At 39.0% G+C, this 1,101,364-nt stretch overlaps 6 protein-coding genes, 2 long non-coding RNA genes, 1 other non-coding gene and 3 pseudogenes across 59 annotated transcripts; 5 read left to right on the forward strand and 7 right to left on the reverse strand.

The window, feature by feature from the left end:
* Nucleotides 1-51,599: 51,599 nt before the first annotated feature.
* LOC137226615 (CD302 antigen) lies at nucleotides 51,600-183,100 on the forward strand. 5 transcript variants are annotated; one of them, XM_067741810.1, is made up of 39 exons: nucleotides 51,617-51,778; nucleotides 57,335-57,706; nucleotides 63,545-63,715; nucleotides 66,384-66,548; nucleotides 72,925-73,035; nucleotides 74,155-74,295; nucleotides 76,758-76,952; nucleotides 77,893-78,050; nucleotides 80,140-80,250; nucleotides 80,804-80,892; nucleotides 81,017-81,186; nucleotides 83,540-83,739; nucleotides 84,308-84,450; nucleotides 95,521-95,602; nucleotides 96,532-96,600; nucleotides 99,028-99,142; nucleotides 102,695-102,730; nucleotides 103,122-103,297; nucleotides 103,968-104,035; nucleotides 104,317-104,396; nucleotides 104,985-105,124; nucleotides 107,172-107,277; nucleotides 107,508-107,668; nucleotides 113,129-113,258; nucleotides 116,429-116,655; nucleotides 120,815-120,980; nucleotides 122,446-122,613; nucleotides 124,037-124,153; nucleotides 127,568-127,762; nucleotides 130,416-130,642; nucleotides 132,196-132,364; nucleotides 136,005-136,154; nucleotides 142,500-142,622; nucleotides 144,126-144,293; nucleotides 168,093-168,203; nucleotides 174,551-174,667; nucleotides 175,475-175,648; nucleotides 176,921-176,947; nucleotides 180,317-183,100. In XM_067741810.1, the coding sequence occupies exons 1-39, from the start codon at nucleotides 51,685-51,687 to the stop codon at nucleotides 180,517-180,519; spliced, it is 5,625 nt and encodes a 1,874-aa protein (XP_067597911.1). In that variant the 5' UTR covers nucleotides 51,617-51,684; the 3' UTR covers nucleotides 180,520-183,100. The 5 variants fall into 5 exon arrangements, with proteins under 5 accessions (XP_067597907.1, XP_067597908.1, XP_067597911.1 ...); XM_067741806.1 differs by lacking the exons at nucleotides 168,093-168,203; nucleotides 174,551-174,667; nucleotides 175,475-175,648; nucleotides 176,921-176,947; nucleotides 180,317-183,100 and adding an exon at nucleotides 146,045-147,702 and having other exon boundaries at nucleotides 51,600-51,778; XM_067741807.1 differs by lacking the exons at nucleotides 127,568-127,762; nucleotides 168,093-168,203; nucleotides 174,551-174,667; ... (1 more) ...; nucleotides 176,921-176,947; nucleotides 180,317-183,100 and adding an exon at nucleotides 146,045-147,702 and having other exon boundaries at nucleotides 51,600-51,778.
* On the reverse strand, nucleotides 99,443-108,987 carry LOC137226618 (uncharacterized). The gene is made up of 3 exons (XR_010944432.1): nucleotides 107,718-108,987; nucleotides 107,204-107,340; nucleotides 99,443-99,627 (listed from the first exon to the last, which is right to left on the reverse strand). It is a non-coding gene; the product is annotated as an uncharacterized lncRNA (long non-coding RNA).
* On the forward strand, nucleotides 133,712-135,589 carry LOC137225955 (centrosomal protein of 57 kDa-like; annotated as a pseudogene).
* Nucleotides 183,101-183,383: 283 nt separating the features above from the next.
* Nucleotides 183,384-231,987, reverse strand: MARCHF7 (membrane associated ring-CH-type finger 7). Of its 4 annotated transcripts, XR_010944429.1 has the most exons (11): nucleotides 231,778-231,982; nucleotides 217,625-217,789; nucleotides 205,762-205,957; nucleotides 203,966-204,118; nucleotides 201,245-202,349; nucleotides 197,678-197,847; nucleotides 191,699-191,808; nucleotides 188,716-188,829; nucleotides 187,190-187,238; nucleotides 186,484-186,669; nucleotides 183,384-184,692 (listed from the first exon to the last, which is right to left on the reverse strand). XR_010944429.1 is itself a non-coding variant. In XM_067741811.1 (10 exons), the coding sequence occupies exons 2-10, from the start codon at nucleotides 217,775-217,777 to the stop codon at nucleotides 184,634-184,636; spliced, it is 2,109 nt and encodes a 702-aa protein (XP_067597912.1). In that variant the 5' UTR covers nucleotides 217,778-217,789; nucleotides 231,778-231,981; the 3' UTR covers nucleotides 183,384-184,633. The 4 variants fall into 4 exon arrangements, 2 of the variants coding, with proteins under 2 accessions (XP_067597912.1, XP_067597913.1); XR_010944430.1 differs by lacking the exon at nucleotides 217,625-217,789 and having other exon boundaries at nucleotides 231,778-231,987; XM_067741811.1 differs by lacking the exon at nucleotides 186,484-186,669 and having other exon boundaries at nucleotides 231,778-231,981.
* Nucleotides 231,975-617,197, forward strand: BAZ2B (bromodomain adjacent to zinc finger domain 2B). Of its 28 annotated transcripts, none has more exons than XM_067741777.1 (41): nucleotides 231,976-232,123; nucleotides 233,544-233,731; nucleotides 290,776-290,878; nucleotides 318,729-319,092; nucleotides 412,971-413,013; nucleotides 482,942-483,088; nucleotides 501,515-501,703; nucleotides 506,079-506,246; nucleotides 507,189-507,382; nucleotides 513,492-513,695; nucleotides 514,013-514,408; nucleotides 518,759-519,365; nucleotides 521,021-521,314; nucleotides 522,501-522,561; nucleotides 523,348-523,456; nucleotides 523,726-523,827; nucleotides 533,732-533,942; nucleotides 539,790-539,882; nucleotides 539,998-540,059; nucleotides 544,787-544,852; nucleotides 546,538-546,603; nucleotides 548,006-548,050; nucleotides 548,270-548,302; nucleotides 549,532-549,597; nucleotides 559,641-559,781; nucleotides 562,172-562,426; nucleotides 563,391-563,605; nucleotides 564,470-564,544; nucleotides 565,373-565,616; nucleotides 572,764-572,826; nucleotides 573,843-573,987; nucleotides 588,040-588,695; nucleotides 589,084-589,357; nucleotides 589,534-589,689; nucleotides 590,070-590,230; nucleotides 594,723-595,033; nucleotides 595,422-595,557; nucleotides 600,309-600,455; nucleotides 607,606-607,868; nucleotides 608,129-608,272; nucleotides 612,690-617,197. In XM_067741777.1, exons 6-41 carry the CDS (start codon nucleotides 482,944-482,946, stop codon nucleotides 612,841-612,843), a joined length of 6,651 nt encoding a protein of 2,216 aa, XP_067597878.1. In that variant the 5' UTR covers nucleotides 231,976-232,123; nucleotides 233,544-233,731; nucleotides 290,776-290,878; nucleotides 318,729-319,092; nucleotides 412,971-413,013; nucleotides 482,942-482,943; the 3' UTR covers nucleotides 612,844-617,197. The 28 variants fall into 28 exon arrangements, with proteins under 28 accessions (XP_067597905.1, XP_067597906.1, XP_067597878.1 ...); XM_067741775.1 differs by having other exon boundaries at nucleotides 290,779-290,878; XM_067741791.1 differs by having other exon boundaries at nucleotides 290,779-290,878; nucleotides 594,723-594,928.
* Nucleotides 305,892-306,849, reverse strand: LOC137225864 (small ribosomal subunit protein eS6-like; annotated as a pseudogene).
* LOC137226617 (uncharacterized) lies at nucleotides 317,271-320,176 on the reverse strand. The gene is made up of 2 exons (XR_010944431.1): nucleotides 319,914-320,176; nucleotides 317,271-319,608 (listed from the first exon to the last, which is right to left on the reverse strand). It is a non-coding gene; the product is annotated as an uncharacterized lncRNA (long non-coding RNA).
* LOC137226817 (Golgi-associated RAB2 interactor protein 4-like) lies at nucleotides 348,584-350,360 on the reverse strand (annotated as a pseudogene).
* An 11,651-nt stretch (nucleotides 617,198-628,848) lies between the features above and the next one.
* Nucleotides 628,849-705,130, forward strand: WDSUB1 (WD repeat, sterile alpha motif and U-box domain containing 1). Of its 10 annotated transcripts, none has more exons than XR_010944433.1 (12): nucleotides 628,860-629,015; nucleotides 631,221-631,676; nucleotides 633,512-633,696; nucleotides 637,663-637,755; nucleotides 642,516-642,609; nucleotides 656,957-656,990; nucleotides 658,246-658,286; nucleotides 658,367-658,473; nucleotides 659,208-659,387; nucleotides 667,863-668,003; nucleotides 699,335-699,426; nucleotides 704,952-705,130. XR_010944433.1 is itself a non-coding variant. In XM_067741829.1 (12 exons), the coding sequence occupies exons 2-11, from the start codon at nucleotides 631,279-631,281 to the stop codon at nucleotides 668,160-668,162; spliced, it is 1,284 nt and encodes a 427-aa protein (XP_067597930.1). In that variant the 5' UTR covers nucleotides 628,860-629,015; nucleotides 631,221-631,278; the 3' UTR covers nucleotides 668,163-668,210; nucleotides 704,952-705,130. The 10 variants fall into 10 exon arrangements, 9 of the variants coding, with proteins under 9 accessions (XP_067597925.1, XP_067597931.1, XP_067597930.1 ...); XM_067741829.1 differs by lacking the exon at nucleotides 699,335-699,426 and adding an exon at nucleotides 668,152-668,210; XM_067741828.1 differs by lacking the exon at nucleotides 699,335-699,426 and adding an exon at nucleotides 689,724-689,821.
* Nucleotides 705,131-707,655: 2,525 nt separating this feature from the next.
* Nucleotides 707,656-940,890, reverse strand: TANC1 (tetratricopeptide repeat, ankyrin repeat and coiled-coil containing 1). 8 transcript variants are annotated; one of them, XM_067741817.1, is made up of 27 exons: nucleotides 940,702-940,724; nucleotides 886,739-886,841; nucleotides 865,227-865,306; nucleotides 835,385-835,585; nucleotides 796,555-796,659; nucleotides 785,364-785,491; nucleotides 784,138-784,324; nucleotides 770,768-771,031; nucleotides 764,248-764,370; nucleotides 763,134-763,415; nucleotides 762,208-762,365; nucleotides 759,635-759,866; nucleotides 758,318-758,484; nucleotides 755,907-756,514; nucleotides 751,337-751,445; nucleotides 749,947-750,069; nucleotides 741,439-741,675; nucleotides 739,432-739,617; nucleotides 736,940-737,018; nucleotides 721,595-721,728; nucleotides 719,881-720,004; nucleotides 719,350-719,525; nucleotides 715,928-716,060; nucleotides 714,468-714,559; nucleotides 712,657-712,803; nucleotides 711,645-711,745; nucleotides 707,656-710,975 (listed from the first exon to the last, which is right to left on the reverse strand). In XM_067741817.1, exons 3-27 carry the CDS (start codon nucleotides 865,285-865,287, stop codon nucleotides 709,538-709,540), a joined length of 5,595 nt encoding a protein of 1,864 aa, XP_067597918.1. In that variant the 5' UTR covers nucleotides 865,288-865,306; nucleotides 886,739-886,841; nucleotides 940,702-940,724; the 3' UTR covers nucleotides 707,656-709,537. The 8 variants fall into 8 exon arrangements, with proteins under 8 accessions (XP_067597918.1, XP_067597919.1, XP_067597915.1 ...); XM_067741818.1 differs by having other exon boundaries at nucleotides 762,208-762,359; nucleotides 785,364-785,494; XM_067741814.1 differs by having other exon boundaries at nucleotides 785,364-785,494.
* A 27,029-nt stretch (nucleotides 940,891-967,919) lies between these two features.
* On the forward strand, nucleotides 967,920-968,105 carry LOC137226865 (U2 spliceosomal RNA). Its single transcript, XR_010944562.1, has one exon. It is a non-coding gene; the product is annotated as a U2 spliceosomal RNA (small nuclear RNA).
* A 65,136-nt stretch (nucleotides 968,106-1,033,241) lies between these two features.
* On the reverse strand, nucleotides 1,033,242-1,053,738 carry DAPL1 (death associated protein like 1). The gene is made up of 4 exons (XM_067739891.1): nucleotides 1,053,681-1,053,738; nucleotides 1,045,505-1,045,592; nucleotides 1,041,437-1,041,497; nucleotides 1,033,242-1,033,462 (listed from the first exon to the last, which is right to left on the reverse strand). The coding sequence occupies exons 1-4, from the start codon at nucleotides 1,053,736-1,053,738 to the stop codon at nucleotides 1,033,346-1,033,348; spliced, it is 324 nt and encodes a 107-aa protein (XP_067595992.1). The 3' UTR covers nucleotides 1,033,242-1,033,345.
* Nucleotides 1,053,739-1,101,364: the final 47,626 nt, after the last annotated feature.

A 1,101,364-nucleotide genomic window follows, 5' to 3' on the forward strand; every position in this document is an offset into this window, starting at 1 on the left:
CATCCTAGCAATTTTTAATTAATATTAATTACTTTCTTCTATGATACATCCATTTCATTAAGAGATGCATTACCTATAACATTTTAGTTTTATATATACTGATTATTTATTAAGCATTGTAATATATTCATGTTGGTCTGATCAACTGTGTGCTGATAGTAATTGAAATGGCAACTCAATACAGAAGAAAATGTATAACACTGCCTATGTTCACAGGGAAATTTTTAAAAATAATTTTAACTTATATACATATTTTACTACAGGCAAATATGGCAAGGAAATGAATAAAATAGTTTCAAGAATAAAAATATTAGGATAAAATTCTGTGTGGAGATTAGAATGGAAATACAAGACTAAACAGAAAAAGAAACAAGAATCTCTGACTGCTAAGAGCTTGTTTCTGTGTGTTTCTATCTTTAAATAGACTATGATAGAATTCAAATTATCATGGTATCACCAATCAAAAGAAAGAGAGCTCCTCGGTGAAGTGGTTGATTCCAGATCTGGGGCAGGAAAAATACAAGATGAAACTGAAATATCTTGTGATGCTAGAAAGTAAGGAAATGCTTACAAAAAGATGGGGTCATGTCCAAAGGACATAGGACTAACCTGAAGGAGTCCCCAATGGCCAAAACTGGAACGCTTTGAGAAACAAAATAAAAATAGTACTGGATTTTAAGCATAGAATAAATATCTATGAATCCATATTAATGTAAATAAATAAATGAATGAATAAATAAGTAAATCGGGGAGGAGCAACAGTTCTTTTCTACAGAAGAATCCCAATTAAAAATGTAGAAGGAATGAGAGAAAAATCACCATTAGGAAAACACAACAGTAATCATTGTTACAGGCAAGATCCACCAGTGGGTGCTAAAATTCGTGGATGAACGTTGAAGGAGAAACGGGAAATGTTCATAGCTTTAAAATAGTGCCTCCCAAATAGTCATTAATTACAACTGGAAAGTACTAACTTTACAATGGAGAAAACTCTTTAATCGTGTAATCAAGGTTAACTTAAGCAGTAATAAGCCACATCAGTATCATGTATCCTCTAGAATGATGCCCTGAGAAGGGCACACGACTTTTTTGGTATCCACCACAAAATAATGTATAATCCCAATTTAACAATAAAAAAACCAGACAAATCCGAATCGATGAACATTACACAAAATAATTGATGACTTCATAAGTGTCCAGGTCATGAAAGATAAGGAAAGATTGAGGAAATGTCACAGATTGGAGGAGAATAAGGAGCCATGACAACTAAATGCAAGGTAGAATCCTGGATTGGATCCTGGAATGGAAAATGCACATAATGGAAAAATGTGAAATTAAAATCTATAGTTAGTGGTACTGTATCAGTATTAATTTCTTAGTTTTAATGATTGTACTACGTTTATATATGTACCATTAGAGGAAGTTGGGTGAATGGTGTATAGGAATTCTCTGTACCGTGTTGGCAAATTTTCTGTAAATCTAAAATTATTTCAAAATAAAAAGTTAAAAATCTGCTATGATATTAGATTCCACTGGATATATTGAAAGGGTGACATGACGTGTTTACTTTTAAATGTTATTATAATTTGATGAAAATTGCATCCTAATTATAAAAAATTTTAGATGTCAAATTAGAAAGGCAGGAAGCGATATACATTTTTTTTCAAAATTCTTTTAGGAAGTATGCAAGCAAAAATGTTTGAGGACTACTGCTGTATGACATTCTTTTCTCCTGCCCCAAATGAGAAGGAAGAAAAACCCAACTTTTCTTCAATCCGTCTATAACAGCTCACCCGGTGGAGGATTTGGACAAACATAGGTCTTGTCAGCCACGGTTACTTCTATTTGCTTTCTGGCCTCTACGTTCTTCTTTTATTTCACCTCCATAGTGTCTTATCAGCACTTCTAATTCTCTCACTTGTGCTTATCCACTACAACCTAATGGCTTAGTCTTCATGGTAGACAAAGTACAGAAGGGGAAAAAAACAAAACTTGCTTAGTTTTCTCTTTGTTCTTCGGGAACGAGCATTGGGAGGTATTTCAAAATGTTACATCCAACAAAATTCTTATTGCCAACATTTATAAGAAACTTTGTGGTGATTATTACTATACATGGTTGGAATCTTTATTCCCTCTTCCTCCACCCCTCAAAACAACGATAAAGAGCAGCAATTGGCAGGGCCAAGTCCAGCCTGCTGCTTGTCTTTGTAAATAAAGTTATTGGAACACAGCCATCCTCATTCATTCACTTATTGTGTATGATCACTTCTAGGCTACAACAGCAGAGTTGAGTGGTTACAACATTGATAAGCAATTCTGATCAGTAAACATTTATTGAGAGCCTACAGTGGCCCAGAGAGGGCCCTAGGTTCTGGAGGTGGCAGTATGAACAAAACCCCATCTCTGTGCTCATGAGGTCTCAGAGGAAGAGCAATATGTAAATAATAAGTGTAATATAATGCAATACAAATATAAACAAGATGAAAAGAATCAGAAAAAAAGGGTACTGATTAATTCTGTCAGGTAGAGAAAGAAGCTTGACAGAGAGAGTAGTGCCTATTAAATAGTAGAAAATTTTAGATAAAACAGATTTCTTTGATATCTTTTTGAGTTAGAAAGAAAGTTTTTAGTTTTGGGCCAATAATGAAGAAAAGATGTACCGAATTTGCATACACTTAACTTTTGAATCCTCAGAAAAAAGACAATCACAAGAATGGCAAACATTATTACCTTTGAACTAGGGCTAAATCTATTTAAAGCCAACTTGTTTATAGTTCTTCCTAGTTATTACTGGAGTGGAATGGAAAGGGTGAGTAAATCTGCATTGCTGATCATACCATGGCATTATTATTTACTTCCATAAACAATTTCAGTTTAAAAGTCTATATTATATCACGTGTTATATGAGCAACATAACTAACACACATTACGGCTCTCTTAATTCTTAGGCATAAAAATATTGGCTTATATTGAAAAAAACTAAAGGTTTTATAATTGAACATTAGAAATAAACACTTAAAAGTTATATCTATTTTAGAAACATTGACTTAGCTGTTCATGGTTCTCTAAAGATGAAACTTTTGGTACCTTGGATTACTTACAAGAATTTACAGCGTTCAGAATCTTATCTCTGATGTTTACAACTCAGTATAAAATGACCGAAAACTCGGATTTGTTCACTTTTATGTTGTAAAATTTGAAGTACAATAGTGTATGCACTTTTTAAAATTCAGTTATAATATTCAGGCTTATATAAAAGGTTAATATTTTAGGTGTACTTATAAATATGTTGAACCATGTTTTATTTCTTAAGTCAATTCCATTAGTACTGTTGCAATTTTAAAGTTTTTTAGAGAAAAATAACAGTGTGCCTAAATCTAAAATGCTAGATAAAAAAAGTGAAAATCTGCATGTGTTTATAAAGCCTAATGAAGAATTCTAATTGCAAAAGAAAATCTGTAACCAAAGCCACAAAATGAGTACTATGTATACCAGTGACCTTCTTTACTCAGAGTTAATTAACACAAGCACTTGCTTCTTGCAGAGCACTTTGCTGTAATTTAGGACAAATTAAGGGAAAAAATCATTCAAGTGCTGTTTTCTTCACACCATGAAGTGAGCACGATGGGCCAAAGTTTACTCATTTAAAATATTGTCATCCTTTTCTTGTAATTATGAGTAGCAATACCTTTTTTTTTTTGAAAAAACAAAAAACAGACATCCTGATCTGTGCCATTTTCAATTTTTTCCCAGGCTTCTATTTAATAATGGAAATTGATTTTTAAAACTAATATAAAATGCCGTTTTCCGTTTCTCATTTCTCCTAAGTCTCTCATTTACATTAAATTCAAGCATTATATATTATCCTGGGTATTTTCCAAATATTCTGAATTTAATATGGCAAATTATTAAAGGAACTTTTCCATATTTTTCTGCCCCTCCTCCAACCCTGAAATTGCGACTTTATTACTGTTTCTGTCCGGTAGTTTATTAATTAACCTGAGCTCCTTCAGTCCCAACTTATGAGGTCATGTCCCCAGGAGGTTGTTTAAACTTTACTCTTCACCTTCTCTGATAGTGGAGCTTTGCAGGAGCTGGAAACCCAACTCAAAAGATGTAGGAATCAGCAGGAGTCTTACCTCTATAGAGTTTGGTTAGAGGGGAAGACCCAGAACAGAAGGCAGAATCAGGAAAAACTCACTGGAAGGATTAGGGAGGAATGGGAACTTAACAGGGGTGTTACCTCATGTGTCACCAAAAGCTTTGGCATTCCTGATTAAAAATTTGATTCTGTGGAGACTGAGAAATTTGTTCAAGATTGAGCATCCCTGAACAGATGCAGTGTTTACCCAAGCCATCAGTACTTGCAGTCTTCAAGCAAGGGCTCCTCTGGTTGGACCCAAAATTGTTTTATTCCCATTTCACTCCCTGTGACACCTAAAGGTGCAAAGGAAAAGCAGTCTCTCTGCTCACTGCCCAACAAGCGGTGCATCTGAGTGAAGCAGCGCCTCCTGGCAACAGGGAAGGATCAGAGAGCCTGGTGACTCTGGCACTCAGTAGAAACTCCCTGGAGTTGCTACCTCAATTTATACTCCCCAAGGGAAGTTTAGAGAGATATTGAGCAAGAAGACCAATTTGTTTATCTTCTGCTTTAGAAGATAATCTGTAATCGCATATTAGTAAGTAAATTTCCTGTTCCATTTTAATAATAAACTGAATTTGTTTAAAAATGTAGTTCCATGGGTGGTAGCCCCTATAATTATCCTGTAGTTATTATCATACTGCATTTGAAGCACTCTCATTTGACTCAGTTGGGATCTCCAGTTAGGGAATCAAAAATATCAGTTACAGCAAGGAATCATAAAAAGTGATAGATGCATAGGTAGCATAGACATTTTATTTTTCATTAGAACACATAAATATACATTTATCCACAAATGTCTTGGTATAGGGACAGTATCATTCATTTCAGTATGGCTTCCTGTTGGTCTTGTGCATAAAGCATATCCGTAAGGTCTCCTTCAAAATCACTGGTTTCATGGTCTTTAGTGGAGTGAAAATTTAAAGATATCTGTAAGCCAATCTGAGTGCAAAGCCCTAATTTTTTATAATTTTCCCCAATATTTATAATTGTCTTGCTCAACAACAGAATTTTTAGCTATTTGCCTTTATTGAGTCTTTGCAAAGCTTTTAGTTTTCATAAAAGAATTCTCTTTTCATACTCATATTTTGCTTCAAAATTTAATTAAACTATAAAACTACAATACCTAGTACAACTGGCATAAATGGATTTGGGAACAGACACAGCCCATCACATTACCCATGTATATGAGAGAATTGGTGGGAACGCAGCCTTGCCTTCATTTTTTTTTTTTTACTCTTTGGAGTGTCACATTTATTAAACCAGTGCTCTCTGAGAACACCTTACAATGTAGTGCCTGTTTTATTTTTCATTTTTTGAATTTTATTTTATTTATTTTTTATACAGCAGGTTCTTCTTAGTTATCCATTTTATACATATTAGTGTATACATGTCAATCTCAATCTCTCAATTCATCCCACCACTACCACCACCACCCTCGCCATTTCCCCCCCTTGGTGTCCATACGTTTGTTCTCTACATCTGTGTCTTTATTTCTGCCCTGCAAACCGGTTCACCTGTACCATTTTTCTAAGTTCCATACATATACGTTAATATATGATATTTGTTTTTCTCTTTCTGACTTACTTCACTCTCACTCTCTAGATCCAACCACGTCTCTACAAATGACCCAATTTCATTCCTTTTTATGGCTGAGTAATATTCCATTGTATATATGTAACACATCTTCTTTAGCCATTCGTCTGTTGATGGGCATTTAGGTTGCTGCCATGACCTGGCTATTGTAAATAGTGCTGCAATGAACATTGGGGTGCATGTGTCTTTTTGAATTATGGTTTTCCCTGGGGATATGCCCAGTAGTGGGATTGTTGGGTCATATGGTAGTTCTATTTGTAGTTTTTTAAGGAACCTCCATACTGTTCTCCATAGTGGCTGTATCAATTTACATTCCCACCAACAGTGCAAGAGGGTTTCCTTTTCTCCACACCCTCTCCAGCAATTTTTGTTTGTAGATTTTCTGATGATGCCCAACCTAACTGGTGTGAGGTGATACCTCTTTGTAGTTTTGCCTTGCATTTCTCTAATAATTAGTGATGTTGAACAGCATTTCATGTGCTTCTTGGACATCTGTATATCTTCTTTGGAGAAATGTCTATATAGGTCTTTTGCCCATTTTTGGATTGGGCTGCTTGTTTTTTTTAATATTGAGCTGCATGAGCTGTTTATATATTTCGGAGATTAATCCTTTCTCTGTTGATTCATTTGCCAACATTTTCTCCCATTCTGAGGGTTTTCTTTGCATCTTGTTTGTAGTTTCCTTTGCTTTGCAAAAGATTTTAAGTTTCATTAGGTCCCATTTGTTTTTTGTTTTCATTTCCATTACTCTAGGAGGTGGGTCAAAAAAGATCTTGCTGTGATTTATGTCAAAGAGTGTTCTTCCTATGTTTTCCTCTAAGAGTTTTATAGTGTCCAGTCGTACATTTAGGTCTCTAATCCATTTTGAGTTTATTTTTGTGTATGGTGTTAAGGAGTGTTCTAATTTCATTCTTTTACATGTAGCTGTCCAGTTTTCCCAGCACCACTTATTGAAGAGACTGTCTTTTCTCCACTGTATAGCCTTGCCTCCTTTGTCATAGATTAGTTGACCATAGGTGGTTGGGTTTATCTCTGGGCTTTCTATCCTGTTCCATTGATCTATATTTCTGTTTTTGTGCCAGCACCATATTGTCTTGATTACTGTAGCTTTGTAGTATAGTCTGAAGTCAGGGAGTCTGATTCCTCCAACTCCATTTTTTTCTCTCAGGACTGCTTTGGCTATTCGGGATCTTATGTGTCTCCATACAAATTTTAAGATTTTATGTTCTAGTTCTGTAAAAAATGCCATAGGTAATTTGATAGGGATTGCATTGAATCTGTAGATTGCTTTGGGTAGTAGAGTCATTTTCACAATATTGATTCTACTAATCCAAGAACATGGTATATCTCTCCATCTGTTTGTCTCACCTTTGATTTCTTTCATCAGTGTCTTACAGTTTTCTGCATACAGGTCTTTTGTCTCCCTATGTAGGTTTATTCCTAGGTATTTTATTCTTTCTGTTGCAGTGGTATATGGGAGTGTTTCCTTAATTTCTCTTTCAGATTTTCTGTCATTAGTGTAGAGGAACGCAAGAGATTTCTGTGCATTAATTTTGTATCCTGCTACTTTACCAAATTCATTGATTAGCTCTAGTAGTTTTCTGGTGGCATCTTTAGGATTCTCTATGTATAGCATCATGTCATCTGCAAACAGTGACAGTTTTACTGCTTCTTTTCCAATTTGTATTCCTTTTATTTATTTTTCTTCTCTGATTGCCATGGCTAGGACTTCCAAAACTATGTTGAGTAATAGTGGTGAGAGTGGACATCCTTGTCTTTTCCTGATCTTAGAGGAAATGCTTTCAGTTTTCACCACTGAGAATGATGTTTGCTGTGGGTTTTTCACATACGGCCTTTATTATGTTGAGGTAGTTTCCCTCTATGCCCACGTTCTGGAGAGTTTTTATCATAAATGGGTGTTGAATTTTGTCAAAAGCTTTTTCTGCATCTATTGAGATGATCATATGGGTTTTATTCTTCTATTTGTTAATATGGTGTATCACAGTGATTGATTTGCCTATATTGAAGAATCCTTGCATCCCTGGGATAAATCCCACCTGATCATGGTGTATCATCCTTTTAATGTGTTGTTGGATTCTGTTTGGTAGTATTTTGTTGAGGATTTTTGCATCTATATTCATCAGTGATATTGGTCTGTAATTTTCTTTTTTTGTAGTATCTTTGTCTGGTTTTGTTATCAGGGTGATGGTGGCCTCATAGAATGAGTTTGGGAGTTTTCCTTCCTCTGCAATTTTCTGGAAGAGTTTGAAAAGGATGGGTGTTAGCTCTTCTCTAAATGTTTGATAGAATTCACCTGTGAAGCCATCTGGTGCTGGACTTTTGTTTGCTGGAAGATTTTTAATCACAGTTTCAATTTCAGTGCTTGTGATTGGTCTGTTCATATTTTCTATTTCTTCCTGGTTCAGTCTTAGAAGGTTATACCTTTCTAAGAATTTGTCCATTTCTTCCAGGTTGTCCATTTTATTGGTATAGAGTTGCTTGTAGTAGGCTCTTAGGATGCTTTGTATTTCTGTGCTGTCTGTTCTAGCTTCTCCTTTTTCATTTCTAATTTTGATTTGAGTCCTCTCTCTCTTTTTCTTGATGAGTCTGGCTAATGGTTAATCAATTTTGCTTATCTTCTCAAAGAACCAGCTTTTAGTTTTATTGATCTTTGCTATTTTTTTCTTTATTTCTATTTCATTTATTTCCTCTCTGATCTTAACGATTTTTTCCTTCTACTAACTTTGGGTTTTGTTTGTTCTTTCTCTAGTTCCTTTAGGTGTAAGGTTAGATTATTTATTTGAGATTTTTCTTGTTTCTTGAGGTAGGCTTAATTGTTATAAACTTCCTTCTTCAAACTGCTTTTCCTGCATCTCATAGGTTTTGGATTGTCGTGTTTTCATAGTAATTTGTTGCTAGGTGTTTTTTGATTTCTTCAGTGATCTCTTGGTTATTTAGTAACATATTGTTTAGCTGCCATGTGTTTGTGTTTTTTACGTCTTTTCCCTGTAACTGATTTCTAATCTCATAGCATTGTGGTCAGAAAAGATGCTTGATATGATTTCAATTTTCTTAAATTTATTGAGCCTTGATTTGTGACCCAAAATGTGATCTATCCTGGAGGATGTTCTGTGTGCACTTGAGAAGAAAGTGTAATCTGCTGGTTTTGGGTGGAATGTGCTATAAATATCAATTAAATCTATCTGGTCTATTGGGCCATTTAAAGCTTGTGTTTCCTTATTAATTTTCTGTTTGGATGATCTGTCCATTGGTGTAAATGAGGTGTTAAAGTCCCCCACTATTACTGTGTTACTGTCGATTTCCCCTTTTATGGCTGTTAGCATTTGCCTTATATATTGAGGTGTTCCTATGTTGGGTGCATATATATTTATAATTGTTATATCTTCTTCCTGGATTGATCCCTTGATCATTATGTAGTGTCCTTCCTTGTCTCTTGTAACATTCTGTATTTTAAAGTCTATTTTATCTGATATGAGTATTGCTACTCCAGCTTTCTTTTGATTTCCATTTGCATGGAGTATCTTTTTCCATCCCCTCACTTTCAGTCTGCATGTGTCCCTAGGTCTAAAGTGGGTCTCTTGTAGACAGCATATATATGGGTCTTGTGTTTGTATCCACTCAGCGAGCCTGTGTCTTTTGGTTGGAGCATTGAATCCATTTTTGTTTAAGGTAATTACTGATATGTATGTTCCTATTACCATTTTCTTAATTGTTATGGGTTTGTTTTTGTAGGTCTTTTTCTTCTCTTGTGTTTCCCACCTAAAGAAGTTCCTTTAGCATTTGTTGTAGAGCTGGTTTGGTGGTGCTGAATTCTCTTAGCTTTTGCTTGTCTGTAAAGCTTTTGATTTCTCCATCGAATCTGAATGAGATCCTTGCCGGGTAGAGTAATCTTGGTTGTAGGTTCTTCCTTTTCATCACTTTAAATATATCATGCCATTCCCTTCTGGCTGCCGAGAAATCAACTGTTAATCTTATGGGAGTTCCCTTGTATATTATTTGTCGTTTTTCCCTTGTTGTTTTCAATAATTTTCTTTGTCTTTAATTTTTGTCAATTTGATTATTATGTGTCTTCACGTGTTTATCCTTGGGTTTATCCTGTATGGGACTCTCTGTGCTTCCTGGACTTGGGTGGCTATTTCCTTTCCCATGTTAGGGAAGTTTTCGACTATAATCTCTTCAAATATTTTCTCAGGTCCTTTCTCTCTCTCTTCTCCTCTGGGACCCCTATAATGCAAATGTTGTTGCGTTTAATGTTGTCTCAGAGGTCTCTTAGGCTGTCTTCATTTCTGTTCATTCTTTTTTCTTTATTCTCTTCCATGGCAGTGAATTCCATCATTCTGTCTTCCAGGTCACTTATCCATTCTTCTGCCTCAGTTATTCTGCTATTGATTCCTTCTAGTGTAGTTTTCATTTCAGGCATTGTATTGTTCATCTCTGTTTGTTTTTTAGTTCTTCTAGGTGTTTGTTCTTTAGTTCTTCTAGGTCTTTGTTAAACATTTCTTGCATGTTCTCGATCTTTGCCTCCATTCTTTTTCCGAGGTCCTGGATCATCTTCACTATTATTATTCTGAATTCTTTTTCTGGAAGGTTGCCTATCTCCACTTTATTTAGTTGTTTTTCTGGGGTTTTATCCTGTTCCTTCATCTGGTACATAGCCCTCTGCCTTTTCATCTTGTGTATCTTTCTGTGAATGTGGTTTTTGTTCCACAGGCTGCAGGACTGTAGTCCTTCTTGCTTCTGCTGTCTGCCCTCTGTGGATGAGGCTATCTAAGAGGCTTGTGCAAGTTTCCTGATGGGAGGGACTGGTGGTGGGTAGAGCTGGGTGTTACTCTGGTGGGCAGAGCTCAGTAAAATTTTAATCCGCTTTGTCTGCTGATGGGTGGGTCTGGGTTCCCTCCCTGTTGGTTGTTTGGCCTGAGGCAACCCAACACTGGAGCCTACGTGGCTCTTTGGTGGGGCTAATGGTGGACTCTGGGAGGGCTCACACCAAGGAGTACTTCCCAGAACTTCTGCTGCCAGTGTCCTTATCTCCGCGGTGAGACACAGCCACCCCCGCCTCTGCAGGAGACCCTACAACACTAGCAGGTAGGTCTGGTTCAGTCTCCTTTGGGGTCACTTCTGCTTCCCCTGAGTCCCGATGCACACACTACTTTGTGTTTGCCCTCCAAAAGTGGAGTCTCTGTTTCCCCCAGTCCTGTCGAAGTCCTGCAATCATATCCCACTAGCCTTTAAAGTCTGATTCTCTAGGAATTCCTCCTCCCATTGCTGGACCCCCAGGTTGGGAAGCCTGACGTGAGGCTCAGAGCCTTCATTGCAGTGGGTGGACTTCTGTGTTATAAGTGTTCTCCAGTTTGTGAGTCACCACCCAGCAGTTATGGGATTTGATTTTATTATGATTGTGGCTCTCCTAGCATCTCACTGTGGCTTCTCCTTTGTCTTTGGATGTGGGGTATCTTTTTTGGTGAGTTCCAGTGTCTTCCTGTCAATGATTGTTCAGCAGTTAGTTGTGATTTTGGTGCCCTCACAAGAGGGAGTGAAGGCATGTCCTTCTACTCTGCCATCTTGAACCAATCTCCAGCCTTGCCTTCATTTTAACAGCATATTTCACAGAGGGCTTGGCTGGCCCACCAAGGCAGTGAAGTTTTCAGCTTCTTCTTCAGCTGTTAGAGTTTGAGATTTACTCCAAACACAGGACGTGAGAATTTCCCTCAGAACTTAACTCTGAAATCCACACAGAATGGATCTGAACATAAATAAGCAAGTCATCTAAAAGACAGAAAATAGCTCCCCAGGCCACCTGTCTACCATCTAGATTTCAACCTGATTAAACATGTCTGAGGAAAGAAAGCAAGTAGGTGCTGAGGAAGGGAGTGGGGAGGGGAATCACTGCCCCATGGAAGTAGGCTCAGAGACAGACATCCTCGACAGTGTTGGGGGCAAGGGGAATTGGATATTGGGCAGAGTATATTTTAGCGTTCCAAAGACATCCCTGGGTGAGATGGATGTATTGTTAAACCATTTTACCTTGTGGTGTAAGCATAACTATCTTGGTTCTATTTCCATGCCCAACAAAAACCTCCTTAGTGTAGATCTGCCTAGTGTTGTGAGAATGTCTGACTTCCCAGACTTTGAGTATATTAGGCTCTTAGGAGAGCGGTTGCCTATGGTAAAGGAAATAGCTTGAGACTGTGATTAAATTGCCCATGCAGCTTGAAAAACGGTGCTGATTGTATAAGTACTAATCTTAAATTTCTCATTGTTAATTAATACAATGGCATTTTGATAGCGACTTCAGTATCCTGTGTGGTTTTGTTGGGGCAGTAATGGGTCCAGAATGTTGCAGTAGGAGGTGCCCAAGGGTGGGTAATCTCATTGGAAAGGGGATCTAGATGCACGGAACTTATGCTGGTACAGTGACTGAAGAACAGGTCATGGTGCTTACTTGGATGGCAGAACAATCATAAATTGGCATAAAAATCTCTACCCCAGATTTTGTGGGTGTTTAGTTAGGGTGAGTCAAGGCATGACATCCCGTAGTCCCAGAGTGACTAGGGTGAATTTCTGTGGCTTAAAACCGAAAACCAGATCCTGGGACACAGTTGTGATCTTCAAGGTCCATTCCATCTCCACTTAGCCTCCATTTCCTGTGAAGACAACTAGGTTTCTTCCACCAACTCTCATTCTATTGATTTCACGGTAGTATTTAAGGGATCACAGATGTTTCATGCACCCTGTTTTCCAGATAACAAAAACAAGGCTTCGAAATATTCTTTGATTTAACCAATGAAGGATACATGGCTAATTTGTGGCAAGGTTGGAATTAGAATCTGTCTCATGATTCCCAGTTCCAAGCTTTCATCAGTAGTCTGTGTTGCCTGCAGTTCGGCTGACCCCAGAGCACTGTAAGAAAAGTGGAGGTTCAGAGGAGTGGGGGGGATGGTAGACCAAGGACAATGAAAGAGGCTGGGCTATAAAGTCAGAGAAGGGCATATAGGCTTCTCAGCTAACTCAGATACCTGGGAAGTTGAGACATAGTTGCAGTTCTGCTTTGGAATCCAAACAGGTCTGTGGAGCAGGGAAGAAGCCCCAGGTAGAGCTCTGAAAGTGGAGAGTTGAAGGAAGAAGATACAGGAGGGGGATTCAGGAAGCCCAGAGGAGATCTACAGAATACCTGACGAACAACTAAAAGCAAAGTTACCCATCTACCTTTTTTGATGGGTCTTATGAATAGCAAGATTTCCTCCTGCAGTCCTGGATAGTAGCAGGAATTAGGTTGGTTTCTGTTTTGTTCTGTGCTCCTAGAGACCAACATATTCTTGCTAAAAGCTAGTGCATTGCATTCCAACTTGATTAAAGATACAAAACAGCTCTGAAAGTCACATAACCTGAGGAACAAGAGAACTTTGAAAGAGTCCTTTTTATGTGTAATGGCTAGAAAGCAGAAAAAACGGGAACTAGTAGATCATTGAGTTTAGGTTCTAATCGGTCACATACGTATCAGATAAAAATGCAAAGTCTCTTAGCATCAGTTTTGTTCATGCTTCCTCACTTGCAGCCTGGTATGTATGCTGGATAGTCCTCCAAATCCACGCCCCACCTGTCTTCACCTTGCTCTGTAACTCAGACTATATCACTTGGACTTCCTTGCCTTCCAGCTTTCGTTGGGTCCACCCAATGGGAGACTCTGCAAAGAGATTTCAAATCTCCCTGACTCCCTCCTTGCCTAAATGCAACCGAACAGTGACCACATTCTTCTACTGAGGCCACAGCACCCATACCCTGCCCCAGGCCCACAGCCTTTTCCAGATCCAGGAACAGCAAAACCACTTATCTCTTCAGGGCTGGGGTGGTAAAGTCTCCTAGTGCAGGAATTCCTGGGTGCTTCACTGTCCTTTGTTGCTCCCTGGCACCTTCCCACACCTTTATAAATAGTTCCTTCATTAAACTCTCTTCAGTTCCACTTCTCATGAGCTCCCCATTTCCTGGAGGGCCCCTATAGGTACAGCAAGCTTGGGTCATGCTTTTGATATTGGAACAGCTCACACTTTGACAGTCTTTATCCTCCAGCTTTCAATTTCATTTTTGTGTGAAGCTTTTTCAAGACAACAACATAAAACTCCAATTAAACACATGTTCAGCCCTACTAGACTCTAACAGCAAGCACAGTAAATCATTCCCAAGTAAGCCATGCTTGGGCTAAAATTAGAGTGGACACTGTCAAGGGAAAAAAGGTTATTATAAGCCCAAACTGTTAAATTATACTTTCATGACTGAACACAACTGTAATCCATATTATTATTTTAAATTACACTATAAAAAGCAGTCATTTATCGCCTTTCCAAAACATAGTGATAATATATTACCAAATTACCAAGGGTCCTTTATTAAAGCTCTTGAATTTGATTTATAATGCATGATGTAGCTTACCCTTGAGAAAAATCTACTAAAAGGTATGCTTAGTCTTGAAGTCAGTGAAATAAAATCTCCCTCTAATCAGCCGCCAGAAAGCTTCCACGTCAATGCTTTGTTGATACTGGTGTCAGCAGGACATTAAAAGCTCGAAGCTTTTTATGTTTGATCAAATACCAGAATTATGCTGAAGCAGAAGTATTAATTCATGGAGTGAAGCTTCCAAAACTTCTCCAGTTCTCCTTCATCCTTCGTCCCCCTACCACAAAGGTCACATCGAACGAGTGGGTTGGCGTTAAAACAGAGATGGACATTTGGTGAATGTTCGATATACACAAAACCACTCTAGAACCCAAGGGAGAGACAAGGACTAAAATATACTTTTCTAAAAATGCCAGTCATATCTAATAAAGGAAGAAGTGACTGGTGCTGGAAAGTAAGAAAGTGACATGGTTATGATTCTCATCTTATAATGAGAAGCGGAGTGCCAGAAAGTGTTAGGTATCTGCCCCAAACTTTTCAGTCAGTGTCTGGAGGAGCCAAGATCATTGTCAATCAGGTCATAACAGTCCCTTCCCGAATAATATCTCTCATCAAAGAAATAGGAAGCCTCTAAGGTTAAAGAAAAAATAAATTTTTCACAACTCTTTTTTCATCACTTTGATTCTGGGTCTCCAAAAGAAAGTTTTTGTTATGCTGCCAGATTCACAAAAAAGTGCTCGAGGGAACAAATTGGATTTTAAGTGTGTCTTAGAAACCTACAGCTAAGTGTCAACAATAAAAACAATGTTCTCAGATTATTTATACAGAAGAGCCCAAAATGTATTTACATTGACATCTATGCAGTTGCTATAAATGCTAATCTCAGTAACTTTTACATGGTTCCCTCCCTGTCTTATATACACATGCACCTCAAAATGTAGAATTATTGCTCTGCCACAGTTATTTGGACAACCTGTAAGATACCTACCACCACTGTAATACTATTAAGCCATGGCATTTCTTACCAGACTATTTGATTTTTTTTTTTTGACAGACTGATTAGGCAAATAAAAGTTGGCACCATTATTTCTAGCAGACATACAGGTGAGAGGAGCTGGGAAAATTAATTGCTGACATGGAGGCTCACATGTGCATTGGAAAAAAGGGGGGAGGTACAAGGAGGACCTTTTGGTTTGTTTGAAAATCATATCAGGGAGTTGAAAAATCAGAAGTTGTCCATCTCCTATTGTCCAAGTCCTTGTTGCCATAAATGTATTGGACGATGCTGGGCACCACAGGTGTGATATACATCAGACCAGATAAGAAATGGAATTTACCATGACATTATAACCAAATGTTATTCTTAACAAAATATAGGATCTAACTGAATTGTCCACTCTAGGGTCCTAGGGAAGATTTTTCCTGTGATCAAAGGAGGAACACAGCCCAAAGCTGTCCCTGAAGTTTTTGTTTTGTTTTTGTCACACACCCCCTCCCCAAGTCAAAGAAAGTGATTTTGCAGGTTGATAATTTTCCTTGTCCGTAGTTGCATGGCTTGAAATTTGGTGCCCAAGACAGTCAGCCATAAGTAGCTTCTCTCAGTTTAAAGATTTTCGCACCAAGTTCATTTTTATGATGCTTTGGTGACTATTTTAGTTGATATTTGACATATATTTTGTCCATTTATCATCTTTGAACACCTTCCCTGATAAGCTTACTTCCCAGCCTCCCTTGCAGCTCAGCAGCAGGCATGTGACCTGGAGTCCACCAGGGAGGTGTACACAAGTGAGACTTCAGGGCAGACGAAAACACTATGGTAGGCAGGCTGAGTGATGGCCCCCGAAGAGATCAGGTCCTAATACCTGGAACCTGTGAATGTTAACTTATAAGGTAAAGACTTTGCAGATGTGGTTAAATTAAAGGTATTGAGACAGGGAGAGTAACCCACATTATACACACATATACACATACACGGCATTGCATGTCTCCTTAAAAAAGGAGGGCAGAGGGAGATTTGACACATACAAGGAGGAGACGACAATGTGATGACAGACCAGACAGGGATTTGAAGATCCTGGCCTTAAGGACTGGAGTTATGCAGCTAAGCCAAGTAATGCCAGAAGCCAGAAGCTAGAAGAGACAAGGAATGGATTCTCCCCTAGAGCCACCAGCGGGAGCACAGCCCTGCCTGCAGCTTCCTTGATTTCTGCTCAGTGATACTGATTTCTGACTTCTGACCTCCAGAATTGTGAGCAAATAAATTTTAGTTTTAAGCTACTCAGTTTCTGGTAATTTGTTACACACTGGAAATGAACACAAAGTCGAAGAAAGAGGCTCTGCACAGAGCCCACTGTGGTGAGAGTGGTGGCAGATGCACACAGCTGAAGAGGCCGAAATTCCAGAACTACTGCCAAATATGCTATGAGCTGCGGATTCTATGTCCAAAGGGTGTGGCTGTGGAGTCCTCTGGTATAATTTATGCACTTCTTTTACTGTGTAGTCTCAGACCCTCTCAACGATTCTGTGAGCTGCCTAATATACTTTCATAAGTTACTTTTCTGCTTAAGCTAGAGTGGGTTCACTTTTTTGCATTTAAGTATCCTAGCTATAACAATAATTAAATTATCATTATCTTAAAAACGTTGGGTCATCCTCACCTACACCAGATCACATATGGAGCATCCCCTTCTTCCCACACATTTATCCACTTGAAATTCAATTAAACTAAGAAGTGAGGGTAAGCATGGAGTGGAAAAGAAAAGAAGTTGCTATCAGAAGCATATTCAATTCAATTAAAATAAATTGATGGAGTTACTGTGTTCAACCAAAATAACAATTTGCCAAGCCCAATCCCTGTCTTTGAGGAGGCAAAATAGGCACTTTAAAAATTGTAGAATAGTACAAATAAATAATATACAGAAGGAGGACTTCATGGAGGAGATGGCATTTTGCTTGGCACTTAAGTTGACTCTTGGGTTGAGTACAGAGAAAGAGACTCCATGTAAAGAAAACACCCTAAGCAAAGGCCTGAGAGTGGGAGAGTATGGAACATGATTATGGGTCATAAAGTGTTTTTTAAAATCCTACCTATAGGATAAGGAAGGTTGAAGTAGGTTAGGATCTGACTCTGGATGGCTTGAGAGTCAGGTTTTAGAGTTTTCACTTTAGACTGCAGCACAGAAGGTGCGCGAAAGGTTAGGAGAGATGGTGCTGGGCCCAGAACCGTGTTTTAGGAAATTTAATCTGACCACATGTGTCAGATTGATTCGGAGGGACAGCTAGAGGTAGGAGCTCAGTGGGGAGCATGTGACAATTGTTCAGGCAACAACAAGGTAATGACAGTATGAGGGAAAGAAAGGATTTTTTTTTTTTTTAAGTTTTTGGCCACACCCCACAGCATGTGGGATCTTAGTTCCCCAACCAAGGATCAAACCCGTGCCTCCTGCGTTGGAAGGCACAGTCTTTTAACCACTGGACTGCTGGGGAAGTCCTGGAAAGAAAGGATTTGAGAAGTATTGGTCCAGAAAAAAATAAAAAGGACTTGGTACCATTGGGGGATGTGAGGGACACCATAGAAAGAAAAATCCAAAGTCTGGGTGTTCAGCAAGAAAAATAAATTTGGAGAAATTGGTTTATTAGCGAGATGGAAATTGGTGAGTCTGAATTTTAGTCTTACTGGTTTGGGTGCATCAGGACAGGCAGTGGGTGTGCATATGGAAACATGAGATTAGATTAGAGCTCAGGAGAGAGGTGGAACCTGGAAAAAGTTTTGGGAAAAATCAACATAAAGGTGGTAACCGATATCTGGGAAATAGGTGAGCTTGCCAGTGCTAAAAAAAAAAAAGTGTGGATGGTAAAAAAAAAAAAATAAAAAATAGGCAAGCAAAGAGCTGGGAGGAATACCTTCACTTAAGGGTCAGAAAGAGGAAGAAAAGAAAATGTACTAGCCAGGGGTCTTGGGGGCAAAGCAAAGAACCCAACTCTGGCTCACCTAAGCAGAAGAGGAGGGTATCGACAGGACATGGGCTTAGAGAGTGGGAAGGGGAAAACCGGGCCCAGAAAACAATGACCAAATGAGGCCAGCAGCTGTGAGGAGGAACAAGCTCACACAGGCCAAGGAAACGGTTTGGTGACAAAGGGACCGCAGTGCTGTCTGCAGGGCACGCCCCGCAGAGACTTTAGTGCTATCTCCACCTGCAGAAGACATTCTGACTGTCTTGGGCAGAAGCCTCTGACTGGGAAGGTGCAGTCAACCCGGCTAGCCCCCGGGGTGGGGGAGGGGGGGAAGAGGGCAGCGAAGGGGCAGGAAAGGCAGCCGAGGGATCAGGTGTGCAAGTCTCTCTGGAGAGAAGAGCAGTGGTCACGTGATCACCAGAGGCAAACAACCAGGAAGCCAAAGAGGACGCGGGCAAATGATTCCTGGATCAGCCCGTTGCGGTCGCTGGCACCTTCAAGAGGAAACAAGCCAGGCTTGAATAAGAAACGAGCCGCTGAGAGGAGCGACAACATGGAGGCTGTATATAAACTTTTTTTCTAAGTGTGGGAGTAGAAAGAAAGATAGCCAAGAATGGTTATTTTAGAATGAGGGACATTGAGCATATTTCAGGCCACTGGGCAGGAATCTGTAGAAGGTGATGAAAATTCCAGAAGAAGAAAAGGAGGGAAATAAGATCCTAGAGGATGTGGGAAGGGTTGAGATAAATACCAGCAAGTGGTGGTGGAAGGTGGTGGCTGGAAGAGAGAATGGAAATGGGGACAAGCAAATCTTGGTATGGCTCCTTTAATTCAATGTAACTAATATTTACGATGTGTCTACTCTAAGCAAGTACTCTGCTCGGAACTGGGGGTTTACAAATTTGGGTAAGGCAAGCCGTGACCTCAATGAGCTGAGGAGCAAGCCACATTAGACAACCTGTAATGTTCATTCAACCTTAAATGTGCTATAACTTTGACATTTTTAACTGAAGATATCAATAAAAACAAATTAGAATTTAATAAGGTCAAACAAGATACAAATTGCTGTAGGAGTTCAGGGCAGGAAGCAGGCACCTGCAGCTGGAAAGGTTTCCAGGAGGAAGCTGGCTAAAGGATAAATACACACAGTGGGGATGATGAGCATTTGGAGGGTTTGCCAGAGAAAACAAAAGGTATAAACAAGAGCACACACACAAAAATTGGATGTTAGAGAAGATATGCATTAATTATGAGGCTTCCCAGCATTTGAATCTCTTGTCGGAGGTTCCTCTGAATTATGAGGCAGAGAGCTATCACTCTAAAAGCTGAAAGGTCAGATCCTCAATTGCCCTGTCACCTCTAAGTCCAGGACAGAGGCGCATGGGTTAGATTCATCAATTAGGCACACCCACCACTGACTGTAACAGTGGATGTCACTGCAGTGGCTCTGTGACATGATTTTATCCATGGTTTCCCATCTACTGCCTAGATTCATTTTCAGAGCCGGTTTTCCAGCCCTCCCAGCAATTCCACACACTCTCTGAATCCATTCAATAAATTTCTTTTCTTTTTAAATCAGCTATATTTTCTTTATCTTGCTTGCAACTAAGAATCCTGACAGATAATGATAATGGTAATGGTCATTAATGATGATAATCCTGACCAATCCTGACCAATACTGATGTGGAAAAGCTCATAATCCAGCTTAAATGAAGAACTGGGGGGATCCATTAGCCAAGGCTTGTCAGGAAAACAAAAAGCTCTCTAAACACATCAAGTTAAAGGGGATTTAACACAGAAAATTAGAGGATTACTCGGTCTCTAGAAGGTCCAGGGAAAAGGTCAGAGCAAAGGTCAGAGAAGCCACTGCTGGAATTCAAGGAATTTAGAAATGCATACATTGTAGAAACCACTATTGAGGATCTCAGCCCTCTGCAGCAGCAAAGTAGGTGATTCTCAGGAGGAAGCCTGGAAATCTTGGCATGTCTGCCCAGATGTCTGCCATCCACAGATGCTCATGCACTTGCGCATACCTGCAGCTGGAAAACAATGGTTCTCCTCTTCCACCTCGCAGATCTCATGGGTTCAAATGTTGCTAGGACCAATTACTTAGCTGTATGACCTAGGGCAAGTCACTTAAACTCTGAAAGTCTCTGATTATTACCTTAAATCAGGGGTAATCACAACTTCTCAGAGTTGTATGAAAAGTGCTCAGTTAGCACAGTTTGGCATGCAGTGAGTGTGTATTAAATGTAACCTGTTACTGCTTAGGCCTTGAACCTCCATGATCTGGCTGCCACCTCTTCTAGTATTGACACTGACCCCATCAAGGCCCCCAGTGACCGAGTTGTTAAAGGTGATAAACATTTTTCCATTTATTAGAAGACAGCATTTTATTTAATTTCTTCAAGGTATTCCACACTGTGGACCTCTCTCTCTTAATTAAAACCCAATCTCCAAAGTGGGGCATACAAGATGATTCACTTGGGTGGGAAAAGAAAATCTTGCAACTTCCATTGATTGTAACAGGCACCATTATTTTATGTATCAGTAAGAAGGAAAAATCATGCCAATTAAATGCGATACAGCTTTCTTGTCATTTACACATTTAGTTAATACTTTTTACAAGAACTCTTTTAGCTTTATGTAAACTTATATATTTATTTAAACTTACAAATATTGGTGGTATGATTCGTTGTGACTAAATTCATATATGTGTGGACACTGATGCCGTTTCAGCTCCCTGATAGACAGACATAAAATGGGAAAAATAAACATCTTTTACTAAATAAAATATATTTAGTTTATACCTAAAACTTAGAGAAATTAAGTTTTACTAATAGTTACTTATGGATTGATAATGTTATATGTATATAATTCATAAGTAAATATATATATATGGGTATTGTTCAAAAAAGCTATCGATTGGATACACAATTTTTAAAGTTTGCAGACCACTGATTTAAGCCATCTCCAGTAAGTAATAGTTTCACGGTTTTCTTCCTCCACCTTTTCTTTCTGACTGTCTTCATGCCTCCTCTCTCCCCTTCCTCCCTCTTTTCCCCTCCATATTAGTATTCCCTAGAATTCTTTCATTGTTTAGACAGTCCTATAACTTCATCTGATGACTCTCAAATCTCTGTCTCCAACACAGATCCCTCCTGAATTCCAGACTCAGTGAATTTCTCCACATCCAGACCATTAATACCTCAAGTTCACCAAATCTAAAACAGAATTTGTCTTCCGCTTAAAACCTCCCCCTCCTCCAGTCTCCCTTATCACAGTAAATGGTACCATCATTTGAGTTGCCCACTTTAGAAGCTTGGAATTTATTCTTTCAATTCCCACTTTCCACTTTCAGATACCAAACCTTCCAAATAGCTCTGGAATATGTCACCTGCTCTCCTTCTCCACTGTTACTGTTCTAATTTAGGCCCTGGCTGCAATAGAAACTAGGTTATGTTAAAGGCCAATAGGTCCATCCACAATGTAAAATTAAAATGAAAAAATAATTTCCATCATTAGTTTATCATGCTAGAGTTACCGAGATCATCAAAATGATCCAAAACCAAGACATCTGCTGCTAAAGGGTGTGTGCCAGGACTCAACACAATATTGTTTTAAGCCAATAATTAACTGGGATGTTGAATTGATTTTTTATCCCATAATTTGGTGTCTAGTGACTTAAGTATCTGGCTGCTAGAGAAAATCCTATTTTTATTTGGCAAACGATTTTAGACTGGATTGATTAGCCATGAAATGAATGCAAGTGATTTGCACAGCTTAAATATGCACCTAATAGTTTAAATATGAGATGATCTTGACAGCTTTCCAAATAGTGCTGATATTCTAACAGAGCTATTCACTAACATATACCAATATACTCCTTACATAATACCATTACCATCCCATGTTTTCTTTATATCTCCAGAATTTCCCAATTTCATCTTGACTAAACTCCTAAATTCTTCATTCTAACACCTTTCAGCGATGATGGACTGTGGCAAATACAAGACAAGCTACACAGACGATTGCAGCTTTATGGCTGACTTCATTCTCCTCTTCCAATATTTACAAGTTAAATGCAGACAAGTTTGGTTGCAAAGTACAAAACCCACGACCACAGTATACAGTCTGAAGAGAAATGCAAAGAATCTCAACTGTACTTGGATTGAGAGTCATCAAAGTAAGTTTCGTCAAAATAATTGGGAAACCTAATTGTATAATACTATAAATAACAATTATATCTCTCACCCTTTCAATAACAGCTTATAATATTCAATGTCCCTGAGGAGACCTTGAAGATGGCAGAGGAGTAAGACGTGGAGATCACCTTCCTCCCCACAATTATATCAAAAAAACATCTACATGTGGAACAATTCCTACAGAACATCTACTAAATGCTGGCAGAAAACCTCAGACTTCCCAAAAGGCAAGAAACTCCCCACGTACCTGGCCATGTGGCTGACAGGGTCTTGGTGCTCCGGCCACGTGTCAGGCCTAAGCCTCTGACGTGGGAGAGCCAGGTTCAGGACATTGGACCACCAGAGACCTCCCGGCCCCACATAATATCAATCGGTGAGAGCTCTCCCAGAGATCTCCATCTCAACGCAAAGACCCAGGTCGACTCAACGACCAGTAAGCTCCAGTGCTCAACACCCCATGCCAAAAACTATCAATTGGATACACAATTTTTAAAGTTTGGAGACCACTGAGTTAAACCATCTCCAATAAGTAATAGTTTATTACAATAAGTAACTAGCAAGACAGAAACACAACCCCACCTATTAGCAGAGAGGCTGCCTAAAATCATAGTAAGTTTACAGACGCCCCAAAACACACCAATGGACACAGTCCTGCCCATCAGAAAGACAAGTTCCAAACTCATCCACCAGAAAACAGGCACCAGTCCCCTCCATGAGGAAGCCTACACAACCCACTGAACCAGCCTTACCCTCTGGGGCCAGGCACCAAAAACAATGGGAACTACGAACCTACAGCCAGAGAAAAGGAGATCCCAAACACAGTAAGTTATACAACATGAGAAGACAGAGAAATACGCAGCAGATGAAAGAGCAAGGTAAAAACCCACCAGACCAAACAAATGAAGAGGGAATAAGCAGTCTACTTGAAAAAGAATTCAGAGTAATGATAGTAAAGATGATCCAAAATCTTGGAAACAAAATGGAGAAAATACAAGAAATGTTTAACAAGGACCTAGAAAAACTAAAGAGCAAACAAACAATGATGAACAGCACAATAAATGAAATTAAAAATTCTCTAGAAGGAATCAATAGCATAATAACTGAGGCAGAAGAACAGATAAGTGACCTGGAAGATAAAATAGTGGAAATAACGACCACAGAGCAGAATAGAGAAAAAAGAATGAAAAGAATTGAAGACAGTCTCAGAGACCTCTGGGACATTAAACGCACCAACATTCGAACTATAGGGGTCCCAGAAGAGGAGGAGAAAAAGAAAAGGTCTGAGAAAATATTTGAAGAGATTATAGTTGAAAACTTCCTTAATATGGAAAGGAAATAGTCAATCAAGTCCAGGAAGTACACAGAGTCCCATACAGGATAAATCCAAGGAGAAACACCCCAAGACACAAATTAATCAAACTATCAAAAATTAAATACAAAGGAAAAAATATTAAAATCAGCAAGGGAAAAACAACAAATAACATACAAGGGAATCCCCATAAGGTTAACAGCTGATCTTTTAGCAGAAACTCCACAAGCCAGAAAGGAGTGGCAGGACATATTTAAACTGATGAAAGGGAAAAACCTACAACCAAGATTACTCTACCCAGCAAGGATCTCATTCAGATTCCACAGAGAAATTATAACCTTTACACACAAGCAAAAGCTAAGAGAATTCAGTACCACCAAACCAGCTTTACAACAAATGCTAAAGGAACTTCTCTAGGCAGGAAACACAAGAGAAGCAAAAGATCTACAATAACAAACCCAAAACAATTAAGGAAATGGTAATAGGAACATACATATTGATAATTACCTTAAATGTAAATGGATTAAATGCTCCAACCAAAAGACATAGACTGGCTGAAGGGGTACAAAAACAAGACCCATATATATGCTGTCTACAAGAGACCCACTTCAGACCTAGGGACACATACAGACTGAAAGTGAGGGGATGGAAAAAGATATTCCATGCAAATGGAAATCAAAAGAAAGCTGGAGTAGCAATTCTCATATCAGACAAAATAGACTTTAAAATAAAGACTATTGCAAGAGACAAAGAAGGACACTACATGATGATCAAGAGATCACTGCAAGAAGACGATACAATAATTGTAAATATTTATGCACCCAACATAGGAGCACCTCAATACATAAGGTAAATGCTAAGAGCCATAAAAGGGGAAATCGACAGTAACACAATAAGAGTAGGGGACTTTAACACCACACTTTCACCAATGGACACATCAACCAAAATGAAAATAAATAAGGAAACACAAGCTTTAAATGACACATTAAACAAGATAGACTTAGGACATTCCATCCAAAAACTACAGAATACACTTTCTTCTCAAGTGCTCATGGAACATTCTCCAGGATAGATCATATCACGGGTCACAAATCAAGCCTTGGTAAACTTAAGAAAATTAAAATAGTATCAAGTATCTTTTCTGACCACAACGCTATAAGACTAGATATCAATTACAGGAAAAAGACTGTAAAAAATACAAACACATGGAAGCTAAACAATACACTACTAAATCAAGATATCACTGTAGAAATCAAATAAGAAATAAAAAAATACCTAGAAGCAAATGATAATAAAAACATGACGACCCAAAACCTATGGGATGCAGCAAAAGCAGTTCTAAGAGGGAAGTTTATAGCAATACAATATCCTACCTCTAGGAACAAGAAAAATCTCAAATAAACTACCTAAACTTTCACCTAAAGCAATTAGAGAAAGAAGGACAAAAAAAAACCCCAGAGTTAGGAGAAGGAAAGAAATCATAAAAATCAGATCAGAAATAAATGAAAAAGAAATGAAGTAAATGTAGGCAAAGATCAATAAAACTAAACACTGGTTCTTTGAGAAGGTAACCAAGATTGATAAACTATTAGCCAGACTCATCAAAAAAAAAGGGAAAAGACTCAAATCAATACAATTAGAAATGAAAAAGGAGAAGTAACAAGTGACACTGCAGAAATACAAAGGATCATGAGAGATGACTACAAGCAACTATATGCCAATTAAAGGGACAACCTTGAAGAAATGGACAAATTCTTAGAAAAGCACAACCTTCAGAGACTGAACCAGGAAAAAATAGAAAATATGAACAGACCAATCACAAGCACTGAAATTGAAACTGTGATTAAAATCTTCCAACAAACAAAAGCCCAGGACCAGATGGATGCACAGGCGAATTCTATCAAACATTTAGAGAAGAGCTAACACCTATCCTTCCCAAACCCTTCCAAAATATAGCAGAGGGAGGAACACTCCCAAACTCATTCTACAAGGCCACCATCACCCTGATACCAAAACCAGACAAAGATGTTACAAAAAAAAGAAAACTATCACTGATGAACATAGATGCAAAAATCCTCAACAAAACACTAGCAAACAGAATCCAACAGCACATTAAAAGGATCATACACCATGATCAAGTGGGGTTTATCCCAGGAATGCAAGGAATCTTCAATATATGCAAATCAATCAATGTGATACACCATATTAACAAACTGAAGGATTAAAAACCATATGATAATCTCAATAGATGCAGAAAAATCTTTCGACAGAATTCAACACCCATTTATGACAAAAACTCTCCAGGAAGTAGGCATAGAGGGAACTTACCTCAACATAATAAAGGCCATATACGACAAACTCACAGCCAACATGGTTCTCAATGGTGAAAAACTGGAACCATTTCCACTAAGATCAGGAAAAAGAAAAGGTTGCCCAGTCTCACCACTATTATTCAACATAGTTTTGGAAGTTTTAGCCACAGCAATCAGAAAAAAAGAAAAAAATAATAAAAGGAAAAAGAAATAAAAGGAATCCAAATCGGCAAAGAAGTAAAACTGTCACTGTTTGCAGATGACATGATACTATACATAGAGAATCCTAAAGGTGCCACCAGAAAACTACTAGACCTAATCAATGAACTTGGTAAAGTAGCAGGATACAAAATTAATGCACAGAAATCTCTTGCATTCCTATACACTAATGATGGAAAAGTCTGAAAGAGAAGTTAAGGAAACACTCCCATTTACCTTTGCAACAAAAAGAATAAAATACCTAGGAATAAACCTACCTAAGGAGACAAAAGACCTGTACACAGAAAACTGTAAGACACTGATGAAAGAAAGATGATACAAATAGATGGAGAGATATACCATGTTCTTGGATTGGCAGAATCAACATTGTGAAAATGACTCTACTACCCAAAGCAATCTACAGATTCAGTGCAATCCCTATCAAACTACCACTGGCATTTTTCACAGGAGTAGAACAAAGAATTTCATAATTTGTATGGAAACACAAAAGAACCCGAATAGCAAAAACAATCTTGAGAAAGAAAAATGGAGCTGGAGGAATCAGGCTTCCTGACTTCATACTTTACTACAAAGCTACAGTAATCAAGATAGTATGGTACTGGCACAGAAACAGAAATATAGATCAATGGAACAGGATAGAAAGCCCAGAGATATACCCATGCACGTATGGTCACCTTATCTTTGATAAAGGAGGCAAGAATATACAATGGAGAAAAGACAGCCTCTTCAATAAGTGGTGCTGGGAAAACTGGACAGCTACATGTAAAAAAATGAAATTAGATCACTCCATAACACCATACACAGAAATAAACTCAAGATGGATTAAAGACCTAAGTGTAAGACCAGACACTATAAAACTCTTAGAGGAAAACATAAGCAGAACACTCTATGATATACATCACAGCAAGATCCTTTTTGACCCACCTCCTAGAGAAAGGGAAATAAAAACAAAAATAAACAAATGGGACCTAATGAAACAGAGGCTTTGCACAGCAAAGGAAACCATAAACAAGACGAAAAAACAACTCTCAGAATGGGAGAAAATATTTGCAAACGAAGCAACTGACAAAGGATTAATCTCAAAAATATACAAGCAGCTCATGCAGCTCAATATCAAAAAAACAGACAATCCAATCAAAAAATGGGCAGAAGACCTAAATAGACATTTCTCCAAAGAAGATATACAGATTGCCAACAAACACATGAAAGGATGCTCCACATCACTAATCATTAGAGAAACGCAAGTCAAAACTACAATGAGGTATCACCTCACACCAGTCAGAATCGCCATCATCAGAAAATCTACAAACAATAAATGCTGGAGAGGGTATGGAGAAAAGGGAACCCTCTTGCACGTTGGTTGGAATGTAAATTGATACAGCCACTATGGAGAACAGTATGGAGGTTCCTTAAAAAACTAAAAATAGAACTACCATATGACCCAGCAATCCCACTACTGGGCATATACCCTGAGAAAACCATAATTCAAAAAGAGTCATGTACCAAAATGTTCATCGCAGCACTATTTACAATAGCTCGGACATGGAAGCAACCTAAGTCTCCATCGACAGATGAATGGATAAAGAAGATGTGATACATATCTACAATGTAATATTACTCAGCATATTAAAAAGAAATGAAATTGAGTTATTTGTAGTGAGGTGGATGGACCTAGAGTCTGTGAAACAGAGTGAAGTAAGTCAGAGAAAAACAAATACCGTATGTTAACACATATATATGAAATCTAAAAAAAAAAAAAAGGTTCTGAAGAACCTAGAGGCAGGAAAGGAATAAAGACACAGATGTAGAGAATGGACTTGAGGACACGGGGAGGGGGAAGGGTAAGCTGAGATGAAGTGAGAGAGTGGCATTGACATATATACACCAAATGTAAAACAGATAGCTAGTGGGAAGCAGCCACATAGCACAGGGAGATTAGCTCGGTGGTTTGTGACCACCTAGAGGGGTGGGATGGGGGCGTGGGAGGGAGAAGCAAGAGGGAGGGGTATGGGGATATATGTGTATGAATAGCTGATTGACTTTGTTATACAGCAGCAACTAACACAACAATGTAAAGTAATTATACTCCAATAAAGAGGTTAAAAAAATATTCTATACCCCTGCATGATCTCCCTTATCACTCATCTCCTCTCATTGTAACTGTCCTAGTTAACACTCTCCTTTCTCTTGCTGGACTTTCCTAACAGCTCTCCCAGTCTTACCAACTTTAAATGTATCCACAGCTGGCAGAGCCATCTTGTCACCTTTTTAAAATGTAAATCTGGTTATATGTTTTGTTCTTGTTGTTTTGGTCAAACCCTTTCAATGGTGTGCAGTACGCAGGATAAAGTCCAAGCTCCTAAATGTTGCACATAGAACCTTTTCTTGACATGGCTCCACCTTACCATCCAGCATCACCTGTGGCCACTTCTGCACCGACAGACCTTGCTCCGCTTCTAGGTATCCACTCAAGCTCCCAAATGCTCTTCACTGTGTCATGTCTTTATGACACTGCATATACAAGTCTCAGTACCAGTAAGTCCTTCACCCCTCTCCCATATAACAACCTCTTTCAGCTCCCAGAACCTCCTACTCTGGAAAATCTTTCGCTACTTATCTAAGCAAAATTAACTGGTCCCTCTTTTAAGCCAGGACCCTGGTGTTAATGTGTCTCTACTGTTGCACTGAATCCTCCTAAATCATAAATGCTTCTTCACATGTCTCATTTTCCATTAGGCTCAGAGCTACTTGAAGAGAAGGACTGTATCTTGTCTATTTTTATATCTCCAACACTGACTTGAGTAGCTAACAGTAATAATAAATATTAGTGATTACACACTAGAACTGTCTCAGGTGCTAATCTAACTGCTTCCCTCATGTAATTCTTACAATACCTTTATGAGTTAGGTAATATTATTAGCCCCATTTTATAGATAAGAAAAGTAAAGCACAAAGTAGGTGCTTAATAATGTTAATGAATATTGTTGCTTTTTAAAAAATTTAATGTATTCATATCATCATTACTCCTGAGAGCTCCCAGATACTATTACAACATGAAGTGGGTACCTTGGCACAGCAGGGTAGATGCAGTGGCATGAGGATAGCTATTTGATTTGGGAAGACCTAGATTATCTGCCATTCTGAATTCAACTCCACATGTAATGGGCTTCAAGATTAACTGCTTTGTTTCTGTTTTTGTTTTTGTTTTCACATGCTATACTGGCTTTGTAAATCATTTTCCCCTTCCCTAATCTTGTCTGTACCTAAACAACATGAATCATTGGCATTGGTATTTCCTGTCTATTCCCTTAAAATGTCCAATACAGAGATAAGGTTGCCAGGCCTGGGAAGAAAAAAATGCCCACCTCAATACCACTGACTGAGCAGTTCTTGTGCTAATTTAATATTTATCTGGTTTGAGTCCTTCTCTCCAGCAAGTCTCACTATTAAGATGGATTTGAGAGTTATCCTAGATTGCAAGAAACAGTTGTTCTGTGAAACTACAGTTTTGCAATTCTTCAGCTACATCACTGCACATGAGCACATGAACTTAGATTGTTAACCAATACTGGTTATTTCCAGAAAACATTTTCATTTTAACAACTCCAATATGCTGAACTCAAATGCATAATAAATGGGGGGGGATGGTGGCTGGGTGGAAGATGAGAGGCTGAGGTATTGGTCCAAGGATTGGTGCCAAATCACACAGTTTGTAGCAACTACCTACTGCCCACCATGAAGCTGGCTCTGCCAGTGAGGTAGAGAAGTGTTACAAAAACACCTTCAGATTCTAGACTAATTCATCAGAGATGCCCACCACCCATACTGAAAATCACAGAAGGATAAGTTCAGTAACAATCTAGTTAGTCCCTCCAGGTAGAATCCACACCTCACCTGACATAGGTGAGGAAAAGGGAAAACAGAAGCAGAATAATAAAGTAGTTGAACCCAAGGATTTGACTATCTTGTTCTTCTGTTGTGGGAGTCACGCCTGTTGTCTTTACTTTACACTTAAGGTATTCTGTCATTACAAAAAGCAGTGATGGGGGAGTTCCCTGGTGGTCCAGTGGTTAGGATTTGGTGCTCTCACTGCAGAGGCCTGGGTTCAATCCCTGGTTGCGGAACTGAGATCCCGCAAACTGAGCAACATGGCCAAAAATTTTTTAATTCCTTAAGTTTTAAAAAAAGCAGTGATCGAATAATAAAAGACTACTTCCCCAGGAGAATGAGAGAGTTCAGCTGAGTGAAACCATGGCACATGCCCACAAACAAAGAATTCTGTACACTTTTACTTCTACTCTTTTCAACTCTTTCTACTGCTTCTTGCTCCTGGATCCTGCTGCCTCATGAATTCTTGCTAACTCTTTGTATTTGTCATCCCGAGATCCATAAGAGAGAGGATGTGATTAGTTCCATGAATCACAATAGTCCCTGCTGAGCAACCTCTAATGCCAGGCCTGTAGAACACAACTAACGGTGCTCTGTGCAGATCCCCTCTGGTGGTTGTGCTATGTCAATGCACTTCAGTCTTGCAGTGCTTTCACTCCCAGCAGCCAGCACCTGCATCTCTTTGTCAGGGGGCTGCCCTCAGGTTGCATAAGGCCCAGCTTTTTCTGCATGCACAGAGAGCAGACAGTGCCTGGGAATTGATATCCCCACTCCAACCTCAGCTTTTGGCCAAAGACTGATGAGTATGGGAGTATAAATGCCCCAGCTCCCTCACCCCTGATGGGATTGTCTGTGATGAGACCCACATGTCTCCAAACCTCTCTACAGAACAGTTACAAAGTTACTTTCTGTGGGGCTTGGCTTGACATCCCACCCTTGTTTGTCTTACTTTTATCCTTGTCCCAGGTCCACAATGCTCTAGATTTTTCTGGGAATACTTCCTATCTCAAGAGTCCTGTGACAGTGAGACAAACTCTACATTCTATTTGAAGATTCTTTTCAGGAGGGCACTTTCACACAATTATCCCAGGGTCTGCTTTTGAGGAACCCATCTCAGAAAAGGCCATTTCATTTTTTTTCTTGAGAGTTTTCAATCTGCCCTTCTTAACAGCCTACCTTATGGATTTTGGTTTATGTTCATAGAAAAGAATATTTCATACTCTGTTAAGCCATGTAGAAACTGGCTCTCTTTGAGGCAGAAGCCCATCTTTGATCTAATCAGCTGTGATTGGAGCTGCAGGGTCATGTGGAACAGAGAGCACCGTAATCTGTGCATACCCTTTATCAAAGGCTTTGGCCATAGGCCTTGGCAGCCTCTCTGAGTAAGAGAAACAGAATCTCAGAGCCAGAGAGCTTCCCTGAGAACATATTCATATTTATTTGGATAATGCCTGCTGGGCATAAATATGGCAAGGGGATAACAAGTAAAGGCAATAATTGCGAACTGTGTATGTCAAATTGAAGAAACCAAAATGCTCTCTGTAGTGGAAATGATGAAAAAGTGTGGAAATGATAATGTGTCATTTGTAATCATAAAGCAGTACCTTAAAATATGAAAGACAAAGATGTAATAAACAAACTTGGGAGTATAGTATCAAGAGGGAAAGCACACCTACAGGTATGCACGTGCACATGCACATGCACGTGCACACACACACATCAACTCTTTTCACTAAGAGCAATGTGAGGTTGAACCATGTTTAAGAACCTTAACAGTATCTCCTTAATTTTCCATTAATTCACTCATAGGGGAAGTCTGACCACCCATGGGGCAGAAACTGTTTACAGCTATTTACAAGATAGCAAGGGTATACATTTATTTATGGTTGTATTCTGCTTTTAATTTTTGAATTGTTAGGTATCTATCTTTCATTCTGTAAATTGCATACAGAAACATGGTAGGTGATTTACAGATTAAATCATTTAACTGTAAGAATAATAAAACACTAAAAAAATCCTTTAGACTTGATAACTACTTACCTTAACTCACACACAGACATCACAATACAGCAGTAACACTATAAAACAGCCATGAAATGAAAGAAATCACAAACACACAAGGTACTTTTGAAGGAAATGAGAAGAGAAAGGTCCACAAATATTCCACCCCCCCAAAAAAAAATTCTACCCAAATTTGTTTGTGATGACCTCATACAGCACAATCGTCCAAACTCTACCCACAAAAGGGAGGAAAAAAACCCCAGTGTCCTTTATGGAACAAGCAAAGGTTTTAATTTTTATTCTTGAATTATCATCCATTGTTGTTGCCTGACAGGATTTTTTTCTTTGCATTAAAAGGAAAAGATTTACATATTTGACTAAGTTAAAGTTTAAAACGTCTGGAAGATAAAGGAAAAAGATATACATCAAATTTGTAAAAGATATATGTAATACATATAACTGAAAAAGGTTTGGTATCCAGAATATATAAAGAACTTCTAAAAACCAATAAGAAAAATACAAACAAATCAGTAGAAAGACAGCAAAACAATGACTATCAACACACAAAGGAAGAAGATCAAAAGGCAATAAACACAGAATGCTCAATCGCTGACGACAATATAAAGCAGTGGAAACTGAGAGTTCACATTGGTGAACTGAGAGTTCAATTGCTCACCATTTTGGTGAACAGTTGGCGACATTAAAACAAGTTGAATACACATACCTTAATTTCTAGCAATTTCCCTCCTAGCTGTATATTTTAGAAAAAGTTTCATTCATGTACCGAAGGAGTCACACGGCCACCAGTTTCTTCATCATGTGTTCACCAAATATTAATTTATCTCCACTGTTTTCTTTGGTGTGGAGCTTCTCTAGTCCTCATCCATCTTTTGATATGAAGGCAATGCAGTGCAGAAGGTGTGAGAGGAAAGAGTCTGAACCCTCCAGGTTGCTCTGCACATAAGTATTACAGTTAAGAAAGATGCTTTGTTTCTCACACCATATACAAAAAATAAGCTCAAAGTGGCTTAAAGATCTAAATGTAAGACCTGAAACCAAAAACTCCTAGAAGAGAACATAGGCAGGACACTGTTTGACATAAATCATAGCAATATTTTTTTGGATCTGCCTCCTAAGGTAAAAGAAACAAAAGCAAAAATAAACAAATGGGGGCTTCCCTGGTGGCGCAGTGGTTGAGAGTCCACCTGCTGATGCAGGGGATGCGGGTTCGTGCCCCGGTCCGGGAAGATCCCACATGCCGTGGAGCGGCTGGGCCCGTGAGCCATGGCCATTGAGCCTGCGCGTCCGGAGCCTGTGCTCCGCAACGGGATAGGCCACAACAGTGAGAGGCCCACGTACCGCAAAAATAAAGAAATAAATAAACAAATGGGACTTAACTGAACTCAAAAGCTTTTGCACAGCCCAGGAAACCATCAACAAAACAACCTACTGAATGCGAGAAATATTTGAAAATGATATGACCAATAAGGGGTTAATATCCAAAATATATAAACGGCTCATACAACTCAATATAAAAAAAAACAGCCTGATTAAAAAGATGGGCCAAAGACCTAAATAGATATTTTTCCAAAGAAGACATACAGATGGTTAATAGGCACATGAAAAGCGCTCAGCATCGCCAACTATTAGAGGAATGCAAATCAAAACCACAATGAGATATCACCTCACACCTGTCAAAATGGCTATCATCAAAAGATCTACAAATATATTACAAATATTGTCAAGGAGGTGGAGAAAAGGGAACACCTGTACACTCTTGGTGGGAATGTAAACTGGTGCAGCCACTATGGAAAACCTCCACTACGGATGTTCTTCCAAAGACTAAAAACAGAACTACCATATCATCCAGCAATTCTGCTCTTGGGTATATAGCTCAAAAATTCCAAAAACAAAAACAGTAACTTGAAAAGACACATGCACCCCAACATTCATAGCAGCTTTGTTTACAACAGCCAAGACATGGAAGTAACCCAAGTGTCCATCAACAGATGAATGGATAAAGATGTATATATATACAATGGAATAGTACTCAGCCATAAAAAAAGAATGAAATTCTGCTATTTGCAATAATGTGGTTGGACCTAGAGAGTATTATGCTTTGTGAAATAAGTCAGACAGAGAAAGACTAATACTGTATATTATCACCTATATGTGGAATCTAAAAATAAGACAAACAAATGTACATAACGAAACAGAAAAAACAATAATAAAAAGCTTTGCAGTGGCTCTTACCCGACTTTGAGTCATAGCTCTGCCATTTGCTAACCATCTAGCTTTTGGCAAATTTTCAAGCTAAGTCTCAATTTCCTCATCTGTTAAGAAGGGCTAATAAAATCCACCTCAAAACTAAGAAACTAACATTGGTGCAATACGGATAACTAAACTACAGACTTTATTTAGATCTCCCCAGTTTCTTCACTAATATCCTTTTCCCAAAATCCAATCCAGGACATCACATTATATTTAGTTGTCCTATCTCCTTAGTCTACTCCTCTCTGAGAAAATTCCTCAATCATTCTCTATCTTTCATGACCTAGGCACTTTTGAAGACTAATGGTCAAGTATTTTGCAGAATATCCCTCAACATGGGTTTTCCTGATGTCTTCACATGATTAGACTAAAGTTATGGATTTTGAGAAAAAAATACCACGAAACTGATGAGTCATTCATTACATCATACAGAAGGTACATGATATCAACATGCCTTATTTCTGGTGATATTTGTTTACCTAGGTTTTTTATTTTGGGTAATTCATTAAGTTGTATACTAAGTCATTGCATTTAATATATATATATGTGTGTTTGAATATATATTCTTAAGTTGAAGTATAACTCTATATGTGTTATATATCACACATATATGTTATATAACAAAACACATATAAACAATTTAAATGTTTTTAAAGCTTAAAAAATATAAACCAAAGAATAGGAAAAGATATTTGTAATATTTATAATTGAGAAAGGACTGATTTCTAAAATATGCAAAGAGTTTCTACAAACCAATAATAAAAAGATAGACAACTAATTTTTTTCAATGAGCAAAACACTTGAACACATATTTCACAAAAGTGAATATCCAATCAGCCAATTAACACATGGAAGGGTGCACAATCTCATTAGTCATCACAGAAAAGCAAATTAAAATCACAATAAGATACTACCACACATATACCAAACTGGCAAAACTTAAAAGTCAGAAAATCTGTTGGTTTGATTGCAGAGCTACTAAACTCTTCTACACTGCTGGTGAGAGAGTAAACTGGCAAAAGAACTTTGGAAAATAGTGTGACATTATCTGTTAAAATTTGATATATTCAAACCCTATGACCAAGCAATTCCACTTGTGCAATATTCTCAAAACAAACACATGCACTTGTACATCAGAATATTTGTACAACAATGCTCAAAGTGCCTTATTTCTATTTGCCAGAAACTGGAAACATCATCAAATGGATAAACAAACTGTGGTATATTCATCCAATGGGATATACACAACAATGAAAATTTTTAAAAAGCACAGCTACACACAACAATGTGAATAAATTTTACAAATATAGTATTGAGCGAAAGAAATCAGATATAAAAGAATACATAGATCATGAACCCATCCATATGTAGTTCAAAAACAGGCAACACCTAAGGGGTCTATTTGTAAGAGTTCCAACTATAAAGTAAATCAAGGACATTATTACCGTGAAAATGCAAATAGTGGCTACCTCTAGAGAGGAGGGAAGGGTGTGTGATAGAAAAAAAAAAAGGACACAGAGAGGGCTTCTGGAGTACTGGAAATATTATATACTTTTTGCCTAAGTGGTGGTTACATGGATATTCACTTTGTAATTGATTATACTGTACATTGATGCTCTACATACTGTTTCATATATGTTATGTTTCAAAATAAAATATAACAAGACAACTGTGCCATCAGTGATGTGACAGTATTACTGGGGAAAAGACATACATATATGGAAAAATTATTGAAACAATATAAAACATATGATCAAATGCCAAAGATAAGAGGTATTGCTATAAGAGGTCAAAGAGAATAGGCTTTGAAGGATCAAAATTTGCACAAAAGAGAAAGGACATTCCAGATTGGTGGAACGTGAACAAAAGTTGCATATTCAAATTTCCAGTGGTTAGTATGGAAAAGTAATGAATGATAAAGTTGAATAGGTAGCATTGGATCAGTTTAGTAAGCCCCCTCTATTTGATAACATGTATATCTGTGTTAATGAAGACATGAAATATTAATAGCTACTATTTATTGGTTGCTTATTTTGTGCTAGGCAACTTAAGGCTTGCAATAATCTTATGACTATCATTATCTATTCTTTTTTCAAATGAGGAAACTGAGGCTCAAGTTAAGAACAGTGGGCCCTCCACACCCACGGGTCCTGCATCCAAGGATTCAACCAACCACGAATCGAAAATATTCGGAAAAAATTCCATAAATTTCCAAAAAGCAAAACTTGAATTTGTCACATACTCCAGCAACTATTTACATAGCATTTACATTGTATTAGGTATTATAAGTAATCTAGAGATTATTTAAAGTATACAGGAGGATATGCATAGGTTATATGCAAATATTACACCATTTTATATTAGGAATTTGAGCATCCATGGATTTGGGTATTCAAGGGGGGTTCTGGACCCAATCCCCTGCAGATACCAAGGGAAGACTGTATCTTGCCTAAGGACACAGCTACGAGTAGTGGGGTGAGGACTCATGTCCACATGTTTTGAGTTTAAAGCCCATGATGGAAATAAGGACCAACCTATCAGGAATGAATACTCCTAGTAAGTAGTTGTCTCTAAATACCATTTCCTACTTAAGGAAGCAAAGATCTTTAGAGAAGTGGATGATTCCAGCTCTGAAACCGGACATGTACAGGTTAAAGCTGAAACATCTTGTCATTCCAGATCACAAGGAAACTATGAAACTCCTACAGCCATGACTCTGCTGGCCAAAGTGGAATGTCAATAAATATGATAACTACAAGGGATTAAAACACATAAAATATGACTAAATGATTTTTAAAAAACTAAAAGCTCATTGGTCCCCTTTGGAGGATGCTAGGGAACCACCTCCTTATTTTTAAAACTGATAAATAAAGGGAAAGAATCAAGCATTTTCCTGCCTTTCCTATATGATTTGTAGCTCTGGGTAACCAAATAGTTGATAAGGGAAAGCTTCTCTTTAAAGAAGCATCCAGCTAATAAGTGAAGGAAAAATGGTAGAATTAGAACATCTCCCTTTTCTAATTCTTAATAAACTAAAGGTTCCAGGTAATGATCATCAGTGGCTGATAACATCACCAAACAACAAGAAAAAATATGACATTTTGTGCTCCCTGACGGAAAAGTACCACACATAGGAAATAGTACTGTCAAGAATAAGTTGAATCTGAATCTTATAAATCCTACTACTAATTTATAGGAAATATGAGGGATAATGGAACATGTTAAACAACACAACACTGATGCAATAATAAAAGTTCAGACTGTGAGAAATTCTACAAATGAGCTGGCTCTTCCTCACACAAGTACAAGGGGAAAAGAATGGAAAGACAGGGTGCCCAGAGATTAAGAGATAATTTAAGAGCTATATCAACTGGTGTCAATGTAAAAGCAAAAAACATTTATAAGCTAACTGGGGAAATGTGAACACCAGTTGGATATTTAACAGTATTAAGGAATTGTTGTCAATATTTTTATGGGAGATAATACGGTTGCATATTTTACGTGATCTTATCTTTTAGAGATGTATGCTGACATATTTACAGATGAAATATTTGATGTCTGAGATTTGATTCAAAATAATCTGTGAAGAGTGGAGAGTGGGTCAGAGTACAGATGAAACAAGACTGGCCACATATTGATAACTGTTGAAGGAGGGAAATGGGAACAGCAATTATCTCTACTTTGGGTGTCGCTTTTACATTCTACAGTAAGAAGTTTTTTTAAAAAATTTAAACATGCTCAGAGTCTCTCTTCCTCTGATTCATGGAGAAGGAGAGACAAAAAATATTGAAGAGGGGAGAAGTGTGATTGGGAGCACAGTTAAAAAAAGGGGGGGCTGGCTTTTCCTCCAAGGCTGAGAAAAAGATAAGTTTACAGAGAGGAAAAATAGAGACCTAGTGAACTCACATCAAGTGGCCTCTAGCCTATCAGCAAAGTGAGAGGAATGTTCCTCTCCATGGAGGAAGCCCATGGGGAGATGGAACTGGGTCCTGAAGAGGAAATGGTTTGGACCATCTGCTTTATGGAGATATTAGTGAGTTGACAAAAGGCGAGCAAATGGTAAAATTGGTAAATACGGTAATGTCATAGGTTCATGCCCCTAGGTAATAGAATTTCTTAGTAGGATTCTCACCATTACACTTCACATATATTTCTAAAAGTTAGCAATCCAGCATTCTTAACTTCACCCTTAACTAGCAGGTTAGGTGGTCCTGAACTTTGTCCCTGGGTTATGAGTCAGCTTTGGTATATGGTCATAACACCTCTGATTTCTAAAGCTGGAAAACCTGACCTTCTTTATCTTCTGCTAAAGTTGGAAAAATAACTGTTCTAAAGTGTAAAGCTGATCAGTTTCCCCGAGAAGCAAGGACTCCTAGGCTTTGGTTATTTATCATTTGAACTGTTGTTTTCTTGGAACAGATTTGGGCAATGGATTTAGTTAATCTGAGAAAAGAGCCTCCAATTACATAAGGAAAAAGCAAACACATCACCTCAGTTCTTGCCTCTTTGACAAAACATAGTGAATGCATGTCTCTGGCAAAGTCAAAACTTACCCCTTCATCGCATTTCCCACATCCAGAAAATCATCTGTACCACAATTATTTCCTTATTCTTCAAAGCATGCTCCTTTGATGAAAATGTTTCCTAGAGAATTCCCACCATGCTTGAGATATTGCACTCCTATCTGAAACACATCACTGATCTTTACAACACACTCCTACCAGCTACACAACTCCTACAAGCATCAGCATCCTCTTGATCTGTGACCCACCCTTGCACCATCACCTCACACCCAAATTCCACCTCTGCCCCCAATCAGAAGTAGCTTGCTAGCCCTAAGTTGCTCTTGTTGGTGTTTTGGACTCTTCCTATGAATCTCAGGGGTCTACAACTAACCCCTTTAGTGTTCCTCATATCCACAATGGTCACTGAATCCTCTGAGCCTCAGTTTCCTTGTCTATCAAGTGAGAGGGCTGATAATGAACTCCAAGATCTCTATGAGCTCTGTAATTCCACAGTTCCTTGGTGTCTGTGCATGAGGTTAAGTCAAGCAAGTGAAAACGTCTACCACATCGACTCCTTGTCTAGTCTCTTGCGTCAATGTTCTGTAGACATCCTAACAGAGTATTTCCTCATCTGAGAATTCTACAGTTGAAAGTCTGTGAAGGAAGTTCAGTTTACTTTAACAGGAAGAGTTGTTTAAATTTTTTTCTTTGTTTTTTAAGTGGATGAATTACAATCTCGTCTTTGACCTTTGGGGTCTATGTCTATGACTATAGTTCTCATGAGTTTAGTTATGACCAGGAATAAGCACAGATCTTTATTATCATAGTGTAGTGGGAATTGTTTAAAATTTATTCTTAGACCAAGCCCTTGCCTGGGTCTCCTGGATCTTCCTTACTACACCTGAGACCATCTGTGGGCAGCCTCAGTTTAAATGCATCCCACGCCGGCTCTCCTTACGCCACAGCTCCTTGTGCAGTGCACACACTCCACTTGCAGTTTTTCTTGTTTACATACTAACTCAATTTTGGATGCTGTCTCAGGTATAATTTTTTTGTAAGTTGAATCAGTATCACCAAGGTCCAATAAGGAGAACAAAACAAGTTCAACAGAAGAACTTTACTATCGAGAAAGAACTAGTTACAGAGGTGTTGGAGGGGCTAAAAACAAGTGTTAATGAGGCTATGTAGAAGGTAACAACTACAAGAAGCTACTACTACCCATGGGGCCTGAGGGACAGAAAAGGGCTGGTGCTATCAGCACAAGAGCCAGGGCTACCCTGTGGGAGCTAGAACCTTGGAGAAGGAACCATTCAAAAGGAGCTAGAAACAAAACAGGGGTTGCCTGGTGGGTGAGGCTTCCAGGCAGAAGCTGGAACCACAGAAGAGACACAGCACTGCTAGACAAACTTGCAAAGCAGAGAGGAGAGAAACACCTCAGGGCCTCCCCTTCCCAAACTTCCATCTCCTGTCAGGAACTCCCACTAGCTGAACCTAATCAGAAGGCAGTGGGTGAGGGAGCCTGAAAAATGCAGAGCAGCCCCTTGGGAGTCAAGGGAGGGAAGGTCATGGAATGGATCCAAGAGAAAACAGACAAATAACCTGTACAAGAACTGGAAAAGGAAATACAAATAACCAATAATCATAGGAAAACATGTTCAACCTCATTAGTAATCAGGGAAATGCAACTTTAAACCACAATCAGATACCATTTTGCCTCCCACCAAAAATGTTAAAATGCCAAGTGCTGATGGAGGTGTTCAGCAGTGGAAACACATGTGCACATCACTGGGAGAGCAGAATGGAAAGCGCATTGACATCGTCTAATAATGTGATGCTGAACATACACTATGCTCCAGGAATTCCACTTCTAAGAACACACCCTCAGGAAAATCCAGCAATGTGCACAGGAGATGTGTACAAAAATGTTCACAGAAGCATTGTTAAGGACAGCAAACCACCCAGCTGGAACCTACCCAAATGTCCACCAATAAGAGAATGGATAAAGTGTGCTTTATTCTTATAATTGAATACCACGTAAAAATGAATGAATTATACCTACAAATGCCAACACGGATGAATGTCACAGGTGTAATTTTGAGCAAAAAGGAGAAGTAGGAAAAAAACTTGAAATGATTCTATTTGCATAAAATTCAAAAACAAGCCAAGTTACATACACTGTTTAAGAAATGAATCATAGATGGGAAACTGTAAACAATGAATGATAATTCAGAGGAGTGTTACTTCTGTGTGGTAGTGAGGTGGGTATAATCAGGAGGAGGCCCCCAAGCATAGCCACTCTTTTTTAGGTATGATATACTTTACAATTAAAAACATGACTTCAGGGGGGACCTTCAAGATGGCAGAGGAGTAAGACGTGGAGATCACCTTCCTCCCCACAAATACATCAAAAATACATCTACATGTGGAACAACTCCTACAGAACACCTACTGAACGCTGGCAGAAGACCTCAGACCTCCCAAAAGGCAAGAAACTCCCCACGTACCTGGGTAGGGCAAAAGAAAAAAGAATAAACAGAGACAAAAAGATAGGGACGGGTCCTGCACCAGTGGGAGGGAGCCATGAAGGAGGAAAGGTTTCCACACACTAGGAAGCCCCTTCACTGGTGGAGATGGGGTTGGGCAGGGGGGAAGCTTCGGAGCCACGGAGGAGAGCGCAGCAACAGGGGTGCAGAGGGCAAAGCGGAGAGATTCCCACACAGAGGATCAGTGCCCACCAGCACTCACCAGCCTGAGAGGCTTGTCTGCTCACCCGCCGGGACCGGTGGGGGCTGGGAGCTGAGGCTCAGGCTTCAGAGGTCGGATCCCAGGGAGAGGACTGGGGTTGGCCACGTGAACACAGCCTGAAGGGGGCTAGTGCACCACAGCTAGCTGGGAGGGAGTCCGGGAAAAAGTCTGGAACTGCCTAAGAGGCAAGAGACCATTGTTTCAGGGTGCGCGAGGAGAGGGGATTCAGAGCACCGCCTAAACAAGCTCCAGGGATGGGCGTGAGCCGGGGCTATCACGTGGACACCAGCGACAGGAATGAAACGCTAAAGCTGCTGCTGCAGCCACCAAGAAGCCTGTGTGCGAGCCCAGGTCACTTACACCTCCCCTCCCAGGAGCCTGTGCAGCCCGCCACTGCCAGGGTCCCGGGATCCAGGGACAACTTCCTGGGAGAGCACACGGCATGTCTCAGGCTGTTGCAACGTCACACCAGCCTCTGCCCCCACAGGCTCACCCTGCATTCTGTACCCCTCCCTCCCCCCTGGCCTGAGTGAGCCACAGCCCCCTAATCAGCTGCTACTTTAACCCCCTCCAGTCTGGTGAAGAACAGACGCCAGAGGGCAATCTACATGCAGAGGCGGGGCCAAATCCAAAAATGAACCCCAAGAGCTGTGCGAACAAAGAAGAGAAAAGGAAATCTCTCCCAGCAGCCCCAGGAGCAGCGGATTAAACCTCCACAATCAACCTGATGTACCCACCAACTGTGGAATACCCAAATAGACAATGAATCATCCCCAAATTGAGGCAGTACACTTTGGGAGCAACTGTAGACTTGGGGTTTCCTTTCTGCATCTACTTTGTTTCTGGTTTTATGTTTATCTTAGTTTAGTATTTAGAGCTTATTATCATTTATAGATTTGTTTATTGATTTGGTTACTCTCTTCCTTTCATATTTTTTTTTTTCCTTTTTCTCTTTTTGTGAGTGTGTATGCTTCTTTGTGTGATCTTGTCTGTATAGGATTGCTTTTACCATTTGTCCTAGGGTTCTGTCTGTCTGGTTTTTTGTTTGTTTGTTTGTTTTTTAGTATAGTTTTTATCACTTGTTATCATTGGTGGATTTGTTTATCGGTTTGGTTGCTCTCTTCTTTCTCTTTCTTTTTTTACTAGTTTTTATTTTTTATTTTAATAATTTTTTCAATTTTTTATTTTAATAACTTAATCTTATTTTATTTTTTCTTGCTTGCTTGCTTTTTTTTTCTCCCTTTTCTTCTGAGCCGTGTGGCTGACAGGGTCTTGGTGCTCTGGCCGGGTGTCAGGCCTGAGCCTCTGAGGTGGGAGAGCCGAGTTCAGGACATTTGTCCACCAGAGACCTCCTGGGCCCAAGTAATATCAATCAGTGAGAGCTCTCCCAGAGATCTCCATCTCAACACTAAAACCCAGCTCCACTCAATGACCAGCAAGCTACAATGATGGATAGCCCATGCCAAACAACTAGCAAGACAGGAACACAACCCCACCCATTAGCAGAGAGGCTACCTAAAATCATACTAAGTTCACAGACACCCCAAAATAAACCACCAGACACGTTCCTGCCCACCAGAAAACAAGATCCAGCCTCATCCACCAGAACGGAGGCACCAGTCCCCTACATCAGGAAGCCTATACAACCCACTGAACCAGCCTTACCCATAGGGGGCAGACACCAAAAACAACTGGAACTACAAACACGCAGCTGTGAAAAGGAGACCCCAAACACAGTAAGTTAAACAAAATAAGAAGACAGAGAAATATGCAGCAGATGAAGGAACAAGGTAAAAACCCACCAGACCAAACAAATGAGGAGAAAATAGGCAGTCTACCTGAAAAAAGATTCAGAATAATGATAGTAAAGATGATCCAAAATCTTGGAAATAGAATGGAGAAAATACAAGAAACGTTTAACAAGGACCTAGAAGAACTAAAGAGCAAACAAACGATGATGAACAACACAATAAATGAAATTTAAAATTCCCTAGAAGGAATCAATAGCAGAATAACTGAGGCAGAAAAATGAATAAGTGACCTGGAAGATAAAATAGTGGAAACAACTAACGCAGAGCAGAATAAAGAAAAAAGAACGAAAAGAATTGAAGACAGTCTCAGAGACCTCTGGGACAACATTAAATGCACCAACATTCAAATTATAGGGGTCCCAGAAGAAGAAGAGGAAAAAAAAGGGACTGAGAAAATATTTGAAGAGATTATAGTTGAAAACTTCCCTAATATGGGAAAGGAAATAGTCAATCAAGTACAGGAAGGGGAGAGAGTCCTATACAGGATAAATGCAAGGAGAAACACACCAAGACACAAATTAATCAAACTATCTAAAATTAAATACAAAGAAAAAGTATTAAAAGTAGCAAGGGAAAAGCAACAAATAACATACAAGGGAATCCCTAGGTTAACATCTGATCTTTCAGCAGAAACTCTGCAAGCCAGAAGGGTGTGGCAGGACATATTTAAGGTGATAAAAGGGAAAAACGGACAACCAAGATTACTCTACCCAGCAAAGATATCATTCAGATTCGACGGAGAAAATAAAACCTTTACAGACAAGCAAAAGCTAAGAGAATTCAGCACCAAAAAACCAGCTTTACAACAACTGCTAAAGGAATTTCTCTAGGCAGGAAACACAAGAGGAGGAAAAGATCTACAATAACAAACCCAAAACAATTAAGAAGATGGTTATAAGAACATACATATCGATAATTACCTTAAGTGTAAATGTATTAAATGCTCCAACCCAGTCATAGACTGGCTGAACAGATACAAAAACAAGACCCACATATATGCTGTCTACAAGAGACCCACTTCAGACCTAAGGACACACACAGACTGAAAGTGAGGGGATGGAAAAAGATACTCCATGCAAATGCAAATCAAAAGAAAGCTGGAGAAGCAATTCTCATATCAGACAAAATAGACTTTAAAATAAAGACTATTGCAAGAGACAAAGAAGGACACTATATAATGATCAAGGGATCAATCCAAGAAGAAGATATAACAATTGAAAATATTTATGCACCAAATATAGGAGCACCTCAATACATAAGGTAAATGCTAAGAGCCATAAAAGGGGAAATCGACAGTAACACAATAAGAGTAGGGCACATTAACACCCCACTTTCACCAATGGACAGATCATCCAAAATGAAAATAAATAAGGAAACACAAACTTTAAATGATACATTAAACAAGATGGACTTAATTTGTATTTATAGGACATTCCATCCAAAAACAACAGAATACACTTTCTTCTCAAGTGCTCATGGAACTTTCTCCAGGATAGATCATATCTTGGGTCACAAATCAAGCCTTGGTAGATTTAAGAAATTTGAAATCATATCAAGTATCTTTTCCGACCACAACGCTATGAGACTAGATATCAATTACAGGAAAAAAACTGTAAAAAATACAAACACATGGAGGCTAAACCATATGCTACTAAATAACCAAGATATCACTGAAGAAATCAAAGAGGAGATCAAAAACCACCTAGAAACAAATGACAATGAAACACGACAGCCCAAAACCCATGGGATGCAGCAAAAGCAGTTCTAAGAGGGAAGTTTATAGCAATACAATCCTACCTCAAGAAACAAAAAAATCTCAAATAAACAACCTAACCTTACACTTAAAGCAACTAGAGAAAGAAGAACAAAAAAACCCAAAGTTAGGAGAAGGAAAGAAATCAAAAAATCAGATCAGAAATAAATGAAAAAGAAGGACACAATAGCAAAGATCAATAAAACTAAAAGCTGGTTCTTTGAGAAGATAAACAAAATTGATAAACCATAAGCCAGACTCATAAAGAAAAAAAGGGAGAAGACTCAAATCAAGAGAATTAGAAATGAAAAAGGAGAAATAACAACTGACATGGCAGAAATACAAAGGATCATGAGAGATTACTACAAGCATTATATGCTAATAAAATGGGCAACCTGGAAGAAATAGACAAATTCTTAGAAAAGCACAACCTTCCAAGTCTGAACCAGGAAGAAATAGAAAATATAAACAGACCAATCACAAGCACTGAAATTGAAACTGATTAAAAAATCTTCCTACAAACAAAAGCCCAGGACCAGATGGATTCACAGGCAAATTCTATCAAACATTTAGAGAAGAGCTAACACTTATCCTTCTCAAACTCTTCCAAAATATAGCAGAGGGAGGAACACTCCCAAACTCATTCTACAAGGCCACCATCACCCTGATACCAAAACCTGACAAAGATGTCACAAAAAAAGAAAACTACAGGCCAATATCACTAATGAATATAGATGCAAAAATCCTCAACTATATACTAGCAAACAGAATCCAACAGCACATTAAAAGGATCATACACCATGATCAAGTGGGGTTTCTCCCAAGGATTCTTCAATATATGCAAATCAATCAATGTAATAAACCATATTAACAAATTGAAGGATAAAAACCATATGATCATCTCAATAGATGCAGAAAAATCTTTCAACAGAAATCAACACCCATTTATGATAAAAACCCTCCAGAAAGTAGGCATAGGGGGAACTTACCTCAACATAATAAAGGCCATATATGACAAACCCACAGCCAACATCGTTCTCAATGGTGAAAAACTGAAAGCATTTCCACTAAGATCAGGAACAAGACAAGGTGGCCCACTCTCACCATTATTATTCAACATAGTTTTGGAAGTTTTAGCCACAACAATAAGAGAAGAAAAAGAAATAAAAGGAATCCAAATTGGAAAAGAAGTAAAACTGTCACTGATTGCAGATGACATGATACTATACATAGAGAATCCTAAAGGTGCCACCAGAAAACTACTAGGACTAATTAATGAATTTGGTAAAGTAGCAGGATACAAAATTAATGCACAGAAATCTCTTGCATTCCTATACACTAATGATGTAAATTCTGAAAGAGAAATTAAGGAAACACTCCCATTTACCATTGCAACAAAGAATAAAATACCTAGGAATAAACCTACCTAAGGAGACAAAAGACCTGTATGCAAAAGTTATAAGACACTGATGAAAGAAATTAAAGATGATACAAATAGATGGAGAGATATACCACGTTCTTGGATTGGAAGAACCAACATTGTGAAAATGACTATACTACCCAAAGCAATCTACAGATTCAGTGCAATCCCTACAAACTACCACTGGCATTTTTCACAGGAGTAGAACAAAAATTTTCACACTTTGTATGGAAATACAAGAGACCCCAAAGAGCCAAAGCAATCCTGAGAAAGAAAAACGGAGCAGGAGGAATCAGGCTCCCTGACTTCAGACTATAATACAAAGCTACAGTGATCGTGCCGGTATGGTACTGGCACAAAAACAAAAATATAAAATAAATGGAATAGGATAGAAAGCCAAGAGATAAGCCCACGCACATATGGTCACCTTACCTTTGATAAAGGAGGCAAGAATATACAATGGAGAAAAGACAGCCTCTTCAATAAGTGGTGCTGGGAAAACTGGACAGCTACATGTAAAAGAATGATATTAGAACACTCCCTAACACTATACACAGAAATAAAGTCAAAATGGATTAAAGACCTAAATGTAAGGCCAGACACTATAAAAACTCTTAGAGGAAAACAGGCAGAACACTCTATGACATAAATCACAGCAAGATCCTTTTTGACCCACCTCCTAGAGAAATGGAAATAAAAACAAAAGTAAACAAATGGGACCTACTGAGACTTAAAAGCTTTTGCACAGCCAAGGAAAGCATAAACAAGACGAAAAGACAACCCTCAGAATGGGAGAAAATATTTGCAAACGAAGCAACTGACAAAGGATTAATCTCCAAAATATACATGCAGCTCAATATCAAAAAAACAAACAACCCAATCCAAAAATGGGCAGAAGACCTAAATAGACACTTCTCCAAAGAAGATATACAGATTGCCAACAAACACATGAAAGGATGCTCAACATTCCTAATCCTTAGAGAAATGCAAGTCAAAACTTCAATGAGGTATCACTTCACACGGGTCAGAATGTCAATCATGTAAAAATCTACAAAGAATAAATGCTGGAGAGGGTGTGGAGAAAAGGGAACCCTCTTGTATTGTTGGTGGGAATGTAAATTGATGCAGCCACTATGAGAACAGTATGGAGGTTCCTTAAAAAACTAAAAACAGAACTACCATATGACCCAGCAATCCCACTACTGGGCTATACCCTGAGAAAACCATAATTCAAAAATAGTCATGTACCACAATGTTCATTGCAGCACTATTTATAATAGCCAGGACATGGAAGCAACCTAAGTGTCCATTGACAGATGAAGTGGATAAAGAAGATGTGGGACATATATACAATGGAATATTACTCAGCCATAAAAAGAAATGAAATTGAGTTATTTGTAGTGAGGTGGATGGACCTAGAGTCTGTGAAACACAGTGAAGTCAGAAAGAGAAAAACAAATACCCTATGCTAACACATATATATGGGATCTAAAAAAAGAAAAGGTTCTGAAGAACCTAGGGGCAGGACAGCAATAAAGACTCAGATGTAGAGAATGGACTTGAGGACACAGGGAGAAGGAGGGGTAAGCTGGGACAAAGTGAGAGAGTGGCATGGAGATATATACACTACCAAATGTGAAATAGATAGCTAGTGGGAAGCAACTGCATAGCACAGGGAGATTAGTTCCATGCTTTGTGACCACCTAGAGAGGTGGGATAGGGAGGGTGGGAGGGAGACTCAAGAGGGAGGATATTTGGGGATATATGTATATGTATAGCTGATTCACTTTGTTATAAAGGAGAAACTAACACACCATTGTAAAGCAATTATACTCCAATAAAGATGTTAAAGAAGAAAAAAAAAACATGACTTCAGGGGTCCTAAAAGTTCATACTCCCTCTCCTTAATTGTAACTGGCAATAAAATAATAGTAACAACCACACACACTCATGCAAATTCTTGGTATCTTCACTTATGGCTACTGACCATGGTCAACTTGTTGATACTGTCTGTGTTGTTTCAGTTTCCACAATGAGTATAATAGTAATAAACAGTAGTGAAATGGGACTTCCCTGGTGGCGCAGTGGTTAAGAATCCACCTGCCAATGCAGGGCACATGGGTTCACGCCCTGGTCTGGGAAGATCAAGGCCTGCAGACCCTCACTTTCACCCTGATTTCTCCCTCTTTTAAATACCTAGACCTCCTGTTACCTGCACCATTTATGAGGCATTTACCACGTATTTATTCTTTTATTCATCCAGCAACTCATGGGCTAGGTACTGCGAACATAGAAGTGACTAAAATAGATACAGTCACCACATTCATGGGTCCTATGGCCTGGGGAGGGAGACAGACATTCAACAAACGTGCAAGCACGTAATTATTTAATCCAGCTGTGCTAAGTGCTATCAAGACAAAGTGTGGCATGCACTGAGAACCTGTCACAGAGGAAGCTCACCTAGCCTGCAGAGTCAAGAAAGGTTTCTTTGAGGAAGTGACATTCAAGTTGAGGCTTAAAGGATACACTGCTTTCTACTGTCACCATAGACAATAAATGTTTATTTAGGATCTATAACCTAGGTGGAATGTCAAGGCACATGTACTTACAGAAAAAATAGCCACAGGAGGTAGCACTACCAAGGGAACAGAATGTACCTTCTCCCGATGATTGGAATCCCGGAAGGTTAGAGACCGTCTTAGAAACATTTTATATAAAGTATGAGATTTGAGCAGGGCCTTAACTGGAAAGGTGGAACTAAGACAAGGATGGGGGAAAAGAGGAATTCTTGATAGGGGAAAATATAAACATATGGGCAGAGATAGGAAAAGGCAAGACATTTAGACAGGTTGCTTGAATCAAGGAGTGACATAGGAAAGTAATTAAAGACAAAGAGTGGGGTCATAGAGGGGCTTGCTTTATCTTACATGGAATTTTCTTCCTTCTTTGAAGGAATGGCCTTCTTTGAGACTCTCATGAAAGCCTTGGACCCCTCCTCATAAGAAAGAAAGAAAAGAAAAGAAAGAAAAGAAAAGAAAAGAAAAGAAAGAAAGAAAGAAAGAAAGAAAGAAAGAAAGAAAGAAAGAAAGAAAGGAAGGAAGGAAGAAAGGAAGAAGGGAGGGAGGGAGGGAAGGAAGGAAGGAAGGAAGGAAGAAAGAAAGAAAGGAAAGAGCATTCATAAAGCTGCATACAATTTCAGGGGTTCACAATCCCCCTGAACTCCCATTTAGGAACCCCTGCTATAAGCAAGTAGCACTGAAAGGGTGTGAGTGAAGGAAAGGCAGCACGTTTCAGACCATGTTTAGAAGCCTTCACTTTCCTGAGAGGCTAACAGCTGTTGGCAGTGAGGTTAATTGAGAAACTATTGCAATATAATGCAAGCCAGAGCTCATACCGCCCTAGGCTAAGGTAGCAGCTTTAGGCACTCATTAATTAAGTAAACTAATATTTATCGAGAGCTCACTCTGAGACAGGCCTGGTTCTATTAATGAAGAAAAAAAGATCACTGCTGTCAAGGAGCTCCAAGCTGGACAGGATCAGAAAGGTAAGCAGCCACAGACGTCGAGGGAATCAGAGCAGTAGCAGATTGTCTTAACCAGAACTTGCCACTGCCCATTCCCTACAGAATTAAGTCAAAGTCTTTAATATCTTGTTCAAGGCATTTCACAAAATAGCCACATCTCACTTTTCTGCTGTCATTTCCACTTAGGCCTGCATGACAGCTTCTTTCAACACGCACCTGCACCCTGCAGGGTGGCCACACGGGACTCTTGACTATCTTCTGACACTGCTTTGCCTTTTCCTGCCTCTGTTCTGTCAGTATTTTCCTCCCACCAGCTGTGCCTGGTCAAATGCCTACCCATTACCCATGCTTCAAGGCCCATTTGAGGTGTTGCCTTCCTTGAAGCTTTGTGGAGTCTCCCCATTCATTCTGCCCTGATTTACTGTGTGTGCCTCACTCTCCCCCAGTACTCAGTAAGCTGGAGAGGGCAGGGTGTCATCCTTTGATCTCATCCTGGGAAGTGCCCAGTTCCTGTGCTGACAGGTGCTCAATATATACACTGAACCGAAAGGCAGGGGCTTGGTGAGAGAACAGGGCCAAGGGAGCTTTGGAAGCCATCATCCAAGCCTTGGTGGTTGGCATCAGAAAAGGTAAACTTCCTATTCACCTCTTCCTGGAAGAATTCACCCTGTAGGGAGGGAGGGAGGCCATCCCCGGCACACACCATGCGCTCCGTAAATACGGGTTTAAAAATATAGGACATTCAGATCCAGGTAACTTAGATCACCCTGTTTATAATGATGGCGGTTCCCACAGGCTGAGGATAAATTCTACTCTCACAATTACCAGTTTTGGATGCAGACTTCCACATTTCTATTGGATTATTATTGTTGCTGTTTAATTATTAAGAAAAGAGCTTACTTGCAAAAGCCAAATGGTTATAAAGCCTAATCATCCTTGGAAGTATTATAGGGTCACTCGAATAGCTCTTGCTTTTAATTCTTTAACAACTGTGGGTCGAACCTCATTGTGCCATTACCTCACCTTTGTTTGCACTATCAAAATACGCAAGACGTTGCCAAGGACGACTGAATTCTTTGGCTCGACCGCAGCTGTAACAGGATGGGTGCACATTTCCCTCTTTGGGGTACGAGGGGATGTGGGTGCCTTCCCAGGCCAACCGTGCAAAAGGAAGAAGTCTTGCCTGACTGAGGGGGGCTAGGCAGAAATCAAGGTCCTAAAATGAACACTCACCAGGGCAGTGCCAAGTCCCAGCAAGGGCCGCGTCTCCTCAACTTTACTGAAGAAGCGGCGGGCCGCAGGCCTCCCTCATCCGTTAGTCTGGGTGACGCTCTGCCCTCTGGCCTGACGCTCACCACCCGCCTCCTCGCGGGGCCGCCCTTCGCAGGTGCGCAGAGCTCCTTACGCATCGTCTTCCCGCCTTGTATCCGCACCGCCCCCCCCCCACGCCCTGGGACCGAGGACGTGCTGATCCGATTGGCCGAGGGCGGCGGGGGCGGGTCCGGACCACCGGGGGAAGCCAGGGGCCAAAGGCGCTGGCGGGGCTGACTGCGCGCAGCGGGAGTGCTGGGTGCTGAGTGCCCCCGAGGACTCGACTGACCCGCCCGAGCCGGCTCAGGATGAGGACGCGCTGGGCCACCCCTCTCCGTGCGGCGGAGCTGCTCGTGCTGCTCCTCCCGTGCTTCGGTCTGGTGGAGCCCTCTGACCGCTCAGGTAACCGCGGGCGCGTCCGCTCGCCGGCCGGCTAGGGACCTCGACGTTGCCAGGCCGGCTGACTTTCCTCAGTTCGGGTTAGGGCTGCGCTCCGGGGTCACGTCACCTCTGCTTTGCTAGGGGCTGGAGCCGGACAAGTGAGCCGAAGGGAGGTCCAGGGAGAAGCAGCTCCATTACCCCCCGGGGTCCCGGAGGAGGGCTGGGTGGGGCGTGGGAGCGCCGGGCTTTTCTCGCGCTGAGGGCGAGGAGTCCACCGTAGCGGAGGCACCCAGAGTCTTTTCAGAACGAGGCTCCCGCTCCTTCCTCGTCCTCTCTCCTCTAAAATCTTGCTTCCCTAGAGTATAGGGCTCCTTAACACCCCCCCCCCAAGCCCCATCCCGCCCATCTCGCCCCTCCTTCGTCCCTTGGTCACCTTGGCCACTCAATGTCAAGAGGAGCTTTCCACCCACAGCGCCAGAATGAGTAACGATGCCCTGACTTCACTGCGCTCATGGTGCACATCAAAAAGCCATGTCTCCTCCGGTGACCATGGCCGTGACTCTGTTATGATGCCCTCCCCCAGTGCCTCGAGCAGCGAGCGTTTCTTCTACTTGGCTTATCAGCTCCAGACGACCGCCCCATGCCCTACCCCAGAGGCCGGTGGTCCCGCGGTGGAGCTCAGGTTGCTTGCCCGGAGACCTCCTGCCTGTCGCTTCAGAAGCAGGACCAGGATCGCTGATGCTCTGGGCAGTGCTTGCCGCACCAACCCCTTCGCAGCACCTGGAGTATGCTTTTACTTTCTCTTTTTGCCTTGGCCAAAGGTGCGCTGAGGATTTTGTTTCTTAGTCTGGCCGCTTAATAGGCAATCCATGAGCCGTCTCTACCTATCACTTCCGTCATCTTGTCTAGATGAGGAAGTAAAAGATGGTCGAGGGAGTTTTTGAAAAGCTTCAGTTTGCTTGTGGCATTTACTTTCTTTGCAGCTAAACTAAGTTACTATCTGAGTTATAGTTTGTTCAGCGTATGAGTGGCATCGTCTTATCTACATCCAGAACTTTTTAGTTGACCCTGTGCTGATTCACATTTCTGTGTTCTTTGATCCTCCATGTTGGAAACTACCTAAAGGCCTTTACTGCTGTGAGAAATTTTGTTCTGCCTGCCCCCTAATCCAGAGAGAAAATTTTCACCACAGCGACTAACTATAGTCAAAACACTCTAGCCTTTCAATCACTATACTCTTGGTTTCCATCTACCTTTGCTTTAGTCTTATCTGTTTTGTCTCCCCCGTAGAACTCAAGACTTCCTTAATTTTTGCAGTCTCTGCAATCCCTGGCCTTTCTCATTAACCCAAAGCAAAGAGCACCAGCTTAACGCCATTCTTCCTGCACTAGGTCCTCGCAGGTATTTGTTTTCCTGCATCCTTCCCCACCTTGAGCAGCTGCTCTGATCAGCTTACACGCACCATCAGACCAGACTTGTGGCCCTATTAAGGGAAGCGCTGGAATTTTGAAACCCTAGCCACTTGGGTAGCTTGTTGGCAGTATGCCGGCTTCATGATGCTGGTGATGGCGTGCACTCCATCCCATGTACGCAGCTAGGTTTGCGCAGGTGGTCTCCATTGCTCAGACGCTGGAGGAGTACCTCTGTGTCCTTGGGGAAATGCCAATTGCTTAGTTAACTTTTTTTGCCTCCTTGGAGAGCCAGCAGCTTGAAGTAAACTCATTCTTCAGGGACTTCTGAGGTTCTCACCAGCCCACACCACCCAGTCTGAACCCCATGACTTTCTGACTGCTAGTACACTGATGTGGACCCAGGTGTCACTTCAGGACCTGTGTTTTGTTTGTTTGTTTTGGCTTTATTTATTTATTTTTGGCTGAGTTGGGTCTCCCCGCTGCTGCACGCAGGAGGACCTGTTTTTGAACTGGCAAATCCAGACTTCTGAGTCTCTCCTAGTGTACACTCTGTGCACACATGGTAGCAGCTCCACAAAATGCTTAGCAGTGTGGGCTGTGGAAGTTCCCCTGAAACTAAAAAAGCTGCAGTCTTCATCCGTCTTGCCTTCCCAAGCCATCTCTTCTCCATTTGTCTGTGGTTACAAAAAGTTGAGGTCCAACTTCTCTTTGGAATGTGCAGAACTCTTTGGTTTAGGGCTTGTAACAAAGGAGTTACTTCACAATCAGACAATAAGAAATAGTTTTCCTGTGATGGTCTAAAAATTCATTTTCAATTATGATAATGCTATGTAGCCATTTCCTCTCAAACACCAGTAAAATGTTTATATAAAACGAAACATTAAAAAGTGCTGCTAGAGGTGTTGAGGCTTCTTTTCATCAACCTCTGTCTTTTAGACTTGTCCCAATATTGTATTTGTAGGTAAATATTAAAATTCCATTTAGGGCCAGTATAAAGTGAACAAGATGCAATATAGGGCTATCAATAAAGAATCTGTTTTATAAATTGCTCTGCAATCACCTTTTCAAAGTGTAATACATTTCTGATATATGTCATAGACCCTTATTAAACAAATTTTCTAAATAAATTATTTTCACACCTTCTTAGTTCTTCTTCCCACCCTTCAACCTACCCTCCCAATAGGGTCACAAGACTGGGGCAGACTGAACGCTTCTTCTTAAGGGTAAAGAAAGATAGGGGAAAACATCATGAGTACAAGACTCTCCCTACGTTATGTATTATGTACGAATGCTTACACATACATCATGTATGAAGGCTAATAACAAGTTTCCTTAAATCATATCAATAATTAATGTATTTGCTAAGTGATCACTATAGGTGTCAAGCATTGATATTACATACTTGGTTAAAAGACAGATTTAGAATGAGGCAAGTATCTATAATCACAGATGTTTGCGATTAGGTAAGAAGCTTGGCAATTCCTATTCAATGTAGCTACTCCACACCTCTCCTGTAGTCTTTCAGAGGTCCTACAAGCTTGTTAAGTCCATGGGTGTCCTAAAAGTTGAACATACAGTAAATGGGAAAGGTTAAATTTTTTTTCTCTTCTAAAGAGTACTTATAAAGCAGCACTGTCACTTAAGTGCACGTGCCCAATACAGATGGAATTCAAATGACCTAAAATTCTACTAGCATGACATAATAAAGTTGTGGACATCTGTTTAAGAACAATATGCAATGAACTTAGCACAGGCCTGTAAAGCCTACAAGGCTAGAAAAACTCAGTTAGTAGAAGCATAGGATGTTAGTACTGGAAGTGACTTAGATTTCTTATATCCACTGCTTTCATCTTACATTTGGAGATTAGAAGACCCTGAGGAGATTAATTGACTTCCCCAAGGTCTCCCAGCTAACCAATAGCAGAGGTAAGTCTTCAGTCTAGGACCCTAACTCCTTATTCCACTGCTCTTTCCACTATTCTAAGAGCTGTAGCTAATCCATTGCATTCTGCAAAGGCAACTTAGAAAATCTAGAAATCCAGATTGCAAAGGTAGGCAAAGCTGGGGTCAAAGGGCACAGAGCAAAGTGCCCAGGAAAGATTATAATGTGCAGAGAGATTATAGGGCAAGAGAGGGGACGGTTCCAGCAGGGGTGGCCACCGCCCACTCTCCTGCAGAAGCAGACTTCTTTTTTTCTGCGGTAATTCCTGATACTTTGGAACACAGGAGAGGTGAGAGGGAATAGGTTGGGAAAGAGGTACATCACAGTCTGATAATCTTCTAAAATAGTACATTTTCCTTTTTTTTGTTAACTATCCTTCCAAGCTGTGCCCATAAAATAGAGAATGGCAGAGTGATGTCAAAGAAGAGTGAGGGATGGAAGCTGCTATCCAAACAGATCTAGCTGCAACCCTAGGCAGTATTTTAAAATACCAATTTGAAAGCAGAAATAAAGTTTTAAAGGATTTTGTTCTTGTTCCTGTTGTTTCTCTTGGTGCTGCTACTGCTTTTTTTTTTTTCTTTTGCGGTACGCGGGCCTCTCACGGTTGTGGCCTCTCCCGTTGTGGAGCACAGGCTCCGGACGCGCAGGCTCAGCCGCCATGGCTCACAGGCCCAGCTGCTCCGCGGCATGTGGGATCTTCCTGGACCGGGGCACGAAGCCGTGTCCCCTGCATCGGCAGGCGGACTCTCAACCACTGCGCCACCAGGGAAGCCCCTGCTACTGCTATTTAAAACAAACAAAACTTCCGTCCAAAGTTCAAACTGGAATTGGACTTAATTTTATAGTTGTTATTTGCATGGTGAAATTTCCCCTCAAGGCCTTACTTAGTGTGAGAATTTTTAACTCTGCAAGCCTGTGAATTATTACTAGAAAAGGTGTTTAGTGTTAGTAAAACCACTGAATGTGAGGCTGGTATCAAAATCAGAGTGCCTTTTGAGAACTAAAATCTTACAGCTCCTTCTGCTGAACCCTTTGGTTCATTGACAAAGATTCCTTACGTTTGTCTAAACTATTTCAGCTCACCAACGTGAGGTTCTGTGCTATACCTTCAAAAAGTGTTTCTTTGTCGGAAAATGTTTCTTTGTAAAAGCACTGACCAAGTTGTTCAATTGTGGTTTTCTGTAACAGATGTGACTCTTGCTCCACAAACTCAGGCGTGCAAGAAGCAGTGTACTACTTTCTTTTCATAAAATCAAATTAAGTTTTGTTCTGAGGTCCCATTCTACCAGATTAACAGAAATTCAGTTTCTGTCACTACTGAGGTCTTCCCCAGCTCATGCAAAACTGCCAGGGAAGCATTCAGGGAGATCCCTCCCTTTGCCCTCAGCTCACACTGATTACTTCTGAGTTTCCCGTTGTCCAAACCTACTGGGTCTTGAATCCTGTGGCTCAGGTGATTTCTGGAGCTCAGGTTTGACCTTCCCGGGCGATCCAGGTGGTCAGTCCCCACATCCCCTCCCCAGGGGCATCCTGTCACCTTCCTGGAGGTTCAAGAGTGGAGCTTGTCATAGGTGCCCCTACCGTCAGAACCCAGGCCACCATTTCCTCTCATCCTTTTATCTCACTATTCTGCTTCTACCCTATTTCCTCTCAGACACATTAATGTTATATAACAATTTACCCTGCTGTAGTAGCCAAAGTGTAAGCAAGACAGAATTGCAGTCCTGAATAAGCTCAGGATATCTTTCATTGACTACAGGTCACTTATCTAAAGAAGATGAAAACTAAGGAGTTTCTTCATCTTATTAAATAAGGGGGAGAAATAGTTGAGTGAATGGCAATAACAAATATGCATACTATTCTAAGTGCTTTACATGTATGAGCTCATTGTATCCTCACATCTACCCTATGAAGTACTGTTTTACAAAGGAGGAAGCTGAGGCATAGCAGGTAAATAACATCCTGATCACATGGCCGGTAAGTAGCAGAGGCAAGCTAGAAACCCAGGCAGACTGGCTCCAGAGCTCATGCTCTTACACAACACTGAACTGCCTCTCTGGCTCTCACTGTCCTCCGACCTTGTGTAGAACATTACAGTTTATACAGCTTGGAGGGTCTTAACAGTCCAGGGGTGCTCAGACTCTCCTTAGCAAACAGGGGCCAGGGCATATCAACCACATAATTCAGAATCCTGAAATGTCTTTTCTGCCTGTCTTGTCTCAGGTAATGATTCATTCACCATCGTTAATGAAAACACAGGCAAGTGCATCACGCCACTGAATGACTGGATAGTAGCAAAGGACTGTGATGAAACCAAGGACATGTTGTGGAAGTGGGTGTCCCAGCATCGACTCTTTCATTTGCAATCCCAGAAGTGCCTTGGCCTAGACATTACCAAACCCGTGGATACCTTGAGAATGTTCAGCTGTGACTCCAATGCCATGCTGTGGTGGAAATGTGAGCACCACTCTCTGTACGGAGCTGCCCAGTACAGGTTGACTCTGAAGGGTGGACATGCCATAGCAAGTACCAATTCATCTGACGTCTGGAAAAAAGGAGGCTCAGAGGAAAACCTCTGTGCCCAGCCTTACCATGGTGAGTACTGGAAAAGCACTTTGACTCACTTGCTGCTGTATTTGGTGAAAGTGGCCTTGAACATGTACCACTGACCACAAGGAGAGTCATACACTTGTGAGGGGAGTGAGCTGGTGTTTAGTTCCAGACACCGATGTCAGTGCCATTTGCTTCCTTTAACAGGCAAGGCTAGGAGAGGTTAGGTGCCTTGTCAGAGGTCTTGCAGCCATTCTGTGGCACCCTGGGATTCGAAATCTCTCCGATGCCTGAGCATATGTACTTCCTATGATTACATCCTGAACTCCAGAGAAAAGGAAATGTTAGAGGAACAGGAAGTCCTCTACACAGGATAAAAGTCAAATGATCTAGTAAAGTTGAACGTATTCTAAGTTAAAAAAGAAGAAAGAGAAAGGAAAAAAAAAGGAAATGAATTTTTTCTTGTCTGCAGATTTGGATGTAATGGAAAAACTTTAAGAGTCTTGCGGGCTTTACTTTTATTTTTGGCATGGCTATCACACTTTGATGTTTGAATTTATGATTCAACATTTTAACAGTGGACTTTTTCCTCACTTCCTTACAAAAATAAGTATATGAATACAGATCTTCCTCCACTAACAATGGGGTTATGTCCCTATAAACCCATCATAAGTTGAAAATATCATAAGTCAAAATTGCATTTAATACACTTCTAATGAACATCATAGCCTGGCCTACCTTAAATGTGCTCAGAACACTTACATTAGCCTACAGTTGGGAAAAATCATCTACCACAAAGCTTAGTTTAAAATAAAGGGTTGACTATCTCATGTAGTTTATTGAATACTGTACTGAAAGTGAAAAACAGAATGGTGTGTGTCAGTTGTTTACCTTCATGAGCGTGTGGCTGACTGGGAGCTGTGGCTGCTGCTGCCCAGCATCATGGGAGAGGATTGTACCATGTACTGAGAGCCCAGGGAAAGACCAAATTCAAAGTACGGTTTCCATGGAATGAGTCCCGCTTTCACACCATCACAAAGTCGAAAAATCATAAATCAAACCATCGTAAGTCTGAAACTGTCTCTGTTGCCTTTGGGGGAGCTGATCATGAACTTTGTTTTGAGTCTAGAGACTCAGTGATAACAAATTTCTGAGTTTAGAAAGAAAGAGTAGATTCATTTTTTAAACCTCTAAATGTAAATTACCCAAGCAAATCTTTTTTTCATTATGTTGCTCTAACTTACATCAAATGTTGGTGCATATATATATATATATATATATATATATTTAATTATCTAAGTCTTAACTATTGTCTGTGCTCTTCTTTGTACATTTACATAGCTTTACAGAGATTTTCCTCTTCTCTTAAGCTAAATTTGGCCTCCCATTCTTCTTGTTGTCTGCATAATTTTTTCTCCTAGGGGAACCTCTTTCTGTTTCCTAGTGAAGATGCAGCAGCTTCTGAGATGTCAGGTTCTGCTGTTACGGGAAATATTAGAGAATCAGAGATGGCATTTTCCTTTTCTTTAGTCCTCATCCCTTAAGTAGTTGAAAAGTCTGCTTCTGCTAGCCACCTTCCTCCTAACCTTAAAGAGCAACTGGGCTTCCCTGGTGGCGCAGTGGTTGAGAGTCCGCCTGCCGATGCAGGGGACACGGATTCGTGCCCCGGTCTGGGAAGATCCCACGTGCCGCGGAGCGGCTGGGCCCGTGAGCCATGGCCGCTGAGCCTGCGCGTCCGGAGCCTGTGCTCTGCAACGGGAGAGGCCACAACAGTGAGAGGCCCGCGTACCGCAAAAAAAAAAAAAAAAAAAAAGAGCAACTGCTTTCTGGATACCACTTAATGGCAAGCTTAAATTTTGTGCTATAAAAGCCTTTCTGTAACTTGGCAGCTAAGAGAAAACATGGAACCAAACAAATTGCCTTTTGAACTGGATTTGACTTGTTTCCTTGTATTTGTTCAAGGATTAGAAAAGATAATTTTCTTGGCAGGGCTCTTTCTGTCCCCTGCTCCTAATTCTTTTGAGGGACATAGTTGTAATTATAAATTCCTCAGTCCCCAAAATGACTTTATTTCAACGTAACTGGTTTTCTTTGTAATCCTATGTGTTTTATATTATGCATTTATAATATTCTGCTGAGAAGGGGGCTCGTGTGCTTCACATGGCTGCCAAAGTGATCAGTAGCACAGAAAAGATTAAGAACTCACCTAGGGGACTTCCATGGTGGCACAGTGGTCAAGAATTCGCCTGCCAATGCAGGGGACACGGGTTCGAGCCCTGGTCCAGGAAGATCCCACATGCCGTGGAGCAGCTAAGCCTGTGCGCCACAACTACTGAGCCTGTGCTCTAGAGCCCGCAAACCACAACTACTGAGCCCACACACCTAGAGCCAATGAGAACAACAAGAGAAGCCACTGCAATAAGAACCCGTGCACCGCAATGAAGAGTAGCCCCTGCTCGCCACAACTAGAGGAAGCCCATGCATAGCAACGATGACCCAACACAGACAAAAATAAAATTAATTAATTAAAAAACAAACAAAAGGAACCCACCTAGGATGTTACCCCAGAGAAAGCTAAACAGTGCTCACCAGCAACAGCCCATAGGCATAGAGTGTTTCTTGACCTTAGCAAATACAGTGTTTGGAACACTAAATTTCCAGATAAGAAACTTAAAAATTTCTAAGAAAAGATGCATGTAGTCCTGACTTATCAACACATACCTCGAGTTTTAACATGCACAGAGGCCAGGGCCAAACGTGCCTCTTCTTCATTCCTCTCCAGGTGACTTGTACCATCGAAGTTGCATATGTCAGAAATCTACAAGTCACTCTAGAGTTGCCTTGCTTTCTTCTCCCACCATTCAAATTCAATCAAATATTAAGTCCTGGCAATTCTACTCTTTTAAATTTATGCAGTCCCTTCCTGTTCTTGGGTTGTAGACTGCTGTCTTAAGTTAGGGACTTCCCCTAGGGCTGCTCTCTCAGACTCCTCATGTTGGTCCCTGCCCCCTCCTTCCTGTCTAATTGTACAGAATAAGAAAGATAAGATACCTGAGTTCAACAAAATGAAGTTCAAGGTAACCCAGCTTGTTACAGCAAAGCTAAGGCTCAAAACCAGCATTGTGTTCCCCAAATTTAGCTTCTTTTTTTTGGGCCTCTCACTGTTGTGGCCTCTCCCATTGCGGAGCACAGGCTCCGGACGCGCAGGCTCAGCGGCCATGGCTCATGGGCCCAGCCGCTCCGTGGCACGTGGGATCTTCCCGGACTGGGGCATGAAGCCGTGTCCCCTGCATCAGCAGGCGGACTCTCAACCACTGCGCCACCAGGGAAGGCCAAATTTAGCTTCTTTATTTCTCCCTTGGCTTTTGCTGTATAATTTCTTTTTTTATTACCTCTGATATAAGAACATTTATCTGTCGTTGTGTCCTGGGTTACCTCCCTCCCCAACCCCCATCCTGTGTGAGCCATGTTTCTCTCAGAGAAAAATTTTAGCTGTATAAATTTTATGAATAAATTGCTCTTGACTAGCATCCAGGTATGCATTTATATCATTAAGATATCTTGACCTCACTAGCAGTCTTCAAGTTTTGAATGTTTGGTGAATCATGCAGAGGAAGTAGACAGTGGAGGGGTGGCTGTAGAAGTGTCTAAATTCTGAGCAACTCAGAAGGCTGCCGAGCTCTCTAAACATTGAAACTGTTTTGTCTTGTGTTACCAAAGAGATTAATGTTAGTTTTCAGGACTTCCCTGGCAGTCCAGTGGTTAAGACTCTGTGCTCCCAATGCAGGGGGCACGGGTTCGATCCCTGGTTGGGGAACTAGATCCCGCATGCAGTGCCATGCGGCCAGAAAAAAAATGTTTTCCGTGTAAGCATCTCATCTCACAAATTTGTGCCTATCGTAGAATAAGCTGCTGTCTTAAGGCTGCCATCACCATAAATTCATACATTCAGAGAACGTTCTTCTCAAGAAAGCCTGTGTCTCTGGGGAGACGCTTGGGACTTAAGAGGTCCAGTAGCATCGAACAATGTGCAAGAATAAAACTAACACAGTATTGTGAAGCAGTTATACCCCAATAAAGATCTATTTAAAAAAAGAACCCTTAGTGAGCAGTTAGCATAATTTAGCTGCTGCTCTTGTGGTGGTTGTTCCATGTTATCATTCTTTAAAGCATATTGTGAACAGGAGAGCGTTTTAATTGAAGCCCAGCTTTGAGCTATGACACTACCTTGGAACCTGAGAAAGCAGCCATTGGTGTCACAAGTTGTCCTTATATGTCAAGGACTCTAATCAGAGAGGCAGTTCTCATCCCTGGCACAGCTGAATGACTGAATGTTTCACTTAACTTTGCAAAAATGGGGATTTCACAAACAAGTGTAATATTGCCCTACTGATCTTGTGGGCTTATGGGAAAGAACAAGTGAAAGTACTTTGTATTACAGAAACACAAGGTTTTACAAAAAAACCCCGATGGTTCTACAAATGATAGTCATTGTGCTCAGGGACTCTCCTTTTAAGTGCTGTAATTTGGGAAGAGAAATTGGTCATGAGCTATTGGGAGTTTTGGTATGGTTAAAAATAAAACATGCTAATAAGCAGAATCCTTATAAAATATAAGGTCAAATTACTCTTTAACAGAAGTACACTGTTCAAAACCATTTATATGTCAGAGGAAAACCCAATGTTCCTTAAAAGATTGTTTGCAAGTAAAAGCATCTAGATTACTCTTCCTTTTGCTGTACTGCTCCTTAATACATTCTAAACTGTCTAATTAAGTCTCACACTTAAGTTAAATGAACATTTGAGAATAATAAAGGATATGGAATCAAATTCTACCTTAAGCACACTTTCAAGCAAATCTATGAGACATTTTGAGGGACCCTAATAGCCTGGTAAATGATGCTAAGATCTGATTACTATGCTTTACCTAATAGTCATTATTTGATCTGGTAACAACCACGGTTTTAAACAAATTAAGGCTATGGAAAAAAGTGAGCGAGATAGTCACAGGGTTAGCTGTTCTATAAGACACCTCTCCAAAAGAACTGTTATCAACATAAGTATTGAGCACTTCCTCCAGCATTTCCAGACATATTTGAGGTTAGAATAATTTTTCAGTTCCTCTCTGTGTACCAGAGGAAATTGTTAAAAGGAAAAGCTAGTTCTGCTACCTTGCTGGTCACCAGCTGGTTCCATGACTGCCTAGCTGAAGCTGGTTCTTCTTTCAGAATCTGAATTACCATGTCCTGCCCTCTCCAAGAGACTGCTGAGAGACTCAGCAGCCCTTCGTCCTCCTTCCTCAAAACGCACAGCCTCAGTTCTACCACCAGACTGTAAACAACAGGGCTATTTGTGCATCTCTCTAACTGCACAGTTAGTTTCAAAGTCCACAACCAGCCTCAGTGATTCCAAGGTATTTTTCTAGCCTCACTCTTACTAAAGAAAATAGAGTGTAAGTTTAATCTCAAGCGGGGCACCCCTTCTGGTGAAGTACTCTGCTACCCACAGTAGTCCGTTGATCCTTACTGGGTAAAGCTGGAATCTTTTAGTTCTTCATCGCATCACAATTAATGAAGCTTTACATGGATCATCTCATAGAATCTCATGAATAACCCTATGAGCCCCATATCATTATTCCTAATTTGCAAATGCAGAAACTGAGACTGATAGAGTTTGGAAAGCTTGCCCACAGACGCACAGATGATCAGTGGGGGAGCCGGCATCCATGCTCTGAATCTCCACACTGTGCAGCCCACCCAGATACTATATTCTCATACATGTGAAAACATAATCTTTGTTTCACGACAGTTTTAGAAATTAGTTAACTAAAGCTGATTATCCAGTTTTTAACTCTTCTTTCCTCTACTTTCTCCCCAACCCACAGAGATCTATACTAGAGATGGGAACTCCTATGGGAGACCTTGTGAATTTCCATTCTTAGTTAATGGGACCTGGCACCATGAGTGCATTCATGATGGAGATCGCAGTGGGCCATGGTGTGCAACCACCTTAAATTATGAATATGATCAAAAGTGGGGCATCTGCTTACAACCAGGTATGTATGGGCTGGTAAACTTCATATGTGGAAGGGAAAGGATACCATTCCTATGAGGCAAAAGGGAGAAGGAAGGGTCCATCGTGACTCAAAAATGACGAAAACAAATATCCTAGAGAAGGGGTATATATTTGAGGAAAGAGAGAGAAGTCGTGTGTAGCTAAGAACTTACTTTCAGAAGTAGGCCAGGAAGAAAATCAAGACAGAATGTTGTGATGGAAGACAAAGGATGAAGAAGTGTTCTATACCCCCAGATACCTTAGGAAGGGGAAATGGACCAGGCAGGAGCAGTCAGGAAATTGCTGTTGGCCTTTAATAGAGCAGTTTCCAAAAAACTAGTGTTCAAAGAAGATGGGTGATAGTGGACTGAGGAAGCTTCTTTTCAGATGATGGAGACCTAAGTATGTTTATGGCCTGAGTAAAGAGCAGCGAACAAGAGACAGATATCCCTATCCCTCTCAAAATTGGTGACGTTGTTCCTTCTGCTGTACCTGTACGTTGGTCAAAGCATTTTTTCTAGTTGCTTCTTACTTGAAGCAAACTCTTCAGGGTGTGCTAAAATATTCATTGTTCTTTAGAAAGAGAGACCAAAGCAGCAGCTGCGTCACTATCTGGTATATAACCGAGACATATTTTCTCGATAATCTGGTGAGAATTACAGGGGATCATGGTACCTGACATGTGATGGGTGCCTAAGAAATATTTTTTAATGGGCAATAAGTTAAAAGAATCTACAGTAAATAGAAAGGAAAAAGCTCCAGGCCTAAGTAGTAATAGTTATTACTTAAAGTAGTAATAGTTATTACCTGGCACTGCCGAGTGTCAGGTACTATTCTAAGCATTCAGCCTTTCTTAACTCATTTAATCCTCACACAGTTCTACAAAGTAGGTACCATTATTTAGCACCATTTTACAGATGAGCAACGTGAGGCACGGGGGAGTTAATTCATTTGCCTAAGGTCACATAGCTAATAAATTTCAGAGCTAGGATTCAAACCCAGGATATCTGGCTCTGAAGTCCTTGCCTCAAATAATTGTACTATCATGTCTTATTCAGTAGTCAGTCTGGTGGTATTAGTAATACCACCACCAGAGCTCAGTTCTCCTTAAGGGAAGCTGAGCTTCAAAATGCAGAGTCCTAAGCAACTTGAAGAAATTATATTGAGCCAATGGTTCTCAAACTTCAGGTTGCAACAGAATCACTTGGAGAGTTTGTTAAAATACAGATTTCTGGGGCCTTGGTTGATGAAATAGCCTGTCTGGGTCAGACCATATTTGTGTGGAGCCGGGTGGAGATCCCAGGATTCCTGACCCTTATTCCCCTGTGTATTTATCCCATTCTACCTTGCTGCCTTGACTGACATGTGTCTTGGTGCCTTTAGCCTACTTTGGATGGAAGGGGGGATTGTCAGTGCATTCATGTGACTCCCTTTCTACAGAAGCAGCAAGATTGTGAGTTTCTCAAACCTGAGAACTGCCAAACCACGGAGACTGTATTTTATAGCAAACACACTGCCCTCCTGCTGAAAGTTTCCAGATTTACAAGTGTTGGCCTTAGTGGTAACAAAGAACCTTTAGGCAATGCACTTGCAAATCCACCTATTTTGTTTTTACCAAATATCAGAACAACGTCTGTTGTTATTTAGGACATTCAGAAGTGGCTGAAGAAGCAGTGTATGCCATTCAGAAGATCAACACCACCAGACTTAGACAACAGTACTCTGGTTATAGCTTTGCCACAAACACCCCTATATCTTTGTTCCTATCTGTGAAATGAAGACATGACACAAAATGATCTCTAAGGGGCCTTCCAGCTTGAGAGTCCATAAGTTTGACTGGTTATGGGAGACCCTTTGGAAAAACCCCAAGTGAAACCTGGGATACGCTTGACATAAGTTATGTTGGTTTTTTCTTCTTGTTGGGAGCACATAGGAGGCTGTGAGTATATTTTTGAACTAGTTGTATCAAGACCTACAAATCTTGTCCCAGAAAGAGCTTGAAGGTTCTTCATCTGAAATTATACATGCTTTTTAGATATTTGTGAAAGAAAATGATGTTCACATGCGTATCTGTATGTTTATAAACACATATATGCACATATATATGTACATATAGATATACAATGCATGTATAATGTTAGTTATATAATATTTGTCATATATTAAATCATCTATTAAAATATTAAGGAGAAAATGGACTGAGTTTCTCAAATAAGCTATCACTAGGCTTTAAATCTTGGGTACTTAAGCAGCATGTCTAAACACACACACATGCATATCCAGTGGTTTCACTGCAGGCCATGAGCAAACCCCTCTGCAGTCTGCCACCATCTTTAAGTGAGCTCAGGGGTTGAGCACAGTTGAAGACTCCTACTTTGAGGCAGAGGGTAGGCATGGGCTAAAACATGGCATTGTAATTGATGGGGGTAAAGGGAGGGTAGAAGATAGGAGAGTGGAAGCTTTAGCCAGCCTAAGTCATTTCCTGTCCTATGACTTCAGTTTTTTTGTGTAACCAAAGAATCAAAACGTTGTCCAGTAGAACAATAACAGCCTCCATTTTAGCATATCCTAAGAGTATGCAAATTGAATGGCAGTATTTGTAAGCATTCTAAGTAATAGACAACATTGTGCCCTTACTTTATGATCACTAACGTATCTTTTTATCAAAGAAAATGGCTGTGAAGATAATTGGGAAAAGAAAGAGGAGATGGGAAGTTGCTACCAGTTTAACACTCAGGCAACTCTTTCTTGGAAAGAAGCTTATGTTTCATGTCAGAGTCAAGGAGCTGACTTACTGAGCATCAACAGTGCTGCTGAGTTAACTTATCTTACAGGTAGGTTTAAGTTGTGTGTGGTAGAGCAAATTGCTGCGATTGTAAAGGTGCTGTCTGCCTTCTGTTTTCGTATCTAGGTATGTTGTTTTCTGCATATATTTATCTTTTCTTGGGATTTAAACTTCAACACCAAAGCCCACAAGTAAAAAATACTGAATGTAATCCTATTCTGTCTATTGAAAATGCATCTCATGATAGAGACCAAGAGAGGTTAATATTCAGAAAACGAGGTGAGGTAGCAAGATTAAACTGCTACCTGAAGCCTAGGTGAAAGGATTTGAAGAAAGGTAAGCATTAAACTCTTTGAACATTGAACGGTAGAGAACTTGAGGAAGGTGGAGAAGGTGGCTGAGTCAGAGTAGATCACCTCAGTAAAAAATCTTCACACTTGAATAAATGAGTTCAGTTCCACATCTGTAGATTCAACCAATCATAGATTGTATAGTTCTGTAGTATGTATTTAGTGAAAAAATCTGCATATAAGTGGACCTGCATAGTTCAAACCCATATTGTTCAGGGGTCAACTATAATTTAATCATCATTACAACACCGTAAGACAAGTATTTTTATCCCCACTTACAGATTGGGAATTGATGTTTAGAAATAATATACCCAACATCTCAGAGCTATGAAGTACCAGAATTGGGATTTGAATATCAACGTGTATAACTCCAGAGCCCTTGCTTTTTTACTATAGTACTTACTCCTCTTACATATCTTTTTTTTCTTTGTTTTCATCATTAAAAGTCTACTGGACTTTCACATTCCCACCAACAGTGTAAGAGGGTTCCCATTTCTCCACATCCTCTCCAGCATTTTTTATTTCTTGCCCTTTTGACAACAGCCATTCGAACAGGCATGAGGTGATGTCTCATTGTGGTTTTGATTTGAGTTTCCCTAATAACTAGCCATGTCGAACATCTTTTCATACGTATGTTGGCCATCTGTATGTCGTCTTTGGAAAAATGTCAATTCAGATCGTCTGCCCATTTTTCAATTGGGTTGTTTGTTTTTTGCTGTTGAAATGTATGAGTTCTTTGTATATTTTTAATATTAACCGTTATAGGATAAATGACATGCAAATATTTTCTCCCATTTGGTAGATTGTCTTTTTGTTTTGTTGATAGTTTCCTTTGCTGTGCAGAAGCTTTCAGTTTTATATAGGCCAGTTTATTTACTTTTGCTTTTGTTTCTCTTGCCTAAGGAAACATATCCAGAAACATTGCTAACACTGGTGTCAGAGAACACACTGCCTATGTTTTCTTTTAGGAATTTTATGGTTTTAGGTCTTACATTCAAGTCTTCAATCCATTTTGAGTTGATTTTTTTGTGTGGTACAAGATGGTGGTCTAGTTTCTTTCTTTTGTACATGGCTGTCCAGTTTTCCCAATACCATTTATTGAAGAGACTATCCTTCCTCCGTTGTATGTTCTTTGCCCCTTTGTTATAAATCAGTTGTCCATATATTCATGGCTTTATTTCTGGGCTTTCAATTCTGTTCTTTTGATCTATATGTCTGTTTTTCCTGCCAATACTCTACTGTTTTAATTACTATGGCTTTGTGGTAAAATTTGAAATCAGAGAGTGGCTACCTCCAGCTTTGTTCTTCTTTCTCAGGATTGCTTTGGTTATTTGGGGGTCTTTTGTGCCTCCAGGTAAATCTTGTTTATATAAAATTTTGTTCTATTCCTGTGAAAAACGTCATGGGGAGAACTTGAGAGTATTGTGTTAAGTGAAATTAGTCAGACGGATAAAGACAAATACTGTACGGTTCCACTCATGTGAAATATTTAAATAAATAAACGAACAACCCAAACCAAAAAAAAACAAACACATAGATACTGAGAACAGAGCAATGGTTATCAGAGGGGAAGCAGGGAGAGAAGTGGGTGAAATGGGTAAAAGGGGTCAACTGTGTAGTGATGGATGGAAACTAAAATTTGGTGGTGAGCACGCTGTAGTGTGTACACAAGTTGAAATATAATGTTGCGCACATGAAACTTCTGTAATGTTATAAACCTGTGTAACCTCAGAAAAAAGTCTGCTGGTCTTTTGTCATGCTTTTTGGCTTAAGCTTTATTCAGACCTCTTTCTTATAGTTTTAACCTTTTCCTGTGTTGTTCGGGACTTAAATAATCAGACGTCTTGAATAGAAATCTGTCAGAGAAGCATAATGGGCTAGTGTTTGGCAATGGAATTCTATTCCAGACCCCGCTGAAACCTTCCAAAAAATTTTTGAGAGTAGACAGGACCAATACATTTAAGTCTCCCAAAATACTGACATTTGGAAACTGATAGCTTCAATGAAGGAAAAAGGTGTCAAAGTGTGACTATCAACACCATACCAAACAATCTAATGATGCATTTGGAGGAATAAATGTTGCAGGCTTCCTTTATGCATCAGTTTTCTTTAATAACACATAAAAGTGAGATAATGTGTTGAAGGACCCAGTTTTCCCCTATCCCTGGCCAGACACTCCCCACATTTTTTGCATATCACTAATTTTAGAGGTACAGCCCTTTCTAGTGATCCAAGCTTCTCTTTCACTGTGAGTGTTCTTTAGGGATATCAGTATGCCTAATTATGACTGCCGGTTTCCTAAGACCTAAGAAAGCTGTACTTTAACATCTGGAACATTTCTTGAAGTCCCTATTAATATTGTGTCCCTTCCCTGAAAACTACCATGTTAAACAGTGGACTAGGAACAGTGGGGCCCACAAAAGTGAATCAGAGATTTTGTGATCAAAGTGCTTGATCTACTCAGGGAAATAAGAGTTATACATACACAGAAGATAGTGGAGAATGTTATTCCCAAAGGACCTCAGGGTTTCGCAGCTAGTAGTTAGGTGGGACTAGGGAATTTGCTGACAGAAATAAAGCAGAATCAGCTCTCTTGAAGATAAATCCCATGCAGTCTAAAAGAACTTTCTTTCTCTTTTGTGCCTGCCCTGCACCTAATTAGCTTGTTTTGATTTTGTTTTACTAATACAGGGACCTACGGTGGGGGATTTGGTTTCCTCAGCCTCGCTGGATTCTGTTTGAGAGTCTAATTTCCTATGGCTCTGGCCTTCCCGGGGACTTGTAACCACAGATTCAACCCCAGAGCTCAAAGGAGGACTGAGAGTCCCCAGAGCAGGAACAACACATTTCAATTCTTTCTAATTTATCTCTGGCCTCAGGGGCTGCTCACTTTGAACTACCTTGATAGTGACCCAAGGCTAGAACACTCCTAGGTCAGGGCCTCTGCTTGCTGTGGCCTTTCTGATGTTCATCCCAGATGCATGACCATTATCAGGCCCTGCAGTTTCTCATTGTGGGAAGAGGAATAGAAATAGAGGGTCATGTCGGAATAGGGGTGTTGGGAACAGTCAAGAATATCTAGCTTATTGGACTCGCCCATTTGATTAGATATAGGAACTTACGCTAGCAATCATCTGATTCTTGATGGCAAAGATGGGCATTGATAGAGTCTCAAATTGGTCAACGCCCTTCCAAACAATCTAATGATGCATTTGGAGGAAATGCATCATAGCTTTCCTTGCCTGGACTCTAGGAAGGGAAAAATCAAGCTCCAAATTGTCCAGGCCATATAAGAAATCCCTGCCCTTTGCATCTGCCCAACCAGGGCCCTTAAAATTTATCACACCCACCTGGCACGAGACACATAAAGAGCATTTGAATTTACCAACACAGTCACAATTTTAAAATCTTATGATTCTAGTGAAGAATAAGTCATCATCAATACAGATCACAAATAGAACATTGTGATGAAGTAAACAAGAGCCTGACACCCTCCAAACATCATTTCATTCCACTGTAAATGTGTACTTGTCATGTGCAGATGAACAATAGGATTATTCATAGGAAGCAGTAGGATTATTCAGACTTCCTGCTGGGGGATATCTGGAAAGTCTTCATGGAAAAGAGGACATTGAACTTGGGATAGATGGGAAGGATTGGTCCTCTATAGTATCCCTGGTTAGAGATGAATGAAAGGAATTCTGAATGTCAAGGTATGGTTGAGTCTGGAGTACCATCAATATGTCATAGTTCCCAGGACTTCTTTAGGAATGCTGGAAAATCAATCACATTTACTAATGAAGAAAGATTTAGATTAGAGTAATTCCTCAAGGTCTTGCTATGCCAGTGCTGGCAGCCTTTGCTTATGCTAACAAGGTGAAAGAAAAGGATAAATCCAGAGTTCCCTTCAACATTCTCCTCAAGCCATCTACCCAAACATCCACCTTCTCCTTCCTTAGTAGAGAGAGTATCCTTATCATCTATCTCCTTGAGAAAAGTGAGGTGAACCCTTAGTTTGTCACCCTCACACTTACAAATTTATCTATACTGTTATTTCTCCAGCTCGTTCAAGGTTAACTACTTCCTCCAAGCTCATTGTATCCACATCAACTGTTTCTTCTATCTCTTATACTTTTATCGACACTCACTCTATTAACTCTTCCCCAGTAGGCTATAAACTTGTTTAAACTTCTACCATTAAAAATTTTTTCCCTAGACCCTGAGGCCCTGCCTCTATCTTTCACAGTGAAGCTCCTGGAAAGCACAGTGTATCCTTAAAATTCACTTTTTTTTTTTTTTGCAGTACACGGGCCTCTCACTGTTGTGGCCTCTCCCGCTGCGGAGCACAGGCTCCGGACGCACAGGCTCAGCAGCCATGGCTCACGGGCCTAGCCGCTCTGCGGCATGTGGGATCCTCCGGACCGGGGCACAAACCCGTGTCCCCTGCATCGGCAGGCGGACTCTCAACAACTGCGCCACCAGGGAAGCCCCTACAGTTCACTTTTAACCTCACATTTATTCCTCACTGGAGTGATAATTGGGCCTCTGTCCTACCACCCTCTTCCCAGACTCCTGCCCATCCCTTGGATGTTGGTGTCCAGGTTACTGCTCTTGGCCGCTTTTGTCTTTGCTGGTGCTATTTCTGCTTTACCCAGGGATTCTCCTCCACTCCCAGGTGTCAGTTCTGGTGAAGTTACTTGTTTTAGGCATTTGGGTTCTAAAGTGTGAAAGTAAGGCAAAAATTACATATAGTCAAAATTACCCTCAAAGAGCCCTTAAGGTATGGATATGGTTCTCTGCATGCAAATCACACAGATATATCTGAAATGTATGATGGAACAAAATCCATACTTTAAGAATTATTTATATTTATATAATATATATATTGTGTAATATAGAATTGTATTTTATATTTATATATAAAGATACATGAATTATATATATAATACTATAATATATCATACAGAATTCTCTGGGAGGAATTGAGAAACTGTTATCATGTGTTTTATTGCTGGGAATATTTCAACAAATTTATAGAGATTCCAACCTGTTAGCTCTTCCTGTTTGTCAACATCATCCTTGTCTTCTGTAGACCATTTCATTAGTTGCTTTATCTCTTCTACTTGGCCTTTAATATCTTCAAATTCTTTGTGATGTCGATAAAGTCTTACCAGGTTCTTGAATGATGGTGTTGACTTCCTTGACAGTGGTGTGAAAATCCTTACAATTGTTCGCACATTCTCTTTTAATACACATGGCCCCATACAACAAGCATGATTGCATCCATTGCTTGTGAGCATGTGCACATTGAGTGGCATATCAGCACTTAGCTTCTCTATTTAAAGTATTTCTGCTTCTCTTTTTCTTTTATGCTAATGTCATCTAGTTGTCAAATAATAACTTTGAATGATGCATCTCAACTGTAACACGAGTGTTTGCGTGTGTGTGTGTGTGTGTGTGTGTGTGTGTGTGTCCCATTCTGTATCTCCAGCCTTAATGTCTCCTCTGGACTCTAGAGTTGTATATCCCTTGCCTAGCTCAGTACATATTTCTGAAACAGTACTGGTTACACTTCACCATTTGGGGATCCATATCTGTGTCCTACTAGATTGAACTCGTCATGAGGGCAGGACTTTATCGTTTTGGTTTTTATGTCCTTAGTACCTGGCAAATGATATGTGCTTAACGAATTTAAACTGTCAGTATGGAATATAATCAGACCTTCAAAACTTAGATATGTAATGGAAACTACTTTTTCTATATCAGTACAAGAGGATTAAAAGTAGATAGTGAAACATCTACTCTGAGAATATTCTGTTCTTACTAGAAGAAAGGGAATTGGACAAGCTAATGGGAAAGCAGCAGCGAATTAACTTAGCAGCCTTTGGGTTTCTCAATAGACTGCAGTTTTGTTGCCTCTCACATCATCTGCCTTTGTTGGATAGACAGCCTCCTACAGGGTTCCTGCCTCATAATCAAGGCCTTCAGATATTTTTGCTATTAGTATAAACTTAAGTCTGACTTAGATAATAACAGGTAATTTTGTCACTTTTTAAAAATGTGTAATTCTTACAGAAAAAGAAGGCATTCCAAGAATTTTCTGGATTGGTTTAAATCAGCTGTACTCTGCTAGAGGCTGGGAATGGTCAGACCACAAGCCATTAAACTTTCTCAACTGGGACCCAGGTAATTGCTCCCTCTTCCGCTTACTATGCACAGAGCACAGGCTTCAAAAAAAATAAGAGTTTCCCATCCCCTGAGAGCTTGTACAAATTTCAAACCTTGACAACTCTTATTATGGTTACCTCTCAGAAGAATATTTTTTCCTACACGCTTGTGATACCATTATAGGCAAGTTGACCCCCAGCATGGGCAACTGAGCATTTGTCCCTAATCTTTAGAGTGACCCTGCATTTTTAGATAGGAGCAGAATGAGCCCCGCTACGTGGCCCAGGAACCATTCTGTGTCCCTGAGAGGACTTGATGTGTCCATGACTGACCCATGTTGTGTTTCATCTGCAGCTTAACTCTGATATGGAAATGTTCCTCAAACTCTTGGTGTCTTCCACTGCAGCACCCAAGTACTGACAACATAATGGTTATATTTTAATACACAAAAAAAGACCTTAAAGAAAATTTTATACTAAATAAACAAACCCTAACTCACTAACTAGCCAAAATGCCTTTTTTCCCCCTGGAAAGAAGGTTTAGATACCTTTTTAAAAAATAAAACCATAGGCTTCTGACAAATGTAGAATGTAAAAGTTAACACTAACTTCAGTACCAAAATATTCTGCATACATATAAGAAAAACAAGTTAAGCACAATAAGATACCAGTACATGGGGCATTTTAGTTAATGGAATTTTATAAGTAGTAAATAAATTTTCTATTATCTCAGTAAATAAAATCTTTAAAGAGAATTTAATCTTAAAGCCTTAAAGGCATGGCAGAATCATAAATCGGTATTTTTATTGTGTAGGGTAGCAAATTAAGAGCTACTGACCACAAGATATGACATGCAAGTTGGTTTGGGGCAGAGGTTTGGTTTTTGGTTTTGGTTTTTAAATTAACTACAACAGATCAGAGTATTCCTGCCCCCCCCACCATATCCTGTATTTAAGAAGACATAGGTAAGCACATGATTGTCCATTGCAGCTTAAACATTTCAATTTAGTTGAAAGTTTTAACTATTTTATGAGTCCCCCTAAAAGCAGAAAATTAGGAATACAAGTTATTTTTTTCTAACCACCACCCTTGCCCCCAACCTTCTTCTTTTAACTCTTTGAAAATCCTGCTGTTCAAGATGTGCCGAGTGCACCTATAATTGACAGATCAAGCTGTGCGAGAATGGATGCCGACTCGGGTCTGTGGCAGAGTTTTTCCTGTGAGGCTCAACTGCCCTACATCTGCAAGAAACTGTTAAATAACACAGTGGAGTTGACAGGTACCTTTCTCACTTCCTCCAACAAAGAGATGCCACAATTACAGTTTTGTGAAGTCAAGTGAATCCATTTCAGATACCTGTTTTCCCCTTTCCTTCACCTGATACTGCCAGTGCAGGGGAGTATTTGGTTTTGAACCTGTGGTTAGATATTATCAACTCCACATGAGTAAAGCTTTGGTTTGGTATATGCCCATGAGAAGGCAGAGATATTCTAGATAGGAAATATATTTCTGTTCACAGGTGGCTCTTCTTTCTCTAGAGCAGAGTGGTTTCCCCAGACCAAGAGCATCAGCTTCACCTGTACCTGTAAGAAATGCAAATTTTCAGGACCTACCCCAGATTTACTGAATCAGGAACTCTGAGGGTGGGAACCAGCAATCTGGGTTTTAAAAAGCCTTCCAGGTGATTCTGATACACACTCAAGTTTGAGGGCCACTGCTTTAAGGCCAGGTCTTACATATTACCTACCTCCGTGGGAAGTAAAAAATGATATGGACACGGGAATGTTCCCACCCCCTTCCCCACAATGCCCACCCCTTCTTTGCCCACCTCTCTCTCCTTTTTTGCCAGACTAGTTCTTTGTGTTGCTAAGTCAGGTAGAAAGGAGGGGTGCAGATGGACAAAATATGTACACGGGGGGGGGGTTTCCAGGGAGTTCGGGGATAAGAGAGACACAGGACAGCTGCAACTTCTGAGCTGCAGAAAAGTTTAAAAGTTTGAAAGAAAAGTCTTTGAAAGAATGGAGAAGAGAAATACCCTACTGTCTTTCACAGCGCCCACCGTATACCTGGTATTTGATTAAATCCTCACTGAATAAGAAAAACTAATACTTAAAACTGGGAGGAGAAGAGGAGGTTTTAAAATGTCTTGCTTTAAGGAATGTTGGGGGAAGAGAATAAAGCATAAAATTTCTTATCATCCAAATAGGAGCATAAAGCTATATTTTAAGTTTAAAAAATAATAGGGGAAAATGAACATTTATCTTCCAAGTTGATTCAAACCAAATTTAGTCCATACGATAAAAGGCATAGCAGAAAAAACAGCACAAATGAAAATAAACCAGGATGACTAATGATAGATCAAATAAATATCCTGTAGTATCAATTGTTAAGTAAATCAAGATGCTTCCACATGATTGAACAGTATGCATTTATTAAAATAACTGTGCCAGCAGGAAAATACAAAAAGCGGAACAAGGGGCTTCCCTGGTGGCACAGTGGTTGAGAGTCCGCCTGCCGATGCAGGGGACACGGGTTCGTGCCCGGTCCGGGAAGATCCCACATGCCGCGGAGCGGCTGGGCCCGTGAGCCATGGCCGCTGAGCCTGCGCGCCTGGAGCCTGTGCTCCACAACAGCAGAGGCCACAACAGTGAGAGGCCCGCGTACCGCAAAAAAAAAAAAAAAAAAAAGCAGAACAAAATCATATGCCTACCTATCATTTTAATCTTGTAAAAATATGTATTCATAGAGACAAAGACTAGAATATGAAAATAATTATTTCAAGTTCAATTATGGGTGTTTTTCCCTCTGTTCTTTTATTATAATTGTAAAATATCATAATAATAAGTGCTATTTCAGGACCTTAAAGCTAATTGAGTTATTTTACAAGTGTGAGAAGCTGAACCTGAATTTTATCGTTTAGTAAAACTCAAACTGTCCACATTTTTAAGATGCTATGTTTTCTTATAACAAACATTCCGAGTGGTCCAAATCCATGAAGCCTGAAAAGCCAAACTGTTTTCTAGTTCTTTTAAGAGGGGTAGGTAGAAGTATTTTGTATGGTTTATACCTTGCTCTTTTTCTCTAAGCTTTCTTGACCATCACTTGAGTGAGTTTTATTATAGTCAAAACAAAGAGTCCCTCATTCCATGGACTGTAAGACTAGCAGAGGGGAGGAAAGAAGAGGTCCAGAGATGCCCTTTTCCTCCAGTGATGCCATTTCTTGGGTGTGAAGTGAATAAATGTTTTATTATGTTCCTTAAATCTCTGCCTGTTCTCTGTTCAACAGTGAGCATTAATGCACATTCCTTTGCTAAGCTGACCATACATGAAAAGGAGGCTCAACTTCATAATCTCTCAAAGTCAGAGACTGGAGGGGAACCTCACAAATCCCATACCCAGGAAGAGATTTGTCAACAACTGGCTTACCCCACACTTTTCTTCTGTCTACTAGGACTAAGGGCAATCCCTCTTTAAATAGTCTGTGGCCAGCCATGTAGCACATTTGTATCCCTTTAAAGTCACGTTATTATCTGAATCCCTGCAGTCACTCTTATGATGTTATGTATACATTAGGCACCACAAAAATGCATGTCGCTGTACCATCTGACATCGCATTCTCCAGTTTTCCAGAAGTCTTATGATTCAAGAAAGAAGAATTTGCAATTCAATATTCAGGAATTTAAATATTGATTCAAAATAGATGTGTCTTTACTGGAATATAAATAGCTTCTTTTCCTCCAGATGTTTGGACATACTCAGATACCCGCTGTGATGCAGCAGACTGGCTGCCAAATAATGGATTCTGCTATCTGCTGGTAAATGAAAGTGATTCCTGGGATAAGGCACATATGAAATGCAAAACCTTCAGCAGTGACCTCATCAGCATTCATTCTTTAGCAGATGTGGAGCTGATTGTCACAAAACTCCATAATGGGGGTAAGTTTTTAAGATATCCTCTTTGAGAGGTTTAAAACATTTTAAAGTATCCCTGTTTTCAGATTCTTAGCAAGAAAGAAAAGCTTACAGTTTGATCCTGTACATCAGCATGGTCTAATAGAATTTTCTGCAGTGATGGAACCATTCTGTAATCTGTGCTGTCCAATTCAGTAGCCACCAGCCACTTGTGGCTTTTGAGCCCTTGAAATGTAGCTAGGGCGACTGGAGGACTGAATTTTTACTTTCATTTCATTTTAATTGATTTACAGTTTTGAATAGCCGCATGTAGCTAGCAGCTACCAACCTGACAGTACAACCATCGATTGAATCATTTCCCTCTTCTCATAAGCTAAATGCTGTTTAAATTACTCCCAACACTTAAGTGATGATTGTTTCACTTTTATAATTATTTGAAAGCTGAAAAATGAAGAACGAAACACTAGAGAGCCAGTATTAAGACCTCCTCCTAGGATTCACCCATAGTAATAGTAAGTACTAGATACCTATTCTGTGCCAGCATGGTGCCAGTTGTTTTACCTGGGAAGGCAGTATAGTCATTCCATGGCCGTGATGGACAATATCCTTATTCTAATTGGAATATCTATGACTGTATTTGTAGGGTTTCATTATTTCTCATAAAGCAAGGTTTATCTAAACCAGGTATCAGGAACATCCAGCCTACAGGTCATAGTACAGCTGTTCCACCTGTGTGCCCTACCTGTATAAGTGACCTGAAAAGCCCTCATCATCGGGCCTGCCTAACTTATCAATACTTTTACAGGTTAATTAAGAGTACCATTTACTGAATTAAAATTTTAAAAGAAAAAAAATACCGTCAAGGCTCCTAACACCCCATATCAGAATGTAAAACTCAGTAGCATATTGTATATATTGAAGAATGTAATTGAGTAACCAAACAAATAAAACATTTTTCTTTTAGATGCCAAAGAAGAAGTATGGACAGGCCTTAGGAACATAAATACACCAACTCTATTTCAGTGGTCAGATGGTACTGAAGTTACTCTGACTTATTGGGATGAGAATGAGCCACATGTTCCCTACAATAAGACTCCCAACTGTGTTTCCTATTTAGGAAAGGTAGGAAACCTCCTCAAGTTTATTTATATCCTTATTGTTATACCTGAAAATCTAATAATAATAATAAGATGACTTTGGTTGGGATATTTGTGTTTAAGCTGGGAAAGAAAATAAAAGGTAAAAACACTGTAGACTGTCTTTCCAGTAGCTGCTGAGAAAAGGTAAATAAAGCAATTACTAAAGAAGCAATCCAATTCCTGTCTGAGAGTATCTTCTCTGGTGTGAAACAGATCAAGAGAATCCCTTTAGAGCTCAGATCCTTGTGCCAGATTGCTTCTGAGAAGCTGCTTTCTCTCAGTACCACCAGTGTGATATTTAGCAGGTAGCCACAATTTGACCTGGAAAACCCCATCTTCTCATGTTCAGATCAAAGTAAGCCAACTTTGAGAACTGAAAAACTAGTGTTGTTAAAAAATTAGGTCTGACTTGGTTCAGAGACTGTCTTACTCCTATAGAATGCATAAATGTTTACTGAGCATGCTTTGGACTTTCAGAAGAGTCCAAAATAAACTATTGAGCCGAAAGGACATACGTATCTCTATATTTTTGTTTGTAGCACTTTCCTGTGGACTCCTAATTGTTTGGGAGGCCAGTCGTGTCACTCCGACTTCTAGAGAGACTTAAGTGGAAGCCATAAATGGCAGGGCTATTTAGAAGTGTTTCAATAGTAAAGATGTTTTTAGAAAGGTGTAAAGCTGAATTTAGAAGGGTGTCCCATTTAATGCTCTATTTAAAAGGGTACACAGGATATCTTTAAAAGAGTATCAAAGATAGAAATGAGGTCCCATAGGCCAGAGTGAACTGCTGGCTTATCTAGACAGCTTCCAACGTTCAAAACTGACCCGCATCACAATTGACTTACTAAAATTTAATTCAAAGAAAGCAGAGTGACTTAAGCAAAATCAATGTTAAGGAGCATATTTGAAAGATAGAACTTTGACGTCTAGACTGAAGTAGAGTTGGCAGAAACTTTTGATTCTAAAATTCTTAGGGAGTAGCTATTCTAATCATCATCATCTTCTTACATATGAGGAAACTCAGACGGGGAGATTAGGTGACCTGCCCCAAAGTTTTTGTTTGTTTGTTTGTTCTTTTAACATCTTTATTGGAGTATAATTGCTTTACAATGGTGTGTTAGTTTCTGCTTTATAACAAAGTGAATCAGCTATACATATACGTATATCCCCATATCTCCTCCCTCTTGCGTCTCCCTCCCTCCCACCCTCCCTCTCTCACCCCTTAGGTGGTCACAAAGCACCAAGCTGATCTCCCTGTGCTATGCGGCTGCTTCCCACTAGCTATCTATTTCACATTTGGTAGTGTGTATATGTCCATGCCACTCTCTCACTTCATCCCAGCTTACCCCTCCCTCTCCCTGTGTCCTCAAGTCCATTCTCTACATCTGCATCTTTATTCCTGTCCTGCCCCTAGGTTCTTCAGAAACATTTTTTTTAGATTCCATATATATGTGTTAGCATACGGTATTTGTTTTTCTCCTTCTGACTTACTTCACTCTGTATGACAGTCTCTAGGTCCATCCACCTCACTACAAATAACTCAGTTTCGTTTCTTTTTATGGCTGAGTAATATTCCATTGTATATATATGCCACATCTTCTTTATCCATTCATCTGTCGATGGACACTTAGGTTGCTTCCATGTCCTGGCTAATCGTCGCTCCAAAGTTTTTTAACCTGTGGACAAACTGGCTGTGTCATATGGAAGAAGACTAGAACTCTGGCAACTCTGTGGGCTGGGTTCTTCTCTCTTCAACTTCTGTATAGTGTCCTTTGGTGGTTTTATTGTCACACTTATAAGAAAATGAAATTCATCCCCACTGTGACCTTGAGGTGATGCTGAAGTAACAGGCTTCCAGGTTTGTTGGGTAGCATTTTCTAGGAGTATGTTCTCAGATTTAATCATTCATTTATATTCATTTTCTCCCCCTCCCTTTCCTCCTTCCCCTCCTCCCCCTCTCCCTCCCTGATAGTTGTGGGAAGAAACTATCTTGATTTAAGATAAGAGTTCAATTCTAAATATGTGGCAAATAATTTCTCTTGTGGGAAAAATTATTTTCTGTTTTTTAAAAGCTAGGTCAGTGGAAGGTCCAATCATGTGAAGAGAAACTTAAATATGTATGTAAGAAAAAGGGAGAAAAATTGAATGATACAAGATCTGATAAAATGTGTCCTCCAGATGAGGTATGTAAAACCCCTGTGGAAGTTTTTCTAAGCAATATTATACCTTCTTGGTTAGATATGGTAGTTGAGACTTAAATACTTTAGACTTGGAAAATAGAAGAAATTACTAGGTTCTGTTCATTTATACGTTAGAGCAAGCCAGAAGGTGGTGAATCATAGATATCGGCACTCTTACAGAAGAAGAAAGAGTTATAGGAAAACTAATTATCTATTCATGAATTTCTATAAAAATGTATATGATTATATCCTCAACGCTAATTTTTTACTTCTCTTACTCGTATTATTCTTATTCAAAAATAATTGAACTAACAACTGTTATACTCTTATGATGAGCTAGGCATTAGGGGTAAAGAAAGTTAAGACATTCCTTCTGTCTGACACAGGCTCACAGGCTTATGGAGGTTTTCTATGAAATTGTATCCCACTCTCATCATGTGTTTAAATTCCCTATCCATGTCCTTAATTTCCCTTAGTTGTAAGATGTTACTTATGTAACAGAAACTGGCTTGTTATCAAGTGCAGAAGACAGTGTGATATTTTTCCTCTGATTTAGGGCTGGAAGAGACATGGAGAAGCCTGTTACAAGATTTACAAGGATGAGGTCCCCTTTGGAACCAACTGCAATCTGACTGTAACTAGCAGGTGTGAACTTTTAACTCTGGGTTCCTTTGCTAAATAATCTTCCTTAAAAAAAGTGCGTCTTCAATTTATATAGTATTTCAGTCACTGTAAAAAAACACCTACTAATTTGACTCTCATTTTGTAGATTTGAGCAAGAATACCTGAATGATATGATTAAAAAGTATACTAAGTCTCCAGAAAAATACTTCTGGACTGGCCTGAGAGATACAGATGCAAGTGGAGAGTATAGTTGGGGAAGTGCTGGTGGAATAAAGCGGGCTGTAACCTTTTCCAACTGGAATTTTCTTGAGCCAGGTGAGTGCCTTAGCCTTGAAAGCAGTAGAATACAGTGACTTGTGAAAGGCAGCATTCCTCCCAAATCTGTTCTTCACATACCTTTGAAATACGAAGGAGATGATGATTTTCAGGACTAGAGTCTGTCTACGGAACCATAAATAGAAGCAGCGACTATGTCTTCCCTATGAAATTCTCGGCAATTACCCAATAAAAGCTAGAAAACTCAGTTCTCAGAAACCACCATCTAATGGCACAGAGCTAGAAGCATCAGTGTGAGTTTGTTATCTTTTCCACATAGTCTCAAACAGAACCTAGAAGCTTCATTGTGGAGCACTTTACATTTTCACCTCTCTGCTTCTTAACTTCTTTCTCCAAAATTGAATGTGTTTATTTCTATTATTCTCAATGGGTGAGAATTAAGGAGGCAATGTATTATAGGTATTATTTATTCTGAAAGGTAGTTTATCCTTCTTTAGCCTAAAGCGTTGACCATAATTAGTCATAGAATCAGAACATTTGAGCCAGAAAAGGCCTCAGAAGGCCCTTCTGATTTTAGAGTTGAGAAAACAGAGGCTTAGAAAGGTGACTTACTTGACGAAGTTTACCTGGTTATTGAATTGCTAAAATCCAGATCTGATTTCTAATTCAATGCTTTTTAGAGGACTTTCGCTTTTTATGAGACAGCATTCGACTTTTCTTCCTTTGAATTATTTATATTTTCTTATGTTTGTATAATGGAATCATGAAGACCATTTTTATAACGTAGAAATTGGAACATGTGAATGTGTAGTTAAAAACACTGTTTGAAATAGAGAATGCCCACAAAATTTGTAATACATGATCATCAGTATAAATATGAGTGGTATTGATAATAACAAGGTCATCTTTTTACTTGTAGAAGATGGAGGATGCAGATGCTAATCCTGGTTAAATTTCATCTTAAATTAGAATGTTCTAAAATACAAAATACATGATTTCTTTTATAGACACTCAGACATTTTAGAGTCAGCGTCACATTCTTCATGGATAAACCTCAGTGGTCGGGGGCAGGGGTGCTTAGGAAGTAGCTGTAATAGCTATTCTCTCAGTCTGTAGCCAGAAAGACTGCCTGTAAGTCCTCTTTACCATTATTACTCCCAGATTCAGCCAGTTTGGTTTGCATTGGGCAAGCCGTGGATAGGGGGTAGAATAAGAGAAAATAGCGCACCCATCCAGGGTAACACAGCATTATTTTTCCCAGTTCCTTGTTCCTCTTGCTGTCCTTGTATAATGAGACATGAGACCATATGGCTTCTCTGTGTGATGGAATGGAAGTTGTCCTTATTACTTTGCAGTGTATGTTCTTCTTGTCCTCTGTGCATTTCCAGCAGTGTGATGTAATGGGAAAGGGAGCATGGCATTTTGCCAGACAAATCTGGGTTCAAGTTCTGAATCCTCCACTCACTAACTATGATTGTGGGCAAGTCACTAATTCTTCATCTGGAAATGGATCTGACAATACAAACTATCTTTTAATGTTGTAGTGAGTAAATAAAATTCTGGCTGCCATAAAATTAATAGTAAACAAATGTATATTACCACACACCTCCATCTACCTCTATGGTACCAGCTCTTCCTTTGGATCTGAATCTGAGAGTCTTGTTTTGAGGTTTACTAAGTTGCTTAAAAACTGTTGAAAGCTGTTAGGTGAATATGAACGATTTAGACTGTTCTGAGCATCATAGTGGTTTAGGGTACAGCTCTACACACACACCACCTAGATTCCAATTCTGGATCAGCAACTTTCTCACATGTGACCTTGGACAAATCACTAATCCTCACTGTACCTCAGTGTGACAATAGAATCCACTCTATGTGAGGATCAATTCACTTAATCCTCTTAGAATAGTACGTGGCAAGTAGTAAACACTTCTCTGTATTACTGTCATCATTATTATTGTGAACAACACATTTATTTCCTCCATTTTCTTTCCTATTCTCTCTCCCCACTTTGAATCAAATAAAGTGTGTAGGCACTAGAAAATGTTTGGGCTTTAATTTTTTAATGTTTTTTAAAAATATTTATTTTATTTTTTGACTGCGTCGGGTCTTAGTTGCAGTACCTGGGACCTTCATTGAGGCATGCGGGATCATTGTTGTGGTGCACTGGGTTCTCTCTAGTTGTGGCATGCAGGCTTCTCCCTAGTTGTGGCTCACGTGCTCAGTAGTTGCGGTGCACGGTCTTAGTTGCCCCGCAGCATGTGGGATCTTAGTTCCCTGACCAGGGATCGAACCCGCGTCCCCTGCATTGGAAGGTGGATTCTTAACCACTGGACCACCAGGGAAGTCCCTTTAATGTTATTTTTAATTAAACTTTTCTGTTCAACCCCAGCTTCTCCAGGAGGGTGTGTGGCTATGGCTACGGGGAAGTCTCTTGGAAAGTGGGAGGTAAAAGACTGCAGAAGCTTCAGAGCACTTTCAATTTGCAAGAAAATAAGTGAGCACCCTGAGCCTGAAAAAGCAGCCCCCAAGCCTGAAGACCCCTGTCCTGAAGGCTGGCATAGTTTCCCCTCAGGTCTTTCTTGTTATAAGGTAAAGTAATATTCTCATTCAATCCCTCAATGAAGCTATCTGTCTACTCTCCTAGTCCATGTTTTTGTCCAAACTGTGCTCCTTCCCAGACATATACATCACCTACTGAAGTGTTTGGGAGCACAGAGTCCTTGTCAGGGTATCATTGAACCTCTGGTGTCAGATGACTCATTCCCATATAAACGCATGTGCTACCCAAAAGAGCAGGGCCAGAGCCAGAACTGGCTCTTTCCTAGGGTTCTTTTGTTTTGGGAAATTGGGTGAGCTGTATGCCATGCTAATACTTTGCTTACGATTCTCATATCCCTTTAATTATTGTTGTCAAATGAAGAGTTCTGTCACTTCTTACAAGTCAAAAATTTTACTTTAGGGTCCGTGTCAGTCTGGCCTCTAGTTGACACTTTCAGCAGGACCTGTTTGTGTCACAGTATATGGGCCTTTACCTATGACTTTATTACACTTCTAAGAGTCCATTTCAGGGGCCCACACATTTGACTGTAATTGACTTTGAACTTATGAATACTTTATGATTATACCAGGAAACAAATTAACATTATATTTTGTTAAGCTATTTCATATAGAAAGAATTGTAAGAAAGAGGAACTGGGAAGAAGCTGAGAGATTCTGCCAAGCACTTGGAGGGCACCTTCCTAGCTTCAGTCATATGGATGAAATAAAGAAATTTCTTCACTTTCTAACAGACCAGTTCAGGTAATACTTTTAGAATGAGATCTTCTCTGTTAAATTTGATGTCCTCTAGGTATTCAGAATTGACATGTTTTATTATCTAAAAGGGTTTTTCAGTACTTTAACAGTCATTCAACATCAAACATTTTTATGTGCAAGACGCTATGAGGGATTCAGAGATGAAGGAGACAGAGTCCCCACCCTTTGTGTAGTGTAATAGTGTGCAGCAGTGGGGATAAGAAAAGTATGGTGGAAAAATCTAGAACACGAGTAGGGAGAGGCCATGGGAATTTAGAGGAGGGAGGAAGTGTTTCTGGGAGGTATAATTGGGGAAAATGTTATGAAGAAGGATGGTTCTTAGGAAGTAAGGTAATATTTGAAAGTTAAGATGGGAGAAAAAGCCAGGGAAAGCAGAACATAAGCAAAGGAACTGGGACTAGAATATACAGATATGGTGAAAGAGAAATGAGCCAAAGAACTTAGCTAGAAAATGGAATTTGGGTATAAAATTGAAACACCCTTTCTTGCCAGGGAAGGAGTTTAGTAAGTCAATAGGCAAAAAACAAACAAACAAAAACAAAGTGTGTGTGTGTGTGTGTGTGTGTGTGTGTGTGTGTGTGTGGAGAGAGAGAGAGAGAGAGAAACAGACAGACAGACAGACAGACATGGTAGGTAGATGCAGAACAATTAATTATAAGGCTATTACAGCCCAGCTGGTAGAAAACTACATTGAAGAAGGGCAGTAAGATGGGACAGTAAGGAAGTGATCAGAGATGTAACAAAGATGGAGTCAATAAGCCACTGTGATTTTGATGTTATGTAGAAGGAGGATTCCTGAACAGTTTTCTTGGTGTCCTTAAAGATAATGTGGAGAAATATGGGCAAGGTGTTGCTGCCATAGAGGGAATTTTTTCTGAAGCTTTGGGGACAATCATAGGTATGAGGGGCTTCTACTTCACAATTTATTTTTCCCCTCACTTTTTTTTTTCTTTTTTAAGAGAATGAACTTTTAAATTTATTTATTTATTTATTTTTGGCTGTGTGGGGTCTTAGTTGCAGCATGCGGGATCTTTCATTGCAGCACATGGGCTCTTCGTTGCAGTGCACAGGCTTCTCTCTAGTTGTGGTGCGCGGGCTCCAGAGATCGTGGGTCAGTAGTTGCGGCGCACAGCCTCTGTAGTTGTGGTGCGCGGGCTCCAGACATTGTGGGCTCAGTAGTTGTGGCACACAGCCTCTGTAGTTGTGGTGTGCGGGCTTCAGAGATCGTGGGCTCAGTAGTTGCGGCGCACAGGCTCTGTAGTTGTGGCGTGCAGGCTCCAGAATGTGGGGGCTCAGTAGTTGCGGCGCAATGGCATAGTTGCCCCGTGGCATGTGGGATCTTATTTCCCGGACCAGGGATCAAACCTGCATCCCCTGCATTGGAAGGCAGATTCTTAGCCGCTGGACCACGAGGGAAGTCCCTCCCGTCACTTTTTGAATCGAAAAGAAGACCAGAACTTGGGGTTTCCCTGGTGGCGCAGTGGTTGAGAGTCCATCTGCCGATGCAGGGGACACGGGTTCGTGCCCCGGTCCGGGAAGATCCCACATGCCACGGAGTGGCTGGGCCCGTGAGCCGTGGCCGCTGAGCTTGCGCATCCGGAGCCTGTGCTCCGCAACGGGAGAGGCCACAACAGTGAGAGGCCCGCGTACCGAAAAGAAAAAAAAAGAAGACCAGAACTTGTAAATCAAGGATTCAGGGTATACCAGGCAAAATTATGGAAAAGAAATCACCACCTGGACATACCCTAGTGAATACTTTCCTGATCGTTTTGGCTCAAAAAAACAAAGACTTCAAAGAAAAATAGCAAAAATAAAACAGGTACCAAAACACAAAATCCAGCTAGCCTTCTTCTCTAGGACATTAAATATAAGAAGGCATTTTAAAAATTGACATCTAAAGAGTTTTGAACTGGAAAATGTGGGCAATGTGTTGATCTTAGTTCCCAGTTGTGTGGTTTTTCATTTGTGAAGATAGTAATTGATAATGCTCCCTACTTGAAAAAAATTTCAGACATATTCCAGTTGAGAGATGAATAAAAATCAAAACACATGAACAGGTATTTTGTTGTTAAAGAATTAGAAGGAAGAATACATAACATAAAAACATAGTCCCAGTCTAAATAATGCAATATATGTAATTATAAAATTACCCTAAATTATCCTAAAGTTAGAATGTAATTATCCTAAATTCTGAAAGAGAAACAAGAATATTTTAATAAAACCAGGTGTTAACTCTGGTTAATACCAGAGTTTATAACTCTGTTTGTAAATAAAAACTGAGATGTAAAGAGATAAAATGATTGTGAAAACTGAAAGTATAATAAATTCTTCATTTTACCTGGAAATCATATTTAGAAACACAGAGTTTGTATTTTTTTAAAACTGTAAAGAGTATGTTCATCTACTGAATATGTAATGAGTAGGGAAAAAAAGGCCCTTACAGCAAATTATAAAGGAATAAAATAACAAAGCATAAAGTCCGGCATAAAGAAGATGGCAGAAGACCAAATGTATCCATTATCAGTTATGTTTAAGTCCAAGTTTGCAAATGTGTTCAGTAATGAAACCCAACTCTATGCTGTTGAAAGATACCTAAAACAAATCTTGCCAATTAGTACCTTTCCAGCCCAAGGAGTATTATGTTCTTTTCCTGGAAGGAAGGGACCACAAAGTGTTTCAGAATCAAAACATTTTGATAAAATCCATATTTTCTGACACTCTTTTTAAAATTAAAACTACTGGCAACATTTTCATATTGCAGCAATAATTAGTGCTGATTAGCCAATGGCCCACCAAAATGTGGCATCACTCTCCAATTTGTTATGGTCTCCAATTTATTACTCCTTGGCCACTTCACTTATGTTATTTTATTTCTTTATAATTTGCTGTATGGGCCTTATTCACCCAAGTAGCATTGAGTTAATAATCACAAACTTAATGTAAAACTTAGAATGGGAAAATTAAAATAATGGGCAAAATTATATTGTGTAAATGTGAATGAAAAAGCTAGAGTTGTAGTATTAATATTAGATAAAATACAGTTGAAGTAAAAAGACATTAAATGGGAAAATGAGATCTTATTATTGATTAAAGGTACAATCTACACTGAAGTTATAATAGTCAAGAACCCTTACACACTTAAGATATCAAAATGTATAAAGCAAAAATATTAATTATATTGCTAAAATTTTTCAATAAAAAATAGTAATGAGAGACTCTAACGCTCATCTCATTTATCAACGAACGAGACAGGCAAAATAGAAATAACATAGAACATATGAATAGTATAATTAAGATTGATTTAATAATATCCTCTTTATTTATAGATTAAAAAGTCTGTATATACTTCCTCTTCAAGCTCTTTGCCTGGATCACTTAAAATAATGGATCTATTAGGCTAAAAAAAAAAAAACCCTAACATTTCAAAGTGGTAGAATTATACAAGTTACATTAGAAGTGAAATCAAATCCCCTTCACCTAAAAATTCAGTGTTTTTTAAAAAAAATTTATTGGAGTATAGTTGATTTACAATGTTGTGTTAGTTTCAGGTGTACAACAAAGTGAATCAGTTATACATATACATATATCCACTCTTTTTTAGATTCTTTTCCCAAATAGGTCATTACAGAGTATTGAGTAGAGTTCCCTGTGTTATACAGTACATCCTTATTAGTTATCCATTTTATATATAGTAGTGTGTATGTATCAATCCCAGTTCCAAATTTATTCCTTCCCCCACCCTTTCCCCCCCATATCCATGTTTATTTTCTACATCTGTGACTCTTATTTACAAAATAAACATTCAGTGTTTTTAAGAACACTTTTGGCAAGTAAATCAAAACTGTATAGATGATAATAAAAACACTCATTCTGAAATTCATGAGATATAACCAAAGCTATAGCTGGAGGTACATTAATAGCTTTAAGGGCTTTAATTATTAAACAAAAATAATGAAAATAAGCATTCACCTAAAAGTTAAAATATTTATCAACATAAATAAAAGGAAACCATAAGAAAGAACCTAATAAAGATAAAAGTGAAATGAATTAATTAGAAACTGGAAAAGCAGTAGAACTGACAAATCCTAGAGTTTTATCTCTAGAAATAAAACTACAAAACAGAGGAAAAAAATCTACTGATGACTAAATCATGAAAACAAAAAAGAAAACAGATACTTAAAATGAAACCTAAGTAACAGATTATAAAATCCTTTCAATGGAGAATTTTTTAATTGGTAAGAATCCTATGCATAATTCTACGTTATTATAATGAAATTATTAAAGTGAACAATATCTAGGGAAATATAAATTAGTATATAATTGATTTAATAAGTGGAAACCCAGTATTCCAATAGCCATGGAAAAAATGGAAAAAGTTAACAAAGAATTTCTTCCAAGAAAAAGATAGTAACTACATATATGGTTCTATATGTGATCTCCTTCATATCTTAAAAAAGAGATCATTACCACGTATTTCAGTAGTATAACCAAGAGATTGTATTCCATTACATAGAAACTGGTGCAAGCATTCAGTTTATTTCACAAATAGTCTAATTCTGATATCACAACCTGTCAAAGATAGCACAAAGAATTATAGACCAACCTCATATCTAGACTTGAAAAAGTAAATACTAACGAGGGATACAATAACAAACGCAGATACACTGCTTATTGCATGCCAGATAATGTCCTAAGTATTTTCTACTAACTAATCCTTACAACGGCCTATGAGGTAGGTTACTATGCCCATTTTATCTAAATGGGGAGATGGAGACACAGAGAAGTAAAACAACTTGCCCAAGGTTATATAGTTAGTAAATAAAGGATCCAATATATGAACCCATTAGAGCCCACTTTCTTAACCGACTGTGTTATAGTACCTCAAAATAACATGCCTTGATCATGTAGGATTTCTTCCAAGAGTACAAGGTTGGGCCAGTATTAGGAACTCTATATATCTAGTCAAATACGTGATCAGCTTAATAGGTGCTGAGAATGCATCTGGTAAAATTCACTATTCATTCCTCGTTTTATATATAAATATATACTTAACATAATTAACACATAATTTCTTATTAAATTAAAAATAGAAGTGTAGTTCAACCAATAGCCATATGACACTTAATGATTAAACATTAAATGCATTTCCATGAAAGTCAGAAAAAAGGTAAAGATGCCTAGTATCATCACTTTTGTTGATCTTTGTTTGGAATTTATCCCCTGTTCATTAAGATTTAAAAAAAGAACATTACAACATGCAAGTATTTATAATGTATTAAGTGGGAAGAAAGGCAAATTATGAAAGAGTAGAAAATATACTATTTACATCAAAAATTAGACTGCAAAACTACGTCAGAAAAGATCATCGTTGTTACCTCTGGAAGATAAGATTTTGAATGCGTGTTTAAATGTTTGAACATTTTTCCACATTTTCCAGATTTGCATTAATATGCTAACGATTGTATTTTCTTCATTAAAGCAAGTAAAGTCTCACTACAGTGTGCTTGGAATCTGATGAAAAATACAATACATGCGTTCCATAAATAATCATTTATTAAGCATCTGTTGTATAATTTCTAGTATTTTAGACTTCATTTTCTAGCATTAGAAATTAATATTCAAAATTTCATTGCACACTAAGCTAATTTGAATATACAAACTCTTAAGTTTCTTTCAAGGTGAGTGTTTCTTAGCTACTGCCCACAACCTTGAGAGTAGAGTATAATGAATGCAATATTCAGACCGAATCTTTCCGGACATACATTTATTAAACAGTCATTGAAGCAGGCAAAAAACATGTTATATAACCTGTCTTGTAAGCTTACAACATCCCGGTAGTCTGTCCTTTTAGGTTCCAGTGACCATCTTGGCATGGAACGCTCATTTGAGGTAAATGTGACAATGTTCCAAAAGCAGGATTCTTCTGTTCCCACTATAGCTGGCATCAGGCAGTCCCAGTCACCTGACCCAATGACTGGACATGGGACCATTAAAAGATCAGGCCCCAGGGCTTCCCTGGTTGCGCAGCGGTTAAGAATCCGCCTGCCAATGCATGGGACATGGGCTTGAGCCCTGGTGCAGGAAGATCCCACATGCCGTGGAGCAACTAAGCCCGTGCGCTATAACTACTGAGCCTGCGCTCTAGAGCCCGCAAGCCACAACTACTGAGCCTGCGCTCTAGAGCCCGTGCTCCACAACAAGAGAAGCCACCGCAGTGAGAAGCTTGTGTACTGCCATGAAGAGTAACCCCCGCTCGCCGCAACTAGAGAAAGCCCGCACACAGCAACAAAGACCCAACGCAGCCAAAAATAAATTAATAAAAATAAATAAACTTTTTTAAAAAAGAGGGATCAGGACGTAGATCCATTTCCAGTGGTACAAGATACCAGCCTCACGAGATTCTCATACACTTTCATGAAGAGTGAGAGTGTCCCTAAGTATTTTTAGCTATTCCTCATATCTTCAATTTTACCAATGAGTGCCCATTTCTAAGATCATGCTGATTAACAAGCTTCTAAGTTTGCTGATATTAACCTATTTCTGACATTTACTCTGCTAACAACCAAAGTCTCAGGTACGGCTTTTGGACTGCAGTCTCCCTTGTGGTGGCTGCCTCTGGAACATAACCTTTGTAATGCCCTGCTGACCCTCCCCGAAGAGAGAATTTCAGCTGGGCAGCTTGCTAGCCCCTAGATCTCAAGCTTGACACACACAGTATCATACTGTCTAAGCTAAAGTATCTTTAAGGAGAATACTGACATAAACAAACTGGGTTTTGAATCAAGTTCCTAACCCAGCAAGAGATTAGGAACCTTTAAGTGGTTCAGGGAGCCATGGATAAGTACTAAGCAATGAGGTTGTGGATACAGTCAGCCCTCCATATCCACACGTTTCACATCCGCAGATTCAATCAACTTCAGATCGAAAATATTTGAAAAAAATTCTGGAAAGTTCCAAAAAGCAAAACTTGAATTTGCCTCATGTTGGCAACTATTTACATAGTATTTACACTGTTTTAGGTATAATAAGTAATCTAAAAATAACGTATATAGGAGGACATGTTTAGGTTACATGCAAATACTACATCATTTTATATAAGGGACTTCAGCATCTTTGGATTTTGGTATGAGGGAGGTCCTGGAACCAATCCCCTGTGGATACCAAGGGGCAACTGTATTTGTGGGAATCAGTTGATGAAAAATGGAATATCATATATGATATAAATGATCATTAAGAGCTTCTATATACAGAACAAATTACACTAGAAAACAAAAGTCTGAGAGGTAATTAAGGACTCTTTCTTGATTTTTTAATTTCTAATCACACTTGATGAGTTCTCCCCCTCAATTAAAAATTTAAAAATACAGGTTCATTATGTAAAATTGGGGAATGTAAAAAGTGATAATGAAGAAAATTAAAATCACCTCAAATCCTAGCTCCTAGTTATAAACTTAGTTAACATTTTGTGTAAATCTTTTCCATTTTCTTCTATTCCTATCATATACTTTATTTTCTACAGAATATACAATGATTAGGTTTTTTTCTGATCACAGAGGAAATGTATATTGAATTTAGAAAACAGAAGAGCACAAAGGAAAAACACATCACCTAATCCTTTCACTCATAGGGACTATATTTTATTTGTACTCATCCTAGCAGCTAATATAGTACCATGTATTAAGCAGACTGTAACGTCTGCTTAATACGTGCTCCATTAATAGAGAGATCATTTGCCCATGCTATATTTAGACAACGTATTCTAAAACTTATTCAATATTATAACCATGGCTTGAAGGGAAGAAAGGAAGCCAGCCCATTTATATCAGAAAATGATTCTAAAGCTTATTCCTTGAACACCTTAGCTTTTTATTGCAAGGATTGACCTTGCTCAGCAAGACATCCATTGCCCAAATTGTGTTTTGCCTGCCAAGGAATAAGGTCAGATTACTGCTCTACTTCTCACAATCTAAGTTCCATGTCTCTGTATTTCAATGAAAAGGGTTCATGGTGCACCAGATCACTAAGGCTCTAAAATCTTTGCAACTCTTAACAGCAGCCCACCAGGGAAAGCCATTGTAGAACGAAAGTAGTTTTAGGATTAGGGAAGAAAGCCTTGTTTGCAGTGCGATTGCTGCTGTATGCACTACCTCCAGTGATGTGGCATGAGTGGATTTGGATATAAATCTAAGGCTTTGCGGACTAAGCGCCCTCATCAAATAGTGTTTACTGGGGGTTATGGTTGAGGTGCTGTTTTCCTTAGGAACCAGATGCAGCAGGAAATTTGATTGAGAGTAGAAATTTTAACGCAAATACACAAAGTAACCTTTCGTGCAATGTCTTCTTAACCTCATAGCCTTAAAACCATATACTTAGTGTTTGGAGCAGAAGAAATTTATATACAGAGAGAAATTTTCAGTTTGATTTAATTCCTCAGTTATGATCCATTTCTAACCACAAATTTTTTTTCTTCCCTCGAATTTTTGAAAATCCACATTAGAGGTGTGCAACAATTAATGTGATTTCGAATTTCTTCTTCTCTTTATCTACCTACAGACAAATCAGGCCAAACCAGGAAGAAGTTACAAATGAGGAAATATTTTCCACCTCTTACCACACACACAAAAAAACCCCACAAGTAGCTACTATTTACTATATTTATAACCGAATAATAAATCTCTTGAAATGGAAGCTAAAAACTATAAAGGTCTGGGTTGCAATGAAGTTCAGTCTCAGAAAGTAGTGAAGATGAGAAGCTTCGGACAACGGGATAAACTTCTCTCTAGGAAACTGTTCTCTGAGATGCAGCAGAGGAGGCAGAAATGGGCTTGAAAGCAGAGGTTTCTAAGGGAAGATGGGGAGCTAAGAGCAGACTGAGTGGAAATGGTGGGGACAGACCCCTAAAGAAGCTTTCTGTGGGAGCTGCCTATAGAATAAATGCAGATGGCAAATGATCTTTGATCATCTTCCAGTCGTACTGTTGATTGTGCAAAGAAGATAAAATATCTAATGCTTACTTTAGGGAAACACAAAATTCCGCACAAATTCTCCAGGCCCAAATACATAATCTACAAAAATTAGAAAGAAGTGAAGTTTGAGGAAGCAAACTTGACCTCCTCTTTATTTTAGCTGTCTGACTTTAATTATAATGTATATGGCAATTATCTAGACCTGGTGGTTTAGAAATCCAGCAATCAGAAAGTATGATACATTTGGAAGTCCGTAGGAAAGCTCTGATTAGTTGAAGACACAAACTGCAAAATCCTTTTTTAGCTGCTAAATTCAAACTAGACTTAATTGTCTCCACTGGAGTTATCTTAACTCTGCAAATTGGTAATCTTTCTTTCTGAAAGAAAACAGTAAAACAATAAAAACTGAAAGGGGACCGCCCTCATATTCCATTGCAGTAAGTTGAAAAGCTTGAGGTTGGTAAGGTGAAAAACATGCTTATTGATGTTAAAATATGAGGGAATGTTGAACAGAGGAAAGAGACAAAGAAAAGCAGTTATTTCATTAAAAAGTGAGAAATTAATTTAAAATTAAGTTTGTTCCTGCCTTGGATTCACTGGCAAATATTTTTAAATGCAGACTTACTGTGTTTCCCAGCAGTCTTGTAACTGTACGTTCCATATGTTCCATATATTCTACTGAACTTGAGAGTAGGGATTAACTTTAGATTTGGGTCCTACCCCTTTTCTAATATGTGTTCTATTTATACTTAGCATTTATGTATGCATTGTTTTGCATATATAACATTCACTCTTGTACTGGTGGTACATGACATATACAATCAGAAGGTTAAATTATATGGAAATAACCAGCATCACCAACCCACCACCCCCACCAAAAAAAAAATTGCATGGTAAATGGTCTACTTTTTAAGGCCTAAGAAGTATACTGTATTTTAGAGAGTATTTTCAAATGAAGTTAGAGGTGGAGAAATTTCTTATGGTTATATCGCTTCAATTTATTGAAAATATCTCCCTGGTTTGAGTATAAGTTTAATTGAGGGGAAGGGATCACTTACAATGTATGTCCCTGCCTCTATATGTTGTTGTATGTATTCTTCCTTGGAATGCCTATCCTTTCTCTGCTCAGCCAACCTGAATACTGGCACGTGGTAAACACTTAGATTATGGCTCGAAAGAAATGTTGGCAATTCTTCAAAGACTGTCTTTTGTCCTATTAACTCTACAGAATGTTTCCTGACTTCCTACAGTCCACAGTGACCTCTCCTTTTTCCGAAATTTTTGTAGTGCTTAAAATGTATGCCAATTTTTATCATTTGATGTTTTTCAAAAATGGCCTCATATTTTCTTTGTTCATATATATCTTGTCTCCCTGACTAGTTTATATGCCACTTGAGGGTAGATATTATGTCTTGTACTTCTCTGTATCATCATTGCACATAGCTCAATGCCTTGTACATAAAAGCATCATAGTTATGACAGTTAAATATATTCACTTAAGTGATTGCTTAATTATATTGCTCTGGTATAACCCATGGAGTTTGGTATTTAGAAAATACTGATACTTGAATGCTTGTTTTACTTTAAACTTAGTGGGCAGAGGGAATTAAATTTTTTTTTAAATCTCATTTAATAAAAGGTTAGCCAAGCCAAAGGTTAGCCAGGTTCTTCATTTTAAAGAAAAGATACTTGATAGTTATAGACAAATGCTTTAAGGAAATGCTATGGTTGTTTTTGTATCTGAAAACATTATCTAAAATTGAAGCGCTTCAGTAAAAGTTTTGAATTAATCATATACTTTTTTCCCCCTCCTAAGTTTTTCAAAGCAGAATAGTTTTTGCCTTTCATATGAAGAAAATAACATAAAATTTAGTTTAAAAAAGTCTGGTACTTTTTTGACAGCTACCCTGTAAATAGGGTTCAGTTTCATTTCAGGAGACTTGTTTATATAGCTTGAAACTATGTTTCTCAGTTAGTGAGAAGGTCTTCTGAATAAGCTTACATGTCTTAAGCATTTTAGACATGTGGATACTAAATGTTTTTGCCAAATGCTGTGCTCAAATTTTCTTAACACTTCCTTTTCACATAGTGACCAGCGTTGGCTTTGGATAGGTTTGAATAAAAGGAGCCCTGACTTACAAGGATCCTGGCAATGGAGTGATCATACACCAGTAAGTTTAATCTTTCTCGTTTAGGATAATATGGAAAGAGTATTTATTTCAATAACAAGAAAGTTGATTGTTAATTAATATAGCCATACAACCATTAAGTTATGTAGATGTATCTTTATTGAAATGGAAATAGATTCACATATATGAAGTGGGGAAAAATAAGTTACTAATCTCACTTTTATTAAAAAAATAACCATACACATAGTCTCTCTACATATAATCCAAAATACATAAAAATATAGATATATAAATATAGCGGTAATTTTGGGGTAGTAAAAGTGATTTTTTTTCTTTTTCTTTGTTTTTTTTTCCATTTTTTCATAATGAGCAACGTTTATTTTTATTATTTAAAAATATGAGTTATATAAAAAAGAAAGAATTTTAATTGGAGGAAACAATTCAGGAGAACCTTAAAAAGTCCTTAAATATTATTTCAAATGTTTACATTATCCTAAGGAGAGGTTTTAGGTAACACATAGAGGAGCAAATTATTCTCAGGTATTAAATATTTGCTCCACATTACCGTTGTGTCAAGTCATTGTGTGTTCTTTCGAAATGTAAAATTCCTCGACTTCATTTTCAAATTGTAGCATATCCAAGAATAGTCAATCGAATAACTAACATTTCAACACATGCATTTAAAAAAAGTATTTTGCAAGCTCCTGATTCTTTATGACTCCAACTGTGAACTTAATACATGATTAACCTCCACTTCTGAAACTGTAGCCTCCTTTGTTTGGAATCTGAAGACCTCATGGCATTTTATAAGTCCTCACGTGATTTAGCATCCTGACATAAAAAAGAGATGAAAAAGTTTTCCTCTCTTGGCTTTTGAACACACTTGAGTTATTAAAGCTGCCTAAATTACATCTAAATTGCAGATATTTATACATCAGTCTTAAGTTATCAAGCCTCTCTTGTCTTTTAAGGTGTCTACTATTATCACGGCAAATGAGTTTCAGCAGGATTATGATATCAGAGACTGTGCTGCTGTCAAGGTCAGTACAATGCTGGAAAATCTGCATATTTAAAAAATAAATCTGGCAGTATGTGCAGTCAGGCAACAGACCCATGAAGTGCCTTTTGCGTGTGGAGCATGATATTGGGTGCAGTGGGAGGTTAGAAGTACACCCATGGCCCAGCCCTCAAGCAACCTAACTGACACTTAATTTGAGAAGATAAAATTCATATTCAAGAAAGACGACTCTTGTTACTATGCAGTAATAAGCTCCAAATGAGTGGGCTGAGGAGGGTTAGTGAAACTCAGAAGAGGAAGTGATTTCTATTGCCTATTTCCAGAAAGAGGTGGGACCTCAACTGGACCTTTAAGGATGGATAGAGTTTGTACAGGTAGGATAGGGTAAGGCATAAAAGAAAGTGGGAGTGGAAGGGAGAGGCTAGGGCAGTGAGGGGAACAATGCAGATCAAGAAGTTTTAGTTGGTGCTGTGGTTGAAAACAAAGGTGGGAAGTTAGACTGATGCCAGGTTAAGGAGTTTGTGCATTTTTTTGGTAGGCAACAGAGCATGATTAACGGTTTTTGTCAAGAACTACGGAGGGTGTGAGAAGATTCATCTTGAGGCAGATTTCAAGATGCAAAAGATAGGACCAGAAGACATGGAAGACCAGTTAGGCCTCTTCCTTTGCAGACTTCATTTGTTTATTCGTTCCATAAGTAGTATGTCCAAGCAGTCTGTGATGCTCTGGGGGGTCAACAATAACAAGATATAAAACAGTCATTGTCTTCACAGAACTTACAGTCTCGTAGGAGGTAAAGACAAGTAAAAGGGCAATTACAAGGGCTATGACAGACAAAGTGTATGTTTTATGCAAGAACAAGAGTGTTCCAGGAGAGTAACAATGACGGTGATGATGGTTATGATACAGCAGCTAACACTTGTTGACTCATGAGCCAGGCACAGTCATGTCACATATATTATCTCACTTAATACTTAAGCAACCTTGTCAGGTAGGTACTGTTACTGTATCCATCTTACGGGGAAGAAATGTGAGCTCTGAGTAACTTACATGATCACAGAACTGAAATTTAAACCCAGGTGTATGGGTCTACTATGCTATGTATGGCATTTACAGAAACAGTCAGAAGGGGTATTTGTTTATGGAGAAAATAGTAGTACATTTTAGTTTTAACTGATGTCTTGAATCCAGGCTTGCAGTAAGAAATATGCTGTAGTAAGTTAGAATAAAGAAACTGGAGTTGAAGGAAAATGTTCATTAAAAAAAGAGTTCTCTAATGGCCTAGTGGTTAGGATTCTGGGCTTTTACTGCCAGGGCCCAGGTTCAGTCCCTGGTCAGGGAACTGAGATCGCACAAGCCACGCAGCGCGGCCAAAAAAAGAAAAAAAAAAAAAATCGCAAAGGGCCAAGAAGTGGATTTGAGGCGATTACCAACATTTTATAAAATGTAAGAGGATGAGGAGGGAGGAGACATCTAGAAAATATCTTTGCTATGTAAGCCCAAGAAAGAGATTCAGGAAGATGATTGACCAGAAATGTTGCACGAAGGTTGAGACCAAGTACTGAGAAGGCCATTGGAAAGCATTATTTCAAAGTAACTGTTTTAGTAAAACACTCTGTAGTATCATGCTGTTTTTATAGAATTCCCAGTTTAACACATGAAAGAATGAAAACTTAATAGAAGTTTGTGAAGTTTCCAGAACACTGATGCAATAAACTACATTCTATGTAAGTTGTGTCCCTATGTGTGAAAAGATTGGAAGAACCTACCAAAAAAACTAAATAGAAGAGACATTGATCAGTAACAAGGCCAGCTAGGGCAGTGTCTGGAAGGAGAATCTTACCTCACCTGCCACGTTCTAACCCTCCAGAATGTTGCCCTTAAGAGATAGCAGTCCAAAAACTGATGGATGCTCCTACCACGTCCTGTCCTCCCCTTTCCTTTCCCTGTTGCTTGCTGCCTGGAATTTGTAGAGAGCCATCTTAGACCACACAGAGGAGGGCAATATCCCAGAAACACAAAGCAACGTCAAAGGTGGAACTTGGGCCCCTGATGCCAGAGTTTTATGTCACTTTTCACAGATCTGCTATGATCACAGGCTGGTGTTTGGAAACCACTGAACCAAATATTCTTTTCTAGCTTGATCTTCCCAAAATTTAAAGTTGCAAGATTCTACAATTTCATATCAACAAAAAACAGAAAAAAAAAACCCCAGTAATTTGCATTTTGGACATAAACATGACCCTATGCTATATTTTATCAGTCCCTTTGAAGGCTCTTGCTTAGACTGTTACTGCTTAAACACTGCATTCTTTCATGTGTTCATTCATAAACATATATCCTAGGTGCTAGAGCTAAAGCAGAGTTAAAGACCATAGGGCTTACAGATTAGTGTTGTATAAGGGCTGCATCAACTTGAAAATATTCTACAATCCTCTTCCTCCTTTAGGTCATTAATAGGCCATGGCGAAGAAGGTGGTATTTCTATGATGACAGAGAATTTATTTATTTAAGGCCTTTTGCTTGTGATACAAAACTTGAATGGATGTGCCAGATTCCAAAAGGTAAATGTAGTTATTCCTTTTCACAGTCTTCTCGTGTGAACTTGTGAATGCTGAGCCAGAGTACCTAGGAGGGCATTTTAGTCTATAATTATAATTTTAAAAGCCTTTGACACTACAGTTAATATATCAAGCTCCATCCTGCCTGACTCCTACCCCTAGTAAAATGCTGCCTTATTGAAATTAGAGACTACCTTCCTCTTCTGTCATGAAAGAGATTGTATAGGAGATAAAATTTAAGGCTAATTTAGGGAGATTAGGTCTTGGAATGAAGGATTATTTCAAGTGAAAGGAGAGACGAAGTAGAGGGAATCATTTTAATTTTTATTGTGTTGCAAAATGAAGGACGAAATGAAGACAGGCTTGGGAAGAATGAAGCAGGTCCCCAATCTAAACTTTACAATTTAGAAACAGTTTTCAGTGAGCTCAAAATTACTAGTAGCTTATCTCATTCAAATTCAGGAAACCAGTTAGCTTGATAGTAGAGCCTTTGGTGACAAAACAGAGAGAAAGGGTAATAAATAGATATCCTTTTACTTCACTTTTTAGTAGGAAAATGTCAAGGATGTATGACAGAAAATGTTAAGATTTTAACTTCCAAATTATTTTTAAGCAGATATTAGATACGTTAAATGAATTAATATAATGGTAAATGCACAGGAAGTTCCAGAATGAATTTCTGAACTGAATGTAAACAGATCATTGAAACTAAAGGGAATTCCTCATGTAAGTTCTCAGAAACCCAAAGATTATCTCATGGAACTGCCCATTAGGAGATTGTTCTTCTTTCCTAAACAAAGCTACCATCTTGCCTTTAAAAGAGCTTCAGATGCAACATGCAGTGCAGTAACTGGAAAGTCTCTTTCACAGGGCAAACTGGGGGGTCATTAATAAAAGGGGAATTGTGTGTGTGTGTGTGTTGATGGGGTTTTTCTTTTTTGTGTGTGTGGAATTTATTTTTATTTATTTATTTAAATTTGTTTATTTATTTATTTTTGGCTGCGTTGGGTCTTCGGTGCTGCATGCGGGCTTTCTCTAGTTGCAGCGAGCAGGGGCTGTTCTTCACTGCAATGTGTGGGCTTCTCATTGCGGTGGCTTCTCTTGTTGTGGAGCATGGGCTCTAGGTGCACAGGCTTCAGTAGTTGTCACGGGCTCAGTAGTTGTGGTTCATGGACTCTAGGGCACAGGCTCAGTAGTTGTGGCGCATGGGCTTAGTTGCTCCGCAGCATGTGGGATCTTCCCAGACCAGGGCTTGAACCCGTGTCCCCTGCGTTGGCAGGCGGATTGTGAACCACTGCGCCACCAGGGAAGTCCCTGATGGGGGTTTTCTAAAGGAGAAATTATACCTGAGTTAGTTAGTCCTGATTATTGATTAAACCTGAAAGAAGAAAAAAGGAAAACCAGCTTGGATACCTTTCAAACAAGTGGCAAAGTAACTAATATATAATTAACTTGGACAATATCTCTGGCTTGAAGCATTAGTTGTGACACTCCTATTATTCTTTGGTATTTGGCATGCCACAGAGAGTGTCACTGCTCCCTCCAAAGTATGCTTTCACTGGTAGCTGTTCCCCTGCCTCATGTTTGAGTACTGAGGCAAACCCTAGAGTATACACCAGGAAAACCTTAGAAATGACAAACCAGTAACCACAGGAAATATTATGAAGAACATATAGTTTTCTTTTTTCTTTTTAATGTATTTGTTATTTTAAACAAAAGAGAAGGGAATTAACTAGCTTAGCAAACATAAATCAGGTAACCAAATAAATAAATCTTTTAAATAATTGCACCCCTGCTCTCTCCAATACAGAAACAAAATTAAAAACTAAAGAACTTCCTGCCTCAGCCTATTTGCAGTCATTTGAAGCAATCAGTGATGGTTTGATCCAGGGTTTAAATGTTATATTAACTCCCCTTTGACAGTCCCTAAATTTCTGAGTTACAATGTGTCACATTCACTGGTTGGATATTTTCTTGGCTATTAGAACAGCCAAAGCCTGCTCAACTGGACACTTCTGTATTAATCTGTGTTTTCTGGTTTTCTTAAAGCAGTTTACCTCTTCAATAGCCCAGATCACCAAGCCTTTTCTCTAGCTCTTGCCTTTTTTATTACCGCATACAGCTGGTTCTAATTAGTCCCCTCCTCTCTAAAAGGGATATTTTGACAACCTACTTTTTTTTTAATTATCGTAATCACTATGGATATATATACTTTTTAAACATTCCTTTTTAGTTGCAAAAACAGTAGCAAAAATAAGGTTCATAAAAGTGTTTTTAGGAAAATGACCTATAAACACAACTTTTTTATATTGTGTTTCTTGATACCTTGTACACACATGCATGTTTGCAATCCTGTGTAAAAAGGCACCTTTTATTTTGCTTTTCTCACTAATTTAAAGAAATTTAAAGGTTAGCCATAGCTTTCCCCCAACATACAAATGAACAGAATTCTTTGACAAGATTACAAACAAGAAACTATGTCTATTTTTTTTAACTGATTTGCAGCATTGTTAATGGAAATTATCCAACATACAGAGGACTGAGTTAGAGAGAAAAACCACAGATGCTGGATATATAGGCAGTCCTCGAAGTAGGGTCCTCTCGTGCATTGGCCCTGATACAATAGCAAAATTAAGAACAGCTATTTTACCCTGTAATTTCTAAAATTCCTCAGATTATGTCTTTGGCTTGAAACCACGTGACCTATGACCAGCATAAAAAGGGAGAGGAAAGCAGCTAGCATCCTGAGAGGAACTGTTCTGTGCCTGGCCCTGTGCGGGGTGCTTGCATAGGGGTGATCTTATATGATCTTTACATTGTCTTTGTGAGTTAGGTAGGAGAATTTCATTTTTATAGACTAGAAAGTTGGGGCTCAGGGAGTTAAACAACGGATCCCAAGTAGCACAGCAGCAGAGTCTGAGGGCGTTTAGACACTGACTCACCCAACTTCAAAGACCATAATTCTTTGTACGGTACCATATTTCCTGCTGGGTGAATTTTATTATTTTCTTCCCAGTTTTGTCTCTCATTTTCTCAAAAGTTTCAGTACTGGATCACAGAACATTTTTTTCCAAGGATATCTTGGGAGGCAATAAACTCTACCAACCTAGGTGTATTCAAATTGCATTAGATGGAGACATGGTTCCTGAATAACCTCATCCTACAGTGATGATTATTTTGGTGCATGTTCCTTAGTGCTTCTATGTAATGTATACAATGTGTTCATTTACTTATTTGTACTTTCTAATTATTATCTATACTTTATCCATCTAGTCTTCCTTTGTGACTTCTGTGATGTAAGGTAGAGAACTGCTAGTAATGCTCTATTAATATTTAACAAATCTGCCTTTTTGGTTGCCACAAAAACAACTTTAGTGTGGGCCCCACAAAATTCAGTGTTATGAAGTGATCCTAACATGAAAGGAGATGGTTTGGCCAGAAATGGACAAATCTCAGCCGTACTGCAAGTCCTCTTGAGTTAGACTAAAGGCACTTATTAGTACGCCATGGTCTGTAATTGGATACTAAACTTAAGCCATTTGCTTTCTTCTACAGGTCGTACTCCAAAAATGCCAGACTGGTACAATCCAGGTGAGTTAAGAAAACTAAAATGTATCCAAAGCTGCTTTTACCTTTTCAGTGACGTATTTAGTTAATTATTTAAGCCCAGGCCTAAGTGCCGGCTTCTTCTCTGTCGTGTCTTCAAATGAGATGAAGTATCTCCGTGCAGGGAAGGTGATTAGCTGGTGTGGGGTGAGACTCTGAGGCTGGATTTGTCCTTCTCTGTGAGTACAGGAGGGTAACAGAGTCACTCACTGGCTCAGGAATCCTTGGTTGGATCCTTCCAGGCAGCACTGCCCTGGCCAAAGAGAGCCAGTAATCTAAATGGATTATTATTTATAAATAGTTTTGAAAAATAATCCATGCTGAGAGGGTACAGTTTGGTTTATGCAGTCATAATTGTGCTATTTTTCTTCTTTAGAGCGTGCTGGAATTCATGGACCTCCAGTTGTAATAGAAGGGAGTGAATATTGGTTTGTTGCTGATCCCCGTTTAAACTATGAAGAAGCCGTCCTGTATTGTGCTAGCAATCACAGCTCTCTGGCTAGTGTAACATCTTTTGCAGGACTAAGAGCCATCAAAAACAAAATAGCAAATGTAATTTAAAAGAACGTATTTTTTTAATATTTTCTTATTTTTACATTTATTCTGTTAAAAAAATTTCAAAAATCTACAAAAGTTAAATGTTCCTCTCAAGTAAAATTTGCCTAACAACATATAAGTTCATCACTTCGGGTTAGAAAAGTTAAAAAGAATTGCTTAATGTTTTAAAACATTCAAGATTAATTATTAATGTCAGTTGGTAAGATGAGCTTCAACAGATAATATAAATTAGTCTAATTCCTTGTCACGTTTTTTACTAAAAGTTAACTTGGTAGTTAACTTGAGATTCTGTTTCTAATAATAACTAATTTTGCAAAATAGTTTTTTGGAGGAAAAATAATTTGTATATTTTAAAATTTATAACTAGTAGCAATAGGATACTATATGTCCAATTTATATATGCCCATAATTACGGTGACCATATTTTTTGTATGCAAACTAGGGCCTGTGAATATAAAAAGAGTTTCTAAACTACTTTCTTCTGTGAAAGGACCTGGTTTATGTAATTTAGAGACCAAAGTAATGATATCTGGAAATTATAGTGGTTTGTGGTTATGATGGGCCAGGGTATTAAATCAAAACTCTTCTAGAAAAGTCAGCATATATAAGGATGGGTGTTTAGTTGTTTTTTGTTTTGTTTTGTTTTTGTGGGGTTTTTTTTCAGATATCTGGCGATGAGGAGAAGTGGTGGGTGAGAACTACTGACCAGCTAATAGAACGTCGTTTTTTGAGGTATGTGACATCCTGGATGGTGCCTTTGTAAAGTTATCGTTTAAAAGAAGCAGTCCCAAATCCCTTTTTACTAAATGGAGTACTGTTTGTAATTAGTTTTGAACATTAATCCATAAACTACCTAGACTAGAGAAACCAAATCCTTTAGCAAATGAGCATCAAAAAAAAGTAGTATAAAATAATGGCCTAACCTTAAATTTAGAATTAAAATTACTTCAGGAAAAAACAGAAGGGAACATGTAACTACGTTATGAGCTGACACATCTCTTATTTTCTTTCAGCTCACGACATCCGTTTCATCACTTTCCTATAACATTTGGAGAGGAATGCTTTTACCTCTCTGCCAAGACTTGGTTTAGCGGTAAGGTTAATTCCCAATCCTTTAACGTTAATTATGTAATATGTGAACTTCAGTTTCAATTACTAGCTTGATCTCGCTTTCCTTTTGATTATATGTTTGGCAGCTTCGTCATATTCTGATTTATTGCTGATGACAGTAGATCAAGTTCCAAATGCAAATAAAGGTGCTTTTCACTGTGAATATTTCGACTTCCTTTATCCTAAAGCAGTTACTTAGAAATAAACTGACCACTTTCATAACCAATAAGGATATAGACAAATTCACAAAGATGAACAGGCAGCAATTCTAAAGTATAGTTTAGGTCCCTTTCCCCCTCATTAGCCTTCTTCAACTCTATTTCCTGCCATCAGGAACCATAGTAACTGTGTGTGTACCAAGTATGTTCATTTTTATAGGCAATATTTGTATGCTGCAACTTACTAATATGAATGATAATAATAGAAGACAAAAATAACTAGGGAAGAAAAGGAATATATTTTAACCATTTGGGGAAGATTGATTTAAAGAGACTTTCTTCACTACTGGATGGTTTTAAAATGTGCTGAATGGAAAATTCTCACCACAGTAATCCTGCTTTTCATTTCTCAGACATACATAAACCAGCAGACTGTAGTACGAAGTTGCCCTTCGTCTGTGAAAAATACAATGTATCTTCATTAGAGAAATATAGTCCAGATCCTGCCGCTAAAATACAGTGCTCTGGGGATTGGATTACTTTTCAGAATAAGGTAAAAAGAGAATTGCTACGTTGTGCAAATGATGATTGCTTTCATGATGGTCATATGGCCTGTGGCAGAATGGCATCCCACCAAGTAACTTCACTAAGATAGACTCTGCATATTTCAGTATCTCACCTGATTCTCTACATTTTCAGAAACGAAGTTAACTCTCAAGTTAATCACGCGTACAGGTCTTTCAGAGTACCGTGTTCCTGTTCTGTTGCTACTGACACTTAAACTGCCAAAGCTGATCTTTCAGTGAATAGTAATATATTGACTAGTCAGGACTATCTCTTTGGCATGTAGGAAACTGGCTTAATTTCTGGCTGATAAATTTTCCCCCTTAAGGAAAACATCCAAGCAGCATTTACCAATCAAATTAGACCAGCATTTCCCAAACTACTTTTTGGGAATATACACATATGCTAACAAAATGTTAATCATTGATGTTGCTTCCAGAGCAGGGTTTATGATTAAGTAGCTTTGGGAAATGCCACATTCTATATTTGCTTCCTTGAGATGCACAATTCATATTGGTGTATGTATCTCTTAGGAAATGCATTTGGCTGCTAAAAAGATTACTATAGTATGCTAAAACATTTATTCTCTCAGATAAAAGAAGTTTGAAGATAAGCAGGCTGGGGTTGGTATGAAAGCTCTGTGGTCTTCAAAACCAGGCTTCCTTTGTCTTTCTGCTCTGCCATCCTCAACTTATGGCTTCCAAGCTCAAGTTCAGGGTGTTCTCTCTAGAGTCTTTTCTAGAAGCCACCCAATGACTTTATATTTCTCTGGCCATTCCAGTCTGTAAGGAGGCTGAAAAAAAAAAACCCATTTTATAGCATGTTTCAAGGAACACAATTTGGGACATGCTACTCCACACTAACGTGATCATAATATCAAGAAGAAAAAGGAAGAGGTGTGTCTGACAGCTGAAAGCATCTGTAGTAAAGTTAAAATATTAGGGGTATATTTTGACTTTTTAAAATTTGGACAATCTTTCCCCCCCCCCCAGAGTACTAGATTAATTTACATAGTTGATGTAAATTTATGGTTTTTTTGTTTGTTTTTATTGAAGTATAGTTGAATGAAAATATATTAGTTTCAGGTGTACAACATAGTGATCTGATATTTCTATAGATTACACACCGTACAAAGTTATTATAAAATTACTGACTATATTCCCTTTGCTATGCATTACATCCCTGTGACTTATTTATTTTATAACTATTAGTTTGTATCTCTTAATCCCCTTCACCCCATTAAAATATCCTGTCAAGAGACAGGGGCATGATTTCTTTAAAAATGTGGTTTTTTTAATATAAGGTAATGATGAAGAATACATATTTGAAACCAAATGGAGCAGAGTCTAAATGCTGACCATACCATGCTATGGCTATTTCACTTATGGGTAAAGTTACTTAATGTCCTTGTGCCTCAGTTTTCCCATTTGTTGTGAGAATTAAATGAGATAATACTGTGCAAAGTGTTTTAGGAAGGAAGCACTCAATAAAAGGGAGATTTTTTTTTAAAGTAGCTCAAGGACTACTCTTCAGTTGCTTAAATTAAGTGTAGCGTTGCATTCTTGGGACTTCCCTGGTGGTCCAGTGGTAAAGAAGCCACCTTATGATGCCCGTGACATGGTTTCACTCCCTTGTCAGGGACCTAAGATCCCACATGCCATGGGGGCAACTGAGCCTGCACGCCACAACTACTGAGCTCTTGTGCCTCAACTAGAGCCCACGTGCCACAAACTACAGAGCCCACGCGCCCTGGAGCCCACGTGCCACAACTGGAGAGAAGCCTGAGTGCCACAACGAAGAGCCCGCGTGCCGCAACTAAGACCTGACGCAGCCAAAAATAAGAAATAAAATAAATAATAAATAAATCTTTCAAAAAAAAAAAGAGTGTAGATCTGCATTCTTTTGGTACTACTTTGTGAGTGTCTATATCTCACAAACAGAAAATTAGCAGCCTTCTAAAAGATGAGGCATTTTCTTCCTATGTGAGCTTTCCCATGTGTGGAATCTTATACTTCATATGTGTTCTTTGTTTGCAGTGCTTTTTAAGGATCAAACCTAAGTCTCTTACATTTTCTGAAGCCAGCGATACTTGTCACACCTATGGTGGAACCCTTCCTTCAGTGCTGAGCCAGAGAGAACAAGGTAGCAGAATTTTTTCGTAAACATGTTTTATTCTGATCTGGAGGCCATGTTTGTGTTGGGAGGCTGTGGGGAATTAACACATACAAAGAATCTTATTAAATTACTTTTTACAGAGTAGGTGAAAGATTATCCTGGTAGTTAGATAAGCAAGAGGTATTCACTGACATTTTTAGTATATCTTTAATTTGAATAAGTCAAATTTTTTTTAAAAAAAAAAATCTTTCTGACAGATTTTATTACATCCTTGCTTCCGGATATGGAAGCTACTTTATGGATTGGTTTGCGCTGGACTGCCTATGAGAAGATAAACAAATGGATGGATAACAGAGAGCTGACATACAGTAACTTTCACCCATTATTGGTTGGTCGGAGGCTGAGAATACCAACAAATGTAAGGTTTTTTTTTTTTAATCAGTAAACTATGTAGCTCTATGAAATACCTGAGTCTTCCACAAATTATTGGATTAAGAACAAGGGCCTATTTCATGAGTCGACTTATATGAAACGTCCAAATAGGCAAATCTATAAAGATAGAAAGTAGATTACTGGTTGCCAGAGGCTAAGAGGCTAAAAGGATTGGTGGTGATGGCCTAAAGCATATGGGATTTCTTTCTGGGGTGGTGAAAATGTTCTAAAATTGATTAGGGGTGATGGTTGCACAACTCTGTGAATATACTAAAAACTATAGAATATATGCTTTAAATCAATGAATTAAACCATCTATGAATTATATCAATAATGCTGTCACAAGAAGAATAACAACAGAGCTTCCACAGCCTTCACGTAGATGCCCTAGTTTTTCATAGTAGTATCAGATTCCATAGCACTTATTTCATAACCATGTAAAACCATCAATAGTGAGTTACAAATAGAAGCTAATATAAATGCTTTACTTATCATCTTGGAATTTGGAGCTGTCAGCCTCAGTCTCCTGAGGTTAAAACGTACAAAGTCTGTGGTTAGTGATCATTTTTCCCTAAGATCTAAATGTAAAGAAGCTATAGAATGGAAGAAGGCATTATATCAACAGTAGTTACCCTGTACCATGATATTGCTGCCCACTACTTCTGTCTTCCTTATTTACTGGATACAAACCACCTTTTGCACAAAAGGCAAAGATAAAGAGATTAACTTTAAAGTTGAATTCCAAAAGTACATCCTAGACAATATCAACTGATATTCCTGATGCAATGGCACTTTGCTCAACGTTGATGTTGGTGGTAAAGGGAACTCTGCAACATGTGTAATTATGTACAAAGTAAATATCAAAATAATGCTTGGTTATTGTAGAACATTTGGAAGTTATAGAAGAGTAAACAAAATAAAGAAAAATATCAACCCTTATCCTGCTTATACTTAGGCTGGTAGCTTTTAAACTTTTAACTCATGACCCATAGTAAGAAATAAATTTAAATTACCATTCAGCACATAGATATAAATATAATATTGAATTGAAACAAAAGTTTCAGGAAATAATACTTACCCTTAGAGCTTATATTTCTTTCTTTTCTATTCTACTCTAGTCTGATCTAGTCTAGTCAACCTATTTTCTGTGTTCTATCCTATTCTATTTCATTGTCACAAATAAGAATCAAGATCCACTGAACTGGTTTCATGAGCTACTAAATAAGTCTCAAACCATATTTGAATCCTGATCTAGGAAATCACAATGAATATTTCAGCATTTTTCTTCTAGGGCTTTTCTATACATTGTCTTCTTGACATAGATAAGATCATAGTATATATACTGTTGTATCTACTTTTCTCACTTAGTATTATATCATAAGTAGTTTCTTATGCCATTAAAAGATGTGCTTGATAAGCATTTTGATGGCTGCACAATATTTCTTGATAGATATACCATCATTTACCTAAACAATGCTGGGTATTTTGGCTGTTTCCAGTTTTGCATAATTCTTAATAGTGCTGCAATTAACATCTTCATGCATAATCTTTGCCGTATATTTCAGGTTACCTCCCTAAGATAGATTTAGGAAGTGATATAGCCAGATCAAAAAATATAAGTAGTTGTAAAACTCTGGTTACCAAATTGGTTTCCAGAACGGTTTATGAGTTTATATTTTTGTCAGCAATATATTGTGATTACTTTTCTATTCATACCAGTGTGTTAATAATTTCCAACATTTATTGAGCAGCTAATATGTGTCAGACACTCTGCTAATGCATCACATGCATTATTTCATTTAATCTGCACAATAGATGTGAAACAGTCTGTACTCCTCTCCTATCTTAGAAATGTGGAGACAAACAGAGAGAGTCATGTAACTTCCCAGAAATCATGCAGGGTATGCGTGCAGGGTCGGCATTTAAATCCAAGTCTGCAGAGTCAGCATTCTTAGCTTCTCTACTGCATTGCTTCTACTACAATGCTCTAAGGAGAATTGTCTTTTTAAAATTCTTGCTAATTTGATAGTTTAAATGATATCATATTTTCATTTGTATTGCTCTGATTTCTAATGAAAACATATAAATTCAGTAATAATTTGAATTTCATCCAATGTGAATTTCTTATTCTTTGACAATTTATCAAAGCCTTCATGTATTTCTTATTGATTTTATGACTGTGTAAATACTAAGTGTGCTAACCCTGTGTTTCTTGCATTTATTGCAGATATTTTCACAGGTTTTTTTTTTCTTTAGGTCTAATACCAAAAATATTACAGAAATAAGTCTTGATTTTTTTGGTATGTGTTCAACTCTATTTCTTTTTTTCCCCTCCATTGCTTTTAGGTTAGAAAGTCCCTCATGTAAATGTTAGTTAAATGAATGCCTTTATTTTCTTCATTTTGTTTTATAGCTTGCTTTTTTGTTCTGACAATATGATACATCCATGGTATATGGCATATGTTGTCAATGGTTACTTAATCCTTTTCCCTAATCCTGGCCAATTGTCTAGCATCATTTGTTGTATATACTTCCATCTGTTAAAATCAATATAGAATGCCTTTTTTATCATATGTGAAGTGTGCATGTGTATGTATCTGTGTGTGTATGAGACATATTCTTGTATAGCTCCCACACTGATCTAAATACTATAATGTTGCCATATTTCAAAAAATATAATAGGATTAGTTATCCTTTGTTGTATGTCTTTTAAAAATATTTTTAGCTGTTTTTGTCTATTCTTCAAGACAAACTAGAATTATTTAGTTAATTTCCAATCTAAACAATTCAATAGAAAACTTCTGATAAGAATTTGACAACATTTTAGGAAGAATTGACATCTTTGTATTAATTTTCCCTCAAGAATATGGTGTAACATATCTCTCCATTGATTCAAGTCTTCCTTTTAAATTCCTCAGTGAAGTTTTTAGAGAAGTTCTCTTTCTTTTTGCCATTGAGAATGGCAGCTTTTTAAAACTGTCTTACTGATATGTAGGAAATCTATTATTTGGGTATTTTTGTATATTTATTTCATAGGCATCCATCTACTAAAAGCTCTTATTACTTCTCAGAGTTTTTCAGTAGATTTTCTTGGGTTTTCTAATTAGATAATCATAATTGGCAAATAACCATTCATGCTTCACTACATGTGGTAGGACTTCCAGAACCATGGTAAATACCAGGAGTAATAAATAACATCCTAGACTTGATCTAGACTTTAATGGGAATATCTGCAGTCTTTCATTATTATATTTGATGTGGACTTTTTGTTTACGATATATCATTTATTTAGAATTTTTATTCAGGAATAAGTAGTGGATTTTCTAAAACTTGTTTTCACCATCTATTGAAATTGTCATACAGTTTTTCCCATTAGGCCTATGGATATGTAGTATAATACATTAATAGATGTTATATTAAACCATTTTTATCTCCTTATCATAAAATCTAGTTGCTGAGAGTGGGTTATTATTTTACTACTGAATTAGATTTGTTAGAATTTTATTTGGGAATGTTTTCATCTCTGTTCATAGAGTTAATTTTTTTAAGCTTTTTTTTTTTCTGATCATGTCAGCTTCATAAGATGAACTGGGTAGTTTTCTGCCTTTGTGTTTTGAAATTATGACTCAGTCTGGGGAATTATCTTTCCCTGAAAGTTTGAAGGAACTGTATACAAAACCATGTGATATTAGAACCCTGTTCAGAGATCATTGTTTAATACTGAAGGGATTTGGTGTAGTAGGTGAGGGCTAAACTCTAGAGTCAGGTTGAGTTTGAATTCCATTCAGCCATTTCGTATGCCTTAGGAAATTCACTTAACTTTGCTTAAGTCTCATTTTTTCATCTGTAAGTTCTGATACTGTTGTTCCTACAGCACAATGTGAGGATTGCATAAAATATTTCATTTAAAGCTTTTAAGCACAGTACCTGACATATAGTTTTAAAAATGAGCATTATTATTAATTTTCAATTTCCTCTAAAGTTACTGGTACATTTTAGTGTTTCTACTTTTCCTTGTAACAGTTATGCTAATTTGTATATTTCAAGGAAGTTGTCTATTTCATGTAGATATTCAAATGTATTAGAATAAAGTCGTGTCTGCTATTATCTTTTAAAATCTCCATGTCTTATTTTAATCGTTTTTACTTTTTCTTATTTAGATTTTTACAAAAACTAGTGTATGTTACTGGTTTTTTCCTCCCCTTTCTCCACCGCCTACTCCTATTGCTTGAGATATACAAATACTACTACATTTTTCTATCCTTTTTGTCTTGGAGTTATATTTTTGCTGATTTTCTAATCTCATATTGAATTCTTAGTTCATCTTTCCTTTAAAAATCAGAATGCATTTAATAATACATGTTTGCCTTCACATAAAGTTTTACTCATATCTCTTGTAATATTTCTCATATTAGTCTTTCCTATAATTTTTTCATTTTTGTTTTAATGTTTATTGAATAGCATGGGAGTATGCAGTTTTTTTTAAACTTTTTTAGCTCCTGGGATTAGCTTACTTTTCTTATTTTTCTGAGTGTGATATGTTTCAACCATACAGAAAAGTATAGGGACAATATACTTTGAATAAATTTCCATGTCTAATGTTATTGATTTGTGGTCAGAGAATGAAATCTAGATAGATACTTTTATTTATGGATGTTTTATAGTGACACGTATAGGATCAAAGCTTTAAGGTGAGTTCTCTATTGTGTGGTACACCATTTGTCATTATAAAAAGTTTATAAACATCTAATGAGTTGAATTAACAGTCATTACTTTTTTGCTTACTTGCAACGTCAAGAAGGAGAGCAGAGTGTTAAATATTATTATAATTGTGTATTTGTCTTCTAACAGTTTTTCTTTATCTGTTTTGAAGATGTATTCATCAATATCGCCACTATTTTGTTCTATAATTTCTAAAGTTAATTGCCCTTTCCCATGTTTTGAAAGTTTATCAGAAGACACAGACCTACTAGAGAATGGACTTGAGGATATGGGGAGGGGGAAGGGTAAGCTGTGACAAAGTAAGAGAGTGGCGTGGACATATATACACTACCAAATGTAAAATAGATAGCTACTGGGAAGCAGCCGCATAGCACAGGGAGATCAGCTCGGTGGTTTGTGACCACCTAGAGGGGTGGGATAGGGAGGGTGGGAGGGAGGGAGACACAAGAGGGAAGAGATATGGAAACATATGTATATGTATAACTGATTCACTTTGTTATAAAGCAGAAACTAACACACCATTGTAAAGCAATTATGCTCCAATAAAGATGTTAAAAAAAAAAAAAAGTTAGTTTATCAGGATTTTCTTAGTGATTTCATGGTCAGCTCCTTAATGGAGTTTTTTACAGGAAGAAAAATCCAATTTGGAATATAAAGTTCCCTTGCTGGGATCTTCAGACTGTTAGTTTCATAATTGCTTGTACATATTTGCCTTTTTGTTTAGATTTTTGATGAAGAGGGGTCCTACCACTGTGCTCTAATGCTCAACCTCCAAAAGTCACCTTTTACTGGGACGTGGAATTTTACTTCCTGCAGTGAACACCATACTCTGTCTCTCTGTCAGAAATATTCAGGTATAGATTATTATTTAGATAACTATGGTACTTTATGCTGTTAGATATGTACAGTACTTTTTCACAAAAAAACTTATAAATTAATATTAATTTGTAATCATACAGCTTCCTTAAAATTTTAGCATGACTAAATCCATACTGGCTCAGTGAGTCAAATTAGCTCAAATAGAATGTGATTTTTTGTCAAGATCATTGCCATAATTAAATATCAAAATTAAGTATCCAATGGAGTTTGTTAATCGGTGTTATCTAATGACAGTAAATTATGGTTGCATTTTGTTCTCCTTTCTACTCTGGAATTTTTCAGATTTTACTGTCATGAGGAAAGGAGGAGAAAAAAAATGTTTTTAACTGAGTTCGGTATAAACAATCACGGTTAAATCTAGGACTCAAAAAAAAAAAAAGGATGTGAAGCATTATAAATGGATCACTGTCTATGCCCTCCTATAATCCAAATAAAAGTAAAATGTTTACTTAAAAGTAGGGATCATCTATATATTCAAAAAGATATTTTTTTAAAGGTATTAAATCGTTTTCATTGGTCACAGTAAGTTTTTAAACAAACAATTAAAAAAAAAAACCTTTGCCATGTAATGAGAACTTCAAGTAGCTAATCCATGTGCTTCTGGGTTTTTATTTTATTTTATTTTATTTTTATACAGCACGTTCTTATTATCTATTTTATACATATTAGTGTGTATATGTCAATCCCAATCTCCCAATTCATACGTTTGTTCTCTACATCTGTGTCTCTGTTTCTGCCTTGCAAACCAGTTCATCTGTACCATTTTTCTAGATTCCACATGTTTGCATTAATATACGATATTTGTTTTTCTTTTTCTGACTTACATCACTCTGTATAACAGTCTCTAGGTCCATCCATGTCTCTACAAATGACCCAGTTTCATTCCTTTTTATGGCTGAGTAATATTCCATTGTATATATGTACCACATCTTCTTTATCCATTTGTCTGTCGATGGGCATTTAGGTTGCTTCCATGGCCTGGCTCTTGTAAGTAGTGCTGCAGTGAACGTTGTGGTACATGCCTCTTTTTGAATTACGGTTTTCTCAGAGTATATGCCCAGTAGTGGGATTGCTGGGTCATATGGTAATTCTATTTTTAGTTTTTTAGGGCACTTCCATACTGTTCTCCACAGTGGCTGTATCAATTTACATTCCCACCAACAGTGCAAGAGGGTTCCCTTTTCTCCACAGCGTTTGTTGTTTGTAGATTTTCTGATGATGACCATTCTTACCGGTGTGAGGTGATACCTCATTGTAGTTTTGATTTGCATTTCTCTAATAATTAGTGATGTTGAGCAGCTTTTCATGTGCTTCTTGGCCATCTGTATGTCTTCTTTGGAGAAATGTCTATTTAGGTCTTCCGCCCATTTTTTGATTGGGTTGTTTATTTTTTCAATATTGAGCTGCATGAGCTGTTTATATATTTTGGAGATTAATCCTTTGTCCATTGATTCATTTGCAAATATTTTCTCCCATTCCGAGGGTTGTCTTTTCATTTTGTTTATAGTTTCCTTTGCTGTGCAAAAGCTTTTAAGTTTCTTTAGGTCCCATTTGTTTATTTTCGGTTTTATTTCCATTGCTCTAAGAGGTGGGTCAAAAAAGATGTTGCTGTGATTTATGTCATAGAGTGTTCTACCTATGTTTTCCTCTAAGAGTTTTATAGTGTCAGGTCTTACATTTAGGTCTCTAATCCATTTTGAGTTTATTTTTGTGGATGGTGTTAGGGAGTGTTCTAATTTCATTCATTTACATGTAGCTGTCCAGTTTTCCCAGCACCATTTATTGAAGAGACTATCTTTTCTCCATTGTGTATCCTTGCCTCCTTTGTCATAGATCAGTTGACCATGGGTGCATGGGTTTATCTCTGGGCTTTCTATCCTGTTCCATTGATCTATATATATATATATTTTTTTATCCCTTTTCTTTTCTTTTTTTATATTTAAATGTATTTACTTATTTATTTATGGCTGTGTTGGGTCTTCGTTTCTGTGCGAGGGCTTTCTCTAGTTGCGGCAAGCGGGGGTCACTCTTCACTGCGGTGCACAGGCCTCTCACCATCGCGGCCTCTGTTGTTGCGGAGCACAGGCTCCAGACGCGCAGGCTCAGTAATTGTGGCTCACGGGCCCAGCCGCTCCGCGGCATGTGGGATCCTCCCAGACCAGGGCTCGAACCCATGTCTCCTGCGTTGGCAGGCAGACTCTCAACCACTGCACCACCAGGAAAGCCCTGATCTATATTTTTGTTTTTGTGCCAGTACCATATTGTCTTGATGACTGTAGCTTTGTAGTATAGTGTGAAGTCAGGGAGTCTGATTCCTTCTGCTTAGTTTTATTCCCTCAAGACTGCTTTGGCTATTCGGGGTCTTTTGTGTCTCCATACAAATTTTAAGATATTTTGTTCTAGTTCTGTAAAAAATGCCATTGGTAATTTGATAGTTAGTGATTGCATTGAATCTGTAGATTGCTTTGGGTAGTGTGATCATTTTCACAATATTGATTCTACTAATCCAAGAACATGGTATATCTCTCCATCTGTTTGTCTCATCTTTGATTTCTTTCATCAGTGTCTTACAGTTTTCTGAGTACTCCATGCGCTTCTGAAGAACTTTTTGCTAAATTAATCTTTGCTCATTTGTCTCATACTTTTTAGTAACTGCCTTTTTCAGAGAGGTACTGTAAATCAATAATTCAAATATATACTCTTAGGGGTGGTTGTATACATTTTTTCGTGGGTTCTCCCAGATGAAAACTTGTAAGGGGACACCCAACACCTCCTGTTGAAGCAGTTCAAACAAAGGAAGAATTCGACACCCATCTGAAATGGTAATCTTATTGCCATTAGAAGTCGTCTACTTTTATTTATAGCTTTTCTTCTATTGCAGTTTACTTTTATTTATAGCTTTTCTCCTTCCTAAATCAGATCAACTAAATCAGAATTTTGTTCTAATTGTAAAAAACAAATTTGTGGTTCACAAATTTACCTAAGGTGTACAGCAAAACATACCTAGTTCTCCCACCCAAAGTCTAAAATAAATGAATAGATAAGTAATACCTAAAGTACATTATTACAGGGAGAAATTTGAAAGAATGTCCCATGACTTGCCAAGTAGGTGGTTTTTGTGGCTTTATTTTTCTTTTACACACAGAAATTGAAAGCAGACAGACCTTGCAGAATACTTCAGAAACTGTGAAGTATCAAAATAATCTGTACAAAATAGTGCTGAAGACTCTGACTTGGACTGATGCTCTCAAGGAGTGCCAGAAAGAAAACATGCAGCTGGTGAGCATCACAGACCCTTACCAGCAGGCCTTCCTGACTGTGCAGGCGGTCCTTCATAACACTTCTTTATGGATTGGACTCTCCAGTCATGACGTAAGTTTTCAGTCCCACTGCCAGAATTGGGTGACGGAATGTGACATTTTTTATTGCACACAGCATCTCTCATATCAGACTAAAAGAAACCAGAGATCATAAAATCTTACTCCAGTGAATGAATTTCATGAGGTATGTCATTTTTAGCAGCAGTCCTCTTTCCACTGTTGAAAGATCAGGTGCTTTATCGTTTAGCTTAAGAAAAATGTCTAATGGACATATGTAGCTGAGCACTTCTTTTTATTTATTCCAATCGAAGATGGAGCTGGAATCAGGAGCTGCCATGTCTCCTCAGCCAATGAAAAGAAGAGAGGGAGGGAAGAATTAAAAATTCAGATGGGGTTGGGTGAGCAGAAGCCCGTGAACGTTATTAAAGGGCTTTTTATCCCTTTCCGAATCAGCAGAGTGAAATTAAGCCACTCTGCAAAGGGATTAGAATAGCATTTTGCCACATCTCAAGCCCTGATCTTGGGTACTTCTCATTCATTTCATAGCCCAGCAAAGAATGCTAGTCTCCTATTAATTCCCAGCACTAAACTACATACATGTAGCACAAACAGGAATGTTTATGCTACTAAAGCTTTTGGCTATAATTAATAGGGAATCTTTTTTTTTTAAATAAAGCTGTAGCATTCCTCTTAGCATTGTAGGCCATTTTTGCCTCTTTTCTGAGCCTTGTATGTAATAAGCTGGTGCTCTGCCCACGGAGATGTATTGAAAAGTAAGATATAGGGCTGGTCTAAAAGGCTGCGTACGTTGTGCACTGATGGGGGTGCCACTTATTTATAAAGATTGTGATGTGAATTTTGCTTCCTGCGTCTGTGCAGTGTGTGACCCGTAAAGCCCTAGTTAGATAAGTGTCACCTGAACCAGTATTCCTAATCCACTCTCGGAGGGAAGGTAATTGGGAGAGTAGGAAAGAAGTGTCCATTGCATTATGAAGCAAACCTGAGTTACGTAGATGGTAGGCTTACCCTCAGTATACCAAGATGGTTTTAGGGCTGCATGGAGAAAATGTGATTGAAGACAAGTTAAGTCCTTGCGCAAACCCCAAGTTGAACTGGAGAATGGATGAAAAACTTAAAACTTAAGACTCAGAAGTAAACATTATCTTTGACAAACTCTGGACTTACTACCACCAGCATTTGTCAGAAGCTCAATTAAAGAAGCAGTATTTAGAAATTGCTTGAAGACTAGCTTCTCCAAAATTCTGGATTTTAAAATGTACCCTCAGGTCCAGCCAGGTTATCAGCTTGAACTGCTTCCCTAGACCTCACAGTATCAATTCCTTCATAACATTGCTTTACTTCCTTTCTCTTGTGTGTTTGGCATTATGTGAAACCCATCACTGTGTCTCTTGTGCGGGTGGTAATTAAGTTATCACATTTCCTAGTTTTAACCACCTTAAACCTTTTTAAACAAAAGCAGTATTGTCGCTGGAGAAAAATCATGAAGTTAGAATAAATTAAAAGAATAAAATTGGAATCACCTATAATTCCAGTATCTAGTGATAAATGTGGTTTAAATATTTGGTATATATCCTTCAAGTTATTTTTCTATGTACACGAATTTATTTTTAAGGCACTTCGGATCATACAGTTTTGTAACTTTATTTCCCCACTTGATGATTTCGGTCTTCTTTCTTATCCTATTTTCAGTCATCACCTGTGTTTTTCTTTTCCCTTTTGCTCTTTAACATATTAAATTTTACATAGCTCGCTCTTTTGTATCTTCATGAGCTGCCTGAAATCTTTGGAACATGGCAGAGTGTAAGTAAATACAACTTTACATTGAAAGCAATGGGAAGGTTTTGAAAGATTTTAAACATGGTAGTAACAATATCAGATTTTGACTTGAGAAAAACTATGCTGGGCAGAAGCTGGGGAAGGAAGTGAGCAGTCCAGAGATAGAAGACCAGTTAGAGTTTCTTGTAGACATTCATGCAGGAAATGATGTTGGTCTGGACCGAGGCATGTTTACAGTGTCTGCAGTGCAGCAGTTCTGGGTTATAGAAGGTCTGGAGTGTGGCTGTGAGAGCAGGTCACTCGAGTACATAGAAGTGAAAGTCCATAGAAGAAGAGGAAGTCAAGAAGGCTTGGGAACGGGGTGAGTCATCCACATGAACATAGACGTCCCTAAGTCAGTGGTAGGACCAGGAGGACAGAGCAGGGCATGGGACACCTCCTTAGTAAATATCAGGAAGGAGCAAGGGGGCCAAGACCAAAGTGAATGTCAGAGAGACGGAAGGACTCTGGGAGTTTGCCAAGACCTCAGTGAATGTCAGACAAGAAGGGCATAAACCTCAAAGGAAATGACTGAAGGAAATAAAAATACCCACTACCTCATTCTCATGGCTCTGTGATATCTGAGACTAAAAAAAACAAGCAGCCTTCCCTTGGGGATGCTGAAAGGAACTTATTCTATTAGAAAAGACAGGTTTTAATCAAGATCAATCAAGGTCTAGAATTTAGTGAAGAGATACTTACAGTCTTAATAAAGAGATTTAGTGTTCAGTAAAGAGATGGTGGGAGTGGGATGACTTATCCACAAGCAACAGAAGTTCCAAAGGCCCAGGGACCTGGGTTAGTTGGGAGTGCAACAAGAGGGAAGGAATCCAGGGTAATACTCAGTACAGGCAACATCACAGGGGCAAAGGGCCACATTTGAGGCCACTTGGTTTAGAGATTAACTGGCCATAAGTTTACAACTGGAACACTGGTAGAGAACACTTCTGAATGAAACAGTTGGTGGTGTTGAGGTTTGGCCACATTTGCTAGTTTTGGTTCACTAAGGAGACTGTGAGACTGTGTGTGGCCTTTGGCCCAATATTCCAAATAAACCAGTGATGCAAAATTGCCCCAGGCCTCAGGAAAGCATAGCTCAGTGGGTCAGTGTGGAAGGGCTGGTGCTCTGGCAGCACCACAGGAAAACTCAGGCAGGCCTGTACTTCACAATCCATCTCCTGCACATCTGTACCTACCTTGTAAAGCCTCTCTCAAGACAGGTGGGTGGTCAGGCCCTTGTCAGGATGTAAAGATAGATGTTCACAGACTTCTAGCGCACAATAGAATGTAGTGAATAAGGACGTTTCTCTTCAAAGACAAATGTGAAAAGGGTGGCGTGAGATCCACAGGGCCTGAAGGTTTAAGAGGAAGGGAGCTGACGTCTCTGTAGCTCTTCTTGTGTACCAGATAGCCACTGACTTATGTGTCTTACACGTTACCCCATTAATTCCAACCCCATGAGATTAAGTGTCACATCCATTTAATAGATGAAGGGATGGAAAAGTGGCAAGGTAATGCCACAATCAAAAGCTAACAAGTGACCGAACCGGAATTCAAAACTAGGTATGCTTAGCTCTAAAGCCTGTGTTCTTTCCACTACTACATATTATCTCTAAGTTAATCAGAGCTTACAGTGGTCCTCACTCCATTTTAGCTTTCTGATTTCCAACAACCAATGGTTCCAATTATGTGTGAGGCAGCAAAGCATAATGGTTCAGACCATGGACGCCAGGGCCTAACGGCCTGGATTTGTATCCCAACATTGTGGTTTACATTCTGTGTGACTGTGCACATTACATGACTTCAGTTTTCTCATCTGTAAAATGGATATAATAATAATACCTATCTCGTATGGTTGTTATGAAGATTATATAATATTTGCAGAGTACCTAAAACAATGCCTGGTATGTAGTAAGTACTGTGTAAATATGTGCTAAACATAAGATAAAATTAAAAATTATTAGATTGGGGACTTCCCTGGTGGAGCAGTGGTTAAGAATCCACCTGCCAGTGCAGGGGACACGGGTTCAAGCCCTGGTCTGGGAAGATCCCACATGCCACGGAGCAGCTAAGCCCATGCACCACAACTACTGAGCTCACACACCACAACTACTGAAGCCTGCATGCCTAGAGCCCATGCTCTGCAACAAGAGAAGCCACCACAATGAGAAGCCCACGCACTGCAATGAAGAGTAGCCCCAGCTCGCCAGAACTAGAGAAAGCCCGTGTGCAGCAACGAAGACCCAACACAGCCAAAAATAAATAAATAAAATTAAACAAATTTAAAAATTATTAGATCGACCACAAGGGTCAAAATCATACAATAGGGATAACACGAAGTGTAACCACTTAAGATATATTTCTGCTCCATACAGGATGAACTCAACTTTGGTTGGTCAGATGGGAAACATCTTCAATTTAGTCGCTGGGCAGAAAATAATGAACAACTTGAAGACTGTGTAGTATTAGACACTGATGGATTCTGGAAAACATCTGACTGTGATAATAATCAACCAGGCGCTATTTGCTATTATTCAGGAAGTATGCTAATTTCAAATATTTTAATTCTTAAATTGTTATCAGTCTCATGAGTAGTGGAATTTTGAGGAAATGGTTTTGTAAAATCTGGTTTTAAAATTATAAAGTAATTATAATCATGTCCTTTTTACAACAAAATCTGTTGTGAAAATTTGTATTTGAGGAGAATTATTATATGTTAAATATTTTGTCATTAATTTGTTATTTTAGATGTTTTATTTTTGTCACCTGACGATAGTAATTGACCTTTGAGTTTTAAGTCCTTGTTAGCCTCATTTTGCATACATTTTGTGTTTATATTCTTATGGAAAACTTACACTTGTGGGAATTCTTATCATCAATGCTTAACATTTCTTTTATGAGTCACTGTTAAGATTCATTTGGTTGCTAACAGTAATTAGCTCACGCTAGCTTAAGCCCAAAGGAAAATTTAGATCCTCAGAAATGGGGATAGAGCTGAGCCTCCCGAGGAGAGGGGATCTCAAAGCCAGAGATGCTGTCTTGCACCTCTCCTTTCTGTTTCTCTCAGTGGATCTGCACTCTTCTCTTTATGTACTTCCTGCTTCTCTCTGCACTTCCTGCTTCTCTCTGCACATGGTGAAACATGGCAGCTCTGCAGCTTTCAATTTTAGCCGTAACTGGAGATGAATTGACTATCTCTGAATTCCACTTTTCAAATCTGAAAAGAATTGAAAGAGAGAATCTGATAGACTCAACTTAAGTCAGATATGCCGTCTCTAGCCCAGTCGGAGGAAAGTGGTTTTACAGCTTCCAGGGGCCCACATTTGTGGGTTTGTGGTTAGAAAAAACACTGCTTCACAAAGGGAGTTGCTGTGAGCTGGGAGAAATATTGCATAGTCTCTACCATGTGTTGAATCAGTGTGATTGGCTTTGAATAGAGCATATCTCTATTTGCATCTTTTTGAATCTGTGGCCTTTTCATAAAATGAAAAAGAAATGCTGAATTCAGATTTTTCTAGATGTCAGATTTTAAATTATTTCTGTTTGCTTTGGTTAAAGCAATAACTTATTTAGAACATCAAGTATTTCATAAAATATTCTTTTAAAGTTAGAGAAGGTATCAGTAACCAGAAAATTGAAGATGAATTCTCAAAGTCATATTTAGGTGCCTCTTACTATGTTTGTATAGTTTCTCTGAAGTGGCCCCTTGTATTAGAAGTTTGGTGATGCAGGAAGACAGAAACTGCATTTAACCTAATAACACCTCATTTTCCACATTCTTCTACTCATTCCACATCAGGGAAAAGAAAATTGTATTAAGTAATTTCCTTCCTACAGAAAGCCGGTTAAGAGGTCACATTTTATTTGAGCATAAACAGAACAAGCATCACCAGGCTATTATTTCTTGGCTTCCTGAATATTTCCTACAAATCAAGTCTAAATATGATGAACAGGATTTAACATTTATATCTGAAGTTAGAATTCTTACCATTAATTCTTTTTCTAGATGAGACTGAAAAAGAGGTCAAACCAGTTAACAGTGTTCGATGTCCGTCTCCTGTTCTAAATACTCCATGGATACCATTTGAGAACTCTTGCTACAATTTCATGATAACAAAGAATAGATATATAGTGACAACACGAGATGAAGGTCATTCTCAATGCCAGACACTGAGTGAGTATGTTGTATGGCCGTTATATGTTGCATTGTGCTCGTTAGTAAACAAATCTCATCTGAGTGTATTATATTCAATAAATATCTCTAATTAGCGCTAGTAACTAGAACTCAAAAATATTCCTCTCCTAATTTCTACATTATCAATGACAAAGTATTAAAATTTGTGTTTAGTTAAAATGGAAAGTATAGGAGTTATCTCCTTTCTTACCCATCCATTAGGGAACTAGTCTCTCTTTAGATGTATAAATGGGTTCTACTTAAAAAGAGAAAGAAATGACACTAGAGAGCAGAGAGCTGGATATTAAATCAAGTTAGGCTGTGGGCAGAGAGAAAATAGGCCAGTTTGAGTAGTTGAAAACTTAGATAAGCCAGAAAGAAGCAGCTCTGCTTAAAAGAAATACACATTTCATACTTTCAGCTCTCAGGACTCTCCAGATATTTCCTATGAGATCCACTGAGGATTTGTGACTTTTGAACAATGGACCCATCAACTTTATAGGAAGTTCCTATGGAAAATGTCAAACCGTTATTCCCCAAAGTGTGTTCTGTGGAACACTACTCTTGAGATGTTCTGTAAAGAAAAAGATCCTTAGTTAAAGAACAAGGGTGAGAAATACCACACATCTTCACTTCCTTTTAAACATTATCAAATGTGCATTAGCATATACTTTAAGAAATACTGACATGAATGAACTAGTTTACTTTTGGTTAACCAAAATTTGTAAAGTTTTTTTCAATGTAGCTCTTTTCCGAGGAACACACTTTGGGAAATATTAAACTTTTAAAATCCTGTTATAACAGTCATCGCTAAGGAAAAGGAAGGTCTGTCTTTTAGCCCATCTAAGAGGTTTTTATTTATTATAGTCTTTGACAGTGTGTCATTAATATAGGTGGATTTGTACCAACTCAAAATAAGCCTTAAATGGGGAAAAGGAAAGTGAATCAATGTTTCAAATTCTCCTCTCAGCTACTAGTTTTCCACTATTCTGTGAGACCAAATTGAAGATCAAAACGTTTGAAAGGGCTTCCCTGGTGGCGCAGTGGTTGGGAGTCCGCCTGCCGATGCAGGGGACACGGGTTCGTGTCCCAGTCCGGGAGGATCCCACATGCCGCGGAGCGGGTGGGCCCGTAAGCCATGGCCGCTGAGCCTGCGCATCCGGAGCCTGTGCTCCGCAACGGGAGAGGCCACAGCAGTGAGAGGCCCACGTACCGCAAGAAAAAAAAAAAAAAAAGTTTGAAAATGTTTTAACCTATTCATTTAGTACAACAAGATAGTTTTAATTTATATGTCTTTCTTATTTTCTACTATTGTTTAAGTTTTGGAGTGTGTTAAACTGGGAAATAAAAATGACTAAATCTATCAAACAAAGTGTTCTAAATAATTAATTATTTAAATTATTGACTCTTTTTTATTTAACAGATCCAAAATCACATATTCTGAGTATTCGAGATGAAAAAGAGAATAACTTTGTTCTTGAGCAGCTTCTACGCTACCATTACATGGCTTCATGGGTCATGTTAGGTATAACTTATGAAAGTAAGTTGTAAATCTACTGTTTTTCACTATTTATATTCATAGTTCATTATAAACTACTTGTTTATCAAGCTGTGAAAGTATATTCTTCAGAGTATATGTTAATCAGTATACAAAATTATAATTATGCACTTAGCATAACTTAATACAAATACCAAGACAGTTTTTGTGTCTCTGCTCTGCCACTAAAATGCCTTTACCACCAAGCTTAGAGTTAAATGGTGGAAAATAATTTCCTTTCTTCACCCTCCCTCCTAGCAGTACAAGACTAACTAAAATGACTGCACTCCTGCATAAATCTCCAATACTTACTTTATATCTCTATGTATGTGGGATGAGTGAGAAGAGAAATACACTTCTACTAATGTTGCATCTTTGGTTTTATATCATTGGCTTGGGGTATACATTACAAAAATGAGACACATAGTCTGCCAATGGGATAGAATATTTGAGATTGCAAATGCCACAAATTCAAGATATAATTGCTATGAAATTTTTTTTAAAGCACAGACTCTAATAATAGGGGAAATAAGACCAATTTAGAAAGATACTCAATTAGAGGTATCCTGAAAATCATAAAGTTTTGGAATTAGAAAAAAATCACTGTGTGGGCATAAAGCATTAAAATCATACATTCACCCCAAAAAAGGGGCTTAATAAGGGGCACAGGACAATGATAGCTAGAGGTAGGGTAGGCAAAGAAACTTAATTACTCAAATCTGACCATTTTAAAAATAGTCTTCTCTTTGCTATCTAACCTGTCTCTTTCTTAGAATTACTCAGGTTTTTCTTAAATGTTTATGGCTTGCAGATGAGTTAACAAAAATTAAGCTATCGAGTAATGGGTAAGACTTGGGTTGCCGGCTGAAGATTAGTTCATCATGGTAGGACTTAGTTGCCCAATTCTTTTCTCTGATGATGCTTGAACACTCTTAAATTTAAGAATGGAAGAAAATGGAGAGGAACTAGGTAGAAAGTTCCCAGGCTTTACCTGAAAGTGACTGAGGAAACAGTGATCCCATGTGGAGCAACAGAAACTATACCCAGGATATAGTTAGAGATTTCAATTGTACCCTTTGCTGTACTTTGTTAGTTATATTATCAGAAACAACTGAAAATGTATTCTGTATTCTGCAAAGCATTTTCAGATCTGTAGGCTTTCTTTTAATCATCTTAACTTCTTTTATAAGATGTAGTTGTAACAAAACTTCTATTAAAATATACAGACATATAAGAGACATATAGAAAGATATTTCCAGCAAACAGTAAATTTGGCTTAAAACTAATTCTTACTGGCTTAATTTATATCCATAGTGGTTTTTTATCACTTAAATATGCTTAAATATTATTTAATTGTATATACCACCTATACAAAGGATTCTGTTTTTTTTTAAAGTTCTGACTCTTCAAAAGTAGGGCCGCGAATAGAAATTACTAAGAGAAGCCATGTGTCAACTGAGAGATATTTCAAGCCAAGTGAAAAAGTGACTCTTTTGTTATAACAGCTTTAGAAATATACCATTGCCCATCGCATGGGCCAGAAAATTGTAACTTTATTAACACTGGGGGAGAGGGAGAGAGGGACTCAAAGACATGAGGTGAGATAAAGCAGCAAGCAAGAACCAAATCACATGTACCAGATTCCTTGTGTATCATGGCTGCAGGCAGATGTGTAGGTAGAATGCCTTGGGAGACGGTAATCAGTGAAAGGAAGAAATAACCAGGACAACAAGGAGTATGTGTAGGTAATAATGACATCACTCTTCATACCAATTCATAATTTTAATAGGCCTAGCAACTTGTTTTACCAAAAACTTTAGTAAGGTATATTCACGTAGCATACAATTCAGCCATTTAAGGTGTACAATTTAGTGGCTTTTGGTATAGTCACAGGGTTGTGCAACTATCGCTGTCCCCCAAAGAAACATCATACCCATTTAGCAGTCCCTCCTCATTCCCCATCCCCTCTCCCAACCCTCAGCAACCACTGATCTATTTTCTGTCTCTACAGATTGCCTACTCTAGGTATTTCATGTACGTGAGATCATATAATATGTGACTATTTTGTGAACGGCTTATTCCACTTAGCATAATGGTTTCAAGGTTTATGCATGTGGCACTGTAGCAAGTATCATTCCTTTTTTGGCTGAATAATATCCCATTGTATGGATATACCTCATTTTATTTATCCATTCATTAGTTGATGGGTATTTAGGTTTTCACTTTTTTGGTTATTATGAATAACATTCATGTACAAGTTTTTATGTGGATATATGTTTTTGTTTCTCTTGGGTATATACCTAGGAGTGGAATTGCTGGGTCTTTGTGTAACTCTTTGAAGAACTAACAGATGGTTTTCCAAAGCTGCTGTACCATTGTCCATTAGGGGTTCCAATTTCTCCATATCATGCCAACAGTTGCTTTTATCTGTTATGTTGATTATAGCCATTCCAGTGGGTACGAAGTGGTATCTCATTGAGGTTTTTATTTCATATCCCTATTGATTAATGATATTAAACATCGTTTCGTGTGCTTATTGACTATTTGTATGTTATCTTTGGAGAAATCTATATTCTGATCCTTTTCCCATTTTTTAAATTATTTGTCTTTTTTATTACTGAGTTTTAAGCACTTTTTAATGTATTCTGGATATAAGTCCCTTGTCAAAGAAATGATCTGTAAATATTTTCTCTCATCACTTTCTTGGTAGTATAATTTGTAGCACAAAAACTTTAAAAATTTGAATGAAGCCCAGTTTGTCTAGTTTTTATTTTATCACTTGTGTCTATTGACTTTGCCTATCCTAGGCTCGTGAAGACATACTCCTGTGTTTTCTTCTAAGAGTTTTATAGTTTTAGCTCTTACATATAGGTCTGTGATCAATTTTGAGTTTTTTGTATGGTGAAAGGAGAAGGTCCAACTTCACTTTTTTTGCATGTAGATATCCTGTTGTCCCAGGAACTATTCTTTCCCCATTGAATTGTCTTGGCGCCCTTGTCAAAAATCAATTGACATAAATTGTGCACAGTTTAGGTCCAGAGAAGAGGTTTCTATCACTAGTTTTATATATGTTAATTTTTTAAATAAAATAATTGTGTTAATTTCCATTACAATTAAACATATATGTAGGAAAAAATGAATATTGGATGAAAAAAATAACAAAATGTAAAGTTACTTCAGGATGGTAGAATGATAAATAAATATTAATTTTCATGTTTATAATGTGTACTTTCTATATTAAAAATAAGCATGGTTTACTGTTAGAAAATATTTTAGAGGGATACACATAATTATACAACCTTTTAGAAGGTGGTGAAAGAAGAAAGAAAATTAGTTGAGTTTGAAATATTAACCTCATAAGTGTAACTCAAGTCTTGATTTAATCTCTAAGCATAGAAAAAAGTGTTTCTTTTCTAGATAATTCTCTCATGTGGTCTGATAAGACCACGCTGTCATATACACACTGGAGATCAGGAAGACCAGCTGTAAAAAATGACAAGTTTTTTGCTGGCTTGAATACTGATGGTTTCTGGGATATTCAAACCTTCAATGTTGTTGAAGACATACTTTACTTTCACCAGCACAGCATTCTGGCTTGCAAAATTGAAATGGGTAAGTATGCTAATGTAGGGTTTCTACTCCAGGGAAAGAGAATGTAAAGTCATTAGCTTCACTAGCGGGAATCATGCAGTTGTACTTTTTGAGTGGCTCCCTTGTATTCAGTCCTATGAGAGGCGCTGTAGACGTCACAGAGGAAGGAAAAGACACACTCCCTGGTGTCGTGGTCTTGATCTCAAGGAATAAAATGTAGTTGGGGAGACAGCATTAAATGTTTATCACTGTTTTATGCAGGTTAGTCTTAGGTTATTTGGTACAGGCTTACATTTGTTGGGAAGTCAAAAGAGACCAATGAAAACAGGAATAATGAAAACAAAGAATGTACTGAGGAGGAGGAAAAACTTGGTTGGGCCTTGAAGGCTGGATAAGATTTCTATAAATAAGGAAGTGTGTTTGGGTAGAGTTTTGACATTACAGGCCGAAAGTGAATGTCTCTCAACCTTGCCTAATTCCTTAAATACGTGTATTTTTAAATGCATGTCAGTTTTTAAATTTTCACAGCTTAAAAACTGTTCCTATGGCCATTCTGCTCTAAGTCCTCTGCTAACATGGAGCCCATCACAGTTGCATCCAGGCCCATTTTCTCCCTTCACAGTCCTGCAGAATAACTTTCTGATGCACCATTTCCATCAACAATCTCCAGGGATTCCCTATTATTAATTGTTTTGAGTTCATGTAAGCTTTTGAGACTTTTTAGAAACCAGAGTCTCTTCTAAAATTCTAGGCTTTCTCTCAGTCTCCATTTTTTTCCCCATTTTTGGTTTAGTAAGTATCTTTTCCTGTCACGCTGATCTCATCACTGTCCCATGTACAGTGTATACCCATTCTCATTTGCACCTTTATTTATGGTTTTTTTTCCTGTCATGATGTCTTCTACCTTCTTTTTTCTTTCCTTTTTAAATAAAATTTTCATTTTAGAATAGTTTTATATTTACAGAAAAGTCACAGAGATACTACAGAGAATTCCCATATATACCATAACCAGTTTCCCCTGTTGTTGACATCTAACATTAGTATGGTACACTTGTCACAACAAATAAACCAATGTTGGTAAATTATTATTACCTAAAGTCCATACCTTTTTCAGATTTTCTTAGTTTTTACTTTATGTTGGTTTTCTGTTCAGGAATTCATCCAGGATACTGCGTTACACTTGGTCTTCATGTCTTCCTAGGTTCTTCTCAGCTGTGATAGTTTCTCAGATTTTCTTGCTTTTTTGGACAATTTCAAGGAGCACTGGTCATGTGTTTTGTAGAATGTCCCTCAGTTTGGGTTGGCTGATGTTTTTCTCATGATTAAACTGGGGTTATGGGTTTGGGGTTTAGGGAAAAAAACACAGAGGTAAAATGTCATTCTCATCACATCCTGTGAAGGGTATATTCTGTCAGCATGACTTACTTACCACTGTTCATTTTAACCTTGATCACCTGGGTCTAGGTAACGTTCATTAGCTTTCTCCACTGCAGAGTTACTCTTCTTCCCCCTTTCCATGTCATACTCTTTGTAAGGAAGTTACCATACTCAGTCCTTACTTGTGGAATGGAGAGTTATTCTCTATCTTCCTGAGGTGGGAAGTATCTATATAAGTTACTTGGAATTCTACACAGGAGATTTGTCTATTCTCTCCCGTTAAAAAAAATTTATTTTGTCATTTATTTATATCAGCACAGGCTCATGGTTATTTATTTTATACTTTGGGTTATAATCTAATAGACTATATTATTTAATATTTTGCTCAAATTGTTTCAGATTTGGCCATTGGGAGCTCTTTTACTTGGCTTCTGTGTCCTTTTGAAATACCATCATTGTGGTTTTGTTATTACTGTTGTTTGTTTTTAGCTGACTTTCTGGTTACCTTATTTCTTTTTGGTCCTAATTTCATCTAATCTAAAGTCTGGAGATCTAATTTATCAAGCAGGTTTTCTGACTCCCTTAATTCAGATGACTCTTTCTTTCTCTAGTCAGTCACACATATTTTAGTGGTTAATTGTTTTGCCCTCATTTCAGGTGGTGTTGTTTTCTGTGCCCAACTAATATGTGAGCTCCTTAAATAAAAGACAATGTTTATCCCTTTTTTTAATCACTCAGACAATTGTAATAGTTAAGAGCCTATTATATATGCTGTGGCTATAAGAGAAAGTATGCATTTGACCTCCCTTATTAATAAGAGGCCCAGTTTTATTTATTTTTTATTTATTTTTTAAGGTATCTGATCAAGGCTATCCAAGGGTTCAGGGGAGGAAGTTTTTTTTTTAAATATTGATTTATTGATTTATTTTGGCTGTGTTGGGTCTTCGTTTCCGTGCCTGGGCTTTCTCTGGTTGTGGCAAGCGGGGGCCACTCTTCATCGCGGTGCGCGGGCCTCTCACTGTCGCGGCCTCTGTTGTTGTGGAGCACAGGCTCCAGATGCGCAGGCTCAGTAATTGTGGCTCACAGGCCCAGTTGCTCCGTGGCATGTGGGATCTTCCCAGACCAGGGCTCGAACCCGTGTCCCCTGCATTGGCAGGCAGATTCTCAACCACTGTGCCACCAGGGATGCCCCAGTTTTATTTAACTTTTGAAATGATTGCATGTCCAACCTTACCCAAAATATGTATTTTGAATAATTTAAATTTAATCACTAACACTTTTAATTTAAATATTACAGTTGACTACAAGGAAGACTATAATACTACTCTGCCACGGTTTATTCCACATGAAGGTGGTATTTATAATGTTATTCAAAAAAGGGTAACATGGTATGAAGCATTAAATACATGTTCTCAAAGTGGAGGTCATTTGGCAAGTGTTCATGACCAAAATGGCCAGCTTTTTCTGGAAGATATCGTAAAGCGCGATGGATTTCCACTATGGGTTGGGCTCTCAAGTCACGATGTAAGTCTTGTTTTGTTTTCCAGAAATTTTCCAAATATGTTAGAGGGCTGGAAATCTGAGTATAAGATATTAATTCAAAGTATAACATCAGATTAAGTCCTCGGATTACATTTGCATCCCATAGTGCTTTCTATCTTTTCACAACATAGAGCAAATTGAAAATTATATTTATAGAGTGATCTAGGCAAATGGCCAGGACTGCAGCTGCCCTGGGCACTGCCAAGCCATCCCAAGGGCTTAGTAGATTAATGTCTCAACGACACCCCTGTAACATATTTGGGATAGACCAGTTGGAGAGCTGGTGAAAAGGGAATAGCACAGGATCAGAAAAACCTGAGTTCCAATACGAGTGGCAGGTCTTCTGTTTACATGTTGGGTGATCACAAGCAAGTTATTAAACCTTTGCAAGCTTATTTCCTCATCTGTAAAATTGGGGTGATAATGTTTTCCTTAATAGAGGATTATTAGCACAAAATTTATACTGTATAAGGTGCCAAGTAAAACTCTTAACATTAGGACTAATAGATGTATATTTTCTCCCCACTTTCCCCCTAGAAATTAACACTAATTTGAAAATAATTTTCTGCAGGTAAACACATCTTTTGTACCACTATTCGAACCCTATTAATTAGTATATTCATGTACTGATAATGATGTCTAGTATACAAAAAATAGACATCTATTGAGATTAGAATTGAAGGCTTAATTTAAATAATCTTTAGAACAAAGTGGGGAAAATAAAAGGATGGCAAATTAGGATTATAGAATCGAGGACAAGTCAAAACTAATCTTCCCGTATGAGTTTCTTGGGAAGTATTTTTCTCTTCCAGACCCCTGCTGGTTGATGACTTCTGTAATATGAAAAAATCTAGCCAGAGACACAAACCACAAAACTATAAAACATAAAAGACAATATTTAGAATAATGTGAAGGTTGAGACTGTAAATCTGTAATTGTGACAAATGGAAGACATTTGCATGTCATCTAATTTCAAGTGTTATATAAACTCATCCTTTAAACAAAAAAAACAAATCTAGAGATATAGTAACCCTGTCTTTAACTTTAAAGTCCTATTTAAATTATGCCAGAGCAAATGTCTCAGATCAATGCATCAAAAATAAATCCCTGATTTTACAAGTAGGTCCAGATCTACAATACTTGTAAGCAAATAATTAACACTCCATCCCTGTATTTTTTATAGCATGCATGTTCTTCTTTTTTTTTTTAACATCTTTATTGGGGTATAATTGCTTTACAATGGTGTGTTAGTTTCTGCTTTATAACAAAGTGAATCAGTTATACATATACATATGTTCCCATATCTCTTCCCTCTTGCATCTCCCTCCCTCCCACCCTCCCTATCCCACCCCTCCAGGCGGTCACAAAGCACCGAGCTGATATCACTGTGCTATGCGGCTGCTTCCCACTAGCTATCTACCTTACGTTTGTTAGTGTATATATGTCCATGCCTCTCTCTCCATGCATGTTCTTCTTAATGTTCTTTTTGAAGTCATACATCTGAATTCAAGTTATCTCTATTATTCTTAACACAGGGAAGTGAATCAAGTTTTGAATGGTCTGATGGCAGTGCCTTTGACTACATCCCATGGAAAGATAAAAAATCTGCTGGAAATTGTGTTGTCTTGGATCCAAAAGGAATTTGGAAACATGAAAAATGCAACTCTGTTAAGGATGGTGCTATTTGTTATAAACCTACAAAATGTAAGACTTGATTTCAAATAACTGTATATTTACTGAAACGTGACATTTATTTTATGCACATGATTAAATACTCAAAGGAACTTTTTGTATATTTTAAATAAGGTTTATTCACAAGTCCTATCAAAATACTTTTGATACTTTGTGAAGAGAAACAAATATGATATGCCCATTCAGGGAATTTGTTCTCAAAGACTTTCAATTGTTCTGTCACTAGATGAGTTTTACTCTAGAATTTGTGAATTTTAATTTCACTTAGCAATGTTTTTCAAAGGCTGAGATGCTTCTTTTAAAAAAGCGTTCTACAGCATAGAAATTTGGGAAATACCTTTATGATTTACCATATTGATGGCTCTGAAAGTTTCTATAGTAAAGAGTTTCTATAGTAAAGAAATGTTTTGTGTAACTAAATGTTTTCCAAACATATAGGATCGTTAAAATCTAAGGAAAGAGCCCCTTCCATCAGGGACTGGACCTGGGGTCGTCCCTGGTGGGTGGAGTATGAATCATGATGAAGAGCACAAGAACCTACAACACAAGCTGCAGAGGCGCTCTGGGCAGGCCACGAGATGGTGGCCATGTGGTTATCTGAAGCTTCTGGTTCTCTCAGTGCTTACCATATTTTCTGTTCTGAAGAATCCTCAAGAGAAGATTTAACATTTGGAATTTCAATGGATTTAAGCAGAAGAAAATGTGAACACCTTATCTAGATATACGAGTGAATACAAGAAAAGGAGAATGATATAGAGAATGAGGAATAAAGACACAATCAAGAACTGACATCTTAGTTGTTAGGTATAGAAAATAAATTTAATCTTTTAGAAAAACAATTGAAATACATGAGAAATATGATAAAGTATGTAGAAATGGAGAGGACATCTGTGTTAGAGAAACAGACTTTATAGGATAAAGGAGAATGAAAACAGCTCAAACACAAATTCAGTGATGTACTGGGTTGAATGGTGTTCCCCAAAATGCATGTCCACCCAGAACCTCAGAATGTGACCTTATTTAGAAATAGTCTTTACAGAGGTCGTTAGTTACGATGAGGTCATACTGGATTAGGATGGCCCCTAAATCCAGTGACTGGTGTTCTTATAAGAGGAGAGACTCAGACACACAGGAAGAAGGCCATTTGATAACAGAGGCAGAGATGGCAGTGATGCAGCTACAAGCCAAGGATTGCCAGCAACCACGAGAAGCTAGGAGAGAGGCATGAAACAGATCCTTCCTCAGAGCCTCTAGAAAGAACCAACCCTGCTAACACCTTATTTTCAGACTTGTAGTCTCCAGAACTATGAGAGAATAAATTTCTGTCGTTTTAAGTCAACAAGTTTGTGCTAATTGATTATGGCAGCCCTGGGAAACGAATACAAGTGCAAACTTATACTGGATCTTAAAAAGAAAATAACAAGTACTGGTGAGGATGTGGAGAAATTGGAACCCTTGTGCATTGCTGGTGGGAATGTGAAATGGTATGTAGCCACTGTAGAAAATGGTATGATGACTCCTCAAAAAATTTAACATAGAATTACTGTATGATCCAGCAATCCCACATCTGGGTATGTACCCAAAACAAGTGAAAACAGGGACTCGAACAGATATTTGTAAAACCATGTTCACAGCAGCACTATTCACAATAGCCAAAAGGTAGAAGCAACTCAAGTGTCCATTGATAGATGAATGGATAAGCAAAATGTGCTGTGTACATCCTGTGGAATATTGTTCAGCCTTAAAAAGAAAGGAAATTATGACACATAATGCAACATGGATGAACCTTGAAGACATTAACATTATGCTTAGTGAAATAAGCCAGTCACAAAAGGACAAATACTGTATGATTCCACTTATATGAGGTACATAGAGTTGCCAAATTCACAGGGACGTAAAGTAGAATGGTGGTTGCGGGGAGGAGGGAGGAATGAGGAGTTATTATTTAATGGGAACAAAGTTTCAATTTTGCAAGATGAAAAAATTTTGGAGGTGGATGGTGGTGATGTTTGCACAATAATGTGAATGTACTTAATGCCACTGAACGGTACAGTTAAAAATAGTTATAGTGGTAAATTTTATGTTGCGTGTATTTTACCCCTTTCAAAAAAGTTGAATCTTCTTGAGAGGAATATAACAAACTTACCACAGTGCAAGAGTTGGAAGCAAAACTTCATGAAGAACAGTAAGGAAAGAAAATGTATGCAGTCTAAAACAGCCCAGTTGCAGCCTGGACTAGAAACAAACAGACTTTGAAGATAAGGCATTTCCATATGTTCCCAGTGTAAGAAGAATTTTTTTTAAGCCAGCCCATTCATAAAAGTCCACTTGTCCTAGCCATGCATTGGTAGCCAATGTTCAACATGTTTTGCATCTAATGAAGCAACACACATTACTGCCTGTGCAATGAAGGAGTAGTCAGCTGTATATTTTTGGCAAAGAAACTATATTCACAATGTGGTAGAATCAAGAGCTTGCTAATACCGTCTTCCTCCTCCAGCAGCATTAATGAAGAATTGTCACAAGTCTTACACACTTTGCAGATGAATTTGCAGATGACCAAACGTCATCTGCAACTAGGAAACTTACCCAGGAGTAATCAATTGTCAAACTGAAGGAAGACTTAGAACTCAAACTAGTGGCATTAGTGGGAAGTATGGAGGCAGAAGCCAATCAAATAACTAGATTTCAAAAAAGAACAAGCCCAGGTGGAGAAACAGGGGATAGAGAAGCAGAAGGAGGAATGGAGAGCCATCCTGAAGTCTCTTGATGAAGAAGGAAAGGACAGCAGCCATTCTTCTGGAATCATAGGGATCATAAATAAAAAGAATTCTACCAAACTGTGACAAGGATAAAAAAGCAGAAGAGGCCTTCAGTGACTGAAGGATATGCAGACCATACATAATGCATACAGAAAAATGGTTTGGGTTGAGATTACTGGCCATACGAGGTCAGATATTTGATTCAGATAATCTGTACCCCACCAACAGGATGCCAGCAATTTACTTTCCAGTTCTCATACTCTCTTCTGTTGGAATTAACAATGGTCTTAAGGGGCACAGGCTTCATTACACAGGCTTCTTGTGTTACACAGCACAATTAAAAATTAAAGAGTTTAAATGGAAACAAGGGGAATTGTTAAGAGCTGCGAAGCTACACTTCTTTACAAAATCTGTTTGAGACAGATTTTGCTGTGCTGATCTGTTGTGCTTTGTAAACAAATTACCAAATTTTCACTTGTGGGTGTGATTTTTTTTTTTGTGGCAAGGTACAACTACGTTTTTATTATTACTATAAAAAGGAATCCAAAGAAATAAAGAATTTTAATTATTATTTCAAAGTAGTTACAGGTCTACCCAGGCTGTCTTTTCTTCTTCTCCTAGTCTGTCTTTCCAACTGTTTTTACTTTAGTCTAAATTCATCTTAGAGGGCTAAGTACTTTCCTTTGTATTCTCAGTTTTAAAAATGGTATCCCAAAAACTAACAAGAATGCAAGTGTGGGCTGTAGCTCTCTCCGATGTGTATTGAGTTGAATGCTTCTTACCCACAGGAACCACAGTGTCAACCACAGTGTCAGTGACATTTAATGAGATTTTAAAAGTCAGTCATTTTTTTCTGTGCATTTTCACAGTTATGTCTAACATTTTTACAGCTAAAGAGGTGTCCTCTCATACATACTCATCAAGATGTCCAGCAGTAAAAGGGAATAAGTCACAGTGGATTCAGTACAGGGACCACTGTTACACATCTGATCAGGCATTGCACAGTTTCTCAGAAGCCAGACGGTTTTGTTCAGAACTTGGTAAGTTAAAATGTGTTGACTTTCTTTGACTCAGTAATTTAATCATTGGAATTTTTCTTAACGAAACCCTTTAAAACAAAGATTATGTTTTTGAAAATATTTCTAAAGCACTCACTAATTATAATAGCATTATTACCCAATTGCCAAGTGGTGGGGAAATGGGTAAGTATTTTATGATATATGAGCTCAATGTAATATTGAAATAGCCATTAAAAATGATCAGTGTCAAAAAAAAAAAGATCACTGTCAGACCTAGGGACACATACAGACTGAAAGTGAGGGGATGGAAAAAGATATTCCATGCAAATGGAAATCAAAAGAAAGCTGAAGTAGCAATTCTCATATCAGACAAAATAGACTTTAAAATAAAGACTATTGCAAGAGACAAAGAAGGACACTACATAAGGATCAAGGGATTAATCCAAGAAGATATAACAATTATAAATATTTATGCACCCAACATAGGAGCACATCAATATATAAGGCAAATGCTAACAGCCATAAAAGGGGAAATCGACAGTAACACAATAATAGTAGGGGACATTAACACCCCACTTTCACCAATGGACAGATCATCCAAAATGAAAATAAATAAGGAAACACACACCTTAAATGATACATTAAACAAGATGGACTTAATTGATATTTGTAGGCCATTCCATCCAAAAACAACAGAATACACTTTCTTCTCAAGTGCTCATGGAACATTCTCCAGGTTAGAGCATACCTTGGGTCACAAATCAAGCCTTGGTAAATTTAAGAAAATTGCAATCATATCAAGTATCTTTTCTGACCACAACGCTATGAGGCTAGATATCAATTACAGGAAGAAAGCTGTAAAAAATACAAACACATGGAGGCTAAACAATATGCTACTAAATAAAGAAGAGATCACTGAAGAAATCAAAGAGGAAATCAAAAAATACCTAGAAATACATGACAATGAAAATATGACAGCCCAAAACCTACAGGATGAAGCAAAAGCATTTCTAAGAGGGAAGTTTATAGCAATACAGTCTTACCTCAAGAAGCAAAAAAAATCTCAAATGAACAACCTAACCTTACACCTAAAGCAATTAGAGAAAGAAGAACAAAAAAACCCCAAAGTTAGCAGAAGGAAAGAAATCACAAAGATCAGATCAAAAATAAAAAGAAATGAAGGAAACAATAGCAAAGATTAATAAAACTAAAAGCTAGTTCTTTGAGAAGATAAACAAAATTGATAAAGCATTAGCCAGACTCATCAAGAAAAAAAGGGAGAAGACTCAAGTCAACAGGATTAGAACTGAAAAAGGAGAAGTAACAACTCACACTGCAGAAATACGAAGGATCATGAGAGATTACTACAAGCAACTACATGCCAATAAAATGTACAACCTGGAAGAAATGGACAAATTCCTGGAAAAGCACAAGCTTCCAAGACTGAACCAGGAAGAAATAGAAAATATAAACATACCAATCACAAGCAATGAAATTGAGACTGTGATTAAAAATCTTCCAACAAACAAAAGCCCAGGACCAGATGGCTTTACAGGCGAATTCTATCAAACATTTAGAAAAGAGCTAAGACCTATCCTTCTCAAACTCTTCCAAAATATAGCAGAGGGAAGAACATTCCCAAACTCATTCTACGAGGCCACCATCACCCTGATACCAAAACCAGACAAAGATGACACAAAAAAAGAAAACTACAGGCCAATATCACTGATGAACATTGATGCAAAAATCCTCAACAAAATACTAGCAAACAGAATCCAACAGCACATTAAAAGGATCATACACCATGATCAAGTGGGGTTTATCCCAGGAATGCAAAGATTCTTCAGTATATGCAAATCAATCAATGTGATACATCATATTAACAAATTGAAGGAGAAAAACCACATGATCATCTCAATCGATGCAGAAAAAGCTTTTGACAAAATTCACCCATTTATGATAAAGGCTCTCCAGAAAGTAGGCATAGAGGGAAGCTACCTTAACATATATGACATAAAGGCCATATATGACAAACCCACAGCCAACATCATTTTCAGTGGTGAAAAACTGAAAACACTTCCTCTAAGATCAGGAACAAGACAAGGCTGCCCACTCTCACCACTGTTATTCAACATAGTTTTGGAAGTTTTAGCCATGGCCATCAGGAAGAAAAAGAAATAAAAGGAATCCAAATCAGAAAAGAAGAAGGAAAGCTGTCACTGTTTGCATATGACATGATACTATACATAGAGAATCCTAAAGATGCTACCAGAAAACTACTAGAGCTAATCAATGAATTTGGTAAAGTAGCAGGATACAAAATTAATGCACAGAAATCTCTTGCATTCCTATACACTAATGATGAAAATTCTGAAAGTGAAATTAAATTAATTTACCATTGCAACAAAAAGAATAAAATACCTAGGAATAAACCTACCTAAGGAGACAAAAGACCTGTATGCAGAAAATTATAAGACACTGATGAAAGAAATTAAAGATGATACAAATAGATGGAGAGATATACCATGTTCTTGGATTGGAAGAGTCAACATTGTGAAAATGACTATACTACCCAAAGCAATCTACAGATTCAGTGCAATCCCTATCAAACTACCAATGGCATTTTTCACAGAAGTAGAACAAAAAATTCACAATTTGTATGGAAACACAAAAGACCCCAAATAGCCAAAGGAATCCTGAAAAAGAAAAATGGAGCTGGAGGAATCAGGCTCCCAGACTTCAGACTATACTACAAAGCTACAATAATCAAGACAGTATGGTACTGGCACAAAAACAGAAATATAGATCAATGCAATAGGATAGAAAGCCCAGAGATAAACCCACGCACATATGGTCACCTTATTTTTTTATAAAGGAGGCAAGAATATACAATGGAGAAAAGACAGCCTGTTCAACAAGTGGTGCTGGGAAAACTGGACAGCTACATGTCAAAGAATGAAATTAGAACACTCCCTAACACCATACACAAAAATAAACTCAAGATGGATTAAAAACCTAAATGTAAGACCTGACACTATAAAACTCTTAGAGGAAAACATAGGCAGAACACTCTATGACATAAATCACAGCAAGATCCTTTTTGACCCACCTCTGAGAGAAATGGAAATTAAAACAAAAATAAACAAATGGAACCTAATGAAACTTAAAAGCTTTTGCACAGCAAAGGAAACCATAAACGAGACGAAAAGACAACCCTTAAAATGGGAGAAAATATTTGCAAACGAAGCAACTGACAAAGGATTAATCTCCAAAATATACAAGCAGCTCATGCAGCTCAATATCAAAAAAGCGAACAACCCAATCCAAAAATGGGCAGAAGACCTAAATAGACATTTCCCCAAAGAAGATAATCAGATTGCCAACAAACACATGAAAGGATGCTCAATATCACTAATCATTAGAGAAATGCAAATGAAAACTACAATGAGGTATCACCTCACACTGGTCAAAAAGTCTACAAACAATGCTGGAGAGGGTGTGGAGTAAAGGGAACCCTGTTGCACTGTTGGTGGGAATGTATATTGATACAGCCACTATGGAGAACAATATGGAGGTTCCTTAAAAAACTAAAAATATTACTACCATATGACCCAGCAAGCCCACTACTGGGCATATACACTGAGAAAACCATAATTCAAAAAGACTCATGTACCGCAGTGTTCACTGCAGCTCTATTTGCAATAGCCAGGACATGGAAGCAACCTAAGTCTCCACTGACAGATGAATGTATAAAGAAGATGTGGCATATATATACAATGGAATATTACTCAGCCATAAAAAGAAACAAAATTGAGTTATTTGTAGTGAGGTGGATGGACCTAGAGTCTGTGAAACAGAGTGAAGTAAGTCAGAGAAAAGCAAATACCGTATGCTAACACACATGTATGGAATCTAAAAAAAAAATGGTCTGACGAACCTAGGGTCAGGACAGGAATAAAGACGCAGACGTAGAGAATGGACTTGAGGACCCTGGGAAGGGGGAAGGGTAAGCTGAGATGAGGTGAGAGAGTAATATTGACATAAATACACTACCAAATGTAAAATAGGTAGCTAGCGGGAAGCAGCTGCATAGCACAGGGAGATCAGCTCGGTGCTTTGTGACCTCCTAGAGGGGTCGGATAGGGAGGGTGGGAGGGAGACGCAAGAGGGAGGGTATATACGTATGCATATAGCTGATTCACTTTGTTATACAGCAGAAACTAACACAACATTGTAAAGCAATTATGCTCCAATAAAGATGTTAAAAAAAAAAATGATCGGGCTTCCCTGGTGGCGCAGTGGTTGAGAGTCCGCCTGCCAATGCAGGGGACACAGGTTCGTGCCCTGGTCTGGGAAGATCCCACATGCTGTGGAGCGGCTGGGCCCGTGAGCCATGGCCGCTGAGCCTGCGCGTCCGGAGCCTGTGCTCCTCAACAGGAGAGGCCACAACAGTGAGAGACCCGTGTACTGCAAAAACAAACAAACATACGAACAAAACAAAACCAAAAAAATTGCTAAGTAAACTAATATGTGAAAATACTGACAAATGAAACTGTTTTAAATATAGCTAGATATGCTTAAATGAAAGGATTAAGAAGCTGATTTTTTGTAAAGTTGGTTAAGTAGTAAATGCAAAATTGTAGATTTTTCATTACCTAGTCATTAATAAGTAAGCTTAGCCTGACCAGGGTAACAAAGTCTAAGAAGTATGGGTTGTTCATCCATTCTGCAAAAGGGATGGCCCACACCTCTGAACACTATAAGGGACAGGACTTTTTGTTTTCAGATTTAACTAAAATGAAAGAGCAGCAATGATTGGCTCCCTCCCATGAGAAACTTGGCGGGTAGTCAAACTGTGAAATGACTTCTAGGGAGACCACCTAGAGTATTTCAAGTACCTGCATCCTTGGGTCTCAGTTTAAGCAGGCAGATGACATTTATCTTATTTATTTTACTAACTTGTGGAGACACTTTACTGATTTAAAAATCTCCTTGTTACTGCTTAACTACATGATGGAAACTTTTGTGTGGGAACTGTTGTGTGTTATACATGTTACACGTGATAGGAACTATTTTGAGCTCTATATACATGTTCTGAAAGTCAGAAGCCTTTTGCTCCTAAAGGAGAAAAAAAGGTTTACTGTCATTGTAGTGTAGGGTTTAAGCACTTAAGTCTTGGAGACAGGTCTGGGTTCAAATCCCAGCTTCCATACTAACTAAGCTGAATGATATTGTGGAAGCTACGTAATTGTTTCTCTTTCTCCTCTGAACAATGAGAATGAAAATAGTACTCACTTCAAAGTTTGGGTAAAGGTTGGGTTGTTATAGGAATGAATGAAATGGGATAATGTGTGCTAATTTATCACAGAGCTCTGCAAATGGAGAGCATTCGTAACTACTCTTATCATTAGAAAGATTGAGATTGACTTTCTATTTCTAAAGCTGTCTAGCTATGAAAGTCTGACAAACTTCCTTAATCTTCTTGCCCCTCCATTTCTACATCTGTAAAATAGTGATAATACCTTTTCTACAGGATTACGTAGTATTAAACAAGGTAAAGTACCTGCACACTGTGGTGATCTGTAGAGGAGAAAAGCCTTTCCTTTGCCCTTCTTTAAATACTTCACACCACAAAAGAAATGCTTTAGTTCAAGTATGGGTAAGCTTGTTTGGGTTGAAGACTATTTGATTCCATTTAGGATGGATTTCCAAGTCTAGTTATTATTTTGTTTCTATCCGTTGCCTGATGCTGGTGATAGCACTGTTATCTCTGTGGGTTTAGGGCAACCTCTCAAACTTCAAGAATACTCACTCATTCAGTGCCATACTATATTTAGGAACTTACAATGGATGACCAAGTACTCTTATGTATAAAATCATATTAAAAGGAAGGCCAATGCTCTCTGACATCCCAAACCTATTTGCTTTCATTTTAACAGAAGCAAAGTCAAAGCTGAGTTATTATACAGAACTGGTTGTTGAGGAGAGAGTGTTGAAAGTCTATAGGGGAGCACAGACTTCTACCATTACATACCCCATTCTTATGACTTGCTGTTTATACAGAAAGGTCTCACTGGTTACGTAGTTCCAAGATCCAAAAATATTACCAGGTAAACATTTTGAGGAAATGTAAAATTTCTATATGCAAAGTTTCAATCTAGAACATTACTAACTTTTTTAGAAGCTATTAATGTTATATTTTTAAAAATCTGAAATAAATATCAGATTTTAAGAACATTCCATGTCAAGTTTGAATATCTTCGTGATCTTGATCATGATAGTTTTTTTCAAATGGCTGGTTGAGAATAAACCGCTTCCCTAGTTTGCATAAAGCTAATTGGTTTGGGGTTTGTTTTCCTTCAACAGATCATTCTGCAACTATCGTTACCATAAAGGATGAAGATGAGAATAAATTTGTGAGCAGACTGATGAGGGAAAATAATAACATCACCATGAGAGTTTGGCTTGGATTATCTCAACTTTCTGCCGGTAAATGACATATCTGTATGTACAGTGTGCAAAGAGAGTTCTAACTTGTCCTAAATACCAAGTCAGCCTCACTAAAGAATGTCAAGTGGTGGCTAATTCGAATGCTTCTTGGTGATGAATAAACTAGATCTGCTGTTTTAGAGGCTCATAAACTCCTAATGAATAAACAGGTGACATTAGTAATGATGGAAACACTAATGAAATAGAAAATCAGGTTAACTCAACTGGAATTGTTTTAGAGGCTTAAGATACTTGGGTCAACAGAATTTGTTTTTCTCCTGTGGCAATATCTGTGTCCCTCGTGTCCCCCACCAGGAACCCTTAGATTTCTAGTGTCTATCACACAGTGTTTTTGTAGCTTTTAACTGTTATTCAGAAGTTCTCTTCCTGTTGTTCCCTTCCCCCTTGGAACGTTTTTTACCATAGAGCTAAATTAAGTATTTTGTTTGTTTGTTTTTGTTTGTTTGTTTGGTTTTTTTTTTTTTTTTCTGTACGCAGGCCTCTCACTGTTGTGGCCTCTCCCGTTGCGGAGCACAGGCTCCGGACGTGCAGGCTCAGGGGCCATGGCTCAGGGGCCATGGCTCACGGGCCTAGCCGCTCCACGGCATGTGGGATCTTCCCGGACCGGGGCACGAACCCGTGTCCCCTGCATTGACAGGTGGACTCTCAACCACTGCACCACCAGGGAAGCCCTAAATTAAGTCTTAATGGTGATTTTTTTTTCATACTAGCTTAGTAAAATGGCAGAAATTTGGTTCAAAAAGGTTTGTGGAAGAGTTTTTCAATAAGGCATAATAGATAGAGGGTTTCAATGCACTTGGAATTGATAAAGAATGAAGAGTACAAATTTGATAGAAGAATAGGAAGTCTGCTTCACATTTTATGCAAATTTGAATTCTAAATAATTAAAATGTGAATTCCAAAATATTAAGTATGTGTCAAAAAGTCAGTGAATTCAAAGTTGGCCATCTAAATGAATTATAAATTGTGTTTATACTATCACCACAAGGTGGTACAACCTCAGCTGGAAAGCAAAAATGGAGTCATGGTGAGGAGGCCTTCTTGGACCCCGCTGTACCTTTCCTCGCCCACCAGCACACTGGGAATGATTTTTGATGGGGGAGGGGGGCGGAGAGCAAGAGAAAAGGGATACAGGTCTTTAGAAGTCTATCCGTCACACAGTAAATGTACAGGCATTCTGCACTTTAATCAAAGCACCATATTCTACATCAGTGCTGTCTAACAGAACTTTCTGCAAAGATGAAATTGTTCTATATCTTCTCTGTCCAACGTAGTAATCACTAGCCATATATGGCTATTGAACACTTGAAATGTGGCAAGTGCAGGTGATGGACTGATTTTAATATTTTCACTTTCAATAAATTTCATTTTAAAATAGTGGCACAGCACAGTTCTAAGGAAATAAATTATATGAGCCATGCACCTTTTAACCTTAGTAATTTAGTTGCAATAAACATAGTTATACTTAATTTCTTTCTTTAGATCAGTCCTGGAATTGGTTAGATGGATCAAAAGTGACATTTGTCAAATGGGCAAATAAATTTAAGAGTGGCAGTGGACAATGTAGCATTTTGTTAGCTTCAAATGAAACTTGGATAAAAGTTGAATGTTCACGTGGCTATGGAAGAGTTGTCTGCAGAGCTCCCTTGGGTAAGTATGTAACCTGTCCTTAAGGAACACTTTGCAAAATAGGTCAGGAAATAATTGTACAATTCAGTTATGTGCAAAGTTTTGTACTTTGTCCTAAAGTACTTAGTCCTTAGAGTATATCCAAACAATCTTAACTCATAGATTCTTTTCCTCAGAAAAATAGATAGATTACAAATGACAGTAAATGCAAAAGATGTCTAGGACTCCCAGAGGAAAGTGCCAAACTGTCCAAACTTTGTATATTCTTTCCTAAGAAAAATGGAAGCTGCCAGAGTATTAGGGAGGTTGTTTCTATGAAAATGTTAAGATGTATTTTATTCCATAGTTCAAACATGTAAAAACTCAAAGGTCTAATTCTGCAGTGTGTTTCCTTTCTCCTCATTCCCATACAACTCATAATTAAGAACAATGCAAAACTATTTAATTACTTAAAATGTCCTGAGTATCTATAGGAAATCATAACTTGAACTTCCATTTCATCATAACTGATACATAAAATAACCACAAAAATCTTAATAAGCTCTAAAATTTTCACATCAACATTTTTAAAGATTAGCATAAAATGTTCAGTTTGGTGTACAAATATTAAAAATAAAACCCTAATTCTAGGTGACCAGTATCTATATATTTATGCATTGATTCAGCAAATATTTAGATTATCTGTTTTATGTGTGGAGCTGTTACCCATGTACAAGACAGATAAGATTCCTTTTCTCACAGAGCTTACAGTCTAATAGGGGAAGACATAATAAGTAACCAAGCAGGTCTATTTTTAAAAGAGAGGAAAATATCAAATAGTTATAAACTCTGTATAGTGGAGACTAGGAGGTTGACTACTCTAGATCAGGTTATCAGAGAAGACATTTTAGAGCAGGAGATATTGAAGCTGAGATCGGAAAGGCCTTGGGAACCAGGGTAGGAGTCATAGCAGGCAGAGGTGCCAGCTGGAGCAGAGAGCCTGAGACAGAACAACCTGCTGTGGCCTCAGGGAAGAGCTGCCAAGTAGACAGGTGCCAGACACTTAGGGCTTTAGAATCCCGAGTCAAGAGTTCAGGTTCCATTCTGAGTGGAATGGAGAGTGACTAAAAGATTTGGGGGGGAGCAGGGTTAGAGTGGTATAAACCAAGAGTTCTGTTTTGGCATTTTGAACTATCCATGTGGAGATGAACTATCCACATGGCATGTGCGGTGTGTGCCTTTGGACGTAGGAGAGAGAAGGGAGGTCAGCATAGAGACGGTATTAAAGCCATGGGAAAAAATGAGTCCATCTCGACAGCATGTAGACAGGGGCCTGGGACAGTGTTTGAAATTGAATAGCAAGGAGCTAAATGAGGTCATCCTAAAGGCTTAAATTCCTTTAAAGCAAATAATACTTTATTTGGCACTAGGTAAGTCAAACACAAACATTTACAACTTTTAGCAATTTGCTATCAAAGTAAGGTAATATACTGGGAATGATGGTCTCAGAGATGATGGGAAGGGAAGTGAGAATAATGATAGCACTTTAATTTCTTTGGAAGAAAATTGCTATAGCAATGAAGAGGATTTGAATGAAAAGAGTTAAATTGGAAAAGAAAGCTCTTAAGTATCTGATGATGAATTTGAATTGTGTTCACACTATGAAACAATCAGGTACTTATTGTATCTAATTTGTACAGTGTTTACATATGTGACATAGAGCCTAATGTATAAAATCAATAATAATCACGTTTATATTCTCTCCTCCACTGTCAAACCTTTCCCTGTTCTAGGCCCTGATTACAGAGGAATGGGTATCACATTTGCTGTGCTAAGTTTCTTAGCTCTCATCAGCGGATTGATCTGGTTCCTTTTCCAAAGGAACCGTTTGCACTGGGTGGGCTTCTCTTCAGTTCGGTATCAACAAGGAGTCAATGAAGATGAAATTATGCTTCCTTCTTTCCATGACTAAACTCTTCTAAAGGTTTGCTAATTTGCACTGATGGTTTAGGAAAAATGGGCCATTTAAAATTTTCCCAGTGTCAGTATTTACTCTGTTTCAACGTAGAAGTCTTAAGTACTTTTTCTTTTTTTGTTTAATTGCTATCCTGGTATCTACAATTACACAATTACCCACAAATGCCATGTTTATAACTACTTAATAGAATGAAAAGGAACCAAAGCTGGAACTAAAGTCCAAATTGTTCATAAGGTAATGTTTAATGTGCATTTTTCTCTGTAAGAATGTGGTTGGTAATAAGGATATGTATATTTTAATGGTATTTTAACACAACGTCTTAGGAAATCAAAACTGGCATATTACTAGGTCACAGATCTACCTTTTAAGAACATCCGAGCCAAATGCAAAATTAGTACCTCAAGGTAAAAACACAACTGTAAATAATGTCAACATTGTTTTAAAATAGTCATTTGTAGCATTTGGGGGAAATTATTGAGCAATGAAACATGTAAACAGCAAAATGGTGCCTCTTGGCAAGAGTTTCTTATACTATTCCAAAGATATTTCACACCAAAATTATTTAAATGCAAATGTTTTGTTCTGGTCATAGTTTTCTTTAAAAAAAAGACTTTAAAAAAAGATTTAGTACTTAACGTTTTTCTGAAATGTGTTTTTTTGTTTTAGGTACAACATATAACTGTTTTCTTTTTAAAGGGAATCAGCTAAGGATAAGATTTTTTGAAAATTTCACAATTAATATACTTATATAGTATGGCAACTTCTGACTAAGAAATTTTTATTACTTTGTTGCCTTTTTACATAAGCTAAAGAGAAAAGAGGCCTGTGAAGGTAACTGTGTATCTCACATTTGTAAAAATGAAAATTTTACCATGAAACTCTAAACCCTGTGATTACTACTAAAATATTTAAAATTAGGAATGGTTTAGGAAACAGTTTTGTGGTTATCGTTTAGAATTTTACCACCTAGAATATTTTCTTAATAATAGCTTCTACTGCATATGATGAATGTTCTATTCAGTGTTTAACTTGTACTTTAGAATATTTTTGTATAAAATCCACAGATTTATTTTAAAATTTAGAGTGTTTATACTGTGATAACATTGTAAATAAATTTCTAAGACAACGTTAGTATAGTCTAAAACTCTATAGTACAGTTGTCCTGAACTATTTTTTACTGAATTTGTTAAAGTAATTCTCTTGCTCTATGATCTGTACAATTTTAGTTGTTAAGACTTTCTTCAAAGAACTAAACAAACTGGATGCAAAAAGTACAGGTAAATGTAGTAGTGATGCCATAATAAAGTCATTTTATTTTTTAAGTAAAAGTGTTGTTGATCCTTGTTGGGGAAAAAATATCTCTAGATTGGGCTTTATTATGTTAGGCACATAGCATGACAAGAAATAAAGTGTCCAGCTATTGTAAAGCAAGGCATCCTTAAGATTTTGTGTGCATTTTTAAAAGAATAAACGTAATCATCCCGACATCTCTGAATGTTTGATTTTAGGCTCTTTTTTCGATTCCTCTGACTCAGCGTTTCTTTAAACTACTGGATCAGCAGGGATTCCACCTATGATCCACTTGCTTCTCATTCTGTGTGCTCCCTTCAGGAGATCCAGTACAACACCTCCCGCCCCACGACATTCATCAACCACTTCTAAGTCAGTAGTTCAAATATCTAGTTTATGTTTCTAACTCCCACTGAACAATCTCCATGAAAGTCCTTCTCAACACGATCAGAACTGCCTGTATTGTGTTCCCTTCCTCATTTCCCCTGTTCCAAATGTCTCAGAGGAACTGAAGACAACTTTTTCCGATCTTCCTAACTAATCCAACACCCACATGTGGTCTGACAAAATTGATATTTCAAAACCAGGCACCTAAAAAAGCAGGCAAATACACCCAATGATCAGGTATAGGGGACAAATTTAGAAGTGCTACCAATGACTATCCTCTCACAGCATGTTCCCTTCCCTGATCCCAGGCCAAGATGTTTCGTTATCTGGGAGATCTCCTCTGCAAATAGTGTTGGCAACCCCCAGTCCTGACCCCTCTGCTGAGTTGAATCTAGGGAAAGCCAGAGATTCAGGTTCCTTTCTCTTAGGTTCATTTAATCCTAAAGCCCTCTTGGAGAAACAAAGACCTAATTGTTAGGTCTTTGCTCAACAACTTTTTACCTAAAAAGACAAATTTTAACTATATATATCAAAGACTTTTTTTTTAATTAGACCTCATGATCTGTACAAAGTTAACTCTGATTTCCTGTATAATCTAAATTCAGACATTTTCACAATATTACATCTCAACAACTTTAGTATACACCTATTTCTCTTTTTTCCCAAGCTAACTTAATCACAAGCAGAATTTGAGACTTTTTTCTATTCTTCCAAACAGTTCTTCTTATATTCTCCTTGAATTAATATGAAGACAATATACCCCTTGTTTCCCAAGCTAGAAACTCAGAAATCATCCTTAAATTCTCTCTTTCTCATCTCTCTAATCCAACAATTCTGTCAGTTTTTTCCCACACTTCTCATGAACTGGTTATCTCCATTGCCAGCTGTCTTAATTCAGACCTCTATCCTTTTTTGCTTCCTGGATTATCTGCACGAGGCTTTTCACTGGTCTTCCTCATCAGCCTTTCCTCTTCATCCCATTTTTCCTGTTCCTGGGCCTAGGGGACCTGAAGTTCACAGAGGAGGACTCCTCCTCTGTTTTGGTCTAAAGTTATCTAGGCCTAACTTATCTCACAACAAGGGAGCTCAGCAGTGCCCAGCCCAGGACCCTCCCCAGGGACCTTATGTGGGTTGATGTCAGTCCTGAGAAGTCCTAAGAGGGTATCTGGTTCCCTGGCCAAATACCCTCTTAATACAATGTAGGGTCAAGTCAATATTGCTCCAATTGCTAAACAACAAAGAGCCAAAGTCAGATAAAACTGGAATCCAGGAATCAGGAAAACATTGGTGATTTTAACCAATGGAAATGCAGGAGATCACCAGAATCCAGATGGGAGTGAGCTGAAAAATGAAAGGGAAATTAGGAAATAGAGAACATGAAATCTTGAGAAGTATCTAGAGATGGGCCATAGCTAGAGAGAGGAGGAGGGTTGAAGAAGATTTTTTCCCAAAAGAGAACAGAAAGAGATTCACACGTTGAGAAGCTTAGAGGAAAGAAAACAAAACACATCAAAAACTAAAAACGATGGACAGTAGTTGATGATGCCGGGGAGAGATGGGGCATCATTAATGGAAGAAAATCTTGGAGCAGATGGGATGAGAGGCGCAGTTCTAAATCCACATAAAGAGGAACTAGGTTTGGATGGGATGGGAGGAAGCATGCATTCCTCTCTGAGGACAAAAGAGAAAGACCTGTGTGAAAGGGAAGGGGAGAGCAGATAAGTCTTTGAAGATGTTTGTCTACACCTGATGGCCCCTATTTTCCTACTGAGTAGAAGGTGAGGTTTTCTGCCGAGAAAGACAAGTATCAAATGGGGTTTCAGCTTGAAGAGCATAATAAAAAAATTGAAATATTCTGTGTGGGGAATGAGAGAGGATAATGACCAAGACAAAATAAAAAGACTGCAGAAGAGGCTTACTGGGCCCAGATGAAATTAAAAGCCATATATTAGTAGAGGCAAGCATCAAGAGGATTAATAGATTTCCTCTACCTGCCCTCAGCTACTTCACTAGAATTGAGGGAAAGGAGACTATGAAGAAGAAAGAAGAGACCCCATCCTCAAAAAATTAAAAACAGAACTACCATGTGATCCAGTAATCCCACTTCTGGGTGTATATCCAAAGGAAATGGAAATAGGATCTTGAAGAGATAACTGCACTCCCACGTTCATTGCAGCATTATTCACAATAGCCAAGGTATGGAAACAACCTAAGTATCCATCAATGGATGAATAGATAAAGAAGATGTGATACACACACACGACTATTATTTAGCCATGAGAAAGAAAGAAATTCTGCCATTTTCAACAATATTGGTGAATCTGGAGGGCATTATACTAAGTGAAGTAAGTCAGACAAAGAAAGATAAATATGTATGATATCACTCACATGTGGAATCTAAAAGAGCCAAACTCATAGAAACAGAGAGCAGAATGGTGGTTACCAGAGGTGGGAATAGGGGAAAAGGGGGGATGTGGTTTAAGGGTACAAACTTCCACTTATAAGATGAATAAGTTCTGAGGAATATACAGCATGGTGATTATAGTTAACAATACTGTGTAATATAGTTAAAAGTTGCTAAGAGAGTAGATATTAAATGTTCTCATCACAAGAAAGAAATGGTAATTATGTGACAAGATGGAACGCTATGGTGGTAATCCTTTTGCAATATACATCAAATCAACACACTGTGCACCTTAAATTTACAAAATGTTATATGTCAATTATATTTCAATACAGCTGGAAGTTAAAAAAATTTTTTTTAATTTGGAAAAAGAGGGAAAAAAGGAAGAGACCCCAGGAGTCAGAGTTGGCCAGGTGGATGCAACAGAGAAAAAAGGGAGGGTATGGTATCCAGGCTGGATGAAGAAGGGAGAAATAAAAGGCCAGGAAAAATGAAGTCAAGGGATTGGAGTCTGGAATGAGGTCAAAGAGAAGTGAAAGAGAAGGAAAAATAAAAGGTATGAGGTGTGACTGGAAAGTAGAACATCATAGTGAGAGATTTTGATGAAATAGTGTATTATTCCATGCAGACGTGGTTAAGTAGTCTGTTTTGTCATATTAGCATAAAAAATGAGGAAGTATGCATCAGAGTTAACAGTGGGGAAAATATGCCTTCCCTTAGTTCAAATGACTTAAAAATAAAAGACTGCTGAAAAGGGTTATTTGCCTAAATGGTGTTGATTCATTAAGGTTCTACTTCTATTGTAAATCTAACCATTATTTGACAATTAGTTTTCATGCAAAGTAATCCAGATTGATACAATATGCTTTGGTGCCCGAGGTGGGGGGTGGAGATGACTTTTCCAAATACATGACTGCATAGAGCTGTTCATTTTACTTGTGTAGTTAGCAGGACAGAAGTGTCCAGAATCAGGATGTTTTCGTATTTAATAAACATTGTGTACATTTGGAAGGATTTGCTTTGGATTTGGGTTTAGTATATAAACCCGTTATTGACAGTCTGAGAGGAATGATGGAAATAAATAAGTTGAGCAAGACATTGATACTTTGGCAAGAGAGACTGAACCTGGAGAGGGTGGGAGAGTCCAGCAGAAGACCTGGGCTCTGGTTCATTTTTTGGCATTCACTGTGTGCCTGTGGCTAAGTGATATCCCTTCTTTGGACCTCAGTTTCCTTATCAGTAAATGAAGATGGCCCCTACCACCTCTAACATTCTGTGACTCTCCTTATAGACCCCTTTGGTCAGATAGATTTCCTTGGTGCAATCACTCCATTTCTGACTGGACTATTAGAGAAATGGAAAGGGTTAGAAAGGATTGGAAAAGGTTAGACTTGGTCTTTTAGAATAGACTTTAATTTTTGAGCAGTCTTAGGTTAAAAAACGAGCAGAAAGTACAGAGAGTTCCCATATACCTCCTTATCCCTCGCCATGTTTCCCTATTATTAGCATCTTGCATTAGTGTGGGACATTTGGTAAAACTGATGATCCAGTATGGATACATTATTATTAACTAAAGTCCGTAGTTTACATTAGGATTCATCTTTATGTTGTATATTCTATGGGTTTTGACAAATGTATAATGATATGTGTCTACCATTATAGTATCTTACAGAACAGTTTCACTGCCCTGATAGTTCTCTGTGCTCCACCTATTCATGGCTCCCTTCCCACCTCCCCCAACCCTTGGCAACCACTGATCTTTTACTGATACCACAGTTTTGCCTTTTCCAAAATATAAAGTTAAAATTACAGGGTATGTGGACTTTTCAGATTGTCTTCTTTCACTTAGCAATATGCATTTAAGCTTCTTCCATGTCTTTTCATGGCCTGATAGTGCATTTCTTTTTAGTGCTGAACAATATTTCATTGTCTGGATGTACCACAGTTTATTTATCCATTCACCTATTGAAGGATATCTGGGTTGCTTCCAGATTTTGGCAATTATGAATAAAGCCACTGTAAATATCTACATATAAATTTTTGTGATAGGGACTTCCCTGGTGGTCCAGTGGGTAACCCAATACAGGGGGCCTGGGTTCAATCCCTGATCAGGGAACTAGGTCCCACGTGCAGGTTGAAACTAAGAGCCCTCATGCCGCAGCTAAGAAGTCTGCATGCTGCAACTAAAGATCCTGCATGCTGCAACTAAGATCCACATGCCACAACTAAGACCTGGCACAGCCATAAATTAATTAATTATTTTTTTAAATTTTAAATAAAATTTAAAAATAAATAAATAAAATATTTTTTAAAATTTTGTGAATATGTAAGGTTTCAGCTTGTTTGGATAAATACCAAGGAGCATGATCACTGAATCACATGGTAAGAGTATATTTAGTTTTGCAAGAAGCTGCAAAGTGTCTTCCAAAGTGGCTGTACCATTTTGCATTCTCACCAGCAATGAATGAGAGTTCCTTTTGCTCTCCATCTTCATCAGCATTTGGTGTTGTTGATTTTAAAAGCCATTCTAATAGGTGTGTAGTGGTATCTTGTTTTAATTTGCAATTCCCTAGTGACATGTGACGTTGTATGTTTTCATATGCTTTTTGCCATCTGTGTATCTTCTCTGTTAAAGTGTCTGTTCAGCTCATTTGTACATTTTAAAATTGAGTTGTTTGTGTTTGTAGAGTTTAGACTTGATTTTAAAGCACTCTTTTGGTAATGACATGAGACAATGTCAGGGTTTAAACAAGCAGCCTTCCTGGCCTTGACTGTCTGGTTCCAGAGACACTCACTAGTGGAGTTACAGTTGCATAGTTTATACATATAATAAGTATGGGTGGTTTCCCTTTTTTTTTTTTCTTAAACGACAGAAATTTATTGTGCCACAGTTCTGGAGGCCAGAAGTTCAACATCAAGGTATCCATCAGAGTTGGTTCCTTCCACGGGCCGTATAAGCGTAGTTTAAAGACCCTTAATCCAGGAGCTGCTGACAGAGAAGAGTTGTCTGAGGGCCACAGTCCACTGAGAGAAGAGCCTTTGAAAAGGTTTCTGACCATTAGGTCCAAAGGACAAACACCACTTTAACCAAGGGATCAAAGTTGGCATCACCAGTGATGAGACAGAATGACATGGTCCTCCTGGGCTGGGCATATGCCTTCTGTGGTACTCTTGCCAGAAAACAAACAACAACAAAACAAAAACATAACCTGAATCCTGTTCTTCTAATCTCCCTCAGGAGGAGACATCAGACAAACTGAAACTAAAGGACATTCTACATAGCGACTGGCCAGTACTCTTCAAACTTGTATCCAGATCGATGGTGAAAGATAAGCAATGACACAGGAACTGTCCCACATTAAAGAGACTGAGGAGACGTCATATCTCAATAGTGTATGACCCTGGATTGGATTTTAGAACAGAAAAAGAACATCAGAGGGACAATCGGTGAAATGTGATAACGGCTGTAGATTAGTCCACAGTATTACACCCGTGTTAATATGCTGGCTTTGACTCATTGTACTGGAGTTACATACGACGTTAATATTTAGAAAAGCTGGCTGAAGGGTTATAGAAATTCCTTGTACTACTTTGGCAACATTTTTGAGAGGCTGAATTTATTTCGGTTCAGATGAAAAGTTTTAAAAATCACGGAGAGCCGGAGCGCCGGCCGGAAAGCAGCGCGGGCGGGCACTCGGGCGGGTTAGGGGCCGCGGGTGGGAGGGGTCGGGCGGCGGCTCCGCACTTCCGAGCAGCGTGCGCGCCGTGTCCGCAGCGCAGTCATGCCCCGCGCCGCGCCCCCCGCTCTCCTGCTGCCGCTGCTGGGCCTCACAGTCGCCGCCGCCGCTGCGGGTAAGCTGGCCCCTTGCCGCGCCCCCTCCTCGGCCTGGGAGCCCGGGCCCGGAGCGACCGCCTTCCCGCCGCCCGGCGGAGACTCTCCACCCCCTCCGCGGCCGAGGGCTTCAACTCCACGGGCATGTCGCGCTCCCCTGCACGCCCACCCCGCGCGCACCCGTGCGCCCTGGCGTCTGGTCATCCCCCCCCAGCACCTCCGCGTTCGGTGGGTTCCGAGAGAGCGCCCCCGGGGAGGGGGTAGCCGGGGACCCGAGAGCGCCCTTCGTCTCCCGCCGCGTCCACATCCTCGGCGCAGACCCCACTCGCGGGCAGGGGTCCCAAACGGCGCTAATTGACAGGAGAGCGGAGGGACTTCGAGCCCCAGGACGAACATAGTTTCAGGGCCATTTGGGGCTGAAAGGAGAAGTGGGGAAGTTGGCTGCGGAGATGTCCTCAGCTCGTGAGCGGCGGCGGCGGGGGGTGGGAGGAAGCTGGCCCTCTTTTGCTCTCGGCGTTGTTTGACCAATTGGTTGGTGTTCAAGTTGTCGAAACAGGAAAACAGTTCAGCCAAATAACCCTGAATGGAAGTGGGACGAGAACAGGCGAGGCCTGGATTCCACTTAAGTCGTGTGATTTAAAAATCTTTAAGTCCAGTCTGCTGTTGTGCAAGTGACATCTGAAAAATTACTCTTGATTAGTCAGTCATTTCCAAAATGAATCGTGAGGAAAATGGACAATTCTCTTGAATGTTTTGTGTTTTTTTAAACAAGTTTCTCTTGCAAACATGTCAAAAATGTTGATGGGGGAAACTCTGGGGAAAGACTTCCATCCAAAATCACTGATTGAACAATTCCAGGAATTAAGGAGCAAAATAAACAAGAACTAAGTGAGTACTTGCGTGGGTTTGAATAAAATGATTATGCAAGAGTTTGGCTCCCCCCCCCCCCCCGTGAATTTCACTGCCATTTTATAAATTCCTGCTGGAAGCCCGCTGACAGGCAGGAATATATTAAAGGATCTCAGTATTGGAGGCAGCAGTAGAGTAAGAGCTCAGAAGTTGCCTTTTTTTTACAGACTCAAAGCTCCTATCCTGACACCTTTTGTCGACCAGCATTTATGACCAGTTATGGCATCTGCTGCCTATGGAGGAGCAGAAACGAGAGTTTCACACTGTTGAGACTGAGCACATTCGTTTTGTCCAAAACAAGGCTGGACCAGAGATTCTGTGAATCCCTCCTTATGCACGCCCTCCTTATGTTTGCCAGTAACATCTAAACGCCCATTTAAGCCACCCTCTGGGTTGCCGCGCCTTCATATGTCAGGCTCAGTAAAACAAATACTTTTCTTGTCAGATTTTTTAAAAAGTCCGTTTCTAGATTGTGTGGTATTTCTCTTCTTAAGAGAAGCTGTTTTGATCAGCAGTGGAAGACAGGCTGTTACCCACCTGGGCTCTTGGGCTCCTTAATAGAAATTGACGAGGCCAGATGAGGAATTCAGGCGAGGCTTTATTAGGGATGCTGCAGCGTGAGGGAGTGAGAACAAATAACAAGTGCCCTTGCTTGCTCCCTAAGCGGGGAGCGAGCTGATCCCCTAAGTGGGGTTGAGGGTAGGAGCAGACATGGGTGGCTGGAGAGGTTGCTTAGGTGGGCTGCCCACCCCCTTGGTGGTGCTGTGTGCAGGGATCATGCGCAGTACCCTGCCTTTGCTCCTGGCAGCTCAGAAGCAGCAGTTGGGTTTTGATCTTTTTGTATCTTGTTGCTCATAATTTGCCCCAACTGTGCATGCGTGCAGTTATTTTTAGTCTCTTATAGTTTCTTTGCATTCTGTTGCTGGAGGAGACGTTTGTCCAGGTGCAAGCATTGCAGCAAAGGGTCCCAGGTCCCAGCCTGTCTCAAAACTATCTTTGGAAAGTTTTGTTCTTTTTCCTTTTATAAGTCAAGTATGGTTAAATAGACTTTTCAAGAGCTGAAGAAGTACCTGTCGAATAAATGATTGCTATTAATGAATCAGCTTCTCTCAGGAGGTTTGAAGGATTAATTTAGAAGGAGTATGAGCTTTGGAGTTAGGTACAGAGTCTGTGGCCTTGATCGAATTGTGCAACTCATTGCACTTCAGTAAAATGGAGATAATACCCATGGGGCTGTAGTGAGCATTCAGTGAGAACTCCATGTCTAGCACCTATTCCAGACATGGTGAATCTTGGTTTTCCTTTGTTCTCTTCATACGAAGTGTAATTATTGCAACTAGAAAATTATGTCACAAGTGCCGCTTTATGTCTGTTGATGTGTATGGTTACCGAGCACATTCCCATACATGTTGATAACACAGGGCTGAAAAACTATGTGTTTTATCATCATACTTCACAAATCTATCTAGACAAGATCAGGAATCACATTTGGCTTAGAACTAAGTAAAGAAAGAGCTTTTCAAGGTTCTCATGGAATTTGCTGAATGGCAAGGTCTTAACAGAAAAGCTCCTAGGGTGTTGCATAAAGCATAAATGTAATATTGAAATGGAAATTATTGTTCTCTGTTATTTTGGAGTTTATTAGTGTAAATGATCTTGTGTTGTTCTTAGATATTATCTTGAAAAATCACAATGAACAAAAAATACCTGAGTAAGGTTCCATGCCATCCCTTTTAAAAAGTTCTTCTGTAACGGCACTTGTTGTACATAGTACATGATTGGTGTCTGTTTCTTGGGTCAGTGGTTTCCTGTGAGCAGCGTGAATATAAGTGAACACAAGCATGTTAGAGGAAACCCCATTCTGTGGTCACTGAATCGTTTCTCACTTTGAGTTGCCGTAGCCTACAATACTCTGCCTCCTTCCCTGACGCCACCTCTTACCGCCCTTCCTGCTATCCACTCTGTTTATCCACGATGACCTCTGGGCACTCAGCCACCTCCTGGCTCTTCTGCCCAGACCCCCCTCCCCTTCCCCAGTCCTTGGCATGGCTGCCCACTCCCATATCATTCAGAGCTCTGTTCATATGCCACCTTCTCTATCACATCCCCGTGTTTTCTCTTCTTCAGAGCACTGAATTCTCTCAGAATGAATCTCGTTTCTTCACTCTCTTCTTGCTTTTCGCTCCCCTTACCAAGGGAGCTCCATAACAGCAGAAACTTTACTATCTTGTGGATTTTTTGTTTTGTTTTGTTTTGAAAAGTGTCTCTGTACTTTATTCTAATTTATAATGAAAGGATAAAAAATTTAGATGAATGATTTAAGAAGTAGGGGGCGATAATGGGATTGCAGTTTCCTTCAAGTTATTTTTACTTCCGCCCATGAACTCATCTCATAATTGAATTCAAAGCATTAAGTCACCTTAATCTATTGATGTGACTTTTTCTGGCCCTTTGTGAATGGAGCAGTGATGTTTCAGGGGAAATTATTTCAGATTGTAAATTTTGAAATGTTAGTAAGTGTTCATTTGCCTTCCAATGGAAAAGTGAAATAGTAATTAGGTATTATTTCAGGACTTCTTTCATTGTTGAGAAGCTTTTAGAAATGTGCTTCCGTGTTGAAAATTAGTTTTGCAACAGGGTTGCTGTCCACAATTTTTTATTATACATATCAAGTATTTAAGATTATTTTAGATTTTGAGGACAAATCTTGAGATTGCATCTATAAGAGAATAGACCAGCGTTGCCCAGTAAGAAAGGTGCAGAGAAGCACTGGCACCCTCATTCTATGAATAAAAGTCATGACAGCTTTTCTGAGAAGGGACGTGAAGGGAGAAGATGGGGGTGGACATCTTGGAAGCTAGGTTGGGTAGCGTGGGGAGGGGACTGAGTGTCAGAGTGGCTGAATTTCCTTACAATTCAGGGATATCTTTGCAGCCCAGGCCCTCCGGATTATCAGGGGCCTGGTACACCATGTCCTCCTCCATACTTAATAAAGGTAATAACCAGCGCCTCTTTCTTCCTCCTCCTCTGCCCTTGTGGAAGGTAAGTGACTGACTCATGTCTAATAGGAGAGGGGCGAAGGTCTTATTATTGGCAAGGAAAAAAAAGTACAATCTTGCCTCCTTTGTTAACATTCAGAACAAGTCTGTCCCAAGGATCACTTCCTCTTATGCTGTGCCTGGTTCTTTAAAAAAATTAATTACAAGGGAACAGAGAGTTCCATTAGAGCTGACTGGTAATGCAAAACATTCTTGTGGCTCTGCCATTTTAGTCTTTTAGCACATGATAATTTTTTTTGTTTTTTGGTTTTTGGCGGTACGCGGGCCTCTCACTGTTGTGGCCTCTCCCGCTGCGGAGCACAGGCTCCGGACGCGCAGGCTCAGCGGCCATGGCTCACGGGCCCAAGCCGCTCCGCGGCATGTGGTATCTTCCCGGACCGGGGCACGGACCCGTGTCCCCCGCATCGGTAGGCGGACTCTCAACCACTGCGCCACCAGAGAAGCCCAGCACATGATAATTTTAAGCGGAGGATCTATTTGGAAACTTTTGGAGTTAAGTACAAGCTTTCAAAATTTTCATCAGGCTCCTAAATTTCTGTACATATTAAATCAATAGAATTATAAAATTATACAATCCATGAAGAGTCATTTAGGTGCGTTATTAATAACAACCTATCTTTCAGCAGCTGTGAAGAAGCAAGAGTAACAGAAAAGCACTTTGGAGAGAGCATTGTGGGCAGGATTTTTTTTTTTTTTTTGACCCAAGGATGTTTCTTGAAATATACTTTCTAGAAAACATTACAGAACCCGTAATTGAAAACTTGTGGCAGTATTTTGGGGAGACAGGTTTTTCATTATAGCAAAGATACTTGGCATTGAAAAAGACTTAGTTTAGCCTTTCTGCTTATGAAGTGCGTGAACCTCCGTAGTTCCCTCACAAGAGGTATCAGCCTCTGTTGGAACACTCTTCTCCCAAAGTAAATATATATCTCTTGAGTAGTGCTTAAAGCTTGTTTCTGGGGCACTCACTCTGACTGGTAGCATGAGAAGAAGGGTTCAGTGCTACATTAACTGGAGTTAATTGCTAATGCTGAAATGAGCCTAAGGAAGAAACAGTTGAAAGTTGTAAGGATCTGAAGTTAGCAGTTTGTTTTCTGCTTTTCTGCCTATAGCTTTTTGTTTTTATTTTTGGGTTTTGGGGCTTTTTCTTGTCTTATCACATACTGCTTATTGAATTATCCAGCAAGGGGCTTTATCAGTTATCATTATCATCACACTCATTCCCATCCCAGAGGCCTGTGTGACCTAGATAAGTACTTGGCTCTTTTCCTTCAGCTCCTTCAGATCTCTTTTTGTATAGGTCACCTTTACAGTGACGTCTTCCTTGGACACCTTTCTACAACTTCAACCCCAGCCCCCACCCTACAGTCAGGACCTGGCATCTCTTATCTGTGGTTGCTAGCCTCCAAGGTGGCCCCAAAGATTCTTGCTTCCTGGTGTTCATACTCTTCACTGAATAGGGCTGACCTGTATCCTGTATAACCAACAGGACACTGTGGAAATAATGGAGAGTGGCTCCCAAGGCTGGATTGTAAAAGACATTGCACTTCTACCTTGTTCTCATTTGAATCACTTGCTCTTAGGGAAGCCACCTGCCATGTCATAAGGACCCTTGAGCAGCCCTGTGGAGAAGTCCAGATGGTGAGGAACTGAGGCCTTCTACCCACAGCCAGCTCCTACTCACTTGGTGGCCGATCCTCCAGCCCCAGTTCACTTTTCAGATAGATGCAGCCTTGACTGAAACTTTATGAGAGGTGCCAAGCCAAAATCACCCAGCTAAGCAGCTGCTTCTGAATTCCTGATGCAGAGAAATTGTGTGAGATAATAAAGGTTTTTATTGTTTTAAGTTGCTAATTTGTTACATAGCAATAGATTGCTAATGTACTATCTAAATAAAATACCAGGGCTTCCCTGGTGGCGCAGTGGTTGAGAGTCCGCCTGCCGATGCAGGGGACACGGGTTCGTGGCCCGGTCCGGGAAGATCCCACATGCCGCGGAGCGGCTGGGCCCGTGAGCCATGGCTGCTGGGCCTGCATGTCCGGAGCCTGTGCTCCGCAACGGGAGAGGCCACAACAGTGAGAGGTCCGCGTACTGCAAATAATAATAATAATAATACCATCTAACATATTATTTTACCTATTTATCTTGCCTTCATGTATCTGCCTCAACTAGAATATAAGCTCCAGGATGGCAGGATTTTTGTTCCTTTTTATTCACTGTGGAATCCCTAGCACCTAAAACAATTTTCTCACAACAACTCCCTGAGATAGGTACTGTTATCATCCCCATTTTACAAATAGGGAAATTGGAGCACAGTTAAGTAACATACCCGAGGTCATGTAGTCAGAGCCAGACTTTTCTCCATAGCTTAATGTGCTTAATCAGAACCCTGCACTGTCCCATTTCTCTGCAGGCTATCTGTGTTATGTACAAAACTCTATCATAGTTATTATTGGGGGTACAAGTTAGGTTTAAGTTATGATCTCTGTTGTCATGCAGTTAACAGTCCAATTGGGAAAACAGGATAGGTATCAGATAACTACCATACAGAAAAGCAGGATTTGTCTGTGCACGTGAATGTGTGTTGGTCATCAAAGGATAACACAGCCCCTTTTCCAAGAATGGCTTCCTACAGTTCTTATGCATAGGGCCATGGTTTGTTCCGTATTATGCTCACCATCCAAGCCATAAGTAATCAAAATAAGGATAATTTCCTATATCAAAGGCTGACTACCCTAAGCTAGGTAGGGGTACCTAAGGGGTACCTTGTATGTAAGAGCCCTAGGAGGCCTGTTTGCTGGGATAATATCCTCAGATTTCTTATTACCCCATGTATCCTTGCAAAACATCTCTATTATTTGGGGTAACCTGAACAAGTCTTTAGTCTTTATAACCAGAAAAGGCCTCTTACATGTTGTGTAGTGCAAAGTCCTGTAGAAGTTCAGAGGAATCAGAGGTTATGGGAAGGTGAGGGTTGGACATTTCATGGAGAACTGACACATGAGTTGCTACTGATAAAAAGAATATACTTTATAGATGGTTTGGAGATCAGAGTTCATTGTAATTGTAAAGCCTAAGAGCTACAAGTATACAAAGAAATAATATAAATTTCACTTCACTTGGTGTTGATTATATTTTTGTATACTTAATAGACATGCTTTATTCCATTTAAACAGTATTTCAAAAATTATTTTTTTATATTCTTGAGTTATTTATTGTCAGTACAAAATCCTATGTGTAGTTTTGACTAGAAATGATACAAGAGGGCATTTCTTAACCCGTGGTTCAAGACTTCCAGTGTTTCACTTTATTAAGGTGTTTCAGGTGTCCTTACATGTGGTAATGGAGTCTGTTTCCATTTCCATTTGTTTTCAATTCCATAAGGCTAAAGAAAAAGCAACAAAGGGAACCAGAAGAAAATAGAAGAAAAAAGAGTCAAAGTTTGCAATTCAGAGTATGTGCCCTTGTGACTTTCAATTTGAGTTTCATTCTGGAAATGATTGCTTTTCTTTTCTCTCTTACGTCTTAATACATAAAACATCTGGTGGGAGGAGTGTAGGGAGGGAGAGACCTGCTTAGTTCACCCATTCAACAAATATTTGACTCCTTACTAGGTGCCTGTCACTGTGCTTTTTATGGTGTTCCATTCTGCCTGGGATTTCTTTTTCCTTTTCCACATGGTAAACTCATTTGTCCTGCGAATTGCAGCTCAAATATTGTCTCCTTTTTGAAATGGTTCCTTACTCTACAAGTTATTACTTTTTCATCTATAGTCTTACAGCATTTAACCTCTCACACCTTTGTTATTTATATGTGTCTGACTCTCCTATCAGACTGAGCACTTCAAGTGTAGGAACAATTCCCCTTAAATCCTTTTATCCTTACCCCTTAGCACTGACCGTTGTATCTGACACGTGGGAGTTGCTCAGCAAATGATTGTTGGATGGATGATGGTAGCACTTATCGATAACTTGCTTAAAAGTGTGAAAGAGGGAATTCTGCTTCTGGCTATAGTGGAGTGGGATACTAACGCTCCCACTAAGAACAACTGGAAAATCTAAATAAAATTCCATAATAATGGTTTTTGCAGGCATCAGAGAGCTGCTAAGGCAACTCGTTGATGCGAGCCCAATATTCTGTGCACTACTTTTCCCTTTAGGAGAGTTGCCCAAATTTTAAGCAGCTAAAAGCAGAGCAGAGTTTTTGGCATTCTCATGGTGTTAAGGAGACAAAAATTTGAGTTTTTACTTGCCAAAGAGGAGGGACTTTAGCTAATATCCAGGCTTTCAGTTGGAATCCATGGATACTGGGCCTCACAAAGGCTGTAACATCCCCCTCAGGTGGACTCCACCCTTGATTGTATTAAGATAATCTTCAATACTCCAGATGCCTACCAGAATCCTTTCTAGGGGAGAATGACATCCTCTAGAGCCTCTGCAATGTTTTTAACTTTAAATATTAGATACCAGATACTGTGCAATTTTTCCTGCACAGTATCTGGTATTTGATAAAAAAAAAAAACAAAAAAAAACTACCAGGCATAATAAGAAACAGGCCAAAGCGGGGAAAATAAAAACAGACCAACAGGTGCCCCAGAAATTAGAGTTTTCAAAAATGAACTTTAAAATAATCGTAATAGGGACTGCCTTGGTGGCACAGTGGTTAAGACTACACACGCTCCCAATGCAGGCGGCCCGGGTTCGATCCCTGGTCAGGGAACTAGATCCCACATGCATTCTGCAACTAAGGAGCCAGCAAGCTGCAACTAAGGAGCCCATGAGCCACAACTAAGGAGCCCATGTGCCACAACTAAGGAGCCCGCCTGTGCAATCAAATAAATAATAAAATAAAAATTAAAGAAATAAAAAAAAAATCGTAATAAGTTCGAGAATGTTTATAAGATTGAGAATTTCACCAGAGACTCAGAATCTATAAAAATACAAACAAGCTGAAATTCTGTAACTGAAAAATAGCTGACATTATGAACTCAGTAGATGGGTTTAATAGCAGATTTGTTAAAACTGAAGAGTAGATTAGTAAACCAGAAAGAACAAGATTATGATATGGAGAGCCAAAAGTATTAAAAATAGAAAAGAGCAAAGTGAACATATTGGACATGGTAAGAAATCTAACATATATGTATTTTGAGTCCCAGAAAGGGAGGAGAAAGAAAATGGAGGAGAAGCATTATTTGAAGTGATGATGGCCAAGAACTTTCCAAAAGTGAACAGTGAAAATAAACCCACAGATTCAATAACTGCATTACATTATTACCAGGATTAAAAAAAAAAATACTAGGCATACCACTGTCAAACTACTAAAAACCGAAGACGACAAAGAAAATCTTGAAAGCAGCCATCAAAGAGTAACAATCAGACTAATACCTGATTTCTCAATAGGAATGATGGAAGCCAAAACAATAAAATTATATACATCTTCAATGAAAGATAAGCTGCCATTCTAGAATTTTGTACTTGCAAAAATAGCCTTCAAACAGGAAGGCAGTATAAAGACATTTACAGAAAATCAAGAGTTGAGGGAATTTGTAATAGACCTACCATTAAAGGGGTTTATTCAGGCAAACAGAAAATTATTACAATTAGTAATACAGAAATGTAAGAAGGAATGAAAAGCAACAGAGAAGGTAAATATGTGTTTAAAACTAAATGAACATTGACCGTGCAAAATAGTAATAACAATAACACAAAGGAAGAGAAGTTAAATTACTGTAAGATCCTAGTGCTGTCTAGGAAATGGTAAAAGTACTCATTTATTTTAGGTACTAATAAATCAAGGTTGCATGCTGTAATTTTCAGGGTACCCACTATAGAAATAAAATTAAAGAATGTGTAATTAATAAGCTAAAAGAAAAATGGAATATAACATTGTTTAATAATCCAAAAAGAAGACAACAAAGGGGGAAAAAAGAACATAAAACAGGTAGGACAAATAGAAAATGAATAGTAAGATGGTAGATATACACTCAAATACATCAATAACTATGTTAAATATTAATGGAAATACTCAAAAGACAAAGATTATCAAACTGGGTTTTTTGTTTTTTTTTAAACCTACTTGTTTAAAAGGATTATAACCACCTTGGAAAAGTGTTTGGCAGTATCTGTCAGAGCTGGACACATGTACACTCTATGGCCCAGCAATCTACTTCTAGAAATATACCCACAAGAAAGCATGCATATGTGCACCAAAACATGTGCAGAGGATGTTTATAGCATCATATATTGTCATGGCCACGAACTAGAAACTACCCAAACATTCATCAACAGAATGAATAAAGTCATACAATACTATATAGCAATGAGAAAGAACCTACAGCTACATGCTACAACATAAATAAATCTCATAAAAGTAATGTTTATCAAAAGAAACCAGACACTAAAGAGTACATACTGTATGTGTTCATTACTATAGAGTTCAAAAACTGACAGAACTAATCTGTGGTGTTAGAAGTTAGGTGTGATTACCTTTGGAAGTGAGTGGACCAAACGGGTTTGGTTAATGGTCTGTTTCTTCATCTCACCGATGATTACATGGGTATGTTCGTTCTATGCAGATTCACCAAGATAGGTATGTATGATTTGCACATTGTATATTGTATTTCAGTAAAAAGTTTAATTTTTAAAAAGTATAGTCTCTCGGTATCTTCAGGGGACTGGTACCAGGACCCTCTGTGGATATCAAAATCCGAGGATGCTCAAGTACTTTATATAAAGTGGCGTAGTACAGTCGGTGCTCTGTATCCGAGGGTTCCACATCCACAGATACCGAGGGCCAAGTGTACCAGTAACGGTGTTAGAACTGGCAGCAAGGTCAATCCAGTTCTATTCCAGGGTATAAGAAAACAGCATGCTTCTAGAAGGAAAAGATGAATACACTGCAAAGGGAGTGTTTGAGGATGCTGAAGGGATGATAAATTAAGCCATTTAAGGATGTAGAGATAGGATTCATTCATTCATTTAGCAAAATATTTTGGTCCCTATTATAGTCCAAGGAGCTATCTGAGGTGTTGGGGATTCAAAAATAAGGCTCGGCCCCTATTTTCAGAGAGGTCACTGTCTCTAGAGAAGGGTGCCGAGGATGGTAGAGTTAATAAAAGCTACAATATATTGAGCACCTTCCTTGTACTAGGCGCTGTGCTGTGCAGTTTTGTTGCTTCTTAATGTTCACAACAACAGTCCAATGAGGTCGTTATCCCTTTTTGCCTGAGGAAATACAGGAAATAAGTTGTCCAAGGTCTCACCACCAAGATAAAAATACAGGTCTGTCTGACTTCAAAGTTGTGTTCCTTCTGCTACTTTCCGTGGCCATTGTATGGTGAGTTCGAAGAGAAAGAACTATGTGATGAAATTACAAGCAGAAGTTAAAATACATTACAGTGGTGGTGTCTTAGAGAAAGTGGTGTAGATAGATGGCCTGAATCTCAAAGGATGAGCAGTGGGTAATGTTGATGGTCTGGAAGTGGAAACGGAGGAATAAAAGTCTTTTCTTCTGAAAAGAAGGCAGCAGAGGTGTATGGAGAAACTGAGATGGCTGAGTACTCTTTCTCAGGAAGAGGATCTAAGGGTTTGCTCCACATACAGACTTTCAACCAAGCACCTTGTTTTCAGGCCCTTCCTGAGCCTTCTTCCTACAAAACGCCTTTCCAATTCCTGAACTTTTCTAGACTTCCTTGCTATTTTAAAATTTAATTTAATTTTACTTTATTTATTTTAATTTTTATTGGAGTATAGTTGATTTACAATGTTGTTAGTTTGTTAGTTATGTTAGTTTCAGGTGTACAGCAAAGAGAATCAGTTATACATATACATATATCCACTCCTTTTTTGATTCTTTTCCCATATAGGCCATTACAGAGTATTGAGTAGAGTTCTGTGTTATACAGTAGGTCCTTATTAGTTATCTGTTTTATATATAGTAGTGTATATATATGTCAATCCCAATCTTCCAATTTACCCCTCCCCGCCATTACCCCCTGGTAACAGTAAGTTTATTTTCTATATCTGTAACTCTATTTGTTGTGTAGATAAGTTCATTTGTACCCTTTTTTTAGATTCCACATATAAGTGATACATGATATTTTAGACTTCCTTGCTTTTTAAACATTGGAATCATACTGCAGATATATTTTTATAGTGAGATTTTTAAAAATTAATGGTTTACTGTGAGCATTTTCCCAAAGCAAAGTGCTTGTTGTTGAAACATCCCTCTCCAACTTTAAGCCACCATAATGGGAAAGTTCTAGATTCCTACCCGAGTTCAAACCAAGGTAGTCACACGTGTAAGACAAGAATTTATAAACAGCAGGAAGGAAAAAAAAAAAAAAAGAACCTATATACAAAATAAATTGTATCTTGGGATGCCTACCCTCAGGCTAGTACATCTTGGATGGTTTAAATGTAGCAGTATGAGGCCAGAGAAAAACTCATGACTCACAAATTGAGATAATTTTAAGTAGCCCATTGTATTAATTAGGTTATTGATTCAGCTGCTATAACAATGACCTGAATTATCAATGGCTTAACAGGAGCGAAGTTTATTTTCTCTCTCTTTACAACCTGAGTGTGATATGTTGGCTTCACTTAGGATCCTTTTATCTTGTTGCTGTTATTCCTAGGCTGTTTCCATTGTTTACACAATTGATTGAAGATACCTCGCTACATTTTAGCCAGAGGGAAAGAGGAAATGTGGTCCAGGGAGCACACTCTTTCCTTTTAAAGGCATATTTTTGCACATTTCACTTCTGCTCACACTTCATTATCCAGAAGCCACCAGAAAACTGGGAGATAGTGTAGCTTGGTGGCCTGTAGTCTGTGCTGTATACGAAGCTGAGGACAAGTACTGGAGACAACGAATGGGCTCGGCCATATTCTGAGCTTAGTGAGATGGAGGTTGTTGAATTTAGACTAACATAGCTGATGGTTCAATTCTGATCTTTGTGGTAAGCCATTCTTCTGCTTGTTTATATTAAAATTGTAATTCAGGGAGTTCCCTGGCGCTAGGTCTAGTGGTTAGGATTTGGTGATTTCATTGCTGTGGTCTGGGTTCAATCCCTGGTCGAGGAACTGAGATCCCGCAAAAATAAAACCAGGTAAAAAGTGATTTTCCCTGTACAGACCTAAGAGAATATGGAAGGTTAATGCCTTAATGTTCCTTTATTCACTGGAATTCAATAACATCTTCACATCCTTTCTCCATTCTGGCCAGTGAAATCAAGGTCTTAACAGGCCTACTTTTGCTTCTAATGCTAACTAGTGAAATTCCAGAGGCAAGGCTGAAAAATACACATCTTTATAATGAATAACACCAAAAGATAGAGATGAAGGAGATGACCCTCTACAGCAAGAGAGGAAGAAGTATGGTTCTGTTTCATAAAACTAGTTCAAAGAATCTGCTTTGATGAAGTGTTAAATTAAAACGTTCATAAAAATATCAATCTTGTTTTCTTGTGCAATAGGAAAACTTATCTGAATATTCATAATCTAGCAACTTCTTTTCTTCTCTGTTCTTGAAAGTATATTTTGAACAAAAAGATCTTGTAAGACTCTTACGACTTTTGAAATTGAATTGTTACTATATACTGCAAAGATAACCTTGAAAGAGAACTTGTAATTCTGATTGGTTTTCTTCCTTGATAGTTTATTGCCTTGGTTATTAGCATATGTAATATGCTATAATTTACATGTCTGAACTACTAAACACCTAAAGACTTGTAACTTTGCTCTGTCAAATCAGAAGGGAATCAGTGGCGCATTTTCCTTTTCCCACATGTACAATGGTGAAAAAGAAATTCCTATCACGCTAGTCAATTTCTTATTTTAACAAAGACCAAGAGCCTTATGGCTAAATTAACAAGGGAAATTGCCATTCTTTTTCTTTTGTGAAAATTTAATATCTAATATCTTTATCTTTAGGAATTCATGAAATTAAAGTTATTTAATAGCGTATCTCTTTTTCTACATAGACTGCCCTTCATCCACCTGGGTTCAGTTCCAAGACAGTTGTTACATTTTTCTTCAAGAAGCCATCAAAGTAGAAAGCATAGAGGATGTCAGAAATCAGTGTACTGACCATGGTAAGGAGCTTTTTCTGTTTTGCTTTTTCACAGATCAGTAAAGAGTGTTCACTAATTTCTTTAAAAAATAGTTTTGTCGTATCTCACTTTTACCTTGGTCCTTGTAATAAATGGACAGCTTTTATTCTATAATACACAAGACACAAACAGTGGAATTGGGGTATACCCTTGAGCTGGAAGACAGTTGTTGGACCACACTGCCCAAAGCAGAGTGACAGAACCTTAGCAAGAGCAGGGTGTATTTAATGTAAGTACTCTGTGTCAGGCACTGTTCTTAAGCACATAATATACTTTAACTGGCTTTAATTATTACAGCAAACCTATCAGGTAGTAAATTATTAGCCTCCTTTTATCAAGAGAATAAAACTAGTTATTTGTTAGAGGTCACACAGGAAATCATTGGCACAGCCAGGATTCAAACCAGGGACTGTCTGATTTTAGGACCTGCATTCTTAATCACTCTTATTCTGCCCTGAAAGTACTGTTTCAGGCATGCAGTGGGGGCAGAAGTTAGTTTACATGGGACTGTGACGTGAGACGGTGGTAAAGAAGCATACCATTAAATAAAAATTAAAAAAAGGCTATGTATTTGCTACATGATATGCTCAGTATTCTCTGGGAAATATAACTTCACATTTTGAAATCTTTTAAATAAAAATGTCATTTTAAAAAAGGTGTGCTTGGGTGCTCGTTATATATTTGGCTGTTTGGCCCAAAGTGCATCCTTGTTGTTAAGCCTCTTATTGTGATACTTGTCAGCTCAAACGAAAACGATGGTGTGAGTTACCATGTTTTTCCACTGAGATATCTATGATGATGAGATGAGAGTCCTTGATTATTTAAAGGTACTTTTTATCACTGTTTGAGATCTAAAAATCTCTTATTTCATTAAATTTTGTCTTAAGCATATTCATAACACCAGCATTTAAAAATGTGCTTTACTGGGACTTCCCTGGATGTCCAGTGGTTAAGACTCTGCGCTCCCAATGCCGGGGGCATGGGTTCCATCCCTGATTGGGGAACTAAGATCCCGCATGCCACAGGGCATGGCCAAAAAATACATAAATAAAAAATAAAAATAAAAATGCCATTTATCTATTTTCTGACAACCCACCAATTAACATTTTGGAAGAATATCAAATTGCTTTAATTAAAATCATATTCACTTATTATAGAAGGAATAAATGTAAGCAAAGGAGTTTTAAATCCTACGAAGTGCCACGTACTACTCAGTACGTATTTTCCTTACTTGCTAAATGGTGTTGAACATTGGCTCTTTGAAAACAAGACATTTCCGACATGCTAATATGGTTTCACTCCAAGGAAATGGAGTAATAGGAATTTTGCTGGTCTTCCAAGATTTTTATTTATATATATATGTATGTATGTATGGCTGTGTTGGGTCTCTGTTGCTGCGCGCGGGCTCTCTCTAGTTGCAGCAAGCAGGAGCCACTCTTCATTGCGGTGGCTTCTCTTGTTGTGGAGCACAGGCTCCAGGCGCGTGGGCTTCAGTAGTCGTGGCACATGGGCTCAGTAGTTGCGGCTCGCGGGCTCTAGAGCACAGGCTCAGTAGTTGTGGCGCACGGGCTTAGTTGCTCCGCGGCATGTGGAATCTTCCCAGGCCAGGGCTTGAAACCGTGTCCCCTGCATTGGCAGGTGGATTCTTAACCACTGCGCCACCAGGGAAGTCCACAAGATTTTTTTAAAGGGTGTTTCCCCAACAACTATTTTCTATCTCTTTTTTAAAAACCATTTATGTCAGGTATACTTGGACATAAACACAGATTTCAATAAACAAATTACATTGGAGGCTCAGAGCCAAGAAAAGACATGTTCCTGTACTCCTATTAGTTTGTATGAACCACAAGGTCAGATTTCGTCGTCCAGCTTTAATACTTAATTTCAGCAGTTAAGCAACTGCATACTCTACAGAGGCATAGTTAATATTTGTTGACTGACTTCCTCTACAACTAAACTGTAGTTAATTGTATTTGCTAATTTTTTTTTTAGAAAAAAGCAAAATGAAATTGAAAACACCCAGCAACTTTGAGGCCTAATTTTTGATTATTTGAAGTCCATTAACTCTACTTGTTCAAGTAGAGTAGCCACTTAGGAATTTTAAATCGTTGTATATAAATTTGCTTATAAAGTTTATCTTGTGTCTAAAGAAAAATGTCTTTTTTCCCAGTTAAATATTTATAAATTCAGTTTGTCTTACTGATTTGATTTTTTTAAATTTCTCATACATTTCTGATAATCTCATCATTTATTTGATCATCCTCTACATTTGCTTCCACTCTGGAAATATCCATTTCATTGATGAATCAGAAAATTAGCTAAAATTGGTTAATATTACCATTACTTTTTTTGGCTAGGGTGGTGCTTTGGTTTAGAACAGTAGGTGGACATGAATTCAGTGTTTGCTATATATGAAGAAGGAAAAGCATAAGGAATACTAGGACATTTACATTTGGATTTATAAAATCTTCACAGGTATACAAAATCCTATCTTAAACCTATAATTAGGGGTATAGAAAATAGGTGACTTGTTACCTTTTGGACTGCTGAGAGCTATATTTAGAAATATTCCCAGTGCTTTGTGGTAATTTACTTGATGTTACTTGTACTTATTTTGGGTACTGTTACTGTTCATCTAGGAAAATAATTGTGAGAGGCTAAAATTTTTCTTATTTTGCAACATTTACCTTTGATTTAGATATTTTCATTATAATAGAACAAATAAATATTTCCAGTCTTTCCTTTTTGTGATCTGTGTATGAGCTATGTCACTAACCATAAAAAGAATTAAAGACCCAAATTACATCTCAGCAGGTAGCATCACTGGTAATGCATTGTAAAAAAAAAAATTCGCTTGAGCACATGTGTTCTTCAGGGATTTATGCTATCATTTGTTAAAGAAAATTAAAGTGTGTCTTTTTTCCTGACATATTAATTTAAGTTTATACAGTATTTACTTAAATTGCAATGTTAAAAATCATTCAAGTTCCATTGGCTGACACAAGGTCAGAGAAAGGAATGAAAATCTCATCTCTGAACACCTAAGCCTAAACTCTAACCTAGTTAAATATTTCCCTTGAGGATTTTTCTAAAATGGCATTTTGGTTACATTTCACAGCTAAGTACAAGTAAGTATGAGGGTAAAACAGACTAAAAGTCTGTATGACATTTAACAGGAGGTGATAGCAGCTAGAACTGATAAGAAAACCATAATAGAATTTTTGAAAATGGAGCTATGACTGAGAGAGAGAACCTTGCTGAATTCTAACTTTGGATTAAAGTATTAAGTATTTTAGAGGCTTCCCTGGTGGCGCAGTGGTTGAGAGTCCACCTGCTGGTGCAGGGGACACGGGTTCGTGCCCCGGTCCGGGAGAATCCCACATGCCGCGGAGCATCTGGGCCCGTGAGCCATGACTGCTGGGCCTGCACGTCTGGAGCCTGTGCTCCACAACGGGAGGGGCCGTGGCAGTGCGAGGCCCGCGTACCACACACACACAAAAAAAAAGTATTAAGTATTTTAAAGGTCAGTCTTATTTTTTCTTTTCTTTTAAAAGTTCTTAATTACACGATTAGTTCACAGTCGCTATATAGAAAAGCACATATGCAAATATTTTAAAAATAAAATTACCCTAAATTGTACCATCCTAAGGAAATGTAATGACTATTAACATTTTGGTGAGTATCCTTCTAGACTTCCAACCCCTCAGGCAGATATATTTTAATAAATATTTGATATATATGTATATATACATGTATATATGTATACATGTATATACTATATGTACATATATATTTCCATAATCTACATTTTCCCTTAAACATATTTTTCCATGGCAGTAAATATAGAATGCATATTTCCTAATAACTGTACACTATTCCTCTATATAGATATGCCGTAATTGATTTAATCCTCTAATATTGGTTATTAAATTATTTCCAGTCTTCCAGTGTTGTAAATGTGATGATCATCAATGATTGTGCCTATCTGAGCAGAGCCAATGATTGCCTTGCATACATCTTGCCAAATTGTCTCCAAAAAGGTTTTACTAATTTTTACTCCAACTAACCACTTATGAGTTCCTATTTTTCTACACCCTAAGCCGGCACAGTTTAATTGGCACGTCTGAAACTCTTATTTTCATTCTTTTACCAGTGAAACTGCATTTTTCACACACTTGTGTTACATTTCCTTTCGTGAGGGTGAATTGTCTTTTTTTTTTAATTGAAGTATAGTCGATGTACAATACTAAGTAAGTTACAAGTTGAACAATATAGTGATTCACAATTTTTAAAGGTTTTACTCCATCTTTGGTTACTATAAAATATTGGCTATATTCCAGTGTTGTACAATATATCCTTGTAGCTTATTTTATGCATAATAGTACTTCTTAATCCCCACCCCTATGTTGCCCCCTTCCCCCATCCCTCTCCCCACTGGTAAGCACTAGTTTGTTTTCTATACGTGTCTACTGCCTTTTTAACAGTCTGAGACCAATTTTTTTTTTCTTCTGTTAAGGTGTTTGCCTGTTATTTTTTATTCATAACAGAGCTTTAGTCTGCCCAGTTTTTCTTCTTTAACAGTATGGTTTGTTTGGGGGAGATTTTAGGTCCTGTAGTTTTCTTTTCCCCTGTAGTTAAATTTATTTTTTAAGCCTCTTTTAAAAGATGTGAAAGTAATTGCCTAATACAAATTTTTCTTACCACGTCATGACCTAATGGTTCTTTCTCGTCTCCATATATCTGTTAATTACCAAAAAGTTACTGATTTTAGAGTGGTGTCATAAATACAATGGCCTATTATTTAAGTTTCCTATAATTTCTCAGTGTGTTCCCTGGATCGGCAGCATCAGTGTCACCTGGGAACCGGTTAGGAATGTAAATTCTCAGGCCCCATGTTACTCCAGCTAAATCAGAAGCTCTGGGTGTAGGAGCCAACATTGTTTTAACAAGCCCTCCATGTGATTCTGGTGCACACTAAAGTTGGAGAGCCACTGATCCAAGGCAGTATTCTCAAGTTTTCGGAAGTTTTTGTTAAGTCAGGATGATTTTGGAAGAATGTAATTTAATAACAGGAAAGACTTCCTCATCTCTCCATGTAGTACCTGGATTAGTCGTAGTACCCAAAGCTTCCAAGATAACTTTAAAAATGTTTAGGATCAAACTAACACACCATTGTAAAGCAATTATACCCCAATAAAGATGTTAAAAAAAAAATGTTTAGGATCAATGACTTCTCCTTGGAAAATTATGAAAATTTTAACTTCTAAAATTACTGAGACTGGAAAGTCATGTTTCTTAGAAACATTTTGATGTTTATTCCTCACTTAGCTGAGTACAGCTGAAAGGATGTATTTTTCCCAGGGGTTAGATGTACCTTCCCCACCAGATTTCTGGTTGCTTTTAGGCTCTGATGTCATCATTCATTCTTCACTTGCAAAAACATGCAATATCATGAGAGAAACGAACTCCATTAGCGTTTTCTCCTAAGTGTTATCCAGTTAAGACAGTGGAATGATTTTTTTTAATTTGCAAGAGAATCTTTGTTGGGTAAAGAAACAAGATTAAATATATCTGGGAAAAGTGAAGTTATTGCTAATATTTTATAGGCTGCTATGTAGCTTTTAGATTGAAAGGCTAGAAAATGTGAGACATAAAATGTATGTGGCTGCTGCTCCTTACTCAAACCAGGTGAGACAGTACTAGGAAATATCAGCTATCCAATGAGAACAAGGACCAAGGACCTCCTTTATCACTTTCCCTAACCAGGACTTCCCTAAGGGCGACCACAGAGGAAAATATGGGAAGGCATAGGCTTCAGGCAGCAGGCACATGGCCAGTTAAGTGAGGCCGGTCAGAGACCGCTTGTTACTTGAACTTCACTAGGTCTTGGGACTGTTCTGGCAAGTTGCCCTGGTAGTTTTCAGCTCTCCTGAGTGTGGTCAGAGCTACTCCTCCCTATAATTGTGAACTGAGGGCAGGAGGGGCCATGATTGCTAGAGGAAGGGGCAGTGAAAAGTTGAGATGCAGGAAGTGTGTTCTACTGCTCCAGCCTTCCCATGATGTTTTCTTTCCGTGTTGTTTACGAGATTAGTTACTAACCCTAAGTGAATGAAATAAAAAGTATGATTCTGTTCAGTTTATCACATTATCATTTTACTTTTCTCATGAGTATATCGTCTCTTCAGAAATGTGCATGTCTTTTTCAAGCTTAATTTTTTAAAAGGATGTAAAATATAATGTATTATAATAATGTATAATTTGTATATACTTCATGTGATTTTCATTGATTTGGGGAACATGCTGATTTCTTCTCCCTAAAATAATTTCAGGAGCAGACATGATAAGCATACATAATGAAGAAGAAAACGCTTTTATACTGGATACTTTGCAAAAGCAATGGAAAGGCCCAGATGATATCCTATTAGGCATGTTTTTTGACACAGATGGTAAGTGATATTTATACTTAAATTGTTTCTTACATTTTTTTCTTAATGTTAGTAAAACTGATAACTTTCTTTTAGATTCTTCAATTCTGTAGTTCGCTATTTCCTGTGGTTTCCAGGGACTGTATTTTCAGTATGCACCCATGTACCACAGCTTTGCCCTGAGCAGCTCAATGTGTGTCACATATGAAAGTTAAAGTTGATTCTTTCATCTGGATTAAAATATGGTTCTAGACTCAGTATTTCTGTAATATGGTAGGGTAATAAAAATTGGTACTAGTGTCAACAATAGGATAAAGATAGACAACTGTCAGGGTAATACTATGTAAATGTATTTACTGTCACTGTTGAAAATAGAAAGTACATAATTTTCAAAATGAAATGAAATTACTAAGGTTACCATTAACATTTTAACTATTTTCTTGACTATTTCTTCATGAAAATTATATATATATTTTAATCACAAATGGGATCTTCTTCAGAACCTTTTTGAACCAGTATCTTTTGCCTGTGTACAGGATATATTCCTCCTTCTAATTTAAATCCTACAATCAGAAGTTTAGACCAGACATATCTTAGTAACTTCCTACCTTTAAAACTAGACCCAGGAAATCCCTGGTGTCCAGTGGTTAGGACTCCATGCTTTCACTGCTGAGGGCCCGGGTTCGATCCCTGGTTAGGGAACTAAGATCCCACAAGCCATGAGGCGTGGTCAAAGAGTTAAAAAAAAATAAAGCTAGACCCTTTCTTTGACTTTCTTTTAACACATTTTATACTGTCATAACGTTAAAAATTTTCCTTAACTGACAGATGACAGCTTCAAGTGGTTTGACAAGTCAAATATGACATTTGTTAAGTGGTCAGACCAAGAAGATGGCAAGGATCTAGTTGACACCTGTGCCTTTTTGCACACCAAGACAGGTGATTGGAAAAAAGGAAATTGTGAAGTTTCTTCTGTGGAAGGAACCCTTTGTAAAGCAGCTAGTAAGTATAATTGAAGGCTTTTTTCCATTCTAAGAGAGGTGGGGAAAATAGGACTGGTTTTAAAATAATTTTCTTTGTGATGTGTGCCTCAATATAAAGAGGAAGTAAGACTTCAGAAGATACTGGGTTGGTGTGCTCCCAAGACTCTTGGAAGTCAAATATGTAATCCTATTACATTTCAGAGGTAGGGCCAGATCATGTGAACCAGGCATACTTTTATTCTATCTGCTTATTCTTAGAGCTTCTAAGAAGTCAAAAATTTCTTATGTTGTTCAAAGGAATTATAATAGCCTCTTTGTGATTTGGTTAAACAGTGGAAGTGGTGAAAAATAATCATGGCTGATTCCAGAATTCTAATGTTAGTGTAAAAAGAATTTGATTCAAGGACATCTTTGATTAGGCCAAGAAAAATTGCATCATAGTTTATAATTTACTCTGGATTAAAGTATAAGTTTTCTTCTCTCACATCACAGTGCTTTCTAATGAACAAAATTATCCTGTCCCAAAATATTTTCATATTATTGTTAAACATTAGTTCTTTTATGTTGTAGAAAGAATTGTTTTCTCACTAAAGACATTTAAATTTCAAAATACAATTTTGGGTTGCTTGAAACAAGACAGAAACAGACATTTCCCGCATTGCATCCTTAATATTCCCCCCTTCTACTCCAACTGCAAACCAAAACTGTACATCTGCCTCCGATTATTTCCTTTCTTTACATCTGGAACTACATACAATTTTTTTTTTTTTAAACTTGCCTCAGCAGGGTTTTTGACTAATCAGTCACACTTTTATAGTAGTAGCATTTGACTTCCAATATTTGTTGGATTTTTAGAAAGTTGGTTCTTTTCATATACTATGCCTCAGGGCACCATTATATAAGCCAAATTTTTAATTAAACTATAACTTCAATACATCAGAAATAGTGAGCAAGTCTGTACTACCAAGGTAAGGTCACAATTGTATACTTTTACTGTTTCTACAGACTTTCCAACCCAAATCCTCTTATTTCCCTCACTTCATCACACTGTCTTTTTCTTGAGTTCCCTTATTCTTTTTCCACCAACTGAGCTAATGAGTTTTTACCTCTCTACATCCTTTTTTAAAAAAACTGAGTTCAAAACAGATAATACAGACACATGACCAAGCAACAGAAATATGGGTAATACTAAGCTATTAAAGGGTTCGTTTTAAACTACTTTGAAAGTGTTTAGAAGCATTCTTAGAATAAGGCATACTTAAATTAATTATGATTTTCTTTTGTATTCTAGTCCCATATGAAAAGAAATATTTATCAGGTAAGTATGGTCTTTTGTTAAATTTTTCCCACAAGAAAGAATATATTAAGATTCTAGCATATTAAAGTAGTACTGAAGACCTCTTTAATTATATGACAGTGTAAAGCAGAACAACTTTTATAAGAATACAGAAAGACTTGACACTTTAAATATATCTGCAAGTTACGTATGAAATGAACATTTTTTTAAAACCAAATTCTATCTCCTCATTGCTCCATTATCTGTTTTTGTGGAAAATGACTGCATCTTTTGTTAAAAAAAATTTTTCTTATAGTTGTAATTACAGTTCATGAAGAATCTGTCTTAGGGCTTACTAAATGTATTTTTTGGGAAAGGAACAGGTAATATATTTACATGGTTCCAAAAGCAAAACTATATAAGGCAAACACTGAAAACTCTGTCTCCTTCCATCCTATTCTACCTGAACCCTTATTGGGCACTAATTCAGTTTCTTCTTTAAATGTCTAGTGTTTCTTTTGCCAACATAAACAAATTAAGAGATATGACTTACTTTTTTATTCACTAAATATCTCTCCATATCATTACCTATAGATAAATCTTCATTCTTTTTTACAACTGTATACTCTTCCATTGTATAGATACATTCAATTATTTACCAACTCCAGACCCCTATTGGGTTGTTTCCAAACATTTGCTATTATTACAGTGCTGCAAGGAATGAATCACCTTGCACAAAAACATGTTTATCTTAGATTCCCTGAAATATAACTGCCGTATTGAACATGAATATATAACTTTGATCAATACTGATAGTTTCAGAGAAATTGTACCATTTTGCATCCCCAAAAATAATGTGTGAATGCCAGTTATGAAATTTTTGCAAATTGTGTAGCAGTTTTTAACCTCCATATTTTTGATGTGTAATTAACTGAGGATAAAATGCACAATCTTAAATGTACACCTTGGTGGTTGCTTATGTATAAACCTGTATAACCACCACTCAAATCGAGATAGAACATTTCCATCACACCACAAAATTCCCGCATGCCCCTCCCAATAAATGCCCACCCTACCAGCATCCACCCCACAGGCAACCACTTTTGCTTTCTATCATCTTAGGTTAGAGTTGTTTGCTCTTGAACTTCACATAAATGTAACTTTTTCAGTCAGAATATTTTGATTCATCAGTGCTGCACATATATATTGTACTTTTTCTATTGCTGCATACTACTTTATAAACACACCATAATTTGTCCATTCTCCTGTTTATGGATACTTGATCATTATTAGTCTGGCATGAATGTGATCGTACTATGAACATTCTCATACTCTTTTTTTTGGACCTTTGTTCTCATTTTCCTTGAAACAGCCATAGGGTAGCTAATAATGTTTAGCATTATTAGAAATAATTTTTCAAAGTGGTTGAACCATGTTAACATTCCTGCTGACAAGTTCCATTTGCTCTACGTCCATCCGATGATGGTCTTGTCAAATTTTAGCCATTCAGATGGGTATGTAGGGTGATCTTATTTTTATTTTTTTGCGGTACGCGGGCCTCTCCCGTTGCGGAGCGCAGGCTCAGCGGCCATGGCTCACGGGCCCAGCTGCTCCGCAGCATGTGCGATCTTCCCGGACCGGGGCACGAACCCGTGTCCCCTGCATCGGCAGGCGGACTCTCAACCACTGCACCGCCAGGGAAGTCCGAGTGATCTTATTTTAATTTCCCTGATGAAAAATGAAGTTGAGCACCTTCACACATTTATTAGCCATTTGGATATCTTCTTTTATAAAATGCCTATTCTTTTGCCCTTATTTTTTCCTTAATATCATGATTACTCAGTTTGGAGCTTGCTATGACAGAAGAGGAGGAAAGGAGTGTTTATGGGTTCACTGGGTTCATGTGTATATAGGAGAGTTAAATCCTCACTCTTCTATAAGATGAATATAACATCTAAAAAAAAATCAAGCAAAGCACCACCTCACACTCATTAAGTTGGCTATCAAAAAGAAAAAAGAAAGGGAAGAAAGGGAGAAAGAAAGGGAGAGAGAGAAAGAGAAAAAAGAGAGAAAGGGAGGGAGGGAGGAAGGAAAGAAAAGAAAGAAAACAGAGGGACTTCCTGGTGGTCCAGTGGTTAAAACTCTGTGCTTCCACTGCAGGGGGCATGGGTTTAATCCCTGGTTGGGGAACTAAGATCTCACATGCTGCACGGTGCAGCCAAAACCAAACCAAACCAAGCCAAAAAAAAAAAAAGAAAACAAAATAACGAGTGTTGACAAGAATGTGGAGACCGTGGAACCTCTGTGCACTACTGATGGGAATGTAAAATGGTGCATCCGCCGTGGAAACAGTACAGGAGCTTCCCCCCAAAATTTGGCATAGAATTACCATATGATCCAGTATATACCCAAAAGATGTGAAAACAGGGACTTGAACAGAATTTAAACAACCACGTTTATAGCAGTATTATTCTCAGTAGCCAGAAAGGTGGAACCAAATCAAGTGTCCATCTACAGATGAATGGGTAAGTAAAACATGGTATATACATAGTATGAATATTATTCAGCCTTAAAAAGGCAATTCTGACACATGCTACAACATGCATGAACCTGGAGGACACTAGGCTAAGTGAAATAAGCCAGTCACAAAAGGACAAATACTGTATGGCTCTAATTATTTGAGGTACCTGGAGTAGTCAGCCTCAGAGACAGAAGGTAGAATGGTGGTTGCCGGGGAGAGGGGGGAATGGGGACTTAATATTTAATAACAGTTTTCAGGTTTGCAAGATGAAAGTTCTATAGTTGAATGGTTGTGACACAGCACAACAATGTAAATGTACTTAATGCTACTGAACTGCACACTTTAAAATGGTTAAGATGGTAAATTTTGTTATGCATATTTTACAATTAAAAAAAATTTTTTAAATCAGAGAGCAGTATAAGCATGCATGGAGGCAAATAACAGAAGTAACAAGAGTGGCTGCTTTGAAGAATGGTAATTAAGGGTGAGTAGTAGTAGGGCAGGAAGAACACAGTATTATCATTACATACCCTGTAGAACTATGAATTTTAAGCTATGCACATGTATACTCTGGATAACATAAAATGATATATGCAAACAGAAATATATGGTGAAACCTTCAGTGTGGATAATTTCCATTTTAGGATCTTAAAGTAGACTGGAGACCTGCAAAGTTTATTTCAAATTTTGAAGTATGGCAATTATTCAAGCTAAGAAATATAAATCTTGATAGGAATAAATGTGTGTAACTGTTTTTCTAACCAATGTGAGAAATTCTCAAAATAGTGAAATATTTATGTGATGAAACTATATTTGTGCTCCCCAAAAAGCAATGCTATCAACTTGTATATTCTGATTTCCCATATTTTCTTTTGTCTTTTCCTTTTCAGATAACCACATTCTAATATCAGCTTTGGTGATTGCTAGCACAGTAATTTTGACAGTTTTGGGAGCAGTTGTTTGGTTCCTGTACAAAAGAAGTTTGGATTCTGGTTTCACCACAGTTTTTTCAGCTGCACCCCAATCACCTTATAATGATGACTGTGTTTTAGTAGTTGCAGAGGAAAACGAATATGATGTTCAATTCGACTAAGGTTCTGGAAATCTCAGATTAAGACATCAAATACCTTGACAGTGATTCCTATGCAAGATTTTAATATAAAACCTAACAATGAAAATCATGGTTTTTATGATTACCTAATTCCAGTAACGTTCACTATTCTCATGTTATCACTGACTGTGACAAAAATTAATCTTTAGGATTATAAGAACAAAGTTTTTTAAAAAGGAACAATCTTAGATATAATTTAATGGTTTTAACCACCTCCCCAAATGCACCGTTCACTTGAATGAAGGAAAGCTTAAAGCCTGATTTACTATTTATTAATAGTAAATCAGGTAAAAAAAAAAAAAAAAAAAACCCAGTCTACTTGTTTTACCTCCTCCATCTTCCCTCCCAGAGTGAGTTGAACCACCTTGGTTTATAGTTGAATTAAAAAAAAAAAGAAAACTTCTACTTATCATCACTATAATTTTAGCAATCACTAGGCCTTTAGTAATTTCTATGGTCTTGCTCCTTCATCAGTAAGATATGGAGAATAAACCTGACCTTAAGATAGATTCTCTATATTTAGATATCACTTATGCTGGTTACTCTGATAATTCGTCTAATATTTCCATCTTCATGATTTAGTAATGCAGAAAATTTTACAGATTTTTAACACCCCATATGCCATGTAATTATACAGTTTCAGTACTCTTAGAACACTGTTTTGGACCACAAACAAACAGTATTTAGCACTGATAATAAATGGTCAGAATTTCAGTAAGATTTAATAAATTTTGTGAAACAAAAAAAAATTACAGCCATACCAGGAAGGTGTAGAGGAGGCTGGCATTGCGGGTAACTCTTGGGTCATAGTGTCCTTCAAGGATTTTTCTCCTACTGCCATATCTGTTCCTATATATATCTCACGCTCCCCAAGCCTTGATGAAGTTTATCGTTCAATGACATGAAACCTGTGTAAGCAATAACTGCAGAGAAAAACTAAATACTACTGTAGTGATCATGTTCAAAGTTTTCAGTATGTGTATTGTACATTTTAAGACAATGGTGAAATAATCATTTGGGGGGTAAAAAATGAAAATGGAAGAAAGCTGAAACTATGATTTCTTTAGCAACTTAAAAACACAGAATTAGAAAAGATAATGTATGTACTTCACATAAAATTGTATTTACTTTACGTAGAAACTTGGAAGTGCGAGGAAAGTAATCTCTCTCCCTAATGCATATCCCATCATCTATCATCTTATGGGAATACTTTTCATATGGATAGAGACACTATCTCTCAAGGTTGACCAGTGGCAACGAAGTCCTAGCTTGCGCCATCTGTTTCCACTGGCCACCATGAATCAGAAACATCCCTCGTCACAATTAATGGCAGTTTTCTTAATGAGACATGAATAACTGCAAAGTGAATAATGTGACTATGTGGTACTAAAAAACAAACTTTATACTAGGTGTTATTACAAAACAATTATGCTCTGTAAAAGCTTTGAGATTTTGTGTATTGATTGAGATGTCTATTTTATTACTGATAGAGTATTAATAGTGCTGCTAATCGTGAACATTAGACTGGAATTCCTTACTGCTTTTGCTACTCAAATTCTACCACTCCTTTAAGAACTGAGGCCAGCCATCTGTTCCTTAAAGCTTTGTAAGTATCAATCACAGATCTTTACAGTATCTAATACAGTAGCCACTAGCCACATGTGGCTATTTAAATAAAGTTCATTTCCTCAATTGCACTAGCCATATTTCAAATGCTCAGATCACATGCAGTTAGGAGCTACCACGATGGGCAATGCAAATTGTAGAACATTTCCATTATCATAGAAAGTTTCAGTGGACAATGCTGCTCTAGAGTCTCCCCTTCCACTTCTACATAACTAATTTTCTTCAGTTCATTTCAATAACTTCTACCTAATAATGACAGCTCTACCAAAATGGCTGTTTTAACTGATTTAATTTTCCATGTTTGATTTTATTTTCAAACAAGTCCTTAAAGACCCCGGTAATGCAGTGCTAAATCTTAATTCTCTTTATATATCTGAACATCTGTAGTAGGCCCTTGTATCTATTTGGTGGTCAACAGATAACTGAATCATTCAAGTCTGTGTTTATTTTTAATATTAACAGTAACATTAGCATGCCTGTTTATATTCAGAATGTATAAACTGCTTTCTTCAAACATCTTGGTTCTACCCAATAATGACAATGTAATTCTTATGTTTGGCAACTATTACTACTATCATTACTTTTAGCTGCCATTTACTTTAACTACATTTTCTTAGGAATTTGCAATCTTAAATTCTTAGGAACTTGAGTAGTATATGGTCTCTATTTTGTTCAGAATTTAAAAGTGATACCAATGAAAGATTTTTCTTATTCCCTCTAATTCACATTTACAGGACATATGAAGCTAATACAACATTGAAATACTAAGTGGTACAAAGGAACTACAAGAATACTATAAAGCCCAAGCCACTGTCTGTATCTGTCATTTAGCAGTTAATATAGCAAAACCATAAATAAATTGTATGCACACCAATGGAATGTTTTCTACCATTTACTTAAAATTTTTAAATAAAAAATTCTGTGGGTTAAGACACTACATTTTCATGCTGAGTTCTATTAAAAGCATAAATGTTTCAAATTCAAAGCATCCCTAAAGACCTGTAGAATAGATATTACTGACATCCTTAAATTTTGCATATCTGCTTTAAGGAAGGCAACGCAAAGATAACAGGCAGAAGTTGACAGGCAGAAGCTGAACAAATATTTTAGAAACAAACAATTATATTTCATATAAAACGGGATTTAAAATAAGATTCTTGGCTATAAGGTTTGAAGGCTTCTTTGAGCACCAGTTTAAAAGGAAGCATTTCAAACTATAGTAAATCAATCAGTATGCACTTTATTTCAAGCCGAAGTTTTACATTAAGACCAACAATCTGACTGAATGTGGGCAAACTGTTGATTCACATGTGAGAAATTACATGGTTTCTATTTGGGTTCTGAAAAAGTAGCTGGACAAAAGACTTTATTTAACCTGAAACCCACCTGCAGGCGTTTTTAAGTGTATCCTAAGGGTGTTGACAGAGAAAATATACAGTGTTATGGACATATACACAACTCAGGACCACAGTATGGTGAACAGTTAATGTTCATCTCTTCTCTAAAGGTAGTGAAAAATATTAAGTCATCAAATAAATGCTTAGAATTACCAAGGAACAGTTAAAAACGACCAGGATCCAAACAGGTTATTTATATCATATTTATCTATAAAGAAGTGACAACACTAAAAAACACATTGAAAACCAGTGTTTTAAATTCTGAATGTGGGATTTAAAAATATTTAACTTGAGACTGCAATAATATTTTTAACCAAATAGCATCTGACTGGCAATTCTGATATAATTTACAGCTGTAATATTCCTAAAAGGAATATCTACATACTATGGCCTATCAAATATAATCTGCATTTTGCACATCAATACAAAAAGTTATCCATTTGTACACTTTATATATTTTAAAAATTAGACCATTGCTAAGTGAATTTAGAATTCAAATTAAATTTGGAAACCTAATATAATGAATGCTCTTCTTAACTTTCTCCCCATTCTTTTTTTTTTTTAAACACTGGAAGCAAGTGATTATGAAAATGAGACCGCAACTTAAGGCATTTTAAAAAGAAAAATAATTAGGTGCCATTTGGCAATTTATTCTAAAAGCATACTTTGTCCCACTTTTTTCACTAACGAGACTAAAACACCAACCTTTTTTCATAAATATAACTACAGTAATCACAACACAAAAAAGGGCTGTCAGCATTGCTTAGATATTTAAAACAAGGGTAACACTTTCCCCACTCATCTAAAAGAAAAATACTTTTAATTACCAGTTTATAAACATCAGATTCACTGGCCATGTTAAAAGGCCCAGCAGAATTTTAATTCAGCAACACTTGAGAATGAACATATATATACATGCATAATATGTGTGTGTATATATATATATTTTTTCATTCTATATATATATAGACAGTAAATGTATTCAATAGGTATTTCCCCAGAAAATTAATTCATACTTAATTGCCAGTTTTAATAAACACTGTTCACAGATCATCCATTTGTCTCATGTGAAGTTAGGCAATATCAAATGTTCTGTTATGGTCTCCATCTTCTTCAGAATCATCCTCTGAAGCTGCTGAAAGAAAACAGGATGATCAAGAATGATTTTAAGGGGGATGAGAATGGAAGTGTAAGTATGAAGCCAGAACAGCAATGACTTGTACGATAAAAACCCCAATGTAGTATATGCCAGGGTTAGGGCGGTCTGACTGTGGGCGAGGCCCGTCTACAACGCTCGCACCCCCACACTTTTTTCTTGTGTTAGTTTTTATTAAAATGAAAATGTTTAAAAATGTGATCCAAGAACATCTAAAAAGTTTCTGAGATCAATTTGTGTTCATAGTAGCTAATGAGAAATACACTAGAGAAAGAAAGAGTAAACTTAAGGCAAGTGCTCTCACACACCTGAGTAGAATCTGGCTTATTACCGCTGCATGTTTGATGTATCCGATGAGAATGAAAAAAATGTACATAGAATAACAGGTTATGGGTGTTCTTGAAATTTACATCAGAGCTATGTCTATACAATGCCAAGAAAAAGCTCTAGTTAGTCAAAAAAGCTTTATATAGACACAGCCTAAGTTGATATAATTGGATTTAGTAAAAACCTTTTGTTGAGATTATTCCTATGCCTCCACATTGTCAGAAATTTATCACTCTCGCAACATGTCCGACCTCAATTTATTTTAAAGTCATTAGTGGCTCAAGAGTTTAATATAAAACTTCCACGAACGTCTTTAAGAAGGACACAGTAAGTACAAGACTATGTAACTGTCTGCATGTGAAGGAAAACGGAAGTTCACTAAACATCCTACCGGCATTTCCCCTATTATCAAGGGCAGAAAGGTTAAATATACACTCTTCTTGTATTTAATACTGGACAATTTAAGGGCAACCAGCAAATGGAATCAACAAGAAAAAATTATGCAACACGTATAGATGAAACTTCAATCTCCATATATTTACCTTGCAGAAATTTAAAATCCACTTTAAATAAATATCAAGCATATACTTAGCTCATGAAGAGTAAATCCTATGCTTAACTTTTATGCAATATCATGGAGAAATGTTAAACTAAAAAATAAAATAGCTTTTCAGAGAATTTCTCATGTTTTCTATTGGATTAACTCTACAGAACAAAATTCAGTCAGAACCAATTTTCAGAATGTATTAATACTCTAGTACTTAGAAGTTAACTTGTAGCACCCACATCTTTCACTCTCAGTTGAGTCTGGGTATATATTTCAACTTCACCTTTTTCCTCTCATTCACAGGTTGGGAGTAGACCCTCCTATATGTTTAGAAAACTAAATTCTAAATGAGAATGTTAGTTGAAAAAAAACAAGCAATCTGGGGAAAATGTACACTGCAACAAATTACTCTCATCACATTTGACAAAGTATCAATTATAATTTACAAAAGACAGAACTAATCTTTGTACTAGCTAACATGATGGATCTGAACTAAGAAGGAATGAAGGAAAAAAAGATTTACACTAATGAAGTCCCACTTTATTATACCATTTGATTCCTTTATATACCATTTCCACACATACTAACTAAAATTGTGAAAATGCATTACCTAGTTGTACCTCTAATCCTTTTAAAACTTAAAAAAAACCTTACTTCAAAGGATGCTAAGCTTTCTCTAGAGGTAAAAATATTATGCACACTACAGGTTAACAGTCCAAGTATTTTGAAGATGAGTATAGAAGATAATCAATTGGAGAATACATATATAAAAACACTTCAAAGAGTGTACTGGAATCTGATCATGGGATGCCAGTTGCTTTGGGTGAAAAAGCACAATAGGGTAATCTTGGATTCCCAGGAACTGTTCCAGAGCCACCAATATCTGTGCCCACCTGGTATGAAGCACCCTGGAGGTTGTAGGACTTTGAGAAGAGGGTAAGCTGTGCAGATGCCTGTAAAGATTTGGGCATTAAGTGCCTTCACATAGGAGCCCAGGCAGAAGTCCTAAAGCTGGAACGTGATCTTAAGAGATTGGAGCTGCTGGCGGAGCTGGCTGCCTATTAAAGGTCCATGAGGACCTGAACAAGGAGCAAAAAAAAAAAACAAAAAACTATGGCTTCTGTTAGGGACTCAGAATTAGGACTCTTTCACCATTATATTCCTAGAACTGTATATAAACCCAGGGAACACCTTTTATGATCTAACAAAGCTAAAGAACAAGTAAAATTTCACACACAAAAAATCTAAAGAAGTGTGTTTTGATTAGTAGTTAAACGTCTTCTTTTAAAAAAGTGTTAACATTAAAAGCGTTAAAATTAAGGTGATTAAATATATTTTTTTATTTTAAATAAAATACCGATGGTTATAATAACACCCTTCCATACATTAAAATTAATTTAATTTTTAAAAAACAGGCTCTTAAAAAACTAGTGTCAGTTGCCCAACCCATCTTTCCCAAATCAATTATTCTGGTATTATTAAGCCTATAAATGAAGCTCTAATTTGGTAGAAAGAGTATATATATACTTAGGTTTTGCTCTGTGGGTTTAATTTGCAAAAGTAAATTCAACAAGTCTGGGGAGGGGAAATTCCACCTACTTTCGAGATCTTCCATATGTGCCTGAAGAGTTCTTGCAAGGTTAATAAACTAGAAACAATGCAGAAAGAAATACAGTAGTTTAAATGTAGCAAATGGATCTAAAGAGAGAATCAGTATAAGAGATTCATTTCTACTTAAAAGTCAAACATAATTTTAAGCCTTTAAATAGGGGGTCTTTCTCCCCCCACATCAAAACTTACAAGCTTAAGGATATGATTTTTTTTAATGTCTTATATAATCATTATTACCTATGTAAAAATCATATATTAATCATGTAGAAACTGGGAGCAGATATAATATTCTATGAATACCGCTGTCTTCTTGCATTGATATAATACTTCCAAAAACTATGGAGAAAAAAATTAAACCTCTGCATTTTGGACCCAAGTGAACTTTAGTGGTCAATTAAAATAATAAATCAGTATTTTCCTGCCTAGAAGTATTACATTTGACTCCGTACTTTTAAAAAAATCATAAAAGTGACTTCCACTTTAATATTAACTTGTGTATACCTTTTACAAAGGCATGAATTCAACACATATTATTATATACTTTATATGGTTCGTTCACTCTGAAGAGGTAAGTTGCCTGTTTAGAAATCAAGAGCTCTTTGCTCAAATTCTGAAAGCTCTTGATAGTTCGTTCTCTTTTCTCTGAATGATAATAAATCTGTCAACTGGCTCACAGGAATAGTGTTTACATGATTACAGAAAAATGTTCTACCCATATACACTGAATTGGCTATTTGATAATTTTCAAAATATAATGGAAACATTATACCTCACCATAAACTCTACTAAATTTTCATCACCAAGAGAATATCTATATAAAAAATAGTTTGAAGGATATGTTTACGAATACATTTCAAGATAGTAGGTGTTCAGAATGCTACTGTAATGAGATATAGACTCTAGTCCCCACTACATAAAATGGGCAAGGCAGTATAAATTTCCATAACAGTACCATTTAATTAAAAATACCTAACAAACAGCTAGCTTAAGTGTTAAATTAAGGCAATAGGGTATAGACTAAATACCAAATAGTCCAGATCTTAAGTAGTTTGAAATATGGAGGCTTAAAAACTACTACACTGGTAATCTTTTACAAGATAGTAACAAATAAATTGAAGTTAATTTCCCATACTCTTTCAGTTTTTGGAGTTCAATTTCAGGTTTCTAAGTTAAAATACTGAGTCTTGTTTTTGTTTTTTAATTAAAAAGAGCACTTTCCTTAGTACTTCCAATTCTGTCCCCATTTTTCACTGAAATATATTCCAATCACCTTCAAGAGCTAGAAAATTACTTCTTTTTCTAAAACAGCTTTATGAGAAAATAAGGCTGCTTGATAAAGAGGTAAGGCAGACAGCAATTTCTATTAAATCTACAGTACCTTTAATTTTAAGAAAGATTTTAATGTAAGAACTCCCCAAAGGAAATAGACTGTGAACATATAAAACAATCTGCTTTCCAAAGCAAACACTTGTTGCATCACATCCTCCCTTTTCCCCTGCTCCAAGGTTACTTACTCGGACACGTGTGCTTGGTTCATTCGTATTTCCCATCATATCAGAAAAGCTTTGTTCGCACAAGTGCAGTAACACAACTAGGTAGAGACCAGAGCTGATAAACTCATACTCAGCCTTCAAAAGGGAAGCAAACGAGAAAAAGAATATGGAGAATGAAAAATTAATAGACAAAGAGATTGACATCCAAAGTATACTGAGAAACTAGAGAAAATGTATTCATATCCAGTCTTAGTAAGAGATACAGCATCATCCATTAAACCAAGAAATAAAAAGTCACGCTCCATAATTTCATAATTTTACTAATGCTGTAAGGTGTACAAATAGGTGTGTGAATATCCTCTTTATTTTCATACAGTCTTCTTTTATGTAATTTATATAAAAGTGGGACTTTTAACTCATTTGATGGTAGAATGAATGCTCTGGTTCTATCAAGTTATAATGAGCCTAACAGATTTTATTAATACAAATGGCTACAAATGTTTACTTAAAATTATCATTTCATCTATAGCTAAATCAATAAATTATACAATTAAAACCTAGTCAAATGGGTCAAGTGTCTATTACATAATATAATTAACTTTAAGGCAACAGCAGATATAAAAATGAACTAATAAAGGTAATAGAGTAACTGTTCTTCGTATCATTCACATAGAAATTTATAGTGGGTAAAAACTGTCCTTTGGTTCAAAATTGTTGTTCTGAAGCTAAGAATACAAGTCATGAATATAGTGTTATTAAAAACCTAATCTGTCCTGTAATTTTTATACAGTGAACTACCTGTAAGTTGTACCATTTTTGGCAATTAACTCATCTGAAGTTAAGAACTATATGTTCTTAGTAACAACTTCAGCAAGTAACGGGTTATCAGATTCCACAGAGCATTCAAGAAATCTGAAATTGACTTATTAAAACTTTCTTTAAATCTTCACTTACTTTTCTTATTTTTAACTTAAAAGGAAATAAATTTATGTCCTCAAAATTTTAAAAAAAATTTTAATGCTTATCACCTTGAAAAAATTGAAGCTACTGGACAATGAGGAAATAAACTGCATTAAACTAATCATTTCAAATGAGAGTAGTTCTTGGGCCCCCAGAATCCAAGATTCACACAGAACAAAGAAGTTAAAGCCAGGAAGCTAAATCAAGACTGTCATTGCTTTTTCAATGACTCCACCTAATATTTCCTCACACTTAAATTATTTAAGATTGTGGGTCATTAAATCCTTGGAGAACCATGAAAACATTCCTGGTTGAATTGAAATGCCAAAGAACCACCTTTAAGAGACATGATGGAGCACCTAGAGAAGGAAGAATGGCAGACGAAAACCATCCTTTGAAATCTACTCTCATTTTGAAAAGATGAAAAAAAAATTTTTTTCTTTCCATCATTCTATTTTTACATACTCTTTCCCCCGTTCTTTAAAATACCAATGCTCAGCTATCTAGAAAGACTCCTTAGGGATTGAAGACAACTCCTTGCTGAAAACACTATTCTCTTTGGACAAGTGGCTCATTAAAGAATAAAGTAATAATTAGTATGAATAGCATCTATGCTACATCAATTGCCTTAATGGTTCATTAATTAAATCAGTGATTCTTAACCTGGATCTAAGTAATCAGCTTCAAAGGATCTGGGAATCCCTTAAATCATCTACAAATATTGTGTCTTTGTATATTTTGTTAGGAGTGTGATTTTAATCAGATTTTCAAAGGGTATTCATTATTCCCACATTTTAAAAGTAAAGGGTATCCATAAAAGATCATGTTGCTTGATTCCATTTATATGAAATATCCATAATGGATAAATCCAGAGAGACAGAAGGCAGTTGGAGGTTGCCGAAGGAAGCAGGGGACAGGGAGCAACTGGCTAACGGGTACAGGATTTTCTTTAGGAGAGATGAAAGTGTCTTGGAAGTAGATGGCGGTGGTGGTTGCACAACATCGCAAATATACCAAATTGTTCACTTTAAAATGATTTTTATGTTTATGTGAACTTTACCTCTATCAAAAAAAGGGGGGTGTCCACTACTCCTTTAAGTGTTTTTCAAGCATTCATGCATTCTCCCACCATCATATCTCTTTTTATAACAATTATGCTAAGCACACTTGGAGAGTACGGTTCTTGAGTCATCCTTGTAATCTCCTTTAACATCTTTTTTCCCCAGAATTTTCCTTTAGGAGGAAGAAAAGGGGGATAATATTGAACTCTTCATTCTACCTATCTAAGCATCTCAAAAATTTTTTTTAATTTAAAGCTTCAAGAAACAAAAATTAGTGACCAAATCATTATTAGGAGGAAAACATTTATCAATAATACCCCAAAATCTGAGAAATGAGAATATTTGAAAAAAAATTTAATAAGATCAGATTATTCATTATATGAATAGACTATAATGACACAAATACTAAAAGAAAGAGGTTTATAAACAATGTGAACTTGGAATAAAAGATTTCATAAGTTGTTCAACATAAAGTTGGAGGTAGGAATGAGGAGAGTGGAGGGAACCAGGATAGTAGAAGAACACGGGGGCAGATAGGCACATAAAAAGCTATTCCTAACATTAAAAAAAATGAAGGGAGGAAGGGAGGGACGGAGGGAGGAAGGAAGGAAGAAAGAGGATGAAGATACAGGGCTTGGTGTTTCAAAAATGTTCTAGGACTAAGAGGTATTCACAACTAAGACAGCTCTTAGCATGCCTATTTGGGGACCCCTTAGTAAGCCTTTATTTTCACTTTTATTTAGCAACCATATAATAAATTTTACCTTAATTTTAAAACTGTGACTTGCTTTTTTGCCTTTCACTTTCAAAAAGTTATAGGAAAGTAAAGAAAAATGATAAAATCATACCTAATGCAGTAAAAGAAAATTGTTGTTATTATTTTAATGCAGGTTTTCTGACCATGATTTAATCTTTTCTTCAAGAGTTGTCCTTTAAGCACAGAATAGACACTTACCAAAGTAAATTAGGCAAAATATACTAACTTGTTCATTTGCATGAGCTCTATGTAGTTCATGAATATCAAAATCCTCCAGGTTAAGCTGCAACTTCTCTTTACAGAGTTCACAGGTGGTTACAGCCTCTAGCGAAGAACCTAGTAAAAAATTACAAGTAAAGCTTAATTTTGCAGGGTCACCACAAAACATTTTTCCTTGTAGGTTTAAGCTTGGAATACAGAAAACTGAAAGGAAGGCAGGGAGGAAGAGATAGCAGGGAGACTGTGCTACGACCATAAACCAGTAATGTCTCCTAAAATATCAATCAGTAACACCTGATGTGCATGTCAAGTCCTACTCTGTGGTACCTAAGCCTCCACCCATTATTTGTGGTTCAGCCCACCAGATGCTCATACATTTTGATATGGGAAGCTGACAATGGAATGTTATCTGTACTTCCTACTTCCTCAAGTACTCTGGCAAGATGCCAAGAAAACATGGTATCTAAAACAACTAGTTACATATACTCAGGCTAGCATCTTTAATGTGACAACATATACTAAGACCTTCTGTGGTCTAAGAAATGTGTCTTCCCTGCAGGATAGAAGGCAAAAAAAGGGATCCACCTTTGTTCAGATAAAAACAGCCCCCCTCCGCCATGAAAAGAATGAAGTCCTTATACATGCTACAACTAAGTAAAACAAGGCACAAATAAGATACAAAAAGGACAAATGTTGTATGATTCCACTTGTAAGAAATATGTAGAATAAACAAATTCACAGAGAAAGTAGATCAGAAGTTAGCAGGGGCTGGGGAGGAGGGGGAGAAGGGTGTTAGTGCTTAATGGGTATAACATTTCTGATTAGGATGACTTAAAAGTTTTGTAAATAAATAGTGGTGATGATCACAAAACATTTGGAATATACTTAATGTCACTGAATTATATACTTAGGATTGGTTAAAAGGGCAAATTTCATGCTATATCAATTTATATTTTACCACAATTAAATAAAATTCCGTCTGTCCTATAGGCACTCAACATTTGGTTACTCCTAAGCTTCTGGCTCCAATTAAGTAAGTCTTGTCTAATTAAATAAATAGACATTTTCCCCCTTGTGTTTATTTTTAGACAGGGTTTTAAAATGAAAAAATGTACTAAAAATTAGAGCAAGTCATGTGCATAAACAAGATAAAGATTTAGATTCAATTTAACTAACATTTACTGAGTGTTTGTTATGTGCCAAAATAGATTAGAAGTTCTGGAGATTCAGGATAAGTCCATAGTATTATGACCTGATGGAGAATATAAATAATGTGAAACTTCAGAAGGCTTTCTCTTATCAGACATTTATTCTCTGATTCAGAAGCAGGAAAAAATGTGATGGTCATAAAATATGGACACTGGATATCATTAAAACAAAGTCTTTCACATCTTAGGGTTTCATTTTTCTCTTCCACGGAACAAGTGACCTACAGAAGTTGTTCAAAAAGGCCATACGCAGATGGGAGGAACCCATTTATCCCTACAATCTTTAATCCAGGACTCTGTCCTTTACACCCCACCTCATTCAGTAGGCCCTGACTGCATTTGCCTAAACTTGTACTAGACGTATTCTATTCATCTTTGAACATCGTGTAGAGTTTTAACAGTCCATATATAGTAGCTGCCTAATAAATGTTGAAATGAATCTCTACCAGAGAATCACCTACCAGATGGGGGGTCTTTATGTAAATACGAGAAAGCCTTGTGGAAACTTAAAAGGAAGGTTCAGTTCTTGAGATCTTAACATTCATTTGACCATGAATACTTATTATTACCTTTAAAACCTGTTTAATTGAGTACTTACTATGAGTCCAATACTGTGAGAAACTATTCATAAACATCATCTCATTTGACCATAACAACAAGCTATTACTCAATTTTATTCATGATGAAACTGAGGCTCAATCCCAGACCTACTTAAAAATGTTTAGGAATGGATGTGAGGCATCTATATTTTTAAAAACTCCAATGGTTAATATTTTGATCAGCAACCAGGGTTCAGAACCAATGTTAAAAGAGACTTACTCAAAAACCTATAGTTAAGTGTTGGAGTCAATATTCCAACCTAAGCATGTCTAACTCCAAAAATCCAATGTTCTTAGACAATATATTGTGTTATCTGTTTTCCTGCCTACATAATACTAACAATCCAATTGCAAATATAACAGAAGGTGAGTCAAGTTGTTTTTCATTTTGGTAATACCTAACATCTCTGGACCCTTGCTAAGTGTCAAGAACCATGCTGAGCACTCATTTTATCTTAATAACACCCCAGGGTGGTGACTAATAAAGCCTATGAGGCTGTCATAACACTATACAGCCAAGAAGAGGCTGCTACAGGTAAGACAGCCCTATCCCACAGGTTCGGGAGCAGGTTAGGTTACAAGAAAAGATAACCCCCTACCCCAAGGAGGCCTTTGCTAACCTTGCTGCAGGAAAAAAGTTTCCCACTAGCCTCGTAATCTCCAGTTTGAATAGGTTACTCAAACTCCTCCAACAGATTATTAAAATTAATACCATCATACCTCACAACCTGTTTGCCTATGCTACCCAGCTATCATCATCAGACTGTCCTTTTCACACAATTATGTACATTTATTACTCTGGTCTAATTTCCCACCCTACTAGTCACATTCTTACCCTACGAGTAACATTTCACTAGGTCCTCTGGTACTTATAGTCTAACATTAAATTCCTCTTAACCAATCTCCTTTACGAATTATCTCTTCAACTGCAAGCCTGAACCACAGTGCCTCACAAACTGATACATACTCTTCTGCAGCCATTTTTTCCCCCACAATGCTTTGTACCTCAGGACCAAGAAATAGGGATAGATGCCCCCTCCCCACACCTATTGCTGTTTTGAAACTCTAAGTCCCTCCTCATTCATTAATGACTTTAGCACGTCTCTTCTTTACCCAGCTTATTTCTTGGCTATTTCAACATGCACATAAGACCACATTTGATTCTGACTTCCTCAACATCCCTGCTTCCAATATTACCCTTCCCCACCTAAGCCACCTACTTTATGGTCATACCCTTGACCCTGTCATTGCAGTGTACTACTGCACTACTCCTAAAATCCGTATTTTAAGCATCGTCTCCTGTGCACCTACAACTTTTCATCATTTTAGCTCACCTACTCTGGCAATTCTCTTCAATGTCACTGAGATTCAGAGACACTGACCCTACCACTTCTCGCTATCCACTTCCTAATGTCCTTACTCCCTTCCTTATTTTGTCTAATTTCTAGGCTTACCACAACTACAGCCTTATAACACCCTTAACTCCCTTCATCATACTTGCCTGGCAAAGGTCCCAAACCCATCAAACTCAAATCCTCATCTGTATCCAAGTACCTGAAAACTGCTTCTTAAAAAAATGTACATGTATCCCAATCCCACTTTTAAATCATATTCATGGCCACAGATTTTTATGGACATTAGTACTACCTGAAAACCCTGAAAGCATTTTAGAATGTTATTTTCCCCACACATGAAAATCTCTTAACCCATCCCCTCATCAGCTAAAGACCTTACTAAGAAAACAAGCAATTATATAGGAATTCAAGCACCTTCTCACCAAAGCAACAATCTGATCAATAATCCATATCTACACTAGCTTTCTAGCGATGAAGTACCCTTTTTCCTATTAAAGGCTAACTACTCAACTTGTGCTCTGGATCCCATCTTTCCCTTCCCTTTTTTTTTTGCGGTACGCGGGCCTCTCACCGCGGGTACGCAGGCCTCTCCCGTTGTGGAGCACAGGCTCCGGACGCGCAGGCTCAGCGGCCATGGCTCACGGGCCCAGCCGCTTTGCGGCATGTGGAATCTTCCCGGACCAGGGCACGAACCCGTGTCCCCTGCATCGGCAGGCAGACTCTCAACCACTGCGCCACCAGGGAAGCCCTCCCTTCCCTTTTCATAATTTTTTTTCTCTCCATTGTATCTCTTGTTAAAATAAAAAATGCCCTCAAATTTCTACCTCGAAACAAAAACAAAACAAAAACATGTACCATGACCCCATATAACTCTCCAATTCCTACTGTGTCTCCAATCTCCTTGACAGTAAAGCTTATTGTAAGAGGGCGTCTATGCTGCTGCTTCCCCAGTCTTACTCAGCTCAATTTAATCATAAAGACACCTCCCCACCACCTCCCCAGCACTGAAGTCACCAAGGTCATCCATGCTACCAAATCCAGCTGTCATTTCTTTGTTCCTTTTTTTTTTTTTTTTTTTTAAGATGTACCTGGGCCTCTCACTGTTGTGGCCTCTCCCATTGCGGAGCACAGGCTCCGGACGCGCAGGCTCAGCGGCCATGGCTCATGGGCCCAGCCGCTCCGCAGCATGTGGGATCTTCGTGGACCGGGGCAGGAACCCGCGTCCCCTGCATCGGCAGGCGGACTCTCAACCACTGCGCCACCAGGGAAGCCCCATTTCTTTGTTCTTATCTCTTTGTTCTGATTTCTTTGCAGTACCTGACAGGGTTGGTTACACCCTCTTAAAACATTTTCTTCTTCTGGCTTGCACAACACTACATTTTCTCAGTTTTCTTCATACCAGACTGAGGCTGCTCCTCAAATCTCCTTCTCTGTTCCCACTAAGCGTTTGGGTGCCTCAGGGTTCTGCCCTTGGGCTCATTTTTTTAATATCTGCTCTTGCTCAAGTGACCTTACTTAATCTCAAATCTTAAAATATTACGTGATCATGATTCCTAAAACTGTTATTTTCTGCGCTAAAACCCCTGAAACATCACGCCTGTCTTGCTAACTGCCCATAACCATTTCCATATGGTTATTTAATAAACAGTTCAAATACAATATTTCTAAAACAGAACTACGTTTCCTCTCCCAAATTTATTCTATTCTGTCTTCTTTATTTGCAGTAAATGGCCCCACCATTTATTTAGTTGCTCAAGGCAAAAATATGAGCTTCGCTAAGTGTTCTTTCTCCTTCACTCCACCACATCCAATCCACTGGCGAGTCTTATAGAATCTACCTCCAAAACATACCAGAATCCCTCATCCATTTCTACCACCACCATCACTACCTCTTGTAAAGACAGACTCCTGGTTGGTCAACACAATAGATTCCCGGTTGACCTCCCTGCTTCTACTCTTGTCCCACTGAACTCCACTCTTCACAGAGCAGCCAAAACATAAATAAGATCATTTCACTCCCCTGACCTTCAGTGGCTTCCCACGACACTTACCTAAAAATCTAAGCTTCTGACATTAACTCTCAAAGTCCTAAATGAGCTAGCCTCTGCTAATCTCTCTTACCTCAACTTATCACCCCTCTCCTTTCCCACTAATTATATTCCAGCCATGCTGGGCCTTCATTCAATTCCTCAAACACACCTAAGTCATTCCCGCCTTAAAGTCTCTGTACTAGTTGTTCTGTGTGCTGGAATGCTTTTCCTTTCATTCTAGAATAGCTAGCTCCTCTTCGTTCAAGTATAAATGTCCTCACCTCAACAAGGCATTCCTTTAACACGTAATCCCACCAGGAGAGCAAGTGCCTTGTCTGTCTTGTTCTCTGTATCCCACATCTAGAACAATGCCTGGCTCCATAACAGGCACCTAATAAACGACTCCCTACAGTAATCTTATTGCTGCATAGCAACATTACAGACAATAAAACTTTCTCAAGGACACATAGTTGGTAAACAGTAAGAATATTTCTTTGATTCAAAAAGATATTGCATGATGTAAGGGTTACCAACAATAACAAATTACAGTTGCATTATACATGTATGACAGTAGATTGTTCAGTAAATGAAATATAAGAAACACTATTATACGTTAAATTTATGAAGACTAATGCTCTTCAATGCTTTTGCTTCAAAAAATGATTGATGCTTTTGATAAGAGTATAAATTTGACAATCAATAAATTATAACCATATTTGTTAATTAAAATGCATACATACGTGCATCTCTTGAAAAAACTGTGAAAACAAAATACACAAAAGGGTAAATCTTACCAGAGTTAATTTTGGCCTGTAACCATTTTTTCATACACTCTTGGTGGACATATTGCAAACTTCCTGTGCACTTGCATGGCTCTATCAGCAAGTTAGAGGATGATGCAGCTGCCATCTGACAAATTCTACATAAATCACCTTCTTCTTCTTCAGAGTCCTCTAAAAGGAGGCTGGAAAAGAAGGTACATTTCCTAAACAGAGCTATCAAAACCATCCTGGTTGGTCATTTCCAATCATACATAATCCCAAACAATATCATGGTCTCTCTAGGTAGAAAAAAGGCAAACAACAATAATAGTAAACAGGAACTTCTAAGAAAAACTGTATCAGTAAGAATAAAAATTATAATAAATATTTTAAAGGTAAATGAGGTAGGCTATCCTATTACTTATCTTCAAATGGTTTAAGTAATTATCTTTGGTACCACAGTTTATTTTTTTAAATTTTATTTATTTTTTATACATCAGGTTCTTACTAATCTATTTTATAAATATTAGTATATATATGTCAATCCCAGTTTCCCAATTCATCCCACCACCACCACACCCCACCCCTGCTACCAGAGTTTAAATTCCATATTTTTCACAATCAATTTGTAAGTTTCACTAAGATTTTAATTTCTGCAGTACCACAGACTACTTCAATTCCAGCAGTATAAAGATAATGTACTTATATACCCATCACTTTTGTCCCTACAAAACTTTTTTTTTTTAAATGTTTATTTGGCTGCACCAGGTCTTAGTTGTGGCACGAGGGATCTTCGTTGCAGCTTGCGGGATCTTTTAGTTGTGACATGTGGGCTCTTAGTCGCAGCATGCGGGATCTTTTAGTTGTGCCATGTGCGATCTAGTTCCCCAATGGGATTGAACCTGGGCCCCCTGCATAGGGAGCACAGTCTTAACTACTGGACCACCAGGGAAGTCCCTGTTCCCCCAAAACTTTTAAGACAAGTTTGATGAATTAAACAAATATTGACTTGTGATTTTTCAATTTACATGTTAGCAGAGCCACATATGTTTAAACTGATAAGCTTTTTGTATTAAATCATAATAAAAAAAACCAAAAGAAGAGATTTAAAAATTTTTCATTTTCCCCACCCCAGCGATGTTATTAAATCATCCTTATTTCTACAAGGGTAGGCTTTTAAAGTGTGGAGCAGTTTCCATTAACCTATGTCCTCTATTTCACAGGCCAACATGTACTGCTTAATTTAAATGCAGAATGATCACTGTAAGACAAGTAGTTTTTTAAATTAAAATCCCTATTGCCTTAGTCTACTGCTGACATGAAAAAGGTACTCAGTAAATTGATGATACAGAATGCTAAACTGTTACTGAAATATAACCTGGATTATATGGGTTCCAAATGAGTTTAGCAAAAGATGTGTGGAAAGAGGAACAGGTGTACTTTTAGGTGACTTTCATGCCTAGGATTAACCAGAGATACAACCTCAAGCATTAACATTTATGTTTTACCTTTAGATATAACTTTCTTTGGTTGGTAAGTTTTTACTTTGGGAGACTCAATTTTTTTATACTTTTATTCATTTAATTGTAAAGTATCTTATAATCCTCATTTTTAAGCAAAATATGTAATAAAGGAACACACACATATAAACTCTGTCAAAATAAGCAACAAATGCTGCTTTTTAAACTATCTTACCAGACAGGGTGGTGATGGCTTACTTAGTTTCTCTTTGGAAATCACTAAATTAATTTTTTGCCCTACTTACACTACTGCACTCAAATTAATCTAACTTTGAGCACAAGAAATATAATAGTTACTACATTACTCAGTAGACAGCTTGCAATTAGAGGGAGCCCCTGTAATAACATTAAAGCTAACACTACCAGGGCAGAGTAAATCTTTCTACAAGGAAGGAAAAAGCGCAAATTTTAAAAGAAGAGAACAGTCGCATGGTAACAATTTGTCCTATATAAGGGAAAGTGGGAAGATATTAGTCAATGTTCAGTATCTCAGAAAGCATGCGAAGCTCCCTTTATTCCCCAGAGCAAGATTTGAATGTATTTCCTGTTAAACACCATAAGACCCTAAAATGATATAACAACTATGCTCCCCCAAAATTCCATCACATGGGGCCTTTATGAACAAGAAAAAACAAAAACACCCAACGACCTTAGCTTTACGTAAGTCTTTTCTTCTTACAAGTATATTTTACATCTACTATCCTATCCCATTTTATCATAAAACTAATTTTAATAGGTGGAAAAAGTAAGTAACTACACTTACATGACAAAATAATTAAGTTGGAGTGAAAAATCTCAGATCTTTAATCTTTTTTTTTTTTTTTTTTTCGGTACACGGGCTTCTCACTGTTGTGGTCTCTCCCGTTGCGGAGCACAGGCTCCGGACGCGAAGGCTCAGCGGCCATGGCTCACGGGCCCAGCCGCTCCGCGGCATGTGGGATCTTCCCAGACCAGGGCACGAACCCATGTCCCCTGCATCGGCAGGCGGACCCTCAACCACTGCGCCACCAGGGAAGCCCTTTCCCAAAGATTTTTAAGCAACTAAACTCTACAAAAGATTTCACATGAATAAAAAGATTCTAAGTCCTGAATTTAAACTGCTATCTCTGTCAAATAGTCACAATATATAAAGAATATTCAGTATACATTTGGACTTAAAAACAAAATTTTAAAATTTGTGGAAACGATTTTAACTTATTCCAAAAAAGATCTGAAGTGAGAAATACAAATAAATGGTAAATAAATGATCTTTTTTTTTTGTTATTTATTTATTTTGCTGCACTGGGTCTTAGTTGTGGCACGTGGGATCTTTAGTTGTGGCATGCAAACTCTTAGCTGTGGCATGTGGGATCTAGTTCCCTGACCAGGGATCAAACCCAGGCCCCCTGCATTGGGAGCGCAGAGTCTCGGCCACTGGACCAACAGGCAAGTCCCAATAAATGATATTATAAAGGCTGAAACATTGTCTTGATAATCCACAACGACTTGGGCTGCTTTACCAATCCCATTTAGCACTAGTCTACCTAGAAACAGGGTAAGAGATTAAGATTTTGTATATGTAAGATTTGTATATTTGTATATTAAGATTTTGTATATTTTATATATACATATATCTATATGTATCTGTAGCCAAAGCTGGTTAAAAATAACCTTTAGATTATTTCCCAATGCAATCTACACCCCCAGTGCCCACCACCAGTATTAATTCTTATCCATTTTACCTCTGAGCAAGACGCTAACATCTTACTGGATGTAAATTTTAAGGCAAGAAATTTCAGACATCACTCTTTTTTGGCGGGGGGTTCGCAGGCCTCACTGCCGTGGCCTCTCCCGTTGCGGAGCACAGGCTCCAGACGCACAGGCTCAGTGGCCATGGCTCACGGGCCCAGCCGCTCTGCGGCATGTGGAATCTTCCCGGACCGGGGCACGAACCCGTGTCCCCTGCATCAGCAGGCGGACTCTCAACCACTGCGCCACCAGGGAAGCCCCAGACATCACTCTTATGAGAAACCATTTTAGAAACAAACAGTTCTTTCTCTCATCTGTTCTTCACAGGCTTAAGATAGGTATTCAAACTTACCTCTCTTTTATTTTTTGCAGTCTTTCTGGGTCTCTTGAGGGTACACTTTTAGTTTTATCATTTTTTCCATCAGATGAACTCCAACCTGAAGGAATAATATCTACAGTGATCATGACATTGTCGGTCAAATTACTTCCAAGTGCCGGGGGCACTGCAAATCGGAATAAGGAACCAGGAAGGATCCCTGTTATTCCTGTACTTCGTCCACTGTGAGCCGAATCCGATATGGAGCCACCCGTAGCAGCACTGCTTGGTGCTGCAGATGCTTGTGGTCTGCTGGCAGTAGCCCCAAGGGGATCACTCTGTGCTTCAAGGTGAACCACTTCATTTGATTCTCTTCTAAAAATATGATGAGATCTAGATGGTATATCAGAGGTAGATATCCTTGAAGATTCATCTCGTCCCTCTCGCCTCCTTCTAGAGAACAAAGGTGTGCATCTATTTCTAAGTGAGGAAGATAACCATGGTCCTGTATTTCTACCTTCAGATTCTTGGTTAAAATTTTGGGAATCTGGCTCAGAGCTATGATTTTGGCTAAGAGATGACAAACCCCATCTTCGCCGAAGAAATCGAAATCCCTGAGAAGCTTCGGATGCCCTGTTATCAGGACCATCAGAAGCTGATGCTGCATTACGAGACTGTGAAGCTGTCAAGATTCTTGGAGAAATGTAAGAATTCTCAGAACTCAATGATCTTGTATTCAAGGAATCCTGACTAGACCTTCGTGAAAAAAAAGTAGATGACATACTAGAAGCTATACGTGACAGCAATCTCCTTGTTGTACGCCTACCTTCATTGTCAGAAGATTCTTGAAATGATCTTGGAGATGAGCCAACCCTATTTGAACTGCCTATAGTTGAGGTTTCACCTCTATTTGAAATATAAGAAAATCCAGGCTGTATACTGCTTTGGGGAGATTCTAATTCTCTTGGAGAAAAATTTGATCTTAAAGAATTTCTACCAGAGTCCCTAGAACATGGTATGGTCTGATGTTCAGAAGGCATTTGGTGATTTGTAGATGATGTATTCAATTGTAAAGTGCTCAAAGAGTTCTCTTTTGGTCTTGCTCCTTGTGAATATGAAGAAGGAACTCTGTCTTGAACATCTATTTTTGAAAGAAAGGAAAGATAGTCAATTACATGAAAAATTTGTGCATTATTAAGGTTGTGTCTATTAACAACTAATCACTGCCAAAATTAAACACTGGATTCAAACTGAATACTGGCATATTATAACTACACAGCTTAACTATTATTACAGAAAAAATAAACATATTTATCTATCTTTCTATACCTTTGGTAAAATCCAATACTGCTGTATAAAGTCAGCATTACAAATTTTTTAAAAAAGAAATGTATTATAGCTTATGAGAGGCAAACATCAATCTACCAACTTGATGAAGTTAAAACAGTTGAATTTATTAATCAGAAATTGATATGGTAGAAGAATATCTAACATCTAAATGGATAAGGGATTTTAAATGGGCAAACAAATTCAAGGTAAATGACTCATAACAAGTAAAAGCAAAATAATAATAGAGTGTTTTGGAGATTTTTCTTACTCTGGAACAAGAACAAAAGTTATTTCACATAAATACTATCACCCTTATAATTTTACAGCAAACCATGCTAACAGTTCAAAATTTCTCCAATGTTTTATCTTTTCTTTCAAGTTAACAGCAGTGACTCTTACACCCGGTTACTCATCAGACATAACTATGCTTTTTTTTTTTTTTTTTTCCAATACTGAGTCAGAAGAGAGCCCTGGCATCTGCGATTTTAATAGTACACTACTGATGGTTCTAATCATCAAATGGAAAGAGAAATACCAAAGCATTCCTTCATAAAGAATATTCATCCATACATCTAGTTTAACAGCTAGATTGCTACTGTGCTAATACATGGTGCCTCATGGAAGGATTAACTGTTAGGGACCAAATCAATTCTATTCTGTACATTTTTACGCCCCAAACCGAGAAGCTACCGACACCGTCTACTAAAGCTCCTCCACCCAAAGCCAAGCAAATGAAAAGATGCTTTCATTTGTCTTAAATAAAGCAACGGCCTGCCCCAACAGATTATTTAAAATAATCTAGTTAAATCTTTAAATAGAAATGTATTTTCTTCTCTGTAAATCAAATTCCACTTCTGTCTGCTATATTTCTCAACTTCAATTAGCACCTTTTATCTTCAGTTATTTAGTATTATTGTTTTATGGCATTTATTTTTTTTAAGGTGGCTCTGTCGCACAATGGACAGTGCATTGGACTTCTATTTTTTTTAAAGTTTTGGCTTATGTACACTGACAGAAACAGTGTGGGTCTTTATTCCAACTAAATGAAAATAAAGACAAATTCATGTTAAACTAAAGGAATTCTAAATTATGTCTTAAAATGATGATTTCAAGTTTTAGTTAATTCACAAGGCAAATTATATTGTAGTATACAAGAATTATCAAGTATATGTAAAACATACATTCTTAAGAGTGAAAAAATTATAGGCAGACAGAATCTGGATACTCATGTATATCTAAATATTTTATATTTACATTTTTAAAAGTAAAATGACAAATAAGGTTGAAAACATATCAAGCTATCCTGTATTCTAAATCTTTATAATATTCACTTCATTTATTCCTTTGTACTGTGATTTTAACGACATACAAAGACAAAAATGTAACATTATTAGATAAATTATGCATAACAATATAGTTTATACATACATGATGAAGTTGTGAAATCACCACTTCGGTGACTATAATCCATAAGATTACTAATGGAGGAATCTGCTCTCCTCTCTCTCATTAAGTCAGTTCCAAATGATCCAAGTACCACTGATGACGATCTGGGAACTTGACTATGCCTCCAAGAAGAATCTTAAAATAATTGAAGAAGTCTTAATTCAGAGAAAGCTTTCAAGGTTTCTGATGACAACAGATCTTCAGTATTACACAGAGAGGTAATTATGGTTTATTACAGGAATCCCCAGTTACACAGTTGCAATCAAAAGCAAAACTGAGCAAAACATAAATTATTCACTAGTGAAATAATCACTTATAAAATTATCTCCTACTCAAACACATCCTTCTCTAATACTATAATCTACCCCCATCTAGGATGTCAATGTCTCACTCTCTAGAACATCTGACCGTACGATATATAAACATGACGTAAAATGATTACAGAACAAAAATATAAAGCTTGCCAAAGATGCAGAATTTCATGAAAAGTTGATCAAAGTGATGTCGGAGAACAGCCAAAATCAAAATCAAAGCCATCTTGAAATGAAAGAGGTTTATACGGTAGGTTATAATACTATTTTGTCAGAACTATTATTGCCACCATATTTGGTTCATTCTTATGCTAAGAAGTAATGTATCGTTGCAATTATAATCTAAACTTTGTTAGATATGATTTCATTTAAAAAGAAATTAAAAACTAAGTCTCAAAACTTTCCCCCCTCACCATTTACCTTGAAATTCTGGGTCTTCCTCTTCTAGTCCTAACAGCCTTAATAATTTCCCTTCGTTAAGGGAAACAGCCCAGGGTTAATGCTATGCCTTCACAGACCAGAGGAGAACAAAAGTATCTCTACACAATGGTATTTGTCTACAAAGTTAAGGTCAGTCTGCTCTTACCCATCACACTACTCTTAAAATTCTTCAGATGGGCAGTGCCTTTCCCATGGCGGTCCTGCCTATCGAAATAGAAAGGAATCGCTTACACTAATTCAATTAGTAGTACATATGCATTTCAAGAATATTATTCTCCAACTGTGTCATCACAAGTTTTATCTTACCTTAAAACTATTTCAGGCATTGGCTAGTGTTTCATTTGAAGAGAAGTATAAGTGAGGAAGTACCTCTCAACAAAAGATCTTTCCAATTTGTGCAACAAATGTGTGCCTGTATCTTAGTATCTGTGAGTACAAGATACTAAGCATGGAACTTTAAGCATAAGTCTTTCATACCAGAGTGGTAAAGTGACTTGTCCAATGTCACATAGTTAGAGGACTAGAACCATAGCTTTCTAATTCCTTGTATAGAACTCCCACTAGAATATCGCCAACTATTTTCTGTTTAACTAAAGAATTTCTACATTTTCTGAAAATATGTGTTATATAGCACAATGTTCATTATTTACAAAAAATATGCTAAGGAAACATGTATCAGTAAATCTGGCTTTCTTATTCACAATTTAAAAATTTACCTCCTATAGTAACCAGCAAAATACATGTCACTTTTACTAATTTTATTACCATATGTATCAGCTATTCAAATTAATTAAAATCTGCTAATATCCTGTTTGTGTAAGATATCTGTACCAAATTTAGAACAAAAATCCAAGATGAAGAGTTAATTTCAGTTGTAACTTAGTTAAGATTTTGGAACCTCTGCTCTATTTCTGACCCAGTCTTATGTGCAATCTACTTGCTTATTAGTACACTACATCTTGGGAAAAGGGCTTTTGTCCAAAATACATACACAGTGATTTATATTTATACAAATTTAATTATTACCTGATGCTGCATTTAAACCATGTCCAACACTTCTCCCAGCTGAGGTAGATGTACAGTTTGTATAGGAAAGTTTAGGTCTTTTTGAATCATGATCCCGTTGCTGGTTTTGCGATCTTGAACGTGCTCCCTGAGTTATCTCAGACTCACTATACCATGTAGACTGAAATGGTAATGCAGATGCTGATGCTGATGTAGACTGTAAGTTAAAAAAAAGTTTTTTAAAGGAACAATAAAACACTTGCAATTTTTAAATATTAAATTTAAATATTACATTTAATCTACAGTGCTCTAATAAATTCCCAAGGACCATTCATTCCTCACAGACACAAATTTTTCTACCATGTAGGTTTTTCATAGTCTTTGTTCCCTTCTACCACTTGTCCCTTTACTTTATACTTTAATTGTACTTTGCTAGGTAACCAATCTGATTTAGATTATGTCTTCTATGTAACTGAATATAAACACTAGTCTAGGAAACACTGAAGAGTAAAAACTTTATATGTAATCATTTTGTTCTCCTGGTTTAATATTAACCTTTTGAGGAACCTTGTTTCCTCTTCTTAGATAAACAGAACACTAAGAAAGGCACCAATACAGAAAGTGACTGTGAATACTCCACTATAAAAATAAGATTTTCAACTAATATAAAATGTATCTGGATCTTATGTCCATCTCAGGAATACAGTAAAACACTATAAATGGTACTAAAAAAAAATCCTAATATACGGAATTTCTTCATCAGTGAAGGAAGAAACAGCTAAAACTACATACTGTAAAACTCTAAGCTCAAGGTTTTTTCTTTAAACATATAATTATATGTACAACATGAAATAACACAGAAGTTACAATGTACACACACACACACACACACACACACACACACACACGCAAACACAGAAAGAGACCAAGAAGGACGAATTTGACGCATAATCTCTGAATTGCTTGAAGACACTTACCACTAACGTAAAAGTTATTTCTAGGAAATAACTTATTCTAGGAAATAAAGGAAAAAAGACATTTATAAACCATTTTAACATGTAAGTAGATGGTAAGTAGTTCATTTTATTGAAGAATATTAAAATGAAACAACATTCTTTAAAGTGTTATATTTCTTGACAAAAGAAAAGTTAAAAATGGAATGTTATCATGGGCCATAAATTCAGTCTATATTAACCTAGTATTATAAACATAAGAGCCCAAATAATGTGCTCCATCAAAGAGTTTTAGAGTACAGATAAATAAATAGGTATAATGTAAGTAAGTACTGTAATAGGAGATATGTTGAAAGTTTTACAGAAAAAAAAAAAAACTATGTCTGAGGAAAGCAGGGGAGAATTCATAGATGATTAACTATGAACTCCATAGGTGGAGTTCACTGAGTAGGCAAATGAGGAAGGAGATTATAGACAGACAACACAAAAAGATAAAAAGATGTCTCAACTATTCTGCCATGGGAATTCTTCTAAGGCATCACTACTTACTTGATCTCCGATTATCTTTTAATTATGAGAAGCATACTGCATGCATTCAGGGAACTGTATTAGTCCATGGTAACTCTACAGAATAAACTGTGCACATACATGGAAAAGCAGAAGATGCAAAGCTGAAAAAGTAGGAATGGGCATATCAGGATTTCATCCATCCCTTGCCCATTCAATATTTTGCTAATTAAACGTAGAACTCCTCAGCTTAGCACAAACTTGGTCTCACAAGCCTTTCACACCAAGCTGTCCACAGAGCCCCCAATCAATGAACTGGAATAGCACATGAGACGAAATTCATGAGATATTTCAAAATGAAATCATTTTATGTGCCATTGTCAAGGTATCAGGGACTTAATCCTGCAGGCCAGTGGTTCTAAGACCTTTGAATATCAAAGACCAAAAATTAAAAAAACTGGTTTGATTTAAAATTTAGGAAGAACTGTCACTTTTGACAGGTAAGGAAAACGAAAATAGCGAATACCACCTAACCCCATTCCCCAATCTTTTAAAAAGGGCATTTTATATGCTCCTAAAACAAGAACATAACAGAATAAAACAGACTTGTAAGGTGAATAAATTTTACTTGTACAAAATTCCTAACTTGTCCTTATTTTTCTCATTTTGCATGGACTGGACAAATTGTTATTGAATAGCACCTCCACAAATAAGACTTTAGGAGCTACTGAAGGAGGTAATACCATCAGATCAACTACTTACAAAGATCTTTAGAGCATTGTGGAAGGTTAAAAGAGTGGTATGGACAAAAAGTGGGCAAATCAGGAAGTCACTGGACTAGCAAGAAATGCTAGTAATTCCCATTACTTTCATTCGTTGGGACGAAAGTAATGGGAATAGAGAGCCATTATAAAAGATAAAAATTCATCAAATTTAGAGACAACGTGAGAAATGAACAAAAAGTCTATAAAGTCACTCCACAGTTTTCTGGCACTGGCCACTGGTGAGATAAAGACACATTCACTGTTCGGCAATTTTCATGACTCACAACTCTAAAAGGTAGCCTATATGTCATCCCAGAGACAAAAATACTCAGTATAGGAGAGGAGAAATAAAGTCTGACCAATTTTTCTGCTGGCTTAAACTCAAAGTCAAACTTTTCCCTGGTTCCTACCAATTCAATTTTGTCCACTGTTCAAATATTCTCAGTCTGAAGCAATTAGCTTTTTTCCCCCTCTGAATTCTTTTAACAATTAAATAAAGGATGGGGTTCATTTATACACTATCTTATCTCTTTTGCTATCTAAAACTACTGGTGGCCAAACGAAATCAGGAAGAGTCTGTCTCCAAAGTATACTTAAGTATACTGCCTTGCAGACACCAGATGCTTAAAAAAGTACTTTTGGGGTTGTTTGCACTTCTTAGCTGTTATGAATAATGCTACTATGAACGTCTGTGTTCAAGTTCTGCGTAGACATGTTTCTAATTTTCTTGGGTGTAACTAATGGGTCATATAATACCTCGAAGTTTGACTTTTAGAATAATTAATAAACTGCTTTCCAAAGTGGCTGTACCAGTTTAAAACCCCACAAGCAATTTATGAGGGTCCAAATTTCTCCACAACCTTGTCAACTCTTGTTATTGTCTCACTTTTTAATTTTATTTTAGCCATTCTAGTGGGTATGAAGTGGTGTCTCATTATAGTGTACATTTGCATTTCCTAATGGCTGATGTTGAGCATCTATTTATGCGTTCATTTGCCATTTGTACATCTTTGGACACATGTCTATTCAGGTCCTTCGCCCATTTTAAGCTGGGTTTTTTTTTATTGTTAAGATGTAAGAGTTCCTTACATAGTCTGGTTACAAGTTCCTTGTCAGACAGCATATCATTTACAAATATTTTCTCCCATTCTGTAAGTTGTCTTTTCACTCTCTTCATGGTATTACTTGACTCACTAGTTTTTTAATTAGTTAAGTCCAATTAATCTTTTTGCATTCATTACCTCCAGACTAAGAACATTCATATGAAAATAAGAAGTGGATAGAATTATTAAATATCCATTCAAGTTCCATGGAGTTCTCTCTCATTTTCACTAAATTTCCAGTCTCTACCCCAAATAAGTAACAGATTTGGCTCCTGTAATAAACAATTTTTATGGGTTACTCTCAAAAGGCTATCTGTGATTAGAAAGGAAAATTGTGTGGTATGTGCAGGGGGCTGTCTAGCCCAACCAAAGTAGCTGAATACTACTTTGTGTATCTGAGAAATCATATTAAACAGTTTGAAAACTTGATGGAAGGGAAGTTTACAAACATTCTGTAACTACTAGCAGGCATCCAATTTTCTTTTTATTTATTTACTTATTTTTACCTTCATGATACTTATTTAGGTTGCCCTTCCAACAAGAGGTTTTCGGGAAGGACAGTCAATGAAATCATTATTTATTTACCATTAGTATTGTATAAGTCAGTATTTGCATTCAGAAAATAATTACTTCTAAAAAAGGCTAAAAAATATTCCCAATGCAAATGCCCTTAAAACAGTACAGCAAAAAAGAACCTTAATGAGAAAATATTTGTAAATCATATACCTAATTAGGAACTTGTAACTAGAATATATAAAAGAGTTAAGAATCAAGAGTAAGCTTTCAAAACAGAAAACACCAAGCCCACATGGGTTCACTGGAGAATTCAATCAAACATTTAAGGAAGAAGTTATACTAATTCTCTACAATCTCTTTCAGAGGAAAGCAGCAGAGAAAATACTTCCTAACTCATTCTATGATATGATGAGGCCAGCACTACCTTAATTCCAAAACCAGACAAAGACATAAGGAAAGAAATCTATAGAGCATTCTCTCTCATGAACACAGCTGCAAAAATCCTGAACAAAATATGAGCAAATCGGGAAGTCCCTGACAGTATAGTGGTTAGGACCTGGTGCTTTCACTGCTGTGGCCTGGGTTTAATCCCTGGTCAGGGTACTAAGATCCTGCAAGCCGTGTGATGCAGCAAGAAAAAAAAAATTAGCAAACTGAATCCAAAAAAGTACAAAATCCAATACCCCTTTATGATTAAAAACTCTCAGCAAACTAGAAATAGAGGGTAGCTTCCTCAACCTGATAAAGAATGCAAAGAATGCACAGTTAACATTATATTTAATGGAGAGAAACTCAAAAGCCTTCACACCAAGATCAGGTACAAGGCAAGGATGTCCTTTCTCATTTTTTTAAAAAACTGACATATATTGATAGATAACATTATATCAGTTTCTAGTGCACAAGGTAATTATATAGGCACACATATATAATGACCACCACAATAATTCTACTTAACATTCCCCACTACATAGTATAATTTTTTCCTTGTGATGAGAACTTTTAATATCTACTCTCTTAGCAACTTTCAAATACACAATACAGTATTATTAATTACAGTCACCATTCTGTACACTACATCCCCATGATTTATTTTATAACTGGAAGTTTGTACCTTTTGACCACCTTCACCCATTCTATACTCTGCTTTGGGTAGTACAGATATTTTAAGAATATTAATTCTTCCAATCCATGAGCATGGAATATCTTTCCACTTATTTGTGTCTTCTTCGATTTCTTTCATCAATGTCTTATAGCTTTCAGTGTAGAGGTCTTTTACTTCCTTGGCTAAATTTATTCCTAGGTATTTTATTCTTTTTGATGCAACTGTAAATTGGATTGTTTTCTTAATTTCTCTGACACAATAGATTTTTGTGTATTGATTTTATATCTTGCAGCTTCACCAAATTCATTTATTAGTTGTTTTTTGATGGGACCTTTAGATTTTTCTATATATAGTATCATATCATCTGCAAATACTGATAGTTTTACTTCCTCCTTTCCAATTTGGATTCCTTTTATTCCTTTTCCTTATCTGATTGCCCTGGCTAGGACTTCCAATACTATACTGAATAAAAGTGGCAAGAGTGGGCATCCTTATCTCATCTTGCTCCTGATCTCAGAGGAAAAGTTTTCCACATTTCTCCAGTTAGTATGATGTTAGCTCTGGGCTTGTCATATATGGCCTTTATTACAATGAGGTACGTTCCCTTGACACCCATTTTGTTGAGTTTTTATCATAAATGAATGCTGAATTTTGTTCAATGCTTTTTCTGCATCTATTTGAGATGATATGATTTTTAGCCTTCATTTAGTTAATGTAGTGTACCATGTTAATTAATACGCAGATGTTGAACCATCATTCTTGCAAGCCAGGGATAAAATCTCCCTTGACCATGGTATACGATCCTTTTAAATTATTGCTGAATTCAGTTTGCTAATATTCTGTAGAGGAGTTTTGCATTTATGTTCATCATGGATACTAGCCTTTAATTTTCTTCTCTTGTAGTGTCCTTGGCTAGTGTTGATATCAGGGTAATGCTGGCCTCATAAAATGAGTTAAGGAGTGTTACCCCTCTTCTATTTTTTGGAAGAGTTTGAGAAAGATTGGTATTAATTCTTCTTTAAATGTTTGGTAGAATTAATAAGTGTTCTGATCCCAGACTTTTTTTGTTGGGAGGCTTTTGATTACTAATTAAATCTCCTTACTCATTACTGGTCTGCTCAGATTTCCTAATTCTTCATGATTCAATCTTCATAGGTTTTGTGTTTCTGGGAATTTATCCATTTCTTAAAGGTTGTCCAATCTTTTGGTGTATAACTGTTCATAGTAGTCCCTTATGCTACTTTTTATTTTTGTGGTATCATTTGTAACATCTCCTCTTTCATTTTTGGTTTTATTTATTTGAGTCTTTTTTTTTCTTGGTGAGTCTAGCTAAAGATATGTCTATTTTGTTTATCTTTTCAAAAAGCCATCTCTTATTACACTTATCCTTTTGTCTTTTTAGTCTCTATTTCATTTATTTATGTTCTGATCTTTGTTATTTTCACTTCACCACTCTTTTTTTCAACACTGTACTGGAAGTTCTAGCTAATGCAATAAGGCAAGAAAATAAAGTAAAAGGTATACAGATTGGGAAGAAAGACCTTACTTGCAGATGACATGATTATACAGAAAATCTGAAAGAAAAACTCCTGGAACTAACTAATAATTATAGAAAGGTTTCAGGATACAAGGTTAATATACAAAAGTCAATTGTTTTACTATATATCAGCAATGAAAAAGTAGAATTTGAATTTGAAACTAAAAACTCTTACAATTCAATAATAAAATGACAAATAAACTGATTTAAAAATGAGCAAAAGATCTGAATAGACATTTCTCCAAAAATATAAAAATAGCTAATCAGCACATGAAAAAATGCTCAACATCCTGAGTCACCAAGGAAATCCAAATCAAAACTACAAGACACTACACTTCACACCCACGACAGGATGGCCAGAATCAAAATGTAAGATAAGTACAGGAAAGGATGAAGAGATCAGAACTTTCATGTATAACTTCTGTGGGAATATAAAATGGCCCAACGGGTTTGGAAAACAGTGTAGCAGTTCCTCAAAAAACTGAACACAGAGTTATTGTATGTATGATTCAGCAAATCTACTCTTAGGTATATACCCAAGATAACTGAAAACATTAGTCCACAGAGAGACTTGCACATGAATGCTTACAGCAGCATTATTCATAATAGCCAAAAGGTGAAAACATCCCAAATGTCCATCAGTGGTTGAATGAATTAACAAAATGTAGTACATCCATACAATAGAATATTATTCATCCATAAAAAGAAATGAAATACGGATACTGCTATCATCATGTAGATGAACTTTAAACAAACATGCTATGTAAGACAAGCTAGTAATAAAAGACCATACAGAATGTTTCTACTCATGTATATGAAAGTTCCAAATAAGGAAATCTACAGAGACAGAAAGTAGATTAATGGCTGCTTATTGCTCAGGGGGAGAGGAGGGAGACAGTTTAGTGACAGCTAAAAGATCTGGGATATTCTCTTGAGGTAATGAAAGATTCTGAAGTTGACTATGGCAATGGTTTGCACAATTCTGTGAATATACTAAAAATCACTGAATTGTACACTTTAAATGGGCAAGTCATATGTTATATGATTTATATCTTGATAAAGCTATTATTAAAAAAAATAATCTTAACAATTGCTGCAAATGCAACCAATGTTATCCACTGGACAACGCTTAATCAAGAGAAATCATATAACACACAGTAATGGAAGCAAGTCCAGAATAAAATGCTCTTCCTTGTCTCCTCATTTCCATGAATCAATGCCTTGACTGTGATGACTGACAATTCCTGCTTAAAAATTTTCCAGACCATAAGCAACAACTTAAAACTTTGACCTCTTCTTTATTTTAAATATTCACATGCTGGAGAATATCCATATCCAGGCTAATGCAGAAGTCTTACATTCTAGTTTCTATTCAGAATGAGCAGTCTTCTCAATTATCACAAAAAAGACAGCTGATCTTAAGAATGTATGGATTCATGATGCCCAACTTTATGAGAAATCTAGGTAAGAAACCTTATGTTTACACAAAATGGAATGACTAGGAGTTCATTTATCCCTCAAAATATCCTAGTATTAATATCTGGATCAAGACAGACTACAAGAATGTTAATATTTAGATCACTCTGTTGTCCCTTTACAGAACTGTTTTCACTGACCTGTAGTTTGACATCATGTCCTTTGCATATACTGTTTACCAAGAAATAGTTTCACTAAACTAGGTATATACTTATAGTATGAATACTGCCCTGAAGACACTGTCTTCTATATCATTCACTGTCCCCGCTTTCAGACTAAACTGCCAAGCACTGCTTCCATTTCCTTATGAACAAAACACCTTATAGACCTGGTTGTGTTTCCCTGTGATCTCCTGCCACCCACACAAGGGCCGAAGTTTAACTTTAGAATACTGCCAAGGGCTTACAAATGCATACCAATGTTATAACCAACCTTAACTCACTCTCAATATTTTATTTGTATTTTCCTGATTGCAATTAAAACTATTTTCATTTTCTTGTCCAATTGTGTGTGTGTGTGTGTGTGTGTGTGTGTGTGTGTATGTATATATGTATGTATTTCCCTGGAAACTACCTTTGTAGCAGATAAACAAACCAAAATGAGCAGAAAAAAGGTTAATGACCATTGGTTATTTTAATTCTTGAAAATATATACTTTGCAAAATACGCAATAGTACTGAGTTCTGTAACTTAATATACAAACTAGAAAAAGATGTAAAAAACTGTAAAAAACACCTAGAGGGCTTCCCTGGTGGTGCAGTAGTGGGAGTCCACCTGCTGATGCAGGGGACACGGGTTCGTGCCCCAGTCTGGGAGAATCCTGCGTGCCGTGGAGTGGCTGGGCCCATGAGCCATGGCCGCTGGGCCTGCGCATCCGGAGCCTGTGCTCCGCACCGGGAGGGGCCACAACAGTGAGAGGTCCGCGTACCGCAAAAAAATAAATAAATAAATAAAATAAAATAAAACAACACCTAGAACCTCCATAAAAAGCCTATTTTATTATTTCATATTAAAAGTAATCAATCTCTCCACAAAGCAAGAAGTGGGATTAGGGGTTGCTTAAATTAAGTTACAGAAAAATATATAAAAGTAACAAAAATAATTACATATTCACAGAATACTCCCAAATTTTCACTTTTAACAATATGAATTACATAAATTTTCTTTCCAAAAATATCTAAAATTCTATTTACTGTTACCAAAGAGATTAAGATGATCACAGTTTTCTACCATTCAAATTATAACAAAAATTTAAAGCTAGAGTAACAGAAATATCAGCAAGATTAACAGCAGAGGCAGCCCAGCTTACAAATGGCCAAGAACCAAAAGACATTTAGAAAATCAATTGTTTGGAACTTAGAACCTACATTTGCCAAAGACACAATGCTATCCAGAAGTCTTAGATTCTTCAGCTCAGGCACACTGTATACTAATCCTGGAACTGGGAGAAACCACTTATCTTTCCAGATTTCAGATCTTTATTTATGAAATGACACAAGCATCTGTCCTATTTAACTAAGATTAAAAATTAAAAATTTGCTGCAAAATGTCAAGCACTGTATAAATAAGGTGTTTTCTTATCATCTGATCCATAATGTAAATGAGATTGAACTACTATGCCCTGTTCTGACCCTCCTTTCTCAAGGTTCACTAAGTATAATAAAGAAGGGGAGGGACTTCCCTGGTGGCACAGTAGTTACGAATCCACCTGCCAATGCAGGAGACAAGGGTTCAATCCCTGGTCCGGGAAGATCCCATATGCCACAGAGCAACTAAGCCTGTGTGCCACAACTACTGAGGCTGCGCTCTAGAGCCTGCAAGCCACAACTACTGAGCCCACGTGCCACAACTACTGCAGCCCGCGTACCTACAGCCTGTGCTCCACAACAAAGAGAAGCCACCACAATGAGAAGCCCGCACACCGCAACAAAGAGTAGCCCCCACTGGCCGCAATTAGAGAAAGCCCGCGCACAGCAACGAAGACCCAACGCAGCCAATAAATAAATAAATAATTTTTAAAAAAAGGGGGGAGGAAGAGTGTTGTGTCCCAGATGGTTTTGAGTCAGAAAATATCAGCAATTAACCAAAAAAGTTCCCTTTGATATTCAAAGGTCTCTTTCATTCATTAAGTACACATCTTGCTGAATAATCTTAAGAATATTAAATAAAACTAAATGTGTGATATATAATTTAAATATTCTGATAACATATTATACTATCCCCTAAGGATATTAATTATCTCTTTAAACCAATGCAAAGCCAGGAAATGATAACAACAGCAGTCACAATGATAATTATAACCTGTAACATCTGAACTCTTACTAGGGTCCAGGCACTGCTGTTCTAAGTGCTTTACATGTATTATTTCTTCCAATTAATTTTAACAGTAACTATGTGAGAAAATTACCATTATCACCATTTCACAGAAGAGGAAACAGAAAAGTACTTTCCTCAAGAACACAGGAATTTCAGTTCCTAAATCAAAACTAAAAGAGCAAAGCAGCCTACAAATAGTTGACAAGATTGGAAATATTCCTATAACCCATTAAAGAAAGAAAGAAAAAGATCGGAAGCTACTTAAAATAACTGAAAAACATTAAGGAAAACACCAAAATTTATAAAACTGATTAATCTTATTAAGAACCAATAAAACATTTAAAAATTTTTTTCATGTTTGCATTTGTTTAACTTCCACAATGAAAAATTAGACTTTCAGAATAATCTATGACATTAAGAACAAACTGGAAGAAAAAGTCTGAAAATATTACTTTAAAGTGAATGTCAATAAGTTTTCTAAATATATTCAAGACTTTTAGTCTGGTTTCAGAGTCTGTGTTCCTCACTAATTAGCTCTACGAAAAATTAGACAAAGATCAGTAGACAAAATTTTATTAATATAGGAAAAAACCCCAATTGTGTGCTCTTAACAAGTCACAATCATTTAACCTACAACATTTCTGTAGAATGGAAAATATGTGATTCTGCACCTCTGGCAAGCATACTCTTGCCTAGCAACAGAGTAAAAAAAATACATTATCAAACAACATTTAAAATAAGTCCAAGTAAACAGTACACATAACGTCAGCAGGCTGGCAGTAGATATGGGCATTTTAGAGAAATTATTTTATTTCATTTGTGCTTCTCTGAGTATTTTATAAAATGCTTATTACTACGCAGAAGAACTTTCAAATGACTATCATATAGTACATTGCATGATATATAAATATATAAACATTACTTAAGACTTAAACAGACATTTTCACTAAAGGATTCTCTTAGAGTCAGTTACCGAAACATCAGACTTTTGGCAAATGTCGTGCGATTTAATGAGGTGTTCAGCCAATAATGCGATAAACTTAACATTTGAAAGATGAGCAAGATAAACTGTGTTAAAGCTACAAACCATGCTTCTGAGATTTACAGTTTTATACTACAACCATTGTTATAACAATAATAAGCTATTTCAAAAACCAAAGTGTTATTGGTCCTAAGGAAAATTAGCTACATAAAAGGAACTTAGATTGCTTTATGTAGATTATGAATCAATGCAAACTCATTACTAACTGTAAAAATAAAACCCCATAATTCATGTAAAAGACAACCTGTTAATTCAACTGATACTTCAATGCTTTTAGGTTAGAAGGTTTCCAAGTCTTTGGAAACTATGAACATTTTACTTATGACCACAATCCCTTATTCAAAATTCTTAAGTTCAAAACTTTGAAAAACATTAAGTTTTTGCTAGTGTGGAACATTAAATCAGTCCGCTGCAGATATATTAATCTTTTGATTACAGGATGCCTCAGATCCAGCTGAGGGTGTTATAAACACACTCTACTACTTTTCTAAAATCCAGAAAATCACATGGCCCCAAGGATTTTGAAAATGAGACTGTGTATATACACACATTCCAAATTAAGATGTTACCTGATATTCAGAATCCAGTCTAAACGAAGAGTCCCTTGAGTGACAGGTATCATTTAAACTACTTCCTCTGCTTCCAGACATCATCCTAGCACTTAAAGAGCTAGAGGGTTGAACAGAAATTCTTCTTGGAATCCTTGAAGGTTTAGACTCCATTCTTAATGTTTCCTGTGAAATGCAAATTTTGATTAATTGCCTTTTGGAAAACATGCAAACCTTTGATTCTTAATCCTCTCCTTAATGATCAGCTCAAATCAAGAATTAACCATGCAAATTAACCGAACGGTAAACTGTGAGATTATCATCACTCTCCTTCTACAGGCAGAGGTCTGAAGACCATCAAAGGTTCCCTATTGCCCATAAAATGAAGCAAACATGATAAAAGTGGTGATGAGAAACTGAGGTTTGTTGTTTCTAAAGCCTGAGCTCTTTTCCTTATTCAATTTCCTCTATATAAAATCCTAGGGACTTCCCTAGTGGTCCAATTGGTAAGACTCCACGCTCCCAATGCAGGGGGCCCGCGTCTGATCCCTGCTCGGGGAAGTAGATCCCGCATGCATGCTGCAACTAAGACTCTGCATGCGGCAACTATGAAGTCCGAGTGTCACAACTAAGACCCGGCACAGCCTAAATAAGTAAATAAATAAAGTAAATAAGTAAATAAAATCCTACACGAATCAGCCCTTGACTCTTGTTATACCTATTATGAATGTTCGATACTCATAGCATTAGCTATACTGTAGTATCTGTACATTCCCTAACACAATATGCTCTCCCAGGACTTTGTATGTGCCTGCAAAGTCTATACATTCCCCATTCAATTCCTGGGCATAGTCTTAAAACAAGATCAAGTGTTACTTCCACTTTTTACATACTTTTTTAAAGACATCATATTACACACTGTAATTTGTTTTCCTGTCTCCCCTTCTCAAAAGTGAGAATAATTTCTAAGTTTTCTTCACTAAACATTCCTCAACACATGCCAAGAGTCACCATTAGCTGTGCCTTATTTTTTAACTCTCTCTATAAGTGGATTCATACAACATGTACTCCTTTATGTCTGGCTTCATTTGCTCAACATTATATTTGTGAGACTAATTCTGCTGTTGCATGCAGTTGTAGTAAGTTCACTCTGATTAGTTTATGTAATATTCCACTGTATCAATACACACAATTTATTTGTCTATTCTACTGCAGATGGACACTGGACTGTTTCCAGTTTTAGGCTATTACAAGTAAGGCTGCTATAAAAACATTAATTTTATAAATTAAAGAAAAACTTTTAAAGTTTTCTGGGGAAAGGATTTACAATGAGGCCTCTGAACAACTGAGATACCACCAGTCTTGAGAGTAAAAAGAGAAGGGCAAAAGAAAGTAACAGTAAAAAGAAATCACAATAATCTCTTCAACTTCTCCCAGTTACCCACTTTCAAGGTCAAAAATTATTCCCTTATTTTTCTGGTAGTGGATTGAAATTAAGGCAAGAAAAATGTACTTCACTTGCCTAGATAGGTATATTTGCTGTATTAAAACCTTCAAATCTAAACATTTAAGTTAAAAATATCTAATTCACTTTCAACTCATTAACTTATCAACTAAGTGTTAGCATCATTCTACCTTAAAAGTTACTACAAAAGAATTTCCTTTTTCAATATCTGCCTCAAAAACAGGGTGTCAAGCAATGACAGAAAAGAGGATGAAGACGCAAAAACATCAACAAAACATATGGCCAATACTGCAGTAGGACACACAACAAACATGAAAAAGATATAACACAAGCCTAATATCAATTAAAATTATTCGACTAAGAGTATCTAGCTAATGAGAAACCAGAGTAAAAGCTACACTCTGGGACATGATTAAATCAAAGATAGCTTATCAGAAAAGGTCTGTTTGAAGTCCCAGTTAAACATGACAAGGTTATCCTTATGCATCTGTTTTGGTCCCTCTTTCCAAAACCCCTATAAAATGACAGTCGATGAATCCAAAAGCTTTAACTATGAAAAGAATAGGAAAAGGGACCATAATAGGCAAGAGATTTCAATGTTATATTTGGAAAATCCAAAAAAGTCCGAGGAGAGGTAGAGTAATTCAGCAGAAAGGATAAAAAATACACCCTAGGTACTTTCTAGAAAGAGGTAGGAACTGGAAGCAAAGCAGTTGACCTTAGCATCCTAGAAAGAATCAAGACCTGGAGATACAAGGTATCATAAAAAAGGGATGATGCATGGAGTTGCTGAATTAAAATCTGTACTTGGAGCAGTAAAACCCTCAATTCTCCCCCTAGTACCATTCTTCCGAAAACAGGATATTTATTCTCTGGAGAATAAGGATCTCCCATGTAACCCTCCCCACCCCCACCCAGGAAATATACAACCATCTCTGCAAAGGTTAAGTATAAGGAATCAAAGAAAATCTATATATTCAATGTTGAGACCCAAAAACTCTTTCCTGGTGCTGTTTTTACAATGCTGTCAGAAAACCAAACAAAATACCTGAGATAAAATTTCTGGATACTGACATTTGGAATGCTTCCAATTATACAGCTAGCCTGCCATTTGACCATCCTACCCAAAGCAAAGTCCACTAGTCACTAAGAGTTTCTAATCAGCTTTTTTTAGTATTTCCCTCTAATAGACAAACATCAAGGATCACTAGGTATCCAAGGAAAACCTCCCATAAGACTAAAGTAAATAACAAAAAAAGGAACTTAAGAGAAAATCTGGGGAAAGGAGCTAATTAACTACTATCCTCAAAGGGAGCAAAAGACATTCATTCATAAAATAAAAACAGGATGCTTGAGAAAGCAATCAGTATAATGAACAGCTTGTGGAAATTCAAAATGTTACACACTTAAAAAAGAAATGTGATACACTAAAATAAACCAACAGAAAGATTGGGACACCTCCCAGAAGTAGAAAATGTAACTCAAAAAACAGGAGAATTGTCCCGGGGAGTTATCGATCATTTGACGGTAAGTATGGTTACAGAAAGAGAGAAAAAAGAAAATAAGGTAGAGAAAATTACCAAAAAAAAGAAAGAACTTTTCTAGAATTGAAGGACACAAATCTCCACATTGAAAGGGGTCAAGAGTACTGGGCAGGATCAAAGAAAAAAGACCAACACTAAGTACCATTTATCATCTTGAAATTTCAGAACATCAGAAAGAAAGAGAAGATTCTATAATTTACAAGAATGGAAAAATGGGTCATATACAAAAGAAAAGTAATCAGAATGGCTTCTTAATTACAACTTTAAAAACTCTCAAGACAATAAAGCAATGCCTATAGTACTGAGAAAAAAATTTAGCATTGAACTCCTATCTAGCAACTAAATGTGAGGTGGAGAAAAGAGTATTCAGACATGAAAGATTTAAAAAAACTATTAAAAAACAAAACCATAAGAAGTTAGTTAAATGAAGAGCAGGTCCTAGGAAAACAGGAGTGTAAAGAATTAAAGAACCAGACACAGAACCCAGGAAACAGTTACAAAATTATGTGGAAAGCATAGGGAGCAACTGATCAAGACTGGAACAGGATCACAGAAAATGGAAGCAAATTCTCAGGAAAAAATAGCATCATACGGAAACTATTTTGGTTCCTGGCAGAGATGATAATACAATTGGGAAAAAAATGCTGAGTACTTAGAACAAAAGGCAAATTTAATACATTAATTTTGTAACTTGGGAAAACAGAGCTATTGTTCAAGAAAGGAGATGCTGCAGTGTTTGGGTGAACTCTTTAATATTTATATAGTTAAGATAGTGTAAACATAAGATTACTGTATCAATTTTGCTACAAACATGCTGTGTGATTGAGCCACCACAATGGTGAATAAAAAAGCACATATATAATACTAAAAAATCATGAACACATCATTTAGAAATATGAAGGTAAATCCTAAAACAGCTAAAAGGTGAGGATTGCTGCCTATGGAAAGTGGGACTGGGAATGAGGTAAAGGGTGAGGCAAAGGACTGCTGTTTTCCTTTTAAGCAGAGATGACCATATTTCCTGGTTTGCCTAGACCAGTCCCAGTTTATGGCAAGAAAAGTCCTAATTTGTGCTCATTATCCTGGGACAATTATTAATAGTACTTGCGCTGTCTCTTAAAAGTGGCCTGGTTTGAATGACAAAGCATACAGTCACCTAACATAAATCTTTACTTCCTTCAGCTTTTTATAAATTCTATATATACATCCATATAAAAATTTTTATTAAAAAGGTGAATTATGAATTGGACATTTAAAGAAGGCATACGTTAGTAGAAAGAATACTAATGGTTAAATACTGACATGCAACAGCCCATAAAAGATTTAACAAGTAGCAAATTTGTTATTTTATCAAGAAGGCTCTACAAACACTAAACAAGGGACTGTATTTGTTGAGGATTTTAAAAGGGAAGATAAAATGTCTTTAAAAAGATGCAGGTCTATAGATGGTTCTTTAATAACAGTGCTTCTTAATCATACCTCGCGTATTTTACTTTGATTATATTTATACCCAATTCTTACTGCAGAATAAAACTAACCTAGTAGGAAATCTCTCAAAACAAAGCTCTTGGGAGAAAGCAAAGAGGCAGGGTCCTCCGAGAGCTATAATTCATACTGCATGAAACTATTTTTGGCAACTCCTCTACATAAATTGATTGAATTTTGACAATGTAGGTGTTACCAGAAAACTTATGTAATCTGGTTGTATAAGCTGTAGGTCAAAAGCGCAAAAAATAGAATAAAATAAATAAAGTTAATTAAAATAAGCAGTCCTTGAAAAACTTCTACCAGACCACTTACAAGGTACTACAAGGCATCTTTTCAAGTTCATTCATTCAAGAAATAGTTTTTTACATGCTTAGTATGTGCTAGGCACATTAATTAATACCAAACAAAGGGGACAGGGAAAGGGGACAACACTGAACCTACTAAGATAATGACTATGAAGAAGCTGTAGTCTAGTAGAGAACAAACACAAATACCATACAACTTAAACAGTTATAAGTGCTCTAAAGGAAAAGGTATAAGCCAGAAAAAAAGACTAGCAGGAAAAAAGTATCTGAAGCTCAATGCTTTTAACCAAGACTTAAAGAGTAAAGCACAAAAAGTTCATATGTACAATCTTTCCTCAGTGGTCAATATAATAGCCTCCTTCTTTCCTTTTGCCTCTATGTAGTTTCTTTAAATTTGATTCTAGAGTTGGATAGTTGAACTGTCTTTCTAGTGATAAGATAAAAACTTAACACCAGGGCTTGGTTTATAGATGTGTGTCCACCTATGCTGACACATGGGATCCTGTGCTTGATTAAAAGCTCTACTGCTGACATCTTGAAATTATTAGTACTTTAACCTCTGAACTTGTATTTTGTAAGTGAAGTCAGATAGGATAGTGAAGCATGAGCTTGAGAAGAAGAGATATGTACCTGTCTGCTATGCCTTGCCACTCAATTTGCATACAGCCCTCATTGCTATGAAGCTTCCATTATTAACATGCTTAATTTTTACTCTCTTTGAGCCTCACTCAAGTCCTAGGCATGATGGATCCACTGGACTTGTCTGCTCATGTTCCTTATCAACACATCTATGTCTGAGTAAGCTGAGGCACTGACAGCTCCAAGAGGTCATTCCATTTCCATTCTTCAGAACTTGCTTCAACTTCAAATGCAGAAGGAAGGTAATGAACCACAAAGCCACAAAAATCTTATGATCAATATTTGAGATTTTTACTATATTGAACTTTTCAACTTGTGAAGATTCTCTGAAGCTGATATTTAACTGCTAGTTTACCCAACTAGTCTTAATATCACTGTTAAGTGTTCCCTTACCTTCAGGCATTTTAATAGTAATTGGCATGAGCAACAAGAGTGGAAAACAGATATTCATACCAACTCCAAAATTTATGTAGTCTTTCGTCTCATAAACCTGTGGCTTGTTACCTAGTAAAAAATTACTACATTTTTAATAGGTAATTTCATTCAGCTGGGCTTCCTAGGAAACCTCTGAAGAGTTCTTTAAAGCAAGTTCATGTTTTTGGTGGCCCATTAAACACTATAAATCTTAACTTAAACTTTCTTAGTCTAGGTAAAAAGCCTCAAAGAATTCTCTCATTACCTGACATGCAAAGTTCTGTGCCCAATGCTATCTGCAAGTTAACAAGATCTCATAGTCTCATGTCAAATGCAACTGAAAACATCTATCACACAACTTATACTAAAACAGACAAATTTAAATTGAATTTTACAATGTTTTTCAGCAAGACTTTACTTGAATATGAGGCCTACTCTAAGTAAACCAACGAAGTTTGTCTCTAATAATACCACACTAGGCCTTGTCTAAAGAGAACTCATCATTAATCCACACATTTTCTTCGTTTCTATTTCACCCTACTAGTAACAGCACCACTCCCCAATCATACTTTCAACTGTTTTTCTACTACCTTAAAAGCAAAGTCTAAATTCTTTGCCCCAGTATCCAGAACTCTAACCTACCTTTTCCAGTTAACTTCCAACTACCACCTTAAAAAAAAATCCTAGTTCCAGTTCACCCTGGTGGGGAGAATGTGGCAGGAGTCTGCCTGCACGCTATACCCAGGAGACAGGGAGAAGGGCATAAATCTTGGGACAGCCCCACCTCTGAGGATCAGGCACACAGAGCCCACCTAAGACTGGAGATGGATGCATAAAACATAGAACACCTCCTTTCACCATGAACTTTGCTCCAATAGGAAGGTGCAGCAGTTTACTGCTGAGGGAGTTACGACAGCTTTAGAGCCTTAGTGGTGCAGATGTGCAGGGCCTGCAGGAAGTTGAGGCTAGTGAAAGAATACTCAAAGAAATCCTCCAGCACTCCAGCCTCACACTAAGCACCATGCAGCAGCAATCCACTACTGCAATACTTTGAAAATATATAAAGCAATAATAAAGTTCAAACCCAGCTTAACTACAGACTAAACCAACTCAACCCACCACACTAACAGTGACAGAAGAGTATGTCCACATCCAGGCATCAAAATTATTGATCTCAGTCTCTACTATTCTTTTATTTCCACTGTTTCCCATTCAATCAAAAATTAAGACACAAAAATACAAGGAAAAAAAAAACAGTCCATCATCAAGAGATAAAAATCAACAGAACCAGATGAAGAGATGGCCCTAATGTTAGCAAACTGGGAAATGGATGCATTTACCAGTAGCCTAGGCAAACCTGAAAAACTAGGGAACTGGGAAATAGGCTAGAGGAAAACTATCCAGAATGAAGTTTGGAAAAACAGATAATGGTAAATACAAGAGAGGATTTAAGAGACACTGAGGAAAGAGTAAAAAAACTACTGTACATTTAAGTAAAGTTACAGAAGGAAAGAACTAGAGCACAGAAAAAATTTGAAGAGAAATTGGCTGAAGTGATTTGATCACAGTCAAGAAGCCCCAAAAAACCCAACTAAAATAATTAGCAATTACACTAATTGCTAGATTACACATTCATACCAGACTGCTAAAAATCATTACACTTAAGAAAACTCTGAAAATGCTATGGGAGCATTGAACGGGGATCCAAAAGTTCCAACAAGATGAGAAAGATTTCAGATGAGGTGTCATCTGAGTTGACCTTTGAAGATTGAATACAAAAAAAGAGGAGGAAACATAAAGATGCTAAAGCATGTTGAAGAACTGGAAAATAGAAAATAATGTGTTAGGGATGAAAGCAAAGGCGTGGAAAAGGAGAACACGAAGGACTCTCAAGGAAATAAATACATAAGGTAGATTATATCCGGATTGTAAAGGCAATCTTGTGTCCTTTGCTCGGAAGTTTGTACTTTAATAAGGCAACAATTCTGAAGCTTTTTACAAGCAGGTTGTGTATTACTTTTCTCCCTAAGGATCCCAGAAATTAAGTTCCTGACAGGCAATTAGAGCTTTCAAAGATGAAACAATCAGTGGTCCAACAAAACTTCAGTTTTGCCTAGCCTTAATAATAGATTTATATAGTTCCCTGAATTTCTTACAATTCTGAAAGTCAATAATCTTATTACCTTTGTGGAACCATGGGAAAGAAACCACTGCTCTAGGCTTTAGTAGGCTCAGTATCTACTAAAAATTTTGAGGCAGCTAAAAACAAACCACCCACCCACGCCCCAAACTAAGGACAAGTTATTAGGAAGAGACACAGTGGCTCCAAACAAATTAGTGAGAGCCAAAATATGGATAGAAGGTAGATTCAGAACATCCCAAGTAGAAAGGAATGTAATGGGGGTGGGGTGGGGGATTGGATTATTCAGCATACTGATGAAAAACATTTTTCTCTTTATTTATTTGCAGGGAGTTGGGAGTGGAGGACAAAGAAGCACACCAAGATGAGTTGGTTATAAAAAACAGGTAGCCTGAAGTACCCAAAAGAGGTCTAGAAGCATGCTAGAAATAGTTCTGAAAACCCAGGAGCGCAATCTGGGCTAACTGATTTTCAATCACTTACACTGATTTTACTTTTTCCCATACACATATGCTACCTCCTTGCCTTCTGCTTGAACTGTAACTTCTATCTCATCACTCTTGGTAGCCCCGCCCCCCCCACTGAATGTCTAATTAGTAGAATTTAGGGCACTATGAAAAAGTAAACTGAAAAACTTCAGGCAGTATAGGAAAACACTTGGAACAAAGGAGTTCTACACGTTACTTAAGAGTAAAGTTTTTTCTGAGCACCGCCACAAGTTGTCTACCAAATAGGACTTGAATTTTTGTTTTCTACCAAATTTGGAAAGCTGTTAATTCCTAAGAGAAATAGCAGAGCAATGCTCAAAGGTTTTTCGATGATTCTGCTTATAAAGGGATCTCTCAAATAACATGTATCCTCTCAGATCCTCTCATGTGATCCTCTACAAATCACTGTGTCCCCTTCCTACAATAACAGTCTTGTTCAGGATCTGTCAACAGTCATATAGTAGTCATAAACCAAATGACCAGACAAACAAAAAGGCTCCAGCCCCATTCATACTAACAAACAGTACAACCTACACCTAAGACTTTCCCTTTATTTTAAAACTATTCATTAACAAAGGTTCTTTTTCCAAAACAGGAAACAGGATAGGCAAGATAAATTAAGCACTGCCCAATTTTTAGCATATGAGCCAACTTCTAACTTTTGTAAAAACATAATATTTGAGAATGCTAGCTTTTAAGTCTGTCCCTTACTTGGTGTGACTCTAGCCTTAATCTAATGCTTAATTTCTTCACCTACAAAATGGGAATAATAATAGTACCAACTTTACAGGTATATCATGAGCTTTGCTGGCACACAGTATATAATCCTCAAATACCAGCTATTATTAAGCAATACCATCAGATGTTAAAAGATTTTCATACAAACAGCTTAGTAGGCATTATTTTGGCTTTTTCATTATTTGAAATTTGTCTTTAATACATAGTGAAGACTTTTTAAAGTCATTCAGATTTATGTACAGGAGAATACTTGCTGCTGAGTAAAGAAAACGTACATACCTTACATAAGTATATGCATACGAAATTGGGGAAAAAATAGCCATTATTCACATTTTACTGTACATCTGGGTGGGTTTTGTTTTCTTAACTTAGTTTTCCAAAACTTCTTTAATGTATTTGACCTAACTTTGATAATTAAGGGAAAGTTACTGGCAGAAGAAAAGTTTTTTTTTATCTTACATTACAATAAAATCTATAAAGAACTCCTAAAAACAATTCCCTTTATAAATTGTAGTACTGCTAGTTTATAACCCTTAGTATCTGTATACCACAAAGGAAGTAGTAAATACTAAGCAACAGAGTACTATTCTATTCTGGTAATAATAAATGGAAAATAAGGTCAAAATCACTTTGCAAAATGGAGTTTAGATTACCTGAGTACACTTAAAAAAATTTTTTTTTTACTATGAAAAAATTTCAAACTTACACAAAAGTGGAGACAATAATAAGCCTCCAGAAGCCAAACAACATTCTTCAACAATTATCAACATTTGACTACTTCACCCTCCTCTATTTTCAAGCAAATCCCAGTGATGACATCCTTAAGAATGTCTGTTCTTAAAATATTCTAAGCAATCTGTGGTAATTACAAAGTATGGCTACAAATCCCTCCCAGCTGAATACCCAGACCCTTTTGCATTGTCCTCTAGCTGGTCTGCCTGAGAGGAGGTGGAATCTATTTCCCCACCCCCTGAGTGTGGGCCACCTTGTGAGACTTACTTTGACTAAGAATACACTATGACATATGATTTCCAAGGCTGTAAGAAGTCTTATAGCTTCCACTTTCACTCTCCTGGAATGCTGTCTTGGGACCCCCATGTCATAAAAGACCACACTAAGCAAAGCCTCCATGTTTAACCAACACCAAGTGCCAGAAATGTGAGTGATGCCATCTTGGACGTGCCAGCCTGAGAAATCCTTCAGCTGAATAACTGATACATGAGTGAACCCAGGGGAAACCAGAACTACCCAACAGGCACAGAGAACTGTAAAAACACTGTAAACAGTAGTTTTAATCCACACGGTTTTGAGGTGCTGCGTTACGTAGCAATAAAGTAAAGCTTTGTAACTTATTCCTTTTACTTTCCTACAATTATCATTATGCATCCGGTCTTATGAAAAATCTGATTCGATTTCAGGGTCTAACTTAGACTTCGTCTTTAATATCCAGGGGAGTTACAGTTACTGAATTACCAAAAGCACAACATTACTATACAATAAATTCATGGCATTAAGACCACAGTTATCATAGAAAATACCAATGTATTTCAATAGCCAATAATCTTCCAGAAATATAAACACAGTTACAATTCCTTTATCTACCTCTATTTGGTATATCCTTTTGTTTAAAAAATCTTCTGGGGAAAAAATTTTTTTTTCTTAATGGGAAATCCTAGTGTTTTATTGATCCTAGTGAACATGGAGACATGAAAACTAAAGGTAGTCACATAAGGAAAGCACTTCTAAAGCACAGAACTTGTGGGGTCTTTAAAAAAATGCCTTGATTTTTAGCTGACAAATATTTAACACGTAAAGATACAGCCAGCCAGGTCTTAAAAAATACTATCAATAACTAGAAAAAAGTTCAACATCTCCATGAAAAACAGGACTATGATGTTAAGTCTACGTTAGAATACTTTGAAGTAATCTGTCCTCCTTTGAAGTGTATTTAATCTGTGTCAAGTTTCAATCTTCATTCCATAACTGGAAACCATTTTAGAGTTATTCTGAAAGTGGGAAACACGTTACACTGAAGTGCAATGATCATAATGAAGAGATGAAAACTAACTTTTAAGGTTCAAAATATGCCTTCTTAAAGTTATTGACAAAAGTGGGTATATGACAGTAGGTAATTTTAAAACCAGGTGTTCAACTTATCTAGTCTAACCAGTAGAGCCAGAGAAATACATTTGAGAACAAGAAAAACCAGTTTTCACCACATGAGTTTGGAGCAGAGAAGAAAAGTTAAAAATTAAGATCATGAAAAGTAAAACGCAGCCAACTCTCAAATTATAATTTTATCCTGCTCTCCATTTCTGTGTTCACCTTATGATTAGCAAGTGTATTAAAAATCGAATTTCTGCAAAATAATAATTGTGAGAAGATAAATTATTTCACTATAATTCTGCTTTAGTGAATTCAAGTAGATCTTAGTAAGAACTCAAAATCTTTACTCAGTTTTAAACTGTAATTACACTAATGTGATCAGTTGTTGATTAAGTTATTTAACAGTTAAAACGTTCATTAGTTAAGTTTAATTTGTTGGTTAAAAATGAGGTTTGATACAACCTTGTGCATTTCACTTATGCATTCCCCACTGTTCTTTATTACTAGCACTTAATTATCTGTAGTAACAGAAGGATGTATCAGCATAGATAATTTAAAATCATTTTTTATTTGGCTGGGGACACAACAGCTCTTTATTCCCAACAGCATAGAGCACTAACTTTCAAAAACAGTACTGAAGGTCTTTCATGTCATGCTCTAACCCTCCATTCAATTGTTTCAGCTATGAGGAACAAACTGTATATTCCTAAAACAAACCATGATACCATGACTTTCAGTTTCCTTATCAAACTCCTAATCATCCTTCACATCTCAGCTCAAGTAATACTTCCTGTAAAAATTTCCCCCAAGATCAAACACCTCTTCTCTGTGCTCTCACAATACTACCATATATCAATACTTACACTAAGATAATAGCAGTTGTTGTTTATACATTAGTCTGATGATTAAATTGTGAGTTGTGGAAGGTGGAAGCTGTGTCAACCTCCTTCTTGTAATGTGAAGCCCTAATCTAGTAGCTAAAATACAACAAATAACGAACTTTCAAAAATTTTTACATTATTTGATAGTTTTACACCATTACAATTATTTTCCTAAAATTAAGCGGGCAACTCTTGAACATATACCAGATGAACAGCTGTGTGAAATGGATATGTAGCTGGTTAAAAACTGGGGCCATGGATGTCTTTTTATGTTCAACCTGATTATCTGACACCTTCACATAGAACATATGTGCATGTCTATATAGGGGCATCTTTGTGCTTTACCTGGGAAATTAAGCTCTTACCAATGTGACAGAAACAGAAATTGCCTGTACTTAAATAAGCAGGAATTTTTAACCATTCTTATTCATGACATTTGACCCAGCACGTAACTTCAGAAAAAAACTCAGGACTATGCTTACCGACCATGCTGATATCTGTGGTATAATTTAGGGCAAAAGAAGAGCTGTAAAATGTTCTTATCTAAAAACATTTGTAGTATAGAACTTATATAAGTGTATATTATTGTGTGTGTTGAGAAGCAATCAGTACTCTGTGAGGGACATATTACAGGGAGAGTAAAATTTGAAGAATGCATGAATATAAACAACTGGACTTAGTATCATTTCCAACTGCTTACATTCATCCAAAGTTCATTCTGCAAGTATTATGTCCCCCAGCGTGCTGACTGCTACACACTACTTCATCTAATTTAATCCTCATTTCAACTCTAGGAAGAGGTTAAATAATTATGGCGAAATCAAGACTCAAACCCAGAGCGGCCTCTAATGCCTCCTACGCCACTGCTGTTTCACAAAATGCTGTAGAGCTGTAAATCAAATACTGACCCCATTTCTGAAACACAATTTTATCTCACGGAAAAGAAAAAATCTAGTTACAGTGTGTGTCTGCCTTTTTAACAACAGTATACCGTTTGATTTTAAATCAAAAATTCATCTTTAACCTTATCTCTTAGTCCTAGACAGAAACGAACAGATGAGAGAAAGAAAAGGGGAAATTTTAAAATTATTTTATTAAAGAAAAAACAAAACCTAAAACATCCTACAAAACCGAAAAAAAATTACTCAATTTCACTTGGCACCTTTGCTCTTAATAGCGCCAAACGACAACGGTCGTGATCAATGTACTACCAAGACAGAGATGTTCCCCATATATTTACATCTGTTCGTAGGAAAAAAGAATTGTAGTATTTTTGCTGTGTGTACACATTCATCTTCTCTACGCAGTTTCAACAAAATGAGGGAGTACTGTATTCAACTACTAGTGCCTTCCATATTTCACTTCTTACGCCAACAGGTCCGTTTTTATACATACCACCACCTAGTTCAATTTGAATAACATATAACTTACCACAATACAAAAGGAATCCCAAAGTATCACGATACTCAAGATCTGGGACGATCAATGAGCAAACCTTTATCCCATCTAAGGGGCTGGCAAAGTCCCTTCAATTCGAACCTGGGTTGGCAGAGCCCTAAGCCTCCCTGTCTTCAACACCTCGCTCATTAAATACCTCACTCGTGACACTCCCGGCCCGCCCCGGAGGACCGTCCTCACCCCCGTCGAGGAGGAGGTAGCCAAAGGCCAAAACAGGGCTCAAGCCCCTTGCCCTCGCCCGCCGCACGTCCACAACGAAGACGCACAGCCTGCCCCCTCCAACCGTCACAAACTCCAACACGGGACGAAAGGCCGCCGGCAGAGGAGGCCTGTGCCCGGTTCCCCTTAGTACCCGCGGTCCCGGATCAAGCTCCTCCGCCCCGATTCTGAGAGGAAGGAGGCGGCCTCGGCGTCCCCAGGCTAGCACTTCGTTTCCTCCCCTCCCCCACCCGCGGCCTTTACAACCCCCTCCCCGAGAGGGAGAAGCCCGAACTCCGCAGCTTATTACCCCTGCTCCAGAGCTGGCACTGAACAGGGCCCGTCCCGCTTCCAGCGATCACACCGCCGCCTTCCTCCTCGGAGTTCGAGGCCTCTAACAGAGGCAGAAGAGTCGGCCCCGAATCACAATGGCGTCCGCCCGACTCCCGGATCCGGCGCAGAACCAGCCACCACCGTTAAATGCCCCTCCCTTCTCCTTCCTCCACTTCGCGGCCTCCCCCGACCTCTCGCGAGAGTGGTGGAGCTGAGCGGATCCGAGAGCTGCGGGCGGGCTCGACGTACCCCACCGCGGGGTGGTGCTCTGACTGCGACAACCGTTGAAGGGCTGCCTCCGGGGAGGCAGCGAGGCGCCACCGGTAAGCGGCTGCGGCTGGTCGGCCATCGGGCTGGTGGCTGGGCCGGCGAGTGTGCGGGCCGCGGGAGCGGGGCGCTGGAGGCCCGGCCCTGGTTGGCCGCCGTCGCCTGCCTGGTGAAGGGCTCAGATCCAGCCCTGCCGCTCCCCAGCGTCCGAGTCCGCGCCACAGTCTCTTGCCCTCTCCGGCAAACCTGCAAGGCCCACTGCTCGAAATACCGCCCATCTTTTTTTTTTTTTTTTGGCGCTTGGTGAGTGGCGCAGTGAACGTTTATTGACTTGAATCAAACACTGCCTTTCCGACCTCCCCTCCTCCTATTCCCTGCCCGCCCTAGGTGGTGGCAGCGAGCTGTCCTCTTTAAAGGCTGGAGCTCATTTGTCTGGGACCTTTCGTTCCTTGCGGTAATTCGGTGTTGGTGGTGGTGTACTTTTGCAGTCATGTCTTTTAAATCGTGATACTGATCTTTGGTAGTGTAGCTACAGATTTTCCAGTAAAAATGCATCCATTTAGAAACAGGGAGGAAAATTGTGAGGTAAATGGTCTGATGAGAATGAAACGAAACCTTCAAAGAGCTATAAATGTGGTGAACGAAGATGTAAGTGAATACTAATGAATAAAAGGGAGTAGGTTAGAGGAAAAAGCCACAGTTTCTGTGGATTTAGGTGATATGTGGGTTTTGAATAATGTATCAAACATATAAGTTCTTCACCGGTGAAGATAAGTTATTGAAACTTGGAGGCATACTGATGACACTTGATTTGTAAACTGACCTGTTTTATTGGGTTGTTTAAGCAATTCATTGGATCCAAATAATTTCAATAAATGAAGTATGAAGTTTATGTGTATTTCTTTGTCATTTCACTTGGAGAGTGTGCATTATCAGTATCATCTCTATTTCTCTCTGTCTTGGGGACTAACAGACTGTCCATGCTTCACTATTGTAAATTGTAAAATACTAAAGATCGTTATTATTTAAAGTTGGCACATAAATGCCAGTATAACTTTTAAAAATGTGAGTTGAAGATTAACCATCTGGTGTGGGATAAAGTGAACAGAGATTAAGTTTGAGAAAATTAATTTACCATGTATAGAAAACTGTTATTTTCCCCCCAGCCTGTTTGAGTGTACCTGTAGCATTGTGGTTATGGGTATACACACCCTGAAGCATCAGACTGCATGGGTTCAAATCCTAGCCCAGCCTCTTACTACCTTTGTTGTCTTGAGCAATTCTTTAACCTTGCCAAGCCCAGGTTTTCTGTAAAATGGAGTTAATAAGAATACCCATAACCCACAAGGTTGTTGAAAGGATTAAATGAGATAATGCATCAGTTCCTGGAACATAATAAGCATTCCATAATTGTTAGCTATTACATTCCTTGTCTAAACCACTACTAATATTATCTTCCTGGGGCTTATTACACAGGTCCCTTAAACATCTTCTTCTGAAGTACATTGTACGCTAGGAGGAATGACTGCACTATTTTCCTGAGCTATGGCAGTCAGACTTGATAGAGGTGACTTCTCTACAGAAACCCCAAACCTGGTAAGGATGGTTCAGATTTTGGCAGATTGTCGCTTCATCCCCACCCAACGCTGATAATATCAGCAGAGGTGAGTGTGGCACCAATTTCCTATGCTAAACAGAACTTCCAAATCAGTTTCTTGTTGATGCTAGTAAATAAAGACCACTAATAAGTATTTTTTTTAAGAATTATTAGTTGATATTGTTTTTAAATGTCCTTTCTCTGATTTGAGTTTCCAGATAATTATCATTATCAGCAAATAATTATTAAGATTTTCTACGTTAAAGACAGTTTGATAACAGATTGTAGATACAAATAGGTATGATAGTGACTATATTTTCTGAACTTAAAATCAGGACCAATGATTTGATGGCAACTTATTTGAAATTAGAACTGTTCTGACCAATTTAGACCCCGCAGTTGCCTTTTTTTGCACAGAGTTCCCCCACTTGACCTTCCTTTGCTGAACTTTTTATGCTTATGACCAACTCTGACATACTTTTTTGTATCTAAATATCTTTGTTCACCACTTGCCACACCAACCCTTTAGTTTCCATTTCCGAACTTGACTTCTCTAAATTAAGGTCTTCTTTACTATTATTAATTTATCCCCTTTTACTTTATAAATTTGTCTGTCATTTGGCCATGATCATAACAACCCTTTACTCTTATGCTTAAGTATTTCTTCAGCTACTTGATAGGTTAGAATTCTCTTTCAGATATTGAATTTCAAAGTTCCTGTTTTCCCCACATTTTAACATTTACAACCTTATCTTCCAAGAAGCTTCTCTATGGTAAGGGTAATTTTATAGATATTCTCCACTTTGCATAAATGATGTGATCGTGAAAAGATGTGATTATATTTGCTTTTTGTAAATCAAATTAATTTAAATGTAGGTTATTTCTTAAACTTTTGAGGAACAGAAGGTAATACCTGGGATGAAATAAGAGTGCTTATTGGGGGGCCCCTAAGTTGAAAACAAAGGATGCCAATTCTTCTTAAATGGGAGTTTTATTAATCTCTGGAGAAGGGAACCTTGTGGCATAAACCAAACTGAGGCTCTACTATTTAAAGTTATAGATAACTTTAAGTGTATGGTACTTATTGAAAAATAGCTATAGATTGAAGACTCTGTCTTCAAAGGAATATGTTACTTAAAAGGTCCTTTCCTTTAAATCTTTGATGTAAAAAATTCTTTTTACCAAAAATAATAAACCCCTGATTTAGTGAATTTTAATTTTCCCCTTATCAAGTTCAATTGAAAGGTACCCCATTTAATAAGTGAGCATCCAAGACATGCTGTTGGTTCACTTCTGTTGGATTAGAAGCAATAACTTTCAACCCCTAAAGCCAATAGGTAAAACAATATAAAAACAAATAAAAAGAATACCATCTTGAAGCCTTCTCTGAGAAACTCTTTCTTACGCTTAAGCTATGGTCTAGATCTCACTGGTTCTAGAAAAATCATTCCAGATCACATTGCTGCTCCAGAACATCTGGCCTGGTCAGGAACAATTCTCAGCTTATGGAGCACTTGGAATCCATGTGTGAAACGCCTTTCACACTGCCTGAAACATGGAGTTTTTAATAAAAGCAACTATCTTTTATTATCGATACTACTAAAGGTTGGAAAACTATGGTACAAGGCCAAATGTGATCCACTACCTGTTACTGTAAATAGTTTTATTGGAACACAGCCAGGTCCATTAATTTATGTAGTCTTTTTTTTTTTTAATTTATGTAGTCTTATCTGTGTATGTCAGGGTTCTCCACAGAAACAGAACCAATAGTATGTGATACCTAACTATCTATCTACCTGTCTACCTATCTATCTATCTATCTACAATTACTATACAAAATATCTTCACTACAATGCCTAAATTAGCATATGATTAATTAACTCGATACTCTGGCCTCCCCAATTTAACCACAAAATTAACCATCGAAGTCTATGACTGCTTTTGCCTACAGCGGCAGAGATGAGTAGCTGTGATAGAGATGATATGGCCCAGAAAGCCTAAAATATATTTACTATTTGGTTTTTTCATAGAAAGTTTGTTGACCTCTGGAATAAACCATAAAACCAGATTGAAGTGACCCCTGTTCCTTTAATGCTGTCAAGCCAAACACATACATAACAACTTCAGATTGATAATAATCAAGAACTATGCTCGGCCTCCATGGCCACTTTGGACTATATTTTGTGAGAATGCAAGCAGAAGAGCATCTAAATACTGATATGAATTCCTTGGATATGCCCTCTGGCAAGTTTGGTTGCAACGTCCTTTTTAATCTTAATTTTTTTTTCATGTCTACATTTGTGTACAATTTTATAACAATGTAGGTATGTGATTACATCGTACATACTAGCTATTTTAGTACAGGATGGTTCTTTTGCTTTTTTTCCCCCTTTTTCTTTTCTTTTTTTTCTCTTTTCTTCCCTTATAATTTCCTTTTTAATTTGGCTCTCTTACCCATATTTACTACTCCATAAACATTCTTGAAAAATTAGTGAGTATCCTTCTGCATTTTTTTCTGCAGTTATACAATGTTGAAGGAATAGTTATTTAACACACACACACACACACAGAGAAATACTCATATAGAAATTTTTTTACCATTTATTTTATAAAACAGCATCAAATTTCAATGTGCATATTCATCTTAATTTTTCAATCAAAAGTACCTTTTTCTCTAAATCCCTATTTATATTGATTGTTTATCCTTTTGTTTCTTTTTTTAAAATAAATTTCTTTCTTTATTTATTTTTGGCTGTGTTGGGTCTTCGTTGCTGTGCCCGGGCTTTCTCTAGTTGCAATGAGTGGGGGCTACTCTTCATTGCGGTGCACAGGCTTCTCACTGTTGTGGCTTCTCTTGTTGTGGAGCACAGGCTCTAGGCCTGAGGGCTTCAGTAGTTGTGGCACATGGGCTCAGTAGTTATGGCTCACAGGCTCTAGAGCACAGGCTCAGTAGTTGTGGCACATGGGCTTAGTTGCTCTGTAGCATGTGGGATCTTCCCAGACCAGGGCTCGAACCTGTTTCCCCTGCATTGGCAGGCAGATTCTTAACCACTGTGCCACCAGGGAAGTCCTATCCTTTCTTTTTGATGTCATAGATATTACTACTCTGTCCTTCCTTCACAGTGTTTTTTTCAACTCTATCATGTGTCTGTTGACTTGCCATTTATTATCTTTTGCTATAGATATGTTCATATGGTAAAATGTGTCTGTGATTTCTTTTATAATTTTGGGGTTTGTATCTTAGCTTAAAAAGTATTACCGGGCTTCCCTGGTGGCGCAGTGGTTGAGAGTCCGCCTGCCGATGCAGGGGACACGGGTTTGTGCCCCGGTCCTGGAGGATCCCACGTGCCGCAGAGCGGCTGGGCCCGTGAGCCATGGCTGCTGAGCCTGCGCGTCCGGAGCCTGTGCTCCACAATGGGAGAGGCCACAACAGTGAGAGGCCCGTGTACCGCAAAAAAAAAAAAAAAAAAAAAAAAAAGTATTACCTATCCCTATATTGTATCATGTAATATCCTGGATTTTTCTAGACTATGTTTAATTAAACTCAAATCAATGTTTGTATATGGAATAAGATAATAGGATCTAATTTTATTTTCTTCTCAATGGATAGCCAGTTTTGCCAGTAGCATTCCTTAAATAATCTATTCTTTGTGATTAGAAAGACTACTTTTGTTATACATTGACTTTTCAGATTTCTACTGGATTTATTTCTGGATTTTCTATTTTGAAAACAACTATTCAGAACTATAAACTATAAACTAAACAGAACTATTTAGAACTATAGTTTATAGTTCTAAATATTGTTTTGCTCCCTTTTGAATCTTTTTCATATATCAATACTGTTCTGCATTTCTGTCACCTACCTATTCAATTATAAGGAATGGTAACTATTTCCTTCAGACTCACCCAATATACTTAACCAGCTTTGCATTATACAGTGCATGTTATACTACCAAACTGCCTAAGAATTATCTTAATTTCTTTTCCCACTATTCTTGTTTCCTTTTCTCAGCAGTTTGCTAAAGCCATTGAATATACTTCAGTTATCTAAAAACATCTCATCAATACTTTTGTATATCATAATAATTTTAAAAAAACGATATACCTACGCACATACATACTATTCAGTTTCTTAAATCACCCTGTTCTCTATCCCAGAGTCCAACCTAAGTTTTCTACCATGGAGCCTTAGTTACTCTTGATAAGTTGGCTATTTGTACCATGGACAATATAGAAGAAATCCTACATTTTCTCTATTATGTCATCATAAAAGGTATGAAAATGGTGATGTGCTTTAAATCTTTCATGTAGGTTTAATGTTTGTAATTCTTAGCTTTAGCACATCACACAAACATAGTGGTGTTTGTTGATTTTTGTTGTGGTTTGAATATTCTCTTCAAAGCTAAGAACTCTGTACTTTAATTAATTATATTTTAATTCAGTTTTTAGAAGATATTAATTCAGTACTTTTTTTGTTTTGTTTGCATACTGTTAATTTTGCCTAAATTTGTGGGAAGGCTTTTCTCAGGAAAGTGATTGTTTCATTGTTTTCAAGTCCATTTAGTAAGATATTTTTAAATCTTATGAACTTTATCTCAAATAGTTACTTGAATTGAAAGTTTTGGGCATGTGTTTGCATATTAGTGTCATGGGATTTGAATGAAAATATAAATTTAATGAATATTTGGTTTCCTTTATGTCTTTTAACAGTCTTATAAATAAATTGATATTACCATTTTGTTAGACTTTACTTCCTTAGGTTGTTTGATAATCAAATGCTTTTCTGATACCTTAATTTTATTACTAGTCATAGTAATACAGATTGCTAGAATACTTCTAAAATACAATTATTTTTGTGAAGTTGTATATCAAGATTTTAATAGGCCTTATTAATAACTTTTTATCTGAAGAAATAAGATATTAATCAAAGTACAGCATTAAAAATTAATTGAGTAGATGAAAATATGTATCTAAAAAGTTTGGGAAAAGAATTTAATGTTAAATTTAAATAATTCTTATTGATAATGTCCAGAAAGGAAAATGTTAGTATTTAGTCTTACCTGTGCTTGGAAGAAAGCCACATAGAAACTATTACCATTTCTTCTCTTTGTTGAAAGAAAAATGTATACAAAGAAGTAAATATTACTACAAAACTTCTAAATGAACCAAAGTAGGAGAAAAGCAACTCTTAGACATTGATAGAAGTATTGCCCTATTTAGATTTTTCTTGCTATCAGAACCACATTTGGAATTTAAGCTTTGTTCACAGCAAAATTGGCACAGACTATCTTTGCAATACTCCTAACTTACTATTACTTTTTTTTAATTTGGCTGTGTCAGGTCTTAGTTGTGGCACGCAGGATCTTCGTTGCAGCACGCAGGATCTCTTGTTGCAGTGTGCAGGCTTCTCTATAGTTGTGGCACGCAGGCTCTAGAGCGCATGGGCTCAGTAGTCACAGCGCATGAGCTCTCTAGATGTGGCAGGTGGGCTCCAGAGCACATGGGCTCAGTAGTTGCCACACGTGGGCTCTCTAGTTGTGGTGCGTGGGCGCTAGAGTGTGTGGGCTCAATATTTGCAGCGCGCAGGCTTAGTTACCCCTCAGCATGTGGGATCTTAGTTCCTCAACGAGGGATTGAACCTGCATCCACTGCACTGGAACGCAGATTCTTAACCACTGGACCACCAGGGAAGTCCCATTCCTAACTTATTTTATGCAAGAAAAGAATGTGTCATGGAAAAGAAATGAACAAAAATTATTAATATAAGGTAGATAAAAAAATTCCTTTTAAGACAAATAGAATGTGAAGTTGATTTTTAGAATACAGATAGAATTATTAAAAAATTTTTAAGTAGTAGTAAGAAAACATTTCCCCTTTTTTCTGAATTAAAAAAAAAAATTAGAACTTAGCATTCCATCACCTCCTGCAGATGAATGAGTTAATTACCTTTATTTATAAAAAAACAAATGACTCAGGTCTCCAGTCCTTAAGAATGGGACCATGTATTTCTGTTAAAAATCAAGGAATAGTTGTTCCAGTTTCCACTTTCACATAAGGAGCCTGGAAGTCCTCCGTCTACCTTAACAACAAGTAAAAAGCTGAACAGACTGAAAAATCAATAACTCTTTATGGATCCATAAGAGAGGGAAGAACAGAGGCAAACCTCTACCCCCAAGACTGGAGAAACAGACAGGCATTTGAATACAGGGAGTTGTGGTTTATGGGAGGAGAGACTCAAGAACTCAAATCACCACAGGAAACAGGGCCAGGTAGGAAAACCGGAACTGTAATTGATGAATTGCTGGAGGCTCAGTGTGGACAACTCTAAGAGTTTAAACTCCAGGGAGACCCAGTCACAGGGGGCGCCCCACAGTATTGTGAGGTTTACCTCCAGGAGCTTAACCAGATTTCCACAATAAATATCAAAGAAAAGTTCCATCAAGCTTCTGGCAGGGAGAGAGGAAAAGGAACCATTTTGAAATACACCACAGCATTCTACTCTTTTTTTTTTTCTTACAAGTATCCATTCTTTATTTTTTTTTTTAACATCTTTATTGGAGTATAATTGCTTTACAATGTTGTATTAGTTTCTGCTGTATAACAAAGTGAACCAGCCATATGCATACATATATCCCCATGTCCCCTCCCTCTTGCTTTCTCTTCTTAACAAACCCTGCCCTCAGGGGAAACTAGTTAATTACAGCCTAACCTGCTGAGGTATTATCAGAGCCTAAGTAACCTTGGGAAGAGAAATAACCAACTCTAGCCATTTTGTCCCACCTAAGGGGATAGAAAAAAACTAAGAAACTCTTGTGAAGTTCATGGTCCAGAGGCATAAGCTCACTAAAAGACTGAGACCTAACCATAGGACTGTAGAATGCTTCCCATCCCCCCATGCCTTACCACTACATTAATAAAGGCCTATTTATGGCAGTTCCTTTTACTCAGTATATTGTGTCTGGCTATCAAGAAAAAATTACAAGGCATACCAAAAGGTGAAAAACATAATTTGAAGAGACAGAGCAAGCATCAGAACCAGACATAGCAGAGATGCTGGAATTATCAGTACAGGAATTTAAAACAACTATGATTAATATGCTAAAGACTCTAATGGATAAAGTAGACAGCATGCAAAAACAGCTGGGCAGCGTAAGAAGAGACATGGAAATCCTAAGAAAGAAGCAAAAAGAAGTGCTAGAAATAGAAAACACTGTAAGAGAGATTAAGAATGTCTTTCATGAATTTATTAATAGTCTGGATATATGGCTGAGGAGAGAATATCTGAGCTAGAGGATATATCAGTAGAACCCTTGAGAACTAAAAATCAAAGAGAACAAAGACTTAAAAAGAAAAAAAAGAACAGAATATCCAAGTGTTACCTGAAAATGGGTTCACCTCTTGGTGGGTGTCAAGCCAAAAGAAACAAGCAAGGCAAAAATCGGGAGAGTGAAGATTTATTACTTGCAGCAAGTAAGGAGAACACCGGAGATCTTTCCCAAAGTAGTATCTCCCCAACAGCAAAATTGGGGAATTTTTAAGCTGAGGGTACATGCATATTCATGAAGAGACTTGAGCAGGAGAATTCAGCATAGATTTGAGGCAAAGGTTGACAGAGTCTAAGCTTTAGTTGATTGAAGTCACAAGGGTCAGAAAGAATCTGAAAAAGAATAGATATATTGTACATGTATAACTAAATTACTTTGCTGTACACTTGAAACTAACACACTGTAAATCAACTATACTCCAATATAATATAAAAATTTAAAAAAAAGAGAGAGAATGTAGAGTCGCCCAGATGTGAAAGATTTTTGAACATGTTATTTAACTCTATCTAGAAAAGATGAAAGCATCACTTTTATATAAATTTCATAGGAAGAAACAAAAAATCAGCAGTAAATGAAGACTTTTTGAGGCAATATTTTTCTAGTAGAACATTGTCATATTATCTCAATATTTCTAAAATATTTTAATAAAATAAAAGTTTATTAATAAAAATAGTAAATTCTAATGGGTAAGATATACATTATATTATTAAAAGAAAAGGTCAGCATCATCATCCCTTAGGTTCCAATTGATCTAGTGGTTGAGCACTTTAGGCTAATCTTTACCATTGAAACATAATTGGGAATCTTTACAGCAGTTATATATTCTTTTGTTACTATTTTGTTACTATTGTTACTTCTCTTGCCTGATAACAGTTGTTTGTTCCTGGGTTCTTTTGTTCCCTTAAGATCATTAATTACTGAGACCTGTTCAAGTTCAAGCACTGTGGCCAGGATTAGATCACAAAATGGCCTAGGCCAAAAATGTCTTCCCTTATGTCAAGAAAGCCATGCCTGGTTCTCTTTTTCCGGGGACCCTCCACCCTATCTGCTTACACAAAGACTGAGGGACAACTAGAAAACGTTTAACATAAGTGTAATGTTACTATCAGAAGAAAGAAAGGAACAGAACTATTTGAAACAAAAATGACTGAGAATTTCCCCCAAATTAATGTTAGACACCTAACCACAGATCCAGGGAGCTCAGAGAACATCAAGCAGGGTAAATGTCCCCAAAAACTATACCTTAGCATATCACTTTCAAATAAAAAAAAAATCAAAGATAAAGAAAAACATCCTGAAAGGAGACAGAGTTAAAAAAACACCTTACCTATAATGGAACAAAATAAGAATTACATCCAACACCTCCTCAGAAACCATGCAAACAAGAAGAGCGTGGACTGAAATATTTAAACTGTTGGGAGAAAAAAACCCTCCAACCTAGAATTCTATATCATGTGAAATTACCTTCATAACTGAAGGGAAAATTGACAAACAAAAATTGAGAGAATTTGTTGCCAGTAGACCTACCTTGCCAAAAAAAAAAAACAAACACTAAGTTCTTTACAGAGAAGGAAATTAACGTAGTTCAGAAACTCAGACCTACATAAAGAAAGGAAGAACAGGCTTCCCTGGTGGTGCAGTGGTTGAGAGTCCGCCTGCCCATGCAGGGGACACGGGTTCGTGCCTGGTCCGGGAAGATCCCACATGCCGCGGAGCGGCTGGGCCGGTGAGCCATGGCCACTGAGCCTGCGCGTCTGGAGCCTGTGCTCCACGACGGGGGAGGCCACAACAGTGAGAGGCCCGTGTACCGCAAAAAAAAAAAAAAAAAGAACATCAAAAGAAGGAAAAAGTGAAGATAAAATAAGAACTTTTATCTTCCTTATTCTTAATTGAACTAACAGTAGTTTATTCAAAATAATAATACCAAAACTATATGCAACTATGTATATATATATATACTTAAGTATTCTCATATATAAGTGAAATGAATAACAGCAATAATATAAGGAATAGGAGGAAGAAATTAGAATTATTTTGTTATTATGAGGTATACTACATGTGAAGTGGTGTAGTGTTATTTGAAAGTGGATTTGGACTATTGTAAATGTATACTGAAAACTCTAGGACAACCAATAAAAAAGCAAAAAATGGGGCATCCCTGGTGGCGCAGTGGTTGAGAATCTGCCTGCCAATGCAGGGTACATGGGTTCGAGCCCTGGTCTGGGAAGATCCCACATGCCGCGGAGCAGCTGGGCCCGTGAGCCACAATTACTGAGCCTGCACGTCTGGAGCCTGTGCTCTGCAACAAGAGAGGCCACGATAGTGAGAGGCCCGCGCACCACAATGAAGAGTGGCCCCCGCTTGCCACAACTGGAGAAAGCCCTCACACAGAAACGAAGACCCAACACAGCCCTAAAATAAAAAAATAAATAAAGCAAACTGTCAACAAGTAAAAATAAATAAACACTATTATATTTTTTTTAAAAAGCAAAAAATGAGGTATAACTGATATACTAAGAAAGGAGAGAAAGTGGAATCATATAAATGCTCATTTAAAACCATAAGAGGAAAAAAAAGGAAGAAAAACCCATAAAGCTAAGTTCTGTAGGTATTTATAACAAAAAGAAAATAAAACCACAAGAGGCAGGTAAGAGAATACTGTGAACAGTTATATGCCAACAAATTGGATCACCTAGAAGAAATGGACAAGTTTCTAGAAACATACAGCCTATCAAAACTGAATCAAGAAGAAATAGATAATTTGAACTGACCATACTAGAAGTAAAATGGAATCTGCAATTTAAAAACTTCTTCAAATGACAGTCCAGGACTGCATGGCTTCACTGGGGAATTCCACTAAATAAACAAAGAACTTGTACCTATTCCTCTCAAACTCTTCCAAAAGATTGAAGAGGAGGGAACACTCCCAAAGTCATTCTATGAAGCCACCGTCACCCTGATACCAAAACCAGGCAAAGACACTACCCAAAAAGAAAATTACAAGCCAGTATCTTTGGTGAATGTAGATGCAAAAATCCTCAACATAATTTTAGCAAACTGAATCCAACAACAAATAAAAAGGATCATACACCATGATCAAGCTGGTTTCATTCCAGGGTCACAAAGATGGTTTAGCATATGCAAATCAATCAATTTGATATACCACATTAACAAAAGAAAAGGCAAACACCACATGATCTTCTCAATAGATGCAGAAAATCATTTAATAAAATTCAACAGTAACATCAACAAAAATCAACATTTATTCATGATAAAAACTCTTGCCAAATTGGGTATAGAGGGAACATATCTCAACATAATAAAAGCCACTTATGACAAACCCACAGCCAACATAGTACTAAACAAAAAGCTGAAAGTCTTCCCATGAAATTCTGGAACAAGACAAGAATGCCCATTCTCACCACATCTATTCATCATAGTATTGGAAGTCCTAGCCACAGCAATAAGAAAGAAAAAGGAATAAAAAGCATCCAAATCAGAAGGGAAGAGTAAAATTGTCACTATGTGCAGATGACATGCTGTATAGAAAACCCTGAAGACTCCACACGAAAACTATTAGAACTGATAAATGAATTAAGCAAGGTAGCAGGATACAAGATTAATATACAGAAATCTGTTGCATTTGTTTACACTAACAATGTAATATCAGAAAGGGAAAGTTAAATAAAATTGTTTTAAATTGCATTAAAAAATTCCTAGGAGGGCTTCCCTGGTGGCGCAGTGGTTGAGAGTCCGCCTGCTGATGCAGGGGACACAGGTTTGTGTCCCTATCCGGGAGGATCCCACATGCCGCGGGGCGGCTGGGCCCATGAGCCATGGTCACTGGGCCTGTGCGTCCGGAGCCTGTGCTCTGCAGCGGGAGAGGCCACGGCAGTGAGAGGCCCACGTACCGAAAAAAAAAAAAAAAACTAGGAATAAACCTAACCAAGGAGGTGAAAGACTTATATGCTTAGAGCTATAAAACATAGGTAAAGGAGATTGAAGAGGGTTCAAGGAAATGGAAAGATAGCCCATGCTCTTGGATTGGAAGAATTAATAGAATTAAAATGGCTATACTACCCAAAGCTATCTACAGGTTTAATGTGATCCCTATCAAATTACCCATAACGTTTTTCACAGAACTAGAACAAATAGTCCTAAAATTTATATGGAACCACAAAAGACAGAATTGCCAAAGCAATCCTGAGGAAAAAGAACAAAGTTGGAGGCATAACCCTTCCAGACTTTAGACAATACTACAAAGCTACAGTAATCAAAACAGTGTGGTGTTGGGACAAAAACAGGCATATAGATCAATGGAACAGAAAAGAGAGCCCAGAAATAAACCCACACATTTACAGTCAATTACTCTTGAACAAAGGAGGCAAGAATATACAGTGGAGAAAAGACAGTCTCTTCAGCAAGTAGTGTTGGGAAAGCAGGACAGCTGCATGTAAATCAGTGAAGTTAGAACACTCCCTCATAACATACACAAAAATAAACTCAAAAGGCTTAAAGACTTAAATATAAGACATGTCACCATAAAACTCCTAGAAGAGAACATAGGCAAAACAGTCTCTGACATAAATCGTAGCAATGTTTTCTTAGGTCAGTCTCCCAAAGCAATAGAAATAAGAACAAAAATAGACGAAGAGGACCTAATCAAACTTAGAAGCTTTTGCACAGCAAAGGAAACCATCAACAAAACAAAAAGACAGCCAGTAGACTGGGAGAAAATGTTTGTAAACAACGCGACCAACAAGGGCTTAATTTCCAAAATATACAAACAGCTCATACAACTCATTGACAAAGAAAAAACACAATAAAAATATGGGCAGAAGACCTAAATAGACATTTCTCCAAAGAAGACATACAGGTGGCCAAGAAGAACATGAAAAGCTGCTCAACATCACAAATTATTAGAGAAATGCAAATCAAAACTACAATGAGGTATCACCTCACACCAGTTAGAATGGGCATCATCAGAAAATCTACAAACACCAAATGCTGGAGAGGGTGTGGAGAAAAGGGAACCCTCTTGCACTGTTGGTGGGAATGTAAATTGATACAGCCACTATGGAGAACAGTCTGGAGGCTCCTTATAAAACTAAAAATAGAGTTGCCATATGATCCAGCAGTCCCATTCCTGGGCATATATTCAGAAAGGGTGAAAACTCGAATTGGAAAAGATTCATACATCCCAATGTTCATAGCAGCACTATTTACAATAGCCAAGACATGGAAGCAACCCAAGTGTCCATCAACAGATGAATGGATAAAGAAGATGAGATTATGTGTGTGTGTGTGTGTGTGTGTGTATGTGTGTGTATATATATATATATATATATATATATATATGGGGTGGGGAGAGAGTGAAATATTACTCAGCCATAAAAAAGAGTGAAATAATGCCATTGCAACTACATGGATGGACACAGAGATTGTGAAACTAAATGAAGTAAGTCAGACAGAGAAAGACAAATATTATATGCTATCACTTACATGTGGAATCTAAAAAGTAGTACAGATTAATTTATTTACAAAACAGAAACAGACTCACAGGCATAGAAAACATATTTATGGTTACCAAAGGGGAAGGCGGGGAGGAATAAATTGGGAGTATGGAATTAACAGATGCACACTACCATATATAAAATAGATAAACAACAAGATTTTACTGTATAGCACAGGGAACTATATTCAATATCTTGTAATAAATTATAATGAAAAAGAATTTTTAGAAAAGAGTGTATGTGTGTGTGTGCATGTGTATCTCTGAATCATCACTTTGCTGTACATCTGAAACTAACACAATATTGTAAATCAACTATACTTCAATTAAAAAAAAACACAAGAGGCAGAAAAAGTGGAAGACAAAAATGGGAACAAAGAACAAGGGCAAAAAATATAAAACAGTAACAAATATAGTAGATATAAATCCAAATATATCAGTAACTATGTTTAATGTCAATGGTCTAAATGCATCAATTAAAAGACAGATCATCACAGTGGATCAAAAAACAAGACCCAAGTATAAGTTGTCTACAAGAAACCACTTTAAAGATAATGAAACATATAGATTAAAAGTAAATGGATACACCTATCAGGGAGGACAGAGAAGGCTGGGCTGCTCCTCCCCAAGGTATTGTGACCCTGTGCCTGTAGCCCGAAAGGGACACACAGCCCTGTGATGGCCTGTGGCCACAGGGGCCCTACTCTGCCCCCACTTTGTCCATGGTGACATGACTGTGCCTTCTTTGTGTGCTAACTTATCCCATTACTACCTCGATATTCCCACTGATTCCCTTTCCTGTCAATTTCTTCAACTTTAAAATACTGTATTGAGAGCAGTTTCCTAAGTTACCCCAAATCCTGTTCAGAACAGGGATGCTTCCTGAAGTCAGGATGGAGGGGAAACAGGCGCAGTTGGGGAAGGCTTCTGCTCCAGAAGTGAGTGGATGTGAAACAGCCCTGCTCCACAGTGACTGGTTTTGTCCTGCTACAGTTTAAAATTGAGGCGTACTTGACATAACAAATGCACAGACTTTAAGTGTGTGGTTTGAGGGGTCATGACCAATGTCCACACACGTGTAACCATCCCAACCAAGGCAGAGGTTGAAGATAACAGATTTCTATCTTCAGTGATTTTTTTTTTTATTGGCCGCACTGTGCGGCTTGCAGGATCTTAGTTCCCTGACCAGGGATTGAACCCAGGCCCCGGGCAGTGAAAGCGAGGAGTCCTAACCTCTGGACCGCCAGGGAATTCCCATATCTTCAGTGATTTTTAAAAAGAATTTCTGCTGATAAAATGCATGCTCATGGTAGAACACTCGGATTGTGCAGAGAAATCCAGGGCAGGATGTGGCAGGGCCCCCACCATGCAGCTCCCAGATAAAGAGGCTGTCCTCCTGCCTGGTGGCATCACACCACCCAGACAACCACTGCTAGCATTTCGGTGTATTTTCTTCTGTTTTTTTCTATGCACATATATACATATGTTAAAAATTTTTTCTGTGCATACTTTTTTACATATGACATCAGATCAAATTTAGTATTTAAAAACTTACTGTAGAATAAGCATTTCCATATATTGTAAAACATTGTGTAAATATGATTTTTGAGAAGGCTTTGGTGTTTACTTTGTGATGTTTGATTCAGCTAGTGTTGATACAATAAAGAGTTGATGTTAGGAAAAAAAAGTAAATGGTTAGAGAAAAATAGTGTTACCATGCTAACACTAATCAAAAGAAAGAAAGCAGCAGTTAGCTATTTTAATTTCAGACAAACTAGATTTCAAAGTAAGGAAAGTTATCAGTGATAAAGAAGAGGTTTACGTAAGTGATAAAGGGTTCAATTCTCCAAGAAGATATAACAATTTTTAATGTGTATACATCTACTAACACAACATCAAACATGAGACAAATGCTGATAGAACTGCAGGGAAGAGTAGATGAATTCACTATTATAGTTGGAGACTTCCACATCCTTCTCTCAGAAATGAACAATCCAGCTGGCTGAAAATCAGTAAGGACTATTTGAACTCAACAACACCTTCAGTCGACTGGATATAATTGATATCGATAGACTGCTTCATCCAAAACAGCAGAACTCACATTTATCTCAAGCTTAAATGGAACATTTACCAAGATAAACCACTTTCTGGGATATAAAACACACCTTAACAGATTTAAAAGACTAGAAATCATACAGTGCTGTGGTCTCAGACCATAATGGAATAAACTAGGAATCAATCACAGAAAGACAGCTAAAAAAGATCCCAAAATATATGGAGATTAAACAACACACTTCTAAATAATATATGGATCAAAGAAGAAATCTCAAAAGAAATTTAGAAATATTTTAAACTTAATGAAAACAACTTATTAAAATTTGTGGGATGCAGTGAAAACAGTGCTTAGAGGGAAGTTTATCACATTGAAAGCAAGTATTAGAAAAGAAGAAAAATCTAAAATGAATATTTCCACCTTAGGAAACTAGAAAAAGAACAAACTAAATTCAAAGTAAGCAGAAGAAAAGAAATAATAAGAACTAGGACAGAAATCAATGAAATTGATGTCTCTAGCTAGGCCAATTAGGAAAAAAGAGAGGACCCAATTTACTAATATCACATGTGAAAGAGAGGACATCACTACAGATTCCATGGGAATTGAAAGGATAGTAAAGGAATACTATAAACAACTCTGTGCCCACAAATTGGATGACCTAGATGGAATGAACCAATTCCTTTAAAGACACAATCTGTCAAAACTCACACACAAAGAAATAGATAACTGAATAGGCCTATATCTATTAAAGAAATTGAGTCAATAATCCATAACAATTCCAAAACAGAAAGCATCAGGCCCACATGGGTTCACTGGTTAATTCTACCAAACATTTAAGAAGAAATTAAACCAATTATCTACAGTCTCTTTCAGAGAATAGAAACAGAAGGAATACTTCTTTTTTTTTTTACTTTATTCTAATTTGAGTCAGCTTACACTTACACATATAATCAAATATTAAATTAACTTAATTATCAAAAAAAGATAATTAGAAGAAACTTAAGAGACCACAGAGAAACAGGCACTCTCATATTGCAGATGGGCGTATGAAGTGTTACAATCTCTACAAAGGGGAATTTGGAATTCTAGATGAATTTACCACTTAGACCTCAAAAAATCCACTTCTAGGAATATATCTTGAAAATACACCTGCATCCATGAGAAATAGCATATGCATAAGTGTATTAATTATCTATTGCTACATCACAAATATACTTACCAATCGTCTCAGTTTGTCAAGGACTGTGGATTTTACTGAAACTCATAACTTTCAGTGCTCAAACTAGAACAGTCCCAGGCAAACACAGACTGTTGGTCATCCTAAAAACAAATTGTCCTAAAATTTATATTTTTTCTTTTTTTTAATTTATTTTTTTATACAGCAGGTTCTTACAGGTTACAGGTTCTTATTAGTCATCAATTTTATACACATCAGTGTATACATGTCAATCCCAATCGCCCAATTCATCACACCACCACCACCACCCCCCTGCCGCTTTCCGCCCTTGGTATCCATAAGTTTGTTCTCTACATCTGTCTCAATTTCTGTCCTGCAAACCTGTTCATCTGTACCATTTATCTAGGTTCCACATATATGCGTTAATATACGATATTTGTTTTTCTCTTTCTGACTTCACTGTGTATGACAGTCTCTATATCCATCCACGTCTCAACAAATGACCCAATTTCGTTCCTTTTTATGGCTGAGTAATATTCCATTGTATATATATACCACATCTTTATCCATTCGTCTGTTGATGGGCATTTAGTTTGCTTCCATGACCTGGCTATTGTAAATAGTGCTGCAATGAACATTGGGGTGCATGTGTCTTTTTGAATTATGGTTTTCTCTGTGTATATGCCCAGTAGTGGGATTCCTGGGTGCCCAGGAATAGGGTTCCTTTTTAAAGAACCTCGATACTCTTCTCCATACTGGCTGTATCAATTTACATTCCCACCAACAGTGCAAGAGGGTTCCCTTTTCTCCACACCCTCTCCAGCATTTGTTGTTTGTAGATTTTCTGATGATGCCCATTCTAACTGGTGTGAGGTGATACCTCATTGTAGTTTTGATTTGCGTTTCTCTAATAATTAGTGATGTTGAGCAGCTTTTCATGTGCTTCTTGGCTACCTGTATGTCTTCTTTGGAGAAATGTCTACTTAGGTCTTCTGCCCATTTTTGGATTGTGTTGTTTGTTTTTCTAATATTTAGTTGCATGAGCTGTTTATATATTTTGGAGGTTAATTCTTTGTCTGTTGATTCATTTGCAAATATTTTCTCCCATTCTGAGGGTTGTCTTTTTCTCTTGTTTATGGTTTCCTTTGCTGTGCAAAAGCTTTGAAGTTTCATTAGGTCCCATTTGTTTATTTTTGTTTTCATTTCCATTACTCTAGGAGGTGGATCAAAAAGATCTTGCTGTGATTTATGTCAAAGAGTGTTCTTCCTATGTTTTCCTCTAAGAGTTTTATAGTGTCCGTTCTTACATTTAGGTCTCAAATCCATTTTGAGTTTATTTTTGTGTATGGTGTTAGGGAGTGTTCTAATTTCATTCTTTTACATGTAGCTGTCCAGTTTTACCAGCACCACTTATTGAAGAGACTGTCTTTTCTCCATTGTATATCCTTGCCTCCTTTGTCATAGATTAGTTGACCATAGGTGCGTGGGTTTATCTCTGGGCTTTCTATCTTCTTCCATTGATCTATGTTTCTGTTTTTGTGCCAGTACCATATTTTCTTGATTACTGTAGCTTTGTAGTATAGTCTGAAGTCAGGAAGTCTGATTCCCCCAGCTCCATTTTTTTCCCTCAAGACTGCTTTGGCTATTCGGGGTCGTTTGTGTCTCCATACAGACAGATTTTTTGTTCTAGTTCTGTAAAAAATGCCATTGTCATTTGATAGGGATTGCATTGAATCTGTAGATTGCTTTGGGTAGTATAGTCATTTTCACAATGTTGATTCTTCCAATACAAGAACATGGTATATCTCTCCACCTGTTGGTATCATCTTTAATTTCTTTCATCAGTCTCTTATAGTTTTCTGCAAACAGGTCATTTGTCTTCCTAGGTATTTTATTCTTTTTGTTGCAATGGTAAATGGGAGTGCTGCCTTAATTTCTCTTTCAGATATTTCATCATTAGTGTATAGGAATGCAAGAGATTTCTGTGCATTAATTTTGTATCCTGCTACTTTACCAAATTCATTGATTAGCTCTAGTAGTTTTCTGGTGGCATCTTTAGGATTCTCTATGTATAGTATCATGTCATCTGCAAACAGTGACACCTTTACTTCTTCTTTTCCAATTTATATTCCTTTTATTTCTTTTTCTTCTCTGATTGCTGTGGCTAGGACTTCCAAAACTGTGTTGAATAATAGTGGTGAGAGTGGACATCCTTTTCTTCTTCCTGATCTTAGAGGAAATGCTTTCAGTTTTTCACCATTGAGAATGATGTTTGCTGTGTGTTTGTCATATATGGCCTTTATTATGTTGAGGTAGGTTCCCTCTACGCCCACTTTCTGGAGAGTTTTTATCATAAATGGGTGTTGAATGTTGTCAAAAGCTTTTTCTGCATCTACTGAGATGATCATATGGTTTTTATTCTTCAATTTGTTAATACAGTGTATCACAATGATTGATTTGCATATATTGAAGAATCCTTGCATCCCTGGGATAAATCCCACCTGATCATGGTGTATGATCCTTTTAATGTGTTGCTGGATTCTGTTTGCTAGTATTTTGTTGAGGATTTTTGCATCTATATCCATCAGTGATATTGGTCTGTAATTTTCTTTTTTTGTAGTGTCTTTCTCTGGTTTTGGTATGAGGGTGATGGTGGCCTCCTAGAATGAGTTTGGGAGTGTTCCTTCCTCTGCAATTTTTTGGAAGAGTTTGAGAAGGATGGGTGTTAGCTCTTCTCTAAATGTTTGATAGAATTCACCTGTGAAGCCATCTGGTCCTGGACTTTTGTTTGTTGGAAGATTTTTAGTCACAGTTTCAATTTCATTACTTGTGATTGGTCTGTTCATATTTTCTATTTCTTCCTGGTTCAGTCTTGGAAGGTTATACCTTTCTAAGAATTTGTCCATTTCTTCCAGGTTGTCCATTTTATTGGCATAGAGTTGCTTGTAATAGTCTCTTAGGATGCTTTGTATTTCTGCAGTGTCTGTTGTAACTTCTCCTTTTTCATTCCTAATTTTATTGATTTGAGTCCTCTCCCTCTTTTTCTTGATGAGTCTGGCTAATGATTTATCAATTTTGTTTATCTTCTCAAAGAACCAGCTTTTAGTTTTATTGATCTTTGCTATTGTTTTCTTTGTTTCTATTTCATTTATTTCTGCTCTGATCTTTATGATTTCTTTCCTTCTACTAACTTTGGGTTTTGTTTGTTCTTCTTTCTCTAGTTCCTTTAGGTGTAAGGTTAGATTGTTTATTTGAGATTTTTCTTGTTTCTTGAGGTAGGCTTGTATAGCTATAAACTTCCCTCTTAGAACTGCTTTTACTGCATCCCATAGGTTTCGGATTGTCGTGTTTTTATTGTCATTCGTCTCTAGGTATTTTTTGATTTCCTCTTTGATTTCTTCAGTGATCTCTTGGTTATTTAGTAACGTATTGTTTAGCCTCCATGTGTTTGTGTTTTTTACGTTTTTTTCCCTGTAGTTGATTTCTAATCTCATAGCATTGTGGTCAGAAAAGATGCTTGATATGATTTCAGTTTTCTTAAATTTACTGAGGCTTGATTTGTGACCCAAGATGTGATCTGTCCTGGAGAATGTTCCGTGTGCAGTTGAGAAGAAAGTGTAATCTGCTGGTTTTGGATGGAATGTCCTATAAATATCACATAAATCTCTCTGGTCTATTGTGTCATTTAAAGCTTCTGTTTCCTTATTTATTTTCTGTTTGGATGATCTTAACTTACTCTGTGTGGCCAGCATTAGCCAGGTTACAAAAGCAGACAAAGACATTACAAGAAAATGAAACCAGAGACCAATATCACTTAAGAACATATGTGCAACAATTCTCAACAAAATATTAACAAACCAAATTTGCTAAAGTATAAAAAGAATTATATATCATACCCAGTGGGATTTATCTCAGGTATGTACAGCTGTTTCAACGTTTAAAAATTAATTAATGCAATACATCACATCAACAGACTGATAAAGAAAAAACACATGATCAAGTCAATAGATGTCGAAAAAACATTTGACAAAATCCAATACCCATTTGTGATAAAAACTCTCAGCAAACTAGGAATAGAGGGGGACGTTCTCAGCTTGATAAAGACTATCTACAAAAACCCTACAACTAACGTCATACTTAATGGTGAAAAACTTGAAGCTTTCCCACTAAAATCAGGTAGGAGGCAAGGATGTCTCCCTCGCACCACTCCTTTTCAACATTGTACTGGAACTCCTTGCTAATGCAATAAGGCAATAAAACTTATACAGATTGGTTCACAATATATACGTATATCAAATCACTATGATGTAAACTTTAAATATCTTACAATTTTATTTCAGTCATATCTAAATAAAGCTGAAATTCGAGGGGGAAAGGTATATAGTTTGGCAAGGAAGACATAAAACTGCCTTTATTTGAAGATGACATGATTGTTTATGTAGAAAATCTGAAAGAATCAACAAAAACTGGAACAAATAAGCAATTATAATAAGGATGCAGGATACAAGGTTAATATACAAAAGTCAATTGGCTTCCTATATACTGATAATGAACAAGTGGAATCTGAAAGTAAAACTCAATACTATTTACATTAGCAACCCCCAACATTAAATACTTGGGTATAACTATAACAAAATATGTATAATATCTATAATGAGGAAAACTACAAAACTCTGATAAATGAATCAAAGAACTAAATAAATGGAGAGAGATTCCATGTTCATGGTTAGAATTAGTCAATATTGTCAAAATGTCAGTTCTTTCCAACTTGATCTGTGGATACAATATTATTCCAGTTAAAATCCCAGCAAGTTATTTCATAGATGTAGACAAACTGATTCTAAAGTTTATACAGAGATGAAAAAAACTCAATAGCCAACACAATACTGAAGAAGAATGAAGTTGGAGGACTGATGCTACTCAACTTCAAGACTTATTCTAAAGCTGCAGTAATCAGGAGAGTGTTGTATTGGTGAAAGAATAGACAAAATAGATCAATGGAACAGAGTGGACAGCCCAGAAATAGATTTTCATAAATATAGTCAACTGATCTTTGACAAAGGAATAAAGGCAATACAATGGAGCAAAGATAGTCCCTTCAACAAATGGTTATCCACATGCAAAAAAATAAATCTAGACACAGACCTTACACCGTTCATCAAAATTAACTCAAAATGGATCATAGACCTAAATGTAAAATGCAAGAGTGTAAAACTATAGAAATAACATAGGAGAAAACTTAGATGATCTTCAGCATGGTAATGCCTTATTAGATGTAACACCAAAGACATGATTCAGGAAAGAAATAATTAATAATTGGGACTTCATTAACATTTAAAACTTCTGTTCTATGAAAGACAATCACAAGAGAATGAGAAGTCAAGCCACAGACCGGGAGAAAATATTTGCCAAAGAAATGTTTGTTGAAGGACTGTTACCCAAAGTATACAAAGAGGGACTTCCCAGGTAGTTCAGTGGGTAAGACTCCACGCTCCCAATGCAGTTAGCCCAGGTTCGATCCCAGGTCAGGGAACTAGGTCCCGCATGCATGCCGCAACTAAGATCCTGCATGCATGCTTCAACTAAGAGTCCGCATGCCGCCACTAAGAAGCCCACATGCCGCACACTGCAACTAAGACCTGGTGTGACCAAAATAAATAAATAAATAAATATATTTTAAAAAGTATACAGAAAACACTTAATCCTCAACAGTAAGAAAATAAACAACCTGATATTAAAATGAGCCAAAGACCTTAACAGACACTTCACTAAAGAAGATATACAGATAGCAAGTAAGCATATGAAAAGATGTTCCACATCATATAGAAAAAAAGTTTGCATGTCATCAGGGAAATACAAATTAAAACAACCGGGAGATACCACTATATACCTATTACAATGGCCAAAATCTAGAACACTGACAACACCAAATGCTGGCAAGGATGTGGAGCCACAGCAACTCTCATACAGTGCTTGTGGGAATAAATGTTACAGCCACATTGGAAGATAGTTTCTTACAAGATGAAAATGATTTCTTACAAAATACAATTACTCTTAACCATATGATCCAGCAATCACACTACTTTGTATTTACCCAAAGGAATTGAAAACTTATGTCCACAGAAAAACTGCACGTGAAAGTTTATAGCAGTTTTATCTATAATTGCCAAATCTTGGAAGCAACCAAGATGTCCTTTAATAGCTAAATGGAGAAATAAACTGGCACAACTAGGCAATAGAATATTATTCAGAGCTAAAAAGAAATGAGCTATCAAGCCATGAAAAGACATGAAGGAAGCTGTAATGCATATTGCTGAGTGAAAGAAGCCAATCTGAAGATATGAATCCAAGTATTTCACGTTTTGGAAAAGGCAAAACTATGGAGACAATAAAAGATTAGTGGTTGCCAGCGGTAGGGGTGGGGACAGATGAATAAGCATACCACAGAGAATTTCTAGGGCAGTGGAAATATCTGTATATTATTATGATGAATATATGTCATTATACATTTGTACAAACCCATAGAATGTACAACACCAAGAGTGTAAACAGTGGACTTTGAGTGATAATGATGTAGGTTCATCATTAGTTAAAAAAAAAAAGTGCCATCTGGTGAGTGAGGTCGATAATGGGGGAAGCTCTGCATGGGTGAATGGTGGGTGGTATATGGCAAATGTTTATTCTTTCCTCTCAATTTCAATCCTAAAATTGCTCTTAAAATATAAAGTCTTTTTTGAAAATCAAGGAGTATATTAGAATAACCTTCATTATTATAGAAAAAATTATTACTTAGAGAATAAATATATAAAAAATAAAAATTAGCAGCTTCTGTGTATCTATAACTGAATGCTGCCTTAATATTTGCACTGTAAAACATACATATAAATTTTATTTTAGAATAGATGTGTCTTTTTCTTGGTGGCTGATGACTCAGGCTAATCACATTTAGATTTAATTTATAGAATACTTTATAATTTTTTTTTAATCTTCTGGCCACCCTGCACGTCATGAGGGATCTTAGTTCCCAACCAGTGACTGAACCTGCGCCCCCTGCAGTGGAAGTGCAGAGTCGTAACCACTGGACCGGCAGTGAAGTCCCTATAATATTCTTTTTGATTGCATGATTAGAAAATTTTTCTGTAGTTTTTATTAAAAGCTAAGCATTGCTCTATTTAGCACATCAAAATGAAGTTTGTAGTATTTTTCTTTAATCAAAATTTGTTTGCCAGTTAAATTTGCTCTAAAGTTATTTATGATTAGTAAATCACCTGTTTAATTTAACCATGAAATCTATTCACTTAGAGTATATATAGGTAATATAAATTGTGCTTGAACGTCTTTTTTCTAAGAAAAAGTAGACTACACCACTTTTTGAGATTAAGAACTTTTTCATCCTGTCCACTAGTGTCATGGACTGAATGTTTGTATCCGCCCCCCATATTCAAATTCATATGTTGAATCCCTAACCCCCTAACATGATGATATTAGGAGGTGGTACCTTTGGGAGATAATAGGTTTAGATTATGTCATGGTAGTGGGACCCTCATAATGGAATTAGTGCCCCTATAAGAAGAGGAAGAGAGAGTCATGTGAGTATACAGTGAGAAAGTAACTGTCTGCAAACCAGGAAGTGGAGCCTCACCAGACACCAAATCTGCAGGCATCTTGATCTTGGAGTTCCTAGCCTCCAGAGTTGTGAGAGATAACTGTTGTTTAAGCCATCCAGTCTATTTGTCCTAGAAGTCCAAGCTAACTAAATAAAATAATATAGAATAAACAGTAATAGCAAATAAATAGTATAAAAAGATTCTGTTAAATGGAACTTCCAATTAGTAGCATTTACTCTTTTATAATTATTTTGTAAATTGCAAGTCTGATATTAGGGAAAAAAGTAGTATCTTTGAATTGCCAGACTTTATTATTTAAATAATTAGTGTTTGGGGGTAGAAATCGCCATCTACAAATAAAATGTCAATAGCAAGTAAAATAAAACAAAACCGATTCAATTATTTATTTTATATTCTAAATGCTTGAATAGCAGTTCACTGAATTATGGTATCTTCCTATAATTTGAAAAGAGGAAAATGACATTTAAAAGCTTTATGGATATCTGTTGTGAAAAAGATTTTTAAGTGGTTAAGTTGAAGATATAATTCATTCTCTAAATTTCTTTCAGATAGCCATTATTGGGAATTCCCTAGTGGTCCAGTGGTTAGGACTTGGCGTTTTTACTGCCGGGGCCTGGGTTTGATCCATGGTTGGGGAACTAAGATCCCACAAGCTGCAAGGAGCAGCCAACAAAAAAAACATAGCTATTATTATAGGTTAATTTTTTTCATATGCACTGTTTTTCCTTTTTCTGTCTTCTTGGGAGAGCTGTAAGTATCTTACATTTAAATACGAAACGCAGACTCTTCAGAATATATGCATAAGGCTTTCTATGTCATTCCAAATTATCATAGATGTTAAAGATATGATATAGAAATATAGTATTAATGCCAAATTCTCAAAGCTTTTTAAACAAAAACATTTATCTGGGGCTTCCCTGGTGGTGCAGTGGTTGAGAATCTGCCTGCTAATGCAGGGGAGCAGGGGACACAGGTTCGAGCCCTGGTCTGGGAGGATCCCACATGCCACGGAGCAACTAGGCCCGTGAGCCACAACTACTGAGCCTGCGTGTCTGGAGCATGTGCTCCGCAACAAGAGAGGCTGCGATAGTGAGAGGCCTGCGCACCGCGATGAAGAGTGGCCCCGGCTTGCCACAACTAGAGAAAGCCCTCGCACAGAAACGAAGACCCAACACGGCAAAAATAAATAAATAAATTAAAAAAAAAAAAAAAACATTTATCTGAAAGGTGAATAGCTGGCTGTCTAGGGTTATTTACGTTTGTGATTTATTTAAAATAATTTTACAGATAAAAAAATTTAAAATAAATTCGTTAGTTTAAGGCAGTTGGTAAGATACAAAATTTGAAAACTTTATGTCCATATCCTTTGCTGTGTTATAATCTAACATATATTTAGTATGATTTAGTATGATGTTTTAAAAGTATGGTAAAATAGTTTTCTATTTTAAATACTTAGAAAGTTTTATTAGGATAACTTGATTAAGTGATTTATACTAGTAATGAGAGATAGTATTGACAGCTCGTGTATTTCAGACTCAAGAGACCATTTTAAGGTGGGCACTTTTTCATTACTTCACATCTTTAATTTTTGAACAATTTCTAAAGATTCTTACTTGTTTGACCTTTTTCTGCCAGTAATGAGTTTGCATTGTAATGCCATATGAGTAAAAGTCCCTGGACTGTTGACTCCTACGGCTGAGATGAGCAGCTAAGATTAATACATAAGGTTCTAGGAATTATGAGTTGATAGAATGTGTTGTAATATAAGATGAATAAAATCCATTGTAGGCTTTGTGGGTGTGGCATTGCAACTGGACCTAGTAGGGGTGAGATTCAAATAAAAAGAAGTGAGAAGTAGCATTTGGGGTGATTGATTAATCAAAATGTGGAGGCAAAATACTAAAGGACATGTATCCACTGAAATTTATTATAAGCTCCATGAAGAATAGAATTTGAAAATTCAGGGTTTCTTCCTAACCATGGCTTTTAAATAATAATATTGATGTGCTTGGACCTACTTAAATATTGATTTAATCTACTCAATACAAAAACCTCTAATGAAGGGGCACACTCAGTTTTTCAAGGGTTACTTGAGACTGTTCCTCAGTTGTATGTCATCACAACCCTCTGAGGATAATGAGTATGTCTAACTCCATCTTACATTCTTTGCTCTGTTGCCACATACTGTTTCTAATATTTGGGATAACCAGAAAACAGTCCTGGCAAGATGTAGGCACTCAGTAAATGTTAAGCAAATGAGCGAACAAGGAGAACAAGGAGATATTGGGGTTTTGTTTTTTGTAAGGTACTTAAAGTTAGTTAAGCGGTAATTATCTGGTAGTAGTACATATGCCCTAAATACATTTTAGGCAGAGTAAATACTGTTGCTGAGAAATCTTTAGTTCAAGATACTATTTAATTATGTAAGAAATGTTTATAGCCATTAGAAATTTTAAAATTATCGGGACTTCCCTGGTGGTCCAGTGGTTAAGAATCCGCCTTCCAATGCAGGGGACGTGGGTTCGATCCACGGTCGGGGAACTAAGATCCCATTTGCCGCAGGGCAACTAAACCCACACCCGGCAACTAAGCCCGCGCACCGCAACTACTGAACTGAACACACAAGCCACAACTATAGAGCCCACGTGCTCTGGAGCCCGCATGCCACAACTAGAAAGAAGCCTGCGCACCACAACTAGAGAGAAGCACGCGTGCCACAATGAAGAGCCTGAGTGCTACAATGAAGAGCCTGAGTGCCACAATGAAAGATCCCGTATGCTACAACGAAGATCCTGCATGCATGCTGCAACTAAGACCCAACACAGCCAAAAAAAGAAAAAAAAAATTTTTTTAATTATCATTAGTGCTTTTGGATACAGCTGTAAAGTGAACAGACAGATCTTAACTCCCAAGAACATTAAAAAAGAAAGCACTGATTCAAGGTAGTATTAAAACTCACCATTATATAGAAATATGATAGGAAGGACTAAACATTTTTATTACGTGACATAGTAGCTCATATTAAAATCTTTTTATATTAAGAAGAAAAAGACTTTGTAATACTATATAATATATAGTATTTGATAGAAAGGGATAAAATTTTTTTATATATGATAAAAGAGTACCTTTTAGTGAAATATTTTTATATTGAAGAGAATAGTAGATTGTTGGAGATACTTTTAGCTTCATAAGATACCACAACAAGTGCTCTTGCAGTGTTTTTTAGCATAGTAACATATACTAGGCAAAATTATAATTATTGGTAATTTGCTTTGAGTCTTTTCATTCTAATATTTCAAAGTATATTAAACCTTTCAAAACATCTCATAATAGGTATTATCAAATTAATTACATATCTCATATGCAAAAACAAAAGCTGAGAGTGGCAAAAGTATTTACTTATGATCACATACCATTTAACTAATGGAAAATGAGTAGTCCCAAATTCCCAGTAATCATTTCTAACTCCTATATAAAATAAAATCAGTACAGTAATACCTAAGGAATGCTATTGTAGCTGCAAAAATAAAAATACTACGTCATAGCAATTTAAAGAAATATCAATAGCTTTACAAATAACAATTTTGGAGAGGATGTGGAGAAAAGGGAACCCTCCTACACTGTTGGTGGGAATGTACATTGGTACGGCCACTATGGAAAACAGTATGGAGGTTCCTCAAAAAACTAAACTAGAACTACCAGATGATCCAGCAATTCCACTCCTGGGTATATATCTGGAAAAAACAAGAATACTAATTTGAAAAGATACGTGCACCCCAGTGTTTGTAGTAGCACTATTTACAATAGTCAAGATATAGAAGCACTCCAAATGCCCATCAACAGACGAATGGATAAAGAAGATGTGGTATGGGTATACAATGGACACTTAGTCATAAAAAAGAATGAAATTCTGCCATTTGTAGCAACATGGATGGACCTAGAGAATATTATGCTTAGTGAAATAAATCAGACAGAGAAAAACAAATACTATATGATATTACTTATATGTGGAATGTAAAAGAATAATACAAATGAATGTATATGCAAAACAGAAACAGATTTACTGATAATGAAAATAAACTGGTTTTAATAAGGGAGTGAGAAGGGGGAGGAGCAATGGGATTAAGAGTACAAACTACAGAGTATAAAATAGATAAGCAACAAGGATATATTGTATAGCACACGGAATTATAGCCATTATCTTGTAATAACTTTTAATGGAGTATAATCTGTAAAAATACTGAATCACTATGCTATACACCTGAAACTAATATAATATTGTAATTCAACTGCACTTCAATTAAAAGTAATAAAATAAAGAATAAATATCTTCACTAAAACAAGTATTCCAACTTAATTTCTGTTAAATGCAGATAAATGTATTTTTGTTAGATATTTGTATTTAAGGAGATAGTAATTTCATTTGATATTTTATTTTTAATGTCATGGTCATTAAGGTTTTGACATGGGCTCTGTTCTGGTAAGCAAAGCTCAAGAAAAGCCAAAAGTAGCATAGGCTGTGAATCAAATAGTGTCTCATATAGACTATTTATATGAGAGTACGATAAACTACTAATTTATTAAACTTGACTATTAAAAGAAAAAGAATTTTCCTAGTGGAGAGAGAAATGTAAACAAAAGAAAGTAGCTCGTTTTGCATATAGGACTTTTGCATTATTTTGTATTTTAGTTAATAGTTTTTTTCTTCCACTGTTGTCATCACTGATTAGATAGCACATGATATATTAATTATTTGAATATCATGGTAGAAGTACAGTGTCTTTAATAAGAGTTCACCTTATAGTGTATTGACCATTGAGTCAATGAAGATTAGCCAGTTGCAATATCATCCTCAAGTAATATTACCATTGCAATACTAGAGTAGACGTAACCTAGACTATTAAGAACCCAAAAGTCCTTCATCCAGGAAAAACAAACAAACAAAATGCTTATAAAAATATTAAAAGATTGACTGGGTAACTGAAATAATGGCAAATACATGAATCTGAATTTGCCCACACATCCTTCAAAAAAACAATAAAGAAGAACATAAAACTACACATAACCCATGTCTCAACATAACTAGAACATAGAGAACATTCAAACTTCAAATTATCTGTAAGTAGAAAAATTAATACCAAATCATTCACACTCTTGTGCAAGCCTTGGTGGAGAGCATGGGTAGTCTGCGAAAAACTGCACAGGATAAGAGGGGAACTAGTTACAGGCTTAAGACTGATCTAAAATCACTTCCGGGAAAATAAATTTCTCCCACATTACTGAAAAACATCCTGATAGGCAAGAATAGACCGCAGAAAAGGGACATAGAAGTTTGCATAGGACTCAAAGAGGCAGTTTTGGAAAGGCAACTCTTTTGGGGAGAAGAGGGTTAAAAAGGAAGAAATAAATGCCTTTTAGAAGCTAAACAGTTAAATAGAGAAGGGAGAGAAGAAAATTTAGGAACCTGCAAGGCAGAAGAATATTTTTTAAAATAGGAGGGCAAATTGTTCACACCGCCCAGCCCCCAAGTCTAATCAATGAAGAAACCGTACTTTACCTAAAGCAGAGGACACTTTTGAAACTAGGAATCTTATAAACTCCCCCAAATTGCCAGTTCTATTCACAGACGTGCAGAAGCGACAGCAACTTGAACTATATAAAACTCATTTAAAAAGAAAACAGAGGGCTGGGCTTCCCTGGTGGCGCAGTGGTTGAGAGTCCGCCTGCCAATGCAGGGGACACGGGTTCGTGCCCTGGTCTGGGAAGATCCTACATGCCGTGGAGTGTATGGGCCCGTGAGCCATGGCCGCTGAGCCTGCGCGTCTGGAGCCTGTGCTCTGCAATGGGAGAGGCCACAACAGTGAGAGGCCCGTGTACTGCAAAAAAAAAAAAAAAAGAAAAAAAACAGAAGGTGAGGATAAAAAGAGTTCAGTTGATGAAAATATCTATTACCTACCTCTCCCCCCGCAAAAAGGCATAAAAATAGACACATAGATCCATGGAATAGAATTGAAAGTCCAGTAATAAACACTTACCTCAGGACTTCCCTGATGGTGCAGTGGATAAGACTCTGTGCTCCCAATGCAGGGGCCTGGGTTTGATCCCTGGTCAGGGAACTAGTCCCACATGCATGCCCCAACTAAAAGTTTGCATGCCACAACTAAGGAGCCTGCCTGCTGCAACTAAGACCCAGTGCAACCAAATAAATAAATTTTTAAAAAATTACCTTTATGGTCAATTTATCTTCACTAAGAATGCCAAGACAATTCAATGGGGAAAAAATAGTATTTTCAACAAATGCTGCTGACAAATGGATGTCAACATGCAAAGAATGAAGCTGGACCCATATCTCACTCACATCATGCACAAAAATTAACTGAAAATGGATTGAAGATCTAAATGTAAGAACTAAATATAAAATTCTCAGAAGGAAGCGTACGTATAAATCATCCTGACCTTAGATTCAGCAGTGGCTTTTTAGACATGACACCTTCAATCAACCAAAGAAAGAATAAATAAATTGGATGTCATCAAAATTTTAAATGTGTGTGCTTCAGAAGACACTGTCAAGAAAGTGGAAAGACAGCAACATACAGGAGAAAAAATTTGTCAGTCATATATCTGACAAGGGACTTGTATCCCGAGTACATAAAGAACCTCTTACAACTCAATGATAAAAAGACAACCTAATTTTATTTTATTTTTCTTTCCCATTATGGTTTATTACAGGATTTCAAACATAACTCCCTGTGCTGTACAATAGGACCTATAGTTTATCCATTCTATATATAATAGTTTGCATCTGGTAGTCCCAAACTCCCAATCCTACCCTCCCCCACCACCCCTCCCCCTTGGCAACCGCAAGTCTGTTCTCTTTGTGAATCTGATTCTGTTTCATATATAAGTTCTTTTGTGTTGTATCTTAGTTTCCCCATATAAGTGATATCACATGGTATTTGTTTTTCTCTTTCTAATTTACTTCACTTAGTATGATAATTTCTAGGTCCATCCATGTTGCTGCAAATGGCATTATTTCATTCCTTTTTACAGCTGAGTAATATTCCGTTGTGTATACTTACCACATCTTCTTTATCCATTCATCTGTTGATGGACATTTAGGTTGAGGAAATCACTTTTCAAAGTCCTCTGCATCTGTCCTCCTACTGTAGCAAGTTTGCATTCACATCAGACCCATGTATCACACCTTACTCTGTGATATATGCTTTCATATGTGTGGTTTTTTACTACTGCCGTCAAGAACAAGGCAAGGATATCTAGTAACTCCACTACAGTCCAACATTTTACTGGAGATATTAGGCAATGCAATTAGATAAGAGCAATCAGAAGAGGTATAACAATTGGAAATTAAGAAATAAAACTAACTCTATTTGACTATGATAGGAAAGTATACGTGGAAACCCTAGAGCAAAGATCAGCAAAGTAGCCTGAGAGCCACATCTGATCACATCATTTTGTTTGTGTATTGCCTGTAGCTACTTTTGCCCTACACTGGCAGAGTTGGATAGTTGTGATAGAAAGGGTTTGGCCCATAAAGTTGAAAATACTTTATCTGACATTGTACAGAAAAAGTTTGTGGACTCCTGCCCTAGAGAATCAAATAATAAAACTATCTTAAACAATAAAATAATTCAGTAACTAGAAGGTATATTAGCATTCAGAACTCAACATTCTTTACATATACAAAAACTTACCAGTTAGAGGATATAGTGGTTGGGAAAACCCCAGTTAAATAACAACAAAAAAGATAAAATATTTGGGAATAAATGTAACACATGTACAAAAGCTATTTTAGAAAAACTTTAAAACACTTCTGAAAGACACAAAAATTGAACTGAACCAATGAAAAGACAATTATCCCTACTTTATAATTTTAACATAATTTCAATAAAAATACCTACTCCTTTTTTAAAAGAGAGCTAGACAAGTTGATATAGAATTCATACGGAAATACAAATACATCAAAATAGCCAGGAATTGTTTCAGGCAAGAATCATCAATGGATCGTACAACTAATTCATGAAGAGGTGATGACAAGGAGGATATTTTTGCAGCGTCAAAATAACCTCACCACAACGTACTAACTAATCATTAATGGAAGAAAAACAGCAACTTTACAGTGGAGGCATCACCTTTACCGTTCTCAAAATTAATGTTATTAGTAATGGGACAAATAGACATCATGCGTCCTGATAGGATGCACTGAAAAGAGCATAACATCACTTCTGTGGCATTCCTGCAAAAATGTATAACCTGAATTTAAACAAGAAACATTAGTCAAACCCAAATTGAGGGGCATTTTGCAAAATAAATGGCTTATATTCTTCAAAAATGTCAAGGTCAAGAAAGATGAAGAGGGCTTCCCTGGTGGCGCGGTGGTTGAGAGTCCGCCTGCCGATGCAGGGAACACGGGTTCGTGCCCCGGTCCGGGAAGATCCCACATGCCGCGGAGCAGCTAAGCCCGTGAGCCATGGCCGCTGAGCCTGTGCGTCCGGAGCCTGTGCTCCGCAACGGGAGGGGCCCCAGCAGTGAGAGGCCCGCGTATCGAAAAAAAAAAAGAAAAGAAAAAGAAAGACAAAGAATGAGGAACTTGTTCCAGATCAAAAAATACTAAAGAGATATGACAATTAACTACAATTCTTACCCTGGAATAGACCATGGGCCAAGACAGAAAAAATAATTTATTTTACTCTGTTTTTGTTATAAAGTACATTAGTGGAACAATTGGTGAAATGTGAAGGTCTGTGGATTGGATAGTACTGTATTAATGGTAATTACCTTATTTCGATAAATGTACTTTTTAAGGAAATACATTGAAATATTTAGGAGTAAAGGGGAATGATGTCTGCAGCTTGTTATCAAATTCAGAAGAAAATCGGTAGAGGGAGGAGAAAGAGAGTGATAAGGCAAACGTGGTAAAATGTTAATGAGTTTGGAGAATCTGAAGTGTATATGGCAGTTATTTGTACTTTTTAAAAAAATAAACTATTTTATTTTAGAATAATTTAACGTTTACAGAAAAGTTGAAAAGATAGTACACCCCTCACCCAATTTGTTTCCTCTGATGTCATTTTTTTTTTTTTTTTTTTGGGTACGCGGGCCTCTCTGTTGTGGCCTCTCCCGTTGTGGAGCACAGACTCCGGACGCGCAGGCTCAGCAGCCATGGCTCACCGACCCAGCCGCTCCGCGGCACGTGGGATCTTCCCGGACCGGGGCACGAACCCGTGTCCTCTGTCCTCTGATGTCATTTAAAATTACCGTGGTACATTTTTCAAAACTAAGAAACAAACATTGGTACATTACTATTAATTAAACCACAGGCTTTATTCAGATTTCACCCATTTTCCATTGAATGTTCCTCTAAACTCCAGACTTTAATCACGTTTCACTAATGTTTCCTTTAATATCCTTTTTCTGCTCCAAGATCCAATCCAGGGTACCACATTTCATTTATTCATCATCTCTCCAATCTCCTCTGGTCTGTGACAGTCTCATTCTTTCCTTATTTTTCATGACTTTCATAGTTTTGAGGAGTCTTGGTGAAATATTTATAGGTTGTCTCTCAATTTTGGTTTGTCATATGTATTTCTCATAATTAGACTGGTGTTATGGGTTTTTTAGAAAAAGTACTACAGAGGTGAAGTACCATTCTCATCTCACATTATGTCAGGGAGTGGATGCTTTCAACAGGGTAATTCTAGTGATGTAAACCTGGTTATCTTGGTTAAGGAAGTATCTTCTAGGTTTCCCCTCTGTAAAGTTCCAGGTTTTCCCCCATCCTATTTGGAAGGGAGTCACTAACTCAAGCCCACTCTCAAAGGCAGGGGCAGGGGGCAGGTTTAAACTTCACCTTCTGGACAGGATTGTTTCTACATATATTATTTGGATTCCTCTGTAGGGAAGATTTGACTCTTCTCCCCTACTTATTTATGTATCATTTATTTATATTTGTATGGGTTTGTATATTTTTATTTGGGAGGTTATAATCTAATACCCTCTTTGTTTGGTCGCTCTAATAGCTCCGGCTTTGACCATCTGGAGTCCTGATAGACTTCTATGGCCTTTTGTCATGTCCCCACCCTTTTGGTTTGTGAGCATTCCCTTGCTTTCTGGTAGTACAAAATGCTTCTGCCTTGTCTTGTATTGATATTTTCCCTGTTCCAGCTCTACAGTCTGCTGTTTCTTCACAGTCCCTGGCTTTTTTTTTTAATCAGAGGATGATATTTAAAAACCGCATTCTTGGCACTGAGTGGTTTGTGTTTTGTAGCTTATAAGTCTGAAATCACTTCAAAATAAAAAATAAAAATAAAAAAATTGAGTTAAAAGTTGTAAAATGCACATCCTATTTATTATTTTTAACTGTTCTACCTTAGTTAAGTTATTATGTAAGTTATCAAATGTTACATTTTAAAATTCATAGATGTGCATTCTTTCTAAATAAATTATACTTATATTTTACTTGGTATCTGTAAATTATTAATAAAATTTCTACAGCCTCAGTAGAACATTTTTGTATGTTTTAGTTGCACCTTTTAAATAGAGTGGGGTGGGAGGGAGATGCAAGAGGGAGGAGATATGGGGATATATGTATATGTATAGCTAATTCACTCTGTTAAAAAGCAGAAATTAACACACCATTGTAAAGCAATTATACTTCAATAAAGATGTAAAAAACAAACAAACAAATAAATAAATAAATAGAGTGGAAACACTCCTATCTCCCTCTTATGAAAATCATAGAGTTCTATGATTAAATTCATAAAACTTTATATTACAAAATTAATGAGCAGTATAGTTCAACATGCATACATGAAAGGGCATAAAAAAAGATTTCGACATTACTCTTAATTTTTTCAAGCAATGATACCTCCACCCTCAAATTCCATTTTAGTAAATAAGCATGATGTGGACAGCTTGGCCTGTTTTTGTTTGTTGGTTTATTTGTTTGCTTTTGCGGTACACAGGCCTCTCACTGTTGAGGCCTCTCCCATTACGGAGCACAGGCTCCGGACGCGCAGGCCCAGCGGCCATGGCTCATGGGCCCAGCCGCTCCACGGCATGTGGGATCTTCCCGGACCAGGGCATGAACCCGTGTCCCCTGCATCGGCAGGCGGACTCTCAACCACTGCGCCACCAGGGAAGCCCAGCTTGGCCTGTTTGACAGGAAATTCTGTATATGAAAATGTAGGGACTTCCCTGGTGGCGCAGTGGTTAGGAATCCTCCTGCCAATGCAGGGGACAGGGTTCGAGCCCTGGTCCAGGAAGGTCCCACATGCTGCAGAGCAACTAAGCCTGTGCGCCACAACTACTGAGCCTGCACTCCAGAGCCCGTGAGCCACAACTACTGAGCCCATGTGCCACAACTACTGAAGCCCGTCTGCCACAACTACTGAAGTCTGTGAGCCTAGAGCCCGTGCTCCACAGTAGGAGAAGCTACTGCAGTGAAAAGCCCAAGCACCACAGTGAAGAGTAGCCCCCCATCGCCACAACTAGAGAAAGCCTGCAGGCAGCAATGAAGACCCAACACAGCCAAAAATAAATAAGTAAACAAACAAATAAATATTTTTAAAATGTAGCATTTCTTGGGACTTCCCTGGTGGTCCAGTGGTTAAGACTCCACGCTCCCAATGCAGGGGGCCTGGGTTCAATCCCTGGTTGCGGAATTAGATCCCTCATGCTGTGACTAAAGATCCCACATGCGGCAACTAAAGATCCTGCATGCCACAACGAAGATCCTGTACGCGGCAACAAAGATCCCGTGTGCCACAGCTAAGGCCTGGCGTGGCCAAATAAATAAATGAATATTTTTAAAAAAGAAAGAAAATGTAGCATTTCTTAGAGAAGGTTTTTAAAATACCTCTTTGTTCTGTGACGTATAAGAAGGTTACTACTATACCAGATGCTTCTATTTTGTGTCTTAGAAAGTCATTGTAGGAAATAATTTCTTCCAGACTATAAGAATGAATAAGAAAAGTGTGCAAATGAGGATATAGTTATGCTTTAACTCTTAGTGACACTAAGAGTATATTAATAAATAATGTAAAAAGGAATATGAATAAGGATAGTTACAATGTAACAAAGGTACAATTTGTATAATCTCATTTTTATATAAAAGAATGTATACAGTTGTTCCTTGGCATCCGCAGGGGATTGGTTCCGAGACCTTCTGAGAATACCAAAATCTGCCATTGCTCAAGTTCCTTATATAAAGTTTGCATATAACATATGCATGCACATCCTCCTCTATACTTTAAATCATCTCTACTCTACTTATAATACCTAATGCAATGTAAATGGTATGTAAATAGTTTCTGGTACACGGCAAATTCAAGCTTTGCTTTTTGGATCTTTCTGGAATTTTTTTTTTCAAATATTTCTGACCCATAGTTGGTTGAGTCCATGGATGTGGAACCCTCAGATATGGAGGACTGACTGTATATATGTGCATAGAAGATTTCTCAATCCTTGTCAATCTGCAGGTTGCTACTATTGGTGTGTCATGAAATCAATTTAGTAAGTCCACAGCGAGCATTTTTTCAAGTTAAATAGAGTTGAAAATGTCAGTGTTTAGCACATAGTGTAATTACTATTACTGCAACATTTATTTCAAGTGTATATGTGTGTACGACTGATTTCTGGGTTGTGATGTAAAATGCATTTCTTATTTTGAGTCTGAATTTTAAAAAGTATTTGAAAAATATGTTTCTAGAACTGTAGACCAAAAACATTTAAGAGTGGACCTCTGAGGACTTCCCTGGTGACGCAGTGGTTAGGAATCCGCCTGCCAATGCAGGGGACACGGGTTTGAGCCCTGGTCCGGGAAGATCCCAAATATCACGGAGCAACTAAGCCCGTTTGCCACAACTACTGAGCCTGCGCACTAGAGCCTGTGCACCACAACAAGAGAAGCCACCGCAATGAGAAGCCCGTGTGCCGTAACTAGAGAAAACCCACATGCAGCAACAAAGATCCAATGCAGCCATAAATTAATCAATCAATTAATTAATTAATTAAAAGAAAAAAGAGTGGACCTCTGGTTACCAGAAGAAAGATTTTTGCAGTTAGATGTTTTGGGAGAAAAGGTCTGGAAGCTTTAACTTCTAACATGGATTTTTATTCAAGGCATGCGGGCTTCAGTAGTTGTGGCTCACAGACTCTAGAGCGCAGACTCAGTAGTTGTGGCGCACGGATTTAGTTGCTCCACGGCATGTGGGATCTTCCTGGACCAGGGCTCAAATCCATGTCCCCTGCATTGGCAGGCAGATTCTTAACCACTACGCCACCAGGGAAGTCCTGGAAGCTTTAACTTCTTTATACTCTTTTTGCATAAACAGTACAGAGAAACAAGGTAACAAAATCATGCAAATTGGTGATTAATTTGCAGCTTCCAAACAAAGTTAATACAGTTTGTCATATCTTCCCTACCATGATCTCTTCATAGCTCTGTAGAAGCTTCTGAAGCCTGTTGTCAACTCTCTTCCTCTCACCTTGCTACTTAAGCCATGTTCCTCAGAGCTGGCTAAATGTGCTATGTAATATACAGTATATGGACCACATTAATTTTCTAACATCCTTCATCCTCCCATAAAATCTGAATTCTGAAGTATTTCTGGTCCTAATATTTCACATAAAAAGTTGTTGATTTATTTCTTTGTTATTTCATCAACAGTTGATGAAATGCCTGCTGTCAGTCTTAATTTTCATACTTTTAGGAAATCTGTTTATACTTTCTGGTAGATTTAAGATTTTCTCTTTATCTTTAATATCCCACATTTTCATCATAATGTATCTGGTTGTGACTCTTTATTCTGCTTGTGCATTATCAATCCGTCGATTTAAATATCTCCTCAGTTCTGGAAAATTTTCAGCTATTATCTATTCAGTATTGCTCCTCTATTATTCTCTAAGTAATTTCTAATATTATTATTACCTATATGTTGGAGCCTTTAGTACTATCTGTCCTGTCTCTTAAATGTACTTTTCTATTTTTATTTCTATATCTTTCTGTATTGAGAATTCATCCTATTTCCTTGGCAAACAGTGTTGTATAACCAAAATCTATTTCCTCCACTTTTTCTTTATGAACACTTTTTCATTGTTTACTCAGTGGGTGACTGTGTGCTTTAGAAGAGACATAAGGAGTACAGACACATTGGAACACTGTTTGGCAGTTTCTTAGAAAGTTAAACATGCACTTACCATGCAACCTAGCAGTCCTATTCCTAGGTATTTACCCAAGAGAAATGAAAACTATGTTCACACGAAAAAACTACACATGAGTGTTTGTCAAAACCTGGAAACAACACAAATGGCCCTCAACTTGTTAATGGATAAACATAGTATGGTACATCTATGCAGTGGAGTACTTCTTAGCAATACCAAGGAATGAACTACTTATAAGTGCAGTATAATATGGATGAATCTCATGTGCATCTTGCTAAGAAACCAGACTCCAAAGGCAACATACTGTAATCATTGTGTTTATATGACATTCTGGAAAAGGCAAAGCTATAGGGACAGAACTAAGAGGACAGTGGTTGCTGGCAGCTGGGTGAGAGAGGAGTTGACTACTCTGGTAGACTGAATAGTGGCCCCCCCAGGAATGTCCACACCTTAATTTCTAGAACCTAAAAATGTTGCTTTGTATGGCAAAAGGGACTTGCAGATATGATTAAGTGAAAGAACTTGAGATGGGACATTTATCCTGGGTGAATCCTAGATATAATCACAAGATATTTTATAAGAGGTTAATAGAGAAGGTGGCAATAGGACAACAAAGCAGAGATTGGAGTAATGTAGCCAGGAACCAATGGATGCTGGCAGCCTCTAGAAGCTGAAAGAAGGAAGAAACAGATTCTTCGAAGTCCCCAGAGGGTAGCACCCTGTCAGCACCTTGATTTTAACCCTAAACAACTCATTTCAAGCTTCTGACTTGCAGAATTGTAAATTTGTGTTTTTAAGGCACCAAGTTGACACATCTTGGCTATTGTGAATATTGCTGCAATGAACATAGGGGTGCAGACATCTCTTTGAGATCCTGTTTTCATTTCTTTGGATGTATACCCAGAAGTAGGATTGCTGGATCATATGGTAGTTCTATTTTTAATTTTTTGAGGAGCCTCCATACTGATTTCCATAGTAGCTGTACTAATTTATATTCCCACCAACAGTGTACAAAGTTTCCTTTTCTCCACACACTGTGTTAGTTTAACTAAAGGTTTGTCACTTTTATTTATCTTTTTCAAAAACCAACTCTTAATTTTATTGATCTTTTTAATTGTTTTTCTGCTTTCTATTTCATTTATTTCTGCTCTGATCTTTATTTCCATCCTTCTACTTAGTTTGTTCTTCCTTTTCTAGTTGTTTGAGGTATAAAGTGAGGGTTTTTTTTGAGCTTTTTCTTTGTTTTTAATATTGGCCTTTACCCTTTTAAACTTTCTCTCTTAGAACTGCTTTTGCAGCATCCCACAGGTTTTGATATGTTGTCATTCCATTTTCTTTTTTTTCAAGATGCAGGCATACCTTGTTTTACTGTACTTCACCTTGGTGCTTTCCAGATACTGTGTTTTTTACAGATTGAAGGTTTGTGGCAACCCTGGGTCAAACAAGTATATTGGGACCATTTTTTCAAAGGCATTATTTTAAAATTAAGGTATATACATTGTGCTTTTAGACATAATGCTGTTGCACACATAGTAGACTGAAGTATAATGTAAACATAACTTTTATACGTACAGGGAAACCAAAAAATTCATGTGACTCACTTTATTGTGATATATGCTTTATTATGGTGGTCTGGAACCCATGATATCTCTGAGGTATGTCTGTATTTCTTGATTTCCCTTTTGATTTATTCTTTGACTCATTGGTTATTTAGGAACATATTGTTTAATATCTGCAATTTGTGAATTTTACAGGTTTCCTCACGTTATTGATTTCTCGTTTCATACCACTGTGGTCAGAAAAGAAACTTGGTATGGGTTCTAGGTACTTTCACCATAAGCATCTTTGCCACAGACATCTTTGCCACAAGCATTTCTGCAACATAACTAATTGACCTTAAGTCAATTTTTCCATGAAAGTTAAAATAACTGATTGACGGTTTGGGGGTTGACAGTTTGGTTTCAACTCGTTGAAATGCTTTGGCATTTCTTCTGGTCAGCAACATTATTGATGGCTTTATCGAGATAATAATGATTTGCCACAAGTGTTGGTTTCTTATTTTGAACACATCCTATTGCAGGAGAATAAGGGCAAGAGCCTTGAAGGCACATAGTGGAACCCACATTTCGTGTAGAACTTCGAAATGTCTATCAAGGGACATATGACAATATACCAAGAACAGCTAACAGCGTAGAAGGCTTTCACAATGCAATGCAAATCTCTTTTACAAATATGCGTCCTAGTATTTGGAAAGTGATACCACCTCAATGAAGGAAGAAATTTTGGCAATAAAGAAAAAAATGCAATGCCAAAGGAGGAGATGAATCAACAAGCAAAAAAAAAGTATAAAATACTATGAACAAAAGACTTGGAAAACAAATGCTTAGGTGCAACACACAAAATAAAATCAGTTATTTGCACAGCATTGCCATGAATCTACACACATTTTAAACACATTCAAATACTTTGTATTTCACAGGAAAGTCTTCTTAATTTTGTTGTTAATTTATCATGTTTCTTTATGTCCTTTTTAATGCCCCTCTTTTATTTTTCATTTCATTTTTTATGGCAAAATTGCCTTATGGCCAGTTAGTTATATGGCAGAAATGTTCTTGGCATCTACAGCAAAGATGCTTGTAACTGAAAGTACCAGACGTGCTAGGTATGATTTCAAACTTTTAAAATTAGCTAAGACTTGTTTTTTGACCTATCTTGTGATATATGCTGGGAAATGTTCCTTGTGCACTTGAAAAGAATGTGTATTCTGCTGCTATTTGATGGAATTTTCTGTATATGTCTGTTAGCTCCATTTGGTCTAAAATACGGTTCAAGTTCAATATTTCCTTGTTGATTTTCTGTCTGGATGATTTATCTATTGTTGAAAATGGGGTATTGAAGTTCCATGCTATTCTTGAATTGTCTATTTATCTCTTCAGATCTGTTAGTATTTGCTTGATATATTTAGGTGTTCTGATGTTAAATGCATATATATTTATGATTGTTAAATTGTCTTGTTGAATTAACCCCCTCATCATTATATAATGACCATCTTTGTCTCTTGTTACCATTTTTGACTTAAAGTCTATTTTGTCTGAAATAAGTATGGCTACCTCTCCTCTCTTTTGGTTTCTACTTGCATGGAATATCTTTTGCCATTCCCTTGCTTTGGGCCTATGTGTGTCTTTAAAGCTGAAGTGAGTCTCTTATGGGCCGCATACAGTTGGGTCTTTTTTTTTAATCCATCCAGCCACTCAATGCCTTTTGATTGGAGAATTCAATCTATTTACTTTTAGAGTAATTCTTGATAGGTGAGGACTTACTAATGCTATCTTATTGTTTTCTGGCTGTTTTATAGTGCCATTATTACTTTTTTCTTTTTTGCTGCCTACCTTTGTGGATTAATGACTTCCTGTAGTGGTATGCTTTAATTCACTTCTCTTTATCTTTTTCTGTATTAACTGTAGGTTTTTGTTTCGTGTTTACCATGAGGCTTACATAAAGTATCTTATATATATACAACAGTCTGTTTTATAATGGTAACAATTGAACACATAAAAAAACTCTGTCCTTTTACTCCCTTCCTTTTATGTTTTTGATGTCACCATTTACATCTTTTTATATTGTATATCCCTTAACAAATTGTTGAAGCTATAGTTGTTTTTAATACTTTTGTCCTTTAACCTTTATCTAGAGTTAAGTAGTTAACGCATCACTGTAATACATTATTATTAGGGTATTCTGAATCTAGCTATATGCTTACCTTTATCAGTGTGTTATATATGTTCCTATGTTTTCATATTACTAATTTGCATCCTTCTTTTCAGGTCAAAGAGCTCCTTTCAGTATTTCTTTTAAGGCAGGTTACTGGTGATAAATTCCTTCAGCTTTTGTTTACTAGGGAAAGTTTTTATTTCTACCTTCAATTCTAAAGGAAGGGTTTACTGGGTAAAGTTTCTTGGTTGTCAGTTTCTTTCTTTTAGCACTTCGAAGAATATATTATCCCATCCTCTTCTGGCCTGCAAGGTCTCTGCTGAGAAATCCATTGATAGCTTTATGGGGGTTCCCTTGTATGAGAACATTTTTTTTCTCTTACTTGTTTTAGAATTCTTTTTTTGTCTTTGGTTTTAAACAGTTTTATTATGATGTCTTGGAGAAGGTTGTTTTGTATTGAAATTTTGAGGTGACCTATGAACTTGGATGTCCAAATATTTCCCCAGATTTAGGACATTTTCATCCACTATTTTTTAAAATAAGCTTTCTACCCCTTTCTCTCTCTCTTCCCCTTCTAGGACTCCAGTGATACATGTATCATTTCACTTGATGGTGTCCCATAAATACCATAGGATTTTTTCTTCATTCCTTTTCATTTGTTTTTCTTTTTGCCCCTATGATTGGATAATTTCAGTTGCTCTGTCTTCTAGATCTCTCTTCTGCTTGTTCAAGTCTACTATTGAAGCTCTCTACTAAAGTCTTCAGTTCAGTCACTGTATTCCTCAGCTCCAAATTTTTGCTGCTTCTTTTTACGTTTTCTATCTCCTTGTTTAAGATCTGTTTTATTCTTCTGTTGTCTTCCTGATGTCATGAAATTGTTTTCCTGTGTTCTCTTGTAGCTCTCTAAGCAATCTGTAGAAAAATTATTTTGAATTATTTGTTGGGCAATTCCTGGGTCTCCATTTCTTTGGGGCCACTTACTAAGATTTACTGTATTCCTTTGGCAGAGACATATTTCCCTGATTCTTCATGATCACTGTAGCCTTGCATAGGTATCTGAGTGTTTGAAGAAGGAGTCACCTCTTTCAGACTTTAGGGACTAACTTCAGTAAGGTAACTGTTTCACCTGGTGGGAGCACACTAGATGAAGTTGTGACCTTGGTTCTAATGGTGTGGTGTGTCAAGTGCAGGGGCATGTGGCCGTACCAGGTACAAAGGGCATGATATCTTTTTGACTCAGGCTGCTGGAATTCATAGCATCGATAACTCTGTGGGCATTGGAGAGCACTGCAGGTGATTTACAGTGGCATCAAGGGCTGTTGGTGTCCTCAGCAACTCTTCCAGGTCCAGCAACTAGGGACAAGGGCAAGCAGTGGTGGGAGCTGGAGTCAGTGGTGTGCTTATACTTGGCTGTGGGGGTCAGCTGCTAGTGCCTATGTCGTGGCAGGGGCCAGTTGCAGACATACATGTAATGGTAGGGGCCAGGGCTGATTATGGGCTTACGGAAACTGTGGAGGCCCTGACTGTTGGCATGCTCTCCTGTGGCTGCCCATGCTTACACCAGGTGTGCACACTGCAGTGGAGGCCAGTGATAGGAGTCAGACTGGGGGCATGCAGGTGCACAGCTGGAAATGCTGGCTACAGGTGAGTACTGTGGTGCCAGCTAGAGACAGGAGGCAGGGCCTGATCTGGTCCCACAGCAGCTGCGGGGCCTTGGCTTTCTGCATGCTCGCCTGTGGGTGTACCCGCTCACCCTGGGCATGTGCACTGTAGTGGGGGCTGATAATGGGTGTCAAGCCAGTGGTGTGCAAGTGCACAGGTGGAGGGTCTAGCCCTGAGCACAGCAGTGGAGGTTTAGGCTGATGTCTTGCACTTATGTAGCTGTAGAAGCCCCAGCTGGCTGCTAGTGTGACTACCAGACTCTGGCAGGGACAGGGAAGGACTCAGGTGGCTAGTGACTTAACATTTGTGCAGCTGCAGTGAGCTGTTTTTAACAAAATTCTATTTCCTGTGAGGCGAAATCTGCCGGTGGTCTTCAGAGGCTATGCTGGCTATTGGCTTTATCAGTAGTGAAATCTGCTTAACTCTGTGAATCTAGATCACTCCTGCTGCATGTCTGTTAGTAATAGCCTCTGCTTTTCTTCCTTGTACCCAGCTGTCTCTATATGTCTCAGCTTAGCTGGTCTGGGCCAGGTGAAACCAAAGCAGTACCTTCATGGAGTGCCCCAAGAGGCTGGAGAAGCTGTTCACCCTGCTCTTCCTTTCCTGGCAAGAAGGACTCTTTCTAACTGGAAAGTTCCTTCTTGGTGCTGAACAATACTAGCTTGGGGGATGGGATGATGCAGCCAAAATGAAGGTGTCTCCCTTCTCTTCTTGTGTGATTATTTTCAGTTTGTTATGTTGCATTGTGTTTCTAAAACTTCCTAAGTGACTTTAGAGGTCTCCCACAGCTAATTCTGCACATTGATAGCTGTTCAATCCTTGATCTTTCTGGGGGGGATGGGGAAGCTGGGTTCTCCTATGTTACTATTTTTACCTACAACCTCTCCTTAAAATTTTATCTTCCATTTTTATGTTTGAAATATAAGGAGGGAGTCCACTATTATAATCTAACACTGATGTTTACCAAATAGGTAGTATGAAGGCATAAAAACAGACTTATTATCAAATAAGTGCCACACACAGAACTGGAAGAGTTAGCTTAATACAATGGGTGACAAATAAGATTTTAACAATTTCCCAACGAACTATAACCTTCTCCTCCTCTTTTTCTTCCTTATCCTCCTCCTCCTTCTTTTTATCTTCCCATCCTCCCTTCTTCTTCCTCTTATTCCTTTTCTTCTTCCTTCTCCTCTTCTTTTTTCTTTTTACAAGATTAGGCTCCTTTCCCTTGTATACTTTGGATTTTGTTCTGGTACTAATGGCTGTCCGGAACTACCCTGTCAGTGTTTCTCTTGCTCTGTCTTATGAAAAACTACACATTTGGAAGGTAAGAGACCTAGGATTAAGGGTACTACAGAGCATTATTTTTTTTCCTAAAATATTGTATACAGACTGCGCTTTGTTGAGAATAATTTCCCCTAAAACCAGAAATGGAAAATTTGTTGCAACTGGAGTCCCAACTCTGATTATGCAGTAGTAGCAAACCTAGAGCTGTGTATTGAGCATTCTGAGGCTACATCAAGGCTCTACAGCAAAGTGTGCCTTGATTGACTATTGACATACGCCATGAGCAGAGGAAGAGGAAATAGTGGACCCATTATTTGCCATTCCCTTCCTGTGTGTTTAAGTAAACTATGATGTATGCCTGGAAGTTTGATTATTCAATGTTTCTATTTCATGTTTCCCATGTATAAGTAGAAATAATTGTCCTCTTAATGCCAATTCCTGAATAGTGGTGAAGTAATTTAGACATTGAAAGTATTTATTTAAATTCTTACCCTTATGAAAGTTATATTTTGTGTCACATTTTCTGTATACATATGACTTATGAAATGCTTCTAATAGTAAATCCCCTACATTTAAGAATTACAAAAGAGCCTAGACACAAATGTTTATAGACTCTTTATTCATAATCACCCCAAACCAGAAACAACCCAGAAGTTCTTCAATGGCTGAATATGTAAACAAACTATGGTATTTCTCTTTACGCTGTACTATGCTATATACCATCCCATATATTATATAGTATACCATAGAATACTATTCAACAATAAAAAGGAATGTACTGTAGATACATGAAACAACTTGAATGAATCCCAGAGGCAACATTGCTGAAATGACGAAGCCATTCTTGAGAGTTAACATTCTGTATGATTCCCTTTATAAACTACCCTTGAAAAGACAAACCTATATTGATAGAAAAACAGATCAGTGGTTGCCAGGAGCTAGGGATTGTGGGAATGTGTGACTTCAAATGTATAGTACAAGAGATTTGGGGGGGTGGGGGGTGATAGAAGTGCTCTGTATCCTGATTGTGGTGGTAGTGACATGAATCTGTACATGTGTTAAAATTCATAGAACTATCTACTCCCAAGGAAAATCAATTTAATATAATTTTAGCCAAATTTTAGAAAAGAATGTAGAATAGTAGTTTGAGTTACCTTCAGGTTGTAAGTGTGCTATGGTATGAAGTGAATGGAAAATTCTGAGGATAAAAAGATCTAAGAAATTCTATATACAAAAAAACCCCAAAGAACCCACCAGTGTATACCTAGTTGGCACTTGGGGTTATTATTTAGTGTCTTACGAACTTGATTTGTATCTTGTATGTACTTGTATTTTGTAATGGAAAGGGTATAAAACATCTATATTATTGATATCACTCTATCACTGTCTGGTTGAATAAACTTGAGCAAGTCATTTAATTGCTCAGGTCATCAGATTCTTTTTCTATAGAATAAGAAGTTTGGATCCTGTGCTTTTTAAACTGAAATACTCCTAATAAGCATTTTACTCCAGAATATGTGTTTGCCTTAATATATAGCATTAAGTAAAATAGAGGCTCTAGGACATGCTTCATTGTTTTTTTTTTTTTTTCTGTTGGCTTCATATAGTTCCTGACATCCCATTACATCCTCTAGTTGAAATAGCGTGAGACTATATAATCTAATAATCTCTCTCCTAGCTGTAAATTTTTGTTTTGTTTTAATTTTTTCCAGATAACTCTTTTGAGTTTTCAGTTTTTAAGTATTCAATTTTTAAATACTAGGCAGAATAGAAAGTTAAGACCACTAGATGGGGATGTAAACAATACAGTGTTTGTTGTTTGTCTTGTGCTCAGAAGTAACTCCACACAGTCTTAAGCTTAAGTCCCTGAAGAGTGCAGAAAACAAAGAACAAATCCACACAAGTACTTGTTTTTATCTTTCTAAATGTCGGTGATATGGATTTGGGAGAAATTAACCTTCTGAATTAAGAGTGAAGTCTTTGGTCAAGTAGCATATTGTAAAACCATAATTTCTTTGAATGACTCACCATGGTCACAATATGTGATATTCATGGTTTTATGACTTTATTTTGTCCTGCTACATATTTAATGATAGGTACAAAATCAGAAATAAAATGTAACAATTAAGATACATTGTAATTTCTTCTTCTGGGTTTTTCCATCCTCTTTTCAATACTTTAAAAAAGAGTGATCATTTGTCTCTTTAAAGGTACATCTAAAATTATGTTAGTTTCATGACTTAGTAATTTTTAGCTTTCTATATATAATTAGCAAAAACATAGCTACACAAAACATTATCTTTAAAGAATTGCTTTTAAACAAAATACCATTGTGTTATATTAAAAGACTGTGCAAATAGTCTTTTAAAGAGTACTTAGGAAAAAATTAGGGAAAGGGAACTTTCTTTTTTCCTTTCTTATCTCTCAAATGAGGGGAGTTGAAATTGCCTTATTTCTTGAGAATTTTCTTAGCTCATACTATATATTTTTTTACTTTTCAAACAAATGCACATGGTTATTGATAATTATATGAGCTTTGGTATCTATACATCATATCACTGTTGAAGATTACCCTTCAACACAGTATAGGACTTCTATCCAATAAGGACTGACACTTGTTTTCTTTTAGGAGACTGTCTTAGGTTTTTAGTTGTTCAGTATTTCATCCTCAATATTTGGGCTCAGCTAAAATACAGAGGATTTTAGCACATTTATTATAATTTAAATGATTTATCCAACAGGGAAAACTATGCCAACTTATGGCATAATTGGGATGAATTATAGATTATTACATATCTGAAATTCTCAGGTAAAATCTAGCCCCAAAATGGAGGTCTAAGACTATGATATATATATTTATTTATTTATTAAAGCCTGGTGGGATTTTTTTTTCTTCTTCTTTATTTTTGGCTGCGTTGGGTCTTCATTGCTGCATGGGCTTTCTCTAGTTGCGGCCAGCAGGGGCTGCTCTTCGTTGCGGCGCACTGGCTTCTCATTGCGGTGGCTTCTCTTGTTGCAGAGCACAGGCTCTAGGTACGTGGGCTTCAGTAGTTGTGGCACACAGGCTCAGTAGTTGTGGCTTGCGGGCTCTAGAGCGCAGGTTCAGTAGTTGTGGCACACGGGCTTAGTTGCTCAGCGGCATGCGGGATCTTCCCGGATCAGGGATCGAATCCAAGTCCCTGCATTGGCAGACGGATTCTTAACCACTGCGCCACCAGGGAAGTCCCTATGATATATTTAATATTTACATCTTAGATGAATAAATGTAACAATTTTTAAGGGAGTAACCCTTCTTGTAAGTGACTGTCTACTTTTTTAAGACTGTGATTAAAATACATATAACGTAAAATTTACCATGTTAACCATTTAAAAAAATTGTGGTAACAAAGACATAGCATAAATTTTACCATTTTCACCATCTTTAAGTGTAAAATTCAGTGGTAGTAATGACATTCACACTGTTGTGCAACCATCTGCTGTTTCCAAAGCTCTTTCATCACCACAAACAGAAACTCTGTAACTATTAAGCAATAACTCCCCACTCTTACTCAGCTACTGGTAACCTCTAATCTAATTTCCATCTCTGAATTTGTCTTGAATGACTCAATTTTAATATGATTGCATATTTTTAATTTTTCTACTTGGATGAAAAACATCTAATGTGGTAAAGCCTACTGTTTTCGTTTAGAGAAATTAAAACACTGAGCAGTACTGTGTACCTACATAAAAACACACAAATAGCTATGAAGCATCACAAAGAAACAAGCCCCTGGTATCTGTAAGTTTACTAAACATCTTCTTCATTCTTAGGGTTTCCTAAATTCAGGATGAAGAGAGCTTACATTTCTTTTGTACTATCATGTACTTTATCTTAAAACAAAAATCAGTTAACCTATATACATACATACATAATTAAGGTCCCTATTTTATTCATTTAAAGGTGACAAATATAATAAAATAGTATAACATAGGAAATAAATAGAGGAATACAAATGAGAGGGAAAAAGGATTTTTAAAAAATCTTTCATTTTAAAGGTGTTTCCATTTGTTTAACTGTTTTAGGTTGTACTCAGGACACATTAGTTTAAAACTACTAATGGAAGCAGCAAATAAATGGTATAAAAATATTTTTACTGATTTTAAGAAACTGCCTGTCAGATGAAACTATTTTAAAGATAGGACTTGCACTGTAAGTCAAACATAGCCACTGGAGTTTTTCTGAACAAGAGTCAATAGAGACTTATAAAGATTGGTGTCAACAACTAACTATTCATACCTAGAATTTTCTGAAGAGGAAATTTAGACATGATTCATAATTTAATTAAAGGCTCAGATTTTGGTGTTGCTAAATGGGAAGATACACAGTAAGTAGATCAACAAGTGAACAGAATCCTTGTAGAACTTTCTGTGCTAAAATTAATATTTGATTCGTATCATAACTAGATATATTGAACAACACTGGTAGGCAAGAGATAATTGAAGTCTTTCACTTAGACAAGCTAATATTTTGTTATATTCTCTAATAAGTTGATATGCTGGGAAATATAAAAATAGATGGATAATAAATCAGTTGGGGAAATATGGAGAATTATTTTTCTGTACATTATTTTAGATAAAAGTGTACCTGAATTGTCCCAGAAAAATAGTTACTTGATCTGTTTTTTAGTATCTCTTTGATGGGCTTTCTTAAGTTTCATAATTCTATAACTGGAAAGGTTTTTTCTTTGTAATGTTTCACTTATGTTGCTATCACATTCTTTACCCTGAACTTATCCTTCATATCCTCACTTGAGTAGAAATGGAGAATAGTTCACTAATGCATACAATTTTTTCTATCTCTGATTGAGGAAACAGAGATTTTAGAGTTGTTTGGCTTGTTCAACATCCATTAAATTACATTCTGTTGGTGCCTTGTTGTACTGAAGAGACTGGGAAGCTGAATATTGCATTTCCTGAATCCCTTGCTGCTAGCATTCTGAATACACATTAGATCCCTCTAATAAAATGCATTCCTGAAAATGTAGAAGGAAGAAGTGAAGTAAAGGCTTCTGCTCCTTTTGGCTGTTGCTGCTAGCCAGCAGGTTCAAGGAGATGTTCAGAGGGGTTGTTCTGGGAGTCATTTTTAAAGGCTTTTTAGAACCTCTTCCTCTAGCCCTTCTTGCAATTTTGTATTCATCTCATTCCCTGTGTCAAATACCTTTGTTATTTGGGAAACAATAGAAGCATTGCCACCAACTCAGGAAAAGATAAGGATGCCTAATATTGCCTTGGAAGTTTTAGAAAGACAAAGAATTTACAGGCATAAAAAATTGGAAAGGAAGAGAAACTGTTTCTGTTTGCAGAGGGAATAATTCTATATCCAAAAAACCCCAAAAGAATTAGTGGAAAACCTAGTGAAAGAATGAGAGAATATAAATATCAGGTTATAAAATCAACATTAAAAAATGAACACTTTTGGGACTTCCCTGGTGGTGCAGTGGTTAAGAATCCGCCTGCCAATGCAGGGGACACGGGTTCGAGCCCTGGTCAAGGAAGATCCCACATGCTGCAGAGCAACTAAGCCCGTGTGCCACAACTACTGAGCCTGTGCTCTAGAGCCCGCAAGCCACAGCTACTGCGCCCATGTGCCAGAACTACTGAAGCCTGCGTGCCTAGAGCCCGTGCTCTACCGCCAGAGAAGCCACCACAATGAGAAGCCCACACACCGCAATGAAGAGTAGTCCCTGCTCGCCACAACTAGAGAAAGCCCATGAGCAGCAAATGAAGACCCAACACAGCCAAAAATAAATAAATTTTAAAAAAAATTAACACCTTCATAGACTCAAAAATAAGCAGTTAGAAGATGTAATGGAAGAGGAGACTAAATTTTTAGTAGCAAGACAAAAATAATGCAAGAAAAAAAATCTAGATATAAACTCAATACAAAATGCCTAAAACCATAAAAAAAAAAAAACAAAAACCACACAGAAGGAGCCCAAAGGAGCCATGAACCAATAGAAAGGCATATTATGTTTTTGGATATAAATTTATTAACATCATTAGAAGGTCAGTTTTTCTTAATTTATAAATTGAAATGTAAACCTCAGTACAAATATCCTCCTTTTTGTTTCTTTAGTTCATAAAGTTTATTAAGAAAAACAAAAAAAGCAAGAATAACCATGAAAATATTATAAAAATGATATTTTAAAAAAATGATACAAATGAACTTATTTGCAAAACAGAAATGACTCAGAGACATACAAAACAAACTTATGGTTACCAAAGGGGAAGGGGAGGAGGGATAAATTAGGAGATTGGGATTAAAATATACACACTACTATATGTAAAATAGATAACCAACAAGGACCTACTGTATAGCACAGGGAACTAAGTGTCTTGTAATAACCTAGAGTGGAAAAGAATCTAAAAAACAAATATATATATATATATGTATAACTGAATAACTTCGCTGTAACCTGAAACTAATACAACATTGTAAATCAACTATATTTCAACCAAAAAAATTTTTTTAAGACAATAGAACATACAGTACAGCTACTATAATTTAAACAATGGTTTCAGCTCGCTAATGCAATAGAAAATCTATAACTAGACCCAATTTGTTAAAATAGCATTTAAAATCAGTGGGGAAAAGAAGGACTTTTAAACAAATATTGTTGGGATAAACTAGATATACACATAAAGGAACAGCTGTAAGTGAAATGTTTCTCAACCATACACCAGAATAAATTCCAAATTGAACTGTGAAAAATGGAAATGTACAAAGTGAAACCATATAGTTACTAGAAGAAAACATGGATTAATTTCTTTATTACCTAGGAGTGGATAAATCTTTTCTAACCATGATAATAAACTATTGATAAAACTGACTATTAAAATGTTTTAAATCAATAATTCATGATAATAAAATAAACTATTGATAAAATTGATTATAGAAAAACAAATTTATTTTTCAAAAATAAGTTTTTTGAAAAATAAAAAGCCCAACTTTCAAACTTATAGAAGAATTTTCTTTTATACTTTTCACCTCAATTCATAACTATTAACATTTTCCACATTTGCTTTCTCTCTCTTTCTATAACAGATACATTATTACTATTATTATTATCATCTGTTTAATAATAGTTGCAGGCATCATGACCCCATACCTTTACTTTAACATGTATCTGATAAAAACAAGGATATTCTGTTACATTACTATAGTATAATTATAAAAATCAGGAAATTCACAATTGATAGACTACTAGTATCTAATAATATGCAGTCCTCTTTCAGAATTTGTCACTTTTATCTCAGCTGTTCCTTATAACAATTATTTTTCTCATGTATTGTCATTAATTGTCATGTCTTGTTAGTCTAATCTGGAATACTTCCTTAGCTTTTGTCTTTTATGAAAGTGACATTTTTGAAGTGTAGTCCAATAGTCTATAGAATTTCTTTAAAATTGGGTTTGCCTTATTGTTTTCTCATTAAATTCAGATTATGCATTTTTTCATAGCTTTATTGAAATACATTTCACATACCATAAAATCGACCCACTTAAGTTGTACAGCTTAGTGGTTTTTGATATATTCACAGAGTTGCACAACCATCACTACTGTCTAATTTTAGAATATTTTCAAACTCCAAAATGACATTAGCAGTCATTCTCAATTCCTGCTCTTCTCCCCACCCCTACCATCCCAGTCCTAGGCAACCACTAATTTAGTCTCTATGAATTTGCCTGTTCTAGACACTGCATATAAAAGTAATCACAAAAATGTGGATTTTTTTTTTTTTTTTTTTTTTTACTGGTTTCTCTCACTCAACATAATGATTTCAAGGTTTATCCTTGTTGAAGCATGTACTGGTATGCCAGCCATTCTTTTTTATTACCAATTAATATCCCAGTGTACAGGTATACCCCATTTTGTTAATCAGTTCATCAGTTGATGGACATAGGTTGTTTTCACTTCTTGCCCGTTACGAATAGTTTTTTTTTTTTTTAAAGAACATTTATTTATTTATTTGTTTGTTTATTGGCTGTGTTGGGTCTTCGTTGCTGCGCGTGGGCTTTCTCTAGTTGTGGCAAGCCGGGGCTACTCTTCGTTGCGATGCGCGGGCTTCTCATTGCGGTGGCTTCTCATTGCAGAGCACGGGCTGTAGGCACGTGGGCTTCAGTAGTTGTGGCTCGCAGGCTGTAGAGCGCAGTCTCAGTAGTTGTGGCACACAGGCTTAGTTACTCCAGGGCATGTGGGATCTTCCCGGACCAGGGATCGAACCCATGTCCACTACGTTGGCAGGCGGATTCTTAACCGCTGTGCCACCAGGGAAGTCCCTGAGTATGTGTTTTTAATTCTCTTGAGTATGGAGAGTGGAATTTCTGGATCACGTGGTAGTTCTATGTTTAGCATTTTGATGAACTGCCAAACTGTTTTGAAAGCAGCTACACCATTTTACCTTCCCACCGGCAACGTGTTGATATCAGGGTTCCAATTTCTCTGCATCTTCACTGATACTTGTTATTGTCTATCATTTTCATTTGCTATCCTAGTGAGTGTGACGTGGTATCTTATTGGTTTTTATTTGCATTTCCCTAATAACTTATGATATTGAGCATCTTTTCATGTGTTTATTGGCCATTTGCATTTCTTATTTGGAGAAATGTCTATTTAGATTCTTTGCCCATTTTTTATTTTTATTTTTTGGAATGGTAAGTTTTTTATATATTCTGGATAAAAGTCCCTTGTTAGATATATAATTTGCAATTGTTTTATCCCATTTTGTGAGTTGTCTTTTCACTTTCTTACTTGTGTTCTTTGAAGCACAAAAGATTTTTATTTTAATAAGGTCCAATTAATCCATTTTTTTAGTTGCTTTTGCCTTTTTGGTGTTGTATCTAAGAAATTGTTGCCTAACCCAATATAATGAAGATATACTCCTATGTTTTCTTCTAGGAGTTTTATAGTTTTAACTATTATATTTAGGTCTGTGATCCAGTTTGAGTTTGATCCATTTTGAGACCATGTTTAATTTTTGTTTATAGTGTGAGGTAGAGGTCCAACTAAGTCTTTTGCATGTGGGTATCCAGTTTCCTTAACACCATTTGTTAAAAATGTTCTTCTTTCCCCATTTAATTCTCTTGGTACTCTTGTAAAAAATCAATTTACCGTAGATATAAGCGTTTAATTTTGGACTCTCAATTCCTTTTCATTGATGTATAAGTCTGTCCTTAGGCCAATACCACACTTTCTTGATTACTCTTGCTTTGTAGTAAGTTTCAAAATTGAGAAGTGTGAGTCTTTCAACCTTGTTCTTTCTTTACAAGATTGTTTTGGTTTTCCTGGGTCCCATATGAATATTAGGATCAGCTTGTTGATTTCTGGGAGGAAAAAAAAAGCAGCTAGGATTTGGATGGCGATTGTGCTGAATCACTTCATCACTTTGGGGAATATTGCCATTTTAATAATGGTAAGCATTTCAGTTTGTGAACATAGGCTATCTTTCCATTTGTTTAGATCTTAATTTCTTTCAGCAATGTTTTATAGTTTCAAGTGTACAAGTCTTGCAGTTCTGTTGTTAAATTTTTTTCTAGGTAGCTCATTTTTTAAAAAAATTTATTTATTTATTTTTGGCTGTGTTGGGTCTTCGTTTCTGTGCGTGGGCTTTCTCTAGTTGCAGTGCATGGGGACTACTTTTCATCGCGGTGTGCGGGCCTCTCACTGTCGAGTCCTCTCTTGTCGTGGAGCACAGGCTCCAGACGCGCAGGCTCAGTAGTTGTGGCTCACGGGCCCAGTTGCTCCGCGGCATGTGGGATTTTCCCAGACCAGGGCTTGAACCCGTGTCCCCTGCATTGGCAGGCAGATTCTCAACCACTGCGCCACCAGGGAAGCCCAAGGTAGCTCATTTTTTTAAGTACTTATTTTCTTTCTGTTACAAGATACTCTATGCCTGTCTTGTTCATTTCTTTACCCAGACTTAAAATGAGCCATTTCTCCAAGGAGCCCTTTTTCTGTATAATGGGTAATGGTATTTAGAAAACATTATCAGAATGCTCAGTGTGTTCTAAAATACTCATTGTAGAGAGGAAACTAAGGCTCTCTGAGCTTAAATATCTTGTTTGTTGGCCTTCTGCAGATACTATTGTCAAGTAAAATGAGCCAGAATTGTTTGGAGAACACTGCATTCATGTTTGCAGCCAGAATAAATAAGACTGGTCTGGAATATATTATTGTTGTGAGATAGCAAGAATACTTTCCAAGATGTTTAGAAGTACTGACAAAGATGCCAGTTTCAAAGACCTTTTATTGGCTGAATTTTGATAATTTAAATTTGAAAAAGAAGACCATGATTATAATAACTAGAACTAGTTGAATCTGTAAAAAGCCGTAAGTCCATGATAATGCTCAAAAAGAACAGATTGTGTTCCGTAAAATCATACCTATATATGTCTGGGGATCTATGGTCCTCAGTTACAAAATACACAAAAATATATGCCTCATGGCTACTGGCTAAATAACTCATCAAGGATCAAGGAGTAGACTGTGGAGAAATGGATCTGTAACTGTGGTCCTTAGACCATGTTCAGTATAAGAACCTTCCCAATACAAGTGTGGTTGTACATATGTTGAAGGAGCCTTCAAGGAAGTCTGCGGCTTAGTTCTGGACAAATGCTCAGGGAAGCTTGGGATTTGACCTATACTCACCTACCTCTCAGTAAATTCCCCCATGCTAGGTGTACATTGTATACATATATCAGGTTAGCTGGCAAACACTTTCTAGAATCTCAAGCAGTGGGAGAAGTCAGGAAGCTATAACACTCCCCTCCTATCAGGAGTATAAAGTAGGTGCTGCATATCCCTGCAAAAAACCTTCATTCTGTTTGGTTAGTATCACTGGCAACTGTGTATTTCCACGAGGATTCTAGGGACCCAGGATGCTGTACAGGAGGAAGTGTTGTCTAATTTCTATTTTTCCTATTTTAATGAAAGTCATATAGTTCTTTTTGTGTTTATCCTTCCCAATTGACACATTTATAGGAAAGAAAAAGTAGACAATTTTGACAGCTGTTGAAGATTCTTTATGTACAATGTGAGTCTTTGGAACTAGCAATTAGAAGGTTACAATTTGTGTATTAAACTGGTAGAATAATATAAATTAACTAAATGATAATCCTTAAGTGTATCCACAGTTGTTATACCCTTTGATCTTCAGCATTTTTGAAGTGTGTACCATAAATCCCATTGTTTGACTACGAGCGCTCATATTTTTGAGCAAAATTACTATTACTATTTTCCTGTCAACCGGAAAACTATTCTTATATCATATACAAAAGTTTAGAATGTTTATTTATGGAAAATTAAATAGTAATTTCACTATAACATGATAATGATATATTTTTTAAAAAAGGCAAAAGACAAAGGGTTTGTGGGATGAGTGTGATGTGAAGAATTTTCAGGTCACTCTGAGGTCTGACAGAATGATTATATAATTGTATATTTCCCAAGTGAACCATTCTAAGAGGAGTTGAACAATATTGCATGCAATTGGGATTTGTTGTTTTATAAAAGAATTTATTGATATAATTACAAACTATATCCATGAGAAGTGGCTGTTAGTGAAGAAAATACATGGTGAAAGGCAATTAGCATAAGCATATCCAGTCTTTGATCTTAGTGATATAAATATATTCTTTACTAAGAATATGTGAATCCTTTGTTTCTATTAGTTTGACCAATATCCTGAGTATCTCTGAGCAGAAAACATTCATGTTCACCTGTTGAGCAGGCCTCTGATGACTTCAGGAAGACTAGACAATTTTTTCTTTTGTCATATTGGTGAAATCACCCCATAAGTTCTAACTATCCTATCTGATTTGTTCTCTTCTTTTTAAAATTGGAACTTTTACCTCTGAACTTATTTAAAAGATATTATACTACTCATTTTAAAAAGGATTTAATGTAGCATCTTCTAGAAGGGGTTAGTTTTTGATGTCTTATGTAGCTACTAAGTATTTTCTATCTTAGTGCATATCTCTCCTTCATGTATTTTTTTTAATTTGGAATGGTCCTTTGGGAGAATTAAAGTATTTTCCAGGAACTCTGATGACTCAGTTGAATTATAAAACATCAACTTGTAAGTGAGCAGCTCTGGTCATTCCAACATGGACAGGTTATGAGTAAAGATAATAGGAAGGACTAGGCTTAGAGGACTGATATATTGGATATAACAGGAAATCAAGGGATGAGGTGTGTTGCAGTGCAGTTTAAATCCATGAGGGCTATTCTAAGAAAACTATGCCTAGACACATTACAAAATGAAACCCTAAGATAAAGAGAAAATCTTGAAAGCAGACAGAGGAAAGTGATGCTTTACATACAAAAGAACAGTGATTCAAATGCCAACAGATTTTTCATCAGAAATCAGTGGCCATAAACGAAAACAAAAACAACGGAAGAAATCATAGTGGCCAGGAGACTTTAAAACTGAAACTTCAGTCAACCCAAAATTCTGTGTCCAGTGAAAATATCCTTCAGAAATGATGGCAAATTTAACACAATTTTATAAATGGAAAACTAAGAGAAATTTGTCTCCAGCAGACCTGTACTACAAGAAATGGTAGTGGAAGTTCTTCAAAGGAAAAAAGAATATTAACAGAAAAGTTGGATCTTCAGGAGCAAATGAAGAGCATCAGAAATGGTAAATATCTGGATAAAAATAGAAGACTATTTTTATCCTCTTAAGTTCTTTAAAAAAGACCTGTGGATGTTTAAAAGAAAATTATAACATTGTTCTTTGGGGTTTTCAATGTATGCAGATGTAATCCATAAGTGTATAATAAAACAAATCAATAAGCTGCTAGGAAATATATAAAACTATTTCAGAGTGTGGTTGGGGGGAGGTGGTTAAAGGGACTGTATGCTTGTGAGGTGTCTATATTTTGCATGAAAATGTACAGTATTCTGGTTGAATTCTGATATATTTTCTTAAATAAAATACTAAAAAAATACAGAGGGGGCTTCCCTGGTGGCGCAGTGGTTGAGAGTCTGCCTGCCGATGCAGGGGACGCGGGTTCATGCCCCGGTCCGGGAAGATCCCACATGCCGCGGAGCGGCTGGGCCTGTGAGCCATGGCTGCTGAGCCTGTGCGTCCGGAGCCTGTGCTCCGCAACGGGAGAGGCCAAAACAGTGAGAGGCCCGCGTACCGAAAAAAAAAAAAAAAAAAAAATACAGAGATATGTCTTAAAAGTTGATAGAAATATTAAAAGGTAAGATTAAAAATTATTTGTTATATTTTTAAAAGATAAGAAAGAAGAAATAGCAGCAATAACAGCAGAGAGATAGAAAGAATAATAAAATATTGAATGAGATCTGATGATAACAGTAATTATATTAAATATTAAAGGTCTAAACACTGCAATTAAAAAGCAGATGTTGTCAGAGTGGATAAAAAAGGAAGACCAAACTATATACAGCGTACAGGAATTATCTTTTAGGTATAAAAACACACAGGTATGATGAAAGTAAATGAATGGACAAAACTATACCAGGCAAACAATAAGCATTAAAAGCAAGGAATAACTATATTAATATCAGATAAAATAGCTTTCAAGATAGAGGGTATTATCAGAGATAAAGAGGGATATTTCATAATGTTAAAAGGACATTTCAGGGGAAATGGATCAAGATAGCAGAGGAGTAGGATGTGGGGCTCACCTTTTTCCCACAAGATACATCAAAAATACATCTACATGTGGAATGACTCTCACAGCACAGCTACTGAATGCTGGCAGAAGACCTCAGACCTCCAAAAGGGCAAGAAAATCTCCATGTAACCAGGTAGGACAAAAGAAAAAAGAAAGAAAAGAGCAAAAAAGGAATTGGGATGGAATCTGTTCCCCTGGAAGGGAGCTGTGAAAGAGGAAAAGTTTCCACACACGGGGAAGTCTCCTCACTGGCCGGGAGATCAGCCAGGACAGAGGGGGAGATTTGGAGCCTTGGAGGAGAGCACAGCAACAGGTTTGTGGAGGGCAAAGCTGAGAGAGACCTGCACAGATTAGCGGTGCCAACTGGCATTTCCCAGGCTGAGATGCTTGTCCTTTGGGGCTGGTGGAGGCTGGGTATTGAGGTTCGGGCTTCGGAGGTCAGACACTGGGAAGAGGACTGGGATTGGCTGTGTGAAGACAGCCTGAGGGGGCTAGGGTGTGGTGCACCACATCTGAGGGAATCTGGGAAGAAGATCTCCTTCCCAGAAGGAGAAGGGTGTGCTTGCCATAAGAGTTTCTTTCTCCTTGTGCTCTCAAGTGGCAGGGCACCGTCTACATGAGTGGGGGCAGGCGTGAGCCGTCGCTGCCATCTCAGACTCCAGAGGCAGTGCGGACTGCAGCCTCTGTGGAGGTTCCTGTGAACAGGTGCAGGTCACCGCCTCCACCTTCCCAGAAGCTTGTGCAGCCCACCAACACCAAGTGTCCCGCAACCCTGCACCAACCACTGCCCCTGCCTCCCCTGGGGTGCATGTGATCCATGCCGCTTCTAAGGGTGCTCTGACCTGGCACCAACCACTGCCCCCACCTTCCTGGGAGTATGTGCAGCCAGCTGCCTTCGCCAAGGGACCCACGACCAGGAGCCACCCGCTGCCCCCGCCTTCCTGGGAACGTGTGTGTGGGCCGTGCATCCGCACACCCCTTATCAAGGGGATAATGGCCAGCACAGGCTGAGGAAAGAGATGGCAAGCATCCAAACCAAAAACAGCACTCACACCAAAAAAATATTAAACCCACATAAGCTATGCAGACATGCTCCCGCATGTAAATAGCCCTCCAACACTACAGTAGATAATTTGTTTGTCCTAAACTCACAGAGTAAGAGAAATATAAGCAAAATGAAGAAGCAGAGGAACCACTCTCAGTTAAAAGACCAAGAAAATTCCCCTGAAGGAATAAACAATGAAACAGACCTCTTCAGTCTAACAGACACTGAGTTCAAAAAGGAGGTAATGAAAATACTGAAGGAATTAAGAAAGGCTATCAACAGAAATGCAGTTTACTGTAAAAAGGGACTAGAAACTATAAGGAGGAGCCAAGAACAATTAGAAAATTCATTTGCCAAGACGAAAGCTGAGCTCAAGGCAATGAATAGCAGAACGAATAATGCAGAAGAAAGAATACGTGACATGGAAGATAGAATAATGGAAATTACCCAATTTCCAGACAGAAAATTTCCATTTGACGGAAAGCCAAATTAAAAAAAAAAATGAAAGCAATATAAGAGACATATGGAATAATATAAAGCAGGCCAATCTATGCATAACAGGGATTTCAGAAAGAGAAAAGGGGATTGAAAATGTATATGAAGAAATTATGGCTGAAAACTTCCTACACCTAAAGAAGGAAACAAATATCCAGATACAGGAAGCACAGAGAGTCCCAAACAAGATGAACCCTAACAGACCTACACCAAGACATAGTATAATAAAAATGGCAAAGTTAAAGATAAAGAGAGAATTCTAAAGGCAGCAAGAAAAAAAGAGTTAATTACAAGAGAACCCCCATAAGGCTATCAGCTGTTTTCTCTACAGAAACACTACAGGCCAGAAGGGAGGGGCAAAATATATTCAAAGTCTTGAAAGAGAAAAATCTGCAACCTAGAATACTCTACCCAGCAAGATTATCATTTGGAATACGAAGAGAAATAAAGAATTTCTCAGACAAGCCAAAACTAAAAGAATACAGCAATACTAAACCTATCCTAAAAGTAATATTGAAAGGTCATCTCTAAATAGAAAAGAAGCAAAAAGATATAGGAAGGAGGAAATCACAATTGGAAAGTAAATCACTTAAATTAACCAGGCTACAGATCAAAAAGAAAAAAACTGTGAAAGCAATGATAAATAAAAGGAACAGCAAAAGGATAAACATGAAGATGTAAACAGGGACATCAAACTCATAAAATGTGGGGAAGGAGAGTAAGATAATGCATATTCTTTTTTCTTTTTTAGAATGTGTCTAAACATACATGACTATCAGTCTAAAGCAAGCAGATATAGGGAGGGGTTAACATACTTGAAAAACAGGGCAATCACAAATCAAAAATATGCAGTAAATTCACACAAACCAAAAAGAAGAGAACACAAGCATAAAATAAAAGGAAATCATCAAACCATAAAAAGAAAAACAACAAGAAAAAGAAGAGAACAAAGACTACACTTGATCTTAGCCAAAAGGCCGAGAAGCAATTGAGAACAAAGACTAAACAAAGAATCAACTGGAAAACAAGATCTGAAATGGCAGTAAATACATATGTATCAATAATTACCTTAAATATCAATGGACTGAATGCTCCAATCAGAAGACATAGAGTGGCAGACTGGATAAAAAAACAAAAGCCTACAATATGCTGCCTACAAGAGACCCACCTTAGAGCAAAGGACACACATAGTTTGAAACTAAAGGTATGGAAAAAGATATTTCAGGCAAACAGAAATGACAAGAAAGCAGGAGTTGCAATACTCATATAAGACAAAATAGACTTTAAAGTAAAGACTATAAAGAAAGACACTATATAATGATAAAAGGATTAATACAAGAAGAGGATATAACACTTATCAACTTATATGCTACATATAAGCATTTAGAATGCTACACCGAAAAAAACTGCTGAACACATATTCTTTTCATGTGCACGTGGTACATTCCCACATATAGATCATATGATTAAAAAAAAACAGATCAACAAATTTGAAAGGAATGAAATTATATAGAATATATTCTCTTAACCCAACACAATTAAAATAGAAGTCAATAACAATAAGATAGGAAAATACAAAGTATTTTGAAATTTAACAACGTACTTTGAAATTTAACAACATACTTTTTTCCTTTTCTTTTGGCAGCGCAGCTATGTGGGATATAAAGTTCCCTGACCAGAGATTGAACCTGTGCCCCCTGCAGTGGAAGTGCAGAGTCCTAACCACTGGACTACCAGGGAATGCCCAACAACGTACTTCTAAATAAATTATAGAGCAAAAAAGAAATTAGAAGGGAAATTAGAAAATATTTTGAAGTGAAAGACAGTGAAAACACAACATATAAGAATTTGGGGGAGGGGCTTCCCTGGTGGCACAGTGGTTGAGAGTCCGCCTGCTGATGCAGAGGACACGGGTTCATGCCCCAGTCCGGGAAGATCCCACATGCCGCGGAGCAGCTGGGCACATGAGCCATGGCTGCTGAGCCTGTGCGTCCGGAGCCTGTGCTCCGCAGTGGGAGAGGCCACAACAGTGAGAGGCCCGCGTAGTGCAAAAAAAAAACGAAACTGCTCCCAAAAAAGTACATTAATTTTTTAAAAATTTAAGCAGAGTCATCAGTGATACACACTGTAACATAGACAGATTCTGCAACTTAAGTTCAGGCAAGTTACTGAGACAAAAACTTTCTGGAAAATAAAGCAGAATCCAGAGTTGCTATATGCTCTCTAAAATGTAGTTTCCAAAAATACTAGACATGCAAAAAAAAAAAAAAAAGAAACAGTGACACATACCAGAAAATAAGATAGTCAGTAGTAACTAACTCTGGGTCCAAATGTTAGACTTAGCAGACAAAGATCTCAAAGCAACTATTAAAAATATGTTTTTAATATTTAAAAAACTTAAGTTTAAAGAACTAATGGAAAACATAGTAGTAACAACTCAACAAAAAAGGAATCTAAATAGAGAAATACAATCTATAGAAAAAGAACCAAATAGAAATTCTAGAGCTTAAAAATACTGGAAAGTACTGGAATGAAAAATTCACTAGATGGGCTCAGTAGTGAAAAGAAAGACTCCATGAACTTGAAAATTATTAGAAATACCCCAATGCAAGGAATAGGGAGACAAATTGAAGAAAAGTGATAAAAAAGAATCTCAGAGAACTTTAGGATAGTATGAAGTATCCCAACATACATTTAATGGACATGCTAAAATGAGAGGAAGTGTTGGGAGTGGCAGAAAAAATAATTAATGAAAACCCCCCAATTTTGATAAGAACATTAAACTAGAGATTGAAGAAGCTCAACAAACTCCAAATATGAAAAAGACAAGGGATACACCTGGATACTTTACAGTGAAACTGTTGAAAGGCAAAGACAAATAGAAACTCTTGAAAGAAGCAATAGGAAAAAAACTCATCATGAATAAGGGAGCAACAATGTGATTAATAGCTAAGTTCTCTAATCAGAAACAAGAAGAGCATCAAGAAGACAATGTAATGACATATTCAGGCTCCTGGAGTTGAGTCTGGTAGGGGAACTGACAACTAAGAATTCTATATGCAGTAAAATTATCCTTCAGTAATGAAAGTGAAAAACATTCCTTCTAAGAAAACAAAAACTAAGATTTTATTGCTTAGCAGATCTGTACTACAAGCATTACTTAATGAAATTCTTCATCATTACTTAATGATACTTAGCAATAACTCATAGCCACATGAAGGAATGAAGAGCACTAGCAATGGTACATGTGTGGGTAAATACAAAAGACCATATAATGTTTTTCCTTGTCTTCTTATTTCTTCAAAAACCAAAAGTATTTAAAGCAATGATTATAGTACTTTATTGTTGGACATGTATATGAAAGTAATATAATTAATATTAAGATTACTAACGAGGGTGGTTGATATGGACCATATAGGAGCACATTTGTTATAATAGAATTAAGTCAATTATTTATCTGAAATAGATTGTCATAAGTTAAAGATTCATTTTTTAACCCCTAAAACAATGACTAAAAGGAAACTTTACAAAATCAAATAATTTAATCGAAAGAGGAATTACAATGTTACATTGAAAACATACTTATTTTATGTAAAAGACCCTAAAGGAGTAACAGAGGACCAAAAAAGACATTTAGAAAGCAAATATCAAAATGGAAAATAAAATCCAACCATATCAGTAATTACAATACTTGTGAATGGACTTCGATTGAAAGACAAAAATTTACATTTCTTTTCTTTATTCCTGTAAACAGTATTATGACTGTCTTCCATTTGCCTTTCCAGATCCACTCTTCTCCTTAGTATACTTTGCTTTTTACCATAGGAAGCTTATTTGTTTGGATCATATGGGTGTACCCTCTGGCACCTGGTCAGTTTTTACCAATGAGGAGACCCTCAGGAATACTGCAGGGAAGAGTATGTAACAAGCATTTATTTTCCCTGGCTCCCTGTGGGGGCACAGCAGGCTATCTAGGTCTGTACACTGAAAGTGGCCTTTTCTACACTACTCCCTCCTTCTGATTACAGTCACTAACCCCTCTACTTAAACCTACAGGTATAAGGAAAGGGAAAGTTCTTCTGCTGTTAGCCTTGGGTTATGGCACTGTCCCCTGTGGTTCCTCTTCACTCTTACTTTTATAAATAGTACCTTTGTACCTTAACCTCCCTTGGATTGTCCCAAGTTGAATATGCCATCTGTGTCCCAAATGAACCCTGGCTGATATATCTATGAATTTTTAGGTAGGATATTTTTTTTTACTCCATATCAGCCATCTTTTTTTAAATCTTTTTCAATGTTATATATATTTTTCTTCATTCTGAAAAATCTTCAAAACTCTCACATCTTTATTCTGTTTTAGTGTGCCTATAATGCATATATTAATTATTTTATTTGTTATTTTGCATTATGTAATTCCTTCTATTGATGAATTGTTTTTCAGTCCATCTTGTCTTTTTAATTTCTATCTTTGCCTCTCCTGTTGCATATTCTTTGAAGTAACCAAGCAGATGAAAACTGTATGCTTACATTCTGTTCAGAGGAAACCATTTATAGAATGTATGCTATTTTACATTTGCCACAGTGTCTTTTCAAAGCAGTCTCCTCTTTCTCCCTCCCTCCCTCCCCCCCGCCCCCCGCCCCCCGCTTTCTTCTCATGTAACCCCATCTGACATTTTTTTAATACACAGCATTGAAGAGGCACCCCTGTATGTGTAAATATATATATATATTTATTTATTTATTTTTTGCGGTACGCGGGCCTCTCACTGTTGTGGCCTCTCCTGTTGCGGAGCACAGGCTCCGGAGGCGCAGGCTCAGCAGCCATGGCTCACGGGCCCAGCCGCTCCGCAGCATGTGTGATCTTCCCGGACCGGGGCACGAACCCGTGTCCCCTGCATCGGCAGGCGGCCTCTCAACCACTGCGCCACCAGGGAAGCCCACCCCTGTATATTTTTACTTTAAAACAACTGCTGGGAAATAGCCCTCTAAGCATTAACTTTGAAGGCAAATTTCTACCTCATTTTGAAATACCCATTGACATTTGTCTTGTATGGATTAGTTGACCTGTCATGTGTTTTTTGTCTTGGGTTTTCTGTCTAAGTTAGTGTGAGATCTCAGTTTACAATGCTTAGAATGTATGTGCTATATTCAAGTCTATCTTTCCATCCTTTTCCACTCCAAGTATGCAAAATTTTGTAGGTTTCCACCATGTGCCGCTGCTTCTTTATATTTCATGCTGGCAGTTTTAGTCTCTGAAGATATTACAGACAAAAGAAGCTAAGGTGGAACCTTTGGAATCAAGCTTCTGATTCTGGCTGCCTCAGTATATCATTCTGTATAATTGGGAAATGCCTATCTTTTTACTCATCAGTACATTGCAACATGTAGTGGTAGTTGAGTTCTTTTTCTGTCTGTGTTAGTCTGTGCTATTCTTATTCATGGAATGTACTACTGATTCCATTCCCATTTTGTAACAGTGAAAATTCCACTAAAGTTTTATTGTTTAAAGTTTCTGTACTCTTTTAAGTCAACTCCCGTGTCCAGTTACTCTTGCTATTTTGTACTCCATTAACTCCCAAAGAATTCTAGATGAGGAAGAATTCATTAGAGATTATCTAGTAGAATTTTCTATTTGTTGAAGATATAGTAAAGAGGTTAAATTAGGATTCTAGGAACAACCAAATGTAATAAAATACAGGCAGGTCTTCTGTTTGCCAGTCCACTGCCCTTTGCATTATTTCATGTTACATCTTTTATTATTTGAGCTTATTTGTAGTGAATTCCATTAGAAAGAACCCTACTATAGTGATCAACATATCTAGCTTTTAGTTATAGATATGTCATTAATTAGCTGAAAGATTTTGGAAGTCACTGAACTTTATTTGTAATTACAAAATAGATCATATAAGCCAGCTGATCCAGGTTTCCTTTAAGATCTATTTCAGTTTTAAATTCAATTCTAAATGGTTTTCATTTATAAGATGCCAAGCAAAGACTACCTTAAGTTTTGGTGAGAGGGACCAGGTGACACAAAACTTGTAAGCTACGATTCTTTCCAACTCTTTTATATATTTTTTTAAAGTAAGTATACAATATCTATCTCAACTGTGCACAGTTGAGATTATGTACACATTTGAACAAATTCAAAAATAGTCTAATAGGAGAAATCTTACAGAAATGACATTTTTGAAAAACCACTAATGTCAAATGCTTATCAGGTATTTGTTAGTTAAAATTTTTAAACAGTTTTTTATAAAGAGGTAGTGTAGGAGGTTAGTTGAAAATGCCATCTTGAATACTCAACATCATTAATTATGGTGAAATGTAAACAGAAAGCACTTTACACTCTTTACACCCATTAAGGATGGTTACAATATCAAAGACAGAGAGCAGCAAATGATGGTGAGGATGTGGAGAAATTGTAACCCTCATATGTTGCTGGTGGGAATACACACGTTACAGCTACTCTGGACAATAGTTTGGCAGTTCCTCAAAAAGTTAAAAGTATATGACTTAGCAATTTCACTCCAGGTGTATACCCAAGGGAACTGAAAACATAGGTTCACCAAAACCTGTATATGAATGTTTATAGCAGTATTATTCATAATAGCCAAAAGGTAGAAACAATCCAAATGTGCATTAGTGGACAAATGGAAAAAGAAAATGTGGTATATCCGTACAGTGAAATATTATTCAACAATAAAATGGAATGAAGTACTGATACATGCTACAATATAGGTGAACCTTAAAAACATTATGCTATGTGAAAGAAGCCAATCACAAAAGACCACATGTTGTATGTTTCCATACATATGTAATGTCCAGAATAAGCAAATCCATAGAGAGAGCAAGTCGATTGGTGGTTGCTAGGAACTGGGTGAAGAGGAGAATTGGTAGTGGCTGCTAATGGGTATAGGATGTCTTTTTAGGGTGATGAAAATCTGGAATTAGACAGTAGTGATGATTGCACAAACTTGTGAATATACTAAAAAACATGGATTTGCATACTTTAAAAGGGTGAAATTTATATTAAGTGATTTATATTTCAATAATAAACATCTAGGAACTTCCCTGGCGGTCCAGTGGTTAAGACTCTGAGCTTCCAATGCAGGGGGCATGGGTTCAATCCCTGGTTGGGGAACTAAGATCCCACATGCTGCGCAGAGTGGCCAAGTAATAATAATAATAACAATAATAATAATAATAAACATCTAAAACATGATAAGGTAGGTCATCACGAAATTGTTCAAAACCAGTGATAAAGAGAAAATCTCGAGAGCAGTTTGAAGAAAAGAGACACATGACTACAGAGCAACAAATATCAGAATTTAAGCAGATACAGCATCAGAAACAATGTAAAGAGGAAGACCATAGACCAGCATCTTTAAAATAAAGAAAATACTTTTAACCGAGAATCCTATACCCAGCAAAAATCTTTGAAACATGAAAGTGAAGTCTTTTATAGATATACAAAAGCTGAAAGACAAGTGATTTTTGATAAAGGTACAGAATCAACTTAATGGAAAAAGGATAGTCTTTTCAGTAGATAGAGCTGGCAAAATTGGATATCCATATGGCAGAAATGGATTTTCATCCATACTTTGCATGATATGTACAAAGTAACTCAAAATGGATCACAGGCCTAAATGTAAATAAGACCTCAACTATAAAGCTTCTAGAACAAAACATAAGGAAAGGAGAAAATCTTCATGATTTTCTACTAAGATTTCCAAAAGCTGGATCAATAAAAGTAAAAACTGATAAATCAGTTTTTATCAAGATAAAAATAAACTCTGCTCTTAAAAATATACCCTTAGGGCTTCCTTGGTGGCGCAGTGGTTGAGAGTCCGCCTGCCGATGCAGGGGACGCGGGCTCGTACCCCGGTCCGGGAAGATCCCACATGCTGCGGAGCGGTTGGGCCCGTGAGCCATGGCCGCTGGGCCTGCGCGTCCGGAGCCTGTGCTCCGCAATGGGAGAGGCCACAACAGTGAAAGGCCCGCGTACCACAAAAAAAAAAATAAATAAATAAAAATACCCTTAAGGGAATGAAAAGATGTACTCATTTCACTAGCCACTCCTTCTTAATTTCTTTTCCTGGTTTTTCCTCATATCTCCAGCTTCTAAGTATTGCAGTATCACAGAACTTAGTCTGTGTGAAGTCACTCTTTGATCTCACCATTTCATATTTTAAATACTATAAGCAAGTAACTCCCAGATTTGTATTTCCAGCCAGGACCTTACCCCAGACTCCAAACTTATATAGCCTTCTTTGTGCTTAACATCTCCACCTGGATATTTAATTAGTGTCTTCAACGTAACAAGTAACAAACAAACCTACTGATTTTTTAAAAAATGTATTTATCTTATTTATTATTTATTTTTGGCTGTGTCAGATCTTAGTTGCGGTGTGCTGGATCTTTGTTGAGGCATGCAAGATATCTTCGTTGCAGCGCTCAGGTTTCTCTCTAGTTGCAGCGTTCGGACTCCTCTCTAGTTGTGGTGTGCGGGTTTTCTCTCTCTAGTTGTGGCGTGTGGGCTCCAGGGTGCATGGGCTCTTTAATTGTGGCGTGGGGGCTCCAGAGTGCGTGGGCCTTGTAGTTTGGGGCATGCAGGCTCTCTCGTTGAGGCTTACGAGCTCAGTAGTTGTGGCATGTGGGCTTAGTTGCCCCACAGCATGTGGGATCTTAGTTCCCTGACCAGGGATCAAACTTGCGTCCCCTGCATTGGAAGGTGGATTCTTTACCACTGGACCACCAGGGAAGTCCCAAACCAACTGATTTACACCAAACCACAACACCCTCACCCAAAGCAGCTCTTTTGCAGTCTCCCTATGTACATAAACACTAACTTTTGCCTTCTAGTTCCTGAGGACAAAAACCGTGGAGTCATCATTCACTAGAACTCTTTCTCTTATAGCACATATCAAATCCATCAGCAGATCCTTTACCTCTACCTTCAACATATATAAAGAATCTGACCACTTTCTACTACTTCAATCACTACCATCAGTTCTAACCTTAGTATGATCATCCTTTGCTTAGAATTTGCAGCGATCTCCTACATGGTCTAACTTCCATTCTTTTTTCACTACAGTCTGTTCTAATACTAAAGCCAGAGAGAACTTTTTCAAAGGTAAGTCACGCCATGTCCTTTCATTGCTCAAAGCCACACAGTGGTTTCCTCCTCAGGATAAAAATTCAACATCTTTGTATAATGGCTTCAAAAACCCTGCAGAATATGGCGCCATCTATGGCACTCTCTTGACCTTATCTCTTGGTGCTCTTCTTGACCACATCAGACTATTTACTGTTTGTTGAACAAACTAAGCATGCTCCTGTCACAGGACATTTGTAAATCTTGTTCCCTCTGCTTGGGAAGCTCTTCCCCCATAAGACTACATGCCTTATTCCCTCACTTTTAAAAAGTCTGTGCTCAGATGTCTTATCAGGAGGCCCTTTCTCACCTTTCCTAGAACTTCTTGTACATCTTGCTTTCCCTACTTTTTTCTGTAAGACATGTCAAAATTATATATAGCAGGCGTGTGCAAACTATGGCCATTGGATAAATCTTAGCTACCACCTGTTTTTGCATATAAAGTTTTCTTGGAACACAACTATGCTCACTTTTTTATCTGTTGCCTATGGCTGGTTTTTCACTACAATGACAAAGTTGAGTAATCGCAATAGAGACATGAGACCTCTAAAGCCTAAAACATTTACTGTTTGGCCATTTACAGAAGAAGGTTGCGGACCCTGATATGCACTATGTGTCTGCTTGTGTTTATTGCCTGTCTCTCCCCACGAGAAAGTAAGTCCTATGAAGGCAGTTACTTTTTTCACTGCTGCATCCTTAGCACCTAGAATAGTATCTGGCACGTAATAGGTATTCAATAAGTATTTCAGGAACAATTAAATGACAATTAAAGAGAATACATGATATGGTCTAGTAATTAAAGGATATATTAAAGGATTTTAGGCTTTAAAGACAAAAATTCTTCTAGATTATAAGCTTTGTTATTATGTATCATTATCATCTAAAAATAAATACACTGTTTTTTTCAATTAAGCATGTTTGCAATTAAGAAAAGAGACTCCTGTGTAGGGGGAATTCGCTGGTGGCCTAGTGATTAGGATTCCGGGCTTTCACTGCAGTGGCCTGGGTTCAGTCCCTGGTCGGGGAACTGAGATCCCGCAAGCCACGCATGTGGCCAAAAAAAAAGACTCCTGTGTAAAGATGGTAGAAAGAAGCTACAGAATTTCCCTCCTCTGATACCTAATGATATGATCTTCAACAATTAAAAAAAAAAAAGATAAGAACAGCAGAACCAGAAGAAAAAAAGAAAACAAAACATTTGTCAGCAGTAACCAGAAATAAGAAACAGGATAGAATCTCAACGTCATATATTTCAAAAGATGATAGCTGAGGAAAGAAAAAGATTTGCCAAAGCATGGAATGGCACCCAGCCCCATTCTCCCCCAAATCTTATCTTAATGTCAAGATTAATGATGATCTTGAGATTCATCATTGATACAACTGAAATAGTAGGGGGAGTAACTGTGTAGAGTCTCCTTACATTTTTCTTTTTCTTACTATGTGAAAGTAGAAAAAGCTGCTGGGAAGAGATGTCTGAAAGGTGAAAAGTGAGGATTAGGGTTGATTTCCTGGCAGAAGCAGAGGCTTCAGGACTCCTGAATTGAGGGAATGGTCTATATCCCAATGGCTATCTCCCTATAGGAATAAGTTTGTTCCTCCCCACGTAGTTAGGGTGAAACGCCAGGAAAATCTCAAAGAACTGATCCCAATTCCTCCAACAAAAGCCACACATAAAAGCTGCCGCACACAAAAACAGAAATATGGATCAACGGAACAGGATAGAAAGCCCGGGGATAAACCCACGCACATATGGTCACCTCATTTTTGATAAAGGAGGCAAGAATATACAATGGAGAAAAGACAGCCTGTTCAATAAGTGGTGCTGGGAAAACTGGACAGCTACATGTACAAGAATGAAATTAGAACACTCTCTAACATCATACACAAAAATAAAGTCAAAATGGATTAGAGACCTAAATGTAAGGCCAGACACTATAAAACTCTTAGAGGAAAACATAGGCAGAACACTCTATGACATAAATCACAGCAAGATCCTTTTTGATCCACCTCCTAGAGAAATGGAAATTAAAACAAAAATAAACAAATGGGACCTAATGAAACAGAGGCTTTTGCACAGCAAAGCAAACCATAAACAAGATGAAAAGACAGCCCTCAGAATGGAAGAAAATATTTTCAAATGAAGCAACTGACAAAGTATTAACCTCCAAAATTTACAAGCAGCTCATGCAGCTCAATATCAAAAAATCAAACAACCCAGTCCAAAAATGGGCAGAAGACCTAAATAGACATTTCTCCAAAGAAGATATACAGATTGCCAACAAACACATGAAAGGATGCTCAACATCACTAATCACTGGAGAAATGCAAATCAAAACTACAATGAGGTATCACCTTACACCAGTCAGAATGGTCATCATCAAAAAATCTACAAACAACAAATGCTGGAGAGGGTGTGGAGAAGAGGGAACCTTCTTGCACTGTTGTTGAGAATGTAAATTGATACAGCCACTATGGAGAACAATATGGAGGTTCCTTAAAAAACTAAAAATAGAACTACCATATGACCCAGCAATCCCACTACTGGGCATATACCCTGAGAAAACCGTAATTCAAAAAGAGTCATGTACCACAATGTTCATTGCAGCTCTATTTACAATAGCCAGGACATGGAAGCAACCTAAGTGTCCATCGACAGATGAATGGATAAAGAAGATGTGGCACATATATACAGTGCAATATTACTCAGCCATAAAAAGTAACGAAATTGAGCTATTTGTGGTGAGGTGGATGGACCTAGAGTCTGCCATACAGAGTGAAGTAAGTCAGAAAGAATAAAACAAATACTGTATGTTAACACATATATATGGAATCTAAAAAAAAAAAAAAGGTTCTGAAGAACCTAGGGGCAGGACAGGAATAAAGACACAGACATAGAGGATTGACTTGAGGATACGGGGAGGGAGAAGGGTAAGCTGGGATGAAGTGAGAGAGTGGCATGGACATATATACACTACCAAATGTAAAATAGATAGCTAGTGGGAAGCGACCACATAGCAGGGAGATCAGCTGGTGCTTTGTGACCACCTAGAGGGCTGGGATAGGGAGGGTGGGAGGGAGACGCAAGAGGGAGGAGATATGGGGATATATGTGTATGTATAGCTGATTCACTTTGTTATAAAGCAGAAACTAACACACCATTGTAAAGCAATTATACTCCAATAAAGATGTTAAAAAAAAAAGCTGCCACAAAAGCTCCTCTCTTCTTATTCTTTGGCCATACAAAAAAATTCACAGTACATAAGTTTCTTTTTTGACATTTTTAAAGATTCAACTTATATTATCTTTTTTTCTTTTTTTTGATGTCTGATCTTATTTATTTGTTACTCTTAGAACATCTCACTTTTGACTGGACTCAGAAGTAGACGCTCTCAGAGAGGACAGCCTCCGTTTCTTCGCAGTCTCTTCCTGGTGTTTTTCTTTGGCCTCCTTCATTCTCTTGGCCAAAAGTTTAGCATATTCTGCAGCCTCTTATTTTTCTTAGTTCGCTGTTTCTTCAGAGCAATACACCGACGTTTGTGTTGCAGAACACGTGGAGTAACAAGACGCTGCACCTTGGGTGTTTTGGTCCTAGGTTTCTTACCTTCTTTGTTTAGGGGCTTTTTCACAACATACCGGCGGACATCATCTTCTTTAGGGAGTCTGAAAAGTTTGCGGATTCTGCTAGCTCTTTTGGGCCCCAGGCGATGAGGCACAGTAGTATCAGCGAGTCCAGGAATATCCTTCTCCCCTTTTTTTACGATGACCAAATTGAGAACGCTCAATTTGGCATCCACAATGCAACCCCGCACAGATCTGTGCTTTCTTTCTCCAGTCCTCCTTGGTCTGTAACAGGAATGCCCCTTACTCAGTAGTAGGCAGACTTGGCCATGTCCAGAAATGGGCAGAAGACCTAAATAGACATTTCTCCAAAGAAGATATACAGATTGCCAGCAAACACATGAAAGGATGCTCAACATCACTAATCACTGGAGAAATGCAAATCAAAACTACATGGGTCAAGACACCCTGCTTCATGGGGAAACCCTGTTTGTCGTTCACACCACTGATTCGGACCACATAACCCTTCCATTCTTCACCCAGAGCGTCAGCAGCAACTTCTGTAGCCATACGCTTCTCATAAAAGCTACGAAGTTTTCATTTATCTTCCACTTCAATGAGTTTCTGGCAGCCAGTGGCTGGAAAAGAGATGTTCAGCCTCATTCTGAAGCAGCCGACCACCTCCGAGGCGCCAAGAAAAAGAGCTCAACTTACATTATTTCCAGGTGATTTCTATCATTTGATTTGCCTCTCAGAGGATAATTTTTTTCTCTCTCTCTCCAATTGCCTCTCTTCAGTCAAGAGTGGGAAAGAGAGAGAAAGGTTATAGATATATGGGGGAGAGAGAGAAGTAATAAAAAGTAATTTTAATGCACTTGGGCTAGGATCTGTGTAGCAAGCGGGATCTTATTTCCCCAACCAGGGATGAACCCATGCCCCCTGCAGTGGAAGCATGGATCCTAACCCCTGGACCACCAGGGAATTCCCTGGGCTGGGGTATTTTAAAGCCATTGACTCTGTTTTAAACAAAATATGATGACTTTTTTTGGGTAAACTATTCTGGTAAAACAGTAAAAGCTTCCCAGAATAAGCACAAAATAACACTTTCCAGTATTTTTGTCTCTAAAGGTGGAAAAGACACTAAAGCTAAGGAAGTATTAATTCAGTGTTGCACTTCTCAGAGCAAAAGTAGATATAAAACCATACAGTTGCCAAGTTTATTAAACCTGCAGCAAAATAATAAATATTATGTCTGGCAAGAACTCAGGATCAAGTATTGGCAGAATTCCTTTAATGTGATAGTTTTGGACATTATAATATCAATGATGTAATAAGAAAGCATAGTTACTCTACCTACTCTTTTCTTAATATAAATTTATTTATTTATTTTTGGCTGTGTTGGGTCTTTGTTTCTGTGCGTGGGCTTTCTCTAGTTGCGACGAGCGGGGGCCACTCTTCATGGTGGTGTGCGGGCCTCTCACTGTCGCGGCCTTCTCTTGTTGCGGAGCACAGGCTCCAGATGCGCAGGCTCAGTAATTGTGGCTCACGGGCCCAGTTGCTCCGCGGCATGTGGGATCTTCCCAGACCAGGGCTCGAACCCGTGTCCCCTGCATTGGCAGGCAGATTCTCAACAACTGCACCACCAGGGAAGCCCTCTACCTACTCTTAACATGTGCATGCTAACAGATACTTTACAGTTGGGTGAAACCTTCTATGTAAAGAGCATACATGGATGTTTTACTGTTTATGAGGGAAAAGTGCTTGACAGCTTCTTGTTTGTTTTTCTTTTTAATCACTGAAAATCCATGCTTAAAGGGGAAGAAATTTTTAAATTTTGGCTTGTGGTTATTTTCTGAGCCAAAAAATTTTCTGGAAAAGGTTTGTTGGATTCAGTATTGACAGAGTACAAGCAGAGAACAGGAACAACATCTCTACACTAGTTAAAGAGTTGACACGTGAATATTATTTCTCATAGTGCATTATTGCCAGAACACAATTGTCTGTAAACAATATGGACTTTGATCTTGATTCAGTTTTTAAAGGAAATCATGAGAATTGTGCCTATGATTGAATTTTGGTCCTTGAGTATATATTCTTCAAAATGCTGTGAAAAAAAATGAGCAGTGAATAGAAAACTCTTGTTTTCCACCTTGAAACAGGTTGGCTGTCAAGAGGGAAGTTAGTCATATGAATTTTTGAAATCAGATATGATATAAAAATATTTTTTCATGGGAATTCTCTGGCAGTCCAGTGGTTAGGACTCAGCACTTTCACTGCTGGGGTCTGGGTTCAATCCCCGGTCAGGGAACTAAGATCCTGCAAGCTACTCGGCAAAAAAAAAAAAAAAAAAAAAAAAAAATTTCTTCATGACCCTAAAAAAGACCATTTCTGTGATTTCAGGTGGCTTGCCCCAATGGCAGCATGTATCAGAAGCTTGAAAAGCCTAAAATTGTCTTTCAGGGCTAAATTATTACATTAGGGCTAAATTATTACATTAGTGCTGAAAATAATATATTAGGACAAACTATAATGCAAAGAAGGCTTTATTACTATGAGATGGACTGTTTCACAAATTAGGATATGCATTCTTCTTCCACCATCTCCACCCAGAAAAAATAACCACTTCTAATGTGTACTCATTTCACTTTGAATACCTCTATTAGAGTATTTAACACATTGTATCAGATACTTTGGAGTATTTACATTTCTCAGTTGGACTGTGCACTCCTCAAGGGCTAGTGATCGTGGTCCTCCCCAAAAGAGGTGTGCTAGTAAATCTTTCTGGGAATAAAAATAATTACAATTTACAAATAATAACATATACAATACTGTATTGTAAAATCCATATAGGCGATTGATTCTTACAGAATGCTTTGGTTGATTTTTACCAAACTCTTGTTTCTATAGCCCTGTCTGTAGCCAACCTATAGGTGTGCAATTGTTGAAGAATGTAGTGTTAACATAAATGGTCATTGATATTTTTGTCTAAGTAAAAGAGTAAGATGAAAATTAAACTTTACTTTTTCATCAATGATGTGACTTCTCACTAACTCATTAATAGTTTTAAAATAGTATTAGAAGATTATTTATTTCAGCGTAACACTTTAAATTTAATTTGATTAATACTTTTTTCTATTACTTGAGTCTAGACCAGTGGTTCCCCAACCTTTTTGGCACCAGGGACCAGTTTCATGGAAGACAATTTTTCCATAGACTGGGGGCAGGAAGGGATGGTTTCAGGATGATTCAAGCACATTACATTTATTGTGCAGTTTATTTCTATTATTATTACATTGTAATATATAATGAAATAATTATATAACTCACCATAATGCAGAATCAGTGGGAGCCCTGAACTTGTTTTCACTTGCCACTCACTGATAGGGTTTTGATATGAGTCTGCAAGCAACTGATTTATTATGGTCTCTGTGCAGTCAAACCTCTCTGCTAATGATGATCTGTATTTGCAGCCGCTCCCCACTGCTAGCATCATCACCTCAGCTCCACCTCAGATCATCAGGCATTAGATTCTCATAAGGAGCGCGCAGCCTAGATGCCTCACATGCACAGTTCACAGTAGGGTTCGCACTCCTATGAGAATCTAATGCCACCACTGATCTGACAGGGGGTGTAGCTCAGGCGGTAATGCAAGAGATGGGGAGCGGCTATAAATACAGAGGAAGATTTGCTCGCTTGCCCACTGCTCACCTCCTGCTGTGCGGCCCAGTTCCCAATGGGCCATGGACTGATACCAGTTCGTGGCCCAGGGCTTGGGGACCCCTGGTCTAGGCTATCAACAAAACATTAAGCTCATGCCCTGATTTGTAGCATTTGCCGATTTCTAGGTTGTAAACATTCCCACTGTGGTCTGTTTCAAGCTACCAATGTGATATCACTGGTAATAGAGTTGGGAAGAGATGGGCAGTAGCACACCACTGTATAGCTTTTTCTGCATGCTACAATGGACATAAATAACCTCAAGGGCATCGATAATAGTAAAGCATAATAAAATAAGAAGTGATGAGTTGTATTTATTTGTTTTTAATATAAGTTTGAAAATATTTATTTTTGGTAATGGCTGTGTTTAACTAGTAGCTTGAAGAATCCCTAAAGATTTAATTTTTGACAGCATGTGCTTGTATGAGTTGGATTCATCACACTGCTGCCCCTGGAGTGGTCCCATGCATAATCTACACAGCCTTATGTGACTGATTTGTTAATTGATTTAATGCAATCAACTTAACATGTTCATCATATGCCCTTGGCTTTTATGGAGGATTGCTATAAGAAAGACCATACAAATGATGTCTATGCATTGGCTATAAGATTACATCAAAACTTTGACATTTTACTCCAATGTTTTAAGTTTGTCTTATTGAATTGGTTACTTTCTTATTTATCAGACAAGAATAGTATCCTGTTCCCTCTTTGTTTTATCTGCCTTGAAACTCACAGGTAAATTGTACACTTGATCATAATAACTGTTAGTGCAGACCAATAACATTTCATTTAAAAAAAATCTTATGTTCAAATTTTAAGAGATATATGTATATATACGTATGTACATATACATACATATATACATATAATACATATACAGACCTTCTTTCATACATATATATGTATACATACAAACACAATTTCAAATTAGGTTTCCTAAGGTACATTTGATATGAAATGTTGAATAAAGTCTTAATTTGTTTCCTTTATTTACCAGTTTTCAAAGTAATGAGTTGGTTCCCTAGCATTCTTCAAAGGTGAACAATGTGTTTTTTAAGTATCATTATGAACTCATGTCTTAAGATATATTTGTTATGTTTCAATCCATTGTAGTTATTCTTAACAAGTTCAGATTGTCTCATCTTTGGCCAGTGGGAGCCAATTCAAGTTGGGTTCTTCAAATTTACTCTCAAGTCCTTTTTATATGACCCCAATAATCTTTGATAGTTTTCATGCTTAAAGGTATGATAGGGTATTTTAGGCTTATCTTGGCCATTACCTATCCCAAACCTAGAATCAACCTTTGCTTCAAGGAATTTGTTTCAGGGGCAAATGATGTTTAGTGTCCATAATTGGAAACATAAGTATGTGCTTGTTGCTACTGAAGTAGTCCCTGGTTTTAGGCATTTACAGTGGGTAGAACTAAGAAATATATATTTTTAAATATAAAATATGTGATGAGTTCATTCTAATACATCCAGTTCAAATTCATGATCACAGAATTTTTATGTAACTCATTGATTTTACATCTGTTTCTTTTTTGTCCCACATCAAAAACACCAACTTAATTATCCATTTGCTTTTTCTCAGACTATGCATACAATAATATTACAATAACACTGCCAATTAATACCACAAAACTATGGCTAATGATAACAAATTAAGTTCCTATTTTGTTGCTTCTTTAAAGTTCATTTTCTTAGTTTAAATCCTATGCGGAAAGTACTGTTAAATTATTGTGTTTGTATGTGATTTTTAAAAATTACTGTATTTCAAGTCACTTAGAATATTCTTCTCTGTATGGTTATGCCACCAACTCCATATACAATTAAGTTCATTTATTTCATTTAGAAGGGATTGCTTTTAAAATTTAATGTATTTTTGTTTTATAATTATGTAAATTATTTTATGTTTCCAAAATCACATTTTTATGAGAAACCTTCCTACTATTCTATCTTTACTACCCTGCTCTTTTCCTTTTTACAGGTAACCACGTGTTTTAAGGTTTTGACTTTTCATTTCATTTAAAAAGTGAAATACATATATAGATGAATGGTAGCATGCCATAGATGCTTTTCTCTACTTTGATTTTTTTTACTTAACAAAATACTGGAGCTGACAGTGAAATACTTTATATTCCATATATTCTTTATTCCTTTTAAAAAATTGCATAGTACTTCACTGTATGTGTGTACCATAATTAATTCAGCCATTTCCCTATGATGGAGATTTGTGTTATTTCCAGATGTTAATCTAAAACAATAAACGGTCAGATATTTTACCAGCAAAATGGGTTTATTTGGGGGCAGCAAAGAATTGCAATTCGTGACATGCGACTCTGTGAATCACATGCAAGTCCAATAAAGAAAAGGAAAGAAAATTTTTTTATAGAGGAGAAGGGGAAGTTGGGAGAGATGTTGATAAACAAAAAGTCCATTGGAGGAAACTGGGAATTCAAAGTATAATGGCTCTTAATTGGATGAGTTGTGACAGTTTCATTGGCTGAGCTGTTGCCAGGCAAGGAAGAGATCTTTCTTCCTTCTGCTGGCATTTGTAGTAAGTAAAACAGTGTCACTTCCAGCTGGAGATGCATGGTATGTCTTTTCCTATTGGGATCATTGTATGGACCTTGACTGGTACATGGGCTCCCTCTTTTGGCCTTCAGACTCCATTTTAGTGAGGTTTCTCTATTAATTTTCATGCAGACTTTTGCTATAAGAAACAGTGCTTCAATGTATATTTTCTTATATACTTATTTTATATTTTTTCAGTTTTGGTCAGATTCTTGGAAGTGGGATTTGCTAGACACAAAATAAATGCATATGTAACTTTGCTAGATACCGTAAAATTCTCTCTCGTTGGAGTTTTTCTATTTTTCACTCTAACAAAGAATATTTGAGAGTGTTCCTTTTCCCCACAACTGCCTCACTAACAGGCTGTGTTGTGAAACTTTTGGATTTTTGCCAATTTGTTGGGCGAGACATAGTATCTCAGTGATTCTTAATTTGCATTTCTCTTATGAACAAGGTTGAGAATGTTTCTATTTAAGGGGCATTTGCATTTCTTTTCCTGTGAAATGTCTGTTCATATCTCTTGCCATTTTTCTCTCAGGGTGTTGGTGTTTTATTCATTTTTAGATACTCTTTATATGTAGGGTTATTAAATTATCTCTGATATGTTACAGATTTTTTTCACAGTTTCTCATTTGTCTTTATACTTCACTTGCAGTATTTTTTTCTTTTTCTCAATACAAAAGCTTTTTATTTTTACATATTGAGATTTACCAATATTTCACTTTACTGCATCTAGTTTTGACCATTGTTAGGAACGTTTTCCCTACTCTCCAACTATAGAGGAATTGACCCATAATTTCTCCTAGTACTTGTGTGGTTCAAATTTTTATATTTAAATATCTGATCTTTTTGAAATTTATTCTTGGAACAGATCCAAATTCGTCTTTTTCCTTATGACTACCCAGTTATCCCAACATCACTTATGAAAACGTCCATCTCTTCCTTACTGCTTTGAGATACAGCCTTTGTCTAAGTTAAATTTCCATATGCACTTGGGTAATTTCTCAACTTTCTATTGTGTTTATTGGTCTTTTTATTTCATGTGCCAATGCCACTGTTAAATTATTAAGCCTTTATAGCATATTTTAATATCTGATATTACACCCTCCCCCTACTCCCAATGCTCTTTTTCAGAGTTTTCTGGGCTTTTCTTGTTTTTTTTTATTCCAAATGAATTTTATAACCAACTTGTGCTTATAACAGCATTCTTTTTTTGGGGGTGGTGGTGGTGGTGCTGTGTGCCTTGTGGCACGGCATGCAGGATCTTAGTTCCCCGACCAGGGATCAAACACATGCCCCCTGTAGTGGAAGGGTGGAGTCTTAACCACTGAACCACCAGGGAGGTCACACAACAGCATTCTTAATCAGCAGTGTTTATTTGAAGCACCATCAGAATTTTTTTAAAAAAGGAAATAAATACTAGACCCCCACCCAGACCTAGTGAATCTCTAGATATTGGGCCTGGGTATGTATATTTTGAAAAAGCTCTCCAGTTGATTTTAATAATCCCATTTAAAAATGACCTAAGGGGACTTCCCTGGCGATCCAATGGTTAAGACTCTGCGCTTCCACTGCAGGGGGTGCGGATTCGATCCCTGGTCAGGGAACTAAGATCCCATATGCTGCGCAGCGTGGCAAAAAAAAACCCAAAAAACTTACAAAGCATAAATTCAAGGTCTAATTCCAGACTACCTTATGATTTGTTTTACCTTACGTATTCTGGACCTTACTAAGTGACTGCAGTATTTACCCAGTTCCCTAAGCCAGAAGCCTCTCTAGTTTTCCTTTAGTTCTTCCTTTCCTTTAACTCTCTCTGTTTTCAGTTGGTCACAAAATCCACATTTTACCTCAAAAACGTCTGGCTTTAAACCTCCAATACCACTGTCTCTTACCCCTTTTCTCATGGACTGTTAAGCAGTCTCTTCATACTACAGTCTATTATCTGCACTGCCTACACAGTTTATTTTCCCTAAAAATAAGGTCGATCATGTCACTTCTTTGCTGACCTTTGTTGGCTCTCAGGATAAATTCAACCATGGTACTTAAGGCCTTTCACTCTCAGGTCCAAGCCTCCTTTTCCTCCTTAGTTCCTGTTATTCCACACCTCACACTGAATATTCCTGTTACAATGAATTTCTCACTAGTGGATGGACATCACACCTAGTAGCTCTTTGCATTTAAATTTATGGTTTCTTTCACTTAGAAGCTGCTCCTGCCTTCCTTGCCTGGTAAGCTCTCAGTATTTGAGATGCAGTTCAAATGGCATTTCTTTGATAAAGCTTTTTATAGACTCTCAGTCAGAATTAGTTGCCCCATTCTCTTTATTCTCACAAAACTTTATTATTTGTATCTTTATAATGTGATTTTTGTGAGTCTGTAATCTCCCAGGAATTTCACACTTTCAACATCAACCAGAATGTGAGCTTTTCATGTTTTTCCAGCCTCTAGCAGAGTGCACAGCATACAGCAAGCACTCAAATGTTTGTTCAGTGAATGAAAACAAATAAAGCTTCATTAGTCTGTACTGATTGAAACAGAAACAAGACATGACAGTGGCCAACTTGTTCTACTATTAAGATCTCTCCTTCGTTTGGCTTTTTGTAGTTTATAGTCAGCCTAGACTTTGTTCTCTGTCCATGGCAATTCCTTACTCTTTGAAGGTCCATGTACAATACCTACAGTAGTAAATACCTGTCCATCTTTATATCTGCCTGTTTAAGAAGTTCTGTCTTGGTCCTAAAAATAGATGATGCTTTATAGAAGAAAGTGCAACAATTTAGTCTATAGTGGTGGAATAATTAGTTTATGGCATTATAATTTAGTTAAATTATTGGTATTAGTAATTAGTTTAGGTATGTATCATATAGAATTTCAGAAATAATTATCAGTTATATTGGAAAAGATCTATTTGATCATTAAATTCTTTTACATCAGGTATTGATTTAGATGATGATCTTAAGTAGAAGACTAAGTGCTACGGGAGACAAATTATTTTAAAACTTGTGATTATTTTCTCTTTTTTTACCCCCTCAGCTCTATGATTATGTTGTCATCTCTGAAATGATCAAATGTGATAACATGAAAAAGGGAAGGAATCATATTAAAAAATAATTTAGGCACAACTTCTTAGTAAATGGGTATCAAATACTGGAGTAATCCAGTTTCAGATTTTTAGTGTATCATTATTTTTAAAAATCAGTTTTAAAGGTAGATTAAATTGGATAATTAATATATTTGAATTACCAAATAACAACAAATTATTTTAAAGATATATTTTAATATAAAAATTGAAGCTTTTGTTTTTTATTGAAATATAGAAAATTCATTTTATGAATTTTAGATATCAATCTGTGTGAGTTTTTCATTTGTCAACTATTTTGTTATTGATTTTCATTTAACTGTATTTCACCTTTAAGAATGTTGCAAAAATATTTTTCAAACTATGTAAAGAGCCCTGATGATAATAAAAATATAGTTTTAATATATTTTAAAGACACCAAGATCAAGTTCTTCATTATCACCAGTTTTATCCCTTATTCTAACCTTTGATGACACTAAGTCTTATTTTAAGTTACTTCATCATTCAACCAAGGAAAAGACAACTTTGTGTTATATGTGGCTTCAATTTTAAATTATATATATATACATCCACACACTCTCTTTAAAAATTTTTTTGAACTGTGGTTCTAAAGTCTCCCAGGAGAATGATAGGAATTTTTAATGTGAATTTTTCTATAAGTTAATCACTTTCATTATCTGTGAACCATTTTTTCTATTGATTAGGCATATATCCAAACTTTAAATTACTAAATGAGTTTTCTTATGTTAAATAGTTTCCCCCACAGGTTTTTTCCTCTAAAAACTAGGCAATGTAAATTACATATTCTTATGAAACTTATTGTTTGGAAAACCAATGTGCCATCTTCAAACCCAGTATTATTTCAAAATGTTATTGGAACCAAAAATTGAACTATGCTTTGCAGTATACTGTTTAAAGTATTTAAGTAAAAGATACATCCTAGTTATCTAAGTTATTCAAGTGTGCCACAACTTTATTTCAAGAGAAATGTTTTAAGAGAATTCTTTATGAAAATTGAGACAATTTGAATCTAGCTATTTCTTTTTATCCTTTCAAAATTGAATATTTTCAACAGTAATGCTAGTGATTAGGCAAAATATCAGAAATGGATTGTTGAAATATTAATATTAAAATACTTTATTTACATATAGAAATATCAGTGAATTGTCTTGTTTACTTCCAAATATTTTAAAATACTGTTTTGAGTAATGACCACTATTCTATAAAATGCATGAACTTTTTTATATGTTACTTTGCTAAAGTAATATGTAAATGATGGCTTTCCACACTTGTTGTAGTCTGTATTTTTCTTCTGTAACATTATTAGTAAATTTTGATATTGTGGAACTGTTGACCAGTCATACATGTACAGAGCTTGGCCTCTGAGTTAATTAAATATGAGTTAATAATATATTATAAGGAAATTATTATCCTTATTACAGTTATTAGGTAGTTACTCAAATTATAGCTTCAAAAGGAATGCAGAGCATGGAAAACTCAGGATTAAATTATGCATTTGAACCTTAGGCCAGCTTTTACTGTAGAGACAGTTTTCTGCTAAGACTGAAATTGTATGTCATTGAAATTAAATGCTTTTCTGGGGATGGAAGGTTCCAGTTTTTAATGAAATTACTGAGTGTGGTGTAGTGAAATGATTAAAATCTGTATTCCGGGAATGTGGCAGGGAAAAAAAATCAATAAATGCTAGCACAGCTTTGCTGCTCAATGTGAATCCTGAGAATGAAATAAACTACTACAAAAATAATAATTAAAAACATATCAGCACATTAATTTATTTAGCATCAGTCTCCTGAGACATCATCTTCACTAATTTTTAGCATACATTTTACTATATAATGAGCAGCCTTCTTTTCAGATATCCCTATTAGACAGGCAGTATTTCTGCCCTTCCCCCCAGCGCTCCTGCATTGCAATCATTGTACTTGCACTTATTATGTTACAAATGACCGAGGTAAGGCTGACATTCTCAGTGCATGCAAAAAGACCTAGTCTGCCAAGCTTTTTTTTTTTGTCTTAATGAAGCAGCTTTGTGAAATCTCCCCATGTGTTAATACTAATGAAGATCCTCCAGCACAATTAAAATCACAGCCAGTGGCTGAAGAGGAAACATAAAACAATAGCATCTTTTAAGATACATTTATCCACATATGCATGTACAAAATATACATATATGGTCAAATTAATTTTCTATAGCTTGCCTTTCACTTGCTCTTTATCCTGAAAATTAAATTATGCAAGTTTTAATTATATGAACTTTTGAGACTTTAATGTGTTCCAGGGGAAAAACACTACCTCAATGAAAAAATTTTTAAATTATTTATCTTCTTGGGTAATAAAGCGTTACCACGGTTAAGACCTTTTTAAAAGAATCATTTTTAGGAAGCTACAGGGTGGTGTGCCGTAGGAGGGAATTGGGTGGACTTCACCTTTAACTTTTTTGGTTTTAGGATGCTGAAATTGGTGGGAGAAAATGGAAGGGTAAAAAATAGGAAGTTGGAAGAAATTCTGGGGATAGACAAATAGCATACCTTGTGTGTAATTTAAAGATGGAGCAATGGGCTACCCAGTTTTCACTTGATTTTTTAAGTGTTCTAATTCGTACAATTAGCTATCCTCCCCCCTTTTTCTTTTGCCCTCTCAGAAGCTGGGGGGAAAAACTACTGAGGTTACCTTTTACAGTTCTAACGTATAACTTTAAAATGATTTACTATTTTAACGTTTTATATAAATTTTAACTCAATCCATAAACATTACAGCAGCTTAACTTGCCGGTGTCAGGGCAGTAACGTTTTACCCCGGGACCATTTTGCGTCCTGCTTTTTTATTTTGAGTTCCAAACATCCACGAATTTTTGGCATATTACATTAGTTGGCTTTTAGAGTTTAACCAAATTCTGAGTTTACAGACAAAAAAGTTTAGGTAGAAATGGTTAATATATGCTCCCTATTCGCCAGTGTACTTTTTTTTAAAATTACGTGTTCAATCCTATTTTCTGTCTTCTCTACTTTTAACGGCAAAACAAAACATTTGAGTTTCTTAACTTTTTCCTGGGACAAGGATCGGTGCAAACTCAAAGCTACAGGATTCTTGGGAGGAAGAAGCAACCCCCTCCCTCCCTTGGCTACTTTAGGAGCTGATAGGTCATTTATTATTGGAACTGAAATGGTATAAACAATTCTCTTTTTTCCCTTGTTAACAGCAACTTTCATTGTTAGAGAGAGGAGAGAGAGAGAAGCCTCGTTGGTTGACGTCACTTGGTTCATGAAGCCTTCGCCTAGAAGTGAAGCTGCTGAACAAACCTTGAGAAGAATCATCTCCTGCTTCAATCTGCTGCTGGATAGGAACTAATCAGAGAGAGAGAGGCGGAAGACGGAGAAGGAGGGCGTCCAGGGCTTTCCCGATCACAAATTTCACCTCCACTCCAACTCTCTTTATACTTTTCTTGCAAAAATAATAATAGAAATAAGGAGGTGGTGGGGTTTCCAAAAACAAAAATCGTAACCTTCAACCATCTGGGGAAGGCAAAAATCCCATCAACCGCAACTCTCAGTTCGAAAGTAAAGGTGAGTTTAAAATCCTCGGGTGTGAGGGGTGCGGGTGACGATGAAAATTCCAAATATCGTAAAGCCGGTTGAAACCGAAAAGGAGAAACTACGCTCCAGAGAGCGGGTGACTCCAGAGTTGCTTATCTCGAGGCGCTCGCCCTGCCCGCCCTGCTCGCCCTGCTCGCCCTGCCGCGGCTGTTTACCCTCGCCGGTCGGTCTGTCTCTTTGTTGTGCTGGCTGGAAGGCTGGGGTGGTGCTCGGGGTCCCGAGTGCAGTTTGGGGGAGGAGGACGCGGAGATGCGCGGTTCTGGGTGGGAGGGGGGGTGCGGTCTCAGGAGAATGTAAACTTTATTCCTAGCTGCCGGTGCGGGACTTCGGTCTAGCAGGGCCGCGGGCCGTGCCTTCGCCGGCGCGGGCATACGCTGCCGTGGCGAGTCTGCTTCCTTTGTGCCGGCCGCCCTGCTCGGCCGCCCGGGCTTCGCGTGTCCTTCCTCCCTTCGGCTTCCAGCGCTCAGGTCGCCGACAACAGTTTGGCTTCTCAAAAAAAAACAACCTCTGGCACTGTTGCGATCGCCGTTCCTACCCGGGAATAGCCGCTGCTCCCCCCATCCCCGCCGGGGTAGTTTCAAGATACCCCCCCCCCGTCCGCCTACTGCTGCCCTTTTTTGCCTCCGCCCCCTCTTCCCTGTAGGACTGCTTAGCTGCGCCTGCTACACCCCCCCCCCCCCCGATTCGGGCCTCTTTTGCTCTCTCTCCTGTAGTAGCTTGGAGCTCAGGAGTTTACGGAAAGTGAGCTGGGGGGGGGGGGTGCAGGTGGGACTGGGAAAAGATCTGGATACCTGTGAAGGTCTGTTTCAGTACGCAGAGGATTAGAGGAGCATAGCTTTTCCGACAGTAATGTCTGTCTCCCAGCAGTTCTTCCCCGGGAGCTGCCCCCTGCTCTCAACTCTTCTTCGGTCTTCTAGTGTTCTTGTTGCTCCCCCTCCCCCCTTCCCTTTCGCGGCTCCTCTCCTCTTAAAGTAGTTCCACGAACCCTAGAATTGGGACTTGGGAAAGGAAGGAAGTGTTCGGAGAGTCAGAGCTGGCCCTGCTGTTTGGGAGATTTTCTCTTCTTTTCTCTCCCTCTGTATTTATCTTTTGTGTGTTGCTTCCTTATAAAGAGAGAAGCAGCTGCAGTCCTTGGCCGAGTTGTTGAAATTTATCCCTTTGTGTATATTACAATATCCTCCATTTTTTCCCTCTGCCCTCTAAACAACAAGCGTTTCGCCATCTTGGGCAATTTTTATTCCCAAGTCCCTCTTTTTTTTTTTTTCTTATTTTTTAAGGAATGGAAAGAAGCCTTAGAAAGTCGAAAAGTGTGTCTGGGTAAGACAAAGTTTAGGGAATGTTCAGGGGGTCCAGTGACGTCATGTAAACTTTATGGAGAAATTTTCCCAGGAGTAAATTTTTCGCTTAATTTTTTTCCTGTTTTAAGCGACCATGTAAAGGACCATGTAACTTAACAGGCTGACGATAAGCTGTGCTGCTTATTTTTGTGTTCTCTCAAAGTGAGCCCTCAGTTTCTGCACATTTTATGTTTTGGTAACAGGTGGAAAATTATGTGCAAAAAAATGGTGGTAACTTTTATAGTGTCCTTTGGTATTCACTTAGCTTTTGTCTGCATGTTTCTTTAAAGGATTTGAATGTTATTTTTAATTAACATGTTTCCTTTCTTATTTACTCCACTCTCTTCTGTGGATTTGTCTTTAATCAGCTTGGTTAATATTTACGTATACTTATTTTAGATGACTTAGATCTTCTTTTGTAATTAACTTATATATTTTACATATGCCTTTACATTTGAAAAGGTACAACTATTGAAAATACCTGGAGATACTGGAAACTTTAAAAATTTAGTAGCAGTATTAAGTAAAACTATTGGTGAAAATGTAGTTAGTATTTAAAAGGCAGAATAGATTTTAAAATATATTCTATAATCTCAAGTTATATGCCCTTTGTCAACCATTATGAAAAGATAAACAGTAAAACTGGCGTTTTAATTTGCTTGTCTAAAGTAGTTTTTCACCTCACTAAAGTTCGGTTGGTCACATGATCAAACTTAATGATACACTGACTGGTATATAAATAAGAGGCACTGTAAATTGAATGGGAAAGTGGAATTCTGTCTGCTGTAGTCATTTTCAGTCAGCATATTTACTTCTCTTCTAACAAGGACATGAAACTGTCTATTTAATTTGCATTCTCTTTGTCTTCTGGGTTGGGGAAAAACATTGACTACAGTTAACTCAAAAAAAGCTAATAGAAACATTGCTGAGTACATTGAAAAGGTTTGTCTAACACATAAAAACTTATGTTGTATGTGGTATGCTTTTATCTCTGTAGCAGTCATATTTGGTGTTTTCTGCTATGTTATTTATTTAGGGATTTGCTTTATGTAAAACGCTATATAGAAAGCTTGACTGAATTGAGCCTGCCATTTATGTGAATTGTAGGTAGGTGAAAAATGTTTAAATAGTTAAAAGCACATAGAACAGATGGTTCTAAATTATACATGCAACAAAGGACTAGAAGATTTGGCAGATTATAAATGGCAAGCAACAGAGGATAAGCAGTTTAAGAAAATGTTAGTTAAGTACATTTGATGTCTCACACCTATTGTAAACACTGTACATATTGTCACTGTGCTGCATAATCAATAACTTAGACACATTGAGGTGCTTGTAAGTTTCAGATAGAAAAAAGTAAGATTTTACAAATGTTTGAAACGAATTGTTGAATATAAAATTATTTTAAGCCTGTGATGACAAGAGTTTTTTTTTTAGAAAATCCAATTGTATGCTTTAAAACAGGAAGTTATTTATAAGAACTTAATATTGTTGTACTCATATAATGGTTTGGAGAGAAGTAGGAGTAGATATATATTTTGAAATACAGAGAATAGTATATTTACTGTTATTATATGTTAAACTAGGGCTGAACTGTGTAGCAGCATTTACTCTTTCAAACACTACTGAAAAATATTTTTAGACTCTGCAGTCTTGGAAATGCATTTAATAGAGTACTGTTGGCATAAGTTACTAAATACATATTAAATGAAAGAAGGGTATATTTTAGTATTAATTTTTGGGTTTGTGCATAACAATAATAAGGTTTTACTTGGTAACTATAGTTTACTCTCAGTTTTAAAAATGGAAAGATTTGTGTGTAGGTTTTGCCTTTCTAGAAGAATCTGAGTAATTATATTTTGCATTTTCAAAAGATTTAAAATAAAAGTATTCAATTTGGCAGAAATTTGTTTTTATTTTTATAAGCCATTTATTTAAAATGCATATGAGACTGTAATGGAAACCTTGGAATTTTAATTCTGTTGCCCTTTCTCCCATTTCTTTGTTTGCATGTTTATTATAGAACTGCAGTGTAAAGGAGCAGATGTTTTGCCAAACATCCTGATGTGTTGCTTTTTCTTATGGGAGTGCATAACTGTTCCTTCTGATGCATCAACTTGACAGCTGGTTGATTTCATGGAGCTGCTAAGAAGCCATTAGTGGTGTCATTGAATTGAAACAGAACAGTCACTCCCAGCTCGAACTGCAATTGTTAATGTCTTTGTTGCTACTTTTGTGTTACTGTACAAGATGTAGGATATCACAGTTGCATGAAAGTTCAGTTTTTTGTCTTATCTCCTTGAATTAGTGAAAGTATGCATTAGAACTTGATTAGTTTTAGGTTTAAAGGTTTCTCAAAGAAAGCTTTTAAGTTGTAGTTTTTGGGTTTTTGACCTAGTCCTAGCTAGAACCACCAAAAGAAGGTATGATTTAGCACAAAGTAATGTGGGGATTTTGACCCCTAGATGAAATTACATCATCAAGGTTTAATGATTTTTAATAAACTTGATATTCTGAGGGATTAATTCAGTTACCTAGCGAGGTATTTTAAGAAGTTTTTGCTTGTATTTAATTAAATATTTTATATCATAAGGTTTTAAAAATACTGTGCTTTATTTAATAAATGTTGACTTGTTTGAATAAACATTTCTTTAAACTTTTGTTGCAGAAGATAATCAGAGGAGAAAAGAATTATTGAGGAAAAGGGCAATTTGGGGTTTACTTTTCTTTATAAGGAGGTAAAATATCACTAAATAATTGACTATTAGTCATTAAATGATTTTAAAATTTGAAATTATATTTTTATTGTACTAGTAACTTTTATTGGTAGTTTCAACTATCATACTGTGGTACTAAAATGATGTCAGATCACCATTGATGCCAAAGTGTTTTCTACTTTTTCTAATTACTTGCTTTTTTTTTTGGTGGGTGAGGAGATCGGAAGAGAGAATTAAGAGTGATAATCTCAACAGAAAAAAACACATTTAAAAAAATTTGTGTAAAAAAAACGTAAGGGTGATAAGTTTAAGGATAAAACGTAGCTTATCACTGTTAAGAGATATTTTCTAGTTGTAATATTTATTGATTTTTAATTTTAAAATCTTTAAGTACACTAACAGTTTTTCAAAGAGCTTGACGTTTATAACATACTTAAAAGTTTGCTTTTAAAAAATTCTTAAAATGAAATTGATAATTAGAATAGATAATTTGCTGAGGTAAATCCCATTAAAAGGACTTCTTATACAATATAAACAAATTTAAACACTTATAATACACTGCTGAGTGATTTCAGAATTATGATTTCCTGAAATAATAAGTTTTCTGAACATGCTTTTCTTTTAAATAGATCATACATTACTGAGACTAAAGGTAAAATTTATATTTGGATAATAATGCTTTTATATAACCTTTTAGTATAATCACCATGCAGTTTCTTGAAATTATTCTGTTACCTTAGCCTATGATTCAATTTTTGAGAAATATATTTACTCATAAAATATTTGTGTCATGTCAGATATTCATATAAACTAAATGGTAAATTGAGTTGTATATTAAATGTAAGCTTTTTTTAAAGGAAGCTCAATGCTTAGCTCAGTTTTAGAGATGACGTAATTTTAATTGTAGTGCAAATAAGCATCCCGTAATTTAAGTAGGAGTTTTTCCACATTGGGTTTCTTAAAGGAAAGCAGTTCTAAACAGAAGAGTCATAAAAAGTTTAAACTTTCATTCATAAGTTTTTCTGTTGACTCTATTAACTTTGGAATTATGAACAATAAATATATTTGATTGATTTACAATTACATATGGAGCTTAAACTAAAACGAATTTACATGACTTTCAAATGTGTTTTGAATGCTTTGTGATTTGTGGCAAGTCATAACATAGTTTGAGATGTAAAATATCTAAGAGAACTGATATTTTAAGTTAAACATTGAGCTTTTTAAATGAATAGCTCTTATAAGAATATGAGGTGAAAGTAAGTACAGTTTTTATCCCACATATTTAGAATTTACTATGTAAGATAAGGTGTTTTTAGAAATAAATTAATGCTTTGAAAAGTTGTTTTTATAATTTATGACATTTGGCTTGTACTTTGGTTTTTTTAATGCCTTTCAAATAAAAATTAAATGTTAGTGATAACAGTAATAATGAAGGTAATACATAGATCAGAACCTTTACTAACTTTATGTATGCACATGTATGCATGTGTATGTAAGGAAAAAGGAGCATTTTGTTTGAAGATAATTATTGTACTTCAGCTATGTGTAGACATAATTGTGTGTTTTTCCTCTGTTTTCTCCTCTTAACACTTTTCCACAAGCATGCACTCATTAATCAAAGACGGTGCACTCCTGCTGAGGGCAGAGAGGTTCATCAAATTGGCAGTCAGTTTGGTGTAAAGAACGGTGTCCTGAAGCTCTTAACTCGCTGGGACATAAATAAATCTAAGGTCTTTGTATGCAAACCCTGGAGGTTAATACTGTATAATTCAGTGTCCTGTCTTTGTTTTTATGATTGATGTTTTTAAATGTTTCAAGCTTGATGCAAGTCTTCTAGTAGGTCAGGTCTGACAATCTGATTGGCCGAAGTAAGAAAGCATTAGGTTGTCAGAAGGACTTTGAGTTTGCTGCAGAGATTTTGATTTTTTTTCATACGAGATCATTGTTATATTGCCTGAGCTGTTATAGGAATGTACCAATGATTGACATCCCCTGCTGTGATAATGGACCCAGTGCATGAAATGCCAATAGTTTGGTCCTATTTGTTCAGAAGCTTACTGCTATTTGTATCCTTAACAGAGCTAACATGTAGAACAAGCAAAACTACTGGGATTTCTCTGTAGAAATAGTGCTGGGATTTGGCTTTAACATGAATTGGTTGCATATTCATAATTTAAGAACAGCTGGTTACAGCAAGCACATAGTCATTTGCAAGCTATTATAAACCATTCCACTCACACATGGAGCCTGTGCTTGGTGGATTTTTTTTTTTTTTTTTTTATTGATCTACCTGCATTTAAAATCTGGTCACTGCTGCTACAGAAGCTCTTCATTTTAGCTGTGTTTGCAACATAGAACAGCTTCAATTTTAAATATTTAAACTAAATGCTGAATAAAATGAAGAAGCTTTGAAGGAACCAAATGTAAAAGGTCAATAATGTATTACTCATTATATGTCTCATCTTGGCCCAAAACCAACCTAGATGGTACAACCATTGTAATTTTTGGAAAATATGTTTTATGATTTTGTCCATAGATGAATAATCAAATTATCTTTGATATGAAAATATTGTTAATTATATTTTACTAGTTATGTATAGTTTTAAGAAACAACACAAACAATAAATTGTGATTAATTAGCGTGTAAAACAGTTTCATCTAATATATAGTAAAATGACAGTACTTTTAATTTTGAGTGGTATAAGGCAAGATAGAAAGGAAAATCAACAAGACATTACAATTGGATTAGAATAATGCTAATCCTAAAACTATAAAGCTATTCAGAATTTTTAGAAGGAATCTAATGAGGAGTCTCTTCTGCTTTTTGGGTCACTTCTGGAATATTAAGCACAGCTATACAGTTACAGTATTGAAATGACATGTGTAAGCTAGTCCAGCTATAATAGTGTCCTGCATGTTGTGCTGCCTAGTAGTGACTGAAAAGAGGAGAAAACCACTACATCCCAAGTTTTCACACTGAAAAGAAAATCACTTATCCCAAGTGAGAAGAGTAGGAGGAGAAAATGTTAAATGTGATTTCAGATATTCTGGTAGGAATCACAGGGAGCTCTGCCTTGATTTGTGTATGTTAAAGTAAGTGGATGCCTGAGTGATTTACAGTGGTGTGGTGATTATATCAAGCTTTCCACACAGCATAGTGTTAGGTTCACATGTGCATGCATGTGTTTGTCCCTACACTAGATGATGAAGTAGCTTTCAGCACTTCAAGGTTGAGTACCAGTCCTAAGAGTGCATTTTACTGTTTCTTGGCTTCACAAATGGCTGGATATGTTGGTAATATCACAGAATATATGGCCAAATTTAATCCAGCTGACAGTAGGCTGTACTTTTTTTAAATAATAAATTCAAAGGTTATTAAAGGACAATGTTTTAGTTTTGCAATAACTTATATATATATATATAGTTAATTTGCCATTATTGGAGGTTGCATTAGTCATTTTGTGAATTATTCTATGCCCTTTTTTTCTCTCCCTTTTGACGATTGGCCTTTCAGTTATTTCCCTGCTCTTTAGCATCTTAACACAGAATAAGCTGAGGAAATAAAAGGAAGTAAATTTCAAATGAGTCTAGTTTTGCTTCCTCCCCCAGTTCTTGGTAGATCAGATGGAGAGAAGTCCTTAGATTTTCACCAAAATGAAGGTTTAGGATTTTATTTGCCTACCTTTTCTGGTTCTCATTATAACAGATAATTATATTTAGATAAAAAGAAAAGTGAGTTAATGGATTCAATTTTTAAAATATTAGTAACCCAACAAAACAGTAGAAAATTTAGCCAGTACTTGAAAACTGAATTGACTCAATAACCACAACTACAGGAGAACCACAGGTATTTGATACACTTTTATTGTTCTAGCACTAATAATAGGGGAAAAGGAGGGCAGCTACCTGCATTCATCAAGTTTGTACTGAATGCTGTCTTCAGGCATACTCGTGGAAAAAAGTTTGTGAAAGCTCAGAGTAGGCGAGAGATGACTTTTGTTCGGAATCATTAGAAAAGGCTCTTTGGTTTAGGCAGCTTTGAATTAGACCAAGAAGAATGAATAAACTGAATATTCAGAGATCTGGAAGAAAGAATGCAACTAAAATAGGACAGCCTGAGCCCCCTCTAGAACAAATTAATTCAGGCTAGATCTACTGAGCATCTGGAGTGGTTATGCAGCCTTTTTGAGGTCACCCCAGAAGGAAGAGAAAATGTTATGGGGTCCTACTTTTCCTCCATTGCTTTAAAAGTCTGCTGCTTGGCTTTCTCTGGAGAAGGTGGGTTGATCAGTTTCAAATCATCCATTTCAATGATAGGATTGTTGTTTGTGGAAGCCAGGTTATAACTGACAAAACTGCCCTTTCTGGTCAGAGTTATTCAAATATTGTGCTTAACGTAAGATTAACCAGAACCACTTTCTTCTCCCTCATTATATTCCTATGCTTCTATAAATGTTTTTTCTTGAAACCTAATGCACGGTCATACCTACTAAGAACATTGAGCAAAGAGGACATCACCTCTGTTTCCCTTTTTTTAGATTTGATGATGACGAACTAGCTTTCCAAGGGGGTTTGATGTCTTCTGACTCAAACACTTTTACTTCTTTTAGTTCCTTTGGATGAATGAAGACAGACAGACATACTGGCTGCACTGTCAATAATGGGAATATCCATAAGGACAAAAAGCAACCGAATGTATAAGCCCTTACTTTAAATTACATCAGTACTGAATTTCACTTATAATAGAAATTCCACGAAGAATAGAAAATATGAAAAGGAAAGATTTAAAAAAATTCAAAGACAAATGTACAAGAAAGTGTCATAATTTTCATTGATTAGACTTTTCCATACTTCATTGTTGCTGTACTAAGATAATGAAGCTTATTCATTTTCCTTATTTGCAATATTGTGATGAACATTTACCTGAAGGGATGTGTTAGAAGAAAACCTTAAAACTTTTATGTAATCATTTCTTAATCTTGATGATGATGAGTTTTGAGTAAATGAAATGTGAAAATGAGTGGAAATAGAAGGCTATCTAGTATCTGAGTTTAGAGAGAAGCCATACTTATTATCTTTTCTGGTTTCCATGATGACATGGTTGTTGAAACGTAACTTCTGGACTTCCTTGGGAAAAGGGTCATTGTTAACAAAAAAAACATTACGGTGATGTAAGAAGGAGCAAAGCCTATCTTGTGCATCTGAAAAAATTAGGGAGCAGCCTGTAAGTCACAGGATAATGTATTTCTCCTTTTATGGGTTATTAGTGTAGCATAATGAAAGAAATAGGGTCTGCAAGGCAACAGTAACAGAGATTGTGGGTCAAATCTATTTTAAAAGAAGGGTACTGCAGAGCTAAAGGAAATGTTGAGGGTAGGCAGTAACAACAACAAAAAGAGGAGACAGTTTTAAAGAAGGCTTTTAAATGGAGTCAAGAGGAGTGTAGCACTATTACGTAATTTAATCCGCTTGGAAAGTATCAAGATTTTCTTCATTCTGGTCTAAGTACCTTAGCATTAAAATTCCTGTGCGTTCTTATTAATATTTTTAGCAGTTGTTGAGAAAATAACTCTTATCTATAATCATACCTTGGGATTTTGAAGTAGGAAGTTGACGGGTTAGGGAAGGGCTGTGTAAACAGTGAGATAGTTTGTCCAGGAAGAGAACATGTAATAACTTTGGCCAGTTAGGTAAAAGCTCCTTCCCCTTCCCTCTCCAGAAGGAGATGTACTTGCCAAAACTCATAAAAGAGAAGAATTGGTTTAAAGAATATGTAAATGCTTTTGTACTAAGTGTGAAATGGGAGGGGAGGAGCAAGGCATGCTGGGGGGAGGAGGGGAAGAGCTAAAGAGAATGTGACCCGAATTTCCCTGTTTTTGTTTTAAATGAAGTGTTTTTCTATGACATAGTACCTTGAATTTGACCTTTTTCATTTTAATGTGAAACACCGTTTGTGAAATAGGTCATTTTTGGCAATTTATTGCAAATATTTTATTCTTAGGAGGGAGCATCTGATATGTTGCAGCTGAAGTCCAGAGATACAACTAAATTAAGTATATGGGCCTGGGTAAAAATGAATGTTTTTTTCTGTATTTGTAATCCTAGCGCTTCACAAGTGAGCAAAAAATAATCCTGTAGCCACCCATGGAAACAATCACTTAACTAGTTCCTCATGTTTAGTACTGTTGTGATATGTTAATAGTTCTGTATTAGGCAGCAGTGATTAGTTAAATAAATTGTTAGTTAAATTGCGAACGAGAAACAGGTCAGCATCTATTTTTTAATAACTAGAAACAATTCAAGGTGCCCAGAAATAAAATGCATCGTCTATAATATGCTCAAGGAGTTAATAATTTACATAGAAAGGATGTACAGAAAGTCTCATCTTTTGTGATTTTTGTATTAGATATTCAGTTATTTATGTCAGGAAAAAAGTTTGGGGTAGGAAAGGAAAAACAATTTCTTTTTAAAATTAATTAATTAATTTTTGGCTGCATTGGGTCTTCATTGCTGTGCGCAGGTTTTCTCTAGTTGTGGTGAGCAGGGGCTACTCTTCAGTTGCGGTATGCAGGCTTTTCATTGCAGTGGCTTCTCTTGTGGAGCACCGGCTCTAGGCGTGCGGGCTTCAGTAGTTGTGGTGCTGGGGCTTAGTTGCTCTGTGGCGTGTGGGCTCTTCCTGGACCAGGGATTGAACCCGTGTTCCCTGCATTGGCAGGCGGATTCTTAACCACTGCGCCACCAGGGAAGTCCCGAAAAACAATTTCAATAGCCATCATTGACTTAGTGAACTTATGCTCCAAGTGGGATACGTGTCCGGTGCTCTCTGTTCCTGAGTAAATCTCACAGTGGGGCATCTTGCAGTAAATGTGGCTCTTATGTCTTAATATAAATGTTTTTTGTATATCATCATAGCTTCTAAATGCAGGCTAGCTATGGGTATCCTGAGCTCAGTTACATAAATTGCATCTGCTTTATTAGTGGTGGTAAAACTGGCTGTGTTGGACTTATGAGGAACAGTATAATCTGTCTTCAGTGTGGTCCATGTCAATGATATATATTTAAAATTGTAATAATATTGGAGTATGGTTGATTTAAGGTGATATTTTTTATTATATTTTAATACAACCTACTGAATAGAACCTACCACACTCCCCAATCCACCAGTAAGATGAGTTTCTACTGTATATGAAGGTTGCATGGTTTGAGATAGTTTATATGCTTAAGTATTCCTGTCCCCAAAATGTTAAAAAAAAATTGCTTTGGATTTAAAAGGGTTCAGGGAGATGGTGAAACTTCAGTTGGGCTTTTTTTTTTTTTCAGTTGGGCTTTGAAGGAAGTAGTAGATATTTTAGCTTAGAACAGCAACCTGAACAAAGGAGAGGATGGAGGGGAAACCTACCTAGCTAAAATTTGTTTGAAAATCATGGGAGATAAAGTTAGAAAGCGGGTTGGGTTAGCTAATAGATTTTCAAGCAGAGGTGTGACATGATTAAAACATTGTTTTAGAAAGATAGATTTGGAAGAAATCTGTTAACTGTATTGGAAGAAATCTGTTAACTCTGTAGAAAGAAGAGGCTATTAAAAGAAAGATCAGTAATTTATTACAGAAATTCCAATGTTAGGTGATAATGACTAGACTAATAGCAATGTGAATGGGCAGAAGGATTGATATGAGGTACATAATTTAAAGGAATGGGGTTGGGCTAGTTGGGGGAGGTAGGAGATTGTATTACCTTACATTTAAATTAATTTCATATGACCATAACAATAATTTGATGTAGTTGAACGCTTATTTCCTCCTTTTCAGACGATGAAAGTGAAAACTAGAGAGATTGACTGTGGCTTACCGCTCACCAGTGGTTAGATATTTTTTCTAATACATCATACAATCTCATGATGAGTTTAGCTTAAGACAAACTCTCATCTGCTTTTTAAAACCCCTCTACTTCCCTCCTGGTATATCACATTATGTATAGATGAATAATCACATCCAGTTAGCCTAATATTTTTCATTTGCATTTATGTTTATAGCTCTGTATGTATTTATACCACTGCCAGACATCACTTTCTGAAAGCCACTGGGAGATAGGAGGCAACATACCGTATGTTATGGATCCCTGAGCGTAGACTTTCATGACTCCATGATTTTGCATATGATCTTCCCTATATGCAATGATTATTTTCTTTCTTCTTGCTTGATAGAATCTGCTTATTTTCTAATATCCTTCTGAAGAGTTACTTTTGTGAAATCTTCCCAACTGTCTACCTCCCCACAAGATTATCAGATTCTTCCCTTTGTGCCCCAGTTGAGTGCTAATGGTGGAATACATTGTTGTGCAAATAGATTCTTTCCTTCCTACCTTTATAAATAATGCTTCAATGAACATTTTTTATTCATAATGCTTTTATTTGTTGTTGTTTGACGTTATTTCATAACATGAATTCCCAGAAATGCAATTGCTGGGTCAAGTGCTAGGAATATTTTAAAACTCTTAATCTATGTATTGTGAATTTGGCTTTTGCAAGGATTGTATGATTTTATATCTCAGTAGCAATACATAACTTTACCTATTTACCCCACTTTCATTGGATTGGGTATATTCATTATTTTTAGCCCTTGCCAATTGCATTGCAAAAAACTGTACCTTATTTTTTATTTTATTTCTTTGACCATGCCACACGGCTTGCAGGATCTTAGTTCCCTGACCAGGGATTGAACCCAGACCCTCGGCAGTGAAAGCGCGGAGTCATAACCACTGGACCACCAGGGAACTCCCAAAAATGTATCTTATTTAATCTGCATTTCTGTGAATAATTAGAGTGACCATTTTTCAGTGTCTTAACCTGTTGTATTTCTCTTCTGTAGTTAGTCTTTGACATTTACCTGTTATTGCACTGAGATCTTAGTATGTTTATGATAAACTATAAATTCTTCTAAATATTAATGGTATGTTTTAATTATATTTACTATAATTATTTGGCTTTATAATAATGTTTTAATTTACAGAAATGTGAAATATTAAATTGTCAGTTCTTTAGATTTTAAAAAACATTTTATTTCCTTTTTTTTTTTTTTTTTTTTTTTTTCCGGTACACGGACCTCTCTCTGTTGTGGCCTCTCCCGTTGCAGAGCACAGGCTCCGGACGTGCAGGCTCAGCCGCCATGGCTCACGGGCCCAGCCGCTCTGCGGCATGTGGGATCTTCCTGGACCGGGGCACGAACCCGTGTCCCCTGCATCGGCAGGCGACTCTCAACCACTGTGCCACCAGGGAAGCCCCCTTGGCAGAATGTTTATAGTCACTTCTCATATTTTTATCTTATTTATTTATTTAAAAAAATAAATTTTGGAGGACTAATTTTTCTCAATGAAGGTATAAATCTTTAGATTGAAGAGAAGCAGAGTTTTCTTTTTAAATTGAAGTATAGTTGATGTATAGCATTTTGTTAGTTTCAGGTGTACAGCACAGTGATTCAGTTATATATATATATATATATATATATATATATATATTCAGATTATTTTCCATTATAGGTTATTAGAAGATATTGAATATAGTTCCCTGGGCCATACAGTAAATCTTTGTTGCTTATCTATTTTATATATAGTAGTTTGTATCTGTTATTCCCATACTTCTAATTTATCCCTCCCCCGACTCCCTTTCCTCTTCGGTAACCATAGTTTGTTTTCTATGTCTGTGAACCTATTTCTGTTTTACATATAGATTCATTTGTATTATTTTTAAGATTCCACATGTAAGTGGTTTCATATCATATTTGTCTTTCTCTGTCTGACTTACTTCACTTAATATGATATTCTGTAGGTCCATCCATGTTGCTGCAAATGGCAATATTTTCTTCTTTTTTATGGCTGAGTAATATTCCATTCTATATACAAACTACATCTTCTTAAACCAATAGTCTGTTAATGAGCACTTGAGTTGCTTCCACATCTTGGCTATTGCAAATAGTGCTGCTGTGAATATTGAAGTGCATGTATCTTTTTGAATTAAGAGTTTTCATCTTTTCCAGCTATATGCCCAGGAGTAGGGTTGCTGGATCCTGTGGTAACTCTATTTTTAGTTTTTTAAGGAATCTCCAGACTGTTTTCCACAGTGGCTGTACCAATTTACATTCCAACCAACAGTGTAGGAGGGTTCCCTTTTCTCTATACCACCTCCAGCATTTATTATTTGTAGGCTTTTTGATGATGGCCATTCTGACCAGTGTGAAGTGATGATACCTCATTGTAGTTTTGATTTGCATTTCTCTAATAATTAGTGATGTTGAGCATCTTTTCGTGTGCCTCTTGACCATCTGTATGTCTTCTTTGGAGAAATGTCTATTTAGGTCTTCTGCCCATATTTTGATTGGGTTGTTTGTGTGTGTGATCTTGAGTTGTATGAGTTGTTTGTACAGTATTTTGGAAATTAAGCCCTTGTCGGTGGCATGGTTTGTGAATATTTTCTCCCAATCTGTAGGGTGTCTTTTTGTTTTGTTTAGGATTTCCTTTTTTGTGCAAAAGCTTTTAAGTTTGGTTAGGTCCCATTTGTTTATTTTTGCTTTTATTTCTATTGCCTTGGGAGACTGACCTAAGAATCAGTCAGAATCAGCACTGACATTGCTACAGTTTATGTCAGAGAATGTTTTGCCTATGTTCTCTTCTAGGAGTTCTATGGTGTCTTACATTTAGGTCTTTAAACCATTTTGAGTTGATTTTTGTATATGGTGTGAGGGTGTGAAGAAGTGTTCTAATTTCATTGATTTACATGGAGCTGTCTAGCTTTCACAACACCACTTGCTGAAGAGACTGTCTTTTTTTCCCCATTGTATATTCTTGCCTCCTTTGTCTTAGATTAATTGACTGTAGGTGTATGGGTTTATTTCTGGACTCTCTGTTCTGTTCCACTGATCCATATGTCTGTTTTTTGTGCTAATACCACACTGTTTTGATTAGTGTAGCTTTGTAGTATTGTCTGAAGTCTGGAATGGTTATGCTTCCAACTTTGTTCTTTTTCCTCAGGATAAAAAAAATTTTTTTTTTATTGAACTATTGTTGATTTACAATACTATGTTAGTTTCAGATGTACAACATAGTGATTCAATATTTGTATCGATAATACTCCATCTAAAGCTATTACAAAATAATAGCTGTATTTCCCTGTGCTGTACAATATATCCTTGTTGTTTATTTATTTTATACATAGTAGTTTGTATCTCTTAATCTGATACCCCTATCTTGCCTGACCCCCTCTCTCTACTGGTAACCACTAGTTCTGTATTTTATTTTTGGCATTTAAGTCTTCCCCATTCCTTTTTGCTAGGAAAACTGTCTTTTAATGCCCATATTAAGGCCCAACTTCCCATCAGTACTTATTATCTATACTACATTTCCTCAAAATCTCTGCTATAAGGAATGTTAAACTAGATAACTAAACGTCAGCTTTTTAAAGCATTGTCAATTTTTTATTATTTTTTTCTACCTCTTGTAAAAGGACTCTTTCTAAAAAATATTAATTTTATTAGATAGTTCTGAACATATTAAAAATAAATTTTCATTGATCAGGTAAGGTTGTTATCCTGGTAAATAATTCTATTTCTTATTAGATACCTGAATTAAGACTATTTGAGAATATAACTTGGACCTTTAAAAATAAATTCTAATATTATATTTGAGCTGTTTGCTTGTTTATGATAAAAATAAATTGTAAATGCAGCTCTACAGCTTGCCGGTTATTTCTTCTTACAATTAATCATGTTCATTGCCCTTTGATTTTTCTTTTTTTATATTCATTTTATTGTTTATTTTCTAACTTTAAAAAAAATTGAGGTATAGGGGCTTCCTTGGTGGTCCAGTGGCTAAGATTTTGTGCTCCCAGTGAAGGGGGCCTGGGTTTGATCCCTGGTCAGGGAACTAGATCCCACATGCCACAACTAAGGGTTCTCATGCCACAGCTAAAGATCCTGCATGCTGCAACTAAAAGATCCTGCATGCTGCAAGGAAGATCCCGCACGTGGCAAAAGAAGATCCAGTGTGCTGCAACTAAGACCTGGCATAGCCAAATAAATAAATAAATAAATATTTTTTTTAAAAAAAAGAGCACTCTAAAAAAATAATTGAGGTATGATTGACATATAACATTATATTAGTTTCAGAAGTGCAACATGACTTTTCTTAAAATTAAAAGTATATTTTTTACTAAAAAATACTCTCAGTTTTGAAAAACACAGAAAAGTATTAACATAAAACTTTCAAATATCCAAAATTCTATTATTTGCTTTTTAAATTTATTTTATGTTGCAGTTTATTTAGTGAAACGAAAGTGTTCATAAATGAAACAGCAAGTTAGTGTGATGAACCTCCCCCTCTAAAAGGTGTAAATGAGGGGAGTGGGCATGGAGTGAAATACTTTTGTGATATCAACTAAGAAAGAACCAAAAAAACCCATTGGATTAAGCAATAAGAACACTGGTGACCTTGGCAATAATAGTTTCAGTGGAATGGTTTGGACTAAAGATGAAGAAATAGAAACATGGAGTTTAGATAGGTTTTCTTTCTTTCTTGTAAAGGAAAAGAAAAATAGATTGGGAAGTGTTCAGGAAGGAAATGTGGGCTTGAAGATGACTTTCTTAATAATGAAAATAAAGATATAGCGGCAGGGAATATGATTCAGAAATTCTTTGAGAAATTAGAAGAAACAGGTTCCAGACCCATGTTAGACTGATTGACATTAACTAGGAGGAGGAGTACTTCTGTAATTAGGGGGAATTGGAAAATCTGTGGATGTATACACCAGTGAGATTGCAGCTTTGGTGGAAAGAAATTTCAGAGAGTTCAGATTCCAAATATCAGAAATTCTTCAACCACAAATGGCTTTTTGCTGTTTTTTAATAAAACAAAGTTTTAATTTCCAATCTTTTTTCTATGTATGCATGTATATATGTATATGTCAATATACACATATATATTTTACAAAATAGCAATGTTATATGTAGTTTTGCATTCTGCTTTTTACACTTTATTTTCTTTTTGGATTATATTATGAGCATTTTCTCATATCATTAAATATTTTTAAACAGCATATCATAATTGATTCAACTATCTAAGTTTGGGACATTTAAATTGCTTTTGGTTAGCATATGTTACAATATATAATGGAATAATATTACATCAAACATCCCTAAGCCTTTTTGCATATTCTAATTTATTTCCTTATGATACATTCCTGGAGATTGAATTGCTGTGTCAAAGCATATGAATATTTTACATATACGCAGCGGTATTCTGGTATTCTGGTAAATGTTAACAACTGGCTTGTATGTCTGGTGGAGGGAGCCCTGATTTGTAGTGTGTGTTGTTTCCTTTGGTGTAATACTCCAAACATGGTCTATTTCAATCCAACAACTTAATACCACTGAACAGATATGAGATGTGTAGTCATACAACCATTAGATAGTATTTACACCAAACTGGTAAAGTAGACGTAAATGATGTCAACAGCATAGGCAATAATAAAACGTAATAAAATAAGTGAGGTAATTAGGGAGTGATCAGTTTTAAGTGTTTATTACCTTATTTTTAATATAATTTATTGAATGGTAAGTTTATGTAATTTAACTTTTAATAATGACTATGTTTAACAACTGGGTCACAACATTCCTGAAAATTTAACAGTTGGCTCTTGTGAACTATTATGAGTAAGCTCCAGCACACCACTGCTAGGTTATCTTTTTGTTTTTCTTTTTTTATCCTCCTCTTCCTTTCCTCTTCTCCTTCCTTCTTCCCTTTTCTGATATTTATGGTGGAATTTTTCTTCCAAGATTGCTGTTTTCAATATAGGAAGAAATATAAATACTTAGAAGACAAATGTTTTACTCTTTTTGTTTATGGCTTCTAGGTTAATCTTGCTTTACTCTTGAATTTTATTATAGATGGACTCTATTCAAGTGAAAGAAGTGAGGTGTGGATTCCCAGCTTTTTTTCCCCAAAACTCTCTTATTGTTTCTAATAATTTTTTACTTGATTCTCTAGGATTTTCTAGATATATAATTATATTATGCAAATAAAGATAACTTTGCTGCCTTTGATCCTAGTACTTATAACTTTATTTTTCTGTGTAAAGAATAAAGTTGGTCAGTACCTACAAAGCAGTGTTAACATTGAGCATCCTTATTTTTTCCTGATTTTGGAAATGCTTCAAATACTGTATCATCGTCTATTAGCTTCTTTAATGATGGCATTTCCCTCACTAGTTTTGGCGCTTTTTTGGCGGCTTTCGGTTTGTTATATGTGTTTATGAAAATCACATTAAACAAGTATCCATTTATTTCTATTTTATTAAGACTTAAAAAATTCAGAAAGGAAGTTTAATTTTATGTAAATGCATGAGAAGCTTGGTAATTCTTGATGACCTTCTCCATTTACCTTAGTGTTGTTTAAGTTGGTTGGTTGGTTTTTGTTTTCTATTTTGTGCTAGAGGTTTAGATATTGATGGCCTTTGATATTTGGGGTAAGCAACAAGGTGACCTGAGCAACAGAAAATAAAATTCAGATATGTTTTCCCCTGGAACTTTTTCTCTGAATCTCTTGAGATCTGTGTTGTGGGTGTACCTGTGATCCTATGTTTGAGGGTCAGCCTTTGATTTTAGCAGTTCTACTGCTTCATCCTGGCCGACCTGTGAATGGGGCCGTGGGAGGGGGCAGCAGGAAGAGGAGAATGGCCACTCTAATACTGTGGTTTATGAGTTTTTTATGGTGAGTCAGTGCTTACTTACGTCTGCCTAGTCAGACTTGATCATTACCTGCAAAAAAATGGCTCCTTTTCAACCCTAATGACTGGTTGAGGAAAATGAAAACAATGAGGCCAAAACGTAGCCCATGATGTTTTTCTGCTGGGTGAACATGGGTCCCAAGTTCTGTGATTCCCACTTCTCCTATAGGCCTTTCGTGTCCCTAAACTTTAATTCTGCAAGTTACGACTTAGGGTATTTCAGAATATTCTCACTTATTTCCTAAAATCTACACCTTGTATTCTTGGGGCATATATATATAAAATAAAAATCTTTTTATAATGTTGGTATTTTCCCTGGCTTCTTGAATAATGGCATTTCCCTCACTAATTTTGGTCCTTTTTGGTGGATTTTTGGCAGTGATTATGTGAATGGATGCTATCTTATTCAGATTTTAAAGCTCGTTTCACATATCCAAAAAATTCTCCTCAGAAAAGGTATACCATTTTAAACTACTGCTGCTGGACTTTGAGAATTTTTTTCATTGTATTCTTAATGGGAATAATTTCATTTTAATTTGTATATCCTTCATTGTTACCGATAATCATAGGTTCCTAAATATATTGAGGTGTGGTATTTATGTTTGAATTGTTTAGAAGGAGTGGTTTTGGCAAGAGTTTTGGAGTGATGTGATAGCAGTAATCCCCAAACAGCTGGTCTCATTGTAAGGTATGGCTGGTTATTTTCACAGGTGCAAAAAGAGTTAACCATGTAGGCCTCCTTGAGTTGGCTTTTGCAAACCTAGAGCCTATACACTACTGTACAACTATTAAGGCTACAACATTAACTTGACTGTAACTTCCCATAGGGAATCTCAGCTAGGACATTTAAAAGCTACTGTTATTTGCTTTCCTCAGGCTAGGAAAGCAAGCCCAGGACACTACCAGATTTCACCTACAGAAGAATCCTTAAATATCCCTCAAATTTCTTAAGGTTCCTAGCCTGCCAGCAAGTGATCTTCCTTATCACATGTAAGGCTGAGCCTTGTAAGCCAGGGACCAGGCCAGGTTTCCTGCAAGGGCTCTCTAGGCATTGGATCCTTAAGTAAAGCCAACCTTAGTTTCTTACAAATACCTGTTTAAATGAGCATTGTTTTCAAATGTGATACTCTAGGTAACAAAACTTGGGTTGCTTAATAGATTTGTCCAATTATATCCTAATAAAAAGGAGGACAGATTCTTAACTGTATCTGTGCAGATATCTCTACTGCCATGAAAGGGTGATTCACTAAAGAGTTTCTGAATTCTAAGGGTTAGAAAGAGTCAGATAATATTTTTAAAGCTTCATTTTAGTTTACAAAAGCAGAGTGTACTAAAGTGTTGTGGTTATAGATAGCTTAAGAAGAAAGAAAACAGAACACTAAAACATTGTCAACAATATTCCAGTCAAATTAACTTTCTATAGTCAGTTCATTCAGTACTATGTGTGTAGTTTTTGTTGTTGTTTCTCTGGAGCTTGGGTTAGCTGTCTGTTGTTATGTACGTTTCTGCTTCTAGACTAAAAAGAGTCCTGGAAATTTTTACTTAGTCCAAAGATGGTCTGAAAGTTGTTCGAGAGATGTCACCAAAAAGCCTTACCGATATTTTATTCTTTGAAGTGTTAATAGTTACAACTACCTGGCACAATTCTTTCCACAAACTCTGAGAGTTTTTTGTTGAAGACACAAACTCTCGCTTATAGCTTATAGGCAGAGCTTTCAAGAAAACATCAAAGTAAAACAAAAGCTCTCTGTGGAAAACAGAGACTTAATGGCTGTGGTTAATTTGTTACTCTAATTCATAATATGAAAATGGAAGAGAGTAAAATTCTCTATTGGGGTATGGTATGTAAATATGTCATAAAAGTTTTGATCAGCATTTCCCCTGAGGGTAAAAATATAATGGACAGTGAGGGCATTGACACATCTCCAGGGACTTCTCACACCACAAAATTTCTGAAATATTTACATTAATAACATGTTACCTATACAGACTTAACCTAGGAAAGGATAGGTGTCTTTTTTGATTTGACAATTTTTCCCATGTGACTCTTAGAATAGTAACATATAAAACAAACCTAATTCTTTCTAACACCTCTGTTTTTATAAGGTGAAGCAACAAGTCTTTTTGGCTTTCTTGAGGCACTCTGGGAAATCTCAAAGATAGGTTAGTATAAAATATTGTAAAAAGTTTTATATAGTCTATATTTAGGATATGATTAGGAAAATGCAAAATTGAGAGTTGTTAGAAGATTCGGGGCTTGATAAAAATAGAATCGTGGGTACCTGAGAAATAATATTTGGTTATCTATTTAATCAAAGTAACATTAAAAATAAACATAGAAGATAATATGTTTGCTGATTCATAAGTGAGGAAGAACCTTAATTACTTTTTTTTTCTTTAGATAATCAAGGAAATAAAAATGTGAGCATAAAGCACAGAAAATTATTCTGGTAGGACACAGCATTTCTACTCTTTGCGCACACTGCACAGAAGGTATGGAATAGCCTTTCATGTTGAAGATAAAGGTATTAATCAGTACCTCAAGGAAGCAAGCCCATCAACATTGAATGAAATTTGCTAAAATTTAAAATGTTTCATAGCTTCTTTTCAGAATTGGCTGTTATAAATCAAGGCAAACAAAATTCACTTTCCAAGTTAGGTCCTTCTTTATTTTCTTTCATGTTCTGGAATAAACAGACACTTCACTAAGATCCCCTTAGAGGTTAGTGGTTCTCTCTAAGGGGATCTGCGAGGTCAAAACAATATTTGTAACAATACTAAGATGTTATTTGTATTATTGTGCAATACATTAATCATTGCTATTTTCAAATGTATCAGTAAATAAGTATTTAAAATAATACCTCGGTTTTAATTTCCAATATGGTAAACATCAATAGCTATAATCCATATAAAATAAAAGCTCTTTGGAGTCCTCAATAATTTCTAAGAGTGGAATGGGGTCTGGAGACCCAAAAAAGCCCAAGAATCCCTTCTTTGGGATGAAACACTTTTTTTTTTTTGGACAAAGAAATGCACATACTCAGTTGTACTTCTCTGTCACTGTTGCTCCTAAGGTAGCCTCAACTGCTCATATTGACTGTACCTTTTAGCTAAATTAATTTCTGTTTCACAGAGAAAAGTTAGAGGTGGGTAATTGAGAACTGTCTGCCACACACCAGCATTTTAGCAGACTAGCAGAGCTCTTGATCACACACAAGACAACTTTTTATAGCCATATAAATGCCTTTAAACCTTAAAGAGGCAAAAATTGACACTTTCATTAACATGACCCAGAACTATAGCCTGTCAATATTAAAATAAGAAGCAAAAGTATATAAACTTAAAACTATGCTTAGTAATTAATGTTTCAGTATTTTATCTTACTTAGATTTTTTCCTAGGACTCTAATAATCATCATTTAGTTAACTCAATTTAGTATCAGTCCAAGGCTTTAGGTTACCTAAAGATTTTGAAATTACCTTCAAGCTGCCATGCTACAAAATAGTTACTGTTGAAGAAAAATTTTGCTAGAATAATGATCCTATTTATTAGAACATAGAAAATTTTCAAAATTATAAACCCTGTATGGGATTAATTTTAGCTTATTGGGTTAAAGACATAACTTTTATTTAAATAAAATTTATTAATCTGTTTACCAAAGATTTTCCTTAATTATGCAAACTTGGGTTCTTAAAATGTCCTGACTTTGTTTTTATTATTTTTAAAATTTGTTTTGTAATGCACATTTAAAATATTAGAAGTTCAGTTTTTTTATTCTCTGAGAAATTTGGTTTAAAGACAATGAAAGGCCTGGAAATGGATAGTGGTGGTACTGCACTATATGAATGTACTTAATACCACTGAAATGTACATTTAAAAATTATTACAGTGGTAAATGGTATGTTATATATATTTTACCACCAAAAAAAAAAGACAACGAAAGGCGCAGATAACTAGGTAAGATGTCCTAGATAGGATATCAGCAATCTTTCTTTGCCTTTGGTAAGTCTTCCACCATTTTTCCTCTTAGGAACATTATTACAAGAGAGGTGAGATTTGGATGTGCAGAACTAAAGGTATAGTTCAGATTGTCTATAGATAAAGATGAGATGCAAAAATTTGGCCAACATTTGAATATTCACTGTGCAGAACAGTCGTAGATAGGGTTGAAATATAGCTTTTGGACATACTCTTTGTTTTCTGATGTTTACAGGTGAGGGTATCATATGTTTTATAAATGAACATTAAAAAAATTATTTCATTTGTCACAAGGAGATGGGGGCTTACAATTTTTCTGTTTCCCTTAGCAGTAGGGCAAGCCCATTTGGTAGGAGTTTTGGCCAAACTGCATTATATTTTAGTGCTTTACTTTGTGATATATTTGTCAAGTATTTACTAAAGTCAAGGAACTCTTAGAGTTGGGATGGGAGAAAATAAAAAGATGAATAAGATACTTTATTGATTATCTAATTCTGTTTAGCAAAAAATTTCTAGGTTTAGCAGCTTAAAACAACAAATATTTATTTCAGTTTCTGGGGGTCAGGAATCTGGGATTAATTTAGGTGGTTTTAGCTCGGGTTTTCTCACGAGGTGGCTGTCAAGTCTGTAGGGACGGCAGTCATCTCAAGTCTCAGCTGTGGCTGGCGGGTCTGCTGCCAAGCTCACAGGTTACTGGCCGACCTCAGTTCCTTGTTGGCTTTGGCAGGAGGCCTCAGTTCTTTGTCACATGGTCATTTCCATAGTGCTGCTTCTGACATGGCAGGTTGCTGCCCCCAGAGTGAGTGATGAGAGACAAGAGACAGAGACTCTTTGCAGTGACAGTGTTTTGAGAGAGGAAGAAGAAAAGTTTGAACATAAAGCAATTTGGAAAAGAATAAACAGTTTAAAAATTCTAATAAAGTCATGATTTTGAATACTCACAAACTTAAGATGATCCCAGAAATACTTAGAAAATATACTGAAGAAATTTCCATTCTAAACACATTGTATATATTTCACTGGTATAAGGGGTGTGTGTGTGTGTGTGTGTGTGTGTGTGTGTGTGTGTGTACAGGAAAGGTTCATATCCGTACTAACAGAAGGTTTATTTTTCATTCTTAAAGATAGCTGCTTTGCTTCACTTAAAAAGTCATATTAGGATCACTATTTCAAAGAAAAATCTTAAAATCACGTTCTATTTAGGATCACAAAATATGGTATCATATTTAAAAGCCTTAAATCTAGTACTGTGAATTTTGTTCTAGAAAGTGAATCAGGACACTTGGTGATTCTAGGTTTTTGTTTTGTTTTTGTGGCCACCCATGGTGGGAGTGGAATCAAATTTTTAGAAAAGTTAAAAGTAAAATGTAAATAATTCTCAATTAAAACAATCAAGGGAAAAATACTGGACTGGTAGGCTCCTCCTTTTGAGTCTTTAAGATTGTATGAAATATGATTCCCTTCTTCCTTTATACATTTTAGATTTTCTTAAAATGAAATTACTGTATATGCCATTCAGTACTTGACTCTCACTATTTAACTGTTAAAGTATTTGCTTCTGCTTCCTGATTCTACCTTTGTTACCATAGAAACAGAAGCAGACTAGGGAACTTTTAAGATGGCCAGTAACTGAAATTAATGTGCATTCTAAGTCATCACCTGTAGTTGTTGTGTCCCTTTCCTACTCTTGTTTTAATAGAAATAAGCAGGCGACATAAGGCCTGTTGACTAAGAGGCCTTAAAAAAAGTAGAAAGGACTAACCGATAGACAGACACCTTTATTCATCACCTGTGTGTGCTCCCCCAACCCCGTGAGGCCCCCAGGACGATAGTCAGCCCTGCTTCAGCGGTACCTGGCCCCTCAAACCTGCCCGCCCTGTGCAGGTGTTCGGCACCAGCCCCTAGGAACATATGCTGAGGCCGTGGAGCGTGTGAAGAAGGCCAAGGTGAGGCTGCTGCCCACCTGGGCAGACGCTGACCAGTGCAGTGCTCGTGTGCAGGGGCTCGGGGTGGAGGGGGCACAGGGCTGGGTCCATGCTGAGCCCCGAGAGGCCCTCACACCCCCACCCACCCACAGGCTCCCACAGGGAGGGAAAAAAAAAGCCGGCAACTTAACTCCTTTGCTTCAGACTTCTTCACTTGCCTAGAAAGCTACACTATGATGAAAGAGCTTTTCTAATAGCTTGGGAAAGAGATTTTCATTCTTGTGAAACGGTTAGATCACTTTCCATTTCCATATTATTATACATTAAAATGTTTATAATGTGCTTTTCATTTGTAGGTATTAAAATAATACATGTTTTTCTAGGGGATGAGTTTTGATATTATTTTGATGTTAGCCTCCTGTGGTCAAAATTTTTTTTACATGTTATTTAAGTGAACCTTGAAAAATAAATACAGATCTTAAACTCTGTAAGAAGGTATTAAAATATTATTAAATTTAACCAGACTGTTATTTGTTTATCATGTCAAGAAATAAATGTTTTGAAATAGTTAAATTTTAGGAAGTTCCCTGGCGGTCCAGTGGTTAGGACTCAGCGCTTTCACTTCCAGGGTCAGCTTCAATCCCTGGTCGGGGAACTAGGATCCTGCTAGCCACATGACGTGGCCAAAAAAAAAAAAAGTTATATTTTAAAATGTAAAATGTCGTGTTTTAAGGCTAGTTAGCAGCTTTTAAAACGTGCTTCTTTGCATTTTTTGTTTTCCTCTTGAAATGTAGATAAATCTGATAATGTCCATATTGGGAATAGGAATTATTAGAGATTGCTAGAAGTTTGCTTCCTTCATTTTTTTCCCCGTTTTTTTGCAATTAAGAAATAGCATACCTTTTGGAATTTTTTGCTTTAGAAACCTAAATTAAAGTTTCCTTCCTCTGGTTGTTGCCTTTAAAAATTTTAATTCTTATATTGAATCTATCTTATAGATTTATTTTTTGTTTAGTTTTGGAGAACTTTTACTTGGTTTTCCTTTGAGTGGTTGATTAACAAAACAGTAGTCCCTACGTTGGGCATTGTTTCCAGGACCCCTGTGGATACCAAAGTCTGTGGATGCTCATGACCCTTATATAAAATTGCATAGTATTTGCATATAACCTAGGCACATCCTCCTGTATGTATGTGTATATATATATATATATATATTTTTTTTGACTTTAAAATAACACCTATTTTATTTTTGAGTTGGGGCACAGAATACCAAAACTGGTTGATTTCCTTCCCCATGATTCTCCTACTAGCCATTAAGATAAGCCCAAGCCAAATGTATCACTTTTAAAAAATATACTGAGTTAGGACATCTCTGCATATTGTGTCCTTTCTTGGGAGTTAACTGATGTTTATGAATCCCGGGAAGGCTAGTTCTGGGAGGGATTGTGGAAGGTTTCCAGTGACAGCATCAAACATCTCCCCTATCAGTGTGAAGATTGTGATGTATCATTATGGGATGATCTCCAGCCAGTTATCTCGACTCTCTGGGTCTCGGTGTTCTCACTGGTTAAAATCGGATGCCTGTATACTTTAAATCATCTCTAGATTACTTATAATACCTAATACTATGTAAATGCTATGTAAATAGTTGTAAATACAACATAACGGCTATGTAAATAGTTTCTGGATTTGGGGCAAATTCAAGTTTTGCTTTTTGGAACTCTCTGGAATTTTTTTTCCAACGATTTTTTGATCCTCGGTTGGTTGAATCTGTGAATGTGGAACCTGCAGATATGGAACCTGCAGATATGAAACCTGTGGATACTGAGGGTCAACTGTAATTGCTTCTTGCTGGGTGACCTTTGTTAGGGTATTGTCTTTAAATCTGGTTCATTCTTAATTCTTCTTAGACTACATGATTTTTAGCCTCCAGTCTTCTATATTAATGGTCTTGTTCTGAACTATTTTTGATTGTGCTTCCCTATCAGTTAAAATTTTTTGGAGCGTAGATCACCAATATATGTACATTTTTAATGAACTACATAAATCTAATAATATTCTAATATAGTATGTAGGATATATGATGTAATAATGAATATAAATGAAAATAAAATGAGATAAAGATGATATAAATAGGATCCTAAAATATTTTGCTAATGATGAAGACTTTATATTATTAACCAGTTTCTCAAAGTGCATTGAACATGTAGGGGGGTAGTTGTTAACAATAGTAGATATCTATATTTCAAATGATGTATTGTTAAACTCATAGTTATTTTTAGCTGAGGTCATCCTTGTTTTTTCCTCATAATGTGGCTGATAACTTGGAGCAGAAGCATCAGCTTTGGCATTTTCATGTTGTCTCTTGTGACTTTATTACTAGTATTATATTCTGTCTTAGTCCGTTTAGCCTGATGTAACAGAATACCATAGACTGGGTGGCTTGTAAACCACAGAAATTTATTTCTCACAGTTCTGGAGGCTGTGAGATCAAGATGAGGGCGCTGGCAGATTCCAAGTCCGGTGACAGCCTGCTTCCTGGTTCCATAGACCATGGCCATCTTGTTTTGCTGTGTCCTCATGTGGTTGGGGGAGCAAGGGAGCTCTTTGGGGCCTTTTTTTATATCGGCACTAATCTCATTCATAAGGGCTCTGTCCTCATGTCCTAATGTTAGCTAGCAAGGGGTCACTGCCTGATTCACATAGTAGCCAGTACTATGGTACAGGCTTTTGAGAAAAGAAGAAGCTTTATTGTGATGTGAGCTGGCAAGGCTCAAATCTGTCTCTAAGATCTAGGGTTCGGTCAAGCTTTTATGAGTTAGCTGGTAGGGTTGGTATGTGGATCTTCCACTTGGAGAGCTTTGGAACCTGGCCATTTATGGTAAAGGGGCTTCAACATCACATCTTCCTGGACGATGGACCCTTTGCTTCTGAATGGGTTTTGGTGTTCTCGTTCCGGTCATGTCCCGGTCCTTTGGTTCCATGGAGCGGGGGGATAAACTTTGGTTCCAGGTGTATTTGAGGTCAAAATTTTCTCCTCTGCACATGCTTCAGCTGCATGATTGGTGGTTTTGTTCTGTAGTCTCTTAAAAAACAACTCAGTTATCCTTCTAGAAACAGGATAGGGTCAGTTTGGGCTGGTTACACTAATTATCTCCCAGAGGCTCTCCCTCTTAATACCATCACATTGGGGTTAGGATTTCAATATAAATTTGGAAGGGGTGGTGACACAAACACTCAGACCATAGCATATTTAATGCATTACTTTTTTTTTTTTTTTTTTTTTGCGGTACGCGGGCCTCTCACTGTTGTGGCCTCTCCCGTTGCGGAGCACAGGCTCCGGACGCGCAGGCTCAGCGGCCATGGCTCACGGGCCCATGCTCCGCGGCATGTGGGATCTTCCCGGACCGGGCCACGAACCCGCGTCCCCTGCATCGGCAGGCGGACTCTCAACCACTGCGCCACCAGGGAAGCCCAATTATATATTTTTAAGTATATTTTTATCATGAAAAAGGGAGAAAAGTCACTATATCCCACCTGAATGGCTAAAAGGAAAGAGCTAAACAGTATCAAATGTTGGCAAGGATGTGGAACAACCAGGACTTTAATACATTCCTGGTGGGAATTATTATTTCCACAGTCATTTTGGAAGGAAAATAGCTTGGCAGTATAATCAGAAGCTGAACATATGCATATATTCAATTCCATTCCTATGTATATGCCGAACAGAAGTTTATGTATATTTTTACCAGCAGATCTGTATATAAATGTTCATAATAGCACTATTTTTAATAGCCCAAAACTGATAATAGCTTAAATCAATAACAGAATAAGTTGTAGTATCATCACACAATGGAATACTGTATAGCAGTGAAAATAAATGGACGATCGCCAGGAAAGTCATGCACAAACCTCATAAATATAATGTTAAGGGAAAGAAACCAGAGTCAAAGAGTACATACTATGTGATTCCAGTATGTAAAGTTGAAAAAGCAAACAACATTCATCTATGGTGTTGGAAGCTAGGGTAGTGGTTACCCTTGAGTGACTGCAGGGGGGCACTTCCAGAGTTGCAGTGATGTTCTGATTCTTCGCCAGGTGCTAGTTTCGTGGGGTTGCTTATCTTGTGAAATGTCATCGAGTGGTATGCTTACGATGGCACACTAGCTAATACTTGCGGTTCTGATTGCGAGCTAATACCTGGGCAGGGAACGGCTAAGTCTAGATGAGAGTGCTTGCGGTTCTGATTGCTAGCTAATACTTCTGTCCACTGAATAGCCCGAGGGGACATGAGTCCTGTTCTTGCTATGTTTACAGACCTTCAGGGGAAATAAGCGTTTATAAAAAGAATAGGGGGATAGTGAAGGAGAGCTTCCCAGACCATAGTCTGACTTTGAGCCATGGCCCTGGGGGGCAAGCCAGAAAGGAGTGGAGGCCAGATGCAGCACTGCTGTTGGCGCTGAGCATGTGTGTGAGGTGGGGCTGCCCTTGTCTGGACACTGGGTCTCAGACTGTGGCACAGCTGACATCACAGAATCCACTGTGAGGCTATGGCTGGGCTTCAGGAACTAGAAATTCCGACAAGACACCATGCATTCTCAGATTGTTTGGTTTTTTATTTAAATTGCAGTAAGGAAGCTGAAATGGGCTCTCCAGGGGTATTTCCCTGAGCCCTGGTCCCCTTTGCAGCTCCCAGCTCTAGGTACTATTGATGGGCTTCAACGGTCACTGGCTACACGGTCTCAGATGTCACACCTCCAGTGATCTCCAGCCCCTGGCCACTCTCTGCTGTCTCTACGATGGCCTCCATTCGGGTCCCTTCCACTGGCTTCGCCATGATGCTCACATATTTATCGCGTGAGGAGGCCACTGTCTTTGTAGTAAGACTGGCTCTGACGTTCCTGAAGAAAGAGCTGATCCTGCTGAGTCTCTCGGTGGTGGGACCTGAACTCGCTGTAGATAAGCTCCTGCCCGATTTGTGCGAGATCCTGGACTCGTTGGTGATGGGAGCACGGCTGATGTCTTTGTGAGCAGTGCCCTGCTCGCTGCCCCCCGGGCTGCCATGGCCTTTGTCCTTTTGGTCATCTCTAGTGGCTCTGCGGCCGCCTGAGCACGGGCCAGCTGCTTTCTGGATGGTCTTGTTCCCTGCTGCCTTGTGGTGGCTTTCCACTGAACTGCAGAGCGAGGGGCTCGTAAGAGCTCTGTCCTCTCCCCAGTGCTCCCTTCTCTCCTTTCTTCCCTTGCGGGCCTGGGACACCCTCTGTGAGCTGCCATCCTGTTCACTCACTTTGCCTTCCTGTGGCAAGGTTGAGATGAGGGTCCCCTCGTCCTCCTCGTTGGCTCTTCCTTCAGCAGTCTTGCCTGTAGGTTCTGCTCCGACCACAGTCACGCCGGCCTCTGGGGAGAGACTGGTGGACGTGCTGGAAGCATACCCTGAATAGTTCGCGGCACCTGCCAAGCATACCCTGAATTTTTCGCAGCACCGTTTTCCTGCTCCTCAGGGATGTTCTGGCAGTGCCCCCAGTGGCTATGTTGGTTTTGCTTCCTCCTGGACCGTTGCTGGCTGTGGCTGCTGTGGCCATGCTCTGCTCTTCAGGGGCAGGAGACTTGATCACTGCCACGCTCAAAGCACCCGCTGCGGTGCCTCCTGCCACCCCTGCTGTCTCCACCTTTGTCGTTGCCCGCGATGCTGACGCTTTGTCAAGCACTGTAGGTTTTGCTTTTGCAGTGGCCACATCGGGCATGGTGTCGGGCTTGTGGGAGTCCAGTTGGATCCCCTCCCCGCCAGCAAAAGCGGCAGACGTGACCCCGGACAGCTCAGAGCACGTGTGGAGGCTGCAGATGCTCACCTGGTCCTGATCCCACTTTCCTTGGAAATCCTCCACTGCTGGGCTCCTGCCGTCCTCCTCCTCCTCGAACACAGGCAGGCCGATCATGTCTCAGGCTGGAACGGCATAGGTGCGGCTGTAACTCTCCACTGGTGGTCGCAGGAGGTAAATCAGCTCTTCCCAAGAGGTGAAGAGGTCTTCTTGTGCGTCCGGAGGGGCACACAGCTGCAGGTACCAGGAGCGGCCAGTGGCAAACTTCACGCGCAGCTGTTGTTTCTCGCGATTGTGAGTGGAGATGCTCACGAACGTCAAGGGAAGGAGCCTGGTGAGCTCTAAGGTCTTTGCAGGCTCGTGGCTCTTGCCCTTGGCGGCCTGGCTGTGCTCAGCGTGCTCTTCACAGTCGGTGACCCATCGGGCCAGCAGCATGGTGTCTGGGAGTGGGAGGACGGGGCTGCTGGATGTGATGCCCACGGTCACCATGCAGACACAGTTGTGCACGTCAATCAGGTCTCCCCTCTTCGTGATCTGGATAAAGTCGCTCTCGAATATCGGTGCGTACTTGAAGATGTCATATTCGCCATTGCGCAGTTGCTGCTGCAGCTTCCCCGTGGTGGTGTTGAACAGGCCCACCCTGGTGCTGCTCTGGGCCGTGTGATACGGGAGCAGAGAGTCCCCACTCATGGCTGCCTTTGATCACGATAGGCAGCGCGGTTAAGGTGGGCCCCTGGCTCTTCCCTCCCTCGGCCTCACTGGCAGAAGAGCGAGCTGCGGTGCTCGTAAGTCACACACAGGCGGCCCTACGGCAGGTCTTCCAAGCCCGCCCCACAGGCCCCCAGCTTTGCCTCAGGGTCTCCCAGAGGCAGGGGTGTGGGTAGGGGCACAGATGATCACAGCGGGGACGCTGTAGGGCGCCTGAACCCCAGGCTGAATCTCTTCAAGTGTGTAGAGAGGGTATGGTAGGCTCCCCCTCTGCCTCCCCTCACTTCTGCTTCTGGGTTTTTATCTCCCCAAGAGGGTGTGGTGAACTTCAGTCCTAGTGAGAGAAGTAACCACTTTCTCAGCCTAACCCCCTGGCACAGCCTATTTATCCTCTGGGCCCTTTGTGACCTATCACTGTCGCATAGCCCTTTGCCTCATTGTGACCTATCACTGTCACATAGCCCTTTGCCTCATCCCCCAGCTGTGCCCCCTCAGGGCAGGGCCCCCATCCTCTCCCAAAGGAGGGGGAGGACATGTCCTCCCGCGGAGGACAGGCCTGTCCTGCCAGGGACTCAGGTGCGTACCGAAATAAAAATGTCTTCAACTGGGAAAGTTTTGTGTGGGTCCTTTTTCTTTTCCTCCCCCAAATTCAGCTACTGGATGAAATCTGTAGGAATGTAAGATGATGGGATAAATTTGAACCATTTAAGCTCATGGTTTAATTGTATCGAATAACGTAGAGTTGGCAGTTGCGATCCTTAGTCTGTCCTTTCATAAAATCTCAGTAAACGTTGACGACGGTGATTTTTAATAATCACATTAAAAATTGCTTCTCCTAGGCACCATGCTGCATTCTTCACATATGGTGGTGAGAATGCACTGAGTTTGGTACTGTTAACTACTGTTCCCAGTTTATAGGTGAAGAAATTGAGGTTGTATCTCCTGTTTAAATTCCCAGAGCTAATGGTAGCAGAGGCACTATTTGAATGTAGGTCTACCTGATTCTAAAGCCTTTGTTCTGAACCACTACAGTACTTAGCCTCACAAAGAAAGCTTGGCCCAGCCAAATGTTTTCAAACTGGACTGATTTAACTACCTTTAAGAGGACCTATTTGGTGCATTATTAGAAGTTGTGTAATTAATTTTATGTGTGTATATATGTTATGGAGAGAACCCAAGACAGCAGTTGGACTGACGTGGGGATTAAATTATCCAGGGGATCACTCAGATCCTCCCTTCCTTTATGCTTGTGCAAACAGCCTGTGTGTGGAAACCTAGTTATTCTTATGACATGTCCTCCCCCAGTGAAATGGGGGGTGAGTAGCCTGAGATGTAAGCTTTGATTCCAAGAGCCTGCCAGATGCCGTCCTGTAGTAACCTCCCTACCAGGCAGAAGTGGTTTGGAAGCCTTGACACCTGTGGGGAGCATGTACCATTAGACATCCCGCCTCATTGCCACTCCCACAGAGCTAGTCACAGAACAAGTGATTTCTAAATTGTGACTTGAAAGTTCTGAGAAAGGCCCTTGCTGCCAACTCTCTTATCTCCAGTTTGATGTTATGCTTGAAATCCCACCATAGAGATTCATTCCTTGAGGATAAAGGCTATCTTTCTGTTAAAATACACACACCTGTCCCTCAACAGATGCCTGGATAAGCAAAATATGGTCTCTCCATACAGTGGAATATTGTCCGGCCATAAAAAGGAATGAAGTACTGATATATGTCACAACATGGGTGAACTTTGAAAACATTATACTCAGTGAAAGAAGCCACATATTGTGTGATTCTATTTATAGGAAATAGCCAGAAGAGGCAAATCCATAGAGACAGATATTAGATTAGTGGTTGCCTAGGGCTGGAGAGAGCAGAGAATGGGGAGTACAGGATTTCCTTTTGTGGTGATGAAAAATTCTGGAACTACATAGTGGTGATGGTTACACAGTATTGTGAATGCACTGAATGCCACTGAATTGTACACTCTAAAATTACAGTGGTGAATTTTATCACAATCACACACACACACACTCCTGCTCATTTAATAGATGGGTTAAGAGCAGTTATCTTTTCATTGTTCCCTGTCTCAGGGGAAATCATTCAATCTTTCACCATAAAGTATGTTGTTAGCTGTAGTTTTATTTCAGAATTGCCCTCTGTGAAGTTTAAGAAGTTCAATTCTATTCTTAGTTTTCTGGGAATTTTTATCGTGAAGGATTATTGATTTTTTTTCAAATGGTTTTTCTGCATCTATTGAGCTGATTACTTGATTTTTTTTTTTTTTTTTTTTGGCGGTACGCGGGCCTCTCACTGTTGTGGCCTCTCCGGTTGCGGAGCGCAGGCTCCGGACGCGCAGGCTCAGCGGCCACGGCTCACGGGCCCAGCCGCTCCGCGGCATGTGGGATCTTGCCAGACCAGGGCACGAACCCGCGTCCCCGGCATCGGCAGGCGGACTGTCAACCACTGCGCCACCAGGGAAGCCCTAGCAAATTTTTCTTATTTTTCGTTACTAAAATTTTTTTTTGAAGGTCTAGTTGGCTTCATTAGGCAATTCATGAATCAGCCAGCATCCCATTAGCAACTAGAAGGGCACTCCAAGGGGTTGTACAAAATGGAAGGGTGGGGCAAGGGAGCTATTAGCAAAAGAAAAGAAAGAATTACTTTTAGACCAGGACATCTTTTTGAAGTCAAGGGAAGGCAGGGATTTTTTAGGTGCAGATTGCTTCTTTTTCCTCTGGGGGCAGGGGGCAGGGTTGGGGCGGGGTGCAGGTTGGATGGAGAGGGCCCATGTGACAGATTACCTCATTGCTGCCAACCAGAAAATTCTAAACTGGTTGATTAAGATTACATTTCTGGGGAAGAGCATAACTGCAATTGTCAGGTATTAAGTCTAGGTTTGGTAAAATTATGGGCTTTTGCACAAGTGATGCCATTTTGGGCCAGTGGTTTCCTCTTTAACAATTCCCTCCCCTTTGATCAGACTCTCAGCTTAACAGAGAGATGTGATTAAAAATTAATGTATTAGTGTCACTCTCAGCTACTGATCCTTGGCGTGGCATGAAGTTTTTGCTTAATCTCTATGACATCTATGGGTCACAGTTCCAGGTTCATGAATTTTAAGTTGGTCATTCTTTTGGTTACTTTTCTGACATTCCAGTCTTAGGGATATCATTTGCTTGGCAGTTGGCTGCTGCAAAATGCATTTAAAATTTTTGAGAGAATACAGTGCCAGGGAGATTATTTTGATTTAACTATGAGCAGGATAATTCCCAGTGTTTGGAGTGCACTTCAGAGCCCTGGTCTGCAGGACTCAAACCAATCAAAGACCCCCTTGAAGGGGGGTCTTGGAGTCACCCTTTTAAGCCAAGTGGCTTGCTCAATGGTCTTATGTAACTGAGTTTTAACTTTCCCAGAAATGTCAATCCAGATACAACGGGGGGTGGTGGCCCTAGCACCTTCTTGCTTAGCTAGAAGATAATCAATGGCTATTATATTTTCAAGAACAACTTTGGCTAGAGAGTGTTAGGATCTTTGCTGGGCAGCTAATGCTTTAGCAGCAGCGGATTCTGCAGTACGTTCAAGAGTTAAGGAGAGGCTTCTGATTATATTCTCATTCATATTTACTCCTAACCAGGGAAATACAGCCCTGCCAAAGGAAGCGAACCCTGTATCATGAAAATCCTCCTGGTAGGTTTTTTTTTTTTTTTAGAACAGTGAGTGGCACAGTTAAATAACCTAAGAGGCATTGCCCAGCTGTGCACTGGTCATCTAAGCATTCATAAGCCCAAGGATAATGATAATCACAGACAAAGATAAATCCTATCAGGGCACAATTGTCCATTCAAGCCAGGAGTTAAGTTCGATTTTCTTCTAGCCTGAAATAAAGAGTTATTCTAAATCCAAAGATTACTTCCCTTAGCAATGGCCTGGGAGATACAAATGAGGGTATTATCTTTCCAGGCCAATGTCAGAATAAAGGAAAGAAAGAAAAAAAGAAAGGGTTTCATGTTTAGCTAGAGTAGGGAGTCTTGATCCGGCATCTTGGGCAGAAGCAGTCTACATCGTTATCAGCTACTTCTTTTCCTCATCAGTTTGATTTGTAGGTCTCCATTGTTTATACAGGACCAGGTATCAGGTGGGGCCTTTTTCAGCTGTGAGATGTGTACCCAAGGCTCAATACTTTCCAGTTTTGCAGCAGTGTCAGTGGTTAGGAGCAGTTGGTAAGTGGGGCTCCAGGGTTGACTTTATTCTTGGTGATTTCCAATCAGAAGTGTGGGAGAAAATGGGAAACATTAGTTTGGTGAGTCTAGCCAGATATTTGAGGAAACTAGAAGAATTCAGATCTAGTCCAGTTTACAGGTATATAACAAAAGCTCAAAGGCAGTTAACAGGACTAGAATCTAATGTCTACAAAGGTGCAAACATAATTTTTCTCTCTACAATTACCCCACTTTTCCCCAAAGATAATCATAGTGAAACAAATTTGTTTATATTAAACTTGGCCTCATTTATTTATAAGTACAGCAAGAATACTGATTGACCATATAATTTCTTTTTAAAAACTGCTTTGCCTGGGACCTTGTAAGCAGGGTTCCAGGTTGATTTTTCCAAGCAGTTCATTGAAGCTGTCTGGTCATATCTGAGTCTATGCACATCTCTCTCAAATGTGACATTCCATTCAAAGCCTTAGTAATATAGCCCATGTATCCCCTCAAATTGGACTCTGTATGATTTCATCCTATATTTAAATAAATTGTTTAGTCTTTCTTTTGCTTATGTATATCTCTTTAAGGTAGAGAGGCTAAATATTAAATCTATACCTCATATACAAAGAAATGATTTTATATTAAATTTTTTATTTTACACGTATTTTAATTTTTAGTTTTAAAGATACACAGCAACATTCTCTATGGAGTAGATTTATTTGCAAATAAAGTTGAACAAAGTCACAAAGTTGAAATAAGCAGGAGTTATCAAGGGAGAATTATTCACCTAGGGGGCACTTTCAAGTATGTTGGATGTATTGATTCCATAGTGACTAAAGGGCAGCTGTTGACACTGAGAGTGCAAGGCCAGCAGTATTAACCATCTGCAAGGTTTGGAATAGCCTCACTCCAATGAAGAATTGTCCCATCCAAGATGATAGTAGTAACTGTGAAACACAGGGCTAAAGTTGTATTTTAGAGTTATCATTTGTTAGGAAGACTCACAATTAATTCATAGATTATTTTTTCTATATTATAGATTAAAATTAAAGCTCATTTACATATGTTGATATAATGGCAAAGTATGACCGTAAAAGATATTTTCCTTGCATTGGCAAATTGTTTTTGCTCATAAAATTCATTGTAGCACTGAGCAACTACTATTGGTAATTCATTTGGCCAGGTGCTGAGACTATAGAGATAAATAACAGTTACTTTTCTCCCTGTTCACAGGCTAGTAGGAGGAAAGAGTCATATAAATAATTACAATAAAGTATGATAAGTACATCAGAAGAATTAGATTTAATGTAAAGAGGTAGCTCTGAGAAAGGTAGCTCAGAGGGGTAAGGTTTTAGGGAGAAAGTCATCATATTGTTAAACTCTCTGAGGGAAAGGACTGCCTGCATCTTTTCATCTAAAAGTTACATATTTACAACACATGTCACTGGACCTTAAACTTGGTAGTGTAATCATAGTCAATAAATATTAGTGATTAAACAAGTTGATATCTTAGCAAATTTTTTTTTGGGGGGGGGCATGCCATCTTAGCAAAGTTTTGAAGAATTAATTGAAGTATGGCCAGGTAGGCAAAGTGGGAAGGGACAGTCAGGCTTAAGGAACTCGGACATTGTAGGAAGTGTTAGCAAATAACGTTAGAAGATGAGGCTTAGATTAGATAAGCAGTGAAGAAGCTTGCAGGTGATGGGACATCATTAAAGTTATAGGTTTGTTTTTGTTTTTAAATATTTATTTCTTTATTTGGTTGTACCAGGTCTTAGTTGCGGCGGGCGGGCTCCTTAGTTGTGACATGCGAACTCTTATTTGCAGCATGCACGTGGGATCTAGCTCCCTGACCGGGGATCGAACCCAGGCCCCCTGCATTGGGAGTGCAGAATCCCATCCACTGCGCCACCAGGGAGGTCCCAAGTTATGGGGTTTTAAGATTAAGTATTTAGAAAGGGGGAGAGATATAATTAGATTTAGTTAGATTTAGATTTCAGAAAGGTATCTCTCTTAGCACTGTGGAAGATGTAGAGGGAGAAGAGAGAGACGTTATCATTTCTTAGTTGTGAACTTAACACATGTAAGACCTTGTAGGATCAAAATGTTACCTGAAAATCAAGTTTTCATACTTTATATTATTTAGTCTTAGAGTTTATATTATTCTAGTCTATATTTTGTATTGAATAATTTTAATTTTTCAATGCATTTTTAGTTATCCTTTATAACTGAGTAAGTTTTTTAATGTTCAAAATAACTAATTCATTTATGCTAGTGGTGTTTGGATATAGACAGGGAGAATAATTAGTGATCTTGCTTAATTTTTTTTTTAAGTAAGGAAGTTTTAAGCCTGAAGTTAATAAACTGGTTCAGCTGAAGATTAGTTAACATTTTTAAGGCAGCTTGATAAAAAGCTTAGTAGTAATTCGCAAGAAAAATTCTGAGTTTTATGTAGAATTAGGTGATTTGATTACTTCTACTCAGCAGACTTGAATATAGCCTAGTACCTTCCACACAAAAACCCAAACAAACAAAACTATTTGGGTCACAAAATGAAAATATATTTTCCAGAGTCAAGTGATGACTTTTTGTCTTGAGATCCTCTCAAATCCTTTTTTGCTATGCCGAATGTAACTTCTAATCATAATATAATTACCACAGACTCTAGATCGTCAATAAGTTAACAATTAAATGGCGATCTTTTTTTTTTTTGCGGTACGCGGGCCTCTCACTGTTGTGGTCTCTCCCGTTGCGGAGCACAGGCTCCGGACTCGCAGGCTCAGTGGCCATGGCTCACGGGCCCAGCCGCTCCGCAGCATGTGGGATCCTCCCGGACCAGGGCACGAACCCGTGTCCGCTGCATCGGCAGGCGGACTCTCAACCACTGCGCCACCAGGGAAGCCCACGATCTTTTTTTTAATGTGATTTTTAATGTTAAGGCTGGAGCTGTGAAATAATTATATTATTGTAAAAACAATAATCCGCATCTTTACCACACATAAAATGACTTATTAATACATTTAAATTCTAAATGTTAACTCTGCCTTACTCATACTTAAAATAAGAAATTTCTTAATGAGCATTGTAAAGGTGACTTTTGCTAAAATATGGAATAAGTAGGCCTGTAAAGAAAAAAGCCATTTATTTAGGTCAATAATGTTAAAAAGATTATTTTTAAGTAAGCATTCAGGCAGCAAGCAGGTCACTGCTACAAGCCTTCTCATAAGAGAGAGAACTGGAAAACTTGAAAGCTGTCTGGCTGGCGCCATTTGACATAGGGACAAAGTCCTAGTCATTTAATGAAAGCATCACCATATTATGGCCATAAAGCTAATACATAGGAAATATCTGGTTGATTTGTTAGGTGATTCTGAGTATCAGAAAAAAGGCAACTATTTAAGGAAGAAGGGAAAGTATCTTAACCGTTTTATTTAGAATATTTAAATGTGGATACTTAAATTTTTAAAAATGGCTTCTGTTATTTGTAGAATTTACAGGAACGAAAACTTCTCCAGTGCATTTGGAGCTGACAGCTATTCATTTAATCCTTTTAGTTCAAAATGGGAAATCATAAAAAAAGACATACACATTTAGATGTAAGCATTTAATAAATTGAAACTTTCACATTCATTTGCAAGTTTTTAATGTGTTTGCGAGGGCCAATCCATACTTTTTCTTTGAGGATGGATTCCCTAATTGGAAATTATTGTTGTCTTTCTTGAACACACATTGTTGTTTTTCTTGAACAAACTCCCCGAATAGAAGTTTCATATCAGATTCTTTAAATTGGTGCCAGAACTTAGCCACTTACTAAAATTTCTGGGTGCAGATCCCAGTACATTTTTTATCATGTTTCCTGCCAGTATTTTATACTTGTTTTACCTACATATAATTTACCTACATCTAATTTAACAGTAAGTTTTTTTAAAAACCCACTTTTATCAAGTTTTTCAGAAGCATTGAATTTTCAGGGAAATACCTTTTCTTTTTGCACTGATTGTTTTATATTGTAATTAACTGAATTATATGAATACAGTATCAGATATTACTAACCTTAATAGGTTTGAGAACAAACAAAATTTCTTAGGCATGCAAATAATGGAAACAAAAATATGATGGCCTACTGGAAAGAGAAATAAATAATTGCCATTAGGATTTTTGCCTTTGCCAAACTTCTTCATTCCATGGGCCTGATATTACCCACACTCATCATCACATCAAATCATCTTTGAAAGGTATCTCAAAGAGATCTGCCCTGAGGTAGTTCTGGGAGGTCAGCCCTGGTATACTCACCCTCCTGCTCCCCCATACCCCTGAGGTTTTTATTACATAGACATAACACCTTCTGTTTTCCTATAGTGTCTTCATATTACTCACTTATCTTCCTCTTGCATCATAGTTTTTCCCTTTCTTGGATTATTACCATCAACATGCTAGGAAAAAAAAAATCCTCTCGACATTTTCATTCCCTTCATTATTGTCCTAATTCTCTATATTTGCTACTTATAATGCTCTCCTACCATTCCTTCTTGATCTGGCTTCAGTCATGCTTTTGCTTCATATCAACTTCACTGAAACTGTTCTTGCCAGTGTCTCTGGTGACCTCTGTAACTTCAGTCAGCTCTCAGTTCTCATCTTTCATGACAAAACTTGTAGCATTTGACACATTTTACCACTCTATCCTCCTTGAAACATGCTTTTTACTTTTCATTCCAGAATTTCATAGTTTGTTTCTTCTCCTAGTTTTCTGTTCTCACTTTTTTGCTTGTTTCTCTTCATCTCGCCATCCATGCTCCAGGCTACAGTCCTTGCACAACTTCTGTTCTTTCACTGTCATCACTTTATTGTGAAATAATTCACTCACCTGGATTTAGATAGCATCTAAATGCTAATGACTCCCAAATTTGTTTATTTCTTTTTTTAAAAGGGGAATTTAAAAAATTGAGATATAATTGACACATAATGTTATTTTGGCTTGAGGTGTACAGCATAATGATTTAATATTTGTGTATATTGTGAAATGATCACTACAGTGAGTCTGGTTAACATCCATCACCACATATAGTTACAAAATTTTTTTCTTGTAATGAGAACTTTATTCCCTTAGCAACTTTCAAATATACAATATTAACTATCGTCATCATACTGTACATTACATCCCATGACATTATTTTATATTCAATTCCCTTCATCCATTTCACGCACCACCCCCATCCATTGCCTCTGGCAACCACCAGTCTGTTCTCTGTGTCTATGAGTTTGGTTGTCCTTATTGTGTTTTTTTCTTTTTAGATTCCACGTATAAGTGAGATCATATGGTATTTATCTTTCTCTGCCTTATTTTAGTTAGCATAATGCCCTCAAGGTCCATACAGTTATCACAGATGGCAGGATTTCCTTTTTTATTGCTGAATAATATTCCACCATATATATACATATATATATGTGTGTGTGTATGTATGTATCACATTTTCTTTATTTGTTTCTTTATACATTGATGGACACTTGGACACTTAGGTTGTTTCCATGTCTTGGCTGTTGTAAATATTGCTGCAGTGAACATGAGGGTGCATGTATCTTGTCCAGTTAGTGTTTTCATTTTCTTTGGATAAATACCCAGAAGTGGAATTGTTGGATCATATGGTAGTTCTGATTTTAACTTTTTGAGGACCCTCCGTACTATTTTCCATAGTGACTGAACCAATTTACATTACCACTAGCAATGCACAGGGATTCCCTTTTCTCCACATTCTTGCCAACACTTTATTATTGTGTGTATTTTTGATGGTAGCTATTCTAACAGGTGTGAGGTTGATATATCACTGTTTTGATTTGCAGTTTTCTGATGATTAGTGATTTTGAGCACCTAATCATGTATCTGTTGTCTGTATGTCTTCTTTGGAAAAATGTCTATTCAGATATTCTGCCCATTTTTTATTCAAATTGTTTGTTCTTTTGCTTTTGAGTTTTATGAATTCTTTATATGTTTTGAATATTAACCCCGTATCAGATATGTGATGTACAAATATTTTCTCCCATTCAGTATTAATTGCCTTTTCATTTTTTTGGTGGTTTTCTTTCCTGCATAGAAGCTTTTTAGTTTGATTTAGTCCTACTTGTTTATTTTTGTTTTTGTTGCCTTTTCTTTTTGTGTCAAAACCAAAAAGTTATTGCTAAGACCCATGTCAAGGAACTTACTGCTTATCTTTTCTTTTAGGGGTTTTATGGTTTCAGGTCTTACATTCAAGTCTTTAATCCATTTTGAGCTAGTTTTTGTGTATGATGTAAGGTGGTAGCCCAGTTTCATTCCTTTGCATATGGCTGTCCAGTTTTACCAGCACCATTTATTTAAGATGCTATACTTCCCTGGAGAGTGGTCAAGATGGTGGAGTAGAAGGACCCTAAGCTCACCTCCTCTCACGAGCACACCAAAATCACAACAATCTGCAAAACAACCATCATTGAAAAAGACTGATAGCTACCAGAAAAGATCCTCAGATCCTCTACAGATAAAGACATAAAGACAGAACCACAGCTAGACTGGTCGGAGGGGTGGACTTGTGATATAATCAAATCCCATACCCACCCCAGGTGGGCAACCCACAAACTGGAGAATATATTACAGAGGTTCTCCCACAGAGTGAGAGTTCCAAGTCCCATGTCAGGCTTCCCAGCCTGGCAGTCCGGCACTGGGAAGAGGAGCCCCCAGAGCATTTGGCTTTGAAGGCCAGTGGGGCTTGACTGCAGGAGCTCCTCACTCTTAAAGGCCACACACAAAATGTCATGCACACTGGGACCAAGGGCAAAAGCAGTAATTTGATAGGAGCCTGGGCCAGACCTACCTGCTCGTCTTAGAGCATCTTCTGGGAAGCTGGGAGGCGGCAGTAGTCAGACTGTAGTCCTGGGCACATAGACAGTGGTGGCGAATATACAGGGGAGTATTCATCTGCATGAGCTCTCCTAGAGGCTGACATTTTGGCGCCAAGACCAGGCCCCACCCAGCAGCCTGTAGGCTCCAGTGCTGGTAGGCCTCAGGCCAAAGAACAAACTGGGCAGGGGCACAGCCCTACCCATAAACAGACAAGCTGCCTAAAGACTTTCTGAGCCCATAGCTGCCTCTAGACACACCCCTTGACATGGCCCTGCCCACCAGAGGACCAAGACCCAGCTCCACCCACCAGGCGGCAGGCACAGTCCCCTCCTACCAGTAAGCCTGCACAAGCCTCTAGACCAGCCTCACCCACCAGAGGGCAGACACCAGAAGCAAGAAAACTACAGTCCCACAGCCTGCAGACACAGGCCAGACACCACCCTGGGACCAGCTGGCCTCTGGCCCTTGGGTGATCAGAGAGGAGTGCACTGCTGGGATGCATAGGACATCTCCTACAGAGGGCCACTTCTCCAAGGTCAGAAATGTAACCAACCCACCACACATGTAAAAATACAAATAGCAATTTAGACAGAATGAGGTGACAGAGGAATATTTTCAGAGGAAGGAACAAAGTGAAATGACAGAAGAAGAATTAAGTGATGTGGAGATAGGCAATCTACCCAAGAAAGAATTTAGAGTAATGATCATAAAGATGATCAAAGAACTAGGGAGGAGAATGAATGCACAGAGTGAGAAATTTTCAACAAATAATTAGAAAATATAAAGAACATCAGGAAACGTACACAAACCACTTAGATAGCCTCATCCACCAGAAGGCAGACAGCAGAAGCAAGAAGAACTACAGTCCTGCAGCTTGTGGAACAAAAACCACATTCACAGAAAGATAGACAAGATGAAAAGGCAGAGGACTATGTACCAGATGAAGGCACAAGATAAAACCCCAGAAAAACAACTAAATGAAGTGGAGATAGGCAACCTTCCATAAAAAGAATTCAGAATAATGATAGTGAAGATGATCCAAGACCTCGGAAAAAGAATGGAGGCAAAGATCGAGAAGATGCAGGAAATGTTTATCGAAGACCTAGAAGAATTAAAGAACAAACAGACAGAGATGAACAATACAATAACTGAAATGAAAACTACACTAGAAGGAATCAATAGCAGAATAACTGAGGCAGAAGAACGGATAAGTGACCTATAAGACAGAATGGTGGAATTCACTGCTGTGGAACAGACTAAAGAAAAAAGAATGAAAAGAAATGAACACAGCCTAAGAGACCTCTGGGACAACATAACATAAGATGCAACAACATTTGCATTATAGGGGTCCTAGAAGGAGAAGAGGGAGAGAAAGGACCAGAGAAAATATTTGAAGAGATTATAGTCGATAACTTCCCTAACATGGTAAAGGAAATAGCCACCCAAGTCCAGGAAGTGCCATGAGTCCCATACAGGATAAACCCAAAGAGAAACATGCCGAGACACATAGTAATCAAATTGGGAAAAATTAAAGACAGAGAAAACTTATTGAAAGCAGCAAGGGAAAAACGACAAATAACATACAAGGGAACTCCCATAAGGTTAACAGCTGATTTCTCAGCAGAAACTCTACAAGCCAGAAGGGAGTGGCATGATATACATAAAGTGGTGAAAGGGAAGAACCTACAACCAAGATTGCTCTACCCAGCAAGGATCTCATTCAGATTCAAAGGAGAAATCAAAAGCTTTACAGACAAGCCAAAGCTAGGAGAATTCAGCACCACCAAACCAGCTCTACAACAAATGCTAAAGAAACTCCTCTAAGTGGGAAGCACAAGAGAAGAAAAGAACCTAAAAAAACAAACCCAAAACAATTAAGAAAATGATCATAGGAACATACATATCGATAATTACCTTAAACGTGAATGGATTAAATACTCCAACCAAAAGACACATGCTTGCTGAATGGATACAAAAACAAGACCCATATATATGCTGTCTACAAGAGACCCACTTCAGACCTAGGGACACATACAGACTGAAAGTGATGGGATGGAAAAAGATATTCCATGCAAATGGAAATCAAAATAAAGCTGGAGTAGCTATACTCATATCCAATAAAATAGATTTTAAAATAAAGAATGTTACAAGAGACAAGGAAGGACACTACATAATGATCAAGGGATCAATCCAAGAAGAAGATATAACACTTATAAATATATATATGCACCCAGAATACGAGCACCTCAATACATAAGGCAACTGTTAACAGCTATAAAAGAGGAAATCGACAATAACACAATAATAGTGGGGGACTTTAACACCTCATTTACACCAATGGACAGATCATCCAAAATGAAAATAAATAAGGAAAGACAAGCTTTTTTTTTTTTTTTTTTTTTGCAGTATGTCGGCCTCTCACTCTTGTGGCCTCTCCCGATGCGGAGCACAGGCTCCGGACGCGCAGGCTCAGCGGCCATGGCGCACGGGCCCAGCCACTCCACGGTATGTGGGATCTTCCTGGACCAGGGTATGAAACCGCGTCCCCTGCATCAGCAGGTGGACTCTCAACCACTGTACCACCAGGGAAGCCCAGGAAACACAAGCTTTAAATGACACAATAGACCAGATAGATTTCATTGATATTTATAGGACATTCCATCCAAAAACAGCAGGTTACACTTTCTTCTCAAGTGCGCACAGAACATTCTCCAGGATAGATCACAACTTGGGACACAAATCAAGCCTCAGTAAATTTAAGAAAAATGAAATCATACCAAGCATCTTTTCTGACCACAACTCTATGAGATTAGAAATGAATTACAGGGAAAAAAACGTAAAAAACATGAACACATGGAGGCTAAACAATACGTTACTAAATAACCAAGAGATCACTGAAGAAATCAAAGAGGAAATCAAAAAATACCTAGTGATGAATGACAATGAAAACACGATGATCCAAAACCTACGGGATGCAGCAAAAGAAGTTCTAAGAGGGAAGTTTATAGCAATATAAGCCTACCTCAAGAAACAAGAAAAATCTGAAATAAACAATCTAACCTTACACCTAAAGGAACTAAAGAAAGAAGAACAAACAAAACCCAAAGTTAACAGAAGGAAAGAAATCATAAAGATCAGAGCAGAAATAAATGAAATAGAAACAAAGAAAACAATAGCGAAGATCAATAAAACTAAAAGCTGGTTCTTTCAGAGGATAAACAAAATTGATAAAGCATTAGCCAGACTCATCAAGAAAAAGAGAGAGAGGACTCAAATCAATAAAATTAGAAACGAAAAAGGAGAAGTTAAAACAGACACCACAGAAATACAAAGCATCCTAAGAGACTACTACAAGCAACTCTATGCCAATAAAATGGACAACCTGGAAGAAATGGACAAATTCTTAGAAAGGTATAACCTTCTGACTGAACCAGGAAGAAGTAGAAAATATGAACAGACCAATCACAAGTAATGAAATTGAAACTGTGACTAAAAATCTTCCAACAAACGAAAGTCCAGGACCAGATGGCTTCACAGGTGTATTCTATCAAACATTTAAGGAAGACCTAACACCCATCCTTCTCAAACTCTTCCAAAAAATTGCAGAGGAAGGAACACTCCCAAACTCATTCTAGGAGGCCACCATCACCCTGATACCAAAACCAGACAAAGATACTACAGAAAAAGAAAATTACAGACCAATATCACTGATGAATATTGATGCAAAAATCCTCTACAAAATACTAGCAAACAGAATCCAACAACACATTAAAAGGGTCATGCACCATAATCAAGTGGGATTTATCCAAGTGATGCAAGGATTCTTCAGTATATGCAAATCAATCAATGTGATACACCATATTAACAAATTGAAGAATAAAAACCATATGATCATCTCAATAGATGCAGAAAAAGTTTTTGACAAAATTCAACACCCATTTATGATAAAAACTCTCCAGAAAGTGGGCATAGAGGGAACCAACCTCAACATAATAAAGGCCATATACAACAAACCCACAGCAAACATCATTCTCAATGGTGAAAAACTGAAAGCATTTCCTCTAAGATCAGGAACAAGACAAGGATGTCCACTCTCACCACTATTATTCAACATAGTTTTGGAAGTCCTAGGCATGGCAATCAGAGAATAAAAAGAAATAAAAGGAATACAAATTGGAAAAGAAGAAGTAAAGCTGTCACTGTTTGCAGGTACATGATACAATACATAAAGAATCCTAAAGATGCCACCAGAAAACTACCAGAACTAATCAATGAATTTGGTAAAGTAGCAGGATACAAAATTAATGCACAGAAATCTCTTGCATTCCTATACACTAATGATGAAAAATCTGAGAGAAATTAAGGAAACACTCCCATTTACCATTGCAACAAAAAGAATAAAATACCCAGGAGTAAACCTACCTAGGGAGACAAAAGACCTGTATGCAGAAAACTATGACACTGATGAAAGAAATTAAAGATGATACCAACAGATGGAGAGAGATACCATGTTCTTGGATTGGAAGAATCAACATTATGAAAATGACTATACTTCCAAAAGTAATCTACAGATTCAATGCATTCCCTATGATATTACCAATGGCATTTTTTACGGAACTAGAACAATAAAATCTTAAAATTTGTATGGAGACACAAACGACCCCGAATGGCCAAATCAGTCTTGAGGGAAAAAAATGGAGCTGGAGGAATCAGACTCCCTGATTTCAGACTGTACTACAATGCTACAGTAATCAAGACAATATGGTCCTGCACAAAAACAGAAACATAGATCAATGAAACCAGATAGAAAGCCCAGAGATAAACCCATGCACCTATGTTTAAATAATGTATGACAGGGCTTCCCTGGTGGTACAGTGGTTGAGAGTCCACCTGTTGTTGCAGGGGACGTGGGTTTGTGCCCCGGTCCAGGAGGATCTCACATGCCGCGGAGCGGCTGGGCCCGTGAGCCGTGACTGCTGAGCCTGCGCGTCCGGAGCCTGTGCTCCGCAACGGGAGAAGCCACAGCAGTGAGAGCCCCATGTACCACACACACAAAAAACCAAACAAACAAAAATAAAACAAAACAAAAAAAATAATAATCTATGACAGAGGAGGCAAGGATATGCGATGGAGAAAAGACAGTCTCTTCAATAAGTGGTGCTGGGAAAACTGGACAGCTACATGTAAAAGAATGAAATTAGAACACTCCTTAACACCATATACAAAAATAAACTCAAAATGGATTTGAGGGCTTCACTGGTGGCGCAGTGGTTGAGAGTCCGCCTGCCGATGTGGGGGACACGGGTTCATGCCCCAGTCCGGGAGGATCCCACGTGCTGCAGAGCGGCTGGGTCCGTGAGCCATGGCTGCTGGGCCTGCGCGTCTGGAGCCTGTGCTCCACAATGGGAGAGGCCATGGCAGTGAGACGCCCACGTACCGCCAAAAAAAAAAAAAAAAAAAAATGGATTCGAGACCTAAACGTAAGAGCAGATACTATAAAACTCTTAGAGGAGAACATAGGAAGAACACTCTTTGACATAAATCACAGCAAGATCTTTTTTGATCCACCTCCTAGAGTAATGGAAATAAAAACAAAAATAAACAAATGGGACCTAATGAAACTTCAAAGCTTTTGCACAGCAAAGGAAACCATAAACAAGACGCAAAGACAACCCTCAGAATGGGAGAAAATATTTGCAAATGAATCAACAGACAAAAGATTAATCTCCAAAATATATAAACAGCTCATGCAGCTCAATATTAAAGAAACAAATAACCGAATCCAAAAATGGGCAGAAGACCTAAATAGACATTTCTCCAAAGAAGACATACAGATGGCCAAGAAGCACATGAAAAGGTGCTCAACATCACTAATCATTAGAGAAATGCAAATCAAAACTACAATGAGGTATCACCTCACACCAGTTAGAATGGGCACCATCAGAAAATCTGCAAACAACAAATGCTGAAGAGGGTGTGGAAAAAATGGAACCCTCTTGCACTTTTGGTGGGAATGTAAATTGATACAGCCACTGTGAAGAATAGTATGGAGGTCCCTTAAAAAACAAAATAGAATTACCATATGATCCAGCAATCCCACTACTGGGCATATACCGAGAGAAAACCGTAATTCAAAAAGACACATGCACTCCAATGTTCATTGCAGCACTATTTACAATAGCCAGGTCATGGAAGCAACCTAAATGTCCATCGACAGATGAATTGATAAAGAAGATGTGGTACATATATACAATGGAATATTACTCAGCCATAAAAAGGAATGAAATTGAGTCATTTGAGATGTGGATGGATCTAGAGACTGTCATACAGAGTGAAGTAAGTCAGAAAGAAAAAAACAAATATATTAACGCATGTATGTGGAACTTAGAAGAATGGTACAGATAAACTGGTTTGCAGGGTAGAAGTTGATACACAGATGTAGAGAACAAACGTATGCACCCGGGGGGGGAACCGTGGGGCGAGGGGGGCCGGATGGTGGTGTGCTGAATTGGGCGATTGGGATTGACATGTATACACTGGTGTGTATAAAATTGATGACTAATAAGAACCTGTTGTATAAAAAAGTAAGTAAATTCAAAAAATTCAAAAAATAAAGAAAATATAAAGAACAATCAAACAGAATTAAAGAATACGATAACTGAAATGAAAAATATATCAGAAGGAATCAATAGTAGACTAAATGAGGATGAAGAATGGATCAGTGGAAGACAGTAATGGAAATCATTGACACTGAATAGAAAAAAGAAAAAACAATGAAAAGAAATGAGGACAGTTTAGGAGACCTCTGGGATAGTATCAAGCATGCTAATGTACTGACAAGGGATTAATTTTCAAAATATATGAGCAGGTCATATAGCTTAATATCAAGAGAAAAAAAAATTGGTCAGGAGACCTAAGTAAACATTTCTCCAAAGAAGACATACAGATGGCCAACATGCACATGAAAAGATGTTCAGTATCACTAATTATTAGAGAAACGCAAATCAAAACTGCAATGAAGTGTCACCTCAGAGCAGTCAGAATGGCCATTATTAAAAAGTCTACAAATAATAAATGCTGGAGAGAGTGTGGAGAAAAAGGAGCGCTCCTACAGTGTTGGTGGGAATATAAATTGGTGCAGCCACTATGTAGAACAGTATGGTGGTTCCTTGAAAAACTAAAAATAGAGTTACCAGGACTTCCCTGGTGACACAGTGCTTAAGAATCTGCCTGCCAATGCAGGGGACACAGGTTCAAGCCCTGTGGGAAGGGGAAGATCCCACATGCCGCGGAGCAACTAAGCCCGTGCGCCACAACTGCTGAGCCTGTGCTCTGTGCTCTGGAGCCTGCAAGCCGCGACTACTGAGCCCACGTGCCACAACTGCTGAGCCCACGCACCTAGAGCCCATGCTCCACAATGAGAAGCCATTGCAATGAGAAGCCTATGCACCACAACGAAGAGTAGTCCCCGCCCGCCGCAACTAGAGAAAGCCTGTGTGCAGCAGAAAAGACCCAATGCAGCCACAAATAAATAAAAAAAAAATAAATGTTCCTTTAAAAAATTAAAAATAAAGTTACCATATGATCCTGTAATCCCACCCCTGGGCATATATCTGAAGAAAACTCCAATTTGAGAAGATACATGCACCCCAGTGTTCATAGCAGCACTATTTATGATAGCCAAGACATGGAAGCAACCTAAATGCCCATTAACAGATGAATTGATAAAGAAGATGTGATGTATATATACAATGGACTATTGCTCAGCCATGAAAAAGAATGAATAATGCCATTTGTAGCGACATGGCTGGACCTAGAGGTTATCATATTAATTGAAGTAAGTCAGAGAAAAACAAATATCATATGATATCCCTTATTTGTGGAATCTAAAAAAATGATACAAATGAACTTATTTATAAAACCAAAAGTGACTCACAGACACAAAACAAACTTATGGTTACTAAAAGGGAAAGGGGAGGGATAAATTAGGGGCTTGGAATTAACATATAAACACTGCTATGTTTGTTTAAACAACAAGGACTTACTGTATAGCACAGGGAACTATACTCAATATCTTGTGTTAACCTATAATGGAAAAGAGTCTGAAAAAGAATATATATATATAAAACTGAATCACTTTCCTGTACACTTAAAACTAATACAGCATTGTAAATTAAGTATAGTTCAACTTAACAAAAAAAAGATGTAGGACATCATGGGGAGAAAAAGATGCTATCCACTCCGTAATGTGTATTCTTGGCTCCTCTGTTTAATTAATGGGTTTATTGCTGGGCTTTCTTTTCTGTTCCATGATCTATGTGTCTGTTGTTATCCCAATACCACACTCTTTTGATTAATATAGCTTTGTAATAGTGTTTGGAAACGTGATGCCTTCAGCTTTGTTCTTTTTTTCTAAGATTGCTTTTGCTATTTGAGGTCTTTTGTAGTTCCATACAAATTTTAGGACTGTTTGTTCTATTTCTGTGGAAAATGCCATTGAAATTTTGATAGGCGTTGCATTAAATCTGTAGATTGCTTTGGGTAGTATGGACATTTTAACAATATTAATTCTTCCAATCTATGTGCATGGACTGTCTTTTCATTTTTTTGTGTCTTCATCAGTGTATTATAGTTTTCTGTGTACAGATCTTTCACTGCCTTGGTTAACTAATACCTAGGTATTTTATTCTTTTTGATATGATTGTAATGGGGCTGTTTTCTTTTTTTTTTTTAATTGAAGTGTAGTTGATTCACAATGTTATGTTAATTTCTTCTGTACAGCAAAGTGATTCAGTTATACATATATGTATATATTCTTCTTTTATATTCTTTTCCATTATGGTTTATCACAGGACATTGAATATAGTTCTCTGTGCTCTATAGTAGGATCTTGTTGTTTTCTTAATTTCTCTTTCTGATAATTCATTTTTAGTGTATAGAAACAACAGATTTTTGTATATTGATTTTATATCCTGCAGCTTTACTGAATTCATTTTTTAATTGTGACAGTTTTTTGGTAGAATCTTTATGGTTTAAAGATTCTGTATATAATACCATGTCATCTGCATATAGAGACAGTTTTACTCCTTTCTTTCTGATTTGGATGCCTCTTATTTCTCTTTCTTGTCTAACAGCTTTGGGTAGAGCTTCCAATACTATGTTGAATAAAAGTGGTGAGAGTGGGCATTCTTGTCTCTTGTCTTGTTCCTGATCTTACAGGAAAATCGTTCAGGTTTTCACCATTGAGTATTATATTCGCTGTGGGATAGTCATATATGGCCTTTATTATGTTGAGGTATATTCCTTCCATACCCATTTTGATGAGAGTTTTTATCATAAGTGGATGTTGAATTTTGTCAGATGCTTTTCTACATCTATTGAGATGATGATATGATTTTTATCCTTCATTTTGTTATTGTGGTGTTTTACATTAATTGATTTCTGGATGTCGAGCCATAGTTGTATCCCAGAGATAAGTCCTACTTGATCATGATGTATGATCCCTTTCATGCATTTTTATAATACAAAATATAATACTTTGTTCAGGAAATTTTCATCTGTGTTCATCAGATTTAATAGGTCAGTAAATTTCTTGCAGTGTCTTTGTGTGGTTTTAGAATCAGGGTAATGCTGGCCTCAATGTGAGTTTGTGTGTGTTTCCTCCTCTTACATTTTTTGGAAGAGTTTTGAAAAGGACCTCTTTTTAAAATGAAGTAATTAAAAGTTGAAATTTTTTTTCTTGAACTCAGATTCTCATAGCTAACTGCCTCTTTGATATCCATACCTGCATGTTTACTAGGCATCTCAAATTTAACATGCTCAATGTTAATGTTGGAGAACTGATACTACCCAACTTGAAGACATACTATAGGACTGCAGTAATCAAGACAGTGTGGTATGGGCAAAACAATAGACAAATAGCTGAATTGAACAAAATGGAAAACCCAGAAATAGATTCACATAGGCAACTGATCTTTGACAAAGGGGCAAAGACAGTAATACAGTGGAGCAGGATAGTCTTTTCAACAGTTGGTGCTGTGATATCCGGACATCCACGTGCAAAAATTAATTTTGACACAGACCTTAGAACCTTCACAAAAATTAACGTAAAATGAATCATAAACCTAAATGTAAAAGGCAAAACTATAAAACTCCAGAGGATAACATAGGAAAAAACCTAGATGACCTTTGGTATGGATGCCTTTTTAGATATAACACCAAAGCCATGATTCATGGAAGAAATTATTGATAAGCTGGATTTTATTAAAATTAAAAATTGTCCTATGAAAGACACAAGAGAATGAGAAGATAAGGCACAGAGTGGGAGAAAATATTTTCAAAACACACATCTGATAAAGGACTGTTATCCAAAACATATAAATAACTCTTAAAACTCAACAATATGACAGTAAACAATCTAATTAAAAAGTGGGCCAAAGATCTTAACAGATAATTCACCAAGGAAACACTGATGGCATATAAACACATGAAAAGATGCTCTGTATCATATGTCATCAGGGAAATGCAAATTGAAACAACGAGATACCACTATACACCTATTAGAATGGACAAAATTCAAAACATTGACAACACTGAATTCTGGTAAGAATGTGGAGCAACAGGAACACTCACTATCTTTCTTTTTTCTTTTCTTTTTTGATGGTGGGACTGCAACACAGTGCAGCCACTTTGGAAGACAGTTTGGCCGTTTCTTACAAAACTTACCATATTCTTACGATAGGATCCAGCAATTGCTCTCCTTGGTATTTACTCAAATTAGTTGAAAACTTTTGTCCACACAAAAACCTGTAGTTTCATTCATGATTGCCAAAACCTGGAAGCAACCAAGATGTCCTTTAGTAGATGAATGGGTAAAAAAACTGTGGTACCTCCAGACAATGGAATACTATTCAGTGCTATAAAGAAATGAGTTATCAAGCCAGGAACGGACATAGAGGAACTTTAAATGCCTATCACTAAGTCAAAGAAGGTAATCTGAAAAGGCTACAGACTGTATAATTCCAACTATATGACACTCTGGAAAAGGCAAAACTGGAGACAGTAAAAAGATCAGTGTTGGCCAGAGGTTGCAGGGGGAGAGAGAGATGAATAGGCAGAGCAAAGAGATTTTTTAGGGCAATGAAACTACTCTGTATGATGTTATAATGGTGGATATATGTCATTATACATTTGTTCAGACCCGTAGAATGTACAACACCAAGAGTGAACCGTAATGCAAACTGTGGACTTTGTATGATAATGATGTATTCATGTAGATTCATCTTTGTAACAAATATACAATTCTGGATGTTGATAATGGGTATGCATGTGTCAGGGCGAGGGGTATATGAGAAATCTCTGTACCTTCGTCTCAGTTTTGCTGTGAACCTAAAACTCCTCTAAAAAATAAAGTCTACAAAAACCAACTAACCAACTAACCCACATGAGTCCTTGCAGTAACCTGTAAGGCCTTGCATGATCTTCCTTACAGCCCGTTAACCTCTTTCACATCATTTCTTGCTACATTTCCTCCAGTTTACTCTAGGCCAGCTACACTAGCTTCCTTATTGTTTCTTCTATACATGTCAGATACACTCTTGTCTTAAGACATTTGCATTCCCCATTTCTTCAAATAACCTTATGGCTTGTTCTCATCTCTTTCAAACCATTGCTCAAAGGGATCCTTTCACATGACTCTTTCCTTTAATACCCTAAGCAAAATTGGAAACCTTCCACCCTGCACTTAACTCTCTATCCCTTTTTCCACTCTGTTTTTTTTATGGCACTTACAGCCTTCAAATATTTTTATTGTAGATTTTCTCTAGAAGAAGGCAAGAATTATTTTTTGTTTCGGTTCACTAGCGAATAGCATCTAGATAGCGCTTGACACATAGTAGGCACTGAATACATTTTTTGTGGAATAAATGAATCTCGTATTATAATTGATTTACTTGTCTCTATTTCACTTGACTATAAGCTTGATAGTCAAGTGCTGCAACTTCTGTTTCTTCAGGGTTTAGCACACATGGTTGCATACATTTGTTCAATTTATCAAAACATATACTTCTCATTTTACACAAGTATAATCATAACAAAATTACACATTGGAATTTTTTCACTTATGTTGACAAGTATTATTTTAGTTGCTATGGATTCTACATAGTTATACATATCATTTTGTTGAATTAACTTTCACAATTCTTATGAAACCATGTAGGGAATTAATAAAACAGATAACACTGAAAAATTCTCTTGGGTTGTTGTTTATCCTTTACTTAGCTATTTATTGTTAGGAGCATTTAAGTTTTTTACAGCTTGTATTTATTACAGATAAGGTCTAAGTGAATATTTCAGGAAGCCTTTAATTCAGTAACCTAGAGGTACACCATGGTATTAAAAAATGCATGAAATTTCACATTTATAAAAGAGCCAGTATATTTCTGTTGTGAAAAGATTCACTTTAAATAGTATGAACTGCCCTAGTGCATTTATATTTTTTTCTTGGCTACTTGTTTTTATTACAGAAAGATATACTTTTATTTGGAAAAACTTGAATCTATCAGTTTATAAAGTAAATGTATCCCCTTAGGCCCTGCCAATTGCCATTTCCAGAATCACTGTTAAAGATATTCATTATGTATCCTTTTAGATCTTTTTATATACATATGACTACATATAAATATATGTATACATACGGTTGGCTCTCCATATCCATGAGTTCCATATCCGTGGATTCAACCAACCACAGACTGAAAATATTCAGGGAAAAGAAATTCTAAAAGGTTCAAAAAGCAAAACTTGAACTTGCTGAGCTGGCAACTATTTACATAGAATTTTAAAAATAAATAATTAATTTGGCTGCATTGGATCTTAGTTGCGGCACACAGGATCTTCGCTGCAGCACGTAGGCTTCTCTCTGGCTGCAGTGCCCGAGCTCCAGAGCACATGGGCTCAGTAGTTATAGTGAGCGGGCTCTCTAGTTGTGGCGCGAGGCCTCCAGAGTGCACGGGCTCAGTAGTTGCGGTGCACGGGCTTAGTTGTCCTACAGCATGTGGGATCTTATTTCCCTGACCAGAGATCAAACCCGCGCCCCCTGCACTGGAAGGCAGATTCTTAACCATTGGACCACCAGGGAAGTCCCTACATAACATTTACATTGTATATACTACTACTTACATAGCATTTACTTTGTATTAGGTATTATAAGTAATCTGGAGATGATTTGAAGTATACTGGAGGATGTGCATAGGTTAGCAAATACTGTGCCATTTTATATAAAGGACTTGAGCCTTTTCAGATTTTGGTATCCTTGGGGGTCCCTGTGGATACAAAAGGACAAGTGTATACACAAAAACTAAAATTAAAAAAAATAGCTAGTTAATATCTGTATTTTTCTGTAGTTTATCTCTTCTAACTTGTGTCACAGAGATCTGCCATATCAATATATAAAATATATTCTTTGTAAAGATTACACAATGATGTGTAATTTTATAATTTCTTTACTGACAGACATATAGTTTATATCTAATTATCGTTAAAAGTAGGTTATACAAAGTTAAATATTTTCTTTCTGCAGTACAGTGTGTATGAATCTCCAAAGAGCGTAAATTATATGCAATTTCCTGAACTTATTTCACCAATATTTTCATGAAGCATGTAATTCTTTCAAAGAGCTTGTCATAACTCTGATGCTCTATTAAATGTATTTGGAGCTCTGGTCAATCTTATTTTACTTGTAAGAAAATTGAGACTGAGGTAATGGAAAATTGAAACCATACTCACGGTTTCTTGATACTTGTTCCATGTTGTTCCTTTTGCTTTGAAATTAATCTTCATTTAGTGCTTTTTCCTGAATTCAAATAGGAAAGTTAAACACTGGAAATTTTTATAAGGGAAAGATACTACAGGAAGTTAACATTTGTGTGTCTGTAGGTTTTTCTTGATATCAGTATGCTATGTCTTGGTAGGTAACTAGTGACAAGTGAAAAAAAGTTAGGATTCAAGCAGGTTTCTCTTTGGAGAATGATAATGCACTGTACTGCAGAAAAGAAAATATATAACTTTGTATAAGCCACCCTTTCTCATAATTAGAGACAAATAAAGGAATTATTAAAAATTATACAACTTTCCTTAAATCATTTAAGTCCTGTGACATGAATGAACTACTAGTTCCTTTCTTATGTTGAATAATTCTTTCAGTAACTTTAAGAGTAAGAGTTACTTGAAAAGTAGTATTAAGTTTGAATGTGCCTAGTAAATTTCATAGTCGTTTCTTTTGCCTTGGTCTTCATCATTCAAGTTCCTAGTTTTAATTATTGTAGTGTATAGGAAGACTCTAGTCAATCTAGATTAATTCTAGGTATGTCTTAAAATAGAGATACTGTTGAATCTTGCCACCTTAATTGATCTTACTTTTGCCTTTCTCTGAGCTGTCAGGTTTCCTCCCTTTTTTTTTTTTGTCTCCTTGAGAATTTTATTTTATTTTATTTTTTACATCTTTATTGGAGTATAATTGCTTTACAATGGTGTGTTAGTTTCTGCTTTATAACAAACTGAATCAGTTATACATATACATATGTTCTCCTATCTCTTCTCTCTTGCGTCTCCCTCCCTCCCAGCCTCCCTACCCCACCCCTCTAGGTAGTCACAAAGCACCGAGCTGATCTCCCTGTGCTATGCGGCTGCTTCCCACTAGCTATCTATTTTATGTTTGGTAGTGTATATATGTCCATGCCACTCTCTCACTTTGTCACAGCTTACCCTTTCCCCTCCCCATATCCTCAAGTCCATTCTCTAGTAGGTCTGTGTCTTTATTCCTGTCTTACCCCTAGGTTCTTAATGACATTTTTTTTCTTACATTCCATATATATGTGTTAGCATACGGTATTTGTCTTTCTCTTTCTGACTTACTTCACTCCGTATGACAGACTCTAGGTCCATCCAGCTCATTACAAATAGCACAATTTTGTTTCTTTTTATAGCTGAGTAATATTCCGTTGTATATATGTGCCACATCTTCTTTATCCATTCATCTGATGATGGACACTTAGGTTGTTCCCATCTCCTGGCTATTGTAAATAGAGCTGCAATGAACATTTTGGTACATGACTTTTTGAATTATGGTTTTCTCAGGGTATATGCCCAGTAGTGGGATTGCTGGGTCATATGGTAGTTCTCTTTATAGTTTTTTAAGGAACCTCCATACTGTTCTCCATAGTGGCTGTACCAATTCACATTCCCACCAGCAGTGCAAGAGTGTTCCCTTTTCTCCACACCCTCACCAGCATTTATTGTTTCTAGATTTTTTGATGATGGCCATTCTGACTGGTGTGAGATGATATCTCATTGTAGTTTTGATTTGCATTTCTCTAATGATTAGTGATGTTGAGCATTCTTTCATGTGTTTATTGGCAGTCTGTATATCTTCTTTGGAGAAATGTCTATTTAGGTCTTCTGCCCATTTTTGTATTGGGTTGTTTGTGTTTTTGTTATTGAGCTGCATTAGCTGCTTGTAAATTTTGGAGGTTAATCCTCTGTCGGTTGCTTCATTTGCAAATATTTTCACCCATTCTGAGGGTTGTGTTTTGGTCTTGTTTATGGTATCCTTTGCTGTGCAAAAGGTTTGAAGCTTCATTAGGTCCCATTTGTTTATTTTTGTTTTTATTTCCATTTCTCTAGGAGGTGGGTCAAAAAGGATCTTGCTGTGATTTATGTCATAGAGTGTTCTGCCTATGTTTTCCTCTAAGAGTTTGATAGTTTCTGGCTGTACACTTAGGTCTTTAATCCATTTTGAGCTTATTTTTGTGTATGGTGTTAGGGAGTGATCTAATCGCATACTTTTATATGTACTCGTCCAGTTTTCCCAGCACCACTTATTAAAGAGGCTGTCCTTTCTCCACTGTACATTCCTGCCTCCTTTATCAAAGACAAGGTGACCATATGTGTGTGGGTTTATCTCTGGGCTTTCTATCCTGTTCCATTGATCTATATTTCTGTTTTTGTGCCTGTACCACACTGTCTTGATTACTGTCGCTTTGTAGTATAGTCTGAAGTCCGGGAGCCTGATTCCTCCAGTTCTGTTTTTCGTTCTCAAGATTGCTTTGGCTATTCAGGGTCTTTTGTGTTTCTATACAAATTGTGAATTTTTTTGTCGTAGTTCTGTGAAAAATGCCAGTGTTAGTTTGATAGAGATTACATTGAATCTGTAGATTGCTTTGGGTAGTATAGTCATTTTCACAAGGTTGATTCTTCAAATCCAAGAACATGGTATATCTCTCCATCTATTTGTATCATCTTTAATTTCTTTCATCAGTGTCTTATAATTTTCTGCATACAGGTCTTTTGTCTCCTTAGCTAGGTTTATTCCTAGATATTTTATTCTTTTTGTTGCAATGGTAAATGGGAGTGTTTTCTTGATTTTATTTTCAGATTTTTCATCATTAGTGTTTAGGAATGCGAGAGATTTCTGTGCATTAATTTTGTATCCTGCTACTTTACCAAATTCATTGATTAGTTCTAGTAGTTTTCTGGTAGCATCTTCAGGATTTTCTATGTATAGAATCATGTCATCTGCAAACAATGACAGTTTTACTTCTTCTTTTCCATTTTGTATTCCTTTTATTTCTTTTTCTTCTCTGATTGCTGTGGCTAAAACTTCCAAAACTATGTTGAATAAGGGTGGTGAGAGTGGGCAACCTTGTCTTGTTTCTGATCTTAGTGGAAATGCTTTCAGTTTTTCACCATTAAGGACGATGTTGGCTGTGGGTTTGTCATATATGGCCTTTATTACGTTGAGGAAAGTTCCCTCTATGCCTACTTTCTGGAGGGTTTTTATCATAAATCAGTGTTGAATTTTGTCGAAAGCTTTCTCTGCATCTATTGAGAGGACCAGATGATTTTTCTCCTTCAGTTTGTTAATATGGTGTATCACATTGATTGATTTGCATATATTGAAGAATCCTTGCATTCCTGGAATAAACCCCACTTAATCATGGTGTATGATCCTTTTAATGTGCTGTTGGATTCTGTTTGCTAGTGTTTTGTTGAGGATTTTTGCATCTATGTTCATCAGTGATATTGGCCGGTAGTTTTCTTTCTTTGTGACATCCTTGTCTGGTTTTGGTATCAGGGTGATGGTGGCCTCCTAGAATGAGTTTGGGAGTGTTCCTCCCTCTGCTATATTTTGGAAGAGTTTGAGAAGGATAGGTGTTATCTCTTCTCTAAATGTTTGATGGAATTCGCCTGTGAAGCCATCTGGTCCTGGGCTTTTGTTTTTTGGAAGATTTTTAGTCACAGTTTCAATTTCATTACTTGTGATTGGTCTGTTCATATTTTCTATTTCTTCCTAATTCAGTCTTGGCAGATAGTGCATTTCTAAGAATTTGTCCATTTCTTCCAGATTGTCCATTTTATTTCCATAGAGTTGCTTGTAGTAATCTCTCATAATCTTTTGTATTTCTGCAGTGTCAGTTGTTACTTCTCCTTTTTCATTTCTAATTCTATTGATTTGAGTCTTCTCCCTTTTTTTCTTGATGAGTCTGGCTAATGGTTTATCAATTTTGTTTATCTTCTCAAAGAACCAGCTTTTAGTTTTATTGATCTTTGCTATCATTTCCTTCATTTCTTTTTCATTTATTTCTGATCTGATCTTTATGATTTCTTTCCTTCTGCTAATTTTGGGGTTTCTTTGTTCTTCTTTCTCTAATTGCTTTAGGTGCAAGGTTAGGTTGTTTATTTGAGATGTTTCCTGTTTCTTAAGGTAGGATTGTATTTCTATAAACTTCCCTCTTAGAACTGCTTTTGCTGCATCCCATAGGTTTTGGGTCGTCGTGTCTCCCTTGTCATTTGTTTCTAGGTATTTTTTGATTTCCTCTTTGAGTTTTTCAGTGATCACTTCGTTATTAAGTAGTGTATTGTTTAGCCTCCCTGTGTTTGTATTTTTTACAGATCTTTTCCTGTAATTGATATCTAGTCTCATAGCGTTGTGGTTGGAAAAGATACTTGATACAATTTCAATTTTCTTAAATTTACCAAGGCTTGATTTGTGACCCAAGATATGATCTATCCTGGAGAATGTTCCATGAGCACTTGAGAAAAATGTGTATTCTGTTGTTTTTGGATGGAATGTCCTTTATAAATATCAATTAAGCCCATGTTGTATAATGTATCATTTAAAGTTTGTGTTTCCTTATTTATTTTCATTTTGGATGATCTGTCCATTGGTGAAAGTGGGGTGTTAAAGTCCCCTACTATGAATGTGTTACTGTTGATTTCCCCTTTTATGGCTGTTAGTAATTGCCTTATGTATTGAGGTGCTCCTGTGTTGGGTGCATAAATATTTACAATTGTTATATCTTCCTCTTGGATCGATCCCTTGATCATTATGTAGTGTCCTTCTTTGTCTCTTCTAATAGTCTTTATTTTAAAGTCTATTTTTTCTGATATGAGAATTGCTACTCCAGCTTTCTTTTGGTTTCCATTTGCATGGAATATGTTTTTCCATCCCCTCACTTTCAGTCTGTGTGTGTCTCTAGGTCTGAAGTGGGACTCTTGTAGACAGCATATATATGGGTCTTGTTTTTGTATCCATTCAGCCAGTCTGTGTCTTTTGGTGGAAGCATTTAATCCATTTACATTTAAGGTAATTATCGATATGAATGTTCCTATTCCCATTTTCTTGTGTTCCTTGCCTAGAGAAGTTCCTTTATCATTTCTTGTGCAGCTGGTTTGGTGGTGCTGAACTCTCTCAGCTTTTGCTTGTCTGTAAAGGTTTTAATTTCTCCATCAAATCTGAATGAGATCCTTGCTGGGTAGAGTAATCTTGGTTGTAGGTTTTTCTCCTTCATCACTTTAAATATGTCCTGCCAGTCCCTTCTGGCTTGCAGAGTTTCTGTTGAAAGATCAGCTGTTAACCTTATGGGGATTCCCTTGTGTTTTATTTGTTGTTTTTCTGTTGCTGCTTTTAATATGTTTTCTTTGTATTTAATTTTCGACAGTTTGATTAATATGTGTCTTGGCGTGTGTCTCCTTGGATTTATCCTGTATGGGACTCTCTGTGCTTTCTGGACTTGATTAACTATTTCCTTTCCCATATTAAGGAAGTTTTCAACTATAATCTCTTCAAATATTTTCTCAGTCCCTTTCTTTTTCTCTTCTTCTTCTGGAACCCCTATAATTCGAATGTTGGTGTGTTTAATGTTGTCCCAGAGGTCTCTGAGACTGTCCTCAGTTCTTTTCATTCTTTTTTCTTTTTTTTTTTGCGATACACGGGCCTCTCACTGTTGTGGCCTCTCCCGTTGTGGAGCACAGGCTCTGGACATGCAGGCTCAGTGGCCATGGCTCACGGACCCAGCTGCTCCACGGCATGTGGGATCTTCCCAGACCGGGCCACGAACCCGTGTCCCCTGCATCAGCAGGCAGACTCTCAACCACTGCACCACCAGGGAAGCCCCCATTCTTTTTTCTTTATTCTGCTCTGCAGTAGTTATTTCCACTATTTTATTTTCTAGGTCACTTATCCATTCTTCTGCCTCAGTTATTCTGCTATTGATCCATTCTAGAGTATTTTTAATTTCATTTGTTGTGTTGTTCATTGTTGCTTGTTTTGTCTTTAGTTCTTCTAGGTCCTTGTTAAATGTTTCTTGCATTTTCTCCATTCTATTTCCAAGATTTTGGATCATCTTCACTATCATTATTCTGAATTCTTTTTCAGGTAGACTGCCTATTTCCTCTTCATTTGTTAGGTCTGGTGGGTTTTTATCTTGCTCCTTCATCTGCTGTGTGTTTTTCTGTCTTCTCATTTTGCTTATCTTACTGTGTTTGGGGTCTCCTTTTTGCAGGCTGCAGGTTTGTGCTTTCCGGTGTTTTTGGTGTCTGTCCCCAGTGGCTAAAGTTGGTTTAGTGGGTTTTGTAGGCTTCCTGGTGGAGGGGACTAGTGCCTGTGTTCTGGTGAATGAGGCTGGATCTTGTCTTTCTGGTGGGCAGGTGCACGTCCGGTGCTGTGTTTTGGGGTTTCTGTGGACTTACTATGATTTTAGGCGGCCTCTCTGCTAACGGGTTTGGTTGTGTTCCTGTCTTGCTAGTTGTTTGGCATAGGGTGTCCAGCACTGTAGCTTGCTGGTCGTTGAGTGAAGCTGGGTGTTCGTGTTGAGATAGAGATCTCTGGGAGATTTTTGCCGTTTGATATTACATGGATCTGGGAGGTCTCTTGTGGACCAGTGTCCTGAAGTTGGATCTCCCACCTCAGAGGCACAGCACTGACTCCTGGCTGCAGCACCAAGAGCCTTTCATCCATACAACTCAGAATTAAAGGGAGAAAAAGTAGAAAGAGAGAAAGAAAGAAAGGAAGAAAGGAAGGAAGGAAGGAAAGTGATAAAATAAAATAAGGTACAGTAAGATAAAGTTATTAAAACAAAAAAAATTATTAAGAAAAAAAATTTTTTTAAGGAAAAAAAAAATGGATGGATGGAACCCTAAGACAAATGGTGAAAACAAAGCTATACAGACAAAATCTCACACAGAAGCATACACATACGCACTCACAAAAAGGGGAAAAGGGGAAAAAATAATAAATCTTGCTCTCAAAGTCCACCTCGTCAATTTGGGATGATTCGTTGTCTATTCAGGTATTCCACAGATTCAGGGTACAGCAAGTTGATTGTGGAGATTTAATCCTTGGCTCCTGAGGTTGCTGGGAGAGATTTCCCTTTCTCTTCTTTGTTCACACAGCTCCCGGGTTTCAGCTTTGGATTTGGCCCTGCCTCTGCATGTAGCTTGCCGGAGGGCGTCTGTTCTTCGCTCAAACAGGATGGTGTTAAAGGAGCCGCTGATTCAGGGGCTCTGGCTCACTCAGGCCGGGTCAAGGGAGGGGTACGGAGTGCGGGTGAGCCTGCAGCGGCAGGGGCCGTTGTGACGTTGCGCCAGCCTGAGGCGCGCCGTGCGTTCTCCCGGGGAAGTTGTCCCTGGATCCTGGGACCCTGGCAGTGGTGGGCTGCAGAGGCTCCCCGGAAGGGGTGTGTGGATAGTGACCTGTGCTCGCACACAGGCTTCTTGGTGGCAGCAGCAGCAGCCTTAGTGTCTCATGACCATCTCTGGGGTCGGTGCTGGCTCGCGCAAGTCTCTGGAGCTCCTTTAAGCAGCGCTCTTAATCCCCTCTCCTCGCACAGCAGGAAACAAAGAGGGAGGAAAAAGTCTCTTGCCTCTTCGGCAGGTCCAGACTTTTTCCCGGACTCCCTCCCGGCCGAAGCCCGAGCCTCAGCTCCCAGCCCCGCCCACCCCGGCGGGTGAGCAGACAAGCCTCTCGGGCTGGTGAGTGCTGGTCGGCACCGATCCTCTGTGCGGGAATCTCTCCCCTTTGCCCTCTGCTCCCCTGTGGCTGCGCTCTCCTCCGCGGCCCTGAAGCTACCCGCCTCCGCCACCCACAGTCTCCGCCCGTGAAGGGGCTTCTAGTGTGTGGAAACCTTTCCTCCTTCACGGCTCCCTCCCACTGGTGCAGGTCCCGTCCCTATTCTTTTGTCTCTGTTTGTTTTTTTTTCTTTTGCCTTACCCAGGTACGTGGGGAGTTTCTTGCCTTTTGGGAGGTCTGAGGTGTTCTGCCAGCATTCAGTAGGTGTTCTGTAGGAGTTGTTCCACGTGTAGATGTATTTCTGTATATCTGTGGGGAGGAAGCTGATCTCTGCGTCTTACTCTTCCGCCATCTTCCCCCCTCTCGGTTCCCTCCCTTTTTGTGGACATACTCTTTTTTTTTTGATTTTTAAAAATATTTAATTAATTTATTTATTTACTTTATTTTTTTTGGCTGCATCGAGTCTTAGTTGCAGCATGTGGGATCTTTGTTGCGGCATGCGGGATTTTTCGTCACAACAAGCGCCCTCTTCACTGCGGTGTGCGGTCTTCTCTTTAGTTGTGGTGTGCAGGTTTTCTCTCTCTCGTTGTGGTGCTCAGGCTCCAGAGCACGTGGGCTTTGTAGTTTGTCGCACGCAGGGTCTTTCATTGAGGCTCACAAGCTCAATAATTGTGGCACACAGGCTTAGTTGCCCCATGGCATGTGGGATCTTAGTTCCCCAGCCAGGGATTGAACCCTCATCCCCTGAATTTGGAAGGTGATTCTTTTGTTTTTTAAAAAAATTTTATTTTAGTCATGTTTTTATACAGCAGGTTCTTATTAGTTATCCATTTTATACATATTAGTGTGTGTATGTCAATCCCAATCTCCCAATTCATCCCACCACCGCAGGCCCCCCCCCCACCACTTTCCCCTCTTGGTGTCCATACATTTGTTCTGTACATATGTGTCTCAGTTTCTGCCCTGCAAACCAGTTCATCTGTACCATTTTTCTAGGTTCCACATATGTGTGTTAATATATGATATTTGTTTTTCTCTTTCTGACTTACTTTACTCTGTATGACAGTCTCTAGATCCATCCTCATCTCTACAAATGACTCAATTCTGTTCCTTTTTATGGCTGAGTAATATTCCATTATATATATGTAACACAACTTCTTTATCAATTCATCTGTCGATGGGCATTTAGGTTTCTTCCATGTCCTGGCTATTGTAAATAGTGCTGCAATGAACATTGGGGTGCATGTGTCCTTTTGAATTACGGTTTTCTCTGGGTATGTGCCCAGTAGTGGGATTGCTGGGTCATATGGTACTTGTGTTTTTAGTTTTTTAAGGAACCTCCGTACTGTTCTCTATAGTGGCTGTATCAATTTACATTCCCACCAACAGTGCAAGAAGGTTCCCTTTCCTCCACACCCTCTCCAGCATTTGTTGTTTGTAGATTTTCTGATGATGCCCATTCTAACTGGTGTGAGGTGATACCTCATTGTAGTTTTGATTTGCATTTCTCTAATAATTAGTGATGTTGAGCAGCTTTTCATGTGCTTCTTGGCCATCTGTATCTCTTCTTTGGAGAAATGTCTGTTTCGGTCTTCTGCCCAGTTTTTGATTGGATTGTTCGGTTTTTTTAATATTAAGCTGCATGAGCTGTTTATGTATTTTGGAGATTAATCCTTTGTCTGTTGATTCGTTTGCAAATATTTTTTCCCATTCTGAGGGTTGTCTTTTTGTCTTGTTTGTAGTTTCCTTTGCTTTGCAAAAGGTTTGAAGTTTCATTAGGTTCCATTTGTTTATTTTTGTTTTTATTTCCCTTTCTCTAGGAGGTGGGTCAAAAAGGATCTTGCTGTGATTTATGTCAAAGAGTGTTTTTCCTATGTTTTCCTCTAAGAGTTTTATAGTGTTTGGTCTTAATTTAGTTCTTGAATCTATTTTGAGTTTATTTTTGTGTGTGGTATTAGGCAGTGTTCTAATTTCATTCTTTTACATGTAGCTGTCCAGTTTTCCCAGCACCATTTATTGAAGAGACTGTCTTTTGCCCATTGTATATCCTTGCCTCCTTTGTCATAGATTAGTTGACTGTAGGTGCATGGGTTTATCTCTGAGCTTTCTCTCCTGTTCCATTGAGCTATATTTTTGTTTTTGTGCCAGTACCATATTGTCTTGATTACTGTAGCTTTGTAGTATAGTTTGAAGTCAGGGAGTCTGATTTCTCCAGCTCTGTTTTTTTCCCTCAAGACTGCTTTGGCTATTCGAAGTCTTTTGTGTCTCCATACAAATTTTAAGATTTTTTTGTTCTAGTTCTGTACAAAATGCCATTGGTAATTTGATAGGGATTGCATTGAATCTGTAGATTGCTTTGGGTAGTAGAGTCATTTTCACAATATTGATTCTTGCAATCGAAGAACATGGTATTTCTCTCCATCTGTTGGTATCATCTTTAATTTCTTTCAGCAGTGTCTTATAATTTTCTGCATACAGGTCTTTTGTCTCCCTAGGTAGGTTTATTCCTAGGTATATTATTCTTTTTGCTGCAGTTGTAAATGGGAGTGTTTCCTTAATTTCTCTTTCAGATGTTTCATCATTAGTGTATAGGAATGCAAGAGATTTCTGTGCATTAATTTTGTATCCTCCAGCTTTACCAAATTCATTGATTAGCTCTAATAGTTTTCTGGTGGCATCTTTAGGATTCTCTATGTATAGTATCATGTCATCTGCAAACACTGACAGTTTTACTTATTCTTTTTCAATTTGTATTCATTTTATTTCTTTTTCTTCTCTGATTGCTGTGGCAAGGACTTCCAAAACTATGTTGAATAATCGTGGCAAGAGTGGACATCCTTGTCTTTTTCCTGATCTTAGAGGAAATGCTTTCAGTTTTTCACCATTGAGAATGATGTTTGCTGTGGGTTTGTCGTATATGGCCTTTATTATGTTGAAGCATGTTCCCTCTACGCCCACTTTCTGGAGAGTTTTTATCATAAATGGGTGTTGAATTTTGTCAAAAGCTTTTTCTGCATCTATTGAGATGATCATATGGTTTTTATTCTTCAGTTTGTTAATATGGTGTATCACATTGATTGATTTGCATATATTGAAGAATCCTTGAATCCCTGGGATAAATCCCACCTGATCATGGTGTATGATCCTTTTAATGTGTTGTTGGATTCTGTTTGCTAGTATTTTGTTGAGGAATTTTGCATCTATATTCATCAGTGATATTCGTCTGTAATTTTCTTGTTTTGTAGTGTTTTTGTCTGGTTTTGGTATCAGGGTGATGGTGGCCTCATAGAATGGGTTTGGGAGTGTTCGTAAGATGATTCATTACCACTGGACCACCAGGGAAGTCCCATGTGGATATACTCTTAATTTGTTTCACCAATCAAATTGGTTAAACAAGGAATGTAAGTTTCTTGCTTTTCACTGTCAGAGATGTTGCTGTGAGAAATGCTTGTGTGTGTGTGTGTGTGTGTGTGTGTGTGTGTGTGAGATTATTTCCTTAACGTGAAGTAGAATTATTTGATCAAGAGTACATACATTAAATTTTATCTATTTTGGCAGATTTCTCTGTAGAAAAGTTGTGCCAATTTATATTAACATTAAGTGTATGAGAGGTCCCATTTTCCCACCCTTTTAATCCTTACCAATCTAATAAGGAAAAAATTATGTAACATTTAGATGTATGTTTATTAGAACATTAGATGTAAGTCGTAGTGTCAGTTTTCTTTGGTATTTACATTTTCTCTTGAATTTCCTGCCTGTATATTTTGTCCACTTTTATTTTAGGTAGATGTCCTATTTTAGTTATTCATAAGAATGAAAATTTTACCACATATGTTGTAAATATATTTTTCACAGTTTGTTGTTTACATTTTAACTTTGTATAATTAAGTGTATAAATTTAATTGTATACATGTTCCTTATGAAAGATTTTCATTTCATAAGTACTAAGATTTTTCTTTTCCCTTTACATTTTACAGCTTTGATGTTAAAGTATATGCTAACCTGCTATAACAAAGAGAACGAAACTGCTAAATAAGATAAAACTTTCTTTTGCACATAATAGCCCAGAGTGGAGTGGTTGAGGAATGGCTTTGTCATCCCCACCATGCGAATTCCATATGTGAGTCCAAGGTGACTGTACTAATTGGTGCTTTCCTTTCTCCCAGCATCAGAGAGGGAGGCAGAAGTGGAAGGTGGGCCTCTTTTAAGAATATAACTTGGAAGTTGCACAAATCACTTTGTTCATATCAAGTTGTCCAGAACTTAGTCAGAAGGCTACAAGAGAGCATTGGGGAATGAAACTGACAGCTGATAGTGAAGTGCCCAGCTAAAATTTGGGTTTTTGTGAGGTTTTGGGGGGAATAGAGTTCTGTCACTAAGCTAAAAAGGAGAGAATGGACATTGAGGGGATAAAGAGTATTCTGTGACACAGGTGCCATGCTTACTTAGCAGGATGTCATTCTTTGTGCTAAAGTGATTCTGCTGATATTTTTTAATGTTTTCCTTTTAGTCTGATTTGGAAATCTGGAATTGTGTGTTATGGATTCAGTCTAATTTTTCTCTTAAATTTCTAGTCAGTTGTCCCAACACTATTTATTGAATACTTATCCCTTTTTTCACTCATTTGAAATACCTCTTTTAAAATATATACTAAACTCACAGGTGGGACTTCCCTGGGGGTCCAGTGGTTAAGACTCTGTGCTCCCAATGCAGGGGGCGCGGGTTTGATCCCTGGTCAGGAAACTAGGATCCCGCATGCTAGCAGCATGGCCATAAATAAATAAATAAATTCACAGGATTGTTTTTGTATTGTTTGTATTGATTTTGCATCTTCTTATTTCTTTCTCAGTACCTCACTTTTAATTGCTAGCTGTTTAAGTTTTGATATTTCTTAGGGCAGACCTCTAATCTTTGCTCATTTACTTAAGAATTCTTCTGTTAGTTATTTTTTTCAGATATATTTTGACCATTTTTGTCAAGTTCCAAAAAATAACCCTTTGAATTTTGATTAGGGTTGGATTAAATTTACAAATTTTGATTTATTCTGTTGTTTTATTTCATTTTATAATTTATAGATACAATTTTTCTTGATTTTCCCGGGAATAGAGGGTATTTTTTCATTCTTGTTTCCTCATATATATCTTTTTCATTAATCTTTTACATACTGTGTTTATTTCATGCATTTTAATGACCAAATTTTTGTTCAGCTTCCTTTTTTCCTCATTAAGTCATCTTCATATAAGGGCAGATTTATATAGACCTATTATTTACTTAAGAATAGGTAAGATTCTTGATTTTCTTCCCTGTTTATCTGGATACTGTTTTGTATCCAGAGGGCTTTGATAATGTAGCTTTATGCAATCATTTAGTTCCTCATTCTGTAGCCTGAGAGGGTTAAGGAGGAAATTTAACCTTTCACTTTGTTGATTTTTTTTTTTTTTCTTTGAAACCCTTAAATTCACATTTAGGCTGATACATTTGAGAAACTGCTTGCCCAGGCTCCAATTCTGTTTTCACTCGCACTTTAGAGTGCCCATTTGGTAAGAAGATAGTTTGAAAATTTATCCCGCTGCCTAAAAGCTCTCTATCTGGTGAGACTATATCCATCCATGCTCTCATCCCTACCAAGTGTGGCCTCTATTGCTGTTATTCTACAGCTGTGAAAAAACTCCAGGAAGATTGGTGTCGATCTTTCCTGTAGTGTTGCTTCTTATATATTGCCAACTTGAGAGATTATCCCTCCAACCACACCCCATGATCAGAGCGAGCCCTAACGAGTCTTTGGAGTCTGGGTCAGAGGTAAACGATGAGGACTGGCTATGCTTATTCACTTTCAGCTTTGCTTCTGCAACAACGATGCTTTTGATCAATGGCAAGGGAAAGCATATTCCAGTGTGGTGGACCAGCCTTTTTCCACGACTCTCTTCTGTCTTCATTCCTTGTTCCTAACTCATTTGATCCTTTATTTGCTTGGTTCCGGGTTATAATTACAATGATTCAGGTTAAACCCTTCTCACTGAAGAGCTCATCTTGAAAGAGAACTAATGTATATTTCACCATTATTTACTATTTGCTCTCCTATTGGTTCTTCTATACATGCCCCAAACAAAAAGCTTTTAAAATCACTGTCTGATTCAGTGTTTTTAGTGTAGCAGAAATTTTGGAAGTAGAACATGTTTGCCTTTTGCTGACCAGCACAAAATGAAGTGCCAAGGTGCCTGTGCTTCTATGAGGTATCTAGCAGATATCATGAGATAATCTTGATGGTTTAGATCTAGTAGGATAGTGACAGTATCCTGCTTTTGGTTCTGCATAGCCATTTTTTAATATTTCTCTTCTCCTATTCCTGTCACATGACCAAGAGAAGTCCTTCCAGTTGTTTAGGTTTGGAGCACATTGGTGTTTAAGTCCTGTGTGATCTGCCACTTTACTGTCTGTATAATTTTGTTAAATCACTTGATCTCTCCCTTAGCTTCAGTTGCCTTTCCTTCAGTGATGCTTGCTCTATGTACCTCATTAATATATTAAGAAATAATACAAAAATATATGTAAAGTATTTTCATAAACTGTAAAATTTTATTCAGATAGACAAGATTGGAGCTAGGACACTATAAAGCAATTACAGGAGACAGATTTGGAGTTCTATCAGAAGATTCTTTACTACTTATATCTTTTCTATAATTAAATCAGGGCGTTAAGCCCTTCCATGAATACAAAGTCTTACTCACCTTTTTGTAATGTAAATTGTTTATAGGGCTTATCTAGTGATGACATAAGGCAAAAACCAAGGATGGTATATAATGTGAGAAAGCAACACTGTCCAGCAGTCTATGTATGGTATTGGCACAAATACCTTAATATTGTAGGAATGAATTTTCATCTGAATATATAACTTCTAATTTACTAAGGCTCAGATTTTGTAGAAAATTAACAGAAGTAGATGGGAAAAAGCACTCTAATCTATTTTGCTCTTATGTTCATCTTTTGTGTCAATCATATTACCATACTTCCTTCTCATCATTATAAACTGAGACTAAATGAATAATAATAAATAAGATAAAACTTACAATTGAAAGGAAAAGTAAGATTAAAAAATAATGAAAGAAAAAACAAAAAGCCTACTGAAAAATTAAAACAAAGAAGCAGGAAACAAGAAAATGAACCAAAAGTAAGATAAAATAATTTTAAATAGATAGGATAAAAATAAAGCACTTATGGAGTCTCATAAGGATCAGACACACAAGTTGACATTTTATTTGTTCTGCTGTTATTGAATTATAGTTGTCAATTACCACATTGGCTGAGTCAACAGAAAACCGATTCATTTTGATCCATGAAGTGTTAGTCAGCAAGAACTGAATTCAGCGATGCAAAAAATGTTTTTTCAACATTTATAACATTATAAACAAACATAGCTCAAGGTAATTTCCCACAAGTACTGAATCTTAAAATTACTGACCAAGATGCAGAATGTCCTGATTCAAATGACCCTGTTATATTTGCCGAGTTTCATGAAAGGCACAGATCTGACATCATTCACAATTAGGTATGATAAATTGATAGTGCTTTGAAATTACATGTATTTTTTAAAAAATTATTTTTGTAAGAGCTATATGTTAATAATTCCCTGTATTCTTTAGTGTTGTGAATTAGAATTCCATTTGTAGCTTGTACCTAATTAAGCACAATTTTTAACTCTTTGTGTATAATTTCAAACTGCAGAAAAGTTGCAAGAAAAAAAATCCTGGAGAACACCCAATATAGCCTTGATCCCTTTTTCCAAATTCACCTACTTTTGCTGTTGTTCTGTACCATTTGAGAGTAGTGGCCCTTTACCCCTAATGCTTCAGTGTTTAATACTTAAGAATAAGGGTAAAGTTATAACCTCCTGTGCACATTTCTCTTTAATAGAAGGAATATTATCCTTTGCATTTATCCTCCATTCAATACGGAATCCATTCTAGGATGAAGTTGTGCAATTGATTGTTATTTCTCTTTGGTTTCCTTTAAGCTATAACTTCTCTACAGCTTTTCTTTATCATCTTTAACATTGACATGTTTGAAGAAAATATCCCCCGTCACTTTCTTTTCAATTGAGTGCTCCTAATTTGGGGTTGTCTGATATCTTTGCATGGTTAGATTTAGGTTGCACATTCCAGACCAGAATACCACAGAATACTTGCACTGTCACTGACCACCTTTATGTTCAGTTCACTGCAGTTAAGTCATTGAACTTTCTTTTTGCTTAGCCCTTTTACTCTAGTTGTACCACACACAATCAGGTTGTTACTTAAGAGTGCTCTTAAAAGAACACATGGTGTGTGGCTGACAGGGTCTTGGTGTTCTGACTGGGTGTCAGGCCTGTGCCTCTGACATGGGAGACAAGTTCAGGACATTGGTCCAGCAGAGACCTCCCAGCCCCATGTAATACCAAACGGTGAAAGCTCTCCCAGAGATCTCCATCTCAACGTGAAGACTCAGCTCCACTCAAGGACCACCAAGCTACAGTGCTGGACACTATATGTCAAACAACTAGCAAGACAGGAACACAACCCCACCCATTAGCAGAGAGGCTGTCTAAAATCATACTAAGCTCACAGACACCCCAAAACACACCACTGGACACAGTCCTGCCCACCAGAAAGACAAGATCCAGCCTCATCCACCAGAACAGAGGCACCAGTCCCCTCAACCAGGAAGCCTACACAACCCACTGAACCAACCTTAGACACTTGGGGCAGACACCAAAAACAATGGGAACTACGAACCTGCAGCCTGTGAAAAGGAGACCCCAAACACAGTATGTTAAGCAACATGAGAAGACAGAGAAACACACAGATGTAGGAGCAAGGTAAAAACCCAACAGACCAAACAAATGAAGAGGAAATAGGCAGTCTACCTGAAAAAGAATTCAGAGTAATGATAGAAAAGATGATCCAAAATCTTGGAAATAGAATGGAGAAAATACAAGAAACATTTAACAAGGACCTACAAGAACTAAAGAGCAAAGAAGCAATGATGAACAACACAATAAATGAAACTAAAAGTTCTCTAGAAGGAATCAATAGCAGAATAATTGAGGCAGAAGAACAGATAAGTGACCTGGAAGATAAAATAGTGGAAATAACTACCGCAGAGCAGAATAAAGAAAAAAGAATGAAAAGAACTGAGGACAGTCTCAGAGACGTCTGGGACAACATTAAACACACCCACATTTGAATTATAGGGGTCCCAGAAGAAGAAGAGAAAAAGAAAGGGACTGAGAAAATATTTGAAGAGATTATAGTTGAAAATTTCCCTAATATGGGAAAGGAAATAGTCAATCAAGTCCAGGAAGCGCAGAGTCCCATACAGGATAAATTCAAGGAGAAACACGCCAAGACACATATTAATCAAACTATCAAAAATTATATATGAAGAAAAAATATTAAAAGCAGCAAGAGAAAAATAACATACAAGGGAATCCCTATGAGGTTAACAGCTGATCTTTCAGCAGAAGCTCTGCAAGCCAGAAGGGAGTGGCAGGACATATTTAAAGAGAAGAAAGGGCAAAAACTACAACCAAGATTACTCTACCCAGCAAGGATCTCATTCAGATTCGACAGAGAAATTGAAACCTTTACAGACAAGCAAAAGTTAAGAGAATTCAGCACCACCAAACCAGCTTTACAACAAATGCTAAAGGAACTTCTCTAGGCAGGAAACACAAGAGAAGGAAAAGACCAACAGTAACAAAGCCAAAACAATTAAGAAAATGGGAATAAGAACATACATGTCGATAACTACCTTAAATGTAAGTGGATTAAATGCTCCAACCAAAAGACATAGACTGGCTGAATGGATACAAAAAACAAGACCATAATAATAATTATTATTATTTTTTGCAGTACGCGGGCCTCTCACTGTTGTGGCCTCTCCCGTTGCGGAGCACAGGCTCTGGACGCGCAGACTCAGCAGCTGTGGCTCACGGGCCCAGCCACTCCGTGGCATGTGGGATCTTCCCTGACCGGGGCATGAACCCATGTCCCCTGCATCGGCAGGCGGACTCTCAACCACTGCACCACCAGGGAAGCCCGGGTATACAGTAATTTTGAAGTTTAGAATTTGGAAGACCTAAGAGGGGTTTTCATAGATCTCCTTTACATTGTGTCAGTTAGTTAATAAAAGCAAAGCATTTTCCACTCAAATATTGGTATTCAGAATTCACAGCACTTCAATTACTGTATCCTTGAAAAGAAATATGTCTTCTAGAATAGACGTAACTTAAAAGTTGCTGATAGAAACAAAATATATTTGTATAAATTTATATTATAGTTTCAGAGATTTGTCTTTGATTATTATACAGTTGTCTGTTTTCTAGGGCAGAGAAATTCAAGTAAAATGTTTTGTAAATAGACATTATTAAATGTATTAAGGAAACATCTATCTAAAAAGACCCTGTTTTGAATCTTTCTATATATTGCTTCCTGCTGTCCAGTTACTGTATTATACTGGCAATTCTATCACTCATTTCTAATAAACTGAACTTATAGTACATTCTCCACAGTCAAGACTCTAAATCTTTTTCACTTTTCTCAAGCCCTCAACCCCTCTACCTTCCCTTGCAATGTTTTTGTTTGTTTGTTTTTAAAATAATTTTTTAACATCTTTATTGGAGTATAATTGCTTTACAATGGTTTGTTAGTTTCTGCTTTATAACAAAGTGAATCAGATATACATATATCCCCATATCTCCTCCCTCTTGCCTCTCCCTCCCACCCTCCCTACCCTACCCCTCTAGGTGGTCACAAAGCATCGAGCTGATCTCCCTGTGCTATGTGATTGCTTCCCACTAGCTATCTGTTTTACATTTGGTAGTGTATATATGTCCATGCCACTCTCTCACTTTGTCCCATCTTACCCTTTCCCTTCCTCGTGTCCTCAAGTCCATTCTCTATGTCTGCGACTTTATTCCTGTCCTGCTCCTGGATTCTTCAGAAACTTTTTTTTTTTTAGATTCCATATATATGTGTTAGCATACGATATTTGTTTTACTCTTTCTGACTTACTTCACTCTGTATGACAGACTCTAGGTCCATCCACCTCACTACAAATAACTCAATTATGTTTCTTTTTATGGCTGAGTAATATTCCATTGTATATATGAGCCACATCTTCTTTATCCATTCATCTGTCGATGGACACTTAGGTTGCTTCCATATCCTGGCTATTGTAAATAGAGCTGCAGTGAACATTGTGGTACATGACTCTTTTTGAATTATGGTTTTCTCAGGGTATATGACCAGTAGTGGGATTGCTGGGTCGTATGTTAGTTCTATTTTTAGTTTTTTAAGGCACTTCCATACTGTTCTCCATAGTGGCTGTATCAATTTAAATTCCCAGCTACAGTCCTTGCAATATTTTTTAAAACTTAAAAAATTTTTAAACATTGCAAACATACACACTATAAAATAATACAATGAAAATGCATGTACTGTACCTATTATCTTGTTTTAATAAAAGTTAACCTTTTGCCACATATGCTTCAACTTATTATTTTAAATGAATAACAACAGATACATTTGAAACCTTGTATAATGGATAACCCAATCCCATTCTTTCTCTTCCCTCTCTCCACAGAAGAGAGATTTATGTTGATCATTCCTATGAAAGTGTTTGTACCATTTTTTACCACACATGTATATGGTATGCAGCATTGTTTGGCATGTTTTAACACCTTATGTAGCATTATACTGTATATATCATTTTTCAACTTGTGTTTTTCAATAGTTTTTTTTTTAAATATTTGTCCATTTTTATTCATGTACTGTAAGTCATTCATCGTAATTGCCGAATCATACTTCATTGTATGACTATAATACAATTAATTTCTCTTCTCCTAATAATGGATAGGTAGAATGCTTATAATTTTTTACTATAAGTGCCACAAGGAACATTCTTCTATTTGTCTTCTTAGGCATAGCTGTGTGAGTACTGAAGCATATCTATCTAGAACTAGACTTGCACCTTGAAATGATTAGCTGTTGACAAATTGCTCTCTCTCTGATGGTTGTACAATTAATATTCCACAGACCAGTCTGTGCTGTGTTTTGGCACAGCTCTGACCTCATGGCTGCCAGTGGACCACTCTCCCATCCCTCAGGGTGTCCTCTTCAGTGTTCCCAAGTGGCTCAATACCCCAATGCCTACTGCTGTCTTGGCAGTAGGCCCCTGGCTTTTCTAAACATCATCATTCAGGAGAAGTCGCTGTGACAAAAATGCATGCAATTTTCCATTTCTTTTGGTACTGAATGAATTTGATATTCAGACTTAAATTTTTTACCAGTCTGACTGATTATTAAATGATAGCTGATTGTTATTTTAAATTCTCTGATATTTCTGGTTGAGGAGCTTTCATGTGTTTACTAGTCAAAGTTTCTCCTTTTGTGAATTGCCTATTCATATTCTTGGCCTATTTTTCAAAATTAGGTGTATTTCTTACTCTACATATATCCTAAATGCATTAGATATGTCTTCTCTCATTCAGTGCCTTGTCTTTTCACTTTGATTTAAGTGCCTTTGTTGTATAGCAACTTAAAAATTGTTAATTTTCAAAGTTAGCTTTTTATTTTATGATTATGCTTTTAAAAAAATTTCGCTGTTGTTTCATTGTTCCAGTGAGAACGCAAAACTTAGTTGCTTTAATCAACAACAGTTATTTTATTATATATCCTGGTTTCTGTGTGTTCAGAGTTCAGAAAGCTTATAGCAAAGTTGCCTTGTTTCTGTTCCACATGCCTCAGATGGAATGACTGGAAGTCTGGGGTGGCTTGACTGCTGTGGGCTGGAATTATCTGGAGATACCTTCGCTGGCATCTTGTGGTAGATGCTAGTTGTTGACTGGGACTTCACCTTGGCTGCGAGCCAGAAATCCCACAGACTTAACTTATTTCATTGAGTAGGAATTATAATATTAAGCAGAAGTGGTAACAACAAACATTTACCTTTTTTTTTTTTTAACATATTGGGAATGCTTCTTTATTTTAACTATTGTTTTTGACTATTAATATGTTGTCCTCTTAAAGAAATTCTCTACTGTTCCACTAAGTTGGATAAGAATTTTTAATCACAGTTTAGAGTTAAATTTTCTTGAATACTTTTTATTTCTCATTTTTGAGAAGATATTATAATTTTCTCTTTTGAATTAATTAATATTGTGACCATGATTAATAGCTTTTCAAAAACAGACTCATCATTGCATTCTCTGAATGAAACCTACTTAATCATGATTTGTTAATAGTATTTTAATATTTTGCTTGATTTGATTTACTAGTTTATTTAGAATTTTGCAATTAAAATTTGTTTGGTTTTGCTTTCAAAATTAAACTAGATTCATAAAAGGAGCCTTTTCCTCTTTGTCTTTCCTCATTTTCATAATAAATGATATATACTTAATCCAAAAGAAAGCAGGAAAAGAGGGAAAAGGAACATAAAAACATAGGACTAATAGAAAACAGGTAGCAAAAGGGTGGATTTAAATCCAGTCTTATCAATAATTATAATAAATGTAAATGATCTAAATACTTCAATAAGAACAAGAGATTGTCAGATTGGCTAAAAGTCTAAGGCCCAACTATATGCTGTTGAACAGAAACTCATTTTAAATATAAAGACCTAGGTAGATTAAAAGTAAAGTGCTATAAAATATATACTCTACAAATGCTAATTAAAAGAAAACTAGATTGATCATATTAATTTAAAGCAAATTAGATATTAAAGCAAGGAATATTATCAGGGCTGACAGAAATTAATGATAAAGGATTGCTTTCATCAAGACTTATCAAGACATAAAAATCCTAAAATTTTGTGCACCCAAAAAATAACAAACAAATAACTTTATCTCAGTAAGTTGACGTCTTATATAAAATGTATAATTTCCTAGAAAAATGAAGTAGCAAAATTGTTTCAGAATTTTTAAAGACCGGAGTAAATGAAGAATCAAGAAAGAAACACTGTCAACAATTACAATTACCCTCCCATAAAATAAGAAAAAAATAAACTAGTCATTAAGGAACAGATAACTGTATTTTATATAAAACTTCTAACTTTGAAGCTATTACTTTATAGTGTTTTGGTTTCTGTTGTTGCTAAAGAATAGTATGTCCTTATTCCTTATGAGGTCATCTGTCTTTTTCCCTTTGACATCTCTTATGATTTCCTGTTTATCCCAATGCTTTGGAGTTTCATCTTGTGGTGTCTAGATATGGATGTATTTTTATTTAACCTTTTTGAGACACAAAATGTACTTTCAATCTAGAAACTTATCCTTTCCTCAATTCTAACAATCACTTAGCTGTTAACTCTTCAAATATCAGTTCTTTATCATTTCCTTCATTTCTTTCCTATGGCCCTCCTATTAGTTATGTCTGAGCCTCTTAATGTCTCCTATGTGTCTCTTAACTTTAAAAAAAAAAAGGTTTATTGAGATATAACTCACATCCCCAAAATTCTCCCTTTTAAATACACATACAATTCAGTGGTTTTTCATATATTCACAGAGTTGTATACCCATCACCACTAAGTAATTTAAATTAATTAATAACATTTATTTACTTACTGTGCCATGTGGCTTGCAGGATCTTAGTTCCCTGCCCAAGGACTGAACCTGGGCCATGGCAGTGAAACCACCATGTCCTAACCACTGGATGGCCAGGGAACTCCCTTAGAACATTTTTATCATCCCATGAAGAAATCTCATATAAACCAGAAATCACTCCCTATTTTCCACTCTCCCAGGCCTTAATAACCAATAATTTACTTTTTATCTCTATAGGTTTCCCTATTCTGGACATATAAATGGAACCTTATAATACGTGGTCTTTGTGACTAGTTTTCTTCATGTAATATAATGTTTTCTAGGTTTACCTATGTTGTAGCATGTATCACTGCCTTCCTTCCACTTTATTACCAAATAATCTTTCATTGTAGAGATATACCATATTTTGTTATCCATTTATTAGTGATGGAGTTTTGAATAATTTTAAATATTGAATAATTAGGAATAATGCTGCTATGAACACTCATATATAAAATCTACATACATATAGATTTTTGTATGGACATATGTTTTCAGTTCTCTTGGGTATATACCTGGCAATAGAATTGCTGGGTGACATGGTAATTTATGTTTAACTTACTGAGGAACTGCCAAATATTTTCCAAGGTGGCTGCAACATTTTGCAATCCCACTGGCAATATTTAAAGTTTACAGTTTTTTCACATCTTCACCAACACTTGCTATATTTTGTATTTTTCATTTTAGCCATTCTAGTGGGTGTGAAATGGTATCTCATTATGGTTTTGCTTTGCATTTCCCTGATGGCTAATGATATTGAGCATCTTTTCTTGTGCTCATTGGTAATTTTTATATCTTCTTTGAATAAATGTCTATACAAATCCTTTCCCCATTTTTAAATTGTGTCATTTGTTTTTAATTATTGAGTTTTAAGAGTTTTTAATATATATTTTGGATATAATTCCCTCATTAGAGATATGATTTCCAAATATTTTCCCACATTACATTGGTGTCTTTTCACTTTCTTCATAGTGTCCTTTGAAGCACAAAATTTTTCATTTAGATAAAATTCAATTTATCTGTCTTTCCTTTGATTACTTGTGCTTTTGACTGATTGCTTTTACTTTTAATGTCAGATATAAGAAATTATTGCCTAATCCAAGGTAGAAAAGATTTACATCTATATTTTCTTTAAAGAGTTTTATAGTTGTAGCTCTTACATTTGGTTCATTGATCCATTTTGAGTTAATCTTTATGTATGGTGTGACGTAGGGGATTCAACTTTGTTCTTTTGCATTATGGTTATCCAGTTGTCCCAGCACATTTTGTTGAAAAGACATTCTTTCCTCATTGAATTGTTTTGGCACTGATGTCAGATATCAATTGACCATAAAAGTAAAGGTTTATTTCTTGATTTTCAATTCCATTTCATTGATCTAAATATACAGCAGTAAAGCATTAGCACACTGCTTTGATTGGTGTAGATTTGTAGTAAGTTTTGAAAGCAAAAAGTGGAGCCCTCTGACTTTGTTCTTTTTCAAGATCGTTTTAGCAACTCAGGGTCTCTTATTACCAGACTTCTTGCATCAAGTTTTCCTTTCATGTCTTACCTCTGTGTAGTCTTGTTAACATTGCATGGTTTTTTTTAATATGAAATTATTTTCTTGAGGATCACTTAAAATATTCTTTGGGCAAATTCAGTCTACCCCTTATTCCCCTGTCCCATCCTGTACTTTTTTTTTTTCAATTTTCTATCTTTCCCTTCTTCTCTCCCAATTTCCAGAGTTTTTTCTAACTTTTTTTCTCTTACAATATTTCCTTTTCTCTTCCAGCTAGTACCCTTCATATCCTTAGTACTCTGCTAATCTCTGGAAAAGAAAATCTTTTAAACACTATTCTTACATTGCTTATGGTAAATAATATAAGAGACAAGTATATAAATCCATGCTAGATCCTCTTTCATAAAGGAGAATCAGATTTTTGTTTTTGATTTTGATAATATGCTTTGGTTTAAGTTTTGGTGAACTTGAAAGTAATATTCAGTTTAAAGGAGAGTGCTTATGCTAAAATAATTATTAAAGATAAAAGCAAACTTTATCTATATACAAAAATTGAATACAAAAGAATAGGAAAAAGGAAAAGCAAACTCTAAAAAGTGACACAAGAATGACTATACATTTTAATAAATAAGTGTGATTTACTTCTTTTGTATTTACTTTTCACTCATTCATTTCTCCAAAAATAAATGTATTGAGTATTACTGGGTTTTTTTCCCAAAAACGAGCAATGAATTCTCCAATTCTTCAACACCAACTGAGTCTCCAAGAATTTAATTCAATCCGTACACAAACTATTCAGAGTTAGTACAGATTCCATAGATTGAGGTCTCTGTCCTGCAAGACTGCTCTCATTTCTTTTTTAAAAAATTTAATTTATTTTTTGGATGCATCGTGTCTTAGTTGTGGCACATGGGATCTTCACTGAGGCAGGTGAGATCTTTTGTTGCGGCATGCAGGCTCCTTTCTAGTTGTGGCATGTGAGTTTTCTCTCTCTAGTTGTGACACATGGACTCCAGAGTGCATGGGCTCTGTAGTTTGCAGCATACAGGCTCTCTAGTTGAGGCACCCGGGTTCAGCAGTTGTGGCGGCGCAGGGTTTGCCCTGCGGCATGTGGGATCTTAGTTCCCCAACCAGGGATCAAACCCGCATCCCCTGCATTGGAAGGTGGATTCTTTACCACTGGACCACCAGGGAAGTCCCTGTTTTATATTTTTATTGAAGCTTCTTTTTTGTTTAAGTATATGATAGGAAAAGGAAGAACACAGTGTGCACATTTTGTAGTATGTGGTTATTCTTTGGATTGCTCCAAAAACAGTCATTGTTTCATCTTGAATAGCTCACTTCACAATTGTTTTAGAAACTAAAGGCAGATATTCTCTTTGAAATATTACAACCTTTATGCTTGTTTAATTCACTAGCAGTTTTAAGACCAAGAATCTATTTTTCACTTAAACCATCTTTTTAACTTGTTTTGAGAACAAAGCTGGGTGTTATTAATATGTAATGATTATGTATCACTGATAATATCACAAATATATGTTGGAGATATAAGGCAAGACATATTTGTTATGATGTTATGATGATGTATATTCATTGTTACTTGATAAATGCTGCCTGCACATCACTAGGTAGAGCAGAGAGCATGCCAAGTAATGTGAGGGGTTAGGTCATGGAAACTCTAATATAAGGAAAAAAAGAGTAAGTAGCATAATAAAACTTAGTATGATAGAAGTGAATTAAAATTATGTCTAATAAAACTTAGATATTCAAGTACTTTAGCTTAGTAACTTTTCATGATCTTGTCCTCTACTCCCAGCAAATTCAGTATTATCTTTGTTTCAAATTCCATCTCCTAATAATCACAATCAGGAAACTCAGAAGTGTTCTTTTCACCATCCTTTTTACCATGAATTCCAACTGCTGTTTGAATCTGGTTAACTAGTTTGATGATCAGTAAGGTACTTTTTTTCTAACCTAGAACTTTAAAGAAAAACATTACCTGTTCAAACTAGAGTAATACAGGCACTGGCATATTCTTGGACGTTGTTGAAAAAAATCAAGCCAGCATTGCTTTTAAAGCCCCAAATAAGAGAGCTTTTAATTTTTTTAAAGCTTTTCAGTCTGCATAAGAACTCAATGAGCATGCAAGTATTATGTGCTGTTACTTTTTCAGACAGTAATCCATTTATCTTGTTAAGTTTTTTTTGAACTCCTGCAAGCTGTTTTAATATCTCCCCTTTTTTCTGATTATTTGACAATTGCCAGTTTTTGTTGAATGTTAAAACAATATGCCTCCTTATGGATATCAACTGTTCATTAACTAGGTGGTATATTTGATGGTGAAGAGGAAGAGAATTCGCAAGCAGTGCAAGGATTTAGTGTTGACATTAATATTATACAATAGATCCTTATGATATCGAGATGTGTATTCTGTCTCAAAGTAGTTTTGATCTGCCATCTTCATTTTCACAAATTATAATCTTTTTTTTTTTTTTTTGCGGTCCGTGGGGCTCTTATCGCCGTGGCCTCTCCTGCTGCGGAGCACAGGCTCTAGACGCGCAGGCCCAGCGGCCATGGCTCACGGGCCCAGCCGCTCCGCGGCATGTGCGATCTTCCCGGACCAGGGCACGAACCCGTGTCCCCTGCAACGGCAGGCGGACTCTCAACCACTGCGCTACCAGGGAAGCCCCACAAATTATAATCTTTTACGTTTGTCACTCTTAATTTAGAAACTGGTAATAGATGACAATCTTAAAAATTCATTTTGAACACAACAGTGTTCACAGTGTGAACGCCACACAATTCAACCCAATTAAAGACTGGGCAAAGGATTTGAATATTTCTCTAAAGAAGTTATAGAAATGGCAATAAGCACATGAAAAGGGGCTCAACATCATTAGATATCAGGAAATGCAAATCAAAACCACAATGAGATAATACTTCATATCTACTAAGAAATATAAAAAGACAAAAACTGACAAATAAGTGCTGGCGAGGATGGAGTATATGGCAGTCTCATATACTGTTTGTGGGAATGTAAAATGGTACAGCCGCTTTGGAAAACAGTTTTGCAATTATTCAGTAAGTTAAACATAGAGCTACCGTATGACCCAACTTCCATTCTAGGTATATATCTAAGAGAACTGAAAATTTATGTCCACACAAAAACTTGTACATGAATGTTCATAGTGTTATTCATAATAGCCAAAAAGTGGAAACAACCAAAATGTCTATCAGCTGACGACTGGGTAAGTAAAATGTGCATATAATTGGGTATTATTCAGCCATAAAAGAGAGTGAAGCACTGATATAAGCTACAATATGGATGAGCTTTGAAAACATGCTAAGTGAAAGAAGCCACACACAAAAGTTCACGTATTATATGATTCCATTTATATGAGATGTCCAGAATAGGCAAATTCATAGAGACAGAAAGTAGATCAGTGGTTGCCAGGGGCTGGAAGAGAGAGTGAAGGGGAGAATAGGTAATGACTACTTAATTGGTATGGTGTTTCTTTTGGGGTTGATGAAAATGTTCTGGAATTAAATAGTGGTGATGGTTGCACAACATTATGAATATACTAAAACCACTGAAGTGTACACTTTAAAATGGTGAATTTTATTTTATGTGAATTGTATCTCAATCTAAAAAATTCATTGTGATTTCTGAAATTTTAATATTTGGCAGAAGAATCCCTGAAACATGTAGAATACTGCTCTGCATTGTCCATATCTTATCCTTGAATTAAACTTATGTGTGACATACTTGAACCATATGCTGTTTTAGCTGCTAAAATGCTCTCTAGTATGATGGCAATGGCCAATCTCTGAGGGAAGTTAAAGAAATAGTTCTTCAAAACTCATTATTTGGGAATTCCCTGGTGATCCAGTGGTTAGGACTCCGTGCTCTCACTGCTGGTGGCCTGGGTTCGATGCCTGGTTGGGGAACTAGGATCCCACAAGCCATGTGGCATGGCCAAAACAAACAAACAAACAAAAAAACACACAAAAAACTCATTATTTTGTTTATTGCTGGAATATTTTTGACCACTCAATACAACGACTTTCCTCAGGTCACAGTAACAAAAAGAGCTGTGCTTTCTTTAAGAAAATTATTTCTTTTCACTTTATGAGTACTGTGAATAATATATACAAGCAAAAGCTGCATATGACAATCATTTCTTCTTTGCATTGGTTATCAGGAAACTCAAAGACATATATTTCATCCTTCAGCAACATAGAGTACAGGGTCTTATGGCATGCAGTTTTAAGCTCTTGGCCTGATCTTATTTTTTTCACTCTCAGGTTCTTATTTTTATTATGAATATTATGTACCTTATTAGTAGCTTACCTCATCTTAGTTTATTACCTCATATTTTAGAACAAGACAGGGTATAAAAATATACAGAGATAAAGGATGTTATAATTAGAGGGAAAAAAAGCCTGAAATGCAAATGTGTTTGAGAAACTTATCTAGATTAATTTACCCTAATATGTAATTAGTAACTGTCTTTATAACTTTCAAATTCCTTATAACTATCTAAGTTTTAACTTTTTTAAGGAGGCAGGGGAAAATGGTAGGAAGTAATAAGCAAAAAGAATGGAACTTTGGAAATGATAAACATTTGTATAAATGATTGATAAACATTTGTATAAATGATAATTGTATAAAATGATTGATAATATCAATATAATGATTGATAATATGAATTGCTTTCTGTTTTGAATAGGGTGATACGTTATAGAATAGGATGGTGCTGGAAATCCAAAAGTGGAAATAGGTCAGTACAGAGGAGGGAAAAGGGAAAATATGGTGGAGATGTTTCCTGAAATTGCTGTACTTTTTGTCTAACATTGATCCTATTTAAGCCCCACTGTGCATAATCAAATAAGAGCTGTGTATGGCATTATTTTTATACTGTGCAGCTGCATGTGTATAGCTTAGAAGGACATTGCTGTCACATCATAAAATATGTCAACATTGCTTTCATATTTTTAACATGGCAGCCTCTATTACAAAATAATATTGTTTCTAAAGGATTTTTAATTGAATTATATGTGGTATTTTCCCCTATCATTTTTAATATAGTTTCCATAGAAGTATTAAATTAGTTCATGTCTTTATTATCTTTGCATTTCTAGCAGCAAGGACAGATTTATACATTTATTAAGTGCTTAGTAATCATTGATTTTGCTTTTGTAATTTTCCCATCAGCATTTTTTCCTTCCCTAAATCCATCTCGTCAGCATATAAACATGCTGTAGTATTCCTCCATCTTAATACAAAAACCTTTCAAGGTCCCACATCCCCCTCAAGCTACAGTGCTGTTTCTCTACAGTTTTTTATAGCAAACCCTTTCGAAGAGTTTTCCATATATGCTGCTTCTACATCCTCATTGCACTTTCTCTGCTTTACTTATCCTATTCAGTGCTTTTGTCCACACCACTCTGATGACAACATTCGTGTCCTGGGCACCAGTGAAGTTTATCTAGCTAAATCCAATGGTCATTTCTCAGTCCTTAGGTTAAGTGTTTTCCCAGCAGCATTGTCACAGTCAATCATGTCATGTTTTTTTCTGAAACTTTTCACTTGGGTACTTTGCCAAAACCAAATTCTTGATTTCTTAACACTATCACTATCGCCATCACCAAACTTATTCCTACCCAAGTCTTCTCCATCTCATCCATGTTGTTACTAATAAATGCTTTTAAGTGGCATTTTTTTTCATCAAGTACATAGCAATTAATTGGATCTGAGCCTTACACCTCTCTTTCATCTGTATACCTCAAAAAATTTTATAAGCATAATTAACTAAAACTTCACAACATCCTTGTGAAGTAGATAATTATGGCATGGCAAACTGATGTACTAAGAGATTGCCTAAGGTATCTTATGCATGTATGCCAAAATTTTGAAAGTGGACCAAGGTAATGTAGTCCCTGTTGGAAGCATTAGACCAGATTTCTTTTTATGATGAAATCATTCTAAGAATTATCAGGAAAAGTAAAATAGTAGTAATGATTACTTAATATCCCTAAATATTCATAGCAAAGTTCTTTTAATAGAAAAGAGTAAAATGTGTATTATCTGAAATCTAGTATTTATTAGTGATGGCAACTTTGTTATATCTAATGAAATATATTTTTTTTGATTGTATGTTGTTAGATTGCTTAATTGCTTCACCAAGTCTTCATAGCCATAATCTGAATTGGATCTTTGAAGGTTTGGAGTGGAATAGTTTCATTTAAGTCTTTTAGCTACGGTACATGAAAGCTTTATAAAACTACGAGCTTTGTGTTTGTCTTGATTGCTAGCCTGTTCGAGTAAGGTAGTTTTTTACAAGGCAATCTTATCAGTGGCAAATTATTCGTTTGGCATTTGTTGACAAGACTGAGAAGGACTCTAATTTAGATAAAAACTAAAATTTCCCCCAAATTTATATTCAAATAATGTATTTTAGTTTAGTTAATAGTAATTCCTAAAGGCTTTACCTCTCTATTGCTACAATTTGAGTTGAATTCCCTAAAAAACTTATAGTTAGAGAAATAAAAATACAGCCAAAACAGCATATCATTTTTCTCAAATGAAGCCCTTCATTATATTACTTCATCTAAGTGATTAGTTCATTTTTGGATATTGTGTATATATTAGCCTCAAGAGTGTTTCAACACCTCTTGACAGTGCTACCACTTTCTTCTTCTACTGGATACCCATTTATGGCTCTGAAGCAGAAACCCATGAAGAGGGAGTAAAGATTTTGAGAGGTACTAATTAGTGTTGGAAGAATAGGGTGGTAAACTTTAGAAAAACACACAGCTTTATATATACTTAAATTAAAAAACAATTCAAGTTTAATAGCCAGTTGTGCTTTGTTTGCGTGGTTTTTATTATCAGCAAAATTATAAAGTTGCCATCTGAGCTCTAGCTAAACTTCATTGTAGTAAAGCTTATGTTAGTTGTCTAAAAATTTTGTATGTTAACCTGTGGGAATTATAACTCTTCTAGAGAAGTTTCAATCACACAGAACAGTAAGGACAAGTGTTGCAAATGAAGGATATGATATATTTTGAGGGAATGACAGCTTTTTGTAGTAAGGATAGTGAAATTATTGATATATTTTGGTAATTTATGGAAATATAATTTTATAAGAAATGTAAAATCACTGATAATACAAGAAGTGCTGTTTTATTTTATATTTATTTTTTATTGAAGTATAGTTGATTTACAATGTTGTGATAGTTTCTGGTGTACAGCAAAGTGTACATATAGATTCTTTTCCATTATAGGTTATTACAAGACATTGACTATAGTTCCCTATGTTATACAGTAGGACCTTATTTATCTATTTTACATATACTAGTGTGTATCTGTTAATCCCAAGCTCCTAATTTATCTCTCTCCCCTCTTTCTTGTTTGTTTTCTATGTCTATGGGTCTATTTCTGTTTTGCAAGTAAGTTCATTTGTATCATTTTTTTAGATTCCACTTGTATAGATATATAAGTGATATCATATTTGTCTGACTTCACTTAGTATGGTAGTCTCTAGGTCCATCCATGTTTCTGCAAATGGCATTATTTCATTCTTTTTTTAAAAAATAAATAAATAAATTTATTTATGGCTGTGTTGGGTCTTTGTTGCTGCGCACAGGCTTTCTCTAGTTGCAGCGAGCAGGGGCAGCTCTTCGTTGCAGTGCGCAGGCTTCTTATTGCAGTGGCTTCTCTTGTGGCAGAGCACGGGCTCTAGGTGTGCAGGTTTCAGTAGTTGTGACACATAGGCTGAGTAATTGTGGCTCGTAGGCTCTAGAGCACAGGCTCAGTATTTGTTGGGCATGGGCTTAGTTGCTCCGCGGCATGTGGGATCTTCCTGGACCAGGGCTCAAGCCCGTGTCCCCTGCATTGGCAGGCAGATTCTTAACCACTGTGCCACCAGGGAAGTCCCTATTTTATTTCTTTTTATGGGTGAGTAATATTCCGTTGTATATATGTACCACGTATTCTTTATCCATTCATCTATAGATGGACATTTAGGTTGCTTCCATGTCTTGGCTATTGTAAATAGTGCTGCTATGGGCATTGGGATGCATGTATCTTTTCAAATTAGAGTTTTCTCCAAGAAGTGCTTTTTTAAATGCTATCTGTTTATATTTGGTTTTACCAGAAGTAGTATTTAGTAGTTTAGTATGAAGTAGTTTAGCTGAAGAGTGGCAAAAAGTTAGAATCGTGGTAAATCATCTCTTTAAGAACTTAAAGAGATGTACAACTTTTTTTTTTCTGCTTTTGGTTTTCTTTAATACTTAAAGCAGTTCTCTTAAGGGGAAGCTCACTTTGTTTTAGGTTGTGATATGACGAAGTTTGGTGTTTTAAAATGAGAAACTATCATTTGTTTTATTTCTAGACTTCTCTTGGGAGGCTATAATCACTTTTTAACTTCCTGGGTATCTCTAGTGTAGATAGTGGGCTCTGGTTATTTTCTAACAGCAGGTGTTGAATTACAGTCGTCCCTTGGTATCTGGTAGGGATTGGATTAATTTGCATGGATTAATGTGCAGTGGCAGGAATCATTGGAACTCTGGCCTTCACAGCTTCTCTGAACATTAAGGGAAGATGCACATCTAATATTTTACTGAATACCCTGCTTAGGCCTACAGGTGAAACTGAGGACAGAAAGCATTCAGTGAGTATTATGCACCAAAATACTGCTTGGAATTGGAACTATCCATTCAAGCTGCCTGTTTTCTTTCCTTTGATGTCTTCCCCCCATGAAATCAGAAAAACAACTTTTAGCCAGACACCAACATAGTCAACTGTTTGTATGGGTCAGGAAATGATTTCTATCACTTTAGAGCTTTGTTGCTTGTAGATAAAGTATCTAAATTGATTGGTGCTTTTATAATTTGACAAAACTGCTTAACAAAACTTATATTAATGTTATATAAAGTCTTCTATTTATATGCCTACTCTAGACTAGATGGCAGGCTTCTTTCATACATACCGTATTACGTGCTTAGTTAAATAAAACTCTTGTCTTGTTGTTAAAGCTTGCTCATGTTTTTTTCTTAAAACATAATAAGAAAGGGAAAATAATTGTTGGAAAAAGAGGTTCCCAAGGATCAGAACTATTAAAATTGTTAATAAAATAAATTTCTTTTTTTGCTAAGTTCTGTTGAGGTTTTAGTCATAACAGTGCATGAATAAATGAAGTAAACCACTTCTACCCAGCTGATTTAGATTTAAATTTAAAGAGATTTAAAACTCAGTTCTCCAAAATCTAAGACTACTTCCTCTTATAAGCACTATGGTACATTAAGAATTCTGCAATAAAGTAAACCTTCTTTTCCACCCAACATAAACTTGAAAGTTATTTGAAGATAAAATAATTTCCCTCCAAATTTGGAGCACTGTTCCTGAATGGAACATATTCTGCCCAACACAGTTGACGGTTTTTTCCCTATGTCTAAAAAAAATAGAGAAAATAAAATTTCAAATATTTTAGGAGGATCATTTACACTTTGATCTTAGTATAGTTTCAGAAATGCCTAGTTGCGCTAATACGGTAGTCACTAGCCACATGTGGATACTTAAATTTAAATTAGTTAATATCTAAAAGTCAGTTCCTTAATCACACTAACCATATTACAAGTACTCAATAGCCACATTTGGCTATGGGCTGGGTATCGGACAGTGCAGATAGTAAACTTTTCCATTATTGCATTAAGTTCCATTGCACGGCTCTGTATAGAATAGAGTTGTCCCTTGATATCAGTGGGGGATTGATTCTAGGACCTGCCACAGGTACCAAAATCAGTAGATGCACAAGTCTCTTATATAAAGCAGCATAGTACAGTCAGACTTCCCTTATCTGTAGGACCCACATCCCATGAATATTGATATGTATTCCATTAGTGGTAGATCACATTTTTACCAGTTTCTCCGGTTTTATAGATTCCTATTATTTACAAGTATCCTTCCCCCCTAAAGTATTGCTTATTGAAGCATGTGATTTTTTTCCTACCAAGTAATTTCCCCAAGTAATAAAAATAATAATAATAATAGACAGGACTTGAAATAGCTAGATGATGGTAGAAGCATGTTTAGATTTTTATAAAGTTTGTTATTAACCTTAAAAACGTATGCCAAATTGTGCATACTTGTGATTCTCTAAAAAGTGAATGATAAAGACAGAATTTCCATGTCTACAATCCAAGATTGCAACACTGAAATAGCCTACCAGTAGCATATGGTTTATGAGATTACTTTTCATATGTAAATTTTGGAGAGAATTTTTATTATATAACCACACCTTGAAATGAGCATAGAACACAGAGAAAACATTAAACTGGTATATGAATTAATGATTAAATATTTTAGTGACTATTACTTTAAATGAATTTTAGGGTTAATTAGCATATATTTTCATGTTCAGATTGAATAGAGTGAGAAAAAGCCAGTAAATTTTTTATTCATTTATTCCTTTGAACCTTTTCAATAAGCTTGGTAGGGATAAATATCCTTACGTTGTATATATTGAAACTTATGTAAGGTTGTCAAGTGAAGGTGAAATCTTGAGTATGCTAAAATTGATTAGATAAGGAAAGACTTTTTCCATTTGGGGGCAGAGGAAGAAGAAAAATAGAGATAGTTACATGCTAATTACTGGAAACATAGTAAATATAGTTGGTAAACTGGTAAATATAGTTGAGATTTTCTCTGTGCATATTTACTAAGATGGTGTCTGGTGGGGGAAAAGTATATAACCAATACATTAGTTGAATTATGTTTTCATAAAATGTAATATTACTTTTTATATGTCTAATTTGAATATATTTCCTAGTTTCAAGATGATTTTAAAGAATTACCTTTTCATTGTAAAAGCCACCCAGGATTTTTATGAGAAGCCCTAAGATTTGTCTGACTTTAACCTCTAGTGTCGTCTTAATTTCATGTATTTTTTTTTCTCATGCATTTGCAAATATCCAGTAAGTTATGTGTAAAAATTGCTACTACCATGATGAAGGAATGCCTTTTTTTTTTTAATAAATTTATTTTATTTATTTATTTATTTTGGCTGTGTTGGGTCTTCGTTGCTGCGCGCGTGCCTTCTCTAGTTGCAGCGAGCGGGGGGCTACTCTTCCTTGCAGTGTGTGGGCTTCTCACTGTGGTGGCCTCTCTCATTGTGGAGCACAGGCTCTAGGCACACAGGCCTCAGTAGTTGCGGCATGCAGGCTCAGTAATTGTGGCTCACAGGCTCTAGAGCACAGGCTCAGTAATTGTGGCTCACGGGCCTAGTTGCTCCGCAGCATGTGGGATCTTCCCGGACCAGGGATCGAACCCATGTCCCCTGCATTGGCAGACGGATTCTCAACCACTGCGCCACCAGGGAAGCCCAGGAATGCCTTTACAAGGTTTTTATACTCTAAGGATTAGGGCTTTAAATCAAGTATGCATTTTAAATTATAGATTTAGTCTTAATTATCTTGTTTTTGTCCAAGAAAATAAAAAATAAAATGGAGCATTTATCTTTTTATTCAGTTACTTATTTTATTTGAATGTATTTAAAAATATTTAATAGCTTTTTAAATTACAGAGTTTTATAGAAAGTATACTTGGTTCTTTCACAAGCCTTTTTATTGACTCTTTACCATCACAAGCCTGTTTTTTTTTGTATTGATTGAAGTTGAAAGCATAATGCTAGGAAGGAGTTCACTGAAGGCAGGTCTTTGGATACAGAGAGTAATGCATTCCATCTATGTAGGCTTTTTCTGATCTGATCTGATACGGTGGGAACAGATAATTTGGAGAGAATAAGTTTCCGGTCTTATATTCTTTTATACCTCCATGCATCATTTAAAGCTAACACGTTCTCCTCCTTAGAAATCTTTCCTCTTTCGCCTTCAGTGTATTTTCCATTTCTCTATTTCTTGGACTTAAAACATAACAAAACACCGTACAGTGTCACCTCTCTTGCTTCCCATGAGCCTTATTTATAGGTATCCCCCAAATTCTGTTGGATAGTCTTGTCTTTTCTTTATATTCATTCCCTTGGTAAACTCTCTTGGCTTGAATTGTACTTTTTATATGACTGATTTTTAAACCTTGGACTATTCTAAATCGCAATATCTACCCGTTGTTGAGAAGCGTCTCCATTTGAATAGCCTGTGGTAACACTGGACTTACTTACTGTCCAAAATAAAAGTCACTCCACCCTACCACTACAGTTTCTTTCATTGTGTCCCTGGTAATCTTTCTCTGCTGTCCTCGTTCCTGTACTTAATTTAGCATGAAGTCCTCTTGTTTCTCCATGTAAGATGTATCTTGGGTTTCCCATTCTCTCTGTACTCATCTGCACTATCCAGACCCTCATTGTATCACATCTGTTAACTCACTACAACCACTTTCACACCAACCCCGCTTTGCCTTTTTTTTTTCTTGAGCTTCCCAAAATCTCCCTACAGTGACTTTTTAAAATGTATACAAAGTTGTTAATGCATATTTTCCTTAAATAGAAATTGTAAGCATTTTTATTTATATATCCCTCTGGGCATAGTGCTGGATGCGGTAGGGAATCAGTAAGTAATTGTTCACTCATTCATTCAGCAGCTCTTTCTTGAGTAGTTGTTGGATTCCAGCTGTTATACTAGTGCTCCAGTGATCTCTCATGCAGCTTACAGCTGAAAACAGTCTCTGGTGAGAAGAGAAGGCTTCTCTGAGGAGGTGGCATTTGTTATCAGACCTGAATGAAATGAGAAAGCCAGTCCTGCAAAGATATGGGGAACAGTTCCTGCAGGCTGAGAGATCAGCAAATGTCAAGGCCCTGAAGAGGGACAAGTTTGGTATGTTTGGGAAGTATCAAAAAGGTCACTGTGACTGGAACATAGTAGAGAGAGAGTGACAGGAGATGTAGTCAGGAGACCAGGTGACAGAGGGACTAATAGGCCATGGTAGGTATTATGGATTTTATCTTACGTGATGGAAAAGCCTTTGGACAGTTTTGAGTAAGGGAGTGTTGTGAGCTAATATATTTGTTGCTAAGTTAAGAATAGAAGTAGGGAGACTATAATAGTAATATTGGAGAGCAATATCTTGAACTAGTGAGGTAAAAAGCAGTAACAAGTGTTTTGAATTAAGGATAGAATGAGGAAGAATGGTTGGCAGGATAGATTGGATGGGAGGTGTGAGATAAAAAAGGAACCAAGGAAAACTCAGTTCTGTGTGCTTGGACAAGTCATGTATCCTCTCCAATATCTATTTTCCTGAGTATATAATGAGAAATACCTCTTTTCCACTTCTTGAAGGAATTGTTATGAGGATCTGATGAAATAACACATGAAAGCTAATTATGAATCTTAAAACACCATTAACATTGTATTAATTTTTAACACTAAACATTTTAAAGTTCACCTTAAATTAAATCATACCTTGTTAATTAAGAAATTTCTAAAAGCTTAGATTTGACAGGAATAAGAACTCTAACCCATATACAGCTTAGGAAATAGTTTAACTTATAACTTTCCCTGGGTTTATAGTATATAGTTCCTTTCCAATTATATTTTCAATCTTTAATAGTTTTGACACTGTTCATAAGGAATAGCCTGAAGCAATTTCTCCTATTAATTGATAATAAGTAGATCATGTTCTGGCCATAGACTACACTGCTAATCTAATCATAGAGAAAAAGGTAAACAATACCTGGCTGTCTTTTGTTCTGTAGTATATTTAAGACACTGTGATTCTCCTCTCGGTAAATATTTGAAAACAAATAAAACTAACCCAAATGACCTATAGTTTATTTACTAATATGTTATATTACGTTAACCCTGGGGTGTTGTTGATTATAACAAAACATATTTTACCATACTATAATAAATAATGACCTATAAATAAACTCCAGGTGTTTTAGGCTTATTTGTGTCATGCCAATTGTACTTTTCCTGACAATTTTAGATTAATTTAAATATGACTTATGGCATCAAGAAAGACAAATATTCTAAACAAACTTTTTAGTTTCTGAAATCACTTACTCAAGTATGATTCAGCTGAATGCTATTTCTGTTTTTTTATTGCAGATTTCTCAACAGTTATGTCACAAGATTGACCACATTGATCACAGTAAGACTAAAATGATAATTAAGCTTTTAAGGATGTTTTGTTTTCTCTGAGAATGAGAATTAAGTTAGAAAATATTTATGATTTTAGATTGTTGTTCTTTCTTTCAAGAGCCAAATGAATGTTTACATTTAATGATTCACACCTCACACTCTACTTATTTAAATACTTCTTTAAATGATTTTAAAACATTTTAAATGAAAAATACACTTAATTTATAACTGAAATTATATGCCTAATTATACTAACATATTTCAGTGTGAATCATAATCTGAACATCATCTTTTTTAGTTTTTGTTTTTATTAAAATATGGCATGAAACATTTAAGGTGACTTCACATTAGGAAAAAAATTACAAAAATAAAATTACTTGGGACTAATCACATATTAAGGAAAGACTGTGAAAACAGCATTGAAAGGATTCTTAGACTTCTTGATTAAATTTTTCATTGATATTTAAATGATTTATAAACAGTCTTCCAAATATGGAGAGTTGTTGAAAAAGGATAGTTCTCTTAAGAAACTGAACTTTTCCGCTTTAATTTTATTTAAAGTGTTAATTTCTACTGTGTATAAGGTAATATGTTACTTAAAGAAAAACTTTTATCCAAGGCCTTGATCTACATTATTAGAAAATTCTAACTATTAAAATCTGAATTGCAGTAATGAAATTTTACAGCATTTTTGAAAACTCCTTTTAAGTAACAGAGGAAAAAAATTGAGTAAATTATTTACTCAGTTAATCTGCTTCTTAAATCCCGTTTTAATTGTTCATTAGAAGCAGTAATTATCAGAAATGTTATTCCGTGTATATAAAACCTTAATGTTTTAATATTTTTTTGGAAAACTGGTACATTTAACATTTTTCAGAGGCCAGAGACAACTTTTATTCTATTCTATTTTTAAAGGCTTTATCATCATCATTGAGTCTACAGATGTATATGGCATGTTCATTTTCCTAAGGGAGCATTTTAGCTATCTCTGATTTGTTGCTCTTTGCTTGTTTGTTTTTTCTTAATCAGAACTTTATTGCCCTAACTGAATGGTTTACAACAAAATATTAACATATTTCTGTAGTAACCTTCTGTTTTGCATCTAATGTTTTATAATCAAGGAAGTTAAAATTAGCATTGGATGAAAAAGGTGTTTTTTTTTAATTAAAAAATGCTAACTCTCAGTACATTTTTAGGGTAATATTAAGGGAACACTTAATTGCAACTGTTCTGAATTCAAGAATTTCAGGAAGAGAGGTGGTGTTCAATATTATCAGATGTTAAATAAGTTAAAAATTAAGGAGTATTCATTTGAGAGTTTCATAAGTGACTGATAGTAGAAACCCTGTGTAATAATGTACGGGTTGTGAGGCTTTCTCTAGCTCCTTGTGTCAAGAAGAGGGTAGATTTCATCACTGATTCAGGCTGAGGGCATTGAGAGAGTAGTTCAAGTGTTGACCATGGGACTGGAATAAAATGAGGCCAGGGAGAAGGGCTGATATATTCAGAGAAAATGGAGAAAGGACTCGTCAGAGGTAGATAAGCTGGCGAAATGAGATGATAAAGAACTAAAAGAGTAGAATGCTGTGGTTAGGAAGGGGCTATTATAGATTGTTTCAGAGCTGGAGCTGGAGTATTCATATATAATATATACCTTGTATATTTTTTTCTTCAGAACTCAGGAGAATTTCTCTTTTTACTCCTTATGTTACATTTCTCTGAAGTGTCAAGATCTTCTAAATGATCTCTTTTCCTCCTGGCCATCATCAATTCTATTGAAGCCTATATGTGATCCTCAGTTGAACTTTATTAAAGCGTTGCTCTGATTCTTTTATGTCTCTACCTGAAGATGTATAGTGACTTTCCATTTCTTATAAGTTCAAATTAAGGCTTTCTAACTTGGTATTCAAGACCCCTCCTCAGTTTGGCTCTAACATATTTCCCAGACAAATATCCTATTATTCAAGAAGAAGAACCCTACATTCTATACAATGTGAACTACATACTCCACCTTGAGTATACATTTTGTCTCCATACTTACATTCATGTCATTCCCTTTTCCTAGAATATTCTTTTTCCTTTTCAGTCTTTTGTTTCTCCTGATGAAATCAAACCTCCCTTCTAATGCCCTGTATACCTGTAATCATCTCTTTGAGGCCTTCCCTAATCATCCTAATTGAAAGTGATTCTCCCTCCTTAGTAGTTTGGTGATGCTTAATTTTTATTATTCTTATGTAACTGATAACATATATTCCCTTGTATTCTGCATACTTTAATATGTATTTTCCAATTGAGCAAATGAGTATTTAGCAAATGTTGCTAGTAATCATAAATACCCCAGAAAGAACTAAATTAATTAGTATCTTTAGTTTTCTTATATTAAAATTGAAACAAGAATATTAATACATGCATATCCAAAATTGAACCATGGGAAGCAGGGTAGTTAGGAAAGGGCATAGGTTTTAGAACCAGAGCGAGTTCAAGTACTGATGCCGCTGTATACTGTGTATATGACCTTTAGCAAGTCAGCCTCTTTGTGCCTCAGTATCTGCAGAAAATGATTTATGCATATATTTAAAAGGATTTTTATAAGTATTAGTTACCTTTCTTCCCTCTTACTTGTTTAATGTTATAGTTTACTCCTTTATTGGTATGAGAGGGGTAGGACATCAACTATAAAGATCAGGGATATATCCAAATTTACCTTACTTACACATTGTGATCCTTTCATTTGTACGTTTTAATGTATGGATTTTTAGTTTCTACATTACATATAGTAATGATAACTTTGTTGACTTACATAAGTTCCGGCAAGGAGGCTGATTAGATCTATTGATACAATGTGCTTTTTTCGGGGTGGGGAGAGTCAGACCTTACTAGAATACAAATATCTTAAAAGGCCAGAATGAACTTTAGAAAAGTTTAGGTTGTGCTACATTCCCCTTATATAACAGATGAGAAAACCAACATCCAGAGAATTTGAAGGCAAGTAACATGCATAATGGTTAAGAAGAGGAACTGGGTCAGAAAAACCTTTAAGTTTGTGCTGTAATATTTATATAGCTGTTTTGATCTTAAGTCAGTTACATAGTCTAAGATCCAGTTTTTTTCTCTCTAAAGCAGAGTAGTGTTTATACTTCAGGAGTGTTGTGAATATTAAATTTTAAAATGCTTATAATAAAAGCGCAGCACAGAGGCTGACATGGTAAATTCTGTTGACCCCTTGTCATAGTCATCATCATCTATCTGTAAAGTTACTTGCTCTAAGTCACATAGTGTGAGATCTTGATCCAAACCTGGTTTTGCTTTATTCTATTATAATTTTTACTTCTGTTTCATGATCACCTCTTAATTGATTAAAAATCTCTGAATGGCATTTGTAGGAAGTATAATAAAGTAACTCATAGACTTTTTTCTTCTCGCATCTCCCCAAATCCTCTATCTTCTCTGAGAGTATTCGTGCAATTTTGCTTATGTGCAGTTTTGTTTATATGTAATTTTATTAATACAGTGGCTATATTTTATTTTAAATATTCTTATTTAACATTTTGCTTCATATTTAGTAACTTGTTACAAAGCAACTTTTAAAATAAAGTGGCTTTTCCTGTTTTTATTAAAATTTCTTTTTTTCCTTTGGTAATTTTATTGTGAATATTATTTAAATTTCATAGAGATTTATGTCTACCAATAGAAATATTTAACTTAAAAATTCAAATTTAGAAGAAATTACTATATAATTTTACAGTGTGCACACTATTAGAAATATTGGTGTTAGATAGTAAATTTTAAATGTCAGTTAGGTACCTACCACAGATAAGATATAAACAAGCATGGCAATGACTGATTCTTGTACCCTAATATCAATTTTCTCCGTCTACTAGTTTTGTTCCCAGCCTATGACTACCTGGAATAAAAGTATCACTTTCAGTCTCTCTTACAGCTAAATGTGCTCATGTGACTAAGTTTTGGCTAGAGATACATAAGCAGTAGTACTGTGTGCACCTTGCAGAAAGTATTGTTAAAGGAAGGCGGGCATACCCTATTTTTCCCCCATCCTCCATGCTTGCTGAGATGTGGGCATGATAACTGGACAATGAGTGGAAACCACAAGCTAAGAATGGGCAAAGCAATAAGATGGAAAGTCCCTGATAACTTCAGGATGTCACCCTGCCCGCAGTGACCTATGACTTGAGTGAGATAAACTTCTATCTTGTAAGACACTTGAGTTTTGGCTTTCTGTCACTCATGACCAAAATTAATCCTGATTACATCAAGATAATTTTACAAAGTTTATGCCATTGTTTAAATGTCTTTGATTTGTTTACATTTCATTTATTTTTCTTGGACTCTTGTCACTTTTTTGATAGCTTCAATTTTAGGAGGAGAATACAAAAGGAAATAATTCACTCACTCTGTCTAGGAGAGGAGACTAGGGAAATCTCTAAAGAGAGGGGAGACATTTAGGCTAGATTTTTGAGATATGAGTTAGAAGAGAATCCAGAAAGAAAATAGGCATATAGATTGGAAACAACATATGTTCAGGGACATGCAACTATTTTAGTTAAATATTGTTGAAATGTAAAATTTGAGTAAGTAAATGAGCCTAAAGGTCAGATCTTATAGGAATTTACAAACCAAGAAGTTTGGTAAGTGCTAAGTACCTAGCAAAGTTTCTTTTAATGTTAATAATTTTAATATTACTTATGGTTTTACCATTAAATATTTTTAAAAGAAATACATTTTTATACAAGCTTTTAGGAAGGAAGAACAAAACTATTATTTATTTATTCATGGATTAAGATACTAGGTGATTTCTATTTGAGTCTTTAACAATTTTAGAAGACATATTATTACATTTTACAGATGGCTAAACTGAGACTCAGAAGAGTCAAGTGTCTTTCCCAGTGTGGTAGTTAAGTCATTATTTGGAAATTACAAAAATCAACCATTTAAGAACAAGTCTGCTATATGTTGTCTGACCTTTATTTTTCTACTTTTCTAATACCAAAAAGAGCGTTATAGTCAAATTTAAAATATCTTTGGTAAAATATAGTAACAGTGATCAAACCAGAAGTAAAGTCTATATAAGAATTTCCATATTTTATGCCAATGAATACATCTAAAATATTAAATTAAAAAATCTAATATCTTAAAGTTATAAACTAGTAAACATTTTGTTTTCTAGAGTCTGAATTGTGAAGAGTATCTTCAAAGTTAGTGTATAGTAGCCATTTAAATTACTTCATACAAATCAAATTTCCATTGCTATTCCTAAGTGTATATTTGGATAAAAGAAACCTCCATCTCCTATTGCACCTCACCAAAAAGTTGCACTGTTTTAACATTAATGCAGCTAAAAGCATGCATGGTGTTCTTAGTATGAGTACCTATAGATAGAAATGACACCCTGCTGCAGAGACCCAACTGAACTTCTCTGAACAAGTAAAAGTATATAATGTTACACACTCGTTTGGTTTAAAGATTACTTCTTATCTGAAAACTCTAAATGAGCTACTATTTAATAAATCTGCCTAAAAATAGAAAATACAGTAACCTTAATATATCTTAGAGATAATTGTAGAGGCATGAGAGAATATAAAAGAAAAACTAATTTTCTAATTTGGTTTGGTGTTTTTTAATTGTAATCAGCAAAGAATCTAGCACCTAGACCACTAGGTCAGTATTTTATGAATTAAAGTGACTTGAAAGTTAATCTGGTTAATACATTATTCTTTTCCCCTCACACTTTCTAGAACACCATGCATACATCTGCTGTGAGATGTACATTCATTGAAATGTTAGTCAAGGAGTAGATAACCTACAAGTACAGTCTACAGAAACTGTTTTTAGGGATGAGAAGAGGGTGTTATAGACTGAGTTATGGGGTTATGATATTTGACTCTTCATTCCTTTTCTATAAATACACAAATGAAAAACTGGAGGAGAAAATATTTTGATATAAATGGAAAAATTCTTATTTTATTGCATCAAAAGGGTACCTAGGGGCTTCCCTGGTGGCGCAGTGGTTGAGAGTCCGCCTGCCGATGTAGGGGACACGGGTTCGTGCCCCAGTCCGGGAAGATCCCACATGCCACGGAGCAGCTGGGCCCGTGAGCCATGGCCGCCGAGCCTGCACATCCAGAGCCTGTGCTCCGCAACGGGAGAGGCCACAACAGTGAGAGGCCCGCATACTACAAAAAAAAAAAAAAAAAAAAAAAGGGTACCTAAAATTAGCATGTCATAGATGTTTAAAAACATCTGACTAATACAAATATTCCTGATGCTCTCCTTATGTGAGTATATTTAAAAAACATTTAAAAAACATTGCATCAATAGGTACATTTCCATCATAATATAAGATAGTATGTGTAAACTTTTCCATGTTCAAAGTATGCCACTTATTTTTATAATACTTGCAATTTTATTATCTGATTTTCTTTCTTAGGAAAATGTCTTCAACTTTTGTTCATAAAATTCATAATTATTGTCTCTTTATTGCCTTTACCAATGAAAATTCCTGTGTCTTTTTTTACTCTAGTTTGTTTCATATTTTCAGTGTCGATCATACACACTTGGCACTAAACTTAAATATCATAGCTCCCCTCAAATGTTGCCTCTTCCATGAAACCTCTGCAGTTGGAATTACTCTCCCCATCATTTCTGCCTGTCTAGTATTTGTTATTTCTATCACAGCATTGTTCTTCAACACTGGAGTCCTTGGACCTCCTGAGTATGTAGATATATTCTCTGTGGGGGAGAGAGAGAGTTTGCTATAAGAATTTACAAAGTTCAACATTAATGTAAAAGAAATATTCTTGGATCATCCGGGATGCTTACCTTATAAACAGTCACTGCCATCGACTTTCAGGGCAATGATTGTATTTAATTATGTCAGTTTAATAAGAAAAGAACAAAAATAGATTTGATATGTACAAATGGTTCATTTGTACCGACTGAAGGCCAGTTGACATCAGAGTGAACTAAATTATAGCTTTGTAGTAATTTGAGTAGAAAGAAATGGTGGAATATTAAATTGTTCAGCGAATGCTAGACCATAAGATACACATGCCAAACTCAAAGGTAACTGGAAACTAATGGGGAAATAGCAGTCAATACCATATTCATGTTGAGTACAATGATTTTATTTTAGCAAAAACATCATATTGATAACAATTAGAAATCCGTTAGTTTTGTAGCTTTTATATGCACACTTTGTAAATTTGTTTCGATACTATTTTTGAATAAGATCTGGAAGCAAGAAGAAGAGTTTATCCTTATCCATAGTTTTACTTTTCTAGGTATTTCAGTAACATAATAATTTAATTAGTGTGTCAGCATGTGTCCACAATACATTTTTTTTCTCCCTTTATGAGGATTTATACATAACCTAAGTTTCAGAAACATTCTTATAGAGCCTTTATCTGCCATATGAGGTGATTTGTGTGTTTGGCTGTTTCAACTATTAGATGGTAAAGTCCTTACAGTCTAGTGAAGCCATAGATTATGTTTTATTAATTCTTGCAGTCCCCTTAGAGTCTATTACAATGCCTTATCCCCAGTAGTGGCACAGCAGATATTTATGAAAAAAACTGGCCTATGCAAGTGTGCCTCTTAGTGTTGATAATTTGTTCAATTGAACTAGAATGGATAAATATATAGAAAACAATATAGGCAATATATACATTTTAACAATTTGAAATTCATATAAGTTAACAAATTCCTATTTTTTTTAAAGGAAACACACTCTCCTTATGACTTTTGAGTGGTTTGTTCTTTTTTTAAAATTAATTAATTAATTAATTAATTTATGGCTGTGTTGGGTCTTCGTTTCTGTGCGAGGGCTTTCTCTAGTTGCGGCAAGTGGGGGCCACTCTTCATCGCGGTGCGCGGGCCTCTCACTATCGCGGCCTCTCTTGTTGTGTAGCACAGGCTCCAGACACGCAGGCTCAGCAATTGTGGCTCACAGGCCTAGTTGCTCCGCAGCATGTGGGATCTTCCCAGACCAGGGCTCGAACCCGTGTCCCCTGCATTGGCAGGCAGATTCTCAACCACTGTGCCACAGGGAAGCCCACAAATTCCTATTTTTAAATTAAATGTCCTGTAGGATTTTGGTCACTTACAGTGTTGTATGAATTACTTTAATTAGGTAATCAAAGGACCTGTAGGGTGCCAGTGGGAGAATGAAGGTTTCATGGCAGGCTAGAACTGAATGTGGAGATGTAACAAGAGTGCTTCAGTGCTTTAGAACAAACGTATATTTGATCTGTTCTTGTGATTTATTTCACCTTTCAATTCCTGTCCTTTAAGGGAGAATTAATAATGAAGGCTAATTATGTGCCAGAGAGTTTCCAAGTATCATTTTATCTTAGACTTATTGATGTTAAGTAACTGCTCCAAGTTGACATAATTAGTTATGGTCGTAACTGGGTTTCAGGTTCGTATTTCTCTAACTAAAGACAATAATGTTTCTACTATAATTTATTCAAAGAATATAAAACCAATTTGTGTTCAAGAGAACTGAGTATATATACTTAGAAATAAAGTACATAATGCTCAATAAATATTTTTTAGCTGATTGAATGGCAGAAGCAGAATTATGGGAGAAAAGAATTCTAGAATCAGCCGGTATGTGCCCTGAGGTGATTTTCTAAGACACATTCTTCAAACAATTCATATACTGCCTTTCTCTCTCTTATTTAATTATCTTTAGTTTTGTATACCTTAGTTATAGTATTGATACTCAGTAAGGAAAGAGACATGATGTATGCTGTAAATGGAAAGTTGCTTGTTCTCAAATATTCTAATAAAATATTCCCTAGGTAGGGATTGTGAGTCTTTCATTCGGTCAATCAATATATTATGTGCTTCACATTCAGTCAGTCACTCATTCATTTGTTCATTCATTCAACAAACATTTATGGAGCACAGGCATATTCTACCATCTACCAGTTGGGGATGCTATGGTCAATAAGACAAAGTTCCTTCTGCTATTAAGTTTACTTTCTAGTAGGAGAACAGAAGTAAAGAAATAAATGTTTTCAAATATTGATAAGGGCTCCAAAGGAGGGGGGAAAGTAAGGAAAATGTGATAGCGTACACTGGGGGCAGGGTAGAATGAAGGGCAAAATACATATAAAAGTTTGGGAAGACCTCCGTGAGGAGGCAGTGCTTGTGTTGAGAAATGAATCACCAGAAGGAGCCAGCCACATGAGGATCTGAGGAACTAGGAATCACAGTGCCAATGGAGCTAGGACACTGTGAGCTTGGGGAATTGAGGTAGACAGATGTCACTGAAACTAGTTAGAACTCTTTCTAATGTGAAGAGAAGCCACTTTATAATGGTTGATTTTATTTCCCCTCATCCCTTGTTTAACTTGAAAATGTACTACATTCAGTTTCCTATTGGAAACTTTAAGGAGGAATGTCTATTACATTGGTGACATTAAAGCATTGTTGTAAATTCTTTATGTTTTGTATGAATTTATATTTTTGGAGACATTCTACCGTCTTATTCCTAAATTAAATACCATTACTATTGTAGTTAAGAAGTTTCTATCATCTTAAAGAGAAATTCATGGATATTCATTATTCCTTTTGAATTACTTAGGAAGTTTATAAACATGGAAAATATACTGTCCCTCTTCTCTTCTTTGAGAGCTTACAGTCTAGTGGAGAAACTGACACACAAACCAGTCATTACATATGTGGAGGATGTCACAATAGAAGTATATGTATAATATTTTTTGAATATAGAAAGGATGGTGTGATCCCTGGGGGTGGGAAAGGCCTCATCAAAAACACTCGTTCTATAAAAATGCTCATTCTACAAAGATTTTCATCCTGCTTTTTTTAAAAAATAAACAAATAAATAAATAAGTTTGTTTGTTTATTTTTGGCTGCATTGGGTCTTCATTGCTGCTTGTGGGCTTCTCATTTTGGTGGCCTCTCCTGCTGCGGAGCACGGGCTCCAGGTGCTCGGTCCTCGGTAGCTGTGGCTCGCGGGCTCCAGAGCGCAGGCTCAGCAGCCGTGGCACACGGGCCCAGTTGCTCCGAGGCATGTGGGATCCTCCCCGACCAGGGATCAAACCGTGTCCCCTGCATTGGCGGGTGGATTCCCAACCACTGCATCACCAGGGAAGCCCTCATCCTGCTTTTTGAAGCATACTAGGAGCCAGGTATCAGTATTTGAACAGGAATGTTTATGCTGCAAAAAAATCTTTACAAAGAGTTTATGATTTCCAGCTATATAGCAAAATAAATAAATGGTATTTAACTTATACACTAGAAAGTCAAATTTCTCTTCTAAGTGGAGGGTGAAAAATCGTTATGGTGCTCTTTATTACTGCTGCCCTTTTCCCCTTCTGTTTTCTCTCACCCTTTACCTTCCATTTTTGTAAGTGTACCTGCAGTAGGAAGAAGATAAAATGTTAAAAGTTTTGAAGGAAGTCTTCACAGCAAGTTTCGTTTTTTGTTTTTGTTTTGTTTTGTTTGTTTTTTGAAGGGGGTGTGTCATTGTAAAAAGAGAATTGATTTATTTCTGAGCGGTGATAGCATCTTCTGAGGTCCTCAACTGGGAGCTTAGATCTTTCAGTCGTGAAAGCAGGCGTTCTTTTCTTCTTCCTGATCTTAGGAGGAAAGCTTTTGGTCTTTCACCATTTACTATGATGTTAGCTGTGGGTTTTCCAGAATGCCCTTCTTATGTTGAGAATGTTACCCTATATTACTAGTTTTCTGAGTGTTTTTTTAATATGAAAAATTGGTGGATTTTGTCAAACGTTTTATCTGTGTTGGTTGAGATACTCATGTCATTTTTTTCCCCCCTTCGTTCTGGTGTGGTATGTTACGTTGATGGATTTTCTTGTATTGAACTGTTTATTCTTAAAACTTATTTGCCTTCTCAATTAAGCCTTTCTTACACTCCCAAATTGAATAAAATATCACTGTGCTCCTCTCTAGGATGGAGAACTGTGACTATCTTTTATTATTTCCTTTAGCTGCTGTTTATAATTTATTTGCTTACATCATTTTTAATATTTTTAAGATCTCTTAAACCTTGTTTATAATAATGCATAGTCTTATGAATCTCTTTAGGAAATATAATCTCTAATCAGTTTTTGTATAACATATAATAAGTTGATTTTCAGTAAAAATACTATATGTTTGATCAGTACATCAATAAATATAATATCATTTGAATTTAATCTTGATAATTTTTTAATATATAAAGACTTTTTTTCTACTTTGCAAGGGTAGAAAATGCACTATTTTATTTTATCAATAAATTTATTTATTTATTTATGGCAGTGTTGGGTCTTCGTTGCTGTGCACAGGCTTTCTCTAGTTGCGACAAGTAGGCGCTACTCTTCGTTGCAGTGCGTGGGCTTCTCATTGCGGTGGCTTCTCTTGTTGCGGAGCACGGGCTCTAAGCGTGCGGGCTTCAGTAGTTGTGACATGTGGGCTCAGTAGTTGTGGCTCATGGGCTCTAGAGCGCAGGCTCAGTAGCTGGGGTGCACGGGCTTAGTTTCTCCGCGGCATGTGGGGTCTTCCGGACCAGTGATCAAACCCGTGCAAGGGACACAATTTTAATTTATTTTTAATTATATAAGACATACCTTATTAACTTTTAAGCCAGGCACCTCTGAATAAGCACCTGAGGGTCTTTTCTTTTTTTTACTGTGGTAAAAATGCATAACATAGAATTTACCACCTTAACCATTTCTGATTGTACAGTTCAATAGTGTTAAGTATATTCACACTGTTTTGCAGCCAATCTCAGAACTTTTTCATTTTGCAGAACTGAAACTCTATACACATTAAACAATCTCCATATTCCCTCCCTCTAGCCCTTGGCAACCACCATTCTACATGCTGTTTCTATGAATTTGATTACTCTAAGTACCTCATATTAGTGGGTTTATAAAATATTTTTTGTTTTGTAACTGGCCTATTTCACTTAGTATTTATAATGTCCTTGAGACATTCAACCATACTGTAGCATGTGTCAGAATTTCCTTCCTTTTTAAATATATATATTGCATTTTATATATATATATATATATATATATATATATATATATACACCACATTTTCTTTATCCATTCATCCTCCAGTGGACACAAGTTGCTTCCAACCCTTCACTATGGTGTTATCAACATTTTAAAATGACATTTTTATTTCGTTTATTAAGCATAGGTTTAAATGTAACAGTGTTACAACAGTTTAAAAGTTCAAAATTGCTTTCATTTGCTAATGTTTGAAGTTCTTACAGTATCAACAAATACACTGGTTTAGATTTTTTTTTAATTTTTTATTTATTTAGTCAGCAGTGGGTCTTAGTTGTGGCTCGTGGGATCTTCCTTGTGGCATGCGGAGTTCTTAGTTGCAGCATGCATGCGAGATCTAGTTCCCCACCAGTGATCAAACCCAGACCCCCTGCACCAGGAGCACAAAGTCTTACCCACTGGACCAACAGGGAAGTCCCACACTGGTTTAGTTTTATAATTTTTGTCCTAATTCAGAAAAAGATAACTGCATCCAGTTTGGCTTTTCATTTTAAAGAGAATTATCATTACAGTTTTTCATCTTTACATTGGTTTTTTGAAATAATAAAGACATTTCGAGGTGCTGTATAAGAATTTTTTTCAATTTATCTTTTATTTTTATTTTTGTCTGCGTTAGGTCTTTGTTGCTGCGCACGGGCTTTCTCTAGTTGCGGTGAGCAGGGGCTACTCTTCGTTGCGGTGCGTGGGCTTATTATGGTGGCTTCTCTTGTTGTGGAGCATGGGCTCTAGGAGTGCAGGCTTCAGTAGTTGTGGCATGCGGGCTCAGTATTTGCGGCTTGCGGGCTTAGTTGCTCCATGGCATGTGGGATCTTCCCGGAACAGGGCTTGAACTCATCTCCCCTGCATTGGCAGGAGGGCTCTTAACCCCTGCGCCACCAGGGAAGCCCTGTATAAGAATTTTGATGAGATGAATGCAGTAGGAATTTGGTGGAGATCTTGGGATGATTTTGCTGAATTGTCATTTTATGTCCTTATTGGCTTTCATTTCTTTGTTAATGCACCTCATGCTTCTATTCTTTAACAAATTAAAAAATGTAAAAAAGCATCAAAACCTTCATGGCAACTATGCCAATGTTCATAGGGATTGAGTATCATGAGCATCCTTAACAGTTGTCCCTCATTACCATACGTGATATACATTTAGGGTTCTCAGACTATTCTTTTCTGCATATTGAGAAAGTTATATTTTCTTTGTTATTAAAAATAGATTTTTAAGCTATTACCTCATTTAAAAATATGAACACTGTGAAACTATGCATGAAACTCTTTGAGAAGTTTTTAACTAACAGTATTCAGTTGTAACCTCTTTGTGGACAAAACTATCTTATTCACATATGTCTGTTCACAGTGTTGGAGTTTAAGCCCTCAAACTTGTTTCCAGTAAGTATTTGTTGGATTGAGTAGGTTTCTAAATGTGTATGTATAGTTATTTACACATGTATTCAGCAAATCTGTATATAATTTTACCCATACTGTGATCTAGTTACCTTCTATTAATTTTTCTTGTCTAAGGCACCATTTTTTTTTTAACATCTTTATTGGGGTATAATTGCTTTACAATGGTGTGTTAGTTTCTGCTTTATAACAAAGTGAATCAGTTATACATATACATATGTTCCCATATCTCTTCCCTCTTGTGTCTCCCTCCCTCCCACCCTCCCTATCCCACCCCTCCAGGCGGTCACAAAGCACCGAGCCAATATCCCTGTGCCATGCGGCTGCTTCCCACTAGCTATCTACCTTACGTTTGTTAGTGTATATATGTCCATGACTCTCTCTCGCCCTGTCACAGCTCACCCTTCCCCCTCCCCATATCCTCAAGTCCGTTCTCCAGTAGGTCCGTGTCTTTATTCCTGTCTTACCCCTAGGTTCTTCATGACATTTTTTTCTTACATTCCATATATATGTGTTAGCATACGGTATTTCTCTTTTTCTTTCTGACTTTCTTCACTCTTTATGATGGACTCTAGTTCTATCCACCTCATTACAAATAGTTCAATTTCGTTTCTTTTTATGGCTGAGTAATATTCCATTGTATATATGTGCCACATCTTCTTTATCCATTCATCCGATGATGGGCACTTAGGTTGTTTCCATCTCCGGGTTATTGTAAATAGAGCTGCAGTGAACATTTTGGTACATGACTCTTTTTGAATTTTGGTTTTCTCAGGGTATATTCCCAGTAGTGAGATTGCTGGGTCATATGGTAGTTCTATTTGTAGTTTTTTAAGGAACCTCCATACTGTTCTCCATAGTGGCTGAACCAATTCACATTCCCACCAGCAGTGCAAGAGTGTTCCCTTTTCTCCACACCCTCTCCAGCATTTATTGTTTCTAGATTTTTTGATGATGGCCATTCTGACTGGTGTGAGATGATATCTCATTGTAGTTTTGATTTGCATTTCTCTAATGATTAATGATGTTGAGCTAAGGTGCCATTTAAAGAGGGATTAATATATGAGAACTTGGGGACCAAACCAATTATCAAATCACTGTAGTAGCAATAACTCATTTAGACTGTTGCCACACAGATATCCTCAGCATTGTTTAAGGAAGCTATTGGACAACTGCAGTAACTCCAGACCACTTTTTACTGTGGATTTCACTTGGAGAGGTGGGAAGAGAGTTGATTTTATTTTAGTTAAATGTTAATAATGAAAAGAGGATATTCATATCTTTGAAGAGAGCCGAGTTCATTATTATCTGAAGTTGTACTTCTATAAGTAACACTATTTCTAATCTGTTTTTTTGGTCTATTTTAAGTATTGTATTGTGATCATTTTTACATACTGAATATTGGACTTACTAGGAAAACTAGAGAAGGTTTAGTTTTCAAATAAAATAAACATATATTTTAATAAGAAAGGTGTCACCTTGTAGATTGAAGTTTATGAGTGCATAGAAATATTTTTCCCAAAGAATAAAAATTTACCACACTGTAACATGTGTAGTACCTGCCAATGTAATTATATCTTTGGTTGAGTATAATGTAAATATTAAGTACTGAGAAATTAATAGTAATAAGCTCTGATATGCTGTTTTAATTATTTATTGTAAGCATACTTCATGGAAGAAATAAGGCATTACTAGAAGTTGACTTCCCTCTTTTGTATGTTTGTTAAATTTAAGTAGTTTCCTGAAAAATATTAAAGCTATAACTTAATATAAAAATTATTTTTAGAATACAAATTATTTCAGAATATGATTTAATTGTAATTTAACGTTTAGAAAAAAATTGTTTTATTTTGTTTCACACATACCTCTAGAAGCACACTTTATAAATCCGCCATATATTTTTAATCATGACATTGGAATAAATATGAGGTCCTTTTCTTGAAATTATGAGTAATCATTGTATAAAAATAAGTATGGGGGCTTCCCTGGTGGCGCAGTGGTTGAGAGTCCACCTGCCGATGCAGGGGACACGGGTTCGTGCCCCGGTTCGGGAAGATCCCACATGCCGTGGAGCGGCTGGGCCCGTGAGCCATGGCCGCTGAGCCTGCGCGTCCGGATCCTGTGCTCCACAGCGGGAGAGGCCACAACAGTGAGAGGCCCGCGTACCGCAAAAAAAAAAAAAAAAAAAAAAAAAGTATGAAATATGAATAAATTTTTGATTTGATTGTGGCCTCTCTTTTTAAGAAACTTTCTAAGACTATATTCTCCTTTAACCAAAGTTTATATCCATTATGTTTTTTAGATTGCACTTTGGGGTTCATTTCCCCTTTGAAATATTGTTAAGCTATGATTTTCTTTGTATGTGGGTTAGTCTATATCAAAAGGCAACTTTTTATTATTTTACATACATTCATTTTACCTCACCAATAAAGTTATGATAAGCTTAAACATGGAAACTATTCTGTTTTGGTTTTCCCTTAGTTCCTAGTAAAAGGTGTTTAATGAGTTAGCTAATGAGTAATGTAGGATCAAAAATGCAGGGTGAGTCCTGAAATTGCTGCTTTTGCCTTTAGTTTTGTGGCACTTGTGTTTTGGTTGTACCTGTAGGTGAAAATAAACATTTAAATAATTTTTTCGTTGAATTACTTTGTATTTCTCAACTTTTCATATGTACGCAAAATGTTAAATCTTCAATCAGTCAGGATTAAGACTATTTCAAAAGATTGCCTCTACAATTTCAAGTTTATTCAGAAATTAATATGATGTGTTATTATAAAACTGAAAAGAATCTTAAAATCATATTATGTTCAGTACTCTCCTTTTAGAAAACCAAACTTTAGAGTGATTGGCTGGATGTTACACAGTTTATGGCAGAGACTCCAGCATCAGTAGCTACTTCCTAATCCAATTCTTTTTCTGAAAATTAGATGATTTTATTTCTTTTTAATGTATTATATATTTCTTTCATATTATTTTAGAAAGATGATCACATTTCAGGTCTATTTCTGTTAATAGTATCACTATTTCCCACATCAATATATGAATGCTGTTATCATTTTGCATTACTCTCCTTCCTCTGGCTCTAGATAATCCAAACTTAAAAGTGGCTGTGTTCTAGCTTCAGTATTTTTTGCATTCTTTGTCTTCCTGTCATTCCTACCACCACCCTATTTAGGTCATGTTTAGATTGCTCTATTGGTTTACTTACTAGCTTCTCTGTCTCCAGGATCATGTCTCCTGTTCTTACTGCTTATGGTTAACATTGCCATATTAACATATCTGAAATCATTTCTTTTTCCGTGTCTTTGTTTATAATATTCCCTTTTTTTGTGAAGATTCTTTTTCTGCCTCTGCATATATATTCAAATGCTGTACATCCTTCAAGACCCAATTCAAATCTCCTTTCCTTTTCAGGACTAGCCATATCTACCCAAAGGGAGTACCCTTTGAAAATTTAGGGTCAGTTAGTATCTGTAATCATCTGACGTCTAGACTCATGGTATCCTATTATCATAGCGTGCTAGAGCAGGAAGAGACTTTAGATATCACTTATTCTAGTCACCTCACTTTACAGGTGAGTAAGTGGTTTTTCTAGATAAATGACTAAGTACTTGGAGGGTTCAGAGCAAAGATGTATTTAGACTTGTCTCCTAACCTGTAATCTATAATTTCTTCTCGTGTAACACACTTCCGCTCACTGTAAAATACCTTGTCTTTTTATATAGTTTTTCATGAGTACGTTTATTATTTCCTCTACTTGAGGCCGAGAATCTTGTTGTAAACTTTTTATACTCCCCTTAATGTTTTGCACAGTGTAGGTCTTAATTCATTATTTACTTTGTAGAGAAGCAATATTTTAAGTAAGGTTATTTCCATTTTTATAAATATTGATGATTAAGTATTATACTGCTTTTTTTTTTTGGCTGCACCGTGTGGCATGTGGGATCTTAGTTACCCGACCAGGGATCGAACCCATGCCCCCTGCAGTGGAAGCACGGAGTCTTAACCGCTGGACCGCCAGGGAAGTCCCTATACTGCTTTTGTTTAAAAGGAATGGAAGAAGAATTTTTAATAGTTTTTGGCAGTTTGCATCTATTTCCACTAAAAAATAGTAGGAAACAACAAAATATAATTGAAAAATTTTCTCTTTCATTGCTAAGTAAATGGGTTTCACTTGTTTACAAGTGTAAAGAACACAGATTCAAGTGCAAAACTAAATTTTATCAACATTTCTTCATTGCTTTAATGTTCTCAGTTTTTAAGGAAATAAAATGTTTTATATGAAATAATTTTAGAGTAGATTATATTAAATGGAAACATGATATAGTTCTGTTGTCTTAGTTGAAAACTACCTAGTACAGTCTTTTCATATTTTAAAGTTTTATGAATATATCTGATTGAAAGCAAGTAAGTAAAGCAACAAGAATTATAGCAAATATATGCACTTTAAAATTCCTTTACAATTCAGCATGAATAAAAATGGTACATTAGAGGGTAGTTTAAATACCTATCAGATGAATAAAGCATGGGCTTCATGCTTATAGTTGGGGATATATGTATCTTCTGCATTAGATGTATTACAGAGGTGATGTCAAGGTGAAAGCAAGCTTGCAGAATGGTTGGAAATCATTGATATTCTGACTTGGAGGCTGTAAATGGCTCAGTGGCAGATGGAGTCTTTGTCAAGGAAGAAAAATGGCAGCTTTGGAGCATCATAGATGTTTTGCTAGCAGCTCAGCACACAGTCTGTGACCTTCTAGACTCCTTCTAGGAGTCTTTCTTATGCTCTAATAAATTGTCCTCAGCTTTTATTCACCTAACATAGTTAAACAGTACTTATCATATTTCAGTACAAATTGAGGTGTTTTCGTTACAGAGAAATAGAAATATGTTTTATTATCTAGTTCTTAAAGAAGTAAGCTTTTAAGGGAACAGGAATTTCTCGGAATCAGAAATATTTCTCAGTTAGTTTGCAAGGGTAAAAACAATAGAGTTTAATTGAAAAAGTATATTTTTAGAATTACAGAATATTAAAACTAGAAAATATGTTAAAAATCCTAGACAAACTTTCTCATTTTACAGATGAAGGAACTGAGTCTCATAGACTGTGATTCAACCAAGGTCATTAAACTAGTTCATGAAAAACGTTAGGTGACTCTTAGATTATGACTTGTTATACATATAAAATAGCTCTAGTTATGAAGGTAAAAGAAACTAGTCTCTTTGAATAAAACTTAGAATACTACAGAGTATACCTACTTATTCATGACCACTGCATAATGAGCATACATAATTTTAGAGACTTTTATTTACTATTTAATTGCACATATTTTTATTGGAAAGACTTCAAGTTTATCATTTTAATCATTGCTAGATTGCTGTACAGAAAAATTTTTGTTGAATGAAGAGTTTATACCTGGGTCAAATATGTATCTTGTGTTGATTTATTTGTGTATTTTTAAAGGTTCTTTCTTTTAGAGATAGCATTTCATATTAAAATATTTGAGGGTTTTGTAGATTTTGTACTGAAATGTTTTGAATGAAATATTGTTGCATGTATCAGTGAGAAATCCAGTTTTTAGAGGAATCCAGCTTTTAGAGGTCTCCATGAGAGTGTACTACCATGTGGAGTATATTCAATTGGACAGCTGACTTATACTGAAGAGTAGTAAGTCATGGCCAAAATTAAAAGTGGAAGCATTACACACGTAAAACCTACTAAAGCATTTGACAGTTGCTAAAGTTATAGAAAGGAATCTCTGTACATCATGGAAGAAAACTACCCTTTGTTCTAGAAGGTCAAGGTTGCTGTACAAATTGCTTCAATTTGTAGTCTTTCTTAAGCCAGTGTCTAAAGAAGTAAACTTAAAGAGAAATTTAACAACAATTATTCAAAATAATGTCCATGCATTTTCTAAAGATAAAATTATACAATTAGGGCTTCCCTCGTGGCGCAGTGGTTGAGAGTCCGCCTGCCGATGCAGGGGACATGGGTTCGTGCCCCAGTCCCAGAAGATCCCACATGCTGCGGAGTGGCTGGGCCCGTGAGCCATGGCCGCTGAGCCTGCGCGTCTGGAGCCTGTGCTCCGCAAGGGAGAGGCCACAGCAGTGAGAGGCCTGCATACCGCAAAAAAAAATAATAATAATAATAAAAAAAAAATTATACAATTAATTGTTTTTGATTAGGAGAAAAATTTGAAAGGTCCCCAAATCTTGAAGTAAGTTTTTTTTCTTTTGGGTTTTTGTTTTTAAGGATAAAACTGGTTAGACCTTTTAGATAGAAAGTGGGCATAAAAAATATTAACCATAACGTCATAAAGAATACTATTCCTATCAATGGATATGTTGATATGTAGCTATTCACCTATAATCTACTTTGATATGAAGTAAATACACTCAGATAGAGGTTAAATGATGGTTACTAAATTATTCAATAACTAATTATTGTATGCCTAGTACATGCAAATGCTGAGGATAAGGCAGTGAACAAAACAGACTGTGCACACGTGGGGCTAACAGTCAATGAGCGAAAGAGATAACAGTTAATAAACTAATATTTACTATATTAGATGGCAATCAACACTATGAAAAAAGATAAAGCAAATTAAGAGTCATGAGTGTCAGGGTTGTGAAGTTAGTATTTGTTATAGGGTGGTTGGTGAAGCCCCTCCTAAGAAGATGACAGTTTAACAGAGATCTTAGGAAAGTGAAGGAGCAAGTCATGCATATATCTGGGTGATGACTCTTCCAAAGAAAACAGCCGGTGCCAAGACACTGAGGAAGATTGTACTTGGCATATTCCGGTAACAATAAGGAAACCAGTGTGTCTGGAGTGCTGTGAGTAATGAAAGGGAGTAATAAATGAAGCTAGAGAGATTTCACATAGACCTACATTTAAGAATTAAGTTTTTTTTAAAAAAAGAGAATATTGAAAAAAATTATGCTGTAAGCTTAACTAAAGCTCATATTGTTGCTAAACCAGTGATCCCCAAAATAGTTTTGCTAGAGCCTTAGTTGTGTAGAGTGAGTATTGCTTGATAAAAAGATTCCATGGTCAAGTAAGTTTGGAAAACCTAGGGTTAATGTTAAACAAAGGTAAACAGGTTTTGTTTTGTTTAACAACTGTTTAGGCACATCTTTTAATGTGCTAACATGTTTTGTGAATCTCCAATCTTTGACCCTTCCTTCAAGGAACCTCTTAAGAGGGGCTAGTGTTTTTCAATGCTTTGGTAAATGCTGTATTATATAATCCTACAGATTAACTATTGGTTACTAAAAGGATTTTCCACAATTGCTGTTTCATAACCTCTATGCTCCTTAAGCCAACATTTCTCTCTGCCTCCTTTTTCAGTAAAGACAACATTTCTTTATTGTTTTCCTAAGTAATTCTCAAATCCATCCTTTTTTCTCTATTCGTGATGCCTAAATCTTTATGTAGGTTTGCATCATGCCTCACCTGGGCTATCACAGTAGCCTCCTAACTGGTGGCTCTGCCTCTAGTCTTGCTGTGTCCAGATTCAGCATCCTCTTCAGTGACCATTTAAATGGCATCACAAATCTAACTTGATTATTCACCTACTTAAAATCCTTTACTAGCTTCCCATCACTACAGAATAAAATTTAATCTCATTTACAGGGCACATGGTATCTTCTACAATCTGTCTCCTATCTACATCTAAAATTTTGCCTAAATTTCCCATACTTAGTATTCCCCAACTTTGAAACCATTTATACTTCCTTAAAGCAGGCAGTGGGTATATAGTCTTTTTGCCTTTGTTCAGTGCTATTATTTCTTCCTGACATAGCTTTCCCTCTGTGAGTAGCCTAATTTCTCCATTCTTAAAGACTTAGAGCAGACATACTCTTCTTGAAGAATACTCTCAAGTTCTTCCTGTCTAAGTCAGGTACACTGATGTACAATTCTGCCAAAGCACTTAAAACAATGAAGTAAAACTATGTGTTTTCTCCATTCTCTGTATCCTGTACCTTGTATCTGTATCTTAAGTGCTTCATACTTTAAGTAGATACCCAATAAATATGGCAAACAACTCTACCAAGTAGTTGAAGACTTTCTTATAAACAGATCTATCAGTTCCCCTTTTTTCCAGTTCAAGATCTGTTTGGATTATAGACATAAATGTAAAACATAAAACTGTAAAACTTTTAGAAGAAAACATAAGGGAAAATCTGTAAGTCCTAACTTGGTGAAGCGTTCTTATATTGATACCTGACACAAAAAACCACAACCCTTGAAAGTAAAAAAATCAGTAAATTGGACTTTACAAAAATTAAAACTGTTTGCTTTGTAAAATACCCTGTTATGATGGTGAAGAAACAAGCTATATACTAGGAGAAAATATGGAAAACCACATATCTGACAAAGGACTCATATCTAGGATATATAAAAACTCTCAAAACTCAACAGTAAAAATGCCAACAGTCTAATTAGAAAACTCGGTAACATTTCACTGAAGTAGCATTTCACTGAAGAGGATATCCAGATGTCAAACGAGCACATGAAAAGATGTTCAAAATCATTAGCCATCAGAGAAATACAAAAATGAACTATCACTAGTCACCTATCAGAACAGCTAAAACAAAAATTAGTGACAATATCTACCACTGGCAAGAATGTGGAGAAATTGAGCTCTTATACATTGCCATTGGGAATGTAAAATGGTACAACCACTCTGGAAAAGAGTTTGGTAGTTTCTTAAAAAAACAAGAAAACAACTAAACATATGTGAAATACATGACCCAGCAAATGCACTCCTGGTCATTTATCCCAGCAAAATGACTGTACATGGTTGTTTATAGCAGCTTTATTTGTAATAGCCAAAACTGGAAACTATCAAAATGTCTTACAATAAGTGAATGGCTAAACACGGTATGGTGTGTCCATATCATGCAATACTACTCAGCAATACAAAGGTATCAACTATTGATACACAGATCTCAAGGACATCAGGCTCAGTGAGAAAAGTCAATCTCAAAAGGTCACTCAATAATTCCATTTATGTAAAGACAAAATTATAGAGACTGAGAACAAATTTGTGGTACCAGGGGTTAGGGATGGTAGAGGAGAGCGGGGTTTGGGTGTGACTGTAAAGGAGTAGCATGAGAAAGATCCTTGTGGTGATGGAATAGATCTGTATCTTGTTTGCAGTGCTGTTTACATGAATCTAGATCTGTGGTAAGATGACATAGAACTATATGTATACATTGTAGTTAGTTTCCTTGTTTTGATATTGCACTATAGTTATATAAGGTGTAACCATTAGTGGGACCTGAGTGATGAGTACATGCAATCTCACTATACTATTTTTGCAACTTTCTGTAAATATATAGTTATTTCAAATTAAAAAGTTACAAAATTGTCTTTTTTTCTTCTACCTTCCCACCCATCTCTGAGAAAAAAAAAATTGTTTTACCTTGCACCTCCATGTTTATTGCAGCATTACTTAACAATAGCTAAGACGTAGAAAAAACCTGAGTCCACGGATGGATAAGTGGATAAAGAAAATGTGTTATATATTTATACAATGGAATATTACTCAGCCATAAAAAGAAGGAAATTCTGCCATTTGTAGCAACGTGGATGGACCTTGAGGGCATTTTGCTACATGAAGTAAGACAGAGAAAGACAAATACTGTATGATCTCACTTATATGTGGAATCTAAAAACAAAAACAAAAAAAATTACCCAAACTCATAGTTAATAGAGAACAGATTGGTGGTTGCCAGAGGTGGGGGGTGGGTAAAATCGGTGAGGGTTTTCAAAAAGTACAAACTTCCAGTTATAAAATAAATCAGTCCTGGTAAAAACAAACAAAAAATGTTTTGCCTCCTTACTAAACCTAAGACTTTATTCATGCTTTTTGATTTTTATCCTTTTCTGTGTCCTCCAGAGACTTGTTTCATTGATTATTCATAAGATATATCCAGCTTCTCCTTACTTGACTGATTTATTTCAGATTGTCCTATCTTAAATGATAAATAGAAGTAAACAAACCAACAAAACCTTTACTTCCCATAAGTGGTTGTATTTGTATATTAAAGATATATATATCCATGTTAACATGTGTAGCTCTAGTTCATTTATTTTAATTGCTATATATTTCATTATAAAAACACACCACAATCTTTTATTTATTTTCTAGTATTTCACTATACAAATAATGCTGTAGTTTACATTTTTGTATATGACTTTATGCATATGTATGAGAGTTTTTCTGGGTTACATACCCAGAAGTAGAATTTCTGTGATATTGACTACATACAGCTTTGATTTTACTAAGTATTGCTTAATTTCTTTCTGCAGTGGTTATATGAGTTTACACCGTAAGTGCATAAGAGATTTCCTGGTCTACATTTTTCCCAACTTTTGGATTTTCCTTAATTTTTGCCTTCCTACTCCGTCTATGTAGAATCTGCTATGAAGTTCAATAGATTTTACATCTATAATTTAATTTTTTGTTTCTTGCTCTACTTTGACCAGTCAACAAGTAAAAAAAGAATTGATTCATCTTATCTTTCATATTCATATTTATCTCCGTATTTCTGACTCAACTGCCACAATCTTAGTTCAGGCCCTTTCCTCTTGCCTAATCTTTTGCAACAGGCTGAATATTGTAATATCCCTCTTGGAAATCGCTTTCTGCTCCAATTCATCCTACTTAAAACGGCTAGATCAATATTTCTAATGCAAGTAGTTTACCACTGTTTGCAGTGTTGAATAAATTTAACACTTAAAGTGATGTTCAAGGTTGTCTCTAATAAGGTCCTAAACTAGCTTTTCAGCCACATCTCCCACTATTTTCTATATATGCCTTATATACTAGCTAGACTAGATTACATTCACTTATTGATTGATTAGTTCATTCAAACAGTAGATACTGAAAGCTTTTATTAGGCTATACAAGTGTATTAACACTTGAGTTTTGTAAGTGCTACTACTATAAAAATTAATAACTCATGCTTCTTGTTATTGGGGGACTTGCAAGCTACCTCAAGCTATTCTTTGAGCATGCCCAATACTTTTCAGCCTCTACCCTCAGCATATTGTTTTCCCTCCACTTAGTATACCGTTTTCCCTAGTTCCTCTGCCTAGCCATCTTTGCCTTTCAAAAAAATCCTATATACTTTTCAAGGCCTACTTAAGATGTTAGCTTTGCATGAAGTCTTTTCTGATATCCACAGTTAACTTTGCTCCTGTAGTACTATATTTCTGTTGCTTTCATGGCACATACTGTATTTCATGTATTTGTCTTAGCCTTCCACGGTGATAAGTACTTTGTCTATTCATCTGTATTGCCCATATAGCATATAACATAATGTCTTATATAAGGTAGGCAAACTGTTAACTAAAATAATTTAATTGAAGATAACATATTAGTTAAATCCAAGTTCACCAATTAGACCTATTTGGGGAAAGCTCAATTTGAATTAGAAAAAAAATGCTTAATTATGTAATTTTATCTAGTGTTCTTACTTTAAAACAGTATAGAAAAACTAAATTATGGGTGGGTTTCTATTTAGTGATCTTTACAACTTGCTTTGATGAATAGTAAACTTTATCTGTGATCAGTATAACAGTTGTTCAGTTCACTTTTAGACTCTTAAGTTCAAATTCCCTTAAATCAGGTTTTCAAACTGTACTCTGAGGAATCGTATGAGTTGATTCTGTTGAGATGTGTTGGCTACTGCTGGGTGCTTCCTCTGCCCCAATGAGCAGCCCTTTATTTCTTTTTTACTATACAGGGCTTCTTCACAGGATTTTATTTAAGAAAGGATTCTTTTGCTGAAGTAGTTTAAAATAATTGCTAAGACTGTATAATAAATACTTCAATTTTATCCATTTATTTAATATTTTCTAAGATCTTACAAAAAATACATATTCCCACCTTATTTTTTTGTATTACTACAAATTTAAAATCTGTAGTCCATGTGAATACGAAACTTCAGATAATTAAGCAAATAGTAGGTAATGGGCTTTGAACGTGACAAATAGTTTATTCTCCGAGTATTCTGCATTTTAATATGGATTTTTGAGGAGTTATTAGAATATCAGGAGTTACTGGAATTGATATACAAATCGTTAGGTAGGCTAAGGAATTCTCTAGATCATGGCTTCTTAAAATTTAATGTGCATAAGATTCTGATTCATTTGGTCTGGGCTAGTGCTTGAGATTCTTTATTTCTAACAAGTAGTTTCAGCGTTGCTGGTCTGTGGACTACAGTTTGAGTAGCAAGGAGCTTGATAACCTTCCAAAGCCTATCACCACATTTTATTAGGATTTCATCCTTTGCCTTAGTGAAAGTAGGTTTTCAGTATTGCCATAGACATTTTTCTAGTTGTCTGTTTCTCTACAGTCTGATTTATAATTTGCCATTTTAACAGAAATTTCTGGGGTTTTAGGGAAATACTTTGTGTGTGGATTAATGATTGCCCTGTGATTATGTAGTTCTTTGTTTAAAATTATCCTTCACTATTTTTAAAATAGTTACCCTTGAGAACTATTAGACTGTCAGTGCCAACTTTTAGAGAATTTAAGTTTGATAAGGAATGTCTTGTTTGGTTTACTCTTCCAATAAAACTGTAATATTTATTGACTTGTTATTTTTCAGGATATTGTTTGAGGTTAGATATTAAGTTGTTATGAAAATAAAAATAGGAAACAGTTTTGTTTGGCTAAAGTTGTTTTAGCTGGTATAAGTACTGCTTTTAAAAAAAACTATTATAATCATGAATTAGTAGCAGTTGTATACCACAGCAGGCTAGGCTGTTAATTTTATCTGTAGTACACGTGAACTGAAAACTTAATTTGTGTAAATGGACAACCAATAGGACAGATAGTCATTTAGTTAAATAGCTTATACTCAAAAAGATATAAATCAATTCTGAGGGACATTAATGCTTTTCTTTAAGACATATATATCAAATATTTTCATAGCCTTTTGGGCTTTTATAGAAAATTATAATAACTAAATCGTAAATTTAAGTCATAAATCTTTAAGGAAATTCTCAAAATTGCTTATTTTTGATAAATGGAAATTAGTGATTAACTTTGTAGACCAGAACAGCAGAGCATTTTGGGGGGAAAAGTTATGATTTTTATCTAAAAACATGATTATTATATCAGCCTTACATTATTTCACCTACTAATTGTCAGTAGTGAGAACTGCTGGAAGAATTACATTATTACAAAAGTGACTTTAAAATATATTATTATTTTCTTATTTCTTAAGTAAGAACTAATATTGCTATAAAAGTTTTTATATGGAATTTATGTCAAATGTTGATAAAAGTTTTCTTCAAACCTGATTCAACAATTTTGTATAGAAATAAACTTCCTTTGTTTCTTCTGGTAGCATCTATTGATTTTTTTTTTCCCCAAAGATACATTAATAGTGCTGATAGAAGCAGAACAATTGGAATTTACATTAAAAATAAATGTGATGAATAAAAAGCAGTACTCTATATAATAATGTTATAGTCTTGATTTTTCTTTACCAAAGTTCCAAAATCTAAAGGACAAAAATACTGACAAGGTCAAGAAAAAATGAAAGAAAGAACAAACGGTGCAAAAAGAAAATGACACTGGGGTCTTGGTTTAATACATATGTATTCCAGGTTGATGGTTGATTTCATTAGCAAATCTCATTGTTATGCAATGTCTGTTCTTCTGCAGCAAAATGAATACTGTATTTTTACAGGCTCTGTGTGTATCTATTATGTTACAATAAATGAAAAAATATATATGTGTAGCTTTCTTTGGTTTACTCTTTTCAGTTTGTCTTTTAGGAAAAGAAAGAAAATTGAATTATATTCTTTCTTTTGTAATTAAATTTATTCAAAGCTTTCCAATTTATATTATAGATATATTTCCTACTTTTGTTCCCTGAAATAAACAATTGTAAGGTGGTTAATAATGTAACCATTTAAATTATCCTATAACTTTTTACATGAATAGACTATAATCTTGATTGATTTAAGCTGATAATTAATATGAGGTTAACCATAAGCTTTCTAACATATTTTTAAATGTTAGGATGGGTTTTCTTATCGCAAAAAGAATGTTAAGCAAGTGTACATATTATGCCAAATGTAAATACTACTACCTTTTGCAATAGCAAAAATTGTATGTTGAGATTACTATAGTTAGATTTTAATTTTCATAAAATAGGAAATTCAGAAATAACAAATTTCAGTGGCTCCACATTGGAAGAGTTCATTTAATCAGGTAAAAGACTGCATGACTCTTAGGGTTATGTATATGAATTCAAATGTGGATCAAACTGTACTGGACACAATTGTCATTTAATTTTAGTTATTTTGAGGTCTGACAATAATTTACAAAATCTAGTTGGCTTTTGGTAGTGTTATCAAAAGTTGTCACAACTAAAATTCTTTTGACAAGCTCGAAAATAGAAAAGCCCAAGATTTGATTTAATATAGGTTGATTGTATATCATTTAGAAATTATCTATATAATAAAAATTGGGGACTTCCCTGGTGGCACAGTGGTTAAGAATCCGCCTGCCAATGCAGGGGACATGGATTCGAACCCTGGTCCAGGAAGATTCCACTTGCCGTGGAGCAACTAAGCCTGTGCGCCACAACTACTAAGCCTGCGCTCTAGAGCCCACGAGCCACAACTATTGAGCCCACATGCTGAAACCACTGAAGCCTGCACCTAGAGCCCATACTCCGCAACAAGAGAAGCCACCACAATGAGAAGCCCGCGCACTGCAACGAAGAGTAGCACCCACTTGCTGCAACTAGAGAAAGCCGGCGCGCAGCAACGAAGACCCAACACAGCCAAAAATAAAGAAATTAAAATAAAAATTGGCCTTCTGGTTCACTTGATGCAATCATAATAAGTAACTTGTTTATGTTGGACAAACATGAGCTGTTATAAATATGTACAGCAGTTTATTAATGAACCATCTTAAGTTAATTTGTACTTATAATGTTTACATTTTATTGTTCACAATGGGTAATACAAAATAAGAAATTTCAAAATCTAGTAAGGGAGATCCCTAAAATAATTAGAGAGTAATATAGAGCTAAATCATGTGGAGAAAGAAGGTTTTCTGGGCTCAAATAGTTAGGCTCTGAGTGAGGAGCCTCCTGAAAGTGATGAGATCTAAGCTGATAGTGTGGTAAGGAAGAAATGGGAAACAATATAAACAAACTGGTAGGTAAGAGAACATAACCTTGGCATCTTTGGGAGACAGCGAAGAGACCAACACAACTGTAATGGAATATATTTGCTACTACTTATTTATTTTACCCCACATAAAAATTAGATTGTAGCATTGTTAAATTTTAGTATTATTCAGTCCAGATGTATGGTGTGTTGAGGTGCTACTATTGTGGACCTTGTTTTACCTTGTATAATGAAATGGGAAATAGGAAATTGCTTTTATATTAATTTTACTGTCTTTCTCCCCCACCAATAATATGAAAAGTAAATGCTGCAAAAATATGCCAAGATTCATGCTCTAAAATAAATTGAAATTGGTGCAGACTGTCTGAGAAGGTAGGAATCTAGAAACTCTAATAAATCAGATTTCTCTCCCGTAGTTACAAATACCAAACTGAGGAGGAATGTAAATCATCAGAGATTGGGCTCCCAGGCTGTTCAACTGAGCAGGATCATGGAGGGTCAACAAAGAGGGAGAGAGGAACTGTTTTAAGTTAAAAAGAGAGATCCCTCTTAAGTGTCTGGACCTATCCTACCAATGTCTTCTCCTTGATCTGGAACCACAGTTATCACTTGCATGTCCATTTTATTTACTCATCCAGCAGAAGAATCTGCATTTAGAAAATGAAATATTAACTTGGAATATGAAAATGGACTGTGAATTTAACAAAAGATGCTGGGGATTGTTAGTGTTTGTTTAAAGATCCCAGTTAGATACATAGCTTCCTAGCAAGTTGGCTCATTTTCTGGGTAACCTTTCATCATGTTATGATACCAACTTGCCCCGAAGAAAGGTTGAAAGGAATTCCATATGAAATTTGTTATTTAATCTCTGTAAAGATGCTGTTGAGAAAATTATTTTTTTGTCCAGGGTTGCATTATTGAAAAGTATGAAGATATTTCTCTCAGTTCTAAGTACTAGGGAAAGCTTTGGTGCTTATTTGTAAAATGCAGCTTATACAAAATGAGAATTTTATAATTTGATCTTGTTTCCCACTTTACTTTGATTGCTAGGAAGCTCAGAGCTGAACCACTCACGTCTTAGAGTTGTGCAAGGCCTTATGACAGGCGTTTTTATGTTCCAGCTTTACTTTGTGTTTCATCTTCTTGCTTCCCTTTATTCATATTAATTTACATTTTGAAAGCATTCTGTTTTACTAATCATATGTCCATAAGTCACCTTAAGTTATTTTGAAATAAGATGGGATATAAATAACTATGGAAAGCTTCTTTATTGTCAGCAGAATGTAAGCAAATAAATATAGGAGCCTCTCTTCCTTCTCCTGTCCCCTTTCCTGTCTTTCATTTTCATTTTGCATGAATTCTTTAAGTCATGGAGGACTAATCTCCTCTGTGGTTCTTAGACCTGCCAGGGGCAAGGGAATCATTTCTGGAGGTTTTTCCCTGTACAGAACTGCCAGGTATAGTTCGTTGTGCTAAGGGTGCTTTACGCAAGAGTGCCTGACTGCGAGAACAAGTTAGAGCTGAAATATATCTAGAGGAGGAAAAGGTTTCCTTTTCTCACATGTTAGCTCAGAGGGGGTCTTTTTCTAACTCAGAGGGTATCATATTTACCCTGGTTTTCACCCTTGCCCTTTCAACCGAATTGTAAACTCTTACCCTGAAATTTGCTGACATTTGATAAAAACTACCTTGAATGAAACAAAATTTCAAATTTATTTTCTTTACTTCTCTATTTTAATTTCATTATCCTTTAAATTTGATCCATATGCGAAACTAAGATACTCATGGCTCTTTGAAATAATTGAAATAATAGTTTTCTAATTTAAAATTTTGTTTTGTTTCCATATATGAATTACATAGTCAAAGCTACCTATTTGGTAGGAATTATATCTTAAATTATCTATAAGGGAAATAAGGGCTGTGTCTTGCATTCCAAGTAACTATAGCATATTTGAATTATTTAATTGGACCAAGAAATTCAGCTGAAACTTTTAGTAATAGTTTTCTGAAAATTTGCTATTTCATGCGTCATCATAGTAAAGATGGTGGTTAGCAACTTGCATTAATGTTGTTCAGTATTAAATATGTACTCCTTTCAAATGATACATATTAAATGTTTGTAACATAATCTGTTCTGATATTTTGTATTCTTGGCACAGTCTTGTCTACTTAGGTGTTCTTTTTGTTGTCAGTGATTTTATTGTCACTTTGTTTTGTTTTCTGTTGCAATACATTAGAGTTTTATTTTGCAGAGTAAATATACACCTGATTTAAGTTATATAATTTAATGCCTTGATTATATTGCTGTAAAAGGGTCGTTAAGAGCTCTTTGCATTAAAATTAAAGCATGCTGTGTTCATAATAGTTAGGACAGATGCTGGGCCTTAGAATATATAGAATTTTAAAGATAAATGAAATTTTGTAGATTAAAAAAGTCTCCTAAATATTTTTAAATTAGGGAATTTATCATTTTGACAGAGTGTGTGTTTGTTTTATACCCTTAGTTAGTTTAAATCAATCTTCATTCAACTATACTAGAAATTTCAGAGTGAAAAACAGCAATTTGGAGGAAAAACTAAGGACAGAGAAATTTAATTTTCAAGCTAACAATATGTATTTTTAAATGCTCAAGTTAAATATTTTAGGTTTTGTTTTCTTTTTGAAATATGAATTTTAAATGATGCAGGGAGTAGCTTCAAGTTATGTAAACTTTTTGATTCATATAATTGAGATTTTTTCCCAAAGACTGCCACATGAATTATAGTTTTATTTTGCAAGAGCTTGTCTTTATTTATAACTCAGAAACTTCTTTTATCTATTTTCTTGAAGGAATTGAAATTCAAAGACATTTCCCTACAGTTAGCAGGTTTTTGAACAGTTAATCTTAGTTTCTTTTCAAACCTTGTTAGCTAGTGTTGCCTTGTTTTTAAATTTACCTGCCGAGAAGTAATTTTTAAAACCTACTTAAACAGATTCGTTTCTCAAGCATTCCTTATTATAAACTGTGTGCCTTCACATGTCAGGAATAAACCCTCCTTAAAAAAGGAAGAAAGAACTCTTTATTGTCTGTTTTGACGTTAATAAAATTAAGAAAAGAAAGATTGAGACATCAACCTCACCTGGCTTAGTTTTGTCACGTGAGCATTCACGGTTACTGGTGATCTAAGTGCTCCACCTGCCTTTCAGTTTGTTTACCAGGAAATCAAGATGTGTAAACTGCAGGAAGTACTATTTGACCCTCTCCGACAGTATCTCATTACAATAATTGCTAATCTCTGAATAAGACAGCCATGTTTTGTGAGTAACTGAGAGAGGGAGGTTGTGTTAGGTAGATTTTAGGTGTTTCAACAAATAAAGCATTGTAAATGCTTACTTGGATTATGTTTTCATGATAGCTTCTGATAAAAGACATATGGTGACCTTTGGGGTCAGCAAAGCTAGGACACAATAGTAGGTATTCTTTCATGCCTTTTAACTGAAAAATATCACGGCTTGTTGTTTTGGAGTGCTGTCACTGCTCTGAATCGAAAGGATAATGGCTACTTCCTGATTAAACCCACTCTCCACAGTAAGCTGTTAATATTATACTGTATGTCTTTTTCTCCTGTAAATGCAGTAGTATTTTGTGTTTTCTTTACTTTTTATCATTGTCTTTTCTTAGATATATCTGTTGTAAGTAATTCTTGAAGTTGAAGTTTACAATTAGAGTAGAAACTACTGTTTTAAGTTTGGAGGATTTTTTTTTTTTAATGGAAAAGTATGTTTGGTATTAAATCCAACCTTCTCATATACTTACTGTAGATTTTGGTTAGAGAAATTAGCTTTTAAAAAAGACATTGAAATGATAAATTATATTAAGCTGTCACTTTCTTGGCACTCTAATCAAAATTTTAAAAATAACTTATGTAGTAAATCAGATTAATTTTTTCAGGGAATATTTGGGTAAACTAATTTTATTTTTATTTAATACATTTCAGAAGTCTATTTAAATATATTGTCAGGATTATTGATAATTGTTTTAATTATTAAATTAAATTATTATTCTTAAATTAATTATGAGATCCCTGTGATGTAAAAACAATATTAAGTACTCAGAATATAAGAAGGGGAATAATGAGCTTCTTAGTTTTAATCCTAAAGCTGGCAGTCACTCCATCTGTGGTCTTGGGACAATCATTTAAACTGCTTACCTTGGTTTTCTTGCCTACTGTTCATATGTGTGCTAAGTAAAATGAATGTTGTTTTTCTTTATGGTAGTACAAAGTGTAAAGAAAATGATTATTCATAAGTATTTTATAAAATGGACAACAGACCCTGAACATAGAATAGGAAAACATTTAGGAGTCACAGTAGACAAGGAAATAATAGAAAAAATATTTCTATTGTAAAATAGTGGAAAGTAAAGTTTAAAATAAACACCATATAACTGCCCTTTTAATTTCAACAAAATTGTTAGTTTTGCTAAATCCCTAATATAACATTACCAGAGGATTCTACATATTGTTGGGTACATGACTAAAATGAGAAGTGGAAAGCTTGGAGGTGATTTAGTAAAGAGTCACAAATATACTTAAATTATTTAACTTTTTCTCAAAAGTCTTATTCCTGGAAATGAGATTATTTAGAGTAGAGGGAAGAAGATGTGTATATATTATAGGCCTATAAGTATAGTTCACCTAAAAAGTAAGATGTTTAATTTTTAAACTCTAGAACTAGGCATCCTGGTTATATTTAAAAATACTATGAAATTATTAAACACTGAAGGCAGCTACTGAAGATGGTCATAGAACCTAACATTCAGAAATATTTTAAAAATATTCTGGGATAATGTAAATACTTTTGCTGAGACAGTTAAGGTAACTTCTTTTGCAAAATGATTATCAAAGATATTTTAGGTAACTTGGTAATTTATGTTATTGGTCATTCTAAGGAGATTCCAAAGATTGTATTTAATGAATATTCCAACTTGGTCAAGTTATTGAAGTAGGACTTATAGTAGTGCCTCTGTTTAATTTGTTATTTATTTATTTATTTGTTTTTGCTGCATTGGGCCTTTGTTGCTGTGCGTGGGCTTTCTCTGGTTACGGTGAGTGGGGGGGGGTACTCTTTGTTGCGGTGCGGTGGCTTCTCTTGTTGCGGAGCACGGGCTCTAGGTGTGTGGGCTTCAGTGGTTGTGGCATGCGGACTCAGTAGTTGTGGCTTGTGAGCTCTAGAGCACACGGGCTTAGTTGCTCTGTGGCATGTGGGATCTTCCTGGTCCAGGGCTCGAACCCATCTCCCTTCACTGGCAGGCGGATTCTTAACCATTGTGCCGCCAGGGAAGTCCTGTTTAATTTGTAATAGCAAATAATAGATGTCACTTATTGAATACTTAATATGTGCAAACTACTGCGCTAATTTTATTGTAGGAGAGGCAAACTTTTAACTTTACCCTCTTAGAGTTCTATTTGGCAGGGCCTGAGAATTAAATTGACGTAAGATAGATCAACAGGAGAAAAGCATACAGCTTTATTTAACACATAGTTTTGTGTGAAACAGAGTCTGCAAAAGGAATGAAGACCAAAGAAATGGTGAAATCTACTTTTTTTATGTTAGGTTGACCAAAGAGAGGCAATTGGGGAAAAGTGACTAAGCTATTTGGAGAGACTAAAGGAAGATAAGAATTATTTTAACAAGGTCTGTTTGTTGAGAATTCTCTCAGTCTCAACTTTTCATCTTTGATGATAAGAATATTACTTTCCTTCTGGTATAGGGAGGACATCTTTCATATAGTAATTTCATTTCCTGCTTTTAAGAGAAAGGAGGAAAGTCAGTGTTTTTCTTGTATTTGCTGTTTTTCAAGTGCCTTTAACTCAAAACAGTCAATATGCCAGAGCAGCGTATTTTGAAGAAGGATGTTCTGAATTCCTTCATTATCATCTTATTTTACATTCATGATAATCACATGAGGTATAGGTAGTATCATTACCCCCATTTCTGCTGATCAGGAAATAGCTGTAGAGAATTTAAATGATTTCGTCAATGTCCTTTAGTCAGTAAGTGCCAGAGCCAGACCAAAATCTCTAACAAAATCTAGAAAGAACTCAGTCTTCAGTGTCATGCCTTTAAGCATTGTGTTTATATTTTGGAGATAATAAAGGCGTTAAAGTCTTTGATTTAGATGGGGTTTTTTTTCAGCAGTTTATCAAATATTAGAATCCTTACTAAGTGTCAGACACTATAAGTACATTCTGCGATAGTAATGGAAAGCAAAATTAAGTCCCTCGTTTCACAAAACTTACAGTTTAGTGGAAGAGGCAAAAATATAACAGCCTATTATAGTACCATGTGATAACTGATATAATAGGGGTAAGTGCAAGATACTAAAGGTGACACAAAGAAGTTCTAATGTCTTCTTTTATTTATATATTTAATTTATATTTGGGGTGCTGTTCTAGGGATATATAAGTAAATAAAATTTTCAAACGTCTCTGCTCTTGTGGAACGTATATTGGGGCGGAGTCAACAGTAAGCATAATAAATAAGTATATAGCATGTTAGAAGGTGACAAGTGTTATGGAGGAAAGAAAAAGTAGAGAAGGGTAAGAAGGCTGTGGTGGTGATGAGTTGGGTGATGTTTGAGCAACGATCAAGGAAGTTAACTATGCAGATATCTTTGGGAAGAGCCTTCCAGGTAGAGGACTCAAGGCAAAAGCATACCCGGTGTGTTCAGAGTAATGATTGGAGTAGAGTGAGGGAGAAGGGAGAGTAGGAGGTTTTGACAGAGGTAACTGGGGCTTTACAGAGCACTGTAGGGACTTTAAGGAGCCATTGCGGGCTTTCGGTAAATCTGGCTTATATTTGTAAAGGTTCACTCCACTTGCTATGTTGAGAATAGACGGTAGGGAGGCATTGACCACCAGTTAGAAGTCTCTTAGAGTAATCTGATTGAAAAGTAGTGGCTTAGGTAAGGCTGGTAGTGGTTAAATTCTGGATGTTTTTAAGGTACAACCAAAATGTTTTCTGATGGATTGGATGTGGAATATGAGAAAAAGAGAAGGCCAGATGACTCCAAGGTTTTCTGCTGAGCAACTAGAAGGATGGCGTTGCCATCAACTGTGAGATGGGGACGGTTTTCATAGGGAGCAGGTTTGGGATAGGGATGGACAATCAGGAGTTTGGTTTTGGATGTGGTAGATTTTTAAGTGTTTAATAGATATGCAAGTGGAGATTGTGGGAAGATTTTCCAGAGGAGATACCATCTAAATTGAGGCTGAAGAGTGAATTGGTGGTGATTTATGATGAACTTTGAGAACATTCTTTATACACTTAAATGAATTGGCTTTTTCTACTTTTACATATTTACAAACTAGAGTTACGTTACGTTAGAGTAACGTCTAAACATCTAAAAAGTAATAACATTTAAAAGTAAAAAAATTGTTTATCCCAACAAATTATTCTAAGTAGTTAAGTTTTCAGAGTATTTCAGTAGCTACTGTATTCATGAGTTGTGCTGGGTGCTTTTACATATATTGATTCTCACCATAATGCTGTAAGGTAAGTTTTATTTCCATTTTACATTTGGAGAAACTGAGTCTGAAGGAGATTACAGTTGCCTAAGGTCATTGATGTATTAGATGATGGGTCTGGATTCAAATCTAGGTATTTAGATTGTATTGTCCATGCTCCTTATTTTAAAAATGTATATTTTTAACCTTGCAAAGTTTTAAACATTTGTTTAAGGTCTCAAGGAGTTGTCTTTTTGAGCATTAGTTATTCTGTATTGTAGCATAATGATACCCTTGAGACATAAGATTTGTAGACTCTTGGTCATGGAGTCAAGCCATTTGTTGGTCTTTTTTAAGTTCCTACACAGCTTTCAGTACAGTTTCCTATTACAGATACTCTCTCCATTCCTGGCCCTCGTTCCCATGTGTAGTGCTTAATATGTGCTTAGAAATTTACAGCTGCTATCATCATCATCTTTATCCCTCTTTCTAATATGCTGGGACCTTGGGAGTCTCAACCCAAGCTTCTTGGATCATGTGTAAATTATAAAGCCTCAGAGATTAAGGGTATGAGGACTTCCCAATTAATGAAGAATGAGTTTTAACTCATTTATTTTGTCTGATGGAAACCATTTTTTGTTTCCTTCTCTTTATTGACTGTTTTCTGGGGAACTGAATTTGATAAATAGCTGTATTTCTGGCTGGAAAAGCAATATTCTCTGAGACGCCAGTGGGTATTTTCACTGTAAAAGTGAACATAAGTCATTCTACTTTGGTAGGGAATAGAAATATAGCTGTTCATTGAAATAGATTTACTTTTGAGGTAATGATGCCATATTTTAAAAACTTAAACCTTTTGCCTTTAGATCAAAATACGTTATTTCTTAAATTTCATGTGAGCCAATACCCTTTTGCGGTACGCGGGCCTTTCACTATTGTGGCCTCTCCCGTTGCGGAGCACAGGCTCTGGACGTGCAGGCTCAGCGGCCATGGCTCACGGGCCCAGCCGCTCCGCGGCATGTGGGATCCTCGTGGACTGGGGCACGAAACCGTGTCCCTTACATCGGCAGGCGGACTCTCAACCACTGCGCCACCAGGGAAGCCCTGAGCTAATACTCTTTACATTTATGATATGTTTTCAAAGACATACTTAAAGAGCAAATCATTCAGACATTCTGCAGGAAAGAAATATTTTAACAAACACATATTATGCATTTCTCTAAGTACCAATTAAAAAAAGAAAACCCTGCTGTGGATTAAAATAGCCTATAAGCCTCAAAGGTCATTTTAAGCATATACTAATTTTCTATATAGGTAGAAAATTTACCTAGCCTTTGTATCTCTGTTCTATAAGTATATAACTTTATCGTAAGTGTGCTATATCTATTTCTCAAGTTTTTATGCTGTTTTCCAAAGGAATATCTCATATATATATATATTCATTCTTCTTATTCTTTTCTTTAAAGTCTTCCTTCTCTCTCATCATTATACCCCAAATTCTTATGTATAATTTATTTTAAGATCACTATAATCACTAAATAAGATTTTTAAGTAAACAAAACTTTTGGTTGGCCCCCAGACACCTTTTTTATTATAATTAAATTGTCTGTGTAATTTCATATTTTATTTAATCCTGTTCAGGATTAAATGTATATATCCTGTACATTTCTACTTAGACAAAAAATATTTGTATATATGTTAAATGTGTATTCCTCACCTTTTTTTTTTTTTTTTTTTTTTTTTTGCGGTACGCGGAACTCTCACCGTTGTGGCCTCTCCTGTTGCGGAGCACAGGCTCCGGACGCGCAGGCTCAGCAGCCATGGCTCACGGGTCCAGCCGCTCCGCGGCATGTGGGATCTTCCCGGACCGGGGCACAAATCCGTGTCCCCTGCATCGGCAGGCGGACTCTCAACCACGGTGCCACCAGGGAAGCCCTCACCTTTTTAATTTTTTGTTTGGATCGTATCTTATCTTTAAATCATTTGGGGAAAAAGAAAAGTGATTGGTCAAACAGCATTTTCTGTTAAAAGTATCCTACTACCTATTTTTAATAGTTATAAAACTAAGTCTATTACATCCTTGATTCATTGGAGTGCCCAGGGAATGAGTATTCTGATTATTTTTTCCCAGAGATAACAGTTGTTATTGAAATTCTTACTTAATGGATAAGTGCAAGTGTAAAATTGAAATATTTTTTGATAATTTGAAGATGATAGAGGGCTGTTGGATTCTGATTTGACAATTTCAGCTACTACTAATCTCGTTTGGTAAAAAAAAAGTACAAACAAATATTAAATATGAGTCTTGATTTGATAATTTGAGCAACTAATCTTGTTTTGTAAACAAAGCATAATCAAATATTAAATGTGTAATAGTAATTTAAAAACACCAGAGATTTCAAAAGGAGGATGAAATTTAGTGCTAAATGAGTGATATAAACAAGTAAAATACTATGAGTTGATAATAAGAGAAGGTCATAGAATGATCAAGGAAGGCTTCTTTAAGGAAAAGGGACCTGAGCTTCAAACATTGAAGAGGGACTTCAAACATTACTTGTTATAACATTTTTATTGAGATATAATTTATACACCATACAGTTCACCCATGTAAAGTGTACAATCCAATGGCTTTTGGTAAATTACATTATTACATTTTTGAAGTGGTGGTAAAAGTATATAACATAAAATTTGCCTTTTTAATACTTTTTATGTTTACAATTCATTGTCATTAATTACATTCAAAATGTTGTGCAAACATCACCACTGTCTATTTCCAAAAATTTTCATCATTCTAAATAGAAACTCTATAACTGTTAAGCACTAACTCCATTTCTCCCTACCCCTGCCCCTGGTAAACTTGAATCTACTTTCTGTCCTGTTGATTTGCTTATTCTAGATATTTCCTATAAGTGAAATCATATAATATTTGTCCTTTTGTGTCAGGTTTATTTCACTCACTGTAATGTTTTCAAGGTTCATCCACGTTATAGCATATATCCCAACTCCATTGCTCTTTAGGACTCAGTGATATCCCATTATACATATAAATAAATATTATATATATAATACAAACATATAAATGTATATATATATATCATTTTATTTGTCCATTCATCTGTTGATGGACATTTGGATGTACAAATATTTGTTCAAGTCTCTTTGAATTTTTTTTGGTATGTATGTACCTTGGAGAAGAATTGCTAGGTCATGTGGTAATTTTATGTTTAGCTTTTTGAGGAACTGTCAAACTGTTTTCCATAGCAAGCGTCTTATCAAGCATTAATTTTTATTTTATTATACTATAGATATACAGTATGTAAAAAATTAAGCTGAATGAATACTGGCTTCGGTAAATACCATATATTTTTTTTAAAAGGATCAAGGAAAGAAAAGAAACAGAAAGCCATGTGTTACACATGAGAAAATGTGTATGTATAAAGAGCTACCTCTTAAAGTGAATTTTAATAAAATAATTAAACCTTCGAGTTGTATGTTATCTCAATATTGCTCTAGTAGTTTATAAAACATGGTCACCAAATTTCTATTTCTCAGTCCCTAGGCATCTATTATAAATAGATAGGTACAGATATTTCTGTAAGTAGTTAGTGCAATTTAGTTTATTTCTGCCCAATTTTAAGGTACTTCTATTTTAGTTTTTTAGTTGCCTTTTTTGCACTGTAAAGTAAAATCTCCCTTAATTATCTCTAACTGGAAAATATTCCAATATATTCTATTTAGTTATTTTATATTTATTTACTTCATATAGGCTAACATTTTATATAAGTCTGAGACAAAAGACTAGAGGTATTTCAGTTGACATTTAAAAAATGACTCTCTTAAAGTATAAATTCTGGAATTCAATGTGAGTTAGGAAAACAGTGTTTACCTATCTTTTCATATATCAGTGAGGGACCACTAAGCCAAAAGAAGCTTATTTCATGGGCTTGATAAGATCATGTGACTCAGGAAATGGGAAGCAATATTGGGATAGGGAAACTTTTTGACCTAATTACAGATTTCCCTAGGAGAGATATGTAATATCACAAGCACACATACAGTAATGAATCACGCTTGTGAACTCAGTATGGAAATAGTAACAGCAGATGTAATGAGTCTTCCTGGTAAGAATATTGGTTAGGATATCAGAGAGGTATTTCTCATCAAAGATGTACATGTGAATATTTGATGCATAGGGAGTTTGAAATAGCCAGCAATTTTGAGAAAATTGACACAAGATAGCTCATAGAATAATTTTTGTTTTCTTTGTTCAAACCTCTGAGACAAATTCCTTAATATTGATTTGAGCTTAGTGAGTCTTTCCACACCTAAGTAGGAAGAGAGATCGAGGTTATGGGGTGTCTAAATCATCAACAAAGTTTAGACTTAGGGAAAAACTTTGGGGAAATAATTTTCCACTTGGTTAAAACCAAAAAGACAATAGTCTATTAAGTACAGAATTGTGGTAGACTTTTAAATACTTTGAATAACCTACTGAAAATTAAATAATTAGATAAAATATTTTAAAAAATTTTTATTGTGGCATTGTTGAGCTAAGGAAGTAAAGAATTTAAAGGGATAAAAGACTAAGTGAAATAGAAAATTTGAGGAGGGGGATTAGAAGACAATATTCTTAAAATGTCCATAGTACATAAAGAGACCTACAGACTGAAAGCAATTCCTATTAAAATCCCAATGACATTTTTCACAGAAATAGAAAAAAAAAATTCTAAAATTCACATGGAACCATGAAAGATCACAAATAGCCAAATCAATCTTTAGAAAGAAGAACAAAGTTGGAGGCATCAATTTCCTCATATAAAAATATATTACAAAGCTACAGTGGTCAAAACAGTATATTACTGACATAAAGACAAACATATAGACTAAAGGAACAGAATAGAGGGTCCAGAAATAAATCCATGCAGATACAGTCAATTAATCTTCAAAAAGGGTGCCAAGAATATGTGATAAGGAAAGCCTAGTTTTTCCAACAAAAGGTGTTGGGAAAACTGCATATTCACATACAAAAGAATTAAATTGGACCCTTATCTTACACCATACACAAAAATCAACTCAAAATGGATTAAAGACTTCAATGTAAGATCTGAAGCTGTAAAATTCCTAGAAGAAAACTCAGGGGAAAAGCTTCATGACATTGATCGTGGCAAAGGTATCACAGATATGACACCCAAAGCATTGGCAACAAAAACAAAAATTAATGAGGGAGACTGCATCAAACTAAAAAATCTTCTGCATAGCAAAGGAAACAATTGTCAGAGAGAAAAGGCAACCTATGGAATGGGAAAAAATATTTGCAAACTACATATCTGATAAAGTGTTAATCTCCAAAACATATGAGAACTCTTACAGTTCAATAGTAAAAAAACTAATAGTCTGATTTTAAAAATGGGCTAACAACTTGAGCAGACATTACTCCAAAAAAGACATACAAATGGCCAACAGGTATGAAAAAATGCTCAATGTCACTGATTATCAGAGAAATGCAGATCAAATCCACAATGAGATATTACCTCATACCTTTCAGGGTGGCTATTATCAAAAAAACAAAAAAACAGTGAGTATTGGCTAGGATGTGGAGAAATTGGAACCCCGCACACTGTGGGAATGTAGAATGGTGCAGTCACTTTGGAAAATAGTATAGAGGTTCCTCAAGAAATTAAAAATAGAATTGGGCTTCCCTGGTGGCGCAGTGGTTGAGGGTCCGCCTGCCGATGCAGGGGACACGAGTTCGTGCCCTGGTCCGGGAAGATCCCACATGCCGCAGAGCGGCTGGGCCCGTGAGCCATGGCCGCTGAGCCTGTGCTTCCCGAGCCTGTGCTCCGCAACGGGAGAGGCCACAGCAGTGAGAGGCCCGCGTACCGCAAAAAAAAAAAAGAAAAAAAAAGAAAAATAGAATTAGCATATAATCCAGCAAACTCACTTCTGGGTATTTATCCAAAAGAATTCAACTCACAATCTTAAAGACATATTACTGCACCTATATTCATTACAGCACTGTTCACAGTGGCCAAGTTGTAGAAACCACCTAACTGTCCATCAGCAGATGAATAGATAAAGAAAATGTAGTTATAAGAATACAGTGAAATAACTATTTCGCCTTTAAAAAAGAAGGAAAATCTGCAATATGCAACAACATGGATGAACCTTGAGGACGTTATGCTTAGTAGAATAAGCCAGTCACAGGAAGACAAATACTGCATGATTCCACTTACATAAAATATCTAAAATAGTCAAATTTATTAGAATCAAAGCGTGGGATGGTGGTTGCCAGGGACTGAGGGGAAGGAGAAATGGAGGGTTACTAGACAGTGGGCACAAAGTTTCAGTTAAGAAGGTAAATAAGCTCTAGAGATCTGTTGTGCAGCATTGTACGTACAGTCAACAGTAGTGTATTGTACACTTACAAATTTGTTAAGAGGGTAGATTTCATATTGAGTGTTCTTGCGACAGTAAGAAAAATTTTTTAAAAAATTAAAAGAGGGTAAAAAAAGACCACTGAAGTCAGCTTTCCTTTCAAGATACTTGCTGCACCCTGGTGATAGGAGTATTTATTAGGTTGTGTAATATTCCATAGTAGAAATCAAATTATCTTGCTATTAATTCTTTTTTTAAAAAATATTTATTTATTTACTTGGGTGCATCGGGTCTTAGTTGCGGCATGCGGGATCTTTTAGTTGCGGCATTCAGGATCTAGTTCCTTGACCAGAGATCGAACCGAGGCCCCCTGCATTGGGAGCGTGGAGTCTTAGCCACTGGACCACCAGGGAAATCCCATCTTGCTATTACTTCTATTTCAAAATATCTCTACTTCCAGTTAGAAGCAATATGGTCCCTTTTGAACCTCACTTTTTCAAACTTTTAAGTTCCTTCTTTTTAAAAGTATCTGTACCTTTAGTATAACTAACTGTTACCTACTTTGCCCCTTCTCATTTTTGTTATTTTAATTATTCTTTTATCATTCCATTTTAAAAGATTACTGGTCATGTGGTCAGAAGCATCAAATGAATCCTAGATCTAATTTTATTGCCAGTATCTTAGTGCACTGATTGAAAAACACATCTAATTTTCCAAAATCAAATTAATCCCTGATGAACATGTAGACACATACTCAAATAGACTTAATGCCTTAGAACTTTCTGGAACTAGTTTATGTGAAATTCAAATGAAATTTTTTTAGAGATACCACTGCTTTTTTTTTTTTTTTTTTTTTTACCACTGCTTTTTTCCTACTAATAGTGCCAATTTTTGGACTCTTTAACCTCTTTGGATATTTTATATTGTTAAGATTCTTTTACTTACCTCATTCTTTCCCTTTGCTTTTTCTTACCCTCCTCACATCCTGGGACACAACTTACGGAGGGTGGAAACGGACTTAGTACTCTCAGTTATTCATCTCTAACTCCAAAAGGAAAGTTTTTAGGATCTCAAAAATTGGGAAGTGGAGAACAGGACATTGGTGGTAATGATGTTTCCCTTGCTGGCCCTGTATTGTAATAAATATATAGTTTGTAAAAGGCAGGTCCTGTTCTCTAAACTGTAGCCTAAGTTATTAATAGTATCCTTTCTGAAGGTTGGGGTGTTTCCTGAAACAGGCCTATCTGGTTCTTTGTGGAATTACTGCCTAAGTACTGGGAGATATTCCTCCACCTAATAAACAGCTTATAGAAGTCTATATCTATCTTCCTTCTCTGGAAGCTTTTCTAAAATCTTTATTGCCTAAGAAGATTGGTTTATTCTAATCTGTTTATTTCATTAATCATTCTGTAGACATGATATTGAAACTGAACTTTATGGATATTCAATTATCTTAGTATAATATGGCAAATTATAATTCAAATCTCTTGAATATTTGGGACAATAGGTTCCATTGCTAGGTCCAGTTACCCTCCCATCTTCCTGGCTCCCTCTGTGTGGGTGAGGTGGAGACCGAAGAAGTGATAGACCATGGTAAGGGCTACCTGGTAAGGGATATGTGGGTAACTGTAGAGCCTTACCCAGATAGTCACTTGTCCTTGTAGAAACTTTTTTGGAGGAGTGGTGGTCCCGTTTCCCTACTTCCTTTCAGTATGCCTAGTGTATATGTAAAACTCAGTTTAAATAATCTACTTATAGGACATAGCAGCCAGCGCCTATGAGAGTTCTTTGAGAAGAAGTGGAAGGAGAGATCCTTGGTTTGGATTTCTCTGTCCTTACTATGACAGGAAGATGGCTGGAAGTTCTCATACCTGCCCTTGTTACCAATCACCCTGAATGCTCACCTGGATACAGGGTAGACAGTCTGTAATATTCATTTAGCTTATGCATATATACCTATTTAGAACCTTTGTGTAACAGTAAAGCCAGTTATAGAAGCTCCCTTTACATGTATTTGCTGTTATGAATTATTTGCTGTATACAATTACTTACTGTATGAATTATTCTGTTTTTATTTTCCCACTTGGCTTTTGGACTTTAAAATGGTGATTATTTCTGTTTTTTTCCCATTTTCTCATTGTGCTCTTCTTTTCCAGGCTGTCTGTATATTTTTCCTACTCTTCTTGTACTCATCTTAATCCCTCTCACCACGTCATTTTAGCAGATCTTTTTCTTTTTTTCTTTCCATTTTAGTCAGACTTATAGCATCCTTAATATTAGTAATATTATATACCAGGCCAACAGTGCAGTCAACACTAGTTGATTGTTATTTTCATTTGAACCCCCAGATTGATATTATCTAGTAATGTTGAATTGAAGCTTTGTAAAGCACTGTGGCAACGATTCTCAACCCTCCTTGCCCATTAAAATCTCCTAGAGGGCTTTCTAAAATTATTAATGCATAGCATAGCCCCCATCCCCAGAGATTCTGATATAATTGGTCTGGAATTGGGCTCTGCATGTATATAAATATTTTTAAGATCCCCCAGGTGATTCTAATGTATAGCCAGGATTGAGAATCATTGCATTAAAGAAAGTCTAGGGTAAAACTTTTTCTAGTAAAAAATTCATTTAATAGTAAATATTTGAAAACCTAGTAGTTGAAGGCACTATGCCCAATTCTCTTCTACTGTGAAATAAATCATACACTCCTTTGTTTCACTAGATTCTAAATTAAGATTTTTTTAATTGGTCAAATTTTCTCTGAGTAGATGAGTCCCTTCATTTGTAGTAGCTTATTTTATCTGTGGATATTTTGTAAATCATTTTCATAATGTTACTCCTCCTGTTCATCAAGCTTTAAAATAACTTGATAGTGTTTATATAATAAACATGTAGCTTTGTAAATCAAGTTCTGTTTACTAAGGCAGATTTTGAAACATTTTTGCTGTCTGTGTCTTTGTTTAAAATATAACCTTTATATAAGATTGAAGAGTAGACCCAAACAAATTTATGTGAAACTTTGTTAGAGGAATATTCTAGACCTGTACTTTTATGTATTTGTATATAGTATTTTATATTTATATGAAAAAGTATCTTATTGTGTACGCTGGGTGGAATCTCATTTATCTATCCTCTATGGGACTCCGATATACATCTTAAGAGAGAGATGTTCAGTGAGATTCATAAAACAAATGTGACTCAACTGACCCCAGGGTGTTGCTATGTTTTAAGTAAAGTAAAATTAGCTAACAAAAATGAACTAGTAGACCCTAAGTCCTTACTTTAGCGAATTTGAGAAGTTTGGTATAACTATGGAAAAGAGTTTATTAGCACAAATAGGTCACATGAATGGCAGGTTACATTTTTTTTTTTTTTTTTTTTGGTTTCAACAGTTTATTAAAATTCGGAAATGAGGACTAGGTGCCAACAGAAGACACTCTGTACTGTGTGCTTTACAAGTCAGGTTTCTTGAATGATAGATAGGGTAAATTACTAATCAAGAGTGATGCTTTTCCTTTAATTATCACATTTATAGTATATTTATAATATACTTAGACAAAGTTAAAACAAAGTGTAGACATTTATTGTATTCAATTTACTTGACCAGTTTGTGGAAGCTTTTTGAAGAGATTTTCTGATTTACTTTTTTAGGTGAATGAATTTTTAGAATTAAAGAGGTCTTCAGCTATTTATTCAACAAATATTCTTTGAACACATTCTATGTGCCAGGACTCTTCTAGGCTTGTGAAGATACGGTAGTGAACAAAATGGATATATTAGTCAATAGTCTTGTGGGGGAGTCAGACAAATTAGAAAAATAAATGAAATATTTTAGATGGTAATAAGTGCTAAGGAGAAATGGTGCTGGTGATGTAGTGCTGATTTTTAAATAATATGGCCAGGAAAGGCCTCATGGAGAAGGCAATGTGACAGGACATTTGAGCATTCTGAACTAAACTTTCAGGAGAAGGTTAAAAAAAAAAAAAAAAAGGAGCATTACTGGTGTATTTTAAAAAGTAAAGTCCCAAGCATATGGGAAAACTATAGTTTAGAGATGTTAAATTGCCCAGTGTCACATGCTATTGGTTAGTGTCATAGCTGCAAATGGAATTCAGGCATCCCTATTCCCTATGCTCTTTTCTTCCTTGTTATTTTACTCTTATTTGGGGATATGAGGATGAGGTGAGGTTAGTTATTAAATATGTTATTGTTAAACCTTTCTGCTATTTATTTAGAAGATCTATAATCACCTAAAAATTGATATTTTAGGTAAGAAAACATAAACAATGATAAAATGTGTTGCTCCTAAGTACAAAATTACAGAAGACCAAAAAGGATAAGTTAATATTCATACTTAAAACAGAGTGGGTACTGCTTGAAAATAAGAATGAGTAAATTTTTCTACTATTATGGTAGTGGGATTAGGTTAAGTGATAAAAGACTTGGAATGCGAGATAAAGACTACTTTGTATTAACTTTAACAAGGTTATGGGAGTTGTCCAACAAAGCAGCTGGGAAACACTGGAGTTAGTATAGGGTATCAAAATAGTTTTCAAGGGAAGCCAAGGTCTTACACAATAAATGAAACCATCAAATCAGAAAAATGAGGAAGAATGAAAAGTTGGTAGTAGTGACAGCACTAGAGTAGAATCAAGTAGAAACAGGAGAGCGGGTTCAAAATTAGGCTCATGATTGACAAGTATATGTCTGTCCCTCTTACAGGTCCTTAATATTTGTTGTTGACTTTGGAGTGATAGATTAAAGGAAACGTGTAGGCCTCGTTGGTCAACATTTTTCTACTTCAGAAACTGAAAATGTATAAGCAGTTTGTGTAGTTATTGACAAGCATATTTAAGAAAACTTACTTTAAAGTTATTCCGACATAAACAATTTATAAGAAGTAAGGAGAGACTTTTCTCAATCTTAAGTTTCTCATTTTTTTTAACTGACTGACAACTGATGATAGATATTAAGTCAGAATTCCTCATCTGTAAAATTGAAGTAATAATGCCTGATCTACCTACTTCAGGGTTTTTCCTTAGTGTAAAGTGAGAATATATGCACATACTTTTTTTGGTAAATTATCAAGTTCCATATAAATTTTAAAGATTATTATACATTTTCATTCAAAGCCTTTTATTGAGGTCTTACATTCTAGGTTTAAGGCTGTGAAGGTGATAAGCAGTAGTCCCTGCTTCTCAAGGATCTCACATTGTGGCAGGAAGTCAGATATCAAAACAGAAAATTGCTATACAGTGTTGTAAGTGCTTTAATTAGGGAATATACCAGAGCAACAAGAAAGGAGTACCTAAGACTACCTCAGTGAATTAGAACGGTTGCCCAGATTAGGTAATAACATGAGATGAAACCTAGAATGTGTATAGGAGTTTAACAGGGAATAAGGGAAGGACATTTGAGGGAGGTGAACACCATGTACCAAATACATGGCATGGATACATGGGAGACCATATTATATTTGGGGAAATGGCGAGAAGTTTAGTTACTTAGTGTATGAGAAGAGAGTGACACCAAAGATGAAGTCACAGGCCTCATTAAGAAGAGCTTTTTATGCCAAACAGAGGACCTGGGATTTTATCGTGTATTTGATGGAGAGATAATGAAAGATTTTTTAAAGTGGTAGAGTGGCAGGATCAGATTTTTATATTAAAAAGATTACTATTAAAATAAATAGGATTGCTGTGTCTGCGTGGAGGAGTGGAGAAGAGAAGCAGAGGAACCTCTTAGAAGGCTCTTGCAGTATTTCCAGTAAGAACTGATTTAGGGTTATGCTAAGATGATGGTGGGAATAGAGAGAAGATATTTAGGAAACAGAGTGCAGAAGAGAGTGAATAATTTGTGGTTTAGAATCTCAGGCTTATTTATCTCTGTTAAATCCCTCTATTATAAAAATCTAGCTAGTCATGTGACTATTGGAATGAAGTTGTGGAACAAGTCTGGTAAGTACTTAGGAGCTTATATGTTGGATAAACCTGTTAGTTCCCAAACTGAATTAATGTAACTTTAGCAAGTTAAAAAATTATTTCTGTATCTATCTCTGTCTCTGTCTCTACCTCTGTCTCTGTCTCTATATCTATAGAGAGGGAGAGAGAGGGAGAGAGGAGGGAGGGAGGGAGGGAGGTAGAAGGGAGAGAGGGAGAGTGATGTAAAATTAACTAAATGGATGAGTGCCTGAGTTTGATAAGTGAAACATGAAAGGTCATACTAGGGACATTCTACATTTAGTCTTGAATATGGAGGCTAGAATTGAGAATACTGATTTTAAAATTTCAATAGAGAATACATTAAGTCAAATAGCATTTTATCAACACGAGATCCAAAGGTTCTTGTTTTTAACAGCTTTATGGACATACAATTCACATACCATACAATTCACCCATTTAAAGTATGTAATTCAGTTTTTAGTGTATTCACAGAGTTGTGCAACCATAACCATAGTCAACTAAAACATTTTCATCATTCCCAAAAAGAAACCCAATTCCCATTAGTAGTCATCTCCCATTTTTCCTCAACTGTCCCATGGCCCAAGGCAACTACTAATCTACTTTGTGTCTTTATAGATTTGCCCTTTCAGGGCATTTCATATACATGGAATTATGCAGTATGTGGTCCTTTATGATTGGCTTATTTCACTTAGTATAACATTTTCAAGGTTCTTCCATGTTGAAGCATGTATCAATACTTCATTCTTTTTATTACTGAATAATATTTCATTGTATAGATATAGCACATTTTATTTATCTGTTTATCAGTTTATAGTCATTTGGATTATTTCCACATTTGTGTACAAGTTTTTGTGTGGACATATGTTTTAATTTCTCTTGGGCATATAATTAGGAAAAGGATTGCTGGGTCATCTGGTAACTCTATGTTTAGCCTTTTTTTTTTTTTCAATTTTTTTTTTTTTTTTTTTTTGCGGTACGCAGGCCTCTCACTGTTTTGGCCTCTCCTGTTGTGGAGCACAGGCTCCAGACGTGCAGGCTCAGCGGCCATGGCTCACGGGCCTAGCCACTCTGCGGCATGTGGGATCTTCCCGGACCGGGGCATAAACCTGTGTCCCCTGCATTGGCAGGCGGACTCTCAACTACTGCGCCACCAGGGAAGCCCATATGTTTAGCCTTTTGGGGAACCCAAATATTCTTAACTTTTGAACATTTGAAGTGGAATATTCAGATGAGCATTTAAAGTACAGACAGTTTTGTAGTTTCAATAGAAATATATGGTTCTATCATTATACTACATTCATCTTAGTAATCAGTAAGCTATTTATAAAGGATACTTAATTTTTTTATCACTTTAATGCTTGTTTTTAGAATGATCTTATTATTGAGTTGGTACTTTGTAGAAATACTAAAAAAATGGCTTATAGTTGTATTTATTATATCACTATATTTAACAGTTATATGATGTTTTCATGTATTTAGTGCAGGTCATGTTAAGACACATTTGAGATGTATACTTAGAGCCTTGTATTATGAAAGTAGGCAGTTAAATTCTCTCTGAGCAATGTTTTGAAGGGTCTTGAATCTTCCAAATGAAAAGTTAGGAGTATTATTATATTAATATTTTGGCCTGTCAGTGCAATAAGGAATGGACCATCTATATGCAGTTCAGAAAATAATAAAAAAGAGGAAAATGGAAGAGGCGTATGTGAAAGGATGTTAGTGCATAATTTGACTAAGTTTTATAGCTAAGAGATGGTATAGGGAATTATTGTAACTATTTGTGAATTTTTAGAAATTATTGAAGTCATAAAGGAGAAATCTTGGTCTTTACTAAAAAAAGTTATACTCTGAACAAAATTAATTTTTTGAATAATGAAAGTTATAAAATTATGCATTATCTTCTCAGGAAAAAGCAGTTTTACTATTTTGCTTATCTAAAAACTAAACTGAAAGTGTTGCTGGTATCTAAAAACAAAATTTTAAATTTTAGTATTATCTAAAGCTAAAGTAATGATAACACTCTTTTGAGAGGCAGATTGACAGGGGATACTCTAATATACTTCTTGACCATCTATTCAGATTTACCTATGAAAGAAATCTGCTTGGAAATGAAAATGCTCTTGACATTTTTAACTTATTTTTGCTCACACTGAATTTATGAAAGAAATAGTATTGACTTTTAATGAGCTATTTTCTCACTCTTGTATATTTAGTTTGAAGAAAATAAAGATATTTGCTTCTGAATTTTGGCCAAACACTCAAGAACAAAATACCTAGCAGGAAGTGTGCTAAGCATTCTCTTCACAATTGCTCTTTGAAGGAGGTGTAATTAATCCGTTTTACTGATTCAGAAACTAAGACTCAACAGACATACTGGCTATGTGTTGAATAATACAGTGAATTCATAAAACAAATACAGTCCATGTAATTAGTAGCTTCCTGGGTAGAAGCTAAAATGCTCTATAGTTCAAAGATGGGAAGTTGTGGCGTAGGATTAGTCAGATACAGCTTTATGGATAAAATGATTCTTGGGCCTATATTTGAAGGAATATAGTATTTAGATTGTTGGAAGGGAAAACAGAATAGGTAAATAGCATGAGTAAAGATGACAAAAGAAGACTAAACATGACATTTGTTGTTAGGAAGTTTTCTACCAGTCTCAGTTGCAAATAACAGTAACCCACTAAAACTCAATTAAAAGGATAGGTACTTGGAAGGCTACAGAGAAGTCTCAGGGAATATAGAAAAATCAAAAGGGCAGTCTAAGGAAAAGTACCTGAGATTGGCCATACTCTTATCTCCTCTCTCTCAGGACCACTCACCTCTCTGTACATGTATTCTTTCAACATTTTTCCCAACCCACTTTTCTTTAGCTTGTATATCTTTAGGCCCATAGCCTTTATAATCTCCTACTCAACAACAACTTCCCCTCCTATTAGTTAAGACATGTGTCAGGGAGAATCTGATTAGATCATAGCATCTTTCAGAGGCAGCTAACACATGTCATAGATTTCTGGTCAGCCATTATCTCCTTGGGTAATGTCTGGTTCAGACAGCTTTGACCACAGGAGTGGGGTCATATGACCCATTGTTGAGGGTCAAGAATTACCGCAGTAGCAAAAAGTCCTGTCTGGTACCTTAGATGGTCTGTATAGAGGAAGCATGAGTGAAGCACAGGGAAATCTCAGTGGGGCATGGACCTCCTACATCCTGGGTGTGGGTGAAGGGTAGGATTTTGCCTTCAGGGAAACTGTCATCATATAAAAATTACTTCAAGGCAGAGATCTTTTTTTCTTCCTGGTTGTTTACTCTATCAGTGATGTTGTATCTCCCCAAACTCTTAAGCTTTTGCACTCCCACCCTGCCTGTCCACCCCTCTTATCACCCTAGCTCTTCTTTCCCACTTTTATGTAGTATGTGAGGAGGTGGATTTAAAATTTTTCCTTCCTGTATTTTTAACATATTTTCTGAATTTTGTAAAGTTAGCACATTTCTCTTTACTAGAAAAAAAATTTTTTAATTTGTAGTAATTTATATTTGGATTAAATTATGGTGAGAATAGTGTGAAATGAAGATTATTTGATGATGAACTTTTGTAAGGGAAAGATTATGACATTCATCTTTATATTCTAGCAACTAAGCCATTATATAATTTTGTAGTAGATGATCAATAATAGTTGTTAAATGAATTAGCAATAGGCCAGCTATAAGAGGCAGAGAGAGAATGAATCCTTTACGTAAAATAATTTTTCCTTGAAATTTTACTAGAATTCTCAAATTTCTCATTGTCTTTAACTTCAGTAGTATTGAGTTTTTAAATGTATTTCTTCTTTGATTAAAATTTATATATAGTTTTGGGTACTCATCTCTTTCTCCTACTTTACTGTAATATGAGATACTGCCATGTGGTCTCTGTAGATATTAAAATTTACAAGTATAGATGAACCATAAATGTAATCCTTAGAGAATAATTAAAAGTATATAAATATCCTGTATATAATAAAACAATTATAAATCTGTACTTAGAATTGGATTCTAGAATGGCAATTTATTTTCAGAAGCATTTTACTTTTTCTTACTAAACGTTTTTTTATTTTCCTGAATATGAGAAAATGTGTAGCTTTTAATATAGAAATACCTAATCGTTAACAAAATAAAGGATAAATGTGATATCTTTCCACTGCATATTTGACTTATTTTCCTACTTGACTGTTTGCTCATCTACACATATGGCCCCCCAAAAGGCTACCCCAACTCCTAAGTCTGTACCATCTTTCAATACCTGGTATCACTGTGACAGTCACATAGCTCAATTTCTTGCAAGTAAGAATCTGTTTAACTTAGCCTTGATTAGATTTCCACCATTGCTTCAACCTGTTAGACTCTAAAACCTTGAAGTAGACTACTTAACGTAATTGACTTATTTGTTATATCCCAAACACCTAGCATCCTTCATGGTTTAATAAGTGTTGTCTGAAAGGTTGAACATAGAATGTTTTCATAAATGGTTAAACTTTGTATAATTGATGTCACTTATAGCATCTGGGTGAAAGAACTTTGCTCTATCCTTAATTAGCTAAGTGTGCAGAGTAGAAGACTAGTATTTAGGTGGCATCCCAGGTGCCCAGCAAATATAATGCCCCATATTTCTTTGTCATAGGCTGGAAAATTAGCAGTATAGGTCTCTGGGTCCTAAAGGAATTCTAAGAATTTTGTATAACCACTCTCACTTTAATGGACTGTTTACAAAAAGCATGAATTCTGCTAGTGTAGTAGTATACACACAAACACACACAAGAGTGTATATGTAGTGGTATATATAGTATATATAGATGCTATACTAGTATAGCATCTAGTATGACTAGGGATTGTAAAATCCTTCTGTGTTTGCCTGTAAAAACTGTACATTATTGGGAAGCCACATAGATCAGCGTTTTTCAAGCTTCTTTGACAGCAACCCAGAATATTTCACTTTTTATGACCCTACTATGTGGATTTCATGATCCTCTGATGGGTTATGACCCACAGTTTTAAAAATATGGCTGCAACTTGGACTAAAGAATTCAGTAAATAGGAATGACTTAAAATTTGAGGATTGGTAGCCAGTGTTTCCTGTGTATTATTTATCTTCTGTCACTGGAGTAGTGGGTTTTTCTGAAATTCTGATATAAGTTCTAGTATAAAGAGTAGTAGTTCACCAAGTCTTTAGCTTCTTTTCCAACTCTTGAGAGATCCTACCTATACCGAGTGTCATCAACATCAGTGGAGGGGCAAGGGAAAACCCAGGCAAAGAAATCCTGTATCTGCTCCTGTTCTATGAAGCCACTTTTTTTTTTTTTTCTGTTTAATTCTGTCTCTAACTAAACACATTGAGAACTTTTAGCAGGTATATGTGTATCACCTCTTCTGCAAATAATAATTGGACTTCCAATGTTGTGGATAGAATAAAACGCTTCATGGTTTAATAAGTGCTGTCTGAAAGGTTGGACATAGATTGTTTTCGTAAATGGTTAAACTTTGTATAATTGATGTCACAATTGTGTTAGGGATATTTTAATGGAAACATTTAAGAAGTAATGCAAGATGTAACAAGAGAGTTATTTGAAGTTACCTTCTAAGTGAATAGTTCAAGTTTTTAAGTGAATAGTTTATAAATAACTCAACTCCATTTTAAATAATCTCCAAGAGATTTTAAAGATATTTTCAATATTTTGGTAATATACTCTGTAAACAAACCACGACAGCATGATAATAGTTTCAGTTTCTTCATGGAGGTAACTGCTGACCCAGATAACTTCTTGTCCATCAACCTTCCTCTAGAAAACTTTAATAAGGTAGTATCTGCCCTAAGGCTGCCAACTCATGCTTTGACAGTTTTAACAGCTGTAGTTATTCAGTATGAAGCAGGCTACCTCACTAAGCAAGATTTCAGTGTCTGAGGGAAGAGTATCATTTAGACAAGTGCTATAGAACAGAACTTTCTATAATGATAATGTGATGTCTGTTGAGCACTTGAAATATAGCTAGTGTGACTTTTAAATTTTTAGTTTTAATTAAGATTAATTATCTGCGTGTGGTTGGCTAATGGCTACCATATTGGACTGTGCAGATTTAGACATTGCTTTTGATACACTGGTCTTTGGTTCATCAGAATTGCTTGTCTAGTTGAATGATGTCCATACAAATTGGAATGAAATCTAATGAAAAGACTTGATTTTTAAAATCTAGTTAGAAGTATAACCACACAGAGGAGAACTATTTAAGGTGACTTAAATATTGTAATTTGACTATATGTCCCTAGTGGACTATATTCTGAGGACCAAAATTACTGTGTTTTCAGTGAACATACTCTTGTATTATTATAATTTTGGTATTGTTATTCTGAGGCTATTGCTTGTATATTGTGTCATAAATCAAATGAGTAATTCTGTGTTGTAAAAATTGATCAGGTACAATAAAAATCCTATAGTCCTGAGTTTAAACTGAAAGTGTTAACAGGACCCTAGTTGTAAAAGAATGAAATACAATTAAAAAAAACATTTTTTTCTATGTTCCAGGCCTGTAACCTAATTTCATATACTCACAATAGCTGAAATCTTTGCTGAGGCTTGCACTCATGAGGGTACACTCTTCCATTCTTACTCCCCACAGTTATGTACATGTTCTTGACCCCTTATCATGTCTGACCCCTTACTTCTTTTAACCTTTTGACCTGCTTTACCCATTTCTCCCATCCCTCTTCCACCCCCTACCTACGGAAACCACCAATCTGTTTTCTGTATCTCTGAGCTTGGTTTTGTTTTGGTTTTGAGATTTCACATATAAGAGAGATCATACAGTGTTTGTCTTTCTCTGAATTATTTCACTTAGCATAATGCCCTCAAGGTTTATCCATGGTGTTACAAATGGCAAGATTTCATTTTTCTTATGGCTGAATAACATTCCATTATATATTTATTTATCACAATATTTCTTTATGCATTCATCCGCCAGTGGACACTTAGGATTATCCCATATCTTGGGTATTGTAAATGGCCCCACAGTGAACATGGGGGTCCATATGTCTTTTCAAGTTAGTGTTTTCATTTTCTTAGTATAAGTACCCAGAAATAGGATTGCTCATAGTATATTCTTGGCTCCATTGTCATAAATTAGTTGACCATAAAAATTGCTGGGCTCAATTCTGTTCCATTGGTCTATGTGTCTATTTTTTAGGCCAATACAATGTTCTTTTAATTACTATAGCTTTGTAATAAAGTTTGAAATTACGTAGCATGATGCCTCCAGCTTTTTTATTCTTTCTCAGGATTGCTGTGGCTATTCAGGGTCTTATGCGGTTCCATACAAATTTTACAATTGTTTGTTCTGTTTCTGTGAAAAATGCCATTGGAATTTTGATAGGGATTGCATTGAGTTTGTAGGTTGCTTGGGGTAGTAGGGACATTTTAACAATATTGATTCTTCCAACTCATGAGCACAGAATATCTTTCCATATTTTTGTGTATTCTTTAATTTCTGTAATATCTTATGGTTTTTAGTATACATGTCTTTCACCTCCTTGCTTAAATTTATTCCTAGGTATTTTATGCTTTTAGTTACACTCGTAAATGGAATGTTTCCTTAAACTTCTAGTTCAGATAGTTTGTTATTAGATTATAGAAGCACAACAAATTTTTGTGTATTGATTTTGTATCCTGCAACTTCACTGAATTTATTTATTAGTTCTAATAGTTTTTTGATAGAATCTTTAGGTTTCTCTCTATTTAGTATTATATCTTCTGCAAATACTGAGAGTTTTACATCTTCCTTTCCAATTGGGTTTACTTTTACTTCTTTTTCTTATCTCATTGCTGTGGTTAGACCTTCAATACACTATGTTGAATAAAAGCAGTAGGAGTGGGCATCCTTGTTTTGTTCCTGATCTTAGAGGAAAAGCTTTGAGCTTTTCACCATTGAGTATGATGTTAGCTGTGGGCTTGTCATTATGGCCTTTGTTATGTTGAGGTTATGTTCCTCTATACCCATTTTGATGAGTTTTTATCATAAATGGATGTTGAATTTTGTCAAATGCTCTTTCTGCATCAAGTGATATGATCATATGATTTTTATCTTTCATTTTGTTAATGTGTTGTATCACATTGACTGATTTGCTGATGTTGAGCCAGCCTTGCATTCCTGGAATAAATGCCACCTGATCATGGTGTGTGATCCTTTCAGTGTATTTTTAAATTCAGTGTGCTAATATTTTGTTGAGAATTTTCACATCTATGTTCATCAGAGTTACTGGGTTATAATTTTTTTTCTTGTGGTGATCCTTGTCTGCTTTTGGTATCAGGGTAATGCTGGCCTTGGAAAGTGAGTTTGCAAGAGTTCCCTCCTCTTCTATTGTTTGGAAGAGTTTGAGAAGGATTGGTGTTAATTCTTCTTTGAATGTTTTATAAAATTTACCAGTAAAGCTGTCTGGTACTGGACCTTTGCTTTTTGGAAGAGTTTTGATTACTCATTCAATCTTCTTGCTAGTAATCAGTCTGTTCAGATTTTCTATTTCATCATAATTCAGTCTTGGTAGGTTGCATGTTTATAGGAATTTATCCATTTCTTCTAGGTTGTTCAATTTGTTGGTGTTTGATTCTTTGTAGTAGTCTCTTATGGTTTCTCGTATTTCTGTGGTATTAGTTGTAGTGTCTCCTCTTTCATTTCTATTTTATTTATTTGAATCTTCTCTCTTTTTTCTTGGTCAGTCCATTTTGTTTATTTTATTTTATTTTATTTTGGTCACATGCACGGCTTGCGAGATCTTAGATCCCCGACCAGGGATCGAACCTGGGCCCCCTGCAATAGAAGCACAGAGTCCTAACCACTGGATTGCCAGAGAACTCCCCAACTTGTTTATCTTTTTTTTTTTTGTGGTACCCGGGCCTCTCACTGTTGTGGCCTCTCGCGTTGCAGAGCACAGGCTCCAGACGCACAGGCTCAGCGGCCATGGTTCAGGGGCCCATCCGCTCCATGGCATGTGGGATCTTCCCAGACGGGGGCACAAACTCGTGTCCCCTGCATCGGCAGGCAGACTCTCAACCACTGCGCCACCAGGGAAGCCCTTGTTTATCTTTTTAAAAAACAAGCTCTTACTTTGATTGATCTTTGCTCTTGTCTATTTACTCTCTATTTCATTTATTTCTGCTCTAATCTTTTTTTATTTCCTCCCTTCTACTAACTTTGGGCTTTGTTTGTTCTTCTTATTCTGGGTCTATCAGCTATAAAATTAGTTTGTTTATTTGGGACTTTTCTGGTCTATTGAAACAGGCATTTATCACTGTGAACCTCCCTTTTAGAACTGCTTTTGCTGCATCCCATAAATTTTGGTGTGTTACATTTCTACTTTCATTTGTCTCAGATATTTTTTTATTTCTCCTTTGACCCATGGTTGTTCAGTAGCATATTTTTTAATCTCCACCTACTTGTGAATTTTCAAGTTTTCCTTGTGTAATTAATTTCTAGTTTCATGCCATTCTGGTTGGAAAAGTTGTGTGACATGGTTTCAATCTTCTTAAATTTATTAAGACTTATTTTGTGTTCTAACATACGATGTATACTGGAGAATGTTCCATGTGCATTTAACCAGAATGCGTATCCTGTTGCTTTTGAATGAATGTTCTATAAATATTTGTTAAGTCCATCTGGTTTAATGTGTCATTTAAGGCCAGTGTCTCCTTGTTGATTTTCTTTCTGGATGATCTATCCATTGATGTAAGTGGGTATTAAAGTCCCTTACTATTATTGTATTGCTTTGTATTTCTCCCTTTAGGTCTATTTATATTTGCTTTACATATTTAGGTGCTGCTATGTTGTGTGCATATATATTTACAAATTTTTAAAGTTTATTTTGTCTGATATAAGTATAGCAGAGCTACTCTAGCTTTCTTTTGGTTTCTGTTTGCATGGAATATCTTTTTCTGTCCCTTTACTTTCAGTCTGTGTGTGTCCCAACATCTTAAGTGAGTCTCTGGTAGGCAGCATATAGATGGGTGGGTTTATTTCTTTTTTTTTTTTTAAATCCATTCAGCCACTCTACATCTTTAGATTGGGGAATTTAGCCCATTTACATTTAAAGTAATTATTGATAGATATGTGCTTGTTGCCATTTTGTTAATTGCTTTCTGGCTGTTTTTGTTGTTCCTCTCTGTTCCTTTCTTCTTCTCTTGCTCTTTTCCTTTGTGTTTTGATTACTTTTTTGTGGTATGCTTATATTCCTTTCTCTTTTCCCCTTGTGTATTTACTATAGCTTTTTGCTTTGTGGTTACCATGAGGCTTACATAAAACAACTCATATCCATAACAATCTGTTTTAAAGTTGATAACAAACTTGTTTGATTTCATTGTAGAGCTCAACATTATTACTCTCCCTCCCTCACCTATATTTTATGTTTTTGGTGTGCTGTTTTGCATAATTTTATCTTGTGTATCCCTTAACTAATTATTATAATCATAGGGTTGTTTTTTACTACTTTTGTCTTTTAACCTTCATACTTGCTTTATAAGTGATTAATCCACTACCTTTATTATATATTTACCTTTCCAGTGAGATTTATTCTTTCAAATGTTTTCTTATTACTAATTTTTTTCAGCTTAGAGAAGTTTCTTTAACATTTCTTATAAGGCAGTTTTAACTCCTTTAGCTTTTTCTTATCTGGAAAACTTTATCTCTCTTTCACTTCTGAATGATAACTCTGTGAGATAGAGTGTGCTTGGTTGGAAATTTTTTTTTTTTTTTCAGCACTTTGAATATATCATGTCAGTCCTTTCTGGCCTGCAAAGTTTCTGCTGAAAAGTCTCCTTATAGTCTTATGGCAGTTCCCTTGTTCATAAAATTGTTTTTCTCTTGATGCTTTTAATATTCTCTCCTTGTCTTTAACTTTTAATATTTAGTTATAATGTGTCTTGGTGTGGGTCTCTTTAGGTTGCTCTTATTTGGAGCTCTCTGTACTTCCTGGATATGGATATCTGTTCCTTTCCCAGGTTAGGAATTTTTCAGCCATTATTTCTTCAGATAAGTTTTCTCTCCTTCTTATCCTTATGGGATTCATATCATGTGAGTGTTAGTCCATTTGATGTTGTCCCATAAGTCCCTTAAGCTGTCTTCATTGATTTTCTTTTTGTTTTGTTGTTTGTTTTGCTGCTTTGATTGGGTGAGTTTCACAGGCTTGTCTTCAAGTTGATTGATTCTTTCTTCTGCTTCATCTAGTCTACTGTTGAACCTCCTCCCCCCACACCTCACCCTGTGTATATTTCATTTCATTTCTTGTATTCTTCAGCTCCGTGACTTTCTTATATTTTACATCTCTTTGTTGAAGTTCTAACTGAGTTAATTCTTCTCCCCAGTTCAGTGAGTATCAGTAGGACTATTACCTTAAACTCTTTATCACATGTATTACTTATCTCTGATTTTATGCTTTCTTCCCCGCTCAGGTTTTATCTTATTCTTTCACTTGGGACATATTCCTCAGTTTCTTCGTTTTGCTTGACTCTCTGTGTTGGTTTCTATATAGTAGGTGAAACAACCACCTCTCCCATTCTTGAAGGAGGGGCCTCTAGTATGAGATGAACTTTGTTATTCAACACTGCCTCAGCTCTTGGTTTTCTCTCCAACCTTTGCGCTTGTCCAAATAGCCTGTTTTTAATAGCTCCCAGCAGTTGAGAATGTTCTAAGATCTGTCACTGTCCTAAAGGGGAGGATCTCAGCACCTAGACCCTCAGACGTCAGCTTTTATAAGTATGCAAATATGTACAGTCCTGTGGGAGAACAAGTATAAGCCCTGCTTGCCACTAGAGCCAGGTGATCTGGAGGTGTCCCCTGGGCAGGAATCACAAAAGTCAGACCTCCAGATGAGTATATTAGCTCTTTTCTGGGTTTTACCAGCAAGCTGGAGTAAGGCAGTGGGAGAGTACCAAGTCTGCCCCTCAGGCCAGAGTTTCAGGACAAGCAAAGAGGCCTTCTTACAGAAAGACTGGGGAGTGTGCCTCAGTTCACTGTCTGCATAGTGCCATGGTGATGGTAGCCTGTCCAGAAACGTCTCTGTCACAGTCCCATAGGATGCAAGAATGCAACCTCCCCGCAGCCACCAGAGCCAGGTGATAAAGAGTGTTCCCTGGGTGATAGCTGCAAAAACTGGGCCACCAGACATAAAATCCAGGGCATCAGACATTTGTAATGTTCCCCTCCAGGAGACACTGACATTGTGAAGCATGGCAGAGGGTAAACACGAAGATAAGGCCTGCCCTCTGAGGTGTCTGGAAAGGATTACAGTCAGCCCCCCAGACGCATGTTTATTTAGAAGCCTGCCCCTCAGTCCACAGGCATGATGATTAGCTAATAGGCCTTCAGAGAAAGACTGAGCTCCTGGGTCTGTTGTCTCTTGCTGTGCCCCTGTGCCCTAGAGGTGGTAGCTATTTAAGAACTCTTTCTTCATGGGTTATAGTCCTGTGGGACCCATAGGCATAAGCCCTACTGGTCACCAGAACCAGGTGATGTAGAGGGTCCCCTAGATGATACCCACCAAAATTGGGGCACCTTCCTGGAGATACTGGTGCTCTGGAGCACAGCAAAGGGAAAATGCAAAGATGCAGCTTGCATCCCTGGTGAGTGTTCCAGCACTCTCCTAGAAGTGTGTGTTAAATTAGGTGTCTGCCCCTCAGGTGAGAGCCTCCTTCATTTTTTAAGTCTGGACACCATACACGGCCTCTTAGCTGGGCCCTGGGGTCCGAGCATGTGAGTTCTTTCAGAGGGCTTTCTCAGATCTCTGCAGTCCTGTGGGTCTCGAGACAGGAACCTTACTGGTTTTCAAAGTTAGATTTTTTAAGGACTCATGTCTAAAGCATATGGGATGCCCGATGTGGGTTTTGAACCCTCAGCTCCTCAGGAAGAAGCTCCAGGTTTTGAGTTCCTTCTGCACTGTGGGTTGCTGCAGCAATGGTGGGGTTTATGGTGGGGTTTCATCCCAGCCTCTCCTACCATCTTTGATGTGTTTTTCTTCTTGTTTGCCCAATGTGTAGTCATCATCCACCCAGACTTTAGGTTTTTTGAAAGGAAATTCTTCCATATATAGCTGTAGGCTCAGTGTGGCTGTGGGAGGAGGTGAGTTCGGGATTTTCTTATGTCACCATCTTGAACTGGGACTTCTGCACAACGTTCTGAAAGATAATTTCTTGCAATAACAAACCTGTAGAAATCTTTTTTAAAAATTAGTTTAACTGTCATTAATACTAGCACATTGTAAATCATTCAAGTGGTTAGAAAAAAGAAAAAGATATATAGTGAAAAAGAATTCTCACATCCTAGATTAATTCCCTAGTCTCTTTACCTACAAGGAAACACAGTTACCAGTGTCTTATATATTTTTCCAGAAATATTCTGAGCATACATTCATGAGAATATATCCCTTTTTTTCTTTTTCACACATGAGATCTTGCTATTTCTATTCTTCCTCACTTTACTCTTTTCATTCAGCAGATTAGCTAGTCTAGATCTACTTCATTCTTTGGTAGCAGCTGCATAGTATCATAATTTAACAGTTTCTTACTGATGGAATTTTTTGTTTGTAAAAGTCTTTGCAGTTAATATGTTATAATAAATATTCTTCACATGTATCTTTACCCATATGTGTGATATGGATAAATTGAAGACTTTTGAACAGGAGAGTGATAATATTAGATAGAGTTAAGGTGACCAGGACAAAAATATTTCTGCATTGGTGTTCATAAACTTTTAGGCTAATTTTGTTCTTTAAGAAGTATGCTGTTTTCCCTGTTAGGTTAGCTCTGCTTCTTCCCCATTGAAACGGATTTTTTATTCTAGTTTATCAGTCATGTAGTACTTGGCATCTTTCTTTCCTTGACTTCTGAGTATATGTAGATATTTTACATAGAGTTACTTGATTTTGGTTTGTTACCCTGTTTTATTTTCTCAATCTGTTACTAATCCGTCTCAGTTACTATCCAGAAATGTCTTAGAAATTTCAGTTAATTGTAATTGTGTTTCTTAGTTAAGCAAAGATTTGGGTCTTTTTGCTTGTTCTTTGGGACCCCTTGCATTTGTAGGTGAAAGGATCAATTAATCAGACATTGTCTCTCTTTTAATCCTTCTAACATTTGTATCCTTTTTAGAAATTGTTAATTCTCATCAGTATTTAAATTCACAGACTCTACCTACAGTTTAGTTGATCTGTATATGTTAAATCTTGTTCAAATGTTTCTTTAATATTCTTTTATATTCTTTCTTGTATCTTAGGATAACCTCTTCCTCACAGATAGCTCGTTGCAAAGGAATACTTAATCCTTTGGATGGAAAAGTTTACTCCTTGAATAGATATTTACTGAGCAGTATGAAAATCAGTGCTTTACTCTTGGCTAATTTTCTCATCATCAAGTCTCTTGAGGTATAAATAAAACAAGAGTAAATCTTTAAAGATTTAACAGAAATCTGTAATTTAGAATGACATACATTTGAAGATAGAATGAAGGCAAGTGGTAGGGAGGATGAGGGAAATGAGGAATTAAATTGTTAAATATGTTAATGCAATGTGAAGGTTTTTGGTTGTTGTTTTGTTCTTTTTCATCAAATTGATATGGATTTGAGGGCTAGTTTAATTCAATCCCATCATTTTTCTGGTAAGGAAACTATTATGTAGAGGTATTGTCAGAGACTTGCTCCAGCTCACAGGCTGCAACCAGAGCACCTGACTGCCAGCCCACTTTTGTTTGGGGATGTAATTGCTTGACTGTTTACTGTAGTAGTTAAAAATGTGTCAAGTGGCAAAGGAAATTGATCCCTTTCATATATTCTTATTTTAAACTACAATGTATTATACTTAATAAGTTGAAATGACTATTTCTGAAAATGTAGGTAAATAAAAATGTTATAAATAGAATCATTTTCCTTCAAAAGTATTATACTCAGAAAATAATTTTGTTCGTTGTCTAATAAAGTATTTCTGCCTCATCTCCTATTTCTCTAAATCCTTTAACAGAAAAATTTTTGTTGCTTATTTTTTGTTTTGCTATGTAATATTTTGAAGTATTGTTTATCCAAATATTCAGTTTCCTGTAAGTTGTTTTTTAAATAGTTATATAGGGCTTTCCTGGTGGCGCAGTGGTTGAGTCCGCCTGCCGATGCAGGGGACACGGGTTTGTGCCCCGGTCCGGGAAGATCCCACATGCCGCGGAGCGGCTGGGACCGTGAACCATGGCCGCTGAGCCTGCGCGTTTGGAGCCTGTGCTCCACAACGGAAGAGGCCACAACAGTGACAGACCCGCGTACCGCAAAAAAAATAAAAATAAAAATAAATAATAATAAAAAATAATAGTTATATAAAAGCCTTTGTCAGAACTTTGAGAAAATAATTGATTTATAAAGCTCTACTGTTAGTGATCCTGCTAAAGCAAAAGAAGCAGCATAGTGACTGTCTCCTGATATTCTTCGCAATTATTGTTTTTCACGTGAGGTTATATTGTAAGGAAAAGTGAGTGTTCGCCAAATCTACTTTTGTGCCTTGAACTCCCACAGAGAACTTTTGGTATTGTTAGCAAAGATAAAGACATTCTAAGAAAACTCTTTGCAGGAGAAATATCTGTCTATTTATGTATCTACTTTCTGAATCTTCAGTCTATTCTATAGCTATACTTTTAAAGGATTCATGCAGGTGAAACAGAGGGCAGCTGATCATGTTTATGTTTTGGAGCCAACTTGTCTTGCCCGTCCCTATTTGCACCTGTTCACATTTACACCTAGCAGCTGTCAGTGTTCATAAGCTCTATGTTTACAGAAAAAGGAACATCTGATATGTGTGAATTTGATTAGTATTATCATTAACAACTAATCATGGAATTTTTTTGGCGTGTATAAAATCATCATGCAGGGAAGAAGTTGTTTGTGGTAATTCTGATTTTTGTCTGTTCTCAGAATTGTTATAGGTAAATATCATCTCAGTAAAATACAGTAAATTCATGTTACCCAGTGTGCGTGAACATTATGATGTGCATTAATTGTATATTATACATGATCAGTTTTAAACAATTAGGACGAAATGTAAAATAATAAACTCTGGCGGTATGCTGATAAAGATAGGTTGAATATAATTTTATCATTTATTGCAGTGGCAATAAATCAGCTTGAAATATTTTCTTATAATAATTATAAAGAACTGCTACTTAACAGAAAGTTTTGGTTGATTGAATTCCAAGTAATACAGTTTTTGATACTTTAGATCAGAATTTCTTAATCTTAGCACTACTAACATTCTGGGCCAGGTAATTATCTCTGGGGGAATGTCCTGTGAAATGTACGGTGTTTAGCACTATCCCTGCCTGGACTCTTTCTATGTGATACCAGTAGCACCTTCTCAGTTATGACAATCAAAGCTGTTCCCAGACATTGTCAAATGTTTTCCTAGTAGATGAGGGGGTATTACAGCATCACCTCTGGTTAAGAACTACTGCTTCAGACCATGGGAAAGATCTCTAATGGATCAAATCATTTAAAATCCCTTCATCATCACACATTTTTCACCCATTCACATCAACAACTTTTTTTTTACTGTAGTGTTATATGTTAAATTTCAGTTGTAGTAATCTTTACCCTACCTGATTAGCTTTGTAAATAAGAAAATCCTGAAGTTATACATTAGAAAATATCCTCTCATGAATGGCCTTAAGCTAAAAGACATACCTACTAATTGATATTCTCCCATAGGTGAGTGTGTTGTGGTGGGGATCATGTTCTTACAGTCTGCTTATTTTTATCTTGTGTCTGGGCTGGTTTTGGCCACAAAGAATTGATTGGATGGTGTTTGTTTGGAACGTGAGATGAAGGTAGTATTCCTAACACACAGAGTAAGAATGAGAGGCTATTACAGGAGTGCAAGTATCAGATCTGGATGCTTTGGCCAGAACCGAAATCTGGGAATAGGTGGCTCTTGGATACTATTTTTATTTTAATGAATGTATTTTTCTAAGATGGTTTGAATAAATGGATTTCTGCCAACTTTTATGCAGTATGTTTGAATGATGAATAATAACTCATGTGATCACAGAGTAAATTTTTTCAACTGATAATTAATATGTTAATTTTCATTTATATTTGTGCTCCAGGTTTTTTTGAAAGTTTTGAGGTAAAACACCTTGCCATTTGTACTTATACAATTGTGAGGCTTTTTTTTTTTTTACTTGTTTCTTTTATTTTTTTTTACATCTTTATTGGAGTATAATTGCTTTACAATGGTGTGTTAGTTTCTGCTTTATAACAAAGTGAATCAGTTATACATATACATATGTTCCCATATCTCTTCCCTCTTGTGTCTCCCTCCCTCCCACCCTCCCTATCCCACCCCTCTAGGTGGTCACAAAGCACCGAGCTGATCTCCCTGTGCTATGCAGCTACTTTGTGAGGCATTTTTTAAAAATGTTTTTAAAATATTTTATTTTATTTATTTATCTTTTGGCTGCATTGGGTCTTCGTTGCTGGGGCTTTTCTCTAGTTGTGGTGAGCAGGGGCTACTCCTTATTGCAGTGCATGGGCTTCTCATTGCAGTGGCTTCTCTTGTTGCGGAGCACGGGCTCTAGGTGCACGGGCTTCAGTAGTTGTGGCACGTGGGCTCAGTAGTTGTGATTCGCTGGCTCTAGAGTGCAGGCTCAGTAGTTGTGGCGCATGGGCTTAGTTGCTCTGCAACTTGTGGGTTCTTCCCGGACCAGGGATCGAATCCATGTCCCTGCATTGGCAGACGGATTCTTAACCACTGCGCCACCAGGGAAGTCCCAAGGCATTTATTTTAAATTCTTTATTTTTAAATTTTTATCTGAGTATAGTTGCTTTACAATGTTGTATTAGCTTCTACTGCACAGCAGAATGAATCAGCCATACATATACATGTATCCCCTCCCTTTTGGATTTCCCTCCCATTTAGGACACCGCAGTGCATTAGAGTTCCCTGTGGTATACAGTATGTTTCCAACAGTTGTCTATTTTATACATAGTATCAATAGTGTATATGTGTCAATCCCAATCTCCCTATTTTAAATTCTTATCATAATTTATCTGGGTAAAAAATGTCAAACATGCTATGCATATACATATAACCTATAAATAGATGTGACTCAGAAATATTTACTTGAAATGAATAATCTAAAAATACCTTTTACTGCCACATATACCCATGAATAATTATATGCACAGACATTCACTTATTAAAAACAATTGCTGACAGTTATTGAATGCCAGGTATTCAGAACTTTATATGCATTATCCCATTTAATCTTCCCAGTTATACCTTCATACTACTCATGAGGAAACTGGAAGTTCACTGAAGTTACATAATTTATAAGGTCATAGCTAATAAGGTTCAGATACAGTTTTTAAACCCAGCTAACATCTATTATCAAGTGTCTTGCTGATACAATGTAATCTCTTTCTTTATTTCTTCAAGGTCTAAGTTTACACTCTTCAATCCCAATGCATACATATATATATATATTATATATATATATTTTTTTAAGTGCTTACTGTATGCCAGACTTTGTTTTTTCTTTTCTTTACTTTTTATTTTGAAATAATTTTAGACTTAAAAAACAATTAATAAGCAAATACATAGTATTCACCTATATTTTTTACCCAGCTTTCCCTAATGTTATTAATTTATATAACCATAGTACAATTATTAAAATTAAAAAATCAGAAAATTTACATTGGTACAATGCTATTAACCATAAACTACATATCTTTTATGAATTTTACCAGTTTTTCCATTAATGTCCTTCTTCTGTTCCAAAATCCAATCTGATCCCACATTATTTAGTTGTTGTATCTCCTTAGTCTTCAACCTATGGCAGTTCCTCAGTCTTTCCTTTTCTTTCATGACCTTGATACTTGATGAATACTAGTCAATTATTTTGTATATGGTCTCTCAGTTTGGGTTTGTCTGATGTTTTCTCATGATTCAACGGAGGTTATATGTTATTGGGAAGAATACCACAGAGGTGATATGCTCTTCTAAGCACATCAGAGGATACAGGATATCAATATGTTTTATTATTGGTGATATAGTTTCTCCACTGTGGTGTTTGCCCTTTTTAATTAGTAAATATCTTAAAGGAGATACTTTGAGACTATGCAAATACCTTGTTTCTACTCAGACTTTCACCTACTGCTTTTAGCATCCTTTGGTGCACATGTATTTTAAACTTTCTCCTTTGAATAGTTCTTACAATATGGCAAGCCAATGATTGTTTCGTGAATTATTCACTGTTACAAAGGCATTGCCTTCCTACCTTTTAACTTTCAAGTTGGTGGCTAGGATTCTTTCCAGAGTTAAGCTTAACAGGGAACAATAGTAAATAAAATCTGAATTCAATAATATTTAACTTAAAAAGAAAAACTTGAAAAGCCAATCCTTGTTAATGCAAGCATAAAACAATCTTCATTCTAGAGTAGCAAAGGCTAGAGTGGATTTGTTAAATTTCTTTAAAATGAAAAGAAAGGTATCTATAAGATGAACATGGAATAGTTGACCAAATTTTGAGTTACTAGAACTAAGAAATACCTATTAAAACATGAGAAAAAAAGTTTTAACTTAAGGCCAGTGTAACAAAAAGTACTTTATGTATGAGACGAATACTGGCTAGAAATATATATCTAAAATTAAAACAGTTGAAATAAAAGAATATATGAATAATGTATATAATAGAACTTCTAAGGAAAATGGCTGCATAAGCCTGTTTTTTTAAAAAGAGGTAAACTTTCCCCACTTAAATGAACAGCAAGAACAACCAGAATAAATGAGAAAACTGCACTTTTACTGAAACTGAAAAAGGCCCCCAACCTCATACTACTAGCTCTAGTTCTACTCTTTTGTACTGCCAGGTTTCAATTTTATTTTACCTTTAAACAGTGTTATAACAAAGGAACTATTTGTGCCTTATTTCTATAGAATAGAGTCTTAAAAGTAGATTGGTAGGGCTTCCCTGGTGGCGCAGTGGTTGAGAGTCCGCCTGCCGATGCAGGGGACGCGGGTTTGTGCCCCGGTCTGCGAAGATCCCACATGCCGCGGAGCGGCTGAGCCCGTGAGCCATGCATGGACGCTGAGCCTGCGCATCCGGAGCCTGTGCTCCGCAACGGGAGAGGCCACAACAATGAGAGGCCCACGTACCGCAAAAAAAAAAAAAAAAAAAATTGAGATATAATTCACATATAACATTATATTAGTTTCAGGTGTACAACATAATGATTCGATATTTGTGTGTATTGTGAAATGAACACCACAAAAAGTTAATATCCATCACCACACAGTTACAAATTGTTTTCCTTGTGATGAAAACTTTTAAGATCTACTCTCTTAGCAACTTTCAAATGTACAATAAAGTATTATTAACAATGGTCACCATGCGGCCCATTACATCCTATGACTTAACTTGTTTTATAATTGGAAGTTTGTACCTTTTGACTCCTTCATCCATTTCTGTTCTAGATTTTTAATATCAACATAAACTATTACAATAAGACCAATGTAAGGTTGTACCCAAAATAGCTAAGCAAATTAATACAGATGCTTAGAAGTGGTTAAGTCATTATAAATGGATCATACTAAAGACATTTTGAGACCATAGTTCAGACTAGACTCTAGTATAAACTCTAAAATGTATTTGTCTATTTTGGGCAGGACTCACTGTATTGGGGATTACCAGGTCAGATTCATGGATGTTTAAGACCTACAACTATATTGGTATCTGGATTTAGAAGACAGGGTTACAGTTCACTGAGACGTGGTTGTATCTTCTTGATTCATTAAGATAATATGGGTATTATGATGTAAGTGAATAGACCATGAGATGATTTAAGAAGAATAAGAAGTTAATATGCTAATTTTCCTAAAGTTATGGCAACACACAGTTTTATCAAGTTACTGTATTCAAATGACTATTATTATTATTTGTGTGTGTGTGTGTGTGTGTGTGTGTGTGTGTGTGTGTGTGTGTGTGGTATGCGGGCCTCTCACTGCTGTGGCCTCTCCCGTTGCGGAGCACAGGCTCCGGACACGCAGGCTCAGCGGCCATGGCTCACGGGCCCAGCCGCTCTGCGGCATGTGGGATCTTCCCGGACCAGGGCATGAACCCGTGTCCCCTGCATCGGCAGGCGGACTCTCAACCACTGCGCCACCAGGGAAGCCTTATTATTTTTTTATATAAGAATATTCTGCAAGTCTATTAGAAGAAAATTTGGTATACTTAACATTATTAAACTTATTTCATAAACTGGTATTTTAAATTGTATTATTTTTATTTATTTCATATTTTATCTCTCTGAAGAACATGTATTTCTAAACTTATTTCATATTTTAAAAAAGTATTCCTAAAAGTTTGACTTATTTTAAGTATGTTTAATTCTTTTGCTTAATTCCACTATTTAATATTGTAAATTAACATTTGTCTCCCTCCCATAGATATGGAGTCTGGAGAACGGTTACCGTCCTCAACAGCCTCCTCTGCTACACCAACTTCATCTTCTATACCTTCTGTGGCTTCATCAGTTTCAAAAGGCGGCCTTTCCACTGGAGCTGCTTCACTTAGCTCTACAATCAACCCATGTGGTGAATACCCTTTATTAACTCAATTTTAGAATGCCATCCTTTTACTAATTTGCATTCATAGTGTTTTATTGAACTCTGAATCAAATGTTCTCATTACATCTGTTGATCTGTTGAACAATGGCTAGGTTAAACATTTAGTCTCTGCTTTTTCTGTATTTTATGAGCACACTGGAGTAGCACTGCTTATTCCATGTTTTCTATGATTTTTAGAAGCTTTGAGAGTTTCATTTTAATATCTTCCTTTGACCATTTTAATTAATAAATTAATACATGCAAACTCTTTTAAAACAATGGACCCATGAGGGAGTGAAGAAATATAAAGGAATCCTTGATGGTAAGATAAGGTCCCAATGCCATGGACCATTTGCCCCAAATTTGCTTCCAGTATTCGAAATGACCTTCACCAAACCCCAGCTATCCTAGTTCACAAGATGTATACTAAGGCATATCATTTACCTGATGGAAAATATGTTTAAAGTTTTAAATATTTTGAAAAATATTTTAAGATATTTGACAAATTTTTCTTAAACATGAATGAAGTTTATACTGCTAAAAAGGGAACTTTATTTCAGTAGTGAAAATATCCTCAGTTTTAGTTTTATGTGGAAGGTACTTTTATTTACCCCTCAAAATCACTTTTTTCCTAAACACGTGTTTGGATATTTGGTAGAATACATTCTTTTTTTCAACCTAAACTTGATTAACTTATTCCTTTATCACTAGGAAGATTTTTAATCTTAAATATATTTTACCTTATAGATTATTTCATATGTTTAAACATTAGAACTAAATGATATTTTACTTTTTAAAAATTAGATTTATAATTTTGGGTAAATGAAATACATAAATATGGAATGTTTGCTGACAAAATACCCTAGCAAATTGTCAAATATATATTTATTGAATTATTCTGATTTTTTCCAATCAATGGAATGACAAGGATGTCATTTTGTCATTTTATCAGAACAATTTTCTAATATTTTCTTAGTGATTATAAAATAACTGAAATAAAATACCATTACATTTTAAAAAATAAATAAAATTCCTGTTCTCCCGCACCTTGTACAATCTTGGTTAAGGGATTCATTTAACAACTTCAACCACATTTCCCTTGTGTATAAAATGATGGCTATATATAAAATGATGAATGCCTTTGATGATATGCTGTGTTCAAAAATAGTGATACCATGGTTGGCATTTTACCTTGTTTCTTTGTCTAAATGATTGCACACAGCTGTACTTTTGTAATTATTCTTTCGTGCTTTTTATAACTCTTCTCCTTTCGTTTGTGTCAGCTCCTTTCATTGTGTTCCTCCCATCTGCTGTCTTTGTATTTACTTGTGAATTTGTATTTAAAATATATAATATTTCTAGGGAAATGTCCTTTTTTTTAATGTTGAAGCTTTCACTCCTTGAGTACAGAGCCTTGAGTTTTCTGGACCCTTTGCCACCACCTATTTCTCACTTAGTTTTCTGAATTAGTGACACTTGAATTGCTTATGATTCTGAGTAGTCACCTGTTGGGCGCTATTTTTTGTTCGTGGTAGTTGAGAGTTGCAGAAGGGTGGGGTATGCTTAGTTGCTGAATAACATCAGAAATTTCCTTATCTAGAAAGGAATTAGTTTTCATCATTTATTTGCAAGTAAAACAGGTTGTTGAATTTTTATGTGGAGATACTTAAATTGAATGAAACTATAGTTTATTTCAATGTTTATTCTAAAATATATCACTTATTAACACATTATACCTTTAGTACCTACAGCATGAGTTTTTTTCTTTCTAAGAAAATTATTTTTTGTTTTTAACATTTGCAGTGTTGTGGTTTATGTTTAAAGTAGAGCCTTACAAGGCATGGAGAATGCTCAGTTGTCCTGCATAATTCAGTTTATCATATTTTCCTGTCTTCTCTTATTTGATTCATTGTTTTTGGCCTAGTCGTTGTCTGTAATTTTCTCCTTTTAAAAGTAAAATTATAGAATGATAATGCGCCTAGCCTCTTTATTTTAAACAATTTGAATCTCCTCAATGTTTTTGATGTATAGAAACAACAAAAAAGAATTTTCATATGTAAAATGTCAAAACCTCACCAGTTCTTTAATGGTCCCTTTGAGGACATTCTTTTGTTTTAAACAGTTATTTTAATTGGCCTTTCTCTGTCATCTTCATTAATGATATTTCTGTAGGAATTCTTCTGAGTTACAAAGGATTTAATTCAAGCCTACTTTCGAACTTTGAATGATCAACTAATTTCTTTTGAATCAACACCTTGTCAGGGTCTGGGAGTATACATACGTACTGTTACTATTATGATGCTGGTAGAAGATGTGAGACTCCTAGGTCAGAGATTTTATTACTATAGCATAGCAAGTAGCATAAACATCATGTTGGCATTGGCTCCCCATGTCTCCCAAGTCCCACAGGGGCAACACGGAGGGGCCCAGTTGAATCTTATACATATAGTGGAGGTTGTGTCACGGCTTAGGCAACCCACTGCTTTTATAGTAAATGAAAGCAAAGCCGCTCTTTGTCTGGAAGGAAATGTCACCTCATCCATCAAGGTTGCTCACTGCAGTCCTGAGAAATGGCCCAGTTTTAAAGAGTGGTCAAGACCTTGCATTCTTGGCAACAACATGCAGGGACCTTGGAGGACTGTCTCTCACAACACACCTTTAATTTTATTACAGTAACTTGGATAGAAAATAACACTGCAATAAAGATTGATTAATCTAAGGCTCTCTGCATATAGTGGGTCTTGTCGGTCTTAGAAGAGTTATATTTCTTTTCCCTTTAAAGTATAATTTTTTAAAAATAACTTGCCTACTTCTAAATAATTTTGGACAGCTTTCAATAAATATATTGGCATAATAAACAAAACAATTAACTAAAATATTAAAAGATAGGCTCTAAAAAGTATAAAAGTATAGCCAAGGAAAGCCACAGATATTGAACAAAAAAATTAACTAATTAGCTGTTAAGAATAAAAAGAAAACATAGTGGGCTACATGGCTCACATACTAGTGCTAGTGAACATATCAGTTCCTCAGAGAAAAACGAACTTTTTCCTGGCTCTGAGTGGTTTGGGGAATATACCACCAGAACCTTTGTATAAAAGACCCATGATACACAATATCCTATATGCCAATTTCATAAGTATTCAGACACTATTTCACATATTATCTCTGAGTGAAAGCTGAAAGAATAGTATTTCAGCATAGTTCCAAAATTAAACTTTACAGAGTGGATTTGTTCGAGATTTGTGGTCATTTGACCTAATACAAACAAAGCATAGAACTTTGAGAAATTTCAGTGATAGTTAAACTGTGCCATAGACCAGTGGTTTTCAATCCATTTTTGAGGTAGAACCCTTCAAACAAAACTTGTAAAATGCTGAATGTATAAAACAGGGAAACTGTTTAAAACCTCTCTCATTAAAGCTGGGGTATGCCTACTTTTCTTTTAAAGTTAGGGACTGAATTACACATGTATCTTATGCGCAGGCTCAGCGGCCATGGCTCACGGGCCCAGCCGCTTTGCGGCATGTGGGATCTTCCCGGGCCAGGGCATGAACCCATGTCCCCTGCATCGGCAGGTGGATACTCAACCACTGCGCCACCAGGGAAGCCCCACACATGTATCTTAATTGCAGGCCTACCTCTGTAGAACAGTGCCAAATCATGGTATATTGAGGAAATCGCAAGTTGATCAGTCAGGCCTTAACTTAGGGTATGTGTCAGTTATGACAATGATTAACTATGAATAGGAACACATGGCAAATACACGTACCAGTCCATAGATTCGCAGTTCTGAGGTGGGTGATGCCATCACAGACCTGGGCTCCTAATTTTATATCCTGTCTTCTGAGGTATGGGATCTTCATGCTCACGTGTCTTATCTCATGGCTTTTAGAAGGCTGATCCACCTACAGCCCTGTTTTCCAGGAAGGAAGAAGGTGGAGTAGAAGAGGGCAAAATTTGTATGCCAGCTTACTTTGACCCCTTTTAAAGAGCTTTCCCAGAAACCCCATCCAGAGATTTCCACTTAGTATCTCTTTTGTCGGAACTATATGAATGGTAATCTCAGCTTCAAGGAAGGCCAGGAAAATTAGTTTTTAGCTGAGCATATTGCCATCCTGAAGAAAATAGAGGTTATTAGTAAGGAATAAGGAGAGAATGGATAGCCAGTATCTGCTATGGCTAAATGGAACAGAGGGACAGGAGATCAAGCTGGGGAGTAGGTTAAGGTCAGATCATTTAGAACTTCATGCACCATGTTTAAGAGTTTAGACAGAATGATGTATTGACTAAAAGCAAGGACTTTGCAATTGAAAGGCCCTGAAATTGAATCTTGGCTTGTCCACTAATTAGCTATGTGAATTTGGGTACATTACCCCTTTCTGAACTTCGGTACCTCATCTATAAAATAAATATGGTACCCATTTTATAACGATAAATGAGCTAATGCCTGACATAGAATAGGTGCCTAGCAAATTGTAACCTTTATTTTTATTCATACTTGATCAAGTGGAAGGATTTTAATGCTTTGAAAATGCTAGCATGCTAGCAGCATGTAGAGCATCAGTTTGCAATGAGGATGGGACTAGAGGCAAAGAAGACCATTAGAAGGTACTTAAATTTATCTGGGTGAAAAATGATAAGGGCCAAAATTAAGGAGTTATTGGAGATGGAGAAAGAAACAAGGTTCCAGAGATATTTGGGGAGTAGATTCTTATAGGATATAATGACTGGATTTGGGCAAAGGGATGTTGAGAGAGAGATTGAGAGAGAAACCCTGACATGACCTGGATAACTGGGAGAAGGGTGATGTAATGAGAAATGTGGAGGAAGAATACGTTTTAAAGTGTAAAAGGGTCATTTATCTTTTTGCATGTTGCATTTGAATGGACTGTACATCCATGTAAATACTCTTGGTAAATATTAGAGTTGTTGCCAACTTTTGCCAGTTACAATGTTATGACCATCATTATACATGAATCCTGATGCATATGCATACGGTTTTGAAGATGTCTTCAACTTTACCAGTAGTACCAATTTATTTTCTCATCAGCTGTGTATTATAATTCCTGATGCTTATCATTCATGTTGACACTTGTCATTGCCAGACTTTTTGATTTTTGTCGATGAATATGAAATAGTGTTCATTAAGGTGCCTTTTAATAAGTTTATAGCTTTTGGGGTTTTCCTCTCTTTTGAAGTGATTGTTTAGGGCTTTGGTGCATATTTCTATTGGGTTGTGCATCTTTTTCTTATAGATTTGTGAATTCTTTTTATATTTTGGATGCTGGTCCTTCTTTCAGTTATCTTTGTGGGAGATAGCTTTTCCCACATGGTGTGTCTTTTTTTATTCTACATTGTCTTTTGATGAAAAGAACTTCCAATTTTAATGTCGGCAGATTTACCAATATTTTTATTTATGGTTATGCTTTTTGTCTAAGAAATTGTCCTCTACCTCCAAGGTTATGCATATATATTTTTGAGATTTCACTTATCTCTCATTTAATATTACTTTGAAAAGTATATGGTTATCAGATACCAGGCCAGTTGTGATAGACTGAATTGCCTTTTTGGTTTCGGAACTATCACCAGTTGAGATTGTTGTTTGATGTATCAGTGAGTTCAGCTAGAGATAACATAAACCACTGATGCTATTTTAAGCAGAAAGATTTAATACAAGGAATCAGGTACTTATAAAATTATTGAGGAGCTGACCCCTGACCCCCATGAGTGATTTCAGAGCATTACTGTTGAATTGACCTGCTTAAGGAAATTACCTCTAGTTCAGTCAGGACACCATTGTGCTAACTGGTGGCTCCATGGATCATACCACCTCAGTTGCAATCCCGTGATCAAGAACCACTGACATAACAGGCTCCAGGGCTGTTCTGTGCTGCCTGCTAGATCTGCACCAGCAAAAAGGATACCTCATGTCCTGCCAATCTAACAGCTTAACTCAGTGCCAAATACATCTGATTGGCAGAATCTAAATTATATCCAGAATCCTGGCTGCAAGAGAGACTGGTAAATATACTTTTTAGCTGTTCAGCTTCTGCATCACAGGAAGGTACACTAAAAGGAGGTTGGGGCACACGTTAAATTATGAGCCAGTTATCTATCCATTTCAGCTCATCTGGTGATAGCCCCCCTGCCATATCTCCCCACCTTTGTATTATAATAAACTCCTGATACCTATACATGAACTTTATTCCATCTTCAGTGGTTCTTTTCTTCTGAAAAAAATAGTATTTCATTAGTGCATCTAGTAGCTCATATATACTTACTACAGATCTCTTTTGATATACTATTCTATGTAATAATATGTTAAACCAAATAAAATAAATGCTTAACTCAAGACGATATGGCTCTTAACTGTCACAAAAGCAAATACCTATCAATTCTTTTTAAAGATTGCAAAAAACTTTTCAAGGACTCCATTCCTCCTATACAGTATCATTAATTTTTCTGTATTTATTGGATCATGTCCATTAGTATAAAAGCATGCTCATAGTATCTCCCATCGTAAAAAATAATACACACCAAAAACCCTTGCCTCTTTCACCCCAAACACTCTTCTGGCAATTACTCTGTTTTCTCCCTTACTTTATAACCAAACTTCTCAAAATACATAGTTGTATGTGCTTTATCCTTTTCCTCATCTTTTGTGTATATCTCAGTCCACACCAGTGTCACTTTTCTGTCCTCATCTCACTCAACCTCTCGGAAGAATTGACACAATTGACCAGTCCTTCCTTCTTAAAAACCTTTTTTAGGGAAGAGTTTGTATCAAATTGATAATATTTCTTCTCTAAAAGTTTGGTAGAATCCACTCTGAAGTCATATGGGCTTGGAAGATTGTTGTTTTTTTGTTTGTTTTAATGTTGTTGAGGATAATAAATCAGGAGTTCAACATTTTTTTTGGCCACGCTTGTGTGGGTTGTGGGATTTTTTTTTAGTTCCCCATCCAGGGATTGAACCCGGGCCCTCGGCAGTGAGACCATGAAGTCCGAACCACTGGACCACCAGGGAATTCCCAGGAGTTCAACTTTTAAAATAGAAGTATAAAACTATTCAGGTTATCTTTTTCTTTGTGAGTGAGCTTTGTTAGTGATGTCTTTCAAGGAATTTGTCCATTTCCTCTAAGTCGTTGAATTTACAGGTACAGAGTTGTTCCAAATAGCACCTTATCCTGGGACTTCCCTGGTGGCGCAATGGTTAAGAATCCTCCTGCCAATGCAGGGGACATGAGTTCGAGCCCTGGTCCGGGAAGATCCCACATGCTGCAGAGCAACTAAGCCTGTGCGCCACAACTACTGAGCCTCCCCTGTAGAACCCGTGAGCCACACTACTGAGCCCACGTGCCACAACTACTGAAGTCCGCGCGCCTAGAGCCCATGCTCCACAACAAGAGAAGCCACCACAATGAGAAGCCCGCGCACCACAACAGAGAGGCTCCTGTTCGCCGCAACTAGAGAAAGCCTGCACGCAGCAACGAAGACCCAACGCAGCCAAAATATTAATTAATTAATTAATTAATTAATTTTAAAAATAGTACCTTATCCTTTGAATGTCTGTAGGATTTGTAATGATATCTTCTCTTTCATTATTGATATTAACAATTTGTGCTCTTTTTTCCTTTTATTAATCTTTTTGACAAACTAGATTTTGGTTTCATTGATTTTTTTTTCCCGATATTCTGTTTTCTGTTTCATTGATTTCTGCCCTTTATTATTTCCTTCAGTTTTTCCATGGATGGGATTTCCTCATCTTTTCTCCTAATTTCTTGAAGAGAAAACTTAGATCATTTATGTTAGACCTTTCTCCTTTTCTTATATATGCATTTAATGCTATGAATTTCCCTTTTAAATACAACTATAGCCACCTCCCACAAATTTTGGTAGTTTTCATTTCATTATCATTCTAGTAAAAATATTTTCTATTTTCCTTTGTGAATTCTTCTTTGATCGGTTGTTTAAAAGTCAGTAATTTAACATTTAAATGTTAAATGTTTCAGTTGATGTCCATTTTAGTTTTATTGTGGTCAAAAAGCATACTAATGATATGTGCTCTGTTTTTTGGCTTCCCACTGCCACTTTTGCAGACTGGCCCCCTGTGGGTCGCGACCTCTGTGCCTGTGAAAGTTGTTGGGTCAGCCAACTACGTGGCAGAGATGCTTCTCTTTCTCTTTGTGGTTTCCTTGCTCCTAAGATTACCCCTTGATTTCCAGCTGCTCTGCCAGCTTTCGACTCTGTTCTCTGACACTTCAGGCTTTCTAATCAAGGTGAACGTATGCACTCAATTAAGGAATACATCAAGTTAAACAGATCTGCTGTGTGTAGCTCCGACTTTCTGTACGTTCTCTCCTGGCTATGTTGTGGTGCCCCACGCACAGTGTACTTTTAGCTAGGCACTTGGAAAGTTTAATCTCTGAATTTGAGTCTCCTTCTTTCTGTGGTTTGATCACTGCCAAGATTTCCCCTTTAAATTTCCTGATTTCCTGATGTTTTCTTAGCCCTGGAGTCTGACCTCTGGCACCTTTAGTTGATAAGCCTGTTGTTTCATCTTCCACTGTTTTCTGGATTTATAGCTGTGAGGTTTAGACAGCAGTATCAGACCAGAAAGCCACAAAGTCACACTTCTCACCCCTTCTTGTTACCATTTTTTCCAGATTAAACCTTCCCCTGACTTTTCTCTGCTTTTGGATGCTTTGCAGTATCTTTAGTTTTGTTGTTGTTGTTTTTTGATATTTATTTATTTATTTGGCTGCACCAGGTCTTAGTTGTGGCATGCGGGATCTTTTAGTTGCTGCATGCAGGCTCTTAGTTGCGGCATGCGGGATCTAGTTCCCTGACCAGGGATTGAACCCCCGGGGTCCCTGCATTGGGGGTGCGGAGTCTTAACCACTGGACCACCAGGAAGTCCATTGTTGTTGTTTTAAATCACATTTTTAAAATTATTTTCTGTGGATGATTTGTGTGGCCACTTCACTACTACTCCACCATTACCTGAAGTTGTCCCCCGCAAAACGAATCACTTTCTTTTTTAAAAAAATTTTCACCTGAGACTCCAGGGGTGACATGTGATACAATCTAGCCAGTCCAAACATCATATTTCCCACACAACGATGGTTAAGTGATTGGTTAAGGAAGGCACATGAGACTAATCAAAGGCAGAGAGATTCTGTTCTAGGATTTTTACTGGGACTGGTGAGGAAGGATACCCTTTTGTCCCACAAACCTAAAAGGAAGGGCCTATATGAGGAAGTAGAGCCAAGAGACGAAAGAGAAATTAAGTCCCAGTAAGCTTTCAGCCAACCTTCTTTATCTGAAGTGTGCCTTTTCCAAATGCTTTTATGTTATGTGAATCAATACGTTTACCTTTCACTTAGCCATTTTGAGCTGGATGTTTTGTACTTTTCAACCTGATTGATATACCTTCCATGATCGAATCCCAACTTAGGGTCTCAACCATGTTCTCTCTTTGTCTTAGATGAACTGCGTAAGGCTGATTTTCATGCTTTGTCTCAGGTTAAGTGTCCTGAGACGTTAGAGAAGTCTCCTCTGTTCATAGTGTCTAGGTAATTGCTCTACTATTACCTGTTTTTGCACCTAGTAATTTCCTCCATAGTACTCTTAACAGTTTATAATTATAGATTTGGTGTTGTTTTACTTATTTGTCCCTTCTTCTACATTTAAAAGGCAGGGACCATACGGTTTTTTTTATTGATATGTATCCAGTCAGTGCCTGGCACAAAATATATGCTCAAGAAACAATTGTTGAAGAAAGGGAGGGAAGGAGAGGTGAACTCTCAGGAATAGGACTTGCAAATTAAATGATAAATTTACTCTAATTAATAAGTTTTCTAGGCTGTATTATGCTTTGCTCTGGTAATACCAAATAACTGTGCTGATTTTAGTTAGAGATGGGCATTATAAGCCACAGGGTAAAGAATCTTAAAAGATCAGACCTTACTGACGAGGCATTGAATAAATAAACCCTGAAAATACAAAGTTATTAATTAGAACTTCTTATTTAAAAGATGGAGCTTACGTTTACAGTCAATAGAGAATCGTCAAGAGAATGAGATAGGCTTATTCTTGAGGGTTTGGATATAAAGCCAAAGTTCTAGTCTCTTTGAGTATTTATATTATAGTATGAACTATTATAACAATATTTGTTTTTTAGTTGTCTATATTCTAGATATCTCTAAGTCACAAATAAAGGCCCTGGAATGTTCAACTGTCTAGCTTTTTTTGCCTTTCAGTAGATTTATTTAATGAAGGGTTTGATCACAAGGCACCAGGTATTTTTGAAATATATTTTACCTAACTTAAAAAAAAAATTATTTATTTATTTATTTATGGCTTCTTTGAGTCTTCGTTGCTGTGCGCAGGCTCTCTCTAGTTGTGGCGAGCAGGGGCTACTCTTCCTTGCGGTGAGTGCGCTTCTCATGGCAGTGGCTTCTCTCATTGTAGAACACGGGCTGTAGGAGCACGGGCTTCCGTAGTTGTGGCATGCAGGTTCAGTAGTTGTGGCTCACAGGCTCTAGAGTGCAGGCTCAGTAGTTGTGGTGCACGGGCTTAGTTGCTTCGTGGTATGTGGGATCTTCCCAGACCAGGACTCAAACCCGTGTCCCTTGCATTGGCAGGCGGATTCTTAACCACTGCACCACTAGGGGAGTCCTTACCTAACTTTCATGAGTAGAACTTCAGAGTTTTAGTTAGAATTTTATAGGTAAATTACTAAAGAAAGGTAATGCCTTCAAATCAACTAAGTAATCTTAAAAATGAACTTAGGGTTATGGATAAAATTGTTTCTTCCTCCCCCCAAAAATATGTTGAAGTCTTAATCCCTGGTTCCTCAGAATGTGACCTGTTTGGAAATTGGGTCCTTAAAAGAGGTAATCAAGTTAAAATGAGGTTATTAGGGTGAGCTCTAAACCGAAATGACTGGTATCCTTATTAAAATGGGGGAATTTAGACACAGAGATGTGTACAGAAAGAAGCCCATGTGAAGACATAGGAAAAAATGCCTGAGGTTACCAAAAGTTAGGAGAGAAGGATGGAACAGATCCTTCCTTAGTACCTTCAGAGGGAGCATGGCCTTGCCCACACCCTGCTTTCAGACTTTTGTAGCTCCAGAACTGAGCCAATAAATTTCTGTTGTTCTAAGTCACCCAGTTTGTGGTACTTTGTTATGGCAGCCCCAGCAAATTAATATATGACTTTTATTTTAATGCACATTTTAATGCACTACCATTTTTGATCATTAGCTGTACTTTGCAGGTTGTAAACTAGAGGCTGATTTTGCAATGCTGTAAAAATATGCTGATCGTTTAAAGAACTAGAGAAAAGAGTTTAAAGACATGTTGCAACAAGTTTATGTAGCAATGAAAGGTGTGTTTTTCAAAGTTGGTTTTAGTAATTTTTGTTCATTATGGGAAAACTAAGACTTCTTTATTGAAACATAAGTAAAATAAGATTTTAGAATTAGATTGTTTTCACTGTTATTTTTTATATTTCATTATAAAAATAAAGTACATCTATATTTGAATATATAAAATATAGTGTAATTTTAGTATTTTAATCTGTGAACTCTAAATTCTTTCATTAGATCTAACAAAAATGCTTTTTTACAAAAGAGCAGCTACTCCTATCTTTGAAGAATAGTCATTTGCCTGAAGATTGATACATATTGGCTGAACTGAATCAAAATCTTGTTCACCATGTTCAGTGTTATGTAGAGTAGTAGATTTTGTTCCCAAGGCTACCTAGACTTTTTTTTTTTTTTTTTGGCTGTGTTGGGTCTTTGTTGCTGCGTGCGGGCTTTCTCAAGTTGAGGCGAGCGGGGGCTACTCTTGCTGCGGAGCACAGGCTCTAGGCGCGTGGGCTTCAGTAGTTGTGGCACACGGGCTCAGTAGCTGTGGCTCACCAGCTCTAGAGCGCAGGCTCCGTAGTTGTGGCGCACGGGCTTAGTTGCTTCATGGCATGTGGGATCTTCCCGGACCAGGGCTTGAACCCGTGTCCCCTGCAATGGCAGGCGGATTCTTAACCACTGCGCCACCAGGGAAGCCCTACCTAGACTTTTAATGATTTTTTTTTTCTAATGAAAAGACTGTTTGAAAGGAAATTAGTAACTTTATATTGAATCCTGGCAGATACTAACTTAACCGAGTGATCAAAGTTAATATCACCAGCACCATATAGCAACATCACAGACCCCAGATATGTTGTGCTGAGGACACATTGGGTACTCTTCCCAATCATGTTTAATTAACCTCTTCTAATCATGAGAAAGCATCAGACAAACCCACGTTGAGATACATTCTACAAACTACCTGACTAGTACTCTTTAATGTATCAAGGTCATGAAAGACAAGACTGAGGAACTGTCACAAGTTGGAGAAAATTAAGGAGACACAGTAACTAAATGCAGTGTGAGATCCTAGATTGGATCTTAGCACAGGAAAATGACACTAGTGGAAAAACTAATGAGATCTGAATAAATTCTTTATTTTAGTTAATTAATCAGGGTTAACTTCTTGGCTTTGAAAATTATTTTTTATCATATAAGATGTTAACATAGGGGAAGTTGGAACTCTGTACTATTTTTGCAACTCTTGTAAGTCTAAAACAATCTCAAAGCAAATACTTAAAAATAAAATGAAAGACTTTATTTCCATACCATGCTTTTCTAATGTTAAAATGTAAAGGTTAACTACTAAAAAGTTATGAGAATAAAGGAATGAAATGAAGATTATTGGGGGGAATATTTTGTCACCATTTGCTATAGAATTCTTTCTGTTTGTTCTTTAATCAAAGTTCAAGTTTGTAGAATTTGTACATTGTGAGTTTCAGAATATTTAAACATTAATGTTTAAGAATTTTAATATATGGGCCAATAATTTGAGCATTTCTTTAATTTACAGTAATTTCACTTTGTTTATTACACTCGGTTATTACTAGTGTTAAAGTACTCTTGTAACCTATATTTGAATGTGCTACCATTTTTCATGATTAACCATACTTTGCAGGTTGTATACTAGAGGCTGATTTTGCAATGTTGTAAAATGTGCTAACAGTTTAAAGAACTAGAGATAAGAGTTAGAAGACATGCTGCAACAAGTTTGTGTAGCAGTGAAAAAGTAAAGGCATTTTTAGCACACAAAACACAGCATAGGTAGAATTCTGTCATAGTAAGCAGTCTCCTTGATTTTTTAAAAAAGATTAGATGCTTTAGGATACTTATTCCTTATAATCATTTTGTTTTAATTTGCTATTTGGGTTTTTCCTTATTGATAGGAGATTTGTCCACTGGTAGTGTAGGTTCAAGACATTAGTACAGTATTTATATTATTTTGTTCTTGTGGGAGGGAAAAACCCTTATTGTGTCGCTACGTGAAGTTCATTAATATTAATAAAGACACTTGCAGTTACCGTGCATTGCTACTGAGACACTGGCATTTTGTGTAACTGCTTTTAATCACTTACATATAGATTGGCTAGTACAATCTGAAAAGCTCTGCTAAAAAGTAGTCAGCTTACTATAACGTAAGTTGAGGATTTAGACATTACAGACATATATTTTCATTATGCAGTACACGCACATTGTTACCTGTCAGTTAAAATGGAAACTAATAAAAGTTGCATCTATAATATTGAAACTACGCTTGAATGTTAATATCTGTAAAAAAGAATAATTATGGTGTTCTAAAACTGTTTTCATTTTATGATGTAATTTATCAGTTTGCAAATGTGTTCTTTGAGCAAAATTGAAGAGTTTTAATCATAACAAGTTTTTATTTGGGAGGATCTTCTGATATTAGGTATATTAATGTAGAAAAAAGTTACTTCTCCAAAAGGAGGGCATGCTAACATCCAAATAATTTTATTTTTGTAGTCATAAATCTAATAGAGCTGGTTTGGCTTGTGTTGTCTTTTGTTTCCTATAAGAAGATATTCTGCTCTTTTGTTAATACAGAATATGCTTTGTTGTAAATGTAGTTGTAGAGTTCACTGAGTCATCTCCAGTCTGTGATCAAAAATCCCCTTGTGAACAGTGGCTTGAAGTTTCAAGACAGTTGGAGAAGGCGAAGGGCATTGTCCTGGCAATGAAACCAAAGGATGTAACCGAAACAGCACCCTCTTGCTGTATAACAAGATTAAAGCCACAATATAGATGTCATTAAATTAGCTTCTAATTACCCAAAGAGCTTTTAGTAACATTGTGAATGCTTTTTATAATTGGAACAGAGAAAAAATGTGATATATTGTTATCACTTAAAAATGACTCCTGGTTATTCTAGCTTTTTAAAGGAAGAGAGAAACAAAGAATTGAAAACTACCATTTTAGAGTTATCCACAGCAGGTATTATTATGAAGTATTATCCCTGCAACTGCTAACAGTTTGCTTTATACAGTGTTTTGTACAGAGTAAAAATGATTAAGAAATGATTCTTTCCTTTATAACCTTATACTCTAGTAATGGTATGATGAAAGATTGTGAATAATCATGAATATTCAAAGGAGGTCCAAAACATATCTGTCTGGGAGATTCAGGAATACTTCTTGGGCAATATTTTTTTGAGATGATTATGAAAGGATAGTTAAGGTTATAAAAGGCAAAAGAAGTCAAAGAGCATGTTATATAAGCATGGAGGGTCTGAAGAAGAAGAAATAATGTGACCCAAAATACAACAGTGGGAAACATTCATTAAGCACCTGTTATATTTCAGATTATGCCAGATATTGGGGATTACCGAGATGAATGAGATTCAGTTTTGCTCTCAGGGAGCTAAAATCCTAGTTTAGAATTCATGTGCATAGAAGTGATAGTTAAAATAGTGGAAGCCCATGAAATGACTGAGGAAGAAAATATAAAGAGGAAAAAAGAGACAGTTGGACAAAATCTTTAAGAATCTTACATTTAGAAAAAAGAAAACCCAGTAAAGTGGACAGTAGTATTATGGAAAAATATAGTTAAGAAGAACATCAAAATAATTCCATGACCCAGAGCTTAAGGATAAACATGGGTTTTAATAAGGAAGAGGTAATCAGCAATGCCAGATTTATAGAGACAGGTTAAAAATGAGAAGGGCAAAGATTAATGGAATCTAGTGGTTAGGAAAACTTAAGTTCCTTTACAGACAAAATGGAAGGGAGGCTTGGACTTGGCACAGCTATTAAAGATTCTGAGAAGTGAGGAGGAAGTAGACATACAAGTGTAAGAATTTTCTTTCAAGGTTAACAAGGAGAGATGCCGAGATGGGATTGAGAGGGAAGGAGATAGATAGGGTCAAGGGACTGGTAGAAGACTGAGAGAGACCAACGGTCATGCTGAGAAATAAGGAAACGGAAATGTGGAAACCATGGTTAGAGTAAAATTTAAGAATTTAAGAACTTGGAGGTGGTAGAATTTTATGTGATCAAATCCAACATGTGACCTAAATGGAATCAAGGAGAAATAAAAGGCCAAATGGTAATTAAAAAAAAAAAATTAGGACCCAGGGTTGGTGACATGTAAGGCAAAAGGAAACTAGTAAGAATCATCCTTGCAAGTTTATATGAAAATTCAGGACAACTTCTTATTCTGATGAAGCCCTTTGGAATCAGTCCCATGGATGTGCCTCTTCTGCTCTTAATGAGTAATCAATTCACTCAACAGGTATTTATTGTATATCTACTATGTACAAGACACTGTTTTAGGTATTTGGGATCTGTTACTAAGTCTTGTATGTGACAGTACCAGTTTATAATATTAAAATATTAACTAACTTGTTTTATACATTGTGGTATGAAAAACAGTCTTACACTATTTCAATTATGTTCAAACCATTGAGTTCCTTAAGACTAGGGATTATGTCTTATTCATCCTTGTATGCTAATTACTAAACGTAGCACCTGGTGCTTAATAGATATGTTCATGAAATGTGTGAATTATGGAAACTGTTGAATAAAGAACAGTAATTCTGGAAGGTTTTTACATGGAATTAGTAGCTGGCTTTTTTTTTAAAGGCAGTGGCAAAAACAATACTAAAATTATATGTAGTATTACAGAGCCTTTTAATGAGAAAGATACACTTTTGTATCACTGACTTCTATATTCTTGATATAAAGGCAAAATTTAGTAAAGATTATTAAATGTAATATGAAATTATTTCTCTTCTGTTGTATAACTTTATCCATGTAAAGCAAAGAAAATCTCTAATGTGTGTTTTTAATAATGCATGGTATCATTGTAATCATTATAATGTGGGCCTGATATTCTTTACTAAATACAGACGTGAACCTTTTCTTACCAACAAGGAATAGGCCCTATCGATTCTGTTGTCACTCGAGTACTTTCTATGCTTTAATTATCTTCAAAAGTTTTATAAGAAAGAATAAGAAAATAGAGTAAGGTAGCTTCTTCGTAATTTTGCTAGGCATAGATATAACTCTGTGAACAAGACTATATTTTTTTCCCCAGTTTGAATCTATGGTGAATAAAGCTCATATTTTGTTGAAATTTTATATTCAGCTCTTTCTAGATATCACTCTTTTTAGAGTTCAAAAAAAGAACTTTTTAAATTATCAAGTTGTGTAAGATCGATTCTTAATTATTGCTGCAAGAGTGACAACTTCATTCAGGTATTACTCATGTTTTCTGTTCATGAGACTCCAAGGTTTAAGCTCATTTATTTCTTCACAGTTAGAAAATTAATGTTTTAACTATACATCTAAGAATGCTGCTTACTAGCAACTATTTCTATCAGTTTCTGACCCTTTATAATTTTAATGTGTTCTGAATTTTTATAATAGTTTGTGTAGTTTTGAGCTTACCTCACAAAACTTTTTGTATTAAGTCACTGCTACATTAACTTCAGTGCTAATTGCAGTCTAGAATTCTGGTTACACAAAAGTACCAAATTCACAGATTTTCTGTTTAGGCTTTGATGAACAAAAACTAAGATTGGCTGACTTAGAAAATATACTCAAGTTTGTATCCTTCCCTTGTTCTCCTCCCTCAGTTTCTTTGTGAGCCTTCCTTGTAAAGGCACTTTGAGGATCTTCCCTATGAGATCTACTTATTGCTTTGTTATAGTGGGACCTCAACCCTCAATCAGAACTTTTTACCTTGTAGGCTAATGTAAGATATACTTGATACAATCTATTTAAATGTTACCACTTCAATGAAAAATATAGTGTTATTTCAGTAAAGAATATAGGGATTATATTAGTCAATGAGAGTACACTGTGACCTCTTTGATGACTTCCTCTTAGTTTTCAGCGAATAAAAAAGCAAAGAGGAGGGATTTTGTTGATAACTAAATGATAACAAAAATATACTTATTTTTAAGTTGTATTTTTTAATTTACTTTAAACATATTGTATTGAAACTATATTGTAGTGCATAGTCAGGTCTGATATAAACAGGATAATAAAGAAGCCTTATGTTTATTTTAACACAGAGCGCAATAGCTTTCATGCAGTAAATTCTTAAGATAGCCTGGAGTGTGGGTTTTTGATATTCTGTTTTCACAGTATCAAGCCAGGGAAACTTAATTATTTCCCGGAAGTAAAAGGAAGATTTCCAAGTATTAACAAATCTTCTGCCAAATCCCTACAAACTATGAAAAATAAGTTGTGTTTTTGATGGTATAACACTGCAACTTGGGGTTATGACACTTAGTACTAGATTCTCTTTAGAGTAAACGTAGAGATTGAAAAACTACACATTTGGATTGAATATCAACTTTCTATCACAATGTTTAAAAATGATTTTTATATTGATAACCACCCTCGGATGCATTTAGAAATAAATTAGTAAGTTTATTTATTAAATCTTTATGCTGTCGTATACATTGCCTTATCAGGCTAGAATATAATCCATTTTTGGTATCAACTCTCCTCACTTAAAAGATGTTCGATGGAGAACATAGCTTCAATTCTGGCACATGGAAACTAGGAACTCTTTGCCTAGAGTGTATGACAGTTTGAGTAATGAATTGGTGACAGATTCTGGATTTATTTTATTGATTTTCAACTTCGTATTAACTAGATGTTTTTATCTTCCTTCTTATGAGTAAAAAATTTTGATAAAATATTAATGTACATGTATTAGCAGAAAGTTTGCCTCACTTTGGCAGGTCAAACTTTACAATTAGTGAAAGTTTTGTACTTAAAGCGTCATTCTCAAATCTCAAAATTCAAAGTAAATAAGGTTATACCATTCGTTTTAATTATTTTTAGAGTACTTTCATGTTTCTAGAAACATTCTGCAGGGTTTGAAGAACAGAAATGCAAAAGAAAAAAGGTATAATAAAAATTTAATAGATAAACTATTATAAATTTTAACCCACTATGAACGCTGAAATCAGATAAATCTCATCTGTTTTTTCTAGTACAACTTTAAGTGTGTTTTTTTCCCTCCCAGGACATTTATTCAGAGCAGCTGGGGATCACCTGTTTAACCTGTCCACAGTGTCGAGTGCCTTCCCAGTGGTCAGCCACCCAGTCTTTGGTCTGCATTCAGCCAGCTCAGGGCATTCAGAATTTGGTGGTTTGGGGACACTTGGTACACCCACAGCCTTAGCTGCACATCCCCAACTAGCGTCTTTTCCAGGTAAACATCTGTTACAAACAGTGTTCAAGGAAAGGAGGAAAGCTTGAAAATGTTCAAGCAGTAGTTTGATAATTAACTTGAACAAAAAGAATAGTATTATGCCTGGTATATTAAAGCTCTTGTGCAAGAATTAACTCAGTCCTTTTTATCCTGTGCAAAAAAATAAAACACTCTGTGTGCTAGGTGGCAGCACAACTGACTAGGTATTCAAGTGTTAAGCTAGAAAAATAGGCATCTGCCACAAAAGTGAGTAATTAGGCCAGGTTTTTCTCATGCTTTTTATTGAAGTAGAAAAGTATATGTATGGGAAGTATAGAGTTTGATTAATTATTCTCAGCTTTATTTGATTTTTTTAAAAAATATTTAACTTACAGTGGAAAACTGCAGTCCAGTTCTTATAATGAATACACTTTTATTTTGAGTTCTCATTTCTCTGCATTTATAAGTAAGATGAGCTTGGCTCTTAAATTTCTATTTTTTTCATATTTCATTAAAACAACCATAGATTTGCACCACTTGTGTGGCAGGAAGACCAGAATTATCCCAAATTCTAAAGATTATGAGGATTCAGGAGTTCAGTAAGACACCAATTAAAGCTTAATTTAGACAAACATGCTGTAATTTCTCTTGTTATATTATTTTGAAAGTCTAAACTTTAATGTGTTTCCTGATTAACTTTACCTTAATAAATTTTAGTTAAGGATGCATGATTTACTGTTATAGAAAGTAGTTTAAAAATTAGAGCATAATTCAGAGACAAATAGATCTGAATTTAAATCTGGCTTTGTTACGTTTTAGCTGTGTGACCTTGATTGAACAAGTAATCCGACCTCTCAGCCTCAGTTTTCTCATCTGAAAAATGAGAATAACAATAATAATAATAATGATAGTATCTGCCTCTTAGGGTTCTTGTGAAGATTAAAGGCAATAAGCCATGTTTAGTGCTGAATGCAGTGTTTAGCACACCTAATTAGTATGTAATTGGTAACCATCATTGTTTTTATTCTTGTCGAGTGTTTCTTTAAAAGGAAACAAGTATCTTGTTTGAATTATATATGTAGAATGGAAAGTTGGCTAAGTATATATTTCAAGTACTATTTCTTGAGTCATATTATTTCTTTAATTCAGAGAGGAGATAGTAATGTGGCTAGAAAGTTAAAACAAAGTCTTAAACTAAGTCTTGACATTTGCTTTAAAAATACTAATAGGAATTTATTTCAGTCAGTTTTGAGCATGGTTGCTTAGCAAGATGAGTATTCAATAGGTATTTGCTGAAATATAGTATTGCTGAATAAAAAATTAAAATAGATAATAGTAATATAGATAGTTGCTAGTATCTTAAATTTTTAAAATTGTTTTATCATAGTTTATTATATTTGATATAGTTTGATATATAAAGTATTAATTACTTTTGAGCATTTCTAAACCACAATGTAATTATTGTATAATTAAAATCAATTATCTTTTGCACTGAAAACATGGTTAACAGGTGTAAAGAGTTACTCATCTCAACTTCAATAATGTTGATACTTCCACTGTATAGAAAAAAATTCTGATAACTTCCCTAGCCTACATAAACTATTCACTCATTCATTTCTTATACAAAGTTCTTTGAGCATCTACTGTGTTCTGTGCAGTAGGCCAAGCACTGAGGAATATACTAACATAGTATATGTTATGTTGCTTATAGTTTTTAGGAGATAGATAAACAGACAATTACAAGACAGAGTCTTTAGTGGTAAAAGTATGCCTGTATAAGCATACTTTTTGCCAAGTGAACAGAGACTATACCTTGTTTTAGAGGCCTCATTTGTTTAAGTTGTACGTTTTGTATAACTTAAATTTACATTTTCTATGATTAGTTTTATTCAGAAGGGTAACCAAAATGCCAAAAATTTTAAATCACCTACTAAATAGATGAAGACACACAGGAAGAAATTACTAGGAATTTTAAATGAGAAATAGTTTATTTTTAAATATTATCCACTTCTAAATGTGTCTACATTTCAGATGACTAAATCAACACATGCAAATTACTTAATGGATATTAGTATAGTAAAGTTTTTTATATTGAAATAGTATTTCACGGTAAGTTCTTTTAAAACATTTACAGTTTTTAATCATTATATTTTTATATTACCGTGAATTTTCATGAAGTATCTGACTATCAAGTTTGAAAGATTTTTAAATTCTCCTGTCTTCTATGTTCAAATTGAGATTCAGTATATCCTCTGAAATATTAGAATCTTTCAGTTGAATATGATTAATGTTTTTACCATGCAGTTACTGCCCTTGAATACATTTAGAAATTCATCATGTGCTGGTTTATGTGATTCTTATTTTGTATATTTCATTTTATCAACAAGCTAGTTTGTGAGTGACTAAATTTTGTTTTTTTATTTTCTTAAATTTGGAAGAGAAATAAGCTCATCACTTGTCAAAAATTCTGTTATTTCCCATGAATTATTAGACATTTATGAAGCTTGTGATCAGAAGCGCTATCTTTTTCATCTTTTTATTTAATTGATCTTATTTACTTGTATTTTTCCTCATGGTGTCACCTTATTTATAATGTACACATTTTCCAGTTGTGTTTTTTTCTAATCCCTATTGTGTGCTTATTTACCATTGACATTCTAAGTACATTTTTATGTTGTTTCTGAGTTTGATTATGTCTAAAATATTTGAGTCTTATTACCCTTTGACTGCCTTACCGATTTGTGGGTTGTTTACAAAGTCTGAACGTTCAACTGTAATGCTTTAATTATAGACTCTATTTTAAATAATATGAATATTTCAGGAAACTGAAGTTTCCTTTTTTATCAGCTATGTAGGACCTAGTTTTCAAACCTATAAATAACAACAGATTCCAGCTGTGCTAATACAAGCCCCAAATACATAGTTTTTCTTCCTATCTACATACAGTTCTTTCATCTAAACAGTAGATAAATGATTTATGGTTTTGTATAGTTATTCTTGGTTCAGTTCCCATCATTCAGCCACTGCTGAATATACATTGGTGTCATTTCACTAGCAGTGCCTTCCTGCAGTGCAGAAGAATAGCTTTTGCAGTTTTCTGCTTATACTGTTTTTTAGACCTTTCAGAATGTCAGTTACCATGAACATTTCACTTTTTATTAAGCTAAACTTTTGTCTTTAGCTAATGAAGGTGCACATCACTTAACATCCTATTTTTAATAAAGAGATATTCCTAGAAAAGCTTTAAAGATCATATAATACAGTACACTGACAATATTGAATTTTTCCCATACTATATTATTGGGGGTTTTCCTCTAATTTTTTCGTGGTTATCAAGTCAATGAAAAGTAACCTATATCTCTTGGAAGATTAGCCTGAAAGGTAATAACTGATTTGGTAATCTAGCTGGTTAGCCAATTGGAAAATATTCTTTCCGAGATTTTACATGGGGCAATACAAGACTGTCCATTGGGTTATTTCAAATTTCTTCTTAATCTTCACCCTTCCCTAAATAATGTATTCTATAAAATTTATCTTCTCTCCTTTTCTAAAAGTTTTAACTAAAAGCCACTGTTTGAATATCTAAATTGCATTTGATGATTTTCTACCATTTAGTCATTTTACATTGATAAAACATTGTTATCTGTAATTTATGAGAGGAAGTATAAATAAAATTCAGGCTTTCTTCATTAACTTTAAGGGGAGAAACTATAAATCTTTTATATTTTAATGTGACTTAACTTGTTTTAAAAATCTTCTTTGAAGCACTTTTCATTGCTTAGACACCACCCCCCCAAAATAAAAAGGCTTACTGATTTTGCTATCTCTATTGTTTTGAGTATAGGATGTTTTCTTCCAAAAATGCATTTGAGATATGCTGGATTACAGTGGTCTTTGTATTATTATTTAAACCACCTGATTTATCAAAGCCAGCTTTATATTGTATGTAATTTAAGGAAATTCTTAACATAGGTTGTAGATGGTAACCTTAAATTCTAAGGTTTTAAAGTAGATTAAAATAGTCTTAAATATTGTTTCTTTACTAATTTAGAAAAATTATGATGTAAGTCATCAAAGAGTCACAGTTCTTTAATATACCAAGTTTCCCATTTTATTTTTAAAACCATAGACTACTTTTGTTCTTCATAAATTTGAACTCAAGGAAGCTGCTAAGTGAAGATCCTTGGATACTGTCTTAATGAGCAGAATAATGAGTGTATAACTTCTAATCAGCTGTCTTATAATTAGAAAGATGATCAGAACTATGTGTAATTCAGCAATTCTGTTCCAAGATGAAATTTGAATTTTTTTTTCAGGAATAAAATATAAAAAGCACTGTTAAATTAGCTAGAAAGTTAATTCAAATATTTTTGCTTGTTTGATGTTTGACTTTGAGGTGCAGAATGGTGGCGAACAACAGATGTTCATACGCGTGCAGGGGCAACCTTCTTTCCACCATTACTGGGAATTCCACCACTGTTTGCTCCTCCAGCCCAGAATCATGATTCTTCTTCATTCCATTCGAGGGCTTCGGGAAAAAGTAATCGAAATGGTCCTGAAAAAGGTATCCATGTTAACTTTAAGTGAAGTACTACAAATCCTCCATTTCAATACCTATTTTTAATAGGGTTCACATTTAGTAACAATTATGGGGCATTGTGCTAGACACTTTCACATTGTCTTGCTTAATCCTTATAATAACTCTTTGAGATTGGAAGCATTGTCATTTTGCAGCTAAGGTTAAATAAGTTATTCAAGGAAGCACTGTTTACATGTTGACATTGCATAGCAGAATTTAACCCAGGTTTTCTAACTCCAGACTCCACTGCTTTTTCCTCTGTATCTCATTACCTCCTTCACGTTCACTCAATAAAATATATTACTTTTTCTGTAATTAAGCATTAAATTAATTAAAACTAATATGTTAGTATGCCTTTTTCTTTTAAATTGTCATTAATATTTCATAGTTGATAACTGTTGTTAGAATACATTTGCAAATTATAATAGCATTTTAGATGTTTTTTATTACCTTTCTTTTCACTTAAGTAAGTGTTTGGGGAGTTTGCTCCGAAAGGGGGAATACTCGCATTTAATTATCTTTCTAAAAATTTTTTAATTGAAGTGAAATTCACATAAATGTAAAATTAACCAATTTAAACTGAACAATTCAGCGACATGTAATGCATTCATAGTGTTGTACAACAACCACCTCTATCTAGTTTCAAAACATTTTCATCACCCCGAAAGGAAACTTCATCCCCGTTAACCAGTTTCTCTCTATTATTCCCTCTCCCAGTCCCTGGCAACCACTAGCTTGCACTCTATCTCTATAGATTTACCTGTTGTGAATATCTCATATAGATGGAATCATAATTTGTGTCTGACTTCTTTCACTTAGCTTAATGTTTTCAAGAGTCATCCACATTGTGGCATATGTCATTACTTCATTCCTTTTTATGGCTGAATAACATTCTCTTGCATAAATATATTTATTTTTACTTTCAAGGTGTAAATGGGTCAATAAATGGAAACAATACGTCGTCTGTATCTAGTATCAACACATCTGTACTATCCACTACTGCTTCAAGTTCTGTGGGACAAACTAAAAGTATAAGCTCAGGTGGAGGAAATCGAAAGTGTAGTCAGGAACCAAACAAAACCCAGCCTTTGGATGCTAGAGCTGACAAAATCAAAGATAAGGTAAGTTGTTCTTTGAGGCACAAATATAACAGATCGATATAAGTATTCTAAAGATCAAACCACCTGAATCTATGGAATAACTTTTTATGAATTATCAACTCCTATTTTTATAGATATTCATTTTTGCGGGGTGGTTTTAGTATTATGCATCTAAAAAATTAAAACTGTCAGCACCAGTATAAATAATACAAATAGTAGTCATAGATAAGATTTATTGAGAACTTAACACAGGCCAGTTCTGCTGTAATTGCTTTGCATATAGTATCTATTTCAATCCTCCTTATACCCCTACTGAGGTAGGTACTATTATTATAAACTGGGAAAAAGAGCCCCCAAATAGTTGGCCATTAAGTGGTCAGGATTCAAAGTCAGGCAGGTTGACTCCAGAGCCCATGCTTTAGGAAAACAAAAACAAAAAAACTTTCATTATGGAAAATTTCAAATATACACAGAAGACAGAATAGCATAATAATCCTGTGTATCCATTATTCAGTTTCAACAGTTACCATCTCATGGCCAATTATATTTCATCATAACCCCAGCTGAATTCTCCTTTTCTCCTTTGCCAGTTGGCACTATGTTAGACCTTGTCATTAGAGGGTCCTAGAGACACACTGGAAGAGGAAAATGCTTCTGTTCCTGGTTCAAGTGTTTTCTTCTTGGTCTTATGCTGTGGCTGCCAGTGGGTGGCTTCCTCACCAGCTGGCGGCTACTCTGCCAGTTGTGTTCAGGAGACCCAGTACTGTATACTGTCTAGTGAGTGTCACTGACATCCCAGCAGGCAGCTTATTAGTGAGTTTTTCTGGGATGCCAGTGGTTGGCTTTCTAGCTAACTTTACTGTCACCCCTGATAGCAGATTCCCAGCAAGTTTTTCTGGCACTCCAGCAGGTGGTGTCTCCTGTGTACCAGCCTTGATCTGTGATACCTCAGTGAGCTTCTCTGCCATCCAGTGGGCAACAGCCACATCCTTTCCAACAAAGTCTGAAGTTCAGCCTTGGGTGAATGAGGGGTTGGAGAAGAAAGACCCTCTTCCGAGTTTATTTTAGTACTCTACCTCAGCCATACAGGAAGTGGCTCTTCCCTACATCGGCTATTCCGGTATTCTTCACAGGTCTCTTTCCCTCTTAGTAGTTCATGTTCTGTTACTAGTTGTTGCTTCCTTATGATAAAATTTCGCTGTTCAAACTGATCGTGTGGTTTCTGCCTCCTGACTAGACCTTGTCTGCCGTAGAAGCAGTATCAGGAGTAGGGTGGGTGTGCAGATTGCACACGGTAAATTCACTCCAATATTCTGGTCACTCTGAGCCTTTGGATTTCCTCTTCCACGTCATGCCAGGGAAGCTGTGACATTTCAACTTTACTAAGTATAGTTCACCACTGTGTCCAGATTTCATTCATCCAACCAAGTAAGCTGAGATACCTCCAGCTACAGGAACTACCACATTATATCCAGAATTTCTAGTAAGTGCATCTGTATCGGTGAATTTGGTCTGCTCCCATTGGGAATTTCTTCTTGAGAGAGAAGTCTTGGTTTATTCTGAGTTAAAGCCTTCGCATCAACTGCAAACATTTCGGAAACAAAGATAATAACTAGAGCAATGTCTTTTCGTCTAGATTTTATAAAAACCACTTTCAGGGCCTGATTTTTCTGGGGGAAGAGAGTCAAAAGTTTGTGATACTGTAATACCACTTTCTCCATGACCTCAGCTATAATAATAAGGGAATTGAAAAGCTTGTGACACACCACAGCAAGAGCAAGGTATGAGTAGTCACTGATTTCAGATAGCGCTGATTTGAACTTTAAATCTGAACAACATGCCTCCCAGGCTCCAATTTTTAACCCCAAGGAACTATTTTATCAAATTTTTCTTTGTCCTTTCTCAAGACAGCATTGAGCTCCATATATTTTCCAGGATCAGCTAAACAAATAAAGGTTTCTTCCCTTTTGCCCAGCATATTTTATAGAAATACTTCCTCTAGATCTTTCAGTTCCCTCTCAACAGAAGATAAATGTTTTCTAGCACATAGCAAGACATATGAGGGTCTGGGGGAAGGTCATCTGGTGAAGCCTCAAAGCCTAATGATAGCCATCACAAAAATTCGACAGGACTCTATTTAGGCCCCAAGACAAACATTTACTTTCCTCTTCAAGCCACCCCACTGAGCACTTGAGCAAATGTGATAAAAGACTCTTGGTTGTTTCCTTCCAGGGACACAGGTTTTAGGGTCATACTCTCCACCTGTTCCTCTTCAACTGCTCTTTACTCTTTTCCCTTATGATTTGTTTCAAGGGCATTCACATTAGTACGAGCTCCAAAGGCCTGTCTCTGTACTGCTTCTAGCTTCTCTGCACACCAGATGCTGTCTGAAAACACCACCCATTCCTTGCTCCCATGGTACTTTGAAGCAGGTCGTAGACATAGTATCATGGAATATATTTATATCTATATGTATTTCTAAAAGTTAAGTGTCCATGTTTTTAAACTTTACACTATCCTACCTCTTAGAAGTAGTGCTAAATCTAGTAACAAGGTACAAGGCAAGACTTTGGAGGAATAGATTTGAAACAGATCGTGTCCTTAGTTCTAGTAAGGAATCAGTATTGACATTCCTAAACAAAATTGGTGCTGTTAAAGTAGAAAATATTTCCAGGAGCAGGTATTAAAAACTTGCAGAGGTACCTCTTTAACGATATAAAGAAATTCCAGGTACCATAGGGGTGTTGATTTACATCTACATAGAAGTAACACTAGAGAGAGATTGACTATCAATGTGAGGGATACTAGAACTTAAGATTTCAGAAGCGTATCTTTGGATAATACATGGTCTGGAATGAATTTGCGTTAGTAGGTTGTTAAATGAAGATGAAGGGAGTTGAAACTGAAGAAGAAAATCCGATACTTTTATTACCCAATGTTTTTCAGTTTTAAAAACTTAAAAAAAAAATTGCTTCATCAGCCCTTTTCATGTGTAGTTTGAAAAATGTTCTTCAGCTGATTTTGATAATCCCCCCTGGGAGGCAGGGTTACTTATCTCAGTAGTACTCATTGAAAATCATTGATTAAGTCCAGTTCCCTCTCATAGTCTACATGTATATTTAGAATAAGTATTTTAAATTAAACAATTAAAGTAAGTCAACACAAACTAAAATATACTAACATACAGCCTGTTGAGAAAAAAAATAAGACAATTCAAGGTTAAGTTCCACTCCTGCTGCCATACAAATTCTTGTTACCACAGCAGCTGTAACAGTCTTTTAAAAACATAAGTGATTTTTTATCATTTTAAAACATCCTGTGTTATCACTCTGTCTAATAGTTTCCTATCCCACTAAGAATAAAATCCTTGCCATGGCCCATAAGACCATGTGTGGTCTCACCCCTGCCAGTCCATCCAGCCTTATTTCCTACTGTTCTCTCCCAGGTTTCTGTGCTGTAGCAGGTCTAGCTGCCTTTTCCATTCTTTGAACATGTCAAACTTGTTTCCAGCTCGTGGCTTTTGCCTTTGCTGTTTCCCCTGTCTTGAAAGGCCCTTTTATCTTTCTATGACTGGCTCTTGCTCTCCATTTAGGTCTCAGCTCAGAAGAGTCTTACCTGACAACTACATCTAAATGTCCATCCAGCACACACTGTCTACTCAATTATCCTGTTTTAGTCATGGTATTTATCACTGAAAAACCCTTATTTATATTGTTTGTTGATGCTCTTCTCCCTGTTCCCATGAGAGCAGAGTTGCTGTCTGTTTATCACACCCTTGTATCCCCAGAGACTAGAGCAACTGTGTCTGGTACATAATAGCCTTGAATATGTATTTGTTTTGCTATTGAATGTAAGAAATATACAGTGAAATGAAAGTTCAAGGAGAGGGTTCTGAAAAGCTTTCCCAGGTTGGTTGGGGGATGGAGTTTATTATTAATAAACTCTCCTTTGATCATTTTTTTATGAACCTAAGAAGACTCATTTTTAAAATGTATAAATGACAGAAAAAAGACAGACTACCTAATTGTGAGCAGGCAAAAGGACCACCCTCACCCCCCACACATGTTAATAGGGACCAAGGAGATGGAATTGGTGATATTGAAATTCATTTTTCTCTAATACTTGGACATGTCTACTCATGTCTACTTTTTTTTTTAACATGGGTACTAAATTTGTTACCTTATAAAACACAAACCCTTTGCACACTGTCAGAGTATGCTCTGCAAAGACCACCTGCACCAGAATCACATTAAGGGCTTGTTTCATACAGATCCCTGTGCCTGTTTGGAATTGGGACCCAGGAATCTGCTGGTTGCAGCAACTTCTGTGCTGAATATTATGCTCCCTAAAGCTTTAGAACCCGCATCTCTAGACCCACTCTTGGGGAGTATAGGACGCATCTGTCATGCTGCCTTTAAATTAAAACTACACAGATTACTTGGACATTGAAATAGGAGTTTTATTTTTTTCTGCCAAATCACGGTAGCTCCCTCATTCCCTTCCTTACTTAGCCTCTACTAAATCCAAAAGTGATAACTTTGGATTTGACTTTCATAGTCAAATGAAATGACTTTCATAGTCTTGCTATACATGCTTAGAAAACTCAACAGCAGATTTTGGTTGCAAAGAAGGAGCGGTTTCTCTGCCAAATAAATGATAGGCTTAATGTTATTATGTTACTATTGTTTCCCTTTAATCTCTACTTTGGTCTTTCTCATCCTTTGATTTCCTTTATTCCAATTCACTTTCTGCTTTACTGTGAGGGAAGAAGGTAGCTCAGGGAATGATGGAAATATTAGCTTATTGAAGGGTGTGTCTGTGGAGGAAGCATTACAGTTGCTAGTTTGGAGCAGTTAACACAGTACCATGGCAAACAGAATATAACAGGAGTGACTCTCCTCACTCATGTATTTTATATGATTTAAATCAAATTTTAGAAGACACAAAGGAAAGAGTGTAGGTTTGCAATCTGTAACTACGGCTTCAACCTGGCATCCTGTTGTAGAGGTGTATTACTGTCTTTTATTCTCCAAACCCAGTAGTTATGAAAGGCTGTATTTCTATTAAGGCCATAACTTTTCTAATTTGCTGCTTTTGTAATTTATTGCTGATTTTTCTGTATCTTGTTCTCTATTTTATCTACCAGCAAACACTATAGAAATGTTCCTAAGTAACTTTGGATTGTACTCAATCTTGTTGCTCTGTCGTTTTGACATTCCTCCTTTATAGTCTTCCTATTGGCAGAATTTTAACTTTTTCATTGTTATATAGTTATTAGTTATAATTCATCTCATTATTTTTCATCTTTTTATCCACTACCATTGTCTGTCCTTTAAACACACAACTTTCCTTTTATGTGACCAAATGTCCCTTTCCAGCTTTGGATTTTCATTGTCCTATAGGATTTTAAATGTTCCAGAAATTAATCTCCTTCTTTATATTTTTCTATCTTTTTGATTCAGAAATATTAAAAAACTTAAATTCCTTGACCCTAATTAAAGCAGCCCCTTAAGCCTTTTTCTACCTATTTTATCTTCTCTCCAGTACTTTTTACTATATGGGATTATTTGTTTTGAAATTACTCTCTGTCTAGTCCACCACCACCACCACTAGAATGTAAGTTTCTTGAAGGCAGAGGCTCATCTTAGACTTCACTGGAGTCCAGCACCTAAAAAGGTGTGTTTGGCTACTGACTCACTATTTGCACAAAGAAAGAAGACTAAAAGCTAAATGTAGAACATCAGTGTATGTAACCCTATCATAAATTGCTCTTTTTAATCTGTCCTACATTTTGAAGCATGGCAGTCATATGAGTGTGTATATATGTATACATATGTACATATATACACACTATATTGATGTTTTCAATATTCTATACAGAATACTGTATAGCATATTGACAGAGTTTATACTTTTTACTGGAGAATTCCTGTCAGATAAGTTAATTTGATCAGTTGGTTGAATAAATACCCTTAAAACATGTGACTTTTTACATTTTTCTAAAATGACATTTTAGAAAAATGTTTTGAGATTGAAAATATCATTAAAAAATTAAAAGAGCATACCTCTTACTGAAACTTGAATTTTCTCCAAAAATAGAAGTCTTTTTAAAAATCTTGTCTTTATCCAGAAACCAAGGAAGAAAGCTATGGAAAGTTCTAGCAACAGTGATAGTGATTCAGGCACATCATCAGACACATCAAGTGAAGGCATTAGTAGTAGTGATTCAGATGATCTAGAGGAAGATGAAGAAGAAGAAGATCAAAGTATTGAAGAAAGTGAAGATGATGATTCTGATTCAGAGAGTGAAGCACAACATAAAAGTAACAACCAGGTAGGTACAAATCATTTCATAGGCAATATCTACACATTATTCAAATTTAGGAATTAACTGTCTTATCTTAACTCTCAAAGTCTATAAAGTTTAAAGTTAATCATTGCCTTTAGTTCTTCCTTTTGCATAAGAAAAAAAAGGAGGTGGTGAAGCATTTTTAAAGGAACATTTTGTGTATTTTTTAGTGAGTTTTATATATCTATTGTAAGTCATTAGGAACACTTTTTTAAGTACCCTTTTTTTCCTCCATGTTTTACTCCTTGATGCTCTTTGTTTTAATAGACGTTAAGAAGTTGCCTTTTAATTTGTATTTACAGGTGCTATTACATGGTGTTTCAGACCCAAAAGCAGAAGGACAGAAAGCAACTGAAAAAGCCCAGGAAAAAAGAATACACCAGCCATTACCTCTTGTGTCTGAGTCCCAGACTCACTCATCATTCCAATCCCAGCAGAAGCAGCCTCAGGTTTTGTCACAGCAGCTTCCATTTATTTTCCAAAGCTCTCAGGCAAAGGAGGAATCTGTGAACAAACACACAAGTGTAATACAGTCTACGGGATTGGTGTCCAATGTGAAACCTTTATCTTTGGTAAATCAAGCCAAAAAGGAAATTTACATGAAACTCATAGTTCCTTCTCCTGATGTACTTAAAGCAGGGAATAAAAATACCTCTGAAGAATCTAGTCCTTTGACCAGTGAATTGCGTTCCAAACGGGTGAGTTAAAAATTATTTATAGAAGAATTTTACTATTATAAAAACAGCTTTTATATAGTCTTATACAAGTTTAAACTGAATTCTACTCTTATTGTTATACTTTCTTAGTCACCAGGAATAGAATATGCACATCAGAAAACTAAATTTCTCTGATTTTATATTTACATACACATCTGTTGAATGTATTTTTGGAAACACAGTCTTGTCATTTTTCCCCAGGTTTAATGATTTAGCAGTAAGGGGAGAAATATGTTTGTATTGGACATACTTTACAATTACTTTTGTTTAAAATCAATGTCCTTTTTTTTCTAATATTAGTATATTCTTTTTTAAAGAAATGAACTCTTGAGTCATTTACCTCTGTAGTCCTATAATTTGTCAATTTTAAGTATAAAAATCCTTTATAAAGAATGCTTTTCCTTTACCATTCTTAATTAATTATACAAAATACAAAATATTTTTCGTAACGTTACTTCTATAAACACCAGAACCACTCTCATCAGAGAATTTTTTTCATCTTTATTTTCTTGCTGTTAGTTTTATATTATAATATTATATAGTCTACAGTCATATGTCCAGAAGAATTCTAGTAATTAAATAACCAGTGCTTTTTATTCTAGAACTCACCCAGACTAGAGAAAAAATATTATTTTTGAACACAGTCTCCTGTCTTTTGGTTATACAAATTATCAGTAGGCATCCTAATCATTGGAAAAGACCTGTAGAGCACTTAACTGTTTTGCCAGCCATTCATTGTTTTAAGTGCTGAACATGCATTTACTCATTGGATACTAACATCTGTAAGTGCCACTAATAATATTATGTCCATTTTCAGATGATCAAATTGAGATTCATAAGACTTACATAACTCTCCCAAGATCACACTGCTAGTTGGTGATGGAGCTAGAATTCAAACCTAGGCAGTGTGGTACTAGAATCCTTGTTCTTAATCACTGTGGTATGCTGCCTTTCTTTCTCAAAAAAGTTGCAATGTCCTTGTCCACTGACTTTTATTTTACAGTGAAGAATTTCAGAACAAGTTCAAAGAAAAATGACTTGAGCAAATCAGGCTCTTTTGAGAATCTAAATGAGTAGTTCTCAAGACTAAGTGTACATTAGAATCACCTGGGAAACTTTAAAAATGAACTAACCACCTTAGAACAATTTAAAATCAGGATCTCTTGTGTTGAGACTGAGGTATTACATGTCTAAAAAGCCTCCCAAGTGACTCAAATGTGCAACCAAATTTGAGAATCACTGATCTAAATGGAATGACCAGTGGTATCATAGTATCACACATATGAGAACTTGTAATGCATGGGTCAATCATAAGGAGTTATTGGCATCACATTATTGACTCTCCTTGAGAAATTAAGCAAATTAAAAATCACACTGGGTTATTTTAATTTTTCATTAATATATATTCCACTTTAAGACGAATGTATAGAGCCACATCGAGTTACTTGCATTATGAAAGTTTTCTTAATTTTTTCAGAGTTTCTTAAATTCTTATTTAAAGATTTTCATATGACTGCCTATTAGAAAGTCATTTGTTAAACACTTGCTTATTTAAATGTAGCCAAGCTAGGCTTTCTACACATAGGATCTTATGTAATCCTTACAAAATTGTGTCAGGTAAAGGAACTAAGGCTCAGAGAGGTTAAGTCACTTTTCAACATCATATAACAAGTTAAGAGCAGACAGGTTTTAAACCAAGATCATTCTGATTTCAAAGCCCATGATTAAGATGAAATAATTTGGTGTTTCTGAAATGATAATGGTTGTTAATGGGAAATATTTTATGTGAATGGGCATTCACAGTAGACTCAACTCTCAATGACTTTATCTACTTTTTATTGGTATCTACTATTGAGTTAAAGGGTATTTTTAGAAATATTTCTCTTATATCAGTTCTCTTTCTTTATGTGACAGTCTAACATAGAATTTTGCTTGATTTCTTATGATAGTCTCAATTGTTTCATGCTTCCTGCTATGTATCTGGCTCCCACACTAGTCTTATGATTTTCTTCAGTGTTATTTAATCATTGGATCCTTTCATACCCTTATACTGTAGACATTTAATTTAAATCAATATACATTAATCATATATAAAGACCAGGAGTGAAAAGTCTTTATCAAGTTTTGCCTAGTGGATTTTTTATGGCCTTACAGAGACTCAGGTAAGAACTAGGGGAGCAAGAGCTTGGTGGTAGGACAAAGCTTCGAACCTCTCTCTTCTCATACTCCTGTCACCCAAGGGGATATCTTAAAGTAGCAGGACACTTGCTGCTATACAGGTCTCTTTTTTCTCCCCTCCTACTTTATGTACACCCCTAATATCAAAAAAGATAGCATGTTTGCTGTAAAAGAGTTACTGATACTAGTCTTGGGATAAAATACAGTGATTGTTGGTTATTTTCGAAAACCTTCAGATGTCAGCATATGAGGAGTGATTCTTCAGAGTTATAGAGTGAGAAACAATTTCAAAAAATTAAAATATAAAATTTAAAACTAAAGGGAAAGTTTTAATTTTCATTACTCTTTTGATCCTGTGTATTTGGAAGGAATATTTACTACCTATTAAAAAAAGAATACAAAATGATTATGTGACAAAATTTTGTTCTAAGAAATGAAAATACACTAAATTTTTCTGCTGAAAATTTAAATCAGCATATGTATAAAATATGAAGTATAAGTACATTATATGTATACTCACATAATATAACATAAAATATTTATGTTTCATATAAATATTAAGTAAAATTATATTAAAGTATCTTATGTAAAAATTTTGCCATAAAATTCTTTTAAAAAGGTAAACACAATTATGTCGTATAATATTCCATATTTTATGCACTGAATAAATACCAATTAAGCAGTTTCTCTTTGTGAGGCATTGCTTTATGTATCAATACAAATATAATGTGACAGTCTTTGTTTACAAAGTACTAACTTAACTTTCTAAACAAATACAGTGAGGATAAGTTAAATAAGATAGAGAAGTTTATATGGGAATTTCTTACTGCTTATTAGTACTGGTGCTTTAAAATATTTAATAAGTCATTCTATATGGCATTCCATCTGCATTTATACTTGTGAAATAACCCACCACAAGGCTTTGCTGACTTGAGTGTTAACAGCCCAGGTCCAATGCTGACAGTACTGCTGATTTTAACTTCAAGGCAACCATTTTCATTACAGAATTTTACCTTTCAAAATTCAACTCTATTTCTATTAACTTGATATTTTAATCATCCTATTTCGGTTTGGTTTTTTATATTTTAATTATACAAATTTAATGAAATTCATATGATGTTATTCTTTTCATGAAGATTCTGATAGCCAAATAATTTTTTGTTTCTTATTTACATATGTAAATTTTATGGCTTAATGGTTTACAAAATAATTTTTCCCAAGGAAGGTATAATTTTTCTAAATTATTTTCTAAACTCTTTCCAATGTTAATGTGCTGAAGGCACCCAAAAGTATATCCCACAGAATGTTGAGCCAGCCTTCCCACTAACCTCAAATCATGATTACTGTAGGTAATACAGGATAGAATAAAAGGGGGTATAAAGGAGCTCAAGGATAGAGGCAATGAGTGCTTTGGGCTGGGACAAACATGGAAAGCTTCTTGGGTTGGCTTTTGAAGAATGAACAGGATTTCATCTGCTTGAAATTTATTAGAGGAAGATATTTCACGCAAAGAAAATGGTGATGGCAAAATGTGGAGGTGGTGAAAGTATGACATACACAGGGCATGGCAAATAGTCCACTTGGACAACAAAGGTAGTAAAAAGTAATTTGAGGATCAGATTTAACTGTTTAGGGTTTATAAAGTTGACAATGATGGAAGAGGCACTAAAGGTTTTGACCAAAGAGCTAATATAATAAAATACGGCTTATATAACGAGATAATTGGCATTGGCATATAGCATATATTGGGAGTTGGTTAGGAAGAAGTGATAGTACAGCTTAAATTTGAGCAATATTTCAATGAGAGAATCCAAACCACATAGTAATATGGCTGACTTGGAAAAAAGAAAAGTAAAAGATGTTTTGAGAGTTTCAAGTTTGGGTTATTGAGAAAAACGGGAGCTGTAGTAATAAGAGGTGGGCAGTCAGGAAACATGTTTTGAAGCAGAAAGACTAATTGAATTTTTAAATATATTATGTCTAGCAAGATTCAGGAACCAACTAGTCATTATTGCCACTACTTTTGTAGCACTTGTATATCATGATTTAAATTTGTATATGAGTAGCTGTGTCAGATACAGAAGGCAAAAAAAAAGTAATTTTTGTTCTTATGGTACATTATTGTTTTTTTTTTTTAAACTTATGTTTCAACAGGAACAATATAAACAGACATTCCCAGCTCAGTTAAAGAAACAGGAGTCATCTAAGAGCCTGAAGAAGGTTATTGCAGCTTTGTCAAATCCAAAAGCAACCTCTAGTTCACCAGCACATCCAAAACAAACATTAGAAAACAACCACCCTAATCCTTTCTTGACAAATGCACTTTTAGGTAATCATCAACCAAATGGAGTTATTCAAAGTGTCATTCAAGAAGCTCCTCTGGCACTTACTACCAAAACTAAAATGCAAAGTAAGATTAATGAAAACATTGCTACTTCAAGTAGCACCCCTTTTTCCTCACCTGTAAATCTGAGTACAAGTGGGAGAAGAACCCCTGGCAATCAGACAACTGTCATGCCCTCTGCCTCTCCCATACTGCATAGTCAAGGGAAGGAAAAAGCAGTTAGCAATAATGTGAACACAGTAAAAACACAGCATCACTCTCATCCTGCAAAATCTTTAGTGGAACAGTTCAGAGGAACAGATTCAGACATTCCTAGTAGCAAAGATTCTGAAGATTCAAATGAAGATGAAGAGGAAGATGATGAGGAAGAAGATGAGGAAGATGATGAAGATGATGAATCTGATGACAGCCAATCAGGTTATTTTCTATTTTTAAGTTTAAAGTATTTCTCTAAATGCTATGTGAACCAAAACATTTTAAAGAGGTTCTTAATTCACAGACTGAAAATCATTGTCATTCACTGTGTTTCACACAGCTATGCGCCTTTCTATAATGAGTGGTAAAATACAGGAATAATTGAAATTGGAAATCCTAAATTAAGTTCTCAGCTCTGTTATTCATTTAACATTAAACAAATAACTTTAAATTGAATATAAATAATTCATGAATTAAGAAATTCAGGAACTTGCTTCATTTTCATTTAATTCATGACCACTCATTTGTCCTTTCTTTTTCATCTCTTCTGCTGCTTGTTATATTGTGTCACTAGATATTTTGAATAAAGGTAAAATTGTAGTCACAGTCATTCAGAAAATACCAAAAACCTATATCCCTATGAATATTTGTTAGCAACACAGAATGTATTTAACAACATATATAGAGTACCCCCTGATTTTATTTTGATTTACTTTCTAGTTTTCTTTTTAATTTCTTTTTGTTTTATTTCCTCTTAACTCTCCTTCTTGTTCCACAGAAGATTGAAAACATAAAATATAAGATAGTTTAAAATTTAAATACAAAGATGAAATACATATTATGAAAGGTTTTGGATTTGTTCCTAGTCAGCCACAAATCCAATTGTAAATTTTCTATCTACCAATATGAAGAGGAAAATATAGTCAATTATACAATTTAAAAAGTGTCTATAAGGTAAAAACAACCTATTTGCTCAGGGTAAGAACAGCTTTTCCTGATATTTTTCCTAGGGTTCCCATAAACACAACTTTGCATGATAGATCATGGATATCAATATTAATCACTTTCAAAGATAATTTTTATAATGAACTTCAGTGTAGACAGCTAGTACTACACAAAAAACAATTCCACAGAAGCTGTTGTTCTGGGAACGATTAAGATACAGTCCAAGTATTAGTCCTGTGTTATCAAGTTTAACCCAGAAATAGATTTTACATATCTATAGGAATGGATGCATTTATAGGACTACATTGCTAGCATGAACTTAAATTATTAAATCATTAAATTATTCCCCACAATTATTTCTGTAATCCTAGTCTTTTGTAAAGCCTGAGAAACTTGATGAAATCTTGCAGCTAAATAGAATAACTGTAACCTCCAAAGCCAAACATCTCCCCGCAAAAATTGTTTTCTTTGGCCTCAAAGCCCAGAAGAAAGGATAATGATAGTTCCAGAGTTCTCTTCCTCATACTGAACCTAGTATACTTCTTAAGCTACTAGAATCTATTAATTTAAATAATCAATTCTGTTTCCTCTATACTTTGGCTTCTTTATTAAATTAAAAGTGCTTTTGAAACCACTAAGCAGAAACTCATCATGTGAATACTGTCATGTGAGAAGAACTGTTTTATGATTTAAGTTTTATAATTTGAGTAAAACAGTTACTTTTAATGAAGAATTTTGAGGATTTATGGCCTGCATACATTGTACTCAAATAGCTTTTAAGATAGTAATTTTTACATTTACTCTTCAGAAAAGTTGCTCACTTGAGCTCTCAGTCACAGATGCTGATTCCTGAACTATTCCATTTAGATACAAACTGCAAACTGTTGGTGATTATCTAGTTATAATATACAAATGCTTCTTTTACTTCCCAGAATCAGATAGTAATTCAGAATCAGATACAGAAGGATCAGAAGAGGATGATGATGATGATAAAGACCAAGATGAATCAGATAGTGATACTGAAGGAGAGAAAACTTCAATGAAACTGAATAAAACAACTTCCTCTGTCAAAAGCCCTTCCATCAGTCTCACAGCTCACTCAACACCTCGTAACCTCCACATAGCAAAAGCCCCAGGCTCTGCTCCTGCTGCCTTATGTTCTGAATCCCAGTCACCTGCTTTCCTTGGCACACCTTCTTCCACACTTACTTCAAGTCCACACTCTGGTACCTACACTTTATTTTTATTATTGTGAAGTAGAAGTCAAACCATAACAAGAATTCTTATTTATACAGTGTTCTGGGGATGATCTCACTGGAATCAAGGGCTAGATTTTAGGTTGGCTAAGAAAGGTCAGCGTGTATTTTCAAAGGATATGACTCATTACCATTTTTATTCTCTGTGCTTCCAATTTAAGAACCTGATTGATGGCAGCTTTTGAGTTTGCATACTTTCCTGTTTTTGTGTTCAGTTTATGCTTCTAGAATTTAGAGTTTGACAGTGGACTTTTTTTGTAATTTATAAAAATGAGCTCACTTGGTTACTTAAGGTACAATTGCATATCTGCCCAACACATAGCCAATGTCATTTGTATTAGTGAGTTAGCATTATTATTCCTTTAACATGCCGTATCTTTTTTTTCTATTTGACCTTTTATAAACTTGCAGAGGTCTTCATTAAAAGGTTTTACATTAATACTCCCAAATTAATCTCTGTTCTCATTCAATAGCTAAGAAAATATAGATGTGTATAGTAAAATATTATATTATTTTACATATTTCACTGTTTTCTTGAAATTTTCTAGTTTTGTTTTCATTTGCCACAAACCAATATGATATCCTACTAATATAAGATGTGTACATTTGCATTGGTGAAGCTTGATCATTATCTAAGAAAAATTTTCCATATAATCATAATCCTATTCTTTATACTCTAGATTAATTAAAAGTGTTTTTGACTATAGATTCATATGGCTATAGAAGTTATATTATTTTAAAATGTATGATCCAGATGCTGAAATTTTTCAGCATCTTAAAACTCATATTTTCAAAGAAAACAACTGTACATAGTTTTCCAAAACCTCTATCTGCTATTTTCCTCCTACTTCTTTAGCCATTTCATTAATAACAAAATGACAGGAAAGCTGTATATTTTTACCTTGCATTGTCTTTTCATTAGAGAGGAATACTAGTTATTCTGTCATGCAGACCAAAGAAAAAAGAAAAACACCCTTTACTTTATATACAATGTGTTTTGTTGAAAAGAATCTAAAAATAATGCACAATTTGCAGAAATACACTAAATAATTCAAGTCATTAAGATATATTATTCAAAGAAAAGTTTCAAAACTATCAAAAAGTTTTCATGTATGTAAACTAATCTTTTATGTTAACTGGTTGAATTTTCTTGAAGGCACTTCCAAAAGAAGAAGAGTAACAGATGAACGTGAGCTGCGTATTCCTTTGGAATATGGGTATGCAAAATAAGATATATCTTTATACTTCCCCCCACATATTTAGGCATGTTTGATTTCTCATTCTCTACTATTAATAAGAGAAGTGAATATACTACATAGTTATTTGTTAGAGCAGAGGAGCAAAGCTGATATATCTGAAGTTGATATACCAGAAAAAAAATTAAGACTAACTTCTGGGTTTAGGTATGACAGATGGGAACATATGCATCCAGGTGGGAATATGACTGAAACAGTCACAAGAGCAAATCATTTGGCAAAGAGCAGAGACACAGTTAAGAGTGTCAGAGGTTTTTGTGAAGATAGATTTAAAGGAAGGTGAAAGCCACTGTGGGCGAAACGGAGGGACTTGAGCAGAGTTTGGCTAAAATGGTTGAATAGGAACTGAGAATTTTCATGATCCCCAAAGAGCAGAGAGCCAGGTTTACTGTACTCTTCTCATTTAAAGCTTTTCAGCTGTAAAAAAATCAGTACACATTGACACATGTGCCTGAACATGTCCGAATACCCAACGTAATGCCAGTATGATCTCTTAAAAAATTTAATGGAGTTTAATATTTGTAAATTGAGTCCTTGATTAATTTTTAGTTGAATTACTTAGCAAAAATATCTAAATTATTTTAATAGTAAATGTATCTGAATTGCATGACTGGCTGTTTATATTTGTTTTCTTTGTATTTTTCATGTTTTCTAAAGAGCATGTGTTCTCAAACTTTTTTAAATTTTTATTTTTAAAAGCTTTCTTAAAATTACGTGTGTGATAACCCTCATTTCTATTATGTGTAGCTGGCAGAGAGAGACAAGAATAAGAAACTTTGGAGGGCGACTTCAAGGAGAAGTAGCATATTATGCTCCATGTGGAAAGAAACTTAGGCAGTACCCTGAAGTAATAAAGGTACATACTTTTCACCAAATGACACACATTTGGTGCCTATTAAGCATGCTTATGGAAAAAGAAGTACACTCCTTTCTCAGATAAAGTTCCTTGATACAAAATATTCTCTTGTATGGGACTAATGAATGTGCTTAACCTAAATTGATCTCCTGTAAATCCATAGCCCCTTGATAGAATATGCAAAACAGTAGTGTCCTGAAGATAGCTATACATCAGAGCTGGGTTGTAATTATTAAAACCTGAAGTGGAAAAATATGTGATTTTTTCAGTATCTCAGCAGAAATGGAATAATGGATATCTCAAGGGACAATTTCAGCTTCAGTGCAAAAATAAGATTGGGTGACTTCTATGAAGCCAGAGATGGACCGCAGGTATCCACTTTTTAAAAAGTACAGTCTTTGAACCAAAAAGTAGTAACATAACCTAAATGAAGTAAATTTCACTACACTCTGGAGCATTGCCTTTTGTTAGTTAACTCGTGTAGCTATACATATACCTTTGTGGTAAACACTCACAAGACCTCAATTTACTATATTTCAGTAACGAGGAGCTTTGACATTTTTTTCAAATTTCTTAAGTAAAGTTTTTCCTGTTTGTTAGTTCTGTCATTAATTTTACAGTTTATACAGGTATAAAAGAATCTGTATGTTCATGAGAAATATAGGAAAACCTTAATTCCCTGAAAGGTAAACAGTTTTTTGAAAATTAATTTGAATAGGAAAAAACATGTTGTTTATAAGTCAGTCCAAGAGAGGATAAATATGCCTTCGTTTTTGGAAGGATCTTGTCCATTTGATTATGCCATACTACATGATTCATTGTCACAAGTCTGATAATTTTTGATGGGGGTAGGGGGAATTCCATAATATTAAATGAGTGAAATTTCTGCTTTTTGCAGAAATTGAATTTTTAAATAATTATACACATTTCTGAAATAATGACCACAGCTCCCTTTGAGTTTGAGGATTAAGTACACAACCTCACCGATCAGCGCAAAGAACTTACCACTGAAACCTTGTTTCCTATATGTGTCCTTTAATGGTTTGCCTTTGTTCCTTACTTAGATTCAGCTACATATGCTTATTATTCCCTTTAACTTTATTAGCTCCATTGAAAGAGGTCATAGCTACGGACTAAGGAGACCTAGATTCTTGTTAACCCATGAAATAGTTTTGTGATTTCAAACAACAAAATAATGCCCACTTTTTCTTCAGTTTCTTTATCTGCAGAATAGAGACAATCATAATTTTACTTGTGCCTCATAGGATTATGGAGAGGTTAAAATGAGATCATACGCATGACAATGTTTCAAAAGGTTAAAATGCTCAACCAACTGAAGTTGTTATTTTCTTTCTTGATTGAACCTTTCTCTCTTTTGGCCCATTATAATGCACAGAAAGATTTTTTCTGGCAATTAATATTTTCTGTTGTGAATAGACAGGCTTTTCCATACTATTTACCCTTTAATTTTATAGTTATAGAAATAGAAGAGGCCTTCCTAATTCTGCAGGAAGTTCATTTTGAGAGCTCAAAGATTAAGGGAGTTTTCCAAGATTACACAACCTCAACCAGGCAGAGACATAATTGAACTCAAAATTTCTAACAAGTGTTCTTTTGCATTCATTGTGTAACCTATTTTCCATTGTTGTCCATGACTTTTTATGTCCACATCCACTTGTTTCTTTACCCGTAATTCTAAAATGCCAAAATATATTCATCTGAGGTTTAACTTATTTATGGAAATATATTCTAGGATTTTTCTTTTCTAAACTTAAAAATGTGTCTAACTTGGACTAAATTTGTCACCAAACAGATTCTCGGAATTTTAGTGAACCACAGTGTTATTTTACGCACTCCATATATACTAGATCAGTTTTTAAGTCACAAAACATATTAGAAGGCAATAATAATTTTATTTAAAAATTCTCATTTTTTAAATCTTTTGATTTCCATGTTATCATAACCTTACTTGTTTCATTTAAATATGCTAAAGATATCTTTATGTTTTTAAGTTCAATAGAATTTTATTCTGAGAGGAAAGCTAATTGCTGTCCAATACGTAAAGGACTTTTAGTTTTTTATCAGTGATAATTAGACTCAGTCTATAAAGCCTTATTAGGCAGAACAGATTGTTCTTTGACATCCATTCACTTTTTATTAAACATAATCAGTGTTTTCCAAAGCATATTGTCTTGTTGAGAGATCAATTCCAATCAAGGAAATATGATGAATTACTAAATCCAGAATGTGTTAAGCTGCCAACATTTCAGCAGACTACTAAGGGAAAATATTAGCAATTTTGACTGTACTTCTCTTGGTTAAAAAATAAGAGTAAGTTGAATTCATTTCAGGATACTTTTAGAGAACAACAATTAAAGGTGAGTAATCAAAACAACATTTAGTTAATTAATTAGAGATGCATATAGTTGAAGAACCATATACTTTTTTATTGTATAATATGTATAAGCATATAGTTAATTAGAAATGTATATACTTACAATTTTCTATGAAAATGAGCAAAGATTACATATTTTTGGTAGAGTAACTGTCATGTGTAATAACTTTGATTGGCTTAAATTTTGTAGAAGATATAAAATATAATTTGGGATAAAGACACCATTACCAAGCAGTGATGATCTGTATATGTTTACAATAGGTCTGCCTCTATACAAATTGTATAAATGGTATGATGGCTGTACGTATATTGAAAAACAACACTATGCATATTGAAAGACTGAAAGGAAATGTACCAAAATTTTAGTAATGGATGTAATGATTGGTGGTACAGTGGAACTTTTTTTTCCTATGTTCTTGCATGTTTCATAATTTCTAAATTGTGCTTGTATTACATATATAGTATGAAAAACAATTTCCTATTTAAAAAATAATTACATCTACCCCTTGTAATCCAATAAAGCTGAGCATGCAGTTTTCCAAATGCATGGAGATTTTACATAACGATTTTAAGTGTTACCGCTACAGTTTTCCAAGTTTCATATATTTATTTTTGGTGTTTGATAGCAAATGAAATGCTGTATTTGTAAATTCATTAGTATTCTTAATCACTCTCCTAATAAAACATTTGCATTGGAAAATGTAATTTTCTCCATCATATTTTTCTTTTTTCTCTTAAAACTTACCAAAAAAAAAAAAAACAACCAATAGTAGTTCTCTAAGTTCTAATTTCATTCAAAGTATTTCAAAAAATTGCAGCAATGGTATTCCAAAGCTCTATATTTTACAGATGAAATTTAGGAAATGGTAATTTCTGTTAGAAGATAATATCTGCAGTAGAGAACCGTGGTTATTTTATATGTTAATCATTTTTGACTCAAGGTATTTCTGAGCTTAAGACAGTGACTATATATATATTTATTAACAGCAAACATTTGTTGAAAGTATTGACTAATTTTATGTGCAGTACAGTAAGATGAGAGGTATGAGAGTTCATATTTATTGAAATTTAGTAAATTCATCAACTAAAGGACAAAAATCTAATGATTAACTTTAAAAAAATTAAAAAGAGAAGTCCTTAATTAAATAAGATAGGGTTGACACAAGAAATTGGGGTTGGGGGAGCCTTTAATCTATCCATTATCAATTTTATTTATTTCAGTCTACAAATGTGGTAAGAGATTTGCAAAATCATCTACTGGTTAGTATCTACTGATCCTTAGATACCAAACACTTCCTCCTGGCTTCTATAAAAATCATGATTTTAAGGATGATAGATTTCATGGAACAAAATGAACCATGGCACTCTTTATAATCATGTGATATACTGGCTGGCTACCTTCTTACTGAAATTCTTTTAACTATTTTAATCAGTGAAACCCCTTTGAAAAGGCAATAAGGTAAATATATTTCTTACAGACTTCTCCATCACATTATAAAGAACTAGTTGAACCTAATGTTTATCATTGTTTTCATTTTATTTTGTTTTTGAGTGTCAGAATAATAGAAAGTGTGGTTGAGCTAGGCAAATTTTGGTAAATATAAAATAGGGTTATTTTTATTTTCCTAAATATGATACTTAGGTAAAAAGGTAAAAAGTATTCACATTTTTGTTAGCGATATATGAAGGTTTCAAAATGAATTGTTAATGGCAAAGATTATTTTGAAATATATGATAATCTAATTTGGGAAGGATTTTTTGTGTGTGAATGGTAGAGAACAAAACGTCTAAGCATAAATATAACAATTAAGTTTATTTTTTTCAACCAGGAAGTTAACAAGCAAAGGTCAATGAATGTCTGCTGCATTCATGCCAAAAAAGCAAAGAAAAGGAAAGCCGCAAAGAAGGAATAATTAAAAGTGACTTAGGAAAAAAACGTTGCTCTCTCTATTTGAGATGTATTTTTTAAGATATTTTTTTAATGGCATAATGCCACGAGAAAAGAAAAACATCTATAGTTCTTACTGAAAAGAGCCTTTTGTTCTTAGTCATTTAATCAGTTGATATTTGTGGCAAATACTTAATGTTCCAGGTATTTCTTCCCAAATAAATTTTCCCTAAAGGCATTTTCCATAAAGGAAATTGTGAACACATTTCACTACAGAAATGAACTTGAAAGCCTGACTCTGAGGAAAAACTAATGTTCATGGAGAAACTGCAGAGTACAAAAGAAATAGAAGTTATGATCATTGGTTTAGAGAAGCTTGTTGTCTGGGGAAGATAAAACACTAAGCACAATGCTTTTCAGCTAAAATCAGGGTTTTGTTAATAAGGAATAAGGGGAGACTTCACAATAAAGCAGTCAACACGCAGTCTGTGGCTGTGGCAAGACTGTAATGCCGGTAATTATTTCAAATAAGTAAAGAACAAACGATTGGGAGGGAGTCAACACCCAGGGTTCTAATTCAACTCTACTGTTAACTGTCATACCGAATGCAACACAGCTGTGGGCATATATGGACCCTGAGAACACGAAAGATCAGTACCAGAAGTCCAAAACTCTGGAAATTTATGTCACTAATCTACCAGGTAGGATTTTTGATGGCTAGGCAAAGGCCTCTACTAGGAAGCCAACTGTAAGAATCCAAGAGTAGCGCTAAGGAGATATCTGACAGTCCTAAGTTTTTGAGGGTAACCTACTGTCCCTGGAAATCATAGTCAGTGTTATGGAAACAATTGTATCAAACCACATCTTCCTCAACTGTTTTTAATAGGTGACAACCATCTCCCAGCATAGATAACTATTCTTACTCTTTCACATCTTTAAAGTTCTATTCAGTATATGATATTAATATAGTTTATTATTAAGAATCCCTAATGCTGTAAAGTTTATGGTATATAAAGCTCTCACTACCTACCTCTGGCACCACAAAGTAGCTAAAAATAGACATAATACTAAACTGTGAATTAGGTGTAAGGAAATCCAGCAAAATTCTGATTTTTCTCATGAAAATAACTTTAATGTTTTTCTTAAAATATGGAATGTCAAGTCCTGTGAAAAATATTTGATGTCCTTGCTTTGCTTGTGCCCTAAGATTTTTCTTAGACTCCTAGCAGGGTAATTCAGCATCCTATGTTACTTTGAAAAACGGAATCCTACTTTTCTAGGCCTTAATTTCCTCATCTGTAATGTGAAGTATATATATTATAGGAGGTCTTTAAGATCAGTTCCCTTTTAGGTGTAACATTCTAAAGTTTTTTAATAAACTAAGTATCAGGAAGTAAAAGATTCTGAAATTACACTTAAAAGAGAAAAGTAGTAGAAAACAATTATCTTTGTTTACTTGAACCGTGGTTAAATTTACTGAAAATTATTTAGCCAGAAATCAATTCGGTAAATGATCCTTCACTCAATGACCAACAGACCTAAAATTGTCAGACCAATGCCTTAAGCCAGATTTAAAACATTCATCACAGCTATTTTTCTATCAGAGTCAAAGACTGGGATAGATAGAGGTCCTGATCCAGAAAACTATGAGTAAAGATCATCTATTCGCTTATATAACATTGAGCGTTCTAGAAGTAGTAGGCATCTCAAATATTAATGAGGGCATTGACACTTAGTGGCCCAGGACTGCAAATCCCTGGTGAAATTGCTGCAGCAAAGTCTTGGTGATACTAAAACTTAAAAAAACAAAAAATAAAAAACCACAGTAACTTGGTAAATAGATCATTCAGTGAATTGGTTTTTGGTGGACTGGTTTACTTTACTTATATACTGCTTTCCCCCCAAAATAAATAAACCTTCAAGTATACAAAATCAAGCAAAATGGGAGCAACAAAAGAAAAATAAAGATAAGCTAGAGTATAAAATTGAAGCAGGAGTGAGACTTGATAACACCTCCCTTTAAGACCTAAACATGTTTCTGGTAAGCCACAAATTGACTTTAGTTATCAGTGAAATGTAAGAGTTAGGACTGTCAAATATCTCCTGAACTAGACAATTCAGTGTCCATAACATAAGGTGAAAACAAAGCAGTTGCTCATGAGATGTTCAGAATATCATTTATGAAGAATAATAGAAAGGTTGAAATAGAAAATCCTATTTAAGTTAAATTTCTTAGCATCTTTTTTGAATTTCTGAATACAGAAAACATTTAAAAACTAATTCATTTCAAATGTTTTCTTTAAAGCTCCATTTTGTCTTTAAAGTATAAAATACCTGAAAGCAATAAATTTATTTGCCAGTTTTCTCAAGTATTTCTCCAGACCTTTCTGGTCTCCATTCAGACTTCTCTCCTTCACATCCAGGAAGTTCTCCCTCCAAAAAAAGACTAAAGTATTCACTTTCCTTTCCACTCTGATTCTCAGGTCCTAATCTAGACCATCATTATTTTTTAAGTGGACAGTTGAGGCAACTTACTGTCCCAACCTCTAAACTTTTTCAAATTCATTACTGCTGAGGGTGTGGTCCTTGAATCACCTGCATTAGAATAGCCGGAGCCTCGGGTCCTAGTTAAAAATGTTGGTCATTTGGGGGAGAGAACTCTGTCTAGTTTACCTTTAGAAAATGTTACGCCCATACAGAGCAGGTACTTCAACAAATGTTCAAGTAGTTGGAAACTATTTCTATTATACATTACAGTCTTACAGTGTAGTCTTGTATAATGCATTAGAGTGTATAGTATATAATGTAGTTATCTCATTCACTTAACCTTAATTATTTTGTTCAGTCTTCTGAAATAAAACATAAGCCCTTTTTTCCTTCTCTTCGTAGTATTTACAGAAGTATGTTATTGCTAAGGCTTTAAATTAGTAACTCTTGAAAGTGGAATTATAATGGTATAAGAGACTTAATCTGCCATCATCTCCATCATGTTGAATATCTATTTTCTTTTTATCCATATCTTTTGAATCTTAGTCAAGAAAGATTATTTTCAGGAACCATTTACTATCTTAGTTTTAAAAATTAAGAAAAAAAGTAATAAATTTACTCTTTTGATGAATAATTTCAAAAAATTTATAGCATATGAATCAAGTGATGTAAATTGTATTTGCTTTTCCTAAGGAAAAGTTTATTAAGAAAAATGCTTCTTTTTTTTCCTTACCCACGGTTATCTTGGCTACTCAGTGAATTAAAGCTGTAATATAAGCTTCAGATTCCTAACAATCCATTTCTCATTTTCTAAAATCCAGGAGTCAAAAGACATTATATGTAGTCCAATATATGCAACTCCCTTAGAAAGCACTTACTTTATAAATGCCAAGGGCAAAAATGTAAATGATAATGTCGCTATAATGTTACCAGTTTGGGGCACCAACATATTCTATTCCTTTTTTGACACAGGCAGGTATATTTTCCTAGCTGAATAAAACATAACTGTAAAATTATAACTGAATAAAAAAATAAATTGATGAAACCCTTCAAATCTTGGCTAAAAGTTGATTTTATTATTAATAAGGTACTTTAAAAACTGAATGCAGATTCCTTTACAGACTCCTTTATTAGTCTTTGTCTTCTACTTCAAGTGTCACGAATGTCACTTTTATATTTTTCAATTTATGTGATGCATGCTGCCTTGGTGCCTAAGAGCATAATAGAAAAATGAAAGCCTGAACTAATCAAAAGCTTCCCATATTGGTGAACATAAAAATGTTTCGATGGCTTCCTTCTTAGTGGTTTATGGCATGAAAATGCAGTTGGTACAACTACTGTTTCTGTTGACTTCATTGAAATCTCAGCCAAAAAAATTCTTACTTTCCTCAGAATTAATTTGTAAAATTATTTTTAACCTGGCAATTACTGAAAAGAATTAGTATAGATATTATTTTAAACATATATGGGTTATATGCATTAATTTTTTTCTGCCACAATCTTGCCTTGCCATAACCTTGGCTGTGCTTTCATGGCTGAATATTGTGATCAGTCATTTATCAAGTATAAGAACATCTTTGTGACATCAGTTAAGTACATGTAGTGGTTAAGAGCACAGGTTTGAGAGTGAGACAGTTGGGTTCAAATCATAGTTCTGTTCCTTATTGCCTCCTTACCTTAGGAAATTATTCAACTGGGCCTGAATTCTCTCAGTTGTAAAGTAGGTACAGTAAAATCCACCATATTAGATAGTACTGTTGTGAAGATTAAAGTACATAATGTAATCAAAATGCCTGGAACTAAGCAGAGTGCTTGGAATGTGGGATGTAACCATCATCCGTAGTGGTAGCAGGAGTGGTATTTGTGTTTTTCGTACCCATTGAATGAGATATTCATAGTCTCCTTGCCCCAAGTTAGGTATCATGGCATAAAGTATACCTCAAGAACTTTTGATTATTTTTGGTTGCAGAATTGCCCATAGTGTTTCAAGCTAAATTCCTAGTTTGAGATTCTTTTAAGAAAAAAAGCATGTTTAAAACATTTTCTTAAATGTCACACTAAAGGAATTATCTCTTTAAAAAAAGAAATAAGAAAACAATTATATTAGAAGGATTATTTTAAAAGGGTGCCTTTTCTGTATTTGAACATGTTGATTTGGAAAATAAGTAAGGTAATATAATAATGTATTTTTTAAGAGAAAAGCAGCTCATCACAAACAAATAATTTGTTTTGAATGACATATGAAGGATAATGAAAACCAGACACTGATGGTATCTATACACTGAACAGGATTATTCCTATAATACACTAGCATTATGCTGGTGAATGTGTTTCCATCAGGAGACTTATAATGGGAAATCTCAATTATACACCATATATTCATCATTGGCTGTAGAAATTATCATGTGGCCAATATTATTTTACATATACCCCCATCCACTTCTCCTCTTCCATAATTTGTTGAAGCAAATAATATACATGTTATTTCCTCTATAAATGTTTCGTTCATATCTCTAAAAGATAAGGACTCTTGTTGTCTACAAGGGTACCATGGTACCATTATGACACTTTAATAGTTCCTTGATATCATCAAATAATAGTCATTGTTCAAATTTTCAGTTTCCCTTAACTGTCAAAAGTTTCTGAACAGTTCGTGTATTTGAATCAATATCTAGGTAAGCTCCACACTTTGGGATTGTTTGGTACATCTTTTAAGGCTCCTTTAATTGTCCCACAGGTTTTTTTACCTCTTGAAATTTATTTGTTGAAGAAACTGTTGAAGAAATTTGTAGTATTTCCTCGACTGGATTTTGCTGTGTAGTTAACCATACACTTCTCACCCAGTTTTTCCTGTGAAGTTATAGTAATTAAGTCTAATCTAGATTTGATTTCATTTTGTAGGGGACAAGACTAATTTATAGGTGATCGAGTGAACCTCCATCAGGAGGCTAATGTCTGTCTGGTTGTCTCTCTTTTTGGTGATTGGCAACCATTCAAGTTCAGTGCTTAGACTCATTAATTCATCAGGTATTGCAAGATGCTGATATTCGAACTCTTACATTCCATCTTGATTTATGAGCTCTAATATTTCTATAAAGAGAACTTTCATCTATTATTTGGATAGTTTAATGTTTGGTTTAACTGTTAACCCATGAGAACAATCCACAGAGGTGTCATCACACAACTAATTTTCAAATATCTGCCAACTTTATGGTCATTGTAGTTCAGAAATGGTTATTTAAAAATATATATCTATTTATATGTTTATAGATACAGATATAAATCTCTTTGTGTTTAAAGTTGAATTCATTAAGAATATCAAAACGATGCCAAGTCCATGAATAATTATAAATATAAATTTAATTAAAAAAATAAAATTCCTAAAGTTTGTACCAGCTTTATAAATTTCAAAATATCTGTGAATTTGCCTAGAATTTTCTGACATATTGATCACTTGTGTTTATTTCGTTTGTAATCTTTATTTCTATAAAATGTTAATTAAAAGGGAATGCAGTGGTGTCTTTTGAAAGAAGAGGATGTCATTCCCCGTATCAGGGCAATGGAGTGTCGTAGAGGAAGACCACCAAATCCAGATAGACAGCGAGCAAGAGAGGAATCCAGGATGAGATGTCGGAAGGGTCGGCCTCCAAATGTTGGCAGTGCTGAATTTCTAGATAACACAGATGCCAAGTTACTAAGAAAACTGCAAGCTCAAGGTAAGAAACAGAACGTATCTGACACTGTAATAGTCATATTAAAAAGTGTAAATATTTCTTATATTTTTGACTGATGAAAGATTAACACTGCTCTCAATTTCTAAAAAGTAGATATTTGTGTTAGAATAAAAATGAGAAAATAAGGAGTCGCACTGGTAACTGGAGTTCTTTGATTAGGTAAGCTCCTTTCAAGAGCCATATTCATAAACACAGCAGACCCTGTGTGTTGAGAACTACAAAGGTGGGTGATAAGCTTTTAAGGCTTGCACTGAAAGGGCATCTACCAGCACTCGGCACATGCCTTAAGGTTGTGCCAACCTTCTGGAAATTCTCATTTTAACAGCTCCCGATTCCTTGAGGTGGTACAAGGGGATAACTCCAAAATATGTGGATCTGTGGAGTAAATTTTCAGTCAGAGAACTCCAATTACTGGTAAGTAACCCCAGTCTTTGGGTTCTTCTGTAGTATGCACATATTACAGATATTTTCAAAATGCCCAAGTAATAGATTTAATTCACAGATATTTATTTTAAGACCATCAGAAAGTATCACTGTCAAGCACAAAGTGCTCATAATAACCTCAAATGTATTTATGACTCAAAAGTGTACATAGCGCTTCCCTGGTGGCACAGTGGTTGAGAGTCTGCCTGCCGATGCAGGGGACACGGGTTCGTGCCCTGGTCCGGAAAGATCCCACGTGCCGCGGAGCGGCTAGGCCCGTGAGCCATGGCCGCTGAGCCTGCGCGTCTGGAGCCTGTGCTCCACAACGGGAGAGGCCACAACAGTGAGAGGACTGCGTACCGCAAAAAAAAAAAAAAAAAAGCATACATAAATTGTTAACATTAAGTTCCCAGGCTATGTCTGACACAGAAAAAGCTGGCATAAATAAAACAGTCCTGCCCTGAGTTTGAGTTACTAGTTACAACTGGGAAGACTCTTCTTGTGAAGGGCTTCTTGTGAAGGCTATCTGAATATATATCAGTATATGTGTTCGTGTCTTATATTCACAAGCATATATATAAACATATATATCAATGTAAAATAAAAGTTCAACAATAAGAACTAACTTAGAAGACTAACAGGATTTTACTTCTCATAGGTTCTCTCTGGGGGAAAAGCCTGACTTATTTGTTTATTGTAAACAACATCATAATGTTGACTTCTTTGTAGCTCCTTTGTTTTTGTTATGAAACAAATATCTATGACAAAAGCTCATAGAACAGAAAACTTTCTGTAAAAGATATTCATGAGTGGAATCATTATTAACAGTTTTTTGTTAGGCTATCAGAGACTCGTATACATAAACTGTACATAAACTCCTATAGCACATGCCTTCAAACACTCATATATATACATATGCATATACAATATGTTGTATTACATATATATCCTTTTTGATTTCTAAAATAAATGGCTTATAGTGTACATACTATTCAGCTTGGCTTTTTTTCCACTTAATTTATCTTGAACATCTTTCTGTATCAGCACTTAAAAATCAACCTTATGCTTTTAATGGCTGAATAGTGAGTGATACTGTGTATGATTCTACCACACTTCATTAAATTAGTCTCCTTTTGGTGACTGTTCTAGCTATTCCTGACATTCGCTATCACAAACAGTGCTGCAGTAGTACATATTACACATATCTTCACATCCTTCTACAGGTGTGGCTATGTATAGTATAAAATCCTAGAGAGAGAATCTCTGAATCAAAGGGTGTGTGCGTTTTCAATTTTGGTAAATAGCAGGCAAATGTTATCTCCAAAAAGTTGGCACCAGTTCATACTTCCACCAGTGGCATGTAAGTTAATTGCCTGCTATGTAACTTAATGTTGTATAAGTTTTTCTCTGTCTTAGTATGTTTTTAAAATATTTTTAAAAGTTATTCTGTTTGGTTTCTATTAAGACGTTTATCTCCCTTGAAGAGTTATTAGTGAAGGTTAAAAATAAGTTAATATATTAACAGATACAGCCATACATGATGAGTTTTTAAAGTTAGTATTGTCAATAAACCACTGGCTCTTCTAAAGAATGTATAATAATGGGGAATGTGCATTGTTTGCGTAAAATAAGAAAGCTTGAAATTAACTGATGTCCAAAGTCTGGGCTTTTCATGCACGTTTTGCATACCTTATACAAATAGCATTAATACTTAGTATCCAAAATGGCAACTTTATATTTGCAAAAGTAACTAAATTTTTACAAAATAGAAGTTGATTATTCAACTTTTACTCAAGGTTTTTTCTCCCTCTAGATTTCAAATTGGTTTGTATTCCGTTACATACTTTTCCCTTGTATTATGTTGCATTTTGCAAATTATTTTACATTTGACCTTACTGTGTATATATGTTCTTTCTCGCATGTATATAAATGTTAAATATTTAACATTAGATAAATAATAATTATTAATATGTACAAGCAACTGTGGTATAATATGTATTTTTTTTTCTTGGGAAGAAAAGAAAATAGCAATGAATCACTATCACCCCTTTTATTTCTAAAAGGTTTCTACATTAACAGTTTGAGGGGGTTATCCAAGGGGATTCTATAAGTTTCTGTTATATATTATCATCGTACAAGGACTCAACTAGGCTGAACAACTGGACTTAATTTGAAGACAGATTCAGAACAGTAAAATAAATGCAAACTTTGAATGTACTTTCAAGCATTGTGAAATGAGAGGTCTCTAATTTCTCAGGGAATACAAATAAGAATCTGACAAAGTTTGAATATGAAAAAACCTTTTAACCTATCTAAATAAACCTGCTTCTTAATTGGCCAATACCATTCATATCTCAGATTTTCTGAGATACCGAGTAACACTTGTCCATTTCATACATTGTAGGATCTGAGATGCCCTAGTCTGTGCAATGCCCCAGTATTTTAAGATGTTCCACTAAGGAAGAAAAGAGCTGCCAATGTCTACACACACTCTGATTTTAGACATGTGTAAAAATGCATCTTAGAACCAGAGAAGTGTGGTATATGTAAAATATCCCTAATTCTAAGTGAAAATAAACTTTATTTCAAAATAAGTTTTTACCTTTGAAATTTAAAGAGACAAATTCTTCAACCATGAAAGATAGTTTTCAAATTAATATTTCAAATGCTCATTACAATAATAATATATTCAGGGCTTCCCTGATGGTGCAGTGGTTGAGAATCTGCCTGCTAATGCAGGGGACACGGGTTCGAGCCCTGGTCTGGGAAGATCCCACATGCCGCGGGGCAACTGGGCCTGTGAGCCACAACTACTGAGCCTGCGCGTCTGGAGCCTGTGCTCCGCCACGAGAGGCCGCGATAGTGAGAGGCCCGCGCACCGTGATGAAGAGTGGCCCCCGCTTGCCACAACTAGAGAAAGCCCTCGCACAGAAACTAAGACCCAACACAGCAAAAATAAATAAATTAATTAATAAACTCCTACCCCCAACATCTTAAAAAATAATAATAATAATAATATATTCAGCAACCATAAACCAAATAAATGAGAAGATATTGGGAGCAGTTTATTCCTCAGAGCCTGAGTGAATTTTCTTGGTCTCTAGCTCATTCTCCTTCCTCCATAGTGTCTCTAATTTCTTTTAACATTTTTTTTTCATGTTTTCTCCAACTGTTCGTAATGTGAAAGTTAAGCTATATAAATTTTAAGTGATTAATCCAAATTGTATCTTCCTTGCTAAAGTGAAAAGATATGAGTTGAGCTTTTTAATGTTTTTCTTTTCCAGTTTAAACATGAAAATTACTGTGAACTTGTGTGGAGTTTGAAATTGACTGATACATTCATATACAAAAAAATACACCAATATATGTGATAAAAATTTCTTTATTATAAGCCAAACTTCTATTAGAAAGCATCAGTTTAGCTTGGAACAAAGCATCATACTTATGCCACCTTTTCTAGGAAATTTTTTTTTAACCACTTAGCAACCCTTTACATTTTAAGGCAGATTTAGGTCTTTATATCAGAGTTCAGTGACAGCCTTCAATTCTTATATGTTAAAAAATAATGTTTACCTGGATCTATCGTAGATGAGAACAGTGTCCTGCAGGTGTATTATTATCAGAGCTTGCTAACTCTGCAGGCCAGTTGATACATTTTTATTTCCCAGAGTATTTCGTGAACAGGAGAATCCTTTTTATGCGGCTCAGAAATTTTTGATGATGCTTAAAACTTAATACTGAAAATTATTGGAAGATTGGAGGTATACTTTAGTATCAGCTTCTGTTTCATCTTTTATTAACACTTCAAGTTTCCTAGATAAAATCAAACCTTCTTATATCCCCTCCCCTTTTTTTAAGTCTTCATGATAGGAAATCAACCGTAGTAACCAACTGCACCTCAGCTGTTACAAGGACATAGGGTTAAGTTTCTTTCTAAAATCTCAAGGCATTTAAATTTCTCTAAGGGTTTTAGAAGTAGTAACATATAGACTGTGAAGTCAGAAAGTCCTGGGTGTGTATCTTAGCTTTGCTCTTTAACTTCTGGGAGCCTTAGTTTATTTCATTTGTAAGCTGGGCATAATGTTGCCTATCTCATAAGGTTGTTATGAAAATTAAACAAGATCATGTAAATTTAATACAACAGTTCAGTAAATGGTGGAGGTTATGAGTAGAGCTCAAGTGATTACCTAATCATATTCATTATTAGTGAATATAAGTTTCTTAAAATTCTTCACCTGTTACAAAGTTGAAAACAATGTCTAATGTAAAGTGGTATTTTCTAAAATGATTTTATGAATGATACACCACTTTTATAGTTAGCAGTATTTTGATCAAGTTTGCCAGCAGAAGAATGTGTAACGTTACATGCTTTTCTGTATCAGCTACCTATTGCCACATTAAGGCCAACCACAAAACCTCAGTGGTGTACAGCTCTAAGCATTACCTATTTGTGCGGATGGAATGAGCTGGTGGCAAATTAGCAGTTAGGCATCTCTGCTGATCTTGGCTGGGCTTTTTCACATTAGTGGAGTCAGCTGCCTCCATGTGTCCCAACCTCAGGCAGCCTAGCCCGAACTTGTCCTCATAGTAAAGGGCAAGGCACAAGAGTAAAAAGAGTAGAAAGAGTACAGGTATACTTTCAGACTTCTACTTGCATCACACTGTTTACATCCCATTGGCCAAAGAAGATCACATGGCTGAACTCAAAATCAAGGAACAAGAAGATATATTCCACGCATGTCTTGATGAGAGGGGACCGCAAAGTCACATTACAAATGGCATGGATAGTCAAGGAATGAAGACTTGGGACCATTAATTATGTCAGTCTATCCCAGTTTCATACATTTGTCCTTAAAAAGTATGAGAACGAGGTTGTCCTTAAAACTCATTGACATTCTGTACTCTTTATTTAGGAGATGTAGTCGCTTTCCTTCATAAATGAAAATATCAATGGATTCAAAAATTTTACCATTTATATAGCGGACTGAAATGCTAAGTTTGGGAGCTTTGTTCTATTTTGGGTTCTCTTTCTTTTTTTTATGTATTTTGTTATTTTTAAGACTGAAGCTGAATCACTTTTTTTTACATATTAGCAGGTACTTTCATTATAAGTGAGGGTTACATGAAATGTGAAAAAAAATGTACTTATATTAGCCTTTGCAATGAGGAGTAAGAGAGGCATCATTTTTCTTATGTATATGGGATCATATTCGACGAAATAGTTTGGCAATTTCTAGGGGAAATGAACATGACATTTTCTGAGGTTCTCCTACTTGGTATCTAATGTTTGGCAATTTTCTTAAAAATTATGTCCTTCATGATGATACCAGTTTCACAGGTATTGTTTTTAGGTTAGCAGTTATGTAAAGTTGTTAATAACATTCCTTGAAATTTTGTATTTTTCAGAAATAGCCAGGCAAGCAGCACAAATAAAGCTTTTGAGAAAACTGCAAAAGCAGGAACAGGCTCGGGTTGCCAAAGAAGCTAAAAAACAACGAGGTGGGTGATTTAAATGGTAGCCTAAACTTGAAGAGTGAGGATTGGGTAATTCATAAGAGGCATCTCTTCTTTGTTCCTTTTCTGATGATATCTGTGCCTTGATTTTTCATCATAGCAATAATGGCTGCTGAGGAGAAGCGAAAGCAAAAAGAACAGATAAAGATTATGAAACAACAGGTATGTTTATTCATTGGAACTGATTTTTAAAACACAGGCATTGTTTTGGGGATCTATCTGTATCTTTCTCTGTGTACATTATTTTCATTTTGATTTCTGAAATAACTGTATTTCACATTAATGTTATGTATCTTATTTAGAAAGTTGTCCTCTTTCATTAGTTAAAATTCACCTCATTTTATTTTTTTTTATTTTTATTATTTTTATTTATTTATTTATTTTTGGCTGCATTGGATCTTCCTTGCTGCACACAGGCTTTCTCTAGCTGTGGCAAGCGGGGGCTGTTCTTCACTGCAGTGCGCGGGCTTCTCACTGCGGTGGCTTCTCTTGTTGCAGAGCACGGGCTCCAGTAGTTGTGGCACGTGGGCTCAGTAGTTGTGGCCCGTGGGCTCTAGAGCACGGGCTCAGTAGTTGTGGTGCACAGGCTTAGTTGTTCCGTGGCATGTGGAAAGTTCCCGGACCAGGGCTCAAACCTGTGTCCCCTGCATTGGCAGGTGGATTCTTAACCACTGGGCCACCAGGGAAGTCCCTAAATTCACCTCATTTTAAAGCGAAGTCTTCTACTTCCAAGTTTTTCTAAGAATTGATTACCACCGGAGCCTGTGCTCCACAACGGGAGAGGCCACAACAGTGAGAGGCCCGCGTACTGCAAAAAAAAAAAAAAAAAAATTGCTTACCAAACAGTAAATTTTGTATAAGTACTTTTAATATCCTGATAGACTTTGAATATAAGTTGACATCATGAATAACTTTCAAACTTTTTAAATTAATGTATTAGTAAATGAAGGATATTCCTTAAATATTCAAATTTTAATAAGAAAAGTTGTTGTCCTAAAACATGTAAAATACTAGTAAAAAATTAAATTCAAGTTATATAGAATAAGGCTTGCCTCCATTGCTTGTGATTGCTTTCAGAGTTACTAAAAAATTACTGCAGTCGTCTCTCAGTATCCACAAGGGATCGGTTCCAGGACCCCCATGGATACCAAAATCCACAGATGCAAGTCCCTTATGTAAAATGGTGTAGTATTTGCATATAACCTATGCACATCTTCCTGTATACTTTAAATCATCTCTTGATTATTTGTAATACCTAATACAATGTGAAGGCTATGTAAATAGTTGCCAGCATGGGGCAAATTCAAGTTTTGCTTTTAGGAACTTCCTGAAAAATTTTTTTTCTAATTTATCTTTGATCCATGGTTGGTAGAGTCCATGGATACAGAACCTGCAGATAAGGAGAGCCAACTACAGTGCAAACAATGAAAAAAGCATCATTTCAGCAGCATTCTGTTGTATATCTACAGTACCTCTCCTGTGTGTAGTTTTCAAAATTAAGTATAGGTAAATAAAGTAATTTTAAAATTCTTACAGGTAAAGTATTATATGACAAGATATTCAACTTTATTGAAGATGGGAATGTGTACACTACTCTCCCATCTCCATATATTCACTGTAATCATTAAAGCAGAAAGGAAATGGGGATAACTAATATTCTTTAAAAAATTTTTAAATGGCAAGTAGTTATTTCTGAGTATGAAATGAAGCCAATTGTGTTATTATATAAATAGCTGCTAAATAAATGGCTTGGATTGGATTTGATGTGGCTGTCTCGAAGGTTCTTTCCAGTATTGACTAAAGCAGTATGATTAGAAAGAGTTGATATGGAATTGGGATTCAGAATTTAGTTTACAGTCAGGCAGACTGTAAGAGTTGAATATGGGCTCTGCTACTTAAGAATTTTGTAACCTTAGATGAATTTCTCAACCTCTAAGTCTCTGTTTCCTCCACTGTGAAAGAAAATAACTGCATTATCTGAAGATTAAATGAGGTGATAAATGTAAAGTACATGCAACAGTGCCTGGCACAAAGCAAATGCTCACTTTTTAAAAGATGATATAAAACACCAAACTGCATACTAAACTCTTTTACCGTAATTTAAAGTAGTCAGCAGTAAACTTGAATTCCTTTAGTTTGTTAATTCCAAATAGTTTGTTAATTGTCACTGCTAAAGACACTGTAAGATTGACTTATAAATATCTAGTCTAATGAATGCCTTTGTTAAAATATAAATATTTACTGTATATCACATATATATAAAAATAAGTTTATGTTTCATTTTCAAGTGAAATACTATTGTTTCTAAATATTATACCTTTTTATAGCTCATCCTATTTCCTAATGGCTAGAGATCCATCAAATCTTATCAGCACTTTAAATTCAGCTTTGTGACCCTAAAGTCTTGAAGTGGCTACAACCTAAATATACATGCTCATCAAAAAATCAGCTGCATAGCACAGGGAGCTCAGCTCTGTGCTTTGTGACCACCTAGAGGGGTGGGATAGGGAGTGTGGGAGGGAGATGCAAGAGGGAGGAGATATGGGGATATATGTATCTGTATAGCTGATACACTTTGTTATAAAGCAGAAACTAGCACACCATTGTAAAGCAGTTATACTCCAATAAAGATGTTAAAAAATAAAAAAGCATTGGAGTACCAACGTTTCAGCAACGTTAATACAAATGAGCTGATCATAGAGTTTTGTCAAGATATTTATCTGAGGCTAGTTTCAGAATACAGTCTGACTTATTCCTTATTGCCAACAAAGTGAATCAAAGTATAGCTTAGGTCTACTCACATAGTCAGTTACATAATGCCTATTTTAAAGTCAGCTTTAGATCTAGAATAAAATAGTAGCATGTGCTTCTGGATTATTTTTTCCACCTAGTAGGCCAGTATCACCAGATAGTCCTCAAGACAATATTCTGGAAGCTTACAGAAGCATTATTATGAAGCAGAAGGAACAAAAGCATTGGAATGTGACCAAGGCTCTGTATTTACTATTTGATTTAAGGCAAAATATTTACTCTCTAGGAACTTTAGCTTTCTATTAGGTAAAAAGAAGATAATTTCAACTCTTTTCATGATCAATAAGATATTTTATGTAGAGTGCCCAGTTGAGGGGTTGGATACCCAATATTATAAAGTGAATCTGTATTATAATAACTTATAAATAATGTTTATCTCTACTAATGCTAATGACACCACTACCATATATATGTGTGTGTGTATATATATGTCTATGTATGTCTATGTATGTATATATTGAGATCAATAACATCAGTGTACATAAAAAGAAATGTTTAAAAACGTTAAAGTATAGCTTGCAAAGGTACAGCTAGCATCTGGAAATTGGAACAGGTATTATAACATTAAGCAGTATAAAATGTGTTCGCTCTGGAAATCCTACGACAAATGCAATTTGCTAGTAGGAAAATTGGGGTGTTTGGGGGCAAACGATGTATTATTATTGAGTACCAGTTTGGGACTTTCAAAGGGGTTTCTGAACATGAAATTGTTAACATTGTGCTGATAGCATATGAGATAATGTTTTTAAATCAAAATGTAAAGTTTTATCAAACTTTAATCACTGAATTCTAAAACAATAACTAGTACATTAAATTTAAACAATGTGAACACCAATTATGCCATTGGAATCATTCTCTAGAATGTTCAATTGTAATTAAGCCTTTTAAAAATAATATTACAGATTATTTCTGAATTTGGCTTATTGTAGTAGTTAAAAGCAATGTAGGGCTTCCCTGGTGGCACAGTGGTTGAGAGTCCGCCTGCCGATGCAAGGGACACGGGTTCGTGCCCCGGTCCGCGAAGATCCCACATGCCGCGGAGCGTCTGGGCCCGTGAGCCATGGCCGCTGAGCCTGCGCGTCCGGAGCCTGTGCTCCGCAATGGGAGAGGCCACAACGGTGAGGGGCCCGCGTACCGCAAAAAAAGAAAAAAAAGAAAAGCAATGTAATATTATCATGTGAAGTAAGAAATTATAGTATGGAAATTGTTAATGATAATCGATTACAGTTGTGTGGCACCACACACTTTTTTTTTTATTATAAATTTATTTATTTTGGCTGCGGTGGGTCTTCGTTGCTGCCCGCGGGCTTTCTCTAGTTGCGGTGAGCGGGGGCTACTTTCCGTTGCAGTGCACGGGCTTCTCATTGCAGTGGCTTCTCTCATTGCGGAGCACGGGCTCTAGGCACGCGGGCCTCAGTAGTTGTGGCTCGCGGACTCTAGAGCGCAGGCTCAGTAGTTATGGCACACGGGCTTAGCTGCTCTGCGGCATGTGGGGGTCTTCCCAGACCAGGGCTTGAACCCGGGTCCCCTGCATTGGCAGGCGGATTCTTAACCACTGTGCCACCAGGGAAGCCCCTGCCACACACTTTTTTAAGCATTTTTAGTTTATTCATGACATAGTGAGAGAGGGCAAACACCTCTCCCCATTTTATACAAGAGTAGTTATTCTTTGCTCAAGATCATCGTATGAATGACAGTAACTCAGGACTAGCCTTAGGTTTTCTCACTCCTGATACATTATTTTTCTACTTTTCTGTCCTGTTTTTATTTAAAACTAAGTATAATTGTAACTGCAGATACTTATAAAAATTCACAGGCTAAATGAGTTTAGTTTATGTAGTTTCTGTATACATATTTAGCATTTGTATTTTACAAATTGTTTTGAGAAATTTTATAAAGTCATATTAATTTGACATGAACTTATATATGATGTTAAACTAAACAAGTTTTACATCCACCATGGGCAACCTTTGGTAACTCTGTATTTATATCTTAACTTATTTGATTTGACTTAAATACTTTTCACCTAGATATTTAGTTTATTTTATTATCTTAAATTATTATAATTTTTTCTACAGGAAAAAATTAAGAGAATACAACAAATCAGAATGGAAAAAGAGCTTCGAGCCCAGCAAATTCTAGAGGTAGAATTCTTAAATGTGATATGATTAAAGTAATATAGTCATATATTTTAAAGTCTCCCAAAATAAAAATCTTACCTACATATTCTGTCACTTATACAAATTAATATGTCCATCAGAAACTCTCTTTAAACATAATGCATAGAGTAAGACCTTATCTGATCCTTATTTAGCAGACTCATCTAATCCTAACAACCCAGGAAATAAGACAAAAGAGAAGAAGAAAACAGGGAAACCTCTGAACAGCCAGTATAGGTGTCATAAGGTTCATGTGCTGAAACTCGTGTTCTTTACTTTTAGAAAACTCATTAGGACTTATAGTCAGATATTTACTTTTAATTTAGAAATAAAACATTACAAGAGTGAAAGTAAATTTTAAACGTAGAAACAGTTTAATCAGCTTGTTTTTTTGGCTTCTAATATACCCTGCTTCCCCACAAGCTGATGGAATAGGACTAGAGGACATATATTGGAATCAGTAAAATAATAGCCACAAGATAGCAAGGGAAAATACAGAAAAACTCCAACCAGCATGTATAGGAATTCAAAAGCCTACCAAGAGTCTGTAATCTTTTAGTTGAATAGCAAGCAATTTTCAACACCTTAGCAGCTGAAAGGCATTACTCTGTGGAACTGTACAGTATAATAACTGATGTTCAGAATAATTGCCCCAAGTCATCAAGAAAAAGCCAAATTATATTTAGCGTAGTGTGTCTAAGCAGTATATATCTCAAAACTATTTCCATCCAAAATAGTGAAAATAAACTTTTAATGTTCAGAATTGCTATAACCTCCCAGCTATTCAGGAAACTCTTGGTATAAACGATTTATTCCCTGAGGGTGTCAAATAGCTGAAGTGTTCTATGTTACATGATTATTCCTTCTAGAAATATACACATGTTTCCTTATCCATTTCAAATTAATTTAAAAAATTCAAATCAAAAGTACTCCTACCTTCAAGTAAATTAACAATAGCTACTGGATAGTTATCAAACTACTAGATAATTAATGACTTTAACATTATGACGCTCAGATTTGGTATCATGACCTTGATATTCAAAATGTACTTCATGAAAGATTATAAGTTTCCATTCTATCTTTCTAAAAAACCTTGAATTTAATCACAATATACAGCTAGAGAAAATCAGATTTAATGTGTTTCATTTATATCAGCTGAGTAATGGATTACTTTATCTCAAATTTCAAGTATTAAAAAAATCCAAATAGACATGTTCATTTTTAAATGTGTTACTGATTTATTATTTAAGTAACTTTTATTATCAGTTAAAATCTATCCCATCTTCTAAATTTTTTATGATCATTTTTTACTTTTAAAAATCAGAAAAAAAAGGAAAAATTACATAAAATTTTTCTGTGATTAAGTTTTAATGTAAAATAATAAACACTCAATTATTTCAGACTTTTAATAGAGTTTGAAGAAGTCAAGAAAAGCTGACATACGCTTATGAATTTAAGAATTTTTTATATCTTAATGCTAATCTATACATTAGAAATGAAATTAGTATGTTAAGTACAATATTAACTGTGGGAAAATCTGTAATTGTTTACATATATGTTCCATGTTGTTTTGTACCTGTGAGGCATGTAGCTCCATTTTCAAGTCATAGATTACTTTCAAGTTGCAGTGGTGCTGTTGCATGACTTTGAGACCTGTTTTGCATGCACAGGCAAAAAAGAAAAAGAAGGAAGAAGCAGCAAATGCCAAATTATTGGAGGCCGAGAAACGAATAAAGGTTAGTTTAGATGAGAATCAGTTTTCATTTTTCAAAAATAAAAACTGTATATTATACCAGTATCAATTGTATTAAAAAAAAGCCCTCCTCAAAATGACTATCTAAAAAAATGTTTAGCACAGATAAAACATGTGTATAGTGTGTGTTTTTATTGTATGTATATTGTATGTATATTTTTATATTTCGTTATACAGGTTATATGTGATACTTTGAGCTCTTTAAATAGCAGACCAAATCAGAAATGCAAACTATTGCATAATACCTGTATATAGTTTTGATGGATAAGATCTCCCCAGAGCTATTTTGTATCATTTATGTTTAAGTTTCAAAATGTGTTCCAAATCCGATTCTCTCCTTAGATTATAACGTTCTCTTTGTTAATGTCTAATAACTGTTTTAACTATTAAAAAGTGAAAAGCCTACAGAAACAAAAACCTAACTTTATCAGCTCTAATTTACCAATAATAAAAGTAGCCATTGTTACATATTGTAACTTGATGTGTTGTTTGGGGATGTTTTGGTTTTGATTTTCTGGCGTGAAACATAAGAGAGTTGGACCCTCACTCCCCCACCAGCCTCCACCCCGACACACATTACACCCCTACCTTCCATTTTTTCTGATAGTTATTTACTGAAATTGGGCAGCCATGTGGTCCTACTGGTTCAAGAAACAGCCACTACAGCTATATCTTATAAAACCAGGGAACTGTTTGTTACCTTTTTCTACATAGACTCTCTTACTTTGTTCTTTAAATTTCTACTCCTTTTCAAAATGGCTGCCCTTAATATTAATTAATCCGTATTTTATCTTTATAAAAAGATTCAAATTGGTGACATTCCCAGAACTGTTTGGATTAAGCCCTACCCCTTTGGGATGGTGCCCTCAATCATAGGTGGACATAAAAATCTCCAGCTGATTCCTTTTCTCTTGTCACTTTCATTCCTACACAGTGATGGAAATGATATAGATGCTGTTAATCCCAGAGTGTATTTAGGGATTTATATTCAGAGTGGAGAGAGTTTTAATTAGCTAGATTTGAGGGTTGCTTCATTATGTTTTCTTTTTTTTTTTTTTTTTTTAGTGCCAGTTTTATCTGATATGCTCTATCTAGCTAGTCAGTTCAGTGAATGGGTCATTGAAGTGTGTTTACTATTAGGTCACTGAATCTTAACTCTAAATGTCTACTGAATAAGGATCCTTGCTCCTGTCCTACAGTTTTTATATATTAGGTAGAACCATATGAAGTTGCCACTACATAAGTAAAAAATTATTGGATGTTTGCAGTTTCATATGGTTCAACCTAATGGAAGACTATAGAATCTCAGAAAAGGAACTTCTAATACTTGTTGCATGTTCTAAATTTTCCCTAAAAATCCATCTTAAAAGTTTCTTATTTTTAAGGAAAAAGAAATGAGAAGACAACAAGCTGTTCTTCTAAAGCATCAGGTCTGTAGACACATAGTTATACAGTTGTCGAAATGTACATTTTATAATTTTTCTTAAATCTATTTTTGGAAAAATCTTCAAGATATTTTGTTTAAAAGTTCCAGTATAATTCCTGCTTAAATTCCTGGTTTTGGGATTGGTGTCTTTCGGGGGGTTAAAAATTGGTTTCATGACTCTGTGATTTCTGTTTCATAATGTTGTGCCAACTCTTTCTACCAGGAGTTGGAGAGGCATAGACTAGATATGGTATGGGTATGTTTATTTCTGTACATCTAACACCGCATTGTGATTTGGTTGTGATATGGTTGTCATAGCAATGCATAAAGTGTAGCACTGGCTGCTGTCATATTACATACTGCTGCATGGCTTTACAGCACAGTGCATTGCATACATCTGCTTGTCTGTCTATAAAGAAATATGGTACATTTCCAAGATTTTCAATTGAATTGGGCAGGCCTTATATAAGGCTGCTGTCTAAAAGTTTACGTTACTGATGTCACAGTGAAAGTTGGATCACTATCCAATTAGATACGACTATGACCCATATTCTCCCATCATTCTAGATGCAAAACTGCCATTGAATACAATGGGAATTTTGAGTTAGGTTGATGAGAGAATATGAAATATATTCTGGTTTTATGGACAAATTTTAGAAATTTTTAGAAATATCCCTTTGGGGGAACCACGTATATTTAATCAAAAAGAATGATTCAGTACTATAGCTATGTGACTTTTTTATTTTAAAGTAAAATGAGACTATCGAAGTAAGCTAATGCTTACCTTATTTTCACACTGTGCCTTTTAGATTCCACTTACGCGCCCATGGTGCAGCTTTTGTGGCTTTAAATAGTGCATCAAGTGGCAGACATCAGTAAACAGGAATATCCCATTTCATTGATGTTGTTATATGAATCATGCCTATAACAGCTTGAAAAAAACTTTCTAATTTGTCGGTGGCTTATTGGATTTACAAAATGATAGTGTACTTGAAATAAAAATAACTAATTCTAAAACCATGAAGTGAAAGTGAATATAAATCAATTTCTACCTGATCTAAAAATTTAAGAACAGCACAACCTTTGGTTTAATTGGCTGTAGTACATATTTGTGGTTTTTCTAATAGCAGATGTAAGGTAACTGACCTGTTCCAGCCAACCATTATGCTTTTTGTTCTGCCAGCTTTTGAAGGAGCATCACAACTGACCATAAGTAAACCTTGTATGCTTCTGTTTACACTGTCTCCATGTTCATTGCTTTACCTTTTTGCTTTTGATTGTTCTTGTATTTGCTTTCTAAACCTGAACTAAAACATGCACAGACTGGCCATTCTTGTCTTATATTTAGTATTTACTGTGACTTGTCTATAAATGCTAAACATGCTATACCGAGTTTTTTTGTTCTGTTTTGTTTTGTTTTTCCATTTGAAAATCAAACTATTAACTATGGTTGAGTTATATTCCTAATTTTATCTGGCCTAATAGGAACGAGAGAGAAGGAGACAACATATGATGCTTATGAAAGCTATGGAAGCGCGTAAAAAAGCAGAAGTAAGTGTATGTTTCTGGAAAAATATTATCTTGTCATAAATTAATATTTTTTCTTAAAACATTGGCTCTTCTAAGTATAGATTTTTTGGAGTAGGGATTGTCATGATTTTCCGACTCTCATACATAAGCAAACCAAAGGTTAGAGATAGTAACCGAGTGTTAGAACATAAAAGAATCCATAGGATGGATTCCAATGTATGAGTTAATTTTCTTGGCTGAGATTTTTTATTTTTATTATTTTTTTTATTATTATTTTTTTTATTTTTGCGGTACACGGGTCTCTCACTGTTGTGGCCTCTCCCGCTGCGGAGCACAGGCTCCGGACGCGCAGGCTCAGCGGCCATGGCTCACGGGCCCAGCCGCTCTGCGGCATGTGGGATCTTCCCGGACAGGGGCACGAATGCGCGTCCCCCGCACCGGCAGGCGGACTCAACCACTGCGCCACCAGGGAAGCCCCTTGGCTGAGATTTTAATTACCTTTTTAAAATATAGTGAATGGCATTCATTTGGATAAAATGAATTCTTCTTACTGTGACTAGAGTTTCACAAAATTACAGGCATGCCTAGACAAATCCTATGTGTCCTAATTCAAACATCAGTCAGTTCAGCCATGGACTTCTGCCCTCAGAATTACTCTTTAGCATTCTATGTGTAAAATTAGGCCTAAGTACTATCTTTGAAATAGACTTTTACCATATACTTCAGAATAAGAAAATTATTGCAATAAGTCAAAATGAACTTATATGGATGTTAATAGAAATCACTTAAAGGTTAAAAAATGTTACAAAGGAATGCATTCTGAATTAAAGCAGTTGAATAGAGGTATGGCCATTATAACCAGGGCTTTGGAGTTTCAGAGACTCAGATACCTATGCTGGCTCTAAACCAACTTGCTTTAAGCTCGTCAGGTTATTTCTTCTTTAAAATTGAGAAAATGATTCTGGTAGGATTATAAGATTATCAAGTGGGATAAGCATTTAATAAATAATAATTAATGAAAATGAGACTATTTGATCTAGAAGTTGAGTGCCCTATATTTCAGTTTTTTAGCCTCAGCTGTGGCTTAAACTCTCATTACAGATTTCTGATATGAAGGCACAGTATGTGTATTGTTTAGGAACCTGGACATTGTAACCAAATGATCAGGATTTGAATTCTAATTTCATACATTCCAGCTATATGACCTTGGGCAAGTTATTTAACCTCTCTGCGATTCAGGTTTTTCATCTGTAAAATGGAGATGATACTAATTCCTATTTCATAGGGTTTGTAGTTATGATTAAATGGGTGTGTGTCTATATGAGCGTATGTGTAAAGTTCTTGGAACGGTGCCTGGCACCACATAGTGCCTACTTACTTATCACAATAAGTTATTTATTACTATGTAGGTGTTTTTTTCCTTACTTGTTAATTATCCAGGGCCACTGACACCCTCTACACCTAACACAACAAGGGAATCTACACATGGATTTATAAACACAATCTCTGAAAAATGACAGGCAGGGAAAGAGAGAGAGGTGACAGATTCCAGGATTGGGCATGGCTGCGAACTCTGTTCCCTTCTGAATGCAGTGGCGGGAAGAGTAGGGAAGGGGATTAATTAAAATTCTAAAAGCTCGACCTAATTTTCTCCTATCTGGAGAGATGGGAACTGAGGGAATAACTCAGGGAAAAGACCTGGAATATCCCTCAAGAGTCAAGTTCTTCCCTGCCAGGTATTCCTCTTACCAGAAGGACCAAGAAGAACCAGGGCTTGTTATTCTGATTTTTCCTCTTGGAGAGGAAAGCTAAAGAAAGGCAGAATAATGAAAATAACCAAGAGCATTATCTCCAGACGTACTAGGATTTGGTAGAAGGGGACACCCAAGAGAATAATGAGGATAAGATCATCCGAGGGAGTGAATGCTCAGGTTAAGAGGTACCCAAAAGGCCCAAAAGTCATGACCTCTCTCACTGGTTTTTTTATATTTGCTCTGTGGCCTGGGAGGAGAGTAAGAAAAGCTGCTGAAGAGAGGTGAGTAAGATCTGCATTGAGTGGAAGGTAGCAACCATGGGATAAATGAAGATAATTCAAATGAAATCTTCTAAGAATCTCTCAAGACCCAAGAGCATCTTTCATGGGAAAAGGATATACCCTTGACTAGATAGAGTGAAATCAGGTACACTGCTTCCAATAAAACTCGGAAAGGGATATGAGAAACCGGGTACAGCTCTCCCTCTTCTAGCTACCTTCATCCTCAGAAAAAAAGGAACATGAATAGCATACAAAATACTCTTCAATTTGAAGTACTTTGAAATATAAAAACAATTATCAGATAAAGTGAGAAGAAACTAAAGGAAAATTAACCCACCTACATTGGAGCAATGCAAGTTCGTGATAGGGCTGCCCGTATCAAGCATGAGTAATTAGAAAAGAAATGCAAGAAAACTGCCAAAATATCAAACCAAAAATATATGTGTGTACGCACGTGTGCATGCATGTATACATAAAGTAACAGCTTAAAGCATAATAACTTAAAGAACCTGTTTTCCCTGCTTTCATTCTTGCTTTCCTCAGCACACTCCCTATGCATTCTCCACAGAGTAGCCGGAGTGATCTATTCAAAAAAGAAACCAGATTATATCTGGATAAACACTATCCAGTGGCTTCTCATTACAATAGTAATAAAGTCCAAATTCCTCACCAGTGACATATCAGACCCACATGCTCTGACCTCTGCCAACCTCTCCAACTTTACCTCATACAATTTGTACCTTATGTACTATTATCCAGACATTTTTGTCTTTTTATTATTTCTAAACAAAGGGTCTTTACTGTTGCTGTTCTTCCACTGAATATTCAAGTGGTTCTTGTCTATTGTTCAGTCATAGGTCAAATATTAACTTATCAAAGAGGCCTTCCCAGAACAGAGTACATTATATGTTTTCTGTCTATATAATTTTCTTTATATAATAATAATAAAGTCATTTTACTTTATTCTAGGTGGTTTTCTTTTTTTAAACACTTAGGAACTATTATTTAAAATAACAATACAACAACATATGTTACAAATAATCCTTTATCAGGATGTTTGAGAGAATCCCATAGGTAAAGCTGAATTCTCAAAATGTTTTTATCCTCTGATAACTATAGACCTGTGAACAGGACTAGAGAATTTTACCAGTTATTCAGATTTTTTTTTTTTTGGCCACACCGTGCGGTATGCAGGATCCTAGTTCCCTCCGACCAGGGTTCAAACCGCGACCCCTGCATTGGGAGCTGTGTAGTCTTCTTAACCACTGGACCACCAGGGAAGTCCCCAGTTATTCAGATCTTAAATTGTGTTCCTCTGTTGAATGATACCTATAGATCTTAGTAATCAACTAAGTATGTTTTTACATTTCTTAAAAGACTGTTGTGTACACAGCATTAAATTAGATGCTGCAGGAAAAGCAAAAAAATTAAAGACGCTTTTTATCATATCAGAGAGAGAAATCTTTACAGTATAAACAGTTAAGCAGTGACTAGGCATATATTTTTACTGATAATCCAAACTTTCACCATATCTTTTACATAAACTTACACCTCCGTGAATATTAACAAACCCTTCCTATGTCTATTTGTTCATTTCTTCATTATTAATGTGCATGAGATGTAACTAGAGTAATGCCAGTAATGGGCACATCTTGGCTTCATATTCTGCCTCTTATTACCTCCTAACAGCTCAACTGCAGTTTTTTCTGTTATTAACTGTTAAAAGAACAAACTTTATTGTAAAGTTAAAGCCATATGATACTTAGGCAGGGCCAACTCAAAATTCTAAAATAGCCTATGTGTAACCCTTGATTCTAAACTTTAATACCTTTAGACATTTAATTATTAAGTTGTGAAGAAAAAAATAAGATAAACAAAAATGCTGATGTTATGGGTAATGTTTATAGAATTATGAGGTTAAAAAATTAATTGCTTTCACCTTGTTAATTAAAAATCTCTTATAAAATCTGAATTTATTCCAAGAAACTCCCATAGTCATCAAAAAGGTAACACAAACACCATTTTTATGTTTCTTTGTGTACACTACACTGATCTTACTTTTTTTTTTTTTTTTTTTTTTTTTTTTTGCGGTACGCGGGCCTCCCACTGCTGTGGCCTCTCCCGTTGCGGAGCACAGGCTCCGGACGCGCAGCCTCAGCAGCCATGGCTCACGGGCCCAGCCGCTCCGCGGCATGTGGGATCTTCCCGGGCATGTGGGATCTTCCCGGACCGGGGCACGAACCCCGCGTCCCCTGCATCGGCAGGCGGACTCTCAACCACTGCGCCACCAGGGAAGCCCTGATCTTACTTTTTGATTTAGTGTTAACTTATTTTTCACTAAAAACATCCCAAATTTATATTGGTTCCCTAACTTAGGAATCTAATTTCTATAGTTTTTCCTTTATATAAATCTATAATTAATAAGAATATTCAGACATATAAATTACCTTACTTATTATTATATTAATTTTAGTGTATCATCATAGTTCATAAATATTTTTATTATATAATGTAAGGAAGGATAATCTTTAGCCTCATGAATAAAAAAGGCTTATGTCCTAGTATAATTCAAGTCTTAATATATTTGTGCTTTCATTATTACTAATCACTGGAAACTTAGGTTGGTTTAAGCAGTGTGACAAAGTAGCTCAAAATCTCCTGTTTCATTTATAAAAACTTCAAACTGTGTCAGTCACAAATTTATAAACATTTTACTCATATTATCTGAATAATCAACCGTCGTACCCGTAACAGAGTCTTTTGTATATGTGTTTCCCCAAGGATCAATAAACAACAAAAGGTTGTTAAACATGCGTCTATTACAGAATGACTATGTCAGCACTTTAGGAGACAAAACCATAAAATAGAAGAGAGTAGTTCAGGTTTCAGAAATCATCTAATAATTTGCAAGCATAAAAAATGTATAACCCATTCAATGATTCAAGTCATGAGAATATTTTATAATCCTATATTTATACTAATCATTACTTAGTGAAAAATAAAAAGAATTGCTCATGTAGACAGTTTTGTTTAAACAAACCCATTTTTCAGTTGAAGATATAATAAATGTACTTATATGACATACTTGTGTATTGTACTTTATATAATGTACTTAATTTCAATTTTAAAATTAAATTGTCTTTAAAAACATGTAAGGGCTTCCCTGGTGGCCCAGTGGTTGAGAGTCCGCCTGCCGATGCGGGGGACACGGGTTCGTGCCCCGGTCCGGGAAGATCCCACATGCTGCGGAGCGGCTGGACCCGTGAGCCATGGCCGCTGAGCCTGTGCGTCCGGAGCCTGTGCTCCGCAACGGGACAGGCCACAGCAGTGAGACGCCCGCGTACCGCAAAAAAAAGCACAAAAAAAACCCCATGTAAAATGATTTTATATTAACTATTCAGTAAAATGTTAAATGTCATACACATTTAAAAGATACATGCACAATTTTGGAACGAATTATTATCAATGTAATTTAGATGTATTAAAATCTCTACTTATCTGACTCAAGAATTAACAATTTTGATTTTAATTTAGGAGACATTTGTATAGTAGTAGCTACTCTAAGAATATTTGGTGATAGTTAATCTAAAGTAAGTACAGACTTTTGTGTAATACTTTGGTGGATTTTATGAAAATGTGATAACTGGAAATTTTTACTCTTTTTAAATAGTATTTTATATTTATACCTGTAAAATACAATAAAATATAATATAAATAATATATAATTTTATTAAAAATTTAAAATATAAGGATTTCTTTTATCATGGATTCATAATTTTTTCATTTGTTTAAACTTAATTTATTATTACATTTTAAATGTAAAAATAGGTCCTTTAAAAAAATTACCCTGATTTTTCTACTCACGCTCAATATGTGACGTAAAATAGTATCACTTTTATTCTTTATATCTGTCTTCTATAAATGGCTTATGTTATTAATCTTATTTACACTTTATTCTTCTTGCACCCTGAGGTAAATCTGTGTCTCTTAAAGAATATTTATGTCTTTGAAATTTAAGTACAGTTGCTGTGAAAAGAAATGTAATCTCCTAATTATGCCCAGAGCAAACACCTAAGAGACCCAGTAGAATCATAAAATACAGGAAACATAGGCATCTTTGCAACATGGCCTCTTAAAAATGGCCTGTTTGGCAATTTGATAAGTTGTAAAACTTTATAATAACAGATCCTCCTACCACACTCATTGCTTAGTTTTTAAACTTCTATGATTCTAAAATAGAATAAATTCATTTCATACCTTTGTTATTTTGCTATAGAGTTCTAGAAATACTTTCAGTTATGCGTTTAGAGTCCCTAAAATAATCCTTTTATGCATTTAAAATTTTCACCCTATGTATCTTAGGCTATTTAGTGTAATCTAAATTTAACACTTTTGCTATTGAAAAGTGTTGCAACTTCGAATGAAATTTAAATAACTTCTTAATTAGGATATTAGTAATATTTTGATACAGAAAATTTCATTACTATAATTAAGATGATAAAAAGATATTTTATTGTAAATGACATATATACCAAGAATCTACATTTATTTCATAAATTTTTACATCTAGAAAACTGCATAAGGACAGGGAAAGCTGGGAATAAAGGCCCCAAAAAATTGGAAGGAGGCATTCTAATTTGCTTGTAATTGTTTATAGTCAATCTAAAATATAGTTAAGAGCTATATTTCGTAGTCATTTGTAGACACTGTAAGTTATTGCCCTGAAATTTAAACAATGTGGCATTTGTAAATTTAATCATTCAGCAAATTAATCAATGCTTAAATAATTTTTATATGCTAATGCACACTGTATATGTCCATTAGAGACATATGATAACTATTATAGTTGGAAATAAGAACAATATTTAGACCAGTGCGAGAGGAAAATTGCACTGATACAGGCTTGAGTTGTCAGAGACAAAGATAATATTAAAAACTCTCCTGAGGGCTTCTGGCAAATTATACTGCTGGGAATTGAATAGGTCCACAAAGAGGTGCAGAAGTTGGTTCCTCTGATCTCTAGAAGTTCACACTACAGTGCGAGAGATCAACTTTAAACAAATAATTGTCTCTCAGTGCAATAAATGCTGTAATAAGTTATGTGGAAGCTCAAAAAAGGGAAATATTAAAACTCCTGAACTAGCTGTGGGAAAAATTAAAACATAGGCTTTATTTTTGTGTGAAGTAAGAAGGGCTATGCATTCCTGTCAAGAGGGGATGACAGGTACATAAATACAATGTTGCAACTAAACAGGACCTCTGGGATCTTGGGAGGAAGGTACAAAGAGGGGTTAGTCAATTTTAACCTTGTGCATATACCTCTCTTGGCTTTGCTGCTTCTCCTCCTCCTCCCCCCTCCCCCCCCTCCGCCCCTCATGATCATTACCATTATCATCCAAGCAGTGCCTCAAACTGGTTACACTGTTTGCTCAACACAGTTGTATCACAAAATGTGCCTAGAGTTTGGGAGATTCACTGAGAATCATGAGATAGGAGACCAGAACTTGTGTGGGGCTAGATTGTGACTGTCTTTATATGCCATTTTAAATATTAGTTTATTGTTGAGGGGATCCTAGAAGCTCTGGTTCTTTGAGAGTCATTTTATACCAAAACCGCAGGATTTGTATTAGTCCTATACAATTCAGTAGAAGTCACTAAATAAAGTAGTGAATAAATGCATTAAATTTAGAGACTCCATGTTTCCCTTAAAGTATCCCACTGAGGGAGTAGATGCTTGTCTTTAAGTAATAAAGGTCCTATGAATTTCTAAGATTTCTTGCAAACCTCCATTTCATCCTAAGGTATAGATGTCACATTCTATTCCATATTATGGACATGCTTTTTTAATTTGAAAGATACTGCATATCACTAGGTAAAAATAATATCCAAGAATCGTGCTTTCTCAGCTCTTGGCTGGGAATGTATTACTTCTCCACTCCTCTCTGTCTCCCCCTTGGCATGCTCTGCCGCAGCAGTCAGCGTGCTGTCTTACCAGTGATAATTGAAATGGAAATGGTTAAGATATGGGCAAAAATGCTAATATACTAGAGGAAGCAATAGTGCTAGGTTAAAATTATAGGTAAGAGCTATAATTAGGTAGGACAATTAAGAGAAATTAGGAATAGGAAGGAGGTGGAGGTTTTTAATTAGGGTTTGTATGCAAGATGGGAATAATGACCTTCCTAACTGGAGTACACCAATATAAGGAGGTAAGGAAACAATAGATGTTTATCAGGAATAGCAAATAGTTTGACTAAATTTACATAGACTATAACAGTGGGAGATAAGGTTGGAAAAGAAGAGAGTCCTGAATTCAAAAGTAAGGATTTGGACTTTATTTTGGCAAAAATAAAGAAAATTGAAAGACGTATGTGGTAATAGTTTAGAATTGCCTGTTGAGTCTACCATTATTTCTCCTCTAATAAATAAGAGTTGTATTTGATTGGATTGTGGGCAGAGGACAATGAGATATAACCTCACACCTGTCAAAATGCCTTTTATCAAAAAGACAAGAAGTAACAAGTGTTGGCAAGGATGTGGAGAAAAGGGGATGTTTGTCCACTGTTGGTGGGAATGTAAACTCGTGCAGCCACTATAGATAACAATATGGAGGTTTCTCAAAAACTTAAAAATAGAACTACCACATGATTCAGCAATCCCACTCCTAGGTATTTATCCAACGAAAATGGAAACACGAACTCGAAAAGATACATGCACCCCCATGTTCACTGCCTCACTATTTACAATCACCAAGACATGGAAGCAACCTCTGTGTTCATCAATAGATGAATAGATAAAGAAGATGATATATATATGTATATATACAATGGCATATTACTCAGCCATAAAAAAGCATGAAATCTTACCATTTGCGATAGCATGGATGCACCTGGAGGGTATTGTCTTAAGTGAAATAAGTCAGACAAAGACAAACACCATATGATTTCACTTATATGTAGAACCTAGAAAGCAAAACAAACATAAAACAGAAACAAGCTCGTAGATACAGAGAACAAACTAGTGGTTGCCAGAGGGGAGGGGGATTACGGGGAATGGATGAAATAGGTGAAGGAATTAAGATGTCCAGTTATAAAATAAATAAGCCATGGGGATGTAATGTACAGCATAAGGAATATAGTCATTAATATTGTAATAACTTTGTATGGTAACTAGACTTGATTATGGTGATCATTTCAGAATGTATAAAAATATCGAATCACTGTGTTGTACACCTAAAACCAATATAATATTGTAAGTCAGTTATACTTCAGTTTAAAAAGAGAATTGTATTTGATGTGTGACGATAAAGTAATGACACCAGTATTATTATAGAAAGTCACTTCTTCCAAAAGAATGCCATACTCTACAACAGGGAAACAGGATGATTATTTCCATATTGTTGCCATTACCCAAAATAATTTTAAAGCTTTTGGAATTGCCTTCAAAACCCATTTTACATTATTTTAAATGTTGTTTAGAGTGGTAAATAATATTTTTATTTCATCATAGGTGCACGTCTTAAGACTAGCTAATTCACTTTGAAAGAACTGCGTTTGCAGATTCAAACATGTTGCTTCCATTTTCATGCTGTAAATCTTTTCTTGCTTCCTTGAGCTACACAAAAATTTTTGTTCATACTAGTTAACTTTTTTTTATTAATACTTACTTGCCCATGTGCATTTTATATACCTGCCTTTATTAATAACTATTTTATTCTCATATTATAGCCTGGGAAAGGATTGAATAAATTTTGATAATGAAATAATCTGGGTTGAAACTAATATTGATATTTTGTATATGTATGTATATATACATACAGTCATAAGATGATTTTGAAACTCAAAAGGTGAAAACGCTGAAAAGCAAAATACGTCATTGTTTCTATGTAATTCCAAGTCTATTCCTAAACATCCTAAGAGAATTTTTTTCATGGAAATAACACTTTGATTACTTTTTAAATTTTAACTGGAGGTTTTTTAAACACGTATAATGATTAAACAGAATATGTGGACATGGTTTTCTTTTTAAGGAAAAAGAACGGTTAAAGCAAGAAAAACGTGATGAGAAAAGATTAAATAAAGAACGTAAACTAGAGCAACGAAGATTAGAATTAGAAATGGCAAAGGAACTAAAGAAGCCTAATGAAGACATGTGCTTAGCAGACCAAAAGGTAATTTATCAAGTAAACCATTTCATTAATAAATTTAATTTTTTGTGTTCTCACCTGATTCCTTTGCCAGAGCTGCCATTATGAAAGCCTTGTGTTTTTAGCTGGAGCAGTGGATTTCCAAGTCTAGGTCAATCTGTCCCTCCTGGATGGCCACGAGTAAACCTCTCTAGAGCCCTGTGCTGATAATGGCAGTTCTTAATATACAAACGGAGCACTGCAAACCTTTTTAATTTAAGTAGAAATACTACAGAAATCTATAAAAATGAATTATAGAAATAGATAGGATTTCTGTGTTTCATTTGGTCCTTCCCAGGCATTTAGTTACAGAAAGATCTAACTCCTCCCCCATGCCTCCATGGATGTTTAAATAAATTAGGATTTATAATCTATAACCTCCTTCAATGCTTTAGTGATGGTAGCTAACTATTGAGTATGTTTAGTACATGCCAGGCCCTATGCTAAGTGCTTTAAATGAATTTTCTCATTTAATCCTCACCACAATCCTATAGGACTGGTATTTATGCCCATTTACAGATGAGAAAACTTGAGACACAGAGAGGTTAAGGAACTTGCTCAACATTATACAGCTCATAAGTGGCAACTTGGATGCAGTCCCCAGTTTTTTAAACTCCAGAGCCCATACTGTTTATGATCCTGAAAGCCAAGAAATGTATCCAAGCAAAGTACCTCATGTGTGTTTTCTCTTCCATCATGCTTCACAGATTTATAATATTGCTAAAATACAGAAAAGTAGCAACTTGGAAAGAGCAAAATCACCGTGATAACTGGCATGATTTCACATACTTATGAATAGAAATCAATTATGTTTGGCTATAGTTAAGAAGATAGTATTCCTAGAAAATTATACAATAATGCATATCATATCTATAATACTGTCTCAGTAATAGAATATTATACTTGGTCAATAGCATCTATATTTACTTACATGCCATATGATATACAGATAGTGCTTGTCTCTTGATTATGCAAGCTCTTTTCTAAAGTGCTTAAAGCAAACTTTAGTACCCAAGTGGAAAATTTAATGATACTAATATTCTATTTATTTACCTAGCATAAATGCTTCTAAATAAAAGTGAAAGTATGCATTCTAGTTTTAGTCAATTGGATGTTTAAAATTTCCTAAGCACAGAATGGGTATAGTGGTTAGTCAACACGTTTAATAAGCTCCTGGTGAGCAATTTTTTTAATCCTAAGTGAGCTTTATTTTCTTGCTAATCCTAAATGATCTTTTTTTAATCCTAAATTGTCCTAAGTGATCTTTTGTTTTCATTTAAATCCATATGCACTATATCAAATATTTGTAAGTCCATTTTAAGCCTTACTGTCGTTAGCTTTGTTATATAAATTTTTAGAATCATATGGAAATGTGTATGTCTGATCTGATTCAGGAAAAAAGAAAACTCAGAATTAAATGGTTTTCATATGTAACAAAAGATTTGTATGATATCAGCAACTGTCCCTAGTTCTGTGTTTCCACACACTATTAGTAGAAAAAGTCTTTGGTTAGTTATTTCAGCAAGCACAGAGTGGAGGAAACGTTTTTGAACAAGGGCAAATTTAGATAAATAGAAATATTTACAAGCCACATTTTTCTCAATCAGAATTGAAAGTACTATTATTGAATCCCATTCATGGACAAAAATGTTTTTAATTTAGGTTACTTATTTATCTAACTTCTAAAATGTCCATAACAACTGATAATACAGTTAGTCATTAAAATGTTAATATGTGAGCATATTTGAGAAATAGCAAGAGAGCTCTCTAATTTTAACACTGAAATTCAATGTTTCGCTAATATACGGGAAACCTAAAGACTGATAGTTGCAGTATTACTGGGTTCTTGATAGGGTCATGGGTTCTGGTCATGTGGACCTAGTAATTTATCTGCAGTCATTAACTAAAGATGGTACTCTCTCCAACCATACGGCACACAGATGCACACTGTTAACTTCTGAGCTCCCAAAAAAGTGTGAATTATAAATCAATCTACATCAGTAGAAGAAACTATTGCATATGCCCTACTAAGTATGTCCATGATAAAGTACTTTTGAGATGTTTATTTCTTATGTTACCTGATTTTTGGTCCAGTTGTATAACGTGTGTTTTATCAATACCTAAGTTAAAATTAGTGTTCTCTTTTGCAGAGATCTAAGTTCATGTTGAGTTCAACCAAAATTTATTAGTGGTTACTTGTGTTCAGGATTCTATGCTTAGTACCATGGGGTTATAGAAATGCCCCCAGGGAGTTTACAGTCCAGCGGGAAGACCACTGGTATAACGCAAGAGAAAAATAGCAACTTACTTTACTTCAGGAGCTATAAAATCATGGCTTTTTGAACTACTTTTTCTCTCTTTTCTTTTATTTTCAGCCTTTGCCAGAGTTGCCTCGTATTCCAGGACTTGTTCTCTCTGGAAGTACATTTTCAGACTGTCTGATGGTGGTGCAGTTCTTACGAAACTTTGGTAAAGTTTTGGGCTTCGATGTGAATATTGATGTTCCAAACCTGAGTGTTCTTCAAGAGGGATTGCTAAATATAGGAGACAGCATGGGTGAAGTACAAGACTTGCTTGTGAGGCTCCTCTCAGCTGCTGTATGTGATCCCGGTCTAATTACAGGATACAAGGTAAAAAAACCCAAAATATAATTTTTTTAATTTGTACTATCAGTGCATTGATAGCTGGCTTTAGTGTATTAGCAGAAGATTGTACAAACATCCAATTTTTTCTACATAACTTCGTACAAAGTTAAAGGTAGATTGGTACAACTGGTGCAAACTTAGAAAAACCTGGTTCACAAAGCCTAAGGAATGTAAATCATTACCAGATTACTTTCTTTCCCTCTAGCTTTTGGTAAAAAGCAATCTGATTTAAGGAAATACCTAAGTGATATTCAGCAAAACAGAGAATTCTTAATTCATAAAGCAATTAACTTATGTGTGCCTTCTGAAATTATACTGTGTTCTCTCTGAAACACTATGAATAACCGAGGCTAATCAAGGCCCCTACAGACCAGCATGTTAAGATACTGTACTGCTAAGTGGATACTCAATAATTCAAATTTATCTTAATTCCAATTAAGATACACATTTCAGTCAGCTTTGCTCTAGGTAATGTAGAGAGAATCTTCCAGATGCACCTGTTACTTTTTTTTCCATCTCCCTATTCATTCAGCATACTAGGCAATAAAATCCGTGACACCATAGAGCAAGAAAACACATTGCTAGTACTTTTCAACCTCTCCCCCACTACTACTGGTAGAGCCTGGAAAAGCTTGGGATAGTGTCTGTAGTCAAAGAAGGTATGGTGAGACCATTTTTAGCCACAAGTTTACATACCCTTCCCCCCACCAAACTTTTTAACCAAGGGTTTGAAGAAGGAAGAGAAAAATTACAAGTACTTGAAAACTTGTCTATCATCTGTTGACTAAATGACGTTGAACGTCATGTTTTATCGCCACTTCATCAAAAATGTGAATAAAGCCCTTGTCAGTAATACCTAAATCATATAATACCAATATTTAAAAGTCTTATTGTTTATATCTTATGAGTCGTTGTGGTCAATACTGATAAAAATGCCAACCTTTTATAGGCCAAAACAGCTCTTGGAGAACATTTGCTGAATGTTGGTGTGAATCGAGACAATGTTTCCGAGATTTTGCAAATTTTTATGGAAGCACACTGTGGACAAACTGAGCTTACTGAAAGCCTGAAGACCAAAGCTTTTCAGGCTCACACTCCAGCACAGAAAGCCTCAGTTCTGGCTTTCCTGATCAATGAACTGGCGTGCAGCAAGAGTGTGGTGAGGTAAGCATATGCCCAGACATTTCTGGTGATTCTTTTCTGTTTTGAATTTGTCTGGTCACAAAGTAATACAAATTGCTTATAGAAAATTTTGAAGTTACAGACTACCACAAAGAAAAAGATTAAAATTACACTAATCTCACCATTCAGAGATGACTACTGCTAATAATGTTTCAATGTATTTCTTTGCAGTCTATTGGAAAAGAAATTTTGAATCATACTGTGTATAGTCTTTGTAACCCGTTTTGTTTATTTGGTAATTTTGTTATTTATTTGTATACTGAAGTGTAAGCAGGTTTTTCTTGCTATGGCTCCAGAATCCAGCACTGTTGCAAAAACCTAGAATTTTTCTTTCATCTTTTGATGATAAATGACTACTTGATTTTCCTTAGTAGCTGCCATTTGTAGAATTATCTACCTACTTTTTATCATGTGCTGATACAATCTTAATATTATTTATTTATTGTGTATTAATTTGCACTTAAAAAAAAGTACTTAATCTCATTTCAGAGTCAAAGTAAGTCCTCCACTATAGTATTTGAAGATTTGGTGAACAAATTCCATGTTCATCTTGTTCTTACTGTTCATTATTTTACAGATTTTAATTATGTTACTTTTATTCCTTTACCTTTCTAGGAAAATAATCAATGCAAACATTTCAGAGCCATGCATTTCTACCATTGCTGGGCATCTCTAAGTTTTCTACGCATCTCTTAGCTATGTATTAATACAATTTTTCATTTGTTTTTGCTGTTCATTGGCAATCATCATTTGTACTTACCCCAAAACTGCATCATTTTGCTTACCAAATTAATGTATTGCATAATGGATTAATATATGTCTTCTAATAAACTTTTGCATTGGCAGTGAAATCGACAAGAACATTGATTACATGTCAAATTTGAGGAGAGATAAATGGGTGGTAGAAGGTAAACTCCGCAAGTAAGTCATGTTTTATTAAAACTAATATACTGTTTTCCTTTTTTTGCAAGTTTCTGAGTAAAACATACAAATTGCAAAGGTAGAATTTAAACTTTATTTTATCTAAGAATTAGAAAAGGTAAAGCTTAATTAAGATGAGATATGAAACTAATAGAACTCAGTGCCAGAATTTTCAGTAGACAAAAGATATAATGATATTCACTGAGCTCATATGCTTCAAACTTAGAAGAAAGTCAGTTTATCTTTTTTCTTTCAAAGAAGTCAAGCAATCACATATTCTAAGATTGTTGTTGCTATCAGGTTATTTTTGTCACAAATAGAATCTGTTTGGAACTACTACTTTTTTCCTTAATTGCTTTCTAATTAAAGTTTGCTTTTATAGAGGGCCTAACATATCCAAATGTATTCAGCATTAAAACTTAATTAGCTTCCTGCTAGGAAATATAATGCTGAAATTATTCAGCTTCTGTGTTAAGAGGATAGTTTCTTTGCAGTAACTTGAATTGAAACTTATTCAGTCAGATAGTATAGGATCAGGTCTTACCACTTGGCCATCCCTGAGTTAATCTTCTCAGTTTTCTGGTTTTTTAAAAAATGTATTCTAATTCCAAAGAGATAGCCAGAATAATTCTTGAATGTTAATATATTTTGTAGTTTCTGGGAACATACTTCTTAAGTTTCTTTCATGCTAATTTTTATTGTCATTCATTTATTGATCAGTGTGAGAGAAATACCATAAGGTATTTTTGCTTACAACTCATAGTATGCTCTTCAAAAAGTATAAGAAGAAGGCTTTTCTTCCATGTCATCATTTTTTCATACTTAAAGGCTCAGAATCATTCATGCTAAGAAAACAGGCAAAAGAGACACTTCAGGTGGCATTGATCTTGGAGAAGAACAGCATCCACTGGGCACACCCACTCCAGGACGCAAACGAAGAAGGAAGGGAGGAGATAGTGATTATGATGATGATGATGATGATGATAGTGATGACCAAGCTGATGAAGATGATGAGGATGAAGAAGATAAAGAAGACAAAAAAGGAAAGAAGACTGAGATCTGTGAAGATGAGGTAATCAAATTTAGGTCGATTTCAATACTTAACTAATATTACATAACATATTGAAAATAACACAGAATTTGAAGTCAAATAGATTTGGGTTTGAATTTCGTTGTCACACTTGACTCAGTTTCTTCATCTGAAACTGAATATTATAATATTCACCTCAAAGTTTTTTGTGATGGTTAGGTAAATATTGAGTAGAATACAATGCCTTCTATACAGAGAGGGTATTTACATTGAATAAAAGAAGTTAAATTTTTCTGTTTATATAATGAGAGTTCTCCAGAGAACTATTCAGATTCTTAATTTTAGGTATCCTTTTTCATTCTATCTATTTAACATGCTATCTTACATTTATTTTGTACAATACTTCATGCCTTAAAAGTGTTGTCAGGTTTAATGAAACTGATGTATTTCTCAAAGCCCAATTTATTAAGTGCCTAGCTCTAGGCTTTTTTTCTTTTCCTTTTTTTTTTTTTAGCTCTAGGCATTTTTGATCAAAGTCCCCTCTCAATTTACAGTCTCACTGAGGAAGATTTACAGTAAGAAAATGTAATGTGTTAAGTGTTAACTGCTTTGATAGCGGTATTTACAATGTACTAGGCAGGTACGAAGGAAGGACATTGAACCTTTCTGAGGAATAAATTTTCACAAAGGCTTTCTGGACTCATTAACTGAGGCTACAAGTTGGACTAAATGTTAACCTAGAGAAGAATCCAGGAATCCATGGAAAAATCTTCAAGCAGAGAGAACAGCATGAGCAAGGGCGCAGAGCCTTGAAATCACAACGTGCTTTAAGCGACTTACAAGTGCTCTAGTGTTACGAGACAGCTTCACATGCCACAACTGTGAACTCGGATTTTATAGTTTTGTGGTAATAGGAAGCCACTGAAGGTTTACAAGTGAGGGAATGACATGGTCAGACTTGATTTTTTTCATTGGCTCACTATGGCAGCTCTGTGGAAGATAGAAATAGATTTGAACAGAGCAAGATCAGAGGTAGGAAGATCAATCAGGAGATATTGCAGTAGTTTAGGTGAATTACGAGGGGTCTGAAACTGGACTAAAGGAAGGAAAGGATTCAATAAATATTTAGGAGGAAAAATGAGTAGTATCTGAAGATGGACTGTGTAGGTTGATGGAGGGAGAGGTAGGGTTGATACCAGCTATCTGGCTTGGGGACTGCTTGCTCTGCTATTGTTGCCATTAACTGAGACAGAGAAATCAGAAGGAGCAGAGGAAATAGATGACAGGGGAGGAGGGGAATATGGAACAGATAACTGAAGACAGGAAATGATGGTAGGTTTATTTTGGACATGTTGAGTTTGAGGTGCCTGTTCAGAAGCTCAGCAGTCAGTTGGATTTAAGAATCTAAAGTCTGGGGGCTTCCCTGGTGGTGCAGTGATTGAGAGTATGCCTGCCGATGCAGGGGACACGGGTTCGTGCCCCGGTCTGGGAAGATCCCACATGCTGCGGAGCGGCTGGGCCCGTGAGCCACGGCTGCTGAGCCTGCGCATCCGGAGCCTGTGCTCCGCAACAGGAGAGGCCACAAGAGTGAGAGGCCCACGTATCGCAAAAAAAAAAAAGAATCTAAAGTCTGGAGAAGAGTTTAGTCTTGAAAGTGTAGATCTGGAAGTTATTATTAGCACATAGACAATAGTTTAAAATAATGAGTTGGATAAGTTTGCACAGCAGGATTGGTTTATTAATTAGAGTAGTGTACTGGGGTTGGATCCCCGGGGAATGTCAATATTTAAGAAGAGCCCACAAGGCTTCTTGTTGAAGAAGGAACAAAGGTGTAGAAAATTTCTGTAGTGGGTCAGGGATTTCCAATACCAAGACCACCTCCAGAGTCAGAGCGATTCACTAGGATGACTCACAGAAATCAGCATCTAGTCATGCCATGGCTACGAGTTATTACAGCAAAAGGAAACAAAGCAAAACCAGCAAAGAGAAAGGCATATGGGCCAAAGTCCAGAGGAAACCAGGCCCAGCTTTCAAGAGTCTTTTCCCAGTGGAGTCACACAGGATGGGCCTAATTCTCCCAGCAGTGAATTGCGACAATCTGTGAAATGCTGTGTTCTAAGGAAGCTCATTAGAAACGCTGTGCCCAGAGTTGTTTATTCAGGGCTGGCCACATAGGCACCCTCTGCATAACATGTGCCAAATTCCAGATTCCCAAAAGAAAAGTAGATGTGCAGTATAACCCACATTGTTAGCACAGTTTAGGTCCAGTGAGCTATTCTTATCAGTTAGGGTGGGGGAACCCCCCAAAATTCAAGTTTCCAGACACTAGCCAAGGGCAAATTTTGTAAGCCGACCTTTCAAGGGCCTACAGTGTTAACTCTCTTCTACACATGTCATAATAATAAAAATCAAGAAACTTGAACATTTTAAAAAGGAGGGAATGATAAACAATGTTAAGGGAGCAGGGGCCTAGTGTGACGAGGACTGAAAGTATTCGTTGTATTTGGCAACCCAGAGGTCATTGGTAACCAGTGCCAGCACCGTTTCGTTGGAAGGGTGAGAGCACAAGCCAGGCTATGATTGATTGAAAACAATAGAAAGTGAGAAAGTAAACTTATCTATTTCAAGCATTATGCCTCAAAAGAAAGGGTAGTTCCTAGAGGCAGACAAAGACCAAGCATTTTTCAGATGCAGAAGGTTTGAGATGATTTTTGGTTGAAGGGAAAGAGCCAATTAAATAAGAGAGGGGCACTGAAGATTAAAGAGAGGAAGAGAATAATTAATGGTATAAGGTCCCTAAAAATATTGGAGGGGATTCAATTAAGGTAAAGAGAGGGGCTAGCGTTTTTTTGTTTTTCGGTACGCGGGCCTCTTACTGCTGTGGCCTCTCCCGTTGCGGAGCACAGGCTCCGGACGCGCAGGCTCAGCGGCCATGGCTCACGGGCCCAGCCGCTCCGCGGCATGTGGGATCTTCCTGAACCGGGGCACGAACCCGCGTTCCCTGCATCGGCAGACGGACTGTCAATGACTGCGCCACCAGGGAAGCCCGGGGCTAGCTTTGAAGAGCAGGCTAAAGGGAAGAAGGCAAGGTCACAGAGGGTGTGTGTGTGTGTGTGTGTGTGTGTGTGTGTGTGTGTGTGTGTGTGTGTGTGTGTGTGTGTGTGTGTGTGTGTGTGTGTGTGTGTGTGTGTGTGTGAAGCTACCATAAGCCATAGAAATGGACATATATAAAAGGGAGATAAAGGTTGATGTTTACCTTTTACCAGAAAAGAATGCTAGAAATATTGATAGGTTGCAGAATGGCATTCAGAAAACAATATACAGCCAACTATTCCTTCTGCCCTTGATGCCAGGACTATTTAGCCAAGGAAGTCTAGAAAGAACTCTTCTCCTTTCTTGTATCAACTCAGTACTGCTGGAGAAATAAAGAAAGAAGACTTAGAGAGATGAATTATTGATGGAATGTGTGAAAATAATATCTAATCAAGACCAATGACAAATTACTGAATCAAATTTTTTACTAAATCTGGATAATAATATAATTTATAAGATCATGTGCTATACAATTTCTCATAAGTAAAAATAGCATAAATACAAAATGTTTTCATAAATTCCACCCCCCATGTTATATTTTAAACCAGAATGATAAAAATCGTTAGAGTGACCTTTACTTCTCTTAAGAGTACCAGGCTGAAAAGGAGACTACACTGAGATTCCTTGCAGAAATTACTTCATAATGTTGTATTTCTGAAACCACTTGATCAAATACTTTCATGCTGTGACAAATAATGTGAAGGGTATATAATTTGGGTATCAGTATTGTAATTACCCAAAGATACTATTTATAACCAATCTGCTTCATTTGGCAAGTAGAGCTGTTTCCACAGCGGGAATTAAACTTTTCTGACCAATACTAATCACCTTTTTATAGAATTAGCATCCCTTTTCAGCACTTAATATTATAAATTGTTTTAAGGTGTTAACTCTCATAAATTTGACAGCCTTGTGTTGGGACTTCAGTATCTTCTACTGGGTGGTCATCCCACTAAATTGGAATTTATTTACAGAAATTATGTGTTTCACCTGGCCTTTTTCACATGGAGAATTAACAAACTATGCATTTGTTTTTCTTTAAGGGAGATGAAGACTATTAAAAATCAGTACTAATGATTTAAACATCATTTTTAATATTTTAAGACCAGATGTGTCATTTAAAGTAGTCATTTTTATTTTTATGAATGTTGAATTATAGAATTAATTAGAGTGATCAAAATCCTGGCAAATGTGTATTTGTTATTAATGTGAGAAAACAGTTTAAAAACATTTGAAAATAATGAATATTTTAGGACCTAAGAAACCAAATTAGCATTTCCTTTCAATTATTTGAGAGTTTTTCTTTATCATGAAGAAGTGGTAACCATTTATCAATTTCCTAATAAAATTAAAGGTTAACTAGTTAATGAACCTTATTGATAAGATTATCCTCTGAAAATAGGTCTGGCCTCTTGATTAAAGTATAGGTAGAGTGTCAGTAGTTATGCTCCTTAAAGGACTAATTGCAGGAGCCTTTCCATTGAGACCCGTGTGATCCCTTTCAATTAGAAGATACTGCCCTGAGACTAAGATACTGCCCTGAGACACAGTCACGGCCCTGTCTCAAGGGTGATTCCCACTTTTCTTCACTCTTCATTCCTTCAACACATGGACTCTTTCCCTAATACTTAGGTTTGTGTTGAAATCTATGTGAGCTTTAACCTCACAAGTTGCTGTGGAGGAGGTTATGTGGACAATTAAACTTTGATATGTAGTGACACATACAACAGCCTTCTCTTCTGATTGGGAAACCATGGGGAACCATGGCAGGGATAGATTCTGCGTTCTTAGCTTTGTAGTTATTGCCTTTCTCTCTGGCCTTTCAAATTCCTTCATATCTCTTAAATTATAAGGACTATTAGCCAAAGCTCCTTTAAATAAAACTTTAGTAGATATTTTACTTCTTTTTCATCATAAGAAAAGTCTTAGAACTGGTAGTTAGCTAATTTGGCTGATACATAGCTACTTTGATGTCTTATTTCAAATATTTGTTGATAGAGTTGATTTTTATGTAAGCAAATTTTCAAACATCCTGCTGGTCAAACGGTCACTATACAATCATATAGCTATTAAATATCTATTTAATTGAAGAGTCAAGGTTTAAGGGTCATTGAGACTGTTCTCTTTTAAATAGAAATGATGTATATATGGAATCTTAAAAAAAAATGGTTCTGAAGAACCTAGGGGCAGGACAGGAAAAAAGACGCAGACATAGAGAATGGACTTGAGGACACGGGGAGGGGGAAGGGTAAGCTGGGACGAAGTGAAAGAGTAGCATTGACATATATACACTACCAAATGTAAAATAGATAGCTAGTGGGAAGCAGCTCATAGCACAGGGAGATCAGCTCGGTGCTTTGTGACCACCTAGAGGAGTGGGATACGGAGGGTGGGAGGGAGGGAGACGTAAGAGGCAGGAGATATGGGGATATATGTATATGTATAGCTGATTCACTTTGTTATACAGCAGAAACTAACACACCATTGTAAAGCAATTATACTCCAATAAAGATGTTTAAATAAATAAATAAATAGAAATGATGTTATTATTACCACAAATAATATGCCTAAATGCCTTTGTAAATTGGTCCCCTAAATTTGGGTGAAGAGTAGACAGAGAATGGTAAAACTATTGAAGTTTTCCTTTCACTTCTTTCTGTTGGCGAGATAACTATACTGGTTTAGAAATATCTGTTCGTGAGAGTGGTTGGTGGCAGTGTGGCTTTTTTAAAAAGCATATAGAAAGTGAACATCAAAAACAATTGCTTATGTTTTTTAAACCTGAGATGTACCTACATTTTCTAATTAAAGGACAACTTCCAGAAAGAAGGAAAGTAACCTTATTTATATATTATGTACCAGGAACTCTGCTAGTTGCTTTCAGATGTGTTCTTATTTAGTCCTCACAAAAATCCCATGTTACAGATAATGTTATCACAAGATAATGTTATCACCAATTTACAGATTAGGAAACAGTTTTAGAGGAGTTAAATAATTTGCCTATATGAAATCGTGCAGCTGAAGTCCAAGGAAGCACATATACTTTATATTATGTCATGCTTTCCCTCTAAAACATATACTTTGGGTGTAGCTTTCCTATATTCATTTTGTAGAATGAAAAATTTTATATAATCACAAAATTTCTATTTATGAAATCAGTACTCTATATAGTAGGGATTATTTTTCTTCTAAAAGCTCAATGTGTTCAAAATATAACTTACCCTTTTTTGCTCTAAAATGACTCTTTCAGTTAATGATACCAATATTTTTGCAGTCTCCCAGATTTAAACCCTTAATATCATAATTTACTCCTTCCTTCATCTCCCTCACCCATTTCTGCCTTGTATCCGTGAGCTGCCAGGACTTAACAGTTCTGACTATGTACTATCTCTTATATCCATTTCCTTTTCTCCTTTTCTATTTCTTTTATCCTAGTACGACCCACATCCTCTTTTCCTCTTGAATCATTGCAACAATTCGCTAACTAGATTTGCCAACTGTAGTCCTTTCCCTGCTCCAGGCCATCTTACAACTATTACCATACTAATCTTTGTAAAGCATAGTTCTGGTATTTAATCTCCCTCAAAGGATCGTATTATTGTCCATTGCCAAGCACTTATAGCTCTAGATAATTTAGCCCTAAACTCATCTGTGCCTCATCTCCCCACCTTACCTCTTCAGGTCAAACTCTTTCTGAAATGCCCTGTCCTCTTTTCTCTGATCAATCAAATCCTAACAATTCTTCAGTAGCTAATTAAAACATAACTTCTTCCATATAGCCTCTCTTGGTATAGATTCCCACTAGAAGTAACCTCACCCTTCCCTGAGCTCCATGACTCTTAATCTCCACCTCTCTTGAGGTCCTTATAGCTTTCTGCTGTTTGGCAGTTTTTATTTATTAGTGTAATGTTTTATGTGTCTCCCTACCAGATTAATGCTTTATCGGGAGCAAGAACTGATATTGATATTCTCATTTCCATGGTGCCTATCCTAGTACTTTGTATATAGGAAGGAGGCTTTCATTAAATATTTGCTGATTGACTGAATAAATAAATCTTAAAAACAGGTAAATGATACTGTATTTTGTTATGTATAGGATGAAGGTGACCAAGCAGCAAGTGTTGAAGAGCTAGAAAAACAGATTGAAAAACTGAGTAAAGTAAGCACTTTTCAGATTACAGTTTATTTATTTATTTATTTATTTATTTTGCAGCATTTCAAAAATCCACCTTGTATGGGATTAGTTTTTCTGGTTGCTAAATAAAAACAAGCTTTTTTGTAACTAGCTAAAATGAGGAGCTTTAGAAACATTCTCACAATTAAACCTTAAAAGTTTAATGCCAAGGTTAAAAACTTGCCTCTTAAGACATGGTACTAAATTTCACCAGGGCTTCTATTCTTCAGGTCTTCTTTTAAGTATAAAATACCAATAAATGCATGGTTTTATTTCTTGGAATTAATTACTTTAAAAATTCAGTCGAATTTTATGATAATAGTTTTGGCAGCTCATGTTTTATTTTATATTAGTACATTTGTGGGTTTTATTTTCAATGGATTTGTAAACTATAAATGTTTATGAACTTCTCATTAAAAATTGAATTTCAGTAGTATTAGTGAAGTTTTAGATGAATTTTTTGTTTTAAAAAAATGAGTTTTTAAAAGTATTATGAAATTGATATTATGAGATACCTGTATACTATAGCCATGTTAGATTCATCACAAATTTATCCCAAAATTTAGTCATATGTTACCTAGGTTTACAACATGAGTATAAAAATAGGCAAATAGAGGTCTGGTCAATTACATATATGAGTGTTACTTGTTACATATTGTAATCAATAGAATTAAGCCAATTTGCTTTGGCTTAATGAAATACCTGGTCACACTGTTTATTATTAAGTATAAGACATGCTTTACTATACTATACTTGATACAGTAAACTTAACTCTTTAATCCACGGCAACAAAAATATTCCATCTACCCTCAAAGTAATTTCTATATTTATAAGTGTAACTAAAATTGAAGTCAGGCTTGTAATATTTAACTCTTTTGCTGTCTTTTCCCAGTAGTGAAATTTATCTGCTCTAAAGGCATAATAAGTGTAAAGTCGCTTATGTATTAATTTTTAAAGCACTTAACATCCATAGCTTAATTATATGCATCATTTTTTAACAGCAACAGAGTCAGTACAGAAGGAAGCTCTTTGACGCTTCTCACTCTTTACGTTCGATGATGTTTGGCCAGGATCGTTACAGACGCCGGTACTGGATTCTTCCCCAATGTGGGGGGATTTTTGTAGAAGGCATGGAGAGTGGTGAAGGTAGGAACTATTAATCTGTTACAAAGTAATATAAGGAACCATATTTTTTAAAAACCCTGTTACTCCTTCAATATATTTTGTGCTTCCAGAATCAAATCTACTTTATGGATAAACATTGTAAAACCTTGATTCCCATTCCTTTTGAACTCATAATGCCCCTTGCGCTGATAAATATTCCTTCTCTCTCCATGATTTTTCTTCTGCCACTCTTTCTGACATCAAACATGAACTATTCTTTTTCTTTAGCAGACAAAGGTCTTCACCTGTATTATTCTTTATAACTACTGCTCCATTTCTCTTCCTTCCCATTTTCAAGTTTTCCAACATGTGGTTTTATTCTTTAACCTTCCCAACAAGCGTACATCCCAACAGTATCCCTGGAGGTAACTTGCTTCAATCTAAGACCCTTATTATAATCCTCATTCATCTTGAAATCTTGTTCATGTTTGAAATTTGTGATCACCTCCTCCTCCATTAAACTTCTTCCTTCCTTCAGTTCTGAATTACCACACAATTCTACAGTCTACCTTTGGACTATTTTTTCGCTGGCTCCATTCCTGTTACATTAACTAGCATGTAACATAATGCATATACGTGCTCAATAAACCATCTGAATTGAACTTTTTAGAACTCTGTACCTGGACATTTACAAATGCTTAAATTCTGATGGGGCCAAAAGCGTTATGTCAGTGCTTACAGGTTTCAGGGTATAGCTATTTCCCCATGGTGGTACATGGAGGAAAAACTTCTTGCAAAACATTTTTTTTTTGGAATACCCACTATATGCCAGGCATTTCTAGGTACTACAGGAAGTTGAAAGATATGAAAAACATAGTCCATGCCATGTAGAAATTTAACAGTCCATTGGAGAGAGGGGATTGATTAATCACATAGACATCTAGAACAGAAATCATATAAAGTAGTTGTTTTTCAATTGATGTAGATGTTGATTTAATAGGATAGTGTGGTGGGTTCTTTTTTTAACTGTTTGCTTAAAATATTTAAAAATAAAAGTATTTTTAACCATGGAAATATATTAATTAATTAAAATAATAAATTAAAAATAAATAAGTGGGACTAATCATATTAAAAAGCTTCTATACAGCAAAGGAAACCTTCAACAAAATGAAAAGGTAACCTATTGAATGGGGACAAATATTTACAAATTATATATCTGATAAGGGACTAATATCCAAAATATATAAAGAACTTATACAACTCAATAGCCAAAAAAAAAAAAATCTGGTTTAAAAATGGACAAAAGATCTGAAAAGACATTCTCCCAAAGAAGATACACAGATGGTACATGAAAAGATACTCAACATCATTAATCATTAGGGAAATGCAAATCAAAATCACGGTGAGATATCACCTCTCACATGTCAGAATGGCTGTTATCAAAAAGACAAGAAGGGCTTCCCTGGTGGCACAGTGGTTGAGAGTCCGCCTGCCGATGCAGGGGACACGGGTTCGTGCCCCGGTCTGGGAAGATCCCACGTGCCACGGAGCAGCTGGGCCTGTGAGCCATGGCCGCTGAGCCTGCGCGTCTGGAGCCTGTGCTCCACGACAGGAGAGGCCAGAACAGTGAGAGGCCCGCGTACCACAAAAAAAAAAGACAAGAAATAACAAGTGCTGGTGAGGGAGGATGTAGAGAAAAGGGAACCCCTGTGCACTGTTGGTGGGAATATAAATTGGTGCAGCCACAATGGAAAATAATATGGATGTTCCTCAAAAATTAAAACTAGAACTACCATATGATCCCTAGAAATCTAATTTAAAATGACAAAGCTGTGAGTCACTTGAGAATGCAGAGCCTTGGTAAAGCTAAAAAGCAAAATAAAGAAATGTCCCGGTGAGTGGCTTTGCCTTAGCTGTATTAAGAATCACCCGAGAAGCTTAAAAAAAAAAAAAAGTGAGCCCTACCCCAGAACAATTAAATATCCCTCAATTTGATTAAGGGTCACGTCATTTGTAGTCACTTGGGCATGTAAACTTGAAGTTATCTAGGACATAAACTTTTCCTTCAAAATATCTGAAGTCAGTCTCTTTGCAACACTAGTGAAATCAGGTCTTTTTCAATATATATGTGAATTATTACCGCTGTCCTCAGCTTCTCTCTGTGCAATCCCCTTCTTCCATTGCATTCTGGCATTGTATCATGTCTGTACTCCAAAACCTCAAATGACTCCCTATTGCCTATAAGATGTTGAAATAAATCTGTATGTAACCTGGCATTCAAGGCCCTCTATAAATCTGACCTCAAAAGATCTTTACATGGTTCTCCAGTATGAATGTACATGAACCAGTCTATTTACTGTTGCTCAACACATGTGTATTCCTCCCCCTGTAACTTCACTGTGCTTTGCCAAATTCTGTTCAATGTAATGCTAATTTGCCTTTTCTTCAGACATCTAAATTTTGCCCGTCTTTCTTGATCCAGCTCAAATCCTAGCCCTTTTGAAACTCCTCTCTAGCTTATTTAAGTGGAACCAATTTTTACTATCTGTGAGTTCCTAGAAAACCAAATAATTATACCATTATCTTGGCACATTGATCCACATACTATTTATTTATTTTACTTAAATTTGATAATCCTTGTATGTACAACTTTTTATTTTCCATAGTGTTAAGCATAGTACCTTATATACCTAGGCACACTAAAAATGCTTTAATTAAGAAAGTAAGTAAATAATTAATTAAATGTCTATAAGGTTTATAAGAATAGCTTATAGGAGACTTTCTTTTTTTTAAATGTTAGGCCTCTCCAGTTAGATAGCATTAATTGAATTTGTAGTTGTTAGAACTCAGTTTCCATTCAGGCCCCACCACTTAACCTCTCTAGACTCTGATTTTCCTCTCTACAATAGAATTTTAATAGGCTCTGTATAAATTCTTTGGTTGTTATAAGGATCATGTCACATAATGAATCTAAAAGAGCTACAAGATATTTAACTATTAATTGTACCTTATACTATTATTTGGGTTCATTGCACAGTACACGGGAAAGGTAGGAATAACTTTTTATTTAAAGATTATTTTCTCATAAAATTTTTATTAATTCGGTAATTTGCATCTGCTGTATTATTCTAAGTGCTATGGAAGTCATAAAATAAATAACAGATGTAGATTCCTTTTCTTTAATCGTGTTTACTGTGCCTTGTACTGAGTACTGTGGAAATAAAAAAGAATCAATTAACCTATCTCTATCCACAAAAAGATCACAGTCTAATTGGAAAGATATAGCATATATGAAGACAAAGAACAAAAGCATGTAAATATGTAATATTATAGGCAAGTACTATATCTGAGAGGCAAGGCTGATAAGGATGAATAAGTACCAGCTGTTAGAAACTACCATGAAATAAGTGGGTAATGAAAGTTAATAGAGTGTTACCAATATGCTTCTTTTTTTTTTTTTTTTTTTTGTCTGTGTTGGGTCCTCGTGGCTGCGCATGGGCTTTCTCTAGTTGCGGCGAGCAGAGGGCTAGTCTTCGTTGTGGTGTGCAGGCTTCTCATTGGGTGGCTTCTCTTGTTGTGGAACACGGGCTCTAGGCGCATGGGTTTCAATAGTTGCAGCATGCTGGCTTAGTAGTTGTGGCACACGGGCTCTAGAGCGCAAGCTCAGTAGTTGTGGCGCGTGGGCTTAGTTGCTCCGCAGCATGTGGGATCTTCCCAGACCCGGACTCGAACCCATGTCCCCTGCATTGGCAGGCAGATTCTTAACCACTGCTCCACCAGGGAACCCAACAATATATATTTTTATATTCTGCTCATTTATCACTTTTTAAAAGTTCTATAAAAGCACAGTCTTTACTTAATAAAGTTAGATTTAATACTCATCTATTTAAAAGTTTAAATACACAAGTTTTTTAAAAAATCCCTATAATATCATTATGATCAATAATATTACACAGAGATGATAATCAGATCTTGGATTACCTATATGAGTATAAGGCCTGTGGAAAAATCTCCCACTTCTAGAGTGAGTGTATAACAAATTTTAGAACTGTTTGGAGTGAAGAGAGAATCAAAATTTACCCTCCTGTGGGTATAGCTAGTGAGTTTCATCTGGAAAGCAGGAGAGTATCTACATTTGTATCCATCCATTCATCCGTAATATGAACAACAGGAACCGCCCAACCACCTACTGCAATCATGAAAGGTACCAAAAAAAGAGAGGAATATTGAGGTATTAAAAACTCAGGATCCCGGGCTCCCCTGGTGGCGCAGTGGTTGAGAATCTGCCTGCTAATGCAGGGGACACGGGTTCAAGCCCTGGTCTGGGAGGATCCCACATGCCGCGGAGCAACTAGGCCCGTGAGCCACAACTACTGAGCCTGCGCGTCTGGAGCCTGTGCTCTGCAACAAGAGAGGACGCGATTGTGAGAGGCCCGCGCACCGCGATGAAGAGTGGCCCCCACTTGCCACAACTAGAGAAAGCCCTCTCACAGAAACGAAGACGCAACACAGCAAAAATAAATAAATAAAGTCTTAAAAAAAAATTTTTTTTAAATAAATAAATTTAAAAAAACTCAGGATCCTGGCATACCAAATAGAGTCCTCATTTCTGCTCTTCAACTCCAGGAACTTCACAAAAGTAGGAGGACCTTTATGAGGTATAAGCAGTATTCAAAGTAAAAACAGTCCAAGGTAGCCAGACCAGACAAGTCTTACAGAGGTCATTGTTGAAGGGGTTGGTGCAGCTATCTTTTATTTTTTTATTTTTTTAAAACACAACATGATTATATTTTAATACACAACCAAAATGTAAAACACTATAGTAAATTGATGGCAATAAAATATAATATTGATATTTCATTTGCATTGCATGACAGATGGTTAACATCCTTAATCCTAAATGAGTTCTTAGAAACCAGTAACAAAGACATTAATAAACCAAGGGAAATTAAAACAAAAACAAACCAGAAGAAAATGAAATAACACAAGTGACTAGTAAGGATTAAGCATATATGAAGATGACTGAGCTGAACAATAACAGAAGAAAAGCAAGTTCTTTGAAATATCATATTACTAAAGATTAAAAATTTAACATTTGTACAGTTTTAGGAAACATACCCGCATAAACACTGGGGGACAAGATGAGGTCCCATCTATATAGTAGGGGAAACTCTAGTTTGGACTCAAAACTATAAAATTTTGGATATCCTTAGTTCTAGCAGTTCCAATTCATTGGAATTATTTCAACAAATTAGTTGGATAAATTTACAATTTATATATAAATCATGTTTACTGCATGGAAAATGTGTAGCTAGTATATAGACCCCCCAAAAATGACTTGCATATTAATTTATCAGTACACCCAAAAGTATGTGTACAAAATTTCATTAATAGTAGATAACATAGTCGGAGGTGGCAGAATTAGAGGAGGAAAAAAGGCATTTAAGAAGTAAAATATTGGGCTTCACTGGTGGTGCTGTGGTTGAGAATCCACCTGCCAATGCAGGGGACGCGGGTTCCAGCCCTGGTCCAGGAAGATCCCACATGCCGCGGAGCAACTAAGCCTGTGTGCCACAACTACTGAGCCTGTGCTCTAGAGCCCGCGAGCCACAACTACTGAGCCCACATACCGCAACTACTGACGCCCGCGCTCTTAGAGCCTGTGCTCTGCAACAAGGGAAGCTGCCACAGTGAGAAGCCTGCGCACCAAAACGAAGAGTAGGCCCCACTCGCCACAGCTAGAGAAAGCCCGCGCACAGCAACAAAGACCCAGTGCGGCCAAAAATAAATTAATTAATTAAAAAAGAAAAAGAAGTAAAATATTATACTTCACAAATTTCCACATCCTTTGAAATTTTGAAAAAGATGATTTTTTGTTAATCAATTTTAAATTTCCCTGTGATAAGTGAAAATTTTAAATATATGCACTTAATACTTACGGGAGCATTGAAATGAAGCCTCAGAATCACACCATTCTGAGCTTCTCCATGTAATCATGCCACCATCATTCAGGCTTCTGAGATTTAGTCCAATGGCAACAATGAGAACAGTCAACATGCCTGGTTACAATTGGAGCTATCTTTTAGAATGCTATTTCTGCATTCTCTACTGCCTGTGGGTAAGGGGGAGCATGAATCAGCCACCCAATACCATATTAGTAAGCCCATTGTTAAATGGCAGAAGCTGTGAAAAAAATCCCAATTGTTTGTATAATTTTTGGAAACTCCAATATATAACAAATACGTTTCAGTCTTTATAGTATGTGTATTGTGTGCACACACAAGGGACACAGTAACTCCATATCCAGAAAAGGTGTATATTATTCAGTGGCTAGAGGAAATCAGATATCCAAAAGCTAGCAAATGTCATCAGAGTCTCTTTGTCAGAGACTTTAGTCACAGATACTTGTAGTGCTACTATCAAATAAAGTTGACTAAACAGGGTTGTTAAATTGTGAAATGAGGTTGCTCAGTACCCCTACCTGAATCTCTGCTTGTTTAAGAAATGCAATCTGAGGCTTCCCTGGTGGCACAGTGGTTAAGAATCCACCTGCCAATGCAGGGGACACCGGTTCGAGCCCTGGTCTGGGAAGATTCCCACGTGCCGTGGAGCAACTAAGCCCGTGTGCCACAGCTACTGAGCCTGCGCTCTAGAGCCCACGTGCCACAAGTACTGAAGCCCACGTGCCTAGAGCCCATGCTCCGCAACAAGGGAAGCCACTGCAATGAGAAGCCCGCTTACCACAGCGAAGAGTAGCCCCCGCTCACTGCAACTAGACAAAGCCCATGCACAGCAACGAAGACCCAACACAGCCAAAGATAAATAAATAAATTTATTTTTTAAAAAAGAAGAAGAAATGCAACCTTTCTCCTCCAGGTATGCAACACTGTTGTACAATCTGGCCCTGTAAGTATAGCTGGGTTTTGGCAACATACCTGACCAACAGGTATAGAAGCTACCAGTAGAGGTCACAAAAAATAAGTCCAACTGATATGTGGGCATCCTTGTGCAGGACTTAAATACCCCAGTCTGTCCATGCCAGGTATGCAACCTGAGGAAGGAATGAGTTCATGCAAAAGCTTTTGCAGTGGTTGTGATTCTGGTCTTCCAGCCATAGTGAACCCAGAATCCCAACCCCAGTAGGGAAATGTGTTTGCCACGGCTCTGTTGCATTCTGGAACAGTAGATACTTGGTTCCTCATGTCTAGCAAGCCCATAAACGTTTGAGGCTGTTCTCCTTTCCAGCATAATGAACTGAGGAGTATGGTTAGTGATCCCTTGGAGGAGACCCTGGGGACTGAGCCCAGCCCTGGTCCTCCTTAAGTTTGAAAGAGCTTAGGTCAGGGAACAAAGAAACCTGGCTTCAGGAGTTGAGCCAAACTCATAAGGTGGAGCTGATGTAATCCCATTTCAAGAGAGTCAAGTTAATGTAGGGTATTTCCCTCAGCTCTGTTCTCTGAGTTCTTTTCTGAGGAGTGTAGAGGCCATGAGATCTTACCAGATGGTTTGTGGGAGTGAGGCTTAATAGCTGTAATCCCTGAAGGAGATTCCTTACCAGGGACCTTCTCCATCTAATCTTCTGGTGTCTCCCACTCTTCTAACAACTCTTCAGTATGGCATGTGAACCATTCAATATTGTGTCTTACCTCACAGGAATCTTTTTCTCGGTCTCAGTAGGTCTTTCAAGTTTCTGAATAGGACCACATTCCCGCACTCCAGGATTACACAACCATCAACTTCTGTCCTATTAATCCTTCTGCTTATGAGCAATACCACACTTAGTGGTGTGTGGGAGCCTCTGCCAGAAGTCTAGCCTGTCTTTGATTCTTTTTTATTTTTATCTTCTCCTTCCTTTGTTCCTTTTTTGTTTTTCTTTTGTATGGAAACCTGTACCACTTACTAAGCTCCCTCTTTCCATTTCCTCCCCTGAGATGGGGCGTGTGTGACCTAAAAGAACTATTTCATTTCTATCAGTGCTTCACACGTGATGGAGTAAAGTCAAAGCAGTCGTCCACTCAGGTGGACCTGTTCTGATTTGATCGTTCAACATAATTTGCACCAAGAACATGTTGTCAGGCCTTCCCCTCTCAAGCCCTGGGTTTTCTTATAATCATGCTAACACAGCCAGGGTCTCAGAACAGCTACATCCTCTGCGGATCTAGTTCCACTCACATTCAAGGGTCAGGAAAACCACGGGGCTATATTTTACCAACACTACCAAGCATTCAGTTTGGAAACAGGGTGGCAACGCCTATCTCAGCATTATTAGTCAACCCAGACGGCTCATTCTGTAACAGGGGCATGTGTTCCCCCTTCTCAGCTTCATTTAATATCACTGCTGTCCCTCCATCATGCAAACAAACACGCCAAACCTCTAAGGATCCTTCCAAGTGCGTATGGTAGTAGACCTGTTGAGAACCTAGTTCTTACTCTGCACACTGCTGGATTTCCTCCCGCGGTTGTGTCCACTCAGATTCCTTTAGAGCATGCCTCACAATAACTGGCTTTTCACATACACAGGGGCCAGTTGCCTCATGTATTCGTGGGAGTTTGCCCCACTTTCCCTTCTAAAGGGGCTGCCGTCACCCTTTTTAGTTTACCACCCCCCCTTAGGGCTCATGAAAATCTCTAAGCTGGTAAGGAAGAGAGACAGAACTGGATTTCAAGTCAGCTTATCACCACTAGTCATCCTCTTTAGCATACCACTTTTATGGCTTCTGCCGTCTTCAGGCATTGCTACTAAGACCATTCTAACTCCACCAAGTGAATTACCACTGACCCCAAGAAGGAATTCTTCCACCCCTGGGTGTGCCCCTTCCAGAAATCCATGACATCAGGATTTTGTTGGTCACCAATTGTACAAGATGCATGGTCACAAAAATCACTAATGACATACATAGTGCTAATAACAGCATAATTTATTACTGAAGGCAACTTATAAGCAGAGAAGTTACAGTACATAGGATCTCCCAGCTCCCATAATGGTTCCATAGGACTTGGATGTGTGACAAGAACACTCCAAGAGACAAAACATTATACCCCATACCTTGCTCTCTATTTATGGGTTAGTGTAAGAAGGGGTAAGAAGCACTGAATTTCTCTAAGTAACAGTAAACATGTCAAGGGACCTTTGGGTCTAGGAACAGTGCTTACAGGTATGCATACCAAGAATCAAAATCTACACACCGAGGATCCTGAGAACAGTGTTGACATTAGCTGGCTAAAGGCCCTGCTATCCTTCCGCTGGCCCCCAGGAAAGTGGGAAGGAAGAAAGCCCCATGGCCACGCAGCCAAAACCAAGGATTTGTTGCCCTTCAATTCACTGTTCTGTTTGGGGTATATTGGATTGTGGATAATTCCTTCAATATTGGAAGGAAAATGAAACAAGTTTTTTGTACTGTGATGTGAATATTACTCTTCCATTTTGTATTAGGATATGTTTACAGCATTAGGTCTATAAGTACAGAAACTAATTCCTGTTAGGATGAGTGGAGGAATCTTACCTGGAGGATGAAGGTATTATGGTAAAAGGCATCTTTTAAAAAAATTCCTGGATCAGACTGGGAAGGAACAATCCTAGATAGACAACGATAAGAACCTGCTTCCTTGAGTCTTCTCCACAGTAATAGCAAGATGTCTCCTAGGAGCTGAGTTGTGGTAGTACTGACAACATGAAGTCACTTAAGGAGCTGTGAAAGTACTCCTGAGGTTAGGCTATACTGAATGGGTGAGAGCCTTTGAACCCTCGGAGGAAGCCACTGAACAGAGACCTGTATTCTAAATGCCAATGTTTTTACATTTCTTGTGTTCTTTGTTTGTGTTTCACTTAGATTTTAGTAAAATCTATTTGAAAGTTTTAGCCTGCTTCAGCCCAACTAAGGAGAGCCAAAGGAAAAAATTTCATTCGAACTGAGAATCGTGGACCCCTAGGGTCCAGTGACAACTATTAGGTAAACTAAAGGGTTTCAAAGTGATTCTGATTAAGCTCAAGAAGACATAGTCTCTTTTCCAATAGCAAACTTGCTCTTATTAGGATTGGTTTCAATTGGTTTAATTGGGAAATGGTATTTTCTTTGTCATTATATACTTGCAGTTACTACCAAGGAAATCAATCAAGTGAACGGCACTCCCTGTTTCATCTCTTACTTATTTTCCTCTTCTTTAGTCTGTTTTGAAAACTTCTTTTTTTAACATCTTTATTGGAGTATAATTGCTTTACAATGGTGTGTTAGTTTCTGCTTTATAACAAAGTGAATCAGCTATGCATATACATATATCCCCGTATCTCCTCCCTCTTGCGTCTCCCTCCCACCCTCCCTATCCCATCCCTCTAGGGGGTCACAAAGCACTGAGCTGATCTCCCTGTGCTATGTGGCTGCTTCCCACTAGCTATCTGTTTTACATTTGGTATTGTATATATGTCCATGCCATTCTCTCACTTCGTCCCAGCTTACCCTTCCCACTCCCCATGTCCTCAAGTCCATTCTCTACGTCTGCGTTGAAGGCTTTTTTTTAACACTCATTGATACATGTCAAAGAAGTAAGGACTGGAAAGAACAGAGGATTGTGTGAAATAGGAGATAGACAACTATTTAAAAAATCTTTTTACTAAATATCCTGTATATTTTTCAAATTTTTAAAAATAATTTTACACTTCTGTTAGAGGTTTAGTTGTTTATAATTAAGCAATTTGAATATAAAAGTTAAAGACAACCACGAATAGGCTATTGAAATGTATCATCAGCTCACTTTCCTAGGTGCAAATGGGAAGTCATCAGCTAGTCTCAAACCAGTAAAAAACTTGCCTGTTGGTTGGTTGGTCTGTTTGTTTTTGGATATATGACAGTGGTTTTTGAGATACTAGTTCTCAGAATAAATCAAGCACAAATATTTATGTTTCCTTACTAGCCAATAATTTGTGTAAAGTTAAGGAAATTTGTGAGCATGGGTATTTGAAGAGAATATTTGTGACTCTTTTCATGTGGGCCTAATTGGAGGTGATGAAGTAGGGTGGTCTTCTAAGGGCAAATGTGCAGAAGTGCATAAAGATCATATGAGGCACAATATTTTTTTCTGGCTGTTTTTAAGATTTTCTCTATTATTGGTTTTGAGCAATTAGATCATGGTATGTCTTGGAGTAGTTATGTATCTTCATGTTTCTTTTGCTTGGAGTTGAGTTTTTTGGATCTTTAGTTTATAATTTTCATCAAATTTGGCAATTTTTCGGCCATTATTTTTCAAATTTAATGACCTTGTCTGCTAATGCTACTGTCTTGTCAGTTTGAGGTTAGTTTTCATTGATTGAGTTCTCTAATTATGTATCATTCATGTATGTCTTTTAATTTTGATTGAATGCGAGACATTGTGAATTTTACCTTGTTTGGTGCTGGATATTTTTGAATTTCTATAAATATTTTTGAGATTTGTTTAGCTGGAACACAGTTAAGTTACTTGGGAGAAGTTTGATCCTTTCAGATCTTTCTTTAAAAATTTGTTAGGCAGGACTAAAACAGTGCTCAGTCTAGTTTATCCCCTAACTAGTAAAGCAAGGTCCTTCTGAGTACTCCACCTGATGGCCGTGAATCTTGAGGTTTCCCAATCTGGTTGGTAGGAACAGGTACCAGATGCCCAGCCAGTATGAGCACCTGGCACTGTCACCTCCAATCCTTTCAGGTGGTTCTTTCCTGGTCTCAGATAAGTTCCTCACATGGACACACTGCTCATTATTCAGTTGAATACTGCAGATCTCTGGAGTTCTCTCTCCATGCAGTGCTCTCCTCTCTAGTACTCTCTCCTGGGCACTGTAGCTACTTTGATCTCCCTGGACTCTCAGTTTCATCTCCTCATCTCAGGGAGTCTGCCAGGCTCCACCTGGATTCTTCCTCCCTATGCTGTAGCCTGGAAATTAACCCAAAGCAATAAGCTGGGGCAATCATAGGTCTGACTGTGTTTGTTTTCTTTTTTTGTTGCCTGAAGTCCAGTTTCTTGCAAACTGTTGTTTCATATATTTTGCCTCTTTTTTGGTTGTTTCATGCAAGAGTGTAAATCTAGTCCCTATTATTCCATATTGTCCAGAAGCATAAGTCTGAAGTATAGGATTTTAATTTGGGGTAGAAACTAATTTCAAGAGAAGCATGTGAAAGCCATTTCAAACATTAGTAGAGGATTGGTTAAGTTATGATGTATCCATAAAATAGAATATTATTCAGCTGATTGAAAAAAATGAAGTACAGTTATATGTTTTAGCATAGAAAACCGTCTAAGGTATTTAGTGAAAATATCAAATCCATCCTTTTATTTCATCGTTCAAGAAATATTTATGGAGCTTCTGTTTTATAGCAGCCACCATGTTAGGCATTTGGGATCCAATAATAAGCAAGAGAAACATTGCTCTACTTTTAAAAGCTTGCTGATTTAAATTCTAGTGTGTGGGTGGGAGTGGAGTAGAAAATAAACAGATAATTAGGTTATTGTTTATAATGATAAATTCTGTGACGGAAATATGTAGGATGATATTCTAAAGTGAATGGGTAAAATAAGACACAAGGCTGTATTGTACAACACAGGGAATATAGCCAATATTTTTAAATAACTGTAAATGGAGTATGACCTTTAACAATTGTGAATCACTACATTATATACCTGTAACTTATCTAATATTGTACGTCAGCCATATGTCAGGAAAACAAATAAATCAAGTGAATGGAATAGGGAACCTACTTCAGATAAAATGATCAGAGAAAACCTCTGTGAGGAAATGACTTGATCTGAGACATGAAGGATAAGGAGCCAGTCAACAAAACAATATCCCAGGTGGAGGGAGCAGCAAGTGCAAAGTGCCCAGAAAAGGAAAGAACTGGGCATGTTTGAGAAGCTGAAAAAAAGGAAGAAAGGAAGAGCAAGGTTAGCAAGGACAAGAGTAGTCAGAGGTTGTAGGAATTTTCAGGAACCAGACCATACAGCATTGTAGGCCTTGCTTAGGAGTTTGGATTTTATTCTGAGTTGCAGAAAAGTGAAGGGTAGTATCCATTTATGTAATACTGCAAAATGATATTCCTATAGATGCATGTAAGATTTCCAGAAGGATATATAGACGTGATAGATTAACCATGGTTACCTCTGAAGAGTAGAAATAGGGACGAAGGGAGTAGGGCAGAAAGGGTTTTTTTTATACCTCTCATTACTGAATATTTTACCTTGGACATATATTACTTTTCAAATTGAATAAAGTAGTGGATTTATATTTTTTAAAGAGTTCTTATAAATTATTTTAAAAACACTGTTCAAAAATATGAACCAGAAGTTCACAAAGGAGAAATGCCAGTAAGCCCATGAAAAGATACTCAGCCTTACTGGATATCAGAAAAAAAAAAATGCAGCTTAGATTTTTATTGCCCAGATATTGACAAAAACAAAAAATACTGATAGTATTTAGTTTCCTTGAGGGTGTAGGCAAACAGATGCTCTTGCTTCTGGTATGAACGTGTATTCATCTAGACTTTCAGTTTGACAACATATTTCAAAAACTCTGAAAAGTATATATCTTAGGACTCAGTAAATCATTTATAGCATTTTTTATAATAGTGAATAACTTGGCCCTATTAATAGTAGAAGATTGATTATTTAAATTATGTTATATTCTATTGAATATTCTATAGCCATTAAAATTTATGATGTAGTTATATATTTATTGACATATCAGGATGTTTACAGAGAAAAACATGTAGGTTAGGCATTATGTATATAATAAGATTTCCTTTTTTTTAATTTATAGGTTTAAGTGTGTATGTGTGTACATATAGAATGCCTGGAAGGATTTAGACAAAAATATTAATAATAATTTTTGCTGTGTATTAGGGCTTTTAAATTTTTTATATTTTAGTTTTTCTAAAGATTAGTCACAAAATTACATTAATTTTCCAATGAGCAAAAGAATCTAATCTATAAAAAAGGGGAAAATGGGGAGTATTAAGTAATCTAGAAAAGTTTCCTAAAATATTTATGCATATAACTTGATAAGTAATAAAAGAATATAATTATAGTATTGGTTTGATCTGGAGTAACTGATCTTTATAATGCTTTTCAATTTTTTAGGACTAGAAGAAATTGCAAAAGAAAGAGAAAAACTAAAAAAGGCAGAAAGTATCCAGATCAAAGAAGAACTATTTGAGACTTCTGAGGACACTTTAAATTGTTCAAATCCAAATCATTGTGAGCAAAAGGAAGATACTAAAGAAAAAGATAACACAAATCTGTTTCTTCAGAAACCTGGTTCATTTTCAAAATTAAGCAAGCTTTTAGAAGTAGCTAAGATGCCTCCTGAGTCAGATGTAATAACCCCCAAACCAAACAGTAGTGCAAATGGGTGCACATTGTCTTATCAAAACAGTGGAAAACATTCATTGGGCAGCATTCAGTCAACAGCAACACAAAGCAGCGTGGAAAAGACAGACTCTAATAATCTGTTCAATACCAGTTCAGGTGGTCCAGGGAAGTTCTATAGTCCTCTCCCCAATGACCAGTTGTTAAAAACACTGACTGAAAAGAATAGACAGTGGTTTAGCCTTTTGCCAAGGACACCTTGTGATGACACATCACTTACCCATGCAGGTATGTCAACTGCTTCTTTAGTGACCCCTCAGTCTCAGCCACCATCTAAGTCACCTTCGCCTGCCCCAGCTCCTCTTCTTGGATCATCTTCTGCTCAGAATCCTGTTGGCCTAAATCCATTTGCTTTATCACCTCTTCAGGTTAGTGCTGCTAATTGTAACTCATTTTTATGTTGCTTTATTTAATCTTTGCCCACATAAAGATTTTCTCTCAAGGGAAATCAGTTGAATATTTATAATATTATCTCCGCCATGGTTTGAAAATTGAAGAGTCAGACTTGCTATCACCAAGATTCATCAGAACTACTGATGTCTAAGTCAAAGCCTTCTTTAATTACTTTTTAACTTATTACTGTTGCATTATATCCAAAAAGAAATTACTTGGGGAGCAAATGAAATGACGTATGCCTCTAATTGTGATAAGTGAAAGAATGTTTTTTCCGAATTTTGTAAATAATTTCTGGTTCTAAACACTTTTCCTAACTTCTTAGATTGTTCTACTTTTTAAATGTTTTGGGTTTTTTTGCAGATGAAAAGTGGAGTATCTATGATGGGACTCCAGTTTTGTGGGTGGCCCACCAGTGTGCTTACTTCCAGTAATCCATTTACATCACCTTTACCTAGTCTTGGATCAGGGTTGGGATTATCAGAAGGAAACAGTAATTCATTCTTGACTCCTAATGTTGCTTCAAGTAAAAGTGAATCTCCAGTACCACAGAATGAAAAAGTCTCTTCAACTCAGCCTGTAGCTGTTGAAGTAGCAAAACCAGTAGATTTTCCTAATCCAAAACCTATTCCAGAAGGTAGGTACATTGAGATGGTTTATAGCCACTTACTTTATTTTATTGTTATAGATTCCTGCATTATAACCGAATCTTTGATGGTTTTCTACATAGTTATAAGTCTTCTGTTTTGCATTGTGCCATTAATTTATATTCAAAATATTTGTAAAAAGATCTACATATTTATCTTAACTCAGAAATGCAGTTTGGTTGGTGGAGAATTATTGACCCAGAGGACCTAAAAGCTTTGCTCAAAGTACTCCATCTCAGAGGAATAAGAGAAAAGGCGTTACAAAAGCAAATTCAGAAACACTTGGATTACATTACTCAAGCTTGCATCAAAAATAAGGATGGTATGTACCTAAAAGAGACTTCTGCTCTCTTGCTTAGTTATGAGAATTAGTTCTTTTATCTTAAAACATATTTTAGTATATCCTAATTCTTAATTTATTACTAATAGGCTTTTTTTTCTATGTTGTTCAACAAACAGTAACTCTTTACATTTCTTAAATAGGTATTACTTTCTTACAATTTCTCACAACCTGCAGACATATTGTTTTGTTTCTTAAAAAAGAATATTCCTACTTTTAAGAGTAATCTGCCTGTGTATGCACAAGTACATTTGTGTGTGTTAAGTTACACGTATATGTTATCCCTGGAACCTTATTCACTTTTTAGAAGAAATCATTGAGGGATGAAGTGGATTTTAAAATTAATTTCTTTTCAAATATAGTTGCTATTATTGAATTAAATGAACATGAAGAAAACCAGGTAACTCGAGATATTGTGGAGAACTGGTCAGTAGAAGAACAAGCAATGGAAATGGATTTGAGTATTCTTCAACAGGTAGAAGATCTAGAAAGGAGAGTTGCATCAGCAAGTTTGCAAGTGAAGGTAAAATTGATTGGAATGAAATCTGTTTTAAGGATGATGGAAGGTAACTATTATTTGTTGTATACCTGATATGTGCCAGTTACTCTGCTAAATGTTTTCACTTTATCTCATTTAATTCTCAAAATGATCCTGAACTAATTTCCCCCATCTTACAGGTAAGGAACAAGACTCAAAGTAAGTAACCTGCCAGTGGTCATATCGTAAGCTAAGTGTGTATTCATCCAAGTCTGTCTGACTCCAGAACCTGTGTTCTTTTTACCAAATCTTGCTGCCTCCTTAATGGTATTCAAAAGTGTCATTTCCAGTTTTACCCATGATAAATATAATGCTCTATCAAATTCCTACTGAACTGTTTCATATAGAGGAACCTCCTTGCATCAAGCTATGTTGTATGTCAAAATTTCGCTCTATATAATTTAAAATTGGAGAATATAGATATATCCAAATATACACTGTATCATTATACACATACCCACACACCCTACATATATATGTAAATTTTAAATTTATTTATCTACTGGGCATTACCATGTCACAAGCATTATCATGATCAGACTGGCTTCCAATGGACGGGCAAAAGGAAAGCTTTGCTGTAGTGCAAGAATTTTTAGTTTTGGTAGGAGAGATATAAAGTCTTCTCAGTTGATAATAAGGTGATGTCTCTGAGAATAAATGGATGGATGATGAATAAGTATGAGACACCTGAAAAGGTTTAGAAAATGTAGTATCCATGTAATTTGATTTGCTATTTTATGTTTTATTCAGAATGAGAAACTTATGCCATAATACTATCCTATGGCATTTGGAAACTTTTGAAGTTCTCCAAAAAATGTCACTTTCCAGAGCTAATAACATATCCCTTTCTTGCCGCAAACATAATTACCAACTTTGGGAAACAAAATTTATCATTTGTTGACTCTATTTTGCTAGCAAACTATATCTTCCTCCTAGTACTATAATACAGTATAAAAATGCCTCATTTATTTGGCATCTTCAACAAATGAAGTCTTCCACACAAGTTAATTTTCTAGAGAAATGAAAATTATTCCATTTAGCACCATAATTTTTTAACATGTTTGTCAAATCGCTTATGTTACGCATTACACTGCCTTCTTAAATTGAGAATAATGAGTTTGATTTAAATTATCTTGGTGACACAGGATCATTAGTGCGAAGACCAATTATTAGATGATGATTCCCTCAGGAAATGTGAAGAGGTTTTGCCCCTACATTAAATGGTCCTAGTGTGCTTTGCTTTTAAACGACTGTGTCTGCTTTCTATAGTCTGTTTCTGTCTTCTCTCATGGTCAGTTGCTACTACTTGCTGGTTTAAATTTGGTTGGTTCTTCTGGCCCAATTTTCCCCCAACTTCCTCCACCTAATTTGCCAGTTCTAATTGACTATTGGTTGGGAAAACATGTCACCAAGATTTTTTTTTTTTAAGATATAATTTTATTTATTTTTGGCTGAGTTGGGTCTTCGTTGCTGCACGCGGGCTTCTCATTGTGGTGGCTTCTCTTGTTGCAGAGCACAGGCTCTAGGTGCGTGGGTTCAGTAGTTGTGGCGCACAGGCTCAGTAGTTGTGGCACATGGGCTTTGTTGCTCCGCGGCATGTGGGATCTTCCCGGACCAGGGCTCAAACCCATGTCCCCTGCATTGGCAGGTGGATTCTTAGCCACTGTGCTGCCAGGGAAGTCCCAAGCTTTTTTACGTTAAGTATAAAGTCAGGGTGTGGGCCTGAAACATTTTCCTGGAGCCATACTCATATTTTCCTGCATTAACCTTATCACATTACTGGCTGCTTAGACAATCTTGGCTGTGTTCTAAGTATATAAGAAAAGTAGAATTTGTTTTTTAAGTGAAATGTTTTAATATTCTGTTATTAAGGTATTACTAAATTGTTCTGTATTATTCTGAAAAAATGAATTATATTATTCTTGAAGAGTCTAAAAACACAAATGATGAAAATAACCGCAAGACATTATTTTAACATCTATAGAAGATTTAATGTTTTTTTTTTTTTTAAGAAAATAGAGTTATATGTTTAACGTGGGGAACTAGCCATTGTGAAGACACATCACACAGGTGGCCTGTGGGACTTACTTAGGTGCATTCATTTATATTTTTAATATTGCTGATAATTTGGACATTCTTTATTATTTTGTAGGAAAATCTGCAAGTCTCTTGTCCTAGTTCTGTTGTTGCGAGTATACAAAGAACCTAATTACTCTTCCAGCTCCTCTAAAGATAGCTCCTGTGTCTCTAAGTTTTCTCTTTTACAAACTAATTAATTCCTTCAACCATTAGTCCTGTGAAAGAGTTTCCATGTACACGATTCTCTTCTGTATAAACACCAGTGTTAATATCCTTCTTAAAATGTTGTATCCATAACTGTACATAGCGCTGTCTGAATGTGTTCATGGGACTTTTACTTTCCTTAATCCAGCACTATACTTCCATTAATGCTGCTTGAATTTTGTACTAGCTTTTTGGCATCCACATCATTCTCTTGCTTCACTGAGTATACGCTATGAAAAAACAAACTTTGGCCCTCTTTCAAAGAGCTTTTAAGCAAGTTGTATCACATGTAGTATTCAATATTTCTGTGATTAGTTGCCTAACCTTCAAACCTAAAATTTACATTTATCATTGTTTTATTTTTATTAATTTCATGTGGGTACATTTTTCAGCATATGGAACTATTTTTATCTTAGTCCTGTTATACAGAATATTAAATTTTCTCCCTAGTTTTAAATCATCTGCAGATTTAATAACAATCAACCAAGTTACTCATAAGTGTATTAACAGGACAAACCAAGTACAGAGCCTTTTGGACACTGGCACTGGGGACCTTTTCTAAGGTGACACAAGTTCTGTCAATCACCATTTTTTGGAAGCAGTTTTCAACCGTCTAGATTTCTTTAATCTAGTCTTCATTTTTTGTCTTGTCATTTGCCTTGCAGACATCAAGATATGCTATGTTTACAGGGTTCTCTTGATTTATGAATTTAGTACCCTTTTCAAAATACGGGAATGCGGTTCATTTGACATGACTTGTACCTAATGCACTTACATGTACTATTCATAATTCCATCCTTACTTCACAAATATAAATGTTCTACTGAATTAAAGAAGAGGAATTGATCCTAATATACAAGATAAAATAATTATCTCTAAAGAGGTTTAATAAAAAGGATAATGTTCATTCTGTTTTTCATTTAATATGCATTTACTAAGCCCCTATTCCACATCAGAGAGTAGGCACCACAAAATTGGATAAAATGTGGTTTCTGCTGTCAGAAATCTTGTCATCTAATAGGGAGATAAGTCATATATACATCTCCACAGAATCTGTTAACTGATCCCAGAGGAGTACAGAGTCATACATGAATTTAGAAAAAGAATGCATAACTTCTGATGGAGACATGGGAGAGACCAGGGAACATTTCACGTAGAAGTCGAGATGGAACTTGAGAAGGTGTGTCAGCTTTTGACAAGGAATGCCATACTAGGAAGAGGGAACAGCCTGAGCAGAGCACCAGGATCCAGAAGTTTAGGGCATGTTTGTGGAGTTGCAAGTTGTGGAATTTGCAGTGTAGGATATGTGAACGGGAACATGAGAGGAAGAGGCAGATTGAGGTACTTGAATGTCATGATAAAAATATGGACTTTGTTAAACAGTAGGGAAACTTTGAAGGATTTTGAGGTAGAAGATCAATAAAAGCAAGCTGAGTTATAAGATCATTCACTTATTCAATCAACACGTGTGTATTGAGTGCCTACTCTTTGCTTTCACTGTGCTGGAGATAAAAGGAGTAAAAGCAGACGTGGTCCCTGCCATCATGGAATTTAGAGGTAAAAAGATGTGAATCAAATAATCACAATAGTAAAAAATTGTGAGTACCACAAGGCTGTGGCATACTATATGGTCCTTTGTGGGCTTGTAATATGAAGACTTACCTGCTAAAGTAGGTCAGGGAAGGATTCCCTGAGGACTTTTAAAATGAGAGCTGCAGGATGAGTGGATTTAACCAGCTTAAGAGCAACAGGGTAAGGCTCTACAGACAAATATAACAGCTCACGCAAACTCCTACAGCTGGAGGAAAAATGGTAAGTATTGTACAGACCCCTGTACTGAAGAGTGGTAGAAGGAATGGAAATGGAAAGGAAGAGCTGAATTCAGAGACCACGGAGAGATTTCTGTTGAAATGAATAAGCATGTAGTCTAAAGTCTCTCAGAATACTTTGCTGATTTTCATTATACCTTTCATAATATCAAAAGTTATTAAATTTTCTTTTTCAAACTTCTCACAACTGTTTCTTTTAATTTTTTATTCTTGTTTCTACCTAGCATTAGGAAACACAAGATAAAAACTTTTAGAAAAGATCCTTAAGGTCTGCTGGTGTCTGCTGCTGTATTTTAAGTAAAGGTAATTCACCCAGCAGGCATTTTAAGAGGAAACCATAATAACATTATTCTTTTGATATATAGGGTTGGATGTGTCCAGAGCCTGCATCAGAAAGGGAGGACTTGGTATATTTTGAACATAAGTCATTTTCTAAATTGTGCAAGGAGCATGATGGAGAATTTACTGGCGAAGAAGAAAGCAGTGCACATGCACTGGAACGGAAGAGTGACAACCCCCTAGATATAGCTGTAACCAGGCTGGCTGATTTGGAGCGGAACATTGAAAGAAGGTATCTGAAGAGCCCCTTAAGTACCACCATTCAGATCAAACTGGATAATGTGGGCACAGTTACTGTCCCTGCTCCTGCACCATCCATTAGTGGTGATGGTGACGGGTAGGTTATTGAGATTAACTTGAAAAATTATTGTGCTTCTTTGCTAATTGGAGCCTATTTTCTATTGCCTGTTATCTATGTATCTTCTTGTATGTCTGTGATCCATATGGATCATGCTGTTTGCATGGTGCTTTGTAAAAACATTTTTTTTTGTTGTTATGTGCGTTGATAATCCTGCAAAGTGATCTTACATTTACCTGGTTGTGACTAAGCTTTGAGGCACGTAGCCACAGTCTGTGCACTACATCAAATTTAGTTGCTTAAACCTTATACTTATTGGCTGTTACATGTTTTTGTCATTGCTTGGCTTTCAGTGTGATGATTGTTTCACATTCAGTAACCATAAATGTGGACGTGACCTACTTAATTTTTCTATATTTCAATGCAGAATTGAAGAGGATATTGCTCCAGGGCTCAGGGTATGGAGAAGGGCATTATCAGAAGCTCGCAGTGCTGCACAGGTAGCTCTGTGCATTCAGCAGTTACAGAAATCAGTAGCATGGGAAAAATCAATTATGAAAGTTGTAAGTGTTTTTATTTAAGAAATACTATAATTTACTTTGTCCTGTTTTTTTTCCAATCTTCAGATATTTCTTAATTATGCATTACTTATTGTCAAAATAATGTATGCTGTACTTGAGAATTTCCTTAATTCTTAAATACTGTATAGTTTGATACTTTCCTCCTTATTTTGAGCTTTTTGAAGGAACCTACCAAATGTTATCTTTCGTTTTTTTAAATCTTGTCTTTCTCTCCTTTGAATATTGTTTATAACTCTGACTGAAGTTGTCTTCTCCATTCTGTCAACATAATAGTTGTTAATCTGAATGTTTTGAAGGCCCTTTCAATCTTGTAAACACTCCAGTTGCTAACATTACCTGCTAAGTACGTTCACTTCATTTCTAAAATATCTATATTTGTATCAATTTTCTTTTTTTAAAATTTTCTTTTTTTACTTTACTTAGCTAAGTAAATACAGAATAAGCAGAGAGCTCTTCCTTTATGCACCAATATCATGTTTTGGGTTGGCCAAAAGATTGCCTTAGGTTTTTAAGTAAAAATAAAAGATACATTTTTCATTTTCACCAAGAACTTTATTGAACAGCGTATTCACCCTTTTGTTCCACTACCTTCTACCATATTTCAGGCAACTTCATAATTCCATCTTCCCAAAACTTTTTATCTTTTTGAGCAAAGAACTGATCCAGGTGCCTTTTACAGTCTTCCAGGGAATTAAAATTTTTTCCATTAAGAGAATTTTGTAAAGCCTAAATAAATGGAAATCCAAAGGTGTAATGTCTGATGAATAAGCTGGATGAATCAGAGCTTCCCAGCTAAGCTGTAACAGTTTTTGCCTGGTCATCAAAGAAACATGCAGTCTTGCATTATACTGATGGAAGATTATGCATTTTCTGTTGACTAATTCTGGACACTTTTTGTTGAGTGCTGCTTTCAGTTGGTCTAATTGGGAGCAGTACTTGTTGGAATTGATCGTTTGGTTTTCTGGAAGGAGCTCATAGTAGAGGACTCCCTTCCAATCCCACCATATACCGGCCTTTGGTGTGGTTGGTGGTGTTTCATTTCGCTTGCCCCACTATCTCTTCCATTCCACATTATTGTACAGTATCCACTTTTCATCACCCGTCACAATGTGTTTTTAAAATGGAACATTTTCGTTATGTTTAAGCAGAGAATCGCATGAGGAAATACGGTCAAGAAGGGTTTTTTTGCTTAATTTATGTGGAACTCAAACATCAAAGCGATTCACATAACCAAGCTGGTGTAAATGATTTTCAGCACTTGATTTGGATATTTTGAGTATGTTGGCTATCTCCCGCATGGTATAACGTTGATCGTTCTCAATTAATATCTTGATTTGATCGCTGTCAACTTCAACTGGTCTACCCAACCGTGGAGCATCATCCAGTGAGAAGTTTCCAGCGTGAAACTTCACAAACCACTTTTGATGTGTTCAATCAGTCACAGCACCTTCTCCATACACTGCACAAATCTTGTTTTGCATTTCGGTTGCGTTTTTACCTTTCTTGAAATAATAAAGCATAATATGCCGAAAATGTTGCCTTTTTTCTTCCATCTTCAGTATTAAAATGGCTACACAAAAATTCACCAATTTTGATAAGGCTTTTTTTTAAATGCACGCTGATATGATAGGTGTCACATACAATCTAACAAAATTGTTTTGAATGAACTTACAGACAACTAAGTGTTACTAGAGCCATCTTGCGGAAAAAAGCGAACGAACCTTTTGGCCAACCCAATATTTGGATATGGTTGGCATTGAGTAGATCTTTTAGTCTTTCCTCTAACAGTTAAAAATGTTTTTTCTCCTTCTTTGTTCAAGCCCAGTTAGTTATCATGTAGTGGCCTCTACTTTGTACTAGGCAACAAATGCTATATGTTCAAAATAAAAGCTATATTTCTTATATTTTCCAGAGAGATTTATTTTAAATCATGTACGTGTCCCTTTTGCCTCTTTTGTATCATATACAGAAATATCTATTATATGTAGACTTTTATGAATTACTTTAACAGTTGCTTTTGAATTACAGGTTAGCTTTAAAATTCAAACATTTGAGATTTGTTTTCATGAATGACTAAGGGTAAAATACCTATTTTAAATAATCTTCCCCAAAGAAAAGAAGTGATTCTTAAATAGTTTAGCATTCTCTCCTTCCTTTTTACCTCTATACTTAGACTACTCAATACTTTATTCATTCTATACAAATAAATTTGCTTTCTTCTATGGTTTTTTTCACTTCTTTCTAAAATGTCCATGGAATAATGAATCTGCATTTTTCACAATATGCTCAAATTTAGGTCTTTCCCTATATAGATTAGAATTTACTATAAGTTTTAAGGCATTGTTCAGGTCATCTGGTAGCATTTTTACCAGGTAAAAATAATTTTCCTTCTAAAAATTATTATTAAAACCAGTTTTAAAGTCACCTTAGACAAATATATTTGGTGAAATATAGGCTATAATGATAAAAAAAGATTCAATTCCTATATCAGAATGAAATTTGTACAGTTACTTTTCTCATCTACACCAAAACAATCATCACAATGTAGGCAGTTTTGTTATAACCTATACACAGAAACCCAAAACTTGTACCAAAATCTACCTTTATATTAGTGTACTTACTTTCTGCAATCTAAAATTTTATTTCAGGTTTTGCAAACTTCTTTTCCATTGTTATTAATAAATTAATATACATTCATCATTATTTAACTCCATCTCATAATTTTTATTTCTTTTTTTAATGTTTAATAATACATTATTTGCTATAAAACTACTTTGAAAAGAAGGCAGAGTTTCTTATTCAAAGATTAATGAGCACTTGGTAACCTTGAATTAGAAATGTAACAAAACCTATAATAATCCTCATAAGAAGTCCTAAAAAAAATGTTAAAGTGCTCAATGTCTTTAGAAATATCCTCTTTACCAGAAACCATGATTACTAGGAAAGAAGGAGCTGCCATGATTTTCCTCCAGATACTTCTCAGCCCACAATATGTTTTCTGTTGTTAATGTTAAGCAATCGGCAGCATCCACTGTTTTTTTTTTACTGTGGTAGCAAAGGAGTTAAAACCAAATATTACTACATTTGCTCTAACATATTGTGAGCTATTACTGTGGATTTTCAAAAATGTTATGAACTTGATACCTGCCACCCTTTCTTAATAAGTATCAGAAAATAATTTTATTTTTAAATCATAAATGTGAGATGTAAGACAGGCTTCATAGTATTTTTAGCTATTGTAGAAAACAATGAGAATTTACTTAATGTTCATGAACCTGATTTTTAAAATTTATTGTTATAGGGATTGAAATATAACCTTCGAAATGTTATTTCTCAATGAGTATTTTTATAATAGAAATTTTAAAGAAATAACTCAAATTTGGAGAAATAACACCATATTAAGGTATTTAGTGATGTGGTTATCAGGAAAGGTCATAAAATAAATACTTACTGTTAGGATATTAAACTCTACTGCTTTTGCTCTTAGTACACATGCCAGTTTCAGTATTACATGTATATTACATATATTTGATAGATATTTGTTAAGGTGAATAGCATGTATCTGCTGTTTTGATAAGATTCTTAAGCTATCATTGGTGTACGTATTGAGTTATGAAAAACTATTTTAGACATTCCCAGATTAAGATTTAATGTTTTATTGAAATTAAATTAAGTTTGAACAATTAAGCTATTTTGTTTTTAACAGTATATAAATACATAACTTAAAATTAGTACAAATGATTTATAATTTAAATGTTTTAATTATTTTCAATTGAAATATAGTTGTACAATATTATATTAGTAATGTTTTCATTTTTTGGAATATTGATTACAGGACATTGTCTACTGTGACTGAAATAAAAACTAAATGTCAAAATATAATGTTAGTACTTACCATTTTTTAAAGGCATCTTTAAAGTTTTTACCTGTCTAATCTTCCTTCTTTCCCTTTGTGAAACTTGTTATACAGAATATGTGTGCATGGGGGGAAAAAATCTCTTTATAGATTTTAAAGTTCTTAATGGTATTAGAAGTTTTTCAACAGAGAAGGAACAATTTTATTTTTAGTCCTAGAAAATAAATTATGACTTCTAAATTCTTTTATTTAATTTATTGTATCAATTTCTTTTTCCCTTAGAAATCATTTCGTAGGATCCATTTTCTACATTTGTGACATATGTTTGATTTGGGTTGATTTCCAAAGTTTCCTGATTTGGACATAGTCAAAATACAGTGACATCTTATTATTATTATTTATAATTCTGTTACTAATACATGTTCCTAATTTTGATCTTAAAAATTACTCTAACTCTTACTTATTTCTTTCTCAGGATATCATGAGGATGCTAAGATAAGCAAATGATGAAATATATTAAAAAATTAAAACACCATGTATTAAAGCTATTCATTGCTTTATGTGCTCTAATGTCATGTTAATTATTTCGTATGTTAATGTGTACATGCTTCTGAAGTGTGTGCAGGCATTCAACCTCTAGCTTTGTTTTTTGCAGTGTACCTGAAATGTGCATTTACCCCAACTGAACTGCTCACCCCATCATGTGGTCCATATCTGTGTAACGAGAGATACATAGATGTGTATGGCTACTGTACATTTGTTAGCAAGCGGAATGTTCATTACTAATATAAATTAGGAATTAATGGTGTGTTTAATATCCCAAAAACTATTATTTGTAGCAGAGTGTTAATTTTAAATGATTTTCCATGTATTATAGTACTGCCAGATCTGTCGAAAGGGAGATAATGAAGAACTGCTCCTCCTTTGCGATGGCTGTGACAAAGGCTGTCATACATACTGCCATAGACCCAAGATTACAACTATACCAGATGGGGACTGGTTTTGTCCAGCTTGCATTGCTAAGGTAAGACTGATCTAAAACTAAATTTTTTTTATTGAAGTATAGTTGATTTACAATATTGTGTTAGTTTTGGGTATACAGCAGAGTGATTCAGTTATATATTTTTTTTCAGATTCTTTTCCATTATAGGTTATTACAAGATTTTGAATAGAGTTCCCTGTGCTCTACAGTAAATCCTTGTTGCTTATCTATTTTATGTGTAGTAGTTTGTATCTGTGAATCCCATACTCCTAATTTATCCTCCCCACCACCACCCCCAGCACCTTTCCCCTTTGGTAACCATAAGTTTGTTTTCTAGAAATCTGTTTTGTATGTAGATTCTGTTTTGTATATAGATTCATTTGTATTATTTTTTAGATTGCACATATAAGTGATATGATATTTGTCTTTCTCTGTCTAACTTACTTCGCTTAGTATGATAATCTCTAGGTCCATCCATTTGTTGCAAATGACAATATTTCATTCTTTTTTATGGCTGAGTAATAGTCCATTGTATATGTGTACCACATCTTCTTAAACCAGTTGTCTGTTGATGGGTACTTGGATTGGTTCCATGTCTTGGCTATTGTAAATAGGGCTGTTATGAACATTAGGGTGCATGTATCTTTTCAAATTAAGAGTTTTCTTCTTTTCTAGGTATATGCCCAGGAGTGGGATTCCTGGATCATATGGTAGCTCTATTTTTAATTTTTTAAGAACCTTCATACTTGTTTCCATACTGGCTGCACCAATTTACATTCCCACCAACAGTGTACTAGGGTTCCCTTTTCTCCACACCCTCTCCAGCACTTATTATTTGTAGACTTTTTGATGATAGCCATTCTGACTGGTGTGAGATGATACCTCGTTGTGGTTTTGATGTACATTTCTCTAATACTTAGTAACGCTTAATGCTGAGCATCTTTTCACATGCCTGTTGGCCAGCTGTATGTCTTATTTAGAGAAATATCTATTTAGGTCTTCCACCCATTTTTCGATTGGGTTGTTTGTGTTTTTGATATTGAGTTGTATGAGCTGTTTGTGTATTTTGGTTATTAACCCCTTGTCAGTTGCATCATTCGCAAATATTTTCTCCCAGTCTGGTAGGTTGTCTTTTTGTTTTGTTGGTTTCCTTTGCTGTGAAAAAGCTTTCAAGTTTGATTAGGTCCCATTTATTTTTGCTTTTATTTCTTTTGCCTTGGAAAAGTGATCTAAGAAAATATTGCTATGATTTATGTCCAAGAATGTTTTGCCTGTGTTCTCTTCTAGGACTTTTATGTCTTATGTTTAGGTCTTTAAACTATTTTGAGTTTATTTTTACATATGGTGTGAGGGTGTGAGGGAGTGTTCTAATTTCACTGATTTAGCAGTCCAGCTTTTCCAACACCACTTGCTGAAGAGACTGCTTTTTCTCCATTGTATATGCTTACCGCTTTTGTTGTAGATTAATTTACTGTAGGTGTGCGGGTTTATTTCTGGGTTCTCTATTCTGTTTCATTGATCTATATGTCTGTTTCTGCCCCAATACCACACTGTTTTGATTACTGTAGCTTTGTAGTAGTGTCTGAAGTTTGGAAGGGTTATGCCTCCAGCTTTGTTCTTTTTCCTAAGGATTACTTTGGCAATTCTGGGTCTTTTATGGCTCCATATAAATTTTAGTATTTTTTAAGTAATATTATTACTTAAAACTTTTTAATTGCCAGATCAAAATGAAGAGTTTTATGGGGATTTTTTTTTGAGATATAATTTGTATACTGTAAAATTCATTTTAAAGTGTGCAATTCAGTGGTTTTTAATATATTCACAAAGTTGTACAACCATCACCACTATCAAGTTCCAGAACATCTTCATGATCCCCAAAAAGTATGCTTGTACACATTATCATTCACTCCCCATTCCCCTTCTCTTCTCAGCCTTTGGCAACCATTAATCTATTTTCTATCTCTGTGGGCTTGCCTATTGTCATTACATATACATCAAATCATACAATATGTGGCCTTTTTCTTTCACTTAGCACAATATTTTCAAGGTTCATCTGTGTTTTAGCCCTTCATCTTTAAAGTCAAATGATATTTCATTATATGGACAGACTACATTTTGTTTATCTGTTCAGCTGATGGACATTTGGGTTGTTTCTACATTTTGGCTTTTATGAATAATGCTGCTATGAACAGTCATACCCAAGTTTTTGTATGAATATATGTTTTCAATTTTTCTGTTATATACCCAAGAGTAGAATTGCTAGGTCATATGGTAATAAGCATATGTATTTTAAGTCACTTTCCAGTCACATATAAATTGGAAACCTGTGAATTCTAATACTAATTGATTAAAGAGTAGCACTATGATAAAGTAGAAAGAAATGGGTTTTAGAGTTATAAAGTAAGGAGTAAGAAGTGTGAAAGGGTTAGAATGTATTGAGGGCCAGACTCTTCATTAGGTTTTCCCTATCTCAGACACTCTCTTCCATGTTTAATCTCTTGACGTAGTTACTACCAGTAACTACCACCACTTCATAAACTCAGTTTCAAGCATCCATCTCTCCACTGCCTCCTTTCTTTCCTGTTCACTCCCTCTAGTGCTCCAATTCCAATAATTCTTTGATCTCATCAGGACCTTCAATTCATTTATCTTAAGACCTTTTCACTGTGCCTCTCCCCATTCATGTCCTCTCTTTCCTCCTATAATCACTGCATCCACCCTTAGCTCCTGTGCCTCTCTCTCACTTGGTAAAACCATCATTCTGGTTAATCCAACTCTATGACTTCTCCGGCACCTATATATACAGATACAAAGGTATCTTGAATGTGGCTGGAGAAAACACCCACCCCTTTAAATTTAAGGCTAAGAGGGCCTTTAGTGGTGCCTGATAATTTACTGTCTCCTCCATCCTCATTCTCAGCTGATGACCTTACTCCCATTTCACTATGATAATGGAAGGCATCAGAAGAAAATATCACAAGCATCCACCACCACACTTACCATCCTTCCTATATCTGGGCTCTCATACTCTACCCTCCCTCCTGTTGCTATGAACTGCTTGTGTGCCCCTAACTAAGCCAATAACCCCACTTGTGCTTCAGATCCCATCCCCTCTCACCTCCTTAGGAGAATGGCTCCAGCAGTTCTGTCTTCTCCTGCATCATCAGTTTTTCCTTCTACACTGGGTTCTTTCTCATCAGCCTACTAACATGGTACTCTTTCTCCCATCTTACAAAAACTAAACAAAAACCCTCTTTTGGCCTCACTTCTTCCTTGATCCACTTCCCCCATTTCTCCCCTTCCCTTTACTAGAAAGTTTTCTGTTCTGGTTCTTTCTGATTCACTCTTAAACTCACTCCAGTCATATTTTCATCTCCACAGCTTCTCCAAAATTTCTCTTGCTATGCCCACAAATGACTTCCACATTGCTCGGTCCAGTGATCAGTGCTTAGATCTCATCTAACCCATCACTTACATTTGATAGAATGGAACTTCCCCTCCTCCTTGAAATCCTGTTTTCACTTGTCTTCTAGGATACCATACTCACCTGATTTTCTTCTTGCTTTTGCTCCTTTTCGGTCTCCTTTGCTGGTTTTTCTCACCTCCCAGATCTATAAATACGGAGTGCTTCCTTAGCTTCAAAGATATATCTGTAAAATGGAATCGTATCTGCTTTGCGGGGATTTGTAAGGATCAAATATTGTGTGTTTGAAGGTTTTTATGACTTTAAAATTCTGTGATCTATTTTGGGGGGGGGATATATTTATATTAATACCTTATTATATTTTAGGCTATATTTTACAAAATAGCAGAGGTCTCACATGGCACCATATTCACTAATAATTGCTTTTTTATTTCTCATTACTTGATCATTTTTGTTATATATAGTTAAATGTAGTTTAATAATAATCTTCCCTGGTGGTACATAACTTATCTTTTAACTTCATAAATGTCAAGTTATAGAAAAGTGTCTCTAATACTTTATGAATTACTAACAAATCAGTGTTTTAATTCTGGGGGGTATCATCTGGTAGGCTATAGGAGGTTTTGTTTTCTGTAAATTTGCTTAAATTAGAATTCTGGCTATCTATCATTCCAGGAATGGACTAGAAGATGTGAGGTGTATGATCTCATCTAAACCCTTCTATGTAAATACAGCTTTCTAAGCCTCTGCTTTCTTGTTTTTTAAATGTGGTGGATTAGGTGTTATGTTTCTTACAGCAATAAAAAATGTTAAAAACACTGGATTTTGGTAAAGATTTTTAAAGTTAAGATTTTAAAAATATCTTTCCAGTAATTCAGTTATTTACAAATATCTATATTATACATCTTGCTCTCAAATAGCTATCTGCATACGTCATTGTGACTGTTTTTATTCTGTGTATATGTGTGTTTTCGTGCCAATATATATACATACACTATGTATATATATTAAAGATAGATATATATACTTTCAGGATCACAGAATCAAAAAAACTTGCATGTGTGTATATATACATACTTATACACACTCATACACACACACACACACACACACACACACACACACGAAATTTTAAATTCCAGTGCCTACAAAAGCCAAATAACACAAAAGACTTGGGACTGTAGCAAACAGGAAAGTCAAGCCATGGCCCCATTTATATGTGACAGACATTGCTCAACTCCAGCCGTCATGTAGACATGTGGGCCCAGTGTTCCAGGATCTACCAATATTTCATTATGGATTTTTATGCATGCCCTCCCAAATGTTAAATGTTGGCAACAAATTCAGGATTTTTACAAGCATTATGAGCCAAACAACAACACATTCTGTGGGCTGTTCACAGCCTCTGAGCCACCAGTTCACAACTTCTGATATATAGATATACAAGCATAACAGAAATAAGCCCTTGTATGTATAATCTGATAGGTTCGGATTAAGATATCCTCAAGTTCCTCTTTGGATTTGGGCTCTAATAAGATAGAAAGGGTGGGGAACGGGGACTTCTCTGTCCAAGAACAAAGTCATCAGTAACAGAGCAACTGTGTAAAAGCTTGCTTTTAAAAGTGTATGTGCATGATCTAATGAGGTAAGCTGATAAACATCATTTATAAAAGGAAGAGAGAGGCTCCATTGTCTTTTTAAAACATCGCCAAAGTTTTTATTTCTGTGGATTTAAATTTCATGTTTTCTTACTATGAGTATTAATTTGTTAGAATATGATCCCAAGTATTGGGATCCGTAACATCTTATGGAAAAACCCGAATGAACTTTTTGGCCAACCCAATAGTATTTTCGTTCAAATAGGAACTAGAAATTTTGACCCATTATTCATGAAATTTTGTTCTTTTTAAGTAACACAATTACTCAATCTAACTTAATTTAATCTTCATTAAATAGACCTTTTCCTCATGAACTAAGCATTCTCTTTCTCTTTTTTTATGATTTCAGAGTGCTAAAATCTCAGTGTAGTATAAAAACTCAAAATAATCAGATTTTAGTGAATAAAAATTAATAAACTAAATGGAGAAGAGACTTAGTAAAACATTTTAATTATTCCAGCTAGTTTCAAGGGGTAGTGATTCTTTCATATGGTATAGGGAAGATGTTAGATTTATGGTTTGTTTTATTATTTTAGTCAATTAAAATATCTCTTTAACTATACTTTTAACCTACCAATAGAGAACCAAATAATTTTAATTGCTTGATTAAAAGCAATTTTTAAAAATAATGCTAGAAGAGGTCCTGAAATCCTCAAAGAAATTGGTATGAAATACTCCAGAGAAACGTTTTTCAGCCAAATTCATTTCAAGGATACATCCAACTTTAAATTACAGCTGATTGATATCTGACCCTACGTCTTAAGTCTAAGATTTCTTAATAGTCTGGGTAAGAGAGGAAATAATTTGCTAAAAGAGGATAAACACTGTTCCGGAAAATTAAAACAAAAACCATACATTACAGGGCCTTGCACTGATATTCTTCTATGATCTGATATATTTATTGTAGTATTGTAAAATCTGAAAGTACAGATTTATTTCGCTATTTCTAGGTTGGGGGATGTGGTGGGCAGCTACTGTTACATCAATGTGCTGCCTGTACATTGTAGTTAGATTGCGTACGGCCATGTTGAGTTTTTTTGAAGTTGTTTTTTTTTGTTGTTTTTTTTCGTGTAATTTTAGAGCTAGAATGACCGTAGGAATTGTGTGGCTTATCTTTCTTATTTTACAGGTTAGAAAACAGGGACTCACAGATATTTTTGTACAAAGTTCCATAGCTAGTTACTGACAGAGCCATAGCTGGAAATCATATTCTTTGATTCCAAATATAATCTCTTTTATACTATTTCTTTATTGTTTTCCTCAAAAACAGACATTTTTTCCCCCTCTTCCTTCACCTCTGCTTTGTTCACATCTGGTAACCACAAGTTTGTGGAACTGTATTCTTATAGAAAATGCTTTTTTTCTTTACCTAGAAAGAAATATCAATTTCCAGTAGATCTGATCATTTACAAAGGACTTTTTCTCTATTGGACACTTCATGAGCTATTTTCCTTGTTTTGGCCTAGCTTCTTAATTATCTCAACTTTCTTATTAATAAGATCTATATTTTTGTTTATATTCAACCTTTGTTCTTAATTATACTGTGCTCCAAAAGATAGTACTTTTGTATCTTTAAACTCATTCAGTTAGTGACCTAGACCCCAGGCCTCAGACTGTTAACTCGGTGGCCTGTTAGGAACCAGGCCGCACTGCAGGAGGTGAGTGGCAGGGAGCGAGTGAAGCTTCATCTGTCGCTCCCCAATCCTCCCCATTGCTCGCATTACCACCTGAACCATCCCCCGTCCATGGAAAAATTTTCTTACGTGAAACCGGTCCCTGGTGCCAAAAAGGTTGGGGTCTGCTGACCTAGATTAAAGAAATACTGCTGATAAGTTCTATAGTTCCGAAGATGGATTACCACGAGATCAACATCTTCAGATTTTAAGAATTCCTAAAATAAATTTTTTTACGCTTTATTAGATTTTTGCTTCATATTATGGGAGAACAAATTAATAGATCTCTCTTGAAAATAATAAAATGATCAACCTTCGAGATCAGAGATAATATTCTTTTTCTTGGCCCTGTCAGGCTTTCCTAACTTAAAATAATAAAAGGCCTGTAGACAGTTATTTTTCTTATACCTCATTTCCTTTTTTTTTTTAAATTAAAGGCAAGTGGTCAAACTCTAAAAATCAAAAAACTTCATGTCAAAGGAAAAAAGACTGAGTCAAAAAAAGTCAAGAAAGTAACTTTAACAGGGGATACTGAGGATGAAGACTCTGCATCTACAAGTAGTTCATTAAAAAGAGGAATCAAAGACCTGAAAAAAAGAAAAATGGAGGAAAATACTTCTATTAGTTTGTCAAAACAAGAAAGTTTTACTTCTGTTAAGAAACCTAAAAGAGATGACTCCAAGGACCTAGCTCTTTGCAGGTATTATTTCAGTTTTCATGTACTGTATATTTACAACTTCCTATTTTATTTGCTTAGAAATCTTCTGCCATACTAAAGGCAACTTTTTGACAATTTGTGTAAGTAGTAAATGAAAGTCTATAGTATAAGTAAATATATTCTTTTATCTTTTTAAATAAATTAATTTGCATTTTTTACTTGAAAGATCATGAAAGGTAAATTTTTAAAAAAATAGATATTTCTAAAGCATAGATACTGATTTCAGACATTGTTTTCTTTAGTATGATCCTTACTGAAATGGAAACTCATGAGGATGCATGGCCTTTTCTACTTCCTGTAAACTTGAAACTTGTTCCTGGTTATAAGAAAGTTATTAAGAAGCCTATGGATTTTTCCACAATTAGAGAGAAATTAAGTAGTGGACAGTAAGTAAATCATTTCAGTTCGATATTTATTGAATGCTTGGTACATGCTGGGTACTTTTCGAGTGAGCTAAAAATACATTAACAACAAAGACATAGGCTCTGCCTTTGGAGAGGGATGTGTGTGTGTGTCACTCGCTTTTGGTCAGGGTAGTATAGTATGTAAGACAAATCAATTAAAATTATGTAAATAATTAAAAAGCAGTGTGATAAAGCATTTTGACATTGGAAGGGCACCAAACTCAGCCTGGAAGGTAAGGAAGAGTATCAAGAAAGCCTCCCAAAGTAAATTACATGTAAGCTAGAGCTTGTATTGTACATCAGTGGAATATTGACACTGTCTCATGTGGATTTAATAAAAATTGACTCTGTAATATTTTCAGATTATTACAATGTAGAGATAGAAGATCACTGGAAATTTTAACTATTAAAAGCTTTATTGTGGGGCTTCCCTGGTGGCGCAGTGGTTGAGAGTCCGCCTGCCGATGCAGGGGACCACGGGTTCGTGCCCCGGTCCGGGAAGATCCCCCATGCCGCGGAGCGGCTGGGCCCGTGAGCCATGGCCGCTGAGCCTGCGCGTCCAGAGCCTGTGCTCCGCAGCGGGAGAGGCCACAACAGTGAGAGGCCCGCGTACTGCAAAAAAAAAAAAAAAAATCTTTATTGTGAGTTGTTGGAGAATACTAAAAATGTGTTTATTAAATGTGGAAGAAAATTATTATTTGCTCCTCTCTACTATATTCTCTTTGTGATCCTATCCAAAGAGCAAAATGACTTCTGGCCACAGTTAATGATCTTTGTTAGATTGCCTCAGACTTCTTGCCAGAGGGTAGCAGCTGTTAGATGTTGGCATTTAGTTGGTTCTGGACATTGGACACTGGTTCTAAACATTTTGGAGCCACAAGAATAAGGCTGTTCTCTTACAAAACAAGCCCACACAAAAGCATTCCATGTGTTAATGGCCAGGAGCTGTGCATCTCCCTTCTCCATTCTCCCTGCACCCTTTATTCCTGCATACCAGTTTACCTTAGTGTAGCCCATGCGCATCACTTCAAGCAAAGTCATAAATAAGGAGAAAGAAGGAACTTTACATTTAAAAAAACTATAACATATATTTAATTGCATTATTATTGTTATTATTATTATGTTCTTTCTAGATATTCTTTTGGTGAAAATCACTGTAATCTGTAATTTAAACTCAGTTTAGAAGAGTTGAGTAGAACTTAACTCATAAAGATCAGTGTCTGTCTTACATGTATCAGATGATTTACGAGACTGACCAAATGACTAGTTTATTTCTCTGGAGGCTGAACTGTCAATCTTTTAAAGAATTATGTCTGTCCCATTTTATTATTTTTTAATTTCGAAAGGGACCTGCCTAAATTCCGAAAACATTAAAACTATTGGTTCTTTTTTTTTTTTTTTTTCGGTACGCGGGCCTCTCACTGTTGTGGCCTCTCCCGTTGCGGAGCACAGGCTCCGGACGCGCAGGCTCAGTGGCCATGGCTCATGGGCCTAGCCGCTCCGCGGCATGTGGAATCTTCCCGGACCGGGGCACAAACCCGTGTTCCCTGCCGTGTCGACAGGCAGACTCTCAACCACTGCGCCACCAGGGAAGCCCAAAATTATTGGTTCTTATATGATCCAAATAGCAAAAACTTCTGTCTATATATGAACTGGTTTTTTTGCTTTTGCTTTTTTTTTTTTTAACATCTTTATTGGAGTATAATTGCTTTACAATGGTGTGTTAGTTTCTGCTTTATAACAAAGTGAATCAGTTATACATATACATATGTTCCCATATCTCTTCACTCTTGCGTCTCCCTCCCTCCCACCCTCCCTATCCCACCCCTCTAGGTGGTCACAAACCACCTAGCTGATCTCCCTATGCTATGCGGCTTCTTCCCACTAGCTATCTATTTTACATTTGGTAGTGTATATATGTCCATGCCACTCTCTCACTTTGTCACAGCTTACCCTTCCCCCTCCCCATATCCTCAAGTCCATGCTCTAGTAGGTCTGTGTCTTTATTCCTGTCTTACCCCTAGGTTCTTCATGACCTTTTATTTTTTCTTAGATTCCATATATATGTGTTAGCATATGGTATTTGTTTTTCTCTTTCTGACTTACTTCACTCTGTATGACAGACTCTAGGTCCATCCACCTCACCACAAATAACTCAATTTCGTTTTTTTATGGCTGAGTAATATTCCATTGTATATATGTGCCACATTTTCTTTATCCATTCATCTGTTGATGGACACTTAGGTTGCTTCCATGTCCTGGCTATTGTAAATAGAGCTGCAATGAACATTTTTAACTTCCATAATTCTCCAGTTCCTGGATAGAGGATGAACCTAAACCTCAAAATAAACAGGCTTACACATTAACACAGAAGTACCAAAAGATCTAAGCTCCCTTTTTTCTTTCTTTTTTTTTTTGTTATGTGGGCCTCTCACCGCTGTGGCCTCTCCCGTTGCAGAGCACAGGCTCCAGACGCGCAGGCTCAGCAGCCATGGCTCACGGGCCTAGCCGCTCCGCGGCATGTGGGATCTTCCCGGACTGGGGCACGAACCCGTATCCCCTGCATTGGCAGGCAGACTCCCAACCACTGCGCCACCAGGGAAACCCTAAGTTCCCTTTTGAGAATGAGCGCCAGTAAATGGAGGAGGTCACAGCAGAAGCAAGCAGAGAGAAGCAGTTCTGTATAATCCTGTTTGTGATGCCAGGTGTGGGAGACAGAATTCAGAGAATTCAGACTCCTCTCACTTCGACTTATTTCATTAAACCCAAATTAATGAGCTGGGACCCAAACTCACAAACAGTATTTCAAATTTCAAACTAGAAACTTAGAGAACAGAGGGGAGGAAGTGCCTCCTTTAATGAATCTTTCTGGGTTCCATCAGCTTCCCCTTCCTTCTGTTGTACTTATTTCATCTATAATCTCGCCTAAAATTCTCTCCCGGATTTGTCTCCCTAGTGCTAATCATTAACCTTTTCTTGTAGTAAGGAACGGTCTAAAGAGATAAATATTTCTCAAGGCAACTTTAAAATATTTTATAAAAATTATTCCCACACATGTTATATGATTGCATTTATATGAAATGTCCAGAATAGGTAAATGTATAGAGACCAAAAGACAAGTTGATGGTTGCCACGGGCTGGGGATAGGAAGGCATAGAGAGTAAATGCTTAATGGATAGAGTTTCCTTTTGGGGTAATGACAGTGTTTTGGAACTAGGTAATGCAATGTTGTGAGTGTGCTAAGTGCCTTAATTATCTACCTTAAATGGTTAATATGATGTTATGTGCATTTCACCTTAATTTAAAAAATAATAATTCTCAGAAGAAAAGGAAAATGGGTGAGGTTACACAGGGCTGACAATTCTGTGAGCTCATTACAGATAAAGAAATTTTCTTCTTTTATTATTGCACATATTAGAAGAAAGGAGTGAAAAGACTGTACAAGGTATTTCATCAAAGAAATAATTCCACTTTTACCAGATCTCAGAGCTTCAGTGTGCGCTTCATAGGTATTTCTAATGGGTAAATTATTTTAGTATTCAATTTTTCATAAGTTAGAGTTAATTTAAATTTGACTTTCCAAAAGCCCTTTTTCAAAATGTATTGATTTGGCTTGAAATGCACCACTCCTTCCTTACTAATAAGTCTAGTCGTGCACCTTTCAGTTCTCTTCTCTGTGTTCTTACAGGGAAAGAGGCCTGGGATTATCCCACCAAAAAAAAGCACTGAATTCACAGTGCTTCTCATTGAAAGGCAGTTTCCTGATAATGTTATCTCCAGTAAAGAGATAGCACATGCTTTTTTTGCTTGTTTTCGATCATCATATGACAGTGTTTGAGCAAAAGAGCATATCTGAAGAGAGAAGAAGAGAAATGGGAAAGGGGCAAGGTTTAACACAGAGTGACCTATCCTGGGATGTATGTAAAAGCTACAGGGCAAGTGTCATGTACATAGTGCATGGGAAGCATTTATATTATTTCTACTGTAGCTAAATATTTTTGAGTGTAAAAAATAGGGTACTGCAAGTGATACAGTTGGTCAGAGTTAATAAACTAATCAAGTAGGATGAGTCCTGTAACAAAATTGTGATACAGGTCGAACAGGAAATTGGATGTAAGAAAAATGCAAGTTTGTTGAAATATATCTTGATCTTCAAGAGAAATCTGTTTTCCATTTAACCTGTCTTTAAATTCTATATGTCCAGAACACGTGCAGTCTTTTAAACGTCCTATTTATAAGAGGGTATAATATGTTTTATATCAGTTTAAATGCAGTTACCCTAATCTTTTTCTTTTTCCTTTCAATTTTATGTTTTATTTTATCTTTTATTACCTCTTCATTTGTTTGCAAAACAAAACCAGCCTACAAAAGCAACCTGTAATCATGTGTTTTCTTCCAGGTATCCAAACCTTGAAACTTTTGCTCTAGATGTCAGGCTTGTTTTTGACAACTGTGAAACATTTAATGAAGATGATTCTGATATAGGCAGAGCTGGCCACAGTATGAGGAAGTATTTTGAAAAAAAGTGGACAGATACTTTCAAAGTGAGCTGAAGTTATAATAATCTCTCTTTTTTTTTTTCCTTTTAAACAAGGACAAATGAACCAGCAATGTGAACTGTATTTACATACATGTGCAAGGCACATACATAATGACTTTTTTTTCCTTAAAATAAATATCACACAAAAAAAAAGTATCAGAAGAATGATACCGTTTTTAAAGGCTTCACTCCTACAACAACCAAGGCCCTTGGTTATTGGTTTGTGTGATTTATCAGCTAATTTAGGTAGAACAGGGAAGCACACCCAAAGAATTTTCAAAGGAAAGGGTGTTATAGTGCAATAGCAATTAAAATGTATCAAATCGCACTGAATATTCAACACCAGAGCTCTAACGTGGGAAATGGTTCTCCTTTCCCTCTCAATAAATATCTATTTTTCATTTTTTTACTTTGTAGTTTATTTTTTAGTGAATGTATTTAATTTTATGAATTATTTATGATTAAACCACATCCAGAATCTTCGTTTTCTGTGAAAAGGAAGAACTAGAAAAATTGCTTTAAATCTTGAAAATACAACAAGGAATGTTTTAAAATATAAAACAAAGCCAAGTTAAACTGTTTACACTGATGTGCTATAAAAGCACCAAAAATAAACTTTACTGTAGAGTTACAAGTACATTTATATATATATATATATATATACATATATATATGTATATATATATATGTTGCTGCATCACTTGTGTAGTTAAATTGTATTTCAAGACAGTGAAGAAAAATTGACATGTATATACTGTTCATTATTGTTTATATTAAGTCTTGTTTTAAATATGTATTATGTGTATATATTGTTTGCAGACATTATTGTTTATGCCTTAGAAGGATTGTAGCATTTTATTTTAGTCTGAAGGTAATTATAGCTATACAGCTTGTACAGTAATTATCCTCTACCAACACTGTGGCATCTCCTTGATCTTGGTAGTGCCTGCCTTTGAAACAGGGTGTAGGGGATATTAGTTTTCCATTTTTTCTATTTTGTTATATAATTTTAAGCCACCAGGGCCTAAATTAAAGTATAATCATTTGTATCCATGTGGAATAAAATTGTGACAATTTCCTACGCACACAGTATTTTTTCATAGAAACATTTCCCTCCCATTTGCCTTGCCTCAGAAATAAATTTAAAAGACATTTGTAACCACTGTGTTTTAACTACTGTGTGTTGTGGTGGCCTGTTGGAGGCAAGTAGATCAGAATTTTTTTGTACCTATGTAAGAGTACTTGAAGTTTTATTTAAAATAAAATGTTGTGGAAAAGGTAGCATTCTTTTTTTTAGGAGTGTTATTTTTCACTACTATGTGTGGCACGGATACAATAAAAGACTTTTACAAACTAGTTTTTTAGTTTTTCTTAATGAACCTGGAATTTTTTTTTTCTCAAAAAAAGCTAGTTAATTTAAATTTGCTTTTTACAGAATCATAAAGGAGGAGCAGCAGAGTGTGGTTCAAAGAGCATTGGGCTGGGTGGAGGAAGGTGGTCTTAAGTCAAGTGATGTGACTTTGATGAGTCTCTGAACCTCTCTGGACCACTTTTTATTGTTTATTTCACATTTCTAATATGAAAATATTAGAATATTTTTTAAGGTCTTGTTCTAATAGGTGAAATGTCTCTATTGTAGACATACAACCCAGTTGTCATTAAGAAAAATTTATTATATAAATTTGTCTAATAAGTCATGAGATACAAGTTCAAGCATTCATGAACTATGATTTGATGCCTTGCTGGGGTCTGAGGAATCATTGAATGAACAAGACAGGCACAGGCCCTACCTTCATGGAGCTTACAGTCTAGTGCAGACGTGATCCTTAGCTAATGTCCTTAGTAAAGGGCTTTTCATAAGTAGTGAAGGGAGAATAGAAAAGTTTTGAAGAAATATTAAGCTTTAGAATGCTTCATAACCTCAGAGTATTTTCCAAAATTCCTAGAGTGTTTGTGAAGGCTTATATGAAAATCAGCTGTTATTATGTACATATGTCGGTTTCTGTTAACCAAATATTACAGTGATGCCTTAAGGAGCTGGTGCTCAATCAAAAATACCATGTGGAACAGAGAACAAGGTGGTGCTGTGAATCAAGTGCGTGGTTTTTGTGTTTATAGAACTGGCTGCCAGATGCTCCATGGAGAGTCGTCTTCATTGGGGTGTTTTGCCTTAGGGAGCATATGTGGTTACATTACTTTATATTAGATGGCATATAAGAGCTTGATATTAACATGTCTGATGTCCGAGGGGCGAATGAGAAATAAAATACTTAAACACACACGAAGAACAGTTTTTCAATGATTAATTTTCTTTTAAAAATAAATTAAATATCCCTGAAAAAAAGAAAGGTGACTATTGGCTACTTTGGACTGCTGTCTTCATTGTTGTTACTCAGCAGGAGTAGCTGTTCAGGAAGTACTGGCCATGATCCCCAAAGGGCCACAATTAGTCTCCAGAACAATTGTTACAATACACATGTGGATCATTTGTTATGTGAATGACTCTTGCATTCACGGTGCCATAGGTTGGGCCTATCTTCAATAAAACCAGTATTATTATTCTCCTCAAATATAAAAACATTTTCCTAACCCTCTGCTATCATACAAGTATGCACAACATACTTTTTCTAAGATAAATTAGGCTTTAACCTGAACCTTCTCCATTCTAGTCCTGGTTGCTCTGTGAGTTGTAAAAAATTGGCCTGACCTCAAGTATAGGTTTTGATTTATCGTAAGGATAAACCAATCAATCCACTACTACCGAACCCCAAAAATAGTCATCAGTTTGAAACAACATCTAGAGAGTAAATTAATATATTTGTTTAGTTGTTAACCGTGGTTAAAATTAAACAAATGAAAATTTATCTGTGGGTATACCTTGAACTCAAAAGAACTAAATTACCATAAATGCAAGGTAATCTCTTTTTCTTATTTCAACCCCAAAATGAAATTTGTTAAAAGCACTAGTTTTAATCAAAATCATGAGGGAGCTGATCTGTCTTTGGTACCTTACTGCACCCACTCTGTGCTGCTTCTCTTTTCTATCCCCTCTACCCCCATACCCGTTCAAGAAATTTAAAATCCTGTTCATTTAGGCTCCTATGAAACACATCCTTAACAAGGAGATCTGATATCTATGAGTTACTCCTTTTTATAAATTGTATTTGTGGGCTACCTCTCTCAAGATTATTTGCATTTGAGAAACAAAAGAAGTTTGTGTTCTGTTAAAAGAATTTCATTCCAACAAGGAGATAAGAGAGGTATTCTAAGACAATTGAAATTTTCCTTCCACAGGAATATGACTCATAAAAAATACAACACAGAGAAACTAGTAGAACCTTATCTACTAGGAATTTTGCCTCAGTTAGATCTCTTAGGAGGCCTGCTTGGACCACATTACAACTCTGCCTAAAAAAAAAAAATTTTTTTTAAACCTCAACTACACAGAATTAAGATAATTCCTCTCCTCAATTCATGACACACTCTTCACATTGTTGTTGCAAAGCCCCTTTTCTTTCATTTTCTTACTTCTTCCTTCAGCTCCTCTTCAATGCCCTTTCCCCCGCACATACAACCACATATGTCTTTCCAGTCAACCTTTTATATATGTATTTAGCAACACATACATCTTTAAAAATATATGGTGTGGGAAAAAAAACAAATATATATATATATATATATATATATATATATATACAGTGTTTTTCAAACTTGTATCAGTTGCATTATGCTATACATGTCTTTCTATTTTTCTATTTTTGTTTCTTTTGAGTTGAAAAAGGAATACATAAATCTAGTTCATTACTTTTGATTGCTACAAGGTATTCCATCACAGGCGTATACCACATTTTACTTTCAAACTTCTCTCAGAATGAAAACCTAAGTTGCCTGCAACTCCTTGTCACTGCAAATAATACTGCGGTGAATGTTGTCATACATGTCTTCTATGGACCTGCGTGTGCAAGCCTGTTTCCTAGATGGTCCCACATGATTCATGCCCCTGTGTAACCCCTTCCCATATTGTATCGGGTTTCGCCTGTGTGACCAACATAATGTGGCAGTGATGTGTGAACTCCCAGACTAGGTAATAAATACATTGCTATTTCCACCTTGTTCTCTTGGATCACTTGCTCCTGGTAAAGCCAACAGTGTTGTTGAGGACACTGTAGCAGCCCCATGGGACAGCCAACAGCTAGCACCAACGTGCACGTCATGTGACAGCAGCATCTTAGAAGTGGATCCTTCAGCTGAAGTTAAACAGATGACAGGAGCCCCGGCCAACATCTGGACTGCAACTTTACAAGAGACACTGCTGAATTCTTGACCCATAGAAACTGTGGAATAATAAATGTTTATCGTTGTTTTAAGCCACTCAGTTTTGAGTAATTTGTTACATAGCAATAGATAACTAACAGACTGTGGTAAGAGTTTCTCTAGGATCTATAGGTAGGGGAGAATCCCCAAGTTGTTAGGTATGTGCACACTAACTTTCCACGCTATTGCCATACTACCCTCCAGATGACTACACCAGTTTACACTCCTACTAGCAGTGGAAGAGGATTCTTCCCCCTACTTCTCAACCAGTATTCAATATTTGTTTGGATTAATTTTCACTAACAATTTATTACAGATTTTGAATTCGAATACCATGTTTTGAGGGATATCGAGCAATTTCTCCAATCTTTTTAGCAGCTTCAACTTTGATTCTTTTTATAGTTTTTGTTTTATGTAGACATCATATCTAACCCTATCTGCTTTTTAGGGACTATAAAACTGCCCCAAATTTTATATTCAGCCAATGATATTCAGGAGACGGAACATTCAGGAGATGAGCAGGCAAAAGCTCAGGTAAATGGAGGTGAGTAGAAAATATTGAGAGTTCTTGGGTATTGTTGGAGCTTATATAGACTTATGAGTTACTGTAGCAAAAGCAGTGCTTGGAAGTGTGATGGGTAACAAGTTGGCTAAAGGCAGGGTTAAAGGAAAAGATAATTTGGATCTTCTGGACCTTCACTGGAAGAGAATTTTGCACCGTAGCAAAATTAATATCTGAGATTTATTTGTTCTATCTCTACCCTGACCAAACACATGAAGATCATTTGGGTTGTTCTCACTTGGATGACTAAATAAAAGCATTGTGAGTTGTTTATGTTGTATACAACATAAGTTGTATGTAGTTCATTCTTGAAATTAAAAAAAAAAATTTAAGTATCAAGCTGGACTTCTAAGAGTGCCCTTATTCTCCCTGAACAAACTCCTTACCATGTCCTTTAATAAAAAATAGCCCTGGGACTTCCCGGCTGGCGCAGTGGTTGAGGATCCGCCTGCCCATGCAAGGGACATGGGTTCAAGCCCTGCTCTGGGAGGATCCCACATGCCGTGGAACTACTGGACCCGTGCACCACAACTACTATGCCTGCTCTCTAGAGCCCGCGAGCCACAACTACTGAGCCCGTGTGCCACAACTACTGAAGCTAGCATGCCCAGAGCCCATACTCTGCAACAAGAGAAGCCACCACAGTGACAGGCCCACGTGCCCCAGTGAAGAGTAGCCCCCACTCGCCACAACTAGAGAAAGCCCCCGTGCAGCAACGAAGACCCAACACAGCCAAAAATAAGTTTGTTAAATAAATAAATAAATATTTAAAAATAGCCCTAATAATCATGGTAATGGATACCAAAGAATGTGGTTGAATCTTGAAGGGGGATTCAGTAGTGAATGAAAGAGACCTAAGGCTTATAGCCAGTCGAGAATAAACCTTGTGCTGAGATGAAAGGAAAGCTCAGCAAGGTCATTACATCACCAAAGGCTAACAAGACATTTACATGGCAGGTTTGTATGGAGACAGTGGAAGGCCTTGAAAGGTATGTTCTCATCTGTGATTCCTCCAATTCTTCAATTACGTTTACAGCTCTTCTTCAATATTGCTTTTCTGAATATCCTCATTATAGCAAATCTCAATTCTTTTGAATATAGAAGTGACTGTTTAAAAACAAAGGCTGATTCTATTCAGCCATTAAAAATTATCATGAAAATCTATATTAATATTGGTAAATTAAGTGAAATGGCTGGTTATAGTATAGTATGTATAGTAATTCTGTTAAAATATATTTAATGCACTTAGCATGGGGCAAACTTTGCTGGGATGCATATACTAAAATGTTAGTGCTTTTTTTCTGCAGGGATGTATAAAACATTAACAGTGCTTTTTTTCTCTGGTTGGTAGAATTTGTCATCTTCCTTATCTATAGATCATAATATCTCTGCAAAAAAATGTGCTTTTTTTTAACATTTAAAAAGTCACAAACCAAGTATGGTAAATTTAGCTGGTAAATATAACTGGTGAATATACTGAATGATGCCATTTAAAGGTTAAGGCATAACATTTACATAATAATTGAGTTGTGGATTACTTTCACATCTATTATTTCACTTAAGTTAAATAGCTTTTTATTGTATAGGTATTTTTCATGTGGAAGACACTTGAATTGCATATTCAGTAGCTGGCTGTCTTGTCTTCTTCCTTCCATCCACTCTGTAGATGTTGGCTGGCTGTAAACTTCATGGGAAAGTGGGCACTTTTTTAGCCCCAGGAGGATAAATCTTTTAATTAGTAAGCCAATCATGGTAATTCCATTCCTGTTGAAAGTGACTGCTTAAAGAATGAGCATGTGATATAATCCTGGGCAGTGACATATGTGAGAAGTCTTCTGGGGAATTGTTCAGAGGAGAATTTCTGTCCCTTTTGGTCTTTGGAGATGGTTATAGGAGGCCATGATGCTTGGAGCTACTGCAACCATCATTCAGCTATGCAGAGACAAACCTGAGAGATGACAACAGTAATGCTGAAGATGGGGGAAGTGAGGGAGATGGAAAGGACTTGGGTTCTTGATGACATGAGCCATCAAATTAATCTTAGAGCCACACTACCTCTGAACATTTTGCTAGATGAGATAATTTATTGCATAAGCAATTTTGAATATTTTGTTTCAGATGAAAGCATCTTAATATAGCCTGGGCTACTGCTTTGCAGCAATTCAGGCTACATGCTGCACAATTCCAGAGGGCCCCATTCATATAGGCCAGGATATAGCCCATTTTACAGATGACAAAACCAACACCAAAAAGGTCGAGTAATTTACGCATTGGCAGCAAACTTAGTAAGCTTCAGTTGGTAAGGTCTTTGGCCTTCAAATAAAATTCCTCAGTAACATAAGACTGATTTTCTTGATTACTTTGAACATTATTTGAGTGCATTTTCTCACCAAAATATTCCAAAACTAATTTGAGCATTGGTAGTGTTATGGAATAATAACAAGATGGTAATTTTTAAGAGATGAATGTATTCTAGTTTATTTAGAAATAGTTACACTGCTATGGAATCAAAATCTGAAAAGAATATTGAACACTAAGTTCACTTCTGTACATGAGGAAGGAACTGGAATTATCTTTAGCCTCCTGCTGTAAGCAATCAGGCAACTGAACAAAGTATATAAAACAAATGTTTTTAGACATTAGACTACAACACAAGACTGATTCCTGAAATAAGAGTAAGAAATGAAGCTGGCCTTACAATTACCCTGGCTAAAGATTTAGTATCTGGAGGTGCTCCAGTCTTAATTTTATTATCTTACCCATTATTTTGATTAACTCAGCACTTTACAGCATGCGATGCAGTATCCTCCACAGGTAGAGGATTTTCACTGCAGTTCATCCTTTGGTGTTGATGTTTTTCGTTATGGGACTGGTGCTATGATGGCATAAAATATGTCTAAATCCTTAAGGTAAGTTAAGAGTCATATTATATGAAAGACAAGTGGAAAGGAACTTCATTTTATAATGTGGGGTAACCCAGGTTTGAATATAACAGATTGATGTCTTAAGTAAACTTGGAATAAAAGTTATATTCCTTACTCATCTTCATATAGATTCAAGTATTACCTCTGTAGTGGTTCCCAATCTTTTCACTATTATGTACAACTGTTATTGTTGTTTTTATTTCCATGTCGCAATGCTTGAAGAGTTTTATTTACAAAGCAGTGGGATTTAAAAAAAAATACCTTGTACACCATAATTACAGGCACACGTGCCATTCATTTGAGACTATTTGGGTCATTAAAAATAGCATAACACCCCTAGTTATAACATTCAGAGTCTGCCTAGAAGTTGGAAAACCTCAGGCTTACTTATCATTGATGATTCCTGTATCAATAAATACACACTGTATTCTTCTTCTGACCTCAAACTCTATCTTAGGACATGACACAGATAACACAACCTCAACAATCTAAAAATGATCTCATTGTCTTCCTACTTTTCACACTTGCTCTTTCCCCTGTATTCCATACCACGGTTAACAGAATCAACATACATCTAGCCACCCATGGTAGGAAACCTCAGAATTCCTTTGGACTTCTCACTTTACCCATCTCTCCATGACATCCTGAAGAATCTTCCTCTAAAATTCCTATGGTGTACATTTATCTCCAATTTTCCATTCCCTCTGCCACTATACTAGTTTAGGCCTCATCATTTGCTAAGTACCAGTATCTCATTTTTTCTAGCCATCCTCCCTTTTTATTTTATTTTATTTTTTTAACATCTTTATTGGGGTATAATTGCTTTACAATGGTGTGTTAGTTTCTGCTTTATAACAAAGTGAATCAGTTATACATATACATATGTTCCCATATCTCTTCCTTCTTGCGTCTCCCTCCCTCCCACCCTCCCTATCCCATCCCTCCAGGCGGTCACAAAGCACCGAGCTGATATCCCTGTGCTATGCGGCTGCTTCCCACTAGCTATGTACCTTATGTTTTGTAGTGTATATATGTCCATGCCTCTCTCTCTCTAGCCATCCTCCCTTTTTAAAAAAATTGTGGTTAAATATACATGACATAAAATTTGCCATCTTAATCATTTTTAAGTGTACAGTTCAGTGGTGTTCAGTAGATCCATATTTTTGCACATCTATCACCACTATCCATTCCAGAACTGAGACTCTATATCCATTACACAGTAACTCCTCCTTCCCCCAGCCCCTGGCAACCACCATTCTACTTTTTGTCTTTTTGTATCTGACTTATTTCACTTAACATGTCTTCAAGATTCATCCATGTTGTACCATGTATCAGAATTTCCTTTCTTTTTAAGGCTGAATAATAATATCATCGTATATGTATAGACCACATTTTGTTTATGTATGCATCTGTTGATGGACATTTGGGTTGCTTCCACTCTATAGCTATTGTGAATAATGCTGCTATGAATATGGGTGTACAAATATCTCTTCAAGACTCTGCTTTCAATTCTTTTGGGTTTATACCCAGAAATGGAATTGCTGGATCAGATGGTAATTCTATTTTTTAGTTTTTAAGGAACCACCATAATGATTTCCACAGCAGCTGTACCATTTTACATTCCCTCCAACAGTACACAAGTTTCCAATTTCTCCACGTCTTTGTCAACACTAGTTTTGTTGTTTATTTTTTGACAGTAGCCATCCTAACAGGTGTGATGTGGTATCTCACTGTGGTTTTGATTTGCATTTCCCTGATGGTTAGTGATAAGTATCTTTTCACTTGCTTGTTGCTCTTTTGCACATCTTCTTTGGAGATGTGTCTGTTCAAGTCCTTTGCCCATTTGAAAATCAAGTTGTTTGTTTTTTGTTGTTGTTGAGTTACAGGAGTTTTTTTTAATATATTCTAAATATTAACAACCCTTATCAGATATATGATTTACAAACAGTTTCTTCCATTCCATGGGGTGCCTTTTCACTTTGTTGATTGATTATATCCTTTGATGCACAGAAATTTTTAATTTTGATGTAGTCCAATTTGTCTGTTTTTTTCTTTTGTCTATGTTTTTGGTGTCCTATGCAAGAAATCATTTCAAATCCAAGTCATAAATCATTCCCCCTATGTTTTCTTCTAATAGTTTTAGCTCTTACAGTTAGGTTTTCGATCCATTTTGACTTAATTTTTGTACATGGTAGAAAGTAAATGTCCAACTTCATTATTTTGCATGTGGATATCCAGTTTTTGCCATACCATTTGTTGAAAAAACTCCTTTCTCCATTTCGTGGTCTCAACACCCTTGTTGAAAATCATTTGACCATATTTGCGAGGATTTATTTCTAGGCTCTCTCGTCTTTCCCAATGTTTTTTTCCATTGTTGTAATAAGTTTTGAAATCAGTCTAGTCATCCTCCTTTTGTCCACCACTCTGCCATCTTGAACCCAGATCTGATTCTGTTAGTCCCTTGCTAAAAAGGTATTCGTGTAGCATTAAAGGCTCTTCAGACTTGGCCTCGGCCTATTCTTAGTCTTTTGTCCTATCATAACCCCATCCTCTCTTCCCTATTGGCTACTCATCCCACAAAATAACTCCAGAACACAATGTATACCCACCCACCACCTGCTAAATGCTATTATTTGTGCCTTCCTCTGTTCTCCTTCCCACCCTCCACCCCCAGGCGGCAGTTACTTTTTACTCCTATAGAATTTTGTTACTATCAGAGCCATTATCACATCAACTAAATTATGAAGGGAAAGAGCCATTCAACTAGCTAAAGTACCATGTCCAGGTTTCCAGTATCGTGATATCTAAGAAAGAGACTGAATTATCTGAAATATACTAGGTGAGCATATAGACTCAACACAATGAGAATGAGATATGCTTGGGAGTGTTTTATCCAGGCATGGTAAGGGCAGGCGAATCAGCCCTTCTCCACAACACAGCAAACCACAATGTAGTCTCTATCTGACAACTTCTGGGGTTCTTTCCTGGACAATACATACAAAACAGCATATATTACCCCTCAAACTCCCCTTTTTCTCTGTTCCATGATGCTTATCCCCATTTTGTGTTCCTGAGAAAATGAAATATCTCAGCTTCCTTGATTATCACATTTTCCAGTTCTGCCTATTTAAAATTATTTCTAGCTATCTGATTGGAATTCTGCACATTTCATGAGTCATGTGTTTATCGACATGCTCTTATTTTATGACAAGAGATAACTGTCCATTATATATGGATTTAACTGGCTTTCTTAGTCCTCCACTCAAATTTCCTGTGAGCAGCTAGAATTCATATTCTCCCATAACTAAGGGTATTGCTGTTATGGGCTGTGTATCTCCCACTCTCACCTGACACAGCTTCTCAAGAGATTGTGTCTTACACATTTTTTAAACACCCAGTATCTAGTATAATGTCTGACATATTAATGGCACTCAGTAAAACTTTGTCAATAAAGCCTTCCCATCAAGGAAGGTACTCAAAAGAATGAGCTATACTCTGAAAGCAATGCCAAAATCCAGGTTCTAAATATCTTTTAGGTAGCAGCTATGCTGGAATAAATGTTTGAATTTTCCAAATGATTGCCTTGAAAAGGATAGCTCTTATTGCACGTATATGTTGGATTATATTTCATGAAATATGAGGTCATATTACTTTATAATCATATCTTGAAGCCTAGTAATGTTCTGATAGCATACAGCTGCTTCCTGGGACGTGTTAAAGAGGCTCATGTCTGTAATAAAAGACCTAAGACGTCCCAGGTGAACTAAATAGGTCAAAAAGAAGGGATTATCTGGTACAAAGTAAAACTTCTTTGTAAGTCTCCAGATTGCTTTCCTCTGGTCTCTAACTTTGATCTCATTTCCTTTCTAAGAGGAGAGTACCTATCATCTGGTATAGTCATTAATACCATAAAATCAAAGACTTATCTTCCTGGGCACATGATGGAATTGTATTTCCTATACTCCTTGTGGTTGAGTGAGGCCATTTGACAAGCTAGTTCTGGCCAAAGAGATCTGAATATAATTATCATGTGCATCTTGTTGGCCAAGTATTTAATTTCTCTCCTCTCCCTCTGGCACAGCTACTATTAATGCTCAAAATGACTCATGTTCTGTTAGCCCAGGTCTCTGATTAACTATGTTGAACATAATTCCCAATGGACACATAGCATAAACAAGAAATAAACCTTATTTTAAGTCACTAAGATATTAGGGTTCATTGTAATTGCCTCATATCCTAGGCTATCCTGATGCAGACTGGCTATTAAACCATTGGATTAGAAGGAAAAAAATAGGCCCTGTAGGGCATAATATCTTACCTCTCTGTATCCCATCACTTATGAAATGGTCCTGGAAAAGAACTAAAATGCACAATTGAAGAGGGTCTTGGCAAAGTTAGTAGATTGAACTGTAGTAATGTGTCATGGTCAGGAAAGACTGCTAATATATTTTACCTTAGGTTCAAAGGGGAGACACTGCTTTTGAGAAACCTCATGATGGAAAACACACAACCAATAAGAAAGTGGAGGGGCTGGAGTGCATTTTGACCCAGTGAAACTTTGGGCTGATACGGATTTGTGTGGACAATGCTTTATGCTATTATTGAGACCCAAATTGTGATCGACCTAAAAAAGATCGGTAGATTTTATTAATACAAAGAATTACAGGGCTTCAGCCAACGCAGTGGTTAGAGGGATATTTATAGTTGTAAATCCTATATGGAAAAAAAAATCATAAATCAGTAAGCTAACCTTCCAATAGAGAAAGAAGACCAAACGAAGCATTAAGCAAGCAGGAGGAAGGAAATAATAATTAGAGCAGAAATTAATAAAAAGAATAGAAAAATTAATTAAACCAAAAATTGGTTCTTTGAAAAGATCAACAAAATTGACAAAGCTTTAGCTGAACCAACTGAGAAAAAAGAGGGAAGACTAATTACTAAAGTCAGGAATGAAAGAGGGGACATTGTAGAAACAAAAACGGACTTTAAGTGAATACTATGGACCAAGTAGATAACTTGGATGATAATGACAAATTCCTATAAGATACAAAGTACTGCAACTGACTCAAGAAGAAAGAGAATATCTAAATAGACCTATGACAAAGAGATTGAATTAATAATTCTGTAAGTTGGGCTATTATCAAGTAAATTTGATTATACAATGTCTATTATATTCTTATAAAAAACCAGGAATCTGAAAGTAACAATGTGGGTTTCTTTTTCAAAACTGTATTTTAAATCTTGAATTCTCTTGTGGAGCATTAGTAACAAGATACTGGAAAATAAAGAATTTGAGAGGATGAGACAGAAGAAATAAGAAAAGAAAAATTTTAATTATAGGAAATAAAAGTCCATAAAAATCCATTAACAAGAAGAATGTTTTTTGTACCAAAGAGGAAGAAAAGGCATAGTTGGAACTGCAAAATTTCTTTAGCATATACAGATACCAAATGCCATCACACTTCTTTCTTGTCTGCTTATTTTTAGCTACATGTATGTTTTCTATCATCAGGCAGCTCTCACTGTGCCCAGTGTGAGCCTTCCTCATCCTCATTTGGCAGCCCCTGGGTCTTTCTTCTATCTGTATGAAACACCAACTTAAAGAACTCTAGCGAACTCTTATTACTTGGCTGGCATCCAGGACTATGGGTGGATTAATGGAAACATGGCCAGTTAGAGGGTGTAAAGTTTATTTAATGGCAAAGGATAAGAGGAATTCGGAGACTATTCCATAATGCAGAAGATAACACAGCCTGCGCCCAGTTACAGCTTCCTCTCTGCTGGGAGGTAGCGCTGTAGATAATACCAGGTGTGGAAAGTGAATGATTGCATCAGTATGAGAGAATCCCTGGGCCTTTCTCATGGATATTTTTAGAAACTTTTTTTGAAGTTTAATATACACTACACACAAATGCATGTATTATATATATTGAGCTTGATACATTTTTTGCAAACTGAACACCTCCAGGGAGTTTTTTACATCTTGTACTCTACCTTGCCTGATGGTTCTGGAAACTCTGGCCTTATTTGCCTGCAAAGCAGAACAACCCAAATGCATTCCTGAGTATTTACTGTGAAACTGGGTATTTCCCAAGCTCATCCCTACACCCACCTTTTCTAATTACTTCAGTGCCTATCATCTCTCTCTCCTTTGAGCTCTTGGTTACTCTCAACTAAACATTGGAATAATCATTGACTCACTAACTGATTCACACCTATTCTGTTCCCACTGGATTGTATTTGGAGAGCATGTATTGCTTATTATTTAACTGAAAAGTTAGTTTTCCTTTAAATATACCACTTAAAATTGTTTTCTATATTCCCCAAGAAGCATTATTACAAGGAACAAAACTAGAAATTAATGATAAAACAGGATTATTGACCACAGTTACATAATTAGAGCAAAAAATATATAAAGTGTTCAAATCTTTAATGTTCCAAGTCAAAGTTCCAATTATTTGACACTCTGTCCTATGTAGTAGGATAACCAGTTCACTCATGTGATCAAAGATCTCTATAAATTCTTAAAATGTTTCTCTAATATATTGCCAAGATATTTTAATTAACATCTCCCAAATTGCAAATTCACAGACCAGAGACCAGCTACAATAAAGCTTCCCGCTTTGAAACTGCCTGTCCTCAAAACTGACCATACTGGGCTTGAGATCTCCATGCTAAATTACTGGCCTGTGTAGTCAGGGGTTTCTTTTACATATTCTACTTGAAGAATATTATAACAAATCTTACCCATCAAATTAGTGAAAATTTTAAAAAAATTACTCAAGTCTGTCAAGAATGTGGAGAGACAGGCACCACCATATGTTACTGAGAGGTGAAACCATACAGCCTCTCTGAAAAGCAATATGGCAATATTTATTAAGACTATTTACACCCTTATGCCCAGTAATTCCATTTCTAACAATTTCCTTAGCAAATTTCATTAAAGTAAATATTTATGTACAATGTCATTGAATCCAGTATTATCTATAATAAGCACAAAAATATAGAAACAACTGGGAAAATGTTAAGTAAATTATGGTATGTTTCTGGGGCTGTGGACCATTAGGCAGAAACAGTAATTACACTACTGAGAAATTTTAGACGTGGAAAATGCTCAGGATACAAGTTTAAGTTGAAAAAGGTAGTTAGCAGATCCTTTTGTAAAATTATTGATATTATTATTCATGAAAAACTGAAAGTAAATGTATCTGAGTGGCTTATTTTCGAGTGGTGTGATTATTAGTTGTTTTTCTTATTTATAGTTTCTATATTTCCTAGAGAGAGCTCTATTTATACAATCAAAAAGTTACTTTTAGAAAAATACTGTTTTGGCAGTACTTCGGCCTGTAATCAGGTTTCAAAGTGTCAGTCATAATGCACTCGTTAATCAATTTAAAAATCACAGGAACATCTCAAAATCATGAATTTTGATCTCCTCTTTTCCCTTTGTCTTTTTCATTACAAATCTTCAGCGAATCTCAATTTCATGTTTAAATTTGAGTATTTTAGGTTATTACTCTTCAAATATGTGACTTTGGTTTCCTCAGGTTTGTAATTTTTAAATGTTTCCTCGCTGAAGAAAACTCTTTGTACCTTTGATTTTAATCTGAACATGGTTCAATACTGTGACGTGCACTTAGTTCGTAAGTGTTAGCACGCCGAGGAACTTTTTTCTGGTCAATTTTTTAATCTCAAAAGGGACTGGCAAAACCAGTTCGTAATCAATTACACGTGGAAACCACGGTGTAAGCTCCACGTGAGCTTAGGAGGCGCTCGGAAACGCTATAAGAAATGCACATCGGGTTCAGGTGATAGCAGTATATCCTTTCCGGCAGCCTGCCCTGGAAAGACAGATTTGGGTAACCTGAGCACAAAGGCGATGGCATAAGTCATGAACCACTGAGGTCAGAGCTGGCCGAAACAGAAAAGACCAATCAGGGAGGTCACAGAATAGACAGAGCAGGATAAAGAAATACAGCAGAAGAAGGAGGCTCAAAAACTTTCAGCTGTAGTAACTGGAGAGTTAAAGGGGGCATAAAATCACATTTCAGGCACTCGCTAGACCTTGAGACCTCAGCTTCAGTAACCAGAAAAAAATTTCAACTAAAGGAAATCCGGACTCATTTTTATCCTAGAGCCAGGTTTTAGTAACCTCTTCATTAGAAAGCGAAAGGGCGCGCATGCGCCGCGGCGCAGGCCGCCTCCCGGGGGGGCGGGGCTTTCCTTTCGCTTTAGGACGTCCGCCGGCGTCGGCTACGCCCGCCTCACCTGCGCGTTACGTGCCCTGCGCCACTCGCCGGCATCTGAGCAATGATCCCCACCGTCGTGGGTCTTCGAGGTGAAAGGGGCAGTGCCCATGGGCCAGTTTAACAGCGGCGGAGGCAGGTGGGGGACCTTGACTGGGGTCAGCCCGCCGAACTTCCCCGCTCGAGGTGTCTAAACCCTCCGTGTCAGGTTCTAAGCGCGCGACAGGGACCTGCTGAGACCTTGACCAGAGCGATGCACGGTTTTGCGGCCTCGGTCTGGGAGCCGGGCGGCGCATCCCGGCGGGGCGTGAAAGCCCCAGCTGGCTTCCATCCCTCCCCCACAACCCGAGCGCCGGTCCCCGCGCCCCGGAAGGCCCTGCTCCCCGCCGGCCGCGCTCCTGCCGCGGGTCCGCTGGGGCCTGGTTGGCTCTCACAGTTGAGCAAATCCTTGGTCCCCGCGTGGGCGCGGTGGGAGTAGGTCTCGAGCTTTATGTTGGAGGATTCTTGGCACATTTCGGGTTTGCCTTGCATTAGATGGGTATGCGTGTGTTTACACTGGCGAGTTGATTCGGGATATGACCGGAAATTGAGTGTTTGGCTTGAAGGCTGAGGTTTAAGTGGACTACCACATCAGGTAGGGGTAGACTTGTGAGCGCGTTTCAAAACAGAGAGTTCAGCTGATTGCGTCTCTGTCCTTGCGACTCGAGGGCTTCGAACTGCAAAGAGAGCCGAGCGCCACAAGGGTGAGGAAGTTTGTTTGGAAAATTACCCGTGTGCACTTGCACAGTTGGGATTTGGGAGTTCCCTAGAAAGCACCTCCTGATGGCGTTTGTTTCCAGTGCAATACCTTAGGCGGTAATCTACCAGGGTTTTTGGTGGGTGGTTGGTTTTTTAGACTTCATTGAAGTTTGTTTGAAAAAAGAGGCTGAACTTTTGGGATAAGATAAATGTTGGAAAAGGCTCGCTCCATTTATTTGGAAAGATTTCTGTAAATAATACTAGAACAAGGTATTATGAATTTTACAATTCAAAGTTACGCCTGTCCCTTCAGGGCTGATTATTGCCTCGTTCTACACCATTTTTCCACTGTCAGATTTTTTTTCTTTTTCTTTTTTTTTAGTATTAGTAGCTTTATTTTTAGTTATCCAATCATTTTGTATTATATTCACATATAATGTTTAAAGCCTAGAACTGGATTTGGGGGAAAATGTTAATTCAGCAAATATTTATTTGACCACATTAGGTGCCGATACTGTTTTACGTTTTACATGTTGTGGATACAGAAATGAGCGAAACAGACCCGATCTTTGTTGGTTTGTGCTTACCTTCTAGTGAGGGGAGACAAGTAATAAATATGTCAGAGGGTGGTAATTGCTACACTGAGGATTAAAATAGGGTGATGTGCTAGCCTGTAGAGGGGCTACTTCAGACTGGGAAACTCTCTCTGAGGAAGGACACTGAAATTGAAATCGAAATGTAAAATTAGATCCCAAAAGCAGGGGATACGCATAAGAAAACCACTTTGTGAAGATCTTAGGTGTAATCCTTTTGACCAGGGAGGCTGGAAAGAGGGAGGGTGAGGGAAAGTGGAAGGAGTTGAGGTCTGAGAAGTAGGCAAGCAAGAGACAGACCATGTAGGGTTTTGTAAGTCTTGGTGAGGAGTTTGGATTTTATTCTAAATTTGTAAATTTGTTCTTAGGTGCAGACCAGCTAAGTCCATTTTTCGCCACTCTTCATTTTTGGTTTCCTTGATTTATTACATTGATTCTTCATCTCAAATCTTTTATATCTTTTTATTCTTTGTCGGAAAAGATGACAAACCATGACATGATTGATAGCTTTCAACACTGCCACTTAAATTGTGAATGAAACCTTTTGGTCCTTTTTTATGAGTGAACTATATAATTCTGCATCTTAAAGGCAGAGCAATAGCCTTGGCTCCGTCCTGTGGAAGGAGCAGCAGAGTTTGTTAAGTAGTGAAAAATCTTTTTAAGCTGAGATTAGCTGATGTGGAATGAGGCAGTGTTGAGTAGCAGTTAGTTAAGGGAAAGTCTTCAAAGGTGAAATAAATACCCAAGGTTCTGGATGTTCAGTGTCAAATCAGTTTGAAGTTATTTGACTAGGTTCCTTTTCAGGAGTTATGGAATTTTATTGGTATAGCACTGGTGATTGTGATAGTCATCAGAGGTTATAGTCTTAAAATGTTTTATTTCTCTCCAAATTATTCTAACCCCCGGTATAATATATTGTCTTTTAAAAATGTGAATGTAGGAGCTTTCATAGAGAAAGTTAATTGATTTTGGCTCTTTTATATTGATTTGAGTTGCGTTTATTTGATTCCTAGGGTGAAGTAACCTTTATCTGTCTAAAAATTGCAGGATATTTTACTTCAAGTAAAGAACATGGTGAAACTAATTCACACGTTAGCGGATCATGATGATGATGTCAACTGCTGTGCCTTGTCCTCTTCCCTCTTGGCCACTTGCTCCTTGGACAAAACAATTCGCCTGTACTCCCTGAGTGACTTCAGTGAATTGCCACATTCTCCATTGAAGTTTCACACCTATGCTGTCCACTGCTGCTGTTTCTCCGCTTCAGGACATATTTTGGCTTCATGTTCAACAGACGGTACCACTGTCTTATGGGATACTCAAAACGGACAGACTTTGGCAGTGTTGGAACAGCCCAGTGGTAGCCCCGTGAGGGTTTGCCGGTTTTCCCCAGACTCCACTTGTTTGGTATCAGGGGCAGCTGATGGAACTGTTGTTTTGTGGAATGCACAGTCATACAAGTTATATAGGTAGGAATATTTAAACGGCTTTCCGTTTTTAATCCTATTAACAGGTCCACAAAAAAAAGAAGAAAAAAAAAGGCAGAATATTTTGATGACGTTAAGAAGCAGATAATTTTTAGACATCACAAGGAAAAGTATTTTGACCTATCTTCTGAAGGTCATAAAAACATATGATTCTTGAAGTAGATTTGCTTGGCTCTGAGTGTTTTAAATTTCCAGTCTCTCTTTTGTAAAATAAGATTAATCTTGTTAGACTTTCATGGATTTTTTGGGTAAGAGTTCGGCCAAAAAAAACCCCCACAATAGTCTTTTGAATAAAATTTAGTAATTTTAGGCTTTATTTTTGTCACTCGTGGCTCAGGTGTTCTCAATAATAAAGTAATGTAGGTAAATCTCACCTACACAGCTCTTTCCTGACTAGGATTCTTGCTGACCAAGCCCAGAAGAAGGAACCTTGTGATCAGCATGGTGTTGTGTTATCATTTCTTTTTAAAAAAAAAAATCACTTAAAAAACTCCTTTTGGATAAAAATACATCAATTAATTTACACTGGTAATGTTGTGTTGCAACTCACCAACATTAAAACCATGCACTTGTATGTATTTATAGTGTGGTGAAATATATGTAACATCAAACATTTTAACCATTTTAACGTGACATTAAGTACATTAAAAACTGTAAACTTTCAAGTGTTACCAATTAAAATAGCTTAATGTACCTTCCTTTCTCCCTACCCCCCAGCATCACTCAGAGCACAAATGGTAGCTGGTAAACAACTGTTACTCATTTAGATTTGGGTCTTTGGAGAAGAAAGTGATGTGATTTAAGTGGTGTTAAACAGTAAAGAGAAAGCACAAGAAGAATGAAATGCCTTTAAGTTATTTTGTGTGAATGAAATACAGCTGTCAGCTAACGAATCTTTTTCACTTATTGGGTGATAAATTCTGCCTCCCTAGCATTATTTCTCTAGTGTATGTAATTCATGATATAAAAATGGTACACTGCAGTAGATTTAAGCACTGGCTAGGACACTGCACTAATTGTTGGGTTTTTACCAGTTTTTCCTAATTGAGAAAATAATTAATATTGTTAGGCCAGTGCTTCCTAATCTTCCCTAGATAATTTTAACTTGTTCACAGCATTTTCTTTACATAAAGAATTGGTATTTGAAGATGGGATGAAAGTTCCTGGGTGATTTTGCTGTTTGTTGTTTCTAGGTGATTTTTTATTTATTTTTTGCGGTACGCGGGCCTCTCACTGTTGCAGCCTCTCCCATTGCGGAACACTGGCTCCAGACGCGCAGGCCCAGCGGCCGTGGCTCACAGGCCCAGCCACTCCGCGGCACGTGGGATCTTCCCAGACCGGGGCACGAACCCGTGTCCCCTGCATCGGCAGGCGGACTCTCAACCACTGCGCCACCAGGGAAGCCCTCTAGGTGATTTTAATACAAAAGTTGAAAGTACTTTTGACCCCAGTAACATGTTTTTCAATCAAAAAGTTATATCTTTAAAAAAAAAAATGTGACTGTAGTTGATATTGTTGGTTGTTATTGCTCTTTTTGTTAAGCTTTGTAGATTTTAACATGTTCCTACTGACTTGCCATATGGAAAAGTATGAAGATATTGTCGACTTTGGTTTGGTTAAGATAATGTTTAGATCCTCTTACTTTAGCAAGCACATAAATGATATTTTATTTCTCTAGGCATCTACTGCCTTTTATCTCTAGTTCTGTGATAGCCATTTATCCTCTTTTTAGTATATCAAGCTGCTGTTAGAGATTGTAATGTCAAGTAAAAGATTCTCTGAAATGAAAATTCCCTTTTCTTTTGCTTTTATTTCAGATGTGCTAGTGTTAAGGATGGCTCCTTGGTGGCCTGTGCATTTTCTCCTAATGGAAACTTCTTTGTCACTGGCTCCTCGTGTGGAGATTTAACAGTGTGGGATGATAAAATGAGGTGTCTGCATAGTGAAAAAGCACATGATCTTGGAATGACCTGCTGCGATTTTTCTTCACAGCCAGTTTCTGGTTAGTTATTTTACTCTTGTAAGCACTAGTAATTCCCATTTGCAATTTGTATGTGACTTTTCATTCTTTTACTTATTTTCACTTCATCATTAGTAAAACAACAAGCCCTTTTAATTCATTCCTTTCAAGGAATCATCCTTCTCCTTTATCTTTTTTGATCAAAATGAAATCACAGATATTTTTTTAGGGAAAATCAGGATCTTTGGGAAAATATGTAGGGGCTGACTCAACTTGGTGCAGTAGATCTGGATTCCTTGAGTACGGTAATGTAGAGGCCTTAACCCTGTTGGTTTTACTGTGATTTTTGAAATATTGTCTATTGATATTCAAATAGAAATGTGAAGTGTAAAAATTGGAAACAGGTTTCATTTTCCGTTTACTAATTTAATCTTTCGAAACATAAATTTATAAAGCATTTGACAATACAATTAGTTTTCAGAAAAAGAAGAAACAAAAACTCCTGAATATAGACTCTTGGTTTTAAATAAATACAGTGAATTGGGAAGTTGTCTTCTTTTATTTTCATCTTCTGTGTTAGGATGAAGCTCTGCTTTTGGCTGCTCCAGTCTTATTGCCAGACCAGTGCTGGCCCATAGCAATATAATGTGAGCTACGTATGCAAATTTAAAATTTTCTAGTAGTAGGTGAAATTAATTTTAACATATTTTACCCTATATATCTAAAATATTATTTCAATAATTGATAGTAAAATATCAGTAAGATATTTTACTATATTTTGGTGTGAAGTCTTCGAAATCTAGTGTGCGTATTATGTCACATCTCAATTTGTAGTAGTCACACTTCAACTGTTCAGTAGCCATGTGTGGCGAGTTACACCTTATTGGACAGCTCAGGTCCAGTAGCAGGATGGCTTTGGCACTCCCCTATTTCAAAACCATCAATGGCATATTAAAATATGATTAAGGTAAGATAACATACCAAATCCCAAACACAAAGCCTGTAAGAACCTTCATATTCTGTTTCCCTGCCTCATCCCAAATCACACTTGGCTTCATGCGTTCTCTTGCCACACTGGCCTTTCATTCCTTGAATGTCTCTTAAGATTTTTCCAAGGGTTTTACATGTGGACCCTTCACCTGGTTCACTATTAGTCATCCTTTAGCTTTCAGGTAAAAAAAAAAAAAAAAATCACTTCAGGTGAGTTTCCCCTTCTCTTACCTCCTGCACACAGTCTAAAGTATTTTGATACAGTCTTTATTTGCACGCTTTATTTTTCTTTTAAAATAGGACTTAGTGAAGTATCACAGGCTTTAATTATATAGTTGTTTATATGGATTGTGTTTAATGGTGTTTTTCCTGTTAGATTGTAAGCTCCATAGGGCAGGGCCTGGGTCTGTTTTATTTACAGTGCTTGGAATATAATAGGCCTTGAAATGCAGACTGATGAATAAGATTGATTTGCTGAAATGTCTTGTTTTTGTTTTCTTAGCCTTTTAGTATCATAGAGCAGATTAACAGATTTTCTTTTCATGAACCCATTTTTATATTAAACTCCCTACCTAATTTACTTACGATAATTTATTCTTTTAATATATTGTTTTATGCTGTTTTATTCTAAGAAGACCAGCTTGCAACAGACAAGAACCATTTCTTCCATTCTGTGAGACCTTCTCCAAAATCTTACAGGCACTCAGTGAATCTTTAATGAGTTATATAAACATAGGGAGATTTAGGTTTCCTTTTTGATTCTAAGTTACCTGAAAAAAAGATTTTCAATTAAAATACCATTTTTATAGTGATATTAGAGTAAAACTAAGGACATCCTTGTTCTATCTTTAGAGGGGTTGCAGTTCATGGGTCCTGGAAAGTTTCACTAAACAAGGCAGAAAATTTGGTGAGATTCTAAAATAAGTTTAATACTCACATCCCTACCCTGCCTGTAGAGTATATTTTTCAATATACTTCTAATATGTCCCTTCTGTACTTTCTTTAGTTCAATTTCTGTTAAAATAGATATTAACCTTATGTGTAAATTCCCTGAAACAGATCAATATATGCTTTAAAGCATATAAACCAATAAATGATTATTATAGGAATTTGTGGTAACTATGTATTTTCTTAAAAGACAAAGTATGTAATTTTTAACTTGTTATTGTTTAATTTGGTATTTGTTAATATCTGTAAATACTTATGACATATTGAATCTTCTGTCTTTGTGACATTTTGCTCAAATAAGGAAAAATAATACTGTTTGTGCTGGAGGATGAATGTTCAATTCTCTCCAGTTTTTAAGTGAAAAGACAGTTTGGATTAGATTATTATTACAATTTAAATATTTTTCCTGAAGAAAAGTTTATTTTTAAATATTATATTTGGATCTCAAGGATAGGCATATTTTAAGCTTTATAATTTTACATTGTCCTAGATGAATTCTTACTACTGAAAGAAACTTCTGAATTAACTTAAGGATCTTATTTAGTCTAGAAACAATAGGAAAAAAAGTTCTCTTAACTGAGTCTAGTACTTAAATATTTTACTCTCAGCCATTTTTGGGTAAACTGTTTTGCCTTAAGAAGATTTAATGATTATTAGGAATTGCTTACATCCATCAAGATCTCTGAGAAAGGATGCTGTTTGGCTGAACCTGTGCTACAAAAACAAAAATGCTGTTGAAATGTGGAAGTCCCATGCTGTTAGAAAAACTTTCAGTGAAAAAGAAATTTTAATTTGTTTTATGTTAATAAAGTATATGTGCTTTCAACAAAACAGAGGGAGTCCATAGGAAGCATTTATTTTACATACCCAGGTGTATAAATTAAATACCATATACTAAATATTTACAAAACAGGAGTGCAATCTTTTTTTTTTTTTAATTTATTTAATTTATTTATTTTGGCCGCGTTGGGCCTTTGTTGCTGCACACAAGCTTTCTCTAGTTGCGGTGAGCGGGGGCTACTCTTTGTTGCAGTGCACGGGCTTCTCACTGTGTTAGCTTCTCTTGTTGCTGAGCACGGCCTCTAGGCACGCAGGCTTCAGTAGTTGTGGCATGCAGGCTCAGTAATTGTGGCTCACGGGCTTAGTTGCTCCGCGGCATGTGGGATTTTCCTGGACCAGGGCTCGAACCCGTGTCCCCTGCATTAGCAGGCGGATTCCTAACCACTGTGCCACCAGGGAAGTCCAGGAGTGCAATCTTAAGATGGGTAGTAGGTTTCTTAATTGTGTCTTACTGCATATGAGTGCTGACATTTCCTTTGACCTGTGATATTAGGTGGAATTCATATAAAATTGAGTTGGTGATACCAATATTTACATTACCCACAATATTTAGGAACTTATCTAGTGGGTAGATAAAGATACACTGAAAGTATCTAAGTAAGCATAACTAGCGGTTTTTTTGTAACACCAAATTTAACTGATTACTTTCCCTGATTTGTGTAATATTTTCCACCAAATCTGTTAGACTGAATTGATGTTGTTTTGGATTTACGTAATTCTAGTCTTTGTCTTGATTAAATCAAATGGGGAAACAGTCTCATTCCATGTGAATTAAGACTAAGTTTTTAAGTGAACATATCCTAAAAAAGTTAAGTTGGGAGCAATTAAGCATTTAACACTCATCTCATAACTGACTTTTCTTCCTAATTTTTTCCATCAATGCTAACCTCATAGACTCTAAAATTGGGTTGGAGGGTGCCCTAGGCTTCGTGGCTCAATATTGGCCCTTGCAACATTGAATTATATCCTTAGTGGAAGGGAAATGAAAAGGTATTTTGTTGTCGCAACTTCAGGGGCTAAAGTCATAATCCTTTGAAGTACCTTGCTTAAAAGAAATTCTTTAACCGACATTTCGTTATATGGTATAAATTAATTAATATAATTAATATTGCCTGTGAATGTGGGTTAAATGAATAGAATTAACAGATCTGAGTTAAGAAATTGAAAATTTTTGGTTTAAATGTTTTAACAATTCTTGTGTATTTATTTGTAACAAATTTATATTTTTAGGTGGAGAACAAGGTCTTCAATTCTTTCGACTGGCATCATGTGGTCAGGATTGCCAGATCAAAATTTGGGTTATTTCCTTTACCCATACCTTAGGTATGTATTCAACTAGTAGTTCTCTAAAATGATTTTTTGTGATTCAGGTAAAATTTATATTTTACTTAATCTTTTTCACTAAAGAACTCTGGATATCTAAAAGTGATTATAAAAATATATTTTAAGAACTTTTAGTCAAAGTGATACATATACATGATTTAGAAATTATATGCACGCTACTGATTATGACCTCACCACTACCACTACACACATTCCTGCTCACACATTCCTCCTTTTTCTGTTTTCAATTTTTTTGATGGTTTTCAAAGTTTCTCTAAATCCTGTTTACACCACCAGATTTTATTATTTATTTATTTTTTTTTTTAACATCTTTATTGAGGTATCATTGCTTTACATTGTTGTGTTAGTTGCTGCTGTATAACAAAGTGAATCAGCTATGTGTATACATATATCCCCATAACCCCTCCCTCTTGCATCTCCCTCCCACCTTTCCTATCCCACCCCTCTATGTGGTCACAAAACACCGAGCTGATCTCCCTGTGCTATGCGACTGCTTCCCACTAGCTATCTGTTTTACATTTTCTAGTGTATATATGTCAATACCACTCTCTCGCTTCATCTCAGGTTGCCCTCCCCCCTCCCCGTGTCCTCAAGTCCATTTTCTATGTCTGTGTCTTTATTCCTGTCCTGCCCCTAGGTTCTTCAGAACCATTTTTTTGTTTTTTTTAGATTCCATATATATGTGTTAGCATACGGTGTTTGTTTTTCTCTTTCTGACTTACTTCACTCTGTATGACAGACTCCAGGTCCATCCACCTCACTACAAATAACTCAATTTCGTTTCTTTATGGGTGAGTAATATTCCATTATATACATGTGCCACATCTTCTTTACCCATTCATCTGTGGATGGACACTTAGGTTGCTTCCATGTCCTGCCTATTGTAAATAGCACTGCAGTGAACATTGTGGTACATGACTCTTTTTGAATTATGGTTTTCTCAGGGTATGTGCCCAGTAGTGGGATTGCTGGGTTGTATGGTAGTTCTATTTTTAGTTTTTTAAGGAACCTCCCTACTGTTCTCCATAGTGGCTGTATCAATTTACATTCCCTCCAGCAGTGCAAGAGGGTTCCCTTTTCTCCACACCCTCTTTAGCATTTATTGTTTGTAGATTTTTTGATGATGGCCATTCTGACCGGTGTGAGGTGATACCTCATTGTAGTTTTGATTTGCATTTCTCTAATGATTAGTGATGTTGAGCATCCTTTCATGTATTTGTTGGCAATCTGTATATCTTCTTGGGAGAAATGTACCACCACATTTTAAATTTGTTCATTGTAGTTACTGTTTTTTGAGCATGTGTGGGTCTTTCCCCCATGCATTGTACTATTCTTTCAGGTGACTCGTCAGTCAGTCAGGAAACTTATGTCTTTCATTTTTGGTATACAGTATTCATTTATTCTAATTCTTCTCTACTTCTCTTTTTATAACTCCCATTAGTTGAGTGTTGGACCTCCTGACTTGATTCCCTGTGTCTATTTTTCCCCCACATTTATCTCTTTATCATTTTTTCTATCTTAGGAAAAAATTCCTTAGCTCTATCTTTTAACCTTTTTTGAATTTTTTAATCCCATCAATAATATTTTCAATTTCCCAATGCTTATCTTTTTTGTTTCTTTTTCCTAGTGTCCTCCATTTAATGCAAGATCCTCTCTAAACTCTCAGGATACCGATTAGAGGCTTTTTGTTTTGGCTTTAAGTTCCCTTCTGTTTCCTAATGAACTTTGTTTGGGCCCTTTTTTGTTTACCCTGATCTTTCTCTTTCATATGATGACCTTCTTCAAATGCCTGATGATCCTTAGTATTCCATTTACTTTCAAGAATTAAACAACAAGAAGAAGTTTAAAAGCTCTGGGCACATGGTGGTTGTTTGTATTTGCTGGCTTCTCTTTAGGATAAGAAGGTGGACTGTTGGCCCTTATTGCGGAAGGGTTGGAGATTTAGAGAATGTGGGTGTCTGTGTTGCCCTGGAGCTGCCCTCGAGCTCCCCAGGCAGTCATTGTTTTCCTTCATCCTGGGGAGAAGCATCTAGCTTTCATGCAGCATACTATGGGTGGGGTCAGGGAGGGATGGGAGGTAGATATTGTTTTATAAACAGACTTAAAGTTAATTCTTCTGTTTTCAGGTCTGTATCTCTGACTTGCTTTTTCCTTGGCTTTTAATAGTTGTCTTTTGGGGTTTTCTGTTAATAGTCCTAAGTCTTTTGGGGTTTTCTAGGGAAGACTAGCTTACTTCTTTGCTGTAGCCCCCTCATTTTACACCCCAAGCTGTTCTCTATATATAATCTCGTCAATTAATTTGCATCTGCTTTTCCAAAATTGGTTTCAGTTTCTCATTTCCTGATGCCCCCCTTCCCCTTCTCTTCATTGATGTGAATTTATATCTTTATTAATTCCTTCATTATCATTTTAATGGGAACTCTGAAATTATATGGTCAGTTGGCCATCTTGCTTCAGATGCCCAAAAATATTCTTATTTTATTATTTGTTACCTAATAAGCTTTAGCTAAATCATGAGTTATATTTCATTGTTTATAAAATTATTGCCAGAGATAAACAAAGTTGAACACTAGTTAAAGCGGTAAGGAAGGATTTTAATATACTATTGCAATAGATTTTAATCAGTAATATACTATTGCAAGTGTCCAGCATGAACTGAGCTTAACTTCAGTTTATGCAGAGGTGACTGTGTATTTTAAAGGGAGAATGAGGGAATAAAGCAGGGGTAAATGGGGGCTCCGTAGCATCCAGGAAGTGGAAAAATTACAAAAAGCAAGAAGTGAGGAATTTGTCCATGTGAAACGCATGTGAGTTTGTAACTGGCACTTATGGAAGCTAGGCTCCTCCCCTCTCACAGAGCCGGGGAGACAGGAGCTCTATCTCCAGGTGTTGGCTGGAATAAACGTAAATTCTTTTGGCAGCCCTGAGTTTTCCCAGGCAGGCACTTTATAAGGGGGGTACGGTCATCCTAGGGATGCAACCTTGAACTCTTAGAAACTGTGTTAAAGTCTTTGTAGGCCAAGGTCAAGGCCTAGTCCAGGAGGCATCTCAGTAGAGCCTGGGTAGAGTTCGGTCAGGGAGAGAATCTTTGTCATTATGCTAGTGTATAGAGAAGGGTCTGCTATTACAAAGTAATAAATACATTTTTTTTTGAGGAAATTTAGTTACTTTATTGTCTGTTAGGTTACATTCAGTAATTTTTTAATGTATTCGGTGACATGCTGGTAAAGATAAGAGTTCTATTACTTCTCTGGTCTATCCTACCTCTTCCTTCTGTTTTCAAGGTGAAATTCTTATAAGAAACCATAAATATAGTCATGTATGTGGATGTTCTAAATACAACATATCTTTAATAATTCGAAAGCAAAGCTTTTCATACGTTGTCTGGAAAATGTGTTTTTACACTGGCTCTTTAAAAAACATATATAACAGTATATAAACATGTGCAGTTAAAGCCTTTCAATAAAGCGTTTAGCATTATTTGCACCTTTTGGCGGACCTCTCACTGCTGTGGCCTCTCCCGCTGCGGAGCACAGGCTCCGGACGCGCAGGCTCAGTGGCCATGGCTCACGGGTCCAGCCGCTCCGCGGCATGTGGGATCTTCCCGGACCGGGGCACGAAACCGTGTCCCCTGCATCGGCAGGCGGACTCTCAACCACTGCGCCACCAGGGAAGCCCCTGCACCTAATTTTAATGCTTATTTGTAGAGAGGAATAGATAGACAAATGGATCTTATACTTGAGAATGTAATAGATTCTTAGGATCCTGTTGCAGGTTTATTAAATCTTCATTTAGTTTGCATCTTAACATTTTTGCTTTGTTTGATTGATTGTGCCTACTTATTGATCTGTATATGCCTAAGTATTGATCAGTGCCTTGAATGCCTATATCTGCTGTCCCATATAAAAACATATTTTTTCTATTTTGGATAGAAATAAAATACTTAATAATAAAGGGAAATAAATATATATTTTTTATTTGTTGAAACTTTTACCTGCTCTAATGACCTTTTTGTTTAGTTAAATGCTTTATATCTTAAGAGCCATTAACACTTCGAAAAAGTTCTTATTAGGTGCGAGAAAATTACAGATTTCACTTATTTCCTTGTCTTGCCAGGCCAACTTCTTAGTGATTGTTTTTATATGTTGTCACTAAAATACATTGAATTCCCTCAGCTTACCTTTAAAAGAGTTATGATATTCCTTTTCAGTAATTATAGAAAGCATAAAAAGAATTTTAGTGTTACCATACTTGTAGGAGTTTTATAGGATATATTGGAATTATAAGATGTTACATTACTATTATTTTTAATTTATGGAATCAGAAAATATTTTCTTAATATCAGATATTTAAAACTACAGGTATTTGATTCTTTTAGGCGTTTGGGCAGTTGGTGTGTGGTGTGTGTGTATTTTTTAAGATAACAAGATTGAAGTATAGTTTAAAATTTCAATTAGTTGAAAATTTTATATATTTAATAGTTTAGAATTTTTTAATTTAAAAATAATTTGATGATTATAACCCCCCATCTAGCCTTTGCTAACCCCACCATTTTCTTTACCCATTGCTGAACTTTTGAAACCACTTACTCACTTGATTTGCATGACAATTTTTTTTTCATTTTTGTGTCTTTTAGGCACTCAAAGATTTTATTGAACAAATAAATGAAATAGTTTTTACTTAAAAATAAATTCTAAGCACAGTCAGCTTGCTAATTTTTCTCACCTTGTTGTTTGCAGGTTTTGAATTAAAATATAAAAGTATACTGAGTGGGCACTGTGCTCCTGTTCTGACTTGTGCTTTTTCTCACGATGGGCAGATGTTAGTTTCAGGGTAAGTTACTTAGTTTAATTTCCTTAAACCATTTTGGTATGAAATAGAGTAGACTTACAGAAAAGTACATAAAACATAAGAGAATAGGTTGATAAATCATTGTGATGCAAACTTGTAACCGCTGCTCAGGTCAGGAAATAGACCATTGCTGGTTTTCCTCTAGAAGTCCTCCCCTTCCAAGTGCCCCTTTCTGGTGACAGTACCTCAGGTCATATGCAACATTGCTTTTTCCTTTTAAATTGATTTAAAAGAAATCATACATTATGAATTATTTTGTGTCTGGCTTCCTTTACTCAACATTACGTTTGTTTTCCTAGTGGTTGAACAAATCTGATGTATATAATATGTGATAGGAATCCAGTTTCATTTCTTTCCACATGGATATCCAGTTGTCTCAGTACTGTAAGGTGAAAAGATAATCTTTTCTTCACCATTTTCATATGCCACCTTGTCAGAAATCACTGATCATATATGTGTGGGTCTTCTCAGCCTGTTACTCTGTTCTGTTTTTCTGTTTATCCTTGCTCTGATATCTTTCTGAGCCTTTATAACTTGGCTGTTCCTGGCTTTTGACACTTCCATGTAGATTTTAGAGTTAGCTTGTCAGATTGTCTCCAGTTCCTCCCTCTACCCACACAAACCTGTTTAGATTTTGACTGGGATTGTATTGAGTCTGATAAATTTGGGGAGAATTGACATCTTTATGATGTTGAGTCTCCAACCCATGAATATGGTGTATGTTTCCATTTATTTGTCTTTTGATTTCTCTCAATATAATGTCTCTCAATAGAATACAGTTTATTTGTCATCCTTGTGGAGGTCCTCCTCATCTTTTATTAGATTTATTCTAGGCACTTAATTATTTTGTTGCTATTATAAAAGATGTGGCTAATATAGGGAAATATATATGGAAAGACTGGATTTATCTGTTAAGATTCTAATTTTGGATTTTTTATGTATAAAATCATATCATATGTTAATTATGGCTTTTGTCTCTTCCTTTCTAATCCTTATACCTTTGGTATCTCCTGTGCCTTACTGAACTGGCTAACTGGCTACCAGGATAATGGAAATAGTGAAAATAGCCAACCTTGTCTGACCTAACTGCAAAGGGAACGCTTTCATTTTTAAGTGTGATCACTGTAGATTTTGGGAGATAAGCTTTATTAACTCTTCTGTTCCTTCTATATAGTTTGTAAGAATTTTTTTCATGAATAGGTGTTATAGTTTATCAAATGATTTTTCATGCATCTTTTGAAATGAGCATATGCTTTTTCTTTTTTATTCTATAACTGTCATAAATTATACTGATTTTTATAAATCTGCTTTACACATGTTAACTGATCTTTTGTTGGAATAAATACAACTTAGGCCATATTATTTTTGTGTATTGCTACAGAGAAGTCAGTTTTATTATGACTGTTGCTTTTTTTGGATATAATTTATATTTTTTTCACTGGCTTCTCACACATTTTGAGTTTTCTGCACATTTACTTTGATGTATCTAGTATTGGGTTTCTTATTATTTGGTTTGCTTGGAATTTACTGAACTTCTTAAAGATGTAGAATGAAATTTCATCAGTTTGGGGGGAAATTCTCATTTATTATCTCTTCCAATATTGCCTCTGTCCTTTTCTTTCTCTAATTCGGGGATTCCAATTAAATGCACATAATACCTTCTTACTGTAAACTTTATGACTTATTCTCTCTTTTGTATTTTATTTTGAAATTTTGAATTTTATTTATTTTCTTATACAGCAGGTTCTTATTATCTATTTTATACATATTAGTGTATACATGTCAATCCCAATCTCCCAATTCATCCCACCACCACCCGCCCTCTACCACTTTCCCCCCTTGGTGTTCATACGTTTGTTGTCTACATCTGTGTCTCAATTTCTGCCCTGCAAACCAGTTCATCTGTACCATTTTTCTAGGTTCCACATATATGCGTTAATATACTATATTTGTTTTTCTCTTTCTGACTTACTTCACCCTGTATGACTGTCTCCAGAGCCATCCACATCTCTACAAATAACCCAGTTTCATTCCTTTTTATGGCCGAGTAATATTCCATTGTATATATGTACTACCTTTTCTTTAATTCGTCTGTTGATGGGCATTTAAGTTGCTTCCATGACCTGGCTATTGTAAATAGTGCTGCAGTGAACATTGGGGTGCATGTGTCTTTTTGAATTATGGTTTTCTCTGGGTATATGCCCAGTAGTGGGATTGTTGGGTCATATAGTAGTTCTATTTTTAGTTTTTTAAGGAACCTCCATACTCTTCTCCGCAGTGGCTGTTATCAATTTACATTCCCACCAACAGTGCAAGAGGGTTCCCTTTTCTCCACACCCTTTTAAGCATTTGGTGTTCGTAGATTTTCTGATGATGCCCATTCTAACTGGTGTGAGGTGATAACCTCATTGTAGTTTTGATTTACATTTCTCTAATAATTAGTGATTCTTTTTGTTTTTTAATTGGAGTATAATTGCTTTACAATATTCTGTTAGTTTCTGCTATACAGTGAAGTGAGTCAGCTATATGTATACATATATCTCTTCCCTCTTGGACCTCCCCCTCCCCACCCCCTATCCCATCTACCTAGGTCATCACAAAGCACCAAGCTGAGCTCCCTGTGCTATACAGCAGGTTCCCACTAGCTATCTGTTTAACACCTGGTAGTGTATTTATGTCAAACCTAATCTCCCAGTTCATCCAACCCTCCTGTTCCCCCTCTGCGTCCACATGTCCGTTTCTGTACCTACATCTCTATTGCTGCCCTACAAATAGGTTCATCTGTACCATTTTTCTAGATTCCACATATATGCGTTAATATACGATATTTGTTTTTCTCTTTCTGGCTTACTTCACTCTGTATGACAGTCTCTAGATCCATCCACATCTCTACAAATGACCAATTTCGTTCCTTTGTATGGCTGAATAATATTCCATTGTATACATGTACCACATCTTCTTTACCCATTCATCTGTCTTTGGACATTTAGGTTGTTTTTGTGTCCTGGCTGTTGTAAATAGTGCTGCAGTGAACATTGGGGTACATGTGTCCTTTTGAATTATGGTTTTCTCAGGGTATATGCCCAGTAGTGGGATTGCTGGGTCATATGGTAGTTCTGTTTTTAGTTTTTTAAGGAACCTCCATACTGTTTTCCACAGTGGCTGTATCAATTTACATTCCCCTGCAACAGTGCAAGAGGGTTCCCTTTTCTCCACACCCTCTTTAGCATTTCTTGTTTGTAGACTTTTTGATGATGGCCATTCTGACTGGTGTAAGGTGATACCTCATTGTAGTTTTGATTTGCATTTCTCTAATAATTAGTGATGTTGAGCAGCTTTTCATGTGCTTCTTGGCCATCTGTATGTCTTCTTTGGAGAAATGTCTATTTAGGTCTTCTGCCCATTTTTGGATTGGGTTGTTTGTTTTTTTTTGATATTGAGCTGCATGAGCTGTTCATATATTTTACAGATTAATCCTTTGTCCATTGATTAATTTACAAATATTTTCTCCCATTCTGAGGGTTGTCTTTTCATCTCGTTTGTCGTTTCCTTTGCTTTGCAGAGGCTTTTAAGTTTCATTAGGTCCCATTCATTTATTTTTGTTTTTATTTCCATTACTCTAGGAGGTGGGTCAAAAAAGATCTTGCTGTGATTTATGTCAAAGAGTGTTCTTCCTATGTTTTCCTCTAAGAGTTTTATAGTGTCTGGTCTTACATTTAGGTCTCGAATCCATTTTGAGTTTATTTTTGTGAATGGTGTTAGGGAGTGTTCTAATTTCATTCTTTTACATGTAGCTGTCCAGTTTTACCAGCACCACTTGTTGAAGAGACTGTCTTTTCTCCGTTATTTTTCCTTGCCTCCTTTGTCATAGATTAGTTGACCATATGTGCATGGGTTTATCTCTGGGCTTTCTATCCTGTTCCATTGATCTATATTTCTGTTTTTGTGCCAGTACCATAGTCTTCATTACTGTAACTTTGTAGTATAGTCTGAAGTCAGGGAGTCTGATTCCTCCAGCTCCGTTTTTTTTCCTCAAGACTGCTTTGGCTATTCGGGGTCTTTTGTGTCTCCATACAAATTTTAAGATTTTTTGTTCTAGTTCTGTAAAAAAATGCCATTGGTAATTTGATAGGGATTGCGTTGCATCTGTAGATTGCTTTGTGTAGTATAGTCATTTTCACAATATTGGTTCTTCCAATCCAAGAACATGGTATATCTCTCCATTTGTTGGTAACACCTTTAATTTCTTTCATCGGTGGCTTACAGTTCTCTGCATACAGTTCTTTTGTCTCCCTTGGTCGGTTTATTCCTAGGTATTTTATTCTTTTTGTTGCAGTGGTAAATGGGAGTGTTTCCTTAATTTCTCTTTCAAATTTTTCATCATTAGTGTATAGGAATGCAAGAGATTTCTGTGCATTAATTTTGTATCCTGCAACTTTACCAAATTCATTGATTAGCTCTAGTAGTTTTCTGGTGGCATCTTTAGGACTCTGTATATGTAGTATCATGTCATCTGCAATCAGTGACAGTTTTACTTCTTCTTTTCCAATTTGTATTCCTTTTATTTCTTTTTCTTCTCTGATCTCTGTGGCTAGGACTTCCAAAACTATGTTGAATAATAGTGGTGAGAGTGGATATCCTTGTCTTGTTCCTGATCTTAGAGGAAATGCTTTCAGTTTTTCACCATTGAGAATGATGTTTGCTGTGGGTTTGTCATATATGGCTTTTATTATATTGAAGTAAGTTCCCTCTATGCCCACTTTCTGGAGAGTTTTTATCATAAATGGGTATTGAATTTTGTCAAAAGCTTTTTCTGCATCTATGGAGATGATCATATGGTTTTTATTCTTCAATTTGTTAATATGGTGTATCACATTGATTGATTTGCTTATACTGAGGAATCCTTGCATTCCTGGGATAAACCCCACTTGATCATGGTGTATGATCATTTTAATGTGCTGTTGGATTCTGTTTGCTAGTATTTTGTTGAAGATTTTTGCATCTATATTCATCAGTGATACTGGTCTGTAATTTTCTGTTTTTGTAGTATTTTTGTCTGGTTTTGGTATCAGGGTGATGGTGGCCTCTCATTCTCATGGTAGAATGAGTTTGGGAGTGTTCCTCCCTCTGCTATATTTTGGAGGAGTTTGAGAAGGATATGTGTTAGCTCTTCTCTAAATGTTTGATAGAATTCACCTGTGAAGCCATCTACTACTGGGCTTTTGTTTGTTGGAAGATTTTTAATCACAGTTTCAATTTCAGTGCTTGTGATGGGTCTGTTTATATTTTCAGTTTCTTCCTGGCTCAGTCTGGGAAGGTTGTGCTTTCCTAAGAATTTGTCCATTTCTTCCAGGTTGTCCATTTCATTGTCGCATAGTTGCTTGTAGTAATCTATTAATCTGTCATGATCCTTGGTATTTCTGCAGTGTCAGTTGTTACTTCCCCTTTTTCATTTCTAATTCTGTTGATTTGAGTCCTCTCCCTTTTTTTCTTGATGCGTCTGGCTAATGGTTTATCAGTTTTGTTTATCTTCTCAAAGAACCAGCTTCTAGTTTTATTGATCTTTGCTAGTGTTTCCTTCATTTCTTTCTGATCTGATCTTTGTGATTTCTTTCCTTCTGCTAAATTTTGGGGTTTTTTTGTTCTTCTTTCTCTAATTGCTTTAGGTGTAAGGTTAGGGTGTTTATTTGAGATGTTTCTTATTTCTTGATGTAGGATTGTATTGCTATAAACTTCCCTGTTAGAACTGCCCTTGCTGCATCCCATAGGTTTTGGGTTGTCGTGTTTTCATTGTCATTTGTTGCTAGGTATTTTTTTGATTTCCTCTTTGATTTCTTTAGTGACTTCTTGGTTATTTAGTAGTGTATTGTTTAGCCTCCATATGTTTGTAATTTTTACAGCTTTTCCCCTGTAGTTGCTATCTAGTCTCATAGAGTTGTGGTAGGAAAAGATACTTTATACAATTTCAATTTCTTAAATTTACCAAGGCTTGATTTGTGACCCAAGATATGATCTGTCCTGAGAATGTTCCATGAGCACTTGAGAAGAAAGTGTATTGTGTTGTTTTTGGATGGAATGTCCTGTAAATATCAATTATGTCCATCTTGTTTAATGTGTCATTTAAAGCTTGTGTTTCCTTATTTATTTTCATTTTGGTTGATGTGTCCACTGTTGAAAGTGGGGTGTTAAAGTCCCCTACTATGATTGTGTTACTGTCGATTTCCCCTTCTATGGCTGTTAGCATTTGCCTTATGTATTGAGGTGTTCCTCTGTTGGGTGCATAAATTTTTACAATTATTATATCTTCTTCTTGCATTGATCTCTTGATCATCATGTAGTGTCCTTCTTTGTCTCTTGCAGTAGTCTTTCTTTTAAAGTCTGTTTTGTCTGATATGGGAATTGCTACTCCAGCTTTCTTTTAATTTCCATTTCTATTTTCATGGACTATCTTTTCCATCCCCTCACTTTCAGTCTCTGTGTGTCCCTAGGTCTGAAGTGGGTCACTTGTAGACAGCATACGTACAGGTCTTGTTTTTGTATCCGTTCAACCAGTCTGTGTCTTTTGGTTGGAGCATTTAATCCATTTACATTTAAGGTAATTATCAGTATGTATGTCCTTATTACCATTTTCTTAATTGTTTTGGGTTTGTTATTGTAGGTCTTTTCCTTCTCTTGTGTTTCCTGCCTAGAGAAGTTCCTTTAGCATTTGTTGTAAAGCTGGTTTGTAGTGCTCAATTCTCATAGCTTTTGCTTGTCTGTAAAGGTTTTAATTTCCCCATCAAGTATGAATGAGATCCTTGCTGGGCAATCTTGGTTGAAGGTTTTTCCGTTTCATCACTAAATATGTCCTGCCGCTCTGTTTTGGCTTGCAGAGTGTCTGCTGAAATATCAGCTGTTAACCTTATGGGGAGTCCCTTTTATGTTATTTGTTGCTTTTCCCTTGCTGCTTTTAATATTTTTTCTTTGTATTTAATTTTTGATAGTTTGATTAATATGTGTCTCGGTGTGTTTCTCCTTGGGTTTATTCTGTATGGGACTCTCTGTGCTTCCTGGACTTGATCGACTACTTCCTTTCCCATGTTAGGAAAGTTTTCAAGTATAATGTCTTCAGATATTTTCTCAGACCTTTCTTATTGTCTTCTTCTTCTGGGACCCCTGTAATTCGAATGTTGGTGCATTTAATGTTGTCCCAGAGGTCTCTCAGACTGTCCTCAGTTCTTTTCATTCCTTTTTCTTTATTCTGCTCCCTGGCAGTTATTTCCACCATTTTATCTTCCAGCTCACTTATTCGTTCTTCTGCCTCAGTTATTCTGTTATTGATTCCTTCTAGAGTATGTTTAATTTCAGTAATTGTGTTGCTCATCACTGTTTGTTTGCTCTTTAGTTCTTCTAGATCCTGTTAAATGTTTCTTGTATTTTCTCCATTCTGTTTCTGAGATTTTCGATCATCTTTACTGTCATTACTCTTAATTCTTTTTCAGGTAGGTTCCCTATTTTGTCTTCATTTATTTGGTGGTGTAGGTTTTTACCTTGCTCCTTTGTCTGTAACATATTTTTTTCTAGTTTCTTTTTTTTTTTTTTTGATGGATGGTGCTATATTCCTGTCTTACTGGTTGTTTGGCCTGAGACGTCCAGCATTGGAGGTTGCAGACAGTTGGATAGAGCTGGGTCTTGGTGCTGAGATGAGGACTTCTGGGAGGCCTCACTCTGATTGATATTCCCTGGGGTCTGAGGTTCTCTGTTAGTCCATCAGTTTGGACTCGGAACTCCCAGCACAGGAGCTTGGGCCTGACCTCCGGCCTGGGAACCAAAATCCCACAAGCTTCATGGCATGGTTAAAAAAAAAAAAAGTGAGGGGAAGAAAGAAAAAAAGAAGAAAGGAGCAGTAAAATATCAAAGAATAATAAAATAAAATTAGAAAGATGAAAAATGTATTAGGAAAATTAAAACTATAATTGAAACAACTGCAGCAAGGTAAAATAAAACCACAAAAGAAAAAAGTGTGTGTGGGAGAACAAGCCAAAAGGAGAGAGCAATAACAAAGTGTAAAGAATAAAGTAGAATTAGAAAAATAAAAGGTTTATTAGGAAAAATAAAAATGTAGAAGAATCAACAACAGTGAATCCACAAGGTAAAACAGAACTCCAATCTAAAAAAGGCAAAAAGAAAGAAAAAACCTTGACTGTGGGGGTGGAGTTTTGGCAGTGGTGGAACTTAGGCAGGGGTGGGGTTTAGGGTGGGGTGAGACCTAGGCAGGTGGGGGTGTGACGTTTGAGCCTGGGGCGGGGCCTGGGGGGGACGGGGTAGGGGGGGACATTCAAGTGTGGGGTGGGGCCTCTACTTAGGCCCTGCCCGGAATGGGAGAGGCATCAAGACCTGAGGGGGCCCTCTGGAGTGTGGAGTTCTGGAGTTTGCAGGTAGGGCCCTGAGTGAGGCTGTGTGGGTGGGGTGTAGGCCCAGCTCATTGGAGGGGGTCTCCGAGTGTAGAGGTGGGGCCCTGGGTGGGGGTGTAGGGGCGGGGCTTGGGCTCTGCACAGCAGGAGGGAGGCTCCGAGGGCAGAGGATTAGGCCTGGGAGCCCAACAGGCTTCCCCATGCCTGAGTGGACAGGGAAAGCACTGGCCCCTTTCCCTTCTGTTCCTTTACGCCCTGCCGTACCGTCTCCCCCAGTGTCTCCCCCGTCGCTGCTGGACCCCTAACCGTGGGTGGGTCCTGCTGGGTGTAGGAACTCCTCCCCTCCCCCAGCTGCCCCTCAGGGGTCCCGGAGGTCCGGCCTTTACTTTTGCTCCCCCTTCCCTCCCTCCCATTCCCTCAAGACCCGTGCAGCTGGAGGGAGCCTAGGTGGGCAGAGGATCAGGCCCTGGATCTCAACAGGTTCCTGGGGGTCCGAGTGGGCAGGGGAAACCTGGCCACGCCCCCTTTTGATTCTCTGCCCTCCCAGTGGTTCCCCAAGTTCCCTCTTCAGGCGTGGGATCCCTTCCCCTCCCCCAGCCACCCCTCAGCAGCGCCAGTCCTGTCCCACATCCACTTCTCCCCCTTCACTCCCCCCACGCCCCACGTCCTACCTGGTAGTTGGCTGTTCCTCCCGTCCCCTTAGGTGTCCGTGGCCCCCCACCGGTGCCTGGTAGGTGCCCTAGTTGTGAGGAGATGGGAATTCCGTGTCCTCCTAGTACGCCATCTTGACTCCACCCCCCTCATTGCTTTTTAGTCTTAGGATTCTTTGACACTCTTAAAAGTTATTGAGGACTCCAAAGAGCTTTTGCTTATAAGGGTTCCATATATTGCTATTTATAGGAAATAAAACTAAGAAGACTAAAATATTTTAAGTTTGTTCAAACAATAATAAACTCGTATATTAACATAACATTTTTCTTTAGGAGAAATAAAACCAGAAATAGTGAGAAACGTGGCATTGTTTTACATTTATGAAAATCTCTTCAGTATCTGGGTTAGCAGAAGATACATAGATTCTCATATCTGCTTCACACACTTCATTAGCTCTCAGGGCTATGATGGCATCACATGTCATACAGCAAAATGTGTAGGAACTTTTTCTCTACATCTTTCTCCACATCTCTCCTCTAATAAGTTTCCTCTAGCCCCTTAGCCGAATTTGTGTTTTGTTTCACCCTTACTTCTCTTGATCCAACCAGATAAAGTTAACATTATATGAATTAGCTGCTATTCAAACAGGAAGAGTCAATCTTTGTAATTCAAATAGAGGTTGCCTTTTTCCATAAATTCTCAGTTCTAGTAGTTATGATTCTTTGGAAACCAGTTTAAGAATGGCTATCATTGTTAGAGTTTTAAGAGTTCAAAAATAACACCTTTTTTTCTTCTTCTTGAGTTGAAAACCAGTAAGAGAAATACTGGACAGATAACTACTAGATAGCAGGACTGTAGATCTGCAGCTGACTTGTTCACCCGCTCTTGGGTGGCATGGACCACTGCAGACTTCCCCTGAAAGGGCAGATCAGAAAAAAGAAAATCCAGAAGGGGCTGAACCACATGGCCCAGCATCTTCCCCAGACTTTCCAGTCATCTGTCATTCCTTTCCTGCTAAGCAAGAGAGGGAGAAAAGAGGCCAGGGATCTTATTCCAGAAAGAACTGGAAGTAATTGTCCCCCCTCTTCTCAACAAGATGCTTGTTTATGTTTTATCTTTTATAAATGTGGACAACAGAGTTTTACTGTCATGAATTAGTAATGGCTCAACAGCCACCCTCTCTCACTCAGTAATGACTAGCATAAGAAGGCTTAAGGTCACCTTTCCAAAACTCAGATCATCATTTATTTCCCCGTACTCTCTACAACATTGTTAACAGAACTATTGAACAAGTCAGTTCTTTAGACAGAGTCCATGTTGCAGTTTGGTTATCATGAGGGTTATTAGATATTACACGGCTTGAAAAAATAGATGTCTTGTAAAAACTCTAGTGAAATTTGAATAGTCATGCGATCTGTTTTGTAAGTTTTTAGGATAAAACTGTCAGGGTGTGTGCCCATTATGAATCAAGTTTAATTATAATACATTCATGGGGGATGATGTTCTAGGAAGTGTAAAATCCAGAAACACAGGTTACTGAGTTTTAATCCCAGCCCTGCCATGCACTAGCTATGCAACCTCAAACAAGTTCTAGTTCCATATCTTCTCTCGGCTTCATTTTTCTGAATTATAAAATGGGGAAAGTCAGAACACTTTCCTCATAAGAGTGTTATGAAGCTTAAATAAGAAAATGCAGGCAAAGCATTTATTAGGTTTGGGGCACAATAATTGCTCAGTATAGGTTCATTAAATATTATGTATATTACAAGAATATTATTTTTATGTATTATTTTTGTAATCCAGAACATTAGGCAATTATATAACGTATAACATATTATTTTACTCCCTCATTTTCTGATTTCTGCTTTTTCTGGGTTAAGTTTTTAGCCATTTATCTATACTGAGGGGCATTATAAAACAGCTGTTTGAAACGTACCATCTTCATTCAGGAAGAGTTGTTGGGGACTATGTTTCATAGAATCACCTCTGTAAAGACTTCGGGGAAAATAGTTCCTACAGGTCTCAGTCTAAAGAATTGATGTCCCTTTCCCATACATTGGGTTTGTGTTTCTATCTTAAATTGTATGACAGAGCGTGTTTCCTTTTTTAAATTGCTATTGAAGAAGCTCGGCAACAAACCTGCAGCCCTCTGTTAACGAAGTGGACTCTATGTTGTGACATATATTTTAAATATTAATCTTAATCTTCACCTCTTTCCCCCACCTCATCTTTATGTTCTCTTCGTCCCCAGTTTCTTCACATAATTTTTATCTTCTTTTTTCTACATCTTTGTAAGAGACTACACATACTTTCCGAATGAGAAGAAACATATATATTTAAAATAAAAATGTGTGAGTGTAAAATAAATCTTTAAACCTTAGGAACATACTTGACCTAATGAAATAGTTGTGGGTAATTTCATTTGATTAGTTTTTTGGTCATTGTATAAAACTGGTTTGAATTAAAATGCTTTAGGTGATTTGTGACATGGGTGGCTGTACGACGTCACTACAGTGTCACTCATCTCCCTTGAGCTTGTGATTATATGCTCTTCCATATCAAGCACATAACTGTATGTGTTGTTGCTCTTGCCTAGCAGCTGTGCAGATAAAATTGGCGTGTTTCTCTTGTATTCTTTTTTTTTTAACAAATTTATTTATTTATTTATTTTTGGCTGTGTTGGGTCTTCGTTGCTGTGTGTAGGCTTTCTCTAGTTGTGGTGAGTGAGGGCTACTCTTCATTGCGGTGCGCGGGCTTCTCATTGTCATGGCTTCTCTTGTTGCGGAGCACGGGCTCTAGGTGCGCAGGCTTCAGTAGTTGTGGCACGTGGGCTCAGTAGTTGTGGCTTGCGGGCTCTAGAGCGCAGGCTCAGTAGTTGTGGCGCACGGGCTTAGTTGCTCCGCGGCATGTGGGATCTTCCCGGACCAGGGCTTGAACCCGTGTCCCTTGCATTGGCCGGCAGATTCTTAACCACTGCGCCACCAGGGAAGCCCTCTCTTGTATTCTTGAGTGAGTAGAGTTAAGGTTTTAGAGTGCCACAAAGTGGTAGGAATGGAGTACCAAAAAGACTTAACAATTAATGCATCCTTTATAAGAGAAAGTGAGGTTAAGGTGACAGGGCAGATTGTGGGTACTGAAAGAATTATATATAGCAGGGGGAAGAGTTATATATAGCAGGCAAGAAATGTATAACCAGCGGCACCAAACAATCAGAATTTTTGTTTGCTGTTGGCTCACGTTCTATTTAGGGAATATTTTGAGGTTTTATATTGTTTTAGTAGTTTCAAGGTATTTTATGTCTGTTTACAGTGGTTATAATTATTTTCTGCCTTTGAAACCCAAATCTTGAATATTGAAAACTATTATTTTTCCCTAATCCTAACTTCCTTCCCCCCAAATCTAATCAGTTATCAAATCCCATTACATCTTCCTTTGAATTCCCATTAGTCAAATTAGGGACTATAGGAGGCGAGTTTAAAATCCTTTTAATCTCTAAATGGGCACAGGTCTCTGCCCATAATCTCTAGTCTTCTTGCCTAGATTCAGTAGACTCTTAAAGAGTTCTTCATGTTTGGCCTTTTGCTTCTCAAATTCATTTTTATACCTCATCAGCAAGTGAACCTATTTCATTGCCATCATGGCTGGCTATCTGTTGCCTACAAGACTATCTAATGATGATTGAGCTTCTCAAGTGATACATCATTAGGATGAGTTAGGTTTAATTGCACTAGTGGTAGTCTCAGAAAGTGGAAATTCCTTTTAGTTTGTTTTAAGGATGCTAAGAAGTAATGAAGTTTTCCCTAAGAATTTTAGATATTCCAGAAATAATACTTTGTACTTCGAGGAATTTAGGACAAAATAAGAGTGTCTATAAATCATGTCTAGCATATACATATTAGCTGCTAATACAGTTTCTCAGTGTTTTTTGGCTGGAATTTAATGTTTAATGCTATAATTCTGGTTTTTGATGCCAGAATGCATTTATATGCTTCTTATTTGCTTGTATTTTATTTTACATTGAACAACGTACAAGTTCTATTTTGAAATTATGGCAAAGATTCTGTAGTCAAAATCCATCACCAACACTGGAGAGACTACTAAATATGAAATTTTAAGTCTTATTCAAAGGAATTTTGGTGGCATGTGGGATCCTAGTTCCCCAACCAGGGATCGAACCTGAGCCCCCTGCATTGGAAGCTCTGGGTCTTAACCACTGGATTGCCAGGGAAGTCCTTAAAAGAATTTTAAGCCTTCTAATAGGTGTGACTCCTGTGGTCAGACTGTAATCAGCTACCTTTTAATAATAATAAGTACAAATACTATTAAAGTTGTGCAGAGAGCAGTAACACTCGTATTGTTGGTATGTTTTCTTGCTTTGCAACATATATCATGGCATAACAGCTATATCGGGGGAAAATATCATGTAGAAACATATTTATCTGTTGTTCTCAATTAAGTAGTTTGTTATGTTATTGCATTTTTCTTTGTATGATGGTTTTCTTTTTCACCACTAGAATAAACCCAGATGGTTGTTTTAATTTTTTTTTTTTTTTTTTTTTTTTGTGGTACGCGGGCCTCTCATTGTCGTGGCCTCTCCCGCTGCGGAGCACAGGCTCCAGACGCACAGGCTCAGCGGCCATGGCTCATGGGCCCAGCCGCTCCGCAGCATGTGGGATCTTCCCGGACCGGGGCACGAACCCGTGTCCCCTGCATCAGCAGGCAGACTCTCAACCACTGCGCCACCAGGGAAGCCCTGGTTGTTTTAATTTTTATAGCATTGAAAGAAACAATGTAGGGTCCATATCAAGTTTAGAATCATAATTTTCAAAAATGAGTCACAATCAAGACATATATACATATTGATTAGTAATTAAGGCACGGCCATATCAATAATAGCAATGCTATTTGGAACAAGAATCAAGTAGAATGTACTACCTTTTCCTTGTAGTAGTTTTTCCCTTCGAGTTACTAACTTGATATGAGATTGCGTCTTATTTATACATTACAAATGCTTATTCTGTTTATGGCTATATAGTATAAATAGCATGTGCTAGCGTTTAATAGAGTTTATAATTTTCTGATAAATTTGGTATTTGGTATATGGCATGTAGTTTTTTTAAATAAAAGTTTATACATATGAACAAAATAGACTGCATTCTGAATGTGTGCATATCAATATGTCAGCCTTAAAAAGTTATTAAAATGATTAAAAATACTAATTACATAAATACTGTACTTTGTTTTTATAGAACTTTCACCCATAATCTTTTTTTTTTCTTTTAAAGATCAGTGGATAAGTCTGTCATAGTGTATGATACTGTAAGTATTTCAAAATCTTGTATGATCTGTATAAATTATGTTTGCTTATTAGGCTACTGAACTTCAAGTTTAGCTAGGCAAGATGAGAAAAATGTACATGTTTTTTCCGTTTAGGATGCCCAAGAATATAATATATACATTTTCAGAAATGCTAAAATAGTTATGCAGGTAAGGTATTGCTTCTGGAACAAGCCCTTAAATATTTCATTAATGGTTTTAAGATAGACAGATGTTTAGTCTGATCAAAGAAAATACAGATTTAAAGAGCATCAATATTAAAAAATCACTTTAAGTCAATTTTTCTTAAACTCTTACACCAGGTTTCCATAACAACAAAGGAGTGTTTACCCGAGGGTTTTGGGAAGGTATAGCTGAAAGCGGCTCTGTCACTTTATAGAGTCCCACCTGGATTTAGAGACTAGTATAAGAAGAGTAGGTTATAAAGGATTTGGAAAAATAGGGCTTTTTGGTAGATGCATGTGAATAAAGACCAGGTTGCATAAGTATGAAGAAAAATGAACATTTAATATATAGTGAAAGTATGATTGATGAAAATATTCGCCAAGAGAAATCGGTGTTGAGTGGGACCTTACAGTGGTTGAGCTTAGGTTGTAGCTATGCCAGCAAAGAAATAGAGATGTGAATTATCAAAGTGTAGTGGGTCAAGCAAGGAAGCTAAGCTAGTCCTCCACACAGCAGTTAAAATTATTGAGTTCTGGCAGGAAGTGGGCAAGAGTACTCAAACGAGGTGAAATAGATCCTTAATATTTCTCAGGAAATTTTCACGAGATTTTACATTCACAGAAATAGCTATAATGTTAAATTTTCTCCATAAAATATGTATATGAGTCTTAGTTAAATAGATCTAGTTGTTGGATGGCCCGCTAAGTGTACTCAATATTGAAATGACTAATTTCTACTCACTGGTCTGCAGTGGGTACAGTCAAATGCCATAGCAAAAATGCAAATAATTTCATGGTTACTATTAGTAAGTTGAGACAAATCAGCCAGGACTGTATTATACTAAAAATTTCAGCAGACAGCAGTGCTGATAATTGAGAAAGTGAAATAAGTACTTGATAATGTTATTAGTTATAAATGCTATTCTCTATTCATTGGGTAAAGTTTTGGTTTATATTAGTGACTCATAATATTAGAATACATAGAGTATATAAACCATTCAGGTCAAACAAGTCTTTATCAGTAGCTTTACTCTTGCCTGAGTAAATATAAAGCTGTTTGTGTTGTTTTTCAGAATACTGAGGATATACTTCACACCTTGACTCAGCACACCAGGTCTGAACTTAACCTCACTTTGTATTAATATAATTAAAAAATTGGTCTGAGGATATATAATAGTTGTTTTTATTAACTAGGTATGTCACGACTTGTGCCTTTGCACCCAATATCCTTTTACTTGCTACTGGTTCAATGGACAAAACAGTGAATATCTGGCAGTTTGACCTGGAAACACCTTGCCAAGGTTAGTAAGGATATCATGTGTAACCCAGTTCAGCACCATTCACCATTAAAAGGAGAAATTCAGTAATTTTTTGACAAATTATTCATGTTGCTTTTCTCAATATAAAGCATACATACAAATTTAATATAATTTAAAAATAATTTTAGAGAACCCAGTGTTAAAGTTAACCCAGACATCTACATTAAAACTGTTGGTAAATGCTTTTGGATGCACATTCGTGTATATCATACCTCCCATAGTTTTGTAAGCTCTTTATTTATACTCCATACTAATTTTTCAGATAAATATAGCCTAGAACAAAATAGAAATGGTAGTTTTATCTTGTTGCTTTTATTTTTGGTTTTCTCAAGCAACATTGACACCTAATTTAGGAGTTTTATTTTTATCACTGTCAGAATTAACCAATTAGTGGTGCTGATATGCAGATGACAGATCACATATAATACTTTTGCTGATATGAATTTTATATAATAAAGATAAACTTTTTCTGGAGTGTAAAATGTTCCAAAAGAGTAGCATTTAATGTAGCATTAAATAATACTTTATACGTAGTATTATTTGATTTTTTAAAATTTCTTAAAGGATTTTAAAGTAGAAAACACAGACTTAAGAAAATTTCATTTACTTTTTAGTACAAAGTGAGAATGTTTATAAAGGATATACTTTTTCTTGTTTTTACTTACTTTTTACTTACTTTTTGTTTGTGGGGTTTTTTTGGTTTGTTTGTTTTTAAGCAAGGATCGTGGAAGATCAACCAAAGCAATTTACTGAAGATTGGTCAGAGGACGATGTCTCAAACTGGCTTTGTGCACAAGGTTTAAAAGACCTTGTTGGTATTTTCAAAATGAATAACATTGATGGACGAGAACTGTTGAATCTTACAAAAGAAAGTCTAGCTGATGATTTGAAAATTGGTAAGACCTAGTGAAAGTTAGGCAGTCTTAAAGACAACTTTTAATAATTTACTCTGAGATTGGTTTTAATTGCATTAATGGTTTCCTCTTAATATTCTAGCACAGTAGTAGTTCTGGTATATGTCTGTGTGTAGAAGTGTAGTATATTTTTATTAGATTATGGAAAAGAAATGTTACATACTGTTTCTTTAGGTAATTAAAGCTATCATGTAACTGTAATTCTTAAAATGTATATATATTTTAAATTGTGGTATAATTCACCCTTTTATAAGTGTACAGTGCAGTGACTATTCAAGTTGTATAACCATCACCACTATCTGATTCCAGAACATGTTCATCACTTCAGAAAGAAACTCCATTCCCATTAGCAGTCACTCCTATTCCTTGTCTCTAGCTCCTGGCAACCACTAATCTACTTTCTGTCTCTAAGGATTTGCCTGTTCTACATTTCATAAAATGTATGGCCTTTTGTGTCTGGCCTCTTTTGCATAGCGTGTTCTCAAAGTTCATACATGTTGTAGTATATATTAGTACTTCACTTTTTTATGGCTGAATAATATTCCATTGTATGAATTTATCACTTTCTGTTCATCCATTCACTGGTTGATTGGATTTAGATTGTTCCCAGTTTTTAGATTTTATGAAAATTGCTTCTATAAACATTCATATACACGTTTCGTGTGGGCATCTGTTTTCAGTTTTCTAGGGCGTTACCAAATCATATTGACAGAACTTGGCCAGAAGAAGATGTCTCCTTTTGTGATTGGGAGTTGGGAATGCGTGTTATTAAACTTAATTGCTCAGGAAGAAAAGACCCTTTACCAGCTTGAGGGCTAGTAGCTCCTCAGTATGGGCAATGAGCAACATTTGGCTATATTTAATATAACTCTGAAAAGGCATCTGGCTCTTAATAAGATGACAAATTAAATAGGCCATCAGCTCCTGTACCCTCTTCCCCACCCCTTCCCCATCCCTGGAAATGCTACATAATTGAAGACTGATGAGTCTAGACACAAATAACCATCAAATATACAAAACAGAATTCTGAAAACTGTCGAGTGGAATTGGTAGATCATATGGTAACTCTGTGCTTGCATTTGAAGAACTGCCAGGCTATTTTCCAAAGCAACTGTGCTTTTTTATATTCTCACCAGCAGTGTATGAGGATTCCAATTTCTCTGCATCCTCATCAACAATTGTTTAGTTTTTCAATTATAGCCATCCTAGTGGTTTCTCATTGTGGTTTTGATATGCATTTTCCTGATGACTAGTGATGTTGAACAACTTTCCATATGCTTAGTGGCCATTTGTATATCTTCTTTGGAAAAATGTCTGTTCAGATTCTTTGCCCATTTTAAAAACTGGGTTATTTGTCTTTTTATTGTTGAGTTGTTTATATAAATTTAGATACTAGACCCTTAATCAGATATATGATTTATAAATATTTTCTCCCATTCTGTGGTTTATCATTACGCTTTCTTGAAAGTGTCCTTTGATGCACAAAAGTTATAAATTTTGGTGAAGTCCAGTTTATCTGTTTTTTTTCTGTCATTGCTTGTGCTGTAGGTGTCGTATTTAAGAAACCCAAACCTAATCCTGAATCTTGAAGATTTACACCTGTGTTTCTTCTATGACTTTTATAGTTCTAGCTCTTACATTTAGCTGTGTGATCAGTTTTGACTTAATTTTTGTATATAATGTGAGGTAAGGGTTTAGCTATATTCTTTCAGATGTATATATCCAGTTGTCCCAGCACCATTTGTTGAAAAGACTATTCTTTCCCCTTTAAATTATCTTAGCACCCTTGTTAAATATGAGTTGACCGTAAATGTGAGGGTTTATTTCTGGACTCTCAATTCTATTTCACTGATCTATTTGTCTGTCCATATGCTAGTGCCACAGTGTCTTAATTACTATAGCTTTGTAGTAAGTGTTGAAATTGAAAATTGTGTGTCCTCCATCTCTGGATTTTTTTTCTCTCCAGGATTGGTTTTGCTCCTTTGGGTCCCTTGGCATTTCCATAGGAATTTTAGGATCAACTTGTCAAATTCTGCAAAAAAGCCACCTAACTTTGATGGGGATTATACTGGATTTCTACATCAGTTTGGGGATTATTGTCATTTTAACAATATTAATTCTTCTAATCCATAAACACAGGATTTTTTTTTTTTTTTTTTTTTTTTTTTTTTTGCGGTACTCGGGCCTCTCACTGTTGTGGCCTCTCCCGTTGCGGAGCACAGGCTCCGGAAGCGCAGGCTCAGCGGCCATGGCTCACGGGCCCAGCCGCTCCGCGGCATGTGGGATCTTCCCGGACTGGGGCACGAACCCATGTCCCCTGCATTGGCAGGCGGACTCAACCACTGCGTCACCAGGGAAGCCCAGTACAGGATATTTTTATGTTTATTCAGGTCGTCTTAATTTCTTTTTCAACAATGCTTTGTAATTTTCAATGCACAAGTCATTTTTTCTTAAGTGTACAATCCACTGGTTTTTAGTGTACTCACAGAGTTGTACAACCGTCACCACTATCTAATTGCAGAACTTTTTTTTTTTTTTGCGGTACGCAGGCCTCTCACTGTTGTGGCCTCTCCCGTTGTGGAGCGCAGCCTCAGCGGCCATGGCTCATGGGCCTAGCCGCTCCGCGGCATGTGGGATCTTCCCGGACCAGGGCACGAACCCGTGTCCCCTGCATCGGCAGGCGGACTCTCAACCACTGCGCCACTAGGGAAGCCCTAATTGCAGAACATTTTTATCCCCCCAAAAGAATCCCATTCTTTCCTCTTTCTAGCCTCTTGGCAACCACTGATCTATCTTCTGTAGAAATAGGATCTACCTATTTTGGACATTTCTTTTAAGTGGAACCATACAATATGTGGCCTTTTGTATCTGGCTTTTTTAATTTAACCTTTCAAGGTTCATCCATGTTTTTGTATGTGTAAGTACTTCCTTCCTTTTTATGGCTGAAAAATATTCCATTGTATGGCTATACCACATTTTGTTTATCCACTCATCAGCTGATGGTCATTTGAGTTGTTTCTACTTTTTGTCTGTTATCAATAATGCTGCTGTGAATATATATGTATGAGTTTTTGTGTGAGTATATTTTCATTTCCCTTGGATATATGATTAAAAGTAGAATAACTACATATACCATTTTGAGGAACTGGCAGACTGTTTTCCAAAGCAGCTGTACTATTTTACATTCCCACCAGCAGTGTGTGAGCTTTCCAATTTCTTCACCTCTTTGTCAGCACTGGTTATTACCTATCTTATTGATTATAGCCATTCAATAGATGTGAAGTGGTATTTCATTGTGGTTTTTGATTTGCATTTACCTAATGATATGGAGCATATTTTCGAGTGTTTATTGGCTGTTTGTGTATCTTCTTTGGTTAAAATTGGTTTGTCTTTTTATTGTTGAATTGTAAGAGTTGTTTTATGTGTTCTGGCTATTATCAATACCTCCTTATCAAAAACAGTTTGAAGTCTTAGTGTTGTGCTCTAATGAACATAATACTCAGACACTTCTCAGTGTGCTCTAGTAAAATCTTAATTAACCAGAAAGCTTAGGAAATAGGATGTCCATAGTGAATTTACTGTTAATGAGGAGTCAAAGAGCAAAAAAGTGTTTGTTATAGAAAATCATCTATAGTGGTATACTTTCATTACATAGTAAATATAGTATGTGAACCTATTTAAGTGTCTTGGAAGCTTATGGCCTTTTAAGAAGTTAATAGAATGATGATTTTGTGAAAATAATTAGAATCAGATGGTTTTGTACTCAGGCCGTACTGTGAAAGCTATTTTTGTATCTCTAGTAACTTATTTCCTTTATAGTTTACTCTTTCTTCCTGAAAGTAGGTAATAGAGTACAGGGATTTTTTTGTTTTTGTTTTTTTTTTAAAGTTCTGGTGAATTTAGCATGTTCATTAGCTGATTTCTCATTACTCTCTCACAATAAGTTTTAACAATACCTTATCACACAGAAGCACATGACAATATAAAATAATAATTTCAGATTTCAACAAAGGATGTTTCAAAACATAAGAGAGCATAGTAAAAACAATAGGAATAGAATTCTGTCCCAATAGCCCGGTAAATAAAGTATAAGAAATTCTTACAGGATTCAATTAGTGGCCTGAAATAGTTTTTGAAGGTGAGTCTCGGGTTTAGTAGTTATGATCATTTTGACGTTCAGTGAAATAAGTTTTGGAACTACCAGGCTCAAGCCAAAATTGAAATATAATTTAAATAAGTCTGCTGTGGTCTAAAAGCTGAATTAGGAAGATCATTATAAACGGAGACAAGAACATTGCATACTCTCTAGTAAGTAAGGAATTTGCTTTGTGTTTGTGCTTAAGATTTGGAAAGTTAGCAAATACAACAAATTAAATACAGAATAAATTAGTAAGTAAATTTTTAAATAAATAAGTTTTTAAATAATTTTTTTCTGCATCATTCTATAGTATCAATATTTTAAAGTTTTTGCACAATTATAAAGGGTCAGCAGGCTAACGTTAATCTGCAGCTGCTACTTTAAGCTACAGTGGATTTCTGTTAGTCTTGAGTTTTAAGAAAAGTAGGCTCTTCCTCAAAACAGTAAATTGGAGTAATAGAGAAGTGAAATTGGGTCTAGAAAAAAATGTGTTAAGAGGCAAACTGATGAGTATGTGATAATGAATTTTACTCTTGTGATGGATAACTATTTTACTTGCATTTGCTTTTGTGGTACAGCTGTTAAAATGGTTCCTATGTCAATGTGAATAAATATGAATTTAACATGCATCATATGAAGGAAGTTAATTAATTTTCAGTGAAGTGTATTGGAGTGTTAGGGAACGAAGTAGTATATCTATAACGTTTGACACTTAAAAATTATTTTTAAGGAGTCAAGCAGTCTATCAAATCGTTTTTCAATGAGGCTTTGTAAATATACAATAAAGGAACCTTCTATAGATTTGAGTATCTGTTGGAACCTGGTGTTTTAACCTAGAGTAATAGTCCTTTTCTAGGATAGTGTTAATGAAAACTAAGGGTACAATAGACATAGTTTTAGGTAGGAAATAACTCCTTATATCTAGTGCTATATTTGCATAAGGAATATCCAGAAAGAGATTACAGGTACAAGAGATCCTTGATATTAAGAGAGGTATGTCTTAAGACATATGTGTATCCATGAATTTGTGAACTCTACGATAGCCTTTAATATTGCAGCCAAAAGGCATAAAGTATGAAGATAAAGAGCAAGGAAGTCTCTTTGAGATGTGATCCTAGGCAAGCAGTAGGTCCACTAACTAGCCACGTGATTTTCATCTGCAGTTTGGCTTCAGTTTATATCCAGGACTCAGGAATATTGCAAACTGCTACCTATCTTGGAGTTTGGAATTGCTGTAGACGATATAATGGTAGAACCATGGAATGACAAATGACAAGGAACTATTGTATATTGTGTTAGTCCTTACCCTTATATTCAACTGATTATCAGTCATAGATTTATCAGTCGTAGATTCTTAATTGGGAATGAGGTTTCTTCAAAGCGTTCCCTCTTCTTTTTGCTCTTGTCTTTCCAAGAAACCATGAAAGCACTTGAGACATTTTTATCATTTTCTGCTTTAAAAATTATAATATCAAATTATTATATCAAATGCTTTTTAAAACTTTATGCACCAGCTGTCTTAACATCTTCAGATTTTGGAAGTTTCATGTTTCAAATTCTAGTAATACTTCCTTATGTAGACTTTCACTTGTTGCCTAACTGCATATACTGTTAAGTAATAAGAACATTTACCATTTTTTTCTTTACACACAATTGAAGTGAAATAGTCCTTTCACATGTATAGGCCTGTGCACTGACCTGCTGTTAGAGTGGGCATAACCCTTCCAGTTCAGCTGCTGCTCTTAAATTGGCCTACCCCACTTTCCTGAGAGTAGGGCATTTCGGGGTCTCCATTCCTCAGGCCTATCAGATGTCCTGTTGCTTCCGCATTGATATCAATCACAGGTCTTATGGATGTTGGTGGTTTATTCTCTTCCACTTATATAGCGGGATTCATGAGGATACCCTGCTACCTTGTTTTTTGGAAGTGTCGGTGGGATTTGATTTTGCTATCTCGTTGCTCTGTTTTTATGTGGGGATTCAGAGAAGTTTAAAAATTATATTGCTTCTATCACCATCTTCTCTAAATCCTTTAAAAAATCCCTACTGTACCTATAGTTTTGTGTCCCTTTTCTTTCCTAATACAGTTTTATGTCTTGTTTTCTCTTGATCTTTCAAGTCAGAAGTTTGTTAATAAATTTTATTTTTAAAAAATAAAAAGTTTTTAAGTTTTTTTCTCCAAGAAACCAGCTTTTGATTCTGTTGTTCTGTCTCAGGGCATTGCAGAGGTGATTCAGTGACCAGCCCAATGGGCTGTAATTGTTAGTCCAGGCCATAGCGCTCTCTTGTTACCCTGCCTCCAGCTCATGCTGGTGTTGCTGCCTTAGCAATGATATTTACAGGACAAAGTTGGGGAGAGTGAAGGCTACAAGTAGAAAGGTATTTCTTCCATTTGTGTACACAAATCTCTGCTTTAAGCTGTTTCCCATCCCCTACTCTGGAACCTAGTTAGTTCTGTTTCCTTGAGGGTTTTCTGAATTTTGTTTTGTATTTTTGATGGTTATTTGTGTCCACACTCCATCAATTCTCAATTATGTAGCATTTCCAGGGATGGGGAAGAGGGTACAGGAGGTGATAGCCTATTTAATTTGTCATCTTATTAATAGCCAGATGCCTTTTCAGAGTTATAGTAAATATAGCTAAATATTGCCCATTGCCCATACTCAGGGTTTACTAGCCCTCAGCTGGTAAGGGTCTTTTCTTTCTGAGCAATTAAGTTTAATAACACTCACTGCCAAACCCCAATCACAAAAGGAGATGTCTTCTTCTGGCCAAGTTCTGTGCATATGATTTGGTAACTGCTTGCCTGAGGGCATTCTTAAATGACATTAAAATTAGAAAAGGGTAACACACAATTTAACCTTATCCAGTACATTTTGAAATAGGGTTTCTATATTCTTTATTAATAAACATTCTAAATATTGGCACACATGTATATTCGACAGGGTAATATATATATTGTTTTCAGAATATTAAATACCTCTATATCCTTATTACATGTTGTATAATTTTCCCCTTAAATGATATGACTTAATTATTTTAGTAGTTACGTAATTATTAATGTGTCTAATTAGTCCAATTATAAAAGTGTTTATAACATGGTGCTTTTAAAAAATTGTATTAAAAATCCTCAATTTTGTTTCAATGAATTACATAGGAGGTAAGTCATAGGAAAGCAGTAAAGCAGTTCCTAAGATGTAGGCAGCTGCTAGGTTGACTTACCATACTTGCATAGATATGGTCAATGAGTCCAAATAGATTTGAACAGTTTATTACTCATGGCACAGCAGGCAGCATGAGCTTCATATTTAAATTGGTTGCCCTTTCCACCTAGTCTTGTGGGGGCAATTTGTGTTGGTGTCATAGCTGAGGAACCCTGAGTTTATGAAACCCCCCTCCAATCGTATAAAGGGACTGCTAGCAGACTAGTCCAAGAGGAAGACATTATCTTTGTTCTTGTCAGGAAACAAATCTGCCCTCAGACTGGGAGGGAAACACTATCTCTAGCTTCCAAGTAAGTTTGCAGACATCCTTGAAAAGATTGCTAGACAAAAGGTGTCATAAGGTGTGTATAAACACATGGAGAATTACCTTCCAATCAGAAAGAAAGCTGATTTGGCTTTTTATGGGAACTCTGAGGTGTTCTGAAATGTTGTTCTTTTTTCCTACCCACCCTACACCCTCCAAACACCTCCACCTAAAATAGAACTGTCAGCTAGATTATCTAAAAATATAAACAGATAATCACACTAAACTTCCTAAACTTCATTGTATTAATCTTCCCGAAATTAAAAACTAAGATAATTTTAAAAACTTAAGATAAAAGTAATACAAATGAATGAAACATATGTGTAGAGTCTTGGACAAACATATGAACTTTATTTGAGATTGTGTTTCATATGAGAATCAGCAAGTAATATACCCAACTTCATAATGTTTAAAAATAGATGGAATTTTTATATTATCAAATTGAACATCTTTAGAAATGATTTTTAGGAAATTTTTTGTTGTCTAAATAAATTAACCTATAATAATGAGCCTTTTCTGATTTTGTGTGGTATATTAGTATTTGGGCAATCTGAAATTCTTGAGGAACTTTGAGAATCAAAAGTTATTTAGAACTTGCTGAGTTATTTTAATCACACAGTATTCTATACTACAAATATTGATTAAAGAATTTATAAAGAAAAGGTTCCATGTGGTAAAACTGGATGTCTGAAGATTTTTGGTTGTAGTAGATGAAATTTCTCTTTGCTGAAGACTTGCATAAAGGTTAGAAGTAATAGTTCTCCAGCCCTAACAGAATAATTTCTTTTCAGAATCTCTAGGGCTGCGTAGTAAAGTTCTGCGGAAGATTGAAGAGCTCAGGACAAAGATGAAAACGCTTTCCTCTGAAATTCCTGATGAATTTATATGTCCAATAACTAGGGAGCTTATGAAAGATCCTGTCATTGCATCAGGTATGTGATGCTATTCTAAGTTTCAGGGCATATTATGTACTAAATAAATAATGTAGACAGTTCACAGAAGTTTGTGTTTAAATGTGAAACTTTTTCAAAATTTATTTCTCATAAGTTCTTTTTTTTTTTCTTTTTAAAAATTCCTTAGATCTGAGGTGAACTACTAAACATTGTATGTTTCTTAATGAATAAAATTGGATGGAGCAGGTTTGGATAAGATTAGAGACAAAAGAAATAGTCTTGACAAGCCTTACTTAAACTTGTGAAATATGTATTTAGTTACTAGAATGTATAGTTAAAATACTGTTTTTTAAGATAGACTGTTGAGATCTATTATATTTATTTTGTCTATCATGAATTTAAACAACCTTACAGAAATAAGAATTTAAAGGATATAAAGTTACATCATTTCACATTAATTTCTAATCTTTGTAAATGAACACAGACATACATACTTTACATAGTTGTAATCAGTGAATCCATATCGTGCTTTTTATTTTTAAGACTATTATATACATTTCTGAATATTGGCTTAGTCTACATAATTTTCAGTGTTAATAACTTTATTACACTGGAGCTCTGTGCTACAATTTGACTCTTCTACTATTTGGTGTATGTATATGTTTGAAAAGCTTTATGTTGTTAATAGCATTGTGCCGATATCTTGGTACTCCTTTCATTGTGTTGTTACCATTACTTAGGGGTATTTTCATGACATGTGTTCCCCAAAGCAGAATTAACTGATCAGAATATATATATATATATATATATATATATATATTTTTTTTTTTGGCGGTATGCGGGCCTCTCACTGCTGTGGACTCTCCCGTTGTGGAGCACAGGCTCCGGACGCGCAGGCTTAACAGCCATGGCTCAGGCCCAGCCACTCCGCGGCATGTGGGATCTTCCTGGACCAGGGCACGAACCCGTGTCCCCTGCATCGGCAGGCGGACTCTCAACCACTGTGCCACCAGGGAAGCCCCCAGGATATTTTATGAATGTTAAAAAGAGGAGTTTTGATAGTTCTTGTTAGACTTTTATTAGATTGTTTTCTAGGAAAAAATAGTTTAGAATGCTACCAGAAATGTATGTAAGTGTACCTGTTTTTCCAGTTTTGTGATCATTGAATTTTAGAACTCATTTATTTTTGCAAGTTTAACACTTATTTGAAACTGTATTCCTTTTTTTAAAATTAATTTTTTTTTTGCTGAATTTACATTTATTTACTCCGATTTTGTTTCTTATGCCAGTAGTGTACTTTTACAGTTAAACTAAATTATTGTTAAACAGTAAGTAAAAATCTTAAAAAAGTCTTTAAGAAAGTGTGCACATGTGGGCCCCTTTCTATTTGTTTTTATTTCTCAGAAATCTTTAGACTGCCTCATTTCTGGTCTGGATCAGTTATAGTGAAGGCAAAATTCCACTACAGTGGAGGAGTAGTGGAGTGTAGTCTGAGAGTGAGTTGATGGTTGATGGGGGTGATAATAAACTGGGACTTACGTCCTAAACTTACCCAGCTCATCAGAGAGACAGGTATACCAGATTTGGGGAAATTTGTAATTAGATGCAGGCATTAATTATTTAAATACATCTTTTCTTAATTGTAGTAAAATACACATAAAATTTACTGTCTTAACCATTTTTAAGTGTATTACACTATTGTATAACCAATCTCCAGAATATTTTCTTCTTGCAAAACTGAAACTATATACCTTCTTGTTTCTGTGAATTTGACTATTCTACATATCTCATATAAGTGGAACCATACAGTGTTTGTCTTCTTGTGTCTGGCTTATTTCATTTAGCATAATGTCCTCGAGGTTCATCCACATTGTAGCCTGTGTCAGAATTTCGTTCCTTTTTAAAGCTGAATAATACACCATTGTATGTGTACACATCTTGTTTATCCATTCATCCATCAGTGGATGTTTGGTTTCCTTCCAGCTTTTGGCTATTATGAATAATGCTGCTTTGAACAGGGATATACAAATATCTCTTTGAGTTGCTGCTTTCACTTCCTTTGGGTAAATGCCCAGAAGTCGAATTGCTAGGTTATATGGTAATTCTTTTTTTTTCTTTTTTCTTTATTTTTCACATCTTTATTGGTGTATAAATGCTCCATGGTGTTTGCGTGCCGCACAACAAAGTGAATCAGCTATATGTATACATATATCCCCATATACCCTCCCACTTGAGCCTCCCTCCCACCTTCCCTATCCCATCCCTCTAGGTCGTCACAAAGCACCGAGCTGATCTCCCTGTGCTAAGCAGCAGCTTCCCACTAGCCATCCGTTTTACATTTGGTAGTGTATATATGTCAGTGGTACTCTCACTTCATCCCAGCTTTCCCTTCCCCACCCCGTGCCCTCAAGTCTTCCCTCAAGTCTGTTCTCTACGTCTGCGTCTTTATTCCTGCCCTGCCACTAGGTTCATCAGTACTGCTTTTTTAAATTCCATATATATGCATTAGCATACGGTATTTGTTTTTCTCTTTCTGACAGTCTTCACTCTGTATGACAGATTCTGGGTCCATCCACCTCACTACAAATAACTCAGTTTTGTTCCTTTTATGGGTGAGTAATATTCCATTGTATATATGTGCCACATCTTCTTTATCCAATCATCTGTTGATGGACATTTAGGTTACTTCCATGTCCTGGGTATTGTAAATAGTGCTGCAATGAACATTGTGGTACATGTCTCTTTTTGAATTACGGTTTTCAAGGGTATATCCCCAGTAGTGGGATTGCTGGCTCATACGGTAGTTCTATTTTTAGTTTTTTCAGGAACCTCCATACTGTTCTCCATAGTGGCTGTATCAATTTACATTCCCACCAACAATGCAGGAGGGTTCCCTTTTCTCCACACCCTCTCCAGCATTTACTGTTTCTAGATTTTTTGATGATGGCCATTCTGACTGGTGTGAGGTGATACCTCGTTGTGGTCTTGATTTGCATTTCTCTAATGATTAGTGATGTTGAGCATCTTTTCATGCATTTGTTGGCCATCTGTATGTCTTCTTTGGAAAAATGTCTATTTAAGTCTTCCGCCCATTTTTGGACTGGGTTGTTTGTTTTTGTGATATTGAGCTGCATGAGCTGCTTGTATATTTTGGAGATTAATCCTTTGTCAGTTGCTTCATTTGCAAATATTTTCTCCCATTCTGAGGGTTGCCTTTTCATCTTGTTTATGGTTTCCTTTGCTGTGCAAACGCTTTTAAGTTTCATTAGGTCCCATTTATTTTTATTTCCCTTTAGGAGATGGGTCAAAAAGGATCTTGCTGGGATTTATGTCAAGAGTGTTCTACGTACGTTTTCTTCTAAGGGTTTTATAGTGTCTGGAATTACATTTAGGTTTTTAATCCATTTTGAGTTTATTTTTGTGTATGGTGTTAGGGTGTGTTCCAATTTCATTCTTTTACATGTAGCTGTCCATTTTACCCAGCACCACTTATTGAAGAGACTGTCTTTTCTCCATTGTATATCCTTGCCTCCTTTGTCTAAGATAAGGTGACCATATGTGTGTGGGTTTATCTCTGGGCTTTCTATCTTGTTCCATTGATCTATATTTCTGCTTTTGTGTCAGTACCATACTGTCTTAATTACTGTAGCTTTGTAGTATAGTCTGAAGTCAGGGAGCCTGATTCCTCCAGCTCCGTTTTTCTTTCTCGAGATTGCTATGGCTATTCGGGTCTTTTATGTTTCCATATAAATTGTAAAATTTCTTGTTCTAGTTCTGTGAAAAATGCCATAGGTAATTTGATAGAGATTGCATTGAACTACCCTGCTTTGGGTAGTATAGTCATTTTCACAATATTGATTCTTCCAATCCAGCAGCATGGTATATCCCTCCATCTGTTTATGTTATCTTTGATTTCTTTCATCGGTGTTTTATAGTTTTCTGAGTACAGGTCTTTTGTCTCCTTAGGTAGGTTTATTCCTAAGTATTTTATTCTTTTTGTTGTGATGGTAAATGGGATTGTTTCCTTAATTTCTCTTTCTGATCTTTCGCTGTTAGTGTATAGGAATTCAAGAGATACTGTGCATTATTTTGTATCCTGCAACCTTACCAAATGCATTAGTTCTAGTAGTTTTCTGGTGGCATCGTTCAGATTTTCTTTGTATAGTATCATGTCATTGAAAACAATGACAGTTTTACTTCTTCTTTTCCAATTTGTATTCCTTTTATTTCTTTTTCTTTGAATGCTGTGGCTAGGACTTACAATACTATGTTGAATAATAGTGACGAGAGTGGACCTCCTTGTCTTGTTCCTGATCTTAGAGGAAATGCTTTCAGTTTTTCGCATCGAGAATGATGTGGCTGCTGGTTTGTCATATATGGTCTTTATTATGTTGAGGTAGGTTCCCTCTATGCCCACTTTCTGGAGAGTTTTTATCATAAATGGATGTTGAATTTTTTCAAAAGCTGTTTCTGCATCTATTGAGATGATCATATGGTTTTTATTCTTTCATTTGTTAATATGGTGTATCACATTGATTGTTTTGCATATATTGAAGAATCCTTGCATCCCTGGGATAAATCGCACTTGATCATGCTGTACAGTCTTTTTAATGTGCTGTTGGATTCTGTTTGCTAGTGTTTTGTTGAGGATTTTTACATCTATATTCATCAGTGATGTTGGTCTGTAATTTTCTTTTTTTGTACTATCTTTGTCTGGTTTTGATATCAGGCTGATGGTGGCCTCCTAGAATGAGTTTGGGAGTGTTCCATCCTCTGCAGTTTTTTGGAAGAGTTTGAGAAGGGCGGGTGTTACCTCTTCTCTAAATATTTCATAGAATTCCCCTGTGAAGCCATCTGGTCCTGGACTTTTGTTTGTTGGAAGATTTTTCATTATGGTTTCAATTTCATTACCTGTGATTGGTCTGTTTATATCTTCTCATTCTTCCTGGTTCAATAGTGGAAGGTTGTACTTTTCCAAGAATTAGTCCATTTCTTCCAGGTTGTCCATTTTATTGGCATATAGCTGCTTATAGTAGTCTCTTATGATCTTTTGTATTTCTGTGGTGTCAGTTGTAATCTCTCCTTTTTCAGTTCTAATTTTATTGATTTGCGTCCTCTCTCTTTTTCTTGCTGAGTCTGGCTAAAGGTTTATCAATTTTGTTTATCTTCTCAAACAACTTACAGTTTTATTGATCTTTGTTATTGTTTTCTTTGTTTCTGTTTCATTTATTTCTGCTTTGATCTTTATTTCTTCTACTAACTTTGGGTTTTGTTTGTTCTTCTTTCTCTAGTTCCTTTAGATGTACGGTTAGATTGTTTGAGATTTTTCTTGTTTTTTGAGGTAGGATTGTATTGCTACAAACTTCCATCTTAGAAGTGCTTTTGCTGCATCCCATAGGTTTTGTATCATCATGTTTTCTTTGTCATTTGTTTGTAGGTTTTTTTTTTTTTTTGGCGGTACGCGGGCCTCTCACTGCTGTGGCCTCTCCCGTTGCGGAGCACAGGCTCCGAACACGCAGGCTCAGCAGCCACGGCTCAGGGGCCCAGCCGCTCCGCAGCATGTGGGATCCTCCTGGACCGGGGCACGAATCCGTGTCCCCTGCATCAGGAGGCAGACTCCCAACCACTGCGCCACCAGGGAAGCCCTGTAGGTATTTTTTTATTTCTTCAGTAATCTATGGTTATTTAGCAGCACACTATTTAGCCTCCTTGTATTTATGTTTTTTTACAGTTTTTTTTTTTGTGTGTGTAATTGATTTCTAATCTCATAGTGTTGTGGTTGGAAAAGATACTTGATATGATTTGTGACCCAAGATGTGATCTATTCTGGGGAACTTTTCATGTGCACTTGAGAAGAAAGTGTACTCTATGCTTTTGGGTGGTATGTCCTGAAAATATTAATTACGTCTACCTGCTCTGTTGTGTCATTTAAAGCTTGTGTTTCCTTATTTATTTTCTGCCTGGTTGATCTGTCTGTTGGTGTAAGTAGGGTGTTAAAGTCCCCCACTATTATTGTGTTACGGCGAATTTCTCCTTTTAAGGCTGTTGGTATTTGCCTTATGTATTGAGGTGCTCCTACGTTGGGTGCATAAATATTTATAATTGTTATGTTTTCTTGGATTGATCCCTTGATCATTATATAGTGTTCTTCCTTACTTCTTGTAACAGTCTTTATTTTAAAGTCTATTTTATCTAATATGAGTATTGCTACTCCAGCTTTCTTTCGATTTCCATTTGCATGGGATATCTTTTTCCACCCCCTCACTTTCAGTCTGTATGTGTTCCTAGGTCTGAAGTGCGTTTCTTTTTTTTTTTAACATCTTTAGTGGAGTATAATTGCTTTACAATGGTGTGTTAGTTTCTGCTTTATAACAAAGTGAATCAGTTATACATACACATATGTTCCCATATCTCTGAAGTGTGTTTCTTGTAGACGGCCTATATATGGGTCTTGTTTTTGTATCCATTCAGCCAGTCTGTCTTTTGGTTGAAGCATTTAATCCATTTACATTCAAGGTGATTATCGATATGTATGTTCCTATTACCATTTTCTTAATTGACTTGGGTTTGTTTTTGTGGGTCTTTTTCTTCTCTTGTGTTTCCCACTTAGAGAAGTTCCTTTAGCATTTGTTGTAAGGCAGGTTTGGTGGTCCTGAATTCTCATAGCTTTTGCTTGTCTGTAAAGCTTTTGATTTTTCCGTCGAATCTGAATGATATCCTTGCTGGGTAGAGTAATCTTGGTTGTAGGTTTTTCCCTTTCATCATTTAAAATATATCCTGCCACTCCCTTCTGGCCTTTAAAGTTTCTGCTGAGAAATCAGCTGATGTCCTTATGGGATTCCCTTGTGTGTTATTTTTTGCTTTTCCCTTGCTAGTTTTAATATTTTTTTAATTTAATTTTTGCTAGTTTGATTAACATGTCTTGGAGTTTTTCTCCTTGGCTTTATCCTGTATGGGACTCTCTGCGCTTTCTGGACTTAAGTGGTTATTTCCCTTCTGGTGTTAGGGAAGTTTTCAACTATGATGTCTTCAAATATTTTCTCAGACCCTTTCTGTTTCTCTTTTACTTCTGGGACCCCTATTATTCAAATGTTGGTGTGTTTAATGTTGTCCCAGACGTCTCTGAGACTGTCCTTACTTCTTCTCATTCTTTTTTTTTTATTCTGCTCCATGGCAGTTATTTCTACCATTTTATCTTCCAGCTCACTTATCCTTTCTTCTGCCTCAGTTATTCTGCTATTGATTCCTTCTAGAGTATTTTTCATTTCAGTGATTGTGTTGTTCCTCACTGTTTGCTCTTTAGTTCTTCTAGGTCCTTGTTAAAACGTTTCTTGTATTTTCTCCATTCTGTTTCCGAGATTTTGGATCATCTTTACTGTCCTTACTCTTAATTCTTTTTCAAGTAAGTTGACTATTTCATCTTCATTTATTTGGTGTTGTAGGTTTTTACTTTGCTCCTTTGTCTGTAACATTGTTTTGTTGTTTGTTTTTTTTTTTGATGAGTGGGATTGTGTTCCTGTTTTACTGGTTGTTTGGCCTGAGGCGTCCAGCACTGGAGTTTGCAGGTGGTTGGGTGGAGCTGATCTTGGTGGTGAGATGAGCACCTCTGGGAGGCCTCACTCTGATTAATATTCCCTGAAGTTCTCTGTTAGTCCAGTGATTTGGACTCAGTGCTCCCACCACAGGAGCTCAGGCCCAACCTCCGGCTGGGAACCAAGATCCCGCAAGCTGTGCGGTTCAGCAAAAAATAAGAAAAAAAGGAGTAGTACAATAACAAAGAATAAATAATAAAATAAATTTAGGAAGATAAAAAATGCATTAGGAAAATAAAAATATAATTGAAACAACTGCAACAAGGTAAAAGAAAACCACAACAGAAAAAAGAGAAAAAAAGGGTAGGGGGAACAAGCCAAAAGGAACAAACAATAACAAAGTATAAAGAATAAAATAAAATTGGAAAAATAAAAGATTAGAAAAAATAAAAATATAAAGGAGTCAACAACAAGGTAAAAGTGAATGCCAACCTAAAAGAAGAAAAAAAAAAGCCTTGGCTATTGGGGGCGGAGCTTATGCAGGGGTGGAACTTAGGTAGGGGCGGGGCTTAGGCTGTGGTGAGACCTGTGGGGGGGGTGGTTATGTTTAAGCATGGGGCGGGGCTTAGGCTCAAGACCCGCACAGCTGTCAGAGGCCTTGGGGGCGAGGCCTAGGCTTAGGACCTGCGCAGAAGGGGAGAGGCAGCACGTCCAGAGGGCCTCCGGAGTGTGGAGTTCCAGAGTTTGGAGGTAGGGCCCTATGTGAGGGTGCGTGGGTGGGGTTTAGGCCCAGCTCATTGGAGGGGGTCTCAGGCGGTGTCTCTGAGTGTAGATGTAGGGCCCTAGGTGAGGGTGTAGGGCTGGGGCTTGGGCTCTGCGCAGCAGAAGGGAGGGTCTGAGGGCAGAGGATTATGCCCACAAGGGCAGCAGGCTCCCCGGTGCCCAAATGGGCAGGCAAAGCGCTGGCCGCATTCCTTTCCATTCTTCCGCCCCCAACAGTCTCCCCCATCACTGCTGGACCCCAACCATGGGTGGGTCCCGCTGCGTGTAGGAACTCTTCCCCTCCCCCAGCCGCCCCTCAGGGGTGCTGGTCCCAGAGGTCTGGCCTTTACTTTTGCTCCCCCTTCCCTCCCTCCCACTCTCTCAGGACCTGCATGGCTAGAGGGGGCCTAGGTGGACAGAGGATCAGGACCGGGATCTCTGCAGGCTCCCAGGGGCCCAGTTGGGCAGGGGAAACCCTGGACATGCTCCCTTTTGATCCTCTGCCCTCCTAATTGTCCCCCACTTCCCCCTTCTGGGTGTGGGATCCCTTCCCCTCCCCCAGCCGCCCCTCAGGGGTGCTGGTCCCATCCCGCCTCCACTTCTCCTCCCCCATCACTGCCCCTCACACACACCTCACGTCCTACCCGGTCACTGGGGGCTCCTCTCATCCCCTTAGGTGTCCATGGTCCCCCACTGGTCCCTGGTAGGTGCTCTAGTTGTGCAGAGATGCAAATTCTGTGTCCCCCTAGTCTGCCATCTTGACTCCGCCCTGTCTTGCAGTCTTAATGTGAATGTTTCTGTAGAATAAATTACCTAAAGCTACAGTTAGTGAAGGATACTGACAAATTGTCCTCTCAACATTATATGGGGTCCCTATTTCCCATATCCTTGCCTCTACTGGGTGTTAGCAATCTTAATCTTTCTCATTCTAATAAGTGAGAAGTAATCTCACTTTGCATTTTTTTGTATAATATTGAGTTTGAGCGCTTTTAAATGTTTTTAACCACTTATAATTCCTTATGTGACTCTCTTATTCATCAGCATTTAATTCAAATTTAATTTCATTATTTTTAGTTATTATTTAGTAAGAAACATACTTAATGGGAGCCACTATGATCTAGTTGTTGAGCATATGCACTGAAGAACCAGACTGCCTGGGTCTAAATCTGTTTCATTACTTATTAGCTGAGTTACCTTGTGGGAGGTTATATAATCTTGCTGTGTCTCATTTTCCTTATGTACAAAATGGGATACTAGTACTTAACCTCATGGGATTCTTATAAGAATCAAATGAGTTAATGCATGTTAGGTACTTAAAAGAGCACCACTCAATGGCAGTAAACTCGTTTAATTTCAGGCTATGAAATTTTCTCTGAGCATGGTAATGGCTGTATATTTTTGGCTTTGGTATGTTATATCAGGACCCTTATTTGCAACTGAAAGTAACTCAACTTGAATTAGGTTAAGCTTAAATGGTAATTATTAATAGTTACTGTAAGTGAGTCTCAGGAAAAACTGGCACCAGAGACGTGAGTGTTGTTGGGGGACTGTTTCTTATCTGCTCCAAGGCTTCTGAATAGCCACCTTCTGTGATACTCAGTGTGCCTCTTCCATGTGTTAGAAAAACATGAACACCTGTAGGTCCCAAATTTTACATTTTACAGTTTCACCCACCAGAAAGGGACCATTCTGACATTTCTCTCTAGTGCCAACTCCAAAAATCCCAGAGGCTCCCAACCTGATCCAGGAGCCTACCCCAGTGCTAGTCTCTGCAGGCATGAGGTGCAGCGCTGAGATTTGTCTGACCGTGGAGAGTAGAATTATATATAAATGGAGCAACATCATAAGGAGGATAGTGGTGGAAGGGACAGTTTCCAGAAAAGGGGTACTGACCAAATAATAAATATTCACTACCTAGATTTTGCCATATTTTCCATATCTTCAATTTCTAAGTAATATATACTTTCAGCTTACATTTCTACTTTTACCCAAAGGTTGGTAGAAAAACTGTTTTAAACTTTGCAAATTGTTTGATTAGTTTTGAGGTTGTGTTTTGGGAAAGGGGTGTCTAGTTTTGTTGCATGGAATCAAATGTGAAACTGTATTTCTTTGGGGAGTTAGAGATTTTCCTTGTATGTTTGTTATAAAATTTATATGGTTAATTTTTTATAAAGTTTCGATGGATATTTGAAGGAAAAGTATTTCTTCTCTTTGGTTCCAAAATTATTTTTTGCAACATTATTGATATATTACAGTATATCAATATATAGATAGATATAGATATCAAATTGATAATTGTCTAATTCAGATCCTCTGTATCATTGCTATCCAGTAGAACTTTTTGTGATGATGGAACTGTTCTTTGTACTGACCATTGTAGTAACATCAGGCACATGTGGTTACTGAGCACTTGAAATGTGGCTACTGTTACTGGGGATATGAATATTTTACTTAATTGTGATTGATTTAAATTCAAATAGCCACTTGTGGCTACTGTATTGGACAGTACAGCTCCATAATCTATTTTTTTGGATAAAATTTATTGAGGTATAATTTAAATAATAATATCTCTTCATTTTAAGTATACAGTGTGATGAGTTTTTGAAACGTGTATACCTGTGCATCCACCATCATGATCAAGGTATAAATGTTATCATCATCCCAGAAAGTTATTTTATCCCCTTTACAGTCAATATTTTTCCACCCCTGGCCTTATGTAACCACTGATCTACTTTTTGGCACTCTAGATCATATTTGCCTGTCTAGAATTTGATATAAATGGAATCCTTCAGTATATACTTTTGGTATCTGGCTTTTTTCACTCAGCAGAATGCTTAGGATTCATTTATATTATTGCACATATCAGTAATTCATTGCTTTGAATTGTTGAGTAGTGTTCCATTACATGGATATACCATAGTATATTTATCCATTAACTGTTAATGAACTTCTGGGCTTCTCCAGTTTATGGCTATTATGAATGAAGCTACTGTAACATTCATGTACATGTACATGTCTTTGTCTGGACATGGTTCCTTTCTCTTGGTTAGTTAGGAGTGAAATTTCTGTGTTGTATAGTAAGTGAATGTTTAACTTTCGAGAGAGACTGCCAAACTGTTTCTCAAAGCAGTTGCACCATTTAAGTTCCCAACTGAAAATTCCAATTTCTCCACATACTTGCCAACATTTGGTATTGTTAGTCTTTTAATTTTTGCCATTCTGGTGGGTGTGAAGTGGTATCTCATTGTACCTGTAATTTGCATTTTTCTGATTATTAGTGTTGTTGAGATTTTATCCTGTTTTCTTCTAGATGTTTTATAGTTGTATATTTTATGTTTAGGTCTATGATTTATTTCAAGTTAATGTTTGCAAGATAAGAGTAAGCTTTTCTTCTTTTCCTAAATGGGAATTCAATTGTTCCAACAGCATTAATTGAGAAATCTTTTCCCATTGAATTATTTTAGCAACTTTGTTGAAAATCACTTGACTGTATTACTGGTCTGTTTATAGATTTTCTGTGACCTGTTGATCTTTATGTCTGTCCTTGTGCCGGTTACATCAGTGCCTTGATTACTGTAGCTTTATCTTGAAGTAGGTCTTCTTTTTCTTTTCTTAATTAATTAATTTTTGGCTGTATTGGTTCTTTGTTGCTGCGTGCAGGCTTTCTTTAGCTGTGGCGAGCAGAGGCTACTCTTTGTTGCAGTGCACGGACTTCTCATTGTGGTGGCTTTTCTTGTTGCGGAGCATGGGCTCTAGGCACACGGGCTTCAGTAGTTGTGGCACACAGGCTCAGTAGTTGTGGCTCGTGGGCTCTAGAGCTCAGGGTTAGTAGTTGTGGCGCATGGGCTTAATTGCTCTGCGGCATGTGGGCTCTTCCTGGACCAGGGCTTGAACCCATATTCTTAACCACTGTGCCACCAGGGAGGCCCTTGAAATAAGTGTTGAAATCAGGTAGTATAAGTCATATTAGTTCTTTTTTTTAGCATCTTTATTGGAGTATAATTGCTTTACAATGGTGTGTTAGTGTCTGCTGTATAACAAAGTGAATCAGCTATATGTATACATATATTCCCATATCTCCTCCCTCTTGCATCTCCCTCCCACCCTCCCTATCGCACCCCTCCAGTTGGACACAAAGCACCGAGCTGATCTCCCTGTGCTATGCAGCTGCTTCCCACTAGCTATCTATTTTACATTCGGTAGTGTATATATGTCCATGCCACTCTCTCACTTTGTCACAGCTTAACCTCCCCCCACCATGTCCTCAAGTCCATTCTCTACATCTGCATCTTTATTCCTGTCCTGCCTGTAGGTTCTTCAGAACCATTTTTTTGTTTTTTAGATTCCATATATATGTGTTAGCATATGGTGTTTGTTTTTCTCTTTCTGACTTCACTCTGCGTGATAGTCTCTAGGTCCATCCACCTCACTACAAATAACTCAATTTCATTTCTTTTTATGACTCAGTAATATCCCATTGTATATATATGCCACACCTTCTTTATCCATTCATCTGTCAGTGGACACTTAGGTTGCTTCCATGTCCTGGCTGTTGTAAATAGAGCTGCAGTGAACATTGTGGTATGTGACTCTTTTTGAATTACAGTTTTCTTGGGTATATGCCCAGTAGTGGGATTGCTGGCTCATACGGTAGTTCTATTTTTAGTTTTTTCAGGAACCTCCATACTGTTCTCCATAGTGGCTGTATCAATTTACAGTCCTACCAGCAGTGCAAGAGGGTTCCCTTTTCTCCACACCCTCTCCAGCATTTATTGTTTGTAGACTTTTTGATGATGGCCATTCTGACCAGTGTGAGGTGATACCTCATTGTGGTCTTGATTTGCATTTCTCTTAACGATTAGTAATGTTGAGCATCCTTTCATGTGTTTGTTGGCCATCTGTATATCTTCTTTGGATAAATGTCTATTTAGGTCTTCTGCCCATTTTTGGATTGGGTTGTTTGTTTTTTTGATATTAAGCTGCATGAGCCGCTTGTATATTTTGGAGATTAATCCTTTGTCAGTTGCTTCATTTGTAAATATTTTCTCCCATTCTGAGGGTTGTCTTTTGGTCTTGTTTATGGTTTCCTTTGCTGTGCAAAAGCTTTTGAGTTTCATTAGGTTCCATTTGTTTATTTTTATTTTTATATCCATTTCTCTAGGAGGTGGGTCAGAAAGGATCTTGTTGTGATTTATGTCATAGGGTGTTCTGCCTATGGTTTCTTCTAAGAGTTTGATAGTGTCTGGCCTTACATTTAGGTCTTTAATCCATTTTGAGCTTATTTTTGTGTATGGTGTTAGGGAGTGTTCTAATTTCATTCTTTTACATGTAGCTGTCCATTTTTCCCAGCACCACTTATTGAAGAGGCTGTCTTTTCTCCACTGTATATTTTTGCCTCCTTTACATATTAGTTCTTTTTCAAAACTGTTTTAGTTATTCTTGGTCTTTAGCATATTTCTGTATAGACGTTAGAATTACTTTCTCAGTTTTTATGGAATAGTGTGCCAGATGTTTTTCTGTGTGTGTGTGTGTTAAAAAATAAATAACACTACTGTACACTTAAAAATGGTTAAGAAGGTAAGTTTTAAGAGTATGCACATTGTTCTGTGACAGATCTCTAGAACTTTTTCATTTTGCAAAACTGAAATTCTCTATTTATTGAACAATTCTCCTGTTCCTCCTCTCCCCAGCCCCTGGTAACCACAGTCTACTTTCTGTTTCTATAGTTTACATACCTCATATAAGTGGAATCATACAGTATTTGTTTTTTTGTGGCTGGCTTATTACATTCAGCATAATGTCTTAAAGGTTCATTAAGGTTGCTACAAATGGCAGGATTTCCCTTCTATTAAGGCTGGATAATATTCTATTGTATGAGTATACCCTATCTTGTTTATCCATTCATCCATTGTTGGACACTTGGGTTGCTTCTCCCTCTTGGCGGTTGTCAGTAATGATGCTGGGAATATGGGTGTGCAGATAGCTCTTTGAGATTATGTTTTCACTTCCTTCGGGTATATACCCAGAAGTGGAATTGCTGGATCACATTGTAATTCTATTTTTAATTTTTTTGACGAGCCTCCATACTATCTTTTATAGTGGCGGCACCATTTTACATTACTGCCAACAATGCACGAGGGTTCTTATTTTTCTGCATTCTCACCAACACTAGTTATTTTCTGGTTTTTGTTTTGTTTTGTTTTGATAGTGACTATCCTAATGGGTGTGAGGTGATTTCTCATTGTAATTCTGATTTGCATTTTCCTAATGATTTGTGATGTTGAGCACCTTTTCATATGCTTGTTGGCCATTTGTACATCTTCTTTGGAGAAATGTCTATTCAAGACCTTTGCACATTTAAAAAATGAGGTTGTTTATTTTTTTTTGTTGAGCCCTAGGAATGCTTTATATGTTTTAGGTATTAACTTACCATATATATGGTTTGCAGATATTTCTCTGTAGGTTGCCTTTCCACTCTGTTGATTGTTTCCTTTGCTGCGGAGAAGTTTTTAAGTTTGATGTACAGTCAGCCCTCTGTATACACAGCTTCCCCCCAAATTCCAGAAAGTTTCAAAAAGCAAATCTTGAATTTTCTGCACGCTGACATCTATTTAAATAGTATTTACATTCTACTGGGTATTATAAGTAATCTAGAGATGATTTAAAGTATATGGGAGGGGAGATTGGTTCAAGATGGTGGAGTAGAAGGGTGTGTGCTCACTCCCTCTTATGACAGCACTGGAATCACAACTAACTGCTGAACAGTAATCGACAGGAAGACACCGGAACTCACCAAAAAAGATACATCACATCCAAAGACAAAGGAGAAGCTTCAATGAGACGGTAGGAGGGGCTCAATCACAATAAATTCAAATCCCATAACCGCTGGGTAGGTGACTCAAAAACTGGAGAACAGTTATACCACAGAGGTCCATCCACTGGAGTGAAGGTTCTGAGCCCCATGTCAGGCTTCCCAACTGGGGGTCTGGCACAGGAGGAGGAATTCCCAGAGAATCAGACTTTGAAGGCTAGCGGGATTTGATTGCAGGACTTTGACAGGACTGGGGGAAACAGAGACTTCACTCTTGAAGGGCACACACAGGGTAGTGTGCATATCGGGACCCAGGTGGAAGGAGCAGTGACCCCATAGGAGACTAAGCCAGGCCTGCATGCTGTTGTTGGAGGGTCCCTTGCAGAGGCAGGGGGTGGCTGTGGCCCACTGCAGGGACAAGGACACTGGCAGCGGAAGTTCTGGGAAGTACTCCATTAGCCCCACCAAAGAGCCCATAGCCTCCAGTGCTGGGTTGCCTCAGGCCAAACAACCAACAGGGGGGGAACTCAGCCCCACCCATCAGCAGACAAGCAGATTAAAGTTTTACTGAGCTTTGCCCACCAGAGCAACACCCAACTATACCCACCACCAGTCCGTCCCATCAGGAAGCTTACACAAGCCTCTTAGATAGCCTCATCCAACAGAGGGCAGACAGAAGAAGCAAGAACTACAACAATCCTGCAGTCTGTGGAACGAAATCCCCTTTCACAGAAAGATAGACAAAATGAAAAGGCAGAGGACTATGTACCAGATGAAGGAACAACATAAAACCCCAGAAGAACAACTAAATGAAGTGGAGATAGGCAACCTTCCAGAAAAAGAATTAAGAATAATGATAGTGAAGATCCAGGACCTCGGAAAAAGAATGGAGGCAAAGATCAAGAAGATGTAAGAAATATTTAACAAAGACCTAGAAGAATTGAAGAATAAACTCCTAGAAAAGTTAAAGAACAAACAAACAGAGATGAACAATACAATAACTGAAATGAAAAATACACTAGAAGGAATCAATAGCAGAATAACTGAGGCAGAAGAACGGATAAGTGACCTGGAAGACAGAATGGTGGGATTCACTGCTGTGGAACATAATAAAGAAAAAAGAATGAAAAGAAATCAACACAGCCAAAGAGATCTCTGGGATATTAAACGCACCAACATTTGCATTATAGGGGTGCCAGAAGGAGAAGAGAGAGAGAAACGACCTGAGAAAAGATTTGAAGAGATTATAGTTGAAAACCTCCCTAACATGGAAAAGGAAATAGCCACCCAAGTCCAGGAAGCACAGAGAGTCCCAGGCAGCATAAACCCAAGGAGAAACACACTGAGACACATAGTAATCAAACTGACAAAAAATAAAGAAAAATTATTAAAAGCAACAAGGGAAAAACGACAAGTAACATGCAAGGGAACTCTAAGGTTAACAGCTGATTTCTCAGCAGAAACTCTACAAGCCAGAAGGGAGTGACACGATATATTTAAAGTGATGAAAGGGAACAACCTACAACCAAGATTACTCTACCTGGCAAGGATCTCATTCAGATTCGATGGAGAAATCAAAACCTTTACAGACAAGGAAAAGCTAAGAGAATTCAGCACCACCAAACCAGCTCTACAACAAATGCTAAAGGAACTTCTGGAAACACAAGAGAAGAAAAGAATCTAGGAAAACAAACCCAAAACTGTTAAGAAAATGGTGATAGGAACATATGTATTGATAATTACTTTAAACGTGAATGGATTAAATGCTCCAACCGAAAGACACAGGCTTGCTGAATGGATACAAAAACAAGACCCATATATATGCTGTCTACAAGAGACCTACTTCAGACCTAGGGACACATATAGACTGAAAGTGAGGGGATGGAAAAATATATTCCATGCAAATGGAAATCAAGAGAAAGCTGGAGTAGCAATACTCGTATCAGATAAAATAGGCTTTAAAGATGTTACAAGAGACAAGGAAGGACACTACATAATGATCAAGGGATCAATCCAAGAAGAAGATATAACAATTATAAATATATATGCACCCAACATAAGAGCACCTCAGTGCATAAGGCAGGTGCTAACAGCTATCAAGGAGGAAATCTACAGTAACACAATACTAGTGGGGGACTTTAACACCTCACTTACAGCAATGGACAGATCATCCAGCCATAAAATTAATAAGGGAACCCTAAATTTAAATGACACAACAGACCAGATAGATTTAATTGATATATATAGGACATTCCATCCAAAAACAGCAGATTACACTTTCTTCTCAAGTGCACACAGAACATTCTCCAGGATAGATCACATCTTGGGTCAAAAATCAAGCCACAGTAAATTTAAGAAAATTGAAATCATATCAAGCATCTTTTCCGACCACAACGCTATGAGATTAGAATTCAATTACGGGGGGAAAAAACGTAAAAAACACAAACACATGGAGGCTAAACAATACGTTACTAAATAACCAAGTAATCACTGAAGAAATCAAAGAGGAAATCAGAAAATACCTAGAGATAAATGACAACAGAAACACGATGATCCAAAGCCTATGGGATGCAGCAAAAGCAGTTCTAAGAAGCAAGTGTATAGCAATACAAGCTTACCTCAAGAAACAAGAAAAATCTCAAATAAACAATCTAACCTTACACTGAAAGGAACTAGAGAAAGAACAAACAAAACCTAAAGTTAGTAGAAGGAAAAAATCATAAAGATCAGAGCAGAAATAAATGAAGTAGAAACAAAGAATAGCAATGATCAGTAAAACTAAAAGTTGGTTCTTTGAGAAGATAAACAAAATTGATAAAGCATTAGCCAGACTCATCAAGAAAAAGAGAGAGAGGACTCAATAAAATTAGAAATGAAAAAGGAGAAGTTAGATACCACAGAAATACAAAAGATCCTAAGAGACTAGTACAAGCAACTCTATGCCAATAAAATGGACAACCTGGAAGAAATGGACAAATTCTTAGAAAGGTATAACCTTCCAAGACTGAACCAGGAAGAAATAGAAAATATGAACAGACCAATCACAAGTAATGAAATTGAAACTGTGACTAAAAATCTTCCAACAAACAAAAGTCCAGCACCAGATGGCTTCACAGGTGTATTCTATCAAACATTTAGAGAAGACCTAACACCCATCCTTCTCAAACTTTTCCAAAAAATTGCAGAGGAAGGAACATTCCAAAACTCATTCTATGAGGCCACCATCACCCTGATACCAAAACGAGACAAAGATACTACAAAAAAAGAAAATTACAGACCAACATCACTGATGAATATAGAATCAAAAATCCTCAACAAAATACTAGGAAACAAAATTCAATACCACATTAAAAGGATCATATACCATGATCAAGTGGGATTTATCCCAGGGATGCAAGGATTTTTCAGTATATGCAAATCAATCAGTGTGATACACTATATTAACAAATTGAGGAGTAAAAATCATATGGTCATCTCAATAGATGCAGGAAAAGCTTTTGACAAAATTAAACACCATTTATGATAAAACTCTCCAGAAAGTGGCCATAGAGGGAACCTACCTCAACATAATAAAGGCCATATATGACAAACCCACAGTAAATATCATTCTCAATGGTGAAAAACTGAAAGCATTTCCTCTAAAATCAGGAACAAGACAAGGATGTCCACTCTCGCCACTATTATTCAACATAGTTTTGGAAGGCCTAGCCATGGCAATAAGAGAAGAAAAAGAATGAAATGAATACAAATTGGAAAAGAAGAAGTAAAACTGTCACTGTTTGCCAATGACATGATACTATACATAGAGAATGGTAACGATGCCACTAGAAAACTACTAGAGCTAATTAATGAATTTGGTAAAGTTGCAGGATACAAAAGTAATATACAGTAATCTCTTGCATTCCTATACACTAACAACAAAAGATCAGAAAGAGAAATTAAACAGTCCTGTTCACCACTGCAACAAAAAGAATAAAATACCTGGGAGTAAACCTACCTACGGAGGTAAAAGACCTGCACTCAGAAAACTATGAAACACTGATGAAATATATCAAAGATGACACAAACAGATGGAGTGATATACTGTGTTCTTGGATTGGAAGAATCAATATTGTGAAAATGACTATACTACCCAGAGACATCTACAGATTCAGTGCAATCCCTATCAAATTACCAATGGCATTTTTTTACAAAACTAGATCAAAAAATCTTAAAAATCTGTATGGAGACACAAAAGACCCCGAATAGCCAAAGCAATCTTGAGGGAAGAAAACAGAGCTGGTGGAATCAGACTGCTGACTTCAGACTATACTACAAAGCTACAGTATTCAAGACAGTATGGTACTGGCAGAAAAACAGAAATACAGATCAATGGAACAGGATAGAAAGCCCTAGATTAATGGAAATAAAAACAAAAATAAATGGAACCTAATGAAACTTAAAAGCTTTTGCATGGCAAAGGAACCTATAAAGAAGACGAAAAGGCAACCCTCAGAATGGGAGAAAATATTTGCAAATGAGTCAAAGGACAAAGGATTAATCTCCAAAATATATAAACAGCTCATGCAGCTCAATATTAAAAAAACAAACAACCCAATGAAAAGCACAGAATACCTAAATAGGCATTTCTCCAAAGAAGACATACAGATGGCTAAGAGGCACATGAAAAGCTGCTCAACATCACTAATTATTAGAGAAATGCAAATCAAAACTACAATGAGGTATCACCTCACACCAGTCAGAATGGCCGTCATCAGAAAATCTGCAAACTACAAAGGTTGGAGAGGGTGTGGAGAAAAGGGAACCCCCTTGCACTGTTGGTGGGAATGTAAATTGATACAGCCACTGTGGAGAACAGTATGGAGGTTCCTTAAAAAAACTAAAATTACCATATGACCCAGCAATCCCACTACTGGGCATATACCCAGAAAAAACCGTAATTCAGAAAGACCCATGCAGGGCTTCCCTGGTGGCGCAGTGGTTGAGAATCCGCCTGCCGATGCAGGGGACACGGGTTCGTGCCCCAGTCCAGGAGGATCCCACATGCCACGGAGCGGCTAGGCCCGTGAGCCATGGCCGCTGGGCCTGCGTGTCCAGAGCCTGTGCTCTGCAAAGGGAGAGGCCACAACAGTGAGAGGCCCGTGTACCACAAAAAAAAAAAAAAAAAAAGACACATGCACCCCAATGTTCATTGCAGCACTGTTTACAATAGCCAGGTTATGGAAGCAATCTAAATGCCCATCTACAAGAAGGTGTGGGACATGTATAGAATGGAATATTACTCATCCATAAAAGGGAATGAAATTGGGTCATTCGTAGAGACGTGGATGGACCTAGAGATTATCATACAGGGTGAAGTAAGTAAGAAAGAGAAAAACAAATATCGTATGTTAACGCATATATGTGGAATCAAGAAAAATGGTACAGATGAACCTGTTTGCAAGGCAGAAATAAAGACACAGATGTAGAGAACAAACATATGGACACCAAGGGGGGAAGCAGAGTGAGTGGTGGTGGGATGAATTGGGAGATTGGGATTGACGTATGTACAGTAGTATGTGTAAAATAGATATTAAGAACTGGCTGTATTAAATAAAGTCAAATAAAATTCAAAAAAAAAGTATATGGGAGTATGTGCATAGGTTACATGCAAGTACTATGCCATTTTACGTAAGGGACTTTTGCACCTGTGGATTTTGGTATCCACAGGGGGTCCTTTAACCAAACCACTTTGGATACTAGGGACGACTTCAGTCCCATTTGTCTGTTTTTGCTTTTGTTGCCTGTGCCTTTGGTGTCCTAGCCAAGAAAGCATTGCCAAACTCAATGAATATTCTCTTCAACAAGTGTTGCTGGGAAAACTAGATATCCACATATGGAAGAATGAAGTTGGATCCTTACTTTAACCATATACAAAAATGAATTCAGATGGATTAAAGAACTAAGTATAAGAGTTGAAACTATAGGGCTTCCCTGGTGGCGCAGTGGTTGAGAGTCCGCCTGCTGATGCAGGGGACACTGGTTCGTGCCCCGGTCTGGGAAGATCCCACATGCCGTGGAGCGGCTAGGCCCATGAGCCATGGCCACTGGGCCTGCGCATCTGGAGCCTGTGCTCCACAACAGGAGAGGCCACAACAGTGAGAGGCCCGCGTACCGCAAAAAAAAAAAGAGTTGAAACTATAAACCTCCAAGAAGAAAGCATAGGGGAAAGCTTCATGACGTGGAAAAATGTGTAGTCTTTCCCCATTGTGTAATGTTGGCACCCTTGTTGAAGATCATTTGACCATATATGTGAGTGTTCATTTCTGAGCTCTCTATTCTGTTCCATTGGTCTGTATGTCTGTCTTTATGCCAGTACCACACTATTTTGATTATTGTAGCTTTGTAGTATGTTTTGAAATAAGAAAGCATGAAGCTTCTAGCTTTGTTCTTTCTCAGGGTTGTTTTGACTCTTCAGGGTCCCTTGAGATTCCATATGAATTTTAGGATAGATTTTTCTATTTTTGCAAAAAATGCAGTTGGGATTTTGATAGAGATTGCATTGATTCTGTAGATCACTTTGGGTAGTATGGAGTATTTAACATTATTAACTCTTCCAACCCGTGAATACAGGATGTCTTTCCATTTGTTTGTGTCTTCTTTTATTTCTTTCAGCATGTTTTGTAGTTTGCAGTATAAAAGCTTACAAGGATTTTGCTTGGGATAGTGTTTAATCTGTAGATCCCTTTGGTATTGACAACTCCAATTCACAGGTATGATATAGCTCTCCTTTTATTTAGGTGTTGTTTTAAAATTTAAACTGAGTTTATTTTATTTATTTTTGGCTGCGTTGGGTCTCCATTGCTGTGTGCAGGCTTTCTCTATTTGTGGTGAGCAAGGGCTACTCTTCATTGTGGTGCGCAGGCTTCTCATTGCAGTAGCTTCTCTTGTTGCGGAGCATGGGCTCTAGGTGCACGGGCCTCAGCCGTTGTGGTGCACAGCCTTAGTTGTTCCGCAGCATGTGGGATCTTCCTGGACCAGGGCTCGAACCTGTGTCCCCTGCACTGGCAGGTGGATTCTTAACCACTGCACCACCAGGGAAGCTCTATTTAGGTCTTCTTAATGTTTGCTGAACAGTGTTTGTGTTTCGGTCTATAGGTTTTGCACATATTTTGCCAACATTATCCTTAGGTATTTCATTTTTTATAACAAATTTGTAAATACAACTTTTCAAACTTTCGATTTCCAGTTCTTAATTGCCTGATATTTCACACTGGATTTTATAGATTTACTTTATTTTTTGACTTGCTTAGTTTATTAGTAACAAGAGCTTTTAAAATAGATCCTTTGACTTTCTAAAGTAAAAAAAAAAATTCATTTTATTTTTTAGATTCCACATGTAAGTGATAATATACAGTATTTATTTTTCTCTGACTTATTTCATTAAGCATAATACTCTCCAGGTCCATCCATGTTGCTGTAAATGGCAAAATTTCATTCTTTTTTATAGCAGACTAGTATTCCATTATATATACATACCACATCTTCTTTATCCCTTCATCCATTGATGGACACTTATATTGCTTTCATATCTTGGCTGTTGTAAAGAATGCTACTATAAACATGTATCTTTTTGAATTACTCTTTTCATTTTCTTCGGATATATACCCAACAGTGGAACCGCTGGATCATATGTAGTTCTGTTTTTAGGTTTTTGAGGAACCTCCATCTTGTTTTCCACAGTGGCTGCACCAGTTTACATTCCCACCAACAGTATACTGGAGTTCCCTTTCTCCACATGCTCACAACATTTGTTATTTGTTGTCTTTTTGATGATAGCCATTCTCACAGCTGTAAGGCTATATCTTATTGTAGTTTTAATTTGCGTTTCTCTGATGATTAGCAATGTTGGGAATTTTTTCGTGTGCCTGTTGGCCATCTGTATGTCTTCTTTGGAAAAATGTCTATTCAGGTCTCCTGCACATTTTAAAATCAGGTTCTTTGTTGATATTGAGATGTATGAGTTGTTTATATATTTTAGATATTAACCCCTTATCAGTTGTATCATTTGCAAATACTTTCTCCCATTCAGTAGGTTTTCTTTTTGTTTTATTGCTGGTTTCCTTTGCTGTACAAAAGCTTTTAATTAGGTCCCATTTGTTTAGTTTTGCTTTTGTTTTCTTTGCCTTAGGAGAAAGATCCAAAAAAATATTGCTACAATTTATGCAAAGAATGTTCTGCCTGTTTTCTTCTAGGAGTTTTATGGTGTCAGGTCTTACATATAGGTCTTTAAACCATTTTGAGTTTATTTTTGTATATGGCATGAGAAAATGTTCTATTTCCATTCTTACACATGTAGCTGTCCAGTTTTTCCAGCACTACTTATTGAAGAGACTGTCCTTATTGTATTTTCTTGCCTCCTTTGTCATAGATTAATTGACTGTGAGTGTATGGGTTTATTTCAGGGCTCTCTATTCTGTTGCATTGATCTATGTGTCTGTTTTTCTGCCAGTACCATACTGTATTGATGACTGTAGCTTTGTAGTATAGTCTGAAGTCAGGGGGCATGATACCTCCAGCTCTGTTCTTTCTCAAAATTGCTTTAGGAATTTGGGGTCTTTTGTGTAAATCTATAGATTGCTTTGCGTAGTATGGACATTTTAACAATATTAATTCTTCCAACCCAAGAGCACTGGATATCTTTCCATTTCTCTGTATCATCTTCATTTCCCTTCATCAGTGTTTTATAGTTTTCACAGTGTAGGTCTTTCATTTCCTTGGTGAAGTTTTTTCCTAGCTATTTAGTTATTTTTAATGCAACTTTAAATGGGATTGCTTTCTCTGATAGCTCGTTATTAATGTATAGAAAAGCAACAGATTTCTGTATATTAACCCTGTATCCTGCACCTTTACTGAATTTATTCTAATACTTTGGTGGAGATTTTAGGGTTTTCTATATATAGTATCATGTCATCTGGAAATGTGACAGTTTTACTTCTTCCCTTCCAATTTGGATGCCTTTTCTTTTTCTTATCTGATTGCTGTGGCTAGGCCTTTTTTTTTTTTCTTTTTTTTTCGGCTGTGCTGGGTCTTCGTTTCTGTGCGTGGGCTTTCTCTAGTTGCAGTGCGTGGGCCTCTCACTGTCACGGCCTCTCGTTGCGGAGCACGAGCTCCAGACGCTCAGGCTCAGTAGTTGTGGCTCACGGGCCTAGTTGCTCCACAGCATGTGGGATCTTCCCAGACCAGGGCTTGAACCCGTGTCTGCTGCATTGGCAGGCAGATTCTCAACTAGTGCACCACCAGGGAAGCCCCATGTGGCTAGGACTTTTAATACTACGTTAAAGAGATGTGGCAAGGGCTTCCCTGGTGGCGCAGTGGGTGGGAGTCCACCTGCCGATGCAGGGGACACGGGTTTGTGCCCCGGTCCGGGAAGATCCCACATGCCACAGAGTGGCTGGGCCCGTGAGCCATGGCCGCTGAGCCTGCACGTCCGGAGCCTGTGCTCCGCAACGGGAGAGGCCACAACAGTGAGAGGCCCGCATACCGCCAAAAAAAAAAAAAAAAAAAAAAAGATGTGGCAAGAGTGGGTATCCTTGTCTTATTTCTGATTTTAGAGGAAAGGCTTTCAGTTTTTCACCATTTAGTATGATGTTAGCTGTGGGTTTTTCATAATGGACTTTATTATGTTGAGGTATGTTTCCTCTATACACAAGTGATTTTTATATGTTGATTTTCTATCCTGCAGCTTTGCTGAATTTATTTTTTGTGTGGAATCTGAATTATCCTCTTTACATATTGCTGGATTTGATGTGCTAATACTTCCAGTATTTTTATATATGTGTTCATAAGGGGATATTGGTTGTACTTTTCTTGTAATGTCTGACATGGTATGAAAGTAATTCTGGCCTCATAAATGATTGCTAAGTGTTTCCTCTCCATTTTCTGAGTTTGTACGGTATTGCTATTGTTTTTTCCTTAAATGTTTGTTAGAACTTACCAGTGACGTCATCTAGGCCTGAAGTTTTTTGTAGGAGAGTTCTTAACCACAAATTCAATTATGAATTCAAATCCAGGTTTAATAGGTTAGTTCACAAAATTGAATTTGTGACTGTTCTCTGTTGGAGGTTTGCATTTTTTATCATCTTAAAATACCCTTGTTGGTATCATTTAATGTATTTTGTCTTGAATTTTGTCTCATACATTTCAGTCTTGGCTCTCTTGTTTTTTTTTAATAGCTGCATGGTATATTTCTTTCATTTTATGTATTTTTAAAATAAACGTAAGTATACATATTGAATTTTCACATAATCAAGTCAAGAAGGGTAGTCAATATTGTGACTTAACATTAATCAGAAGCACTTTATTTTTCAAGTGTATATATATATTTAATTTTACTGAAGTACTGTTGATTTTCAGTGTTAATTTCTGCTGTGCAGCAAAGTGATTCAGTTATACACATATATACTTTTTCATGTTCTTTTCCATTACGGTTTATCAAAGGATATTGAATATAGTTCCCTGTGCTAGACAGTAGGACTTTGTTGTTTATCCATCCTATATATAATAGTTTGCATCTGCTAATCCCAAACTGCCCAACCTTCCCTCTCCCTTGGCAACCACAAGTCTGTTCTCTATATCTGTAAGTCTATTTTTGTTTTGTAGATATGTTTGTGTCGTATTTTAGATTCCACATAAAAGTGATATGGTATTTGTCTTTCTGACTTCACTTAGTATGATAATCTCTAGGTCCATCCATGTTGCTGCAAATGGCATTATTTCATTCTTTTTTATGGGTGAGTAGTATTCCATTTTACCATATCTTCTTTATTCATTCATCTGTCAGTGGGTATTTAGGTTGTTTCCATGTCTTTGACTATTGTAAATGGTGTTGCTATAAACATTGGGGTGCATGTATCTTTTTGAATTATGGTTTTCTCTGGGTATATGCCCAGTAGTGGGATTGCTGGATCATATGGTAATTCTATTTTTAGTTTTTTAAGGAACCTCCATACTGTTCTCCATAGTGGCTGTATCGATTTACATTCCCACCAACAGTGCAAGAGGGTTCCCTTTTCTCCACACCCTCTCCAGCATTTGTTGTTTATAGATTTTCTGATGACCATTCTAACTGGTGTGAGGTGATACCTCATTGTAGTTTTGATTTGCATTTCTCTAATAATTAGTGATGTTGAGCAGCTTTTCATATGCCTCTTGGCCATCTTTATGTCTTATTTGGAGAAATGTCTATTTAGGTCTAATGCCCATTTTTCAGTTGGGTTGTTTGTTTTTTGTTGAGTTGTATGAACTCTTTGTATATTTTGGAAATTAAGCCCATATTGGTTGCATCATTTGCAAATATTTTCTCCCAGTCCATAGGTTGTCTTTTTGTTTATGGTTTCCTTTGCTGAGAAGCACATTTTTATCTAAATTGAAACAGAGAGTGTCTCTTTTGGGTCTAGCTTCTTTAAGTATCATGTTTGTGTGATTTGTTCGTGCTGTTGCACAAAGCAGTAATTGTTCATTCTCGTGTCAGTATACAGTTTATTTATCCATTCTACTATTGATAGTCATTGCTGGCTATCGTAAACATGCTGCCATGAACCTTTGATCATTTTTTGTGTGTATGAATGTACAAATGCATTTCTGTTGGGTGTATTCCTAGGAATGGATATACGTAGTTACCCGGAGTGGTTGAATCAGTTTATGCTTCCACCAGCAGCGGGTGAGAGTTCTAGTTGCTCCATAGCCTTCTGTACATTTAGTATTGCCTTTGTTTTTCATTTAAACCTTTGTGGTGCCACCCGTTCATTTTTAAATTTTATTTTATTGAAACAATTGTAGATTCACACTCTGTTCTGTAAGAAATGAGAGATTCCTTGCACTTTTCCCAGTTCCCTCACTGGTAGCATTTTGCAGATGATACTGTACTATTACAACTAGGGTATTAACATTGATGCGATCCACAAATCTTATATTTAGATTTCCCCAGATGTGTATTAAGTTGTATACAGTTTTGCCCCTTTTGGAAGTTTGAGTATCAACCACTATTGAAGACAAAACCCACAAGGACCGCTCCTGTTGCCTTCTTATAACTATATCCATCATCTGCCTGCTCTCTTCCCACCTCCACCCCAGTGTGTCCTCTGTTTCTAAAATTTTGTCATTTCAAAATTGTTATATAGATGGGCTCATACAGTATATAACCTTTTGGGATTAGCTTTTTTCATTTAGCATAATTCCCAGCTAGTCACCATCCATTTATTTTTAGCCTTCCTGTGTTTGTTTTAGAAGTGTTCCCTGTGGAAAACATACAGTTGAATTAAATTTTAAAAATTCAGTCTTATCTTTAATAGAACAGAACCAGTTTCTTTTGCTTTCTTCTACTTCCCTTTTCCCCCTTCTTTCCTGAATTGATCACATGTCCTTTTTGGCTTTTTTCTTCCCCATGGTGTTTTGGAAGCCTTATATCTTAAATCTGTTGAATTAACTGTCTCAGAAAAAAATTTCTGAGACTTGTTTCTGCCTATATTTCAGCATTCTTACACAGTATTTTTTTATCTATCCTTTTAAATTATGACTGCAGCATGTGCTTGGTGAAAAACACTTCAGCAACACAGAAATAAATATTTTGAAAATGTGGAGACTCTTCCATACTCTGGTATATCCTTCCAGGTATTTTTCTAGCCACTTATAATTTTGTTCTATAACGAATAAGATGATACATTAAAAATTTTTTATTTAATATATATCAGATAGTATTCCCTTGTTAGTATATTCAGAACTACTTCATTCTCAACTGTAGGACAGTATTTTATGGTATGGATGTTCCATATATTAACTCTTACTCTGTTAAGACATTTTGCCAAGTAATTCTGCAGAAAAAAATCCAGTCATATAGTATATACAGGTATACTTGTTGAACTATTTCTGTTGGATAAATTCTCAATACTGATAGGCACTGCCATATTTAATTTTTTTGTTTTAATTATGCTCAGCTTTATTTTTAAATATTAGCATGTGCAATTTTTGTCCATTTTGACCTCCAGATAAATTTTAGAATCATTTTATGCTACAAAAGAAAATCTCATTGACGTTTTGATTAGAATGACAGAAAAATCTAAAAACGAAATGTTAATTTTGGGGTGGAGCGAGTAGGAATGACAACTTTCACTAGTCAAGCTTTCCATCTCTTCTGAATATTTAAATATGTTAATTTTTAGAAAAATAAGTGTTCACATTTATAACTCATCATTCTAAATTGTATAAACCTAATAAACCTTATCTGAGCACGCTGATTTTTCTCTAAAGCCTTCACAGTGTTACCAAACCCAGGTCTGGCTGCTTGCTGCTTGAAAGCCAATTCTCGAGAGACAAGTGTTGGTAGGAAAGGAAAGGTTGCTTTATTTTGGAGGCTGGCAACTGGCGGGGAGGGCAGATGCCAGTCCAAAGCCTGACTCCCCCTGCCGACAATTAGGGGGCAAGAGTGTATATAGACAGAGGGAGGGGGCTACATGCAGAAACAATACAGTCAGCTCTGACAGTCATCTTGAAATTGGTCATCGGTGGCCTTACCAGCGTCATCTTGATCGTTTTAGGTACAGTTAATCTTCAGTTCCAAGTTCAGTTTCCATTTCTTTGAGGCCAGTTCTTGTGGCAGCTTATGTCATGACTAGAGCCTGGTCATCATGTAGATAACTTCTTCCACCTGGTGGAGGTTTCAGTATTTATAAGACAGCTCACAGGATATGGCTCAGAATATTATCTGTAGCCCTTAAGGAGGAACTAAAGGTCCTTGACTATGCTTAATGACTAAACTATTATTATTTGATCTCCTTTGACTGTTTTCCTTTGTTTCTGCACTCCGATTAAACTTATTCTTTGGCTAAAGTTTTTCCACAGACAAAAGGCAGGCTGAGTACATGGTTGGGGGCGGGGGGCAAGGACCATAGGGTCCTGCTCCGTTTCAACGGTGATTTATCTCAATTATTTATAGAGAATACATTCTTTAGCATCTGTTGTTTCAGTGCAAGTATAATGTCAGTTTCTGATTTTTTGTTTCAGTTTGATATGTATTTTTATTTCTCTTGTTCAGGGTACACTGCTTCTTGAATGAATTCTGTGCCTTTTATCAGTTCTGGAAAACTTTGCTATTCTCATTCTGTACACCTTCTCCAGCTTGCCTACCAGTCATCTCTTCTGCATTGTGTTAATGCTATACCGTTGAGATTGTCTTTCAACATTTCAGTATTTGTCATTTCTGGAAATCTGATTTAGCATGTAGATTAAGGCGCATAGACTGCTTGGGTTGAAATCCCAGCTGTGTCTTTCCATACTTGTATGATCTTGGAAAGTTATTCAGGCCATGCATGAATTTCTTCATAAAGTTGTACAGATTAAATAATACAGGTAACAGTGCCCTGGAACAGCCTAATGATACACAATTAGCTGTATAAGTATTAAATATTTCTTTTTCATAGTACATTGTTTTAGATTCATTCCCATTTTAGGAATACTCACTGGTTGTTTCTAGTATCAGTTTCTGAGGTTTGTGTGATCTAATCCTTCTCTTTGTTTCTGCATGCTTGTCTTCAGTCAAGTGTTACCTGTGGAAGTTGAGTACAGGAAGAGGGCATATAGCTCCAAAGGAGTGTTGGGCTTGCTTTGTCTGTTTCTCAGGACAACAGGTGGGCAGCGGTGGGCTAAGAACTTGGACAACAGATGTATTAAAAATTCAGAGCCCAGGCCTGTGAGCTAATAATATTTTTCACTTGAACTTTTTTCACTAGAGCAAAGCCATTTGAACCTGTAAGTCAGCTATCCATGTTAGAAATGGTGACTAAAAGAAGCACCTTTTAAGTATAATCTAGTAAGAAATTTGGGGGTTTACTTAATCTTTATTACTAGAAATAGCAGTGTATGGAATGAATAAAGTAAGTGTCATTACTTTGGTATCTTATCACAACTTAATTATGTGAGTATATTCAATAATTATGAAGTAGGGCTTCCCTGGTGGTGCAGTGGTTGAGAGTCTGCCTGCCAATGCAGGGGACACGGGTTCGTGCCCCGGTCCGGGAAGATCCCACATGCTGCGGAGCGGCTGGGCCCATGAGCCATGGCCGCTGAGCCTGTGCGTCCGGAGCCTGTGCTCTGCAACGGGAGAGGCCACAACAGTGAGAGGCCCGCGTACTGCAAAAAATAATAATAATAATTATGAAGTAAAATTCTGTGAATAGAGCTTATTAAATATTGTTTATTTCCTAGAACTATCTGGTATAGCTCTTTTTTTTTCTTTCTGGTATAGCTCTTGATTTGTCAACTCAGTATCTTGGTTTATAGCAAGAGTCAGATGGTACTGTCTGGGCAAAAATAATTTTAAAAATTATTGAAAGCTTTAAAATCCTTAGGTCAATTTAAAAAATATGAAAACAAGCAAACTTAGTTAATACTGAATGTATGTGCACTATATATTTTCTTTTAAAAACTGTCAGTTTTTTCCCCTAGTGATACATGTTTGATTTCAAATAAGCTAACTCTAGTTATAGTAAACTTCAGGCATGAATTTCTAAAAGAAATCCAAATTTTCAGATGCAGTTATTTCTAGTTACAGTGTTTCATTGCTTTTTTAATTATACATGACAGACACACTGTCTGTGGGTGGGGAAGCAGTCCTTGCTTTGTACTGTAGCTCTGATAATACCTTTTAGTGCTTTGGGATGAACTTTGGTAGAACAGTTTGAAAGCTGACATATAAACAGCAATGCACTCAGAATTCCTACTTTCTCTGTTAAACAAATGTTTCAGGGAATGTATTTGACCCCAGTAGAAAACTGTTGATTATTCCAAAGAATCACTACTTTATAATATCATAGAAAGCTTATATTAAACTTTAGGATAAACTGTGACCAGTGTAACTGACTTTCTTATAGCAGGAAGCTTGTACCTCCATAGAGTGAATGGGTTGATATTTTATTCACTGCTACCACTCAAGAAACTGACAACCCACAGGCAGGGAAGGAAAAATTATTCATTTAAGGGAATTCAATTAAAGGTGATAAAATACTGTAAGATGATAATAGGCTCTAACAATGTAGATATCATAGAACTATTAAACATGGAGAGTAGAGAGTATGAAAAGTTGAATAAGCTCACTGATTATTAACTGAGTAAAAAGCCTATTTGAAGTTTAGACAGTGAGGGACAGAAAAAGACTACTAGCTAGTTTGAATATTACTTATATAGTAAGGAACCAATAGACACTAATACTATTGGTCTCATCTTTTTTAAAGGTATTAGTGTAAAGGTAAACCAGTAGATCAAAAATACAAACTTCCCTAAGTATCAAAATGGAAGAAACCAGCTCTACAGTGAAAGAATTTATGTAAGTAATCTATAAAGATATAAAAAGAATGACAGAACTGTATTACCAAACGTACTGATAATAAACAATTTGGCTTAACTCATCCCTAAAGAGATGAAAGATTTGAGGTTAGTTGACAAAGCACAATCTAACTTAAAGATTCAGAAAGGTTAGAAATAAAAGGATAGACAAAAATGAGACAGTTGCAACTAAAAATAAAGGAATTACATACTTGCCTGCAAGAGAATTCAGACCAAAAAAAAGTTAAAATGACACAGGATACTATATAATACTGAAGACCACGATTCTCAGTGAGGACAAACCATTACTAGCTATGCAGTCCCAAACACAGCAAAGACTTTCACAGAGCAGAAGCTACAGACAGTGTAAGGCAATGGAAGGAGAAATACAGCACAGTAATAGGCTTGATCATACCTGTCAGTCCAAAATAGGAAGTACACCTTCTTTTTGAATAGATCGCCAGAAATAACAAAAACACCATTGGGTCACCACAGTGGAATGTAACTAAGAAATTAATAACAAAAGTGGGCCCCTTTCACCTGGAGGGTTAAAAACATGCTGTTATCATATGTATCCAGCTTGGTGGCAAATGAATTAGCTGTCACTGAACTCACAATATTTCACACGCCCACCATTTTTCAGAGGCCAGTGTGATATGTAAGATTGCGGTTCATTATATATCAGCTTTGCATAAATAAAAATTGAGTATATTTTCCTACAGAAACTATTCTTACAACTCAATAGTAAGACAAATAACCCAACTGAAAAAACAGGTAAAGGATTTGAATAGACCTTTCTCCACAGACGATATACAAATGGCCAATAAACACTGGAAAAGGTGCTCAACATCATTAGGGAAGTGACAATCAAAACCACAGAGAGATACCACCTTCACACCCACTAGGATGACTAGAATCAAAAGGATGGAAGATGGCAAGGAGATGCAGAAATATTGCTAGTGGGAGTGGAAAATGGTGCAGCTGCTGTTGAAAACAGTTTGGCAATTCCTCAGAAAGTTCCATGTGACCACACAATTGTACTTCTAGATATTTATCCTAGAGAACTGAAAATATGTTCATACAAAAAGTTGTACTTGAATGTTCATAGCAGTCTTATTGATAATAGCCAAAAAGTGGTAATAACTCAAATGTCCCATCACTGGATGGACAAATTTAAAAATCTGGTATATCTACACAATGGAATATTAATCAGATATAAAAGGGAACAGATACTATACATGCTACATAGATGAACCTTGGAAACATTATGCTAAGTGAAAGAAGCCAGACAACAAAGGCCACATGTTGTATGGGTCTGTTTATAGGAAATGTCCAGAATAGGCAAATCCGTAGAGACAAAGTAGATTAGTGGTCACTGGAGGAGAGGAATGACTGCTAATAGGTTCAGAGTTTCTTTATGAAATGATGAAAATGTTCTGAAATTAGATAGTGGCGATGGTTGCACAACTCTGTAAATTATACTAAGAACCACTGAATTATATATTTTAAAGGGTGGCTTTTATGGTATGTGACTTATATCTCAAAAACAAAAGGTGGTACAGTATCTGCAGAAAGCATCTATGTTCGCTAGGACGCAGGGAACAAAGAGAATGAGTTGAGGTTATTAGAACCTCACGTGGGTCTCTCAGAACCAGAACTCAGGCTTCTAAGAAGGGGGAGCTACCCAGCTGGTGCTTCTTTCTCTAAAGGGGGAAGGGTAAGAGCTTTGGGCAGTACCTACAATGAAGCAAATATAAAAAAATTTGGAGAGTATAACCAGTTACCCCTGCCAGATAAAGGGCCATGACCAGGCACAACACTGATAGGAGCCTTCACCTTGTTTTTGTCTCCTTCTAGAGAAATCCTATTGCAGGACATAACAAGAAGCCAGCTGGCAAAGCAGAAATGTGGTTTACAGTATCCTGGCTCCCAGCATGCTGAGTCCTCAGCATTACATATGGATTTGGAGCTGAGGCACCATAGGTTAATAGGGCTAATCAGCATTTAGCAAGTTACATCAATGTGGAATCAATAGCCTTCGTGTGTGTGTGTGTGTGTGTGTGTGTGTAAACAAAAAGCAGTTAAAAGGTATGATGGAAGACAATTTACAAGAACAAAAACAAAACACTATAAAACATCCCTGTAAAGTCTACTTGGAAAAAAAATGGAAAGCATAGCACACTGATAGATAGGAAGACTCATCGCGAGCAAGATGTCACTATTAGGCTTTTTCCTAGAAATACAGAAGGTGATTATTAGGTTCCATTGCAAAGAACACACAACAAATAACCTAGATTATAAAAAACAAAGAGCCCTACCAGATATTAGAACATGTTATAAAGTGTCTATAAAGTATACAGTGTGAGATTGGCACATGAATAGACAGACTAATGGAAAATAATTCTTAAAAATCCAGAAATTGATCCAAGTACATTTGGAAATTTAGTGAATGATAAACATGAAATTTTAAATCAGTGGGAAAAATAAGGAATTTAAAAAAGGGGTATTCTGACAACTAAGTAGTCATATGGAAAAGGATAAAACTGGCTTCTGTCATACTACACATCTAAATTAATTCCAAATGAATTAGACATATAAAAAATGAAACCTTTACAAGTCCCAGAAGAAAATGTAGCTAAACTCCTTGATAACCTGGAAATAGGGATACTTCCTAACCTGGACTCAAAATCCAAAAGAAATAAGTATAAAAATTGAAAAATGTTCATATTCCATGGATGAAATAAACATTAAAAAAATTAATATCAATCCTTCTTAAACTCTTCCAAACAACAGAAGAGGAAGGAACACTTACAAACTCATTTTACAAGCCAGTATTACTCTTAAGAAAACCAGACGAGGACACCACAAGGAAAGAAAATTACAGGCCAATATCATTGATAACCATAGATGCAAAAATCCTCAACAAAATATCAGCAAACCAAATTCAACAACACATTAAAAGGATCATACACCATGGTCAGGTGGGGTTTATTCCATGGATGCAAGGATTATTCAGCATCTGTAAATCAATCAGTGTGATATATCACATTGACAAAATGAAGGATTAAAAATCATATGACCATCTCAATAGATGCAGAAGAGCATTTGCCAAAATTTAATATCCATGGATGATAAAAAGAACTGTAAATAAAGCAGGCATAGAGAGCATTACCTCAACATCATAAAGGCCATATATGACAGGCCCACAGCTCATATCATACTCGATGGTGCAAAGCTGAAATCTCTCCCTCCAAAGATCTGGAACAAGACAAGGATGCAGACTCTCACCACTTTCATTCAACATAGCATTGGAAGTCCTAGCCAGAGCATTTGGGCAAGAAAAAGAAAAGGCATCCAAATTGGAAAAGAAGTAAAACTTGTCTCTATTGCATATGATGTAATATATATAGAAAACCCTATAAAGCCCACCAAAGAACTATTATAACTAATCAAACAATTCGATAAAGTTGCAGGTTAACAAAAATTGATATATAAATATCACTTGTGTTTCTGTATACTAGTAACAAGCTAGTAGAAAGAGAAATTAAGAAAACAATCCCATTTGCAATTGCATCAAGAAGAATAAAATACCTAGGAATTTAACTCAGGAAGTAAGAGATCGGTACACTGAAAACTACAAGACATTAAGGTAATTGAAGAAGACACAAATAAATGGAAAGATATTCTGTGCTCATTGATAATATTGTTAAAATGTCCACACTACCCAAGCAATCTACAGATTTAATGCAATCTCTATCGAAATCGCAATGGCATTTTTCACAGAAAATAACAATCCTAAGATTTGTATGAAACCACAGAAGATTCCAACTAACCAAAGCAATCTGGAGAAAGAAAAGCAAAAATCATGTTGCACACCTGAAACTTTTGTCAGTTACATCTCAAAAATAAATCTTCTGAAATAAAGAACAATCTAATAGAAAAGTGAGCCAAAAATATGGTCAGTTTACAGGAAAATGAAAAGCAAATGGCTCAAACATACAAAGAAATGTTCTAGCTCCCTCATAATAAAATAAAACTACTTGATACACTATACCATTGCTCATGAGAGACTGGTAAAAACTCAGTTTGACAGCATATTCTCTTGGTTGGGCTCTGGGGAAGATTCAGGCACTCTAAATGCCATTGCTAGTGGGGAAAAAAGATGGTAGAATTCCTATGGAAGTACTAGCATTTCTAACAAAATTGTATACATTTTCTCTGATGCAGCAGTCCTACTGCTAGAATCTCCCCCCAAATGATAGCACTCACTGTTCACTGCAGCACTATTTGTAAAAAGGTATTGGAAATAACCCAGATGTCCATCAATACATCCATACAGGGGAGTACTGTGGGGGAATAAAAAAGCAATGTATAGTTAAGTAAAAAACCAACCAACCAGGTACAGAATAGTGTGGAGCATGCTAACTTTTATGTAAGAATGTATGTGCACTGTGTCTGTACACATACATTTGCTTATATTTTCAAAAGGAAAGGGTAAACAAACTAACATACATGGTTACCTATATGGGAAGGGAGAGAACGTGGGTTGGACAGAGAAACTCTTAATGTGACTTTTTATAGTTTTTACTTTGAAACCATTTAAATGTTAAAATACATCATGAAAAACAAACCAGTCTCTAAAAATTGGGAGGATAAAAAGGGAAGCAAATGGACCACATTATATGTCCAGTAACATAATCAGAAATTTTTTTTTCAAGTGATTGTCAAACACAGGATTTCAATTAGACAACCCTAGTGGATCTATCTTGGTGACAGAAGAAGCCAGAAAAAAATCTTTCACAGTCTTACATTAGTAATATATTGGCATTGTTAGTTTGAAACAGTTGTATGCATTGCAGATTAAAAGAAATAGGTTAATGTGTAAATGTAATTAGGAACTAAGATTTTAAGTTTAAGAGAAAGAGCTACAAGTATAAAAAAAGTAGTGAAGCAAAACCTCCAACCTTAACACATGCAAAAAAGTTTGTAAGAACATGGTATGAAAAACCTTAGCCAATGAATTTTTTTTTTTTTTTGCATAGTAAATCCCTTTACTGTCAAGTCCTTAGTGGGGTGAGCTCTATAATCTCTTGGTATCTGTTTCCCTGACTTTTCAACATGTCAGAAAGTTTTGCCTTGTCATCCCCAGAGCTTTTTGCTCCCATCTTTAGCCACATTAACTGACACATAGCTGACAGCACTAGCAGGGCACTGTAGCTTCACTACCACTTTCCTCTACCTGGCTCGTTTCCTTTCTTCCTTTGTGCTACATCTGAATTTTTGACAGTCCTTTTTTCAGTTTTTTGACACTGTTTGAGGTAATTTGTGCAATCTTAATGCATCTTAAATGGTAGAATTTAGGATGTTGTTGCAGAAATATTTGGGGAGCAGTGGTGCTAGACAAGACTACCACTTAAATTACAGTAAAGGCCTTGGCAATGGAGTTTTTGTACCCATTTTAGTAATCCTAACTTCCCTTTCCTACATTGCAAATAATTTGTGTATGTGGTTTTGTTTTGTTTTTAGATGGCTATTCATACGAAAAGGAAGCAATAGAAAATTGGATCAGCAAAAAGAAACGTACAAGTCCCATGACAAATCTTGTTCTTCCTTCAGTGGTACTTATACCAAATAGGACTCTGAAAATGGCCATTGATCGATGGCTGGAGACACATAAAAAATAAAAGTGTTCATTTTATATTGCATTATTTATATTTTCTGTGATTTCATTTGAATGATTTAAAGGTAGATACTAATCAGACATTATTAAAAGCAAAACAGAAGGAGAAAGGTAAACTTCTTAAACTTAGTTACCTATAAAAACTATTTACTGGCTATTTTCATTCTTTAAAACATAGGAACTAAGTAACACATATAACATCTTTTCTATTTTTACTATAAAAGCCTTTTTATACTAGTGAAAAAAAAGCTTAACCTGTAAAGAAGTAAAGTTTTACAACTTTAAATTTGCCATGCTCAAATTTATTCTTGTTATAGATCATATTCCATTATAACCAGAGATTGGAATAATCTAGAATGTAACAGATAAATCCTAGTTAATAACTGTTCATTTGATAACTCTTTGGAATCCTTCTAAAGAGAATTTTTAGCAAAACAATTGTAGATTTGTTTATGACTAAATTGAGAAAATCACTTTGACGTTTAATGAGCAATTTTGTTAGATTCTAAGTTTGCAAGGTAGTAATGATTTTCCCCCATTGTCCAAACCTAGGTACAAGTTAGATGGAATAAATTATCACAGATACATCAAGTTGACTTTGCTGAAACATATAAAGTGGCAAACTAGCCTCCCTTTACAATTTAGAATTCTTAAAAGTTCTCACATAATAGTTTAAGCTAAGGTGACTATACATTTTTACACAACAGACTGATAGCTAATACAACACCCTGATAAACATTCAGAAGAAAACATCAAGTTTGGAAAGCTGAGGTTGTGTGGACTCTCCATTTGTCTCACAAGTTGTTTACCAGAATGGAAGCCATTAGTGGGAAAGCTTGTTAGAACTAAACTCTAAGGGCAGGCAGGGACCAAGACTCGTGCTTACCCCCGAAATCCTCACTGTCGTCGTTCTGAAATTTGAAAACACAGAAATAAAAGGGAAAAATCAGTGTAAGTATTTATTCCGTCAGCCTTTTCTAGTGTTTTATAAACTTATAGCTAATATGCTGTATGTTCACAGAAGGGTGGAAAGCTACCACAGAAATCTCCAAAAACCTGTTCTTTGTAATTGCTGCTTTGTAAAATTTCTGTCATCCTAATGTATTACTGAATTTTATTTCCTTTGTGTCACAGCTGGGATTCACAATACGTGATTCTAGAAGAGTTTTTTTTTTTTCATACTACACATGCTGCTCACATTCTTATTCATGAGGACCAAAAGATGGGAACATGTTCTAGAAGGGGTTTTTCTATTGTATTCTGTAGAGGAAGTATGCTAACATAATTCTAACAAAAGACTGGGTAAAATTGATAGAGCCCACCATTGGACCAGATATCTTTTGTTTTGATAAAACAGACTTATTTTCCAAAGAAGGCTGGCTGGTTTTCACATAAAAATTACTGAAAATCACTGAAGTCACTGAGAGAAAACAGTAAATGTTGGTTATTTGCTAAATGTGTTAAAGAAGGTGATTTTCTTTTTTACGTTTCACTAGGATAGTTTCTTGTTAAATGGCCGAAAACTAAGATGCCAATTTACAAAAGTGAAGTGCATCTGTTTTTATATACAAACAAACCGAAGCGGAGCTGCTACTCCTTCCCACAAACACAAGCAAACAAACTAAATAAACCAAACCCAAACTCACCCAGAGGAAAGGACACCACACGGCCCCTCTGCACTCTTGGGGATCACCATCCGTGCAGGACTAGGCAGGAGCAGCCGTCACCTACCTGCCCACTGCCCGGTCCTCAGCACTGACCAGTAGCATCCCAAGGAGACTGCACTTCCTGGAGTAACTGGACCAAATACCTTTACTAAGAATCTATCAAAATCGTAATGTAATGTATAATACATTCTAATAGTCACACTGGCAGCATCACAGGAAGTCATCCAATAAGAATGATCTATTAATAGAGTTTTCCCCTCCTACCCAGTTTTTTGTTTTTTACCTTTAGTTTAAATATATAGCTTTCAAGAGTGACTGAAAATACTTTACTTGGCCTTGCTAGTAATAGCAGTAACCACACAATAACCTGAAGTTGCTTAGGCTTAAGATTCCACATCAGGATTTTATCACAATACAACAGTTTAATGTTCACACTCATTCATACTACTTTGAAACTGAAATATGTGGTTATAAAGACAAACACTTTTAACTCAAAGATAACAGAAATATGAAGAACAAACTTGCACACTGGCACAGTGTTCAGTGTATGTATCGCCAAAGTGGGAGTTATATACCGAAGATGCACTGTTGCCACTAAAACCACGCTCCAGGATTTCCGAACAGAGAAGTACAGAATGCTCTTCATGCGTTCTTCTCATTTCAGGCAAAAAGACTAATTTTGACCCTGGAATGTTTTGGGATTTCTGGAAGCCATTACCCTTGTTCTGAAATTATTAAATAAAATTAAATATGTATTTGTAGTATTACTGAGAAACAGGCTTTCCACTTCTTTAGGATAAAATCACTCTGGATTTAAGCAAGGCAGATAGCTGACATCAGGATCTTCTCTACGCAGCCATTGTTTCATTTAATGCAAAACAAATTCTATTAATTGTCTTTATTCCATATGGAAAAGTACAGTAGTTGTGCAGAAACAAAACTACATAACAAAAGAGTAAGACTTCCACAAATATTAAAGAAAACAATAAACAATAAATAAGCCATAGTAGTTATAGCAGAACTCATGAGACGCCTCTAAAAAAGACTGACAAAGCTGTACAAAGTACTCTGTACACACTCAGGAACAAATGGAGAATGACACCAGAAGAGTCCTATTCGTACAAAACCATAATGATGCTCACAGGGACTTCATTACAACTATTGGTTTTTAAAACATTCTGTAAATATAGAACTTCCTTCTCTCCAATTCTAGAAAATAAATTTCACATCCCAACATACAAAACAAATACACTCCCACCACCTCTCTCAAACTAGTATTTTAACATCCTCCAATAGCACACCATTTTCTTATAAAAATACCTTTAAAATCAAGGTTCACTCCTGTACCTTATCTTTACAAATGAATAATACATCAGTTTGGACTTAAGTAGCACCTCAGAGGTGTTCATATAAATGAGATAAAGTGCTGTTACTGGTATACTGTTAACATGCCATATATATTATCGTTCAGTGCAATAACCAGCATGGACGAAGCTTAAAAAGAACATGCAAATGTATGACTTTAAGATTAACTACTTCAAATAGTTATATTTACAAGTCTGAATACAACTTGGCTATATGATATATACAACATGTGGCTATAAAGTAATGACTATAATAAAACGAAAGCAATAACCAACCACACCTTAAGTATCCGAATTAAATATTGTCATTAGAGGACCTTGGAAGGTTTGTTCCAGGAGTGCTATCATTGATAAAAGCCGTTTGGGGACCAACTGAGAGCTAATTTACATGTCACCGAGAATGCTGTATTCTTAGTATTTTAGCCCAAATTCAACTTAACCACCAATCATGATTCCAAATGGTTTATACTGTTTCCAAATATTAAAAACACCTTGAAGCGGGAATATAGTTCCAAAAAAAGGAACCATAACACAGAAATAGCTGTTTAATCTTTTTAAGGGAACTGCTATAAAGGGAACAATACTTGGATGTTCTTATATTTTGCTTAAAAAAAAAAAGGGACCCATATTACACGTATAGTCACATTCAGCTAGAAATTACTCAGGTCTTTCATATATATATATACACGTGCACATACACACTGACCCTTGAACAACAAAGGTTTGAATTGTGCAGGTCCACCTATACATGGATTTTTTTTTCCCCGGTCAATACATACTACATGATCCACGGCTGGTTGAATACGAGGATGTGGAACCCTCCACAGGGCCGACTAAAAGCTACACTGTACATTTTTGACCGTACAGGGGATGGGCGCCCCTAAGTCCCATGTTGTTCAACAGTCAACTCTATGTGTACGTGCATATACATATAAATTAAGATATGACTCATTGGAACTGTAACTTGAAAATTCCATCTTTTCCAGAACATATCACCTGGATATTATGTCATGAGCTAACCTTATCACTAGACATTTACATTATCTAAGAAATAATATGATCTTACCACATAGCAAAGGCTAGGAGAAAAGTGATAAAAACCAAATAATTTCAAAAGAGAGAAGCATGAGTTAATGTCTTCTTGGCTGTCTTCAATTTTTAACTTAACAGGCATAACTAGTTGTAGTTTTCAATTCTGGTTAGCATTCTTATTTCTGGTGACTTCTATCTATCAAAGAAATTTAATCCCACATTTTCAACATATCAATGGCATCTGATCCACCCCCAAGGGAAAAATAAATATGTGACTAAAGAGTAATTTTTCTCACAAACCACCATTTAATGACTACCAGGAGCCAGCACACCGTTTTCCAAATACCACACGTGGGTCTCCCTCACGGCTCACACGTTTGATTCTATGAATGATCGCTTTGGTTTTGCTGAAGGGAGGTGACTCCTGTGGGCTTCACTGCTGATGTGAGGCTGCTGTTTAGAGAGACCTTCCTGATACGCGTGAGAAACCGTCTTAGTTACCCGGCTGTCTTGGCAGTGGACTGGAATTTGGCACTTCTTTTCTTCTAGCTCCTTCCCCTGGGCCCCGTTGTGGACCCCTCCACCCAGAGTAGACACAGAACGGGTTTTGGCTTGGCTACTGTATCCTCCTGCTTGCTTGAGAGAGGGCTTCTCAGAGCTTGCGGCCTGCAGGCCAGCCGCGGAAGGCATGTTCGTCGGCAGCCCCTCTGGCACCGTGCAGTGCCAGGCGCAGCTGGGAGGATGGCTCTGCTGCTGGAACCTCGCTGTCTTGTCCATGATGCCCATGAACGGAGTACTGCGCGGCCTGTGCTCAGCTGGGCCACTCGGAGCCTGGCTACCAACCCTGTCTTTCATTCGAGCATCTGGTCCTTGGACCTTGAAGCCCTCTGAAAAACTGCTGCTTGAAGCCAAACTACTGGTTGAACTTGACATCTTGATGCTGCTTGACGGAGAACCGGAAGAGCCTGAGCTGGTGAGGGAAGCCGGGTGTCGCACGTCGCTGCAGCTCACTGGCCCGCCTGGGTTTAGAGGGGCTACGTCCACAGCCACGGTGGCACGAGACAGAAGCCTCTCTGCAGTTTTTATCTTACTCGGTAGAGGATACGCAGCGTCACCCTCACTGGGCTGCAGCTGGACGCTGGGGCTGGGCCCCAGCCGATCTCCCGAGTGGCTAGAAGCTGCTCCCGCAGGGAAGGTGCCTGTTCCCTCCAGATGCTGGTTTCTGCTTCCGGCGGCGGGGGTGGCAGAGAGTCTTCCAGGCATGGGACTCGGGGGAGGATTCTGCGAAGAGACCTGCGTTTTCGAGCTAGCATTTCTCAGGCCAGCTTGCCCAGAACCCAGGTGCTGGCTGGTTTTCACGATCTGCGCCTGCTTGGTGGGCTGCACCCTCAGCCCCGGCTGAGCGACCGGCTCCCTCGGGGGCTTGCTCACCCCCAGCCGATTCTGTGGCGATAGCGGCCTCATTTTGGACTGGAGCCCTTCTTGAAGGTTTCGGATGTATGGGGAGGGGGCAGAGGAGGGCGGCTGGGGCCTGGGAGCGAGGGGAACGGATTCTTCCTGTGGAGAAGTCTCCTCCTCTTCAGCCACCTCGAGGTGAAAGCCGTCGTTCAGGCCGGGGGTCGGGGCGTCCTCCTCGTGGTCCGAGTCGGCGGGGGGCGCTGGCGGCGGGCACTGCTGCTTCTGCTGCTGGCTCCTCTGGAGCTGCCTGCATTCCTCTTCTACGCGCGCCAGGAGCCTCCTGATCTCCTGGTTGGTGGGACAGAGCTTCACGGCTTCCCGCAAGTCAGCCAGAGCGGCCGTGAACTGCCTTTATATTAAAAGAGACGATATAATTACAGGCCACGTAAGAACAAGCTCTGAACGTTAACTGTTCATAAAGCAGCTCTGCTAAAAGAAAAGAGAAGGTAGCTGAGTGAGTGCTGCACAGTCATGGTGTGGAGGGACCCCACGGAACTAGCTTAGAGTTCCTCGGCTAAGTGGCAACGCTGAACTCTAACCCAGACCTGAGCGGCTCCGGGGCCCTGCTGTCTCTATAAAGACCACTGGGCTGGGGTGAGCGCAGGCAGAAAGCAGTGGGGGTCAGAATCCTCTTAACGTCACCTTCCCCATCCCTCTCACCACGTCCACCTGCAACTCAAGACCTATGGACTCCACCCAGCCTCCCCGCCGCCGCCTCCCGGCGTCTCTAGTTGGCGGTCTCACTGGTAACATGGACTAAGCTAGGAACTTTACGTTGCAGATGTCAACTGTGGAGAGAGTTACTGAGATGTCTGGAGAAAATGAAAAGTTTAGCCATTGCTAATGACAGCCACTGCTGCGCCTTCTGGAAGCTAGCTGTTCAGTATTACAAGGGAGGAGAGGCACTGAGTGATGCTGGTGCATCAGAAGCCCCCAAAATCAAAGCAGCAGCTTTGATGTCAGAGAAAGATAAGCAGGCTTCTCTAGTCACAGTCACATATCTAACCCCAGATGGTACCTGCTGCTCCTCTTTGCTCTCGCTCTGGCATAAAAGGCTTCATAGGACTTTGGTTTCAACTCGAGAGCCTTGGAAGCAAATTCTTCTGCCATGCCGAAGTCCTGGTATCAATATTTAAATACACAAGTCAGAAGCAGCACTGAAACATGATTACAGGCAACCTTTTAATAAGAGTTTTGCTCTAGAGGTTAGTAGAGAAGTGGGACACATTTGGAGCGAGATGAAGGGGAAGGTAAGTTGGTTTTCTTGTTGTGAAGTTAGGAGACAGTTATAGCTTATTAATGTTCTTACAAGAAGAATCCCACAGAGAAGCAAAAGTCGGTGACTCAGGAGTCAGTGACTCGAGAGAGAGAATGGTGGTGGAAGCAGCGCAGCAGAGGTGAGGGCTGATGGGAGCCCGCCCTTGGGGGGAGGGGGAGCCTCAGAGGGGCCCGGACACTGCAGCACCTGCAGCAGGAAGGTGGGCAGAGTCCGTGGGCATAGAAGCAGGCAGGTCACAGATTTGGTGGAGGGGGGATGAGGTTTAAAAAAGAAAAACAAAGAAAGTGGTACTGAAACAAATCTAGTTACTAGTTACAAGTTAACTGTGAGTTAACTACAATTAATTACAAATTGACCAGTTCCTGGCTTACCCTCTGAGCAAACATAATAACACTAAGCTGATTATAACACATTTGTGGTGAACTTTACAATGATGCCCTTGCCTTCTGAATCTGGGGACAGCCACTCGTGCTGGCAGCGTGCAGTTGGGCAGCGGTGGAGGAGCAGTTTGCATGTGCTCGTCATCACTGAGGCAGAGAAACTACGTCCATGTGCACTCTCTCAACACCTTGGGAGGTGGGTGGTGCTGTGATCTAAAGATGGTCACCCCAGACAAGCAGCTCCCCATGCGCCAGGTTCACAGAAAAGTGCAAACAAACCAGACAGGAGGTCTCATGATTTGGTCTGTAGAAGGGCAGGCCTTCACCACTGTGAGAACAGCTAAAGGACTGGAACAAGGGGCCCGGCTTACATTTGTTTTTCTTCGGCAGCGAGACAAATTGAGATAGAGGGAAATCCTTAGCTCATTGAACGGTCTCATGTCCTCTCCGAATCCTTCTCGAGGAAACTTCCTTAAGGCATACTGGTACCTCTGGGCTGCCTCTTTCATCTTCCCCTTCTAGGATTCAAAAATCAGAGAAATTTATCGTTTCCAGAGGCTCCAAGATGGATAAAGATCCTGATGAGGACAGGCCACGGCCAGAACCAGTCCACTGACTGGCCTGGACACGCAGCTTCACCGTCCGCCTAGGCGTCTGCAACCAGAGCTGGGTTTACGGGAAGGGATCTGTAAATTGCCAAACCCATAACCGTCAATCTTAGTTAAAACATCAGATTATCTTCTCTGTTACGTATTTGTGACAACCATTTCATGAATGATCTCTCATCTAAAGATACTTTAATGCAGAGTGTAACAGAAATCAAATGGAGAAACCACGCCATCCCTAAAGCAAAGTAGAGTCTTGTGGATAAACCTAGAGCTGCTGTAGAATGATAATTTTTCTTTTAAGAGGAACTAAAGCACGGGCTTTAAAACTTAGCACAGCACTGCACGTCATCTTCAAGGCTAAAGAAATCCATTTGCTCTGTTGGTTCTGTTGCACAGCAGGTATGAAGTCTGTCGAAAATGGCTAATAATTGCCTACCAAAATTCATATTAAAACCACTTCAAAGCCACAACGATACACACTCTGAACTCAATTTCAAACTGATTCCAGGCCAGGAACCCTGCTGGGTCATGCTATATGCCTATTTATTTGTTGTTATTAAAAAAGAAAAGGAAAAACTAAAACATAGAAAGTACAGCAGCTTCATGCCAGAAAGGATTAAAATGGTCATGATGTAGTTTTCTGTTTTCATCATCTTTTAATTCTGTCTAATCACAGACCTGGAAAGAAAAATGATCTATGGAAATGGCCTGAGCATCTCTCTAAACTCAGGGTTGGCAAACTACGGTTTCCGGGCCAAACCCGGCCTGACACCTGTTTCTACAAACACAGTTTGACTGGGACACGGCCTGGCTCATTTGTCTGTGTGTTATCTTGGCTGCGTCTGTGCCACAAGAGCAAAGCTAGAGGGCTGTGACAGGGACCGCAGAGCAAAGCCTGACATGGTTGCTACCTGGCTCTTTCCAGATGAAGTGTACTGCCCTCTGATCTAAACTGCATGTGTTAGTTTGAACATTTTTACTTTAAAATCAAATTTACTAATCTTTAAATTGTCTTTCCATTTCTAAGGGAAAATGAGAAAAAGAAATTAATTCCACCTCCTGAGTAACTGAGTGTTATCTATTACTTGACTATTTTAAGTAAAAATCTCTCCAGAAACAGTTTCAAATTCCAGAAGCTTACAGACATTAAAACTAAGATAATAAAGGCTTGGGAGATTTCATGATTCTTTTCTTCTGAAAATGTCTCCTGAGTGTTCCTTTCCCATGTCTCATGATTCCAAGCACCAAGGAATTTCCTGTAGGATGTGCCTGTTAAACAAGAAGCACCTCTGCCTTCGTATCAAGGCTTCAGGCTGTAAGTCACAGTTACAGCCCCAAGGATTCGTTCAGAAATAATGGTTCTCAAACACAAAGAGGAGTGCTTTCCACATTGAAGATTCTGCTGTGAGGATATCAAATCCTGGGCACAAGGCTAGGTTAGCACTTCCCAGAACTTCTATTAGCTGAGCTACATGCATTCTGTGCAGCAGCACAGCTACATCCATTATACCGCAAACGAAGAGGCTGCTCATAGGTTGTTTACAGGATCACAAGAAAAGGGCGACACCACTTACTTTGTACATCAAGTTTCCTTCCTCCATCAATTTCTGTAAAAGTATAATCAGAATATCAGGTTTGGAAGTAGCCATCGCCCAGGCAGCATTTCCTGCAAAATAAACATGCGTTCAGAGACATTCCAGTGGGCCTGGAGCAAAGGAGCTCAATGCTTCCGTGGCCCCGTCACAGCTAAGCCCACAAACAGCAGAGAACCCAGCTGCAGAGGACACTGCAGCGTGTCCTGCAGGTGTATTGTCCTGTGTGACAATACAGCGAAGGGAAGGGAGCATTGAGCAGGGAGTTGCACCCCGCACACCCTGTCACTTGGGGGGACAAGAGTGCTGGGACACGCAAGCATCAGCGCAGCCATGAGCCACCCCTCCTTTCTACGGGGATTTGCTTCCCAATCATCTCTTTAGTTCCCTGCAGTGCTGTCAGGACCACGCGCAGGTGGACGCGAGGCTTCTCAGCATCTCTCACACTCGCTGCAGAGTCACCACCAAATCCACTCTGAGACGCCAGCTCTGGCCCTGCTGCCCTCCTCCCACCATCCCCGCCCTCGGCCTCCCTGCTCCCGCCTGTGTCTCCTTCTCTCCCGGCTGACGGCACAGCCACAACCTCTGTGTAAGCCTCTTCCAAACAACGCTTAAGGGCATGGCCTCAGGAGTCGGACTCAGGTTCAAGGTGACCTGCCGCCCACTATGACCTCAGGGGAACTATTCACCATCTTCAGGCCTGGGGTTCCTCCTCTGTAACATGATGCTTTCATCATTCCCTACTTACAGGGTAGGTGAGGATGAGATAAGTTAAAACATGCAACTGCTCAGAATAGCTCCTGATACCATGAGCTGCTTAATAATGTCATTTCACCACCTTCATCGCAGTCCCCTCCCCAGAACTGCTGGCAGCCAAAGGTCTGGCGTGAGACCAGAAAAGACAGTGCCATACGGGGCACTCTTCCCCGCACTCTGAACCCTGGACCACGTTCCAACCTCCTCAGAGCTCCGGTCCCTGACATTATCCTCAAGTCACCCCGTCTCGTCTCCAGTAAGCCCCGAGAGCTCTCCCTCCCAGAACCTGTGCTAGGGTTGCCGCTGGCCTTCCCAGAGGACTAGCCGCCCCTCCCGAACAGCAGTCCTCGCACTCGTGGGTCATGACAACCGCCCTCCAGCTCCTGCCCACCCGCCCTCGGGCCCTCCCCACAGAGGCCCCCGGAACTGCTCCCGCTGTGGCTTCCCAGGGCTGGGCTGTCCTTCAACACTGGCCTCTGCTTTCTGCCCACGTGGGCTGTAATAATATGAGTCTTTTACACACTCTGAATGACTGTGATTAACTGAGCCTTAGAGAGGGACAAAAAAAGTCTCCACACGCCTGACATCTTACTTCTTCACCCGGGAGCAGGTGGGTACGGTCCCTCGCGTACTCTAAAATCTGAAGGTACCCTCCCTCTCGCTGGTGAACTGCAGAGTTTACTGACCTAACTTGGCTCCTTTTCTCAGCAGTGTAATCACTACAGATGTGTTTCGACAACCGATGGCTCTGTCCAAGGGCCGCATGCCGCTGTGGTCCACGTGCTCGATCACGGCCCCCTTGTCGACCAGGTACAGCACCTGCAAAAGGGAGACACAGGACCTGAGGGCACGGGTAGCAGGAGCCCTCACCTTGCCCGACGCTGCAGCTGGCGTAGGAGCTGGCGGTCTTAGCTTCACTCTGGTCTCAGACGCTCTGGCCTAACGGGATCTCAGAAGGGAAACGAAGCTGACATAGAACAGAGCAGAGGAGCTGCAATCCACAGCTCACACCCACTCTGCTAAAGTGATTTTGATGTTGGCAATGAGACAGGCAGGTGGATGTTCCCAGGGCGGGACGTGTGTCTGTGCACCCACAGACCACAGACAGTACACGCACGCTATCGCCTGTCTGTCTCACCCCACTTCCCAGGCCACAGAGACGAGACACAGTCACCTTTTCATCTCCAGTTACTCAGGAGGCAGGCTTCTGCCATAGCTCCAGCGTGCTGGCAGGTTATGGCAATGACACTTCAGAGACACTCAGACCCACACAGCCTGGGTACAGAAGCTGGAAAGACCAGGGTCAACTGGACCCGGTTATAACTCACTTTAGGGCTTAGGAAAGAGACCTGAATATGGGCACTGTAAAGGTGGCAACTGTGAGACCATGGTACAAAGACTGCCGTGATGTGATCAAACAGCTGTCACTTGGACTAAACAGAGAACAACAGGGAAAACCATGCTGGCCACTAAAATTGCTCTATTCACTGGAAAAGTCTGTAGCCTGCTTAGATTTTCACGTGGATCTAGTAGATCCTATCAGTCCACCAGCTGTTCAAAATGACACTAGAGGGATTAATATCCAGAATATATAAAGAACTCCTACAACTGAACAAAACCTCAAAAACCCAATTTAAAAATAGGCAAAGGCGGGCTTCCCTGGTGGTGCAGTGGTTAAGAATCTGCCTGCCAATGCAGGGGACACGGGTTCGAGCCCTGGTCCGGGAAGATCCCACATGCCACGGAGCAAATATGCCCGTGTGCCACAACTACTGAAGCCGGCGCACCTAGAGCCTGTGCTCCGCAACAAGAGAAGCCACTGCGATGAGAAGTCTGTGCACGGCAACGAAGAGGAACCTCCGCTCGCCGCAACTGGAGAAAGCCCGCGCGCAGCAACGAAGCCCCAACGCAGCCAAAAATAAAAATAAATAAAATAAATTTATTTAAAAAAAAAAAAAAAAATAGGCAAAGGCTGTGATAATCCGTAATGGAAAAGAATATGAAAAATAACATATATATATACATATATATATATGTGTGTGTAACTGAGTCGATTTGCTGTATAGCAGAAATTAACACACTGTAAATCAACTATACTTCAATAAAATTTAAAAAATAGGCAAAGGGGCTTCCCCGGCGGCGCAGTGGTTGAGAGTCCGCCTGCCGATGGAGGGGACACAGGTTCGTGCCCCGGTCCGGGAAGATCCCACATGCCACGGAGCGGCTGGGCCCGTGAGCCATGGCCACTGAGCCTGCGCGTCCGGAGCCTGTGCTCCGCAACGGGCGAGGCCGCGATGGTGAGAGGCCCGCGTACCGCAAAAAAAAAAAAAAAAAAAATAGGCAAAGGATCTGAATAGATATTTTTCCAAAGGTGACATAAAAATAGCCAATAAGCGTGTCAGAAGATGCTCATCATCACTAGGGAACTGCAAATCAAAACAACAAGCTATTAACTGTTAGGATGGCTGCTGTCAAAGAAAAGAACAAAACAGAAAATAAGTGCTGGAGAGGGTGTGGAGAAACAGGTAGCCATGTGCACTTTTGGTGAGAATGTAAAATGATGCACCCACTACGGACACAGCATGAAGCTTCCTCAAAAAATTAAAAATAGAATTACCCCTCGATTGAGCAATCTTACATCTGGGTATCTATCCAAAAGAATGGCTAGATCTCGAAAAATCTTCAGGCTCTCGAAGAGATATTTGCACACCCGTGTTCGCAACAGCACTACTCATAATAGCCAAGAGGTGGAAGCAACCCAAGTGCCCAATGATGGATGAATGGATTAACAAAACGTGGTAAACACATAAATGGAACATTATTCAGCCTTAAAAAAAAGGACATCCTGACGTATGCTATAACATGAATGAACCTAGAAGACATTATGCCAAGTGAAATAAGTCAGTCACAAAACAACAATCTTGTACGATTCCACTTGTGTTCAGGGACCTAGAGCTGTCATTCACAGAGACGCAAAGTAGAAAGGTGTTTGCCGGGAGCGGGGTTGGGTAACGAGGTAACTGTTTAACGGGTGCAGTTCCAGTTTTACAAGACAAAAAAAGCCTGGACTTTGGCTGCACAACGATGTGAAATGTATGTAACGCTACTGAACTCTTCACCTAGGAATGGTTATGACGGTAAATTTTATGTTACGTGTTTTTACCAAGACTTTTTTTAAATGACGCTTAGAATGCTAAGATCCTTCACTCTTCCCTAATGTTGATAAACGACAGGATCTGGTAATGTAACATAAGCTGAAAGAGAAAAGCGTGGAGATGCGAGGTTTAGTTAAAGAGCTGTTTCTGAAAATCGACATTTAAGTACAGTGTATAATGTCCAGGAAATTGAAACTATTTAACTGTAACCTCACTGCCTTGTAAAACCATCAGGCACAGACGTGCAGGGTGGGGATGGCTTCTGCTCCGAGGTCCACAGCCCCCAGCAATACAGTACCCGTCTGTCTAGCTAATCCTCACCTTAGATACACGTAACGATTCATAAATGATAATTCTCAAGGAGAGATGAACATTCCTCCAGCACCTGCTTGGTGCCTGGGATATGGACACTGACAAGGTGGTTTTTGCCCTGAAAGACATCTTGTGGGTTTTAGTTTATTAAGGTTTTATCCCTTCCTTCCTCAGTTAGACTTGGGCCTTTGGCAAAGAGATAAAGACAGTGCCCAAAGCATTTTCTGTTATTTCTAGACAAAGCCGCATCAATTTAAAAACAAACCAACTGATTATTTGATGAGTAATTTCTCACATATAAAAGTGATTTTTAAATGATCTATACAGGCATTCTATTTACATGGAAATTGTAAGAAAATGAAACAACATATGCACGTGTGTACACATATTCATGTATGTGCGTGCAGTTTGTAATCATGGAATTTTAAGCCTTTAGAGTCTATTAAAATCTTTACCCCAGGTCTGGAACAGACTGCGTGCCACAGAATTAGAGGAAAACGAAAGCCACCCCACAGCACACGTGTATGCCCCGGCCACACGGGGCCAGCGCCATGCACACTTGGGGATGGCTCAGCTCCCGAGTCTCCACGCGGCCCAGTCCGCCTGGCACAGGTGGGGAGCGTGGCCGCCGCGGTACCTACGGTCTCCGCATCGCCGTAGAAGGCGGCCAGGTCCAGGGGGCTGCGGCCGTTCTTGTCCGTCTGGTCGATCTTGGCTCCTTCCTCCACCAGGAACTGGACCACAGCCCTGTGCCCTTTCAGACAAGCCCAGCTTAATGCCGACAGACCCTCTTTGTCCAGAGAAGAAAGGGCGGCACCTGAAAGACAAGCCCATTCACAGAACGTGACCGTGGAAAGACAAGGCCAGAGGCAGACCCTTTCACACCCGCAGGGGCCTGGCCTAAACAGCATCTGAAGCCAAGGGTGAAATGACCATCCCTCCTGCAGCTGAGTAAAGGGTACGTGGGATGTATCCCTATTCCCTCCACTTGTGTGCAAGTTAAAAAATTTCCATGACAAGAACACTAAACAAAAAGATTTTTTCAAAAACAAAACAAAGACAACAACAAAAAAACCAAAAAAACGAAATCAGAAAGTACTGAACGAGTCTGCCAAAGCTCTTGTCCTTGTCCCTCCAAGAGAGTCCCACGCAGGGGGGGACAGTGCGGCTACCTTTCGAAAGGAGAAATTCCACGGTGCTCAAGTGCCCTTCACAAGCAGCCACCATGAGGGGCGTCCGGCCCTGCTTGTCACTTAGGTTCACGTCACAGCCACGGTCCAACAGCAACCCAACGATCTGAAAGAAACACTCGGGATTACACGCTTCCTGCTGCCCCTTGAATCACGTGCTCTCTACTCGGGATGGTTTTTCCACCTTTCAGAGTAGTGAAAGGACTCTCCCCTCTTTTTAAAAACCCCTGTAAGTCGTGTGATCCATGGGGCCTGTAAAATCTTTCTACTGTATTCCTTCGAACAGACTCTTCTTCCAAATATATCTTCTCTTTAACAAGCCTGATTCATTACTATGTCTGTAAAACTTGCACACACAAGGCAGAAATTTGGAGAAGGGAGGATTCCAAGCACAGTCAAGTGATGACACGACAGCCACTACAGGGCACGTGGGGTAGCTGAGCAGAACTAAAGGGAAGGCACGACAGCCATGGCCCCATGGCGGTGCTGACACCACGTTCCTGCAGCAGGCGGACGCGGCACGGGCAATGGATGCGAAAACACTCACCCACCCTCTCCCCTCAGCAGTCTGCTTCCTGAGGCTTAGGACTGGGGGACCTTCATAGCAGGTGATTTTTAGCAAAGCTTCCTGGAGGAGAGTTTCAGCCTCCAAGTTATGCCTTTAAACAGTACATGGTGAGAAGGGGAAAAAAAACCCAGAGAGGGGTCTCTTACAATGACCATCCTGGAGGGAACTGCTCTGTCCAGGGGGTTGTGGTCCAGCCTCTCTCCCTCTGGCACCGTGCTTGTTTTATTGCCACCACAGCAGAAGGTGGCATGTTCCCACTGCTCTCTTGTTCCTGACACACTAACGTATGTCTCCAGACTCCCCCACGACTTAGGGAACACGGAGAACAGGAGAGAGGATTATTAGCCAGGGCATCTCAAGGACTCGTGAGATAGGCAGGGAGTGGCCGGCACAAACCAAGCTCTTAGAAACGGGAAGGAGAAAAGCCAGAATCTCGGTGGGGCACCCTCACAGCTCCTGCCAGCAGAGCTAGCAGGAACCGGAAGGGTTGCGACTCCGCGCTGTGAACTTGGGTCTAGAAAATTCCTTCTATAATGGACATGATGCGGAAATCCATCTGTCTGTTTGCAGCTGTGTGTAACCTGGTGCCAGCCACGGGGTAGATACATGGTCACTGTTTACAAAATGAAGGAATAAATGACTGAACCACTGCTATCAAGGACCCCTTGCTCCCTTAATTAGACTAAAAGCAATGATGCGTCGCTCCTTGTAAAAAGAAACCAGCCTGAATCACAGTGCAGGACCAGAGGGAAAAGGCTTCCCCTCCCAAGGAGCACAACAACGCCACTCTTCTCCCAAGCCTGCTGGACAAGTGGGTTGCACAACCACAGCAGCCGCTGTGTTACAGCAAGTCTTCTGCTGTCGGGATGGGGTGCACCCACTCCATTTCCCCTCCCCGGTTACGGGGAAGCAGCTGTGGGTCTCTGACCTGGTTACCGGCCTTGCTCCCAGTTACCAGCCAATGTGGCTGACTGTGCTAGCCTGTCAAATGTCTGCCTTGATACAGCAGTGCTCACAGCACAAGCAGAAGCCAAGAATGTGAAAAAGACAGGGCCCAGTAGGGGAGACGGGCAGTAGCGATCTCTATCCCATTCACTGTTTCTGAAGCACTCGGGGTCCCCCGGGTACCTGCCAATGCCCCTGGCGTGCCGCACAAAACAACGGAGGGACCCCTCTCCTGTTAGTCCGAGACGCAGCAGCTCCACGCTCCAGCAGCAGCTCGCAGACCTCCAGCTTGCCTCGTCCTGCAGCGGCCGTCAGGGCTAGAGGGAAGTCACGGGGGAGGGGTCTGTTAGTATGATGGCCACATGGTAGTGGCTAAAGGTGGCCACAGACTCTCTCACGCTCCTCTCACTGAGAGGAGGGGGACCACGTATCCTGCCCCCCTTGAATCTGGGCAGGCTCTGTGACACCTTTTTCTTTCTTTCTTTTTAAAAAAAATTGTTTTTGGCTGTATCGGGTCTCAGTTGCGGCTCGCAGAACCTTTCGTTGTGGCACGCAGGCTCTTCGTTGTGGCATGCCGGCTTCTCTCTAGTTGTGGCGCGTGGGTTTTCTCTCTCTAGTTGTGGCGTGTGGGCTCCAGAGCGCGTGGACTCTGTAAGCTGTGGCCCACAGGCTCCAGAGTGTGTGGGCTCTGTAGTTTGCAGCACACAGGCTCTCTAGTTGAGGCGCATGGGCACAGCAGTTGTGGTGCACGGGCTTAGTTGCTCTGCGGCATGTGGGTTCTTAGCTCCCCGACTAGGAATTGAACCTGCGTCCCCTGTGTTGGAAGGCGGATTATTTACCACTGGACCACTAGGGGAAGTCCCTCTGTGATACCTTTGACCAACAGAACAGAGCAGACATGATGCCGTGCCAGTGCATGGGCCCAGGCCCTGAGGTGGGCAACTTCCACTTCCTTGAGCGCTCCTTGGAACCAGCTGCCATGCTGTGAGGAAGCCCAAGCAGCCCTGAGGTGAGACCCACTGGGAGAAGCTGTGCGTGGCCAACGTCCTAGCAGCCAGCCAGCAACACTGTCACCTACGTGCGTGTGTGCCATCCTGGAAAGGGGTCCCCAGACACAGTCAAGCCACACCAGCTAGAGCTGTGAGAGCAGAGATGAGCCGTCCCTACAAGCCTGGCCCAAACGCAGATTCGGGAGCCACTAAGCGTTTGTCTTATTGTCGTCTTTTTTCACAGTAAGAGACAATGAGAACATAGGGCCACACAAACACAAAGATCAGTATTACTGTCAAGACCAGCTTCTTACCCTAAAGTCACACATTTCAGTCAACAAGAGCTAACGATTGCTAAGGCAGTGAGAGCATATCACATCCTTCCTGCCTTCAGGGAGCTTAGAATGTCTGTAACAAGTCCAGATCCTGGGTTAAGAATGTCAGCAAAGGAACAAAAGGACAATTAGGCTGTGGAGGGCCTTGAGTGCCCGGGCGAACAGCCCAGTGTGATCCTGAGGCAGGGAGCTGTAGCTGGCAGCAGAGGTGCTGCGGGAAGGTCAGCCGAGGACAAAACGAGCACGGTGTGAAGGGAACGAATGCAGGCCAAGGGTCCTCAGGACACCCTCATAGCAGTGACTGCGCCTCCCCACCCCCAAGGCATGACTCCTAGTGGGGGCTGGGGAGGCAGAAAGACGGGTTTAGTTAGAAGAGGGGCTCTGCCATGGCATGAACCCCTGTCTAGAGGGAAGGACAGCGGCAGGTTGCAGGGACAGCCCCAGGCCAAGACAAAGCTCTTCAGCAGAGGACAGGAAGGGGCGAGGGTGGGAGACGGAGACACCGCAGTTGGGAGTGTCTACAACACAGAGGGGGAAGGAGAGGGTGGCGCCCGACGCTGCGGCTTGGCTCTAGTCCTGGGGCGACTCCATCTCTACATACAACCTCACACCTCAAACTTCTGGCTTCCTGAATAAAGTAAGCGTCCCTCCAAATCAGTCAGACATCTCAGGTATGAAAACCAGGAAGGCACAGGAATAGATCCTTCACAAAAGGTGAAGTCCAAAGGCCAACGAACTTATGAAAAGCGCCCAACCTCACTAGCAGTCCAAGTAATTGAGAAATGGGACTCGCTGCTGGTTGAGGACGTACACATCCTTCCACGCAGCAACCCAGGTGTAGATGGGTGCCCGGACGTGCCCCTGGAGCACACGGGGAGGCGTGCTTGTAACAGCCTGAGCTGGAGCAGCCCAGCTGGCTGTGGACAGCCGGCCACAGGTCATGGTGCCAACACTACACGGCCACCAAATAAACACCACGCGGCTAAATGCAGTGCAACGGGTCCGCCTCCCAAATTTAACAGAGATTCCAAGAAGCAAAACACAGAAGAACACACAGGGCAATAGCTCAGAACTGAGAGCACTGCTGGGCGGTCTCAGGACAGGCCCACAATGGCCCCCTTTCCGGGAGGGCAGGGCCGGCGTCGCTGGGAACCCTGGGTCTCCCGGCGTCGCTGAGACGGGGAGCCAGGGGCTCAGCAATGCAGCTTCCCTGTGTCCTCTCCAGACCCCCTTCTCAGGACAGACACCATGCCTACTCCAGCTCTGTCGGCCGACCACGGTTTACCTCCCAGGACCGCACACACCCAAAGGATGTAAACATGACACCTGGACCTCAGCTCCCTCTCAGGGACAAAGAAGTCGCCAACCGCTTTACTGATTTTCTCAAGACAGGGCAACCAGTAAAAACCACAGACGGGGAGTGGAAGCTGTCTCGGGTCTCGACCACGGGTGCCATTCCTATCCGTGTTACACAGACAGGCTCGTTGTCACCCATCGCACATCTAAACTTGTAAATAACTTACAAATAAATACCGTAAACAGACTAGTACGGATATCGGTTTATAGACGGATGCACTGGGCTGGAGGTGGGAGTTCCCATACCCCAAACGTCTGAGCATCGGTGGCCAAGTGATCCTGTCTGTCCTGTGAGCTTCTACACTAGCGGGTCCTGGTCCCGCTGCCGGGCATGCCCGTCACGGTCTGCTCCTGCCACGGTGTGAATGTTGACGATTCTGAAGTAACGTGGGCCTTGGGGCGCTTTTCTTCACACTGTCTGGATGGGTCTAACACCACATCCCTGCAAGCGGGGGCTTTGTGAGATGGAAGCTCTGGACGCTGAGCCACTCCCTGGGCCTGGGGCTCCCCGGCATCCTTCCTGCAATTAGGGAGCCCCTCCTCTGCCGGGAGCGGCCTGTGGCACGGCGCGGGCACTGGTGCTGCAGGCGGCGACGTGGCCAGGCGCAGGCAGGACACCGTGGATGTAATAAGCTCAAGTCTCTTTTATTTGGTAAACAGGCTTCATCCGCATTATAAATGGGGCCTTTAAGTCAGGATTTCTGTTGCAGCTGCCACTGATTTTTTTTTTTTTTTTGCAACAGCACATCAAAAATGACAGCCCGGCACTAAAAATAGGGCCCCGTGTTTGAAGGAGGTGCCAGAGGAGCCAGAAGTTAGAACAGCTGACAGTCGGAGGGGAGCACCGCCCAGGCCCGGAGACAGGGCTGGATTCCCTTCTCCCTTCCAGCCCGCCCGGCTGCACTTCTGGTGATTAGCCTTCTTCTGAGAAGGTGAAGCACCTATCAGCACAGGCTGGGAGTCTCACACAGCCGGCCTAAAATGGATCACACCTTCCTAACGAGGCTCTCGCTTTCACCCCGATGCCCCAAACAACAGGACCTGTGTTCTCCTTTTTCTACTCAGAGGGAATCTTTTTGTTGCCGTCACTCAGGACCCCTGAGGTTAAGGGTGTCTCTCAAGTTCTAGCAGCCACGAGGAGTTAAGGATACCATATTCGGAAACAAGCCAGGCTGAAGAACAGTCAACCAGATGCTCAAACAAACAAAACCAGCAGAACTCTGCTCAGGAATTCCAGTTATTCTGCTGAAAAGGCTGTCTTCCGAGCAGACCAGCGGCCCCTAACAAGGGTCAGCGCACTCTGCCTGGCCGGAGAAGGGGGAGGGACCGGACAGGAGAGAGCGCCTGGCAGCAGGGCAAAGCTGTGGCTTCCGGCCAGCGGAATTCAGAGAGGAAGGAGAAAGAAGACCTGGTAGGAAACGGGGGCTCTCAGAGTCAGCCTGAGCTCACGGCGCTTCGTAGGACTCAAACTGAACATAATTTCTTCTACTGCAAAATCCTCAACAAGATGGCATTTCTGTAATTAAATTCCCATGAGGGCATGTGTCATTTTCTGATTCATTTTACCTCGGCCATACTGTCTTCTGTCTTCAGAGCATGAGTACGTTGGTCGTGGCGGATGTTCATTTTAAGAAAACCCAACTGACCCTCAACAATACGAAATCCTCACTGAAAACATCAGTGAGAGATGATGGTTCCTGGTAAAATGGATCATTTCCAGGAATCTTTTAAGAACTAAAGTTCTCTGGGCAGAGATGTGATTTACAAAAGCTCAACGGCAACTTGCCTGGAACACAGTCATTCCATGAGCAGGGCTGTTTGTGATATTTGATGGCAGGTCTGTCCCTCAGACACACAGGGGTGTGTTCCTGGGCCAGGCCGGCAGGCCTGGGGGCTTCAACAATGGAGTGTCCCCCCCTCTGCCCACATCCTTCTCTCCCGACTTACAGAAAAGGGTGACAGGTCAGAGCACACGCAGGCGGTCCCTGCTTCTGGACAGTGACCTCTTCATACACCACACAGTGACGAGCCAGCCCACACCCCCAGGCCCCAGCTGAGCACGCGAGCCACAACAGTGCGCACCCGCAGAAGCGCGCTTCCTGCCGGCTGAGACGGCGGCCCGGGTCGTGGGCAGCGCCGCTCGGCTTTGCTTCCCTACGTGTGTTCACTGGTGTGATTTATTTCCTGACATGCTGGCTCTTCCCATCTTTTATAAAAATGGGTGGAAAATGAATAGTGATAAGCAGCAGGGGTCTCATAAATGTCATCTAGTTGCGACCAGGATGGAAACCATTAGATGCGACAAAGGCAGTGAAGACAGAACCCGGGCCGGAGGAGAACAAAGGTAAAAGTGCACGTGGAACGCCGGGGAATTCTCAGCTATTTTATCTAAATGCTGAAATGTAATTTGGGATTCTATAATTTTTTAAACCTCTTTGGGAATGGCAGCCCCTCGCCCTGCACTTAACAAATGACCTCTCGAGGAGTTGTCACCCCAGAGGCTAGTCGGCCTGTATTTTGCTTTGCTGCCCTTTGGGTCTGGGCAGGGCTGCCACTCAGAGAGGCTGGTCCCAAAGGCCTCTGAATGAAAGCAGTGCCCTGTCCTCGCCCTGGGAAGTCAGGCAATACCCCCTCCCCCTCCCCCTTCTACGGACAGGGCTGAGATTTATAAAAGTCCAGTATCATAGCCTTGCTTTGTTAAGTATTTCCTTCCTGGCTGAAGGAGGGGAGGGCTTCCATTAGAAGAACAAACTCCCCAACAGCTATAAATTCTTCATCTCCGCAAAAATCTGAATCCTCAACAATGCAAAGGATAAAATAAAACACAACAAAGATTGCTCTCACTGAAAAATGCCATTGCACCGGGAGACGAACCCCCAGGAGCCTCCAGCACCCCCAGCGTTGACACCCGTGCTGGGAGGGTGACCTTGCGAACAGGAAGCCGGCTCTGCCCCAAAGCTCTCTGAAGCTCACCAGTGGCTGCTTGGAACACCTTCCTTATTGTTCTGACCCTGCCTCCTCGTTCTGCACTTGGCATTAAGTCTCCCAGGAGGGCCTGCAGCTGCAGGCCGGGCTGGGGTCACGGAGAGGGAATCTCTGTTGACAAGGCAACAGGCGGCAACCAAACCACACATAAAGATGCCCGCACCAAACCAGCCCATTTCCCAATGGACTACTTACAAAGCAAGGCAGACACCAAACCTGAGGAACCAAGACACCCCTGGCATGTGACCAGTTCTAGAGTAACAACATGCTGCCAGTCTCTGTACACAGTTTAAATATGAACCTCCAATTACCAAGGAATTTTTTTATAGAAATAAAATGTGTCATTGCCACGAAATGGGACTTCCCATGTGACCAAAATTCTTTTCCATCCTTCAAATCCATAAAGGAATTGCAAAGTAACTAAGATTCTGTCACTTAAGCATTCATTTCAATGCTCTATCAAGACCAAAGGTATAGCATAAATATATTACAATAATTAATATTAACAATCAGCTCATCACAACCTTTGCAGCATATCGTATCTGTTGAACACTTAGAGCTGCCGAGCTCTGGGCAAAAGACTATGGGTGAGGGCTTCCCTGGTGGCGCAGTGGTTGAGAGTCCACCTGCCGATGCAGGGGACACGGGTTCGTGCCCCGGTCCGGGAAGATACCACGTGCCGCAGAGCAGCTGGGCCCGTGAGCCATGGCCACTGAGCCTGCGCGTCCGGAGCCTGTGCTCCGCAGTGGGAGGGGCCACAACAGTGAGAGGCCCGCGTACCACACACACACAAAAAGACTATGGGTAAATTCTTACTTAAGCTTGACAAGAATCCTTCGAATTAGAAGATTATGATGTCCATTTTACTGAGGTGAAGGAACTGAGTCACATCATTTGCCCTGAATCATAAAGCTGATTCAGTGTCAGTTAGAAATTAAACCCAAGCAGCTGAAAGAACCTGGAGGCATGCTCTCAATCAGAATAGGAAGATCCTGGTTATCTAAGAGTTTGGGTCCTGGTTCTGCCACCCATTCACTGTGAAACCTTGATGAAATAATTAAATTTCTTTGGACCTCAACTACCTGCACCTATACCATAAGCTTATTAGTCTCTTTCAATGATATGCTTTGTGATTCTAAGGGTCCTAGGTCTTGAGAACTTTTAAAGGATAAGAAAACAGTGCAATGTGAGATTACTGGACAAGACGGCAGAACAGAAGGACCTTGAGCTTACCTCTTCTCACAAGCAAAAGACGAAGATCCTGACATATTTTAATAATATACTCTGACACTCGTAAACTGCCTCCTACATGATGCTTCATGGCCCTTCAAATTCATAAATTTAATATACAACTAACTTCTGGGATTTCCCTGGCGGTCCAGTGGTTAAGACTTTACCTTCCAATGAGGGAGGGGTGCAGGTTCGATCCCTGGTTGGGGAGCTAAGATCCCACATCACATGCCTTGGGGCCAAAAAACCAAAATATAAAACAGAAGCAATATTGTAACAAATTCAATAAAGACTTTAAAAATGGTCCACATCAAAAATCTTAAAATATATATATATATATATACACACACACACCCCTAACTTTTACAAGGCAAGTACCACTCATCCTGGTTTTGCAGATGAGGAAAATATGGTCCAGAGAAGTTGAACAACTCACCTAAGGTCACACAGCTAGTGGGAGGGAAGATAAGATTTGAAGTCAGGGAGTCTGGCTGAAATCTGAGTTCTTAATTCTCACACTTCTGCCCCTAAGAAGTCTCCTTTTAAAAAATATCCAACTAATCAAACAGACCATGAACGTTGTTTTAGAACAAGGGTACTAGAAAACACTTTTCTTCTCCTGAAGAGCTGTTAAGCTTTCTCCCACAGACAGTAAGAATAATCTGTAATGACTATGTTTCCTTCTAACCCTGGTCACACAGCATCCTACGGCCAAAACAGTAGCTCAACCTAGTAAACATTCAGGACATTATGGCAGGAATATCCCTGCTCTTCCTCATGTCCAATTCCTGACTTTTTCCCCTCTTCTTATATGTATTAATTCAAGTAAGCCTCTTCAAATCCTTTGAGGAATTATGTGTGCTATAAATAACATAATTCAATTTAAAAACAATTTCCTAAACTATGGATGACATAAATCATGTTTCATACGGACTTTGTGCCAAAAATCTATCAGGGGATCGCAGCTTTGACCAGCTGTCACTTGCAAAGTGTGCTGAGAATGTTCCCATTTTGGACAGACCCCCTTTACACACCGAATTATGTGAAGCACATACAACGTGCTCCTTCTTGTGCCCTCAAAGGGCTGGGCGTGGGCTGAGGAGAACAGAGCTATGGGCAGGACCCCATGTGAGGGGTCAGTGTTTAAAAAGGGGGGGGCAGTTTCGACAAAACCATCCTACACAAGTTGAGATCCAGGCTCAAAAAAAGAGAATCCAAGTATCACTGCTGTAGGAATTTGGAAGAATCAAGGATGATTTTTCTGGGGGAGAGCAGGTAGATCACGTGCGGTCCTGTTAGGAGGGAGTGACCAAAAGAACTAGCGGCTGCGTTTGTGGGTAAAGATGCTCTAAGCTACCAAAATGTAGATGAGCACGTGCCTTTCTGGTGAGAGCCCAAGTTTTGTTTTTGTTTTTTTAACGAATAGGAAGGAACTCCCTAGAACAAAGGCCTCTGTGTACAGCGAAAGCAGCAGGATGAAGGCGGAGCACAGGGTCCCGGTAAGCAGTCAAGCTACCAGTCCATCTACACCTGAAATGCCTCTGCGGGTTTCTACGGGCCCCCACTCCTTGCCCCCCACCTGCCCTGTAGGCCAGGGACACACAGGTCCGCTGATTCCTGCTGTCCTCTCAGCAGAGGAAAGGTCTCCAGAACACACCCACGTCAGGGGCAAACCCCAGGGGTCTGCTAGAGCAGGAAGGGGACAGGGTGTGGACACACCCAGTCCCTTTGGTTCTTACCCCCCAAATACTCTCTATTGTTAGGGTGACCCCATCTCCCTCCTTCCAGAGCCTGCACTACCCCCTCCCCCAGTACCTACATTACCCCCTTCCCCAGTGCCTACATTACTCAACTTTGTCCCTCCCCTTTCACCGTCCTGGGTTATTCCCCAATTCCCCTCCATTCAGGGTCCAGAGCTCCCCCCTCCCATCCTCTCCAGGGTTCTGGGTTATCCACCCTTCCCCTCCCTGCCTAGGTCCTGGGTTGCCCCCTCCATCCAGGATCCTGGATCACCTCTCCCCACCTCATTCTGGGTTATCCCCTCCCTCATATCCTCTAAGGTCCTGGGTTACCCCTCTTTCATGCTTTCAAAGGACAACCAAGAACTTCTACCTTGTTTAGGACTGACAGAAACCTGGATTTCCACCAATCTTCTTATACTTTCCTAAAGCAAACACCAGCAGAGGAAGGTGTGCCTGGACAAGGATTTTCCAACAGCAGTACTGGTGAGGGGCTCAGGACCTCCAAAAAAATCAGGTATCTTCAGTGTACAAGAGAAGTCACTTGCTTTTCCCTACAAGATACATTTAGTAAATTCCTTCACACAAATTCTCCACATGCCCCAACAAGCAAGAGACCGATTCTTTTCTTTCCAGTCTCTCACCTGAACTCTGCCCTGAGATGTACCTAACCTGTGTGAAGGCCAAACTCAACCCAGTAAGTCTCAAGCACTCTTTAAATTCTTACCGAACAATAGCCCTCCTCTCTCCAAAAGACCTCAGGTGAAATCTGAATAAACAAAGGGTTATTTTTAAATCAACAACAAGGCATCCTGTCGCCCGACATGCACGCACCGAGCTCTGGGGTGGCTTTGGGTGTGATGAGCTCTGCTGTCTGTGGTCCCTGCAATGAGAGCAGGAGGACACCTCACCCCCAGAAGGACAGGCAGAGCCCCAGAGTGGAAACTGAAGCAGCTGTATGGAGACGAGAGGGAAACTTTTAAGACATCAAGGACGAAGTACAACTCATTACCTGGCTTCCTGGCCCCGTAAGGAAGCAGATGTGAGGACCCGCCCCCAAGACTCGCCTGGAAATGCCCACACCCCAGCTGACAGGCTGGGCCTGAGAGTCAAGTCCCATCCAGAGTTCCGAGCAGAATTAGAGAAGAGTGAGTGACCTGTGATCAGCGCACATGCTGGACCAAACTGCCTGTGTGAACTATGACGATGGAGGGCCACGCAGCTAAATACTGGGGAGAAAACTTCAGCCCTTCTTAGAAAGACAGGAAAATACGGCGCTGGTAACAGCTTGGGCAATACAAACATAGTGTTTACAATGATTCAACTTCTTTGGAAAGTATTTACCAACTAAAAGAGCATGGACAACATAAAAGAACACTTGGCATGAAACATTTCCGTCAGACGTCTACCTCCCTCTGACTGACGGGGCCTCTCAGGTCAGAAATTAGGGAAGGGCAGCCCTTGGGAGCAGTCGTATGGCAGGCGGGACAGCGTCCTGTCCGTTGGTGAAGCCCACGGCTCCAGGCCTGCTGCAGACCAGCTGTGAAGCAGTGAGAAGGATTTCCGAGGGACAACAGTGTGAGGGCACGGCACATCGGGGGAGTGGGCAGTTGGGCTGGTGATGCAGGGAGGGAGATGTTATGGACACACAGAAGGGGCTGGCACGGTCCATCCTGGCCTGTCACCCGTGCCCACACCACGTGTGGCTGCTAATAGCTGGGTGTTCCAAAAGATGTAACCCAGCACCCAGCCACACTGATGACTGGGATGAAGGCATCTCAGCCAGCCTGGAATCCAGCAAGACACGAAGACACCCGAGGATTGGGTCCCGATGAGCAACTGGGCTCCTTACCTCTCCCCTCCAACAACACAATTTCTCCCAAATTATTCTGCAAAGTGAGTGTCACCTACCCTAAAAGTTACCTAGCCTTGTTTTCTCTAAACCCGCTTGTCCGCTCATTCAACACCTATGTGACAAGCACCCGGCAAGATCAGTGGCTAGTGGCTACCTGGCTGGACAGCACAGAAAGCAAGCATTTCCATCACCACGGAAAGTTCTACCGGACAACACGAGACCAGACACAGTGACCACACAGAGGTGAGCACAGGAGACCTGGAAAGTTCTGCCCTCCTGAAGCCCACAGTTTGGGGACGACAAGCTTGCATCAAATAAGCAACACCAACAATCGAATTTATCAGTGGTAAGTACTACGAAGGGAACTGCAAGGTGACCCCAAGGGGCCGGGGCTGGGAAGTCTTTGCTTACAAGACAGGCAAACTTGCTGAAACAGAAGGGCCTTTATGCCCCTGTAAAGAGCGTGAAGTTCTGCCCAGAGACAGACAACAGGCTCACAGACTTGACAGTGGCCTAGAGTTTGGAAGCACAGTTCCTCTGACAATTCACAACACCATGAGTCACCAGTTAAGCATTTCTGATCATTCCAGTTTGGGCAGATTCCCATCACACGCTGACAAGGAAACAGTAACTCGGTTAGGTCAAGACTTCGTGGGAGCCAGTACTTGCTTGTTATGGCTGTGGAATGCCTGAAACAGAGATAACGCAAGCATCTGATGGTTCAGGCTGCCTGGAAACCATGGGATCAAGGCTGTCCGACCAAGAGTGTGAACGTCACGAGCAGAGGGTCTCGGCTGCCTCGCGGGCAGAGCCGCTTGGTGGAGATGCACCCCAAGCCCACTGCGCTGTAGCTCCGAGCTTTCTCCTTACTCCCCCCCTCCGCCTGAGTGTCACACTCCTTGAACTGCGTGAGCCCGAGGAGAAGCGCTAAAGAGCTACAGGACTGATTTTGGAAGGGCTGGATCTAGACATCAAACAGACGTAAAAGGCAAATGGCTCCAGATGCTGGTGGAAAGGAAAACTTACATAAATTAGGCCCTCTGCTCTCCAAAACGAGTAGACATACAGGCATAACTCATTTAATTGCACTTTGCAGATACTGCCTTTGCTCACTTTGTGCCCCGGTGTCATGTTTTGGTAATTCTTGCAGTATTTAAAAATTTTTTATTATTATTATGTACTCGTTACGGTGATCTGTGATCAGTGATCTTTGATGTTATTATTGCAAAAAGATTACAACACACCGAAGGCTCAGATGATGGTGAGCATTTCTTTAGCAATAAAGTATTTTTAAATTAAGGTATATACATTTTTTAAAGACATAAAGCTATTACACACTTAATAGACTACAGTACAGTGTAAATGTAACTTACATGCGCTGGGAAACCAAAAAATTTGTGTGACTCACTTGTACTGTGCCATTCACTTTATTACAGCGGTCTGGAACCAAAGTCACCATATATCGCCAAGGCACATCTGTATTCTGCAACTTTTCTTAAAACTCTGAGTTTACTGCAATAAACCCCAAAGTAAACATTGTTCCCATTTTAGATGAATGTCTTAAAAATCTACTCTATACACTGTCTTGTCTCTTTATACCTAAGGCAGGAGCCACCCCCTTTCGGGACACTGTTTGCTGACTCCAGGTCATCAGCAGGGAGTTGCTCAGCGCACTGAAGACACACAACTGAACCTACTGCCATCACCTCCACGCGGATGGGCCTGGGTGGCAGAGGGCCTCCCGTGGGGCTGTGCCCCCTGTGCTCCCTCCTCCCCGGCTGTCCGCTGTCATTATCTCTCACTGATGAACTGCTGCTTCCAGTCGGCAACAGGCATGAAAACCCTACTTGTGCAACACACAGCAGCTCCCCCGGGATTGCAAAGGTCCCTCCCAGCAGAAAAGTGGAGGAGGACTTTGCACACTGATTTAGCGCTCCCACCTCCTGGACGTGGCTGGGAGAGGACAGATGGGCAGGTAGCTGTGCTCCAAACAGGGCGGCGTAGTACTGCATGGAAACCAACGGGCCCTTCAAAGATGGGCAGGTGAGCCAAGAACACACCCCGGAGACCCTCTCTGGGAGCCCCATCAGCTGGCTTTTTTTTTTTTTTTTTTGCGGTACGCGGGCCTCTCACTGTTGTGGCCTCTCCCATTGCGGAGCACAGGCTCCGGACGCGCAGGCTCAGCGGCCATGGCTCACGGGCCCAGCCACTCCGCGGCATGTGGGATCTTCCCGGACCGGGGCACGAACCCGTGTCCCTTGCATCGGCAGGCAGACTCTCAACCACTGCGCCACCAGGGAAGCCCGTCATCAGCTGGCATTTTAAAGCCAAGCTGTCCATAGCTAACCTACACTGAACAGACTTGTATGAACTCACACAGGGTCAAACAGAAATAAGGAACTGCATTATTCACACACAGCGTCTGGTTGTCCCGTCACCTGCCCACACCCCAGACACGATCACTCCTGGGATCCTACCCTCTCACTGTGGTTGGAGAAAGACAAGCTCCATCCTAGAGTGCCTTAGACACAAAGCACCACTGACCACACCCAGGAAAGAGGATCAAACAAACCAGGAAGCAAAACAATCGCTTTCACTCTGAGGGTCCCCAGCAATTAGGAAGAGTGCACAGAGCAGCTGCTGGGGACCCACCAGCTGGCGGCTTGGTGAGAACAGGATTATGAGCTGACCCATCCACTCAGGCTGTCATCAGCACCGGGGCCTTCTCTTCCAGAAGGCATTCGGGGTCAGGTGGTGTGGACCCTATGTGGCCAAATCCCAAACACAGACCTCACAATCTGAGCAATGCAGCAGACACTCGTGCAAAGCCCCGTTATTTGCAGATGTTTTCTCATCTAAAACCTCCTCCTCAAGATTTCAAAGTATTCCTCTGACAACCACAGACCTGGAAATCAGGAGCGTTTGTGGTAGCCGACATTGGTGGACATTTTTGAAGGAACACAGGAGAAAGGTATCAGATAGAAAAACGCGGAGCAGGCAAGATTGGTTTTACTGACATGCAGCCACAGAGCACTGCTGGGGCCTCGAAGCCTGAGAAATAGTGCTTAGCTTTCACTTGGTTTAAATTTTTTCAAAAGTCTCTCAAAGGCTTGCCTGAGTTAATTCACGCTTAATGCCTGCTGAGGGAAGATGTGACCTGCTTCTCAGGCTGCAAAGTGGTCTGAAGGTTATGCATGAGGCTTTGGAAGGGAGAGGCTGAACTCTTACTCATCCTTTCACTGAGGCTGATGGGTGTCTGTAGTTTCCCTTACGTGCTTCTTTAGCCTGCAACCTAGCAGATTCTCAGGGGGGAAGGGAGGGAGGTGGTTACTGAAATTCAGGACTCATCATCTCCAGACAAAACAGACTGCTCACACAGAGCCCTCAAATGAAGCCCTTCTCTGGACATTTTTTTCCAGAAAGAAAACTCAACTCTAATATTAAAGATTGGAGATTCTTATTTGAGCTAAATGAGGGCTGTCACTGTACTGCTACTAGCACTGACCCTCATCATCATCACCAGCTCCTCTCATTACTGGCACTGTAAGGCCGGCACTTTAGACAGCTTCTCACAGTGCTTCTCTATTTGTCCTGAAGCCACGAAACCACCTGGGTGCCCTGTTAGGAAAGGGTCGTCTTGGACTCACCCTAGACCTAATGAATCAGAATTTCTAGGCTCAACTGTCCCAGGGAATCTGATCATTGGGAACATTTGGCCAAGATTATCTCATCTCATTTAGTCTTCACTGCAATCCTATAAAAACTTATTTACCTCGTTTGACAAGGAGGCAAAGTTACCTGCCCGAAGTTGAATAACCAGGCAACGGAAGGCAGGGATTCGGACCTTCTGGCTAAGCACAAAGGAAGTCACGTGCTAACCTGCCCAGCTATCCTGCAACACAATAGGAAGTGGTAGAAGCTGTCCTTCTATCAAATTACAGAGCAGTCCCTACTGTGGTACAGAGAAATGGGTGGGGGAAAGACTCCAGAAGGAATTAAGGCCAGTATTTACATCCACACACGTGTACCCCAAGCATAATCCAATCCCGTTTGGGGGTCCTGTGCTCTCCCTGAACCCCGGGTCATGCCACCTCTCCTCCTGCCGGGACCTCCATGGCCCACATCAAGCAACTGTAAGCCCCACGTGTGTGTGTGATGGCAACCGTGGTCGGGGGGTGAGCACCTGTGATACCCACCAGGAAACTCTGAGGCTTTTCCTAATAAGTATGAGTGAGCTGATGGACTCTACACACCACCATTTGGCTTGTTAGGAAATAAGTGAGAAGCATTTGGAAACAAATCTCTGCAGGAGACACTGAAGTCATATACGCTATGTATACACACAGGACACAGCCCGGAAATGCATATTAAACACCTTGGTTACATCTATTAAACAACAACTGCTCACAAAGTCTTACATTTCTAATACCGATTCAGTCAAATGGAAAATTTCAAAGCAGTGTTATTTATATTGAGCTGACAAGTATCCAACTCAGATGTACTCGCCCCGGGCTTCCTTCCTCCACTACAGCTCAACACACACCCGCACGCCCTTGGAAACTGACTTGTTAGCTGGCATTCAGGATTTTAAGCAGCTCCACGAGGACTGAGTGCTACTCTCCTTCCAGGAGGCAGGCCAGAGCCTCCCTTGCTGAGCACCTTTGATTCATCTGAACATGGGGCTGGAAGTTCCCACTCTGCTCACTCTGCACAGGTCACAGGAAGACCAGGTCGGTTAGGACATGAGAAAACTCAGCAAAGCAGAAACCGCTACCTTATTTGGGTATTTCTAGCTGACATTCATCACATGCACAGAAACTGCTGGTAAATCCGAAATGATTCAAATTACACTTGCTTCTAGAAAAGTTTTACTAGCCATTTGGGAAGCTTTAAAAGCTCTTAACTTCAAATGCCTTGTGATAAAATAACAATAGGACTAGATGCATCCCAAGTCATTCTTAAGACAATTGGGCCAAAATGCAGGCTAAAACGTCAAGAAGCTACTTGGCCCCAACTACAAGCAGTGGAACCATAATTACCTGTTTCTCCCCACAGTGTGTCGGTGCCATTGATGTCTATTTCATGCTCCTTTTCCAGTCCCAGCAAGCACTGGACCACCTGTCAGAAGTGGCAAGGTGATTTAATGAGTTCTCAAAGCCACATGTGCTTATTGTAACCTATGTATCAAAGGAGAGAGTGTGTTGTTTTTTAACCATGATTATCTTATGCTGCACAAGGAGAGAAAACATGATGAAAACGGTTTTCCAGCATAATTCGTATGCTATTCACACTTTCCCTTTGAGAAGGAGAAGAAAAAAGACAGTGAATTTCGGCAACATTGTTCAGGATTACTAGGTACTCAGAATTCTAACGAATTCCAACATGACCCAAATATGCCAGCCTAATCAACAAAGGACAGGGGAGATCATACACAGTGCAGTTTCTGCATAAGTCGCCAGAAGACGGTGACTCCCTTTTTTCACAAGGAAGGAAAACAAGGTGATGTACATACCTTTTCAGTAAAATAAAATAGTGCTGTTCCAAATTTCTCTACTGACAACATTATTCTTTTCCCTCTGTCAAAGAGCAGGCTGGGTCATAGGTGTGGAGGCAGGGGTGCTGGCCCGCGGGGAAACAGAAGTGTCTGAGCCCCGAACCAGAGCCAATATCCACCCCACTCGTGTGGCAGCGACCTCGAGCTCGCCGAAGCCATTTTCCAGTCTCTCAATCCACTCCCAATAAGGGCCCTACATCCTAGTCCTGAAAACCTGTGAATGTTACCTTACATGGCAGGAGGGGATGTGCGGATGTGATGACGAATCTTGAAATGGGACGATTATCCTGAATTATCCAAGTGTATATTTGATATACACTTGATAAGAACACAGCTGTTTATAAGAGGGACAGGAGGAACCAGGGTCAGAGGAAGGAAGACATCAGGAGACAGGAGCCTCAGTTAGAGTGACACACTCTGAAGATAGAGGCAGGGTCACAAGCTAAGGAATAAAGGTGGCTTCTAGAAGCTGCAAAAAACAGAGAAACACTCTCCTCTGGAGCCTCCAGAAGGAACACTGGCTTCCTGACCCAACTTAATTTCAGCCTCTGACCTCCAGAACAGGTTGTTTTAAGACACTAAAGTCTGTGGACCCTTGTTACAACAGCATGAGGAAACTAATACACCCTTCAAGTGTTTTGGTGAACAAATCCTGTCCTTTTCCACGGAACAGTTACTGGATGTCCTGCAGTTGCTTTTCCACAGCTCCCCGCAGCCAGCTTTAAAACGAGCTGAGACCAAGGTCACGTCCACTGTGGCTTCCCTGTGCTCCCTAAGATGATTTTGCACATTCTGGACACACACAGATTTAGGGAACAGTTTAAAGAGGAAAAACACCTACATTCAAATAAGTGGACTTAACGTGCTCTCTCTGAATCTATGTATATGGGTATTTAAAAGTATTTATTCACATTTTTATTTTAAAGGAATTATAATAAACCCACCACATGGTAACAGTTAACACATTTTTATGAAATGAGTATTTTCTTCAAGCTAAAACATATAGAGGAGTTGACTGGCATCGTTTCACATTTTTGTAAATCTCTTTTATGTCTGTATTAAGAAAAGACAGCTGCGTTTTCTTATATGCTTCTGCATTCAACTTACTGCAATATATTGTGTTGGCTGGAGTAGTGTATGTGTATAGTTTCGATGTTTTAAATGCCAACAATAAGCTAGCAGTGTGTGCGTGTATCTGCTCTAGTGTTTTAAATGCTAAAAGTCAGCCAGCTGGCTTTGCAACCAAATTTACGTTTTAGTCATTGTGGAGAAGAATCTTACCAAACACTGGCAACTCTGTAACTGCTTGAAGATACGTAATACAGTGTGAGAAATACACGGAGAGAGAGGGTCAAATATTATTAAATTTACAGACACACAGGTCAGGAGATGCCAATGAATTCTTCAAATCGAGGAATACTGACACCTACCAGAAATGAAGTGCTCAATGTAACTACGGTATGAGGTTTTCCTTCAGTGCAGGAACCACGATGGTAAGCACTCTTTCATGCTACCAGAGCACTGAAGTTCTATTTTTAAAAATCCTTCAAATACTCAAGAACAAGTTTATAATTAGGATTCCATGTGATTATTGTTAAAAGATCACAAGGACAAAAGAATGAATCAAAGGGGAAAAAGGTAGACAGCAGAGCTAGAGGGTAAAAATAGAACAAGGAAGGAAGAGGGGAAGAAACAAGGAAGAGCAGAGAATGCACACCATGGAGGGGCTCCACGTGGGAGCAGCCAGCCCCTACCGGGCCAGCACCTGAGACTGTGGGCACTCCCCAGCGTTTTCACTCACAGGACAGGCTTGATAACAACAGAAGATCTTTACACGTGGTGAAACCCTCATTTTCTTTCATTCCTTTGGTGCATCACAAGCTAGCAACTCAGAAGAAGGTGGATGCAAAACACCAGACCCACTGGGCTACACGGGGCTCCCAGTTTCCCAGGAAGAGCCCTGGCAGCCCCACTCACCGAGCTGTGGCCCATGCTGGCGGCCGCTGTCAGAGCCTGCTGCAGGGCCTGGCTCTTCCTCAGCACGCCTGGCTGGGGTGGGCCCACGGACCACTCACAGGTCAGCAGGTAGCGGAGAATGTCGCCGTGGCCCCTCAGTGCGCTGTGGACCAGCGCGCACTGGCCTTTCTTATCCAAGTGGTCCACCTGGGCGGGGGGTGGGGGGGAGGAACAGGGGAAGGTCATGGTTTAGCATCACTTTGTCACAGTGCCCCACACACGCTCTGCACAAACCCCATCCCACTGCAGGTGTAAGGGGATAATGTCCCAGTACGTCTCTCTGGAGAGTCTCCATCTGAATTACTATGGTGTAATTAATGCACTATTCCAGGCCTCGAGTTCCCTCTGTACAACTAGTGATCACAAGACATCCTCCTCGCAAATGACTCAGCGCTCCAAGTTCTCTGGGAAGCAGGTATGAGGACAGACCAAAACCTATACTTCCCAACCTTGGTAACTTGGGCAGAGTATTCTAACTCTGCTGTGACAAGCTATGACTTGGGGAGTAGAGCAGTTCTTTGCTTACTGAGACAGGAAAGCCAGCGAAAGGAAGGGATCTGGAAAACCCAGCTCTGAACGAAGAAGAGCAGGAAGGGACCCCAAGCGGCATTTTACTGGGGAAGGCAGGTGACCCAGGACGTGTCAGCATGCTAAGTGTGGTCGCAAAGCCAGGAAGGCCGGCTAGCCACAAATGGGGAGTACCCAAGTGCTGCATACCCCCTAATGGTGCAAGAGGCAGCAGACAACACATCATTCCCTGTCTAAACCTGGAAATATCAGCCTGGAAGAGGATTCAGGGTCCAGCCTTGCTCACAAATTCTGAGGATGCTCTACAGCTCAACCCAGAGGCTTTTGCAAGAGCCACTACACAACCCATCCCCTCCTACAGAGCTTTCAGCTGGCCTCCGGACAAAGCCCAGCCACGATTTGGAAGTGGAAATGGAGGTGTGGTGATGAGCAGTAATGAACCCACCGGGAAGGCTTACCAGCAACATTTCCCTTCTTCCATGAGCTAAGGGTGACCTGTCCCAAATGCTTTATTTTTGAGAGAAAAAACCAAAAAGACTCCCATAGTTACTATAAGCCTAATATCTTGTCGTTGAACCTTAAAGATCCTAACTATAAAGAAGAAAGACACACATCAGTGATTTACTTCTATTGTTGTTCAAAAGTACCTTCTCCCTTCCCCAATGAAGTGCTTATAAACCTAAACAGAGTTTACTGGGAACTTGGCACTGTTCTCATTTAATCTCTTAACATTGATAGTCCTCGAGTAACCCCTTAACAATATAGTCACTCTGTATTGTTAACATACTGATTTACTTATGCTCACACAACAGCCCTGTGGTAGGTCCTGTTGTTATGCCCATTTTACGGATGAGAAGCCTGAGGCACACAGGCTCAACAACTTGCCCAACGTCCCAGCTGGCAGCTGGAGAAATGAGAATTTGGGGCCTTCTAGTGTTCCTGCAACCCTATGCTTAAGCACATGCCTTCCAAGACCCACAGAACTCATTTTATTGGTTTTTTTTTTTAAAAAAAAGACATGAAACGGAATAAGAAGAAAGGAGAAAAAAAATCAAACATTTATATGTTTTCAACCAATCCAGTGCTGTGTTAAATTCTGTGACAAGTTCCAGGACCACACTTGCAGGCTTTTGAAAGGATGGCCTTACTCAGGCTGCTGGCGGTCAGGAGCCTCCCCTTGGGCAGGATTAAGCAGAGTAAGAGCTTCGAACAAAACACACGGGCCCTCTCTTTCTCGGAGGTGACACACACACCCACATCAGGCTACATCACACACTGTCTGGAGCCTGTAGCTCCACCTTTTCTGTTTATGTGGTGATTTCTGTTCGCTGCAGCTTGACAAAGCAGAGACCAAAGGGAGCTTGGCCCAGAAAATGAGAATTCTACAAGCAATGGAAGACCCCTCCCACCTTCACCCCTGCCTCCCCCGCTGCTGCTTACCCTCGCCCCCTTCTTGGCCAGCAGACACACCAGCTTCGTGTGGCCGGCAGCGGCCGCGTAGCAGAGGGCAGTCATGCCGTTCTCTGACGTGCCGTCCAGGCAGGCGCCAAATTCCAGGAGCAGAGTGACCACCTCCTCGTGGCCGAGGTGAGACTGGACGCACAGGATCGGGGCGTTATTTAACACTTCGGTCCTGTAGTTCACGTTGGCCCCTCCCAAAATTAGGAGACGGCTCACCTGTGGGAGAAGGTCCCCCAACAAGATTAATTTCTCACGTAGATGTCAGTCACAACAACAGCTGTGGAGAAGGGTGGTATTCTTGATCCAGTGGTTCTCAAAAACTTGAGTGTGCACCAGTGTGACCTGCACATGCACTGAAAATGGACATTCTTGCCGGTGGGAATGTAAAATGGCACAGTTGCCACAGAAAACAGTATGGAGGTTTCTTAAGAGCCAGCAATCCCACTCTGGGTACAGATCCAAAGGAAATGAAATCAGGGTCTCGGTATCTGCACTGCTGTGTACGGAAGCACTGTTCACAATAGCCAAGAGATGCAGGTGAACTAGAAGGTCAACAGATGAATGGAAAAATGTGATATGTAAATACATACAGTGGAAAATCACTCAGCCTTTAAAAGGAAGGAAATCCTGTTACTTGCCACAGCACAGATGAACCTTGAGAACATGAGGCTAAGTGAACTGAGCCAGCCACAAAGAGACAAACACTATATGATTTCACTTATACGAGGGACATAAAGTAGTCAAATTCATAGAGACAGAAAGTACAATGGTGGCTGCCAGGGGCTGGAAAAGAGGGGAAATGAGAATTATTTAATAGGCATGGAGATTTAGTTTTATTCTAGAGACCTACTGTACAATAATGTGAAAATATTTAACACTACTGAATTCTGTCCTTAAAAATAGTTAAGATGGTACGTTTTATTTTATGTTTTTTTAATCACAGTTAAAAATTTAGAAATGCACATTCTCTGGAATCAGACCTCTGTATTCAGTAGGCCTGGGGTAGGGCCTGAGAATGTGCCTTTTTTTTTTTTTTTTTTTTTGCGGTACGCGGGCCTCTCACTGTTGTGGCCTCTCCCGTTGTGGAGCACAGGCTCCGGACGCGCAGGCTCAGCGGCCATGGCTCACGGGTCCAGCCGCTCCGCAGCATGTGGGATCTTCCTGGACCGGGGCACGAACCCGTGTCCCCTGCATCGGCAGGCGGACTCTCAACCACTGCGCCACCAGGGAAGCCCAAGAATGTGCCTTTTTAATGAATTCCCCCCAGGTGATACTGATGCTGTTGGTCTGGGGACCACCCTTTTTTTTTTTTTAATTAATTTATTTATTTTTGGCTGCATTGGGTCTTCATTGCTGGGAAGGGGCTTTCTCTAGTTGCGGGTGAGCGGGGGCTACTCTTCGTTGCGGTGTGCATGTTTCTCATTGCGGTAGCTTCTCTTGTTGTGGAACACAGGCTCAGTAGCTGTGGCTCACGGGCTTAGTTGCTCCACAGCATGTGGGATCTTCCCGGACCAGGGCACAAACCCGTGTCCCCTGCGTTGGCAGGCGGATTCCTAACCACTGCGCCACCAGCAAAGTCCCTGGGGACCACACTTTGAAAACCACTGTTTGATCCAAATGAAAACAGAAAATTCATTTTGGGGGGCAATGAAATAATCATCACAGGATTAAATAATTAACAGTGAGATAATAAAGCCAAAAGTGAAAGCAAATACTCTCTTTTCTTTACAAGGAATTGTACCTTCAAGAAAAAGCAGAACACGTGACAATGTTCACATGCTTGGGGCTGTCAGCAGCACAAGACTCACAGAAAATCAGCGGCTTTTTCTAATTACTACATCCACCACCCACTTAACTCCTTGGACCCAGATATCAAGGGAAGTTTGTTATTTGTAGGTTTTAAAATAAAATCACAGAATACCTTAGGCAAATTTTAGCTATACTAATATCTTCTTCAAATCTCCAGGTCATTGGAAAAATGACACTCCTTTAAACACCTATTAAGATGCCCACTGTGTTTCTTCTAACAGTTCCCTTCAATGGTCCCGGATCGACATCAATCACTCCCAACAGACCCTGGCCACTTCCGGGCTGCCCATTAGGTGTGAAAACCACACAGACTGGGTCTCTCATTTGACCGGAGACACATGGGATCATTAAAAGATACAGAAAGATGACAAAACACACAAAATTCAAGGTATTTCAATGATATGGTGTCCACAAGAGTAGCTGACAGAATACTTACAAAGTGATAGAAATTATTATTCTGGTGGTGACACCACACCTCAGAAGAGTGAGACAGCATACAGACAGGTTAGAACCCAAAGTGTCAAACCTGAAGCGGTCTGGGTTGCCACTGAAGCTTGAACCCCGGGTGACCCAGCCCTTCAGCTCCTTCTCTGACCTCGTCTCCCAGCACCCTTTCCCTCACTTCCCCGCACCGTGACCATGCTGGGTCTAAGGCTTGTCCTACAGCAATGGCAAGCAGGCCCTGGCCTCCTGGTCTTTCCCTCTTTCTCATATGGTTCCCTCTGCCAGGAATAAATACCCTTTCCATAGCTACAGATGACAAAGGATCACTTCCTATGGGTCCCTGCTTCAATGCCAGGACACCAGAGAGAAGTCCCCCCATCCTATACAGAATGCCCCCAGCCCTCCCCATGCACACGCCCCCCCCTCCCCAACACACACACACACACAGAGGCCGACCCCGTGCATGGCCATCTACTCTGCACACTCCACTTCCCGGCTCAGCCCATGGCACAAGATACTGGTTCTAAGACACAGAAGTTCACAGAGAAGAGAGGTAAACATAGCCCCTTTATGGGTGAGGATGGCCCACAAGTCAGTTCCTTCCTGCCATTAGGATCATCACTTACCTTTAAGGAAGGACCGCTTGCAGTTGGGGGGAGGGATAAATTAGGAGTTTGGGATTCACACATATACACTACCCTATATAAAATAATCAACAAGGTCCTACTGTATAGCACAGGGAACAACACAATATTTTGTAATAACCTAAAAGGGAGAAGAATCTAAAAAATTATTTATATATATAAAACTGAATCACTTTGCTGTACACCTGAAACTAACACAACATTGTAAATCAACTATACTTCAGTTAAAAAAAAAAAGGAAGGAAGGACAGCTTGTACCCAAGTGACCAACACCTGCCTCGTCATTCACCCAATCAGGGGGACCATCTTTCAACCCCATCTGGGTCAGCACCAACCCAGCCTCCTGCAACAAACCAGCACGTGAGGATGGAAGGGCAGAAAAAGCAGGGAGGAGAAATCCGGAGAGCTGTCCCTGTCCCAAGAGTGACATGCGACGCTCAACCCCGGGCAAACTCATCCCTGCCACGCTTGCTCTACCACCCTGTGCAGGTTTGCTCTTAAAAACAGCACAGACTCAAATAGGATTTGAAAGCATTTTAAAAGGGTAAGTTCTCAACCAAAGTTCCTTTCCTTTGTGGGTGCAACGCGGCGGGTATTTTTACCACTTACCCCCCAATCAGTCTGTGGATCTACCCCGAACCCACGTTTCTTAACCTCGCTGCACAATGAAATCACCTGGGAGCTTGCAAGTTTCCAAAGCCCCAGCCGCACCCTGGGAGATTCTGACTTGGCTAGGGCCCCGGGGCTCCTGAGTGGTTCCAGCTGGCAGCCATGGCTGTAAACATGTCAGGTGCAGAGCGCACCTGTGGAAGGAGCATGGGCTTGCTCGGCGGCAGGCACCCTTCCCGCTGTGGGATTTGCGTCACCCTGTCACTGCCCTCACCCTCAGTTTCCTCATCTGAAAGGTGGAGGTAAAAACAGTTTCACCTCCTCGGGTTGTTGTGAAGATTAAAAATGAACGTGCCAGACACACAAAGCACTTAGCACAGCCCTCAGCATCCTGTAAGTGCTAAATAAATATTACTTGCTATTGTTACAATCACCTTTGATGGAATCTTTAGAAGAGACAAGGGCCCTAGTCCCTGACCCCTGGAAGGCACAGGAGGGCGCTCTACCCCAGGAACCTGGAGACCTGGAGGGTCTGGCCTGCCTGGGCTGCTCACCAGCACAGAGCAGCAGGGAGACCTCATGCTTATTTGAGGGCAGATGTGGACCCATTAACGCTTCATGATGGGCAGCTCCCCTTCACGACCACCAACCTGCACACTCACAAGTTCTCAGGTGCTTACAGTAGAATCTCAGTTCTCACTTGACCATATAATAAATGCCAAGTATTCTCCCAAGAGCTTTAACATCTCAATGAGGTTTCCCATCACTCTATGATGCAGGTTCTTTTGTTACTTTCATTTTACACGTGAGAAAACTGAGGCTCAGCGCAGATAAGCCACAAATCAGCCCTGGGCACAATGCTAATTAGTATCACAGAGCAGTCCAGCAGCCGAAGCAGCAGCTCTGGCTAAGATTACTCCGCCTTCGAGGAAGGGGTTTTAAATGGTTCTTCCTGTACATTTTCTCCCAATCACATGGAAATCATCTGGTCATCACCACCACGAAGCTCTCCCCGGATAACACCTGGAAATGGCAATATTACCTCTATACTTCTGGATTTGATGAATACAAGAAAATAAAAAAGGGGCTAGGGGGGTAGGCAAAAATGATGTGCTCCTGAGGAACAGAAGAGGCACTGTCCAGCAAGGTCGTAAAGTGGGAAGCTCAGTTTTCTCATTAAGTATGTTGGAGGTTCTCATCAATACAACCGGTGTGAATGTGTGCTGCCTACTAGTTATGCAGAATATGACTGGATCCTCTGAGCCAGGGAAGTTGGGCCAAAGTCCATGCCTAGCTCCTGTCTCCTCCCCCGTGGCCCCAGCTCCAGCTCCAGCTGAGAGAAGAATCACAACCTTAATTCTCTTGAGCGCACAGCCTTCGGGAGCCTGTGGCTGGCAGCCGGTCCCATGCGACTACGTGAGCAAAACAACCAGCTGGACGGGAGCCTGAAGGCACTGGCGGCAAGCTCCCCAGTGGGCCAGCCAGGGCCCGGGCTGGCATAAGCCTGGCCGGGCAATGGGAGATCACATTGTTAGAAATCACAGGCATGCCACCAAAATTAAAATTCATCTACCAAGTAATCATCCGGGAGCAAGTCGCTGTAATTGACCAAAGTAGCAAACTGCAATTATTGCTCAAAATGACATCCCTTCCTGTAATGACATTTAATACTCTCTAAAAAAACTCCTTAATTGCATGCATAATTTTAAATTACCGTAATTTGTTCATGAGTCTGTGAACCCCCCCTTCTTTTCTTTTTCTTGAAAGATAAAAGAAACAGAAGGATAATGAATGCCTTAAAATTCGGTAACCAAGTTATACAATTTGGGGGATAGCGTAGAGGTAGGTGACACTGGAGTTCTATAAAACAAAGTAAAGATGAATAACTCTTAAAATTGCAAATATGTTAAAGAGGAAAGTTTATAATCCCAGGAGGGTCAAGCTCATTACATTATTACACTGTACCTTTTAATTTACTGCCTTAAAAACTCGTATTCAACAGAGTGTGATGTTCCCCATTTACTTTTCTCCACATTAAAATAACTTTTGGGCCTATAATTCATTCAAATGGTGACAACAGATTCTGCCATTTTAATTTTTCTTTCTTTCTTCCTTGCCATCATTACAGAATTTTATTAATTATGGAGAAGCCAAAAGATATAATTTTAACTGAAGTGAAAGATGAAACAGTGTTATTACAGTAAACTCAATTCCAATTTCTATAAAAAGTAAAACAGGGCTTCCCTGGTGGCGCAGTGGTTGAAAGTCCGCCTGCCGATGCAGGGGACACAGGTTCGTACCCCGGTCCGGGAAGATCCCACATGCCGCGGAGCGGCTGGGCCTGTGAGACATGGCCGCTAAGCCTGCGCGTCCGGAGACTGTGCTCAGCAACGGGAGAGGCCGCAACGGTGAGAGGCCCGCGTATCGCAAAAAAAAAAAAAGTAAAGCAAAAAACAAAAATTCTAAACACAATTCTTTCATCACGTGAAGTCTACGCTCGGCGTGTTCTCCACCTTTTGCAGAGTAACGCTACCTAAAAAGGAAGCGCTCACTTTGACCCCGAGCAACAGCTTAGAGCTCGTGCTCCTTAACTATAAAAGCGGCTTCCCTGTCCTCACCGCATGAAACTTGCACGTAGCTTCAGTCGGGACACAAGCCCTCAAGCCTAGAGGTCTGCAGAATGAGTAGAAATGTCCAAAGGAGCAGGGCTGAGCACAAGGTTCCCAGGAGCGGCTCCCTGGGGCTGCTCTACTCCCAGGCACCCCACCCAGGGGTGAGCCAGGCTGAAATCCAATGTGGCCTCTGCCCATCAAGCCTGGAACCCCAACAGTGCTGAGCCCACCTGCACTTTTCTATTTGCAAAAGACCTTGTCCGAACCCACCAGGGGGTGGTGGCCTTTCTCTAACCAACACCCAAGCTCTTCACTGGGCAGCAGGGCTGTGGGTGAGCTGCCCCAGGGTCAGAGCACCGCTAGGTCCTTCCTGACACCCAGGCTCCTCCCTTCTGTACACCAGCAGGCGGAGATGTAATGTCCACCACAGGGACTACAGTTAATAACACTGTATTATATATTTCAAAGTTGCTAAGAGAGCAGATCTTAAGTTTTCATCGCAAGAAAAAATTTATAACCATATGTGGTGATAGCTGTTAACTAGACCTTTTGTGGTAGTCATTTCACAATCCAAAGAAATAACACATCGCTAGGTTGCACATCTGAGATGTAATGTTATCTGTCAATTATATTTCAGTTGGAGAAAAAAAAAGCGAAAGAAAATAAATACAGCCTGCCCTCTGTATCAGTAGGTTCTGCATCTGTGGACTCAACCAACAGCAGATTGAAAATATTCAAAAACCAAAATTTCCACAAAGCTCCAAAAAGCGAAACTTGCATTTTCTGTGTGCCAGCAGCTACTTACATAGCCTTTACATTGTGTTAGGTATTATAAGTGCTCTAGAGATGATGTAAAGTATACTGGAGGGGGGGGGGGGGAAATGGGACTTTCCCAGCAGTCCAGTGGTTAACACTCTGCGCTTCCACCGCAGGGGGCACGGGTTCAATCTCTGGTCTAGTAACTAAGATCCCACATGTCGCAAGGCGTGGCCAAAAAAAATAAAGTATACGGGAGGATGTGCGCAGGTCATATTCAAATACTGCACCATTTTATATATGGGACTGGAGCATCCTTGGATTTTGGTATCTGTGGGAGGTCCTGGAACTGATCCGAGGGACCACTATACACCAGGAAGGCAAGGAAGGGAGAAGAGGGAGGAGAGTTCACATCACCAGACACAGGAAATGCTCTGTAAGGCCCTGATCCCCAGACACACACCCACGGTGTAGGTGCTGAGGGTGGGACGTACTGACAGCAGGGGAGGAGAGGCACAGAAGTCCCCCGAGAGTGGCCCCCAAGTGTCCTCCACGGCACCATCTCTGGGGCACGTGGCCCCCTCCCCAGGTGGATTTGATGAACCAAAGTGAGGAGAAGTAGAAGACAGATTCCTGGAAAGTTCCAGGGCTTCCCTTGACCACACTGCGACCATGTCACGGCACCTTTGTGCTACTAAGGAGAGAACAGGTATGACTGTTCTCATGGAGGTGACTGAAGGGGAGAATATGACTCCTTGGGAAACGATGTCAGAGCTTTTGAAGGCAGCCGGACACGTCAGGGCCTGGGGCTGAAAGGCCTGGAGTCTAGCAGGTGTGTCAAACAGGTGAGAAATCTAAAATGTGAAGACACTTACGATCGCATCTTACTTTGCTCTGGGAAAGATGGTGGTAAAGTGATATGAGACAGTAATTTCCACGTTCTGTGGGAGTTAACTCCTCTTTGTTGCCTTAACAGATACTCGGCCTCTGTGTGCTGCAGATTCTTAGGCTGCACTAAATGAGGAGGGAAAATCTATCCTAAAAACCTCAGCAGAACGTCGTGACATGATAGCCACTGACCAAGAGTGAGGAAGCTCGTGGTTCAGCAGCGGGCAGACCCTGCTACGCTTTCCGTGGTCATCAATACACTTGTGCACAAAACCTTTAGTAACAGTTTCCCTCTGTGTGCCCACCACTTCGTGTTACTCATCAGTGCTTAATTTCCTACGAACCATAAAGAGATAGTCCAGATTTGAAACCAGGATGCCCTAAAAGTCCATTTTCCCTGGATATCTGACCAGGGTTTCCTCTGACCTTTGGTTTCCTTTGTGAATTGCTTCCCTTATCTCATCCACTCTGAAACAGTCACCACATGCTCACGTAGCAGCCCCTGACCACCCACCTCTTCCTGCCCCAGTGAAAGCTAAACTTGTAGAGGAGAACTGGCAATAGAGCATTCGGGTCTGTGTGCTTCCCATCGGGAAACAGCATCTTTAGTAGTAGCGTCCCAGCCTTCTCTGGCCACCAGCCAGTGTTGGGGAGAGCAGGACTGTTGGAGCAACAGCGGCCAGGGGGGCAGGGGACTCTGGCCCTCCCGGCAGAGGGTCACTTACCTTCACATTGGGAGTGTAGAGATTCCTGAGGGAGGCCAGGGCGGCAGACAGCCCCTCGGTGCTGTACCCAATCCACAGGGCTTGCAGATGGCTTGAAGAGATTCCAGTCTTCTTACTGAGGCCCTGGAAGCAACAGCGACCAATCAGCTTCAAGGTCTCCTTTCCCACCTGCAGTGTGGGTCTGAAAGCGGGTGTGCCCGGGAGGGCGCAGGTCCCTGCTGAACGCGGGGCAAAAGCTGTGCACACAGAAAAGGCCTGAACCTGTGAGCCTTCCCGCCCTAAAGCCAAGGGTTGAGGAACTAGCCTACATCGACTGTACGCCTGGGGAAAGGGCGGGGGCAGATGAGGAGAAAGTTTCTCTTGACAGAGGTTCTCCAATCAATTAAAGGAAGAATAAATGTTAGAATATCGCCATCTGGAACCCCTAATGAAGGAAGAGACCAATCGTGGCCAATGGCATCACACCAAGCACACATGCTACGCATCCTGACACAAGAAACCTTATACAGACTTACAGAGCATTTTAACTATAACAGGCAGACCTCGAAGATACTGTGGGTCTGGTTCCAGACCACAGCAATAAACCGAGTCATGCAATTTCTTTGGTTTCCTGGTGCACATGCAAGTTATGTTTACACTATACTGTAGTCTATTCAGTGTACAACAGCATTGCCCAAAACAATGTGCATGCCTTAATTTAAAAATACTTTATTGCTAAAAAAACGCTAACCATCATCTGAGACTTCGGTAAGTCATCGTAGTAACATCAAAGATCACATATCATCACCACAAGTGATAATGAGAAAGTTTGAAATATTGCAAGAATTTCCAAAATGTGACACAGAGACATGAAGGAAGCAAATGCTTTTGGAAAAATGGTCCTGAAAGTCTAGCTCAACGCAGGGTTGCCACAGACCTTCAATTTGTAAAAAAAAAAAAAAAAAATTTTGCAAAGCACAATAAAGCAAAGTGCAATAAAACAAGGTTTCCCTGTATAAAGTAATTGTGACACCCGGTGGGGCAGAGGGGGTGGGGATCAAACCTGAACCTGATTAAGCCGCTCGATATAAATACCAAATGATAAAAAAATCCAGAGGAAAGAGGAACACGTTAACGTAGGCCACAAGAAATAAGGACACAATCAGAAAATCCAGGTGGTCTGCAACTACACAGGTCACGAAATCTGGTTCAACAACTAAATAACAAGGAAACAAAGGGAATGAATGAAGTGGAAGCTTTAAGTGAAAAGAAAAGATTTAGACAGGGAAAAAGTAAAATGTAATCATAGCGGTAGATACACACTTGAGCGAGAACAATTACTTTTAGGGAGGAGGCTGTGCTGGGAGTGAGGCTCATGGAGGGCTACTCCCTGCAGTGGTGTGGGTCTCACCTTGAAAATGTGTGCCTTCAGGATGTGATGGCCGAGCTCCATGGTCTGCTGGCGGTTCAGCTTGCCCTCCTGTCTCGAGAACATGAATGCCAGGAGAGCATGCCCGTTCCTAGGACGAGAAACACACAGGTTGGTAACCAAAGACCCGAGTCCATCTCTCTGCAGGCCCTCGGGGCGAACATCGCCCCTCGACCCCTGAACTGTTCTCCTGGTGCTTCAGCATCACCAAACAAAACGGGTGCAAAGCTGCTTCTTCACAGAAGATGGTCAATGCTGTTTATTCCTCGAGTCACTTTAAGGGCTTTCTCAGGCTTCCTCTATCTCTGTGGAGTGACTCAGAGAGAAGCCTCTGGACAGGGCAGGTCTTTGAAGATGGAACCACCCGCCCCCTATTCATCCTCCATCACTCTCTCATCAGTCTATTTGTTGATTTAGGTCTGTCACAAAAACGTAAACTCCACGTGACTAAGGGTCTTGTCTAAGTCACAGCTATAGCCACAAAACCTAGCAAATGCCCAAGACTCAGTAAGAACGCAAATACACATTTCTTGGATGGATGGACGGACGGACGGACGAAGGACAGATGCGCAAGTGGACAAATGGAGCAGAACCGTCACTGGACCTGACGTTCAGGCCTCCCCTCAGTACAATCACCACTGGGGACAGACCTGGGCCAAAGGACAAGGCCTTACAATGGAAGGGAAAGAAAAACCAGGCCATGTACAGCAACAGCTCATGATCAGAAACACCTAGAATTCTAGGCTTGAATGGAACACAGATCCTTCCTTGTAGGGGTAAAAAAGCTAAGCTGTATGAGTAGGTTTGCTGCGTCTGGGCACAGGGTAGACATTCAACTGACACCACCAATTAATCCCCCAACTAACCCTCTCATGAAGGAGCCATCCCACCCATTTTCCCCCTCTACATCCGTAGGACTCATTCTGTCTCCTGTGGACTCCATGCCTTTGTCTGAGCCAATCTGTTTGGAAAAGATGCTAAGGGCTGCTTATTCCAAGGTCACAGCAGTGACCTCTGTGCAGGGTGAATTATTTTCATTTCTATTAACCTGACAAACTTTGCAGTGCTGCTTTGCTGAGGAAAAGCAGCTAGTTGTGGAGGAAAAGATAAACTGTGAAAAAGAAAAGCATTCTTCTAAATGTGTTTTCTAGTAGTCGCTGATCTAGAGGATTAAAAGCATTCATCATTTAAATCATATTTATCTATCCAGATGCTTGCCTGTTTCTCATATCACGTATAAATCATGTTACAGACGAGGAAATCAGGGCAGGTGGAAACCACGAGATTGCTTTTTATCCTGCAGGGGAAGGCATGACATTTAAGACCACACTGCCACTGAGTGTCCTGCCTCGCGTCCTGTCAGGGTCTAGAGCACATACCCTGTGCTCCCTCACATACACTACCTCCCAGACCTCAGGCTTCGGTTTCCCCTCTCAGATGAGAGCCTCCCTTGCTCCCGTGGAAAACACTCTCTGCCACCTCCCAGCGCTCCATGCCCCACCTGGTCCCTATCCATGGGCTAGTCCCACATCACTCTAGTCAGGGCCACTCTCCCACCCACGGGCTCAGCTATCCTCAGTCTCCCAGTCTGCCGGCTCTGTGGCCATGCCATCTGCGTCCAACACAAGGACATGCCAAGTACTGTGGCTGGCTGGCCCTTGCGGGTGACGATCACGCAGCCCTCAGTGGCTGGGCCAAAGGTGTCCAGTGCTCTGAGCTAAGCACATGGCTTCCCACCTCCCCGAGGAGACAATTCACCATGCAGTCACTGGGCACCTGCACTCCTCTACATCCCATCTACCTTGACGTCCTTCCTTCCTGGCCCTGGGATCATGTGCCCCCTTCTAAGTCTACCTGCACTTACGAGTCTGTTCATTTTCTGAAGCTTATACGTATCAAGTTTTTACTACGTGCCAGATGCAGAAAGTTAACTAAATTATTTCATTAACTTGCTCGGCCCTGTGAATCACTGTGTCTTACGATCCCCAATTTGTTTGCATGGGGAAACAGAGGCCTGGACAGGTAAATGATGTGCCCACGATCAAACAGGTGGTAACGACTGTGCAGAATTCGACCACAGTCTATGCAACGTGAGTGCCTTCTATGCTCTTCGTCAGCGTAACCCGATTTCTCATTCATTCATTTGTGCGTTAACATCCCCCTATAACCAGCATCATGGCTTAATGATGGGGATCCCACGGGGAACAACGCGAGGTCCTTGCCCTGAGGAGGTCTCAGCAACTGGACTGGAGACACGTAAACAAGACAAAATCCAGCTGGAACGGCACTGTGAACGGACTCAACGGGAGCACAGAGGAGGCTAGCTGACCCCGTTCCCTTGTGTTTCCAGTTGCTCCCTCTTCACTGATTGTGTTTCCCTATGCTGTCTCAATGATGCTTCCAACAACGTCCCAATCCCCTGCGTGGTTAAAAACATAAACCAATACCCTTCCCCACCCTCAAACTACCCGAAACCTCTCAACCTGTCCACTTCCCATGCCAGGACGTTGGCTCTCTCCTCTTTCACGCCTCACAACCCAATGGAAGGAATCTCCTAAGGATCTAGGACCCTCCTCCCACAATGAAAAGCCAATGGCTTCCCCTTCATCCTCACCTTCCTTCACTTCTTGGCAGCATATACCCCCCTCACCTCCTTCCGTGCAATCCGTCTCCTTGTCCCAGAAGTCCAGAGCTCCCTGTCCTCTCACTGCACTTCCTCACTACATCCCACCATTGTCTCTCCATCAATGATGCCAGATCTTCAACGCCAACCTCTCCTCCAACCGTTTAGACCCCACCTGCCTCAGAACCTCACCACCAACCCCATAAACTCAAACTGCTAAAATCCAAAGCCGCCCATGCCTTTCTTACCCACTCTAAGAGCAACGCCATTCCTAGTTTCTGAAGCTTAACGCCTCAGTGTGACCTACATACGGCACCTCCTTCTGCTCGACTATGCCCACAGGCCAAGCCAGGCCTGTCTATCTCATGTCAGCAAGGCTGGCCTCCACCTCACTATCCTCCTAGAAAATGAGCTGATTTGACTAAACGTGTCACAGCACACATTTCACCTAGTTATTACGGTCTGGCCAAATAACCTGGAACTTACAGTTTATAGCCCCAAAGCAGGTTCAAAGGACAATAAACTCTTAGCCCAGTACTGCCTAAGAAAACACCTTATCCACAACATGAAAAGAGCTGCTAGACCTAGTGTGTCAATGTTAAGTCAACAGTCATGGAAGGAAGGGAGTGTGCGGCCCACAAGTGCATATTCATTTCATCTCTGGCCCCAGCATCTGACGCAAGGTCCAGTCCAGCCCAAAGCAGACGGTTTAGCAGCTTGTCAGACCTCTTACACGAGGCTGAGAGCAATTCTGACTTACAGAGGGCAGAAGCCATTCAAGACAGAAATGATGGACTTCCCTGGTGACACAGTGGTTAAGAATCCACCTGCCAATGCAGGGAACGTAGGTTCGAGCCCTGGTCTGGGAAGATCCCACACGCCGTGGAGCAACTAAGTCCGTGCGCCACAACTACTGAGCCTGCGCTCTAGAGCCTGCAAGCCACAACTACTGAGCCCACGTGCCACAACTACTGAAGCCCACGCACCTAGAGCCCGTGCTCCCCAACAAGAGAAGCCGCCGCAATGAGAAGCCCACACACGGCAACGAAGAGTAGCCCATGCTCAGCAATGAAGACCCAACGCAGCCAAAAAAAAAAAAAAAAAAGACAGCAATGATGTCGGCCAAGGCCAGGGCCAGGGAGAGGTGGTGGACATGAACACACCCTTACTGAGAGCGTTCGCACCTTGAAGCACCCAGTCCTTCACCCTGACTGGCACCATATGCCACAGGGCAGGCAGGCTTCCCACCCGTCTCCTCCCCTGGGCGGTGAGGAGACCTGCATCCTGGCCCAGACCTGCTACAAAGCCTCAGTGGAACCTCTGACTCCCCGGATGCAGGTGCCCCATCGCCATCTTGTAAGTGGGGCATCTGAGCTCTGAACCTGAATCCTCCCGACCCCAAATCCCAGTCTGTTACATAGTGCAGAACACAAATGCAAAACGAGGAGGCCAGACGTGATGGCTGTGCTGCCCTCTGGGCCCACAGACACATCAGATCTCTGGGACAAGATGCCACAAGCTCAAGGGGTGGGGGAGTGGCAGCGCCGAGGATGCGAGACAGTCCACAGACCCTCTGGTGAAGAAACTGAGCCGTGAACAGGCTCGAAGGAAGCCCGCTGTTCCCTGCAGCTAATGCCACACTCTCCCACGGGTGACCCATGTGCAAGGGGGCAGGGATCTAGAAGAGAATCACCAGAGAAATATGGCCCGGGCACTGCCGAGCTTCTCTTTCGTCCAAATGTACTGAGGAGTCCTAAAATTCCAGCAATCAAAGGAAGGAAGCTTTTGTTGTAGCAGCAGAGAGAATTTTCCATCACCCTTCCTGAATTATTCATGCTGTACTGTCTTTCTGTTAAAGAGCACAACTAGTGTTTGGAATCCCTTCCCCAGTCACACATCAGACTCCCTGCACAGAGCTGCCCGTCGTACCTGGGTTCACACAGGAAGGCCGTGTTTTCACCATCTGCTCTCCACACGAGCCACTCCCTGAAGGACGGGTGGCAGAACATGCGGGTTTTGTCTCGCCTCTTAATGAGGAAGCAGGAGAGGGCATCCATCCTCTGCTGAAAGTCCTCCCAGCCCTGCTCCCCTTGGATGTGGCCGGCATTAATCGCCTGGAAGATCTGCTCGTCGGTCATGGGGTGGAGGGACGCGAGGGCCACGTTTAAAATGGGCAGCGCTCTCTCAAAGGCGGACTGGGTCATGAACTTCATGTTGCACTGCAGCAGGTAGAGCTCAGACAGCGACACGGGCACCACCTTGTAGCTGGCGCTCTTGATGACCAGGTGTCCCCTCTGGAAGAGGTCCAAGGTGAGTTTGAGGTACAGGTAGGAGCCGAGGCTCCGCAGCACCAGGTGGCTGCTCACTTTCCCGATGAGGGCGGCGTCGGCCTTGCTGTTCAGAGAGATGTTGCTGAGGATGTCCTGGCTGCTGTGGACCCTGTGCTGGACGTAGGCGTGCAGGTCGCTGTGGATGTCCTTGTTGTCTGGGAAGTCATCTAAGGACAGCTTGACGAATGGCAGCTTGCTCACGATTTCCTGCAAAAGAATGAGACGCCCAGTGCCACTCCACAGAGCTTTCTTTTTCACGTCAGCTGCATTTCAAACCAGATCCACTGGTTTCCTTTCAAGGAGGATTTTCACGGATTACAGGGACTCATTGTTTTGTATTAAAACATGTAATAGGATAAACTGAAGATAAAAGGCTTATGTGAAAGAAATTCCTGATGCGAGATCAAATCAGAAAAGGCTTTCCTGAGGTCCTCATCCGAGGACGCAGAGCCAAGAGAGATGGAAGAGCCTCAAGCAGATGGCGGCAGCCTGGCTGCACCAGCAAAGGGGCAGTGAGACCCCCAGGTGACTTGATACCCGTAATCTTTACACTGTGCAACTGCTTATAATAACAAGGACAGACACAAACCAACGCCGTACGTCTAAGACCGTGGCCAGACGAGAGGCATCCTTCACTGTGCATTAGATACTGGGGCTGCATAACCCAACTGGGACATCTGAAGCTGCCCCCAGGCTGGGCTCCAGTGACAGCCTGCCGTAACCAAGCTGCTGGACATTCGTAGAGCCCACTGTCATTTTGGTTTTCTGTAGTTGCTGTTTTTTGGTAAACTTAAATTGAAGTGCGATACACAGAGGTGCACAAATCCTAACTGCACAGCGTCAGTCACTTCCACAAAGTCAAATATACCTGTGGGACCAGCAGGTAGACAAAGAACATTGCCAGCTCCCAGAAGCCCCGTGTCCCTTTGCCATCCCACAGATAAGCATTGTCCTGACACCTAACAGCAGAGATGAGGTTTTTTTTTTTTAAATCCCTCTATCATTTGTGAAGTAGCTAAGTACATGTCCTCATTGAATGTGACAGTCGTAGGAGACAGGCTGAGGACAATTACCGCACCCCCCCCCCCATTTTACACAGATGCTAACGGAGCCTCTGAAAACTTACACAGCTCGCATGTAAAACACAGGACTCCTGCTTCTGTGCTGCTGACTGCCAGATTCTGCTCGCTGTGTGAAAAATGACTGAAAAGTGTATGGATCAAACGTCCATAAAAACAAACACCAAGTTCGAATGAGGTCTAATTCTACTTTTAAGGAGGAAAGAAAGAATCCAAATGCTATTTTAAGATAAATATCCTAAAAGGGAAAAGATCAGAATCTAATGTCTCGTGTCTTTACTAAAAATGGATAGGAGGGAAGGAGTCAATGGCTGTTAAGATACAATTTTAGGGTTTAAATGGGGGGACAGATGAGGAAGAGAATTTAAAAAAAAAAAAAACACTCTTCATCTCGCTGCAAGCGTTACCTCATGTCTAAATTTTATGAAAAACTAGGCTTTTATTCAGAATAGGCCTTAAAAATCTTCCTCCTTCATCCCTCCCTTTTCCCTTCATTAAAACAAACAAACAAACAAACAAACCAAAAAACAAAAAAAACAAAGTCCCACTACAAACCCATACAAATAACTACAAGCAGGAATAACTTTAAAATCTGGTAGACCTGTTAGCCAGGCGCCTCAAAGAGCCCCCCCAAACTGAGTTATGGTGAACCAGGGCGAGACACTTCTATTTTAGAAGCACAAGTACAGCTTGATGATAAGAAGAAACTCACTTGACATCCTGATAAATGTGCCTTGGGGGTAAAAAGGTCAGAGTTTTCCTGTTTAGAGCTCTGTGCACTAATATGTCAAAGCTCTAATACAGTTTTCAACTCAGCAGCTAAATGGTTGACAACAGCTGAAGCTGTTAGCATTCATCTAAAATCGTAATTGTAAAAACTGTAACATTGGGGTTTGGGGTCTTGGAAAGACATGTGAGAACTCTCTTTTACCTGAAAATTCGCTCTTACAGTCACAATCAACTTCAACCACGCAGGGAATTTAGAAATAATCTTGGTAATAAACGAAGACAGTGTATCTCCGTAATCAGGTTTATGAAACTCAGCTTCGTTTAAACCATCTATCAAAATAATGTACTCTTCTGCAGGAATTTTCTGCTCTAAAGGAGAAAATAATTTTTTTTAATTAGGAAATTATACATTTCTATAAGATAGCACCCCCCCAGTGTATTTTAATGCACAATTTAAAGTGTAAGGAAAACTAAAAAGGTTTACATATGGCAGAAGACATGGTTTTCACAGAAGCATGCTTTCTATTAAATTTGTAATGAAAACCAGAGCGCAGAGCCTAAAGAAAACCAATTCTCACCAAACAGTTTTCAGAAACGTACTGTATTACACACATCAGCAGAATCTCACCCCTGTGTATGATACACTTAGCTCTTCAAAAACTCCTGTCACTGGGGAGAGCTACAGCAAAGATAACCAACACGGACCGAGATGAAACCTGCCAAAGACTCTAGGTTTCCCCACCCCGCAACCCCGCCTAGAGCTCCCTGGATGGATTCTGGCGAGGAAATCTGACCCTCAAAGGGCAAAGCATCCCGTCCGAGGCACACAGCCAATGGAGGCGAGAACTCTGCTGCAGAGACTCCTCCAAGCCCGAATCTAGTTTTCTATTCATTAGTGCCAACTTTCTGCCCAGGGATGAGGTGCAATGATGACATATCTGTTTCAATTCCCTCTCTCTGGCACCATCTGGCAGAAGTGCTACGTAGGCAGGTAAACTAGCTCAAAAGGTGAAGAGCGAAAGGGGGGAGGGAAGATGGAAAGTCAAAGGCCCATAATATCACTAACGCCCCTACTGTGGAGAAGATTCAAGGGCAAAAAAGCCAAACGGACACTTCTAGAAACAGCTTCAGGTTCAACTGAGCAGAGGCCCCTGGAAAAACATGCCGGCAAGTTCCCCAGACAATCAACTTACACCCCTGCGCCTTAGGAGTGCAAAATATGCAGGCAGCAGTTCCTAGACAGCAAGTCATCTAAGGAACCTATGGTTACAAATTAGCTACTTTGGAAATGTTCAACCGCGGAGTGAATTCTCACTAGAGATATAAAATTGAAAACAAGGCCATCTGGAGTGGAGCCAGGAGGAGCCCTGCGGAGACGGTTCTGAGGAAGGGGAGGAGAGATGTACTCACATCCTCCCTGGGCCCACTGCACTCGTACCCCAGAGTCAAGCGGACCCCCACCCCGCTTCTGAGGACTGTCCTGGGGAGAGGGAGGACACGGGTGGCTGCTGGGAGGTACCGTGTCTCAGGCTTGCGAGTGGCTCCAGCACACCCCTCTTGAACGCGGCCACTGGGTCCTGCACACAGGACCTGAGGCTCAGCACGCTCTGGAGCTGGGGCTCCCTTATCAGCAGGTCTCGGTAGGCGGCCAGCTGATGGGACCGGCAGAGCAGAGCGGCGATGCTGTGCACGAACTCGGGCACCAGGCACGTGTAGGTGTTGTCGGCCTGGCAGTAGTGGTAGGCCACGACCTGCAGAAGAAGCAGAGTGGTCAGCATCGCCTCATCCTCTTCACACGGCACCCTGCGGGCTCTCCATCAGGGATGCCATTTTCCCGTTCTCTGAGGTAACAAGAAACGTTGCTTCTATTCCCCAAGACTGAGTCATTATTTAGCTTAATTGATCCAGTTATCCCTTTAGTTTGGGAGGAATTCTGAAGTTTGGCAAATTTCAGGCCGACTTTTACTTGCAGCCACAAGTCCGTCTTGACCGGCACTAAGATCAGCACAAGTTACTCTGTATTGAATATAAACTCATAAAAGTCATTCACAAAACTTAAAGCCCACCCTGGCTTGAAACAATTCCAAGCAACCCCGACGTTCTCGACATCCACAAGTACCATATTCACTACATTTCTGTTTTCAAAAACAGCAGCATCTCCTTGGGGAACTCATGTGCGGCCCCCAAAAAGCAGATAAAATTGGTGGCAATGAAAGCCAGGCTCTCAAGTCACAGCTGCTTCCTCTCCCTGGCAGGAGGGCCGCCGCCAGCGACACCATGGAGAACTTCAACAGCAACACTGTCTGAAGGATCAACGTCAGACACTACCAAATTCCTGCCTATCTTGCGAAGGGACACATAGGAGGAGGGAGGGTCCTGCCCAAGCACCGAGAGGATCCTTTTTGTTGCGATGGATTTGAAGTGGCAACAGGCTAGTCATGAGAGAGACCCCCAGGGAAGTACCAAATGCGGCACTGTCTTGAGAGGAGAGGCACACTGCCGATCAATGGAGAATCTGAGACTGTCCCAAACGAGGATGAATGGAGGCATATACGTACAAGGTAAGGGGGGTGCAAAAGGTCAAAACACCTCATGTAAAGTGCTTTATGTTTTTCAGAAGGGTTTGCGACACTGCTGTCCCACTCAGCCCTACAACCCCTACATAAGTAGGACAAGAACCACTAGCTACGGTTCAGAGGTGAGGGCAGCACACAGATAGGTTGAATGACTCGCCAGGGTGACAGACAGTCAATGGAATATCTGGGATTCGATTCCTGGTCTGTAGACTCTTAAAAAGCAAGGGGCAAGTTCCAAAAAGCAGTTCCAATTTGGAACTGTCCTGTGACTTCTCGTTTTTATTAAATTTATCATCGACACTCAGAGGAAAGCTGACAGCTCTTCGCCTCTCACCTGGAAAGAGATTAGCTGCAACGCAAGAGGACCTGTGAGCTTGTACGAACCACCAATGAGCTAGTACCACAGTCCACCTAGCATGGTGTTTGGCAATCCAACAGTGGGCGATGAAACCAATTTGGAGCCATAAAAGTTTTTCTTTTTTTTAATTTAATACAGTGAATTTTATAGGATGTAAGAATAAGTGTAATCTTATAATGCTTTTTCTTCAGTTGGGTGTGTGATGCTGTGTGTGAGTATCAGGTGTTTAGTGTAACATGTATTTCACATTATGGGTCACAAAGTGGTTTGAAAAATCACTGTCACGGGGTGGCTTTGACGTCTGCACTACATCCCTCATCTCAGATCACCCACTCATGACCAGAGGACTGCCCCGAATCAGTGGTCAGGGCATCAGGGCTGCCCATGCTGGGTGAGGAACGGCCCTCATCTGGGAAGCAGAAGCGAGGAGAAGGGACCTGGGGCAGAGGAGCTTTCCTTTCAGTTCCCCTGCACCAACCTCACCCCAGGGGCTTTCCTCGCTAGATGCTTCTCACCGCTGTCCACCCCTGGTGGTTCTCCAGCTCCACCAACTCACGCCACTGCTGCCCCAGGAGACCCAAGTGGCTCACCAGGAATGAGAGGTGTAACCGCTTCAATGCAGGAGGGCAGCTTATGAACCTGTGCCAGATGTCAAGCAGATAGAAAATTTCAGAAGGATCATGACTGACCATGAATCTAGAAAGGGAAAATTGGCCAAGTCTCTTACAACATCACAAAACACCTCTGACAGAAAGACACTTGGAACCAAGGGCTCTAGGCAACAGAGTGCAGGTGGGGCGGAGCCCTGGGTCACTGGGTTAAAGGCTCCCAATCTCCTGCTCTCATACGCAATGAAGGAGGACACATGCTTATAAGGATGGATTTGTGGCAAGTGCAATGATACCTCTGGCTGCTTTGAGGAACTCTTTCAATCCATTGTTTAGGAGGAATAAAAGTCTACTGCCAGTGTCCTAAGATACTAATTTTCATTAATACCTTTTATCTGGCGTACTCTACCACAATTTTATCAAAAGCTACACTTTCGCATTAAGTAACCCTTGTCTCTGTTTTAAGATCCCTTTTTAAAATTCACTTCTCAAAAGGCAAACTAGCAAACCTCTCTCTTTGGAAGGCTCCCAGAGATCAGGAGCAGATTACCTTAGAAGCGAGGTATTTCACTGCATCCTCTCTTGGTCTCTGGTTCTCTGGAGGATCAGACCCAGACCCAGGGGGGGGTTTAGCTGCATTGATACCACTTGTAGAAGAACTTGGTGAAAGCAATGGAGTGAAAGGAAGATCCTGGGAGGAATCTGAAGCTGCAGCAAAGAGACTAGTTTCATTATTTACAACAAGGATAGGGTGGAATATTGAACATATTTCTTGGTCGGACCCAGAAAGTATTTTAACGGGTAATGAGTGAACATGGTAACAAATGCAAAAGCCCAGATGGGGATACAAGGCTCCCTCTCAGCCCTGTCTTCCGCCTTCCAGGTCCCCTCCCAGGAGAACTGCTGTTTCTGGTTTCCTTTATTACATTCCTTTGGGTTTAAAAAAACAAAAAACCTTTCCTGGCTCACTTGTCCCTGTTTACCATGTTAGAGACACTTTCTTTTTTTACATATAAAGTAAGCTAAGCATAGTCAACTATTTGGCTACTCCTGATTTTAGGTTAGTTTTTGTACTTTTGGTAAATCTGGCATAGAAGACAAAGGCTGTGGGAAATAGGGTGTGAACGGATTCTGCGCAGACTCCTTCTGGCTTGCTGCGCCAGAAGTCTAACCCGCTCAGTTTTAGGACCCTGCATTCCCCAGAGCATCTGATCAGGCCTCACTGCCCACATCAAGAGGGGGACAGGCCTGACAGTTGGGAGAACACCAGGGAGGGCTGGCCTCAAGCCAGGTTATAGCCACAGAGGACCATGAGAGATAACTATTGATAGTTCTCCAGCATACAATCGCCAACCTGATACAGCAGCTGGGACAACTTGAGGAAAATGGGGAATTTATGTCTATCCCAACAGCAGTTTCCTCCATCTATCGTACAGTAATATAATAAACTAGACAAGCAGTTAAACAGGGACACACTTTTCGGTGATAAACTGGGGCTGTTGGAAGCAATCTGCCTCATGCGGCTTCCGTGGCAGCTCAGTGCCACCAGCTTAGAAATGATCGCCGTCTTCCCAAAGCCCACGTTTCCGACAACCACGGCTCCTCTGTTTTCTGTCAGTTCTGTGTTCCTCAAGTTTTCTTCTATCTGGTGAAAGAGCCAATCCCTTCCCACAAACACAGAGTCTGTAGTTATGCTCGGTACTTCGAACAACAGGGGTTTCAACAAAATGTCTTGCGGCTTGTAGGGAGCAAATCGTGCTTAGAAAAAAAGAAAAGATCATTATTTTAGAAGAATGACATAATTTTATACACTAAAAAACTCAGTTTATCATTGCTTGTATGTTACTTTTAGCACAGACTTTAGTTTTACAACACAAGGGATCTGGAAGTATTAATATTACCAGTTTGGTTCCAGTAATACTTCCTAATACCTCATTTATCGTACCCTATTGGCCTTACAAAGGGTCCTATTAAAATGACTTTCTAGTCCTTTCATGCTTCTAAGTTATTTTCATGACTCAAGAGAGACACACAGAGGATTAGAGAAAGTGGTGAAGGGACCAAACCATGTCTCATCAGTTTATCTGAAACAGTACTTGAGACATGTTTCTTCCACTCCTATAGGAATAAAATGGAAATGCATCGTCCCTGGAGACAGAGTCCCAGCTCTTATCAGGGTGTGGTGGTGCTTTGCGCCCCTTATGGTGAGATCATTGGCCACCCAACTGTGCACTACGGGTAGAAGAAGCAGGAGGTGGCCCATACAGCCCAAGGAACTGTAACAAAGCCGATTCTTTGTTGACGACCAAAAAAATCTAGTGAGTGTTAAAGGACTCCTCACTTCAAAACAACGTATTGCAGAATAGTTTTTCAACTCCAGAAGCAAGTTAATCACATACTATAAGGAAGAAGCCCCAAAACTGTTAAGGATGGCCTCCTAGCACACCTTACTAAAAGATAAACTTTTCGCATACACACTTCATAGCATGTTTTTAAAACAGCTGGCTTGAGTGCTGGTTACCACAGACTTTCCGTATTTAGTGAATGAGCTCATCATAGCCATGATCACAGCGGATGCAAAGATAAATACCTTTAACTTCCTGTGCCCTGCCTCTGGCCGTATTGTGCCACGGTAACCTAATTGATGTCCGAAGGGGAGCATTTCTCTGTCCGTCTAAATAACTCAGATCTTCCAATTTGGTTGAGCTCGTCGCTGTAATATTAAACTGAAGTTTAGTCTCTTCAAAGTTGAGTTTAATATCATACCCAAACTACTATAAATTATAAATTACTAAGCAATTCATTTCAGGCTTTCAACAAAACTTACTTCAGGGTGATTTTGGTTTTGTTTGCCTACCCCAGTTAATTTTTCCGGCAATGTCGTTAACTGAAAAGTGGACAAAACTAAGTGCTCCTCATTCTTGAGTCAAAGTCACGTTGATGTGGTTGCCAGGAGTCTCCATTACTCCTGGAAAGAGACAGACCTCACCAAAAAATCTTATGAAGAAAACTGACAATCGAGGGTCACTCAGTAAAGCTTCAGTACTGACTGCAAACACGCAGCATGGTGACCTGTCTTCTCTGCAGCTCCAGGGAGCCTTCTGCTGTTGCTGGAATTCCAACCTTGTTAACTAAGTGAGCAGATTCTGCACGGACAATTCCACAGTGCTCAGAACCCTAAAAGTCAGCTTTTGGCGGTAAAAGTAGCCGAGTGGACTTTATCAGAAAGCTTCAAATTTTTATGTATACGTTATAGATTATATATTATATTACATCTATGTATGCATTTTTTAATTCTAAAAATAAGTAATCACATTTACCTCTGACCAAATCAATAAGACTCATAGCACATAGCTACCTGTTAAAAAGCATTAAGGATCATTAACTGAAGCATACATCAGTTCAATTATAAAAATAATCAGTACAAAATAATTTTGTTAATTCTTAGCAAGTCTTTAAAGCAAATATACGGTACATGTTTTTGCCTTAAAAAAAAAGGAGCCTCCTCTTATTTACATACACATCCTAGGTCACAATGAGAAAAATCTAAATAAAAATAAACCTAATTTGGTTTGTGGGTTAAGTAGTCCAATTATAAAGTACCGACAATCCTAGACATATGATTATCTTACAGGATGATAAAATACATGTTATCATTTGAGCGTAAATGACGGGGGAGAGGGACTCATATTCCCAGGGCTAAGGCTTCTAAGGACTGGTGAAATCATTAGTGCAACAAACGCTGGAGGGACAGAAGTCAAGTTGGGCCATCTGCCTGCTGAAAACCCTCTGGCTACCCCACGGGCTCTGGCCCAGCTGCCGACCACCGACCAGGACCACCTGCCCGACCTAGGCCCTTCCTTACTTCCCCTCCTAAGGCCTCGGTCCTTTGCTTCCTCACTGTTAGCACCACCTCCTCTCATTCCTTCAACAGGCACCTGCGTGGCTCCATGGCCTGCCTCTGTGATGATGTGTCCCCTCTTGCTGCAGTCTCCAAAGGGCAATCAACCATGTGCCCTACTCACCTTCCCAGGCCATGGAGAAGGATCAGACACCTTGACTCTAAAAAAGCACACACTGATGCTTCTTCAGTGCACACCCACAGCCTGTTCACACACCCCGTACACGTTATGTCAATATGCAACACAAAACTCTCCTGTTAGAAAGACTCGGCTAACTCCTTATGCAGGACGTCCAAAGGGGCCTAAATTATGGGAATCCAATGGCAACCTCTAGCTTCTCTCCAGGTCCTTCACAACCAGGGCATGTGAAACTTCTCAGAGGGCCGCAAGGACCACAACCATCACCCTGGCTCCCTATAATAATATAGCTTGGAACATATTTCCAGGTTCCCACCTGGGACCTGGGACTCTGACTCGGGCCTCTGCAAATGCCCCCCTCCTCAGCACGCCTCACTGTGAATAAACGCACATGTTGAAGGCTGAGGTAGAACAATCCACAAGCTGGTTCAGTTTAGAGCTGGAAGAGCCACGACTGCCTGACTGGCTGCTGCTTCAGCCCCGGAGAGCACAAAGACGCCCGCAGCCTCCAAAGGTTTCCCGTTTGCCTTTCCACCCTAACCCGTCAAAACATGACATTCAGTTCATAATCTCGTAACAATGGACAGGTTTAAGAAGAAGAGACTATGAAGGGCATGCCAAAGAAAGGGTTGCAAAAAAGCCCTAGTTTGACACAGAGGCAGAAGACAGTGGGGTTTTGAATGCCTCTTTTCAGATATCCAGTCACCACAGCTTCAGCTCTGAAGCAAGCAACAGAGCGGCCCCAGCAACTCCAGAGCTCTATTTAAAACATGAATATGCTGCTTTGAAATGGACCACTGCTCAAATGGGCTGCAAGCCCCCAGCTGCCAGCTCCCTCTGCTTTCTAAGGTATCATCACAGCCACTGAGAGGGATGGAAAAGGAGCAGCAGTGACGCTGCAGCTGCTTAGCACCGCACCCAGGAGACGCCCACCCAGCTGATCAGGTGACTAGGCTGACGTGCTGTCCTCTCACACGTGCCTACGGATGCTCGGACACTACAAAAATTAGTTCGCTTCTGGTATTTAACAGTAAGTGCTTTCAAAAGCCTGAACGCTATACAGCGCCCAGAAAAATCAGAGAGGAAACAATAATTTCATGTTGCAATAAACCTACTGCTAGTATCCCTACAGTTAAATTAATTATAATTAATTTATACTCACTGCATACATACATTGTGTCTAACATCTGGGTGAGAGGTACATTTTAAGACGCTGCAGGACAGAGGGTTTTTTTGGGGGGAAAAGGGGATGGGGTGGAGTAGGTGGAGTGAGAAGCACAGGGAGACTTCTCTAAGCTGAGCAAAGGGAAACATCTGTTGAAACACCATGGATTAACCTATCAAAGGTAAATACCATTAAGTCCAGGGCAATTACCAGTTAGAGTTTCAAGAAAATTGGTTGGTAATTTTGCTTGTTGATTTCCTACACTAAACACAGTGTTCTGTGATTCACTTAGAATTTCAAAAGACAAAAACAGGTAGTCCAAAAGGTAGAACCCAGGGACCTCCCTGGTGAGCCAATGGGTAAGACTCCACGCTCCCAATGGAGGGGGGGCCCAGGTTTGACCCCTGGTGGGGGAACTAGATCCCGCATGCCGCAACTAAGAAGCCCACATGCCGCAACTAAGAAGCCCACATGCTGCAACTAAGAATGGGAGAAAATATTTGCAAATGAAGCAACAGACAAAGGATTAATCCCCCAAATATACAAACAGTTCATGGAGCTCAATATAAAAAAAAAAAAAAACAAACAACCCAATCAAAAAATGGGCGGAAGACCTAAACAGACATCTCTCCAAGGAGGACATACAGATGGCCAAGGGGCACATGAAAGGATGCTCAACATCACTAATTATTAGAGAAATGCAAATCAAAACTGCAATGAGGTATCACCTCACACCAGTCAGAATGGCCATCATCAAAAAATCTTCAAACAATAAATGCAATAAATGCTAAAGAGGGTGTGGAGAAAAGGGAACCCTCTTGCACTGTTGGTGGGAATGTAAATTGATAGAGCCACTATGGAGAACGGTATGGAGGTTCCTTAAAAAACTAAAAATAGAACTACCATATGACCCAGCAATCCCACTACTGGGCATATGCCCAGAGAAAACCGTAATTCAAAAAGACACATGCACCCCAATGTTCATTGCAGCACTATTTACAATAGCCAGGACATGCAAGCAACCTAAATGCCCATCGACAGGCGAATGGATAAAGATGATGTGGCTGAGTAAATTACTCAGCCATAAAAAGGAACGAAATTGGGTCATTTGTAGAGATGTGGATGGCTCTAGAGACAGTCATACAGAGTGAAGTAAGCCAGAAAGAGAAAAACAAATATCATATATTAACGCATATATGTGGAACCCAGAAAAATGGTACAGATGAACTGGTTTGCAGGGCAGAAATTGAGACACAGATGTAGAGAGCAAACGTATGAACACCAAGGGGGGAAAGCAGGACGGATCGGGGGTGGTGGTGGTGGGATGAATTGGGAGATTGGGATTGACAGATATACACTAATATGTATAAAATAGATAACTAATAAGAACATGCTGTATAAATAAATAAAGTAATATTCAAATTTTTTTTAAAAAAGAGTCCGCATGCCACAACAAAAGATGCCACAACGAAGATCTCACGTGCCACAACTAAGACCCAGCGCAGCCAAAATAAATAAATAAATATTTTTAAAAACAGGTAGAACCCAATTATCCAACTTCTGGATTATCCAAGATATCATTTTAAAGGCTTCTCACTCTGCTTTTTAATGAAGGAATAAGGTGTCCGCTTCATACATTTTGATGTGGCATATACAGTAATAACCTGACTGCAGCTTTCTAAATCAATTCCACTCCAACAAATGCTTTTGCAAAGAAAAATCTCTGCAGAGCAAAACAATCACCACAGCTGGCCAACTTACTTTCATCATCTTTGACCAAAAAATTTCGCTGTACGAGACAGTTAACACGGAAGCGACAACTCCAGTTCTTTGTGACAGGCTCAGTGACAGTACAGGCAGGCAGCCTTAGGAACTTGTTTCCATATCCTCACCCCCCAGGGGAACCATGTCCCTTGGGGAAGCTGGCATCACCCTTCCTTCACCTGCTAGTCCTTTCTTGGCCCTCGTGTACCAAAATACCTTTCCTATCAAATGGCAATTTCTCTGTGTTTACGTGGACCTTGACATGCAAACACTTCCAAGAGATTTCAGTATACGGTCCTTCCCATTTTACTTCAATCCTTCGAACACTGAGCGTTGCCTGCTGCCCTGTTTGTAGCAGCCTGCCTTCTAATCCCTAGATAAACAGCTCTGCATATAGTCTATAACCTGAGTCTTTTATTCTTTTCAGTGATACTTGAAAAATCTTGGCATTCCCTCTTAAATGAGGTTCAGCTTTAGGGGTAAGAGGGTGGGCAATGAAGAATCTACCAGACTCCCAGCTTGTTAGCAGAATTGATACTACTATGATGTAAGGCACTTGCCTACTTCCTTCCAAAATACGTTTTTAGTGTATAAAATATGCAACACGGAGAAATGAGCAAACCCATTAGGCTGGGCAGCCACTGCTCAACACCAGAGGTGAAACCCTCCCAATTCCACAGGAGGTCCAGTTCAAGTGCATCCACAGATGCTAATGAATGAGCACAGCAGAAAGCAGAAAGGCCTGCTCTGTAATCACTGCAGTCTCCTGGAAACGCTCAGCTCATACCCACTGTCACTTCACGTGGCAGGAAACCCCATAAAAGAACATCAAGCAGAAAACATAACCCGAAAGGGGGTCCTTTTACCACTGTTAAGGTAATTTATTAATGTGTTTCCTAATTTTGAAATAGCTTCATTAAACTGAATATGAGTTTGCTATTTTGTTGAAGTCAATAAAGCTATGAAGTCCTGGGATAATACAAATGAACCATTCATCACATCCAGGTAAAAAGGGTCTAAAATGCCTTGGGTGCAACATATTATGCCGTAGATAGTGGGAGGGTGGTGGGAGGACACAAAAGCTTCTGGAAGAATCATCACTCAATATGCATAAAGCTCTCAGTACTTCCCTCTGGCAGGCACGCCAAATCCCTTTGAAAGTGAATTAAGAGTTGTGTCTCTGAACTTTTCCATTAGGGCCATTTATTTATCAGCTGCTTCAGAGTTCCATTGTAAAACACACCCAATAACAACCAGAGCGGCCTGGCACATCCCAAAGGAGCAATATAAAATCACAGAGAAATCCTTTGATGTAGGAAGAAAGATCCTGGGTCCAGGCCTTGGCAGAGGAGAAATTTAAAGGCCTCATTGGTAACAAAGATGATCAAAACAAGTTCCTCTTCTAAATTCAACAGAAGAGCACTGAGTTTAGAAACTTGGGAGCTTAAAGCAGGCACGACAGCTCAGAGGCAGAGTTCCCTTCCCCACCCGCTGAGAACTAGTCTCCTTGCCTCACAACCACTCACTGACCAGTCACCCAGCACCAGTCACCACTTCTGCACTCTCGTCTCAGCTCTGGCTGCCGCATCTTGCTGAAGGGCACGTCTGTCTCACCTATTTTCATTTCCTCTCTTTCCTGCTGCTTGTGTTTTAAACTATGAGCTCCCTTGAAACTGAATTATACAAAAATTGGACCTCGTATCTGTGTGATGGGCCTCAGTTACAAAACCTTAGTTTGAAAGTTGGATTAGAAATTCTTTGAGCTAATATTAACAAACTCATTCTAAACAACAATTCCCATTGACCAAGCTGTAAATCCTCAATTAACTCCGGCTCAAAATAACAAAAAACAAGGACAGAGTTTTTGGTGCTTTCTTCCCTCAAACACAAAGAGCCATACAGTGTAAATATTAGATTTAAAGAATTCCAGAGGGGGGAGGGTCACTTAAAGACCATTAAGTGCGGCCTTATGTTTACCCTCATGTTTACAGATGGGTAAACTAAGGCCTACAAAAGGTAAGGGCCTGACCCATGATCACAAGTTTGGCCTGTGTCTGGATTAGATTCCCAAGTGAAGAGAGTGAGCAGGGGGCACCTCAGACCCAGTGAGATCACCCTTCCAGGGAGAGGCGTGGCCTTACCTGCAACTGAGTTGGGCCGTGGCATTATTAGCGAGCTGGAGCTCTGAGAATAAGGGACCGGACCATCTCCAACTGAGGCTTCGGCTTTGGGCAGCACACTCTCCGCTGGCCCAGGGGGCTCCTCTTCTGCCACTGGGGAGCAATTATCTGCCCTGCGGTCATGAAGCACTCCCTTCTGTACCCCTAACCTTAGGCTTCCGTCCTTATTCCATTCCAAACTGGAGCCACTCCGGTCATCATTTTCGGATGAACTTGTAATCGTGGCTGAAATGAGAGACCAAAATACTTTGAAGGAAGCCAGGAATTGCTGGTGCCGTTGAGAGTACACACACACACACACACACACACGCGCGCGCGTGCGCGCACACACACACATGCACACACCCTTCCCCATGATCAATGGAAAGCTTTCTGGCCCGCACAGATTTTTATCAAAGTATGTTTCATACAGTGTATTTTAGTAAATTAGAAGAATGTTGCTTATCAGGGGAAATAAACTGCTAAATCATTCTACAGGGGAGGAAAAAGAAAACTCTGAGAAGAAGATAATGAAAAAGCTGTCTAAAAGTACCTGAGAGCTAACAGTAAATCTATGTAATTTGGAAATGATATAGCCTGTCTTTTAACAAAGATGAATTGCTCACAAAAGAATTCAAATCTCATTAAATTCCCTTGAACCTTTAAGTATTTTTCCCAAATTAATAACATTTGTGTATAAAGAGAGGGGGCAGGGCAGCACAATAGTTAATACAGAAGAGATGCAGGAGAAAAATCTATAAAACAAAAACACAATTATTAAGTCAAGCAGAAATTTGATCCTTAGAATTAAACTTTATAACATCTGTTCAAGACGATCCAGAGAGGCTGACGTGACTTTATTCCTTCAGCAGCTCAGAATGGAAACCTCTACGTAACCAGCGCCGAGAATACGCAAGCATGGGAAGGGACACTTGATGGCAGAATTAAAATTTAACCTCTTCGAAGAAAAACAGGATGGAAAAACATCTTGGCAAAAGAGGACGAATATGACGAAGGAAAGCAGCAGCATTCACTCCACACATCTACAAACAGCCACTTCTGACTTAAAGACGCTGAGCCATATGTGATCCGCTTGCAAGCAACACTGGCTTGAGTCCTTGAGAAGAGAGACCAGGTCCTCTGATCTTTATTTGGATCCCAGCAGCTCAGGCCCTTAACTGCAAGACTCAAATGGGAGTGCACAGGGTCAGAGGGCATTCAGGACCCAGCTGCCTGGATGAAGCTGCTTCTTCAACATACCCCGACGATACACACTTTACCAGCAGGCTGGTGAATTAGCTCCAACAGAGTCTGTCATCTAGGATCAAAGGGTCTGAAGGGGTTTGGTTTTGTTTATTTTTACAATGCTCTTTATGGTTTAGAAGTAAGGACAAAACAATTTCCTCCTGTGATGCGACCGACCGCAGGGTATCCTGTCCCAATTCTCAAACTATCTTTGCTCCTGCTGGACTTACCACCCACTGCTTATCTCCCTGTTTAAAAATCCCTTCTACATGCTGAAGCCTCCTTAGAGGATTCACCACGAGCTGATCCCTTCCTTTTCTGAGCACATACTCAGTGCTCAGTAAATGTTTGCTTATTCAACGAATGAGCAAATGAACAAACTACATTTAATCTCACTGTTATTGGTTCAGGATTGTTGACATTATGTCTCTAACCAAAGTGTAAGCTGATTTGAGATGGGCCTGTCACATCTTCAGGGTACCTGTCATTACTCCCAGCATTTCCAAGTTTTCTAGCAGGCGTATGAATACTAATCCCTCTATCTATTTGGAATCGATCACAGTCTTCATTGTGTGGTTTTTAAATGGATCATTCATATTAGCATACGTATATTAAGTATGACTCTTTCCATCCTAAAAATGCAGGTGGTGGTAGTAATAGCAGCAGTTGATATTTATTGAAGGTTACTGTATATATCATGGACTGTGCTAAGGGCATCACAGGAATACTCTAATTTATTAATGAGATTATTGCCTCAATGGTAATTAGTTACTAATGATAACCCTATTAATAAGCTGTGGTCTGGTTTTTATGTTGTGGCTGTTTTATCGGGGGGCACACGTTCTTAAGGCGAAAAACAAACAATGTCAGAGTGATGTTCTTTCTCCTTTGCTCTCCCGAAGTGCCAAGCACTTCAGAATCAAACCCCTAAGGATCTGATCCTAACTCAGACCTCAAGCAGTGGGAACAGAAACTGGGACTTCCCTACTCCCTGTTACCAGGGACAGCACCAGAAGCAGGGCTTCCGGAACCCAAGCAGCAGCTAGGCAGGGACATTCTGGTCAGGGCTCACGGGATGCAGGGACAGGCTGAACGCCCAGTTCTGTCAGCACAGCCACAGGTGCCCAGGCCCTGATGAGTGGCACCATTCAGGTCGTGGCAGTGAGCGGAAGGGAAGCAGGTAGAGGACGAAGGCCCCCAGGCAGCTGGGAAGAGAAGTCCCAGATGGGGCCACGATTTCAAAAGGAGGATATTACGAGTTTACAGTATGTTTGTAAGGAGGAGACTCTCCCACTGTCCTCAAGAAGTTCAACTAAGGGACGCGTTCCAGAGTCCACACTGAGCAGGGCCCTCTCAGAGGCAGGCAGGTGAGGAGCTCTGAAGCCAGGGCCCTCCCCCAAAGATGCTCCACTAAGATTGCCCCACTTCACAACATTCCTCCCTGGGATCCAGTACCAGACCCAGGCTGACGGCTGGAAGCCCCAGCAGTGAACTTTCATCTCGGTTCAGCTCTGAAGCAGATCCAGTGGGGCAGATGAAGGCCCCAGTTCTCCCACACGACCCAGGAAGCACACCAAAGAGGGAAACTCCACGTCTCCAAGAAAGGGAAAGTATTTCTTATAACAAATGACAAGCTACTCAAAAAATACCTATTCTTCTTCCAAGCTAACAGAAATAAATTCCTAATTAAGTTAACCCAGTCACCTTCAAGTTTTAACACACACAGGGCAACATCCTAACTATGATGTTTCTTTTTTAAAAAAAAAAAAAAAAAAAAAGCTCTAAAAAATCAGTGCCATTTGACATTTTCCAGAGACTGGATAATCTTGAAAAGTTCCCTAACAACTCAACTCAAAAATTCTAACATCTTATGACTTCAACTATTATAGATGCCAGTGTTCATCAATTAAGACTTGCCATCATCACTCAGGCTGGGTCTCAGTCACTCTGCAAACACACAGGATTCTGTAAAATGAGCAACTTATCAGGCCTTAAGTTTTACCAAGCTGCGAGGTTAGGCTGTGCCTTACAGGTCAGTATTAAATCAGGTTTGGCACTGCTCATTGATTCTCATGTGCTACTACTTCCGACTCTCCATGTAACTTGAAAATTCCTTTTAGCCAAGGACAGGGGGTTATCTTCCTCTGTAGAAACAGCACATTTAACCAGACCTACTAGTGCACTGGGCTATACCACCTCCAAAGCACTTTCTAATTATGTTAAGACATATACATGATCACCACAACACGAGAGAAGAGGTGGAAAGGCTGAGAACCATCAATCCCACTTTATAGATATGGAAACACACTGTGGAGAAACTGATCTCTCTCTGTCTCTCTCTCTCTCTCTCTCACACACACACACACACACACACACTCACACACACACAGAGTTAGTGGTATGTCCCAGTTCTTTTGACTGCACGTGCAGTGTGTATTAAAACTCCCTTTGCCTTGTACAATTCTCAACATGTAAAAGGAGTTCTGTAAAGTATCTGTGGCTAAAAAGTATTTTGCAGTTCATGAAATCTGCCTTGTTAAAAACAGCAGCCCCTGGGCAGGGGCTAGTGGAGAGAGGCCAATCATGGGCTCACAGCAGCCAGGAGGGAGTCTGACAGGGAGGTGGGGGAAGCAGAGAGAGAGACCCACTCAGTCATTAAACGTTTTGCTACATATGGCACTGCAATAAAATGATTCCTTCTCCTTCCCAACTTTCCCTCATCCCCTCTTTGCTTATTGAAGGTTCTTTCATATGTTGAATGTTCACTTGAAACAGAATTTAAAAAAAAACAAAAAAACAGTAAAGTCCAGGGCCCAGTAAGTAGTTTGGTGGGATCTAAATCAAGTTGTAGGTTTAAAAGAACATCAAGAAATAAATTAAGGGACTTCCCTGGTGGCACAGTGGTTAAGAATCCACCTGCCAGTGCAGGGGACATGGGTTCAATCCTTGGTCCAGGAAGATCCCACATGCCATGAAGCAACAAAGCCTGTGTGCCACAACTACTGAGCCCACGCGCCACAACTACTGAAGCCCGTGCACCTAGAGCCTGTGCTCCACAACAAGAGAAGCCACCACAATGAGAAGCCCGTGCACTGCAACGAAGAATAGCCCCTGCTCACCGCAACTAGAGAAAGCCCACATACAGCAAAGACACAATGCAGCCAAAAATAATAAACAGATAGATAGAAATACATTAAATTGACTATTTAACGTATTAGTCCAGAATTATAGATGGACTAATAGAATTACAGATGGACTAATAATTATAGACTAATGCATTAGTCCAGAATTGTTTAGAAACTAAGGGCCACTGATATCAAACGTATACACAGAGCCAAATTCTTCTCTCTCTTAGCTCTGGAAAAGACAAGAGGTGAAAAGTGCAAGGGGCTTGGTTCAAACTTTGGCTTTTCTTCTTTTGAGGACCCACAAGGGGGTATGTCTCTCTGGGCCCACTACTAGGAATGGGCACATTTTTGTCTTACCTTACTGACATCATCTTGTGTGTTTGATTGTATTTCTCCCTTTACACAGGTTACTAGGAATCTTAAAACTTTCTGCCCACTTATAAGCAAAATTAATAAAATCTTATGAACCTGACTGCTGACTTCATCTTTTCTCTCACTCTTTCCCAACTCATACCTTCCCTGAAAAAGAAAAATCTTGTTTTAGCAAATGCCTATGAGCATTTCAAATCCACTAGGGAGGGATGAAATATAAATAAATAAGTATCCCTAGGAAATAAGAACAACAATAGTGGCTAACATGAATATTATAATAGTGTTAATCATGTCCGGGTCCTGTTCCAAACTCTCTCCCTGGGAGAGAAAATTAGATAGAAGGGCATATGTAAAGTGCCTCGTATATCATAAGGACCCAAGAATGCTTTCCTCCCCATACAACTGAAGAAAAATAAAGTAGCACTAATAAAACCCAAACAAACATCTTTCAGCTTCTATATCCAGTTTAATGGTTGACGGGAAGAGTCTAAAAGTTAAAACACGGGACCGAAGAACTAGAGACCAAACAAGAAAGAAGTAGACCGGTTGCTTATGAAAGTGGAGAAAGGGAAGAAGTGAGTAAAAAAAGGAAAATCCAACTAGTGCAGACACTGTCTCTTTGACCCGACTGCATAAAGATCATCAGCGACTCTAGAAAGCGAAGAACGTCCCACCGAGGCTGGGGCAAGATCAAAGTGACAGGTCCAGGAAGCCACGGGCCCACCACCTGGTCCTTTGGACCCGACAGCACTCGGTGCACTCCTCTGCTGTGTACTCACGCCTCACACGGTTCAGGCTGCCGTGCCACACTCTGGACTTCCCTGAGTGACAAAGGGGGAAGACTGCAAGGATGAAACCAGCCTGCTGGGAACCTTCTGACCAGAAATGCCAGACTGTGCTTCTCCCTCTGCCCCACCCACATACTAACAAACCGCAGGGAACAAAGTCTGAGGCTTGCTGCTCTCACTTCCGGCAGCCCAGGAAGGCGAGCGAAGGCACTCACGTCTGGCAGGATGGGAGCAGGGGGTGGGGGGGTGGCCTGAGTCACCTCTGGCTCTTCCTCTCGCCACTCTGCGTGGACAGCAGCGCGTGGCTCCTCTGGCCAGCCCTGGGGAACCGCCGAGGGCCCTGCGCTTTGGCTCGTGACAGACAGATCTCTGTCCCAAATCTCTGGCTCAGTGCTCATGGCTGTGCACAAGGCGCACTCTGCTGTGACAGGCAGCGAGGCCAGGGGCCCGAGCCACAGCCACGCGGTCACAGCAGCGCTCCGTGGGCAGCTGGGCGGGGCAGTGGGGGAGGGGAGGACAGGCCTCCCCACTCGGCCACACCATTCCAACCTCAGCCCCACCCCACATGGCCCAGACTCAGTGGGACAGGGCAGGCAGTGGCCTCCGGAGAACGGCCTGCGGACCTGAACAACAGGAAGTTTTCTAGCAACAGCACGTGACACGGTGTCCCCGTAAGGCTTCGCATAACCCGAACACCAAAGGTCTAGACGCTGGCACTTCTGACTTAGTCCAATGACTCCACAGAATTCTGGATTCTTCCAGAAAAAAGCAGAAGGCACTATCAGGGGTTGGTATTATTATGCACCTATGGCATACACCTTCCATCAGAGGGCACTGCCATGTTTTAAACCCTTTTCAGCTAGTGACAACTTGCCCAAGTTTCAAAGGGCAGGAGACCACTCTTTGGTTCCACAGGTAAACAAGTTTTAAAGTAGATACTATGCCTATCTCTGTTGTCCCAGTACTGAAAAAAACGTGCTCCCGGTGTGCAGTCGGGGCCAGTAAATGCTTCCGACAAAACAGCCCGGAGAATCCAACCACGGTCTGAATACAAGTATAGCAAGCGCTTTGCTAACTTGCATCACCGCCAAGGACTCCTTTCCCATGTTAAGTACGTTACCAAATTATATATGTAAAAGCAAATTTTCCTCCTTCACCCAAGAGATTAAAAAGCTTCTATAATTAAGGATGATTTTTCAAATTGCAGGCAGTGTAGCAAAATGAATAGTGACACAGATTTGAAACACTCTAAATAGTTATTACCAAATCAATTTCAAAGCATTTCAATTTAGTAGCAAGCAGGGCAAGACAGGTGGCAACAAAGCAGTATTAGCATAAAATCAAAAGGACAGGAGTTACAACAAGTTAAAAAGGAAAATAAAGTACAATTAATTCCTCTTTGTGTGCCTCTCTCTGCATCTGATCATCTCCCTTGGGACACAAAGTCCAGGAAATAAAAGGTCTAAAGCTACCTCTAGAATCACTTTCATTTTACAAGCCTAGGAAGGCAGAGAAGAGAGATGCAGGAAGATAGAAGTCAGCCCATGGGTAACTTTTCTTTATGTCCTAAGCAACTGGGCAGAAGAACAAATATTATCAAACTCCAGCAAGGATGCTAATCAAGTGTCCGGTATTTCACTGCAAGCCACTTTTGCAGGAGCAATATTCCTGTGACGGTAATTCCCCTGCCTAAATATATACCAACACAGCCAAAAATAAAACAAATAAATTAATTAATTAAAAAAAATGTAGACCTGCCTCCCAGCTTCAAAGTGAGCAGCGGGAGAGCAAATGTAAGCTCCCTCCCCCACCCACCCCCCCCCCCAGAGAAAGGGGAAAGGCAGCAGGAAAAGCCTGAGTTCTTGCTTTACCCTCTTAAAATTCTGAGCACTTAATCATCCTGAAAGCTACCTGGCCTGGTGGAATGCGGGTGGCTCAGGTGTGGGGCAGCAGGGCAGGTGGAGACACACCTGATCTGCTGAGAAGACACACCCAGTGCAGGAGATGGTGGGGTGAGAGGTGAGATATGGCTGTCCTCCACTCAGAACTCCCTCCCCTCCCTTCATGGGGCTGTCCTAACACCAACTCTCAGAAGGAAACCCATCCAACAAGCTATGAAAGCCACTGGGAGATTATAAATGTCAGCAGGTACAAGCAGGTGGCAGAGAAAGGAAATGGAAGGCATGACTGACTTTCAATGGCCTCTCTCTCTGCCAGAATTTTTTAAATTGCTACCTGGAAATCCTTCTCCTGGGCACCTCTATCATTAATGGATAGGAAGGATTTATTATTGTTTTAAATCTTGATAGGAAAGCTGAGTTTTGTTTGTTTCTCCTCATCCAACATCCATCCTCTTTCTCCCTAAATAAATAGCCCATTTCTCTGAAATACATACACACACACATAAAATACTGAACATGATATGGACATAAACAAAAACTAAACAGTACCTTTAAATCAAGAAGTGCTTTAAAGCCTGCTATTCTCAGTGATGTTTTCCTTTTTTTAATCAGATTGGTTTTCACACAGATTCCAATGAATACACAGAGGCATACTATGTTTTATTGCACTTCACAGAAATTGGGTTTTTTTTCAAATTGAAGGTTTGTGGCAACTCGGCACTGAACAAGTCTAAGGGCGCCATTTTTCCAACAGCATTTGCTCACTTCATGTCTATGTGTCACATTTTGGTCATTCTCGAAATATTTCAAATCCTCTACCAACAAAAAGATTACAACTCGCTGAAGGCACCGATGAGGGTCAGCATTTTTTAGCAATAACGTATTTTTTAATTAAGGTAAGTACACTGTTTTTTTCTTTAGACATAATGCTGTTGCACACTTAACAGACTACAGTACAACTTTTATACACATTAAAAAACAAAAAAATTTGTGTGACTCGCTTTACTGCGATATTTGCTCTGTTATGGTGGTCTGGAATCAAGCGTGCAGGTCTGCCTGTACTTAATTTTTTTCTAAGCTGGGATTAATAGTCTACAATTTCCATTTGTAACAGTTGGAAGCAAGTTATATTCAAGGGAGTGTCACTGAGAAAAAATGTTCTTTCCACCATGGAGGAAATACCTTTAAATGCTACTTCTTTATAAAGTCTTCCTTTTCAAAGCAAATAATTAAAAAGCTGCTTCATGGTGACTGAGTACAGCTGCTGTCACATTTAGAAGGTTTTCACACTGCAGCTTTGAAAATCAGACACTAACTTCTAGGTAATGCCAATGATTTTATTATGTAAAGAGTAAGGAATTTTACTTTAAAAAAAAAAAAGAGGGCTTCCCTGGTGGCGCAGTGGTTGAGAGTCCGCCTGCCGATGCAGGGGACACGGGTTCGTGCCCCGGTCCAGGAAGATCCCACGTGCCGCGGAGCAGCTGGGCCCGTGAGCCATGGCTGCTGAGCCTGCGCGTTGGAGCCTGTGCTCCGCAACGGGAGAGGCCACAACAATGAGAGGCCCGCGTACCACAAAAAAAAAAAAAAAAAAAAAAAAGACATTTGTAGGGAATGTAGTTAATCCCATCCAGCTCAGACAGTATTTCTACATGACAGAATTATTAAACTTCTAAAGACATTTATGTTGGAAGAACTTGGAGCTCCTGAAACAGGATGCAGCGGGACTCCCCTCTGCATTACACCATGAACATGGGGCAGTGGGTGGAGAGGGGCCCCGCTAGGCCTTGGCCTCCACAGAGAGGGACTGGAAGGGGCCCAAATAAATTCCTCTACATGGTCATTAGCCTGCCCTTTCTCCTACTAAGCAATTCCCAAAGGAAATTCTCTTCGCCTGCAAATGAATCAAAACCAGTAGAAACAGAACCCAGGCAGGGCACCCTGTGGCAGCCTGAGAAGGCTGTCTGGGCACGTGGGAACACAAACTTCCCTTCACGGCATCTGTTGGGCAAAAATATTTAGACTGAATAGAATCATCATGAAGGAAGTCACCTTGAATAGTAAGGGGGAGGCCCAGGAATTTTTAAGGATGGGTTAGCATTGTTAGAAATTTCCCCTAAATAAACTGTGCTAATACTGTACGTGGAGCTCTGGTCTGAGCCCTGGATGGGAGCCTACAGCTTTCCCAAAGCTTGCTATGTCATGAGTTGTGTGCTCTTTACGTCAGCCCACCCCCAAACCTTTGCCACTCCAACCTGAGCTCCATGGGTTGATAAATCTCAAACAACTTCAAATGGAAAATTAAATGGAAAGCCTCTTCCTCCCTTCTCCAGGCCCTGTGTAATCCGGGACATGAATCTTAACCAGCCTGTTTTACAAGCAGCTGCAGGGCCTCCCAAAGCAGGAAGCCAACATATCTCGCCTTCATCGGTGCCCAATGGGATCACTGTGTTCTTGAATATTTTACTCTGTGGAACAGTTAAGATGCCCAAAGGCTACACCTTATAAAACAGACATGTTCGTCACTGCCCACCCCCCAGCAATCACAGAACCACAACTGAGTCACAGATCCCTGCTCCTTGAAGCGGCAACGGAACCTGCGTACCCTGTACTGATTCAGGAGGAAGCTCGTCCCTCCTCTGGCCCTGCCACGCCCACCTCTTCACAGAGAGCTGTGGGTAAGTCTGCCTGGAGATGAAATGCTTGTTTTTCCTTCTCCTCCCTACCACACCTCCAATGTGTCCCTTGGCAACAGGTTCTAATTCTGCAGGTCCCTGAAGGAGAGAGAACAGAGAAACACTGTCACCAGCACAGGGTTTCCCTCTCGGCCACCTATGGTCCTCGCTCCCTGCAGGAGATCAGGTGACCGGGCACGAAGCACAGTCGCATGAAGCAGGGGGTCTTTGCTGAAAGAGGGACTCAGGAACCTCTTCCCAGTTCCTCCCACTTTCATCTCAATCGTTGCCATTTTTCCTGTTCAGCCGAGTTAAGGGAACATGCTGACTGAGTCAAGGAAGGAAGGACAGCCTCAATGACATGAAGTGGGTCATTTAACTTTAACGACAAGACACAACTTAAAATACAGACGACATGAAAAGACTGGACAATGCCAACTTGGAATGGGAATCCCACATAGCTTCCTTAGAAACCAACTAAACCACTGCCTCCTGCAATGCAACTTGGTAAGTAGCCACAATTCTCTTTCCTTAATTTCTCATGCCCAACACCATGCTAGGAGCCCAGTAGACAGCCAGAATAAGATAAATGAGACCCCCTAACTATGTGGAGACAAAAGTAAATAACAAAACAAAAATAAGTAAACCGAGGGGCTTCCCTGGTGGCGGAATGGTTGAGAATCTGCCTGCCGATGCAGGGGACACGGGTTCGAGCCCTGGTCTGGGAAGATCCCACATGGCGCAGAGCAACTAGGCCCATGAGCCACAACTACTGAGCCTGCGCGTCTGGAGCCTGTGCTCCGCAACAAGAGAGGCCGCGACAGTGAGAGGCCCGCACACCGCGATGAAGAGTGGCCCCCACTAGCTGCAACTAGAGAAAGCCCTCGCACAGAAACGAAGACCCAACACAGCCAAAAATAAAATAAACAAAAAAAAAAAAAATTAAAAAGAAAAAAATAAGTAAATTGAAAATATTGAGATCTACGGAGAGCATGTAATAGGGGGACTCACTGGTCTGGGCTCAGCAGGGACTGTATTAAATCAAGTACTAATTAAGAGCCTCAATACTCCTGCAGTTCAGTCGTTCATTGACAATGCAGAAGACCAACCAGCACCTTTTCTTTTCCCTCTTTAGAACACCTTTAACATAGCAGCAATCTCTCAATGAGAGAAAGAGACAGAGTGAGAATGAATGAATGAATGAGGGTAGTTTTCTGTCATTGAAAGGGTTTCTGTCAAAACAAGAAATTGGCTTGGCCATAATCAGAGGCATGAGACGTCAAGGCCAGAACCCAGAATAAGAAGTAAAAGGCTGTCAAAAAAAAAAAAAAAAATCTGTAGCGCTAGCCAATTTCTTGAAGGAAGACAAACTCTGAGGAGGAGAGGACATTGCAGAAGGCTAAGAATGCTGTAAAGAAAGTCACCTGGAACAGCTAAAGCCACCACGGCTCGAAGTCCGCGCACCGCAACAAAAAGTAGCCCCAGCTCTTTACGACAGCGCGAGTCTGCGCGCAGCAACGGAGGCCCCAAGCAGCCAAAAATAAATGAATAAATAATTTGTAAAAAAAAAAGAAAGTCATCTGGCTATCACAGAATTAATACCAGAGATCCTTCGGTGGTGGGCAGCTCAGAGAGACGGGGCATGAAAACAGAGGTAACACTGGGAAAAATCTGTTAGACAAAACAGCAGGTGGGGAAGCAGAGTGAGATGAGAAAGGGGAATTAGCAGAATAAGCTCACTGGAAGGGCTTGAAGCTGAGTGAAAAGAATTCAAACCTGCTACAAAAACCACAACCCACCATTCACATGAAATGTCCAGAATGAGCTAGCCGGTCTGTAGAGACAGAAAGTCGATTACCAGTTGAGTAGGGCTGGGGTGTGCGGGGAAACGAGGTGTGACTTCTAAGGGTACAGGGTTTCTTTCTGAAGTGGTAAAAATATTCTGAAATCAGATTGTGGTGATGGCTGCACAGTACTGAATAAACACAGTCCACTCAATGGTTTAAATGGGTGAATATTGTGGTATGCAAATTATATCTCAATGAGACAACTCAAACAAAAAGGAAACAAAAACCCATAGAAGATCCTGATCCAAGTGAAAACTGAGGGAAGAGACTGCCTTCCTCGTGCTGACCGACCCCTCACAGAGCCCACTACCCAGTCCTAGGCATCTCACAGATCTTCTGGGGCAATCGCCAAAATAAAACTGGATGAACCTGCAGAGCTGGGTTTTTCAAATTACACTTGAAAGAAATTGCAGGCGACTGGAGAAAACAAAGCTCAAATGTCACTGCATTTGGTTACATACATAAAACATAAACTATCCCTCAAAGATAAGTGCATCACTTGGGCAACAGGGAGGGGCTGAGCTGTGCAGGAGAGCACTGGTGTCAGACAGCAGCATGGCCTCAGCACACAAGAGACCCGAACGGCTCCCCCGAAAGACACCAGGCTGCAGACTGGGACACACAGGCGCCCAGGCCCTCCTGCAGAAATGCGAACGCACTCTGTCTGGGATAGTATGTAAAGACAAGGGCTCTTAAATTCCCTGGTTGATGCTATTGTGAACATGGGACTAGAAACTACTGACCTAATCAGAAGCCTTACTTTTGATTTCCTTTGAGAAGGAAAGAAGTGTGCAAAGAATTCAATGAAATGTTGCTCAAGTCACCTAGTCAAGCAGCCTAAGGGTCAGGACTACACTCTGTCTCCAGACTCACAGCTCAGCACAAGCACACCTACTTTGTGGGTATGGGCGTGGGTGTGTGTGGGCAGTTAGGTTTCCTTAGAAACTCCTGGCCTCCGAACAGTGGTCAGATGCCGTTATAAGAAACTAAAGAACACACACCCAGAAATACGTGGGAGATCAGTGACCTTGAGACTGAGCTGGGAAGACTTCTCAATATGCAGGGATTTCCTTGCCCTACGGTGTGTCCTATCCAGACCCGATTCCCATCAAGTAGAATTGCTCAGTGAGGAGGGAAGATTTTTGTAACTTCCCAGGCCAGACCTGATCTGGAAAATTTTTTACCAAATGAGCCCAGGGTTATAAAAGTAAACACCAAGGAACGTAAAAGCCAATGCTTCATCCTCTCAGCTGTCCATGGAGCCGGTGCTATCTGCAAAGGACAGGGCAGGCCCGACCTTCAGAAACCGCGCATGCTAAAACCCTCTTAAGACGTGCCTGGTGAACGCTCTGGCTGAAACGCACGGAGCCAGTACATGACCGAGGAGTGAGCTTCTTACCTATGATTCCACTGTCCTTGCTTTCCAGGGTGGAACTAGGGCTGCTAATGGTCTCACAGGGACTTTTGTTGGCTGCCGTCTTGCTGACACAGCTATTCAAGGTTGAGCAGGGGCTATCGGTGCTAGGAGACGCGGTACTGCTTGTAAGTGTGGAGCAAGGACTGATGCCTTGGCTCAGAGCTGTGCACTGTAAGATGAAGGGAAGGAGGAGTTAGCGCAGCTACACATCCCTTTGTTTTTGATGCTGAAACAATGAAACTACAAACCGGAAAATGGAAAACAGTTTTGTTTTGTTCTTCAAATCTAGCGATCTTAATATATACGGTCTTCCAACATTTAAAAGAGAAATCTCCTAGTTCTGTTCCCCCGACTTTGCCATCTTCTTTTTTCTTAAAAGGGCAGTCTTAGAAATAATTTAGTGGGAATGTGCATTTAGTAGAGCAGAAATAGCAAACAGGCAGACTCCCTTTCATTTAACGTCTGCAGAAGACAAATGGGTTCTTTGACCTCTGTGCGTTAAATCTGGGAATTCTGTTTTTGTAATGTTTCACAAGCACTGCAACCTGGTTCGATTCCTTAAGATTTATGGGCTCTGCGATCAGGGGAAGGAGACGGGTGGCCACTGCGATCTTAATCAATGCATGACACCCTCCCTGAGACCCTCGCAGGGGGCAGAGGCTCCGGCCCCTCGTTGCTATTCAGACGTACACTTCTCATCTCAGATGTGGCAGGCTGCTGTTCCCTAGGAAGGGGAGTGCTCCTCCGTAGATGGACCATTTGATCTCATTTTATTTTGTCTCTATATATAATCTCCTATAAATCTTTTCCTCACCCCACTGACCCTCCAAAATTTCAACGGATAAAAATGCACAGGAAAGCGTACACCAAAGCAGCCAGATGAGAAGAACGGTGCTATAAAGATAAAAGTAGTGTCGTTACTAAGGAATTCTCTCAGCCGCTTTAATTCACTCCGCTACTCTTCTCCGGGTGCTGATCAGGTTAATGTGGACATTTTCGTAAATTCTACACCCTTCTGCTTCTCCTCACCGCCCCAACCTCAACTACAAAGATTCACAAACACACTGTTGAAATGCATTTCAACACGCAGCAGCCCAGACTCATTTGGCCCGAACAATGACCTCCCCACTCAGGGAGGGGGGAAGACGGTCATGCCTTCATTCATCCCCTGAGCAAGTATGACATGCAGTGTCCTCCTCGGGCATTACCATGGTTTCGTTTTTTTCTTCAATGGTGATGTGTGTGGAGCTTGGAATCCCTTCTCCCAGTAAAAATCCCAGCCTTGTCAACAGTTCTTGAGCGGCTGGCGAACAGCTCGGTTCGTTATCGGCCTTCGCTTCTGGAAGAAAGAAAGAAAACAATGAAAGACACCCCTCTCTGGAATTTCAGTATCGCATCTGGAGGAGTTGGCATTACAGCTGCCTGTCTGGTGCTTCTGCGTATTTTTATAAAACGCACAAAGTTTGACAATGCTGCCTGTCCGCCAGCAATACATTCTAATTAAGAGACTGTGACAGGTTAAGCAAACAGTAAAAGAGAAACTCCAAGTGCAAAGGGTGAAATTGTTGACCCGAATCAGGAGACACGGTGTCATTTTCTGATGGCAATTCCTACTTCCATGGCATGAAAAATGGGTACTTCAGACACCAAAGGCAGAAAAAGGCCTACTCCTCTTACTCTTGAAGAGCACAGTGTGTCCAATGCCAACAGGAGGCTGAAATAAAGTAAAATCCAAGTGGCATGCTGCCAGAGCTATTAGATGCGGGGGCAGAGGGGGACTGAAATGCAAGCTCTCATTTAACAAGAAAGAGGCATGACCACTTCAGTGGAAACTTCCTGTGCACACCCCCTAGGAGTGAAAGTCAAAACCAGAATTCCAACCCAAGGGTCAATCATCAGGGATCCACGTTGAAACAAAGATCTTAAGTCCCAGTGAACTGTGTCCTAAGAGACAGGGCCCAGTAGTACACCCTGCTGTCCATGGGGAGGTGCAGAAAAATGGGTTGTCTTCTCAGCACACTCCACAGTAAGGCTGGAAGCACGTTCCACCTGAAGGTCACAGGGCATGTTTGGATGCCCTAAGCCTGGTCATCTTGCTCGGTGCACTCGAGATAATTTTATTGTTGGACTTGACTTAAATGTTGAGCTGTAGATTAATCTTGTATCCAAAGCCTAAGGGAACTTAATTTTGGTGGACAAAATGATATTCACATCATTCTAACAGCTCTCTTACAGTTTTAAGTCAGCATCCATCAGGGAATGAAATAACGTATAAAGTTAACTGTGCCTACAAAAGTTAGAGCTTAAGAACAACATACAACCCGTAACAGTCGTTCCTCTTAATGTTTTGTTGTTTTTTGTTAATTGTCTAGGTACCTAGATCCATACCTTCATGAACAATTTTCCCTGGATGTGGAAATCTACAGATAATAGGTCACAGAAAAATAAAATGAGGAAAGAACAAATTCGAGATATTACTTTTGAGCTACAACATCAACCCCAAAGTTCAATGCTAACTTTGCCTTTTGTAAGGAACTACAAAAATCAACATAAGCAGAGCTGAGAAGACCATCTGTATTATACTCACCCACATTATGAGTTTTGCTAAGTCATGCTCCCAGGATGGCAGCTGTAAGAGGAACTAGGCTGACTGTATCCTCAAAGAAGGAAAAGTACCCCACCCCTTGGCTTGCTCTCAAAAGCTCCCAATGTTTAGGGTGAGAAGAGCTGTTTCCCAGCTTGGACAGTTTTCAGTTGCTCTAGAATACTGCAGAGATAAAATAACCAAGGCTTGATCGTTGTGGGTTAAAAGAGCCCTGATGTTTCTGGATCATTTGAGATAAACCCATAACACGAAGGAGCAGTGGCCCCAAACCAATGACAGGGGTAAGGAAGCCACCCCAGAGCAGGTCAACCACACCCTCAAAGCTACTCTACAGAAGGTCCCTTCCCACCAGAGATCTCCAACCACATTTTGACTCTTAAGGTACATGGGCACTGGGGAAAGGAAACCAGGAACCAAACCAAATCAGCATGACCCAGGCACACCCAAGGGCTGGACCACTTCAGAACAGGATCAGTGCCGCCCTCCCCTGCCCCAAGGCTCAGGCAGGGCAGCTACTTTATCTTAGGTGTGGCAGCTGGACGGGAGGGAGAGAACAGGATGCAGCTGGAAAGGGGAAGAAGTGGGTGAGGGGCCAGTACTCAGCACTTTCTCTACTCCACACCCCACTTTCTTTTCAAAACAATCTCTACACTGCTTCCCAATTGTGACCTGCCCCAGAATGTCTAGCTTCTGGTTCAACCTGAAACACTCTGGGGAGAGAGCCAAAAACTACTCCCAGTTGGCAGCTGCCGTCACGAAATTTACCCTGACTACAAACAGGGCCACAGCCAATGGCTCACTCTGAGACCCGCATCCTGTGTAGGTCCTGGGTGGGAGGGGGGCCGGAGGCAGCAGATTCACCCCAGATTGTCAAGGTTTTCATTAAGAAAATAATAATTTTATATACGCATATCACTGTATATATATATATATATATATATATACACACACACACACACACACGTGTGTGTGTGTGTGTGTGTGTGTGTATAAATTCAAAGACAACTAGTCATCTAAACTTCCCCCCTTCAGACAAGTTGGGGAGCAGTGGCCATTCCAGTCTCCTGAAGAGACAAGAGATGCCCAAATTCATCATTAACTTGTTCTCTTAACTGTTCAATCTGGTCTTTGTTGCTACCAACGTTCCAAAAATCTACCCAGGTTTGGGAGGAATGAACAGATGTTCTTTATTGCAGTTTTGGCATCCATTAAGCCACTACAATTTTCTTTCTTCCAGAAGCTTCCCAACTGTCTTTTCATATTACTCTTTCTACTAAAATGTCATCCTAGTGACCTTCCCCTCAGAAGTCGCCTTTGGTCTGAATTCCTTAATCCACGTCAAGCTGTCCGCATCTTTCCTTCCCTAATGCACAGAGTGTCTCTCGCTGAACTTTTCATTCTGGCAGAAGGACCCCTGGGTGAAGTGTGACAGTGCCATTTTGGGGGAGATGAGTTGCCTGGGAACACACACTGATACACTCGACTGTGAAATGGAAATGTATTTGTCCTTCCATAGTCAATTACCAAATACTGAGATTTGAACAGTCAGATAGGATTTTCTTTGAGCTAATGATTCCAGAACGACTCCCAAACCAAAATTCAATGGGATACTCTAGATAGTCTATTTTCATTTGTGTAGTTAATATTAAATCACTCATCAATAATGGGTGTACCTTACCCCACAGCAGTGGGATAAGGGCTGGAGAGAAAGACCTCATCTCTTAGCAATGCTTTCACATCTCATAGATTTAAATAGCCAAAGAACTTATGATGACTGTAGCTGGAGGTGAGAGAGTATCTGGCCTCACACTCCCTAGGAACCCGTTAGGTAAGTGGAGAGCGATATTCCTCCCAATAATGTTCTCATGAAATCCTTGCTATTACACCACTGTGGAATAATCACATGGAGAAAGGCAAAGGGAATTTCTTTGATCACTCCCTGCCTGGCTCTTTTCACCTGTTCACACCTGTTAGATCACATCTGGGGTGCCAACATCCAGGTACGGTCCACAAGGTGACTGGCTCCATCCTAACTTCAAACCTATTTGTCCCCTTAATAACCATCCCCTCACCCTCCCCCCCTACAGACTCAGAGGAAAAGACTTCCCCACACTAAAGCTATTCTGGATCCCTTACAGCGTGAGCCTCTCTAAACCTCAATTTCCTCATCAGGGAAGTGGCCATCACCTACTTCTTAAAGATTGTGAAGCTCAAAACAAATGTGAGAAACATCTTATGAGCCGAATATCTTTGAGATAAAACACTGTACCAAAGTTGGTCATTAGTTCTACCAATTTTAACACCAAGAGCCCACTTTCTCACTATTACTTCATTTTCTGTTTTCATGGCTTCCGTTCTATATTTAATGTGCATATATTTCTCTTTACGGAAAAAAAAATAGTTTTCTGTTTAGAATTTTTCTGCCTTAATTTAACTTTTTCTGAACTCACTATTCCTTCAAGACAACAAATCCCCTCCTGCTATCAAACTGTTCCAACTTGGCCCACACTTAACTGCTTTCATTTCCCATATAATCATTCTGCCTTCTTTAAAGCCAGACGCTATTAGAACCTTGGAAGTGCCTGGGGATTACCAGTGATAATGCCGTCAAGAGAAGCCTTTTCTCCACTCTCAGTCTCCTCAACCTCAACAGAGCGCTGGGCACTGTTGATGACGCTTGGCTATTCACTAGCAGGTAACCGTGAACCACTGACTTAACATCAGCTTCCAAGACAGTACTTCTGAATCAAGTCTGTTAAGTGAGACACAGCCTTGATTGATGTTAAATCCCTTCCTCTGCCTCTACCTGTCTAGGACCTGCTTCTTGCTAAACCTCTTGCCTTCCTTGCCTTCTACTCCACAAACATTTTCCTGTTTCTTTCTGCTTACTCCTTCTCCTAAGGCATCGCCATTCCCTCCTCCTTCAATTTCCAAAAATACTATTTACAGAGGAGCATCTATCCATGAACCTGATCTGGTTCTGTCAATAACTGGTTTCTAGTCTGGAATACCAAAACATAGTTATCGTATAAGTTATCTTTAGGCTTTTCATCTCATGCATCCCACACTGAAATTGTTACCAAATCTTACCATTTCCTGTTTCAAAATGTTTCCTGAATTCGCCTTTTTCTCTTCAGTCACACTGCCGCTTTAAGTCCTCATCCTCTCCAGTCTAGATAACTATTAGTCTGTGAATCAATTTTCTCACCTATTTTTATTTTCTCCCTCTCTTTTCCTTCCTCTAAGCCAGTGGTTCTCAAATCTTTTAGTATCAGAGCTCACCGCTAAAAAGTAAGAACTCCAAAGAGCTTGGGCTTATATGGGTTATGTCTATTGATATTTAGCATGTTTGAAATTAAAACTAAGAATGTTAAAATCTCTGTTAATCCATTTTGGGTTAATAAAAATTACACTAACAAATAATATTTTTGATAATAACCGTATTTTAATTTAAAAAGTTAAGAATGGCATTGTTTTACATTTTTGCAAATTCTTTTTAAGGTCTGATTTAATAGAAGACAGTTGGATTCTAATGTCTACTTCTGCATTCAATCTGTTGTGATAGGTTCTATGGGTTGAAGCATGTGAAGAATTGTGGCTTTAGAGAACAATGTATTGAACAGTTGGGAAAGGGAGGAACCTTTCCAGTTAATTACATATATTCTTCTTTGACACCTCCCCAATCTGACAAGTAGCAATTTCTTAAAGGTGAGTTCCAATGTTGATCTGAATCTGAATCAGTGAACTTCTGTACTCTGTTACAGTAAAATCCAATGGTCTGTTTTATGCTTCAAATGGATTTTACCCATGCAAGATTTTCTAACATCATGCACTGGGTCATTTGGAAAATACTGGTTTTGCAGATCTTGCAAGTGTTGACACATTTTATTATACAACACCAAAATATCACACTCATTAACATCACCACAGATCTCAATAGCAAAGTCTTGGGAAGCCATCAAGCTTTTTGCGACAGATGCAAATTCCCCAAAACCTAATTTTCATTCGAAAGGTCAAATTGTATCATTGGCAACTAATCCCTGTCAGGATTTTTTGTTTGTTTTTTTAATTGAAGTGAGGTGTTCATTTTGTTCCTTTTCGAGGAAACATGTCAAATACCCAATTCTGAATAACCCTGATTTGTCAGTTGTACTTTCAAGTAAAAATGATGTTCTTTTTTTTTTTTTTTAAAGAAAGGCTAGTTCAGCTTGCAATTCAAACAATTACACAGGGGCTTTTCCTTGAGACAACCATCATACTTCAGCACACAGTGGACGCTGCTTTCTGCGGACTTCCCATTTCATCACACAGAATATTAAAAAGATGGGTATTCAAGGGTCAAGACTTAAAATTCATTATTTTTAGGGCTTCATTCAAGGACATTTTTCAGTGAATTATTATTTCTGCTGCAAGTGGGTGTTGGTAAAAAAAAAAAATACCACATGTAGCCCTAGAATAGCAGGAGCCCCTACTTTAACATGTATTAAGGCATCAGAAGTCTTACCAACAATTGCCCTTGCACCATCACTGCAACTGTCAATGCAAAAGAAATGGAAATATCTTAGTGTTATTATGCAAAGAGCTGTGACTTCACAGACCCTGTGCAAGGGTCTCAGGGATGCCTAGAAGTCCATGTCCCACTCCTGTAGAACCTTTAAGTCTTCAATTGTACTAAATTCTCCCTTCTCATAAAAATAATAAATAAAACCATAGTCGCAGACTCCCTCCACCCTACTAACTGATCTCTCATCTTCCCTTACTTGCTCAGCTTCTTAGGCGGAAAAGATAACCTCAGCAATTCCATTTCCTTATCACATACCTACAACTTAAACTCATTCACCTTCACAAGCCTCCTAAAACAGCCCTATTAGGCACAGTAACTCTCTTTTCATGCCCCATCTCCTCTTTTGATTTTCCTGTAAATTTTTGACCTTGGCAGATACTCTGCTCTGCAAGGAAGAAAGTGGCAACTGTCACATCAGACACTCAGAGGGGAAACCCATGGACACTGTGTGGTCTTGTGGGTTCTTCTACCCTTTTGCTGGTGCTTCTTCCACCTTATTCACAGCTCAAAAATAAAATACCAGAGGTTTTCAGGTCTCTTCTCTCAATGACCTTTTCCCTAGTGTAATGCACCTAACCTCATCACGTTCCCTCTAAGTAAAAGGCTGCTCAATTTACCGCCTGAGCTCTTTCTTAAGCCCCAGTTTGATTTTTCCAACTGTTCATTGGACACTTTTGCCTAGATGTGCCCAGACCTCAAACTCAACATGCCCGAAACTGAACTCAAACCAAAATGGACAGGTCCCTCTCTCCTAGTGTCTGGTTAATGTAGTCTCAAAACCCTGATGTCATCATCTTTGTCTCTTATGGCTTCCAGATCCTTGCAATTCCTCAGGAATCTTCCTGTATCACTTTTTTCCTGATCCTGTTCTAATTTTTTTTTTTTTTTTTTTTGCGGTACCCGGGCCTCTCACTGCTGTGGCCTCTCCCGTTGCAGAGCACAGGCTCCAGACGCGCAGGCTAGGCGGCATGGCGCACGGGCCCAGCCGCTCCGCGGCATGTGGGATCTTCCCGGACCGGGGCACGAACCCGTGTCCCCTGCATCGGCAGGCGGACTCTCAACCACTGCGCCCCCAGGGAGGCCCCTGTTCTAATTTGAGATCTTATTCTCTCACTTAACTACTGAAATCATTTTCTAACCATTCTCCCTGACTCTAGTCCCTTTCCTGCCCCACTCCATCCTATACTTTGCCAACAAGTGAATCAAGGCATAGTACTCCAAGCAAGTCTTTCCCGGCACAGCACCTCCATCTGCACCCGACTGGTCACCCAGCTTGGATTAGTCAACACTACTCCCTCACCCCTGTACTATAGTTACTCTGTATATATATGTCTTTAATCCCTGACCAGACTCTAAGCCTCCAAGAAAAAAGGACCTATGCTTGATAACCCATCTCAAATAGCATCCAACACAGTACTTTTCACAGCACAAGAATTTAATATTTATTCAAGGGAATGCAGAACGAATGGCTACTCTACCTCTAGTCTCTCCTCCACTACACACATACCAGGGATGTCCCCCTTCTGTACCTCCATCTAACTAAAACCTTATCCAACCATCGGTCAAGTGCTGCATCACCATGCTAAGAAGCTGAAAATTAAAAAAGCAGGAGCAAGGTTACCTCTCGGGAAAGGAAGAGAAATGTGATCAGGAGGAAACACAGTCATGTTTTATTTCTTAAACTGAGTAGTGGGTAGACAGGTACCATATTCTTTATACCTGTTTCATTCTCTACATCTTTTTGAATGTTTATAATAGTGATCAAAAGCATAAGGCATCAATGTGTACTTAAACATATATCTAAAAAAGATTCACTCCTCCCAGTAAGATAGTCCTGCATTTAATTATTCTGCTGTTTCATATGTGTTGGTTTTACTTGCTAACCACACTGCTAGAAAAAAAAGTTTCATCGTATTTTAAGACTTCACCAAGCAATGACTCATAAGACTAAAACTTTCTCACCCCTCCCCATCAAAGCTTGCTTAAGTAGCTAAGGATAGATTGAAGCAAACCTAAATGGATTATGGTTGCCCCTAATTCCAAGAAACATAGCTGTGAATCCTATTATAATCTAATAACCCTCCGTAATTTATCTAGTTTTCTATTTTCCCTTAAGGCAGAGGTATTGTTTTGTGGGTGACATTTTCCCCTTAAACAATACGTTGGTTTAGCAATAGGAAGCTTATTTGTGAAGAACATACTCTATATGACACATAGCTTATTAGGATCATTTGACAGGAAAAAGGGGATTGTATTTTGTTTGAGGACCTCACTAAGTCACTCTTTTTGTCAGAGTAGAAAGTGCTGTTTTTCCAAAATATTTTAAAATACTGAATAAAGTAGAATCTCTTTCCATAAAGATGTTTCCAGGTTAATGTAAACTTTAATAAACAGGTTCTTTGCTTATAATAAAAATGTTCATCTGCCCATATCATATATCCCACTACCCAGATGGCTAAAATAAGCAGATTACACATAAATACAACTGCTTATAAGTTCATGGATAAATTCAAAGTGCTCATTGGTTTTGTTTTACTTTGATTTAAATTTCAGAGAGCTAAGAGTCAAGAATTTATGGAGCAACACGACCATAAAGTGAGGCAGCTTAGTCTGGAAAGGGTATTTCAAACATCTAGGAATAACTTGATATTTCACGAGTCTATGGGAAATTTCAAAAGCATTTCGTGAGGGGCTGTCGTCAATAGTTTGTTGGTCTGGGGATTACTGAAATGCTATTATTGACAGAATCCAGAAAAGTGTCTTAGAGACTTTTTAAAAATGCCCAAAGGAAATACGGAAAGTATAAGCCCAAATTTTAAATTAAAACTTAAGTAATGCTGCTACCATGAAACCCTAGAAATTAGGATTTAGTCCATCATGCATGCATCTGTACATGCTTGGGCTAATACTCAAACTCAATTAGTTTTAGTTTGCTCCAGCCTCGCCTTCAGATTCAGTGACCTGGACATAAAATTTGTACTTTAATATGGCAAACTTAATTAACCCCACTGAAATGTAAAGGATTCCATGGGGATTACAAAACACACCATCGTTTACTAATCATCAAGTTAAATTTTGTTAGGCAACCACCTCTTCATCAACCAACAGACAACTCTCCTGGGGCTTCCACCGGCTTCGTGGCTAGCCACAAAAGACCACGTGCCCGCAAGCATGAACTACGCCCCTTTCCCGACGCCCAAAAAAGGGGAAATGTATCCTGCTTCTTAATTCTAGGTGAGACTTCTGGAAACTCCTGGTGTGTATTCGTAGCCCGGGTATGTCATAATTTCAGTCCCCATGGAGACTGATGATGCTGAATCCAGGAGTCAGGGTCTCGAGAGTAAGCCCCTCTGTAAGCAGACCGCAGGCTACACCAACAATATCAATCACGCTGCTTGAATTTAGCTCAGCTGGCAGCCAAGCGTAAGAATACCTCCTCCCCTAAGAAAGCCAATTCTGCCTTGGGCAAGGGCAGAAAAGTTCACAGCGGGAACTGTTTTATAACCTCTTTTCTTTGCCCAATAAAAATCCCAAATTTGTCCTCATTCTTACCCCAAGGGGAGCCCTAAACTCTAGACAGGATGTCAACAGGACTCCTGGCCACCGAGGAAGGCGTCACATAATGGAGTTCACACCAGCCAAATGGCAGGGGCGTAACCAACCAGGACTCCAAAGGCAGGTGGGGATGAGGGTAAGGGGGGGGCAGGCTTATTCTGAAATGGGCAGACAGCTCAGTAAATTCAGATTATTGATACTCACTTCAGAGGAACAGGTTTTCACTTTCTTTTTGACACCCAGAATAGAAATGAGCGAGAAGATTGACCCACAGACACCTTGCACACGTGAATTCACAACCAGGAGGGTCCTCATGTCTGCAGGGTTTCCGGCTATCCTGACCAGACAGCACTGTGGACCCTCGCCCCTCTGCACCACCACACACCTGGTGCCCTGCCCCTCCTCAGCACAAATCCTAGTGGGAACCTCTTACCTAAACCAAACGGCTGGGTGCCTGAACAGAAGGAAAAAGGGTGGTATTTCTCATGCCAGGATGCAGGCAACAGCATCTCTTCCCTGCCCAGAATGCTCAGTTCCCGGTCCCATCTCGACCCCCGCCCACCCCAAACTCCTATTCTTGATTTTCCTCTCCTGCCAACCCCTCACACTCAGCTCATTTTTAGCTTTATTTTCACCACCACTACTGCCACCCCACTCCATGTTCCTACCATGCCCTACACTTCGTACCCACTCCCTCCTATGCCTCAGCAGAAACATGAAATGCACATACAGTGGTAGAACATAAAGAAGCTATACCCCTCTCCACCCACAATTAGGGAGAGGAGGATGCCAGGTCTTCCAAGGTGGAAATATGGGTGAGTTTTCTCTTTCAGCATTACTACATAAACCTGTGTGCATATTGGGGGTACAACAGGCTTCTCTACATATGCCAGGATTCTTAACCATGTGTTTCTGCAGGAAAACAGGATGTAAGTTCAAAACACATAAATTAAAGACCTTAGAGTTGTGAGTTGTGGACACAACCCCCCACCCCAGAGAAAGAAACAAACAGGTACATTCTGGAATCGATTAAAAAAATAAAGAACTATTAATACATCTACGAAATGCTAGAGTATGTACCGTCTGTTACACGTATTTCCAGATATAGGGAAAAAAGCAAAATATAAAGTGTCTTCATGAAAAGTTTCAATCAATTTGGATATTTTTTTTGCCTCTACTTCAACATTTTCTGAAGAAAAACTTTTGATGTTTAAAAAAAAAATAAGCAGCTTTCAAAAGTTACCAAATGCTTTTAAGAAAGCTAGTTATTATAAGCTTTGTCTAGCTACAGTTTCAGCTTTTCAGCCAAAGCCTGCTGTTGAATATTCTAAAACGATGGAGCACTAAAAAACAAAACAGAACAAAATCTTGGAAGCAGTCTACTGGCTGGCTTTTCATGTCCCCCCAAACCAGGAAGGTCAAAATTGACAGGAAGTTAAGTCTCAACCTGTAAGCAATGCACATGCACCCACTCAACTATTCCTACACTGTGTACATAATCCCAAGAATTTACATTAACGAAACAGATCTCTGTAACTGCCCAAGGAAAACCACCTCCCAGATACATTCAGTTTAGCAAAGCACTCCTGCAAGAGGCACTCAAGTTTTCATTCAGAAGTGGAGTATCATGGTGTAAAATCTTGAGGGGGGAAAATCATTGAAAACATATTCTTACCATTTTCACTGGGCTCTGTTGACTTGGGCACGTCTCGGAACGGGATTATGACTGTATCTCCAGGCACTCTGGGGCTTTCCACATACTTGGGCTTCCTGACGGGACCTGCAGTGAGAAAGATCTGAGTGTGGCTAATTTTTTCCAGCTGCAAACAAAGCTTCAGAACGTACAGTGTGTGTCCTCACCAGGACCCAGATAGGCCTAAAGGAAGAGCCGGCCCCTTCCCCTCCCTTGAACACACACACAGTCATTTCAGTACAGATGTAAGAACGGCCAGTCTGGGCTGCCAGAGAAAGGGCTGTAAGCTCAGCTTGGAGAATATAAACTCTGACAAAAACAAAAGCTGCTCTTTTGCTGTGCAGTCTCTACAGCTGTCTTTGGTGTATGTCACGTAAGTGATTTTGACATGTCCAGACCTGGATGGCTCATGGCAAAGGGTTTTTTATTTGGAATTTTTCTCTAACTGGGACCAAGACGATCAGGTTGCTGGTATCTCCAAAGTCAGGAGGCAAGGATTACAAACAGCCAGGCTATAACATCAATATGCTCTGCGTGGCCACAGACCGCAGGCATTTTATCAGCCTGGTGACGCAAAGCAATTGTGTGGGGCAGGGAAGCCGGCTGGTTTCTTGGTAGCTGACACAGCTACCTTCGGAAAGGCAGAACAGGCAGTCCGGCATACGATTCGGGGACACAAGAGAGCCTGAGAATCGTCTCTCTCACCTCCCCTTCATCCCCAACTTATCATCAGAAGATCTGGAATTCTGAATTACAACGAATGGAACCCTCACACGTTGCTGGTGGCAATGCACACACGCAGCCGCTTTGGAAAACAGCTGGGTGGTTCCCCAGAAGTTTACACAAACAGAGTTATCACACGGCCCAACAAATCCACTTCTATGTAAATGTATGTTCAGACAAAAACCTGTACATGAATGCTCGTAGCAGCATTATTCATAACAGCCAAACGTCCATCAACTGACAACAAAATGTGATATATTCATACAATGTAACATTACTGGGCAATAAAAAGAAGTACTTATTCATGCTACAACATGGACAAAGCCTGAAAATATTTTGTAAGTAAAAGAAGCCAGGGACTTCCCGGCAGTCCAGTAGCTAAGACTCCGTGCTTCCAATGCAGAGGACGCAGGTTCGATCCCTGGTCAGGAGGGAACTGAGATCCCACGTGCCATGCGTTGCAGCCAAAAAAAAAAAAAAAAAAGTAAAAAATTAAGTAAAAGGAGCCAGTCCCCAAAGACCACATGTTATATGACTCCATTCATATGGAATGTCCAGAACAGGCAAATTTATGGAAACAAGTATGAATGGTCGCCAGGGACTGGAGGATGTGCGGGCTTGTGGGGTGATGATGGCTAAGGGGTCTGCGGTGATAAAAATGGTCTAAAATTAGGTTGTGGTGATGGTTGCAAAAACTTGTGAATATACTAAAAACTGCTGTAGTGTACACTTCAAATGAGTGAACTGTATGGTATGTGAATCATATCTAAATAAAGCTGCTTAGAGAAAAAAAAAAAAAAGATTGCCTATTCTGTCTGGTCCTTTCAAACAGCCCATTACATTTTGGTCCAGAATCATCCACTTGACTCTTATTTTCCTTGGTTGTCTTATACTTAAAAGTGTGATTTTAACAATGCCACAGAGACAGGCAACATTTCACATCAGTAAGAGAAAGGGTGGAGGAAGAGTGCCAGACAGTGGTTCACAGATCTCCCTCCTGCTCAACCCTGAGCCACAGCCCTGCCCCTCCCAGGTCCTCAGCTCCACCACTGCACACTGAAGGGGTAAGTCAGGTGGCTTCTGATTATACTTCTGTGTCAAACATGTTATGCATCTGAGAAATTCTATTCAGAATGTGGTTTACGGTGAAAGTGCTGCCACCTAAAGGTTTACTGCAAAAGCATCTACACTATAAAAACACTCTAATAATTCCCAGCCAGTTATAATGTACCACATCTGAAAACAGGCTACATTATCAAAGAAGCTTATAGAGCTTGACAGATAGGGGTATTATTTCAGACTTCAGAAATCATGGTTCTAAAATGGTTAATGTAGTATTTAACCATATGGCTGTCTTCATAATTGATTTAACCCTGTCAGAAAGGGAATGTTTTTAAAGGTTAAAGTGGAATGGTTTGGGGGGGGGGGGGGTGGAGAGAAAGAAAATTAAGTGGAAAATGTAAGCTATACAACAGTACACAAAATACAATTCAGATTTCATCAAAAGTACACACTTATCCATATATAAATATGCATGAAGGGAAAGACTGGAGGGCGAGGGGAAACAAAGATATTTGCTGTGAAGGAGACAGCAACTTGGAAGAAGAGCTTGAACAGGGCAGGCAGAAATGGACAAATACGAGAACCGTTCCACACTCTTGGTTCCCAACCTACTCCCTATGGTAAAAGAGATCAAGGGCACCTTTTTCGCATCATCTGCTCTCCTCCTTTTAAAGAACTCAAGGGAGCTAAAGCCTTCTTTTATTATCGTCCAATGATTCACATTGCCCCAACCGGCAACCATGCACCACTCATGAAGTACCTGTAAGATTCTGTTCACGTTAACTCCTCAGGGTACAGTAATAACCAATCTAAATAGATCTACTTCCAGCCAATCTACCTACGCCACACATCCTTCAAAGATGTTCTCTAACAATAAGCACTCTCTTCAAAATGGGCTATTTCACATGGATGTACAGCTGTTGTTAGGAATGGTTAGAATGTGAACCTCAACGTCACCCAGAGCCTTCAGAAAGCATCTATGCCCATCTGTTTGTCTGTAACTGTGTTCTACTCAGAGGTCAACCCCTCATTGTAAGAAATACTCAACACTAAGGTGACGGTGTTAAGAGCAGAGCCTCTAGAATGGATAAAGAAGATGTGGTACATACACACAATGGAATATTACTCAGCCATAAAAAAGAACAAACTAATGCCATTTGCATTACATGGATGCCATGCATTACATGGTCCACATGGATGGACCTAGAGATTGTCATACTGAGGGAAGTAAGTCAGACAGAAAAAGACAAATATCACGATATCGCTTATATGTGGAATCTAAAAAATGGTACAAATGAACTTACTTACAAAACAGAAATAGAGTCACAGATGTAGAAAACAAACTTATGGTTAGCAAGAGGTAAGGGGGCGAGGGATAAATTGGGAGATTGGGATTGACATATACACACTACCATACATAAAACAGACAACTGATAAGAACCTACAGTATAGCACAGGGAACTCTACTCAGCACTCTGTAATGACCCATATGGGAAAAGAATCTAAGAAAGAGTGGTTATATGTGTATGTATAACTGCTTCACTTTGCTGCACATACAGCAGAAACTAACACAACATTGTAACTATACAATGTTGTCTATACTCCAATAAAAATTAATTAAAAAAAAAAAAGAGCAGAGCCTCTAGACCTGGGCAGACCTAGGTTCAAATACGGTCTCCCTCCCTCTCCAGTTCGGACCTCAGTACATCCCAGAGCTAAACGATGAATGAGGGAGAGTTCAGCTCTAAGGGGAAAATCCTGAAAGCAGAGGGCAGGTCTCTCAGGTTCCCACACTTGGCACAGTGCCTGGCATAGTGACCTGTGAGGCTGGACACAAAAGGAGACCTAGAATGTAACAAAGTAAATACAACTGTATTCAGTGACCACACAAGGCTAAGCACTTACATATATTAATTCATTCGATCCTAATAACTTTGGGAGAGAAGCATTATTTCCCCCATTTTTAGGTCAGGAAGCTGAGGCTCAAATCAGTGGAACAATGTGCTCATGGCCCACACATGGCAAAGCAGGAATTCAAATGGTTTCGTGGTCTGTGCAGGTTTGAAGCCCATGTACTGAATCACCATTCAGCACTTATCCAACTAGGAAATCTAGATTAAATAGGCAATCTTAGAAAAGGCCAGGGCAGTGGAACCTTCCAACACCAAATCCACAGGTCTTGGCTATACATTCAGCAAATCTTTTATTCATACTCACTTGTCTCTGATCTCCCCTTTTACTAAGAGTTGAAATATTATGAAGTGAATATAAACCACTGCTCTCCAACATGATCCTTTTATTTAAATTGCTTTTCACAAACTGCTGAACCTCAAATGCTATAAAACCAGATAAATTTATAACTACAGAGGTTTTCTTCTTTCCCCCTCAATCGCTCGTTAGAGACTCTGGGCGCTTTCCATTAAACACAGCAGATGAACACTCATTTGCCCTCACTCCCTTTCAAAACACCATTAAAGCTGCAGTAAAGGGATTTAAGAGAGACCAGTGGGAAAAGAAGACAGCCACAGGCAAGAAACCAAACTTCTGAAAGTGGAAACAGACTGCCGAGGAGCATGGATGAAACACAGCAGAAGAGGTTAGGGCTGGGGGTCGGGGGAGGAAGGGCTCAGCCTCCCAGACAGCAGACACCTCTGAAGGCAGGGGCGCGGCAGGGCTGAACGCAGGACCATGGGTTGGAAATCTATTGAAGGGAGAGTAAGACCCATAGAACCCCTTCCCAAACCAGGAAGCATTCCCTCCTTCATCCTGGAAGCAGAGCTTTTCCCCTGGAAAGGCTGAATTCCAACACCGTGGAGATTCAACAGCTAAACTCTTGAGTGCCACACTGAAACACTGGGCTTAAGGAAAATTCTCCATGTGGCCCCAGATGCATCTCTCCACACTCCCTGCCCCAGCTGTGAAAATGCTGACAGCAAGCTTGCACACCAAGCAGGAATAGATTAGAGGATTCCTCCCTGGGATGAGAAACAGTTGGGGACAAGCCCTCAAAGAAATGGTGGATCCCTGACCATTCATGCTACCATAAAGCCTGCCCTAAACACACACACACACACACACACACACACAAACACATACACACCAACCCTACCTTTCAATCAGCTTTGTAGTACCTTGTATTTACTTACAAACTAAAATTATCAGACACTCAAGGAAAGACCCTACCCTAAAAGAAAACAACAATAACAGGTTAAAAGAGAAACCCTGAGGAATCAGGGTTATAGGAGGTACACCCTCCAGAAAGAGAAGAGCTACCGTTTCTACTACATAGGGGGCACTATAACAAGGGTCTTCAGGGTCTAGCGAGGTGATCAGCTGACCAGACTGACCGCAGGACAGACAACCGAGGCCACACCACTTAAGACCCATTGTAATCACTGATCTTACACTAAAATGCCGTCTATTAAACCACAAGGACACTGAGTTCTATGCCACTGAAATGAAAAACTCCTTTTAAATGAAGTGGCCAAATTCTTTATCAACAGAGATCAAAACTGAAAAATCCATCCCCCTAACACCCCCCTTACTCAGGGGAAACTACTGCCCAGCACTTTTCTACACACAGCTTTTTGTTTACAATGAAATGCTCAACATTCCCAAGCATAAACTACCTAAAATAACTTCCCTTCTTTATGTAAACCAAGCGCCCTCAGGTTAATCCCCCCAAATTAACCAGAATCCAATACTACAATAATAATTACCCAGAAAGCATGATATGCGGGCTCCTAACTGTTTAAGGCAAGAGGCTCTTAAAAACAAGACTGTCAGGTATTAGCTTGAAAACGGGCTCATCCAGTAGCCAATGTGCTTCCTTGTCCCACCGGCCTTGCCACCCAGTCACTCCTGGGGACCCAAGACACTGGTATAAAGCACTTTTCAAGCTTAACTGGGCATAAGGATGCCATGGGGGTCTTGTCAAGATGCAGATTTTGATGCACTTACCAGGTATAGTCAGGACCACGGGCCATACTTTGGTAGCAAACGTATCAAGTAGGCAAAGCACAGGTCACCACAGGCGGGACCTCTAAGGAAGGCCACCCTTCTGGCAGGGTCTGAGCAGGGTCTAGGGCCGTGGATGGGGCACCAACTTGCCCAGTTTACAAGGTTTAAGATAAACGGGGATTGTTCTTGACCATAAATTACACCCAGTTCATACTCTGGATCCCTTTCTTCATCCCGATTCCCCACCTCCTCTGCCCACCATTCTCTACTCTGTGACACAGGGGAAGGGGGCTCTCAAATTTAAAGATAAAGGGCTCTCTAGATGAAGAGAAACATACAGTGTGCCCCCAAAGAGGTTACAGAGGTACCCAGTAGGCAGCCGGCACAGAAGAGCTCCTGCAAGCTCCTTGCACTGTACAGAAGGGCTTGTGTCAGCTGGAGGTGGGGGAGGGGCAATCTCCATCAATCCAATCGGTCTACAGCCTGGAGCTCAGCCTCCTCCCTGTGCCTTTCCTGACTTTATGTAAATCTCCAAATACACTTTTCCCAGTGGCCAGCTTTCCTACTCCTTTTGACATTTTAATCACACAGCTGACTATTTTGCTGCTTAGAAACGACCATATAAGGAATATTTTTTTAAAAAGGAATGGCAGAAATAAACCAAACTGGGCTTTATCTCTAGGCAGTGAGAGAGAGAGAAGGGCAGGGGTTACTTTTCATTTCTGAGTGTTTCAGTTAAAAATAATTATATATATATATACATATATATATATATATATATATATATATATATATATATATATATATACATATATATATATATATATATGTATATATATATATATATGTGAAAGCAAAATTTGGGACACAGAACACCTGAGGCTACTTACTGCATTTAAAGCAGATGTTACATTTTTCACGACATCTGAAGACTATGAAAAGTGACCCTCCTGTGTTATCAATCATTTTAGAGATTTTTTTTTTTTTTTAAACCATCTTGAACTTTCACAGTAAAGGTTCCTGTTGATTGTATCTGGTCTGAGTTTTCATCTCACACTGGGAAATGTTCACAACAAGATGAGAAAAATAAAAAGGATGAGGAAGAGGATTCCTTTGGCGGGGGCGGGGGTACCTTTATCACTAGGGCAAACGTCATTAAATAGTCAGTAAGAAATGGTAAACTGTGGTAAACTATCAGATCACAGTCTTGGATTTTTAAAGAGCACAATACCTGCACAGAGCTTCCAAAGTCTGGCCCTTCTCTCTCCCCTACACCCAAAAGCAAGCATTGTGGGGGGAGGGAGAGACATGCACTTTGGAACTGAGAAAGGGGAAGACTCAGCCTAAGTTTATGGGATGGAGGGAACCTGGCCTTGCCTCTGACCACTTTGTCCCACACCGTGGTGAGGCTGGGCAGGTGAACTGCCAGGACTGCCCACAAGCCTATCTATGGAGGGTGAGAGCCTGTTGGGAAGATTCACTTTGAGGAAGAAGAAGCCAAATGATGAACTGACTCAGTCAGAAAGCCTCGGCCCAAGGGGAGGGCAATTTCAAGCACAGTGTGTCATCCATCACTTGGATTTCTCCTTCAAGAAGCAGCAGAGAGGCTGTAAATAAAACTCCGGAATGCTACTTGAACGGACTCAGCTCCAGGGAATGACACTTGGGTACCGGGAGCTGATGCGGGGCAGGTCTCCGGGAGAGAAGCACCAGCTGCCCCAGCATCCCTGGTCGTGAACACATGACGTGCCCCTGGGGAGCTTCCCAAAACTTCCAGAAACACGTTTACAAGGGCCTGGGACCTTGTGTGAAGAGAGGTGGGCAACAAGTCAGTGTAATCGGAGTTATTACTCCTGTAACCTCATTACCCAAAGACAGGTGAGGTCTGGGGAAATTCAGACTGTTAATTCTAGGGAAGAAAAAAAGCAGAAGGCAAGAGGGAAAAAATGGGTAACGAAATACGAAAGTTACCTGACATTACTCTCATTAAGCCTCCTTTTTCTTATTTTGAATACCTTATTTTTTGTAAGAGTGCACTGAGAAGGGTGGACAGCCTTTATTTCCTCATGCGATGCACAGGCACCGTGCGATGTAAACGTGCACTGCCATTAAGGCACTTAAATCTAGTAGGAAAATAGTCTATCAAAACGGAGCCATCCCCCTTTCAATAAAGCATCGTTAAAATAAATGTTGGCAAAGATTTGCAAGTCTCAGCTTGCAGTGTGCATGTTTATAGCACCATGAATACAATAAATTCTCAGTTCAAAGTACCCTGAGCAATGTTTCCACTTTCTCCCAATGCACTCTGTCTGCCATGCTGTTCCTATACTTTATCTAAGTTTTCATGTATTACAGCACGGAAGTGCATTCATTCACCTTATTTATTTACTCAACAAGTATCTGTTGCACATCCACTGCGTGCCAGGCACAGGGTGACAACAAGATGTGACGGCACTTCCCTGAAGCTCTCAGTTGAGGGGACAAGAGTCTTTATCACATCGTCTGAATTTTATTTCAAAACACTTCAACATAAACAGTGCGATAGAAATGTGTGTCTGTCCGTTGCCTTTAATCTCCTGCCTGAGGGCAATTACTTGTCTTAATCTGGAATACAGGCTCCTGAAATAGTTAACTAGCCTTTAATCAGAAGGCCACACACAACAGCTAAGGCCACCACAAGTCCAAGTTGGTCAGCTAGCCATCCTTATCAGCAACCAGCACCACAGTCACCCTAATTAGCACCCTGGAGGTTAGAAATAGAATTTCACACAGGTTAAATTACTGACTTGTTATTTAGTATTGTGGTTGCTGGAAATCTCTTTCCAGCGGTGAATTCATGGTATTTGAGGAAAGAGGATAGACTAGAAATATCACAGAAGCACCCTGGCCCATGTATGACCCAGGCAGATGAAAATCTAGCCAGCCCTCACAGATGTGCCCTAGGCTTGATAAGTAAGTGGCTGGAGGTCCAGCTACTGATTCCAGGGAATTATTTGGCCTCTGATTCAAAAATGTCAGGATAACTGAAGTTCTGTCTGTGGTAGGGAGAACTCCAAAGATGTCACTCCAAGATTCCCAGGCCCTGATTATTGAATCAAACACAATCCAGGCACTACTGTGAAGGGGATCTGCAGGTGGGATTAAGAATTAAGGTTACTGGGCTTCCCTCATGGCGCAGTGGTTAAGAATCCGCCTGTCAATGCAGGGGACACGGGTTCGAGCCCTGGTCCGGGAGATCCCACATGCCACGGAGCAACTAAACCTGTGCGCCACAACTACTGAGCCTGCGCTCCAGGGCTTGCGAGTCACAACTACTGAGCCCAAAGTGCCGCAACTACTGAAGCCCACACACCTAGAGCCCGTGCTCCACAACAAGAGAAGCCACCACAATGAGCCTGCGCACCGCAACGAAGAGTAGCCCCCGCTCACTGCAACTAGAGAAAGCCTGTGCGCAGCAACGAAGACCCAACACAGCCAAAAATAAAAATAAATAAAATAAATTTTTTAAAAAAAGAATTAAGGTTACTAACCAGCTGACCTTCAACTAGAGAGATCATTTTGGATTACTGAGTGGGCCCCATGTAATCACACGAACCCCTAAAAGCAGAAGAGGAAGACTGAAGTCAGTCTTCATCTCATGAATACATGTGATGTGTCCCCTGGGGGGATTCCAGAACTTCCAGAAACCTTTTTACAAGGGCCTGGGGCCTTGTGTAAGGAGAGAAGGGTAGCAAGTCAGTGCAATCTGAGTTAAGAGTATGAGGTGAAATGAGACAGAAGGCAGTGGGACCCAAAGCCTGAGAAGGATTCAGCCCTTCTGGACTTGGCATGTTGCTAGTTTTGAAGACGGGAGGAAGGGGGCCACATGCAAAGGAATGCAGCCAGCCTCTAGAAGTTGAGAACGACACCTAACCAAGAGCCAGCAAGGAAATGAGGACCTCAGTCCTACAGCCATGTGGCACTGAACTCACCCAGCCCGAATGAGTTGGGGAATATTTCATCCCCTGAGCCCCAGAAAGGAATGCAGTCCCAGCAACATCATAAGCTGGGCCTCGTGAAACCCAGAGCAGAGAACCCACTGTGCCACAACTTCCAACCCACAAAACTCTAATATAATCAATTTGTTTTAAGCTGATAGCTTTGTAGTAATTTCTTAGGGCAACAGTAGAAAACTAACATGTCGTCCACGAAATGCTGCCATACTTGCTACAGGTAAACACTGAGTGTGACGTGCCATGAGGGCAGCGACCCTTCTAAAAGGACAGAGCTGGAAGTTTACCAGGCATATGAAACAGGTGATATGACTGCACTGTGCCAGCCTGCTAATAAACCTCTATACGGGCAGAATGCCATCTGACCCTTGTTTTCATTCATACCTGAGTTTACAGGGAGGAAAACTCTAGCCCTCACGTCTTATAACTACTGGTAGTAGTTATAATTTACCATAAAGAATCTAATACCTGAAGTTGGTTTTGTTTTGCAAGTAAGAATCACTAACCAAACCATCACAAATAAATGAATAACCACAAACTTTGGTTCTAAGATGTCTCTGGAAGAAAGATCGGAGTCCTTCCTGGAATCATTTCAGTTTCTCTAAGGAACTAGGGAAGGAGCCCATAAGGGGGAAGGAGTTCTCCTGATATTTAGCAGGAGATGAGCCCTGTGCTGCGTGATGAAGTAAAGACCCCAGAAACAGGGAGGCAGGGCCCTGGAGAACTTTCTTTCCCTGAGGGTTCAAAGTGCGATCCCTGGACTGGACCGGCAGCAACAGCATCACCTGGGATCTTGTTAGAAATGCAAATTCTCAGCCCCACCCCAGAGCACCCGGATAATTCTGATACTCATGCTTGAAATCCACCACAGGGGTTAGCAATACAGGACCTTGTCCATGCCCTGAGGCAGCTTCCAATCAAATAAGAAGATTAGAAAGAGCTGCCCAGCGGACAGTGTTAAGTGACTGGGGAAAACAGCAGAGGGAAGAGGCGGGACCTGAACTGGGCCTGAGGATGAAGCAGCTGAAGGAAGAAAGCCACGCCTCTTCTGTTGGCTTCCACAAAGTGCCACGTACTCAGCAGGTACACAAAGGTTAATTTTGACAAGAAAAAGTTCCTTTCTGCTTTTTGAATAAATTATACGTATTTGCTATAAACTAATAACTTTTATGATTCGGGGTTATTTTTTCAAATATTCATTCAGTACAGTGGCTACTGCGGAATCCTGTTCTAACCCTCATTCGTTCTTTTTGCCAAGGGCAGGAGATCTGTGGGGGAAGGGATGGGGTGGGAGGAAAGAGCATGAGTTCCAGTCTATCCAGAGGTCCCACCTGTTGGCTGGTGCTCCATGACGCTCCTAAACCACCCTGGAGAGGGCAGGAGAAGAGCAGTCGTGTCTCACGCCGCAGCAATCCACCCTCCTCAGGGCCCAGGTCCAGACTTGCCCATCCTCTTCAAACAGAGCTCTGGTGCACACACACACACCCCACCCTCCCCCCTCTGCAGGAACCCCCGGGTCCTATGTCGCAGAGATAATGGCAACAGAAGGAAACACCTGAAAGTCTCCTCAGCTCCTTCCTCACACACACTTGCAATGGCACTCATCCTGTCGTATCTGTGTAAAGTTAACCCTTCTACCTATGCTCAGGGTGCCAAGATCAAGGGCAAGGAAAGGTGAGAGAGGTGCAGGATCCAACAGTTTATACAGAGAAATATCTCTAATGGTTACCCTGGATACGAGGAGACTTTATGAGCTTAATTAGATTAGGTTAAAAGATTATCCTTGGATGTTAGTTACAACCTGACTAGCTTGCACTGAGACCATTAAGATCCAGTTAGGACAATGAGCTACCACTACACACCTAGTAGAATGGCTAAAATTAAAAAAAATTTTTTTTGATGATTAAAAACTGCTCGTGATGGGCTTCTCTGGTGGCGCAGTGGTTGAGAGTCCGCCTGCCGATGCAGGGGACACGGGTTCGTGTCCTGGTCCGGGAAGATCCCACATGCCGCAGAGCGGCTGGGCCCGTGAGCCATGGCCGCTGAGCCTGCGCGTCCGGAGGCTGTGCTCCGCAGCGGGAGAGGCCACAACGGTGAGAGGCCCGCGTACCGCAAAAAAAGTAAATAAATTAAAAAAAAAACTGCTCGTGAGGATGCAGATCAATAGGAACTCTCCTACACTGCTGGTGGGAATGCAAAATGGTACAACCACTTTGGCAAACAGTTGGCATTTTCCTATAAAATTACATTAAGACATTTAACATATCACCAAGCAATTCCACAACTACACATTGACTCAAGAGAAATGAAAATATAAATTTACTCAAAAACCTGTATGAACGTATTTATAGCAATACATGCATACACATTGACTCATAATCACCAAAAAAACCCTGAAAGCTATTCAAATGTCCTTCAACTAGTGAATGGATAAATGACAGTATGTCCATGCAATAAATTAACACTACTCAGCAATAAAAAGTAAAGCGGTAAGACACAACGTTGTAAATCAACTATACTTCAGTAAGAAAAATATATTGGGGGAAAAAAAAAAGAGGTATTGACACCCACTACGACGTGGATGAATTTCAAATGTATTATGCTTAGTGAAAGAAGCCACATTCAAAAGGCTGTATAACGTATGCTTCTATTTAGATGACATTCTGGAAAAGGCAAACTACAGTCTTGGAGAACGTGCCAGTGGTTGCCCGGGAGTAGGGGTTGACTACAAAGGGGCAGGAGAGGGAACTGTTCTGGGCTTGATTGTGGTGGTGCTTACACAACTCCACGTATTTGCCAAAGCTCATAAAGCAAAAATAATTCTATTCTATGTAAATCAAAAAATAAGTGAAAAAAATTAAAAAAGAGTGGGCCCGACTGAGGGTGTCTTTCTGTGCTGGGGAGTGACTCTCACTGCACGCAACTTCTATCCCGGGTAAACATCTCTGACCCACCGAGACGCAGAACCAACCAGAGGCCAGCCCCAGCATCTGTCATCTCCTTGCACCTTGATAAGACAGCCCTGGTTTTTACCTGGTCACGGTTTTCAAAGTACCCAATACCTGGAAAGAAATGAGAGATCACAGGATACCCCTTCAGTGGGGTGCTGGGGGTTGTTTATGTAAAGCAGACTCTCCAGGCTCTCTCAGTCCATAGGTGTGGACTCTTGTGGACTGACTTCCTATCAACTGAACTACTTTACAGCTCTGCGAATTGCCAAAAAACTGATAGCAATGCATATGAATTTTGTCTGGCAGAGACTATAGATCCCTGTAATCCAAATTCTCATTTAAACGGGTCTTAATGTCTTGCTTGTTCCTGCCTTAACGAATGAGCTAAATAAAACTGTGGACACAGGACCGTTTTATATTTACATGTCATACTTTTGCTTTTTTGAAAAATCATACTTTAGCAGCACAGCATATTAAATGAATAAAAGGCTGCATTTTCTAGCCTTCTTGGCAACCACTGAGAGGAAAGTGAGTGTTGGGTGGGATTTCAAGAAGGACTGTCTAAAGGGAGCCAACCCAGCTGGGAGAGGCCCCTTTCTGGCAGAAATGCTGACATACCAGGTGCTACTCAACACTCCTACCGGACAGTGAGGTGACCTTGTGGTGAGAGGGAATGTAGGCTGATAACAGCTCCCAAAGGAATGTCCAGGACCCAATCCCTAGAATCTGTACACATGACTTCATTTGGAAAAGTGGTCCATGTGGCTGCGGTTAAGGATTTTTGAGATGAAAGCATCATTGTGGATTATCCAGGTAGGCCCCAAATGCCATCACAATAATCATCACAAGTCTCCTTATAAAAGAAAGGCAGGGCTTCCCTGGCGGTGCAGTGGTTGAGAATCCGCCTGCCGATGCAGGGGACACGGGTTCGTGCCCCGGTCCGGGAAGATCCCACATGCCGCGGAGCGGCTGGGCCCGTGAGCCATGGCCGCTGAGCCTGTGCGTCCGGAGCCTGTGCTCCGCAACGGGAGAGGCCACAACAGTGAGAGGCCCATGTACCGCAAAAAAAAAAAAGAAAGGCAGAGGGGGATCAGACCATCACACACAGAGAAGGCCATGTGACACAGAGAATGGAATGATGAAGCCACAAACCAAGGAATACTTAGAGCCATCAGAAGCTAGAAGAGGCAAGGAACCGATTCTCCCTAGCCTCCACAGGGGATGCAATCCTGCTACCACCTTGATTTCTGACTTTCGGCCTCCGGAAGTGCGAGAGAATAAATTTCTGTTGTTTTAAGCCACCAAGTTTGTGGTAGCCCCAGGAAACTAACGCCAAGGATGAGCACCAAGCTAGGTTCCCTGACGACACCTTGAACTCACCAAGGCTCCGAGCCACGTACCTCTGGACCATTAACTAGAGAGAGAGAAACACACTTTTATCTTGTTTAAGCGATTACGTATTTGACTTTTTTTCCTTGAAGCCAAACTTAATCCTAATACTGCGGCATACTGAGATCACGAGTTCCTGGCCCCAACCTCACCTCGCCTCCGCTGATCAATCATATTGGTTGTCCTGCAATCTGAGCAAGGTTGAGAATTAAATGAAGAGCTGAAGAAAAAAGAAGTCACACCCAAAGGATCAAAACAACTGTGTTACGGTTAAGATTAAGTTTGCACCACTGGGCATAATCAGGGAGTACGTGTAGTAAAGAATTTTTTAACGTTTTTAAAATGTGGCATATCAGAGTATCTAACTGATTACCTTTATGATTCCTATTTGAAATGGGTAATTTTCAGCTTTAAGTAAAATTTACTTCAATATATTTCTTATTTTTATTACTTTTAAATTGAAGTATTTATACTTCAATTTATAATATTGTGCTAGTTTCAGGTGTACAGCACAGTAATTCAGGTTTTTTTGCAGATTATATTCCATTACAGATTATTACAAGATATTGAATATAGTTCCCTGTGCTATACAGTAAATCCCTGTTGCTTATCTATGTATCTCACATCTTCTTAAGCCAAACGTCTCTTAATGGACACCTGGGTTGTTTCCATGTCTTGGCTATTGTAAATAGTTCTGCTATGAACGTTAGGGTGCATGCATCTTTTCAAATTGGAGTTTTTGCTTTTTCCAGATATATATGCCCAGGAGTGGAACTGCCGGATCACACGGTTCTAAGTTTTTTAAGGAACCTTCGTACTGTTCTCCATAGTGGCTGAGCCAATTTACATTCCCACCAACAGTTTACGAGGGCTCCCTTTTCTCCACACCCTCTCCAGCATTTATTATTTGTAGACTTTTTGACAACAGCCATTCCGACAGGTGTGAGATGATACCTCATTGTAGTTTTGACTGGCATTTCTCTAATAATTAGCGACGTTGAGCATCTTTTCACGTGCCTGTTGGCCATCGGTGTGTCTTCTTTGGAAAAATATCTATTCAGGTCTTCTGCCCATTTTCTTGGGTTGATTGTTTTTTTGATATTGAGTTATATGAGCTGTTTTAAATGTATGGTTTTCAATTAGACTATAAACATAAGATTTGTAAGTTGAATTTAAAGGCCATGGAAAGCCACGTTTAAAATTAACTATGATACAATGAATAGTAATTTGAAACTTATATCATCATCTGTACACAAAATGCTGCTCTCAGACATCGAAAGCCTCGTTTTATACATTGGAGAGACCATTGTTAAAGTCAGTCTCTCACTTTCAAAATGCTCACTGGAAGGAATTCAAGACGGAAGGAAAGAAGGAGGGAGGGAGAAAGGAGAAAAAAAATCCCTTAACTCCAAGTCCACCACAAGTCACCTACAGCCCCCAGCTGGCCAACAAAGCTAGCCATCATTCATTTCTGGCCCCCCAGCCACATTCTAGAACCTTCCACGTGCTACTGCAGTCCTCACTGTCATCGCTGTGTACTTCTCAGCAACCCCAATGAACTCCTCCACGTTCCTGGCATCTGTACAGAGGAGGCACTCTGCTCTGAGATGCTCTCAGGTCAGGAGCAGCCTGCAATCTTGCTATGCACAGTCAGAGGCTGGTGTGTCGGGCCCCACACGAGTGGCCTCTAATAGTCCCGGAGAGCCATGACAGGCCGGGTGTGTGAGCTTGAGGCAAACGTCCTTCTCTGACCTCTGTGGTGAGGAGCTCACACTTGAACGCACGTGGTTTCCATTATCTGAAACACCTCTTGAAAACATCGGGAACCTAAGAGGGCAGCAGCTAAGTGATATTTGGGGGGCTTAGCTGTTATCTCTTTCGAGGTTGAACAGGACAAATTGCACTCACAGATGACATAGGTAACCCATGACATCACTGACAAGGAGCCAGATGACGAGCCACAGGCAGAGCTCATCTCCTCCCGACACAGCTGCCACCCCCTGTAATGACTGAGACAGTCACAGCCCTCTCAGCTCCAATGTTCAGCTTTCTACTAGTGTCTTGGGTTTAGGACACAGCAGAGGGAAGGGCTGCCACATTAACTGAGTTACAGCTCAAGTTCTTTATGAACTTTTCTTATCCATCAAAGCAAAAACGATTTTTTTTAGCTAAATAATGGATGTTAATACACTTTATTAAAACACACAGATCATAAGTGTCCAGCTCGATAAATGTTTACATATGTATATATCTATGTAAAGCAATCTAGATCAAGTTTTAAAATATTACAATTTTTTTTAAGAAAGTTCTCTCATGGTCCTTCCAGTGAATAGCCATTCCTCTCCTCAAAAGCAACAATTTTACCTCACTCTCAAAAGTTGATCAAGATTAACATTAAATTTGGAATTCCTGGGCTTCCCTGGTGGCGCAGTGGTTAACAATCCACCTGCCAATGCAAGGGACCGGGTTTGAGCCCTGGCCGGGGAAGATCCCACATGCCGCGGAGCAACTGAGCCCGTGCACCACAACTGCTGAGCCTGTGCTCTAGAGCCCGCGAGCCACAACTAATGAAGCCTGCACGCTTAGAGCCCATGCTCCACAGCAAGAGAGGCCATGGCAATGAGAAGCCCGTGCACCGCAACAAAGAGTAGCCCCCGCTCGCTGCAACTAGAGAAAGCCCACGCACAGTAACGGAGACACAACTCTGCCAAAAATCAGGAAGATAAATAAAAATTTTTTTAAAAATTTGGAATTCCTGATGACACACTGATTTATCACAACAAAAAGAGTGACTGCTTCTTGATTTTCTTTAGAACCAACTCTAACAGGCTGTCACAAAAAATCTGCCAAAAATCAGGAAAATAAAAATTTTTAAAAAAATCTGGAATTCCTGATGACACACTGATTTATCACAACAAAAGGAGTGACTGCTTCTTGATTTTCTTTAGAACCAACTCTAACAGGCTGTCACAAAAAATCTGCCAAAAATCAGGAAAATAAAAATTTCTTTAAAAATTTGGAATTCCTGATGACACACTGATTTATCACAACAAAAAGAGTGACTGCTTCTTGATTTTCTTTAGAACCAACTCTAACAGGCTGTCACACGAGTCTCCAGCTTAGCACTCCCTAACCCCCACCCAGGTCAACCACAGGCCATATTAAACCATCCCACCAACTTCCCCACCTCTCCCGTTCTGAAGACTCCTCCTATGGATGTAAGCATTGCAGGAGGCAGAGGGCTGCTAATCCCCACCCGCCCCCCCCACCGTTCCCACACATCATGGTGGGCACTTGCAGGCTCCCTGGCCAACTTCCACACAGCCTTAAACTTCTTAAAACATCTGGCCAAAGAAGAATGAAACAAAATAAGTCCCCCACCTGCGTACACCCCAAGATAAAAGCTCCAGAAGTTCAGAGTTTCAACCTGTTGCACTTTTATACCTCAGCTATTAAACAATTTTGAATAATCAGAAAAAAAGCTTACCTTAAGATACGCATTACAAGTTAATGGGGACTTCCCTGGTGGTCCAGCGGTAAAGAACCTGCCTTCCAATGCAGGGGACGCGGGTTCGATTCCTGCTGGCGGAACAAAGATCCCACACGCCCTGGGGCAACTAAGCCCGTGTGCCACAACTACTGAGCCCGTGCACTTCAATGAGAGAGCCCGCATGCTGCAAACTATAGAGCCCACGCGCCACAACTAGAGAGGGAAAACCCACAGGCCACAACTAGAGAGAAGCCAGTGGGCCGCAACGAAGATCTCTCGTGACGCAACTAAGACCCAAAGCAGCCATAAATAAATAAATAAAGTAAAAAAAAATTTTAAAGTTAAGTTCATGTGCCAAAAATAATAATAACTACTGGGAATTTTAACTTTAAAGCGTTCACTGTTTATGTAAACCCAATCATGTATAAAGGCAAAGTCAGAAATCAGCCTCTCTTTTAAGAACTCAAAACATTTTTTTCTTCAAGTACTTTAGCTACTAGACATCCACGAGGGTCAGGAAAAAGACATGGGTCTCTAGAACACGGCAATCCTTCTGCATTTACCACACGGTGGCGCTGCTTCAACACTAATTCCAGACAAAATCCAGAAGTGTATTTCTTCACCACCAAGACGATAACGCTTGCAACCCGTTAGGAGCGTGACGTCCAGAAAATTTGGGGTTTTTTTTTTTAAGGTTTTAGGCAATATACATATGGTTAACAGTCTATATGGATAAATTAAAACTGCTCAGGCAGCAACTCTGCCCTCTTTTTAGGTTGGACTTAACAGAATTCTGACATATTTGCCAGGGGAAGGCTGATCAGCCTGACAGCCAGCAATGCAATGTGTTGGGCAGAAGGGCCGAGTGCCTGAGTGAGATGTCTCACAGCGCAACACTGACATGTCCCCTGCCTGTGAATCTATACTGATATAAACAGGTAAGTGAGGAAGAAGACATGAATCGCTCAAGGCAGAAAAATTCCAAATAATTTATGTACATACTCCACTAACAAGGTGGGGAGCCCAAGTCCCCACCCTGCATGGGGGGCTGTGCATAGCAACTTCCCTCCAGAGAGTAGAGGATGGAGAGGGATGTAAGAAAAAGAGTAACTTCACCCTGGAGAAACCTGGCAACCTCTACCTGGGCCGGGTGAACAAAGTGAACGAAAACCGTGGTAAGTCATGTTGAAGTGTCAACATGATGTGATGAGAAGGGCACCTTACCTCTGTGGTCCGCCTCCTCAAAACTAAAGTCTAATCATGAGAAGCATCAGACAAACCCCTCAAAGAGGGGCATCCCACAAACCATGGGAACAGTAGCTTCAGAAGTGCCAAGGTCATCAAAACCAAGGAAAGTCTGGGAAACTGTCAGAGCCAACTGGAGCCCAAGGAAACATGACAAATAAATGTCATAGGGTATCCTTGACTAAGATCCTGGATATTAGGTATCAACTAAAGAAACAGGGAAGTACAGACTTCGGTTAATAATAATGTATCAGTATGAGATCATTAGTTGTGACAATGTATCATACTAATATACTATGTTAATGATAAAAGAAAGTGGCTATGTGGGAATATATGGGAACTCCAAACTATCTTTCAACTATTCCAAAATAAACTTTTTATCTAAGGCTCAAATGGTAACTAAGAGAAACCTTCACATACAGGAGAATTCCTTCAGCTTCTGTATTAAGGAACTTAGGCTGTGTTCCCAACAATCCCTTGACTTCCACCATAGAGAAGGAAGGTTGTTACAGGCTGAAGGACGTGCCCCCAAATTTCATACGCTGAAGTCCTACGTCCTAGTACCTCAGCATGTGACTATATTTGCAGACTAGGTCTTTAAGAGGTGACTGAGTTAAAATGAGGCCATTGAGGTGGGCCCTAATCCAATCTGAGTGCTGTCCTTACAAGAGGAAATGTGGACAAAGGGACACCAGGGATGCACAGACACAGAGGAAAGACCACGTGAGGACATAGGGAGAAAGTGGCCATCTGGAAGCCAAGGATAGAGGCTGCAGGAGAAACCAAACGTGCCAGTACTTTGATCTTGGACTTCCAGCCTCCAGACCTATGACAAAATTAATTTCTGTTGTTTAAGCTACCCATCTTGTGGTACTTTGTCATGGCAGCCCTAGCAAACTAATACAGAGGTGAAGCAGAAAAACAGTGCTTCACTGAATGTTACGTGAAGGACAGCAGTGGGAATGCAGAGCTTGATGGCTTCTGTGCCATGTGTACCTTTTGAGAGGGATCTGACCTAAGGCTGCTGTTCTGGGTGGCAACTAAGTGACGTGGAGATGGCCCGGGCTTTGGACTCAGGCAGACTGAAGTCCAAATCCCAGCCAGTCCCTAAGTAGCTGTATAACCTTCAGGCAAATTATCTAAACGCTTGGGTTTTTCCAGCAACTGTAAATGGGATTGGTGCCTACATCTCAGGGTTAAAAATGTTTACAAAGGGTCTAGTACATGGTAAGCACTGAAAAAATACTAAGTTTCCATTCTCCCCTTCCTTTCCTCTAAGGCAAAAGTCAGGTTGGCACACTATGGTCTAGGGGCCAAGTCTGACCCACTGCATGTTTTTATAAATAAAATGTTACTGGAACATGGCCATGACCATTCATGAATGAACTGTCTATGGCTGAGCTGCGCTACAGTGAAAGGTGAGTGGTTACAACACAGACCATATGGCCCTCAAAGCCTAAAATATTTACTATCTACCCTTGACAGAGTTTGTTGATTCTGCTGTTTTCCTATTTCCAAAAGCTGACAGATGCTTGTCATTCCTCATCATACTTGAACTTCCCAGCACCTGCCACAGATGCCAATGTCTTGAGATCCTTCCTCCTCCCTGGAGGCCAGTGATCTGAGCTCAGGCTCTGCATCTCCAATTCCCTGGTGCTCTTCACAAGCAAGGATCTCTGCAGAATACCAAGCTTAGACATATTCAAAGTCGCCACCCCACCTGGCCAACCTGTTTCTGTGTTCCACATTGTAATTAATTACACCAGCACCTATGCCTGTGGCTGTACAGAGACAGCATGACTTGCAATCCCAGCACCGGGGTTGAAATTCCACCTGTCAGAGCCTTACCTAAAACACGAAAATAATGACTCCCCTTGGAGACCCCATAACAATAGGGGGAAAATGTGAATAAAGCCACTAGTGCAGCAAAAAGTTTTTGAATCCAGATCTATCTGGAAACCCAAGCTAGAGACCTTAGCAAGCTTCCCAACTGCTGTGCAAAGAATTTGTTACAGGATGTGCTGGGATGCAGATCCCCCAGCTCTGTGGACTGCAGGGCAGTCTGGGGCAGTGCTACCAGGGACAGTCCATTTACCCCATTGCTGGACAAATATTTCCTATATGTGCCGTGATACGAAACGGGTTCACAAGCCCTGGCCCATTTTGCACTTTTATTCCTTCTCTAATTCTCATGTACAAATGGGTCACCACAACCTACAGACTCCTTTTCCTAAAATTTTCTCAAATGGACCTCCACCTCCCTCCATCCTCCTTCTCTGTCACTGCCAAGGTTTCAGCTACTATACATCCTTTGAATCATTACAGGAGAGTCCCAACCAGTCTCCTCTACTCCAAGATGGCCTGTACAAAATAAATACTTACTATCCCAACCCAAATCTATGTATTTCATCCCTCTATTTTAAAAACAGTCAAAAGAATAAGACAACACTGCCAGAAGAACCAAATCCTCCCCGGCCCCACTGTATTTCCATCCTTGGTCCTCAAATGCAACCTGTCCTATAATGCTGTGTGAGACTGAGCCACTGCGGGCCAGTCCAGACTTCATGCAGGGTTCTTCTTCCCCTACGGGGCAGTCTTCCCACCCAACCCAATCCCTGTCTGCCATGTAACCCCTAACTCATGCTTGAATAGCACCCTCCAATGTCACCTGCGCTTGGAACGTTGCCAGCTCCCCCAAAGAGATGCTTGCTCTTCTCTGTGTGGTCACAGCACTTTGTAGACACCACAGTGTCTTAAAAGTCATTGCCTCTCTCACTAAACTGGGAGGCCCCCAAAGCTTAAGGCCAGAGCATGTATTTACCTTTACATCTACCTCATCTCTAGAGCAGAGCCCAACACGCAGCTGATGCTCAGTAAACCCCTTAAAACAAATGTTTATGGAACCTCATGAAATCACTGAGTGAAGGAAAGATGGAAGTAACCCAGAGTGCCTCTGAAGCCATTTGGAAAATTAAAGTTCACCACCAAAAAAAGTCCCAATTCCCGTCCACCCACAGTGTCCTCTTAAGAAGGAAGCCTTGAACTATCTCTTGCCAGCTTAGCTGCCAGCAAGTCCAGAAGAGCTGGGGGAGAAGGAGCTCGGAAGAGCGCTAATGCATAAAAAAGGGCTGTTTTTAAAGGCTAAAGGGCACACAAACTAAGACTTGCCAGTATGAAAGGAAGAAATGTGGAACATGAACCACAAAAATAATGAAAAGGTGTCCAAATGCAAATCAAAAATGTGATTCTCTTAAGCAGTCTGCTAGGACGCTCCTTTCTCGTTTCAGGGAAAACACATGGGACCCAACACATCTTTACTTTTTCCTTTCTGTGCATCATGAAGAAATCTACAAGCAACAGTGCGAGTCAGTCACATGATTGGCAGGTAACAAGCTACAGTCATATTTTTCCTGCCTTAAAAGGACCTGTTATTCCTCAATTGCTTATTAAAACACCACAAACTTAAGAAAAATATGCAGTAAAACTTAACATCAAGTTACTATCAAGTCCCTGGCCTGGACTGTGACACCACTTCTTCCTGACTGAGAGTCTCGTTGGGCTCGGGTGGCCGTTCCAAGGCATCCTGTACAGCCGGGCAGAAGCAAACGTCACCTCAAGACAACACACAGATGCTGGGTGGTTTCCCTACTCTCACCCGCAACATCTTTAGCACCAGTTTGCTTCCCTGGGAACTGCTTTCCACACTCCTCCAAAACATGGTTACTTGCATCCTCACAGGTTGACCTTTATCACTTTCAGTAAGAGCTAAAATGGGACCAAGAATAAACAAGGTATTTGGTCGGGAGCAGCACAGACAACAGGAGATGAAAACCATGACCAGAGCTAACAAACCCATATCCAAATATCAACAATTAGACTTTACAGGTCCCTGCACTGAAGCTGTGGAGCTTTCCCTGCTGTCCATGTCAGAAAACCAGACTGAAGCCAAAACAAGAAGTATGAGAGAGGCCAACAAAGGGAGAAAGGGGCGAATTACCTGCTCTGGGGAACCAGGGGCAGCAGAAGCGTTTCTTGTGGGGGTTTTAGGAGCCAGGCACTCGTCACACATTCCCTCTATCCTCTCAAAGGCCAACACAGTAGGTAGTTCATTCTCATTCCCAGATGAGGAAAACCGAGAATCAGAGAGGTGGCAAAGTAATTTCCAAGGACACAGAGCTACTGAGAACAGGATTTGAACCCAGGTCTGCCTGTCTTTTAGGGCCAGAAGCTTCCCACAATGCCACATAGCTTGGGTAGAATTTCTCCATCTAGAAGGCAGCGAGGTAAAAGGCGGAGTGTCCAGAAGTTCAAGCTTATCTAACGCAAACAAGATCTGCTTAAACCTCACAACTTCCAAAAACACCCCCAAACAAACAAATCATGGACTCTGCAAATCTTTTGCATGCATATACTCATATTTTAATGTGTACATGAGAACATATACACACTCATTCAAATCTTAGAGAATACATCTGGCTCTAATAGGAACTGTAGAAGTGGAAAAAAAGGTTATAAATTATTTTGTAAAAGTAAATTATTTTTAATAAAGCTATTGAATTTTTGCTAAAGAGCTCAAAGTCGACAATCATTCTTTGATTAACACAACAGGAGATTCCTAGCCTGTCAGCCTCACCACCAAGACCTCTAGCTTCCATGTCAAATATTAACACTAGACTCCAGGATGTGTACAACAGGCGCATATTTTCTTTTGATTACTGAAGACCGTCAACATCCAGAGTCCTTGTGAAACGTCAAAATGCCTGAGACAGACGTGTCCATAACACTTCCTGCATTCTCAGATGCCACTCCCCTCCTGCATTACAGTGGAGCAGAGTTACCTCACTTGCTTTCAACTACATGTGTTCTACGAGATGGGGGATGGTTCTGGAGGATGAGACACACACATCTGCTTCTCCTTCAGCCACTCTCAGCCCCTACGTGCTTTTCACATAGTGGAATTCTGGTGTATAAAGTACGTGATTTCTGGTACAATGCCATCTTAAGTACAAACTATCTACTTCACCTGGTGCAAAAAACAAAACACAACAATCCGCCAATGGCAGAAGAAAAATGGTGGTACCATCCAAAGACGCTGTGTCTACATGTAGCCTTTATGAGCCATTTGAGGGATGCTCAAGGGTAACCTGATGCAAACGTTTCTGCCTTACATTCTTTTTCATTTACCTGGGTAAGGAGCAACTTTGTAACCCTGTTCTCGTGCTCAGCTTCAGACAATACGTAGCTGTCTGCTCAACTTTCATTGGACTTTTGCTCTCACTGCCCAGTGAACACATCTGAACCATTTTGGAGCACTTACTCTCTATCAGCTTCATGAATCACTGTTTCTCATTTCAACGAAGAGCTCATGGGAGCTTCACAGATTACTGAGGCACGGCACCACCAGGAATCCGACCTTTTTTCTTTACCTAATTGTCTCTTTCCTGCTAAGAACTACTGCTTTCTTAAACCTTTGCATTTGCATCACTAGTTCCAAGAGCTGGCTTCCTTTACAGGGGAATTTTACGACATAATTTTAATTACTTCACACGAATCATGTGCAAACCAAAAGAAGATGAATAACATAAGTAGTTGATGGCAGAGCTGGAACTGGAATCCAGACAGTCGGTCAGTCACTGCGTTATGCTGCTTTCATCCTATTCACAGGGAACAAAGCCTGCTGCACATCAAGAAGACATATGTATGCCAGAAAGCACACAGATCTGAGGGTGAAATTCCACTGGGAAGCATCTGGCTGAGGACAGGGAATCAAGAGGACCGATACTGTGAGAATCAGCCACTGAGTCAGATGAAGGAAGTTGAAGATGGGCTCCAAGGCAGACGGCTGCAGTGAAATAGCCAGCACCAAAGGAGAGCTTGGGTACCATGCCCTACGCTTTACGGTATACATCTCGATTTCACTTCCCCTATAAGAGAAGCACCATTATTACCCCCATCGCTCAGATGAAGAAACACCTATAACTTAACCAAGCACACCAAGTGGGAGGTGAATACAGTTCTAACCTGCCCAAGACTGGGGTGGAGAAAGGCACCTATCAGGATCATTAACAACTCAGCTAAAACCAGAGACTCACAGCTCCCTAACTTATGGTGGCTAACTTATTCTCCTAGGCTTTTCCAAAAGTGAAATTGATTCTGAGTAGGCCTATATCTATTAAAGAAATTGAATCAATAATTAATAACTTTCCAAAACAGAAAGCACCAAGCCCAGATAGGTACCAATTCTCTACAATCTCTGTCAGAGGATGGAAGCAGAGGGAATACTTCCTAACTCACTCTATGAAGCCAACATTGCTCTAATACCAAAACCAGACAAAGACATTATAAGAAACCTACAGAACAATATCTCTCATGAGCGTAGATGAAAAAATCCTCAACAAAATACTATCAAGTTGAATCTAAGAACATATAAAAAGAATTACACATCACAACCAAGTGGGATTTATCCCAGGTATGCAAGGCTGGTTCATCACTAGGAAATCAACTAATGTAATCCATCACATTAATAGGCTAAAAAGCAAAATCACATGGTCATATCAACAGATGCAGAATATGTATTTGACAAAATCTAACACACATTCTTGATAAAAACTCTCAGTAAACTAGGAATAGAGGGGAACTTCCTCACCTTGATAAAGATATCTATAAAAACTCTACAACTAATATACTTACTGGTGGAAACAAAAAGCTTTCTCACTGAGATCAGGAACAAGGCAACGATATCCCCTCTCTCCACTCCTTTTCAACATTGTACGAGAAGTCCTAGCTAATGCAATAAGACAAGAAAAGGAAATAAAAGGTATACAGCTTGGGAAGGAAGAAATAAAACTGTCTTTATTCACAGATGACATGACCGTCAATGTGGAAAATCTGAAAGAACTGACCAAAAACTCCTGTAACAAGGGATTATAGCAAGGTTCTAAGATACAAGGTTAATATACAAAAGTCAATCAATTTTCTATATGCCAGCAATGAACAAGTGGAATATGAAATTAAAAATAGGATATCATTTGCATTAGCATCCCTCAAAATGAAATACTTAGGTATAAAAAGCAAAATAGATACAAGATCTATGTGAGGAAAGCTACAAAACGCAGAAGAAAGAAATCAAAGAACTAACAAAATGAGAGATGGTCCACATTCAAGGATGGGAAGACTCAATACTGTCAAGATGTCAGTTCTTCCCAAATTGATCAACAGATTCAATATAATCTCAATCAAACCCCCAACAAGTTATTTTGTGGATACTGACAAACTGCTTCTGAAGTTTCTATGGAGAGGCAAAAGACCCAGAATAGCCAACATAACACGGAAGAAGAAGAACACATTTCTTCTACCAGACTTCAAGATTTACTATAAAACTAAAGTAATCAAGACAGTGTGGTATTGGCACAGAATAGACAAACAGATCAATGGAACATAACAGAAAGCCCAGAAATAGACCCATATAAATACAGTCAACTGATCTTTCACAAAGGAGCAAAGGCAATACAATGGAGCAAAGTCTTTTCAACAAATGGTGCTGGAATAACTGGACATCCACATACAAAAAAATGAATCTGGACACAAACTCCACACCCTTCACAAAATTTAACTCAAAATGGCTCACAAACTTAAAACTATAAAACTTCTAGAAGGTAAAATAGGAGAAAAGCTATATGACCTTGGGTATGGCAAGGGCTTTTTAGATATAATACCAAAGGTATGATTCATGGGAGAAATCACTGATAAGCTGGACTTCATTAAAATTAAAAGCTTCTGGGCTTCCCTGGTGGCGCAGTGGTTGAGAGTCCGCCTGCCGATGCAGGGGAGGGACACGGGTTCGTGCCCCGGTCCGGGAGGATCCCACATGCCGCTGAGCGGCTGGGCCCGTGAGCCATGGCCGCTGAGCCTGCGCGTCTGGAGCCTGTGCTCCGCAACAGGAGAGGCCACAACAGTGAGAGGCCCGCGTACCGCAAGAAACAAACAAACAAACAAAAAAACTAAAAGCTTCTGCTCTAAGACAATGTCAACAGACTAAGAAGATGAGCCACAGACAAGGAGAAAATATTTGTAAAAGATATATCTGATAAAGGACTGTTATCCAAAATATACAAAGAACTCTTAAAACTCAACAATAAGAAAACAACCTGATTTTTAAAAAGGACCAAATCTTAGCAGACACCTCACCAGAGAAGATATACGGATGGCAAATAAGCATACAAAAAGATGCACCACAACATGTGTCATCAGGGAAATGCCAATTAAAACAACAAGACACCACCATACACCTATTAGAAAGGCCAAAATCCAAAACATTAACACCACCAAATGCTAGCGAGGATGCAGAGCCACAGGAACTCATTCATTGCTTGTGAGAATGCAAAATGGGTACAGCAACTTCAGAAGACAGTTTGTTAGTTCCTTATGAAACTAAGCACTCTTACCATACGATCCAGCAATCACGTTCCTCGGTATTTATTTACCTAAACGAGTTGAAAACTATGTCCACACAAAAACCTCCACACAGATGTTTGCCGCAGTTTTATTCATAACTGCCAAAACCTCAAACCACCAAGATGTCCTTTAGTAGATGAATGGATAAATAACCGTGGTACATCCAGACAATGGAATATTATTCAGCACTAAAAAGATGAGCTCTCAAGCCATGAAAAGACATGGAGGAATCTTCAATGCCTATTACTAAATGAAAAAATCAATCTGAAAAGGCTACATACTGTATAATTTCAACTATATGACATTCTGGAAAAGGCAAAACCATGGAGACAGTAAACAGATCAGTAGTTGCCAGGGGTTTGAGTTGGGGTAGGGAGAGAGGGACGATTAGGTGGAGCACAGAGGATTTGGGGGGCAGTAAAAATTCTGTATAATACCACAATGATGGATACATGTCATTATACATTTGTCCAAACTCAGAGAATGTCTAACACCATAATGTAAACTTTGGACTTGGGGTGATAAAGATGTGTCAATACATATTCATTAGCTGTAGCAAATGTACCCTCTGGTGGGGATACTGACAATGAGGGAGGCCATGCATGTGTGGGGACAGGAGTCAACAGGAAATCTCTGTACCTTCCATTTAGTTTTGCAGTGAACCTAAAACTGTTCTTAAATAAATTCTATTTTTTAAAAAAGGTGAGCTCATTAACTACCACTTAGGACCTTTGGCCAATAAAGGAGCATTTTGTTGGTGAGAGAAACAAAAAGAAAGTCACATCTCCTTGGAAGAGTTTCCTAAATTTTATTTCTCAGAACCCTTGCACAGAAAAGGAGTTCCATCTGTAACTGTTAGCTGGTAACTCTCAATAAACCCCCAGAGGCAAAGCTTACTGGTTTCAACACTCCAGGCCTGAATAATGAAGATTTTCTTGATGGTCCCGGTTGTCCTTTTGCAGGACGCTCCAGCTCTTACTGACCTCTCTTCTAGAGATCACCATTCTATGTCCACTTTCGCTTCCCAACTCCCAGCTTTGCACACCTTTGCCACTCTGCCTGGCACAAAGCCAGCTGTTCCTGCTGACCCACCCACAGACTTGCTTCACTACAAATTTGAGGATTCAGGCTGGAACATCAATCCTTCCTTCCTGTCGGTTTTGACCACTCACTAACTTTCATTAATGTTAGATAGGGGTGCAATAGCTTCCATGGGCTTCTGTGACTTCTATGTTTCTCTGTGAATCAGAAATGATCAAAAAGAAGAGGTTCCCACCGCCACTGCCTCTGCTCCCATCTATTTTCTTAAGGTAAAAACCCTCATTTCTGAGCACGGCACTTGGTTTGTTCTAGCCGCCATCTGACACCACCAAAGGGTGCACCTGACACTGCCGTAAAGTATGACTGGGTAAAACCTCCAGTCATCATTAACTACAGGTGGCGGGAATCACGCAGCAAAAAAATGCCAGAAGCCCGAGAAAGTAGAAGAGTGACAGGAACATAGAAAAGGAGGCATGAGAAGGCTGCTGACCCAGTTTCAAACATACTCCTCTTTGCCTATCCCTGATCATAGCAAAGTCCTGAGAGAGGTACGACCTTAATTAAGCATCAGTTCTCTCTAGATATGGGGAAAGGTATGTTCCCAGCTTTACAAATGCAAGGTGCTGCAATTTAAATTGTTTTCCTGATTTTCAACCAATCACATGGAACTGGTGAAGGTGGACTACTAAAATCCTACTCATTTTAATAGGTGCATACCAGTGCCCCATCACCAGGGTAACTGTCTGAAGGAAGTGATTAGATCCTGTTTCCAAGTATCCAAGGGGAAACACAAAGGCAAGATCCAAAGACAAGGAACTCACGGAACGTCAAGGCAGTGAAACGCCATGAAAGGCAGTGCAGAGGGAGGAGGAAGCACAGTGCTACAGGTGTTTGGAACAGTAAGTTTTTTCTCATATAGGGAAAAGGGGAGACATAAAGGAAGGCTGGATGAAGCAACAGATGCAAGCCACACCTGAGGTCAACTCTGAAAGAGAAAGTTTTGACCTAAGACAGAAGAAGGAGAATAAGCAAAGGGGAAGTGGAACAGAAGGGCTGGTCTGGGCACAACAGTGACTTGATCACTCAAAGTCCATTCAGCAGGAAAAGAATCGACTTGTCAATAAATGGTGCTGGGACAACTGTATATCCTTCCTCATGTGCAAGAATGAAGATGACCCCTACCACACACCGTTCACAAAAAATGGAGTTAAAAAGGATCCAGACCTAAATGTAAGAGTTAAAACTATAAAACTCTTAGGAGGACACATAGGCATAAATCTTTGTGACCTTGGACTAGGCAATAGTTTCTTGGATACGACATCAAAAAGACAGTGGCAAAATATTAATAAACTGGACATCAAAATTTGAAACTTTTGGGCTTCCCTGGTGGCGCAGTGGTTGAGAGTCCACCTGCCGATGCAGGGGAGGGACACGGGTTCGTGCCCCGGTCCGGGAGGATCCCACATGCCGCTGAGCGGCTGGGCCCGTGAGCCATGGCCGCTGAGCCTGCGCATCTGGAGCCTGTTCTCCGCAACAGGAGAGGCCACGACGGTGAGAGGCCCGCATACCGCAAAAAAAAAAAAAAAAAAAATTGAAACTCTTGCACTTATGACAATAGTATCAAGAGCACAGAATGGAAGAAAATTTTGCATATTGCATAACTTGTATCTAGAACATATAAAGAATTCTTACAATTACAATGAGATACCAGTTCACATGTACTACAATGGCTATAATCAAAAAGATTGATAATAACAAGAGTTGGCAAGGATGTGGAGAAACTGGAAACCTCATGCTCCACAGCTGGAAATCCAAAATAGTGCAGTCATGGTGGAAAATAATTTGGCAGTACTTCAAAAGGCTGAACATAGAGTTATCATATTAATCCAGCAATTCCACTCCTTGGTACGTACCCCAGAAAAAAATGAAAAGCTACAATCACACAAAAATGCATACACAAATGTTCATAGCATAATAGCCAAAAAGTGGAAACAACTCAAACGTCCATAAACTGAAGAATGGATTAAAAAACGTGCATATATAATATATACATGAAAGAAGCCAGTCACAAAAGACCACATATCATATGATTCTATTTATACGAAATGCCCCAAACAGGCAAATCCATAAAGGAAAAAAACATAGATTAGTGTTTGCTTAGGGCTGTGGGGTAGGGGGCTGGAGGGAGGGAGGAATGTGGAGTAACTGCTAATGCAAATGGATTTTTTTTTAAAGGGACATAAAAATGTTCTAAAATTAGATTGTGGCAATGGATGCACAACCCCGTGAAAATGCTAAAAACACTGAACTGTAAACTTTAAATGGATGAATTATATGATATGCAAAATATCCCAATAAAGCTGTTTTTTTAAAAAATGCAAAGGGATAAATGATAATGGAAAAATATGTAAACTTGAATTGAAAGAACAAAAAACTTTTGTGAGTCATAAAACACTATAAACCTAATGGAAAATCATGAACTGGGAAAATTTTTGAATAACATACATGACTGATGGCCTTAAAACAAACAACAAGAAAGCTGTGGTAATTCAGTAAGAACTCTATATTGCCCCAGTAGAACAGAAGACAAATACCACAAGAATTCCCCAAAGAAAAAAGTACAAATGACCAATAAGTATATAATAATCCATTCACAACATTAATCAAAACACTTTTCAACTAGTAATCCTAGAGTTAAAGCCTATCCAATGAAAATATAAAGAGGCTTTTAAATATTAATATGTAAGAATGTTCTTTATTTAGTGGGAAACTGGGATCGTCTTACATGTACGATGCTAGGGGGAGTGAACAAATACTATCATTTATTCACTACAGAAACAAGGCAGGAAAGAAATTCAACCAGACTTCCCTGGTGGCGCAGTGGTTAAGAGTCCGCCTGCCAGTGCAGGGGACAAGGGTTCAAGCCCTGGTCTGGGAGGATCCCACATGCCACGGAGCAGCTAGGTCCGTGTGCCACAACTGCTGAGCCTGCGCTCTAGAGCCCATGAGGCACAACTACTGAGCCCACGTGCCACTACTACTGCAGCCCGCATGCCTAGAGCCTGCGCTCTGCAACAAAGAGAAGCCACTGCAATGAGAAGCCCACACACCGCAACAAAGAGTAGCCCTCACTCGCTGCAAGTAGAGAAAGCCTACGCACAGCAACCAAGACCCAACGCAGCCAAAAAATAAAATAAATAAAGAAAAAAACCCAGAAATTCAACCAACTATCAGAAATGGTTGTCTTTTTAGGGGCACGGGGGTGGAAGGGACCAAGATTTACTGTACCTTGTTCTGTACATTTTTGTAATGAATTTTCCTCCACAAATATTCTAAAATTTAAAAGATAAAGATAACAAATATCTACATCTACCTTCATTGAAAAGGAATTTTATCATATAATCACATATTCTTTACCAAAGTTCTCAAACTTTGCTACATATTAGAATCACCTGGGAAGATTTTTTTTAAATCCCAACGCCCAGGCCATACCTCACATGCACTAAATCAGCATCTCTGAAGGTAGGACCCTTTTTTAAAGGGCTGCTTTAAATTTTAAAGCAGTCTTCTTTAAAATTCCTGGGTATGATCGCATGGTACAGCCAAATCGTGTATGGGTGAACCAGGAGTCACAGGCAGGAGAATTAACGGCACTCAAAGGTCCTTAAGTTCACAGTGGAGCAAACCGAATGCACACAGGTCTGTGTGTGAGCACAGAACAACAAAGTATGTGTGTCCTGGTCACGGCTGCATGGAGCGGTAAGGTACAGGCAGGGCCGCCCGGCTCCTTGGAGTAGGCGGTCATATAACAAGTTTGCAGGAGGAAACAAAGAGAGCTGTCCAGTTCACCACAGCAGGAGGAACCGTCCTTGCTGAAGGTCAGAGCCCTGATTGTGACCTGACTACTCAGAGGTGACAGCAGGACTGAGAACTAGCTGGTTCTTCCAGCAGACCTGTGCTGAGACTGTGTGCTCCCCGTGCTATCCTCCACCTCCCTAGGAAGAAGCCTCACAGATGCTTGTGTGTACAACCTCCAGCCTATAGCCTCCCCCCGGGCATGCAACCAGAACACAGTGCCATGTCACCTACAGCTCATGTGTCAGCAATGTGCAGACAGAACAATGCAGACTGGCACTGGCATAGGAGAACGTGCTAGGGCAGGGCAGGGGGCTGGACTTAGGGCAGCCTCTACCTTAACTTGCACACTGGGGCAAGTTCCGTAATGATGCTTCCGTATCTGCAAAGAGGCCTGACTGGTTGTGCCCTAGAGGCCTTGCCAACCCCAACCTGTCTGTGATCCTCCAAGGTCCGCACACAGAACAGAGACTGCGGCAGTAGCTAAAACTGGAAGCCAGCTGAGTGTGGTTCTGACTATGAACTTGATCTGACTCAGCTGTGATAATTCCCCGGCCATAGTACCGTGGAAAGAAAGAAAAAAATGGAAATTGAGAAGCGCAGACAGAAGGGAAGTTCAAAAGAGGAGGGTTACAGAACGACTACTCTCAGCCTCTTCTTGCTGATTCTCAGTGGTCCACAACGAGGCCTGACGAAGCACCCTACTAGCCCACCCACTCAAGACTGTCCCCTGAAGATGCTGACTTCAAAAGGAGGCACTCAAAGAACGCTGGAGGGAACGTGTAATCAATGCAGCTTTTTGTAAAGTGACTGGGCAGTATGTACCAAGAATCTTTAAATCTCTAAAAATGTAGTCCATCGGGCTTCCCTGGTGGCACGGTGGTTGAGAGTTGGCCTGCCGATGCAGGGGACACGGGTTCGTGCCCCAGTCCGGGAAGATCCCACGTGCCGCGGAGCGGCTGGGCCCGTGAGCCATGGCCGCTGAACCTGCGCGTCCGGAGCCTGTGCTCCGCAGCGGGAGAGGCCACGACAGTGAGAGGCCCGCGTACCAAAAAAAAAAAAAAAAACCCCAAAAAACATGTAGTCCATTTAGTGCAATACTTCCACTTCCCAGAACCTGCCACTCTTGAGAGATCAGACGTATGTAAAAGTTACTGAACAAAAATATTCACATGGGGAGTTCTGGAGACTGGGTGCACAACAATGTAAGTGTATGTAACATGACTAAACTATACATTTAAAAATGGTTAAGATGGGAAATCTTATTATGTGTATTTTATCACATCTAAAACTAAAAATTCAGGCTTCCCTGGTGGTGCATTGGTTAAGAATCTGCCTGTCAGTGCAGGGGACACGGGTTCGAGCCCTGGTCCGGGAAGATCCCACATGTCGTGGAGCAACTAAGCCCATGCGTCACAACTACTGAGCCCACGTGCCACAACTACTGAAGCCTGCGCGCCTAGAGCCCGTGCTCCGCAAAAAGAGAAGCCACCGCAATGAGAAGCCCGCGCACCGCAACGAAGAGTAGACCCCACTCACCACAACCAGAGAAAAGCCCGCGCGCAGCAACGAAGACCCAACACAGCCAAAAATAAAATAAATAAAACACATTTATAAAATTAAAAATTCATAGGCATTTAATAGCAAAAACAAAATACCTTGGCTCACACTACAATTTTTTTAAACTGAAAAATAATGTAAATATCTAACAGCCAGAAATTAGTTAAAAATCAATTACGGAATATTGAAACAATGGACATCGAATGTCAAATTCTTCAAGCAAACTGGAACGTGCTCATGATATAATATTCAGTGAAAAATGGCAAAGCGCATGTGGTCCTGGGTTTAGGAAGAATCGATTGAAAAAAAAAACTAGAAAATCAAAACACTAAGCATAGTTCTGTCTCTACACTGGGATTTCCAAATTTTCTACAAGAAACACTCCAGCAGGGTGAGGGAAGGAGGGCCTTGGTGGACATTAATTCATGGTCCAAGAATCAAAGGGCAGAATGATTTCCACTTTACAGCCTGTCAGCTTTGAGGTTTTTCCCTTAAAGAAACAGACAGCCAGAGGGGTTTTCAAAACTGCTGCATCAGCTCTGTCAACTGACACAGAACTGGGACTGGAGATGGCAGAGATGCAAATACAGCAGCTCCCCTCATACGTTCCAAGATCCCCAGTGGATGCCTGAAACTGCTGATAGTACTGAGCCCCATGTATACTATAGGGTTTTTTCCTATGCATATATACCTATGATAAAATTTAATTTATAAGTTAGGCAAAGTAAGAGATTAACGGCAGTGACTAACAATAAAATAGAATGGGGCCTCTCTCTCAAAGTACCTTACTGTACAAATTTAACACATTTTCTATCTTAACTAAAGCACTTATCACATACCGTGGCCATAACTTTTACAGTCTGAGGTGCGAGAGCAAAACTAGCACACATTTTTTTCCTTCTTCACAATTTCACGAATAGAAAATTCGTTCTTACCATAGATCTTAGCTACCTCAGCATATGATTTTTTTTTCCTTATTAAGTCAAGAACCTTTTCACTTACAGGAAAGCACTTTACAAACCGTTCTCTTTGCATAACTGAACTGCCAGCATCACTACTCTTGCACTTCAGGTCCTTTATTAAGTAAAATAAGGGTTACTTGAACCCAAGCACCTCGATATCACAACAGTGGATCTGATGACTGAGGGGGCTATGCAGAGACTAATGGGCAGGGCACACTGGACAGAGGGACGATTCACATTCTGGGCAGGACAGAGCGAGACTTCATCACGTGAGCTACTCAGAACGGCACACAATTTAAAACTTATGAACTGTTGGGATTTCTCTGGTGGTCCAGTGGTAAAGAATCCGCCTTCAAACGCAGGGGATGCGGGTTTGATCCCTGGTCGGGGAACTAAGATCCCACAGGCCACAGGGCAACTAAGCCTGCGCGCCACGACTACTGAGCTCGTGCACCTCAACTAGAGAGCCCGCGTGCCACCAACTACAGAGCCCACGCGCCCTGGTGCCCGCCAGGCTGGGTAGGCCACAACTAGAGACAAGCCCGCGCACCACAATGAAGAGCCCACGCACCGCAACAAAAGATCCCACGTGCCTCAACGAAGATCCCACGTGCCCCAACTAAAGACCCGACACAGCCAAAAAAAAAAAAAAAAAACTTATGAATTGTTTACTTCTGGAATTTTCCATTTAATATTTTTGGACACTGACCACGAGTAACTGAAACCAAAGAAAGAGAAACCACAAATAAGGGGGGATGACTATAACCAGCACTACCCAGCCTCCCCATATGCGAGGATGAGAAAAGCAGTATCACCCACTTTTCACCATCTGCTGTTTTACTCCATTCAGTGTTTTAAATGGTTGCTCTGTGCCTCCTTTTGATCCGTAATGGGCCCAAAGTGATCTGGGAAATGTAATCCAAATATAAAGTAACAAATTATATTACTAATAAACAATCCACAGGAAATGGGCTTGCTCTTCTCTCGGAGACCAAAGAATGCATTACAAATATTAATGAATTCTTAACCCAAAAAGGCTTGCACCAGCCACAGCACTACTTAATGGATACTGATCCTTGTTTTCATCATCAGAAAATTTATGTTTCATTTAGAAAAAAACAAAAGATGTGAAACAGTACTCAGGAAACTGAATCTTCCGACTAGCAGTGAAAAACATATAAATAAGGTGGAGCAAGGTGGAAGGAGAGTAAATAAAAATAATAACTAGCAATGTAAGTGGAACGTAAGAAACTCAAGTCATGTGAAATGCAGGGTCACATTACTGCGACATTAACGACGTTTTCTCTGGTCCCGAGTTCCCATGGCCCAGGAGCCAATCACCAAGTATACTAGCATACAAACTTTCATTATTAATGCAGGCTGTGCTGAGTGCCTGTGACAGGAGTTTATAGTATTTGACCTTTGCTAGAATAACAGTTTCGGGCCAACAGTTTCTTGATTAGCGTCAATTAGTGAAGACGTTCTACCCAAACAAGTAAAACAGGTTTGGTTCTTGGTGCAGTTTTTTTCATTTTGTTTTTGCCTTAAACAAAAGAAAAAGGCATCTAATCTTACAAATGAGAACAGAAGTCAGCATCTCTCAGAGCTGGGGCTGAAAGATGATGTGCTCCTGAAGCAAAGCCAGATGGGGAGGGAAAACAGAGGGGGTGGGGTAGGCGGAGGCGGGTCTCTAACTATGGGCTCTGCGCACACACCATATTTACTGTATCATTAGCAACAACAGTGCTAGCTTTTTAAATAGATGGCTATTTTAAAATCCAGAGCATGTTCACAACCGTATGTCAACTATTTTTATAGGCAGGTAGAACATTAGGACTCTAGATACTTTTCCAACAATATGGTTTAAACAGAAATCTGTGTGTGTTCGACACTGGAAAAAACATTGTTTACTGTCTGATGCATCCTGAGTCACTGCCATTTTTAAGCAAGCACCTCTGCCTTTAACTTTCCTTTTCGAATTAAAATTACCAAGATAATGAAACCAAATTAACACTGTGAGACACTAATTTGATGTACAAATTTGGGCAATCCACAAACACTGCCCCACCAAAGAGGAAGCTGCTTAGTGTATTTAATTATCATTTGGACCAAAAGCATCTAATATGGAGAATATTTCCTTCAACCCACTAAAACGTTGAATGTTGCAGAGCTAACTACTCCCTTCTATTCATAAGGCCTTGCAAAGACCTTAGCAGAAATACATTTATTCCTATGGAGAAAAACAAACTTCGGGATATTTTCTCTAAAACCAAAGATATCTAATTTGGTCAGGACAGAGGAGATGAGGCCTTGTCAGGGATTTCTCCGCAGGTGTGCCTGCAGCCTAAATGAGACTCTTCTGGCTTGCCACTCTGCCCAAGCTTGCCATGCCATTCATTGCTACCTGATGTCCCCCTAAAATGCCACAAAATAAATAAGTAAATAGTAACTGTGAAGTGATGAATATGTTAGCTAACCTTATTGTGGTAATCAGTCTGTAATATATTATATATATATATATATATATATATATAATCACTACACTGTATACCTTAAACTTACAATGTCATGGGTTGATTATATTTCAGGAAAGCTGGAAAAAAAATTTTAAAGATTGAAGTCCCACGAAAACTAACACTGTTTTTATTAATAAAACTATATCTGAAATGCAGTATTCCCCAGAGTCTCTCAGGTGTTGGCCAATCCTAGGGCCCAAGCAGCATCAATTCATCTGCAGTAGCACAGACTATAGGAGGGAAACCTCTATTATCTGTTTTATATAGATGAGGTATAGTTGGAGAAGACATCATGCCCGTCCTCAACCATCAGACATAGGAAGCACATACACACTAATTCAAGAAAAAAGGACAAATGATGAAGCTAATAAGAATAAAAGTAAAATGCTGTGCACAATTTGTAAAAAGGAGTAATTCCAGTGGGGTAACCGGCAAAAGAGGCAGTGTGGGAACTGGAATTTGAAACAAGAGAAGAAATCTGACAAAGAGATATAGCAGTAGGGGGAGGGCAAAGAGAAGAAAGGACATTCCAGGAATTTCCCCAAATACTGATAAACAGGTCAGATTCCTTGGCACAGGAAATCACTTCATACCAAAGAGATCTCCAAGTTCCAGCTAATGACTGGATTGTAAACAATGTTGTCCAAAGTAAGAAAGTTCTAGAATAAAAGATTTTGGACACTTACCAATTCACAGCACCATTTCTAACGTTCAGAGCTTAAGGTTTGCGCTCTTAACTTTACCCCACATAAACTGCAAATATCCACTAAATGATTCAGAAATCATGCCTATAACATCTCAAGTAATACACTCATTCAGGAGATTAGAAAAACAGATACCAATTTCACAGTCTCAGAGCATACCTTAGATCAATTCCAAACAAGTTTATGTGTAAACGTGAACAATTCTTACAGTGGCATATGATCAGTAAGGCCCCAATTTATCTTGCCCTCAGTAAACAAATACTCAGAAAACCTAAAAGAAGATCAAAGAACTTTTATGATTCCATGTATCACTATTTTGGAAAGGCCTTCCTCACATCTGATTAAAGTTAAATGATGTTTGAGTTTTTACTGGTAAAGTTAAGTGCAAAAAGTCGGTAATAATAAGGGAAGCCAAAATACTTCATACAAGTAATCCATAAGTCCCTTGTTCCACCCCTTTACAAGTCTGAATTTTCACCAACAATTAAATTTTATAGCTGTTCAAATGCTGGATGATGTAATCAAGGAAACACATCAGTATATAGCGCTGGGTGGTAATAAACAGACTGTGGTCAGATTACACTTGCCAAAATCCATAACCTTTAAACATACCACAATGAATTTAGATTACAGCGTTTCCCTAATTTGTGAACAAGAAAACAAAACTGATGGTTAATATTGATAACATGAATCTTTGTAAAACTATAGCCTGGGCAATCAAAATAGTTTATATATAGGTTGAACTAAAGAAATCAATCTATTCAAATCATCTTTTTTTTTTTTTTTGAAGATTCCCTTCTTCGAGAAGTTACCGTAACAAAGAAAAAACCTTCTCCCAGAAGGTACAAGCACTAGTTCTGCCTAATTCCAATACATGCAGCTCGGGGGCTGTTTTGTTGCTCGCTTACCTGGGGACTTTTTGGTTGATCTTGATGGCACAGAGTGAGACTGTCGAGGCAGCAGAGGTGACGAAGGCAGAGACATGGAGACACCTTTGGCCAAGCTCACCCTGTAGGCGTCCTCTGCCACTGGAAGGCTGCTCACAGAAAACTCACCACCATGGCCAGGGGGCAGGACTGGAGGGGAAATCTCCAGACCAAAGTCACCTCCTGGAGTGGAGAGAGAAAACCTTAGGTTAGGCCATCCGTGATAGCTAGATGCGAATTTAATTCCTGAGAACTACATTCTTAGAATTCCCATATGCCATATGTGTGTGTGGAATTTTTTTTTTTTTAAGATTCTTCTTGCATCCCATTCACTTCATACTCCGCATGGCACAGACTCCACCATCCTACAACTCAAGCAGCCCAAACCCTTAGTCATGAGACTGGAACCGTGGCTCACTGATGAAGCAGGTTCTCCTCAGTATTCAACCCCTAAATGAACTTAAGGACAAACAAGCTTACTGTAACGAAATTAAACATTCTAGGGAACTCCCTGGCACTCCAGTGGTTAGGACTCTGCTCTCTCACTGTCGAGGGCATCAGTTCAATCCCTGGTTGGGGAACTAAGAACCTGCGAGCTACGTGGTGCAGCAAAAAAAAGGGGGGGAAATTAAACATTCTAGGGTGGTAGACGTATTTTAAAAAAAAAAATACAGAGGAGGCAATTGCAGTGTAGAGAGGACACAAGGAAGGGACTACATCGGCTAGGACCAGCACCTCTGAAAAAATACAGCCAGTCCTCAAGTACTCATATGACATGCTTTCCTCCTTACCCCCAGGTATATACAAAGAAGCAACTGAGATGCTGCAAGAAGAAGAGGTAAATCATTTTCCTGATGATTAAAAAAGCATCTTTAAGCTCTGAATTATATACAGCAGAACTGGAAAGGTATAGAAGGTTTTCCACAAGCAAACTTTTCTCTCTGATGAAAGTTATCCAACTGATGAAAGTTTACCACGCCTTCCTGACTCTGAAAAATCGAGGCCTGGATTTGAACTTAAACCGTCTGTCTAGCCAAGTGGGAACTCAATTTTTGCAGATCTTTGTGTACAATACTCAAAAAGGATGCAACCCCAACTGTCAAGTTCCCAGTGGCATCACTGTACTTGTTTTTCATGTTAGGAGGCACGGTGAAGTAGAGAGTTACCCCCACCACAGACCAGGGGGCATTTAAAACAGGCAAACAGGCTCATGCATGGCTTTCAAAGGCAACTCAAAACAAGCAGAGCTGTGAACAGAAAAGCCACAGGTTCCGCAAGGCATAAGTTGGCACCATCAGAAAGGTAATTTCAGTCTCAGCTGGGCCAGCTATGCTTGAAGGGGTTTTAATGAACTTGGGAAACTAAATATCCAAATGACTGACATTTGAAGAAACAACGAGAATTACCAGGAAACTCTCACTAGAATTTTCAAAAACAAGGACATTATGTCAACACCCAAGACAAATAAATTGACTTTCTGCCCATGAGGGAGGGAAGCAGGAAGGAAGGAGTTAATGGAGATCCTTACTTCCTAAGTCCAAGTGAACTGCAGTGTCTCCCACTCTGGTCCTCTTACAACCCTTGCCCACCCTGCTTCCCGAGCCTGCACTGTAAGATACCATCACCACCAATGCCCAGGACCCAGGAGCTAATCTCTTAACGCCACCATGGACAAGCCTGAAATCCTTCAAAAACCTCCTCCTTGGCGTCTTAAGCCAGGGCGTGAAGCCTCCTAGCTGCTTCCCCTTCAACAGTCTGGCGAGCAAACAGATCTTAAGGCAGAACAGGGGGTGCACCACAATGCCAACTCCCACTGGGGCTGAAGGTCCACCATACTGAGAGTTGGGACAGTTGAAGGGACAGTTGTTTTCTCTGGTCCAATACCAGGTTCTCATGACCAGTCCCCACCACCACCTCCGTCTCATCTAGGAATGCAAGCAGGTGCTGTACCTACAAGAATGGTGCCTGGTCATCTGATCCCTGGATGTGTCACAAGAAACCCTAGGAGACAGACGAGAACTTGGAAAGCATTGAGGCTACAGCCCACAGCCCCAGGGAGTTACACACACAGAATGTGGGGGGCCTTGAAGAGGCGACGCTGGTTTTCCATGTGGCTTGAAGAAAGCTACCCTGCTCTGTGGCTGCCCTTACACTGCCTAAATCACCAACCTGGGTACCCAAATAGCTATGGGATGGCCTGATGGGAGCAGGCACTGTGACAAGGCACTGTCTTTTCCTACTCACACACGAGTATCTCTGACCGAAAACAAACAAACCTCAGATTTCAGGTCACTTAATCTGGATGAGGACACAAAATGAGGGAGCAATGCATCTTTTATGACAACATCAGAAATAAAACAATGAGCTCATTACTGAGAGAGGGTTTATTTTCTTAAATACTTGGAATTCTTCAGTGACACAAGAGAAATTGGGGACTGAGGGGTAAAAGAGAATTAAAGAGTTTCCTAATTACAAATTCTGCCCATAAACTTTGTTTATATCAAGCAAAGCAAATATTTTCATTAACTGCAAGTCTGGTGGGGATGAGTTTCCAAAGAAAGCCATAACCATGAAGACCTTCAGCTTTCGGAGCAGCTGTGCTCCAGCACTTTGATTTTATGTGGTCTGCAATAAAACAGGACTTAGAGATGGGGTTTGGGGAGGAAGGATCTCTATTTCAAGTTTACTTTGACATCTCACCATAATATCAGTCCCAAACATGCTGTTCTGTTGGTTTATTTTTCAGATCCCTAACATCCAACTTCCTTTTATCAGAAAGGCACAAAGCAGGGAAAGGAGTTTTATGTATGAGCAGGTGGCGCAAAGAAGTGGGTGATCCAGCAGCTTAGAAGCTGGAGACAGCACTCCGGAGTCTGGTGCTTTAACTGCATCAGGCAAGGGGTTCAGGTCAAAGTCAGTCCAAGAGCATCACAAGGATGCCGACGCCAGTGCCAGAAAGTGAAAGTCTCCTGGGGCATCCATAGGACTAAACAATATTGGTTCTAGGCAACATGACACCAGAAATCCTCCAGTTGATTTCACATTCCTCAACAGATGCTTAAAGAGGTTTAAGAGGAATTAAAAACATCTCACTGCAACAACCAGCGTGGCCAGCACATTTCCTTTAGCTTTGAATACATGTTTTTCTGTTGACTGTGACCTATTTTATTCCCCACCTCAATTAAGTGATGGGAAATACACCTCAGTCCCCCTTCCTGTTGCTGCAGCAGAAATGCCCAGGCCAGGTAGAACGACGCATCCCTTCCAGGGTAGGAAAACCATATTATCAACTACCTCCTCCAGTTCCTCTGGCAGGTGTTTCCCATTGATTCATCATGGACACTCACATCCACCCCAACGTGCTTTCACTTTCAGAGAGCACCTAGTCCAATCACACAGGTTCTCAGACAAGAAGCCAGGGCATGGGGGTTATCCGTGAGGAGGAGGGTCACAGCTAGAACTTCCAAAATCCCCCCAAGTGGCTGGCTCACGCTCTAACATACTCACTACTCGACACATTTAAGAACTTAACTTTGGAAAAAAAAAAAAAAAGGAGGTACTCAAAATAGACATGTTTTTATTTTGTTAAAAACATTATTTGGCTGTGCCGGGTCTTAGTTGCAGCACGTGGGATCTTCATTGCTGCGTGCGATCTTTAGTTGCAGCACACAGGATCTTTAGTTGTGGCATGTGAACTCTTAGTTGCGGCATGTGGGATAGAGCTCCCTGACCCGGGATTGAACCCAGGCCCCCTGCACTGGGAGCACGGAGTCTTAGCTACTGGACCACCAGGGAAGTCCCAAAATAGACATGTTATTGAATGAGTTAATTCTATAAAGGGGTCAGCACATTTTTGCTATAAAAGTTTAGGCTTTGTAGGTCACACACAGTCTCTGTCATTCATATACATAACATACACACACACATACCTTTTCTTATTTTAAAATCACCAACTCTGAGTTTCAAAAATAAAAGACCAGAAAGGGCATGAGGGTATAAGGTTCTTCCTGTTTGTAATAAATATAAATACACATACGGATATATGTAATAAATAAAAGTAAATACACATACATATATACTCACTCACACATGCAAAAACTAAATCCAAGTCATAGTTTGCAAAGATAATAGAATTATCAAAGGGGATAAAGCCATCCAATAAGGCTTTTTAAATTGGCAGAAATAGCTTGTGATAACAGTTCTTTTTTAATTTTTTCCACTATTACAGGCTGTGAACAGGGATTTAAACTCATAATGGCAGAAAATGCGAACCTGGGAGATGATGAGTGTTTAAAGGCGGCTATGCAGAGTGGCAATGTCCAACATTACAGATTAAAGTGCATGGAGTGCAGGATTAAGGAAGGCTTAAAAAAAAAAAAATGAGGGCAACGAAGCCAGGGAGATGAAAGTAAAACTGCATTTCAAAAAGAGTAGATCTGAGAAAGGCAAGGGTGAGCTTAGACGTTCAGGTAAATAGGTCTGCAGATGCAGGAAGTAAGATTTCCATTTATTGTGCCATTGAAGTGGCTAGATGGAGGAGGGGGGAATGGAAGCTTAGAATAGAAAGAGAAAAGATGTTCTGTTTATCCAGTTCCAGAAAACGGGACTTGTGCAATACATTTAACTAGGGCATTAAATGTGTTAGGGCTTCTTTTGTGCAGTCCCTGCCTGGGAGTGCTCTCATGTTTCTTAAACATATTTTCCATCATAAGGCTTTATGACCATATAACTCATATATATTTACAGAAACCTAGAAAATTGGAAAAAATTTCCTCCCGCAAGATTCAGTATCATTTTTGAAACCCTCAGAAGTTTCTCTCTGCAACTGAAAGCACTTTAAACCGCTTTACATCTTATAGGATCTCCCCAACTACCCAGCCAGAGCTGATTGTTAATGTGCATTTTCAAAAAGAAAGATTAATGTATCCAAGAAAGCAATTTTCCAAAACATTATTCACACTGTCATGACTAATTCTCAAACAATACTGCTGAGAGGCAACAAAGCAGCTAACTCCAGAGTACAGAAAAATCTGGTCAATAGGACAAGTTTACCCTTTTGTCTTCAGAACTCCAAGTGGGTTCTAAACAGAGCTCAGTAAAGACTATCCTCACAGTTTTATTCTTAATACTCAAGGGTTACAGAACCAAATGTACTTTATTCCAAAACAGATGAGTAAACAGACTGGCATTTCCTCTCTAATTGTCAAAGTTTTCCCTTTAAGGCATGTTGCCATGCAAGAGATTCTGAGCTTTCAGAATATGTATATGACCTCAGAAACACTCCCACTCCCAAGCCCCGGAGGGTGCACTTTAACATAATAAATGCTTTTTTAGATACACTATGTGTTAGGACAGGGTTTCAGGCACTTTGTATCATTGCAGCCAACTCATGAAGGTAGGTGCTAGTATTATGTCCCTCCTTCAGTGAGGAAACTGAGGCACGGAAAGCATCAAGTATCTCGCCCAAGGACTCCGGCAAATGGCAGAGTCAGGTCTGACCCCAGGCAGCGCGATCCAGAGTCCATTCTCTCGGCACTGCTCCCCTAAGGAAAGGCTACTGAGAGATGCCTTTCCACATTATATCGTTTTGTATACCTAACAAGGAAGATCAGAAATAGTCTAGGTAGGTCTACACGCACACAGTACCCGGCCACTGTGAGAAGAAACCTGTTCCCTCACCTATTTTCACTTTTCATGCTGGCTGCTTAATTAGCTCCACAGCACTCCATTTGGGAGGCACCCAGGCCCAGTGTTCATTAATTTTCTTTCAGTCACACCTTATGCTGTCACCATACAGGCAAAGTAGATCCGAGATAGATGTTCGGTCATCAAGCACCCTAAACAGTTTCCTCTTCTTTCACTTTATGCTGTAAACTCATTAACTCTCGCAGCCTCCGGGCCTGCTCTCTCTGCCTGGGGTGGATGTGCTGAATGCCATTCCCACCACACAGGACAGAATCCTGACACTCTACGTGGCCAGGTGATGAAGGTAGCCGTGGGACAACTGTGACCAAAAGCAACCCGGGTTCAGGGTTCACCTTAAATCTGCGTGGAATTCATTATCCTACATCTCCTTGTTGGGATAAACTCATTGCCCAAGTCCATGGGTCCTGTCAAACACTCCACACTTGGACTCTGAGATCTGCCAGGCCCGCTGCACAGGACTGGAGCAGGAGTTCCCAGCCCTGCCACAGAAGGGAGCCCGAGCCCTTCCCGGGAAGGCTGTCGTGAGCGCTCTGGGGTGCAGCCTGGGCACCAGTCGTGAGTGAAAGCTCACTAGGTGATTCTCACGTACAGCCAGGAACGAGAACCGCCAAAGATTGTGAGACCACAAGAAAGTGGTCAAAAAGATCTGAAACGTTTCGTGTTCCTATTACAAGATAAGGGGTAGGGAGGGAGGGGTGGGAGGGAGATGAAAAGGAAAAGAAACTTGAGGGAATAATCATGTAGATGATTAAATAAATGTTCCCCTTATGCACAACATGCATTCCTTGAGTGTATGTATATGTACACACCTGTGTTTATATACACGTGTGCACACGCTGTATGGTTTTTTATGTGTATATAAATAATGTAAATATACACACTCGTACATGCATGGAAGGTCTCTAAGAAGAACACACAGGATCCAGGAGCAGTGCTTGCCTCTGGGAACAGGAACTCACCAACTGGGAACACGGATGGGAAGTATATACACTTTTAAATGGTTTACATTTTTTGCTATGTGCATACGTTTCCTATAAATATTTTAAATCTACGTTTCCTAGGATTGAGCCAGGTGTGGATAGGAAGATCTTAAGTCTAACTGGGCCATACCCTATGGCCTAACTTGGCAAGTGGGCGAGATGAAGCTCCCTTCCACAAAGACTGTTCAAAGTGACGGTGTGTGTGCTGACTGGTCGGAGGTGAGCTTGTTTCTGGTTGACGGAGGTGGACACAGGACAGGTGAGTAAGAAGAGCCCCAGGGCCGTGCCCTGAAAGAGGTGGGACTCTCGGCAGCCCCAAGCATTCCCGCTCCCACTGTGCAGCACAATCTTCCTCTCTCCTCACCCCGCACCCTGGGCTCTTTCATGTCCTGGTCATCTCTGCTGCTGTGGGTGGAGTGTGGGCGCACTCGTGGAAGCAGCCCACACAGGATAATGCAGGGCCCTAGGGAAACACCAGGTCTGCCCAGGGAGAGGGCAAGATGAGGGAGGGGTAGGCATGGGGACCTGTTAGATGGGGGGTAGGGGAATAAGGAGAGGCTAAAAGGGAAAGGAATAAGGCAGGATGGGACCTAGGAATACAGCGGTAGGAGGAAGAGGGAAGCAGCCAGTGGTGGGGAGAGGCAGGGTGCGGGCGCACGAATTCCCGTTTCTGTTTTCAACTATTGTATCTGGCTAACAAGCCCTCCCAACACCCTGATAAAACACCTGTAACTACAAAGTAAAAGACAACAACTCACAAGTGCAAAGTCTACTCCAAAAGATAAGGAGTGCCAGAAAAGCAAAGAATTCCTAGCAATTTTAAGGATGACAATGGAGCTTCCTTTGTTTTCATTGCAACAATTGGTGGCCCAACCAGGCTTCAGCCCACAGGATGGGGAGACATCCATCCCCTGCCCCAGTGTTGGCTCCAGTATCTCCCCCTATAGCCACCAGCAGAAACCAACTGACTCCAGTAGATAAAACAGAGCTGATGAGATCTTTTCTCTTTCCATGAAAAGCCAACTCCCTCAACACCCCCCTCAAAATAATAAATGGTGGGAGACTGAGGAGAATGTAGCTTATTAGCAAAAGGAAAGAGGCTATCTTTTTGAAGATTCACACAAAGAAGGCTGAGATAAAAATTCAGTGAACTGCTTGTCACCCTCAATAGAATATAGGGGGACATGGCCTCTATATCCTTCATACGGCATTTCTTTTTTGATTAGTATAGACTAATATTAAAGAGAAAGAAAAGCAAGGACATTTCAAAAGCAACAGCTGATTATTATCCACATTTCAGGCATAAAGACTAGAACTAACACTACAGAAAGTCCACTCACTGATAAAGAACAAGCTTGAGGAGGTGTACCCAGGATGTAGGGGGAAGGGGCAAACATTTTCATGAAGCAAGAAAAGATTACAGATATGTAAAACAAAGGTATTTCTGAGGAGAAACAAGCACAAAATAATTTTTTAAACTCAAAGAAAAAAAAAACAATCTTTTCTGAATTGAGGTTTGCAAATTAAAAAAGGACCCGCCTCAGAATGGCCATCATTAAAGTCTACAAATAACAAATGCTAAAGAGGGTGTGGAGAACAGGGAACTCCCCTACACTGCTGATGGGAATGCAAGTTGATACAGCCACTATGGAAAACACTATGGAGGTTCCTCAGAAAACTAAAAACAGAACTACCATATGATCCAGCAATCCCACTCCTGGGCATATACCCAGAGAAAACCGTAATTCAAAAAGATACACGCACCCCAATGCTCACAGCAGCACTATTCACAATAGCCAAGACATGGAAACAACCTAAATGTCCGTCGACAGATGAATGGATAAAGAATACATACAATGGAATACCACTCAGCCATAAAAAAGAAATAATGCCATTTGCAGCAACATGGATGCAACTAGAAATGATCATACTAAGTGAAGTCAGAAAGAGAAAGACAAATACCATATGATATGACTTATATGTGGAATCTAAAATATGGCACCAAGGAACATATCTACAAAACAGAACCAGACTCACAGACATAGAGAACAGACTTGTGGTTGCCAAGGGGGTGGAGGGAGGGAGAGGGATGGACTGGGAGTTTGGGGTTAGTAGATGAAAACTATTACATTTAGGATGGATAAACAACAGGGTCCTACTGTACAGTGCAGGGAACTATATCCCATCTCCTGGGATAAACCATAATGGAAAAGAATATAAAAAAGAATGTATAGGGCTTCCCTGGTGGCGCAGTGGTTGAGAGTCCGCCTGCCGATGCAGGGGACACGGGTTCGTGCCCTGGGAGGATCCCACATGCCGCGGAGCGGCTGGACCCGTGAGCCATGGCCGCTGATCCTGCGCGTCCGGAGCCTGTGCTCCGCAATGGGAGAGGCCACAACGGTGAGAGGCCCGCGTACCGCAAAAAAAATAATAAATTAAAAAAAAAATAATGTATATATGTGTATAAATGAGTCACTTTGCTATACAGCAGAAATTAGCACAACACTGTAAATCAACTATACTTCAAAAAAATATATTGCTAAGGCCAATGGCAAAAAAAAAAAAAAAAAAAAAAAAAAAAAAAAAAAAAGGACTCACAGTGCTCTAGGCTGTTTCCCTAGAGGGAGACCCATACCTAGGCGTATCCTGGCAAAACTTTAAGTTGATAGTTTAAAAAAAAAAAAGTATCACAAGCATCCAGGTAAGTATATATTTTTATAAAAATAATTAAGGGGAAACAAAACTGCAGAGACTTTCAAAGGAACCAGAACCTAGAACCCAACTGCCCTCAGACTTCTTCAATTAGTTCTTAGGGCTGCTGTAACAAAGTACCACAAACTGGGTTATTTAAACAACAGAAATTTATTCTCACATTTCTGGAGGCTGTAAGTCCAAAATCCACATGTCAGGTGGGTCATGCTCTCTTTGAAAACTCTAGGGGAGAATATGGTCCATGCCTTTCTCTTAGTTCCTGGTGTTGCCTACAATCCTCAACGTTCCTTGGCTTGTAGACCCATCACTCCAAGCTCTACCTCCATAATCACGTCATACTTCCCTGTGTCTGGGTCTCTTCTAAGGACACCAGTCCCTACAGCAGAGCCCACCCTAATCTATCATGACCTTATTTTCATTTGATTATGTCTACAAAGACCCTACTTCCAAATAAGGTCACTTTCACAGGTATCAAGGGTGAGGACTTCAACTTTTTCTTTTTGGAGGGACACAATTCCACTCACAACACTTCTCTTCTCCAACATCAAGAGCCGAAAGCCAAAAAGCAGTATCTTTGAAACCTGAGGGAGCAAAGAGCATGACCAAACCTCATAAAGCCAAACCAAGTTTTCTATCAAGTGCAACACCAACCAAAAAACATTCTCAGGTACTCAAAGGCTCAGAAAACGCCCAGCCCATTTATCCTTTTTGAGGAAAAAGTTACTTAAGAATCAAAATTAACTACTCAACAGTGGGGACATTATGAGTGGGGGGAAAAAGCAATAAACTATAACTCATGCCCAGCCTTCAACACTTCACTCAACTGTCCCTCTTCTGCTTCCACTCCCTTCTCACTCAGGAAATGAGTTTTTCAAACCATATCCTTCACCCCATGGTGCAGAATTTTTTTTTATAAATTTATTTATCTTTGGCTGTGTTGGGTCTTTGTTGCGGTGCGCGGGCTTCTCATTGCCGTGGTTTCTCTTGTTGCGGAGCACGGGCTCTAGGCGCGCAAGCTTCAGTAGTTGCAGCACGTGGGCTCAGTTGTTGTGGCTCACGGGCTCCAGAGTGCAGGCTCAGCAGTTGTGGCACACGGGCTTAGCTGCTCTGCGGCATGTGGGATCTTCCCGGACCAGAGCTCAAACTCGTGTCCGCTGCATTGGCAGGCGGATTCCTAACCACTGCACCACCAGGGAAGTCCCCAGAAAGAACCTCTTTATCTGGTGACCTCTTCAAACAATAGCGTCCTGTGCCAGAACTTGCTAACAATGGCTAACATTTTCTACATGATTGTGACACTGGGCAGAGAAAGCTCTCTTTACTGCTCCTCACCAATAACGCACCCCAAAGAAGAAGAGTAGCACACAACACCACAATGACCATTTTCATTGCCAAGGAACTGAAATTAACAAAAAAAGAGGCATTTAAGTTTACCACAGGATCATTTTTCAAACATGCAGGATAAACATTTAAGCTAGTGTGCACGATTTTTTTTTTTTTTTGCAGTGCGCGGGCCTCTCACTGTTGTGGTCTCTCCTGTTGCGGAGCACAGGCTCCGAACGCGCAGGCTCACGGCCATGGCTCACGGGCCCAGCCACTCCGCGGCATGTGGGATCTTCCCGGACCAGGGCACGAACACACGTCCCCCGCATCGGCGGGCGGACTCTCAACCACTGCGCCACCAGGGTAGCCCTAATGTGCACAATTTTCTATATGCCATATGATGACAATGGGAAAATAATATGCACCACCAAAAACTAGAAGGAAATTCAATAAAACGTTGATATGGTTATTCCTAAGAGGGTGGGAACTATCAATGGATTTTTCCCTTCCTTTTACATTTTAAGATTGACATATGTTCTGACATTTTCATAACGAGAATGTTTTATAAGACAAAACACACTTTTCCATTAAACATTTATGTAACACATAAATTTTTATCTATCTCCTTTTACTTCCAGAGGTTTCCCAGCAAGCCCCTCTACTGGATACCTGTCAAGTTCCTGCTCTCCTGAGTTCCTTTCTTCAGGAAGGAGGGCTCACTTTGCCTTTATCCAGGCTCTTCTAACTATGCCCACTAGTTTTACTTAATCCACCTGGCTGATTTGCCCTCATCCATCTAGCCCAAACTCTCCACAGTCATCTATCTCCCAGGTCTTACTGATCAGGGATGTTCTTCCTTGTTGATTATTCCCACAGTGAAGCTACGGACCGGCTTCCTGTGACACCCACTGTGTGGTCCAAGATCCAGTCCCCTACCCTGTACAGTTGACCCCTGAACGACATGGGTTGGAACTGCGTGGGTCCACTTATACACAGTTTTTTTTTTTTAATAGTAAAAACTACCGTACTACACAACCTGTGGTTGGTTGAATGCACGGATGTGGAACTGCAGAGATGGAGGAACCACGTATACAGAGGGCTGACTATAAGTTATATGCAGATTTTCAACTGCGGGGAGGGTCACCACACCTCCCTGCCCTCCCTGTTCAAGGTTCAACTGTATACTTCAAAGTAGTCAAAAGGAACCCCACTGCCCTAGCTCTGTCTACACTTTCCTCTGCTTTTAACTTCCAATCTCCAAAAAATTAATCCTTCTCTTAGCATTAAACTAAAAACTGGCAACCTGAATATACCCTCTTATTTATAAAAACATAGAAAACTCCACTTTTTACACAGAACTTCCTTGGGAGGGGGTGGGTGTGACTGAGGAATGATGAGGGAAGGACCACCGTCCCCACATCACACATCTACGTGACAGTGCCCCAGAACTGTGCCATAAGGCAGCCCTGGGGACTGTAATGACACACTGGATATCCAACTCCTAAAGCCATCCTGCACCCTCAATTACACACCTAGCGCCACCATAACTATCAGAGCTCGCTTACCCTCGAGCTCCACATTAAGTACGTACCCAGGTAACACATCAGGATTGATTGTGAGTTTTCTGTTTTAACAATATGTGTATGCTCATTGAATATATCTGCCCTAATAATGAGGGTGATTAAGCTAACCATTATTAAGACCTTACTTGATGTAAGAGACCACCTGCTAAGCACTTTATATCCATTAGCTAATTTTTTCAACGTATTCCATTGCAAGTAAATGCTGTCACTGCCCCCTAGTTACAGACGAGGAAACTAAGGCTAAGGGAAGCTAAGTAAGTTGCCTGTAAGCGGTAGATCCAGATTTGAACCCAGGCAGACTTGAGACCACAGTCAGAATTCCCAATCACGGCATTACCCTGGTCTGCCTTCCCACACCGTGTGGATCCCCTGACCAAGGTGCATAACGAACATGGAGTGCTGTTGGTGCTTAAGGAATTCTGACTATCATCTACAGATAATTTAGCAAGTTTCTCTGAATAATAATCATCAGGAACATTCTGTCATACTGGACATGCTGACATTTTGGGGGTGGAAAAATAAGTGGAGGGAAAAAGACTTTTAGAACAATACCATAACCAGCACACCACCCCTCACTAACTACTCAAATCCAAACTCTGGCAGTCCCGTCAGCAAAACTGTCTGCCAACAGGCCTCGTTACAAGAGAAAGGGAGAGTACACGGAGCAGTGCCATTTATCCTGCTTCAACTCCTTACAAGGAAAATGGGACCTATAAACATTTGTGGGAAAATGCCTCAAAGTTTCTAAGCAGCATTTAAAGTTTCTCCCCCACAAACAGATTAAAAATACAATACAACCAACTCAGTATACATTCTAGAAAGCAGCAGAATGAATCAATTGTGTACATGTGGCTTTTTACCAAGATCCCTTTCAGACCTGTACTGGGGAGCAGGGAGTAGGGGAGAGAATGAGATGACTCTTCACTCTTTGACTCTGTCATTTTATGTTATATTCCTGCTCCATCATTACCACCACCATCACCACCATCACAAAAGAAAGAAGGAAGGGGGCTTCCCTGGTGGCGCAGTGGTTAAGAATCCGCCTGCCAATGCAGGGGACATGGGTTCGAGCCCTGCTCTGGGAAGATCCCACATGCCGCGGAGCAACTAAGCCCATGAGCCACAACTACTGAGCCCACGTGCCACAACTACTGAGCCCATGTGCCACAACTACTGAAGCCCACGCGCCTAGAGCCCGTGCTCCGCAACAAGAGAAGCCACTGCAATGAGAAGCCCGCACACCACAAAGAAGAGTAGCCCCCACTCACCGCAACTAGAGAAAGCCCGCGCACAACGAGGACCCAATGCAGCCAAAAATAAATAAATAAATAGTTAAATAAATAAAATAAAAAGAAAGAAAGGAGGAAGGGAGGGAGGAAAAAAAGAAAACAGCATTGCTCAGTTTCTGAAGCAGCAGCCTCAATGACATGTCTGGTAAAATATCTTAGCAACAATGTCAATATTGTCTCACTCCAGCTAACCATATTAACATTCCACTCTAATCATGATTTCTCAAATATAAAATGGAATGTGCATTACTTAATTCATTCTGAGTATCACTGGGAAAAACAGCCCTCTAACAATTTCTATAAGGCTGCATGACAAATTAACAACACTGTAAATAAATGACTAGATAAACAAATAAATAACATATATATATCTGTCCTGGGATAAACCATAATGGAAAAGAATATAAAAAAATTAATGTATAGGGACTTTCCCTGGTGGTCCAGTGGTAAAAAATCCACCTTACAGTGCAGGGGACGTGGGTTCGATCCCTGGGCAGAGAACTAAGATCCCACATGCCGCAGAGCAACTAAACCCGCACACCACAACTACTGAGCTCATGTGCCTCAACTAGAGCCCACGTACTGCAAACTACAGAGCCCAAACGCCCTGGAGCCTGTGCGCCACAACTAAAGAGCCCATGCACCACAACTAGAGAAGAGAAAACCCACACTCCATAACTAAAGGAGAGAAGCCCGCGCACCGCAATGAAAGATCCTGCATGCCTCAACAAAGATCCCACGTGCCTCAACTAAGACCTGACACAGCCAAAAATAAATAAATGATAAATCTTAAAAAATATACATATATGTACAACTGAGTCACTTTGCTGTACAGCAGAAATTACATTGTAAATCAACTATACTTCAATTAAAAACAATTAAACATCAAAATTATATTCAATGGCTATTCGTTTTTGTGTATCTAACTTGCAAGTGTGAGAATAAGCAAGTGTTGATGAGGAATCTGCATAAACACAAGAACCAAATAAAATATACTGACAAATTACTCTGATCAAATCCTGCCCCTTGTTATTTCTGTAAGAGAATCCTTTCACTCATCTGCTCGTATACCTGTATTTCAAATTCATCTTTATAGGGCTGCCAAGAACAGAGTCTACTAGATAGTGGGGGAGCTCCTTTTCCTAGGAGTTTTCCAAGTCATATACACATACCCCTGCCAAGGTTGGCTGGAGCTGGTCCTGCACAGACACAGGAACAAATGGCATGCCAGCGGCTCCCGAACCTGGCTAACCACTCAAAAACCATTAAAAAAAAAAAAAAAAATTACAGAAGCCTGAGTCCCACCACGGTGAGTAATGCAGTAGGTCTGGTAGGAATCAGAGTCACAAGTGCCTTGGATGAACTAGCCAGGTTTAGTAATCGCTGCACTAGAGCCTGCTCTTGTAAAGCCGAGGTGAGTACTGAGTCTCACAGGTACACCCCCTTTGAGTGCACACAGCTTCTCTTCGCAGAATGCTGGTGGTGGATCCTTGCAGTCTGGCCTCACATTCCTCCCCCTCCTCCCTCCCAGCAAACACATGCCACCCCAGACGGTTGCAGCAACTGCCCCACAGCACTCCACTAGGGGCAGGCCTACCACACTCTCTCCTCCTGCACCAGATGGAATGGCCTGGGCCGTGTGTGCCACACAGACAAGGGAACCAAGGAGACAAAAATATCTGAGATGTCGCCATTTTGGCCTAAAGCCAAAAGGAGAGGGTCAAGGGGCAGAAACAAAGAAGCCAGAAGGGTATAGAAATTACCATCAATTATAATAAGAGCAAACATTTATGAAATGCTTACAATGGTCCAGGCACTGTTCCAAGCACTTTAACTCACTGAATCCTCAGGACAACCAACAACCCTCAGAGGGAGATGCTGTCATCATCCCCATTTTACAGGCGTAAAAATGGAAACAATGAGGTTAATCAACTTGACCTGGGAATTGAACCCATGCAACCTGGCTGCTATACTGTCCTGATCATAAGGTTTTGGAGACAGAAAGACAAACTGGATTCAAATCCTGGCTCTGCCACTTAGCAGCTGTTAGTCTTAAGCTAGTTCCTTAACCTCCACTAATAAGCTGTTTATAAGCATGCAGCACACTATCTGATACACAGTAAACACTCAAAGAGCAACTTTTGTTAGTACTGCCACATTTTACCCCAGGGGATTCACTTCCTGATGAACTGCAGTTCACTTCCTAGTTTCTTCAATACCTTGAAGAAAAATATCTCACCTGCCCCTCACAACACTCGAGTATCAAAAACTCTCCATGTAAATTCAAATATCTGTATATTTTATTTCCCCAAAACAGATACTATGTGAACGAAAAACAAAACAAATTCCCTTCATCATCAACATTATCATGCCTGAAGTTTAAAAAAAAAACAAATCTTCCTTTCATTTGACCCTCGTAATTACTCTATGACACAGAGACTGTTACCTTCATTTTTTTAAATTATTTATATTTTGGCTGCATTTGGGTCTTCGTTGCTGCACGCGGGCTTTCTCTAGTTGCGGTGAGCAGGGGCTACTTTTCGTTGCAGTGCGCAGGCTTCTCATTGCAGTGGCTTCTCTTTGTGGAGCACAGGCTCTAGGCACACGGGCTCAGTAGCTGTGGCTCACGGGCTCTAGAGCGCAGGCTCAGTAGTTGTGGCGCATGGGCTTAGTTGCTCCACGGCATGTGGGATCTTCCTGGACCAGGGTTCGAACCTGTGTTCCCTGCATTGACAAGTGGATTCTTAACCACTGCGCCACCAGGGAAGTCCCTGCTACCTTCATTTTATAGGCAAGAAAACTGAGGTTCAGAAAAATGAAACAACTTTTTCAAACAGAACTAGTAGGTACATTCAAACTGGAACTCTTACCTAAGTTTCCTGAAGCCAAACCAGCAGAGTGCTTATTCATCTTTAAGATGCCGCTTCCATAAATCAGAAGGAATTTGAGGTACTGTTTGGGGAGCCCAATAACCATGGTAACAATTTAATGGATAGAGGGGGGAAAACCCCAGAATCTCTTAATCTTCAGAATCTTAGAGCTAAGGATGTAAGGAGGTTTAATCAGATTAGCAGCATCAAAACTCTCACACAAAGCAGGGAAAGAAAGCCGACCTCCCTGAAATAATGACTTATAACCTCAGTCACTTTTCAACACTGAACTTACAGAATTAAAACAAAATCCTTCCCTTAATCCTATAAAAAATGAAGTCTGAGTTAGATGAATCTTCTTAGGTTTTATAATTCAAAACTAAACATGACATGTTTCACTTGCTTAGAACTCTAGCTAGTAAACAATCAATGGTTAACCACTTAACAAAATATTAAAACACCTATTGAAACCAACAGAAAATTAGGTAAATGAACAGGCAGGACAAAGAAAGAAATGTAAATTTTATTTTTGTCAAATACTTATATACTATCTGCCAAGCATGGATTTAAGTACTTTATAAATATTAACTCATATAATCATCATAAGTGACCCATGAGGCACAGAAAGGTTATGTAATTTGCTCAAGTTCACACAGTTACTAAACTATGGAGCCAGGATACCAATCCAGGCAGTGTGGCTTCAAATGGCCCATAAACATATAAAAATGCCTTTGGATTCACTCTAAAGAATTGCAAAATTAAAACAATGAGATATCACTTTTGCCTATTATACCGGACAAGATGAAATACTGATAGTTTGATTATAACCTATGCTGATAAGCATGTGAATAAACAAGCATTCTCACATATTGAAGGTGCAACTGTAAATTTATTGGCACCTTTATGAAGGGCAATTTGACAAAATTTAGGAAAATTATAAATGAATAAACTTATTAACCAACAATTTTTCTTACAACTATCCTTATGAAAGGACAGGGAGTTAGGCACAAGGATATTTACTCTAGTATTGATTGTAACGACAACGAAAAAGATAAAACCATCAAAGGGAATAATAAAACAAGTTACAGAATATCTGTCTAATGTAACACTGAGAAACTTTTTAAAAGCCTATATATTAGTATGTGCTGATATGAAAATATGTCTAAAAATGTATTCAGTCAACATGGTAACTTACAAAATAAAACACACTGTAAAGTCTATCTGTTTTCTTAAGGATTTATACATGTACATTATGCATGCATACACACATATATGCACTGAAAATATCTAGAAAGATCAAATAAACCATTAACATTAATTTCCTTTGGGGAGCAAAAATGGAAGCAGAGAACAAATGGGGGGTATCTGTACTTTTAATACCATTGTATAGCTTTTTTTAATGATTGTATATTTAATTATTACATTTACGGTGTTTGAGTGACTTTACAAAAAAAAAGGATGGATTTATAACAGTCTCAAGGACATCAAGCAGAAATGGGCTTTAAGATACAGAAAAAGAAAGAGATATTACAGTGCTACTGAATCTAGATTAAGGCCATGTAAGAATTTCTGAAATAAACTTTCTAGGGAGGGGGGAAAATACTTCTAGAGAAGGAAAAAAAATCAAAACAAGTAGCCCTGGAGAGAGAAATTATAAAGTAATTCACTGTCTTCTATCTCAGGGATGTATTTTCCTTTATATTTACTCAGTGCTAGAGATAAAAATAAGGGAACTAGCCAGAGACATAGTAGAAACTGAACTAGTCTGGAGTCAAAAGCTATACCTTGAGCCCACATCTTTGTTTTAACAAGCTATAAGGCCTTGGGCAGTTGCTCAATGTTTACCAAATAGTTCTCGAAAACTGAAGACACTGAACTCAATTTCTTAAAGTCCTTCTAGATCTAAAACCCTTTATTTCATTACTTTAGCTTAGTTTGAAAAAAAAAAACATCCATGTACCTAATAATCTAAGAATATAAGCCATGGACAATGTTTTTTACACTTAAGACTATAGCAATTTATTAAGGAGATGCTTTCCTGTCTGGAACTATCCCTGCCCGCTATCAGAAACTCACAGGATGAGGGCTCCCAGCACATCCAGGGAGCAGGGAGCGCTTAGACTTTTTTGACTGTGTATGTACAGAGGTAGAATGTTATTAGGTACTGTGGAAAACCTAATGACTCATTTGTGTTGGTTTTATGTCTTTATTTTGGTTTCTCTATAAAATAAATTTCTTAAATATAAGTCAATCAGACTAGCAGATATCTAGCCTCAGCACAAACATGAAATTTTTAATAATGCAGGAGACACTGCTACCCACTGAAGACAGGCAATGGGACTTCCAGCAACTTCAAGGAAAATTCCCCTACCAGTAACTTTATAAGGAAGCCCCACTACTACACACCAGGGCCACACTTGGAAAAGGGAAGAATCAAACTAAAGAGCTTCTCACATTCCCAACAGAAAAAATGTACAAGGACATAAAAAGACAATTATTGAAGAGGAACTATAAATGGGCACTAAATATTTAAAGAGGTCTTCCGACCTCAAAGAAATGCTAATTAAAAACAAATACAGGGGCTTCCCTGGTGGCGCAGTGGTTGAGAGTCCGCCTGCCGATGCAGGGGACACGGGTTCGTGCCCCGGTCTGGGAGGATCCCACATGTCGCGGAGCGGCTGGGCCCGTGAGCCATGGCCGCTGAGCCTGCGTCTCTGGAGCCTGTGCTCCACAACGGGAGAGGCCACAGCAGTGAGAGGCCCGCGTACCGCTAAAGAAAAATAATAATAAATTAAAAAAAAAAAAAAAAACAAATACATGTTTTAACCTACAAACTTGACAAAGATTATTAAAATCCACAAATACCCAATACTAGAAAGAGCCATGCAAGCAGGCACACTCACACACTGCTTACACAGGTGGCAACCAACACAATCCTTCTGGAAAACAATTTGTCAAGAAGTACCATGAGCTTCTGAAAAGTTCCTCTCCTTCACTATTAATTCCTTATCTAGAAACATTCCACTAAAATAATCAGAGATTTATACAAAGATACATATTTTCCAGAGGGTTTTTTCTTTAATGAATGAGAAAAATATGTAACCAAAATTCACCCAAACAAAATCATGGTATATTGGTACAATAGACTCTTAGGCATTTTTCAAAGAGTAATGACATTAAAAAGGATAAAGCAAAAGATAAGAATTAAGAAAAAACCCCAGGATATTCTTTATCAGTATTTTACAAATTTTCTACAATGAGCACATATTATACTGGGCATTGATCAAAGGCCCATATTTATTCTGACTTTAACTTTTCCAAAACCAAAATGGATATAACAGTTGGTGGCACCTTAAAATTGCTACCAGTCAAGGAATGGTTGCAACGTGGCAAGCACTGACCATGCAAACCTATGTTATTACATCTGGTAGAGTGACTAGACAATGATAACCTCCTCCAGGTTTCAGTCAACAGATCACTTAAAGTCCACGTGGAAGGAATAAGAGCCCTGAATTTTATCTGAAAGCCTTCCATTAAAACCTCCTTCTGAGATCATGAAAGAATGGCATCAAACTTGCAGAATGCATGATCTGCAGCTTGGAAGAAAAGTCCTGGAGAAAACAGTGAAGGGCTCAGAAAAATGCTGCAACATCAATGCTCTATAATGGTAGAGAAGATGATGTCATATGAAGAAAAATGAGTATTGACAACTAGGTGAAAAAAATTATTTAGAAGAATCAGGTTCTGAACATAAATTTGAAATACCTTAACCAACTTATTTCATTTTCCTCCCATTTTATGAAAAAGATTGAGACATGTAAAAATAACTTTCTAAAGAAAGGAAATCTTCAGTAAAGTGTAACATTTTAAGTAGTAAAGTATGTCAATTTAATTGACAGCAGTTCTTTCTTCCTTAGCAGTACCCAAAATAATGGTGTGTTTTATAATCAATGAAGTACTGTGTAACATTTATAATCAGAACAATAAAGACAAGTGCTGTGGGCTGAACTGTGTTCCCTCAAATTCATATGTTGAAGCCCTAACCCCCAACATGATGGTATTTGGAGAAGAGGCTTTTTAGAGATACTTAGGTTTAAATGAGGGCATGAGGATGGGGCCTTCACAATGGGATTTGCATCCTTATAACAAGGGGCACTGGAGTGCTTGCTGTCTCTCTTGCCATGTGAGGATTCAAGTATAAGGCAGCCATCTGCAAGCCAGAAAGAGAACCTTCAACCAGAACCTGATCATGCTGGTGCCTTGAGCTCAGAATTCTAGCCTCCAGAACTGTGAGAAAATAAACTTCTGTTGTCTAAGCCACTCAATGTCTGGCATTGTGTTATGGCTGCCCAAACTAAGACAACAAGAAAATGTGCCATCAGAAGTCAAAATATTTTTAACATCTGGTACTTGGAAGGAAGTTTTCTACATAACTCTAAAGTTATGTAGAAAACTTTCTTGGGGTGGGTTGGTAAGGTGGGAGGCAAACAAGCCCTCGCAAAGATACGAGACATTAACATATAAATTGTTTGAGAACCAAACATAAGATCATCAGGAAGGTAGCAGTGCACAGGTGGCTCTCTTCCATCCTCAACCCAGAGTTTGCATCCTCTTCATCTCTGCTACCAGCCAGTTCCATGCTCTATATAAAATCCAGACAAGTGCCCAAACCATTATAGGCCCCTATGTGTATGTCTTATATCAGAGACATCATTATTACTGAGTACTCTGGGCTCTGGAACAGTCTCAGGGCACAAAGAATGTCATCATGTACCCAATGTAGCAGTATGATGCTCCCAAAGTCCCTTAAAAATGGACAACTCTCACACAAACTTTTGAGAATGAAGAATTAAAAATCAGCTCTAAAGTCTTATTTCACCCTGACCCCCATGACAGTGCTGTGATCACCAGAACACAGGACAAGAATCTCTGATTCTATATTGGCACTGCTGATGGCTGATGTGTTATAACCAGCCTGCCACCAAAGGGAGAGGGGGAGTGAGAGACAGACACAGATCCTACATTCCAACTCCATGATTTCCAATATGAATAAGGGTTTCTCAATTTGATGCTGTATACCAAGGCTAGGGCTACCCAACAGGTTACCCCTGATGGCCGTCTGTCGACAGCAGGACAAGTATAAGGTCAAAGCCCTCAATCCCTAAAAGAAGAATCATTTAGTTTAGACCATCCTGCATGGAAAAAAGAAGTCAACCTAGGTCAAAATTTTTGGTAGCCTATCTCCCCTCTCAGGAACTATGTTTGCCAATAGATTACATCAAATCCAGTTTTCTACATTTCTGTAGAATACGTATAAAACTTATGCAAATAGGTCACATGAAAACTCAAATATGGAGCTTTTAATGAGAATTAAGCTATACATGACAAAACTCTCTGAAGACCTGGTCTATAGAAACTAAGACCATTGGTTGTTTTTTGTTTTTTAACAGTAAAGCAGCTTGCATGAACAAAAATCTGTGAAATGAAATTAGGTTTGACATAAAAATGGACTCTGAATTATTATATTTCTGTATTAGCTTTCTTGTTGCATTTACACATATACATACAAAAAGGGACCCAAGAAAATAAATATTGTCGTCTGAGAATTTTGCTGCATCCTTTATGATGATTCAGATAGGCTATGACTTGCTAGAGGTTGTACTGGCCATAAAAAGGGGAAGATCCAGGGTAAGTCTTGATTTCACCTTCTCAGTCCAGACTTTTCTCTAATTACGCCTCTCCTAGGAAACAGCTCAGATGGACCAGCCGTGGTCCATTATGTATAGTGCCCGACACACATGATGAATGCTCGGTATTTGTGCCCATCCTTCTCTTTCATACTTTATATATCCCTAAAATGTACGGGGAAGCTATAAAGAGGATGGGCAATGGAGCCTTCCACATATAAAGACCTTTACTAATAAGGATATGTTGAAATGAAACATCTCAGCAACTTTATAAACTGTACTTAGAAATCTATTCTTAAGGCTGCTTGCTAACTCCCGAAATTTCTTTAGTAAGGGGAAAAGCCTCTCAGTTTAACTTCACAAAGAAAAAAGGATAAAATGCAAGTGACATGATATAGGTTAAAAGGTAAAACAAGTTATAAATCAAAGTATCAATCACCATACAACAGACAGATGACTCAGAGCTGCTTCGGTTTTATCATGAGGAAAAGGCTAAAGATGGCAGAAGAGCCTTTAGTATCCAAAGTCAATGGCAGAATCGGTATTTAGAGAGAGGACATCATGGATAGAAGCTTCTAGAACATCATTCTCTTGCCTGAGACCAACAGGGAAGGAACAAGATGTTTTAGAAGGATTTTGTTTGTTCTTGAACGTACCAAACAGTTTTCTCGAGAAAGAAACTGAACATCTAGCAGAAGCCATATGTCAAGCAAGGCACTTCTGTAGACAGGTTATCTTATTTAACCCTAACAACATCCCTGTAGGGTAGCTTAAATAGGTTAAGAAATTTGTCCAAGTACACAGGGAAGCGAACAAGCTAGGATTTGAATTTGCATCTTCAGATTCCAAAGTCTGTGCTTTTTCGAGATTCTGAGGTGTGAGGGGTGACAGAGAAAAACTGATGAAGGGACCAATGGAACCAGAGGGAACAGCATTCCCACCCCTACTAGTAACCAGCCTGTTCCATTCTACGTTCAAATCCTGTCCTACAGGATTTTGCAGAATTTATTTAAATGCTCTGGTAAATAGAAATACAATACCTTTAGACTGAACTATTTCTGCTTATTTGGTTGCTTCGGAAACATTTTTTGAGTCAGTTACCAACAAGATACCAAATATCCGCAGCTCAGCAAGACAGTCCCTGCACTAAATTCCTCAATAACAGTCCACAGCCACAAAAAATGGGCAACGCAGCAGAGAATAATCAAAAGCAGCTTCAGATTTTCCGGATAAAACAAAGCATCGTTTGTATTGAGGCATTTTTAGAAGGTACCACTGAAAGCCAGACTGCAGCCTGGAATGGCTTAAAATACCACATTTAACAATCACATCAATGGCTTTTAAACTTTAGAGGCAAACAGCTTCCTTTTACTACAAATTCAAAGTGAAGGATTAGATGCAAAGCTAACAGATTCAGGACACATTCAAGCTTAGGGACCATCCAATGCCTTAATTAACACCATTAATTACAAGTGTATTGAGCCAACTAGCTGGGTTTTAATGATGAAACAGTGAAGGTCAAAATTTTTAAATAAATTGCTTCAAACTAAGCCCCCCTGCTGAAAAAAGAACACCAATAATTAAACTGAAAGGAAAAGCCTAATAAACAATTATTTTGGCATATTTAGCAACCTTAATCAGTCTATATTTTAATTGAGACAATACCACAAGTAAGAGTTCACCAAACTTTGCTCTTCTGCCTCAACTTGGAGCTACTGGGTTGGCCAAAAGGTTTGTTTGTTTTTTCTGTAAGATGACTCTGGTAGCACTTAGTTGTCTTTAACTTCATTCTAAACAATTCTGTTAGATTGTATGTGACATCTGTCATATCAGCATGCATTTTAAAAAAAAAGACATTATAATTGGTGAATTTCTGTGTAGCCATTTTAATATTGAAGATGGAAGAAAAAAGCAACATTTTTGGCATATTATGCTTTATTATTTCAAGAAAGGTAAAAACACAACTGAAACGCAAAGAAAGATTTGTGCAGTGTATGGAGAAGATGCTGTGACTGAGCGAACATGTCAAAAGTGGTTTGCGAAGTTTCGTGCTGGAGATTTCTCGCTGGACGATGCTCCACGGTCAGGTAGACCAGGTGAGCAAATCAAGACACTTAGAACAATCAAAGTTATATACCACGCAGGAGACAGCCGACATACTCAAAATATCCAAATCAAGCGTTGAAAATCATTTGCACCAGCTTGGTTATGTTCATCCCTTTGATGTTTGGGTTCCACATAAGTTAAGCGAAAAAAAACCTTCTTGACCATATTTCCGCATGGGATTCTCTACTTAAACGTAATGAAAACTTTCAGTTTTTACAACAAATTGTGAGGGCGATGAAAAGTGGATACTATACAATAAGGTGGACTGGGGCAAGCGAAATAAACCACCACCAACCACACGAAAGGCTAAAGAAGGTGATATGTATATGGTCGGATTGGAAGGGAGTCCTTTATATGAACTCCTTCCAGAAAATCAAACAACTAATTCCAACAAGTACTGCTCCCAGTCAGACCAACTGGAAGCAGCACTTGACGAAAAGAGTCCAGGATTAGTAAACAAAAAAATCATAATCTTCCATCAGGATACCGCAAGACCGAATGTTTCTTTGCTGACCAGCCAAAAACAGTTACAGCTTGGCTGGGAAGTTTTGATTCACCCGCTGTATTCACCAAACATTACACCTTCGGATTTCCATTTATTTAGGTCTTTACAAAATTCTCTTAATAGAAAAAATTTCAATTCCCTGGAAGACTGTAAAAGGCACCTGGAACAGTTCTTTGCTCAAAAAGATAAAAAATTTGGGTAAGATGGAATTATGAAGTTGCCTGTGGAACAAAAGGGTGAATACGTTGTTCAATAAAGTTCTCGGTGAAAATGAAAAATGTGTCTTATTTTTACTTAAAAACCAAAGGTACTTTTTGGCCAACCCAATACTTCCACACCAATAGCGGGCAAGTAGGAGAGCTGGACAGGTCAAGAGACTATGGCTTCAAGATTGGCAGAGGCAAAAGGGACACAGAGAGAGAGAGAGAGGGACTAGCCCTTTCTAGGAGGGTAAGAGGCTTTGCCCATCTAATGCATCCAGATTGGTGTCACTATTTCCAGGGTTAAAAGGAAAAAAACAAAACCACTATCAACAGTGAGATTTGATTACATCGTAGATGTTAGATAAAATTAGGTTTCATTTCTTGGAGACCAGTAAGAAAAAAAGTCCAAAAAACTAGCCAAGACATGTACTTGCTCTGTGGAAGCAGTACCTATTATAATAAGCTATACTAGATATCTGTGTTGGTTAGCTTTTGAAGTGGAGAGGACCTGCAAATGTCTACAACTGAGAATCCTCCCTAACGCACATCTTGGTGGGAGATGAAGTCCACCTTGCCCTAGAGAAGCTAAGAAGTCCAAATACACACTTGCTCAGCCTCTCCTACAGCCAGAATCCAGGCATGGGAACCAGGCTCAGCCCTTTTGACGTACCTGCCCCACACTTTCAATTTCTCCTTGGTTATTCTTAAGCATTTTCACTTCCAGATGAATTTTAAAATCAACTATGTCAAAAGCAAAACAAAACAGGATTTTTAGGGCAGTGAAAGTACTCGGTATGATACTATGATGGTGAATACATGTCATTATATACTTGGGCAAACCCACAGGATGTCCCACACCAAGAGTGACCCCTAATGTAAACTATGGTCTGCGGGTGAGGATGTGTCAATGTAGGTTCATCAGTTGTAACAAATATACCTCCTTGATAGGAGAACATTGATAATGGGGACGCTAGGAATGAGTGGAGGCATGGGGTATACAGAAAATCTCTGCACCCTCCTCTCAATTTTGCTGTGAACCTAAAACTGGCTCTAAAAAAAATTACGTCTTTAAAAAGAAAATAGTTGGGGCTTCCCTGGTGGTGCACTAGTTGAGAATCTGCCTGCTAATGCAGAGGACAAGGGTTCGAGCCCTGGTCTGGGAGGATCCCACATGCCGCGGAGCAACTAGGCCCGTGAGCCACAGCTACTGAGCCTGCGCATCTGGAGCCTGTGCTCCGCAACGAGAGGCCGCGACAGTGAGAGGCCCGCGCACCGCGATGAAGAGTGGCCCCTGCTTGCCACAACTATAGAAAGCCCTCGCACAGAACCTAAGACACAACACAGCAAAAATAAATTAATTAATAAACTCCTACCCCCAACATCTTCAAAAAAAAAGAAAATAGTTGGGATTTCATTAGAGATTAAATGGCGTGTATAATTTTGTAAGAGCTAGTCAGTTTAAAATAATAAATTTGCCCATTCAGAAATACAGTATTTCTTTCCATTTATTCAGTCTTCCTGTAAGTCCTTCAACAAAGTTTTATTTTCTTCAATATAAGGCTTGTACCTTTCTTCTTAGGTTGATATTTAAAGTTTCTGTTTCTATTATAAAATGAGACTTTTTTCCTTTTCATTTTCTAAACAGTGCTGCTAATTTCCTATGCTGCTCTTATATCCACTCTAAACTCTTACTAGGTCCAGGTTTGACATCAATACTCTGAAATCTTAAGAGTTCAGTAGGGCTTCCCTGGTGGCGCAGTGGTTGAGGGGTCCGCCTGCCAATGCAGGGGACGCGGGTTCATGCCCCGGTCCGGGAGGATCCCGCATGCCGCGGAGCAGCTGGGCCCGTGAGCCATGGCCGCTGGGCCTGCGCGTCCGGAGCCTGTGCTCCGCAACAGGAGAGGCCACGGCAGTGAGAGGCCCGCGTACCGGACAAGACAAAAGAAAAAAAAGAGTTCAATAATTACTTTTAAATTAAGGAACTTTAATGATAGTGACATGAAAGTTTGCTGATAGTAAAGGTCATTTACACACGTGGTAGAAGGTTGTAGACCTCTCTAGAGAGCTTCAAAATAAAGATAACACCTCATCCGCTTGTTTTAGATCAAGGTCCTAACATAACAGCAGGGAAAGAAAAAATAGATGCCCTCGTCTTGCCTTCCCCACATTATGGTTTAATATTGATTTTTGCTCCCTTAGGCCTGACTCAAGGTCAAGAACACTCATTTGCACTGATGGACTAGTGGAAACAAGGTAAATGTAGTTTCCAAAAAAATTTTAAAGTTTTTAATACTGCATTCTCCAGTGTGATTCTGCAGCCTCCAGAAAATACTTTGTGCTCAGCTATAAGCATTTCCTAGGTATAAAAAAAAATCATCAAAAAGTAATTTTGCTATTTTTAGAGCTGACTTAATGACTTCAATAACTTTCAATAATTTGATATCTCACTGTACATAATACTTGAAATATCCTTATATACATATAACTTAAATTTCAATACCTGCTAAAATTTTACCAATAAAGTGACATTTTCTTTTAGGGACAGGCGCTGAGGATATAAAAACTTCAATACTTATGAAAAATATTTGTTTTCTTTTGAAGAATACTAAGTTTAACTCAGTGATTTTCCAAATTCTCAAAACAGGTTCAACATAAAAGTGTAGCTCAAGATTGTCTGTAACAACGAGCTACAAAGGATATGAAAATCTGAACTCAAAATTTTAGACAAATATTTTCTAAATTTCTGTGACTGTGAGTTCAAGTACATAAAAATGAATTTTCCTTTGTCTTTACAACAAAGATTGGTTTAATTGGAAACAGTAGAGCAAAATTTTTCCATATTGCAGCAGATATTATTACCCAAGTTTCACAGCGGTCTCAGTAGATTAGCCAGCTTTAATTTACAGAGAAACTTAGCTGTGATTTACTTATATAATGAGAGCTGGCACAGAGCTCAACACATGAATGGTCAAATTCCAAGTATTTTCCCCAATCATCTTGTGACATAACTTCGTCAAGATTTAAAATTCCATCTGCTTTGTTCCCCAGTGGAATACAACCAGGTTCTAGTTAAGAGAAAAAAGGCGTACACCATACAGATGTTTTATGAGAAATGTTCCCATTGCTTTTTCAAGTTGGTTTGCATTAGTGAAAAGCCAAAGTGTGGGAATTATTATGAAGAAATGATTCAGAAAACACAATAGTTGCTCTTAAAGACCAAAGGGGGAAATAAACCCCAAATAATACGCTCTACAACTGGAAAAGTTTCAAACGCAAACAGTGTTCACTGTCTGGCCCATCTGAAAGGCAGGGTGCCGAAAATCATTAACATACTGTAATTTCACATGAGTCTGGCACGGATCAAAGAGGATGGTAAGCCTGTTGTGAAAGACTCCATTACTAAGCAGAGAGTTTTGGCTTGGAGACCCTGGCCCTGAGAAAAATAACCCACTGGTTGGCAGCTCCAGTCCAACAGACAGCTTTAGGATCTAACTTCATCCTGGAAATTACAAAGGCATGTAAAGAAGCAAACATAGTTCCTAGGATGAGTGTCAGTTGAGCCAAAACTGGGGAAAAATTTTTTGTTGTTGTTGTTAAGACAGCTTTTCGAGAACTAAAGAGAAGGATGTTTTGGCCTTAACCCAGCAGAGGGTGAAGGGTCCCCTGGATAGAAATTATGTGCACTGAAAATTCCCCGTAATAACAATTCTAATTAATTATTCAAAGCTAGGAGTTGATTTTCTAAGGTTAAGAGCTAACCTATGGTCTCCTGTTTCGATCATCAAAAACTGGTTTCTTCTTTTCTTTGCATCTGCTTAGCCAGGCATTAATGAGAGGCTTTTAATGGAATCTTATCAGCAACTTTACAACAAAGTCTCACTTTTAAGGTTAAGTTTGCCTTTTGCAGGTTTGGTTAAAGGGAAATTAATAATAGAAAATTTGTCAAGGTTCCACATAACCAAAAAGTTTACAAGTCCACTTATTCTTTTACAGAAACAACATATATAACAATATTACCACAAGGCATTACAAGATCTTTTGAATTAAAGAGTTAACTATAATTCAGCCTACTTATTTATACCTTAATAGAAATTAAAACTGAAGTGTTATTCAATATACAATAACTCAGACACCAGCCATTCTCTGACTCTGGATTAACATGAGTTTGAGTGAAACGGCACATTTCAGGGAAACCGATCCATGCTAACAGATTTTTATTGTGCAAGACGGGTAGATAACATGTAGTTTTTCTGGTGAGTGGTCCCCAAAATAACCTTACAGTAGCTTATCACACGGAATGCAGCGTAGAGTCACAATGACCACATATGCACCAGAACTCTCCCAACAGGAGTGAAATCCAAGCCAAATTAAGTAGCTCTCATCATAATGAAAACTTAGCAGCCTGGCATTGAGTGTGGCTACACCTGTCAGGGGGAAAATGTGATACTCAGAAGATGAAGACCAGTCAGCCAGCAGTTGGTCAAACATATAAAATGCAAGCATGCGTGGGAAAAGAGAAAGCGCTTTCTAGAAATCAAATTCCTGGACACACCTGCTCTCCCTCAATGTCTATAACTCCGCCTCAGGATCTGAATGACCTGTTAAAATTATGACCCTTACAAATCTTCTGGGAAAGGATTTGGTTCAGAACCCAAACTCAATCTTCAAAGGCACTTCCCAGGAGAAAGCTCACGAACGTATTTAGTTTCTCATGGCCTCCAGGTTGCTGTTTCTTCTAAGCCATATCACTTCTCTGACCCATTCCCAAGGCAGTAACATCTGCCCCGCCTGGATTAAGTGGGGCCTTGCTGGCTCACGCCCACCATGCTTGCTCAGCTCAACTCAATCCTGGACACATACCTGTTTCCTTCTTGCTTCCCTTTCCTCCCTCTCGGCTTTTCTTCAGCACAGCCTTTAACATTTTCAACACTCTTTTGCTTCTAAAGAGAAAAGGAGAAGAGGGAAGAGGAATTAAGTATTATAAATTGGAACGTAACTTGCATATTGACACAAACAGTGACTTGTCTTCAAACAAACAGATCACTTAGGATAATATAAAGGTACCTTGAGTTTTACATTAATTTTCTATGAATAAACTAACATGGGGAACTAAATGCTAAGACACAAGGAGTGTTTTATAATGTTTAATGAAGTGATCAGAAGTTCACCGTCTTGTTATAAGTTAAAAAAAACACAACAACAGCGCATTCTCAGCATTCCACATCTAATTAAGGTTATGAGGCTAAATCTGGACACATTACTGTAAGATATCTGGCATAGGAATGTGGGTCTCCCAACCCCCATTCATCAAAAGAAAACATTAAGACAGAATCAAAAAGATAATGGTTAAGAAGGAAAGCTACATGGTTAAAGGCATGTTTTACAGGTGCTACTGATTATTTAACCATAAGGAAAACATTTTGGAAGGTTAATCAGAATGAAACATACCTTAAAAACATTTGCAAAATAAATACAGTGGGAACACATTTCAACACTGATGTCTGGGGTGTCTGATCAAACAGCACACACTGCAATGGGTTTTTACCACATATTGTTATGACTTTTGGGCAGGGGTGGGGGGGAGGTAAGAAGAACAGGCCCACGGCTGAATCCTTTAAATAATGAGCTGTATTTTTAAGCAGGGTTGTACTGAGCACATAAAAACAACACAATGGCCCAGGCCTAAGGTGAAACATAAAACCACCCCTCCAGCAAAGAGACAGACAAAAGGACCATTATTTCATCAGTTAGTCAGTCTCCTCCAGCTCCCTCTTCCCTCCACTAACTCAGATGAGATGGCTAGACAAAGCAAAAACAGTAACAAATCTGAGTGGGTTGTGTTACCATCACACCCTTGTTAACGCACTAAGGAGAAGCAGGTAGAAGAAGGCAAGTAGCTTACTGCTGAAGAAAACAAAGAGGGGATGACTCCTCTGTAGAAAACCTGCCTTGTTAGCATCAACGCTTCCAGCGGTCTCTGTACAACGCCCCGCACAAGTGCTCGACCCCAGAGTTGAGCCGAGGTTTTGTGGAGCCCACTGAGAGGGAGGAAGGGTCCCAAAGTGCTGCCATGCACAACATAAGCACCCAGGGTGACCTTTCTTATCATTGGGTCCAGGCCTGTATTTATTTTTCCAAGCCCTTTGTTTTCCTGATGAAGAAACAGAGACCCTGGGAGGCTGACTTGCCCCAGGGTCACGAAGCTAATTAACAGCAGGGCCAGAATCCAAATCTGCGGACTCCCAGCAAGGGTCCTTCTTCCCCAGTGCTGACCTCTCTGCTTAGAGCAATGAAAGCTTTGGGAAACAGCAATCAAACAATCAAAAAAATTAACAACAAACCAACCAACCTGAAAGATACTAGGAAGTAAATATCTTAAGCATAATTTGGAAAAAGCCATAGTGAAGCCTATTAGGGTTAAATCATCTTACAAACAAGTCTTTACACACAAAAGGAGCATGGCTTAGAGCCTAATTCTTTTTAAAAATGCTACTTGAATGGACCCCTGTGAAAAGACTTGGGTTTCACGTAAAGGGCAAACACTGAATCTGGAAGTGGGCCACAGTGTGCTTCCATAGGAGAGCTGTGGAAACACAAATTTCTCCTGACAGCCATGCTTGAAGGAAACAATGCAAAATGTTGTGGCATAAAAAACCGTAGGAAGAGTTAAAAAATAGATGCCTGGTAAGCACAGACATTTTCTTCTCCAAATTAAAAAAAAAAAAAAAAAATCAACCAACCCTTCAGGGTTTGTCATTTAGCAAAGACTACATACTAAAGAAATAAGAATAAGAGAAAAATATCAATGGAGCCAGGCCAGCAAAGCTTGGCCAAGGTCCTTAGGGAACTTTTCCCCGTGTTTCCCTGGATCACTGAACAGAGCTCAGGCCCCACCACGGCGGTGAAGCTGCCCCTGATTAATGACCTTTGTCACCACCAACCCACAACAGATATACAATGCCACTCGGAATACACAGCCCACAGGGCAAGGACTGGCAGACACGGACTTGGGCATCTCATCCCAGACACCTTAGATGTCTATTTTTCAGAGCTCAGCTGTTTTCAGGATAGTGAAATCTTCTCCATCAGTGATCTCAAGTGAAGAGGCTATCAGCTATTTGCTGTAAGTTCTTCTCCCAGTTCTAGTTTTCCTCCCTAAATAATAACTCAAGGGAAAGAGCTTAAATTTATACTCTAAAAGATATTCAAACTGCACATGGAGAAACTTTAACTGATTATATATCTGGGTGCAAAAATTAAGGAACCCCCATACCCACACAAGCTAGAAAGGAAAAACAAAGACTGCTCCCCGTGGGTTAAATTCTGAAATTAATACAGATCAGAGTAGAGCTGTGCAAAGTCCCAATCAGTCATGGCCTGAAAAATGTAACTGGAACGTGACACTCATCAACAGACCCTTTAAAGACTATGCCCATCTGAAGCGAGGTGGTCAGAAAAAGCAACTATAGTAATAGGCTGGAGGGGCCAACGGTGGCAGTATAGTCCAGAGAAGATTATCTGCACACCTGACAGTACCTGTGAACTTATAAATACATACTCCCACATCCAGTTCTGGAAATAGACCCATCAGGCTATCGGACCCAGTGCTATTAAACACTGGCATCATAACTACTTCCCCTTCTTCAGATCCTGTTCTCAATGAGCAGTGCCTCTTAATTTGGCTTTTTAACCTAACAACAGTGGGGGAGAGTGTGCTGGTCTAGTCCACCCAACACAATTGTCTAGCTTGTTGACAGACATGCTTCTGGGAATAAATTAATAAACCAGTGTTCTGGCTTTAAACAAAAGCTCTCATGAGCTTTGTTCAAGGGAATCACTTTGCCAAGTATCATCTATTTAAGACATAAAGAATATTAAGTTTCTGATTCCAGTTTGAGTACCAAAAGGAAGACAGTGGTAAATTCTTGAATGCAAATGCCACCGTGAAGCAGTCTTATGAGGGCAGCCAGCGGGCTCTCCCTGAATGACACCTTCTGCATCACTTCCCTTCCTGTAGCAACTTCAACTCCTGACAATTTTCCCCTAAAAAGGGTGAACACTGCCCTGCTACAGAAGTGAACCACATAGAAACGATGCAAACCAGCCTTCCAGACACACAAAAAGAAACTGCCAGAAGGTATCAAGTTCCTACTAGAGGACCATACATGTAAGGAAGTTCTTATGGACAAGCATAATAGGATAAAACAAGAAAGGCTGTCCTTTTTCACTTTAAATACTATAGATCAAAAGGCACAGGTGTAACTCAAATAAATACTGGCCAAATAGAATCCCTCAATTTCTGCCCCATAAAACTTTAGCCTCTATCACACAAGTAGTATAAATATATGGCTGGATTTAAGGATTTAAAAATAAATCTCTGATGGCACTTCCCTGGTGGTATAGTGGTTAGGAATCCGCCTGCCAATGCAGGGGACCCGGGTTCGAGCCCTGGTCCAGGAAGATCCCACTTGCCATGGAGCAACTAAGCCTGTGCGCCACAACTACTGAGCCCGCATGCTGAAACTACTGAAGCCCGCGCCTAGAGCCCGTGCTCCGCAATAAGAGAAGCCACCGCGATGAGAAGCTCGTGCACCGCAACGAAGAGTAGCCCCTGCTCGCCGCTACTAGAGAAAGACCGCACGCAGCAAGGAAGACTCAATGGAGCCAAAACTAAGATAATTTTTTAAAAAAAGAATGAATATGTCCTATTTAAAAATAAAAAATAAATAAAAATAAACCTTTGAAAAAGTCGAGAACTTCAGCTCTCGTTTCTTCATATATTTTTGAGGAAGAGAGAAAAGACCAGCCTCTAGATTACAACAACTGAAATGATCTAATGGGAGAAAATTTCCTATAATGTTCATTTCAAAGAAAGTAAAATGAGTATATGACATTACCTTTAGGTCAATCATCTGAAGTCACCTAAATTTCCTTATTTTTCTACTATCATTCGACATCTAACTTTCCCAAATGCCATAGATGCCATAGATTCTTCTTTTCAAAACCCACAGAAGTTAAACCAACTATTGAGCTTACTTTTACTTCTTAGATTTCTCCTTTAACACAAACTCTTTGGAGATAGGCACAATGTCTCCATGTTATGTGTTAAATAAAGCATTCCGCAGTGATTACAAAGGTATATAACAAAAGTTATCCTAGATTAAACAGTGAGATGATTGAAAAATAAGAGAAAAATCTATTTCTGTTTGCAATCCCAATGGCAGTATCATAACCATGACCACCTTGTCTGAAATCATAGAACACCAGCCTTAAAACTTTCCTCTTCTGGAGTGCCATAACACCTATTTATGAAATTTCAAATCGACTCCGTGAGCTGAGGGCAGGGACTATGTTTATTCTTTAATAGATGCAAACAGAAGCCGGAACACAGCCTTCCCACACACTCTGTTCTCAGTATTTGTTGATAGATTTAACTAGGCTGCAATGAACACAGATGAGCCATCTCCTCCAAATCAAGCAATTAACCAACATTCATAGCAGTTTATAAATTACAAAGAATATTCCTATATATTCTCATTTGCAAGGAATGCAAGAAAACAGTTAAATCCAAGAGATACTTGGGAGGAAAATGCTGCATTTCATAATGTCCCTTCATGTCCACACCTGAGTCAGCCTTAAAATCTCAAGATAATAAACCCTTATTATCCAGTTATCCTGGACACCTAAACACACGCTCTGTGCTCACTCCACTAAAAGGAGCTTCTTGCATCAAACCATCCGACCTCAAAGCAAAGCAGTCTCAGAAGGTGCCTCCTTTCTTTTGACAAAATAAATAAAGACAGAGTAGCAAGTGAAACACTGCTACTGCTACAGTGAAACACTGGAAAGTAAGATGCACAGGATCATTAAGAATTTTTTTTTTTTAATTTAAGAGAAGAGATACATCAAAAACATCCTCAGTTTTAGGGGCTCAAAAATGTCTCAACCTAATAAGACTAAGACTCACCTACACGATAGCCATGTCTTCTGTAGTACTGCCTTTAGAACTTTCCTTTGCATTGGCAACCTTTAGTGTTTATCAAAAGAAAGGAAATGGGTGGTGGTGATGGGTGGGGAGGTGCTGTCTAAAGCAGCCTACAGAATAAATAATATAGTAGAGAGGAAGTAAGAGAAGACAAAGCAGGACAGAGACCACAAAAGGAAACAAAGCCCTGCTAGAGGCGGCAATGGCTGCTGCTGGAAATTCACGGAAAACTGCCTTCTAGAAGCTTCCTGAAAGCAAGAGCCATATCTTGACACTCTTTTAAAGATCCCAGGAGGCTGGGGAAAAACCAACTCTTGATGAATACTTGAAATTCTAGGAGGTCTCTCTCCCATTTCCCCCCCCCCCCCCCCCGGGGTAGTAGAAGGAGCCTAGGAATTAGGAGACCTGGTCCTGGCATTGTGACTGGGAACATGTTACCAAACTTCTCTAGGATTCAGACGCCTCGTCCAGGAAAGCTGGTGGGGAGGAGAAGGGGTTATTGACCAAGAAACCAGAAAGCAACTGTGATGGTAAGTAAAAAAGCGGCCCTTGGTATTGCTTAACATGCAGAGCTGGGAAACAGGACATCATTCGGCTGTGATTTACCCCCTAAGACACATCGACCCAACCATTTGGTCCTCTTTCTTCAAAGCCATTCTACAAATTGTGCCTCTAATTCTGCTGTTCTTTTCTTTAGAGTTAGGTTTGTCTTATACTCAAACCTGACGTCTTTTTGCCTAAGTCATTAAAAGCAAAGTAAATTTACAGTCACAAGTAATATGAATGTAAAAGAGTTCTGGGCATGAGGTTTGAACTCAAATGTTTAAGTTCTGATGCACAAGATTAAGTGGAAACTCCCTATTAGATTGAAATCATTTTCAACCCATATTTAAAAGACTCTGTAGAAAGATATACAAGTTGTTTTGAGAGAAGTGTCCTTAAATATCGAACTCTCCTAAGCCAGTATTTCAAGCTGCTAAAAAATTACTATATACAAGTTTGTTTAAAGACGTTTTCATTTTGATAACACTTGGCAAAAAAGAAATTTCACTTTCGGAAGAAAATATGAAGAAGCTACCTGTTTCTGGCTACAAGAGCCATTTTTCTAGATTGTGAAGGGATTTGTTCCATTCAACTTTGAACACTATCTCATCCATAGAGCCTTCCCAGGCCATGATAGTCAAAAGGTATCTTTAATTCCACATGCCACTTTGTACTTACAGATGGTTATCAATCAAAATCACAGTAAAAAATGTTGAACTCTACAAATCCCCCATGGCACCAAAAAAAGTACCTTACATGCAACAAACACTAAATAAATCTCCTTAAATGAAAGAATAGCAAGGTTGTTACGAAGGGGAAATCAAAATCAATTCTCTCCCACAAGGGATTTGGACTAATAATGTAAGACTTCTTCTGATACCAAGTACAAATTTCCAAGTTTATGGCCCAAGTTATCTGACTTATACACGATGAACAGCACATCTCCATAGCAGGACCTGTTCTGTTACCAGGGCTTCAGAAGCACCAGCTGCAGGCAGGTTATATTTTGGCGTTTCGAATATGCATACAGAAGGGATAAGTATAATAACAGAAAACCTGAAAGTAATACATTCTGCCTCAAACCAGGAAGGGCTCAGACAGGGAAATAACCAAGGGCAGCGTTCCTGGCAATAATCGTGCCTCCCAGGCCAATGGCTCTGGAGCAAGATTGAGCACCAGTCTTGCAGAAAGCCCCTGCTCATCCAGAAGCTGTCTTCACCCGGACGTTCCCCAGCCAAGCACCCACCTCTCAACCTAACAGCAAGACACTACCTAACTCGAGGACAAAATAACTGTGACATTATTACCATCACCACCACCATCTAGACAGTCATAGATACTTAATCTATTAGACAAAGCAAAGACACTTCCCAAGCCCACTTCAAAACCCACCTCAAAAGCTTCCTCTTAGAAGCCTTCTGGGTCTTATCTTAATTGCTCACCCACCTGCTTCCTCCACTAGTCTGCGGGACTCTGGATGGCCAGACCTTGCTCTGCTTCACCAGCAAGCACAGTATGCTTTCTCACTTCAGTATCAATGGATACATCGGGGAGGAACATAATTTTTCCAGCTATAATTCTCAAAGGAAATAACTGTACCTCAAAACACACTGCCAGCCTAATAAATTTAGGTAAATATAGCATCCTCATTTAAAATGCAAGGCCCATGGGACTTCCCTGGTGGCGCAGTGGTTAAGAATCCGCCTGCCAATGCAGGGGACACGGGTTCGAGCCCTGGTCCAGGAAGATCTCACATGTCGCAGAGCAACCACCCGAACAGCTCTTATTTACTAAGTGTTTACTGTGTATCAGGTAAGTGGAAGAGCTTTACATTCATATGTAATCTCATTTTATCCTTAAAAAAAAAATCTATGGGACAGTTTTACTGATTCCTTTTTATTAATAAGGAAGCAAAGGCTCAGAGGGATTAACAACGTTCCCAAGGTTACACAATTTGTAAAGGTGAAGCTGGGACTTGAACCCAGGTCTGCCTTGAAAGCTCAGGCTCTGACCTGCTGCCTCCAAAGTCCTCAATGAACTGAGGGAAGGTGGGACAGGGAGGTGACCAGGAGAGCACAGAATACAAGTCTAAAGGACACAGTGGCTTTTGTATGAGGGTGAAAGTACCGTTGTTATGGCTCCAGCCGAGGAGAGCTGGGAGAAAGCCAACGCTAAGCCACAGCGGCCATGAGGCCAAAAGCCCGTACAGAACCACCTAGGGTTTGAACATGAACCACAGACTTTGCATGTGGTCCCATCCTGTCTCACAGAGCTCCGTGCAGGATGTGACCAGGATCACAGGATGCTCCCCTGTGGAAGGTTTATAGCAACTGGAGACCCCAGTCCCAATCCTCATATGGCGGTTAGCTCCCTAACAACCACCCCGATGACATCCTCTTTTCTTTTCCCTTCTCCTTCCCGTTAAGTATTCCACTTGTATCACACAACAGAGCTATGAACCTGACCACCTTCTTGATGTGTGACAATCACAGGTCCCTGAGTAAAGGTAGGAGGCATTACATTAACAAAATGACCTTGGGCAAGTTATTTCACCTTTCACAGGCTCATCTGTCTAACAGGAACACCGCTCCCTTTACCGTGTGACAGGACAATACCAAGTCTCTTCCACCTGTAGGTGCTATCACTGTAAGGGGGAAGATTTATTTCTTGTTCCTAGGGCCACTGTCATCACAGTAGCTGATAAACTATCACCACAGATGAAAAAGGAACTCCTCTGAGGAGTCTACGGCATGGGTTGATGATACGCCTTTGGTATGAAAGGAGAAGAGACCTTGAAGACATGTCAGAAAGTCCATTTTTCAAAAAGTGTAAAGGTACTCAATCATCGGTGCCAGCTGAATGAAGCCTGGTATCATAAATCTAAAGAAATTAAATTTTTTAAATTGCACTGCAACTGGCCTCAAAGTGAAAAAGGTCAGACAACTTCAAAGATGCCCCGTGAAAGGCAGCTATTCATTACACAAAGATTTCTTGCTTACGGAGCTGACAGACGGATCTTTCTCTTAAAGCCCCAGAATACAAGACGTCAAAATCCCTCCTCCACTTCTGTCAGTGACTTGCTAGGATGCTCTGAACAAGGTTTTAACCTCCCCAGGCCCTGATTTCATTAAGTTGGGAGTTTGCAATACCCATGTAGTTTTTTTTTTTAAACTCCCCCAGGTGATTCTGATGTTCAGCCAGCAACATGTATTTAACACTAATTATATTCCAGGCCCTGCTCTAAGCACTTTACTTTTATATATATACACACACACATATATGTATGTACACACACACACACACACACACACACACACAGTCATTTAATCCTCACAACCGCCCTCTGGGGAAGGTACTATTAATGTCTCCATTCTGTGAAGGCACAGAGAGGCTGGGACTTGCCCAGGGTCATGTAGCTCATGGGGGCCCATCCAAGCAGTTTCGCTCCAGAGCCCGACCATGAAGTCCCTATTCTATGCCTACTTTTTTGGATAAAAATGAGAGACGAGCTCCCAGGGGCTTGGTGAGGTGGTAAACCAGACAAAACCTTCAAACGGGGAGAAAAATCATCTTTGGCCACACATACACGCGTGGACACACACACACACACACACCCCACCCCCACCCCCAGAGAGGCATCCCATGCCTCAATCTATCTTGAAAAAGAGAATCTACCTCTATTGAAAGACACCTCCTGTCCACTCCCTCAAGTTCTGCTAGGCATCCATCTTATCAGTTACTTCAAACTACAGTGTTGTCAATATACATGACCTGGAGGCATCACACAACAAAATACATGCAACAAAAAGAGCACACTCTTCAGTTCATGAGCTTACAGGGGGAGAACACGGAGATGGGCCATACTGCCAACGAGGAAGATTATCTGGGGGCAGAGACCTCTGTGTCACATGGGCAATGCTTCCCCTATTCCTAACAATTACCCGGAAATTCGGAACTACGTTATTCAAGAGGGGAGCTCAAAAACACAGCAACAAAAAAAACTGCCCATTTCTCACTAGAATGAGTTGTATGAAGCTTATTAAAAGGTGATGGGCTGGGGCAAGGAAAGGCCTGGTACCCAAGCTTTCCTTCTCTGGGCTGTTTTACACAGTCCAATAAATGTAATATGGTCTTAACCTTGGACATCAAGTTCTAAAATAAATTGGGGAATGCCTGCAGTGCTAATGCAGTGGAGAGCTGAATCAAATTCATACAAGCCACACAGGATCATCTCTTCCCACAGCTAAAGCAAATATCTCAACACATGGATCACGGTGCTCTCATCTGAAATTTGTAAGGGAAACCATTCTGGGCCATACACATTTGGCTGCAGGGTAATCTCCAAGTGCGACTGCCACGGGGGCCCATGAGAAAGATCACGTGGGAACAGGTGATGGCTACATTTTTTAATCCATTCCAACAGCCCCAAAATGGGGGAATACCAGAGCTCTAGACGATAAAAGTCAAAGACAACTCATGCTAGGAAATAAAAGCCAAACATGTAGAGTTTTGTTTTTTTAAATGTTAACAAATCCAGTCTCCAAGGAAGATAGGAAAGATAATACAAGGGTGTCATCCAAGGCAGGAGCATGTGACCTTTTAAGTGCCACGGGCTGCTTCAGCAATCTAGACCCTCCAATCAGAATGTTCCCGAGTGATTCTGACATAGAAAATGCGATTACAAAGAAAATCAATTATATTGAAATGACATCAAAATATTTAGAAAGCAATCTGTGATAATAGTAATGTGTGCTTCTTAATGCATAAATAACATGACACAAGAGCAGGTCTAAGAGCTACTGTAGTTTTCTGAGCAGTGGTAGACATAACTGATAGCTTAAACTTTCTCCCACAATGTGATACAAAAGTGTAATTTCTAAGTGGCAAAGCCACAGGTGCTGACAGTACATGGTTTATGGGCCCCTTTCATGATTGGAGGGGAATAAAACACATTTTGGCTAGAGGATAGTGAAAATAAAGATGTACTTTTTTTTCTTCACCCACTCACCCACATTCACAGATCCTCTGAAGTGCATCCAATGACCCTAAGGGTTAGGGACCCTGACCCAGAGAATCAGAGTCAGACCCAACAGAACAATTACTCAGACTTGCCAAAAGTTCTAATAGCCCAGGAGTTTCTAGAGAAACAGTAGCTCAGTTTTACACCACTCATGGAACAACTGAAATTCAGGAAATTAGATGGTAACTTACTAATTGGCACACATTAGCAGGATTGGGTATTCCACATATGCACCACTCTTAACATTTAAATGCCAAGTTCCATGATTAGTTTTCAGAGTAGTCTGTAAAAGTTCTATTTAAGAAGGAAGTCCATCACCACCAAATTACTAACTCACAATAGCCAGTCTGGCGCTGAGACAGAGACAGAGGCAGAGACAGAGCGCGAGAGAGCGCTGTAGAAATTTACAGCATGAGACAATATTCAAAACCAGGAAAGCCAGGGTGCATATTGGGGACAAGTGTGTTTTACATCACTTTTATTGTTTTCATGGATGCTCTTCTTACCCTTTTAAAAGGTATTTAAGGTCTAGCAATATAGTCTTCCAGTTAACTGGATCAGGCTTCCTAGTAAGACTGGTACCCAAGGCTTGGCCTCTTCTGCCCTCTCTGCTTCATGCAGCCAGGCCATTCCCCAGCTGCATGCCTTCACAGGGGATGCCCTATGAAGATAAATATAATTCAGAGCCCAAAATACATGGACTTACGCTGGGCCATTGCCAATTTCTCATGGATCCTGGGTAACTGAGACGGTTTTTGTTTCCATGATTAGGAACCTACAACAACAGCTGCAAAAGTGTAATACTTTTTCTAGACTAATAAAATTACCTAAATCTGGCTCACTGTTTCAGCTGTGGCACCAGCCACACTTCCCAGAAAGATGAAAGCCTTGTGCAGTTTCCAGAAGGGCTGGGATGGTAGCTCTGATCTAAACTGGAGGCATTCAACCCCAACCCAACAGCAAAAAACACATCGACTAAGTTCTGAATTCCAGAATTCCTATGCATGGAGATTACAAACGTCATTTTTAAAGTCAGATAAAACTTTAATCAAACCTGTGAAGTTCAAACTTTACACCTGAACTTAGGTGACATGCCAGGTATGAACATCAGATTTTTTTTTTCTCTCTAAAACACACTGACAGGTTCAATGAAGGCCCTTTAACTCTGCAGTGAAACCTTTGATCATGAATTCTGTCACCACCTCTCGACACATACACACAAGTATGAAACATATCTCAGACCTAAGGAACAAAATCGGTATCGTGAAGTGGCACAGAAACCACACTTGCACATACATATACACAGAGATCACTCTCCTTTCAAGTTGGGGTTGAGGGGCTGAGTTGCAGAAACTACAGTCTCCAAACTGGAAAGGTTCCTTATACACAGTACATGAACACAGTTACAAAGTTATTTCCTAAATATGTGTGTGGTCCCAATGCCTTCTTAAAGGAAAAGCAGCCCAATTAGAACCCAGTGGAACACATGTTTCTTGAATGACTGAATTAGAGACAGTAGATGTGAAGCTGTTCTAGATAAAATGAAGATGTTGCACAGATGTACTAAGTTGTCACAGTCTCACTGAAACATCTTTCTGGTACAGAAAAATATGCGAGTCTGCAACAGAGCTGGATATAAAATAATAAATACCTGGCCCCTGTCTTTATGTAGTCCAACTTCCCAAGCCAATTCCCTTATTCCTTCTCACAAACCTAATAAAGCCCATATTTCAAGGTACTGATAACTCACTGAAAACCACAAAGCCATTCATTTCCAATTCAGACTTATGTTATGACTTCTTACAATTATCTCTTATCAACACTGTAAATCTGTAACAAACAGAAGAAGACCTTTACTCCACGAATCCGACAAACCACCATAAAAATAACAGCAGAGGTGGGGACACAAACACACCCAGTAGCAGGCACCGTTACGTTTTCCACTGTGAAGTGTCTGGTTTGGTCCTCACAGCAAGGAGGAGGCAGGGACTATAATTGTCCTCTCTGATGAAAGGAGGGGATAAAGAGAGAGTCAGAGAAACTTCGTAGCCTGCCCAGGCCACACCTTCCCTCTTAACACGGCACTCCATTTCTTCTCTTGAAGAACACTAGATCCTCACTTTTGGCACCCTAAGCCTTGGATCCCGAAATTAAATGATGTACAAGACCAGCCTCTATTGCACAGCATGGGGCCTAAAGACAGGATATATAAAACCAATTTGTCACTGTGGAATTTAGAAACCATTAAACCTTCACTAAAGACAACCCTCTCCTCAGAGGACCTTGTTACCAAACTATGATGGAAAAGGGAGAACTATGACGGAAAACAAAGAGCATTTCCTTCTCAGGACAGGGCAAGAGGAGAGAGCTATGAGGAAACAAAATGCAGAACCGTCTGTGCCAGGATTTAGGGATTGTTTTGGTACAGCACATCTTGAAGTCCATCGTCCTAAGATCAATCAAACAGAAGAAAAAACTTCAATAGACTCTGCTTTAATTCACTTGCCTAGACCTAAATACGTACTATCTGGTTTCAGAGATCATATCCTCGTCTGTTCCAAAAGTTATATTCAGAACTAAGAGCAAAAATCAGATCTATATATACTATTCTCATTAACAAGGTTTTTACTTGGAAGGGACTTTTCTGCCTTTATTACTGCAAGCACACGAATGATTCAATCAGCACGATCAGAGGTCCAGAAGACTTTATATTTTCACATGCTGTTATTTAAAACCAAAAAAAGAGGCTCATCTGGGGCTTCCCTGGTGGCGCAGTGGTTGAGAGTCCGCCTGCCGATGCAGGGGGACGCGGGTTCGTTCCCCGGTCCGGGAAGATCCCACATGCCGCGGAGCGGCTGGGCCCGTGAACCATGGCCACTGAGCCTGCGCATCCGGAGCCTGCTCCGCAACGGGAGAGGCCACAACAGTGAGAGGCCCGTGTACCGCAAAAAAAAAAAAAAAAAAAAAGCTCATCTGGGCTGGCCAACTGTATCAACTTCCACAACTAAACAGAATTTCTCAAAATTGTCCCTGAATTTTAAAGCACTTTCCCATAAAAACCCTGCAAGGGTAAGCAGCATGACCCTACCATCCTTATCTCAGGCTACCCAGCTAGTGCACAGCTTATAGGAAAACAAGGGATTGAACCCAGATGAAGCCACAGAAGACATAGACCATGGTTTTGCCATTTAAGAGTCTTGTGGGAGACTTCCGGGAAGATGGCGGAAGAGTAAGACGCGGAGATCACGTTCCTCCCCACAGATACACCAGAAATACATCTACGCATGGAACAACTCCTACAGAGCATCTACTGAACGCTGGCAGAAGACCTCAGACCTCCCAAAAGGCAAGAAACCCCCCACGTACCTGGGTAGGGCAAAAGAAAAAACTAAACAGAGACAAAAGGATAGGGACGGGTCCTGCACCAGCGGGAGAGAGCTGTGAAGGAGGAAAAGTGTCCACACACTAGGAAGCCCCTTCGCGGGTGGAGGCTTCGGGAGGCGGAGTGGGGGAGCTTGGGAGCCGCGGAGGAGAGCACAGCAACAGGGGTGCGGAGGACAAAGCGGACAGATTCCAGCGCAGAGGATCGGGCCGACCGGCACTCACCAGCCGAGAGGCTTGTCTGCTCGCCCGCCGGGGCGGGCGGGACTGGGAGCTGAGGCTCCGGCTTTTGTCGGAGCGCCGGGAGAGGACTGGGGTTGGCGGCGTGAACACGGCCTGCAGGGCGTTAGTGCACCGCGGCTGGCCGGGAGAGAGTCCGGGGAGAAGTCTGGAACTGCCGAAGAGGCAAGAGACTTTTACGTCCCTCTTTGTTTCCTGGTGCACGAGGAGAGGGGATTAAGAACGCTGCTTGAGAGAGCTCCAGGGACGGGCGCGAGCCGCAGCTAAAAGTGCGGAGCCCAGAGACAGACATGAGACGCTAGGGCCGCTGCTGCCGCCACCAGGAGGCCTGTGTGCGAACACAGGTCACTAGCCACACGCCCTTCCGGGGAGCCTGTGCAGCCCGCCAGTGCCCGGGATCCAGGGACAACTCCCCCGGGAGAACGCACAGGCGCGCCTCAGGCTGCAACTTCTCGCCGGCCTCTGCCGCCGCAGGCCCGCCCCACACTCCGTGCCCCTCCCTACCCCCGGGCCTGAGTGACCCAGAGCCTCCGAATCAGCGGCTCCTTTAACCCCGTCCTGTCTGAGCAAAGAACAGACGCCCTCCGGCGACCTACACGCACAGGCGGGGCTAAATCCAAAGCTGAGCCCCTGGGAGCTGTGAGAACAAAGAAGAGAAAGGGAAATCTCTCCCAGCAGCATCAGAAGCAGCGGATTAAAGCTCCACAATCAACTTGATATACCCTGCATCTGTGGAATACCTGAATAGACAACCAGTCATCCCAAATTAAGGAGCCCTGTGGATGAAAGGCTCTTGGGGCTGCAGCCAGGAGTCAGTGCTGTGCCTCTGAGGTGGGAGAGCCAACTTCAGGACACTGATCCACAAGAGACCTCCCAGCTGCACATAATATCAAACAGCAAAAATTTCCGAGAGATCTCCATCTCAACGCCAGCACCCAGCTTCACTCAACGACCAGCAAGCTACAGTGCTGGACATCCTATGCCAAACAACTAGCAAGACAGGAACACAACCCCACCCATTAGCAGAGAGGCGGCCCAAAATCATAATAAGTCTACAGACACCCCAAAACACACCACCAGACGTGGACCTGCCCACCAGAAAGACAAGATCTAGCCTCATCCACCAGAACACAGGCACTAGTACCCTCCACCAGGAAGCCTACACAACCCACTGAACCAACCTTAGCCACTGGGGACAGACACAAAAAACAACAGGAACTACGAACCTTCAGCCTGCAAAAAAGGAGACCCCAAACACAGTAAGATAAGCAAAATGAAAAGACAGAAAAACACACCGCAGATGAAGGAGCAAGATAAAAACCCATCAGACCTAACAAATGAAGAGGAAATAGGCAGTCTACCTGAAAAAGAATTCAAAATAATGATAGTAAGGTTGATCCGAAATCTTGGAGATAGAATGGACAATAGAATGGACAAAATGCAAGAATCAGTTAACAAGGACCTAGAAGAACTAAAGATGAAACAAGCAACGATGAACAACACAATAAATGAAATTAAAAGTACTCTAGATGGGATCAATAGCAGAATAACTGAGGCAGAAGAACGGATAAGTGACCTGGAAGATAAAATAGTGGAAATAACTACTGCAGAGCAGAATAAAGAAAAAAGAATGAAAAGAACTGAGGACAGTCTCAGAGACCTCTGGGACAACATTAAACGTACCAACATTCGAATTATAGGGGTTCCAGAAGAAGAAGAGAAAAAGAAAGGGACTGAGAAAATATTTGAAGAGATTATAGTTGAAAACTTCCCTAATATGGGAAAGGAAATAGTTAATCAAGTCCAGGAAGCACAGAGAATCCCATACAGGATAAATCCAAGGAGAAAAACGCCAAGACACATATTAATCAAACTGTCAAAAATTAAATACAAAGAAAACATATTAAAAGCAGCAAGGGAAAAACAACAAATAACACACAAGGGAATCCCCATAAGGTTAACAGCTGATCTTTCAGCAGAAACTCTGCAAGCCAGAAGGGAGTGGCAGGACATATTGAAAGTGTTGAAGGAGAAAAACCTGCAACCAAGATTACTCTACCCAGCAAGGATCTCATTCAGATTTGATGGAGAAATTAAAACCTTTAGAGACAAGCAAAAGCTGAGAGAGTTCAGCACCACCAAACCAGCTCTACAACAACTGCTAAAGGAACTTCTCTAGGCAAGAAACACAAAAGAAGGAAAAGACCTACAATAACAAACCCAAAACAATTAAGAAAATGGGAATGGGAACACACATATCGATAATTACCTTAAATGTAAATGGACTAAATGCTCCCACCAAAAGACACAGATTGGCTGAATGGATACAAAAACAAGACCCATATATTTGCTGTCTACAAGAGACCCGTATGCTAACACATATATATGGAATTTAAGAAAAAAAAAAAATGTCATGAAAAACCTAGGGGTGAAACAGGAATAAAGACACAGACTTACTAGAGAATGGACTTGAGGCTATGGGGAGGGGGAAGGGTAAACGGTGACAAAGCAATAAAGAGGCATGGACATGTATACACTACCAAACGTAAGGTAGATAGCTAGAGGGAAGCAGCCCCATAGCACAGGGAGATCAGCTCGGTGCTGTGGGACCGCCTGGAGGGGTGGGATAGGGAGGGTGGGAGGGAGGGTGACGCAAGCGGGAAGAGATATGGGAACATATGTATATATATAACTGATTCATTTTGTTGTGAAGCTGAAACTAACATACCATTGTAAAGCAATTATGCTCCAATAAAGATGTTAAAAAAAAAAACAAAAAAAACAAAAAAAAACAAAACAAAAAAAAAAAAAAAAAAAAAAAAAAAGAGTCTTGTGTTTACCACCTACTATGTTAAAAAAAAAAAAAAAAAAATGCGCGCACACACACACAGACACAGAAATTTGAGTAAGACCCAGTTCCTGCCTTCAACACAGTCAACCTACTCACTAGAAATCTAAATCTGTGGCATCATGGGAACATAACAAGACAGAGTGACATGACAGTACAGGCTTTGGAGGCAGGCAGACCAATCCATAGGGTTAAAATCCCCAAATCCTAACCCACCATGCTTTACCTACCCTGTGATCCTGAGCCTGTAACTTAAACTCTCTAAACCTTAGAATCCTCCTTTGTAACAGAGATGACATACTACAGAATAACTGTAAGAATTAGAAACAACATGACAAGTACCTAGGACTCTGCCTAGCAAGAAATGTATATGACATAAATGGTCCCACGTTATTACATCTGCTTATACAGCCCAACTACAACTTTTAAAGCCCAATTAAATGTCACTGGAATGGCCTTTTCCTTTCTTATCTGGGATATTAAAATGATAGAACTTGGGCTTCCCTGGTGGCGCAGCGGTTAAGAGTCCGCCTACTGATGCAGGGGACGCGGGTTTGTGCCCCGGTCCGGGAGGACCCCACATGCCGCGGAGCGGCTGGGCTCATGAGCCATGGCCGCTGAGCCTGCGCGTCCAGAGCCTGTGCTCCGCAACGGGAGAGGCCACAACAGTGAGAGGCCCGCGTACCGCAAAAAAAAAGAAAGAACTTAATCGCCAATTACGATATGGAGAGGACTGAGGGAGGGTGAAGGATGAGTCACACATTTCTGGCTTGAACAGTGCCAATGACCAAAGTGGGAAAAGCAGACAGAAGCATGGGGGTGAGGGAACTCTGGGGGGTGGAGAGTGGAAAGCAGGCAATAATTAGGAGGAAAATGAGTTCAGTTTGGATAGCTCAAGTTAAAAGTACGTATGAGTCATCCAAGTAGAAATGTCCAAAAGATTGTTTAAGACAAGGGTAAACTCAGAGAAAGACTTGGGGGTGATTAACATGTGGGTGGTGGCTAAAGCCACAGGAATATTGAAGCTCCCCAAAGAGGCTGAGCAGGCTAAAAGCAAACCACCAAGGATGCAAGCCCAGGGAACATGAACATTAGCAGCAGGAAGAGTAGGGCCTAGGAAGAAACGAAAGGAGAAAAGTAGGAAAAATGCAAAGGAACCCAAAGGAGAAAGTTTCAAATGAGGAGTGATCAATATATCAAGTGCTACAGAAAAGTCACGTCACAAGTCCTATTAGAGGCCATGTGTGACCTTAGGAGCAGTTTCTATGAAGTTGAGGTGATGGAAACCAGAGAGCAGATCATCTGTAAGGTCTCTCCCTAAATGGTAAGGTTCTTTGGTTTCCAAATAGACACCCACCCTTCTCCAAACCCATCAAATTATTAAAACCAACAACAACAGATTGCAAAGGTTTTTTCCCCAGAGAAAAGGAAATTTGCAAAAGAGACATAGTTAAAACCCACAAAAGCCATTTAACATGATCTTTGCTATTAAGCTCCTATTTCCTTGAAGCTGGTCCCCAGGGAAAAAGAAAAATTAGCTTAAATTCTCTACCACCCTAAAACTGGAGGAGGAAAAAATGTCTAACTTACTAAATTTCCTGTCCAATAACTCTCTTAGCACAGTGCATATAAATTGCTATTTCAACATTATTTTGAGAAATGTGTTACCACAAGTCGGAAAGGCTTTGGTTTCAATATGCAAATCCCTGCATACAGTGGCAAAAATTCCATTTAAGCAGATTCCCACCTGGATTTCTAAATAAGCCTAAGCTCTCGTTAAATTTAGTAAGTTGTTCTTCAGTGTCATTTTCCTCATTCCTTGTATACTTACAGCCATAGAAAGTGTTGTCCTATGCAATTTTAAATAAAAGTTATAAAATGGTTCTACGATGCAGATTATGGCACTACAAGGGACTGCTCGCCTTGGCAGTATAAACTGGTCACACTAGTTAGCAGAGTTCAAAAATAATGCCCCCAAACATCTGCTCAGGCTCAGAAAGAGGTTTTTGTTTTAAGTCTACTCCACATACAAATATCTTTCAAGAAGTTACACACCATCACCTCTTGAGGAGCTTCTAAAAACACACACACACACAGATAGCAGGGATGCCCGCCCCATCCCCCAAATTCTACTTCAGCAGACCTAGGGTGAGCCCTGGTGCCCTAATCTTTGAAACCTCACAGGAGATTATCATGTGTACTCCCTTGCCATGCGCCTGTTGAGAAGCTTTTACCTCCTGGCAGGATTCCCACAGAGTTGAGGTGGGGGACAATTGGCCACTGTGTTCTTCATGGACGAGCCAGGCACGGCAGGAGGGGTGAGCACAGAACATGAAATCCCAGGAGTAAGCCATGCTGGACAGATGGCACAGCGCACCTGCACGTCACATGGATGTCTCAAGAACACTCAGAGGTTTGGAAGCAGCTTTAACCTTGACCCCATCTCCTACGGGGGAGCATTTCCAGCACCCACAGAAAAGAGATCCAGGGCAGAGCCTCCAATGTCCCTAGTCAACCGTTCCATCCTGGACCTCCTGGGGATCCCAACTCCACAGCCTCAACCGTAAGCACCTGAGCATGGATAACAACAGTCCTCCAAGCTGTGCGCACTTAGGATGGGATTAGAGACTCCGTTCTCAGCCAATTCTCTCTCTCCTTAAAGGAAAGAGGGAATATTTGAGTCCTACTATATGCTCTACACTGCAGATAGAGAATACAAACAAAAAAGGAGAAACAGAACAAACTCTTAACCATCAGGAGCCTCCTGCCTCACCAAACCCCTTGTAGTAGGTATTTGTTTCACAATTTACATGTAAGACTGCAGTACAGGAAAACCATAGTACAGGAGAAGTTTAGCAACTTGCTTAAAGTTCCTAAGGCCCAGGAAGGGAAGGACACACTCAGAAGAGGTTAACAAGACAGTATGTAGAGGGGCTTCCCTGGTGGCACAGTGGTTAAGAATCTGCCTGCCAATTCAGGGGAAACGGGTTGGAGCCCTGGTCCGGGAAGATCCCACATGCTACAGAGCAACTATGCCCACGTGCCACAACTACTGAGCCTGCGCTCTAGAGCCCATGAGCCACAACTACTGGGTCTGCGTGCCACAACTACTGAAGCCCATGCGCCTAGAGCATGTGCACCGCAACAAGAGAAAGCCCACGTGCAGCAACGAAGACCCAACACAGCCAAAAATAAATAAATTTGTTAAAAAAAAGACAGTATGTAGAGCAGATGGGAGATGGAACCCAAGCCATTGTAACTGCTGTGGCCCTAAAAAGCCAACCTGGGGGGGCTTCCCTGGTGGCACAGTGGTTGAGAGTCTGCCTGCCGATGCAGCAGACACAGGTTCATGCCCCAGTCCAGGAAGATCCCACATGCCGAGGAGCGGCTAGACCCGTGAGCCATGGCCTCTGAGCCTGAGCATCCGGTGCCCGTGCTCCGCAATGGGAGAGGCCACAGCAGTGAGAGGCCTGCGAACCGCAAAAAAAAAAACAACAACCTGGGAAGAGCAGCTGGGTAAGGCAGGTGAAAACATTCCCTTATTTGTCTCAGTAACTAAATGGAGGTTTGTAATTAAACTTGATAAGTTTTTCATGGGGATTGGGGAACAAGAAAATGACATGATAAAGAACAGACATCACAATATATTCATCTATTGACTAGTTATGTTGTACACCTGAAACTAATAGTGTTACATGCCAACTACATCTCGATTTAAAAAACAGCAAAAAAAACTGACAGCCAGTCTGACATTATTAAAAGTCTGAAAATGTTTATCAGTTCTACTTCTTTGTTTACAAACTGTAAGATATTAAGCCAGTCACACAACATATATTAGATGTTTTTAATGGAAAAGCACTGTGCTAGGCACCATAGAGACCAAAAAACCCTGAAACGGGCACCAAAAAAAGTCAGCAAAGTTTTAAAAGAATGAATCAATTCATCCCTATTATTAATAATGACTGCTTTAACATCGTAATTAAGTCACGAATTTTTAAAAAATTATTCTTAAATTTCTTTGAACAAAATCCCAGTTCAGGGCTTCCCTGGTGGCGCAGTGGTTGAGAGTCCGCCTGCCGATGCAGGGGACATGGGTTCGTGCCCCGGTCTGGGAAGACCCCACATGCCGCGGAGCGGCTGGGCCCGTGAGCCATTGCCGCTGAGCCTGCGCGCCCGGAGCCTGTGCTCCGCAATGGGAGAGGCCACAACAGTGAGAGGCCCGCGTACCGCAAAAAAAAAAAAAAAAAAAAAAAAAATCCCAGTTCACTTTCAAAGACCTCAAAATTGTTCAGAAAGTAACATATCTTGGGAAACTTGGTCTGTCAGAGCACGAATTCTCCCTGGGTCTCACTCACCTCGCTTCACCCCAGACTCTACTTGCTGGCAACAGAGAGACGCTGTCTTACTCGGGGGGCACCCAGAAAGTTCCTCTGTGACCACAGAAAGCTGGGAAGAGAACTGCAAAAAAGAAAACCGGTCAGCATACCCGTCCTCCGACGCAAGAAGCACAGAGCTTATAAAACTAGCTACAACCGGGCTTCCCTGGTGGCGCAGTGGTTGAGAGTCCGCCTGCCGATGCGGCGGACGCGCGTTCGTGCCCTGCTCCAGGAGGATCCCCGTGCCGCGGAGCGGCTGGGCCCGTGAGCCATGGCTGCTGAGCCTGCGCGTCCGAAGCCTGTGCTCCGCGATGGGAGGGGCTGCGGCGGTGAGAGGCCCGCGTGACGCAAAAAAACAAAAAAAAACAAAAAAGCCACAGCTACAATCAGGACTCCAGACAAAGCAGTGATGGAGAGGAAACAGCTGTCAGCATCTACATACTCTTAACAGGGGAAAAAACAGGGTGATGGGCTGGCAAATCCAAGAAAACTCATTCCTTCTCCTGATACCCTCTGTCCAAGTGACCAGGGACACTGACTGAAAGCCCCTTGTCTTGAGCAAGGTACTGCAGTGTCCGGACTACCCTCTCTATCTCAGGTTTTCTCTTTAAGTGATGCTAATGGGTTTGCAGCCCAAAGCACAAATGTTTCAAAGGTTTGAGATATCGAGCCAAGAACCTCTCTAAAGCACTCAGGGCGCTCAAGTTCTCCAGAACATTTTCTTCCCGTATTTCCTACCTCACTCTTAACAGGTCCCAGCTCTCTATACGACTCATCATTTCCGAACACACTGTCCAATCTCACACCTTTACTCTCCCCAGTCCCTCATCCTGAAACCCCTCCCCCCACTCTGGAGATGAGTCATCCTCCAGGCACAGCTCAAGTATCACCTGCCTGCCCACCCCACCCCACCCACCCCCATGGAACCTCGCCAGTCCTTCCTCTGCAGTCAAAGCACCTTGAGAGTGGTAGAATGCAGGGTACCTGCATTCTAGCATTTGCTTCCTGCTGCCTTGACCTCCCCTCCTCCCCGTTTCTCAAGGGCGTCTTCCCTGCCGTCCCCTACATCACCCTCCTGCTGTAATCAAAAGTAGAGGCAGATGTCAATGCATGTTTGTTCATTAAAGGATTCCAACAAGAGGTTCTCCATGACTGACTCGGAGTCCATTTCCTTGGGAAATATTCTTTTTTACTACTACTCTGGTACTGGAAGACGTTCTTTTTCAAGGGTCCTATCTATGCTCAAACACACCGACAACCGGGCTCTGGCTCAAGTCAATCCCCTTGCAGCAACGCTGCCGGGCTTCACTGCCAAAGAGGACGGATCATGTGTAGTCACGTTGGAGCCAACAAAACCACCTTGGCAAGGCACCGGAGTGTAATAGGTTTGTGCATGCAAAGTACGGGTGGAGGCCTTTTCTCCCTTGTAAGTCTGTTTGATGGGCTCTACAAGACATGCCCCCCTTACCCACTACGACTTCAAAGATAAAAACGGAGCACGGGAGCTTTTCTCTGGGAGGAAACCAGGGACCGAGGCAGGACACAGGTCCAGTCTCCCCCCCACTTCAGGACAGCTGAGGTCTCATTCAAGGAGAACGCAGAGGAGAAACCTACACAGTCCAGGTGGTCACCCTCTGTCAAATCTCACCTCATGTTCGGCGACAGCCCATAAACTCTGCCAAGCCTTCTGAGCGCTCCAGGTTTCTCCCTCCCGGGGTTGCTGACCTCACTGGTAGTATTTAAGCATTCACTGCAGGACAGCACCACCTGGTGCACAGCAGCTCAAATATCTGAGGCATCCTCCCTATTATTCACTCATAAAAGGGATCACCTGCCTCTTCACCGAGACTCGCAGCCAGGGAAGGAATCCATCTCGCAGCTGCCGCAAGGATTTCAGCCAACCTCCTTCCACATAACACACCTCAGCAGAAAAGGCAGTCGCCTCTTCTGTCCCAACCACAGCCAACAGACAAATCTAAAAGAATAGCCATCACAGCCCACGACATGCCTGCTGTCATGCAGACCCTCGGCCCAGAGCACGCACGGACCTGCGTGGACTCTTACAACTACATCTCTAACAGGTGATGCACACACGTGCTTTCTCTCTGGCCTCTTCACCTACAGCAACCCATTTGTTACTACCTCTGTAAGGGCGGGGTGGGTGGGGCAGTCCTTTCTGAGTTTAACATGACAAAGACAGCTCTGTAAATTACAGAGTCACAGAAGTCCCAAGGGGAGATGACTTCCTGCAAAAAGGACTGTCCCTACAGTCTGTTTTTGTGGTGATGAGATCACAGAGTCTAGATTCTGTATTCAGTCCTACATGGGTTTTAAGGGCCATATTCAGTAATTACAGAAAGGAAAAACGGAGGTCAACGAGACCAGAGGAACTCTGAGTGGTGTTTGAGAAGTTACTTATAACTACAGTTAGATCACTCATCCACCAGACTCAGAAGAGAAACTAGGCCTCGAGTTTTCAATTGTCCTTTAAAATCAATGTTAGATGAGGAAAAAAATGGAACTTTTTACTTCTTTACATTTTCTCATTTCACCACTCCTCCACCCAAAGGGTTCCATTCAGTTTCAATGCACAGTCCAAAATGTGGGCCCAAGACAGTTTTGAAAAACAAGCATTATGCCACAAAATATTCTCATGTAAACTGCAAAAGAAGACAACATACACTTATTGGAGGAATTTTTATGGAACCTAAAACAGACGTTCAGAGACCAGGTGAATGATTGCCAATGATTGCCTTCAATTGCCAATCACTACCTTTTCATTGTCATGGATCTAATTTCCAATTAGTGCCTAAAAATAAAACCTGAAAAGGCTTTTGAGGAGAATCATTAGGGTTTACCTCCTGGTCATCACTGTTTCAAAGATGAACAGAGAGACGTTAAAGTTGTTTATCCAACAGAAATAAGCTTTTTTCTCTTAAGTGTCCTTCCAGAAACCTAGCAGCGGGCATCCTCGGACCACAATGACTAGGGGTTTGTGTTTATCGTCCAAAGTGTGTGTCCGGCGATTTCGTGTGACAGTCCAAGTCCTCCAGTGGTACAGGGTCTTGCTGCACTGAATGCTACTCCAGAGAGGGTGAGGCCCAGAGAGGGTGACCAGCGATGAAGCCCACAGCTTTCACAGGGTCACACCCCGCTCTGAGAGCTCATGCATCGCAGTGGAGAACAATCCCACAGAAATCCTGAAGCCAGTAAAAGGAAGCTCTTTGTTTTGTTTCATTTTGAATGCTGGTGCTTAATAGAAAGCAAACTTAAATAAAGGCAAAAAATAGGAAGGAGGAAAACTCTGGGGACTCCGCATCCGTCTGGGACTCGAGCAGCAACAGGCATTATATAAAAATACTTATTTCCATTTCAAATCTTGTGGCTTCCATTTTCCTTAATACAGGTGTAGTGCTAGTACCATTAAACCTATCAAGTACACGGAGGTGGTTTCAATCCTCACCACCCACCAGAATCTCCTGGGGAGCTTTAACAATTCTGATGCCCAGAAGAATGAAAACAGAATCTCTGGGGACCCAAATGTTACTTTTTAAAGCTGACCAGCTGATTCTAACGCATAGCCAGGACCTGGAACCACTGCCCCTGACCTATCCTCAGGGTGTTTTCTTCTGTTGCGGCAGGTAGGGAGCAGGACATATTTATGCCTAAAAGAAGGGAATGGGAGGAGAAACACAAATGGACGGGGAGAGGGCTGGAGGAAGCTGGAGTGAATAACACCTTGCAGGGGATGATTGCTGGAGTGGGTGTGAGGTAGGGCCTGGGGGGTGCATACTCCCCAGAGAGAGGACGGGGTGGGGACAGACCGGGTCATTCCCCAAGTAAGCCCTGGAAAGGCACTGTCATGGAGTTGGTGAGAGGAAGCGATTCACAGCTCATCGGTAAAGACCATCCCTATGTCAAGGGTTTGCTATGTGAGAAGTGATTATAATATGGTTTTCAGATGTGAAGACCTGGATTTACCACTATGATTTCTCCTGGTTCTTCCAGTAACAGTACTGACAGGTTTGCTTGTTTTTTTTTAACTGATAACCCATATTTTCTTGCTCACTGAATCTGACAGAGCACACCCTCATTACAGGGTAACTGCCTCGAGTTACAATGCCCAGAGAACAAAGCTTTCCTAGGCTCCTATGAGAGCTGAATCGAAACTTGATCTCAATTAGCATCATGATGTTCTCTCAGATGTGACAGTGCGTGGATAAGAGATGCTGGCTACCTGGGGGAAGGGTGAGGACTGCAGGGAACACCGTCTCCAGCTGAGGAGAGCTAATTCTATTCTCACTTCCTTGTTCCTTAGTTCGTAGGGCTACCTGCTCTCTACCTGTCCTGTAACAGAGGGACAAAAATCAGGCTGTCCAGCTGGGATGCCTCCTTCCCAATTTCAGTCTCTCATGGAGGAATTAATCAGTTTTACATTATCCATCCATTACCAGTGTTGCCCAAAGTATATCCTGCAGGTCATCTGTACCAGAAGGACCTGGGCCATTCCTGGACGCCCCAGGCTGCATACGAAGGGAATCATAGTATCTGGAGTACAGCCCAAGAGTCTGCATTTTAATCAACCACACAGACAAAATGGCCTGTGAACCCGTCATAAACCCTCAACAACTCCTCCTTTGAAATAGGTTTATCAGAGGTGCTGCTAAATCTGTCCATAACCTCTGCCACTTCCTAACTGGGCTTTCATTAACTCACCCTCCTCCGTGGTCTCCCAGGGTAACTGGTCTCTCCAAGGTACACTGCATGGCCATTTACTCAATACCACTGCTGGCTCAAAGCTCCCAACTCAAGTCACGCTTCTCTGAACGCACACCTGATGCAAAACTTCTCTACCAATTTCAATCGAGGGTTTCAGGTCTGCTAGTTCTCTCTCCCAACTAAACCTCAAGCTTCTTGAAGGCAGGGCCCACATCATCCCTCTGTATCTTCCACAGGGCCCAGTACCTCTTAGGTTCCAAGAGCAGTGGTTGACTAACAGACCAAGCTCTTGCCTCAGCCCTGGGTTTTCCTTCTTTCACCTTCTCATTCTCCCTGGGAAAACTTTCATTCTCTCCTTTCCATAACAAAATTGACTCAGGCAAAGGTGGGAGAAAAGATTTACATACTAGTGGGGAAAGAGTGGGGGCGGGGTGAAAGTCATAAGCCAGCAACCTCAACTCTCCAGCAAACACCTAGAAACCAAGAAGATCTATTTAGTCTCCGAAGCTGCCAAAATCAGTAACTAAATTCACACACAATTCAGAAGAGAACTTCCCAGCTTCTTCCCATTTTTCTCCAACACCTCCTTCCCAGGCCCTCCCTGAGAGCTAGTTTACTCCTCTTCTAGATACAACTCTAACAGGAGGGAAATATGTGTTTTTCCCAGTCACCATAAATTAAGAAGATGGAGGGCGATTGCTAGATCAAGGCACAATGAAAATCCTGAGAAATTATGCCTGACAGGAGACAATGTATAAAATCCCAAACAGCAGATTACAGGCAGTTATAGTTTAAATAGCCTTTCAATCCCCAAAACTGTCCAAGAACACCTAAACAAAGCATTTCAAAATAGCACCATTAGTGGCTCTGAGAGATCACCCCAGGCACTAAGAGAAGGTTATTTTCTTCTCAGTGGATCTCCAGTAACTACATTCAGGAGAGAAGATGCCCACAGAGGCAACCTCAGTCCCTAAGAACCAAGTGTTCTCAAAAATACGAATGGGCACTGAGAATTCCCTGGTGGTCCAGTGGTTAGGACTCAGCGCTTTCACTGCCCTTTCACTGCCATGGCCAGGGTTTGATCCCTGGTCGGGGAGCTAAGATCCCACAAGCCGCAGGATAAGGCCAAAAAACAAAACAAAACAAAACAAAGGAATGGGCACTGTATCCAACTGCAATGCACTGTCCCTATGTGGTCTCCAATACGAGTGACCATCAGAACAGACTTTCAAAGGCACACACCCCTAGGTGTTGCCATCCTGATTGGGAGCCTTCCTTCTGGCTACTCTTACACTTGCCACGTGCTCTCATCACTTCCCATCTACCTTTTCTTGTGGTACTTGTGAGTGAAGCTGCTCACCAGATCATAAACTTCCTTGAGCAGAGGGATTGCACCTTTTGCATGGACACCATGCCCCCCATCTCTGCATCACACAGCTGATGCCTACTGACAGTCTGGAAGCCCTACAGCCAGATGATCTTAAGGAAGGAGGTATCTAAATGAGCTGTTTTAAAACAGCCCAAGCATTTCTATAGTCTTTAAAGGTATTGGTTTTCCTGCTTTCTGACAGAGTTTTTAAAAATACAGGTTTAAATGTTAGAATTCTGTGATCAATGGGGCAAGCCTCGATTTACTTTGCAGTCTAATCTGTACAGGACAGAGAGAGCCCAGGCGTAAATTCTGCAACAAACTGCATGTGCCTGTCTGAACCGCAAAGGTTAGGGTGAGTTTATCCTTGATCTAAAGGAAATCTAACCTCAAACGGCTTCAATCATTCATCTAACTCAGAACTGATTATTGGGTAACTTCATATTTATGTCTCAATACGTAATAGCATTCAAGTACCGATTTGCTTTAGGTTTAGTAAAGAGAGTAATGAATTTAACTGGTAGTTCTATAATCATAAGGTTACGATTTATACTTGGTTCAACGAATTTTTTTTACCTAAATCGAGTTAAAAACTCAATCTATGTCCAGATTCACAAAAGTAACTCTCAGTTTTGTTTCAAGCTCACTGTTGAATATGCTACTTACACTCTGAGACCCGTCCATTTACAAACAAGCTACAACGACCCACCCAGTACCGAAAGCTTATCTCATCAGGTCTGGGCTGTCCAGGCCTTCTAGACCTGGCCTGCTGTTTCCAGCTTCCACAGCCCATCCTTCCTTCCCCACAGCTGAAGCCTCTTGACCCTTGCCCGCACCCTCCCCTCCCTGGCGTGAGCCAGCGGGAATTTCTAGAATAAGAGATTTAAACAGCTCAAGCCAAGTTGTTCTTGCTGCTTAACCAGCCCTGACCTTATTGTGTCTAATGACTGGGCTTCTCTCTCCTGCATTCCACAGGCCTGGGTGACCCTCTCGCTCGGTTCTGATAACTGAGCCCGGGCCCCTCGCTGGATAACCTGTAAGTCCTTGGGCTCCGAGGCGCTGCCTGCCTCTTGAAAATCCTCCAGGGGACCGGAGGTGCACTCTGAACCCACTGGGCTGCAGCTGGTCAGGGGACACAGGTGCTCCGTCAGGCTACTCTGCCACCCTGCACCGCTCCCTGCCAGGCCACCAGCGCTGCAGACTCCCGTTCTTTCCTCCCGGCGCACAGGACTTCCAGCTGCAGGTGCCAGCACTGCTGTCCCCACCTCCGGGTGGAGGGTTCCTGGCCCAAAGTGGGCCTCACAAGGAAATGACTCATATCACAAAAAGCCGAGGGTCCTCTGGCCAGAACACAAATAAGTCACAGGATCTGAATCTTAACCTATCAGAAATTAAAACCTCAGCAATGAGACATCAACAAAGCAAAAGCAAATAGGATATATCTGTTCCCTGAGAATTCGTCACCCCCATACTGCCTGTGGGTACTGAAGCCACGGCCCCCTTGTTCACTAGTTCTAAGATGAAACCCGAGGAAAATCAGAGAAATGGCGGCAACTGTGTCTTCCCTGGGTGGAGGGGAATCAGAGGACTTCTTATAAACCACCTCAAAGCTAACATCTATGGCTACTGAATATGAAATACAGAATATGAAAATAACTAGATAATTCTCTGCAAGAAATCAAGTCGTCTTCTAAAATGCTATTAACAAAGCTAAATTTATATGTACATTTTTATCCACAGCCTTAAAAAAAATCAGACATTAAAAACTCTAGATGGCTAAACTGTCTTCCATTTCAAAATAACATAAAAACAGCAACCTTCATTTTCTGGTCAAAGCTTATTTTTGCAACACCTATCATTTTCTACAGAATTCTAGCATTTTCTGCTTCCTACCACTATTTTGTAGAAAGACTTTTCCCCCTTGGCATTATATCTTTGCTTTTTGATCTTGTTAACAATCCTGAAAATTCCAACCTTGCAATTTTTTCAGTCCTGGGAAGGAATAACACACAGTCATTTAAAAACCAAAAGCAATGTCAATGTTTCCTCAATGACACAGCTGCTGTGAGTGACCAGTGAATAAAAATTTGGGTTTCTTTGTTGTTGGGTTTTTGTTTTGTTTTGTTTTGTTTTGTTTTTGGCAGGGGCTGAGGGGGTAGATGTGGATAATGACTTCTCTCCAAAATAATTATCAAAGTTATTGAACACATGGTCAAAACCAGTAAGGCATTAGTAAAGCAAGAAGTACTATGATAAAGTACTATAATAAAGCCCAGTGAATATACATGAACAAAAGAGGTTGCTCAAGGACTCCAGACAGGAGAGGACCCACTCTGTGTGCCAGGCATTACATGGTGCACAAATTCTGTATTACAAACCCTAAAAAAAAAAAAAAAAATGAGGCATATGATCCAGCAATCCAACTTCTAGGTATTTATCCAAAAGAACTGAAATCAGGATCTCGAAGAGCTCTCTGCACTCTCATGTTCCCTGCGGCTTTATTCACAATAGCTAAGACTGGAAGCACCCTAAATGTCCATCAACAGATGAATGGACAAAGAAAATGTGGCACATCTGTACAACGGAATATTATTTAGCCTCAAAAAAAGAAAATCCTGTCATATGCTACAACACGGATGCAACTTGGGGACATTATGCTTGCTCGATGAAATAAACCAATCTCAGGAGCACAAACGCCGCAAAGATTCCAATTCATATGAGGAATCTAAAGCAGTCAGACTCATAGAAGCAGAAGGTAGAATGGTGGTTGCTAGAGGCTGGAGTGGGGAGTGGGGGGTAAATGGGGTGTTGCTGTTCCATGAATATAGAGTGTCAGTGATGTAAGATGAAAAATTTATACCGATCTGCTATACAACACTGTACTTATAGTTAACAATACTGGATCATACATTGCAAATTTAAGTTTTAAGTGTTTTGTTTTGTTTTTTTTAAACCACAACTTTTTGAAAATGAGGAAACAGGCTCAGGAATTCAGATTATGCTGGTTTCAAAGCTCCCATCCCTTCTACTGCTTCATATGGCCTGCTTGCAAGAGAAGCATAAACAACATAGATTAGCATATAATTATGGGCTAAACTGCATAACAGAAAAGGAGAGGGGACAGGGAACCAAAGAAGGCTGAAGTAGTTGAGGAAAGCCTCAAAGTAGAGGGCAACTTAGGCCGACCCCTGAAGGTCAAGCTGAGCCCATGAAGATTGCAACAAGCCTGGCATCTGGGTGCAAACACTGGGCTGGTCCAAGCTTAGAAGGCATGCTAGGAAATCGCTTTCAAAGGCTGCAAAGGTAGCATTATGTAGAATAAACTCCATGCTTCCAGCTCGTGAACTAAACCCAGAGGGCTAAAAATCAAAGCAAAACCAAAGGAAGTGGTCAGAGTACCCTAAGCCATTTATAATCTAGCCCTCCAAATTTGAGTGTTTTTTGAATCCTGGAAAAGGTCTTGCTATTGACAAGTAAGTACAATATAAAAAGTTATAAGGCACAGCCCTTTATCAGGGTCAGTCTGAGTTAAAATGATCAGACTTCAATGATCAAAGTACGAACACCTCAAAAGGCTGTCTGAGCAACCAAATAATGTACATCCAGGGCTTTCAAATCATCTCAGTTCCCCCACCAGGGATTGAGCCCAAGGTCAGGGCAGTGAAAGCACCAAATCCTAGCCACTAGACCACCAGGGAACTCTCTCCAACCTATTTTTAAGTAGCAGAACATTTTTCTTGTACAATTTTGAAATGATGAAAAAGATATTGATCTCTCTAGGAAAAATTTTTAGCTGTCTTTAGTTCTCTTATTTTTTTTTAAGATTTTTTTGATGTGGACCATTTTTTTTTTTTAAGTCTTTATTGAGTTTGTTACAATGTTGTTTCTGTTTTATGTTTTAGGTTTTTTGGCCCTGAGGCATGTGGGATTCTTGGCTCCCCAACCAGGGATCGAACCTGCATCCCCTCCATTGGAAGGCGAAGTCTTAACCACTGGACTGCCAGGGAAGTCCCTAATTTTTTAAATAGGACTTTCCAAGTCCCCTCTCCAGCCCTTAAACTTTGACTTATGGCCTATATCTCACACTCTAGCCCTTAATTATATGCCACTCTATATTGTTTATCCTTTTCTAATATGTGGACAATATGGTACAGTAGAAAAGACAGGAAATTTGAAGTCACAGTAATCTGCATTCTTGTGCTAGCTTGCCAATATTTTTCATATATTGTTTTTAACTTTAGAGCAATCTTCTTCAGGTGTGTGTGGGGGGACATTAACTTTGAAAAAGATTCATCTTAAGTTCAGCAAGTCCTTCAGTTTTAATTTCAGTTATATTCTGTTCAATTTAAATAAAACTTACTATTTTATTTTAATGTCTGAAGTAAATTTCTGAATGGTAAAATTACTTTTCTGTACTTTTAAAGAAATTTGTACCAGAATGTAGATTGCTTTTGTCAATAGGAAAATAACTTTTAAAAAGAAAAGCCTTAATTAGTTTCAGTTGAATGCAAGAAGGGCCCAAACCCTGCCCTCTGGCTTAAAACATGGATTCAAAAACCACTGGCAACTACCAAAGTAGTTGCAAAAGGTCAAATATTAGATGAATATGATGATTATGCATCATTCGTTTGTAAATAATCTGTTTTAAGTTAACCATTCGCCCTACATTGTCAATTACGGTATTATGTGTAAGATGGTCAGCTCTTTTAGTTTGGGGTCCTGGGCTAATGAGGTAAGGACTTGAGTCTCTTTTCTTAGCTTCATGTAACTCCAGACTACAGACATTTCACAAAGGCACAACAGATGTTCTAAAACCATACCTGTACTAGCAAACAACTTCAAACCCCCTGGTAATAATCCATAGTTCAGAAGCTATATGAGTTATATGAGTGGTAACAAATTATTACACTTTAACTTAATAAGCCCTGTGTTTCCCACAGTTGGTAGAGAGAGAAAAGTAGAAGCACTATGGTGTCTAGAAAAAGACTATTGGACAGTATTTCGGGCAGGGGGGCGACCCTGGCTACACCACACAACAGATATGTACATCCGAGAGGGTTATGTCTATACCACTCAACAGGTGTGTATGTCCAAAGGGTTCTGGCTATACCATACAACAGATGGATGACCTTGAACCAGTCTTAAATTTGCTCGCCCTGACCAGCTTCGTATGCAAAGTCAGCAAATTGAATTAGACGTGTTCAAGCCCTTCCGATACTAAAACTCAATCAAGTCCACAAACTCTTGATTAATTAACTCCGAATTTAACAAAATAAGGCATGTAAAATCCTTAACACAGTGGCGAGCACGCCGTACGCATGTCACAAACGCTGGCGGCTGTTAATAAAATAAGGCAGTTCAGGTTTGTATGTGTTGTACACAGCGTATACTTGAGTATCTTTGGTGGGATTTTCTAAAGGAAAACAATCACACACTTTAAAGTCCTATTTTAATCAGCATCGTTAAATCAAAGGAGCCCCAATGAAACAATAAATTATGAAGCTCCGCAGGAGAGGATATGAGCCTCTCAAAATCAACCGCTTTGTTTTGTTTTGAATTAGACTTTCAGTGAACTCTTGGCAGCACGCAGGTGGAAATCATGAGCGCTGTCGAGACTCACTGGCTCAGCACACATTAACCGAAAACGTGGCAGCTGGGGAAGCAAAGATCCGCGAGACCCTGCCTCTGGGTCCAAACAATGGCAAGCGATGAGTGTCCTAGGGGTACAAACTGCTGAAGGGTCTGGATAAGTACAAGGCTTCCGGAAAAAAAGGTCTCACACTAGTGTGCCACAGATATTCTGTCTGGCCCACACGCTTTGTTGTAGTTTCTACTTGAGTTAGGTCTCAAACACTCAGAAATCCAGAGGTCATCTCTAAATAATGGTCTAGCTTCTCTTGGAAGTTTGGGAGTGCCAGCAGTATTGAGCCCGCATTCCTACTCTGCGACACCCCACGGCAGGCAGCCGTGCAGCCCCTCGACCTCCACTACTCCCCTAATTAACCCCACCACTGGAGCTGAGGCTCAGCCTTCCCCCTCGGTTCACTCCCTCGCTAGCTCAGGATCCCGTCTGCCTTTGCTCCCTCCACCTGCGTATAATCAAGGAGAGCTCAAGAGCTCTGGAGCAGAGACAACTGAGCTGGCACCTCCACTCTGCCACATACCAGCCATGTCATTATCTTAGGCAAGTAATTCATCTCTTAGCTTCCCATCTGCAAACCTGGGTATTAATAGTATTTACCTCATAAGGCTGGTGTGAGGGGAAATGTGTCGTTGCCTGCAAAGCGCCTCATACACAGCAACTGCTCTATAAATATTAGATGTTACTACTCTCTGGCCCCTGAAGGCATGTCAGTTTCAAACTTCTGTCCTAGAGCTGTAATAGTCTAAGGTTACCTAGTAAATTATTTTATGATCAAAAAGAAAATGGCATATGGTGAAAGCTGTTCAGATACAGCTTAAGCATCATGAGACCCGCTACTCACAAAGGACAAATATTATGATTTCACGCACATGAGATACTTAGAAGAGGCAAAGGCACAGAGACAGAAAGTAGAATAGATGTTGGAGGGGCAGGAGGGAGTGGAGGATGGGCAGTTAGTGTCTAATGGGTATAGTTTCTCTTGGGGAAGATGAAGAAGTACCAGGGATGGATGGGTGATGACTGTGCAACAGTTGGAATGTACTTAACGCCACTGAACTATACACTTAAAAATGGTTAAAATGTAACTTTTGTTATGTATACTTTAAGACAATTTTTAAACAATGAATGACAGAGCCGACATAATCTCGTCTGCTGCTGTTTGCTAGAATCAAGTTGTTAATGATCCCAAAGACCCCCAATACACTACAAGTTCATGTTCTCAAAAGCCAACTACTGCATTTCCCATAATGGTTTAGGAAGAACTGTATTAACTATTTTAACAGCTGTGCAGCACAACTGTGGGCTTTCTTCTCAATCTGGAGGCCTCATGGGGATGACTCTGTAGCAGATACAGTTATGAGGCCAGTGGGATAGCCTTTTAATACCTGTTTACAGCAGTCGGGCTGTTCTTCCTTCATTATAAAATGCTCCGCACAGACACCTCATTCTCTCTTTTCTCTCAAAAATATACAAAATGGGCAGCTTCCTGCCAAGTACTATGTAACTGGCTGCCTTTGAACTGTGGGATGCCGGGTAACAGTGACAAGACGTTTTAATCTCCATGCCTGTTCTACAATAGCATTCAAAACGTGCACACACAAGAGTCTTGCCAGGCTGTAAATCAACAAGCACAAGAGAAGGTCCCAAACTATTTCAGTCAGGGTCCTATTTTTTAATTTCTATATGTGGCTGCTTTCTGTGGCATCGGTCCTTCATTTTTTTAAAAAAGTACATAAAATATAAGCAAATTTAAAACTCTGAAAACTGCATTTAACCTGAGAAACACACACACACACACACACACACACACATTATATCCAGTATACATCTGCAGTCTTCCAACTCAGAACCACTGCAAACATTCATTTCCTAACCTTTACAGGGCCACCCCCCCCACGAGTTTACAACCTTGGGTCAGACAAACTGCACTTAGCTCCTTCTAAGAAGAAATTGCACTGCACTTCGAAATTTCTTACTAAACTGACGCCTTTTTGGCAGCAATGTTGTTTGGCAGGAAAGATCCCTCTAAATATTACTGAATAATCAAAGTGACAGAATATATTTTATCTTTTAAATATTACATTTTGAGTACCAACCCAAACTTGGGATGGGAGAACTACCTGGTACCATGATTTCCACTGCTGCCTGGGAGTTAAGAGACCAACTACCCAGGTGACTGTATGTCCTATATATAAACCCTCAAACTCTGATGATCATTTTCCCCTGCTAAGACCAAAAAAAGTATTCCAGAAAGACAAAAAGGGAAAAGATCATAGGCAAAGTGCACACTTTATATCTCTTTAAAGCCAACGTGTGCATCAAATGACAAGTATTTTTATACTCCAGGGATCAAAGGCGGAGAAGATAAATGTTTTAAAAACTCACTAAAAAACAGCCTCAAACAAAACTGTCTCCATGTAAGAAATGGCTTCAATTTACTAGCCAGCATAGCAGGAAACTGCGAGCAGAGGAGTTGGTATTTTTGTGAGTAGAAAATGTGGCCTTCTCTGTCCAAGCTGCATATACGCCAAATAACAAATCTTTATTAAACAGGGCTGGGAGAGTTGTTGAATTAGGAGACAAAAAGAGAGTTATGACCCCAGATCTGCTGCTGTTATGGGCTGAATTGTGTCCCCCCCAAAATTCTTGTTGAAGACAACTCTCAGTTAAGTGAATGTGACTGTATTTGAAGACAGGGTCTTTATACAGAAATAATCAAGTTAAAGGAGAACCTAAGGGGGGCCCTAATCCAATATGACTAGTGCCCTTATAAAAAGGGGAAATTTGGAAACAGAGACAGACGATGTATAGAGAGAGAAGATGATGTGAAGACGGTTATAAGCCAAGGAGGGGAGCCTAATACACATCCTTCCCTCTCAGGTTTCAGAAGGAACCAACCCTGCCAACACCTTGATCTTTTTTTCTTTTTAAACATCTTTATTGGAGTATAATTGCTTTACGATGGTGTGTTAGTTTCTGCTTTATAACAAAGTGAATCAGCTATACATATACATATATCCCCCCCATATCTCCTCCCTCTTGCGTCTCCCTCTCACCCTCCCTATCCCACCCCTCTAGGGGGTCACATGCACCGAGCCAACACCTTGATCTTGGACTTCCAACCTCCGGAACTCTGAGACAATAAATTTCTGTTGTTTAAGCCACCTAGTTTGTGGGACTTTGTTACGGCAGCCTTAGCCGACTAATACAACTATTTACCAACACATACGGTCTCAGATTCAACACAACCCAGTCCTCAGGGACCTTTCCTTGATCAAGTGAACATAAGACAACACCCATGCAAATATCTTGTAAATCTACAAACGGCTATGTAGCAGTCAGCACTATAAGGCACAGTGGTTACAGAAGAAATCTAAAACTCTTCCTACCCTCTCCTAATTGGCACAGGAATGTACAATGCATTGCAAATTGACCACACCACTATAAATCAGGGCCAAGAATGTATTTTTTAAAAAGCAAATTCTATACTTATCAGCTCACCACCAAAAAAGCAGAGTCAGTTTTAAGACAGGATTTTTTCCCAGGACAAATGGCAAATACAGCGTAAATACTCTCATATTCTGTGAAGTCTGGATACATAAAGATGTGTTATCCTCTGTGTCTCACCCCCTTGGGACACAATTTTACTGCAGGAATATGATGTAACTGCCCTGCTTTTGTCCACCAAACAGAACATAATATGCCTTCAATATGTCAGCCTGTTTTACCTCCCTAAATACATAATTGATTTTCAACATTTTATGCTCCAGTTACTGCCCCAAAGCAGATTGGGACAAGTTCACATTTCAAATGCTCCTTCTTTTCAAGTACAAAAGGAGTGATCAGAACAGTGAACGAACTCTCTTCAAGTTTTCTTGGAGGAGTCATTTGCTTGCCACTTCTCCAGTTTCTCTGTCACTCACATGTACATCCTCATGCATCAAAAAGGATCCAGAACTTACACAACTTGACTAAAAAACAGCCACATATTATACTATGAGAAACAACCAACAAGAAGGAATTGTCTTTATTTAGAACACTGAACGAGTAGCTAGTTACATTCCCAACAGAAACAGAATTAGGACCAATGTCAAAAAAAAATTAAAAGCTTAAACTTCCCTTAAAAAAAAAAAAAAGTAGAGCTATATATTTAGGTCATTTTATTTTTAACCACAGCCTTCTAAATGACCTGAATATCCCAACATCCACTCTAAATGACAAGTTTTGTAATTCCTATGAATAATTTAGTTGGGCAAATTTGTTTTACTTGTTGAATAAAAATGTTACTTTAGAAAATGACAAGCCAGTTTTGCCCACAATAATTTTCAGTCTGAACATCTTCCATTCCTCGTAGGAAAAAATAGCATGGGAGGGGAGAGAGCAACTTTTAACACTGGGTCTCTGGAACGGCAGGGACTTCAACAGCCATATGGAAAGGGGCAGTTTTTGTTTACCTTAAGTTTTCGAGCTATTCACCATCTCCAAAAAAGAAAAAAAAAAAAAGCCGAGAAGTACCAAGGTATTTTAAAGTTCCAAAGGCACGTGTTTGAATTCAGCTTCTGAAAGACATTACTATTAGCACAAGCAGTTACAGTGACTTTCTTAGAACATCGAGTGAATAATATAAGGCAGAATGTTTCACTTTGACATCTACTAAAATGGAAACAGCAGCGGCACTGGCCTCAGCAACAATATGGTCTGGGGGTTTTTGTTTTGTTTTTAAATCCAATTTCACTTTCACAAAAGCCAGTATCTCAAGTAGAAAAAAACTTATCCAGAATGTTGCTGGCCTTGGGAAACAGACCAACGTTCATTCCTGGGGCGTGGGGCTCAGGGAAGCGGGGTGTGTGCCTCGTTCCTGGCTCCTTTTAGGTGGAGAGCAGGCTTCTTTCTAGCTTACCATCCTGGCCCTACACTCATCTCTTCTTAGAAAGCCAATGAAATACCTCATCCTTGAAGTCTGGGAACAGAAACTGGGGATGGTGACACAGCCCCTCCCATCTTCTTCTTCCTGGATGCCAAGCTACTCTCTGGAGGCACACATCTGAGTCTTCTTAAACATCCTGGCTCTATGGGGACAGGCCTCCGCGTGGGGAAACCCTGATGGTCCAGCACCACATGAGCAGCCAGACAAGCCTGACTACTGTGGGGCTCAGGTTAGGAAGCCTACTGTTGACATACATTTAAGACACATTCTCCAATATTACTTCCATCAGTTAAAAAAAAAAAAAAAAAGGTACAATTTGAATTCCTGATGTTGTCTTTCTCCTGTCTCTATGAGAGCTCGTTCAGAACTCAGATTGACAGGATAAAAGTGGGGTGTCATTTAGCGCCCCTCCCTCAAATCCCAACAATATAAAGAATGAGTTTTCCTGTTTAAGGGATAGACTTTGAGATCTTACTCTCTTTAAAAAGTGTATTTTACTTCTAGTGACCTGTGAGACAATAGAACAACTCTAAAACCCAAAACACTGACTTTTTTCCATTTCATTCAAAACTGACAACGAATCACTGTTACTATTATGACCATTTCTCACTGTATTCCAGCTCAGCCAGTGATTAGAGGTAGCTGAGTGAACTTATCCATATTACTCACACTCATTTATAAAACGGGAATAGTGATATCCCTACCTCGTGGGTATAATTTATAGAGTGAACGAAATAATGAGGATTGAAGGAACTTGTACATAAAGCACCTGGAATGTACACGGTAGGTAGTGTTAAATAAATGTCATCTCCCAGGCTCATCTCTTCAAAACGGACACACTCACTGAGAATCAGAAGGGGCTTTAGGAGATTATTCCAATAAACCTTTCTTTTACTTTTAGAGGAGGAAATTGCAACCCAAAGGTCACTCAGAGAAAAAAATCTAAAGCTTTTCATTCATTTCTCTAAACACTTATTTCTGAATGTTATGCCCTTCCCACACTCTTGAAATAGGATTTGGTGGATTACAATCTGCACACCAGAGCCATGTGTTAGTACTGGATCTTCCCTTACTGTACAAAGGATGGAGAAGAAGACTCACAGGGTTTATGGGCATACCTGCCCTCAGGCCAGGCCCACCACCTGACGCTCCCACGCCTTTTCAATGAAAGAGCAGGGAAGGGCACGCACGGCTGCATTCCCCTAATGAGTCATGTTTCTGGAATCAGCCTAACTCTTCCTTGATTCCCTCTTTGAGTGAGGTCACTTTTCTCAATGGCTCCCAGCAACCCCAAATCCTTATTTTATCAGTTTCTGAATCTATTTCTAAGTATTTGCCTATTATCACAGTTTCTCACATTCTCCATCTAAGCCACAAACACATCAACCAATAATTTATGAGAGTGACTAAGCCTTTTTTTATATAAAATTAAGGACAGGAATATTTACCGTGTTTTCTGAATGATATTATAACTACCATTTAAGAAAACTTCTCCAGAGCTGAATGCTGCCAAAGACTAGGTCCCTCTATCTACCCCATCTTTCAAGGAAGTTCCTAAGCGAATGGAACGTACCCACCAAGGGCCCATATTTGCTTTTTCCTCTGGTTCTTTAACATCTGGCCCACCTATTTCCAGAAGAGGCCTCTTTCTCTCTCTTGTTGTGAAATGCTTCTGCTGAAAATACTCAAATAGCACTCAAGAATTTTACTTGTGAGTAATCAATAAATTGCATCACTGTTGAAAAGCTACCAAATTCCACTTTCCATTCAGTACTAAGTACAGTTTTGCACATTCTCAAATGAAAATGAAGCTTTGGGCAACCCAGGTACTTCTCCAGTCTGCTTTTAGTTCTTCAAAAAACAGTCATTTTGAATTCTAAATCTGTCTAAAATTCCCAGTTTATCACAGTAGTTAAACCCAGTCCCAGAGATCAACAGAAAATCACAGATGACCAGTCTACCCCAACCATCAACCTATTAAATTCATATTCATCACCACCTGTTGGTCTGACGTGCCAGGCTGATGAGCTCTGCCTTGGAGGGATACTACAGCACCCTCCTCCAGGTAAGCAAACAACAGTTTGTTAACTTGATACTCTCCCTTCACGCGATCTTTTAAGTCGAGAAACAGGTAAAGTATTTGACAATCTTAGAAAGTGTTAATTTGTGAGGAAACTAAGACTAATTTACCTGAAATATTCCACAATAACGACAAAAAGGGCCCTACTCTATGCTCTGCTCCTGCCCTTCCAAAGACTAAAGCAGCCTCCACACAGGTCTCTCCTGGGGGCTTCGTGGTGCTCAGCCACCTCCTCACTACCTCTCTATACACCCATCCCTCCCGCCAAGGTCAAATCCAATGATTTCATCTTACTGAAATGGAGCAGGACCCTGTGGGGCCCTTCCTGGTACAAACGCTTTCCATGTTCCCAGTTTCTTGTTGGCAGGAAATAGGCTTCATTCGGCCTCCTTGACCTTCCCTGAGTTCCAAGGGGCAGATTTAAACAGCTGCTAATCAGGGAAGGGAGGGGAGATGCAGAAACAAAGGAGGAGGGGTCAAGAAACAACAGAGCAACCCTCACCCCAAATTTTGCCTATAAAAACTTTTCCTCAAAAACCATCTAGGAGGGCTTTCCTGGTGGCGCAGTGGTTGAGAGTCCGCCTGCCGATGCAGAGGACACAGGTTCATGCCCCGGTCCAGGAAGATCCCACATGCCGCGGAGCGGCTGGGCTCGTGAGCCATGGCCGCTGAGCCTGCGCGTCCGGACCCTGTGCTCCGCAGCGGGAGAGGCCACAACAGTGAGAGGCCCGCGTACCACAAAAAAAAAAAAAAAAAAAACCATCTAGCAGTTCGGGGTTTTGGAGTGTGAGCCACCTGTGCTCCTTGCTCAGCCCTGCAGTAAACCTTTCTCTGCTCCAAACTCTGATGTTTTGGTTTGTTTGGCCTCACTGTGCCTGGGGCACAGGAACTTGCGTTCAGTAACATTATTTCCACTTTCTCACTTCTAAATGATTAACTTGCCTTCCTTACCACTCCATTCAAGTCTCTCTCCTTCAAAGAGCTGAAACACCCTTCACATTTAAAAGCAATTTTGCAAACCTTGTGTATGAACTACATTTTTTCCTCTCGTTCAGCGTGCCCAGCATAATCCATTATGGGGAAGTGATGTGACCAATCTAATGGGGGTACTTTAATCCTTAGGAGTTTGGTCTTTGATCACCTCACCAACATTTTCTAGCAGATGGCCAAGGAGAGCTTTCTGGTTTACCCCCCAAAACATCCTACACGCAATCTGCCTGACAGTGTACCTCTCTGTCACTATCTCATCCACCTACCACGCCAAAAATCTAGCAAGCCCTCTTTCAAAAACTGCTATGTGCTTTCTCTTCTAGATGACTTTCGGTCTTTCTAAACCAGACCAAAAGTAGAGGGTGCAAGGTGATCTCTTGGATATAGAAAAAAGGTATTAGAATGCCTAATCATGTTTACTTGTCTCATTCTTTTATTTCTATTTTTGTGGATTTAATAATATTATAATTCATAAATATACAAATGTTGCAGGTACGAGCAGAAAGTATTTTACTGATAGAATTGCTATGTCAAAAATGTTTAGGCTGGGCTTCCCTGGTGGCGCAGTGGTTAAGAATCCGCCTGCCAATGCAGGGGACACAGGTTCGAGCCCTGGTCCCGGAAGATCCCACATGCCGAGGAGCAACTAAGTCCGTGCGCCACAACTACTGTGCCTGTGCTCTAGAGCCCGTGGCCCACAACTACCAAGCCCGTGCACCTAGAGCCCATGCTCCGCAACAAGAGAAGCCACCACAATGAGAAGCCCGCGCACCATAACAAAAAGTAGCCCCTGCTCGCCGCAACTAGAGAAAGCCCGCATGCAAAAACAAAGACCCAACGCAGCCAAAAAAAAAAAACCAATGTTTAGGCTATTGGGCTAAAGAGTAACACCTTCATTTACTTTTTTAAAGGAATTTTGCCTTTTTTTTTTAAATTTTATTTATTTATTTATTTATTTATGGCTGTGTCGGCTCTTCGTTTCTGTGCGAGGGCTTTTTTCTAGTTGCAGCAAGTGGGGGCCACTCCTCATCGCGGTGCGTGGGCCTCTCACTATTGTGGCCTCTCTTGTTGCGGAGCACAGGCTCCAGACGCGTAGGCTCAGAAATTGTGGCTCACGGGGCTAGCCGCTCCGCAGCATGTGGGATCCTCCCAGACCAGGGCTCGAACCCGTGTCCCCTGCATTGGCAGGCAGACTCTCAACCACTGCGCCACCAGGGAAGCCCACACTTTCTTATAATACACTTCTTGGTGCTCTAAGGACAATTCCTACTAAACTGCTGTATTCTAGTTTTTTGGCTAAGAAAATATTGTATATTCATGTACTATTTTTTTATTTTTTAAAATTTATTTATTTTATTTATTTATTTTTGGCTGCATTGGGTCTTTGTTGCTGCACTCAGTCTTTCTCTAGCTGCAGCGAGAGGGGGCTACTCTTCATTGTGGTGCGCGGGCTTCTCACTGTGGTGGCTTCTCTTGTTGCAGAGCATGGGCTTCAGTAGTTGTGGCACAGGAACTTAGTTGCTCCGCGGCATGTGGGATCTTCCCTGACCAGGGCTAGAACCGGTGTCCCCTGCATTGGCAGGCGGATTCTTAACCACTGTGCCACCAGGGAAGCCCCTCATGTAGTATTTAGATGGTAACAATATTCTCATTACTAAAATCAGACCTCACTCTTGGCTTTCCTATTATATCTCTGAATTATATTTTCTCATTCAGGTGTACTCTTAAAGACAGTCTCCGTAGTTAAAGAAAAATTTTATCTTTACTTCAAAATTAAAACCAAATAAATGATCAAACACCCTTTAAAAGATAAATGACACCCAAGGCAAATTTTCATACATATGGCGCTTTACAAAGTACAGGCACTGTTCTAACTTCTTTCTCATTTAATCCTCATAATATTATAATTATAAAATTATGTCGGGCTTCCCTGGTGGCGCAGTGGTTGAGAGTCCGCCTGCCGATGCAGGGGACACAGATTCATGCCCCGGTCCGGGACGATCCCACATGCCGCGAAGCGGCTGGGCCCGTGAGCCATGGCCGCTGAGCCTGCGCGTCCGGAGCCTGTGCTCTGCAACGGGAGACGCCACAACAGTGAGAGGCCCGTGTACAAAAAAAAAAAAAAAATTATGTCATATTTATTTTTAATAAAGTTAATTATTAAAAATAGTATATTTTAATAGATGAAGAAATTTTCTTTCGGAAAACTCAAGACACCTCTAAAACCATAGTAAATAATATTTTCAGTGAAAGAGTTCTGAAGACTAATCATTATTCTCTGTGCCTTTCACTTTCTTCATCTACCTATTGTCAAGGAATCCCAGTTATTAATGGTGTGGCCTTGGGCAGGCAACTTAACTACCCTGTGATGCAGAATCCTTATCTGCATTGAGTTCACTCACTGCAGTGCCTACTCTGTGCCAGACACTGTTCTGGGCTGGGGGATACGTCTGTGAACAAAAGACAAGATCATGTTCTCAAGAAGCCGATTAGGTAATATCCGGATGGCACCTGGCCCAGAAGATAACTGTGCCTCCTGTCAGTCATCATTATTTCTCAAAACTAAGGATCACCTTAGTTATCATTATCTTAGTCCTACTTTCATGTTAAAATAAATTCCCATTTGCCTTATTTTACCTAGCCCCCAAATGTTTCTTAGCAAGAGAAAAAGGGCAGAAAAGTAAAATAATTCATCAGAATTTGGTACCAGCAAGCATATAAACTCTACCTTTCCTTGAAAAGAACTGTTGTAAAGTGCTATAGATCCAGCCAGCTACTGGGGATAAAACATATCACTGTCAGGAACAAGATTCTGCAAATGACTTTTGATGGACAGCATGCCGCTGTGCTTTGGGTCTTCCCAGGACTTTTCAATGATGCTGATGAAGGTCTATTTACACCTGGAGGTTATAGCTGATGTGCTGCTGCACCTCTGACAGCTGCAAATTTTCACTGCAGTGCAACTTAATCCCTCATGATGTCAGCTTCCAGACTGCCCTTACAAGACCTGCCATGAGAACATCTCTTTACTTATTCAAAATTATTATATAATCACAGGCCATGCTAGCCACGGTCGCCATGCACAGAAAGCAGCCTGTCTTTCAGCACAGAATCTAAAACCACCAGCAGGAGAATAAATGAATTCTTCTGAATCCAAAGTAAACACATGAAGTAAAATGATAACAGGAACTCTCAGGAGAGCACTTCCCTTATAAACAGCTTAGATCACTTCACAAACACCTGGCTAAATCCAAATATCTGAGTCAGGCCCCGCATCTCCACCCGGGGTGGGGGCGGGGTGAAGGTCACAAATGCCACCGGCCACCACTGAAGACAGGATGCGCCTTAGGTGTTTAGGTTACAACCTCAAAAACTTCCTGAAGAGCCAGGTAAAATCTATTTCTTAATATATATGTTTCACCCCATTCCGTTAAAAAATCTGCAGCACAATCTTTGCAGTTTGCTGGTTGGCCAGGTAGTTGGCCATGATTTGACCTCACCCTTGGTATTTGCTCTGTCAGCATCAGAAACACAGCCAATCCTCCTCAACCCCGCAGCCTCCTCCTCCCCAAATTCATGCACTGAAATTCAACATCAGGTTGCAGACTTAGACTCAACAGGCAATAGGAAGGAAGGAAGGAAGGAGGGGAGGAAGGGAGGGAGGGAGGAGAGGGGGAGGGAGGGAGGAAGGGGGGAGAGGAGGGGGAGGGGGAGGGAGAGGAGGGGAGGGGGGAGGGAGAGGAGGGGGAGGGAGGGAGAGGAGGGGGGAGGGAGGGAGAGGAGGGGGAGGGAGGGAGAGGAGGGGGGAGGGAGGGAGAGGAGGGGGAGGGAGGGAGAGGAGGGGGGAGGGAGGGAGAGGAGGGGGGAGGGAGGGAGAGGAGGGGGGAGGGAGGGAGAGGAGGGGGGAGGGAGGGAGAGGAGGGAGGAGGGAGGGAGAGGAGGGAGGAGGGAAGGAAGGAAGGGGGAGGGAGGGAGGGAAGGGATGAGAACAGGGGTATGGGCTGAGCCCCAACTCTGTACTGTCCATATCTCCAGCTCCTCCCACCGCAGGTCCCAATCTGGGAAGAGCCTGCTGCCTACAAGACTGTCTATAGGGGCTTCCCTGGTGGCGCAGTGGTTGAGAGTCCGCCTGCCGATGCAGGGGACACGGGTTCGTGCCCCGGTCCGGGAAGATCCCACACGCCGCGGAGCGGCTAGGCCCGTGAGCCATGGCCGCTGAGCCTGCGCGTCCGGAGCCTGTGCTCCGCAACGGGAGAGGCCACAACAGAGGCCCGCGTACCGCAAAAAAAAAAAAAAAAAAGACTGTCTATAGATGGCAGGTACCTCCCCCGACACTGGGCCCTTATGCTTCTCTGTAGCCCCCAAATCCCTCCTGAGACCAGGTCAGAGTTACCTGGACTTCCCATCAGTTCCATCACAGCTCATGCCTGATCTGGACATGCAAGTCCTCGCATCCCTGCATCCGACCTCTCATCCCCACGGTCCTCTCTCCCATCCCCCACCCTCCTTTCCTCATCCAGCATTTCCCCTATTCCAGTCCTCCCTCTACCTACAACCCCTTCCCTCTCCCTCTCCACCCAGTCTCTGGAACCTTCTTTCCATTGTTAAATTCCCTAGGGATTACTGGCAAGGGTTTGAGAGTCAGTGGATCTGGCAGTGCCCAGCCTCTGCCGCTTTCTGGATGGGAGATGTTGAATGTCTTCAAACCTGAGATTCATCATCAGTACAGCAGGGTTTACCTATCTCGGAAAGTGAGGATTAAATGAAAAATACACATAAAGCATTTAGCAAAATCCCCACACACTTTCAAATATGAAATAAGTGCCCGTTTTGTACCAGGAAAATCATAAATGGTAGCGATGATCATTTTCTCCCCCCCCCGCACCTTTTTATTTTTCATGGTGGTAAAATAAACACAACATGAACTTTACCATTTTAGCCATTTTTAAGTGTACACTTCAGTGGCACTAAGTACATTCACATTGTTGTGCAACCTTCACCACCATCCATCTCCAGAACTTTCTCAGCTTCCCAAACTACAACTCTGTATCCATTAAACACTCACTCCCCATCCCCCCTTCCCCGCCTTGGACAGGGCCCCTCTCTACTGGGAGGTGCTGGTGGAGGGCTTCTCTTCCAACCCCATGTAAAAAATTCATCCTCCTTTGAGGCTCTCACCACTCACAGTCATACCACCCTCCACCCCAATTCTCAGCTGTCACCTACCTATTTTTGGTAACTTCTCCTCTTCACCAGGCAAAAGGGGAGGGGCTCAGTTCACAATCATCTCTTCTGCCAACAGTCAGCTCCCAAAGGAATGGATGAGAGCAGCTGGGTCGGGGGTGGGGGAGGTACTTGTACAACCTGGATTGGAATCCATCAATTATCAACTGTGTGACACTGAGTCACACCTTAACCTCTCTGGGCTTAGTTGCCTCACCTATTAATGGGAATAATAATACTTCATCATGAAGTTGTTGAATTAACCGTTCACGGCACTTCGAGCAGTGCCTAGCACACAGCATTAGGACGTGACAGCAGTTACTATCACCATCACTGCACTTGAGCCTCTGATCCTGGGACTCTAGTGGACTAGAGTCTACGTCATTCCCAGGGCCACAACTCAGAGTCAGAGGGCACAATTCATTGCTCTTGCCGGTGACCACAACCTTCTGTCCCTCCAGCTCTCACACCCCCTCATCCCCAGGGTACTTGCTCTCCAATGTCCCTCGGTGTGCCTCTTTCTGCATTGAGGGTGATCTTCTGACCCAGCCCCCTCGCCAGCACCCTCGATGCTCTGCACCCCTCTTCTCTGGCCACATCAATGGGAATCCACACCACTACTCAGCTTCTCCACACCTATGCCCTAGGCCTAAAAGTCCCCAAAGAGAAGTGGCCCCTCGCATGGAGACACGCCACTACACTTGAATATCTCTACCCAAAAAGGCCCCCGGTATCCTACAAAGGCCCCTCCCATTCCCCAAGCAACTATCTCAAACTTTGATCACCATTCTTCTCAACCCTGCTCTAGCTTTCCTCCCACTTCACCCAGAAACCCAAAAAAGCAGGCTTGCTATGCTGACACCCCAATTTCCTGCCCCTGTTCTTCACCCACCAGTGTATCCACATGCGCCTCCCCTGGCCTCTCCTCTTCACTCTAATTCCCAATCAACCTTTCCACCGGCCTCTGCTACAAACACCCTCCTGCGCTCCACCTACCTCACACTTACCTACTTTGTTCCCCACTGTTTACCTTCCACACCTCAGCTTGTGTCCCCTCCACCCAACCGCCACCGCACCTCGCTACTCCCTTAAGATGCTGCTCAGAAATCACCTCCTCCAAGAAGTCTCCCCAGACTCCTCCGACTCCTGTAATATTCCACACACACCTCAACAAACTTCACGTTGCCATTTCTTCTGACCGTGTCTCTCCCTGAGACAGAGGTACATGGTCCATTGCACATTCTCAGTGCCTGGCACATAGGGGTAGCAATAACTGCTGAATAAATCAAAGGATAAGGGCAACAGATCCTGCTTTCTGCTCTGAAGTGTTTTATTAAATGTTTTATTAGAAACAGCACCAATTAAGATTTGTGATCAGTCACTTACCTATGATGCCATATATTTTCTTCCTCTGATCTAGACTAAGAAGCGTCCCTTCCCCCTGCCTGCCCAGAACAAATATTCCTTTGATAAAAGAAAGAACCAGAAACAAAACACTACTTCCTCCTCAACCGAAACAGAAAACCTAAAATAGCAAGACAGTGTATGAAAAGTATCCTAAGCCACTGGCTTAGGTAGGGATAAGTACAGTTGTCCGTGCTTAAGAAGGGAAAGGGAAGTTTCCTTTGGACGGCTGTTTGGGGGAGGCAATGAGATTCAAGTACTAAACAAGAGAATTGACCAAAATAATAAGTCTTGGGTCTATTGTAGGGCAAGGAAGGAAGAGGAAGCAAGTAACTCCAGTGGAAATTTCCTTCCTTTGTCTAGTTTCACTTCAGGTATGGCTTCCATACTAATTTCTTGATACTAACTTAACGACGATTTAATTTATAGGAAGTGATTTCAAACGGCCCCCGGGCACTGCAGATGGTACCTCAGGGGCCCATCTGTTTCAGGATGAAAGCTTGGTGCACACCATTACATCACTCTGGCCTTCCTCAGCAACTTCCTATCCGACAAAATCTAGACGTTTGCTCTGTCAACAAAATATTTGTGTTTGTCCCCAGCTCTGGCCTTGGCTCCTGATTAGTTTTAAAATCATTATGCACCCAAGCTGAATAGGGTTACTGTTAGCAGCTGTAAGGTTCTCTTCTGGGCAAATCCCCAAGTCTGTGGTTTTCAGGGAGTGATTTCTGTCCTTTCCGCATAATTACACACTCTCCTGATTGATGAGCTGATCAGCCCTCCTACCCCCATCCAGGGCGAAAGCCTCTCTCTTCCCGCTCTATTTATTTTCCCAGGGGCCAGAGGGGAGGGGAGAATGGCATGGGGAGGGGGGCCTTGGGCTCTCCCCACATAAATGCTCAGGCATTATACAACAGTCCCAGTCCAGACGTGCCATTCCTTCCAGCCCCTGAAAGCTTCCCACATTGGTTAACACCATTTGAGGTATTGAAAACACGTGGCACGAAACCAGCTGCTATTCCTGGATGCTCACAGCCTGCCCCCCAACACCCCAGTGCCCGCTAGCACAGGTCTACTTCAGTCAAGCATGGTCCCCATGATCACCTCTGACAGCACATACGTAACCTGCAACCTCCCAACTTTTCATCCGCCTCTGTTCTCCACAGAGCACAACCACAGACATAACGTTAACTGTGAGCGCCTGGTAGGCGACAGACCATAACCTTGGCAGAAATTACATTTTAAACAGGTTTTGGTTTTTGTTGTTGTTGTGGAAGAGGGGGTTACACGTACTGATCGTTACAGCTTACTCTGAAATATCTGTAAGAATAAGGTGGGTCGATAGGTAGGTATGTAATAAAGCAAAGGCCACAAAATCCTAATTGTAGAATCTAGGTGGTGGGTACGTTCACTCTACATTTCTTTCAACTTCTCTTTGGCATGTGAGTATTTTCTTAATGAAATGTTGGAGGGAAATGTTTTTAGTGCCTTTCTAAAAAATTAACTGAATTCCAGACTTCACCTGTGTTTGTGTTCCGCCAACTTTCCCACTAATGTCCTCTTTCCATTCCAGGACCCATCCCAGGATCCCACTTTGCAAATTACTCATCCTATCTCCCTAGTCTCCTCCGGTCGGTCACACTTTCTCAGTCTTCCCTTGTTTTTCATAACCTTGATGGTTTTGGAGAATACTGGGCAGGTACTGTGTATTATATCCCTCAGTCTGGATTTGTCTGATGTTTTTTCTCAGAGTTAGACTGGGGTGATGGGTTCTGAAGTGGGAACCATGGAGGTAAGTTGTCTTTCTCATCACATCATATTAAGGGCGCATGCTCTCAGCATGACCACTGGTGATATCAACCTTGATTATTTGGTTAAGGTAGTGTTTATGAGTTTTCTCCACTGTAAAGTTCCCTTTTCATTCTTTCTATAATCTATTCCTTAGAAGCAAGTCACTAAATTTCAGCCCACACTCAAGAGCTGGGGGAAATGAAGCCCCCGCTCCGGAAGGGGTAAGTACCTACATAAACCATTTGTAATTCTTCTATAAGGAGGACACCTCTTTTCCCTACATAGCTTATGTATATTCACTTGAATCTTTGTGTTACAATGCAGTACCGCTCTATTTATTTTGTTGCTCAAGTTGTTCCAGCTTTGGCTATTAGGAGCTCTTTGAGGTTGGCTCCTATGTCCTTTGGCATGCCCCAGCCTTGGCTTTTTGAGCATTTCCTTATTTTCTGGTAATACAAGATGCTCTAGACCTATAATTATCCATTTCTCCAAGAAGTCCTGATTACTTTTATTGAAGGATGGTATTTAGAAACCAAGACCTGGGTATACTGTGGCTACTGGGGTGTCATTGCTTCCAAGCCCTCTCAGTGAACAGATCTAGAAAATACACGTATGTATACTAACCCACGTACGCACACTCACCTATCTATATGAAGCTAAACATATGTTCATACTGAGTTCACAGTGACGTCTCCAACTCTAACCCAGTACTGCATGGTTCCCGGCAGCCTTCTGCCCTTGCTTATCTGTAAATTCTCTCTCCAACGGTAGGAAATCTAGCTCCACCTTCCACTATCCATTTATTTATTTGTTTGACCCCTGAATACATTTCAGAATTGTTAACCCGTGCTCCCATGAGAAACAACCTCACCAACTAGAGTACATTGTTGATGTACTGTTTGTTTTGTCTTTAGCCTTACAGTGTCTAGTCAAAACACCAGCTTCCAAAGTTACTTAGGTTCATGCCTTTTTGTCCTTGCCCCCTTCAGTGCGGTTATGCCATACAATTGTAATACAGGGAGATTCTTTTGCCAAAGTCTTCATTCACCCTGGGACACACGCCCACACACCCTCCAGGTTTTTGTTTTTAATTTGTATACATTTCTTACATAAGGTTCTTTTTCTTTTCCTGCTTTACTGAGGTATAAATGACAAAATTATGTAAGATAGTTACAGTGCACAAGGTCATGTTTTGATGTACATATACATTGTGAAAGGATTCCCCCCCACCCAAGTTAATTAACACACCTTTCATCTCACATATTTACTTTTTTTTTGGTGAGAACATGTAAGTTCTGCTCTCTTAGCAAATTTCAATTATACAATACAGTGTTGTCAACTATCGTCGCCATTGGATCCTCAGACCTTATTCATCTTATAACTGAAAATTTGTACCCTTCTACCAAACTCTATTTCCCTCGTCCCCACCAACCACTTTTCTAGTCTCATTCTACAAGCTCAACCTTTTTTCTTTTCTTTTTTTTAATGATTCCACATATCAATGACACCATGCAGTGTTTTTCTCTATCTAGCTTATTTCACTTAGCATAATGCCCTCCAGGTTTGCCTGTGTTCTCGCAAATAACGGAACTTCCTTCGTTTTTTAAGGCTGAATATTATTCTATTGTGTATATATATCACATTTTTAAAATCCGTCATCCACTGATGGACACAGGTTGTCTGCATAAGTTCCTTAGTGCCAATCTAAATAGTCTACTTAAATACTTGACATCACTTTCTATTGGTATACATATTTTATTTTATCCTTAGTACTTCAGTACTTATATCTGAGTGTATCCCACAACACCTATAATGATCCTGAACCACAGTGATTACTCAGATACTAATAAAATGAACAGATTCTATGAATTTATTTTTTAAAACTACTATGCTAAATTGACTGTAACAGTTTAATTGCTAGAGAATAAAACTGTAGAGGAAGAATGTTCATTGCAGTGTTATTTAAAATTCAATAATAAGTAAATAGTTTTAAATTTTACTACATTATAAAATATAAAATTATATTATACCTATAGGCTGGAATATGAATTACATGCAATCATTAGAAATCACTTGTTAAATATATACTAATATGAGATAATATGTACCTTATGTGTGTGTATCTAAAAACGGCAAACTATGTAATAAAAAGGACAGCATATCGTTTAACACATCTACCATACACATGTACGTCTGTGCAAAGAAAAAACACTGAAGGAAGGACATACCAAAAAATTATTTTTTTAAGTTCCTTTCTGTCTTCTTTTTTAATTAAAATTAAAGGACAGAAGATTGTTTGCTACATGGGAAACTTTACAGAGGGTTCTTCCAAGACATAAGGCATTGGACCAGACAAAGAGGAAGAAACAAAATCAGGAGTTATCTACTGGAGTTCCACATCAGGTAAGGACCAAAGAAAAGGGAGCAAAATGCACGGTTGATGGATGCCCTCAGGTCACCTATAATCTGAGACTAACATAAAGAAGGTGAGGACAGTGGTGCCTGTGCTAATACGTCCACTACAGACAGAAGTACAAGAGTGGACTGGAGAGCTGTCTGGGAAGCATCCTGAGAAATGTGGGGCTTGGACAGAGCCTTCAAGGACAGGAAAGATCTAAATGGGGGAAGGAAGGAGGCAGTGTGAATGGGGACAGGTATTAACAAATCTACCCACCCACCTGGAAGTTTTCTCATCCCATTCCACAAAAACCCAAGAAAAAAACCTTAAGAAATGACAGCCACAGTGGGAGCTTCCGGTTAAAGTGTCCGGCCCTCTTGGCAAAGGGCTTGCAGGGAGTGAGGCAGGATTACCTAACAGGATCTGGTTAGCCTATAGCAGATTGGATAACACTCAAGTGGCTGATAACAGGGGTCTAGCTCTGGGTTTTCAAAGATTAACATTTTTAAAGTGGAATTTACACTCTATCCCTATAAAAAGTGCTTTTATTTATTTCTGGCTGAGTTGGGTCTTCGTTGCTGCACGCGGGCTTTCTCTAGTTGCGGCGAGCAGGGGTTACTCTTCGTTGCAGTGCGTGGGCTTCTCATTGTGGTGGCTTCTCTTGTTGCAGAGCACAGGCTCTAGGCGTGCGGGCTTCAGTAGTTGTGGCCCGCGGGCTCAGTAGTTGTGGCGCACGGGCTCTGAGCGCAGGCTCAGTAGTTGAGGCACATGGGCTTAGTTGCTCCGCGGCATGTGGGATCTTCCCAGACCAAGGCTCGAACCCGTGTCCCCTGCATTGGCAGGCAGATTCTTAACCACTGTGCCACCAGGAAGCCCAAAAGTGCTTTTTAAAATAGAACAACACAAATAAACACATAGTAACCATGCATTACACTGAGAGGGTCAATGGCGACAATGACTAACTTTCAGCTTGTTATAACTTTCCAAGGCACAACACTGTGCCCACCTGCCAGCCACCTCCAGGACCAGATCACACACAGGTGTAAACAAAGAAAGAGCTATAGGACAACCTTCTACAAATGCAGGGCCACACACCCAGAGAATCTGCATCTCAACTCTAAGAGCTCAGGAGAAACAAGTATTTCGTTAACGTTTAACTAGACAAGGCAGCAGATGTTTTACACGAGTTATCTCTTAGTCTTCACAACCAGCAAGGCAAGGATTAGTCTTGTAAATGGCCACTCAGTTTGGAAATGGCAAAACTTCAATTCACGCTCAGCTCCACCCAGCTCCAAGCCCGTCATCTTCCACTTGGAGTGGTGTCATGTGTTTCAACAAACCTCAAAAGCAGACTTAAACATACCTTCAGTATCACTCGTTTACAAAAAAGAGATATCTGGTCAGTTTTCTCTCAAAATAGTTCTTTCACAATATAATTCATATATGATGCCAAGAATTCAATTTAAAAATCTAAAGCATATTTTAAGCCCCAATGCAATAAAGTTAACCACTTATGATTTAGCAAAATAATATCAATATTACAAAGCCCACAAATAAATCAACTTGATTACAAGATGTAAAATTTTTTAAATGATGGCATGTCTAAAATATTAAAAACTCAACTTTTTTGCAATATGAAGACCTCAAATTGAGACATGAACATCAAGACTGATCTTTTTCATTCTCAATGAGGACTAATCTAGTTTGTATTCTAAAATATATTACCCTCTTCCTCTCTATATCCCTTCTCCTCCCCTTCCACTTACTCTCCCCTCCCCACAAAAAGAGGTTCTCCTTCTACCATTAATTGCAAAACAAAAGTTCTATCCTGTGATCTATAAACCATGAAATATAAAAGGTTAGGACCCATTGATAGTTTAACCTCTGTTGTCCTGAGACAGAAATCCCCCTAGAAGGTTAAAACCAAGTATGTCAGGTATACGAGAGTTACTTTGCCCAAACCACCTGAAACGTTTTCCATATTAAAATGATTTAATTTCTTAAGCTCTCTTTAAATGCTTTGGAGTGACCTGTCAAATACACACTGAAGATGTTTGGAGTATCACTGCCACCTTAGCATATTCATTCACACAGGAAGCACTCAAATGCTGTTAGTTACAGAGTAAAAGATTTCAGGACAAAAGACAATGTCTTCTCTTTAGGCAAACCAGAATAAAACTTTAGTAATTAATTTTTTTAATTAACAAGAAAGCTTAAGGGTTGAAATTTGGAGGTGGAGAGAAAGGAAATGCTGATGTTCTTATTTTTTTGAAGATTTCTTTTTTAACACAGATTGTAACAGTAACAAATAATGAAAAATATGGTGTAAAGTAATTTTTTAACTAAGGAAAACTGTCGACCCTACCATCCAAAGATCTTCCACACTTGTTTTCTATGTACACAAACACATTTAAAGGGGCCCAGCTTAGAACCTGTATATAGTAGACCCTTAAATGTGTCAAACAGTTACATAATACATACTTTGAAGGGAAAAAAAAAAGCATAAATGTGGTTACAGCATACATACTATTCTGTGGCCTATTTTTCAACTTAACAGTAGACAGAAGACATCTTTCCACACCACTCCACTCAGCTCCCCCTCACCATGTATAAAAGGGCTCGTTATTCCATTGTATGGGTGGCCAAGTTTTCACCAAGCTCCTTTTGAGGTAAACATTTGGTTTTCCCAATTTTTTTTGCTATTAAGCAATACTGCAGTGCAAATCTATATAACTTTATGTGTTTGTACAATTATTTCCTTAGTATAAATTTCCGGTGCTGGAATTTCTGGGTCAAAGAGTTGTCATGCTTTAAATTAGCACACTGACAGGTTACTCTCCAGAAGAGATGTCCCCATTTATTCTACCAACACTGTATGACAGTACTCTTTTCCCCATCACCCTTACCAACACTGGCATTATTCTTTTTCATCAAACCAACAGGAAAAAAAGTTCTATTAGCATTTAGTGAGCTCCTACCCTGTGCCAGGTACCATCTTAAAAGGCTTATGTGTATTTGGATAACCCTGTGGAGGGAGGTTCCCCCATCCAGCAGTCTAACTGATGGGAAACTAATGCCCAGATATGTTAAGTAACCTGCCCAAGGCCATACACTGTCAAAAATGCTACTGGGGGGCTTCCCTGGTGGTGCAGTGGTTGAGAGTCCGCCTGCCGATGCAGGGGACACGGGTTCGTGCCCCGGTCCGGGAAAATCCCACATGCCGCAGACCAGCTGGGCCCGTGAGCCACGGCTGCTGAGCCTGCGCGTCCGGAGCCTGTGCTCCGCAACGGGAGAGGCCACAACAGTGAGAGGCCCGCGTACCTCAAAAAAAAAAAAAAAAAAAAAAGATGCTACTGGGGTGTGAACCCAGTTCACCCGTCACCAGAACACACAGTAGAGCAATTAAATTTCTTGGAAAGGTCAAAAATCTGTTCACTCACTTACTCTCAATGGAACCCAACCATCTCTTCCCCCAGCAAGACCTGCTGAAAATTCTGATTTCATGACCAGTAGATAGACTGCTGCGCTGGTGTTAGGAGAACTGAATTCAAGGTTGAATTCAGCCACTTACAGGTAGCTGCTGTGTGACTCTGGGAAGACTGCTTACCGAGTCTCTTTCCTTGGCTGTAAACTACCCATATCTTTCATCTTTATCTCAAGATGCTGCTGCAAAGCCCAAAAGGAACCTCTATTCCTTCAAAAATAGCACTTTCCCTGTGCCCTGCACTGGTGACAAGAGGCCATCCCAGCTCCAAGGGTATAGGAAAGAAGAACATCAACCCAGAAAACCAGCACAGCTAGGAGAGCACACAGGAGCGTGAGTGATTCAAGGGGCCACGGGTGAATGAGTCACGGTGTACCACGAAATAGCAGCCATCCAAAAAGGCAAGGAGAACAATGACACAACACCTGGGAAACGCATGAAATCACACTGAACAGAAAAGCCTCTAAGTAAATGTATATTTTAGTTACAATTATATTTTTTACAAAGGCATATGCAAAGAAAGCAAGGGAATAAAGTCATGGATGTCGTATTAAACAAATAATATTCTTTTCTCCCCTTTCCCAACCTTTACATTTAACATTTATAATTTTACATCATTTAACATTTATAATTCTTAAAATATTTTAATTGCTAGGAGAGCACAGATGGAAGTGATTAATTCTGACTGAAATAATGTATGTGAAAGTGGGAAGCTCTAAAACCCCCCATGAATGGTATTATTGTCAGAGCATGAAATAATCTAGCATTCCGCATAATGGCACTACAGTGCACTAACACAAGTTATTTTTACACTCTGCCACTTGGTTTCCAGCTCACCTGATAATGTACAGCATCAGTCATTTCTTTACAGTATTTTCTTTTTTATAAAGAAATGGGTGCATGTGGGAAAATGGCCAAACAGTACAAAAGGGTCTGCAGTAAAATGCAAGACTGTCGTCTATCCCAGCCCCCCAGCTCCTCCCACAGGCAGCTGCTGTAAGTAGTCACTTATTAATACATATACACTTCCAAAGATGCCCAATGCATTTTTTTTTTCATTTAGTAATATTCTTGTAAGTTTTTCCTTAAGAGCACAAATAAACCTACCTCAGTCTTTTAACATCTGCAGATCACTTTATTGCATGGACACACCAGAATTTATCAGACTACACTATGAAAATGTCTGACAAAACTATCAACCACTATTTACATAATTCTTTTCCCTTACATTGGATTCTCCATCCTAGCAAATTTTATGTCTTCTAAGCTCTTCAGCCAGCATACCAGGCCTGCCAGCACCTTCACAGACACCAGGCTCTCGGGGCTCCTTTCCCTGTACTTCCTGCTTCCAGCCAAACCCAGGCTGCATACACTTCTCCCAGATACTCCGTCCATCCATTGCTTATGCTGTTGCTTTGGCTGCAACCCATCCCACATTCCTTTGCTTGGTTAATTCTTACTCAGTCCTTTAAGTCAGGGCTTGGGCATAACCTCCTTCAGGAAGGAAAGGATTTCCCAGCCCTCAAGGCAGAGGAAATGCTCCTGTGCTCGGTTCCTGCCGTAGCCTGGGTCTTGGCACCTAAGCGCCTCATGATGAATGTGTATGCATCAGCCCTGACCACTAGAATTTAAGCTCCCCAGGACAGAAACCACCTCTTACTGATCTCTGTAACTGCTGGAGTTTAGTACAAAGTCTAGAACACTAATTGTATTTAATACCCATTGAATCAAGCTGAAATGAATAAGGAAACTTCTGAACACCTCTTACCTTGGTAAGAGGGCTTGGTAGGTACCAAGCCCTACCAAGATGTACTGTACGAACATTATTTCTCACTGGGTACAATGATCCCCATTTTACAGATGAAGAAACTGAGGGCCCTGAAGTTAAGAAATTTGTCCAAGGGCATTAATGGAGAGCTGAAATTTGAAACAAAGTCTACTTTACTCCAGAATCACTGATCTCTCCATTATGCTCTTCTTCTACATGTTTGGATGCTGGAAGTTAAGCGAAGAGGTCAAATGAGCAGTCCCTAAGGGTAGAACATGTTAATTAACACTGTGGATAATCTAAGGGCACTGTGGTTCCCCCCTCCAAAAGAAATCAGCCAAAAGCAATCTATAATGTAGGACTAAAATGGCAAAAAAACAAAAGGGTTATGAACAAGCAAGTCTTGTCTATAGCATCCACAAATATGCACTTAGCACACCCAGGCTGAGTCTTTCAGGAGCCATTCAAAATGAGAACAAGCAGACTTAAGCAGCTGCAATATCCCCACTTAATTCCACCAGCTTGCTCTCCCTGTGAGCACTGTTGGTTTGTCCCAAATTTCTCCCCACTCCCCAACACTGCACCATCTAAGTCCCCAGACCACTTACTAAAACTGACCTTTGAACCAGCACTCCTAAAGGATTTAAAGGTTGACTGGTTCTGGGCTTCCTTGGTGGCGCAGTGGTTCAGAATCCACCTGCCAATGCTAGGGGACATGGGTTCGAGCCCTGGTCTGGGAAGATCCCACATGCTGCGGAGCAACTTGGCCCGTGAGCCACAATTAACTGAGCCTGTGCGTCTGGAGCCTGTGCTGCTCCGCAACAACAGAGGCCGCGATAGTGAGAAGCCTGCGCACCATGATGAAGAGTGGCCCCTGCTTGCCACAACTAGAGAAAGCCCATGCACAGAAATGAAGACCCAACACAGCCATAAATAAATAAATAAATTTTTTTAAAAAAGAAAAAAAAAAAAGTTGACTGGTAGCTACCAACAGATAGCTACACCTATCATGGACAAGAGGTGGGAGAGAAGGGCAGCACTGCAGGAGTAGGTACCAGGGTCCTGTTATCCTGCTATGAGACCTGGGGCCAGATATGGACCCTCCAAACTGGGCAGAGTAAGAATACCTACTTCCTCTTAAGGTCTTTAAAAAAATGAAAGTAGGTAATTTAAGAATAAGCACTTACCACAGAACTGGCACAAAGTTAAGGGCTCACTGGCATCTATCCAGTGACGGAAGAAATCAGAGAGCAAGTGGGCCCCCTCCCCATTCCCTCCACCAGGATGGGGACTAAGGAAAGGCAACTGAGAAGCCCCCTAATTAACACAGGAAGTAGTAAATGGCATTTAGCAAAGGTGGGAAAACCAGAGGAGGCAGCTCCTCCCTCCCACACAGGAGAAGTACGAACCAATCAGCAGCAGCCAATGAACCCAAACCTTGTTCACTAGGGGAGACAAAGAAGCAAAACTTATCCCAAGGGTAACCAGACACCAGCAAAAAAGACACACAGGCTGAAAACAAAAACCAAAAAAACCCCTTTCTGGCATATCATCAGCCACACCCAAACAAGAATGCCTCCTGACTCTGGAGGAAAGGTGCAATAAGGTAGGTAAGGACTGTAAGGAAACGCACCGGACAGTCAGCCCTGAATATACTGCCCAGTGTAGTGGGTAGGCACTTGTGGTGTGCTGACTGAAGCACATCTCCACCCCTCAACCTCCCTCCCATGGTTAGGGAGTATGGCTGGGTTTGGGTCCAGGTGTTTGGACCCATGTCACTCAATTCCCAAAACAACCTTCAAAAGCACCAGCATTCCAAAGTCACAGAAAACAAGCTCAGGAAGGCTAGGTAATCCGCCCAGGGTCACACTGATGTTAAGGGGCTGAGCTGGGACTTGAACCCAGTCTGGCTGGCTTCAAAGTCTCATGTACCAAAAAAAGATAAGACAGGGGTAGGGGGTGGAGGGGCTCTGGGGGGAGGGAAGGGGGGAAGTCAGTGAAGGTGGTCAAAAGGTAAAACTTGTAGTTATGAAATAAGTCCTGGGGATATAATGTACAGCATGGTGACTATAGTTAATGATACTGTATTGTATATTTGAAAGTTGTCAAGAGAATAGATCTTAAAAGTTCTCCTTACAAGGGAAAAAAAACTGTAGCTACGTGTGGTGATGGATGTTAACTAGACTTACTGTGGTGATCATTTCACAGCATCTACAAATGCTGGATAATTCTGTTGCACACCTCAAACTAATATAATGTTACATGTCAATTCTATCTCAACAGGAAAAAAAGAAAAGACCCAACTGACAGAGAAGAAGGGGAGAGGGATCCAGGCTGGAGTCAGGACTAATAATAAGCAAATAGTGTAATAACCGGCGGGTTGATTGGGTTTAAAACCCAGATTTCAAAGAGTTCAGTCCCTTTCAGTGACTTTTTTTTTCCAGCTTTATTGAGATATCATTGATATGTATGTAAGTTTAAGGCATACAACATGATGATTAGACACACATATATAGTATTGCAAAATGATTACCACATTAAGGTTAGTTCATACCTCCATCCCCTCACATAATTACCACTTGCGTCTGTGTGTGGTGATAACATTTAGGATCTACTTTCTTGACAACTTTCAAATCTATAATATAGTACTGTTAATTATAGTCACCATGCTGCACCTCAGATCCCCATTCAGTGACTTTTTCATCTGTGACAACCTAGGCCACACCCAGGCAAACCAAGAACCCCATGCTATTATTCCTCACTCTCTACATCCCAGGTTCCCTCCTTCAACTTATTTTTCATAAGCAGGAAAAATACTCAGAAACTAATTTCACTAGAAATTTCTTGCCAAAGGTCCACTTAAAAGGCAAAAACAGGGCTTCCCTGGTGGCGCAGTGGTTGGGAGTCCGCCTGCCGATGCAGGGGACGAGGGTTTGTGTCCCGGTCCAGGAAGATCCCACATGCCGCGGAGCATCTGGGCCCGTGAGCCATGGCCGCTGAGCCTGCGCGTCTGGAGCCTGTGCTCCGCAACGGGAGAGGCCACAACCGTGAGAGGCCCACGTACCGCAAAAATAAATAAATAAGCAAAAACAAACCTAATTTTGAGGGCTTGCTACTTTTGAGTATTAATCCAAATAACTAAAAAGCATCCTTAGCAGAATTAAATATGAATATACATAAGTTCCTAAAAACAAGCAATTCTCCTAGGTTTTGCTTTTCACCAGAGATCAGCGTCATGCTGTTTAAAGAGCTCTCAAAAGCTCTGTGATAGAAGTAAAATTAAAAGACCGCCTAGACCATTCACAGCCAAACATTCTCAAAAGTATGATCCTGTTGCACCCTTCCTCACTCATCCCAAGGTCCTGATACAAATATAGTTGCCAAACCCCACGCCAGACCTACTGAAATACCACCTGTGGGCAGGCCTGGAAATGTGCATTCGGCATAAGTGCCCCAGGTGATTCCTATGTGCAGCACTGCTTGGAACTAGGGGTTACAGGAGGAGAAGCTGTTACCCATCTCCACCCACAGAAGTTCTACTCCAAGCCCACCCAGAGGACGTGAAGGAGTTTCTACAGGGAGGCGGGGATGCTGCTTCAAGAACCAAATTTCCTACTGCCCACTGGGCATTTCCAGCTGGGTATCCCAGAGGGGCCCTGAACCTGCCCCTCCTGAGAGAGTTCTCGGCTCCCGGTATCATTCATCGTCCCCAGCTTGCTGCCCAGCCTGGAAGCAGCCTTGCTCTCTACCTTCAGTCAGCTGCCAAGGATTCCTTTTCTGTTCTGGAAGCAGCTTCCACTCCACTGCAAAAATCACCTCTCCATGCACACGTTCTGTGTTCTCATCCCTGTTCTAAACGCATGGTGACAGAGGACCAGCAACCTGAGTTCAAATCTTGGGCTGAGCCCGTTTCCTTGTCTGCAAAACGAGGATGACAACAACAGCACTCTGAAAAGTTTTTGCGAATGTTATATGAGCTAACACACCCTAAATCCACGTTAAAAGGTATTCAACTGACTTTCATATTCTTCCTCCCGTTAACTCAGGCCCCGAACATCATCTTTCACCTGACCTACTTCAAAAGCCTCATAACAGAGAGCCCTGCCACCCATCTGTCCCCACGCCAGCCTCTCCTCCACACTGCTGCCACCCAAGCTTTTCTCCAACACGCGGCTCTGATTTCATCATCTCCCTGCTTTAGAACCTTTGACAGCGATCACTGGCTGCATAGGATCAAGTCCGTACTTCTTTGCCTGGCAAGCAAGGCCTTTTGCAATCTGGCTCTCCCCTCCCTGCCGCTGTACCCAAATGCCAGGCGCCATCTGTTCTAGTAACAACACCCCAAACATGACTGTATTTTCATGCCTCCCAGCCTCTGCTCAGCAGGCTCCCTTCATAGAAAGCCCCTCACTCTCTTCCCCACCTGGCAAAGGGCTAGGCATCCTCCACCTCCGCCCTGAAGCCTTCCCCAGCCCCAACTCCTCCTCCCCTTCCTCCTCCTGGCTCCCGCAGCGCACGTGTCTCTCTAACATTTGTACTCTGCATGCACTTGTCTCCTCAGACTGACACAGAGCTGGGCTTCAAACTTAGAAAGGCACAATGACAGCCCTCAAGAAATATTTGTTGGAAAAATTAATGCAAGACTTCCGCCACCCTTTGACAAGTGCAAACAGTTTCCAATTTGTCAAACAGTTAACACCTTCATGGTAACTTTTTACTTCTAAAACTCCTAAGGATATTATATCCTCTGAGCTAGCTAAGACTGCTCTTAATGAAGAAAGCAAAAAAAAAAAAAAAAAAGCCCTGTCAAGGTCAAATGCCTATAAATCCCATCAGCTTAGAACTCAATCACTATCCCTCTAAAAATGGTATCTCATCACTGTTTCCACGACGGGAGGGGCAATCACGTTCTTTGATTCCTCTTGGCTTGACGTTTGTACGTGGAGCTGGACAATTTAAGGAGTCCTTCTTGCTTAAACAAAACATTACAGAAAGGAAGGGATAAACAAACTCTTACTTCACGGCAGGAAAAAAGAAGCGTAAAAAAGCTCCAGTGAAAAAAGAAGAAAAAAAAAAGCTCCAGTGCGGCTGAACTTGAGTAGCCTCAGGGAATCAAGGTCATTCTCACAGAACAGGTACTACCAGAGCAGGGAGCAGCGTGCGCCCTTGTCTTCGTGAGACCTCTTCTTCCACAAGCCATTAACAAAGCCAAATGCCCCAAGACTTAGAAACACCTGATAGAAGAAAACATATCTCGCTTCACCCATAAATGCCTATTTAAGCAACCTCCAAGCTGTTCCTTGACTTCTGCCGTTCAAAACGTAGGCTGTTCAAATGTAGCCGCTTCCTTGTCTGCAAAATGATAACAACAGCACTCTGAAAAGTTTCTGCGAATGTTATATGAGCTAACACACCCTAAATCCACGTTAAAAGGTATTCAACTGACTTTCATATTCTTCCTCCCGATAACTCAGGTCTCGAACATCATCAGAATTAATCATATTAATTCTCCCTTCCATGAGTCTTTAATAGGGCACAAGCCAGCAAAGAGAGTCCTCCCCCCTCGTGAGGATTCGGGGCCCTTCAGGGAAGCACCGATGCCTCTCCTCTGAAGGGAAGACTGCGCTCCACGTTGGCGGTGGCCCTGTTCATAAATAAACCACACGTAGGACTTGAGTGCGGCACTACAGACTTACTCCATCTAAATAAAATGAAGTTTCTCATTCTAAACCGCACTCCAGCAAAACTCTACATAAGTGTGCGGAGCATCTCATGTTCTCACAGGCTTAGTAAATAAATGGACTTTTTAAATACTGACTTTCATTAAAACCAGAAGGTTTGTTAGCAATATCCTCATGGCAATAATAAAATACCCATTTTATTCTCTGGTTCCTTCTCCTCTATATATTACCATCTAAAAATGTCCCACTTGTTTGTTCAAAACATTTCATATAAACGTCTCACTATTTTAATATAAGCAACTGGGAAATTATGCATAAAGGTTATCTTGAAATCAAGCTCTTATCTGGACTTCTGTAACAAGTACCTTAAAGTTAGCAATTTTTAAAACCCTCAGAACAAACAGAAACATCCATTCAATTACTGATCCAGAAAGCTGAATTTAAAAATTGGGTTAGGGAGCTTCCCTGGTGGCGCAGTGGTTAAGAATCCGCCTGCCAATGCAGGGGACACGGATTCAAGTCCTGGTCCGGGAAGATCCCACATGCCGCGGACCAACTAAGCCCGTGCTCGGCAACGAGAGAGGCCACCGCAATGAGAAGCCTACGCACCGCAACGGAGAAGAGCCCCCGCTCGCCGCAACTAGAGAAAGCCCGCGCACAGAGACAAAGACCCAATGCAGCCATAAATAAATAAATGAATAAAATTTTTAAAAATAAAAATAGGGTTAAGAGGAGAAGGGAGAAAAGGACCTGTTTTGGGCACCTATGAGCCAAGCACACTGCTATGTATAGCTATGTATGTCAGATGGTACAGAAAACCCGAACGAACTTTTTGGCCAACTGAAATATTTTGTGTAGGTTCTCACCTTTAGTCTTGGCACGAACCCTATAAAACAGGAATTACTATTCCATTTTACAGACAAAGCGACAGAGGTCCAGTAAACTACCCATGGTTCATCTGGCTTCAAAGATCATGCTTTTTTCACTATCTCCTATATATTTGTATTTTTTAAAAAGGAGGAGGAAAAAGCAGTGTATATGTGTATATTTTTAGTGTACTACTATAGGTACAAAGCACTACTCTGTCCAAGGCACCTTATTATTCACAACAGGCAAGTTGTAATGTATAAAACAGTATCCCTGCCCACTAAGCAGTAAACATAAGGATATGCTGGGAACTGCCAATGATAGCTTCCGTCCATCAAAGCTACTCTATATATACCATGCTATTCTTCATTAAGACATACAAAACGCCTTTAAGTTTGATTTTTCCCAGACATACAACAAGCACTTGGAAAGATATCAAGGGAAAAAACTTAAATATCAAATTAAGTTAGCGAAGTCAGTTATGATACGAACTTTTATTTACATGTCTGGGTTTCCAACACAATGTACATATAAAATTATCACCCTGAGGGTGTATTTAGACTTATGGCTGTACTTCAAATCAGCATAAGCATTTATCAGAAAAATATTCTGTTAAAATTTATCGAATAGAGGTAGAATTAATGCATATTCCTAAATTAATGTATTTAGAAATAAATCTTTATAGAACAGTGTTTCACCATTATAACTCAGGTAACTTGTCATTCTGAATAAAATTCTACCACCAGAAATGTTTAACACTCAAGCCATTTTACCCAAGAGTCACATGATTTATAGTCTTAAGATATACTGAAAACTTATACCCATTTAACCAGGTCAACTATTCAGAATACCATGGTGTTTCCAACCACAACTGGAATAAATTGAACTTGCACCCCTCCCCCATGATATATTAATAAATTTCCAAACAAACTCTAAGGCATTACTTCTTTTTTTTTTATAAATTTATTTTATTTTATTTATTTTTGGCTGCTTTGGGCCTTTGTTGCTGCGCATGGGCTTTCTCTAGTTGTGGCGAATGGGGGCTACTCTTCATTGCAGTGCTACGGCCCCTCATTGTTGTGGCTTCTCTTGTTGCGGAGCAGGGGCTCTAGGCGCACGGGCTTCAGTAGTTGTGCTCATGGGCTCAGTAGTTGTGGCTCGTGGGCTCTAGAGCGCAGGCTCAGTAGTTGTGGCGCACAGGCTTAGTTGCTCCGTGGCATGTGGGATCTTCCCAGATCAGGGCGTGAACCCGTGTTCCCTGCATTGGCAGGCGGATTCTTATCCACTGCGTCACCAGGGAAGCCCCCATTACTTCTTTATATTTTAAAGAAAGCAACTTATGAATTGCTAAATTAAATTGCCTGCTCCCAAATCATAAGGACCTATTCTTGCGAAAAATATTTAACCTGAATCTAAACGTGCCTTTAGATTAAAGGAAAGCCTCTAGTTTACAGAAAATACAGATGACAAACAAACAAGGTAAACACCAACACAAGGAAACAAATTCAGATATGGTACATCCTACAAGTTCTCTGCTGAAAGTCAGCAGAGGGAGGGAGGAGGTGGTATTTTTCTATATTTAAAAAACTACAGGGACAAAAGCAACAACCCACAGTGCAATATGTAACCCTTGACTGACTGGTTCCACAAAACAGAAATGGTGACAAATGACGTTTGGAGGACAATTAGATAACAGTAAGAAATTACTGTTAATTTTATTAAAAGTGATAATGAGGTGGTGATTTTTGTCCTTAAGTCTTTAGTTAGACATGCATACTAAAATTTGTCAGCTGAAATTATATGATGCCTGGGATTTGCTTTAAAATATTTTGGCAAATTAACCCAACATTGTCTTCGCTGAAAGATGCTCTGCAAAAAAAGCTTCTACAATTCAATGCACTTGGGAAATACTAACTCCTCTGTTTCCCTTCAAGGACATAGAGAATGAACATTAGAAATAAGGATGCTCAAAAGTCCTGCAGTTAAAAACAAAAACACCTGTTTTACTTTTGTTACCCCAGATCTTCCTGCTTATTTGAACATAAAACCTTGCTTCCCTGCATAATGTCTATTAATTTCCTGAGAGTCCATTTCCATGGAACCCACTTTGGGAACTGCTGCCTTATCTAGCTAAACCACCCTGAGGTAAGGTTCTCTTAAGTCACGTGCAAGCTTCAAGAATCCTGAATAATCAAATATTCACAACTGCATCTATCTGCAACTTAGGAGCCGCTCACCTCTTCTGTCTTTTGAGTCGATAAATTATTATACTTACTCTTTAAGTTATGAAATTGCCACTGGAAAATCTCCCTCAAATGGACTTAAATTTCACGTATTCACATCCACTTTCTTGGAAATCTACAATGGAATAGATTTCGAATTCTTAAGTTTCAAACCACACCTAGTTTTCACTCTCAAAAGTATCTTGAGATATTTCAAAGGGTCCCTCCCCAAACACTCTCCAGAGACTCCTCAAAATCAGTAACTGGCTTCACAGAAAAAAAACACAAAACAGAACAAAACATAACCTCAAATCAAAACTCTTTCACAGTCCTTCAGGTGGTACTTAAGGGTTCCTAATAACTTACCTCAGAGACCCCCAGATTTCCATCTTTATGCACCAGAAGTGGTCCCATTCTTATAAACGGATCCTATGGGTACTTGAACAACTAAATCCCAAGACAAATTCACCTTACCACAAATTCTACTTACTCCACAGCGAAAAGTTTTATAGCAAGCTTTGAGATATCTGTAGTTCATTTGAGAAAAACTGTGTCCTATTCCCCAGTACTTTTAAAAAATCCTTTGGAAATTCACTTAAAAGTAACAAAAATGGCTAACAAAGAAATCTAAGCTAGAAGTCACTACTACGAGGAAAGAATCAAATTTGATGTCTCCCTGGTATCTAGGAAGTCATTTACAACATTCAAAACCCTTTCATATACATTCCGTCATCTGACCCTCAAAACCCTGGAGAGACGCCTGTTTTCCATCATAACATATATCTAACATGGCTCAAGTTGAAAGCTGACAACCTGTCAACCCTCAATTATCCTTACCATGGAGAGAATGTCGGCATAAGTAATTTGATTCAGCTGAGCAGTGTAGTGTCCCTCACCTCCTGTCTCTCAGTGGGGATGCTCAGGCCAGACCCTACCACAGGGACTATCACACATGATTTTGCTTGGGGGTACTTGCAGGCAGCTAACTGTCCATAGGCATTTAGATCTTCACACATATCATCCTCCAGGCCTTTCCTATTATCCCACAAGGAGAGTAGACTCTCCTCTGAACTCACTACACCTGCCTAGGATGGTCCAGTAACATCTTTGTAGCATCATCCCACGGAGCTTTCCATTTTCACCCATGCCAGTGTTCCCACATAAAAGAAGGACAACGTGGAACTGCAGGCAACACATATGCGGGCAGACAAAACTGCTTTGGAATAAAGTGACCCTGGTTTGGATCCTGGATCTTCCTGTCTTGGCCACGTGCGCTCCTTGCTCTCAGATCCCTCACACGTACATGGCGCTCTCTACCTCCTAAGGCTGTCAAGGGCTGGGGGAGAGAGACCCTCCCCACGGTAAACAGCATAGAGCAGTGTTTAACAACTGCGGGGTGTCTGCCTGCCTTTCTCCCAGAAGGGGAAACAAGCAATTTTTAAAAATGACTAAGGCAAGCCAGGACCCAACCATCAAGAGGCCTACAGCCCATAGGCAAAGCAAGCAGGCAAACGACTTTTTAATAAAAGACAAAAAGAGAGAAACATTACAATCAACGTACAAGCAATGTGCTGGGGGGATTAAATGGCAGGAACCATTTAGAGGCAGAAGGGAGAAATGAGAAAAATGTGGATGAGAAAGCAATATTTACTTAAGCTAGGCCTTGAAGGACAATGAAAAGTTCAGTGGTGGGGGGAAGGAGAGGACAGCCTCCTCAGAGGCAAAATTGAAACGAAGTAGGACAGTTACAGTCTCAGTGGCAGAGACACATGGAGGACAAGTGGGTGTAGTAAAGAAAGTTACGAATCAGACCACAGAGAATCTTGAAACCTATGAATAAAAGGGGAACAGCCAGGGCTCTTATCTGTCCTTGCATTAGCTATGGTGTTTTCAGTTGCGAGTAACAAAAACTACGTGACAATAAGGGACAATAAGTGACTTACACTGGGGTTTCAAAACCTTTTGATCATGCCGCCCTAACAGTAAAAACATTAAACATGTACCCCAATAATTTATACATAATTAAAACACTAGTTACGAATTACATGTGTATACTAATGTGGTATATACATTATAAAACATCCATCAACAACTCTTTAAAGGATGAGAACGATCCAAACAGTACTCTTAGGTTTATTTGCATTTATTAATACACATCCATGCACAATTTTGGTGCCAACTCATTAAATCTGATTTAAAAGGCATTTCCTAAGAACACGTCTACATGTTCTTATTCCTGTAGATTTACATCATTACCATTCAACTTTCTTTGCAAGAATCTTTTTAAACCACTTGCCTATTTTGTTGTAGTCAGTCTACTTAAAACTAGATGATAGGGCTTCCCTGGTGGCGCAGTGGTTGAGAGTCCTCCTGCCGATGCAGGGGACACAGGTTCGTGCCCCGGTCCGGGAAGATCCCACATGCCGTGGAGCGGCTGGGTCCGTGAGCCATGGCCGCTGAGCCTGTGCGCCTGGAGCCTGTGCTCCGCAACGGGAGAGGCCACAACAGTGAGAGGCCCGTGTACCGCAAAAACGAAAACAAAAAAAACAAACTAGATGATGTAACCCATAAATCCATTTACATGGATAGAGTTCACCAAAGACAAGAATAAGCATGAGGGTACCACTGTCAGTTCCACCAGGTTGTAAAATGCCTCCTCTTCCCTCAGGCGACCTTCTATAACCTAAGTGACAAGAAGACTTTCAGATATAACGACCAGTGTCAACTCATCTATTAAATATTAGTAAAGCTTATTTTTTTTTCTAGATAAACTTTTAATATTTTCTTTCTTCCCATATTGGATGGTCTGGCACACTCCACTTTGGAGATCACTGCCTCAAACAATAATAAAAAAAAATTTTCCCACATAAGAAGTTCTGAGTCACAGTGGTTTTAGGGTTGGTTAATTCTGCAGCTAAAAAAAGTCCCTGTGGTCTTAGGCTCCTTCCGTCTTTGTACTCTGTGATTTTCAGAGTGTCAACCTGTTTTATTGTACTGACAATCTTAGGTTCTCAATATGGTGGGACCCAATAGTTGGTCAAACACTTAATCATTAACCAGTCACAGGTATGGATGGTATTACTAAGGTTAACTTGGCTTAATCAAGATGCACTCCCTGGGACCGGAGGTACACCCAACTTACCCTGCAACACATGGGCAATGGAAAACTAATCAAAAGCAGCATTATGTTATCAAGCAATGTGGTAAATTCTTACAGCAATGGGCCCCTGCTATGAATCATGTAACCACAGAGCAGGAGTGAGCCTAGACCCAGGCAGAAAAGCCGCCCTGCTGAACCCAGCTCCAATTTCTGAATCCCAAGCAAATAAAGGGTTGTTGGTTTAAGCCACAAGAAGGAAGGGAGGACCAGGATGGGGAATGCTGTGGTATGGGCAAGAAACTATCCCTGCGCCCCAGCACTCTACATATGTAGGACAGTGGGTGAAGAAAGAACAATGCTGTTTCATTTCCACAGAATTTTTAAAGTTCAATCATCTAGTTCAGAGTCAGCAAGCACTCAGTAAACATTAAGAATTGATGTTACTAATCCCAAGTAATTTAGTATAAAGCATGGCAGACAGAGGGGAGTATAATGGGTTACATGGGAATAATGACCAACTTCCGAGTTTTTTGCAGTAATTCAATACCCTGTTACACAAGTGCCTGTGTACGAAGCAATTCAAATCCCCACAGAGTGTGGAAAAGTCTACTACTCTCAAGACTATAGGGTATATATCACAGGAGCATTAAAAATGTTCACATTATTTGGCATATTGGTATGTTGTTATGACCATCAACACCACTTTTGGAAACATATCCTGCGTTAGACAGCGAGCTCTTTTTGTTTACCCAGCTCTCTCTCTCTACCATTAATAATAACCCCCTTCTTTGTAGGATACTTTGTCTCCCCACAGTCCCATCTTGTGGGTCTAATGGGGACTGCCAACCGTAACTCTCCTTTGGCTGGCATCAGGCCAATCTGGGTTCTCTCCAGGGTTTTCTCAAATTGGAACTGAGAACAAAGAGTCAGTTTCTTGATGATGAGAGGTTTTGAAGGTACCAGCAGCCAGGTACCCCTGTGTGCTGGGCCCTATGATTTTTTAATTTATTTTTTATTGGGCCCTGTGATTTAATGATGAGTAAATCATATCTGAGCCAAAGGGCTCTGATAGCCTGAGAGATATTTCTTTCCAAAACACCTAAATGTCAAAATGGGCTGGTTAAAATAAATTATAGTAATGTATGTAATGGATTTACTAAACAGCCATTAAAACAGTGCCAAAGAAGAATGTACAGATATGACAGGAGAAAAAACACATCCCATAAGTATATACTGTACTCTAAACTGTGCAGATACATTACATGCACCCTTGTGTGTCGAATCTTTTACATATTTCTTCAAAAGCACATGTAATAGAAGATCCCATTTTTGCATGAGCATATATGCATGAAAAGGTCACAGCCAAGTGTTTCTTAGAGACTTCCCCAACTCCGACTCCAACTCACAGAGGTAATAAGCCTCTGTTCTGGGCGTGGCAGACAGGGTGGTGAGTCACCGTGGTTCTGGGCTGTACGGCTGAACATCCTGGGTTCACATCTATATAGTTGTGACTGGAAGATTTTTACTAATAAATTCCCTCATGGTAGCGGCAAAATCTGTGCTAAAATTCAGGGACTATGCCATCCCTCTGCAACACTTTTCTTGTCCTCGACATTCCTACCTATAGGACTCTTCTTTCCAGAATATTCTCCTTGATCACACACACCTGCAGGAGCCCCTAGAGACGACATCTACCCTAGAAGGGTATCTCTCATCAGTAACACAGCCAACCCAAACCAGAACCCCTTCGACACTGCACAAGATAACGTCTCCCGATAGCCTTCTTTATCAAAAGTCCTCCCCTAACCTTCAAAATCCATTCTCCTCATAATAAAAAACCAGAAGCCATTCTTCTGCTTTGCTGCTCTCGTCCCCTTCTGTTACACTGATAACCAAGTCCCCCAACTTCATTAGCAAATACTGCTTCATAACACTGTCTCTCCACGCACACCTGAAAATGGCAGCCTTTTTATTTTGTAGTCAGCCAATCAGAACTCATTGATGCATCCTCTTCCTGAGGTTTAAACCCCATTGCTTAATAGTTTAAAAAGATGGTCTTCTGAGAATAAGTTTAAAGAGCTGAAGATGAACAGGTTGCTCAGACATAAAAGAGCCTATAGCTTAGCACATAATTTTATTTTAGAACCTTTTAAAGAAAATCCATACCAGCTTCCAGATGAGTGTCAAGTTGCACTCACCGCTCTTAAATAGGCAAGCAGGACACAGTACAAACATTTAGAGTCACAGTGAAAATGGGTCACCTGCAGCCTACTACTTCTTTACCGTTAAGCCAATAGCACAAGGGAAGAATTTATTTAGCACAGGAAGTGCTGCAGAATCAGACTTACCCAGACATCAGTAGAAAGAGCCCAAGAAGGATGTCACCAAAAATGGGACATTTATCCAGGCTTTGTAATTCAGCTGAGAGATATCAAGAAGAAAGGCAAATGATATGTTCATTGCTTATTTTAAAAAAGATGTACAGATTTGAGAAGTGATTTCCTTAAGAATGCTGTCTGGGTTACTAGTCTGGATTATAAATCGCACTAGACCCTGAAGCCTCCTTAATAAAAAAGAAGTTGAAAATAAACAAATGGTTAGTTTGAGGTATGTGAATTTCTGAAACTCTCTTGGGAAGAAAGTTTTATTACCATTATTACTGAACTGTTTTTAGTCTCTGACATCAAAGCATAGATGTTAACCCTGGGGTTCTGAAACCCGAATAGCCCATAAATGAAATGCCACATATTAACATTAGTCTGTTTGTCAAGTTTTAGCCAACTTACTTGTGACTCCGTGAATAAAGAGAGATATGGGGGTGGGAATAGGGAGAATCAGAAGACCTAGGTTCAAGTTCACCTCCACCATTTATAGATGATATCAAGCAAACTGATCTAACTTGTCCCGCCTCAGTTTACTTAACTGAGGGTTTAAGGATAAAATATGTAAGTAAAGCCCTTTACAAACCCCAAAGTACTATTCTAATATTACAGTACTGGCTCCAGAATGCCTACATTTCTCAAACTACTGGATAGTCACAGAACTTTGTGGTTGAAAGGTAATCCCATTACAGGGATGATAACAATGAGAAAACTAAGGCCCAGAAAGTCTTAAGAGCCTAGTAAATAGACAACATTTGTAAACTGGTGGGAGGTTGGGAAGAGGTTCTAGTTTTTCCACCACTGAAATATGCATTTTAAAGGATGGTTCAAAACAAAGCTATCCTAGGAACTAAAACAAATCTCTCCCCAGCAATACATATATTTCTTCTGCTTTATTTTGCTTTTGTAAACTTTACTCCTGTAACTTACAAGTTAAACAAACTTTTCATCAGAAAGATAAAAAATAAAGCCATGGGCTTCCCTGGTGGCGCAGTGGTTGAGAGTCCGCCTGCCGATGCAGGGGACACGGGTTCGTGCCCCGGTCCGGGAAGATCCCACATGCCGCGGAGCGGCTGGGCCCGTGAGCCATGGCTGCTGAGCCTGCGCGTCCGGAGCCTGTGCTCTGCAACAGGAGAGGCCACAACAGTGAGAGGCCCACGTACCAAAAAAAAAATAAAAAAAATAAAACCATCTCCCTGACTATGAGACTCACAGCCTACTTGTAACCCAACCCAGACAAAAATCTTTACAATTGGGTTAGAAATGTCTAATGGAAACATCGACATAACATGAACCTCCAGCTATGCTGGCAGACATCATTATACTATGGATTACAGTTCTAGCAGCCCAGGGATACTGATTTTAATGTTCCCGGGAGACAAAGAATTAATCAGCAATTCAGAGGGGGGTGTTGCCTAAAAATGAAAAATTTAATCGAGAAAATTCCACTGTCTTTAGATTTGTGCCCTCAATCACCCACTATCAAAAACCCACTACGGCACCAAATAAATTGTGTGTGGTTAAAGAGACGAAATGTGCTTTTCTACAGGCTGTTATGGGAAGCAGAAAAAGGCTGACTATGAATCAGTTATGTTTTAGTTCCACGATGGACATAAATTATGACAATTTAGACATTCTGGTGGTTAAACCAAAAAAGCAGGAAAACCATGGCTCCCAAGTCCCAGTAAAAGTTAAGTTTGTGGTATCACAGCTGAAAGACAGGGTCATGAAAAGTGACCTTAAATTTATTTCTGGACTTTCCTGCCTCCACTAAAATCGATGACACTATTTCCCATCTCTTATTGTCAAATCACAACAATCCGGAAGCCTGGACCGAATTCACTTGGCAGGTAACAGGAGCAACCCTAAGAGGAAGTCCTGAAGGATGTCAGATACCATATTTCCTTCACTCCCACATACTTTTCATCTTAATACCTCCAGGATATATTTACGATGAGTTCTGACTGACACTCACCAAGCATTCTGGCTGACACAAATTTTGCAAAAACTGGCACACTCCAAGGGAAGGTCCCTTGTGAGATCTTCAGTAGCTTAGATGAGTAAAACAGTCAGACTACCACTATAATGAACATCTCTCGGTGGCTCATAAATTCTTTCATTCCCAGCAATCAAAAAGCAGCTGTTAAAATCCTGGAATCTTCCTAGTAGCAGATCTTAAATACCTCCAAGCTGGCCAGGGAAGCTTCCCAACTGCTTTCTTCTCCTTCCCCTCCCCCATCCCAGGAGTGCCAGGCTGGCAGGAATAACGATGACCCAGGAAGGAAAGAAAAAAAAAAGGGGGAGGGAGGAAGGGAAGGAGGGAGGGAGAGGGAGACGGGGGGGGGGGAGAGAGAGAGAGAGGGAGGGAGGGAGGGAGGGAGGGAGGGAGGGAGGGAGGGGGAGGGAGAGAGAGAGTAGCGGATCTGGTGAAAGCAGAGATGCAGACTCCCTTCATTTCCACTACGCTGAAATACCAACTCTCTGTACCAACTCACCAGGTTTCTCCTTTCCTCTCCTATCCCCATCCCCCTCCAAACACATTAACTTCTGCAGTCTGATGGTGTGGCATTTGGAGTTAACGACCTCAGCAGTCCTAAGGCCATTCCTCAAAGATTTTTAACCAGTCACTTCCTTTCCATGCCAGAGCTCGAGGCCCATCCCACGGGAAGATTCAGCTTCCTTTTACCTTGTAACCTGCCCAGACGGCGATGCTCCTAGGGTCAAGTTCAAGATGAAGGTGCCCTCCTAACCTCCCGGAGTTGACTCAAGCAGGGAACAGCGCTACAGAGACGAGTCCCACCCCTCAAGACACGGGGATCTGGGGCTGCCAACAGTGGACTGGAGGGGGTTGGGAGGGGTAGACTGTCGCCGAGCCCGGCGTCCTCCGAAGCCCTGGCCGCGGCGCCGTATTTCTACCTGGCCACCGCCGCATTTCCTCCCGGAGCCTTACACAATAAGTGAAGTAAGTTTTGAGAACGCCAGTCCAGAGACATTTCTGTCTGCAAACTCGGCACACAATGCCTTGGGGCTTCCTTCCTCGCCAGCCGTTCCGGAAAGCTGCCGCGCCAAAGCGGGGAGCCCGTCACACCCACAGCGCTGCGCGCCCGCACCCCAAAGTCCGGCAGGAAAAACGTGCGCCCTGACATAAGTCCCCCCAAAGAAGTGAGCACTCTTCAGTCTCCAAGAACGGGGGGGGATACACAACCTTGAAACAATTCTCACTCTCCCTAAAGATCTAATCCTAGCTCCCCCCCACCCCCCAAAAAAGAACGTGGATATACTCATCGCAGTGTTCTTGGAAGCGAAGCAATACTTTCAGCCCAGAGTGGGGCAATATGACTCCCTCCGAGGCTTAAGTTCACCCGTCAACTTCGCGACCCACGCTCACCTCCGGGGGCGTCCCGGACCCCGCGGTGCCAGGTGCGCTTCTTCCTCGCCTCCCCCAACCCCAGGTACCAGGCGCAGCCCAGGCCCTTGCCAAGCCCGAAGGCAACAGAGGAGGCGGGAAAGGGGGCGCGGAGACGCGCCGGGCGGAGGTGGTCCAGAAACTCGAGCGTGCAGTCGCGCGTTCCCGGCGCCCCCGAACCCCAGCTCCGCCCGGGGCCGGCTCGGTCCGGCGCGGAGCTGAGGCGAAGGGAAGGTACCGATTCTCCAGAGCCGCCAGGACCGAGGCCCGAGGCGCCCAACAAGTTCGTGCCTATCCCCGGAAAGCTCCCGGGTGTGCCCAGCGAAGGGGGGGCAGGGAGTCTCCAGAAACTTTCCCACATGCCTTTCCACTCTCCCATCACCCTCTCCTCCTCCCGAGACCCCCGCTCCCCTCTGCACCGCAGCAGCTGGCGCTGCCCGGGACGCGCGGAGGCCGGCGGCGGCGCCAGGGCGGCGGGAGTTACCTACCGGGAAAGTTTCCAGCCCCTCGGTGCGGTTCCCCACCGCTAGGGCCGGGCCTCGGGGCGCGGCCAGCTCTGCGCTCCGCGGCTGCCTCTCCGCCAGCTCCCAAAGCGGCCGCTGCTCCCGCAGCTGCCACAGCTCAGGCTGCGCTCCGGCCCGTCCCCCCGCCTCGCACGGCCCACACCGGGGCCTCATTGGCAGCGCGAATCCCCGCCCTTGCGCGTGTTCCCGAAGGCACCTTCCTCTCGCGCGCCCGCCCGGGCCGCGCCTCCCGCGCCCCTCCCCGCCCAGGCTTGCGGCGGCTCCCGAGACCCACTGGGGCCCGGCGCGTGAACTTTCTGCGGGGTGCCCAGCTTCCCCCTTGGGGGCTAGTCCCCCGAGGCTGCGCTTGGTTCCCTGCAGGATTGGACCCAAGATGGGCGATAGTCCATCTTTTTTTCAACCTCTAAAAAAATCAGTGAAGTGGCCTGGCCTCCCCTCCTTGCTGCATTTTGAAAACAGCCGAGGAGGACATATGGGAGCAATTAACCAAGATGAAGTTTTGGTGGATGTTTTAGGGTGACTTGTGTGGCTTTCTTGAATTTTCTCTGCCTCACTTAACTACATACACACTCACTCACTTTCTTGGGCAAGAATGAGCTAAGGCAGATGTAAGGTGTAAAGGGCACCTCGCCTGCTGTGTCTTTTTCTTTCCCGAACGCGAATTAGGGAGGTTTGGGGACCGGTGATTGCCTCGAGCGTCCCCGGGGCCGGGTCCCAACAGCCTCCTCCAGCCGCTCGGGGCTGGCCCTGTGTTGTCTGTGCTAAAAACTTGGAGGGCAAACGTCATGCTTATATCGGCGGGAGGAGGGAGGTATGGAGGTAGGAGAAACACAAAGATGCTATTATTGTTTCGGTCGGTAGCAGTAAATTAAATTCCCGAGTTCCCAAAATGTTTTGTTATCCCACAGCAGAGCAAAAGCCGGGGTAGGGCCTATGGATTCAGGAATCCTGGATTCCCAGGCAGGCAATTCAGGCTGGGGGGCGCAGCCTACTCCACACCCGAAGGCTTTTAGACCAGGCTTGTTCACGGAGGGATCAACTAGGACTGTTGCTGTCTTGTGTGGCCTGCGGGAATCATGCACGGGTCACCCCAGTGGTGTGTCTAGAGCAGGGAATACAGAAGTTGCTACAAATGGATTTATTGGCAACCCCTAACCTTGCTGTGGCAAATCCGCCTTTAAAGACAACTGTGTTTTAAACGAGTCCCCACATAAAAACTTCAACCTCACGCAGAGCTTCCCAATATAAAGATACCCGGTGAGAGGAGCGTCCATATTTAAAGTTCCCGTGAAAAGGGACAGGAAGTAAAATGCCACACAATCTCTTTACATAAATAAAAGATGACTGAAACTTGCTGGCTTTTTCACCCACAGTTTCAAAGGCCTGATTATTACTGTGCTGATATTTGAACAGTAAACGTATCAGCAGGCTTGAAGTCTTCCTGAAACAAAGCAGGATATGAATATTTAAATAAAATATAAACTGACTAAATCAGAAGAGCAGTTGACTTATTTCTTCATTCTGAAATGTCCCATTGCTGAAAAATATGGTAATCTGTTTTAATTTCTCTTGAAATGCACAAAAGTTACCAGTCTTTCAACAACAGATGAAAAAGCAGGACAGCAACCTCTAATAAAAGGATGACACAAATTAAAGAGAAAAAAAAAAAACTCCACGCTAGTCTAACTAATCTTAAATATTAAGATATAAAAGAAACAATCCTAGGGAAATAGACTGGTACAGTTCCCTGCCTCCCACTTCGACTTCATTATAATAGGTGAAATGTATAAATGGATGAAATTTACAATTTGTATCACATTTTTCTGCCTTTGGCTCTTCTAAGTTATATTCTCCAAGTTTTTGATGAAATTGCTCTGTTAAATTGGGTTTTGAAGACAATGAAATTCATTTTTTTCCCTCTATCCTCAAAGCTCCCTAAGTAGCAAGTAGAAAATCACATAAAGTAAATATGCTAATTACCGGCATCATCTTTAAATTATTTCTAGTTGAAAATTTTTTGTCTTTATAGCTTCAGAAGTCACAGTCATTAAAGAACTTCATCACTGCCTAGTTAGGAGTGTTTAACATTCTAAACAGGCATACAGCTAGCAATCTGAAATTTGTACACAGAAGGGCCGTGTCTCCCCTTCTTCCTGTAGTGTTTATATAATCCAAACTACCTATGTTATTAGGTAGTTATAATTAACTATGTTATTATGCACAATCTGATCTCCACCTTTAAACAGTTAACATTACATACAGTATGTCATACTAAGAACATCAAAGCTGTGTTAAGCTGTGAGTGAAAAGGGTACATTTTATAGAAAACAAGGCCAAAAACACAGAGTAATAAAAATTCATGGGTGAGGAAAAAAAAGGGAGATCCATTAAGACCAAGTCTGTAAGAAAAATTTATGAACAATTTGTAAGCAACTAAATAAGTGTAGTATTAGTGGAACACAGGTTCAAAAAATGAATTTTAATGATTTTTAAAAATCTGCTTTTCCCTTAAAAAAATAAAAGATGTTTTTGGTTAGTTGTTAGGTGAGGGCTTGAGTTTTAGGGGGAGGGGAGGGCAAGAATCACCTCTTGCTTTTCTTACAGTATTTCTGCTTAGCCCATCCAATTTAAAAAGCTCACTCATTACATTTCTGTTAATTCCAGTCAAAAAAAATTAAAAGAAATATAGATCACATGAATGTTATATGTTGAACACGTTCACCAAGCATACATACAATATACTGGATTCTATTTTTAAATTTTCTGTCAGTTTGCCAGCAGTGTAGCTTTTCTCAGCAGAGTGAAAGGAAACAGCAAATAAACTGGTTATTTTACCCTACAATTTATTACCCAGGGCAATAGGCTGAGGAAGGCGTGAGAAAAGAATGTGCCTTATGAGTGTTAGTACACTATTTTCCCTTGCTCAGATTCTTAAGTACTTCTATTTTAAAGCAAGACTAAGTTAGGATCATAGCCAGTGTTTATTATGGTATGTGTAGTATAGAAGACATAGTGAGAAGTGAAATGTTTAAAACAGTATAGTACAGACTGCCAACAAACACATGAAAGAATGCTCAACATCACTAGTCATTGGAGAAATGCAAATCAAAACTACAATGAGGTATACCTCACACCCGTTACAATGGGCATCATCAGAAAATCTACAAACGACAAATGCTGGACAGGGTGTGGAGAAAAGGGAACCCTCCTGCACTGTTGGTGGGAATGTAAATTGATACAGCCACTATGGAGAACAGTATGGAGGTTCCTTAAAAAACTAAAAATAGAACTACCATACAACCCAGCAATCCCACTACTGGGCATAAACCCTGAGAAAACCATAATTCAGAGTCATGTGCCACAATATTCACTGCAGCTGTATTTACAATAGCCAGGACATGGAAGCAACCTAAGTGTCCATGAATGGTTAAAGAAGATGTGGCACATATATACAATGGAATATTACTCAGCCATAAAAAGAAACGAAATTGAGTTATTTGTAGTGAGGTGGATGGACCTAGAGTCTGTCATACAGAGTGAAGTAAGTCAGAAAGAGAAAGACAAATACCGTATGCTAACACATATGCATGGAATCTAAAGGGAAAAAAAATGGTTCTGAAGATCCTAGGAGCAGGACAGGAATAAAGATGCAGACCGTAGAGAATGGACTTGAGGACACGGGGAGGAGGAAGGGTAAGTTGGGACGAAGTGAGAGAGTGGCATGGACTTACATATACACTACCAAATGTAAATAGATAGCTAGTGGGAAGCAGCCGCATAGCACAGGGAGATCAGCTCAGTGCTTTGTGACCACCTAGAGGGGTGGGATAGGGAGGGTGGGAGGGAGACGCAAGAGGGACGAGATAGGGGGATATATATATATATATATATACATATATATATATATATATATCTGATTCACTTTGTTATAAAGCAGAAACTAACACACCATTGTAAAGCAATTATACTCCAATAAAGCTGTTAAAAAAATAAAAAATAAAACAGTATAGTAATTAAATGCAAAAACTGAGACAGGACTTTAAAAAAATGAAGGCAAGGTAGGCAATCCAGACTCAAAATAATTCAGCCCACAAACACTTTGCCTACTTTGGAGTGTTTTTTAATGTTTACAGAATTCATTCTGCTTCGATCCATTCATTCCTCCTTTCCCTTTTAACGTTTTGGAGAGGAAACTAATTTTTTAAAACCTGGGGAATAATGAAATAAGTTGGGTTATATTTAGAAATCAGTTGGGAAAAACAAAGGAATTACATACCCTTACACAGTTCCTGTGTGTGTGACAATCCAAGGTCACACACATATACCAACGCATGGTCAGATGTGGGCTAATGGCAGACATCCATCCAGGGATATCAAAAGCCATACTTGTACACAGTTATTCAGGCAGTTAAATTAAAAGAGTTGTCTAACTGGACATACAAACCCCTCTGCAGGTCTAGCACATGGCCTGCCAATATTGCAGAAGCTCATCCAATAGTGGCTAGGCCGTGAATTATTTAAACTGATAAGGAATCCACTGAGGGAAGAAAGTAGGGAGATAGATTCAGGGGTTCACATTTCCTTATTGGAATATAGGAGTAACTAAAATCCTGGGAGAATCTGGTTTAAGATGGCATGCCTCTGACTAACATTTAAAATATAGATTTAGTCCAATATTCTGATGGTGAAATGGTCTGTCGAGGAAAGAGAAATTTCCTGTGTTCAGGAAGGGTAAGGTAATGCAGTCAGGTAATAATCCTTCCAATAAATGTTGTTGAGTCTGGTTAAGATGGCTTAAAAAGAAAGGAGAAACGTGCTGTTAAGTTTGAGCATAACAAATGCATTTTACTATTCCCCACCTTGTGAGGGGTGCCTTCCTTCTTCTCAGCAAGTTATATGAAATTCCGGACATTACAGTCATAATATCTAGACTCCAGTTCTGACTTTGGCGGTTATTGTTTGTGATTCCTGGCAATTCACTTAGTTTTTTTGAGCCTCCGATCCCTCAACTATGAAATAAGGAGGGTAGCATGGAATCTCTGCCTCACAGATTTGGTGGGAAGATTAAATGAAATAAGGTGAAAAGCACTTAATAAATTAGAAAATGCTCTACAAAAGCTAATTTTTATTTAATAAACAATAAGCTATATTTTCCCTCCCCATTACCTGGGACCACTTTGTTTGGAATAACAACCTAGAGACTTGATCAGGGCAGCCCAGAGGGCCCTCGTTTGCCAAATGTGAGAGGAAGAGTGCCTTAACAATGATTCAGAAGTAGATAATAATTCCAATCAAGCCCTCAGAGGCTCATCTGGGGGTAAATTGGCAGTTCTTGTCTCAAACAGTAGTAGTCAGGGGCCATTTTCATTATTCTTCTGTGTTAGTGATAAGGAAGAAAAATTGTAGTATATATACAATACAGGTGGACCTCACTTTATGCAAATCAACATATGGAAATTCTTAACTACACAATATACTGATTAAAAGGAAATGTTTCTTCTTTAAAAATTCTTGCTGAGATTCTTTCCAAGTGCCACTACCATCTTATTTACATTATTAATAACTAATAATCATCCTTTCAATTCTGTGAAATAGTACTGATACACTAAGGAGATTATGAGCTTGAACCCATATAAACATTTTTTGTAACACCAAGCACTAGTCAAAACTCCTTTGCAGTTGCATATTTATTTGAAGAAATATAAATCAGACACTAGCACCTACCACAAGATTTGGTTTAAAGGGCAGTGAACAGGAGGCATAAATGTGGAGAGTCTAGACTAACCGGAAAGTACGGTTTTGTTTAAAAATCAGTTGGCTGTTTCCCCTTTGATGATCAAAAATCCTAATGCAGAAATGGATGAGGAATATTGATTCTATTGATGATGATGATAATCAATTTCCTAGAACAGAGAGAGGTTTCTCTACTAAAGGGCAATGTAGGATAGACAGAGACAACTTCCAAGCCAAAATGTTCATACAGCAAGATTCCTCCATTTAGAAAACTGTCTTTTAAACTAGTCTTGGTATTTAATACAATAATTAGAAGTTCTATCTAAAACAGTCTATTAAAAAATCTTTAAAGTTGGGGCAGAAATGTTTAAATCTACACTTTTGCACTCTAGATCTTTCGTGTGTGTCATGTCTAAATGTTTCAATCGCTTTAACGGGAATCATGTCTGCCTAAGAGAAAATAGGGCATGATGTAATTATCACTGGGCTTCATTAGAGAAGTCACCCCTTACCTAGAGCATTTGTTCTAAAAACCAGCTACTTAGTAAAGATTGATTTGACTACCTAGTGAGCTGCAGCTAAAGCCCTGTTACCTTTCAGTGAATTCAAAGCTCTTCTAGCTTTCACGGCTAATCTATTGCCTCTCACTCTTCAAGGTTTTCTGTGCCTTTGAAAAGACCACCTGAAGGGAAAGAGATTACTGATACAATTACAATAGAATCAGGTTAAAACAAGACATCAGGAACCCAAAAGAAGACAGCAATCACTGGGGGTTAAAATTAGATGATGTCCTCTTAGGCTCATCTTCTTTCTAATTCTCCACACCCTCACTCTGTCCCCAAAGAGCCAACCAGAATGTTAGAGGCCTAAATTTTGTTAACAAAGAATTGGTACTTGCAATTTAAAAAAAAAAAAACAAAAAAAAACTGTCCTAATATTTATCTGGGAATCTATATTTAACTTATTCAAAATAAGGTGGCATTTGGAGAAACTGGATCACTCATACATCGCTGGTGGAAATATAAAATAATACAGCCACTCTGGGAAATGACTGAGCAGTTACTTTTAAAAACAAACAAACAACAACCAAAAAAAACCCTAAATATGCAACTACTATATGACCCAGCAATTACACTCCTGGACATTTATCCCAGTGAAATGAAGACTTGTGTTCACACGAAAACCTATACACAAATGTTCATAGCAACTTTATTTGTAATAGCCAAAAAGTAGAAACAACCCAGAGATCCGGCAACAGACAGTCAGTCAAACAAACTGGTTCATGCATGCCATGGAATACTTACTCAGCAATAAAATGGAATGAACTATTGGTGCACACAACTTGGATGAATCTGCAGGGGATTATGCTGAATGAAAAAAAGCCAATTCTAAAAGGTTACATACTGTATGATCCACTTATATAACATTCTTGAAATGACAAAATTATAGAAATGGAGGACAGATTATTGGTTGCGAGGAGTCAGTGTTGGTGCAAGGTGGAGGGAGAGCAAGTGGCTATAAAAGGACAACAGAAGAGATCCTTGGAGTGATGGAAATGTTGCTGTTTCTTGACCATGTCGATGTCAATATCCGTGTGGTACTGTTCTATAGTTTTGCAAGATATTACTATTGGGGATAAACTGGGTAAAGGGGACAGGAAAGCTCTATATTAGTTCTTACAATTGCATGTGTTGGAAAAAGTGATCCCAAGACAAAAAGTTTAATTTTAAAAAATCAGACGGCAAAAAAAAAAATACTCAGGAAGATGAAAACCAAAATAATAATAGAAAAAAACTGTCATTAAACAAAAGGTCCTGTGTATCATCACTCAGAATGACAAACGTATCAAAAGCAAAGACAGTCTCAACATGTTGATTAAAACATAACATCCAGAGGCCCTTGAGAAGAGTGATCTGTACAATAAATAATGCTGATGACCAAATGGCAGAGTTGTTTAAAGTCTGGTCATAGTGAATCTGACAGCTTTTCCCAACTAGAATGTGAGCTCCATAAGGACAAGGAATATGTTGCGTTATTGAATGAATATAACTTGTGCATTTTTTCCCAGTTATCTATTGCTGTGTACTAAACCATCCCAAACTCAGTGTCTTCGTATAATAGCAATCTAGGGTTTGCCTGGGCTCAGCTAGGCAGTTCTCACTCAGGTTGCGGTCAGAATGTGGCGCTGGTGGGGTCTGGAGCCTCGACTAAGAAGACCCAGAAGAGCTGGGGCTCCTTAGGCATCTCTCTATCTGTCTCCACGTGGTTTCTCCACATGGTGGCCCCAGCATAGCCAGACCTCTTACATGGTAGCTGAGGGCTCGCAGCACAAGTTCCCAAGAGCATCTGTGGAAGGTGCGTGGCCTTTTCTAACCCAGACTCAGAAGTCACACAGCAACTTTTATTGCTCTTGTTGAGAGTGGCCATGGTGTAATAAAAAGGCCTTGGGCTTCAGAGACAGGCAGACCTGCATTCACAGCCCAGTTCCCCCTTCTTGGCAAAGTGATTTAACCTCTTTGTAACCCAAGGTGAAACTGTTTTCTTAATAACTGGCATCAGAATTCACCTTTAGAAGGTATTCACTGGGAAAACATTTATTGGGTCAGGAGGTAAGAACTTTGGACCTCAGTGTAAGTTGAGAGGCAAGGCATTACAGACAAGGGCTAGACAGCTCTGAGTGTGACAAGGAGAGGAATCTGTGTTTGCTTCTGAGGAGAGGAGGTAAGAGGAAACTGCAAGATAGCAAAAGGTGCAAAGCAATGTGTACGACTAACCACCCCTCCCCACTGCCCTTAGAAGTTCCCTTCAACGGAGAGGCTAAAGGACATTATAAAAATGATAGAACGTCTATTACTAAACTGAAGGTTGTTTACAGCCACGTGTGCTTCTGTGTGTCCTTCTGTGCCATTCTCCCCTCCCTCTGCAGCTGACATACGAATTATACTTTAATGACAATGACTGTATTCACTTTTCAATGTAATGGCACAAAGTAGATATTCAATAAATAGTAACAGGTATTATAGCTATTGATCAAAAATTCAAATTTTACATGTCTTAATAAAAGTGACTAACTATTCTTGATATACCAGTTAAGACCATCAGAGAAAATTAAGCTTAAAAGGGCTTAGCCAATAATAGTGTGTTATTGGCTCACTTAAGTGGCAAGGCCACAGGTAGAGTAAGCCTCAGAACTGGATGATCCGTCAACTCAACAAGGTCATCAGAGATTGATTTTCTTTCCACCCTCTGCTCAGCTATGTACCATGTGACCTCCATCCTTCATCTTAAAGCCAATTCCCCTTGGCAGTGGAACGTGGCTGCCAACTGCAACTGAGCTGTGTTTCCCTGTTTGCATCTAGTAGGAGAGAACACACATTCTTGTCCCAACATTATAAGCAAGAGTCCTGAGAGTCACCTTTATTGGACCGTCTGAGGTCTAGTGTCCGCTTCTAAATCAGTGACCGTGGACAGGGGCAGGGATGTACTGATTGGCCTGAGTCAGTCGTGGCCTATCTCTGGTGTGATATCTCTGGTGTTAGAAGAGGAGGTGGTTAGTTTGCCTCGAAGCATGTGGGCAATGCCAGGAAAGGGTAAGTTCCCCAAAGAATATCAGATTAGGGAGAAGCAAACAAAAAAATATCTACCACAACTGGCAAATATGGATTACAGGCAAAAATCCTCCAGATTATGCACTATATGGGGGGAAATAATCAAGGGGAGCTTTGGTGATTAAAAAACAAGTTATATGGGTTTTTTTAACCACAATTTAAAAGAAAAAGCTGGGAATCACAGATATAACAAGGAAAAAAAAACAAAGGGAAGAGAAAAGGATAACGGATTGAAAATGAAAACAGAAGTATTGGAAAGAAAAAACAGAGGCAAAGATAACTTAATTGTAAGAGTCTTGGCTCAAGAAGAAGCTAATAGGTTTGTTTTTTCCTTGAACACAAATGACACAGAGGCCTAAATATAAGTTTTATGAGAGTCATCAGCAAAATGGAACAGAAAAGAAAAGAACAGGAACAACTTGAAATAAATCTCACCTAAAAAAGGTGGGAGGGCTTCCCTGGTGGCACAGTGGTTGAGAGTCCGCCTGCCGATGCAGGGGACACGGGTTCGTGCCCCGGTCCAGGAGGATCCCACATGCCACAGAGCGGCTGGGCCCGTGAGCCATGGCCGCTGAGCCTGCGCGTCCGGAGTCTGTGCTCCGCAACGGGAGAGGCCACAGCAGTGAGAGGCCCACGTACCGCAAAAAAAAAAAAAAAAAAAAAGATGGGAACAAATACTAAATAAGGGATGGATACAAGTAAAGAAGCATCTGAAACCCAATTATCTAATGGCAAAATTTATGCAACCTTTTTCCCTTTTAATGTATAAATTCTTTGAATACTACAAATGGAATAAATATAGTTAACAATAAATACTGAAATTGTATAATATTTGCATGAGTGTCCTGTGGCTGCTGCCACGAATTACCACAAACCTGGGGGCTTCCAACAACAGAAATTTACTTTCTCACAGTTCTGGAGGCCAGAAGTTTAAAGTCAAGGTGTCAGCAGGACAGTGCTCTCTGCTCCCTCCAAAAGCTCTGGGAAAGAATGCTTACTTACCTCTTCCAGCTTTTTTTTTTTTTTTTTTTTTTTTTTGCCGTACGCAGGCCTCTCACTGTTGTGGCCTCTCCCGCTGCGGAGCACAGGCTCCAGATGCACAGGCTCAGCGGCCATGGCTCACGGGCCCAGCGCTCTGCGGCATGTGGGATCTTCCCGGACCGGGGCACGAACCCGTGTCCCCTGCATCGGCAGGCGAACTCTCAACCACTGCGCCACCAGGGAAGCCCTCTTCCAGCTTTTGATGGCGCCAAGCATTTCTCGGCTGTGGCTGCATAACTTCAGCCTCTGCCCTCACCTCTGCATGGCCTTCTCCTCTGTGTCTGGGTCTTCTCCTCTTCTGTCTCAAATCTCTCTCAGCCTTTCTTTCATAGGAACTCTTGCCATTGGATTTAGGGCCCCTACCTACATAATCCAGGATGATCTAATCCCAATATCCTTAATGTAATCATATCCACAGAGACCCTTTTTCCCAATAAGGTGACATTCCCAAGTTCCAGGCATTTGGACCTGGACATATCTTTTTGGAGGGCCGCCCCTCAACCTACTACAATATTTGTTAAAACAGAAAAATAAGCTAACCAAATTGTATAAAGATCCTAAGACTAGATTTAAATTTTCAAATCAATTATATTTGCTAATAAAATGCTTATTTTTTTTCTGCTTAATACAAGTAATTTATTTTATTAAATTAATGCACATATGTGTAGTCATCTAGAAATTTGTATCATTGTAGTTAAAGACATGCAGAGCAATTAGGTTAATGACAAATGGGTGAAATCCATTTCCATTAGTAATTTTTTAAAATGCAACAAAAGGGGACTTCCCTGATGGTCCAGCAGTTAAAACTCCGCACACCCAATGCGGGGGCCCCGGGTTCAATCCCTGGTCAGGGAACTAGATCCTGCATGCTGCAGCTAAAGATCCCACATGCCGCAACTTCCCGCATATTGCAACAAAGATGCTGCGTGCCACAACTAAGATCCAGAGCAGCCAAATAAATAAATAAATATTTTTGAAGGCTTTGGGGAGCCATCGTACACACACTACCTTAATAAAATATATATTTGAATTATAAAACTCAGCTTATAAGTCAGGGTCTAGTCAGGAAAATAGAAACCAAGCTAGGTATTTCAAAGAGAGGGCATTTCATATAGGAAACTATATTGCTGGGAGAGCTGAAATGTCAAAAAGGGAGAGGTAGGTAACCCTGAGATCAGTAGGACAGAAAGACAGAAAGCAAGTGGGAAAACGAAGAGGAGGGGGCAGCACTATAATAGCACAGGACTGCACTTCTTACTGCGTCACTGGGAGCGCTAAACGGGATGCTGGGAACACCAGGGACAGGGCAGCCAGAGATGAAGTCACTTCTAGAGATACTGCCAGAAACAGAAAGAAAGAGACTTATGACTTCTCCCCTCTTTTCCTCTAATGCCTTCTAATTCTCTGCTGACACCTTCTACTGGCAGAACTTAACAGGAAGCCAGCTAGAAATGAGGCCTGGGAAATGCAGTTTCCAGGCTCTTAGCCCCAACATTTCAAAGCAGATTATAGGAGGACTGATACAGAGCTCAGAGACAGCAAGTAAATAGCAGATCCAGTGATTTGGAAAAGCAAGTGTATTTCTACATTGCTGATAACACTGTGAGTCAGAACACAGCTAGAAATAAGAAACTCTTCATACTCATTGACTAAACAGTGCCACTTAGGGGAACATGACTGAAAGAAATAACTTAAAGGCAAAAAAGAAATAAAAACTTTGTACCAAGATGTTGAAAGTGGCACATTTATAACAGCAAAACCACGAAAACAGCCCATATACTCCACAGTAGGGAGATGATTAAGCAAACTGTGGTAAATGGATGTAATAAAATACTCTAAAGCTTAAAAAAAGAACCCATGTATTTCAAATAAGTATGAAAATGTTCACATGAAGTGAATTTAAGGGAAAAAAGTAGAACTTTTCGAACTGTATGTGTACTATAATAATTACAATTGTGTAAAAATGTACAAAAGCATAGAAACAAAGATCAGGGGAGATGAAGTAATGTAACTAGTTTAGAGCTTAATGCTTCTTAGGCTTCTTTTCTTCTATAAAGTTGCTTAAGTTCTTAATTTAAAAAGAAAAGTAAGCGAGTCTTTAATTGTATATTTAGATTCCAAACCAAATGAAAATGATGTGTTTCATGTTAAGCTGCTTTGAAGAAAAAACCAGCAACACACACACACACACACACACACACACACACAATACAACCTGGCTAACCATTCCCACCATAGCACTTTTTACAACTCTGGCATGAGTCACTGCCATGGCCCGAGGCCAGTGTCCAATTGGTCTAGAGATTTTATTTTACAACCTGAGAAGACTGGCTCTCTCCCAGTGCCTCTGGTCTCCTGCCCTGAGCGGAGCCTTTCTTCTTGTTGCTATACTTCATGTATTTTACTACAGGCTAGGAACTGCTAAAGTTAACTAAAGCAATGAATAAAGATAACAGGGTGGGTAAAAAACAAAACAACAAAAACCAAAACAAACAAACAAAAAACCCATTAGCCTGTTAATGACTATTCGGATTTTTGTAAATATTCATTGCTTCAAAATGGTCTGTTCTCCCCTGCCGCTGCCCCATCCTCTGCACAGACTGAAGTGCCTTATACCCTGCCTGAAACAAAACTCCCTAAACCCAGAGGGCAGAAAGGCCACACCTTTGATTCACCCCTCCCCTAGCCCATGTTGCTTCTCAGAACCTTGATATGCCAAGTACTTTGCACTCATGAACTCTGCCTCATTAACAGGCTCATACAGATGCTTGTCACAGCTGCCTCGTGACAACTGGGAGTCTGAGAGTATGTGGTTACAACAGGGAAAGTATGACAGCATAACTGCCTCCTGCAGGGACCTGCTGGCAGATTGCCCAAGAGACCTTGGCCATCCCCTGGGTTGGCTCTCTGTGTGGTTGATTAAGCAGTTAGAGGCCTTCCAGGAGAAACAAGCGCCCAACTCGATTAGCTTGTCATTTTTGCCTTTTGTGATGACTTGAGAATCATCTTCCAAACGGTGTCTAGATTCCTGTTCCAGTTTCTCCACCTACCATCTGTGTGACCCTAGGTAAGTTATCTCAGCCTCCATGCCTCGGTTTCCTAATGTATAAAATGGGAGAAATAACAGGAAATAGCAGTAGCTGCTTCATAGTTTTGCTGCAAAGATCAGGGACAATGCCCTTAAGGCCTTGTCCCTTAATGGAGGATACTGCTAGTTTTCTACCCAAGATCCATTCTACTTTTCTTTTTTATTAACAGAAACACAGTTTTGTTTGAGGTGGCAATGTGCCCAGCTAAAAATACTCTGTCCACAGACTCTCTTACAGCTATGGTGACCATCTGATTCTGTTCTACAGGGAGGGGCTTCCAAGAAAAAGACAGTTTCTGATTTAAAAAAAAAAAAAAAAAAAGGGACAGAGCCAGTTGGCATGTGTATTTTGCTCTTTGTCCTTCCTTTTTCTTTCTGTATAGAATGGGGATACCTGGAGGAAAAGCTGCCATCTTGGAACTAAGAGAACAAAAGCTATGTGCTAAGAATGGTAGATCAGGAAGCTAGGAGGAACCTGAGTTCTCTATGATTTTCTCAAGCTGCTGTACCAGGAGTGGGCTACCTACTTCCTAACTTCTTGTTAGATGAGAAAAATGAACTTCATTTGGCTAACCATTGGGGTCGGGTTTCTGTTATATGCAGCTGAGTGCTATCCTGACCTAAGCACTCAGCATACTGCTGGCCAATAGTAATACCTTAATACAGGTTACTTTTCATTTTTCTGTAAAGCGTCATGATTATAAGTCACCTGTCATGGCAATGAGCACTAAGAGAGTTTCACAGTTATTGCTCTGGAATTTAGTTATGGTAAATAGTGCATAAAGTTATCCCTTGTCAACTATGACTAGTAAAACATTCTCATTATTCAGAGACACTGGCTGTAATAACATTTGTTAAAATAGAATTTGACATTGTACTGTTGTTTTTTAAATTGCTGCTAGGTTATATTCAGCTAGTCGTCTGAGGAGATGATTTTACTGATAAATCTAGAAACTTTATGAGGGGGAAGGGAATAGGACATTGAAAAAAAATTTTTTTCCCTCTTGGTTAATCTTTCTTTTTTTTTTTTAACAAATTTATTTCTTTATTTATTTTTGGCTGAGTTGGGTCTTTGTTGCTGTGCAAGGGCTTTCTCTAGTTGCAGCGAGTGGGAGCTGCTCTTCCTTGCATTGTGCAGGCTTCTCATTGCGGTGGCTTCTCTTGTTGCGGAGCAAGGGCTCTAGCCATGCGGGCTTCAGTAGTTGCAGCGCACGGGCTCAGTCGTTTTGGCTCGTGGGCTCTAGAGTGCAGACTCAGTAGTTGTGGCGCACAGGCTTAGCTGCTCCATGGCATGTGGGATCTTCGCGGACCAGGGCTTGAACTCGTGTCCGCCTGCATTGGCAGGCAGATTCTTAACCACTGTGCCACCAGGGAAGTCCTTTTTTTAATTTAATTTTACTTATTTTTTTATACAGCAGGTTCTTATTAGTGATCCATTTTATACATATTAGTGTATATATGTCAATCCCAATCTCCCAATTCATCCCACCACCACCACCCCGCTCCCGCCACTTTCCCCCCTTGGTGTCTATATGTTTGTTCTCTATATCTGTGTCTCAATTATTGCCCTGCAAACCAGTTTATCTGTACCATTTTTCTAGGTTCCACATATATGCATTAATATACAATATTTGTTTTTCTCTTTCTGACTTACTTCATTCTGTATGACGGTCTCTAGGTTCATCCACATCTCTACAAATGATCCAATTTCGTTCCTTTTTATGGCTGAGTAATATTCCATTGTATATATGTACCACATCTTCTTTATCCATTCGTCTGTCAATGGGCATTTAGGTTGCTTCCATGACCTGGCTATTGTAAATAGTGCTGCAATGAACAATGGGGTGCATGTGTCTTTTTGAATTACAGTTTTCTCTGGGTATATGCCCAGTAGTGGGATTGCTGGGTCATATGGTAATTCTATTTTTAGTTCTTTAAGGAACCTCCATACTGTTCTCCATAGTGGCTGTATCAATTTACATTCCCACCAACAGTGCAAGAGGGTTCCCTTTTCTCCACACCCTCTCTAGCATTTGTTGTTTGTAGATTTTCTGATGATGCCCATGCTAACTGGTGTGAGGTGATACCTCATTGTAGTTTTGATTTGCATTCCTCTAATAATTAGTGATGTTGAGCAGTTTTTCATGTGCTGCTTGGCCATCTGTATGTCTTCTTTGGAGAAATGTCTGTTTAGGTCTTCTGCCCATTTTTGGATTGGGTTGTTTGTTTTGTTAATATTGAGCTGAATGAGCTGTTTATATATTTTGGCAATTAATCCTTTGTCCATTGATTTGTTTGCAAGTATTTTCTCCCATTCTGAGGGTCGTCTTTTTGTCTTGTTTGTAGTTTCCTTTGCTTTGCAAAAGCTTTTAAGTTTCATTAGGTCCCATTTATTTATTTGTGTTTTTATTTCCATTACTCTAGGAGGTGGATCAAAAAAGATCTTGCTGTGATTCATGTTAAAGAGTGTCCTTCCTATGTTTTCCTCTAAGACTTTTATAGTGTCCGGTCTTACATTTAGGTCTCTAATCCATTTTGAGTTTATTTTTGTGTATGGTGTTAGGGAGTGTTCCAATTTCATTCTTTTACATGCAGCTGTCTAGTTTTCCCAGCACCACTTATTTAAGAGGCTGTCTTTTCTGCATTGTATATCCTTGCCTCCTTTGTCATAGATTAGTTGACCATAGGTATGTGGGTGTATCTCTGGGCTTTCTATCCTGTTCCATTGATCTATATTTCTGTTTTTGTGCCAGTACCATGTTTTCTTGATTACTGTAGCTTTTTAGTATAGTCTGAAGTCACGGAGTCTGATTCCTCCAGCTCCGTTTTTTTCCCTCAAGACCGCTTTGGCTATTCAGGGTCTTTTGTGTCTCCAAACAAATTTTAAGATTTTTTGTTCTAGTTCTGTAAAAAAAAAAAATGCCATTGGTAATTTGATAGGGATTGCATTGAATCTGTAGATTGCTTTTGGTAGTATAGTCATTTTCACAATATTGATTCTTCCAATCCAAGAACATGGTATATCTCTCCATCTGTTTGTATCATCTTTAATTTCTTTCATCAGTATTTTATAGTTTTCTACATACAGGTCTTTTGTCTCCCTGGGTAGGTTTATTCCTAGGTATTTTATTCTTTTTGTTGCAATGGTAAATGGGAGTGTTTCCTTAATTTCTCTTTCAGATTTTTCATCATTAGTGTATAGGAATGCAAGAAATTTCTGTGCATTAATTTTGGATCCTGCAACTTTACCAAATTCATTGATTAGCTCTAGTAGTTTTCTGGTGGCATCTTTATGATTATCTATGTATAGTATCATGTCATCTGCAAACAGTGACAGTTTTACTTCTTCTTTTCCAGGACATTGAAATATTTTGATGAACATTTATTTTGTTTGGTGGAAAGAAATGTTCATTTCCAAGAGATGCTTGCTTTATTTTCATTTATGAATATAGTAGATTAGTTTCTTTGCAACTCAAGAACATTTTAATGCTTTCTAAGTAAGACTGGTGGTGGGGGTAGGGAGAAGAGAATGTTGTTGATTCATCCAAGAGTAAATCTGAAATTTACTTAAAAGCTCTAGGAGATTTGTCAAGACTTTCTGAAGGGTTAGTACATGACACCATAAATAGCTTGCCCTCATATCTCTGCTTCATCAAGCTCCTCTACTTGGACTGAAATATGGAGGCACTCCCAACATCAGAAAAGCTATTTCTAGCTTCTGTCTGGAAATATAACTTCACCATGTTGACCAGGGTGAAATCAAAGAAACTATCAGATGTCTCCTCAATCCACTAATTAAATTGCAGTCCTCTTTTCTCCATTTTTATACTTTCTTGGTCAAGTAGAGGAAAGCAACAGGATAGGTTGGGTTATGCTACAGTCACAATATTAAAATCTCAGTGGCTGAAGATATCAAAATTTGTTCCTTGTTCATTCTCTTCAGCCTTCATGGGTCAGCAGGACACTCTTCTCATTACAGTCATTGAACCCAAGCTGAGAGAAACCACCACCTTGAATGTTGCCAGTCATCACATCAAAGGAAAAAACCTTGTACTGGCAGTTTCAAATATGTATCACTTTTGCTCACAACTCAATAGCTAGAACCAGTCCCATGGCCCCAGGCAACCGAAAGTGGACCTTGAAGGGCAATCCTACCATGTACTGAAAAGGGAAGCACCAACAAGAGTTGGCAAATTGCACTGACATTAGAGAAACAGCATCACTGAATGCCTGTTATATACCAGCTGTGTGTCACAGCACTTGTGTTATCTAATTCTCAAAACAAATTTTGATATTAACTTTAATTTTCAGATGAGAAATCTGAGGCTTACACAGGTCAAGTAATTTGTCCAAGAGTCCCATCAAATATGTAGATTTGATTTCAGTTTCATCTGATTCCAGAATCGGAGCTTTTTCTATTATTTCCCCAAGCCTCCTAGTATAACATGTTCAGCTGCTCACCACCTCACAACCTTGAGGGTTCAAGTGGAATAGCGGGGTAGGGAATGGAGAGAAGGGTAGGGTTTATTGTTAAGAAATACTTTTCTCCACAAAGCCAAATGGTCCCTATTTCTGTGGCCTCATTAGTACCACGAGGGGACCAAACAAAGTAACCTAACCAAGGATCTGAAATTGAACCCACCAGAACAGAAACAAAACGAGATTGTGGAAAAGGAGATACTAAGGATGCCAAGTGCATCAGTGCCATCAAATTGAGAGGCAGCATCATGCTATTTCTTTTCCTCAAAAACCTTCAAGGGATCCCTTCAGAATGCCTCGCATTACCCAGGGTGAAGCCCCATTTTTTTTTTTTTTTTTTTTTTTTTTTGCGATACACGGGCCTCTCACTGCTGTGGCCTCTCCCGTTGCGGAGCACAGGCTCCGGACGCGCAGGCTCAGCGGCCATGGCTCACGGACCCAGCCGCTCCGCGGCATGTGGGATCTTCCCGGACCGGGGCACAAACCCGTGTCCCCTGAATTGGTAGGCGGACTCTAAACCACTGCGCCACCAGGGAAGCCCTGAAGCCCCATTTTTTTAAGGAGCTCTCTTGGCTGTTCCATAATTCTCAACCTTAATCCATAAGATTATTTACAATTTTGGGAAGTTCATTAAAAGCATTATGTATATATCAATATTATTGCTCTGAATATACGAATGCTGACAGGGATTCACATTTTGACTTGAAGTATGTACTCAAGCATGTCTGCGATACAGATTCTATCTAGAAGTCTCAGGCAAAGCACGGTTGTGTACCATAGAACTGCTTCTACGAGGGATGTAATTTTCAGTAAGGAGAGAATGATGCTTTAAGCTTTTAAAATGGTTTTTTCACTGTGACTCATTTCTACTCCATTGTTAATGGTAAGACCTTAAGTATTCAACAAAAGTTGAAGATGTGGATATGATATAGCTAGATTTTGATTTCTCTAAGTACACACTAAAAAAAACCCTCTAAACTTGAAGCCATATAATTCCTCCTGTTGTGAAGACTGTACATAAAAATGCTTGTGATGTTATATTACATGTAAAAGGCAGTCCTTACACTTTTACAACACCATTGGTTCTAGAGCTGCTGGGCAGCCAGTTCTCACCAGCTTCAATATAGCAACCTGGAGTGCTTGCACGGGTCAATGCCCCAGCTCACCTCTGATTAGGTCTTTTTTTTTTTTTTTTTTTTTTTTTTTTTTGCGGTACACGGGCCTCTCACTGTTGTGGCCTCTCCCGTTGCGGAGCACAGGCTCCGGACGCACAGGCCCAGCAGCCATAGCTCTCGCGGCTGCTCCGCGGCATGTGGGATCTTCCCAGACCACTGCACGAACCCGTGTCCCCTGCTTTGGCAGGCGGACCCTCAACCACTGCGCCACCAGGGAAGCCCTAATTAGGTCTATTTTAGCAACACTTGTGTGTGTTATAGATTACAGATGATCCCCACCCCGCCCCCACCTCTCAATTTTTCTTTAGTATTACTTTTATAACACTTTTATGACAAAATGTTTTTTTTATTTGAAAAGTGCATTTATAGTAAGAGATCAAATACTGCAGATTACACACTCCTATATTACTGTTTTTTTTAATGGAAATCACTATGAAGATAGAGTATCAAAGACTCAGAATCATACTCTTAAAATAATCAGTAAGGCATGGAAGTCAAAACTCAATTTTAAGAGGAATGTCCTAGAGCTGAGGGTCAACCCCGCCTTATAACAGCCAAAATTTAAGTCACCTGAATAAACAGAGAGACAAGAAGGAAAGGGCAACCTGAACTCTGCAAACTCTCATATTTAAAAGAAGAAACAGAAGAGGTAATTCCAATTGACCCCTTGTGTTTTATGGGTTTTGCATCTCTGGGAAGGTTAAGATGACAGCCCATTCTAAACACACATCCATTTACATTAGCAGCCTTTTCTATGGGTGACTTAAGTTCATATTTGAAACATTCCAACAGAGAAACAGAAGAGACATCAAAGGACCAAATAAATCCACACAAACATGGGAATTTGAAAGCCAGTTTATTTGGACTTTATCTCACTGTTATTTGCCCATCACAATCCAAATGAGACCATAAAATAGTCAGTATACGAAAGACCTGCTTTTCATAGTCATAACGGTATAGATCTGGACTGTCTTTGGGGAATGTTACAGTGGATGTTTTGGTTGTGTTAGCAAAGGGGACTAGGGGAGGATGTTGGGACAATTATTTTACTAACATATTTTAAATGTCTCAAATAGGTGTCAAGTTCCTGTCTGAACACTAATTAAGCCTGGATACTAAAAATGAATAAGAACTGGTTGAGAGCAGTTTTTATACTACGTGGGTGGTTAACCGAAATGGCCATGACTGGAATGGCCCTGAACACCCCAACTTTGATGATGTAATTCAAGTTGAACAGTTTAACTTTCCAGAGGCAGACGGTCTAGGTCTAGCTAGATTCCTTTGTCTTAGCCTAACATTCTCTTTTTGATGACTTTTCCCCTTCTTCTCTTATGCTCCTTCCTCCCTTGATGGTATCATTACATATGGAAAATTACAGATGTTTAGTTTATATAACAGGCAAGATTAATATTTACTTTATAAAAAATCTGGTACATGGATAAAATCCATATAACAGCACATACAATACTCACATAAAAAACTCTGGGGCCCTTAACTTTTGTAAGGGCTAAGGAATGTTTTTAAATGGAGAGGAAGAAATGATGAGAATGTTTGCTCCAGGATGCAGACATCAGTTCCCTGGTGCCATTAGCTCAAAAAGAATTAAATGTAACTATGAACAGGGGAGGTCGTTAAGTCAATGGTATTTTTTTAGGAATTTCTTACTTTGCAACCTGGCTAGACTGATTTCCTGGGTTTGTCCAAGGACTGCAGAGATAAAAAATGATGTGAACAGAAGATAAAAACTGAAGTTCTAATGGGTACAACCCAGAGGAAGGCTGTGGAGTTGATGAGAAAGAAGCAGATGTTAAATACTTAATTAACTTCTTTAACGGTGTCTTAACTAGTGGCATTACCATTAATCAAAGCTGCCAATTTAAGTACTGGTTCTTTAAGAAAAAAATCAGAAAGGGGTCCTTTGTCCTTTGTTAACACAAACATAAATATTTGTACAACAGAGAGAAATGCCCTTCTGTGGTTTTCTCCTTTCAGGGATGACTGGATAATATTTAGTTAGAAAAACATAATGATCGATGACTGGCAAAGTTTTATGTTTTATATCACTGAGAGGAGATATTTTTATTTTTTGGCTTGTTTATATGTGCAGTCACCAGTACTAGTCATTGAGTTTCTTACATGCTTTTTGAAATATGTATTATTCTCTCTAGGTCTAGCCAATGTAAGCTAGTACTTTTCCATAAAGGTTGCCCTTTTCAACTTAAAGTTTTTTAATTTAAAAATCATAAATGCAGGGCTTCCCTGGTGGCGCAGTGGTTAAGAGTCCGCCTGCCGATGCAGGGGACGCGGGTTCATGCCCTGGTCTGAGAAGATCCCACATGCTGCGGAGCGGCCGGACCCGTGAGCCATGGCCGCTGGGCCTGTGCGTCCGGAGCCTGTGCTCCGCAATGGGAGAGGCCACAGCAGTGAGAGGCCCGCGTACTGCAAAAAAAAAAAAAAAAAAAAAAAAATCATAAATGCTAATTATAAAAATATAAACAATGAAGAGGAATAGAAAAAAAATTTTAGAGTAAAATTTTTACAGTAACTTGTTCTCCGTTACCCTTCTCCTCTTCATACTCATTTTAGCTGTCTGTTGCTGCATAAAAAATTATCCCCCCCCCAAAAAAAAAATTATCCCCAAAATGTAATGGCCTAAAACAATAAATATTTATTATCTCACACAGCTTCTGTGGGTCAGTAATCTAAAGTGGCTTAGCTGGGTGGTTCTCAGCTCAGAGTCTTTCACAAATTGCAATCATGGAGCCAGCAGGATTGCAGTCATCTGAAGGCTTGACTGGGGTTGCAAGATCTGCTAACAAGGTAGGATCCATCCACACACCTGGCAAGTTAGTGCTGGTTGTTGGCAGGAGGCCTCAGTTCTTTACCACGTGGACCTTACCACAGGGCTGCTGGGTGTTTTCACAAGGTGGAAGCTAGTTATGCCCAGGGTGAGAGATCCAAAAGATGGCAAGGAAGAGGCTGAAAGTCTTGTATGACCTAATCTCGGGAATCACACACAGACACACACCAAATCCAAGCCACACTCAAGGGGAGGGAAACTGGTCCTCACTTTTGGAGACAGGAGTACTGAAGTACTTGTAGACATACTTTAGAACTACCATAGTGCTCCTATTCTTTAAAGGATAATCACTGTTAATATATTGTTATATAACGTTTTAGACATTTTTCTATGCACATACAAATACATATATGAGGTACATATGAATGTATATCTATTACATATACATGTTTTACATATATTTATAGTTGTCTAGAAAATGCTATGAATATTATTTTAAAAATTTTTATTCATTACATAATATGTTAAGGATATCATTTCTCCTTGTAACACATAGCTCATTCTTTTTAATAGCTGCATAGCATTTCATTAGATACTAATAACATAATTTATTTAATCATTTCCCCAAAGATGTACATTTGGGTTGTCTACAGTTTTTTGTTACTATGAATAATATTGCAGTACACATCCTGGTACGTAAAACCTTGCCTGCTTATTTAAGTATTTCTGCATGATACATTCTTATAAATGGAATTGCTGTATCAAAACATTTCTGCTTTTACTATTTTGATAGGTACTATCAAATTGCCCTTCAAAAGTTTCCTTTCTATGCACAGTTACATTACTCTTACTCATCCTCTCTGTTTACTGATTATTCCTACTGCCTGTGGTATCTGTGCAGAATTTTCTCATCTCTGGTGTCTTTTAGCTTTTCCAACACCTAATTTGTATTTCTCATGAAATGTTTCTGAGATAATCTAATTATCTACCTAATCACCATTCCATTATTCCTGTTTGGGCAGATCTGTTTCTCCAGGCCATCCCATATATCTCGGCCCTACAGCTTGGCTGTCCTTGAATCAAGCAACCACTTCTGGCAGAATCGGCTGTGGACTGGGGGTGGGAGATGGGTCAGGAGATACCATTAAACAAACCCTGTCTGAAGAACCACCCAGGGCTACTTTTCTACCATGAGGCTGTGGGTATGGTAAGTATTCAGAGGTATGACTAGCCCTTTAGAGTGAATTTACCTAAGACACTCAAACCTTAGAGACTCAGTGACCCATGAGAAAAGCAGAAATAATTAGATGTCTTCCACCTGTTACATAGGATTGTTATGAGCATGAAATAAAATACTGTAAATTGTAATGCACTGCGTGAAATGAAACAACTAGCAAAATCCGTGGCATATACTAGATGCTCCATCAACAGTGGTGTAACAAGATGCTGTACAGTGCCCAGTACTAAAATGATCTATTCAGGCCCACCAGAGCAGGAAGCACCACTCAGCCTTAGTCTGGGGCACTACCAGGCACTGGGGCTGCTGGCAGGGCGAGCTGACGGTGCCCGTCAGAAGAGCCGTCAAGTCTGCTGTCATTCCTGCCCAGACCGCCTGGGAACAAGTGGGGGACTTTTGGCAGGAGGTGTGGGGGGCTGCAGAGTCCTTGAGGAGAGGCTATTCCCTCTTCTCACCAACCAGGGAAGAGAAGGTACTTCCTCTTCCTGAAGCACCAGGAGGGAAGCTTCACGTGTGTGTGTGTGTGTGTGTGTGTGTGTGTGACCACATCCATTCCTGCTCCACCGAGTCAGGGACATGTGAAAGTGTCTCGTGTGAAGCTGTCAGTGCTGGAACTAGCAGAGATCCTGCCAACACCCCGTATGGAAAAAGGGGTGGGAGGAGGAGGATGGAGTCGAGAAAGAACAGACGGTCTTTTTTTTGTTTTTAAGTTTCCCCTAAAGTTAAAATTTTTAATTAAAAAGACTATTATTTTCCTTCTTAGAACTCTCTTTTTATGGTAAAATATAGACATAGACAGAAAAAAACATTAAATGTTCCACTTAATGAGTTATCAAAGAAATATCTGTGTAACTATCACTCAGGTCAATAAACAAAACATTGCCAACACCCTAGCCCTCTCCACCTGTGTCTCTTCAAAATCAGAAAACCCTCCCTCCCCCAAAACGTAACCATGACTTGACCTTTATAATAATCATACTCTTGGTCTTTTTTTTTTTGAAAAAAAATTTAAGCTTGCATCCCAAACATTATACTTCAGTATGGCTTGTTTGGGGAATTTATATAAATGGAATCACACAGTGTGGATATACATCAATTTGTATATCTATGCTACTGTTGATGGGCATTTGGTTTGTTTCCAATTCAGGACTATTATTAACATGTTGCTGTAAACATTCTTTTTTTTTAATTTTTGAATTTTATTTTATTTTTTTTATATAGCAGTTTCTTATTAGTCATCAATTTTATACACATCAGTGTATACATGTCAATCCCAATCTCCCAGGTCATCACACCACCACCACCGCCCCCCGCCGCTTTCCCCCCTTGGTGTCCATACGTTTGTTCTCTACATCTGTGTCTCAATTTCTGCCCTGCAAACTGGTTCATCTGTACCATTTTGCTAGGTTCCACATGCTGCTGTAAACATTCTTATACATGATTACGGGTGTGTATGTATACATTTCTTTAGGGTGTATAGCTAGGAGTGGAATTGTTGGGTGATAGAGTATGTGAATTCTCAACTGGACTATAGAATGTTTTCCAAGTGGATTCCCAATGTACATTACCACAAGCAGTTTAGGAGAGTTCTCTATGCTTCACATCTAAAATGATCATTCTTCATTCTGAGATAATGTACTTCTGTATGAAAAAGACCTTTTAAAAAAAAAAGTGATAAAATTGATAATGGTAGAATTAACAGATTACTCTTTCTAAATGGCTTTACATGGTAAAATAAAGATCTAATAGTTCCATTTAGGCCCTATTTCCCGCCTGAAATCTTACTGGGTCATGACATCCCAAATGCTAGAAACCATTGTCTCACATAACATGATATAGATTGTTCCTAATTATTATTTTCACATCAAAAACCACTTGATACGTATGGCAGCCAGCCTCCAAGATGGCCCCCAGTGAACCTTCTCTCTTGGTATTCATGCTTTTGTGTAGACGTTCCACAATGAATATGGGCTGGTTTTGTGACCAATGGAAGTGTCAGTGTATCAGTTCATAAGCTAGGTCATAGAAGGCAATGCTGCTTCAGTGTTCGGTCTTTTGGATCAATCACTCTGGGGGAAGTCAGCCACCATGTGTGAGGATGCTCAAGCGGCCCTGTGGACAGGCCCACAGAGAAAAGACCAATTTACCAACGCCAACTTGCTAACCAAGTGAGGGAGCCACCTTGAACAAACTTCCGCCTCAGTCAAGCCTTCAGATGACTTTAGTCCTCCAGCCTTTGAAATTTCCAGCTAGACCCCAGAAATCATAAAGTAGAGACAAGCTATCCCCCTGTGCCCTCTCTGAATCCCTGATCCACAGAAACCATGAGACAATACATGATTATTGTTGTTTTAAGCCGCCAAATGTTGGGATGATTTGTTATGCAAGAGATAATTAACATAATACACGTGATCACCTAGAAAATATACTTGGCCAAAATTTGAACCTGCATCTGATAATGCCTCTATATTTAAACACAGGTTAGAAGAAGTAGAGGTGACGAAGCAACATGTTGAATAAATGTGCACAGGGATGCAAATAGCAAAAATCCAGAATATAGGAAACTCTACAGCATAAATGACCCAACTCCTTCAGCTAGTAAATTGGAAAAAAAAAAAAAAGATGAGAAAGGGAACCCATAAATTAAAAGGGACTTACAAGGTATGATAGATTGTATTACTCCCAGTATTTGCTGTCCTCTCCTGTGGGAGACTTATTCTTCCCTTCTCCTCTCTGACGTTGGCTTTGGCCATGTGACACTCTTTGACCAATGAAATGTGAGCAGATGTGATGGTTGCTACTTCTGAGCAGAAGTTTTAAAAGTCATTGTGTTTCAACCATTCATCATTTCCATCTGCCAGGAAGTGGGTGTATCCCAAATAGGGACTGTTTCTTCAGCCCATGGCCAAGAGTGAAGAGGATGCAGAGCTGACTCACAGTGGAAATTCACGTGAGCAGGAAAGAAACCCAAGTTGTCATAAGCTACTGTGATTATGGAGCAGTTTGCTACCACAGCATAACCTAGTATAATCTGATTCATGCAATAAATGTTTTAATCAAATACAAAAGGTAAACCTGGTTAGGATTCCAATTTATGAGACCACGGTAGAAATTTGAATATGGACTAGATATTTAATGATAATTAAGAATTGCTATTTATTTTACAGGTATGTTGACGGTACTGCAGTTTTTTAAGTTTTAAGATTTAGACCTTTATTTATTTATTTATTTTTGGCTGCGTCGGGTCTTAGTTGTGGCACGCGGGATCTTTCGTTGCGGCGTGCAGGCTCTTTGTTGTGGTGCGCGGGCTTCTCTCTAGTTGTGGCGCACGGGCTTCTCTCTAGTTATAGCGCATGGGCTCCAGAGCGCCCGGGCTCAGTAGTTGCAGCATGTGGGCTTAGTTGCCCCGTGGCATGTGGGATCCTAGTTCCCTGACCAGGGATCGAACCCGCGTCCTCTGCATTGGAAGGCGGATTCTTAACAACTGGACCACCAGGGAAACCCCTGCAGTTATGTTTAACACAACAAAAATAGTTCTTTTATTTTAGACACATGGTCCAGGGGAAAGGGAAGGTAGGTTAGGGTATAGCTTAGTCATGAGTTGATAATTGTTGAGCTGGGTGTTGAGAACATGACAGTTTATCATACTATTCTTTCTACTTTTGTTAATGCTTAGAAATTTTCATAATAAAAAGTAAAAAAAAAAAACAGTCTATCAACTTGAGTCCCAGAGTTGTCCCTTGACTCCCCAAGGTGTACAGAAAATATGGGAGCTGAGAAGATGGAGTTGATCAATTAAGTTTAGTGAGTAAGTAAATAAGGGAGGTGTTTGGAGACGGTCTCAGGAACAAGACATCAAAACTGATTTTCAGTGAGGAAGATGTTTCTTTGGGAGCATTATATCAGGTTAGAGCAATATCAGGGTAAGATTTGGTGCACTGGAGAGGGGTGGGGGGCTCTGAAGGTATCAGCTTCCACCACAAGTGTGAAAGGGAACGGGTGTGCCTTAAGTAGAACTGTTATCTCTTCTCTGTCTATGAGCTAAAATCAAACGTAGTATCTGTCTTACCAATTAAAGCACCTGATGCATTCTTTATCTGTGTATTGGGCATTAATGTTTGGAGTTAGGAGATGAATTGGTAGCTTAATTAATTGGCTCCACGCCTCAGCTTGGAATTGCATTACTTCCAGGAACGGTGCCTTCCTTTTGAGTTAATGACAGGTTGTTTTCTATTGTTCCCCTTGCCTCCTATGAAGTGTTCTAATTCACTTTTTTTTTTTTTCTAATTCACTCTTAAAGAGGCTCCAGACTACATTTCCACCATTTGTATTGCAAGGATAGGATTTCCTGTAAGTGGAGTAGACGAAGTAGCTGAGCTTGAGCCATCTTGCCAGTTTCACATCCAAGAGAATGTTAGACAAGAGGACCACTTGGGCTGAGGGAGAGAAGAGGCTGAGCCTGAGCCAGACCCTCGGTCAGGAGACTGTGGGCCGGGACATGTGACTTAGGGAGAGCCAACACAGGCAGCTCTAGAGGGGGAAGAAAATTTGTTGGCGTTAGAGAAGCAGCGGCAACCTCAGTGGTAGCACCTACTGCCCCCTGTCCAAAGGAGCCAAGGGAGGAGATTCTCATTTCACCCTCCAAACTGAGCGTGCTTCTGCTGGGAAAGGGGGAGAAGACGGGGGTGTGAGAGCAGACATATCTCCCATCCCCTCTCCCACTAGATTGACATTGAAGTTTTGTATTGTTTTGTTTGTGAGATTGAAGTTGGAATATGAATAGGGCTGGGCATTAGAGATAAGACTGGGAAGTTATGGAATTAGATGGAGACATCATAAAGATAAGGGAGTTCACTGCCCAGAGTAAAGGGGGGATTTTACCAGAGGAGGCAGGGAGCAGTTAAACAGCTTCATGTTTACACCCCAATGAATTGCTACGCCTTAATAATCATAGGGTTCTGGACTTCCCTGGTGGCACAGTGGTTGGGAATCTGCCTGCCGATGCAGGGGGTACAGGTTCGAGCCCTGGTCCGGGAAGATCTCACATGCCGCGGAGCAACCGAGCCCGAGAGCCACAACTACTGAGCCTGCGTGCCACAACTACTGAAGCCCGCGCATCTAGAGCCCGAGCACCGCAACGAAGAATAGCCCCCGCTCACTGCAGCTAGAGAAAGCCCGCGCGCAGCAACGAAGACCCAATGCGGCCAAAAATAAAAAATCACAGGGTTCTTTCATTTCCCCTAACAACATAACAACGAAAAACGAAACCAAACCAAAAAACTTTGGTTCAGGTTTTTAGTGATACACCATCCACTTCAAACTAGACAAAGCTTGTCTTCGGCAATTGCCCTTCTTAATCTTTCCTTCCTTCTTCCTTCTCTCCCTTAACCTGCAGAAAGGATCTGTGTCCTCCTGCTGCCCTCTGTACAGTTAACTAGTGCCAAACCTATGTACCATCAAGGACACTAAAAATAAATATCTATATTTTCTTTTAATATTTTGCCTACTATGACCTACTTTTGGTTCAATGTCAAAAGCAAAGGGGTGAGGTGTGCCCTAAATAAACATGTCAGTGAACTCTGTCCTACCGTTTTGGCTGCATGGCTTTTGTACTGTCAACCAAAGTTGTTTTCTATAGACAGCAAAAGTTGCAAAGATCTTCCGTGTCAATACACTGATATTCAAGTTCTGAAATTCCACTTGCTTCATCAAAAATCTGTTTGTTTGAAAACTGTTTCCCACTGATAATCCTGGAATTAAGGAGGTCTAGTTAGTGTCTGAGTCACATGTAGAATCACTTCTAACCCACCCACGCAGCTGAAAACACATTTTTCGGAGATTATAAAGTCAAGAGCTGTGAAAGTACCTTGCAAAGAGAGCATTTTGTCAGCTGATGTCATTTTTTAAAAATTTTGTTTATTTACTTTTGGCTGTGCTGGGTCTTCGTTGCTGCACACAGGCTTTCTCTAGTTGTGGTGAGTGGGGGCTCCTCTTCATTGCGGTGCACGGGCTCTAGGCACCCAGGCTTCAGTAGTTGCAGCATGCGGGCTCAGAAGTTGTAGCCCATGGGCCATAGAGTGCAAGGGCTTCAGTAGTTGCGGTGTGTGGGCTCAGTAGTTGCAGCTAGTGGGCTCTAGAGTGCAGGCTCAGTAGCTGCGGCACATGGGCTCAGTACTTGTGGCTCGCGGGCTCTAGAGCGCAGGCTCAGTAGTGGTGGTACCCGGGTTTAGTTGCTCCGTGGCACGTGGGATCATCCCGGACCAGGGCTTGAACCTGTGTCCCCTACATTGGCAGGTGAATTCTTAACCACTGCGCCACCAGGAAAGTCCCTATGTGTGTGCTTTAAAGAAATAGTTTTAATATTCTATTAAACCCTAGGAGTTGTTAATGAACACTACAGTGCTCTAATGGGGAATATACACTCTAGGGGGTGGTTTGTCACCACTGAAGGGCCCTAATCAGGACCCTGGACTTGGAATAGTGGCTACTGCAGCTCCTTTGACTATCTGTTTCTGAACCTACACTAGAGAATTTATTCTTTAGCAATAAGAGATGTTGGAAATAACTTAATAATTTATTGATGACATGGATGGTTATTGAGGTATGTGCACTGCACGGGCATCTTACCCTTAAATGAATGGGGCATAAGTTTTGGGTGAGCCCAGAACAGTGCTCTAGGCCCGGGTGTTTGTTTAGTCCTGTGCTTGCCACTTAGTGCAGGATTCTGTCACCTGATCCGATGAGATGCGTGGCTGGATCCTACTCTACAACACTGTGGTGTCCAGTTCAAGTTTTCCTGATGGGTCTGGTCAGGAGCTACAAGTTCATGGAACTCCAGGCTCTAAGGGGACAAATTGTCAGAGGTTCCACCAGGACACCGACGATTGTGTGCCACCAAACTGGCTTAAGCCAGTTGACAACACTTGATCCACAAACAGTTCTCATGAGATGTATTTAATGAAAAAAAAAAAAAGAGGACTAATAGGAAAAAAAAAGTCTATGTACAATGACAAAGATTTGAGGAAGTTTCATAGAAATGTGGTTTTGTCTATATAATAATATCAAAAAATTTAAAACGGCTTACTACGTGTCAGGCACTGTTCTAAACTCTCTCTCTCTCTCCATATATATATTCATTTAATACTTGTCATAACTCTATAAAGAGATACTATTATCACATTATTAACCCCATTTTACTGGCAAGGAAACTGGGGCACACAGTATGACTTGTCCTAGATGATACAGACAAAGTGAGTGGGGAAGCTGTGGTTTGAACCCAGGCAGTCTGAATCCAGGCTCTTACTGTTATAGACACTAGTTTCCTTTCTGAAAAATAGCAGTCGGTTAGTGACCAGGAGCCACAGGAGTTTATAGAATTAAAGAAAACTGGACTTGCTTTAAGAGCCCTGGGGGGAAACTAAGGAATTCTGAGGTTTTCCTTGGCTTGAGAAAAGGCCCTTACCAACCAGAGATTTTCCTGTCAAGCATCATTTGGGCAGCAGGGCTTCGGTGATGAATTAAAAATAAAGACCTGTCACTTGGTTGATGATGTGTGTAACAGTTTTTCTAGACGCAACAAAGCTGCTGAGTATTAGAAGACTTTGATGAGAAAGGCAGGCAGGTGACAATTTGCTTCTCTTTCCCATATTTGGCTCCCTTCCTTTTCTGTCCCCCTACACCAGAACAACCGCTCACACATCTAAGTCACAGCAAAACGTTCCTTCATGAAGCCATATTTTTCTCTGCTCCTTGTACTCCCTCAACCAGGGCAAGAGTTGGGATAATCTGATTACTAGCACAGTCATTTGGTGAACTCTTTACCTGCAGGTATAAATCTGGTCTTGCATCTTGCTTTTGCAAGTTCCTCTCTGGGCGTGGTTCTTAGAGAGACCAGAAACCCACCACCCATAGCCAGCATCCTGTGGATGTCCTTGGCTGATTTACTCATTCTAATTCCCACTACGTAATTTTACCAAGTGTTACCCGAGTGTTGCGAGGTGCATTCAGGGCCTTCTTCCATTTCCCTGTCACCGAGGCAACCTGGTGTGCATCTCCCACAGTCCTCCTTTCCTCAGCCTTGCTCTGCATGTTCTCAGGATGCTGGTCAGTCACTCATTCAACCACATTACACAGAACTCTAGGAAACTGAGCACCAGACTAACATAATGGCTCTGTGGGCTGCCACATCACCAAATTTTTAAAGGTTCTAGAATTTTTAGTGTTCTCATAACTGTTACTTACTTGGTAAGTTGCCAATTCTTTTTTAAAAAAATTCCCAATGTTTGCATGTATCAGATTACTTTTATGTAAACATATAATAAATAGTTAATGTATTCATCCAACTTGAGTTGAGTACTTGGAACCCAATGCTGAAAACTCAGGAGGAATAAGATACAGACCCTGCGGATCCGTTGGAGTTGTTTTGGTTGCAGGTGATAGGAATCCAACTTAAACTAGCTTAAACAAAAAAGGAAATTTATTGACTCATGTAACTGAAAAGTCTGTGTGTAAATTCAGGCATGGCTGGATCAAGGGAGCTCAAATGATTTCATCAGGACTCCTTTTTCTCTATTCATCTCCACTCGTCTTTGCCTCTCTTTGTGTGCTGACCTCATTTTCTCTTACTAAAGATAGCTTCCTCCAATATGACCTGAACAAATGGCCTTAAGAAGTTCCAGCTTCTTAAGAATGATCTTCTAAGATCATTCTTAGAGCTCAAAATAGCAGAATAGAGATCCTCTCTCCCTCAGAATCCACATATCAAAATTCAGAAAGATTCTGATTATCTCTAGTTGATCACATGCCTGTTTAACTGACCACTCTGACCAGAGGAATGGAATATTCAAATTGGCCAGGCTTAGGTTATATACTTCCCCCTCAGATGAGGAAGGTTCAACCTGGTTGTATAACATGAAATGTGTTTCCCACACAGAGCAAAGGGTGACTGATAGACAAAAATAATAGATATTCTCTGTGGTAGTCAGCCTCAAAGATGACCCCAAATGATCCTCACTTCCTGGTATTTTTATATCCTTGCATAATCTTCTACATTGTATCATGTGTGACCAACAGAATCCTACAGAAGTGATGGTGTGTGACCTTCACAGCTAGGTCATAAAAGACATTGTAGACTTTATCTTGCTCTCTCTTAGAATACCTGCTCTGAAGGAAGCCAGCCACCATGTTGTGAGGATGCCCAAGCAGCCTTATGAGGAGATCCACATGAAGAGTAACAGAGGCCCTCTGTCAATAGCTGGTACCAACTTGCTAGCCACTTAAGTGTGCCATCTGGAAAGTGGATTTTCCAGCCCTGGTCAAACCTTCAGACGACTACAGCCCTGGCCTACACCTTAACTGCAACTTCATGAGAGAATCAAGCCCGAACTACCCAGCTAAGCTGCTTCTGAATTCCTGAACTGCAGATGTTATGAGATCTGTGAGATAATAAATGTTTACTGTTGTTTTAAACCAGTAAGTTTTGAGGAAATTTGTTACTCAGGAGTAGGTAACTAATACATCCACTATACTTGCTCTCAAGTAGCTTGTTGCCCAGCCTAAAGTCACAGACATTTAAAGGACTAACTCTAATTTGTGAGTGGGCAAGAAAGACAGAGGAGATGGAAAAGAAGCCTCTGTGAAGTTTTCAGAGGAGGCCACTTTTGAGCGGGACTTCAAGGATGAGTGTGAGTAGGAATGGAAATCCAGGCCAAGGGAACGGTGCAGGCAAAGATATGAGACTTGAGAGTGGGAAATGCAAATAGAATAACGTAGTTGTAGGTAAGGCCATGGCTCATTAGAATCACAAGAAGGGCTTAAAAAATAGACAGATACTCAAACCCAACCCCTAGAGAATCTGATGATTAGGAAGCACTGGTTTGCGTTTCCAAAGTTGCTTTTGGTCTTCAGTTGGTTGGTTAGCTGTTTGCTGTGGAGGGGTGAGTCTGCAGCAGTGTTTCTCAGTAGGATCTCTGGACCACTTGCTATAGAAAGCAGGAAACACCGGCTCTTGGTTTTTGTTTTTTGGGTTTTTTAAATTGGAGTATAATTGCTTTACAATGTTGTGTTAGTTTCTGCTGTACAATGCAGTGAATCAGCTACATGTATACATATATCCCCTCCCTCTTGGACCTCCCTCCCCGCCCCATCCCATCCACCTAGGTCGTCACAAAGCACCAAGCTGAGCTCGCTGTGCTATACAGCAGGTTCCCACTAGCTATTTTACACATGGTAGTGTATTTATGTCAAACCTAATCTCCCAATTCGTCCCACTCTCTCCTTCCCCCACTGTGTCCACATGTCCATTCTCTACATCTGTGTCTCTATTCCTTTCCTACAAATAGGTTCATCTGTACCATTTTTCTCTTTCTGGCTAACTTCATTCTGTATGACAGACTCTAGGTCCATCCACATCTTTATAAATGACCCAATTTCATTCCTTTTTATGGCTGAGTAATATTCCTTTGTATATATGTACCACATCTTCTTTATCCATTCATCTATCATTGGACATTTAGGTTGTTTCCATGTCCTGGCTATTGTAAACAGTGCTGCAATGAACATTGGGGTACATGTGTCCTTTTGAATTATCGTTTTCTCAGGGTATATGCCCAGTAGTGGGATTGCTGGGTCTTAACTATCAATGGCATTCTTCACAGAATTAGATCAAAAATTTTACAATTTGTGTGGAAACACAAAAGACCCCGAATAGCCAAAGCAATCTTGAAAAAGGAAAACAGAGCTGGAGGAATCAGGCTCCCTGATTTCAGACTATACTACAAAGCTACAGTAATCAAGACTGGCACAAAATGGTACTGGCACAAAAACAGACATATAGATCAATGGTACAGGATAGAAAACCCAGAGATAAACCCACACACATATGGTCACCTAATTTATGACAAAAGAGGCAAGAACAAACAAGGGAGAAAAGACAGCCTCTTCAATAAATGGTGCTGGGAAAACTGGACAGCTACATGTAAAAGAATGAAATTAGAACACTCCCTAACACCATACACAAAAATAAACTCCAAATGGATTAAAAACTTAAACATAAGACCAGACACTATAAAACTCTTAGAGGAAAACATAGGAAAAACACTCTTTAACACAAACCACAGCAAGATCTTTTTTGATCTACCTCCTAGGGTAATGAAAATAAAACCAAAAATAAAAAATGGGACTTAATGAAACTTAAAAGCTTTTGCACAGCAAAGAAAACCATAAACAAGATGAGAAGACAACCCTCAAAAGGGGAGAAAATATTTGCAAATGAAGCAGCGGACAAAGGATTAACCTCCAAAATATACAAACAGCCCAGGGAGCTGAATATCAAAAAACCAAACAACTCAATTAAAAAATGGGCAGAAGACCTAAATAGACATTTCTCCAAAGAAGACATACAGGTGGCCAAGAGGCACATGAGAACATGCTCAACATCACTAACTATTAGAGAAATGCAAATCAAAACTACAATGAGGTATCACTTCACACCGGTCAGAATGGGCATCATCAAAATATCTACGAACAATAAATGCTGGAGAGGGTGTGGAGAAAATGGAACCCTTTTGCACTGTTGGTGGGAATGTAAATTGATACAGCCACTATGGAGAACAGTATGGAGGTTCCTTAAAAAACTAAAAATAGAAACATAGGCTCTTGAGTCCAAACCAATCCTAATGAAATAGAGTATTTGTGAGGGGCTAGAGTGGCGTCCAGGGACCTGCACTTTAACAAGCACTTTAGAAAATTTTATGCAAAGTAGTGCATTAGTGTACAAGTTTAAGAGATGAGTAAATTATTGAAAACCCAGGAAACAGTTGTTTTGTGGAAATAAGGAGAGTTTCAAGAAAGAGGTGGTAAATTCAAAAATGGATTTACATTCATGCCATAATGATGTAAAAAAATACTTAAGTAAAAAGACTAGCAGGAAATATACCAAAGTGACCTTGGTTATATTATGGTGGTGACACTGTAGATGATAGTTTGTTTTGTTTTTTGTAGTACAGGTCCATTCTTTCTATAATTTAAACAATGATTTTCAGAAAGGTTAAGGAGCTGTGTTAATGATGTGGAGAAGTCAAGTTGGACAAGGGTTGAAAAGAGGTCATTGGCCTTGGCAAGTGGGAGGCCACTGGAGACCTTTTGATGAGGGGGTGGAAGCCAGATTACAATGGTTGGATTCAGTGGAAGGGGAGGAAGTGCAGGGAGCCAGTATAGACCATTAGTTCAAAAAGTTTGGCAGCAAAGGCAAAATTTAAAATAAAATTGTTCTTTTTTAAACGGATTATAAAAGTAATACTTGTTTTTTGTTTTTTTGCGGTACACGGGCCTCTCACTGTTGTGGCCTCTCCCGCTGCAGAGCACAGGCTCTGGACGCGCAGGCTCAGCGGCCATGGCTCACGGGCCCAGCCGCTCCGCGGCATGTGGGATCTTCCTGGACCGGGGCACGAACCCGTGTCCCCTGCATCGGCAGGCGGACTCTCAACCACTGCGCCACCAGCGAAGCCCAATACTTGTTTATTATATAAAGTTGGGTAATACAGAATATTAAGTACAAAATAATAGTCACCCATAATCCCCCCACCCAATGCCAAGCCATGCTAAGATTTTGGTATATTTATTTAATGAATATTTCTCCTTTACAACAGTGCGTTAAGAGAGAGGAAATGGTCAAAATCATCCATATTATATTATTCTCAGATGAGGAAACCAAGGCTCAGAAAGTGACTTTCCTGAGGCCTGAAGAGTCCATAACAAGCTGTTTGATTCCCATAGTGCTTTGGCTTGCATTTACTGGGTGCTCTGCCCTTACTGTGCAGCAGAATTGGCCAGTCAGCCCTTTTCTTGTGCCCCGTTGTGTCCTGAACAGATACTTCAGCTGCAGTACCTCTAAAATTTCACTGCACCTAAGGATTATATACTTAAATCACCAACTAGGTCTGTCCTCTTTGACAGTAGGGCCTAGGTCTCCTTCATCCCAGTATTCCCAAATCCTAGCATGGCATTTGACATAATCACTGTGCAACACGTGTTTCTAGAATGATGGGTAATGCTTTGGTAGAGTAACTAATGCAGTTTTAATTTCCAGTATTTCCTGCTTCTCTGTAATGACTCCGCCATTCCGGCAGTAGTGAGAGTGTTTCATGCCCAGACTGCCTCCAGGTAAGAATAACACAGTAGAACCAGAGTCGCATTTTTGGCTTTTGACTTTCAAATACTCAGGTGGGGTATAAACAACAGTTTTGGAAGACAGGCGGAAAAGCTGTATTACCTCCTCCCTGACTAAATATGGTCTAATTGGGAGGAGAAAGGAAAGTTGAGGAAAAGGAAACAAGTAAGATACCGGCGAGTGTTCCTGAGAAAGGGGCCTGGGTGCTATCTCCCACCCTGCTGAACCCCATTCCTGAGTAGAGTTTGTGGAGTAGGTAGAACATCAGAAGCCCCCTGCCTCGTGGCAGAGAAGAGGAAGTGGCATAGTAGGGGGGAAATGGCCACATGGAAAATCTAGACCAGCACACTGTCCGACAGAAATATATTGAGCTATGTATGTAATTTTGAGTGTTCTAGTAAGTAGCCACATTAAAGAGAGTAAGAAGAAATGGGTAAAATTAATTTTAAATATTTTATTTATACCAGCATATCCAAATATCATCATTTTAACATGTAATTGATAGAGAAATTATTAATGAGATGTTTTGCATTTTTCTGTACTAAGTTTTTGAAATCTAGTGTGTATTTTATAGGCACAGCACACCCCAGTTTGGAGTAGCCATATTTCAATTAAGTGTCAGACAGAGAAAGACAAATATCATATGATATCACTTATACGTGGAATCTAAAGAAATGGTACAAATGAACCTATTTACAAAACAGAAGTTGAGTCACAGATGTAAAAACAAACTTGTGGTTACCAGGGGATAAGCGGGGGGGCAGGGGAGGAGGGATAAATTGGGAGATTGGGATTGACATATACACACTGCTATATATAGAATACATAACTAATAAGAACCTACTGAATAGCACAAGGAATTCTATTCAATACTCTGTAATGACCTATATGGGAAAAGGATCTAAAAAAGAGTGGATATATGTATATGTATAACTGATTCACTTTGCTGTACAGCAGAAACTAACACAACATTATAAATCAACTATACTCCAATAAAAAATTTAATTAAAAAAAGAAAAGGAATCAGTACTTAAGGAAATGCAAATGTATAGTAACGATTTTCAGAGAAGAACCATCAGGCTCAAATGTATCTTTTGATATTTGCTCTGCTTTAAAATAATCTATGAAATAGAAATGTGTGATTCCAATTTAAAAAAAGAAAAAGTTCAGCAGCCACCTGTGGCTGGAGACCACGCTAGACAGCATGGGCGGGTCTGGACAATCAGATGGAAAATGGTCCCATGGACTGCCTAATCCCACAGCTGAGGACTGGAGACATAAAATGTTTCCTGTGTGCTCAAGAATATCATAGACAAGGACCAAAAAGCCAGGTGACCTAAGGAGATCTTGTTTGGTAAGCAGCTGTTGGCAGGACATAGCTCTTTGCAGGAAAAAGTTCTCTGCAGGAGGCCCCTTTTGTCTTGTCGCTAACCTTAAACAAGGCACCCCCATGATCTTCTCATCTCTGGCCCTAGCACAACTTTCAAATCTTTTGATCACACAATACCTTGCCTAACCTGTTGGTTCTTTCTGCAGATCAAAGAAGTAGAAATGAAAAATAAATAATTAACAGATGACCAGATCTCATCCCTAGATTCCCCTTCAGTAATCTCAAGAACAAACTGTGTGAACAAGATAGCATCTAAAGAAAACTCACGAGGAGTGGACAAGCCTGCACATCAGCCTGCACACAGTGGGGGATGGTGACGACTCTGAACCCCTATCTCAATGATTAACTGAGAGTACTTCCTTTTTTCCCCTGAAAAACTTTCACGGCTGAGCAGAATCTTCAGAGGTGGTTTTTGGGGGACATTGAGTCCACCATCTCCCCAGATTGCCAGTGTTCTGATTAGAAGGATCTTTCCTCTCTACCAACATTTTCCTCTTGAGTATTGATTTTTGAGCAGCGAGCAGTTGGACCTGATGTGGAAACAGATTCAGACTGAGGGGAATCTGATCTAGTGCTGATCTGCATGGACTGAGTGGACAGAGGGCCATGGGAATGCTTCAGTGGATGTCATGGAGAGATGACTGTCCAGGCACCCAAGACCCACCCGTCTATACACATCCACACTCTATAAACCCCCAGGAACTTGGATACCACCTGGGGAAAGATGAAACCCCAACCTGAATTGTGCCTCCTGTATTGCATGGAGTCTTAACCACTGGACCGCCAGGGAAGTCCCCAGAAATTTGTATCTTGATTGGGTTATTAGAGGATTGCTGATTTGGATGACATTGTGGCTATGTGGGAAAATGTCCTTATCTCTTAGACATGAATATAAAAAAATTAGGGGTAAAATATCAGGTTACTTGTAGGCCGATGTTCATAGCAGCCTTATAGTAGTCAAAAATGGGAATAACTTAGGGGCTTCCCTGGTGGCGCAGTGGTTGGGAGTCCGCCTGCCGATGCAGGGGACGCGGGTTCGTGCCCCGCTCCGGGAGGATCCCACATGCCGCGGAGCAGCTGGGCCCGTGAGCCATGGCCGCTGAGCCTGCATGTCCGGAGCCTGTGCTCCGCAATGGGAGAGGCCACAACAGTGAGAGGCCCGCGTACAGCAAAAAAAAAAAAAAAAAAAAAAAAAAGGGAACAACTTAAATGTCTATCAACTAATGAATGGATAAATAAAATATGGAATATCTATATGATGGGATATTATTCAGACATAAAGTATTGACTAGTGCCACAACATGGTTGAACCTTGAAAATATTATGCTAAATGAAAGAAGCCAGTCATAAAAGGCTACATATTGTATGATTCCTCTTACATATAATGTCTAGAATAGGCAAATGTATTTAAAAAGATGGAAGGTAGATTAGTGGTTGCCTAGGGCTGGGCATGTGGAAGGAAGTGGGGTTAACGGCTTAAGGATTCAAGATTTCCTTTTGCGATGATGAAAATGTTCTTAAATTGATTGTGGTGATGGGTTGCACATATCTGTGAATATAGTAAAAAACATTGAATTGTGCACTTTAAATGGGTGAATTGTATGGCATGTGACTTACACCTCAATAAAGCTGTATTTACAAAAGAGGGAAAAAAGTCATGCTCTATAATTTTGTTTAAAACAACTAAGAGAAAAAAGGAGCAAATATGGCAGAGTTAACATTGTTAAACCTGGGTGCTGGATATGACAAGCATTCATTATACCATTCTCTCTACCTTTTTGTATATTTGAAATTTTTAAAAAATAAAAACTGGATGGTGGTAATTCTCGCTGAACATCCATGCCCTTACGCATCACTTTTAGAAGGCATTCCCTTGCTTTTCCTAATTGCAAAATAAAATGGAGGAAGAGAGCATCATTCCCTCTTTGGGGACTGCGTGAGGGGTAGTAAATATTATTTCATTTCCTCTGCTATTGATAAGCTCTCTGGGGAGCAATCAGGTGATCACCAGAGAACTGGGCTCTGGGGACCACTGATGGAAATGACCCCTCACACTTCCAGGTCACCACACAGCTGTGTGCAGGACAGAATCATGGAAAAGAAATGCAAAGAAGGGAGATAGAGGGAGGAAGGGGCACTAGAGTTGTGTCTAATTGTAAGAAAATTTCATTTATAAAAATAAAATCACAGAAAGCAGATTAGGAGACAATTATTTGCACTATAGAAATATTTCTAATGCTTTATAAAAATATAAAATTAAATTTTTTCATGGCACAACACTGTAAATCAACTATACTTCAATAAAAACATAAAATTAAAAAAAATTTTTCAATAGGTGTATATATATGCAAATACATGGGATAAGAAAAGCCAATAGGTGTATAGCACTATGTTCATTGTTCCACTTTCCGAATAATTAACTCATTTAATCCTTATTATAATCCCCATTTTACAGCCAAGACCATTTAGGTTGAAAACCCACACAGCCACTAAAGGACAGACCAAAGCTTCCAGGGTCACGCTCTTAACCGCTACGCTTGACCGCCCCCGCGTGAGACACAAAAGGGCTGGTCCCCTCCTCAGAGGCCACCACTGTTACCAGCTTCCTGGGGATCCTTCCAGAAGATAGATAATTCAAGGAAACTTTTCTTTTGTAGGCTCATTCAAGCCCATTTTTCAATCAGCAGTTTGGAGAACAGATTCAGATGCTCCCTTCCATCCCCATGGTAAGTTCTGACCCATAAACTGTGAAGTCCCTGAGGCGCCCGTGGAGAGGCACAGCTTGTTATGTTGCCACCTGTAAACCACAGACCCACAGACAAGGGGCCTCTGATTTACTAGGCTTCTCCCTGCTGGTCCACAGAGCCGTTAATCTTCTCCCCTGGGGCAGAGTTTGACAGCTCCCAAAGGTCCCAGTGAAGTACTCTTTTCAAAGTGAAATTCTCAGTCAAATAAACTTGAAACAGACTTGGTCTGGATCCAGGTATAGAACTGACCCGCTCCTTGCCTCCAGCCAGTCGTTGGCTACACTTCACTTCCTGGGTTTTTTGAGTCCTCTGGTGCAGGCTACGCGTTTCCTTCAATAAAACAGTGATTTAAAACCTTCATTCTTCCTGTTTTTAAATTGTGCCAGGGCATAATTATTCTTTCTTCACCAAAGAGTACACAAAAATCAACCAGAGCTCTGTAGCCAGCCACCCCCATGGTGGATAATCAGGTAAACACTTTCTCAGACCCATCGATCTGGCTGGTGGGAAGCAGCAGCACAGCACAGGGAGATTGGTTTGGTGCTTTGCGATGACCTAGAGGGGTGGGATGGGGAGGGTGGGAGGGAGGCTCAAGAGGGAGGGGATATGGGGACACGTGTACGCATAGGGCTGATTCGCTTTGTTGTACAATAGAAACTAACACAGTATTGTGAAGCAATTATACTCCAATGAAGATCTATTTAAAAAAAAATCTTCTACTTTTATCCAATAAGAACTCTATTTTTTCACTCCTCCTTTGCTTTTCACTTGAAATTTCATTTTGATTCTCTCTGAGCATTCAGTTTTCCCTTAGACATTTAGACTATTCCTTTTCTTAGATTAGTGCCCCCAGGCTCTCTTCACCTCTACCAGGGACTTCAGTGATTTTCTGGTAGTGGTAATAAAAAGGAAAGTTTTCTTCCTTTTCTGTGAACTCTGACAACAACAACAAAATTTGCAAAGAATGATTTCTTGTGGGGCAGTGGCAGGGGAACGTTTTCATGCAGGGGGAAGATGTCGAGTAAATTTCTAACATCCCCACAGTTTACATTAAAAATTATTAGAAGTCTCTTTCTGGGCACCCCATCCTTCTGTGTTCATTTTATCTCTGAGTGTACTGATGTGGGATTCATTACTGCTGTTTTGGGATTTTTTCCCTCCTGGCACATGGTAGGGGCTGTAATTCCCTGCCCCTTTAGAATTAAGGTGAGACCACGCGATTTGCTTTGGCCAAAGGAACTTGAGAGGTGACGTGTATCATTTCTCAGGGAAAACTTTAAAAACCCGCGTGTGATGCCTCAGATCCCCATCCCGCTGCTGCAGTGGTTGTAGTAGTAGATGTTAGCATAGATCCTCCACAGCCTGGGTCCTCGCGTGGCAATGATTAAAAGACCCTCCCTCACTGCAATGAACAGTGAAAAATTAACTTTTTTTTTTTTCTTGCGGTACGCGGGCCTCTCACTGTTGTGGCCTCTCCCGTTGCGGAACACAGGCTCCGGACGCGCAGGCTCAGCGGCCATGGCTCACGGGCCCAGCCGCTCCGCGGCATGGGGGATCTTCCCGGACCGGGGCACGAACCCGTGTCTCCTGCATCGGCAGGCGGAGTCCCAACCACTGTGCCACCAGGGAAGCCCCAACTTTTTTTATGTTAAACCACTGAGGTTTGGGAGCTATTCGTTACAATCTAGCCCCTCTAGACTGATAAAATTTGAAACAACTATAAATAAGTAATGAAGAGCATTGGGAATCTTTGCCTCAGCCCGTGAAGTCAAAAGTTAAAGTCTGTTTTTCCATCTGCTGGAGAAATCTCAGATAAAATAACAATTCAATTGATTCATTTAGCAAATCTTAATTAAGGACTTACTCTGTTCAAAGCACTATTAACAAGGGTAACAAAAACTTTATTTGATTATCAGGATTATTTATTTAAAAGACACTAAAATTCCAGATAATTCAAAATAGCCAAAATGACTTAGCATCTAAGATGCTGTGCATAGTGCTTTTATTACAATTTCCCATTGCCTCTGAGCATTTTCCAGCTATAAAATTGTTAAAGGGTAGATTTCCCCCGAAAGGTAAAATCATGACTCTCATGCAGATGTAAAATGAACACATGTTAAAGATTTTACTTACTCATTATTCAATGAAGAAACTGGAATTACGTTATAACTGGTTCAAAGGAGAAGTCAAAAGAACCACAATTTTCTATGGAATAAAGAAATGTTGAAATGAATTTACAAAGGGACACAAAACTGGAATTTTCACGGGGATGTGGAGCAGGGCAGTTGAGGGATGTGGAGTCGTCAGATTAAACCACCATGCCATAATTCCACCACAGAATTTGTTTGTATGACACTAGATAAAAATTATTTTGCATTGCTACCAAATATCTACAAATTCAGAGTTATGAAACAGCTCAAAGTCAGGAAAAGGCTAGAATCCGACAAAGCAAAGGGTATGCTCTAGACAATGCAGTTTTCCATTAGAGACATCCAGTAAGCCCTTTTCCTTATTCTGAATGTCCTTACAGACTGAATTCTCAAAATAAAAAAAAATTATTAAAATAAGTGATGCTATTTACTCAGTGCTAGGCAATGTGCTAAGACCTTTACATACATTATCATTAGATGGATACTGTTATTATTATTTTATAGATAGGATAACTGAGACCTAACTTTTTTTTTTTTTTTTTTTTTTGGTCCTGTCTCATGGCTTGCAGGATCTTAGTTCCCTGACCAGGGAGGGAACCCAGGCCCTTAGCAGTGAGAGAGCAGAGTGCTAACCACTGGACTGCCAGGGAATTCCCTAGCCCAGAATTTAAGTGAAAGTCTGACTGATTCCAAAGCTTTCAACAGTTTTCAAAGAATATTTAAGATAATGACAAGTTTGGGCTTCCCTGGTGGCGCAGTGGTTAAGAATCCGCCTGCTAATGCAGGGGACACAGGTTTGAGGCCTGGTCTGGGAAGATCCCACATGCCACAGAGCAACTAAGCCCGTGCGCCACAACTACTGAAGCCCTGCGCCTAAAGCCTGTGCTCTGCAACAAGAGAAGTCACCGCAACGAGAAGCCCACAGACTGTAACGAAGAGTAGCCCCCGCTCGCCACAACTAGAGAAAGCCCGTGTGCAGCAACAAAGACCCAATGTAGCCAAAAATAAATAAATAAATAAATAAATTTTAAAAAAGAGAATGACAAGTTTTAAAAATAATTATTATACAGTAAAATTGACATTTTCTTGGTATACAGTTCTATGAGCTTTAACACATGTATAGATTCACTTAACCACAACCACAATCAGGATACGAAAGTGTCCCATCACCCCACAAATCTCTGTGAGCTACTCTTTTGTAGTCACATCCTTCCCTGCCCCTGGCAACCAATGATCTGTTCTCTGTTGCTATACTTTTGTCCTTTCAAGAATATCAAATAGGGGCTTCCCTGGTGGCTCAGTGGTTGAGAATCTGCCTGCCAATGCAGGGGACGTGGGTTTGAGCCCTGGCATAGGAAGATCCCACATGCCGCGGAGCAACTAAGCCCGTGCACCACAACTAGCGAGCCCACGTGCTGCAACTACTGAAGCCCGCGCACCTAGAGCCCGTGCTCTGCAACAAGAGAAGCCACCACAATGAGAAGACCGCACACCACAACAAAGAGTAGCCCCTGCTCGCTGCAACTAGAGAAAGCACAGCAGCAACGAAGACCCAACACAGCCTAAAATGAATAAATTTATTTTAAAAATATGTATCAAATAAATTATTTAAAAAAATATATCAAATAAATGGAATAACTCGGTACGTAACCTTTAAAAGATTTTTTTGTGTGGGGGTGATAATTATAGATTCACAGAAAGTTGCAAAAATAGTACAGAGAGATCCTGGTACCCTTCACCCAGTTACTCCAATGCTGACATCTTACATAACTACAGTGCAATATCAAAACCAGGAGATTGACCTTGGTCCAGTCCACAGCCATTCCACGTCCATCAGTTTTACATGCACTCATTTGTGCCTGCACAGTTCAGGCACAAAAACAGATGGTTTTCCGTCCAAAGTTTACCTTTTCATTTTTATTGACTCTTCTTCTATGTAGTCTCTTTTCTATATAATTGGAATTATAAGCCAATGTGTGGGCAATTTTCAGAGCAGATTTAATTAATTCATTACTGTGATTGGATAAATACATTATCTGTGGTTCTTGGTGAATGGCTTTACCCTGAGGTCCACAGACATGGCTAATAAAGAGCAAGTAGGACACTGAGGTACCTCTTCATATAAGAGAAGTAGTTTCCATTTGTCCCTCCAGATTGACTCTCTACTCTTCTCCTCACCTGGGGGTGCCAGATTCAGCAAAGAAAAATACAAGATGAAGAGTGAGGTCAGGTGTTTTCCTCCAGCTCCTCCCTTTCTGGTTGCGGAAGGTTGGCTGTGTCCCTCTGTCAAGCCGCGGCTCCTGTAGGTGCCCTCTCTTACAGCTAGAGATACTCCCTGGGCCCAGTAACTGCTCTCTTCCCTGATCTTGGGGCCTAAAGGGGGTCATGGTTCTCTGTGTTGCAAGCCTCAGAACGCTCACCATCCCTTTCTGTTCTCGCTTAACCCTCACACCCTGAAAATGGTCCCTTCATTAAATTTGCCTCAGTTCCCCACTTGAAAGTGCCATCTGTTTCCTGTCAGGACTCTGACACAAAGTGGTTCTGATTAGTGGAGAATACATCACATGTTTTGCAAAAAGATAAATTGTAAATTGAACCATAGAGTTATTATTTTTTTTAATAAATTTATTTCTTTTTGGCTGCATTGGGTCTTCGTTGCTGCACGCAGGCTTTCTCTAGCTACGGTGAGCAGGGGCTACTCTTAGTTGTGGTGTGCAGGCTTCTTATTGCAGTGGCTTCTCTTGTTGCGGAGCACACGGGCTCCGCAACAAGTTGTAGTTGTGGCGCACGGGCTTAGTTGCTCCGCGGCATGTGGGATCTTCCCGGACCAGTGCTTGAACCCGTGTCCCCTGCATTGGCAGGCGGATTCTTTTTTGTTGTTGTTGTTGTTTTTTAAATTTATTTTTGGCTGCATTGGGTCTTCATTAGTAAGCGCGAGCTTTCTCTAGTTGTGGCGAACAGGGCTACTCTTTGTTGCGGTGCATGGGCTTCTCACTGCCGTGGCTTCTCTTGTTGTGGAGCACGGGCTCTAGGCATGCGGGCTCAGTAGTTGTGGCTCGTGGGCTCTAGAGTGCAGGCTCAGCTGTTGTGGTGCATGGGCTTTGTTGCTCCGTGGCATGTGGGATCTTCCCGGACCAGGGCTGGAACCTGTGTTCCCTGCACTGACAGGTGGATTCTTAACCACTGCACCAGCAAGGAAGCTGGGCAGGTGGATTCTTAACCACTGTACCGCCAAGGAAGTCCCCCATGGAGTTATTGATTAACATAGCTTTATGTCTATGGACTTGCATAGCTTCAAGAATGCTTTAGCTTAATTATGATAGTTTCTGCTTTATAACAAAGCAAATCAGTTATACATATACATATATCCCCATATCTCCTCCCTCTTGCGTCTCCCTCTCTCCCACCCTCTCTATCCAGGCCTCTAGGGGGACACAAAGCACCGAGCTGATCTCCCTGTGCTATGCGGCTGCTTCCCACTAGCTATCTAATTTACATTTGGTAGAGTATATACGTTCATGCCACTCTCTCACTTTGTCCCAGCTTACCCTTTGCCCTCCCCATATCCTCAAGTCCATTCTCTAGTAGGTCTGCATCTTTATTGCCGTCTGGCCCCTAGGTTCTTCATGACCATTTTTTTTTCTTAGATTCCATATATATGTGTTAGCATACGGTATTTGTTTTTCTCTTTCTGACTTACTTCACTCTGTATGACAGACTCTAAGTCCATCCACCTCACTACAAATAACTCAATTTTGTTTCTTTTTATGGCTGAGTAATATTCCATTGTATATATGTGCCACATCTTCTTTATCCATTCATCTGTTGATGGACACTTAGGTTGCTTCCATCTCCTGGCTATTGTAAATAGAGCTGCAATGAACATTGCAGTACATGACTCTTTTTGAATTATGGTTTTCTCAGGGTATATGCCCAGTAGTGGGATTGCTGGGTCATATGGTAGTTTTATTTTAGTTTTTTAAGGAACCTCCATACTGTTTTCCATAGTGGCAGTATCAATTTACATTCCCACCAACAGAGCAAGAGGGTTCCCTTTTCTCCACACCCTCTCCAGCATTTACTGTTTGTAGATTTTTGGATGATGGCCATTCTGACTGGTGTGAGATGATATCTCATTGTAGTTTTGACTTGCATTTCTCTAATGATTAATGATGTTGAGCATCTTTTCATGTGTTTGTTGGCAATCTGTATATCTTCTTTGGAGAAATGTCTATTTAGATCTTCTGCCCATTTTTGGATTGTGTTGTTTGTTTTTTTGATATTGAGCTGCATGAGCTGCTTGTGAATTTTGGAGATTAATCCTTTGTCAGTTGCTTCATTTGCAAATATTTTCTCCCATTCTGAGGGTTGCCTTTTCATCTTGTTTATGGTTTCCTTTGCTGTGCAAAAGCTTTTAAGTTTCATTAGGTCCCATTTGCTTATTTTTATATCCATTTCTCTAGGAGGTGGGTCAAAAAGGATCTTGTTGTGATTTATGTCATTGAGTATTCTGTCTATGTTTTCCTCTAAGAGTTTAATAGTGTCTGGCCTTACATTTAGGTCTTTAATCCATTTTGAGTTCATTTTTGTGTATGGTGTTAGGGAGTGTTCTAATTTCATTCTTTTACATGTAGCTGTCCAGTTTTCCCAGCACCACTTATTGAAGAGGCTGTCTTTTCTCTACTGTATATTCTTGCCTCCTTTATCAAAGATAAGGTGACCATACGTGCATGGGTTTATCTCTGGGCTTTCTATCCTGTTCCATTGATCTATATTTCTGTTTTTGTGCCAGTACCATACTGTCTTGATTACTGTAGCTTTGTAGTATAGTCTGAAATCAGGGAGCCTGATTCCTCCAGCTCCATTTTTCTTTCTCAACATTGCTTTTGCTATTCGGGGTCTTTTGTGTTTCCATACAAATTGTGAGATTTTTGTTCTAGTTCTGTAAAATGCCATTGGTAGTTTGATAGGGATTGCGTTGAATCTGTAGATTGCTTTGGGTAGTAGAGTCATTTTCACAATGTTGATTCTTCCTATCCAAGAACATGGTATATCTCTCCATCTATTTGTATCATCTTTAATTTCTTTCATCAGTGTCTTATAATTTTCTGCATACAAGTCTTTTGTCTCCTTAGGTAGGTTTATTCCTAGATATTTTATTCTTTTTGTTGCAATGGTAAATGGGAGTGTTTTCTTAATTTCACTTTCAGATTTTTCATCATTAGTGTATAGGAATGCAAGCGATTTCTGTGCATTAATTTTGGATCCTGCAACTTTACCAAATTCACCGATTAGCTCTAGTAGTTTTCTGGTAGCATCTTTAGGATTCTCTATGTTGAACTATGGTGCATCTTTAGCTGGAGGTGAATCCTAATATCTCAGATTGTAGAGGCATTGGAGATGGCTCTGTTCATCCACTATTAGATATAACCATGAAGATTTCTAGGTATATAACATTGTCCTTTTGATCTCTTCCTTACATATATGTGATTATTTGATATTTATGCAATTCTAGTCACCTAATTTACTTACTTTTCAAGAAGATATATATGTGTATATATATGTCTGTGTATGTGTATAAAGTTTAAAAAAGAGAGTGGTTAAATGGTTAAATAACTTATGATAAATTTATACTGTTGAATATGATATAGTTATTAAAAAGAATGAGATAGGTCTGTAGATATTAATATGGAAAGAGCTCCAAGACATTTTGTTAAGTGACAAAACCAAGACCAGACAAAAAAATATAGAATCAAATAGTCTGTATATCTGTAATAATCAAGAATAGCCTGGGGAGTGTGTGTGTACCAAATCACAGACAGGGACTGCCTTGGGAGAATGGAGGGCTTGGGAGAATGATGCGTTCACATTTTGTTCTCTATACTTAATGTATTGTAAAGGATTCTTGTGTATCTATTGCAACATGTGTTTTGTGTTCATCTATGCTTTCTCCTAAAACCTCACCCAAATGAGAGTAAAGACATACAGAGATAATACAGGGCCAATAGATGAGAGAGAGCACCATAGAGGATTAGAGACATCGACAAAACTTTGGAAGGTTAAAAGTGGAGAATAAGTGGTAACTGAGTTACCAGAATAGGGAAAACTGAAGCTTATGTTTCTGCAGAGGTAGTTTCCAATGAGAAGCAAACTGATTCATGGCCCAGAACACCTGAGAGACTCAGAATTAGAGACACCATGTACTTTCAGGAGGGGCAAGATGTGAGATGAACATAGGAAAATTAGCTGAGAGTTTGCATAAGGAGCAAGTAGACCCCTTGAACTTCTACCCCACCCCCATGATGTCCAGTGATTAAACCCCCAACCTCAGCAGGAAATGGGAGGTTTGATCCATGGAGAGATGATGTTGAAGAGACGGTGAACTCCGGGATGATGACAGGCACAACTGAAGGGGATAAGGCACCAGACAGAAAACAGTGGGATTGAGTGAAAGGCTACACACTGCACAGTGACATCCAGGCCTTCTCCCCTTCTCAGCCCCCAGAATGCTGGCAGGGAAGTTTATATGCCTCAGTTAGCAGACTGGATAATTTTTCCTTGGAGAATTTCCAAGAAGAAAGACCTATTGACATTTAGCGTTGTCCAGTAAAATGTCCATGTTCCACTTGATTAACCTACAGTAAAACTCACCATTCAACAAACCCCATTCATATTCCTAGAGCTTCCAATCAGCCTTTTAGCACCTCACATTTAATATGAACTGGCAGACTTTTTGAGGAAAGCCTCTGACATGAAAAAAAACAGGAAAAAAAAACGACAGAAAAAAGGAACTCAGAAAAATCAAAGACAGTACAAGGAACGGAAGGAAACTTCAAACAAATGACTAATATCCTCTGAAAGATAAGTGATGATATTAAATCCTTGAGACAAAAACAGAATGATGAGACAATGGAATAATTAACAAAAAGCTTTAGAAATTAAAAATATGTTGATTTAAGTAAAAAATTCAATAGAAGGGTTAAAAGACAAAGTTGAAGAATCCCTGAAAAGTAGAACAAAAAACTAGAAAAGGGAAGAAAAGTAGGGCAGTTCAAGAGGTTCAATATCTGATTAATAGGGATTTCAGAAAGAAAATAAAAGAAAGAAGCAGAAATTGTCAGCTATTATATTAGTCTGGGTTCTCCAGAGAAACAAAACCAATGGGGTATATATTTATATTTATATAAATTTAATATATTTATTTTAAGGAATCAGCTTACTTGATTATGGAGGCCAGATCTGCAAGCAGCAAGCTGAAGACCCAGGAAAGTCAATGGTATGTTTCCAGTTCAAGCCTAGTCCAAAGGCGGGAGAAGACTGATTTCCCATATGGAAGACAGTCAGACAGAGAAAGCGAATTCTCTCTTCCTCAGCCTTTTTTTTTTCTAGTCAGGGTTTCAATGAATTGAATGAGGCTTACCCACATTGGAGGGCAATTTGCTTTACTCACTGATTCAAATGTTAATCTCGTCTAGAAACACGCATAGGCACACCCAGAATAATGTTTAACCAAATATCTGGGCGCCTTGTGGCCCAGTCAAGCTGACATAAAATTAACCATCGCAGACACGATGCAGGAACATATCCCAGGATAAAGAATGTGACAGGTCCAAATGAGAATGAGAAATGAAAACAAGCCATACCAAGGCACATCACTGTAAAATCCTCCATCAGCAGGGATAATAAGAATCTAAAAGCTTCCAGAAAGGTCACAAGGAAATAGAATGGCATTAGACTCTCAGCAACACTAGTAGCTAAAAGCTAATGCAGCAATGTCTCCAAAATTCTGCAAGAAAAAATTTCCAACCCGATTCTCTGCTCAAACTATAAAAATAGGAAGGTAGCAAAAAAAAAAAAAAAAAAAAAAAAAAGATGTTTTCAAGCAGGCAAATCTCAAACACTTTGCTTTCTTTGTATCTCTTTTTCCAAGAAGCTTCTGGAGCATGTGTGTTACCAAAAGAAGGGAATAAACCAAGAGGAAGATCTGATTGAGAAAACAAGGATTCCAACAAGGAAAGAGGCAAGTTGAATTTCTAGAAGGGTGATGAATAAATGTACTAAGGTGACAAACCGGTTCTAGAGACAAACCAGTTCAGGTAGAAACTGAAGGATGGAAGGATCCAGGAGAGATGTCTCTATTAAAAAAAAAAAATGAAGAATAACTATTAGAATACTTAAGGTGCTTGACCATGTTGCTGGAAAGAGAATTGGAGAAGTATAAGAAAAGTATTTTATATCTGTATCTCCACTAACACAAATGCATAAAACATAACAAAATGAATAAGTAGACAATATTTAATTCCAGGAAAACAAAAAATGCATAAGAAAAGAAATGTAAACAAAGTATTGCTTACTCATGAACAATATTTTCATTATCATTATATTATAAAACTATTCACTTAATTAAAAAATTGCAATTAAAATACATAGGGAGGGACTTCCTTGGCAGTGCAGTGGTTAAGAATCCACCTGCCAATGCAGGGGACACGGTTTGAGCCCTGGTCTGGGAAGATCCCACATGCCGCGGAGCAACTAAGCCCGTGCGCCACAACTACTGAGCCGTGCCCTAGAGCCCGCAAGCCACAACTACTGAGCCCGTGTGCCACAACTACTGAAGCCCACATGCCTAGAGCCAGTGCTCCTCAACAAGAGAAGCCAGTGCAATAAGAAGCCCATGCACCGCAAGGAAGAGTAGCCCCCGCTTGCTGCAACTAGAGAAAGCCTGCGCACAGCAAACACCCAACGCAGCCAAAAATAAAAAATAAAAAAATAAAAATACATAGGGAGGGAGAAGTTTATATGTGTGTAGGGGTGGTGAAAGGATAGTAAGTCCTTATCTTCCATAGTAAGAAGTGAGTAGATAATGTCTAAAATTGCATAAAGTTATTAGCAAAAATATGGAGTTAAATATAAGAGGAGAAGCAGCTAACTGGATTAGAAGTTGCCTCTGCCTTTGGGGAATCTATTGTACTACTGGGGCTGAGTATTACTTTGTTGCTGTTTGTTTGTTATTTAAAATTTTGTAAGTATTAGTTGACCTTTCAAACCTTTTCTGGGTATTTTTTGATGCCAAAAATATTTTTATGACCTAAACAAATTGTATATAAGGTGATATAAAACATTCGTCTTAAAGGTTTTCTTAATCTTTTTGGAATAGGCTGGGTCTAGACAAACAAGATACCTTTTTTTTTTCGATATGCGGGCCTCTCCCATTGTGGAGCACAGGCTCCGGACACGCAGGCCCAGCGGCCATGGCTCACGGGCCCAGCCGCTCACGGCATGTAGGATCCTCCCGGACCGGGGCACGAACCCGTGTCCCCTGCATCGGCAGGAGGACTCTCAACCACTGCGCCACCACGGAAGCCCAACAAACAAGATATCTTGATGTTAATTACCTCTAGCTATTAATCACTATTCTTCCTTAATTCAAATACCTAATTCAAATGGCTAAATTCATGAGGGCTTGTACTTTATTATATTATTTAGAAAGTATTTCTATCAGAGTAAAATATTTTCTATTATAAGGGATGAAAAATTTTTTTTTCCTTCTACCCTTTCTAGGTTCTTGGTTGGGGCTCTGCGACAAAAGGCAGAGATTAACAAGAGAAAGCATTCAAATTTATTCAATATAAGTTTTATGTGACACAAGAAGGAAATGAAGACCCCAAGAAACAGTTAAACCTGAATGTATCTATACTAAGTTTGGTGAAGAATGGAAAGTCACAGAAAATGTGATAGGACAAAAGGGCATGAGCTGAGAGTAGTAAACTGAGGAAAGCTTAGCGAGGAGGCCTGCTTGTTTGGATTCCTCTCAGTGTCCCTCCTTTTCTCTGGGTAGAGGGAGAGCACTTCCCACATGAAGGTCTTTCGACCTGCTTCCAGGGAGAAAGGAAGAGCAGAGACACCTTCCTACACCTGCCATTTCTCAAAGTCCTTCAGCTTAAAATATTCAGTACGCCAAGGTGCCATATTTGGGGGTAGCGTGTTCTTAACCCTGTTACTATCATAAATTAAATGTATTAACTCTTTGTGAAATATTCTTGCTAAGAATCTTTATGTAGAATCAGATAATTCTGTAATTTTATTTTACTCTTTTTACATACATCTTCTATCAAATTCTCACAGTAACAGTCGAAGGGAATAGCACTAGATTAATGCTTTAAAAGTTAATGAATTATTTAGACATATCCTTTTGAGATATTTAGATATATCCTCTCATATAATTTCCTCCTTCTAATCAGGGTAGAAGTATTAATATCCAATCTGTATATCTTGGCTTGAATTTCTTCAAATTATCTTTGTATAAGCAATTCTCTTAAACACGTAGTTCTATAGAAAACAATCTAGAAAAACATATAATAAAAAACTAACAGTGGATATCTGGGATGTAGAATTGGGGAGGATTTTCTAAAATGTTTTACAGCCTTTGTGTGTTATTTTTATAATCACAATATATTTGTGAATGCATATGTGTATATGTATATATGTAGGATAAAATAAGAGGTTTTACATAGTAGTTTTGGGCTCTACTGCAATTCTTTATTGTTTTCGCCTTCATCATAAAGGGATTTCACTATCACAAACCTGAAAGAATATCCTGTTGAACTTCACCTGACATTCTATGATCTGGTTTAGCTACTTTAACCAAATGACTCTGAACTGAGGTGATCAAGGGCAACTGCCCTGCTCTAGACTGTTAGATCCAAATTGCGTTCAGCATGTTAGTGGTACAGCTAGGAATATCCAAGCTAGGCTAATGGGCAACAACTCGTCAGTCCACAATCAGCCACAGAAAATACATGTGCAAGCACTGGAAATGAACTTTACAGATTAAAAACAAACAAACAAACAAATAAATTATAATGATTGTTTATTAATTAATAAATGGAGTACATTTCAGCCAGTTTGTTTTCCTCCTTTCCTTGTTAGGCCATTTTATGTTGACCAGAAAACACAAGTAATGGAGTTTCATCTTTTTGCTATTGTCCTTCAGCAGTGGGAAGCATCTTCTTTCAAAGTAGCCCTTCTTATCTGAGACGACCCTGACTGGATTAGTTCTTTGTTTTTTAATTTTTAGGATTCTCGGTCTCATGTTCTCCAGATTTTATATTATTATTATTCCAGTCCTTAGCATGCATTTAGAGATGCTGCAGGAGGTTCTATAGGTAATTCATAGTAGAATTAGGAATAGCGCTGTTTGACAGTCTTTGCTCAATGCCTGCCTCAAATGGCATAATGCTACAGACGGCATGTTTTTGTGTTCCTGCAATTCCTATGTTGAAACCTAATCCCCAATGTGATGGTATTTGGAAGTGTGGCCTTTGGGAAGTGAGGTGATTAGGCCATGAGGATGGAGCCCTCCTGAATGGGATTAGTGCCTTTATAAAAGAGACCCCAGAGGGCTTCCCTGGTGGCACAGTGGTTGAGAGTCCGCCTGCCGATGCAGGGGACACGGGTTCGTGCCCCGGTCCAGGAAGATCCCACATGACGCAGAGCGGCTGGGCCGTGAGCCATGGCCACTGAGCCTGCGCGTCCGGAGCCTGTGGTCCGCAATGGGAGAGGCCACAACAGTGAGAGGCCCGTGTACCACAAAAAAAAAAAGAGACCCCAGAGAGATCGCTTGCTCCTTCTCCCACTTGAGGACACAGCAAGAGGACAACTATCTAAGAACAAGGAAGCAGACCCTCATGAGACATCCAATCTTCTGGTACCTTGATCTTGGACTTCCCAGACTCAGAATTGAGAAATAAATGGTTGCTGTTTAAGCCAGACTATTGGTGGTATTTTTGGTATAGCAGCCTGAACAGACTAAGGTACATAGGAAATTTTTAAATCTGTGAAGTGCCCCTTGACAACTGTAGGTCTCTCCTGACCCATGTCCTGTCCGTTAGCAAGTCTTCCCAATTCTCACTCCAAAATATGTCTCTGATGGATCCACTTCTCCCCATCTTCAGCATCCCCACCTGATCCTGGCTATCAGGAGAGACGTCTGATGGAACCACTGTCACACCTGCAAACCGGTTTTTACTCTTGCTCCCTCCAGTCTTTCTACCATGTAGCAACACAGAGTGACCTTTCCAAAACAGAAGTTTGACCACTTTATTATAATTTTGTTTAAAAAGGTCAGGTTGGTTGAGGTATAATTTACATAAAGTAAAATTCATCCCTTTAAGGTATATAATTCTATGATTTTTTTTTTTTTTTTTTTTTGGCTGTGCTGCGCACCTTGTGGGACCTTAGTTTCCTGACCAGGGATCAAACCCGTGCCCCCTGCAATGGAAGCTCGGAGCCCTAACCACTGGACTGCCAGGGAATTCCCAATAATTCTATGGATTTTAACAAACACACTCTGTTGTGTTACCTCCCACCATAATCAAGATATAGAACAATTCTATGCTTCCAAAAGTTCCCTGGAGCGCCTTTGTAGGCAAACCTTTCTCCACCTACAGCTCCTGGCCACTGATCTGTTTTCTGTCTCTATACCATTACCTTTTTCACAGTGTCACATAAATGGAACCGTACACTATGTAGCCTTTTGAGTCTGGTTTCCTTTACTTAACGGAATGCATTTGAAATTTATTCATGTTGTTGCTTGTGTCAGTAGCTCATTCCTTTTTATTGCTAAGTGGTATTCCAGCAACATAACTCTTTATCTATGTACCAGTTCGTAGACATTTGCATTGTTTCCAGTTTTTGGTGACTATGATAGAAGCTGTTATAAACATTTGCGTACAGCTTTGTTGGATTTTGGGGGGCAATGGGGGAGTTCATAGGTATCTACTTCTCTTGGTTAAACATGTAGGAGTTGGATTACTGGATAATACGGTAAATGTATATTAAATATTATAGGAAACCGATGCCCTGTCTTCCAAAGTGGCCGTACCATTTTGCGTTCCCACCAGCAGTGTATGAATTCCAGTTGCTCCACATTCCCCTCAGCACTTGGTATTATTGGGGTGTTTATTTGAGCCATTCTGGCTTTAATTTGCATTTCTCTAATGACTAATTATGTTGAGCATCTTTTTATGTGCTGAGTTACTATCCATATTTTTTCTTTGGTGAAGTGTTCAAATTTGTTGCCCATTAAAAAAAATTGGGTTGTTCTATTACTGAGTTTTTTTTTTGGCAGTACGCGGGCCTCTCACTGCTGTGGCCTCTCCCGTTGCGGAGCACAGGCTCCGGACGCAGGCTCAGTGGCCATGGCTCACAGGCCCAGCCGCTCCGCGGCATGTGGGATCTTCCCGGATCGGGGCACGAACCCGTGTCCCCTGCATCGGCAGGCGGACTCTCAACCACTGCGCCACCAGGGAAGCCCTGCTACTGAGTTTTATTATCATTGTTCTAAATAAAATATTCTGAATAGGTAATACATTCACATGGTTGAAAATCACCAAAAGTGATTTAAAAAATCATTCATCAAGAAATGCCCAACTCTGTCCCCATTAACCTGTTAGAGAATAGTTTCATTAATTTGTTTCCTTCCAGAGCTTCTTTCCGTAAATATAAATACATATTCCTATGTCCTCTCCATTCTTATGCTAGAAATAACAAAATACATACACTGTTCAGCACCAATATATCCTGGAGAGCATTCTCGGACAGTATGGTTTTACAGTCACGTGGTTCTATTGTGGGGATGAGGAGCCGCTTATTTAGACAGTTCCCTGTTGAGGGCCACTGAGTCGTTTCCATCTATTTCTGTATAAACAACATGACAATTAATAACCTTGTACACAGGTCCTTTGCGTGCAGTTCTCTCGGTGAGATATATTCCAGAAGTGATTTTCAGATTACTATTTCTTTTTCTTTTTTTTTTTTTTTGCGGTACGCGGGCCTCTCACTGTTGTGGCCTCTTGCATTGCGGAGCGCAGGCTCAGCGGCCATGGCTCACGGGCCCAGCCGCTCCGCGGCATTTGGGATCCTCCCGGACCGGGGCACGAACCCGTGTCACCTGCATCGGCAGGCGGACTCTCAACCACTGTGCCACCAGGGAAGCCCCAGATTACTATTTCTTAAAGCACGGACTTCCTTAATGGCTACGTAAACTTCCTCTGTTCATTTCAACTAAACTCGGGGTGGGGGGGGGGGGGTTGTGTAAACCCTATTTATGAAAAAAGAAAATTGGTGTGTGTGAGATGTGTGGGTGTAGGATGGTGTGTGTGTGTGTGGTGTGTGTATAGGGAGGGTGGTATGCGTGTGTGTACTGTTGTGTTTGTGATGTTGTGTGTGGAGGTGTTATGTGCGGGTATAGGTGTTGTGTGAATGTGGGGTGTTGTGTTGTGTGTGTGGGTGTAGGGTGTTTAGAGGAATAGGGAGGGGGTGAGGCTACAAACTGGGAGCTCTACCTGCCAGGAAAGGTGCAGGAAGAGGGCTGTGAGGGGCTGTCGAGCACCACAAAGTCCTCTCATGACTGTGACTTAACGCTGCTTGCTGTTTTCTCTCTATTTATTTATAGCAGCTATCTCGTGATTATATCTGTGCCTTTTGCTTCTGATCTCTGACTAAAGAAAGACTTTTTTCTGATTTGTGTTTCAGTCTCGCCAGTGATTTATGGCGTTGGCTCTTCATGAGTTTTTCTTTTGATCATCGTTTGCCCTCAGTTAATTTGCTCTAGTGAAGCTTTAGGAGGAGATTAGCGGGGAGAAGGACCACATTTAGTTTTACCAAATGAAATGTTTCTGAATTTGATCACTCACTTCTCACTCAAGGGGAAATTTAGGAAGTAGTAGTAACCTCTTTGATATTTAACAATCTCATTGATGGTCTCTGTTATTTATGTCTTAAAGGCCCACACTGACTTTAAATACTGATTATTCATTTAAACCCTAGTCACAGGCTAAAAACAGAAGTTGAATGCAAAGCACAACCACTAACCAGACTGCCTTCTGGATAATTCTAAATGTAACTGGCAGCTTACCTTTAGTGTTAAAGAGACCTTCTAATTTTGGATTTCTTATGTGCACACAGGTATTGCAGTAACTGGTGGGCTGGTTGTTGATTAGAAAGAGGCGATTGTAAAAGTGAGGTCAGAGAGCTTTCCTCAGGCATGTGCCACTAGGTCACCTCACCCGCATAGTTATTTTCAGAACAAAATGCTGCAAATAGAGACCATAATATTTTTCTTTCCACATTGTTTATTTCAAGAGACATGGGAACCATCATGAAGAAGATTCATAGGCTTAAAATGTAAACCCTGCAAGGCTGCTTTGTTTGAGTTAATGAAGATGTGATTTTGGCGTCTCCTCTTCCCCGATCTCACCTCTGCCCTGAGAAAATGGCAGGCCCTGAAATTTATGGGAATTCTGACCTAAAGGGCCAGGAAGTGCAGGAGACTGGAGAAGGTGGGTAGAAAGGGGACTGGCCTCCCGTGGAGCACATTTCCCAGGAGAGAAAACAATATTACCCGCAGCTCTAGATTTTTAAACTTGCAGAGATTCGTTACTCCTCTTAAAATAGCCGCCGGCATGTGGAATTCACTAGATGTCATTTAATAGATTTCCCTTCCCTCCCCTTCCAAGTTTGAAGGCTGATAGCCTGTCATTTTACCTGGGGAAAAAAAAATTCTTGAAGCAATTAGAAAATCCCTAGCCCTAAAATTATAGACACAACCTGCACGTACGTAGCCCAAACGAAGTCTTAGGGGAAAATGATTAGTTTTAATTTGAAATTTACTGTGAAAAATTTTATTTCAAAAGATCAATGTTTGCCAGTTCTATTAAGCTAACAGGGACAAGGCTAAAGGCTGAAAGAAGCCTTAGAGTCAGTCATGAAAGCTCCAGATTAAAAAATATTTTTTAAATGGTCTCATTGAGAAAATTTTCAAATGAGAGTCACACTTGAATGAATGAATGCTGTATCAAATTATCCGGGGACAAAGAAGAGAAGCCATTCTACCAGAACAAATGCAGCCTGCTTTGTCTAGAGGACAAACCATTCTTGCAGGCCGTTTGGAAATGTCACTTTTAAGTCAATGAGAGTTGTGTTCAAATAAGAGGGGGATGCAAGACCCTATTATATTCAGTAGGATGTGATGTTTTGCCTCTGAATGGTTTCTGCAGTGCATGAAAATTCCTTTTTTGGGGGAGGGGAGGCCTCTATCTTGTTAATGTCTTAAACTGTTTTCAGGTTTTACAAAGTGCTTTAGTTTTTACACTGAAAGGTCAGACATGATTATGCTGGAACACCAGTTGTCCGGCTACATAAGTTCTGACTTTTGGGCCAAGTCTTCTGAACTTTTAACTTGGTGAAAACAGATTGCTTGGCTCGCATGAGGAAGTTGTCTTCTGGAAGCGATCCAGGGCTTAGAGTAGTCCAACCCAGCCATTTTCTCTGTCCTTCCAAGATATCACCACTGGAGTGCTGTCCATAACGCGGTTGATTTGACTAGTGATGGTGTTCAGTGAAACAGGAAGTTCAGAACTGAGACTGAGCAGAACTGACAGGGAAGTCAATTCACTGCCCTATACTGACCAGATTGCCTGGCATCTTCAGGATTTATAGGCCAGCCAAAGCAGTTTGGCCTTCTTGGTTCATTTTGACAAACTCTAAATCTTCTAATACTATTGGTAAGCTCATGAAATCAATTCATTTTTGTGGCTTTCTTTTCTTTCTTTCTTTTTTTTTTTTTTTTTGCGGTACGCGGGCCTCTCACTGCTGTGGCCTCTCCCGTCGTGGAGCACAGGCTCCAGACGCGCAGGCTCAGCGGCCATGGCTCACGGGCCCAGCCGCTCCACGGCATGTGGGATCCTCCCGGACCCGGGCACAAACCCGTGTCCCCTGCAACGGCAGGCGGACTCTCAACCACTGCGCCACCAGGGAAGCCCTCTTTCTTTTTTTTTTGATTACTAAAAGAGACTGTATGCTGGGACTTCCCTGGCGGTCCAGTGGTTAAGGCTCTGCACTTCCAGTGCAGGGGATGTGGGTTCGATCCCTAATCAGGGAACTAAGATCCCACATGCTGCATGCTGTGGCCAAAAAAAAGAAAAAGAGAGAGACTATATGCTAAGCAACAGTCCAAATTCTTCTGGCAGATATAATAAAATACTTAAAATGACTAATGATGTATTTGTATCATTTTGATGTATGAGTTTTTAAAAGACAAGTTTCTCCATGGAGATAGAAGGATGTAAATAAGCTGGGCTGCCAATGCTTAGCCATCCTTGTTCAATGACAGCAAAGACCCCCAGCAGACACCAGCTTAGGGAAAAAGCAGATGCTCACTTTGATCTGTAAAATTTCTCCAGAAATACACAAGGGCTGACACCTTGTACAGAAACTCAAAGTTTTTGGATCCAAAGAAAATATCTCCTTCCAAAAAGAAAGCAGGTTTTAAAGGGCACACACTATCCACACTGTTGACAAAGATCAAATTCTCCACTTAATTGCACAATTTTCCATTTGGTTTTCCGGTACAGGCAAAGCTTTAGAACAGTGATGAAGTAGTCTGTGGTCAGGAGCGCGCCTAACTTCAGCAAGAATCAGGAAGTGTTCTCCCTGATGCTATTTCTCAAATATGAACAAAGACCAGTACCAAATTTTTCATTACAAGTCTAGCAATAATATTGTTCGTAATCATAAAAAGAATATTAAAAATAATACTAACAATAAGCGTATATTACATTTTACTATATGCCAGGCACTGTACTAAGTGCAGATGTGCATTTAGTCCTCAAGCAGTTTTCCTGGGCTTCGTGTTATTAGCCCAATTTTACAAATGAGGACACTGAAGTTAAGAAAAATAATTTGCCCAGAGTTAGCAAGTTATTTATTTAGCTTGGTAGAGAGGGTATTTGAATCCAGGCAGTGCAACTCCAGAGCCTGAGAGCTTAACCTCTGATAAGGGCTAACACTTACGGTGCATGCTCCCTGTGCACCAGGCAGGCACTGTTCTCACCGCATTATTACTATCATTTCACAGATAAGGAAATAAAGAGGTAAAAAAAAGCTTTCCCGAGGTCACATTGTTATTAAGGGTGGAGGTCAGATTTAAAACCAGTCACTGTGACCCTAGACTCTGAGCACTTAGTGTCTAAGTTTGTCTAACTGGTTAGAATATACGTATTTCTTACGGGAATTAGTAAAAGTATTTTCATTTTGGATTGCTAAAAAATGGGACCTGAATTGCTTTGCCTAAATCAGTTATTCTAATGAAATGGCTGTTGATCCCTGCTTAGGTAGTCTCAGGGCTATTCTGCAGCAGGCTGTATGGTTGAACTTTTTGTTGGTTTATACTACCCTCTAGTGGTTAATAGAAAATTCTGATGATGTGGCTATTTGATGACAAAGAGAATGTTGCCTGTTAAGAGGACTAAGTCCTGAACCTGGATTGATAATATTTGTACTTACAGTATCTTTTAACTGTGAGGGTGGGGGGCCCGGGGGATTCATAAAGACAAAAAGCTACTATGAATTCAGTACCTCTTTTATGTGGGTATGTTTTATTAATGTCAAGAGTATACATACACATTGCAAACAAGATATGCACCATCTTGTTTCCAACGTACACATATATACACACACACATATACATTCACATACATACATACATATATACATATACATGTGTGCGATTTATTTATAATTTATGTGTAAGTCTTAGCTATAGACAATGCGTGGGGTACACTGATGGATCTGAAAGCCTCACAGAAGACTTCCCTCCAAGGCTCTTTGGCTATAATTTCAACAAATACCCATGCCTAAACCAATCACAGACAAGGGGAACAGAATAAACACAAGATCTTAGATTAATTAATATTCCCCTGAATTGGGCATAGGGACCCCTTCCCTGGTGCTCTGTTTAGGAGGAGGAAGTCCTGCTACATGAGTACATCACAGTCTTACTTAAGTCTCTCGTCCCCCAATCTCCATCCCTGGCTGACTTTAGGAGGTGCTGGCCTACAGATGGGAGGGCAGTGGGAACAATCTTTCTCTTGAAGTAATGAGGAATTTAAAAACAACAATAAAACCAACCTAAAAAGGGTCTGCTTTTTATTATCTCCATCAGTGGGCAATTCTAAACAATGACAACGATAAAATAATTCTCCCTGAAAAATTTTTGCTGGTCTAAATTCTAAACAACTATGGTTTCTGCTTAGTTTTAATAACACACTAACACTTTAACATTTAATATGTTTCTAATTAACATATTTGTGTTACTTATCCTTTCATAAACGTTGTGTTCTGTGACATAGAAGGTAATTTGGAGAACTTCTGGTTAATACAGTTGGCCTGTGACACATGCAGGCGCAGCTATAAGCATTTTTTTTCCAGGAGTAAGTTCATGATAAACTGGAATCATTAGACCTCAATTTGCACTTAGTTGAACCACGTATTTCTGAGTCTAAACTACAGATTTGAGAGAATCAGTGACAACACAGTGACTATAAAGACTAACGGAATTTGAGTAACTTTCATTCTGTCATTCCCTGTAACCATACAAACATATTTGCAAACAGCCATAATCAACCTAGGACAACGTACAGTGAAATGCTAAGCTTTAGAATTGCTCACTGAAGACTGGCATATAGAAAATGTGGAGAATACTATTAACTCTGCCAAAACAAAGCATAAGGAAAATGGACATTTTGAAGAAGAATGTCAAGAGAAGCAGCAAATGATGCTGGCCTTACACTGCCAGAAGTAATCAAGAAGACCATGTTTGAATGCTTCAATCATTTTCACCAAGAACGGGTATAAAATATCAAATACAATCAATGTTAACTATCACTCAGCCACTTTCTCTGATTTCTGCAAAACAAAAATTTAGGAGGTTTAAACCAAATACAGTAGAAATTTATGATGAATTTTTTGATGAAGATACTTTAGGGAATTTACTTTGTGGGGTGGACTGCAGAGATATTTGAAAACTGCTACTATTCATCCTGAGGAAACAAAGACATAGACAATATTGCAATCTCTGAGATTTGTTGTGAAATAGGATTGCTATAATCTCTGCAAATCTCATCCTTATGGTTAAGTTTTTTGCTAACTCTTTGTATATGTATTGCTTCATTTGAAAGAGGACCGTCAAAATTAAAATAATTAAAAGGGTTCTTTGTTTAATATAAGTGGAGACAGCTATGCTGTCTATTAAACATGTGAAGAAGGTTGATTTTGACAATCATTGACAAATTTGCAGACGTGAAGGCTCAAAAATAGAAACTAATGCTATTCATTTCTGCAACACACCAAATGTAGGTATAAGTTTTAGCCCCCTTTTCAAAAATCCATTACATGTTTTCTTTTGCGTCCTGTGATATTTGTTTTTTGTTAAAAATTTTTTTTACTGACTTCATTATATCAATGACTGCTGATGCCCTGTGGAGGTCACTACTTTGACAGTCTTCATAGTGTCTCCGAAGAGGGAGGTCAGACATGGGATATTTATAAGGTATCGGGGTCTGGTTTAAGGTGGGTCTTTCAGTGTCAGACTTGATTGGGTTTGGGCAAAGTTCATGATATAATAATTTTAATATAATTTAGTATAATTTAGGATTTTGAAGTGAGTCTTCAAAAACTAAACAATCAATTGCTAAGTACAGTTAAGTATTGCTTTGAGAGGTAGCTCAGTAGCTATTTACCCAGTGTTGTGGACGAAGTGTGTCCTCCCAAAATTCATATGTTAACGTCCTAATCCCCAATGTGATGGTATTAGGAGGTGGGGTTTGGGGGCTGTAATTTGGTTTAAATGATGTCAAGAGAGTAGAACCCCCATAACGGGATCAGTGTCCTTATAAGAAGAGGAAGAGACACCAGAATTTTTTCTTTCTCGTGTGCACGCACTGAGGAAAGGCCACATGAGTGCACAGCGAGAAAGTGCCTGTCTACAAGCCAGGGAGAGGGCCCTCACTGAGAACCTAATCTGTCAGCATCTTGGTCTTGGACTTCCCAGCCTCCAGAACTGGGAGAAAACAAATGTCTTCTGTTTCAGCCACCCAGTCTACAGTACTTTTTTTTACAGCAGCCCAAACTAAGACACCCACTAAGGGCAAATTGATGGTCTGTTGCTTGGATAAATTAATTTTTCAGGAAATTCAACTTGACCTTCCTGATCAAGAATCTTCTGGTAAATTAACAAGAGTAGAGTTGTGTTAATGCAGATAGTAAACTGTGTGGCTGTAGATGATTTCGTTTCTCAACATATGCAAAGTTCAATAAAGTAAAATGAATACTGTCTGCATTTCTTTTCTGGCTATCACTATTATTTATTTATTTACTTTTTTTTGCGGTACGTGGACCTCATCAATGTTGTGGCCTCTCCCGTTGTGGAGCACAGGCTCTGGACGCGCAGGCTCAGCGGCCATGGCTCACGGGCCCAGCCGCTCTGCGGCATGTGGGATCTTCCAGGACCGGGACACAAACCCGTGTCCCCTGCATCGGCAGGCGGACTCTCAACCACTGCGCCACCAGGGAAGCCCCTATTTTTTATTTTATTTCATAATTATTTCCGAAAATAATTTTGTTGTTTAGAAGAGTGGTGTTAAAAATGTTCTGTTCTGGTTGCCAGTTATGCTAGGGAGGCCTGCTAGAGGGATTATATAAAAAGACCCTGCAGTATGTGGGGTGGGAGCAGTAGGATGTTGGCCTCATACCCACAAAAGGAAATGAGGTTTATACAAGTAATCCCAGAGGTGCTCTCAAAGGCACAAGAGAGTTACTTATCGCGTAACACTTTTGGTGTGTTAAAAATATTAATTTGTACACTTATGTTCATACCAGCATTATTCACGGTAGTCAAAAGGTGGAGGCAACCCAAGCGTCTGCCAAAGTATAAACGGATAAACAAAATCTGGTATACACATACAGGGACATATTACCCAGCCTTAAAAAGGAAGGAAATCCTGTCACATGCTACAACATGGAGGAACCCTGAGGACGTTATACTAAGTGAAATAGGTCAGTCAGGAAAAGACAAATGCTGTATGATTCCACTTATATGAGGTTCCTAGAGTAGTCAAGTTCATAGGGACAGGAAGTAGAATGGTGGTTGCCAGGGGCTGGAGGAGGTACTAGTGGGGATTGTTGCTAAATAGGTAGAGAATTTTAGTTTTGCAAGATGAAAAGAGCTCTGGAGATTGGTGGTACAATAGTGTGACTGCACTCAACACTACTGAACTTAAATGACTACTGAATTTAACACTTAAAAATGGTTACGAAGGTACATTTTATATTTTAGCATAATTTTAAAAATACTATTTTGTGGCTTGGAAACATTGATGATCTACTACAGTTTGCATAACGCTATTTTGGCATAGCTTCCTTTAAAAAAAAAAAAAGGGTAGCAAACCTCCAAAGCACCTTTGTGCAAGTAAGAAAAGGCCCCTTTTCCTCAGACACCTTGCTGCCATCTGCCAGAAGGTGATTCTCATGCAGGTACAAGTCCACAAGGATCTCTGCACGAAAGGTGCCCCCCTCTAGAGTTGTAGCACACAATGTGCTACCCTTGTGTCGTTCAAAGAATCCCTGACTAAGAGCTCTGCAAAATGCAAGGACCCTGGCTTCCGCACTTCTGAGAGGCTCTGCAAACAGTCCATGGTGTGAGCTGTGGCTTTTTGAAACTTTGGGAGATGGGAAAACACAAGAAATGTTTGATATGGAGAGTTTGGACTATACAGCTTGCAGTAGCTGAAAATGCTGTCATATCAATGTGAATAAGCCAAAAATGAAGGCTCCCAAGGGGTCCACCTGGCAACTCAGGAGGCAGCTTTGAATCCGAAGTGGTTGCGCCAAGATAGAAAGACGCCGCCAGAGTTGGCCTCATTCGCAGATAAACGCATAGATGGATGTTATACAGGACACTGGAAAGGCCCTCTGCACAGAACTAACCTTCCTATTAGTTGCGAATGCCTAGAATCCCAGTTACTTCCTTTATGACGTATAGATTGTCAGAACTACAGATAATCTTAGACATCGCCTGTTCAAACCTCCCATTTCTCAGATGAGGACCTGCTGTCTAGAATGTTAAATGACTCGCCCACAGATGCACACTAATGGGGTTTAGTTTTGCCCTCCCTCTGGGCATCTGGAGAGGGAGAGAGTTCTCAAGGGGAGTGGGGAAGCATCAGAAGAGAAGCAGGTAGAAGGTTCCAGAGACATGGGTGTCCCACTTCACAGTCATCATAATTTCCCTTTTCCTATAACCCCTAGGCCCCAAGAGGTGGTACAGGGGGAGAGAAAAGGGGGAGGCACAAGTATACTGATAGTGTTGAGAAATCTCTTAAAGCTTAGGAAGAAACTGTAAGTACCTGGTGTGAATTAGACTTTTCATAATTTATTCATTAAATATATTGAACATCAACTTATGACAGGGATTCTGTATCTGAGGATCTTACAGCCTAGTGGGGGAGAGAGATGTAAACATAACTTATAATAAAACATGAAATATGTGGTATTAGATGTATGAATCCAGTGCTAAGAGAACTCTGAAGAGGCAATCTTTCCACAGAGGCCTTTGGGAAAGCTTTCCAGAGTAAGGGATGTTAGAATGGGTATTGAAGGGTGAATAGGAGTTTGGCTGGTGGGATGAATGTGAAAGAAGGTTCTAGGAATTCTGGGAGGAAGAAATTGCCTGGTGCAGAGTCTAGAGAGTGGTTGCAGCTATAACTTTAGGAATGACAGGAGGGTCATGTGACAGGAGCACTCTGTGATTAGTGGAGAATAGGCAGAACTAAGAAGTCAGCATTTATCCTGGAGCCTACCAGATCAACAAAGGCTGTGCAGCAGAGTGTGACAGGACCCTTTTCCTATAACCCCTAGGCCCCAAGAGGCGGTACATGGGGAGGGAAAAGGGGGAGGCACAAGGGTACTGATAGTATTGAGAACCCTCAGCCGGCTTCAGTTCAGGACAAAAGGCAGTGGGAGAGAGCGGAGGTGGCGGGTGCCACAGCCAGGCTGTGCTAGTCGGTGAACTTGCCAGGACAAGCCAGGCAGGGCGTGGAGAGCGGCTGGGCCCCCACCCCCTTGCAGCCATCTGTTCCTTCACACACAGGCTGGGCCTCCCCCTACTCGTGAGGCAGCAGAACTCCTGCCCACTGACATGTGAAACAGTGGGGACGGCTCAGAACAAGGGAGGCCTGTGGTGAATGTCTCCTGCCCCCACTCCCGCCTCGGGGAAGGAAGGGTCTGCATGTGCGTACGATGTGATGTCTGTGGCTTCCATATGCAGTACAGGACTTGAGTAGTAAGCAGGTAAACAAGGAATGTCCCTTTAGCCCTTCCAGGGGAACCAACAGCCTCTAATCCTGAGAAAAGCAGGAGGGACCAGGCATTTGGGTGCAAAGCAAAGAAGACTGTCCGTAGAAGAGAAATGCTTTAATCTGGCAGTGGCTGGATACCAGAACATATCAGAGCCAGCCCTAAGGTTGCCGCCAACTGCTGTAGGAACAGGCAGAGGGCCAGGGAGTCGGTTGAACCCCAGAGGCCGAGGTGACCTATTGGGCTCGTGTAGCATTAGTCTTACTAGCTGAGGACACTTAAAAAAAATTTTTTTTAACATCTTTATTGGAGTATAATTGCTTTATAATGGTGTGTTAGTTTCTGCTTTGTAACAAAGTGAATCAGCTATACATATACATGTATCCCCATATCTCTTCCCCCTTGCGTTGAGGACACTTTCCAGCTGAGCATTTGAGAACAGTCCCTTGTTTGGGAGCCCCCAGCTCAGCATAATACTGGCTCTGGTGAATGATTTCTAAATGGAATTAAACTCAAGTGATTCACTTAACGAGATTCTTTCCTTATAACTGTGTACGTCTGAATATAGCCCTATGGCTTGTAGCAACATTTTTTGAAAGGCTGCACATTATTAATATTGGGAGAGGAAGGAACAAAAGGGTGTATGGGCTGAAACCAGGAGCAGAGGTAGGGAGTAGAGAGAAAGCTGGGCTGAGCAGGGTCTGGAGCCCTTTCTGGAAGCCCAGTAAAAGTGCTTACCCATGGGCTTCCCTGGTGGCGCAGTGGTTGAGAGTCCGCCTGCCGATGCAGGGGACGCGGGTTTGTGCCCCGGTCCGGGAAGATCCCACATGCCGCGGAGCGGCTGGGCCCGTGAGCCATGGCCGCTGAGCCTGCGTGTCCGGAGCCTGTGCTCCGCAACGGGAGAGGCCACAACAGTGAGAGGCCCGCGTACCGCAAAAAAAAAAAAAGTGCTTACCCTTCAGCTGCTTGACAGGGAAAATAAAGTGTCCCAAGGGAGAGGTGGTGGGGAGGGAGGCACATGTACACTTGAATGGAAGTTTCTCAATATTTTAAAGAATTCTTACGGCCATCCTGGTGCACCTGGTTACTGAGGGTGAGGGGTGAGGGGCAGGAGACCTGGGGCAAGTGCCGGAGAAGGACTTGCCAGGATGTTATGCCACGTTCGTGGCATAACAGATGGCTGCGGGGTCAGGGCTGGAGAAAAGAGGAGATCATGATGATCGTTTTCAAGCTCTTCATAATTACGTAACTCTTTTAATTCTCACAACAATTCCACGGGGGTAAGTATGTTTTTTATCCCTATTTTCCAAAAGAGGAAATCAAGGAGTGTACTGGATCATAAACTAATAGAAAGAAAACAATGAATAGAAAGTAAAAAACATCCTACTGTCTCACAGGAATTTCAGAGACAATAGCCTCCCCATCACAGCCTGCTCTCATGGCCCAAGGTCTCCAGCAGCTACAACCTACACTAAAACTTTGTGATTGACGGATCTGAAGGCAGAAGATTAAAGTAGAATATGTGAGAAATTGCTTTAAAATTTGACAGGTCAACCAGTGAGAATTGAAAATCAGAGTTCTCTGTCTCTGGGTTAACTGATGCTGGGTCAAGCAGAAATAAGTTAGTTGCTTCTTCCAAGAAACTGTTACTCCTAGAAGATAAGAGTATGAACCAACTAAATATCTTCCCAATCAAGAATAACAACTTGCTCATAAACATGCCCCTCAAGACCCTTGCCCGCTGAGCCCATGAATGCACAGCTATTGTTTCATAAACGCTGCCTAATTCCGAACAGTTCCGCACTTTGCAAGAGTCGCCGGAAAAATCACACAGCTCAGGTCCAAAAAACCCTAGAAACATCCTGCCCTAAAAGGTGATGTTTATCAACAGGTTTATTCTGGTGGTCTTTGGGGACTTAACAGTTGACATCAAGCATATATTTAACTATATATTGCGATAACATTGTGACCTTGTCAGTAAGATGACCAAGTCTTAGCGCAGTCTTATGGGTATAAAACACATGCATTTGGATCCTTCCTGCTGTAGTGATATGTGCTCCAAAACTAGAGCCAGAGACTTATAACCTGGGGGGCCCAGCGACACTGCATGTGGTAGAACGTGGGCATTACAATGACCGGCTCAGGGACCTCCAAGTGCCCACCATCCACAGTCTCTTGAGTTCCTGCCTTCCACCCAAGTTGCCATGTGTGTGTCATGAGACCCGGCCAACTTGGCCATATAGATTGGACCAGAAATAAGGTTCTGACAAATAAAAACACTATGTCAAAGAGATATCTTCACTCCCATGTTCATAGCAGCTTTATTCACAATAGCTAAGACATGGGAACAACCTAAGTGGCCATCAACAGATGAGTGGATAAAGAAGTTGTGGTATACACACACACACACACACACACACACACACACACACACACACACACACACAGTGGAATATTATTCAGCCATAAAGGAAGGAAATCCTGCCATTTGCAACAACATGGATGAACACTGAGGGCGTTGCGCTAAGTGACATAAGTCAGACAGAGAAAAACAAATGATCTAACTTATAGGTGGAATCTAAAAAAAATGAACTTGTAAAAATAGAGAGTAGAATGGTTGTTACCAGGGGCTGGGGATAGAGGAATTGAGGAGATGTTGTTTAAGGGTAAAAACATTTATATGTAGAATTACAAAAACATAACAATAAATCCCTCCCAAAACTCATGGAAAAGGAGATCAGATTTGTGGTTACCAGAGGCAGGGGATGGGGAATTGAATGAAGGTGGTCAAAAGGTGGTACTTATCTACCTTATACCTTCCAGTCATAAGGTAGATAAGTACTGGGGATGTGATGTACAACACGGTGACTACAGTTAGCACTGCCATATGGTATATTTGAATGTTGTTAAGAGAGTGAATCTAAGAGTTCTCATCACAAGGAAAAACACAATTTTCTTTCTTCTTCTTTTTGTACCTATATGAGATGATGAATGTGAATTAAACTGACTGTGGTCATTGTTCCACAGTATATGTAAATCTAGGCATTGTGCTGTACACCTTAAACTTCCACAGTGCTCTGTCAAGTGTATCTCAAGAAAACTGGAAAAAGGAAAGAAATGGGGTTCTGACAAAGGCAACTCTATATGTTTTATGTAAGGAGAGCAGAGGCTTCTGAGGTGGTGAGACACGAGAAGTCAGACCAGTAGGGGTGCCAAATAGAATGCTAACTCACTCGTCTTATCTTCCTCATTCTGGCGAAAAGAGAGGGAAGTGGGAAACTCAGAAGCCAAGAGAAGTAAAGACAGAGGTAGCAGTAGAAACAGCTGGAGACTTGAGAGAGGATCCGAGTCATGAGAGTGCAAAGGCACCAGGCAACAACAGATGCTCAGTTTGGATGGACCATAAAATGCTGGCGTCGTCGAGCTGCTGGAGCATCCTGGACAGCTGTGAATCGTGTTCAGTTCTCCAAGAGGCCTGCGGTGTTGAGATGAGATGATTTGTCGGAATAACGATAAAGCAATAAGTAACATTCATTTATCTTTTTCAGATATACAGTTTAACACAATAATATCCACAGATCTTAAATGTTCTGTTCTGTGAATTTTGAAAATTGTATACATCCATGTCACCACCACGCAAAACCTGATGGAACACTGTCATGACCCTAGAAGTTTCTCTTGTGCTCCTTTCCAGTCAATTCTTCTTGCACAAGAGCACTGTAGACTAATGTGCCTGTTCTTATGCTTCATACAAAATGTCCTTCTGGTGTCCAGCTTCTTTCACTCATTTGGAGAGTAATCCATGTGGTTGCAAGTATCAACAGTTGGCTTCTTTGCATGGCTGGGTACAATTCCACAGTAGGAATGTGCTAAAGTTTCTTTTTTCTCCTGTTGATGAGCATTTGTCTTGGTTCCAGTTTGAGGTCATTGAGGATAAGGCTGCTACAAACGTTCATGTTCAAATCTTTTGGTGGATATATGTTTTAATTTTCTTGGCTAAATACAACAGAATGGAATTTCTGGGTCATAGGATTAATGCATACTTACATTTATGAGAAACGGCGAGTCTGTTTCCGAAAGTGATTGTACCATTCTACACTCCTAACAGCCACAGATGAGAATTCTAGTTGCTCTGTATCACTGTCAACATTTAGTGTCATTAGTCTTTTTGATTTTAGTCATTCTGTTGGGTGGAAACGGTATCTCACTGTAGCTTTAATATGCATTTCCCTGAAGATTAATGATGTTGAGTACCTTTGCATGTGCTAACGTCCATTTGTATTTCTTCTTTTGTGAAGTGTCTGTCCAAGTTTTTTACCCATTTAAAAAAAAACAAAACTGAGTGGTTCATCTGTTTTTGACTTGTAGCAGTTCTGTGTCTATTCTGGTTATGAATAGTTTTTCAGATAAATACACTCTATGTATTTTTCCAATCTGTAGCTTGCCTATTCATTTTCCTAATGATGTTTTTTTACTTTAAAAATTTTATTTATTTATCTTTTGGCTGCGTTGGGTCTTCGTTGCTGTGCGCGGGTTTTCTCTAGTTGCAGGAGTGGCGGCTTCTCTTTGTTGCAGAGCACAGGCTCCAAGCACGCGGGCTGCAGTAGTTGTGGCACGTGGGCTCTAGAGCACAGGCTCAGTAGTTGTGGCACACAGGCTTCGTTGCTCTGCGGCATGTGGGATCTTCCCGGACCAGGGCTCGGACCCGTGTCCGCCTGCATTGGCAGGCGGATTCTTAATCACTGTGCCACCACCAGGGAAGTCCCTAATGATGTTTTTTTTGATGAAAGAGCTCACACTGAACCAGCCACAGTATTAAGTGCTTTACCAGTTGTTTTATTTAATTAATTTTTAAAGTTAGATATTCATCTTCCCATTTAACAGATGACAAAATGAATGCTGAGGGAGGTTAAATAATTTACACACAGTTCACGGATGAGAGAGCCTGTTTTTGAATTAGCCTCACTTCAGAGCCTGAGGTTCTAGCTACACACCAGCCTTTGGGTCTTGACTCTTTCGTTTTAATCACAAAGCCCCATGATTACAGAGAACAGAGTAGTGGTTAGGGGGAAGGGAAAGGGATGGGAGGGAGCGTAAAATGGGTAAAAGAGATCAACTGTATGGTGATGGATGGAAAATAAATTTTTGGTGGTGAGCACGTTGTAGGGAAGACAGAAGTAGAAATATAATGTTGTACACATCAAAGTTACCTAATAAAAATACAATAAAATAATAAAGTTAAGAAGCAAAATCTAAACTAGGAGAATACAAAACAACATTGAGTATCAAAAGATTGTAGAACTGACCTGGATGTAATGATATGGGAAATAGGTTTAGTTCCAAGAGAGTTATCAATAAAGAGACTGCTATGAGTTAAAAAAAAAAAAAACAACCCAAACCAAAAACCTATCATTGAAGGCAGGACATCCGAGCCTTTTTCCCTGACAATCTGAAAGAGCCCCACTTGGGCAGTAGTGAACTCCATCCCTGGACAGTGCAGACCTGCTTTTGTAAACCCACCGTCTGTTTTAACCACTTTGATGCAAAATAGCCACAGATGAGTTCTTACCTTGATCCCGGGTGCTTTACTCCATCATCAATTGCTCTAAAAGCAAGAAGTTCATTATGCTAATACTGACCAGCCATAGAATTACTGGCACCATTAAATTGCTTTGAAGTGAGATTATAGAGTTCAGAGAAGAGAGGTTTCCTTCTGGGGAGCCATTCAGTTTTAAGGCTTGCCTTGTTCTTTTCTTAATTCTCCTGCATTATTTGCTTATAATAACCACTTCATCCTCTTAGATAGGGTCCTCTGCACGGTGCTAGCCAGACTCTCCCATGTAGGGTGCTACTGTATGGGTAGCCACATCACTGCTGCTAAATATTTATGCTCTTTGTGTTTTTTTCAAGAATCTCCTGTGTCCAGTAAAACATCGTCATCTGAACTTGCATTACACAGTTCTTTCCCACAACTCAATGATTTATAAAGGCTTGATTGTAGTAATAATGGAACGTACATAACAGCAAGGAATACCACATGTTATGAAGTGCTATACTGGATAGAGGACTCAGCACAAGCTATAAAACTTCAGGGGACAAAGGGCTCAGGAAGGCCTGAGTACTCAGAGCAGAACAGAACTCTGCAACAGAGGGAGGGAACAGGGCTTTCCCCAAATGATAGGTAAAGAGAGAAATAGTGGGTGGAAGGCCCTGCCCAGCAGGAGGTCTGCGAAAGAAAGCGCCCCAGTGGGCTGAGGAAGCTGTTTAATGTACAGTTGACAAAGGGCAAAGAAGTTCCTGGAAATGTTTACAGGGTGCTCCAGAATGTAACCCTCTACTACCAGTCCTGTGAGCTTTGTGCTCTGGGCTCCCAATGCGCAATGTAGAGACGGGATTGGGTTTGTCTTGCTTGAAATGATTCAGTGTTTATCTTGGCTTGATTGGTCTCAAAGTAATCGTTTTACAAAGTGCAATGCCTTGCACTGCTATTTCCTCAAACCCATGTTCCTTTTCATTCACTCTTAAATGTCAAAATTGGGAACCATAAAAGGCTTCTCTTTCTGGCCATCTGGCTTTCTGCTGGCATTAGAATCCAGTAAGACAGACAGACAAAAACACCCAGACCTTTTCTTTTTTCCTGTTTAGGGTGAATATGAAAGCATTTTATGGGTAACTGATCAAGTTCTAATTCAAGAGAGCAGATTAGGGGCTTCCCTGGTGGCACAGTGGTTAAGAATCTGTCTGCCAATGCAGGGGACACGGAGAGGACACGGGTTCGAGCCCTGGTCCGGGAAGATCCCACATGCTTCAGAGCAACTGAGCCTGTTGCTCTAGAGCCCGTGATCCGCAACTACGGAGCCCACATGCCACAACTACTGAAGCCCGTGCGCCTAGAGCCTGTGCTCCGCAACAAGAGAAGCCACAGCAATGAGAAGCCCGCGCACCACAATGAAGAGTAGCCCCCACTCGCAGCAACTAGAGAAAGCCTGTGTGCAGCAAGGAAGAAACAACACAGCCAACAATAAATAAATTAATTTTTTTTAAAAAAGGAGAGAAGATTAAATATATGGTACAGCAAAAAGCAAACGTACTGGCTTTGTGAGTTTGGGTAACAATCTTTCTGAGCCTCAGTTTCCTGGAGACGATGGTAATACCTATCCTCTATGTTCACTAAGGACACTAAATGAGATGATAAATGTATCAAAAACCACCTAGTACATAACAGTACTCACTAAATGTTAGTTCTCCCTTCTTTTCTGCCTAGGCTTCACTTTCTTTTTTTTTTTTTTTTTTAACAATAAACCCAACAGTTATTATTTATCTAATTGTCTAAGTGACAGACCTAATAGTCCATTTCAAAATAGCAGGAAGGGATGAAGGGATTGGACACAACTCTTTTGCTGTACCAAAGCTGTGATCAACAGCCAGTCCCAACTGAAAGCAGTGAGTAGCTTTAAACAAAGAGATGCTAGCTCGCCATAAGAAAATTCATTAAACACATGACAACCATGGTTTATCAGAAATGCAACAGGACAGACTACCAGGGAGAAAATGCAAATTGAGCAGACATTGTTTTCTTAATGCACACTTACCCCTTTATGCAAATCTCATCTTTAACAATAATAGGATGAAAGAATGAAACTAAGACTGTATTTAGAATTGATTACATATGATTTTTAAATGATCTATATATGTGTGTTTTATATGCCATATACATATATACATGTACATATATACTTTTTTTTTAACTGGAAGACGACTTCTTTTTTATTTTTTAAATTGAAGTACAGCTGATCTACAATGTTCCAAGGTGTACAACAAAGTGACTCAGCTACATATACACACTCTTTTTCAGATTCTTTTCCATCATGGAAGATGACTTCTTAATCCAAGGACATACCTCTTAATCTAAGGTATGACAGACAGGGGCCTATCTTTTTTTTTTTTATAACAAAGTGAATCAGTTGTACATATACATATGTTCCCATATCTCTTCCCTCTTGCATCTCCCTCCCTCCCACCCTCCTTATCCCACCCCTCCAGGCAGTCACAAATCACCGAGCTGCTCTCCCTGTGCTATGCGGCTGCTTCCCACTAGCTATCTACCTTACCTTTGGTAGTATATATATGTCCATGCCTCTCTCTCGCTTTGTCACAGCTTACCCTTCCCCCTCCCCATATCCTCAAGTCTATTCTCTAGTAGGTCTGTGTCTTTATTCCCGTCTCACCCCTAGGTTCTTCATGACATTTTTGTTTCCTTAAATTCCAAATATATGTGTTAGCATACAGTATTTGTCTTTCTCACTTATTTCATCTGTAACATGGGACCTGCCTCATCCTTGCCTCATAAGGATCAAAGGAGAAAACCTACATAATGACACTTTGTAAGCTGGGAAGTGCTACATGCACTAGTAGTTACTATGAAACAGGTCATTATATTTTCATCATATTTGAGTCAGTCACTCCTCTGTGTTCCAGATATTCCTTAAAGTAAAAAAAGAAAAGAACAACAATGAGAAGTTTTCTGTGGGTCCCAAACCTCCATTTTGAAGGGACTGGAATATAAAGCAGCAGGAATAAGAGCTTTTAAGATTTAGTGGAAAAGAGAAAAACAGCATTTTAATGGGAAGAAAAAAAACTTCCTAAACACTCTTCCAGACAAGCAGCATTTTAAGTATTATCTTCAACATTCAGCTTGAAAAGGTATTGGATTATAAAAATGAATTGTATGTACTTCACAATGTTGTGAAAACTCAGAGACCCAGAGGTTCTCTAGTCATTGAAGAATCAGCTCTATTGATTTGTTTTGAAATAATTCTCTTAATTCCTTCTCACAACAGAATGTTGCAATGGAAGTGTCAACTATGTACAAAGATGCCATAGATGTGACATTCCAAGTGGAGGCCACATCATTTGCAGAAATGGAGAAGCAGCTCCTTGACTCATGACACTTTACCCCAGAGGGAGGTGAACCCTGGGGGCTGGCGGGCTGGGGGAGAGTACCATGGCAGGGATGGCGGGAGAATTGCCTTGAGAATGGAATGCATTCCATACTTCCTGAGAGTTGTACCAGAAGTTCCCAGTGACGGGACTCTCCGAAAAACCCACAAAAGGAAAAGTCAGTTGTGATCACGCCATCAGCAAGAAACTTGGGAACCTCTCTGACCCCCTTTCACTGATCCTTCCCCACTCGAGTTAGCAAACTGGGGCCCTGAGGGGGATAAGGGGGAAGTTGACCCCATGGCAGATTTCTCCAGCAGAGCCCTAAATCCACCAGAATTTCAATTTTTGTATTGATCAGGCATCCTAATTGCTGAATAGAGACTGCGTGACCTAAAGGGAACATTAAACAATTGCTCCCTGAGGCCCTGAGAGGGAACAGATGAGTCAGGGGCCTGCCTCAGTTTTCTGCTAATCTCACCTCCCTAAGGATCAGGAGGAAGTTTGTAGGAGTGTGTTTTGATTGTTATAATGCTTAGTGGTGAGGGTGCTACTGGCATTTAGAGGGCAAAGACCTGGAACGCTAAATATTCCAAAAATTGTCCTGCTTGGGGCTTCCCTGGTGGCGCAGTGGTTGAGAGTCCGCCTGCCGATGCAGCGGACACGGGTTTGTGCCCCGGTCCGGGAAGATCCCACATGCCAGGGAGCGGCTGGGCCCGTGAGCCACGGCCGCTGAGCCTGTGTGTCTGGAGCCTGTGCTCCACAACGGGAGAGGCCACAACAGTGAGAGAGGCCTGCGCACCGCGATGAACAGTGGCCCCCGCTCACCACAACTAGAGAAAGCCCTTGCACAGAAACGAAGACCCAACACAGCCAAAAAGAAAAAATTAAATAAATAAAAAAAAATTTTAAAAAACAAACAAACATATCACTCCAACTTCTGCTTCTGTCTCAGAATTCTGAAGAGTTTCCATACCACAAAAGACCCCTCTCTACCAGTTCTGAATATTGCAAGGAGATAGGGAGGCAAGTCTGGCAATATCTCCCTCCAGACCCTGTGAGCAATTTGCAGTCACAGTGCTGTGTGATATATCTGGACAAGAGTTCACATTAAATAAAAAGGATTTTTATATCATATATTATATTATATTTTCCTAAATATCCCCTCTCTATCTACATGGGTAATTGAGCACTTACTCCATCACATCAAGGACATAAACTGTTTGCTTTCATTTTCAAAGGACTCCCTGCACCCCACAAATTCCTAAATTAGATCCAATGCAGCCTCAGATCTTACAGACGTCTTGATTAGCAAAGTAAAATAAAAATTAAAGTAAGTGAACATTGTTGGGGAGACAAAAAGAACCTCCCTTACTCGGCAGATCCAAGCACTTAAAGTGGCAGTAATTGTGTCACCATCTTGCGTAGTTTCTGAGGATGTGTGCAGAAATACATTCTACTACGACCAACTGGATTTCCCCCTCTTTCTTCAGACCAGAGATAAATATTTAGCTACAAACCTCAAGACAGAATAAAACCAGACTTTTCGTTTATTTGACAAGAAAGCTTAGTATCAGATACTTAAATCGTTAAGGAGAAATGACAGCCTAATGCTGTTGTAGAACTAAAGATTAACTAGGAGTCAACAGGTTCTCTTATAGTCTGTTTTCTACTTATATCGGTGGGAAAAAAGTGTTAATTCACTCGGAATTGGCTATCGTGGCACTGAGTCTGGATTCCTTGAAAAGGTCTGTTTTCTCTCAGGAATACTTAGTCTGGCACAGGGAAAATGAAAACAAGTTAAAAAAAAAAAAAAAACCATTCCCGGGTAGTAATTTTTCTCTGGAGACTTAAGAAAAAAAAAAAAAAAAAAAGAGCAGCATTTATGTTGAATAAAATGCTTTCTCTGCAACCTCATTTTGAATGTCAAGTAAAAATGCACACAGCAGTCTCCCCTGGCAGCTGGGGTCCAACTTTAGCTGCTTAAAACCAAAAATTTCAGAATATATTTCCTTTGTCAACTGAAAAATTGGGAAGAAGAAGTTTATATGTGTTTAAGAGGAGACAAAGTAAGCAGTATAAAGAGTTACTATTGCATATGCTAAAATCTGACAAATGAGAAACATAACCAATGTTATTAATCAATGTGTAATTATATCAGCATTCCGTGTAAGCCCATTATTCAATGTAACTTGCCTATGGGGCTGCATTAGATGAAGGTCCAGTTATAGAAACGTGTGGCTGACAGGTTATAGTCACTGAACCGACTGCATCTGGCATCCGCTCAGCGTTGGGACGCTCTCTGGCTTTCCCTGAGACTGGCTCCTGACTCATGGTCATCTTCTCTATCCTACAACCTTGGTGATTTTATCAGTAATCTTGTTCCCTTCTCCAGCTTCACTTAATCACCGACCTCCGTGGCCACAGCCTAGAGCCTGCCCTCAAGGGGCTCTGACCACAACCTTCCTTACCGCCTCCCTCCTACCATGCCAGGTCACTGACCCCATGGAGACCCTGAACCCTTGAGGCTTTTATTGTCTTCTTGTTGTCAGCACCTTTTGTTTCTTAGCTCATCCAGATGGGATCGCAGTTACTCACCTGAAAATCAGGGCCAGATTAGATGACCTAGGTGCTGAAAAAACTACGGTGCCCTTGTCCTAGATGTAATTCAAAAAGTATAAAGAGGGACTTCCTTGGTGGCGCAGTGGTTAAGAATCCTCCTGCCAATTCAGGGGACACGGGTTTGAGCCCTGGTCCGGGAAGATCCCACATGCCGCAGAGCAACTAAGCCCGTGTGCCACAACTACTGAGCCTGGGCTCTAAACCCCACGAGCCGCAGCTACTGAGCCCACGTGCCACAACTACTGAAGCCCACGCGCCTAGAGCCCGTGCTCCACAACAAGAGAAGCTACCACGGTGAGAAGCCCGCGCACCGCAATGAAGAGTGGCCCCCGCTCGCCGCAACTAGAGAAAGCCCTCGCACAGAAACAAAGACCCACACAGCCAAAAATAAAAATAAATAAATAATTAAAAAAAAAAGATGTTCAGCTATAAAAAGTCCGGGAAAAACAACAAAACACACACATGCACATACAAACACCCCCTGCCATGGGCTGTCAGGTTTTATTTGGCCTGGACAGCATTTGAAGCAGCATGTAACTAGTTGCCAATATTTTCGATTGGATGACTTCATCTAAAAAGTTATATTTCTGCCTTCTCTTGGGGTCTCGGTGACACTGGGCTGTGACAGTCACCAGGACCCATTTTGGATAATCCTGACTGTCCCAGTTTGCTGAAGCCCCCTCTTGGTCCCTACCACACTCACCTTATGGCCCAGCCCCTAAGGGCATTTGTAACCTCCATCCTCGACAATCGTTTTCATTTACCCTCAATGTCCTTCCTCATCATACCTCTTAAAACTTATTCCAGGGGCTTCCCTGGTGGCGCAGTGGTTGAGAGTCCGCCTGCCGATGCAGGGGACACGGGTTCGTGCCCCGGTCCGGGAAGATCCCACATGCCGCGGAGCGGCTGGGCCCGTGAGCCATGGCCGCTGAGCCTGCGCGTCCGGAGCCTGTGCTCTGCAACGGGAGAGGCCACAACAGTGAGAGGCCCACGTACCGCAAAAAAACAAACAAACAAACAAAAAACTTATTCCAGATCTTTGCATTTTCCTTAAACTCCCTACCCTCCCCAACATTTGTTCCCCTGCACTCTCATCAGATAACCTATTTTATTGACAAAACTGAGACCAAAGTTACTGACTCTTCTATCTGCTGTCCAACCTACAAAGTTTTCTATAACTGTCCATATCTTGCTTCCACTCTCAGAGAATGGACAGTCCTCCTTTTAGATGAAGCAACCTCTTCAGTTATGTTATTTTAAAAACATAATGTTTTTTATAATTATAGAAATGATGTACCCTCATAACCATTCAGCCAAAGTTAAAAATAAAAGTAGTCCCCTCCACAAACCCACAATGATCCTACTCCTCAAAAGTAAATACTGTTAAATTACTGTTAAATATTTGGACGAAATCCTGGTGTGTGCACATGCGCACACATGCACAGAGACATACACATCCTCGTATATACCTAAACATATATGTATACACAAAATTGTATTGTATTTTTCCAAAACTATGATTGTATATTTTTGTGTAATTTGTGTTTCTCTACTTAACAGTGCTTGTGAATGCCTTTATGTGTCAGTACATGTAAATCTGCTTCTAGTAGCTGTATAGTGTTCCATTGTTTGCGTATGCCATCTTATTCAAACCCTTTCCAAAATTCCAAAAGTAGTGTATGCTTACTAAAAATAATCCAAATTATACAGAGTATAAAAAGTTAAAGATGCTTCCCTTCCCATATTCCCCAGTCCCATTCTCCAAGGGGTAACTATTATTAACAACTTGCTGGGAATCTTTATGAACTTTTAAAAAAGTCAGATTTACCGGAGTATAATTCACATACAGTAAAATTCACGTTTTGTAGCCTACAAATGTACAAACGCATATAGTTGTGGAACCATCACCATAGTTGAGATATGGAACATTTCCATCACCCCAAAAAAACTTCCCTCATGCCCTTTTATAATGACTCTCTTTCCAATGCTCAGCCCTCTCAACCATTGGTCTGTTTTCTGTTCCTATAGTTTTGCTTTTTCCAGAGCAAATATATTTATATTTGTGTCATATAAACAGAATACACAATGTGTGACTTTTTGAGTGTGGCTTCTTTCATTTAGCATAATACATCTGAGATTCATCTGTGTTGATGTATGTATTATCAAGTCCTTATTTTGTCTAGTACACAGTTTTTGTTTTTTTTTGCGGTACGCGGGCCTCTCACTGTTGTGGCCTCTCCCGTTGTGGAGCACAGGCTCCAGACGCGCAGGCTCAGCGGCCATGGCTCACGGGCCCAGCCGCTCCGCGGCATGTGGGATCCTCCCGGACCGGGGCACGAACCCACGTCCCCTGCATCGGCAGGCGGACTCTCAACCACTGTGCCACCAGGGAAGCCCAGAAATAGTTTTTGTTTCCAAAAATGGAATCATGCTATACCTGGAATTAAGCTATTTTATTTTTGCTTGTTTACTTAAATATTATAAACCTACTTCCATATAATTTACTACATCTAGATCTAATTCTTTCTTTTGAATAGCTGCTCAGTATTCCATTATACACGTGTTACAGATGTATTTAGCTGCTCTTCTTGTATCGGACATTCAGGTCATGTCCAAATTTTCACCATTCCAGGCAAGTAAAAATGTATGAACCAGTAAAACACATACTTGTTCATAATTTCTTGTGTATGTATAGAGTATTTCTATAAGATAGATTCTTAGAAGTGGAATTGCTAAGTTAAAAGTCAGGTACATTAAATATTTTGATAAATACTACCAAATTTCTCTATAAAACTTGTATATATTTAAATTCCATCAACCCTGTTTGAGAATGTCCTTTTCTCCATAAACTTACCAACAACAGATAACAATCTTTCTAATTTTTGTTGATCTTATAGACAAAATGATGGTATCTCATTGCATATCTCTCATCTCTAATGACATTGATTACAAAAAATATATATTTATTAGCTATTTGATTTTTTTCTCTGAAATGCTAGTTTATAGCTTTTGACCATTTTCCTGTTAGGCTGTCATTTAAAAATGCATTTGAAGGAATTCTTTATATATTAGGTAGACTAGAAATGTTTTTTTTCAAGTATCTACTTGATTATGGGGTCTATAGAAACTGTATATTTTATTATCTATTCTGTAATACCTTTCCTTATGATGTCTGTAAATCATATCATACACAGGGAAACCTTTCCACTCTAAGATTTTAAAGCTATTCTCAACTCCAGAGCTTAACTAATCCTTTGCTGATAGACAAGTAAGTTGTTTCCAGTTTTCCCTGTTATAAGCAATGTTGCCTTGAACACTCTTGTACATCTTCTGCCTTTGAAGAATCTTGTACATTTTTTCCTCTTATGTAAGCATTTTCATAAGATTTTTTTGTAAGATAAATTCCTAGAAGCTGGATCAAAGGATAGGCCTATTTCAAATTTTGTTTATCTGTGCTCTTGGAGTTCATATCCTTCAGCCTATTTTGGGACCTCATTCTATCAGGTATTCTCACTCTTGCACAAATATTTAGCCTCTCCCATCTTTGGGCTCTTTCTGTTCAGCCCACAAGCATACTCCAGACTCAAATCGTTTTAGAAACAAAGTAGAATAAAACAAAATAACTTCCACTGAGTCTGCACTGCTTTCTGGCTGCCATCAGTTTTTCCTTCTCCACTCTCTTTTTCTTTTTAACGTCTTTATTGGAATATAATTGCTTTACAATGGTGTGTTCATTTCTGCTTTATAACAAAGTGAGTTAGCTATACATATACATATATCCCCATATCCCTTCCCTCTTGCGTCTCCCTCCCACCCTCCCTATCCCACCCCTCTAGGTGGTCACAAAGCACCAAGCTATCTCCCTGTGCTATGCAGCAGCTTCCCACTAGCTATCTATTTCACATTTAGTAGTGTATATATGTCAGTGCTACTCTCTCACTTCGTCCCCACCTTTCCTTATTGCCCATTACTACTATCCACTGCCATCTGTTTTCTATCCCTGTACTCCACTGATGGAGAAGATACCCAGGGACCTCCACATGGTTTATTCAGCTTCACCTGCAGCTCTTGACTACTCCCTCCTCCCTATTACTCTAGGCTCTCCCGTCTCCCTGACACTAGCTCTTTCCTGGTACTGCCCTTCTTGGTCAGACTTCCTTCTCCATCTCCTTTGGGTTCCTTCTTCCAACATTCACTCCTTTAACTTTGATGTTCCCAGTGCTCTCTTCTTGATCTAATGCTCTTCTCTCCATACACATCCATCCCATTGATTGTACACACTCTCGTGAACTTAATGCCAACAACACATACGGTAGGCTGAATAATTGCCCCCCAATATATCCAGGTTCTAACCTTTGGAACTTGTGAATGTTACCTTTTTTGGCAAAAGGGACTTTGCAGATGTGATTAAGTTAAGGATCTTGTGATGCAAAGATTATCCTGGATTATCTGTGTGGACCCAGTGTAATCACAAGTATCCTTACAAAAGGGAGGCAGAGGGAGACTTGACTATAGCAGAAGAAACCAATGTGATGCCACACACATTGAAGCAAGATGCCACACTTGCGGCTTTGAAGATGGAGGAGGGGCCACCAGCCAAGAAATGTAGATGGCCTCTAGAAGCAGGAAAGGCAAGGAAAGTATTCTCTCCTAGAGCCGCCAGAAGGAACCAGCCCTGCTGACACCTTGACTTTAGCCCAGCCAGACTGATTTTAGACCTCTGACTGCTAAAACTGTAAGAAAGAAGTTGTATGGTTTTAAGCCATTAGCTTTGTGGTAAGTGGTTACAGCAGCCTCGGGACCCTAATACAATGCCCAAATCTATAGCTCTAACATCAGAACTCTCCTCTGATCATCCGTCACAGTCATCTGCCTGCTATCTTCAATTCAACGTGACCCAAAAAGAACTCATCACCGTCTCCCTCCTCCTTCTGTGTTTCCCTGTTTCATTTAATGGAACCACCATTCCCTGAGTCACGCAACTCAGAACCCATGGGTCTTCCTGGCCTCCTCCCACCCACAACCAATAACCATCCAACCCTACAGAGTTTGTTGTCCGAACCTTTTTCAAATATGCTTCCTCCTCTCCACCCTTATGTCTCTCTGCCTATGGATTGATCCCCTCCTCCAAACCACCCTCCATATCAAAGTCAAGAGGAAGATGAGCCTTCTAAAAGGCAAACATGCCAAAGCTCCTTCCTTTAACAACCACCCAGAGTCAAGCCCCAGCTCCTTGGCAGACCATACAAGAGTCCCCCCTTTCCAGCCACATCTTCTGCTATTCCCTGCCTTGAATTCTAGTGGCACTGAGTTGTTTGCCATTTCCCTGCCTATACTAGGTACTCTCATGTCTTCATGGACACCGACCCAGACGCAGGAGTTTGGTCTTCCTGTGAAGGATACCTGTTAGGTAATTATAATAGCTGTGGCCTGAGGGTCAGGCTTCTAATTAAACATGCATCTAGGGGTTGACTCTAATCCTTTCCAGAGACCTTAGAGGAAAGTGCTATCTTTGCACTCTCCCTCCGTTATGCTTCAAAGCACCAGTGTTCCTTCCCTAAAGGGGAGATTTGCATACATCTGGCACCCTGGTTTTTGTGTCTGTTGCCCCAGGTTTTGTGGTAATTGCCCAGGGAATGCACCTTGATTGCCTTGCTCTGGTGGCCAGAGGGGCTTGCGTTCCTGGGTCCTGCAGGAACTGGAGTGATGATTCTTGGCAGGCTGCCACCCGCAGGATACTGTACAGACAGCAGACTGGGTCACTCCCCACCATCCTTCTGTGAAGGAGGCCTCTTTGCCTGTGCTGGAGCTCTGGCCTGAGGGGCAGGCTTTGTGTTGGGCACACATCTAGTAGCCTACAGAGCTGCTCTCAAGGAATGTAGGCTGTAGATGTGATCTTGGCCTCACTCCAGCTTGCTGGTATCGTCCAGAGAAGAACTTATATACTTGTCTGGAGCCCCTATATTCGTGACTGCTGCCCAGAGGATACCTCCAGATTGCCTGTCTGTGGTGGCCAGCAGGGCTTATGCTTGTGGTCCTACAGGATTGCATATTTTGTATACTTTTTTTTTTTTGCGGTACGCGGGCCTCTCACTGTTGTGGCCTCTCCCGTTGCGGAGCACAGGTGGACGTGCAGGCTCAGCGGCCATCGGTCACGGGCCTAGCCGCTCTACGACATGTGGGATCTTCCCGGACGAGGGCATGAACCCGCGTCCCCTGCATCGGCAGGCGGACTCTCAATCACTGCGCCACCAGGGAAGCCCCCTTGTATACTTTTAAAAGCTGCTCGCTGAAAGTCTGGCTTTCAATCAGCCTGAATCTAGGTGCTGAGAGCCTCCCCTCTTGAACACTGAAGTCTCGGCACATCCTCAATTACTGGGAGCTACTGAAAATATAACAGGCTGCTTAAATAATTACCAAAGTTTGAGAGACAACTATGAGCTAGGGGAGGGGTGAATGACAAGATTCATCTCCTACAGGAGGCCACTCCTTCAAGACTGGAAGAGGTGGTTTCTTTATCTACTGCATAGAAACCAAAACAGAGAGTCAAGCAAAATGAAGAAACAGAAGAATATTTCCCAAAGGAAAGAACAAGATAAAACCTCAGAAAAAAACCTTAATGAAACAGATGTCATTTATCTGATAAAGAGTTCAAAGTAATGGTCATAAACTTGCTCACTGAACTGGGGAGAAGAATGAAAGAACACAGTGATGGAACAAAGAGATGGAAAATATAAGAAAGTACCAGTTGAAGTCACAGAGCTGGAGAAGACAATAATAGGACTGAAAAATACACTAGAGGGGTTCAAAAGCAGATTAGATGAAGAACGAATCAGTGAACTTGAAGACAAGGCATGGAACCCACCCAATCAAAGTAGCAAATAGAAAAAAAAATTTAGGGATTTCTCTGGTGGCACAGTGGTTAAGAATCTGCCTGCCAATGCAGGGGACACGGGTTCAAGCCCTGGTCCGGGTAGATCCCACATGCCATGGAGCAACTAAGCCCGTGCACCACAACTACTGAGCCTGCACTCTAGAGCCCACGAGCCACGACTACTGATCCTGTGTGCCACAACTACTGAAGCTGGCATGCCTAGAGCCCGTGCTCTGCAACAAGAGAAGCCACCACAATGAGAAGCCTATGCATCGCAATGAAGAGTAGCCCCCGCTCGCCGCAACTAGAGAAAGCCTGTGCACAGCAACGAAGACCCAATGCAGCCAAAAATAAATAAATAAATTTATTTATTTTAAAAAAAGAATTAAAAAAGTTGAAGATAGCTTAAGGAACATATGGGACAACATCAAACAGACTAACATTTGCATTATAAGGCTCCCAGAAGGAGAAGAGAGAGAGAGGGGCAGAAATTTTATTTGTAGAAATAATGGCTGAAAAAATTTTTTTACTTTGTTGAGCATTCTGCTATGCAAGGGAAAATTTCCTACAAAAGCCTCCTATTTTTTTTTTTAATTAATTTATTATTTATTTATTTATTTCTGGCTGTGTTGGGTCTTCGTTGCTGTGCAACGAAGACCTCTTGCTTGCCATGCAAGCTCAGTAGTCATGGCTCCTCTTGCTTGCCATGCAAGCTCAGTAGTCATGGCTCGTGGGCTCTAGAGCGCAGGCTCAGTAACTGTGGCACATGGACTTAGTTGCTCCACGGCATGTGGGATCTTCCCGGACCAGGGATCAAACCCGTGTCCCCTGCATTGGCAAGCATATTCTTAACCACTGTGCCACCAGGGAAGTCCCTATGTTCCCTATTCTGTCCTTATAAAGAGAGTGGTGTCTAGTTCCCAACATCTGCCCTCTTTCCTTTTTAAATGATCACTGGCTCCTTGTTTCCCTGTACAGGTCACTTCACCTTCCTCTCAAGTGTATGCTGTGGAAAAGTGCGGTTGGCTAGGTTTTTAAAAGCTTGGAAGAACTGAGCAGCATGTCGGCCAGACCCAGAAGTGTGTCCTTGCTTCAAAATCTGCCTCCCTTAGAACCACTTGACCCATGATATTCTCTGTCAGATGGCTTGTTTCTTCATCAGCCCACAGCCAAGCTCATCGCTCAATCTTTCCTTACACTTGATGAGTTTGGTTAAACCCTTCCATTATCTCTAGACTCTCTTTTGGTACCTTATTCTGCCCATTTTAATCTTGCAGCAATCCTCTCTCTTCTTTAGCTTTCAGAGGGAGTAGTTTTGTTCTTCTGTGACCTTTTTCTGCTCTCATCGTCTCCATTCTGTTTTATCTATTCTTTGATTTCACTGTTCCTGCCCCAGTGTCTTTACCTTGATTTTAGCTGTCTGTGCTCTCCCTTAAATGCCTTTGTGACAATATCTATTTTACTCTTGAAAATCTTTGGCTGTATTTCTTTGGAGAGCTCTCTTTATGTCATTAAAAAATGTTTCACTTTTCTGAAATCTTTAAAGGGAAGCACTACTTTGGTTCTTCACTTCTCTACCCAATTCCCTATGTTTTAAGAAATTAATTTCAACCTCAATCATTGCATGAATAGAAGTGATAAGATCTTTCACTTCAATTTTATGACCTCTAGCATTTTTGCTTGTGATACTCAAGTCTACTATATTCAGATGGCTAGCCAGCATGGACAGCTAAATAAATCTCTCTCTCTCCAATCTAGTAATTTTTAAACTTGAATAATTGACGGACCCTTTTATTAAAAAAAGAAAAATTTTCTTGACCTACAGTATTGATCTAAATTATTTTATTTATGATAAATTGCTGTTTTAATACAGATATGGTTCTGGCTAGTGTGGGTAGTTTCCTGACTTTAGCAAGCCTACGAAAATTAATTCTCTCACATTCTTTTCTTTTCAAACTATCCTAAAACTTTTGTTCATGATGAACATTTATGTGGTAAGGCTTCCTTTTTTTTTCTTTCCTCATAGGTCTCTGATAATTATAGTAGTGATATGATTGACCCCAGTGAGACTGAGGTTGAAAACACCGGTGCAAACTTGTGCCTGAGGTCTTGTTTAACACCTGCTGATAAAGTGGGCACACAGGTCATCCAAATACACTTTTGCAATTATTCAGATTGATTTGGAAAGCTCTTATAGAAGACGTTCACATCTCCGTATCTACCTCTTATGGGCTGATAACAAATACTTCACTGAAGGGGTCACCTTTTGTTTATCCACTGCCCCAGCTCCTTTCCCAAGATGCATGTGACATCTCCCCCAGCCTCATGGCTTTTCTGCACACTGGACAGGCATCCTGTGCACATTTTCCTTTTTTAGCTTTCATTCTTTCTTTCGAGGGTTCAGATCTAAAAACTGTATCTTTTCTCCCAACCTGGTTGACGTCCATGACCTTTCCAAACTTTTAAACAAAAATCTGGAAATCTGAACTTAGGTGGCTCTTCTCCCACTGAGGAATTTGATTAGTCCCCAAGCAGTCCTTTCATACACCGATTTCTCTCTTCAAATTCAGCTCTATTTCTTAAGCCCAAGTTACATTCAGATCCTCTCTTTGTGGAGATTTCTAAGCTTTAGCTCCAGCCTGTGTTCTTATGGGGTAATGGAGACAGTGCTAGATTTGAGATGACAAGATTCCCAGAGAAGTTCCACCACTTAACAAGCTATAAAACCTTGGGGAATCTCTTAACTTCCATGAGACTTATTTTTCTCATCTATAAAATGGGATGATAGCTACCATCCCGCATGATTGTTGTGAGGATTTCATGAAATACTGTACTCATTTAGTTAAAGCGCTGCTCACCTTAGTCATGTATGTGTGTGTATGTGTGTGTGTATGTGTGCGTTTTCTTTTAGTCTTCTAATGTTTCCTTTGCAAGTTTTCCTCTTTCCTTTGGCGCTTCATTTTTCTTGGCTCAGGTTCTCTGTCACTTTGCTTTTTCTAATTAACTAATTGATTGATCATTCATCCATTCTATTGTATCTGGATGAAAATGTTGACCTCCTGAGAGTTGATGTCAGACTTGCTGGAGGCAGGGAGATGATTTGGGGGTAAGGTGACTCCCTAAGGACATAGTTTTTCTGGAGTCGAGACAACTACAGAAATACTAATTGCTGATTTGGGATGGAATAGAAATCAGGAGGAGGGGGAGAGGAGAAGAGTGAGGAAAGGGAGAGTGGGAGAGAGGAAAGCATCCAGGAGGATGGTGTGAGGAATAGGAGACTGCCAAGGGTGCAATGAGCAGTGAACAAAATCCAGGTTGCGGGAGAGTAAGAAGTGAGTGGGGCTATCTAATACTCTATTGGAAGCTGTCTGGTTCCTGTGATGTAAATCTATGCCAAATCTTTGGTAAGGCTTATCGTGGAAAAGGGCCAAGTCCCAAGCCAAGAGCAGGGTGGTAGGATATGGGGACAGCAAGTAATGAACAAATCTATTGGAAATCAGAAGTGACCATGACAATGTAACCCCCTAGAGGCTCACAGATACCATGGGGAGGGCTTTGAACATCCAGTAGAGGCAGGATGGGCATCTGAGCTAATCTTACTTGAAGGGAGTGGCAGTTCTTGCTGACATCTAGACATTCATTTTATTTTTTAATTAATTAATTAATTTTTGGCTGCATTGGGTCTTCGTTGTTGCGCGTGGCCTTTCTCTAGTTGCAGCGAGCGGGGGCTACTCTTCATTGCGATGCGCGGACTTCTCACTGCAGTGGCTTCTCTTGTTGCAGAGCACGGGCTCTAGGCGTGCCAGCTTCAGTAGTTGTGGCACGTGGGCTCAGTAGTTGTGGCACATGGGCTCAGTAGTTGTGGCTTGTGGGCTCTAGAGTACAGGCTCAGTAGTTGTGGCACACAGGTTTATTTGCTCCATGGCATGTGGGATCTTCCCGGACCAGAGCTTGAACCTGTGTCCCCTGCATTAGTAGGCAGATTCTTAACCACTGCGCCACCAGGGAAGCCCTAGACATTCATTTTAAAACATAATATGTACAAATGCCATAGCCTCTTTGGACTTGGTTTCCAACTAAAGAAAGCCTATCGCACAGGAGGAACTTGATCGATGTTTGTTGAATAAATCGACTTTAATTTTTACTGCCATTTATTTACCCTCCTTTACTCCTATCATACTCTTTTTTTTTTTAATCTGAGTGACCTCAGAACTAGCTATGTTTAAGTGTTCTCTTTATCCTCTTCCTCAACAAGAACTAATTTCCCTAGTGCTTCCTTCCTGTACCTCTTGTTAACCCCTGATAACTGCATGTTATCTTAATTTTCTACTTTCCCTCCAGAAGTTCCACTTCTCACTGTTTTCTCGAATTCCACAGCAGTCATTTCTGTGGCTGTTCCTGTCTCAGCATTCTCTCTCTTGCTCTCTCTCTGTAATGTTTTGGTTTTGGTTTCTGGCTCTTGTGGCTAGCCAGTCTCCTTTTTATGGTGAAAGATTCTTGGATGGTTTACATAAATACTCCCTTTTGCTCCACCATATTTGTAAAATTCAATTTAGAGACAGAGAGAGAGAGAAAAAGAGAGCGTGTGAGTGCACACTCATGCACACATGAGCACTTATCTCTTGGGGTAACATACTGAAGTATTTCTAGATGAAATTATTTAAGGTTTGGGATTTGCTCTAAAATAATCCAGAAGAGAAGAGGGAAGAGGGAGAAAAAGTGGCAGTGGGAGGTGGAGGGGGGTGTTACGGATAAACAAGATTGGCTGCATTGTTCAAGTTCTGTGATGGGTACCTGACAGTTCAGTATGATATTCACTGAACGTTTTTGTAAGTTTGAAATTTCCAAAATAAAAAGTTCAATTAAAGTCTGTTTATTAAAGATCTGCATGGGAGTCATTGATCTCCACAGCTAGCACATTGTTTTTTCCTGTACGTGACCTCATCCCCAGCACATCCCTTGCCCCCCACTGAGCCATTTCTAAACTTTCCATATTGGTTTGTTGGCTTGCCAACTTCCCTTTGGCCTAAGAGCTCCTGGTGGGCAAGGGCTAGTGTCTTACTCATCTTGGTAGTGCCTAGGATGCAGCCTGTTGAACTGAGGAGGAATGAGCTGAATTACCTGTCAGTAAACCCCCAGCCCTTCACTGACGGATGCCCCCTCCCCCATCGTCCTGGCTTTTGCTGGGTCTGTGACCACATATAGGGGCTTCTAACTGCGTGGGGTCACAGCCCACTGGTGCAGGGCTGCATTCCCCAGGAGGGAGAGGGAATAGCCCCTTTGGCTTTCTACGTGCGCAGCCCTATCACCACAAATTTCTCTTATCAGCCTGGTTCTTCTTCAAGATATTTCCAGTCATTCCAAGACAGTCTCCAAGATAATTCCAGTTTCCTTTCAGATCTGGAGTTCACATCAAACTTCCTCCTATGATTCGGTGATTCAAGTGACTGCAATTGTGGGCCTAGGTTAATGTGCGGGTCCTCGCTGCCTGGTGTCATTCTGAGCAGCCTCTCTTCCCCTGCAATTCACCTTCTGTCTCAGGACACAGAGAATGTCGTCCTTTTCTCTTTGCATTTCCTTGGGGTGGTTGGCCCTCATATCACCCTCTGGAAAGGCAAATGTAGCAGTGCTGCCATCTTTGCTTCCCATGTGTCTTATCGTCCTCCCCAGTTTCCTCCCTGCTGTCATCTAGCCCAAATCTTCAGCTTTCCTATTCTAGGTTCAGCTTATATCATCTCTCATAGTTCTCTGCAACTACTACAGTTCTGGTGGCTTCTAGGACAATCATCCTGGTATCACCTTGCTCTCAATACCCTTTAAGTGGCTTATTACAAATCCCTGTGTCCCTTTTGTCTTCTTCCCATTATGCTACTCCGAGGGTTCAACTGAGGGGTCAGATGTTCTTATGCTTGTATGACAAGGATCAGAAAGGTTGAGTGGCTTGCTTGAGGTTTATGACCTAGTAAGTGTCAGAAATAGAACCCTAGTTTCCTTATCACAGTCCAATGTTATACCTGGTACCCACCATCTGGCTTATACTTTGCTACTGTCCCCTGGGAAGTGATGGCTGACCTTGAACTTCTGTGCATTTATTTGCCTTGCAACATTTACCTTTTTGGAATATTTCTGACAATAGTCCCAGAGGACTGGGAACTGAGCTAAGCCAGCGTGGGGTGGTCAGGACTAACTGCCTTATTGATTCATGCTGGCGCTGACTGAAGCTGGCTATTGTCTCAAACAGTTCTCTTAATCCTGAAAAGAGCCGAACAATTCAGGAGAGGAGGTGGGGTGCAACATCATGACCACTGGACCTTCGCCAGGTGCCTTTGGATTTCCAGGAATTAGAGAAGGTCTTGGCATCAGGTCATACTCCAAGGGCTGTCAACCTGTAAAATGATGGGCTGGAGTGCTGACCCCTTCCTTGGGTAGAGAGAACTGCTGACTGTTGGATAGCATTATTAGTTAGAGGTGCAGAATGGTGGAACTATGAGTGGCAGCTAACTTCTGTGGCAAGAAAAATGTGGTTGTCCCCTACTGTCACCTGAGGATGCTTTGGCTATTCACCTGTGAGCATATGAAGTGTGTGTGTGTGTGTGTGTGTGTGTGTGTGTGTGTGTCGGAGGGTAGAAGAGCTACAGCAGGTTTCCCTCTCACCTCCACCTCCAGTTAAAACCAACTTCTATACCCCAACCACAATGTCCTGTAGCATCAGGGCCCCTCAGTTCTAGAGCATCAACTTTGTGGGAGGCCCTGAGTAAATCTCCCCTTGAAACTAGAATTCTACTTTCCGACCTGATTGCTTTGCAGAAGAGAATATGTCTGTAATAAACCTAATACTTTCATTTTCCCTCACCAAACCTTCAAAACAAACTATGTATTTATGTGGGAAACTGGAAAAGACATTTCACCTCAAGTGAAAACTTGAGCATGTTATACAAACACACTGAGAAGAATCACTCCTTACGTTTGCATAGAACGCTGGCCTTTGCAAGGCTCAGTGTACCGCTTTCTAACCTTTGCCTTCAGGGAGAACTCACTGTGGGTGGAACCGCTCGGTCCGCATCCAGGAGAAAAGAGCTTATCCAGGGAGGTGGAGTGGGTAGTCCAGTATTCTAGATTCTCCACTTATTCAACAAAATTGCACACGTAAACATCAATGGGATCCTGACTAGGACCAAAATGAGGCCCAGGAATGAACTGGATTTGCAATTTCAGATGCTTTATTACCTAAAGTCAGAAGAGAAGATATAAAAGCTGTTTTATTTACCAAGAAAGTGCACTAGGCCTGTGGAAAGTCGGTCCTTTTTGCTAAGCTCTCAGATATTAGAGGCAGTTGGCTAGACGGCTGTGTTTTACATCCCAGATTAACATTTTCGAGGCTGCTGAATAATGTAGATCCTTTTCAGTGGAGTGACCTTCTCCAGAGCAGGTCTGGGTTTTTGATGTGTCATGTGCATTATTGCTGGAAATTTATGGCTGAGCTAAAGGTGAGGAGGAAAGAAAAAAATGAGCATATTGGATCTTTTGGGTCATAAAGCATTAAAGTAGTAGAAAACAAAACAGCTGGTCAGAGGAATTTCACAGTTTTGTTTACTTCTTTGATAGTATCTCTTTTTTCCATACCACCTCTAGCTCTGTATCCATGGATATACTTGTTAACCTGGGTTTTCCCTCATTAGTGTGTTTCTAAGTTTTTAAAATTATAAAATATATTATATATAAGGTAATTATATAAATTATATATATATATATGTTTTGAAGTGACTTTTTTTGTTTTGTTTTGTTTTGTTTTTGCGGTACGCGGGCCTCTCACTGTTGTGGCCTCTCCTGTTGCGGAGCACAGGCTCCGGACGCGCAGGCCCAGCGGCCATGGCTCATGGGCCCAGCCGCTCCGCGACATGTGGGATCCTCCTGGACCGGGGCACGTACCCGTGTCCCCTGCGTCGGCAGGCGGACTCTCAACCACTGCGCCACCAGGGAAGCCCTGAAGTGACATTTTTAAAGGTAGAAATATCTTCATCAGTCCTCCAATATTAGAATTTATTCTGGCACTACTATGCATATACGAAACACTATATGCTAAGAAGGCTATGGGGACACTGAAGAAGGTCCTGGGGTGGGGAGGAAGAACGCCTCAGATGTCAGAAGATCAGAAATAAAGAACCTCTGAAAGAAGTTAGGGGAGTTTTAGGTTGAAGTATGTGAAACTGGCCATTTTATAAGGTTCAAATAAACAGTCTGGTAAAGAGAAGGCTGAGGAATGACTTATTAGCTTCAGGTAACAAAAGTTCTCACTGGTCATCTCTGCAGAAGACATCTATGAGGAAATGAGCTTAAATAGATTTAAATTAACACAGATTGAGACTTTGACAATAAGAGGAATTTCATATGGAACCAAGAGACCTTATGGAATTTACATTAAGGACAGCTGAAGATGGAAAGGATGCCCAATGTTGCAAGTCTTTCAGGCATAGTTTTCCTAGGAGGAGAATTTGGACCCAGAGGCCTTTCGGTTCCATTCCAGTTCTTGGTTTTCAAGCCCACTGATTCAGTATAAAGGTACCTAAGAACACCTTCCCTAGCCAGCAAGGAAGGGATGCCTCAGCTCACCAGGAATTTAATTTATCACTATTGAACTTAGATGCCCTTGCCTTGACACTCAAATAAAAGGGGAGATAAACTGTTCATGACCCCAAACATCACTGTTTATGGTTTGTTTGGGCTCTTCTAAGCCAGGGAAAACATATGTGCCTTACATCACTTCTCAAATGTCCCTGAGCTCTGAGCACACAGCATTCCCTTTCATGTGAAACTTGGCTCCAGAAAGTTCTTTCTTCTTGGTCTTAAAAAAATTAAACATACTGGAAGAATATACACTGAAGTGTTAACAATGATTATCTCTGAGGGGTAGAATTATGGGCAATTCCTAGTCTTTTTCTTTACTTTGCCTTTGTTTCTCTAAAAGTTTTCTTTTACAAAGAGAAGGTAAAAGTTATGTAATAATTAAACCCAAGGACGGTCTATGCTGGCATTCTAGCAGAAAGGAAGAAACATAATTGAGATATTGGTTATAAGTATTACTTTACAATCTAACAAAAGAGCTGCTGATTTATTTTTTTGTCAGATCAGATATCATTGGGCCACATGACATACATTTTATAGTGTGGTAAGGGCAGAGTGTTTTGTTTCGTTTTTCTTTTAACGTTAGAACCAGAAGGAAACTTAAGAGGTCATTGACTTCAGTAGTTTTCTTCCAGACTAGGTGTCTTTAGTGTCAACTAAAACATATGGATTATTTCAGGTTAGCTCTAAATCACATTCAAGAGATTACAGGTAGGAAGACCTACTTGGCAAGTTACTTAAAGTCAAATGTAAGGTAAAGGGGGGTGAGAAAGGAAATGAACAAATAATTCTGATATAACAGAAATCTGGGCAATTAGCCAAGGTGAGATGGATGGGGCAAGATGACAAGGTGAGAAAGAAGAGAGAAAACCACAGTGTTGATTGTTGCTCTTAAGGTGTCAGAGTGATGATGGGTGGAGGTGGGAAAGGAAAGGGGAGAGGAGAACGGTGCGTGAGGATACACTTATTGCTTAATTTGGCACTAACTCATTATTTGATCATTTCCAGGGTTATCTCCGCAATTCAGGGGCTACAATATTGATCATTTAAAAAATTGCAATAAAATACATAAAACATAAAATTTACCATTTCAACAATTTTTAAATACACAGGTTAGCAGCAATACATACACTTACATTGTTGTATAGCCATCACTACCATCCATCTCCAGAACTTTTTCATCATACCAAACTGAAACTCTGTACCCATTGAAGAATAATTCCTCATTACCTCCTCTGCCAGCCTTTGGTAACCACCATCCTACCTTCTCTCTCCATGAATTTGACTACTTCATGTATCTCATAAATGTGAAAGCATGTAATACTTGTCCTTTTGTGTCTGGCTGATTTCATTTAACATAATGCCTTCAAGATTTATCCATGTTGTAGTATGTGTCAGAATTTCCTTCCTTTTTAAGGTTGAATAATATTCCATTGCATGTACATAGACCACATTTTGTTTATCCATTCATATGCTGATGGACACTTGGGTGGCTTCCATCTTTTAACTATTGTGAATAATGTTGCTATGAATACTGTTGCACCAATATCTCTTCAAATTTCTGCTTTTAATTCTTTTGGCTATACATTCAGAAGTAAAATCGTTAGATCATACAGTAATTCAATAGTTAATTTTTTGAGGAACTGCCATATTGTTTTCTATAGTGGCTACACCATTTTACATTCTCACCAGGAATGCACAAGTGTTAGGGGCTACCTTTCAACTAAGGCATTTAACTGAGGTTGTAAGAGCTCTGCTCAACTGCGTCTCAAAAGAGGAATGCCACAGATCAGAATGAATGGGAGACTGCCCCTGGGGGCTGTTGGCCATCTGTGAACTGGTCTGGCAAAATTTAGGGGGAAAAAAATCAACAGGATTGAGAAAATAGTGGAAACAATTCCGACAAGGATAAGAGCCTTAGATAAACTGCCCATAATTATTAAATTACAAATGTACAAGTTGCGGAGGGGAAGGGCTTTATAGGGGCAGGTGAAAATACAACCAGAGAGTCAAGTTCTCTTTCTCAAACACCCCACCCCCTCAATCAGGAACGTCCTAATATAGAAAGACTTGGGGGTTGTGGGTGGAGAGTCTACAAAGGGTCTACCTTCAGATGATGGAACTGTAAATAATAGTCAATCATTAAATGCCCTGATTCTTTCCTGTAGATTTTAAACCAATGGAGATAGGAACATTTTATATTCAAGTCCAGACCAGAAATAACTAGGAATAGGTTTCTAACCTACAACCTGTGCTTTAGTCTGACATCTTAACTTTGGGGACACTTTGGATTTTTCATCGTTAATCTTTGTAAAATGATAGGGTTTGTAGAATGAAAGGTGTTTGTCTGACTCATTAGGGTAAAAGAATCTAGGTTAACCCCACAAGAGAAAGAAGGATATGTGTAAGGATTCTTCCTGGCTGTGGTTCCATCCCATAAGGGGCAAAATATTGAACTTGAAGAGCAGATCAATAGAAACTTCCACATTGAGAATTTACCATCATTTTGGGTAGTTGTGACCTCAGAGCCTACATTTTTCGTTTCAGAGAAAAAGTCAAAGAAGTACGGTAAAAGTCTTTATGGTTAGAGCTATGAAAGAAATTCTAGAAATTAAAAAGTCAGTGGCAGGTTTTGTTTTAGAGCCTGAAGTCAGGTGGTATTAGAAGACTGGCAGCTCTTCCATTCATCTTTGAAGGGTGTTAACTTCCAACGTGAACGTTGGCACTTAGATTTCCACACCCCGTTAAGCAAAGTGCTTAAAACAAAACATTCAGCTTGAGTCAATGAAATTCAAGGATCATCCTACACAGAACAAGAGAAACCTTTTTAGATTTGCAGATGCCTTTGATAGCTTCCTTTCCCCCAGGATCCCATTTCACATAGTCTCACTAACTTTGGCCCTGGTGACATAGCTGGCAGCTTGAAAAGTGGCCCCAATTTAACTAGGCTTCAACATTCCACCCCCATCTGCACTATAACCCAGCCCCGTTACTAATGGTTTAACTGGATACTTTTATGTTGGGAGAAGCTTCACAACTATTGCCAAACTTAACTTCTGTAACTATCCAGAGAACGAATATATTTGGCAGTGTCATTCTCTCTCATTCCTTGCCTTAAAATAATTAAGTAAACAAGCAATCGTAGATCTCAGGGGAGCTATGTGACTCTAAGGGGTAGATGGAACTTTGTCTAAGACCAGGTCTCCTAGATTTTTATCTTAGAGAGCTTTGGGGTTATACAACCCTTCTTCTGCAGGAATAAACACATGATGTGGCCTGTCAGTGGGCAACATGAATTCTCTCAGTATTTAGGGCTGGAAGAGGTGAGAAAGACTGACTAGAGAAGAAGGGAGGGTCCTACCTACCTTGAAAGGTAGTGGGGAGTGAAGTCTGTGTGGAGATGAGTGGGGGAAAGAGTGGGAGGGAAAATGTTAGGCTGCTTCCCACTTAGATTTGTCCAATTCCAACCTCTTGGGAATTGTTTTCCAATCTCCCAAATCTTAAACCCTTGGTTGGCTTTAAAGTAGGGTATCCAGACATGATTGGCATATGGATAGAAATTTCCTGCCATGACTGAATGGTTGCTGAGCTCCTGTGAATAGGGCTATAACTCTCACTGTTTTGGACTCTAAGTTCTTAAACTGGTATGAAAATTAACATGGGTTCTAGGAACTAGACATAATTCTAGCTGAGGGCATGAAGGAATGTTAATAAATGCAGAGGCTATGACCCTCATTTCTGCTACTATATTTCTTCTGGCCAGTTATATATTGTTAGATCTTCATGACAATATATATTGTTGGGAAAATCATTGTAATGCAGATGAAAATTTATCATCAGATATCTCTCTGTATATATATATATATATTTTTTTAATAAATTTATTTTATTTATTTTTGGCTGTGCTGGGTCTTTGTTGCTGAGCACGGGCTTTCTCTGGTTGTGGAGAGCAGGTTCTACTCTTCCTTGTCGTGCGTGGGCTTCTCATTGTGGTGGCTTCTCATTGAGGTGGCTTCCCATTGTGGAGCACGGGCCGTAGAGCGCGCAGGCTTCAGTAGCTGTGGCACGTGGGCTCAGTAGTTGTGGCTAGTGTGCTCCAGAGCACAGGCAGTAGCTGTGGCGCATGGGCTTAGTTGCTCCGTGGCATGTGGAATCTTCCTGGGCCAGGGCTCGAACCCGTGTCCCCTGCATTGGCAGGTGGATTCTTAACCACTGCACCACCAGGGAAACCCTAAATCTCTATATTTTATATGTCTTACTTTTTTATCTTAGGCTGTATAGTTATGCATTTCTTTTTTTAAAATTAAATTAATTAATTTATTTATTTTTGGCTGCGTTGTCTTCGTTGCTGCTAGTTATGCATTTCTTTTCATTAAAAAATTAAGGTATAATTTATCTACAGTAAAATAGATACCCTCTTTAGTGTTTAGTTCTATGGGTTTTCACAAGTGCATACCATCTGTGACCACCACCTCAGTCAACATATAGAACCGTTCCTTCACCCCCCAAAATACCCTCCTGTCACTTTGTGGTCAACCCCTCCTCCCACTCTCTGGCAACCACTGATCTCAGCAGATCTATTTCTTAAAAGGCATTGGTCTTTCCACCGCAGGTTGACCATTTTTATTATGAAATCCTATTATGCTTCAGGTTGAATTATGGATTCAGGGAAGATTTTTCTTAGCTGTAAGGGACCATGTGGATCCCACCAACTTCCATATTCAAGACAGTGACTTATGGTAATCTTGGGACTTGATTTTATTGCTGGTCTCTTATCCTTTGCCTGGATTCCAAGTGATGCCCTGTAGGATATCTCCTTGGGAATAGAAGCTAACACTTACTGCAGGCTAACTGTGTCCGGCTCTGTGCTGAGTCCTTTGCACATGTTCTATACCTTCATTTTATTCTCACAACATCTTCGTGAAGTGGATACTATAAACCACATTCTCATTTACATATGAGGAAACAGAAGCACAGAGAAGTGAAGAAACGTGCCCAAAGACACACATCTAGCAAGTGATGGAGTCAGCATAGGACCCAGGCACCTGATATCTGACGCCAGAATGCCAGAACCTGTTCTAACCAGTAATCTATGCAGTCTTAGCCATAGACCTACGCCAGTAGACATGGAGCTAAGTGTTAAAGCGGCTTTTAAAAAAAAATAGATACAATTGCTATTAAAAATATTTGTAACAGCACACCAACTCAATATTTTCTTATGATTTCTAAATACAACTTATTGTTGTTGTTATTTGATTCTTCTGTTTATCTTTGAGATTCAGAAGTGATATGAAAGAACAATATGAAAGGGAAAGAACCTTTATGTCATAGACATATGCACATGTGTCTACAAAAAACAATAAAGGCTCTGGCATCATATCTAAAGTACAGCATCATCAACCTTTACTGACCACTCTCTTTAAACATTTTATTTTGGGTTAACATATATTCTAGAGGAATATATCTATTCCACTTAGCTCTACTTACTGTGGACATTCTATTGCCCCTGAGGAAGAAGCGTTTAGTGGGCAGGGGCCGGAGAATGTGTGTGGCAGGTCATCATCCATCCCTGCCCTTCTTCTAAAGTCAGGAAGGCAAAGAGTCACTTATGACCGCACCCCTTCCGATCTATCTGATGGGCGAACCAAGCCCCCCTACGTGAGAAGGCTCTGTAGCTTTCGTCTTTCATTAAGATCCTGCCTGATACTACTTGCCTCATGGGCTTCAGACACACCTTTTCTTTTCATTGCCATGAAACAGATGTTACTAATTAGAGCAGAGAATGCAGGCAGGTTGCTCTGTGTCGGGCACTGTTCTAAGAACTTCCTGTGTGTGAACCTCATCGATTCCACTCAACAGCCATCTGAAGTATATATATCCTCTTCCTTATCTTCATTTTACAAATGACGAATCAGAGGCACGGGATCAGTAACTTGCTCTAGACCTCAGAGGTAGCAAGTGGAGAAGCCAGTGCTAAACAGGGGTCTCAGAAGTCTAGCTGCACAGTTTCTACTCTAATCTTTTTCAGACCCCTGATTTTGGTAATAACAGCAAGTCTTCCTTCTGCAAAGGACACCCGCCCAGTCCTGTCTCTTCAATATATATGGGGGCAGCAGAAAGAGTGGTCCTTCAATGCCTGAATTCAATGCACCCGCCCCCTAGAAGTAGAATAAGGACCCTCACTCAGCTCACTTACAACATTTAAAAACAAAAGATTGAATCCAAAACTAAACCACTGTCTACGTGGGAAGAATTTTCTGAGTTTCCGGAGCTACTTAGAAAGAATTCAAGATACGGAAATAAAAATAGCAATGGTCAACCACCTTCATAAATAGACTTTACTAGATAAAGTCAGCCAGTGCCCAGGCTTCCTCCAGCCCCCAAATGGGCAACCCTCCACCACCCACCCTGGCCTCAAATCAAACATTTCCTGTTGGGAGTGCAGTGGTGGGGAGGAAGTTGAAAAAGGGCTGAATTCCCAATACACAGGCTGCCTTTTTTTTATAACAACAGGCCAGCGTTTCCAATAAATATTTGGGATGGCAACGTCAAGTTCTGCCAGTTTGGCATCATGATTCTTGCTTAATTTACTACCTTATATTTGAAATGATTTATTAAATAGACACTAGGAATTTGGGAGCATCAGCTTTTCTCATCAAAACCACTTCGTGTTCCTTGAACTGAGAGCAGATTCTTTCACAAGGACATCAAACCTCTGAGTTGGAAAACACCCCAGTGGTCATCAGCTCATTCACCCATGCAGCCTGATCGGCTGGGAGGCTGGGTGAATACTGGCTGGGAGCATCACGTGATGCACCTCCCCCGCGGCTCACCTTCTCCAGCGTATCGTTCAGGGCATCCATCGTCTGTATTTTGGCAGCATTTGCAATGGCACTGTGAAGATGAAAAGAAACTTCACATAGAAATGGAAACTTTCCCACTAAAGAGGCTAAGCCACTTTTACAGGGGGTTTTCTACTTGGCCTTTAAGCTTTCATTCTGCTTGGCTACTTCTGGAAGACAAAAAAAAAAGTCCTACTCTGTATGCCCATGTACGACAACAAGCTTTGCAGGCCAACTTAGTATAATTAATATTTTTAAACTTTTCATCCAAGTACAGCATACATGCAGAAAGGTGCACATGTTATCGACGTACAGGCTGGTGAACACTCACAAACTTGTAACAGTAGTCAAACCAGTTGCCCCTAAGAATAATCACTACCCTGACTTACAGCCCCATATATTAGTTTTGACTTTATTTGTATATCATAAAAGGTACCATACAGCAGGTACTCTTTTGTGTCTGGCTTCTTTTCTCGGGCCAAGTTATTTGCTGGGAGAGTTTCAATCGGGGCTGAGCTTACAGTGCAATTTCTTGAAGGGAACTCTGCGCTTGCCATACTTTTTTCTGGATGGTCTGTGTTGGTTCGTAGAAGTTATTGGGGTATGGACACAGATTGATGATGCTTAGAAATTTATTTTCTACGCTATATTTTTCAAAAGCTATTCTCCTAGAAGATATAAGGAGGTGTTTGTCCACAAAAAGGAGGAAATCCTATCCATGGAAACGCTCACAAAGCAGATATAAAGAGCAGAGGTGACTCATGGGGGAGCTAGGGAAGCTTCAGGGCCTCTCACTGCACAGTCTCCTTTCAAGGCCCTGGGAGGGACCCTAGCCATTTCATATTTGTAATTTTGTATTATTTTTCCTTAAAATGGTCCCCCAATTCTATAAGATTCAGCTTCCTGTGCCACCAAGGAAGCCCTGAATTTTTTTTAAGAGGGTTCCAATCAGCACTTTATGACTCTCTAGGCAGCTCCTCTTCCTGCAGTGTTCACCTGATGTTAGAATTAACAGTAAGTCCCTTTTGCTGAGGTGCAAAGAAACGGATGACTTGTCCATGGCTGTCAACTAGAAGGTCATTTCCAAGCTATGACTCTAGATCCTGAGCCCCTGGCCCAGGCGTGTTTACCGGTGTCACACTAAACAGGGCTTACACTTGAGTCAGGTTTTAGTAGCAGGATAGGTTTCTGAAGTTAACCAGCTGGCAATTCAATGACAGTGTGACGTCATTTACAGAGTGCTTTCTCTGTTCTAGGAACTGTCCTAGATGCTGGGTCAGGAGATAAATAATATGTGACTCCCACCCTTGAGGACTTACAGCTTTGCTTTAATTATGCGATAGTTATTTTCTGATTCAGAAGAAACAAAAGCTTAATGCCAAAGGGGCAAATTTTTAAAAATTGAGCTATAGGGCTTCCCTGGTGGCGCAGTGGTTGAGAGTCCGCCTGCCGATGCAGGGGACACGGGTTCGTGCCCCGGTCCGGGAAGATCCCACGTGCCGCAGAGCGGCTGGGCCCGTGAGCCATGGCCACTGAGCCTGCGCGTCCGGAGCCTGTGCTCCGCAATGGGAGAGGCCAGAGCAGTGAGAGGCCCGTGTACCGCAAAAAAAAAAAAAAAAAAAAATTGAGGTATAGCTGACATATAATATTACATTAGTTTCAGGTGTACAACATAATGATTTGATATTTGTATATACTGCAAAATGAGCACCACAATAAGTCTAGTTAACATCCCTCACCATACATAGTTAAATGTTTTTTCTTGTAATGAGAAGTTCTAAGCTGTACTCTCTGAGTAACTTACAGATATACAATATGGTATCATTAACTATAGTCATCATGCTATAATTTCATCCCCAGGGCTTAATTATTTTATAACTCTAAGTTTGTGCCTCTTGATCTCTTTCACCCATTTTCTACCCCAGACACCAATCCCCTCTCCCCCGAGCTTTGGCAACCACTAATCTGCTCTCTGCACCTATGAGCTCGAGTTTTTGCTGTTGTTGTCCTGTTTATTTTTCTTCTTAGATTCCATATACAAGAGAGATCATATGGCACTGTCTTTCTCTGACTTATTTCACTTAATATAATGCCCTCAGTGTCCATCCACGTTGTTACAAGTGGCAGGATTTCCTTCTTTTTTATGGCTGAACAGTATTCCTCTGTATGTATGTGTGTGTGTGTGTGTGTATCACATTTTCTTTATCCATTCATCTGTCGATGGACACTTGGGTTGCTTCCATGTCTTGGCTACTGTAATAATGCTGCAGTAAATGTGGAGGTGCATGTATCTTTTCAAGTTAGGGTTTCATTTTCTTCAGACAAATACTCAGAATTGGAAGTGCTGGATCATATGGTAGTTGTAGTTGTAATGTTTTGAGGACACTCCATACTGCTTTCCACAGTGGCTGTACCAATGTGTATTACAAGCTATCAGTGCACAGAGGTTCCCTTTTTCCCAAGTCCTTGACACAGCTTGGTATTTCTTGACTTTTCGTTAATAGCCATTCTGACAGATGTAAGATGATATTTCGTTGCAGTTTTGATTTGCATTTCCCTGATGATTAATAATGTTGAGCACATTTTCATGTACCCGTTGGCTATCTGTATATCTTCTTTGGAAAAATGTCTATTTAAATCTTCTGCACAGTTTTAAACTGGCTTGTTTGCGTTCCTGCTACTGAGTTGTATGAGTTCTTTATATATTTTGGATAGAGTATTTCGTTTTTTAAAAATTTAATTCTTATATTTTAATTTTATTATATTTTATTATTATTACTTATTTTATTTTTGGCTGCGTTGGGTCTTCGTTGGGTCTTTGTTGCTGTGCATGGGCTTTTCTCTAGTTGTGGTGAGCGGGGGCTACTCTTCATTGCGGTGCACAGCCTTCTCATTGCGGTGGCTTGTCTTGTTGCGGAGCATGGGCTCTAGGCACGTGGGCTTCAGTAATTGTGGTGCACGGGCTTCAGTAGTTGTGGCTTGGGGGCTATAAAGTGCAGGCTCAGTAGTTGTGGCGCATGGGCTTAGCTGCTCCACGGCATGTGGGATCTTCCCGGACAAGGGCTCGAACCCATGTCACCTGCATTGGCAGGAGGATTCTTAACCACTGTGCCACCAGGGAAGCCCAGAGTATTTCATTTTAAAGTAGAAAAATCCTCAAAAAATTTCCTTCCCAGAAATTGAGAAGAAAACTTTTAAAGTGATCTAAAAAGTAATTTTATACAGAAAGAAAAAGCCCCGAGAAATTCCATAGCCTATTTCCCTCCACACTTTCTTTCTGAGACTGTTACCATTTTAACTCTTAAGGATGTATCTGAGCATCCTCTATTTCACTCCTTTTGAGTCACTCATGAACTCACCTATGGAAACCATCCTGAAATAGGCTCTGAAGCGCCTCTACTTGGAGGAGCTAGTTTCACATGTTCACTTCTTTTTGAAGGCACTATTTTTCTTACCCAAGGCATAGAGGGGCTGGGCCATTTGTACATGAGATCCAGCCCACGGCTCTCTGCTTAGCTCTGAGAAAGGTGCAGCGTGTCAAGGTTACTGCGGAAGGAGCAGGGAGAAAACAACCTCCATATCCAAATTCCTTCCAGATGTGCCAAATACAGTGGCCTTTATTTTCTAAATAATTGAGTGAGGAATTTAAAATAAAAGCACATTTATTTTTAATTCAGATTTGCTTCAGCAGAAAGCATATTACAAACACAAGGCCAGCTTAGGGACAGTACTTTAAAGGCTAAGGTGAAAATGAGATACAGGGATGTGAGTCCTGTTTGGGTGCATTCAGGACCTTGCTTTTTAAGCAGGAGGCAGTTGCGCTGGCTGCAGGGAAGAGGAGGATGGGCAGAGAGAGTCCTCCAGAGGGTAGCTAACCCCCTCTCCCATGCTGACCCCCACCCCTACCCCACCCCACCATGCCAGCTGCCTCTAACTCTGGTTAGTAAGTGCCTAGGGAGCCTTGGTTTGTCCTAAGATCCAGCGAAGCCTCTGACTTCTGGCAGTAGGGTCACTTAAAAATCAAGATGAAGAAGGAAAAGAAATTAAGCAGTCCCCTACCTTGTTTTCTCGAATCCCGTTTTCTTGGTGTGTCTCTCCAAGAGGCCAATTTCTTGTTTTTTGGAAATTCGCTTTCCTCCAGCTTTCACTATAAACAAATAAGCATCAACAAGGGAGTCATATTTAGGGCAGCAAGAGAAAGTTTGCTTTGTTATTCAAGGTATGAGTTTACTGTAGATTTGAAGAATTTTAGAACTTTTTGAAGAGCTAAACTTTAATCTAAAACAACATAATCAAAAGGTACCCTGAACTAGCATAACAGAAGAAAAAATATTTTGGGCAAACAAGGTGGGAAGGAGAGAAGGGCTAAGGTTTTTGCTTGTCTGTGTTGGGAGAGGGGGACCTGAGGCTAAAAAAGGCAGAGGTGTTTACACCTTCGATTTGGGGAGGAGATAACAATTTATTCCCTTAGGCATTTTACTGAAAAACATTTTTTCTTATTAGAAAACCAATTACATTCTTCATGACAGCAACGGACAATTCCAATGTGACCCTTCTGTTTTCCCACAAGATTAAAGTGCAAGGCTTGCAAAATTTTTTTTCAACCAAAGCTTTCAAAAGCTAGATTGAAGAATGAGCCAAAAGTCAGGGCATGTGGTGGTAACAGGCATTTAATTCAAGAGAGATGCTTCTGATCCCACCAGATGCCCACCTTCCATCCCAGACCCCAAACCTCCGATGTTGGAGGAGCTCAGATGTTCTAATGAGTAATTAAACTGCATTAATAATCCTGCCATTCAAGAGATCAATTAGTGTTAATTAGGCTACAGATGACCTAACAGCAATTCAAGTGTTTAACAATGTCAGATGAAATCAACTTTTGAAAAGGAGCAGCCCATTTCAGATTGCAAGTCAAAGCAAATACTTTTTTCTGTTCCCAGGAAATTTGCACATCTGAAATCTGACAAGCTCAAATGAGAAAAAGCTAAATGGACGTTGATTTGTTTGAACCTGTTAATTCTTTTTATGGAAATGTCAGATTGGCAATTTTCTAAAACTGGCTCCAATAGAGTGAAAAATAGGAAAACCTATTTCTCAATGCCCTCGTGAATTGACTTCATCATTTTTCTTTTAAAATTATTATTAATTAATTTTTTGATTATGTAATAGTACATGCATAAGGCACACAATTCAAAAATCATGGAAAGGTCTGCAGTCTCCCTTCTACCATTATTTTTAAGTCTCCAGTTCATCTCCCTAGATACTGCTAACGATAACAAGTCCCTATGTATTCATCGATAGACATTCTATACACATACCTATATATTTTTTTAAATGGCAGCATACATTGTTCTACATCTTGTTTGTTTATACTTTTCATTCAGTCATGTACTTTGGAGTAAGTTCCCTATCGATATATATATAGAGAGAATGTCTTTCTTTTTAACATCTGCTTTAAAATTTCTTTATATGAACATTCTATGTTTACTTAACCAATTTCCAACCGCTGGACATTTTAGATGTTTCTAACCCATTGCTATCACAAACAATGCTGCAATGAATATCCTTTGCATATACATAATTTTGCACAAGTGCAAGTATATCCATGGGATAAATTCCTATAAGTGATCTTGTTAATTCTTAAGAGTATGTGCATTTGAAATTTTGCTAAATCTTGCCAAGTCACCCTTCACAGTGGTTGCACCAGTTTACAATCTCACCAGCCACAATGACAGTGATTGTTTCCCTATATCTCAAGCAACAGTGAGAACTAGAAAATGTTTGGCTTCATCAACCAATAAGAAAAAGAAAGGTAATTTGCCTTTCTAATATTTTATTAAAAGTTGAGCTTATTTCTGTGTTTCAGAAGCCAGTTGTATTTTCTTTTATAAACTGTTCACATTTTTGGTCCATTTGTCCTGTTGGACTTCTGTTCCATTAATCTCTCTGTTTATATGCCATTACAACTTTATTTTAATGACTGTAGCTTTATAACATATTAAAAAAATTTTTTTTTGGCCACACCATGCATCATGTGGGATCTTAGTTCCCTGACCAGGGATCGAACCCATGCCCCCTGCAGTGGAAGTGCGGAGTCTTAACCACTGGACCACCAGGGAAGTCCCTAACATATTTTAATTTTGATAGTCCTTCTTTGCTACATTTTCTTTGCAGAATTTTATTAGCTATTCTTATTTATTTTTCCACATGAAATTTTGAATCAGTTTGTCAATTTCCTCCAAAAAATCCTGCTGGTAGTTTTTTAATGGTCTTGCTTTAGATTTATAGATTTTTTTTTAAAGGGAAAATTCGTATCTTTATATTCCTGGTTGCTCTCTATTTAAGAACATGGTACACTTTTCCATTTTCTACATTTTCTTTTGGGTCCCTCAGTAACTTGTTCACATAAATCTTACACATTTATTGCTAGGTTTATTCCTTAAGTATTTTGTCTTTGTTGCTGCTGTTGTAGTTGTAGAGACGGTCTACTCTTCCATTATAGCTTTCACAGATTGTTGTTCTTATATTAATATCATTGATTTTATACCCAGATCTTATTGAATTCTCTTATTATTTATAATATTTTTGTTGACTCCCTTAGGTTTCCCAGGTAAAAAAAAATTATATAATCTGCAAATAATTATAATATTACTTTCTCTAGAATAATATTAAATAGTGGTGATGATGGACATCTTTGTCATCCTAATTTTTTTTTTTTTGTCATCCTAATTTTTAATGGATTGCTTTTAGTGTTTTCCCATTAAGTATGATGTATATACTTAGTTGGATATACACACACACATATTTACAATATATATAACGTATATTCAAATATATTTCTTTCATCATATTAAGGAAATATCTTTCTATTACTGTTTCATTGGGCTTAAAAAATTACAAACACATGTTGAATTTTATCCAATGCCTTTTTATCATCATGTATATAATATGGTTTTTCACCTTAATCAGGTTAATTATATTAATAGATAAAAATTTTATAAATATATATTAATGAATATTTTACTATCAAACCATTCTTGTGTTCATGGAATAAACTCCACTTGGTCATTTTGAATCACCAAGTTTTTTTTTATTGATTATAAAGGTGTCTCATTAGAATTCTGTAATATTAGATACAGTCCAGGAAAAAAGTCCTGTTTTCATACATGGTCTGCTTTAAATTCACACACACACACACACACACACACACACACGAAAAACAGGCATACAAAATAATCAGCAACAGAAATGAAATAATGTGGAAACACCTTCTGAATAGCCCTGGAATACAGAGATGAAATAAACCAAGGGGTGGCTTTTTCTGGAAGACTGCTTGAGAAGGGTGTGCCACTGTATGAGGAGTGGTGTGGTTCATAGCCTCTTCTACCAAGAGGAATCAAATCAAATCTAGGTCTAGACCTAGAGCTTGAGGCTTCAGTAGCTCTCCCAGCAGTATCTTTCATCCTCCTTGTGACAAATGCTTTTAAAACATGGAGTGCTGTAATTACTTTCTTATTAGTGTTCCTTTTGTTTTCTCTGATGCTTTTGTTTTTGCACGTTTTCTTCCACTGGTTATTATAGCCAACTATAGAAGCACACTTGTTATAGTTAAAATAAGCAATAGTTAAAAGTGAGAAGACCTTTGAAATGTTGAGCTCTGTGCCACTCACTTGAAAGAGCACAGACAATTTAGAGAATGTCCAGATGAGAGCAACCAGAGTGGAGAAGGAGCCGTGTCAGACAAGGAACTGGGAAAACTGGAAAGATGGCTTCTGAGGAAGCAAAGACTCAAGGGAAGCTTATGGTACCATCTTCAAGGAGTTTAGGGGCTGTCTTGTGGAGGAGGAAGGATTTACTGGTAAGGAAATGTTATCTAGGGTCAGAAAGCTCTACCCCCTCCTGTGCCCTGTGACCTTGGGCAAGATAAACTCCTCTGAGGCTCAGTTTCTGCATCCTTCAAAAGGGAATAATACTGTTTGTTTAGGTTGTCCTAGGGAATAGAGGTGACATAAGCAGCTGGCACATGGTAGGCACTTAATAATTAGTAGTTATTATTATTTATATTTATATTTTTCCAGAGGAGAGAATGGAAAGCAAAGAATGAAAGTTCCAGAAAGGCAGAGTCTGGCTACATATAACTGTGTTAATCAAAGTGAAGAAGATTGCGTAGTACAATAGTATATCTCTGGTCCCTTAGTGTGTTAAAGTAAAGAAAAGAAGTGTATCTGCCATGAATATTTTAGAAGGATTTTGGGGAATTTGGTAGAAGTTGAACTAGATGATTTTTATTGTAAGGTCTTTACTATGATTCTAACTCTTCCCACCTACCTACAAAAGAAAATCTATCATGTCCCTCCCTTTTGAAAGAATATAGTGTACTCAGAGAAACAAATCCCAAAAGAAATGTAAAGGGAATGTAAAGGACTTTCCTGGTGGCCCAGTGGTTAAGAATCTGCCTGCCAGTGCAGGGGACATGGGCTTGAGCCCTAGTCCGGGAAGAGCCACATGCTTCGGACCAACTAAGCCCGTGCACCACAACTACTGAGCCTGCACTCTAGAGCCCGCGAGCCACAACTGTGGAGCCCGCATGCCACAACTACTGAAGCCCGTGTGCCTAGAGCCCATGCTCTGCAACGAGAAGCCACCGCAATAAGAAGCCCACACACCACAAAGAAGAGTAGCTCCCGCTCACCGCAACTAGAGAAAGCCCGCGTGCAGCAACGAAGACCCAACGCAGCCAAAAATAAATAAATAAATTTATTTTAAAAAATGTGTAATCACATAATTCCATGTTTAGGTCCTTTCAATACGCAAAATGAACGAGAGATTTTAAAATGTAAGAGAGAGATGTTTTGGATAGTTTCGTTAGAAAATCTACATTGATGTGGAGAAAATGAAACTTTGCTTTCCTATCTCTGAGTAAGAGGTATAATTTTGTGGCCGCTTTTGTAGTTTATAACTTTTCGAAAGTTGACCCTTGAGTTTAGAATGCTATATCGCACAATTTTTCTTGCAGGCTTATCTTTCTTTATCTTGACTACCCTCTACCAAACACTGTGCAAGAGCTTCTTTCCCTCATTAATCAGTGGAGAATGTGTGTGAAAAAGCTGACCACCACAGAGGTTTGGGCAAACTCTGCCTTGTGACTTAGAACGTTCATTTGAAGATTTTAATTAAAAGGTTAGATGTTTGCAAAACGCTTACTTTGCATTCACCGTTGAGTTTTTGGCATATTCTAAACTGTCAGTCAAGACAAAAGACTCTCATCAGGAAAAGCAAGGAGAGAGGGCTTCAGAGGGAGAGGGCTTGACCTGGGCCCACTTTACTGTCACGTCTCTGCCCCTTCTCACCAGCTATGGGGCACTGGGCGCGTCCCTCGACCTTGCTGACTTTCAGTTTGCTCCTCTGTGAAACAAGGATGAGGGTTCATCATCAGTCTGCAGTACTGGCGCTGTGTCTAGAAGGCTCTGTGCAGTGCCAGTCACACAGGATTGAGTGAATGGCAGCCGTTCTTGTCATCAAACCCCTGTCCCTGTGACCTGTGGGGTAGTGGGTCTCGTAACCTCTCTGTTGAACCTCACAGATCAACTCCCAGAAGTTGACATGAGCAGACTGGAGTTGAGAGAATTAAGCCTCTGGTGTTTGCTTTTTAAAAAACCATACTAACCCTTCTGCAGCTATGATTTCCTCCCCATTTTCTGCATTAGTTTCACCCTGGGGGATACACTCCCCAAACTTCCGTCTCTTTAATGAGCCAGAAAATGGATTCTCTCTGGGGGTTCTCAGCGGTGACCCCTTTGATGGCTCTGACTCATTTGCCTTAAAACAAATTAAAGTGCAAGGAATATACAAAAACTCATGAACTGCTGCTTTTTCTGGTTCATCACATAGGTACTCGGTCTCCTCGGATTACCTTCTACTCACACATTTTTGACTGTTCAGGTAATGGAGTTCTTAAAAACTGAGAGCGAGGCAAACCAAAGCAGCAGAAAATCCTTAGCAGAAAAGCTAAGCTTCCTAGAGCCCAGGCCGCCTCATGTTTAATGTAGTCTTGTTTTACAGCATAAATTTATAGCCAGGATCCACAGAGGTACAATATGTTATATTAATATACATAAAAGAAAAACCACTAAGCACCCCCTGTGTAGGTGGGAAAGTTACAGCTGGCTGACTTTGGAGCGGTTTCACTTTTAACCACGATGGAGCAGGCATATGTATCTTTCCCACTGCAGTTTTCTTCTGCTCCGATGACTGCAGTAGTGCCGAATGCAGTCTGCAAACATCAGGAGGTCTTGCAATTGAGGAGAATCATTTCTTTTGATGGCTACGTGTTTTACTAGGCCTGCATTTTACAGGGATTCACATTCATGTGCTGGGTACCTTACATAGATTATCTCCTTTAATAGTCATAACAACCTTACACTATCAATGTTATTTATTACCGCCTGCTTTAGAGATGAGAAAACTGAGGCTCAGAGAAGTGGAAGGGAAGCGGGGTTTAAATCCAGGACTGTCTGATTCCAAAGGCCACGTCAGACCTTTCACAGACCTTTCATCATGTCTGTGTCCTACTTTCATGGACCTGTCCATTGCCTATAAAAATCAGGTGAAATTTAATGGAATTCTGGCAATGAATTATTTTTGTTCTATAAATACAATTTTGTACAGTAGCTATCTGGTTCAGACTTAAAATATACAGCGAGACAAGCTGAAGGATGAGGCTTCTTTGCTCCCTTGTTCTCAGTGGGGAGGCAAAAGTCTTCCTTCATCTCCATTCTAATTATCCCCAACCTCTTATCTGTAGTGTCACAGTTCATAATAATTAATTGTCATACCAGAGGCATTGTTGACATGCTTGATGGCGTAACGGTGGGCTATGTACACAGAGTAATTAGCAATCATTAGTGGCGGAGACAGAAAGTTCCTGGTGGTTTCATTCAAACTTTCACTTGGTGAAGTTTATCCCTGTGATCTTTGTGTATAAACGTCATTTAGCAAATCAAGTGTTAGCTGAACTGTTTTATGAAGGATTGTGGCGGGAAGAGAATGGCGTTTTCTTTTGTCCTTGTGTAGAAACTTCTAATAATTTGCATCGATAGTTCTTGATCATTATTTAGCATCATTAATTTTAAATATAGATAATGTTAAATATTCCTAAATCCAATGACAAACATAAAAAGTCAGGAGTCTGCCACAGGAGGCCAGGACAGGGTGCTGAGAAGTGGAAACTCGGAATTAGCAGTAACAATTCTGACTTTGGCTGGGCTGCTCACCAGAAAGCCACTGAACCTTGTGTCAGTTTTCGATGCTTTGTGAAGTTTATACCTGCCATCATCCTCTGCAGCAAGATGACTGAAATAATCTTGGCTCAGAGGAGCCAAAGAATGATACCAGTAAATGAATTTTGTTAATGGAGAAAGGCAAGAACAAAGAGGTCAAGTTGCTGAGATTTCTTAAGGAAAAAAGAAGAAAGGCAGTTAAAAGAGCATCAAATCAGCTAAAAATAGGCCTGCATGCCTCAGCCAATCTATATGAACATATGGTTAAGTACAATAAAACTAATTTCCATATTCCAGGGAGTGGATATAAATAGCATACCTTTTTTACAAAAAGAAAAGAACTGTAGATGCTTTGCAAAATGCCTTGATAACTACCTTTTCCAGTCAACCCCTCCCACACTAGTGTCCTTATTAAAAAGTGCTCCTCAGCTTGGTGACAGACAAAAGACACTACTGATCACACTGCCCGACCCCAGAGCCTGAGAAGGGAGAGAAAAATTGGGTTGCTCTCTTCAGTGTGGAGGTTGGATTGGCTGGGTATTAAGTCGGATGACGTACAGGCATCTCCGGGAGACTGAGTCCGAAAGCTGGGACCTCTAGGGAGGAATGTTTCCATGGCAGTAAATTACCTTCCAGGTGTGAATGGGTCGCTGCTAACCTGCAGCCAGGGAGGGAAGGTCCAAGCTCACCACCTGCTCCTTTCTACCAGCGCCCAATCCCTTGTACTCCCACATAGAATTAGGTTTTCATTCAACCGGGCCTGACAAATCCCCAGGTGATTTTTACACAGAAGCCTAAAAGGATCAAAGACAGGAGGAACTCAGGTTGGAGGAAGTTAAAGGAACAAGGGGAGGTTGAGAGCCTCTGCTCTGTTGGGGCACCTCTGTGGAAGGAGGGGCAACAGCAGCTGAGGGGGTCTTGCTGTCTGCAGGACAGAGGGCAGGTGGGCAGCCTACCTGCAGGAGGATGCCCCCCTTTCAATGCGGAGAGCTGGACTTGCACTTCACTTGCCATAGCGCGTGCCAGGGCCAGGGTCAGTGCCGGCGCTCTGGAGGCTGAGTGCGGCTGCCCCACTGCACCCTGGCTTTATATGGGCTGGGGGCGGGGTCCCTTCAGGGCTTTGCTGAGCAGCAACAGGGCTTGTCATCTAGCTTTTCTGGGAACCTACATATTGGGGGCAAGTTTCCTCTTAGAAGAAAACTTTCTTATTATTCCCTTCATCTGAGAAGTCAAGGTAGACAGCTAAGGGGACTCTTTCTTTCCCAGGAGGAAGGGGAAAGGATCAAGCTCAGTGGAATTCTTTTTCTAACTATTTATCCATCGAGTTTGTATGGTGCACCTACAATGTGACAGGTTTTGTCATATACTCGCGTGACAAGGAGGGCAAGACAAGATCTTTGCTTCAAGACATCAGTTGTTTTTCTGAGGAGGCAATTATAAAACAAAGTGTGATGCCTTTGTCTCAGTCTTTGCAATGTGAAGCATCTATACTAAGAAAGTAAAATTGGGGATGTGCACAGAGATTTCTGCAAGGGATGGTAATCATACATTTCTCTCTCTCTTTTATTTTCTTTTTAGTATTGATTGGAGTCCACATAAACACCCCCAAATAGAGAGGGATAGTTAAATTAATTAAGATATAGCCATGAGAGTACTATGTACTCATTACAAATTGTGTTTTTGAATAATATTTAATGTTGTGAAAAATATTCATGATAAGACAGTGAAAAAGCAGGCTATAAACCAAGAGATGCCTGCTTTGTTAAAGAGAAAAAGTACAAATGCAAGCTTAGGCATTATTGTATCTCCAGTGCTATCAAAGTTCAGCAAAAGGCAGGTGCTTAGAAATGTCTCTTTGTTCTTCAACACAATTAAAAACTTCCACTCTTCAAAAGGCATTGTTAAGAAAATGAAGACCAGCCCCAAACTGGGAGAAAATATTGGTAGAGCATATTTCTGACAAGTACTGGCATCTAGAATATATAAAGAACTCTTACAACTCAATACAAAGAGAACAAGCCAATATAAAAATGGGAAAAAGGGGCTTCCCTGGTGGCGCAGTGGTTGAGAGTCCGCCTGCCGATGCAGGGGACACAGGTTCGTGCCCTGGTCTGGGAAGATCCCACATGCTGCGGAGCGGCTGGGCCCGTGGGCCATGGCCGCTGAGCCTGCGCGTCCGGAGCCTGTGCTCCGCAACGGGAGAGGCCCCAACAGTGAGAGGCCCGCGTACCGCAAAAAAAAAAAAAAAAAAAAAAATGGGAAAAAGATTTAAACAGAAACTCCACAAATAGAGATATTGACAACGTGTGAGCACATAAAAAGTTGCTCAACATCATTAACTATTAAGGAAATGCAAATTAAAACCACAATGAGCTACACCACATATGTATTCATATTAGAATGGCTCAACTAAAAAAATTGGAAAATACAACGTGCTGGTGAAGATGCAGAGCAACTAGAACTCTCAAACATGGCTGATGGGAATGCAAATTGGTAAAGCCACTTTGGAAGTCTGGTATTTCGCATAAAATTAAACATATACTTAGTACATGACTAACAATCTAATTCCTAGGAATTTTCCTAAGAGAAATGAAAACATACGTACACATAAAAACCTGTGTGCAAATGTTTATAACAGCTCTATTCTATACTTGCCCAGAGATAGAAACAACCCCAAAGTCCATCAAATGTAAAATGGATAAACGGTGGTATATCCATAGAATAGAATACTACTCAGCAATAAAAAGAAATGAACAGATATTTGCAACAACATGGGTGAATCTCAGAAGCATTGTGCTAAGTGAAAGGAGACTAAAAAAGCCACGTATACAAGTCTATTTATATGACTTGAAAAGTCAAAATTACAGAACAGAAATCAGACCAGTGACTGCCAGAGGAGGGGGTGAGGAGAGAGGTGTCATCATAAAGAAGCAGGAGGGGACTTTTAGGGGTTGATAGAAATGTTCTGTATCTTGATTGTAGTGGTGGTTACATTCATCATACATCATACATACATCACACGACAATGGTGAATTTTACTGTATGCAAATTATACCTCAGTAAATAAAAATATCTATTTGTTAAATAAATGAATGAGAATACTCCAAAATGTTGAGTGGTTGTCTGTAGGTGAGAGTATTACCTGTTGATTTTTACTATCTTTTCTCAGTTTTTCTGTATTGTTTTTAAAATCAGTAGAAATCAATTAAATTGTTTTTTTGGGAAAAAGTATGCTATAGCATTGACCAAGGTAGGTACATGCTATGGGAGCAAAGAGAAGGGATCATCCACGTCATAGGCAAATATTCTGTGAGTGGCCTTCCCTGCAGTGCCCTGGACTAGCAGCTGGGTTTCAGAGGTAACACAACTCCTTCCTTGTTTTCAGAGAATCTCACGGTCTCATGGGGGATGTAGAAGTTGAGGTGAGAAGAAGGCTAAGAGGATTGCTTTGATGATTGACAAGGGTTATAGCAGCAAGGTTCAGTAGAAATTTCTGTATCTGCTCTGACCAAAAGGGTAGCCACAAGCCACATGTGATGTGAGCACATGAAATGTGGCTGATGCAACTGAGGAACTGAATTTTTAATTTTAATTAAAATAATTTAAATATAAATAGCTACATGTGGCTTGTGGCTACTGTTTAGAATAGCTGTAGCATAAAAGCTAGACATGTGACTGTCACCCAGATCTCACTGATTACCCTCTGCTTCTACAGGTTACAGATGGCAAGGAGGACATCAAAGGCCAACCACCTCTTAGGAGAGTCTGTACGGAGGACAGCCCAACTGATGGGGCTAAAACATAATGCATGCCCAAGCGAGGAAGACTTCTTCTGAGCACATGCTGCTTTATTTAACCATGATCTCCTATCAAATAACTTTCCTTTTTACCTCATTCATATGCAAAGCCTTCAAGAGTAGACATATGTTGTGAACCTCCATAGGGGGAGTTAGTAGGCAACATTTTCAGAGTTGTTTTCATTATGAAACCTTTGTTCGCACGGCTCTGAATAACAACTCTTAGAGGTCGTGCTCTTGAAACCCAAGTAGGAAAACTCTGATCTAAGCGACGGGAGTGATGGTGTTCAGGAGGTGACGGTGAAAGAGAAATAAGGGAGGAAACGGAAGAATTGATTAGAATCCACAGGGCGTCCTCTATTCTCCTCCCAACACTACACATTAAACATGAGCCTCATGGAGTAATAGGTGGTAGGCTAACTTTTGTTGTTCCTGTTACCCCAACATGGAAAATATGTATACGTTAATAACATGACTATAAATGAGGATATATAAAAGACAGCATGACCTCTAATGAGACAAACAACTGTTTTACTGTAGAAACATCCATAGAGGAGGGGGAGAAGGAAAAATGAGGCCACCGTGGTTTTCCTCCTGGGTGGCCCCTTCTAGCACGTTCCTCCCCACTCTGCCACCATCTGCTTCCCCAGGAATAGGAAGCCCAGAGTCGCAATCCTGACTCCCTTGGTGCATGTGTACCCCACGGGGTAGCCCTCTCAGGGGGTGGGGCTTCCTTGCCCTGTCTTATATTAGTCACTGAAAGTCCAGCCCTGTTTTGCACACAGTGAGGTGAGTCGGATTATTTACTTTGGGGATATACTAGAGCCTCCATTAGGATGAAAGTCTCATCCAAGGAAAGCAATATATTACCCTTTAAATGGGCTTGTAAACCTCATTTTAAGAGAGGCATTAGTCTAATTAGCTGCAGGGAGAGAGTAGTTCATGCTAGGACCAAAGTATTTGGGATTATGCTTCGTAACGCTAAAAGCCTAGTGAAATGGCTTCTCAGGATGCTGAGGTTGCCAGAGAGCTTTCTGTCTTTTTGAAATGAAAGGACAATATAACACTAAAGACATTAATAATATTTTAAGATTATACAACACTTTCATCGTAGAGTACTTTCTTCTTTTAATTTGTGTGTGGGGAGCCATTATTTTATCTTCTTCAAGCGCTTGAAGCTTTGTAGTCTGTATCTCATGTTTGTTTGTTTTTTTTCCAGTACGCGGGCCTCTCACTGTTGTGGCCTCTCCCGTTGCGGAGCACAGGCTCCAGACGCGCAGGCTCAGCGGCCATGGCTCACGGGCCCAGCCACTCCGCGGCACGTGGGACCCCCCCGGACTGGGGCACAAACCCGTGTCCCCTGCATCGGCAGGCGGACTCTCAACCACTGCGCCACCAGGGAAGCCCTCATGTTTGTATTTTACTTCTTTTTCTTTTAATATTAGTTACATACTGAATCTAATCCCCAGGCATGATCAGCAAGAAAGCTAACCAGGAGGCCTGTGACTTTCACGTGAGAGCGTGTTTTAGCGGGAAGCCCCCTGCAAGAGGCCCTGTCCCCTGTTTTGAAAGATGTCTCTGGGCTTCCAGTGCCTGCCTGGGCTCACCAGCTTCCCTTGTCTGTTTTTAAGAAGTAGCATGGCTTCCTCTCCCCTCTCTCTCCAAAACACTGGGCTTTTCCTCTCCTCCAGGCACATTTTTAATTCCTGGTATTCTTTAGCGCTAAACTTGCTCTGTTTTCTCTCTCTACTTGTCAGACCCGAAACAAAGAATCCATGAATAATTGAGATGTATGTAGGGATCTTTCTTCTGAATTGTCACACGGACACACACCTTTGCAGATGGGGGATTTCCCCAGCAACAAAACAAGTCTTGGCTCTGTGTACAGGATGGCATAGAGGCATAGATCTGGAGTGAGTCGACCTTGATAATGACGTAAACAGTGAAGAGTATACTTCCTCTTGCCTTGGGCCTTGAAGTTTTAGTGGTAGGTGTTAGAGCAAAGAGGCAGATAGTCTTCATAAGAAGATAATAATAGTGACTTGTTTATAGAAGCACACTTGAGTAGATAAGTGAAAACACCTATTTCTGCAACCCCCAAACTTCCCCAACTCCAAAAAGGTAAAAATGTAGTTAGCCCATTTTATAGGTGGGAAAAGGCCATGGAAAGAGATAAAGAGGGGCAAATTAGTTGTTAAATATTACTAAATGGCAGAGAAATGATTGGAAGCTTCTACTGATCCACTGTTGGCCTAATCTTTGTTATTGTTCAGGTGCTTGACATGACCATCAAGCACCTGAAAAGTCCTACTGGGAATCTGTATCACACACTGGGGTAAGCAAACAGCCCGAGAGCAGCATTACTCTCTGAGCAGCAGATGCTAGTAATAGGTTATACATCACAGGGATGAGTGGTCCTTCCATGTGTTAGAAAGTTCCAGGTACCAAAGATTCTGAAAGAAGTTCTAACTGTGGCCAGACTGGCCATGGGAAAGAGATGTCTTGTGGGGGTGCCAGCCACCAGGCTTCTGTGGGCCAGTGTTTGACTGTATCTGCTCTGCTGATGGCATCCCTCCCCTCCTGCCCAAGGCCCTCCCTGCCTTTCCTGTTACAGGGAAAACTAGAGCTGGAAATTCATAGACATTGCTGTAATTTTTTTCTTTAGTCTGGATGAGTTTTAGTGCTTTGTTTTCTCTTTTGATTTCATTTAGTATTTTCCTGCTGTTTCCCCATTAAATGTGCTCTAGGTGGGAAGTGGGGAATGGGGGTGACTTTATGGAGAAAATGTTCACTTGGTCCTTTGGCTTAAAGGGCTGAGACATACTTGCCTACGGGGGCCTTCTCTTCGTGCCACACAGGGTAAGGAGTGGATTTCTGAGCCTGGGAATCCCTTCACATGAATTCTGAGACCCTTCAGTCATGCGATGGGCCCCTCTGCTCTGTAAGTCCCATCCTACTGTTCAGAAAAAAACCACCCACTCAAGTAAATATTTATTGTGTGTCTCTTTATTGACAAAGTCCTGACTTAGGTCTCCTACAAATTAGTCATCTAACTTAACACCTCCAAAGACTTTTACACTTTTACATATTGAACAAGTAACACATCCCTGTAATTCAAAACTCAAAAGATACAAAAGGGTATATAGTGAATCTATATGCCTTTCGTCCCCTATCCCTGCCCACCCTCACCCCCAGGTCTCTGAGAGCAACCAAGGCTATCAGTTTTCCTAAGGCATTTTATACATTTAGAAAAAATTATATATATATATATATATATTTCTTTCTATAACACATATGGCAATAGGTACATATACCGTGTACCTAACATTTTTCACTTGCAGTGTATCTTGAAGATAGTTCCCTAATTAGACATAAAATCTCTGCTATTATTTAGTGATTTTTATAGCCTTCCACTTTTTGGATGAATCAGAATTTATTTAACTGGTACTTTTCTGATGAAGATTTAAGTTGCTTCTAACCATTATTATTCCAATAATGTTACAGTGAATAATCTTGTACAAATGCAACTTTGCCTGTGTATGCCAGTTTATCTGTAAGATAAATTCCTGGAAGTAGCTTCTGTATCAAAAGGTACATGCATTTGTAATACTGATATTGCCAAATTGCCTTCCATAAAAGTTGGAGGGCAATTCCCACCAGAAATATATGAGTGCCTTTTCTCCCACGGTCTTGCCAATAGGCCCACTTTTGATCTCTGTCAGGTTGAGAGGTGAAATATAGTATTTGATTTTTTTTTAATCTGCATTTCTCTTAGTATGAGTGAGATCAAACATCTTTTAATGTTTAAGACTGACTGGTATTTTCTATGTTGTGACTTGTTTGTTGATAAATTATGTTGATTCTTCTGTTGGTTTGTTGATATTTTGGTCATTTTTCTTATTGCTTTTTAGAAGGTTTTACATGTTGTTATGAGTATAGCAAGCAACACTTTGATAATTTTCTTGTATAAATTAGAAAATACATAGATATTATTGACGTATATGTCAAAAGTCTCCTCTAGAGAAAATTATTTTTAGTCATTAAATAAAACGTTTTTATTACTGATATTTTCAAACATAGATAGAAAAAGAGAATAGCACAACAAATGACCATGCACCCATTACCCAGCTTCAGCAATCATCAACATACAGCCAATCTTATTTCAACTGTAACCTCCCCCCATGCCCACCCTCCCACACACACATACACATTCCCCTGCCCCTTGGACTATTTAGATGGAAAAATCCCTGGTGTTATATAATTTCAACATAATGATTTCTATTATTTTAAAATATTACTATTAGGTCTCCTAAACAAAATCAATAGTCATTCTTTAATTTCATCAGATATTTAGTCAGTGTTCAAATCTGCCTGATTCTCTTGTAAAGTTTTTCCTATAGATGGTTTGCTCAAACCACTACACACATTGCATTTGGTTGATGTATGTCTGTTAAGTCCTTTTCAAATTTATAGGTTCCCCTCTCTTGACTTTTTTCTTGCACTTATTTGTTGAAGAAGCCGGGTCTGTAGTCCTGCAGAACGTGCCACATTCTGGATTTTGTTGGATTAGCATTTTGCTGTTTACCATGTTTTTCTGTAAACTGGTGTTTAGATCTAGAGGCTTGATCTGATACAGGTTTATTATTATTATTTTGGCAAGTATACTTCACGAGGGTTATCATGCACCTCCTCCTGAATCATGTCAAGAGGCACGTGAAGTCTGGTTGTCTCTCTTTGTGCGATGTTGAGGTTGGTGTCACTTTCGCTGACATTCTGCTTTTAAAGAACTGTATTAGATCCTGAAAACAAAACTTGTGTCTCTATAGAAAATGAAGTGCCAAAGGAGAAACCCACACTTTCATTTTGGGAGGAGAGAATACGAGACGTGGGGAGCTTTCATGTTTAACATGGTGAAAGGCTCAGAATGAAACTGTGTTCTTTTGGTCCAAGTTCCATTTAGTTTTACATTCAGGTATTTGTGGGACCTATAGGCTGGCTCACTGTGTTGAACGAAATGTATTTGGGTTTCAGGCATTTTTATACCTTCTTTTCCTTTTCATTTGACTTGGAATAAAAATGTCTTCATCTCGCTTATTACCTCTCACTTTTAAAACTGTTTCTGCCAGCTACCTCTAAAATGTTAATAAAAGGTTAGGGGGCTTGGAAGATGTCTTCCCAGGAGGACTTGATGTCCAAGGTCTCAGCTGTGATCACAGTGGCTTTCAGTTTCTAAGTGCCTATTGCTTACCCTGTCTTCCTTGCCTCTGAGCTTTCACTTTCCTTTCTCTCTACAGCCCCCTGCTTTGGTTAACCCCCAGCCTTCCATGATCCCATCAGTCCATGAGATGTTCCTGCAATCATCCCACTCTTCCCATTCATAATGCTCTGTGGGTTGATGAATGAAATTTCATTGTATCCTAGATTTGAACCAACCTGTAGGTCCTCAAGAAGTACTTGTTTAAAGGCAATCAAATTTCTCTGTTTTATGCTACTTTTAAAATTGCGTTTCTTCAAAGACAATTAACCCATATGGTTTCTCAATGAAAAATTACTTTTCTCAAAGCCATTCTATAATATCTGTTTCTAAGTACTTACATGTTTAGATTAAGTGAATATCAACTTTGTGGTCATCTTGGGTAAGAGATAATTCTTTATTATTCAAATAAAGTAATAGAGTATGGAGACACAAAAGGCCCCGAATAGTCAAAGCAAACTTGAGAAAGAAAAATGGAGCTGGAGGAATCAGGCTCCCTGACTTCAGACTATACTACAAAGCTACAGTCATCAAAATAGTATGGTTCTGGCACAAAAATTGAAATATAGATCAATGGAACAGGATAGAAAGCCCAGAAATAAGCCCACACACCTATGGTCAATTAATCTATGACAGAGGAAGCAAGAATATACAATGGAGGAAAGAGTCTCTTCAATAAATGGTGCTGGGAAAACTGAAAAGCTACATGTAAAAAAATGAAATTAGAACATTCTTTAACACCATACATAAAAATAAACTCAAAATGGATTAAAGAGCTAAATGTAAGACTGGGTACTATAAAACTTTTAGAGGAAAACATAGGCGGAACATTCTTTGACATAAATAGCAGTAAAATCTTTTCCAAGCCATCTCCTAGAGTAATGGAACTAAAAACAAAAATAAACTAATGGGAACTAATTAAACTCAAAAGCTTTTGTACAGCAAAGGAAACCATAAACAAAATGAAAAGACATCCACAAAATGGGAGAAAATATTTGCAAATGATGAGATGCACAAGGGATTAATCTCAAAAATTTACAAACAGCTCAGGCAGCTCAATATCCAAAAAACAACTCAATCAAACAATTGGCAGAAGGGATGGCAGCCATCTTGCCTTCCATCAAAGGAGCCCTGTCGTGCCTGGGAAGGAAGACAGAAGATGAAAGAGGCATGTGAAACAGTGGCAGGCACCCAGAAACCCTCATACCCTGTTCCTGTATTCTGCTTTCCCTAGAGCGCCGGGAATGTTATTCCATCTGTCTTGCCTCGTTATGTGATATGAACCTAAAGAGGAGTCGGGTAGTTGTTTGCCTTGTTGTACTGAGCAGACATGTTATTAAGATCTTTGGGACTTTTAAGAGACTAATATTAGATGCTAAGTGTGGGTCAGTATCTCTGGAGCGGTATTCAGAGACATTTGTACCACTTTTATAAATGTAAAAGGTAACCTGATTAAAGTAGCTTGATGCTTGTCAATATTAGATGTTCAGAATGAAATTCAACTTAAAAAGGGAGGAAAAAAAAAAAAAAGGGAGGAAAAAGCCCTACATGTTGAACAGTATTCATATTATTGCAAGAATAAAATTACATCTTTGTACTTAAGGAAAAAAAAAAAAGGGCAGAAGACCTAAATAGACGTTTCTCCAAAGAAGACATACAGATGGCTATGAAAGGATGCTATGAAAGGAGGCATATGAAAGGATGCTCTACATCCCTAATAATTAGAGAAATGCAAATCAAAACTACAATGAGGTACCACCTCACACCAGTCAGAATCTCCATCATCAAAAAACCTACAAATAGTAAATGCTGGAGAGGGTGTGCAGAAAAGGGAACCCTCCTACCTTGTTGGTGGAATGTAATCTGTACAGCCACTATGGAGAACAGTATGGAGGTTCCTTAAAAAACTAAAAATAGAGCTACCATATAATCCAGCAATCCCACTCCTGGGCATATATTCGGAGAAAACATGGTTTGAAGGGATACATGCACCCCAGTGTTCATGGCAGCGCTGTTTACAATAGCCAAGACATGGAAGCAACCTAAATGTCTATCGACAGATGAATGGATAAAGAAGATGTGGTATTATACATATATACAATGGAATATTACTCAGCCATTAAAAAGAATGAAATAATGTCATTTGCAGCAACATGGATGGACCTAGAGATTATCATACTAAGTGAAGTAAGGCAGACAGAGAAAGACAAATATCATATGATATTGCTTATAGGTAGAATCTAAAAAAATGATACAAATGAACTTATTTACAAAACAGAAGCAGACTCACAGACATAGAAAACAAACTTACAGTTCCCAAGGGGGAAAGTTAGGGGAAGGGATAAATTGGAAATTTTGGATTAACAGATACACACTACTATGTTTAAAATAGATAACAAGGACCTACTGTAAAGCACAGGGAACGCTGCTCAATATTCTGTAATAAACTATATGGGAAAAGAATTTGAAAAAAGAATAGATACACGTATATATATAACTGAATCACTTTCAATACACCTGAAACTATCACAACACTGTTAATCAACTATGCTCCAATACAAAATAAAAATTTAAAAAATAAAGTAATAGGAACACAACTGTGAATAATCTTATTTTATGAATTTTTTTTACAATGCTCTTAATCCTATTAGTTAATTCCTTTTTAACCATAAAAAATGACTTTTCTAAACATATCTTATGGTAATCCTTTTATGAAACATGACAAACTGATGAAACTATAAGCAAAGTGTCTTCTTTGAAAGGTTTCCACAGATGCCCCTGCTTTGGGCTGTCCCTTCCTTGTGGGTATGAAAGAAACTACAGTAATCTGCCTTCAGTAAAAGATGTGTGCTTGTGTGGGTTGGGGTGTGGGCAGGCTTAGAAAGGAGGCACATGTGCTCTGTTCTCTCGGATATTGTGCTGTGGGTGTATGTGGTAATTGATGTGCTTTCGAAATTGAAAAATTGATGAAAATCTGAAGACACTGACGGGTCTTATAGAATTTTGATGTCAACTGTGCCTGAAGAGAAGTTGTGAGAGAATACCTACTTTCCAAAAATCATCTGCTCTTTAACAGTTTTGGTCGGAGATTACAAAAATAAGACACGCATGTAAATACTAAAATTTTTTATAGTATATCATTGATAAATTTAGTGTCTTATATCACCCAATAATCTGATTTCTGAATAAAATACCTTTTCAGGGTGGGTAATGCTAAAACAATTCCTTTTTTCTTAGATGACCACAACAAAACAGAGATTTAAAAAAAACAGTCCCTTCATTTTCTTTGCTTTGCTTGGGGTATATACTATTTGAAATCTGTGTCTGCATGTAGGTGTGGGCAATACAAAGTCATGGATTTTAAGATGCAGAACAGTTGGGACAAGAATCTTGACTCTGGATTCTGGGTCTCTTCAGCCCCTGGATGAATTTTAACACAGGCTAACTTGCAACATCAGCATTTTTATCTTCGCGTGTGCTTGGAAGAGGGTGGCATGGGGGTTAGGAGAGCGGAATCTGTTATTCAGATCTCATGGCATGTGGTTGGCACAAAATAAACGTATGTTACTGACGCTAAGAATACAGTCATCCCCCCATCTGTGGTTTCACTTTCTGTGGTTTCAGTTACCTGTAGTCAACCGTGGTCTGAAAATGTTACATGGAAAATTCCAGAAAGAAACAATTCATAGAGTGGTGTGATGAAATCTCACGATGGCCTGCTCTGTTCCACACAGGATCTCCAACCATTGACAGTGTCACTGCTCGATGATCCAGGATCACCAGAAGCAGATGATCCTCCTTCTCATGTGTGCTCAGCAGGTCATAAGCAGCCTAATGCTATGTCACAATGCCTACGTCATTCACCTCACTTCATTTCATCACATAGGTACTTTATCATCTCACATCATCAGAAGAAGGATGAGTATAGTACAATAAGATATTTTGGGACAGAAGGATGAGTATAGTACAATAAGATATTTTGACACAGACCACATTCACATAACTTATATTACAGTATATTGTTATCATTGTTCTATTTTATTATTGTTGTCGTTAATCTCTTGCTGTGCCCAATTTATAAATTAAACTTTATCATAGGCATGTGTGTATAGGAAAAAAACAGTACATAGAAGGTTCAGTACTGAAACCCAGCAGGACCCTGTGGGGCTCCTAGGCAGGGAAGCCTTTCAAACAGTTGCTAATCAGGGAATGGAGGAAATGCAGAGACAAGGGAGGAACGGCCAAGAAACAACAGCACAGCCTTTGGGCAGTGTCCTGGTTCCGCCTCAAGGGATACACATAACAATATCTTTGAGCTCTTTACAGAATTAAACCCCCAACAAATGGAAGATGCTAGCATTCTTTATTCCAGAGAAGATCACAGTTTGATAACCTTGAGAAGCTCATCAGGAGACCACCTGAGGCCAGATTAAAGGAGCGCAGGCCCTGCACACACCCTTATCCTTATCAGCAACCCCGCCCTTGAACCACTGCTATAAAACTCCTCACCAAACTCTTACACACTTTTGAGAGGCACGAGCCCACCGTGTCCCCCTTTGCCTGGCAAAGCAATAAAGCTATTCTTTTCTACTTCACCCAAAACTCTGTCTCTGAGACTTGATTTGGCACTGGTGCACAGAGGCCGAGTTTTCAGCATCAGTACTCTCCTTGGTTTCAGGCGTCCACTGGGGATCTTGAAATGTATCCGCCACAGATAAGGGGGGACTGCTGTACCAGGAATGACAATGATGAGAAGTGTTCGGATCTTAATTGTATGGTACTAGTAACAGTCAGCAGAAAAGTTGGCTGCTCCAACTTCTAGAATTCCGCTTCAGAAAGGGAGGGCCACCAATCCAAGTCACCAAAAAATCTTACTGATACACTTGGAAGACAATATGACAAACAACTGTAATAAATGACAATTTTAAGGGTTCTCCTCTGTGACCAGTATGTATTCCATGAAAACAGAAATGACAAGAAAAGCATCTTAAGCCTATGAACTGTGGAAAAGGTCAGAGAATAGCCAAGGTAGTGGATGAAGAATGGAAATGTCAAAAATTGGGCAGAAGAGAGGGAAGAAAGTAAAAAAGAAGATGCAAAGGATACCTTATAAAAAAAAAAAAAAGAATACCTTATATAAAATGACAGTTTTGTGATGAAGTGTTGGTGTCAGCAAGGGGAGGGGAGCTGGTTTCAGCAGCAAAGCCATGGAGGTAACTGGGTCCTACTTAAACACCAGCATTCTGTTTTAAGCCAGCAGGAAATGCTTCAGAAAAGCAGCAATATCCTTTGCTGACCCCCATTCAGTTTAGCAGTGGCAATATCAATAAGGCTGTGTACGTGTGCTTCCCAAGCAGGGGCATCTTCATGCTTGTGTTGGGGAGTAGAAAACAGAGGCCTGAGGTCTCAAACGAGTATTCCTTTTAAAAATAAGCCTACTGAAAACAAATGTTATTAAATTTTCTTGCACAGTCTAAATGCATTCTGGTTTCATTCCCAGTATGCCAGATGTTGCTTCATTTGGAGAGAAAACCAACCCCATTCTAAGCACCCCTTTCATTGTTTTCTATCTCATGGACTCCATGTTCTGAAAGATTTCCTCAGCCAGACTGCATTTGATAAGCAAGTCATATTTTGATTTCATCAAATGTATGGACCAAAGCTTTTCATGGGCATTTTCTCATTGCTGCTAAAATTCCAGCACATTGTGCCTAGATAGGCTAGGAGGCAGGGCTGCAGTTTGGCCCTCTGACTGTCCAAAATAACTCAGAGACTATATGGGCAGGGTTTTTTAAAGCCTATTTTATTTTATTTCATTTTGGCTGTGCCACCGCACAGCTTGCAGGATCTCAATTTCCAGACTAGGAATTGAGCGTGGGCCCCTGGAAGTGAAAGTGCAGAGTCCTAACCACTGAACCAGCAGGGAATCTATGGGCAGCTTCGTTAAAATTGAATTTGAACATTTCAGGTGGGACAAATGTTCTCTAGTCTGCCAAAGGCTACACCACTCCCCAAGGCGTTGCTTCTGCTTCATGCATTTGGGTGGACGATCTGGCTCCTGAAGATATCTTCTGGGAGAGTACGTGATTTCCCTTCACTGAAAATACCTCTAGATCCTGACTGCTAATCTTTAGTCCCCAAGCAGACTTGAGGTCCCAGAATGGGGACCATAATTGTTCCTACCAGCTAATCCATGTGGTTTCTGTGTGGCATGATCATGTCCTAAAGGCACCTTCATCCCTAGCTGCCTCTTAGAAGGATGAGTTGTTTCTATCAACTTTTTCATACTTTGCTTAACTTTTGTGCAAACTATCACTCAGGCAATATAGAAACTCTCTTATCACAGGTCTTTTGTTCTCTGTTTGCTTACCTGTTTCTTTTCATCTTTCTTTGATCTTCAGATGGCAATAGAGAGAAGAACCAGCTCTACCCAGAAAGGAAATCAAAATAACCTTTTAAAACACACAGTAATATCCTCCCCTGCTAGCCCCTTGGGTTAAAAAAAGAAAAAGGAAATTTGATCTGAATATTAGAGAAAAAATATACTTTAAACTCTGTCTGCCTAAAAAAATTCACACCTGTTTGGTGCTGTGGCTACCATTGTACAATAAATGAAAATTTGTTTTAAAAAAAGTGAGCTCCCATGTTCTAATCTTATTTGCTTTTCTTTTTCTAATGGAACTTGTTTTTTAATTATTCCGGTATCAGAACATACATCCCAGCTTTGTTGCTGAAATTCTGCCTGGATTCCAAATGAGGCAGAAGGATATCATTTCATGTAAGGCATTCATCACCACAAGAGGAAAGAAAACAGCAAGTAGTAATAACGTGGATGGAAGGAGAATCATAGACTCTCGGGGCAGGAAGAGCCCTTAGAAGTCAAGTAGATTAACCAACTCATTTAATTTGATTTTGGATTACAGTATCATTTCTGCAATACCTCCAGACTTTTTTTCCGTAGGTTCACTCAAGATTGAAAATACCATGTATTTTTTTTTTTTGATATAACTGAAACCGAGCAGGACCCCATGGGGCTCCTGTGCATGGAAGCCTTTCTGTGTCCCCGGTTCTTGTTTGCAGGAAATAGGCTTCAGCATCCATGACCTTCCCTGAGTTCCAAAGGGCAGGTTCAAACAGTTGCTAATCAGGGAAGGGAGGGGATGCAGAGACGAGGGAGGAGCAGTCAAGAAACAACAGTGCAGCCTTGGGGCAGGGTCCTGGTTCTGCCTCAAGGGATACACATAACAAGATCTCTGAGCTCTTCTGGAGAACTAAAACCCCCAGCAAATGGAACTGCTTGATGAAGTTAACGACTTGATGAAGCCTTCTTCATTCCAGAGAAGGTCACAGTTTGACAACCTTGAGAACCAGAGAAGCTCAAACCACCTGAGACCAGGTTAAAGGAGTGCAGGCCCTGAAGACACACCCTGATCCTTATCAGCAATCCCGCCCTTGAACCATTTCTATAAAACTCCTCACCAAATGCCCCGGGTTGGGACACACAGTTTTTGAGGGCATAAGCTCACTGTGTTCCTCTTTGCCTGACAAAGCAATAAAGCTATTCTTTTCTACTTCACCCAAAACTCTGTCTCTGAGATTCAATGCAGCACTAGTGCACAAAGGCTGAGTTTCTGGCATCGTAACTAAGAGTTCAAAGCTACAACTGAAAGAAAAGCTCACCCTCTTCTGACCTTAACTCTGTAAATTTGAGCATAATAATTTAAGAGGCAGGATAGCACATGGGTTTTGACAGCTGAAGAATTTGAATACTGCCTCCCTCACTTATTAGCTATAGGTGTCGGGAGATAGTTCCCTATGAGTCTCTCACACTTCTTCACTTGTTACAGCTTTTATATCAGATAATCTTTTCAAGGATGTCTGTATAGCGAACAGTCTTAGAAGATATAGTGTCTCCCTCTGGAGCACTGGGCAGATTTGTTTGCTATCCATGATAATAAAAATAACGTCACTCTTAGGGCAAAAGTTGGGCAAGTTTACTAACAGCTGCCTTGTAAGATTGGGGGTTTCCTAAGCCTGGGGTTCCTCAGCTGTGAGTCATCACACCCCAGCGGCTCCCCAGTCCCTTCGTTGGACTTGAGGGACAAGGGGAACTAGAGTGACCAACTGTTCTCATTTGCCTAGGACTTTCAATGCTAAAACTGAAACAGTCCTGGGAAAACTGGGATGGCTGGTCACTCTAGTGAAGTAGGAAACTGATGTGTATAGGAAGCTCCTGCTGTCTGCTATGCCAGGAAAATAAAGTCCTTTGTCTCTGACCAAGAAGTTTTGTGTCTTCTGCCAGCATGCATGAAAATGGGGCAGACTAAGTCATTAGCTGGCAAGTAGGGTAAAATTTCAAACCTTTCCTAGTTCTTGACAGTAAGATGTTTGGTGAGTACTTCCCTGTGCCTGGGTTTTCTTTTCTGTAAAATGGAGATCATAGCATCTGCTTCAAAAAGTTGTGAGGACGGGGCTTCCCTGGTGGCTCAGTGGTTGAGAATCTGCCTGCTAATGCAGGGGACATGGGTTCGAGCCCTGGTCTGGAAGGATCCCACATGCCGTGGAGCAACTAGACCCATGAGCCACAACTACTGAGCCTGCGCGTCTGGAGCCTGTGCTCTGCAACAAGAGAAGCCGCGATAGTGAGAGGCCCGCGCACCGCGATGAAGAGTGGTCCCCGCTTGCCACAACTAGAGAAAGTCCTCGCACAGAAAAGAAGACCCAACACAGCAAAAATAAATTAATTAATTAATAAACTCCTACCCCCAACGTCTTCTTTTAAAAAAAATTTAAAAAGTTGTAAGGACAAAGGAAATGGTGCAGGTAAAGCCTAAGCATCCCACCCAGGACATAATAGATCCTCAAGAGCGAGTGACAGTTCCCACTTTATTACCGTAATTCCTATTAGTAGATGGAATGCGTCTAGTGCAATCATTGGTTGGGTTGTGTGTATGGTTTGCATGTGTGTATCTTCCTCTCAGTGTTTTCACACAATAGAACAGAGCAGATTTTTAAATGCTCAGTTAAGTATTTTTGATCATTTTTATCACTAAGATTAGACTGATTCGTGGTTGAGTCTAGTTACTGACTAAAATGTTCCCCAACTGGATGATTCAGTGACCTTATATAGTTGTTGCACATTTTGTAAGGCTTTTTTTTTTTTTTTTTTTTTTTGTGGTCGTGCTGCGTGGCTTGTGGGATCTTAGTTCCCCGACCAGGGATTGAACCTGGGCTATAGCAATGAAAGCCTGGAATCCTAACCACTAGGCCAGCAGGGAACTCCCTGTAAAGCTCTTTTTAATCTGGTGAAACAATATCTAATGTTATTTAACAAGTGACCTTTGACCTCCTCCCTTAAATCTCTCCAGCAGATAATAAAATTAAGCTCCAGGTAACATCCTTCAGAGATTGTTTGCTTGGCGTCATATGGAAGTGTTCCACTGCTGTCATATAAGGTAAAGTAAATGCCACATCCACGTGCATTGATCTCAGCTGCTATGGGAAACAGTAAGCTGAAAAATAGCATTCCCACTGTTATTTGTATTTCCAAAGATTTTATAGATATTTTTGTTGAGAATATGTGATATATTTGTGGTCCTTTCCTCTAAGCGTCAGAGACAGTTTTCTTCAGAAGAAAAAAGATCCACAGGTTTTCTTCGAATTGGAGGATTCAGAATAACAAACATCTGGGAATTCTTTTGCTCACTTGGAGACGTGGATAATGTTCATATTTTGTGTGGCGGAGGAGTGTAACATCCCTTTTATGGGTTACGAGGAAAGCGTATTTAAACTGAATGTGGTTATGAGATGATTTGAAACTCTCTAGGAAAATGGATCCATTTGGGACACTATGATTATACCTCACTTAGCTAGTTCATTTATGTGTGGGTAAGGCAAGAATGACAGAAAGGAAAACCCAGTGCCTCTGCCTCTACTCAGATGTGATCAAGAGTGGGTAGAGTTCATGCATTATTCTATTTTTGTTCTGAAACACTAGCTTGTCTTTCACTTGCAGGCTCAATTCAGTTCTAGATGTTTTGCAAATGTAATATGAGACTCAGTTAATTCCCTCCTAGGCCATCAAACTATCTTTTCTGAACTGGCAACTGCTTTGGTATTTCCCTTGGATCAAACATGCGATTTATGGCTTGATGTTTATCTGTAGGAAATATAAAACATTCAGCAATGCTGCCTAAAAGAGCCAGTTACGGTCTTGGTGTGATGTAATCATACAGACATGGGGTATCCCTCTCTGGCCAGACCTGAAAATCCTTCAACAACCTCAGGTGTTCTATTGGTTTCTGTTCATAGTAAGGAAAATAGACCCACCAATAATGAATAACACACATTTTAATTTTGTATCTTGTTTATTTTTTTTAAAATTTATTTATTTTTGGCTGTGTTGGGTCTTCATTGCCGCTCGTGGGCTTTTTCTAGTTGTTGCGCACGGGGGCTACTCTTTGTTGCGGTGCGCGGGCTTCTCATCGCAGTGGCTTCTCTTGTTGCGGAGCACGGGCTCTAGGTGCATGTGCTTCAGTAGTTGTGGCTCGTGGGCTCAGTAGTTGTGGCTCGAGGGCTCTAGAGCGCAGGCTCAGTAGTGTGGTGCACAGGCTTAGCTGTTCCGCGGCATGTGGGATCACCCCAGACCAGGGCTCGAACCCATGTCCCTTGCATAGGCAGGCGGATTCTTAACCACTGTGCCACCAGGGAGGTCCTGTATCTTATTTTTTATGAAGGTAAAGTCAACATATCATAAACACATTTTTATTTTTGAAGAAGTCATTGTTCCTGTTTTCTTTCGGCCCAATTGCTTTGACTGTGGTCAGGAACTTCTTTCTTCATTTCTGAGTGGCTTAAATCTCTTGGCTCTGAATGTGAACCCCCAAGCCCTATCTTTAGGCACTGTCTCCTTTATTCCGTAGGCCTGAGATCTGGCTCTTTTATCTTACTCCTGTGCTACAGGGGCGGTGTCTGTTGGAAGTTCTCCCCACGGGCCTAGAGTGGCAGCCACATGACTCTGACCAGGCTTTCATGCAACCTGCTTTTCCCTCCAGAGCTGGCCTCCGTTCTCCCCCGTAGGTTTGCAGTTCTACAACCCTTCCTGAGGCTCAGTTTTGGCTTCAGCTACACGGTTTCCACAGCCCTGGAGTCAACTTTGGGCAAGTTGTGGCCTCTGCTGAATGCAGGCCTCCTGGTCCAGGTCACGCTCAGAGGCTTTGTTTTCTGCTGCAGCCCTACTGTTGGTCCCTGTAGGAGTTCCTAAGACTGCTGTAACAAAGTGCCACAAACTTGGTGGCTTGACAGCAGAGATGTGTCATCTCACCATTCCGATGGCCAGAAGTCCAAAGTCAAGCTGTCAGAAGGGCCACGCTCTGTCTCTCTGAAGGTGGGAGAGAATGATCTGCTCCAGGCCCCGCTCCTAGCTGTTGGTGGCCTGGGATGTTCTTGACTTGTAGATGACCTTCTTTTCCCTGGATCTTCACATTGGCTTCTCTCTGGGCTTCTATCTCTGTGTCCAAGTTTCCCCTTTTAATAAGGATACAGTCATACTGGATAAAAGCCCACCCTAATGACCTCATGTTAACTTGATATTTGGTAAAGACCCAGCTTTCAAATAAGGTCATGTTCATAGGTACTGTGGGTTAGACTAGGTCATGTTCATAGGTACTGTGGGTTAGACTATCTACATCTTTTGGGGAAGATATAATTCAACCCATTACAGTCCCATCATCTTTATACCGCTACACTCTGCTTTTAGTGTAGGACCAGAAGAGCCCATCAACAAACTGACCTGAGGCTCAGGCCTCGGGATGGCCCTCACCACGCCATGTACCCTGGGGCATGCCTTCTTTTGCCTCAATGCACAGACATGTTCCCCAAGGTTTCAGCCCTCCAAAAGGGGCTGCCTTTTTCTAATTTGCACAAGTTGCTCTGCAAGCTAGCTGAAGTCCCATGAGGTCAACTTCTGATTTATTCATGGACATTCACTATACCGAACATAGATTTTTTCTCCAATTCAGTCATTCTGTACTCATATTCACGTATAAACTGTGTTGTCTGTTTTGATTTTTAAAAAGGGCATAGCCTTTCTTTTAGCAGAAATAGCCTCACTGTCATCGTTTATTTTCTGTAAAATTTCAAGCTTCAGAGGAAGGAAGCATAACAAGCCTATACTATGTCTCAGGTGAATTAGGATCCAGATAGGTGTCTCAGCCTTGATTCCTGCCTTCCCTTTCTTACTGGTTTCACAAGTTTCTTACTGGTTTTCACAAGCCTCAGAGGCTCGGCATATGAAAATCTGGAAGAAACAATGATTGCCCTATTTTCTCACAGCATCCAATTGTGGAATGAAAATTGAGATCTGGACTCATTATTTGAGAAGTTTCAAACATAGTTCACTAGTGGTTTATAATTAAAACAGGAAATTCCATCTGCCACAATGAGCACATCCTCTTCCGAGAGCATGACTGAGGGCTGAGCACATCTGAATCACCTTCAAATCTCGTCATTGTCCATTAAATGCACTGGACAACAGTAGCCCAGGCTCAGCTCTCTAATTCTGTAGTTTGGCAAGCAGGGACAGTATTCCGGTTGCTCACTGGGGACAGGACCGCCAGCTTTGGAGAGACCAGTGTGAACAGCATCTGCCTCTGCATTTAATGCTGACTCTGTGCTCTGCCTTCCCATAGATTCATCTGCCTGGGCATCTTTGCCTATTTCAGTAGGGTAAATCTGAATGGGACTGGGGAGTGTTTCCCTGCCCATGACCTCTCCAAAGAGCTCAAAGGCACAGGACTCGGAGATAATGACCTACTGATTTAGCAAGGTCAGTGGCTACCGTGTAAATCCCAGGTTGTGCACTGTCCTGAGGAGCTGGACAGGGTCTGTGACAAATTGCTCAATACGAGCCATAAAAAACCAAGGTATATCAGAGTCTCCTGTGGGGATAGATTTAGGGGTGGATTAGTGATCTTTCTGTCAGTATGTACTGCTTTTCTAAATAAAGTCTGAGCACATCTCTGTAATATTTCTAGATTAAATTGAGGATTTTTACGTTACCCTTTTCTTCTTTATCTATAGTGATGGTTTATAGCTTTACGGAACAGCCTGTTTTGTGCTCATTAACTTAAATGTTCTTACAAATATTGGAATAGAATAATCCCAGATGGTAAAATCAGAGACCCAGGAGCTCCAATGTAGATGAGACTCCACAGAAGCAAAGTAAAAGTAAATATTCAAGAGATGTGTGCAAATGACCTAAAGAAGGGGTGACCTGGAGCTCCACTGTGTGGAACTGCCCTGCCGCCTAAAGAAGCAGAGTCGTGGAGAGCCCTCAGGGCAGTGCTGGCTGCAGCAGGGTTGCGTCCTGGTGTTTGCAGTGCTGCCAGTTAGGGGGCGAGGGGAGGCACAAGGGCACGGCGGTAGCTTCCACCACCAAACCACTTCTGCACTGTGATTTTGGATCTTGCCCCAGAGGCCTAGCTCCTGAGCGTGGTTCACCAGCTTTCCTGGCAATGTTGGATGAGCCACCCCCAATCCTAATAAATTCATTCTCTGCCTAAACTGGCCAGCATCAGTTTCTGCACTCTTGGCTAAGAACCCTAACTGATTGGGCACTCTGGTGGGGAAACCAGAACTTGTTCCAAACAGTTGGACCCCAGAACCCACATTCTGTTTTTAGAAAAGTATTTATTTTCCTTCCTTCCTTTCTTCCTTCCTCCCTCCCTCCCCTCCCCCCTCCCTCCCTTCCCCCCTCCCTCCCTTCCTTCCTTCCAGCTGTGCCGGGTCTTAGTTGCCGCACGTGGGGTCTTCGTTGAGGCATGTGGGATCATTTGTTGCGGCGTGCAGGCTTCTCTCTAGCTGTGGCCTGCAGGTTTTCTCTCTCTAGTTGTTGCGCACAGGCTCCAGGGTGCATGGGCTCTGTAGTTTGCAGCATGCGGGCTCTCTCATTGAGGCGCGTGAGCTCAGTAGTTGTGGCGTGTGGGCTTAGTTGCCCCGCGGCATGTGGGATCTTAGTTCCCTGACCAGGGATCGAACCAGTGTCCCCTGCATTGGAAGGTGGATTCTTTACCACTGTGCCACCAGGGAAGTCCAGAACCCACATTCTTGAGCCCTACAGGCACCACCTCTACTTTGGGCAGACACTGCGTTGGGCTCCAGATTGTGGGTGCCTCACCCAGGTGGACCATATGGATTATTGCCCAAAATAGGACATTTCTGAGAATGAAAAGGGCTTCTATTTATAATTATGCCAGGACTGTCCTTGGCAAATGAAATGGGCATAGGCCCTACTAAGGAATTATGCTTTTTCCTTATGCTATAGACGGGAATCCATCTGCCGGAAATTATATGTGTAGTTTAAGGCCCAGAGCTAAGGGTCAGACTCACTTGATCCTATTTTGAACTTGCTAAGATAAAGTCAGTATTATCCATTCTGCTAAATGTCCATTTAGTTTCTTTACGAATATTCTTTAGCAAATATTAAAACCTAAGAGGAAGTACACTTTTAGAAGGATAATGTGTGCCTGACTTTAAGTGCATATGCAGAACTCTTGTAGGCCATGCTCACCATGAAGAGTGAGAGTAATTTTAAGAAAAAATAAAGCAAAAGGGAAAGAACTGCATTCTTTTCAATGAGCCTATGAAATTAACAAAATATAAAATGAACTGATAATTGAGGATATACCAAGGTTAGATTAGTGGTTCCATGGAAATCCATAGGGCAGAAGCACATTTTATTCTCTTAGCTGCTGGTAGATTTCCCCTTGAGAAGGGCATTATATTAGTTTGGAAGAAATACTCGTGATAAACTTGAGAGAAAGGTGAGGCCCCAAGGTGAGGTCCAGGTGACAAGAGGAAATGGGTAAACTGTCTCCCAAAGAGGATTTCTGTCAATTTACAGGTATTTGTTTAAGCACCTTGGGGCATCTGAGTCTGCAGAGACAGGCTGTGAAAAATGGGCTCAAATGCTCCTCACATAAAAGGAGTAGGAAGTAGGGAGGGAGAATCAAGGAGGGAGAAGCCAGAGGGGTGGGAGCTGCATGGGGAAACCTTGGAGAGAAAACTCCAATGACAATGCTACTGGAGATGAGAAATATCTAATGTGCTGCTTGATTTGACCTCTCTCTGTGACCCACAAAGCTTCAGTAAAGACCAGAAAAACAAAGTCAAAGTGCTTGGAATAATGGTGTGATAATAGTGATAATCAGTGAAGGGTCTGTGTTCTGCCTCCAAGTTGACATGGTATCAGGGTGTAATTAATACACCTTGATGGAGGGATGGCAGACCAGTGGGTGTTCTTTTCTAACAAAAGTGTGCTCATTTCACATCTTAGCAGAGAGGCAGGAGAGGTAGGGAGAGAAGGAGATTATAACTCTGGGAGAGTGAAACTGATGACATGAGGAACAACAGAGGGGAAGACAGCAAAGGTTAGAAGTCTAGAGAAAATTTGAGCAGGGAGCTCTGTCAGGATTCTAGCTCAAGTGCAGACATGGAGTGACAGAGGATGGCAAGGAAAGGGACAAGTGAAACAAAGATCCTCGCATCACTGAAGACGTGCGTAGCTCACACCATGAGTCCTAGAGAAACATGGTAAAGAGGCCCAGTGAAGCAAACAGCTTGGGACACCTGGGGACAAATCCCAGCAATACTGTCGATTACCGTACCGAGATTTGGGGAAGCCATACGCTGTTTCCCTCCACCTGCTTTCACTTTTCTTTCCCGAATTATGCCAAGTAGGTTAACCAGGTGGATTTGCAAGGTTGGAAACAGTCAGCTCATGCTGATAGGGACAGATAAAGGGACAAAGTAGGTCATTAAATAGTTAATCCCACTAGGGGACTGTAAGTAAAGAAAAAAGTATGGGAGACCCCTGTAAGTTAATGATCACTCAAAAAAAAGCAGGTTTGCTTAATCACAAAACCAAGCAGGCTGGCTTAGCAACAAAACCATGCAACAGAAACATGAGACATGCCCCCAAACAATAAAACAATGGTGGCATGAGACCCACATCCTGCCCATTGAGCTCAGGAAGCTAATGACCCCCAGGACACGCTCTCCACACACATAAAAAACAATAATTTATGGAAAGGTGACATTTCAAAGTGAAAGACCTTCATTTACTAAGACCTGAAGTAATTTTTCCAGAGTGCCATGACGGTCCTGGCTTGACTATGTGGGAACAAGAAAACTCCCCCACCCAGCCTGGAGGAGGAGCTGATGACGGAAGTGCCACATCTACTCAAGAATGAGGGGAAAGGTGGTCTCTTTCCCCTCCCCACTCCTCCTTTGATTATAAAACTGTAGCCCACTAAGTTCTCCGGGCTCAGCACCCTCTTGCCCGCCCACTTGTAGGCCTCACAAGCGTCCTATTCTAATAAATCGTTTTTTTTTAACCTCTTTATTGGAGTATAATTGCTTTACAATGGTGTGTTAGTTTCTGCTTTTTTAGCTATTTTATGTTTGGTAGTGTATATATGTCCATGCCACTCTCTCACTTTGTCACAGCTTACCCTTCCCCCTCCCCATATCGTCAAGTCCATTCTCTAGTAGGTCTGTGTCTTTATTCCTGTCCTGCCCTTAGGTTCTTCATGACCTTTTTTTTTTCTTAGATTCCATATATATGTGTTAGCATATGGTATTTGTTTTGCTCCTTCTGACTTACTTCACTCTGTATGACAGACTCTAGGTCCATCCACCTCACTACAAATAACTCAATTTCGTTTCTTTTTATGGCTGAGTAATATTCCATTGTATATATGCAAATAAATCGCTTATCTATCACTTTGCCTTTTGCTGAATTCTTTCTGTGCTGAGACATAAATGACTGGAGCTCCTTGGAGCCCCTGAAACGTCACCTAGTGGTTTCAGTGTGACTCTTCCACTCCAGCTCCTTCCTCTTTACTTCCAACTTCTTCCCAACTTCCAGAGCAAAGTATCCCAATATTTTTGAGAATAAAGATTTTTTTAACATCAAAAGTCTCTAGAAAAACTGCAACAGCAGTTGCTTCTACTGATTAAAATATACATACTATCAAAAATATTGCTCATGCACTAACATTTCAGTTGGATATTTATCTTATTAATTTTAAGAGCATCTAAATGCAATGGAAAAAATAATAACATATACATTTGTTGAGATTAGCTCTAACTAACAGAGACCTGAAAAACAGTGGCTTAAACAGCATAGAAATTAAGATTTTTATCACATGAAAGTCTGATGTGGAGGCTCCCCAGTCATTGGCAACCCAGGCTACTTCTCCCTTGTGGCTTCACAGTCACTAAAGTATGTCTCATGTCCTCATGTTCCAAGATAGAATTCTAACATTTCCACATCCGAAGATACAGGGTGGAAGGAGGGGGTGAAAAAGCCAAGGGCACAAGTCTCAGTTTTCTCTTAAGGAAATTTCTGGAAACTTCCATGTAATTGTTCCTCTTACATTCCATTGGTCAGATCTTGGTCCTCTGGCTACATCTAGCTGCAAAGAAGGCTGGAAAGTTGAGTCTCTGTTCCCGGCTGTCATGCGCTCAGATAAACTGTGGACATTCTAAAGGGGCAAAATTAGCACTTTCTGCCCCAACAGATGTGTGTGATTTACCTACAGCTGCACGGCAAGTTAGCGTAGAGTCAGGACTAGATAGAAGCCAGCTCTCCCAGGTTTCCTGTTACTTGTTGTTTGGTATCATTTTTATTCTAGCTCCTTAACTTGCCCACTGAACTGCATACATCTCCCTACCATGGGCAGATGCCTCTCTGGTGACCTACCACGTTTTCTTGAATTACCATTTTCCTCTCTATGTGTGTGTGACATTCCGGCAATGTATGTGATGCTGTGTGTGGGTCCTCTTGTCCCAATATCACATGGCAGAATATTCTCAAGTCACACCAGATGAAGGATTGGGATCTTGGGTGGTCTCTTGGGCACCTAAGAAAGTGCAGAGAAGGCAATGAGGCAGATAAGAATTGTTTGTAGCACATGGAGGAATTTTCAACATAATCAAGAGAGGCTGCCTTTGGCAGAGACTGAAATGAGACCCTTGGGGGTATGTAAGAGGGTGAAATTATCTGAATAATAAAGGAAGTCTTAGTGCTTGGGAGATCTCTTGTGTAATATACTTTCAGAAGGTGGAAAAATATTTATGATTACTATGTTGTTGTTGTACCCAGCTCAAGACTAAAGACGGGAGCCTTGCCGTTTAAACAGCATAAAACCCATGGCTTCCAATTCTTTTTTCCTTTTCCTTTGTGCACTGTTGTGAACTAGCTGGTAAAACTGGGGCCTCTAGATTTGCAGAAAGCTGGTGCTCACCCTACCTAGCACTATCTTAGGAATCCACAAAGGACAAGTTAAAACCACTAACTTCTTAGCTCTTTTAAAGGCCAGGTCTTCATTTTACATCATAAGAAAGAGGATTTACATAGAATGTCACCTTATATAATTCATGTTGACTTCTGCTGAGAATTATTAATGGATATTGAGTTTAGCTGTGAACACCTTTCTGCAGGAATGAGTGTGGAGGCAACACTTAACTCTGCAAAATCTCTTTGGCTGGTTGGTTGACTCTAACATGGTGAGACAAGGTACTCAAGTCAGGGCTTAATCAGGGAAGCACAACTACTAGGTATATTAGGGCCGTAGCAACTCATTACTCCACGGTGGGAGATGCTGGGGAAGTGAGGGTCTGAAAGGAGGAGTTGGAGGACCAGAGAAAAGTCATTAATCTGTCCCCTGAAGGGTTAGTGTGGTGAACAGAGTGGAACTTGCAGGGGAATCTATCTGGAAAACCAGATACATCCAGTTGCCAAAGTAGGATCATGAAGAAGACCTGGTGAAAGGTGTGATTTCTGCAAAACTATTGCTTCCGAAAGTCTGCAGCCAAGCTTCATGAAGGGGGGTGTGGGGGGCTGTTGGTCAGCAGCGCTGTCAGTTGGGAACAGCTGGACCCAGAGCGGGAGAGAATGAGGAAAATCTGGAACTTGCCTGCACCTCTGTGTCTGTCACCTTTGGAGAATAATGACCATGTTTTCTCCTGCCTTCTAAACCTTACATAAATTCCTCTTTTGGCGAACTCTATTTCAGAACCATAAGGGGATTCTGGGAAATGTAGTTCCAGCTAAACCAAGTTCACACAGCACACATCCCCACTAAAACGGCCAAAAGGGGAAATCATGGTTTGTACATTTCAAGAAAATTATTGAAATTCTAATATTAAATTACAACATTAATGAGTCCCCAGTTGGCTGGTTCATATATTTACAAGTACAAAAAATAGAAAGTCATGGGAAATTAACCAGTTCTAAAATATCACACTATGTTTACACTTTAAGTGTGGAACAGCTATAAAATTCGGTCCTTAAAATTCCCATTATAGATACAGCTTTGGTTTCCAGTAGCCACAGGGTAGAATGTCCAGGAGAACTGGTTGAAACACTGAATGCTTTCCTGGGTTTGAAAGAGTATCAAGAACAGAGGGCTGGACTCTCTGGACCACAAAGTATCCCATGCCATTTAATAAGGTGATTTATCCCAGTAACAATCCCACTAATAGTTTCACACTTGGTGCTTACTAATGCTCATTACAGAGTATTTCCCTCAGCTCCATTAAGCTTTAATCTCAGCTGTTTTTTGGCACATTAACAACATGGCAGACCACCAAAGGAAGACTGGTCACAGACTTCATGTTTTACACACAATAATTTGGCTAGTGAATCGGATGGATTGGAAAACTAGAGCAGGATCCCACTCTACTCAGAAGATTCCAAGGGGCTGTGGCATCTCAAAGTCTGACAGTGTTGTCTTCTTGACAGAGTAGCTGCCTCAGAGAAATATTAGGTTGAGAGCCTCCAAAGAAGACGCCTCTCCAGTCTTGGGAATCTGCATAGTATGGGAGAGCACACTGAAGCATTTCAGCCTTGGCACCATCTGTTCTCTCCCAGGCAAAGGCTAGGCTGGGAGGCACTGAGAGGCAGTGTCCCTTTTTCCACATGCTTCCATTAGTTATGCTCAGGGCTGGCCCAGGGCCAAACCATGGAGGAGGCCACTTCCTCTCTTGTGCCTCTTCTTCTACCCCCATGTGCCTTTTAGATAGTCCTTCACCTGATTCTTGGTGTCCTCATTAAACCTTGGTTGTCCAAGACCACTCAGTGTTGTTTATTCCTTAGGCCAGACTTTTTTTTTTTTAACATCTTTATTGGAATATAATTGCTTTACAATGGCATGTTAGTTTCTGCTGTATAACAAAGTAAATCAGCTATATGTATACATGTATCCCCATATCGCCTCCCTCTTGTGTCTCCCTCCTACCCTCCCTAACTCACCCCTCTAGGGGGACACAAAGCATCGAGCTGATCTCCCTGTGCTATGCGGCTGCTTCCCGCTAGCTATCTATTTAGCTCCTCCCCGTGTCCTCAAGTCCATTCTCTATGTCTGCGTCTTTATTCCTGTCCTGCCCCTAGGTTCCTCAGAACCATTTTTTTTTTTTTTTACATTCCATATATATGTGTTAACATACGGTACTTGTTCTTCTCTTTCTGACTTACTTCACTCTGTATGACAGTCTCTAGGTCCATCCACCTCATTACAAATAATTTTGTTTCTTTTTATGGCTGAGTGATATTCCATTGTATATATGTGCCACATCTTCTTTATCCATTCACCTGTTGATGGACCCTTAGGTTGCTTCCATGTCCTGGCTATTGTAAATAGTACTGCAATGAACATTCTGGTACATGACTCTTTTTGAATTATGGTTTTCTCAGGGTATATGCCCAGTAGTGCGATTGCTGGGTCATGTGGTAGTTCTATTTTTAGTGTTTTAAGGAACCTCCATGCTGTTCTCCATAGTGGCTGTATCAATTTACATTCCCACAAACAGTCTTAGACCAGTCGTTATTGGCCAATGCTTTATGCTTCAGGCTTTCCATTTTCTCTGCCCGCATAAAATATACCCTTCCGGTGTCCCTCTGAGACCTTCTTTCACCTCATATCACTATACTGTTAATGGGTCCAGAAAGAATCATCAAGAGTCTCTTTAGTAGTAGCAATTAGGTGTGTCAGGCTTCCCAGATTTCCCTGCAAGTTCCAAATTAGGTGGTCTGACAGAAAGCGAATTTGGGCGAGTCTTTGGCAATTTCCACTGGCCACCTACTCCACCTACATGCAGGGTAAATCATAGACATCAATGTCTGGTTAATTATTAACTTGATTGATGGTTACTGATTGCTCAAACTCAAGGTCATAAATGTTTTGCATCTCTTAGGTGCTAAATAAATGCTTGTTGGCTGAAGTAGTCTTTGATTAGACTTTGTCCAAGGATTTTGCTCTCTTAAATTACAGGGACAGGTAGGGCGCCAATATTCCAAGAGAGACTGAGCAGTGGTTCCAGAGGAGGAGGAACAATTATGGATGGGTGTATGACCTGGAGGGCGGATTGACAGAAGGACATCTGCAGCTCTAGGCCAGGTTTGTCAGCACACCTGAGCTTGTGGCAAGATTTGCCACAAAAAGGAGGTGAGTCATTGCTGGGGTCTACCATGGAAAAGGGTGGAAAAGGCCCAGGTACAGCCATGCCAGACAAAACAGTAGGCTGAGACCAACTCAGTCAGTGCCTGCAAGGGGTTCAGACCACTTGGAGGAGCTCATCCTTTTCTAGAGGGTCTTGGATTTCCCAAACTCCTTTCACAGTTCCTGCCAGGGTGTCAGTACTATACCACGTAGGTCCTGCCTGCTCGTGTGCTAGAAGGCGTAGGACACTTTGCCTGTTGCATTTACTGCCTGTAGGGTGTATTTGGTGATTGGCATATGCCACTTCTTATTGACTAAATTCTGCCTTTCTCACTGAACTCTCCACTGAGGGCGGGGACTAAGCTTTAGTACTCTAGGGCCGGCTCCAGATCCCACACACAGTAGGAAGCCGAAGTGGTAGCTGCTGATGGTGTCTGGCTAATTGCTTTGACAGCAAAGGGTAGTAGAAAAAGAAGCAGACTTGGAATGAATCTTGCTTTTCTTGATTGGTTACCTCTAACTTTGGGCCACACACAACCTCTCTGGGCCTCAGTTTCCTCACTTATAACATGGAGGCTTGACAATCCTGTCTACCTCCCAGCATTCTTGGCAAGATCAAATCAGATCATGCTTGTTAAAGTACGTGGCCAACTCCAAAACACTATACAAATGTAAGATGATACATACATATTTATAACTGGATGTAAATTTGTATTTTTTATTTACCAAAATATATTCTGAGTGAGTACTTATTTGAAAAGAACTTTCTGATAAGTCTGCTTAGGGAAGAAGTTGAGATTCCAGAGACTCCAGTATTTCAGAGAAGGGAGTGAAGATTCATACTCTACAGAAGATGAGTTGTGTTGTTTGTTCGTTTGTGTGCACAGGGAGGGACAAAAATAAAGTGAAGACGAGAGAGAGGATATAAAAACATGAGAAATTAACATCTCTAGGCTATGTTTCTAAAGCTATATGGGCCAGACTCCTCCCACTAAGAATTTTAAAAACACAACATGAGAAATAATTTCCACCCTCTTAAGCTCATTGTCACCCTTAGAATGCTATCTGCCAGGACGAGGAAATAGGCCTTTTATTTGCTCCGTATAGAGCATGTTGGCACACTTGAGGAGTTTTAGATGACGATAATAGTGAGTGCTGGTAAAACTAGAAGTCAGGACAGACCTGTAGGGTTAAAACCTGGAGGGATGAGGTCAGTCAAAGATGGCCATGCCTGGGAGAGCTACGCAGAAGGTGCTGTGCGTGCTGGATGTGGCAGAGGGACCAGCTGCTGAGAGAAGGGGAGCGTGAGGCTCAAGATGGAAAATCATGAACCAGGTGACACCATCAGGAAAAAGTTAACAACTTGTGATATATCATAACCAGAAACATTAGCCAAGTTCCGGAAGAGGAAATGGACCTACATGAACATGGGTCAACATGTCTTGGACTTAATGCTATGCTCTGTGGCCTAAGAACAGTCTTTTAAAAATTATTTTAATTATTATTATAGTAATTAAAATTAATCATTTTAGCCGTTTTTAAGTATAGAGTTCATCTGCATTAAGTACATTTGCATTGTTGTGCAACTGTCACCACCGTTCACCTCCAGAACTTTTTCATCTTCTCAGATTAAAACTCTGTACCCATTAAATACTAACTCCCCATTCCCTCCCTCCCCCAGGCTCTGGCAACCCCCCTTCTGCTTTCTGTCAGTATAAATTTGACTACTTTAGTGACCTCATATAAGTGGAATCATACAATATTTATCCTTTTGTGACCGGCTTATTTTACTTAGCATAATGTCCTGAAGGTTCATGCATGTTGTAGCATGTGTCAGAATTTCCTTTCTTCTTAAACTGATTAATACTCCATTGTGTGTACATAACACATTTTGTGTATCCAATTGACAACTTGGGTTGTCTCTGCCTTTTGGTTATTGTGAATAATGCTGCTGTAAACATAGGTGTACAAATATCTGAGTCCTACTTTTGCTTCTTTGGGGTATAAACCCAGAAGTGGAATTGTTGGGCCATGATAATTCTGTGTTTAATTTTTTGAGGAATCACCTACGGTTTCCACAGTGGGTACATCATTTCACATTCCCACCAGCAATGCACAAGGGTTCTAATTTCTCCACATCCTCATAAAAAGTCTCTTTTGATGTGTCTCAAGTGCAACATGGGTTAGAATATCTGCTAGGTTACCAATGGCAGTAATCTCATTTTGGACAGTGCATGTACCTTACAAAGATTTTGTAAGTTTACCTTTGACTGCAGGTGGTTTGAACTGTGGTCGCTGTACTGTAACATGGTATATCCCATGGTTGATCTTGGTTTTTGGTGATCTGCTTCCTCTTTTCTTGGTTATACCTTTGAAGGGTGGCTTTGTGGCCAGATATAACTCATCCCTGTTCCCAGAGAAAGAAGTAGCTTAACTCACTGGATTAGAATTTCTAACCTCTCTTTACAAAGATGTTTTCACTTCACTCCAGACTGCGTTTGCTGCAGACCCTGGGCCTAACAACATAAACTGTTCAGAAAGCCCTTCTGTTACCTGAACATGGCATAAAAATTTGCTGATTTTAAGCAAATATACAGACAAAGATAAAATAGTAAAAAGAGAGAGAGGGAGAGGGAAAGTGGAGAATGAGGACACTGTAGTTGGCAGTGGTGGGAGTAGTCAGGCAAGCCCTTTGATGGGGGCGGTAGAGGGTGGAGGTGATGGCGAGGTGAGTGGGCAGGGAGGAAGCTTCTCAGGCTTTCTTCCTAACAATCTCCCCCTGCCTCGGGCAGGTGGGGCTCTTGCACCAGGGCTATTGGTGATGTCACAGGATGTAAAGGAAGCCCCTTTCCTGTTTGGGCTGCCTATCATTGATGTTGACATTCTCAGTTTCCTAATATTTAAAGAGCATCAAAAATTAATAGAGAGTATAGGCATACCTCAATTTACTGTGCTTTGCAAATATTGTGTTTTTTACAAATGGAAGCTTTGTGGCAACCCCACCTTGAGCAAGTCTATATTGGCGCCATTTTTCCAGCAGTGATTTGCTCACTTTGTGTCTCTGTGTCACATTTTGGTAATTCTTGCGATATTTCAAACTTCTTCATTATTATTATATTTGTCATGGTGATCTGAGATCAGTGATCTTTGATGTTACTACTGTAATTGTTTCTTTGCTTTGTATATTTAAATTAAGGTATGTACATGTTTTTTTGACATAATGCTATTGCGTACTTAATAGATTACAGTATAGTATAAATATAACTTTTATACACACTGGGAAACCAAAAAAATCGTGCGACTCGTTTTATTGCAACATTTGCTTTATTGCGGTGGTCTGGAACCAAACCTACAATATCTCTGAGGTATGGCTGTATATTGTTTTCCAAGTTGATTTTTATGTTTCTTTAATTTTACTTAATTTCTTAAATTCTCCAAATGAGAATTTTTAAAAATCTCTGCCCTTAAGAAGTGTTTTCTGAGCTAGTTAGTCCTGATTCCTCATGGTTTCTTCTGATTTTTCTGAGGAGGCGCTCAGGATTTATGCTCCAAATGGCCTTTCCCCAGGCTGGCGGGGAAAATACCTCAAGCAGTCAGGAGTCTGGCTCTTGCCAAGGGAAAAAAGTCAGCCCAGAACATGCATCCACCTGCCTTCAAGCCAGGGACAAGCCAGTCTTGATTAGCCTTGATCATTGACCTGATTATGAATTTCACGTTAGCTTAGACTGGGGATGATAAACCTGGGTCAAGCTGGGCAAAGAGTATCAAATTCCCCATGAATTTGCACTAAGTAATCCAGTGCCTGGTCTTACTTCACGAGAGTCCTTGCAGCCAGTGACCCCTACATTTACCATCATGGTAACCCCCTTCTCCTACAAACATTCTCCAGGCAAGTTCTTACCTGACCTGGGCGAGATGAAGGGAGACTGACAGGCAGGGGTTCTAGGGACAGGAGGCCGCCTCTCCTTCAGTCTGAAACTTGTACTGACTTGGCTAAGAGCATCGTCATGAAACCACGATGTTCAGTGATGCATGTTCGCACACAGGCCTTGGAAGGCTATTAAACATTGGGCTGTCCTCCTATGATTGATTTAAATGTTCAATGCTTTTTGAAAAAAGTTTTATTTGAAAATTAATTTTCTTGAAAAAAAGCAAACTATATGGAAGGGTAAAACGTAAAAGTGCTGCACTCCCTCTTCCTCATTCTAGCTTCCAGTGTTGGGTGTATATTCTTTCAGGTATATTCTATACACACACACACACACACACACACACACACACACATTTATACATCCTTGAAAAAAAAACTCAGGTCATACTATAATACAGCTATACAAGCTACTTTATAGCAGAGATACCCTTCGATGTCAATTCATTGTTTTAAAGGAAAAGGATATAACAATAAGTAATCTACTTTCTGATAGGTTCATATTCAAATCAGGTTCTGAACCTCAGCTCAACCTGAGCGATTAGCTGAGAATCACTGGTACAACCGACCCTGGGCTGGTGACTCCCGTGGCCGCCTGCCCCCTGCGCTCCTGTGTGTGCCCCCACTTACTAAGTGCCCATGGAGGTGCAGGCAGGAACTTGTGGCGACGGAGAGTGAGTGTGTGGCCAGTTTGGCAGGAAAATTAGAAGACCAGACGGCCTCTGGGCTCCGTGGTTATCCAAGGGTAGGCGGGAGGACTTCAAATGTTGTCTGGTCCAGTGGAGGCTGGTGCTACTTCTGGTTTTTTTTGGTTTTTTTTTTTTTTTGCGGTACGCGGGCCTCTCACTGCTGTGGCCTCTCCCCTTGTGGAGCACAGGCTCCGGACGCGCAGGCTCAGCGGCCATGGCTCACGGGCCCAGCCGCTCCGCGGCATGTGGGATCTTCCCGGACCGGGGCACGAACCCGTGTCCCCTGCATCGGCAGGCGGACTCTCAACCACTGCGCCACCAGGGAAGCCCCTGGGCTGGTGCTATTTCTCATCAATGGTCCAACATCGGCTGCCAGCCAGAATCTCCAGAAACTTATGGTTGGTTTGTTTATGACCCAGACGTGCCAGGGGAGTCAAGTTTCTGGAGTCTTCCTCATTTTACCCTCCGGGTAGCGTAGAGGCGCTTGCCACTGTTGTTTGGGGATGTGGACACTAGGGGGACTGCGCTGTTCTTGGGTATGACACATTCTTTTGGAGGATCATAATTTGAGCAATTTCTGGCATTTCAGAGGCTAATTCTCTCGACTAACACCCTCTCTTCTGAACTGCATCTTTGTGATGATGACTTCCAGGCCCTCCCATCTTTTGCCCTGACCACTTTCGTGAGCTCCTGGTCTGTTAGACCAACTTCCTTCCAAAAAGTGCACACTGGATTCCCAGGCCCACATCTAATTTGTTCAAAGTGAAGCCAACATCTTCGCCTGAAAACCTGTACGAATTTCTTATTTCCACTTCTCTGGTCACCCTAGAGATAAATCGCTTAAATCATTCCTTTTTTTTTTTTTTTGGTACGCGGGCTTCCCACTGCCGTGGCTTCTCCCGCTGCAGAGCACAGGCTCCGGATGCACAGGCTCAGCGGCCATGGCTCACAGGCCCAGCCGCTCCGCGGCACATGGGATCCTCCCAGGCTGGGGCACGAACCCGCATCCCCTGCATCGACAGGCGAACTCTCAACCACTGCGCCACCAGGGAAGCCCTTAAATCATTCTTAATTCTTTTTTTAACATCTTATCAGAGTATAATTGCTTTACAATGTTGTGTTAGTTTCTGCTTTATAACAAAGTGAATCAGCTATAAGTATACATGTATCCCCATATCCCCTCCCTCTTGCATCTCTCTCCCACCCTCCCTATCCCACCCCTCTAGGTGGTCACAAAGCACCGAGCTGATCTCCCTGTGCTACGCAGCTTCTTTCCACTAGCTATCTATTTTACATTTGGTAGTGCATATATGTCAATGCCACTCTCTCACTTCGTTCCAGCTTACACTTCCCCCTCCCCATGTCCTCAAGTCCTTTCTCTATATCTGCATCTTTATTCCTATCCTGCCCCTAGGTTCTTCAGAACAATTTTATTTTTTTTTAGATTCCATATACATGTGTTAGCACACAGTATTTGTTTTTCTCTTTCTGACTTACTTCACTCTGTATGACAGTCTCTAGGTCCATCCACCTCACTACAAATAACTCAGTTCCATTTCTTTATATGGCTGAGTAATATTCCATTGTATATATGTGCCACATCTTCTTTATCCATTCATCTGTTGATGGACACTTAGGTTGCTTCCATGTCCTGGCTAATGTAAATACAGCTGCAATGAATATTGTGGTACATGACTCGTTTTGAATTATGGTTTTCTCAGGGTATCTGCCCAGTAGTGGGATTGCTGGGTCATATGGTAGTTCTATTTTTAGTCTTTTAAGGAACTATCATACTGTTCTCCACAGTGGCTGTATCAATTTACATTTGCACCAACAGTGCAAGAGGGTTCCCTTTTCTCTACACCCTCTCCAGCATTTATTGTCTGTAAATATTTTGATGATGGCCATTCTGACTGGTGTGAGGTGATACCTCACTGTAGTTTTTATTTGTATCTCTCTAATGATTAGTGATGTTGAGCATCCTTTCATGTGTTTGTTGGCAATCTGTATATCTTCTTTGGAGAAATGTCTATGTAGGTCTTCTGCCCATTTTTGGATTGGGTTGTTTGTTTTTTTGATATTGAGCTGCATGACCTACTTGTATATTTTGGACATTAATCCTTGTGTCAGTTGTTTCATTTGCAAATATTTTCTCCCATTCTGAGGGTTGTCTTTTTGTCTTGTTTATGATTTCTTTTGCTGTGCAAAAGCTTTTAAGTTTCCTGAAGTCCCATTTGCTAATTTTTGTTTTTATTTCCATTTCTCTAGGAGGTGGGTCAAAAAGGATCTTGCTGTGATTTATGTCATAGAGTGTTCTGCCTATGTTTTCCTCTAAGAGTTTTATAGTGTCTGGCCTTACATTTAGGTCTTTAATCCATTTTGAGTTTATTTTTTTATATGGTATTAAGGAGTGTTCTAATTTCATTCTTTTACATGTAGCTGTCCAGTTTTCCCAGCACCACTTATTGAAGAGGCTGTATTTTCTGCATTGTATATTCTTGCCTTCTTTATCAAAGGTAAGGTAACCATATGTATGTGGGTTTATCTCTGGGCTTTCTATCCTGTTCCATTGATCTATCTTTCTGTTTTTGTGCCAGTACCATACTGTCTTGATTACTGTAGCCTTGTAGTATAGCCTGAAATCAGGGAGCCTGATTCCTCCAGCTCTGTTTTTCTTTCTCAAGATTGCTTTGGCTATTCAGGTTCTCTTGTGTTTCCATATAAATTGTGAATTTTTTTGTTCTAGTTCTGAAAAAAATTCCATCGGTAGTTTGATAGGGATTGCATTGAATCTGTAGATTGCTTTGGGTAGTATAGTCATTTTCACAATGTTGATTCTTCCAATCCAAGAACATGGTATATCTCTCCACCTGCTTGTATTGTCTTTAATTTCTTTCATCAGTGTCTTATAGTTTTCTGTATACAGGTCTTTCATCTCCTTAGGCAGGTTTATTCCTAGGTATTTTATTCTTTTTGTTGCAGTGGTAAATGGGAGTGCTTCCTTAATTTCTCTTTCAGATTTTTCATCATTAGTGTATAGGAATGCAAGACATTTCTGTGCGTTAATTTTGGATCCTGTTACTTTACCAAATTCATTGATTAGCTCTAGTAGTTTTCTGGTAGCATCTTTAGGATTCTCTATGTATAGTATCATGTCATCTGCAAACGGTGACAGTTTTACTTCTTCTCCAATTTGTTCCCATTACTTCTTTTTCTTCTCTGATTGCTTTGGATAAAACTTCCAAAACTACGTTGAATAATAGTGGTGAGAGTGGGCAACCTTGTCTTGTTCCTGATTGTAGAGGAAATAGTCTCAGTTTTTCAACACTGAGAATGGTGTTGGCTGTGTGTTTGTCATATATGGTCTCTATTATGTTGAGGTAGGTTCCCTCTAAGCCTACTTTCTGGAGGGTTTTTATCATAAATGGGTGTTGAATTTTGTTGAAAGCTTTTTCTGCATCTATTGAGATTATCATATGGTTTTTATCCTTCAGTTTCCTAATATGGTTTATCACATTGATTGATTTGTGTATATTGAAGAGTCCTTGCATTCCTGGGATAAGTCCCACTTGATCATGGTGCATGATCCTTTTAATGTGCTTTTGGATTCTGTTTGCTAGTATTTTGCTGAGGATTTTTGCATCTATGTTCACCAGTGATATCGGCCTGTAGTTTTCTTTTTGTGTGTGTGACATCTTTGTCTGCTTTTGGTATCAGGGTGATGGTGACCTCTAGAATGATTTTGGGAGTGTTCCTCCCTCTGCTATATTTTGGAAGAGTTTGAGAAAGATAGGTGTTAGCTCTTCTCTAAATGTTTGATAGAATTCGCCTGTGAAGCCATCTGGTCCTGGGCTTTTGTTTGTTGGAAGATTTTAATCACAGTTTCAATTTCAGTGCTTGTGATTGGTCTGTTTATGTTTTCTAGTTCTTTCTGGTTCAGTCTCAGAAGGTTGTGCTTTTCTAATAATTTGTACATTTCTTCCAGGTTGTCCATTTCATTGGCATAGAGTTGCTTGTAGTAATCTCTCATGATCCTTTGTATTTCTGCCGTGTCAGTTATTACCTCTCCTTTTTCATTTCTAATTCTATTGATTTGAGTCTTCTCCCTTTCTTTCTTGATGAGTCTGCCTTATGGTTTATCAATTTTGTTTACCTTCTCAAAGAACGAACTTTTAGTTTTATTGATCTTTGCTATTGTTTCCTTCATTTCTTTTTCATTTATTTCTGATCTGATCTTTAGGATTTCTTTCTTTATGCTAACTTTGGGGGTGTTTCTGTTCTTCTTTGTCTAATTGCTTTAGGTGTAAGGTTAGGTTGTTTACTTGAGATTTGTCTTGTTTCTTGAGGTAGGATTGTATTGCTATAAACTTCCCTCTTAGAACTGCTTTTGCTGCATTCCATAGGTTTTGGGTCGTCATGTTTTCACTGTCATTTGTTTCTAGGTATTTTTTTATTTTTTCTTTGAAAATTTGGTTATTGGTTATAACTTGGTTATTTAGTAGTGTATTGTTTAGCCACCATGTGTTTGTATTTTTTTACAGTTTTTTTTCCTGTAACTGATATCTAGTCTCATAGCCTTGTGGTTGGAAAAGATACTTGTTACGATTTCAATTTTCTTAAATTTAGGAAGGCTTGATTTGTGACCCAAGATATGATCTATCCTGGAGAATGTCCATGAGCACTTGAGAAGAAAGTATATTCTGTTGTTTTGGATAGAATGTCCTATAAATATCAATTCAGTCCACCTTATTTAATGTGTCATTTAAAGCTTGTTTTTCCTTATTTAATTTCATTTTGGATATTCTGTCCACTGGTGAAAGTGGGGTGTTAAAGTCCCCTACTATTATTGTGTTACTGTTGGTTTCCCCTTTTATGGCTGTTAGCATTTGCCTTATGTATCGAGGAGCTCCTTTGTTGGGTGCATAAATATTTACAATTGTTATATCTTCTTCTTGGATTGATCCCTTGATCCTTATGTAGTGTCCTTCTTTGTCTCTTGTAATAGTCTTTATTTTAAAATCTATTTTGTCTGATATGAGAATTGCTACTCCAGCTTTCTTTTGATTTCCATTTGCATGGAATATCTTTTTCCATCCCCTCACTTTCAGTCTGTATGTGTCCCTAGGTCCGAAGTGGGTCTCTTGTAGACAGCATATATAAGAGTCTTGTTTTTGTATCCATTCAGCCAGTCTGTGCCTTTTGGTTGGAGCATTTAACCCACTTACAATTAAGGTAATTATTGATATGTAGGTTCATTTTACCATTTTCTTAATTATTCTGGGTTTGTTTTTTGTAGGTCTTGTCCTTCTCTTGTGTTTTCTGCCTAGAGAAGTTCCTTTAGCATTTGTTGTAAAACTGGTTTGGTGGTGCTAAACTCTCTTAAATTTTGCTTGTCTGTAAAACAGACAATTTCTCTGTAAAACCTGAATGAGATCCTTGCTGGGTAGAGTAATCTTGGTTGTAGGTTTTTCCCTTTCATCACTTTCAACATGTCCTGCCACTCCCTCTGGCTTGCAGAGTTTCTGCTGAAAGATCAGCTATTAAACTTATGGGTTTTCCCTTGTATGTTTTTTGTTGCTTTTCCCTTGCTGCTTTTAATATTTTTTCTTTGAATTTAATTTTTGATAGTTTGATTAATATCTTGGCATGATAGTTTTAATTTTTGACAGTTTGATTAATATCTTGGCATGTATCTTGGCATGTTTCTCCTTGGATTTATTCTGTATGGGACTCTTTGTGCTTCCTGGACTTGACTATTTCCTTTCCCATGTTAGGGAAGTTTTTAACTATAATCTCTTCAAATACTTTCTCAGACCCTTTCTATTTCTCTTCTTCTTCTGGGACCCCTATAATTTGAGTGTTGGTGCATTTAATGTTGTTCCAGAGGTCTCTGAGACTGTCCTCAATTCTTTTCATTCTTTTTTCTTTATTCTGCTCTGTGGCAGTTATTTTCACTATTTTATCTTCCAGGTCACTTATCCTTTCTTCTGCCTCAGTTACTCTGCTACTGATTCCTTCTAGAGAATTTTTAATTTCATTTATTGTGTTGTTCTTCATTGTTTGTTTGCCCTTTAGTTCTTCTAGGTCCTTGTTAAATGTTTTTTGTATTTTCTCCATTCTATTTCCAAGATTTTGGATCATCTCTACTATCATTACTCTGAATTATTTTTCAGGTAGACTGCCTATTTCCTCTTCATTTGTTTGGTCTGGTGGGTTTTTACCTTGCTCCTTCATCTGCTGCATATTTCTCTGTCTTCCCATTTTGTTTAACTTACTGTGTTTGGGGTCTCCTTTTTGCAGGCTGCAGGTTTATAGTTCCCGTTGTTTTTGGTGTCTGTCCCCAGTGGGTGAGGTTGGTTCAGTGGCTTGTGTAGGCTCCCTGGTGGAGGGGACTGGTGCCTGTGTTTTTGTGGGTGGGGCTGGATCTTATCTTTCTGGTGGGCAGGGCCATGTCCGGTGGTATGTTCTTGGGTGGCTGTGAACTTAGTATGATTTTAGGCAGATTCTCTGCTAATGGGGGACGCTGTGTTCTTGTCTTGCTAGTTGTTTGGCATGGGGTGTCCAGCACTGGAGCTTGCTGTCTATTGGGTGGAGCTGGATTTTAGCGTTGAGGTGGATATCTCTGGGAGAGTTTTTGCTGACTGATATTACATGGCGCCAGGTCTCTGGTGGTCCAAGGTCCTGAACTCGGCTCTCCCCCTTCAGAGGCTCAGGCCTGACACCAGGCCAGAGCACCAAGACCCTGTCAGCCACACGGCATGTGGCAGGAGAAGTAATGGTCCCCCAAAGATATGGACATCCAAATCCCTGGAACCGCCTGGCTGGTGCGCAGCGATGAGGACCTGGAGCCGCCGGAGGGGCAGGTGGTGGCCTGAGGAGCACAGGGTGGCCTGGTGTCCTTGGGGTCAGAGCCAGGCAATCTGCGCCGCCCAGCATGCCAGGGACTCCGCCTGAGCTTGACAGGTGTCTGCACCCCGGATTCACCATCATTCTTAGTTCTTTCCTTTTTTTCTTCCTCCCTAATTGTTGATAAGTTCTATTGATTCTAACTCAAAAATGTCTTTCAAAATTGCTCCCTTTTTTCTAGTGCCACTGCCTCCATTGAGTCTGTCATTGTCTCCTGATTCAAGAAATATTTATTAACTACTACCATGTACCGGAGACATTTCTGCCATCTAGGGGTTCATAGTTTAACGATCCCATTTAACCTGTAGAGGGATCTTACTGATTTACAAATCTGCTCTGCTCAAAAACCCACATTAGCTCCTTGCTGCCTAAGGATTAGATACGATTCCATGGCTGGACACGGTCTTTTCACAACATCATTGAACCTGTCTCCACAGTCTCAACTCTCATAATCTGCCCCCCTCCCCAACCACACCCTCTGTGGGCAAGTCCCAGGGGACCCACAAGTGTTTCACAGATCCTTGTTTTTACACATGTGAATTCCTCATTCTCCATATCAAACTCCTGGGACATGCCCGCTTTTTGAGGTTCTGCTCAAATGCTAACTCCTTCGTGAAGCCTTAGCTCGTTGTTGGTTCTCTTGTGAGGTTTCTACCTTCTTCCCCTATATTCACCCGTAACTTTGCCCATAGTCCACGACAGCACTTAGCACCTCTGATCCATGACTCGCTCACATCTCTCAATCTCCGCCAGCCCCCATCCAGACTGTCAGCAGCTTGAAGGCAGAGGCTGCGCCTTCTTCACGTCGGTGTCCCCAGCCCTCCACTTCATGCCTGGCACATAATGTTAAAATGTGTGGGTACTAGATTGGCCAACCTCTGGACTCAATATTGCTTTATAGCAATCAGGGTTTGTGAGGGGAACTGTGCCTAATACCTGAATCTATTGGTTGCATGTGACAGTAATCCATCTCTACCGAGGGCAAGCACAAGTTGGCTTATAGAACTGGTAACTCCAAGGGTGCAGCTGGACTTAGGAGGGCGGTCCAAACTATGCTGTCAGGGGTCTCTCTTAACCATCTCATCTCTGGTTTTCTTTGCAAGTTGGTCTCTTTTGTTCCCTGAGGTCTGGCAGCTCTAAGCCTATGTCCTTACAGTTTATGATCCAAAAGAGAAAGACATTCTCTCTCTCAGCATCCACATACCAAATTTCAAGGGAGTCTGCTTGGACCTGTTTTGGTCATATGCATTGACAAATCATAGTGGACAGGCACACGAGGTACCAGGATTGGCCAACCCTGGGTCAGGTGTCCATACCTGTGGACAGGTGGCTGATGGAGCTCTGTGAATGACAAGAACTGTGGGAGCCACAGGGGATGGGCTAGTTTTCCAACAGAAAAAGGAGTGCTGGACAGACAAAAGCATCAGATGTCCACGCCAGTTGCGTGTTTCTGTCATAAAAATCATTTCATCCAATTTGTGTATCTGTTAGCTCTCAGTATAGCTGAGGTTCCTGAGTGGTCCATTTTATTGTATCTAAAGCAGCATAGAGTTTTAAGACAGAAGGTGCTCCAGGACAGTGCTTCTCAAATTGCAATGTGCTCATGAATGAACCTGTTAAAATGCAGGTTCTCAGTCACCAGGTCTGGGGTGGGACCTGGGATTCTTCATGTTTTACAAGATTATACTAGTCTGCTTGGGCTGCCATAAAAATGCCACAACCTGGGTGACTTAAACTACAGAAATTTATTTTCTCACAGTTTTGAAGTCCAAGTTTGGTTCCTGGTGAAGACTCTCTTCCTGGCCTGTAGATGGCTCCTTCCTGCTGTGTCCTCACACGGCCGTTCCTCTGTGCATGCGTGGAGAGCGAGCGCTGATGTCTTTTCCTCTTTTTATAAGGACACCAATGCTATTGGATTACAGCCCCACCCTCATGACCTCATTTAACCTTAATTACCTCCTTAAAGGCCCTATCTCCAAATATAGCCGCATTGGGGGTTAGGGCTTCAACATATGAATTTGAGGGGCCATGATTCAGTCCATAACAAAACTTCAAGCTGAATGTTTTCTGCGGCATCAGCACTGCCTGCCTGGCCAGCAGCACCAAAGCCAGCCAGCCAGAGGAGGGCCTAGAGCTGCAGGGCAGCAAGACCCAGTGGAGCCGAGAAGCCCACGCTCGGGGCATCTGGAAGGACCAAACGCTGTGGTTGATTCTCCCAAGGTCTTCTGGGTTTTGCATTCTGAGTAAGTCTCCGGTGAATATGAAGACAAAATGTATCTCTAGTTTGGTGGTTAGTACCTGTTCAGTTATTTTCAAATTGATTTGAAAGTTTTCTAAGAGCGTTTCTTTGATTTTGAGAAAGTGTGATTGTGCAAGATTCTCTAAGTACCCTGATAGCTCCAGCCCCGCTAGGGAGAAGTCTGCTAAGGAAGCTACTGCCCTGGAAAGACAAGGGCTGGGCCCAAGATTCTCAGTCTCGGTTTTCTGGGCTTTATATTTATTATGATATTTAGATGACAGCATAGGGAGTAGAGGCAGAAGAGGGGTGCAAATGCATTATATTGCCACAGGGCAATGTACCCTGCTCAATAAACTGCTCCAGACTTGTTACGAGATGAATTATGCCCACCCTCCCCCCAAATTCATATATTGAAGTTCCAACCCTCAGTACATCACAATGTGCCTGTATTTGGAGATAAGGTCTCTAAAGAGGTAATTAGGTTAAAATGAGTTGAACCCTAATCTGATAGGACTGGTGTCTCTATGAGAAGAGGGAGAGGTATCAGGGATGTGCACACAGAGAAAAGGCAGGTGAGGACACAGCAAGAAGATGGTCATCTGCAAGCCAAGGAAAGAGCCCTCAGGAGAAACTAAACCTGTCCACACCTTGATCTTGGACTTCCAGCCTCCAGAGCTGTGAGAAAATAAGTGTCTGTGTGTTGAAGTCACCAAATCTGAGCGATTTTCTTATGGCAGCCCAAGCAGACTAATGCAAGACCCAAACAGCTACATTCTGTTGTATTTAGTATTAATTTGTCACTCAAATGTTAATTCATTCAACAAATACACACCGACTCTCTCCTGGCGCTGAGGCTAAACTCATATAAATGAGACACAGTTCCTGTCCTCACCTGCTGGTGGAGATGGACCTGAGAGGGGCCAGAGCAGTAGAGAAGGGTCTGGAGGCAGGAGAGCCTGGCACATCCGGGAAAATGAGAGCCTGGTGGCCCAGAACTGCTGGGTGGTCCAGTGAGGGTGGTGGGAATGACTAAGGATAAGGCTGCTGGGGGGAGGTCCTTGGACCCAGGTGATGTCGGGCTTTGGAGGCAAGTTGAAGAGTGATGACATTTAGGCGGAGAGTACAGATCAGGGGGAGAACAGGGGTTTGGGGGTGTTCTGAGGAGGCAGCTGCAGTAATCCTGGGAGGGGCCAGGACGGAGTGTAAGGCACACATCTATTAGCCATTCCTTCTAGGTGCCCCATGAGGCCACTACAAGAGAATGAGGGTCTTTAAAGTAGGCGGCAGGCTTGCATTTTCGTTGTTAGGGTAGAATGAGAGGCACACTGCACCGAGTTGGGTTTCTCCCTCTTCTACCATTTGCCTGATAAGAGCAATTTCTGGGGAATTTTTCCTATATATGTCCCACCCCTAAACACACACACACACACACACACACACAAACACACACACACACACACAGAGCTACTTGAGCAAAGATGTCATTACTAAACCCTTCTCAGTTGGTGATACACAAACCTCATTGAGTGGAACTGGCTGGACCAGTTCTACACGGAGGAAACTGCAGATACCATCACACGCCCAGCCACAGAAGCAGGCGGGAAACCTAAGGGCCGCCTGGATGTCTCCCTCTCACTGACCATGCACTTTGAAACCTCTCCCTCCCCACCCCTCCCTCCTTCAGCTCATCACATCTCCCCTTGCCTGCTGTCCAGCCTCGATGAGACCCAATACCTCAGCTGGGTCAACCAACCCAGCCGTGCACAATACCTCAATTCTTTTGGTTAGACACCAGTGACAACCAGCCCGTTTGAGGGAGGAGAGTTTTAGCTGTCGCTCCACAACCTCCCTTCCGGGTTGTAATACAGGGGTCTTAAGCTGGGATCCGTGAAACACACCTTTATTTTTATCAGCCTCTCACTGAAATTCATCATCTGCTTCAGTCATGAATAGAGACAACAAACCACTCCACAGTCAGTAGATCCCACGACTTTTTTGGCAGGAGCAATCATGGATATTTTTGTATCACATTACAGATGTTGCAGATATCTAGGCTTATCACTGGTACTTATCACTACAGCGTAATTATTAGAACCGTCACCTGATTATGTTACTGCACAGTTTCTGTTAACGAAGACGCACCCAGAGGTCCGTGGCACAGTAAATCTTAAGAACCTCTGCCCTGGATTGTAACTTAAAGGTCTGAGAACGTTCCCCAGCGAAGACGGCTGCGGCCCTGCCCTGTGGATTCCGAGTCCGGGGCCTCGATCCCTCATTTGTTCCAGTGGTGGTTTGAGACAGACCTAGAGCTGACAGTTTCTGAGAAAAATCTTGTCCTGGCCTCAGGTGAGGACTGGTCTTCTCTGTGTAGTACTGGGGTACCCTACCCCTCGTCCAGGTCCCACCAACTCCTACCCTCCTCAGTCATTTGTCTAAGCATTTGGAAATGCCTGTGACAGGACAAAGGGACTTAATGCAAATATAGCTGTGAACTATGTGCTGTCTAATTTTCTACTCCTGGTTAGAGATCTCTCTAAGCCTATCTCCCCCTGGGACTCCCATCCAGCACACAGGACTGCTTCCACCACCCAGACACACCACCCATGTCCTCTGTTCTGTGCTGCCTCTCTCTTACACATGATTCTTGGACTCAAATGTCCTCCTCCCAGCCATCTGTCAAGATCCTGCTGTCCTCCTGTTCCCAGTCACCTCTTGGCTCAAGCTTCACTTAAAAAAAAAAATTAAGGTTGAAATTCATATAACACAAAGTGAACCATTCTGGAGTGAACAATTTCATGGCATCCAGTACATTCACAATGTTATGCAACCACCATCTCCATCTAGTTCCAAAACATTCCCAGCATTCCAAAATAAAACTTTCTCCTCATTAAACTCCCCTTTCAACACTCTCCCAGCCCCTGGCCATCACCAATCCACATCCTGTCTCTATGGACTTGCATATCTTGGATATTTCATATGAATGGAATCACACAAGATGTGACCTTTTGTGTCTGGCTTCGTTCACTCAGCTTAATGTTTTCCAGGCTCACCTAAGTTGCAGTACAAAGTACACAGTGCTAACACACTTCAGTCCTTTTTATGGCTGCGTAATATTTCACCAGACGGATGCACCAGAATTTGTGTATCTTTTCATCCGTTGATGGACGTTGTTTCTGCTAATATGGATGGTGCTGCCATGTGAATAGTTCTGCTATGAACATGCGTGTACAGGGCTTTGAGTACTGGTGTTCAGTTCTTTTGTATATATGTCTAAGAGTGGATTTACTGGGTCATATGGTAATTCTATGTTTAACTTCTTGAGGAACTGCTAAACTTTTCCACAACAGCTGAACCATTTTGCATTCAAACCAGCAATGCACGAGGGTTCCAACTTCTCCATATCCTCATTAATACTTGCTGTTTGAAGCTTTACTTTTCTTGCAGGGAAATTTTTTTCTGTTTACTTGGTGATTATTAAGCAAAGCACTGTTTAGTCCTTTCAGGCAAAATTGCCAGTCGAGCATAGAAAACATATAAGGCAGTCATTTTGGAGAGTGGAAAGTCTGATTTAATTAACTTAACTAACTAGAAAGAATTGAAGACCATCTTTCCAGTTATTTCGCTTACTATGATGTATGCTGAAGGTCTACTTTTAAACTCTTCAATAACCCCTTTCCTTTTATGCCCACTCCAGACCCTCCATACCCATACCTGATCCATTCCTGCAGCATTGCCCTTAATCACACTATATTGTAATTCTATACTTTAATTCTGTGTTCACGTGTCTCTCTCCATTGTTAGACTTGGCAGGCTGTGGCTGCTTGTGGACAGAGATCCCTTAGTACCTGCAGAGCGGTGCTGGCCACTCAGGTGGGCCATAGGTGTCTGCTGCCTGAATGTGTGACTGGAGGGCTCACAGGCTCCCTCCCTGTGGTGAGCAGGAATAAGCCTACATACTCTCTCACCTGCCCTGGGCTAAACACTTTACTGACTTCACAAGAAGTCTTCAAAGGAAGACAAATGAGACACCAGATGGGCAAGCATGCTGAGCTCTTTGGAGAAGAGAGGCTGTGTAAATCCACCTCTTTCTTTTACTGGAGAAACAAAGTAAATGACTCCAAACTGTCTTCGCTTTATCGTGCCTGCACAAGTCAGTCCGGAGGATGAAAAGAGCTCTTGCAGGCATCTGCATGAATCATCATAGAATAAATGAAAGCCTTCTGGGGAAACTGTGACTCTGGCGTGCAAGGCTCTCCCTAGTGACAAGGTGAATGTGTGCCCCTGTGTGACTTAGCCCTTTCTTTTCACTCCTTGTCTCTCGCTG

Source organism: Pseudorca crassidens, chromosome 6 (assembly GCF_039906515.1).
Source record: "Pseudorca crassidens isolate mPseCra1 chromosome 6, mPseCra1.hap1, whole genome shotgun sequence".
In the NCBI taxonomy this organism is placed as follows: Eukaryota; Metazoa; Chordata; class Mammalia; order Artiodactyla; family Delphinidae; genus Pseudorca; species Pseudorca crassidens.

What these genes read in the sequence shown, in the direction of transcription:
- LOC137226615 (XM_067741810.1), top strand. Translation starts at nt 51,685, where the DNA reads ATGAGGACGCGCTGGGCCACCCCTCTCCGTGCGGCGGAGCTGCTCGTG. An exon ending in CTGTGCCCAGCCTTACCATG is followed by an intron (nt 57,707 to 63,544) that starts GTGAGTACTGGA and finishes CCCAACCCACAG; the next exon opens with AGATCTATACTAGAGATGGG. An exon ending in AACCCTTTGTAAAGCAGCTA is followed by an intron (nt 175,649 to 176,920) that starts GTAAGTATAATT and finishes TTTGTATTCTAG; the next exon opens with TCCCATATGAAAAGAAATAT.
- MARCHF7 (XM_067741811.1), bottom strand. Translation starts at nt 217,777, where the DNA reads ATGGAGTCTAAACCTTCAAGGATTCCAAGAAGAATTTCTGTTCAACCC. An exon ending in TGATTTCACAACTTCATCAT is followed by an intron (nt 202,350 to 203,965) that starts GTATGTATAAAC and finishes TTTCAAAAATAG; the next exon opens with ATGTTCAAGACAGAGTTCCT. An exon ending in GAGCTCATGCAAATGAACAA is followed by an intron (nt 188,830 to 191,698) that starts GTTAGTATATTT and finishes TCCCTTTTGAAG; the next exon opens with GCTGAGTATGAGTTTATCAG.
- BAZ2B (XM_067741777.1), top strand. Translation starts at nt 482,944, where the DNA reads ATGGAGTCTGGAGAACGGTTACCGTCCTCAACAGCCTCCTCTGCTACA. An exon ending in TGCAGCAAGAGTGTGGTGAG is followed by an intron (nt 563,606 to 564,469) that starts GTAAGCATATGC and finishes TTGCATTGGCAG; the next exon opens with TGAAATCGACAAGAACATTG. An exon ending in TTGCATCAAAAATAAGGATG is followed by an intron (nt 589,690 to 590,069) that starts GTATGTACCTAA and finishes TTTCAAATATAG; the next exon opens with TTGCTATTATTGAATTAAAT.
- WDSUB1 (XM_067741824.1), top strand. Translation starts at nt 631,279, where the DNA reads ATGGTGAAACTAATTCACACGTTAGCGGATCATGATGATGATGTCAAC. An exon ending in CAGTCATACAAGTTATATAG is followed by an intron (nt 631,677 to 633,511) that starts GTAGGAATATTT and finishes CTTTTATTTCAG; the next exon opens with ATGTGCTAGTGTTAAGGATG. An exon ending in CTGTCATAGTGTATGATACT is followed by an intron (nt 656,991 to 658,245) that starts GTAAGTATTTCA and finishes GTTGTTTTTCAG; the next exon opens with AATACTGAGGATATACTTCA.
- TANC1 (XM_067741822.1), bottom strand. Translation starts at nt 940,890, where the DNA reads ATGAGGCCCCGGTGTGGGCCGTGCGAGGCGGGGGGACGGGCCGGAGCG. An exon ending in ATCAACCAAAAAGTCCCCAG is followed by an intron (nt 796,660 to 835,384) that starts GTAAGCGAGCAA and finishes TTCTCACTGCAG; the next exon opens with GTCCCGTCAGGAAGCCCAAG. An exon ending in GCTGCCGAAGAAAAACAAAT is followed by an intron (nt 711,746 to 712,656) that starts GTAAGCCGGGCC and finishes TATTGATACCAG; the next exon opens with GACTTCGGCATGGCAGAAGA.
- DAPL1 (XM_067739891.1), bottom strand. Translation starts at nt 1,053,738, where the DNA reads ATGGCAAGTGAAGTGCAAGTCCAGCTCTCCGCATTGAAAGGGGGGCAT. An exon ending in AGGGGGGCATCCTCCTGCAG is followed by an intron (nt 1,045,593 to 1,053,680) that starts GTAGGCTGCCCA and finishes ATTTGTTTATAG; the next exon opens with TGAAAGCTGGAGGAAAGCGA. An exon ending in TGAACGATACGCTGGAGAAG is followed by an intron (nt 1,033,463 to 1,041,436) that starts GTGAGCCGCGGG and finishes CCTCACCTTTAG; the next exon opens with CTCAGCCATAAATTTCCAGC.